Below are 943922 nucleotides of genomic sequence, written 5' to 3'. Positions count from 1 at the left end.
CGACATTTTCGACGCCAAAATGTCGGTAACAAAACGACATTATACTATACTATGACGTCTTAAAAATGTCGAAAAAAACGATATACTATACATACTATACTATGAAGTCTAAAACGTCTAAAAAAACGACATACTATACTATGGCGTCAAAATGTCTAAAAAACAACATACTATACTATGACATCGAAAATGTGGAAAAAAACAACATACTATACTATGGCGTCGAAAACGTATAAAAAACGACATACTATTCTATGGCGTCGAAAACATCTAAAAAACGACATACTATACTATGGCGTCAAAATGTTGAAAAAATATGTTATACTATGACACATACTATACTATGACGCCGAAAAATGTAAAAAATCTACATTACTATTGTACTATGTCGAAAATGTAAATAAAAAACAACATACTATACTATGACGTCAGAAATGTCGAAAAAACGACATACTAAACTATGAAGTCTAAAACGTCTAAAAAATGAAATACTATACTATGGCGTCAAATGTCGAAAAAAACGACATACTATATTATGGCGTCAAAAATGTCGATAAAACGACATACTATACTATGACGTCGAAAATATCTGAAAAAACAACATACTATACTATGTCGAAAATGTAAATAAAAAACAACATGCTATACTATGACGTCGAAAATGTCGAAAAAACGACATACTAAACTATGAAGTCTAAAACGTCTAAAAAATGAAATACTATACTATGGCGTCAAATGTCGAAAAAAACGACATACTATACTATGACGTCAAAAATGTCGAAAAAACGACATACTATACTATGACGTCGAAAATATCTGAAAAAACAACATACTATACTATGGCGTCGAAAATGTCGAAAAAACGACATGCTATACTATGGCATAGAAAACGTCTAAAAAACGACACACTATACTATGACGTCGAATATGTCGAAAAAAACGACTATACTATGACGACCAGAAATGTCGTAAAAAGACATACTATATACTATGACATCAAAATGTTCAAAAACGACATACTATACTATGACGTCGAAAATGTCGAAAAAACGACATACTATACTATGGCATCGAAAATGTCGAAAAAACGACATACTATACTATGACGTCGAAAATGTCGAAAAAGCGACATACTATATACTATTATGTCGAAAATGTCTAAAAAATTACATACTATACTATGATGTCGAAAACGTCTAAAAAATGACATTCTATACTATGGCGTCGAAAACATCTAAAAAACGACATACTATGCTATGGCGTCGAAAACGTCTAAAAAACGACATACTATACTATGGCGTCGAAAACATCTAAAAAACGACATACTATACTATGGCGTCGAAAAATGTAAAAAAACTATATACTATATGGCGTAAAAAAATGAAAAAACATACTATACTATGACGTCGAAAATATCTGAAAAAACCACACACTGTACTATGACGTCGAAAATATCTGAAAAAACCACACACTGTACTATGACGTCGAAAATATCTGAAAAAACAACATACTATACTATGTCGAAAATGTAAATAAAAAACGACATGCTATACTATGACGTCGAAAATGTCGAAAAAAACGACATACTATACTATGACGTCGAAAATGTCGAAAAAAACGACATACTATACTATGACGTCGAAAATGTCGAAAAAAACGACATACTATACTATGACGTCAAAAATGTCGAAAAAACGACATACTATGCTATGGCGTCGAAAACGTCTAAAAAACGACATACTATACTATGGCGTCGAAAACATCTAAAAAACGACATACTATACTATGGCGTCGAAAATGTTGAAAAAAACGACATGCTATACTATGACGTCGAAAATGTCGAAGTATACGACATACTATACTATGACGTCGAAAATATCTGAAAAAACAACATACTATACTATGTCGAAAATGTAAATAAAAAACGACTATACTATGACGTCAGAAATGTCGAAAAAAAGACATACTATAATATGACGTCAAAAATGTCGAAAAAAAGACATACTATAGTATGACGTCGAAAATTTCGAAAAAAACGACATACTATACTATTACGTCAAAAATGTCGAAAAAACGACATACTATACTATGGCGTCGAAAACATCTAAAAAACGACATACTATACTATGGCGTCGAAAATGTCGAAAAAACAACATGCTATACTATGATGTCGAAAACGTCTAAAAAAACGACATATTTTACTATGGCGTCGAAATCATCTAAAAAACGACATACTATACTATGGCGTCGAAAATGTCTAAAAAACGACATACTATACTATGACGTCGAAAATGTCTAAAAAAACGACATACTATACTATGACGTCGAAAATGTCTAAAAAAACGACATACTATACTATGTTTTAAAAATGTCGAAAAAACAACATACTATACTATGACGTCAGAAATGGCGAAAAAACGACACACTATACTATGAAGTCTAAAACGTCTAAAAAAACGACATACTATACTATGGCGTCGAAAATGTCTAAAAAAGGACACTATACTATGGCGCTTAAAATGAAAAACAACATACTATACTATGACATCGAAAATGTTGAAAAAAACGACATGCTATCCTATGACGTCGAAAATGTCAAAAAAAACCACACACTGTACTATGACGTCGAAAATATCTGAAAAAACAACATACTATACTATGTCGAAAATGTAAATAAAAAACGACTATACTATGACGTCAGAAATGTCGAAAAAAAGACATACTATAATATGACGACAAAAATGTCGAAAAAAAGACATACTATACTATGGCATCGAAAATGTCGAAAAAACGACATACTATACTATGACGTCGAAAATGTCGAAAAAGCGACATACTATATACTATTATGTCGAAAATGTCTAAAAAATTACATACTATACTATGATGTCGAAAACGTCTAAAAAATGACATTCTATACTATGGCGTCGAAAACATCTAAAAAACGACATACTATACTATGATGTCGAAAACATCTAAAAAATGACATTCTATACTATGAAGTCAAAACGCCTAAAAACGACATACTATACTACGGTCAAATGTCAAAATATTATACTATAGTATGTCGTTGATATGTATAGTATGACGTTTTTCCGACATTTCTGACGTCAAAAAAGTCCACATTTTCGACGTCAAAAATGTCGAACAAAACGACATACTATATATGACGTCGAAAATGTCGAAAAAAACGACATACTATACAATGGCGTCGAAAATGTCAAAAAAACAACATACTATACTATGATGTCAAAAATGTCAATAAAAAACGACATACTAAACTATGGCGTCGAAAATGTCGAAAAAACGACATACTATACTATGACGTCAGAAATGTCGAAAAAACGACACACTATACTATGAAGTCTAAAACGTCTAAAAAAACGACATACTATACTATGGCGTCGAAAATGTCTAAAAAAGGACACTATACTATGGCGTCGAAAATGTAGAAAAAACAACATACTATACTATGACATCGAAAATGTGGAAAAAAACAACATACTATACTATGACGTTGAAAATGTCGAAAAAAACGACATACTATACTATGACGTCGAAAATGTCGAAAAAAACAACATACTATACTATGATGTGTAAAACGTCTAAAAACGTATATACCATATACTATGACGCCGAAAATGTCAAAAACTACACACTGTACTATGAAGTCTAAAACGCTCTAAAAATGAAATACTATACTATGGCGTAAAATGTAAAAAAAACGACATACTATACTATGACGTCAAAATGTCGAAAAAAACGACATGCTATACTATGACGTCGAAAATATCTGAAAAAACAACATACTATACTATGGCGTCGAAAATGTCGAAAAAACGACATGCTATACTATGGCATAGAAAACGTCTAAAAAACGACACACTATACTATGACGTCGAATATGTCGAAAAAAACGACTATACTATGACGTCAGAAATGTCGAAAAAAAGACATACTATACTATGACATCAGAAATGTCGAAAAAAGGACATACTATACTATGACGTCGAAAATGTCGAAAAAACGACATACTATACTATGGCATCGAAAATGTCGAAAAAACGACATACTATACTATGACGTCGAAAATGTCGAAAAAGCGACATACTATATACTATTATGTCGAAAATGTCTAAAAAATTACATACTATACTATGATGTCGAAAACGTCTAAAAAATGACATTCTATACTATGGCGTCGAAAACATCTAAAAAACGACATACTATACTATGGTGTCGAAAACATCTAAAAAACGACATACTATACTATGAAGTCTAAAACGTCTAAAAAAACGACATACTATACCATGGCGTCGAAAATGTCGAAGTATACGACATACTATACTATGACGTCGAAAATATCTGAAAAAACCACACACTGTACTATGACGTCGAAAATATCTGAAAAAACAACACACTGTACTATGACGTCGAAAATATCTGAAAAAACAACATACTATACTATGTCGAAAATGTAAATAAAAAACGACATGCTATACTATGACGTCGAAAATGTCGAAAAAAACGACTATACTATGACGTCAGAAATGTCGAAAAAAACGACATACTATACTATTACGTCAAAAATGTCGAAAAAACGACATACTATACTATGATGTCGAAAATGACTAAAAACATACTATATACTATGCTATGAAAAACGCCTAAAAAATCTACATACTATGCTATGTCAAAATATCTAAAAACGATATACTATACTATATGTCAAAAATGTTGAAAAACGACATGCTATACTATGACGTTTAAAATGTCAAAAAAACGACATACTATACTATGACGTCGAAAATATCTGAAAAAAACATACTATACTATGTCGAAAATGTAAATAAAAAACGACTATACTATGACGTCAGAAATGTCGAAAAAAAGACATACTATAATATGACGTCAAAAATGTCGAAAAAAAGACATACTATAGTATGACGTCGAAAATGTCGAAAAAAACGACATACTATACTATTACGTCAAAAATGTCGAAAAAACGACATACTATACTATGGCGTCGAAAACATCTAAAAAACGACATACTATACTATGGCGTCGAAAATGTCGAAAAAACAACATGCTATACTATGATGTCGAAAACGTCTAAGAAAAAACAACATATGCTATTTTACTATGATGTCTATACTATGACGCCAGAACATCAAAAGACATACTATACTATGATGTCGAAAAAACGACATACTATACTATATGACGTCGAAAATGTCTAAAAAAACGACATACTATACTATGACGTCGAAAATGTCTAAAAAAACGACATACTATACTATGGCGTCGAAAATGTCTAAAAAAACGACATACTATACTATGGCATCGAAAATGTCGAAAAAACGACATACTATACTATGACGTCGAAAATGTCTAAAAAAACGACATACTATACTATGACGTCGAAAATGTCAATAAAAAACGACATACTAAACTATGGCGTCGAAAATGTCGAAAAAACAACATACTATACTATGACGTCAGAAATGTCGAAAAAACGACACACTATACTATGAAGTCTAAAACGTCTAAAAAAACGACATACTATACTATGGCGTCGAAAATGTCTAAAAAAGGACACTATACTATGGCGTCGAAAATGTAGAAAAAACAACATACTATACTATGACATCGAAAATGTTGAAAAAAACGACATGCTATACTATGACGTCGAAAATGTCGAAGTATACGACATACTATACTATGACGTCGAAAATGTCAAAAAAAACCACACACTGTACTATGACGTCGAAAATATCTGAAAAAACAACATACTATACTATGTCGAAAATGTAAATAAAAAACGACATGCTATACTATGACGTCGAAAATGTCGGAAAAAACGACTATACTATATATGACGCAAAATGTCGAAAAAAAGACATACTATACTATGGCATCGAAAATGTCGAAAAAACGACATACTATACTATGACGTCGAAAATGTCGAAAAAGCGACATACTATATACTATTATGTCGAAAATGTCTAAAAAATTACATACTATACTATGATGCCAAATGTAAAAATGACATTCTATACTATGACGAAAAACATCTAAAAACTTACATACTATACTATACTATGGTGTTTAAAATATCTAAAAAACATATACTATACTATGAAGTCTAAAATGTAAAAAAAACGACTATACTATACCATGGCAGAAATGTCGTAAAAAGACATACTATAATATGACGCCAAAATGTCGTAAAAAAATTGACGTTATACTATACTATGTTCGACATTTCAAAAACTAGCAAAACTATACATTTTCGACGCCAAAATGTCAACAAACGACATACTATATATGACGTCGAAAATGTCGAAAAAAACGACATACTATACAATGGCGTCGAAAATGTCAAAAAAACAACATACTATACTATGATGTCAAAAATGTCAATAAAAAACGACATACTAAACTATGGCGTCGAAAATGTCGAAAAAACGACATACTATACTATGGCATAGAAAACGTCTAAAAAACGACACACTATACTATGACGTCGAATATGTCGAAAAAAACGACTATACTATACTATGGCCAGAAAATGTCAAAAAGGACAACTATACTATGGCGCCAAAAATGTAGAAAAAACAACATACTATACTATGACATCGAAAATGTGGAAAAAAACAACATACTATACTATGACGTTGAAAATGTCGAACAAAAGGACATACTATACTATGACGTCGAAAATGTCGAAAAAAACAACATACTATACTATGATGTGTAAAACGTCTAAAAAAACGACATACTATACTATGGCGTCGAAAATGTCGAAAAAAAACTACATACTATACTATGACGTCGAAAATGTCGAAAAAAACGACATACTATACTATGACGTCAAAAATGTCGTAAAAATATACCATACTATGCTATGGCCGAAAACGCCTAAAAACACATACTATACTATGGCCGAAAACATCTAAAAAAGATACTATACTATGGCATCGAAAATGAAAAAACGACATACTATACTATGACGCCAAAATGTCGAAAAACGCATATATATACTATTATGTCGAAAATGTCAAAAAAATTACATACTATACTAATGATGTCTAAAATGTCAAAAATGACATACTATACTATATTAAAACATCTAAAAAACGACATACTATACTATGGTGTCGAAAACATCTAAAAAACGACATACTATACTATGAAGTCTAAAACGTCTAAAAAAACGACATACTATACCATGGCGTCGAAAATGTCGAAAAAACGACATACTATACTATGAGACGCAATGTAGTAGTATGTCGTTGATACTATGACATCGACGTGTGAAAAACAACATACTATTTCTGACGCCGAAAATGTCAAAACATACATACTATGACGTCAAAATGTCTAAAAAAAACGACATACTATATATGACGTTCAAAATGCTTAAAAAACGACATACTATACAATGGCGTCGAAAATGTCAAAAAAACAACATACTATACTATGATGTCAAAAATGTCAATAAAAAACGACATACTAAACTATGGCGTCGAAAATGTCGAAAAAACGACATACTATACTATGACGTCAGAAATGTCGAAAAAACGACACACTATACTATGAAGTCTAAAACGTCTAAAAAAACGACATACTATACTATGGCGTCGAAAATGTCTAAAAAAGGACATATACTACTATGGCCGTCAAAATGTAGAAAAAACAACATACTATACTATGACATCGAAAATGTGGAAAAAAACAACATACTATACTATGACGTTGAAAATGTCGAAAAAAACGACATACTATACTATGACGTCGAAAATGTCGAAAAAAACAACATACTATACTATGATGTGTAAAACGTCTAAAAAAACGACATACTATACTATGGCGTCGAAAATGTCGAAAAAAAACTACATACTATACTATGACGTCGAAAATGTCGAAAAAAACGACATACTATACTATGACGTCAAAAATGTCGAAAAAACGACATACTGATGTCGAATGTATGCGCATAAATACGCCTAAAAAAAACACATACTATACTATGACGCCGAAAATATCTAAAAAACTACATACTATACTATGGACGTCAAAATGTTGAAAAACGATATACTATATTATAGAAAACGTCAAAAAGCATACATGATGTTATCTACGACATACTACTATGACGTCGAAAATATATGAAAAAACAACATACTATACTATGTCGAAAATTTAAATAAAAAACGACTATACTATGACGTCATAAATGTCGAAAAAAAGACATACTATAATATGACGTCAAAAATGTCTAAAAAAAGACATACTATACTATGACATCGAAAATGTAGAAAAAACGACATACTATACTCTGGCGTCGAAAATGTCGAAAAAACGACATAGTACAGTATGACGTCAAAAATGGCTTAATATACTATGACTTCAAACATGTCCAAAAATTGACATACTAAAGTATGACTTCACAAATGTCCAAAAAGTTCAAATTGACAAAAATGACTGATAGTACAGTATGACATTTAAAAGTGAGAAAAAAATGACATAGTATAGTATGATGTTCAAAACACTCAAAAATGTCTCATAGTAGAGTGTCACATTCAACATGAGCAAAAATAACTCACAGTATAGTATGATGTTCAAAACACTCAAATTATATAGTAAAGTATGAAGTTCAAAACCAGCAAAAGTGACCTAGTACAGTATGATGTTCAAAATGGAGAAAAAATGACAGTGTCGACTGTTATGACGTTCAAAACACTCAAAAATGTCTCATAGAATAGTATCACATTCAAAATGAGCAAAAATGACTCGTAGTACAGTATGACGTTCAAAACTAGCAACATTTACTCACAGTACAGTACAATGTTCAAAACGAGCACAAAACACATAGTATAGTATGATGTCACGCACACATTAGGTACTCTCTTGCCAGTTGGAGGCTTGCTGGCCTAATCAAGATGTACATTTACATTATCTTCATAGAGAATTCATAAGCCATTGGGAATTTTTGCTGCATTAAAATTAATGCAGCAATTGTTGGACTAACAGGATTCCCTTCTCTGACTCTCTTTTACATCTCTTAACTTTCATTTGGTCATCTGCTTCTCCCAAATTGGATTTTTATTTGCTTGCGCCTGTACACACCTCATCTGCCACACTCGATGGCCTCGTTTTCTGATAGGAAACCTGCCGTTTTCATTTCCCTCCTGTGCTTCCACTTTCTCCACTGCATCCCATCAACTTGTTCTTTACAAGAGGATTAGATTCTTTCACTCTGTGCGTCTCTCCTCTCATCTCCTCCTCCTCCTTAAAGTCGCCAACATTAAATCAAATTAGGGTCAATGGTGCAGTGTGGGAGCTAATCCGGCAGCACAAAGAGGCTTAGGAGATACACCTCCTGTTCCCAGATATTATTAAAAGTCAGCTGTGAAATAACAATTTCTTCCATCAAAGCTGCAAGCAGATTTAGGGGTCGGGTCTGCAAGATATGAGTCGCATACACAAACATCGGAATGAAGGGACTAAATGAAAATGTATCTCACAACTCAGAATATGATTGGAAAAAATATTAAGTTTATAGTAACACTCTCATTGGACATTCTTAGTATATCATAAAATATATAAGAAAAAAAACTGTCAATCCTTACCTATGGGATTAGAGTCTACTGTACCTCATTAAGTAATCATAACAAACTTTGATAAACTCGGGCATGACTCTCTAATACATGCCAAGCATCTATATCGGACAATCCTTAAAATCTAGTGTCCCTTTAGAAGTTGCCTAATTACTAAATTGAGTTCACCTATGTGTTTTCTGAGTATAAGCACAACAGACGTTGTTAGGGAATAATGGTGAATGGCATCAATAAGTACAAGGATTACATGAGATAGGGATAAAGTGGATAAAGTCTAGAGAAGAAAGCAAATAAATCCAATTTCCAATTCAATCCATGTAGAGGACACAGCAGCCATTTGGGAGAAGGTGCTTTTGCAGAAAAACAATAAATGCACCATCTACCGGGTGAAACCTGGTAGATGTTACATGATGCTGGACAAAGTTAAGGGTCTTCCTGCAACAAGTTGTCTCAGTTTAGGATGGCAAATAGTATTGCTAATTTTAATTTGGGGTATCAACAGAGTAAAAAGTGATGAAAACAATTTATTTTTTCAAATTCTATTTGTCAAAACAGCTTAACTATACAAGTTTTCTTTCCTTTTTAATTTGAGAACTACTTTATGAGTGTAATGTGATAAATGTGAAAATGTTCCAGGGGTAAGAATATCTTTGCTAGGAACTTCTGAAGCTTTGAATACCACAAAATACATGTGTACATCTGTTCTCTCTGACCCACAGGGTACATTACAGAAGTTTGTTGACGACCTGTTTGAAACCATCTTTAGCACCGCCCACCGGGGCAGTGCCCTGCCACTGGCAATTAAATACATGTTTGACTTCCTGGACGAGCAGGCAGACAAACACAGCATCCACGACCCGCATGTGCGACACACATGGAAGAGCAACTGGTGAGTTCAAATTGACAATATTTACTACTTATGAACACAAAATTGGTGACACATCAAGGTGTGGTTTCTTGGATACCACACCCTGATCAAAGGTGTGGTACACAAATGAGCAGTTTTTGCTCATTTGTGCTGCAGTCTGGCTTTTTTCAAGGCCCCTTGTACATTTTGGCACATATACCATAGCAGTGTCTTGTCACTGCCAAGTTCCTCCATGTGCTTCTTCTCTTCCTAATACCCATTAGCCACAGGGGTGTGTCATCTTCGTTAAAGCCATTCACAAGAGGCTAATCCAATTGTCTGCCAAGACTCTCGATTATCATCATAGGTTACTGGGCCAAAATAATGCTAGTCACTGTGGAAATCTCCATAGTGACAAATGTGCACTTCCAGGTGCATGAGTACACCTCTAAATTAATATCCGCTTATTAATTTAGGCCACATTGACCTCTGTGAAACCACTTTATGAAGCCTGGTTGAAGTCAAATAACCAGCCATGCACTAGAATGGGAACTGGAGAGAAATGAAAAGGTGATAAAGAAGAAGTGGATGCAACGGGAGTTAAATACACTAATAACTCGTTAGCCTTCTGGCCTCTGTCAAGATCCCAGCATGCATAACACAGAGTGGCATCAGCAGGACAATTCGAGATGGAGAGAGAAATAGGCTCTTGGAGGCCAAAGAGGAAGTACTTGCTTTTCATTTTAATTTTGATATTTCTAGTGTCATGTCATGGGATAGTTTGCAGTTTTTAAGCATTTTCTGACAGCAGAACAGGTTTTGTAGTATTATTTTCTTAATGGGCTCTATCTGTCATAAATGACCAGCAATCTATCATAGGAAACTGTCAAAAACTGTTGAGCCTGAGCCGCTTGTAGTTGCTTGAATGTGCATCTGCCTGCGCCTTCAGCGTGAATATGCATACGTTTAAGCTGGAATATTAGCTGTGACAAAAGGCCAAGAGTAGAGAATAATGATGCAAGCATCTCCTCCAAGCTGAGCCCCTGACCCATTAAGTCCCCCATTCTCATTGTCATCATACACACCATTAACCTCAGCCGCAGTGAAAGCTTTTGCACCTCAATGCAACCCCCAAAGTACCATTTACCCCCCATCCCCACCCGCCAAGTATCACAGTATAGCCCTGCCCTTAAATTATTCCCCTGCCTACCATTTGCCTCCTATCTCATTTTCATGTGGTTCTTAATGCTGTTACTATGACGTTAGGTTTCAAATAACATGGTCTACACTGAAAATCTGAATGTTTCTTCAGGTTACTCTGCAAGCTGTCAAAAGTGAAATCCATTCCAGTTTACCTTTGCTTTTGTTCAAGTTTCAGACACTCTACAACCAACTTGCATACCTTTAATTTCTACAGAAGCTTTAAATAATATAAATCCTCGGTCGTTTTCTTCTGCATCGTGTTGAATTCAGCTGTGGATTTATTTTTGCAATAAGTCTCTACATAGTTGAATCACTGGCTCTAGGAGCCTCTCCAGATGGTATCCTTTGGATTAATGGCAGCGTGTCGGCGTCTGCTCACATCTTCTCTCTTCTGTTTTTTGCCTGCCTGCCGATTGCCACAGTGTGTTTTTCGTGTAGAGGAGATGGAAGGAAATTTAATTACTGTGCAGAACTGTCACATAGATGTGGATCATCTGTCCTCAGTGCTACTGCAGCACCTCCCTACTCAGACTATAAACAGCCCTGTTAGGATAGAGATACAGATTAGTGCATGTTCTAGTCATAATTAATGTGCCATTCTCATCAAAATTTGCATATTGGCTTATTGAAGTCCTTTCTGGAGCAAAGCCCACTAGATTGTGTTTATAAAGCTCGTCACTTTCCTGGCTACATTGTAATGCCTCCGGTGTCACATATCCAACCATTTGCTTGTTGATGGTAATTACCCTCACTATTGATGCACTCCGAGCAAATTTAAATGATTCTATAAAGAAACTGGGTTTTAAACTTCCTATGAAAAGGTTATACACCGTCAGTATGTATCTGGCAGTCATTTACCTGGGTGTTGTACCAACGCATTTGAACTATTCATTGTAGAATTATCATGTAACAAACGACTCAAATGTGTTTGAATAACAAAATTTTTGGGACTGAATTTGTAGGTTTATCTTCAATACAGACAGTGTTACAAATACACTCGACTATGTTTAGTCTCGGTTTAAACTGCTTAGCTGTTCATGAAGCTAATAGTGAATAATTTTATATGTATTTTATTAACTTTTCACAATGCAGAATTAGTAATGAGATCCCAAGCATGATGCTACCAGCAATTTGCTTGATTAAAACCAGTTTTTGAGATGTTTGTTCTTTGGGCTCATTGCCACTGTAGACCCCAAATATTGAGTGGTAAGAGCAGCTACTGCAGACAAATAAGTTGTTCTTTTTAAATTACTTTAGAAGAACGTCTTTATACCCCTGTTACATTAACCATGAAACATCAGCAAGTATGTTACCTCAACAAAGAGCCTGAATGAATGTTACTTATACAATTAGCTAATATTTATTGCAGTCCAAGGAGTTCTTTGTGATATGGATATTACAATATGTCCTTTATGTATCACTGTGATTTTGTTGCTGATTGTGTGAAAGAAATAAAAAGGATTCTGAGCATCAGTAGTTTCTTTATACTGATGAAAAGTTAGACTGCCCATTAAACCAAATAAGGCAACTTTGCCTAAGAGGCCCCATTAACTGGCCTTTGTAGTCATAAATCAGTGGGTCTTTTTTTCCATGGTTTCATGCACCACTCAGCATAATTCCTCCTGGATAAGCGAAGCCCTTGATCTTGGCAGATGATATTTACCCCTAATCCCCGACCAAAACTCCTGATCAAAAAACATCATTCATATACACAGCATGAGCCAACTGCCAAATTTACACGCTTTGGTAATTTTTAGTGGGTGATGCACAAGAATTATGATGGAAATTTAAAAGAAATAAATTACAAAATTCGCATGGGGGACATCATCATTGTGGCAATCACTGCCCTATTGAAAGAGCAGATTGCCAATGATCACTGCAGAACAGCAGTGTTGTTAATATCCCTTTGATCCCTCTGTACCTAATCCCACTAGATTCTTTGCTTAGATTAATTTTGCAGGCATAATACAGATATCTTTTCCAATTCCAAATCCTCTTTTGTTAGAATGTACATCTGAATTGCTTTTGGGCCAAAATACATACTTATCACCAATGTTCTGCTAGTATTTTAAATGATTTCATTTCCTTTTTTTAATGGTTATTTTTCCCTTATCCCTTATTATTGTGCCACTGAAACACTTGTACTGGTTAGAATACACTGTCTGTCCTGATTGATTTTTTTCCTCATATCATCTAAAAAGCTTATAAAATAGGAAAGCTACAGTGATCCGTACAGCTCTTTGTTAATACCACCTGAGCTTCTTTCACAGCAGCCCCCAGATAAAGCTGGCCCTGTATCTATTTATTTTGGCAGAAACAAAGTCAGCAAATAAAAAGACTTGTATGTTTTTATCATTCTGGACAGGCACAAAAATAGGACCCACTTGCACAAATAAGCCAATATGAATTGTGTCACAGTGCGGCCTCAAGTGAAGACTGCTGGACACTGTTTGAGAAAATGAGAACCGGCCACCACCTGGTTTTAAAGATAAAGCCCTTATTGAATTAGGCACATACAGAAGCAATAACAGCAACTGTGTACTAGCTTTTCAACGTGATTGAATCTTCACCCCCTCTGGCAAATAATATGTTCATGCCTATTGACTAACTCACTGTGGCAAATTTCAAAATGACATTTAAACTTCATCTTAAAGCAATTCTGTGTTGCTTTGCTTTGTCTTCTGTGTTTGAATAGCTAGATTAACGTAATGTCACTCACATGGAGCTCATGATTTTAGTCATTTTCATGACTAAAATTAGGGAACGTGGAAAAAAACAAGCACATAGCAAGGGACCAAAATATGGTGTTACACCTGGAAGTCTGTACTGCAGGAAAAATGTTTAACACAATGTCCACCCTAAACAGAAGTAGTGACAGATAAGTCTCCAGCTCAAAGTTTTATTAATGATTATATCCAACAGAAGGAGGAGGTTGTTACAAAAGCAACAGTTTGGAGATATAATAATTTGCCATCTTACAGAGGGATTTGACTACTTCTGCCCAAAACTGTAAAACACAGAAGTTAGATGTTTCTTTGTCCATGTTTTAACTGATGATGCACAACAGTAATATAGTAATAATAGTTCACCACTAAACTCTTTTGCCCACCTTTTCTCAGCCTACCTCTGCGCTTCTGGGTGAATGTGATCAAGAACCCCCAGTTTGTGTTTGACATCCACAAGAGCAGCATCACAGATGCCTGTTTGTCCGTGGTGGCCCAGACCTTCATGGACTCCTGCTCCACCTCAGAACACCGCCTTGGGAAAGACTCACCGTCCAACAAGCTGCTTTATGCCAAGGACATCCCCAGCTACAAGAGCTGGGTGGAGAGGTGAGCACTTGGTGGATGGATGGAAGGAGAGAGAACTTACATTAGCTATGTGGCTGTAGCACTGATCTATGAGCTGTGAAACCCCATCCAAATTACAACACAGTGAGGATGGATGGGAGAGCCTAGGGCAGGAGAGCTGCAGCACAGGGAACGTCAGTTGGTTGGGACACTGCAGAAGCAAATGTGAGGGAAAAAAGAGACAGAATATTAGAGGTACAAGCAGCAGAATGTGGTAATGTTAAAATTAAGACTTCACATTCTTTATTCTTTATCACCAATTAAATCCCGAATAAAAGATAAGACACTGTACATTGGATTGCAGTGTCTATAATAGCTAGATAGACCCTAAATCTGAACAATAACCAAAAAGTTGCATTTTAAGCCACTGAGGATCTTCAAGTTAAAGGCTAAACATGTCTTTGCATCAAGACTGTGTTCAGTACTTTAAATATATGTATCTGGTATCTTAACTTTACATCAATAATGTGAAAAAGGTTAAGGGGTGTAAATGCTTTGCTAGGCCCTGTAACATTAACATTCTGACTTAAGTAATTTTGAAATATTTTAAAGGCTCACATGTTAGCTGTCAATTTCTACCTCATGTCTATATTGTTAGTTTTCCAGTGTTATACCAGGAATGATTTATTTTCAAGTCACAATTTACATGTAACTGATTTTAAAGTTTACATTTTGCGACACAGCCTTTCATATTATAATTGATAATTGTTATAGATTACTCTTTTTAGTCCACTGAAGGGCATTTTCAGGTCAAGCCGTTTTAAAAGCTGTATTAATGAAAGGATAGTTGGAGGAATTGTGAATGTAGCACAGACATTTGTGAGAAAATAGTCAAGCAGTTCACTTTCAGACTAGATGAAAACACTGAAACAAACACACCTGCTTTTTGCACTAATACGCTGCTAGGAGCTCACCATTACTGCCTTCCAACACTGAGCAGGTGTTGATGTGAGCATGACCTCTGTGAGCAACACCCACCTGCCTTTCCTTTGCTCAGTTTGGCCAGTTTGGTCTCTGAGCTTGTCTGGCAGATACTCTCTCTCACACACTCCTAAAATTATTTGGCTATCCAGCAGGCCTGTCCTCAAGTGGCTGCAGCTACAGGAATTTAATATGTTAATAAGCTGTTTTAATTAACATAGCTGATATGGGAAACAACAGCTGTTGCTGACACTGACTGATTGCCTTCAATTTAATGGACCATGTGTGCATGTCTACTGTTGTGGTTCTGAAATCTGAGGCAGCACAGCCTCCTCAGTCACATTACTAAAAAAAAAAAAACAAACGCATGTGGTTTCTATAAAATATGCATTAGCTAAAAATTTTAAAATGATTAAAAAGAAGTAAAAAAAAACATATTAACACCTTTCTCTAAAAATGTTTTCCTTGTAAGTTATACAAGTGTTCTTGCTACCTTCTTGTCTCTCAACAGGTACTACTCAGACATTAGCAAGATGCCAGCAATCAGTGACCAGGACATGAATGCCTACTTGGCAGAACAGTCACGGATGCACATGAATGAGTTTAACACCATGAGCTCTCTCAGTGAGATTTACTCGTATGTGGGAAAGTACACCGAGGAGGTATGTAACACCGTTACGTTTCTAAAGAAGGCTCTTTTCAGAAAGTGAAATATGTCAATCCTTTATTGTAGTGTTGGTGACTGAATATTACAGAATAATTTAAGGAGATACTTCAACCATCTGCAACGTATGTTAATTACTATTCCATCAGTACTTTGTTTGGGCCTCCTTTGTTTACCTACACAATTCCACTCTAGTCTCATCTCCAGTCCTTCTGGGTTTTGCACCATTGAGCTCAATGAGAAAATATGGATAAAAACATTTAACGTGATATGTATGGTTTCTAAACTGCTCAGCAAAACAGTTTTACTTTAGACAGTTTTAATAATACAACAGCTGAGTAGTATTATTGAACTATCCCTTTGCATTCTGTAATTAATGATTTTTATTGATATGACCAATAGATTATTAATAAATGTTCCATGTTTGCCTCCCTGTCCTGCAAACAGATTGTGTGTTCACTTGAGCAGGATGACGCAGCCAGGAAACAGAGACTGGCCTTCAAGCTGGAGCAGGTGGTGGCCTTCATGAGTCTGGAGAGCTGAGGACCGCACTTCCCAGGGTGCACTGGGAAGAGACCCCGTCAGAAACCGAGCTGTGCCTGAGCGAAGACCTGTCCCCATTTTTTTCCATCATCTGACTTCCACCCTCAGCTTTTCAGAGATTACTTCTTCCTCAACCTTTCTTCTGCTTCCCTCCTCCCTGAGAGATATTTTGTTTTCCTCATCAACACAGCTGCATAGACTAGTTTACCTGAATATTTGCGAGGGGTGGTGAGCAGCTGAGGTCAACGGCTCCTGCAGTGCAATGTGGGGCGTCCCTCAGCTTCATCACAGGGGGGACCTTCTTTGGGGGGTTACTTGAGAGCTGGCCATATTGGCATCCTCCCCCTGCTGGATTAAAAGAAGAAAAAAATTTATGTTGCCTTCAAGAATTTACACTGATAGTAAATCTTTGGAAACTACAACTTGGGGTGTCCATATGTTGAACTTTTAAAAATAGGATAGTTAAGATAAAAATCATCTAGAGTTCTGTTTAATGTAGTTCTAGATTCAACATATGGCATCAAGTGCAAACATCAAGAGCGATGACTGCAAGCCAAATGAACACCTCTGGAGAAAATTAATGCAAGAATGGTTTGCCAAGTTTACACTGTACCTTCAAGCAAAGCATACATATCCGTGAATCTGGGTCAAATCCAGGCAAACCTAGAATGTTTTTTTGTGTTCTTTAAATGTAGCTCCGGTTGTATCTAAGGACAAGACTGATGGGGCGTGGGGAGGGAATATCGCTCCCTGAACTTTTCCTCCCTGAAACAAAGCAAAGCATCCTCAGCCTTTAGCTTGTTGTACCTTTCACACCTTTTTACCTGCCTAGCGTACTTTCAAGAAATAAAAATAAAAAAAATAGCTCATAATTTCTGCTTCCATGGCTACTGCAAATTAAAGCTATTAGATCAAATACTAGAGCCCCACCCAAGTTGGATCCTCTGATTAAAAAGCACACAAACAACTCTGGAAGACAAACACCAGGAGCAGTCTCTTCCAACGGTCTATCAAAGCACACACAAAAATACACAAGAGAAAAAAAATAAATCAGCAGCTGCCCAGATATCCACAACAACCCTAAGGAGCTAAAGGGAGAAGCTGACTGAGATGCACGGGTTAAGAATGACTGAATACAGTGTAGCCAGAGACGGCTGACTGCTACCTAAAGGGGCTTTGTTGTCTGAGTAGCACGTCTTTTTGAGGATGTTATTATTTAAGACTTTCACGTGGGGGGAAAATGAAACGAGATGGACTTTGCTGGTCAGCCAAAAACCAAAGGAGCTTGAAATTTTCAAAAAAACGGTCAAAAATGTATTTATAAAGTGCCACTGAGGAACTGACAAAAAAGAAAAACATATTGTGACTGGAACTGTAAGAAGCCTGTGTGATTTTTTCTGACCTCAGTGTGTCGAGGTGAGAGGCTCCGTGGGCGACGTGATCTGATCCTCCCCGGTCTCTCCTGCTCTCGGCACACCAGCTGCCCTTTTTTGTCTGGCTCCTCGATTAACAGCTTATCTGTTTTGCACAAGCATTGGAGATGGTAGCTAGCTGCATATGGCAAAACTCCAATTTCTTGAGGCACTCTTTCTGTATTAGTGTAGTTGTCCTCAGTGGTGACAGGGGGCGGCCTTCTCCAAGCCTCAAAGAAAAGAAACTAAATTCTGTCAGCATCACAGACATGACAAGACAAGAGTAATTACAACTAGTCGGACATACGCCGGCACCATGAGAGTGAAAGAGTGACTGAAAGTGATGATGGAGGCGCCCTCCGTACCTTTTGACCTCTGCCCTTTCTTTTGCCTTGACAACGTGCCCCATGTGGTGATGTGAATGTGTGAAGACCGCCCTAGGTCCACCTTGGGTCCTTTATTGGCTTTTTAAGCGCATGTAAAACGTAAACCATTTAAGAAACTTATTTTTAAAAAAAGTGAAAAACAAGAAAACTAAGCCTTGCAATGATGATGTGGATGTGTTCTTTATTCTTTCTTTTGCTTGGAAGAACCGAGATGGAAAAAAGTGGACTGTTCATATGAGAAAAACTGTTGTTTAAGGTGGAACCTTTATCGCATTTGGCCTCCTGCAGAGTTTCATACCCACAGTTTTTGTGAAGTGGTAGTTGCTAAATATTACAGATATTTACCTTTGCATGTTGACCTATTTGGATGGTATGAAATGGAAATGCCTTGCTCAAAGATATTCATATACTCCTGCAACTACTTGGGAGATTTAGGTCTACCATGTCCTTCATTACAGGCCCTCAGTGCCTCCTGTGTGGTTCAAATTTTGGGTGAGAAAACATACAAACCCTGCAGCTGATTATTTTGCCACCCATATGTTGAGCTTGGACAGAAAGGAAATGTATCAAGAGCACAAAAGAAAGTTACAAATGAAAACCAACAGACATTGCTACATTAAAAAAAAATATTTTGGCTAGAGTTGCCCCAAGTTTTCTTATTACTGATGCAGAATTTTCTTCAAGCATCTGCCAGCAGCATTTAATGTGTTGGAAGTACAGTAAACATTACTCACTAGACCTTTAACCCTGGCTCCAAACATTTTGAAATCCAATAAAACTACCATGTTAACATCTCCAGCTGTAGATCATCTTTTCTTAGCGATAAGTGGGTCAACATCACTATTTCAAAAAGGCTGACTTTAATCTTTACACAAAGTAAACACTAATTTTACCTCGGAGTTACAATGGCTGAACAACAATGAAAATCCAGCAAATTCTATGACTAAGTGAGGCTGAAAGTTCAAATTCAGAAATTTGATTATATTGCATTCAAACATCCTGGAATCTACAGAAGTTGGCTCCAGTTCAGTCCACTTCTTGGCCAACTCTACATAATATCTTTAAGGCATTTTGAAATTCACCATCTCCTGGTGTACAGCTCATTTCATACTCTAAAGTTTGACATGAAAAGAACATGACTACGAAAGTAAAAAATGAGAGGAACCAAAGCCACCAGCAGCCTGAACAAACAGCCAGTATGTCTCCATGTAACTCCTTTCTAAATAATGTCTTAGTTTATTTATGCTTCCCCTGACTTCAAAACACATCATTGAGACTTCTTTATTCAGTAATGGCTTCCACACTAAAGAGTGCTTTTGGCACAAGCTACTACTGCTTTCGGTATGGTATATTCACTGATCAGGGGGAAAAAAATATGTGAAACTAAAACTAATTGTTCACTTTTTTCTTATGAGGAGATTCCTTGCCTGTTGCAATTTAGAGAGCTACACTTAGCCAGGCAGTTGCTCTACATATCAAAGATTTTCTGAATTTTAAGACACAGCACACTGAAACTTCCAGTAAAGACTCTCTCTACATATACCATGTCTAAAACACATAAACGATGAAAAGCACAAGCTGAGAGTTCTTGGATGTCATTGTAAATCTCCCTCCTCAGTGCTACTTCACAGCTTTCCTTTCTTCCTGGCTCAACATTTAACCTTCAACAAAGGTTGCCTGCTTGTAGCCTCCTCGTGCTACCAACAGCACAGATAAAGTTTCCACCTTCAAACATTTTGTAGGAATTAAAATGTCCTCCTAGCTCAGTGTTATCGCAGGTGTTACACAAACATGGTAGAAAAGACTTTTACTAGATCATATCTGAAAGATAAAGAGTATCTTATTGAGAGATAAAAACGAAACCTGGGGAATTATAAGGTGAGCTTCTCTAACTTTGTTATAATTAATTGTATACCTGTGTATGTAAATATAATGCATTCCTATTTTGCAGTCAAGAACAAAATACTATTTGTAATATAGAATAAACTTTATTATGAAACAAATGGCTGACTAGTTTTTGCTCATTGCCTCATTTTCTACAATGTTTCAGTTTAATGGATTAAGCATTATTTTGCAATTTGTCTTATGGAAATAATCATTCATTCACCTGGACAGTTTTGCATTTTACTGGACTGAACTGTTTGTACAAGCAGTAAAGACCATAATGGAAGCTCAAATAGATAATTTGGCATAATAGGTCTCTTTCAAAGCTGCAATTCAATTTCGCTGTTTCTTTCTAAAGGAAGGTGTTAAATATCTGAGGAAGCAGCCTACCTTTGGTGCGTGTTCACAATCCACATGTGTGATCAGATGGTGGTTCATGGCATTTCTGGAGATCGCACGGTTGCTGATGTAACACTCCTGTAAAGCACAAAAAAGCAACAAAAAAAATTAAACCTTCCACCAGACCTCAACGTAAATGTGTCAGTATAAGAATCTATGGAGCTGTTTCTGTCTTTTCTTGGCTTGAAATGATGGTCTATTACACAAACCTTCAATACAAATGACAATTCATTTGTTTTCACCCCCTCTGACTTGTGTTCAGCACAGCTAAGGTCATCTCAGATCTACTTTTTTTTCTTATTACTGTTGACGGTGTGGGTGCTGTAAATGTGCTGCTCTGTAATAATAGTATAAGTAGATAAAAATAGTTTTAGAATATGCACTTAGACAATTGATGGTTTGACCAGAGATCATCATATGCAGGGATTATAATGAACCTCCTTAGGTGCTGCATCATCCACACAATGTATAAAAGAAAAAAAATCCGCAACAGGAAGTTAACGTTCAAAAGCTATCACTTCAGCCTGTATCTAGACGAGCAAAGACCAAGTACAGAGTAAAGGCACCCAGTTCAATAAACACCATTGTCAAAGCAGCTAAAGAAGAAACTTTCCATGTTAGTGACAAAGACATCTCACATAGTAGCAGCGGAATTAAAAACTATATATGCAACTGAATAGTAATCAAATATTTAACATCTGAAATCCATGTTAAACACGAAAAGGTCATTTATTCAAACAAGTGCTACCACTACTGGTGAGCATTGTGAAACTATTCTGCCAGTATAATGCCAGAAGTTTGCAGATGGCTACAAAAGGCATACAGCTATCCCTGCAAGAAAGAGCCTGCATATGCAATTCTTACCTACTGTAGACTAAACTGAATCTAAAGTAATTTCAAGTATTTTTACTATTTTTGAAAGCCGGTGAAATTGTCTGTTGTATTGAGTCTATCCCAACCAAAACTGTCCAAATGAATCAATAGTAATATTTAAATGAGCTTTATGACAATTAAACTGAATTGAATTGGTAGCACAGTATTTACCGTCACATTTATGTCACAGGCGAGAGCATGTAAATGTCAGAACTGTACAGCTGAACAATTTAAGCAAGTTCTGGCACCAGTTAAAACAAACACGCATTTAATCTCCTGAGGCTTCGCTGTCAAGAGGCAGATTAAAAAAGTCTTAACTCTTTTTTGAGGCGTTTCCTGGCATGATTCAACCCAGGTCATTATAATAAGAGGACAGCATGCTTGAAGCAAGATAAGGAATCTGCAGAACTGGTAAAGATTAACTGAACCTGTAAGCCCTTTAGGTAATCACTGCCTATAGGGAGTTTAACTACAAACTGCACTAAATGTGCTTCTACAGTTAAATCTGCACTCCTCCTCCTACCACATCAAAGACAGTTAAAATATACATTTTGATGAACATTTTCCACCTCAACTTGTTATCTTTCCAAACACAACTACTGTTCACAATCCGCATGATAAATTCCTTCACGTACCATTTTAAAAATAGCTTCCTTGGGACAAACAGGATTGGAAAAAAGCCAAAAAGTTCGCAGAAGAATTGACAAATGGGAAGGAGGGCAAGAGGTGTGTGAGATGCACAAAACAGAGCGACAACTGGCTGGATGGGTAAATATAGACAGGGGGCTGTGGCACTTCAGCAGACTGAGTGGTTTGACAGGGACAAGAGATTGAATTGGCCTAGAGTCACCCTCCATATACCAACCAGTGAACTGGGAGTAATGGGTGAAAAATAGGAGGAGGTATGGTGGGAGAACAGAGAGGAGAAGAGTTAGCAAGAGGAGGAAAGCCTGCAGAGTTTTACCCTAATTTTCTGACTAGTGAGCTGGGAATAATGGAGGGGACACTGGAGGCACCTCTGAAGGGCGGCGGGTGGAGAGAGGCTGGATGGAGGTAGTGAAGGAGGGAGGATGATAGAGAGCCGGCTATGATTGCTTTGCACCAGGGTGGCTTTCCACACTCCCATGATCACGACAGCCCTTTAACCCTGAAACCCCCACACTGCCATCAAACCCACAGCCAGAAATAATGTGGCTGTGGAGTTTAAAATACAATATGTGAAGATCTACTTACATGAAGATAGAGTGATGAGTAAAGGAAAAGAGGAAAACAATATGAACAATAAGGCTGAACCCACTGCTTTAGAGACTTCAGCCTATATCCATTCAATGTTTTAAGAGACTTATCCTCAACTACAAAAAAAAAAAAAAAACACTATTACATTTACTGTCAACACAGCAATCTGAGTGACAAATCTCGCTCCATCAGTAGCTGTGTCAAAGTTCTCTAGGAAGGAAACTAATGTGATGACAACATGAGGAAATGAAAGATCCAAAGCAGCTCGCTGTTAACATTATGCCATGTTGACGTATGGAGATGGCAAAAGCAAATTTCATGTCCATCATTTACAATGAGCGTGCTTATCGTTTTCTCGGAGTTTAAAAACACTTCATGCTTATTAATGGCTGGGGCTGGCTAATGGTAGCAGCCTGTCAGATGTTTGTGATGCATCTTTGCGATTGGACTTAAAAGAGCAGAGAAGGGGGAATTTCAGAGGTGTCAAACCACTGAAGGTGCTAAGAGCTTCAATCTTTTTATTTATTTATTTATTTTTTTTAGCATTTCACTCATCTTTGCTCTTTTTCTACTTGGAAAGGTTAGAAGATGGTGAAAGTGCATCCATTTTTCAAACTAGCCACTTTGTAACTTAATATGAAAGATGAAAGTTACAAACATATTCATACCCAGTTGCAGGTTTTTTACGTAATATAACACCATAAAACTTAATGTTTCACTTAACAGACTAACAGAAAGTGCAGCATACTAGTAAAGTAAAAGGGAATTTACATGTTTTTCCTTTTTTAGGCAAATTCTAATCTGAAAAGTGGGCTCCATAACAAAGTAATATTTTGCTGAATAAAAGTTCAGACTGAATTTTTTGTTTGTTTTTTTCAAACAAACTTTTTCAACTTAGACTGGATGAGCATCCTCTGTGAAAAGCAGAGTCATTCTAATGTATGAATATAATTTGACAAGAAACTTTCCTATGGAGCTCTGAATGGAAGCCTGTCAACAATTTTAGATCCATCCATCTTCCCATCACTCTCAGCCACTGACATATCCCTACTGAAGAACAGTATTCCCACAGGATGTTGCTGCCACCGCTATGTGTCATGTGGTAAATTGATTGAAGCCCAAAAGCTTAAAATTGACCTTAATCTGATCAGAGCACCTGCCTCGATATATTGGCTGTGGCAAAACACAATTGTGGATCTTTCCTTGTCCCTCTCTTAAGGCCACTGATTATTAACTTGCAGACATATTATACCACCTGAGCTGTAGCTCTGTCCACAGCCCCTCCAGAGTATCCACAGGCCTCTTGGACTCTTCTCTGAACATCTATGAACAGCCTCGGTGGACAGTGTTCATTTCCTCTGAAAAGACTTACTGAAACATTTTTGACTTGGAGCTTTGGAATGAAGTTCTTCATCTCTCTCTCCTCCCAAACTGAATGTTAGGCAGGCGGGCAGGCAGGATGGATGAATTGACGACAGCAGCTCAGTCTGGACACTCGGTGAAGGGTCTAATTTCAGCAGTGGACTCAGTTATTGACAACTGCAATCACAAGCAGATGGGAGCAATTCCTGATTTATTGGTGCATTCTCCTCCGTCTGTTCTGTTTCTGTAAACATTTGTGTTGCTGGTGGCAGGAGGAAGAAAATCAGAAACACAATGTTACGTCCAGAAAAAAAAAGATAAGACTCTACAGATGGAGGAGGACGATGCAAGTCTGTCAAGCTTTTTAGCAACAAGACTGAAGTACAAAGTAGCCTGCTGAGTCATTTTAGTGGAGTTACTGAGTAGAACAAAGAGCGTGGTAATCCTTCAGCACAGAACCTGGAATATTTCTCCTCTGTCAACTGTGTGATTAGCTAATAAAAGGTGAAACTGCTTATGACAATTTATATTGATAATAACTAATGCCTCAAGTGCTAATGATTAAAACATCATAGGACAACCTTGAATAGACAGATTTAAGAGACCAAGTGCATCCAGTTACACTAAACAGCAGCTCTGCTTCCCTCACACATACATTAAGTCGCTTTTTTTTATTGTCTCAACAAATCTTCTCTCCCATTCCAGCTCCTGATCAATAACAACCATGCAGTTCCTTCTAAGCTGCACATTTGCTCCCTGGGCTCCAGTGCCAAATGTTCTCACCGAAACACAAATTACCAAAGCAGCGTGAGTCTATACAACACAGCAAATTGATTATCTAGTTGAGGAGAACACAGAATTTATTTTTACTTCATTGTCTGCTTACATGTCCGACACGTTCCTCCTGCTGGTAATGGATTATAGCTGTGCAACAGATGGGCACAATTCAAAGGATCCCATTAACATGGAAATATCTATAAGCTACAACGGCAACAGACATTTTGCTCTTATTTCTTGTTTCGGTTCTGAGTTTTGGGGAATTTATTCCAAATGATCAGAGAAACATGCCAAAAATTTTGTCTTTCTGCAGTAGAGGCACTAAAATGAATGGATTTTAATTTTAAATATAGCACAGTTACAGACAAAGTGTATATACACTTATCATTTACATGAATTTGGATATTATTTAATTGATTCCTATTCTAGGTGCAGAGATTACACTACTTCTCTCATTTGTCCAAGCCAGAAGTGAATGGGCACACCCTGAATTTATTGAAGACTTACTTTTGTCCACACGTGATCAAAATTATACAGTGGATCAGATGTATACATACCCCCACTGATACTTGGTTTGATGTCCATGAGCAAATTAAATTTAGACTAAATTCTTTCTGTACCCAACAACAAGATTATTATTTGATATTTGACACTCTTCTTATTTGATTTAATAACAGTGTCAACAATTTTCTTTTGCATAGTTGTACATACATTAGACAGAAAGGGGATTACATTATTTATCATTTTAAATTAATATAAGTACATCAAAAATGTGCATTGATTGGGTCGCAACATAATTTATAAGTTATTTTTTGTGGACCTCCTTATTTTAGATGGCAGGCAGACCACATTATGTTTACCTTTAGAAGTTCTTCTCATTGCTTTCAGTTTAAAAATATTTTGTTGAATTAAAATTGAGCCTCATCCAAAGGCAGATGATTGTGTCTGTTGTGCTTTGATTTAATCATATTTGAAAATTCCTCTTCTTCCAAGCTTCTGCATGAACACATAAGTCTATCTACAAACTATTAATAGCACTCTGTCTATATATATATATTACATACTTCGTGCCATCCAACGTCATCACCTCCCTGCAGACTGTGTGGGACTGGTCACACTGGCCATGATGAGCCCATCTGAGCCAAACAAATGCACCTTTGTTTATTGTGACTGGAGAATGTGCAGTGACATTAGGAAGTGAGTTTGAGCTTTAGAAACTAATTTCCCATTCATCAAATCCACACCAAGTCTGAAGAACTTATTTGTCAACTTTTCTGTGTTGGGCTATACAACGAGAGACATTTCGTGAGTCCTTATTACTGCTGGTGCCCAGTGGTTTGTCATGGGTCACAAATCTTCCTGCCCAGTGATTTCTGTCAATATCTCTACCATTTTTTTCTCTGTTGGTTGTTCTCCTATCAAAGATGTATCTCACAGGCAAAAAATGAAAACAGCTCTGTAACAGTGAGTTAAACTCTCCTGAGTGTTAAATCTAAACTTAAAGTTTCTGTGTTTGATTGTTTTAAGGCACCTGCTATATATATTATCTAATTATTTATTCTTTTCAAACTGTGATACAAGTACCACTGGCGGCATGTGAGCTGCCTTCTGTGGTACAGAGAGGAAACTTTGGTGTTGATTATTTACAAGGCAAACAGACACAAATCAGAGCTTCAGATTATTAGGAAAACAAAAAATTGCGGTAATATCACTTAAGAGTTCCCCCGCTCTTCCATCATTACAATAAGCCCAACACTCTTTGAAATTTACCACTTTGCCCTTAAACTTTAACAACATGTAATAAAGCAAATTTCAAAGCACTGTGTGAAAGATCTGACAACATACAAATCACGAGGAGTGCAGATACAATGCTTTTCTTACTGCAGCTATCACCAGGATTTACATGCATGACAGCCATATTGAATTTTGAGGCAAGGAGTTTATGAGAAATCACTTAAAAATCCAACTTAAAGAGAAAATCCTTAAATTTCCAGTTTTGAATAAAGATGAGCTATAACTAACCGTCATTCTGAAAAAATCTCATCGCAAAGGCCCAATGAACGGACACAACAAATTGCTCAACTAGGTGGTATAATAAAGTCCTCAATTTTAAGACACGGACCCAAGACTTTAAAAATGACCATCACGAGTAATAAAATGCACAGATACTTCTGCAATTCTTGAGTGGAACATCTCCTATGTTCATTTGTGAAGTATCCCCTTTAACATGAGGGGGATCACTGTTTCTGTTAGGGTAGCAGACAAAGGGCACCGCTCTATCATCCTCAGCCACCTGTGGGCTGCTTCCTCTGCTCCAGTCACATTGCCACCACGTTTAGCCTTCTTGCGATGGACAGGAGCCCATCAGCTGGACTCGGTGTGAGCTCTGGTTTCTGTGAGGCGACTGCTGTGTGAGCCACAAAGAGGAGTCCCAGCAGGCACACACTCACACAAAGCATTGGAACAGACACCCCAGCCTGCAGTGACTCACCATAAGTGAACAAAGCAGCACACGTTTTCGCAGCTTCTGCAGCAACAACATTATGAATATGAATAACCCTCTGGCTCAGACTGCAGCAGGATGCACCATTCTGTGCAGTGTTCAAGCCCTCAAGATGTCAACACAGAGACAGAAGGGCAAACTGAGAAACAAATCTAACAACACAGTGTGGGCCAACAATTGGCTTTAGGCATTAGTCAGTGATCCATTACTGAAAGAATAAAAGGAACCCTGTCCTGGAAGTATTATAATGCACCTTTTTAATGCTGACAATTTGCAAAGAGCTGAGTGATTTTAACCAGTCGTTCAATTTAACACCTCCCTGAGCCCATATGAATCAGGTAGCTGTCCATGTAGTAAACCTAAAGCTCGATCAGCAAGGCAGTGGAGCTTGAAACATCACATCCTTGGTGCAATAGGTGAAAATTGGAGCCCTGCAGTGTTTTAGCTGTTTGCTTCTCTTACTGTTTGCTCATTAACAGCCCAGCACCTGCCCCATTCTGGCTTGTTTGTGCATGCATATTCCCAGCTTGAGCTAAAAGTTTGTAATTCACTGAGCCGACTTGTCTGGAGCCTCGTGACGACAGCTTGCTGAGAGGGTGCAGATTGTATATGGGTGAAAACCATGGCAGGAAGATTGTCCTCTAATCCAATTCAGTGGAATCCATTTGAATAATTGATGTGGGGACATAAATTGGTCCATTCCAGATGTCCCTTGCTCCCTTAATCAATACTGATTCCCTTAATCAATGGTTGGCTGCCCAGCCCGTGGCTTTGGCTGTTCTCCCTCAACAGCGCCATGCTCTAGCCGGAGCTTCCCTTAGTCCAAGTCACAGGTGGTTGGCTGCAAAGTGGCTGTTTGCAGTGATAGACTCTGGGTAATTGAGGCTCTTACCCGGCAGAGCTGGGGTGGTGGAAGCAGCAACAGGAACTACAGATTGGCATGGTGTGACTTCCACCAGGAAATGATGGCGGACACATTCAGATTCTGCCTTCATTTTACACAAACAGTGAAGTAATTAGAAGGGAGGAAGAACATGGATGAACAGTGGGATGGCCTGCAGCAAGAGGGGAACTTATTTGTCTTGAAGACCCAGAGAAGGACAGACGTATTGAGACACGTGTTTGTTTACCTCAAAACGTTCATTTCCATACGAATAATCTGCTAGTGAAAAGTCAGGTAAATCTGAAGAGCACACACAGGGAGATAATGGCGGGCAGAGGGAACCGAGTGCCAGGATGCCAGGACTGAGACGAGGCAAAGGGGTTTGTGACAGCTGGGTGGCACAGCTGGGGGAGACAGATAACCCTCGGTCTGTTTGAGCTGACAAAACAGCCCTCCCCTCCCCTCAGAAGAGGAAAAACAACTTCACCTGGCTTTGCTTGCATTCTCTTCATCCCTTTCTACCCTTTCCTCTTGTCCCCCAGGACACCTCTCTCTTTCATTCAACCTTTCATTTTACTCTTTCACAATCCATGTCCCAGTTACATCCCTCACCCCTTTCAACATCCTCTTCATACCTGTCTTTGTTCCAGAAGACCACTGGCGTGCACCTGGCCGGCATCCTGCTGCTGTCAGCAGGACGATGCGGAGATTCATCAATGTGTCACCTTCTTTGGCCAAAACAGAGCCAAGGGAGTTAAACAATATAAAATGATGAATGCAGAAGTGCAAAGTCTTGTTATGAAGTGATTTCAGTCTCGCGCTTTAAGGTAAGAATAATACTCCATTTCACAGACAACTGCTTAACTGTGCCAAACACTGCATCTTGATTAGTAGCATTTGTCTTACTGAAAGTAACTTGAAAGTACAATTGACTTTAAGTATGGTGGTTTGAGGGAATGTCAGAATGTTCTGCATCCAGCAAGTGCAGATAATCTATGTCTGAATGCAATGTTTAACATTTAATCACGATTCAAAACGCACGCTTGGGCTCTGAAGTAGTGCTTAGTGCTGGCTGACAGCATCCTCTCAGGGAGGTGCTGCTATAATCGATTTACACAGCAATCACAGATCGGCACACAGCAACCTTCAACAAGTCCTTGAGCACAATTCATCTCTTGTGTTCGCAAGCCATCAGTAGAAAACATTTAATGGATCGCATGTTTCTCTGCACATTCAAACAGCAACGACTTTGTGACAAAGCTAATTTTCAGCCTTTTTCTCAACAGGTTTTAAAAAAGGGCCTTTGGATGAAAGTCTTTGGATGCCATTCAGAAACTCCTATTTGGACATAATTTCTTTTTGGGACAAAAAAAAAAAACCTAAACAAAAGAGTAATATCTTGGACATAATTCCCAACGAAATGACAAGCGACTACACTTTCAAGCATTCAACTTGAAATTGTCTTTATTGAAGAATCTGACTAGGACAATTTCTTGACCCACACCTAGCTCTAAATGACTGATCTGTATCTATCACAAATCTACCTATTCATGGTGTTGACATCTAAATATGTAATAAAACACCTCCTAAAAGGGAAAGCTTGAGCTGGAATCAGAGACTATCGATCATCTTTACATAGGTGCTGACAACCTTTATTAGGAGGTGCAGGTCAGTGTGCGAGTTCATGTGACAGATCTGCTGTTGTTTTCAACTCTTAACGGGCCCTTTGGGTTATAAGGCAGTCAACCAGAGTGTCACCTAGGAGACCAGAGGTCACTTCTGGTCAACCAACGTAAACAAGCTTGGTGGTAGCCACAGACATCATTGTCAGTGGGCAGAGAAAAGGTGAGTGTAGGATGTGCCCTCTCCATCTGCACTCTGCCATGGCAGTGTGTAGCAAGATGTGTATGTGGCAACCTTTAAGAAAAAAAAAAAAGAACAGATTGACAGAGAAGAGAGGGAAATGCACTTTTCAAATGTCACCTTGCCTCACCACCCTTTACGCTGTGAGAAAGTATGGTGTGAAATTGAGAATCAAGGAAAGAAAAAGGATCTTGAGCAGACAACAGAAGTATGAATGTCCTCAGCTGCACAAGACCATGGTACATAACAATTATCTGGTATGCTAGGAGACTTAACAGCTTTCTCAGAAGACTTTTGTTTTTCAAGTTTCAGACTTTCAGACAAACTCAGTTATTTCTTAGCAAAACTAACTACAGAACAGAGGAGATCTGCACAAAAACAATGCAAAAGGCTTTGTACTGAAAGGAGACTTAAATAATAAAATGATGGGGTTTTATTTATTTATTTTTTCACTGGACCTTCTTTGCTATTTATCCTTGAGGGTCTAATAAGGAAATAGATATGAACAAAATACTGGAATAGAATAGAAATTTGCTTTTTGTAACTTTTGTAATTTCAAACTTGTTGGTTTTGTGCTTATTTAATAAACATTAAATTAGTACTTTTTCTAAAAAAAAAAAGAAAATAAAAAGAACCGAGAACTAATACTTTCTGCCTCTAGATGTTTAAAATCAGTAAAAGGTGGATGCTTTTGATCAGCTAGAATATTTTCTTGCGTTGGTAAATGATCTTATTCTCTAGATGTGTTTGTTTTTATATTCAGACTGCCCATCAGCTTTCTGGCAGCAGTCGCTATTCCCTAAGTGTGCGCTTTTGTAATTCTGTTACTTCAAACAACCAGCTACATTTTACAGCCAACATAAAAACAAAACTCTTGAGAAATAAAGCTTTTGATGATCAACTAAAATGAGTTATATGCGTTGTTCGAAGTTCATTCAGTTACCTAGACTCACCCAAAAAAATCTAATCTTGTACTCGGTGATAGACAGGAGGTTTTGCCACTCTGACTTTCTCTAAAATAGTCTAATGTATTCGTCTAAACACCTTGCAAAGAAACACAAAAAAAACTCTTAGAGGCTGTCAAAAAGACTTTAGACTTGGGTAGTTTTTAAAGTGTAAAGTGCATTCAGAAAGCATGTTTTTGTTGCCCACCATGACTGAGCAAAGACTTTGCTAAGACTTATGGGTAAAACTTTACAAAGTGACAAACATGGAAAGTAACAGGAAAATTTTTACTTTCTTGGCCATAGAACCAATGCATTGAAGGCTGTTTTAAGAAAAGACAAAAGATTTTAGCAAATTTTTTGGATTTGCTAGTTTATCTCCTTTGCTCATGTTTCTGTCTTAATAATTGTCTTAAGTGTCTGTTGTAAAACAAATGTCAACATAAAACCTTTAAATTCAATTTCTTTCCATTTATAAGAAAAAAATGTCTTCAAAGGATAACTGACAATGTGTCAAGTTGAGTCTGACCCTTAGGTGTAGTGTAATAGCTTTCAAACTCATAGTAACGTGGTGAATGGCAGGTGAAAACATCTAAATGTCACATCTGGATGAAGCTTCCATGCTGCAGCACATAACATATTACTTAGACAGCAGCTTGCATTTTGCAGTAAAATACAAATTCTCAAACATGCTTTGCTTTGCCACATCATGTTTATTAGGACATCAAAACCTAAGTTTCTGAAATAAGTCAACGCATATAAAAGTATCCATAAAGATATTAACTGTATTTAAATACAAGCTACCCACAATTTGACAGAGCTAAAACTCAATATTAGCAACATCCATTCTAAAAGCTGCTACCACAGGTGAAGAAAAGCAGTGGGTCCACAATAACTGACTGACAACTGCTATCAAAGCTGTCGAGACAACCACAAGACGCTCACTAAATCCGCGCCTCTCCTTTCAGCGGGAACACCTGAAGTAGATCCTCGCAGACTGCTGCAAAGTATTCTGCTGATCCCAACTGAGAGCTGCACAGTGATGTGTGAGCTATCCGCCCTGTGCCAGAGAGCAGGTTTGACATCTTCTCCCACTGCACTTCAAAAACACATCAATCAAGTCATTCAAAAATGCCCGAGAACTTCTGCCTGTCATTGTAGGCTACTTTGCTGTGATTGATGGTCCGATGGAAGTCTCCCTCCATCCCTGCGCACTGCCCCTCCCAGCTGCTCGCATCAATTTGCACACCGTAAGAAAAATAAATGGTAATGTTTTGAAAAATTACTCTCAATATCCTGCAGCAATTTAGATAAACTATTTAACCTTACTGAACAGAGGGAACAAAACAGAAACAGACAGCAAGCGAGAAGGAGAAAGGGAGATGTGCCAGCATTGTTTCTATATAAACATTTATGGCTTTCAGGCTATGGAAAACTGTTTGTGTTTTTCTCTTAAAAAGCTTTGCATATCAGGAGGATGTGGTTGCTTTTATGTGATTTAAATATGCCAAAGAAGATGCATCAACAAAACATGAATTTTTTTTTACTCCCAAGCCTATCTCTGATGTCCCCCCCCCCCCCAAGTCCAGAGAGTAATGTCCTTAAAAAATTGAAAGCTGTCTTTGTTCTGCTCTTGATAACGGGTGTTACTAACTCGTTTAAATTATTATCACCATTAATGTCCACACCTTCCACTACTGCAAAGGTCTGGACTAAAATAAACACTAAAATGAAGCAATAGATTTTTTTTAACAGCGGCAGTGTGAGTTGAGGTAAGTTTATCATACTATAATAGCAGCTATTGGTAAATAAAATTACCAATGCTTTGACACAAAGCGCCTCTGCTGCTATAATTGTTGATGTGTTAAAGATATTTAATGCTGCAAGCCTCACTGTGTGAACTAAACATATTTGCTAGGGGGAGACCTTAGTGAAAGAGTGCCATTCCTACAAATATTTTGATATTTAGCCTTTCTTTTAGGATGCATGAGTACGTCAAAAAGCTGTAGGTCAGATTGGGCTTTTATTATACAAATGTCACGTTTTAATCAACGAAGAAAAAAATCTTGTTTTAGGCACACAAAAAAATTACATTCACACTAGTGTGACATTATTTGTATTCATGCCACTCCCTCTGCTGACTGTAGATTGCTTCCATGCATCACTACTCTTTACATTTTATAATAAATTTGCATGTCACTGTGCACTTTATAATCAGCTTCCTTGGTTGTTGTTAAGCTGAAGGTAATGGAAGCACCAGTACAAATTTATGTACAGCCTCACTAGGTAAACCTGCTTTTCATTTGACAGGATTTTGAACAACTACAAAGACTTGCTATAATCTGCAGGACTTGACTCTCCTTTAGAGAAACTAGAACCTTTTCTGAAGTTGGTTAAACAGTATTTTTTTAGCGAGACCCTCAGTCATGTAATGATTTTTAATATTCTGATCTCAGGGGTTGAAAGCTCATAACTTCTGTAACTGGAGACTGCAACTGCTGTTCTAAAGCCAGAGCTTGATTTGGTATTGACTCATTTTGCTCATACACTGTGATGTCAACGTGAAGCTTGTGACTTTTAAAGATGCACTTTCTAAGCTAGCTTTCTTTTGATAAAAATAACAGCAGTTATTTACTCTCCAAATTATTGGGCAGTAAAAGTTAAATAAAAATAATAATTAAGCTCTGATCTGATGGGAAAGTAATTTAAAGAAATTCCTCCTGAATTGCAAGTAAACACTTAATATCAAGACGGAGCAGAACACGCTTTGAGGCTTCTGTTCCCTCTCTCTACTCTCTCATTATGTATATTTCACAAACTCCTTTCCACTTTCATCCTCCATCTGCCACAAAACTCATTTCTCTATCCAAGTGTCTCCTGCTATCACAACTTTGCTGTTTTGCCCAGAATCAAAACTGATCCTCTGCTACATCTTTGTTTCACGTGGTGTTCCCCGCCGGTCGTTGTTCCACAGCGCTTCTCCGACCCTTCCCCCTTCCATTCCCTTACACAGAACTATCAAACATCTTCGAGAAGCGAGCAGTAAAGATGATGAGACGGATAGTGATCCTAATGGTGTGACATGAAGCATTGTCCCAACCCCCTTTGATAAATGAATTTCATCAAGCACTGGCTCAGTGGGTAAAGCATCCTAATTAGGCACGGCAAGCAAAACAAAGATGCATGCAACTAATTAAGGTGAGGTCATAGAGATGAACATGCCTGTCAATGTGTGTGTGTGTGTATGTGTCAAAAGGGAAAGCTCCACCTCATTCGTCTGTGGGATGCTTGTATTTGTGTGGGTTTACATGTGTGCCCGATGGGAGTTGACCTGATACTCTCTTGGGGGAGCCGGTAATAGCGGCCTTTCCTTTTGAGCATTGGCTCTGCAGCCGGAGTCAGAATGCACATGGATGACCTTGTATCCCATGTGCAATAAGATTTGTTCCCTTCGCTGCAGTGCAGTAACTATTGCATTTCTGCTATTAAAATTCTAGTGGGGACCCGCAAGAGGTTGATGTGAAAATTGAAAAAAATGAAAACAAGGGCAATTCTCTCACTTCATACTCAAATTACATAAGCTGGCTAACACATTGATTTCATCTGGATATGAAATGAATCTGTGGCAGAACACAGGAATGTCTGCTGTGCAGGCCAGTCTCTTAAATAAACATTATTGATATGTTTAGAAATAATCCAAGCGACCTCTGCGGCTTAGACTCCAATCACTGATGATATTGGCTTGTTTACAATAACTCAATGACTGTGCATCTGTCATTCCAACAATATCCATGTGTTCATAATTAATCCACAGCTAAGAAAAAAATGCCTTTGGCAACTATTTGTTTCCTGCCATGGAGGACATGGAAGAGACAGAAAGAGGTAGGAATAAAGTTTAAAAGAGGGGAGAGGAGATGATGTGTTAAGAGGGTTTGTCATACATTTACTGTAAGTTAAGGCTATAGATCCCATTTCAAAGGGTTACCCCTAATTAAGGTAATTTAGGTATTTAATTCAGATGGAGGCAAAAATCTTCAACTGAGAAATTAGATGAAGAGATGAAACCTTAGTTGTCTGTTTCTTTATACAAGTACATACAAATTTTAGGTATAAAAAGTTATCAATCCTATAGTAAACAATGTTTATGTTCCTAAATGTTTGCTTGCTAAAAAGCAAAAATATGATCATAAATGTTCCAGAGAGTAAGCTAAATCTACTTTAATGTATTCAAAATATAGTTAAATTTTTTTTGTTGAATGCTAACCAATACATTGAGAAAAAAATGTGCTATGTGGAATACTGATTTTTACTAAAATAAACAATACAGCAATCTGTTAGTGTACCAATCTCATTAATCCTTCGGGCATATGTATGTTCTGCATTTAAATAAAACAAATCAAAAAACACTTTAGATCCTTCGTCAATTTAAACTGATTTTCAAAAATGCAGCTACTAAATTGCATAATCAAGTGGAATCAGCTAAATTCAAGTTGAATTAAGCTACATTTAAAAGGGGCTAATTTTATAAAACAATAATCTAGAATAAAATGACATACTTATGCTTTTACTCATCCATTAACACTCAGCTAGGCACTAGAATAGCTATCAATAAAAATCAGAAGAGTCCCTTTGAGAATCTCACAAAAGGTGAGGCTTAAGGAAAGTTTTGATTCTGGTAACTTGTAGGCACCTTGTCATTTTTAAAGACAAGGATGTAGATATATATCATGGGGAGATCTAATGGCCATTAAAGCTCAGCTGGGAAGCCTCATGCATCTTTAAGTAGGATAGATTAAAGGTTGGTCAGTTGGGATTTGAGAGTGCCAACCAATACTGAAGCTCATTTTGTGACTTCATTAACTTTTAATTGACTAAAAGGTGGTGAAGTTACTGGGATGACTTAATACTGTGGTGCAGATATTCACTCTCTTTGATGTTTTACCCTTTTTCTTGTAAAACAATTAACAAAAAAAGCTTCTTTTTTTAAAAACCTTTTTTGTTTACAAAAAGAACCTTTTAATGTCAAAGTGAAAACTGATTTTTACAAAATTAGGATGAATAAAAATATTAAACATAACAAAAGTGATTGCATGCATTTGTACAATTTGATCATTGATGGGAGTCTGACCTAATTTAACAGTAGTCCTGCAAAATGGTGCCAGTAGACTCATAATGAGTAGAATGAGTGCAGTGACTGTGTCTCAAATGATTGTTGTACAAGTCCACTGGACCTTCCCGTCTCAGGACACTTCAATTTTAGTACCATCAGACCACAGGACATGTCTCCAAAACAATAGTCTTTGCAAAGAGCTGCATTTTGACAGTAATTTATCACATTCCAAATTCGGTGTTAAAAATTACACTAATAAAAATACATATTTTTTTTATAAATAAATCCTGCATTAGCAGATGTTTATTAAATTAGGAGCATAAATTCTGCAAACAAAATCATTTTTAAGTTGCTCTGATTTTACACTTTAAAGCAAAACTTTAGGACCTCCACATATCGACTACGGTCTTGCTCCCAGAATACAAAACTATATCTGTCATAATCTCTAATATTTTTTTTAAATGCACCTGAATTCTAGACAATTTCAGTTTATATTATCCAAAGAATGCCCCTCATAGTAAACTAGTTTGAGTCCAGGAATAAGCAAACATTGTCATATCAAACCGTTTTGAACAGTACGCTGTACATTGTAGGACAGGAGACACTCGCCCAGCTGCCAGCTTGTCTGTATTTGTGACTGGCAGGCTGCCTTCTTAGTTGCAACATGTCTAAACACATAAACCAGCCATCTCTGCCTTTCTATATGCCAAAGTAAATTACCAGGCTTTGTTTGAAAGTGGGTGGAAGAGGGCAAGATTGGTTTGTGTCTATGCATGAGCATCCAAGATCTCTCACATCTTAAATCTCCCTCTAATCTTGTTATAATTGCCTGGTGAGCCACTTTTATATCCTCAAAGTTAATGCTGCTTTTTTCCATTTGACCTGGCTTCTTCACAATCACCTCTACAACAATAGAAAACCTAACTGTTCTGAAACTGGACACACTTTCAGAGATACAAGGTAAAATTAAATGCTATCTTTATAAGGAGCAGATGAGCTTGAGTGATCTTAGACAAAGAAAGGACACAATGAGGATAGAAGAATGTTACGTAGGAGATAAAAAGCATTTAAACGTAATAGTAGCACAGACTGAATTTGAAAAAAATATGATCTTTGCCATCAATTCTCAAAATTCAGAGTAATTTAGATCTGAAACAAACAGCAATTCAATGCAGAACCACTTACTTTTAGGGATAGCTTAGCTGAGGTTCAAATGACAGCTGCACAGAAGAAACTTGAGTACAGCAGAGCACACTGCAACGACTCTAATCTTTCATAAATATCATGCTTAAAGTTAAATACTTAGTTACTGTAATAAAGAATGGGGACAACTCTTTTGGAGAGACAAATGCAAAACTTGAACATGATTAATGTCTGTTAGGCAGAGCTCCATGACAGCAAACCATTTACAGACAGATTAATCACATCCTTAAGGATTTTTTACGATTGGGTCTTACAAGTTGAAGGTTTAGATTAAGTTGATAACTCAGAAAGTTCATTGGAATCAAAACAGTCCAAACATGAAACAAGTTTTAAAGTTACCTCCATGCCGGGTCATTTATTGAAGACCAAGTAATTGTGTTATGGAGGACGCTAATGATATTAGAAATTATATTTAATCTGAATTTAAAGTCATAATTGGCAGGTAGATTGTTTTGAAACGGCTCTTACACAAATTTTCAAAATAAAACTTTCCGTTTTTCATCACTGCTACTTAAACTTAAGGCAGCGAGTGGGTTCCATATGACTAAAAGAACTAAGCCAAATCTAATAGGACAACTATACCAGAATCCTATTAAGCTTGCAAAAAAAATTAAAATAAGAGACTCAATTTTCTATTCTTACCATCTACATTTAAAGTTGATTAAACATCAAATTAGGATAGTAGCATAGGCATTATATTCTATATGACTAATATAGAATATAATATATATAACAAACTAAATTAACCCTTAAAGCAACCACTTCAGTCTTTCAAAATAAGACACTGTACAGAATGAAAGCCTTCTGTCATACAGATAAATCACACTCTTTCATACACATGCATACCCATACATACTCATATATCCACACTAATACAAATGGATTCATACTCAAAATACTCACACATACATCCTCACATTATCATTATTTTGTCTAGTACACATTTTCATAACCCAGGTACAATAAGCTTTTGCAAAAACAGAACAATTCTTCACCAGGTTTGGCAATCAAAAATTTAGAATCATAGACCAATAAACAATAAAGCAACCAAATATTTTTGGTCTTGGCATGTAAAAATGTGTGTATGTGTGTGTGTGTGTGTGTGGGGGGGGGGGGGGGGGGTGCCCCCGTGTGTGTGTGTGTGTGTCTTTCCATCTGTGTTTCTGTTGTGTTGTGTTTGCAAGGGTAAAACTGGATAAGAACGTTTGGGGACTGGTAGAAAGCACAGTAAGTCCAAGACGCCTGAGGAACAGAGATAATTGGATGTGGAGATTCTTACAAGGTTCTTTTGTTGCTATGGTTGCAGACATCATGTAAACAGCAACTGATCTATTCTCCTCTTAGAAATTACAAAGCATAGAACTATGAGAGATGGACATGAGTCAATCACACACACTGACAGAGTAAAATAGACACAAATAAGCCACACGAATAAATGTAAAATTCACAATTACCGGTATACACATCTTTCGCATAACCAGAGACTATGGGCTCAGGGGGCTGTCTTGTTTTAGAGAGATTAGGAGGCACATGGGTGGCACAGACTCCGTCAGGGCCTCAGGCATCAAAGCTAAATTCAGTCATGTCACCTATGCAATGCCCAGGGGAGCACAATCAGAATTACATTCACCACATTTAGTCTGAGTACAGCCTCAAGATGTAGGTCTTTCATGACAATAGTGTAAAAATTGGAAAATAAAATTGATAATATTCTTTTTTTTCCAGCCTTATCTAAATGTGGCTCCCCTGGGAGCTACTACTATCATAGGTAGTAGTTTTAAATGATCACTTTGCCTCACTGAAGCAAAGTTAGTTTCCATTTTGTCATTGTATAAGATGTGAGCTTCACCTCTTATTTAACAAAGATTTCAAACCTCAACCTGCTTATTAAGAGTTTTTAATTATGTGCCTAAAACATGTTAGAATCATTGTTTTAGTATGAATGTTAACCTAATCAAGGCTGTTTTTGTGCTCAGATATAAGACATTGACAAATCTTGGACACAGTTCTTTTTAAAAGTGCACAGATACACACATTAAGGAGGAGCATTACATAATGCATAGAGAAGAGAAGCAATCCTGTGTTTTGCATCAAGAAGACATACTTTTATACACATACAAATGTATGCTACTCTAAATTCTGCTGTTTTATTTTGTTCCCTTTCCTGTACATTATGCACGCAAGTAGAGAAATAACGGCAAAGAGGATTTTCCACTAACATTAAAGTAGTAAACTTCTGCACTGTCCGACATAACACTGCTTAATATTGCTAACAGGATATCAGCTTTTGCTCTTTTTTTAACTTGATGTTTCTACCACTCTTATTATTTGAATACAGTGGTTGCAGATTAAAATTCAGCCAGTCAAATAATAATATCGCTGAAAAACACAAATTTGTCTGACAAAAACTTTAGAAGAATCTGACTGACCACATCACAAAATCTCAACTAGGGTTCTTTCTAATATAAATAAAAAATAAGGTTAAAGTCTAAAGTGCCAGCTAAATTTATCAACATAAATGCTACTACCATCCTATAATTCCTATTTGATTGTCATGAAAGGAATTTAAAAAAGGTATTCTCTTTATCAACGTTCCAAAAAGATTTTTTTTAAATAGATGTTATTTCTTTGTGGCATTACAATTTATTGCACTACAATTGTGGTGATTTAGCTCAGATTTTTTATACGTAGATGTAATATTTTCTCCTATGAACATAATGACATGAGCTTTGACTTTACATTTTACTCCACCTCCAGTTAAGATGTTTGTTTGTTTTAGGAAAAACCCTTTGGAACTATTAAAATTATTTCCGATTGGCTATGAGGCAATTCATGTTGACTGTGGTTTCACTGCTTGAATGTTAAAGTTAATTATATTTTATTCTAAAAACAGAACACCACATTAAATATCTCTCTTTTTTTTTTTTTTTTTGGACTCTTTGGATTTGGGATTGAATGTTTTCATCCAATCTTATGTATCGGATTAAACTTGAGGCGTTTTTAAATGACCAGTCTCTCAGTCCTTGTTCCTAGTCTACTGCCTGAGATTCTATGTTAGCCATACTCTCAGTGAGCCACATGGGGCATAGTTATTTGAAATCACACTTATTTTTCAGCAACTGGCTTGTCTGCGTTCAAATACATGTAGACATTCATATGTTTATGTCCATGGTCATGAAATGCAGAATATCTTTTTAATGTTTTCTTGTTTAATGATGTCATCAGAATCAATTGCAAAACAGAGGCCATAATCCAGGCTAACAGTGACTCATGTGAGATTTCTGGATGAAGAAAAAAGGTGAGGGACAAAATCTACGTCATTGTAACGGACATCCAGCCCCATGCCTGAGAATACGTCTTTTTTTGTTTTGTTGAAAAGTCTGAATCAATGGATTCATAAAAGCAGACACTATTGGATGTCGGTATGTGTCCCGAAATACTCTCCAGACTTTTGCTGACAGATGGATGGACAGAGCACCACAGGCACCAAGAGACAACTTTCCTCAAACGTAGCTGAGGTCATTAACAGGGACTGTGATCCACAACAGCAGTCATTACTATAGAAACTGTGATCCCTGATACTGACATGCCATAATGTCCAGACTGTGTCAATAAGACAGAATGACCCATTTCAGTAGTCATTACATGGAAACCATTGAGTCTGTGGATTTGAGGGCAAATGGAGAGAGAGAGAGTGATGGGAGGCAGAGGAGCAGACGGCATCAGGCATATTGTTAAAGTCTAATTACAGGCCAGTGTCCATTCAATCATGGAGTTCGTCATCTGGAAAATGTGTGTCTGCTCAAGAAGCCAACGGCGAGTTGCTTTGAGTGATTCCGACCACATTCAAGGCTGTGAGTGTTAATTACTGAGAGTTATAACAATGCTATGAAGTCTGAAAGGCGTTTTAAAACATTTACTCAAATACTCATCTTAATAACTTAACTGGCAACAAATATACTTAATAATAGTTTAGAATTAGAAGGTCAAGATTTGATTAACTAGCCAGCAGTGAATTAGTTAAGCCCCAAATTCCTCTGGCAGGTTTAGATTTAAAGTAGCTGGTTGATTTGGCAAACATGCTTCTTGAAATGAGAAAGATAAATAGATATTTGTCAAATTACAGTACAGACCAAAAGTTTGGACACACCTTCTAATTGAATTACAAACTTTTGGTCTGTACTGTATACTGCAATGTGCCAAGAATTTTAGCCAATTTTAGTAAGGAGAGTTATTTTCTAGGTTTGAATTCCACTTTATGTAAAAACAGCACATCCAAATTTATATCCATTCAAATTGTTATTTTGTTTTTTGTTTTTTTGGGGGGGGATTTTACACCACTTCAAATAATCCATGTTGCTCTAGTATCACTCTGAATAATTTAAAAAAACTGTTTTATCAATGTTCAACATTTGAAAGGAAGCAGCTCTGTGTAATTGTTGTGGGGCAAATTGTGGCTAAAAGAAAAGGTCTCAGTGAAGATTTGCTGTTGTAATTTGTGTCTGCTTACAGTTCTGCAATGGAATACCTAAATGGTCTCCACTTTTAGTCCCCACAGTACAATAACATTATTTTCAAGAAAATACAAGAAGTTCCAGACTATGGAAAATCTTAGAGAACTTGGTAGAAGTTAAAAGTGACACCTGCACAGACAAGAGTGATTATGTGAAAGGTGAGAAAGAATCTGAGCCCCACCTCCAGAGCCATGTTGAAAACAGCACAACCTCCAGGCATGCAGTCCAGTGGGCACTGCAGGGCACCATGGATGCAGCCCAAGCAGAAAGGTTCTTCTCTGATTAGGTCTGCTTGGCATTTTAAAAATCTCTTCTGGAAAAAGGAAAAAAAAAAAAACTCCAGGTAAGATTAAATGAAAATTTTGCCCTTTAACCACAATGATGTCCCTTTCATTTTGGGTAAAAGGGTGTTTGCTTTGTGGCCAATACCCAAGACGCAGTTTGAAAATGTTTTGCTTCTTATTTCTTAGTTGTAAATTCATTTAGAATATTTTTACTATATAATTTATCAGTCATATATATTCTAGCTTTTTTTATTTCAGCTCTTGGCCTTTTCTGAATATTGGAAAGATCCCAACAGCTTGCCACTGATTATGTACGCGTGTGTTTATATGTAAGTATCCATCCATCTATCCAGTTATCCATCCACCACAAGAAAGAGCAGCACACTTAAAAGGATGCCGCATGAATAATAAAGAATGTGATTTCTGACTGTATACTGTGAAGCAAACTGAAAAGAAAAGAAGACGGCAAAAGCTGGGTAATTGCAGGTTCTTACCATTTAGCAGCAAATTGTAGCTATTGGTAGCATTTGGGGCTGTGCAGCATTTTAGTACATTTCTTGAAAATTGTTTGAAAGCATATGAATTTAAAACACATAAATGGCAGCCAATTTATACTGTGGCATCTCCGACAGTTGGTTGAACTGTTGAATAATGCATGACGGTGTTTATTTGTAGTTGAGCTAAATGCTGTACTCATTGTAAATGTTGATTAATATTCCATACTTAGAAGCAATACATTATTACTGTTTACATTGAAAGTATTTCAAGAATTTAAGAGTGTAATTTCACTATTTATACATATGGTTTGCAACTTTCATTCTGGACAAATGCATGCTCTTCAGCTGCATGCTATTTAAATCCTTAGCATAACTATTTGCATTGCACCTTTACTCAAGTTAAGAAGCACACACTGTAAATCTTTAGTTAGTAGTTTTTAGCAAGAAGTAAAATGTTTTATGTACTTGTACATTTCTGAATCGCATCAATCACAGCTCTCATCGTATTAGTAAAAGTCAAAGAAGACTAAAATAAAAATAAAAGAACTTGTTAGAAAATAACCACATATCAAAAAGCGCAGATCACATTCACAGACTGAAACTTCAGTCCAGTCATTTTCATAAGGTAGTTTATACTCAACCAAATTAGACAGAAGAACCTCTGTGAGCTAGACTAGACTATATATATATATATATATATATATATATATATATATATATATATATATATATATACATGTCAAAGTTGACTGCCCTACTTTGACATGTAGGGCAGTCAAAGAAACTGACTGCCCTACATGAGCGACTGGCAGACCAAATGAACCAGCTGCTACAGAACGGGAACCACCCTGAATGGTTAACTGAAGGGCGCACAATCCTGATCCAGAAGGATCCAACAAAGGGCCCGGTCCCATCTAACTACCGACCAATAACCTGTCTCTCCACAACCTGGAAGCTCATGTCAGGCATCATAGCGGCTAAGATAAGCAAACACATGGATCAATACATGAGCACGACACAGAAGGGCATCGGGGTGAATAGCAGAGGAGCCAAACACCAACTCCTTGTAGACCACACAGTTGCCAGAGACTGCAAAACCCGACACACCAACCTGTGCACGGCTTGGATTGATTACAAGAAAGCCTATGACTCAATGCCACACACTTGGATCATCGAATGCTTAGAGATGTACAACATCAACAGAACCTTGAGAACCTTCATTGCAAACTCAATGGGGCTGTGGAAGACCACCCTTGAAGCCAACTGCAAGCCACTTGCACAAGTATCCATCAAATGTGGCATATACCAAGGAGATGCGCTGTCCCCGCTACTGTTCTGCATAGGCCTGAACCCCCTCAGCCAAATCATCAACAAGACTGGCTACGGATACCGACTCAAGAATGGAGCCAACATCAGCCACCTCCTCTACATGGATGACATCAAGCTGTATGCCAAGAGCGGCGAGACATAGACTCACTGATCCACACCACCAGGATATACAGCACGGACATTGGGATGTCATTCGGACTAGAGAAGTGTGGTCGGATGGTTACAAAGAGAGGAAGGTCATCCCACAGAAGGGATCTCACTCCCAGAAGGAACAATAGCAGACATAGAGGAAGGTTACAAATACCTGGGAATATCACAAGCAAATGGCAACCTTGATGAGATCACAAGAAAAAGAGCCACAACCAAATACCTCCAACGAATAAGACAAGTCCTGAGAAGCCAGCTCAATGGCAAGAACAAGATCCGTGCAATAAACAGCTATGCCCTACCAGTAATCAGAGACCCTGCAGGAATAATTAGCTGGCCAAAGGAGGAGATACAGGCCACAGATGTTAAGACCCGAAACTACTAACAATGCACGGAGGGTTCCACCCCAAATCCAGCACACTGAGACTCTACACGAACCACAAAGAAGGAGGCAGAGGACTAGTGAGTGTGAGAACCACTATCCAAGACGAGACATCCAAGATCCATAGATACATCAGGGACAAAGCCTCAACAGACAATGTGCTCAGTGAATGTCTCAAACAATGGGGAACAGAACCTGAGGTGCCGGAGGAACCATCATGGGAGGACAAGCCCTGCATGGGATGTACCACCGCAACAACCAAGTGGCTGACATCAGAAAGTCCTACCAATGGCTGGAAAAAGCTGGACTGAAGGACAGCACAGAGGCCCTCATCATGGCCGCAGGAACAGGCCCTAAACACCAGAGCAATTGAGGCCCAGATCTACCACACCAGACAAGACCCAAGGTGTAGGTTGTGCAAGGAGGCCCCTGAGACAGTCCAACACATAACAGCAGGGTGCAAGATACTGGCAGGGAAAGAATACATGGAACGACACAACCAAGTGGCAGGCATAGTGTACAGAAACATCTGTGCAGAATATGGACTGGAACCCCAAGATCAAAGTGGAAACACCCCGAAGGTAGTGGAGAATGACCAAGCTAAGATCCTGTGGGACTTCCAGATCCAGACAGACAAAATGGTGAGGGCCAACCAGACATAGTCGTGGTGGATAAACAACAGAGGAAAGCAGGTGGATGTGGCAATACCAAGTGACTGCAACATCAGGAAAAAGGAGCATGAAAACTAGAGAAATACCAGGGCCTAAGGGAGGAACTAGGAGGGCCTGAAGGTGAACCACAGTGGTGCCTGTGGTCATCGGGACCCTCGGGCAGTCACCCCAAACTGGAACAGTGGCTACAACAGATCCCAGGAACAACATCAGACATCTCAGTCCAGAAATGTGCAGTCCTAGGCACAGCCAAGATACTGCGCAGAACCCTCAAGCTCCCAGGCCTCTGGTAGAGGACCCGAGCTAAGAGGAAGAAGAATCACCACCCGCGGTGGGTGAGAAGGAAATTTTTTTTTTTTTTTATATATATATATATATATGTATGTATATACTGCTAAAATACTGCTATTTGTCGTGAAATTAAAGAAAAACTATTTTGTTTGTGTAAGAACAAATAAACTTCAAGGTATGGTGCCTTCAAATTGTTACACCTTGACATGTAATTGGCATTGTTGCACAAGTTTGTGTCTGAGATGTGCTATAATGTGATGTGCACTTACTGCTGCAAAAATAGGTGAACACTGTTGATAAAGCTCAAGAAAACCATTTGCAAACAGAGTATTAAATAGCTCAATATTCCCCTGTTGCATGCTTTGCTGATATTTTGTCCTTTTTTCAAAAAATAAAATTCGGGTGAGAGTACTTCCTCATATAATACCAAACATGAAGGGGACAGGGCTGTGCTGATAGGGAGAATTAGGTTTGTGCCAGAGCTGTTTGAAGACGAGCTCAGGAAAGTGGGGAGGGGGGAACTTTCAATGTTAAAAGTTAAAGCTGACTAACAGCATTACATGGTATCACTGCAACAGGCAGTCAAAGGAAACATTGACAAAAATCAAGCACAACACCTGAGATGCATTGCTTTGTTCTTCACATTAGTAAAACTAGCAGTCCACTGCTAAAGCCTGCCCAGGTGTAAAAGGGGATTTATAAGTAAATGTGAAACACAAAGATAACAGGCAAAAATATCAATATTTTTGCTGTGTAATGCACTGTTTAAAATTTCAAAGAGTTACGTGTGAAAGGTCCAGGAGGCAATCTACTAAGCCTGGGTTCACAAATCATACTATCACATTGCATTATGGGTATTTTCTTGACCATTTCCTGAAGATATCAGTCGCCTTTCATCTTAACATTTAAAGTTGCTTATCACAGCAATCGACAGATCACTTACTCTTCAAATGAGGCACAATGTGCCTTTGAAGCTCATCGCCCTGTACATTGTCTGTGACATTCTCCGCACCAAGTACAGAGAGCACAAAGAATATTATACTTATGCAAATATTCCTTTTAAATGCCCTTATGCTTCATCAGGTCATGAAACCTTAATTAAATAGTACATTTACATCAGCATGTGTTTAAAAGGTCACTTTCTTTAACTAAGCACTCAAAATGTATTTTTTATTTCCAATTTGTGCATTGTTATCTCAAATTAACCACTCAGTGTTTTCCATGATATTCAATAATGCAACATGCAGCTTTGTAGTATTCCCTGATGCTAAATCAAATTTCTCAATCATTACACACATCATGTTTTCACTCTCAAGAGTAATTTATTACGTTCTTTTACTCTTCAAGATCCTAAACAAGTAATTTAATTCTGCTGTTAGAATCTTTTTCTTGTTTTCAACTGAGGTGACTTTGGCTCCACAAGCACAATCGCCATGGCTACATGCTGGCCTGGAAGACCCACTAACAAAGGAATCTCCTTGGATGAAGTGACATGATAGTATAATTGACAATTGATTTCACTTTGCATGCCCATAATTTAATTGTTTCAGGATGGTGATTTGCTTTAGTTCCATCCAGTATAATGAGATGTACACAAAGAGCGATTAGCATCGCCTGCTGTTCAACCACCACCGCTTACAAACTCAGTGTATATCTTCTAATTACTTAAATTTAGTTGAGATGAAACTTTTGATGCCTGTTAGTAATGCAAACATGTTCATTGAGATGTCCAGCATGCAATCTTTTAATAGATTTGTGCACACTACCTGATTACGAACATAACCTTGTTTTATGTGTCCCCTGCAGTTCAAAAATATCTTTAGTAGACTGTAACTCTTTCTATAGCAAGCAGAAATAATTGTTTTAGAAAATATTTTAGTGAGGTACTGAAAACATTAAGACTCCAGCAGCATATTTGAGCAAGCACAATTCTCCAGTCTTTCCAGTTCCTGTTCTCATGCAGCACAGTTTGTTTTTAACCTGCTCATGCCGACTTCAGTGCCTGTCTGCATTTGTCTTTCCCTAGCCGTGCAAAGCTCCGTGAAGAAAAATAAACTTTAATTGGTCATGCTTTCCCTCTGTGTAAAGGAAGAGAGTGTGAGCCTCTCAATTTTGATTGTCCCGTTTGATTCTGGAAGAAAAGACCAAAATCTCGGCCCTTGGATTTCTTACCAACTTATTATGTCTATCAAAGGAACGAATAAAGATGTTAATGCTGTTCTTGTTACACCTCATAATTAATAAGGCAAGCAAGAGGATTTTCTGATTATTATAAGTGACCAGAATTTGTTGGCTGTAGCACTCATAACTGCTACCTCAAATCCATTGATATTATGCATGTAGCACCTCTTAATTTGCATGACTGCTCTGCACATGTATATAAATCATTTCCGTGCCCACAAGACATAGTTCATTTTTTATTCCATTTGTTGCAATTATAATTTAGACATTTGTGTCAACAAACTTCCAGTTAGCAAGACATTTCCCTGTCTCATTTTATTCTCATCCCACATCAACAGTCAACAATCACAAGAACTAAATGAAATCACCAACAAACAATTTGCTGGGTTTAATGAGTTGGGACAGATGCATGCTCCACACGAGCCAGACCTGGGACAGTCCTGCCTGAAAAAGCAATTACCGTACATTGAGTGAATAAGACCTTACTTCCAATGTCCCATACATTGCTCTGTCTGAATAAAGAGCTTTAATCAACTAAACCTCAAATATGAAGCAAAGCTGGGTATCAGCAACCATTTCTAAAATCATTAACTCCACCCTTTTGTCTGATAACTGTATAAAAATCTGGCTGCTGCTTAGAATGTAATTCTTGTGCATTACTGCCTTAATAATGTGATTGGGCTTGATTTAAAAGTACTACTTCCTGCACAATGCAAACCTCGGCTTTTGTCATACATCTACAATGAATATTTTGCTAGTTAGTATTTGATGATGAAAAAATATGTACCGCTTCTTGTTCAATGCAGCACAATATTTTGTATTGGTCCAGAGAAATCCTATGCAAGTTATTTTATATAGAAGCATTCTAATGCACAATATTGGATCAGCGTTTGTTGATAAAACAACAAGCAACACCCTTGATGATCTTGTGTTAAAAAATTATGATAGTGTTTGGTCATATCGTCAAACAGTTGACAAATAACCAAAAAATAAATAATAAAAAAAAAAACTGGCAGAAATAGCAAATCTAAAAAGGAAAAACCACAAAGAGAGGAAAGGCAGGAAAAAGAGCTTGTAAGGATGAAGAATAAAGTGTGAAATAGGAGAGGAGAACAGCTCATCATGGATTGATTCTCACACTCTTTGTAGATTTGTCCCTCCTGTCTTCTTCCAGATGAATAGTAATTGCCCCACCGCCTTTAATCATGTGTTGAATTGGTGGAAAAAAGAAAAGAAAAAGGGAAAACGCTTCTTCAGCAATTGATTCTCAATTGCTCAAAGAGTCAACCTATTGCTACTTCGCTTTATCCCCCCCATCAGACAAACAAACGCTGCGAGAGGCAAATGCACACCCACCTTCACTAAGGCTCTCTGTGACAGAAACATGCACAAAGTAGCGTGAGCGCCCATGTCAGAACAAATGATAGAAGCACTAATTACAGTGATGGCTAGGTGAAAGAGAAGACAAAATTTGAGGCAGAGAGGCGAGGACAGGAGAAAAATGGAGGTGCTGAACGGTGATCGCAGACTCTCATCTTGCCCTGTGTGTCAGATGTGGCAGCAGACTGAGAGGGGGGATAATTGTTTCGTCAGGGGCGTGATTGCCATCACATTCCTTCCTCTCTGTGAACAAAGCGCATGCACCTTTTACCACCTGCCACTCATTTAACTTGGTTACATTGCAGATAGCTACATCCCAAACTTTTTCCTTCTCATTAATACACAAAAGAAAGAAAGAATGAAAAAAAAAACAACAAATGAGCCGCAACCACACGAGAATTCACTTCAGCAATGTTTTACATTCAGTGTATAAAAAGACACTTCCTGTCATTTACTGACATTAATTTACATTAAATCTATTCTGTATCGTGTCAGCTAGTACAATCAAAATTACTTCTACATGCTAAATGGCAGAATAATGTGAAATTATTTAGGTAATTAGAGAAAGTTTTCAAGCACTTCCTAAAGTTAAATTATCAACAAGTCATCAAAACACAAATAAAAACGCTGTACATTTTGTCGAGGTATAATGGTAGCCTTCCTAACCAAGTTGGAGTAGCATTTTCTTAGTTTTCAAGATAAATCTTTATATAAATTTTTATTAGCGTCAATGACTTATTTGGACGTGGAAACAAGAGCATCCACTGCTGCATTTAGTCAAAAAACCAATAACATTATCATGCAAATTTTGAGTGAACTTTTAAAATGTCCCAACAAGGAAAATACCTGTTTCTATCCACTTGTGTAAAGCGATTCAACTTGGTCACACAATGAATAATTTCATTAGATGCCTGTAAAAGCAAGATGCAGACAGATCTAGAAATATTTCTAGCAATAGAAATATTTCTATTGCTAGAAATGCACAAAATTCTGAGTGTTTTGTGCATCTAGTAAGGTATAAACCCACCAGTGGATGAGAGTGTCCCACCCAGAAGTTGCGCTAGACTCTTTAGTTCTCCATCGTTTTGACAAATCCATCATACTCTATGTTTACATGTCGTATTTTAAAATAAAAATTACATTTCATGCACAAACCATCAAGTGCATGGGGAAAGTTAGCTATTTCAGAACTTATTCCATTATTTTCATCTCCCCTTATGTGCATCAACTCTTTTTCAGACAAACTAAAAACCACCAAATGCAAATGTAAAACTTTATTTTGCAAAATTAAGGTATTTTTTTTCTTCCAAATTTTGCAATTTCCATCAACCTTTCCTAATGAGATCCTTGAAAATGTGAATTAAAAAACTCTTGAAGGAATTGTGGCTTACTCAAAGTTACTCTCAAGAGTCCCTTTTAAGTAATTAAACTAAATGTGTGTTTTGTTTTGTCTTTTTTTAAACCCTCCTCAACTGTTCATGTGTTAAATTAGACTGGAGGACAAAAAAGAAGTTGATTTGAATTCTAAAACAATTGGAATATATAGCGTTACTACCAATTACTACTACTAAATATAGCGTTCTAGACAAACTAGATGCCAGACATCTAGTGAAAGAACATTCATTTCAGTCATTGGAGATTTGGGACTTATCTTGAGGGAAAAGTGACCTGTGAACAATTCTCATCCATACTGGATGAGTTTTTCTGGTTTTACAGCTGTAATAGGTACAATATACTTCATGGCCCCTGATTGATTGTGCAGCTTGTGTTCTTAATGTGAATCTTTCCAATGCAATTTAAACAAAAAGTAGCATAAAGTCAATGTTCAGCCCTCCCATTCCTTGGCCTTTAAAGGTCACTTTCAGAGTGATGGGAGGTTGTTTTCATTCGTGTAGTGTGCCAACACCATAAAGTAATTTTTTTTTCCAAGTGCTTTCACTTTAACTTTCACAAGTTATTTTCTGCTTGTATCACTTTGTTGTAAATCTGTAACAGGTGGGGAGGTGGGGGATTCTCTTTGCAGGGAACCATGCTGCTTTGGTGAGGCATCTGAAAAGTGATTTTTACCTTAAAAGTCTCACGATGTAAAACATAATTGTTCAAAGACGGTGCATTAGTTTAGAAGGCAGCAATGAGTAGCTTGATCTTCTCTGAACAGAGATTAATCTGTTGCATTATGGGGATATTAAAATCTTTCAAGATCTTCACCCATTTTATGCTCTTGTTAGTTTTAATTACCCCTCTAATTGCAGACCAACCCACAGTTCCATCCCCTTATTGTGGAGGGAGAGTGTTAAAATGATGGAATTGAAGGGAGATGGCTTTACAGCTGGGTCTTGGTGGTGGTTAATGTGGCAGGTCAGTCAATTCATTTAAACCACATTAGTCTCTGTTGTCGATTTGGGGTGTCAGCACCTCTGCCAGGCTCTCGCCATTCTGCTACCTGTGGTGCAGAAAGGACCTAATGCAGGAAACAAAGGTTCCAGTTTGACCAAATAGAGACTGATGGACAAGGTGCGACACCTGAGGCCCGGCCACTTAACAGGCTCTAATGGTTGCACCAGATTACCTGTCCAAGGCAACCCATTGCCATCCCAAATCACCAAGCTTAAATTGATAGCACCAGGATTGCCACAGCAAAACAGATCACTTCAACCCGCAGATCTGATGACCTCCCTGCTGCATTAGAAATGCCATTTTCACACCTGGGCGTTTCAAATTGTATTTGGGCATGCTTAATATTCCACTTCTGTGATATCTGGGAGCTCTGTGTGTGGGTGCTATGTGTGACATTATTCAATATTAAGAATGGAATATTAGAATATGTCACTCATCTCAAGTTTATTTTGCTACAAGGAATGGCAGCAGGTCATAAATCTCAAGCCAGCAAATCATTAATTTATCACATCTCAGACATTAAATACGAGTGTGATCTCTGAGCTCTGCACAAAGTTAGACACATGGCAAAAGCAGCAACACGTAAGATTAAGAAAGAATGATTACATTTTGTTTCATTACGGCTACCACTTGAATGTGTTAATAGGAGAAAATAATTAAGTAAAGGGAAAACTATGCATGGTTTTATACATACTCATAAAGATTTGTATTGTGTGCTTTGCGTTGTGTCTTACTCTAAACCCACTGGACAAAACTAAATTAAACTTTCAGCCTAACTACATAATTCAAACATAGAACATACAGTCAAGAGATTACAAGTTTTGACTCAAGAAGACTCAGTACACATGTCCACCAGACTTTTCAAATTCTTATTTTTCATTTTTCCCTTAACTTCACCATTATGCACTACATTATACTGGTCTATCTAATACAATCCTAATAAAAGACGTTGAGGTTTGGGGTTGTAAGATGGCAAATGGTGAAAAAGTTAAACAGTTTTTAACATTTTTTCAGGGCACTGAGAGCAATATTAAACAGGAAATTAAAAACATTTACTTCACTAATTAATAATGTTCTGAGTTACAAATATAGTGATACAGTGCATCAATGAAGAAATGTGCTTTTAAAAATTCTGAGCCATATAGTATTGCTCAGTTTCCCTACTAAGGACAGAGCATCCAAAGACTCAAATTTGCTTTCCTTCCTCCAACAGAGCACAGACCTGTAATATTTTATGAAAAATGCTTTGGGCATCCATAACAGGAGGAGAAATTACTATGGCCAGTGACATTTAATGAACAGAAATCATTCTTTCAAAAGAACTTGAACCATAATAGCCAGGCTACAGAAAGTTCTGGACATTTTTTTCTTTAATGACTTATTTGACAGCTAACATCTACCAAAGTCTGATTTGCCTCATCACCTCAGGGCTGAAACTAAGGAAATCCAGAGGTACTCAACAGAATGTCAAAACACCCAGTTAGGAAATAGCTAATTTAACACGAATAGTTACCGCCGAGCTCTACGATTCAGGGTAGGAGCTTGCAGGAATTATTATAAGACTAAATTGTTGTCTCAGTGTGGATCAATCAAACTTCACATTCATTTCTTAGATCTCATCATTGTTTTATAAGTTTAAAAATTAGCCAGGCAGATGGAGACAAAACAGCAACAGGTGTTACCTGCAACTAAATACAATATTTGTTCTGTGAAGTTATTCTATCTTATAAAAGTCAGCAGACTAGCAAGCAAAAGCTAATTGAGGGGTCAAATTTTTAGCCACCATATGAAAAACAACAAAAAAATCCCAAACACATGCAACATAATGCAGTGCTCAGCTCAGCAACAGGGTGCTAGTTTGCATGTCAGTGTTTGCTAGGGTGAGAGCTTTAATTACACTTCAGGCAGTTTGCAGCATGGAGCCTAATAAACTGGAGTGTCAATCTCAAACTCATTTATGGGCGATATGCCGTATCTCTAATTACGTTAATCAATGATACCGAGGCTCAGTGGAAACATGGTAGTGTGATGGATTCTCCTCCCAACATGAGGAAGTTAGAATTATTTGTTATGGAGGTAAATCTGATCAGAGGGCGAGAGTGATTAGCACTTTGCTTAGTCTTTAACAAGTTGCAGTTGAGCAAGGTACATATGGAGGTGTTAAAAATATCAGCTAATTAACTTTTCAGGGTTTCATTTGTATTTTAGATACAGAAAACCTTTTGAAGAAAACATCCAATAATCCAAGGAAATTAATGTCAAAAATGAAATCAATTTGCAATTTAACTGTAAACATATCCATCAGATGGAACATTCACATATAAAATACCAATTAACATGACTATCATTGAATACTATAATATTTACATAGCATACTGGACATGATGCATGCTTAGTATGGACAAATTACAAATTTATGCCAAAGTCATAAATGTTTCCATAATTGAATGTATGAAGAAACATTTTCCAACACACAGACTCTAATATGACGAATGTCACTTTTAAATTAGGTGACATAATGGTGTACGGATACATGTCAATAAATTAGACCGTTATATCTTTGAAATGTTTGGTTTATCAAACACAGAGTGAAATATTTCAAGCATCTAATTTCACACTGTCTCAGTTCCTATTTTTGAAGAAGTGAGGTGAAAATGAACAAACTAAAAATCTCAAAGAAGGTGAAGTACGTACAAATGAGAAAGAGAGCTTTTACACGTAAACAGGACAATTTGTCATACTTTTAGTAGTAGCGTATAAAATCATTTTAAAAACAAATATACAAAAAAAGGAAAGCCAAATTAATTTGAATATGTTATCTCTGAGATCCTTGTAAAGACAGAAATACAGAAAGACTCGCCATCAGCAGTTCTCTTCTGATGGGTTTATGCATCCTGAATAGAGACAGTAAGACTCTATGCATGTGAGAGTTGGTGAATTTTGATCACCACTCTATTATCCTACACATCACTGTCAATCATCGCCTTCCGTTTCTCTCTATTTTCCAGCCATTATCTTTTTCCTTTGACTCCATGAATCCATTATTCATTCTGTTCAGGAGTAACAGTCGTGATTTCTAAATCCCACATTTTCTACAGCATCTTCACCTGAACAGATGACAGATTGGTGTGTTTTTTTTTTTCTTAACAGTCAAAGGATTTTAGTTTACCATACCGCTATGAGGCATATATTCATTTGTCTTGCAGTCATGTATCTCATATACTTGGCTGCCACACTGCCACATCTGCGTCTCAAAGAGGAAGTGCAACTTAACAGACCGTAGGTGTGGGAGTGCTGCTGCCCACACACACAGCCTGGTTTCAGGTTCAAGACGGTGCCAGTTAAACATCAGCTGGTGGAGCCCTCACTGCAACCTTAGCAGCCTGCTATAAACCAGGCCAGATGGCAGCATCCAGCAGGGAGCACATGGCACCTTATGACAGGGCCCTCCAAACGTCAGCGTTTTCTCTGAATTATGGGAAATATTAAGAACTGCCTTCTAAAATTAACACAGCTCTTAATGACATCAAGTGTCTTTGGGGACTGTGGTCGTTGCTGTCATTTGGAGATGTCATTGTCACATATTTTTGCCATCTCTATTGCATTCTGGGGCTTTATCAGTGACACGCAGGCCTCATCTGTGCTGCTGTGAGGGCACAGTGTGATCCTATCAAAGGGCATGTTAACTGCTGCGTTAAGCCTTAATGAAGAATAGATTATGACATTACTATGCAAAGCACATACCATCCCAACGCCGAGGGGAAACCCGTAAAAGCCCGATAAGGGCTTTTTCTGCTGATCTCACAAAAACAGTGTCAGTCCTCAGGGGGTTGTTTGGGCCTGGCTCAATGTTTACAATGCCATTGATCACACTCAGACATGTTTGATTTGCTGACTGGGTATCACAAACACTTACAAGCACATAAGCAGGTGATCATGCACGTACAGTATACACTAACATACTTGAGTACAAGCATATTCCACTGGTATAAAGCAACCCTTCTTGACCTTAGAGGTCAAGAAGGGTTGCACCTCGGTCTGCACCTCCTCAACACTTGCATAAGCAGAGTTAAGGTCAAAGCTACAGTTTGTACTTTAATTAACCCTTCAAGTCTCCTTGACTTTCTCTCCAAACCCATCAATGGTTGACTAATTTCCTTGAACTTTATTTTCATTTATTAAAACCCAATGCCATCATACCATCCTGAAACCTTCTTACATTAGCCCTCTTGAAATGGTTAACAATTAGGTTAATAGGACACAAATCATATTTTAACACTTGAAAACCAAAAATCTTCAAAGTATGAAATACAAAAAAAGTCAGCTTTTATAAACATGTTCAATTCAAATAAAAATAATTTTGCACAAAACACAAAGTTTGATCATTTTACTAACAATTTTCTACAAAACTCACTGTACTTTTTTTTCTACTACACACAAGAGAACAATTGCTGATGTCCTTGTAAAAAGTCTTAAAAATTATTAAAAAAAATTATAACCTTTGAACATAAAGCTATTCAAACATATAGCAAACTTGGTCCTTGTTTGTTATTTGCTTTGTTGGCAATGAAGAACAAGCAAAACTCAATCCAGTAGAAATGATAGCAATTTCCTTTTCACAAAGTCCATCATCTGGCCAGCTTCCCATGTTTTTTCTGCTTTAAAACACACAGTGCTTTTTCAAAGGGGTTTCAATCTGACTGGTTGAGTTCATAAACACAGCCACACATTCTATCAGTGATCAAGGACACACATCAAAAGCTGTCCATCACTCACTAATGATAGGACATTAGTCAGAAGGTACGCCATCTTGGTAAGAGATAAAACAGAGATGGAGAGATAGTCTAAGACAGTGAGTGTGTAAAGGGGCCATGATATATGAGATGGTGTCGACTGTCATACCTTTCATCATCTCTTCCATAAAGTCTGGCCAGTCATGAAATGAGGACATTAAAATCCTACAGCAAATACAACCATCAACCTGTACAGCTGGCTGCCAGACAGGTAACATGACTATGAAGACGGCTGCAGTTCTGACTGGTCGTGAATGAAGGAAGACTTCTTAAAACTGGTTTAGTTGAGGAGGCAGCAGATTACTGGCTTTTAAAGGTTGGTCAATTTTAGTATAAGATTCTCAGTCAATCAATATCCCAGATTTAGAGTAAACAAAAGTGATGTGGATGTATTCCAACTTCTCAAGGTAACCCAAATGTACGATCAGTAGTGACAAAGAAATCCTATGTAGGTTTCTTAAATGTCTTTAATCATCAGAACACTCAAAAAATGTGTTTTGCTGAAAGCAGCTATTGACCTCAGTTACAGAAGAAATAAGGAACATACCTTACCATATGGCAAAATAAAGAATATATATCAGGTAATAAAAAAAAGAGCTGTACCATTTCAGCTTTTTCATAGTCAATAACAATTTCCATTTTCTTCTCTATTTTTTTTTTTTTAGCTGTGACCAAGCTGATTTCAACTGAAATTAAGAAATTATAAGATTACTCATATTCATTCAAAGTATATTTCTCAAGAACTTCTAAGAACTGTATTTAAATTGGACATTTTGGGGTCAAACTGAAAATTTAAACTGCACTTAATGAACAAGACAACAATAAAAGTATCTGATCTGCTAATCATTAATTAGGGCTGATCAAATGAAATAGATTTGGCATACAGTATTTAAATCTTTGCCAAACTGAGTGTTGCATTTCTAACTAAAAGAAGACACACTCTTAATAGAAATTTCAAACCCAAAAATGTTATTTGCACAAACTGCATCAATGACCCCAGCAATGAGCGATAATTTGGAGCCCAAATATAATTAATATTTGTAAGAGGGTGGGGGTACGGAGGGGGATTATCGTAAAATAAGTATTTTTAATGTGTTAATGTGTGGCAAGAGGGATTTTCAGACAATATAAACCCACAGATGCCTATCAATGCCCCTGCCATAACTCTCCACACACACCCATTGCAATCTGCTACTCTTCCTGCTTTAGTTTACTGCAATGCACCAGAAGTGGTTAGCACATAAGCACCAGGAGACAAAGGAAAAATACAGAAATGCAGGAAAATCATCAGAGCTTCAGAGGGAGAGGGCAAAAATTAGAAAGCAAAACATTCACTGGCAGTCTACATCTAGAGACTCTTTCCTTTTCCATTGATTCTTCAGACATTTTTTAATACACCCTCATCAATAGCACTGGTGGTCTGACAAATGCATTTTTCAAACACTTGGCAGTCAATAGTCATTTAGTCTGTATGTCTGTCCCTCGAGTAAATGGCCTCGATCAATTCAGGTGATGAAAATTCAGATAAATCAGAAGCAGGAATGAAGCGGGGCTCTTTTCAGTATCCAGTGCAGCTAAATGCAAGCAGTCGTGTGAAAAGCCAATACATGGCTACCCCCATGTTTGTTAATGGGAGCTCACTTAAAGGTGTGAGTTTAGGAGATCGAGCTAGCTGGTGTGCAGCACAACCTGGACTGCACACTACGGATATCAGACTTCCAACTTCTCCAAGAGGAAAAAGAGCTGATGCCAAGGTGGAATCAGCTATTATAAACTAAGGTTGGTGTACTGATGTTGCAGTGTTACAAGTGCAGAGCTGTAACACAAAAAATCCAAACAGGATATCAAGTGTCCCATCTTAATCTGAACCACTGCTACACAGTCTTAAAAGGTACTTATCTCCCTACTCTCACCATCCAGAATAACAATATACTGTGTTTCACTTCCAGGTCCTACAAACCACACTTTTGCAGGATTCAAGAACTACAACCTCCCAAGGAGTTGCTAGTCATCTTGTACACCACTATAATTCAGTCTGAGTTGTCTTGTACACATGCATTACTTTTCAGTTTTGCTTATCTACAAAACATGACAGCTAGATTACAATGAACAATCAGGTCAGCAGAGAGGATTGTCCCTTTACCCAGGAAATGTAGAGGTCTAGGGTTAAGAAAAAGGCAGTTGGCATCTCTGCAGAGACTCATATTTCTATTTTAAAAACACTGTATTTACAGGGAAAAGAAACTTTTTGTACCCAATTCTTTCATTTTATATTTAAAGAGTGAGTACCAAAGGTAAATTCCTTGTTTATGAGCACAAATAGGGCCAATAAAGCTGATTCTATTTCAAATAAAGAATTCCTCATTATAATATGTGCTAGCAACAATAAAACTCCTAGAGCACATTCAAAAGCTGGGTTACATTCTTATTTCAATTTTTTTCAACCTCATTTGGTCCTGAACACACAACTTTAAAGTACCAGAAAATAAAAAATAAAAAAACATTTTGCATTTAAAGCTTCTGAGAATTGTGTTGATATCCCTTTCAAGCTACCTTATACCTGTGAGATAGTATTTATTAAGTTTGTGTAAAAACTATGCATCAATAAATTTGGTACTTAATGCACACGTTTATCAGAATTAACAAGAGCAAATGAAGTGTGCCAGAACTAAGAAAAAAACTAAGAATCTGTCCAAAAAGCTGTCAACATGAAGAAAACACTGCTATTTATACCAGACATAATTAGATCTACAGCACAGTTGTCCCTTTTTGCCCGTCTAAATTTTAAAGTGTTAGTCTCACATTGCCACTATTGCCTGTTAAGATGCGACTCTTCTGGTAGATTGCATTTTCCCTCTCCCTCAACTATTTGTGGTAGATCTTTTTCTATATCTCTAATTCTTGAAATGTGATGATGTCAGTTAGTGTTACTCGGAAAGACAACCATGAACTGACAAACAAGGGAATTTGGAAGCAACAAAAAATATCTGTTAAACTATTAGCCCAACGTAATATTAAACCTACTGATTTTTTCTAAGCTCACCTAAAAAAAGAATTGTACCCAAATGAAGCATTTTAAACACCATATATTTCTCATGAGAACATAAAAGGTGTCATTAAATACATTTGTATGATTTTGTCAATAATCTGTTGCAGTATCGCATTATGTTTACGGTAATATTAATCTTCGCCTATTGTGCTTTAGTGCTTTTGTAGTCATTCATCTGCAAAACAGACTTGCTGTACATGAGCTCCACATTTCCACATACAACAGCTAATAAATTAAGATGAAATAAAAAGCTAAATGTGATTTTACAGTTAGATTGTTGCAAGCACACTTAAAATGTAAAACGGCAAAACATGCACAACAAAATAAAAACAGAACTTTCTGAAAAGTGCATTTAAGCTAACAGAATGTTTAAAAGTTGGCAAGAAATAAAAAAAAAAAATCAAAATTAATTAGACCACTGTTTTTGTTGATTACATTCAAAATTTTTGATGGAAATGGTTCCAGTAGTTCGATTAGAATGTTACATAATTCCAGAGCATCCACAGTCTGGAATATAAGTCCTTTATTGTAAAGCTCCTAATTCATCATCATGGGATTTATCCTGAGAACAAGCAAAGAAAAATGTTTTCTCCTGGAAGAATTCATGTGTCAGAAGGGTATTGTGAACAGCAGCTTTGTCTTGTTGAAAGAGCAAGTCATCACCAGGAAGAAGAGTACCCGCAATCAAGAAAGATGCTTGCAGTCACAGTTTGACAGCCCTGAACTTGAAACTGATGCACCATCGAAGGGACAGACTTTCTGATTATCATGAAGCCTCCTCGATTGTTGCCAAAAATACAACATCTTCATCGGGATCGCCTTGTGATTCTTGACATGTTAGAAGCTGTCAGGACAATTCAGATAAATTTTTTTGTTCTGGTTGGCAGAAATAACTTTCTTCTAACTTTCAATATTTGATGTTTCTTTGTAGAGTTCAAAGGAGCAAGTCTAAGGTATAGGAAAGACATGGCCTTTGAGGTCCATCTCTCCCACATGTCATCTTAAATTCATTCAATTTGGACAAGGAAATGACTGTGTGTTTATGGTCATCCCAGTGGATTGTCTAGTTCAGTGCAACCAAAAATAATTTGATACAGCAATTAATCATTTTGTTCTATAACCTTCAGTATGTTTAAAGAAGTTTAAATGACTTCTTTTGTACCCATTCAACCAGCAAAGCCACTTTTCAAGAGGCCTAGCTTGTGCAACTCCAGAATCCTGCTATGTTTAAAGACAGAAAGCCTTCCGCTTTGAGTTCAGCAGGTCATGACATCAACCCTCACATTTCAATTACATGAAAGCAAGATTTATGAACAGGTTTTCCCTTTTAATGGCTAAGAGTCTTTTGAACGGCTGATGAACAGCTGATTGGAATTTAAAAGCAGTTTTCAATATTCAATATTTTCTCCTGTTTGATTGTCAGTCTCTCTTCTTTTTATTTCGAAGCTCTACTTCCGACAGTTTGGTTATAATATACAGCACAAAATGTGATTCTTCTAATTTGATGCATTTTTTTGTCATCTCAAAAAGGAACTAATAATAGCTAATCCAATATATTAAATCCATCTGCTCCTAGTTTCACTGTTGATTTGTTTTGCCAACCAGAACTAGCAGCATAACCATCACCAGGTCAGCCGGTGGGCCCTGAGGTTGTGAAGATAATTCCCACTGGCTCCAAATCAAATTATGATCAGTTGACCCATTATTAAGTTGAATAAGTAACGTCCCTGTGGGATTAAGACGTTATTTTGATTAGAATAAGGAGCCAGAATACCCTGAAGAATATAGTGTAACATAGACCACACAGAAGGATACATGATTGGATATTTGTTTTTCTAACACAAAACTACAACATTTTAGATTGTGCTCTTGTGGTTGAACCTTTAAATAACGTCAAGTTAGGATTATTACTGCATATATTGAAGGCCTTGGTTTTATTGCTTATCTTGAGAGAACTGGATGGTACTGGAACTACATTTAACTGGGCCAATTTGTGTTTGTTTATCACATGTTCAGCTTTCATTCAGGCTCATCCTGGTTCTCCATTCTGTCACCATTTTTAACTTAGACTGCAGGACAGTAAGAACCCATGGAGACCTAATTACAGCCCGGACCAAGACTTCTGCTTTTTGCTAATGGACCACCAGAGCATATCCCCTGGGCAAAATCTTCCTTCCAGTTAATTGCTATTATTCTAGATTGACAGAGGAGGGCTTGAAGTTCACTTGACCTGAAGGAACTTGGGGTGTGAAAAGTGGAAATGCCCCATAGAACAATGAAGCCCTGACTGCCCCTTCTCTACCTCTTTTGTCTAGCTCACACCAATAAACAGTGAGGAAAGTGAATAATGAGATGCTGACCCTGGTCCGAATTAACCATTCTTCCCAAGGCAATTCTCATCCATGCTCTTGCCTAATAAATTTGGTGACTTGCAGATGACTACAGTGAAATTTGCAAAGTCTGACTGAATATGAATGAAGATGGAAAAGATATTGATGAGTCAAAGAAAAAGTGCAGTGGTGTTGATCTGAAAATAAATTAAGCAGAACAAGTTATTAATCAATGGGATATATTCTAAGCTTACCAATGCAATTTCTAAAATACCCTTTTTTGTAAACAAACCCTTAGTCTAGAATTACACTTCAAAAATCTCTACATCAAAGATACCAGAGGCGGTTTAGGATAAATTGCACATGTGCGACTGCCTTCCAGGTCCCAAAGAGAGTGATGTCACTCAAATGGATCTAATGGAGCCCTAATGAACCCCAAACCTCATGTCAGTGCATTTAAACTGCATTATTGCCCAATGACCTCTGGCCTCCCAATAGAGTGAGGCGAAAAGCACCTATGTCTATAGAGCTCCAGTGTATGGACTTACACAGACTCACTGAATGGGACCAGAAAAGTGGATTCCATGTACAGTGCCTTTCATAACTAATCATTTTCTTAGTTGAATATGTTTTTGTTTAGATTAAAATATTCACTCAACACAATGGTTTACAACATATAAGGCAATCAAAGTATGATAATTCTGTATTATTTTAAGCTATTCTGAAATAAATCAACCACTTGAACCAGCAGAGGCCTATTAAAGCATGCAGGACACCAGCCTCTGTATGAGCCATTCAGATCCCTCAAGTAATCTCAAAATATCCCAAATAAGCATAAAATCTCATGGCAAGACCATTGATCATTTTAAAAGCAAACTTAAGATGCATCTTTTTCTTTGGTTTCAGCTGAATCTTCATAAATATTACTTATTCTTATTTTTGTTTTGTGTCAATTTATACTTTGATGTTCTTAGCTTTTAATTGATTTAATTCATTCATTCATTCATTAAAGGGAGTTTAACACAAACACAAAATATTTTTGGAACATTAAACTACAGGATCATAAAAATACATTCACACTTTGAAGGTTAAGGACTCCACTGTTGTGAGATAAGAGGATTTCATGGCTAATTCAAAGATTTCAGCAACAATCTTTCGAAGACCTTTGGTGAAACCAGTTAAATGTGTGGAAAAGGTCAGATCTAAAGGGTTCATAAACACTATAATTGTGACAAGATAAAATACAAAGATAATGGACAATTTTGCAAGACAGTGTACATAAAGTATATATTAATGACTAATACATTCCCAAACGCAGCCCTGACTGCTGGACTGCCCTTCACAATTGAGTTGCTGCTCTGTACAACATCTTAATTCGTAGCTGAGGGGAATTTCCAGAGTCAAGTAAAAGTGGTAATAGATGAAACAGTAAAACAAGGAAGGAAGTGTCAAATAAGAAACTAAACCTAAGAAACCAAACATCTACTCAGCTTTCTCACACAGTTTATGTTTTATTCCTTCTTTCTAATTTGCAAGTGTCTCCATAGAGGAACTCAACTCTTGATTTCAAACTCTGTGTATTCAAAGATGGCAAACTGCCTTGACAGATTTCCTCATTGGAGCTCAAAAACACTCCATCAGGGGAAATCCTGTCTCTGCATTACTCACTGTTAACAAATGGTGTTCCTGGGATTTCTCAGTGGCAGGAGAAAAATTGGTGAGGAGGGATGAGGAATGGAAGGCAGATTTCAACTAATTACTTGATGATGGAATTTTAGTGTCTCCTTCATTATAAAGCAGCTTCTAAGTGTTATTGATCTTAGGAGGAGTGTCTCGGAGCGATGTGGTATTAGAGGGCCCCACTACTCTGAGGGTCATGCATTATTCAACAGGCATTCTGGAAGGAATCCTCGCCAGGGCCTGCCAATTCCTTTCAGGTGGCCAGGGAGTTGCTGTAACTCTCGTCTCACCCCGACCTACCATATCATGCACTCACCAGTGCATTCATTCCTCTTTTGAAAGCTTTAATGCATTATATGTGATGTGCATACACAGAAAGAAAAACTACAAAAAGTCTCAGACCAAAAGCCAGATTAACCCTGCCATCTTCTTTTCCCAATAGTCAGATCAGTTACCCATACCAAGACATACCAGGATTTTAAAGTTAACTTTAAAAACTTCCAAAATTTGCTATGATAAGGTTTAGTCCTTTTAACGTACTAAGGGAGGTGCTGGAGAACCAATAAAGAAAGATACTCATTCTCCTTCCATATGAGAAAGAGAAACTGGGTCCAGAAATATCATGGACCACAAAAAAACCTAAGAAAAGTCTTGCTATGGAAAGCAAAAGACTGCTATCCCGTTTCTATCCGTAAGAGGCATGTCCTATAAATGCATAAACAATAACATGAAAAGAACAATGCCAAGCATGAAACGAAAAGGTTTTGTGATATTCTTACATACAGACAGAATCAAGTGAGCACAAAGTAAATTCTGATTTTCAAACCTTGAAACTGGATACTTTCTTCCTCACCTTTTAAAGACTATTATACAACAAGTATCAAGCCAAAATTTGGGATAATTTGGAGATAATTGTCATGGATTATTTTTTGCCTTAGGAAAAAACACTCCATGATGACCATACTGAAGTTATCATGAAAAGGGTTTCTCCTTTGAATAAAAAAACTCCTCCAGTCCCTCTGGGTCTCAGTTATCTAAATCATGTCAGGCAGAAACAGGTGGATCTCCAATAGAAACCTGTTAGCGTCTTCATAATTTACTGTTTCAATATCATTTCCCTTTTCAATGATCCAAGCAGTGTTTGCTAAATAGGAATTATATCTGTGTTAGTCCGTAAATTAATAACTTTTAGTGACTGAATTTGTTTTGGGCAAACTAGTTAGTGACTTTAAGCATCATTTTTATTTACATTATATTAAATTAGAACATTTATTTTTAAACATACAATTTTGCACGCAAACTTTCAAGACATAAGATCTCTGTTTGAATGAATTAGTAGTTCCACTACTTTGGTAGGTTTGTGTTATTCTGTAAGGAGCAGAACAGCAAAAGGTTTAATATTCTGTGCAATAACCACTTGCAGGACTCTCTGGTTGCTGTGGTCCTAACAGGTCTGTGGGGTCCCTGGGTTCTGGGTGGCATGCAGTGGCAACTTTTCCACCTGAGGAAGGGTTGCTATCCAAGAATGGAGAGGAACCAGGAGTGGTTAGCTGCAATCACAGGCCTGGGGCCATTTGGGAGGGCTTATTCCCAGCAGGGGATTCATGCTGCTACCTTAGTCCATCCCCTCCACCTCAACCGGTGGAGTCCCCATATAAACTTGGGGGCTGTAGTGGTGTTGGAGAGGAATCTCTCCCTTATGGATCTCATGGCTGCTGCAAATTGCCTACACCAGCTCAGTGGGTTGGGAGCTTGGGGAAGTTCCTCCTTCTTGGTATTTAGAGGTTTTGTTGCTGGGGGCTTGTGTGGGTCCTTGGTCACCAAGACAACTGATTTCCAAGTTTGACCCACACTGGGGGCTAGATTATAAGATTGGTTATAAGGTTTTCTGTACCCTGCATCGCTCCTGTGCATTTTAATCCTCAGGGCTGCTGGTTCTGTGCTTTGCTGCCAACCTGGTTCTGCGTCAGGCTTATCGCTACTTTCTGGGTGTACCTGGTGTCTGTCTGTTTGGGACTGGTGAGGCTCTAGGGAACCAAGTCTTCCCACACCTTGCTGCTCTTGTTCTCTAAGTGCTGTGAGGATTCGACCCATTCCACTACTCTAACAACTTAACACATCCAGGTGACAAACTACCACACACACACCTACACACACACACGCACACGCCCACACACACACACACACACACACACACACACACACACGGTCACCTACCCTATTTGATATGGACAGATATAAGAAACATAGATGAAGACAATCTAATGCCTACATCACAGCGTATAGAGCCATAGCTAATTTGCAACACTTGCAATAGACTAATATGCTTATCTTCTATGTTTCAAAATCTACGGTAACTATTTTAGATATTGCTACACCTGTAATAATCAATATGAATTGTTTTATCAGTAATTGAAATATTTGTCTCTTTCCTGCCTAAGAGTTCTGTTATGTTAAACGTTTTTGTTTAAAATTTTTAAGTATGTTTAAGCTGGTGGTATTTCCACTTGACTTGATCATGCCACAAAAAAGGACTCAAAGTAACCCGTCCTCAACAAGCTGTATATATGCAACAGATTTCCATTTTAAGCTCACTCAAATATATGATTAAAAATAATACCAGCAAGGAAAGGAAAAATTTAACATATATTAAAATAAGGAGCATAAATAACTTTAAGGATATGTATAGTTCACCATTTTCATGTTAGAACACAAATGTTATAAAACGCACACTTAAAAAAATAACTCAGAATAAAATTCTATTTACACCATAAAAAATGAGTAGGTTTCTGTTTTGATTGGCAGATTACTTTCAGTACAATAAAAGATGCACCTAAACTATCATTCTTCACTGCTACAAAAGGCAAATGTAAATGTTATCCTTGTCAAGTAAGAATCAAAGCAAGATGAATTAACTCGTGGTCCAGGAATATTAAAAAAGATTGTCAGTCTAAAATAGATAGTTGAACTCATCGGTTCATTCTTTGAAGGAAGGCTTCAACGTTTTAGTGAAGGCAGAAGATTCCCTAGTGAACACGGGGAAATAAGAGCAACAGAAACTCTCATCCATACATCATTGCTTAGCTCCAGCTTTAGACAAAGTGGGCTTACACTCTTATAATGCATCTTTGTTTTCACTGATTGCAATTATCCAGAAGATCAATGGGTGTTATCAATACCTTACATCAATTAACATTTAATATCCTTCCACAGCCACTTACTCCATTAATGGGTGATTGATTATGCAAGGCCTGGGAGCCCTGCGGCTAGGAATGACATGGATCCATTCTGTCTGTCAAAGCAAAGGCTGGTTGCTCTACTGCACAACTTCTGACTCCATCTATTATTTTATCAATAAGGGGTTACTTCAACTGAGCAAGGTAGATCTTGCGATTCAGAAATTTTCTTTGCTTCGAGTTTGGTAGTTTATCTCAATCCGCTGTTGATACTCATTCCCTCCCCTTCCACCTCTGCAGCTCGTTATAATCTAATCAGAACTGATATATTTTTAGAGGAAGAAGGCAGTGCTTTCCATTTCAATCAAATCCAGGCTTTTTCAAAGAACCCATAATGCAATGATCCCCAACAAAATTCAGGCCCAATTTAAACCCTATAGACAGCAGATGTATGATAAACACTCCACTCCATGTCACCCTTCCTTTTGTGCGCCTCTATTTTGCTGCAGTGCTTCATAATAATATGTAGGCCCAGTGCTCTCTGGGCATAACAGAGGAAAACTTTAAATTGGCCGAATAGGAGAACCGGTTTAGGAAGAAGGGTGTGAATAAAAGAAAGTAAGGAATCCTGACAGGTAGAACATTTAAAGAAACGTAATTGGAAGAAACAACCAGTCTCAGTTGGGTGAACAGGTCCAGAGAACAGCCTCTCCTATAGTGGAACAGAAGAGAGCAAATAAAATGGGATTGGGAGGGGGTGGAGGGGTGACTGGGAAGGTTTTGCTTAATAAACACTTTGTTTTCTGCTGACGATCAGAGAGGCAGAGCGAGGGATACATTGAGGGATCAATAGACTGATTTGTTCCAGGCTCTCCATGTTCATCAGACCCATACTTCTCCCTCGGGACATAAAAGAGGGACAAAAAGAAGTAGGAGGAGGGTTAATGTGAGAGTGAACAAAAAAAAAAAAACAGCAGAAAGGTGCAGTCAGAAATGCATACAAACAGATGATTGTGGGCTGAAATAAAGAAAGTTAATTTGAGAGTGAAGGAAAATCTGATCTACAAAACACCTTTATTTTATTTTATTTTTTTCAAATGCCTTGCAAATACCCTAAATCTGCAAAGCAATCTAGTATCCCAATCAGAGGTCATTACTGAATGTTCAAAATAAGGCTGCTCTTATAAAACGCAAAGGCTAGGCTCAAAGGACAACATTTGAACATCTGAAAAGTTATATTTTTGGAAAGCTTTTATAAATAATTTATAATTAATTACTTTCATTTTGTTCCACTTTGTTCAGGATCACTCAGTGACTTAAATTGTGTTTCTTTTTGTTTTGTTTTTTGAAGCAAACCAAAATGGTAAACACTCCCAGGACAAGGACAAGTTAAAAAGATCCAGTTTGGTTCACTGAGACAAGACAACAAGACCCAGACCACAGTAAGGTTTTCTGCTGCTTTGTGCAGTGTCCTGAAATGAGTAGAAACAGATCCAGGTGTCTTGGAAACTTTGAATCTCTACCCAGGTTTCTTCAACAACCTCAACTTTTCCCCTTAAATTAGTACTACATGCGTGTCATTATTTCGACTTTCTGTATGCTTTTACATACTTCAAATAAACTCTTTTTGTGCAATTGTTGCAGTAAGGAATTGTATCAGTCCCGATTGTAAAGAATCAACAGTTTCTATGCATCTCAGGTTTTCAGGAAGTTTGTTTCAGAGATGACACTGACTATGTATGTATGGATGGGCACTTTTTAGACAACAAAATTGTAAATAAATTACATATTTAATTGCATTGAATCAATTTAATCCGAAGGACAATCTAATGTTCGATAAATATGCTCTTACAGTTGCAATTGAGACTGCTCACTGGGAAGGGAAGGATTCACCCTTCAGAACGGATTTTTAATTAAACAAATTATGAGAGATTTATAATCATGTATGTAAACTACATAGAATAAAAAATTTCCAAAGAGCCGCCTACAAATGCTAAATGCCAACAGATTTGGTAGACTGGCAGAAAACGGTTCCAATCTCCGTAAAATCAAAAACAAGTCAAATATGTTCATCCGCCATGCACAGCTCATCTGATGGAAACAAAACAAAAACGTACACATCATTCACATATCCTCGCCTCATCCTTCTTTCTGATAACCAACACAGCTTTGTCTTGGTATCTTTGGTGGGGGGGAGCTGCATTTCTCCCACTCCCTGCTTATCTCACTCTGGGGGCAACTTTATTCAAGAAGAGATGATGAGCGGAGGAGGGGAATGGTTCGATAATAGCATAGCAATTTTGTGTCTTCTCCACAAAAGCATAAGAGGCCTGGGTGCATAATGGCAGCGAGCAATTGTATCTGCAAAGATTTCCATTGCTATTACGGCATTGTTCACCGATGTAGGATTCTATGTCAGTCGAAAAGCTATAGTACTGCAAATCACTGTCTGTACCTTCGAGGTTCTCTCCACAACAGAATAGAGACTTTATTGCATGACAGAACATGCAGATCCAATTTAATCAATGACTGCAGACATCATAATTGTTCGTCTTAGATGCCCAGGAAGGGATCATTTTAATGGTTCTAATCTATGAGGAAATTGCAGCCTTTTTTTCAGGTGTGATTATGATTCTTTGGAGAAAAAAAACAAACAATAATAGTATTTGGTTTTGATAGCTCATTTTATAACGATAGGGGGAAAAAATATTTAAATTAATATCAGAGTTGTGATAAATAATGTGAGTCTGCATGTTAAATTTTATATGTCTTGCAGACAATATTTGGGTATTGATTTCTAGTAAGGATTATGTAAAGCAAATGTATTGTCTAAGCTTAATTAAAGCTTAAAAGCCAATCAAGAAGCAGACGCACAAAAAAAAATTGGCACTTCTGGTTAAGATGTATTATGTGAATTTATGTTTTAAGCTGCTGTTGCAGCAGCATAACCTCACACTAAAACATGCGGTCTTTCACCTGAATACACTTGTTTAGTGGGGAAAAAAGATGTATTTTGTGTCTAGTAAAAAATTTCTGTATGGACTGGGCCAATATCCTGTTTAAAGACCCAAAGTGACCCATTTTCAGTTTATCGGCAGTCTACAAGGATTTTATTTAAGATCTCCAGGTATTTTATAGAGTCCAACAAGCCTTGCGCTCTAAGGTTCCCAGGGCCTTTGGAAATGAGAGGCTCACATCATCACAGATACCCCACAATAGTGAGTAAAATGCAGTTTTCCATGCGTAGGATTCGCCTGTGCGTAATGATTCTTGATAAGTTGACACCAGCGTCACCATTCCTCGTGAAACTCCACAGAATTCTTCGAAGAATTTAGGATTTTGTGGAGTTTTCATACCACATGTTTTCCTTCTACTCAACTTTCTTTTCGTATGCCTTTATACAGCACTTATTGCTGTAAGTGCTGGTTGCACTTATTGAGCAACCAGCTCCATTGGTTAACCTAGTGTGGTTTAAACTCATCATGAAAGATATCAATGCCTGTCTTTTGGAAATATCATTGCATTGATGCCAAACATTCAACTGTTGTGGAACAAAATAGCAAGTCTAAAGAGAGCCTTTCGAATGTCTGTCCAGAAACTGTTGCTTTCTTTTTCTTTTTTATTTCACTGGAAGTTTTCTCCAACAACGTGAGAAGCAAAAAAATACATAATTGTACCAAAATACATAAAAGGCAAATCTTCCACCATAAATGAGGAACATAGCCAGAGGTGAGTAGATAAGAAGCAGGACATAAATGAAATTGTAAGGATATAAATGGTCTACAGACTACAGGTATAAATATGTATTATGAACCGTGCTCCACGGGTGCATTGCTATGGGCTTCCATTCTTCGTCGTGGAAAACAGCCATGGATGCTGTGTTTTAACCAATCAAATTTGCCCCTGGGCATGTCGTCTTTGATGCAGGGGAACACAGTAATCTCAGCCAATCCGTTTGTGTGACTGCTGGGGCTTCTGGGTCAGCGAGGAGGGAAGCTGTACAAGGCAACTGCAATTGTACCCTTTGGCTACACATATGCAGTAAATCCCTGAGAACTACGGCTTCTGTTCATTCTGGCAAAGTTTGTCTGACTGTAGCAACACGAAACTTTTTAAAAAATTTCCTCCAAGTAAATTATTTTGAACTTTTGGTGGAATTGCTAATGTCCGTTAAGTGTTAATCCTTGTTGCTCTACGAGTTTGGCTGTTGCTTCTGCTTCAGCAGCCACTCTGTCTCCTCCTTTGAATAACTCCTCCTTCACTTTAACTTCAGAAGAAATACATCACCACTGGTCACCTGCCACCATCTGTTAGAGCGGAAAAGGCAGGCTGGCGCAGCATTGAGTATCCACAGTTCCATTCCTCAGTGCAAACTGAATACACACCTTATTTTAAATCCAACCCAAGCTCCTGCAATATGCACAAAACACTACAGTAGCTTATTAGGAGGGGCTTTCAAAGACTGCTTTGTTGGAAGCCGTCTTTGCATCAGTCCTTCTTAAACCAAGAAAATGCTTGTAAATTTCAGATTCACTCTATCACCATCAGTTCAAGGACAAGACATCAAAGTGGTGCCCATCTGAAAATACTTGGATGATGAACTAATGGCCCCTGAATGGCCTCTGAACACTGATGCTATCAGCGATAAGGACAAAAACAAAACAAAAAAAGAGGCTTGATAAATGAGTGAAAAAGCTCACATATGTTTTAGAGAGAATCACGTTAGACAGACTAATATGTGACATGAGCAACTCCAGACGTCCTCTCCACAACCTTTTGTTTGAGCAGAAGAGTGGTTGTAGAAACTCTCCGTCTCTACAGATATAAGACTTTTTAATGCTTTCTGATGGTTTTTTTTGTATCCTATTTCTACAGTATTTTATTCCATAATTTGTTTCACAGGATTTTATTTTAGTTTAATTTTGGGATTACCAATTTATATAATATGATTCATTCTTTTATATTACTAAAAATTATAAATGAATTGCAGGGTACTATTATAAATTATGAATGACCCAAATGGCATATAAAAAAAGTGTCTATTTATTTACTCTTGCACAATTTTAATTTTCATTTATGTTCTTTACATCAGGGGCATCAAATTCAGTTTCATTTTTATGCCATATGAAGAACGATAATGTTTCTAAAGGGTCAGTTGTGCCAGAATGTATTGAAACCCATTCAACTATTAAAATATTAATAGCTGTTTCTGCATTACATCTTTTCACAATCAGTTTCTCCAAGATTCCACAATTGATTTTTGGGAACTTTCTCGCTCTTAAAATCAGATTTTTGTGATGCTAATATAGAAATATTTACAACTAACTTTACAATATTTGCACATATGTATGGCAGTAAATGTGACTTTTTGTTACTCACCATATAAATTCTAACTTGACCTAAAGCAAGGCTGAGGCAGCAACGTAGCAGAAGTGTGAAATGCTGCTGCCTGCAGATAGTAGTTAGCTTCAGCTTAAGCCCAATGTTTTCACCGCTTTTGCAATAAATACACAGCACAAAAAAATGTGAGGATCTGCCGATTTTGGTGAATTTCCAAAGTCATGGAATTCCGATGAAGTGGAGGGATTGTCTGATGTAATTTAGAAGTAAACAGATAAAACTGCTATGATTTGATGGATAAAACATAATGTGTATCCCTCACTGGAAAAAGATAACTTATCACTGTTGGAGGCAATCTCAATTAAAAATATATATATAGCCAATGTGGATCTCATCGTTACAGTTCGGTTTGCCATTCAGCTAAACCCTTTCTTGACTACAACAGAAGTGAATTAAAGCCATGGCCTGAGATTCTCTCTTCTTTCATGTATCAAATGAAACCTTTCATCAAAACATTGCTAAAGCTGGTAATGATAACCTAATTAACTTCCTTCAGTTTTCAGGTCTTTGTTGTATAGATCTCCTTTGGTCCAAATGACTAAAGTCCAAACAGAGTAAGCTGATTCACCAGTTTTGTGCTAATTGACTTATAGGGTGATATTCCTTAATGACTTGGCAGGGTCCTGTGTTGCAGCTGCTATAGGATGTTAATAAAGTAAAGCGGAACTTCATTATGTAGTGAACATATGGTCAGAGGGGACTAGCAAGCTATTTTTCAAAGGGCAGTTCTTTTACCAGCTCTTTGGCAATCATTAGAAGCATGCTTTCTATCGTGGACAAATTTTTAACTTTTTTTTTTTTTCACAGGCAAATTGCGTTAAAACATCTGGAAAATCTGCCCATTATAGCAAAACACTTGAAGCTTCCATGTTATCAGAAATAGTTATTACCTCAAAAAGTTTCATAATATATAGAAAAATATCTGTGGCTTGACATTTGTCTGTATTGGTGTCTCCAGTAGAGCAGTGGTTCAAATAAAGCTTGACTAAGAGTAGCCTATCTAACGCAATCTTCTTGTCTAACAAAAGGGGAAAATGATTTAATCTTGTCAAACACACCACAAAGCAATCAGAAGGTCTGATCTTCAACGAGAGAGAAGGATTATAATCAAATTGAAACTCTCAGTCTGGCTATCATCCCGTGGAATTAACTGTGGCACATCCACAAAACTGCACCACTGACATGGAAGAGGGATTTCATTTTGATATATTTTTTAAAACTGCTTTTGCGTGATGGGCAGGGGTATTCTTACGAGGAGGAATTAGAGAATATCTGGAGATTTAAAGTACCAGAAATATTAATCCGAGTCCTTCTCTCCCTCACTCAAAAACACAATGTTATTTGCGAATTATGAAAGTTCAAAGTTCAGGCTGAAGTTTCATTCAGCATGAGAATCTGGGCATGATTTGGAATGAATCATTTCACATAAATCCTCTGAATGTCCAGAAAAGGTGCTATACATGTCTGATGTCATTTCATTTTATTAAAAAAACCCCCACAGTGCTTTATTAATAAATCTGGATTAAACAGATTTAGATTTGGTTCAAATCTAAATCTGATGAGGTGAGGTGTTTAACTGTTTGTGGTTTCTATAAATATTCACTTTGCTATGACTGACAAACAGATCTTCTTAGAGGGCTGAATGGGAAAATATTTTCCAGTTTCATTGTTGGCTCACAAATTTCGGATATTGTGTTATATCTGATTGTTGCATTCATGGGCCAGGGCAGATCTGCTTTACAAAAACCTTATGTCTGAAAACCATTCGACAACTTGAGATTTTGGTCCTACCCAAGATCAGTAGCATAAATATGTAGACGGCATCGGATAAGAAGAATAAGATGTATTTTATATTTATGTAGATTCCTGCAGCCTATAATTCCAGTGACTGTAAATCTCCTGTCCCTCTCTATGCACATTTTATTTTTATCTAAAAGTACTTTGAGATTCCTCAACCAATTAATTTTTGCCATATAAAAAAATGCTTGTGTCACATATTTAATATCGATATAAGCTTTCATAATAATAATATGACGTGTATGAACTCATATTTCAAAGTATTATTCTTCTCCCATTTTTTTACTCAGTGGCACAACTGTCTGCCTGACCGCAAATGCTCAATCTCAGCCACAGGTAATCTGTCCTCTAACAGGAAAATGACCCAAAGCATTCAACTAAAATCGCTCAAGAAAAAAGAAAATAACCTTAGACTATTCTCAAAAGGCTCTCCAGAAGCTCAGATTGTAATCCTATTGACCATCTGCAGAAAACTCTTGAAATTGCACAATGAAGAAGCCTGAGAAACCCGAGACAACTCAGTTTCATCGGGAAGATTGGGCATAACTATATGTTAGCAAATGCACTTCACTCATTTTTGGCAGTGATTACTCCAAAATGTGCTCTTACTGAATATTAATTTAATTTTAAAACACCCTCTTTCTTGCTTGTCATTTTAGTTAACAAGCTGAGACATTCAGCTTAGTTAATCATCCAAAGTAAAGTCTGATTTCTGTTAAATGTGGAATAATCACTGATTGGTTTCAAGTTGTCTCAGGGTGAGCGTTTTTTGGGGGGTTTTTTACTTTATAGAGGTACCAACACATTTAGATTAGACATGTTCTAAGCAGGGCAGCTGTTTTAGATTGCATAGACTTGTGCTGAGGATTGAGCCACATAGCACCCCTTGCCAAGAAGGTAAATCAAATCCAGAAAATGTCAGAAAATCTACTAAAGCGCTAGATTATCACTGTACCAGACATAAGTCACAATGACACCAATATAAAAATCAAACAAATCCTCAAGATTTTTATGCTTAAAACATCATGTGAGATTTTTCACTGCATATACAAAATTTGTGTCCTTATTTTTATATACTCAGTTTAATTAGTGCCCTTCTATGTGTCCTTTGTAGCCTCTCCCTGAGGCCTGCAGCGATAGCAGCAAAACAATGTCACGAGGAAACAAAGGAGACCCATGCTCATGCAGGACATTGAGGACAAAAGCTCAGTCACCCTCTGCCTTTTGGGACTGGATGAGATATAAAAGCACTTCTCTCCAGAAGGCTTTCCAGGCCAGGATTTACATGTTTCAAAATGTCCAGCACAAATGTATGGCTGAATATTAGGACAGAAAGTTTCTGAATTAGAAACCAAGCTTGGGAGATCTAGATATAAATCCATCTAACCTTTGATGTAAGGTGTAAAAACATTTATCTAGACTTGTGAAAACAACACTAAACCAAACGGGACTCATAACACTTAAGTCCCACATGGGGGTGTAAAGCAGTAACAGGTAAAGTGCAACCTAATGACATGTCAGATGGCAACAAAGAACGTTTTCAAGTGGTAAAGATGGGGATGCGATCGTGCAAGAATACTTTGCTGGAAGTTGATTTTTTGTCTTATTTGCTGAGGCAGCAAGATTTAAAAGAAAAGCTATAGACCAATGCTTTTCAATTCCAGTCCTCAGGCCCCCCTGGTCTGCATGTTTTAGATGTGCCTCTGCACCAGAACAGCTGATTCAAATGATTGCATGACATCTTCTGCAGCCACCAAGTATTGCAGGAGCCTGTTAATCACTCAAAGATTCAATCCAGGTGTGTGGCAGAAGGAAACACCTAAAACATGCAGGGCAGGGGGGGCCTGAGGACTGGAATTGAGAAACACTGCTATAGACAAGGGGGCATTTTATCAAACATGACTAATGTTGAAAGTCTGTTTAACAATGCTCCTTTATGAAGGGCCACCTTCATAAACAGTAAGTTTAATAGAATTGAGACAAGTAATTTTTTTCAATATCAACATGATTTTTTTTTTTTATGTACCAAAAGAACATCACTTATTAAAAACTAAAAGTTACAATGTAATCTCACGTAGTTCAAGCAAGGGGGTTCAAAGTGCAGCCTGCTGTCAATTTTTGCCTCTTAGAATAACTTTCTGTGGCTGGTGATTGAAATTCAAGAATGGTACAAATTTGATATTCCAACACAAGTGCAGCAAGTCATTTCAAACAAGATGCAAATTAATTAATCTTCTTAAAGCGCAAAATGTTAGGCAGAAAGAATATACACATATTTTACTAGTCACACATTTTGCCTTGATGTTAACTTTGTAGTGAACAGGATTAGAAATAACCAGTGACCTTTATAAAACAAGCAGACTTGGACAATCCTATCCATTAAACATATAGCTAACTACAGCAACCCTTTTCAAACAAAGACCGACATACATGCTGTCATTGCTGTAGAGATGTTTTTTCTAAACCAAGAAAATAATTGACCCAATGATTTTAGGGATTGTCATGCCTTTTAAGCCTACGTGGCTGAATTAAAACAATTTGGCAAGGAAGACTAAACTAAAATTCCTCCCCACTAATGTTAAAATAATTTTTGTCAGTTATCACAAACCTTTGATGGCTGTTGTTGCCACAAAATGTGCCACACACAGGGGGTAATTACGTTTTCCACATAGGGACAACTTGATTTTGATAGCCTTTTTACTCTTGGAAAAATAGAGTAATCATTTGAATTCTTTTATTTGCTCTGTTTATACTCAGTGGTCTGGTATTAAAATGTGTTTGATGATCTGAAATATTCAAGTGTGACAAAACACCAAAAAGAAATCTGCAAGCAGGCTGATGCTTATTCACAGCACTGTGTGAAATAACAAATAACGTGTTACATGAAAAGTCAATCTGCATTTGCTTTCAGACATATTGGACTTGTTTACGATTTGTGCTTAATCCAATCAAGATTTTAACACGTGGGGAGACCAAGGCACTTGAAATTGTCTGAGCAGATTAGGCCAGCATTTTGTACCAATTTATTTTTACACACCTACGTCTTCCAATATCTCAAGTATGTTTAGTTAGCATACACTGACAAATTATTTTCTTCAGTTTTCCAAAAGAAGAGTCTTTCTCCATGGGTGCACTTGTGGTACTGCCCTCAGCAGCACAGGTGAACAATCAGGCACATAAATCTTAACCCATATGCACTAAAGCACTGTTTTTTCTCTTCAGTGCACACACTCAAGAGTAAATAGGAGATGGAGGACATATTTTTGAAATTGGCTTTGAGCTTTGAATCCCTCAATAAGTCTTGGGGTTGAGTCAAGGAATTTAGGTTTGTGGCAGCGGAGCGGCTTGAAAAAAAGATAAACATGCTTAGTGCTTTGCTCTTAGGGTTCATTACTCTGCCGAACCTGGGTTGAGGCAGAGTTAAGAGAAGGACTTCATTCCTACCAAGTGACTGAGGGAAAAAATGCATTAACTGAGACCTATCCATCTTGTTAGTGCTGACACCTCCATTTAAATCTCCTTTTTCTAAAAGGGCGTAGAGTCAGAATCGTCCTCTCTCTGCATGATGTCTTCTGCTAGAATAAAAATCTTTTGCCATGATTTTTTTTCCCTTCAAATTAAAAATGCGGTCCAGCTTTTCCTGCTCTTTTGAATGATTTAAATGGTATTTCCTTTGGATTAATTTTAGGCATGAGGTTGTATATTAATAATACTAATGCAGGTTGCTGTGTTTTTTTTGTTTTGTTTTTTTTTTTTCTTTCCTCGGGGGAGTAAAGCTGTAATTTCAAAGTAGCTTTCTATTAATCTACTCAAGGGCCATATATTTAAAGTGGGTCGTATTAAAATTATACTTGACATTTCATCAACAAGAGGTCTACTAGACCTCTAAGGCAAACTATGTAAAGATGAAAAATTGAATTAAGAGTAGCTATATCTTAAACATGTGTCCAGTCATATGGAATATTTACAAAGGTACCATCTTGCCATCTTTTTAACATTTTCTTGTCCTTTCACTTTAATCTCAATCTTTACTTGAATCTCCAACTACCTGCTTGTGATAATCCATCAAGTGGTTTTGTCACCTGGTCTATTGAGAAGTCTTAGAAAGGGATCTACTAGGCTTATTTAAATTACCCTTGCAGCCCCAAACTCCCCAATGAGGGTAGCTTTGTGCCAGGTCTGCCAATAAAGTGCCCTGTCAAAAAACAATGGCAGGGAACACACGTCCACACACACACAGAGACTCAGAGACACACACACACACTGATTGGCACTAATCACTGAAAGAATTAGGAGCTCAGGAGCCTTGGGTCTGCTTCACTGGAGTATAATTACAACAAAGGCAAAATGATTGATGCTATTAGACATGTAATGTGTCACTTTAAGCAAGTTTCAATGAAATACAATCCACAGTGATTTTATGGGGTTTTATTTAATCCCACTATGGGGTAAAACAAAAGTTTGAACAAGTACTTCCTCAGAACATTAACCACTTTATCCTCCAAAAACATTTGTGGCTGTAAAGTGGTTTTATAGGGTCATCCTAAAAATTGAAGTTTGAAGCTTTTCTGTGTGTTTATCAGCTGCCTAAGACAAAAGATATTACTGCTGTGACACAGTTTTAATAATTTATCGTCACAAGCTTCAAGTTGTAGATTGTGGTTGTTCAGTGGTAGAGGCTGCCTAATCTTGAGAACGGCCTTCTTCTGTAAAACTTTGACTGCATAAAACTGGTCATCTGTGCAGTGACGAGCAAGCAGCACCTTGCCAAAGCTGCCCTTGCTGATCGCTTTGAGTAAGTGGAAGTCGCTGGGCTTGGCTGAGCGACTTCTTGACAGATTTCAAGAAAAATCTGGAAAAATAAAGAAAGTCTGAGTGGTGTGGCAGCTGCTTCTACAGATATTTGATTAATCCCTGAATTGATTAATTTTTACTGTTATGCCATTATTTCTAAAATCACCAATCAAACTGTTACATTATTTTAGCAGCAATCATAATTGTGGTGTTTTTACTCGAGGTTATATTATGAGCGCCTCATTCATTTATGACTGTATTGATAATCATTTAATTCTCCTTTTCATAAAAAGTTTTCATCAAAGGACCTATAGACAACCCAATTTAATATTCAGGAATTAAAGATATATACAGCTGACTGTTTCTGGAGAGAAATATTGCAGCTGGATAAAAGCAAAACCATAAAAATTCAACATTGTAGGTCTGATTAGACTTCAGAAAGCAAACTTTTAAAAAGAGAAACTCTGAATGAACCCAGACACTCCATTTTAAAAATCCATTGATGTTTCTGCTCTGTTATACAGAGACGTATCAGAAGTCTATTTGCACGTCAACACACACATTACATAAGTATGTTAGGAAAACAAATTGAAAGAAATAATTCATAATCCTGTCACTAACATATCAAATATAAAAGAATTCTAACATTATTCCCAGCTACACAAGTTTCGGTCAACAGAGAACGGAAAGTAAACAGCATAAAGTAATAACAAGGAGCAAAACTCTTAAACAACCATGGTATATTACTTCTTACAAATCTGCAATATGTGGCACAACTCAAACTATGCACTCGTGAGCTTGCACACTCCCACAGGAACTAGCCTTCAGGGGAGCAGGACTCGCTTTAACAAAGTGGAAAATAATTTCCAATACATATTAATGAAGCCGAGTTGAATCGATGCCCTTGGAACTTTATGAGAGAGTAAGCCGGTGCAATGCTGCGACAGCAGCATGGTGTGTGTGTGTAGCTTAGTGTTTTAGAGCTGGTTGTGGACAGTCTCAGTTTGGCTCAGAGTAAGAGCCCTCATCTATCATGCCGAACTTATTGTGTGATGGGCCCCAAAAGGTCAGATGGGAGAGACCCTGACTATGAAAACTCCAGTAATTCATGAGAAAATAAGCAACAGCAGCCAAGATCTTTACTAATGTGAGCATAAGAGAATTTAAAATTGTGGTAAATGACTCAATCGATTGACCCGCTTGAATCTTACATCTTACTTTTTACATGTGAAATTTATGTTGACAACTAAAATGTGAAGACTTAGAGTGCCTGTAACTATAAAATCTCACTTCAGCAGCAAATAGCTGAGAACAGCTTCAAGGGCAGACTGAGTATTGAACAGAAATGGTTTTAAGATTTGTGCAGCATCATTAACAGCCCCACGACGAGGCCATTTGAGCTATATGATTCAGGCATTTAAACGCATTAATAACTATGCCACTGGCTTCACTCCATGTGAAAGAGCTGGAAAAATCAAGTAGCTGCACTTTGAAAGTGTTTCTGCACCACAGTAAATGCTTTTTTTTTTTTTTTTTTTGAAGGGGGGGGCAGGGGTTTATTCAGCAATTATTAATTCGTTAGAGGTATTTTAAAATCTCAAAGCATGTTTTCTCAAAGGCTTACCACACTTAAGTTCTTTTAATAAAAAAATAAACAATTTTAATTAAAGTACATCTCTAGGGAAAGGTTCTCATAACTACAAGGCCCCAAGCTGGGTCAGGTATGAACAGCTAAGTGAATTTTCAGAAACCATTATTTTTGCTACACTATCAGATTAATAAAGAAAATAATTTCACACTCCCGGTCCAAAAGGCAGAGATTTGTCAGCTTCCCAAAGACTGCAGAATATTTTTCTGCAGTTTGGCCTTAATACTTGTATCAATACAAATTATATTTAATTTAATTATTCAGCCACGGCTACACTGTGTTTAATCAAAAAAGCAAATAAATAATCAATAAAACTACACATAATACTACAGGAAGTGTCCTTTAGCATAATTAATAAATAAGTAGCCACTCACTGCATCACTTGGAATGATGACGTTTTCTTGGCCAGACAGTATACAAATATATATTTATCAAGGGTCTTAATATATTTAGCCAGTATAATGTCAATTTTCTAGATATAAAACAAGACACCCAGGCCCATAATTAAAATATGCCTTGCAACAGCAAAAAGATACACGTATAGAAGGAAATAGAACTGGTTTGAGCTTGTTGTTATTCTTGTGCTGTGTTGGCACAGCGTGATCATGCCAATACCCTGAGGCAATTTGTTATGGACATCAGAGGAGCAACAAAGGTCACAAACAAGACAATTTATCAGCAAGCCAATCATAGCTACTGCTGAGTCAGCACTTCCAAAGACAACACCTGCTGCTAGAAGAAAAAATAAATGGCTAGAAAGAAGCAAAAAGAAAATTTAAAGCCAAACAGAGGACAAGAAATCTGTCATGGAACAAGAGAGGGTATAAAACTAAGTTGCACCAAAGAATGGCAATTTAAAAAATAACTATTATGACACTTCAGACCAAATGACTACCAAGTACGAATACAACAGGAAAAATATTTAAAGTGTCCTTTGGGAAAATCAAAAACTAATTGATAAAAAAAAACCAGGACTATTTCTTATATTTTTGTAAATTATATCAGCTATTTAAGGTCAAATACACAATAAAAACAATCTGATGGTATTGCACATTCAGCAGATACAACTCTTATATGACCCATCATTAGAATTGTAAAAAAATTAATTATCTGTAATAGTTCTTCTGTTTTACTTTTGTTACAGTGATTTCTTCTCAGTTTAACTGTTCTTTGCTGATAAACACAAAACATTACACTTTATGTTTCTCCTTGAATCAGGATATGAAGGATTACAGAAACTCTGGACCCCTAATTAACACACTGAGTGATGTCACAACCTCTACAGCTACAACTTTAAGAGTTGGCCAAAAAAATATCTGGTTTCAGTAAGAAGGCTTAAATGTACCTGCTTTGTCTTGAACTCCTGTACTTCCTGCACATGAAGAGGAAATTGATTTTAATATACAGGTTTAAACAGTGAAATATCATTTTAGGGTACCAGCTGAAGAGATACTATATTTAGTCAGCTTGTAATCGAAGTTTATTGGGCTTTTATATGAGAAGCAAATACAAAATAGTTAAACTGAAGCAGGAGAAAATAAATGTGTTTCTTGCAACTTCTAACAGGTTTATTTTAATGGTTTCCATGTATTTAGCTTCAAGTTGTAGTGTGTTACATTTTCCCATATTTAGCATTTTGCATATAGGTCACAAGGCTTTATTTTTGTTATCTTGAGAAACAATGAAAACATGACTTTTTAAGCCTTATTTTGAAAACAGTTTCTTTCCCTCACAATGTTTGTTCTCAAGCAAATCTCTGACGCTCACACTCAATTTCTGAAGGCACCTGAACTTTAGCACAACTTTTGTAGCTTTATAATAAAAGAAAACTGAACACAAATATATGCCGAATTGTTACTTCCAGTAATTGTGAAAAATCATGAAGCAATTTTCTCCATGTCAATGTTATGCACTTCTTTGTCTAAAACCTTAAAAACCCGTTATAACCCACTGAAACTGGAATGTGACAAAATGGGAATGAAAACTTTTTTGAGAAAAAAAAAAAAAAAACTTGTTCCAGCTTTCAAGAATGTATAAAAGTAATTGCATGATAGAAAGAGAGAGAGAGTGTGTCAGGAATGCATCCAAAGCAGAGAGGGCGATGGGAAGAGTGAGTATTTAACTCTCTTTAGTGCTGAGTTGCAGCCCCTACTAGATTTGGTTCTTCACAGGAAATGGAAAAGCTCTCCAGCCAGGTGCTTATCACTGACCAGAGCTTACAGAGTCAACTGACCACCAAACTGCTTTACACTGACGCTCTTAAAGAAAGTTCCAATCAGTGTGTGGAGAGTAGTGTCAAGAAATATACTTCAACAAAGTCCAGTGTAACTTTTCAGAGTTCTCTCAACTTCCACAAGATATCCATGTGAGCTAACAATAGAACAGTGGTAACAATGGCACTGGGAGAAGGGGAAGAAATACTAAGGTTAGTACAGGTCAATAATAATTAAATACACAGTGTACAGCTTAGTTAAATCTGCAATGAAAAAGTAATTGCATTATTTCAAGCATTTAACTGCTGATTATTTATCAGCACAGTGACTAAAACATATATAATAGGGTAAAGTACCTCCACTGACAGTATATTCTGCTTACTGTATATTTTTTAGCTTCACATATTTCAGAAAGCTCAGCAGGCCCAAACTAACATCAGAACAACAAAGCTTGTGTTTAAACAATAATTCTCACTTTAACATAAACTGTAGCTGTGTGTCTGTGTCTGATGCATTTTTGGTCTTCACTTAAATAAAATTTTCTCAAGTAAGAGTAGTGGTATTTTCTGTTAATATTACTCAAAGTAAAATGCATAGTGCAGTAAAACTACTTCCAAAAAGTTACTCAAGTAAATGTAATTGAATAAAAATAGTAAGTTACTACCCACCCCTGCATAACCATTGAAGACTGGCTAAAGATGAAGAAAAGCAACAGTGGATTATATTTACAATTATTACACAATAATTATCTCCATGGTTTCAATGAAAAAGGACCTTCTGGCTGAGCTCTACTGTTTTGGCACTGAAGCAACTCTTTAACCTAAAACATTTCAGAGGATAAAGTCTCTTGTTTTAAAAAGCAAGAGACAACACCATAATGTTGATTATATATTCTAATTAAGCTCAACGGAGAAGGCTAGTGTTATTTTTTTGTTTATATTATGTTCTAAATGTCCTAATTTAACACTGGAACAAGTTAGACACTGCTAAAAATGTCTAATCTTCATTCAGTCATAAAAATGTATCCTATAATAATAAAATTAAACAAAAAGGTGGGTGCAGTTTTATTTAAGAATGAAAACTTATTTTTCACAAAATAATAAGCTGAGCTTCAGTGAAGAGTAAATTGTCGCTCTGAACATCAAACCTGGTTCTATGAATACCTATGGTAAAACTTTTGCTCTCTGCAAATCCATTATCTCTGGATGTATGAGCTGTGTTGACATTCCCACAAAGGGGTAAAAGAGCTAAGGGGTAGGTGGATGGATGGCAGGGAGACTGCTGATAGTAAGGGGGGGAAAAAAGTGCAGTGTCCTAAGAGGGCACCGGAAAAGAAAGGCAGATACAGTCAGATATATAGGTGTGGTATGGTACTGCGGGCTTCTGTGTCCTGCAGGGGATTACAGATGGCCCTTAGAATTAAATGAAAACTGTGCTGACTGCCAAGGAATAGGCTCTGAGACACACTGGGTGCCACATGAGAGGGGCTAAGATTGGCGCAGGGGGAGGAGGCTGAAGGCAAGGGCTGTAGCCATAGAGTGAAAATCGCTTTCATATGAGTTTTTGAAATATCTAAAAATAAATTGCCTTTGAAAAAAAAAAAAAACTCAATGGACAGCTGATATGCACGATGGATGAGGGCCAGTTGAAAAGTTACCCATCCATTTTTCTTTGTCGCAGTATTTTCTGTAACTTGCTTTCTTTACCCTTCTCACATACTATCTTCATGTACAGAAGCATTGTCTTGTCTTAAATTATGGATAGAAATTGTTCTCACATACTATCTTCATGTACAGAAGCATTGTCTTGTCTTAAATTATGGATAGAAATTGAATTAAATTGCTTTCATTTGTTTGGTTAACAGTTGGGACATTTTGAGAAAGCAGTAAAGCACCTTCCCCAGGCGGACAATCGTTTTCAATAAAACAGATACATGGGGATTTGCTGCAAAAAAACAACAGATGGTAAGGTCTATTTTTAGAGAAAAACAATGAATGATATGTAATTTCTTTTGTCTGCTCTCTCATTATTTTTTCCTGCACATGCTTTGTACCTTGTTGTGCAGAAAGAATACCTGGCATCAAAGAAAAATGTTTGTTGGTGACCAAAATAAAACTGTTCCGCTTCTGGAGTCCCTTTCATAATTAAAAGTGTTTGTTTACCCTGAAAATATATGGTGTTTTTAAGAAAGTTCAGCTTCATTTATTCAGAAAATTAAATTCACCTACTGCCAACTTGGAAGCATGGATGTCTTTCATAAAGTGAAGAATAACTTGTAAACACCAAAAAGAACAGGAGAGATGACATCTACATAATGCAACTTAATATTTGCCTATTTGACCTCTACCGACTGAAGACTACTGGGAAACCATTATAAGTGAAATAGGCATCACACACTATAAATGCTCTGTAGCCGTTGGATCTGATGAATGACTACAGTTATCTCTCAGAGCTGAACTAGTAACCACTATGATGGCAGATATCCAAAGCAGGCTTAGGCTTGAAGATGAAAGCAAAACAACAGCAAAATATATGGATTAGTCTTAACACTACTGGTTGTGAAGATACTAACAAACTACTGATCAAAAATATTGTTTTTCTGAGAAGCATTGTTCAGCCATCACGACTAAAATGTCAACAAAGCAAGAAGAGAACTGCAAGTTGTGGTAGAGGTTTCAAAAACCAAAAACAGATCAATAGAACAGACTACATGAAGCAATACATTGGTTTTAAGAATGGCTACCAAAGCAGTGTCGATTACTTGCAATAACATAGCAAACCCTATATTCTGCGTGCACTGCTGTTGTCTTTACTGTGAAAACATAAATTACACCTGCAAGCAGGAGTGTTTGCCTTTACAGAAGCATGAAGTTTCTTTCTGTGGGAATTAAAATTTCTTCTAAAGTAAATCAGTTAAGAACCAACTCAAGTAACAACCCCAAACCAGCACCGATATCTTTTTGGTGGAAGAATCAGATGCCTGCTACAGGAAACACAAGAAGCCACAGTAAGAATGTGTGAAACAATGATAAGGTGGTAAAAATACTTAAATTGGATTTCTTTTCTGTCTGTCTGTCTGGAAGGATAACAGTGAACATAGGACGGTTCTAGCAGTTTATGAGCCACTTTAAGCTGCTTCTTAATGTGTTGCACTTCATTGCTGCTATCAAGTAAAATAGCCTATTAAAGCTCATCGTGAAGCTGTGTCTGCCATCAAAACAACCTCTTTTACTGGTGTTTGCCTGGGAGGGAGTTTTCACTTGTCATTAAAATGACAATGATTCGTTTTACCATATGCAAATAGTCAAAAATCTAGATAAAATTGCATCAGGCACCTTGATGTTTGTGTACTGCACCTGCTTTGCAAAGAGCTGCTTTCTTTTATGGGATGGATTTCAGACAGCAGCTATTCCTTCTCTTCCTTTAACCACTCAAGAATTACATTAGAAGTGAAACCAAACAGAACTTTGTTTAAGCTACAGGACATTTATCCAAACACTTTCTTTAACCTCTTGGTATATTGATGAACAACAAAAACATTTTAATCCACAATCTGGATGAAACTTAGAATCTTGTGCTACTAAACATCCCTTCTCCCTGCTTGAGACAAACAATTATCCAGCTCAGCTTAGTTTATTCTGTTGCACCACTGACAAATTTACGTACAATCTCAAACCTACCATGAGATTTAAGAGGTTGCAAGGCTTACTTCTGCATTCATGCATATTAAAACAAGGATATAGATTGTTTTGATAAATAAGAGCTGCTCACTTGATGCAATATATCCAGTTCTGTTAGATAACCCGACATCATTGAGTATATAGTTGATAAAGTGATCTCAGTTTAGGCTAAATTGAAAGTTTCATAACTGCATTTTTCTGATAGCTGTTTTAAAGGTGCCTTGGAAAGACTTATTATTTGCTGCTATATTAATAAGGACTGTGAATTGTACTGTTTGCAAATGGTATTTTAAGCATAGGACCTTGAGAATCACTTGAAGAGGACAAATCCCACCCTCCTTAAAAGAAAGTGCAGGAAAATCTAATCATTTAGCACCTGATCACATGCTTTAGGAAGGTCGCTTGAAAGCAAATTAAGTTTGCTGAAAATTCTATTTACACACGTACAAAGACGTGATTGCGTCAGCTGTAGAGCACGACTGCATCAGCTGCAGAGCACCTGGGAAGTGGCTCGTCGGCCATGTGTTACATTTTACAGCCTTCCAATTAAATTTCCATTTTAGTATCACTAAAGCACAGAAGGTAGAGAATTGTCATTATACTCATGAGAACACAATGAAGAAATCCCAGGGTGATGATCAATCTAACATGGCCTCAGGCCTTGTCATAACATTGTCACAGTACCAAACTAACATAGTTCCTGTTCATGAGTTATACAAACTCACACCATCTCTGTCCCTGAAATTACACACTCCCATATGAACTACCTCTGGCAAACTAGCAGTAACATTAATACCACATTACCATTGCTTTTTGGTGGCATTATGAATAAGCATTAATTCAGCACAGCTGTATTCATTACTCAAACGTGATTAAAGGAGTGGACCCCTTGGGCGTCCAGGACCCTAATGATCCTACCCCTGCCTTTTGTTATTCATGTTTGGCTCAGGGCATGCCACTGAGCAGAAGCCCTTGGTGTCGACTTGCACCGAATGAAGCCTCATTACCAAGAGACCATTCACAATGGTGCCGTTCATACTCTGCACCCAGCCGTTGTAAATGAAAGCGATGAACCCCAATCCACGCTCGGGTCTACCCCTGCCGCAGATGGGTCTGCGATCTTTGCTTCATGAAGATGCTGATGTCCACTTGTGTGACAAGATGACATATGTTACATGGCATTCATCACTGGCTGTTAAATTTCCCACTTCTGGCATTCTATTCAACCCAATCAGAGCGCTCACCCTCCAGAGACTGGCAATACATATATTTACATAATACTGTGATGCAATAAAATAAATTAACAGAATCCTCTCTGAGGACGGGGAGGAGAGTTCAGTAAAGGAAAACAAATTTGTGCACTGAAGATGTACACGTCTGGCTCCAAGATAGCAAGTGTTAAATGACCTGTACTTTTATAATGCTTTATCAAGTCCAGACGACCACAAAGCACTTGACTTTACATTCAGTCAGTCATTCACACACCCGCTCACACACAGTTTGAATATACTGTAATAAAACATTTCAATATGGTAAAATACATATTAAGCCATAAAAATACATATTAATACATATTACATATACGATTACAAATACATATGTAATTTTTTTTCATTCATGTCAGAAAGTAAAACACAAGAAATATATAAATTCATTACACATAGAGTGAAATATTTCAAATATTGTTTTTTGTTTGTTTGTTTGTTGTTTTTTGGTCATTTTCACTTTCATGGCTGAAAACCCAAAACCCAGCTAATTAACTCAAAACACCTGTAAAGGTTTCCTGAGCCTTTAAATGGTATGTCAGCCTGGCTCAGTAGGCTACGCAATCATGAATGCTGCCTTATGTCCAGCAGAATGCTACATCCAAGCATATTCATATAAAGTTGACTGGAGGGAAAAAGTGTGGTAGGAACAGGGACACCAGCAACACTGATAACCATGGCCTTGAGAAGATTCTCAAGCATTATAAATTAAAGAATTTGGGGGAGCTTCACAAGGAATGAACTAAGCCTGGAATCTATGCATCAAGAGCCACTAAGTACAGGCAAATCCTGCACATAGATTACAAGTATCTTACCTGGCCCAGGGAGAAAAAGAATTGAACCTTTGCTAATTTTTCTAAAGTTCCCTTTTCAGATGAAAGTAAAGTTTGTGTTCCATTTGGAAATAAAGTTCCCAGTGACTAGAGGAGCAGCGGACCTCAAGCGCATCACTTGAACTTTCCACAGTCAGTGATGGTTTGCAGCAATGGTTTGCCATCTAGTGGTGTTGGTCTAATGTGTTTTCTGAAAACCACCATCAACACAGCCACCCATCATTAAAATTACAATGTAATTATAACATATAGCATAGAGAGAGACAAACGTACCTACACTTCTCAGATATTTGTTTTGTTTTTAACTTTTAACCTATGCTATTGTCCTTCCTCTTAACAGTTATGGGCTACTTTGTGTTGGTCTGTGACATTCAATAATATATTTTAAGGCACTGACCACCTATAAGTAAGAGTGCTCTGTGTTTCTGCCCTTCTCTGTAGAAATGTCTCTAAAGGGAATAGGACGTTCTAGCAATGCTGCTCATAAACACAGTATGTCTTCAGCAAAACCTATCTTCTGGCACTTTGGTCAATGTCTGAAACAAAACCTGAAGCATTAATAAAGACAAAAGACTACTGCCATCCTTTCAGTGCAGTGCTTTGTTAGCATGGAGACTGAACGCAGGCTGGTGGACATGGCTGACCTGGGAGTCATACTGATTTCAGGTGAGAATCCCTGCTGCTTGGTCATCAAGGGATGCCCCCCCACAAAGGTACCTTTTGATATTCTTGATATGAAGGAAGACACTACTCCATCTTTCCTCCAGGCAAGACAAATGCAATTTCATCAGAATATGTAGATTTTTATTTATACTTATATATGAACAGTTAAATTCCTTGGTCCATGTACCATTTTCTGCTGAATCAAAAATTATTTTCACAAGTCTAAGAAAAACAGGTGACTACCAATAAAACAAAGTGAAAAATACTATGTAGTATAGATTATATAGCATAATTACATTAAGGTGAAGCAGATCATTAGTTCACTCATGATAACATACTTTAGTAAATCTATTACTGCAGTGTACATTTCCTCGGTAACATAAACTTCCTGTGCTGGATAAACCTCCTGTGCTGCTCCTTCCCATCAGCTGGATTCTGGATCACCCCTGCTGCTGACCATGCACTAAATTATTCAGTTGAAAATAAGTCCACATTAAAAATGCATTGAATCGCAAGAATAAGACACAGCAGAACAAACTGCACTGTTTAAACATATGAGAGGGGGATCAAGGCAGGAAAGTTTTCCATCATTTGCATAACTAAAATTGATCATTTAGGTCTCTGAAATCCATATTTAATATGAGTACTGGGAGTAAATTTATCATGTAAATGGAAATTATGAACAATGGCTGATGGTATTTTTAAAATTTTGTTTTAAATAATAGTTGATGTACTATCAAGAGTAAAGGTTTATACAAAAAGGGGGACATTGCAACTCACTCACTTCCTTCGAGGATGTCTCCAGCTGGCACTCACTGAGAGCGTCTGTAATCAGAACTGTGACTATTATAATAATAATAATAATAATTAAAAAAATAATGGAGGAAGTGGGTTGCGTAAGAGAAAAATTCAAATGATTGACTTTTTTTTCCAAACAAAGTTCATATCATCTAAAATACAGCTTAATAATACAAAAAGGAGCATGCTTACGGCAAACTGTTAAAGCTGTAAAAATTATTTTTATTACAAAGACCATCACAATCCAAGTCAGATAAAAATTATCTTAAGTCATGCAATTACTCCAATTAAGCAAGAGGAAAAAGTCTTTGCTGTGAATATAACAGTTTGAGGTTTATTAGACTTTAGTTGTATAATAATATTTCCCTAAAAATGTAAGTGCAAGTTACATTTGCACTGACTTTTATTGCTAAATTCTTTTAGCAATAAAATAATTTATTGCAAGGCTGTTACCAGGCTCTTTACCAGGTGACGAAGCAAATTTGGTCAGCACTTACATACATGTACATGCAGATTTTTACAGGGTTCAATATAAATCATCTTAGTATCAATTATGTAACTTCCTGTGCTGTTCCTATTACAAATGAAAAAATGGCAATTCTGAGCTCAATATCAACTAATATTTTCATAAATGCAAATTCTTGCAAGTCTGCCAAGAAGATGTTGGGTCTTTGATTACAGCTACACATTAAAAGGATTCTGCATGTGTCAGCAGGTATCACTAATGATGAAGTTTAAGGTGCCAAAGACACAGTGTTCAGAACATCTAGGAGGATGCTGACAGGATCTGATTTGGACTGTGCTGACTCTGAACATTCATGTCTCAGATGGACCTGTGGGGGGTGGTCAGACAGAGGGCTCAGCAGCTTATTAAGCCAGCTTTAATGGCCTTGACCCTGGCCCATAACCCCACAGAATTGTCCTGGATGAAGAAAGGTCAAAGTCTGTATAACATTACAGAGTCAGATGAAGTCAGAAATGCATTTTATTTTTTTTATTTCCTTTGGCTGAGCTCCATCTTAACATCGACTAAGTGGTAGGATTCTGTTAACCTGGTTCTCTCAAGTTTCTCTCCTTGAAAATGTGCTGAAGTTTGCATTTAAACTCACCAAAGTTTGAAAGCCGTGGGCTAGGTTTGACCTTAGCTTAGAGCTAAAGGCAATTACAATAGTTTTTAAAAGGTTTTTGCTTTCATGATGCAAACAGGAGACGAGAGCATGAGGTGTGACAAATGGATCTTGGCTGGACCAAACGTGGGCCTCGAGGTTATGAGACAGATTTTTGACTATTTAACACCAATTTATACATACAGTTATTCATCTTAAATGATAATGCATTAATATAGTCCTCTTTGCTTAAATTACTCTCAGTAGCATTCAGGAAATTGTGAAAGATTAGTATTGTCAACTGCAAACTCAGACAGTGCATTGTCAGCAATACATATAAAGATTTCATTTTTACTAACTCGTGTTTTTTTTATTAAGGATTAATTTATGTATTACAGTTACATAAATTACATAACAGCAAAAATGTAAGTTAAAACTCATATCATTTGATTAGTTTATGTGAAAATTGGAACAAACAGATCAGCATGAACCCTTGAGAAACTACTGCTGCATATTTTGCTTTTCATATGAACTTCTTCTAACTTCAAATCCATAAAAAAAGCAAATATATCTTAAACTTATAATTTTACTAGTTCTCTTATACTGAATGTAAAAAGGAAGTGAAACCAGAAACAAGATATTGCTCGAATTTGTAAGACTGCATCTGAACAAAAAGAGCTGTGCAGTAATTTTATTTTACTCTTTAAAACTGTCTGGAGTTAACAAACTGAGTGATAGTTTTGAACCTTTGCCATCTCACACTTGTGCAATTTCTGGTGCAAAAAGATATTTTTGAATCAAGCAATGCATTAGTTCATATCTAGCTTGAGGATATTTTTCCACCAACAACCTTTGAATATTAGTACTTCCCTAAAATGTGGTCATTTTGCACAGAGATCTTGTTATGGGATTACAATAGATATTATCTACCAGATGTCTGATCAATCTTCTCAAATTGTTAAATTTCATGGGTGGACAGTAGGGAAGCATAAAGCTATAAGCTGGTCTGTATATGAGTAGATGCAATATTAGTAGATTGGGATTAAATGTGTGAAGGGCCAATTGGCTTAAAGCCATCAAACACATCAGTACAAACAACCTACATAGAGTTACAAAATATGCTGAATCACAGTTGTCATCACAATGTCAATATTTGGAATTTCACAATTGTGAAGTAATGCTTGGATGCAATATCCAGTAGATTATGTTATTACAGGTCTCAAGCATTAAAGCTCTTCATGTCAGTAACATATTTGGCCAATTGGATTAACTTTCATTGTTCTTTACACCCTACCCCCTCAGTGACAAAGACCCCAAAGGTCAGGCAGTATGATGTTGACCTTGTGATGACGGAAAAAAAATTGTAGAAAACAAAATGTGTGATATACTGTAGCTATTTCCATCAATATTCAACAATATCATAATAATATGTTACTTGCCTGATATTCTGAACAGGCAACATTATAACCCAACAGAAGTAAAAGAAATGGATGTTTTGCTTTCAACTGGTAATATCTGGGTTTCACTTTAGAAACAGCATTTCCAAAGAGCAAATTTTAGACAACCATGTGTTACTTATATCTAGTCAGACACAACTTTAGATCACACCATACACTGTATGATATTAGTTATAAAAAGGCAACTTTTTAAAACATCTGCATACCACTAATTACTAATTGTAATAAGAAACTTTCACTTTTTATTCACAAGTCTCTATTATTTTCAGTGAATTTAACAGATTAATAATTTAAACAACTAATGAACCTTTTTTTTTCTTTAACAGATTACTGTCGTTCTAATTGTCCATAACTTCAGTCCATTGCTGCACCATTTGGAATCTCACTCAACAATTACAGTTCCCACAATTCACCTGTCGATTCTTGCTGCTGAACTCTCAGACATTTGGAATGGAGGTTACAAGTAAACCAATAAGGCTCTTGTGAAATGGCCATGGGATCAATGGGTGGCTTTATAGAGGCAGAACACGTATCCACAGCTGGTCAATTAAGGCAAGGACGGAACAAGTACACACTCAAATATAAAGAGCTAGAGTTGTTGGCCTTTAAACACAGAGTTACTTTCCTTCTTTCGTCAGCTCTTTTTCTGCAGAATTAAATGAATCAGCATGTGGGTATCTTGGCAAAGATAATACCATCCATTGTGGAAAAAAATTACCAAGGTACTGCTTCACACAGACACACACACACACACACACACTCAAAGGCTATTTTTTATGGCTCAAAATTACTCTTTCTGATAATAGTGGTAAACGCTTCACAATAGCACATTGATTTTTTTTTTGGACAATTGAACGATGGATGTGTGTGCGAGTTGCTCAGTGGTAAAAACTTTTAACATCCACACATTGAGTTTTTAAGTCACAAAACAAAGCAGTAACATTATTTTTAATGCCAGTAAGTCATTAAGGGTTCTACTCGTTGCAAAGATAAAGTACAGCCCACGTTCCCTTTACATGTACACTTGCTTGTTTTCTCTAAAATCGACAAATATTTGTTTAAATTATCAACAACTACTCACTTGTTCCAAAGCTTTCTGCTTGGATATAATTGGGCAGAAATAACAGTTCGTTCCTGTTAATATGTCTGTCCTCAGCTGCATACCCAGGCAGAAGCAATTTCAAACTGTTTGGAGTGACAACTGGGGGTAAGGACAATTTTTTAAAGTTTTCCCCAATGCCGAGTTTGTCTGGGTAATACATACCGAAAATATTACTACTACAGGTAGTCATGTGGAATTTTTACCAATAGCAGATATGGGAAACTTTCAGTTCTGACATATAGCTAACAGAATTGAAATTTTATATTTGTTGATTTTAATAAATGAAAAGACACAAAAAAAAATCTTCATTGTCAAAGACTAAGTTGGGGTTAGCTTTCAATATTTCAATTCAGTTAAGATTGCCAAGATTATTTTCATTGGCTACATATTAGAAAAACAAGAGAACTTAAAATAGATATATATTTTTCATGCTGTTTTTAAAGCAATGACTTCTTCCTCACAGAGAGACCTCTCCATTCAAGTGCAGAACATTTTTACTATGCATAATGTGTATGAACAACATATTTGAGCTTCAGCCGGTATATTTACAGTGGCTTTAGATTTTTCAGCAAACTTTAGTTTTGAGGTTCATAACACATTTTTTTATTCATAGTAAGATTTTAACATATTGCCTAGTATATTGCACAGCCCAGAAATGAAGCAGTACTTTGAGTTACTGGACTTCTGCTCAAATTGTTGTCCATATCAGAACCAGAATCCGAGAATGAGGACACATCCAAGTTGAGAGAGCTATGTTTGCAAGTCGGAAAAGTTAAGTAATTTTTCTAACTGTTGCAGTTCTGAATGCGGGTTCTCGTTCCAAATTGAAGACAGATTTTCCACGTTTGCTGGCAAAAACACAAGAAGATTCTCTGAAGTCACAATCCTGACTTGGAAAGTCAGAGGTTGCAGAGCTGTCCCAATTTCAGCATCTTACGACTGCCACCTATGTAATCCTCTATGATACCTGCAGATGTAAACAATGTATTTGCATATCTGACAGTTTGTAATCCCATTAAACCACTGGCACATATAGCACTATGCAACCTTTGTCAGTATGTTTCTTTAGTGCTTCAATGCATAAAACTGGGAAATATTCGAATCGCTCTTTATAGTTGTGACCAATACAAAACTTTGCAAATCTTACAAATATGTCGACTTGCAAGGACAAGTCAAGGTATAACATCAGCTACAACTTTCTAGACAAACTGAACATTACTGTTAGCTTTAAACGGCAATAACAATGTAATTCTCACCATTTTATGGATTCCAACACTGATGGAACATAGTCACAAAGAGAGACAATATTTTCCACTGTAAAACTAGCCAACTAATAAATAGCTGAAAACTGCAACTTTCACTATAATGCTGGAAATTAAAGACAAGTATGCTCAGACACCTCCATTTTCCAATTTGCATTTCCAACACCATTGGATATTTTTGTAGCCTTTCTGCTTGAAACTCAGAAATGTTTGTGGAACACACAGTTAATCCAAAAGAAGTCAAGACAACCAATCTTTATATTCAAGATACCTTCATGCATATTGAGGACACTCCAGAAACACATAATTACTTTGCAAACATGTAGTTTTAGAGAAGCACTCCCTGTACCAAGTAATTAATAAGGGGGAAACAAAGCTCAAAACTAATGAGTCAGAACTTCATGAAGTTCATCAAGTCAAAGGGAAAACATTTTGACACCAAGCGTCATACAGTGAATCACAACTTATAAAACAAGACATTCTCCCAAGACATGTTCCAAGTTTACTTGGAGCAAGGGATTTCTAGAAAAATGTTAAATATGTGAAAATATATCATCTGCACAGCTATGCAGATCAACAAATGAACAATAACTTCAGTTTTATTGATCCATATTGCAAGAAATATTTTTGTGGCCACCAGTAATCTCATAGAATTTGCAAACCTTATTATTTAGTTGTAATTTGTTTTGAAAAATGAAGCTTATGAATGCAGACACTAAACAACAAAAAACACTGAAACTGGGGTGTACTGATGCACTTAAATCTACATAATCCACCTATTCTCCTTGTTGTCTTCAATGAGCAAAACATCAAACTCATTGAATAAGGTATGGTTATAAATATCTTTAAACAACTTTTCTCAGCATCAATAATTGTACAGTGCATACACTTACACAGTCCATTTTAAATGTGATATTGGGAACATCTTTTTATGTTGCAAACACAAAAAACTCAAATTACTAGGTGCTGATTTAAATTAAAAAAAATTCTCAGAATTTCTTAGAATCTCAGAATAGATAATAGCAGTCTCTAAATCTCGACTTTATTTTCTCATTTGCAGCAATAGGGAAGTTCTCAGAGAGAAACTGAATGAATATGTCACATCATTCAGCTGGTATAACTGCAGAGCACCACAACATTTTTGAGGAACTACATTTGATGATAATTCGTGGAGCACTAGTACCATCTTGTGGACAATGTACAGCTCTGAAGGTGGGAAAAATACATCATCTGTATTCTACATGGTCTTTGAAATTTTCACAGAACATTGATTTAAGGTAAATACACATTACCAGAAGGCTGCAGAGTGTGCCAGTTATCGTTAACCTCTAGAAAATACATTGACTTTTAAGATGTTTCACATCAGCAGCTACAGATTGTAAACTGTTTCAACACAACTTGTGAAACAGTTGAAAAATATCTACTACATGGGAATAGTGTGTTTCCAAAGCACCTTCTATAAAGACAAGCAACTTCCAGCTTCTCTAGACACACGGCCAGAGAGCTAATGAGATCAATGCATCAATCGAGTTTATTTGTGTAGAACATTTCAGCAATGAGGCAGTTCGAAAGTCATAAAGGACACCCTACAGTCTACAATTGACAAAACCGATAAACATTCAATACACATCAAATATGTCGGGCAGTGTTTTGTTTATTATGGTTCAAATGCAATTCTAAACAGATTGGTTTTTAGTCTAGAATTAAATCTAGAGTGGACAAGACCTAGATACTCATATGTTACAATACCTAAGTCAAATTGAGAACATTTAAGATTTGAAAATTGATGTTGACAGGCAGTTTCTATCCCGTGTTATTGAACTATTTGGCAAAAAGGAATGAGCATAGAGAGTCTAATTGTGGAAAACAGGTTGTGACAAACCTTAAAGGATTTCCAGATTACATTGGAGCCAGAGGTGGTTCGACAGAGTATAGACTCAAAATAACTTAATTTAAAAGTATGCCACACTTTTCAGATTGATGTAAAAATAAATAAATAAACAATCTGTCATTTCCATCAGATTTATGCAGTACCCTGTGTTGATTATTCACATATTCCAAGAAAATACTAAAATTATGAATATGTTAAAGCCTTTGCAAGAGACTATAAAAAGATGTTAACTCTAACTGTATTTTTCAATTATGAAGGAGGCAAAAAATCTACATTAATTACCTTACATTACTGCAAACCTTAAGCAGACAAGCTTTCTGTTTAACACTATATTTTTTGCTGTAATTTAATGAAACTTTGCAATGTATCATGGCTTTTTCTACTGAACACACTGCCTGCAGCAGGTCTACCGCCTTGCTATGTAATGGAGTACACAGGAAATATCGAAATACAATGTTGGATTGAACGTTATTTCCCATTCCCACCACTTTCCATTTCTTTTTCTTTACCGCTATCTTGACCTGACTCCCAGGCACGTGACGGTTTCACAATTACCTTCAATTATCCTCACTTCTAGCTCACCAATTACATCCATTATTGATTTCAGAGCCCCCAGGCTGCGAGGCTTATCTGTGGCCCGCCACTATCCAAGGAAACGAAAGCAGAATGGAAGCACATAATAACCGCTTGCTTCATTTTCACTCAACCTGGGTCACATCATCACCTACCATACTAAAATTCTATGACAATCAAGTGTCCTTCAACCCCAAAATAAACTCCAAGTGGAGGGAAATGTAACACAAAATAAAAGGGCCGCACCTCAAAAAAGTTCAGAACTTGCAACAAAAACTCTATAAATCTTGGTTGATTTGTCAGCCTACTTGTTTAAGTAATGTAAATACTGCAAATTGCAAAATGTTGCAAAATGGTTTGTCCATCATGTAGGTGAGAGAGTGACAGCACAGCACCCTGTCTGTTCATGTAGAAAGCAATGACAGACAGGGAGAGGAATAGCAAACAGGCAGCATAGAAGGAAGGAAGGTCAGTTACAAGGTACAGCCGCTGGAAAGAGTGTAATCACACTCTGCAGCGCTCTCCTGCCACAATTTTGAATATGATCCTTGCTGACATTTACTGAGACACAAACATAAGCGGCTGTCATCACATGCCGAAGTGAAACATCCATCATCCTGAAAACATGGCATGGGTATCTGTGGCGTGGTGCAGCAGCATTGCCCCACTGCCACCTTTTGTTATGCAAACTTGCATGAATGAAGCCAAAATGCATTGTTTGCAGAGCAATGCTGCCCTCTTGAGGGTTGGAGATTAAGCATAATGTATAGAAAAATATATAGAGCTAAAAATATATAAAGACCTACCTTTATTGCATTTCTGGTCCAGTTCTTTGAGAGCCGGAAGTCGCACATACGATACGCTCCAAACCTTTCTGGAGAGTAGGGTTCGCAATGTCAGTGTAACATAATTATTTATCTACATTTATTTACATGCAGGTGACTTGTGGCATCTCAAGTAACTATTGGTATGAAGGTTGTTATTTCCAATGCTTTGGGATCACTTTTACAGGGTGAACGAATTTGAATTCACAGTGGATTTTATGTAGTCCACACTGTCTTGAAATTATGCATACAAGCTCCAATACATATATTCAATACAATTCAAATTCAAATATTCTATGGAACTACTATAATTTTTTAAGTATTTGAACTGGCTCAGACACAATTGACAACAACTGATTTAATCATGGTAATCAGGTTTTTGGCAAATTCATAATATGGGTACATTTTGATATTAAGAATTGGGAATTTGGTAAAGATATAAAGATAACTCGTTATATGGCCTTTTATTGTTGAACTGACTTTCTTGAATACTTGGTTATACTAATTGTGACATAAATTTCCTGTAGACTGTTTTAGTTTTACCAAAGATATCATTAAAACAACTACAAACAACAAGAAATCCATCACATTATACAAAAAAAAAGCAGTTTGAAGAAAACTGTGTCCATAAGTGAAGCAACAAAGATATTTACATTATGCAAAAACAAGCAAGCAAGCAACACATAACTTTATATAAATAATTTCTTCTTAAAAATGTATCAGGTGATAACATTGATTGTGTAAAAACATTTGGTTTGCACATACCCAGCCCCAGTTTATCAAGGATGAATCAATCCTGGGAAACCCTTCATACTTTTTAAGAGTTCCTCATATGAGATGCACAAACTTCAATACATACCAAAAAGGCCTGTCTAAAAATTATCACCTTATTCTGTAATTTGGTTGTTACAAGAAGTTTTCTAAACTTACAGTGTACTACTTAATTTTTAAGATTGCTAATAAAAGACAATGCTCAATTGAAAAGGGCAGAAATAGGGAACACCCTGGTAACCGCTAAATGGATCGAGCGATTTGTTTGGAAACTAACAGGACTGGCACAGATGTTACTAATTTTCCCCTTTTTTTTCTTTTATCACTTCTTTATTGTTTACTTTTTCAATTTATTTGATATTTGTTTCGTCGTATTAGCTTTTACTAGCTCAATTATCGAGTAGTTTAATTGTTTGACTTACTTCCATCAGTATAACGTTCCAGCAACAACATGAAACACCTGTCCTGCAGGAGCTCAATCACGAGTTGGAAAGGGGGCGTGGCTTCCCAACTCTTAATGTGACCTTCACTGGCTGTAGGAAATAAGAATCAAAATGCATGGCGCATAGCTACAAACACACTGAGTGTGGTCGTTTAAAACGTTTAAATCTTATATACATTTTGGGGTTGATAAACAATTTTTGTCGCTCTCAAATGTCTCGCTTATATTTCCGCAAAAACTCGTAAAATTATAAATACTGCCCAGGTAAATTCTCTAGTTAGCCTACCCTAAAGCTCGTCAAAATAAGTATGTTTATTAAGAATAGCGTATTTTTAAATGACTCAGTCTAAAAATAAATTTAAAATGATAATTGGTAAAAATAAATAAATAAACGGTTGAGGGTTTCTAATTTTTAAATTTAATCTCATAATTTCCAGGTTAATGTATGAATGTCAAGAGTGAATATGTCAGTCCAGTCATATGTGGTTGCTGGAGGGGCTAGAACAGAACCAGTGACTGGCATTCAGAGCTGGTGGACAAAACTTTGGACAAAAAGGTGGCATATGCGTACATAAATAAACAAATAAATATTTCAACTCACTGAAGCTTACTGTCTCTCTTTTAAACTTTATATCAACCAGTTAATTAGTCAGACTGCTTTTATAGAGCACAGAGGTGGGTAGTAATTACATTTACTACATTACTTTTACTTGAGCAACTCTTTTTGGGGGGAAAATTACTTTTAGAAAAAATTTTACTACACGCTTGTGTTTATTTTTGCTTGAGTAAAATCGTTATTAAATAATACGCCCTCTCAATCATTTTGAGATCAAGTAAATATACAATAAACATCATTGTCACTAGAAGCTCTTCTCCCTGTTCCAATACATTATTAATAGCTACTACAAGTATTAGTTTCGAAAGTCTTATACGGAAAAAAAAAAATGCTCTGGAAAAGTGTTTCTTCTGCCAGAATTTGTTATTTTTGTAGACATGTTATTAGTTTTTACCTTTTAAATTCTAGTCTCACAATGACAGAATACATAATTAATACCTTTGTCTGCCAGACTACATCATATTCAAATGATAAATTGTATATTGTGATCAAAATCTACTCAAGTAATTTATTACATGACTACTTTTCCTTTTTATTTGATTCGAAAGATGCTGAATTGATACTCTTACTTGATTACAATTATGGGTTACTCTTCCTCTGCAAGCATGCACACAGTCATTAACAAATACTGAAAATGTTAGCTGATTAAATATTATGTTTCTTATCATTGTTACTATATTTTTAAAAAAGGAAAATTCTAGTCATAAAGAAACTTTACGTAGGTCTAAGCACCAATACTGATTTGTTTTTAAGAGTCATTCTTTCCTTTCTCATACTTAAACATGGCATATCATCTTGTTTCTCATTAGGAATAAACAGTAATGTTTCATTTTTTCCAGCTTGTTTTGATTCATTATCTGTATGCCATAGAGACTGCAGAAGCTAAGGGGGTGGTACTTGAACGCACCACCGGATCAGTATTGTTTTTCAGTGCTGGCTCCTCTCCGTCCTCCATCAAAGCCCGGCTCCATCTCCGCTGTACGGCGCAGGCCCGAAGTAGCGCAGCCGCTCTGAGGTTAGTGCCCTACCGCGCAATCTCCATTTATTTCAGCCCCGGCGCAGCCGCATCATCGAACCCGGCAGCGCAGGGGCGAGAGCTGATGGTTGTTTAGATGTTGACTCGGAGTGCGACTCTTTAGCATTTGAAGCTGGTTTTTTTTGGGAGGGAAAGATATTGTTGGCGCGTTTCGAAAACCGGCTCAGACACAGAGTAGCAGCTCTGGATGAGCTCTAGGCCGCTCGGCCTCTTTTTAACGTTATGTTTTGTTTCATATTGTGCGGGTTTCATGCTAGCTGTTGCATTACTGTTGATCGCCTCACACCCTACACAGACATCGTTGTTGTTCACATTTTAAAGCTAAATTACTGATGTATATTCGTCATAGTGTTGATATCATTCAGATAATCGACTGTACACCGCTAAATGGTTAGCCAGGAAGCTAAGTAGCCGAATGTAGGAAATTGCTAGCTTAGCTTCCTAGAGGACTCATTGATAACAAACAGACTGAAACAAATGTCCTCCGATACCTGTTTCTTTTAGTAAAAGCTTCGTTACAGGCTTTATGAATTATTACACGTGTAAATTTATGGCACAATGTCTTTTTCCCATTGATTTACTAAGGATCCACTGTAAACAAGCTTATCAGCAATGAATTAGATGTTTAGCTGGTTTTCTTTTCTATGGTCTCCTCTGGATATAAAGTGATAAATTGAAATATTTGCAAATGTATTATTTTTATTGATACTTTTGTAACTGTCACTCTTTAAATTCCGCAGTCTCAGTTTCAAATAATGTATGCTTAAATAAAGTGTGTAAAATTCCTGAATGCATGTATGTGTTTGAGATGTTTGTTTTTCATGTTGATATGATTCAATCAGTCAATCAATCAAACTTTATTTGTATAGCACATTTCAGCAGCAAGGCATTTCAAAGTGCTTTACATCAAATCAAACACAAAAATACAATGCAACATAGAATCAACAATAAAAACACAACATAGTCAGATTCCGTCAATAAATTTGCAATTGATTACGTTTCAAATCCAACTCTAAACAAGTGGGTTTTTAGTTGAGATTTAAAGGAAGTCAGTGTTTCAGCTGTTTTACAGTTTTCTGGAAGTTTGTTCCAGATTTTTGGTGCATAGATGCTAAATGCCGCTTCTCCTCGTTTGGTTCTGGTTCTGGGGATGCAGAGCAGACCAGAACCAGAAGACCTGAGAGGTCTGGAAGGTTGATACAACAGCAGCAGATCTTTAATGTATTGTGGTGCTAAACCATTCAGTGATTTATAAACTAACAACAGTATTTTAAAGTCTATTCTTTGAGCTACAGGGAGCCAGTGGAGAGACTTTAAAACTGGTGTTATGTGCTCTATCTTCCTGGTTTTAGTGAGAACACGAGCAGCAGCATTCTGGATCAGCTGTAGCTGTTTGATTGATTTGTTGGACAGACCTGTGAAGACGCCGTTACAATAATCAATACGACTGAAGATAAACGCATGGATGAGTTTCTCTAGATCTGGCTGAGACATTAGTCCTTTAATCCTGGAAATGTTCTTCAGGTGATAGAAGGCCGTCTTTGTGACTGTCTTTACGTGGCTCTGAATGTTCAGGTCAGAGTCCATCACTACTCCCAGGTTTCTGGCCTGATCGCTGGTTTTTAGTTGTAATAACTGAAGCTGTGCACTGACTCTAGATTGTTCCTCTTTAGGTCCAAAAATAATAACTTCAGTTTTGTTTTTGTTCAGCTGGAGGAAGTTTTGGCACATCCACACATTTATCTGTTCTAAGCATCTGTTCAGTGATTGGATGGGTTCTGAGTCACCTGGTGACATCGTAATGTAGAGCTGTGTGTCATCTGCATAGTTATGGTAGCTAATATTATTTCCTGTTATAACTTGAGCTAGTGGGAGCATATAGATATTGAATAAGAGGGGTCCTAGGATTGAACCTTGGGGTACCCCACATGTGACCTTTGACCTCTTTGATGTGAAGTTTCCAATTGAAACAAAGAAATCCCTGTTCTTTATGTACGATTCAAACCAATTAAGCACTGGACTTATGATTGTCATCTCTTAGGCTATAATAACCAAATAGTTTACACATTCACACACCCAGTTAACCATTTGTAATATGCTCTGTTAGTATGAAATAATTGAGATTACATACGTACATAAAGCGTTGTGTTACGTTTTTCTACTTTGTGGCCGATCAGGATGAACAGGGTTACCTAGTATCTAGTTATCCATCAGTGTACTTTATTTGTTTATTTATTCTTTCAATACCTGCAGTAAACAACAGGATGAACATTACCTTGTCGCACAGAAATTTGGGAATACTGTTAACAAATAAATAAATATATTTATTACAACTGCAAAATGTATAAAAACTACTTTTATGTGCCTAGTGTGCAGGTAATTATGCATTTTTGCTGGTAACACAATTATAACAAGCTGATGTTAGCTAGCTAATTAGCCTATATGCTATATCTTCAGCAAGCATAACCTTCGTAAGCAAAAGTTACAGTTACTTCAGTACTTCTAGCACAATTTTATTATTATTTTTTTTTTCAAACATTTGCAAACATCAGAATTTATCTTTGTTAAGAGTGAAGTAGTATTTTAAGTAGCCTTCTGTCAGCCAGCATACCAGCAGTGGATCAGTCTGGCACTTTCATTATCTTCTTATTAGGACAGTAGCTCATAGAAATATTAATGGCGTGTAGCTTAAGTGGTTTTGAAACTTTTCAAAACCTTTGCTCATTCCTGCTGTTTAAAATGTTGGCTGATTTTCTGTCCTTACTATAAAGACATCAGCCAAACCCAACACAGTTCCCTGGTAACAAATCGATGCACATCCTGTTAAAAATGATCTAATCCTATTGATTAGAATATGTAATTCTGATATAAATTAAATCAAATGAGCTTGCTGGTTCATCAACAGCAGTAGTCAAAGAGGAACTTAACCCAGCTGCTGAGCAGGTTAGGTTGGTAACTGATTTTATAACCCTAGTGCATCACCATGGTACCTGACTCAGGAGGTTGGATCAGCCTCTTTTTCTGACCTCCTTGGCTTAGACCTGACGTTTCTAAAATCCAATTATGCTTCGTTGCAAATAATTTTATTTGAACTGCTTGGCTGAATGTTTAGGACAGTTGTCCTTCTGGAAGATGAACCCCCACGCAACATCTAGCCTCTTGGAACCTCTAGTATGAATCAGTTCATGTTTCAAGACCTGATTCTATAAAAGAAGCATCTTTTGAAACAAAGCATGCGCTGTTAAAATGTCCTTGTCATGCAAAATCACATGTCGTCGTGTATTTTCTCCAGCAGTACTGTCAATCTAGCTGTGTAAGCTTGGCGGCTGATAATGGACGAACACGCTGCGAACCCGACAGAACACATGACCACCATCGAGGCGGGCGCCGTCAGCCAACAGGTTTGCTTCAGCGTTCAAATTTTGGAGATTCCAAATGGCCAAAAAAATTCTTTGCATATTGTCCCATAAAATATGTTTTCTGTTATTTTATGTTTTCTTCTGATATATTTCCTGTAGGTACACGTGACCACCTACACAGAAGCTTCGATGATGAGCGCAGAGGAAGACTCGACGTCCTCTCCAGATGACGACCCCTACGATGACACAGACATCCTCAATTCAGCTGGCACTGATGAGGTCACTGCTCACCTGGCTGCTGCAGGTGGGAGCAATATTTACCTGCTTGAGAGAAAACGCGGTTCCAAAATAGTTGGAAGAAGCGACTTTATTCTGGGAAGTTTTATGTGCTCTCTCTCAGGTGGTGGTCTTATAATTCAAATAGCTTTTACAAAGTGTAATTCGCTTGGTTTGACAGCAGGTGGTGCCAGTGTTCTTAACAGGATTCAAGAACATTGTCCCTCCTGTGTCTGGATTTAGCAGATTTCTCACCTAACAGCTTGTAGTCTGGAGAAAAATTTCCCCTGTATATTCAAGATAAACTTTTTTATTATGCTTTTAAAGTGACTGAGAAGTTTACACATTTAAATCTGGAAAAATATAGAAACTGTTATGCAGTTCTTCTGTTATTCGCAAGTTGTTTCAAAAGCAGATAGCAGATGAAAAAAAAAAACTTAAATTTTTTTTTTTGTAGAATTTAAAGTAATTTGTTGTTTGTGCCTCAGGTCCAGTAGGCATGGCTGCGGCTGCTGCTGTAGCAACTGGCAAAAAACGAAAAAGACCTCACATCTTTGAGTCGAATCCTTCCATCCGTAAAAGGCAGCAAACCCGTCTGCTCAGGTGAGTTACTCCAACAGATCTCCAAAATTGTAACTTCAGACATTTGAGCTTGCGTCAATGCTGCTTTTGGTTCAACAAATGGAAACATGATGTACGTTTACAGGAAACTACGGGCCACACTGGACGAATACACCACCAGAGTGGGCCAGCAGGCCATAGTGCTGTGTGTCTCTCCCTCCAAACCAAACCCGGTCTTTAAAGTTTTCGGTGCGGCTCCTCTGGAGAACGTGGTGAGTGGATCCACGCAGTCAGAATCTGCTCTAGTCAAACTCAGTGTGCAGTAACTGGAGTCTTGAAGTATGCCATCTTGTTTCGTACAGTGCACTTTGCAGAAATATTTGGGAAATAAATGGCACTGAGCCCCACAAGGAATACTTTTTATGTGACCCCGCAAAAGTTTTTGCAAAGTCTTATATTATATTTGTGAAATCTTGCAAAAAATATCCCAGGTACATGCTGCCAAGTTTTTAGAGATCCCAAATGCATTTTATTTGTGAGATCCCAAAAATCTTTAACAAGATCCTGTGTTAAATTTGTAAGATCTCACTAAAGTTCCAGAAGTGGCTTTTGTGAAATCCTGCAAAGGTTTTGAAAGTCGTCCAGTTTTATCTCCCCAGAATTTTGCATAGAACTCGTGTGATTTCAAAACATTTCCAAAATCTCTCAAAATAGAACTTTGGATGTTTGAAGAGTTTTGCAGGCTCTAGCCAAACAAAAACTGCAGTCCTGGATCTTGGGGTTTTGCAAAGCTTTAAAGCACTTTTTTTATTTAAGCAAAAATGTAAATCATAAAAGCAGTCAGTTTACTTTACATAATCCACTACGCTCTCCTCTGTCTCTGTCATATCAGTTCTTTTTTTCAAGGTGCAAAGTTGAAAACTATCTAAAGAAATCTAAATTCCTCCAGAACAATTGCATAATCAGGCCAGAGTCCATCAAAGCTGTTTTTAACTTAAGAGTTCTTGATGCTTTTGTTTTTTTTTATTTAATTTTAATCCAAATATTGTCTGCATAATTTACCGTGCCATGATGTCTGCTGGTCTCCAGGTAAGGAAGTATAAGAGCATGATGTTGGAGGACCTGGAAAACGCGCTGGCTGAGCACGCACCTGCAGGTGGAGAGCTGGCATCCGAACTGCCGCCGCTCACCATCGACGGCATCCCAGTCTCTGTGGATAAGATGACACAGGTGAAACGTCCACAGACTTCTGTCTCATTAAATTAAGGAACAGCTGGTAGCTTTGCATAAAATTGATGTTCCCAGCAGAGGGCGCCCTCTGGCAAACCAGAGTGGCGTAAAAAATGATTTTATGCATTAGTATTTCCTTGGGATTTTTATGCAACAGGAAGTAGTGCTTCAATGTGAAGTAGAGGAAAAATTTCCTGAAAGAAACGTGTTACATGCATTTATATTAAGCTCCCTTTAACTAAATCCCAATTCTTTACAGCAAAACCATTTAAATGTATGTAAATATATACTCCTACGTCAGCTGTGACACTAATTCATAATTGAACGCTGAATCAGCCAAAGCGGAGCAGAATCCCCCGTCTTTTAGAAAGTGAGAGGAAGGAAGTGCGGCACCGTCTGCTCCTGGCAGGCCTTTCGCTGGGAGCATTAGTCCTCTGTTCACCCGAGGGAGCCCGGCTTGTTTACGCTGCCGTCCCCGTGCTGCTGACGCACTCTGTGGATCATCGTCAGAATAGGGCACGCTGGCGGCCCTCAGAGACGGTCCAGGGAGCGTCCCAGCCAATCCCGGGGCCAGATAAATCCTCAGAGGCCAGGTGTTACTCAGTGCTTGTTTTTCTGGAGGTTGTAGGATGGGATTATCATGAGTAACCTGTTGCCTCACTCAGCATGGCGAGGCCAGGTGGAATGGTGCGGCTGCTCTAAGAGATATGAGCAGCCGCACCATATCATGTGTTGGAAACGTGAGGCCTTCCTCCCGCTGTGGGAAAACCTCGCAAGCCAAGGGGATAGAACTCATTAAAGCGACCTGTTCCTCCTGATATATATCACAATACAATAATCTGCAATGTGCTTGACACACATAGGCGCTCGTCACTTATAAGGAGCATCTGTAGCAGGTGATCCCAGGTCTAGCCTGAGCCTCTAATTAACCCCCAGTCCTGTTAGGTTCAGGGAACTGGCAATACAGCCGCCGTGCTGAACTCTGATTGGCTCACTGCTTCGGAGGATTAAGATTGGAAGCGGGGGGGGGGGGGGGGGTCTGCATGAGGGCAACATGCCACTTAACAAACTAGCCACTTTAATTAAGCCATCTGGCCCCACACACAAACATCCGCATCACCCACAGGTGGAAATGCAAGAATCCCTTTACAGCTAAGTCCCTGCCCTTGGCTAATCCAAGCTGCGTCCCACTGTTTGCTGAACCCAAGCTTCCCTCACTCCAACCACCAGATGTAGCCTCTGTTTTGTCAAAGCGGCTGTAATTAAGCGCCGCCGACCCTCCATTTTCTTCCGAGATCCATTTTGTCGTGTGTCGTCATGTGACGCCGTGCAAAGCAGTTTATTGGTGGCTGATTGTGACTTAGGAGAGGAGGGTCTAAAAGGGAGGAGGCAGGGATTTATTTATCTCAGAACCAAATTTAGCCTGTGATGTCAAGGTAGGCAGACGCTGCAATGCCTCATTGTGCAATATAATCCCCTGGTGATGTGTGCATATTACCGGGACACTGAGGACACTGGCACTAAAACCCCACCACAGCATGCCGGTAACTGTGACTGTATGCATATTTGAAAGGCATAGATGGGACATTATGTATTTGAATATTAGTTAATATGGGGGAGGGGGGCATACAAAAATGTATTTTAACAAAACAAAAATCTTACATCAAGCATTCCTGCTAAAATTTAAACATGGATGGCGAAAACCATGGCGTGGAGTTAAATCGAACCTTTGTATTGTATCCTTTTGACTAACAGCTGTAAGAAACCACCTAAAGAGTAGGTGACATTTAGTGTTTTACATGTAGGCCAAAGAAAAGTCAAGTCAAAGTATAGTGGAAACGAAGCAGCGACCTCTCCCTGAACACACCATCCCCACAATGAAGCATGGCGGTGGTGGCATCATGCTGTGCGGATGAATCTACAAGAGGTTGACGAGTTCTAGGTTTTTATTTTTAAAGAAAGTGAAACAATCCATAATTCACCTCCCAGCTCATTATCTATCAATTGTGTTGGTTTGTTAGATCAATAAAATTAAACACATTGAAGTTTGTGGTTTATTATTGTGAAGCAGAAGTTAGATGATGGAAGGTTTTCAACATTTTTTTGCAAATTAAAGTTTGAAGGATGGGATGTGCCTTTGCATTCATCCCCGTTTAGTGAGTACTTTCACCGCACCACACGCTTCCTCCTGATATGCAGTTTTATTGTTCCACCTTGCTTGCTAAGTTTTGGTCCCATTTACTAAATATTTATATTACCGTACTATGTCTTCAGAGTAAATGCCTCTGAATCCAGCTGATTTTCAGCCCCCTTAGTCTTACACACATAGGTGCCTTATATGTGGCGGGCGCCTATGTGTGTAAGACTAAATATAATCAAGCTCACCCAACGTGCATTGCGATTACAAATGTCAAAGAATTAATATTTCATGTAGGATGAATACTTTGACACTTGTGGGAAACCATCAATGTTTTGCTGGGCGTTGCGCATAAAGCTCCCAGTCAAGCTGAGTGTGCTGCACTGCCAGAGCCACACAGGAGGTTCTCCTGGTGTCAGTCTGGAGCCACAGCCAAAGATCGGTCTCCTAATGAACATGTTCTCCTTTTAGCAACCCTGTTTCTATTTGCAGTTCTTCACCTTCTCAGTGTGTATCCAATCGATATGTATGCACCGCGGCCCGCTCAAGGGCGTGAGCGCGTTAATGTGTGCCTTTCTGACCGGAAAGATTTGCCGTTTGATCTTTTCCTTGGGTTTTTGTTCCAGGCTCAACTGCGAGCCTTCATTCCAGAGATGCTGAAGTACTCGACAGGCAGAGGGAAGCCTGGCTGGGGGAAGGAGAGCTGCAAGCCCGTGTGGTGGCCTGATGACATCCCCTGGGCTAACGTTCGCAGTGACGTCCGCACAGAGGAGCAGAAACAAAGAGTACGAAGCATTCTCGTGCAGTTATTTGACTGAAAATTCTTCAAGGGTTCCTACGAAGTTGGGAAAGTTTTGGGAATTTTATTTTTGTATTTTTCAGGTGTGAACAAGTTTGGGGGGCAGAAAATATTTTCAAACCTTTTACCTATTCGTTTGTCTAAACGTTGTTTACCTTCTTCTGTCTGTCTGGTGTTTCTGAAACAAAGGCCTTCAAGATGTCTTAAATTTATTTTTTAAAAATGAAATCTGGCATTAAAGAGCTTAATTCCAGGTTTTAATTTTCACCAGGGCAGGACTAATATTCTCTGATTTTCTCGCTCGCAGATTTCTTTATTGCATACTTTGTGACCTGAAGTGGTTGAGGCTTCTGGTAACTAGGTGCTAAAATAGCCTACCTAACAACTGGGTCACGGCCAGCGAGGCTATGTGCAAAAAAAAAAGAAAAAAAAACTTTTAAGCGTCACATTATGGGGTTAAAGCTGTACAGAACCATATGCGGCATAGCTAAAAGCAACAGACTTTTGCTATGCATGTTTGTAATACAGGAGGATTGAACCATCCTCTATATTTCTAGTGTTTTTTGTCTTAAGTTTTGATAAAGGTGCCATTAAAACGCTCTTAAAGTCTTGAATGTTAATGTATCCATCTATCCAGTTACATATCCTTTGCCGATCCATCTGTTTTCCCAACCATCCATCTTTCCACCAGTTCATAACTTTCTCTCATCCTTTGTATATTTGAACGTTGTAAATTTGCATTAGGAGAAGTATAAAAAAAATCACGTTTCTGTATCCCGACTCCATCCTGTTTGAATCTATCCGTCCCACTCCGCTAACCGTTCTTCGCGCGTCCCTCAGGTCTCGTGGACACAGGCGTTGCGGACCATAGTGAAGAACTGCTACAAGCAGCACGGCCGCGAGGATCTGCTGTACGCGTTCGAGGACCAGCAGGTGACAACCACGAGCGCCGCCCACCACCACCACCTGACGGCGGCCCAGAGCATCGCTCACCTCATGCCCTCGCAGACCGTCGTACAGACCGTCAACAATCCTGACGGAACCGTCTCACTCATCCAGGTGTGTGCGCTGCTCTGCTTTCGTCAAGGGTTTTGAGTGGCTAACTGTTTCTCAAGATTGCTGCAGGAAGCTTTCACTGATTTATTTATTTTTTTATTGTTTTTTTTTTTTTTGTTGTTTTTTTTTCTAGGTTGGTACGGGACACACGGTTGCAACTCTGGCAGATGCGTCAGAACTTCCCGGCGTCACGGTGGCACAGGTCAACTACTCGACTGTTACAGATGGGGAGGTAACATTACTCCATATTACTTTTTGAAACATTCATTACACCGAACATAGACGTTCGTAATTATAGAGGGAGTGGAGGTAAAGGTAGAACACAGCAGCCTTTTTTTTGTTCTGAAACTACATTTTCCCACGGTGGAACAGAACTGGGCCACACTTCAGGGTGGAGAGATGACAATCCAAACAACTCAAGCGTCAGAGGCCACGCAGGCCGTAGCATCGCTGGCTGAAGCTGCAGTCGCTGCCAGTCAAGAGATCCAACCTGGAGCCACCGTAACCATGGCTCTCAACAGGTCAGTCAACAGGGCTGGGGTCATGTAATGTCCAAAGGAAGTGGGCGTCGGCTTAAGCTGCTTAGGGTATGATAACTACAAGGAAAAATGGCAACATTTATCTGTAGTCCTGCAAGTATAATACATAGGGTATTTCATTTAGAAATCAGATTGTATCTAACATTTATTTTGATTTTAATACACAAAAAAAACAGAACAAATACCCCCAAAATCTCCCATAGTCTTTACACCCTGTCAGATTGTTGTGCTACAAGAAACACAAAAACAGATGGCTTTGTCATATCACATCATACAAGTCAATCCTTTGAGATCAAGACTCCTTTGAGCTTTTAGAAAATTTCAAATGACAAAATTACAACTTTGCGCATTGCAGATTTGCCCTGGGCAATGCAGTGTTTCCCAAACTCACTTTCCCCAAACGTTTAAGAGAAAAAAAAAAGACATCTCTTGGTACTTTCACTCACAGTTTCAATGCCTGACAGAAAACGGACGTTTTCACCTCACAGGAATTAACTGTGGCAGATTCATAACATTTACCTTCATGTCTCTCGTATTTGTTTACACCACTCTTAATTTTCGCTTGAATAAAACTTGCCTCTGCTTCAGCAGGTCACTGGGGTTCAATGCTGATGAGTCACCTGCCTCTCGTGCCATTTCAGCAACTAATTAATTACCCAACAGTGAATTACTTGTCATACAAGAACTGTTAATATTTTTAAACAGAAGCCAAGGGGACAGCGGCTCAGATACATTGGATTCGATTTGCAGGACAAAAGATGCTTTTTTATATTTTTATATATATATGTAAAGGGAAAAGAAAAATTTGAATTTGCTGAATTCATCATTAATTGCCTGAGATGTTTGCTCGATCTCCGCTGCAGCACTGTCATGGCAATCCTTTTTAGACGTGCATGAGTATCTCCCATCGGGGCTTGTTACCTGCGCCCTCCTGGGTCCTGCTTCCTCTCCCCTTCCCTGCTGCTGTTTACTCGTGCTGAGCTGCTCCTCTCCTCTCACCCTGGAACATTTTGTCTGTTTTCCAGCTTCAGAAGCCTTTTTGTTTTTTTTGTTTTTTATCACCAAGTACCCTTGCAGCGCATCTTCCTTTCCGCTTATCTTGTGCTTCTGTCACAAATTTGATTACCAGCCGTTGCAGTTGCTTCCATAAGTTCATATCAAAGCTGTGGTGGTAATAAGCTGGCGATAATTCCAACTAGTCGTTCTGGTTTAATAAAACTGCTCTGGTAAAGCCGTAGCACCTGGCCTTTGGGGAGATGTGACAGATTCCCTGTAAGTCCAGACAAGTAAAGCCTCTTACCACTCATACACTCCTGCCTCTTCACCTCACATCTCTAAAAACCTGTGAGCGCACGCGCGTGTGTATGTGTGTGTGTCTCAAAGCTTTTAGGCTTTCTGCCAGAAGATTGTATCTTTAGGCCTAGACTTTCCATCTACCTTTTTTTTGTTGTTTTGCTAATGTAATAGCCTTTTAAAAACGTGTGCACAAATGTTTTTTTGATTGTGTTGCAGTGAGGCAGCAGCTCACGCTGTAGCAACGCTGGCAGAGGCCACTCTTCAAGGAGGGGGGCAGATCGTGCTGGCAGAGACGGCAGCTGCTGTAGGGGCTCTCGCCGGGGTCCAAGACGCTACAGGTACCTCTTCGCCCTTTGTGTCATCAAAAACACGACAGCAGTATCCGTGACCCTTCTTCATCTTTTCTACATTACAGCCACAGACTCGAATACAGTTTATTGGAATTTTACATGACATACCAACCAACGCAAAGTAGTTTGGAAATGTGAAACGAGAGAAAGATTGTCATTTTCACATTTTTTTGAACAACCGAGATTCAAAAACGTTTCGCCTTCATTTGTGTTCATGTTATTAAAATACATTTTTGCTGCAGTTTTAAACACTTTGTTCACTAATATTCTCCAAGAAAAAGTCAAAGCCCCTCACAGGCCGGCTATATTTACATTGGTGTTAAATTACGCAGAGACTATTTACTAACCACATGTCTTTGTAAGCGCCACCTGATTTTATTTCGGGGCGTCTGATTAAAAGAAAATGAGTATAACGTTCCACCACTTCACATTCATGCTGTATTTTCTATCAGTCTATCACATAAAATCCCATATTTTAGATCAAAATGTGTGAAGTTTAGCAAATGCTTACCAGTCAATGGCATTTAGCCATTAGCCTTACTACGTGTAAGCTTCACACCAGTGACACTCACCTTAGTTTTAATCTACTCTGTGCTAATTTAACAGATGGTGTGTTTCATCTGTGTGCACCTTGTAGTAACACTTCCTACTTTGAATGACAAGTTATTACAGTGGTACACAAAAACTAAACGACTCCAGATCCATGAATAGATCCCTCCTACAAAGCTTGATCCACTGCATTATCAATCCTGGATTTAATCGCTTCACCAGCTTTCAACACACACACACACAGATGTCCTCTTGCTTTTCTGTGTGCAGTTTATGCACACACAGGCACGATTTCACCTGTTCATTTAGATTTTCAAAATTTCTGCTCTTGGATGGACAATTCAGACACACAAGGATGTTTGAGCCAGCATCGCTTTCAGTGCTGAATGGGATAGAGCACTTATAGAAAATCAATCGGTTCGCATTCTTGTCTCAGCTTACTGTTCACAGCCTGCAGAGGTTAAGAAAGCCCATGAGTGAAGCGCATGCTAAAGAACCAGAGCGCACACATAACAAGCACAGTGCAAGAAATGACTAAATTTACAACAAAGATAAATGGGGCAATTGAAGATAAGCCGAAAGAAACTTTTTTTAATATATATATATATAGATATATATATTTTTATGTACTGCCCGTTTGAAATAAATGTCATCTTGAGATACTTTACAAGACAATAAGGTTCATTTTACATACAGTCATACAAAATTTAATTTCGTCAAATATCAGTTAAAATTTTTTTAATCAATTTTCCTGCAATTTAGTCATCTTGCCACGTCCAATTACATGCATTCTAATTCAACCCTAGATATTAAAAGGAACAATACCATTTGGTGAAAAGCTACATAACGAAGCCTAGGAAAGAACAGACAGAACAATCTGGTCCCATCAGTGAAGCTGAATTATTTGATTAAAGAATACAGAATTCATCCAATACCCTGTTGGCTAATATTTTCAATTTCTACTACACAAGGAGTGTAAAAAAAATAAAGAAATAAATCCTTCTATATTTTTGAAAAATTTGTCAAATTAAAATATCGGTGAAAATGTACATCAACACTGTACGCCTTAAAATTAAGGTTATTCATTTTTATTATTTACAAATAATGGTATATCTGTTGTTGAGGTCAGCTAATCAGGAGCTACACAGAAGTAGCCACTGTTTGAAGTGTGCTGACTCAGACCGCTGGCTGACTGGCTTGTGTGGTTCACAAACTGACATAAACGCAGCCAGGCCTCTGTAATGTCAAAGTGGAAATATCTGAGTGGTCTTTTGGAAGCTTTCAGTCAGTTACTGTGGTGGCCACCTTTCCAGGGCGGCTTTTCTCCAGCTAATCCCTCCTCTAATATCCAGAGCTATTACCAGTGCTAGCACGAGTTAGCTGCTTTTAAACACTTCATTTTAAGCAAAGGGGCTTAAAATTAAGACTCCAAATAGCATAAAAATATGTATGAATTCATTTTATCTAAGGAATTTCTGGGAATCCAAACTATTAATTAGAATTAGAGTAGAGTAAAATGAATGAATGTATTTTCCCTGGACTAAGCTTAGTTACAGGAGCGATTGTAAGCCACTGCCATCTCCTGAGCTGATATTGAGGCCTTCTTGTGACACGGTGGCAGCTTGTAGGGAGGAGCAAAAGGCCCACATGTCCGCAGCAATAATCCCTACAGGCAGAGACTCGAAACACTAAAACAGCTGGGAATGGGGGAAGCGAGCCAAGGATGTCCGATTGGTACAATGTTCAATGAAGCAACATGCAGGGTTCCTACACAGTCTGAAGGAGTGTGGAATTTCATTTTCGTTAGTTTCCAGGGCAGGATGAATATGGAAAAAAGAGGTTTGTATCGCTACACGTCTCCATCCATCCATTGATCCACTCTGTACATCTAAATTTATCTTCCAATCATCTATACTTCCTTTTATTCAATTGATATGTTCTTCTTTCCGTCCTTCTATCCATTCAACAACACATAGATCCATTTATTCCAGTCATTTGTTTGTCCATCACCCATATGTTCTTCTATTCATCTGAAGAGTTTTCTTCATCTGTACATCCACCTAGAACCAGGAAATTTTAGCATAAAAACTGAGTAGGAACTCTGACATGTGTTGTTGATGTTCTAACAAAAACCGCCATTGTTTCTGAGAGGTAAATTGATATTTCCTCTGCTTGGTGTTGACGCCGGTTCCGCTCTGCGTTGTTCCCGCTAGGATTGGTCCAGATCCCGGTCAGCATGTACCAGACTGTAGTGACCAGCCTCGCCCAGGGCAACCGGCCGGTTCAGGTGGCGATGGCGCCCGTCGCCACACGCATAGACAACACTGTCACACTGGACGGCCAGGCAGTGGAGGTCGTGACCTTGGAGCAGTGACACTATGGACCTCGAACGGAGTAGAAGGCACTGAACAGCCATCTTGGAGACTTGTTTATCTTCTGGTTTTTTTTCAAGACAACACATTGTGTACGATGTTGAATATATTTTTAAATGTACCACTGCAGGGGAAAGTAAAAATGATTATCAATGCATTGTGTTTACTATGTAAAGATAAGACTTTTGTTGTTGAATTTCATTTATCTTCATATTTTTTAAGCTCTGTGATGTTGAGTGTCTAGTATTTATTTCTGTAAAATTAACCCTCTCTTTAAACCAAAAAAAAAAAAAAATTTAAAAAAAATCCCGGAAGGAAAGCCACAATATCATTGCGATCAATTTTGGGCTTGATGTGTACGTACTGCGTAATGCTAGCCGCTTATTTTTATTTGTCCAATATGTGATGCCACAATCAGCAGTCACTCCCTTCGGTTCCTCTCGTTCCCCATCGCTGCTCTGCACACTCCCGTTTCATTTTCTCACATTAGAGGGGAAAACTAAATTAAATTACATTGTCTTGTCATGAGCTTGTTTCCGTTTTTCTTGTATCACACCCAAACATGCCAAGATTGGCAGTCTCAGGATATACATTATGCTGTTGTTTACTGCTGCATTACTAAACCCATCTTGTATTTTTTATTATTATTATTTATAATGCATGAACTTGGAGGCGCTCCCTTTAATATGTTATTTTTAACATGGATCACTTGAATCTTCTTGATCAGCGCCCCTTCGCTCATTGCTGGAAGTCAAATTTGGATTAAATGTCAACATTTGTAATGCAGATGAACATTTTGAGCCGTGAAATAAATGAAATCTCCAGAGTGGAAATCTGAAACAGCTGTAACTTTTACTTTAAACTCCACCATGCTTGTGTATTAAAAGAGACTCCAGTGAGATGTTTCTCGGTCAAACGGCTCCTCTGCTGATGGTAAACATTGCTAACATAGGTTGTGTGTTAATTTATTAATATTAAATAACTAAAGTGACAATTCTTCACAATTTGAAATATTTGGGGGTTATTTAGTATTTTTGGCTGTCTCTCTGTTGATGAGCTGTGTTGGCAGAAACTACAGTCGAAGTGTTTCGAATCAGTCGAATATGTTTGTCTCATCTTTGTAGATTTGTTTTAATTTAGAGACATTGGAGGGTTTTCAGCCTGAACACAAAATCCAGACTTTGGCTAGACCACTTCAAAGCTTCCAAATGTGTTCTTTTTCATTAAAGAAAGATGGTAGACCATGAAGCAGACCCAGACAAACACTCTCCCACCACCATTTTTGATCACTAAGCAAAGGAGCTTTTAAGCTGGACATTGAAGTTTTTTTTTTAAAGGGAAAGTAAGACTGAAATCAAGGGCAGGGCTCCTGGGAATGTCTTTGGCAGGCAGAAGAGAACACGGATACGGTTGGCTAACCTGGCCTTGCTTTGAATGAGACCTTCTGGAAGCAGCTTCTCATCTGGTCTGTTCAACAGCTCCATTCAGAGCCCCATTGGACAAAAGACCCAGTCTTAGGTTCCTAATTTTGTTCTATTAAAAAGGTGAAAAACCTTTTTTTTTTTTTTTTGCTTGCATGACACAGGTGTGGCTTACGACCCTCCTAAAGACTGCATACGCGCTCTCCCAGATGGCAAAATCATTCTTGGGAACAGGAAGCAAAAGAGATCCACATTCACAAAGCAGTCCAGGAGTTACTCTTAACCAGATTCCAGTACATCTGCTCCCAATCCTCAGAGGATGCAACACACTGCGCAGCGCCCCCAAGGGAATCTGTTGACATTTGTTTCTCCATTTCTGACATCACTTCCTACATGGCCAAAACCAACTTACTCGTGTCTTTCTTCATGCAAAGACACGAGGAAAGACACATTCTCAGACCTCTGGATCAACAAAAAGATAAAAATCTTTACTTACTATTATTTTACAGCTTTTTAGTGTTTGCTACTAAGATTAATTCATTTTTGTCTCCTCAGACATGGGGAATTTTTACTGCTTTGTGGTATAATGTAGACTTTTAGGTGATTTGTCTGTTCAAATCTAATTTATCTGCATTTGAACTATGTGGCACAACTGTTTTTATTTATTTATTTATATATATATTTTTTTGGTCTTCAATGTTCTCAATTTTATTCTAGTATAGCCTTTAACATGTCTGAAGTGTATATATATTTATTTATTTTTTCTTTGTAAGTGGAAAAAATATTTTACATTTATTTAGATTCATGATGCTAATTTAAAATAAGGCAAAGATCTAAAAGCTTTTTAACCCCTGTGTTTTCTTTCAGATCAAATTTTGCTCATGTTCTGAGGTTTTGCTGCCCACTTTTTTGTATCTTACTCTTATTGCCTCTTTTTTTTCCAAATTATGCCATATTTCCGTTCATTCAGCTGGAGTGATGCACATGCCACAAAACCCAATAACCTCAATGCTCCTTTCCACTCCACCCCCCACCTTTCCCGCAGTGACAGACAGGGCCTTGATTACATCATAAGCTGCCTGAACCTCCTCTGCTTTAAAGCCTGGGATTTGCTAGCAGGGCCCTTCTGTTGCGGAGCAGAACAGAGAGAGAGAGAAGCATACAGGCCCTAATCTATCAGGCGTCATAGTGTGCATCCCACTCTTCCTCCAGATTAAAGCAGAACAAGATTGTTTTCAGACAGATGACAACATCCTTTATTGCTTATTGTTCTAAACTCTCCCCTGCTATTTTGGATTGGAACCTTAAAAGTGTGATTCCCACAAGACTAAGTGTATGTCTCCTCATAGCCTTTGAGTCATTTTAAGTTTGATATGCAAACTAACTCTGTAGATTAAAGGACTTATTACCATGTTTTCCTGGAAAAGCCTACCTCCCTCTCTTTCAGTCAGCAACACCACCACAAGGTGCATTCAAATCTTTTAGTAGGTGATGCAACAGTTTTGTGTTTTGTAAGTCCATGTTAGAAATAAACCACTTTTTAAGGAGAAAATTCAATAGATAAATTATTGATATCTAGGGGTCATCAGGTTTTTGCAACTGAGAGCTACTTTCTGGATACCGTGTACCACTAGCGGAACAAGTCAGAATCGGGGCGGGGCTAATGACCGGCCCCTTTACACCCAAATAATAAAGCTCATGATAATTTAACTTTACCACATAGACATAACCGCAACAGCGGAGCTTACAAGTTTCACCACCACAGAGAGCAACTATGTCATTCTGAAATCCATCTGACATGAAGTACAACAAACCAAGACAACAGAAACATCAGGCTACCGGTCACTAATGACGAATCAACACAAACTCAAATCAGTTCAGAACCACAAATGGGTTCGGATCATTTTGACACTTTATCAATTTCAACTCAGAGCCTGAAGCAGCTAGCAACTGCTGAAGCTGCGTTTATTGTTGACGCGTTGAACCGAGCGCGTGTACGCATGCGCAGCGTGTAGCAGCACCTCGCGCACTTCTAGATGTTGGTAACTCCGTCACACACGTCTGGGCGGCTCCAATGTAAACCTTAACTATAAACGCCACACTGCTGTCTTGGCTCATAAACGCGCTCAACCCGAAAGTGACAATAACTCAGCCATCAGCCCCTGGCATCACCGCTGTGCTGTACCACCGACAGAGAGAAAAGGGGATGTAAGCTAGGCGGCTGGGCTGATACAAATTACAATCAGTCTACAGTTAACTCACACTTTGTGAATAATGTCAGAGTTGCTACCTGTAACTAGTCCGGCTCCACTGGAAGTTTTGGCGGGTCTGAATCGCTGCCAACGAAAAAGTCCGGTTCATCTCCAAGACGAGGAACAAAATATGCGTCCAGTTTTTGGCTTGTCCTTGCTCTCTTATTTCCATCCTTTTCACGTTGCTGCCCCATGGAACTCCACTCATGTTAACTTAGTCCGTAAAAATGCTATAGCTAGTTTGCCATCTGTTGCCAAGTGACTGATGATGACGTTGGTGAACGGCTGGTGACAAGCTTTACCCAGAATACACTTGGAGACAATAAGGACGATCCACGTGTGAATTTCTATGTCATAAAGTTAAATGTAAATAAAGCCAGTCATGTAGCACAACATTTTATTCAATATTTTACACCCACAATGTCACTAAAATTAGTCGGTGTTGTAAAGTTTTTAGCAACCATGAGTCAGCAATGACTAATATACTGGGGCACCAGTTTATATTATTCTACATACAACATACTCAACAGCTTTCTCCAGCTCTCATCAGACGTGATAAAGACCTGGATCCCTGACATAATATTCTACTTCCCATCCGGCCCCCTCAAGGCCCGGGTCGGGAGCTCTTCTCCCCTTCGGGGGCCCCCTAAAGCGCCTCCCCTGTCATGTACTACAAACAGTAACCAGTTTACTTTAAATTCTAAAATGTAATGATCAATGGAATATCTTTTTTAGGTCAACAGCTCATTGGGCAACTCCTAGGTCTTTAGGGGGAAAACCTGGTGCCCACAGACACCCTGTTGGTGATGCCTAACCTAGACAGAAAAGCTTTGGTTCTCCATCATGAAAGCAATATATTTAGCAGTGAAAGATCCATCTGAAGAGGGGAGCCACTGCCATTGATCCTTCTTAGCAGTTGGATGAAGCTTCAGCCATGACTTCAGTGGCACAGCACCACAGGGGGCCAGGGCAGGGGGTGCACTGCAGGGTGAGCAGGGTCATTCTTTTTGTCCAGAGTTCTGCAAGCAGATTCTGTAGCCGGGCTTTAATCTCCACTAATCGTTTCTTAATACGTGTGCATCCCAGGCCCTCCACCTCTGCACGCATGCACACATATTCCACAAATATGGATGACATGCTTCTGGCCTACTTGCTCAAACAAGACTTAATTTCTTTAAAAAAAAATTTAAAAATCACTGCTTTGGAACCAGATGAACACATATTTCTAGTTGTCCCTGATCAAATTGCCTGCGAGCTTCCTAAGATTTGACCTTTTGTAAATTTTAGCATGACTGAATAACTGTATGTACTAAGTCTTTACCGTAATTGGAAGTTTTTGCAACCTAAACTAAAAACACCTTAGAGCTCTTGAAATAATATAATGTCTATAAAACTATGTATAAATGTTTATGGACTTTCTCAGATTAAAGAAATGTCTTAGAAGAATTAAGAAAATCATATTGGGTTTATATTGTGATATAGTTTTTTTTACATTTCCCCCCAATCCACCTTTGACTCGTTGAACCCTTCAAGCTCTAATCAAGCTCTTCATGATGACTCCTCTTCCAGAAGCATGCACTGGTAAAAGCAGTGCTTAGACCAGGATTCAGTAAGAAAGATAGAAAGATCTTCTGCAATAGAAGGGTAAAACATCCAAGGGAGCGAATAGTTTTACATACACTGTGCATCAAAGTGCGAGCTAAGGAATAAGGTTGAATTGCAATTGTACAGCATAAGTGGAAAAAGTTTGCTTTTGAGATCGACTGACAGACGGACCTTATTGATCCGTGAACCTCAAGCCAAGATAGCTTAATCACACTACAAAGTGGAAAAAACACGCTTGGAGATCCTGTCTTTCAAACCACATCTCCATAAGACGGAAAATGTTCAACGATCTGTGGAAAGGCAATGAAAATAATGGGATAAAATGCAGACATGCTTGCTGATGAAACATCTTCCGCCTTAAATGCAGCCTAATAGCGGCTGACTCACACCTCCGTCCAACTCCGGTCCAGACACTGCGTAAGGACGATGATAATCTTATTTCACTAATGCTCTGCAGCCTGCATTAGAACACAGGAGAAGCACTGTCTCAGCTCAACTCTACCCACCCAGGAAACTGCGAGTGAGTCAGACTGAGGGAGAAAGGGGCCAGAGAGTTACTGAAGGTGGTGGTTGGGAGGCGGGGTGGTCTGTGGGGATAGAGGGTGCACTCAAAAATGCAGTGTAACCTGATCTGTTCGGCCCATCTGGAGAAGGCCTCGCATTGACAGGGGTGATCCCACAATGCACTTTGCTGCAGAGAAGATCGTTAGAGGGAAGCTGACACAATGGACGCAGTCTTTTTAGAAGAATTTATTACGGACTTTTTTTGGGGTGTGCTAAAAAAAGAAAAACAAGTAACTTGAGAGGTGAGTCAGCAGGTGCCAGCACACTGGAACTTACAGACTGGATGGTTTTGGCTAAGGCCTTTTGCCCGCTGAACACAGGTTTTTATTTAGATCATCCCAAATATGTATCTGAACAACCTTCACACTTACCGACTCTCTTAGTGCCTCAACTGTGCAAAAGCGTAAGAGCCTTTTGCTGAAGTCCAGTGATGACATTCTGGTAGATCAAATACACCAGGCCTTTAGGCAAACCGTTGACAATACAAATCATATTAGCTAAAGCTCAAGTGTGGGCCATAAAGCAGGATTAATGCAAAGGCAGATAAAGGGTTTTAAATCCCAACATATCCCCCTGTCACCTACATTAGCAGACCCTGACCCAGATATAGAAAGCTCAGAGTAGAGCAGTTTTATTTTTCTTGATTTGAGCCAAACTGTCAATTCACTGTTAGTGCAGGGTGACATCTGAGGGAGAGTCCCTCGTTCGCAACCATTCGTCGTCAACAAGGCTGCATTGAAAGAGGAGGGTAAGACGACACCGCAAGGATTGGCAATTATGCCACAGGAGCTCAGAGAGGAGTCCTCTGATGGCCGCTGGCTGCAAGCAGGAATGGCTGGACATCTGTGCATAAAGTCCACTGCAGCACATCTCGTATCACTGCGCCATCAACGTCAAAACCTATCAGGAAAAACTGATTGATGGGCAGAGAAATCCATTATTGTTGTTGCGTTATCAGCACAAACTACAAGCAATTTGCTTCATCCATTAAACACATGAATGGTCGGCAAGAACTTACTGCTATTGAAAGCTCAGTTTATCTATTTTTTGTAAGAATACGTTAGGTATTTTAGTGCATTTTTAAAAAAAAAAGTGATAGTGGTAAATTCAATCAAGCTATTATTTTTCAATCAAGCTACTCCTTAAGGGTTCCTTAAAAGTTATCACTTTTGCACATGATGAACAAATTTTATCACTTCTATATGGTAATAAATATTGCTTTAAGTGGTAAAAATGATGACTCACCTCCAGTCATGGAAAATGTGATGGGTCTGCTAGCTAACTGCTGCGCAAAAATGAGCTGACGGCTGAATTAAAACACCCATTCAAAGCTTCTTTCAGTTATCTAGACAAAATTTGACTAGTTATGACTGGAAGTCGATGATAACAATCAAGAGGGAAGATTCTAGTCAATCTTTTGCTAGAAGATGCTAACCAAAGATTGACATCGAATTCCAGAGGAGTCAAAGAAAAGTGTTACTTAGCCTGACAAGCCACCAATAGATCTGCTCATCAAAGTCTTCACAGGGGCTCTCAGTAAAAATTTTGATAATGTCACGCTCCCAAAAGAAATGGGACAGTAAGAGAATCTCACAATAGCGTTAAAAAAAACATTGTTTAATAGTATTCACATTAAAATTAACATAACAAGCAGCTATAAGTTGGCTAGTCAGGCTATTTGCTGAAGCAACCCGAATCTACTTCTGCTGAAATCTGTTAGTCACCCAGTTATTTAAGTCAGGTGTGTGACAGCAAGGAGACACTTAAAACATTCAGAACAGGGGTGATTGAGGAACTTTGTTGGGAATTAATGACCTAAAACAGAGACAACACATTATTGGGTAGAATATTTTGATGAATTAACTTATCATTTTTTACCTGAACATACTGTATACACCCCACTGATAGCAGAGAGGTGGCTTTATTGAAACATATGTACAAGTTTGTTTTTTCTTTGGAGTGTTTAAACACATTTCAGCTCTGACTGCATTCTGTTTAAAAAAACAACCCTTTTATTGACCTTTGACTAAAAACTTCATATCACATAAGTGGAAGATAATGGATGAATGGATGGACTTGAAACTTCAAGGTATGTTTTGTCTTCTACTGTGCATACGATGCAATCAATTTGTATGGCAGACTCCAAAGTGCCCACAAATAAATGCAGTGAATATGAAATTCGCCATGAATTTTCAGAACATTTCTGACACTGTAGTCGTCCTTTTTTACTTACATAACAGCAAAAGATTTGAGGCTTTTGCTTGAGTCCAACCATTACACTTGTACGTGACCTGTCCAGACGTGTAACCCATCGTAGATATGTTCCAGCAGCAGGGTGTGAAAAACGAATGGATGGACGACCTTCGAGACCACATACCAAAAGCCTAAAATGACCTTCACGGAGTTACTGGAGCTCTGAGGCCAGGGTGTGCAGGGGAGGAACAGAGGCTCACCCCACCCTTCATCACCTTCAGCCACTCACTCACTCACTAAAACTGTAAAAATGTTCCTTAGACTTTTATCAGCACAGCACCTGCCAGGTTGTTGTCGCTTTTAGCTGGCGGACGCTCCCAGACAGTAGTTGGCAAGTCTAGAACCACCGGATCTATCTACCTCACCAGTGTGAGTTCTACCATTGCCAAACACCACCTGAGAGCTGCCGGTACTCTCTGAACCCACAGAAGCCAAAAACATGAGGAAAATGAAGACAAACAGTTTGCAAATGGAGCCATAAATGTACATGGGTGGGAAAAAAAAAAAAGTCTGATTTTTTTTGGATTTGGGGAGAGTCCTCGTGGGTGTTAAGCAACCAAACAAATCAAATTGGATGGTGAAAACATTCCAATCCACAGCCGAGCGAATTCGTTGGAAATCTGTCTTGTCCTATATTGGCACTACACATAATTGCTCAAAGTATATATACAGAAGCAAAAATGTGCTAGTGCCAAAATGGGCAAAGAAGAAGAGTGGCTTGGCTGTTGTCACAGAGACACATAGATGAAAAGATGAACAACATGTCGCAATACAGCCCGTGCACCAGAAAGTTACATCATTTTCCACATCCCACCCACGAACGATAGAAGAGCACAGCAGCAGAAAGTAAGCTGAGAAGCAAGTGGTTCTTTCTCTGCTCTGTTTATGGCCCTATGGTAATTCACTGATAGCGAGCTCTCACAGTGAATTCTACCAGTGCCATACACAGAACAGGAGTCGTTATCAGTACCCAAAACATCTATGGATCGGCCAGTTAGTGAGTCTGGGCAAAGGACAGTCAGACCAGCAGAGCAAAGCTACGCATCACAGTCCACCACAGACAGGCCTCCAGTGAGCGGAGGAGAAACAGCAACCCAGAGAGCTAAAGTGCCAGGAAATAAGTTATGTGACGAAGGTGGAGGGGAAACGCAGTGGTTGTAGCAGTGACGTAGCTTTAACTCGGATGTGCTGCAGTGCGGTGGACTGACCCAGACATTGAGTAACAGGTCAAAGACTACTGTGTCTGGACTAAATATAAGTTCAGCCAATCCTGAGGACGCGCAAACACCCTCGACTAGCCGTTTACAGCTAATCACCTGCGTTGCCATCTTTAGATTCCGAGGAAATTGGGGGTTATAATTAACTATTCTTAAAACAAATGTAAACAAGGCACATCAAGGCACAATTATTGTGCAATGTAACCACAAGAAACTCAAATTTAGAGTTGTACCTATTGGACTTCATTGGTGAGACCTTCTTTAATGTTTGAGACAGAAAAATGTGTGGCAGGTGCGTTAATGGGGAAAGTAGCCACATTTATGCGTATTTTCAGAGTATTTATCCAATTTTTATTAACCTAAAAAAAGGCAACAAAGTACCTGCGCTTGGTTGACCGGTTATTGCAAATACATTTGTAAATTTTAAATTTTTTGATGTTTGACCAGAGGATCTGATTTCTGGCTGGCTGAATGGTGAATCTCTACTAAAATCTAACCAGTGCACCATAAAGGAAAATAAAAGGCTGATCTTGCAAAATTAAATTTTTTATTTTTTTTTCCCACCAGGGGGTCTTTTTGTGGGCTCTAGTGTCCCTTATTCAACAGTGGGCTGACAGGAAGGGGGGAGGGAGAGGGGGGAAGACATGTGGCAAATGTCGTCGGGTCCGGGAATCGAACCCGCGACGGCCGCGTCGAGGGCTGGGGGCCTCCAGGCGTGGGGCTCGCTACCCTCTACGCCACCGGAGCACGCCCCAAAATGAAAAATATTTTGACAGGTACAAACGTAAACAAATGATCATTTCATTAAAACTACGAGGCCCAGCAAACATATATCAAATGCAGCTGTGAAAACATTAAAAATCAGAGCAAATAGAGTACTACAAAAGTATATATGCACACAGCCATGTTAGACATAAGGTTTAGCCCAGAAGATAATCTCTTAACATCCTGACCACATCCACAGCATGTCCAGAGATAGTCACTTTTAACATGACCTCTGTAGATTGGGGTCGTTTCACTTTCCAGCCATGCTCTTCCCGGTATGACTTTGTAAGAGATTAAAGGATATCTCTACAAATTTTGGGAGAAAATTAACACCAGTTTTAAACTCAGCTGTGAAGATTAGCTTGTCAATTAACTGGCATACACAAGTTAGCTCCCTCGTCATCTCAAATGAACCCACAAAACATATTAAAGCAAATATCTTACAAGAACAAGAACCAAGCAAATTTGGTGATGGAAAATGCGATTCGTAAAGCTTCTCGTCAACGTCAAGGCCAAAAATCAGGAATGAATCCATCCAGGACGCAACAACGACCTAACAAATGACTGACCTTGACTCTGTTGTGTACAGCATCCCTCTGCTACAGATAATCAGAGAGGAACGAGCTTTCTCAGTCCTCTGCCCCCGTCCTGCCATGCCAGGCCTGTGCAGAAGACGCCCCACCCTTAGTTCGGCCATTAGCTTCCCTGAACTGTGGGGCCCTGCAGTGCAACGGAGCTTCCATTGATTCTCAGCGATCAAACCATGTACTAAGTGATTCCTCAGACGCCCAAATGGCTTCCTGAGCAAGACTCTCAATACCATTTCCTGGAGAAATCAATACCACTAAAAAGCCAAGTCGGGGAAAAATAAATAAATAAAACAGAAGAAACACTGTCTCCTTTTTCTTACTCATTCTAGGATGATATTTTTTTTCTAGTCATGCTTCTTTTTTTTTTTAACTGGATAACTTTAAAACTCAAGAATGTAAAGTAGAGAAAATGCAATGTTATTTCTGACAGAAAATTGCAGCTTTTTATTTTTAAATTCCCTCAATGAGAAAAAATGCCTGGACTTTAAAATGTAAATCATTATCGAGGCCAGCAGATAAATAACACATCAAAAAGCAAAACCACTTTGGTAGCCTGAGGTGTTTTTAAGTATTTGACAGGCTTGCATTTTCAACTTGATAATTTTTTAAATACAAATAAGAACTGAAATGTAATTGGGAATTTCATGCAAGACATTGTTCGTTTCCTCTCATTGTAAGGCTGTAATAATTATAAGAGAAAGCCCTTTCAAAACATATTCAGTCCAACTAACTAAGCCGAAAAAAAAAAAAATCAGCTTTGTTAAATCATGAAAAAAAATAAGTCATGACTTGTGTGAAATATTCGAAGGCTGTTACAATTATAATTCGACATTATGTGCAACACATTATGTCCTTTTGTCTGCTGGCCTTAAATCAACAACATGAGAGCTGCAACCCCCCCGCAGTTAATCGCATTTGTCCCAGTAGGAACCTGCAAGTCCTCAACTCCACGGTTATTTCAGGAGGATTTAGCGCTTCTCCAAGCCCTGCAGTGAGATCTCAACTCGCCATCAGCTATGCAACAGACTCGAAAACAAGAACAATTGAAAACTTGGACCGTTTTGTCACAAAACGAGTTGACGTTGCTGCTTACATTTTCAAACATAATGACGATGTTTTTTATGGTTTATATTTTTGACAACATTCCAATAATAATAATAATAATTTTTTTTTTTAAATGAGAATAAACTGTGAAGAGCTTAAAATTTTACAGTCACAAAATAAATCCTGGACGTGTATTCTCCATTTAAACGCAGGTGCAACATGATGAAGACAGCCAAGCAGCAGCCTTGAGAGCCCACAAAAGTACTGTACGGTTCTGGAAGAAATGGGATGGAGAACCGCATTTTTGAATGCTCTGCTTGACTCGACCACGACTTTTTTTATTATTATTATTTCAAAAATAGCCCCATCTCTTATTGGGTCTGCAATCAATTAAATATATTGCTGTAGATTTAGTTGTATTTTTTTTAAAGCTATTTAAAGCCACATACAATATATTTTTATTTTATTTTTTTTAGGTTAATCACTCAAAAGCTTTTTCTAAATAAGTTGAAGCTCTATAAAAAAAAAAGCCTCGATTTCACATTTATCCGTTGCTAGAGTATAAATTCGCGTCATACCTTTAAATCTCTTGCAGCTGATCGGCACATCTCACGCACTAAAGTCGCTCATTTTCATCGCAAACCTATCATTACGCCTCAAAGCTTTTTGCTCCGGGTTTCAAGCCGAGTTGGTGCTTGCCGATGGTGACACAAGCCTCCGCTCCGCGCCGCAGCTCTGCAGGATCACAATGAGACAAAAGAAATCCCAACGCAGTCCTGAACTTCCTGAGTATCAAATGTCAAATTCAGCCCTCTGGACTCCTTTCCTCCTCTCTCACCGCCTCCTCCCCTTTTTTCATTTTTTTTTCTTTACCTGCGCGTCCAGAGCTGCTCTCTCGCGCAGAAAGGAGAAAGGTGCACCTACTTAAAGGCGCAGGCACACACAGGAGTGACTCAAGCTCCAGGTAGAACGTAAACTTGACAAGCGTTTAGATCCCGTCTTCTTCGGTGGTTTTTCGGTCAAAATGGATGCGGATGACCTGGCCTGCACTGAGCGAAAAAAAAAAACAAAACAAACAATAAAAACAAACAAACAAACAGACTTTAAAAACAAAGAATATGAGAATTAGTGCTGTGGGCCCAAGCAGCTTCATTTGAGTCTCCCTCCGCCTGCTGGACTTCAAACAGACTGAGAGGATGAGGACTGGTTTAGTCTCTACGGATTAAACGCTTTTGCAGCAAAATGATTTGGAGCAACCACCCTCCAAACTCAACCCCCCACCTCCACCTGTCCTGGGCAGTATTTTGAACATATATTTAATGGACAGATATTATTTTCAATGATGTATTACAATCCATTTTTATTTAAACCTTTTAGTTGTTTGTGTTGTTGTTGTTTGTTTGTTTGTTTTTTTTTTAAATCTGGACAGGAATATATTCCAACTGTTTCTTCATTTTTTTTTAAACAGACAGTGGGAACCCATCCATTCTGCTGCAGTAGTTTAGTAATTTAGACCTGCGACATGCCGTGCAAGGATTTCAACACAACTTTATTCAAATTGCACAATTAAAAAAACAAAAACAAAAACAAAAACAAAAAAAAAAAACCCAGCAGCACTGAAAGCTTTTATCATAAGAGACAAACCACTAATAGGCTGAAAGCATGGAGAGGCCTATAGACCTGTGCTTTATGCAGTCTGTAGATTACTAGTGCTTTATACCTCCACAACTGTTTTTAAATAATAATAATACCAGTAATAATAATAATAATAATAATAATAATAATAATAATAATAATAATAATAATAATAATAATAATAATATTTTTTATTTGAGAAACACATAGGTCCTATACAGCATCCTTACTTTCATGAATTGGAAGTGGAGATGCAAAGTGGATCGATAGAAAATACACTAAAAAATAAGCAGGGCTGTTCCAGAAAGACAGGAACTTCAATCACAGAAGGTAATACAAGAAAAACATTAGATAGATGTTAAATATTTAAAGCCATATACTTAAACCAAAACACAATTCATCACCGATAAAAGGCTAAGCCTTTCCATCGACAGTCTTAGGAAGACATTTAACAGTATAAATATTGAGAATAGTGTCTGCTTCACTATAGAAATATTTGAAATGGGTCTAGTTCAATAAGTACAGTAGTATGGTGTTGAAAGATTTGACTTCCCATAAATTGGAAGAGATCCATCCTAAAGATCCCTACAAGAGGAACCTGGTTCTGCTGTAAAGTGTAACGCAGCATAATATGATGAGTTCAGTCCATTTTTATTGAGAAAATGTAACATTAATATCATCAGAGAAAGGATATTTGGACATATTTTAAGAAAAAAAAGGGAACGACTTTTCAAATAATAACAATAACGTTTAGCTATAAGCTTTTCGAATACCTGACGATAATTTTAGGAACTTCAATCTCCACTTCAGAGTGTATGCAGAACACATTATGAGTTCATGTCCCCTATTTGTTTGTAAGAAAAAGAAAAAAAGAAAAAGTAAAAGAAAAGAATAATAGAGTGGCACCAGGAACAGATCCCTGAGGAACACCAGTAGATATTTTAAGTGGAGCGTCTGTGTTGTTTTCTACAATAACCATCTGAAGTTCTGTCAGGTAAATAATTTCTACAACAGTCTGTGGTCAATTCATAAGCATAAAACACCCAAGACTTACATGTTTTAGCTAAATTGACAATAATTCTGTTTGTAGTACAAGTTAATGATACAATTTGCACCCGTTTTCAATTAAACACACAGCAATTAATTAGTAAAATAGACGGGTTTTTTTTAAAGACATTATTGAGTTATTTCTGAATTGAAAAACAACTATAAAGCCCAGTTTGCACTGACATGAATTTTCACATAACCAAAGCAATGCTCACATCTGATGGACTGACCACCGCCACCCCCCCAGATCCCCTTGTGCCCACAGGATTAGTTTTAGTCGGCTGCTGCTGCAGTTGAGCCCGCAGTTCTCGCTTCGAGATGCTGCGAGATCAAGTGACCACGTCCAGATGGCTAATGATTATCAAGCATCGCATTTAAAGCTCGCACTCCCCTGCAGATTGCGTAACACTTCCTAGTCCGGGGAACAGCAAAGGGGCGGGAAAAAATACCTTTGCTGCGACACCAAAACTGTGACAACGTATTTCTTTTTCGTTCGTTTTAGCTTTACAAGCCGATTTATAATCATGTCGCCAAACCCTTCAGGTAAAGTTCATACGACCTGGTGATGGAGGGCCAGAGCTGCATCTCTGGGCCTTCACACGGCCTCTGCTCCTCATCCTCCTCAACCTCCTCCTTGGTTTTACGCCGCAGTGCGCTCACATGGTGCGCCCGCTTTGCTTTTGGATGCTTAATATATGCGTCGGAGCGCTGGCCACGCTCCTCTCCGATGGGCAGTGAGAGTCCATTTACCTGCTGTTGATAATCAGATAACCGGGCGCACAAAACCCGTCTAATATTTAGAGGTGATGCAGCTCGGATTCGGTTACACTCCATTCAGAGAGAATAGCGACGGTGAAATCAATCTTTGACCGCCGCCGCTCAGCAGGAGCCCCTTAAAAAAAAAAAAAAAAAAAAAAAAAGCCTTGACGTGGTTTCCACCTGCTGAAACCCGAACCGTGTGAGGGACGGCCGTGTGTAAAGGAGACGAGGAGCTTTCTATAAATATTTAAAAAAGAAAAACCTCATTCGGTTCCTTTTCGTGACAGAACCTGATGAGATCGGATGATGGAGGCAGGAGGGACGCTGGATGAACAATGATGCTACGAGAATTAGTCAGTTGGTTCACTGAAAGGGAATATTTCAGTAACCTGGGAATTGATGAGGCTGATGAGGTAAGGGAGTGACACTCTAAAAAAATAAATAATAATAATTTTTAAAAAAGTTAAAGTGAGCGGCGCACAAACAGTGATGATCACCTGATTGAATAAAAAAGAAGCACCAGATGTATAAATGTAATTCAAATGCATAAAACGATAACAATGATAATAAATCATCAGAAATTTTTCTATATAAATTATATATATATATATATAAAAAGAACGTAAATAAGTAAAGCCGTGATAAACTTAAGCTGGAGAACATTTTCAAACAAATACAGTAAAACACAACCGAAAATAACAACAACAAAAAATAATTCATTAATTTAAAAAAAGCATTTTCTAAAATGGGTTGAATGTTAATTTCATCATATCAATATTTTGCAGCATATTTATTTGATTAGTATTTATAAGACCAATTCGCTGTAAAGCTATTAAATTTACATGTATTTATTATTTTTCGTTTGTGCCAGGTTTGCCTTTGGTTTCTCCTCCTTTCAGCTGAGTTGAGTTGTTCTGTTTTTTTTGTTGTAGTTTTTTTTTCCGCAATAGAGGCCATGTTAATCAGTAGCTCATGTATTAGTAAAGACCCAACGATACTTGCTGCTGTTGCAACCCCAGACATCAGTTATGGGTCTGAAACAGAGCTTGTAATCCGAGAGAACCAATCGTCTGCCACCAAACTCCATTCTGAGGAACCCAACACCTAGAACACGCTAATGAGAGTTTCCTCTGATTGGTTGAAGAGCTCCCGGCTTCCCAGTATGATCCCATTGTACAACATTGTACGTCTACATTGTATTTTATGTCCATTGTAAGGATTACTGAAAACGTCGAGAAAGAGACACATGGAATCAACGGGGGGTCTATTTTATGAGTGGGATACAACTTCACCTGTCAGTGCAGAGACTCGAGGTTCACTTCCTGCTAAAAGCTTTGTTCTGGAAAATGCTTGAGACAACAGCGATTGATCATGCCTCGCAGCAGACGCCTCGTGAGCTCTAATGTGGAGCCTGCGGGCTTCGTAATGCCTTAAAAGGCCACAGTGGCGCAGGACACCTGACCGCCCCGTTTCTGCGCGGGCCAATCGAATGGCTGCTGCAAAGGCTTTTGGGATTACGTCAGCGGGTCTCGAGCAACGCACTGCGGATAAAACAGAAGCTTTAAATATTTCATTGAGGTTCTCAGGTTGCTGGGCTTCTGGAGGTCAGGGCGAGGGGGGGGTTGACGGCCGTTATTCTCCTCTCCTTCCCCTCCAATAACCTCCTTCTAATGAGGAATAAAAGGGAAATTTTGTTGAAATTGACTGTTGAGTAGACCAACACAAAGTGGTGCATAAATGTGAAGTGAAAGGAAATTGGGAACTAGTTGTACAGAAGTATTTATCCCTCTTTATTTTTTAACAAAATATTATAAATCAGAATAAGGAAAAAAAATAGAGCCCTCCTATTTTAATTAATGTCAGTACGATTGGGGGGGCACACGACTTCATTAAAACCGATGAACCCAGCAGCAGACAGGTTAAGATTTTGGAGAAGTTTAAAGCAGAGTTAGCTTCAAAAACATCCGACACTGAACACATTTCCATGGAGATGCATGGTAGTGACGACAGGGAAGCTGCTAATTTCTTTTAAATGTTTTCCTTTAAGCCCATTTTACTTCTGTTAGGGTTCCATTATGTAAAACCTCACCTGAAATTCTGTACAGTGTCCAATATGTCAACGATTTTAAATTTAAAAAGCAATTTTCACATTTTAGTCAGTTTTCAGCTTTAGTTGCTCTTTAATTATTTGGCTGTTATTATGTCAGAGATGGGAGAGAAATTCCACGTTTTGGCTTTGCAGCAGTGATAAAGACAAACAGGAAGAGAGAACAGATTGCTGCGTGACAGAATACATTTTTCAGAGGAGAGCGGATTAAACAGCCTTATGTCAGAACATTTATCCCCCCTGCTGTGATTATACAGAGGGCCGGCGGGGAGTTTCAGCTGACGGACAGAGGAACTGAAGATGAGCTAGCGCCCTCGTCTGGTCCACTGGTTAAACGGCACCCAGTGACCGTCAATGTTTTCAGAGTACGTAACAAACTAGGGAATTATTAACTCCAGTCGAAGTAGTTCACTTACCATAGAATAAAAAAGAAGCCAAATCTCAGGAGATGCTCATGAACCACCAACATTTCAGGTAACAGCAACGGCAACTAATGTGTTCCATCAGCTTCTCAGCACTGACAGGAAGCACGCCTCACTCTGGACATTTCTGCACCAGCCGCTGAGCGAGACCACACTGCCACCTAGTGGAATAACGTGGAAAGCAAAAACTTCCATTTGAACTTGACATGTGGGTCATGATCAACTAAAATAACAAATTAAAATGTCGTTTTGAAACAGTTATTTTGAATAGACTAAAACAACAAAATACATTTTAATCCATAAAACTGAAAGTTAATAAATATAAATGTTATTAATCCATTTCTTACTTCTACATGTAGAGATAGAAACACCCAGAGCAAACTACAAGTTGCATTGGGCCATAGGGGGATGTTTTAACTACCACTGAAGATAATCAGTCTTAAAAATAACTTTTAATTTTCTGGATAGATATAATACCTTCTGACTTTTAAAAGAACAAAAGAAATGCATCTTTTATGGCACTTTTAACTATAGGACTTACCAAGCATACCAAAAAAATCAGCATCACACAGAAGCGCATATACATATTCAATGTTTTATTAAAAAAGAAGTTATAACAGTTTATTTTATACACAACTATTTATGAGATTATACGCCTGTTAACAGAGAGCATTTGTCTTTTTGACAAGCATGCCCACTTCACAATGGGGCAGGGGGAGAAAAAAAAGGAAAATAAGATGAACAAATTAAGACCAGAATGAACTTCTTTTAACAGATCAAAACATAAAACCTTCTGTCTTTTTAAATGCTGCAAGTATCACACAATAGGTACCAAATACATAGGGTTTTTTTCCTTTCAAACTTACATGTTCAACGCAGTGTGTGCTTGATAAAAAAAGGGGCTGATGATGGTAGGAGTGCCTGGAAGGGGTTAGAAAATCCACACAAGCACCAGAAACTGAAGGTGTGCACTGAGAAGCATGCAACTGCTAAAAGGAGACACAGTCAACAACGCAGAGGGAGAGAGATTGGCGGGATCTTTTTGTGCAGACGACTCTTCGGTTGTGCTAACAAAGAGTGGGGCTTTTAAAGTTTGGCTTAAGCTCCTCGTCGTTCTATCCATCAGGGTGCGCAGGCGAGCACAGATTACGGTCCTTAACAGCCAAAAAGTTCCAAGATGGGCACCAACGTCAGGTCAAAACTAGACATCTTAATGCTCAGCGGATGCAAAGTGCCAGAAAAGTTGAACTAATTTCTCATATTTGGGTAGGTCGACCCTATTTTCATGATTCTTTTCTGGAAACACACAAACCTCAGCGCTCCGGTTTAGTAATATCTCTAAAGTAGAGATGCATCCATCAGGCTTTTCCCAGCCACTAAAAATACCTCCCAGGACAAAAAAAGTGTTGCAAATTGTTTGATAGACATGTTAGTTTTGAATCCAACACAAAATGAAAGAATTACAAGATTATCCTCATGGATGACCCCAAGTTTGATCTGATTTCAGTTAAACTTAAATAAATGCACAGATGCATTTTTATGACAAAAAATGTTTAGTCTTAATTTCATTAATTTAATTAGGAGGGGAGATTTCAGTATTTGACTCACTTCTGACCAATGATTGATGACCAAAAGGAAACTTGCAGATTCCAATGTCTGGCCGACTGACTGGTGCATTTCCACTCTAGGAGGTTTCAATAGTATCTTTTTTTAAATACGTTTGCATGATAAATCAGCTTGTATATTAAAAAATATATTTTCCTAGGATGGCCAAGGCAAGCAGTACGTAAACTAGAAGGGAACACGTGGAACATTGTGAAAAGGAAAGTTTTCACTAAAAGCCACACAGCTGCAGGTGAGAGAAATTAACACATCTTTAAAAAAAAACAAACAACAACCAAATACATAAAAATCAAATTCTTCTGTTACAAACTGAAAGCAAAAGGGACGCCTCTGCATTCGAACGAGTGGATGTTCAAGAGCACAAAAACTGGCCGATAGTAGAAAGATCCGAGCCACGTTTCTGCTTTCTGTACAAGTCAGATCCGTCACAACCGCTGCACCTCAAAATAAAACCTGCCTACCGTGAAATCGCTGTACAAGCTCGAGCGGGTGCGTCTATACGGTTAGAAGAGAAAGAAAATTCCCCATTACTAACAAACCTCATTTGTAGGTTTACCAAACTACAAATCTATCTATCCTGATGCAGTAAAAAAAAAAAAAAAAGCCAAAAAAAAAAAAAAAATACCAGCTCAACAATTCCTGCATGATTTCCAGCTCGGTTTTTTTTAATACCTTCTAGGTGAAACATGGTTAACCACAGTGCATAACAGAAGCAAAGAGTACTTCAAACATTAGCTATGATAAAACCTGGGGTGTTTTCAGATGAATTTTGTGTCGGCGCACAAGGACACTACAGAATGGACTCGCACCCAGAAAAGATAAAGAAGGAATAGAGTTAAAACGATGTGCTTCTCTAGAATATAACAAGTCGTCTCCATGGCTTCCTAAATACATGGTTTTTGGTGAGTTTCTTGATGCAGTGATGAGGCACAGAAGCAGTTTTGTTAAACTGAAGGTGATGTGATGACTTCCCAGAAGGCATGCATTATTCATCTTGGGAACCAGAGCTACAAAATATGTCAGTTTTCTGGATTTGCACCAATTTTCACCCAGATCGGCATCAAAAGGTTAACATTTTGGCTCAAACTGTTGGTTTTTGTTAGGAGGCCAGAGCCATATGCAGTAGACAGACACTTTATTAAAAAAAATAATTAAAAAAACCCTCAATGTTTTATCACAAAATGAACGATTTGGTTTTTTAAAGAGTACAGGTAATAAAAGTTTGGGGGTAATAGAAACAACTTATGTTTGCACTTGTAATGTTGTTCTTTCGGCATCATTACTTACCACACAGAAAGGTTTGTCTTAGGTTAAGGAGACCAATTTCTACCTAAAAGTTTTTTTCCCCAAATGTCTTTTTCTTCTTGTTAGTAAAAGCAGACTGCCACTTGTCAGGTAACACAGCGCAGGTCGGACCGATTACAAAGGGGAAAGAGCGCAGCAGTGGAATGTGAGAAGGACTAACCTGTATGTAGCAACCAAAAAAAAATAATGAAAAATGAAAAACCTAAGAAACAGAATAAAAAGCGCTCTTCATTTTTCAGCCCGATCAACCCAAAAACTCAAAGGTCACTGGGTGTGGGATTCTTCACAAGTTTAAAACTCCCTTTCATGCTGGCTTGTTTTCAGCAACAAGGACAATCTGCTTTCTGACTAATAAGAATAATTTTATTCCTAAAAAAAAAAAAAAAACAGGCCAAAATACGGTTTATATTACACTTTTTTTTTCTTTTTTCTTTTTTTTAACGAAATACGCTTAAATCAGATACCCAGAGCAATCCATGTCACCCTGTAGTCAGACAGGCTGTTCTGCAATATCTGCCTGTTTTTTTTTTTTCTTCTTTTAAACACCAAGACGGTCAAAAGACTAAAACAAAAAATATGTAACATCCGACACAGCACTTAAACCAACACAGACCTTATTATTCCAGACTTTTCTTCATTAGTATGTGTTACCAGAGATATGCTTAGCAAGTGTTCTGCATTCATCGCTGAGTATCTACTGGGGCTGTGTGCCTTAAAATAAGAGTTTTGTAACCTGAATAAAACAGAAGGTTTTGGGTTTTTTTTTTACACCCCCCCTCCTCCTACTTGCTCTAGTTTGCAACAGTTGTGCGCAACGCAGCCAGCACAGCAGAGAGGGACAGGGGAGGGATATGCAGAACGTGTTTCGTTTCAAATTTGCACGGAAAACCAACTTTTGTCTCAAAAGTTATCAAGTTTTTACAAATACTGTCTTGGAGGAGATGGGAGCACTTTTCGTCTTCAAAGTGCAACTGACCTGTTACCAATTGGCATGGAGGAAAATGACTGGCTGTGTCAAATTTAGAAAGAAGGAAAGAAAGAAAGAAAAAAAAGTCTAAGCAAAGAAACGGGACGCTTCGGGTGGAGGGTGGAGGAATTTTACAACATCGAACAAATGCAGCAGAGATTGTGAACGCTATCGGGGAGAACGACTACACAGGAGAAGGGGCGTCTGTCAAAACACACCAAAGGCTATATATCCATAAAAATCCTTGTTTAGTCGTAATAATAAAAATAAAAAAATCAACTTGTTTAAATATGAATATTATAAGTCTGCTTTCTCGTGGTTAGGAAATCAAATATAGTCTCTGTGGGGGGGAGGGTTAAAGGAAGGGGAGTGATTGGGAGGGAACCCTTTATTACTACAACTCCATGTCCTGGGCTTCGTCTTCTGAGAAATCGGACATGGAGCTTTCAGATGAAGAGTCTCCCGTCCCTTCCTCCTGCTCCTTCAGAGCTTCCTCTGTTGCATATTTCTGAATGTACTCTGGAGAAGAAAAGACAGAAAACAGAGTCACAATGGCTCACAGGATAAAAATGAAAAAAGAGCAACTTTTTATTTTATTTTATGTTTTAACTCGTTTAGGTTTAACCTTTGATTTTTTGTTTGTACTCCTCTGGCCGATGAAGATACATGGCAGCTGCGTCGCCGTTAAGGGGGTCGATGGGGTTTGGGTAAGCCAGCAGTTGAGGCAGGAACGATTCAAAGATGTTGGTCAGATCTAAGCATGAAAACAACAACAACAACAAAGCTCTGAATTTGACCACTGCAAAAAGTTCACAGACACTAGAGCTAAACCTAAAGGAGCAATTCTAACCCATTAATAGAAATCATTCCACTGCACCTCTGGCTGGGCGTTTTGGATCGATGTTTTGTTGGTAGGTGAACCTCCCAACACTCTGAAGTCTTTTGAAACCTCCAACAGGTTTTTTTTTCCCCTCTGCATTATGTTTTGTGTGAACAAAAATATTTTTCTTGCTGCTGTTCCACAGTATGACTACTTTTTTCCTGTCAGACTCTCCCAGCTGAGCTGTAGGTCCCTGCAGCTCTTCCAGAGTAGCCAATGCCTTTATGTGCTCTTTTTTTCTTTACCTCGATAAAGTGCTGCTTTAAAATTCTGTAAAGTAATGAGAACAAATATTTTTGACACAAATGTGTGTTTTTTCATAGCTGGTCTTTTTTTAGAGAACCTGCAATTCTCCCCTTCTCCACTCAGTGTCGCTGTTGGGTTTGGTCAAATTAAGCAGCTTCCCTTGTCTTTTCAAAGCAATTAGCGCATTTTAATTGCTTTCAATACCTCCCCCTTTGTAAGTAAGCCCTACACACAATTCTCTGACTATTGGCCTAGTTGAAACACCGTTCTCCAAACTGACTGTCTTCTAGGCATAAGCACAAATGATCAAAGAAACAAACGGAGACTATCAGTCTAAAACTTATCTTTCCATGTGAGCACATCGGTTGTAATTAACAGAAACGGACACGAAAGCATCAGCTCTTTGCATCACTATAGCACCATTTCTCAGTTCAACTGCTGCTTTAGCTCTAGAGAGGCGACATCATGAGAAACTAATCGGGAAGTGTAATGAGAGCAAGCCATCTTAAAGCCGGCAAACAGAGACTCATCTGTCTGAGGTGAACGTTTCCTGACCTTAGTGGGTTACAGCGTTACCTTATTAGTGTTTACTTTTCTCCCCCTGTAAGTAGATTAGGACCAACAGTGGTTGTCTGGTGTGCTCAAGGGGCTAGCTATTCGCCCCTTTTCACACGGTTTGTGCCACAATGAATTATTCACACGGGTGTGGGTGGGCAAATTTAATTTAAACTTGTACGTCTGTGAAGTCACTCACCATAAAGAGCTGTCCATGTCTGGTTGATGACATCTAAGCACACTGTTCCTGACCTGAAAACCCAGAGGAAAGCAGAGATGTATTCAAATATATCAATTATCCCTCACTAATAGAAGGGGAAAATGTTTCTTAGCAAGATGCATATTGGATTTCCACCTAAAACTCCTCATCTTTACCTCAAATCAAACTTTTACGCACTTGGGTATCCCAACAAAGCAATGATACCAATCACATATTAAGAATTTATCTAGCAGCCAAACATTAACCTTTTGGAATGGCCTTCCCAAAACATCAACCTCAACCGTTTTTAAACTTCTTAAATATAACTAAAAGCGAGGTTTGTTCCAGAAATGTCTTCTCAACAAGTTCTTCAGATTCTGGTAGAATAGTCCAGGTCAACCAGTCTGTCAGAATGAAGTTAGGAGTTCATCAGTGGTGTGGTGTGAGATGCTGTAGGTCTATTTCACTTATAAATACATTATCCACCTTATGGGCTGGATTAAGAGTGAATTGGAATCATAAGATCTTTGAAAAGCAAAGACATGTTAAATAAAAATCAGTTTGTCTCAACCAGAAACAAACCTAATCTGTCTTTGGACCCCAATCCTATAGGTAGTGTGGTGTGCTCAAAAAAATATTGCCCAACAAGTGGAACTGTATGTCTATAATAGACCTAATGTTTTGTAGACTAGTAATTAATAGGCTTTACAATAAAATGTAGGAAAAACTAATAGCTTTAATAGTCTGGATGTAATGTAATTACAAACACGGCAAACACCCAGAAAACCACTAACATAAATATTTGACTTAAATGGACTCACGCTTCATCAATGTTGGGGTGAAAAATCTTGTTCATGAATCCTGAAAGAGCAGAGTGAGATCAGCACAGTCTCAGTTAAAGCTAAACATCGGATCTGTGACGGCAGAGCTCCTACCTATGGATGGCGATTTGAATGGGTATTTATCAGGAAGATCTACTCGCACCTTCCACACACCTCCCTCGTACGGCGCTGTACATGACAAGAGGAAAGGAGATGATAAAGGAAGACACAAAATCGTCTTACTTCCCTGATGTTCCACCCTTCACACACTCTAGTGGCCCTTAAGTTGCGTCAATTTTCTCCGCTGCAGCCGGGCTATGCACTCCCATCTCTGTGCCTCTTTTATAGAGTCACACATTTCAGCCCGCGAGAAATCTTTACCTTCGAATCCTTTCAGGATTATTCACAGACATCAAAGAGGAATCAGAGCGACGTTAGCGACTGTGCTGCTCTCCCAGAATAGCCGTGTGTAACAAGACCTTCATGTACTGAAAGTGGCCAGAGCACACACTTGTTATGGCTGGATGACGACGCACATGTACGCCGGCGTCCGGCAGCCGCAGCAGCAACGCTTCGTTTGACACAGTTTAGAGTCATCAAGAGGAGCCTCTTCCTCTTTTTACCGATGCATGAGGGGCAGCGTGTGGCAGATGTTTTGAATGCAATAAGGAGGAAGTATTTCCTGCAGATGAGGCCGTGGCTCTACTTTTTTTTCACACTTCGCAGCCTGAGGTCTGGTTTCAATTCATTTTACATTCCTACCCGACTGTGCGGAACCTCCGTTTTTCACACAACAGAATCCTCTGATCTTTAGGATAACTTTCATTATCGGTGTGTGTGCATGTGTGTGTGTTCTAGAGTTCTGTAGTTAATAACTGAAAAATAACCACATCACTCCACTTAATCAGCTAACCTAAAATATTACGTATGTTACTCCAACCAAAAAGGACAAAAAATATATACATTCTGCACAGTAAGACCTTGAAAACTACTAAGGGGGTTCCACAAGGTGTAATTCTCAGTCCTTTGTTTTCTGGAAATATACATAGCCAATGACATCTGCTTTTTTTACATCTATGCTGATGACACAGTAATTTATCTACAACAGGCCTGCAGAGGTATACAAGAACAGCTCTGTCATCGCCAACTTGCTGTAAACACAAAAGATCATGTTAAAAATATTTAGATTTCTTGAGCATATAACCTTGGAGCTCATGATGAGAATTTCATCTCAGGTCATGCCCGTTTAAAAACTGTTTGGTGATAAATGACTGGTTGGAGAAACATTAAAGTGATTAAACTAGGGAGAGAATATGTGGCTGAAAATGATATAAAAATGTGAAAATTGCAAGAAAAACAAAAATTAAGCAGGAATACTTACTTCCTTGTGGGCCATAAAACTTCACTACAAATTCATTGAGTCCACTGAGGATGGTGACTTCATGTTTGCTCTCGATGCTGAAAGGCTGTTGAGGAAAACTGCTTTGTGGTCAGACAAACAAAAACAAAACCAGAAAAAAAAAAAAAAAGTCAAAAGTCATTAAAATTTTAGTTGTATGGGAAAACAGAAAACATCTGAAGATTGCTTTTCTATTCTCTTTCCATGGTTTAACTGCAAGAACACAACAAGTTGCTTAAGTCTATTTTCCACACATTTAGACCATCTTTTTTCATTGTGTACCAACAGTTTATAAAATCTCCAGTAGGAAACATAATCTGATATCAACATAAATATGCAGGAAAAAACAAAACATCAATAGGATTTTATTTGGACATTAAATACAAACCACTGGTCTTCTCTCTCACACACCCCCCAATTATTTAATTGTTCCCCATTCAAGGTTAAAGCCTTTCTGATTATTTAAATTTGTTCATTAAGTGATTCTTAAAATGCACATCACAGTAGAAAATTATATTAGAAGAAATTCCACTTGGTCCTTGAGTTGAGCATAAAATTCACAACAAGAAACCCTCGAGGCTCCAGCTGCATGAAACAAACATCTGTGCAGCTCCTGTTTGCTCATATTTTTACTCTTTTAAATTCCCGTTTATTCCCCCCCCCCTTTTCCTGTAGGCAGAGAGAAGAACCGCAAGAAGCAAAACAAAAGAATAAGTGAATAAATCAACCACTAAACGTGTACAATAAGAAAAGACCCAAAATCAAAGCACCCAGAAATGACCAAAAACATCAGACACAAGGCAGCAGCGTGCTTGGTTGAGCGCGTACCCCGTTAGCATCACAGATATCAAAGGGTTAAATTGAACTGGAGGTTATTTTAAGCTCCAGTTGAGTCTACTAAGAGCAGAATGATTCCTTGGCTTCACTAAAGAAATGTGTCACTGTTAGACAGAAGAGGAAGCTTTCTGCTCGGACGTAAACTTGAGTTGGGGGGCGGGGGAGTCTCTTTCTGATGCGAGTCGAGTGAAATCCAAGGAATACTGATAAATCACCGACACAGAGACGTTCGTGTGAAGGAGCCAAAACTTCAGGAGCTGATAGAAACCATCCTCCCCAAGTCCAACTAAAAGCAAAGTGTTCCCGTGTTGCAGCTCACCAAGCTCTGTTCTGGATGCAAGCACTTTGGGACATTTATCCAACAGTGAAACCACTGGAGTGAGAGAAAAGCTGCACATGCAACGCAGCGGAGGGGGGATGGGCGGCAACGGTTACACTGGAAGATAACAGTGCGACAAGGTGGGGGATAAGAATCCATACGGATAATGCTGCAGGTTAACCATTTCAGACTCAAAGTCGGACCCGACCTCATGGTGTCAAATTTGACATAAATGCTTTGTGTCATCAGAATATATGAAAGCATAAGAGGTCTTTATTATATTATTCGAGAAAATTTGTTAGCCAGATATGTTTTCGTCCAGTTTAAAAAAAAAATATATATATATTTTTTTTAAACTCACCAAGTGTCTAAGTCAGACCTGGGTAAGCTACAGCCTACATCCATAATATTTTGATGTCGAAAGCAAATCCAAATGTGCTGTTCTGTTTACGGGACAGAACGTCATATTTTTGGATGTCAAATCCACATAAGCTACAAACATAGGCGGTAAAATGATCATCACTTCAGATGAGGTTTAAAAAGAAACTGTTGCTTTTGTCACCAAAACTTGTGTTTGAGACGAGACGTATGAAAAACAGAGTCTGAGTTTGGCAAAAAATAAATAAATAAATAAATAAAGGCTGCATCCCTAAAGTAAACATAAATAAATAAAGACAAATCAATACTTGCAGTCTTTACTAAAAAGTACATTTATGAATTTCATCTTCAAAAATGTTTTTCCTCTGGGACAGAGCCCAAGTAGTACAAGGTCCCCCTACTGGTATTAAGGGATCAAAACCACTGGAATTTTCTGTTATATTATTCCTTATGTGTAAATTAAGTTGTTTTCTGGTCACAGTGCTGTCCTGTTCCACGGGTCACTACAAACTTCTGTTTAGCTGGCTAAAAGGAAGGACAATAAATAGCATTTAGGAACAATTTCCTGCCAGAAATAACTAATGGTTTCCTTCAAACTAAAGGAGCGTCATACATCATGACTACACTGGAGGGGAAGCTACAAGCGGCTAAGTCATTTTGGTCAAAACACCTCTAAAAATATACAACTAAAATAGAGAATTTATACATTTGCTATGAAAGACATGTTGCATTATCTCAACAACAGCAGGAGTAATTGCTGCTGTCATTAGATTGTTATCTAACACTCCTGTGAAAAATTTCCAGCTATTACCATGACAACGTAGTATTTTTGACTCGAGCTCGACATATCATGAGAAACAACTACTTGCCCATGCGTTCTTAAGAACATCCTTCGCTTTGACAGTGAATACAGCTGGACTGGGTACATTCCACCTCCTTCACATCATCCCACCAACAATAAGGCACTAGAAATTAATATGACGGCGTGGCGAGCAAGTCTGAACCCGAACAGTGATGAATTTTATCTGATCAGAGTCGTCACGAGACCTAGCGCTCCGACTCGTTGGCTTTTAATTTCAGACGGGGAGGCTCGAGGCGATCACTTCTCACAGAGACTAAATAACAGCGCGTCGCTGATGAAGACGACTGCATTACGCTCCAGAAAGGAATGAGACAGAAATCGGTCAAAAGAAAAACTGAGAAAAACTTGATTCCACAGCTGCTGGTAGGGCGGCTGCAGAAGGTGGGGATGGACATACGCTGGGTGGCGTGTTACCAAAAACTGGGTTTGGATGCATGCTGCACCCATGCATCCAGTTTCTCTGAAGACATAAATGCTAGAATAGCCTGAAGATGAAAATAATAACAACTTTGCACAAACTGAATTTTATTAAAGCTCTTTTGTGGTTTTCCCATCTCAGCATAACACCTGTCCATCCCCCAACTTGGATTAGTACACATCATAATCTGAGGACAGTACCAGGTCAATATCTTTTTATATATACACACACACACATACATAATCTATCACACAGTGGTCAGTCAAACCAGCAGAATGAATGAACAAAACACACACATACCCAGACCTGGGAAAGACGTAAAACACTATTTCACACATGCAAACCGGAATATAAAGTAGTTTGAAGCGTTTTTGAATGTAAGCTTACTAACTCAAGATTTAAACATATATAGTTGGATTAGAGCCAAGTTAGTTGCACTTAATTTTATTCAGGGGTGTTAGAGTGAAAGGGGTTGGACACAAAGGCCTGTCAGGTTTTTTTTTTTTCCAAAGTGGATTTCAAATCCATGAATCATCTTCTCTCCACCTCACTATGACTGTATTCGTCTGTCACGTCAAAACCCAATAAAATACGCTCAGTTTTGTGGTTCGAACATGAATTATGAATAGAAAAAACCAAATTGTGTTTCCTAATGTACTTTTGGTTTGTTTGCGGAGCACGTCGTCAGCTTGATGTGTAAACATATTCTGGTAAAACGGCATTTTCAGCTGCGGTGCAGACATGTTTGTTGTTCTTCTGGCCCTTCCAGGCCACTATCCCCGTTTGACCCCCGGATCAAAATATCACATCCCGCGCAACCTCTTTCCAAGTAGGGAAAATAAACATGACGATGAATTATAAACAGCTTGTTGTCAAAACAATGTGGTATCATATGCACTCGAACATCTCCTTGAAGACGGTGTTTGTTGAACTTGTAGCAGGAAAGAGTTTCAAAGTTTCACAACCCTTTCTCTGCTTTGCGTACGAGCAGCAGGAGGCTGATCTGTTTCCCTGTTTTGTTCAACTTTTACAGAAGGAGATGATGCTTTCGGAAAAGCAGTCTTCGAAAGTCAATTTGGCAGTGTTACAATCATCATACAATAAAGAGAGAAAAAGTTATCAAAGTTGAAAAATAACATGAAATAATGGCAACAAGCAGCCTGCAGAGTTTCTGAAGATTTCTAGATTCATTCAGTGAATCGGATCATAAGACGTTTTTCAGTTTGGGTCTTCATGTTTCACAAATCATCAGAGAGCACAATTCTGAAGTTGGTGAATCAATTCTTTAATAAAAGGCATTTTTACTTTATAGACCAACTTAGATTTAGTTTGTTATTGTTGAATCTATCATTCTTGTCCTAATTAAATCATTTGTGTATGAGCTCTCTGTAAATACAGACTATGTCAAGCGCGGTTTGTGATCTGCAGTATTCATGCATTGGAGCTGGCATCTAAACCAGGCCCAGTTCAAAACTCTTGTGTAAGGGGGACTAATTTCTTCTATTGTGTGTGTGCACATTGATATATGGGTTATATTGCTAATTTAAAAACCAAAACCATCAATAAGTTTAACAGCAACAAAACTGCATCGAGTCAAATTAAAAAGTAGAGTAATGCAAATTAAATAAAAAAAAAAAAAAATAGCAGCAAAACATGGCTATTTTGTCGAAACATACAGTATGTAATTATCTTTTAGATTATGGAATTAGGAGAAAAAGCTTGAAACTAAAAACATTTTCTGAACTTTCCGAAACAGAGAGCAAGTTTTATAGTACAGATGAGGAACTCTGCACCGGAGACCTTTGTTTCACTTTCTCTGCCTCAAACTCAACTCGAAGCAAGACTTTACAATGAAAAAAAACAAAACAAAAAACCTTGAAGATGAAAGGCAGGAAACACAGCTGCTGTCACTGGGTGTGAGCGACAGGTAGGCTTCCTCCACAAAAACAGAAACTAGAACTGCACAGAGTAAGAAAAAACAAAATAAAAATCCTTAAAACGTTCCCGGCTATGCAATTCCAAAACGTCCGACAAGAACAGGAATACTGGAATATATATATCTGAAAAACCAACAACCATTAACGTCTGTAATAAATAAACTGTTCTTTCAGTGGTGTTACAGAAACGAGAGCCTACGGAAGTTTCATTATGCATATTTAATTTGGAGATTATTGGTTTGCAATCGCTGTGCATGCACGCTGCTCCGTTTAAAGTCCAAGCCTGTATTCAAATATGGCTGTTTGTGCATTCAACTTTGTATGTCACCGAGGAAAGTAGATTACTGCGCGACAGCACACGCTGAGCTCGGCGCCTGAAAAAACCCGAGGCCGAGCTCGAGCGAGCACGGCAGCCGTCCTGCAGCGGCAGGCTGAGCGACGGGCCTGGCCGTTGCCGTGGGAACGAGATTAAACCAGATCAAAGCCAAACACAGTTTCACCTCCCGCCCCCTTGCAATTATCGACAACAAACTTCAGTGACGCATGACTTCATTTTCACCTCATATCACTGATATTAACATTAGCCACAAAGCAGTTTAATCCATCACATTTCTCCATGAGAAACAGTGTTATTTAACAAATTTTACTATTAATTTAGAAAAGAAATACCATAAGAGTGCCAAATTCTATTGAATCAGCAACTACTGAAATTCCTCTGTAACCTTTTAATGCATCTTGGGGTCTTAAATACTCTTAAGCGCATAAAGTTAAGTACTTATTTATAGTGCCACAAATATTGGTCCTTCGGTAAAAAAAATATGTAAAGTATTTTATTATGAATGACTATTAGAAGCAGAAACTCAAACTGGGAATTTTTTTTTTTGAAAATTAAAGAAATTAATTTGTAAATTTTTTTAGTTGAAGAAAAAAAAATCCCATGTTACAAAATTATAGCTTTGAAAAAAGAAAAAAAAAAGTATTTTATTTTATAACCACACTGCTTTGTGCACCTATTGAGTGGGTATTATGATTAAAGAATTAAAATACAAAGTCAGTTATCAGTACCTACATGTGACTACATGTGGTTTTAGCTTAGATAAATTGCAGTTCACATTCTCCCTAGCTTATAGTTTTCTGTAACAATTTCAGAAATCACAAGCTGCTCCAGCAGCCACATTCACTTATCATACGAAACAATCCTACATTTATTCATTAATCAACCCAGAAATAAATGATTCAGTCATAAAGCCCAATACCTTGACAAATTCTCATCAGGCAGTTACATAGCCACTCACTTCTTAACTTTATTTCTTGTAATTTTGATCAATGTAGTTTATAGGTAATGAAAATCTGAAACTGTGTCTTTCAAAACAAATTTGAATATCACAAGAGAAAGAAAAAATACAATACTTTCAGACATGAACGTCCAGTTTCTGAGAAGTATGTTCATTTCAATGCCCTCAATCAGCCTGTTGCTCTGCTGAGGTGTAATGGAAGCTCAGGTTGCTTTGATAGCAGCTTTCAGGTCATCTGACTTGATGGGTCTTATGTGTCTCATCTTCCCCTTAACAATGCCACACAGATTCTCTTTGGGGTTCAGACCAGGTGACTTTGCAGGCCAATCAAGCGCAGTAACACTAAGGTCACTGAAGCAGCTTTTGGTACCTTTATCAGTGTAGACAGGTGCATAGTCCTGCTGGAAAATGAAACCAGAATCTACTGGTCAGCAGGAAGAAACATTAAGAGGTCTAAGACATCCTGATAGATGGCTGTGTTGACTGAACCTCAGCATCCTACAGTCATCATCAATGACTGGAAATGTTACAAGCAACACGGATTCTCTTCCTCCAGACTCTGGAGCCTTCATTTCCAAACAAAAAGCAAACTTAACTTTCATCTGAAAAGAGACTTCTGGTGTCTGTGGTTCAGAGGTGGCTTGACAAAGAATGCAGCATTTTCCTTCCGCTCAACTTTCTGTGACTCTACTTGGATGCAGCCCTCTGAACAACCAGCCTTTGAGGCTTTCGTTCCTTGTGGAAGATATCAATAACTGTCCTTTGGTCATCTGTCCTTCAGTCTTCCCCATTATTGTGCAGCCTACCAACCCAGACAGAGGTCCTTTTTAAAGGCTCAGGAAACCTTTGGAGCCGTTTTGAGCTAATTAGCTCATTAGGGCGTTTCAGCACGATTCTCTAATATGATTCTCGGTACGAGCTTTACTTTCTGAAAGGAAAAGACAAAATATATTTAACTTTTTTTTTTTTTTTAGCAAGTGAAAGGTCCGCATCCCAAAGAAACTGTTAGCACAAACAGGACATTATAAAAAGTATGATTTACATTTTATTAAGAATCATACATCCTTATTGCAAACCTATTTATAAGAATACTAACTCAGAGCCATTTTATAAAATCTGTGCATCAATGCAGTTTGCTTGCATCGAGATTATAGAAACACTAAAATACATCCCAAATGTGCCTCTGATTGAGTGAACATGGCAGCAAGAATTCCTCCTTCCACACACACATATGTAGCATCCTCTATTACACCAGACCTGCAGGAACTACACAAGAGAGCCTCCAGTGTTTACCACAAATTAATAACAAAAGCTTCCACTCAAACTGGCTGCATTTTACTGATGTTCAAACATTTGAACATCAGTAAAATGCAGCCAGTTTGGCATTTCAGAACAAAACTGCAGCCTAAACAGACTTGCTCTCAAAGCTTTCAGCTCCTTCTGACACTTTCAGTGTCTGAATACTGATGGTGAGGCCAGCATGTGTGGGCCGCGCAGAAGAAATCCTTGCAGCAGGTTTTACATATCAATGGACATATGGCCCCAAAGGCCTGACTCACTCAGTTCCACATGTAAATGTCTGGCAGATGAAGTGGTGCACTCACTTTAAAGGTTGGATGGGAAATACATGAACTGCGAGTAACTTTACTGCGTTTTGCTTTGAAAAAGGTCAATAATACAGACCTATGGAGACTGTTTTTTTTCTTTTACACAAGAAATGAACTACTGACTTAAAAATAAGACGAGGGGAATTCTTTAGCAGTAAAAATACAAATGTAAAAAGCAGAATAGTGCACCTGAAACTCTACGACGCCTTGAAATGACCTAAAACAATACCTCAACAGAACCTCAACACCAGAAAAGAAATAGAAAATCTCCTTTTGCAATGCAGATTTGCCTTCCATTAGATGAAAGCCCAAATATATTGAAGGCTACCTCCCAGAGAGCGAGCTGAAGCAGCACAGAAATGAACAGGCCAAGTTCTTTGTCTTCACTGCTGCGAGATGAGAGCCCACCCACCGCAATCAAATGTGAATCCTTCAGCAGCTCCTCCTCTCAGCCCTTCACTAAATCAACAGTCTATTTACAGCTAAAGTACGCAGGGGCCCATCCGTGCATGTGTGCGCGTGTCTGTGTCTGTGTGTGCGAGTGTCTCCGCCGCATGCGCGGAGGAACAAATGACACGATCGTTAATGAACACAAAACTGAGCCAGGGCAGGAGACACAACGGGCCGAATCCGAGGCGACAGCCTAATGAGGAAACCTCAGACAAGGTTTGCTGTCTGGCATGAGAACGACAAAAGGAGGATTTCCAGCTGTGAAATGAAGGAACAGCTAACCTGAAATTCAAAGTAGTTGTGAAAAAAAAAAATCTATATTTATATATAATGAAGTGTTCATTTTATCAATTTCTCCCAGACAAGAAGCGAACAGCAGCTGATTAAAAAGATGAGGCGTGGACGTTGTGCACGTGCGCTCTTTGATAAGGGTCTTTACGTAAATACATTTTCAACATTCAGACAAATTTATTTAGAAGGTAATAAAATAACAAAAAAAACAAAAAAAAACACGATAATTACACTCATGCATGGAAAAGACTGGCTAAGCTACCCAGTGCCAAAAAAAAGAGACGAAACAATAAGGAAGTTCTGTCCATCTGTTTTTCTGCGGGAACTCAGCCATGCGTGCAGGAAGCGTCACTGTAAGAACAGTGGGATTAACGCCGAGGGGCTCACATCTCCTCCAAGTGAAGGAGACCGGCTCCTGCACCCACAAAGTAAGACTGTCAATCAAAGTGGGGACCTGTTAAGACAATAGCTTTGTTCAAAAGTCAGACAAGGTCTATCCTGTTAGACCTTATGAACAACCAAAAAATATCACAGACTGAATAAAGATATTTACAGCTATACCGATTTGTAGAAAAATGGTGAACTGCCTAAAAAGAGGGAAATAGTCAAATAAATAAAGGGTTAATGTTTATTAAACATGCAAAAAAATAAATATATATGTTTTCCTTTCATACTAGGAAGCACACATAGGGTAACAGTTTGCCCTACAGTTGGTGCCTGAAGCAAGTTTGGGATAGAGAGAAGTGAGCATCATGTGGATGTATTGTGAAGTCATGTTGAAACTGCATGCTTTTCTAATATGGTTACAACAAAACTAGCTTAAGTCTTAATAAATAAAGTGCAAAACTATTCCTGGGGCTGGTTTTAATCACTGAAAAAAAGCTAACAGCCAAGTCAGTGAGAAGTAAGTTGAATGAAATAATTTGAATAGGGAGGAAATAATAAAAAGTATTGTTAATTTTCTAATTCCACTTTCTGAGCAAGTATGTGGCGACAGTGGAGAGAAAAAAAACCTCAAACCTAGAGCCTTTAAGAGTAGATCTGCTATGTTCAGACACACTATTACTATTACAATGAAGTTCCCAGCTATTTTAACATCTAATGAATCAGGTATGATACTCGGAAAATATTCTCAACATTTTGTTAAAAGCATCAAATACAATGAAGCTTAATTTCAAAACATTCGTAGTAGTTACTTCTTGTGTCAGATTTAAAAGGTAAATAAAGAAACTCATAACACTCTGCAGTGTATCCCATCTTTGTTGTCTGAATTTTTCCCACCTTTCAAACTTCTTCTATTTTTTTTTTACCCACTCAAATGCTGTGAAGCTTTCCCACTCCATTTAAAACACTAAATCTGCCTTTCTCTAATCAGTCGCTCGTTCAGGAAAGAGCAGACAACTGCTGGTAATTCCCTTCAGCAGACCGCGTTCAGTTTGTCCAGTGCAGCGATAATAGCGTGGTGGGGTGGGGGGTGGGGGGGCTGGAGGGGAGAGTGTGGAGGTGGAGGTCCGTTTAGCCGCCTGTGACAGGGTGACGCGTTCTGGCACAGCAGCAGGAGGTGGAGGTCACAGGGGGCTCCTGTAAATGGGAAACACAAAAGAAAGGCGCACTGATGCTGTCCGGATGTCTCGTTACCAGAGCACAATGGGACCAAAAGCGGAGAGCAGATAAAGCTCAGGAGTGAGATTCAACTTAAATGGAGAAAGAGAGAGGACTGTTAATGAAAGAAAAGTAGAAAATGAGCTGATTTGAAAGAGCGAGAGAAAAGCTGCCATATTATGCGGCGTTAATATGATGGATACTAGGGTAGGATAAATATGCAGGACCCCTCCCTAATAAATCCCAATAGTCCTGAATATGAATTATAACCGGCCATGCTTCATGGAGCTCCTCTCCATTCCACACTGCAATCATAGTTGAATCTTGCCAACAAACACTCACACACCCTTTCATGGTATGACGATTTAATAAAATGGAAAGAAATGCTGACATGCTTAACAAAAAAAAATAAAAAAGCAGTCAGCTTGTCAGGCCTCCTAGTTGGTAAACTACATTTACCAATCAGTGCTGACACATTAATAAGTTTCCGCAATGTTGCATAGCAAACGAAAACTTAAGAATTTTCAAGCGGAAGGTACATTTAAAAACTAAAACTTTTTTTGCAAAGGGAAATGGCAAAACAAGATTGAGAACTCGAATATAATTCAGCGTTCAGAAGTCACACACATGTAAGTAATGAAACGATATCCAAGCTAAGAACATCTCATTAACCTCTGCTCAAGCCATTCAGCAAGACAGCCTATGTTGAAAATATAAACGTCTTATCCCGAGTGTAAAACATTGCAACAAAAGCCAGCATCCTCACAGTAGAACACGGTGGTGGCAGCATCATGCTGGCATGCTGTACTTCAGCAGTGCCAGGGAAGCATGTCAGCGCTGGCAGGAACATGAATGGAGCTAAAAACAGGTTGACCTTCCAGAAAAGCAGCGAACACCCCGTCAGAGCTCCGATACAATTATTAATATCAAGGCTTGTTCTTATGGAAGAAAGGCTCAGTCAAAGTCCTGAGATCAATTCAACTGGAAGTCTGTGCAAGATTTAAAACCGATGCTCAGGAACGTTCTTCACTCAGTTTTAATGAAGTAGAAAAAAATAAAATAAAAAAGGATTGGCTCAAAAAACTAACTTTCATTCCAAATGATAATTATGTCATATTTTATGTCGTACGCTTCAGTAATGAAGCAAAACGTGAAAACTTTACAAGTCACTGAGTAGTTTTCAGCTCCAACATGGATCAATGTTTGTTTGCCTGGATTTTAACCAGAAATGTCCTCTGTTTCAAACAGCAACTTTTGCATCCTTTGAAACAAATGAGGCCCATCAACAGATATGAGAGAGAAAGCTACAGCTAATCCCGCACAACAAGCTGAACCTAAAGCTCTTTGCAATGTCACAGTCTGCACAGATCTTCACTGAAGAACACCGTGTTCCAGAGAAGTTCAAGAGCAACTTGGAATCCATAACGGGGAAAAGTTACACAGGTCGAGATTCAGACTGAACACCTTTTGCTGCTCAAGGCTGAACGTCTTTGTAAAAAGCTGCAAAAGGACAGAAAGAAGCCTTGGGCAAAAATCGGAACTGAGCAAAGCAGCTATGAGCGTAAAAAAAAAAAAATAATATATATATATATATATATATATATATATATATATATATTCAAAAAAATTTTTAATGCATATCGTCGTCAATCTTAGGACAAAAAAAAAAGAAGAAGCTTTAAACCAATGATGTTACACGTTGAGGTCTTTCTGAGACTTCTGATGACAAATTCCCTCATGGCCTCCGCTCCAGATTCTTAACTCTCTGGCGTTCACCGCAAATTAATTCATGCAACCTCTCTGAAGCCATCTTAAAAGTGGTGTGAGTTTCAGGCTTCAGTTGCACCTACGGAGGGAGCAGATAGGCGGCACAGAAAGGCTTCAGCTGTAAAGTTGATTTTTTTTTTTTTTTTGCTTTCTGAGAATCCAAACAGAGTGAGGTAGACTGCTTTAATTCTGACACACACACACACACACACACACACACACACACACACACACACACACACACACACACACACACACACACGCACACACACGAAAATGAAACCTAGAGGCAGTGAATCCCACATTTTCGTCTGGCATTTAAACACACGCTCGCCTTCTTGAACACTTGCTGCTGACCGCTAACGCTGAATGCTCTGCTAATAAACACAGCTCATTGTGCAGAGCTGAGCAGGTGGCAAACAGCAAATCTGCTCCAGCCTGTCAGTCAGGCAGCTGAATGAGGAGAGCGGCTGTACAACTACTGCAAGGTTTTATGCAATGAGGGGCAATTATTATTATTTTTTTTTAAACAAGACAGAGAACTCTTACTGTCTGTTTCACTCGTCTGTCACAGCTGCAATAAACACATTGGGTGTCAAGTAGGGGAAGCAAAAAAAAAAAGAAAAAAAAAAAAAAAAAAAAGAAAAGACTTGCTCAAACAAGTCTCATAAGCAAATGCAACAAAATGCCTCAGGGAGTAGGCCAAAATTAGAGAAGTCAAGTCTGAAAGGAACATGCTTGTTGTGTGTATTTTTGGGACTGAAGAAACACACAGCTGAGTAATAATAGCGTATGGGTTTCCACACGGCTACGATTTTACACATTACAATGTTTTTTTGGTTGTTGTTTTTTTTTTTTTTTTTTTCTCGTTTGTTTGGTTTAAAGAACAAGCCTGAAAAATGTAGCTCTGCGTGGGATTCTGGTCAACGGCATCAAGCTGATCAGCTGGCATGCAAAAAAAAAAAAAAAGTATGGCAGATGAGTAACTTCTGACAAATTTCAACAAATTCTCAAGCTAAATTCAACTAGACCATATCGATGTTTTAACTACTTGGTAACATCTGTGTTTTGTTGTTAATAAATGTTCTTGAAATCCAAGCAGTGTTCTTTCATGTCACACATTTTGAAATTGTAAGGACTATTACAGTTCAATGTACTGTGCAACTCCAAGCCACGAGTCCCAAGGAATATTAGGAGAAACTGTAAGATCCACTGCTAAGGAGAGAGAATTTTATTTTTTTTAAAGGACAATATTAGTCTTATAATTCACAAAAGCCCAACTTTGAGGAAACGTCACAAGATAAAATCAAAAAAAAAAAAGAAAAAGCCACTGCTGTAAAGATAGCAATGGGAAGTTTCAACTGCAGTTTAGGGAAGAATGCGAGACCAAGACTGAACTTTCTGGCCAATACGGCAAACAACCAGTACTCCGCATAAGCCTGAACACAACAGTCCATGCGTGAAGATTGGTGGCGGCAGCATCATGCTGAGGGGGCATGCCTGTCTTCAGCTATCTTAGTCAAGAAGATGGATGGATGGAAATACAAAGCAGTCCAGGAAGACGTTGCAAAAGATATGAGACTGAAATGAGTCAAAGTCCAGAACCAAATCCAATTGAGAACCTCTGGCAAGACTTGGATATTCATATCTGACTGAGAGGTTGTGAAGCAGAATTGGCAAATATTTCAATCTCTAGACAATATGTAACAGGGATGCAGTGAAAAGCCTTTGCAGCACTAACTGCATCACGAGCAGCTTAATGTACAGATGCCGTATCATCAGACTTATACTTGTGAGAGAGAACAAAAAATTGAAAACTACATATGGTTTTCTTTCCTCTTCACAATGATACAATAATTCATCCTGATCCATGGCATCATAAAATCTCCATAAAACACTGACATTTATGGTTGTAATATGAATAAGTGTGACTATGCGAGTGAAAACTTGCTATGAGGATGGAAAATTTTATTGGCTAAAATAGCAAAAATAATAATAATTTAAAAAACGATCAAGTCATTTACGTTATACAGAGCTAACAAACTACATGTCAACATGGTCTGGTTGATTCCACAGAAAAGCTTGGTTGGTAGCTTTAAAGTTAAAACAGAAATATATTAAAATCAATTTTTATCATATTCTCTCCCCTTTCTTGATAAATCTGTTAAACCTGTTTGGGCAACCTTCCCTTGCTGATTTCATTTGACCAGCCCACTTCAAACCCCTTATTTGACTAAGCTTCACTGCCATCCCATCAGCTGTTCTAAGTCCCTCCCCCTTGTGGTTTCCGGATAGTAACAGGCTGCCCAATCACTTAGCTGGTTTTTTCACCGTGCTGGAACAAAAAACAACAAAAAGAGGGGCTACCAGTTCATAACGTTCAGGAACAATTTATGGGGCTGGAAATCTGTTTTGTTGCTGCTCTGGTTCAGCTGGACAGTTCGCTTTTGTCGGAGCCAAAATACAGCAGCAGTACAAAAACAAGTCAGCTGATGAAGGCTTTCAATAATAATAATAGTAATTTAAAAAGTAGGAACAAACTAGACGCTGCTTTGCAGCTCAAACTCCAAAGAAAACGAATGTTGTTCATAAACTACAGAATCTAGCTCTCTAAATTAACACCAGTAAGCTATGAGACAGTGAAACAGAGTCAGATACACTGATCAGGTGGCCATTTTGATGTTGAAATTAACCAACAGACTACACAGCAAAGCTCAGCTGCGTTTCAACAACAAAATTACAAAACCTCAGCGTGTTGGTGAACAAAAGCAACGACATAAAGACAGGGAGAAAATGTAGTCGCTTCAACGACGAGAACAGTTTTTCTATTGTAATGGAGTGAAACAAAAGAAAGCTACTGCTTCAGTTAACCTTACGTTATGTAAACAAGCTCCTGCGTAAACGTTTGAGGGGGCAGTTTGACTCAACCCCCCCCTCCTCCTAAAAAAAATAGCAAGCTGGACAAAGAAACCAAACTGCCACAAGGTGATTCATGTAGTCCTGGATCTGTTAGTGGTCAAACAAGATGAAAGACATTCACATAACAGCAGAACACTAGCTTCGTTCTGGGACGTTCTTAAAATATACACAGCATACTAAGCTAATGTTTGTCACATATTGTGCATAAACGCTACATGAACCTGTGACCGATGTGATTGGCTAATAGAGTTGCCCCGATAAGCAACTGAAGGTTCGCAGGACAGAAATAGCTAACACTTGGCTTTGCTATCAAAATGTTGTTTACACAAAACAGCACTAATTCACACAGAAATTCCTATATGTTTAGTCACACAAAGACTAACGAGCAGCATTCATTTTAACAGCTCACACAGCACTTATTCATACATGACGAATGTTACCACGTACTGTTGTTTATGTTCTGTTAAAAAAAGGATACAGTTTCACCACATCGGTATCCATTCGCCTTTTACCCGGACTCGGAGACGACATTTTTTGTGCTATTTCCACCGCAGAACGCCAGTAAGTCAGCTGAAAGCCAGCTCCCAGGAACGCTAGACAGTCTAGCAGTCGATACTATCCGAAAGTTAACATTTGTTTTCCCAGATGTTCACGACAAAACCTCCTCACGGTGAAGTGTCTCCGTCCTATTGAGGGTTTGAGCTATACGTTAGATCTCCTGTTCACTGCCTTCTCTGCGATCTCACCATGGTTCTGACAAGCAGGGATCCCTCCGCGAATTACGCCATATATGTGCGACTAGAAACGCCACCAAATATGGCCATGTTTGTAGTTTCTAGACTGGAAACTACTGTCCAGGGCCAGAAGTGCTATTAGCAGCCCAAATGTTTTAATGTTTTATAAATTCATAATTAAGTAAACAATTGTTTACCTGACCATTTAAATATGTATACACACACACACATATACACAGGAGTAAGGTCCTGAACAGTACTCGTCACATTTAAGGGGCGGGGCTAATACAATTATAGACCACATGATTGGTCAGCAAAATGATTGACTGCTGACCAATAAGTGTGAGACCAGGGAATGGGTTCATAATATTTTTTTGTATGAATTTAATGAAGGAAAAGACAAAAGACAACCTTTGAAAAGATGACAAGATTATTTACCTATTCATGTATTTTATTTTATTTTTTTTCCTTTACACTGTCCCTTTAGTGTAGACAAACCTGAATGCGTGTCAGCCTTGGCTCAACCCATAGAATAACAATTTGGTCAAAAATATACAGTATTTCAATTTTTTTTTAACACAAAATTAGTTCTAACATAGGGAATCAGTAGATTTGTATTTTGTGGGTACTTAGAAGCACGAATTAACTTAAAGGAGATTAGTATGTTTTGAAAAATTATGGAGAATTTTTTGTTCAAACTTCAAGTTCAGCTATTGAAGCTAACCTAAATCAAACTCCTGAAATTGTTACATTTGTCAGATATGATTTATTATCTGCAGATTAATGTTACCCCCGTCTGACTGCCAGTTAAAAACTATCTAGAGGTGCCCCTGTGGAGGTTAAGCAATCAAATGATTGCATCTGCGTGGCATAAGGGTAAAGGTTAAAAAAATTCAAAACACAGGACATGGAATAAAACTGATATAATTTATTCAGTTGTAAATATGAGTTTCAGTGAATTATTTCCAGTCTGAATTTAGTATTTTCAACACAGTGAACACATTCTGTAACTGTTAGTACATTTCTATATATCTAAGGTAGTTATCACTTTTACTTTGCCTTTTTGAACAAAACAAAACAAAACAAACATTTAGGATTTTCTTATCCATTCAAGTTTTAGTTTTGTTCATAATCAGGGTTGTTGGCACCTAAGTCCTTTTAAGGAACAGCTTTTCTTAGTTGTGATCAGTGCTCTGTTTAACGACTCAGTCTGCTATATAAACATGAAATTTGAAGATGAGCCTTACAGCTACAATAAAAGGTTTTCTTTAGATCCATGGCATGTGTTTAGACCCTCAATTTTTAAGATACGTGCAGATTACATGCTTTAAAATCATATTTGCAAGAAACATTCCAAGTCTAAATACGAGATGTTGTTAGACGGTAGTAAAATGGAGGCCGGAGAGAGGTGTGAAGACTATTTGCCACCACAAATGGATGTTTTGATCTGAAATTAATTTCAAACCCGTTTCACTCCAGAATGAATGAAAATCTATAAACAAGCAGGTTATAAACTAGTTATTCCCATAGCTGTTTCTGCTTCAATTTCCTTTTTCTTTTTATCTTCTTGATTTGTGACGTTAGGTGGCGCCGCAACCCAGACTTTGGGAACCACTATTCTCAACAGCACGCAAGAAAAATACTAAAAGAATTTCCCCTCTAGTGTGTTTACAATTCAATCCATCATATCTTAAACCGTATTTACCTATTGTTAGAATGTAAAACAATAAATGCGAAACAAACATTCAGAAAACCATTTTATTAAGTAGCTTTCACAAAAGTCTATGAAGAAAAAATGTCTACTTGTCGACAAGAAAATGCTTTAAAAAGAACATCATGCTTTAAAAACAGAAGTATGAGAAACATAAACTTAATTTGCTCACAGTTGGGTTTTCATGAGGTTCATCTTTATAGCTCCTGCAAACAACTATGAATACAGCCCATTAAAAAAAATAATTATCTTTCCAGTGTTGATCCAAATGGCCATTTATTGGAAGGCTGCAGTTCCTACCTTGCAGGAATAAAAAAAACAAAAAAACATGACCGTCACATTAACCGAATCCTCAAACTTGTTCTTAGACGTGAGTGTGTGTAGAGTCCTGTGTGTCTGTCTGACCCTGTGGTGACCTGTCCACAGTGTACCCTGCCTCTCTGCCAATAACAATTGGAGATGAGCAGCTTTGAAAACAGCAAATTCTTTTCCCTTCGTTTCACAATTATGCACTACTTTGTGTTTATCTGTCAATCTCAATATAATAAATAAATGTTTGGTTACGATGTCAACCAAATGTAAAACAAAAAGGGTCCAGGAAGTATGAAAACATTGCAAGGAGTTAGTTGTACATGTAGCATAAGTGAAATGTTTGTAATACCAAAAAGGAATCCTTCACATTTTTAACAGTTTACAGAGAAAACCTCCACTAAATTCCCTCTAGTAACACTTTATGTGTAACAAAAGACAAAAAAAACAAAAAAACAGGGAGTGACATGCAAGAATGATACACAGCACTCCTTTTATGCTGCGACTGGTCTTGTTGTAAAGTTAAAAATAAGCAGGTCAACAGCCTTTGGATCTAAATGATCTACTGAGATGAGGAGGATACCTGCCACTGACGAAGAATAGCAAACACTCTTTTAGACTTATCACGAGGGCCCTAGCGGGAGAGAAAAAAACAAATAAGCTCAACTGTTTTTGGTTTTCTTTTTGTCCCACCAGACATTATTCGAGCTTTCTACTTGCCTGTACTTGGGTGCCACCTTGTGCGTTGGAGTTCTTCTTTGTGGGCATGAGGAGGTCGAGAGCAGCTTTCCAGCCCTGCTGATTAACGGTCGAGGTTCTGGCCAAAGACGATAAGGCTCCTGGATCCATGTTCTCCTTGCCCTCAGAGATCCAGGGACACCAGTCTCTGTGTTGAGCAAGGGGGTCAAACGCTTTCTTGGGCAGAGGGCCATCCTGACGAAAAAATTTTTTTTTTAAAGATGCATAAGTGATTTGAGAGATTTTTACTGTCATCACTCTTAAAATATTGAACCTGGAGAAAAAGAAACAAAAAACAAATGCGATGATAAACTTGATGTATTGATAAGAGCGACAGAGGAAGCGGCAAAAAATGGAAGGACAACAATTTTATTTTATTGGAAAATGTGTTTATTTAAAAATAAACACATTTTCCATGTTTTATTATCCATATTTATCCAGGCATGGAAAATATTCAAAAGAAATTCCATGCCTCCTTGTAAAAATTGCAATATTGAGGACAATATTTTAAGTGTTTAAGAATAAAAGCAACCTAACATGGGCTTTTCTTTCAAAATTATAGCTTCAGTTATCTTTTGTTTTGTCTTAGCTCTAAACAAATAGCAAAATAAAACAAAATGCATAGTAAGTGCTGCAGAGAATCACTTAAACATGTTGCACAGAAGTAACTTTAAGTCTTACTGGACCACCAGCCAATGAGAGACACAGGCGTTTGGGAGGGTGCAGGCTGGCAGCGCCGTCAGTCCCAGAGCCGAATCCCTGTCCCCGACTCCGGGTTGCAGGTCTCTTGCCTCTGGTTAAAGGACTCGGCAGATCTTCACTTGGACTCGGTGAGTCTCTGCTTCGGGCACGGGAGGCTACTGGAGAGGTGGTACCTTCATCCTGCATCAAACACAAAGACAAGTCAAGCTGGCATCTGCGTGTTATAGGACTTTGCTGTGGGTACAAAGCTTATAATGGGTATGAATCACAGAATGTGACACAGGTCATCTAAAAATAAAAAATAAAAATACAAGGCGAGAGAGCAGCATTTAGTTTCTATGCTCCTCAACTCTGGAACTCCTTAAATGCCTGATACCTGCAGGAAAGGCATTCATCAGGAAAACTTTAAATTTGGACTGAAACATTGTTGTTTAATGCAGTGTTTGATCAACAAATCCCAAAAGCGAACTGCTTGTCCCATCCTGATACATGACAGCAGCTCCGGTTTGAAAATAAACATATCATTTTTACATTTATTTTTATGCAACACTTTTAAGCATTTAACAAACTAATCTCTGTTTTTAGATGAAGTCTAAAAGAGTTTAGTTGTCTTGATATATTTTCTTTGATTTTATCACTTATGAATGGTTCTATGCATATACTAAGAAGAAAGTGATCCTTTCATGCAAAGAGACTTGATAAAAACACTTTACCTCACTAGATATACAAAGGATCATTTAACACCAAAAGACTCCCTACCTTCACAGATCCAGCTATTTTCATAGCAGATGAAAGTCGAACAGATAAACTCTGTGTTCAGGATGAATGTCCCACAGACATGTCTCAATGTGTTGTAAAAATATGTTGTTTTTTTTTTTGTTAAAATAGATTCTTAATTCTGCATTTTGCATATTTAACAAACTAATCTCACTGTTTTTAGATGAAGTCTAAAGTGAATTTAGTTGTCATTGATATATTTTCTTTGATTTTATCACTGCATATGGAATGGTTCTATGGTGCATATACCTAAGAAGAAAGTGATCTTTAACATGCAAAGAGACTTGATAAAAACACTTTACCTCACTAGATATACAAAGGATCATTTAACACCAAAAGACTCCCTACCTTCACAGATCCAGCTATTTTCATAGCAGATGAAAGTCGAACAGATAAACTCTGTGTTCTGTTTAGCCTTCCTGTTATTAGCTTTGAATTTAGAGCTTGCCTGGTCAGTGCGGGTGGAGTCCTGACTCCGAAGCTTCATGCGACATGGAGTTGTTGGCGCTGGAGTGAGTGACACTGATCCGGAAGCGTCTCCGTCGGACGCTGCTGACGCGGGCCCTGCGGTGGGACCAGAAGGTCCCATGAGGTTTGGTAGCGTTTCCGTGTCGCCGCCAAGCCCCTCTATCTGAAGAAAGTTCCACAAGCCCACCTTTCGCATACAGTAGGAGCAGGAGAGGGTCGGCAGGCTCATTGCATGCAGAGCTGGGCTGAATAGAGAGAAGAGCGCATTGGTTATGAATTTTTCTTTAGTTATATGACAAAGAAGAAAATTCATCTTACTTCGCTCCCCAGCCACAGAGAGAAACGATGCATGCAGACACCTGCACGGCCAAAGACTCGGAGCAGGGAGTCCCTCCCTTTCGTTTCTGTTCTTCCTCAATCAACTGCAGCACAGTGCTGATCACATCCTCTGTCAGAGACTGCAAACAATAAAAAAAATAAAACCCACACAGGACAACAGTTACGTCAGGGTAACCAAAACACGCATTTGGATATGTTGGCTATCCTCTTCATGCAGTCCCCAAAAAACACTGTACTTTACCATGGACTTAAGCAGCTCTGGACTCATCGCCGGTAGCTGCTGTGCCAGGACACAGGTGCTCTGGAAGCGCTCCAGAAGGGAAGTAAGGAGCTTTGATGGTTCAGAAGCTGGAACCAACCAGAACCGCTCTGAGAAAAAAGAATATTTATTATGACAATACCAAAGTCTTACGCCATGGCTGCATTAAATACAGCTGAGTAACTGCTCCTACCTGGACAAGGAAAGTCGGGCCAAGGACAATACTTTTCATGCTGCGTTTGAAGCTGCCTCGATATTTCTGCAACTCGAGTTTTATCTATTTGAAAAATCAAAAAGAGAAAACTTGACTTTCATTTAATAACCGCTCAGCAACGCCTCACCAAAATTTGCTCCAGTTCTGGAGAAAGTTAGCTGCTTGAAGTCTTGCTTACATTTCTCAATGTCTAACGTTGGTTGTAGGGATGCACAAAGGAAAGCCTGGCAGCTGGAGCACTTAAGCATATCACAGCCAACGTTGATCCAACCGTACCTGGCGCACATCAGAGGAGACAGGATGCGTGGCTTGGCTGCCCATTTCATACAGTGCAATGCTAAGGAAATCCCCAGTGCTATTAAAAACTTTCTTGCAATGATAGAATGAAATAAAGAGTAAAAATGCATGAATTTATTAGCTAAGAAATAGTCCCAACAACATGCAGAAAAAGGAGAATTCCTCATTGTGAGTTGCAATGGGAAAAGGATATCGAATATGATTCCACTCTGGAGAAAAAAGCTTCATTGTTCGTAGCTTCACAGGGTGCCTGGTTGTTGCCTTTTACTTCCGGAACGTTTAAATCTCCTTGTTTGCTGAATAAGACAAGAAAAAAAACCAACATACATCTTGACATAATTAGAAACAAAATATTATATATTCTTTCTGAAGAACAGTGTAAAAATCCCGTTATTGTTTACAATTTTCAGTTCTTTTGTTAGGGAGGATATTAAAAGAAAAAAAACTGTTAATTGAATAGGATTGCTCAAGATTCATCATGAGTTTCTTGTCAGAATTTGATAATTTCCTCTTTCATCCAGTGTTAACAGCATCAAGAAGAATCATGATGAAAAAATAAGACTTTAAAGAAGAGGATGGACAGATGACAAAAAATATGAATAGATAAAAGAGCAACAGCAGGATGAATAGACAAATTGTTGAAGTGAGACTATGATGGATAGATGGACGGGTGGGTGGGGGATTGACAGACAGATAGGCAAAAGGATGGATTGATGGATGGATGTACATACAGACAGATGAAGGACAAATTATCAATCAAAGCAAAGATGGATGAATGAAAAAGAACAATGAACAGATAGATGCCTTGGGTGAGGATAAGGCAACTCATAGAGTAACAGACAAAATAGTTGATAAGCGAGCATGAAGATGGATGGTCGGATGAATAGATGACGAAGAAAAGAATAAACAGGTAAACTAATAAATGGGTGGATGAATGGATGGATCGATAGATACAACTTAAAAGAAAGTGTGATCGGGGAAAAGAGCTAAAATATCTATTACATTAGTCTTTTTCTACAACTCTTAAAATTGTCAACATTTAGCCTCGACCTCTTTTTCTGTAATTATGCATCGTAGCTATACCAGCAATGCTTCATATCTAGTTCAGGACAAAAAGAAATATGCCAAATACGCCACAGCTGTAGCATGCTCGTGTACTGCACCCAGTCCTGTCTGTCAGGCTTCTCATAAACCTCAGCAAAGCGAAGGCGAGGCTACATTGAGCTGCTCAGCTAAGAGCCTAAGCCGTAAGCTAACGTAAACATACAAGGAAAACGCGTATTGGTTGGCATTAATCACCTGTTGCAATCGACGTCCACTGCAGATACCCCCTCATTAAGAAGTTCACGGACTTTTTCAGGGGAAGCGAGGCTAGATTTATGTTGGTTGGAAATGGGAATTCGCTCCCCGCGGCTACCACCGTCCGTCGCCATGGTCGACTCTGAACGGTTTCCCCAGAAACTAGGACCCAAGGAAAGACGTTCCTCTTTGCTAACCCGCCCCCCACTGACACCAACACATTTTTGCTGACTGCACATAAAGATATAAAGTGATTATGGCATTAAACCACGAATTTATTCATTTATTGGTATCAGTATCATAATATAAAAATGTGTCTAGCACATTTTGATCATATATTTTTCGGCTTTATAGGTTTAAAGCAAGTTCAGAAAGCTATTTCTTAAAAAAAAGAAAAAATAAGGAAACAAACTAATAAACAAATAATTATTTTTAAAAATACATTAAAATTATGTCTGAAATAGAATTATTATTTCTATCTAGACTAAAATAGCATCTAATTTAGTTCTTGAGATATCCCACTGTTGTTTACAAAGGTCAAAAAGAAAAGATGGAGGAATATAAGCAAACATAGCAGAAAATACTAATTAGTAAGTAAAATAAATTCTGTCTGTTGATCTTTTTTTGCTTTTTGGAGATCAGGAAGAAACACTTCACTTTAGATTGACACTGGAGATACTTTACCCAAGGTTAATAAGTTTTATATTTAAAATTTACTGCATTAGAAACGTGTTTTTCTGCCTAAATCTGTTATTTTGTAAATATATCATGCATGTCTATGATTTTTTTTTTTTTTTGCTTTTGACTATAAAACTATATTTTGCTCCATTTGATGACATTTACTCAGTAGCTAAGAACTCTTTTGCAAAATACCTTTTTACTATTACACGAGTAACTTATTGAACAGTCACTTTAGTAAAAATGCATAGAAGTACTACATTTATTTAACTACATTTCTACCTACATCTGAGAGTACTTAAATTTCTTAAATATATCGACCAGTTGGTGGCGCTAAAGCATTGTCTTCCTACTGCTTAGCAACAACAGAAGAAGAAGTGTGTCATCACCGGTGGAGCTAAAAGAAGAACTATGAATGGCTTCAAAATAGGCTGAAATGCGAAATCTACGCTTTATCGGACGTTGCGTTTTTTCCATGTGACATTCAAAGGGACTGGGCAGTAAAGGGAGTAGAAGGGGACAAAAGATGTCGGTCGTTGAAGGCGCTGACAGTTCAGAGCAGCTGAATAAATTTGAGAAATTGACAGGCAGGCCGCTGCGCGGACCGATGTTAGCAGGTAGGTCAACAACATTGACATCACGACATAATGTTTAATCCCAGCTTTCATGTCACATATTGAAGATTGGCTCGGCGCAGTTTCCCCACTCAGTGTGCCTCCTCATAAATTACACTGATAAACATCCCGTTCATGCTAAAAGCCAGTCACACTAGAAGTTTTACCGAGATGGTTCAGGTGTGCGTTGGAATGGCACCAACATGGCATTGTTTTGTGATTACCGGGTAGTTTAAAGCTTTTTTTTGTTTAGCTTGAAGATGCGCTACCTTCTCCTGCCTTTTAAATGTTTGACTTTTCAGTTCAGATCAGTGAACATACACTACAGTTTTACTGCGCGTGTGCTCTCACAGCATTACAGCTCCACATTTTACACTTGCTCAGGTATTTATTTATTTTTTTAATTTTTTATTGCTTCATGAGGCTCGCTTAAGGAGTTGGCACCACCCTGGGATGACGTACACATTTTTACTCATCTCGGATCCTCTGCATGCGAACATATACACGCAGAAGTGTTTTCCTCCTTACATATTTACAGTTTGTGCTTTTCTAAATATCATGGATCATAAAACAAGTGTTAAGCCATCCAAATCAATCAAGACTGTTTGTGAAAAGTAATCACCCTCTAATCTAATAACTGGCTGTGCCATCCTTGACGGCAACAACCACTATCAAGCTTTTGCTATACCTGGAAACTAATATTTTTTGTCAAAATGTTAGAATTTCCCCTACTCTTCTGAGTTCTCAAGCATGAATGACCTTTTGAAGCTAATTTTACACAGCATATTTTAATCCAGGCTTTGACTAGACCACTCCAAAGCTTCATTATACTTTTGTTGAGCCATTCAGAGGCGGGCTTGCAGGCTTGTTTCAAATCTCTGTCTTGCTGCTTAAGAGACCTTAAGGTCAGAATCCAATGACCAAACATTCAGGATTTTTAACTAGAAAACTGAATTAATCTTAATTAAGTAAAATTGTGCATGTCTTGTGCAGCTAGAGACTGTTACTACAACCACCATTTTGTCACAATATCTTAATCAGCTTGAAGACTTTTGAAGACTTTTTTGACTAGGCCTTTAGACATTTAGAGGTTGACCTGCCTTTCCTTTAGTCCTTCTGCGTCTGTGCTTAAGGTCACAAACCAATGACCAAACATTCCTCTTCACTGAACTTCTAGTAGACGGCAGAATTTCTGGTTCTCCAGGCCCTGAACTCCCCCACCAACTACCACCGCTGAAGTAGACAAATGCTTCGAAGGTATTTTATGTCCCCCCTGTTCCACCTTGACTCCTCTCTGTTCAGGTCCTCGAACTCCCCCCGCCCGCAGCGGCCATCGCTGCGTCGCTGACAACACTAACCTGTACGTGTTTGGGGGTTACAACCCGGATTTTGAAGAGTCAGGAGGCTCAGAAAACGAAGACTACCCACTATTCAGGGAGCTTTGGCGGTACCACTTTGCCACGGGCTGCTGGCAGCAGATTCGAACCGAGGGTTACATGCCTACAGAGCTGGCGTCTATGTCAGGTGAAACTCTTGTCCGGCTTGCCTGTAGTTTAGAATCGAAGGCCCGTTGTTCATACTAAAAGCTGAGTTTATTGTTCTGTGTCTCTCCAGCTGTTTTACACGGCAACAACCTTCTGGTGTTCGGTGGCACCGGGATTCCCTTCGGGGAGAATAACGGCAATGATGTTCACGTTTGTAACGTGAAGTACAAGCGATGGTCACTGCTCAACTGTCGAGGGAAGAAGCCGAACCGAATATATGGACAGGTAGCTGCAGGAATCGGTTCTATATCTGCATATTGGACAATTTCTCTTTTAGTATTTTATATTTTGATTCTGCAGGATAATGACTGTTGCAGTGCACTGACTGATGTTTTTTTTGTTTGTTTTTTTTTTCTCCAGGCAATGGTCATTATAAATGGCTTCCTGTATGTGTTTGGTGGAACAACGGGTTACATCTACAGCACAGACCTGCACAGACTAGATCTGACCACCAGGGAATGGATTCACCTCAAACCCAACAACCCGCCTGACGACCTGCCAGAGGAAAGGTATAGTGGTGGACATCAAACTGCTACTGAAAGCCAAATACATGTGTTTTCTACTCTCCAAAACGCCCTTGACGTCACTTCCTGTTTCTGTGTGTCACAGATACAGGCATGAAATAGCACATGACGGACAGAGGATTTATATTCTGGGAGGTGGGACTTCCTGGACGTCATACCCTCTAGATAAGGTACAACACCGCCAGTTTATCTGTATCGATGTTAAAATATTAGTTACTGTAAAATGTTTTGGGTTTCCTTTTTGTAGATACATGCTTATAATCTGGAGACAAACTCTTGGGAGGAGATCACCGCTAAACCTCATGAGAAAATAGGTGTGTATGATACAACGCTTTTTCAGAGTTCAGCCTGCTTTTTCTATCAAGTGCTTTGGAAGTAAACCTACTCCTTTGACTCTTTCACATTTGGTCACATTTTATTAAGATTTTATGTGGTCAGACCAACAGAAATGAATGCAGAATTCTAAAGTGAAAGAAAAACTATAGCTATTTAAAAATAAAGATGTGAAAAGTGTGGGCTGCGTCTGTGTTCACTCAGTACTTCATAGAACCACGGGTCTTTTGAGGCTCGAAATAGCTTAAGCTGAGTTGTATTGGTTCACCTGTGAACAGATATGATCAAATCTCGTCCAAGATACTTACAAAGTACTCCATGTAAAATATCCACACACAAAAAAGTAAAAAAAGTAAAACTTCTCCGCTTTTTTTGACAGGATATCCTGCTCCTCGACGATGCCATAGTTGTGTGCAGATACGCAACGGTGGGACAGACAGAACTAAGAAATATCTGCTTGCTTTTTGCACGCAGGCAAACTAATGCGCAACCTGTACTTTTCTCTTTTTGCTGTAGATGTATTTATCTGTGGAGGCTACAACGGGGAGTTGATACTAGCCGATCTGTGGAAGCTAAACCTGCAAACTTTCCAGTGGAGTAAACTACCAGCAGAGATGCCTGAGCCAGCCTACTTTCACTGTGCTGCTGTAACCCCTGTTAGTACCTTTCACCTAATTCAGAGAAAACAAACTTGAAATGAGCAGGTTTATTACACAACAATAACATCTTGGTGTTTTTCGTCAACGAAAGTTTGTATAGTTTTGACTGAAACGTACATAGACACATCATGGGAATGAATGTCTTACTGGTGTTTTATTTTAACTTTTTTTCTTCCTGATATTTGTTCTTTTAGCAAGTTGCAGATAAAACACTTTTCCACCCTAGAACCCAACAAATAGATTGTCAGAGAATATACACGATACTTTAAAAGTCAATAAATGCGTGAAATAAATACGGAAAATATATTTAATTTAAAGCATGTTTTCATAAGATACACAACTTAATGTCTGGCGTGCAGCCAGTCAACTGTTAACGCTGCTGTTCTTCCCAGGCTGGCTGCATGTACATTCACGGAGGCGTAGTGAACATTCACGAGAACAAGAGGACTGGCTCTCTGTTTAAGATCTGGCTGACTGTTCCCAGCCTGCTGGAGCTGTGCTGGGAGAAGCTTCTCAAAGCCTTCCCCCACCTGACTTCTCTCCCCACCTTTCACCTGTACAACCTGGGCCTCACGGAGGAGCTCGTAGACCGTGTCAAGTAGGCGCAGAGGAACGGGATAAATTTCCCAGCAGGACTCTGGATGATGCCTGATGTAGCCCCCGCCTTAAAGCCAAAAACAATGGGATGCCTTTTTTTTTTTTTTTTTTAAGTTCCTGTATTTTTTTGTTTGTTTGTTTTGCCTGTTTTTTGTAGATACCGTGATGAGCGTCCATATTTTTTGGAATGTTTTATGGATTTTACTCTAATTCCTGTGCCATCACTTCATCTGTAGAGCGTTTGGATTCTGGACGTCCTCTTCCAACAAACTGACAAGTTGTAAAAAAAACAAAAAAAAAACAATACAAAAACTATATTTTGCCATGTGAAAGGTCAGATACTATTTACTCTCACTTCTGCAAATCCTCCTGATATTTTATAAATTCAGAGTGAAGGGAATAATGGATGTATATTTATTTCGAGGACTTGATCACTTTTTGCTGGAATTTTTATTCCTCCCCCATCATGAACTGATATTGCTCTTTGCACATTTCCCCTCCTCTGATGTTCTTGTTGGTAATTTTCCTATTTAATAGATCCTTTATTCATCTGTGGCTAGTTATTTCAGCCTAACGAGGGTGACACATTGGTTTGCCAATTTTTCACAGTTACACTGACTCCATACAGTTCTTATTGTCCTTTCCCCTGAGGGGACCTTCTCCGCTCCAAGTTGTCAGATGAAGTAATAGTCGTGCAAGTTTCAGCAGCCTAGTTATCTTGCCAATTTGCACGGACGGACAAACAAAGCTTTTATCTCGCCTCGGAAATGTTATAAAATGTTTTAGATCATTTGTGGTCAAATTGCCTAAAACTTGTGCAGACACTGGGTGTTCATTGCCATGACAAGAACATTTTGAACTTGACTTTTGTCTCTGTCCCTTTTTTTCCTGTTACTTTATGGCTTAAAACAAAGGAGAATATTTGCATTATTTCCCCGACTGTGTCGATTCCTAGCTTTACTTGTGAAACCACGCCTCACTGTGAATTGGTGCTGTTTGAATCTTAAGCTTTTCATTTGATGATGCTTTTTACCTTCTGTTGAAGATGGCTTTGCACCGAGAGCTGCTTCAGTAGCACAGTCGTTTATCCTGCAGTGCCTTTTTCTAAGATGCATGTTTAAGCCCTTCAAATATTCCAGTCAGTGCATACAAGTGCGCTTTTTAAAAGGCATATTCTTTCCCCTGCAATGTCCAGGTCAGTAACTCGTAATCGACTGCAGCATGTTGCCCTAAAAGAATTCTCGACACTTAATGTGTGTTTAAAAGACGCCAAATATTGTTTCCGTTTGAGATCTTTGGTTTGAGCCCCACAGGTGCATGACTCCTCTTATTTTAAACTTCTGCACTGCCTTCCCAGATTCTTTTTTAATGCATGATACCTGTACCAGCTTTTCAAAAAAGAAAAAAAATCTTTACCTTTTAAAATATGCTTTACAGGTTTCCTATTTAAATAAAAAAAATATGTTGTGCAGTCTTGATTTTATGAACATTGTCAATAAAAGTATTGTCCAAATATAGTCTTGCTCACATGACTAATTAGCATGATAAGTAGCACCCTTTACTTTTATTGTTCCCTGAAGATGTGTGCAAGAAAATACATTTAAAAGGTGGACAAATTTGGGTACTTGTTCAGCTTTGCTTCTCTAAGTTTTAGAGACTCCAGATGTAGACATAACAGACTTACTGTTTTTTGTTTTTTTTTGTTCCCACATTTGAAAATACTTCTAGATGACTGCAATATTTTGTAGTATTTGTTAAAGCCACATAGTTTTTCATCAATTAAAAGTTTCACTAAATGTGTTAAAAAATAGAAATGTCTTAACATTTTATTCAGGAGTTTATTACATTTTATTTAATCACATTCCAAACGTTTACATCAATAGTCAAGATTCACAAATATCAAGCAAAAGCACTAGAGAAATGCTTCAGAAAACCAACGATGCAGTATCAATTGTAGGTCAGAAAAGACGACTTAAACACTCAGATCATGTCTCAGTTTTTGTGCCTCTGAAACCAAATCCCATTAAAATTAAAAACCAGTGATCTTTTGGCATAAAACTTAACAGATGCATTCTTTCCTTTGCAGATTAGCAGGAGCGCGGAGAAGGAGCGAAGAAGTAAACGGCCAAAACGATGCAGTATACCACCACTAGGGCTGTACCTGCAAACACAAAGATGACAACTGAGGACTTTTTATTTTAGTTTTTCTATAACATCTGTGTTGAGCCTTGAAAAGTGGCTCAACACCAACAGTGGGATTATTGGTGTTGGTACCCTCCTGTGCATACTGACCGTGTGCTTGTCCCCCATGACCATCGCTGACATGGATATTATAAATGCGTGCATGGGTCTTGAGTGTGAAGATGAGCCCGATCAGATAGGAAGCAGGCGGAAGGAGTTTGCAACATGAGGAACTTACCCTGAAAGTAGTCACACTTCCCATCCATGAAGATGTAGTTGACCAGGATGACGCTGAAGATGCTGGCCCAAAGATGAATGTCACTGAACACAAGCACAAATCCCACATCCTGGACACAAGAAAAAATACAATTATATTAAGCCAGTCAAGTTGAGCAGTTTGCCACAGACAATGTGTGAAAACATTACACCCAGCAGAGGAGATACTTCATTTATGTGTGAGGTTAGGCTACTGCAATAGAGGATGAATTCCTTTCAACAGGTTTACAAAAGGTGACGATAAATGAGTAGGATGCGCTACATGGACAAAGACGTAAAACATACTCACGTAGAAAGCATTAAACAGGACAAGAAGTGGAATCTGTATCATGCAAACCTGCACAGCAATGCAACTGCCTACTTCAAGACTGCAAAAGAGTTAGAAATATACAAATCTTCAGACTTTGCTGTGCAATTGTCAAAAGAATTTCTGTACAGTTTGACATTATGCGTCTGTTACAACTCCCATTACTCAAAATACTACAGTTTGACATAAGTTACCATGACAGAAACAAAACAAAACAAAAACCAAACCTCAAGCTGATATTGTTTTGCAGTGCAAACTGGATCCCATTGACAATCTCAGGAAGCTCCGGCACCATTGCCAATACGGAGACGCCGATGAAGTACTGCAGGGAAACAAGACCCATCTGAGTGCAACTGGAAAAGTTCCAGTCTCATCATTTGAACTAAATGTTCTTGTTGAGAACATTTGTAGCCATAAATGGTTTGCATTTTAACTACCTGGGAAATGGAGGAATGACTCAGGATGGGCTCGATGTTGACGGTGCAAAGATCCGCGCAGCAGGCCATGAGCACGGTGGCAAAAATCAGCACTGCAAGAGCCTTCCATCTGGACCAGTGGACAACAGGATGACCTGATGGCAGCAGACGTCTTATTAACCACCAACACACTCAAAATACATGCATTTAAATATTTGTGTGACACCTTCAAATGTTGACTTAGCACAACTTTTTGTCAAAAGAACCTCAACTTTTTTTTCCCCCTCTTAGAATACTAACATGGTTTTAAAACTTCAGGTTTTAATTCCTCCTCTAACTTTTATTTATTTTAATAGTGGGTAGTTAATATATGCTGCGAAATAAATCTCACAAAAACTTTGAGCTCCATCAAATGCTTTAAAGTTTTTCCTCAATCATCATATATGTAGATGATGCCTTTTAATCGTTTTTGGAAAGAAAAAAAAGAAGCCTGTGACAAAAGTCAAAAACCTTTACAGCAGTTGATACTAAAAGGTTCCCTTTTAAACTAAAAGGAATTCACGAATTTCTATGAAAAAAATTTAGTTTCGGCACGCATGACTAACTTAAGCTGGAAATCAAGCACTTAAGATTGTCACATGCATGTAGTTTTTCAGGCAAGCAACATGCAAAGGGTTTTAAATATTTCATGCAAAGAACCACATGTAACCCACACACCTGTCGGAATGCGGCTAGGTGCAGTAAGGCTGGCATTAATACACACGTTGGTAGGAACCAGATGGGCAGCTGCGACCTCACCAGTGGGATTGTTGGTGTTGGTACCCTCCTGTGCATACTGACCGTGTGCTTGTCCCCCATGACCGTCGCTGACATGGATATCATAAATGTGTGCATGGGTCTTGAGTGTGAAGATGAGCCCGATCAGATAGGAAGCAGGCAGCAGGATGGAAATGGTGTACACCAGAGGCCTGGAAAAACATTTCTTAGTTAATCCAAACTCGGGTGGAATAAATGTGCAGAAAATGCATCTCAGAATTGAAATGATTTTACTTACTCAATATAGGATAGAATTAAATGTGGGTCAGCCGTAGTCTGTTGGGGAAATAAGACAGTGCTGCCTGAGTTTCATTTAAATACGTAAGAAGAAAAAAAAAAATGGTAAAAATATTCCTGTAAAAATCTTGAACTTGTTCTGACAAAAGCTGGGAAAAAGCTGCCCACCATTTCATAGTGGCAGTCCTTGCAGGTGAATGGTACGGTGCCATTACCAGGAGCGCTGGAGCAGTTTTCACACACCAGGTTGCCAAAGGTCTTTGAGAAAAGGGTGGGTGCAAACACACCTTCAGAGCGAAGCGCAAATCTCATTAGGACAATTCTGGAAAACGTTTAAAATAACCAAACGCAATCCTTACCTCCAATGGATATGAAGAGCAAAGCTGAGCTCACTCCGGCTGAGCGACTGTTAAATCTCTGCTCACTGTGTTTGATTCCTCCAATAGTCATACAGATACCCTGCAAAAGAGTTTTAGAATCAATTAGACTTGCAGGCAGCCAGGAGGCTGAGCGCTCGCATGTCCTTCAGCGATGCTTACAGGTATGAACAGAATGCACCCAATCAGAGTGCCAGCCAGTGCAGATTTGACGATCTCCTCGTAACAATTACTGCCGGCGCGATGCCCCCGAACCAGCGCCGTGATGTAGAAGGTCATCTCTGTGATGGAACCAAACGTGGCGTTGACTACTGCCCCCACTGCGAAGTTACTCTGTGCAGAAATGCTGAGCAGAACACAACAGCAAAACTGAAACATGAATTCTGCGTGCAGCATAACGGCTCTTCGTAAATGTAATCACACTCCTTCCCATACTACATTCATATTTACAATGCATTTGATCCATCTAAAAATGAGAGGGGTGGAGGCACAACTGAAGCTGAGCATATAAACTGACAGACTGAGTGTGTTAAAAAAAAAAGAAAAAGAAACGGCTCAGAACTCTCCCGTCAAAACTCCCCACCTTCAGTTTGCCATGAGCCATTTAATGAACACAGTGAACATCAAAGGTTATGAATACTTCTGATGCATTTCATTTTTTGCCCCCTCATTTGTTGAAAAATGGCAATATTTTTACCTTGCAATTCCCATGCCAATATAGTAGGACAGGGGAATTATGGACACGATGGCTATTGTAAACATGGTCTCTGTACTGAAGTATTCATGCTCTCGGTCAGTGTAGCCAGCAATTAAAGTCACAAATACCAAAGGTAACAAGTCTGCAAGAAGAGATTAAGGAAAACAGACAGATGCATCTTAAAAAGAAGAAGAAGAAAAAAAGCCCTCCACCTCCCCACTACCCATTCATGACCAGGTAAAAAAGGATACTGAGAGCAAAAATGTTGATCCCTTGGACTGAGTATTTGTAGTAATACACATTGAAGGCCTCATAACAGTACAAGACCACTCTTGTCTCACACACATCCTTCTGGAAGATCAAATAAAACAGCAAACGGTAAAAAATAATTACTTAACTAGTTAAAAGCTTTGCAGAGAGATCAGATTAAAGGACATTAGTTGCAACAATGAGTTATTTATAATGATCTACCTTTAGCCCTAGGACAGAAAATAAAAAAAGTTTTTGTTTCATGTACAGAAAACTCAAACCAAATCCCATTATGCAACCTACTCACAGTTTTGCACAAACATGATATGTTCCTCATGAATGGCCTTTAATACTTCTGAAAAGTTTATTAGTGAACCTCAGTCCAAGACAGAAACAGTCCAAAACATTTAAAAATCAAGGTTTTTGAAAAGCATGATGTGTCGATCTCAAAATCTTTGCCATGACTGTAAGTTATAAAACACGTCAACAGAAAGTTAACTTTGCTGGTGCAACATCAAAGCCATTGTTAAAATTAATGTCGCCCTAAGAGCTCGTAGGAAACCTTGTCCAGTGAAAGGATCTCGATGTCCTCCGGTGCCATGAGGAGAACAGTGGTTAGGATGCGGCTGTTCATCTTTGCAATGGGGATGGTGAAGACTGGAAGCCAGGACAGGACGAATGCCAGGCAATGGACCACAGCCAGTACAGGGTAACCCAGCAACAACCAAAGGAAAGTGCTGACCCGGCACTGCAGAGACACAACGGGGAACGACTTAGTAGCATGAAAATCGTTTATAATGATAAAATACATTCTGACACTCCCACCCAGTGCTTGGTGGTTTTTCTTGGAGGAAGAGTTGGAACGGGGATCTCAACAGGAAGGGGGGAGGACACCAGAAGAGGTGTGCAGTCCTTATCCCCAACCAGATCCTTGTGCTCTTGTGGAACAATGTCACAGTTTGTCGGCTTCACGGCAGACATGTCAACTAAACGACAAGCCTGGAATTTTAAAGAATAGAATATAGAAAATAGTCCATTAGAAAGACGTATTTGGCTAGAAATCGTGGATGATTTATATCCATTTACCCTCTGTACGGATTTTCCAAATGGCCAAATTATATACCGGGCCAACTTTAAACAGACTTTACCTGAAAGGAGTGAAACAAATGGCTCAACAACATGCAGTAAAACGCTCACGTTTCTTAATGATGCAGCTGGTTCTAGAATACATACCATAAGGGACACCAAAGACAGTCAGAAACATCACAGGACAAATGAGCAGGTAGATTAAGGAGATCCACCAGCCAAATAAAAACACATACACTATGTTTCCAAAGGTGACCACTGGAGCTAAAGGACAGAAAGAAAAGAGCTTTCAGGTAAGAGCAAAAATACTTACCGGTATGTTTATGCATATAAATTCAATAATAGAGCTGCACAATATATCACAAAGTAGTTATTGTTTCGATACCACTGTATTTGCATTTGACAAAGAACTAACTAGACAAGAATAGGTGCTAGGCAATACCAGGTATTTCTGCTCACCGTGAAATATTTTTGCAACACTTACAATATGGAGCAAAATTTTAGAAGGTAAAAAGGAATAAGGGGTCAGAGTTTTTAAAGGGACATCAACCAAGTCATTTCATTCCCAAAACAGCAAAAGTTGTCCAAAAGCAATTCTCAGTAAAACCCACATTGAGGTGGAAAGAAAGAGTTTTACTTTGTTTTGGTTTTTTTTGTTTCCAAAGCTGAACAGACTGCTCATTATCTAGAGTTAATATTTGCAATGCAGCAGAAAGACAATTTTTTAATAAACTGCTTATTTATCCCAAAGTTATATCTTTGCAGCAGCATTCTCAAACAACAGCACATTTTGGTTGTTTTTCTAATATTGTGCTCTCCTGTTGAACAAACAGACAAATAACAGATGGCAATAGAAGACCTTCAGTGTTCTTGACAATGCTGAGGTCGGTGTGCAGTTCTTTGTCGATGTCAGATCGGTCTTCGATTGGTTTCTCCGTCACGTTACCCTTCCATTTTCTAAATCCAAACTGGAAAACAAAACAAAATGCAGAATATCATGTTAATGTAGACGTTTATGCCATCTAAGAAAAATATTCATCCACTGGTTTTTCTCCCATTCTTCATAGCAAAACATCTTAAGCTCAGTCAGATTGTATTTAGTGTTCAAATTTTGCCACAAATTTTTTTTGTCCAAAAAGTTTGTTGGGTTGTTGTTTTTTTTTTGCATCATCTGATCAGCAAAATGTGTTGCAGATATCTGGCATATCCTCCACATTACTTGTGACGAGCCGAAAGCAGTCCTTTGAACATTGTTCTGAACTACGGATCTCTTCAACCCCCTACATCTTCTTTTGTCACTTTATTTTATACGTGCAGTTCTTAAAAATAATCATCTCCAAGTGTTCTGTGGAACATGTGAAAGACCAGATTGTTTCAAGGTTTAAAGGTATGCTTTCACATTGTTCTCTCTGAAAACAAATTCACCATTGTACTTTTCCAGTAGTATACAAAGGCAATCACCTAAATAATTAAAAAAAAAAAAAGAAAAAAAAGAGAGAGAGAAAAGCTCTTTGTTCCATCAGGAATTTGAAAGAATGGCTTTGTTTAAAAAAAAATTTGGTGGTGAAATAGCTGATTTGAAGTAGTAATTGTCCCCTACCTTGTAGTTGTTAGCCTCTCTGTGTGCTTCCACCTCATTGTCGACTCTGATGGTTGTCCTCGGGGTGCCATCATGCCATCCTTCCTCTCCATGCCTTGGGGGAGAGTTCCCATGTGTTCCTGTTGTAAATGTGAGTTAGCTATTCTTTTATCTGATTCAGACATGGCAGGTGGAGGAATCGTGATGATAAAAGAGGTTTCGGCAAGTGAGAATAAACTCATTCACCTCTGGAGACAGCAAGCAGGCATTTTGGCGTGAACTGGCAGAAGTGATGAACAGAACCGTCGGGGGAGGGTGTCGCCAGCGATCCCACATCTGGATAATGGGGCCCAACAAACAGCCTCTGAGGCTGGATCTGCAGCCGTGCGAACTGCTGATGATGCTCAGGATCGCAACAGTTTTCTGTCAAAAATAAAGAAATAAATTTTAAAAAATGTCTTCTACACAGTCTGGATGCGGATTGTGACTGACATCCACAGCTAATGCCCTCCTGTGGAAATGTGTGAGACTAACAAAAAGCTCATGAGAGTCATGCAGCGTTCTTCTCCATTTGCTCTCTTCCAAGACTGATCACATTTGTAATGCATTACAGCACACAAATGAGGGTTATGCTTTGATTTGGAATTCAAAACATAGACATGCTGGTAATACAATACGTGGTCTGTATACATAAGAGAGAAAGTTTTAAAAAATTTTTTTAAAAAAGTCTGAAAATAATAAATGACTTTTGGAAGCAATTTAGTCAATAATTCAAAATTTATTTTATAATCAACATAAAATATACAAAGTAACACATATCATTGCAATAAACTGCATTAAACCTAGTTGTGATAATCAAATCGTACATTCTTCCCAGTAGTTTTAAACATACAATTTTAACAACTGCATTGAATTGATTAAAAAGTTGCAAAGTAATCATTATGTCCCTAAATGTACTTCTGAGGACCTTGCATAAAAAAATAAAACTTTAAAACGATAAAAATTGAGATTTCTTGACTGCGCAGGTGAAGTTAAGACAAAAGCAGTTAGCCAAAAAGCAACAAGCAGACTGATTAAGAAAACGGATATACAGGTGCCCATTAGTTGGGAGAAAATTCAGCAGTTTGTATCACCTGTTGGTTCAGCCACTGATCTTTTCCGAAGGTTGTCGACATCTCCAGACAGCAATGAAGGCGTTTTAAATGACATTTCGTGTGTTTTTTTCCACTCTCCAAATGAGCTCTCAGTGTTTGGTCGCCTCCTTATGCCAACCGGCTACAGACTGGCGTCTCATTACTGACAGAGAGGGTGGTGTGCTTCAAGCTGTGCTCTTTATTTTCTTCCTGTGTTGCAAAACTTGAAATTTACTCAGTTTAATTTTATACTAAATCATGCTTTATTCTCTATGCGCCACATGATTAACCTCTAAATATTTTTTGTTTCGTTAATATTTTTGACAATTTTGACTTTTTATCGCACGTCTGACTTAATGAAAGCGTGTGTTTAGCGCCCCCAGGCGGTGACACAGCAAGAGACTGCTCGAGACGCAACAAAAGCTGATTTCAACTTTATTTATAGAGCACATCGTGTACAGTTATCACAAACTCACTATGCTCAAAAAGACATGTAAAAATAATTATAAAAAATACATAGGTTATTCATAAAATACCTTTCACAAAAGCATGAATAAAACAGGTAATAATATGTGAGCTCACATAGATTCATATTGATAAAAGAAAAAAGTATGTAAAAGGCATTCCATCCATCTGTCCATCCATCCATCCGTCCATCCATCCATTTTCTGTACACCCTTGTCCCTAGTGGGGTCGGGAGGGATGTGCCACAGAAGGAGCTGTAGAAATTCACAGCTCAGGTGGGAAAGTCTGTATTTCGGATCGGTCAGAGGAGACAAAGCTGGCATAAAAGCAAAACACTGGTTGGACCATGCTTTTTTTCTGTGGTATTACTTTTATTTGCATATAAAAACAAACCAAGCATAGCTGCACAGTTAAGTGAAAGTATTATTTTCTACACAACAATGTTGTGAAACGGTCTATAAAAACAGAAGTATTTACTTTTCAAGGACATAAAAAAACCACTCTTCATTTAATCTTTGAATAGTTCCTGAACATGAGCTACACCACATTTCAGTTATTAAAAGTGTAGCTTAAATAAATCTAATATGATTTTCACTAAATATAATAAAAAAAAACAGAAAGTTTTTTTGTGTTGACTATGAAACAATATAACTGCACGCGTGAACTTGCCCCTCACCACTTTGTTTTGGTTAAATTCCAAATAACAGTGAAAGAGTTATTTGAAAGAAAAATACAGTCAACTCATCCCTTTTTATTTATCAACTCTGCAGAATGTGTGAGCTACTTGCAGAGTCGCACAAATAATATAAATAGCACCTTAATTTAGACAGGGAAAAGAGGAAATATTCTGCTGAGAAACCAAGCATCTGTGACACAGATGAAACACTAAACCAAAGAGGACAATAACATCCAGAAACCACTTTAAACATAATATATACAACAGTATATACATTACAAATACATATTTTTTTCTCTAAATGTACAAAACGGAAAAGTGGAAAGAAAATCAGACAAATGCAGTTTCACAAAAGTGTTTTTCTTTTTTTTCCAAACAAAAGACAAAGAGATGCATTGTTGCACCAGGCGACAAAGCAAATATCAAAGAGTTTTGCACAAGAACATTGTGGTTACAAAAAGTCAAGAAACACTAAAAGAAGGGATACCAGGGCAGACAAAGGGATTGTCTGTAAAACTCAAGTAAACCAATGAAGTGTGAAGTGGCACGGTCTCGTGCAGACTTCATTCTTCTTCATGCCACTTTTACTCTACTGTTTGAATTAGTAATTATTTCTCTAATACTGGTAACATTAGAACATCAAGTTAGCTCATTTTCAGTTTCAGTGGAGAAAGGCATATATTTTATGCTTCTTTTTTTGTAATACAAAACTAGAGATATAAATTACTTGGAAATAATTTGACTGTATTACCCCAAAATTATTAATCACCTCCAGGATTTCCTTTTATTGTGGAGGAAATCGCTGATCAGTAAGGTTGGTGCCTAGAAATAAAAGTTGCTCACTTTCTTGTAGGAATGGGCTGACTACGGGCAGATATGAGAAATGTTTCTCTAGAAAATACCCTTCAGGGGTTTAAAGCTAATAATCTGATTCAAGAGAAAGTGACAAAATAGCTTTTTTCCTTTTCTCTGGCTCCAGTAAGCACGCCCCATCCACACCTGCTGTAGGCCACGCTGGTCAGACGGCTGCCAAATTCAGTCACACATATATATATATATAAGATACAAATTATGTTGTTTTAAAACAGTTCTAAACAAAAATTTTAAGTTATGTGGAAAGTAAAGTGTTCCTCCTCATAAGGTAGCCCCCACATTAGGCCATGTTTACAAGACATGAATAGCTTAGCTGCCTGATCTGTTTTGTTGTCACAGAGTTGTTGTTGTTGTTGCTTTTTTCTTACTTTTAAAGAACATATCAGAGGATAATGTACAGAATATGGTATAAAAACTAATCTTTTTAAAAGACATTTACATTAGTTTATTTCTCTATTAGTCCCATACATTTTCCTAACACACTCTCTCAGACGCACTCACTCAATGTAAATAACAGAGATTTTAAAGTAATCGTATATTTAGGATCTTAGTGATGTTGCACCTGGTACACTTCAGTAAGAATCTCTTAAAGTTACTTAAAGGTACTTTTTTTTTCTTTTCTTGCTTACTCTGCTGTTTTAAAAGTCAGAGTCAGCATCCATAAGCTCCGCCTCCATTAAATTGGTCCTGGAGTGGATGGGCCCGTAGCCTGCCCTGCGGCCCGCCGGTACCCGAGCCACATGAGCCATTCTCTCTGACAGCCCGTCAGTATGCGCCACCTCTCCGGGGTACATTGACGATCCACTGGGCTGCCAGTTTGAAGTCAAAGGGTGACAGCTTGGCCTGAGGCCCAGATTTTCTGGACAATCAACTCGGGTCATCACGTAACCGTTTCTGCTGCTCTGGCACTCCAAGTATGAACACCTTTCCTCGCAGGGTTCATAATCTGGCAACGAGCCCGGCAGGACCCCCTGCTCCATCGTCTGCTGCCTCTGCTGTTCACGCAGGTTGGCCACCAGGCTTGGGTGGCAGGGAAGTTTCGGCAGGCGAGGAACTGAGCTGCGGCCAAACTCTCGCTGAAGGCGAGTCTGGTTTTCCACCACCTCGTCAGGGTTACGCACCTCCTTTCTCCTTTTCTTCTTCTTTTTTTTCCTTTTTATCATCTCAGGTGATATGTCTGCCTCCACCATCCACAGTCTGTTCCTCTCCTCTGGAGCAGGCACTGTCAGAACAGACGAATTATTGTAAGAACAAATAAGAAAATGTGAGAGGTTTAAGGGATGTTTTGGTTTGCCGGATTGTAAATTAACAATCCGGCAAAAGAGGAGCAAAAAATGTCAGAACCTACCGGTTCTCTGCAAAACAGCCAAATCTCACCTGGAGTCCCAGTGGGAGTGACAGAAATGTCCTGAGGCAGAATGGCTCCCCGTCTGGCGACCATCTTGGGTACATGGTGCGCCCATGCTGATGAAACATCGTTGGACGGCTCGTTCAGGTCAAAATTGATTCCTGCTATTAGAAGAGAAATCACAGAGTTTCAAATCAGAATCATCTTAAAGTCTGACGTGGTCCTAGAGGCTTAAAGCGTAACCAGAAGCCTTACAGCTTCCACCACTTCTCTGAAATAAAATATATGCCCTACATATGACAGAAAAGTTTCAAGTGGATAATCCCAGACAATCTCTTTTTATTATTATTATTATTATTATTATTATTATTATTATTTTTTTTTTTTTTTTTTTTTTTCATTTAAGTATTTAAATTAGGACAGCCATTTGAATATAAACCCATGCAGTTGCAGTTACAGCTCATAAGGTGGCGCTATTAGTAGGTTTCAGATACTAACCCACTGGGCCATCATGTGACACGGTATGCATGCTGAAGGAAAGCTCCTTCTCCGGGTCCTTGTGGAGCTCCTTTCTCATTGCGAACGCCTTAGCAATCATCTTGCTCTTCTTTATCCTCTTAGGTTCATTGTCACTTCGACCAATGATCCTGAAAAGTAACAAATTATAAGAGCCTGGTAGGTGCCAAAATATGATTTTTGTCTCTGAAGTTACTTAGTGTTTCCTTACTTGAACCAAGTGCGTTTCCAGATGAGGAAGGTGGCTTTGGTCCAGACCCAGGTGCTCATGGCGATTCCTGTGCCGAACATGGAGAACAGGTTGATCTTCTCCACCATCAGGCTGGGACGGTTTTTAATGGTGCATTCTGGGATGGGCTTGTTGGTTTGAGAGGCGATTGTCACGTTGGCTTCACATCTGGTGGAAACATGGACAACATTCAGACCCTTCTAGTTCATAAAAAGATGAACTTTTACAGCACAGGCTTGACTTATTGTTTGTTGGGGTGGGGGAAAAATTTGTTCCAGATCCTCTATTGTCGACACTGTGAACCCCGTTTGCTGAACATTGTCCAGTTAGATAATGATTTCTGTATGAACCGTATCAGGTCTAACGTTTATTTTGCCTATTTAAGTGCAAACAAGTACTATTTAATGTCAAAGTTGGGGCATCTCTTAAGTTGTTAATGCCCTAATTTAAAAATAAAAGATTAAGATATGTAAAATACATTCATTTCCATTTACTTGAGTTGAAAGAATAAAAATGACCGCAAAAAGAATAAATAACAGAATTTTAATGCAATAGTGAGTAAAACACTCACAAATTTCACACCTTTTTATTGTTTTTAATGGTAACAGTTTAGGTCACAATTATGTTTTAACATAATAATAAATGGTTATAGCCAAACCATTTCATAAACATGGTGAAAGAAGAATCCGTCAACCTTCTTCATATTTTGCTTCTTTTCATAGCGTGCTATTTTTTCATTTCTGCTAAAGATTTGCATCCCGCACCAGCATGATGCTGCCACCACCATACTTCACGGCTGAGATGATGTGTCCAGGAAGTAACTGTTTATCCACACATAGTCTTTCTTGTCTTTAAAGTCAGCTAGGAAGTTTCTTTTTGGATTCATACGACCAGAAATGTCAAACGGGACTTCTTATGACTTTTGTTAAAAGTTGGCTCTCCTCTCATCTTTCTTTTATGAAGGTTAGCTTTGCCAAGTGCATGATTAATAGTTACATCTGAGCTGTGGATCTCTGCAGATCCTCTAAAGTTACAATGTGCTTCTTGGTTGCTTCCATAAAAATTGTCATCTGACAAAAATAGCTAAAACAAAAAAAAAATGTGTCTGAAGAACTTACAGCACATATTCTCTGAAACTTCTCTCCCATTCTGCCTGGTTGAAAAAGTCATAGAAGTGACATCCGAATGTGATGAAAACAAAGCCAAATGCAAGAAATCCAAATATACCTAATGATAAGAAAGAGAGTAACAAATCAGGCAATATCAAACAGATTGTTGAATTAATTTTTCTTATTTAAAAAAAAAAGTGCTGGCTCAGAAAATGAAACCCATTAAGAACATTTGTCAGTGTAAACAAGGCATTCTCCTGGGTCACCGTATCACATGGAGGCATTAAGAGTGTTTACATTCTTTGTGACATGTTGCCTGCCACTTCAGACAAAACATCTGTTTCCAGAGACAAACTTGTGTTTTAGCTCAGATGTTTAGCCCTCAAATGTTAGGGAAAAGAACGGGACAGATCTTACCTAGTCTCAGCATCGTCTCATTGATTTTGCTGGCTGCTTTCTCACTCAGTAGTCCTGGGTGGTTACTCTTGATGGAAAATAAGGTCATGACACCTAGAAGAAGAGTATTTTTATAGGAAAATGTTATGAGTTGAGCCCTTTTATGGACTGAGGTCACTACAGTGGATGGCGACTCAAGAATAACTAGTTACATTTACTTTAGTAACTTTCCGTTACTAAGCAGATTTGCTGCACCATACTGCTTACTTTCACCCACCATCTGATATTATAATCTGTTACTAATAACTTGAGTGTCCTTTTTTTTACCAAATACTTTCTCATTTTTACTTATGGATGAACGGGACAGAAGAATGTAGAAAGATTTAAGGTCTATATAAGACCATAGATGACTCAAGACCTTTAGGATAAATACCTTGATTTATTTCATCATCACTGCATGAATGAAAGCCTAACAGATGAATTTTAATGCACAAACCTACCCCGAATAAGAAAGTAACCACCAACAACAAGCACGACTCCAATGGGCGCCAGCACAAACCCCGCTCGGTAATGGTAGTTCTTGTAGCCGACAAAGCAAATCCCACTCACAGAGTCTCCATCCACCTTTGGACCACAAACACACGAACAAAACATTCATTTTATTCCATAATTCCCAAAACCTACAAGCTCATGAGGGTTTTCTACGCACCTCAGCTATAGCAAGGATGGCCACAGTGAGGACAAAGGGAATGGACCAGGTCACCATGTGGAAGTAGGAGGTCCGTCCAGACAGCGGCTGGTGAGTTGTACCCAGAGCCTTGAAGGAGGTGTGCCAGGCGTAGGTCAGCATGACGAACCAAATCACACCTGACATCAAGGAGTAATAGACGATGATGAAGATGGTGACGCACGAGAGCGTTTCTGAAGATCTATGGAGAGGACATCAGTTTGTGTCAATCTCTTTCGTTTTGGCTGTTGTCATCCAACACTGGGCCAAAGCCCTCAGACTTACGAGGGCTCCCCGAGCCGCATGGTGTTGTCACTCTTGCACACAATCTCTTTGCGTGCTCCGTCCAGGAACTGGGCGAGCCAGCCAATGCTGCCCACAAAGAAGCAGGCGTTGATGTAGAAGAGAATGACAGCCGGGTAGCGGTTCGAGTTTTTCCAGTCAGCAAGAAATGTGGCCTGAATCAAGACAGAAGGGGAGACAGTGGTCAGGGAAGAGAAAAAGATCCAAATACGAGGAGGGAATGAGGGGAGATATTAATTTCTCTCTTGGTGGAGAGTGTTTATACATCTCACCAGAGTGAAAAAGGTGCAGAGGAGTGTGATTGTGCCAAAGTAAGCAATGTAGGCGTGCATATCATTGTGCTCCTCTTCGGTGAACAAGGGGTTGTCGCACTGGATACCACAACCTTCCACATCCTTGTACCAACTCGAGTGAATGTCTGTCTTTACCAGAGGGGCTTCGCACTGGCCTGACGTGTTGAACTTCAGCTTCTGCACTTCATTCTGGACACAAAATTATAGGTATAGGTAAGGACGTCTTGCAAAAAAATCATCTTCCAAGATTTTAGAGATGTCTGGTATTGAAAGATAAAAAAATAATTTTCTAAACAGTTCAGGACAGCTGGTAAGGGTGTGACCGGATTCATTCCAGTTTTTTTTTTCAACTTATGGTCAGATTTTGTTGCAACCAAATGGAGAAAGTATCTCCCTGGAGATCAATAAACACACACAAAATGAGGCATACCGAACAGCCCACAGGGAATTTGTCACATTTGAGGAAATTGGGCCATCCTCTCTCCCGATCCACAATGCTGCACGGGCGACGTGTGGCCAGACACAGGCTCTTGCTGGGCAGCTCCACTCGGCCATTCTCGCATTTCGGCATGTAGACGGCACAGAGCAGTGGCTGGATGACTGACCAGCAACGTGGGGCATTTCGCAATCCTAGGATATGAAAACATCAGTAAAAGTGTGGACATGTACACAAAACAGCTACATAACGCACGACAATATAGATGTTGCAACTTTTTTTTTTTTGCCAATAACTGCTTGAGATGCACCAATCAATGAGTCAGCGATTGATTTATTTCAGATGAATTATGTAAGTATTTTTGTCAGATGAAGTGATGTGGATTTCTAGTACTGCACATGCCCCTATACACACAACACTCACACCATGAAACATGGTGGTGGCAGCACCATGCTGTGTGAATGTCTTTTTCTGCAGCTGAAAATCTCCTCGGAGCTTATTGATCTGACTGAACTTGAATTTACAGAGGATGTGAAAATTACATACGACCAAAGACACTCCCATAAATTGTTGTTAGCAGTGGCAAATAGAAATGTACACCACACTTTTTAGATTTTTACATGCAAAAAAATTAAATAAAAAAAAACTTTTGACCATTTTTGTTCAACTTTGCAATCATACACTACTGAAAACACATTTGAATGAAAGAAAAAAAATTGAAAAGTTCAAAAAGTTAAATTAATGTTGACTGTGTCTCTCTAAATTTTACTGCTCTGATTTAACTTACCAGACCACATGGTCAGCTTCTCAAAAGCCTCCTCTTGGCTGCTGGAGTCCTCTGCCAGGATCAGAGATGTATGGGTGTAGGGTAAAGGTGAACCCAAACATGTGTTGTATTTAAGCACCTCACAAGTGGAGGTTTTCTTGCAGTTGTCCTCAAACAAAGTCCCGTTCGGCGCCAACACTGCCCTGCAGCCCGACAGCCAGGCAGCCCAGACGCAAAGCATCCCAACAATGGGGCTCCGACCCTGGGAAGACATCTTGGGAGAGAAGACGGACCTGAGGGGGGAAAAAATCCAACGGATTTCAAAATTCTTGAGGCTTCAGTTACCAAACTACAAGCTTCTCTGGTGAAAGCTGGTTTCTACATCTGATTTATAAGTTTCCATACTGCAGAAAAGCTGCAGCGGGGTGGTTTTTCTCTCTAAAGTTTTCTCGCAGTCCTCTCAAACTTCTTGCTTCTGCACTTTTCGTCCGTGTCCCACAGACTCGTCCTAAATTTCCTCATTATTCAGCTCCAGGAGTCCCAAAACGTATTCCTAAGTAAAAATACAAAAGAAACCAAAAATATTGACTGATAAGTTCCAAATTATATGAAGTATTTGCTGGATGGCTATAGGAAAAAAAGCATAACAGTGAATGTTGCTTCGCCCTACCCCCACTTTCAGAAAAAAAAAAAAACTTGAAAAAAGTCTGGACCTCTGTAACAGGATCTCCTGCTCACACGCACCACCCCCTTCTTCTTCTTCAACGGAAAACTAAAAATGAGAAATGATCCTTATAACTGCGTCTACATCCAGAGAATCTGTTTTCCTCCATGTAGAGTATCTAGCAGAGGTCCAGTAAAGTGTTTGTGCTCCTGTTGGTTGCAGCTCAGTGTCTGGCTGTGGGTTTTTTGTCACTGGTATGCACATGGTTGGGGTGGGGGCCAGAGCAACAAAACCTCCTCTCCCATCCCCCCCTCTTGCTTGTGGAAGAATGTGCCTTATGGCAGGGGCCTTGCTCTGAAGGACCCCCACGTCAACGCAACACAGATTCGACAGGTTTGCTCTTGTGAAAGAAGGATTTTGTAGGTTCGCTCGATTACTCACTCACATCACTTCTAGGTTTGGACTTATACTGTCCCATAAGAAACTCAGGTGGACCTCGAACCAGGTGGGTTTAGATATTGATGTGGCAAACCATCCATGGCCTGTAAAGTACTGGTGGAAGGGTTGCCACAGTCGTCAAAACAGGAAATCGTTTTCATTGCTTATTTGCTTAAGGAGATTCAAGTTGATATCTGATTAGAAGCTACCGCCCTAAATTAAAGAGTTGTTGAAGGAAATCTTGGTTACATCTCATCATCTGTTGTTCAAAATATAAAATAATAGTGCACTGGCTAAACCTTAATTGAAGTTTTCTTCAAAGAACAGCAAAACACAACTGGTGAATGATGAAGTCTTTGCTACAAGTAAATACAAACAATGCGTGGCAAGCTAATTGCAGTCAGAATACTGAGAAACTAAAACAATTGTAAGATGAGTTTAAAATGCAACGTAACCAACTCAGCTACGAAACCATTTATTGGATAAAACAATGAAGGCATATGCTCAAATAAAATCACATTTACAGTTTGTTTTATTAGTGCATCCTTGCAATATTTTTCAAGATATGCATCTTCAAATCTCCTTGGTTTTGGGAAACATTCCTCTTTTTTTGCATCAGACTTTCAGGATGGATTCTGAGAACTTTTTCTTCTTGCAGATGATTTCCACTGAGATTCATGTTTGAAAAAAAGACATATATCTGAATATTTGAGTACATCATGATGACATGCTTATCGGAAAGAACAGTGGAGTTTTCTTACGCTGGAGATCATTGGCACCACGCTCAAATAATATGATAAATGTCTGTTTGATCTGACCAAAATCATAGCTCAAAATTTCGAAAACTTTCATTTGGGAGGCTAAAAATCAACTTAACTGTCATTCTCGTGCTTAAGGTGGGTACAGAAGACTTTAATGCTCACTTACTTTCATCAACTGTTACCGAAAGAGCACGTGTGCATATTTGCAGGACTTGAAGTTGTTTGTTTCTTCTCTTCTGGTCAAAACGTGGTTGTGTTAGCTGCATACTCCGTATTAAACGAGAGAATGTGTGTGTTTGAGCTTTCTTAAAAGTCCTCCAAAGCATGTATAAGTGAGTCAGAGGCTGCCAAACAAAACAAAACAAAACAAAACAAACAAAAAAAAAAAAAAAACGAACAAGAGGACCACACGCATAGCGGTGCAGGGCGCGCGCACACAGGTCAAATCATATTCGCCACAATGAGAGGCAGCCACAAAGACGTCACGTTTTCATCAGTTTTCCCACTAAATCACAACATTTGTTCGTGCGGTCGGGCCGCTGACTGGTAAGGGTAGCACTGCAACTGTTAACACACGGATAAATGTAATGTTTAGATTGGGGAAATGCGTCAAGGCTGGTTGTACATACAGGACCGCCTCTGCTCCTAAAGATTACGAGCATCATGTTTCAGCTCAAGAGTTTGTTTCCTTTAACTGGAAGACGGGGCTGAAATGGAGACGGGAGGCTGTAGTGCTCTGTTTTATGTTCAGCCACCGGAAAGTTGTTAAAAATGAGGAGACTGTTCGCGGTTAACGGTCAGACAAAAAATCTACTCACGCAAACACTAGTCTTAGCCGTCAAAGAACAACTATCAAAGAGGTAAAACCACCGGTGCGTCTAACGATGCGACAACATGCCAAGAATTATTAGGGAAGTGTGTTTTAATAAGCGTCTATATGGAGCTGCAGTGTGTACAAAAAGCATAGCTTTGTTATCCTGTAGCAGTTCACACGTCAGTTGGCTGACAATAAAAAGTGACCACAACAATATGAACACCAATAGTAGAATAAACACCAAACTGAACAGAAAAAAATTCAACTAAAGCAGAAAAAGAAGAAAATTTAACATTTTAACGTCGGGTTGGAATTTAATGAGCTTTTACTGGTTTGATTAAAAAATAAAAATAAAAAAAAATAATCCAGTCCCTTCAAAAGTGAAGAAAATAAATTATATGCTGTTAAATCATAAGAAAACGAATGGGAATATGCAACTATCCCTGTTGAAAAACATATGAACATTTATTTGTTTTCTAAATAAAACTAAAAATGATAAAATTACAAAGAGTGCAAGCCGTTCAGTGGTGTTTGAATCTGTATCACAGTTTTTATTTTCCCCTACTCCTTTTGGAACATAGTAAAAAGGAAATGTAAGATGTAAAAATGTGATTTGCTAATGTGAATTTGCTTTGCTCATGTTTCAAATTACATGTACAGACTTTATATTTCTTGTAGGCATTATTCATTAGAGCCATAGAACAACATTCCCTTCACGGAACAAAACATCTCCAAAGTGTAGAGTTGAAATATTTATATTCATTATGACAGATAACAAGATGCTATATGTTGTAATAAAAAGAAAAAATAACAGAATGGAAAACATAACATCTCAGATGTATTAAAGAAGTCAACTAAATATGATTTCTAACTATAAACAAATCAAATACTCTTAAATGCTGAAATCACAAACAATTATCAGATATTTACAATATATAATAAAATTAATACCTTTTTGTTTCTCACTGAAAACAAAAGTTTGATCAGTGCAGTGTGATAAATGCAAGTTCATTGACTGTCCAGAAGATGGAAGCAAAATGTCACATCTTCAAACACAAGCTTGTTTGTACAGAGTCCCTATGAGTTGCTAACTATGGCAAAAATCTGATCCAGGATCAGTTCCATGGGTCAGCGCTGTGCTTGAGGTTGTATTGTTGCAGTTCAATCTGGTCTTTGATCTGATTGATCAGAATCTGAGACAAAAACATGCCCACCAGCTGCAAGAAAGAAAACACAGATGAGCATTTGGCTGCAGCAAGATCAAGTGTTTATGCTCTTATTGCTCCAATGTGTACCTCTGGTATTGCCAGTCCCAGTGCAATGCCGCCCAGTATGAACATGTTGCTGTGGATAAAGTCAACCAGCATGTCTATGCAGCCATTGGTGTGAATTTCTTTGCCAGCTTCACCGAATTCACGTTCTTGCATGCCTTGGCCACACATGGTGTTGACTACACTCTGCAGAGAGAGAAATCCTTATGTCTAAAACTGAAAATACAACAGAAATACGGAAGAAGAAAAAAAGACTCTAATGTTTCTCCATTTTATCAGAGTGACCTCGTTTCTAGAGAGGATGCAACAGGAGAAGGGAACGGAGCAGCGCTCTCTGCTGGGGTTGGACTGGTTACAGTCAAAGTAGATGTTATTGGACCAATCAAGGTATGTTGTAGCACCACAGCATCTAAACTGAGGAGAATGAGAAGGGGAAAAAAATTAAATACAGAAGTATGATATATATATATTATGCAAGTGAAGCATACAGGAACAGATATTTCATCTTTCATGTACAAGACAAAAAACTATATAGCCAACCTACTGTCAAAATTTAATCAGGGGATGATTGATGAGTGATTAATGACCCTAATTAATTGTTTTTAATTTCCGATCACATGAATCCCCCCTCCCCCAATCCGGTCACATGATGCCCCCTCCCCCTAGGCTGTCTCATGACCTCAGCATGCTTACATGATTAGAGAAAACTTATATGATCTTACCACAAAGAAGATTTGAGTAAAAAGCTCATATTCTATTGTTTTTCAAAATCAATGTGCATAATGGTTAAATATACAGCCTCCTTCTATTTTGAAGAATTCATGTGCTGAAGACTTTACATTTCAATTGGCCAGTGTGGAGATTGAACCCATGACCTTGGCATTCTTAACAAGACCTCTGACCAGTTGAGCTAACTAGCCATACAGAATGTTGAGTTTTTATCAATGTAAGAAAAACTTACATAATCTTGAAAAAGGCAGTGAAATTCTGAGATTTTTCAAAATAAAAATGAATAATTGTTTAATTTAAAGTCTCCTGCTATTTTGAAGAGTTGATTTTATTAAAACTTTATATTTCAGATGGTCAGTGTAGTGATTGAACCCATGACCTTGGCTTTATGAGTACCACGCTCCAACCAACTGAGCTAACCAGCCACACATAATGGTGAGTTTTCAGCAATGTTAGAAAAACTTACATGATCTTGACAAATGCATTGAAAGGCAAAAGTTTTTCAAAATCAACATTAAATGTGGTTTAATTTAAAGTCTCCTGCTATTTTGAAGAGTTGACCTCATAAAACACTTTATGAGGGGACTGAACCCACGACTTTGGCTTTCTTAGCAAGAGCTCTGACCAGTTGAACTAACGAGCCATACAGAATGCTGAGTTTTCATCGATACAAGAAACACTTAAATGATCTTATCACAATGAAGATTTGAGTAAAGAGCTCATATTCTAATGTTTTTCAAAATCATTGTGCATAATGGTTAAACATACAGCCTCCTGCTGTTATGAAGAGTTGATTTTATTAAGACTTTATATTTCAGATGGTCAGTGTAGGGCTTGAACCCATGACCTTGGCTTTATGAGTACAAAGCTCCAACCAACTGAGCTAACCAGCCACACATAATGGTGAGTTTTCATCAATGTTAGAAAAACTTACATGATCTTGACAAATTCATTGAAATGCAAAGGTTTTTCAAAATCACCATGAAGTGTGGTTTAATTTAAAGCCTCATGCTGTTTTGAAGAGTTGACCCCATGAAACACTTCACAGTTCAATTGGCCAGTGTGGGGATTGAACCCACAACCTTGGCTTTCTTAGGAAGAGCACTGACCAGTTGAGCTAACAAACCATACAAAATGTTGAGTTTTCATCGATACAAGAAACACTTAAATGATCTTACCACAATGAAGATTTGAGTAAAGAGCTCATATTCTAATGTTTTTCAAAATCAATGTGCATAATGGTTAAATATACAGTCTGCTGCTGTTATGAAGAGTTGATTTTATTAAGACTTTATATTTCAGGTGGCCAGTGGGGGGTTGAACCTGTGACTTTGGCATTATAAGTACCCTACTCTGACCAGCTGTGCTACCAAGCCACACATAATGTTGAATTTTTATCAATGTAAGAAAAACTTACATAATCTTGACAAAAGCAGTGAAATTCTAATGTTTTTCAAAATAAACATGAATAACGGTTTGATTTGAAGTCTCCTGCTATTTTGAAGAGTTGATTTTATTAAAAGCTTTTATTTCAGATGGTCAGTGTAGGGATTGAACCCATGACGTTGGCTTTATGAGTACCACGCTCCAACCAACTGAGCTAACCAGCCACACATAACGCAAAAATTTCATCAATGTTAGAAAAACTTACATGATCTTGACAAATTCATTGAAATGCAAAGGTTTCTCAAAATCAACATTAAATGTGGTTTAATTTAAACCCTCATGCTATTTCTTAGACTTGACTTCATGAAACACTTTATGTTTCAATTGGCCAGTGTGGGGTTGAGCCCATGACCTTGGCTTTATGAGTACCACTCTCCAACCAACTGAGCTAACCAGCCACACATAATCTTGCGCTTTTGTCAATATTAGAAAAACATATGTGATCTTTCTACAATAAAGATTTGAAGAAATGCTGTAATGTTTTTCAAAAGAAGCATGCTTAAAGGTGTATTTTCCGGCAAAATTTTATTTTGAAGTATTGATTTTATTTTACAACCTTTTTTATTTTGAAGTATTGATTTTGTTTTAGAACCGTTTTTTATTTTGAAGTATTGATTTTGTTTTAGAACCGTTTTTTATTTTGAAGTATTGATTTTGTTTTAGAACCGTTTTTATTTTGAAGTATTGATTTTGTTTTCCACCCTTTTTAGTTTTGAAGTATTGTTTGTCTGAAAGACTTTAGATTTCCATTGACCAGTAAGGGAATTGAACCACCTACCTTAGCGTTATCAGCGCCACACCTGTCCAGCTGAGCTAACATCAGCTGGACAAAGTTTTCCTAAGTACATTGTTACCCATAATGTTGAGTTTCCATGGATTTAAAAATCTTACATGATCTTACCACAATTAAGTTTTGAGTAAGGAGCTCATATTCTAATGTTTTTCAAAATCATTGTGCATAATGGTTAAACATACAGTCTCCTGCTTTTTTGAAGAGTTGATTTTATTAAAATATTATATTTCAGATGGTCAGTGTAGGGATTGAACCCATGACCTTGGCTTTATGAGTACAAAGCTCCAACCAACTGAGCTAACCAGCCACACATAATGGTGAGTTTTCATCAATGTTAGAAAAACTTACGTGATCTTGACAAATGCATTGAAATGCAAAAGTTTTTCAAAATCAACATGAAGTGTGGTTTAATTTAAAGTCTCCTGCTATTTTGAAGAGTTGACCCCATGAAACACTTTACATTTCAATTGGCCAGTGTGGGGATTGAACCCACGACCTTGGCTTTCTTAGGAAAACCACTGACCAGTTGAGCTAACCAGCCATACAGAATGCTGAGTTTTCATCGATACAAGAAACACTTAAATGATCTTACCACAATGAAGATTTGAGTAAAGAGCTCATATTCTAATGTTTTTCAAAATCAATGTGCATAATGGTTAAATATACAGCCTGCTGCTGTTATGAAGAGTTGATTTTACTAAGACTTTATATTTCAGGTGGCCAGTGGGGGGTTGAACCTGTGACCTTGGCATTATAAGTACCCTACTCTGACCAGCTGTGCTACCAAGCCACACATAATGTTGAATTTTTATCAATGTAAGAAAAACTTACATAATCTTGACAAAAGCAGTGAAATTCTAATGTTTTTCAAAATAAACATGAATAACATACAAACCATGTTCAACCCCCTACTGGCCACCTGAAATATAACGTGTTCAGGAAATCAATTCTTCAAAAATAGCAGGAGGCTCTATATTAAACCATTATGCAAATTGATTTTTGAAAAACAATAGAATATGAGCTCTTTACTCAAATCTTCTTTGTGGTAAGATCATGTAAGTATTCTTAAATCTATGTAAGCATGTTGAGGTCATGAGACGACCTGTGGGAATGGGGGATTAATGTGACAGGAAATTAAAAGCAATTAATTAGGTTCATTATTCAGTCATCATTCATCCCCCGATTACATTTTGACAGAAGGGTGCCTATATAGTTTTTTTCAAGACGGTTTAAATCAGATCATTTTAAAGTAACATCAAAAATCCAATGATGGTTGATTCTGTCAAAATAAACACCCCATCTGACCAAATTAAGGCTGTCCTCCGGTTCTGCCGCAGGAGTTCAAACACAATTTTGACAAAACACCCACCTCTTCTTGCCCGAAGTCTATAAGGTTTTGCAAATCAACATCATCTCTGTAGTGAACGATTGCATCATTGATCACTTCTGTTACCTTTTCTCTTGCCTTGAAGGTAAAAAAAATAAACAAATTAATAAAAAAATCTCAGACATAAAGACATCAATTGTACTGGATTTCTGTGTACTGAAAAACGACCTGTTTACCAGATTAAAAAGCCTTTCTAGAGCAACATGATTTTACAAGCTAATCGACATAAATCTATGCTCACCTTTAATTAATCAATTGCTTGATTACCTTATTTGAAAAGATGAAGCCCAGAACACCAGCAGCCAGCTGGATGATGAAAATCACCACCAAAGAGATACAGAACTGGAATGGGTAAAAAAAATAAAAAAAATAAAATAAAAAATAAATAAATAAATAAAATAATAATTTTACATATATATGTATATATACTGTATTACTGTTAAAAAAGTTTACTATTTTATATCAATTAACTTAATTTAAATGTATTGTTTACATGACCTTGTATCGTGTCTGCACTCCTAAAAATTGCCATTTACTAGTCAAATAAAAGGATACGTACTAGCATTTTTATATATAGAAGTATGTTTACATATAGCAGTATTTTTGTTTGTTCAAACTTATCAGGGAACAAACAGCAACAAAATAAGTCGTGAACCTATACCAGACAGATCATGGAGAATGTTCCGGGGAAATTTAAAGCAGTCAGATTATATTACAGAACAGCGTAGCAAGGTTTGGACGTCTCATCCGACAGAGTGAAAACTGGAAATGAAAACGGTAGGCCTGCAAAGATTTGGTCGTGCAATTATACTGTCAGGCTAAGATAAAAAAAGGCAAAAACATCAGCAAAGCTGCCAGAGGCAACTCTTAAGCTTGCCACACTTTTCAGGTTTTTATTTATATTATTTTATTTATATTATTTTATTTAATCTGACTGCAATAAGATTTGAAATAAATCCCTTTCTTTACACTTCAAATTTGTGGCTTTAATGTGTCAAAAATGGGGGTAAAATGAGTATGGATACTCTTCCAAACCACTGTATTTTGCTGCACATTTTTGGGCGCATGAATTTTTTCCCCCCAAATAAAACAATTAAGTTTTAGATTAATAAAATGGACGACAATATTTAAAACCCACATACTGTTTGCAGGAGGCAGATGTTTTCTCGCAGCGAACCCACGCAGCCACAGAAGGTGATTAGGAACATCAGGACTCCCACCACCATCAGCATAACGGCGGGATCCACAGACAGAGATGCCAGGGTTGCCTCTGCAAACAAAGATGGAGACATTTCATCTGCTTCCTGTTATGGAGGCTGCTTGATCCCTGTGCCTGTCGAAGTAAAGCAGAGACCCACTACCGAATCCCGGCAGGTATGTGTGACAATTTACCTGCATACTTTACCGTACGGGCGTAAACGCCGACTGCCACCATTACCAGCGAGATGACCTGTGGACGAACATGAAAAAAAAAAAAAATCACACAGAAAACAGAAGAATGTTCATCAGAGCGGCTTTTGAAAACTATTTTTATGTGTTTGAACATGTCAGGGGTGTGGTGCCATCTAGACACTTCATCTTAGTAACAAGAAAGATGTGCAGGGGCAGTTTATGAATCATATTTACTGAATCACCGATGAAATATTCCAAAACTATCCCATTTGTTCCCAATAAAAGTACGTAGAGTAATGAAATCCTCTCTCCACTATCAGTAATAAAGCGTCTCATTCAGCTCTCGTCTTACATTCTTGACGGAATAAAAGAAAGAGTTGAGGAACAAACCCTTTCAGCCCTGAATGACATGGATCCAATTACCATAGAGACTGTAGCCTTGTTAGGAAGGAAACTGATTTCTCTCCCTTGTTTTCTGACGGCACAGCAAACAGACCAGGGATGACACCTGAAGCACACAGGTGGCTTTGGAACATGCTTAGATAGGAAAGTGTAAAAACAAATATCTTAAAAATAGGCACAGACGTGTAGCAGCAAACGTCTGCTCGGAGCGTACTGAAACTGACATAGCCAGAGGCAGCAGAAATTCCAAGCTTCAAGTTCTCACATAACCTTATCTTACTTAAACAGCCGTGAGTCGTGCTTACAGAGAGTGCTCAATACAAATTAATAAAGCGACTGATCTCATTTCAGAGGGGCACACCTGAAAGGTTATGTCAGATCTTGTTTTTTTTTTTTCTTTTTTCCCCCCCAACTCAACATCTTGTGGGGATTTTTTTTCTGCCCATACAGCAGAAAGACAAACAAAAAGTCTCTAAACCTCAGCAAGTTTAATCTGGAACAACAAACCAGCTCAGACAAGCCTGCAAGAGATCATCTGATGCCGAAATCCTTTTTATGAACTTTGTGGACTCACAGCAGGGAGTTTTGCTTCTACTATCTACATTCAGATGCATTTGAATTGTGAAGTTTCAGATCTCGCAAAAGTGCAGTGAATATTAAAGGTAAATGCATTGATGATGTTTTGCAATAAAGAAGAAATGTAATTTCTTTGGACTTAAAATAAGTGTGACAATTTGCTAAATCTGACTTTGTGGCCAACTTTCTAAGCATAGCGTCCATTTGGCTCAAATTTCACAAAATTTGAGCTTCCTTAGATTACATTAAAAAAAATTTCTTGGTTCTCCAAGGATGGCTGCTATGTTTAAGGTAAATGTAAAAATCACTTTAGGGTTGAATATATGCAATCTGTATGTTGACCCTTTCTGTGTTAAAAAGTAACTAAAGAGGGATAAAGCCGGCAGAAATAAACAAAACAAAAATAACAACAACAAAAAAAACTATACTTTTTAAAGATCTTGACAAATGCCTTACTAAAATTATTGCTTCTGCATAACCACATTTTATGGTTGCAAGATGAGTGATTGACTTAAGAGATAAAAGTGGTTTTGATCACTCACCCAGAATATTAAATTAAAAAAGAACAGCAGGTATTTCACAACTGAGCTGACAAAAGTAAAATCCTTGTCGGATCCAGTTGCGCCCCTGCGGTTTCCTCCCATGGCTGATCGAACTGCAGCGCGAAGGTGCTTCAACCAAGTTTACGCACAAAACCCAAAATGTTTTCGTGGAAGTCGAAGCTAGAAGTAATAAGCATAATGATGGCGTCTGAAAGTCGCTTTGCTCCAATAACAGACAGATTACAAGCAGCAACAGTAAACTCTGATTGGGCTTGTCAGCAGTGGGTGTTAAGTTTCCGTCTCAAGCCTTTACATGTGATCACATGATGCAAACAATGTGCAGACGGAGTCCCCCACAAGTGGATGAGTTGCTGCTTTACGTTCATTTATTTATTTAAATTTTGCGAAAAAATATAAAAGTAAAAGAGAAAATGCCTCTAAAAAGTATAGTTAAAGGTCTGAGACAGAGTTGAAAAATATATTGTTTTTATTTTAATTGTTATGATCAATATCTTTCTTTCTTTCAGTTTCACTATTTTTGTGTGCAAAGAACTGTACCTTGCAGAAGCGTTCAAATGCCTTAAACTTTTTCCAAAAGATATTTGGAAAATGGTCAGAACTATCCTATATTCTTTGACTAATGCAAAGTGAAAAAACAATACTATATTTCTGTATAGTACAGTATGTCTGTATTTTACAAAAAGGTTCAAAAGTATGGCTTGCACAGAATTTATTTATTTATTTATTTATTTATTTATTTATTTATTTATTTATTTATTTATTTATTTATTTATTTATTTATTTATTTATTTATTTATTTATTTATTATGTTCTGATTTACAGTGGTCGCCGGCAGGTGGCGGTATTGAGTCGTAATATTGTTTGCTCATCGTCACAACGAGAAGAAGAATATTTGCGTATCCGGAAGTTGTTGTTGGATCCTCTGCAAGATTCACGTGAAATTATATTTTGCGTCTTTGCTCAGACGTTTCCATTATCCAAAAATGGTGCGGAGTGGCAAAGGTTTGTTCAATAATTACACCCACATCCCTGCTGGTTTTGTTACTTTTATAAGTTCGGCGGATTTCCAAACGTGTTAATTGCAACGCTAATTTTAGCTCATCTTCTCCTCTGTGTCGAGAGGTGGATGTACTTGCTTTTAATCTTCGGAATCCACTTCAGTCATATGAGTAATGTCCGTGGTGTCACTTTTAGGCTCCCCGCTTCCTCCAGCCTCCTTGCAGCTGCTGGTTCCTCCTGTGAGGCTCATGTCTGCATTCGTGTGGAAAGCGGTGCAGCAGGACAGCGCCGTCCAGTACGAGAAGCTGCTGGACTTCATCGACCTGGCCACAGAGATCGTGCCGGAGCTTCTCAGTCCCAGTCAGAAGGGTCAGCTCGTCCTGGGCCTCAGAGCGAGGGTGAGGAAAATACTTTAAACTTGGATATCTGATGAGGTGGAGAGTTAACTGACCATTGCTGTCAGTTAACAGCGATGGTTAACTGACAGCTGATATTCATATCAGCTTAAGCTTAGTATTCTTACTTCTTAATGCAGGTAGCTTCTTCCATGTTTGTTTGTTTGTTTGTTTATTTATTACTGTTACACTTTTCATTTTGGCAAAAAAAAAAAAACAAAAAAAAAACACACACATTAGTGCCATCTGTCCAAAAGGGAAAACAACCCCTTTTCTATCATCGTCTTATTTCTTTGTGATTGACTGTAAGGTTTGTTGATTTCTCTATAATTTGATGTTTGTGTTTTTTCCTATATAATGTTGGAATTCAGTTTTGGAAAAGCCTTACAACCCCCTGCAGCTATAATTGCTTCTCCAAGGTCATTGTTGTTACTGTGATGTCGTGTGATCTGTGCACCAGGTTTTATAGAGGCTATCACGCTTACTGTATGATTATTGAAGCAACAAGTTCTTCTGTATTGTCTTAAAACCTGTGGAAGGGGCACAGGCGTACTTTTTGTTTTTCCAAACAGTTTTTACATTTTGGCTTTGCTTTTGTTTGACAACATGCAGATTTTATGTTTTTGTGAACTTGAGAGCAGACGAGATTATTTTATCATGTCCTAAAGTATAAAAAAAACCCAGATTTGAAATGGTGTTCACTTTCTGTTTTATCATGTATGTAGGATTTTTTATAGCAGTTTTCCCATTTGTCACATGCTTGCAGCTTTTATTGATGTTTCCCGTTCTCTTTCCTGAAAACTCCACTCTGATCGCTGTGTTGCTGCAGTTTGTCCTGGAGTTGTGCCGGGGCAACGGCATAGCTAACATCAAGGCGATCCAAGGCCACCTGGATAAAATCCACACCTGCTGCCTGGAACTGAGCACCAGTGAACACATGGTGAGCCTTTAAAGAAAGCTCTCGTATTACTCGGTTATTATTGTAATGATAATATATAAATATATATATTTATTTTTTTAAAAAGCCATTGCGTTAATTGCTAACTTTTCTGTGCCCATCTCTCGACAGGAAAGCTCTGATATTCTGAAGACATCCTATAGTAACTTTGCAAGCTTGGTGCAGAACATTTTGAATGTTCCCTTAGAAAAGGAACTGTTCTTCCAAGTGAGTTTATTTAAACATTAAAGTAAGTAAGTTTTCCAAGAACAGGTCAGAAATTATACATCAGAAAAAAAAACCCAAATTATTCCAGCTTTTTCAGACACAGCTTTGCACAGTAGTCTGGAAACCAATTGTAAGTGGATGTAATTAGTATCTGATTTAATCATTAGCATGATTAAATCAGATACTAGTAGCAATTATTTATTTATTACGTTACAAGCTAGTCAAACTAAATTAAATCTGCTCCTCTGGTTATGTTTGTAGGAGGTTTTTCCTGATCATTATGGATTGGCTTTCAACCAGCGGATCCAACAGCTTGTATCTTTGCTCCTGTCAAGGCTGGAGCAGCTGCTGCCTATACCGGACCTGCAGCAGGTATGCTAGAAGCCTCTACAGAAGAGGAGTAGTCATATACCTGCATTTGTCATTGCCTATGTGCAGTTTGTCAGTATGAAAACCTTGGATAAAAATATCAAATTTATATCGCAGCATCAAGACAAAAATGTCTCCTCAGACAGCCAGCCTGCAGTACGCTGCAGTATGTAGCTTTGTTGACTCTGGACGTTTTGCAGTTGGACTACTTTCCAACAAACAAAATTGTCTTTCTTATAGGTAATGGAAAACTATAATAGTCTTAGCTTTAACCACCTGACTTATAAGCACAAGAACAAGGTGGGAGCATAGGCTTATACCTTTGCTGGGATTTAATTAAAAAAACAAATCTAGGAAAACAATGATAGAAAATTTCAGTGTTTTTGAAGCCATAACTTTTTCAAACTGGAAATCTGTCCTTGCCTTATGCAGACAGAACTGTTGATAAACATCTGATCAGTTTAATAAAAACGATCTTATATGAAATGCAAACCTCTTCAGTAGAGTAGATACTGAAACACAATCATCATTGCAACATTAGTTTTTGCACTACTTGGAAACAATATTTCGTAGGATGTCAAGGCGCTTGATGCTCAAAATTTATGTATGTTTATTATGGATGTGATGCTAAAGGCCAACAAAAGTTTTAAAGGTTGTGATCAACCTTTTTAAATGGAGTCCGTAAGTGAATATCACTGAGCTACCTGCATGTCTCTGGCCTCTTAGACTGCAAATTGGCTCCATGAGTCATCTGCTTCCGAAGACCTTGGACATCATCTGTCTGAACCTTTTCCTCTGAAGACTCTGCTGCTCCATCACAGAGAGCTGGGGATTCTCAGTTCAGGTGAGATCAAGGATTTGCTCTCTCTTTTTTCTTCATCTAAAGTGACTCCAGTCCTTAAGAAGTTTCTCTTCAGCAGTTTCTTCGAGCACTGAAGAGGATGTAATATTATCCACGCTGGCCCTCTCCAGTCAAACCGATCAGTTCAGCGAGGATGATGAAGAAGACGATGATAAATTCGACAGTGATGAAGAGACGCTGGCGCTAGAGGACTTGGAGGAAGACTCGAATCAAAGCTTGGATGACACATCAGAAGACTGGGTGCCCAAAAATAAATCAGGTCAGCTGAAGGCCTGAAAAACTCTCTAATCTGATATGTTTTTTACCTCACTGAACTAGTATGTCCTTTCTGGTGTTTTCAGGGTCTCTCTCTCGTTTATTCATCTGCAGCAAGAGTCCAGGCACACAGCCCATACAGAGGACGGTTCGAAAGAACATCCAGCGTCAGCAGCAGTGGGCAGCTCCTATTCAGAACACCAAGGCAGTTAAAAAGGTCAACAAAAATCAGCTGAAAAGCCAGGAGATGAAAAATAAAAACAAGAAAGCTGAAGACAACCTAAAGAATCAGCAGAGAGCCAAACAGAAAGACGGTGTTGACAAAAAGGGGGAACATGACCAGAAGAAGGAAGGACCGAAAAACAAAAGTCGGCGAAAACGGAAAGAGCCCGCAGGGGAAGATAAAAGGTTCCTGAGTACACGGCCTGTGAAGAAAAGCCTCACAGAAGAAGAACTCAAATGCCCAACGTGCCAGAAGAGATTTAAACATCCTAACCAGCTTAAGACACACGTGAAGCTCCACTCCTTCCGCTATAGCTGCATTGATTGCGAGAAAGGATTTACAAGCCAGTCTGGATACTATCACCATCAGAGACTTCACAAAAGAGGGCGAGAGTTCACCTGTAAGGAGTGCAACAAGGGATTCTTGTGCCGCTATTCTCTCAAGCAGCACGAGCGCCTGCATGAAGGTCCTACCAACTTTTGCGACATCTGTGAAAAACACTTCAGCAAAAACGGCTTCATTAGACACATGCAGATGCACAAGGGGGAAAGGAACTTCCTGTGCACCACCTGCGGAAAGGCGTTCCTCTCGTCTGGGGAGCTGCGGCTGCACAATCGGTCGCACACGGGTGAGATGCCGTACACCTGCATCCACTGTGGGAAGGGCTTCTCCAGCAAGGGTCACCTCGTCGTCCACACGCGCTCTCACACGGGGGATCGTCCGTACCTGTGTGCGGAGTGCCCCAAACGTTTCCTTACCCTGAACTGTCTCAAGAGGCACTCTCTCAGCCACAACGGGGTCAAGCCTTTCAAGTGTCCAAACTGTGACCGGGAATTCTCCCAGCAGGGGAATATGAAAAGACACATGGCAACTCACAAACCTGACTGCTAGTGGTTTGACTTTGGTCACACAACAACACTTGAAACTATGGTTTTTGAGGATCGTTTGGCAGATTTTCAATGATATGGTCAGTAAAACACTGTGTTAGTAATTGCAGTTTTTCACTTTGTGGAATCCTGTTCTGGAACCTATTAAAATACATTTATTAGTTGATCCCTTCTCATTGAATTGTCTTTCTTAATTGTCTTTTTTTCTTTCTGAGTGAAATGTGAAACTGCTATTCTGACTAATGTGAATACTTCAGAAATTACCTGAGTCAGATGGTTGCCTGTTGTGACTCTCCTGCAGGTCTAATAATGATTGAAAGATTGATTCAATATTTCTTTAAATCAAAGAAAAATTTCACACAGTTATGCCTTACTTTGCTTTGCAGCCTTTTTACAAACTAATTATTTGGATTTATTTATTTTATTTCGTCAAAAAGTACTTTCTATAATTAATCTATTAGAAATCGATTAGATAAAAAAATACCAGGTTGTTTATGTATGTATATAAATGCACCTTAAGTTGGTTTGCTGCTAAAACGGTTCTTTGAACGTCTGCTTGTGCAAGAGCCCATTCGTTTTAGCGGCATATCAACAAGGTGCATTTACCGCCACCTACTGGACTGGAGTTTAGACGTCGGTGATAGAATTTATCAATATGCACAATGTGCAAATTGATAAATGGTCCCTCTCGATAAGTGGCTCGGTCACTTCCGGTCTATTGAAAATGGCATTTTGCACTAGTGCTTGCAGGGCTTGTCCAAGGTAACAATTACTTCAATAAGTAAGCTGGAGAAAGGTTTTAAGATGTACGCCTCGTCATACATTCACGGATACGAAGGTGAGTTTTATTTTCTTTAAACTTTGTGACCAACATTAACTTTAGTAGGCTCGTCGGCAATATTCTCGGGCATTTTTATTATAAAAATATGCTATTTAAGTATCTAAACATTTATCATTCATTCTAATGAGCAATGTTTTTTTGTATTATTTTGTGTTGATGCTGCTGTAATGTGTTTGCTGTAATTACTGCCGGAGACCAAACAACGAGGGAGATTATGGTTCGGACAGTTTGCTTCCGAACCACGAGTAAGCACAACAAGCTCCATAGTTTAAAAGTAGGGCGGCAGTGGTAATTGTCAGAGTTCTAGTTCAGGTTCAAAGTTGTTGCTTTTAGAAAAATATGGCCGTGTGGTCTGCGTATTATTTTGTTTTCTTACTTTTGCATGCTTCTTGTGAAGAACTTACAAAGGATTGTGTTTCCAGCAGTGTGTACACTTTTGGGGCCATGAGGACGGATTATTGAAAGGTGCAGCACAATAAAGAAAATGGATTAAAGTTAACCCGAGCATCTATGGTGAGTAAAATATATTTTTGTACTGCAGAAATGTTACGAGTGTGTTTATTCTGTATCTTTGAACCGAGTTCACTTTCCAAAGGCGCAACAGAATGTTTTTTGTGGACTTTCAATTGCTTTCAACAGCTTTTTGGGGATTTGAATTATGTTTTATTGAGAAAAGGATAACTGTGAGAGGCACTGCTCATTGAAGGTTGTAGAACTGTAAAGATGTGGAAGCAGTGTACACAAACCTGGCTCAGATACACCAGTTTTGTCCAGATGAAAGGGCCAAAACTCCAGTAAGCTGTTTTGAGAAACTTCTGGAAGGATATCCAAAATAAGCCTTTAAGTTTAAAGGGGTGTTGTACAAAATATTGAGAAATTAGGTGTATGCTACTTAGTTTAAAAAAAGTATTTTAAATTATTTTGGCACCAAGAATAATTAAATTGTGGCGGTAATCTCAATTGAATACAATTTAAAGAGAAGGACTGTTTTCAGTTAGCTATTTTCAAACTTTAGGTTTGGTAATAGTTTCTAATCCTCCAACTGACAATTGACCTTTGTGACAGAGTGATCACATCACCCAATCAACAGAGGTTCTTAACACCTGCCTACCAGAACGCCTAGTGTGACATGTGGAAGGAAAAGCAAAACAGCTGTAGGAAATGCAATTTATTTGCAATTTTTTAATAACATCATTCCTCAGATAAAAATGCAATGTTACAGGAATATACATCAGATATTAATTTAAAACTTGCTTCAAGGGACCATACAGTCTAAATATACTTTTTCCTTTTTTATTTACTGGTAGCGTGCGTTATAAGCAAGACAGACTCTGTCACCAATGACAGACTGACAAGTTACAGATACAAACTGTACATAACGTATTTACAAATCAACTTTTTTTTGTGTATTTTTTTGTACTTTAATTTTTATGGAAAATAGGAGTAGAAAAAGTGATTGAATTAATATTCTGATTTATTTAATTTGTATTCTTTCCCTTTCTAATACCTAAATTAAATTGACAGAATAAAAAAAAAGAATTTTATCTTTAGAAAAAAAGAAAGAGAAGAAGAAAATAAGGGTGTGTAAACTAAGACACCATGCAGTCATCGCTAAGAGACCAAATGACAATGTAAGGAAACTAAAATATGTTGGGCCTGTCACTTTGCAAAATTGGTATCAGTGAAATCCCACCTGCTGTGGAGGGGGAGTGGCTTATGTTTAAGAACTACAAAAATGGCCACCTGCCTCCAAAGCTACCAAGCACAATAACATACTCTAATTCATTATTTAGACCATAAATAGTGCTGTTAATGTCACATTTAACAGTAGTGCCTTTAGTAACATTACAACAAATTGGTCTTGGTGTGATCACCTGCTTCCGAAGGAAAATTGAGTGATGAGAAACATCTTTCAGATGAATAAAAACAAACTGCTCAGTCCTATCAGTAATGGCCCTTTAACACTTTGCATGAGTAGCAACTGAAGACACAAATAGGACCATAAGACACTGCTGATGACAGGAGAGCAGACCCACACACCTCAGGCATTCACTTGGATGATGAAGGAATGAAAAAGAGCTTTCCTTAACCTTTACCTTATATGGAGCTGTGGATCTCCTGCCGCTATCGATGACTAGATGAAAACACTGATAGAAGCTGCATCACACAGACACAAGGCCTATATGCACCTAACTCTTTGTGCTCTAAAAAGAGAAACCTGCAGAGACCTAAGTGACATGTGGGTGGCTAAGACAATTGGCTATGAAATACTGTCCTTTCACTCCATTGTCTCACCCTAAACATTTCCAGTAAGATCATCACTGTCTCCTACATTCAAGGGATCCTTGTGTGGATTTTCAAAATTATTTTTAGTGCAACATAAAGTAGCTCTTGTGTGTAAAATCAGCAGTAAGAGACAAAATGAAAGCAGAAACATTCAACTCTAATGAGGATGAGAACTGCTGCTGCTTTGCAAAGCTGCTCCTATATGCCTCAGGGTTCTAATACACCGATTTGCATTACACAGACATTGTATTTTATTCAGTAATAAATGAAAGAGGGTTTGGCTGTAATTCCTTTTTTTCTTAAAAAAAAAAAAAAAAAAGCAATATTTGTGCCACATTAGTGGAGATTCCAAGATTTTGGGGTTTACTCTGTTTGCATAACTATAAAAAAATACAAACAAATCAAAGGAAGAAGCACAAGGCTTTTCAACGACCTATTAAAACAGTCATCCTGTTGACATAAAGGTGCTGATGTATGTGCTGCTACACAATGAGTGATTTATACATAGTTATTCTGCATGCTGATTAAATCCTACAGTACAAGCAAATCGCTTCTGTTGCCTCCAGAAAAAAAGGATGCAGGCAGCTCATCACCACCAACCTTTGATATGCTCAGTAAAGAAGTACCACACTGGCAAAACAGACAAAAAACCAAAAACAATAAACCAAAGCATATTTTACAGATTGCAAATTAATTGTTTGTAAGTGTTAGTCTTGCATACCTTCCATACATCATCCCAATACAGTTTCTGCAGAATCTCGCACTGCTCTCAGCTATACTTCTATTTTATCAATAAACACAAAATTAAGATTCCATTTTTTTTTTTTTCGCACAAGCAACAACAATAACAAGATATCTTTGCAAAAAGTAAACTTATTAGTGTCAATTTAATAGAAGCATCTTGTTTATAATAAAACCAGGAACACTGCTGCCCTCTTGGTCAAAAATAGAAAAAAGCCTGCGTCTGCACAATTCCAAAACTCTCACAACATGGGAACTGAAAACCTGATGTTTTTATTATTATTATTATTATTTAAACATCAAAATCATACAACAGAATCAAACATCCTGCATCAGGATGTCATTTTACATTTTGTAATTTTGATATCTTTCTATAATTTTAATATCTAAAATACATCAGTTTCATTAAAATCGCTCATATATATATGTATATATATTAATATATCCCATATTGTACTTTCTGCCCTTTTTCTGTCTGCTTTATCAATGTAATCAAAATAATATCTGTATAGCAAACACAGAGATGTTTCTTTTTGGCCTCCAAAAACAGAAGAATCAGCGTTTTTAATTAGATTTTTTTTCCATCAACAGACTATGCTAACTTTACCTAGAAAAGATAATAAAATTTCTATTCAAAATAGCAATCTTAAAATATTTTGTCATGATTTTACCATGAACAACTAAGACTTTGATTTACAAGAAAAATATAAAGCACTTCAGTTGCAACAATGGTAGATCCACATTAAGGAAATGTGAGGAAAATTCTCTCCCGGCCTCATGCTTGCAAAAATGGAAAACTCTTAATACTTTAAGATTGTATGTGGTTTAAAATAATATACAGCAGCTTCCCTCTATCATCATTCAAACCCTCATCACATATTTCTGTCACAGAAGCATAACTAATTTAGATCACCTTAGCCAAAAGAAAATCTGCTCAAACTTCATTCTTAGGATCAACCCAATATGTTCTTTAAAAACATGAAATATTCTTTTAAAATCTTTAACATAAGACCATTTATTCTGATTCTACGTCTGGAACCTGTAGTGTGAAAAGCAGCAGTAGCATCATATCGGCGTGAAGCTAAAATCAACTAGCCAGACGTTAACCAAATTGTATGTTGCGTTCTAGCCTGCAAAAAATGCAGATAAAAATCTATACAGACGTAGTTCAAGTCCTCCAAATTCATCTAGGAAGATAAGCATAGAAGCTACACAATTATGGTTATTCACAATATATGGAAATCTAGTCCTTAAGAGGTTGATTATTTATTTATTTTTTGGCTTGTTGCTAGGATAATGCGTGTTTTGCTGATGTAGGACTAATTCCAGAGCGACGCGTCTCTCAGTGCTACAGTTGGGGTTTATGAGCAGACCTTGACCTGTGTTGACGGGTTGCTGGTAGGTTGACGTGTCGAAGACAAATGCAAGCAAAACATGTTAGATTTCAGGTCCATGAATACCGTGATGTTTAACATTTAAACAAAGGGCCTCCTTTTTTTTTTTTTCTTTTTTTTTTTTAACCGAAGTTGTAACGCTAATGGTGATCAGATATCCACTGTTTTCACTTAGTCTTTTTCTAAACCAACAATTCGCTGTACTTGTAGGACTGAAAAATCCGAAATGCAGCAGAATGATTCAAATGGTTACCAACATCCTCAGATTACTTTGTGTATAAATTACACAAAAGTAGTTGCAAAATTTCAGGAATTTTCAAAGTTGGAAACTCTCCATGGAAATTAACAAGAATTTGTAGGAGTGAACGTAAAGTTTAGAAAACAACACTGCCTTTTAACAAGAAAATTTGTTTGGAAAACCCTGGACCATTATGGATAATTGATTTGAACTGAATTAAGGTCACATGTTTGACCAAAGAGCACCAGAAGATTAAAGATTAAAGACATACATTTGATTCCTTGTACAGTGAACCCTCGCTATATTGCGGTTCACCTTTCGCGGTCTTGCTGCTTCGCGGATTTGCATTGTGTTCAGCATTCTGATTGGCTAAACAGTCTCTCCGCTGCTTCTCCACCTGTGTGTGTCAATAATGTTGTGGTTTAATATGTACACGTACGTAAAAACAGCTTGCCAAATTTAACATAATCGATGGTGGCATGTCGGTTTATAAGAACCCTTTTGCCCAGAAGAAAAAAGAGCGACAACAGCTACTGATAACTGTTCTTCTCCCAAACAAACACACCTGCACCGCGGGCTTTAGAAGACAAAAACGCGACAGAGCGGAGTCAGGATGAGAGGTGAAATACAGGTGAATCACTATTTGTCCAACTGCACTTTGTATTATTTTTCATAATCATATTTTTCCCGTTCTAATCCAATGACTCGGGTTGCGGTGGGGCGATGCAATTTGAAGCCTTCACTTCGTATTGATGATTAAAATTATTATTTTTCAGTATAGTAGTTATTTGTAAAAAAACCAAAAACATTTGCACAGTACTTTTATTTGTTAAAAATGCTTGGCCTTGTAAAAAAATTTTTGTTCTTTGATTTAAATGTATTATGGAGTATGTCATCATATAATAATTGTTAAAAAAAATAAAAGTTCCTACTTCGCGGATTTCGCTTATCGCAGGTTCTTTTAGGAACGTAACCCCCGCGAAAAACGAGGGATCACTGTACTACTTAAAATTTTGGTGGAATTTTTGAATAAATTTAAGGTCGAGTGTTATTGTTTAACTAACATGTTTTATGTATGTCTACTATGGAAAATATTTTTACTAATGTCCATAATTTCCTTTTTATTAGCGTCAATTCCCATGAAAACCTTCCAATAAGCAATATTTAAAAAATTTCCAGAAATGTTGCAAACAATTTTGTTTCTCTTTGCAAGCATTTCATGTGCAACAATGAATGATGTTATATTTTTCTTCAGAAGACCATATTATTTCAGGTTTTACTTTTGGCTAAAAACACAGTCAACGTATTGGGAGTGCCACCTATTATTAGGCCCACATAAGACATCCAATCCAAATACATTCTCATATAGGTCCCCTTCCTGCTCCTTATTTTGACATTCTTGTGATTAAATATTTATATTTGTATACATTTTTGCTATATATATAGTATATAAAAATATACAATCTTTAGCTAGTGGTGAGACAAAAGATATAATCCGCTATATAAGACCAATAATTTGTACCTCTAAAGAGAGAGAGCCTCATGCATGTGAATGTTATTTTTATATATAATCCACCATGTAAGAACTTAAGCCACCCAAAAAGTTCAAAATATCATTCCCTCAAATACTTTCCAAAATAGCCTTTCCATTGTCATCAACTGCCAGATTGTCATCATTCTGCCAAAAGTGGGATAGGGGGAAAAACAAGCATTTATCAATTTTTGCTTTCACTTCTGTATATTATTTCACTTTGACCTGCAGAGGGAGTAATTTTCATCAAAGCATGGACTGAGTAAATTACACTGACAGACTGCTACTCCAAATGTACATAAAGACAACAGGGATTCATGAAACGCAGGAGTAGGAACGGTTTTAGCAATGTAATGGATCCATAGTTTTCATTTGGTGGATGGAACCAGCACAAAAAACAAAAACAAATTGCAATGCTTTTGATTCATATGTGTAGTAATCATGGAAATTTGTCATATTCGCCACTTAACATAATCACCGTTGGCCTGGTAAGAAAATACATTTATGAAGAAAATATTAACTTTTTGGTCCTTTTAATAGAAACAGTTGCCACTGGTTCATCTTCTACAGGTTTGTGGAGCAAATTATTAAAGAAAAGCAAAATAAAACTCGTGTTAGAAAAGCCTGTTTAGGCTTGGGAGCTAATGTATTCTGCGTACTAATGTTTTAGTATCTCTCGGTATCTCAGGGTATCAGAAAGTATAAAACAAGCCACATAAGACACAAGATATGCAAAATCATCTTCCAGTCATCTCTCTGCCACAAGTCCAATGTTGTAATGTGCACTATAGGTAGAAAACGCTACTGTTTGTCAAGGTGATATGATACGTAATGAGTATGAAACGACTAATCAACATGCAGACTTCATTCGATGCCGATGAATCTGAAGAAAAGAGCTTAACTCATTCAGAAATGCACCTAAAAAGCAAAACAGACAAATCCAGAAAGGGGTCGAGACAGGAACATGAAGCGAGCTGCGTTTTTCTGCTTATCGAAAAAAACAAAGAATATTTTTTTCACTGTGACTCGGCTGTAACTAGATTGTTATTCAGCAGCAAGAAAAACACTTGTTGCTGGTCAGATTCAACCAAGACTCTAGTGCGACAAAAGACAGATAAATACAACTTAACTATACTGCACTGTAATGTACCTGATTTCAAGTATTTTAGGTCTTTTGTAAAGTGGAAACCACTGAGTTAATGAGAAAATGACACATCTTGAAGCAAATTTTTGATTTTTTTTTTTTGTAGACTTTCACACACACGTTTACTTCAGGATCTTTGTACACAGTCATTGTTATTGCATTGTTTTTGCATATCTTGTGGATTGCAGGTTCCCACCTGCTTATATCATTACGGCAACACCTCAACGGTCATGCTAACGGCAATGCTGCTGACTTCACACGGGGACACCACAAGGCTCTGAATCTCTCATACTGGCAAAAGAAAGACACAAAGCAAGTCTGGTGGGGCACTTCTGATATGCGCATACTGCTTTGTGCATATGTCAGGATAAAAGAAGTGAACATGTTTCACCTTAAATAAATTACAGTATATATAACATCTGTCATTGAGACAGTCCCCATATCTGTCAGTAGATGAGTATAAATATTTAAGAGTAGCGTCTTCCAAACTATTTAAACAACAAAAAAACAGAAACCAAGCAATGATAGACAGTGCTTATTTGATCTGAATTTAAATGCTGCTCAGGGTTCAAACAAACCATATCTCTCCACCTTAGACATTCGGGTGAAACAGCTTACAACATAAATGAGCAAATGGCCAAGAAATTGACTTTCCGGTTTGGGTTTCCAGATGGGTTCAGATTAACTGTAAGAAATGCTAAGGTAATCTTAATGAAGCCGCAGGCTCCTATGGAAGTTTGGGAAGGGTAAGGTGAGGACCCAGACTTCAGGGTATGATCAAAAACACAAGACGGTAACAGCACTGCAGCTATAAACCCACTCAACATTCACATTTAGATTGCATAATAATGACAGAAGTCTGTTACTGGCACAGGATGCAGTGTATGGCAGTGTGTTTATGCATACTCTCCACTGCCACAAACCTGCTCTGTTTCACATGTAGAGCACGACAGTGATGGGACTCCAAAAAAAACCAACCCATTTTGGGCCTATGCGATGTATGATGGTGTTTCTGTGTGAGCTGTTATTTATTTCAGTTTTATTTATAAAAATGGGACATCGGATGACAAAAGCTTTTCCAACCTGTTGGAATTTAGTTAAAATTACTGTTGTCAGTAATGGCTTAAAAATATATACCACTTTGGTTCAGCTTTAGCTGTTTCAATCAAATATTTTGATGTATTTACATCAGAGTTAAATTTTAGCAATTTTACTTAATTTTCTTTGCATTAAGATGCTTGTCTAAATTGTTTGTTTTAAAAAAAATCCTCCAAAGTTCCTCAAAAAGCTGCATCTCGGATCAAAACATGCTATGACCTTGTCTCAAGTAGGTCCACTTTATAATTAAGTAATAAATGTAAATTTATTCTAAAAAAAAAAATTAACCTGCTATTTAGTTGGAGACAAAAAAATCTTACAGCCATTCTCCCTTCAAGGCGACCAAATAATTTTTCCAGATGCACAATCATACATGACAAATGAGTCTAGCTTGTATTACAATTTATCCAGCAACCAATCTAACCAGTGAATGAAATCACTCTGAAAATCCATGTTTCTCGATTGTGTGTTGGGAATAAAATATTTTTGTGATAGGAGTCTCAAAGAGGTTTTATTAAAAGTCTTGCAGCAACTGGACAACAGCCCTAATTATTCATGGACGTGTTACTGTGGCAGTAAAAATTTAAACTTTTCTGTTGTTATGAATAAGGACAATTGCCACTGTAGTAATAAGGGATGTCCCAAGTCTGAACACTGAACTCAACTCCTGAGACCAAAAATAGTGGTTGATTTTAGGTGTCCTACGCAGTGGAACAACTTCTTATGCAAGTTACGTTCAAAGACGATGAGCTGGAACCATACTGGAATATTCTATGAGCCATATTATAAACAACTTTTAACAAAACAGAGAGTAAACCTGCTAGCATTTGCTTAGCACTACAGCAAACTACTCTGCATGAAAACATAAGCGTTAGCAACATGTGAGCTTGTTGAAGGCTATCAATATTTGCCAAGTCAGATATTTGTTAAACATTGGATGATCCTGCAGAAACTCCTTTAGTGAGGAAATATCTAACGTTATGTCCAGAGTGTTATTGGTAAGGCGTATAAAGTTGCCACACGTCCCCGAAAATATTGAATCATAGGTGAATTAATAATTGATAATGGATTTCTCCCGTTTTATATTGATACAAGACAGGGTTTTGACAAGTATTTGTTTTCTTTGAGATTTATTCTGCTTTTGGCTATTTGCCAAACCTAAATATTTCAGACAACCAAAGACTTTTTAATATCAGTAAAAAAGATTACCTGAGTGAATACAAAATGCAGTTTTCAAATGATAATTTCTTTTGCCACTCCTGGGAAGATTTATCACTATCACTGTCCTCTGTTTTCTGTATTTGTGGACTCTGTGGCCCCCAGTGGTTTGCTGGAGTCGGGAAATTACTGTAACCCTCTTTAGGCTGTATTGAGATGTCACTGACTTTTTCTCTTCTGTTCTTGATTTTTTTTTTTTTTTTTTTTTAGACTTGGACTTTAGCCTACTTTGTGTCATCAGACAGGTTCCACTTAAGTGATTTTTAAATGTAATTGTGCTGGGAAAATAGCACTGAAAAAGGCGATTTATCATAGTTAATTAATGATTTATTCATGACGATTATAATAAAGTGCCAATTTGAAAATATTTATATTAGTTTTCAGGCATATACATGGTATCAATCTTGATGAACTTATGAACTTTCATTCTGTATTGGCTAAATCATTTGACAATATTCTTGTATTGTTTGAATTGTTTACTGGAGGCAAATACTTCTAATTAAAACATCCCTATGTGAAAGGCTTCCTAACCTCTGGTCAAATACTATATACTTCCTGATCAGCAGTTTTATCTGCCTCACCCCAACCTGTATCCAAATGGGGCAGTAAAGAAAAGCTATGCAATGACTAGAGCTCAAAATGACACTTTTCTCTCTGCCACTTGGCTAAGAAAAATAAAAACCGTGCTAAAGTAACCACAAAGCTTTGGAAGTATGCCTGTCCACGTTAACCCTGTGTTAAGGAGGCCCATTTCTACACAGACACACCCTCACACACATAACATACTTGTAATGCTACCTTAATTTACTGTATAGGCTTAAAATCAGCTTTTTATAGTACACAAGAAACCACACACACACACACACATTCCCACAGATTTTCTCTTCTGGAAAAAAATAAATAAATAAATAGAATCTGTAAAAGGTGCATACAGATAGAGAGAAAGACCCTCCCACACACACACTCCATCTCACACACTCATAAGTTGTACTAAAATGCAGACACGCATATGCACACACATTTATAGGTACACTCGCCCGCACACACTACGCCCTGCTTCGATACTTAAAACCTCTAAAAATTTTTCCTAAAAATAAACCGAGCAAAAATACATTTATAAGACCAGCACCCCGATTGTGCAAACAAATCAAAGATAAATTAAAACAATAACGTCATGAATATAAAACAAAATATTGTCATGGCTAGCCAGTTTTGCACAATATTGAACTGTTAAATACATAGTGGGCACGGTCTGTAGAAAGAGTGTGTGGCAGCAAATCCGACAGGATTCCAAGCTGACAGGAAGAGGAGGTGCCCCAGAGAAGGAAATGAAGTTGATTGACGGCATTTCTGCTGCAGAACACCCCCACCCCTTGACCAGAGTGTTCTTTTTATTTCTTCCTTTCAATTGGTCACTCCCATTCTTCCCTCCACTTTACCATCTGGGTAGCACTGCATGACAAATATTCGCCTCCTCAAGTGCTGAAAAAAGCACACAAATCCAACTATAAGGGGTGAGTGGTTGTAAGATAGCAAAGGAGAGGGAGGAAGGATAGGATAGAGAAAGGAGTGAGGAACAGTGAGGTATGAGGCAGAGAAGGGGGGAGAGGGGAGCTTTCTGCCTCTGCTAATCCACCAGTTGCTCCTCTAGTTTCCTGTTTGGTGGAGCCAAACAAGGAAAGGGTGGATGTGGTGGAGCCACGTCGAAGTGAGTTGGTCTCATGCTGGAGTCCAGTTGAGAAAACCAGCTGAGAAAAAAAGAGCCAGCTATCTCCCTGTTGGCCAGGAAGTTTCCCCCCTTCCTGTTACAGCCCTGTTGTGGCTGCTAAATCATTCCTCCAATCCTCCCTCCCACACCTGGCTGGGAGCAGCGTGTCCCCTAAATCCACTCTCGGGCTGGCAGGACTGTGCTCCAGGTTCCTGTAGCTTTGGAAGAGGAGGAGATACCGGATTTAAATGGGGCATTCTTGTCCCCGTTTACACAATACAGCGCTTCATCATCGTTAAACGAAGAACTAGTTGACCTTTGACCACAGGTGGGGCTGTGGTCAGATGGTATTCTTCAAGTGACCCTCCATGAGCTGGTCTCTTGTCCTCTACCTGGCGTCATGGCGGCCAGTCAGACAACAATAACACACCACTAAATTAGGCATAGGAAATGAAAACATTAACATACAGTCCATAAAAGGACTTCCTGCTTCTTTGTTTGATCTTTCTTCCATTCAGTCTGTCCTTTGTCTTTTTTTTTTGCTTGTCTCCATTTTCCTGCTCATCCCAGGTTGAGGACATGATAAAACTGTGAGGCACTTTAGAGCCACACTCTGACACGTGTGGTGAACACACACATACGAGTACAAATAGAGAAAAACACACACACAGACACACAGAAGCACACACTCAGATAGTATATAGTCTGATATACTTTACTGCAGACACACATACTAACTCAATTAAACCCGACAAAGTCTTGTGTTAAAGGTGCATCGCTGGCCGCCATTGTCCAGAGTGACAGAGTGAACCAACCAGCCGCCGCACTGTTCACCAGCACTGACAAACCTCAGCCTGTTATGGGCCAGTTTGCTGATCTAAGCTGCCGAGGCGGCACCTACAAGCTCGTCACACACTCCAAATCCTCATCCTCCAAAAGCCTGCTGTTCTTCTGCCGTGCTCCTGCGACTACAGCTGAACTTCTGTGGGGCCTCTCTTCCCTCACATTTGCCTCTTCCTCCTCCTCTTCTCGCCCTCCCCCTCTAGCTAGCAGTTCCTGTCGCTCCTCTATAGAGGATGGACCGTGGATGTAGCCCCGGCCCCCTCCAGCCTCTGCCCCCGCATCGCTGGGACTCAGGCTGGCGACTCGGTCCCTGTGCGTTGCTGCTGCTGCTGCATTGTGGCAGGGGAGGCTCCCGTTCGGGCTGAGCTGAGAGGTGGAAGAGATGCTTGATGTGGGGTCTGTGGCGGTGTTGCCGTTGAGAATGTTGCTGGCTGCGTGCTCCATCTCCTCAATGGTCATGTCGCAGGCATCAGCTAACTCGGCTTTGGTTGCCTCAATGAAAGAAGGGTCCTGGGCAAAATGACCCAAACCTTCTGATATAAGAACCTTTGAAACAAAAAGCATAAGGAAGAAAAAAGGAGTAAGCAGAGAGAGGAGTTAGTGCCTTGCTAAAGCTTTTGAAAATGATGTTTACGTTATAACCACGAGTATATTTTAATCGGATTTTGTCTGATGGGCAAACATGAAGTCATGCATAATTAAGAATGAAAATAAACAGCATTTAAATAGTATGCATTCTTTTTAGCTGCCCTGAGTCAATAGTTTGTAGAGCCACCTAATGCTGCAATTAACACTATAAGTGTTTTGAGAGTTAAGATTTTTCTCATTCGTCTTTAGTTTGGTCTTTGGGCAATGGCTTTGTCTGTTCTACCTCAAATTTGCCTTGTAGTTTGCTCCATACCTCCATACCTCCCACTGTATTAAAAAACCTCAGAAGCTTTTTTTTTACCCTCTCTGGTGGGATCACACTGACCCTTCATACACTTTTATGAGGTTTTGTGGGATTTCGGGAATTTGGGAACTGAAGATCTGACTTCATACTGTCTTTGGCTTATATGAATAATACCTTTTCAGTGAAAAATCTAACATTTGTACTGCAGACTCATAGCAAGTAATAATTTAAAGATCACACAGAAATGCAGGATTTGACAGCTTTTAGTTATTGTCATAAAATTTTCAGCAAACTGATTTTTCTGATGGTTCACTAGACTACTAATTAGATGACTGCTGAAGATAGTTGCATAGTTTTTCATTTGAAACCATCACAGTAAATGGTACTGAATACAAATGCACACAGAACTGTTCAGACATCTGTAAAAACTTTCAAAAACCATGTATCATTTTTCCACTTCAGAATTATTCACTATCTTGAGCTGGAGTGTCATATAAAGATATTTAAATACTTTCACAAAGCATTGTGACTGTTTTTCTTTCAATATGTATGCTAATAGATGTAGATGAGATGCAGTAGAGACTTACCGCTTCCACTAGACTGCCTGCACTGCCATGAGACAGCGAGCTGGGGTCCTTCCCCAAAAGCGATGGTACAGTGAGTGACACTGGCCGCGGTGCCCTTTGACTGGACACTGGCGTAGGGCTAGGACTGTCCACTGGGCTATTCCCATTACTGTCGTTGTACCTAAGCGGAAGGCATTTATTTGATTTAAAAAAACAACAGGTTCTGAATCTATGCTACCAACTGTTATTTAATATGAAACAATCTAAGTTTAGGTCTTACCAGGGCCCACAATTTACAGAAGGCAGGCTGGTATTGAGCTTTTCATGAGAGTTGGAGCCCTCTAGTCTTAGAGAAGGAACTCGCTGGTAGGAGGCATCACTGCATTGGTCTACCAACACAAAAAAAGATGAAAATAGGAAAGAAATTCACAACAAGTTCAAGGGGAACTCGCTGTGAGTAAAACATCCAAATTCTGGTTTCAATTATCTATTTTCCTTTTGTTAAATGTGGAAGCTATTTCTGTAGAAAAGGCAATTATTTTTTTCATCTTGATGACCTTTGATGTGTACCTGTGGGGTTAGCTGCAGGCGTGGAACACAGTCGGCTGAAGAGGGTAGGTGAGTGACTCCTTCTCAAAAGGGGACTCAAACCTGCCACTGCAAGAGCCTTGAAGAGAAAACAGAAGAGGGGCAAAAAGGCAATTATAATGCAAGTGCAGTTAGTAAAAATTTTTTTAATTTTTTTTCAGAATTGCAGTTTTTTGACTACAGGGTCGCTCTAAAAGGTCGTTCTATCACTAGAAAGGTAGAGGTCAGTTTCTTGAAACTTACCAGGTACTTTCCAGGGTTTCTGTGAAACTTAACAGGAATTTCTGATAAAATATTCCATGAACATTGGTGAAACTTAAATCGTACTTAGCTCATATTTTTTTCATGGACCTCAACATTTATTTTTGAAACTTTGAGACTTTTATGAAAGTTGCCTGGCATTTTCCTGGAGGATGACGAGTAACTTTTCTCAAGCGGCGCCCTGGAACTTTCGTGCAACTTGTCACATAATTCCTGGAGATACCTAGATATTTCAATGGAATTTATCATGTGTTTTCAGAAATTTAACATTTGTGGTTCTGGAAGTTAGCAGTTACTTTCCCAGATACTCAACAAAACTTGAAAAAATCTGTGAAAGTTTCATATAACTACCTGTACACTACAAAAGTTACAGAAAGTACTTGATGTTCTACAAGCATTCCAGAAAAGCTCACACTGGGTCAGTGTGACCTCGCTGGGCCGCGCACAGAGCAACAAACCCGTGAGACTTAAATGACTCCAGTTCTTAAGACTGGGGTAGGGTTAAAAGATTGCATCGGTCTGTTTTTTTCATTTAGCTAGATATAATACTTTTGAAAAATTTTGTTGACATTTACTACCTGGTGATGTACAAGATGTAAAGGTACAGCAGTCTTCTGCGAGACATCTGGCCTTGTCTGCCTCCGGAGACACTCCAGATGGAAGGAAGATCTCCGTGCTGACACACAAATCACAAAAAAAATGTAAATGTTCAAATTACAGCCTGCATATTTATACTGAAAGTTGTTGCACAAATTTCTGTACGTGAGTCTGTGAACACACCCAGGGTAGTTGGACAGAGGAAGACTCTTTGTGGAGACTGCCACCTTCCTCCTCCTTTTTGCTCCCCTACTTCTTCTGCTTCCTCCATAGGAGTGAGCTGTTTACATGTTTCATCATGACACACCAACCTAAAAAGGGTACAAATAAATACACAAGAAGAAATGAAATCAGCCATGTGTTCTGATCAGATGCAGGCTAAAGGCTAAACTGTGAGTGTTTTTCAGCAGTACATGTCAGAAGAAAGTGAGTGCTCATCGTCCTCGTACTCCCTGTTGTCACCATAACTCTCATCGTACGTCTCTTCTGTTGACCCCTCCCCTCTCTGGATGATTGGCAGACGACTGTCACTCGAGTCCGAGCTACAAATAAATCGGCCAGCGACCAAACAAGCACAGCAAACAAACACAAACAAAATTAACACAAACGCACATCACAGATGGAGGCACATTGAGAAACATATGCAAACACATAAAAAAGCAGCTGATTAGCAAAACAGCAATGAGCTTCAGAGGAGAGGGATTTTAAAACCTGGAGTGACTTGACTACTGCAAATGGAAAACGGTAGTAAGGGGAAAAACCTGCAGAGAAGCAGCTGGGATTTATGGTTGTTTTGTTGAAGCAAAAAAGTGAATAGCACTGAAGACAACACTTGGAATATGAGAAATGATAGCCAGACTGAAATTAAGACATCTTTGAAAAGCATACGAGAGAATAATGTTAAGTTGAATTTCACCGGCAAAAGCTCTGACAGCATTAATTTTACAGCAAATTAAATGGGGCCACATTGAAGAAAAAGTTTTAAAGTGGAAAATTAAATTCACTTTGACGGTATTTGAATACAAAAGTGCATGCAATGGACAAATTGAAGCAAATTTTGTTTGATCATAATGTTTTTAGAATATTGTGTGAGGACACTGAAGAGTAATCTTTTTAAATGTGTTTTTGTGATTCTTTCTTCCTGATAGTTAGTATTTGTGACTCCATCTGTGTCACCATATCCATGTTGTCCTGCTTTCCTCATGCTTAGAAAAATGCTTAATATCTTGGGTCCATAGTGTCATTCCATGTTTTTCTGATTTGGAGTTGAAAAGAAACATTAAAAGTCAATATGTCAAAGGCTGTCAGCTCTGTTTCATCACAAACAAATTGCAAGTTTTTCTTTTTTTCAAAATTAGGAAAGACTTTCAAAGATGTCTTATCAGTAGGATCCGTTTCATACTCCAGATTTCAGCTTTAAGGAAACATTCTGACATTTAAATTTCAGTCCTTTTCTTCTTCACCAGAGTGTTTGTATAAAAGCACAAATTTCCCACAACCTGCCTATGCACTTGAAGTTACTCACAGAGTCTTGAATATATTGTAAAAAATGAATTCTGAAATATGTTGTTTTCATTTCCTCTTATTTGTGCAACAAAATATAAATCTGTTCTGAAAACATTCTGGTAAAGAAAAATAAAATAAAATGTCAGCTATTTCAGGAATCCACAGCAAATTCTGGGTTAGATCGGTGTTCAAGTAAAACGTGAATAAAACCATTCAGGATGACTGATCAATTCATAATGAAGCCTGTCCTGTTGCTATGTAGATCAGTCTCTCTGAAAGCTTACATTTTGATTTATATGTGATAAATCACCAAATCTCATTTGTGGTAAAAGAAAAGGTAGTAAATAAACCTGGCTTAAGATTAAAGAACAACATGATACATATAAACCATAGTTTTCTGAAGGACTTTAATATTCTTGTTGGCTATCTGATGCTGGGCTGACTTGCCAACATATATGAATAAAGTGCTGTCTGAATATGATCATGCAATCGTTCAAATATCTAAATATAGAAAATGTGCTATCCAACTAAAATATATTTAGGTTACCAGTCAGATGGTCAAAACTTGACATACAGGTGTAGAAGGATTTTAAGGCTTGATTTTTAGACATATTTATTGAACAGCTTGTATATGTTATTGATAATACATTCCACAAAACGGATAGGTATGGAGCTCAGTGCATGGCCAAATTTTCTTAGCTAGTTGAAACCAGATATTTACATACATTGAAACTTATATTGAATCAGGCAGACATTTTTTTCTGTTTTTCTGTTTTAGGTCATGATTATGAAAACATATTACCATAAGTACAGAAAAAAAAGAGAATTAGAAGATGTTTTCATTATTTTTATACATTGACTTTGTAATGGACATTCTGCAACTTGACTTTGTTGTCCTGAAGACATTTTCAAACTAATTTGAAGGTATATTTAAGGTCATTGTCAATCAGGAGGACCAGTGTCCACCCAAGCTTTGAATTGAATGTGCATTGAGTGTGCATTTCCACCTCAACCTATTTGCTATTACGTACTCACAGATTTTTCTGTGGAATATAACCTAAAGTTATTCATGGAAAATTAGCCTATTCCTGTCTTTTTTTTCTCTTTTTTTTTTGTGCCCTAAAAAATACCTAGGTGTAATGCTACTTGACGCTTTATTGGCTGAAGTTTGCAAATTAGCCAATCCAGGAGCATCATTCCTTGGTTCTGATTGGCTGGCACAGATGTGGAACTCTGTAGATATTAGCTTCAGTAATAATGAAGATGGTTTCTGCTGTGTATGCTAATGTACATTCAGTTATAATTGCAACCTATTCTGTGGTTTTTGCTTGGCTTTAGACTATAAGCTTTAGATTATTTAGTAAGGTTTCTGTTGAGGTGAGGAAGCTAGTTATGTCTAACCCAGACCTGCTGTGATGTTCAATAAAAGAGCAGCAGCAGAAGCCCTCGACAGGAGAGGTTTGGGCATGTTGCACCAAACAGTCCATTTGTGGCTTTGGTAGCTGACTTTAAAGCTGCACTGCGAAGCCTGGTTTTTGCTGTAGCAACTACCGCATTATATGCATAGGAGCAAGTGGCATTGTTGCACCTTGACAGCTATGCTTCTTTGTAAAGCATCATGAGATTTTTTTTTTCTGTGTGCACCCGAGAAGCTTAAAGAACCCACACACATTCCCTCTCTGACCCCTGGCAACATACCGCATGAGGGTGTCATAAAACATCCTGCTTGCCAACAGAAACAAGAGAGAAGGAGAGAAAGCAGGTGATGAAGAGAAGAAAATAGTGGACTCATTTATGTCTGGAGGCAATTGTAAATTTTTAAAATGATGTTAATGCTATATTGAGGATAAACTTTAAAGGCAAGAGTATGAAAGAAATTAAAGCTCTGAGGGCAACAGTTGCGTTAAGATGCAGTTAGGTTTATAATGGGGATTTCAAGACTCACCTTTTTGGAGGGAAACACCATGCTGATCTAGGTAGTAGGATTGGTGTGAGGGGCTGGCCTGTGTGCCCATCCACCGTGCTTATGGACGGACTTGGGAATCGACTGATGCCCTGGGTCGTTACTCCAGTCATTCCAGTGTTATTGGCGTTGTTGATGTTGGCGTTTGAACCTGATGAGGAGTATGATGAAGGGGTGAACGTGGTCGAGTCCATCAGCTTCTCATTTGATGGACTTTCCCCTTCGCACGGAGAACCTTTCTGACTTATGTGCAAGGGACGTTGAGTGGTGAAGGACTGCGGAAAGGACCCACGGCCGTCAGTCTGGTTGTAGTAGTTGACGTGGTTGCCAAACAAGCCACCAGTTCGCTGTTGTGTAAAAACACAGACGACTTAGTTCTGGGTGTAGAAAAACTTCCTGGTAAAAGGTCAAAAACTCTTTCTACATTTTAGTAATGCAATGCCTTTCATAAGTAGTGATACCTCTAGCCTTTTTCACATTTTGTCATGTAACAACCACAAACTTTGTATATTGATGAGAATTTGTTTCAGAAACCAAATCAGAACGATGCATAATTGAAGTTATATATTTCTTCACCTTAGCTCCTATATTACAAATGTTTTTTGACAGAAAAAAAATCTGAAAGTCTAACATGCAATTGTATTCAGTCTAATTTACTCTGAACCTCTGAAAAGAACAAGAGAAATACTTTGCATGTATTTATATAGTTTTAAAAACGTTTTATTTATTTCCTTACATTTTACAACCTTCCACCACTTTGTGTTGGGCTATCACAAAAAGACCCAATAAAATACATTGAACTTAGCTTTTTGAATAGAATGTGAAAAAGATGAGGTGATTCTAGTACTTTTGGAGCGCACAGTAATGACTAATTATCAGAGGTGGGACCCAGTCATTGTGTTGCAAGTGACAAATAAGTCTCAAGTCTCTCCATCCAAAACTTAATAATTTATTCAAAATCATAATAATTTAGAGATTTTTTAAATTATTTTAAAAGTTGCTTTTGTTTTCCAAAACAACCAGCAAGAGAAGGTGAACTTTGCATAAAATTGAGTGCTGATGATGATTTTTCTTTTTTCTTACAGTAAATATTAACCAAAACCAACAAAATATCCAGTAAATTTAGAAAATATTGAGCAAACTGACCCATAAGTCAATTTCTACACAAAATACAAGTAATTTTCTTTGTTAAACAACTGCAATAGTACAAACCAAGTTATACTATTTATATTATATTTTATTATATTGGTAACATCAGATGTACTGCTGTCTGCCTGCTTGGTGCTTTTATTTGTAGTCAAAGCGAGACCTCTCATGATCTCATTGGAACCTGTGGCTTTTCATGCTGTCAACAAGTTTAGATTCCTCTCTAGGTTTCAGCCTACATATTCCTAATTCAAATAACATTTTCTTTACCCTCCTTGCATTCTGTGCAAACAAATTAAATTATTTGTAGTTTCTCTGTTAAGTTAGTTGTGGGATCATGAGAATTTAAAAGCTATTGCTTTTATCTTCTAACAAGCTTTCTGTTTGGTCATTGGTGTGAAAGTCCAAATCAGGTCTAAGGTCTTTGATTTCATCAAGTCAAGTCTAAATTTTGTTAAATTTGTGACTCGAGTCTGACTTGATTCAAATTCACATGACTTAAATCCACACCTCTGCTATTTGAAGTGATAACACTTTACCACATGGAAATGGAAAGCAAAGACTATCAGTCGTTAGTCAAGCAAAGCAGCAATAAAGCCAAAGCTAAAAGGAAAGGCACAAGTGCTATGTCATAATAAGTCTGATGACAGAGTAGTCGCTTCATTTCAAAAACAAAGGAAAATCACCTATTCAGTTTTGTTTCTTCATTAATAAGAGGTGACTGCACGACAGAAAATTAGTTGTTGGGAAAAACCATGTCTTTAGATGAACTGTCTGCTGTTGGAAAGACTCGTGCATTTGTTGCTGGTTCAGGTCAGTAAATATCTAGATTTTGACTTTTGCATGTTTTCCTTGGTGAAAATGAATAAATTCTGCTTGTAATTGTTTGGTTAAACTAATTAAAAGCTAGCTGACTTAACGTTGAAAAACACTGACATTAAGCTTTGGTTCGGTCCACTCTTCTTTTTCCATCATTCCTTAGTTACTGCCAAATTATATGATGCAGCGAAGCTATGTGGTGGGGCATGCTGCTTACATAAGTCTCTGAGGCATTGAGCACATGCAGGCATGTATCTTGGTATGGATGGACCCTCAAGCTGGCACCAATTGTCTCTTTTTCTCTCTCTTTGGAGAGTGAGTGGGGGTGTGTGTATCCAACCTTTACCCTGAAGATATCGTCCTCAGATGCAGCTGACATGGATTCCTTTATGCCTTTATCTATCTCCTCCTCCACGTTCAAGTCTCCAGAGATGGCCCTTCTGATTTCTGGTCCGATGTCATGAAGCGTCCGCAGGCCCGCCTTTACACAAATCAAGCACCATCAATTGCTACTCTCTGCTTCATTTTTTAAAAATATACAATTTATAAAAGCAAAACACAAAACTCTAGTGAGTACCTGCAGAGAAAGGGCAGTTTTGGGAGGCACCTTGGCCACCAGGCCTTGTTCTTTTCTCTTCTTAAACTTGCGGAAATATTCTTGGATGAGGAACGTGGCGTAGAACTTTCCAACTGTTACTTCATCATCTGCAAACCAGGTAAAAAAGTTTTAAATTTAAAAATAGTTTTAAATAATGCAGCACTTTAGTTTCAGAGAAATCACATAGACATTAAGGAGGGTACGTACCGCCAGCAGGGGGCACTACTTGATCCAACAGCTTCATGCTGGTTCTCTTCCAGATCTTTTTCACAATTGCTCTTAGCTCCTCGTTAGCCTGCTCCAGATTACCTGGACAAACAATACACAGCACACAATCAGTATGTTTGAAGAGAAGCTGCCACACTTACAACTGAGGCCTGAAAATGTGAAAATACCAAAAATAACCCAGTTCAAACAGGCATACTTGTATTATAGCACCCCAAAATGTCTTTCATTTTAACAACCAAAGTGACTTAATTGCCTTCCATTGTCTTGGAAGACTATTGTTTACATGTCTGCCAGCTTGATTTGACTAGTTTTGTAGAAACTGTTTGCACTTTTTTGTGTGTCTGTTACCTTCTGTCTTGATCCTGAGTGCAGTTCTGACCAAAGCAAACAGTGTGGCATTGAACATAACCGTCCCATCGCTGTTCAGAGGCATATTCATCGATACCAGGCGCTACAGGAGACCAAACAGTCATGAGTGTAACAGTGAAGACGTATAGTCGTGACAAACAGTTGTGGAACAGATGGAAATAGTTCTATTGTTATGTTAACTAATTCTACTGCTTCAGTTGTTTGTGATGAGCAATTTATTGAGTTTTTTAAAGAACTAACTAATATTCAAGGGGGTAGTAGCAAATGGACTGCAGGAACAAGGGTACAGTTACTTTCTCTATTGAAGACCCGTACAAATTGTTTGGGGAAAAAGACCTGAGTACAATTTCTGTCTTTGTGACACTGAATCATTGTGACAGCATTCTTGCATCATTGAAAGCCTTTGAAACGTATAAAATATTTATTTTTGAACTTCAGTATGCTATAGAAAGACTGACAGAAAATTTAACAACACTAAAGCAGTGGAGTGTGTGCAAAACAAAAATTTTGGTAGCTCTGACTGTTTTATGTTGACACAGACTCACAATTTTGTGTATGAATGTGCTGCCGGCTTTTAAACTGTCTATGTTGTGCACAATATACATTACAGAAGATGTAAAGTAATTAGAATAAATTATTTTACCTTGCACGCCACCCGGTGTGGACAGAGCTTTCCAAAACCGAGGGGAGGCTGAATTCTCCGGAGCAAGGTGACCACGTCAAGGTGTTTTATCCTCCCCCTGAAAACAGTGAAGAAGTTGTATTGTAAATTTGACCATATCTCTATTTTCATGCTGATTTTATTCCTGCTCACTTAAAACTTACTTGGCTTCTGGGTCGTATTCGGCCCAGATTCTCTTAAACTCATCAAGATGATGAGGCCCCAAAATTGACCAGTCACGTGTCAGATAGTCAAAGTTGTCCATTATTACAGCCACAAAAAGGTTGATGATCTGGAAAAGGACAAAATCAGTCTCATTCCTTCTAGTTATCAATAAATGCCATTTAAAATTTTAAGCTTCAATATTATGATCTGAAAAGTAGAATAACTTATAAATTAAGTTCCCTTGCTCAGAAAAGTACCTTTATGTCTTTTTGTCTTCTGCACTTACCAGAAAGGCACACAGCATGTAGAAGCTGACAAAGTAAATAATGGCAAACTGGCTGCCACAATCGTCATGGATTGTGCTGTTTTCATTGGTTGACCCTTTCTCGCATGGGTGTTTGGGCGAACACGCCAGCATGATCTCTTGCCACGCCTCACCGGTTGCACATCTGATAAACACAACAAAAGTACAAACATGCAGCATGCAGAGATTCATGCAAAAATATTTAAATACACAAAAAAGAAAAGCAAAATTGCATGTAAAGATGTATGTAAAAAACATACATACATAGAGGGAGACACAAGAAAAAACACAATTGTGAGCAATTACAATAGAAACTTCACATCCTTACATACAGTGGCTTGCAAAAATATTCACACCGCTTAGAAATTTTTACATTTTCTCATTAATACGATGAACTTTATTGTATTTTATTTGAATTTCACCATCACTCATTAGCTTACAATTAAACATCAGTAGTGTACTTTGCATTTTCTTATTCAACACCATATTCTAAACCAAAAAAATATAGAGCGTGTAATAACAGCAATAATACAGCTGTTCTGTGAAGGCTTTGGATAATGTTTTGGAGAACACTGAAGAACAATGAGGTCAAACTTATGCACTAAGAAACTTCTAAAAGTCACAAACCAATGACATTCGCTCTAATTGCGCTAACCTGAAGAGCAGCAGCACTGCCTGAGGGAACGTCTGGAAATTGTTGTTCCTGTTGATTTGCGTGTTGTCCCGCAGCGCTATCTTACCAAACATCTGCACAGTAGGAGCGAAGAGGGGGAAGGGAACAGTCACAGCATTCAGCGAATGATGTCAGCATTGTCAGAATTAGAGGCCGGCTGTCTCCAGCAAATACAATCAAATCAAACTCCAACTCCACATCAAGAGGGAAAGAGGGAAAGAGACAATACAACAGCTTACACAAGCAAAGAAAATACAGGATAATTGCAACAAAAAAAGAGAGAAGAAAACAGTGGTCAAAAGAAGTGAAGAATGACGATTTGACTGACTCCAGGTGGACAGACGAAACATGAAGTTCTGCTACAGGAGAGAAAAGGAGAAAGCTGACGACAGGGTTCGGGCTAGCAAGGGGAACAGCTTACCTGCATACCGATGACGGCGTATATGAAGAAGAGCATCACTATTAGCAGAGCTACATAAGGAAGAGCCTGGAAAGAGGAGAGAAACATCAGTACCAAGTATTTAGAAGTAATACTTACCAAAACTGCAGATCATTCACTTTTAGTTCCCTTTTCTTATGTAGTTGTAAACTTATTGCTACAAGAAGTTAAAAGTAACTAGTCGGCTCTTTAGGAGGTAAAAGTGAATGCATCTGAAGTGGCACAGCACCAAAAACAAGCCAGCAGAAACCATTTGATGACACAGTTAGAAACCTTAAGACAGGAACTGATCTCTAAATTTCAGGCATCAGACCAGCTTTACCAGAGATCAACTGCTGAGCTGTTGGCTAAAATAGCTCCTGTACATTGGTTAGTCAGGCCAAATCATTGTTTTTAACAACTACTTAAGAGTAAATATTATATATAGAGCCAGAAAATGTCACAATTTTTAAAACAATAAAACTGATAAGTTGAGTGATTTCAATACATTTTGGGATGCCTCTATACAGTAGAAATGCACAACCTAATACTGATGATGAAGTTGCCTATAAATCTCTGGACTGCAACTGCTTGGATTGTAAACATAACTTACAGTGCAACAAAAGAACATGTAACCACTTATTTGGAAACAAAGCATCTTTACTGGAAATATGAGGGAGATTTTATAGAGGGCAAATTTTTCTTTGGCAAATGTTTGTTTGAAACTCTCTTTGCTTCAGGATTATGAAGCAATTGGAGTCTTGGCTTAAGGTTATGGAGGAACTTTGGTGCAAGTTTGAGAATATTTCACAGTTTATGCCATAGAAATGGACAATACCATTAGAGGAGGCATCAATCAGCTCACAAAAGCAACCATGAGCTGATTGTAAGCCAGAAGTTTCTTAATCGTTTATTTTTGCATGTGAGTTTTATAAGAGCAGAAACAAGAATCTGAATGCTGCCAGAACTGTAGATTGTTGAATTACAATTTTGAAACAAGTCCTTCATTGATGTTTTGGAGCCTACATGACTTACTACAAACTGCTTTTAAATTTGTGGATAGGGTATTAGACTTCTAATCTAACACACTTAAATAGTATTTCTCTTGACTGTTTCCTTCTCACTGGACTAATCACCATGTAAATTGTTGCCGGCATAACTCACATTCAAATTTCAAACTTTGCTATCCCAACCTTCTTTTTGGGTGGCCATTGTTCATTGTTGCCTGCTTTTCAAACAAAATGTCGCCACACGCGTTTATGCCATAGTCTGTTCTTGGCAAGCTTTCATTTTAAAATTTCTGAATTTTGGACATGGAATTAAATCACTATCTACCAACACAAAGACAAATGAAAGAAAAAAGGATTATATAAATTCTCTATGTATTTCAAACACAAACATACTTAACATTTTTTGAGTTTACCTTGTTGTACTGTAACAAGAAATGGCCCAACCTACCAAGCACAAGAGAGAGAACAAATTCCCTTTTGTTTTTGATCTACATGTCAATCAAATGATTTAGATTTTTTTGGTGCTTTGTTTAACTTATGTTATCTACTGCTTATCTTGCCTACAGGGAAATGACGAGCTTTCAGAGTTAGTGATAGTAGGATGTGTAAGAGTTAAAAGAATTGAGAAGGGAGCTGGAAGATGAAAAAGAAGAGGTGGAGATGGGGAAGAAGCAGGAAAAAGTATTTATAATTTCATCCTATTTCCCTAACTATGCTGCTGGAATCCAAACCTCCTCTCCATTACCCCCCTCATCCCATCTCCATGACCCTCTGCAAGATAAATAGCAGGGAGGGATGAGGTAAGGAAAGGAGACATTGTTGGGTTTCAGTTGTATAATCTTAGACCCTCAAACAAGACCATAGTTTTATACACACTTGTGCGCTGCCCCATTTTCTCTAGCATGTAGTGTCCGGTTCTCCCCTCACTTGGAAAGATTTGATGAAGGTCCACAGCAGGGTCCGAATCCCTTCCCCGCGAGATAGCAGCTTCACCAGCCTCATCACGCGGAACAGCCGGAAGAAGGTGATGGAGATCCTGGCGTTCTCTTCAGAATTCTGAAGTCCCTTTTGGTGGGGTTTGGTGTTTTTTTTCAGAGGAAAAAAAAACACAGGACGCATGGGAACACATGCAAATTGATAAGGGAGGGAAGCACACACACACACACACACACACGCACACACGCAGTTCACACAGATGGGTATAAATGGGCAATGACAGACATGCATATATACACAGACATATGAACCACACATGTTGTTTATATGCATATTACCATAAACACGAAGACATGGATGTAAATATGCATAACACACATATAAACACACACACACACAAACACACAGAGTTAATAAATGGAAATCAGCGTCCTAAGGAAATCCCATCAAAATCAAACAAGAAAAGAGATCTGGGAGAGAATCGGGCAGTCATGCTTATTTATGTGACTTCATGGAAAAATTACTTGGCAACAAATAAAATTATCCAGGAGCTTCCTAATGACAAAGGTCTCTTACTCTTAATTGCAAAACTATATTTTTGATCTGGATGGCTATGCTTCTTTATATTTATAGCATCTGAGACTGACCAAAAGTCTTCAACTCTAAGAGGTACAGATGCAATTTTAATAAATTGGGTTGTAATCGAAAGTGAATCCCATATTTGTTACACACCGACATATTTCGAGAGTTTATTTGTTTATTTGTATTACTTTTGGTGATTTTGGCTTAAAATATTTTTTCAGAGAACTTGATTATTAGGCCAATAATTAAAAAAAGTCCAAAAGTGCCTATACATTATATAAACACTCAATATCTTGCGTAAGTGCTGCAGGCATGCAGCTCAGCCTGTGGCTCTGCTGAGGTGCTAAGAAAGCCCAAGCTACTTGTAATAGCTCCATTCAGCTCATGTGTATTGTTACTGGCTGGTCTAGCACAGTGATACCGCCGTTATTATACCCGGTATTTGTACTTTCGTCAACATGGTCAGGTAGCATAGCAAGTCCAAATGGAAATTAAAATCAGCTTTTTCAAAAAACTTTTCAGTTGAATGAACGATAAAGATTTAGATCATCTTAGACGTGTATGAAGAGACTTTTAAAGCATTAACTCCAGACACTCCGTGCTTTGTGAATCTCCTCCAAAGTAGTGAATAGATTTTCCACTGTGATACAGCTCTTGTTATCCCTGTAGTTTGTGTACAATTTTCTACACTTTTTCCTCCATCTACATTTTTCATTATACTGCTCCTTGAACAACCAGAATAGCATTAGTTACCTTAATTAAATTACTGAAATTAATTTTTTTGATCACATTCTAATTTATTAAGATGCACCTGTACATACTTCCATAAAACTATACAGACACCAGTTAGAATCAGATACAGCATAAAAGCCCAAGCTAGTTAGCTAATTATCATACATCACATCTGCATAACTGGAGAATAGGAAAACATTGTAGCTAAGCAGACACTTTCATGTCCCATATTTGATTACATCTTCCTGAAACTTCAAGCACCACAGTAGTTGCCTTTTGAACAATCAATTACTTGGCATGTGTTAAAAATTTTGCCTCTTTAAATTGTTTATATAAAATAAAATATTCAAAATTTGGAGAAAATCCTTATTTCCAACATCTTAAAGCCACTGACGCTGCCCACAGGAACTAACAAACGATTAAATATTTAGACGTCTGGCTGAGTGCTTTTCTAATATAGATTTATTTATTTATACCACTTCTGCTTGTTCTGTGTGACAAAAAGGGAAGATATAAAGTGCAGTACCAGTATTTCTGTATAACAAAAGCAGTAAAAACTACAGAGATGATATGACTAAGGGTCTAATTAATGGGTTGGAAGCGAAGTCCGGAATAACAATAAAAGCAGCAAAAATGACGAGGAAATGTTAAACAATCTGAATGTGACCCATGAAACACAGCACCCTGTCTAAAACTTGACTCTATTTTGCCATTTGTATTTTTCCAAGAAGCCATCAAGTCCTCATGTTAATCCCACAAAGAACACACTGTGCGCTCTTACAAAGAACTGGTCATTCTCCACACACCTCATTGCAGTTTGGGACAACAAAATATTACACAAACCTTTAAACCTAGCACTTAGCTAAATTATGAGTAACTTTGTGCGTTAAAACTCAAACATATTTATTTTAGAATGAATTTTGCTATCTTTAACAATAGAAGTTAACTTCTTTTATGAATAGATTTTGTCCCAGACTCCACTGACAGATAAGTGGAAAACGATGCATCTTTCTCAGGAGTGGAAATCACAGTTCAGCACTGCAAGTAATACCACAACTGGACCACAGAGGGCGCCACTGCACCAATAGGAGAGTTGGGCAAGTGGGCAAGAGAGGTACAGTGACAGAAAGTGTAACAGAGAGAGGAGAGCGAGAAGGAGAGGCTGAAGATGAAAAACAGTTTGATTTAATCAGATGCAAACAAAACAGCAAAATTTGAAACTGAAACATAGACAGATGCAGTGCCTGGCTAAAGAGAACTTTTTTCTCATGTTTTGTCACAAACATTAGTGTGGAAATTTGTGTAACAGACCAAGACACATTATTTTGAAGTGGAAGGTTTTCTTCTTCTTTTGAAGAAGATAAAAAACTTAAAATTGCATCATGTATATTCTCTGAACTTCAGTTAAGAGTTTCTGATAGATGCAGCTCTACTCCAACACACTGGAACCAGATGACTCAATTACCTCCCTATTATCCAATTCAGCAGAGGCCATTTGTTAAATTCAGGTGTGTTGGAGCAGACATGTATAAGAAAGCTGTGAGATAGAATATTGGGAATTGGAGTTGGAGACAATTTATCTACTCTATTTCATTGTGTTTGTTTAAGATTGCTGTTCTGGAAGATAAAGCTCAATCTTCATGTCTCTTACTACATTTTCCCCCAGGCCTGCCCTATATTTAGCTTCAATCATATTTCCATCAACTCTGACCAACTTTCCTGTCTCTGCTGAAACAGTTTTTTTCCAACAATGGCTTTCAGTTGCCTTGGAGTGCACAAATAATTGTCCTGTCAACAAATTAGTCCACCTGAGATGTGAACTTTGTACTGACGTTAAATGGACTTTATTGAATAATTAAGTTGTGGTATCAGATAAAAGGGGCGGAATCTGTGTTTTATTTGTAAATAATATTGAAAACCATAATTTTGCTTCCCCTTTATAATTACTTTGTGTTTATAATTAATCCTTTTTAAGGCACTGCAGTTAGGTGGATAGACAGATAAACGGATAGATGTGGAGGCCAGTGAAGAAGAGAAAAAGGCTGCGTGATGGCATGATCATTGTGACTTGGACCGATGTGAAAGCACAAAAGATGCCACAATAAGAAACACAACAATAAATCTACATAAGTCACAGAACTCCAGTTATACCAGACCTGCAATATGCAGTGTCCCTTATCGCACATTTACACACGCATACACACAGACATATATAAATGTATGTATATATTCACAATATAAACAAGATGAACAGGAATGTAGCTCTGAGCATGCTAGAGCAACAGAAGTAAGATGACACGCCGGGAAGCTTTTGATGGTCAGAAAGAGGGATAGAAAGAAGAAAAGAGGGATGGAAAGATGATGGAGGAGGCAGGGAGGCGGACGAGGTTACCGTTGGGGCGTACCATTGGCCTTACCACATGGGGGTGAGAGGAGGAAGAAGAGGAAGAGGAGGAGGACGAAGAGGAGGAGGAGGACGAGGACGAGTCAGCTGGCTTTAAGGAAAGGCAACAAAGATCAGCACCAGAATAGCGCCTGAATACCTCTGTGTGCGTGTGTGTGTGTGTGTTTGTGAACCCTTCGCCCACACCTCCCACAAACCACTACACAGGAGTTCAGACTTTGATCAGTCTTCACATACTGGTGACAAGAGTCATCTCATCTGAGCCTAAAGGGAGATTTATGTGTGATCTTATGTCACAGGCAGATGGCCCCCATTGCCTCCCAAGGCCACATAAAATCCCTCCTTATTAAAGCAGCGGCTGGCTGAAATATGTAGAACCTGTGAGGAACACATCTGTCCAAAGCTTTAAGGTCCCCAACACTTCTTGATTGATAGACCTGTCTGTATCTTTATAGGCTGATGTCATGGAAACAGATGTCTCTGCATATATGATGTGGCCTCCCTGAAGTTATTGTATTTTCTTGCATCCAGCCGAAGCCGCTTCAACTGAGATGGCATGTTTACTGAAAGGATCTAGTTTCATGAAGGTGATTATTTTGGCTGATGGTGGCTTGAAAAGTTAATAAGAATTGGGTTCATGTGTATCTCAATGTAATTTATTTTAAGACCATTTGTGTCTATTGCAAGACTTGGCAATAACAGCCTGTAAGGAGACACCTGCTGGTCATTCCTGGGATTACAGCATTTAAAACTGGAGCCAAAGACGAGCAAAACGCTTAGTGACACTCTGTGTTTTAACTGGCCATGTTAAAAAGCCTTCCCACAATATAACTGTAATTAAAAAAATATTTTTCAGGCTGGGTTTAAAGAAAGGGGAGAAAGTTAAATAGGAAAGCAACAAACAAAAGTAATATTTACTATAAACTTTAGTGAAAGAGTTTAACCTTTTTGCCTATAATCAATTTCTGTACAATGATATCACTTGGTCCTTTGTATCCTTTCTTCAAACCATAGCTTTTGCTTAAGTATGCTAATATGCATATTCTAGAAAATGTATTTACACTGTATAAGTTTCCCTCAAACTAAAGGATAAAATGGAGAAGATCAAATTATAAATTTGAATCAAAATGTGCATCACCAAAGTAGTGGTTTAATAGTGTGCCTGTTTATGTAACTGTATCCAATAAATTAGTTTACTTATCACTTGAATTGCACAATATATATATATAAATATATGTAAAAAAATTTTTATAAAGGAATGCCTTTTGTTACATCAGAAAAACATAGTTTTTTTATTTGGGTTCTGTAGAGTAAAAAATTCCGTATGGTTGAATGAGAGCTTAAAAACTGTATGTGCTCAGTTGATCTGAAGTAAACTTTTGGAATAAGCTATAATGTATAGAGTTATAGTACTACAAAATGTTCAGTTTAATAATTAGGAACCACATGACAGTACCGGAAAACAGTGTCCCCGAGTGAACTGCTACATGTGGTGAATGTGTGTCCAGAACAAATAGAGACAAACCAATCCAATAAACGGTCAGCTGTTCAGGCTGAACCGTGCAGATGTGAGTGATTCTATCTGCAGCTCTGGATTTACGAGCTTATTTAAATGAACTTGAGCTGCTTTCTCACATTGCACATAAAATTTTCAAGCAAAAAAAATTAAAAATCTGTCAGTTTTATGGGTAACATGGGAGTCCTCTTCAAATTGATACTTTAAGGACGTCAAATTCTCTAATTGTGAGAAATGTTTAAATCACTACATGAAATGTATGCTAAACGACATTTCATGATGATGCAATTAGCGGATTGAGCTGTGAGGACGAAGGAAAGCCCATGTTGCCCTGCTTGCATTTCAGGAGAGCAAGCAGCACCACAGACCGACGAGAGAAAAAAGATAGAGAAGGAGATATAAACATCAACAACAGAAGGTAAAGTGAACTGAAAAAGCTCAGAAAGTAAAGAAGAAAGGCAAGAAAGGTAGGAAAGGAGGAAGCATTCCAAAGAAAGAGAGAGAAATAGATGCAATCCATAACTGGCATCCTCTGCAAGACATCACGCAGAGCAAACCACTACCAATCTGTTCATACTAGTTCTACACAAACCAAAGTAAAATGTAAAAGAATCCAGACAAAGTTTAAGAAGCACCCGCAGGATGCTGGGAGAGAATTAAAGACCCAGCATTAGGGAAATATATTTTTCTTTCAATAGCTGCAAAAAAAATAAATTCAGCTAATCTAAGTCAACAGGCACCCAACAGAGTGGGAAAGTGGGCGCACCCAGATGGGATGTTTTGGCCTTTTAATTATTTACTAAAGACAAAGTAATAACATTTTAAAAGCTAGTCTGTCACCACACTTCATTTCATACTTTAAAAAAAAGCATTTCATCTGCTATGCAGTTAAAAAAAAGACTTGGACTTCTGTGACTAATGAAATGAAGTGGCAGGCTAACATTTAAAATGCCTATTTAACAGGGTCCTGGTTCAAAACAGGCATTTCTATCAGGATTGAAGTGCGGAGGGTTTCTTAAAAAAAAAAAAGAGAGAGAGAGAGAGAAAAAAACCCCCAAAGTGTAGCTTTGGATACTCAATGCCCAAATTATTAAAAGTATTCAAGTAAACAAAAGAAAAAGGAAAAGGACTTGGTGCATGCCTTCAGATTAGACGTAAGAAATCAAACCAAATCAATCAATTAATCTCTCAAACTGACCCAATCAGTCAACTAAGGTGCACAATTCAAACCAAAGTGTGCAGTGCAACATCAGTGAACCATATAGATGACAAAGGTGTATATCACTGGCCCAGTAAACCTTGACTTCAACTAATATGAACTGTTATAACAATTTGTTAATAAGATCTATATTCATTTAAAATTAATTATTTTGTTAAACAGCTATTTCCTGCAAAGAAAAGGTGCTGGTAAAAAGCTGAATAAAACATGTAATATCCAGATACAGTTGGGAATTTATCCTGTGTCTTTTAAAGGCAGCATAGTCAGCCTCTCATGGGGCAAATGGATTCCCTTTCTAAAGCCATGAGAAAAAGTGCCAAGCTCATACACTCTTGGGATAAACCAGCCTTAATTTGTATGCAAGAGCCACTGTCTTCTGAGGCAAAACATGCTTTTCAGTTCAGGGGAATAGACCTTTGTGCCACAAACATTCTGTACTTGCTTCTTGTCCTCAATGAAGCTAATGTCTGAGAATATGGGAAAATTTCCAGCTAACAATATACATCCATCCCCGTTTTTTATTGCCTTTGTAAAATATTTGCCTGTCAGTAGCAAACCTAACTTTTATGTGTATTAAATAAGCAAAGGTTGCACCAATTACTCATTCACAACCACTTTAGGATTAATCAAGATGGCCATGTCTTAACGGCTAATTTAAAATGGGTAACCAGAGTGTATAGAGTTTAGTTGTCTTAGTTAAACGGCCGAAATATTCGCTTACTGTACATTGGTGTAGCTCAAAACATTTTTACGAGCTAAGCCTGAAGAAATTTAGGGCATTGTGAAACATCAAGTCTTGTCATGAATGGAAACTGTTTCCGGCACTTATGATGTAATCCTAACAAGAGCGGGTTGTTACATGCTACATTTAATTGCATGCATAATCATGATTACTTTTTACTCTAAGTGTAAAATAATCTAAAGATCAATTAGGTATTTAACCATTCAGATAATAGTAGATTTTTTTCTTTTACTTTAACAGAAAATATGCTGAACGTCTATCCAGAGATGACATGCAGTGGTCCCTTCTTTCAAACAGTACCTTAGTATCACATAAAGCAACCATTGTCCTTAATATGTAAACACAATAGACACTGAACATTTGACTTTGTCTTTGGGGGAATTCATTCTTATTCAGCCCCACTGCTGACCACAGAGCCTCCATGCCGATATTAAATGAAGTCATGCATACATTTGCATAAATTTCACAGAGTACTGAGTAAATCCATTTATGGATCAAATTCTCCCCCCCATGTATGCACGTTATGATAAAAGCAACTTGTAATTTTTTCCCCCTCATTTAAACTTTAAGGGTTCCTGGTAATTTTTGGAATTGAGAGTTTTCGATCCTCGGGTCAAAACTGAAAATATCTTCCGCTGTTCTTTAATACTTGAAGAGAGATGCGTTTTGCATGTGTGTCGATCTGTTCGGAAAACATTCAACACAGAAACAGGCCTGGATATGCCACCTTTGTATCTTCCATGCTATACAGTGTCCATCATGCCAGGGGTAATGTTTGGTACTTCCCTCTGGCAGTGATGAAAGATCTGATAATGTGTAACCAAACCAAGTGCTGAAGAAATGCAAAAGGTTTCTATTGACAAATGCAATAGTCTTTGATGCTACCAACGCTCAGCAGACCGAGGCATGTACACCTATCTGTAGCCGTTTCAAATATTTGGGAATCACATCAAAAAATCGGCAGTGAGAAGAGGGGAACAGTGTGTTGCAGAACATGCAGTTTATATGATAAAAATTTGGGGGAATAATGTCCGTGTTTTGAGTTGATTCTGCAACATCTGTGAATTCCAATGGCCGTCTCTGAAGTTCACTTGATTATTTGAAAGCTTGCGAGATAGGAATCAGTGCTCGGTCTGTTTGTGTGTGAGGGAATGGCAGATCAGGCAAGGCAAAAAGGAAGGAAGGGAGGGAGTTGGACTACTTACGTTAACCTCAGTGATCGCTATGTCAACAATGCTACCCACAACTATCAAGGCATCAAATGTGTTCCATGCATCAACAAAATAATGCTGTGAAGGGGATGGAAAGAAAAGGGGGAAAACAACAGAAGAACAAAGAAAAGGACAGAACGTAAGACATAAAAAAGAGATGGAAACGACAGAAATCAAAGGAGAGAGGAGAAAAAATAAGATAAAAACATTACATACAGGAGCATTGGAGTTCTGAGCAGGAGGAAAGAGGGAAAGAATCAACAAAATTAAACGGCGAACAAAACAAAAGAAGGGGCAGTCTGAAAAAGATGGACAGCAGAGGAGGAGCAGCAGCGGCTGGTCATGCTTGTCCATGAGAGGAGATGTCATCAAGAACCACAGTCAGGAACAAAATCACAACAACAATGAAAAAGTGCCTTCTGCTGGAGTTAAGAAGCTGCGTGAGACTGCTTGCGAGTGGTCAGTGAGTTAGTTCAGTTAGTGAGGGGTATGTGCGATCAAATAAAATAAATCTAGAACCCAACAACATTTCAAATACAGTGGAGAAAATGAGGAGAGCTCAATTGATAAACTCTTTAAGGCTGAACCCTGCCTGCAAAGGCTCTTCTTTCTTGTTTGGAAAGCCATATGGCTGGGAGAAGGTGACGAAGGGGGTCCCCCTTAGTGGCAGTGGCCATCTTGGATTTAAGTATGAAGGGAGAGGAGAAGGAGGAGAGGAGTAAGAGGAAGAAAGAGAACCAGGCTGACAAAGAAGACAGAAACAGCAGCCTGACACAGAAGAAGTCAAGAAGAGGGGAAGGAGAGCGGAGAAAAGAAACACGAGACGAGGACAGGAAGAGAAAAGACGACAAGAGCGAAAAGGGGGGCATCGTACTTACGTTGATCTCACTGAGAATGACGTCTATTATGCTGCCAATTACGATGAGGAAATCAAACACATTCCAGGGATCACTAAAGTACCCCTACACAGGATGAGGTGAGCAAGAGGAGGAGGGTGAGAAAGGTATGTTAGAAGGAAAACAACATCTGCTGCCACTTCGCAGCCCCCATTAAAGTGGTATGAAGCTGTACAGTGGACTGTAGAAACTTAAAAAACAAAACAAAAAAAACCCCCAATCAGCTCAACTTGATGAGCTGACACATAAAAGTGCAAGATGTTACCATGAAATTTTGGACTCGTTCAAAATGGTGTGTTCAACTGTTATTTTCGATGCCTTGCAGAAACCCCTTGAACTTTGTCACAACTACAAATTTCATGCATTTTTTTTTTTAGGATTTTATGCACCAACAAAATGATTGATTGATTTGAACATAAATGTTCAACACTTACCAGTTGGATTTAGTACGGGACTTTGACTCGGCCATCCTGACAAATGAATATCATTTGCTCTAAATCATTTAATTGTTGCTTTGGCTCTATGATTGTGACCTTTGACCTGCTGAAAGGTGAACGTCAATCTCAATCTGAAGTCTTTTGCGAACTCTGACAAACTTTCTCTGTTTATCTTCCGGTCTACCATGACCGGGTTCCCTATGACTACTAAAAAATGCATTGTTAGGTTTTGGCCTTACAGCATTTTACTGTCATCCCTGCAGCTCCTCCAAATCCACCATGGACCTTGCTGATGCTTCATTTGCCAGTTTTAGTAGACCACCTAAACTGGTCTACTAAGACCAGTTTAGGTGGTCTTAGTAGATTTGCAGTGGTGCCATAGTCTTTCAATTTTCAGGCAATGGATTGAACAGTGCTCTACAAGATTTTCTCAAGCTTGGGGTTTGGATTAATTTTGTCCCATGCTACAACAAGATAAAGGACTACTTCTCTAATTAAGTTTGTGCCTGGTGTATCCATTCATGTTGGTCTGGCACATAAAATCCTAATAAAATACAAACCTCTGGCTGTAAAATATAGCATGTAAGGTACATAATTAATATATATACTTAAGACATATGGTGTCTTTGCAAGACACCATATGTACTGAACTGCCATTGTAACATAACCTATTAACTGATCTTCTACATAGTAGCTCTATAAAGAAAAACTATCTTAACTAATCTTTTGTACAATGGCTTTAGTCATTTTTAGAAAATCATAGTAAACTTCATGTCAAAAATTAGGCATATTAGAATTTATTTACAGTACTAATGAATACTAATAGAATACATCTAACAAGCTAACATAGGCGTACATGACTTGTAAAACTAAGAAAGTCGTCATTAAACACTACAAATCGTGACAAACTTGCTTAAATCCAGAAGCATACAATCATATAAAATAACTCCCCAAAAAAAAAAAAATAGAAATGCCATTTAAAACATTTAGACATCCCTTTGGCTCATGTTGGCTGTAAAACCTGTTTAAAAAGAAACAAAAAATACATTAGATAGCCTGCAGTAGACGTTCAGATAGGATTTCATGCTGGAGCCAATTCCAAGATTACCTGCAAAGTAGACCTGAGCCTTTTTTCACATTAATAGTTCAATGATTGTCAAACTCCACAAAGTGACATGGGTGTTTAGCAGAAATTCTTACAAGAACTTTGCAAAGTTCAATCATGCAACAACAAAGAAATATTTCTTATACATACAGAAAATATTTTATGAGATTCAATTTAAATACTTAATGTAATTTTCTATATTGAAAGATACCTTTATAATTAAAAATGTTTTCATACAGAATAGATTTGAAACCTGAGCTCTTAATTCAGGAGGTAGAAGTGTGGTACTGATTGTTTGTAGGGATTTTTCCATTAACGCTGCTGTAATTGAGCGAAGCATTCCCATCTGTTACTGTTTGAATTGCTAATACACGAGGGGATTATTAGCTTGGACCAATGAATGTATGCAGCTACATAGCAACCACAGTGAAGTAACAAGGGAGCAGTGAGATTATAATATGCAGTGCACTTTCTGTTCACGTATGCATGGTTATGATAAAACCGATGCCCTTTAATTCATATTTGCTTGCATTGTTTATATCACAAAATAAATAAACATTCTCAAATGTACAATGAAGTACTGTTGAACGTACCCTGGGCTTGAAGGCGATTAATTTTAGGATCATCTCTACTGTGAACAGTCCTGTGAAGAGCATGTTGAGGATGTTCATTGCATCATTGAAATTTTTGGTCTGTCCATGGTGCTGCAAAAGAGAACAAAGGGAATGTAACTTTGACAGTATCACTAAATGCAGCACTCGCCACAATTTTTGTGTGGCTCATCCAAAAAAAAAGTATTTTATTGCTACCTCCTGGCATAATCTGTCAGAAACAACAAAAATCTAATCTTTGATTTCAAAACGTTTAATTAGTGTCCATAAATCCTGAATTATATCCAAAGTTGTTTCAGATTCAGTAATTCTTAGGTTAGGATTTTCTTTCCACCTGCATGAAACCCCTTGATTTCTTGTTAGAGTGTATTTGTACAAGTGCAATAAAAGTTGAACATTTTCAAAAGGCATTTTTTTTCTCTTCACCAGGCTTGCTGAAAACTCTGGAGAGTGCTGAGTGTTGGTGTACATGCGTGACTCACCTGCATGGCCAGACAGATGGTGTTGAGGAGGATGAGAGTGAACATCAGGTACTCGAAGTAGGTAGAGTTGACCACATACCACACCTTGTACTGATAAGGGTTCTTGGGGATGTAGCGACGCAGAGGTCGAGCTTTCAGGGCGTATTCCACACACTGACGCTAAGACACACATCCACAAATGTGAGCTTTTACCTCTTATATTGGCCTGTGTGGTACTTCTCTTATTTCATACGCTTTTTTTTTTTTTACCCTGACTATCATACTGTAGAAGATCTAGAAGAGTTTTTTGGTAGTCTAAAAAAATTATAGTTCCATGATGCATAACAAAACCAGCTCCTCTTTTGCTCTTCTGTCAAACTTGCTGCATCAGCTTTTTAAGTAATGTAAGTTGTTCTGGAGTGACCTTGTCTTATTGCTGCAACCTGCCTTTCATATTTTCATGTTTGACATTGTAGAATCCCATTGTCAAGCAGGACAGTCCCCTATTGTCTCACTGAATTCCTAGCCCCACTTGTCCATGACGCTGATCTACCACACCATAAATGGCATGAGTGTCTTAAAAGCGCCCTCAGACCAAACTGAGCATTACCTGGTTCTTGTCCAGCTCACAGTTCTTATACTCCTGCTCTCCTTGCTCCTGAAATGTGACGATGACGAAACCGACGAAAATGTTCATCATGAAAAAGGCGATGATAATGATGTAGATGATGAAGAAGATAGAAATGACCACGCGGTAGTTGTAGATTGGACCGACATCTTCAGCGTGAGAGTCTATGGCTTTGTACAGCAACCTAACAGACCAGGGTAGATGGAGAACACGAAAAAATTTTAGTTAATTGTCAGAGATAGACCCACAAAGGGATGAGTTAAACTTTATAGTGGCTTGCAAAAATATTTGTACCTTTTGAACATTTTTACATTTTGTTACCTTACGACCACAAACTTCCTTTTCCGTCTATTTAATGTATTTTATGTGGTGAACCAATGCAAAAATATCACATAAATGTAAAGTTGAAACAAACTAATAGCTTTAAAAATTGCATCCCTAAAATAAACACCACCCTAACTGCACCAAAAAGTATCAACTAAGAAGGGTGCAAAACAAATGGATGTCAAACTTCCCATTTTTTTGTGGAACAATATCAAAGCAATACTTGGTGTTTCTTTGTAATAAAAACTTACAAAATATTAGTTTCTTATGTGAAAATATGTGAAAAAGTTCAAGAAGTATGAAGTCTTCTGTAAGTCAATGTAAGTGGAAAGAAACACACCCGGGCCAGCCCTCAAACGTAGACACTGCAAACAAAGCCATCATTCCCTGCAGGACATCATCAAAGTTGAAGTCGCTGTTTTCCCAGATTCTCAGGGCTTTTTCTGGTTTCCCCACATCCCCATCCTTATACATGATGTAGGAACCTCTGAAAACACAAGTACACGTACATTGACGTGATTTGTCCAGCAAATAGAGTCTAAGAGAAAAAAATACCATCCATGCTGAAAGGGAGTTTTCGTACCTGCACTCTGCCTGAGTCTGTTTGGAGCTGTCGCTACAGTAGAAGAACTTGCCCTGTTTGAAAGACGTAGAAATTTTGTCTAATGTTTTTTTTTCCTACAGCTAAAGACAGATGTTCTCCTCTCTTTGCTTTACCTTGAATAGTTGCACTCCAATACAGGCAAACATAAACTGGAGCAATGTAGTGACGATGACGATGTTGCCGATGGTTCTGATGGCCACAAAAACGCACTGCACAACATGCTAAAAAACCACAGCAAAGATTACAGTTAGTGTATAGATGTCAGCCTCTTTGAACTAGGAGAGTATTTTCTTTGCATGTGTGTGTGGACCTTTAGTCCTTTGGCTCTGTTGATGGCTCTCAGCGGTCTCAGCACTCGCAGAACTCTCAGGATCTTTACAACATTAATTGCACTGGACCTGAAAAAAAAACGACGTGGTAAACTAATACCCTCTCAAAACAACCCAAGCACATCTCCACAGGAAAAGACCTGCATTTTGGAGGAACTCGCATCACAGCTTATCTGTGTTTTTATTTCAGCCCAAACAACAAACTCAAACGAGAAAAGGTAATCCTATTAATGAATTTTTTCCCCATTATGACCAAATTATTAATAAAGTTATAGCAATTCTAACATTTTTAATATTCTCTCTGACGAGAATGATTCACAAGAGACTTTAGCAGCAATTTTTATGTAATACAGACACACAAAAACATAGACAAAAACACAGGTACAACATAAAGGCACAAGACGTTTTACAAGCAAACAGAGAAATTCTGTGCTGTAAAAGAGTGTCAGGTCAAGCCGACGGTCAAACAGTGTGAACCTTTAAAGGAGGTGCTCAAAAAAGAATGACTTGTACGTACTACAAAGGGACCAAATTTATATGTTGACATTTTGAGTTTATCCACTAACTGATTAGTAAAAGCAAGAAGACTGGTTCTCTTAGCAACTGAACCAGGTTTCTGTGCATAATTAGTTACTCTTAAAGCCAACACATATGTTTTTATAAAAATGCAGCTTATTTACTGCAAATTAGAGATGGGACTGATCCAATATCAATATTGAACCCAGCACCAACATGTTTTTTTGTTTGTTTTGGACATGAACTAAGAGCACAGATCTATTCATGAATCCAGGATCTGTGATTATGTGCTACTGGAGGTCATGTTTACGGCTAGTTTTACTCCAGAAATGTGACATTACAGCCAGAAAAATGTTAATCACAGCTAATCACACACAATCGCAACACATTGAGTCTCTACTCAATGTTTTTCTGAATGAACTAGTGACACACCTGGTGTTGTACATTCTCTATTTGTAAGCATGCTGTATGCTACCTTTGGAATTTGAACGTGTAAAATGAACAAAAATAAATTTTCCCCAATTGTATTGGCACTTGTTGTTAGTACACTACAGCTATTAGGAAATCTCATTCGTTTTCCAAATTACAACTAAAATGCTCTTAACTAGGGAATCAGATTTTTTTCCCCAGTAAACACCAGTTATTGCTATTAATTTTCAGATCATTTTATAAACATTTTGCATGTAAAAAAGCATTAGAGTTGAAGGTTGTATTTTGTTAAACAACTATTAACTCCGAGTAAAGTCCTTTGGCCTCTTTCGTGTTCTCGACAGATTTTGCAGGTTTGCAGCTGAATGTGAACATAGGCATGAATAGATCACTCTCGTGCATATTATGTAACAATGTGTCTTGAAAATGTAAATCATGTAAACATCTTTAGCTGTGTGTTTCATTCATATGAGCTTATTTTACCCCATTATCAAAACCAGCACTAATTGCATTCTGGATCGACAAATATTGATATAAAAAATTATTAAATTCGTATATTGGGATTAGATAAGAACCCATCTTTCCATTAGAATCCTTAGAAGAATTCAAAATGTCAACATAAATTTTCAACAGGGTGACTCTGGGGAAGGCTAAAGGAGTGATTTGAAGAGGAACATTATTTTTGAAAAGAGAAAATAGGATAAAAACACCTGTTGTGCAACTCTTTACAGAAGAAGGAAAAAGTCTGAAAGCAGTTAAAGGCAGTTTCCGTGGAGTGGGATGTTATCAGCCACATATCACAGTCAAACTAGCTGTGAGGATATACTCATGTTATAGCACATTCTTTGAAAAAAAGTCAAGAGCATTTATATTGTAACAGTTTAAGATATTGACTGAATTGAGCGGGCTGACAGGGATGAAGAACACTATTTACCAACCACCTGAAGATAAGAAGTACTCTATCCATCTAAAAGAAAAGCAAAAATACAAATAGGACCATAAGATATTAAGATAAATATTGGCCAGGATGCTAATAAAAATGTTCAGTGTATATATATATATATATGGAGTGCTTCAAAACTATTTACATTCTTAAGATTTATTTTTTTAAGTTTTGTCATGTTGCAGCCACCATCTTAAGTGTATTTTAAAGTGAAATTGATTTCCAATAAAATAAAAGTAGGAAGTGGGAAGAAATCAATACATAGTGTTAAAGAAAAACATCTGAAAAGTGGAGCATTCGTTATTTTAATTTCTAATTATATGTCTTCTAAATAGAACTGGTAGCACTACAGTTTGATGTTTAAAGATACCACAAATACACATAAAAAATGCTTTGCACAAATGTCAGAATTTTATTTACTACCATCTACTAGAAGGTTCACATGTTTTGGGAACATCTACACAAACCTTTTTTATGTTTTACAAATTATGCAGACCTAACAAAGCCCCAGACAAATGTTTAAGTCATATGAGGTTAAAACACATAGACCACAAAATAGCAGGGTTCTGGAATCTCAAAAAATAGTTCTTTGGGGTTTTATTTTGTAAAACCCCAAAGAACTACTTTAGTGTTTGTGTTTGTAACATGACAAAGTCTAAAAAAAATGTTTCAAGGAGTGTTATTACTTTTGCAAGGTACTTTTCAGTGTGTTAATCACCAATCCAAGCTGGCCCTGCTTCTCTTTTTATTAAACATGACAAAATAACCACATGTCGACTTGCATTCACCTAAACTTTTGATGAAAGTGCCTTATAGGGAAAAAAAAAGAAAGTGCTATGTTGTAAGAGCCACAGGCACAATAAAATGCAGCACCATCACAATTAATTCAACTGTGATACATTCATGAAAAATCCCACACACTCATTCAGTACCTTTAACAGGCACAAAACCCACTGAGTTTAACATTCACGTGTAATTTCTATAACCCAGGAGAGTATGCCTTTATTCAGAAACGGGAGAAATGAATTTGACCCATTATATTAATAAAATAGGTGACTGCTCAATTTATCCAAAACCCAGGATAATTTAGCCACTGAAAAAAATCTTATGGTCAAAAACTAATTATGCAGCCTCCTGCAAATATATATTATAACATAAATTTAACACTAAGTCATGTTTTTTTTTAATATAAGACATCAAAGCACAAATAGATGTGCTTGAAATTTTTTAGGTTACTTTTTTTTTATCAGGTTTTCATTGAGATGTACTAAACTCTCCAAGACCATAGAAATATCAAATCAAAAGAGTGACAACTTTACACGGTTGAGGTGAAGGTCTATTAAAGGGGTTAATACAGACTAATGTGGACTTACGTCGAGAAGTCTAGTCTATTAAGCATTAGAGACAGAGAGTGCAGCATAGCATATTAAACATCACAGCAGTTCAAGGAGTTATTAGGCTAGAAGCAGAAAGTAAGGAGCAGAAAACATCCTTTCAGTAAACATCACAAAGGGATAGACGGTCTGAAATAACATTGTGTGACAAAGTTGAGGTAAATGTGAAGTGTGGCAGAGTTCCAAGCTCAAATTGTTGTCCAGCCGCTAAATGTAGGTGAATTAGCTCTAAAACCCATGCAGTCATCGCCAATCTTTTGTGAGATGTTAGAAAATTAAACACTATTAAGTCTTGATATACATTTGCACTGCTTCCTAAATGATGATGAAGGTATTCTTGCATAAACATTACCCTTTAAGACTGTAAAACATGCCAAGCAAAAGTTGTTGATGCACTTACTGTATTCCAGAAGAGATGAGAGAAACGCTGACCACTACTAAGTCCAGAATGTTGAAATAATTTCTACAGAATGAACCTTTATGGAGGAAGGCTCCATAGGCTGTCATCTGCAATTAAACAGACAATGCTTTCCGACGTGTCCTTTTATGTGAAAAAGATACATTTTGCATGAACTCAGCCTCATCTAGACTTGATTGCTAACAGTACAGAGCTATAGAATCAAACAATTACTTTCTCAGAATCTCAAAAGCAAGACATCATGCTCTAATCCAGAGAGCAGATGAGAATCAATGTTGGATACATTTATCAGAGTGGGGTTATAAAGTCCTCTCTAAGTCTTTAGAATTAAATAAATGGAAAAAACAAGGAGCTCGGGGGAACCTTCCTTGGTATAAGATAACTATAGTTGGTTTGTATTTCTGTATGAAATATTTAAACTTGTGTAATCTGAAAAGAGTGTGACAAAAAAAGAAAAATATGTCAAAAGTATTTGGCATGCTCCAAAATGTATGTTATCACCAGTAAACCCTACCTTAAGAATGATCTCAATGGTGAAGAGTCCAGTGAAGACGTGATCTGCATAGCCCAAGATCTGAAAGCACAACAGGAAGGGTTGTTTGTTTTGTGTCTCGTCTTTATAACCAATAAATCTCCAGGAGTAAACAGAAATATTTTATAGTCTTTTAATCTTTTTCTGTAATGAAAGTGTAACTTTTTTTTTTCTCTAACAGTGAGGATTTTTTATTTTATTTAAATGTTATCCTTCTGATACTAGAGCTGCATAAAATATTGAATCACAATCATCATTGGAACATCAATATTTGCTATACTGCACCCACAATGGATTGCTTGCATTCAATCTTAATATTATATTTTAAGAACATATTTACATATTTTAAGGCATTCACACTTTGCTCAGAAATAATATATTTGGACAGTTGGATGAACACTCGATGCCTATAGTGGATATATGTTATGGTTTTTGTGAATTTAGATGAATAGCAATTTTCTAGTTGGTATTTCATGTTTATGAAGATCAACACGTTTCCCTTATTGAAATGGTATGTTCACTTGTCTTTTCTAATTTTGAAGCCTTGCTAAGAAAAATAGGCCTCTTCTTTTTCCTTTTACTGATTAATTATTGATTAATTTAGAATAAATGTAAATCATCAACTAAAATGGGTAACTATAATCCAAAAGAGCACTGTGGCTGACTCCACATAAACTAGTATTATAATGCATTTGCAGAAAAAATTCAAGCAGATTAAAATGCATGTAACTCTCTAGATCTCTGAATACTGCTGAGTGCTTGCCCTGTTTAACTGTAATGTGTGCCAATGCCAGGGAACTACTATAAAGCAGATCCTCGTTGGCCCCAGGGGACACGTGTTTCTGACTGAGAGAGGAAACAATGTACATGAGCAGATAAAACACTCATGGCGCTCGGCCTTTCCGTTATACCACAGCACACTTACCACCATAAACACTAAATAAATAATAAGGTGTATAAACAACACACAGAGAGTCTTGATTAATAAATGCAGCTGCATCATAAGGACAAACTGTCTCTGCTCCTTTCTCATGATAATACAACAGTTAAGGCCAAAAGACATTGTTTTAATACACCTCAGCACAAAGTTTTGGTTAACTGAAGGTTAACTAAAGAAAAATAAGCAATTTGTATGTGTACAAAACAAAGATTACAGTTGTAGTTCTTGCTTGGGTAGAAAAAAAAAGCAAGGGTTAAAGTGAAAAAAGAAGAGTTTTTTTTGGAAATTAATAATAGTTACAATACTGGAAGCAATCTCATTAAGTGTAACAGGGCAGACGCAAACAGCTTAGTTTGTCTATAGTTTGCTGTCAGCTATAATCCTGTTAATTAATAATATGTGTGTGGGTTGCTAATGATGGCTACCAAGACATCAGTCTGTGCCTTGCTTGATATGCGTCTTATCTGGCCTCTTGTGAGTGGAGGGCCTAAGGTCCAAATCACAACAACGGCAGATTAAACCAAAGAACATGGCAGAGAAAAAGAGTCTACGAAATATTTAAAAAAATAAAAAATATATAGAGTACCTGCACCAGTTCTAAAAGAGAATCCCGGTTTATTTTATTCATAAATTGTAAGTTCAACTTCTTCTGAATTGAACTTATGACAAGTTCAACTGGAATCAGGAAGGAAATATACTTTATATCATCTTTAGACCTTTAAGGATAAATATGACAGTTCTTTTTCCAAGGTGGCAGAATCTCACTACACCTTATTACACATGCTAAAACATATACATACAGCAATAAAATAAATATTAGAGCAATAAGAATTCCCATTTTTGTTTGTCCTTTCACTCTTCACTGGTCTAAGATCAGGTGTCAGGGGGAACCGGTCTAGAAAGATAACGTTCTCCCTAGTGATGATCTCCAGCTCATTCTGAGGGATCCAAAGGAATTCACATCCTCGAAGGGATCTGTACTGTCCCTTCGACGAGTTCTGGTTCTGGCCGAGGGGAGCAGAGGAGGAGACATGCTGATTTCCAGAGGCATAATCAGCATGGCTGATTGCTTATAATATCCCAGCAGGAAGTGGTAATCCTTTACATTTCAAGAGTCAAATGGCCCAAATGAGGATCAAAACCATAATGAACAGACATAGGATGTAATTAAAAAAGAAAAAAACGTGAGGGAAAAGTACATTAAGATGGAGACAAATTTATAAATATTCAACACGTATTCATCGGAATATCTAACTAACATAAGAAATAGGCAGTTATGCAACGGAAAATTCATTGGCACAGAACAGGGAATAAGATGATAAAGTAGTAAAGACGCAAAGTATCTGGAAGTCAAATTTATAACTCAATCTGCCACCTGATTTCTGAAAGAGTCGTTCTTGACCGGATCCTCTGCCGCCAGACTGATGCTGCTGAGCAGGATGAAGAATAGGATGAGATTGGTGAAGATGTTGTGGTTGACAATCTTGTGGCACAGAACCCTGAATCTGTTGGGGAAGACGGAGGGAAAACAAACTGAAGCAGACGAACGAGAACAGGAAGAGAAAGAGGAGAAGAAAACAAATGAAAGGCAGAACAACAGCATCAAATTACTTGTTGGTGTGGCTGAAGACGAAGAAGGCGCGGGCCTCGGGCATGGGAACGGCCTTCTCTTTCAGCTGAATGTCAGAGAGCGGCCGCGGCCTCGGGCCCACTGGCATCTCTGGCTCCTCCTCATCCTCATCTCCTAATGAGAGGGTTGGGCAAGAGAGGAAGAAAAGAAAACAGAAGAATAGATGAACATAAACTAAGGTGAAACAGCTGAGAGAAATGGCAATTTTATTCCTGTTAGGAAAGAAGGCTTCTTTTTTATTTCCCACCAAAATGTCAGAAAAAGCACAATTGTTTGACAGCTTGGTTTGCGCTATTGTTCGAGAAATAGAACGAGTTGTGTAGCTGCTAAATATCCGGCATATTTTTCATACTGTGCACTTTACCTATGTAATCATTCACAGGATATGGGTTCTTCTCTTCATTTTCATCTCCACAGCAGTCATCCATGTTGATCTATGAAATACAGATATATTCATCAGCTAATTTTGCTTACTAAAATTTGTAGCTTCAGTCTTTTCTTTTTAATGCCAGTAAGTACCTTGGTTGCAGTGTTGGTTTCTCCATCAGAAGTGATGGACTTCAGCTCAATCTTCTCGCACTTCTTTTCCTCTATCGGTGGCTTCTCGTTATCCTGACGCTTCTCTGGACTGGCAAGCCTGATAAAGAAAGAATATCTTACGTTCTTCGAATGTTATTTACTCCCTGTTAAATCATAGATTTGTATTTGTTCACTGTGTAACAAAGAAGTGATCATAGGATAGTGGTGCACATTTAAGGTGACAAAAGGAACTTGTGCAGAAATGATAGTAGGGTGAGAAATTGTTTTCCACTTTAAGTGGCATTTTTATAATATTTCTTATGGGTCACAATGAAAACCCAAAATTCCAGTTCTCAGACATTTCAGTACCAAAGGACTTTCAATACATAAATCTCGTAGTAGAAATTAACTCCACATACTGTATAGTATATATATAATCAGTACTTGGTCTGGGTTGTCAAAAAATTACTGCATGTGGTTGGGGCTAAAGTAACTTGGATTTCCTTACTACCACCGAAGACCTGATCATTGTCATTCACGCTGCACTGATGCAGTAATTTCTGCAAACTGCCCCCAACCAAATACAGAGAGCTTAAACTGTATGGCATGTTGAGAATAAATAATTCTGTATTTGCATTCTCAAATACACACATGCAGACATATAGAGCACACGCGTGCAAAGCTAAGGTTAAAGGAAATGACACACTCAGGAACGCCCTCTTTTTGGGCTGTCAAGCCCAGTACTAACTAAGTCTGTATCAGGAGTGGCTAAACAAGAGATAAAACTGTTGCAGCTTCTTGTTCTGATGCGTCTGTGTGTGCTAGCTCTTGTAGCACTGAGTTCCAGCATCCAGCAGTTCATGCCTTGCCAAGAGTTGCCACATTTCTCAGGCTTTGTCTCGCTACCATCTCTTTTGGGGTTCGCAAATCATTAAACATTTCTCATTTCTTGCTCTTTCTGCTTCAGTCGCTGCATCTCTTGGTTTCTCGGTTTTCTCCATCTTACCTGGCCAGTTTTTTCCTCTCCTTCGCCTCCTCCTCTTCTTTCTGAGCCGATGTCAGACTCTCAGCATCTGCTAGATTGTCAACAGCGATGGCCAAGAAGACATTCAGCAGGATGTCTGTTCAGAGGGGTAATGTAAGAAATAAATACCTAAGAGATGAGATGGCGCAGCAGGCGAGACCGGTCACAAATCATTCCAGTACAAATCTTGTAAAAATGCCATAATATACACATTTCTTTTGCACAAATGTATTCTGGGCCGAAAGCAGCTTCTCCATTCATTTCAATTCCATTGTGCGTATACACGATAGCATGACTCTGATAGTCTGCAGACTGAAAGGGATACAGTTTCCGCAGATGAAGAGGATGATAAAGTAGATGCAGACCAGCATGCCAGGAAAAGACGGGCCTCCGTACGCCATGATGCCGTCATACATAACAGAGTTCCAGTCTTCTCCTGTTAGAATCTGTGGAACAAATAATAGAGTGGTTTCACATGAAGAACGCATAAACCAGCTAGAGCACAATCATACCTTGACGAGACAAAATGGATACTGATATGACCTTGAAAAAAAAAGGAGTATTGTTACCTGGAACACAGTGAGCAGAGACTGGGGAAAGTTGTCAAAGGTGCTCCGTCTGGTGTCGTCAAAGTTGAATTTCCCCCCAAAGAGCTGCATGCCCAGCAGGGAGAAGATGATAATGAAGAGGAAGAGCAGGAGCAGCAGGGAGGCAATGGAACGAACGGAGTTGAGTAGGGAGGCCACGAGGTTGGAGAGAGAGTTCCAGTATCTACAGAAATGAAAGCACAGACCCAGATGATGTATACATCGGTGTTTGCCTGGAAAATGTTGGGCTGAACTTCTATAGTCGGTGCCGTAAAAGTTGTAATGACCTTGTTATTTTAAATATTCTCAACAGGCGTACGCAACGCAACACTGAGATGCCAAGAGGAGACATGATCTTTGTTTCAACTAGAATGGTCTCTAGTATTCCTCCACACACGACGAAGCTGTCGAACCTGTTGAAGAGCGACACGAAGTACGCCTGTGGGGTGCAAAAAAAGGGAAGATGGTTAGACTTGGGTCATAAACAAAACATTTTTACTTTTTGTCACATTACTACAACAAACATCAATGTAGTTTATTAGGATTAAACGTGGTAGACCAGAGATCTGCAACTTGGAGCACGTCAGGGTAAAGTTGTTGGTTATTATTGGGTAAAATTGACTATGAACTGAGCAGTGGATTTAAATACCTAGAAACGTCACGCTAACAAATTTTGCTTGGCAATTAATTGTCCCAGAAATTATTGCAACAAATGATAATTTTGTGATTTTGAGATCACTATTTACTAATAGTATAAATGGCTTTACCGATCAAAGACATACTCTCAAAGATCAATAAAATTTTTTTTAAAGAACATCCAGCACTGGCATTTTAAATATGAAAAGTAAACACAAACCAAAAACAAATAAAATAGATTATGAAGTCTCTGTAAACAAACTTGCCGATCAAAATCATTAGGTTCAGACACTGAAAACAGAATATATTGTCCGAACTTTTGTTGGAAAAACAAAACAGACTTACTTCTGCATACTGGGTGTCAAATATTTGCAGCATTTTTTGAAGTGCTGGCTTCTCAATGAGATCAATGCGATTAAGCAAGCTATTTTGTACTGGCCTTTTTGTATTATGTTTGTCGATTAAACACTAGTAATTGTGGACCGTCAGTAAGACAAAGCCAGCTGTTGACTGAAATTTTATTTTTTTATTTTTTCCAAGCTGGAAAACCTGCATTGCATGTTTTAGGTGTAGATACGTTTGTTGTATTGTCATGTTTAGTTGGTACTGTTTTACAACATATTTGCTCCAAAGGTTAAGTGGTTTACCACAGATTGCTCCCAGAGTGCAACTGTCACGTTTGGCTTTTAAACCATCATTTCCTTTTCTTTCTCCTCCTCTCCAGGCTTTCATGCTAAGCTCTGTGGTGGTTCACTCCACCTTATGGGCTCGACCCACGGGACGCGATGTCGCTCCCTCTTTATTCGTTACATAAGGAATTTGCGTGATGAGCGACAATCACTTGGCCTCTTACCGGCAAGCAACTGGTGAAATTCATGCATGTGAAATTTTGAGGTTGTACTAGTAGACGTGCACCTGCAGTCTAGTGACAAGACAAAACGAAAGTTGAAAACTGTTGAGCCCTTTACTCTAAGGAAACTAGAAAGGAAGGAGGCAGCTGAAAATTCTCATCCTCCAGTCTCTTTGCTAGAGAGATACATGATGAAAACAAACAAGCATGCGACTTGAAATTATTGAGCTTTTTTTTAACTTATCACGCTATTAATTGATTTATTGCTTACCACGACAGGCCTATGTAAACCCACTACAATACAGAGATGCAGTGTACGCTATGCATACCCACTACCATATCTACCATAATTCCCTAACAGAAGGGAACAAGCGACAGACTTCTTTATCTAGCCTAGTTTTTTGTCTTCTGGTTGCTAAATTCAAATGCATGACAGACATTTCAAGTTTAATTTGTTTTGAAAGGCATTTATCACTTTATTTTCACTTCACACCTAATAGCATAAAAATGGCATGGTGCACAATTATGCACCCCCTTTGTGATGCTCTAATTCCATAAAATTTTGATGAAATGCATTAAGATAAAGTTAGTGGTTATAAAGCTTTGGCACCACTTACCTGTAGACCAAGGCTGTACATCTTTAGGAGCATCTCACCAGTGAAGAGTGCTAGTAACACTTTATTTGCTATATCTGCAGACAGGAACAAAATTAGAAGATGAAAAGAAGCTAGAAAAATGAAAAGAATAATTTTGCACTAAATATTTTAATTCCTATAATTTGTTTTTTAACTTGTGATGTATACATTGTGCGCGATGTACCTTGCACATCTGTTAGCCACTGAGGCTGCTTGTGATGTTCAGAGGCGATGGTCAGGGTGTTGAGAAAAACCAGGAAGATGACCAGCCAATAGAAAACCTGGGACTTGACTGCTGCTCGACACTTTCGCCTACACAACCTGTTCCACCTCCTAGAGTAGCGACTGAGAAAGGCAGATTGAGAGGTGAGGAAAGATTGGAGAGGGTAGAAACAGAGGAAACATGTTGGATGGTATAGGTCAGAGGTCGGGTGAAGAAAAAAAAATGAGAGAGAGATGAAAAAGCATGGAACCAGACAGAGGGAAATGTGGTGCCAATGAAGAAATAAGGAACAACCCACAGTGAATAAAGAGAGAAAGGCAGTCAGTGGTGGAAGAAGAGGAAGAAGAAGAAAAAGTTAATTGGTCAGTGCACAGAATGGAGTTGACATCGGCTCCATATCCTGTGGCTATCTGTTCTCTTAAAGCAGAGATGTGGAACAGCGTTAGTCATCAAAGGTGTTTCATACTAGCAGCAAACTTGAAGAGCTTTGTAGCGGAGATGGAGAAACCATTTAAAGAAAAGAGGGAAAAGACAGACATTAAAATGAAGTGTATTTTATCTATAAATGAGAACTGTATTTTTGACTAAAGAAAAGTAAATGCAGTTAATTGTTCCTGGGTTGTCGTGTGGACTAATTCCTCTTCACTTTCTTTTGCCGTCCACCGTGGAAAAATTCTGTCATTGTTTTTCATAATTGCCAGCTTCACGCCTCGCAAACAGTCTACTCTACACTCCGCACAATGGGTCGCACAAAGGTTACATCTCCTCCCATGTAGGAACAATTTTCAACAGTAATTTCATAATTGTCCAGTTCTGAGTAAGTGACATGAAAACACGTGAAGGCAACATATGGGGATTTACTTGTTCTCATAGCGACAGTAGTAAAGTATAAATGAAACTTTGTGTGTCTAAACTGCATTGCTTTAATATGCGTCTCCTTATAAATAATCTCTGAAATGACACCTACTTGTATAGATGCTTAAACATCAAAAATCCCCTCAAAAGGAAAACACTGTTTTATGAAAACACTAAATCCTGCTTTGTTCTACACAAAGGTTATTAGGCACATCTTCCTTGTGGCAGTTTGGACCCCACTCTCTGTTCGAAAATGCTCTAATTCTTTGTGCTATAGGTCCTGTCTGGATTCATAATGGTGTTGGAAATGTCCATTTTGGTCCTTATTGTCTTAATAGCGTATTGCAATTTCATCCCTGAGGTCTTCTATTGGATTGAACCTTACCATGGAGGTCACTGGAAAGCTCCAATAGCTTCCAACGCAGTGTAATGCTCAAGAAACCAGTTTCAGATTATTTCAGATTTGTGCGTTATTTTGCTGGAAGTATCCATCTCGACTAACTCTGTGGTCAAAAAGGCTGTGGCATTTACACAATTCTCATTTGTACCAAGTGACCCAAGAAAATATCTCCCAAACCATTAAAGCACAACCAGCAGTCTGTGACTGTTTATACAAGGCAGGATGGAGCCATGCTTTAAAAAAGTGTTTCTTTTGTGTTCTGCATCCTTGTTTTAAATTTGTCTAAACACTTGAAAATCATGGTCAGTTTTAGTCAAGGCTATAATATTGTGAGAAGCACGTAATCATTTTATTGTCATGTTAGCTATAAGCATTAGAACTGTGCAAATGATTAAGTATTCATAACATTTAGTTTGACATTTAGGCTACATGGGAAAACAACATTTTTAACAGCATAAATAACCATGACGAACCATCTTCGTATCACTGGGACGAATGCAGTACCACAATGTATCAATTACTGTATTCATAAAAGTGTCAGATCTGTGATTGGTTGCTGACTTTCTGTTTTTCATACAAGTAAGAATGTAGAGGTATTTATGATCAACAAAATGTATATACACGGCTTGCCAGGATTTCATCTCTTTCTGTTTGCTTTCAGTTATGACCCACACAAGACACAACTCATAACACAACACAAGCATAAACACACCCTGACTCAGTGTAACTGACCTAAAACATTTAGCATTATGGATATCTTCTTCACTAATAGAGAGCATCAATTTAAAATCTTTGTGTTGGATATCTCGATGTATCTAACACAACTTAAGAAATTAAAATTATGGAAATCTCTCACCTTTGAATAGTGCTACATCAAGGTATTTTAAGCTCTGAATTGAAAAGAGGGATTCCAGATATGGTAACTTAGCTTTTTATCTTGTAAAATGATGTACCTTATTTTCCTCGCAGTCTAAAGTTAAATCAGACTAAACTTTTACTTTTTTATATCAGTTAAGATTGTTAACATTATTTCTATTTGCTAAATAGAAATGGTAACAGTAAAAATTGTAATAGTATAGTTTATTACTATTTTAGGCCTTTGTCAGCTTCTGATAAATCCAGCTGATTTAAAACAGCAAACTTTTGGTCTGATTTAATGTCAGGCACTGAGAAAAATACAATTATTTTTATGAAGAGTAAATACTTGATATCAACTTCAGAGTTAATATCATGGAATTAGTATAAAATATTCTGTAAATGAAATGCCTGTTTTAATTTATTACTGATCATGTTATTATTATTAGTGAGCTCAGAGAGAGTTTCTATTAGTTTGATCGTGTTAGTTTTACATTTTCCTGTTTTCCTTTCATTTTGTTCATCTCTAAAGTAGTACGCAAGCCCAAAGACACTAACACACATTCACAGCCAATAAATAAGTATGATTTCATTAGAAACTACGTTAAACATGTACTAACCTGAACTTGGATTTGGAGATCCTAATTCTGGAACACAGAAAACAAAATGGATTATACAAAAACACAGCACACAGACAGACAAAAAACACAAGACACAGAGGTGATTTGAAAAGGATAAAGGGGAATATAGCTTCCCCTGTTTTTGTAAAAAGATTTGCAGCATATATGTTTCTTGATCAACCTGCATTTGTTTTGCATATTTTACAGGGAAGAATTTTAGGCAAAACAACAAAAGATGTTGCAAATGATCGTAGAAAATATTTGCCAAATGGTCCAATTCACCAGTTTTAAGTAGCCATATTAGATCTTGACCATAGCCCAGCAAAATGAATGCTGTTTTTATTGTGAGCAAATCACTCTACAGCATACAAACACAGTGGCATCCAGTCAAAAGAAAACAGTCTTAGTTTGATTTTCCTCCAGTCAATCCTGGTTTAAAAAAACCACAATTCATTAATGGAAGGAAAGTCTGTTGATTGTTCACCACTGTAACAGGAAAAAGGTACAACTAGGAGAACTGAGGACAAGATATTATGGAGGACATTTTGACAGAAGAGAGAAGGAAAAAAAACAATGTCCCTTGCAAGTACCATAGTTCACAAAATTAAATTGATAACTGCCAAATCAATCTGAAATCTATTTCTTTGTGAGATGTTTGTATTTGCGCTCTGGTTTGGTTGACAATCAGATGAACTGATGGAGCAGCTGACTCACTGGCTGACTGAACAGCTGACGGAAACAATGAAGCGTCTTATTGACGGCCTGAAAGAACGAACAGAATGACTGACTGGCTGGATATGGGACCTGACAGTGCATACTTCCCTTCATGTGTCTGTCTCGGTGAAGAGATCAGCAGGTGCTGAAGTAGCTCGTACCCCAAGGGCCTGTCTGCTGGCGATGTGAAGAAGAACTGACAAACACTGAAATTCCCATTTTTAAAAAACAAAAAAGTGTGTGGGGGGGGGGAGCCTCCAGGAAACTCTCTATATCCTGGATGAAAACTCCTTAATTTAAAGTTTCAGTCAACAGAAGGTCTATATTTTTTTCCAAGTGTTACAAATAAATAAAAAGAAAAAGAAATCTTCAAAACAAAAAAAATCAAGGTAGCACATGCTTTTGTGATTAATGTAAAACATAAGTTGTTGCAGCCTGATATGATCTAGCTCTTGGCTCTTTCCTCCTAAGTTGAGTGGCTCTGAGTGGTTAGGACTCCTGAAGCAGCCATTAAAAAAACAACTATTTGTGCAAGCTGAAAATTCATAAATTTGTCATAACATTCTTGCGATCGAACTAATAAAACCAAGTTGATGACTTATTATGACGACTATTGAGTTTGAAATATAAAATGACCCGTTTTGTGTTTTCGTTCTTTTTAGATAATATTGGTCAATAGGCAGATGGATAAATGGATTAAATGATTTCTGGATGGATGCATGAAGAAGCAGAGGGATGGATGAATGACTAGGTCAATAGAAAAACTGATGAAGGACGAAGAGCTGGATAAACAGAGAAATGGATGGACAGGTGAATGGGTTTGTTTTCTAAATAAATTTTACTTCTACGGATGAGCTGAAATCATATTATATTTTTATATTCTCTTCATATTTTAGTTTTTATGTTCAGGTTAATTCATTTTGACAGTATACAAATAAACCCAAACAACACAACAAGTACAGAATAACAGACAAACAGTGAACGTTCTGACTGAATTACTTCAGTCAGTAATTTTTTTTTGTCCTCATATAGTTTTACTCTGGAATTGCAAGTAACCTGTTCCATTAATGAGCAGTTTTGGATTTGCTTTTGCATGCTAAAGTAGAGGCTCGCTGGAGGTCATGGCTCCTGTGAGGCCCTGCGTCAAAGAATGAAAGCATCTCATTTGTTTTGAATAATGTAAAATCACAAGAAAAGCATCCGGGGATAGCAGGAGTGAGTGAGTCAGCCGTTTGTGAACTCCCACAGGGGAGGAAGAAAGCGTTTCAACGGCCAAACTCAGGTAGGGCAGAGACAGATCAGAAACACAGAGAGAAATTATGTCCCATAGTCATACTCACGTAAGAAAACTCCCGTAAAAATATGTCTAGTTTTTAAGTTTTGCCAGTGTTATTATAGAAATGTCAAAGGTCATGTTCATAGACTTTGAAAAAGAAAAAAAACGGCCCCTGTGGGAACAGAATGTGCGGTTATTTGTCTCTTCAGATAAATCACCTTCACCCTAATTAAAGTTTTATCTATGTGGAGTGTATTGACGACTTTCTGGTCTTTTACCCCAAGAGCCTTTGGTGCATGAATGCCTGCATGACACAATGAGTTATAAGGCTAAGGCTGGCTCAGTTAGATCAATGAAGGACAGAGGCAAACCAAGCCACTTGCACCATGTCTAACACAGCAGAGCTGGTGGAAAAGACAAAGATCCTGGCAAGGCGAGGAGTCCTCCATGGGAATGATGGTGGGGATTGAGAGAGCTGAAGAAGAGGTGTGTGGGTGTGTGTTTGTTTGTGTAAGAGGGGGAGGTACTCACGCCAGTCTGGTGCAGCAGGTCTCCCCCTCCACGTCTACCCCGGGAGCGTTATCTGTGTTGACTGATTCGTTTTCACTGGCTGGCATGCTCACTGAGAAAAATGGGTAAAGACAAAAGAAAAAAAAAGAACAATATGAGGATGAGTCAGAAAGAAACACAAAAAAAGATCTATAGCAGCATAAGTGTGCAGGGGGTTTAATGTTTACCTGGAAATAAAATGTATGTTTCAAGTGCACGTTTGCAGTGGCTTCCAAAACGATTAAATTATTTTTTTTTTTGCCTTTTTAAACCAACTTTTCTGTATTTTATAGAGAATTTCCACAATAGACCAAATAATAGTGAATAATGGTGAAGAGGAAGAAAAAGGACACATAGTTTTTAAGATAATAATAGACTGTGGAATGCATTAATTCATTCCCCATTACTCGGATTCTCCTACATAAAATTTGGCGCCTTCAGAAGTCATGGATGCATTCCTTTTGGGTCAGTACTTTGTAGAACCACCTTTTGCTACAATTACAGCTGTAAGTTTTAAATGGTGCATCTCTACCAGTTTCCCATATCTAGAGATGGAAATTTTTTGGCTACTTTAGTTTTTTGCTAAATAGTTGAAGCTCGGTCAGATTGGACCGAGAGCCTTTGTGAGCATAAATTTTCAAGTCTTATGACAGACTCTCAAACAGATTTAAGTCTGGACTTTGTACTATTAGAGTTGTCCAGCTGGACCGATCAGTAAACAATGGCCCAAGATACAAGTGTTTTATTAAGCTAATTATTTTTCAGGGCTGCCCTGCATTCATGTCTTAAACATAAAAGAGAGATGTTGTAGTTTCTTTGTAGTCTGAGGAAAGAGCTATGATACCTAGAATATCTCTGTTCATCCTCACCTTTGAGTCTAAATTAAAATGTCTTTTGGTAATAAGAGAGCATAGTTCAAACAGCATATTTTTAAATAAAACAGTTTGCGAATGATGATATGCAAGATAGAGGGATGAGTTAATATTGAGACGATGGGGAAAGACTTTGAAAAATGAAACGTATTCATGGGTAATAATGGAAAAATAAATTTTTTTTACAAAAAAAAGTACAAAATGAATGGACAACCGATAACAGTGAAGTGGGACGGGGAGACGATAATGTAAGCACTAAAGACGGTTTAGATGACAGGAGATTGAGCGAGAAAGAAAAGGAAGAATGTGGCGACGGCTGGTTGAGAGACTGATTTGAAATGATCCATCGCTTTTTATTGCATCTGTCAGTTCAGGCTTGCTTGGGGGAATGAGCTGCATTCCTTTATTGTCACTTCAAAAATTATTGTTACACCTGTAGGTCTCAGAATCAGACACTGCACATGGAGTTCCAGTCGCCAGTTTGCCTGCACTCGTCACCGACAAGTGTGTTACTCTAAATTTATGCTTTTTTTAAAAGTTTATTTGAACCTTCTTTTTCTTGCATGGAATTAATGTGCTACGGATAACTTCAATAGATTTAAAAGCGAGAATTTGATGCACAAGTTTCAACGACGGTGAAGGTTTCAACTACTAATTTGTTGGGAAACCCATTAATCTACAAACCATTTTGTAACACAGACTGTCTTATAAACCTGTTGTTTCAATCATATTGAGACGTAATTGTGCATTGACACACAAATCGGTGGCAAAGAGGTTCACTTTTGTAAAATCTTGTCTCTGTGAGCGTTAAAGCCTTTGCTGTTAATATGATGTAAATTTCCACACTTTGACATGTCCCTCCTGTAGCTACGCCTCTTGGTTAAATGCACTTGTGAGCAGCAAGTTTCTCCTGAGGCTACAAAGCCTTTCAAATACTATTCAAAAGCAGCCCGGTGCCTTCCCCTCAATGGAGTTATGAACTAGTTTAATACCTATTGTTAGAGTAAACCCCAAAGACCTGGTATAAAGAGACAAGAAACGAGGAAAATGAAGACAGAGGACAGCAGGGTAAAAAGTGACTGAAGAGACAGAAAAGGACATGATGGAAACAGGGGGCATGTTTTTTTGTGTGTAAATGGGATTAGATTCTGCTTTAGCCTGTTAAGAATGCAAAAATTTTCAAGTTATCATGTACGTACACAGACTTGGAATTTGATTATTTATTTGATTTTGGAGACTCTGGGAAATTATAACTACGGTAAACATTCTGTCAGTGAAGTTTGGTCTTTTTAAGCAAAGTAAAAAAAAGTCACAAATATTTCTCACTAAACGGGGACCTAAGCTGATTGTTTTGCTATTTTAAGTGTGGTTGTGTGGAGTAATTACGAAAAGATTGTGTCTTAGCTTCAGTAGAATGCAGTCAAATCATTCTCAAGCCCCACCCTGCTAACGCGGATTATTTATGACTTAGTTTAGTTTATGGAGACAAAAAAAAAATGCTTTTTTATGCATTTGTGTGAATTGGATATCTCTAAAAACAATCTTAGAGATCATGGCCAAGAGAGCCACTTCACAAATGTCCATTATCACTTTGGAAGATAGAAGCCACAGCAGCTGAGTTACTGTCTTGAATTTTTCGGGGTATATTGCTTTCTCCTATCTCTGTGCCCATGAAATTTGAAATGTTAGTTGAATGTGTTAATAACTGAGAGGAAAGGGGAAACTATATGAAAGAAAACACAATATACAATTGGCAGAAGAAAATCTCTTGAATTTTAAGCATAAGATTGTTGTAGGCTTTTTTTTAAATATTATTTTTGACATAGTTCAATGTTCAATGTATAACCACCTGCTGGTCAAATCTTTGAAATGTTTTTTTTTTTTTTTTTGACTATTAAAAGATTTTATTCCTGGATAACAACAATCATTCCCTCTTTAAAGTAAGTTTTTGGCAAGTATTTGTTTTCATTTCCCTTCACTCTGATACCAGTATAATCCAGTTCAATCAGCTTGTAGAAGTCACTTAATAAATTAAGACATTTGTAAATAGTCATCTAGAAAACAATGGTAAACAAGCTGCATCATGAAGATCAATGAACACACCAAACAATTCAGGGATGAAGCTGAGAATGTAAACGCAGACTTGGGCTACAAAATATTATCTCAACCTCTGTCACGCTTTGCCAAATAACCTTAATGCTGTAATTGTGACTAAAGGTGGTTTGACTACATAAGCATGCCAAACATTTCAGATTCGTAAACGTGTGAAAATTTATGAAATTTTATGCTTCATCGTCCTTCCTCCACTTTGTGTTGGTCTGTCACTTAAAATCCCAACGAAATGTATTGACCTTTCTAACTGAAATGTGACAATATATGGAAAATTTAAGGGATTATAGATTATTTTTGCAAGGCACGGTATGTAAAACTTAAGAGTAGAAGTTGGAGAACTTCTTTTTTTAATAAAATTTCATATTTTAGTTTATGAGAGGCTGGAATAATGCAAGTGCTTTTAAAGAAAGGAATCTGAAACAACAAGAAGAGGATTATGTAATCATTTCAGCAAAGATGACTTTGCATATACTATTTATGCTTTGCATTAGCCTCGTATGATAACATTCACCTCTTATGTTTTCAGACAGTCAAGCAAATTATTTCCTTTCAGATAAAATTGCTTATGTCAAAACTGTAAAGTTGTTTCTTCTCTTTGTCTCCATTTACATTGCAATTCATCTTTTAGTAAGAAAAAGCAAAATTTTATGTGCACCAAAAGCATCTCAAAAGCAAATATAGAGAAGCAACAGGAGTCTAAATTTTGGGTAAAATTTCATAAAACAAGAAGGTTAGAATATTATAATGTTTAAGTTTGAAATAATCATTAAATGAGCAGCAATCATTTGGATGTAGGTGTGCAAAAGGCACAAGCAAGACATTGAGAACAAACAAATTTACAGTGTTGAGAGGTTTTTACTACACACTAAGGGGTTGAAGCTCTAAAGGGGGCAAAAGATATTCTTGCTTAAGTGGCAGGAGAGTCTTTACAGAAAGGTAGAAATTAAAACAAAGGAAGATCGTAGGCGTAGAAAAAGTGCTCGGGGTTGCAGTCCGCTTGCAGTTCTAGGATTTGTAAAATCTTTAAATAATGTCGGTCCATGCAGACAAACGCACACGCCTTACGAAGGAAAGCCGCGTTTTTCTTCACGGCTCCACGCAGAGAGAGAAAATGTCGACCTTTACCTGGGGACAGATAGTACGGCTCAACAGGACAAACACAAATACACACACACACGCCCACACACTTGTATATAACGTAGAGAGAGCTTCACATCAGCATTTCACTTCCAGACAGCATGAGAGACATGCACACGTATTAGATGTGTGCATGTCAGAAACCAGTTACAAAAAAACATTTACGGTATTTAAGCAATTACACCGACACCTTATTTCTTCATTTAAGCCATAGTTTTACTTTGAAAAGAATTAATATGAATTTCTGTTGCAGCACTGTCTGTTCCGCCTTTGTTGAACAATTTTATTTTTTGATCTTTATTTTATTTACCCGAACTTTTGCAGTTTTGTGTACAGAGAAACACAATAAAGGTCAGAAAGTATGTTTATCTGTATTTCTATAGATGAAATCCAAGAAACTGACTTTAAACTTTTACTGAGAACTACACGTTTGTTTGTTTTTCTGAGAAATATTGTCTTTTTCTTTTTAATAATTTTCTCTATTGTATTCTTTTCATTGTCTAACACTCGCATACTGGATTCATTGTCTTCTAAATCATAACATAACACATAATAATTTAAAATCTCTTGTACAGTAAAATTTAGAAAGTTCATGTAAAATCTAGCAAACATTGTAAGTAAATAAAAAAAAACGAACATGCAAAGTGAAGCAATAAAAGACATAAAATTTATATTTTAAACAATAACTGCAGAATTTCTGTAGCTCACTTAACTGTAAGCAATCATAATAATCATATGCACAACTACATCCATACACACACACACACAAAGTTCTTTAATAAAGCATTTTTTATGCTTTCAAAGAGTAATTTTATACTTCCAGTCATCTTAAATTTCTGACAACTATCACCAAAGACAACCCTAGTACATCCTTCACTGCTCTGAGAGAATTTCTGACACTTTCTCCTTCAGAGTCAATGGAAAATAATTATTTATTCCAGATATTTCCTCAAAGTAGAGCTGGTGTTACATTTAACATAACACCAGCTTCAATAAAAAATGTATCCAACAAGTTTTAGGAGTAGAATCCAAATGCATCCAATGAATAAGAAATTTACTTAAAAATGGACAGTAACAGTCTGTTACCAATACCAACCAGTAGCTGGTTGATAAATTTAACTGGTACTTGTGATTGAAGTGGGAATGAAGGTATTTCTTAGTGATTTCTGTCATGGTAAATTACTTAGCTCATCTACAAAAAGCAGCTAAAAGACTCAACGCTAATTTTATGACGTGCAAACCAAAGCACTCTTTAAGAAGCAAGAAAAATCGTAAACAAACCAAATTTAAACATCTTGGTGTGAAGACTGCAGAGGAATCTATTATACAGATAATGACAATTGTTTGCATATACACTTAAAAGAAATATAACCCTATTTTCTTACTGTTTGGTATTAAACCACACATTATTTTATGCTTAAGTTAGGATTAACAACATATTTCAAATTAAAATAATACAATTCTATTGGTGATGATCTTACCAGCTACAGACAGCATGTTCACAAGTTCTTTAACTTTCGTTCTGGTGTTCAGTCACACATTTCATTCCAAAACCTGTTAATATCTGTGACACTGAATATGTTCATGTTGTAAACACTCGTATAATTTAAACAAAACTTCATCAAAGACACATGGCGTTTAAAGAAAAGGTATTACACAAGTAGTGTTAACTTGAAGAACTCATCGAAACATGTCACAACCACGCATACCATCATGAGAATCAGCAGTGAGTGAAACAAATAAGCTTTCTGTTCTTCTTACAGAAACGGACTGGAAACATTCACACCAGACTGGCAATGTCTGTGGATAAAAAGCATGCGACAAAACGGTAAAGGCGGAGAGCATGCAAGTCGCATAGAAAGGCCCAGCATACGCAATGTGCTTCTGACATGACTTAGGACCAGTGACGTGCGGTGAGGTGCAAAGCTGGTGAGGCACTGACTTAATCATAATCAGATATACAAATGTAGACCACCTACAAACGATAACATGCGGTCCTTATGTTATTGTTTCCATAATGAAATTTTGCGCTTGCGGACTACACTGAAGGGCGAAAAGACAATCCTTTAACACGCCTCCATTGCTGCGGAAGAATAATTCAGTCAACTCAATGAAACTTGGAAATTTAGGTATTATTAATTTTGTGCTGTGCTCCACAGCAAAAGAAAAAAACCATTGAAGTACATCTCAAAACCACGTCTTTCTCGCTCTCTGCATTGGTCAGGCTACACCCAAACTCGTTGCCATAGCAACACCCCTAAAAAACACTGAAATATTTCCCACACAAAGAGCAGAACATTCAGTCTGTTGCAGTAGTTTGGTTTTAGTCTTAATGTTTATTTTGCGATTATTAATAACTGATTGCTGTGGCGAGAGGAGAAAACCATAAACATCTCGCTGCACTTTACTGTATGGCTAGCTTGTTGTTACTGTCTCTTACTCTGCAGTTGTGGAGTCACAATGTCTGGGATCATGAGCGCCCCCTGCCACGAAGCAAGAGAACTGCCTGCCACACTATGACTGTTCTCTGCCGTTTATGATCGCTCCTTAGCACACAAAAGATGTTACATACACAGTTGGTGACTAAAACACTGTGCATTATATACATATGCTAAATTATGGAAAATCAGTTTGTATATTAAATGTTTTTTAGCCCTTTAATTGGCGACGTACAGACAGGAGGAGCATGCTCTCATAGAATGGCAGCCAGTGCAGTAAGTGAGAGGTTGATCAATCCCAGGTGAGGCTCAAGTCGCTGCTGCCTCACCGGCTTCACTTCCGAGCATTTGAATGAGACAATGCAAAAATTCAGCGATTTTGAAGAAAAAATAATCAAAATTGGTTAAGCTAAATAAAAAAATAAAACCTTTGCAGTACCAACAAAAGGATGAAAATAGCAATATAAATGATTTTATCATTATATTTTTCCATTATGACAGGTGAGGCTCTGCCTCACTTGACTCTCCTGACCGCACGTCACTGCTTGGGACACATGCTAAACTGCTGAGATGACACAATAAGATACAGTAATTGCATTAGTTCTAATTAGTTCTGCATTTCCCCCTTTTAGAATCGCTAAGTATCTTCAAAAGACTGCTGCAGAAGTAAGTTGAAGCTTGAAGATGGAAAAATGATAAGACCTGTGATAGTCAGTACTGCAGTGATTACAAAAAAGAAAAACTGGAGATCATTAGCAGAAAACTGAGTACCCTGGTTATTTCCAATTATCTGAATCCAATTATAAGCCCCTGGGATGTTTTAGAGAAAATGGTGGATCAACACAAAGCCTTGAGCAAAGAGAACAAGAGAGGAATTTCTGTTTCTGACAAATACACTCATCAGGATATGGTTTTTGGCAATTGAACTGTTTGCAGTTCTACTTGAGAACAATCTCCTGTTCGTCTTAGACTAACACAATTACTGTCAGGTGAGCACATTTTGAATGATTTTTAAACCACATTCATCCACACACTGTACATCTGATTACACCTGAAACCCTTCGAATGCTTTCTCACTAATACTATAATAAACATGCTGACAATGGCAACTGACTCGTGCAAGTGTATCCGTAATACACACAAACATGCACTCATGCTACAAAAGCCCATTTGTTGATCTTTGTGCACAGATGGGATGGTACAGTGCTTTGCATTAAGACCTTTTCAATTTTAACAACCCCATCAACATCAGCGTAGTAGAATATTTTTGTCACATGTATGTATTCTGTATAGTGCTTTGCCTACATGCAAAACACTATGTTGGCTAAAAAAACAATCTCCACGTCACCTTATATATGTCATACACACCATCAAAGACTTTGTGTTTTTGATGGTGTGCATTTATCAACAATGCACTGTTGATGAATGGTCAATGGCATGATTTGTCTTATAGACATGCACATATACTGTTGTTTTTTTTCTGGCCATTTTCTCCATCAATTTTTGTCCTAAAGTTTCCTATCATCTTTTGGAAAAGTGTTCAGGTGATAAACTGTCCCGGGGCAGCAGAAAGTCTAATTCATCAACCAGGAGGAGCGTCCATCCATCTTAGTGATGGCGGCAAAGCAATTGAAATATTAAGTGACTTGATTTTTCTCCTTCACAAACAGCAATATGATTGACCCTATGGAAGTCCAGGTTTAGACTATAAAACCTATCATTTCGTCATCTCATCTACCCTTGATGGCTTGTCCAATTAAATTACTAATTCACAGTGTTACACTGTATCAATATTGACATCAACAACATAAGAAATTTCTCTTTAAAGAAAAAGACGTGGTGATTTTTATGCAACATTAACTAAACTGGCATCATACTGTTTATTTGTGACAAATACCTCAACCTCTGCTGATTTGGTTTTGCTTGGCTGATGGGCACGGACCAATAAAATGGTGACATATGAAGCTTTATTTCCTTGCAAACTGGGTTATTCCATCTTAGACTATGTTAATTCACTGGAATTCTCAGAAAGCAAATATCATCATTAGATTAATCAAATATCTTTTCCACCCATAATGTCATCGGTATTTTGTTTTTGTTTTTTTCTTTTGAAGACTGAATCACCAGCTCGGCAAAGAAGATGTGTGCAGACAATCCATGCTGTCTCTGTGTAATTAGTTTTCATTCATTTCAAGTGCGTGCAAGCTGTGATTCAAGCCGCTACAAAAAAAGAGACCCTTTCTCCTTTTCTCGCCGTCACACTCACAAGCTGAATTTAAACTTTTGATGTCAGACTTCCAGGTTCGGAGGCTCTATTTCTCTGCCTCTTGAAGCTAGCATTAGTCCTAGAGAAACATGTGTGGCTGCCTCTCTCTCCAATCGGGTGGTAGATTGAAACTGGGTGCTAATTTGTGGAGTACATTTCTATCAAAACACAAGTGCTCATATACACACCTCACAAGTGTGAGGTATATACTGTTAGAATGTACATTTGAGTGAGTAGGTGCAGGATTGTGTTAGAGTGTTTGAGAGGAAAAGAGAGGAAGCATGCAACCACTGGCTATAAGCTGCAGCATGACACATTCCAGTCATATCTAAACAGTTTTAAAACCACAGGGGGACTTGCAATCAAACAGTATTTGTAGTTGTCACACACTCAACATTCAGGAAGTCAGTTGATTTTTCTAAACTTTGCCAAAAATACCCCTCCGATGGACTAGATCTGGCAAGAACCTTTACAAATCCATACTTTCACACAACTTTTGTCCCAACTTTGTATTGCACTTTAAACGCATATGCACAAAATTATACCAAGCAACCAGATCAAGGTGAAATGTTGGCCCGTTCGTTGGTTGAAGTGAATTATTGTACTGCAGTACTCACGGTTTCTGGGTTTGTCATCGTCCAAGCCCTCCTCTTCATTCTCTGGGTCGATGTCTTCAGCCTGAGTTATCCAGTCTAAATAGCCCTGCGATTGGACAAATCAATGCAAAGACGGGAAGAACAAGTCAACGGGTGTAACAGTGGATCGGGCAATATGCATAAAAGGAAAGCATTGACTTGTTAGACAGTGCTTTGCAGAAGTATTTAGTCTCCTTCTCATTTTGCAATGCAATTTATGATAAGGTACAAATAAATATTGTTTTTATTTTTTGTTTGTGGCGTGGAGGGGTTCCCTGGATGTGCATTTGCATGCCAGAATTTTCAGTTTTTTCTTTTTTTTTTTAATTTTTAATTTTCCTTCCTACTCAGCAACGTCCTGCTTTGTGTTGATCATGAAATACACTGAAGACGTTCGCAGGATACAGATACTTTCACAAGATTTAAAAACGGTTTGAATTTCTCTTCCTTTGAATTTGGCAATCTTTTCAATAAAAGTGACCTTGCAAGAATGAATTCTTTTACTGTGAAGCTAAATAATGTTTTTTTTTTTTTTTTTGAAAGACATAAAGGACACTGTAGTGTTTAAATCAATAAATGCAACACATTTCTGCACTTTAGCTAATAAGTGACTTGGAATAAACACTCAAACACAGCAGCCCACCTTAAGGTCCTCCTCCAGTTGCTGTTTTTCTCGTAGTTTCTGGAAGTCACCACGTGCCTTGGCCTTCTCTCTCTCCTTGGAAAACTCTCTGGGAGGGGAGAGGCAGGGTAACGGGATGGGGTTATAGGTTCAGGGGGGGAAGAGAGAAGAGCAAAGAAACGAAAGACAAGAAAAAGAATCTGAAAATCCAGAATGAAAGTTTTTGGCAAACGTGAGATTAACTAGAATGATGCAGCATAGGGGAGGGGTGGGACAACCTGCTGTGGAAAAGGCAATGAGTGAAGGAGTAAAGAGGTTAGTGTGCAAACGAAAATGGAAAATTTGAGACTTTAGGCTCCCAATCGAGTCAGCTTTGAAGTGAAACCTTAAAGCGAAGAGGAACTTGGCTTTGGATATTTAATAAAAACCCCGAAAAACAACAACTTCCACCTTTACTGTGATTCATCTGTGCCTTCTTAGCCTTTAGATCTACTTTTACAAGCTTTGCTTTGAATTATTTCTTTGATCACGATTAGGTTTCCATCAAATCAAAGAATTTAGTTCAAGTCCTATCAGTTCAAGGCGGTTTGCTTTCCATGATACAGTGCTTACAGATTTCTTATGTTTTTTTGCTTTTATGTCACATCCAATTTTTATATTAGAGAAAGATAGCTTGCTTTTATGTAAAATATATTTTTCAAATAAGTAGCTAACTGAAAATCATCACTTTTCGGAGCAGAAAGCTCCGTTTTCCTGGCTATGCTTTCCTGCCACTTAAACAAAACCTAACTGATGACATGAAGTAGGCTAAAAGCAAGTTGTTGAGGTCTAATCTCTCTTACATGTCTTTAGGATCATTATAGCATATTAGCATTTTAGCAAATGATAGAAATAAGGTGCTGTTACTATAAAAAATATCAATTAATCAAAGTTTATTTATAGAGCACCTTTCATTCAGGTATAATGCACATATTCTTTATGGCCAATTTGTGAAAGCTTATAAGAAGTTTATCTTACAATTCTTTCTAACCACAAACAGAAGGCCCACTTCAGGTATATTAAGATCAAGAGTCTTCTTAAAGTAAACAGAGATTGATTGAAGTGCTTCAGGATTGGGCCAATTGCCCTTTTTTGAAATCAAAATATGCTAATATTATGACTACAAATCATTTGTCAACCCCGCCCCCCCCCCAAAAAAAACCCCCCAAAAAACCCAATATATATGTAATTGTTTACTGTTCTCTGAAATTGTAGCTACAAATATAGTTTTGGCTGGGTTTAATCATGTAAAGAAAATCCAATGTAACTGCAAGTCCGTCAATGATTTGTGTTTATTTTCTGTCCAGTACAAACAGTTTTGATTGATGCACTTAGCAGGAGCCGGATCAATAAGCCAAGCATGCTAGATGCAAACCGAGACACCAACTAATGACTAATCAACAGTAAACCACTGTCAAACACAAACAACCAGTATTTTATATTTTAAAAAAAACTATAAAATAAACAAATTTCAGATATCTTCTTAAAATTAAGCTTAAAGTGTAAACACGTTTTTCATTTATTTGTTTATTTTACAACACAGGATGTGGGAAAACTTGAAGCCTCCAGATCTCCACTTTTCCCCCCACGATGCCGGGTGTTATGTGAACTTAACTTTTCCCTCGTGCTGCAACTTAAAACCAGGACAGGATCCTGAAACCCTGGTACTTAAGAGTAGGGATGGTATTTTCCTGTATGCATCCTGTTTCCCTCAATTGGTCATTATGGTCAAACAATTCAATTGCGGTTTAATCACAACTATGTCTACAAAATTTAAGGTCTTTGTCTCCGAGTCGATTTGAAAATCAAATCACTTATACAATTTGTGGATTGGTATTAAAATTCCTCCACAAACGTGTCTCCATCGAAATCAAATGTTATGAACTATCTTTCAAAAGCCATGAGATCATCATCTATCTTTCTTTTTAAAGTGAATGTAAATATGTGTATATGCACATTTGAGAGTATTAAAACTTACGGTTTCATGCTTATTTTTCTAATCTCTCTGCGTCACCTTTAGGTTCCTTCTTCTGTCTCTTTTCCTTTTTTGTGAATTCACATCACTTTGTTCTTCTGTTTCATGTCACATTATACCCCGAGTTCCACTCAATGTTTCTGTCTCCAAATTGCACTGTAGCTGTTCTTGTTCCTGCTTAGCAATTAGTTATAATGCCAACCTGAGATGCCAATGAGAAACCAGTTGGTAAAAGGTCAGGCTGTGTAGTGTGCTGACAGCATCATTACTCAGAGGTTTAGACAAAGTCAGGACGCCGAACCAACCCCAAGCTGTTTGGACCAGATAGACATCTAATACTTTCTCCTGCACGTAACTAGGAGCTTCAAGTCAGATGTTATAATAAACAAAAGATAAGTGGTTCTGAAAATAATAAAGTGCAAATTTACAGGATTTTATACACTCAAAAAGAATTAGATTTATAGAAGCACTTACTCTAGCCGTGCCAAAGTCAGGTAGAGCGGCTCACGTAATTCCATGTTTAACAAAGTCCTAACAGCAATCTACAAATATGTAGATTATTTTACCACTGGGTTGCTTTCTTTATTTTATATGAGGGCTGTTTTCTGTTCCAATAGCAGCAGTGCTGAGTACAGACCTTTTCATGATTGTAGTTCTATTTCCCAGAAACAGGCGCGTTGTAGTAACAGAGAGACAATACCCAAAAGGTCTCTGGTCTTGAGGCAGAATCACAAGTGATTCTACTACAGTCAGCTAAAGTCTATCAGCAGTTTACATTGTTCTCTTGGGAAAGGTCCGGAGCCTCAACTGTAAAGAGCTGTGATGATAAATCTACACTGGCTTGTAAAATTGTTCACACCTCTCGTGTCCTTTCAGAGTTTTCACTTTTACAAGCACAAACTTCTATGTATTTTATGGAGATCTGATGAGATAGACAACACAAGGTAGTGTTTGCTTACTAAATAAGTAACTTTTAAAACAAGTAGTTGCACTTGGTTTTATGTGTTTGACAGAGTAAAGGGGGTGAAATTGTGATTTTTATTTTTTATTTTATTTTTTTTAGTCTATCACATAAAATGTGAACAAAATATGAAGAGGTATGTGTGTATAATGGGACAAAAAAAACTTACTTTTGAAAGGCTCACATGAATCCCCCCATATTCATGTTGTGTTTATTGCAAATGTCAGCATAAGTAATAAGTGAGCCACTAGTCCAGGAACTAAACTCCCCCGTCTTCCCCAGAAACACAGCAGTGAGGGAGGGAGAAGTTGCTTTTAAATAATCTCTTGTCCGCCCTTACCCGCTCAACACCCCCAAAACCAAGTTTAGCACAAAGAAGGAGCCGATGATGATTAAGGTCACAAAATAGACCCAGGGCCACCTGTAATCTACTGCGTCATTCACCTAGGAGATGGAGCATAGAAGAGGAAATGGTCCAGGGACAAGAAGGACAAAAAAAGAAAGATGACGGGATAAGAAGAACAGACATTCATGGGAATAAAAAGGGAAGAAGAAGGGAACAAGGGAAGGAGTAAAAAAAGAAAATTAAAACAGATGGAGTGGTCTTGATTTTGCGGGATTCAGAGTAAGAACATAAATAACCAACACGGATGTTAAAAATAAGTGTTTGTGTTTCTTTAGTTAAAAAACTTGCATGAAAAGCAACCTTTTCAAACTCGAGCAATATTTTGAGTTTGCAATATATAAGATCGCTATCTGTCTAAAAGCGTTGTATAAACACTATTTTTCTCAGGTTTCTTCCCTGTTGAGGAAAAACATCTTTATTTAGTTAGACATATGAACAGACTGTGCAGCAAGACTCCCAGGGATTGGATATATTTAGCCCTCATGACAAAAATGGTAATTCTCCAAGACTCCAAGATTGCAAAATAATTCAATTGTGGAATAAAAAACAATAAATAGTTTTAATAAAATTTGTTTCTGTTGCATAGTTGATTAGATTAAAAGTTTCATATTTAAATAAAATCTTTACGTAACCCGCTGTTGTAATTTTATTATAATCGTTAGGATTTTTACTTGTGGGAGATTTGGACAATCTTAAAATAAGTGACTAAATTCTGTTCGCGTTTCGTGTTTCATAATTAATTCCCATGATTTCTATCTTTAATGTCACATTTCCTCCATACTCCACTCTGGCCCCAGAAGAATCTCCCCCCCCTCCTGTGTTTTCCCTGCAGTGCAAGACTTTTTAGCGTTCCACCTCAATAAGCGACCTGAGGGGTGAATTATTTAAACCCCCATGTGTCCTCACAGACCAGGAGGTGCTCTACTCGCACTAAAACAGTGCGACTTGGCAAAGAAGAGTAAAAAAGCACCAAGGTGGAGCTGCACTTAGAGAAGAAAAATGCAAACATGCAAAAACTTTGTAACTCTTCATTGGTGCACCTCAAGTGCACAACACGGTGAGATTAATTTCACTTTTTTTGGGGGGGGGTTAAGAAAGCAAAACAATGGAAGTCACTTGTCAATGAAGAACAGCAAAGCTGGTGTGTAGTCAAACTGAAAGAACAAATCTGGCCTTGGGGGGCGTTTGTGTGTCCATGTGTACGTCACATACAGGTTGTGACAGGAAGTGGCCCCAATGCAACCATCTGACATGAACATGATAGATTGGGACCCATCCTTTCTATTTCTGCCTGGCACATTTCTGCCTGTTATTCTGCCACGCTTGTGACTAAAGGCTAAGCAATTATTTATTGGACTGATCATCTGCCTCTTCATTAACGGTTAAACTAGTCCAAAGAGATTGTTGTTGAAAGCTCAAATTGTGATTTATTTATTTGGGTATATTCTTCCTAAGCTATAGGAACAAAACTACTTAGTTTGGATTTTGTTTTTGATAAAAGAGGAAGAATAAAAATGTATGTTAAAATGAAGCCTGGAGAAACAAAAAAGAAAAAAGTGGTGACCTTGCAGCACAGAATAGTTTTCTATGGAGACACATCAGCTTTTCATCAAAGCTGCCACTGAGGAGAGCTTGACTCTGGTGACTTTGTTCCTTCACCTCAAACTACTTTTGCAGAGTTTTTTGGGAGTTGAGAAAAAGTCTCTCTCCCACAAATTCAAAACAATTCTTCCAATTTGCTAATGGGTGAATTGACCCAGAACAAACCTTTGCAGATAGCAGGAAAGCTGAACGCTTTAGAAAAGATGTCATTTGTAGAATTTTCAGCAATCAGACTTTTGTCAAGCATTTTACTGAGTTTTTAAAATGTTGACAGCGTTGTAACAGTCTACATACTCCATCATACCTGTATATCGCCCACTGAGCGAAGTTAAGGCTAAATGTCATCCTCATTCAGACCTGAGTCAATGCTGCGTCTATATTTGTTTGTGATTCAGACAAAAAATAGAATCTAAGCAAAAAAACCTTTCCAAAAGGTCTGTAGGCTGAATCATGCAAGAATGCGAATAAGCCTTAACCGAAACTCAAAGATGGCTTCATCTCGTTTAGTATAAATGGAGTTCGTCCTGTTTTCACTTGCCATGTTGGAGCACAGGAAGTAAGTTTTTCATTTTTTATGGTTAAGAATTGAGATAATTACGATTTATATACCATTCAGAAATTTAACAGAGTCTTGATACATAGTCGGTTTCCACATTTGAACCAATACACAAAGGCTCAACTCACACAGTACACATACGTATACACATGACAACAGCATAAGCTCTTACCCGCTCAACACACCCAGAACGAGGTTGAGAACGAAAAATGAGCCAAAGATGACAAGAGAGACAAAATAGACCCATGGCAGCTCATAGCCCATAGCATCCTGCATCTGAAGGAGGAGAGAGGCAGAGGGGAACAGGGAACGAGGCAAAAAAGAGAGGATTATCAGAGGGAACAAGGGGGTTAAGATTAAAAAGGCCAGAAAGAAAGTGATGGATTAGAACAAGAGGGAAATGTATATGACGGTGTTTGGGAAGCATCTAAAAGAAAAGAAGTACTAGTTGAGGCAGCAGAAGTCCAGCAAAGAATGTGTGTTAAAGTAAAAAAAAAAATAAATAAAAAAATGAAGCATAGAAACAGGAAAAAAAAAACATGCATGCTAAAAAAAGAGCTAGAAATGAACTTGTGTTTGAAGGCATAGCTAATCATATACGTGACTAAACAACTGCTTAAAAACATCTGCTGCAGCTGTGTAACATTTAACATTTCTTTTTAAAGTTATGTGTTTAAACAGCTGCTTCGTTACTTTTAGCCAACGGGACCTTGAAAGGCAAACCCATCTGCGATAGATGATTTGTTTCAGTACATGAATTTATGGAAAATGCACTGCGATATATAATTTGGGACCGATCTGAGTTGGAGCTGCTGTCAAAGGAATATGGGCGGTATCTAACTGCTGAAGGGCTTTGGACGTAAACATATTCACAAAAAAACAGAAATTGTTAAAATATTTACCTCTTTTAAATGATGAAAAAGCCGACTTTATGTAGAATTTCTTAAAGTGGGCTTTATGTATTGTAGACTTATATTTAAGATAGGTGGATGAAGAAACAATAAGTTTCTGTCATTTGCTTTGACTGCAATAGTTTCTACATTTTCTTTCTTATACTTATTCATCTAGATAGTGCATGACAATGTAAATACACTTTAAATGTATGTCAGAGGTGCAGTTGGCCTTGTTTATTCTCAAATGCCCGGTATCTTAATGTACTTGCAAGCTGCAGCTGTCAGAAAAGCAACAGAAGGGTGTAGAGCTTGTAGGCTATCTGCTCCATGTGGATACATGTGCTCACACTAATACAACTCACACACACACACATTACATTCACACATTTTGTGTGGTACTAGCATTTAAATGGATGTTTAAGTTTACAGAAAATAAATAAATTTAGAAAAAAAGTTACTTTCAAAAGTCAAGCTTTTTTTTTTATAACACGGATGGCAGCCTTTCTTGTACTTTGCATATGAGTTTTGTGGTTATTCTCTGCTACCATTCTGTGGTCACTTCTAAACAACGGTCAGTGCCCTCGAAACACTTTGGTTCATTTTTCATCGACCCAAACGTCACTAATATCTTGGTTGGCGGTGCAGCCGGTCTCTATGGGTTTTACTGGAGACGCAGAAGAAGCAAACAGGCAGATTCTCTCTTAAAGCTTAGACAGTGGGGACTCTGTTCCTCTTCTGCTTTTATATAAAGGAAGATTGGTGTGTTGATGTTACAGGACAGGACAGGCCCGAACTGCAACGAATGATAAGTTCTTCAGAGAGGACCATCAGAGCTTCCCTCTACCCAGGACTTGTAAAGGTCTTGGGTCAAGGGCAACTAAGTCCTCTGCAGACCCCACACATTCTGGACACAAATTGTTTAGACATTTATCTTCAGGTCAGTGCTACATTTACTCAAACCAGCCGCCACAGGCTTACACTGTCATATTGACCGGATTGATACCATGTGCTTTTGCACAAATTCAACCTTGTCCTCCTCTGCTGTCATCTACTGCCAAATGATCAATTGTGATGTAGTATAAACCCAAGCATTACCCTTAAAATTATTTGATTTAGTAGTCTGTTGCAGAGTGAATGAGGACAAGGCAGCCTCCTTCATGCTGTACATTCTGTACTGTACACACTGCTTTGTCTGCGCATGACTGAGATATAATCTAGCTTGGTGTGTGTGTGTGTGTGTGTGTGTGTGTGTTATGCCTTATTCTGTAATAAATCTTTGAGTAGGTCTCTGCCTTTCTGCTGCAGATATGCATTATGTTGCATGACTATCTTTTTTTAAAGGCTCTTGGTTGGTCAGTTTCAATCTTCTACATTAGGCACCAACATAAATCACAGTTGTGGTAAACGGCTCACCCAGTACAACACGTCCGTCCAGCCTTCCATGGTTATACACTGGAACACTGTCAGCATAGCAAAGGCAAAGTTGTCAAAGTTGGTGATTCCATCATTTGGGCCTTCCCAACCCACTTGGCACTTCGTTCCGTTCTGCATGCAGTGCCGACCGTAAGCGCCATCAGGTGCACATGGTGCTGGTTTTTCCTCTGCATTTGTACCTGCGACAAAAAGTCACATTTTGATCAACATAAAAATGCCTAAATAACGTTCCTCTGGAGAGCAAAACAAGATTACATTTTTATAAATTAAATCTGATACGATATTTTAACAATTATCAAAATGTTTGATAATATACCCTCTAAAATGTTTTTTGTCTTTTGATAAAAGCATGGACCGAAATCATAACAACATTTTGCTAGCACAATTGAGGGGAATTGTACTCGGCATTACTACTTATCTAAATCAGTCACTGTATACCTGTGAAAAACGACTTTACATTTAGTTACACCAATATAATGTTTTAATATCAGAAACCCAAAGCATGAGTTCATACAAAATACTGAGGAAAAAAGTAATCCAAAGTCATCTAAATCCAGTGTAATTATCACTTAAGCCTATTAAGTACCATCTTTTCAGCAACTACTGCTATCAGGTATTTGGGATACCTGCCAATGAATCTTTTTTACATAGCCATATAGGAATTAAATGCTGAAATTCTGTTAGTTTTATTCCAGATGTAACAGGAGGCAAATTTCTCAAAAGTTTCACTTCTGTCTCATCAGTCCACACAGGAGCATTAACATGTTTTGTTTTTATCTTAGTTGGACGTCTGTTCTTTAGGGTCAGCGATGGGTTTTGTCTTGGAAGTCTGCAATTATTTTTTGCCCATTCCCATTCTAATATAAATTAATACATAATGGTCTTAGCTGGTGCAGCTGAAGTCCTAATGCTTTAGATGTTCTTGGGTTTTTTTTTGTTTTGTTTTTTGTTCTTTTGATAAAGTCCCCAGTAATTTCTTGGGCCCATGGGCCCAAATTTGTCCCATTTGTGAATAATAACCCTCCCTGGGGGGTTCACTGGACTTCCAAAGTCATAAAAATGGCTGAATGTATGTATATTGGGTCATTATGTTACTTTTTGAGAATGCTCCACCTACTTAAAGTCAACAGAGTGGTAACATTTAAGTTATTTTTTGCACTTATAGAAATAGACCTTGCTGTGACTAATGAAACTGAACCAGAATGAAGTGTGTAATTATAGTTATCTTATGATTTAACAACGGGAACATTTTGATTTTCATACAGGTCCAGGTTAGTTTGGGCAACGTACCCTTAACAACTGAAACTCATCATTTGAAATCTATATATTTGCTAAAGCTCTCTAGAATAAAAAGATATGCTGTGTGTTGAAGTGAGAAACATGTAAATGAGACAAAAAAGCAAAAACAGAAGAAATCTGTAAGGAGATAATTCTTTATCTTAGCTTAGTATTTTACTATCATAAAAAATATATATCTTAGTCTTAGGTGAACAGCTATAAAATAAATCCAGGCTATGTGAAAAATAGTGTTAAACTAATTATGCAAAATAAACCCTCCAGGGTGATGTATAGGAGAATAGTGTATCACCACTTAACCCATGCAAAGCTAATGCCTCTCCAGGGGCCGATAACGACTCTCGAGTCCATTTCCGTCTAACAACCTGTGCTAAAAGTTGCCTCAATCATTTATGACGGCTCCTGTTTCGATAATTGTTCAAATCATTCATAAAATAAATGATGTTGTGAATTATTAACTGAACTGTTTAAGGTATGCACTCGTTTTCTCCCTGCCACGCATTTCTGATGGATGACTTTTTACTACAGATTGGAGTTAATGCACATTCAGCCTTTTAATGAGCAGGGCTGTGTGTTATTTATCCCCTGTTGTTTTCCATCTTTACGAAATGTTCTCACTGCTTGGGCTTTTCATTGTGCATGCGCCTACCTGAATGGCTGTAAATGCAGGTCTTGTGCATCTTGCCCATGAAGAGCTCCAGGCCGATGATGGCATAGATGATGATGACGAAGAGGACCAGGAGGGCGATGTGGAGCAGAGGAACCATGGCTTTGATTATGGAGTTCAACACGACTTGTAAACCTGCGGCACAAACATAATGCTAGCAGCAGAGTTTCGAAGCTTAATGTGACCATCCTGCCATTGTAACAAAAATGGATCAATCTTCGTCTTGTCCCTTTAAGTCCATGTTAATGCTTCATTACAGGAAGCAACACTGGCCTTCCAACACTTTGCAGTTCATTATAGGTTTCATCTTGCTGACTGTGACTCAGTAGGAAGACTGATTAGGGTTCGATTCCAGCTTCCTCCTACCATGTGTGGTCCTGGGCAAGACCCCAGGAGATGTATAAATTTCTGCATTTCTGTATAATTCTGACTCAAATTAATAATAGAAGCTTAGTTCTAGTTTTTAAAAATAGCTTTTGTTCATTGTGAAGTAGTGTGATCAAGGATCAGCAAGGTGAACAAAAAAAAACAGCATCAGCCACCGGTTCCAGATTCTTCTGATGTCTTTTATTTGTGCCTTTTGACTCTAACAGCCCTCCCAAGCTTCTTCTTCTTCTTTTATGGCGGTTGGCAAGCAAGTTTTAGATGTGCATTACCGCCATCAACTGGAATGGAGTGTGGATCGGGACGCTAACTATATACACCCCCCTCAAAAAACAAAACAAACAAACAAAAAAACTTATATTTTTTCTATCAATTTTGTTTTCTTAAGGTAATTAATTAAATAACAAATATCATCAGAAGTAGAAATTTTTCCCAAAATATCTTGTATATTTAACTGTAATTTATTTTCTTGTAACCTACAAACTAATTCCCTTCTCTCAACAGAATATTTGGTACAGAACAACAAAACATGTTTTACTGTCTCTTCTTGACAACAAAAATCACAATTTCCAATCCCTCCCAAGCTTCTTCTTCTTCTTCTTCTTCTTCTTTTTTATGGCGGTTGGCAAGCAACTTTTAGATGTGCATTACCGCCATCTACTGGAATGGAGTGTGGATCGGGACGCTAACTTTAAACACCCCCCTCAAACAAACACCTTATATCTTTTCTATCAATTTTGTTTTCTTGAGATAATTAATTAAATAACTTATATCTTTAGAAGTAGAAATTTTTTCTAAAATATCTTGTAAATTTAACTGTAATTTATTTTCTTGTAACCGACTAATTAATTTCCTTCTCTCAACAGAATATTTTGTACAGGACAACAAAACATGCTTTACCGTCTCTTCTTGACCACAATAATCACAACTTCCAGTTCGATGTTTTCCTATTTTAAATAAATTACTGTTTAACCTTGTATGTCCAAAACGCAACCTAGATATAACTGTTTCCTCTTTTCTATTTCGTCCTGTTCTTCTCATTGCACCAACTTTTCTTTGAATACTGTACAGCCATCTACCAGTTCTATCTTCCTCCCACTGTCTCTGCCATCTTTCCTTAACCTTTTGTTTAATAATAGATTTGATTTCTTCTTTACTAAACGGAACTATTATATCAATAACACTATATTTTGAAGCTTGTTTTGCATATTTATCTGCCAACTCATTCCCTCTTATTCCTATATGTGACGGTATCCATGTAAATACAACTAATAAACCCATTGCTTGAATTCTATAAGTTATTAACTGAATTTCTAATAAAAGATCTGGTCTACTAATAGCGTGATTATTTTTCAATGAATATAATGAAGAACTTGAATCAGAGCATACTATGCTTCTTAATGGACGGACTTCAATCCATCCTAAAGCTAAAATAATTCCCATCATCTCTCCGGTATAAACTGATACTCCATCAGTAATTCTTTTACATTTTTAACTCTGAATTCTGGAACAATGAAAGACACCCCATTGCTGCTATTTGAGTTTTTAGACGATCTGTAAAAACTTGGACATATCCATAGTACTTATTATCTAAATATGATTGAACCAAATATGGATCTGAAATGTTTTCTCCTTTCCTTTTCTCCAACAAAGTCAAATCAACAACATTATTATGAAATAGAGATGGATAAACTGGCGAAAGAGGAACTGTTTGACTAATATTTATATCAGATAAACCAAAATCTTTTATAATATTTCCTATCTCCCATCCAAAAGAATTTAATTTCTTCTTTTCTTTTTCCCAACTAGGTTTTAAAATTTCTTGACATGGATGATTTCCATCATGGCCTTTAAATTACACCAATAATTGGTCTTTAACTGTAATCGTCTGAGATTAAGTGGCATTTCTCCCATTTCTATTAACAAAGCTGAAGTTGGAGTTGTTCTAACTGCTCCTGTACATAACCTCAAGGCTTGATACTGAATACTATCTAATTTTTTTAATAGTGTTTCTGATGCTGATCCAAATACAATACTTCCATAATCAAATACAGACCTTATTAACCCAGTATATATTGATTTCAATGCCTTCCTCTCAGCACCCCATTCACTTCCCACCAAACACCTCATTACATTTAAAACTCTCTTACACTTATTAATTACTTTTAGAATATGATTTTTCCAAGTAAGTTTTTCATCCAACCATAAACCCAAAAACTTAAATTCCCTTACCCTTTCTAATTCATGATTATATATTTGCAGTTTTAAATTTTCAGTTACTTTCTTCCTTGTAAAAAATAAAGTCTTTGTTTTGTCTATAGAAATTTTAAATCCCCATTTAAATGACCAGTCTTCTATAATACTAATTGCTTCTTGTATCTTTTTAACAATGAACTTTAAATTTTTCCCCCTCTTCCATATTGCTCCATCATCAGCAAATAAAGAACACCCCATTCCACTCTCCAAATTGTCAAACATATCATTAATCATAATAGAAAAAAACAAAGGACTCACTATACTTCCCTGAGGTGTACCATTCTCAACAAAAAACTTTTCTGACAATTGTTGACCTATTCTTACTTGTATTGATCTATCTTGTAAAAAATCTTTTATCCAATAAAACATTGATCCATTAATTCCCATTTTTTTCAATTTAATTAAAAGTCCATCTTTCCACATCATATCATAAGCTTTCTCTATATCAAAGAAAACAGCCACCACACTTTCCTTATTAACTTGCCCTTTTCTGATTTCATGTTCTAGACAAAGTAAAGGATCCATAGTGCTTCTCCCTTTTCTAAATCCACTTTGACATTTTGATAAATATCCACTCTTTTCAACAAAGTAGTTCAATCTTTCATTTACCATTCTCTCCATTATTTTACAAATATGAGAAGTTAAAGCAATGGGTCTGTAACTTGCTGGATTTGATTGATCTTTACCTGGCTTTAAGATTGGAACTATGATTGCTTCTTTCCATGCCAGAGGTAAAATACCCACTTCCCATATCTTATTATAGAATTCCAATAAAACCTTCTTAGATGAATTGCTAAGCTTATTAATCATAATATAAGAAATATTATCTTTTCCTGGAGATGAATTTTTTGATTTTCCTAAGGCATTGTTTAATTCAAATAAAGAAAAAGGACTATTCAATAAATCATTATTTCTTACATTTTCTTCTAATAAATTTACATTTTCATTAATTGTACAAGTTCTTCTGCGGTTTTCTTCTGCGCTTAAATTATTACAACTATGAACTTTAACAAATTTTTTAACTAACATATTTGCTTTCTCCTCCTCAGTCACAGCAATAACATTTCCATCTTTCAGAACTGGATATCCATATTCCCTTCTAATTCCATTCATTCTCTTTATCATTCCCCAGACTTTTGAAATCTTTGTTTCCCTACCTACAGAATCACAAAAATTACTCCAATAAACCTTTTTTGCATTTTTCACCGTTCTTTTAACCAGAGCTTGTGACCTTTTATATTCAATAAAATTCTGAAAATTCTGATTTCTCTTTAACAATCTAAAAGCTTTATTTCGAGATTTAATTGCGCCATCACATTCCTTCGTCCACCATGGTACAATTTTCTTCTTATATTTTCCTTTTTTCCTTTGGATTGTTTCCCGAGCTGCTCCTAAAATGGCATCACAAATAGAAGAATTTACCATATCAACATCCAGCTCTACATTAACTTTTTGCATCTCTTCATCATTTATTATTTTATATTTTTCCCAATCAACATTTCCAAATATCCATCTTTCTAAGGTCTCATTAACAATTTTTTCTATTTCTTTACCAATTTCAATATATATAGGATAGTGATCACTCCCTATAGTTGATTCTCTTAATATTTTCCACTTACTAATCCCGGCCAAATTCTTTGAAGCTAAAGTTAAATCTAACGCTGATTCTGATCCATTTCTAATATTAATTCTTGTCCCTTCCCCATTATTAAGACAAACCAAATGTTTTCTATCCATTATTTCTTCCACCACTTCTCCATTTGCATCATTCCTATTACCCCACAAAGTACTATAAGCATTAAAATCCCCACAACAAATGAACTTTCTTCCTATATTTTTAAACATTTCCTCCATTTCATCTAAATCCAATTTTTTACACGGATTATAAAAATTTAATATTTTAATACTTTCTTTATTAATCCAAATTTCCACAGATAACCATTCTAGTGAAGCTCCTTTTCCTAAAAATCTATACTGTATTCCTTGTTTAATAAATATTACACATCCTCCTCCACTTTCTTGTTCCCTATCTCTTCTAATACTATTATACCCTCTTATGACAAAATCTAACTCTGGTTTAAGCCATGTTTCTTGAATACAAATAATATCTGGTTTATTTTCCAAATAGTTTAAATATCCTTTAAATTCTTGACCATTTGCTAATAAACTTCTTGCATTCCATTGTAAAATAAGCATTAAATTCTTCCTCCACCTTGTTTCCCATCTATTTCAAGCCTTTTATTTATCAACTCCCAAGATAAATCCTTCACAGCTAGAAATTTTTCTGCACCTTTCACTATAATCTTGATTTTTTCAGTTTTCTGTTTCACTTGATCAGTACAATTAATGACATAAGCCATGAATAAAATTAATTTATCCATTGTAATTTCCATTCCTGACATTGTTCTTTGACTTGGCCCAAGATTTGGACTAGAAGACACTTGCTGGTTTTTCTGAACTGTTCTTTTTTCTTGAACACTTTTTGCTGCCTCTGCATAAGTCATGTTTTTAACTACTTTCAGCTGTTGAATTTCTGCTGCCTTTTTTCTTGCTTCACACCCTCCATATGCTACATTATGCTGACCACCGCAGTTACAACATTTCAACTGTACATCTGCTCCACATTCATCATATCGATGATCTCCACCACATCTAGCACATCTTTGCTTCCCTTTACACACTGATGCAATGTGACCATACCTTGACATTTGTAACAGCCAGCAAGGGAGGAGGAATATAAGGTCCAACAGAAAACCCAAGAAACACCAATTTTCACTTTATCAGGAAGCACATCACCTTGAAACTCCAGAAGTATCGAAAAACTTTCTATTTTCTCCCCATCCACAGATTTTAACAATCTTTTCAATCTCCGCACTTCACCACCATGTATATTTCTTTTCAGTTTTTCTAAATCTTCCTCAAGCGGAATACCAGTGATTACACCACGTGATACTCTGTTTTCTCCAACAATTATCTTTTCACTCACAACCTTTTTACAAATGTTATCAATTTGCATGCTTTTATTCTTTTGTTCTTCAGACTTACATTTTATCAACATATTACCATCTCTCAAGATTTTTACAAACTCAACCTCCCCTAGTTTCTTTTTTATTTCTCTAGACACTGCTATCGGACTAAGGTTTATGTTCATATCTTCCTTCCTGAATTTAAGTATTACCTTAAACTCCTCATTTACCATTTTCCTCCTAACCACTCTGTTTTCTTCATCTGAACTATATTCTTCTAAACTTCTCTTACTATTTAGGTTAGCATTCTCTCGATCATCTTTCGAAACTTTTTCCTTCCCTCTACCCCTTCCTCTACCTACCGTAGTCCAATCGTCAAAATCCATATCATCTTCATCACCACCCCCATCTACCTTTGTGGTCATCCCAATCCAGTCACACTCCAGTTTATGCCAACCGCCTTTCCAAAAGTTGTTCGAACTGACAGTTCAATTGCACTCTCCAAGACCGGCCCTCCCAAGCTTCCAAGAACTCACTGTTTTTATAGCCAATTGGCAACACACCTGCCCTTGAGTGGACCAAGCTACAATTAAACAGGTTAAAAAAACCACAACAAAGTCTAAACAGAGAAACACAAATAAAATTATCAATCTAATTTACAAACTCATCTACATAATGAAAGGGTCTGCAAAATAAACCATGTAATACAAGATGACTCAAAAAGTTACTTTAAAGAAAAACAAACAAAGCAATACTCCAAAGAAAACCCTCTAATTGGTAGAACCCAGCAAGGTAATCTATGACATCGTCCAGCCATTTAAGCAGGAAATACTGAGCCGACCCCTCCCATACTCCTCACCTGCTGCAGATTTACAAGGGACAAAGAATGGTGAGTAAAAAGGAACACAAGTACCTTGAATATACTTTGAAACAAAATGAACAAGTTCAACCAATAGTCCAGAAGTAGTAGCTTTAACCTAAACGTATAAATAGATGGAAACTGCAACATAATGCTAACACAAACAAACCTGGGATAGTAAGTGAAGCAAAGTTGCAAACTAATGTTTAAATTTAAGCATTATGGCCAGCTTCAGAAAGTAAATGAATAAGAAATGAGAATAAGGGACAAGTGGTGAATACAAACTGAGCCACTTTGTCACATTCATGAAAAAAAATTTCCTTGCTTGATTATAAAACCAGAACTATATGAAGTTAATGTTTATGATGAGTGAATGTGGAATTTTCTTAACAAGGTTCAGTGTACCAAGTATACAGTTTCCTTCATTCATTGTTGATATGAATTCGCCATACGCTTACCGCATTTTTTGTATACCTCTCTAATAAGCAACTTGCCGTTAGCAAAATACAATTACATCTAGACGATGTGGAAGTAATCTCAACATACAAGTTCTGTTTATCCATTGAAACAAGCTACTTATATTGCCTCATTCAAGTTGAGCAGTTTATTTGTGTTGTAGTGAATGCTGTCATGCCGTCGCCTACAATTTTGATGAACTGCAAAACTGCCATCAGTGATCCGGAACATTTTAATAGGTTCTGGAACTTGTTGCTTTGTTCATAGAACACAATACAGTTTATCAAAAATATGAAACTTTTATTAAAATTAGAATCGGCGGACACACATGTGCTACCGATTTCTTTGCCATAAAAAGAAACCTGGAATGGAGTAGTGGAACGGAGTGGCAATGTAATCACAATGCACTGTAAGCTATGTAATGTGTTTTGAGGCAGTTGACCAAAATCCCGGACAATTTTTAAATTCCCCCCGGACATTTTTTTAGGTCTGAAAAGTAGGACATGTCCGGGAAAAAGAGGACGTCTGGTCACCCTAGTTCAGTACTTACTGGGTACTCCAGAGACCAGTCTGAGCGGTCTTAGTACTCTGAATGCCCGCAGAGCCTTGACATCGAATCCTGCCGCCTTCCCTCCAATCGGAGTGGCCCCATCTCCCTTTGTGGCCTGCTCCAAAATCGCACTGAATAACCTGTGGGACAGAGCAGAAACTTCAGTAAATACATTAAATACAACTACAAGACATCAGAAGATGATGGTGAAAGAAATTGTTGAAAAAGATCAACATTTCTTATAGTTATGTGGTTGTGTACCATTTTATTTAACACTGCTTGTTTTAAAACAAGCAAGTTTACTTATTTAGAAAGGAAAATTGGTAATTGGTATACTCTCGTATCAAATCAAATTTTATTTGTATGGCATATTTCAGCATCAAGGCATTTCAAAGTGCTTTACTTCATATCAAACACTGAAACACAATGCAACATAGAATCAACAATCAAAACACGACATTAAGTCAAGTTCCATTATTAAATTTGTAATTGATTCCGTTTCAAATACAACTTTAAATAAGTGGGTTTTTAGTCGAGATTAAAAAGAAGTTAGTGTTTCAGCTGTTTTACAGTTTTCTGGAAGTTTGTTCCAAATTTTTGGTGCATAGATGCTGAATGCTGCTTCTCCTCGTTTGGTTCTGGTTCTGGGGATGCAGAGCAGACCAGAACCAGAAGACCTGAGAGGTTCTGGAAGGTTAATACAACAGCAGCAAATCTTTAATGTATTGTGGTGCTAAACCATTCAGTGATTTATAAACTAACAACAGTATTTTAAAGTCTATTCTTTGAGCGACAGGGAGCCAATGAAGGACTGTAAAACTGGTGTTATGTGCTCTATCTTCCTGGTTTTAGTGAGAACACGAGCAGCAGCATTCTGGATCAGCTGCAGCTGTTTGATTGGTTGGACAGACCTGTGAAGACGCCGTTACAATAATCAATGCGACTGAAGATAAACGTATGGATGAGTTTCTCTAGATCTGGCTGAGACATTAGTCCTTTAATCCTGGAAATGTTCTTCAGGTGATAGAAGGCCGACTTTGTAACTGTCTTTATGTGGCTCTGGATATTCAGGTTAGAGTCCATCACTACTCCCCGGTTTTGTGCCTGATCGCTGGTTTTTAGTTGTAACAACTGAAGCTGTGCATCAACTCTAGATCGTTTCTCTTTAGCTCCAAAAATAATAGCCTCAGCTGGAGAAAGTTTTGGCATATCCACACATTTATCTACATAGGCTTCCTTACCCTCCCAATACATTGCTGTATTTTCTGTTTTCTTACTCATACACTAAGCAGATCAGGGGGCAGTGTGCCATGGTGTCTTACCCACCATGCCACACTCCAGGGTGTGGAATTAAACTTTTTATCCTCAAACGCCCTACAGCTGTGTTAAAACCTCCCCTGTTGAAAGAAATGTAGAGAGATCGCAACAGAGGAAATACAACCTGCTCTATTAGTTGGTGTTTCTTTAGAACAATTGGAAATTCTCCATCTGTTCTTTCTCTGTCTTCCAAAGATAAGAAAATGTGACACTTCTGGCAAAAATGATTTTAATAATCAGCTAAAAAAATAAAAAATAACAGGCACGTCTTCAGGATTTGCTTGGATGTGTGTGTTGTGTAAACTAACAAACATGTCCGAAAATACATTCCTCTTTGAAAAGTGCTATATAAATAAAATTTGCTTAAAACTTGGGAGTTTTTTTCTAAAATATTCCTAATTTAAATACCAGGATCTTCTCAATTCACTATTATATATCCATTGATAGTTTCTGTTGCCTGAATGCTCTGAAAGTTTCCCCAAAACAAATTTACTCTATTTTTGCTCCTGTCACATAAATCATGTTTTATGATCATCCAAAAATTTTTAGCATCAAACATGAGAAAGTACAGAAAAAAAACTGTTTTAAAAAAAGATTATTTCATTTATTAATAGTAATTAATACTCATGTCTACAAATAAAACAGGATCAGCAGTTATTGCCCTTTAGGTGTCCGCACATCAGTGCATAAACTGCAACTTTGACAAAAAAAAAACACCCAAAAAAATGGCTATGGCATCTTTAAACGAAAGCTGTTGCCCTTCATGTGCCGTTGCCTTCAGTTAGCCATTATCCCTGTTGTTGTTATTGTTGTTTAGAGATGTCTCTTTGGGTCAAGTGGCTGACACGCTTGAATTAATGTACATCCATTCTTCCCCCCTCCTTTTTTTTTTTTTCTCCATGATTCTGCTGCTGAGACTCTCTAGAAAATACTAGCTAGCTAAGCTCAAAGGCCAGTCAGTGGTGTGTTAGTCATGGAGAATTATCAATTAGCAGAGATGAAATGGCCACTTGAAAGGGCCTCTCAAAACATGTCGCCCTCTCTGCCTCTCTCTCTCTCTCAGCCTCTCCATTTGATTAACTCTGTGTCTAGATGGGAAGCACGCCTTTTTCATTCAGTCTGACGAGCACGTCGAGGATTAACGAGTTAGCAACACCAGTGTTTCATTTATTGTTAATTAGAACATTTGTGTAGGAGCCCGTAAGGGTCTGTATACATCCACGACCAAACACTCGATCAGCTGTTAACATTCATAAAGAAACGTCAGCTTGTTGTCATGAAAGTTTTAATACTAAATAAATTGAGAATGGTGTCAAACTCTTTAATCATAGCATGATGCAGATTTTCCCCAGCCAAAAAGAGCTTTGCACCTGCTTAAGTAGTGTTAGTCGTTGCTTTTGTCTGACAGTTCAGCTTATTTAAGTTAAGTTTACTCAAAAAACAAAAAGGAGAGAAGAAAAATATGTCCTGAAGACAAAACCAGTGGACTACCTGTTCATTTACACACACATGCACTGAACCTTCATTAATAGCCTTTTAGGTACGTGTCAGCAACAGTGTGGCCTGTAGCAACTGTGTGTGCGGGAACCCGTGTGTGTGTTCGTGTGTGTTGGCGTGTGCATGAGTCCAGAGGCTGCTCAGCACCAGGTACAAGCTCTTTCACCCATATGGTGAGTATTCCAGAGGGAGTGAACTGTTGTCGCTTCTCATCTATACACACACGCGCGCATGTCCCCACTTGCAGTTTAACACTCACATGCATGAAGATGAGCGCTCAGCCATGCACATAAAGAGACAGTCCCGTCACAGCTGAATATTTCTATTTCTGATCTGTAAGCGTTTCTGTTTCACAACATTTCAGTTGAAGTTGTTTTCCTTTTAGAACATCCTAGGGACATTTGGCACAGTCAGTCACAAAAAAAACTAAAAAAAAACATTAGGACGCCCCATTAGATATTGAAATATTAATTTAAAAAAATGTTCACATGTTCATCAAATCTTTTTATTAAATTCATTTCTGGAAAAGAAAGCAATTCAATTACAGATAAACAATATGGTTTCCTGCATTAAACAAAATAAATACTAAACTGTGTTTTTTATACTTGGGGGGTAAAAAAAGTTAGAACACCCTCTCACCTATTAGATAGTATTTGGCTGAAATAACTTTAATGAGATGCTATTTCACTGAGAAACCATGGTTTAGACCAAAACAGCAAAAAATATCTCCTAAAGTGTCCCGGAATAAGACAAATTGCGAACCTCTGAACTCCATGTTTCACTGTTGCAAGAAAAACACTATTTACTGAAACACTTAACATGTGACTGCCAAACAAAAATTTAAATGCTGCATCACAGTAAAATCCTAAATATAGCTAAAGGAGACAGAAAAGAGCAGGGCAGATGAGGAGAGTAGATAGCTGGAGTGGGAAAGGTTGTGTTTATCCCGGGGGCAATGGTACCATGTTGTTGGTATGTGTGTGTTTTTATGAGCTAGAGCCAAATGCGTTTAGTTAGTGATGTCTAAAGTGAATGAACACTTGACTGGCAATGAAGAAGACTGGTTTAGAGTGTTTGTATCTGTGCTGGTGAAGCCTCCCCTCAGGCCGCTTCCTCACCGCCTCTCTATGTCTCTTTCTCTCTCCCTCTTGGAAGCACACACACGCTCACACACATACGCTCAATTAGACCATCTTTGTGGCTTTAATGTATCTGTCAGGTCCACTGGCAATAATGCAGAGACTACACTGTGCACATGGCTCAGCTGGTGTAAAGTCACACACAGACACACACACACAAAAAAAAAAAAAGCGAAGAGGGTTTAGCAGATGGGCTGTGTTGCTGAGTTTCAGATAAAAGAAAAAAACAAAGCAGCGCTTTGCTCTCAGCAACTCACGAGCTAATCAGTTTAGGCTGCACCAGTACTCTTCAGGCCCAAGTTTACTGGGGCTTTCATCTGCATTCGCAATGAACAAAACGAAGCTTGCTTTACCAAACAACAAGCCATCTCTAGCATTATATTATGAAATACTTTTTGAGTTGCAAAAGTATTTATACCCTATTAATTTTTCGTACTTTCCTTACGTTTTTGTTTCTTGTGTGTGTGCGTAAAGATAAAATTCATGATACTGAGGCCTTCACAGAACAGCTGGACTCATACTGACGTCTGCAGGTCAGAGTAACCCAGAACATTCCTAACACATTTTAAACTTTCATTTCTTGCACCATTTGTCTTCACTTACCCTACTACTACAATGATGAAGTCGAGCAGATTCCAGCCGTTCCTCAGGTAGGCGTTGGGGTGGAAGAGCAGGCCGTAAGCTATTACCTTGAGGAACGCCTCCACAGTAAAAATGATAAGGAACAGGTACTCCACGCGCTCCTGTGGACACACAGAAAAGGCGAGGTCCACTCATTTATCAGAGCAGCAACATTGCAGGAGACAGATGTTACAACATGAGAAAGTGTGCTAAAAGTATAACTTTTAAATTTGAAAAGTTCCCTGAATGAGGTACCATAACTGTCCTGTTATATGCATGATTGTTTGCAGTCATAACATCTTTTTATTTCCAAGAGATTTTTCAAAAGATGGGAGAACCAGCAGCGCTGACCCCTTTATCTGCCTCTCCTCTGAGCTTAACAGCCTGCACAAGACGTTCACTTGCTGCACATCAAGCCTCTAGTTTGTCGACAGTGTGTGCGTGTGTGTGTGTGTGTGTGTGTGTGTGTGCTTCATTATTTTTTTGTGTTAGCATGTGTTTGTGTAACTTTTGGTCATGTACACAATCAAAACGTTTTGATTGTTTAATCAGAGCAGCCATCTTCCGGTCCCTCATGGCCACTGTTTGATTCACAAATGAACACACACACACACACTCACACACGCGCAGACATTCGGAAGCTCTGTTTCTACCACAGCGTTCCTCGGAGATTGTTGTCACAGTGACGACCTCCTGCCTGAGGTCCTGAGAAATGTCCCGATATGGCATTCTGTGCGCAGGATCATAGGACTTTGGATAAGTTATAAACAATTCATCATCCACCTAATTATCTGTCAGATCTCTTTTGTAGCTGCTAGTTTTGAGCTCGATCAAGACGTGCAAAACATGAATGTTCTATATTCAGCTATGTCAGTTAATCAAACATATTTAGCTGCATCTGTCAATCCACTCATTCGTCTCATCCTCTGATCCCTCTCTGGATCCCACTCTTTTCCCATGGACACACAAGCACACAGGGCCAGAGGTTTGGAACAGAGGGCCAGCCAGGTCCCTCAAGGCGTAAGCCTGTTCCCCTGGGAAAAATCAGCCAGACCTGAACCTGAAGGGACACAGCCTCTCTATGTGTTTTAATATGCGATAATAGCTTTCCAAGCTGTCCAAGTTGTCAAAAACAGAAATAGAAATCAAAGCAGCAGAAATTTAGGTGTTGTATCAAAGCAGTTATATGTATATACAGCATAGGTAGTGTATACAAGCAATTTCAGCAGCACAAACCTAATAAATTATAGATTTTTTTTTTCACTATAAATGTGTCAAATGAGATTAATAGTAGCCAAAATGCTAATTGCTTCTTTCTGCTGTGTGGGAAGTTTTTCGTCTTCAAAACTGAATGTTTGAACAGTAAACATGTAAAAAAAAAAAAAAATTATACAGGTGATTTTGTTCCAATTTTTACAACATTTCATTATTCCAATGAATGCAACTCTTGAAGCAATTGTGGGGAAAAAAATCATCATGAACCATTAAATTGAACCTTATTGAAGTTTCATTCTCTGCAACACAAATTAAAAATACATTTTAATCTTTTATATTAAGAAATTATCTGCTTAATGTGCACAGGCTGAGATAAATTATAATAATTGGTGCTCATGAGAATTTAGCATGGCTGCCTTTCTAAGTTCCTCTGGTAGGTAGCTGTACTACTATGCTGAAGATCGCTTGTATAATAAGAGAAGCAAGCAAAGAATACTATGATGTTTATTTTCTACTTCATAAAAGATGCACAATTAGCAAATATTTTTAGTGTATCATTTTATAGAGAAAAAATATGATGTTACTCTGTGGGTCGGTTTGTGTATCTTACAAAGTAAATTATTAAAGCAGGTAAATAAAATTGGCACATTCCCTCCAGACAGTGAACATCCAAGAAAGTGTTTTATTGCTGTTTAAGTTAGTGAGTTCATGTCTTTATTTATATGCAATTATATATATACGTATATATATATATATGTATATATATACGTATATATATATATATATATATATGTATATGTATACGTATATATATATATATATATATATATATATATAGATATATATATATATATATATATATATCTCTTTTTTTATATATATATATATATATATATATATATATATATATATATATATATATATATGTATATATATATATATATATGTATGTTGTGTCCAAATGTAGAATAAACAAAGATGCTGAATGTCAGGCAAGGTTAGTCAACTCCAACAAGTACCTTCCCAGACTTATCTACCCATTTCCAGTTCCATGGTGGAAGGATGGATGGATGTAAGAGAGATCCATCCATCCATCCGTCTGTCTGTCCATGGGAAAACTACTCTAATCTACTGTACACATTATGAGAGGTTATTCTCCCAAGTGGAATAAACTCCTTCTAAGTAATGGACAAATAAAATCTGCCTTGTTGCTGAATTAATTATGATGACAATTACTCTAGGATCACCGATCAATGTCAACAAATAAATCAGCAGCCTGGATGTACAGTCAACGTTGACGTTTGTTTACACAAGTCAGCCTCAGACTGGTTGTTAGGGATGATCTGAATCTAAAGCAGTTCCAGAGAAAACAAACAAATGTCTCGAAGCATGGAGAATGACTCCATCACACCAGTGCCAGGTCTGCATCAAGAAGTGGCCCTGCGTTCACTACAAAATGAGATTATGAAAACAACACAGGAAAAGTGAACTAATTAATGTTGAAAGAATGCTCCGGTTCACATTTCCTGCCCTTATTTTTGTATTTCCTCCATAATCTGGAATCTAGATATCTTTCCTGATATTTGAGTAATTTGGACAATATAAATAACAGTAACTAAAGGACAGAAACATAGGTTTCTACCCAATTCTTTTGCACTTTTTAGAAATCGAAAACAATCATGCACTGATGATTTTATTCTCACTGCCAATTTAAAGTTTTTCCTTTAATCACTGGGTTTCTTTATCTTTATTTGTGATATTCTCGTATCGGCTTCAAAATCTGTCGTAATTGATTTTTTATTTTATATCCATCATTTGTTCTGATGACCCTTCACCACACACGGTGCTGATGTGGAAGCAATTAATTTCTCAAATGCACACACTCACACGTCCATCCCTCTAACAAAGGCTCTCCGTAACACTCTCTCTTTCTTAAACACATGCGGACACACGCACACGCCCACACACACACACACACACACACACACACACACGCACACACACACACCCAGGCCATGTATCTGCTGGTGACAGGCAGACAGCGTGGCGCTTAGAAGAATAAAACAAAGAAAAACATCTGGTAGGAGCAGCTTAGTCTGCCACACACTTCCCTTCCTCCTTTCATTCCACTCATACAGACCCATAAAGGGAAAAATCCATAAGGGGCACTACTAATTTGGTTAGTGACAGGGATGGAATGAGAGATAAAAGATGAGAGACTGAAAAGAGGGAGAGGGAATCAGGTGCGAGGAATAGAGGCAGACTAAAAGAGACAGAGAGGAAGCAGAAGGCAGACAGAACAACCGAAAGGTGAGTATGTGGGAGCAATAATTGAGTTAACTGTGATAGGTCAACCAAACCACCTATCCATCAACTAGACCAATCAGATTATAGTATTGACATTCTACCATAGAGCGGGCTATGTTTCCATTTGAAACGACCTTCTGTGTTTGTGTGTGTGCTGGAAGACAGGATTAGCCATTAAGCTGCTTTTGAAAGATCCCACAGACCCATCATAGTCTATTGCTGTGTGTGATTGTCAGGCACTTTGAACACTGGCCACTCACACACATATGAACACAAAGCAGCGTGGAGGTGCTTCAAAGATAGCCTTTTTATTTTAGAACTTATTCATTCAACACGTCCAAACCGCAAAGTTACCAGCAAATAACTGACAGTGAGTAAATACTGTGTGTTTAGCAGGGATGCACCAACCTCATGATGTTAAAACACCACTTGTCATCAACAGGAGGCAGGGTTAAAAAAGCACAATAAGTCTGAAAATACAGTCAAATTAGATTAGGGTTTAAAAATAGTCTAAGAGCAACAAAGTCAGATTTGAAAAAGGTTTGTTGGATAATTCTCTCAGGAGATTAAAACTTAAGCAATTAGTTAGAAGCTCAATGTTTGATCCAGGTCATACAATTTGACCAATTGGTCAGGAAACATGCAAACTTCTAATTCACAAGAACATATAGAAACATTTTTAAGAATTGCATTCCAGCATTCAGCAAACAGAACTACTTCTGGTAATCATAAGTGGAAGAAAAACATTCAGTGCTTGAGTTTGCAGTCTGGACTAGATTTCATCATCTCAGTTCAATCCTTTAGCTTAATAATTGAACAGAGCACAGAAATTAATTTGAACTTTATTTGTGTAGTTTCAATGCTTTCATCGCTAAAACATTTTTTTTTTCTAAAAATAACATACAAAAAACAATTAGACGTGTCTATACTCGGTTATTGTTTTTTTTTTTTAAACAAATGATGTAAATCACACTTTCTTGGGGGGGGAAAACATTGTTTCACAGAAGTTTTATGTTTCACTTTTTAACAATTGTGGAGAGAAAATTATGGCGGGTATTAACGACGTTGGCAGGGTTTTATCTTGCATTTCCAGCTGAGGATATCTATGAAGAGTCTACCTGGCTCCCTGTTAATTGATTTGATGTTAAAGAAATATTTTTCAAAAGAACACAGAGAGATAGTACAGGTTTATAAAAAGGAGTACTGGCTTACTCACCTATGACATATGAGTCTTAGGTTCTTATCTTTCGCCATACGTATGGGAGAATTCCATGCATCACTTTATCTCCAAAAGCGTATTCTAAACTTGGATGCAAAATACACCCGATGCACTTTTGTGAGCAGGCTTGACTTTCGGTTTCCACCCTGGTATATAAAAGACTTTCTGCTCTTGTTGCACTGAGCACTGCCAGCGTTCGCCCTTTTGTTGTCTCAGCCAGCTGGTGAACATTTAATTTTCTCAACCATTGTCGTTCTGAAGAGGGTCTCTGTTTGTGTTTTGCACAGAGCAGCAGTGGATTTGAAACAGCTACTGGTGGCTCTCTCTCTCTCTCTGCCTCTCACACACACGTACTGTGTTGGAATGAGATGTCACCATGCAACACACAGATATTTTAAAATAAAAATAGACTTTCATCTCATATTTGATTAATGTGAATATGTTTTGATGCTCCGGAATGCATCAAAAGGAGTACAGGAAACACCATAGCCTTATAGAAAAGAAATTTCCTTGGGCTAAATTTAATTTTAGGTTTTTGCCATCTGCAAGGCTTTATCACACTGTAAGCTGCTGTCATACTGCTTCTTGTCTTTCTATGTATGTTGGCGTATCTAAACATGGTTATTATGTGGGTTTAAACATGAGATAAAATGCATTTGGTCAGGATCCTGGGTTGGTTTGGGGTTTTCTGGGTTTATAGCTCATTTATCTGTTCTCTTTAGTTTTTACTTTGACCAGATCAGCCTTGTTTCTGTTCTACTTTACTTCAGTCTGCTCTTAGTTATTCTAGTTAAGTTATTATATGTTGTGCTTAGTTGTTCTGTTTTCAGATTTGATTAGTAGTTCCCCTGTTTAGTTACTCTCCCTCAACCTCTTGTGCCGTATTGTTTCTCTCTCTCTCTGTTGTCAGTCTGCCTTCTGCTCAGGGTAGGGTTAAGGTAATCAGCTCTGGTCTATCGTTCTAGCATTCCCTCTCTGATTATTTATACACCTCTCCTCTGATCACCCCTCACTGGTTTCCCCCATTATTTCTCCACTGCTCCATATCGTCCACTCAGTGTTGTGCTCCCAGCTGTAAAGTTGTTTTTGGACCTCATTATATTTTTACTCATCATTATCCACTTGCTGCCTCTGTATGACACATTTAGTGGAATGTTAAATCCTGTCACTCCTATTACATTATTTAATTTCTAAGTGAATCAAAAACTACGTTGGGATGTTGTCAAGTGAAACCTATACACAAATTCAACAACTGTCAATGAAGGATTAATGCAGACAGAAGCATAAAACTAAATACTTTCTACTCAAAACTTTGTGCACTTCTAGAACCACACTCGTCCAGTTGTCCCAACAGAGACACACCCTTTGATTAACCGATAAACAAACCAGTGGGTCATTGCTGCGACATTTGATTAGCGCTTGTGTAAATTCCAGATGGGACAGTTGGAGGGTGAAGGAGAAAACCTGCAGGAAATATCCAGAGACGGGGAATCGAACCCAGGACAAATGTGCTGAGGATCACAGAATCCACACATGATGTTAGGTTAACTGATTACTGTAAATTGCTCTCAAGTGTGGTGGTGGTGTGTGTGCGTGTGTGCGTGTGTGTGTGTGTGTGCGTGCATGGTGGTCTGCCCTGTGTGTCTCTGTGTTCCTCTGTAATGGGCTGAGTGGAGTTCAGGCTGTATTCTGCATCTCCAGCCAAATCTTCCAACTCGTGAGGCTATTACATAACAAAATTAAAGTTTTTTAAAAAAAAAGTGACGATACACTCCAGATTTGCTGGTTATAAACAAATCTGGAGTGTCGTTAAACTTTATCAATCTTTACACTTTTTCATATTCTTCCCATGTCTTGCTATTAAATTCTTATCTTCTGCTCATTTTTTCATCAACTCCACTGTTTGACCCACTCCCTCACTTTTTTGTCACCTACTGTCCTTCTTTTTCTCATCTTTCTTTCTCTCAATCTCTGAGTGCCAACATGAAGTTACCATAGAGACCAGGATGGGTGCCGACAGGTTTCCATAGAAACTGGGCTACGGCAGCAGCAGATTTTTATTTTTTTTTCCCCACACAAAGACAGATGACACTGATCAGTACTGTACCAAGAATATCCACAGCACATAGTCCTAATTACTACTGTTCTGTCAGCATCTAGCTTTCCTATTGTGTGTCTGCTGTTTGTGCTAACAACACAGTTCCTATACTGTTATGAAATTATACATTTGCACCTGTCCAGTTTTCCCAATCACAGAATCATATGCCACCTGTTGATTGTACCAAATGGTCATATTTTCATAAAGTGACCTTCTGCTACTCTCTTTGTCACAATTGTAATGAAACGTTCAAGGTAAAGTAAACCACGAATCCCATTTGAGAGTTACTATTAAATCTATACCTACACCTAGAGTTTCCACGTCCGCAATTATATCTGCAAATCTCTTGGGGTATCCCTATGTCTGATTTTCACACATATTGTTTGAAATGTTCTCAAGTTTAGTTTTGCCATAGATTTTCAACTGCATTTAGGTCTAGCTTTGGCTGGCCATTGTAATAAATGGTGCTTTTATCTTAAACCATGTCCATATTGCTGTGGTGCAACAGTTGGTTGATGGTGTCCAATTTCAGTCTTTAAAGGCTAGTATAGCTTAGTGCATAGCAGAGGTGGGACCGACTCTCAAGTCAAGTGCCAGGTAAAGGCATGGAAGTCTAACACTAAGTTCAAATTCATGGCATGCAAGTCTTGAAATTTGGATCACAAACATTTTTGATTGTATCAAAACTAAGGAGCTGTAATAGAGCAGGTCAATGTTTTCAGGGCTAAGAGCTGCACTGAATGTTGTCTGATGTTCACATTTTAAAAAACGAGAAAAGAACCTAAACTTATTACAAAATGTTGACGCTTTAGGTGTACAATACGTACAGCTAAAGCTTGTTGGTACCTTCCAACATGCGTTCAAATGAACGTTAACAGAGTAGCAGTTTCAGTGAGATCTGGACAGCCAGTTTACGCTGTCACATCAATCCGCTAATTTGAAAACTTCCTCTGTCGAATATGCACAATGTGATAGAAATAAAGACACTTACAGCTGTATTTTATTTATTTTTTATATATTTTACTAAGTTTGAAATGTTTTAATTTAACACTAAACTTCTGCATAATATTTCTTCTCTATATATTTGAGGAGGTAGTTCACGCAAAAGAATTGCTGAAGCAAACCGTCTGTGAATTTCTGAGCTCTTAGCAATCCTCTTCAGAGTTTATCACATCTAACAGCCATAAAGAAGAAATCTAATTTCTCCATTTTAACACTTTGCCCTTCACTGAGGACATGGAGCCATCAGCTTTTCATAGACACAGAAGAAGAGCACTTGTCTATCTGCGAAACCTTTTGTTAAGGACGGATAAAAAAGTATTTTAAAGCTAGGCTATATTCTTGTAGTCTCCCGAATTGGAACTCCGGATATATTGTCAGCAGTCTTTCTAAATAGTTTTGCTCTTGAATTCAGTGAATGGAAAAAAAGATTACTTTGTCTTTCTTATCTATTAATTTATGTGAAAAAAAATAAATGAATTAACCATAAACAAGAAAAACATTTTTTTGTGTGTTTCTAAGTATTTTAAGGGGTCAATCAGAACCTCTACCATATATATGCCACATAGTAAAGTAAATCTGCACATATACAACATAATTAAGGCAATATCTGCCAGTAAGTGCATTCTGGATAGAGCAGACAGACAAATGTACAGTCAAACAAAACAATAAATAAACAAACGAAAAACAACCCATGACTGTATTTAATGAAGCAGGTAAGGCAAAAAAAGTTTTACTATCCCAAAGATTTTTTTTCTCTATAGAGAAACGTATTACGTATGTGATGCACAAAAAAAAATGATAATAACATTAAGAAAAGTGAACATGGTGTTTTACTCTGATACTCCTAGATAAAATTTGGTGCAAATCAATTCCCTTCAAAATTTACCTATTTAGTGGATGCAGTCCATTTTTGTGTAATTTAATTTTAATTTAAATATAGCTTTTCTATGTGTGAGGAAAATCATGAACACCAAATTAACATAACTACATAATTGGGAAATTGGGAAAGAAAGTTTTTATATTTTTGAAAGAACAAAAAGTTTGAAAAGTGCATCCTGCATTTGTATCAGTAGTGGCAGCATCAGGCTGCGGGGATACTTTTCTGCAACAGGACGAGCAAAGCTATTTAGAGATTCTTATTTGAGGCTGCAAAATACTGGAATAAAATATTAAGTTTTACCTCAGGAGAGCAAGAGACATCTGAAGTACAGGAAAATAAAAGATTCTGAGAAGAAAAAGTACATAGGCTTATAAATCATCGCACATAATCAGATGGTGTGTGTGTGTGTCTGTATGTGCAAATATACATGTCTGTGGATGTTTGCGTTTGTTTGAAGCAAGATAATGTGTACCTTTGGGGGGAAAAAAGGATGGTAAGAAACAGGAGATACTGAGATACTGTAAAAATAAAAGACTGATTTAAAAAAGATAAAGAGCAATATATCTTTCCTCCTTTCATTTTCCTCATCCATTCGTCCCTGCTAACATTTTCCCTTTTGTCTTTTCAGTTGTAACAAACTACCTCTCCAGCTCTGCATTCTGCTGCGTCTGACTTATCACGACTTTGCTGCCTCACCACGCAGGGAGACGGATGCAGGAAACACGGACACGCACGCCACCACAGTCCTGAATTAGGAATTCGTCTTTGTCCTCTCATGCAGACGCTCGTTTGAACATGCAGGTGAGTCGCAAGCAAAGTAAAAGATGAAGACAAAGTGAAATGACAAACAAACACAGATCAGTGTTTTACATAGAGATCAGTGTTGCTGATTCTCAAACTGTCAGAATGGATAGATTACTATACTCTTACTCAGTACATGACTAATGGCATGTGAGTGCGTGTGTGTTTGTGCGCATATGAGTCATCTAGCATCTTTCTTTAATCAGTCTTGCAGTTGTGGCTAAAACAGACTGAAAGGTGGCGAAGATTGACAAAATACTACATATGGTATGCTGAGACAGAAGACTAAAATACCATATTTAAAGACAAAACAGTACATTTTTTATGAAATAAGATTAGTAGACTCACAAGTGGACATCAGATATGTTTAATTAATATTAACATCCTGACATATAATAAATGCCATCAAGTCTGTCTAAAACACACAGCTTCTGAGGGTTATGAATTCAAATCCTTATGTTTGGGCTAATTTTAAGACATAAACATTAAAAGTTTTCTGCTTTTTCTTAACAGTCATGTAAAACAAAGAAAAAAACAGCTGCAAATTTCTGTAGAAAGTAATAAGCCATATCTACTCCATAAGAAAGTCAAATAGTATTTTTGCAAAGCATAATAAAGATTTATGTGAAGAATTGGAACTGGTCTTAGAGTTTGCTTATTTTGTTCTGAAATGACCCAAAGTTATTAAATACAGATTTTATTTAAAAGGGGCATTATGTATTTTCCAGGCGCATAGTGCCGTTTTATATCACAATCAAGTAACCACACCTTCAGTTGTTATTAAAAATTATATATATATGATTACAATGACAAAACAGCCTGATATCTAATCATAACCACATTTGTGTAGAGACTAATAGAGCTGCATAACCATTCTAAATATATTGGAAGAAAAAATCTGGTTTGATAAGTTAAAAAGTGGGCTTCAGAAGAAAAATGGCAAAATGATGGAAACCTAATATCTTTAAGTTGAGTTTAAATCTTTAGGGACATGGAAGCACTGAGTGCTAAAAATCCCCATTCAGAATGGATTAATCACCTCTAAAACAATAAATCCTGCAAGTTCTGAGAGGGAAATATGGTTTCAAGTCAACAAATGAAAGAAAACATAAACCCCCTCTTTCTTTGTGCGTCTCCCTTTGCTTCCCTTTCTGTCCATAGTGAATTGCTCCTATCAGAGCCAAACACACCACTCTATCTCCCCATGGTGTGCTGAAACAGCCATGCCTGTAAATGTGAGTTGGTTAAGAATTGCTCCATCATTTCCCCGTCTGGTTAGTGTCCACTGGAGCGAGACTGGAGCACAATACGAGGCAAATGTAGAAACAGAAATGCAACAAGAAAATACTGACAGTTGTGACTATGTTTTTTCATGTGACATGCAATCCGTCTCCATGCCCAAAGATGCACCACAGTGTTTTATGAACAATTTAATTCATTAACTCAAATTCATGTTCCTCAGACCTCTATAGATTCAACTGTTATTAATGGATTAAATCAGCTTTCTACTTTCTGTAACCCTTCATTGTAGGTCCTTTTGTTGGTTAGTTTCAGCAATGTAACCAGATGTGCTGAAGCCTGGACCCCTTTGAAGATTCAGATGAAGAATGTACAAAAATTAGAAACAGCATTAGATTCAACATTGTTAAAAAGAAAAAGAGAAAGAATAAGTTTAACATCCCACCTATCAATCCTCTCAGAGGAAGTCAGCCAAATAGAAAAGACACGGCACTCATGAAGCTGTTTCTGTCTCTGGCTTGCTTCTTCCATTGACAGAAAATCAACACAACTCCAACTATAAAGTTTTCTCATTTACAAGAAATAGTCCTTTTGTACTTTTTACTGTATAGAAATTTGATTTCAGTAGTTCAGCTGATTTTGTATCATTTTGTGTTTCTCTGCTCAGTTTTAATAGTTAAGGACTTGCTTACCAAGAGTTACATGCTACTTAATGGTAATCCTAACAAGCAAAGCAAAATTGGAAGTCTGTACTTATTATGATGGTGAGAAATATACTTTATTATAGCAATCTTCAAGACAGTAATATGTCATTGCACACAGGCGCAAACATCATTTTTAAAACCTCAACAAAAGGTTGACTTCAGAAAAGCTAGATTAAATTAAGGGTCCACAAAATGTAAATATCAGTCCAGTTTCAACACAATACCTTATAAAAAGGCAGTAGAGAGATTTAAAGACTAATTTGTTAAACTTCAAAGATTTGTTTCTGCAGCCTATAAAATGTGCCATGAATTGTTTTAATCTCCTTTCACCCCCTTTATGTTGTGCTTTTTGTAGTTCTGAAGGAGTCAGATACAAGGGACATTAACTAAATAATTCAGGGTTGTAAAGCTGAAACTTTGATATATTGACATTTAGATATTTTGGGGTGTTTTTTTTTTTTCCTGAAAATGAATTTCTATGGCTGATATACACCTGCACTGTGAGCATTTAAAGAACAAACCAGAGTCAAAGCCTGTTTTTAGCGATTGTATGCATCTGCAAAGGTGAAAATTCTACTTAAGAATAATACAGCAGGCAAGCAAAGGGTATATAATAAAAGGTCTGTGTTTTTCTGTGTACAGAGGAATTAAACTTTGAGCACATTAAGTGACTCTGGATTTGTGAGAAAACGTAGCACTTTACCCTCTAACCTAGTAAATCCTCACTGATGAAATATGATTAAAGCAAAGGAAGCTGGTGTAGCTCTTCTGCTGGGTGCCTTAGCAATGTCACCATGACACCCAAACAGGATTAGCTGCTAACACCCACTCCCCTGCTGTTACCATAGTAGCACTGTTTAAACTGCAATCCAGAAGCTATAAAAAGACAAACTGAGCTTCAAATTAGAGAAATTTGAAATGTAAAATAAATAATAATAATGTGGTTCATTTAAAGTAGGAGTGGTTGCCAAATTATCTTTTAAGTGCATTTTAATGACAGGACAGGAATAACGGAGGCAGACTAAAGGAAAACAGAGATTTAAGACTCCTATTGATCAAGGTAGAAATGGATAAAATTTGTTGTCCTTCAGTTTTTTAGACTTCTGAATTTGTCTTTTAGTAAAACTGTGAACCTCTATGATGATTCTGATCCACACTAAGAAATCTCAGAAGTTCTGTTATGCGCTATCATTTACTTCCAAGCTATATCAGTCTAATCACACTGTCATATATTTTACCTGTGGATAAACACAGATTTATTTTTAAAACTGTTAAAACAGTATAATCAAATTTAGAGATCGACACAAATAAAATAATTTAAATAAAGAACATTTGAATCTAGTCTTTGTTAAATTGAATCTAAAGCATTCCTGATGTTTGCACATAGGAGATTCAATTAAATTGACAGTACATTGTGAAAGGGAATGACAGCTGGAAGCTCTCAGATCTGAGAGCGATGGCTGTAGGCTAAACAAGACTGTGAAATAACCAAAAATAGATAGAAGACAAAGAAATCCTATGAAAACGCTGCAGCTAATAGTGTATCTAGTGGGGGGTAGGGGGGCAGTCAGCGAGGAAACATGTCTGTGTGTGTCTGATAGGTATTTGCTTAAAAGGAATTATACGCTGCTATGGTTGGTGCGTCAGGGCACTGATGCCAAAGAACATCTTGTGAATATATCAAAGACACCATGAGCTTTGACAAAATGGCAGGGTCTGATAGCCTGAAATGGAGATTGCTTGGCTACAAGGATGCAATGCATTAGTTGAGTAGTATGCCATGCCCACTAGATCCCATTATGGATATTCAATAAAATGTTGGGTAAAAAAAAAAAAAGAAAAACTAAGGCTAAGATGTGTTCCTGATGAGCCTCTGACTGTACAACGGACAACTGCTACATTGTATCATTTAACAGGCCCAAATCAGAATCTACAACTCAGAGCTTCCCAACACTTAGAAAGTGAATGCAGCCTAGTAAACTGGAAAATTTATACATCTTAAAAAGATAAATAAAGAATATTGTAAAATAATAATAATAATAATAATAATAATAATAATAATAATAATAATAATAATAATAATAATAATAATTTGACTGTTTGTTTTGGACTGAAGAATGTTAGGGTTTACATAAAATTGCTGCATTAGTGTTGGATACTAAAACCAGATATGTGTTTGTCATGATTACTTCATGTGTCTGCATAAGCTTTCATACTTTGGGTGTATAAATCAAATTAGATGTAGGCATAAAAGACAGTTGAATGTCACCTATTTAGTCAAGTATATCATTAATAGGCAGAGTTTGAATGAAGTGTTTAAATCTAGTATTAAATCAAGTATTTTCTGTAATGCCACAATTTTCACAATGCCATGTTGCTTCTTTCACCTGCGACATCAGAGGTGCACTTTAGAAAATAGCTGTTAAGTAGTTCCATTTTCTTTTCCTCTTTAAGCTTTCAATTCAATCTGTCATGAAAATTGCTCACAAAACTTTTAATTCATTGTAAAGAGCTACAAACTCTAACAGGAAACCCCTCAACTGATGTTAATAATGCTTACAGTGTTAACCGTGCTAATTGCTGATTTTTAATACTAAAAACAGTTTATAATGTCAACTCTGTCATCATGCCGTCTTAGTTTACAAATTAGTAATGAAACTCAGTTTAACCGCAGAGCTGTTTAGCTCTGACTCATGTCTCACCTGCATGGTGTGACGTCACCTCTGATCTCGATATAAATACTTTGTAATTGTTCACAGAAAGGCTCCTAAGGCTCCATTATTATAACAAGCAAAAATAAACACACATCAGCAAATCAGAGCTTTTTTCTCTCTCAAATTTTACGCTGGACTCGGCTTCCGTGTAATTAGAAGTGATCTTCCATATAAGATTACAGGCATCAAACTCCGGTTGTTGAGGGAAAGCCACCTTTAGATACATCTCTCCTTCACCACACCTGAATTGGGGTTAGCAGGACTGTGTGTATAGCTTGGCTGCATGCTGAGGAAGTAATTCAGCCATTTGAATCAGATGTGTTGAAGCATTTAAAGGTTGCAGGACATCTTAACGACTGGAGTTTGACGCCCTTGTATGCAGACCAAAAAGTAAATGTTATAGTGCTCTTCTCGCAGAGAAAGCTATAGATCTACAACGTGTCCTACAAAGGAGTGAAGAAGATATAAACTTACAAATCACAACTACACAACTTTGTTGTATTCATATGTCTTTCTAAACTTTTTTTAGTCACAGTTGTGTCCAGTAAGCTGAAGAATTGTACGATCAATATTCTAAGATACGACACAGATAGAGAGTGCACTTAAAATTTGTCTATTTTTAGGAAATCAGACAGAAAATATTTGAAAAAGTGATCAGAAACTGGCCCCGAAATCTCAAATAAGTAAAGCTTATGTGTTACTTAAGCTATATGTAACACATTTATTTTCACTTGAACACTAAATGGTCCATTTAAAATGCACTATTCCACATCATTCACCCAATTCCCATTCAGTACAAATGAATGTGACGACGTTGCAAACACTACAGATGGTCCACGAGGCCAATTGTTAGCCCAATCGAGAGATCAGCTGGTTGGATGAAATGTTCTGAGTAATAACTGTTCTCTTTTAAAAGACACGCAAAAATGTTGGAGGGGAAAAAGCAAGAGGAGGGCAACTAAAGCCGCAGCACATTTCTCCACTTCATGCAGAACACACGCTGCAGACAGTCTCAGCTGATCAGTATCAGCTGACTCATTTTATATAATCTGACTAGCTTGCTGTTTTCTCTTTCTCTGATCATTCTTGTTGCTCCTGCTGTGGCTGCTTATGTCTTTTCATTGCACCGACACCCAAGCACCATCTCCATATTGAGCTCGATGATGATTTCATGCTAAACTCGGCACGCGATTGCGCCTCTCGCCATGTGCGTTCCGCATGCTCTGAAACTCAGAAGTATTTAGTGAGCTTGTTTTGCCAGTAGAATTCCCCATGTTGAGAAAGCAAAACTGTGTAATTCCCTGTTATGAGGCTCCATTATCTCATGAATGCAGTGCTTCTCTTTTCTGACTGTATGCAAAAGTTTCCAGAGAACGGAGCAAAACGAGGGAAATATGTTTGTCCTGTGATGTTTGTGCAATGCATATGAATTTTGTGCAACGCCGAGCACCAACATCCAACCTACACTTTCCTTTTTAGCTCAGTGGAGAAAACTTCATGTGGTTTGGGTCCCTGTAAACCCATGTCTATAATTAACAACATGAAAAACAAGGATGAGAATGGACCTCACATGTTATCCTCACCATCTTGGATGTTGTGCAAATTTAAGTCCCACATTTAGCGGAATAACTTCACTTAGATGTATTTAGGTGGTTCAACACGTAAAATAATGCAATATTTTTACTGAAGTAAAATCGGACGAAATATCATTCTAGATATAATAATATAATATCATATAATATCATTACCACCATAACCAGGTGTTGACCTCAGCAAAAAAAAAAAAGGTGCTACTCTGACTTGCAGTGGTCTGTCAGATTCTTGTGCAAGATTTTCTTTTCTTGTTTCTTTTTTCTTTTCTTTAATTTTCTTTTTTTTTTTACGTGAAGTGACCAAGAGAGTAGTATGGTGCTGACAACTAGACTTTTTCTTTAAAAGGCATCAGAACAGGCCTGTGTTTTTAGTGATTCAGCCAAAGTACAAGCACAGGAAAAGTGTGTGCCTGCTGTCTCATAAGTCTGTGTGGACACATTTTTTAGTGCCTTTCTACTGATTTTGTAGCATGTACAGCACAATAAACCACTGAAAGAATTACAACTTTGTTGTATTCATATGTCTGTGTATGACAGCAACATAAAAAAACAGTACAATGTTTATTTTGAGTTTATTGCTAGCACCCATAATTTACTCGTGGGTAATTTAGTTGTGTACGTCAAGGACAATGAACATTTGTGAAAGGACATTTGTTTCTGAAAGACACATGCATGTATATACACACTAACATGTACTGCTACCCTGACAAATCATTGTCTCAGGAAAAAAAGACCTTGTTTAAAAAGGCTTTATGCAAATGTGCTGCTGAGATTCTCAGTCATCCACAACATGACAATTCAAAGTGCTTAAGCAGAAGGACTCTCTTTTTTTTCTTTTTTTTCTTGAATTTGTTTCACCTCTCATCCAAAAGATTTCTTCGGTTCAGGTGAAACATCCTTCAATCTCACAAAAACGTCTATAGCGTTATTTTTTCTTAGATATGTCTGCTACGCTACTTTCTTTGTTGAAGTTTGTTCAACCAAGACACAAACTTCTTGGTTGACAACGTTTCAACACTGCATGTGTTGTCCTGCACTAGTGATTTGTAAGTTTATATCTTATGGACTTGTTTTGATTGGCTCCACTGTGTAGCCTTTGTGTGTACAAGGTGCCTAAATTACACCGTCTTCCAGTGGATATTTTTGTTTCTTGGCTTCTCGTTAACTATCTACCCAGCGTTGTGATCTGAGCTCCCGCTGAGTCTGGCATATTGACCAGCTCCCACATTCCATCCCTTCGTCGTTATCAGGCTTTGTTTCTTCTGCTCGCAGTGTTGTCCTTGACACAATCCAATATGCTGAACTGCTGTTAGTTTGCAAATAGGTTTTAGGAAAAGTCGGCGCGCATATGATACGGTACATTACAGACCAAAATCAATGTCGGTAAAACACTTTTTTAAAATTATTATTATTTGAAGATTGAGGTAAAAGAAAAAAGGTGAAAAAAATAAAATTGTTTTTAGTCTAGTTACTGCTTTAATCATTATATAAATTATGATCGATGTAAGGTCAAAACATAAACGCAGTGAATGATAATCCTCACTTGCTAACAATGCAACACTTCCTACAGTCACCATAGCAACATGAACATCCCTTTTATATAGGAAGAACCTCTGTAGGACAGTGTGTCCTCGTGATTTACTCGAGGGTGATGTCATGAGGTTGACGAGACACGGGGACACGCCTCCCCGATGAGGACACACTGTGTTCGTCTGGACACGGTGACTTACAGGTGTACAGTGGCTAGGTCATACATGCACGTTCCTGTGGACAGATTTTTTTTTTTTTTTTTTAAGAAAAACGGACACATGTCCTTCTGCCTGAGGCTAATTGTGGCGGCAATCAAATGACAGAACGTTCAGCAGACAGCAGAAAATATGATGGGGCTCAAAATGAAGATGAGGTGAGAAGTCAAAACACATTTAGGTAGGAACAGAGTTGAAGGGGAGGAACTTTACTTATGGTGCGACATGTGAAGGAAACACTACATTTAGCATGATTAAGGATTTGCAAATGACCAAGCTGTTGGAGCCATTAGCATTTTAAATGGAACTCATCATCCCCTCCTGTCCTTTATTATGACACGTCTTCATCATAAGACGTGTCACAGCTGACGAACTGTGCTGCAGCACGTAACACCACCTTCTAACTATAGCTAAACAAGTAGTTGCTCAAAGCTTCTGCGACTTTCTCATGTTTCTGTGTCTCATCAGTTAATCTACCAAGCATATTCACTTATATGAACGCACACCTCTCCTTCCTCCCCTCCAGAGCATGCCTATTAGTTCTGCTTGCATGGTCTTTGATGGGGCCTGTCCACTACGTCAGTCCCCGAAGTGGCCTCGCTGGAGTCGCCATAGAACCTCGACTTCATCAATCTCCTTCCAGCTGGCAGGAATAAGTGGCACCAAAGGGCAAGGTCTCTGCTGGCCACCTGGAGCCAAAATGACTGTCAGGACAGGAGAGGCGAGGAAAGGACAGGTAGGCTGCCGATAAGGGTGTTTACCATGAGGAAAGAAGAGAGGTTGTGCAAACAGTTGGAAGATGGCGTAAGCAGGTGCTGCAGAAATTATAGGAAAAGGGATGTTTGTGAAGCCTTAGCTGCAAAGAAGAGCACCTGATTTTTCCCTCCCTTTATTTCTAATGCAAACAGCGCTGAACAGCGCTGCTTTTTCTTGTGATCTTCTCTCCCTGTCTGTTTTCCAGAATGGGCCGGGTTGCTTCTCAGTGCTAGAAACGGAATTTTATGGTTCTGCTGATGCACTAAAAGCACAGCAAAGAGCACAGAGGTTAATAGGCAGTCAGCAGATTGATTTATGGGGCTTCATGTTATCCTCCAAAAATCTAGAGACACAATGCACAGGCTACAAACTCACAAGTACATGCAGAATTCCCAGTTTTAACACTACTAAAGGAAAATGTACAGATAATCTGGAGTAATTTGAAGGATAAATGTGCAAGTCCAAGAAGTTCTGCCTCTACAGTGAAATATATGCAAGCTTTCTGTATTGATTCTTGATTTTAGAATACAGATTTTACGTTTGCGCACAAAGACTTTCCGAGGTTCAGGTTTTACAGAAATCTGGTAGGTATCTTCTCAGATTTGAAATGGAGATCCCAGAGCATATCACGTTACACACTTGTTCACAGAAAGTACCTTGTGTGATTCAGCCCTGAATGGTGCCCTTGACTGAAGTAGCAGAGGATAACCGCCATGCTCAAGGGGCACTAAATCATATTTATAGTTCCAGCAGTGCAGTTTGCGTTTTCTTAGCAGGCATGAGCATTTGATTCTGTCTTTTAAAAATGCACCCAGCAAGTAAAAGATTTAACTTTTCCATTACTCAAAAATTGGTTTGTCTGTAAGATTCCAGAGAATTCATATAGCGCATAAAAACGGATAAAACCAGGGTTCCGCGTGCAGTCTAAATAATCCATCCTTCCATTACTCAACCATCCATCTTAGCTTCTGTTCGTCCACTCTTTCTTTTATAGTAGAAAAATCCTGACCTGAACAGAAATATCTACCTAAAATTTAGCATGTTTCTTTGTACTTGTATCTCAACAACGGGCCAAAATGGGAAGCAAACAAATACAGAATACTCCAAAAATGCTCCAAAAACCTCAAACCATTCAAAACACAATCTACATACATGCCCGACATTTCTCATGCAGTAACTAAATGACATGCCATCAACCTCTCTTTCTGTGTCTCACAAGTCTGCAAAACTGAACTGTGTGCTACTGCATTAGCGAGTCAATGAGGACACAAACACTAAAGATCAGTAAATCTTCTGCTCTCAAGTTGTGCGTGTTTCAATGATCGAGATTTATGAAGCTGCACACTGACGTGCTGTTAAGAAAAATCCAAAACACACTGAAGCTTGAACAGCATATCTCTTCACAACCTGCAGACACACATAGAAAAATTCATTTCTGTCTTAATTTTTCACTCCTCCTGTTGGTAGGAAAACATACATCTGGGCTCTTGATCAAAGCTTATATATTATAACTTTATAAAATATATTACATCTGTCTAGCAGTTTGGATTTTAGTGTAAAGTGCCTTCAAAAAAACAAAAACAAAAAAACCCAAAGCTGTAACCTGAAAGCTAGAGCATCCACATGTTGGATTATGTAAACAAGCTGTGACACATTCAATAAAAAGTAATTTCTTATCTCTTCTCTTAAACATGAAAAACATAACATAACTTGCTTTGCGACTTAGTTTATATTTTCTTCAAGGTCTCAATGAAGCAGTGCTTATTTTAGATGTTCGCAGATTAAATATCACTCAAGAGGGGAGCAGCACCTGTCGCAACTTTTGATACCTACGCAGCAGAGCGGCAGCCAACGAGATCTGTATCAACCTCCCAGGTTATGTCGAACTCTAAATCGGAAACGGCATCAGATAAGGAGCCACGTGCGATCGACTCTAAGCCAGAGCCACTGAAATTAAACGGGGCGTTTAACGTTCCGAAGACAAGAGGCTTGATGAGTTTCCTTGGCTAAGATACAGTGAAGTGGAAAATACAGTGCACTGCGTTTGCTGCAAAGAGTGTCGCGCCGGGGTAGCTATGCAATTACTTCCACTTGCATCAGGAGCGTGGACCGGGTCCATTTGACTGCTCCTTGATTTCTACCAATTAGACGTGAAAGTAGTGAGGTTCTACCTAACAAACTGAGAATGTCAAACTACGAAGAGGACAGCCATGTCTGTATAAACTGTTTATAAATACTCAACTTGTAAACAGTTGTGTTTGTCTTCTGATGCCCTACAAAAGTTGCTTGATTTAAATCCCTGGTAGGATGGCTCTCACCCTGAATGGTTCGCACTCAGCTTTCAACCGCTCCAGTCCATGCTTGGGTCATTGTCCGAAGGTGCCAGCAGAACCACGTTCTCTTCAAACACTGGAAATGAGACCCTGAGCTTTCCAAACTGCACACCATTTATTTTTATGTGTGTGTTTTTGATTACTAACATAAACCCAGCAAATCTAAGCAAGCTTTAAATTTGATGTCATCATGAGCCCAGTTAAAAAAGGCTGCAGAAAACCCCCCTGAAAAATCATGACACTTGTCATTTTAAGTACACAAAAACACTGGAAACAATTTTCACTGCTAAGTAGACTAGGATTAAAAAAGTCAGTGTAGTTCTTTTAAAGATTTAACAATGTGGGTCTATTTCATCCATACACCAAAAGACTAACACTGACAGCTTCACGTTTTTACACTCAACTAGTGCAAAACAGTTTAAGCTTCCTGAAATGGAAAAAAAAGAAGAATGAAACTGCATTTCCCATGAAGGAATTTATAAATGCGGAGTTTTATATCAAATTTATTTTGGATGATTTAAAAAATATTTAGCATTTTTACCTTTTCCTGCCAAGGGTAAAGATTCCTTCAAACATGTTGGAAATAGGGAGACAAACGTTACCATTAACGCAGCAGGGACTTTTTTTTTTTTTCATCTTAACAGGACAATGTCAGGCTTCATCCACATGAACAGTGCAGCTTCATGAAATGCAAACTGGTTCTTCGTATTTGGCCTGCCAACAGCCTAGATTTGTTCTTTATTGAAAGTGAATCACCATGAACAGTTACGTCATGCAACAAAGACAGTGGATTGTCAAACAGCAGAAATTTTTAAATCTGTAAAAATAGACAAACACCACCTTATAACACTCTGAGCAATTGATTAATTCAGTTTAAATGGTAAATACCGCGGCATACAACATTTAAATATTTTCTGACATTTGGCATTGCTTATATTTTCTATTTATATTTTGAAATCACTACCCTTTTTGCCCTTTTTTTAAGATAGTTTAAAAAAAAAAATTCTCAAAATGGTGACAAGATAAAGCAAAAGCATTCCAGATTTACAAAAAGTGCTGCATTTGTCAAGTCATTATTCGGTCTTAATGTTTACAGCAAAAACAAGCACCTTCAAAAAAAATTTCATCCTGCATTAAGACACAATTGTTTCCAACTTTTGTGAAAATAAATGATCCACTGAATATTGACAAAAGGATCCCACTGTCTATAGGCATACCATGTTTTATTTTCTTTTTTTTTTTACAACTTTATTTCTTTTCCAAAGAACTGTCGTGGAGGTGGACACAAGAACATCTTGCTTGTGTAATAAAGCTGTGTAACGGCACTGAGCTCACTCTGGCTCATTATAAATGGTCTCCTTGGAGAAGGTTAACTTTGCCTTTTAAAACCACTGCCAATGATTTGTGAGCCTCCTGTGAATTCTTGGGGCTTGGTTTCAGTCAAGCAAGCAGTAGCAGAATGTCTCTGCCTCATTTTATTTCTCATTTTGTACACTTTGTGCCATTTTTTTCCCCCCTCTTCAGTCTCTCCCGTACATCTTGAAGCGATCACTATTTTGGCAGTGAGACAACATAATGGCAACGCGGCACGTGGAGAGAGCACAGCCACAGTTTCACTGCTGTTTCTAACACTCACATACACACGCACGAGCACACGCACGCACGCACATACACACACGTACACACACGTGACTTTAATTCCATTGTGTTAACTAGATGGCAGAGAGCCTATTTCAGTGTTGCCAAGGCAACAGGTCTGTAAAGTTGGCGTTCTTGTGAGTGTGCACGGGCCTGGAAACTTACAAAAACGCAACAGATCTAAGCACGAGTTAATTGTTCATCGCTGACAGCTCGGTTGCTGACATCTGCAGCTTGTCACCAGCTATTGTTCTCATCTAAGTAAATGACAGTCGAGACATAAACGATATAATGTGGTGGTAAATCTTTCACAGTATTATCTGTGAGCGGCATCTCCCAGCACTTTACTTTCAACTCTGTAACTGAGCAGATTGTTCATTTTTACTTTTTCACTATTTCAAAAAAAAAAAAAAGACTCAAACTATCCAGGTGTAATTGGGATATGACATTTTTTAAATTGTTTTTAGTTTAACTAGCACGACCCACTAAACTCCTTTGGGTTTAATTAATGTATTCAGAAACAATTGAAAATATGAGTTATCACAAGACACTTTAATTTATGTCCAATCAGAAAGCAAATCTCACATGACCATAGGTCAGGGGTGTCAAACTCCAGTCCTCGAGGGCCACAGTCCTGCAGTTTTTAGATGTGCCACAGGTACAAAACACTGGAATGAAATGGTTTAATTACCTCCACCTTGTGTAGACCAGTTCTCCAGAGCCTTAATTATTCTATTCAGGTGTGCTGCAGCAGAGGACTGGAGTTTGACACCCCTGCCATAGGTACAAAAATTCGAAATGATCTTAATAACAATATTAAAGTGATATTAACAAGTAATCAAATTTACTTTATTATAGAAGTTGGTAAAGTTATTTAAGAAAGACCAGTAGATTGGATGACGTTTTACAGCTGAGGTGGTCCTAGGCTAACATAATTGTAGTGATTTACTTACAAAATAAACATATATAATGCACTACTATACAACTAAGTTTAAAATTATTCGTACCTCTGGCAGATTCATATTGATAATTAAAGTACTCTTTTAATTTTATCAACTCGCTTAGTCTAACTGGAGGTAATAACATTTTGGAATACCCCAGCAGTATCCTGACTGGAATCTGATAGAGAATCTGAACATTATGGCAATGAGACTTCAAAGTCACTATGGATAAGCGATCAAAAGTACCAGCTCAAAGCTGCCCTGTGGCAATATGAAGGGTTTGATTGATGAAATGTCAATGAAAATTTTCCCACTGATTATTAAGAAGGACATAATACTTTTTTTTTACTTGCCATTTAGGAATATGTAAATAAGCAAGATTTTTTGTTTTCTCATTGATGCTCTTCTACATTGTTATATGTGAAATTTCTCATTTGTTATCATAAATAAACTTCTTGACTAAATAAAAATGTTTTTTTCTTTAATCAAAATCTGTTAGGGGTATGAAAAATTTAGGCATCTACTGTCAAAAATTTAGTGTCAAAAATAAACACTTAGAGGCTATAATATGTTTTATAAGGGAGATATTCTGCAGCTGTATTCAGTTGAATTTATACAGGAATCTTTTTCCAATACTGGAGGATTTTACTGTATTAGCAGATTGCCAGTGATCCAGTTTCTGCTATACACCACTGCTATAAATAAGGGAACAAGAACCCAATGCTGACACAGACGCAAAAAAAAAAAAAAAAAAAGTGAGAAGAAGGTTTCGTGAAAGATCGATGTAGTTGGAAAGATGTAAAGAAATCATAAATGAAGTGCAGATAAAACAGAAAATGCCTGCTTCTCCTGGCAAGGGAGGATACTTGTGCCAACAGTATAGGTGTGTTATTGTGTTTATGGGATTATCGATTAGCAAAGTTCACAGTATGGTCAGCCAAAAGAGGACGAGTCCAGGTGGAACTTGTGTGTGTTTGTTTTCAAGTGTGTTTAAACCTTGAGCTGCCTTCTTTTCCTGAAGTGGGAAGTAATGGAATTAAAGAGTCTCTGTTGGCAAGTTGTACACACTCACTCAAAGCAGGAGTCTCCCTCTCTGTCTCTCATTGTTTTATTCCTTTGTTACATACTTAAAAGCTTGATTTAATAAACTTGAGTAAAAGTTTAAACTTAGACAGAGCACCATCTTTCAGCATGACAGCTTCTCTAAACATATAGCGAGAGCTTCAACAGAACAGTTGAATTTAAAACATGTTCAGTAGGGCCCAGTCAAAGTACAGCCTTAAGTCCAATTTATAATTTCTGGCAAGGCCTGAACATGGGTGATCACAGACACTCTTGTCCAATCTGAAAGAACTTCAAAAATTTTGCAAGGGCAAAGAAATTCAGTCTCTACATTCAAAAACATCATAAAGACTTGCAGCTGTTATTGCTACAAAGGTATTTTTGCAAGTATGACTTAGTGCATCTGAATGCTATTGCATGCCAAACTTTTTAGATTTTCCTTTGTATAAACAGAAATGCAGGGATTATGATACACATGCATATACTATTACTGAAAGATGTACACAAATGATCCAAGTGCAGAATGTTTTCCCTGTGAAAACCTCAAAGTGGGAACCAGACCTGGACCGACTCCTTTGGCTTTCCAGGAATCCAAAAAGAAACCCCTATTCATGAGTTTTACTCTTGTGCATCGTTGTGTGTACTCTGTCCTGCCTGACCCAGCTGTCTACCCTCTGACTTCATTTGCATATCAGGCTACAAGAAAACCATGTGTTTGCACTCAAAGTAAAGTCTGTCGCCATGACTCTAATGACTGTTCCCCAGTAACCCTGAGCGGAAAATGAGAAAACCAGACACAGGAGAATGCAAAAAAGCAGAAAGGATAGATTTCTAGAAAAAAAAAAAGACGTCACTAATGTTTCCTGTTGAAATATTAAGATTACTGCCCCATTATGCATCACCATTTTCCGCTTAGTTGTATCCTCTCCTCTCCTCTCCTCTGAATGTTCCCCATGGAGCAACATACAGGAGCCGATGGGCATTTTTGACCATGCTGAACTTCCTGTTCACTGGAGTGTCTGACGTACGATTGGTTAATAATTCAGATTTGGGAATAAGACAGGAAATTCAAAGCACATAGAAAAGGAAATGCAAGCAGTAAAGCTTGTGTTTTAAACTCTTTCTTGCAGTGCTTGTAGAACTCTACATGGTTTCTGTCAGAGGACGCAAAAGAAAAATCAGTAAAGCGTAGATAGTCATGGATTGTTTATGGTAATATATTCTTTCCGCTTCTAGATTATGGCCAAAATGGTGCTTACTATGATTTCAGAAGTGTAGAAAAACCAGGAGTTCAGCTTTGCTCCTGAGATATTGCTGCAAATGTCAGTTTTTCTGAGTAATCAGTTGTGTGCAGCATATTCTGGACACATTTTCATATTATTTTGAGAATTGATGAAGGTCATGCCAAAACAATTTCCCCAGACGTTTTCAGAATAGGCAGACATTGTACTTGAGCAGGAGTAGCACTGCTTCTGTGTAATGTTACTAAGGTACAAGTAAAAGGTAAACATCGAGAAAAATTACTCGAGTACAAAAGCATTTGGTAAAATGACTTCTCAAGTGCTGAGTAACTGTCATCATCTGATTTTATTTTGTGACAAATCATGTTATCTGAAAATATAAAGTTCATTCTGGTGGTGGCAAATTGACTTCCACATGTTTTATTTTTCATATGCATCCATTTTCCTGATTGGTCCCATGCAGTATGAAATGCACCAAATTTTGTTACACTTATCTTAACATTGCAAAAGCTTTCAACTTTTGTTTTCCAACTGCCTGTTTTACTGGCAGCTTATCTTTTTACCTACTTCAAAGTGAGGCAGTTTCTGTAAATAAACAGTTGATTTTCTTTGCAATTATCCCTAGGTATTAATTTTTTTTAATGTGTTGTGTGCATCTCTTCGTGTGTTACTGTGTGCCTCATTCTTTTAATGGTTCTTAACAGTCACCTTTCTGGTAATCCTCCACCCACAGGCCTTCTTGTAAACGTTTATTGCGGCAGTGCGTTGCATACTTTAAGTTATAAGTTGTGAAATACACTCAAACACATGAGGTTAATGACGGGAGGTTATGAGGCATATAACACTACACAAGCTCATGTTTAAAGAGAGAAATATTATGTTGGCTCCAAGTTAAGGCTTGGACATCAATGGGGAAGAATGGACAGCTGTCTAGTAGACAGTCATTGGCACTATAACAAGCTGCGTAAGCCACAAAAGACCTTTGATGAAGAATGAATGTTATTCATCCTGGGTGTCCTTAACTCATTGAAAGAGCCATAGGTTGACCTCCTGCATTGGTGCAGTAATTTATGCAAAACGACCTCCAACCAATTTTTCATTTTTTCCTTAAAATCTAGAGTTTTTTATGTAGAATAGAATGTCCTTTACTGCCCCCAGCAGGGAAATTTGTGTTCATTTTGGTGGAAAATTAGTGTTGAGTCTGTAATATACGTAAGTTTCACATTTTAACTGAAATTGCTAAAACAAACTTTCATGATTATTCTTTATAAAGATACACCTGATTGAAAACACCAGAGGTTTTTATTCAGCGACCTTTCTTATGCCTTAAATTGATTAAAATACAGAAGAGCATATTCTCTTTAAACATACACTATATAATTATCCACATAGTCCTCACATACACTATGTCCACAGCAGCTGCGACAGTGTCTCTCTAGACACAAAGTGTGTCCAATCCTCTCTGTCTATCTAGGTCAGCCTCACATAAAACCAAACAAACCTCCCTCTTCATTGCTTTTCCTCTGTCTTGACTTCTGGCTTCACTCTTCCCTTTGCTGCATCTTCCATTTGCTCTTTTACTTCCTATTTATGTTTTTGAGTATTTCTGTGAGTGTCCATGATCCATAAGTTGGCATTATTGTTTGTCTTGCAGAAGGATAATGTTGCACTTAAAGAAAAGTGAAAATAACTTACAGCTCCCTGTAAAACTGTGGCAGGTTAAGCTTCCCGATGTCTGTATTTCACAGGGACAAAAAAGCTTAAGTTCATGTGCCGAAGTCTTACAGTATCTTTAGATTTTGTTTCCAGGCAGCTATTTGGGTTTTAAACTTTCTGTTTGAATGTTGGCTGCATTTTCAATCCATTTCCATGCGGTTTTTGTAAGTGACTTTTTTTCAGAGGCGTTTGGGAGTTTAAGCCACTTAACTCTGACCTATGAATCATCCCAAATGACAAAAAGAAATGGATGAAGTAGGGTTTTGTTGCCTGTACACACATCAGACCATAACCATATTTAGATGTCATCTCTCCAGTTGCCACCTTCCTTCACAAAGATGTCACAATTTCATTGACAACAGATATCAACAAGAAAATTTGCAAAGAGCTATTGGATAACAAGCTGGCATATGTCAAGCTGATGGATCGCTCAGGTCTAGAGACAGCTCTTTGCTGCTTTTATTTTCTTAAAGTCTTTATTAGGCATGCATATTTTGTATATTTAAATAAGCAGTCTAAAACCCACACGTGACCCCTTTTTTCCTCACGGTCTCACTAAACATTTCATGTTTCGAGTAATTTAGCATTACAAAGATTATTTCTACTTGCCAGATGCCAAAATAATTTGGCACTACTTTGAAAAAGATTTCCTAGGTTTTCTTTCCACTCATACGTCAGAACACATTCACTTAGTATTTGAATAAATTGCTTAAACTGAATGACTACTTTTTTCTACCACATACTTCTCACAGTAGCTTGCTGGAGTTTTGTCCCAACCCGGACTGGTGTAGCCGAGTCAGGTTTATGGGCTGCCTTTCCCATATACACATTTTCAGCTCTTAAGTTTTCTATAGGACTAGGACTTTGTGACAGCCTACACTATACACTAACTTTGTTTTTAGGCTACTTTGTAATCTCATTTTTATGCTAATACACACCGAGTTTGGAAGACCCTTTAATCCCCTAACATTTTCTTTCTGAATGATGTCTTGAGATGTTCCTGTTTTTCCACACAATGTTCTTTCCTCATTGCAGTCTATTTTGTGTCGTGCACCAGTCCCTCCTGCTGCGAAACGTTCCCACAAAATGATGAAGCAATTCATGTCCTTCACAATTAGGATGGTGTTTCTGTGGAATCACAGCAGCACTTAATCAGTGATTCTAACCCCTACACAAAAAGGGGTTAGAATAACATGAATTACGGTAATGAGTAGTTTGCTCTACTTTTGTAATATTAGGTCACAGAAAATTACTTTAAAATACTTTAATTAATCCTATACAGAAGCATTTAAATTTGGCTGTTCACCACTAACAGTGTAATGTAATGTAAGACAATATATTAGTATATTAAACTTGTATTTTGTGTAGTAAGTCAAAACATGTCTAGAGTTCATTCAGGATGTGAGTGAAAGAGAGAGAGAGACTGAAAATGGGTAACAGGAAGGTTCAGAAAAGTTGCCCTTTTTTTTCATTTTTCTATTATATAACATAATGGATTTGGGAACATTGTCAGCCTTTTGAAAATCTCTAAGTTAGAGTAAGAATGTTTGAAGTGAAGACAAATCAAAGTAATGTTCATTGAGATAATGACAGTATTCACTAATACTAAATAAATGTAAACTCCCCTGGTTTAAAATCATAGTGAAATCCTGTTTTATAAACAGCACAACATCGCACGTGTTCATAAAATATGCAATGAATGACAGCCAGAAAAAAATATGTTGAATTTTGAAAATCTATCCTCATATTTGTTTTTTATTTTTTTGCTCTTAGAGAATTCATAATTTGACAAAAAGTTGAACTTCAGAGTTATTTAACCTTAGTGCTGATTAACAGATTCTTGGTTTTTCAACTATTTATATATATAAAAAATACTCAGTATTTTACTTGAAAATCCATTATGTGGAGTTAGAGGTGAATAACTATTTCCATAAAGTGCAAAATAAATCATGTAAATCTTCACATATTAGTGAAAACATCGACATGTAAAATTTGTGAGCACATTTTGTCGTGAAATAAAATACTATCCTTTTGTTGCACCACAGAAACAAACTGGTAAAGTTCAGGAGTATATTTTCAGTGATGCAAACAATCATTTCCATCTCCACCCATTTTAACAGCAACCATGATGAAATGACTAAAAAGTAAGCAGAAAGGTCTAGTTGGCTGGCAGCCTGGACAGATGGACTACAACACCAGGCAAGGACACCAACAGGCCTTCAGGCACACACACACACACACACACACACACGTGCGCGCACACCCTACGCCACACACACACAACACTCAGACCACCGGGAGTTGGACAATCATATCAGCTTCTGAGCTAAGGTCAGCGGCCAACTGAGAAAGATACACTTAGTGTGTGTGTCTGTTTACGACTGTGTGCCTTTATTAAATGTACGTGTGCTTTCATACGAAACTGTAAAACATATTTTTATTATAGTTAATGCGCCTGTTTTCAATTCCAATAGTTTATTTGGTTCAGGTTTAAGTCAGTCAGAACAAATCGTGGAGTTGTGTTATTTTGCAGTTTGCCTCATTTCAGCTTTAGGAGAACCCTCTGTGTCTACTGCTAGCATGTCATTAAGACTTGTTGAGGTAATTCCTCTCCAATTAGCCTGTCTGTGCTATGAGTACCAGCTAAAGGAGAAATCAGTAAAAGACTAAAAAGACTAGGCCACTTGGAGCTGCTGCCATGTTGCACTCAATCTTGTCTGATCCTCCCTAAGCTGTTTAACTCTGCTGCTCTGGAGACCGGCGCTACTAAGGAACTACAGCGACTTTATTCTGTAGCGAACCACAGAATAATGCATTTCTTTAAGAGTTGCACAAAGAAGCCAACAATAGATGACGTTTCTGTGGAATTAGAAACACTGTGTAACATTCATTTATCCTTTCTTGGGTTTTGGGGGCAGCACCAGAGAACCCCAGATGACCTGTTTTATAGGAAAGTTTGTCTGTTGTATTTTTCTTATTTTTTTATTTTAGTTTATTTCTCAGCCATTCTACTAATGGTATAAATGAGACTCTTATGCAATTTGGAAAATAGTGGAATTTGATTTTGTTTTTTTTTCATGTCAGGATAAATATGGAAAAACTTTGTGAGTATCGAAGAATATTTCCACTTTCTAAAAGTTTTCAGATTTTCCCTCTTGCATCCGTCCTTTATTCTGTCTACTCATTCATTCATTCATGAATGCATTTGTACATCCATTCATGCATTATCAATCCATGCATCGATCTGTTTGTCCTTTCAACCTTCCTTCTTTCTCTACCTCATGCAGTCATTCTTTTGTTCCTTCCTTCAAAATGATATTGATTTTTCAAATGGATTGAAAGGAATCCAAAGCTCAAAATCTTCTATAGTAAAAGACAATGACATAGACGTACACAATTAAACTGACTTGTTATACAAATGGATAAAGTCTTTGAATTAGGTAAATGTAAGAGGAAAAGCACTCTTGGCAGTGTAGTTTTAAATTTCCACCTCTTTTTGCTGGTTTGACTCATTAAAATGTCATCTTAACACGGATGAAACTCTCCCTCTCTTCCACTCCCGCCGTTCTCGGTCACTTGCTCACCTTTTTTCTCCAAACATGGTAAACAAATCAGAGCTGCACCAACACACTTGGAGAACATGCATGTGTGTTTGCGTTTGTGAAGCTGCTGAGAGGTAGATAAACATCTTCTGTCTCTCGGAGTCGAACAGCTTCCAACTCCCTCCTTCTCACATCCCAGATCCCATTCTTTTTAAATGCCACTGAAAACTTTGCTGTGTAACTGCTGGAAACTCTTGTGCTACAGGCTAGCAACTTCAAAGCAAATGTATCAAATGCCTCTACGTGCTGATACTTAAAAAAAAAGTCATAAAAGCTTCAAAAGGCAAACAAAATTCTCAAAAAAATTGGCTTAAGTCATACTAAACCAAAATTGTGGAAAAGAAATTAACTATAAACAATATTATCTGTGTCACATCAGCTTATTTTCAAAGTAAATGTCTTGTGTAATTAGTACAAACATGCATGACTACCAGCATCTGTTTTATGTATGTTCCCTGCATGTACCAGTCGACATACACATTAAGTGTCTGCGTAAATACAAGGCCACCAGACTTCATCACCAAGGAGACCAGCTTGTTGCCAGGTAATGATGTGGAGACAGAGACAGGAGGAAAGGGAGAAGCTACAAGATCAATTAGCGAGACAGAAAAGACAAAATTAAACAGGTGTAGCAACATGTTACAGAGACACCTGCCAGAAAGTCGCCTTCGTTTTTGACCACAGGCTGTAAGGGTCCCGAGTGGATCTGGACAACTTCAATCAACATGCGAGAGCTGGAGCTCCTGATTAAATCTGACTTCAAGGCCGCTGAAGAGTTAGAATTAAATTCAAGTTTAACTCTCGTTTGACAATGAACCCGACGCACGGACGAGGTTACATCACAGCTCTGAACCAATAGGAATGCAGCTTCACACTGTGTCAGTCTGCCAGCTTTCACCAGGAGCTGACACACTGGCAATGTGGTGAACAGAGTGGGGTGGAAATACTAGTGGGGCTGTTCATGTTTATGTGTGTGTGAGTACATCTGACACTACCTTTTACAATCTCAACACTTCCAGAGACCCGTCTATATTATTATATTTTTAAGTGGGACATTAAATGGTAGACTAAGTTTTTCTTGCTACGTTACCGACATCAAACCAACTCCTGTAACTAAAACCGAACCGATACCTGGTGCCTTCAAGGAAATGTGTTTTTATTATTTCAAAGACGCCAATGATTCTCCGACAAGCTCAACAAACTGTCGAAGGAAGTAGATTAACCAAATCATGGCACGTTGGATTCAGGATTCAAACATGACACAGCATGTTTACACTGCAGCGGGAGCGCAGAGGGAAGATGGGAGGGGGCTCGCCGGTGAATTCAAGATGGCATTTTAATTAGATCAGGGAGCAGACGTGGAGAGAGGGAGGAAGATAAAAAAGTAAAGAGAAGGAAACAGAAGATAGGAGTGGAATAGGAGAAGAGAGAGTGTGCTTTCAAGTTCATATCACCCCGTTACCCTTGCGCTGTATAATTAGTAGAAAAGATATATTTTCAAGCTGTGTAATTATCAATTGGTATAAGAGGAAACAAGACAGATGATGATCAAGTGTTAGACTTACAAGGCCACCGTGTTTTGTTTTTTTGAAAATAAAGGATACTGCTGAATAATTGAAGGTAATTATTCACCTGTGTGAGGAAGTGGAGAAATCAAAAGTTTTTTCAGAATGTAAGAACAAAAGTGTAACCAAAATCTTAATTTTTACATTCAAAACAGCCTTGAACTTTTCTCCCATCTGTTATGACTTCAACATGTAAGTCAAAAACAAAAAGAGAGCATCGATTGACAGAAAATCTAGAGCAAAGACAAAGGACAACCCAAATATGGTCGTCGTTGTGGCTCAAGTTGCCTGGCAACCTCAGTTGGCCTTGACTCGCACTGTCAAGTCATAACTGCAGTGAAACAGACTGTATCCTTTTATAACGACTCTGAAGTTTGAAAGGACATTGAGATTTACAGCACAGAATGTTGTTGCACCAAAAAATATGGGCCGCTTCAAGGACAAGTGCAGAAGCTCATTAAAAAGACCAGAGCGCAGAACATGGATGCTTGTGACAGGTTGATAGTCTTAGTACTGTACACACACAACATGGAGCTGCTGAATGCAACAAAGATCAGTAATACAACATACTAAAAGCTACCTGGAATTAACAGCTTAAAAAAAACACAAACGATGATGGATCAAAAATATGTGGTAAGTGTAATTGCAGAATTATTTCACTACACCACAGCAGCTAAGAATCCAGACACTGAACCTGCTAGAAAAAGGTTCATGCTGCATCTTCCTTTAGCAGGGCTGGGATTCTAATCGTATCAGTCATACTGAACTTACTTTGTGTACAGAATGTTCTGAACTTCTTTCATTCCCCTGTCATACTGTATATTAATAATAACATGCTATACGGCAGCAGGGATTGCTGCACGAGTCTCAGCTGATCTTTGCACTACTCTATTTGCATTTGTGTCGTTGCGTTTTGGGGAATTTTTAAATTTTTTTTACACATCAGTAAATTCCAGAGATACACCACACGGCCAGACTCAGCTCAGTTTCATCTCGATTGCCCCGTACCGGTGACTAGTCAGCCATAAACTCAGAAAACCAATCTGATCAGTGAATGCCATGCTATACACTGCTAGCCTGATCTGACAACAACAATTTAAGTGTGGATGAAATAAGCAGGTTAAAATATTTATGTAAATCTTGACTGTTTTAGTATCAGTGAGGTCCTTCAAATAAATCAGAGGAAGCACAGATCACTGCATAACTCTGCGATGCATACTTTCAAGATCTTCTGATAACATACTTTTCTGAATGTAGTAATTTGGCAGCGTTACAATTAAAATTGTGCTTTTTAATCTGTTCATCATTCTGATTTAGTTAACCCTCTCTTAGTCAATTCGCTTCAGCTTTTAATATTCTGCTCTAATCCTTATTCTTTGGTATTGGCTCTTCCATTGAAGTCCAAACATTTTACCAGACTTCCATAAAAAGCAAATGGCAACATGTGGGGCCATGTTTAAAGCGACAGGTTCCTAAAGCACGTCTAATCTCCAGTTATATTGCAAGGTTTTCTTTATGAGCTCATGCTTCCTTATGAGCTCAAATAAAATAGACGGTGTGGTATTTTGCACATAAGATCTTTACCAACTATATCCCTTTTGAAGTAAGGAATAGAAAAGAATAAACTTTTCATAGCTAATTTAAGTCTCTGGCACAACACTTCCTCCATCTTTGTAATTGGTTTACATTAAGACATGAATGTTATCATAGATTTACAGTGGCCTCCTCAAGTAGTTTGCTCAATAAAACATTTATTATAGGAAAATGAGAGGCTGGACATACTTTAAGCTCCCTGACATCTTTTCTGCAAGCTTGGTTCAGTATTTTGCATATTTTTCGTTCTTCCGTTTTAAGCTCTGACAGACTGACAGCTCTGGCAGACAGGTGAGAGGTGGACACCTCTATATGCCCCTGTTTGTAGGGCTGCTGCTGCTGCTGAAAGAAAGTGTGTGCCAACAAACCGGTGCATGCTGCAGTCACCAGCAATAGAGATAAAGGCAAAGTGCACAAAGGTTGACAAAAACAAATTCATACACAGCCAACTCATTGGTTAGGTCTGTAAAAGCTAAAGCATCAATGTTACTTTTATTTTATTTTATTTTTACTTGTCCTGCCTTGTTTCTCAGACCTTGCAATATGAAGAACCTAGTTGCCTACATGTGTCGGGGAAGCTTTTAGAGAGAAGAGATGGAATCCTAATTGTTTGATTGACCATTAAATCAGAGTTCCATCTGGCATCAGAGTAGATAGTCTGTTAATAAAATATGAACCTGTGTTCCATTGACCTTTAGCTTTTTGGGTTATTTGTAGAGGTATACGCGTGTGTGAATGTGTGTGTGTGTAAATTTAGAGGAGAACCATCCTGCTTTGGCTCCCTGAGGCTGCTGGAGCCCCAGGCAGACAGGCCCCAACAACCCCCCACAGAGTAGCCGTAAGCTCAGCATGTAGGCGCGTTGGCAGCATAGCACAGGAGCCAGTAGACCCTATGCCAGGGAGGCACAGGGAGAGATGCAGGGTACCAAACCCCCCTGCCTAACCGTGCAGTCATATCCCCAAGTACATGTCAATCAAGGTGCCCACACAAACCCTGGTGGCAGAACTAGTCGGTAATGAGGAGGAAGAATCCTCACCAAAATAATTCCCAACTTGCCAAGCAGGCATCTGCAATCCATACACTCTCAAAGACCAACAGTGGTGCTAAGACAGACTGTTAGGATTTTTTTTCTTTTGTTACACTTATGTGATCTGTGAACATTCCTGCACAAAAAAGAACTTTTCTGTCAAAAAAGAACTTGGCAACATAAAATAGACTAAAAGACCTCAAGAAGCAACTCATAATGATCTGAAGAAATTCAAAGACGAATGTGAAACAAAGTCATTGACATCAATCAATGTGGAATAGGCTACAAGTAATTTGTAAGGCTTTGGTGCTCAGAGCCAGGGCAAAGTAACTGCTGCTAGTCTTTGTTAGCAATTTGTCAGGCTGTATCCTCAAGATAGCAGGTTTGGTTTTTGGTAGGAAGAAAAAGTTTTTACCTCATTATTATTGACCTGACCTTGAATGTTCCAGAGGGATAGATCTTCACATTGCATTTTTCAAAAATTGACATCTGTCCACCTCACTTCGAACTTATTCGCAATTCCCATCTCTCCTGCTGTCCTTCAGCTTCAACTTGAGGACTTTTGAATTGTATTTTATTCATCTTTCTGTACTGGTTCTCCTCCCATTTCTGATTCATTCCTTAGTTTCTTTGACTCCTTTCTTATCTCTCTTCTAATATCACTCCTTCTCTTTTCCTCAGTTCTTGCTACTCCACTGTACTGTTCTCTCTCTCTCTGCCCTCATCCGTTTTCCTTTCTCTCAACACACTTTAATACTCTGTCAGTCTCTCCATCCATTATTCATGGCACAGTCACAGTCGGCATTAGAGGACCTCGCAATATTGCTACGGCAACAACGCAGTAGAAGCAGCCGTGTTGGATCATGGGAAACTGGGTCACTTCCCAGGAGCGGGAGGGTGCAGGGGGTGCAGCAGAGGGAGGCCGTCGTCATGCACACGTGTCCACACACACCTGACAGTTGTCCTACAAAGCATGACTCTTTGAAAACAGAAAAATTGATGAGAGTGACAAAAGCGGAAGGAATAGCAGTCGGTCTGATTAATGGTCCAAGCACAATAACTTACTGAGAACAAACTGAGCTTCTTAGCCGAATAAAGTGGACGCTTACACTTCTGCTCTTAAACTTATTCCCTTACTCAGGCTGATTGGAGCCCAATCAGTGTTTACTAACTTTCACTGCACAATGTTTAGCTTGAGGGAACCAGACAGATAAAGTTTTTCTAATTACATGCAACTTATTTTGCATGACTTGTGAAAATGTGTGTAAATTGGACATGGCACTTAATATGAATCCATACAAAACAACGCGTTCAACTTCAGTGTAACTGGTTAAAAGAAAAGTATATCTAAGGATCTGTTTGCATTAAGTCACTAACTTTGTAACAATACCTTTTAGTGAACAAAAATGTAGCAACACTGGACCATTGACTTATTAAAAAGTTCATTTTGTTGCAGGGTTTATGTGCAGTCTAAGCATATAAATTAGGTTACATCTATATCTGCTACAATGTTGTTGAACAAATTTATTTATTTTTTTTTGAGTTGCTGTTAGATAAGATCTCAATAAAATACACCAATGTTTTGTTTGCAATCTGACAAAATTTGGAAACGTTTGAAGGACATGGACACATTTATAAGACATTTTTCATTATCACTTACTCAACATTTCAGATACAGACAATGGGCCTGTTCCTCAAAGGGAAAATTATGATTGTAAAACAATTTACGTGATTTCCAAAAGCTCATCTATTGAAAGACCCATCTCAAATTCATTTGTGGGAAAAGATCTATCGCAGAACAATGAGACATATTGATAAAAGTTAAGATTCACAATCTATTTTACAGAATTGTATGTATTTGTTCTTAATCTAATTTGTGAAAATATCTCTAAAGGTAAATCTAACACATGGTTTTATTAAATACGTTAAATAACCACACACAACAGAAAGGCAATTTAAGGCATCCCCTGAGGTACAATAATCATGTAAGTTATCTTAAAGCTCCCAACTTTGAACTGTTTGACTTGATCTGCATCTGAAACTATAGATTTAACATGGCTGGTTAAAAAGAAATAAATGCCGGAACCAAGATTATCTTCCTTACTCTTACCTTAGAAAATGCAGTGCTGGAAGTCTGCCACATGTTGCCACCAAGGAGGAAAATGGAAACATCTGTATCTATGGGAACCCGGCTCTTTGATGATGCTGGCAAACACATAAACCACCCAAGGAAGTGTGGAAATACACAAATAATCACACAACCCCCAGTGTCGCACAGATCTCACTGATACACCTTTAAAACAGCCTTTTCCCAGATGTAGAAATATGTGCTGACCATCGGTTTTTGTGCAAGTGTGTCTTCAAGAGCAAGAAGGCAGAAGGGAAAAAGACTCAGCTCCCAGACCAGATGGCTAAATGTCAGTGAATGCCACACAAACATGACTGTACACTGTGTAACACTGCATCACCTCATAATTTAGCGAGTAAGAGAGCTGAGACATTTGCACTATGTCAGATATTTTGCTTATTGTTCCCAATCTGAGGACGTCCAAAACACACACCTCACTGTAGTTCATCTTAAGAGATTTAAACATGAATTTATTACTTTACGTCCATAAAACTGGGAAAGAGTACAGAATAAACACTTGTGAATTTACCAACAGGTCAGCTTTGTTCTTGGTTCTGTCGATGTTTCAAAAGTTTTTCCCCCTTTGTAGATTTTTTTTGTCACACTTTATTTTTAATATCAAACATAGGAAGCCTGAATAAATACAAACTACAATTGTTTTTAAATTATATTTTTGTTCATTTAGAAAAAAAAAAAGCTGTCCAAACCAACCCGGCTCTGTTAAGGGGAAAAACAAAACTGCCTTTAAACATAACTGGTTGTTTCACGTTTTTTTAGGGAACAACTGTCTTTCACAATAACTGGCATAACCTATTGCATTTTGACTGGTTTCAAGGTTAAACTTTGACTAGGCCACTCCATAACCATTTATTGTCTAATCAGTGCAGAGGTGGATTTTCTGTCGAATAGCCTGAGTGTGCTTGAGCTTAAGTTCACAAACAGATGACCAGACGTTCTCCTGCTCACTGAATTTCCCTGTTAGTGAGCAGAGTTCAAGTTTTCCAGGTCCTGACGCATCAAGGCAGCCATGTCTGTTGTCGGTTTCAGTTTTGCAGGAAATTTTAAGGACACACAACTTCCAAGATTCAAGAGGTTTAATTATCAGAAAGTTTTCATATAATTATTTCCCTGAAGCCTTGGAAATCCTAATATCTTTTTGACAAGCGTGTGACAAGTTCAGCACTGGTTTTTGCCTTGACTGAAATTTTTCCACAGCATTTTTTTCTTTTCTTTTTAATTGACTGACGTTGGATCGTTCTGTTTGGTTCTTTTATGATCTCCTGCATGAGTTGTTTTTTTATTTAACTGGAGTCTCAAACCATTAGAAAATGGTTTTATAGCCAATATATCATGTAGCGCTACTTAACATTGTTGAAATATGTATAATGTCGTTCCTTACTGTACTGAAAAGATACTTTTCAAACATTCATGTAGCATTGATTTTTTTATTTTAAGAGGGACTTATAATAGGCATGTTGCTAGGCTTAAATTACTTTGTTTGGTTTTGAGTACAACTGTTTTTCTCTAAATGGATTCAGTATCAATTACTATCCCAGATATGTGGAACAACTGTCTTTAATCCCACTCTGGTTGTCATTTCAGCAAACAATGAGAAGAATGCCTGACAGAAACAGGGACAATAAGACAGACGTCGCTCCCTCTGGTAAGCGTGATGGACAGAGACATTAGGTTCTCATCTCTCTGCGTGCTCCGTTTGAGCTGTAATATGGGTCGATGTGAGGCTGAGGTGGACACTTTTAGCTCAGTAAAAATATCCTGCTCTCTCTTTTTTGTCCTTCTCTCTTTCACCAATTTAACACCAGCACTTACCAACATTTTGCCTTCAGGATATCTGAGGCTTCATGCAGATGATCAAAGATGCAACCCCTCACTGCTAGCCTTTTACACACAGTCGTAAAATATTAATGAATAAGGCATCGGTTTGAACGTTGACTAAAATCAATTCTGTTTTCACAAGTTGACCTGATTTAACCCAGAGACCTCTTTGATGGTCTCTGGACTGTAAATAACATTTATTATGCACATTTTAAGCAAGAAAAAGAAAAAAAAAAAAAAAAAAAAACATGGGTAAAAAGTTTCAAAACTTGATTTTCTTCAGGTGAAAAAAAGATTGGAATAAATGTATATAACTTTTATTTGACATGCCAAGTCATGATCAGAATCCTTTCAATGAAGACACAATGGATGCTTGCTTGTTTTCCACCTGACAGCCAGCAGAAATGTCAAATTATTCTTAACTCTTGGTAAACAAAGTAGACTTATCTTTGAAGAAAGTAAGCAAATGGGTAACATGATCATAGTACAACAAAACAAGTGGAATGATGGCGGCAGTTGTTTCCGTCACATGATCAGGAGGGAAAGAAATCGGCTTGAACAGCGGGCCAATCGGGTGAGTTCAGGGGAAATCCGGGCGTGGTCAGGGGCGGGTCTCAAAGTGTGGCAGGATGGGAGGGGGAGGACAATCATGCAAGCACCTCATAAGTTTTACGCTTTTTTGCAGACTAATAACTCAAAGTACCTCATCACAACAGCAGCGATTTGTCATCTGCTTATTTTAATTCTGCTCTTATTATTGTTTTAACAGGTTTCATCGGCATGTCAACCCCACCTATAGTCCGGCTCCTCAACTTTGATGGGTGAGTTTGACAGATAAAATTATTTAATGGGAACCATGAAATAATTAAATGCATATTTAAGTATCTGTATTTGCTATTTTAAGTTTGCATATTATTGATTTAATTACATATTTAATAAACTGTCTATTAAATAATTTACTTAAACATTTCATTAGACATTCATTTATTTCACGGCACATTTAATCAATGATTTATTTAATTTTGTCCCCTGTAAGCCTTCACGTTTATGCAAATCTGTCCACTGTTTTCTCTTAAGAAAGGAAGTCGCTTTATAATTTTTAAACTATAATTTGCTGGGATGTAACATGGCTGAAGTTGGTCAGACTTTAGTCAAGCAACCTACTAATTATATGCCACTAATTATATGTGTGTAAGACATGACAAATGTTGAAGTAAATCACGTCTGTTTACATATGACATAAGCACACACTGTCACACCCAGTAATTATAATTAGCAAATCCATGCTAAAATCTGAATATGCCTGCTTAAACTATCCACATACGCCACCACTAACATAACTATTCACGCATGATTTCCACTGAGATCACTCAGATTCTGTCTCCAGCACAAGAGACCACAGAGCAAATTTGTTTAGATAAGAGCAAGTACAGATCATACCTCTGCATCTATAAATAGACGTTCCTGGCAACTCGCAGAAGAGCACCCATAGAAACATGTTACCTTGAACCACAACAGAAATAAATAATGGGAGGATAGAGAAAATAAACAGAGACAGAGCCCAGTTCTTAGTTAAAAAGCTAACTTACAAATTACTCCATGAATATAAATCCGCTGTTGCTGCAATGACTGATGCTCCGTGGAATTTCTAGTCATTTCACACAATAAAAAAATACACAAAATATTTTATTCCTCTCTCAAAGAATGTAAATGAAACATCACTGATGTCAGCTCATTTGTAGAACAACCTATAAATATCTGTATCTCAGCTAGAACAAAAATAACTTGTCTTTTCCATGTCTACTTTGTGGTGCATTTCTTAAAGAAGGAGGTTCATTGCCAAGAACAACTATCCATACCTCTGGATCAATTTCACATTTTGAAAAAATCACAACCACAAAGTTCAATTCATTTTTTTAGTATTTGAATGCTACATCAATACAAAGTAGAACTTAATTGTAGAGTGGAAAGAAAAGGATATATTAACAAAATCCAGTCTTAAAAAAAACTATTTCGACCACTTGCTTTCAGAAATTACTTATTTAGCCCATTGATGCCTAGTTTCATTTCTGCTTAAATGCTGCTGTTCTATTAAGGTCTAATAAGTTTGTTAGAGAATTTTAGTGAACGAAAAGCACAGTGAAGACCAATGACCACAAAGACGAGTTTATCAGAACAATGTCAAGAGAGGTTTACAGCAAGGTTAAGTTATAAAACAATATCCTTATATGTGCCTGCGGTCATGGAGAGTATTAATGGGGGAAGCAACAGATTAGATTAGATACGATCAAAATTTATATTTATGTCTTGGAATGGCCTAGTCAAAGCGCTGACCTTAACCTGAAATTAGAATTTGTGGCAAGACTTCAAAACCAATCTTCAGTGATGGTTTCCATCCAGTGTGACTGAGCTTGAGGTGTTTTCATAGAAGATTGGGCAAAAATTTGAGTCTCAGCTGCATCTTTTCAAAGCTGGTACTGAAGTAATATGCCTCCATACTTTGGTGATTAAGTGAACTATAGACTCAGGGCTGAATCTGACAATTTTCAGATATTGTGCAAATTTCCAACACACACTGTCAAAATAGCTTTGTCACCCTTGCATTTCAAAAGAAAATTTCTATTTGAGGTATAAATGTGTCTGTGTCCACGGCTCTGCCCTTCATCAGTCAGTGTCTAATCAGGTTCATCGATCTGCTAATTGCTTGGCTATGACATCATTATTCTGTCGATTTCAAAGCATTCCTATCGACCTCACTAAGATCAATTGTGGAGAGTGACTGAAGGGAAGAAATGCAATGGAAGAAAGGGCCTGGAGAAAAAAGAAAGACCACAATTTAGTCAAACCGTTTTGAAGTGCAGCCCACATTTTCTCCCTGACAGAGAAGAGTTTTTTGCACTTTGGTTCCTACCTGCTTTTTCTCTCTGTAACCAAGTGCACATGAGGAGCATCACTACGGTTACCATATCCATGACAACCTCTCCTGCTGCTATTATTGGGAATGTCGTCAAGGAGACAAAGCAGCGCATTATGGGATGCAGACTGAAATAGAAATCTTGTACAGGAAGCAATTCAACAGATCTCTGGTGTTGCATAAGAGACTTTTTCTAAATAAAAGGAGGGCTGTCATTAATCAAATATACTGCAGGGTTGGAGGTAAATAAAACCTCATTGCCAGGATACCAAACCACAGTCATGATGCTGATCTTTTTATCCTTCTCAGATCTAGCAAAACAATTCAACAAAAACCAAAAGTACTGATTGACAAGTGACCTGAAATAAGATCTTTCTTTCAGAGCATTATTTGAAGCTTCAGGGCTTATATGATGGGAATTTAATGAGCTGCTTTGTAGTTTTCAACATTTTGATGCAAAGATGAGAAGTAATAAGTGTGCTGAAAATAACAATAGCAATCTATTCCCTTCTTACGACATTATAAATTCACAGATTATTGAAACAGTATGTACCCCTTACAGATTGTTCTGTTTTTACTTTCTTTCCCCTAACAAATAAATTTTAAGGTGAAAGACAAATTCAGTAAGTAGAAAATATCAACCAAACAAACATGATATTACGTACAATATGTCACCTTTGTTTAATCATGAAATGATTGTGATTAGTCACATTTTTTTCTCTTCAAATAGGCTAAAAGATCTCACAAAGCAATTTATTATGGACAGATAATGGGTGAGAAACAAAGTCAATGACATCTATAAATCTGGAAAGAGTTACTAAGCCATTTTTTGTCTTTGAAGACTTTAGCAAACCCCATTAAGAGCCATTATCCACAAATCCACAAAGGGAGGAAACATGTAGTAGTGGTGAACTTCCCAGAGAGGTTGACCTACCAAAGTCACTCCAAAACAAATAACTTCTGTAGCTCCTTTATTGGCAGCGCTCTCAAGAGTCCAGAAAAACATCCTAAGTACTTCAGACATCACTTGAGTCAGATGAAGTCTGTTTATGATTCAACAAGAAAGAAAAACGACTTTTGGAAATTAGACTTTGAAATAACTAACTAAACCGTCAACAGTGATGTAAAAGACCCATTGCCAGCCATGCTTGATGCAACCAAGAGTGGCACAACCATTTATGAAGATTAGGGGCCAATTTATTTTCACACATGGCCAGCTTCTATCCTTCTTCATGTGATAATTGAAAACATCATTCGAGAACTGCTTTTTGTTTACTCGTGTCATGAATGCTGATCTTACACATTTCAATTTGACAAAAAAAGCAAAACCAAACCATGGTTTTTATAGATGTATGTAATGAGAATGACAAAAAAGCCCCTATAAATTAACAAAGACAAACAAATGCTTTCTTGAAGTCTCTTAACTTGTAAGCACTTTGCAGCAACTTAATGATGTACGCTGTAAATCCGGAAACGTTATCAGATGCCATTGCTTAAAACTTCTCCATTTCAAACGCTGTCTGTCTCAAACCAGCTCAGTCTGCCAAACCAGCACCCAGACAGATGCTTAGATCAACCGCATAGTTAAGCCTCTGCCCCATCTATCTTCACATTGCTTCCTGTATGTGTGAAGGTTATAAAACTAATTAGCCACAGCTGTGGTGACGGTGAGTGGCTTATATGTAGGGATCTGTATGGGCATTCTGTATATGTTAACTTAAGGAGTCTTAAATTCATTGTCCAAGGGAAAAAAAATTGCTCGCCAAAACAAATGTTATGATATAAGGTTATATTTTAAAAGAAAAAACGCTTTGTAGAAAGTTTTTAATTACTTTAGCCAATAATTATACATATTAATAATCCCCACTCTTTGGCACACTCGTGGAACAAAATTGTCTATTTTATCCAGGGTCTTGGTTCCTCTTAAATTTTTGGATGTCTCTTCTCTGCCTACCTCAAAGATTTGTTGTAGGATTTAGATCCTACATGAGTTCATGATGCCGTGCATCCTAATGAGGCTCCCAGGGCCTTTAGAAGTGAGACAGACCCACAACATCACAGATCCTCCACCACATCCTTGGTTTACTTCAGATACATCTGAGTGTTTATTGCCAGAAACCTCAATCTTTGTCTCACCATACCAAAGCACATGGTTCCAGTTAAAGTCCCAGTGAAGTTTAGCAAACCTAGCACACTTATCTTTTTAATGGTAAGACAAGACTTTTTTCTTGCCTTGCTCTCAATCAGTTTGAATTTAAATGCCATCTAATGGATATTATAGAGAAATGTCCTTCACTTGATTTACTCTGACTCGTATACCTGCTCTTAAACTGCAAACAGAAGAGGAGAGGCGCAGGTGTGGTTACTAATTTAGACAAATAGATAAAAACGACGACTGTGCCGTTGGTAATACTGTGCAGGCTTTATCCAATAGTAGACAACTTGGATAAAGTCGCAAAGTGTGGCATGAGGGATTAAAAATGTTCAAAATGTGTCAAAATAATCCTCCTTTCAAAAGAAGCGAAGACCTAAACAGTCAGAGTGATGGCTGCTTCACATAATCAGAGAGATAAATGTCCAACTTTTTCTAAAACACATGCAGCGGCACATTGCTCACAAAGACATGAATCCTACACAGTGATGTATAAAGATTTGATGCAATAACCTAAACCTAAACAATAAAGTACTAAATAAAACGTATGCAAACTAAAAGCAAGGCAAAACCTGGAAAATACCATATTTCAGGTCAAATTTAAGATTTGAGCTGCAGTTTCCTCAGTTATATCTGATGAGATACAATTACACTAAATTTTTAATAAAGCAATCCATTGTTTTTGAAAATGGCATTCCTCACTAAGAAGTTATGAAAATGTAAAAAACCTGGCATCAAAACAAAGTACCTGAAATATTAACAAAAATTAGGGAAACATATCAAAGTTAATTTCTTTCCGTAATATTAGCCTAGACAATCAGTAGGAAACTTATTTCGATACACAAAAACGTCAAGGAAAAAGGCATTGTGAATAGTTGACTTTTTTGTGAAATTTAAATTTTCTAATTTATCTTAAAGAAAAAAACAGCTCCACAATAAGTATATATTTTAATATTTGATGTCAATGTGACATTACTAGCAACACATCATTTAACAAATTACTGACTAGTCAGTGGTGGCTATTCGCAGACTGGATGGAAAATGAGCACCATAAATACAGCCCACCTACCTGTCTATTACACTAACACGTTGCATCAAACTGCACAACCAGCAGCTGTCTGTCAGGTTCATAATCACAGCTTTTATAAAGCAACTGCTTGTTTGGCAGCTAGTGTCAGAACAGGGGGATTTATTTATTTGTACGGATGTCCTAAAAATATGATGTAAGAATTATAGTCTGTCACAAGTATAAATGTGGTAGAGATGTACATGCTAGTAGTAATTTGAAGTGACAAACGTGCCAGTTTAACATGCTGGGTAAGTAGTTTACCCAGTAGTTTAGGTTTCTATCTATCTGTCTGTCTGTAATGGTGAATCTTGTGATTTACTGAGCCTTCCTCCTAAATTAGTAATACAGCACAGGTACTTGTTCAGCCCTTCTCATAAATTGTATCTAATTAGACAATTAAAGCAAGTGAAATCAGCACTACACAAGAGCTCATAGCTGATCTTCTTTCATCCAAGCAAAAAGCAATTCAAGTTTAGTATAACTGAAGCCCTCTAATTAACTCCACACCCTAATATGAGCAATCAAGGCTAAACAATTCTGTAATTCTGAACTAGTGTCATTCAGGTGGGATTCCCTTTCTTGCTCTCTTCTAGTTCCGTGTTAATTCCCCTCAAAATGCAATGATTTCTCTACATCTTCTAACAACATCTTTTGTGCATGAATGTATTATATAGACAGGTAATATAAATGCCATAGAGAGACTGGCTTGTCACGAACAAGTCATATACAGCAAACCCCAAAACAAAGAAGAAGCATCATCATTCTCTGTCAAGCCAAAGTCAAATGTGTTTCGGCAAAGTAAACCCAGCAGATGGAGCAAAGAAAAACAAATAGTGGCAGCAAATGTGAAACCAATCATTTGCTAACAGCAGCTCAGAAAACCGATACAATGATGTGCTGCTTACCAGGTTGGAGTTGGTGGCATTCGAGTCATCCTCAGGGAAGGGGATGTAGACGGCTAAGGCCACACAATTAGCAAAGATGGTCATCAGGATGATGATCTCAAATGGTCTGAGTGGAGAGTTAAGGAAAAGTAAAGTGCAAGACAAAATGTTTACAAACCATTCAAAACATAGATCCATCCATTCATTCATGCAGCTCAATCTGAAAATCCCAGTAACTCAAGAGACAGGAGGGAAATTGATTCACTTGGTTCGTACCCAACAGGCATCGTGATCAGTTTTAAGAACCTCCTTGACTGACTCCATTTGATCAATGTGGAGAAGCAACGGCTCTTTTCTGAGGTCTTCCTGCAAAACGGAGTTTCTCACCTTCATCTATGATTCTAAATTCATCCACCCTACAGACGAATCCACTTTGTCAGTGATGGGGTCAGACCTTAGACAGTACAACTTGTTTCAAGACAAACCGGAGCAGTTCCAGAATTACATGTTCTACCCCACCATTTTTCATCAGCAAGACACAAAGATACTTGAAGTCCCCTGCTGAAAGTAAACATACGGAGCAGTCTACGTTTTTTCTCGGTTGAGGACCGTGTCTTTAACACTGAGAGGAGCTGACTGTCATCCTCACCATTTCCCATTCGGCACACCCTTTTTCTGTGAGGCTGAGAAGCATGAACTATCTTCCCTTTGATAGATGGAACACAGTCTTCAGTCCCTTTTCTTAAAGATTGTGACCGCCATACCGATCTGCTACTCTGCAGGTGCAGCCCCAGGCCTAAGTGCAACATTAAAGAGGTCTATCAACCATGACAGCTCCACAATGTTCAAAGTCAAGATGTGGAAAACTCAGCTTTTCACTTTAATTTATTAAAGTTGAATCCTTTTTAGAGATATTCTTTACCCTAGAATCTTCTTTTACAATTCTGGTTTTAGATCTTTTTCACAGAAATGGTTCTTGTTAATCACCAAAGAACTATTACACATTTACACAAGAAAAGGTATTCATGCACAGCCAAGAAAGCAATGTTCCTCTGCTTAGGGAGATCAAAGCTCTTCAGCTTGTCTTTTAGTGAACAATAAGACACTTAGAGTAATTTTGGAATCTCTTGAAGTGTGTGGGCGGGGGAAACTCGGAGACAACGCATGTCCTAATATGGGTGCGACAAGGAGCAGGCCTGTCGCGTGGAAGACAGGATGCAGACAGAGAAAGAGAGAAAGAGAGAGAGAAAGGAAGAGGCACGATGGAATGAGAGGAGAGGCGTAAGGTTTTTATTTGGAGCGATCCTTGAGAGGGGAGTGATCTCATTATTTCAGGCCTCTGAGAGAAAGGGAGAGTGGGGAGTGAAGTGATGAAGACAGAGAAAGGGAGAGAATGTGAACGAGAGATGGAGGAGGTCTGGTTTTCATCAACACAACTACAAACTGCCACCACCGTCAACTCCTGTGTTCTGTTTTTGCCCCGTCTTTATCTCCCTTCCCACTCTATCCTCCCTTCTGTTCTACCTACATAAGAGTTTTTATTTCCTCTCATGTAGAATTAGCCCAGACTCAGGATGGCCTATGAAGTAAGCAGCAAATTACAGTCGAGCTTTGAGGTCAGATGATAAGGTTTGAGCAAAAAAAATTCCTGAGGAAATTTTCAAATCTGATTAGTCTAAGGTTAGACTTTAAAACTCCGATCACATTATGTGCATTTATTGAGGTATTTTGGCAATAGGAAACTCTTTTACTATCATCCTAAATGCTCTACTTAAGTCATGTCTTAAGTCATGTAAATATGCCGCATAGCTGTAAGCTTTCAGAAATGAAGTTGGCAGTGCAGAACAAAAGGTGACATCAGAACAAAGCATTCAATTTGATCTTTGTTTTTTCTTTTTTTATGGCTTCATGCACTCTATCATACATGGTTTTATACTGTCCTGCATGTTTTAAACATTTCACTGTATCCACACACATGAAGGGGTGTTTATCAGGCTTCTGTTGAGAAGTTTGAGACATGCTAAGGAGGTAATGCAATCATTTCATTACCACCACAGGTGTGCTGGAGCGTGGACATGTTATTCATTTAGCAAAAATTGGTTGGGTTTTGGTTCCTAGCAGGTGATATAAGCCTGATTTCAGTGATGACAAGTCTTTCTTTTTCCAAAGAGGGAGATGTTGCCAGACATATCACACTACCTTTATTGAAAGCAGTTTGGCATTGGCAGAGAGGATTTGTCAAAGTTTTTATGGGCCCAACCCACATACTTAGCTCTGTTGTTCAATCCACACATGGATTTTCTTAAGACATGTGGCATCATTTAAGGGAAAACAAACATGTTGTTAAATAGTACAGGATTTATTGCCAAGCAACGTTATTACAACGAAGAAAAGAAATTCAAATGGCAGCCAGGTGACCAGGATGATTGGAGATTGAATCTGGCTAACATAGCTGCTAGCTTGGTGTCAGAGAATAATAAAACTACATGATTTAGAATTTTCCTTTCTTTTATGTGTTCCTATGATAGCAAGGTGGATTATTGCACCTACATAAGGCAAATACACCCATAAATTAAGCAGGCTGTACTTTTGTTTTTGCCTCACTCCAAAGCCACTTCCCCTGTTCCAGGTGGACATCCCAAAAGCGTCCATGAATAAATAGTACTTGCAGAATAATCTTATTTCAGCAGACAAATCTAAAAGCTTCAACACTTAAGTCTACATTTCTTAACAACCTAGCAATCATGTGTAATGGCTCCCTAAGACTATGTATTTACACTACATGAGAGTTTTGAACATCTAAACTGAGGATAAGCTGAGAATGTGATTAAACAAACGCATCTAAAAAACATGTCCTCCCTCCAAGTCAAGTTTTTGTTCAAGTTTCATTAGTTTTGTAATAAATTTTTTTTTTAATTGTTCCTTATGCTCTTATCACAGGTTTTTTAAACATTGTTTATTGTAAGCTTGTAATGACTTTGCCTTTTCAGAAGATCAGTGTACTTAAAAAATCAAATTATTTATGTATTTAGTCCCTGGAGCAACTCTGTGTGGTCTTCCACACAGTGTTTGATTTCTTACAGTTGTTTTAGGATCAGCTCTGCAGTCACAAAAGAAAAAAAAAAAAGTTTTTCTAAATGTAGTTTATATTTGGATTAAGAACTGACCTTTGATCACTTTCAACCACATGTTCATTCAGTCTGGGATCAAGATGCATTCGAGGTCAATCACTCGCTCTTGTACCTCATCAAACTAACTTCAGAAATGTTGAGATCCTTTGAAACACAAGTCTGTGACTCACTCTGGGTCTCTGACCCATAATTTAAAAAAAAACCCTGGAGGTCTGCTTCCATCAACATGATAATAAATCTTCTGGCTGCTGTAGTGTTGAGAGCAAAACATTAGAGGCCTAACCAAGGAATCAAATCAAGTAGCAGGACTGAAATCAACAGTGTTTCTTCAACAGCATGGAAAAAAAAGGACATGAGGCTGAGTGTCATATTGTTTCTTCTGCGTCTTACTGTAGCAAATCTTAAATGAAAATTCAGGTGTTTTTCGCTGTTAAGCCCATACAACATGATATTTCCTCTCTAATACTTTTTAGAACTTAACATAAACATTATGCTAAGCATCTCAAGCAGCCAGCTGTATATACTCAAGACATATTTTCCCAGTGGGATTGCATCCAGACACAAACACCAAGAAGCTGTTTCACATACAGATACCGCAAGTGGCTCCCATAAACACCTCATGCTTCTCTCAGTAGCACATATAATCTCTTATCTCACCAGAACCCAATAAATAAGCTCAGATGTACTGATGTTGTCAACATTTTATGATGATATTTTAGTGCACATATTACGTAGCTAATGCGTGTAAATGACATATATATTTGTAAGTAATTTTGTCAAATACAATATATCGCCAAAAGTACTTGCTCATCTATCTTCACACATATGAAGTTGAGTAACATTGTTGAGAATAAATAAATTCTGTGTTTTCCTTCTATTTCTTTTAGCTAGTTGCTAAGCTAAACCTACAGGAAATGACATGCAAAAGAGAGCTCTGCTTAGAGGAAATGACACACTAGGGTGTAGCTCAGTGAGACAAAGGGAATGGAAAGCCCCTGTGGGATGCCATTTGACTGTTAGCTCTTAAGGATAGCATGTCAGAATGGGCCAGCTGTATTTTGGTACAATAAATGGAATACCTGAATTCAGCTCACTGACTCTCCTTCAAACCTCATACATCATAAACTCAGCATGGAGAACGGTTAATTCTCCTCAACATTCAGTATGGCGTTGGCCCACTTCATGCAGCTATAGCCAATCCAACTTTCCCGGGGGGGCTTTCTATGAAATTTAAGAGTGCGTTTATGGGAATGTTTCGTGATTCTTCCATTAGCACACATGTGAGATTAGACACAGATTTTTTTCTCTCTTGTTCTTTTTTTTTTTTTTTTTTTTTTTAATCCCAAAGGTTTTCTGTCAGGGTGAGGTCAGTACTCTCTGTGTGCCAGTGAAGTTATCCTTCCACACAAAAGTAGCTCATCCATGTCTTCACAGATCTTGTTTTGAATGAGAAACCACCAAACAAAGCTCAGAGCAGGACATTGTTCAGAATGTATTGGTATGCTGCAGCACTAAGAGCTCCTTTCCCTGGAGCCAAGGGGGCCAAGCACAACTCCTGAAAAACAGGCCCACACCTTAATCCTTTCCTGACCGAACTTTACATTTGACACAGTGCAGTTGGGCAATTGCTGTTCTCCAAGCAACTGCCAAACCCAGACGCATTCACTGGATTTCCAGACAGAGTCATGACTCATCACTCCAGAGAACCCATCTCCACTACTCTAGACTCCAGAGGGGACATGCTTTACACCACTGGATCCAACGCTTATGTTGACTTGGTGATGTAAGACTTGGATGCAACAGCTCGGTCATGGAAATCCATTTCATGAAACTTTCCATGCCCTGTTTGCGCTAATCTCAAGGCCACATCAAGTTTAGAGGTCTGTAACTATCGACTCTGCTGAAAGTTTGTTACCTCTGCACATTATGTGCCTCAGCAAATAGCTCCCTTGCCTTTTGTGAACTTTAACACTTCTGATGTCAACTAAGGCCTGTAGAGTCCTAAACAAAGTTTTGTTTTTTTTAGTTTGATGGGGATTTTTATATTTTGAAGTTAGATTCAGATAATTAGCTACAGTAAGTTATTTTTATTTTTATGTGATTGTTTGTTTGCAGCTACTGCTCTTAAACTGTATCTTGATTACACAATGAAAGATTAATGTAAACTTGGCAATTAATTATATATCTTTGTTTCTGTTTTAGATTTAAAAGTAAAGACTAAAGCCCCTTAGCAAATGAGATGTCAGAGGAAATTTTTAGGTGATTTGAAAATTGGATATAGTAGCATTAACCTTCTCCATCACATCATACTAGTGTATTATGATCAGCTTATACTGGCTGCACACTGCTTTTGTTGTACCATATGATGACTTTTCAGTGGATAATAAGAAGGACCAAATGTGACGGCTAACATGTTGGCTACTACAGGTGAATTTAAACGCAGCACGTTTGTGTCGCTCTTTTTTCCTTTCACATCTTTCGGGCTTCATCACTTTTCCTGTCGCCTTCTTTCATTTCTGCCTTTGGATATGTGTGAATAAATGATTCCAGGAGTTGTAAATGATCCAGAGACTGATATTTCATTGGGTTTGACTGCTCAAGTGACCCTCGGGGTTTATTGATTCTCTATTCCATAAAACCTGTATTTATTTATCTATTTTTTAGATCCACTGTTGCAAAAGATGACCGGTGAGGAAAAAAAAAAAAAATCCATATTTTCAGTTTTATAGTGCTGAAGTACATTAGCATACTTAAATATATCACTGACCCCATGGGAGGATACTTTATTTTTAGAAATATATGTCTAATTTGCAAAGGTGTAGTGAGACAGGATTCAGAACATCAAACATTATGCAGGACTAAATTGGACATTATTGCGCTTTGATATATTTTCTGTTTTGCGAGAATGTCACAAATAATTACGCAATCATTTATTATGAACAAATTTCTTGCCACAGATAATTCCCCCGTTGTGTAAGAGAGAAAGAGCCGTAAGAAGAAAAAAATCATAAATCAAGTGCTGATAATGTACTCCTATTTTGTTACATTCACTGTAATGTATTATTTACTTAATGCAGCACTCAACAAAAGCAATTGAAATGTATCTTTCCGAATGCCATTTTACCAGTTTCCCCTTCACTTCCCTTGGTTATAACACACCTTCCCTACCTCCCTTCACTGATTGTTTGCCCTCCACCTGCCATATAATTTTTCTTGTTTACCCTCCATCCCACTCTCCCCCAAGCCTCCTCGGCTTCTCCACTCCATTATCTCTCCTGTCAACATCCACGTCCTGCCCACATCCCTGCCCTTCTCATTTCCCTGACGCCTCCTTTTCCTCTCCTCATGTCCCTCTGAGGTCGATTTGTAGCTATGCTATTCCAGAGGCAACGCTGATGGTGACCCTGCGCCCAGTATTGATTACTTCGATTGTGACACTGATCGTTTCCACCTCCCTTGGCCTCTCCTCTTATTCATCATCCCGAGGCTGGATCAGGCCATTGTGATTTAGAGCTTAAAAATAAGAAATAGGATGTGTGTGGACAGAGAAAAATGGATAATAAGATGAGATTAAAGGAGTGATTAAATGATTAGAAAGAAAAGTAAAGAAATGAACAAAGGCAGATAATCAGATGGGAGAACGTCACTCTCATTATAAAATAAATGAGATGCTTTTGATTGTTTTGAGGCCAACATTAATATCTGTAGTGAAAGACAAAACAGTCTCTGGGGTTTCCAACTGTTCCTTGTTCTAAGGTGCTTTAAAACAAGAAATAACGCAACAGGGATGTAGGTCAAACCATCCACCTCAAAAAACACTTTTAAAATTTTCAGCAGCATGAATCTGGCCCAGTCTGTGAGTGTTGTTTCTCTAGTCACATTTGTCAAAAGTGTTCAAACATAATGTATCTGTCTGGGGAAAAAACTGTGGGGAAAAGTAAATCAAGCATCTGTTCCCTGTAGAAGTTGTAATTATAAGTATATTTTGGTGGCTAAGAAAAAATGGTTAGTTCCTATTCCTGATTTACATTGTGCTGATTTCTGTGGGACTTGATGCTGCCTGACAAAAACTACACATCGTCTCACACAAGCATAGACCTTAAACTGCTTCAACTGTTGCCATAAAGAACCACAAACTTAAGGGTATGTTGTGCTAGATCAACACAGTCTAGTGTTTTGGGGAAACCATGCCTCTCAAAAAGCTTGTGTAAAAAGAAGCTTTATAGAGCCGCATTCAAAGAAGAGATTAAAAATAATCTATTATTGATGTTTGGTTAAAGGATACTTCCACTCCACGATGCTGATGCACGCGCGGCGGATGGGGTTCTTGAGTGTGAGACAAAGCAGGGCCCGCGGCGGCCTTGTGGCTGTCGTTGTGGTTTGTTTCTTGGGTTTAGAAGCGTAGTGCTGTCTCTTCCTTTGCGTGGAGCTGGCTGTGGAAATGGGGCCGCCCCCGCCCGATCCAAGCCCCGCCCCGCCGCCTGACGCAGCGTTCCCCATCATCTTCGCCTGCCGCGCAGCGTCAATGGCCGCTTGCCAGCTCAGGGCTGCTCCCGGGGTGGGAATGTGCTCCGGTGCAAGGCCAACCACACCCACCCCACGGTTGACCCCTCCGCCCCCGCCACTGTGGTCGCCATGGCTACTGCCGCCTCTGTGCTCGTTCGTCAAGCCAACTGGAGGAGGCCGAGGAAGGGGAGGGGGAGAGTAGTCGGAGCCTACAGTGGAGAAAAATAGAGACAAACATCAAGTTAGAAAATCCTGCACCTTAATTATCAATAAATCAGTAGATCACTTCCCTCAGTAACCTGCTGGCACACGCATTAATTAAAGAGATTACGTATGACTTCTTAAAGTTGACATAGTGTCCTAATTTTCTGTTTGGTGGGTTAATTCGAATGCTGCAAGTGTCTCAGCTGTTACTCAATTCTGCATATTTTAATGTCCTTGAAGAACGGGCCAGATGCACATGTCCTCCCATGAGTACTGCAAGTACAACAGAGCTAATTATGCTGTGTTTAGCTCTAAACCATTCATCTGGGCTCTGAGTTTTCATCAAGCTGAACTTTAAAGACAAAACATAAAACAAAGCACAACACGGGCAGTTTTACCGTCCCTGTGGTTTGGTGCAATCAATACACAGAGGAACATTTCCTCACTTTCTCTGCTTTGAAATACGATCATTTATTTTGATCTTATCTCAATACTCTCCCAAACTCATAATACAAAAGGTTTACTGTGACTTGGAAGTCAGAAGGTTGCAGCCCTCTTCACTCAGCTTCCCAAAAAAAAAACCCCAAAAACAATCATGTCCTCCTTATTTTCATTTATACAGAAATCTCATTAGAAACAGGAAACGTGAAAGGCATATGATGTAAATGCAAAACTATCTATTAACCAGTTGGTTTCTGTTTTACTTCAACATTTATTTATATCACACAGCACTTCAATAATCTCTTGTCAATTCAGTTTTGTTTCCCTTATTGATACTCTTAGACGGATATTGCTTTTAAAAGAACAGGCAGTCAGTTCATCAGACATCAGAACAGACACCGGGAAATGCTCAGATAGGCAGGCTTCTAAAAACACAGCATTGTCCTTTTGGTAAAGCAAACCTTCATCCAGAGGGAAAAAAAAGATATGCTCCCTCTAAAGCTTGGTTGAATAAGGCATACTATCATCCTGTCTGATACACAGAGCCTGTTGGTAAACAGAGATTTACCATTTAGCTTCTATTTGTTTGTAGTTCCCATCACTTAGTTACTGTCCTTCAAAGATGGGTTACGCCAGAGAACAAGATAATACCGGCTAAAAAAAAAAAACAACTTTAAAATTATCTTTTTTGTACCTGTGTCGGCCTTAAATTACATAAAAGTACATCTTACATCTACTTAAAATTTTAATCCACTTGCTGAAATACCATGTTTTTGTGATGAATTTGACATGGGAGTACATACACAAGCGCTACAATAATTTAAGTGTGCACATCTTTAAATCAGTAATTTGTTAAAACATCTTTTGGTTTAATAACAACAGACCTTCAACTTTGGTGGGAGCATTTCACGTCTATGCTTAGGAATATCTATTCACTCTACCTTGTAAAATCTCTCCATATCCATCAGATTAACTGGAAAACTCTTGTCTTCTTTGAGTGACTAAACTTATTTTGTCATATCTACTTCTGAACTCTAAGAACTTTCCAAATCTTGTCTTTTTATTCAAGTAAAGGCATTCTATTGTTGATATTGATGGATATCGACAATAGAGCAGTCAAAGTTGAAAAAATTAATTCTACTGCATCAGTTTTAGGGACGATGAAGTAGTGGTCATAACTTTTCATATTGATATATATATATATATATATATATATATATATATATATATATATATATATATATATATATATACAGTTGCATTTCTTATGTTTTCCATTAAAAAATAATCCCATTAACCATGTCTCCGTGTATTTACAAAGCTCAAGATGAGCTGGGAGAAATATAAAGAGAACACGACTTCAGATATCAACGCATGTGGGAGAATAAACAATGAAAGACATGAGCAGTGAGCAACAATAATCTTTGTCAGATTAAACATTTTTGCGAATAGAAATAGGAGGAATAAGACTAAGAAGTGAGCCAGAGCGGATTACCATACAGTATGCTTAGCCAGATTAAAGACAGCTATATCCCCCTTTTTTTTTTCTATCAACGTCCAAGGCTGGATTCTACAATGGTTCATACACTACAGTACATGCCATAATCTGAATACCAAAGGACAGTTTTCCACAAAGTTCTGCTTATTTTGTCTTTATAGTTGTTGTTTATATTTGTCTCAGTTTGTTACCTGAACCACATGCAGGCTCTTCTGCCATTAAAATTAGCTTATTGGTTTCATAATTGTACTTGCATACAAATAGGCAGATGCATTGCAAAAAGTGGTATTTATGGATAAGAATACCCCTGGTTAAAGTCAACCGTAATCATGTCAGTAGCTGTCAAAATCCTAACAACACAGCAGGTTAAGCTAACCTTAGGAGTACAAAACCACAGTCTGCAGATTCCAGCATGGAGCATGGAGTTCTGCATGTTTTAGACATTCTCCTGGTTCCAAACAGGATTAAAATGAAATAATCCTGGAGTTTATATCAGCTGTGTTGGACCACTGGGTCATCACTGGTCTAGGAGAACTTTGACTTCAGCTAAATGGTTCTCACACAAACTCTTAAGAAGAAGAAGGAGAAAATGGTATGGACTGTCAAATTAGTTATTTTAATATAATTGTAAAAATTAGACTAAAAATATATATGGTTCAGTCACATCTGCCATAACTTGAGCATTTAATTCATCAATATCCTGTTTTTTTTTAATATATATATATATATATATATATATATATATTTGACTTAAAATTTTGGCGGTAAAACCGGTAGACTCAGGGTTTCTTCTTTTGTCTCCGACACAGAAATAAACAACAGCAAGTGTGATGCAATAGCTGTTTTGAGCAATGCTAAATAAATACATTTTATGGCTTTCATTGCAGTGTTAAAGCTGTACAGTGCCCTGAAGGTGTATTTAAATTAAATGGACTGAGAAAACAGCACAAGAAATCATGGGAAATACTGAGAGGCATGTTTTCAATAAAGTAGTGAAATCAAATTAACTTGTGCGATATTTCACTTTTTTTTTTTACTTTTTTTTTAAAGACCGCTAGGGCTATTGTTTCATATGTTGTTTTATAACTAATAAAGTCACAAAATAGAAATGTCTAATCTCAGGTTATTCCTTGTGTTCCTCTTTCTCTTTACCTTTGACTGCTTTTTCTTAATGTCTTTTTCCTGGCGGCTGTTGAACACCAATGTCTCTCTCTGCTCGCTATCGCTGACAAACACACCTTTACACAAACATGCACTGTCACATAATCACTTCTAGTATATTGACTTCTGCCTGATCAGTTTATCTCTCACTGCTCACCTCTCTCCCAGCAAGCTCACCTCAGAGAGACGATGTGCTTCTGAGCTGTGAGAATCAGAGCACAGTGTTGTACTGTTCTGCCTTTCTCGGTGGTTCTCCATTCGCCCCCTTAGATTAAGTTCTCCCGCAATTATGCTGGGTTGTGAAACATAGCTGTTCAGATTTATTAATCCGTCTTTATTACAAGGACAATCAAGAGCAACAGAGGCTCAAAGGATAGAAGAAGAAAGGATGAGATGGAGTGGGATCAATACTTGAGGAACAGACAGAACCAAATAGGAGCGAAAAATCCAGAATAAAGACATAAAACAAACTACTGGGAGAAATAAAGCCATTGATACCTGAGAAAATATGTCTTACTATCCAAACATGAAGGAAACAGGATATTATGCGCTTGTAAAACGAAGAAAATTGGTATAATAAATATTAATTTTAACTATTTTACTGCTGACAAACGTAGAGAGAACCACTGAGAAATTATCTAATAAAAATTGGAAGATTTTCAGCCATGAAGCTCAAAAATGTTCCCTTTTTCCAAGCAGTGAATGCACCAGGCACAAACTGGACTGATGAGGTTTTACTTGTTTTCTATCGGTGTTGATATCCAACCCTTTGAGGTTTAAATGCCTCCCTGCCATCACCTTAATCTTTAGGTCTTTTCAGGGTTCTCTGTGAGATTGAAGTTCAAATTTTAATATCATCCAGTCAAGAAAAAAAAAACATACTCAAACATTTTTTAAAAGACTGCTCAATTTGTAAATCTGCCTTAAGGTTCTGGTAAGCACATCTTTACGAGTTCGAGCAGAAAAACAAATTTAAAAAAAAGCAAAAAAGTAGTACCAAAAAGATGATGGAAAATAAAAAAAGGGAAAAAAACATTCATATATACAAATAGCTCCAAGGATTAAGTGTAGACTAAGATGTGATCATGCACATTACCAACATGTGTTGTGATTTGAAATCTGATGGCTATCATGTGTGTCACAAGAATGCAGAAAAAGCAGCTAAATAAACAAGGCAACAGGCCTTTGAGAGAAAATATATTAAAACCAGTGAATAAATCTGGGACTAGGCCAAACCAGAAGAAACATTTCTATTGAAGAAACAGAAACACGGCCTGTAGCCAAAAAGAAAGAACCGAGAATGACAAAGACTTGAGTTAGTATTGTATCTTCTCTTCTTGCAACAAACAAAACAAAAACCCAGAGCAATGATAACAACAGTTTTATAGCCAATTTGGTTTGAAGGTTCTGAGGTTTTCTTGTACTGAAGTCAACTATCATTTGTTAAATAACAGTACAACAGCTTTCCTGGAAATGATTTACCTTTGTGTTCATTTGGTGAACTTTTACAGGACTATTAGCCATTTTTTAACTACTACTAACTCAACCATGGGTAAATGTCATACACCCTTTTACAAAAACTAAACAGCCTTCTGAACTCCCCACCCAGCATCGGCATTGCATTACTTTATTTGACTTCAAACATTTAGCCAAGCAGGAGAAAGGTGTCCGATGAATATTATCGGTATTTTTCATTAAAGTATCCCTTCAATGCATGCTAACCACCCATGTAAGAGATAAGCACATCTGAATTTAAGGCCAGCAAGCAACTTATGAAAATAATTTTAAAGAACTTCTAGAGATAAGACTCATTTAAATAATATCGACTTTATTTATTTATTTTATAGGGAGGATGATAAAAGCTTTTGCAATTGTGGTTAAATGTACATGAACATTGATTAAACTGAGAATAACTTGGAGGTTTCATTATTTCTCCAATAAGGGTGTCCAGCAGTTATACAGCAGCAATACACACATGTGAACTATATTCCTAAAAGTATTTGCTCCCCTCTACACCAAACACTAATTGACATCATACAGCCAGCCAAATTCTGTTCCTCTCGAGTCTGCCAGACCGAGACTCGATTATCGGATTGCCTAACTGAGTGGGATGAGTCGTCACTCTGGGAAACGCACCTCTGCTGCTCTTGATCCATCATTGGTGTACTTTCCAACAATGTATCCAACGCTTTGCGTTGCACTTGCTGATGCAAGGCTTGGATGTAAGTACTACGCTCTTTAGCATCTGCTTTGATTTAACTTGCCGTACCACTTTGTGGCAGAGCTGCTGTCATTTCTAAATGTTTCCAGTTTTCTACAATAATACACACAGTTAACTGCAGAATATTTAGGAATATTTCACAACTGGATTTGTTGTTGTTTTTTTTGTTTTGTTTTTCTTTTGTAAATACTCAATTTCCCATTGCACCCTAACCCCAGAATGAATTTAAGCTTTGAGAACAGACACGCCACTCTCCTATGCACCTTCAAAGCTGCCAAAATAATGTGGTAATCATTGTTACTCATTTCACCTGTCGGTAGTTTTAATGTTGTGATAAATTGATGTAGACCGCGCAATAATCGACTATAACTGAGTTAAACGTGTGGAGGCTACTTCCTTGATTGCACAAGCACGGAAATGGTTCCAGTTCTTTAATCAAAGTGTTTCGTCAGACTTTACTTGCTTTTTATCAGTGCGCTGACTGTGCAGGCTGTCAGCATTCACTGTAGCTGAACCAGAAGTGAACCTAACTGAGCTGAACTTCAGTGAGAGCTGATCTGCGCGCTGTAATGAGCTGTGATACAAGCTAAAGTCAGTAGAGCTGTTATCTGCTTAATGATAAAGACCACAGACAGATGCTATCGCCGCGGCTCTAAGCGCTCTGCCTCAAAACGTCATTTTCACCATCAGTATGCCGCTGATTGTTCAGCCTAATATTTGTCACCAGTAACAATGCAATTCCTCTGCAAATTGCGGCATTAATGGAACAAAGAGCTTTAAAAGTCTTATGTGGCCCTGTCACTTTAATTGGCTCACCCAGATAACGTACAAAGAGGAGAACCAGTCACTCTAAATAAGTTTCCTACATCATCTCCTCTGTGTGTCCTTCATTGCTCACATTCATCTGTCTGCTCTGTTCAAACTCCGTCCCTCCATCTGCCTTTCTGCCCATGCGTTCATTCCAACGGGACTGTCTGGGTGGACAGTGAAGACGTAATTATCATTCAATTAATTGATGATGACACCTAATCACATGCTAATTAATATGAGAGGTGCACCTGCAAAGGCGTGTTGGTGTATTTTTCAGCTGCTCTGATAATGAGAAGTAAAGGCTTCGGGAAACGGGGGGCTTCACCACTGGTCTTCTTTCCAGTTCATTTGCCAGCCTAACTAAATTACCGTTTCCTTTAAAAGATGACCTCCTTTTTGCACTGTACCACTTTTTCTATAGCTTCCACTACTTTCACTTGAAAAAATTCATCCTCCCTGCTTCCTGTACATCGCTTCATATGATGCTGTCGTGCTCGTTCATCCTACTTAACCTTCCCTCTTCCTAACCTGGCTTCTCCCCTTCGTCACCCTCTTTTTTTCCCCAGTCCATACAGCTGTCGTTCCCTCCATTGACCCTCTAGCTGCAAACCAGTTCATTTTCAGTCCTCCCACCCTTTTCCATCAATCTACCCCTCCTTGTTTCTCAGTGCTCCTTATTTCCCCTGCTTTGCTGCTTTCTCTCTTTTTCTCATCAGTTCCCTATCAGTCGTTTTCAAATTTCAGGAAATTATTCTCTCCATACTTTCTATCTGCCATTTGTAGAGTTGAAAACACAGGCTTAGTCCTTCAGCATTCTGAATCACAGGACTGAATCCTTACTCTGTCACCCTCAAAGAAAAATAGAAACATTGGGTTTATGATTGGTTTTCGACATAATTTTTAAGACAGTTGGACTCAAGCGAACAGTGAATGGTGCAGTGCACTTACCTATAGTACACTTATTTATACTTCTTATACAGTTGTGTGCTTAAATAATATTTTATCAATCAAATCAAAGTATGTTTATGCTGCTCTATGAAGACATTGATGATCTTGATGTGACACAAAATGAAAATGAGTCTGACACCCAGGCACATGCAGAAAATCTGAATATCCTAAATTTAACACCACTCAGGATTTGTGAGCATGTACTCTCTCCACATACTGATGTAACTGTTTCTAAAAACCAAGGAAATCTGCACATGTCATATCCACTTACACTCCACATTCAACATGACATTGTTCATAGTATGGGAACATTTTTAGTTTATTGCTGCAGCCCTCAAACTGTCAGTGCTGGATTTGAAGCACTGAGTCTGTGAATTGCATGTTTTTGGAGAACTAAGCTCCAAAAAATTTATGGATTTAAAAGGTTTCTCAAGACAGTGTCCTTGTGTAAAAAAGATTGTTACTACGGTGATATAATTTTCACTCTTTATGCATCTCCTGAATTCTGTTAGAAATGCTAAAGGAGTCTTTGGAAAAGACAGAAATTGACAACAATGCCCTCTTTTATATTAAACCAACCTTATTCAAGTATTGGCAGCCTTGATAAAGATCTTTATGTGCTTCATGTTTAGCATAGTGGAGTTAAAATATGCTGTTTCAATTTCACACAACTTCCAGAAAAAGATTATTTCTGCATCTGAAATTTACATTAGGTAAATGAAACATTTTCAAGCATTGACCTTGTGTTTTTCTGGAGAAAATAGAGGTCAATTTCTTTCTTTTTCCTCTTAAAAATTGTCAATAACATCAGAGGACATGCTTTCCAATAAAGTTATTAATATATGCGAATGTTAATTAAAACCCTCTCAATCATATTTGCTTTTCAAAGTAGCACCCACAGAAACCACGACTTGCCATTTACCCTTGTTCAAGTGAAAAATGTTATACGTGTCAAAGAAATTCCCCAGAATGCTAAGTTCAAGCTAAAGATAAGACTCAGTAGGCTGTTTAATATTTAAGTAGTCAAAGTCAAAAAAGTCTCTGTGGGAAACCTCAGATGTCTGAGCAAGACCCAGAAAAGTCTTTATTTTTTTATGACTTAGTAAAGTGAGAATACTTATTTTTATTAACGAGATATTTAAGGCAAAGAAAAATAATGATTTATACATCTTTAAAATATATTTTATGCTTAAAGCTATGGCATTTTTAGGCATGACGTTGACATCAACCTTCAAACACAACTTTGTTGTTTTTGTTTTACTTCTCTGGGCAACTGACCATCATTTTCTTTCCAAGTAGGATGATGGAGTTATGAGTCAACAGAGCAGCAGCTCCTAAATTTGACTTCCATCTAAATTTGACTCCTCCCATTGGTCCTACATACACCGCTACCAGTCAGAAACAACCAATCAGCACCAGGAGGAATGTCTTAGCAGTGTCAATCATACTCGTGTACTCGCCGCTCACACTCTACCTCTGCACAGCATGCACCCTCATTCAAGCTGAAGATTGCTGTTGTGCTGCAGCTGTGCTAATGGTCGAGAAACAACCTGAGGCTACAGAAAAACTAACAATTTATTGAATTCCCCCTTATTCAAAATTTCAGTCAGTTCACAGTTTTCTCAGAACTCGCTTCTGCAACTTTATTGGCTGTTTATTGCAACATGGCCATGAGTGTTCCTAAAATCCCCTGATAGGGTGGTCCAGTGCTTGATGATTTCACAACAAAACTCAACTGAAGAAGAAGCCAAATCACAATCAAAATACCGATCACCATGTTTTATGATTTGATTTGTTTTGTTTTTCCTTCATACACCTGTTGGAGACAAAAACTCTACTGATTTGTCAAGATTACTTCTTGCACTGTTGTCAATTCAGTTCAAGAACTCCATTAGGAGGCCAGCCCCAGGAGAGAGACAGCCGGTCAGTCTCAGGATAACCTTTCTGGCCGAAAAATAGCTCAGTGGTGGAGATATTTTCTGTCACTATGGTGCAAGATAGGTGTGGAAACTCCACCTGCTGATGGAGTTCCCAGAGAGAGGCGATTCAACAGATTGATTTCAGCCCAAAATAAAAAGTCATGCTACCAGTTCACTGTGGTGACCAAACCGATAGATTCATTTCTCCTCTTTTTTTTTAGGCAAAAGGAGGCCAAATTTCATGTGAAACATTAGTGATTACTTTTTAAAGAGAGACACAGATTAGAGTTTTGATCAAGTTAAACGTTTGATCAACTGATGATTTGTTGTGAATATTCATTCCTATAGGTAGTAGCTTTTCTAACCGTCGCCCTTAAAACACTAGCACATAAGTCAATGGATCAGTGAGGATAGCAGTGTCCTCATGGCAGTTAAGGGGTTAAACTAAAATTGTGAATACTAACAGCTTAGTTTTTGATTCTATGTGTAATATTTTCCATAATCAATTTCCAATTAAATGCTAATATTCTTATTTTGAACAAAAATAGTAAGACATGGATTTGATTACTTTCTGTAAAGTTTGACAGATATGACATTGATTAACATTATTATAACAGACAGATGAAAGTTTCTATGCCTAAATAAAATGAGCATCTTCCTGAGTCCCCTGCAGATTAAAACTGAGCACATTCCTACTTCTGGTGTTCTCAATTTGATTCCTAGATTGCATGGGAAAACATATTGGTCTGACATGTGACATTTAACAAGTTTTGTTTGCTCTATTTTTTAAAACAAATACAACAAGCGAAGCTCTGAACCTCACAATCAATCACAGCATGACGGATGTACAAATATGGTCATAACAGAGATGATGTCTGGTCTTTGAAAACCTTATTTTAATAACTCACAACAACAAATTGATGAATTGAGTTAATCGTCCTTGATTTATGACAATATAAGTGCAACACCAATGAGATCCCCGCAAGAGGTGAAAGATGTAAAAGAAACAGATTGAACAGAAAATGAGGAAGTGGTAGTTAGCACGGGGAAGAGGAAACGAGGAAAGGAACAGGATACATCTAGACTTCACATATACACATATTCATGCACGCAGAGCAGGCAGCAGATATTAATAACTGCTTATTAATATTCATCTGCAGTGGAGGGGATGTGAGGCTAGAGTAACCCAGATAGAGATGCCTGCCTGCCAGAGTCTCTATACGTTGCTACTTTTCACATCTAATGTTCATGGCTCTCTTGTTAATGTATACATTAAACATTCAGCAGACACTTTTATCCAGTTTGCCTTGACTGATAAAATTGAACTGGCCCCTTCTCTCCTTTCCGCCTCGAGCAGAATTTGACACTCCAAATTGATGTGTGGGCTCTGATTTATTTATTTCTTTTTTTCTGATGTAAATATATTTAGATGGGCTGACATGCTGTGATGACTTCAAAGCTCCATTTGGTTTGCTTTAACTTGGCTGCAACTTATCCTTTCTCTCTCTTCTGCGGGGTGTCCGTGTCCGACTGTTGCTTACGGTGCCGATCAGATGTTTTACACGGCTGTGACTGAATTGTTGTGGGGTTTTATTGATACCTGTGAACTGCTGCTCCTTTTTGTGGGGAGGTGTAATTACAAACAGATGTGACAAAGATTGAGCTCTCTGGACAGAATCACTAGATGGGTTTGCAGGAGTTTTTCAGCCTGCTTCATTCGACCCAGAATCAAGAGGGACATTGAACACAAATGTCTTGTCCACATTCAGCACATGCCGTATCTCATCTAATGATATTCATTATGTGTGACGCACTTTGTGTCTGTGTTTATTTTTATGTGTGTAACATAACCCTCTTTACAATAAACAACATTAAAGCCAGAAGGCAAATAAAAAAACATGGAGGAATAATACAAAGTTGACTTTCTCGTATTTTAATCATTCCGGTAGTGTGGCTCTGAAAATGATCCACAGATTTCAGCAACTGATGGATGCATACATCGGTTCCTAACACTGCCCATTTGGCAGCCAACCAAATTATCCTTTGCCCGCTCAGTTGCTTAGTTCATTAATTTTGTAAACACACACATACACACACACACACACACATGCCTCCACCCCAATGGTAATGGCTGCTTAGCAAAGGCCTTTGACTTCTTGATTCTTTGGTTGAAATAATCTGACAACAGGGCGCTCCTTTAGTAGAATTGTGCATATTGTATTTAAAAGATTATTGAGCATCATCTAGTCTACATGTAGAAGAAACGTAAGTTTGTAAGAAATGAAAAAAGCATGTTTAGTTTTTTATTTATTTCCAGTGCTTTACTTTTCTTTTTAGATGCACATTGTTTGGTCCAGTTTGTGTTTTTCACACTGCTGTGTGACATGACCGTTTGGATTTTAATTAGTACTCCTCTGCAGCATATTAAACAACTTGTACTGTGAACAGAGTTTTACCAGTCATTAACAATTCTCAGTTACTCACTCATACATTGATTCAGTTCTTTGTTACTTTCCCATTAAGCTGCTAATCGATTTATGCCACATATCACTGATATTTATCGTCGTCCTTGTCTGTTCCGGGTTTTGTTGATGTTCTCTAAGCACCTCATAATAGTTTTGAAGTTGTGCTCTGTCACCCGTGTACAAATTACATTTTACTTTTATTTTCTTTTTGGATCTCTTTCTGTGCCCATGTGAAAGTTTCTTACAGACAAAACATGGCAAAATGTGTTGTTTAGAGCAGGATAACAGGTAAATCTGGATCTTTTGGAGCATCTACCGCCGCATCAAAACAGTATGAATAAAGCATGAAAGTTATAGAACAGCAAAAGACAAGTCATTAAGACAATGCATTCTATATGAAAGTTATAGAAAGTAAAGTTACAATGAGTTTTGATATGAAGAGCAAAACTCTTCTGCTGAGTTACATGTACTCTTGTCTTTCCTATTTGGTTCGGCGTTTCATATTATATTTGTAACCAAGAGAAACATTGTTCCCACACACTCTGATTACTTTAAAATAAATCAAACACAAATTTCAGTATATTTTGAGTTAAACTACTTCTTCTCTTTCAATATTGAAAATTGATTTGAATTTACTGAAACTAATGGTTGTATTTTTGAAAAACTTTCAGTGTGAAGTCATGCAAATGTAACCAAAACTGAATTTAAATTTAAACCTTTTTCACATTTTTCTTTGCTCTTCATAGTGGAAGATTTGAAGGAACAATGTGTTTTCTTATAGCTATCCAAGGGACACATCGTGAAATCGTTTTATGTGTGCAGCATAACCCTTTCATCGTTTGAAAGTATCATGTTCTATAAATAACCATCTAAAATACATGGACATGGACATGACATGCTTTCATACAACACAGTGAACATTCCCACCATTTCCTCATGTACCTCATGTACGATCTATCTCTGACACCCCATTTCCAGAGCTGTCAAATGGCCAACTTGCAATTTTTCCTTTGTGTCAAACAAAACAAGAAAAATGCACTGTCTTTATATCAGCACAAACATCCAACCTCCGTTTTCAGTGATTCCCCTGCCCCCTCCTTTTCTGGCTTCACGTCTTTGCCAAGCCTGCTGGCAGGACTCACTGCTCTCACTCTTTCAAGAGGCATGCAGCTGCAAAGAAAAGTGTGCTTCAACCAGATGCTTCAGATTTAGCAAGATGTTTAAGGGAAGCCAAAACTACGGAAATCTGAAAAAATAAAAAAATTGACGTGTTAATTTTAGAGACGAGAAAAAGCACTGTAGTCAGCGATTGACTATCAATCACCCTTTACGGTTTTCACCAGTTTTTGGCTTTTCAAGTGTAAGCAATACAAAAGAAACAATAATTTCAAGTCGGTACAATCGATGTCTACTTGGTAGTCAATCTGGTTCCATGCTTGTGAAATACATCCCCTCGTTTAACCCGGACAAACTCTGAGTAATTAGGTTTCACTATCAATTTAAGGCCTTTTTTGACAACATACTTGCAACACATTTATAACTGGATTGTTCTTGAATCCGTAAGCTATACTCAGCTGCTTTCAGCACCTTTGTCATTGAGTCCTAGATCACGGTGGTTTAGGTTTTTGATTTAGTCTGCTCTAAAAGCAGGTTTGTATGCATCAAAGTGCAACGCACTGCAGGTTCTCCCACCTTTCTGTCAGAACTAGCATAAACTTCTTCAGTAATGTAAGCTACAGTAGCTCACACAGGTCAGTTTTGATAGGTACTGACCACTGCAGATATCAAAGAGATTTCAAGACCTGATATTTTGGTGGTCTGTCCAGTTGTCTAACCGAATAAAATACTTATGTTTCTCCCATTTTCTTGTACTTATAAAACACGCTGATAGGTTTAATCATAAAGACAGTTATTTCTTTTTGCGCCACCATTCAGTAGTCACCTTTTTTTTTTTTTTACCTTAATAGGTGAAAAAAGGTAATAAAACATCTTAGTCATTAAAATAAATTTGTCAATTCACAACCATGACAAAATGTGGCAAAATAACTTTCAGAAAGCACTTTTGTCTGTAGTCGTTTTTGAGAATTTTATAATAATAAATATCAAATTAGATAAAAAGCCAATTAACTGTACATCCCTTTAACAGATGAAGTAAAACATAAATTACCTTAAAACGTTTTATTTTCCAGCTACAAAACAGTTTGAGTCGTTTTAAATAAATCCCTGGAACTTTATTTGACAGAACCGGCTTTCATAATATTGGAACAATTCACATCTTTGAAGGCCTTTTCAATCCAGGCAATAACGCCATTTAACAAGAGATCTGATCATCTGATCAGGCCATACAGGGTGATTTCATACAGTTTGATGCCATTCAGACGGTCACGGGTTAAAGACCATGAATTAGGGCAGCTCTTTGAAGAAAATCTCCAGAAAATAAATATTACCAAAAAGTCCTTGTGCTACACTCTGGTGGATGTTTCACGCTCCAGTTTGAATAGTAATAATTTGGCATGCTTTTGCTTGTGCATGAATTGACAAAAAAAAAAAAAAAAAAATGTCCACAGTGCTGCTGGAGCATATGATCGCACTGTTGGCTCCAGGCTGTTTTCTGACAAAATTCAGAGATATTCTGCAAATCAAAGGGGTTGATAAATGGCTATTACAAAACAAATGCTATAAAAACCTTCTTTATTACTTATCAGCTGCAGATACGAATGACCATGACCTATAAAAGACATTACCATAAAAATTCCATTAATTAAGCCATCTTTCTCGTGCTACAAGGCCATCAAGATGAAGATATTTTACTGTGGAGTCAATAAGTGCCCTCACAAGCTTTACACATTACAATGGTGTTTCTGTGAATCCAAAGGGGAAGCTGTAGTCTGAGGTCGAGCGACACACCGGGGTGAGTCATCAAGCAAAGCATAGTCGTAGTAATGTCTTTGCAGATTTAAAAGATGAGTGCAGCCTTGCTCAGAACCTTAAAAACAAGAAAAAGAGAAAAAAAAAAATCTGTCTGCATGCCTGTAATTAACCAACGTGCCTACAAAGCTATAAAGCTCTAATGAATGTGTGTTCATAGTTTAGCTTGGAGAGTCTGGCTTGGCATGGTCTCGGAGGGAGTGTTAAGTTTATGACTCAGGCTCTGCCCATCCTGCACAGGAGAAGTGAGGCCCTGGGAATAGATGTAGCAGCACACCATGTTCCTAATCAAAGCGGTTATAGCTAAAATGAAATAGATCAAATGGCCTCAAGTTACTGAATGTGGCAATATATTTTTTTCATTAGGGTATTTAGAGTTACGGTAAAGACCGTTAACTTCAGAGGCAATGGTTGGTATAAGATTTTACACAATGTATATGGAATCTTGGGTAATGAGATCACGGCGTTGTGGTAATTGTAGAAACATTTAAGCAAATTATGATCTAATTGGTTTCATTTCAATTTGAGAAGCAGCAAATTGCATTTCTTGAAAGCTTAGCTTTTGTTAATGTTATTGATGTAATTTATTTTGTAGTATATTGATGAGCAGGTATGAATAATAATCTACTTGGTGCTTATTGCTCTGAGTACGAGACATTTTTGTTGTACTGCTCAATATAGCGCAACACAGGGAGTACAACAAGCTGGTATTACTGGGTTCATTAATTAGTCTGCCTGCTCAGGTAAACCCAGCAGTTGTCAGTTTAACAACTCATAGCTTTCTAGCTGTAGTTTTAAATAGAAAATACAACTCAAACACCTCTGACTGCCTAAGTCTAAAAATTACATATTTTCTCACGTAATCTATACAGATAGTCAGTCTGTGGCTTAGGGATTGAACAATTTGTCGTAATTTACCAAATGAATATTTAAAAATGATCGTTTTATGTTTATTCATTTCAATACTTTAAAAAGGAGTTTAAGTATCTCGGGATCTTGTTCACGAATGGGGGAAGAAGGGAGCGGGAGATCGACAGGCGGATTGGCACAGCGTCTGCAGTGAAACAGGCGCTGTTCCGGCCCGCTGTGGTGAGGAGAGAGCCGAGTCAAAAAGCGAAGCTCTCGATTTACCGGTCGATCTACGTTCCCACCCTCATCTATGGTCATGAGCTTTGGGCCATGACCGAAAGAACGAGATCGCAGATACAAGCGGCCGAAATGGGTTTTCTTCGTAGGGTGGCTGGGCTCTCCCTTAGAGATAGGGTGAGAAGCTCAGTCATCCCGGAGGGACTCAGAGTAGAGCCGCTGCTCCTTCACGTCGAGAGGGGCCAGTTGAGGTGGCTCGGGCATCTGGTCAGGATGCCTCCTGGACGCCTTATGATGAGGTGTTCCGGGCACGTCCCACCAGGAGGAGGCCCCGGGGAAGACCCAGGACACGCTGGAGGGACTATGTTTCTCGGCTGGCCTGGGAACACCTTGGGATTCCCCCTGAGGAGCTGGAAGAAATGGCTGGGGAGAGGGAAGTCTGGGCCTTCTTTCTGAAGCTGCTAACCCAGCCAACCCCTGATAAAGCAGAAGACAATGGATGGATGGATGAAAACCCATCATGATTTCTTTAAATTACAGTAGACCCTTGATATCAAATACATATTAACTTTAAATGCCCCCCTTGTATACCTAGAACTGCTTATATGCCAAATATACCTTGATACGCAATAATATACAGAGTTCAAAACATTTTGGCACTACTCTCTTTGTCCATGGTTTTGGGCTACAGCTAATCAGTGCCAAGAACAATAATTGCTGCTCCTGGATTAGCTGGTTTTGCAAACACCAGTCAATACCCTGTCAATACGCCGAAGTATTTCAGCTTCCCAAACTACATTCTCTTTCCAATATGCTTTCCAAAAAATTTCAGCAAATAAGCAAATTTCCTGCAAATAATTCTTCTGTATGATCCAGTCTGCTGCGGCACCAACTGGCCGAATGCCAATATTTTCTCCTCTTATTGCAGGGATTTACTTTGCTGTTTACATGCTTTTCTTCTACATTTTATGATGTAATAGAGTCAGACAATGGTAGAGAGGTACTGTTCATAGCCGTGTGTGCACAGTTGGAGCAAAAAAGCGTGTATGCAATAATGTATGTATGTAATCACAAGCCAGAAAATGAGAAGGCTGCCAGTGGCTGTCTTGACATTTTGTATGGGATGCCAGAGCTACCATAATTGTGTGAACATTTATTTTTCCACACGCACAGATGTAGGATACAAATTTGCTGTTTAAATGTAATAAATATTTGTCAGATAATGTTTAAATTCAGTGTTTAGTACATTCTCATAATTCTCACATCTAACTTAACAGACAAATTTTATTTAATTTCATCTGCTTGCACAGACTGGTCAAAGAGAAATAAATCTGAGTTAAAAATAAGAAAGAAAGTCAACATTATCAAACATTTTAGCATTTGAACTTACACAAGTAATAATGAATCGATGCGAATTAAAAATATAGCTTAATTTTAGCTCAACTATGTTTTCTGTGCATGCTAATCACAACTTGTGGAAAGATGTCTCTGAACTACGTACAAAGTCAGTGCATAAAGCTAGCAGGCAGCAGAAGATCTGATTTTACTCATTTAATTAAGCATTTTCAAGAAAAGTCTTGAAGAGTATCCAGTGTGGAATTTAAATAATTTAAGCAATATTTTCAAGACTTCTTGTTACACTGTAATTCATTGATATTTGCTCCAATCCGGTTTTGGAACAGCCAACTCTAATAACATACCCAGTAACATTATACAAAATCAACTAATTTCTCAAAACGAACATTGCCACACCAACTGTCGGATTAGCTCTTTTTGTTTTGAAATGGCTTTGCCGGCTTGGACTGATCAACTGATTACCAAAAAAAATTTTTTTTGTGTGACGCAGCTGCTTATCATCTGTTTGAGACATCCAAGACAAGCCATTAGCTGTTTATCCTGCAAATTCTACAAACAGTACAGTAGAGGCAGGGAAAGAGAAGTTGTTTAAATCACAAAAAATCAGTCTATTTGTTTTTAACAACCTTTATAGTTTCTTAAAATACTTACTGTATGTTCGTTGTGCACTGTACTCCACAGAAGTAGAGGTTCCAGCTAATTTCTAAATGAGATTTCTACGTATACAATCAAAGGATTTGAAGATGCATTAAATTCACTCTCCAGAAAATTATTATTCAAGTGAAAGGAAGAGAATGTACGATGTGGCTAGTCTTTAACCAATAAAAAGCTGAAAAGTTTTTTTATGCATATCAACTCAACCCCTTTTACACTGACTCACACAAATTAAATCCAGTCGTCGCGATTGCCTTCAGAAGCCACCTTATTAGTGAATAGATTTCATCTCTTTGTAATTTAATCTGTTTATTATACGTGAACAAACTGCATCATAAAAACCAGGGAACCCACCACAAAGATAAAGGATGAAGGTGGGAATTTGGTTAACACATAAAGGTCATTAAACAATAGGCAGGTTTTGTTCATCATCTAAAAATTGGAGAGAGCTTGGGTCAACTGAAACCTGTGTAGACAGACTGACAAAAGCCAGTGAAAGAAGGTGCTCTGATGAAATGAGAGCAATAGGGAACTCCAGAAATACTACACATACCCTGACCACACCTTCTGTTCAACATGGTGGTGAAACCATCACACTGTGGGGTTTCTTAATATGAGAGCTGGTCAGAGCTGATGATGAAATGGATGAAGCTAAATACAAGGTGATCTTGGTTGATGTTGGATCGTGGGAAATAGTTGTACATGGGAACGTAGTTCACCACTGGCTCATACAAAGATGGCCAACTAAATCCAACTAAACGTCTGTAGCAGGACGATGTTTAGAAATACTCCTTAGGTTTTGCAAAACTTTAAGTGTTTTGCTGTTCAGAGCTACAAGGCTGATCTAAAAGGATTGCAAGAGTGAATCACTCCACACATTTTAGATTTTTACTTGGAAAAAAAAGTTTCTTTTCTTTCCACCTTGCAATTTTGCAACTTTGTAGTCGATAAAGCAAAAACTCCTAATTTAATACACTACAATTTGTAGTTCTAATATGACAAATTAACACATTTAGGGGGTGTCAATACTTTTGAAAGGCACTATAAAATTGGATTTGATTTCACATCAAAAGAACAATTTAATAAACAAAGCGAAGTTGATTGCAAATACCAAGCAGCCAGTGAGTTTTAGCTTTTTTTATTATTATTTTGGTGCAGATTTATAATTTTGGATCATAGTAGAGGCTGGGCTTACAGCACAGCCTCTCCGTGCTCCATAATACCCCCAGTCTACTGGGACATGTGGGGCCCGAGCTGCAATAGAAGAAATCAAACGGACCTTTGATGAGAGTTTGGCTACCAAGTGAAAAATGGCACAGTGTGTGTATGAGACAGTTTATGGATATAAATACACCACAAAGCTGAAGTGAAGCACAAAAGACTTCACTTCTGTTTGTGACGGGATAAAAAAAAGCATGTGTGCCACCCACTTCTTGCTCTGTCAATAGTTTAAAAAAAAAACTGACATAAAATTCATAGAGATTAAACAGGGATTAGGACCGGTAGAGAGGAATAGAGGAAGGAGAGCAGAGGAAGACATATGTTGAGTGGGTGGACAAGAAGGGAAGGCTGGGGAGGGGGTAAAAAAAAAATCACAAACACAAGTGAGTCTCTTCACCATCTGCAGGAGTCACTACCTTTGCCAGTCGTTCTTTTTAGCCGTAAATTAGATTTTTTTTTTTCCTCACCGTCTTTTCCCCTCCTATTCTTGCTATTCTCTCCTTTGTAATTCTTTTGTAAAAAAAAACAAAAAACAAATCCACAAATCCATTTGTGTTTGCTTTTGTGTGTGTGCGGGACCGTGCGCGCGTGTGTGTTTTTCTCCTTTGTGTGCAGGGACCTCTCACGGCTACCATGAGCTAATGAGCTCCATTTAAATCCAGCCCCTCTCATCCTTCCCTCTCGCCCAGTTTCTCTGCCCCATGGGCCGTTCCCTGCTCTGCCCTGGAAACTCCACTTCGGTAGCGGCCATTTTGGCTCATTAGAAACAAGCTGTTGTACCAACATGCACGTCTCTCTGAATCAGTATCAGGCTAATGGATCACTGGTGTACTGGTGTGCATACGAATGCGCGTTTGGATATGTGATCAGGCGTGTGACTAAATATTTGCACGCAGTGGATATGTGTGTGTCTGAGGATACACGACTTTGTGTGTTTTAGTGTGCACTTGTGAGTGTGTGTTTTTCTGTGAGGCATCACTAGCTTATGGATGAGTCATCCTGAAGCGCTCCAGTAACATCATCTCTCTCCTTTCACTGCACTTCCAACTTTCCTGATTTCTTGTTCTCTTTCACTCTTTCCCTTCTTTTTTTATGTCACTTTTTCTTTGGTCTTCACACAGTTTTAGCTGTGATGCCAGACTGACCACTCCCTCTGTGTGTGCAGCTTGTTTGGTAGATCATACAGCATATGTATGTGCGTGTGTGTATTCAAAATTCACATGGTAACAACCTTCTCTCAAGGATATGTTTGCATATTTTCACCTCATCCGACACGTAAACAAACACAGCTTTTATGAATATGGGCTGAAGGAAGAGCGCTGTGCTTATTTTTGTCCTTGTTGAGATATCTGAGGAAAGTTATGCAAGCATGGCAAGGGCATTGTCTTAAAATACCCAATGCAATCACAATTGTCCTACATCTAATAGAAAAATACAAGTGTGAAGTGGATGACAAAGGACACACAGTTATCAAAATCTTTCAGGAATAAAGTTTTGAAAAGTGTGGTGTGTGTTTGGATTCCTGTCCCTCCTGAATCACACTTGGCAAAACTACCAAGCTACCAATTACAGCTCCACATCTTTTGGAATATATCTGTGCCACCTTTGCTCATCTAGAGATTAAAGTTTTTTGCCCATTCTTTGCAAAGCAGCTCATGTTCAGGCAGATTGAATGGATAGCATCTGTGTGAAGAGGCATTTCCATCTCCGAGAACCGATTCTCAATTGGGTTTTAGTCTGGACTTTTGATACGGCAACTCTAACATGTTTTGATCTAAACTATTCCCCTGTAGCAGAATGACTTTTGCAGTTTTTTGCAGTCTGTAAGAGGTTTTCTTTTAGTATTGGCCTAGATTTATCCCTTGTATAATTTTAGTTGCCAGGCCTTCTAGAGCTAGAACTTAACTCTGAAACTGCTGAGAAACCCCAAGTTTAGTATCCAATATGACTGCACTGACATGAAGTGAAAGTTATTTATCTGAACCATTTATTAGAACTTCTAAAGGTCTGCAGCTCAGCAAAGCAGTGATGTGTATTATTCCGTCTGTAGTGCCAAAATTATGATCAAATCAAATGACAAAAATTAGCACATTTTTTGGTCTTTTTACTCTTACGATGCATTTATTTTGTGTTTGTTTATTTTGTATACAGAAGACAAGTGTACTTCTTGACTCAGTCTGCCCCGAAAAAGAGATTTTACTTCAAGGGACTTTATGGTAAATTGATTAAATTTGAATAATAAAAAAAAGACCAATTAGCTTTCTGCCACATATAGCATTTTGGATGTAGACCAATAAGCTCAATTTTGGTGTCATGTAACTAGAGTAAAGTGCTTTAAGTTTGAGGATCTGTGCATGTTACTTTAAGACGTACACTAGTTCCAAACTTATGCAGTCACACACCACAACTCAAAATGAGCAGATCCCCTTGGAATGAAATGAGTGACATTTTGAGAATTGTGATACATGTTACAAATATGTGATTTTTTTTTTTTAACTTTTTTATTTTTTAGATAAACAAGCTAGCTCTCATGTACTGCTAGGCTGCAAAAGTAGAGTGTGAAACACACACACACACACACACTGCGCACAGAAACAAGTGCCAGTATTTCTGAGTCATAGTGCTATTGGATACCAAGCTATGAACAGACCTCTTTGTCCAACACATTCCTCCTTTCAAAACCATCAAAACGTATTTTAAACATTTACTTTTTAGTACACCAGCTCCAGCACCTCACACATACATCTGTCAGTTTCTGCAAAGGTCTGCCTCTGTGTCATCCTTAAACTGGTCTTTGTTACAGCCTACTTTGTGTCTCTCTATTCCTCCTAAACTGGTTTCAATAAAGGAGTGGAATAACTGATAAAAAAAAACACACACTCACACACTCACAGCTTGAAATGTTTTCCAGAGGTACTTCTTAAGTAGAGCAGTAATGGTATGACTGAGCTTATTTTCTAGTGGAATGTGGTGCTTCCAGCTAAAATAATCAAGAATACTTGAATGCCATGTGGCAGTTTGAAGGGGAAGTTTTACCAGCATGACTGTTGTTGGGGGCTGCGGGGCATAAATATATTCGAGGAAAACCGAAAAAGGGTGAAGAACTGGCAAACCTAATCCCAGTAGGTTGTTTATGCTGTATCCAACTGCTCAGACTGAGAGGCAATATGTCTTTTTCATGGGATAATTGTATATTCAGCACAAAATCTTTAATCTGCTTTATGGACAAAGTACATGAAAAGATTGGTGGAGGTCTGACCTTTGTGTGTGCAACATTTATCTGTTTTGTCTTGCCTTGTGGAGAGGCTTAAGCACATCAAGGCATAAGCTTGGTCAGCAGCCTCTCCGCAGCACTGTAAAGAAGTGAATGCACGACACACACAGGCCAACTCGCCTCCTGGCTTTTCACAGAACAAAAGTGGGCCAATCAAAGAGCTTACTATCCTGAAAACTACTGTAAGTGGTTCAAAAGACGCTTTAGAGGATGAAGAAGAAAAGCAAGGGCTTCCAGAAGCTCACAACCAGCATCAACTAAAAATGCATGTTTATCTGTTCACTTTAACTACAAAAAACCCATGCATGCCATTACTTTCACCTGACATATTTAAAATACAACATGGTCAATTTTATACTGATCTTAAAGGGTCAACTAAGGCAGACCTTAGTTCCAACCAATAGCATCTTTTATGGTATTGGTGCCATAAATGATGGTAGAAATATACTTTGGTCATGACCCAGAGGAGATGTTACCTTCAGCTTTCACAAGAAACCTATTTATTTATTTAAACAAATATGTGGTGCTATGTCATTTTTTCATTCAACTGAAAATGGACAGGATACAAAGCAATGTTACATTTAGAAACCAGTCCCGTCTGAAGGACCTGTAGCCAAATCCTAATTTGCAGACCCAGTATCTGGTTAGGCTTTTCCTATCTTTTACCAAACTAATCTCATTGAGATGGTATGGAGTGTCTTTAAATGAAGTGAACATGCAGGATAATCCTTTTAAATATCTTACAACTGAAAGTGAGGAGTGGTCTAACTTTTCTCAGCCTAATATCAGAGACTGGTAGATGTATACATGACGCATCTCACTGCTGTTATTCCAACCAAAGACGGTATGCATAGCTCTTAGGGAGTGTCCTAACCATGTTGTCAGGTAGAACACAATATGTATATCGTCTTTTATTTAATGTGTAGAAGAAGGTAAATGTTTAACACTGATATGTGAAGATTTTTTTTTAGAAATGGATGAATATTTACTGGGATATTTTCACTGTGTTTTATAAACAGACACCTTGTTTAAAGATTTTTCTAATAAAAGGCCAATTGAAAAAGGTGGTTAATCCAAAACTGACTCTTAAGTCAAGTTCCTGCTCCACATAAGACTAGGCTTTTGGATAGAAATTCATAACAATTAGTGATTAACCACCTGAGTACCTGTTATCATGACATTTACTCTGCAAATAATGGATTGTCAGTGTTGAGTGCCTTTGTAAAATAAATTTTTGGACCCTCTGGGAGTGATTCAGAGATTGGACTGAAAGTCAGTGGAAATCTAAAAGAAAAAAAAAAAGCTCCAAGACAAAAAGAAAAAAAAACACTATAACAGATTTACAAAAATGACAAACAGAATACTTGGATTAAGAGCAAGCATCAGAGAGACTGAATACTAAAAAGAGAGACTAAATTTAGCTCTTCCCCTGAGGACTCTACTCAGGTTCTTGCTCTCCTCCCTTTCTTCCTGGCCTCTTCCTTTCCACAATCCATCACAAAATAATTAACTTACTATAAGTGAAATTAATCCCACTAATTGGTTTTAAAGGTATTTTTGGAAATGAAAAGGGTGAGGTGAGAAAAAATGTCAATGTGTGTGGATGTGAGTTTGAGTATAAACGATCGAGAAGGGGGGGGGGTGGCACATGTTCACCCATATCTTGGCAGAGAGGATGTGACCTCGCCAGACAGGAAATGAACTTGTGACAAAATAGAAAAGATGTAAACTGCCATTTTCTTTTAGTCTCTTTCTCTGAAATACATAGAACTGTTTAGGTTTTCAACATTTCTGTCCTTCTGCTGTCTGATATTGAGAGAAAAAGCTTTTGTTTTCACATGAGTAGATAAAGAAAAAGTAAATGACAGAAAAGGCTTCTTAAGTAGCTTCAAAGCTTAGGTGAAATGTGAATTCACTGAAATAGCGTCGTAAGTTGTCCAAACAGATATTTTTATCCTCTTCGTCTTTCATGTTTGACATTTATTGATGCATTAGGGACACAGAATGAGAACAGCTCAGTGGATCAGAACAAATACAGATGCATACTAGGATTAAAGAAGCAAGAAGGCAAATTTTGTGAAAAATAGAGCAAAATATGCAACATTTTGCATTTTAACATAATTTTCAGTTAATATTGAACATTTAAATTATTTCTCTCATGACTAACAACAAAGGAGAAGGGAACTATTGCGGCCTGTGCCAATGTTCTTAGACAAACATGCATAATTGCTGAGGTAATTATGCCATACACTACAGAAGCGAGAGGCTATACATGTGCTAAGTTTTCTCACGTTAATGCAGATCTGCCTTTTTTTTTAGTGGTATAAGTATAGTGATGCAAATAGCTCTCAGTATGACTGATTGTGTTGTATACACAATTCAGCAGTTACGCCCGACTGCCACACTTATTGCACATATCAAAACATGAACTCATAACTCTCACACCACATATACCACACATGTACGCTACTGCTACATAATTGCCACAACCGCTGTTTAATAGGCTCAACACACTAGGACACACGAGTCAAACTCAAGGCACGGGGGCCAAATCTAGCCCGCAGTAGCTTTTTATTTGGCCCTCTAGTCTCCGAATTATATCAATAAGTCCCTCCAGTTCTTAACAAATCTTCAAAATTCACACAAAATCAATACTTTTTTCTGATTTTACTGCAAATTCTTCTCAAAATTGGCCAAAAACATTGGGTTTAAGTGACTGCTGCTTCAGCCTTACTTGACGTCAAGTTATAGTCTGTGATCATGATCGATGCGGAAGTTTAATAAAAGTCACTTTTCAAATAGCACAAATATTGTAAGTATTCCTTACAAATATTTCTATATTAGCAGAGCAAAATCTGTGAAAATTGATTGCAAAAACACACAAAAAAAAAAATCAAAGGTGTTTAATATTATTTTTATTTTAAGCAACACTTATTGAAGGCTGAAACTAAAAGCTAATTAGTTCTGTTTTTTAAACAGTTCAATGGCTTCGATAAATAGATTCTGGCACAACCGGCCCTTTAAGAACATTCAGATTGATATGGCCCAAAAGTTTGACGCCCTGGAGTACAGAACCACAGTGAAAAGCAAACATTTCTGACACTCTGAGTGAACCCAACACACAAGACGCAATAGCCACTGCAGCATCAGCAACAAAAGTAGAAAAATTCAAAACTTTCTTATATCACGTCGCTAGTCCCCATGTCAACGTCTACGAGCTTGAAATTCCACATGCACAAATTTTGCTGGTCGTTTGACTGGAGGACAACCCATAGGAAACAAATGAAGGAGTGATGTTGCCTTCCTTCAGTATAACAGCATTGACCCAAACAAAACATTGAGTTTCATACTATGCTAGGTGAAGATTTCCCTCACCTCAGCATGGTGGATACTTGAAAATGAAGCTGACGGCACGACTTACTTTCCTATTCAGTTCGGCTAATACATAAAACGGACCTCCTGCAGGCGCCTCTAGAGAATTTAAATTTAATTCATATGGCCAATTTATCACTTAATATGAAATGAAACTGTAATTAAATGAGACTGTGACATCGTGACAAAAGTAACAGTAATCCCTATACACATGGACTTGAATGGGAGTGCAATGAAAACAACACGTATTTCGAAGATTTGACATGAGTTGACGTTCCACAAAATCCAATTTATTTTCTTAGCATATTATTTTCAAGGTTACACTTTTCTGCTCATACTGACTGGCATATGGGACTACTGGGAACTTCCTGGTGAGCCAGTGGGTTAGCAGGCTGGTGATTTAGCCAATGGAGAAGCTGTGATGTTCGGCATGCAGTCACGCAGCATGTTCTTGTTTGGAACACCACAATACCTAATACCCCGCCACATCAAATGCAGGGTATGCCTTCCTTCAGACATATCTGCTGCACATGGCTGCAGAGTGGTCCTGTAAACACATGAGTGAGACTACAGGACCTGCCGGCTGACAATATAGAGGGGAGATCAGAGAAACTTGGCCCACAAAGCCCAGCCCAAGAAAACAAATAGCCTCTGAGGCTATATATGTATGCATATATTTTGTAGCAGTAAACTGACAATCTGAGTACAGGAATAGTCACATTAGCACTGTAGCTATGGAATGGACTGTGGAAGGAAGCTGGAGTACCTGTTGCAAATATTTAACTCAGGGAGGCAAATCAACCCTTGGCTCAGTCATAAAATTGAACTGGTGGCTCGTATAATTTGGTTCTGCAAGTTCTGTTTTTGAAAGTCATGCAAAAATTACATTCATGTTAGCTTAAATGTAGGTAACATGATTATATCAACTCTTTAGCTGTAGATTTTTATAAATACGAAGAGTTTTGATACTTTTAAATATCTTTCTGCTGCTTTTCCATTTGTAATTCACCCCTTAAGAAACTGTAAGATCCTGTTTGTGCTAATTTGTTTGCCGAGCCTAACCTTCTGGACCAAATCTGTCATTTATAATTTTACTCTGTTATCGTTCACTCTCTCTCCCTTTGCCATTTTGATTCACTGCAACATATGCTGCCACTTTCCTCACACACAGACTAATTATGGGTGTAGGAAAGGGAGGAAAAATTATAACATAGCCTCTAAGGGTGAGAGAAAAGAGGTGAGAGAAAGGGCAGGGAAAGAGAGGAAAAAAGAAAGAGAGAGGATGAGAGTAGGGAAGAGGTCCTTGGGGTGAATTATTCATCTTACACCGTGACACCTGAGGGCAATCTATCTCTCTGAGTCACCACTGTTAAAGAGACGGAGAGTAGACTGTGTGAGTCAGAGCTGCCCAAGAGGATATTAACATCTGTATGTGTGTGTGTGTGTGTCCTGTAGAGTATTGTCCCCTAAGCCGATCATGTGCCGCCTACATACAGAGACTATCTAAAGTGTAACTGGTGGTTGTCGCTCACACACACAAGCATTCAAAAGAGTCTTTAATAAGATAGGTCAGCACAGCACACTGCATAAGCTTTCCTCTTACTGAGCGCTAACCAAAAGCAGCAAGCAGCAGCACGGGGTAAGAAAACGCACACACAAACACACACAGCCAATGTGGAGCTTCTCAAACATTACACATGTCATCTTTCCATTAGCTGTTATTAAATTAATAACTACCATCATCCTCTTTGCCTGTAATGCGCTATAATCTGCCTTCTCCAGTCAGGCTCTCAGACCTCTCCGACGGTTGACGGGATCATCGACATTCATCAGCACCAGTCTCGCTTCTTGACTGAATTATTAAGCGTACACATTTCTTACATCCCAAACCTTGGTATTCCCAAGACAGGAAGACAAAAAAACATTCTAGAATGCCTCTAAAACTGCTGGACTTTACTTGAGGGGCTCACACCAATTCAGTAAGTTGGTAGGCTTTCAGTGTCTCGCAGAAAGAACCTTCAGCATGTTGATAGAGTAAATGATTCATAAAGCGATACTTAAACTTCAAGATACTCAATGGACTCATGTTCTTGCTTTTCTCAGAATTGCTTAGGACCCTGGTTTTATAAGGTAACCTTATGTGAAAGAGAATCAATTTTCTACAATTTTGATTGTGGAATATTTGTATGACACACTGCACACCACATAATCAATTCATTATGTAGTGTGAAAAATGTTATAGGAGAAAAAATATATTTGCAATTTCCACTGTGCGTATTAATAAATATTAAAGCAAATCTTCAGTACTGTCTCTTGCTGAGGTGCTGAAAAAAGATCAGGAGCGTTTTGATGTCTCTGTTTGTCTTGTGGCTCTTTTATATTCGCTCCACTTTCTCTGGCACTGAGCTTGACTTCCTACTGAAATTATCCAGGCAGACCAAAAATAATCCACCGCTAGAGAGAGGCAGCAGCGGCGATGGGATGGAGGAGAGAGGAAGAAAGGTAGAAGAGTGAGGGGAAAAGAGGTGGTGGAAAAGAAAAATCAAGAGATTAAGAATAAATAGAAATGTGAAAAGTGGGAAGAGTATGGATGCAACAAAAGGATTTAAATTGGCAAGAAAAATAAGGTAGAATAAAATGGAACGCTCAGCAATCACAGTTACTGTCACAAGTGTGAATTTATTTGAATTCCTGCTTTCAGTTGCATTACTTCTGAGTCTGTTGGCTGGAAGATCTGTAACAATGCACACAGAGACCAGAAACAGTCAAATAAAAACAGTCAAATTTCTGCTTTCCCCCAAAATTATTTCAAATAAACACACATTTGGATATTGCTTCTTGTACACAATGCAAAGCAGTTGACTTCTCAGAGTTTTCTTCTGCACTTTAATCCAAATGAACTAGTTTGCATATTTTATGTTAATATTTGATCTGTATCCACAACCATCAATATTACACGAAATAAAGTACTGATATTTTTTAATTTGTGCGTAATGAATCTATGTAATATGAGTTACATTTTCTGAAATGAAAATGAAGAACTTTTTCGTGATTTTTTTATATGTTTGAGATGTTAAATTCTGCTGTCACGTAAAAGCACAGGATTTAAAGTTAACAACAGTTAACTCATGTTGTCAATTAAACTAGCAGGCTTAAGAAATCTGACTTATTCATCTGGACATTATCCCATTCATTAAAGGCAATGTAATCTTAGTGATTTAAATGAGAAATGTTAAGTCTGATTTAATATCAGACAGTGATATAAAAAGGTTAAGTGTCTTTTTATACAAAGTATGTAAATATGTGGTTTCAATCAAATGAGCTTCTTACAAAGCAGAACCTTTGCCAAGACTAACCAATCTGTACCAAAAAAATGGATTTAAAAGTCCTTTCTCAGTCACTGAAGATCCAAATCATTTTCCAAGTAAGCGCTCCAGCACGCAGCCCAGCTAATCACAACTCCACAGGTTTTCTCATTTGCAGAACCACATCAAAGTAAAAGTGCATCCCGCAGTAACACACACCTTGTTAGGTGAGGTTGAATGTCACCTTGAGAAACAAACTGTTTGTCTGTGATGATTTATATTCGCTCCACTTCTCTGGCACTGAGCTTGACTTCCACCAGTCTGCTGAAATTATCCAGGCAGACCAAAAATAATCCACCGCTAGAGAGGCAGCAGCGATATTACTGTATTAATCAAGAAGTAATAAATGTGGAGTGGCTCCACGCGGTGTTGATTAACACAGATGATAGAGGGGCATGGGGGGAACACTGCAGCTATCCCTCATTATTACCAGATTGGTAGAACAGATAGATGATTGACAGACTGAAGATCTGTAATAATTGTTACACAGAGACCAGAAACATTGTCAAATCAAAAACAGTCAAGTTTCTGCTTTCCCCAAAATTATTTCAATAAACACACATTTGGATATTGATCACAATGTCAACTGGCTGTTGCTATGGTGTTTCTCCCTCTGCCCAATCAGAGCAACGCTGCTGAGCACGCTCAGAGATGAGAATCGCAGGACAACTGCTTGTCTTCGATAAGACGAACAAAAGGATGATGGAATTGGTGATTAAGAAATCTGACAACTAATTTAGAAAGGTGAAAAACGGCACAATTCAGCACACATGCACAGCAACCTCCCATGGAGTTCTGCAACCACCAGGCAACTTGTTTGTTAATTGTGCGCTTTGGGAGCCAGCTGAAAAGCTAAATACATTATAACCACAACTGATGAATACATCTGCTGTCTGACACCAGACTGTGAAATAGTCTCTGGACGTATAACAAAAGCACTAATCAAGAAATAATTTTCAAATAAATACTTACATAAGTGATACTTATCAATAGTATACTGATAAAATGTAATAAATTACATAAGAATTTATTCATTTTTGTTGTATGTGTAAATAATTCCTTAAATAGTCATACAAATAATTAGATGTTAGACTCATTAATGAAACTTTGATTTAAATATGTGTTATATGTTTAATTTTATGGTTTATTTTTGATTTCCTGCACTTTTAGTCTCAAGTACTTTATCTATCTAAACAAAAAACTGAAAATTAAGCAAATTCACACAGTTCCACCAAACTAAATAGAAACTCAGCAAAAAAATAAAAATGATTGAGCAGTCATTCATCCATAATATAGGTTAAGAATGGACAAGTCAGACTTATTAAGGTTTACCAAAAATCATTTTCAAAACTGAGTGTTATTATGCTTGCTTGAAGCTTTACAGCCATTTTATTTAAATGCCAGAGGAATTGCTTGAGTGACTGGAGTTTGTTGTACAGTCTGTAAAATAATCCAGTGCCTCCCCATTCTCACTTGTTGCTGTGCACAGCCAGTAAGCTGGCTGAAATTGGCCTTCTAAATCTTTCCATTACCCATAAACAAAACAATTCTGTCATCAGGATAACTACCTGACCAGACAACTTAACTTGAAAACCTATTACATTACAATTTATAATTATTTTACCAGCAGGAGGAATAATTGTTTGTTTTCTGTTTAGACAAAGTGATTAGTAAACATCAAAAGTTGTCCATGGCATTACAATTGATGTTTGAAGGCTCCAGAAGACATACTGTTCCCTTTATACGGAAACAGACATCATTTGAGGGGAGCAGATGATGTCTGGTGTAATTAATCGCCGAAAGCTTTCACTCAGGTCATTTGATGCAAATTGGAAGAATCAATGCGATCTTGTGTCACTTTAATTGCAATTTGCAGCTCACAATGCAATTTCTCTCCAGAAATTGCATTGTGAACTATAATGCTCTTGCCGTCACTCTTGCAGTTTTTATTTTTGTGCATTCGGACAAAGCAAGCCAGTTTTCATACTTGAACAAATGTAGACACAAGCAGTTAGCGTTAGCTTGCCCAAGTGAGCAAAATACACATGACAATGGTCCTACTGTAGCCGCATTCTTAAAGTAGGATAATCAAATAAAACTGCTCTAAGACATCCATGCATTTTAATTCACAATCCAGGCAAAGAGTTCCAGGACAGCAGTGTGCCTGCCCCTCTAAAGTGACAATTTGGTATAGCTGGGCCTCACAAACTCCAAAAAGGCTGGAGAATGTTGGTGTTTGTGGAAAAGAACAGAGAGCAGACGCCTGCCTGGCTCCCACTGTCATATATTTGTAAGTGGATTTATCATTTCCAGGCCCTGACCTGTCCTCCGCCAAAGGATGGTCCGGACTCGCCTCAGCCCTGCAAATTACCGCTAACCCTGACCATGAAACGTCTTTGTCCAAATCACACAGCCTGTGATCTCAGAGTATGGCTCCAAGGCTGCTAAACCTGTCAACGCTTCCTTTTGGTTTTTATGGCTGCTTTTACAACAATATGCGGAGAGGATTGAACGAGTATGTATTAGGGTTTTAGAATCTTTTTGCTCAACTCCATAACAGTTTATCTGAAATTCAGTTCTGATTGTTGAATCTTCGTTGGAAATTTGGTTCTTTGACAAGGTTGAACTAAAACTATCCAGCTGAATTTCCTGTTAAATATTGTAGCTTATAAAAATATTAATTGTAATCTCTCTGAACTTCTACAGATTTTGATCATGTTACAACCGCATACTTTTGTGCACTTTATTAAGATTTTATGTGATATACCAGTATACAGTAGAGTTTCCATTTGTTTTGAGCTCCCCTGAGTTAATACTAAACAGATCAAAAGGTTTGTAGCTTTTAGCACATCTAGCGGCTGACATTTTTGCCCATTTTTCTTCTCAAACTTCTTAGCATTCACACCTGTTGGTTTGGAGCCAAAAGCAATTTACAAATTCAGCTCAGGTCTGATCTGACCACCGTGCTTTCTTCTATATATTTAAGGTGTTCCTTAAATTATTCCTCACTCTAAACGGGGGTTTCATGGCTTTTTTTCAACAAGGGGTTTCTACACCCAACTAAAACATAAGGTAAAGATTTGTGAAGTTCATGACTGACGGTTGTTCTGTTCATTCTTTATCAAAGTAAATGGGCTGAATTCAAATACACACTGCCCTTTTAAATACTCTGTTACAGTTTTGTTTTTCATATCAGATAAAATTAAAGTTTGAAGCAGTACTTGCAAGCCACTGTATCGCTGCAGATTGAACAGCTTATATAAAAGTGCTGTTGTGGTCATGATTTGGACTAGGAGATTGGACCTTTTGTTCTCTGACTTCCTTGCTCTCTTCCAGCACACAAACTAAATGAGGTCTACCTTTGCTGTCAGAGCATTTCACACCTCTGTTTCACATCTATTTAAGCAGCAAAGCCGTATTATTATCAAGTCTCTTCATTCCCAAAAGCCCGAATGTGTCATTGCCTGTTTCACACATCCTGCCACACTCCTCCTTTTTCTCTCCCTTCTCTTTTTTCCTCTCTTTCATAACCTTCTGTTGCCCTGTGTGTCTTCTTCTTGCCACTTTTTCTACCTCCGTGCATTACGCCCTTTCCAACACAGTGCAGCATGTGCTTGCATTCCAATAAACACTATGTGTTTTTGTGACACAGGCAGTCAAAGGAAGCCTGGGCAATTAACTCTGATAGCCACCAGATGCTTGACTTAGAGGTAGAATCACAGTTTATAACCTTCTAGAAAACTTTTTAAGCATTTAGATGGACAGCAATGTATGACGAGTGCTGTATGAAAGCAAAAGTAATTGACACATAAAAGGGATCAAGAGTGAAAAACGGGCGAGGGTGGGAGGGGAAGGAACCCAAGAGGTAAATTGTAAATTTGGAACATTGTGTGCAGTAAATGCTGGCTTTGTTCTTTCCAGAGAACATGCCATGTTTTTCTCCTGAGCTTGTGCTTTGGAGAACAAACAGCACATGAGTGAAGGCAGGTGATGGTCACATTCTTCAAACTGGCTGGGAAAGCTTTGATTGGCCACAAGCTGCAGATGTTGTTTGTGCTGTGATTCATTTGCGTTTGTCTGTGTGTGTACGTTTTAGCATTTCTCACCTTGTAAGGCCCGTTTTTCCAACAAATCCTGCCTTGTGAGGACCCACTGCTCCTAATGGGACCCATTCTTTGTACCCCATGAGAAGCACTGTTTTTTGGTAAAGAGTTGTGTCTAAGATCTTACTTGAATTTATGTTATCTTTCAGGACTAGGGTTAGGATATAAAAATGAATGAAAAATGAGTGGAAGTCAATCCAAAGTCCTTGTGAAGACAGAAAGACGTAATGTGTGTGTGTGTGTGTGTGTGTGTGCGTGTGCGTGTGCGTGTGTAAGCGTGTGTTCACTGAAATCTGATCTTTCAGATTGTGAATTCAACAGGCAGATGGTTTAAAGAACAAGTGGCAAAACCAACAACTAATTAACAAATTAATTAATTAATTAATTAAGGGCTGAGAAACAAAATTACATTTACATTTCACCATATAAAATATTCAACCAATGAAATGAAGACTTATGTAGAATGTTTTATAACTGATCATTCCATCTAAGAAATATATCGGAACTGGGAAAGTTTGGAAATGACCATCTCTCAATGGGTCTACAAGAAAAATGTTCTCCGTAAAACTATCATTCAGTGTTGAAGTGACAGCTGTTTCTCTTCAACCCACAAATAAATGTGGCCAATTTAAACAATGACTAAAAGATATTTTATACCAGATTATTGTTTAACATGCAGACGTTTGAAACTGTTCACCAGTTTTGACAGAGTTGTCATAAAAATCCAGTTTAACTTCACGCTTTTTTACTGTTAGAGTAAACAGTATGTTGGAGTTCATTCTTTAAAATGTCTTTGGATTTATTTCAGGCCACAAATATCCCAAAATGATCAGCTTCTAGACCAGAGAGAGAAACCTTTGTGCTAGTAAGGACCCAGCTGTGTTGAGACATAAAATTCGGCTCAATTTACTTTACACAACCCAGTCAGGGAACACGAGAAAATGTATTATTCTGTTATTATAAAGCGTCTGCAGGTGTTGTGGGGAAACAAACTAATAAATAACAAGAATCAATAGTTCAGTGGCATTTAAAACTGGAGTGAATCACAATAACAGCACAAAGTTGTTTTCTTTTTTTTTCAATGCATCTAGTACCACTGGTGGTATCCTTGTTCATTCATTTATTGATTGATAACAACAGTTTGAGGTATAATAACAAGAACCTGACGTCCTACAAAATGTTGAAAGAAAATCATTGAACTCTCTACTTAGCAATTGTTACATAACCGAAGTGGCCATTAGAAAAAACTTTTTGTGGCAAGCTGCATATAATTCAGCCTAATTGGCAGGTCGCGTGACAGAGTGTTGCACCAGTCTCCTGAGACTCTCCCAGCGGAAACCCATTTTCACTTAGAAATTCCCAGATGCATTTTCTAATCACTGAGCTGCAACTTGCAGAGTGTGAAATTATGGTGCCAACTCCACAAATTTCTGCTTGAGGAAATACAAAACACACATTTTTTGGTGGGGGATTCTGTATACTGTATTGTTTCTCTCAGAGTCCAACAGCTTCCCTTATTAAGGAGATTCTAACAGTTTTAAAATCTCCTTAATAGTTTACAAAGCACTTCATAATAGAAACCCAGACTACATTTCTGAACTTCTTCAACCATATATACCACTCAGACCTTTAAGATTATCAGAATCAAACCTACTATCTATTCCGAGAGTCGGAGCTAAACACGTTGAAGCAGTTTTTAGTTGCCTTTCCTTGCCTTGCCCAATGTCTCCGAAAATAACTGAGCTCTTTGCTCGTAAGAACTAATGGAGACAAATTAGGCCATGGTTCTCAACTAGACAATGGTGGACTGCTTCCTCCAGGCTGCGGGTTATTGTATCATAAGTAAACATGCTTAAATATGTTATGGGTGATGGTCGGACAGCGGGGTAGAAGCATTGACCAAATGTTCCCTCCTCTGCAGAGAAACAAGTGAGTGCAGCTCTGGTCTATGATAGTGAAGATGGAGATGAACCAAAACGTGAAGTGTTGGATTCTGACACTCAACTATGGACGTAAGGTGATCATGTACAATCATATTGATGAGATCCAGGATAAAAGAAGCTGAAAAGAGATGCTGGACTCGGCCTTGCAGAATGGGTCAGGAGCTCCATCATTTGGTGGGAGTTTTTAGTAGAGCTGCAGCTCGTCTGCATTCAATGGGGTCAATTAAATGAGGCAGGCATCTGATCAAAACCCAAGGAGCTTCAATAAAAGGTTTTTGTGGCACATTTCACTTTCTGGTTTGGAAACACCATGGGTTCCTCCAGAACAGGGCAGAGAGTGTGGGTCATGCCCACAACTTGATCCCAGAGAACTGGAAGACGCTGAGCGAACGGTAGATGGTGACCACCACCCGCTTCACGGGAACGGGTATTTCACAGTTTCAAACGTCTCCATTCTGGACTTTTCTCTCTTTTTATCGTTAATGAACACAAAAGTTTCATAGGCAGAAGTGAGGAACAAAGGATGATGGACTGATTGAGAGGATGTGGGGTTGAGACAGGAAGTCATATCTGATCATATGTGGTTTGTTAAAGCTTTCAAAAACCAAAGGCTGTTCTATTATGCAATGCACAACAGACCATGAAAAATTTCCAGTAACTGAAAATCAGTTAGGCCATCCATATTTGAAATGGTGCTAATTTTATTATATCAAACTAGGGTGACCCTATAAATGTCCCAGTTGTGTTCTGGCCTCCTCCGCTGTTGGTCAACAAACGTCAAACAACCCTACTGACTCGGCCAGGATGAGAAATGTTGCTGCCTCCCGTCTCTGTCCTCCTCACCATCTTTCCTCGTGTCATCCACGGCTGTCCCCCCTCCCCTCACCTCCTTTCCTCTCTCTCTTTGTCCCTGTTGGCACAGCGTGTTTGTTTAATGTGGTGTCTCCATGGTTACCCGTCTGCCACGCTGATGTAATGTCATTAATCATCAACTTTATCATGCTGCGACCTAGACGCATGCATGCAGAAAACCGGCCATGGCATTTTACACAGCAGAAAGACAGGAGCAGGGTGGTCCACTTAAGAATATTAAAAGGTAACAGTGAGCAGACTCAGGTTTCCTTACAGAACGTCTGCGTCTTCACGTATAAAATAAGAAGATACATTTGAAGTACGATGAATGCTCTTCTTTTTCCTCCTTATGCCCTTCCATCTCTTCATGAGATTGCCCGCTCTCTTTTGGTTAACATGACAACAGACAGGCAATGTCGCGCCTCCTGCTCTGGTGACATCACCACAGGCGCCAAGCCAATTCCCGAAAAACCTCTTTATCATCTCTCTCGCTCTCTCCCTTGTTCTTTCCTTCATGGGCATATTGATCTGGAATACAAATCACAGATGCAATAAAATGGGTTGGTGGAAAAGTGAAAAAAAAAGAGTTGGAGTGGAGGAAGAACAGAGAATGGATGAACAAAAAAGAGGGGGAGGGGATAACAGAGAGCCTCACTTATTTATGAGCTACCACCTCGCCTGGAACCTTACTACCAATATCTGAAATATAGTGTACATTTGCTCTAAAGTCCTTAACTTTAAATGTTATGGAATGAAGAAAGGCAATGTTATCAATTTACTTTAGAAATGAGAAAGGCTCGGCTGAAGACATTTTTTTTTTACTTGCTGTGTCACTGTAAAATTAGAATTAGGCAGCAGAAAATAAATAGTTTTTTTATTTAGAAATATTTGTTGGCAATCAAAACCCATTAACATCAATGTGGCTGGCTGTGCAGATCACAGGAGTCCCCTACAAATGCAGCATGGCTGTCCAAATAATGGCTAGACTTCTTAGAGTCACTGGAACAAGGAGGAGGATCGTCTCAGTGGGTCCTACTACTTCTCTAATATGGCCACATCAGTACTCAATAGCTAAAAGTCAGGTTTCAAGAAAAGTCCGGATCAACATCAATTGGACAACCAGATAACCAACAGATCAAATCAAAGCAGATTTTTGAACCACTGAAACCAGTTCAACCAGTGATGCTCTGTTGAAAGACTTGGAGACCACTGAACCCCACACTTGCTGGAAATGCTCAGAAAATGATAAACGATGCCGAAACTGCTGGTTGGATGTAGTTAGAAGTGTTTTCTTTGGCTTTTTTTCCCCCCAGGCTTCCCATTGTGTATTGCTTATTTCGTGACAGTTTGGCTAGTGTTTGATGTGTGACAATAATAAAAAAAACCTTTTAATTCCTCGCTGTATTTTTTTCCCCCAGAAATATCAGAAATCTATTTTTTTTTAAATAAAACATGCACATTACTAGAAAAGTTACAGCACCGTTTTGAAATGTAGAGAGACAAATTATAGATAATCTCAATGAGCCAAAACGGGAAACAAAGTGGACATCTTTTAAGGTTGTAAGACCTCAAAGAATCAGCACTCTGGCAGGGCCTCTCCAGAATGTTTATTACTTCATGTCAAAAGCAACATGTTTGAAAATTTGAAAGATAACTCAAACGTAATTCCTCCAGGGACATGAATACATTTTGCATATGTGAGTTATTGGTTTAATCACATAGAAAAAGTCACAGGTGCAAATAAACTGCATTTTAGTATTTTGCAGACTGAATCTAAACTCTGAATTAGAGAGGGACTTTCAGCCTTCTAAGTTTGAATTCCCACTTCAGAGGCCTTTTCTGGTAACTTTGTCCCATTTATAACTGGGAAAGTCCCAACTTCAGCTATAAATCTGATGCTCTTTTGATTCTTTGTTTAAAAATCCAAAAATGTAGAGACAGTTTAGTTAGGTTTGAACATAAAAAAAATAAATAAAAATTAGTTACGTTGTGCTTTAGTTTCTGCTGTATTCCAAAAAGAACACGATGTCAATGCTTTATGTGCTCTGCTACTAAAAACTGACCCCTTTTTACAGTAGTGGTGATGCCATGAACGCCATATGGGGCAGAATTCATCGCCTTGGAAAAACAAGTCAACGAGGAGGAAGCTCTGTGGTGTCAGCAGATGTTTCACATATTTCTGAGACACCAGATAAGCCCTCTAAACATTTAAACATTTAAACAATCTCCTGCTTCTGGACCTAATTATAGATGCAGGTCTGGAAATGGAAACACACACACACACATTGTTAAAGAAGTCCTGCAACCAGCCTGCTTTAGCCATTATAACTTGAGTGTAAAAGTGACTCTGGTCTTTTGGGAAGTGGACCGCTCTGAACAGACATACCCTCTCTCTCACTCACACACATGCATATACAGTATAGTCTGTAGGGAAGCGGACCATGGAGCACACACATCAAGACTGGCCTAGATAGACGGGATGGCAGGGGACACAAACACATAACAGCCTTCTCTCTTTCAGCACATGGACAGTCAAGGACATTCTGATGGCCTATATAGTTGGGCCTTCCATCCATCCATCCATCCATCCATTTTCTAACACCCTTGTTCCTAGTGGACTCAGGAGGGGTGCAGGTTTTTATCTCCAGCTAGGTTCCAGGCGAGTGGCAGGGTTCACCCTGGACAGGTCGCCAGTCTGTCGCAGGGCAACACAGAGGCAGACAGGACACACAACCATTCACACACACACTCACACCTAGGGAGAATTTAGAGAAACCAATTTACCTAACAGTCATGATTTTGGACTGTGGGAGGAAGCCGGAGAGAACCCACACATGCACAGGGAAAACATGCAAACTCCACGCAGAAAGACCCCAAGCCAGGAATCGAACCCAGGACCTTCTCTGCTGCGCCACTGTGCAGCCCTAGTTGGGTCATTTCATACCAAATCTTACTTTTGTCTTTTTGTGAAAAGTAGGGAAGATGAGGGTTACAGAGAATAAAGAGGGAAAAGAAACAGAAAACTGTGTTAAAACTAGAATATTTATTTCAAAGACAGGGTTTGGAGAAAGAGGATGAATAAAGATTTGTACATTAGAAGTTGAAAAGTAAAGCATAATTTCCGTCTAATGGTCCACCGACTAAATGGAAAAGTTGTTTATTTTTAGTTGATTAAATGTTTATTGTTACAGCCCAAAGAAGTAGTCAAGAAGGACTTAGTAAGAAACCTCCCATCAGGCAGAAGAGCATCTGTGGTGTGGAAGTAATATTCATTCTTAAGCATAAACCTCCATTTTCACTGAGATTTACACCAGACTGCAGGGTGGTCCAAAAGAGAAATTTCAAACTAATGATGAAAGTGCTGCATTGTTCTGTTCGAAGACCCGGCCATCAACCAAACAGCCAGAAGCACCCTGGATGAAACTGAGGCAGTGAAAAAGCTCTCCTGGTCACGATGGCGCCTCCTCCTCTGCACCACGTCTCCAGTAGGATCACCTTTACATGCCAGTAATAAAAAAAAGAGGGTTCTTTCTGCTGCAGGGAAGATTCACATAAATGATGGGAATTTCACGTCTACACATGGATAAAAAACAAAAGTGGGTTTAGATGAGATCCATATGCAACAAGATAATGTGACAGCATCTTTACTTGTTTTTTTTTGCTGTTGTTTTTAAAAAAAATTGAGCTGCTTGATACAATTCAGCCTTTTGAAGAGGTCATTTTAGCTGTTATTCAAAACAAGTTGGCATCCTTAGAGCAACTGCCCTTTGCTCTCTCATGCTGAAGTGTTGCTTAACCTTTTCAGTCTGCCTGTGTAGCTGCATAGTAGAAAAAGCAGCAGACAGTGCCCCGTGCCCTAAGCCATGCAACAGGCTTTTGTATCCCATGACTCTTCAGCTGTAAGAGGTGATCTGACAGGTTCTAGCCCAAGACACACACGGCAAAAAATGCCCCCAGAACGAGCAGATCTACACACAAACAAAGACACAAGAGCACACACAGTGAACAGAGTCGCATCACACCTCTCTCCGTTTAATCTGTCTTTCCTAGGTGCTGTCACCCAGCAGGGGGATGCTCGCAGCATACCGCGTGTGTGATGATACGTGAGTTTCTGCGGCAATGCGTGTAGACCCCGTTCCTCTGTAGTGCAGCTATTCATCCATGACAAGCCCACCAGAGGCCTGACTAACGAGACTGCCGGAACTCCGAACCCGCTGAAAGCATGGCTGAGCATACTTTTTGTGCTTCAAACCTTGCTTCCTGAGAGACAAGTGAGTCAAACAAAATGATGCAAATAGCAAGCTTTATGTCATGTGTTGCTAAAGGAGGTGTATGTGATGTTTCCCACATGGAGAAAATGAACATTTCTGATGCAAAATTGTCCTTTTGCACATTTTTGTACTTATAGTTTTATCTCTACTGCCTCTAGAAACAGTTCAAGTGCTAATAAAAATAAATAAAAAACAAAACACACACCTAGCCACTTTTTGGTTATAACTAAATGTTTTGGTGTCTGGAAAATGACCCATTACTAAAACCTCCTGATTGTTAGGTCACTATCAGCGGGCACTGTGACTCACCATACCCTCACCAACCCAAGCAGAGCTTTGCTCACTTCATATTTCAAAGAATAGCATGTTTGGTCAGCTGGTTTTATAGCTCTATGCGCAGTAATAAAAGTGCCCTCTGGGTCAATCCGGACCTTCTGGGGCAGATGCAATGCGACGAACATAGTGTTGGGCATCATCAAGATATTTGGTAAATGTGAGAGGGGCCTTTGCGTTCTTTTTGTTAGGCTGGGGTTTTCACTCTAGGACTCTCCAAAACCATTTTAATCTGGTCTGTTTCTTATTGCTGAATCATCAACACTGGTGAAGTGACTTAAATGTTGTTGTGGGCTGTTTTGTGAACTCCTGTATGAGTCGTTATAGCTATAGGAGTCTTCTTGGCTGGCCACTGCTCGGAAAGTGTACCACAGGTTTTTGCTTTTCTCCATTTGTGAATAATGGCTTGGTGGTTTGATTGAGCGCCAAAGTGGAAAAAAGGCTCCTTATCCTTGTCAACAATGATGGATGTTTGTTTCCTATTTCTTATTTCATTAGATCTGTACATAATGTGTTGCTTTTGGGATATTCACCTGACTTCACAGTGCAGTACAGTTTCATTTTAAAGTACTACTTGATCCTACATGTTGGGCAGTGATCATGCCTGGGGTTGGGTAGGAAAATTGAATCTGAATTGTAGCTTCTCACAGCTATTTCACAATTTAACAAGAGGGAATCGTATTTTCTTCTCTTAAGTCCAAGTTGATTTGTATGTTTTCCCCCTTCTAGATTACACTATTTGATAACTATATCTTGTATTAACTCAGGTTTCCTTTGATGTTAAATTTGGTTTGATGATCTGAAACATTTAAGTGTCACAAAGAGCAAAATCTAAAAAAATCTTTGAGGAATGAAAAGCCTTTATATCACCAGGAGTGATATAATATTGCTACATCCCACAAATGTTGCAGAACTTTTTACAAAAACTATCAACTTATTTGATCAGACTTGACAATGAAAGTTCTAACTGAACATTTTTCTTACAGTCTTTAGGCTACTGGACCTCAGGCTAAGATGTAATGAACCACTAACTTTGTAATTTTCTGTTTCTGTTTTCACTTTGAAGTGCCTCGCCACTGAAATGTGCTATTTAAATAGACTTGATTGATTGATTACAAATTAGCCATTAGCATTAGTTGTTATCCTTTGTACTTTTTGTCATCTATTGTTCTTTCCTCCTATCTTTCTATCTTTGCTTGCTGTTTTGCTTTCTTTCTTGTTTGGATGCTTATGAAAATACATTAACATTTCACTTGTTTACATGTTTAATGATGTATGTTGTCCCTTTTAAATTTAAGACGGGATTTTGCTGTATCACCTGACAAACATTGGATTTAAAATGACATTTGTTATGATAAATGTTTAAGATAAAGTTAACCTGTGGAGCACTGTACTGTTATAAATGTCCCCTTCTCTTGACCAAAGTTTGTAGTTCTAGCTATAGAGTTAATCATAAAGACAGTTAACATAATGGTTTGGTTTTTTTTTGTTTTTTTGTTTACACAGTCAGTTTCAGGACCCTAGTCAAGAACCAGGTCCAGCTGGATGCAGGAATGCCAATTTCCTAATGTACAGAGAAGCAAGCATCTGCAATGTCATGAAAAAGCTGGAAGCATCCCTGCAGAGAGCCTGGGGGTAACGAACGTTCCTCCCTCCTCTGTTCATTCTATCATTCTCTTCTTTTTCTTACTTTAACTGTCTGAAATAAGCCTCATAAAAAAATAATAATAATAAGCCTGGACGGTATGTTAAGGAGGAGCGGTGAACATTTTCTCGGTAGGAGAATATGCATGGGCCACTTCTGGTCCTGTGTGTATATAGATGTGTTGGATTAGAACTGCTAATGAGGGCAGGGAATTCACTGTCCCACTGCAGACCTTCACCCCTCAGGAGCCTGAACAACTGGAACAGAGAGCGAGGCTGCTCCAAAGCTGTAGCTTCGCTCAGGCTTAGTTCAGTTCATTCTGGGCTTAACACACAGATAGTTGACAAGTCACTGGGAAATTTGACTAAATCTTCAAAGTGGAATGTTGACAGAAGCTTGGCTTCACATGCTGGAACTTTCTTGATGACTTCAGTCAACATGCTTTCAGGTTTAAGATGACACAACATATTGCTGTTATCGTTTTATTTTATATTGCATTAGACTGGTTTAAACTGTATCTAATCCATGAATAACTTATATGCCTTATGTGAAGAAATGACCTTAGATTTGTTTTCAAACTTTCAAGAGAAGCAGAACATTAGCAGAAATTTCTTTTTCTAGAAATTTACTTTAAAAAGATTTCAATCTTAGCAGAAGAAGTGGATCAAACTGCTGGGTCAGACGTCCAGTTGAGTTATTTTATATGGCATCTATTCACAAACAACACATGTTGCTTCAAGGGACTTTACAAAAATATTTTCATAAGGCAAACACTTTTTATTTAGAATTTTACTAGTTTTTTTTTACTTTTCAGCCCTCTATAAAAAAAAATTTATGTACGGTATTAACTGGAATAACTTAACATGTGGACACAGACAGTTTGTGTCACACAGATGTGCATTGTGTGTCATAACACCCTGAAACACAAATCCTATTAAAATCTGAGCTACGTGAGTTGTTGTAACTGTTGAAGTTAGTCTTAATTTGCTTGGGTTTGAATTGTTTGACGGGGAAAAAATGTAGTGAGCGTTGATAGGCCTCAACCTTTCTTAGTCAGACAAATAAGCTTACAGCGTAATTTAACCATCTTTCCATCTGTTTCCAGTTACTTATAATTACCTGCTCTAAGGCTGTGTTTCCTTTTGACTTTGATTAAAACACAGAAATCTAAACATCAGGCTATGTCAAGCTTGCACAACAAAAGCTGAAAATTGATATAATGTTTGTTTTGCATGTAAGATATAACTTTAAACATAGTATTAATATTCAAAACTGGTTGTTTTGAATGATTAATTTGTCGTTAAGTAGAGTAAACCTGTAATCAAATCCACAAATGAGATACAAAACTAATATTGGTCAAGAGGGATTCTTTAAAAAGAGTATGTCTGTTTGATGAATGGACAGCACATTTTGACAAATTGAGCCATGCTGATCTTTGATCAACACCAAACAGATGAGTGTCAGCCTAAGAGTGCAAGTTTATGGCGCTCAGTTTCAAAACACCTCCATCATTGTTGTTGGACATCACCCCCTCTGTTCCTCCAGTGTGATTGCATTGACTCTGTTTGCTGAGATTTATCGTTGCATAACTGATGTCAAAGTGCCAGACTTTCTGTGCGACCCACCCTCCCTCCTGTTACGGAAAGACAAACGTGTCCAACACCGCAGGGAACGGTGGAAGACGAGCTGAAGTCAAATCTGAGCCTTTTATAAATCTCCAGACTTTTTCTCCCCTTCTAAATAAAGAAAACTGGTAGCAATTATTCTTGCTATATCAGCATGTGAGCTCTTTAAGTCAATTCTCACAGTGCGTCCTTTTTCATTCACATCTTTTGCCAATGTGGTAAAAATGCTTACATATGGCTCAATGGGATAATGTGATTGATCCCTAAATCTAATCACCTTTGGTGACATCAAGCTTTTCAAATACTTGTCAATGTGTGATATCTAGCCCTCTCTTCCTTGAAGAATTGTTTTGATTCAGCCACATTGGAGGGTTTTTTCAAGATCATGCCACAACATTCTGTTCAAATTTAGGTCTGAACCTTGTCTAGACTAGTCCAAAAATATTCATTTTGGGTTTTCATTAGTCATTTAGAGTTGGGTTTTCCAGAGACTTGTGGACCATTGTCCAGCTGTAGAACCCAAGTGAGCTTATGGCTACAAACTGATGGCGGAACGTTCTCCTTTAGGATATTCTGGTAAAGCGCAGACTTCATGGCTACAACAAGTCACCTAGTCCCTGAAGGAGTTAGTTTCATGACCGATGTAATGGGCCACACAGAATCCTAAAAGTTTTACCTTTCTGTAAGAGACTTGAGAGTAGCCCAAATGCTGAGCAGTAACACCAGACAACCTGCTCACACCCCTCCTATTGCCGTGTTTGCAACCGTTCACCAACTGCGACCCAGTGTAGAATGCGCCCCTGCATGCAGTGGCCCCTGTTACGACTGGGGTCGTTTGACCTAATTATGTACCTGAGTGTGCAGGTGTTTTTTTTCTTATTTGATTGGTGCCTGGAGGATGACGGGGGACGTCCAATTGGTCGCTTCCCGGAGAGGACGGATAAAAGCTGGTGACGCGGACTTCCTGGGGTTCCATCCTCGGCCCATCCCTATCGACCACACTGTTTGTAACGTTTCGGAGTTTGTAGGAGTGAGCTGCCGTTTCTGTTTTCTTAGTTTTCTCCTGTTTTTTATTAGTTAGGGAGGTAAGTTTTTGTCATTTGGTTTATTTACTTTTAATTAGGTAAGTTGGTTTATATTCAGATAGTTTTTTTTGTTTGTTGTTTTCGGCGTTAGCTCACTCCGAGGTTATACGCTCAACTCCTTGTAAATTGAACATACATCTCTTTAAAATAAATATCATATAAACTGTTCAACTTTGTGTGTTGGTTGCTGGGGATCTGAAGAGGATGGATCCTTTATGTTGCGATCTGGCCTCGCCTAGACGGGTCGTAACACCCCATAATACAGGCCATGCCACAAAGTTAAGGGACACTATCACCATTCACATATGAACAATCGCTGGGAACCCACAAACTGCAACAACTGACCTTGCTGTGGATCCCACAGACCCAAGCTGCACACTCATTATGTGTCTGAGGAAGGTGTGCAACCAGGACAAACAGTAAGCAGGGCAACCTTCCCAAACAACCGACAAACTGGAATCATCACAAACCAGCTGTGTCTTCAGAGAAGAAAGAGCTTCCCTACCCAATGAACCCTACATTGGGCAAAACAAAGTTCTGCTGCTAATGCTTACAGGCGAACAGCAAGTAATGTAAGTGCATGGACTTGTGGTTTTTCCACTTTGTGTCTTACAATGTCTTACGTGTTGATCTTGCCATCCGAATCCTCCCCCGAGACGAGACACAATGTTTTGTATCTTGGTTTTTGGTGGTTAGTTCCATTGAAAATGCTAAAGACCATTACAGTAAAAGCATGAAGATGGACTAATTAATTCGTGGCAGAAAGGAAATGCACAAGCTAACATTAAATGGTTGGCTAATGGATAGAGCAGAAAGGCAGAAAACAAAGGAAATGATACGTGGGTAAAGGCAGATGCAAAAGAGGGCATGCTAGATGGTAGAAGTGGGGAAATGCATTGTGGGCATGAATAATACAGAAATCTCTCTACTCCTGTCTCTCTTCATCGTTCAGCTTCCACAGTAACTTTGTCGAAACACGAGCCTAAAAACATCGGGCACAGCTGGTGGCTTCTTTTTGCTTGACATGGAAAAAGTCACATTATGTATCAGAGGACGGTGTGCAACTAGGACAACCTCTTTGCCTTTAGATTTCTACTAAGAAGAGCAGTCAAATATCCAACCAGTATTATCCCAAAAACTAGTAGAGGTCTGCAAAACAACGTGTGCGGAAAAGATTTGACCTACAATGCTTTGTTCAAGGCAGATGCCGGTTAACACTGAATCGAGTAAATGTTGTCCTTATTTGTTTGTCGAGAGATCTGAACATGATTGACTTGTGTAAAACTAGGAGAAAGGAAAATTCATGCTGGTTTTCAACTAACTGACAATAAATACATAAAGAAAGAAAATTGGGAAAACCAATAGATGCAGATAAGACATTATCTACTCTTGCTGGTTTTATCAATGCAATAAGTTGTAACTTGAAAAAGTCTGGAAATGTACAAGTGGTCAAATTGACACCAGGAGCATCAAGAATGGTGAGTTTTAACAGATGGGATGCATGAAGAAACAAATAATCATCTTTCAGTGCATCATCTTTTAATATTTTTCCATTAAAGGATCAGTAGACATTAGGAGGTTATATAACAGATTTAGAGGTTACATAAAGCTAAAATAAATCTTGACTACAACACATTTACAAAATCTGAACTGACTTAGCATTGTGTTACCATTACTTAGACCAGGATGGCATTGCTTCAGCAGTAAGCCAACAGTCAATCAACTGAGCTATGATTGGAGTATTAAATAAAGTGAACAATGAGGGACAACAAATTAAAATTATGAAGGGGAGCAGAGAGAGAGAGAGAGAGAAAGAAAAGTGGGGAACTTAAAGAAGCTACAGGTCTAGAGTCATTATTTCCACTAGTGGCCTCAGGCAGATCAATAGGGAAATGTGTGTGTTTAAGAGGGACGGACATATGTCGAAACACACACGCATGAACATTCGCAGACGGAGGCAGTCAGGCAGAGACAATGCATGTGGGCAAGCAGCCAATTGCACTTCTTTTACATGTGCGAACACACACAGAGGGCTGCTGCTGTTGGCAAACTGTCCCTCCACAACTGAAGACTGGGGCCCGATAGCGCTAACGGTAGAGGACAGCCTCTGGATAGATTTCCAATACCCGACCAGAAGCTTAAGCAAGAACCAATCCAATATAATCCCCCTGACCTTTTTCTCCTCCTTCTGTCTATCCCTTCTTTGTTTCTTCTTCTGCCCTCTCCTTTCTGTCATCCATTCCCTCAATCTCTTCCTTTGATAGTCTTCCATGTTTTATTTTTTTTTATTTTTATCTTTCCTCTCCAGTTCAATTATGTCTTTTGCTGTAACTTTTTGTGGCCTCATGACGACTTCAGTTCCCCGCCTCCTTCCCCGTTTTTCTTTCATCCACGTGTTTGCGGAGCTTTGGAGTTTTTACGTTACGAGCAGCTGTTGTTGAGTCACATCCTCAAGTTAACGCCTTCCCATGCTATGAGGCGCTGAAGTAAACTTTGCTAATACTGATTGGCCTTTAATCACCAATTACATCCTTCACTGTAGCCTCTATGACCTTGCTTTGACTCACGTGCTTAAAAACAGACATTAAAACTACTGTAAGCTGAAGGTTTGACACTAAAAAAGTGACGCCGCAGTGTGAAAGTGCACAAAAAAAGAAGCAGTAATATCTAGACACACTGTATCTAGTTGCAGCATCTAATCCAGGGCTGAAAGGTAAAACGAGACTTTAATTTTAAAAAAGAACAAAATATAACTTATAATGAAAATCTTGCGTTAACCCAAACAGTAATTAATTTCTTGCTTAAGCGTTTGTGATGTACAACTACAATAAATATGCTGATAACCAATGAACAGAAGAAGTTTTAAGTGAGGATGTTTTTGCACATATTGTTCGAGCTACCATAAAAGGATATTTCTATCCAGCCTAGACTGGAAAAACAACTAAATTAAGAAAAAATTTTCTTTAGTTTGATACAATAAAGCTAATTTCCAAACTCTTGCAAGATGAAACTCGAAACCAAAACTTAAAAAGCAAACTCAAAGTGTAAAAGCATTTGCTTTTAAGTCGGCTGATATATTGATGATAAACCTACATACATAATTTTTGTTGTTTCTTTTTAAAAGAGACAAACATTTTTACTGTCTGGCCAGAGTTTTATCTTCTTTACTACATCACATTAGTTGGAGGAAAACATGAAAACCTGTCTTATGGGTTGTCTCCAACAGAATCATCCAGGATATCCAGCCGGGGTATTTGAGTGAGCTGAACTGGCAGGTGTCCAGCCCCCAGGTAGCCATCAGAAATCAATTACCATCCCTAACAGAGGTTTCATCATGCCTGTGGCACAGTGCCCACAGAGAAAATTACTCACTGATTGCACTTCTGCTGGGAACCCCCTCCCCCAAAAAACAACATAAAAACGAGGAAATTCTCAGGCACATGGTAACATGCTAGTCCACAGATGGGTGTATTCATCCTGAAACCCCATCATGTAGACCCAGTGATAACAAATCTTCCCATGTCTTTCTTGAACGTATTTTTTTTTAACCTGCTCATGCACGCTTCATGAACTCTTGACTCATAAAAGTCCTGCAGATATGAGACTGTTCAGATGTAGCGCAGTTAAGCATTCAGTGCAACTGAGTATTATTATCTGTTTGAAATGCAGAACAGATGTTAGCAACGAGCAGATGGATGATGGAGGGATAGTTGGGCACCCGAGCTTCATCCTCTGTATCTTTCGCCTTGTCTGTGCCTTCTCTCACTTTTTTTTTTTTTTTTTTTTTTTTTTTTGTCCAGGAATAAAATGACTTCTAACTTCATCTTCAGATGAAAAGGTTGGGGTCAGATGCATATCATCTCCAGCCTTGGAAGAACCCTATTATGAAACGTTAACATTACAAAGCCGAAAAAATATTCTTCCAAAAGTTTGAGATGATTTTGCTATGCAGGCATGAAGCCATCCTTCATCTTAATTAAAACTCACTGAAGGTCTTTGACATGATATCCATCTGCCTTTCCTTCCCCCCCCAAGTTATTTTTATAAAAAAATAAAATAACTCAAGACCAATAAATTTAAAATACTGGACGTAAACGTGGCTCATCTAGTTCACACAAATAAATTTGCCATGTGAATGCTGATTCAGCAAGTGAAGAAAAGCTTAATTTAAAAAGTAGCAACTGTAGAGCTGTGTGATAGATTGTAGCTGTCACGCAGCTGTCAATAGACCAATGGAGACTGAACTGTCCGTGGTGCTGAAACCACCAACCTGACCTGCAGCTTCAGATCAACTTGTTTAAAAAAAACCCATCATAATCTGGCCAGCGCTATATTATAGTCAGATTTTAATATGATTGTGATTCTGGAAGTGATTGAGATTGGTTCAAAGTTTATAGTTATTTGAAGAAGAAGCCATGAATGCATCCCTTCCCTTCCTTTGTATTGATCTTAGAATACATGTTAGCAGTTATTTTTGAAACATTATCTAAAGTATGTCTTCAGCAACAAACATCACATGAAGACAAAAGGCTGAAATGAAGTGAAAGTACTAATAATCTTATGTTGGGCTACGAAAACCACTTGTTCATCAAGTCAACCTGCCTGTCTGTCTGCACCACCAACCTGGTTCAAAGTTAGTTTAGAATGACTTGCAAAATTATTCAACACCTTCAATTGTTTATATTTTGCTACATTGCAATCTGAAACATGATGGGGGTGACATAATGCTGCTTTTCTTAAACAGGGATGGAGAAGCTGACCAGAGTTGATGGGAAGCTGCATGGAGCTGAATACGAAACAAATCCTGGAAGAAAACCTGGTCGATGCTGCAATCGTCAACTTCCAGGAAGAGAAAAAAAATCTGAGACTTCGGGTGTCAAACTCTAGTCGTCGAGGACCAAAATCCTGAGACTTTTAGATCCATCCCAGGTCCAGCATGCCTGAATTACCTCCTTACCACACAGTGAAGTTCTACAGAATTCAGGCGTGTTGAAGAGAGACATTTCTCTACGTTGCAGGACACTGGGTCTTGAAGACTGGAGTTTGACTTCTGTGATTTATACCTTAGTTCAGACTTACATCCTATTGAGAATCTTACTTGTAATGGTAAAATTACCATTACAAGTACCCTCACGGTATTTGTAATGGTAGTTTTACAAATTGCGAGTGCTGAATATAAATGCACACCACACTTTTAAGTTTTTCCTCTTGTACAGATCAGCTCTTTTTTTGTAGAGAAATTCGAATAAACACAAGTGGACTAATTATTCAACTGTCGCCCCACAATCACGCACTACTTTCTTTCTTTTTTTTATCAACAAGTTCAAAGGTGTGAGTAATTCTGCGGACCACTGGAACAAGTCAAAGCGGAATAATTCAGGCTGACCACAGAAAGCTGCCTCTCTGTTTAAGATGCGCATGAACATGACAGCTGTTCTTGCTTCCTGCAGGTAACATCCAACAGCATGCGACGAGTTGCTTATCGGTGCAAACTATGCCACGCTGCGACACGCACGCGCGAACGTTCACGCACGACCCGCACAGACATAAACGTGGACAAGCAACGCCACCCCTCTTCTCCTTTCCTCCTTATCCCCTGTTGCTATGGAACCTGTCGCCAAGGCAGAGAGGTATGTGGTTGTGATGGAGGCGGCAGATGAGGAGGATGAAGAAGAGGGGGCACGGAGTGCATTCGCTATATATCAACGAAGGCAGGTTCGATGGTGGTCATGAGGGGGATAACCGTGATAGAGCAAATAACATCTGCCCTAAATGAAGGTATCATCGGGCTTCGCTGTCTTTCCCTCTCTGCAACGTGGGTGGAAGAAGCGTCGCGTAATACTGCGCCACGCACACAGACCCCAAAACAGATCGCAACATTGGATTTTCGTTTACATTTTGATTGTAATGCAATTTTAACACACCACGTTAGTAAAATCTGAGAACTTTATTCGTATTTTGTACAGTTCTTGCCTTATTCCCTTCAAAATAGCTCAGCATCAAGACAATCTCAGCAGACATGTAACTCCTGCAGGCCATCCTCTACTGCCACCTGTCATCTGTGATATTAAAGGCAAAAAAACTTATTGTGAAACATTATTATCCTCTTGGTTAAGTTCCTACGTAAAAATAACATTCCTGGAAGCCGGGATCTGTCAACATATTTCATGCACACACGCTTTTCCAGTCATTTTCCGCACTGAGAATGTGTCCAAACCAATAATGGTCCCGCCTACAACAGCCTGTTGGCTAAATATGACCACTGCCCACCCGTTATGCCACAGTTCTCCGATGAAGAGGCCTGTCAAACCCACAAGTGCAGGAGCGAACCAAGAAATTGGAAAGGAAAAAAAAGAAAAAAGATGGCCTCATCCATATCCAACCTGCAGCTTTCTTGCGCCATTACTCGAGCACAAGTTGAGTGGTTGGAGTAGGAAAGGTGAAATAAACAAACTGCACATAGAAGGGAAAGTGAGAGGTGCATCTGTTGAAATGAGATCCCCCCCTCCAACCTCCTCCTCCCCTGCGCCCTCCAACCCCCATCCCATCTCCACTTGGAGACCATCACACTCCCCTCCCTTCTTCTTTCATGCATACACTTGCATATTTGTTAGTTATAAATAAAAGACAACACATACCTTGATGGTTCTCAAGGGTGTCCTCCGGGATGTACATGTTTTTGCTTTCATTTACCATAAATGTAGTCCGGCGTTATCCTTATAGGTGAATGGAAAGGGAGGGGAAAATAACAAGCCCCCCAAAAATAAAGAAATCAAAGAAGAGGGGTGAGGAAGGGGGTGGGGAGGGGGGATAAGAACCAACTGTCTGACACGGACAGTTTCTGAGGGGGTATTCCCGTTGTTTGTGTTTATGGGAGTCTCTTTGGATGGAGTGAATATTACCTAATTCCCATGATGGAGGTGAAGGCGAGAAAAAAGAGGGAGCTTTCGGCGGAACCGGTTGGAAAAACGCACCGGTGCATCCCTCGGTACATCCGGGCCCTGTAGGCGAGAAACACGAAACCAGCACCGCCGAGTTGGATTCAATTCACACCTTGCCTTTCGCTCAGGTATCCAACCTATCGTCCTCCCTTCTCTTGTCTTCTTGGAACAACGGGGAAAACAAAAAAAATCCTAAACAAAAATCACAGGCGCTTTTCAGTGGCGGTCGCAATGCAAGTGCGCAAAAGACGCATTCGTGCGCATCTTCAGCAGCGTGTCAAAATGTGAGAGGATGGAGGAGAAGAGAAGGTGGAGGTGATGGAGGTGAAGAAGGAAGAGGAGGAGGAGGAAGAGAAGAAGAGGAGTAAAATTAGGGAATGAAAAGAGTGTGGGTATTCCATCACGGGTATCACGGGGTTAAATCTCCCAAAGGGTTGTCGGTTATTCCACGCAGAAATACAGCAGAGTCCCCCCCTTTTAACAGAAGCCACGGCGTCCTTTCTCATCCGGATACTGGTTTCTCTGCGCTCATCCAGTCCATGATGGTCCGACTGTGTGTCTGCCTGCCTGCTTGCCTTGCCTTGTCTGTCTGTCTTACTGGTCGGGAGTTGGAGGTGTCTCTTCTCTCTGGCTCTGCTGCCCCTGCAGCTCAGCTCTGCAGTGATACAGAGAGAGAGAGAGAGAGAGAGCAGAGGTAGCCCCCCTCCTAGTGCATGTAGACGCTTTGACTGTTTCCAGATGTGTGTGTGCGCGCCTGGCTGAGTGTGTTCCAAAAGAGAGAGAGAGAAGGGAGGGAAGCTGTATATGCTGGTTCCAGATGATGATGATGACGATGATACGAAGGAAAAACGGAGGAGTAGAGTTTCCCCGATCAAAAATAAAAAGGGAAAGTGCTAAAACCTGAGAGTATCAAGAAACGCAGCAGGAAAGCGTGTGCACAGAAGGAAGTGAAGGATGGTGGTAGGGGGGGGGGGGATAATGATCCATACAGAGCTCAAGCTTACCAACAGACTCCAATTTGCCCAGGAACAAACCGAGACTAGAGACCTGCACATCTCATTGGTCTGTGGTCCCTTCACATCTGGAGCTTTTCAGCTCTATTCTTTTCTTTGGCCAAGGTTGTGTTTACACACGCTCTAAATATCTGGTTTTTCGACTCTTTCATGACTAAACCTCTGTTTGCTGCTCACATTGTTGATTTTTTTCCCCCTCTCTGTCTCTTTTATTTTTCTGTTTTTAAGCAGTACAAATGTGGTCTTAAATTTACAACACTATGCAAAGGTGTACCTTTTTAATCTTTTCACATTTAGTCACAACGAACTCCAAATAAAACACATTGGTGTGTTTATGTGACAGAACTACACAAAGTATAGAGGAATGAAAAAATGCATGCATTTAGATACCTGTGTGTCTTAACGCACACAGTGTATTGCACAATTGCTCATCTATTATCAAACTGTCAGGTGAGACAAAGAAACCACTAATCAGAGAAGCAGTCAAGAGGCCCATGGTAACTCTGGAGGAGCTACAGAGAAAAGAACTCAGGTTGGAGAAGCTGTTAGTTGTGCACTCCAAAAAACGTGACCTTTATGAAAGAGAGGATAGATGAAAGCATGTTTGTTAAATCCTGTTTGCAATTTGCAACAAACAACCCCAAACACCCAGGCAGAGTGGTGGCAGCATCATGGTGTGGGAATGATTTGTTTTTCAGCAGGGACCCAGAATGTTCTTAATAAAATTCCACACTTAAATCCAGTGAAGAATCTCCCAAGACACCAAAAAACCTAACCCGGCCACACTTTACAGATTTCTATGTGTAAAAAGTTTAGAAAATCATAAATCCTTTTTTCCCCCCGTTTCATATTTATACTGTATGTCCTATTACCACATAGGACATATGTGGTAAAGTTTAGGTTCAAGGCAAATGGATGTTTCTTTCATGCAGTGCATCCAGACTGGCACACGAGTTCACACTCAGTGTGAACTCTCTTATCCTGCCAAATGACAACAGAAAGATTATTGAGATTTGATTGTGGCTTTCCCCTCTCTTTCCGTCCTCACAGGACAGTGGCGTATGTTTCGACATTACCCTCAGATCCCTGAAATTAATTTCGTCTGCACGATAAGTTACTGTCTGGAGACATCAGATGCTGTTTCATACAACAAAACAATGAAATGGGGCTCATCTGGGAGTAAAACGTCAAACGGAGTCAACAGTATCACCTCTTAGCTAAACAGCGCTCGGCAAGGCTTTGGCTCTGTCGCTCACAGCAGCTTTTTTCTTCTGGATGAAGCTGCTTGCACAAATAACGTGTCAGCTCACAAACTAAGCTGCTATCTGAAGGCCTTCACAAGATTAACACTTTTACTGAAAAGGAGAGAAATCTCTATGTGCTTACCAAACTCGTTATGTCATACAGGAGGGAAGAAATGTATCTACAGAATGCATACAAATGACTTACAGAAAGAGCTTTACAAAATATAATAACTGGGCTTCATAACACACGAGGATACTGAACTGTGTTCCCTGATTCTAATCGCGGCACCAGCCGTTCCATAATTGTCTCTGACACTGAATGCAAAGTTCACAGTGTGCAGGCCTCATGTCAATCTGCTGCAGGCTATAATCAGGAGGTGAATCGGATGACTCAGCCCAGCCTGTATTCATTTGTTCAGTGCCATAGTGCAAAGTCACCACCCACTATTCTAATACTGTAAAGCTTTTGTCTGCATGTGTCAGTCTAGACACAGCAGCGGCAGGGAGTCAACTCGGAAACGATTCTATTGACGACATCTGACAATCCGTTTGTCTTCTCAGAACAATCTGTAGTGATTTCCGTCCTGAATGGTATATAAATATTCTGTGTGAGGGAAGTGATTTTGTGCTGGCACTGATGAACGAGTGGAAACACTCCCCGAAATGTAAATTACCGGCTGCTTAATCTCTAGACGGGGGAGCGCTAAAGAGTTCATGAAAAAGATAAGAGGCATTCAGCTTTAGAGACTTTTAATATTAAAATTCTGCTTATGCAGTAATGCATCAGGACTGAGAGTCCAATCACACAGCGAGACAGCAGATAAATGAGCCAGTTTCTTAAGAGAAGCCCTTCCACATGATGGCTTTCCTAACAAATGGTGTGATAAATAAAAAATGTCAATGCAGCCAAAAAAAAGTTATATTAAAAGGGCAAAATTAAAAACCCAGATGTTTACCAACATTCAAAATTTTTTTAAGTAATTTCAATTTCAAGTTTTTAATCGACTATTGCAAAGTTGATGGTTATAATGCTGAATATCTAAATGGATCCTGTCATAGCTGTTAAAATCTCTATTCAAAGACCACTTTTTAGACATAGGATTCAATATTTGTTTTCAATTTTGCTTAAATTTAATCTAGCCAAATTGTGTTTTGAAGTTTGAAATAATTTGATAATGCTCGCTTCTTTTCTCATTTAGCAGTTGTTTTATCCGTAACGCTCTGTCTAAATTGCTTAGCAGAACACCATTTTACTTTTGGGGTGATGATACAGTGACATAAACTGTTTTACCCTGGTAATTCCAAAGGCATCGGGGCATGAATAGAATTGGATTAGTAAAACTGAGCGTTGTTGGACCAGTTTAATCGGTTTTATAAATGTACCCAGTGTTTCCAATTTGGTCTCTCTAAAAAGTCATCCAATAAAGTCTGTTAAAAGAGTCACAAGATCAATCTGTGACTCTAATCTGCAATGTCTGATTTGACAGTCGGTTGGCCTCAAGCACTTGTTTGTTTTTTCTGAAAGCTCGTGAAAGTTAAAAAGGTTAAAAGTTGGCCTAAGTATACTGGAGAAAAACTGTGCCTGAACTGTGTTTACCAGACAAACACCTTCTCGTTGCTGCAGATGGATGTCTCACTGCTGTGGAGAGGCTGCAAACAGACAGACAGCAGAAGACTTCAGCTGGTCTGTTAAGTCTGTGAATGGAAGATCGACAGACAGGAAAGACTGGGAGAAGGAAGACTGGATGGAGGGCAGGTCATGGGAACAGATATTTCTCCCCAGGGGACACACAAGCATGCAGACACACACACACACCCAGACACACTAATGTCCTCTGTAATCCAGGCTGTACATGGAATATCTTTTCTATTTGGGAATCTTCTATATTTGCAGTTCCAGATCTTTTAATATGTGCGAGTGAGTTTGTCTCTGGGAATTGCAGACACACGTGAAAGTGCTGAGATCTCTTGTAGGAAAAGAACAACTCCCTGCTGATTTACCAAAGTGTAATTCCCTTATTAAAATAAAAAGAAATAGTTCATAAGATGCATAGTTTTTAATGCTAGCCTTTTACAAATGTATTGCCAGATTAGTTTGATTTTATTAACTGACAGAGGGGTCAAATTTAAGAATATACAAATATTTTCTAATATATATAGTTCTCTACAAAGAGAGTATTTTTGTAGAGCACTAAAATACTCTACTAATAATAGAGGAAAGAAATCATATAAAGTTTACAATTTTGCAAACAAATAGCATGTATTAATATTCTGATATCCCTAGAGAAACCCGGAGTTCCTACCAGAATCTTTTGTGAAATCATGGAAGTCTTCCAACCTCAAGCACCTTAGGCTCATTATCAAGGTGATAAATCATCAAACTATCATACAAAACATGCAGGACGGGTTTGATGATTGTGGAGCCAATAAGGGCTTTTCAATTGATTACTGAGTAAGGTATAAATAATTACCTATGTCAATTTTTTTGTTGCAGCGTTAAAAAAAAAAATTCTTTCAAAAATGATACCGTTTGTTGTCTTTTCAGATGCCCAATTTGCTAAATGCCAGATTAAAGAAAGGCAGATTGTTTTCTCTTTCTTTAAAATCAAGTTATTTAATCCAGTTAAGTTCTTGTTGTGCCATTTCACAACACATGACCTTAATTCACTTTGTAAAAAAGTCAAGTCAGTTCAAGCCAATCACACATGCATTTTAACTGGTCCTTGTTAAGAAAGGGTGCATCAGGTTCAGTTCATTATATAAATTGGCTTAAAAAGTTTTCTATTCAAGAAAACCCAGCAGATTCCATCTTCTTATTGACTTGCTTTTAATAAAAAAAAGTAAGGTTGAGAAAATTGTTATGGTGTTCTGAACTTCAATACAATCTACTTTGTGTTCATTCACAAAGTTTGAGTAAAATGGCGAAACACTTATTGATGTGTTTTAGTAGTTGGAGATGATTTTTTTCCATGAGCAGCACAGTTGCAATCAGTCACTTGTTAGCAACCACCAGACAGCAACAGATCCCATAAGGGGCATGTATTTGAAAAACATAATTATAAATCTAAAATGCCAGTATATGAGAGTAAGTGTTCAGAGTTAGAATCCTACGATTACTACTTTTATTTCTGGAAAATATACCAATTTTATTACTCGCATACAAATAAAAATGAGCTTAAACAGTGATTAAAATATGGTTTCATATTCTTGAACTTTAATTATTTGGTCTAAACGCCTCCTTTAAAATGGACCGTATCATTAATTCAAGTTTCTAAATCCAAATATTAGCCAATGAATTTAATTTATCTTCCATCTGAAGATGTACCTGATGGTAAATCCAGGTGGTGCACTTCAGGCAAGCTATTCGTCACCCATTAATCATGGCTCTTTGCTTTCAGATGCAATGTCTCTTCCCTGTCTGCAGACAACAGAAAATATGTGTGTGAAGGTTTGTGTTTAGTAAGTATTGAGGATTGTTTTTTGTACTGGTGCTCTAACAACTTGATCACTTTTTATTCCACTGAATAATTAAATTAATGTATCATTTTACTGCAAATGTGACTTTTCTGAACTTGTGTGTGTTACTCTAAGGTTGTAACTTATTCTATTTATAAAATGATCAGGACCAGCTGGCCCACTGGTTAAATTCTGATAGACTGTAACATGTTTCCTTTCTCAACAGGAGACAAACAATCAGTCTTGACTGAGTAGTTATTGGCAGTATTGATGCCCTGATAAATGACTCATTAGTACTATCATTTGCAAACTGACACTTTGCAGCCAGTACATTAGAAGCTAATGAAGTCAATTTTAAGCACATATACATGTGAGCTTGCACTTCGGAAGGTTCTCGAGAAAAGGCAGACATAGTTGACCAAGAAGATTTGTATTTCTATCATGAGAATTGTTATTGAAATTGTTAGCATTACTATTTATTGCATTTTTTGTCAGAAATGCTCAGAAATCTGTCAAATTTTTGAATATAGACAGAAAGCTCAGTTTTAACTTTCTGCTAAATGCTTGTTTTTCAAGGTTAATACTTTTTTTGTGCTCCGATCATTTCATTTTGTAAGTAGAATAAGAAGCTGTGTGGGAAGAAAAATATTATTTTGGAAATTTCACAAAGCTTAAAACTCCAACCTGAGAGTTCAACATTGATTCAAAGTATAGTTGGAGAAGCATTTATTATCAAATCCTAGACCCGATACTGTAATTTATAATGGCTGAGTCAAATTTTAGAAAGATTTTGTTTTTCCTGTATCAGTTTCTGCTCTTGTCCTTGAATATCCCTTTCAGGAAGGATGTGTCGTATTTCCGAACATCTATAGCCGCTGCATTCAGTCTGTTCACTTAATTTAATTGGTGACGGGTTACAAAGTCGATTCAAGGGGGAAATAGCAAACTAAGTTCAGGTATTTAAAATACTTATACAGCTTACATTAAGGCAAAAATAAATAAATAATAGGATTAAGATTCAAGATTTTATTTTTTTGGCAAGACTTCCCTCCCCACGACATTCGCAACATCACCTATTGTATACAACAGCCATGAATATGTGCATAAAAATTATTCAACATGCATATGTCCTAAACTTAATGTGTAATAAATTGGCTAGATGAATGGGAACAGGTGTCACAAAAAGCCATGGTTAGAGGAATCATCCAAAAACATCCTGGCTTCTTCTGTACCACCAAATCCTGATCATAACCTATTTAATAATATATCAAATATCATCAAATAGATATTTGATTTAAATATGTATCTAAACATTTCTTAAAATATTTAGATACCATTTTTGTCTCTTAAGTTTCAGGTCTGAAATCTAATAATTCAACGGAATCTAGTTCACAAATGCAATGCATACAGGCTCAGCTCTAAAAACTCAATGTTGTAAAAAGGTTCTATATTTTGTTTTCCCTTATGTCAGATTTTAAATTTTCAGTACACGCAGAATGAAATATGTCAAATCTTTATTGCAATTCCAATTATTATAGTTTACAGGTAATGAAAACCCAGCATCTCAGAATATCTGAATATTACATAAGATCAATAAGAAGGATATTTAAAGGAGAAATGTCAGGTTTCTGAAAGCTATGTTCATTCCTCTGCATTCAGTAATAGAGTGTCCCTCCTTTGGTATGAATGCAGAGTGACATGGAAGCAATCAGCAAATGAGTGACAAGAAATATTAAACCCTTTCACAATATTTAAATTTTTTATCCGTAGCCTACTTGTGAATAACATCACTGTAACCTACCGAAGAACATAGGGTGTCAGCTGCTATTATTTGTATGTTATGAATGAAATACATGACTTGATTTTGAATGAAAAATAACGGCATCAGCTGAGTACACCGAGAGTCAATTAATGCCCCTGTCTTTTTGCTGGTCCTATAAGGATATTAAGAGTAGTTTTGGATTTAAAAATTGGTAGCATCATGTGTTTTGCAGGGAAAATATGTGTGCTAGTTTTCAGATAATAGAAATATATTTGAAGTAAGGTCAATTTAGAAAAGCAATTTCTTTTTACATTTATTCAAGACTTCATCCTCACTAGAAAGACTAGAAAGAGAGATTATTTTTTAGTCGAGGAGACTTCATAAACCAAGTGGAACAAGTTGAATACCACCCAGACCTATAAACATTGTGGTGTTCAAAAGTTTTCCTTCGTGAAGTTTTTAATTCAGTTGTATTTAAATTAACTACTGTTCAGGAATATAATTTAAAAACTGGAGATCAGTGGAGTCAGAAGCATCTCTTTAATGCCCCCTGGTGGCTGTTTATATAACTAGCTTAAACACCATCATTATTCTTCAGAAAATCCATCCATCCAGTTTCTGTTCACCCTTGCCTTGACTATGGGGTCGAGAGGGTTGCTGATGCCCATCTCCAGCTACGTTCCGGGCGAGAGGCGGGGTACACCTTGGACAGGTCGCCAGTCTGTCGCGGGGCATCTTCAGAAAATTGCAATCACATTATTTACTCATAGATAAATTCATAAATTATTTTAAAATTGTGAGGTCAGAGTAAATAAAATTAATAAAATAAAATAAAAAGTTGCTGCAGATGGTAAAATCAAAATACCCTCTTAAGAAGCCTGCTGTTACATCACAGTGTAGTTTAATTTAAATGCGAATCAGTATCTGTTTTTTTGTCCAGAAAGGCTCACTAATACTAGACTTTATTAATAATAATAATAATAATAATAATAATAATAATAATAATAATAATAATAATAATAATAATAATAATAATAATAATAATAGAGTTAAAGCTATTGATTTTAAAACAGCTGCATGTAACTGTTGGCATCCCTATCATATTAGAATTTATTTATTTATTTTGATTTTCAGACTTACACGTTTCTTATATCGATTTTTCAAAGCTGAATTATAGAATCTGCTTCTCGACGCGCAACTAGTTATGTCTGGGATGTTTACAATCTGCCGACCTAAACATGGCTGGTCAAAAACTCACTCATTACAGTTAGAGCTCGAAAACTAAGAAGAATAGTTTTTATTCATACTCGGTTAAAGACAGTCAAGGGGCTTCTAGCGACATAACAAAATTTTCCACTTGCCGTTTGTTTGTTTGTTTTATCAGACTTTCTGTAAGTGTCGAGGTTTAAGCTTGCTAGCTGGATATCGTCTCCATAGAGAACGATGAGTTCTGCAGCTAGCAATAGCTGCCTTGCTGCTAAAGGACTGGACATAAGTCTGTCTGCCCTGCAGAGACAAGACCCTTACATAAACAACATTGTGGACGTCGCCAGCCAAGTCGCCCTGTATACTTATAATAACCGAGTAAATGAGTGGGTAAGTTTTGAAAAAAATGTGCTAAATGCTAGCTTAGCTTAGCATATTTTAGTTTCTCTCTGGTAGGCGCGCGTTTAAACTGGCCAACCGGTTTACTATTATTGAACATACCATAAGGAGTTATTTCTTTTTAATATAGAGTTTAATATGTCTGAAATATTTAATTGAACTTTTATTTAAAATTTTTTATGTTTTTATTTATTTTTGTCCTTAACAATTTATTGTCTTTCAGGAGAAGACAGAAGTGGAGGGCACTTTGTTTATTTACACAAGGTAAATATAGTTCTTAGAAATGTTTAAGAACAAGTAGTTTGTGTTTATCCACTAATTTGTTCTTGTCTTGTCAAATCATTTACACAAACCTGTATTATTGTCAGTATTTCATAAAGGCAAGGATAACAGAATGCAAAACAAGTAAAATATTTTTTTATGACATTGCTGTTTATTAATGAATTTTCTACAGAAAAAAAACTCTCAGGCCTTAAAGTAACAAAATACACAAAGGTGGTTTCTGTTTAAAAGGTAATCTTTGAAGGAAATTAATTGCTCTGGATTTTATGTAAGTTTAGTAGAGTAAAGTATAAAACGTAGCTCTTATAACCATATTCATCAATCATTTGTATTAATTTTTTTTGTGCTGTATGCCTCTCTTATTTCAGATTGGCATCTCCCAGGCATGGCTTCACAATAATGAACCGTCTTAATATGAAGAATCTGACAGAGCCCATCACAAAAGACTTGGACTTCCAGCTGCAGGACCCTTTCCTTCTGTACCGCAATGCACGGTGTAAGCAACATATCCAACAATACACATGATTTCAAGTAATTTATAATTTTGCAATTCCTGAAAACTGTGTAAACAATATTGGTTACAATTTAACCACACTTGTCGAAGACTTGTATTTATTTGCCACTACACAATGTCTCACGACACACTGGGAGCTTTGGTACATCGGGGGCAAACAATAAATATCAGATTGCGGTAAGTGAGGGCAGTTAGAGTTCATCCAACTGGCCATGTGTGTTACCAGTTTGCAGACCATTAATGCATGACACTTAACCTGTGCTATCCTAACACATATTGCATCCAAGATACTTTGCAGTATTCTCAGTGCTGTTATTGTGATGATGACTGTGATTTGATATATAGTGTAGCTTTAAATACACACATATGCATAGTTCATCTGTTAGTCATTGATATTGTCTGTTTTTTTCCTCGGTGTTTTCCTGTTATTGCATGCACATCAATTGGGAACTGGGTTATAATAAAACAATCTAAGTTGCTCTAATGAGTATGTATACCAGTATTAGTTATAAGTAGAGTAAATAAGGGGAAGTATTCTATACTGTGTCTAAACCTTACAGAAAAAACAAATGTGGTTAACTTCAACTGCTCATAAGGATTTAATTATTTTTTTAGTTTAACTCCTGTAACATTTTTGGGATTAAATCATCTGTATTGATTTTAGCCTGAAGTGGTACCACTTATTTAGATGTGTGAAATGCTTTACAATTATTTATCTTTTATTTCTTTAGCATTATGTCACATTTAGTAATTTAGAAAAATACAACCTATTTGAGCACGTGTTTGCTGTGGTAATTTTGAAATAAAATCTTCAGGACCCCAACTATTCTTACTTGTTTAAAACGTTCATCAAATCGCTTATTTGCAATAAGGCAGCCTTTAGTCCTTTTACATATTTCATAGGAGAAGCATACAAACCTTTTTCACACCTAATCTCATCTGACTGAAGCACACAGTTGCAGTTATAGTCTTAGATTTGTGGTGGTAGGACAGAAACATTTTTTACTAGCATCAATCCCAAACAACTTGGTGATTTAAAAGTGACGTTTTTGCTGCTGTTCTTTAAAAGTGATATTTTGTTGATTTTCCTTCAGCATCCAGCTCACTGTGCATTGTAGCAGCATGAAATGGGTGTTCATTCAGCCAAGTGGCTAACAAAAAAGGGATTTTGTGTCACATCACAGTTATACAATGATGACACAAGAAGCCATAGATTACTTATAGAACGATTATTTCTAGATGCAGGATTTTTTTTCTCACTCACTTAGTAAACATATTCAAATTAAAATTTGCATTTTTCTAGGTTTTTCTGTTTGGATTACTTAGTGTGATTTGTACATTTCTTTACCAGGAGTGCTAAAAATGTGGTTGGCAGTCTATGCAGAACTTCTTTATTACTTGACTCCCTTGGCTGTCTATAATAGATGCAGACTCCTCTTACAAAGTTAGATGCAATTCTTCTCAGAAGCCAAGTTAGGTCATAATACCGATGGTGTGATCATGTCCCTACAAAAAGCAGGACAGGTTTGTTTTGTGCAATGGTTTGGAACAAATAATGAAAGGGGAGAAAGTAGATCATCTGAGTGGGAACTAGTAGCTCCATTTAAGGAAGTAAGTAGAGACATTTTAGTAAATTTTATCAGCCCAAGTCTCTCTGAGACCTACATACGACCCTCGCTCACACAATCACGTTGCTAAGTGTGCCTGTGGGACAAGAGTCTGACAGCACTACAAAAACAGCCAGCAGAGATTAGATACACCTCAACTGCCTCTGATAATCTAAACACAGTGATACAGAAGTTGCTGACACACACACACATGCACTCCCCCTGCACACCCACCTGCCTTCAACTCCCCTTGAGGCTTCCTAGGAAGCAGTTGGAAGTGGATTCCTGACGCCTGCTTTGATCGTTCTGCTTCTCGACATAGATTTTGTGCTTACTCATAGTAATAACAAATAACCAGAAGGCTATGGGAAGGACTGTGTATGACATAAAGTTTACTAAGTGACCTTTTGCACTTCCTTTGATGGTTTGAAGTGCAAATTAAAGAATGTAATAGTTCAGTAATGGAGAATGAATTTAAAATGTGAGGCTGACTCACTTGTGGGAAGAAAGAAAAAATTAAAAGTACTTTAAACAAGTAATCACGACAAAGCTGATGATTGTTTCCTCTGCTAAAATGCGAGTTATGTGAGTCAAAGAGGGTGTGTATTGCAAACATAATGGTCAAACCTAATGGTAGCCTTAATTTACTTTGATTATAAAGCGCCAAAAGGAGGAGATATAAGTAATTGTTGCAATCAGATGGAATTTTATCTGTATAGCTGCTGTGATCTAAAAGATTGTCCACTATCCAGATAAAAAATATAAAAGTACAAAGTTTTGCACATTAGCCAAGTAATAATGCCTCAAGTGCTTTAACATGCCTTCAGAACCAACACTTCTGAGTTATATTAAAGTAAAAAAAGCTATCGCGTGGTGTTTTCGGTCATTAGGTTGCTGAATCGTTGTTTTCACTGGGAAACATTCGATTCATAAGCTGCTGGCAAAACTGACCGTCCCAGTGCATTGTGACCTCTGGTGGAGGGGTCGTGGAATCTTATCATTAGACAAACATGTAGCCCTCTGAGCGGCTGTAACTTCCTGGAATGGCGGTTGGCACAAAGTGGTATCGCAGGCTAAAAATAAGCAGCAGAGATATACAGCAGAATAGACCAAGATTCAAGCAGGAGCCATTTAATGCGAGCAAGACGTTATTTCCCAGTCCTCAAGAGGAAGAGGCTTTTAAAGTTCCCCACTTGAAGGACCTCTTCTTTACAGTCCTGCTATGTATTATTATTATTATTATATGCATTATTTCCCAGCTTTCAGCAATTTTTGTTGTTGTTTTTCTTTTGTACAAATACAAATCAAAAATGTGTGTCCAGTTAAATCAGGAGAGCATTAAGAAGTCTAATTTTAATATCTTTGAAGGAGCTACAAAGTTGCACTGCTCCAATGGAAAACAAGACAGCTTATTATTTGTGCACTTTACGAATATGATCTTTGTGGAATAGCAGTGAGAACAAAGCAATTGGTTGAAGAAAGCCATGAACCCTCCAGTTTCCCTTTAGCCATTTAGCAAACATGTACAAGACTATGCATTGGTCAGATGGACTAGAAGATGAACAGCTTGAATGAAATATGTGGCAAAAACATAACACCAAGTGGGCTCACCACGTCCACAGTAGTTGCAGTGTCATGCTATGGGGACGCTTGTGCTTAAATTGAAGCTGGTCAAATGAATGGGCAGCACTGGGTAGTTCTGGAAGAAACTTTATTTTTTAAAGAATTGAGACTTGACTGAAGGTTCAATGTTTTCAGGACACTATAAGCATGCAGCTAGAGTTACAAGGAAATGGTTTTGGTAAAAGTATGTTCAGTGGTTTGAATGGCCCAGTCAAAGTCCAGACCTCAGTCGATTTGAGATTCTGTGACTAAAGTTGAAGGCTGGGTTTCACAGATCCTCCCTTTCCAGTCTGACCAAGCTTAAACTTCCAGTAATAATTTGACCCACTAGAAATGTGTGAGTAAGACACACAATTTAATTGTTTATCATCACAAACAAACTTGACATATCTTTTGTAAATAAGATAAAGAGTTTGATTGTCTATTGACTCTGCAGTACTAATGTGTATAAAACCAAGCTCTCGCTTCTGTCACAACCCTTCGTCTTCTTCAAATCACATGTGGGTAGTCTTACCTCCGGGTCTGATGTACTTGTATCCCAAATTTCTCTCGGACACCAGCGACCCCTTAAATCGGACCTCAGGTTCCTCCTCCAGTCTCTCATGTTTTAGTTTCCTCTGAAACAGGCCCCTCAGCATGGTCCCAGCGCAGTCGAGCAGTTTTAAATTTCTTCAGCGGTTGATTTTAATTTATCCTTTTTCTTGCAAAAAAATCCAGAAAAATTGCCAAAGATAATTTGACACTACTAATTACTGGTCTCTTTAGGCCCCGTCTTTACTTGCAAATTTAGGTAAAGGTATTTACAGCAATTTTTCCTTCACTGTACATTTATTTAACTCCCCTAAGAATCTAACCAAAAACAGCTGTGGGTTTTCTACTACAATAACTCCAAAAACAGTGTCTTACTTTAAGAGGCAAGCCAATAGGAATGTACACACAGTTTGAATAGTCTGACACTGTTAGCTTTCCTTGCAAATCTGGTCTCATTCTGACGTAAAAGTCAATCCAGACTGTCTTGAACAATACATCCTCCACGTTGGCCAACAAAGCTTTCTAAAACAGGAGAAAGTCTTCTTAAAGATTCTGTTTCCAGCAGTAAATGGTTAAGAAGCGAATGCAGAGCAATCATCACGTGCTCTTTGTCTTGGTTGGATTGTCCCGGTCCCTGAGGGCTTCAGATGCGGGTTACTTGCAAACCTCACCGGACAGTTGTCGGTTGAAGCTTTTGGCATCCAGGTTGAAACGCCGACAGTCTGGGAGGTTTCGCTCCTATCTTCAGCTGTTCTGAACAGAAGGTGTCCTGCTGAAGGTTTCCTCCCTCATGGTCACTTAGCTGTCTTCCCAGTTGTAGTGGTGTGGTTCTTGGCTTGGGTGTTGAATGTCTGACTCCCCTCCGCCTCTTCCCTCCAATGTCCTGGGACCAGACTAAAGCCTCCCCTTTTTTCTCCTCCGTACAATTTTTGGTGGTCTTCTTCCTGCCTTTCTTCTAGCAGCCTTCCCTCTTCACTGATAAAACAAACACTTTCTACAAATCAGGGGTCAGGATATCCCACACATTATTGGTAAGACATCTAAATAAGCTCTTATGTTTTTCTTTTTTTTAATCTTTCTGCTCTTTACTTTGGTCTTCTGTCTCTGTGGCTGCGTTCGGACTGGTCAAAGAGACGTCAGAGATTCTTACCCAGCTGTCTTTCTGTCACCTTCAGTTCTGCTTTTTTGCATCATTAGAGAATGTTACCAGACAGCCAGAGCGCTCCGAGAACTACATGTTCCTATTTTTATGGAGTTGATTATCTCCCTCAAACACACCTCACTCCTTCCTATCAGTCCTGCTCATTTTTCCTCAATTTTCCAGCTGTCTGACTTCGACTCTGTGTGTGTCCCGGGGTCTCTATCAAGCTGTCTCATCCCCAGTGAGCACTAAGTGGCTCTGGCTCCACCAGTCAAGTCTCCCACTGCAGTTACTTATTTGGAACAGGGCTGATTTTTCCCAGGATCTACTAAACTGACTGTGTATGTCTCTGCCGGCCCCTTCTCTGTATGTTCCTACATCACGCTGACCTCCCTGGTCTGTGTGCCGGATTGGGAATACATGTTGTCTGTGTGGCATTAATATCTACCACATATATACTTCAGTTGTTTTTTTTTTTTGTCTTTACACAAGGAGTGTATCTCTATTTTTTGTTTGTTTTGCGGTAGTACTCTGTTTAAACCAGACAGTATTTTGTTTCCTTTGATGTGTCTTATCGTGATGCATCCACCATCATGATAAGATGGCTTCATGGGCGTTTCATGTTTCATGTGGATGATATACTCAGTGTGAAAAATGTTAGTTTTCTGCTATTTGCCAAATTGGTCAAAATGTTCATTTACGCAAGCATGTGTTCTCGTGACCTTATTTTTGACTATGGCTCTCTTTTGATACTTTTTCATAAAAGCCAGACTTGTACAATTAATAGTTCTCTCAAAGAAATTCTTTTATGTGAGTTGTGGATCTCTGCAGCTCCTTCAGAGTCACCATCGGCCTCTTGGCTGCTACTCTGATTAATGCTCTTGCTCACTTATATGTCCAGAATGTAATAAAAAACACCATAGAAACCTAAAATGTTCAGTGTGAAAAGGTTAGGAGCTTTGAAATGCTGTTTTTGGGACATTGCGTTACAAATTTTTTTTTAAGCTATAAATTAGCAGTAAGACTGGGTTCATTCTGACTCTGATCTCTCACCATTTCCTTTTCTTATTTTCTGTATTTTATCAAAGATCCAAACTATATATGTTGAGATATAAAATGTTTTGCACTTTTTCCTGCTAATGGGAATACAACAATTCTGATGCATTTTGAGGAAATATCACACATAAAAATAGTTAAATCATTTGTAGTTAAATATAGGAACTTGATTAATGAAACGTATTTAACTTGCTGCCATGCAACCTTCTAAAGAACCATGTTGGCGTCGTTTCCCTCTTGTCCTCGCTATGTTTATACAGTTCAAGAGGCTCCTGGGGCCCATGTTTCACTGTATAATGGCGCTGCCTGCCTCTGTTCCCATTGGCTTGGCTGGGAAATGACTCATTTTAAAGCCTCGGCTGTGTGGGCTCTGATGTCATAGCAGAAAATTAAAGCTATTTTATGTCTGTGTATTAATTTGATTTTAAGGTTATGAGTAGGTCAATTTACTCATTTTGTTGTCTGCTGACCTTACCGGTGAGCTCATCCCAGACCTGTAGTCGTATTTATAAAAATTGATTTTTCTGCTCATTGTCTGAATCATTATTGCGAAGTAAAGCATCCTGTTCAATTTTTATTTTTTTAATACTTTTTCATTGTATTATTATTATTACTGTAAATGTGTTTCTTCGGCTGATTAAACTTTTTTTTTTTTCTTTTTTACTCAGTGTTTATTCATGGGATCTGGTTCTACGATAAGCAGGACTGTCAGCGGATTGCACAAAGGATGAGGATGTAAGTATAAATTGAATAGATGGCAGTTTCACATAAAATATGACCGTTTCATTTAGGAGTTGTTTTGCAATCAAAAACTAATGTGTTACAGGAAACCATTTACTTCTACTCATTAGAAGATGAGAGCTTTTATGACTGAATTGGCTATTTCTAGAGTAGTAAAGCTGCGAGAGTGGAACTTTAATCAGTCAAGAAATTGCACAAATACTAAAAGTAAAATCTCTCAAGTTTATCTCTGTAAACACACAAAATAACAGCAGATACTTTAATGCATTTGGAGTTACAATTTTCTTGTTAAAAAGGTTAAGGGTTAGAGACGTGTTCATTGAGTCATAAATGGAAAAAAGTTTAATAATTCCTTAATTTTCTGTTGGATTTGAAACTACTGCCACATCAAAGGACTTTCAACACATATTTCTTTCTTGCAGATCCTTATAATCTTTAGAGATTTGTTTTATTTCTCTTACCTTCCTCCTCACAGCGGGTGGCTTCAAGTTAAACTTGGACCCTTTCTCTTTTTCTTTCACAGTTCCAGCTGTTTTAACTTTTTAATTGATCTAATCTAATAGTTGATTTAATTAAGTAACTTTTATTTTTTACATGGATTCTTAGTAGGACCAATAAGTGTAGTACTAGAGCTGTTGTTATTTTTCTTAATTTATTTAAAATTTGAGTTTTGCGTTGGATTTATTTTCCCATGTTCTCCAAGTAAAGTTTGATTTTCTTTCAAGTATGAACATTTTAGAAGTCTTTTGCATTTGTTTCTTGCTAAAACATATCCAGGGTGCCTATTTTAAAAAAAAGAAATGTGCAGAAACATTTACCCTTGTTAGGTTTTCTAACTTTTAAATCTTTCCTTTAATTAATGACCTGAAACTGATGCGGGGAATCTGCACTTTGTCCAGTTTGACCCAGCAGGAGCAGATCCTCTCTCAGTCCCAGGGTGGTTCCTTATCCCCCAGAGGAGCAGCAGGGGGAGGAGGCGTCTTACTCGGAGGAAATAACGAGGCGAAAGCGGTCGACATCATTCAGATGTTGACCAAGGCACGAACAGAGTATGATAAGGTAGCGGAACCCAAATGTTTCTTTAAGGTTCTGTCATCTGTAAGGGTTCTAATGGATTCTTCTGTGTTTTTAACACTGTTGTCTTTCTGACAGTCTACCTCAGAGCCAAAGGAGATTGGGGGCAGCAGTGTACTGTGTGGAAATCCTAATCTGATCAAACCGATACCAGTTAAACCAAACACTCAGGTAAAACACACACATATAATGTGTGTTTTCAGGCTGGAAAATATCACATTTCTCCATAATACTTCTACCTGCGTTCATTTTGTCCCTTCCAGGTCAATGAAGGAGCAGACACCAAGGTTGTGACCTTAACCACCCTGTTAGGCTCTCAGCATCAGCACTACCACCCTCTTAAATCTGACCCAGTTCCTCCTCTGACTGCTTCCATGGCAGGAAAGGTCGCCCGCCCACCCGTCGCCCGCACACTGACCTATGAGGATTCACTCAACTCTGGCAGAAACGTCTCCACCTCCGGAGGTGGAGACCCAGTAGTTGGGCCGGCGGACAGGCAAGAGAGCGGGAGCACTCTCCACCAACTGCCGAACCAACTTCAACACTGTCCGGCCATTGCAAAGCTCATGCAGGGACAGAGGGGGGCGGCAGCAGCTGGGGGCGTGCTTCAGACACTGTCTGAGTCCCCAGAAAACCGGCTGTGTGACAATGGGGTGCCACTAGAACACCACCACCATCACCATCATCAGCACCCCCACCTCCATCACCACCACCAGGAGCAACAGCACGACCCTATAAAGCGTCTCCTGCAAAACCATCCACCCCCTCTACTTGCCACTTCCTTCACTGCCGCGGCTCCTCCGGCGCTGCAGCAGAACCCTTATCCCACCTCCCAGCCTGGCCAGGTGCATTCTGTGTCACGTTCCCACCTCGAAGCACAACAAGGTCAGCAGCTCCTCCTCGGCCTGACGAAGTTACAGGCAGAGATACAGAAGAGAGGGGCGACAAATTCTGCTGCCATGGGAACAGGTGAAAAATCTATTTTACTGTGATTCACCAAAAGACAAACCAGAAAAACGTATATTCAGCAGGTTTTATTTGAAAAAAGAATTATTGATAAAAAAAAAACTAGTAATCTAAAGCTAATCTAGATTAAAATCTATTTACAGATATGAGTGTTTTTATCTTAAGTACAGAATGTATAGAAGTTATGTGCAGTTTTGGCATAATTACTGCTCTGAATATGTTCTTTATCAGAAAATGTAGTTTTTTTTTAGTCGGTATACGCCAGTTAATTTTTAACCAATTACTAAATTAGTTGGTGATTTAGTGCGATAAATCTGTTTCAAAATTGTTTCCAGACATAATGTCTGTCAAATCTGGTCTGATTTAGATTTTAAAAATATATTTTTCCAATAATTCACTTCATATTATGTGACTTCTGAATATATCTGTCTGTTTACCTGTCAGCATGAATCTTAGCATGTATCCAACTTTATGCTTGATTTAGTCAGTGTTTGCTGTGCCCAAGTAATGATGCCTTATTGTTGTTCACCAGGTTTGTCATCCCAGATGCAGGGTGTGGTTTCTCCTCATGAGCTCCTGCACAAACTCCAGCTGGTCCAGCAGGAGCAGAGCTTGACTTCCCACGAGCATCCTCGACTCCATCCGCATCCAGGACTGGCACCTCGATTCCTGGGGCCGAGTGCGAGTCAAAGCCAAGGCTCATCTATAGGCACAGGCCCAACCCAGACTTCAGTTGCCTCAGATCAAAAAGCTGAGCTGCAATTTCAGGTAAAAAAACCAAAACATTTAAGTTAGAAGCTGAATACAGGTAATTTTTTTCCCCTTATCTATAAAATGCAATAGGTAAAGTTTAAAGTTGTTAATGAAAGAGAGAAAAAAAAGAGCAACAGCAGTGATTAAACAGTAGCTCTTCTTGATTGAAACAAAACTACAGCATGAGGAAATGGAAGGATTGTAGTTCTTGTTTCCAACAGATGGTGTCATTAAGGACCAGCAGCTCTCTTCCCATGACTCTTTGTATTTTGTCACATTACAGCATCAGACATTTCTTCGCAAGAAAAAAAGAGTCAGTTCTTTAACTGGAAAGCTGGTTAGTACATTGGAAGATCTAGTTAGTTAAATATAGGGGAATTCAGGTAGAAAACCTTTTAAGTTGAAAAGATTTAGAACAATGACCTTGGTTCACCCTCCAGCAGGACAAGGAGCCTAATCCTAGATCCAGAATTTCAATAAAATGATTTATTAAAATAATATCAGTGGGTTAGCATAGTCCAGTCAAAGTCTAGATTTAAATTCAGTTGGTACATTTGTGGTAAGACTTCAACAACAGTGTTTAAACAGTAGCTCTGTGATATTCACAGACACACTTCTTCCAAATTAAAATAACTTAAACTTTTTTTCTGAAGATACATTTTCAAAGCTGTGATTGCAGCAAAGGATAATTCTGCAAAGAATCTATTCAGAGATTCTGAATACAAATGAATGCCAGACATTTAAAATTTGTAATTGTGATAAAATGTTATTTTCTTCCATGTATATCACATCAGATATCAACATAATAAGTTAATAATATTTTTGTTTTGGGACATGACAAACTATGTAAAGGTGGAAGAGGTAGAAACACTTTTAAAAGTTACTCTCCATATTTTCCACAGCTTGAGCTTAATATGTTACCAGCTGCTGTTGCATGTGAGTTTATGTCCCCAGTTGCTAAATCGTTCCTGGTGATCTACGGCTTTCAGCCTGGATGTGTACACTGAGTTCCACTTTAATCCCTGTCCCTGTCTGTGCAGATCATCTCCCCACAGCGGATACCTGCCACAGTGGCCCCAACCTTGCTCCTCTCTCCTAGTGTGTTCACTCAGACAAAGTCCAGCAGCAGGCTACCAGCGGCTGCTCCAGAAAGCAGCTCTGTACCCTCAACCTTATGCAAACCCTCACTGCAGGAGGAGGTCAGAGCTCTTTCTAGAAGCCAGTTTCAAGCAGCACTGCTGGATCTGATTCAGGTAAAACCATTAAACATACCTGACACTTTGCATTTTAATCGTTGTATTTTAACTCTAAAACAATGTAAATGCAGTGTGTACACTCCGTGGTAATAAACACGCATGCTTAAAAACAGCTTTCTGTGCTAAGTCTGCTTGCTTACTGTGTTTCAGACTGACAACTCATTCCTGGACTCCATCTATAAAGCGTACGTCAGCCGCTTCGCTAACAGCTCCGGCAGCAAGTACTGATGACTCTTCACACCCGCTGTCTGTCTGCACACACTTCCTGTCCACGGGCTGAATCTGATATTTAGTGAACCACTTCCTCCAAATCTCATTTACTTTATTTAATCTCAACAGTCCAACTCACTTAGACCAATCTTTTAAAAGATAAATACAGGAAATAAAATGCAAAATATTTTTGCTTTTAGCAGTCAAATACATTTTTTTTGTCTAAATTACAAATGTTAGCTACATTATATTGACAATAATAACAATAGACTGCTCCTTAACAGTTTTTAAAAAAAATGATAATGACAACTACAAATTATATTCTGCATAGTTTATTCAGGTCTTGCATAAGTAGACCTTTTTTAGCAAATGTCATTATCGACCAACAGGCTTTAAACTTAGACTTTGATTTGGCTTTCTTTATAGAATGAAATTGCAGCAAATATGTCAATTAACATTATAGAAAATGTGATTAAATTAGGCATCTGACATTTCAACGGCATTTTTTTTTTTGTCTTTGTTTTTTTCGAGTTGTGTTCAGTTTTGTAGTTCACAGCCGTTCCTTTCAAATGCTTGGAACTGAAAAATAATTATAAAAATGTGAAAGAAATAATCAGCCCAGAATGCAGCAAAATATTGTCGTTGGATTGCTAAACCCCGGTCAAGGACTAAAAATCCATCCTTAGCACAGTGTCTGCCCAAGAAAAAAGTGTTGGCAACAAAGTCTCCTTTTTTTTGCATTATTGAGCTATGCAGTGGTCATAAAAGACTCACTTGTCCTAATCTGTGTTTTGGGGGTTTAAACTGAATAACAGTAATCAAACCTCAAAATATTAGTTTAAGGACACGGCCTGTTACTCAAGCTCTGTATGTACATCTGCAGGTTTTTCCTACAACAACATGGAGTTTGGCTTTACAAAAATGTCACTTCAAGTTAAGGTTATTCTTTTGGAGGTAAACAGGAAATTTAAATTGACAGTACCGCCTGACTGACACAATCAGTCATTTGGCTCAGACACAGAGAAAAGAAAACTGTTGCGAAAAAAGCTAATTAAACATGGAGGACAGTTGTTTGAAAAGTGGTCATTATTGGAATGCAAAATGTGGATGTTCATGGCTCTTTATGACAATAGTAGTTCTTTGTCCTAACATCATATTTTTATGAGGGGAAAAAAATTATGATTTTACTCCAACTTGAATAAACTAACAAGCTTCATAGAAATCTACTCACAGCTACCTCACAGTTTGCTCATGTAGATGTGGAGCTATAATTTGATTTTAACAAACAGCAGTTTTTAAGGGTAATAATAACAAAAAAAACTGTATGTTGAACCTTTCAAGATGAGAATCACAAAGTGCTTCACAACAAGGAAAAAAGAAACGCAAACATAAAAAAATATAGGAGCAGATAGAATAATAAAATGTTAGTTTTTAAAGTTTACTCATAACAGCAATGTTTTAGGATGCTGAAATGCTCAGGTTGTTGCCAAAAAGTGAGCTTCATTGAACAAGCAACTAAAATATGACGATGTCAATATAAGTTTTGCACAATTTAACATTTTATTCACGTCTTGCTTTTTCAGTTTGATTGAACTGATCTGTATTGTCTCAGTAGAACCTTACTTAAATGACAGAAACTATTTTAAACACAACAGAGAAAGTTTAAGCATATCCTGTCCGTCCACTTTCTACTTGGTTAGACTTGGTTAGAAATTCTTACCTTGGCAGAGTCAGTGTGTGTTTATCTTTTGCTGCAACGTTGTACATAGCTGGTCTTTACTGTAGCAGTCAGACAAAAACAGCAGATGTTTTTATTAAAATAAAACATTATTTTTGTATTCCAGAAGGACAACATGTAGCTGAAACCACACCAGGAAAAAGAATGCTGCATTTAATTTCTAAGATCTGTTTATATTTTAATTGAAATATTGCAATTCAAAGAAATATATAAAAATTGTTTCTACTTGTTTTTTTCTTTTCTAAAATATTTTTTGTTAATTGACTAATAAATGTTCTACCCCATGGTCCCTGTGTTTTTCTTTTGTCTGTTTGGTTCATTGCTTTTCTGATTATTTCAGTTGAAGATGGATGAAACCCAAAGATAACACTAATCACTAAAAATATGTTCTCATCATTGCTTTAATGTCACTTTATTGCCATATTTTAAAGAAATCAATGGTGCAGTGTAATGTCAACAACCAGCAGAATGGAAAGACCTTGGTAATTAACTGCAACAAAGTCAATGTTTTTTGTTTGTTTTTCTTCTTTTTTTCCCCCCTGTGTTTTTACTTTGGTTAACAAGCCAGCGTAAGAAAGTTGCTGGTAAAATAGTTGAAATCCAACCTCATGGGAGACTTAAACACCTAAATGTATTTAAATCTGTAAACACATTTAGGTGTCTAGTTACACTAAAAATGCAACTAGACATACAAAACATCTGGCATATTTTAGAGAAAATCCACAACAAATCCCAACTTGTGTATCCAATTTATGTTTGAAATTTGTTGTGTGCCGTTTCATCATCCCGCCCTGAAAAAATGTTTCAGTTGGTCAATAAAGTCCTAAAATGTGAATACTATTCATGCCAATGATGGGTGTGCTTAAAGTTGTTAAAGTCGCTAGAGTTGTTCTTATAATTGTAATGAAAGTAATTTTTTGTGTGTTGTTCGCAGGAATTGTTTGTGTCTTCGGTGCTCCTAATGGCCCTATTGTTGTTGTCGACATGTGAAATGGTCAGCCTCTCCCTTTTTCTCCTTTCCTTCCTGCTTCCTTTCCCCAGTCGACATGGTGTTCAGCATCGGCACGAGGATTTACAGTTTCAGATTATCTAATATAAAACTTCTATTGGGTAAATTGAACCTGTTTCAGTTCACCTGCATCAAGAAATGATGGAAACCTAAATCTCCTGTCAAATTCTACTTGTAAATCTTGTTTTTCAGGAGTTACGCGCAATCCTTTTCCCTAAGGAGACAAGGCTTCAGATCGCTGGTTCAGCTGATGGCGCTAAACGTAAAGGCTGACTATTAGCTCTAGCCTAGACTAATCAATGACTGGTGTACACTATGTGTGTGTTTGTTTAGTCCAAAGAGGCAGGCTCACCATTTTCCTTACTACTGAACTCACAGACGGAAGGCTTTGTGCAGGCGATGTCAGCTGACATCTGATGGGTCCCACAGGCACAATGTAATACATAAAACTTTGAACTGTTAAGATCTATTTTTATTATTCTTAGATCATTCTCAAACAGTGGAGGTGCTCAGAACAGACACAAGTTGGAATAACAGTTCGGCTCTGCAGTGATAGAGGTGAGTGATACTTTTTTTGTCTCCCTGTATAATTATATAGACCTCTTGTATATCTTTTTATAATCTGCTTTTAAATACATGTTTATTCTAATATTGGATGCATGGCAAAATAGCAAATAAGACCTAGATGTGATCAAACCTAAAATACAAAGATGGACAGAACAAATGGTAATTTGAAGGCTATAAAAAACTGTCACATTTGATCTACATGAACTTAGAAGACCTTGATGCACATAGACCGTTTGATTATTCACCAAAAAAAACTGAATGCAATTACTAAACATTTAGTCAACACTGACATAGATTTAAATACTTGATATTTGAGTAATCTAGTTTGATTTTGAGAAATTGTTCAATGAAGCATGTTATGTGGAACACTTTGATTTCTGTTTGGAAGAAGTAGTCTTATTGCTTATTGATATTAAATACTGTTTTAGTTTTCTGCTTTTATTAGTTTGACTATATTTGTTGTTAAGCCAAACTCAAATGAACTGATGTTTTACTATAAATCCATATGTGTGCTTGTATAATTCACTAAGTCTGCTGTCTGAATCTGTGCATGTTATCTACATTTATTTGTCTTTCCTTGCTCGAGTGTATTGTGGGTGTGCTTAAGTAAAAAAGAAAAATACAACAATCTGAATCTTAAGCATTCAGTTTCTGTGGTTTACTTGAGCACATCAAAATGCTTCAGCTGCTTTGCAGGTGAAATGGGAAGGTTTACGTTTTATTTGCTGAGGTTTGACTTTCTAGAAGTGATGAATATAAGGCTTTCTGTGAAGTAAAAATGATAGAAGATTTAGCATGCAATTCTGAAAAAACTGAACGAGGTAGAAATGTGTAAAATATTATTTTTCCTGTCTAAAAATATAAAATCACATATACACTAACTGCTATAGAAAAAAAAATTTATAATGCATATTTTGCTTGTTATTGCTCTTTAAATGTATTTGAAAATTAACAATATGAGTGCTATTTTTTTTATCCTAAGTATAAAGGTTTAAATATGCTAAACTAAAAGAATTATTTGTTCACATGTGCTACGGTGAGAGTCCAGTAGGTGTCTCAGTGTGTTTGTGTCTCAGCAAAGAAAGTTTCACTTGTCCCATTAAAACAACCTTCAAATACAATGAGAAAACCTATCCTACCAAGCGCAACACTAATTCTTCTTCGACCATTGTTGGTTGTTCACATTTTCCCCACTTACTGTGTTTTTCCATCCATTTTCTTTTAAGGAAGTTTAAAAAAAGAGAGAGAGAGAGAGAGAGAAAAGTTGAGTTAATATAGTGAACGATGTTTCTGAGAAGAATGCAAAAGTGGGTGAGAAAGATTAGGAGAAAACAGGGCAAAAGAAAAGCAGAAAGAAAAGTAGGGAACAAAGCACGGCTGGAAGAGAAAATGGAGCGATATTGTGTAAGTGTGTGTGGACTGTGAGAGGGACGGTGGGAGGAGGGGTTTAATCCTGGTTGGATTATGGTATAAAGTGGTGCTGGAAGAGAGAAGGAAAAGATACTCTGGAGAGAGAGGATGTCCCTACAATCCATTCATCAGTCTATCTATCGGCTCTCTGCATGTTAATGCCTGTGTTTTGGGCAGTTTTGTTTTTCAACTGGGACCATGTGAAGCTGTCTGGAAGAGCGGTGGAAAATTCTCACATTACTTTCCGGAGATGTAAATGCTCCCTTTCCTTTTTAAAAATATATGACTGAGCTGGACTGAATTTGTTTCTAGTATTTTCTTTCTTTTCAGTTTTTCCCCCGTGCTGCCCCCTGGATTCAAGAGAGGGGAAGCATGGAAGAGAGAAGTGGAGGATAGAAGTAATAGAAATCAGATCAAAAGCCCTGGAAAGTGAGGCGTTGAAGAATGACAGGACTTAAATGGGACCCCTTCTGCACAGAAGTGACGTCTGACATCCGGGATAAAAACGTTGCCCATTCTTTCATGTGCGGGGGTACCAAGCTCAGCTGACATCAAACCAGTCATTCAGACTTCTTCTCGTTCAACATCTAGTAACTTTCTCTTCTAATCAGCATGCCTCTTAAAACCTTTAAAATATGACACAGTGAGTACTGTCCTCTGATACTACAACATTACATTTCAGTATTGCTTGTTTTTACACAACACTGCTTTTCTGCATATTATTATGGACTACTTTTGAGTTCTTAAAACTCCCACCAGGAAGAACTCAGTCTTTGCGTTTAGTAAAAGATCTTAACATATCACTGTAGAACTGGAGAAGACCACACAACAGTCATGTTCAAGACATTTTTGCAGATGCATAGATGCTTTTAAGGGCAGTCATTCATCTTTTAGTTTCTGCCTATCCAAGATCGAGTTGCGGGGGCAACGAGTTCAGGAGGGAAACCTAGACATCCTTCTCTCTGGAAATGCTCTACAGGTCATACAGGGGGAGGCCACGCCATCCCAAACCACAGAGAACATGTTGACCCACCACCTTAGTCAGGGTTTTCTCACGCTGGGACCTCCCCAGAAAACCTCCAAAGAGATCCTGATTAGTTGAACAGTTCACTTCAACAAACTTCTTTTAGTTTGTTGATGCAGAGCCTCTCTACCAATACATCAAACTGAGCCCTGCCACCCTATGAAGTAAGTGTATTTCAGCCGCTTTTATCTGGATTTCCAGTCCATCATATTGAATATAAGAGCTGTGTCTACGTTCTCAGTAAAAATTCAGTTTTGCTTTCTTTGAGGATTGAACTCTGTTGGGTCCCTTGTTACTGACCATGTTGGGGGGATGCTACTTATGTTATGTCAAAGTAGATTTAAAGCAGACTCTGGCTTGGTAACCTCCACTTTACTTTTTGTAGATGACGTGGTTCTGTTACTCTGGAGTCGTATATATTCAGGTTTGATTCAGTGTGTGTGAGATTCTGCATGGTTCTTAAACAGAAAAAAATCTTTGCTTTTAGTAACAGAATTCAAGTATCTTGGTATTTTGTTCCCAAGTGACTATAGGCAAGTTGAGTTGTCTTGTCTAAATCCTACTTGACCTGGGAATGCCTTGGAATAACCCTGAACAAGACAGAAACTGTTGCTGGGAAACTGGATATCTAGGTTTCTCTTTTTACCCTCAGGATTGATACATTTTAAAGATAATTTGTTATTCCACTGCAAATTTTTGGAAATTCTCTGATTTGCTTATGGTTAATTTCAATATTTATTTTACACTTTGGTACACTTTATTTCAAAGAAAGATGTTACTGTGTTCAGAGTGACACAAAGGCAAAGAAACATGGTTTTTCAAGTGAAGACCTAAATCAGACAGTAAAATTACACAGTAAAATTACATTATATCATTATCGTGCTATTTGACCAAAGTCAAATAGAAATGTATTCAAAATGATTTGGAAAGCACATTTTTTTTTTAAAAGTGGAAGCCTAAAAGCTAAAATGTTTTTAGATCATAGTTTGATTCAAAAAAGAGGGGAAAAAAACTGTAAGATTACTGTTTCTCTGCTCGTTCATTTAATTAGTACATGTTATATTTTACATGTGGCTTTGTTTTTGATTACAAGAGAAAACCAGAATTAGCCTGAAAAGTGTGGCAGAAGTCAGAGACACCTCTCGTTAAGAAACCAGGTGTGCCCGCTTTATGCTAAGTAATTCACAGAACCACATGTCATTTTTAGAAGTGCAGTTCTTTAAAATAAATCAATTTTCCTAGAGAGTAGTAACATTTTTAAGAACTTTGCTTATGTTTTGGTTTCCCTTGAATATTTAATGCTTCTTCCAGTCAGAATTAAAGCTGGGTCTCCAGGACCAAAATTGTTTGCACAGCTTTTTTTATTTTCATTTTACTTCTTTGTTTAGCTAGCAAAGCTAACGAATCAAATTTTCTTTTCTTTTCCAAGGGAGAAACGCGAACACTAAAGTAAAGCTAAATGATCAATTACGTTATTTAAATTCGACAAGAGTTGGCAAATAAGTTAAATTAGTTAAAAAGGCAGTGCTTTTTTACACTTAATGTTCATTAATAAAAAAAAAGTCAATCGGTCAGTAGGTAATTGTTGTTACATATGAGCATAAATCACAAGTTCCCAAATTCAACCCTCAAACTGCAACTTTTAAATGCATTCCTTCTCCAACAGACTTGATTAAAATAAGTGTCTCAATACCAGGCGTCTTCAGGCCTAAATGTAGTTGAGAGAATTCAGCCTGTTGGAAACAGCATTCGGCTTACAGTGGTTCCATTTCCTGGTGCCTGTTCACCTGTTCAAATCAGGTGAACAGGGAAACACTTGACACAATAAGTGCGATCTACAAAACAGCAAGATCGACGGCAAGCGGTAGATACTCCTCATATGCTGCAAACCAGTTTTTATCTGCAGACAAATGACAACAATTCCTTTTTTAAATTCTTTATCACTAACCCCATGATTTATCTTCTGCTTGGGCCAGTCTGCAGCAATAGGTGGAACGATGCAGATTGCAACAGCTGCATGGATGAGCTGTTGTAGCTTGGGAAACGCTGGGAATGCCATTAAATTGGGCAGAAGTGGGCCACGCAGAAGGCGGCTGATGATGCTGATGTGGATTATCCTCTCTGGCTCACTGTGCCTGATGGTGGACGGCCAAATGAAGATCCCACCAGAAACGTGAGTACAGCTGCAATAAGTACGACTCTGGCAGACCTATCAACCAGGGAGAAAAAACAATGACGGTCTTGATCAAATGAACTTAATTTGTTTAAAAGTTCACATAAATATTTGTTTTTAAAATGAATCTGTCAGTCGCTATTGTTTCTTCTCACAGTGAAACACGTTGATCTGCCATGCAGCGATAAAGTTTCCGGCTTAATGTCAAAAGACAATTTGATCAGGTAGTTTCCATGTGTTCGCTTTTAAATCCACCAGCAGCATGGTTGTTCTTAAAGCCATTGCCATTATGGATGACTCAATATTGTTTTTTCCAATTTGGCTTAAGCATACTGTATGGGCCATCTGTTAACCTGTGGGATACAAAGAACTGCCAAATCATCCTACAATCTTTCTGTTGCCACAGTCCGAGAATGATAATCTGTTTTTTTTTTATTTGTTTGTTTTGTTCTGACCATAACAGTCATTATAATTTTATATATTTCTACAACTGTAAAGTAGTTGTTGTCGAATTTAGTAAAACGTCTGATCCTGTTGCCTAGTTTTATCCTTTACTGTTGTGATAAAATATTTCCCTCCTTACAGATTTCTGCAGTTTTCTTTTGTTATGAGTAAATACAAAATTTTCAAATGATGATTTAATTTATCAAAAGAAAAACAATGTTTAAACCAAAGTATCAATGAAAGAAGTAATTGCCTCTCTTTTTAAATCATTTGTTTATAATTGAGAAACCCTCTGATGTGGCTGCTGATGTTTTATGGCTGTAGGAAAGTTATGTCATTGGGTCAGAGAGACTAAGAATTAAAGCAGCAATTTTTCAGGTCACCTCAGGTCACTTGACACAAAATTCATTATGCCATCTGAAGATTTGGCAGCGAGACTGTTGCTTTACTGGACGTAAACAAAGCAACGGCTGTTACATTTCACGTCAGAAGGGGTCAGCACTTTAGTCGCCGTGGCAGCATCACGATACTGCTACCATTAGGATAAAAAAGGATACGTTTTAATCCTTATCCAGGACAAATATTCTCTTTCCAATCTACTCTGTTCACATTTACTCCTGTTCTTGTTCATTTCCTCTCCTTCATTTTGTTCCTTCCAGGTTTTCTTTTATTTACTTTTTCACTTTTATCACAATTTTGCAGTAGAGAGAATTTTGCATTTATTAAGTATTTTCTTTTCTCTCAAAATGTGTACAAGTCCTTCCAATTATTTTTTTTGTTTTGATAGACAGGATGACAAAAATTATATTGAAAAGAAATATTTAACATTCAACAAACTTTAATGTGTTAAAGTCGTACTTGGAGAAGTATGGAATTTGATTTGATCACTTTCCAAATCTGAATAAGTATAAAAACATGAAAAATGAGTTCAGCAAAACATTTCGGTTCACAAATTTATTTCCTGTTCTAGTATCTATTTAGATGATGAACTTTATTTTCGGCTTACCACATCCTTGGGTTTTGGTCAGGTTTTAAATTGGACCAAATATTAATGAAATAGTCTTATTATACATCATAAGTTGTGATTTAAAGTAACACAACGCAGTCATGTCACCGATGTTGTGCCTTTCTTTGTCACTCACTCTTCCTGAAATGAGTGACAAAGAAAGAATCTTACTTGCAATTTTAAACATTTCAGAAAGTAAAGATGTTTTTTTTTTTCTTTTTGTTTTGTTTGTTTTTCACTTCCCTAAAAGCTCTCACTGTACAATAAACAGTTTGTAATGAATCTGTCAACAAGTCAGCAAATACTGAGAGTGTTCAGTACTGAGGGGAGCAAGCTGTCTACGTCCCAGTGAGCTGGCTGACTCCCCATAGGTTGAGCCATCTGTCACATCCTGTCTGCGCTATGACCTTATCTCAGTTGCGTTCACATAGAGGATTTTGTAGAATTACTGCATGTTATTGAGCACAGAATAACCCTTTGGCCTGGCAGCCATGTCTGTCCTCTTCCACTGTCACCTTCAGTAATCTCAGTTAATCTCTCATTGGGGAACCACCTTGCTGCAATGTTAGTAGCGTCTAAACTTTTTAAAAAATATTTTTTTTACATTTTGTCAATTTTAAAACTGCAAATGTCAATGTGTTTAATTTGAATATCAGTTGGTCATTTTGCAGTGAAAGAAAAATTATACATGTTTTTTTTTTCTTCTTCTTCTGTAGTGGGGTTGCATTGTAGAACATTATTGCAAGATTTGGGTTTAATCAATCAATTAGAACTAGAGATATGACACAAATGCAAATCTACTGACTGATTCTAAAGATTTTCGACAATAAATATTTGCTGTTTTTTGGTTTGACTTTGGAGCAGTTCAGACAATAATAACTTTAAAGAAGTGAATGGTGTTTTTTTTTTTTTTTCTGTGGTCAGTGTGCAGCAGTGGGCCGTGTCCTTTGGAAAAGAGATTGCTGCTTTGTCGAATAGATACTCTGGAGCTAAACTTCTGCAGAAGGTAAGATAACCCAAATGTTCACGCAGTAAAAGCTAACTGACCCATTTCTGAACAAAACAGATGTCAGTCAGTAGATATTTCCAAAGTGCTTAATATGCCATCTGGGAATCATTCCTGGTTGTTTGGGAATTTCACACACCTTTAGTACAGTGGAAGCCAATGATAGTTGCATGTTACTGTAAATTAAGAACAGTTACACTACATCTACACAGATGGATATTGGAGGTTGTGCAAAGAAATTAATCAAGCTTTTTGTATTACATTCTAGCTGTCAGAATACTTAAATTAATACACAAATCTTAACAAATTAATTTAACTAACCTTGGCTGCTGCTTTTTTATGCAGCAAGAAAACAATATTCAAAGACAGGTATGAAAAGGAAAACATTCATTGCCTTTGAGTTTAGTGGCATACAACTGCTTACAACATCTGCTCGATAACCACAGACCAATCTAGTGACATGGTTAACCTAAATACTACTCTGATATGTTTTTCATTAATTAGTACATGCAATTTTTCTCTGCTTGCCACCCTCTAGAGTCCCTGGCAGGCCCATTCACCATCTGCCACACTTGTATTGTGTGTTTTTATTCTTATGCCTTTCATTAACGTTTTGATCTTTTACTAAATGTGTTGTAAAATAAAATCTCTCCCCACAGATTTGGATGCTGAAATATATCCAAGGCATGCATTTGTTCAGGACATTAACTTTCCCATTTAGATATGTAAAGCCTTTGTTTTCACACAAATTAGTGCAGTGACTACTATTATTGGCTGTGTTTTTGCAGACCGTGTCACTTTCTCATATTTTAGAAGCTTATCTTTGTTTTCGGCCGCCGGTGTGTAAAACGCATCCAGTTCATTAGTTTAATCTTTGCAACATGAAGCCATTAATCACCTACCTGTGTCTAATCAATGAATTTCTAGTTGCCGAGCGTTTTGTGACTCGGACGTCTTGCTTGTGTAACCCGGCTAAGCTATTTAATGTTTTTCAGTTGCACGATCATGAAAGGACATTTTGATCTTGTTCACCTGCCACAGCTTTGTTTTTATTTGCTGTAGGCTGCAAAGAGCTCTTCATAATCCTTTCTCTATAATCCTTTCTCTTGTTTATATCTGCTTTCCTGCTCCAAGGTAGGGGAAAATTAAAAACTGTTTCTGTGAAAGTAAAAAAAAATCCCTATACATTCAATAGGTTTTAAATAGATTTATTTGATAGAGTTTGATAAATGATTTTACAGTGTGTTCACGAAGTCTTATAATTTTTTTTGAAGCCTTTTTCTAGTCAAATGAGTATAGGTTATTAGTTTTTCCATGCTTTATTCCCCTTCATATTTGTTAAATATGACGAGGAATAAAATTAACATGATTTAATACAGCAATCTGTTTGCCCATACATCCATTCATCCATCCGTCCGCCTACATTTTGGACTTGTTACCTGCTTTGACAACCAATAGTTTAATGAAGCTTTTTGTAATCTACTTATTGTAAGAAAATGTAAAAATGTCACTCCAACCAGCAAGAGACTGCTAAAAATTTGTTTCGACTTAAAGAGAGGTTATAATTTTTTGATATTTCAAAGAATCTATTAGTTCTGCTACTTCCATTTCCAAGGCATGAAATCGGAGAGTAATATGAACATTTTAGAAAATATATCCAGTCATCATTAGATTTGTTCATTTTTAGCAATTATCCTTAAAAGGCTTAAAAAATATTTACCTGTCAAAACAATTTACTCATGCACATTTACATCAGGTGGAGCTATGAATTGGGTATGATTTTAGCAAGCTGTCCTAGTTTTGATAGAGTTTAGGAATCTTTCTTAGCAGCAACAAGGTGGCATGATTTATGGTTTTTAACCAGAATACGAGATCTGAGGCTTTCTTTTTATTTTGCCTGTGATAGTACAGAATAAGATTCTGTCTGGTTTCATGATTTACATAAAGACACTAAGCTGCAGCAGAAGTAGATTTGGAAAGCTGCTTAACAAATTTGACCCAAAACCAGCCGAGTTTCTGCACAAAACCAATTGCAAACTCCAAATTTGTTCCCACCGCGTATTCAGGAGGTACAGGAATTAAAGCCATCAGCACTGATGGTTATTTTACCGGTGCTCAATTTATTAATGTGAATAGAGTTGAGTCACTTTTGCAATTAGGTCAAATTCTGCAAGGCGCAGACTTAGTGGGTGGCAACCCAAACATAGCTTGTGGATGCTTAGTCTAGCTTTTTAACAGCAAATGTTTCAGTGTACATAATGTGGACTTGGCTAAGTAGGTAAAATTTGTTTTGAAGAAATATAAGGATGTGGAGGGCGTGGTGAAGATGGAGGAGGTGGACGGCGAAGAGCTGGTAAAGAAGTTTGCGGAGGAAATGGAGGAGATGCTCGGACGGAAAATGAAATCAGTGAAGGTAATAACGACATCCTAGAGAAGTGAACAGACGAGATGTTTAACGCAGAGACTCTGCTGCTTGTTTGATCCATCATCAGTAACTGTCGCTTTATTAATCACAATAAGTGCTTCAGTAACGTGATCATGGTTTTGAGTGTTGTTAAGAAGTTGTGTTTTGCCGCAGAAATTAGCAGAAGCAGCAGAAGATGCTGATCTTGGGCACGAGTACAACGAAACACTAGAGGTAAGTAAGAATGTGCTTAGGTTCAACCATTTATCCAGATCATAATTTTATCATGTTTATTTATTTTTAGTGATATTCAGCACTACCAATTTACCAGAGCTGTGTTAAATTGTGTAAAATTATATTATTACCCCCAGAAGTGCAGTTTGAATGTCTATGTCTTTATTTTTACTAGGCTTTCAATAAGCAGAAGTTTCTTTCTGCAAAGCTTTTCTACTTCATAGAATCATAACACAGAGACTGATCTACACTCTGTTAACCCAACATACTGCTGCATTTTTAGCACTTCTGTTTAGAGTGTTGACTGCTCAGAGTATTGTATTAAAGCATATTAATGGAAAGTTGAGTGGAAGGAAAAGGTATGGTAGAAAAAGGTGCACAAGCACAACAACTGGTGGTGTAAAAGTTTTCTTGTGCCCCAGGCTGGCCCTGCCTTACAAGCATCTGTTCTTTATCCCTCTGCCCCCAGTTTGACTACTTTAACTCCCTGTTGATCAACACTGTGGATGAGGAGGGCAATCCAATACCACTTGGTGGAGAATTCCCCTTGGAGGAAAATGAACATTTCAATAAACTTCCAGTTAGCACACAGCAGAGTAACATCCAAGTTCCTACAAATGTTTACAATCGAGGTAACAAAATCATACAGCCTGGATTTACCTACAAATGCAGTAAATCTCTTATAAAAATCAAAATTTTTCTGTCTCTTTTTACAGATCCTGATATTCTAAATGGGGTCTACATGTCTGAGGCTCTGAATGATATTTTTATTGATAATTTCCAGAAGGATCCAACTCTCACCTGGCAATATTTTGGCAGTGCCACAGGCTTCTTCAGGCTCTACCCAGGTATACAGAGAGACTTTTTTGCATCCTGCAAATTTACCTTGCTTTTATATTTACCTGCTGTATTTTCACCCATTACTGTGCTGTTAATGCAGTAAGTGGAGCAGCAGTTACATTTTAAACTACTCAAGTCAAACAGTTTACTTACTTGACTTGTAGTATGTAAAATTTGGTGCATGGTGGCAGTAGATATGGGAGGAGTTGTACAATGATTTACCTTTGGGGGAAAGATGGCTACTGTTAAATTCTTCTGTGTACTGACTGTCAAATTTGTTTTTATTGTTGTTTTTCTTTTTTGCTTTTTACATTCCCAGGAATCCAGTGGATTCCAGATGAAAATGGCGTGGTCACCTTTGACTGCAGAAACAGAAACTGGTAAAGCTACAACCTTTTCCATCATCAGTCATGGAGCGATGTCTTTTTAAAACAAACATGTTGCCTGCTACTAAAAATCTTAAAAATAAAGATTTTTTTTAACACTTTAAATCACTTTAAATTCTTCCGACGCTTTGTGACAGAGATCATCAGCGTCCTCTAGGTTGTTATGGAATAATTTCTTTCTTGCAGCATATCTGAGTCTCACAGGCAGGCACCAGTCTTTGGTGCCAACAAAATAGGAACACATTGTATGATAGCCTTGATTTTTAAAATTTATGTTTTGTTAAAAAAAACAACAATTGTCAGTCCAAATATTGTGCTCTTTTAATGAGGAAAGATTACCTCTTTTTTATAAAAATAATCAAGTAAAACATGTAATTCTGTGACTTCCATTCCCAGAAGTAAGACTGCACAAACAGAGCAAGATTTTGCCTTCCTGGAAAGTTTCATGGAACAGCTAATGAAGTTCCAGGAACTTTGCAACATTCTTAGAGAGACAGGCTGCGAAGCGGATATCACGGAGCTAAAAGGTCTCGACTGCTTCCAATCACATCTGCTACAGTGGAAATCTCATTTGCGTGTAATTGGCTTAGAAAGTCAGGGGATGACAATAAAGGGATGATGGTACGCAAGGAACGGAAGACTGGAGGAACAAATAAAAGGATAACCCTGGCTCTGTTCCTACACTTCCTTGTTAACGTCATCTTTATCTTTACCTGTCTGTTTAGGTACATACAGGCCGCCACTTCTCCCAAAGACGTGATAATCGTGGTGGATGTGAGTGGCAGCATGAAGGGGCTGAGACTGACCATAGCCAAGCACACAATTAATACCATCCTAGACACTCTGGGAGAAAATGACTTTGTAAACATCATAGCTGTAAGTAAAAGAACATGCAGGAATGTGAAGCTGTTATTTTAAAGAATAAAAGGTTGCAAGACTTTCATCTGATTGAATATGAAAATATGAACTTTTTTTTTATTCCTATTATCTTTCTATATTACTAAATGTTTCCTCATTTCTCTCATTTTGTTGGTTTCTCTCCAGTACAGTGACTATGTTCGCTACGTGGAACCCTGTTTCAAGGGCATGCTGGTACAAGCTGATCTGGATAACAGAGAGGTAATGCACACACACACACACCAACACACACACGCACCAACACACACACAAAACCAGACGCATACTGGCTCACAGCTAATTAATACAATTAGCTTCTGGTGACCCAATCCTGCTAATTCTCTGATGACAGAGATTCACATGATGGTTAAACATCACAGGTAAAGTTCACAGTCAAGGTCTTAGGGCCATTTTATCCTGCTTCTAGCTGGCAGCAGGTCAGTATAATTCAGCTGCATCTCAGTAAATTAGGAAACTATTGGAAACATTTCTATGTTTCTCTGCACTATGATTCGCTGGTACAGCTCGGATTCCATGCTTTTTCTATTTATTGTGTCACATCTAAACGTTTTAAATTACCTGTTAAATATTAGTATGTATGGGTAGATGACGAAGAATTAAATCCTTTATGTAAGAACGTGCTGTAATTGTAGCATTCACTGTAAGACACTTCTGGTATTTGAAGGAAACATTTTTTATACCCCTAAACAAAATGAAAACCCAAAACATATTGTTGACTTGTGTCCATTTTTTGCCACCCAGTTAAAATTTCTTTAATATCTTTGTTTTTATTTGTCTTATAAATACCATTTCTGCCCACTTTATTCTAAACTGAGGGATACAAATTCTCTTTTTTTAGTAGATTAAGCATATTAACTACTTTACTTTTAAGCCACATCTTTTATTTCCTCTTTATTTCATTTTTAGAGTGAATAAAAACAGTATCAATAATATCTCATTGCTTTACTGCTGCAATCATTTTTCTCCTCCTGCTCATCCGTTCTCATGTTTTGATATCCCAACACCTGCTCAGTCTGCTGTGCCGTAGCATGTGCGTGTCTGTTTGCTGGATGTATGCCCTACTTTCACTCACGTCCACATTGTTACGGATCAGGTGAGGTCGCTGGCCGCTGACAGTTTTATAAGCACGTCATGTGGCATGTGAGGGTGGGATTTGATTGGCTGAATGCACAGAGAGATGGGCTGCAGGAGAATGGACAGATGTTAGCCGGCACATTTGTTCATCCTTATTAAAGAAGGCTCGGCAGTCATGTCTTTCCAAAACCTATTTTATGAAATAGGAGCTCATGGTAAGCTTTTCCAAAGCTACCATCTACAAATGTGAGTGCTTGTTTTTCTGAGTTAGACACAGTGCCCAAAATAGCATCCACACTCATTGAAATTTTGAAAAAATAAAAATAAAAATAATAATAATAATGCTACCACCATAAAGTTCAATGTGTGAAGGATTTTAGAGTGGTGTGTAATTGTGAAGTTAAAGTAAAATGATGTGTAGTGTTAAACAATTATTTTCCTCAAAGTAGAAAGTGAAAAGTATTGAGTGTGTTTTTAATTGGCATTCCTGATTCAACATTTTGTGAAAACACATTTTGTTGCAGTGTCTAGCAGCTTTACACAGCTAGAAACAGGAACTCTTTTTATTTTGCAAAATAGCTGAAGCTCAGACATTCTGCACTTTGTGAGCATCAATTTTCATGGCATGCCTCAGTCTTGATTAGATTTAGATCTGTTCTTTGACTAGGCCATTTGACCACATAAATATATTTTGATATGAACAATCCCATTGTACTGCTGGCTGTGTGTTTAGAGTCGTTATCCTGCTGGAAAGTGAATCTCTGATCGAGTCTGAAGTCTTTTGCAGCCTCCAAACCGTTGGCTTCTAGAACTGGCCCCATCCAACTTATTCTGACTTGCTAGCTTGTTAAAATACCAACAAAACACCTTTAATTTTGTGTTTGCAAAGGAAAAAAATGTGGAAAAGGTCAAGGAATATAAATGCTATTGTAAGATGCCGCATGTTGCAGATTTTTCCCAATTTTCTTTCCCCCTTTTCTCTTTTTTGGTAAAATAAAATTTTTTTAAAAATTACATGTTTCTCTTTTTTCTGGATTTTAACAAAATATACATATTTCTACAAATGTACCAAAAGAGTGACAATAGGTAAATCTTTTAACAATATATTTTGCTCATTGTATAATTTAGAAAAAATTGACAGGATTAAATAAAGAGTCTGCGGCTTGGATTATCTTTAACCTACATTTTCTGCAAAGTCCAACCGCAGAAGCCACAACTCATTGTGGATGCAATAGCCTGTGTGCATGTGTTAATTAATCCTGATTACCTCCTAGAGCTGTAGTAACTTAGTTTTTATTGGTCAGTGTGCCAGGGAATCAGGCATAAGCCCTTGACTGCACAGTCCCTCTCATGTTTTCTACCTCCTAAAACACATGAGTCAGTTTACCTGCATTTGCCAAAATTAAAATAGCAATAAAGAAGTGATGTTGTCTGAGTGTGTATTTTATCTGACTTTACAGCACTTCAAGCTTTTGGTGGATGAGCTTCAAGTCAAAGGAGAGGGCAAAGTAAAAAAAGCAATGAAGGAGTCTTTCAAGGTTCTTAACGAGGTTAGTCTCTATTCTTTGCCCAAAATTATATATAAGCAAAATTTGTTGTGAAATGGTGCAGTTATTTCCAGTTTGTTTGTTGATGAATATATTTAGGCTGCTGCACTGGGGCAGGGCAGTCTGTGCAACCAGGCCATCATGCTGATAACAGACGGCGCCATGGAGGACTTCAAGGATGTTTTCGAAGAGTTTAACTTTCCAGAACGTCGGGTGTGAAGTTCATTTTCATTCAGCTGTTTGCAGTACTGAATGTGGGGTGTTTTCTGCCTCTTAAACACTTCTTACCTGCTTCTGCAGGTTCGAGTGTTCACGTATCTCATTGGGCGCGAGATGACTTTTGCTGAAAATGTTAAATGGATCGCCTGCAACAACAAGGGTAAAGCTAATTTATGTTTTTGTTTCCTTTGTTTTCCTGTTTGAAATGTTTCAGAGAAACCACAATCCGATAATTAAACCAGAGTCTCTTGGGAAAAATCATGTCAGTATCAGAGTAGAGATGAAGGTATTTCCTTATTTTCAATTAGATCAGAATTGAGGCTATCTGTAGCTATCAGTTGCTGCCCCCTTGTGAATTACATTGTGCCATGCATCAGTTCAGATCAGAAAGATGCAGCATTCTATGAAATGTTGGTTCTGGTAATTCCTCCCAACTGCTACAGTTTCTGTATTTACGCGCCTTTCATTTTCATACATTTTGTCATATTAGAAACACAAACCTCAGCTTGATCATAGCATCCTTATGGCAAAATGTGGCAGAGGCAATATGCTTTTGTTGAGCAGGGAATGGAAAGCTGGTCAGTTTAACAGAATTTGGCAAGTCGGAAGCAGGTTTGTGGCTCCATCCTGCTTTGGGGTCACTTTTCTTGACTAGAGTCAGAAAGCCAGTCTTGGAGAAAAACTTGTTAGAGTTTGCAAAATACATAGAAGTGAGTTGGAGATTCTCTTTCCATCAAGATAAGAGCTCTAAACATTCAGCTGTTCGCACACATTGCCTTATAGCAAATGAACAAGACAATGTGTGAAATCTGCAAAGGGAGTAAATATTTTTGCAATGCACTCTGTATCTGTCAGAGTTATTCGTATTTTCCTAAGACGGTTCATTTGATACTTTGATAATTACATAAAACCAACACACACCTTTGGGTAATTTTGTATGTCGAGATGTCTGCTAAAATAATGCATTGTTTTTATTTTAGTATCAATAGAAATCAAACGGATTAATAAAAAAAAAAAAATCTACCATAATTATATCTTAATAATTGCTCTGATATGTTATGAACTCTATATTTACCAGGTAAGTGAAATGTGTTCATATGAATTTGCTTATCCTGCAGGTTATTACACACACGTGTCCACACTGGCTGATGTTCAGGAAAATGTCATGGAATATCTCCATGTTCTCAGTCGACCAATGGTTATCAACCATGACCACGACATTATCTGGACAGAGGCCTACATGGATAGTGTGGTCAGTCTTCTACTCTCATTATTTGCAAACATGTTGGGCAGAATGAATATAATAGAGTGAGAACAGAGACAAATCTTTCTCTCTAGGTTTTGGTGCATCTTTTCAGCTGCATCCTTTTTCCTTCCTTGTCATTCTTTCTTTTTGTTGTCATGCATTTCATCCTGGTTTGTTTTCTCCTCTTCTCCATCATCCCATTCAGCTTCCCAATAAAGATGAGGTAATCATAATTGGAGTTTTAGCTTAGTTATATAGAGTAAAGGGTGTTTATGTAAGAGGTCTGTTTCCATCTAACAGCTTTCAGACAGTGTCTTGTTGTCTGTAGATGTTTGTGTTACGTTTTTCTAAAACTGAACTTGGCTAATAATGCTCCTCACAGTTTGATTTGTTAGAAACCGTCCATAGAGCATGCTAGGCATTAGTAATCTTTCTTATAAATATGTTAGTCTTAGAAATGTGAAAATACAAAAAGTTTTCTTTTGAACTCATTTATTCACCTCATTTTCATCAACTCTTCATACGTGTCATATTTTCTTGCCTTTTTTTTTTGACTACTCTATCTGCCAAGTTCTCTGTTCCCTTATGAATGTGTCCATAAGTCACTTTTTCAACAGAAGTTTAAGTGTCTATCTGTCTTTCGCATTGCAGCTGTTTAACACTCAGGCTCAGAGTTTGCTCCTGATGACCTCAGTCGCCATGCCTGTTTTCAGTAAGAAGGAAGAAACTGTAAGTTGACTTTTTTTTTATTATTTGCAAAATTTATGGTTTTATGTTCATACTGATGCATGAGTACAGAAGCAAGGGAAGTATGTACATCTATACAGATTATAATGGTTTCAAAGTCTGGCTCAATTTTTTTTTGCGCAAATGCAAGTTTGTTGACCTCAAAGGTAGCATGGAATCATATAATTCATTGTATTTAACTCTGGTGTCCTTTTCTCTCCAGCTGTCTCATGGGATTTTGCTGGGTGTGGTAGGAACTGATGTGGCCTTGAGAGAATTGATGAAATTAGCTCCAAGATACAAGGTAAATCATATGTGATTTACAGCTTAAAGAAACAGCCGGCATGTCTGAGAAAAATGGTTCCTTTTAAATTGCTTATCACCCCATTTGGTCTTCTTCTGATTGATTTCCAAAATAATTCACTGAGCCTTTTACTTTAAACTACAGCTTCCACACAAGGGAGTGTTTATCACTTCACTGACAGCAATAATCAAATGTTTCAATTTCCCACTGGCTGATCACCAATCAGGGAGGAACAAGCTAAAAATCAGCCTAATCCAGTCTCTATTTTATTTCTTAGTGTGTTCTTTTAAGCTTTTTCTGTGCTGTTTTTATGGTGTTTTCATCCTTACTGTCTGTATGTAGGATCTGCAGTGCTGTGCTGTATTCGTAATTTTGATGTTAATTGAGCACATCTTTTTAAACAGCAGTGTGTGTGTGACTGTAACACACCGTGTAATATCATTAATGTCATAACAGTAAGGAGATATAAGTGGTTTTCTGCTGTTCTGTTCCTCCAGCTGGGTATCCATGGTTACGCCTTCCTCATCACCAATAATGGTTACATCCTGTCTCATCCAGAACTACGGCCTCTGGTACATGCAAAGATTTGCTTCACATTCTCCGAGAGACTGTTGAGTTTTTATTAACCCAGCAGCATTAGCAACAAAGTCCCATATGTCTGTGTTTTTGTTTGTGACAGTATAAAGAGGGAAAGAAACTGAAGCCTAAACCAAACTACAACAGTGTTGATCTGTCAGAGGTTGAATGGGAGGATACAGAGGAGAAAGTCAGTGTACAATTTTGTATTTCATATATATATATATATAATTTTTATTGAATGACTGCTGTACTAAAAATGATCATGAACAAGAGTCTTGAATATGTTGTTTCTGTTTATAGCTGAGGACAGCCATGGTCAAAGGAGAAACCGGCACAATGTCTTTAGATGTGAGATCTTCAGTGGACAAAGGAGTAAGTACTTCGCTTCCTTTTATGAAATAGTTGTTGCTGCTGTAATTTTAGAGCAGGCAATCTTATATTGTTTCCTGACAGGTTTTCTTTCCAATTAAATAAGTATTTCTTTTATCTATTGTCATCTAAATTAATTCAGAATATGGCTTGGAAATGGTTGTTTTGCCAGTTGTGCATGATTATTATTTTATTGTTGTCAAATTTGTGATCTTTTGTGTTTCTTTCTTGCAGAGGAGGGTGATCTTTTTAAAGAATGATTATTTTTACACCGTCATAAATGAGACACCATTCAGGTTTGTTTGATTATTTTTTGCAAATAGCATCTACTCTGCTTTGCAAAAGTACTCACACCATTTAAATTTCTTTTCCACATTTTGTTACTCTAGAGCCAGAAACGTCAATGTGCTTCATTAAGACAGTCCAGGATTCTGACTTAGAAAGGAAATGATCTGATGACTTTCAAAGATTTTTTTTTTTTAAACATATGAAAACTGTGGCATGGATTTGTATTCAGACTCCTGAGTTAATACTTTGTGGAACCACCTCTCGTTGCGCTTATAGCTGCTAACCTTTAGTGTCGCTCCCAGCTTTGTACATTAAAAGATGATTTTTCTTATTCAAAATAGTTCAAGGTCACTGGGAACACACTTTTAGTGCTCTGTAACCCTGCTTTAAACTTCTCCATAACTTCCTCTCTGACCTTTCTGCTGTCTGGTTGTTGTAATGCTGTTTGTTCACTAATGTTCTGTAACAGACCTCTGAGGACTTCATGGCATTTTAGTGACATCTGAGGGCCTCTTTATATATATAAAAGCTTTAGAAATTAATCTTCATAATTAATCACCACTTAGTGTTGTTCTGTCACACGCAATCCCAAAAGGGTGTGTTAAAAATGGTGGCTATAATGTGAAAAAATGCACTGTATGCTCACCATACTGAGAAATATTTCATTTATTTAAAAACACTCATCCTGGCATAACTAGAATTACTGTATATGAACAATGTATATTTTGAGATGTAATCACCTGTAAGCATATGGATGCTTGTTGTGTTTATTATTACACATTTTTTCTGTTTCTGTTTTGACAGTCTTGGTATAGTGTTGAGCAGAGGGTATGGAGAGTTCATCTTCACAGGAAATGTCTCACTGGATGAAGGTAGATCTAAAGCTTTAGTAAATCTGTTTTTTAAAAAAAGAGAACAAATCTTTTCAGTCTCTCCTTTTCCTCTTTCTTTGTTCTTCAGGTCTTCATGACTTAATCACTCCAGATCTGACCTTAGCCAATGAGTGGTAAACATACAGTATTGAATTTCCTTTAAAACGTTTCAGTGGAAAGGTTGTTTTCCTTCATACAAATATTTATCTACATGTTTTGTTTTTGCAGGACCTATTGTGAGATAGATATCGACCCAGCACATCGCAAACTGACCCAGCTGGAGGCTGTCATAAAATATCTCACTGGGAAAGAAAAAGATCTGCACTGTAAGCCTCCACTCATTTCCGTTTACAAAATAATTTTGTTTACATGCGATTTGAAATGTAAATATCTTCTTTGAAAACTTTCAGATTTTTCCCTCTTATTTTGTCCTTACAGGCGATAGACAGTTGTTGCAACAGACTCTGTTTGATGCTGTTGTTACAGCACCTATGGAAGCGTACTGGACCGCTCTCATGCTTAACACATCCAGGTGAACTAAAACACTGAAAATTCTCTCTGGATGCAGTGTTGGGCTTCCAGCCTTTTATTTCAACTGCGCCTCACCTTTTAGCTTTGTGTTTTCCTGCTCTCCCAGTATGGATGATGGTGTTGAGACTGCTTTCTTGGGGACTCGTTCCGGCTTGCAGAGGTTCCTGAGGTACACGGGTGTTGAAAAAAGAGTTGGCAAGTGAGTGTTAAAGCAGTATTTTGTGTTTATTTAAACAGCTACAACGTTCATGAGGTTTCAATAAACATTGTAGCGGCAATCAGGCAGGTCATTGACTTGACTCCTCTGAGATTTTTTCCCTCTGTTCTCTTCCAAATTGAGAATAAGCATTGTTTTCTACTAACATTCAATTCATTTCTCTGTTGTTCTTCATATATATAGATTTTAGACTAAAGGTAAACTTCAATGGCTTTTGTCCCCGTAGGTCTTTCCTGACCTCCACAGATAAAGAGAATATGTTCACTCTGGACCATTTCCCTGTGTGGTACCGCAGAGCAGCAGAGTATCCAGTTGGACAGTTTCTGTACTACATGCCCAGACAGGACACAAGAGGTAGAGGGATCACCTTCACGTTGCAAACAATTTAGAGAATAATTAGGAAAGACATAGAGAATATCTGTCAATCTTTTTAATTTCCAAACATTGTAGCTATTTCTATGAAAAAGTTCATTTATCAACAGTTGGCAAGCTGCAACATTGTAATTGCATCTATATGTGGATTTATGTAGTTTTTATCAAAAGGAAGTTATTTGTTGATGCAATCTGGAGATTTGTTCTTCGTCACAGAAAATATTTTTCATGAAAAATCTTTATTTGGACAAACATAACATCGTCCAGTATGGTGATTGTCACATTATACTGATATTTCCTCTACTTAGGTTTGATATTAACTTGGCAGTAGATTCAAAAACTGAACAGTAACTTTTTCTTTTTGAGCTTTTTAAAATGCTCCCATATTGAAATAAGTTTTAATTCTTTATGTAATAAAAGTAAGTTGAAAAATAAACTTTTTTTATATTTCATCACTTTACAAAATCCTCGTATGCATCCTGAAGTAATTTTGAGAACAAAATAAAAATTTTTTTGCCAACATGTAAAACGTGTGGTGCAAAAGTGAATAAATGTATCGCAAACAATGTTTGTTGCTCTTTCACATAAAATCCTAATAAAATGCTTTCATGTCAGGGATCGCAATGCAATCAAATGCTTTTGCATTTATTCTGAGAATAAAGTTGAAAGATTTTTTTTCCTTTTTTATTTGTTTTCTTTTTAATGTATTCACATTCTCAGATTGTTTTACACCAATTATTAATTTATGTTAAATAGTGCGTGTTAAATTTTAAATAATCATCTAAATGTTTTAGGACGATGGTGAAAAAAAGATAGTGTGTCATTTTCAGATATATTCAGGGATTATGAGGCTGCCTATAGTGCCACCTTCAGTTCAGAAGAGGTGCAACACCGTGTGGAGGAGCAGGGTAGAGAACTGCCTCTGATTCTTGGCATGCCTCCACTTTTGAATCTATCCTGCCCATAATTTTCCTTGGCTCTGGGCTTAAGACGATATAAACTGCTGTTGCTCTGTGTTTCTGTTTTTAGTTTATTTTCATTTTTGGCTCGGTCCTGCCTTTTCCTTTTTATCTTTCCGGTTCCCACTCATAAAGCATGCCATTTAAATATGAGAACATCCTGTCAGTTTTCTCCTATCAGAGAGGAAGATTCTTGCTGCTTCTTTTGACCCATTTTAATTGTATACGTCATTCTAAAAATTATATCAGAGAATCTATGCAGTGCATGTTATCTCTCACAGGATAAGTAACCGAAAATAAATACAGAGAGCACATGGACTCCCAAAATACACAAATGCATTCTTTTGGTTATGAATGCATTATTCAATTAGCTCTCCTAATCTCAGTTATGTAACATTTGAAATGTTAATCTGTTAGAAATCTGAGGCTTGATGACCGTCAGCATCTGCTGAAGGCTGCAAATAGATGCAAAACAGATTTAAAACAGAGCATGAACCTTAATATTACCTGCCCTAGTGTAAGTCAGCCTGACACACATTATTCTAAATACATTTCAGCAAATCCGATGCATTCATCCGACAGTAACATTCTAATGCTGATTAGTAGAAAAAAAAAAAGCAGTGTATTGTGTTTCTGCATGTCAGAAAAGAATGCATGTGTCCATATGGCTCATTATGCATGAAATGGCAAAGGTGCCAGGATTTTCTTTTTAAGATTGTTTCTGTTGCTCTCCCAGCAGGAAGAATTGTGATTAGCTCCACTGCTGTGACTGTGACGGTGGGCAAGAAAACAGCCATCGCTGGAGGTAGGATGACAGCTCTCATTTCTCCTTCCCTGTTCCTGTTTAATCTTCTCTTAATCCTCCACCTCTTTTAATGTTCTCCACTGATTTCTCTAAGCTCTGCATATTTAAATGACTAAACTTTGATTTCCTTACTTTGTCCTAAAGTTTGTGGAATTTCTACTTGCAAAACTGCATGGTATATTTTACTAATTTGTTTGAGACATTTGAACAAAAAAAAATATATACATATATATTAAATTGAGACTTATCTGCTGGTTTTTTGCAATAAGATCTGTTTTTGTGCTGGATGAATCTCTTGTAGTTATCGTAGTATCAAAGTTAAAAACACCACTACTCACTTTGCTTACAACAAACCCAAAAAAGAAAGACATTGACGCTGTAGACTCAGGTACACTCAATGTGAGGCAATCAAAGGGTGACGAAGAGAAGTAGCCTGTTTCAGACCTTGTAGAAATGTATTGATTGAATTTGGACATATCTAGATGACTTTGTTTTGTTTGGGTGCTTTAAGTTTTATATTTCAAACTCTACACCATGAAGAACAGTGCTTAGCTGTCTAGTTTTAGTGAGAGGACTTTTACCTCCCAGTGCCCTGTAGCTCATTTCTCATTCCGCAATCGTCAGTCTCTGAAAATCAACTGGATGGATACAGTTTATAGCAGACTGTACTTTGAACTGTCTTCTGATTGAATCTTCTTAAATGCGATGTCTGAACTGTGCTTAAAATAACTCGCAACACGGTGGAGCACAGTTATCTGTTAGTGGCTTGCTTGGAGGCATTGTGCCAGATTTTCTTACATTAAAGGAATTAAACTCCTTGCTGAGAAAACATCTAAAGTGAGATGAAAGAGAAGCAAGACCAAAGCCAGCAGGGGTTCCGGTTTGCACCAAGAGGGAGAATCCAAAAATCTGCTAAAAAGCTCCACATTCTTGCTGGATTTGTTTCTGTTTGGTTCAGTCAGACATGGTTGACCTGTGCTGATAACCAGTCTAGACCAGATTGGGAAACATTACATACACTTGAGTAAACTCATAATAACATATAAACCTGTTGTTCACTATCTGAAGTGTAAAAATACTATATTTAAGGGTGAGAAACAGGAAGAAGTAAATGTTACGGCTTTTTATTCTTTGTCCTTTTTATGCTGTGTCCTCCTGTGACTGCATGGTGTCCTATTCTTAAAATAACAATACAGTGAACTGCTAATTCTGAAGTCTGTGAACCAATGTAGGTGGAAGGCTGCACTATAATGTATGGCAAGTCATTTGGAATGAGTTTTAGCTTTCCAAATCAACCTCTATTTGTGCTGGAGATCCTGAGTTTGATCCTCTCCATGTGGATGCAAATTTTTAATCCAATTTAAATCTTTTTTTTACACTTAGATGTAGCAACTATGAACAGTGACGAGCAACAGAGACCATTTTGTTTGTTTACATTATTGTGTCTGTCCATCCTTATGTCGTTCAGTTTTATTTTCCTTTCTTTTCTTTCCTTCATTTTAATATCCTGGTTCCCTTTTGGTTTTCTTCCAACGGCTTCCCTCTGTAACTTCCTTTCCTGCGTCCTACATTTCTTTTAAGCATTCCCCCTTTCTGTCCCTAATGCCTTTTCTGTCTGCTTTTTTTTTTCTTGGTTCCTCGTGTCCTTCCTTCTTTCTTTCCTTGTGGCTTTTCCTCCATGTGTCCCACCCCACTGTCTCCCTGTGTAGAATCAGACACGTTTCACTGTCCTCTTTACCCTGTTAAACCCACTCAAGCATCTTTCCAATTTTTCTTTCCCTCTCCAACTAAGCTGTCAGATCTGTCTTTCTTCACTGTGGCAGATTTTTTTTCCCCCTTGCTCCGCCTATCTCTTCCCCTTGTAACTCTCCTTTCTCCGTCGTGTCATTCTCTAAACTCCCACTCTGCTTCTGTTTTTCACTGCAGTAAGTGAAGGAGGTTTTCTTCTAAAAAAGGAGAGGATATCAAACATTTAGAAGCCGACTGATTCAGGAACATATGCAACTAAATTTGGCTTAGACTTTTCCACTGTATATTAACCACGTGCCTACTCACCTTACTCAGCTGATTTACTCTTCTCAGAGGTTTAAGGTTGGTATGTGTTGGAGATAATGTTGTAAATATATCAATGAGAAGAATTTGCTTCTAATCAGATCTACAGAGGTGTAACATCTGTATCAAAGCTCGCAGTATATCGGTATCTTTTGCATGTTCATCATAATTGGCTTCAGCAGCAAAAGTTTTTCTCGGTGCCTGAGCCAAATGAATGAGAGCATGTTTGACTGCATCGGTATTCTGATTGTATATTTACATTTTAACCTCCTTTCCACTGAATCCATGTATCTCCAACTTACAGTAATTTTTGAGGACCACCCGGTTAGTGTGAAGGGAAAAACTTAATGAAGTGACCAAATAATGTTTGGTACATTTCTGTACTGTTGTTAAATCCACATTTTCACAGTCATATAGAAAAATCCATCTATTTTTATTTACAAGCCTGACCAAAAACTGAAAAAGGAAACCTTTTAAAAATATAATAGATGTCCTTCATATTTTGGATTGTATTTTAATGACTATAGAGCTACAATTATTTTCATGACCACAGAGTGTCAGTGTTTCCCTGAACACAAGCAAGGTCCGTTCTTCGATGTCTCTGTTTACTTACATGTTATTCCTTCATGCTATTTTGGTGGCTGATTTAATTTCACATTGTTTACTGAAGGCCAGTGGTTTCATCTGTAAAAGGATGATCCAGAATCAGGGCTGAGCTACAGTTTATTTCTTCGCTGCAACACAAATGACAGGCTGTGAATAATTTTGTCATGCTCCATACAAAGGTGCTGAAAGGATAATAAAAAGACAGATAGAAAATCTGAACCGAGGGATCAGTAAATAAAAACCAACATGAGAGGCAGTGGGGAAAAAAGAGACGTAATGGTGCAGAAGAAATACTTGAAAAAGGTGAAAGATAAAAAAAAAAAGATGGCAGAGGAGGCGACAGGAAGATAAATTGAGACAAGATAAGTGAGAGTAAAAAGAATTGAGAGAAGATTAGAAATAAAAAGAGGTGAGAGCAGATAGAAGGTGAGGTATGGAAAAAAGGAGAAACTCTTGCTTGGCTGTTTGTATTGATTCAGTTGAAGCCTAATGTATGTGAATATTTTACATCTGTTCTTTCGGCATAGATGCTACTTTTTTACATTTTAATGACAGCATAATGTTGTGCAGTGTGGACATAAAGCTGACACGTGTGATATGTTTTTATTTACATCAGTATTGTAATAATCTAATAGCACAACACACTGTATATTTCTGGGTTGTGCCATGGAGGCCCTCAGTTATCATGGCTGCCTCTGCTGATGCAGTGTTTATGCAACAAACTAGAATTTATTTTTCCTTATACACAAAGGCTATCGAGGAAGACGATTGACATCGTACTTCGACTAACATACTTTGCTGTCAATATTACAGGACCTGCAAATTAGGGAGTTATGGGAAAATCCTTTTAAATCCATATTCAGTTGAAATCTCTGAAAGTGATTTTTTTATCCTAACAGAGGAAAATGTTTTACTTTTTGAAAATTAATTTAACTTTACCTACACACATTTTACACATTTTTGCTCAACTTAAGCATCATATCGTAAATCAGAATTTGCAGTGTTGCTAATATATTTGGTTTGAGGTCTCATGATGATGGGAAAGTAAGACAGGATTAAAAATCATGGCTAACCATTAGTAGTATTACCATCACAATAATATTGCAGATTCATGCGTTTCTAAAATTAGACAACCCTAATTTTCTCAGTTAATTTGTTGCTACCTTGGTGTTGGAGTTAATTTAGCTTGCTTAAGACCCTAATGTGTGCAGTGTGTGTAAATTAAATGTAAAAGGCAAAAATAACCATTTAGCACCCATGGAGACTTTAAGTAGTGTTGAACAGTACTGCTTTAACTCTTACCTTCTGCACTTGTGATTTTAAAAGCAGAACTAAGCGTTGCATATTTTCTCACTAAATGTCCATGTTGCACAGTTACTAAGTTTTACATTAAATAAATATTTCTAATTTTTTGAAGCATGGTTCTACAAAGCTGAGTCCAAGTCGTGTTTCCCTAAAGTAAAGTAAACCTTTGGATTTTGCAACAGACTTCCATTTGTGTAACAGCACTGTTGATAGTTTGCTTCTGTACATTTCTGGATCTAGTTGTTTGGGAATTATCCGATCAGCGGACTGACCAGCTGTTAGCCTCTACATCTCTGAGGACTAATTCACTTTTGTGAAGGTCTGCAAGAACGTTTTTGTCCTTAGCAAACATGATTTGCTTTAAAGCAGAATAATGCTATACAATCCGAGACGAGCCATAACCTGCATTAATATGTGTGTTGCTATGCTTTGACGCACGTAAAACAGTACTGATGCATTTTGCCTTTTGAATGCAAATCATGTCATACATTAAGGCTTTAGAGCGAGAATCTACCTTGTACACTCGTTGATTTAAGATAAAGTGAAGGACCAATAAGGAATGATCCAGTTTGTACACAATCTGGTGCACATGCAGACCAGCTATTACTATGTAAATGATTCACTTTAGAAGATGCTGGCAGTTCTAGAAAGAGCGTCATGGTACAAGTTACCAAAGTGTCAGATAGTCAGTCAGAACAACGTGTGAAGGTCACACACACAGGGGATGCTTTGTGGATGCATTATGCAGCATTAGTAGCACTTGGCAGGTTTTGATAGAGGTTACATCTTTGATATGCATGAGGCCAGGTGGTTGGGTCATACAGCTACCTCCCATGTAGTGTGTAGAGAGGTATCAATGACCTGATGTTAGAAATAATGGGTACATGATGGCACCTACACCCATTGTGTCGTAAAGAAGAGGCGAAGAGTGGGACAATACCACCATTTGGCCTCATGCAAGCAGGAAATGCATTAACTTTGGAGGAGGGTACATAGTTTCGCTGTCAAATATGAGCAATCCTCTCTAATGCTATGTGCCTCAGTCTGTGGTACAACTACTTCTGCTGGTTTGTTCCATTTAAATCTGATTTTGAATCTTTGAAGTTGATCACTTTTCACTTGGGCTGGATGTCACTTCAGTTTTAAACCAGTAGGATTTTCTCATTAATATGCTTGTTGGCCTGACTACTTTTAGAAATAAAAACAGATAACTGTTCAGTCCCCTGCAGTTTGTACTGCCAAACACTGTAGTAACACTTTTGGCACTGTTTATGTGAAAGATTTCATTTGAATGATAGAAAGGTCCAGTTTTTTACCACGACCACCAATGACTTTTATATTCAAGGGAGCCATTGTAGATTTTAGTTTGGGAATGGAGTGAAATCTCTGCTTTTTCTATGGATTTCAACTACAGAAAACATTTCTGGTAATTGTTCAAACCTATTTCTGTTTTACTTATTTCAGGTTTTGAGTAAAGACTAGGTATTAATTGTAGCCTTAACCAACCATGCATTGAAAATAAAAACAGTTGTTTTCTTATTTACTCTGTTGGTAGCATGTATAAAAACTGCCTGTAGCATATCGTTCAATTCATTTTGCAGCTATTTTTGGGTTGTGGTGCCCTTTTGTATGTGTCAGCTTCCTGAGAATTAAACCGTTTAAAAAGCTACTGCTTCTGCGTGTGTGCCAAATTGTAATAAAGACGGACTATACCTTCTAGGTGGCTTATGAAAAGGGACATGAAGTTTCAGTGTGATTTAATTTAAGTTTACTCTCATCTTGTACTTCTTAGTCTGATGTTAAACCACACAAAAGCTGGGAAAAATTAAGAAATGGCTAAAAAATGACATGAAATAATTTTTTTAAATTGCTTTTCGGAATGATTCATATGCTTCTCATGGGTGCACACAAGGAGGTTCAGCTAAAATAGCAAAAAAAAAGTCTTGTCATTTATAAAACCTAAGATTTAATTCAAAATAACAGAGTCAAGGCAGCATAAAGTCCATTCTGACACTTTAAACTCTAAGTTTCTTACATAAACTTTAGCAACTGTTGGAAGGACACAACAAATAACTATCGCAGTGATATTGAAATCTAAATCAAAAAAACCGAATCCATCAACACAACAAAGGACATGTACATTGTGGGTTCATACAGGAAACCAAAAAACAGAAACATTTCTGGAATTTCTGGGCCGACATATCATAGTAGACTAGCATAATAATATCTGCAATATAATCTGATATCAGAAACACATTAATATTATAGGTTTATTCCAAGCCAATCAAAAATTGAGAGGGAGCTTAGATTTACTGCAGGGATGCAATAAATGCTACAGAAATCACTGCCGCTGCACCTAAAATAATTGCTCACATAAATCTTTCAGGGGGGTTAATCAAATAATGGAAACAGTTTCCAAACAAACTGAATACTATACATGTATATATAAACACAATCGTGTTCCTGCAACAAATTGCAAGAGACAATTTGTTGCATTTTCTTGCTAACAAAGAGACAATTTTCATTGCATATTGCAGACCTTTCTGGGTAAATAAAAAGAAAAACTGTTTTAAGGAAGGGACAGATGAAATCCTTAAGCAGTGTGGAAAAAGCTTCTGCAAATATTACTGGGTAGAAAGATGGGTGAGGAGACAAAAAAAAAAAACGGGCGGAGGAAGTAAATTAGCAGCCTTTTTTTTGATAATCCCTTTCTTTATAATCTCTCTGGGTGTTTTATCTGTCTTTGAAAGGTACAGGAGGAAAGAGCCTGGGAGAACGACCAGAGGGTATCTGATAAGAGAAATAAAGTGCAGAAGGGCAACATTTGTAGTTCATAGATTACTTTTCAAAGTCCTTAGCAGAGGACAGTGCTCTCTGAGGTTGCTGTCCATGTCACTGTAACAAACCTTTACCTCCTCGAGGGGGTAAACGGAGAATAAAATCTGTTGTCCTTTTTCCAGGAATTTTCATGATTAATCCACAAGTGAAGTCTTACTGCTTCTTTTACTGATTGAGATGTTAATTTGTCCAGACCAGTTTTAGAAGCGTCATCTCTCTTTCTTTCTTATTTTCTCCTGAATATGACAAGCTCATTAGCATAAAATTGCAGATAAATGCTACTGTATTTTTCTGGTTGTTCTTGACAAATGAGCTTCTTATGTAGTAGTTTCTGCTTGTTGATCTTTATTAGTCCAGAAAGATCCATGGAAACAGCGGCTTCAGGTAGAGGGACAGAGGTTGATGTAGTCGATGACATATTCTCTTGGATTTTGACAAACTAGACCTTTTTTCTCTACGACTTTGGTCTCATCAGCATACATAAGCAACTTACCAGTCCTCTTTTTGTTTTAACATAAATATCCCAAATGTGCTTCTTAACATCAGTCATTTCTTAGAGGTTGTAGACTAAAGGTAGTTGTTAGAATTTGCTCAGAGGACTAAATGTGTTGGATTTCGGATTTTTCCACTGGGTTTGAAGAGGATAAGTTGGGTGATGGCACACAATCTACAACTCAGTGTCAACATTGGTCCAATTAACACCATGCATACTGTGAATCCCTGAATCCTCACTCCAGATTTTCAAATACTTACCGACCATGCAGCATGGGTGCTTCATAACATCTTAAATGATACGTTTCCTATTATAGGGACATACCAAATCTGTTTTTTGGTTTTTTGGGGTTTTTCTTGCCAATATAATGGCAAATTTAGTTGCAGTAGGTGGTTGGCAGGCAACTTGGAAGAATAATTGGTAAGAAATACTGCAGACAGAGAATGGGCCCAAAATTGAAGAGAAAATCAGGGAACAGATAAGGGGTGTGTGTGTGGGAGAGTATGTTAGAGAGAAGGACAAGACTGGAGGAGGTTAAAAATAGATTAAGGATGAGGAAAGGAAGACAAAAAAATGGGAAAGAGGTGTCAGTATGAGAGTCAGAGGGAGAGATACAATAATGTCCGTGAGTAGAAAAACAAGCCTGTCCATCTCTCTCCTCTTAGAGCCCTTTTATTTTCTTCGCTTTTAGCCTTCCCCCGTTTTGACTGGCCAGCTCCTCTCTGTCCCATCCCTCTTTTTAGGCCACAGAGGAGATTTGTTTGTCTTCCCTGTCCTCCCCGTCAGCCTCTCCGTCCCCCATTAGCGGCTGCCTCTTCTTCAGCTCTCTCTGGTACTTGGCCATTAGAGAAGCGTAGATGCAGCCGTAAGCAGCGGCGGCCACCATCATGATGCACACAATGCCGCACACCACGCCAGCAATCACCACCGTGCCGATGGCGCGGCGCACGCTCACGGGTCGGTAGCGGGCACGGCTGCAATCCGACGAGGCCTCGCCACCTCCGCCGCCTCCTGTGGACGAAGAGGAGTCAACACCAGCGCTGCCGCTGTTGTCAGAAACTGATGTTGCCCCACTTGGGATGAGAGCACTTCTGCTGCATGGAGGACCGCCTCCTTGTCCAGAGCGAGTACCGTCACCACCCACTCCTCCTCCATTCTCATCTTCAAGTTGGAGGCAGTAGTTGAACATCTCCACCGGAACGCCGCGTATGTCCCTCCCACGCAGGTCCTTTGGTAGTGTGCACTCCAGTGCATCCACCTTACCCCCTGAAGGAAATAGACAGAGGAGTTTGTTTAAAAAAAAACAACTACTTTTTACATGTAAAGCAATGCCGATTAACAAAAAAGCAAGGAAAAGAAACAGGATGGTAGCTGTTCTAACTCCAGCGTGAGTCATACAGCTCTTAATTCAGGCACAGTATTTGCTGTGCTCAACTAAGCCCTTCTACAATTTATGAGATGACATGCCTTGCTTCAGCAGAGCTGTGCCGTGTGAAAAATAGGAAATATCTGAGTCACTAATTCCCACAGACAGCACAAGGTATGAGCTTTTGTTATCTTTAAAACCCGCCTGAGCCTCCAAACTTGGTGTCCATCTTAAGGTCGCATGTCAGAAAGCCAGTGTGACCTCAAATAAGTTAAGCAAGAGCTGTGATCAATTTGCAGGATCAAATTGGAGAAGATTGTTTAGGTCGGAGTTGTTTATTAATCTTGACGCCTCACAGAAACAAGCCCTCTCTCCTTAAATGCTTTGCAATTTAACAAGCATCTTGAAAAATAAACGTCGCTTCACTGAATGCATTTTATGCATCAGTTCTCCTTTTTAGAGGCTAAAGCCACATGATTTCATGTTGAAGTTTGCAATGCCTTCTTGTAATTTTCTCTGCTGCTCTCATGATTATTAAATTATCACGTTCCTGTTCTTCTTTGTCGGAAGAACGTCAAACTGAGCGAGAGTGCAGCTCAGCTCAGTTAGACTGAAGGCAGCGGAATCAAAAGCAGAGCAGAATGGAGTAGAAAAAAAAGAAGAGATGCTTCATTAGCAGGGCAGCTGAGGCTCCAGGCGTTGAGGTGAATGTAGATTTTTACACACGATGAGAAAAGCTGAGTGCAGCTGTTGGTTATCTGATGTGCTAACAGCCTGCAGAGGCACGGAGAAAAACAATGAGAGCTGAAATGTGCATTAACAGAGCTGTGTAGCCAAATAATAGAGCTCAAAGCATTCAAAGTCTTTCACAGCATCCAGCTGTCTCTTTCTTGAATATTCCTTAATTTTAGATAAATATTTTAGCCTTCTTTTGCCTCCTTTAATGCAATAGGGAGCACAGAGTCGGTCGTTGTAACGTAATCAAAAATCCACCTCGGTACAGCAGCCACTCCATCCAGTGTTTGAAATCACGAAGGTTGCAGTCGCATTCCCAGGGGTTCTGTCCCAGTTCTAGGTGTTGCAGGTTGACCAGTGGCTCAAACGCTGCCCTCTCCAAACCATGAAGTCTGTTACCTGCCAGCGAGAGCCACCTTGAAAGAATAGGCGCAAAAAAAAAAAAGATTACTTAGGACGATATTATTATTTTCTGTGTAGAAAATAGCAGAGTTTTTTCTTGCAAAACAGAAACCAAAATAAGGATAATAAGTTTGCTGTATCAGAAGCCACCAAATTCCAAGTTCAAATCAGAATCAAAATATGATTGAAAGCAGAATTAATTTACTTTGAACATAGCATGGTTATTAGTTTCAGATGGGTTCACCTGAGAATGTCAGAAACCGGTGATCTACTGGGATTTTCACCCACAACCTCAATTTGTATCCTAGTCCAGACCTGGTGTCAGGATTTGGTGTAAACATCATGAAAACACGGATGCATACTACCTCCAATCAGTGGTTGATTTTGGTGGTGTTAGGGACACAATTTGACACACTTAGTGCCAATTGGACATGTAAACATCACAGCCTACATGACTATTTTTGTTTAGTATGTTCATGCCTTTATGACAAAGGTGTGCTTATCTTCTGATAGCTACTTCCAGACGTACAACACACTATGTCACAAAGCTTAAATCATCTCAAACTGTTTTATTGTTGAGTTCACTGTTCTCCAAAGACGTTCACAGTCATCAGCTCTATATTCAGAAGAGCATCTGTGAAGTGTGATGGATTGGGAAATTCACATCCTTAATTTGCAGCTGACAAATCTGCACCAGTTGCTTAATGCTGCATTTGTGGCATAAAGAACTGAAGTAGTTCAAAAGGCAAAAGGGGTTGAACCTGGCACTAGAAAGGTACACAGATAAAAGGGGCAGGTGAGAGTGTCTGTGACATTTGGAAGTAATGCAAGGTGTTATATATTTACCTGAGGTGCTGCAGCTCATCCATAGAGCCTATGGGAATGGTGGACAGACCATTCAAAGACAAGTCCAGACTCTGTAGACTCCCTAAACCCTGTGGAGACATCAAAAGCAGCTCTTTCATTGTTTGAAATGTACCTTTTTCCATTGTGGTGTTCACTACTCCAGCAGTACCTTATACCTCTATCGTCGTAGGTCATCATAATTGCCTGAATTAGTTGTGATAACGACATATTAAAGTGCAGAAACAAAATGTAATCTAAAAGGCTGAAGAAGCTTCTTTTGTTTTGACGATAATTCAGAGGTTTTGGATCATTTGATAGTGTTTAATGCTTAACTTTTCTTTTTTTTGCCGAATTACAGTTATCTTTTTATGTGCCTAAGCAATTTTTTTGAAAGAACAAAATATAACGCAGTACAATGTCCAGTGCCTACCTGGAAGAGCTCTCTGTCCATTACTGTTAGTGAGTTGTTGTGCAGAGTCAGTCTTGTCAGGTTGGACATGTCTCTAAACAATCCGACTGGTAAATTATCCAGGTAGTTATTTGAAAGGTCCAGCTCCTAAAATGCACAGAAATGTACATCATCAGTATTTTCTTTCTTGTGTGATATTTGTTTAAGATGTTTCTAAGATTTCTGATAAAAACAATAGTTAGGAAGGAAGCCATGGACCACAAATGTCCAGTCTGCTACGATGGTTCTGCTCGATTTGTCTGTTATCATCATCATCATCATCATCATCATCATCATCATCATCATCATCTCTTTATTCCAGACACAAAAAAGGTCCATAGTAGAAAGATAAAACAAACAAAATAAGAAGTTTAAAAAAAAACACTTATAATACTGTCTGCTTCAATCTTAGCCAATCACATTCTTACAACTTGCTTGTGCAATTCCAGTGCACAAGCAAAGTGAGACATTTCTCTCTCTCTTTTTTTATTTTACCAACCAAGAGTAAAATTAAGATCACAAGTGCCATATAATCTTTTTTTGAAAAAAATTATAGTGTTATCTGCATACATAGTGTACTCAGGCAACAACATGGTACTGTATTTAAAATAGATTTAGTGTCGGATTTCAAGGACAATCTTTTTTTAACTGTCCTCAGAGCTGCAGCCGAACTTCGATTGTGACATATTAAGGGCCAAAATAGGAGGTGGCAGACAGATCAGAACTTAGTTAATTGATAACGAGCTGAGCCATGCCAACTGTGTGGGATGAATTTCACTGTGGACCAGTCACTCGGCTCATTTAGAAATCCCATGTGTAAACAGGCCAACATTGAGGCACAGTTTGCAGCTTGAGCCATTTTTTCAAATGTAATGGAGCTGAGCGCAGATATTTTCTATTCGTCACTCAATACTTGACTTTTCAGTTCCAATCCTGTTGTTTTTAGTGTGTAGTTTAAAAAAAAATAACAACCTGTTTGTCCATTATAAACAACAACATAACAGGTAATGTTCAAATATTAGGCAAATATGTTCTGAAAATGATTAACAAATGACTGCAGACCTCCAGGGAGGACAGGTTAGCAAAGGATGAGGCTCCCAGTGAGGCAAACTTGTTGTTGGCTAGCAGCAGGGAGCGGCTCCCTGGAGGCAGGAGGTGCATAGGAGGCAGGGAGGAAAGTCCACGTTCCCCACAGTCAACCACAAGGGTGTCCGAGGAGCAGAGACAAGGAGGAGGACACGAGGATGCTGGGAAAAGCAACATGGCCAAGACGCTCAGGACACAGAAAACTGGAAAAAAAAAACAGAGAGACATTGATAAACTCATTATTCAGTTCTTAAAATGAAATATTATTTCAGACATCTGCTTTATGGAAATTGTGATAGTACTTCTCAGTGGAAAAACCTCCATCGTAGTTCTTTTTTCTTTTCTTATACATTGGTATTATACTTTGATGGCTTCACTATTGTAACTTTGAGGGCTTAATCTCTATAGATTTGCCACACTCTTACATATAATTTCCACAGTTTTCTCTTTGTCCACAATTAAGGGCACATATTGCTTTGACAACAAAAAAAATCACGCAAATGTTACAAAAGAACCAAAATGTCAAGACTAGTTTCTACATTGACTGTTTCTTCTTGCACACACTGTATGTCTAGGCATAGAAGAAACGCAGCCGAAGCCCACTGTTTAGGAAGCGTAATGCGTGTTTGTGTTTCAAGTTAAAAGCACCCGTTTTTCTGCTGACTTGAGTCATCTTTTACAATCCATTTCTCTTTTTAATTTGACCTGTTTACTTTGGACTACTCTAGACTTCTGTTCTTCCCTTTCTCTCCTCCTCTGATTTAATTTTCCTTCATAAAGATGGGTAATATTTGCTCTTTCTTTTTTTTCCCCTACTGTTTATATAAAGCTAAATCGGACTGTTCCTGTCTTCACTCTGCACATCTCTGGCTCCCAGCAGACTCTCTTCATATCTCTCATTCCCCTTCACTTCAAGCCTCTCAGCATTTCTCTGTATTCCCTCGGTGTCTCGTTACACTGGTTGACTTTGTTTCCAGCCAATGGCTTATCGGCACAACTTTTATCTGTCTGTTTATGTGTGAGCGGGCACATGCTTGTGCAACTACGCATGCATGTGTGAACCATCCACAAAGCGTGATATTAAAAAAATAAATAATAATCCTCTCTCTAAACTCCAGGCACAGAGACTTTATGCTGCCTCCTTGGCTCACCTGCAGATTTTATCATCTTATTATCATTCATTTCTTAATCGTTGAGAACATTTTGTTTTTCTGTCAGGAGTGCAGTCAGTAGTTGTATTTTCTCCAATTCTTATCCCATCTGTTTTTCTTCTCATAATCACCCTTCCTTGGGTGAGTTGGTCATGATTGTGTGAGTGTTGATATTGCTTTGCAGTTAGTGGCTCAATGTAATACAAGATTAAATTTTGTTACAAAGTACTTTGCCCTAATATTTTTTGTTTTCTCTTTTTGTCATACTTTAGATGTTTAAGATCATCTAACAAATTTTAATATCTGACTAGGATAATTTGTACTGTTTTACTTGTTTAAGGGAAAAAAACAAGTCACATGTCCAAGCCATCCTGTTTCTATTCGAAAATACACTTATAAAAAACAAAGGAAATCTGCAGAATAAAGACAGCTTAAATAGAACAAGTCGAACAACATGAAGAATGATAAAAGATCTCAACACTTAATGGGCTTTTCTAACAAAATGAGAAACAAGCTTCAGAAAAAGTCCTACAGCTATTTCTAAGGCTTTGGGACTGAGCTGAACTGCAGTGAGAACCATTGTCTACAAAAAATGAAATGCTGCCATGAATAACGTGCCCAGAACTACTCCAGTCGCAGTGCTGTGGGTGTGTACTGGCTACATCTATATGCACCACTATCGCAAAACCTGCTCTTCTTTAGCACATTATATTCGTTTTATCTGGCAGACTTAATTTTGTTTGACAGCATCTCTCTTTGACAATGCCTTTTGACACCTTCAGAGCTTCGTCTGTCTGTAAGCTTATATCCAGAGGCCTCTGGGTGACACTGGACCCAGCTATGATGTCAGCAGCACAGGCACTTCTGTTACTGAGCCCAGTTGCATGTTACCAAGGCACAAGCTGTTTTCCAAGCAAGTGGCAGACTTACTGCTATCTTGTTACAGGGATGACCAGCTGTCCTCCACACAGAGGACTCACTGGTCTGTATTTCTTCCTTCGTCAATGTTTCACATCGCCTCGGAGTTTAAATTTGAACTCCGGGGCTCCCAGTGCTGGTTACATTACCTGACATATTATTTTGGTCCCTCATATGATCCAAGAAAAAGCGTTTCGAATTCCAACTTGATTTGTTTTGCCAGTTTGAGTTTTTTAGATCAAATCTTCATTAATGGATGAGTAAATTCACAGTTTTTGTATAGATGCATTTTAGAAGTAAAAAATAAATGTTTAAAAAGTCTGAGAAATATAGCCTACATGTTCCTCAGCCCCACCTTTTCTTGCAGTTGTTGCTCAGATTTCCTTTAGAAATAGTTAACGGTGTGCCTTCTGGAAGAGTCTCTGACTAATGCTGTATGTCAGTTGAGGTGTACAGATTTCTTACATGGATTTTAGGCAGCCAAGGGGCTGACATTGTCTGTTGGCTCAAAGAAACGCATAAAAAATAGACGGCCACGAACGAAGCCCTAGCTGCAGAGCCAGAAGAGTAAATGCAGAGAGAACCCAGAAAAGAGAGAAAGCCGTTAGATTTCAAACCCGGCCATTAAGTCCACATGACGTTGTTTCCATCATACGCTAAACTGTTCGTCCTGACTCTCTTTTTAAAATAGGAGTATAATTGCTTACCTGAACACAGAAAATCACCACATGCAGACACCCAAACACACTTTGACAAACATGCAGGATCTAAGAATAAGCAGCAGGGACAGGTTGTTTGGGTTTATTCTCTGCTTGTGCTGACATTGTGAAAGAGCACATAAGAGCTTGTTCTTGTATATTTCTAAAGAAATTTTCTTGGTAGTATTAAGAATATTTACCTATTTTTATCTTCTCTTTCTTCCACTCCCCTCTCTGCTTCCTCTTGTTTTTCTCTTTCTGTTATTCACAATATCGCCACTTTAATCCCCTCTGTCTTCCATTTTAGTTACACCTGTGATGGATCCTACACCTGAGAGACAGTACTATTAGTTTAGCTTCTAGTAGTGGCTGGGGAACATAGTCATGTCTCCTTCCAATTCATGCTATTTCCAGCAATTTGTTCTGACAGATTGACTTATTCTCATGATATAGAGGTTGTAGATTGTTAGATATGTGGTGACTTTTTAGTGTTAATTACAGGAGCAAAAGGCAAGACAAAGATGAGTGTAAAGTGAATACATCATTTCCTTGACAAATTGTGTAACGTTGTAGAAGCGATTGCTTGAACACTTTAAGACTATGTAAATACAGGCACAGTATTTGCTGTGCTCAACTAAGATGTCCAAGTCGAGTCCTAGAGTTACTATCCTGCCACTTTTAGATGAGTTTCTGCTCCAACACACCTGAATCAAGTTGCTGGATTCCCTCATCATTCAGCTCTGGAGAGGTCTGGTAAGATGCCGTTTATTTAAAACCGGCTGCGTTGGAGAAGGGATGCAACGACAAGTTGCTGGATGTTATGGTAGCTCCCCTGAACTCGACTTGGACACTCTTGATGAAAAAATGATGAACACATTTGATGTCTTGTGCTGCTCACAGATTCTTCAAACTGTGTTGTTAAACTAAATTAATTAAGCTAAGCCTCTACCAGACTAAATTCTGAAGTTCACCCATGAGACATTTGTTTTGACGTTTGTTGTTTTAATGCTAAAGACTTTTGATTGGGTGGCTGTCTGGAGAAGTAGGGGAGTTAAATATTTTCCCAGTATTTATTGTAATGATGGAGAAAAGTCAGGAAAATATGGGGTATTCATGATTGATATTGTCACTGTATGTTTCTCTGTGATTTTTGTAGTTATATTTAGTATGTATATGTAATTTGTTATAGAGAAATACTCACCTTTTCAGAGCCTTGAACACTTGAACAGCATATTTGTAATTGAATCTAGCAAATTCATTGCCAGCTAGTGTTTATTATTACATAGTGGGGTCACAGTTTATTTCTGTCACCTTTACAGTTGCCATAGTGATGAACATCTGAGCTATAATGTAAATTATATTCTTTGAGTTTGTGAGTTTAAGAACTTAGCCAATTAACCTGCATCAGTATTATTATTTGATAAAATGCCATGTTTTTCTGCCCGGCACATTCTTGCTCAAACTACTTAAGGGAAGCTGCTGCTGTGTATGTACATTTAGTATCCTGCTTGCACCCACATTATGGTCCAGAGGCCATAATCTCTAGCTAGTGGTCACAATGTTGTACAAATGACAAAAATTCAATTCCAAAATACAAGCCAGGGCCAGAAAAAATCTAATATGCATGACAAACTGCATACAGAATGAGTCAATATGAGTGCATTTAAAAGATATGGAAAATGTACTTGGACAAAAATTACTGTTCACAAAATTACACTTTAATCTCATTAAATTAATTTGAATTTGCCTAAACAAGTCAACTGAAAGCGTTCTTGAAATTTGCATGCTGATTTGGCTTATTGGCAAACAAGCTGTCCTTCTTGTCCCCCTGAGCCTCACAAAGCAGCTTGCGAAAGCTCCACCATATTCGTCAAATACAGACGATGACAAACTGCTGCATCATAATGCAAACTGAGTATTTCAGGGAACTGACTATTGTCATTACCCAGAAAGCATCTTGTTTCTTCTACTGACCAAACAAATGGCCATCAGCGGAATGGATAGCTGCAAGGACTTAGCTTAGCATAAGGTTAACTGGGTTACTGAATGCTATTGATAAAGTTAATACTGTGCCTCAACCACCAAAAACAGTGTCACTGACAATATACCAACCTGATAGCTTCTTCAAGGGGCCTGATATTTCTAACTTTGAAGTTAGTTTACCATGTCTGTACTACAAACCAGTTAAATGATTTGCTGTAATCTCTTTATTCTGATCCTTATGAAGCTCTTTTACCCACTAAACTACATTGTGGCTGCACTTAGCATAATGCTGTCATTATTTGGCGCTTTTCCATACTAAGTTTCCCAAACCCAGACTGCAGTATTTGCCGTTTAGAAGCCAATTCTGAACCGCTTTCACTCACACAACATCAGTCTCTCTCCCACTTTTCACTAAAAGCAATGAGCTATTGGGCTCTATTTGGGGCCGTTAAAAAGCAAACACACACACCCACACAGATACATTGTATATTCAGGCATGTGGATAGGAATTACTCTGTGCTTTCTGTGTACAATTGTGTGTTGATACCCTCTGCTGGGATTGTGAAAGCCTAAAGGCACCATATGGTCTCCCTGTCATTTGTAGATTCATCTCCTTCATCTTTCCGCCTCTCTTCCTTTTCTTTGATCTCACATCTCCCATTTGTCCTCCTCTGCTCCCCTGACTGCTTCCTTTCTGTGTCACTCATACTTTCTATTGTCTTTCTTCAGTTTACGCTAATCTGCTGTGTCGAATTTCACTTTTTGTTTGTTTTTATATTTTAGCATTGCTTTACAGTAGAATAATTACATATTGATTGTTCAAATGTCGAAGACCAAGACTTTATTAAAAATTCACTTTAAATGAATGGTCACAACATAACTTCAGGTGAAACTTTTTCCCTTAATATTGGTTCAGTTTATTTGCACTTCTAGTAAATCAGACAAATGGAGATACAACAACACAAACAGCATCTATATCAAGTATACTAGTTTTATATTTTTTTTTCTCATCCTTTATTAGAATTACTATTAAACAAACAGTTATTCATACCCCTAGAATGTTTGGATTGAAAATGATTTTTGCATTCAAGCAGGAACTTTGCTTTTGGTTGGAAATGAGACTGGCATGTCTCAACAGCTCATAGAACAATTTAAAAGTGGGGTCAGTGTAATCTCTTTTACCATGCTATGAAATGCTATAGTTGAGAAGAACGGCTGAGTTTCACTTCAACAGACTGTGGACTACAGAAAGGCATATTAAAGGCTCTTGATCATTTCTCCGGGGTTCCCAGTAGAAAACGTTTTTTTCCTCTGCCGCAGCCTCCAGAGAGGTGTGTGTATTGATGTAGATGATCTGTGTGGGTGTGCCGAGGTTCTGATGGATAGTGTTGCCCTGTTATTAAGTGTGCCTGGTGTTACCACAGCAGCTTGTGGGGGTGTTTTCTTTGCAAGACACCTCTTGAAGACCCAAAACTTGTTCAACATCCATGTTTTTCTTTTTCCTTTTTCTCTGGTTTATGATTTATAAAGCTTTGCACAGATAGCAGCGTGAGTTTGCACAGCACAAACTAACTTCTGATGTAAAAAATTAGCGCAGTGTTTGCCCATTATTTAAAAGTCTCTGCAGTATTTTTCAGACATATTGTTTAATCTACAACATGTATGTGTATGAAATGAGTAAAGAGAGGAAAGATTAAGGTCATCTGGATAATGGCAGGGAGGAGACATGAATAAAAAGGAGAGCAGTGACAAAGGAAGAAAGAAAAATAATAAGCAATTTTTTTTTTTAATTTGTCATGTTACAATCACAAACTTTAATATATCATATTGGGACAGATCAAACCAATAGAGGAAGTAGAAATGAAACATGGTTTTGTCAGTATTTTTTCATTCAGAAATACCAGCATTTCTGTTTAGCTGCTCTGAATCAGCTCTTTATAGAACCACCTTTTACTGGAAGTACTCCTGTAAGTTTTTTTCTAACATATCTCTCTACCAGCGCTTCCTGATTGGAGGCTTGAAATGTTACTCTTTGCAAAATAGCTCGAGGTCCGTCAGGCTGCTACAGGAGTTTTCTACTTGTTTAAAAGAGAGCTATTCCTTATCTGTTGCAGCACGCTCACTCAGCATGAGGCATTGCTAAAAAGTTATTAACTAAGTGTAATCAACCGTCCACTGTCACAAGATGCTCACTCTGGAGGTGGGATTGCTGATAAGTTAATGACTCGATACAGTCGGCTGGGTTTCCTTGGATACTACTGGCATAACCAGCTGAACTTGACTCTAATGTATTATACCCAGAATCACATTGATGTGTATTGATGTATATAATTGAATTTTAATGTGTCATTATTCTGAACTGTCTCAAGTCTTCCTCCTGTATTGATTTTTATGTACTTTACCTCCATCCATGTGGAGGTAAAGTACATGGATGAAGCACTGTAAAGTCTTGGGATATTAGTTTATGACCTCCAATCTAGTTCTGTTGCGTTTAGTTCACCAAAACTTTGAGGACTTCACAGAACAACTGTCTTTATTCTTACATTTAAGTTGGCACACAGTGGAACTGTACTAACTTGGTGACTTCTTAAAGATTTTGTTTTATTTTAGGTGTTAGATTTGAAGGACTGTAATACAAAGGCACAATTTTTAGATTTGTACTTTTAAGCCATTTTGAATCCATTTTTTTAGCCTTTAAGATCTGTAAAATCCTTAAGCATTAACATTTGTTGTTGTAACATAATAAAATGTAAAAGTGCCGTAATAAACTTTTTTTAATGGCACTTTAAGTGACCATGTAATAATAAAACCTCCTGCCTCATGCCAGAAGCCCTTGTAAAGGCTGTTTACATTGTTTTAAACTGTGTGAATAAAAATAGCAATAGGTATTTTGTTCCATATAACACAGTAGGAGTGTAACAGTTAAACCTTTTATGGATGCAAACTCGACTAAAAGCCAGAACCTGTTTAGGATTGTATTTGAAACGTAATCAGTTACAAATTTATTGATGGAACTTGACTTATTGTCGTGTTTTGATTGTTGATTCTATGTTGCATTGTGTTTCTGTGTTTGATTTGATGTAAAGCACTTTTTGAAATGCCCTGCTGCTGAAATGTGCCATGCAAATAAAATTTGATCGATCGATCGATTGATTGAAAAATAAGCCATGAGGAATGTGTCATCTGAAACAGAGAGTGGTTTACTGAAACATTCAGTCTCGGTTTTCCATGTTGCTGCTCAGCTGTTCTTATGTTACAGTTGAGGCGCAGATGGGCTGTTCAAGTGAAGACAAGCTGTAAAGGTTAAGTATGGGTCAAGAGCTTAGGACAGGAACTTTAACACCGACACATGAGGAGGACTATATCACAGAGTCATACCACAGAAATACAGTGGCTTCTTCTATTGTCAGCAACCGTCATGGTTAAACCACAGAAAGACAATATGAGTGAAGAAAAAGAGAGGCAATATCTGTGCTGCAGCTTTCCACTTTGCTAGAGGAGAAAAGAGAAAGAAGGGCGGGGGGGACCTCTGTTCAGATCCATCTTCGTCTTCCTCCTCCCGCTGCATTTTGTTTCTACTGACTTCCGCCCGCACTAAAACATACTCTCTTTTGGGATTTCACCAACAGACTTTGGCACGTGCCGTCAGAGCCTTCATCTTTTGTGTTTGTGTGTATGTGTGAGTCCGATCACGCTGCGCCTGCTAACATTAGCAGCTGTCAAAACAGGCAGTATTCCTGCTCCCTCTCGGAGTCAGGAGCACAGCAGAGCAGAGTTGGGTAGGATTGAAGCAGAGTATTTATTTTTGGAGGTTTGTTGGGGGGTTTTTCTGTCAACTCACCGTGTCTGGTCAAGAAGACGGTAGCAGCGGTTGGGGGGAGGCCAGTGCCCCCAGGGGGGTGGATGTAGAGGGGCATGACACAGAAGTGTGCAGCCTTCCTCTGCCAGAGGAGTGGGGCAGTGAAGGGGTCAAGCCGTCATGCCTGCACCTCCCACATGAACAGTGACTAAGGAAAAGCTGCAGCAAGTCACCTGAACAGGGAGACAAAAGACAAGTGAGACAAACATGTCCTAAACCCAGGTCATACCACATTATTTGGTGATATGATGTGTGATATGACTTTGAGAAAAATGCACAGGAGTGAGTTTGCATATGCATTCATTAAAGAGTGTTTGTGTGTCTGTGAGCCTGCAATTTTCGTCGCTTGTGTGCACAAAGGTGGATGTGCACGCGGGTGTCAGGCAGGAATGCACCAGAAATTTTCAGGCATGAATAATAAATGTGTTTTTAGTAGTTCAAGCAATCAATTTGCGTTAACAAAAACAGAGCACCGACCGCTGCTGTGTGAGAGAAGAGGGGAATGGCGGAGGAAACGTAGGGCACAGAAGCAAAGGCTCGCAGAAAAACAAATGGTAATTCAAACAGCATTTCATATACAGGTTGGGACAGATTTATTGAACTCCTCTGGCAAAGATGTACCCTTAAAATAAATGAATGTTATATTTTAGCTGCATAATCTCGCACTGACAAGTTAATGAACATCCAACTTATGAGTGTATTTAATCAGTCAGGAAGTAGCTCCCACATTGAGAAATAATTGTTTTAACAAAATCATCAGTGGGACAGTTATTGGCACCCCTACTAATCTCTTTAAATTAAATGTCACAGAAGCATTTTTTTTTTATTTAGCTTGACTTTTTAAAGACTGAGAGTTTTTAGTGATTTTTAATAGTAGTCCATGATTTTGTGTTTTCCTGAGGTGGAAAAAGACACGACACAGGGGCTCCTTCCTTTAAGCCATAGGCAAGAGGCTTGACGTGGTTATATCAGCAAATAAGGTGAGCAGGGATGTTAAGAGAGATTAAGAGAAAGCTGACTGTTGAAAAACTGTGGTAAAACGGAGGCATCAACTTTTTTCTACCATCACAAATGAAAGCGGATGTGTTTAAGGCACTTTGAATTTCAGAATACTTTTTGTTCTTGCAATAAAAATCACATATTATAGTCTCTGGAGGACATTGAGGTTTTGATTCTTCAATAAGGTTGAACATTAGTCTGACAAAAGAAAGTTTTCTTGTTGTCGTGATATGAGGTGTTGTAACTCCTTAGTACGAAAGGCTGGTCTGCACCTCGATATGGCACAACTGTTGACTCGCAGCCTATGGGCCAACCAGTGCAATTTTCAAATGCCACCTTTTCCTCAACTATCATAAAATCTATTTAGAGCCGTGTGAAATGTGGGACTAATCAGATTAATGTGTTTGTGGGGAAAACTTGAAAGCATGCCGTGTTTTTCTTTGGGGCTCGTCTTACCATAGCGTTGACAAGAAAATAATGTGCATTTGGGGCTTGTGCTGTGCACCATAATTATGTAAATCTCCACCTGCAGCACATTAAACAGCAAGATCGGAAACAGAAAATGGTGTAATAAACTGTATCAAGGTGAACAGGAGGTCAGTGAGAGTGCAGCTGACTGTAGAGCCTGTCAAGCAGTCACTTCCGCGAGTAACATTCATCTATCTGTCAGGAGTGTCAACAGGGCATTTGCAGATGGTTAAAGATGGAAATTGAGGAAGAGGAGAGAGAAGAAGAACAGGTGAAGTCAGAGAGATGATGAAAGGATTTGGAAAAAGAAGATGAGGCAGGAAATCCCAGCCTCATCTGAGAGGGGAAGTAAAAATAAGTGCAAAGGGGTAAACAAGGAGGGCATTAACATTCCTCTCCACAACCTCTTGAATCTTTTAGTCTTGAGTTTGTGCTACTGTGGATTGTTGTGTTCAACCCTCACTGCAGCTAATTGTGGTAAAATAACTATTAATAGCCCCTGCCGGACACTTTGCAGCCAAGTATTAGCCTCTATTTCCTGTGGTCGTATTAAGCTTTCACACTTCTCCAACATTTATTCCATCTGTTAAACCTTCATTCGTCATTGTTTTCTCTCCCAGTGTTCTTTCTAGTTCTCACTCTGAATCTCCTTTCCTTTTCTCAACGAAGTAACAGAGGCATGAATCAAGGAAGCTCCGCAGATAGATTTCCTCCATGTGATTAAAGTCACATTAGCTAACCTCCGCTGGGAAATTAAGTTATTCTTTGTAAATTAGCGCCGTAGCAGTGATAAGAAAAGGAAGAATTTTGAGAAAATTGCCAGCTTTAATTGAAGACAAAAATGTTTCCTTTTGGGCTGCATGGGCTTAGCACTGCAGTCCTGCACATAACGTATTTGTAGGCAACTCCTTGAGAATTTTTGGAGTCCCTGATCTAATTAGTGCCATGCAGTGAATGCAGTTGATTCTGAGATATTTCGTTGCTGTCCTTTATTCGGACCACAGGTGATAATCAGCACCCGGTACTTGCCAAATGCAGGTAAATTTATGAAGTGGTGAATAAATTTGATTAGGCCGCAGCGGGAGGTGTGAACTTTAGACACAAAAACCATTTTCAGTTGCTGCAGCTGACCTTTAGGGGGCAGCAATGTGTTCAAACATCATTATTAGTAGTAGAATTAAGCGATACTATTGCTTCACATTATTGGTTCAAAGCAAAGACCACCACAGTCAAAACCTGACAAAGAGATAAACTTACATTTTTTTTAATCCTTCACAAAAACAGTTGGGCAGTTTTTTGTAAGTGGATTTTTTTTTTTAATCCATGTGTTGTTCCCAATGTCGGCAGTAGTTGCTGGTAGTTTTGCGTTTTCGTCGCCGCGTACTTTTGGTCATTTGTTTGATTTGAGTTTCTCCAAACAATTTGCACCTGGTTTGAAAAAGTCAACCGGTAACATGGATAAAAGGAAGACCGTTTGACCTAACAGTACTGTTTTTGGACTGTGGGAGAAAGAATACCCAGAGAGAAATCATACATGCACAGGGACAACATGCAAACTCCATGCAGCCCGGGATTCAAACCCAGGAATTTGTAGCTGCTAGGCAACCCTGCTACCGCCTCCGCCATCAGGCAGGTCCATTCCCAGCCAGTCAGATCAAATGTTAGCAAAGGCTGAGATTGTTTGAAAACATTTTCTCTGATTTCTATCCTGAGAAACATTTTGTGGTAAAGTTCTTACACAGAGTCATGTTGTGAGCAAGTGAAGAACTCTGATCATTCTTTCTTCTGTATCTTTCACTTAGGCTTAGAGCTTTTCTAAATTGCTGCCATAAATTGTGCCACCTTTGTTGTGGTGGACCAACTCTGCTACATGTTTTATGTCAAGACAAAGCCCATCCATCGTTTTTTACAAGCAGACCAAACTTTTATCATCCTTACTCATCTCACGCCTTCGGGTGTCATAAAGTTTCTGTCAGTACACAGTGAAGTGATTTATCTGTTGCTCAGTGTGAGGGCCTTTTACAAGAGAAGGTTAAGGTCCCATATTAGAACCAGAGATGTATATTATTCCAGTCTTGCTGCAGAGTTTATGCCTCTTTGCAAAGTCAGCATTTTTAGCTCTGCTCACCTCAACTCTGCAAAAGGACTTTGAATTACCAGGATTTCCTCCTGCGTCAGTGACGTTGTCTAGAGTAAATGTTTGATGCACTTTTAACATTTATGGAGCTCGCTGTGAAGTCTGAACCACCCTGTCTGCTGAAATATTTACCATAAAGGGTTTTACTTTCATTCCAAATTGACAAGAGAATCATTTCTATGTTGTAAGCAGAGCTGTTTAAGTATGGGGTGAGGGCAAATCTAGTCGCATCATCCATTTGGGTTCTGTAAACGCAGCACATTATTTATAAACATAACTTGCAAAGAAGGATGTTGCAAAAATACATACGTTTTTTTTCATCAATTGCAAAATTTGGAGGGGACAAAAAATTACAAATTGAATCAATTGCACAGCCCCAGTTGGAGGTTCCCTCAGCAGCCATCAACCACTGTCTAAATGAATGTAATGCAATGCAGTGGTGAGCCAGGCAATTCTCAGAAGGCTTTTTTTAATCCATTTGACCTGAACATTAGGGCAGCCAAAATCATGGACATGGACGTTTTTAGTGTACATACTGTGTAAATACATGGGAGGGTACCGGCATGTTGGGGACTCATGTAACACCTCGACTGTCTCTCCTTTGTTTTTTTTTATTTTTGTTTTCATTTTTGTTTTATCCTGTAAATAGGCAGTTTATGATAGTCAGTATTTGAAAAAGTGACCAAAAATAATGTAATGTATTTGCTTTAAGGCTGTTGTAAAATAATATTTTAGTAATCGGGTACTCTATCGAGGTAGGAGAAAAGCTGTCATACTCCAAGCATCGCAGCAATTTAAAAATGTTATTGTGTCCCCGCCCCCCCCCCAAAAAAAAAAAAACGATGAAAACCCAGAAAATTCAACGTTATGCTGATAGCACTTAACAACTCATACGCGGAAGTGAGAGCGATGCCCAACACACATAATGATCTGGCCGGAACACGGTGCACTAAATAACACAATGTTGACAAAGCCTCGAGGAATTTTAATAATCAAGCTCAAATCATCGAGAAATCATTACAGTCCTAATTTACTTTAGGTTTATAGCAAATAACTGGATGAATTCTGCAACAAATGGGACTCTAGAGACCTGTCTCTTGAGTCTGCTGTAACTACTAAAATCAGTGTTTCATCCTTCTGCGGAGTATGTATGTGTTTGTGCTTATTTGTGTGGATTTCTGTCAGATCAGCCCACGTAAGCCCATTTTTACTGATTTTTAATCTTCCATGTGTCTAATATATGTCGCCTGACTAATAAATTTTAATCAATATGACTGGAATTCCTCCCTATGTGCCTCCAAATTAGCACAAGGGAATAATTATCTAGGTGTTGAAGAACGACTGTGTGTGTGGATGTGTCACAGTGGGTCCCCTGAGCAAGTAGCTTTTGAAATAAATGCATCAGATCATCCGCTTTGAGCTCCACTGGTGACTCACTTTATAAAACACTCAAACTATAGAAATTTGTGATATAGTTACAACAAAATGTTCTCATTAATGCCCGTCTTGCTCTGTGCTACAATGTTTGTTGCTAACAAAAGCAGTGAGGTGCAGCCAAGCTTCCTAAATCAATTTTTAATGCATTTCTTACACAGGCGAACAGAGAGACTTTGCAACATGGCGTTCACACACACAAACATACACACCTCAACACATGCTAGCGTAGTGATAAATAGACCCACTTATGTGTTGACAGCCACATGCTGCAGGAATTTGCACATACATTTTTCCATCATCTGTGATTGGTCGGATTGTGAACAGCTGCAATATCTCAAGGGTGTTTTATACATTTCTTTATTGCTGAGTGTAACAGACCATGCTACAACCATTTTATTATTTATGGCTTTGTTTAACAATAAGTATTCATACATCCTGAACTGCTCTAAATGTGGTCGTATTCTAACTATAAACTTTATTGTAAATTATTAAGGCTTGGTGTTGGAGATCAACTCAGAGTAAGCGCGAATAATCTTTAAATGGAGGGAAATTATCATTGTTTCTCAGCGTTTCGTGAAAAAGAAACTGAAAAGTGTGGTGTGCATTTGAATTCGGTTCTCTTTACTCTTAAGCTTAGCTTAAGCTTGTGTTAGAGCAGAGAAGCACTTAAAGGCTGCAGGACAGTATCTCTCGAGGACTGGAGTTGAAGACCCCTAATTTAGACCAAACTTACTTAACTCTTAGAATGACCCAGTCAAAGTCCAGACCTAAAAAGACTATTGCGAATAACATGAGCTCTCTGTCCAATATGACATATGAGTTATGTTATGTCATGTAGAAGAGAGTCTCTTTAGATGTTCCATCTTCTCAGCTGTAACAACAGAAAAAAAGGTAATTTAAGTATTTTTTTGGAATACAAATGCATTCCAAAAATACAAACCTTCTCATATTATTTAGAAATATTATTTAAACTTACATTCTTTTCCTCCCACTTTAACAGCTAGGCACTACTTTGACATTTATGCTTTTAAAGAGTCAAAATGTGAAAACAGTTGAAAACTTTCATAAAAGCACTGTATAAAATATTTTTGCATACATGCTGTATTGTCAGTTTAAACTAGAATGAATATCGGTGAGGTTTTCCAGGCGCAGTAATTTTGAACAAAATATTGCCGCGCGCTGCAGTTTGGTTGATTGCATCAAACGTCATTAAACAGATTCCAGCTGGAATGCTTGCGAGGATTTTACGGATGTTTTCACTAAAGCCATCCAGTTGGTTTGAAGTGGCAGCCTTGTTGCTTATTAGACATGCCAAATTACTGCACTACCCATATAATCACTCAGCGATCTTAATTGTTTTCCCTGGAATGATGTCAGGACGCGTCTGTGTTACTTGACAGAGAGTCAGACAAAATAGAGAGACACAAAAGCCTCGGGGACATTAGACAGGCGAGGCCCCACGCTCACTGCATCGTCATATAATTACAATGCAGCTCCATCGAGTTAATCACTTTTACATCACACCTTCTGAATCACTGTTAGAACTGATAAGTGTAAAAAGAGCAGGTTAAAAAAAAACAAACAGCTGCAGCACTTTACTCTATAGCCTCAGACTGAAAATCAGCATCATTTAATAGCGGTAGTCAAAGGGTTTTAAATGGATTAAAATTACATAATGCAATATGAAGGTCAGACTTAAAAAGACTGCAATAGTATCCTAATGTATAATGTCTAACAAAAAGTCAATGGTACTTTCATGCTTAAAATAATTTAAGAAAAATACTTGAGGGTCCGCTGCTTGGGTTGCAGGATACATGAGAGTAGCAATTTTCTCTTCTTTTTGCACCAGTTAAACCGTAGAAAGCATAACATAGGAAGTGAATGAGTTTCCCTTTAATGACTAAGCTGGCTAGAAACTGTGGTCGGACTTATACCACAGTATTTTATATTTTAGTTACTCTTTAATATCCAAAAATACTTGCATCAGTCTTACAGGTCTGCACCAGGACTTCTTGCACAACTCTTGGAATGACCCAAAAATTTGGAGAAACCTTATAGTTGTTTTATAGAAAAGTTGGTTGAATATAATTTTTTTTTTTTTTTTTTTTTTTTCCTTATTAGTTTCTAGGTGTTTCTTCCCCTGTTATCATCTGCAGGCTTTCCCCCTAAATCAAACATTCCTGCTGCTGTTCTCTTGGTTTGTGAATTCTGTGCCCACCACCAGTTTCCGGCCATTACAACTGACTAAGTAGCCTGCAGTTCACCTTACAATGATATGCAAATATATTGAGATTATGTGTTTTGTTTGGGTTTTTTGAGTGTGCCAAGCATATCTAGCACCGTCTCTGGACTTACCTTTTTACCAGATACCTCAGTTGGCACCAGCCTTACAGCTTGCTGCTGTCAGCCATTAATCCAAAGATATTTGATTGAAAAACAAACGATCAAAAAATTTCCCACAGGACAAAACATCGAAGAAAAAAAAAATGTCACTGCTCCAGCTGAATCAATCCGCTGGGTAAAGATTGTGGTTGTCTTGTCTGCTTCTCTCAGCCCACAAATGAATTGTGTAAAAAAAGAAAAGCTTGTTTTTTCTTTCTTAAAAGGAGGGGTTGTAAAAAAGAAGAAAAAAACGAGGTGAAGATAGGCTTAGAGGAACACGAGGAGGGAAGAGGGGGTAAGATCCTTAGAGGGAGAAGGCTGGAGGGAGTTAATCCTTTCCTTCTGATCTTTTCTCTGTATGAATGATACGTCCAACGCCGTCCCGCTCCCTGGCTCGTGTGCTGCCGTGTGTCTGAGAGGCGTGAGCGTGTGTCTGAGAGAGAAAGAGAGAGAGATAAAGAGGAAAAACACGATTGGTTTGCTGGCGTCATGCATTACCCCCTCTCCGTGTTTCGCTATGTTTGTGATTCCAGCACTCAGACCGCATCCAGTGCGTCTTAAAGTCCCGGTGCCCTCGCCTCCCCTTCCTCTTTCTCATATGAGTGTGCAGCCGTGCATGTGGCAGAAGAGGGTGTGCGCGTGCCTTGTCAAATATAGCAACATTAGTGCATGCTGCCTCGTCTGCCTGCAGCTCTCCGACAGTGACAGAGAGAGGGCGAGGGAGGTGGAATACAGAGAGAGGGATAATACGAAAGAGTGAAAGCTGTGATGGGGTGGGGGGAGAGAAATAGAGAATAGGTAGGAGGGTAGGGGATGCAGAAGACAGGGTGGGATGAGGTTGATGATGGACGGCGGTGAAAGAAACAGAGATCCTCAATAGAAAGCTTGTGGTGGAGGGAGGGAGAGATGTGATGATTTCAGTGAAGTTGAGAATCTCCCTCTGCCACATGGGCTTTTCTCCTCCCTCGATTTATTTTTCCTTTTTTTGTCTCTCTCTCCTCACATCTCCCTTGCTCGCCTTTCATTTTTATTTGATTCCCGGAGGCATCTCTCGTCACAGCTGGCTTTGTGTGTCTTTCTGTGTGCGTGTGTGTGTGTTTGTTTGGAGAATGACTCCAAATAGATAAAATCTTACATATACATGGACTTCGAGAGCCATAAAAAAAACATTATCCCCTTACAGATTTCTTCTGCGTATGGTCCACACTTAAATTTTGGAGATGGAATTTGACAAAAACAAAAACAGGATTTTAGTTATTAAGTTAAATGATCTATTCAAACCAATTTTCTCAGAGGGCTCTTATGTTAGTCTGTGGGAGATAACAGTAACAAAAGTAAAAGCAACATGGTGATCCCTGAGACCTTTGGAAAATTATTCTCTGAACTGACAAGACAAAAGTTATTTTTTATATAGGTGTCCATCCTACTAGAGTTGGCATAAAACTTACATTTTTAGAAAAGTGATGTCGTATCAACCATCAAAACACACTGGTGGTAACAGTGATGCTGCTTTACCGCTCCCTTGCCTGAGTTTTGCTCTCTACCAGAAAATCCTGAAGGAGAACGTCCGGCCATGAATTTGTGACCTCAGTTCCAGTGGCGGAGCCAGAACATTTTCACATGAGAGGTCAGGCTGCTCACTCATGTTTGGCCAAGAACTGATCGGCACCAAGACTGCTTCTGAGCACAACTCTGTATTTTCCAAGTAATACAGAACCGAAATTTCGAACTTCAGTCAAATAAATATGAATCTATTGGTACCACTTTCCAACAAGAATCTACGTATAGATGTCTAATAAATAGTTTACAGATATGTTGTCACTTTACAAGTCATTAATAACTCTTTATTGTTCATTAATAAAGAGTGAGAATGAGAATATATGGTAAAAAATTACATTTACAAATACTTATTGTGCTTACAAGGTAGTCTGAAATGTTTATTATAGCAACATCTGTGAACAGATTTGGATCACTATTTGGCAAGAAACCAGTAGATTTTGTCTAATTCTCAGCTGATTTAAAATGTGTTTAAATATTAATAACACTTCTATAAAGAGAGCCTTATTGCAAAGTTGTAGACATCTGTCATTATAAATGTTTTCTATCTAAGCATATTTCACTGCTGCCACCAACTGTTTTGGAGGGGAACTGCTTGTTCCGGCTCTGTGTTCTACAAGTGAGCCACCTCTCTGTGGGAATGATCGATCATTAGGCAGGGCTGACCTCGCCTGGCAAAAACTCGCCTCTTGTTCTACGCTTTGCTTCGTTCACAGGGTCTGGACCCTCGAGGCATTGACTTTGTTGAAGTTTTACATTTTGTAAAGTGAGAAGTGCCAAGCACAGAGTGAAGGACTTTGTTCACTTCCTATGCTGCTGTTGCTAAAACTACAGGCAGGCTATAATTCTGAAACAGTGCAGACAGTCAACGTCATCATTCACAACTTCTCTTTCTGTTCACTGATTGGCCTGAAATCAACTGGAGAAATCATGCTGAATGGGAGAAATTCCAGGCGGAGTATTGAAGGAAGATCAGAATCATATAGAATTGCGTAATAAGTCAATGACCTGGCCAGTGATATGGTATTCAAACTAAAAAGAGATTTAAAAAAATACCAAATTTGATTTATCTATATAGGAATGTCGGTGAATCTGCAAAATGTGTTTCCAGCGAGATTTAGGTTTTTGTGTTGTTTTGTGATGCAGCTTGAAATTTACCGAACACGCAGATGTGCAAAGGTGAGCTGTGGAAGAGATTCTGTTCTTAACGGCTCGTGCAATTTTGTGTTTGTTTACACACAACCATATAATTACTTGGCTGCTTCCTAGCATGCAGTGAATCATAGCAGAGACACACATACACATTATGCTGTTAATGAGCATGTGAATCATTTGGCACACTTGGCAGTGGGAAAGTGAAAGAATACTGATTCCCCCAGGAAATCAAACCAAAGGAAAATTAGAAAATATCAGTAACTATTATCTTAACGTTATTTTTGCACAGAGAATAACTCATGGCCTGACGAGAAAAAGATAGATTTTAATTATTTGAAGCTTAGCAATATTTCAGTTTCAATGATTTTTAGATGCCAAAGTCCCTACTTTTGATTTTATTGTGGATTTCCTCTCATTGTAAGAAGGTCAAACTTGACAATCAGTCTCAAATATATACATTCACAACTAGTAATGATATTTATTTAGGTGAAACTCAACAACTAGCACCTCTACCAAACTCTTTTTATAGCCACCAGAAGGCTTTTGACATTATTCTGTCTGGATATTTGACCTTTCTTTTTGGGAGAAATGGAACTTCTTTTAAGTTAATTGACTTCCTGGTACCGACGTTACTTTCAGGCATAAACCACAAATTTCTGAACAGCTTTGAGCTAATGGCTTTGGGAAGGCCATTTCTTGTTCCTAATCAAGTTTCTTTAATCCGTGGCAAACCGTTGGGCTCCAATGGTAAAATCGTAACACAATTTCTAGTAGCTATTAAATATTTAAAGTGAGTACTTTAGCAGAGCCAGGAACTAAACAGTTTCCTATTACTGGGATACTAATCCAAAAATTAACAGAGTGTGGTTTAAAAAAAGAAAAAGGTTTGCATCTCTTTTGTGCTGTCCATGGTCCTGAACCATGAAACGGAGAGAATTGTGTATCATGGTGGGAGATTAAGATCTAATGATACGAATAACGACGGTAGTTACAAATTCAAGAGCACTTATAACAGCCACTCATTCCACTCTAAATATTTCATAAAAGAGTTAATAAACAGTATTGCTCTTATCTAGCTTCATTTCATGCAATTAGCTTATCTCATTGTAGTGGATCTGCTATTGCTTATTTTTTTCAGTCCTCTGTTTTAACTGTACGCTTCAAGTTTCATTTATGTATTTTACAGCGGTTTGCCTCAGCTCTGTATCTCTGACACAGCCTGTTCACTTTACCTTCTCAAATTACTGCTGGTCCCTGTTTTTGCTTATCTGGATATCTAAAGTCCGTTTTTCTGCTGACACATCCCGGGTTGCATTTAAATAAGGTCATCTTCAGAAGTGACCAGTGGGCCCTCTGGGTTTCTGTGATCTTGCCTCACCTCTTTTTCTGGACTGTGACCTTGTGCTTGGTTGCCGGGCTTGGAAAATCTGGCTCCCAAGCAGAGGAAGAGGAAGAGGATAATCTCAGATTTACATTAATCAGTTGGCCATAAAATCCAAATCCAAATGAGTTGAAGATTGCATTTATTTCTGCTGGGAATGTGGGAGGAAAAAAGCCAACACTCCCATCTATTAGTGGTCATTTATCCAGTATCTGAGCTGTCTAGATAATCATTTGTTTTAGTTTTAAGTGCATTTCTGGGCCTTTTATAGGTTGGGTAAATCTGCAGCCTGGTTCACAAATAGACACTCGCATAACTACAGTGTGGTCATAATTTCTCTGCTTTCTTGTCCTCTTTCACTCGAGATCTTGGCCAGTAGAAATCTGTTTTAACAGCCAGTAGCTTATGCCAGTAAGACACTCTGTTCATTGGTTTCTATGGAAGATGATTAGCTGAATGTCTCCATTTTTGTTATATTACTGATCTGCTGTCGATTATTTACTTTTAAATCTCTGTATTGCATGCGTGTGTGCACGTATGTGTTTGTTAAAAACTGTAATTAGCAGATTAAGTGGTATTTCAGGTTGTCAGTCAGTGATGACATTTAGTCATTTAGAGCTGCAACAAATTAAATGTCATACACAGTAAAACTTGGCTGATTTGGACACGATGGTAATTAGGGAGATTTACGATGCCCTTGAAAAAAAGTATTCAAATCCGTCGAACTTTTCAGCTTTTCCGTTGCGTCATCTCAACCTCAAATTTTTGTGTGTTTTATTTGGTTTAAATTTTATGGACGCAACCAACACAAAATGGCACAAGTCTGCGAAAAGGGAGAAAAGTAAAAATAAAAAAAAGTCCAAAGTTTAACAATTAAAAAGTATGAATGGATGTTCTGTGAACGCTCCGTATACTGAACAGCAAGCATAAATTAAAAACGCATGCCACACTTTTAACCTTCTGTATGTAAAAACACTAAATGTTGTTTTCATCTCACTGTCTACATATGCAGAAGTTTGTTTTGGTGTGTCACATAAAAAATGCTCAAGACTCATTGGTTGTTCCTTGATCATGATCATTTGAATTTAACATTTGTTCCACATTCGACAATTTTTTTTTTTTTTTTTTTACTCCTTGCTAATATTTCGCTTCGCTTCAAGTTTTCCTGTCTTTCCGTAGCCTTTCAGTTTGCAGCAGATGAAATGACAGCTGTCTGTGATGTAACCTGAAAGCAATCTGAGTAATGAGTGGACGGAACAAGAAAACTCTTTCATGTGAGCCTGACTTCATTATTATTAAGCTCCTGCTTTGACTTCTAAGACACAAGATGAATATTGTCTTTTGTGTCAAATTGAATTATTGAAGTAAACATCACTGCTTCGCTCTGTGGTTCACTGTTAGAACCGTGGGTATAATAAAGCAGTTGGGAGAACATGAAAATTATGTTTATGTTAGAGTTTGGAGCTTTGCAAGATATATTCAGTCAAGAACTAAGACTTGGGGGGGAAGATAAGTATTCAAGCTATGCCTGATAAAAGCTGAGCTAAGCAATATGTTAATTTTTCTTGGCTGTTGGCAAACAGAGCTTCTGGCACAGAAATCATCCGGAAGTGCCAGAGACCTCCTGCCAAGGCAGTTTTTAAAGCCAGCTCTGCTCCATCGCTGATGCAGGAACTATGTGATGGAAAAACATTTGTGCCAATCATCTACAGCAAAAGAGCTTATTTTGAACTTTTCTAGTTGCCATCCATTGTATTACCCAACATTTCTCTGTTTTATATTTAATACATTCAGGGGTGTCGGTTTATTGCTCTCCTTGATTAAATCTCCACAGTCCTTGCCTTCAGTTGCCAACAATATTGATGGTATATAAATTTACAAATATTCTTTCGTTAAAAGAGAGTCCCCTCCTCTGTTTTTCTCTCTCCTCAGAAAAGCTTCTCTTCCTTTATCTCTATCTCTTTACTCAACTATCCACCTACTTTGCTCTGTAATTTACTCTGCTATTGGATGTCAGTGAAGATGAATTGACCCAAGGCATCGTATTAACACCAGGTCTGGCCAGACACACTGGTATCAACTACCATAGGTTCCTGTGTAGGGAAGTGGCTCAAAGTCATCTATCTTTTTACACACACACACACACGCACACACACACACACACACACGCACGCACGCACACACACACACAGGAGGGTTTTATATATGGGTACTCCAACCCAAGAGTTGCTTGAACCACTCGTCACTTCTGTCACGTTTTTATGAATTGCCATCCTGGTGAGTGAACATCTCTATGTTCCAAATAGCCAACAATGGTTTCTTAAGTGAAGATACATACATGTTTAAATACTTTTATCCCCTCTTTATATATCCGAATTATGTTGCATAGCTCAAATTATTTGATGGACAAATTCATGGATTAGAATGAGACTTAACTCTTTGAATATAGTGCACCTTTAATCAATTCCTTAGCCTCAGGCTACAATTTCCCTTAATTGCCAAGTGGATTCAAGCTACTCACTGTTCATTGGTTTACACTTTAGGTTTATTGCTACAGTGGTTTTATTCAAAAATGCATCCCTCTGGTCCAATCTCTGCAGGGATAGGCACCATCAGTCCCACCATCCCAATCCTGGGCACAATTAAGTGTTGATAGACTTGCGATATGTTTGGATAGAAAAACATATAATAGTTCACCCAAAATCTGTAGCCTTTCCAAAATTAGTTCAAGACCAACCAAAACGTTTTGCTGCTGTTTATTACCATTAAAAATCGGTGTAGCTCATTCACCTCCAGACACGTTCCATCCTCTAGAGCAACAGGACAATTTTTTAAATCCCTTCTCTGTCACAGTAGCCTGTCTAATGTTGAGAAATCTAAACCTGATAAGTAAAGGTAACAGCAGCTTTAATATGCTACCAAAAGCAGATCAGTTTAAGACCGTTTTCCCTTTCCTAGTTCCTTGCATTATGAAAGAAAATAATGCAAGCTTACAAACCCGCAGAAATCTGGCGATTTCGTACTGCCTTTGAAAGGCGCCAAATTCATAAAAGACATATAAATGGTTGAGAGGCATTTCCCAGAGAAGAAAAGAAAGTAGTCGGTAGGGACGTGGAGTAACTGGGAACAAATGAGAGAAGCATCCTGCCATGCAAGGTAGATTTTTAACGCATGTACAATCTTTTTACCTGAAATATTTTCTCACCAAATGGTCAAGATAAAAGCAGAAACTTGGGAATTCTGACTAAGAAAAAGGTGCAATATTGAAAATAATGTGGGAAATGTCTTATATACATCTCAAATTCAGAATATTTGTCAGTATTTTAAATCTTGTCCTAATTCAAGACGGACTTACTGCGAGAGTTTAAATTAGGTAGGTATCTACCTGAGTGTTGCTAGATTTTAATTATTATTTTTTTTTTCCTTTTTTAGTTTTTATCCCAAGCAGTAATTAATCTGCTGGACAGGGTGCTTTATTAAATCTGTCCTTTAAAATATCATTAGTTATTTTATTGAATCCACTATAAAGCTGTGTCATTGTTGAGCAACTATATATTGAGGGATTTTTTGTAGATTGCTCTTTGTGCAATTCAGGTAAGTCACGTAAAGCAAGAAGGTTCATCACAAATTTAAAAGATACACAATGACTGGCAAATTCTTTCTCCATTTACATTATTAAATATTCAGTCAGTCATTGGATTTCTCACCAAATCATTCCAAAATGTCCTAAACTAAAATCCTGTTGGCTCTTTGACAAAATAACTCTAATTTATAGATTACCATTTTTCTTGACTGAGAATAAAGGAAGCATACCACATTCTTAATTCGTGGTTTTATCCCTCACACAGACACACAGGACCAAGTTGTTTTTTTCTTCTTCGTCTCTCCACTATGAATGATTTAGTGAGTGCGCCTCCAACAGGGCCACTCAAGAGGGCTTGGAAACTAGGTTAACTTGAGGTAGGCTCTGCTGACTTTAAAGGTCCACACATAGACTGAATGTCAACAGCATTTATTTCCATTTATAAGAAACAGGCCATCATTTTAACTCTTTCAGCTCTGTTCCTGTGCCACTGCACTTCTGCTCGCCACAGATTCATCCTTAACACGACTTTTGGGTTCAACAAAGAAAAGAAGCAGCTCTGATACAGATGATTTTATTCTGGAAATCTGAGATCTCTACAGTCCATTCTGTATAAAGATGATAGTTTTATTACTATGGCATGCCTGTGCCTGGGCACGTGTCTCGGTTTGCATTCTCGATGTCCGAAAAGATAAAATGAGAGACTTGTCTATGAAGAAGAGGAGAGCATGGTGAGACAGAGGAAGACAAGGGAGGGAGATTGAGTCATCATCATTTTTGTCCAATCCCCTCGCTCCTGCCTGTTGCTTTGGTAACATGATGTCAGTGCAGCCTCTGTCAACTCCTTCAAGGTTTGTGAGCATTTGCACAATGTGTGTGGTGTTGTGCAACTTTGAGGTTGAAAGGTTGTGCTTAATTGTTTGTTTGATGTCAAATGATTAAAAGGTGAGTCTGTCTGTGATTAGTATATACATGTTCTGCTCCTTTTTCTTATAATAGTTGCACATTTTCAAAGAACCATGAATTTGATGTAGTGGATATTTTATCTTATGTATGTTTCTATGTTTCTACTACAAGCTTTAGTGTATTTTATTGGTGTTTTATGAGCTACAGCAGCACAGACGAGTATGCAACCTTATTAAAATATATATATTTTTGGGGGCGTGCTGTGGTGGCGTAGGGGATAGCGCAACCCACATTTGGAGGCCTTGAGTCCTTGATGCAGCTGTCGTGGGTTTGATTCCCGGACCCTATTGACATTTGCCACATGTCTTCCCCTCTCTCCTTCCCCCTTTCCTGTCAGCCTACTGTCATATAAGGGATAGAGCCCACAAAAAGACCCCCTGGAGGGGTAAAAAAAATATATATATATATATTTTTTTTTTATTATTATTAATTACAATCAAATATGTGTGGCCTCTCCAGACTGAAATATTTAAAGATTTGTAGATTCTAAGCTTGATTGACGTTTAGACTTTGACTGAGCCACTTTGCCGCATTATGCTTTGTCCTAATCACCTCTGTTTTTACTAAACCATACTGTTTTTGCCTTTATGAAATGTCCCATTTTTCCGTGTTAACCTGTTGTAATTGCTGGAGCATTATCACTTTATGAAGGCAAGTCTCTGAAAACTCGCAGAACTTTTAGAAACCTTGAAGAAGAAAGTCTAAAGAAAGAAAGTCCAAAAGTTTAATTATACTCAGGAGTGGAGAAAAGAAACAGTCCTCAGAACTGCTACTTCTATCTTCTTATTATGATGACATTTGCTGCTACAAACTGTAATTATGTGTTTTTGAGCCTGACAGACAAAAACAGAGCACAAATGGCATTTGTAACCCAGAAAGCTTATCATCCGCGCATGTTTGTTTCAGTCCGACCATCTCGTTGACAGTTTTGATGTGTTGGATTGTGTGTGTACCGCAGAGCAAACAAACAGAGAATAGTGAGACGTTGTAGGAGAAGACACAATGACATCTGTTGAGATAAACAGTAATCTTCTTGCCCACAGTCGCTTCAAACAGAACACACTCACTTTTTTCAGGATTTCAAGCGAGGCTAACAGGCTTTTCAAAGCATCTTTTCAGAAAGCCTTTTTTTTTGTCTTAAAATAGGCATAGAGCTTAGTATAACCCCTACTTTTACTAGGGGATATACTAAGGCAGTTTTTTTAAATCTCCGAAGTAAAGTATTTACTAGTTTATTGTGATCTTTTTTTTTTTTCTACCGTAGCTTTTTTTTTTTTGTCTTAAAATGATGCATTAATGATCCATAACATTAAAGGAAAGTATCCAGTTATGATATTGTTAAAAAGCAGTTTACTGTTGGGAAACTTTACCCTGCTTGTTGTTTTAGCAGACAAAGTTATGCACAACCAGGACATAAAGAGGTACCCCTTACAATCAGATTATTTCATTATAATTGTAATTATATATCATTTGTTGCCGTATGATTCAGTTCTAATATATTGTATCCTGACTAATCCATCAGTTAATCTGTTGCTGTGATTACAATATCAGGGCTGCATTGACCTTCCTGCAGATAATTGCTTGGGGTCTTATTTTCTCTTTACCTCCATCTTTGCTATACAGTTTATGTTATGGCCTCAAACTTGAATTTAATTTCAGAGGATTTTTCGCGATAGCCTAACTAAATACAGCAAAATTAGAAAGTCAAAGGGAAAGAGGACATGATTTTCAAATTATTGCACAACAACCAAGTGAAAGGCGTGGGTTCCATTTGTATTTAGCCCCTTTGATGTTTCCTCCTTTTGAGCGATATCTCTATCACTGTTCCACATCTACCCTCGGTTTCTCAGAAGGATCTAGGTCTGAACTTTGGCTAGGTCAATCTAAAATGTCTCATTGTAGCTATGGGTAAATTTGTTCACAGATTCTTCCACATCAGATGTGAATCTTTGCCGCTTTATGGGCCCCTTGGTTGTTTCTGTGATTAATATTTATGTTTATGTCATAACAGTCTAGGTAAGAATTTTCAAATGAATGGATCGAACAGTGCTTTGTAAAATATTTAAAGCTTGAAATATAAGCTTAGATTAAACTTATTTTGGGGGTATCAGAGTAAATCAGGATGAATACAAATCCTCACCACACTTTGCAGATTATTTTTCTAAAAAGATATTTAAACTATAGATCATTTCTTTCTTTCTTGTTGGGGTAACCTGCGCTACCTCAACAAGATACATTGGCTTGTTGTAAAGTTAAAAAATGTGTTCAAGCTCAAGGAGTAGGAACACTTTTGTGTCACACTATCAACCTCACACACCTACCTTAAGTACATACTCCTGTTTATAGTGTGTGGGATATGTGAATGCACTGACCTCCACCTCGGTGTGTTTATTTTCTGTGCCTCTGTCTGTGTTTATTGACTCCTGTTGTGTGTGTTTCTATATATTTAATTTGTATTCAGGGCTATACGACAACACCCACTCCACACACCAGTCATTTGACACAAATTCACCTTCTGTGCAATCTCAGCACTACACATATATATACACACACACACACACACGCATACAAACATGTTTAATGAAGTCAAAAGATGTGTGAACATGAAGTAGCACTCGTTTTTGGCTTCCATGCTGCACGGATGCCCTGAATGTGGACATTGGGTTAATGTCAGAGGATCAGTGTGTAGGATGAAATGCCAGTTGCAGATTGAAACAACCTTCGTATCTCTTGCTCCATTCTTCACTGTCAAGCTTATAAAAAAATATATATATCTGGTGCCATCTAAAAATACCCAACTCTGTTTTCAGCAAAACAGAGTTGGGTTGGTTTACAGTTACAACGGTGAGTCAGTCTAATGATGAGAATTTAGGCTTTTACGCAATGGATCAATTTTGTGATTATTAATTATATGATATGATTTACTGTGTGGAGGAAAAGGGGTCCATCTCTTCCCAACTCTAGGCTACGGAGTGGTTATATTGTAAAAGCTGATGCAGTTAAATGGACAACAAATCATTGTGTTGCAGTGAAAAGTGAGGCATTAATTCACTTCTTGAAGACGTTGAAACCAGATTCCAATTCAACAGAATTTTGTCTTACAATAAACAAATTTCATGAGTTGTTAAATTGAGATTTCTTTAAAGATCCTGGTCTCTAGAAACAGTTGGGGGGGGGGTTTCATATTTTTTTTATATCTCACCTGACTGATTGTATTTATAATGCATTGGCAGCACAAGTATCCTCATTTTTGGGGGGCAAATTTGTCCTGAAGAAAAATACAGCCTTTAATTGTCTAGTCTTACTAAAGCCATTGTTTTTCCTTTTAGCACATTGTTCAATATTTAGATGCCTTTGTTTCTCCTGTCACTATCTCATTAGTAAAATAGCCAATTAACTCCAGCTCTGATCTCCAAAGATTTGTATTTTTTTTTTTATTAGCTCATTTTGTATTAAAAATATTCTCAGTTGTGATTGGTAGCTCTCGCTAATTGTGCCGCAGAGTGGGAGTATACAAAACATGCTTAGAAGCACGCGCATTTTCTCTCTCAAGGTCCTTGCAGACTAACCTGAAAGCAATGTTGGCACATTTAAAAGCACACACTTATATTTACCAGAAAGGGCTTTAAGTACTGCAGAGCACACACACCCATGCTAGGTGATCAGAGCGTTGGCTTTAATTAGATTTGACCTATCAGCCTCTAACTCAAAGGAGGAAAGTCGGCAGATTACTGCTGCCCTCTTTAATGGCCTTTTGAACAATTAATCTGAGATTACAGTGGAGGGGGATGACTTCAGTGGTCAATGTCACCATGGAGGTGGACGGATTCCAAAGAAATCTCACTCTTTCATTTTTTTGCAGTGGTGACAAAAACAACAGATCAAATGTGAACCTTGTGCTTTTAATGACTTGTGAATATTTTATCCCTGTAGGCAAAAAAAAAAAGGTTTAACCCTTCAGGAAAAGATAGACGACCTGAGACAAAACAACCCTCCAATCAAACACCGTTTCCTGTTCATGACTGACTATAAGGGGATTACAGCCGTGATTTTCAAAAGATTGAAGAAAAGGATGACGCAGACGGGAGAAACCAGGAAAAGACGAGCCAAACTCCACATCTTACGATAGAACCTGTTGCCTCATTTCTAAAATGAGATCTGCATGTGGTTCTACTATAACAGGTCTAAAACTCATCAACTAGTGGCATAAAAAAATACATTTAAAGTGATGTTTTCAGGGCAAATCTGCCTCCCACAGCTTTTAATTTAAATGCTTGGTGGCTATAAAAGAATCATGAGTAATCCCTGAAAAAGGGTTTGGTTTTGAAAGGTTGTACTAATGCTGCAAGAAAAAGCACAAAAGAAAAAAGCCTTTGGTGCTGTTTTTACGCATGTTCATCTTCTAATATATTGTACTTTAGAGATGTTTTTATACATTAACAACCTCTTAGTATTTTTTCTTCTAAGAAAGCCATTAGTCTTCCTTGTGTTCATGTTTGCCATATGCTAGTCATGTCTACGTTGTACCAGACTGTGGTTTGTAGAGTCAAGTCATCTCCTACATTCTTCATATTCAGCCTTTGCAGAATAGTGAGATTACTGGAGAAATAACACACCATCTACACTGTAGTGAGTCAGTGTTGTGGGAATGCCTTTTTTTCAACAGGGACAGGGAAGTTTATCTGAATTGTTACGAACTTGCATGGAGTTAAAAGCTAGGCTACGATGGACCTGTTAAAATAAAAGCACATCTATGTTTTTGAATGGCCTAAAGTCCAGACCTTAATTTGTTAGAAAACTGATATTTACATATACTCTTCATCTTCCAATCTGACTGAAGTTGAGCTATTTTACACGAGGAAACGGACAGTTTTTGTCTCCAGATATACAAAAGTGGCAGAGACATTGAAGTTTGTGATTGTAACATGACAACATGTGCAAAAGTTCTGGAGACATGAATGGTTTCGTGAGGCACGGAAAACGGCAACGTCTAACAAAAACTGAGAAAGTCTGAAGAAGTCTGATAAAGTCAACCTTGATGATTCAAAAAGCTTCTTGTAAGCAAAGAATGATGCCATTAGAGATGGTTTAAAATGTCTCCAAAGTAATGCACGCATTAGGTGAAATGATGCTCTCAAAAGGGATTGTGCAGATTACTGTGTATACCTTAGTGTCCTAAAAGTGTTGAATCAGTGTTACTAAGCTTGTGGGATGTGTACTGTAAATTTCCGACAGTATATGTCTGTAAGGGGAGGTAGATGTGAGCTTTGTGTATTGTAATCAACAGAGAGGCTTTTAAGTGGCTACCCATGGCACACTGGGAGGAAAACGCTGAGTCTCTGATGCTAATACAAAGAGTCATATCTTTTCACGCAGCGTTATGTGTATTTTCCTGTGTATGTCCGTGGGTGGTATATACAATATGTGTCTACTGGGAACTTCTGCAATTACGGCTTCTTCTTCTTTTTTTTTTTCTTATTACCAGCTGACTGAAATGCTGACAGACATACAACCCTAAGCTGACATAAGCAATCACTTCGCCCTTGTGTGTATGTTCCTGTGCGTGCGTGGGACATGTTCAAACGGACACTAATTCTCTGCATTTTATGACTGAGAGGGCTGCGTAGTGGAGGCGTTGGACGTACACATGCACACAAACACATTCTGGCTAAGAATAGGATTTTTTATTTTTTTTAACAGCGCTGTGGAGGCTCTGAAGGCCAGTGACTGTAAAAAGGACTTTCATAAGTTGAGTTCTGACTTCAGGGCTGATCTCCACTAAAAGACATTTTCCACTCATCCAACCTAAGAGCTGGGGCATTAATAATGCTATTAATGTTCACTTTCTGAAGTGCCTGACTAGAAACTTTGGTTTGCTTTTTCTGCCTGCCGAGTCATAGCAGGTATTATCTCACCTAACGGTACATATTGAATATAGTTTTATCTGTTTTAGGGTCTGGGTATGTAAAGGGTTGACTCTCTTAAGCATCATTCTGTTTTCTGAAATACAAACCATAAATGTCATAAAATCCTTCTTACATTTATTAAAATATCAATTTCATCATTAGTCTTAGACTTTGTCACACAGAAACAAAAAGGGCTGATTCACAGTTTTGTTTAGTTTTTTTGTTGTTGTTGTTGTTTGTTTTGGTTTTGGGTATTGAGTTTTTCCCTGAATCTGAAAAAGCATAGAATCATTGTGTCCTGAATTCATTCCTAACAACTTCAAGAACAATTTTGACCTCACCTATGCATCATGTGTGAGTTTAATTCCATGTCAACCTTCCTAACCTCTTAAATATATATATTTAGCTTTATTAGTAAATTAAGTCTGCCACTGCCTATGTTAATGTCTATCTGTGAAGATTTGCTTCTGTAATTATGCAAAACTAATCTGTGTTATTTTTGGTGTCTTTTTTTTTTTTTATATCTCGACAGCTGTTGGGGTTCAGATGACTCTAGAGGTGCTTGAATCCAAATTTAGGACCATTGCTGCACAGGTAAGACCATTCATATGTCGGAGGGCTTATATTAGTGTGGATTATTAAGCTTTTAGGAGCCATTTTTGGCAATACAAAATTTGACAAGAAATTCTTGTCAGGTTTGATTCAGTTTTCATTGCCTTCCCCTATATCTCCATAAACCAGCTGAAAAAAAGAGTTCTATTTATTCATTTTATTTTTAAAAACCAGCATCACTCTTTGTACAAATATTATTTAAAGTATAGAGTTTTAAAACTAAATTTAAGCAGACCAGTTTGAAAGAATGACTATCATTATTTGAAAGGAATAAAAGCCATTTCTAGACCTCTGGAGTTTCCCCGCTCTGTTGTCAAATTAAACCTTTAGATGTTAACTTTATTGCTTTTTTTTCCACTGGTAATGTAGTTTTTCCCCTTGTAGAATATTGAAGGTAGAGTTTATTATCCTTGCTTTAATGACAACTTTTTATTGTAACTTTAATTGCTTTTATTGAATAGTGTTTGTTCAATACTAACATAGTTAAATTCCAACCCCCTATTTTGTTGCTTCAAATTTTAAACACAACTTTGAGGCTGACTCTATTTGAAATTGTCAGGCAGGTAATGTGATCCTACAAGACAGGCCAGACTGTGGCTAGAGGAATTGGGAAAAATAAATCACATCTGTTAATTAAGGTAAAGAATGTGGGGAAAAAATGAATACATTTATGTTTAATATGAGAATTAACATGTAATTTAGTCCCCAAGAAGTTCCAGATGCTGATTACTGTTTTGGTATCCTGGTTTAAAACAATGTTGTTCAGTTAGATCAATAATTTTCCACTAAAAAGTCCACTAAGTCTATGATATATAAATCCATTATTATTTTTACTTATTAAAAGATCCAATTACTAGTCCATTAAAATAGTTATTTCTACCTCATGAGTTAATCATTAAAAGATGTAGATCTAATTTAGCCTAATGTAGTGCTTCATCTCACTGCTTTCACCGATAAATAAGTGCTTACCACGGCTATTAGAGCATATGTACAGATTAGATTCCATCATGAGAACTGTTTAGTGCGGTTCGTGCTCTGCTGGGAGTTGCAGAAATAGCCGTAAGTGAAAGATGTGAGTAACCTTCCACACCTCCAGGAGAACTGGGAGAACTTACCTAATATGCCGTAACGCTTTTTGCAGTAGCAGGTGTTTGATGGTTTGCTCCCTCTCTCCTCTGCTCCCATGGCTGTAAATGACAGCAGTTAAAAGGCCATTTAGAGCTTCTGGCTAGTCATTAGGTGATGGATAGCTCCTGCAGCGAGGCTCTGTGTGTGGGTATATTTATGTTTGTGTGTCAGGGTATGCGTGTTTCTGTTTGCATACATTGGTGTGTGTTAGAGATGTGTGTCTGTTCGTGTTAATATGTGTCAGATTAACAGTGAGCATATGCTCTACCATCTGTGCCAAAGTATCTATTACGTCCATCTTCACACACTTTGTTTGTGATGTAATGTAGTATTCTTATTTTTTTATTCGGTTTGTCTGATAAAAGGATATATCACAATTCTTCATAGTTTTTCCCCCCTCTTCTTCCACATTTTCCACAATTTTCCTCTTTTAGTCAGTTTCCTTCATATATTCATTTTCACCCTTTTCCTCTCTTCCATCCTCTCATCCTCCCTAAGCCAGCTTACGTAATCATCTTATCTTGTCATGTACTTTCAAAAGGCTTGTACACTCACTGCATGTGCTTGTTAGACCAGTGTCCATGTGTGTAAACGCATAGGTGCACCCAGTGATGTTGCTCTTGCTCCATCAGGGATTACGCTACTGCACATGGGGTCAGTCCCAATTTCAAGCAAATATTAGCTAGAAAGGAGAGTATTCCTATCTTCTCAAATATTTAACTTTCTTAATATTAAAACAAAATGTTATGTATTTTGTTGTAGTGCTTTGTCACATACTAATAAAAAATAGCACATGATCATTGAGTGGGGAAAAAATGAGCAATTTTACAGTTAAACCCCCCACCCCCAAAATTTTATTTTTGTCTGTGCTCTTCCTTTCTTTGTCAATTTTTTTCATTGCATCTTTCTTGGCTGCAATTAAACCTGGAATCATGGGACGTATGTCTCAACTCTGCCAGGGTTGTCGAGATACTGGATATTTTGACGTAATTGATGCAAAAAGTGTATTATTTAAAGACACTTGTTGGGGCTACATGCTATCACTAAAACATGCAGTATGCCATCATTGCAAGGAGATCATTACTTGCCAAAACTCGCCTTTGTGTTTGTGACCACTGCAGACTTGGACATCTAAAAGTAAATCTGAAAATTTATGGCAGAATGTTGATTATGTTTATGAGTCATTAAGTTTTCCTGCATATTCTTATTATTTCCAATACATTAATGAACTTTATGTCGTCACAATCAAAAGCCACTTTGAAGTTCTCCATAGCATTACACCGGGAATATTGATACGTAGAAATAAAACTGGAACCGAGTGTGTTTACACTGATCCTTTAATTCCCCTTTAATTAATTGGATGAGACAGTCCATTTTCCTTTTAATTTAGTCTCCCATCAAGCCTCACCATTTGCCTGTGCTGTAGCGGGGGACACGCCGCCATTCCTCTCAGTCCACTGAATTGTTCCCCATCCCAGGAGGCGACAATGGGAGGCCGCGAGAAAGACTGACACTCGGCTGTAATGGGACCGAAAAGGATGATAGATTGTTTCATTCACAGTTCGACATGCTCTGTTTAACCTGACCATGATTCCAAAGATATACTGTCCATAGACGCCAACCCACACAGACATGAGATGTAACCATTTAGTGCTTTTTTGACATATGAGCAGATCAATAGTGGAGAAAAAGAACAAACTTCCCTCTTGAAAGAAAAGTTTGTAGCTATAATTTAGCTTTATTATTATTATTATTATTATTATTATTATTATTATTATTATTATTATTATTATTATTATTATTATTATACTGTAGAGACATAGACGACTTTCAGTCATTCTTTGCTGCTCTGTTGATTTAAATATTTATGAACATCTCTGGTATATGTCAGAACATGTAAAAGTAATATTTTTTTTAGAAACCAGCCTTTTATTAGAATGCATTTATTCCTTACATGTTGATAGTTTTGGAAGACATCAAAAGTAAACTCATTTTTTTAATTTTTTTTTACATAATGCTGTAAAATAAAAATCACACTTCCATAATGCCTTCCGATTGATTTAATACAATTTATGAACAGTTTGAACCCAACATGCTGGATATTAATGTCACATTGAGGACTAAAATACTAAAATGTCATGTAAAAACAGCCAATGTTTAATACTGTTACAAAATCAACACAACTGATAGGTAAAAATCCCATCAGTGATGTAATAACAACATTCCATGAGCTCATGTTCATAGCAACCATTATTAACTACACGTAAAAAGATTAAATATTGTGAAAAAGTTTTAAAAAAAAATTTCACTCCAGAAAGCTGTATGTAGAGTGAAATCTTTCAAGCATATTTCTTATAATTTTTATAGTAAAGACACAAAATTCAGTGTCTCGGTGTATTAGAATGTTACATAAGATCATTTTTAAATGTATTTTAAATGCATAAATTCTATGTAATGGTCACACTATGAACTACACAATCCCATTGGAAAATGATGACATGGCAGATGTCCAGAAGGTCAGTCTTGACACCCTCCATAAGAAAGGTAACCCACGAAAAGTCATTACTAAAGAAGCTGATTGATTGTTTGAAAGCATAGAAAGTTGCGTGGAAGGAAAAGGTGCATCAGCAACAGGAATAATCACAGCCTTGAGAGGATTAAACAAAATAGACTTTTGTATTTTCCATGATGTTACACAAGGAAGTGTGTCTTTTCAGGTGCAATAGTTAATCATCATATATCAATCAGAAGTTCACAACATCTTGGCATTATCATCTGGGCTTTCCTAAATTGTTTAAAGGTATAATAATCTTATTATGTAAACTAGAATACAGTCTCGTTATGTTGGTAGCCCTATCTGACCTAAAGCAAGAAATTTAAGTCTGATTTATGGTCAAACGGTTAAAATAAAGGTTGTTTTATGCAGGACATGCGACAACTCATTTATTTCTTTCAACAGTAAACAGAAGCCTTGACAGTCTATTTATTGCTTTGATTTACAGCATCATTAACTGATCTGATGTCATTTTCTCTCTCCTTCCATTTCTTTGCTTCTTCTCAGCCGAATGACACAGACGTAAGTATGCGCATAATTTTCCACGGCAGCAGTCTCGCTCCCCCCTCCCCCCCTACAGAACCAAATCAACAGTTTCCCGCTGAGCTCTGTGAACTCGGCTTCACAACATTAATAAAACAGATGGCACACATCCACACAGTCGCGGATACACAGAAACAAAATAAGCTGCGACTTGCAAACGAGACGCTCAGCCGTCGATCTCAGGTAGACATTTCTGTCACATCTCGCAAAAATTAACAATTTCTCACCAAGGCAGACACTTTTTTTTTCTTCTTCTTCTTCTTCTCTCACACATACTCAGACACTTGTCGACCCGTACGAGCCGAGCATCTTCGAAGAAATACACACACAGAAGCATGTGTTTGATACATGCCCTCGTTAGACACAGGCACACCGTTCTCTCACTTATACATATAGATTGCGCTCCTACATCAGCGCATTTGTGAGTTTTGTTACTGAAATTTATCTGTTTTCTGAAATTACAGCAGATTGTGTTTGCTTTCCTTAGTGCTCCTCCATAGAGGGGGTTTGTCCTCTTCGCTGTGACAGCTTTGTGAGTACATATTCCTCCCTGTCTACCAGTCATATGACTTAGGAAGATTATATGAATGTTATTCCGGGCAGAAAACTCAATTAGTTTGCATATCTGCTGCCTGGAGCCGCTAAAGCACAAACTTTCTTAGTCTTTTTGTGAAAGATTTAATAGCATTTGTCTGGAATATATCTGTGTTGGCTTTGTCAAAAGTAATTAGTTTTTCTGTCTCTTGTCTCTTGTATCAGGACATTGAGTGCTACGTGATTGACAATAACGGCTTTGTCCTAATTTCTAAACGGCGCAGTGATGTAAGTTGATACATGAACTTTTAGAGTCGTACTTTGAGGGTTTGAGAGCTTTTGAATCCGTTAGTTGTCACCACGCTGAAAAGAGGAGACAGTTAGCAGAATTGTGCCAAAAGCCTGCCTGCGTTTTTTTTATAGGAAGGTAAGCAAGTCGGTAGTTTTCCTTTTTCCTCGATGCTGCTGTTGGAAGCCCTTATGGAAGTGTTAATTTGTCATGTTACAACTTCAAACTTCAATGTATTTTACTGGGATTGTATGTGATACAGCAACACAGTGTTGGAACAAACATCAAACATGATTCCCAAAATTACTAACGGATCAAAATCTGAAAAGCAGCATGTGTTCATATCTATCCCCCTTTAAACAGATACCAGTCATTTAATTACTAAATGTCCACTTGCGGAGGGAGATGCTCTGGTCAGAACGTAATTTAACGTTTTAGGCAGCAAAGTAATAGTTCTTTGTAACAAAAATATTTATTTTTTGAAAAAATAGGTTTTGCATAATCATTCTTAGTGCCTGAGGTTCAAAAAGACTAAATGTTGGGTTTGTCATGGTGGCGTAGGGGATAGTGCCACCCTTGCTTGGTACGATCCTACTGTCAGGTCGTCGCGGGTTCAACTCCTGGACCCGGCGATATTTGTTGTATGTCTTCCCTCTTGTCCTTCCCCCTTTCCTGTCAGCCTACTTTCATGTAAGGGACACTAGAGCCCACAAAAGACCCCCTGGAGGGGTAAAAAAAAAAAAAAGACTAAAGGTTAAGATATTTAAAAAACGGCTCATTTCAAGGACCTCCTGGAGTGATATAACCTTTTGCATAATTTCATGCCTGTTTTATTTCAGTTGCAGATACAAAAAAAAATTATAATTTCAATTTGATTGTTGTAGAACGAATAAAGAACTTAAAAGAGAAAGTGAGCTCTGAAAAGGTTGGATTTTTGCACTGTCTTGCATCTAATATGTTGTTTTCTACATAATAGAAATCAGTACTGGAGATTGGAACAATATCCATTTCATTTTTATACCTACAGTTATTACAGAGTTCAGTCTTAATTTAAAATGTGTACAGTAATTGATGTAATTGTGGCAAGTTAATAAGACCAAAAGACATTAGGATTTTAAATTGCTCGGTAGAAAGCCAGCTGGCAGTATTTGTAAGGCTTCATTAAAATGCCTATTTATGAAGAGAATAGAAATCACATGGATCACGGTGAGGCGTAAACATTTACAATCCTACTGTCAGATTATTATGATTACTTGAATTTATTTAATAGTGATAGTTTGCTTTTCTTCTGTCCGTCTCTCCTGACAGGCCGGTAGGTTCTTTGGTGAAACCGATGGATCGGTGATGACCACATTGATCCAAATGGGCATGTTTAAGAGGTATGTACTGGAACCGATCTGCTGACTGCCTGGTTGATGAGAGAGTCGTGTTGCGGGGGTTTAATGTGCCTGTATATGTGGTGAAAGGTTGTCACAAAACGTTTGTTCTGTTGTCAAAGTACATTAGGACAATTAGGTCATCCCATGCTGTGGCACAATCAGAAGTCCATGAAAGAGTGTGCTTCTGATTATCTCTTATTTGTTTTCTTTTATAATTTTATGCTAAAATGTGGGAAATGCATCTGGCCATGCGGTGCCGTTGAAACAAATTTACCACCAGATCATTAATCTACTTCGTAACATCTTGTCAGAGTAATAATATGGCAAACACTTGAAATGTAAAAAGAGAAATGTGTTTCCCCCCTTTAACTTAAATTAACTAAAAGTGGAGTTTTCTGTGAAACAGCCACAGGCGACAGGAAGTCACCTGTATAATTACACCAAGTCTAATTATCAAACAATGCAACGCACGTACAGAAATTGTCATTCCATTTAGTTGGGTTTTGTCTACATGGATGTGTATACATCTTACCTAGAAGATTTTACAGTGTTGGTACATTTCCATAATTTTTTCTTCACTATGAACGCCTTGTTGTAAAGTTTATTTTACAAATTAACCGTAAAAAAAGTAGAAAATACTTGCACGTTCTTAATTATGGATTATTAAGAATATGCTGCAAAAGGCAACATCGGGTCAGATGTTTACATGATCAGAGTTCAGGTATCAGTCGTAACATTTTTGGTCCTTGCAAGAAAGAAATAAAAGCAATCCACCGGGTGGTTTTCTTTTTCCTCATCTGACTGTTTTTTTTGGTTTTTTCCTTGCGGTTTGTAGTGCTACTTGGTGCCTGGAGGCTGTCAGGGAGTCAGTAAAAGACTAAAAGATGCTGAGAGATCAACACTGTGTTTGCATGTTATGCTTATGTTCCTCCAGGGTGTCATTGTTTGACTACCAGGCCATGTGTAAGACCAACCCTCACTCTGTCAGCAGCGCTCGCCCACTTCTCAGTGTAAGTTCAGTGACATCAGGCTTCATTAATATGTTTCAAACAAGAATCCAGTCACTTTTACACAAAACTTCATTTTTTTTCCCCTCTCTCTACAGTCATTCTATGCTTTGGCTTCAACCTTCAAGTGGTTCCTCTCTAATGTCCTACTGTAAGTGTTGCTAGAGGCAACAGTATTGGCTGCTCTCAACCGTCAATGCACTGCAAAATGTGTTTATTGGTTAGCAACACAGAAATCAGATTCACTTTTTCAAGCCTAAAAATACTGTTGTACTTTTGTGACTTGTAGATTTATCTTCAACCACAACATAATTCTTTTCGAAAAGTCTTTATATTTTAGTTTGAATAACTCCCCTTTTAAAACATGCACCACGAAGTCGTATTTATCATTTCCATGTTAAAACATTACCCAGTTTCTGAGTTCTCCATCTGATCTGTCTGCAATCTGCTGTGGTCTCTCTTTCCTCTTTAAGGTTTCTGCTGGAGTTCAATTTCTGTAGCTTCTGGCACTCAGAGCATTTTGCTGACGGTGAGCTCACGCTGACCTTAAAATTGGTTGGTTTCCATGTATTCCTGCCATATTTTCTTTCTGTATGTCTCACACAATCTTAAGGACAGACTCAGAATAGTACCATATCTCCAATGTTTACTGTTTTGTATGTTTAGTACGGATGAGCTTAACAAACATTGTCATTTTGCTACTATTTGCATTCCACTCAAAATACCCACTTCATCTTCATCTTCATCGTAACTGTAAGGTGAAATAAAGCGTTTTAGAGAAATACAGTTGAAACCAGATTTATACTCAATACTTAAAAAATGTATGTATTTTTTCTCAATGACAGTAAAATTGACAGAAATTAAACAAAATGTGGAGGTTAAATGCTTTTTAATTAAGAAAATTGAACAAGATGAACCAGACTTAAGGAGGCTCACCATTTTCTTTCTGATATTTTGGTAGTTGTGTGTTTGAGGTGCACAGTTTTAACTCAATTTCACTCAAATGTTGTAAATTAACATATCAGAAGCTAACTAAGCCATGTCATCATCTTGATATTTCCAAGCTACTTAAAGCGTTAGTTATTAGAAATTAAACAATTACCAGTTTAATAATTACTGTGAGAAAAATAATCCCGCTTTAGAAGGAAATTACCTTTATAACAATAGGTGATAAATGTCATATTATAAACTCAAGAGTAAAATGTAGCTTCAGTTTGGACTGCATTACTGGAAGGCTTTTAAGAACGTTTCTGTCTTCTCTGCATTCAGGAGAAAACAACATGAGTAATCCCAAACACACAGCTGCCACTTAAGCTCCCAATGGAACATGAGTAACTATTAGCTAGATGGAAGTTAAAAAGAAATCCTCTAAAACATTTTCCTCAGTATGCTGACAGTTAGCAAATAGAAATAATTTCGGTAAACTCAACTGACCGTCTGCAGAGTCCATGTACATACTTGATTGAAACTGGATGACGCGTGTCTTCAATCGATTCTCATGTAATAACATCTTTCATTTCCATGTATCAAACATTTGCCCTCCTTATAACTACACTCCACTCCGCCACCGACCCTCTCATCTTTACCATCATCCTTCCATCCGTCCATCCATCCATCCAGCTAAACCATCCATCGGCCGCTGTGAGTACCTGCTTTCAGGTGTTTCAGAGGAAGCTGGGTTGCTCTGCAGACCTTTGTGTTTCATGTGTGATGTGCTGTTTGCGAGTCGTTCCAAGTAGAATTAAATTTAGTGTGTCAGATTACATAAGGCTTTCAAGTGGGAGCAAACGCAGCTGCCAAATCCTTCAAAACAAGACCCGAGCGTCGACTTTTATCTCAGCTAATGGAATTTCTGAGCAGTTTAGCAGAATCCCGACCAGACATGTACATTTTAATCAGCCATCATAGCTCTTCTTTGTTGGTATCAAATCATCTCAACTTGTGCATTCGGTTCGTTCGAAGCGTGCTTCCATCTGAGCGGCAGTAATAACCTAAAAGTTTGAGCTTTCAGCCCATCGATCATTCATGCACTTCCAACTAATCAAGAAATGACCCCCTTTTTTCTCTGTCTCTATTAGCTTATGCTCACAAGAAAAAATGGAACGTCTTGCAGCCATGTGACACCGAGTACCCAAGCTTCATTTACGAGCCATCAGTCAAGGAGACCAACAGCATTATTAAGTGCGGACGGTGCCAGAAGTAAGCGCACAGCCTTTTAAGGACACGCACACACACATGGCAGCGCAGTCCTCTGTAAGCCCTGGACCGGTCATATTAAAGTGTCTTCCTAAAATCCATCTTCTACAGCTTTCCTCCGCTCTGCTCACTGAGATCGGCGTCTATTTATACAAGAGTGTCAGAGGAGAGAAAGAAGTAGAGGGGATCAAAATTAGATGAGGTGTGGGGTGTTCAGGAGAGATATGTGAAAGAGTGAGAGGCATGTGAAAAATAGAAGAAAGTAAAAGTGAATGAGACTATTAAAATAGAAACAACAGGCTTGAATGACAAGATGAAGAGACAGACAATGATTCAAAACGGTGGGAGGTAAATTGGTTGAAAAAAAGGAAAGGGTTTGTAAGACAAACTCAGTCGGAGCGCCCTCACGTGGACAACAGTGGTATCACAACCAAGTTATATAGCCTTTACATTATACATTCTTATGCAAAAGTATCCTTGACCGTTGTTCATATTTTGTCACATTTCAACACAAACCCAAAATCTTGATTAAGATTTTATGTGATGAGGCAAAAAAAGTAGTGGAAGGGAAAAATGCATGATTTTCTTTAATTTTTCCATCTTGACAGATTAGGCAAACAAAACTCCCCATGTTGCATAAATTATTATAAAGTTAGAGGAACCATAACCTACTTCCTGTTAAGACAACCAAGCATTTAGGCAAGGACAATTACAACGAGTCAAAAATGACATACTCTCGGAAGGAGAATATTTATACTTGTCAACAGTCTTTAGATATAAAAATAAGAAAAATGTGACAATGATTTGTATGTCTCCCTGCAGAGTCAGCTCTTGATAGAACCACATTTTCCTGCATTTAAAACATCAAATCCTGTCCCTTCCAGCTTTGCACATCAGAATATTTATGTTTGTTCTTGCAATGTGAAAAAATACGAAAAAGTTCAAAGGTCAAGGATACTTTTGCAATGCTCTGTATGTTAAGTTCATTCAGGCATATTAACATGTTTTCTGTATTACTATACATTTACCACTCATGTGTTCTATGGAGTTCACTCGACATTTTGTTTATTTTCTACTTTGTACTTTTTATCTGCCTCAGAATGTTTGTAGTTCAACAAATACCTGAAAGCAACCTGCTGATGTTGGTAGTACAAGGAGACTGTGACTGCTCCAGACAGTACCCACCCATCACCATGGAGCCCAAAGAAGTCAAATATATCCTTTGACTGTGTGATTTTACGTGATAAAATAAAGTAAAGAAATGTAAAAATACAGCATTCTTGCCTGAAAACTGGTCAGCCCCAAACTACCAAAGGTATAAATTGTAATAGGTTTACTCCTTATTTCAAACCTTCCCCAGAAGAATCTATTAGTATAATAATGTCTCACATATATCTGAAGTTTATAAAGCTTTTGTTGTCATTTTATCATATTTTCCTTAGCCGTGTTGCACATAACGCATCAGTTAAGTGCGACAGGATGAGGTCCCAGAAGATCCGGAGACGTCCTGAGTCTTGCCACTCCTATCACCCACAGGTCAGATTCCTCATTGTCGAGCAAGTACTGCTGCACAATATTACATGTAGAGCAAGTTAGCATTCAACACATTTTTCACTTTATTTAATGCAGAAATTTATAAAGTGTCCACATACACGTGTATTCTGTTTTTGCATTTTTATAAAACTTAAATTATACAAAATGCAATTGTCAAGGGCTATTCTAAAAAGCCTGGACCTGTGTGAAAATCTAATTGGCCAGTTGTCTCCTGGTTAAGACATTCATTATCTTTGATTAGCTAAAAGAAAAACAATTACCCTGTTTGCTGTCATGTCTTTAAAATTGTAGAGCTCCTTTAAATAAGATCTTTATGTCAACAGGAAACAGGTAAAAAGATCTCAAAAATAGACAGAATACACCTACATGTACTGACATATTCTTTTTACGCCTGTTAGGTCATTTTAATGTGAAGGAGCACAATGACTGAAACGCAACATTTTGTCTGTTTTATTCTTCCAGGAGAATGCTAATGACTGTGGCGGCGCATCTTTTATACGTCTCTCAGGCCCTCTCCTTCTCCTCTGCCTCTCCCGCGCTGCGCTTGTTTCCTGATGCCAGAAAAACGTTCCCCTTTTTTTACGAACACGACTCTAAAAGAACAAGACAGGTTTGCACACAAATCACCTCAAGTGGACTTCTTTGGAAGCAGACTCTACGTGTTTATCTGCAGACTGCAAACTGTGTGGACATTTTATGCGAATCGTGAACACATGGTGTTTAGTTCCTAAAAACTAAAGCCTCCAAATGTAACCTTGTAGCGCTGGAAAAAATTATGTGTTTGATGTTTAGGAGAAACTAACTTAAGTAGGGAATCTCTATTTGGGATCAGAACAAATAATAGATATTAATGTATCATAAAGGTTAATATGCAAATTAGTGATATTAGGTGTAGATGGGTTCTTTAACAGATGTTTCCAGTCTCAAATATGTAGTTTACGTATTGATGCTGCTATGGCTAAACAGGCCTTTAAAATTGTAGTGCTACAGAGGTCTTTGTGCAATTCATTCTGATCTAATAACAAATGATTTCAAATACAGCTTAATAGTGTAAAATCACAACCAAAGATCGTTTACACTCCATCCACAAGAAGGCAGCAAAGTGCTTCCAATACGATGTTTGGTATGTGTCAAATACGCATCGGTAATCTTGAGGCCAGAAGCAGTTTGAAGTAAATTTGGGATCATTGTTTTTAAGAGAAGTCAGACACGCAAAAGGGAAAGAAATGCAAACAAAACTCAGCTGAACTTTGCAGAAATAAATGCTTATTCTACATGTTGATGGAAGCATGCGCATTTCCTGTATGTGAACACAGATTTAGATTCTGGCTACATGCTGAAGATAAAGAAGTATGAGCAGGCAAATCTGCACAATAAAGAATAAAGATCTGTGCATAAAGATGAGAGTATCATGTACATAAATGAAAATAACTTATATTTAACAAAGATTTTTAAGGTAGGGGAAAAAAAAAACAGAATGAATTTTTATCAGGATTTCACCTTAAAACACGTCTTTCTATTTACCTTTTACTTTTGATGAGCTGTGCCTTTCTGCTGTATATAAATATGAAAAAATACATATGCTGTAAGTTTTCCCGAGGATGTATCAACCTTTCCACATATGTCCAAATATACGTCTAACAGGAAGTAAAACAAAATTGTTTTCAAGTTTCATATTGGTCTTTAGTGTCTGTAGGTATTGGTGTGTTTTAATAAATTTTTAAATATCATCTTGGTTGAACTGACAGGTCACTTTGTCCATTTGAAACACACACTCTGGGTGGTTTTGCCTCAGTAATATATTTTTGGTAAAGAGTTTAAACTTATTGTAATCATTTGTCTTGTTTATGTTTATAAAGTCCTTTGAACATTAATCTGTAAGTGAAATTGTGAGCAACACCAACTTCAGTCAGGTTTTGTACACTGTTAAGTAAATTAAATCCATGTGTTTTTTTCTATTGGCTCGTTGTTGGGTTCTTTTTTTTCCCTTCATTTGTCTGTCACAAATAGCAGTGCTTGCATTTAGGAACAAATGAACAATATGTATGGAGAACTTGCAAACTCCATGCAGAAAGACTTTGCCTGGAAATCGGACCCTGGACTTCTTCCAGCGGTTCTAAATGTGAAGTACGCTGGCAAACCTGGAGGATGGTAAAACAACTTACTAGGATTAAGAAGTAGCAGGTAAGTATGCTTTCTATGGCTTAATATTTTGCGTCATAGTATAAAGTATGTGTCATATGGCCTCATTTTGGATGTCATAGTATATACTATGTCATTTTTAAGTCTTTTTCAACATCATAGTATGTTGCCTAATCAGCATTTAGAGTCTGATTCACATTCATAGTTTATCTTCATATCTTCATAGATATTCACAGTGCAATATCTACCCAGACACATACAGACGTCTTCAGCACTGACAGTCTCATTGAACATCCTGACAATCATAGTTTTCAGGGAGTTGTCAGTCAGTTTCTCGACGTCAAATGCCGAAAACTGGGTCTTAGCATTTTCATACCTTGTCCAAAATTCTTTCAGTAGTGCAACAGCACAAAAACTTACGTCAAATCCTCTGTTGAAAGGCAGGGTGAGGATACAATTCAGGTCATCTGGCTGAAACTTGAGCGTTTGCTGGATCAATTTTCTTGAGAAGTCCAATCAGGTTATTCCTTTACCTTACCTTGGTCGTTAAATAAAAAGCGAACACTGTGGTGCCTCCGCATGCCGGCATGGCTAGCCGCCATGGTTGAGGCACCACCAGTTGAGGCTAAAACCTTTACTAAAAACCAATAAATAGTTAAAACCACACAAAAAATACAAAAATCTAAAAGGAGGAGATATTTTTCCACTACTTAGTGGTCAAAATCTAAACCGGGGACAAAATTTACTATCATCACCCAAAGGATGGGACCGCTGTCTGAGCCAAAAGGCCGAATCGGGAAGTTGTTGCATTTAAAGGCTTGTGTGTTAAATGATATGGGTCACCTGCCCCTGATTAGTTCAGCAGGTTATTGGTTTTACTCATGGAAATCTTTGTCATGTGATTAAGGTTTAATGGTCACATGACATGAGATATTGGTCTATGATGTAGATATGTAGAAACAGATGTATATAAATCTACATGACGGAATGTTTTTTAGGCTTTGAATGTAGATCCTCTGTGATTTTTTTTTTGGTCACTTTCTCTTTTCTTGGTCTTGTCAATATTTGTAAAAACAAAAACCCAAATATTCAACCAGTTTATATAATCTGTAAATACATAACAAAAAATGGAGGTATAAAAAAAACTTGGTGACAGGGCCTTTATATAAAATAAATATATTATACTTATACAATGTACAATTACATTATAATCATATTTTAATTGTGAATTAAATAATACATTTTTTAAATGTAATTATTAAATTAAAAATGTTCTTATTTTATTTATTTTGAGATGCTTCTTTTTGAAAAGAATTAAACTTTAAGACGAAAAAATGAAAGGGACTACATTCAATTACTGTACGTAATAAGAACTGTGCGGTTGCCAGCACCTAATTGGCACAACTGGTCATTGGTCACATGACCCTCCTGTGGCGAACTGGAAGCCCGAATCACACGTCACAGATTGACGTCAATGACCAACTGTACTTATTTTATTTATTTTATAAATAAATAAAATAAAATTTTATTTTATTTTATTTATTATTTATTTTATTTATTTTTTTATTTATTTAAAATATTTATTTATTTTAAATAAATAAATAAAATTTATTTTATTTATTTATTTATTTATTTATCTTCTATATATAAGATAAATAAATAAATAAAATATTTATTTATTTATTTATTTATCTTCAAGATAAATAAATAAATAAAATAAAATTGTATTTATTTATATAGTGGATTCTGTTTTGTTCTAAATATTCTGTTGAGAGAATGGAATTAGAATGTAGATTACAAGAAAATAAATTACAGTTAAACATACAAGATATTTTGGACAAAAATTCTACTTCTGAATATTTGTTTCTTTAATAAATTACCTTAAGAAAACGAAGTGGATAGAAAGGATATAAATTTTATTTATTTATCTTTATTTGTTCATTTTTGTGGGACAATATATATGTATCATCCCGATCCACACACCATTCCGGTAGATGGCAGTAATGCGCATCAATAAGTTGCTTGCCAACCGCCATAAAAAAAATGGAAGAAGAACTTTTTTTTTTATTTATTTATTTATTTATTTTTCCGCGGGGAGAGGAGGAGGCGGGCAGAATCTGAACGCGCAGGAGCAGAGAAATGAAACCTACATGTCTGAAAGGGAAACGTTTCTTATTCAAAGGACGAGCAGTCCAGCAGGTATTAAACCCGTTTTGTTTGGCTCTAATTTTTGAAATTGTAAAAGTAAATATAGTTGTTTGAAGTTAGCTAAAGATCCGCACGGATTGAAAAGATAGAGGATACTGAACTGTAATGACAGATCCAGAGAACTGTAAACACTTTTATTTCTCAAACTGAGAAACTATCTGACTTTGCAAAAATAACTTAGAAGAGTCTTAAAAATGATCATGAGGATAAAACTGTTAGTTTTGCGATTAATTGTCCTGCAAATTGACACAAAACAGTGTATATTTCTGAGCTTTGAAACAAGAACTGGGAGTCACCCACACTTTTTTCTATCTCAGAAGGTTATGTAAGGACACAAGTTAGCTGATATAAAGTGTTTTGACAACTTAATGCCAGATCGAATATAAACATAGCACAATCTATAATCTGTTACATAAGGCAATAAAGTAATCTTACTAACATGGAGCTAAGATGTAATTGTAATGTATACACACTATAATAGCACTTACAAAGCTTTAAATTGTAGATTTAAAGTGAAGTTACTTACATTAACTACAGCAGGAAGGGCTAATTAGGTTAATAAAGTTATCAATTAATTAGTCTTAAAATCCTGTGAACATATGTTTATCTTCTTCCAGCTTTCTAACTTTCTTGGGGGTTTTTTGTCACTCTTAAATGTTTTAGATCACCAAAGTTTTAATATTAGACATAAATAACCCGAGTCCTGTGTGACAAAGTAAATGTCTCCAGAAAGGTTATACGTTGTTTAAGCCACACTCTGTTGCAACAACTGCATTAAGTGTTTGTCATAAATGACAATCACTTTTATTTTTTTTCTCTTTTTTTTAACTGTCAAGGAATTTTAATTTCAATTGAGTCATAGATAGTTTCTGAACTACAAAACCACAATTAAAATCTAAATGGACTTTACCTTTTGTCTGTGAATAAACTCAACTTTCCAAAATGTGGTAAATTCACGGCTTAGTGACACAGGTCAATACTTTTTCACATAGGACTGAATTGGTACGGATCACTGTTTCCCCCCTAAAAATCTAAAATGATTATCTAAAACATGCATTTTTACACAAGTTTATCTTTTTCACACTTTCAATTTTATTTGACAATCTGAAACAAAATTTAGTAGATTCATTATTCTGTAGTTTCTATGGTAGGACAAAGTTTCTATGGTAGGCATTCATTTAAAAATTCTTAATCCATTTTTTCCTTTTCAGACATGGCCTCAGCTTGCAGCATCCTGTATGAAGAACAGGTCCTGTGTTCAATCTGTCTGGGTGAGTTCAATGAGCCCGTCTCCACTCCGTGTGGACACAACTTCTGCAAGGGCTGCATCACCCAGTACTGGAAGAGTCAGGACAATGCACAGTGTCCACTCTGTAAGAGAAGGTTGGGTAATAAACCAAAGCTCAAGGTCAACACAGAATTCAGAGACATGGTGGAGCATTTCAACCGCATGAGAGTACAGGGTGGACCTAAGATCGTCGCCCAACCAGGAGAGGTCCCCTGTGACGTCTGCACCAAACCGAAGCTCAAAGCCCACAAGACGTGCCTGGTGTGTTTGGCCTCGTATTGTGAGCCACATCTGGAGTCCCACCAGAACCTGAAGAAGCACAAGCTGATCGATCCTGTGTCCAACCTGGCGGACAGGGTGTGCAAGAAGCACGACAAGATGCTGGAGCTCTTCTGCCGCACAGACCAGCAGTGTGTTTGCATAATGTGTTTGAACGACGACCACACGGGCCACGAGGCTGTTCCACTGGAGCGCGCCTTCCAAGAATGGAGAGGCGGGTACGAGAACGTGACCTCTGAGATGAAAAAGACGGAGAACTCCATATCAGAGAGTGTTAAAAATATCAGATGCTTTGTGGAGCAGAGCAGGGAAACTACAGCGGATGAGATCAGAGAAACTGTACAAATTCTAACTACTTTCGTAGCCTCTGTAGAAAAATATCAGGGTGAGCTGGTTGAAGCGATTGAGCAGAAGCAGAAAGACATAGAGAAACAAGCTGAAAATCAAACAACTCTGCTGGAGCAAAGCCTTTCTGAATTGAGAAGACTAAGATGTGACGTTGAACAATTTATTCAGTCAGAAGACTACCTCTGCTTGCTGCAGAACTTCCCATTCAATGTAACATCTGACAATACTCATCTGACGGACCAACCCACTGGCTCCATTTTGCGAATGACACAAGACATTCCTGACATTGGTCTGCATCGTCATATAGAGATGGTGAAAAAGTCAGTTGGTCAGATTGAAGAAACACTCAGAAATGAGATGGAGATGCTGATCCAAAAGGTTAGGTCGTCTGATTCTTACGATGCACCTACACAGTCACACGTAGTCGAAAATATGGCAGATAACAATTTTCTCCCCGAGTTGTGGAGTCAGCCTCAGGGCGAGCTGATGAAGATCCAGCAATCCAATGCGGTGGACCTGACTCTGGACCCCTACACAGCCAGCAATTGGCTCAAGGTGTCTGATGATGGGAAGCGACTGACCTCTCGTGGACGTCAGCAGATCTTCTCCTCTTTCTTTGGCAGGCCATTTAAATACCTTCCTTACGTACTGGCAAAGGAGGGATTTTCGTCAGGCAGGTTCTACTATGAAGTCCAGGTTGGCGGCTGTAAAAGATGGCTCTTAGGAGTGGTCAAAGAGTTTATTAACAGAGAGATGTATTCCGTTCCTACCCCTGAGGATGGGGCGTGGATATTGAACAGACCGAGCAACATGTTTCTGACCGTTGGGGTGTTTGTTGACTATGAGGAGGGTAAAGTTTCTTTCTACAATGTGGAAGCCAGGTCTGAGATATTCACATTTACAGGATGTTCATTCAAGGAGACAACACCTCTGAGATCATTTCTTTCTTCAGTGGCAGGTATTTCATCCATTCACAGACCAAAAATATACCCTGTATTTGGAATATATGATTATTATTATGGGGATAATATTGTTATCACCCCTGTAAGCAAACCTTAAGCTACAGTAAGAGGTGAGGGGAAATCTGTCTGACTATAAAGTTCAGAATAATATGAATCATTCTCTTATTTTTGCCAGATGGCCTACCAGTCTGAAAATGAGTCACCGTTTGTTGTGCATTTTCTGCAATACTCAAATCTGACCACTAAGTGGCACTAATGTTTTATAAATATTCAACTCCATTACTAGCGTATCAGTTCATTGGGTCCCTCACAGCTTAGGAACAAATAAGAAATATCTGAAGATAAAGAATAGAAGAAGATCAAAGGCTTATTATTTAGCCAGACTAATATTACAAATATTTTTTCTCCACCCTATAGCCGCAAACTTTAATACATTTTTTTGGGGGGAGGGGGGGATTTCAGGTGCTGCATTAAAACAAAGTGTGAAATGCATTTCTTATTGGGACAGAGTCACCTCTTTCTGTGCAAATACATGTTTACACCCTTGCTGTTATTTGCAGAATTTTTCTGCACACTTATTTCTAAAAACATTTCTATTCTTATTTGCATCTATTTTTTCTTTTTTGCTTTTTGTAGTTTGTTTTTTAATGCATCATTACACACATTTCGTACATTTTTAATGATCCTGTGCAGTTGCACATTTGTTTTCTTTTGAGCATGGTGATTTTAACCCATTTAATCCCACCGACATCAATTGTTGCCAGACATTTTTTTTATCTTCTGGAAGCTCTAGAACAATTGGTTTGACTTTTGGCAGCTAATCGAAGTTTTAAAATAAAATAATAATGTGTCTACTCTAAGCAATATCAATTTCATGCATCTAGTGTGAAAGGTCACATGACCTGATCTCTTTACTTTCTGCCTGTAACGCTGGAGGTAAATGTCAGTCACAAACCTGTACAAGAGGAAGCCAGTAAAATACTAAATAAACAAATATAAATTAAATATTTTGGACATATGTTCTTTAAAGTGTCTTCTACTGATATATAAAGAAAATTGTGTCCCTTCAATCATCTTTTGATCATAAGAAGAGTGAATGTAAGCATGGCAACAATTGTTGGCGCTAGCATAATACATAGACAGCGCTATGCTATATGTCCATAGCTTTCCTGTGTATTCTACATGCCTTGCTGTTCCCACACAGCTTAAAACTGTCAGACATTTTAGATCTTTTAGACCTGAAGGAACCTCAAAGAGATGTTTTCTACATCACTGTCATTCCCACAGTTGAACCCCTCCCCTATTTCACCACCCAAAACGCGATCCTTTGCACAAAATGTGGCCTATGCACTGAAGTTTTGAATACAAGATGACACCACACCTGAAACTACTTTAGGACAGAGCCAAGGTGTAGCGCTTGGTCTGGTGGAACAGGGAGATTTTCCTCTCAGATGCAGATTTGTTCATACTAACATTTTCACCGGAATTTGCCTCATTGATTAAATGACCAAATGAGGTCAAAGGTCACACGATGCATTGAGACTATGACATCTGCAGGATGTGGCATTGAATCTTTATGTATCTAAAATATTTCTGAACACTCTTGTAACCATTCTTTGTTATAATAGATTATTAATTTAATAAGTTTTCTCATTTTTTATATGTATAAATAGGCCAGATTTGTGTAATTCAGACTCTGCAGTTTCCCACCAGCAGCAATTGTTGCCAAGTGTAAAACCTACATGTTCACTAACATAAAATTTAACCAACATAAAATGTTATAATTCATAAATATCATGTGTTAGGGAGGTCCAGGGATTGAAATGCATCCACTTATTTTGCAGGAAAAAATTTGGGATTAAGCAAGTTAATAACTGCACAATATAATTTTTCTAATGCTTTAAATCTGCCATTACTGAACAATCTTACTTTGATCTACTTTACCTTTGTGTGAATACGAATGCTTTCACTTATCTCTATCTTGCTGATGAATTTCCTCAGTGGGACAATGAATTATATTATATTTCTACTACATTCTAAATGAAGCCTATAAAGGGATAGTTTGTTTATTAAATTGCTTTTATTGAAATTTTATATAAGCATGTCAAATTCTCTTCTTTTATCTTGATATTCTTACTCATAAAGAGTTTTATGGGATCAGTGATCTCGTGACCTGAGATCACTATTTTATATTGGAATACTTAAATCGTGACAGAAATGAAAGATGCACATCCAGCAAACAGAAGTTCCCACTTCTGGTTAAATTACTGGACACGGATTTAGAAAATTGCAGCGGTCCACATCCACTGATGTGTTTTTCTCAAGGGAACTTAAGCCAGTGGGTTATTTTTACCTCTGCTTTCTGACTGACTGGCGCCCAGGGAACTGGGACACTGTAAATGTTTGACTCTGTGTCTCTGACGAAGGTCAATGTCTGGTTTTCTTTAGGATGATGGATAATTGTGTGGATAAGAGACATAATCCAGAAATAAGCCCAATTTGCTCTTCAAATACTCTGGATCGGGCAAACACATGCAACATCTGATGTGTAGCTTCGGAGCATCAGTTTGACATACTTAGTTAAAGTCAGTTAAATACATTTTTGGAGAGAAAATGAAACCAGTTTAATTGCATGATTTTGGATCTGACAAAAAAAAAAAAAAAAGAAATCCATAAACTGTTCTCAGTCTTTAGTGATTGCATGAGACATTCATGAATTTCTGAATATGTGACAGAGATGAAAACATTCATCCAAGGCTGAAGGTTAATGTTAATGCCACTGGTATTGCTTTCTGGGCATGATGTCACAAATAATATCTATCACCAATGAACCGTGATGCCTGCTTTTGTAAAGGCCATCTCTTCTGGTGCTGATTTGATGCTGTTTGTACCACTAGAAGATGTTTTCACAGCAGAGATTATTAGTTGAGATTATATTAATTTAGCAGTTAATTATGAGATCATTTTTTGTTGTTGGCTTTGGAGCCAAGCCAGATCATAATAATAAAGCTGACAGAAGCTTTTTAAAAGTCCATCACTGCTCTCATATTTCTGTAAAAGTTAAGCTTTGCACTAATCTGACCAGACCATCATAGTTCCCAAATGGTTTATGGCAAGTAGAGAACAGGACCTCCTTTGACTTTCATTCAACAGGAACTTTCATAAAGGGCCGATATAGAATGATCTTGTTCTGTCAACAGATTCTCACCTGAGTTGTGGATCTCTGCAGCTCCTCCAGAGTTACCATGGAGCCTCTTGGAAGACTCACTAATTGTTCTGTTGTAACAAAGCCACATCTAATTTGTAAATAGAGTTTTAATCCCACTTTATAATTAATTTTGCATTAACTTATTTGATCTCTAAAAAACGTTTAATTAGGATTGTTTTACTGTTAGATAATTAAATAAAACATTCCTTTAGCTACAATTAATAAAATGTCCTCTTATTGAACATATTGCCCCAGATAACCTATTGGCTCTGTTTGTACATTTACTTCATTAAATTTGGTTCCGAGCAACATGCTATTGTTAACATAATTTTAAAGTTTTTGTATCCATTAATATTATGTCTCAGACTGCTGTAGCCTGGCTAATAGGCAGGACGACGGCAAAATTTAAGAGCTGTCATTTTTAAATTTAGTTTTTAGTGGCGTGCACGACACCCAATTGGGGCACTGGTTGGAGTGCGTGCATCAAGAGGGGTTCGTGTCCGAGGAGCGAGCTCCATCTTCCTGACGTCATGGGAGTGCCAGATCAGGAAAGCAACGGGGAACAGTAATGGGAATTCCACCTCTTTTCCGGGATCCGTATTATTTGGCTAGGATCAACATGAACGAAACTTTTAATTTTAATTTTTTTTATCGTGAACAACTCATTAAAATCAGATTTTTACACTAAATAAATGCAATAAAACATTAATGCAAAAAGCAGATTATTAAAAAAATTATACTAAGCTATGTATCACAATAATTGTACCTATTATTTGATAAAATACAGAAATTTGACAGCATCACATGTGTGTACCAACAAATGCATGCACAATTTCTGCTTCCTCTATCATCTGGATTCATACCGTTCTGCACGGTATGAATGCAAAGCCTTCCCAAAATGAGTTAGCAAATATAGCCGGCTCAGCGATGGGCGGCGCATCACTAGCGGGGAAGTCACCAGTGGGAAGAGCTGGCAAAGACGGAAAAGAGGGAAAGATAGGCAGGAGACACAGACGGAGACAGTGAGACAGACACGGAAAAACTGGGAGACACCCCTTAAAGATAGCTTCAAATCATATCTGGGATTCAGTTACGCTACGAGGCGTCACTCTGATGGCTGACAGTAGCATAAAAACTGGAGAAGCTCTGTGACTGGCCTTTTTTCTTCTTTCACAACGAGGGGGTCAACACAGCCGCAGTGAGTACTGAAACTTAGCTGGCAGTCTGAAGCGGTGTGCGTATCCACGGGCATGTTTCATTACACAACCCGACAGGTGTGTTTGCGTGTGGTGTTTGTAAGTCATGCTGCCTCCTTCTCGCTTAGCCTTACGTGGAGGAATAACAGGGACGTCGGGATAAACATAGTTAAAAATTGATGGCCGCAGCAGTTTCGGGTCAGCTGATTGGAGAGGCTCTTTGACAAACCTACAACGACAGTGTGTGGAGTCATCCAGCTAAATATTGTACATGCAGCTACAGGCTTCCCCCGGTACCACAAGCTAATAACGCCTCGTCTTGTCTCTCCATGCCTCTAAAGGCGATTATCTGCTGGCTGCACATGAAGCTGCTGACAGACTGAGAGCTACATTTGCACCACGTATGAGTCACTTATCAATAACTATAAGTTGCATCTCCTGTCGGGACCTTATCAACGGAGATATTGCACATCAAGGAACTTCAAGTAGTGATTGCATTTTCAAATCAGCTTTTGTGCAAAACCTAAAATCTGATATGATTGTGTTGATCTGGGCAGGGGGGGCGGTGGTGGTGGTGGAGGGAGGGAGCCATGGTTTCCTACTGGTTCCGCCCGCCCACAGCTTCATTTCGTGGCACCACCCCTGCAACATCCAGTCAGGGAACTGAGCTGCTTCCTTCCACTGAAGTTTCTGTAAACACTGAACAGATTTACAGTCCCTTGCACAAGCCGTCACACCCCTTTAACTTTTCCACGTTTTGTTTGCAAACTTTAATGCATCTTAGTGGGTTTTCTGAAGGGGGGTGAGGATGGTTTTCCACAATGTGCATGGTTGTGCTGAATCCACCCAAGTCAATACTTTGTAGAACTCCACAACTCAGGTTCTTTCTAGAAAATTGTTGGAGCAGAGATGCGTCCAGAACCTGCTGGACATCAAACTGCTCTGATACAGAGCCAGCTGTTGCTGCACTTACCGCTGCAAGTCTTTCTATGCTTATTCATTCTTCTTTGTAAAGAGATTGAGCTCAGTCGGGTGCAGAGAGATGCTTGTTTTCCTTCCCCTTCAAAATTATACGCAACAAAAATTATTACTAGGCGAATTTATTAGTTTGTACCTGTAGCGTGACTAAGTGCAGAATATCCGCGCATCCTTATAGTCTTAAATGTATTTATCTAAAATTGAGGCGAATTTCTTAAATTTACTTTTAAAAAGGTAAGTTGGCATTTAATATGTTAATCATAGGACTATTTAATCTTGTATATTCTAAGTATTTTTTTATTTCTCGCGGGAGTTTGAGGAGCATTCTGCTGATGCTACCGCTAACTACCCTTTCTAGCTAGCTAGCAGGCTAGCTTTTTGCTAGACTATCATGGTTAAGTGAGAAATTTTCGCCAGTTGGCTGGACGCCATTTGTATATTTCTGTGGAGATGTAGGTCTTAAATTAAATTCACAATGGTCTTAAAAAGTTTTAAATTGGAGTTGGTGAAACCCACAGAAACTCTGAAGAGAAAAAGTTTATTTTGCAGAGTACTGTAAATGTCCAAACTATCTACAAACTTCAATAGTTAACTTATGCAACATCTAAGAAGAAGTCCCACATCAAAGGTTATTGGAATCCCCCGAGGCCTTCATGGCTTTACATTAACATGATGGACCTGAAGAAGAGAGAATCTTCTTCAAACAGTGTCTAAAAATATATTTTTGCTAGTCAGGCAGGTGGCTTGAGGTCCCTTCAGTCAGTCGGGAAACACTTGTTCATATTAGTTTATTAATTTTTTTTTCTTGATGTGATGAGAGTTGCTCTGAAAAAGACTGGGTGACCTTCACCTCTTGGTTTCCTCCTGTTTAACCTGGCAAGTTGACTGTGCAAACACATTCCTATCTCTGTAATAGGCCTGGAGGAGTTCGGCTCTCCCTCTTGCTCTCGCCTGGATTAGTTTTGCACTTCCCTGCTTTTGTGTTAATTATCAAGTCTCAGCAGTACATGTACTCTTTTTTTTTTTTTTTTTCTTTTTGCTCAGGAAAACAGCAGCCAGGATTAGATAAGCAGAATGTGGATCTGTGCATAGATATAAAAAGGTGACGTGATGCGTGAACCTTTGATTATAGGGGTGTTTTGCTTGCATCATGAGGTCACTTCCTGTGGCCCACAGTAACCTGGAACTGATCCTATCTGTTCGGTATCAGTGTTGTGCTCTCCTGTGTTTATACCTCCAACTGCAGACAGACTGTTGGGCGTACATGAAAAGAGTTTATAACCTACTAAAATCAACACAATTTCCACAATTTCATCAATTAAAACAAACCGACCAGGAGTGTTGGATGCCTTTAAACCTGGCTCTAAAACATATGAGCAAGTTTAGGCAAGTAGTTATTGTCTGTTAACTATTTTTCCTATCTTGCTTAGATTGTCTTTCCTAATGTGAGGAGGGTTAGAGAGAAAATAATCGTATTTACTTCCAGAAACAGGAAGTTGTGATTTACTAAAAAGTTTTTAGTAAAGAGGTTTATTATACTTTTTAATTGTTAATTTCAAAATAGTTATTGAGGGGGTTGATAATTGAGGCAGTTGGGGATTGTATTAGATACATTTATGCTGTAATTTAAAGCCAATTTTTGTTTTGGTTTCTGTAACTTTGAGTGAACTAAAATTAAATGTAGAATTTTTCAACATTTTTCATATTAGGGTTATGCTGCTGCATTAAAATCTGAATTTACTTGTAGACTTTTGTCACCCAGAGTCTGGAGAATGCTATTCATAACTCGGTCCAAGTTTGAAAAGTTTGGATTTTGGTGCATAATCCAGCAGCAAACTGTCATAATGATTTGCCTTCAGTGTTGTGCCCTTACACAGAGACGGGGCCTGGAATGACGCCCAATCACAAACACTTACAGCTAAACAGCAAAATCTCTCTTCACTTCACTTCACTTCAATTTACAGCCGTGCTAAATAAATCCCAGTCTGCTCAAACACTGACATGGTGTGAATCTGCACTGGGGCTCATTTTGTGAAGACAATGGATGAATAAAATAGATTGGAATATCTGACAATTAATACAGATTTTATTTAGGACTTAAAAAATAATGTGGTTGGTGCTTAAAGAATTTTGGGAAAGTTTAGGAAGCTGAAATACCTAAGGGCAATGCTACTTGCCACATTTGGTTTGTTTGGTGAAACATAAATTGCATATCCGGGTTGACTGTTATTTACAAAGCAACCGATCCAGTAGTGCAATTTATCTTTCTCTGTATCCCATTTTTCCCCCAATGCAACACTGATTAATTGAAAAAGCTTCATCTGTCAACATCTGCTGTTTTTGGCAATGAACCGGTATAGCTTTATTTTCTTAACGACTAGAAAACATCTTAATGCACTCCTAACCCGTTTACTGTGACGTTAAACAAGTATAAACAAAAATATTATTGACATGGTTATTTAATTTGCAAATATTTATCGCAGTCACAGTATTAACAGTATTAAGATGATAAATTATTCGTCTGAATATAACTAGTGCCGGAAAATTGGACTTTTTCCACTCCTTTTCGAGGCTGAGTAGGAATCCTGGATCCTGGTTTGGATCAGCATTTTTACAAAAATTGCATAAGCTGGGAGTTTTTCCATTCACACTTTTTAATTTGTCTGATTAAGCAAGATGCGCCCTCTGTTGCTCCTTAATTTGCAGAACTGCTTGGTTTTTGCCCAGAAGTTTCCCACATGAGGAGGCCAAGCGGAGCCGACCGTCAGGATTATTTTTGAAGAAATTGTTGAAAACCAGACAGAAGCAGTGCATTCTGTGGGAGTGAATAACTTCCTCTGGTTTCATGTTGGGTTGCCTTTATTTAAAGCTGCAAAAACACTAGAAACCACAGAGGAGCAGATATTGTCCTCTTTTGATCCAGATCTATCATTACACAAATATTTCATTTAATTAACTCTGAGTCGTTACTGAAGAGACGTATTTTATCTAAAATGGATAAATAAGGCAAAAACCTTGCATGTTAGTTTTTGTTCTTTTTTTGAATCAACTCCATTGTTCATCTGTGGTTCCACTGATGCAGATCTAGTAGAAAGTTTAAAAATATTGAGTGTTAAACAGTGTGAATCTACATTAGGAAGCACGACGGTTTCATTATTTCCTGAAAAGTAGGTTTTAGGTTACGAGTTTTCACTCACTACAGTGGAAAAAAAAAGGACTTTAACATGACTCCACTTTTTTTTTTTTTTTTTTTTTTAGTAGTCGTGCGCTACAAAATTTATTAATCATGACAACTTCTTTTTTTTTGTTGAGTTTTATCTATTCAGAAGCAAAACAAGAGTCACAAGAAGGAAAGCATGAAAATCACTTTTTTGAGCTACTTTGAAACTGTTTTTAGGAGAATAACGTACAAATTTTTAGGGGTCTTATTTTGGCCTATTAGCTTTTTATACATCTCTACGGGGGGGCGCAGTGTAAACAGAAAACAACTGTACTGTCAGCACTATTGTTGTTGCAGAAAAAGAAACGGTGAAAGTTGAAAGAGCAGAGACTGGTGAGTGGCAGGTAATCTCCTTAAATCATCAGACAGATTAGAGCAAGCACAGCTTCCTCCGCCAGGGAGGCGAGTTGGGATGACTCAGTCAGATGTACAGCACCAGCGAGTCCTTTCAAGCCACTTCAAATCTCACTAGGCTGTCAGGAGAGCAGAAATATCCAACATGAATAAAATGTGTCTTCATTGAGCGCAGATCCTCAGGCGAGGCACAAACTTTGACAAAATTGTTTAGGCTGAGCCGTGTGCGTTTCTGTGTCACATTGTTGCCCGGCGATAAATGCATGCGTGGTTGTCACACAAATAGAACATCCTGAGCACATTCAAGGGTGCTGCTGGTGAAAGGGAGAGCTTGTGAAGTGAGGAAACCTCTAGAACACATGTGTCAAACTCAAGGCCCGTGGGCCACATGTGGCCCGCCATAACTTTTTATGTGGCCCTCTGCATTCTTGACTAAACATTAACTTAGTCTTAAATATGATGTTAGAAATCAAATCAATGTAGTTTTTATCTGTGGCCTGCCAAATTATATCAATTAGTCCCTTCAGTTTCTTGAGAAATATTGTCGAAATTCACACAAAATCAACAAATCCCCTGCACTTTTTAACGCTAATACATAATTGGGAGTTTAGTGCAGATATTTCTCAAAAATTGTCAAAAACTGTTGAATTAAACAGCTGCCTCAGCCTTAATTGATGTCAGATTATAGTCCATGATCTACACAGCGAGTAATAAACAGTTGCTTTTACCGTAATAAACAAGCGCAGATATTGCAAATATTTCCAAGTTAGCACCACAATCACTGATTTTTATTGCAAATAGAATCACAAAATTCTGGAGGGACTAAAGAGATATTTAATATTTAATTTTAAGGATTCATTGATATTGTAAATGTTGGTGAACGGGTTTCATCGATACATTCTGGCACAACCGGCCCTTTAAGAGCGTTGGGGATCTTGATTTGGCCCAAAACAAAAAAGAGTTTGACACCCCTGCTCTAGAAGAAGAACTTCTTCTTCGTTGATGCTTTTCTTCCTCTTCCTTGGGAAGAGGAACGGAACTGGAGGTGTCACAAAGAATGTGGGGAGGAGGGGAAGTAATATTTTCTCAGCACAACAAACCATGTTCAGCACTGACTACATGTTCAATTTGTTTAATTAAATGCTTCCTTAAATCCTCTTTAATCAGGTTTTAGTCTTAACAGTAAGCACTTGTGTAGTTATAGTGACAGATGCTTAATAAAGCAGATTCAGGCCACAGTTAACAGCTTTATAACTGTGTACTCTCTATTTCCCAGTGTTTCCCACATAATTAGATGAAACTTGAGACCAAAAGAGGGGCTGCACAGTGGCGCAGTTGGTAGAGCTGTTGCCTTGCAGCAAGAAGGTCCTGGGTTCGATTCCCGGCCTGGGGTCTTTCTGCATGGAGTTTGCATGTTCTCCCTGTGCATGGTGGGTTCTCTCCGGGTTCTCCGGCTTCCTCCCACAGTCCAAAAACATGACTGTCAGGTTAATTGGGCTCTCTAAATTCTCCCTAGGTGTGAGTCTGTGTGTGAATGGTTGTGTGTCCTGGATGTCTCTGTGTTGCCCTGCGACAGACTGCCGACCTGTCCAGGGTGAACCCGCCTCTCGCCCAGAACGTAGCTGGAGAGGAACCAGCAACCCTCCCGACCACAGAACTGGGGTCAGGAGGGTTGAACAGAAAATGGATGGATGGATGGATTGAAACCAAAAGTTTAAAACAGAAATTTAATTCATGATCTAAATGCTCTTAATTAAAACAGAGAAGCAATGTTGCTACTGTTGCTGAAGTATTACAACATTGATTATTACAGTTTAATGTTTTGATTTTGATACATCGACTAATGATAAAAAAATAAATAAAATTCTGCTCAGATAAACACAAATCTAAAACAATGATATTAGCAGATTAATTACGTATACATACAAAAACCAGCATGTTTTCAGACTCTCCTGCTGCTTTTTCTGCTTGGCAAGCAAACTCAAACCATTTTTTAAAATCTTATCTTACAAGAGCAGCGGTTAAATATCCTACCAGATTTAGCCCAGAGGGTGTTTCATATCCACAAAAAGTCGGTGGTTGAGATGCAACTCTCTAAAGGACACAAAATCAAATTGTGGGATTTGAAATTCATTGGGGTAACTGTGTTATCATTCCAGTCTGGGGAAAGAAAATGGTTCCAATTCATCAGTAAAGCCCTCAGATTAAAATGACAGTCTTGCCCTTAGAGAGTGAGCATAAACTGTCCTCCAGCGTTAGTAGGGGATTGCGTGATTCAAGTATTTTCTGTATCTTTTTACCTTTGACCCCTTTATTGATCACCTGTTTAGAAAAGAACAAGGAAACACTGCAGATTACCCCAGGCTCAGTCAGCATCTAAAACCACCAGATAGAAATCACCCACCTGTGTTGCATCCTGGTGGGTTCTTCATGTGACCCTCAGACTGGATAACCTGAAAACACAACAAGGCCGGCGTGTGTTGTGTTTTCCACGAGGTCAGTGAAAATAAAAAGACGATTGTGTGCTTTGTATAACCATGTGATAAATAAGTGACTCTAGCATGTGTCAGGGGTGTTTGTTCAGTAAATGCTTCAATAGAACCAAACCCTTAGCAGGTTTAGACGTTACAGAGAGAGAATTGGGACGTTAGTGTATATGTTATCTACAGATCAGTAGGTTCTGAAGGGAGGAGGAGCAGCAAACCCCCAAACAGACTAGATATAAACTAGGTTTGAATTTCTAGTCTAGAATTTCTGGAATTTATATGTGACATAGTTAAGGGCGGGTGTTTTTTGTATTGTTTATTGTGATAAATTTATTATAAGAAGTTTAATTTAATGTTTTTATGATAAATTCCAATTATAATGATGTTTATAAAAACCCAACACTGTCCGTATTGTCAAGATTGTTATTTTTTCTATTTTCTTGTTGCGTCAATAAATGGTAATGCATTTGAAAATATGATTAAATGCAGTTGCTGTGTGCAGGTCAGTGATACAAATCACACGTCTTTATGTGACTGGTGTCTTCAAGAAGCTTCTTGCGAATGGGTTTGTTTCTCAAGAGAATTATGATTGCTGTTATCATCCGGTCACAGGCATACAGTTACAAAAAAAGTAATACATACTACTTGCCACTTTCATCATTATCTTAAGCACCACAGAATGTCATAAAACCTTAGGTCCACATCGCCCAAACCTAATGGTAGTCAATGGAAAGGTGAGAGATATTCATCCACCAACCCACCTGTCAAGTTGGACAGATGGGTTGAACTTTTGTATTTATACTTTTCATGAATAGAAGTCTGTGCATGTCCCCTAAGATCTTGTATATTATGTACTTTAGTTGTCTGTAAGCAAGTTGATTAGTCTATGTACATTTGTTCCTAACTGTAGATGTAAAAGTAAAATCCGCGTGTGTGTGTGTGTGTGTATGTGTGTGTGCTGGAGGCAGGGTCCTGGCCTGTTTCTTTCCAGGTGTGTGTTTTTTGGCCTGAGGGGAGATGTAGCAGATGGTCCCTGTTTACGTGGCGTCCCAGTGTGAGGGTGTGTTTGGCTTCAATGTCTCTCTGCTCACAGACCTAGATAAAAAAAAAAAGCAAAATAAAAATCACAGGATTCTGACTGTAAGAGGTGTGAAAAGGGGCAGGAAGATTCAAAAGCTTCAGCTGATGGAAGTGTTTACCACGGCAATTACACACTCGCACGAGGCGACGTTTTCCTGTCATTTAAGTATGCAGAGACTCGTCTTCGCGTAAGGGGAGAATCTGGATCAGATGACCGGTTCATGTGTCCAACGGTTCATGTGCACGCTGCTCTGAGGATGACATCATTGTCTCCAAGGATACATAACGGGCTTGAGTGTTGACTCATTTTAAGAGAGAAAATTTCAAAATGCTCCTTCACTGTTGACATAGGCTCATTTCAACCCCGTAGCCGGCACAGGTTGGACACTTCAGGAGCGCTGGGAAATTAGAGTGCCAGATTATCAGGCTTGGATTTTTATGTCACAAAGCATTATCAACAAACATGTCAACCGAGGCAAAAAACTTTGATTCAAAGGGCAACAAAAAGCTAATCTCATCACCCAGAGGGGCGCCGCAGAAATGACACGTCTCATTATTTTCACTGCTATGGAAATTAGGAGGATTATGATTGACTTAATCGGTTTCTTTTTAGGTTATTTGGTTCATCCAATACACATGAGCTATTTCCAGGCTGTCATAATAAAATTAAAAATTTCTTGGTGTTTGAGACATTCGAATAACAATTAATATTTTTGGCATCGGCTGTAATTGATTCAACATTGCGTATGATTAACAGAAATATAGCAAACCGAAACTATTAATTTCTATTAAAATTTACGGCTTTCCACCTTTCATTCATTTTCGTGTTTAGATGGAACGCTTTGTTATATTTTTAGTGTGCATTTGGCAAATTTTGTTCAGAGGAGGCACACACCTATTTTAAGGTGCATTTTCATTGATCAACGTGCACTACTACCAAATTCAGTTTGGTGATTGAAGCTTGGACGTAATTAACTTCTCTAACAAGAGGATCAATAAAATTTAGAGTCATTGATTATCAATCATAACTGTTTATAAATTGTCTAAAGCTGCGCCGTGCCAACACTGTATTTCAGCTTCTCAGTGCTAAGTGTATTATGATAGTCAGATATTTTTGAGGAGCTGTACTCGTTCATATCCTTATATTTCCTCATTCATATGTATTGATATTTTTTTCATGTGGTGAGCAGAAGCAGAATTTGCTTCTGCAGTCAGAAGTCAGTCAGAGACGAAACTCAAACCCCCAACCTGGTCAGATTTATGTGTTTTTGCTTTCCCTGATCCTTCCTAATCAAGGCTCTTTGTGTCTCTCTTTCTTTTCAGTTGATCCCATCATCCCAGGCTTTGTGGATCACCTCACCCTCTTTATCTAAAGAGATTCCCCGTTGATTGCTACTTCATAACAAAGCCTATGGATTACAGAGGGTGTTGGAAAGGTTTTGATCACAGCTATGTCAATACCGTGACCCAACCCAAGTGAAGAGGAGCTTCAGTTATTTATTTAATTTTCTTTTGCTGGTTTTGCGAATCAGTTTGACTGGGACTTTCATCGGTTACATGTTTTATTTGATCTGCTGCTTTTTTTGACCTAAACACACTCGCGCGCAGAACCCGGCTCTCCTTCCGCCACCATGTACGGTAGCTCCCGTTCCGTCTCCAAGCTGGACGTCGTCGGCTCCAACGGTAATGGTTCCATGTCCGGGAGTCCCGGCCGCTCGCCACGCTTACCGCGCTCCCCCCGTTTGGGACACGGACGGAACAACAGCAGCAGCTCTAGCGGCGGACTCACCGGCACGGGAAAGACTCTGTCCATGGAGAACATTCAGTCCCTGAACGCTGCCTACGCCACTGGGGGTCCCATGTACTTCACCGACACAGTTGAAGACCCCGTGGGGAGCATGGGCAGCGGGCTGAATCCCAGCGCGCCCAAAAGCACCATGACCCTGGGGAGAGCCGGAGCCAGGGTGTCGTATGGGGTGAGGGCAACGGTGATGGGGAGCAGCCCGAATATAAACACAGGAGGAGGGGGGAGCAGCGCCGCCCTTTTGCCCGCTGATGCCATATCATTCGGAGGGGAGCTGCAGAACCAACCTCCACAAGCAGCCACCGTTCCTCACTCCATGAGACAGGTGAGACTGCTGACCTTTCACCTTGTCTATGGCCATACACCTTAACACCAACTGTCATGACAGAGTTTTACCATATGCCAATATGGAATTAGTCCTGTCACGATACAAATCTTACTAGACAATAAGTTGTCCCAGAACTTATTGCGATAAATGATGACATTGTTGTTTTGAGACAATTTTCAAGTAATATAATGGTAATAATGGCACAATAATGCAGAAACACATTCTCAAGGATCCAACCTTTAAATTCTAATGAACATTTAAATACTAGAGCTGCAAGACATTTTAAATCGCCAAAATAAAGAAAGAAACAACAAATAAAATATACTATTTTATTTGTTTACAGATCATTTTGTTTCTGTAAACAAAATGATCTTTCAAAATTATCCAAAAATAATTCAATAATTTTGAATTATCTTTATTTCTTTTAATTTTTAACATTTCTTTTAAAGAATTTTTGATGCGATTAATTGGTTTATTGTTTATTGTGACTGACTGTATGGAAGACACGTTTTTCAAATTTTCATTTGTGAAGAAGCTTGAAAACATGGATAATTTTCAGTCTTCTTCATGTATCGAATGAAAAGGAAATGATTGCACATCACCATATGGTGCCATTGCAGTGTTGCTTTCTGTAATAATTATAATTGCTCTGGCCTGTACTTTTACTTTCTGACTAAGCTTGAGACCAAAATGTTTTTGTTTTTTTAAAGGATGAATTAAAGTGTTTTCTAAGCAGATAATAGAAAGTTTGTAAGAGCCTGATTTTGATGTTGTCTTTGTAACAGTAGGCTCCTTATCTTCCAGTCGGCTCATGAAAAATAAAAGAAGGACTCACTTCTGGTTGTGCAACTCGATATTTAGTCACGCCGATACATTTTGCACTTTCCCTGCATGAATCCAGGATGTGGGAAGTCTGAACTGATTTTAGGTCTGGCGTCTTTAATAGGTGTCGTTGTCTTCTTAAACCACCCTTCAGCTGAGTAAATCAAGAACAGTGTGGGCATTCTTGCATGATATTTAAGGTCTGCCCTCGCACTACCTCTGCACCATGAGTCATAACCTGAGAGCTCATCTTCTCTAGATGTAGCTCTCCTCTTCTATCTGCAGGTAATTAAATGTTAAACAAAACAAACCGAGTGTCTCACAGCGTCTGATTTACAGTAATTTATTAACTGGATTTTCTTTTTTTGTTTTGTTTTTTTTTTTACTTGCGTCATGTTCATTAATATTTATACCTGGAATGATTTCGGCAGAGCCAGAGTAGTAGTCTGTTCATGGAAAATAAATCCAGGATATTTTTAATTCTTTAATATGCTGCTCATGTCAGGTTGGCTTAAGAATTCATGCAGGGAGCATTTTCTCATAAATACTGAATTATCCTATGCAGTAAACCCTTCTGTTCTTCTTCTATTGATTTTAAATGTTTGCTGTGTCACGACTTGCCCAGGTTTCAATCGTATTAACTCCATTAAAGGACTGCAATATTAGAAACAGCCAAGACTTTTATTTCAATTGTTTTGTCCAGCTGCAATTCACGATGTCGGCACCTTACAGTGAAAGAGTTCCATAGATGAATCATTTTAAACACACTCCACCTTTAGCAATGTATATATCCTGAACAAACTAACTGAAAAACAAACAAATTAGCTTTTTTAAAATCACCTTTTTGCTCATTTGCGTTAGTTAGCTTAGTCCGTAGTTTGTGGAAAAATGGTATTCGTGGGTTTTTGGGGACCACAATTGCCCACAACTATAAATTGTAATAGTCCAAAACGCCAAATATATCTTAATATGCATGTTGGAAACCATCTTAGCTCTACTGCTGACACTAATTTCCACAGTATTCTTTATTTCCACTTCTTCAGCGTTTCAAAACACCGGGAAATTAAAAATACATCTCAAGCATGCTGAGTTTGAGAAGGTAAAGAGGAAGGGATGAGTTTGTGAAAATAATCCAGCTGATTGAAGAGACAATTTGATACTCCAGCTGAGAAGATGCTGCGCTTTAAGGGCTAGTAATGTTGAATTGCTGCAGCAGAAAAGCATAATGTGTCTCTAATTGAAAAGAGAAACAGATTTTAAACAGTTTGTTTGTGCTTTTACAGGTCAGAGAAGGAGCAATGTCAGACCTGCAAACGCAGCTAAGAGAAGTGCTTCGAGAAAACGAGCTGCTGCGCAGAGAGGTACGTGCTCTTTTTTTATTTATGTCTTATAAAAAATTTATACTTTTTTTTTTTTTTCATTCTTAACTTTTGGGAAAACTCTGTTGTCTTGAATTATAATCCCTAATGGAAAACAAAATCACATGGCTTGAACATGTGATTTCTCAAGGGATAACATGTTCACATATTTTCACGTGATGCCTTGTAAGCCACGTGTGGAACATCATGTGATTCATGTGTTTTTCCTCATGCGTTTCATATATCAAAATCATGTGAAAAATTACAAAGTAAAACACATATGAACCACAACAATAAAAACGACAGAAATCTATTTACTGAAGGCTATGCGAGTATGTGTCAAATTCAATAACGAAATGCAAAACATTGAAGTCAGAAAAAGCAGGTTTTATGTCAAATTTCTCACGTGTGATTTTGCTCGTGAAAATAGTGTGGGGTTCTTTTCCGTAAAAGAGAAACCAAAGGGTCGCTGTATCATCAAGTTAGGACTGGAGACAGTTTTGGGTTCTATTGCAAATGGCCACTTAAATCAGACAAAGTGAAAACGTTTGCTTGTGTTTCCATGCAGCTGGAGGGCAAAGAGTCCAAGCTGAGCTCCTCGATGAACTCCATAAAGACGTTTTGGAGTCCAGAGCTGAAGAAAGAGAGAGCGCTGAGGAAAGATGAAGCCACAAAGATGGCTGTGTGGAAGGAGCAATACAGGGTGGTGCAGGAAGAGACACAGGTAGGAAACCTTCAGCTTGTAACCTGTTTGTAGGACCTTTTTAAAGCAAAAAGAAATAAAAGAATAGCTGACTTAATGATATTGATATTGAACAGATAACATTGAATACACATTTTTTAGTCTTTTTGCAGGCCTTTATCTGACGTCAGAGGTAATTATAAAGTGAAACTGGTTTTTAATAGTCTTAGTCAATTTGACGAAAAACTGTTATATTCTGTAATCACCTCTTCCTTTCTACATAATTTGGTATTTCATTTTCCTTTGGTATCTTTTCTGCCCTACTAAGTAGACTTTGCATTTAGCTAATAATGTGCATTATTATATGATCTTGAGTTTTTTGGTTAGTGGTGTGACTTGGTCTCAACAGCAAAACATAGTTTTATTTCTGATGTGTTAGTTCCACACCTCGAATTAAATGTGTCATGTCTTTTGCACTTTTAAAGGCTTTCTGTGATTCTAAACATGTTTTTCCTCTGAAAAGCTCTGAAGTAAACATTTCTACATTATTTGTGCTTTAATCAAGATTATATGTTTTAACAGTTCTGACATTATTGTTCTTGGTCAGTTTTGTTAACAGCAAGTTGAATTGTCTTCAAAGGATTTTATGTAGATAATGTAGTTGCCCAATACAAAGTAATTCATAATCGTGAAGTTGTTTTTAAATCTTTTTACATATTAAAATCTGAAAAGTACAACATGCATTTGTATATAGCCCATCTGAGTTAAAACTTGTTAGAACTATCATTTACTGATGTTTTCATCTCCACTTCATCTTTAATCAGCTAGCGGTTAAAGTCTTGCCACAGCTTCTCAGATGGATTTTGCTCTAGACTTTAACTGGGCCATTCTAACACATAAATATGCTTTGATGCACATAAACAGCAGACAATAAAGACAACTGGCAGTGATAACGGGGGAGAAATGAGCTAAACAAGCCTGGCATGGACATGAACAAAAATTATGTTGATTTGTGTGGCTAATAATGATGATGAGATACTAAAGTAGAAGTATAGATTCTATAGTTCTGATTTGTGGGCTAAAATTAAAATCTGTGATAGGGCGAGATGGGAAAAAGTTCAGGTGGTAGCATTTTGTCTAAGTATTTTGTAGGTTCACAATGACGAGAGATTATTGACTTAATTAACTGTCTGGATTATCCTAACACAAAGAAAAGTTACAGATAGCAGACTGAAAATGACTTTAGCGTGATACTCCCGTAGACTGCAGCCATCACCGCAGGCAGGGTTTATTTTAATGGTCTGTGTTGGTAGATTTGTCTCGGTGCCGTGAGTGGAGAGCCACAGATGAGGCAGCGCGGCCTGGTTTAGGGACTCCCAGCTGTCTGTTGGTGCTGCAGCCATCTGGATGAGACGGAGACTCTGCTTGTCTGGCAGCAGGCTGAAATATTATACAAGAGATGACATGCACACATGTAGTTGCAGCCACAGTGCCTCATTTCTCAGATCGACGCCGCGAAGCCACTTCAGAGAACGTTCCTCATACTTTGTAACATGCCGCATTTATGTTCTGGTGGTGTTATTTACATGCATGCACATTTATTTAAGGCTAATTTGGAGGCAAATGTGGGAGGCAAAAAAAATTAAAAATCAGATTGGGATGTGAAATTATGCAATAAGAAATTAAATCAGAACACGTTTTCTAGCAGTTTAATGAATCTTTGATTCATTCGGTTTAAATAAGGCCTTCACTGATGAACAAAGGGTTGATGAATTTATTCATGTCTCAGATAGTTGGTCTGCTGGGGCTGCCCTCAAACTCATTTCCCTCTGGATTGGTGTCAGTGCTGCAACAATGAATAATCACACATGTTTCAACCTGCAAGCATGTCATATCAGCTCTAAAATGAAGAAGTATTCCCTGAATGGATATTTAAAATCGTGTATCCACTTTTTTTCTGTTTATCTCTTTATTTTTTTTCCTCTTTCACTCATGAACCTTCTCTTCTCTCAGCGCTGTCGCATCCTAAGTCAGCTCTCTTTGCTCTGTCCTTACCACTCAGTCTTCACCATCATCTTGGTGTTAGAAATAGGATTAAATTACCTTCCAGAAATTTTAATAAATATGAGTCCAGGCACATAAAAGCCAACTCTCTCCCCCGCTGAGGAAAGCTCATCTCTTCTCCACCCTCTGCCTTTTCCTCCCTCCACACTTCTCCACTTTCACCTCCTCCTTCATGCATGACTCATTATCTTCATCCCTTTTCCTCCAGCTTCTGTCTTTATCTTCTTCCTCTTCCATCTTTTTTCCATTGTATACTCTCGACATGCTCCTTTTACGTAATATTTATGAAAAGTCCAGCCTTTGAATAAATTTATTCAGCGGGCAAGTTGACAAGAAATATTTCTTAATCATCAAAATCCCTTCTGCCATAAACATTAGTGTCCAACTACCTTTTTGTCAGCATCTACTCCTCTTAAAACATTTTTACATGCTGGAAACACTTTGATCTTCAGCTTGCCCCACAAGTTTCTTGTAGGATTTGGGTCTGGGGACAAAAATATCCATAGAAGGAGACTGACTATGTTCCAGAAGAACCATTTCTGTGTTTATCTCGCCTTCGTTTTTCATCATTATCCTTTGAGATGGTCCAGTGATGACCTAATGTCAACCTTACTGGTAGCTCAAAGAATTCAGACACTTTTCAACGTTTCCAGGGCCTGTGGGATCGTACCAGATCTCCCACCGTACCTAACTATGATTATGAGGAGCTTTTACATGTACTCATACTGAAAGGGAGTGTTAGTTCCCAAAAACAAACACGCACACCAGTTAAAATTGAGAGAACGGATTGGTGTAAATCCCCCAAAAGATGTTTCTGTTGAGAAGTCTTGACTTAGATTTTAATAAAATGTAAAAAAATAAAATAAAGTCTAAAAAAATTCTGCTTTTACCTTGTTTCACTATTTTTTTTTAGCTAATTTTCTATCAGAAACGAACATCTTGGTCGATTAAGAATATCCTTCCAGGGCTGTGAATGATTTGGTGCTTTTCTGTTGAAGGTTGTAGTGGTTGTTATGGAAATTTGATGACGCCAAGATTTCGCTCTTTCCTGCAGTTCTCTAACAGTGAATTTTGGAGATTTACTTTACTCTGGTACCATCATATCAGTAAGTCACAGACACTAATTAGAAGTTATCTTTAACAAAGAGCTTACCAGCAATTGTGCCCCAACATATCTGTTCAATCAAACTGAAAGAACTATTAAAACAGCAGCTGCTTAGAGAATATTATGCACAGTTGACTGACAGCAACAATGAGGAAACAGAAGCACCTCTCACATAGTGAGAAAACAATGACCTGAATTTAGTTCAGAAAAACTGTAATGAGACATTTTATCTTAAAAACCATCCCTCATCTTTATTTTATCCACATTCAGTAAACTTTTCCTCGTTGCACCTTCTACTCATCGTCACCAAACCTTCGGTCTCTCTGTTTTTTTCCCCCAACCGATCTTTGTTCTACTGTCATTTCACTCCCACTATCAGATTCCTTCCCCATCACAACCAACACACACTCCCCACTCTCCATCTGGACCCGTGGAACCGGTTCACTCCAGAATTTATTATAAAACATCAGACATGCGGCCGTCCCACCATATGAAGCTTTCAGTCCGCCGGTGTCTCTTCTTTTCGGTGCGGTCAGTCTAATTTCTCTCCTGCAGCGCGTTGCCTTGCTTTACTTTCTGCAGTCTGTCCAGAGTATATGCGTGTCTGAATGTGTTTACTTGATTTGTTCCACCTCTTTGCTCGCAGAAGGTAAGAACAATGTTTCAAGCAGAAAGGAGAATAAAGGGGGAGAAAATGGAGAACTTGAAGGAATGTGTGGAATGCGCATATTTTCCCCTTTTCCTTCACTCTTATTGGCCTGCAGTTTTGTCTCTTGTGCTCCTTCCCTCAAACCAGAGAGATACTCCACCACAATTACAAGTCAAGCAGCAGTAGGAAAAGCATCACTGCTTTCATTTGACTCCTCACTCTCCCCATAAATCAAGTCTTGACTTCTTTGTGCGAGTGCATCGTGCTCCTTCCTTGGTGCGAGTTCGTCCCGGCACTAAATCACAGCAGCTTGAACAATAACCACTCTGTCCGTCCGTTTCTGCGAGTGCGAGATGCAATCTATCATCTACTGTACTGTGAACGAGGCGCGCTGACGTCAGAGGCAGCACGAGTGTGAATGTGCGCGAGAGATTCGGAGGGAGGAGAAAGGCTTGTGTTCAGAGCCAAAGTGAATGTTTTTTACCAGCTGATTATCAGTGGAAACATTTTTATTTCTTTTTTACCAGCTAGTGGGTGCGTGTGGGAGCGTGGGTGTGTGTCTGTGTGTGAACTTGCACGTTTCCACAGATGGATTTGTATGCAAAGGATCAAGACAAATGGTGCCAAATTAGTGTGCCAAAGGGTGCAGACTCACTTGTCTCTTACATAAATGTTCTTATACCTTGCACTTTGTCATAAAATTAAAAAAAAGAAAAAATACATTGACGTATATAGTTCTAACATGAAAAAAAATGACAAAAACTGGCATGAATACCTCGGTCAAACCAGAAATGTTTCTGAGCACAGTGTTACTCTGGTTTTATATTTCTGAAATAGTTTGTGTTTTTATGAAAATTGAAGAAAATTGTTTGTGGTTTGATGTAAAAAGTTCTGCGTTTTGTGTTTTGCAGCAGTATGAGTACTGCTGCATTGTGTTGACTCCTGTGAATAATTTAACTGAAGAGAGTGCTGGAGGGAAATAGAAGTGTGTTCACGTGTGTCTGTCTACAGATGGAGGAAACTTTAACCTCCGTCACAACACACAAGTCTTATTGATGTAGTTTGCTACATGTCTGAAGCTCAGTTGTTCATGGATTAGAAAGTACACATTTATTAGCTCTGGAGGTTCAGTTTTATCTGTAGGAAAATCAAAGCAGCAGTGTGTTGCTGCATGTTGGTGTGAGTTTCACTCTAACAGACAGTTGGGCACAGCGTCTGTTACACCTGGGCAGCCCTTACCTCCAGGTGAGAGATCGGATGAGATGGATGGACATGAGACAGAAAAAAGGAGATTCTCCTGCACCAGGGGTGGGCACTCCTGGTCCTCGAGGGCCAGTGTGCTGCAACCTTTAGATGTATCTCTACTTCAACACACCTGAGTCAAATAATGAGGTCATTAGCAGGACTCTGGAGAATTTGACTGAACTTAGGAGGTGATTCAGCCGCTGGATTCAAGCGTGTTGGACCAGGGAGACATCTAAGAGTTGCAGGACACCGGCCCCTCGAGGACCAGGAGTGCCCACCCCTGTCCTACACCCTTCCTGTGTAGGACCCTGGGTAGGGGTCCTACATCCTGGAAGGACGGTGAGAGAGAGAGAAACAGAAATCAGAGCATCAGTCCATCCACCCAACTGATCTGTTTTTTTTACATTTGGAACTCATAAAAACCCGGAGGTCTGGCATGAAACTAAGGCTAATTTGGGGGAAAAACACTTCCTGCTCACTTTTAAGTACAGTGGAGGATCTGTAAGGCTGTGGGTCTGTTTTAGTGTGCGACATCATGCACTATTTGAGATAGCAGCTCATTTTAAATCCTGTTGCTCACTGCCAAAATAACTGGAAATGTATTGTCACTGGATCTTTCATGATCCAAACCAAAAGGTAAAATCTACACAGAAATGGTTTAGCTGATTCAAAAATATCCTCTTTCATGACCATAAAGAATAAAATCCTACAGAAATGGTGTGGAGAGAGCTGCAGAAAAAAAGAGATGAGGAAGTTTTATCATTTCCGAGGATGCCAGTAAGTTTAAAGTGCACTGCAAATCTGAATCTTTCATAAAGAATGTTGTGAACAATTAACGATTAGCTTTGAGTAACTACAAACTACTACTACAGTTAAACAACTTGCTTAGATAAGTATTTCATTCTAAAATTGAATAGCAGTAATGTAACCTTGCACATGTATAACATCTTAGTGTGGTGTCTGGGTTTGAATTACCAGAAGTAAAACTGGTTATTTGCTTGTTTTGCTGAAACACATTAAAGCGAAAACAGCTGCCAGAGTGATTCACAACACTTCATGTCAGCTTTTTTTGCTCCCTGAGTGACGGCGTATAATCACTTCAAATCACTTACTGTTATTATGCCAGAATCCCATTTGTGCATCTTGCAGTTCTTATTTCGTTATTTGCCCCCAGCTCTCAGGTCGTCTCCATGGAGCGCAAATCTAAAGGAAATTTATTTTGCCAAATGCTTCCCGTGTTAAGTTTCTTTTCACCGGTTTCAGAAAAGAAGAAGGAAAAAAAAGAGGTCCCAGCAAGTGTTTGGGTGCCAGCTGGCTCTTAGAAACGCTTTGCCCAGCAATCTGTACACCGCCATAGTCGCAGGAGAAAGGGAGGGAGATAGAGAGGTGTGGTCGCTGGTGAATGATGGATCAGGAAGACTAAGCGAAATGTAAAGGTGTGTAAAATGTATGAAAAAGACAAGAGAGTAAATCAGGAGATAGAAGGATGGATGAAGACAGAAAGTGAGCTCCAGGAGGGAAGAAAGGGCAAGAAAGAAACGGTTGATGAGAACAAACCGAGCTGAGGAAGCAGATGAAACGTCGAGATCAGCCAGATTGATGGAAGCTGATGTGACAGGAGGGAAGAAAGTGGATGAAAAGGCTTGAAGGTGTGGGTTAGCGTGAGGGGAAAATGAGGATGCCAAATATTTCCTATTTGGCATCAATTAGGACACAGAATTGCATTATTCTTCACTTTGTGACATGAAATCAGACAAACTTGTTTATGTTTTAAGACAGTTAGGATTACTGGCAATAGCTTTTGAGCACGATCATCATGGCTTCAACTGTATATTCTCTACTGTATTTTTATTGTTTCTTTGCAGTTATTTGTAATGAACATGCACAATGCATGTGAGACGTCATTTCACTCCTTAACTTTATGTTTATTTGCACAAATCTGTCGTTTTATTTTTTTCATTCGGATATTTTTGCTGCAACAGAATGTCAGGAAAAACTTGTTTTGCAGACAAAATTGATGGTCTGAAACTTTCATCTAATCTTGGCTTCTGCACAGCAAGCAGTAAGGAAGCTGATGTTTAGTGGAGGAAAGGGAAAAAAAACAAAAAAAAAAAACATCTGAGCGTGATTTTGTTTGTCAGGGCGAATATTGCACTGAGCGGCCCTGAAGGAAGCAGCAAGCCGGCTCAGCAGAAATGTTTTAAAGTGGTGTTTTCGAGCACAAAAACAATCCTATCTCCATCTCTTCGTGCTCCTTCTGCTCCGCTTGAGGACCTATGACTCATTCCTCTCCTGTTAGGAGTCTCTGTGTGAGCCCATTCACTCTCTTTGTGATTTTCTACCTAAGAAACAACGAGAAAGTGATGTATTTACTGCTGTTGTCCCTGTGCTTTGCTGCCTGCCCGAGATTTAGAAGTATGTCCCGTGTGTTTTTCCACCTATGAATGCTCATCAGTAACAGATGGTCCTTAAACTTGTGTGTTTGCTCAGCCAGGATGAAAAGATGGCTGAGAGAGAGAAAGAGGGGCTAAAATAAATACAGGGGAGAAAAAGGCAGATGGACGGAGAGGAGGGAGGAGGTATGGATTAGAAACATGACAAAGGATATGTGTGATGAAAATTTCACTGAGAGAGGGGAGGAAAGGAGTGGAGGCTTATAAAACTTTAACTCAAACGGGGAATCGACCCACTCTGCGTTCATTTATCTGCGAAAAGAAACGGGAGACAAGACCGATGTGAAACTGAAAGGAAAGAGAGGCTCGGTTTGTTTTACACAAGGCTGTGACTTTGTGATTGGTTTTCCTTTCACTCCATCCACTTTCTCCTTCCACAGTAGCGTGTCTCAGTCTGTGGTAGCCATGTCTTCCCTTATAAGGAGCAAGTCTGGGAGAAGTTTTCAGGGAGTGAACAGAATTACAGTGCAGCCACTCCCACTGTCCTTCCGCTGCTGCTCTCCCTGCTTCTGAAATCTTTGTTGTTACGCAAACAGAACAGACTTGGAAAAATATTTAAGAAATGAAAGAGGTGCAACAACCTGGTCAAAGTCCCGTCCTAAATCTATTTGGAAATCTTTGGTTACACTCATAAATTGTTCTGTGCGGATTCGCTCTATCCATTCTGACTTAGTTGGCCGAAAAATACAAAAAAAACGTCCATCTTTGTCTCCTTAGGTTGCAGTAGACTATTAGCAGGCCGTATCTTGATTTGACAGTTTTTACACTGTTCTCTTGCAAAGTTGCTTTTGCCCATAATCTATTCTCAAAATGTTTTTTTTTCTCTGTGAGCCACTTCAATTTTCCTCTGCCGAGGTCATCCTATTGTTGAGTCGAATGCTGAAAAAATTAAATCCCTCTTCAGCTTCAGCTTTCGAGCTAACACATAAAATCTCACAAAAACAGCTTTCCAAATAACCCAGGTCTGTTCCTTGTGGCTGAAAAGTTTACCTTTGGTTTCACCCAACCGTTCCATGTTTTTCCACAATGTTCAGATGTGTTTCTTGCACACATCTGCAGCTTTAGGTCCAAACTAAGGAGTTATCTTGAACTGATCATAAGTCCAACAATCTAAGTGCAAACCCAGATCCACGTCAAGAACAGTAACCCCACAGCATGATGCTACCACCACCACCTTTTCACAAGTTTCATCAGAATATAACTTGTTCTCCCTCAAAGTTAAGGGAGATTTTAGCTAAGCCTAGGTGTTTTCTTTAGCAGAGCAGGCTTTACCCACTAGTACGCACATTAGAAATTATCGTTACAATTAGAAAAGTTTTTGTATTTCTATTTTCCATCTCTTGCAACTTTCCATCCTCCTTCCATACTTGTGTATGCGTTCTCTCTTTAGCTTTCTCTTGTTCCTCTAGAAATAGGCACTCATCTGTTTCAACATCTATTTCCTCCTCCTCATTATGCTCTTCATCCTCCACCTTTATCCTCAGAGAAAGAGAAAAGTGTGTTAATCTTCCTCTTGTCTAATGCCTGAGTGGGCGATGCTTTCAAACTCCTCCCGGTCATTACTTTCACACACGCACGCACACGCACACACACACAGACAGCATGACCACCGCTTCCAACATCCCATGCGTGTCTCCGCGTGTGGGCTTCAGCGTGTGCTTGGCGTGTGAGTTTGTGTCCGTCTAAATGTGTGTACATGTGTTTTCCTGTCACAGCGTGTCTTGTTTGCGAAAACGGGGGGGAAGCATGACTCACCCTGCGAGAGCGGAATAAGCGAGGGATAAGATGGAGGAGTAATAAAGCAGGGATGCTTAATTTTGGACGACAGATGAGCAGTGGCCAGAAGGAAGGATGGAAAAATTGTCACTATATTCACAAGCTGATTTTCTCTTGTCCTGTCCTCACTCATCTCCTTCTAATTCTAAATCAAGTTCCAGTGATTGCGCATTTTGATTTGCAAATTTTCTATTACATATAATGATTGCATGAAAGGACATATTACTCCTGATCTGCAGAATGTATAGAGGTAAAACACAAAACAAAACCCAGCATTGCTTAAACTGAATTATTTGGTGTGCATCATATTTTTCTTATAATTTACAAAATAAAAATTATGCTTTTTTATTTTTATTTTTTATTTTTTGCAGATGATGCATTTGTCTTTATAAATTTGCATAAGTTGACTTTTTGTCAACTTTGAGTAAAATCTTTTGTGCCACTAGCTCTAACTTGAAATTGCCCTTTACCCTGAAAGAGTGGTTTGAATTTTGTCAAATCGGGGTTTGTGGAGCTCTCATGAGCTGTCATTAGCTTACCTGTAGTAGGTATGTACCAGGCAATACCGGGCACTTGCCCGCTGGGCCGACAGTTGTAAATGTTTATTCCTTTACTGCTGTTTCTAATGTAAGTTGCCCTATTATATTGCTGAAAGTAATATTTTTCTTACTGACAGTAAGATGTCTGTTAATGACTAAGAGGATTTTTTCAGCTTCTTCCATACAGTAAAAGGTTTTCTTCAAAGATGGAAATGAAATCATCTGTCTTGTTTGCTTCTCACTTCTGTAAATGTGAATCTTGTGTTGGAGATATTTTTTTCTGAGGAGTCCTCTGTCATGCTCATATTTGTGTAGGTGTTGTTTAACAATAGTGCAGTTCACCACCTCTCCACTCCTTAGTCTTTCTGCCTCATGCAGAAGTTCAATCCTGTCGGGGGGGGAAAGGAAAAAAAAGTTTTCTTATATAGTTTCCTTTCTCCTAAAAACTTCTCTTTAAAGTTGTAGAAGAAAGCTAAGTGAGTAAAACCCGGTCTAAAAAAATTATAGAGATCTTTGGCTTGTTTTATTAGTTCCAACAATGTACCAAGGCTATCTCATTTATGTAGAATACAACTGAAAAAGGTATTCATTTTCAGCAAAATATTTAAAAAAAATTACGTTTTCCAAGTATTTATTTCAGTATATTTTTTTAGCATGGGTTATAGATGATAAAAGCGCAACATTTTGTTTGTCAAAAAAATTAGAACATTGAAATGTATTAAATTGAGAAGTAGGCCTACTGAAAGGTCTGTGCTCATTTGTACAGTTACAGTTACAGTACATGCCCTCAGTCGTTGGTCCGGCCACCTTTTCGCATGAATTACTGCGTTGATGCGGTGTGGCATGGAGGCGGTCAGCCTTCGGTTCTTCTGAGGTGTTGATGAACCAGTGGCCATCGGTTCATCAACAGTGATGGTGCTGCAGTCCACGCCTTGTGAATATCCCCTGAACTTTTGGACAGGCTGTTCTTATGATACTGTCAAGATTGCAGTTATCCCTTAACCACATTTTTTCCTTCAACTCGATTTTACAATGAAACGTGTGAATGTAGCACTCTAAACGGCCGGCTTCCTGAAATAATATAGAAGTTTGTATTATAGGGTTTTTTGGGTTTTTTTAAAAACATTTTCTTTCTTCTTCGTCCTTTTTGTTTGTTTTTGTTGTTTTTTTCACCCTGGCGAATCCTTCCCAGGATCAAATGGACTTTGATGTACTGGAGAACCATCAGTCTTTTACACTCAGAATAATAGAAAGGTAGTTCATTTTTTTAAAAGAAGTGTACAGCTTTTTTTCTTTTAGGTTTTTGTATCATCAAGCCATCATTACTAACACTAATTAAGTAAAGCCTAGAAATATATCACTCAATTTACTTTGTTGATTTATATATATATATATCGCTTTTTAAAATTAAGTTACTGAAATAAATTGATTTTTTGATTCTATTCTAGTCTGTAGTCCTTCCAGAGGTTGCTGGATCTACTATTTAATCTGCTCTTACTGGGACACTCCAGGAAACCATAATGTCTCTCGCTGGCGAGCGCCTGGTGGTCGACCAGGCTCACCCTGAGAAAGCAGCAGGAAGCCCCCCCTCCATGTGGCCACACCACCTGTGAGGAGGCTTGAGGGCGGGAGGCCGGGTCATGCTGATTCCTAACATCAGATTCTTTCAATTACACATTTAATGACTTGTAAGAACTTTCAAAACCTTCTGGAAAAAGCGAGTAAAGGTTAACAGAAAATATATTCTGAGCTGATTTCAGGGGGGGGGGGAAGGTCACCAATGAATTCATGTTCAAAATGCATGATAAAGGGTCATTATAGCTTCTGCTGACAGTGTTTTACATCATTAAAATATGAAGAGCCTACTGCTCAGGCAATCCACAATCGTTTCAGTCTGCTGTACTCGTCTGTGTTTACAGAAATGCATCTTCTCTCATCTGTGAATTAGCATCACAGAAGCATGCCCCGCGTTTGCAGCCGACATCCTGCAGGATGTTTCTAATGTACACGTATGAGGACTGTTGGAGAAGATTTAATCTGCATCAATGTTTAATTGGATTGATTGTTATCTTGTCTCATCTGATCAAGTCAAAGCTTTACACAGAATCTAACAGCGGATGAAACGGCAATGAAGCAGTTAAAGTGGAAAAGGCGTGGAGGTTTTCTAATAAATGTGGGTTTCGGATCACCTGTATTGGTTTATTTGAGAGAATGTGACTCGTTTGTGTTTTTAATGACGTTCCAGCTCGTGTGTGTGTGATTATGTTTGCATATCAGTGTTTGGGCGAACTCTGCCAGGGTCAAAGTTGACGACTCAGTGGAAACTGAGAAGACCTTCGTCCTATCACCCTCTCCCTTCCTTCTGTTTTTGGTAAACACAGCTAAACAGTTTTCTATATTTTTTTCTCACTTTGTTCTTATCTCCGACTCTGGTGGGGATATTTTCTTTCCCTCCTTACAATATTTTTTCCTTCTCTCTCTCTCTCTGTCTCTCTGTGTTTTTCTCTCTCTCTTGTGGTCTGGCATTTTTCAGCTTTGCGTTCCAGCTGCATGGATATGTTCGCTCTCTCTCTCTTGCTCGCTTTCTGAATTCTTCCCATGTCACCTTTTGAAGCTGTGTGCCTGTCATCATACTGCATCTGCTGGATTTCTTGCTAAAGTCCACTTGATTTACATTTCAGGTTTTTTTTAGGAAGACGATTGTGGCTTTTTTTCCTCCATGTTTGTGTTTAAATGTGCTTCTGTAACAAACACATTTAGTTGCTTGGTGTGAACATAAGTGGTAGTAACCACTGGGTTGTACTCCGCTTAGGTAGATTGGTAGAAGGTTCAGATTATCACAAACCTTTTTTTTGTTTGCAAATAATGCCAACCACAGTGCTTTTAAGATGCACTGTCTAGTTTTTTTTGGATGGAAAAAGTGTAACTTTGACCTGATCATCCACATGTTTTATTGTGGAGCTCGGCAAACTTTCACTTGCTGGTGCAGACGACAATCCGCGCGTCACATGGAGTCTTGTGAACAATCAAACACTCATGATTGTGAACTATAGGTGCACGTTTATTTATTTTTGTTAATTAAAAAAAATAACCAATGATCACTATTAGTCACCGTTAGTTTAAATTGCTCATCAGTTTTAATGTCACTCACCTGTGTTATTTGATATGTTGAAGGATATTTGACGGCTGAATTGGGCTGACGTTGTGATACACGATGCAGGATGTGTTGCTGCCGTGAAGACAGTGGGATTAGATCAGAAACAAAAGCGAAGACAAAGGGAGGCTTTTTATTCTCTCCCCTGCCTCTCGGTCTTCAGGGAAGTCCCAGAAATGTCAGCTATCAACCTATTTGAGTTTGTGCGAGGCAGCTCTACTGTATGAGTCAGCAACCTAACCCACATTCACACAGAGGGTTACAACAGACAGAGGGATACAGCAGCCAGGACATTTTTATTTTATTTTATTTGGTGTCAATAGGAATGTGGAAACCAACTGGGTGGGGAGAGAGCAGGGAGGATTCTGTCCTGGCTGTCAGGGAACATAAACTGGAGAAATCTAGATCAATAAAGACCTTGAAATGATTCTATTTATGCAAGCTTTTGGTGTTTGTGTGATCCCTATCTAGTCCTTTGACTTTACCTTTTCTCTCTCTTCATATCTAGAGGTTGCTTTGCATCTTTATCTTCACACACCATTTTCTTCCTTCCATCTCTTTCTTCTCTTCGATGCTGATCAGCCGCTGCCGCAGGAACAAGATGCCATCTTTACCATCGTGGTTTTCCCAGCTTCTTGTTTTATTAGTGCTGTATTACATTTAAATAGACATTACCATGACATCACTTCCAGCTTTAACTGACACTGACTCAGCCCCGGTTGTGTCAAATCTTCTTTAGCCGTTCTAACTGTGAATATGCACCTGTCAGCGCGCTTTAGTAACACATCGGCAAAGATGACACACATATGCTGTCTCTGTCGGTATCTGAGATGTTGCTTAAGATCCGTTTTGATCCAAGACCGTAAGAGGGTTAAAAGCACAAATCAGTCAGGCTGCAGCTTGTTGTTGTTCCACACCTCTAAATGTGATGCATTGTGTTTTCCAGGTTCATCCTGCAGTGATTCATGCTGATAAGGGTTGGGGACAGTTTTCTTTTTAATATATACAACTTCCAAATCAATAAACATCACTGCACATATTGGAGTAAGATAATTAAAGCTATAATTAAATAGAATAGTGACATCCGGGTTTGATAGTCCAAATTGCAATCAAATAAATGTTCGTGCTTCTTCGTCTCATTCCAGTAGTTCAGAAGGGATCACGCTGTCAAATAAGAAGTTTGATGTTAATTTAATAAAGCTGGAGTTGTTGTAGATTATTTTCATTATTGTGTCTGGGATGTTGTTTTTATAGCAGCTTGTCGCAGTTTGCTGCCCTAAAGAGGCTGCTCCGTTGTACTGAAAGCTACAGCGCCAGTGTGTTTTGGCCGTAATTAAATGTACGGTAGAAAGATCATTTAGATGCAAAGTTGAAGTGAAGCAGTGTACTCTATCTACACCGTAAAACTAACAACAAGGGCTGTACAGTATATTGCAAACGTACCGTTATTGAAATCTGTATATTGTGAAGAACTGCCTGGCTTAACTTTTTATTTATGCATAATGATTTTAGCCAAAAATGCACAGCTACACTAATTGTATTTGATCTTTTGAATTAAAGCTAAAGTACCAAAAAGAGTTTTTTGTTGTTTTTTTTTTTAGACTGCATCAGTAGTGTGCAAATAAAACTCTGCATACCCAGTGCAATAGAGGCTGTGAAGAATATTTAAATAACAGACTTTTCCATTTTTATCAAAATAACATTTTGTTGGATTTTTTTGCATATTTCCCCCTGAATATTTCCCAATGGATCTGTAGTGTGTGTGCCTGTCCACAGAGACATCAACAAACAAAACGAGGTGAAACGTAACTCCGGTGGCCGTCGTTTCAGCTCCGGTGGTTCCTATTTATCCTCAGCAGAGTAGACAATAGGATGACTGCAGCCGGGCAAATGTTCTTTTGCTCTGCAGCTTACCTCGGCTCAACCTTGTGATCCCCAGGAGCTTGCAGGTCACCAGGGAAATATAATCCCCACAGTGTGTTCTGGGATGCGGCCAGGACACCTCAGAGAAAGCAGTGCAAACAGAACATGCTTTGTGTCAAGATGAAGGATTCATTATTACGGCAGTTGCCACACAGCGTCTGTCGGTTTTAACTGTAGTGAGCCTGTACCTGCTTTACGGTTTCTTTCTGCACTCTAATAATCACCTCATTTAGCATCCCTACATGCTCCCGGTTATTAACTGATTATGTCTCTGTCCTGCCAGCATCTTCAATGCACCATCCAGGCCTTACAAGATGAGCTCAGGATCCAGCGCGATCTCAATCAGCTCTTCCAATCCGATTACTCGGAGTCCGGGCGACTTGGCGCCCAGCCCATTCCCCCTCAGGAGATGACCGAGGAGAACTTCCTTCGTCTCCACAGCGAGTTCGAGCGTCAGGCCAAGGAGCTCTTCCTCCTGAGGAAGACTGTGGAGGAGATGGAGCTGAGGATAGACACGCAGAAACACACTTTGACCGCCAGGTAGAGGTGGAGGGACTCGCAACTGTTGTGTAACTTCTTCCGGCTGAAAATGCTTCGGGTTCTGCATGACTCGTGTGCCATTCTCTGTCTGATAGGGATGAGTCAATAAAGAAGTTGCTGGAGATGTTGCAGAGTAAAGGTCTGTCGTCACGGGCGACAGAGGAGGATCACGAGCGAACGAGGCGACTCGCTGACGCAGAGATGACCATCCACCAACTGGAGGGGCTGCTAGAGCAAAAAGACAAGGAGGTGCTTCAGCTCAGAGAGGTGTGTGTGATCTCCATGGCATGGACCTTTGGTAACAATATACAATATTTAAGCAACATTACAAACAATCATGTAGGTACATCTTATCCTGAATGATTATTTCAGTCTTTTTCCAGCCTTTTCTTATTCATTCTTTCTTAAATTCTCTACCAATTTATTTTGTCCTTACATTTAGGATTTGACATACAACAGCTCCCCCTAGTGTTCACAAATGTGAAATGAACAACAAAGAATAACAGTGATACGTCATGAAATAGTTCACCTACTAGAAATAAAATATTTTTAATGAAATGTTTTTATTCACTGCTTTGTGCTTTAAAACCAGTTAAATGTACGTACAGGGCTTTGGAAAACTGTTTAAACAACTTAAACTTTTTCACATGTGGTCACATGACGACACAAAGTATAGTGAGTATTTGTGAAATGGAAAAAGCTTTTAACTCTCCAGACTTGACACAGAATGATGCTGCCGCCACCACAGTAAATAAATTCTTATGTTAAAGTTGGTGTTTTCAACAGGGCATGATGTGAAAACATTTCAGAATATGAAATGAAATAAAATGATGTTAGACTTAGAAAACTCAAAGACACTTTACAATAAAATCAGTCATTCCCACTCAATCACACATTCACACATTGATAATTACAATACATTTAAAGTTAAACACATTAATTAGGAGTTTGTATCAACAAAAGATAAATATGTCAACCTGCTCTAACTGTTGTTTCTTCGTGTTTCATGAGCATTCTGCAAATATTTCCTGTTTCTTCATCTGCATTTCTCCTGGTGTTTAGAAAACTACAGGAAGCAATCTCATGAGGAACCGCAATGGCATTATGCAATCTTTCAAAGATACTTCCTGTTGAGAATTTGTCTTGCTAATTTCCTGATGTACTGCTCATGCCCTGCCCCCCCCCTCCCCCCCACCCCCCCCTCACACACACACACACACACACTCCCCCCCTACGGGACACTTGACTAATTAATAAAGCAGTTCCTGCAGCATTCTGCTGCCACATCTCCTGCTCTTAAGCACAGTGCCTTCTGGGAGTGAAGCTGCTGTTCACTTAATTAAAGACCTGTTGTATAGAAGACTTGCAAGAGTAAAATGTTAAAGGTTTAAAATCAAGCTGTATTTTGTAAATTGATTTAGCCAAAGCATTGACTACAATGAGTCGTTTGTGGCTTATGTGAAATTAAGAACAGAGGTTTTTTATTAGAGATGCTGATTGGAGTTTTATGCTGGTTTCTGATCTCCAGGTTTTGTATAGCTTTGAGTCGCCAATTTTAATTTTGATTTATCTTTATGAACTATTATTAAAAACAATTAAAATGTGTAGTTTTTTCTGTCCTTGATGCTAAGGCACAAACAAATTCTGATTTCCAAATAATTCAAAGTTACACTCATCTGCACAGGCAATCTTAATCCAGAAGTCCTGCTTTCTCTTCCAACATTCATTCTTGCGATAAGAGTTATTGTGTCCTTCATTGTTTTCGTGGAAAGCTAAGGTTTCCTCCACACATCCATTGAAAGTTATACTTGTGCATTTCTGATTCGACAGTCTTAAATCAACAATAACCGGGGAGATTTTAGAGACTTGTTTTCAAGTCCTGCAGTCTGCTTTCAGGAAAAACCTCCTTGAACGTTGAACTCCTTGGCGTGTCTGCAATTATTTCAAATGTTTACCTTCTGTCAAGTGGTAATAGCAGATTTAAAGTTCTTTTGACATCTTTTAAAATCCCTTATTAGACTCATAAGCTGCTACAATCATCTTTCTATGGTCCCAGACAGCTACGTCAGTTTTATTACCATGTTCACTCTGACTTCAGCAGACAGGAGCTTATCAAAGTTTATCATTTATCACAAACAATAATAGCAAAGGACTCTTTTGAAAGAAATATCTGGCTTGCGTATGCCAGCCCCTGCGGCGATGTCACCCAACTGTCTGCTTCACATGTCCTGGTTTTTGTACTTCCTGGTTTTGTGCGCTTGTCGCATTTGTCAAAGCATAAGAGGCCAAAGAAAAGCAGTGATGCATACTGTGTCATCTCCTCCTTCCAGCTTTATTCTGGCCTTGCCTGGCACTTCTCTCTGTCCTTTCCTTTTCTTCTTGTGCCTTCACATCAACCGTTGCCCTCCCCCATATACCTCTCATCTTTACTTCTGTTTCATTTGATGAGGTGGCTCTGATGGAGGACGATCTACCAGAAGGCAGCTACATGTTTAGAAATGTCTTAAGTTTAGTAAATTTAAGAGCAGAAATCTAGTGTGGATGATGTGACTTTATTTCAGGTTTTTACTTGGGCCTGTCAAGAGTTGTTTTTTTGTTGTTGTTTATTTTTTAAGATTAATTTAGGTTCAGGTTAAGTTTGTGAGTGAACTGATTGAATTAGCATCACCTCAGGCTGTCCGATCGGATCATTCTGTGAAACGTTGTCAGTGTTATCAGCCTCCTTCCTTTCTGTTTGAGCTATGTGGGACGCCCGTATAAAACCAAGGAAGATAAAATCCAGCTCTTCTGCTCGGAGGAAACCTCTCCTCTCTGCCTCCTCGTCCTCTCTGGCTTCTCCCTCCATCTCTGTCCCACCTCCTTTCCATGTGTCCCCCCCGTTTCTGCCTTCTCCTGTTTGTCCTCCATCACGCCATCCCTCACTCCCTCCTTCTCCATCCGTCCCTGTCCCTTCGCCTCCTCCCAGACGCCGCTCTGTCAATCCTGTCCCCACACCCTCATCCTGTCCTCCACACTCTCCTTCTTTTGTCGTTATTTCTTCAGCCCATCCTTCCCACCGAACCGCCGTCCACCACTCCCCGTCTTTCCCTCTTCCCGCTCTACGGCCTACACCAACCATCCAGCCCTCCCGTCATCCCGTTCCGTCAGCCGCCCTCGCCTCCTCTCCCTCCCCACGATCGTCTGCTTCCTCTGTCTTTCCTTCCTTTCATCCCAGCGTGTCTTCCTGTTTGTCCTCTGCTGACCGTCGTGGCGTTTGTGTCTCTCAGGAGCTTCACAGGAGATACGAAGCAGCACCAGAATCGACGAAGACCAAGGCCCTGCAGACTGTTATTGAAATGAAGGTAAACATCTTGATGTCATTTTACTTTCTGATATTTGTTACTTTCTGATATTGCTAACACTTGTTAATAGAAGCTTATTAGAAAATCTTTTATAATTTATTTTATTGTTTAGCTTCACATCAGAGCTTGCTCTGCTATGATGTTATACTTTAGTCTGGTGGCTCTTGAATAATCAGAACCCAATAAAACAACAGGTTTTGTAATATAAGTTGGTTATTTGGATTTATCCTTACAAATATTTTAACTCATCTAATTTAACATTTATTCAAACTACTTATAACAACTAAATTTGTTCGGAAGGAAGAAGAGCAGCTGCAACATGGTTGGATTGCTCGCAATGAAACCTTTCTGGAGCATGTTTTGATTCAGTTCTAGTTTTCTTCAGTTCACATCTGTCATCAGTCATATTTAATCTCTGTAACCTGAAAGAAATTATGGTCCCGTCAGGGATTCCTGACATTTTCTTATTTGCATCCTCTGGCTTCAGTCACAGTTGGCAGAGTAGTTACAAAGGATCGGGAAGATCTCATTGTTGGAGAAGGGTACCAAAAAAAACGACGCTTGAAATCAGAAGACAATTTGAAAAATAGATTTGTATCCAAAATATTTTAAATACTAAGTATAAACTAGTCAGGGAAGATGCAAAGAGGTCGACTGCATCATTGAAAGCTGCAGGAATTTCTGCATGCAGAGAGTGGTTTTTATTGAGGTGGATGAAATTATGAGCAGTCAGTTTGTCCCAAACAGCTAAAAAGCTAAAGATGAAGATGGATTGTATGTTTCAGCAAGACAGTGAGTCCAAACTTACATCCAAGAATGAAATGAAAGTTTTTCAAAAGGCCTAGTCAAAACCATACCTGAGGAAAAAATCTATGGTGGTATAGGTAAAACGTAAGGAAGTAACAACAACAATAGACATAATCATGTTTGATCAAACTTTAAGAAACTTGTTTATGAATGAATTTGTCAGGATGCAAAAATCAGCTCCATGGAGCGCGGCATGAGGGAGCTGGAGGAGGAGGTGATGATGCTGAAGTCCAACGGCGCTCTGAGCAGTGAGGAGAGAGAGGAGGAGATCAAACAGATGGAGGTCTACAGATCCCACTCCAAGTTTATGAAGAACAAGGTGATCAATGCACTGTGCAACACACACATTACCCACAACACTTAGGCTTCACCCTGGTATGAATCTTCTGGATCTTTACATCTTCTCTTCCCTCCCTTAAGGCAAAATTTTTTTAATGAAAAACATTTTCTCAACAGAATCACAACTACAGTTTTTATTATATCTGTTACATCCATCAGGGGATACAAGTTTGCTTTAACTTAACGTAATGCATAAAATGTTATTAGTGAATTCTGATTACATGTAATAAAACCATGGCTTTTAATAAAGGGTTATTTGATTTACTGTGTTTTATATATTCAGACTGCATATTTCAGTTTCTCCAGTAGTCTGCCTTTACTAAAAAAATGTGTTTAATTTCCACTGCGAAGTGTTTTTTTGCGCTGCTGCTTATGACATTTACACTCGCCAGCGGACATGCTGGGCATCACGATCAGGTCACCTGTCTCTTCCTCACACCTCCGTCTCCTGACAGTTAAAATAAATCCTGTAAACTTCTGACTGAATCGAGACGTCAGGAAGAAGAACAGGTTTAAGGAAAACTGGAGGCCACATAATGTGAAGCCTCCCCCCCATGTTGACCCCTTCCTCTCCTGCCAGGTTGAACAGCTGAAGGAAGAGCTAACTCACAGCCAATCAGAGAAGGAGGAGCTAAGGCAACGAGCCAATGAGCTTCAGCAGGAGGTGTCTGCAGTAAGAGAAGCACCTCTGTGTCCGCTTTCCTTCCTTTCTTCCTTTCTTACAAGCTGAAGCTTAAGTAGCGTCTATAAGTAGAATCCCAGCCTACTGGGCTTTTAGCGTTTCAGTTCTGTTTCTGCACTAAAAGTGGTCTAGCTGCTAAATACAAACTCCTGCAGGTTGCTGCCTCTAACCTGCGCCTCTTTCTTCTTGCATGATCTAGTGGATCGGTTTGCCGATGAATTGATTTGGTTTTCTAGAACGAGAAGCTTCATGCTTAAAGCTCTGGGTCAATTCTCCTCGGATGCCTTAAGTGTGAATTGACATGTCGGGTGAACTGCTGAAAGAAATGGAGATTATATTTTTTTATTTTAAAATGGCTTCAAATATGAGGAATTATTATTAATTACCTTAAAATGAATTATTTATCAGTTGCTTTGAAAGTAGGACTTTAAAACCAGAGTGGGCAACAGAATCGAACCAGACCTTTTCGCATAGACTGCTAACATTTTTAGTCTGATTTGTGTTTCCGATTTTTGTTTGCTTTTCAGCAAAGAACTTGGAAAACAAGGACAATAAATGCAATTTTTTTTGTACCAGTAACATATTTCAGTTATATATCATCTCACCGTAGATCTTATTTCTTCCAGCAAGATTTTTACACTAGCTTTTAATAAAGCTAGTGTAAAATAGTTCAAGTTATTAGACATCTTCCACTGTAAGATCTCTCTACTCTACTGGTTTACTTGTACTTATCAGTTTTGATGCTGTCTTGATTTTGGTCTTCTAATAATTCATTTAAGTTGTGTTTTTCCCTTGGTAGGCTGATAAAATAATAAAAAAAAAACAAGTTTAATTATTGTGGATTTTCTATCATCTGCACAGGATCAAAATTAGATATGCATTCAGACAAGTTTAATATCATCTATATATTTTTTTTAGCTGTCAACAAGCTTCGAGCATAATTATGACTGGATTATCTAGTCCTCTTTGCAGAATTAGTAGAGCTTATTTCCCTTTGGGGCGTTTTCTTTGATCATAGTTTGCACAATTTCAAAAGTCTTGAGAACGAGACCATTCTTAATCTGCTTCATTTCATAAAAAAAAATTTTGTGTGCTTTCAAGACCCAGTGGTGTTAAGGTTTCACTCTTGGAAGTGTGACCTCTAATAACAAGATGATGTTTAGTAACCATCAGGGCTCAATTCGATCATAACCTGGAATACGCCAGTCGAGTGTGAAGCAAGTTCACCATCAACATGGACTGAATGCACCAATGTTGCAATTGCGATAGAAACATCGGCGTAATTTAGGCTGCTGGATTTGTCATAGCCACACTTTTGAAATTTTATTCACTATAAGTGTCCAGAAATTTACCTGTTGCAATTACCATTATTATTTCTCATAAGAAAAAGAGAAAGAAAAAAGACAGAAAAGATCGTTTCTCTTGAGAAAAGTATTCATATAACCTGCCAAAATGATGCAAGAAGTGTGTTGATGGTGACATGCTAGTCCTAATTTCTCCTAATATTAGTTGGAGGTGTAGATGTAAAAGAAAACCAACAATACTCAGAAAGGCTCCACCTAATTTTGAAAAAAATCATTGAAGTTGTTTGCTACATCACAAGCGCATTCAAACAAATGCATCATTAAAAAACTGAATCTGTCTAAAATGCTTGCAGTGAGTCTTAACAAGGAAAGCAGGCTTTTTTCTGCAGCCCACATTTAGATATGTTGTTCTTCCTGCACGTTTCTCAGATGGAGCAGGCTAAACAGGAGCTGAGTCGCAAAGACAGCGAGCTACTAGGTCTCAGGACCAAACTGGAGACTCTGAACAATCAGTTTTCTGACAGCAAACAACACGTGGACGTCCTCAAGGAGTCACTCACTGCCAAGGAACAGAGAGCTGCCATACTGCAGACCGAGGTAAACCTGCTCTTCCCACTTATCGCCATTATTTGCTCCGAGTGTTTATTTCCACTCGCTTGTTCTTCTTTTGCACTCAGGTGGACGCCTTGCGTCTTCGCCTGGAAGAGAAGGAGTCTCTGCTCTCAAAAAAGAGCCAGCAGATGTCGGAGCTGACGGAGGAGAAGAGCACTCAGCAGGGAGAGATCACTGATCTCAAAGACATGCTGGATGTCAAGGAGCGCAAAGTGAACGTGTTGCAGAAAAAGGTGGGAAGCTTATGCATCCCACTAATATTTAAACTTTGATGTTTAAAGTGCAGTTTCAGTCAGAAGTTTACAGAATTTATTTTAACTGTTCTTTTTCCATGGTGAAATGATGACACAAAATACATCTTTCTTGCATTTTAAACGAGGCTTGAAATTACTATTGATTTCCTCAGAATTATACATTTCAACCAGAAATACTTAGAAATCCCTCAGCAATTTGCAGTGAAATGACTCAATCTTTGCAGTCCTCAGCGAGCCTTTTCCCTCATTTTTGCTGGACATTTGACCACTCTTCTTCTCAGAATCGAAAGATGCAATTTAAATTCCTTGGTTTCCTCTCTCATTGTTGAGTTTGAAACATAACCCATACATTACGACCTTGACATCAGCAGAGTCAAGGTTGAGGTCATTTCAGAAGCTTAACGTTAGGCTGCTTTCTATAACTGTATAAATGTGTTTTAATGTTTTCTTGGGATTAGACATCTAAACAGTGGACGAAATGGAGCAACTTTAATGCTGTTTTTCAAAGCAAAGAACTTGTGGGTTGCCGTTTATTCACTAAATTTAAACAATTTTACAAAGGCTGGGTTTAGAAAGCCAGCCTTTGTGGACAACTTATAGGTTTTTTTTTTTTTTTTTTAAATAAAAAAAATGTTTGAAAGTTTTTATTTGTAAGGTTCTTTCATACGATTAGAAACCTTTTTTCTGAAAATAAGTTACAGTGCATGATGTCGGCCACTAGATGGAGGCGTAGGACAGATCACAGTTTGGAAGTTTTGCCCGTTCAGTATGGAGTCGTGTGAGAGGATCTCTGTGGGAATCTTGATAGTCATTCACAATGATATGTACAGATATATAAAATATACAGACATATATTATATAGGACAGTTGGTTGAGACAAGTTTCGGTAAACGAGATCTTGTTCACATTTTTGGGTTTCCTTTATAAGCTTCACCATTTTCCACCAATTCTCCATTTTTTCCCCGTCTATCCCTCCCGCTGTCCCTTGCAGAAGAATATGTCGAAAAGTAGAAATTGTGTGCAGCTAATCAATAGGGAAAATCAAGCAGGCAGACATAAAGCAGGGACAGGGAGGGGGAGGAGAGAGACATGGTGTGTTTAAAATCCGATGCATACTAATGACTTCCTCTTGTTTAATAAATGATGACCTCTACTGTCTTCAAATAGAATACAGTTTGGAGCCGGAGAAAGAGAGAGAAACGCTGCTGTTTTCTGCTCCTTGATTTCCACATTTCCTCACTCTATTGCTGCGTTCAGTTTTCATATCTCCCACCCATTTCTACGTTTTAACTTGCCGTTCTCGTGAGTACATTACCTCAAACCTGCACCTATCCGTGTGATCTCCCATCTCCTCAGGACTGAAATAGAATCAGAACGCGCAGACGGCATTTCTATATGTATATAAGTGCGGCGCTCATGTGCTGTCGAGATCAAAGAGTCACATGGCCTCTCACTGTCAACAGCGAGGGCTCCTCTGTGTGTGTGCAGGAGTGTAAGGAGGAGGAGGAGGAAGATGTCAGTCAAGCTGTCAGTTTAACTGTTGATTAATGAGGTGCTGGAAATATTTTATTGTATGACCACACACGCATGCTTGCTCTTTTCTCTGGTGCTGGAAATGTGCATTTCTCATCTGCAGGGAAGTCAAAGGTTGCACATCAGGCTGACTATTTTTTCTCTCCTTTTTTTTTATGTTTTTTTGAGTTTGTGATAGAAGAGATGACAATCAGAAATGAAAACAGACTTTTTGCACGTCTGCCACCTCGATTTAGATGTAATATGACATCGCATAAACTAATTAATAATGGGGGTTTTTTTCCCCTTAATGCTGCACCTTTTGTCATTGTTTGTGTTGGTCCCAATACCAACACAATACCAATGGAAGGTTTTGCTTCTAACAGGACAAAATGTTGAAATTTCAAAGGGTATGAATCCTTTTGGCCATATATTCTATTTTGCAGCTAGACTGTATCTGGTAGTTTGGTGTTTTAGGGCAAAATCAATCTTTCACCAAATCGGATTTACAATATACAGGAAAATTGGTTGAGAAAGGAGGGATTGGAGGGGAAGAGTGTGTATTTGGATTGAGGGTTAAAAGAAGTAAAGCTGAGAAGTGTTGTATGAAACACTAGCTCTCTGCCTTTTTCATTCACCTGAAGCTTTCGACAAGAATCAGTTCTGTTTTATGTCAGATAATTCTTACAGATTTTTGGGTTGGTTGAGAAAATTAGTTGCTTTTACGATGAATTTGAGCGGGTAAGAGAAAAGAAACAAAAAGAAGTCAACGTTGCAATAAAAATAAGCTTTAAGGTAATATTACTTTATTTTTTTTGAGCCTATGCATTGCTTTATTATCTCTTTAGGTAGTGAAACAGAAATCAATTGCAGTCACAGCCTCTTTTTTGTAGATGGGGATGGTTGTGGGCAGCAAGGCTCTCCTGTAGCAGCAGCCTGTGTTGCAGCGAATTTGAATCGAAAGATAATTTGATTGACTTTATATCAAATGTCTGACTGGTTGCTTTAAATATATATTCAAATCTGTTGATTTTTTTTCCTTCAATTTAAATTTGGAAAGCATTCAAGTTAGATATTTAGTACATTCCTAATTGATAGTATCCAAATTAGAATTAAGATAGGACAATATGGCTAATTTTCCATAGCTAGAACAGACAATGACTGATAGTCCAGGTCGTAAAATACACCTAACGTGAGGAGAGCAAATATTACCATCTGGTCTATTAAGTAAACTTAGCATAAGGTTTAGTTAGTTGTTCAATTAAGTTCAAATGTTAAAACTATGCAAATGACCTTATTAGCATATTCCTAGTAGATAGTGTACAAGTTCCCTAAAATAAGATATGCTAGCTTGGCTAATTTTTTTTTGTGTTAAAGAAAAAAACAAATCTTATAAAATAAAAACACAAACCACTGTTAGTTATAGCATAGCTTAATTAGTTTGTGAAATTTAGCCACATTAACTTATAATGTATTCTTGTTAATGCTACTTTAGCTCCTGTTGTTTATTTTGGAAACTCTCGGAATATCACATTTGTTCTGTTTTGAAGTAATTTACGTAAATGAACAAAAAAAAAAATAGCATGTTTGCCTGATGAATGCAGGCATAAAACTTCATTTTTCTATTAAACATGTCAGCTTGTGTAAATTACTGGTAACATTCTTCACATTAGAAACCTTTGGAGCCAATACACCTGCCAGAAAATATCATTTTCAGCATTCAGTAATGAAACATGCATCAAAAGTAGAGCAGCTGATGATTTTTAATTTTTTTTTTTCCTCCCCTCTATAGATAGAGAACCTCCAGGATCAGCTGCGGGACAAGGAGAAGCAGCTGAGCGGTCTGAAAGACAGAGTCAAGTCTTTGCAGACGGACACGTCAAACACAGACACCGCACTGGGAACGCTGGAGGAAGCTCTGGCTGAGAAGGTACACAGACACACACACACAGATGCACCTACACGAATACTTGAACGCCCACCGCTGGTCAGCCTTGGGTCAGCGCCCGAGCAAGGTTACATTAATAAAAGCTTTATGAGCAAAACCACCGACCACCCAGATGTTGACCCGGTGACTCGGAAGAAATGGAAATAAACCAGTAATTACACTAGCTGTCATTTTATTAAATTATTCGCAGGCTGTTTTTGTAAAACACACGGAGCCGACAGGCATCGAGCCACATGGCTCAGATTTACTCATTGATCACTGTTTATGTGTGAACATTCAGGTTCAAAACGATACTGAAGCACAGGATTTATGACAATGAAGGCAGTTTTTTCAGGGGATTTGACTTTCGCTCTCAGAAACCAAAATCTGTTATGTTTTAGCTTTCATTTTTATGCTCTTACAGATTAGTATGTTATAAACTCAATCTTTTTGAGGCTTTCACACACACAGGAAGCAGGTTTTGAATTGACCAGTGACTAATACTCACGGTGTCGGCGAGCTGTGTGATTGTTGGCAGGATGAAGGAGCTTACACACTCCCGCTTCTTCCCTTTTCTTTCCATTCCTTCCCTTCTTTCTGAAATGTCCTGTTTTTCAGTTCAAGCCTTTCGACATTTCTTCCCTTACCTTCGTTTATGTGCGCACTCTGGGTTCTTGCACCTTTTTTTCTTCTTTTTTTCAAGGTGCGTGAACTTTTGTGCTTTTCTTTAAACTGGCCACTGTGTTGTTCTGCAGCTATAGAGGTCAGCTTTTCTGTTTTAGTGCTTGTGAATTTTACATCTTGCGCCAAAGCACATTACGTGTGTAAAATCACCGTTGGCTGTTAGATCCTGTCAAAGCTGCCATGTACATAAAGTTTAATGTGACACTTATTAGTACAGAAACTTGATATTGAGTGACTGTGAATGCGTCTTGGACAATATGAAGTGTTTTATTCTCTTTTTCTCGTTTTTCATTGCTCCTTCACATTGTCCACTTTCCTCCTCCTGTGCTTTGTAACTTAGCTCTGTTTCTGCTTTCCTTCCTTCTCTTTATTCAGGAGCGGATTATCGAGCGGCTGAAGGAGCAGCGAGAAAAGGAGGAGAGAGAAAAGGGAGACGAGATGGAGACCAGTAAGAAGGAGCTGAAAGAGTTGAGAGAAAAAGTCTCTCAGCTCCAGGCTGAGCTGGCTGATCGTGAGGTACAGTCACCACAAACATGTTGATTATGGTCAGAAAACATCAGAAAATGTGCTATTAGTTTTCCCACGAACCTATTTGATATGCCACAGGACAAAGAAGTAAAATCCCATTTAAATATAGGTAATTCACAGGCCCCAGCTACTGGAAACAATAATCTGAGCTGATTTTTTTTCCAATAGTGACTTTGTGAGCTATACAGGACTGCAGAATAGAGCCAGAGGAATACAAGAAGAGCGGCAAAGCATTTTCTGGCTCCTTTTTCTTTGCTTTCACCCTACAGCTGCTGGGCAGCACAGCAGGAAAGTTATGGTTAGCTGAAACCACAATTAATTAGAATGATTAGATTTCCAGGAGTCTTAGTTTTATAAGTGAATAATAAGGCTCAACATACTCAGAAGTAAGAAGTTAATATGGAAATGCATGAGGGAATTTATGGATGAGATGGACATTAATGCAATCCAAAGATAGAAGTGTAGATTTGAAACCATATTAATGACTAAAAATGAACCAACGTAAAAACAAAAAAAAGATATATATACCTTGCAATTGTAGGTTGTGAGGAAATAACAGAAAATCTGTAAGTCTTTACCAGGTTCTAAAATTATTTGAATGTAACCTGTGCAAATGCTGATAAAAAAATTCCATCTGAAAAACAAACAGGTTAGAAAACTGTGCTAATTGTTGCATAAGGGGAGGACAAAGGGAAGTCATGTAAAGCTTGGGGCAGAATTAATGGCAATAATTAATTTTCTTCACCTTTCTTACATTTTAGTTGTGTTAAATGTACTCTTTCCGTTGTTGGCTAAAAATTAAAATGAGTCAACAAAATCACAGCCGTCAGATTTTTCCTTTGAAGAGTTACTGAGAGAGAGCCGCTGCTGTGAAAAGCCCGTTTGAAGCTAACTTTAGTGATCGCGGGGATCATAAAACCTGTCAGTTTGTGTCGTAAAGTACACAGAAAATATCCCAAGAGAACAAGCATTCCTTTCTTTGCTGCCAAACGCCGATGTGAGGTTTGTCCTACAATACCAGTGTATACACAGACCTAAATATACTCTGAGTAAGCAGGAAGGTTTCTCCGACCAAAGCCCAGTCAAACATGATGATCTGAAGTCTGAAGTCGGTAAGGCCAGTCATGGGTGAAATTACACGTCTGAGCATCTCTCCTTCTGGTCTTGCTGGTTTCTGTTTCACTGCCTCCTCCAAAAGAGGGGAGAGAAAAAGAAAAAAAAAAAAACGAGAAAGGGACAGGAGAGAGGGAGATTTTTACGGATGGAGGGATTGAGCCTAAAAGTGAGAAAGGAGACAGGTCATGGGAAATATTACAACCAGCAGGGGACAGAGTTAATCATACAACTGTGGAAAAAGGATAAATCCATTTTGAACCACTTGACTTCGGGCTAAAGAGCCAAGACAGACCATGGCTGTGACACAGAATCAGACAACTATTGCACGGTCACACGGTTTCGAAAAACTAATCAGCCTTGCGTGCATAACTGAGGACCGTGAGAGGAAACTGGAGCACCTGGACAAAATCCATCCAGCAGCAAACAAAGCATGCAAATTTCACACAGAAAGGCCTCAGTTAATGTTCCACAGAGGAACCGTCTTGTTGAGAGACGCTGCCAGGAAATATGCAGGTTGTGATATTTTTATAAGCTGAAATACTTCCGGGCTTAAATCGTTTTCATCAGTTTCACTACTTGCTCTTAAATGTGAATGCATACATAATAGATGAGGTAGTAAAAGAAGACGTTGTCATTTCCCTTGAACTTTTTTCACTCTTTGTTGTCTTGCAAATAAAGACTTAATAAAGACTTTTAGTGACGCAGCCACATCATAAATATCTAGGAACACATAGGATAGAGCACTGGTAAAGATGTAGAGAAGTTTAAAGCAGAGTTTGAGTCTAAAATAATGTCCCAGGCTTTCTACACGTGAATAATCGATGCTTAGTCTGTCATCAGGAGAGTGGAAGGAGTTTGTCAGCGTCATGCTGGAGGCATCCTTGACAAGGAAACTGGGGAGAGCTAAAACCATTTTGATTCCTTAAAAGACTGAAACTGTGGACTTTTGTAAATTACTCTGGTAATTTACAAAATGTTGACTCTGCCTGGGTGAATACTAATGTGCACCAGTTTCATTAAATACTTGGGAAAAACCACATATTTTCCCCCTCACTTCCAGTCATAAACTTCTTTGAACTTATGTGCCTCTACTGACACAAATAAAATACATTAAAGCTTGAATTCTTAACACAACAAAATATGGAAACGTTTAAGGGGAGTCAATTCTTGATCAGCGAGCTTAAGATGCCCTACTTTGATATTGAGAATAGAAATATTCTCATTATTGGAACAATTTCAAGGATACGTTTGACGTGTACAAACAGTTTCATCCTAATAAATGTAAACGTGGAAGAAATTTTCTTTAGGTTTTCAAATTTCCTGTTGATAAAGCGTTTGTCCTGGTTGCTATTGCAGACGTCGGTGTTGGATCTGAAGGAGAAGGCCTCCTCGCTTGCATCCTCGACTCTAAAGAAGGAAAACAGGCTGAAAAGTCTAGAAATCAACCTGGAGCAGAAAAAGGAAGAGTGCATCAAACTGGAGAACCAGCTCAAAAAGGCTCGTGGATGCTGTCCTAATAATGAAACAGGATAAAGTTGCAGTTTTCTTTCCTAACTTATTTTCCCTTATTTCAGAGAAAGAGATGAAAACTTGTTTGTGTGTGTGTGTTTGTGTGTGTGTGTGTGTGCGTGTATGCACGCCAGCATATCAAATAGCTTTTCCCTCGCAGCAGTCTGTAAAATGTGTGTGTGTGTGTGACAGCCTGCTGACAGGCTTACAGTCATTTTCACAGACTCTAGAAGACAGCACCACCATCACACCCTGAATGTGTTTGGCTGTGTGCGTATGCATGTGTGTGTGTGTGTGTGTGTGAACATGTGAAAAACTGAGAGAAACAGAGAAAAGAGGAATATGTATGAACGTGTCAGTGCATCTGTGGTGTTTCCGCTCATCATCCTTTATTTCTTAGTCTCTTTCTTTTCCACACAATGGTCGGAGAAAAGATGCGTGACTTTCCGCCGTATTTCTGTCCGCCAACAAGAGCTTCGTATATCGTCAGCCACCCAAACATTTCCTCTCCACATAAGGAGCTGTTAAAATTGCTGTCCACTTCCAAAACTAATAGGGGTTTATGTATTGTGGGACCAAGGCGTGGACACACACACACTCACACACACACACACACACACACACACACACACAACGTCAATCTGTCCCAAGAGCAACATTTACTTCTGGGAAAACACACAGCTGTTCTAACCTCTAAGCTGGTTATAACCTGTTTTATTTTTCTTTGTTTTATCTATTTTTTTTTTCCCCCTGCAACCAATTTTCTGTTCCATCAGCTCGGCCGAGCCAAAAAGAAAAGACAAAAACCACTTCAACTGGCTACAATATGCCCGTTGAATTGAGCAGCATTACCATGTCCATGACAATTAAAATAAAAAACACCTACCGGGTTTCAGCTTGAACTTAGCCCAGCTAAATGACACAAACAATATTTCAGACTGAAATACAGCACACTCCAAAGTCGTTGGCTGTGGAGGACGTGGAGTCCGACTAAAGACGATAAAAAAAAAAGGATATTACCGTAACACAATCTCACTCTGAAAAATGTTGAAAACTTGAATATTTAGCAAGAGCTTGTTTTTTAATAAATCATTCATAATCATTGCCCTCAAACAATTAAAAACAAATTATTAATGGAAGCTTAAAACTGCAGCTGTAACTTTTATAAAACAAAAGAAGAAGACCAGACTTGTTCAGTACAAAACTCGTTTCGAACATCTGAAGATTGTGCTTAAAATCCAGAATATGGTTTGGGGAGGAGGGAGGTGCTTATTTGCTGTATTATCTTTCCACTGTTAAAAAAAGAACAGTCCAAATGTATCCTTAAACAGCCAAAAAATATAATATAAAATAGAACATTCATGGTGAGTGTTTCTAAACTTCACCGCCTCCCTCTGTACTCTGATGAGAACAGAGGAGTAGCACGGCTGCTCATTTGTTATGATTTTTTTAATTTTTTTTATTTGTGGCTCCATTAGCCCCCTGAGGATATATATTTTTCACCTCCCGGCACATTGGGCCAAGCACATTCATCCTGCGCCGAATGTTTTGATCCGCTCATTTCGAAAGCCAATCCTCGGTTTATTTTTAATAGCCATTTCTGTTCCAGGCTCAAAGCGCAGCAGCGGAGTCGCAGGCCAACGCTGAACTTACTGAACGCATCTCGTCCCTGGAGCAGGAAGTGACCCGGTGCAGAGAGGAGGCCGGGAAGGCCCAGTCTGAGGTGGAGCGACTTCTGGAGATCCTCAGGGAGATGGAGAATGAAAAGAACGACAAGGAGAAAAAGATCCATGAACTGGAGAGGTAAGAGAGAGGAATTAGATTAGCTACAAAAATAAAATAAATTCCCCCTCCCTATCGTGGATCTAAAACGATTTCCTTCCTGTTCCAAAATGGAAGTGTGAAGAAAAAAACTGGTTAATTTTAAGAAAAAGCGTCTTAGTTTTCCATTCATCTGCTCAGTTTCGGCCAAAATATGCTAGAGTTCAGGTTAAACATCCTGGTATGAATAACTCATTATTTATCACTCACCACCTTCTTTTTCCCTTTTCCCTTTTCTCCTTTCCTTTTCATGCCATCTTTCAACTCTTCCCACGTGTGTGTTTGCACTTGTTAACAATTGTGCAACTTTGAATGTGTGCGAGTGCAATTACATTTGCTCGTGTGTGTGTGTCGGCGTGTGTGCGCTCATCTCACCTCAGAAATCCGTCAGCCTCTCATCTGTGGCGTCCGCAGCAGTCGCAAATGCAGGCCCCACCCCCTGCTGCCTCTCAGCAGCCAGTGGGGGGGCTGGTGTGGGACTACCTGGGCACGTGAGTGGCTGGTGGCCCGTGTCAGTTAGCTCGAGACCACTGCACGCTAAGACTCACTTTGCCTGTCGAGGGATCGGATATAAAGGCACGGAAATAACAATCCCCCATGTGGAAAAGTAACATAAGTAACGCAAGTTATGATCTTGCAAAACGCCTCAGGTTTATCTTTAGAGCATTTTGTCACTTTACAGCCAGACTCGTCAATGTATTTTACTGGGATTTAGTGTGATCATTTAACAAACAAAAATCTCAAAAGTTGTTTTTGTGTGTGTGTGTATGTGTGGTGGGGGGTCTCTACCAGCTTAGCAAGTTTAGTGACGGATACATTTTCACCCATTCTTCTTTGGAGGGTGGATTATATATAGATATATATATATATACATATATATATATATATATATATATATATATATATATATAGATATATATATATATACATATAATCACATAATATCCCTATAAAGTGTGTTGGAGTTTGTGGTTTTAATGCAACAAAATGTGAAAAAGTTCAGGCCTGTGAAAATTTTTTTGCAGGCAATTGTGGATGATTTATCTGCAAAATCATTGTGTGGCTTCATCTCAAACTTTTATCGTTGAAGTCAACTAAGGTTAAACTGGCTGGAATTTATTATAAGGTGCATAAATTTTCAAAAGCACAGTTTAAGGGGATATATACATCTTTTCCACATGGGCAGGGCTCAGTACGCTCACTAATAACCAACAAAGAGTTGTAGCATTGGCTCGCTGCTAAGAAATCATTATTTTATTCCATATTTGGACAGTTATGTCTCTCGAATCCAGAAATTGGACTCACTTGTACACTGACACACACCACACATTAGCAGAGGTTTGGGTCATCTGTTACTGCGGCATGACAAGCCAAGCAGCTCCTAAGAGTTTGTAAAATGAGGCACAGCCTGGCACCGCTGCTGCTGCACGGCCTGACACCCTTTGAGCCTCTGTTCTCGTCAGTGATGCAACTCTTTTATTTCGTTTTCCGTTCCGCTTCACTTTCAGCTGAGGATGCTTGACTTGCAGACTATTAACATTTTGCAGAGTATTAACACATTGTTTTTCTCGTAGGAATCTAGATTGCTCACTAATATTATGGGTTTTTTGTTTGTTTGTTTGTAGCAGTAAACTGCTGTTTCTAACCACTTTCCTTTGTAATTTTAAATCAGTCACACCTGTAGTTTCTTCCAGAGCACATAATCTCTATTATGATGTTTTGTCTTGTTGTTTTGTCTGTGCATGCCGTCCTAAATCTGTTTTACTTGTGTCCTTGAATGTTTCATGAACTATTTGATTTTGGGGTTTCTGATGAGTGGAAAAAAGTTGTCTATGAACCTGCTTTGATTCCCTTTTCATCATGGAAAGAAAGGAGCAAAATCATCATGGAAAACTAAAACAAAACAAACAGGATTACTGCATGTCACGAAAAGTTTGAAAAAGTCACCCTTCCATCCAAGAATCACCAGAATCTCTGGAAATATAGTGCTGGCAAACATACATAAGGAATGTGTTTGGACTCTAATTTTATTGGTGTGCTCCTTTTGATATTTAATTTAAGAAATTATCGCTTTTCCCATCCGTATCTGTGTCTTTTAATGTGCTTACCATCCTTGTGATTGTAGGAATGTGTTATAGGTTATGTTGTTGTCATATCTCTTTGATCATCTCTTTGATGTGACATTCGTTTAACAAAAGTTGGCTTACAAGGTGTTTAAGTGACCCTGTGGAAGAACAGTAAGTCCTAATAAACACCTGGACTTTTCAGGTTGTTCTAAAGACAGCCATAAGCGAAGAGAAGTATCTTAATTAAGCATAAAAGAAGATTTAACTTTAAAAAAAAAATTGCTAAATACTTTGTAAATGTTCCAACAAAATCACATTGAAGCTGGCTAAAACTCCAGGACAACCAACTTCCAGAGAAGAAAAGAGGGCTGCAGCATACTGATTTAATTCACATTCCTTTGAATATTTCTGAAACCGCTGTGTCTTTATTCTCCAGATTAGGACTCCGATGAAAACACTGTGCTCTGAAAACAATTGTGAGTTTGTCTAATTAAAATGAATTAACCAGTCAGTTCCACCCCTCTTTTTATTCTCAGCTAAGCTAAATTTGCTTTCAGAGCCCTTGCTGTGTGGACTGTTAGGCTTGTGGAGGAATCATCCAGAATTCAAATTTATTGTGACCATTTCAACGCCACCTCACGCAAAACTTTCCCATGTCTTATCGATTTATTTTGTAATGCAAATATATAGTTTTCGTTAGTCTACAAGAACCGACTAGCAGTTTTTCTTTATACCATTTTTTATCTCTGACTCCATTTCTTACTTACCAAGTTTGTTTGTAATAACACTTTTCAGCAACAAGGCAGTTCCAAGATAAAAACATAACACAGTAACCGAATACGAAACACGCAACAAACGTTACATTTTGTCATTACTTGCGGACGAAGACGATTACAGAGCTAACTTATTCGACCAAAAGCAACGCCCGTTCTTCACAAGAGGAATTGTATTTGAATTAGTTACATTTTGTGCAGAATTTTACTGTCTAAAACGATCCCAAGAGTCTTTGGGGTTCTTTCATAATATCGACAAATCTGGAATTAGATTGAAAATTTTAATTTTAACGCTCTTTTTTTTATATCTGAATATGAACCATCATTTGTCTTTGTTTGCCACATTAGTTTAAATTTCAGCAAATTTATTTTTGGGGTTTTCTGAAAACCCACAGATACTTTTCCTGGTTTTTCTCACTCTAACTGAAAAATTCAATGCGTTTTATTAATTCAAGTGGAGGAACAATGAAATATGCTGTCCATTTATATTCAATATTTTGTTGAACCAACTTCTGTAGGGCTCAATTTCTTTAGGTCCTCTTATTGCATATTCTTCGTAAAAAAGATTTGATTTAGTTCTGAACTTTCATTTAGTTGTGATCTGGTCTATTGTGACCAGTTCACCTTCATTCACATATTTTCAGTGTGCCCAAGATGACTTTAGCTAACCAGAAAATGGAGATTGTTACGCTTTTCTTCACAGAACACCTGAAATTATATTTTCTTCTAAAGAGAGTTGGATTTATTTGACTTGTCGGAGTTGATAAAATACACACGATGCATGACAAACCTTTTGAAAATCATGAATTGTTTCTCTTCTACTTCATACTTACGGTCTACTGTATTGATCTTCCACCCAAGATTCTTAAACACGTTTTTTTTTTTTCTTTTCTTTTTTTCGCTCTTTCAGTTTTGGCTCATGTAATTGTTGAGCTAAAATACCTCTATGTATTAACATGTTATCCCAGCAGGATCCTTGCAGGTAGATATGATTTATTTCACAAATAAGCCTTCTTAACCCTTCAGACCTGACCCAGTAACACCACATGTACAGATGGGTAATTTATCCGTAACTTTTCTGGGAATAATGTTGTGTTTTTTTTTTTTTTTTTTGTTGTCGTTTTGTTTCGCCTGACAGGTAGCTAACAGGTATGTCAGAGAAGAATAGAAACGCCTCTGGCCTGCTCTTAGCCTGGCCAGGCCGGGGCCGACTCTGGGCTCCGAGCGAGCCGCGGGAACATGGCTAATAAAAAGTTCAGCCGCAGTTTAAACACGAGAGCAGCAAGAGCAAAATAATCAGACTTTCTCTTCCCCTCTCGTGAAAATCCAGCTGTACTGGTACCAGATTATTTATTTCAGGAACTGGGATGGTAATTGGAGCAGACTAAAGTGACTTCACACTGAGGGGAAATGGAGCTGAAAATCTGCCCCAATGGCCAAAATAAAGGATTTGGAAGGACGAGTGGAAAACAAAGGGGGGGGGGAGCAGCAGGGGAAGTGAAAGAAAGGTGGTAGAGGAAGAAAAACAGAAAGTCATTTATTAATGGGTGGAGATGCAAGAAACCTAACAGGGTTGGGGCAGATTTGTACCTATAAGCGCAACTAATGAGAAATTCACCGGTTTTATAGCTGCATTGTTCGGCTATGAACTAACTTGTCTCTGGCACATTGTCATTAGCATAAAATCATGCTGGAATTGGGGCTTTGCCAACTTAAGCCTGTGAACCGATTTATGGACACTGGAAAATTACTTTTTAATTTTTATATTTTTATACCTTGAAAGTTGCATGAAATTTAGTAAAGGCTCTCAGATCCCCAGAGTGCATGCTGTCAGTGTGGGAATTTCAATAACCAGTGCAGTCCATTCAAGAAATAATAATATTGAACTTGGACCCGTCTCATGCTTTGATTGGCTAATTTACTGCAGTTTTATTGGTGTAGGGGTGATTTGAGGAAAGTAGGACTCTCATTACTTAAATGTTAATTTACAAAATAGATCAAGAAGCCATCTGGTGACCGCCTGCCTGCCTGCCTGTCTGCCTGCCTGCCTGCCTGTCTGTCTGTCCAGTCGTGTCTGTCTCGTTCTATAAATGTCCGTCAACTGTCTCTCTTTGGTTAATGATGTTCCTCTGTCAGCTCTGCTGTCTTTCCTGTTCTTTGAAGATTGATCAAGCCGGCTAACCCAGTGCTCAACTCTTCTTTCCCCTCTCTCACCTTTCCCTTTTCCTTCTCTCCATCTTTCTTTTATCTTTATGATGCCACGTTTTCTGCTGCGCTACCCAGTCTTGCCTCAAGGTTAGTACCGCACGCCTATCTTTCTTCCAAAGCTCGTCTCCCTGCGTTTTTTTTTGTTTTTTTTTCATCTCTCTCCTTCATTGTCACACTGCCTGTCCTTGCTTAGAGACACTCTTTCACTCTGTCATAAACTCTGCGTCTAATAATTCTCGTCATGTCTTTCATGTCTTTGAAAGGAGACACCTTGACTTGTTCTTCACTCTCTCTGTCACATCGCCGCCTTTTTGAACAGGAAACATTGTTGTTTCTTTCTCTCTCTCTCTGTTATATAACACCTGCCCTGGTCTCTTCAGCATTTTAGAATTTTGACATCAATACCAGCAGTTTTTATCCAAAAAAAGTTAATATTGTTAAAAATATGGTTACATTTGATAGAGCCTTTGTCTTTGTGGACAGGTTCTTATCTTTCCTTGTCGGCAGTTGTATCTAAGCTCACAACTATTATTTATTTTATTAAAGCAAGTTCTTTCTTTTATTATATTGTGATATATATTTTTTTATATATTAAAAGTAGGTTTTTAGCTTTTCTTTTTTTAAAGAAACTTGAAAACATCCACATTAAGACTGATTGCTGTGAGTTCTGCACAGCATGTAATCCTCAAGATAAAATGTGATTCATCTATATTTTTCTGATTAGAAAATTCTGCTGCCTGATAGTCATAGAAATACTATAATATAAGAACATCATTTACAACTAAGAGCTGGAATTTTCTTTGACTTTTAGGGACTTCCATCTCCTCTCCAGAGGTCACCATCTAATGACATTTCAGTATGCAATATCTGAGGTCTGAATATGCTCCTATTTCATAGACATATCAAAATCCTATAAACTTTCTGACCTACACATTGCAATCAACCACATAATAACCACTTTTTCCTTCTGGTTTTTACATAAATCTCCTGGTCTGACTGCTTTGTGCACTGAGACGTGTTGTTAAATATCCACAGTACCAGCTCTTCCGTTGCCGTTTCTTTTTTTCTTTTTCCACCAACTTCTAACGCCATGAGTCCCCTGGCATCTTGTCTGCCTTTTCATTGCTGGTTTTCTGCAGCTTTGTGATTCCGCTACAGAAAGGGAAAACAGCAAACAAAAAAGTTAGTACTATCTCACTTTCTGCTAGATGACAGAGAGAGTTTTTTTTTTCTTCTTCCTCTCTTCTGTATTTTCTATTTCTTGTTTTGATCTGAGCTGAGAAACTCTGCAAATGTCTGACTTCAAGGTTTCTAGAGCTTAAAATGGGATTGCAGGGGTTCTCTTTGTTTGTGCGCTTGTATGCGGGCGTGTGTGTGTGCGTGTGTGCGCGTGTGTTTGATCTAGTGGAGGTCCTGAGCGTTGAGGTTGTGCAGGGATTTGTCAGCTTTTGGATGACAGCATGTATAGGCCCGCTCACGCTATCACAAAGTAAGCATAGTGCTTTTTTTTTAATTATTGTTGTTGTTGTTGTTGTTTCGTGCTGCACACATGTACAAGAACACATCTGAGAATGAATTTGGCAGCAATTAGCTGAAAACCCCAAAGCGCTGAAAACTGCTGAGATTTAACTCATTAAATTCACTCACACTTTTAAAAGAAAAGGAAAAAGGTTTTGTTGGTTCAAAAATAAAAGTCTGTAGTGAAATTCACGCTGCTCATTGCTTCTGTTTTTACTCCAATATCAGAATGTAATCAACCTTGGGTTTTTTTGTGTTGTCCTTTTTGCATTTTACATGCAATTAAAAGTATTTTGTTGTTATTTAATATTTGAAGTCAGAGCGGACTCCAGTCATTTTGGTGTCCAAGGCAAAATTGCGATTTGCTGTGTAGAAAAGCTGAATGTTCCTGTCTTTGTTCCCCGTGTAAACAGTATTTACAACCAAATATATTTTATTTCACAGCTTTAGGATAATAATCTAAGATAGTGAGGACGGGTGAAGATCAAATATGCAACAAAACTGTATTAAAAAGCGAAACCTTGTAGTTTTCTGTTTCTGTGCTATTTTACTGGCACAGAAAAAAAAACAGACTTTTAGAGGAATTCTGTGTGGACAGAGGCAGCAAATATTTCCTCAGTGCATCTGTACAGAACAAATCTAGATTACATTCATCTGCTGCTGAACGATTAAAGCAAAACAAGACGCTGAGACACAATCCTTCATGTCATGAAAATGGATTTATAAAGGAAAGGACATAAATAGGATATAATGACTGTTTTAGAAATGTTTTGACTCAAGGATGCCAGTCCTCCCTGCAGTTATCGAACATTTGACTTTTGGGTTTTTATGATTTTTACTAGCTTCATTACAACACTTCCTCCTGTGCTTGGTACCAAGGTAAACTTGGATTTTTCCAGTCTTGTTAGTCACAGTTGCCTGATTGATATGTGGGGAAGTTAAGGAGAACAGATCTTTTCTTGTAGATATTTCTGGACTTATAAAGTTATACGGATAGTCATCCGTATAATTTTATAAGCCCACGGTTCCCACCCAACCTTATGTTTATTCATCCTTCCCATTTTGCGTGGTAACTCCAAAAACAAATCAAAACAACAAAAAAGCCCAACATTTTCTGCTATATTTATACCCAAGAAAAACAGAAGAAAAGTCGTGAATTACTGAGAAGAATTACTGAAAAATCTGATAATTATAAAATTTACATTTTAAGATTGCTCTTAAATTTGTTTCAAGAGGATTGCTGGGGAGCCAATGAATTTGTTTAATTTTGAGTGTCAGTTTTTGTTACTAAAATTAAACATAATTTTTTCTAAGAGTTCTTCCTTACAAAGTGATTGATTGATTGATTGATTGATTGATTGATTGATTGATATCTTTACCAGGAGTGTCAATAAATGTGGTGAGCACTGCATGCACCAATTTATTTATTCTCTTTTCTACAGTCATTAATGAATTTATATAGCAAGTTGTTTACTTCTTTATCTCTAAAAAAAATTTTAAGGCACTTAATAGCTGGTAAGATGTATCTATTATGCTTTGAATCATGGTTTATAATCTTCTTCTTCTATAACCAGAAAGCCAAATTCATATTTTCCTCTTTTTTTCTTTTCCTAAGGAAGTACCGAGTTCCCCGTGGTTAAAAGGAAATGCTTGATGTTAATTTTGGGCGAACTACTAGCAGTAAACATACATGAGGCCCACAAGCATTTTTTGATCAAATATTTATACAGGAGTCCAAATGTAATATTAATATCACCTTTATGTGGCTGCCCGAGTATGAGCCGCATGCTAATGAGGGTGGTTGGAAAGTTTACTGAAATTTCTCAGATTGCACGTGTGCTTTCCTCCTAATTAAAAGCAATAATCTGTATTTTTCACTGCCATGAAGTTTAGTGTGTTTTGTTTTTAAATTTTTTATTTTTGTGTTTTCTGTATTCATTTGCAACGACTCCAAAAGTGTTTTTTATGTGTTTTGGAGGAATTTAATTCCAAAAATCTAAAGACGGTTAACAAGTATACCAGTGTGGGTTAATCTTAGCACATGTTATATATTTACTAAGGATCCCATGTTGTTTGTACAGTATGTGTTTACATCTGTGTGAATCTTGGCACATAGATATCGGGTGTTTGCGTTGGGTTATGTGTGAGTTTGGTTTTTGTGTGTGGTCCGACCCAGAGAAACTCTCTCCGTGCGTCGGGAAAATGTTTAACCGTGCATGTTTGCTCTTTGCCTCTGTGTGTGCAGGTTCCCATGTTGTGTTTACAGCGTTGCGGTTCGGGAAATTCTCCTGTAATTCCGGTTCCTCCGGCGATTAGCTCCAGTTGTCTCAAAATTATTTTTGCAGGAGGAAAGAAGCAGATATTTTACATATTTAGACAACTTTGAAGCAGCGGGCTACAGATGAATGGAGCCATTGGGTTTACAGGGCAGTGCTACCTGAAAAAAAAAAATAAAAAACAGCTCCAGTGTAAGTTTATTCCTATCAGAGAAGTATAATTCTGTTTGGGTTGTGTATCACAGTAAAACAGTAACAGGGACCAAACATCTGTTACATTAATAAGAAAATAGATTTCAGCAGGAAGCTCAGAGATCATAAATAAAAAATAAAATAAAAAAAATTAAGCATTACGTTTCATTTAAAGAATGATGCAAGAATTGCCTCAGGCATGTAACAAGCCAATATGCCAATCTATTTTCTAATTGTCTTCAGGCCTACCTAAAGAACTTAAAATCATCAGTAACTTTTAAGTTAAGCTGTTAAATTTTTACTTTGAATTCGTAAGATCCACATATTTCAGAAAAATCTAAGGCAATGACCCTTAAAGCCCACGCTTCCCACCCAACCTCTCATTTAATATCACTTCTGTGCATATTAAGCTTGATTAAAAAAAATAAAAATGCAGGGTTAAGGTGTTTATTTGAAGTTTTATCCTATTATAAAGGTAACGCACACGCAGGAGAAAAGTGCCTTATTTCCGGTGCGCCACCAGATACACGCCACCAGACTTGAGCGTCTAGTGGCGTGTATCTGATGTCTAATGGGATCTATAAATTCCTACTGGCGCATTTAACTACCTTATTAGAAAATATTAGTCGGAATGGCTAGCCTTACACCCCACTTGGTTTGCACTGCTCACCACTGTATTATTTAAAGCATGACGTTTTAAGCTTTGGGACAAATAAATGTACTCTAACCGCTGCAGCCCGTCTTGTCCAATTCCGTTTCTTTTTCAACTCTGATAAGACTTACAGACTGGTTTTTGTGAGGTTTGTCTAAATCAAACCATGAAATGCAGTAAACATCAATCACAAAAATTAAAACAAATCACAGGGTGATTAGTTAATTTAGTTTGAAAATGTTTAGTCTGCAGATCGCTGGTTACTCAGTTGAGGGAGTTCAGTCACTGCCTGACTTCATGCCAAAACTTTCAAGGAAACTGATTTGAAAAGTGGGTTAAAACAGCCACTTCAGGTGAGCTTAAAAAAATATCAAAATAGTCCAGGCTAGTATTTAAACAAATGTTCATTGTCCTTAAAAAGTAAGAAAAAATAAGTGTGAAAGCAGAACGAGTGCATGAAAGAGAGTGTTGAGTCAATGGGAAAATTGTTTTCCACTTGCCTATATGCTCATATATATAAATATATATATATATATACAGCAAATGTAGCGTGGAGTTAGGAAACCTCAGCGATCCAACCAGATGTTTGGGGCTTCCTGGAAATCCTCCAATAGGAACATTCCTGCCTGTTTATGACCTGTTACACGCAGGCAGGGCGTATAGGACAAAACTGAACCCCAAATATTGAAATAACCGTATCCCACAGTTACTGAACATGGAAGCTAAAATCATGGCCTAACAAAGGGAACAAAATAACAAACGAGAGAGCTCACTTACTACATCTGCGTTCTCGCTTAGCATTCGAACTCAGTTTTGGATGTAAACGCAAGAGCTGCACATGGCTCTTCCAAAAACGCAAACCTATAAGTTAGAAACTTAAATACACACACACAAGCCCTGATGATTATTTTGCGAGCTTTGAACATGCAGGTGCGGCTGAGCTGTTTTGGCTGCATCTGTGCTTTTCAATTTCTCTTCTCCTAGATATCTCAGGACAGTTTGGAATTGGGCCCCCTGGACCTCTTAGCAAACAGATTTTATGCTACCCTTTTTTGCCAGTATCATTTCTCAACTTTTCTGGCAGTGATATTGATATAAAAACCACTTGATGAATTACTCCTGTTACTTTGAGTAACTTTAGAAGCCAGTTTATGGCTTACACAGACAAGGAAGATGAAAGCAAAGACTTGTAATAAAATAGTTATATATTTGAATACATTTATCTTTTCTTTTTTGCTGTGCACTGAGCAAAGCGAACTAAAAGCACTTTCAAAGATGGTTAGATCTGAGGTATGTTGAGACTCGGAAGTTCATATAAAATTTCAGACCTGTTTACACTTTCTGTGACAAATAACACGGGAGCAAATTCAGGAAGCCATTTGTTCATGTTTGATATGGAAGAATCAGAGTTCAATTCTGAAATGGCATCCAAAGGCAGATCTGCTACTAAAATTAGCCCCATAAAAAAAATAAAGATAAAATAAAACATTTACTGTGCACTAACGTTGTAACAAAACCTTGCAGCAGGAGATTTTGTGATACTTAAATACTATAAATGCAATATCGTAGTTTTTATTTAGCGGTTCAACTTAATATTTTAGATGGAAAAACACAAAAGCATTTTCAACAAATATAAAAAACAATATTTGGACTTATGAAAAGAGAAAAGATGTCTGATTCTTTGTTTGCTCAAAAATCTTTCTAAAATCTTGACTGGTTCTTGAGTCCTTAACATCGTTTATCATCCAAATAAACAGTCCGAAACTACTCATACCCCGTACAGCAATGAAAACATTACCAATGAAAACATTACCAATGAAAACATTGCTGATGTTGGGAATCATTTTTGTACACAAACACATATGCATATAAAAGTCCACAGAGCAGAAAGACTTGGTGTAGTCATGGACACAGGAACTACCTAGCCTTCAGTCATGTTGGCATTTTTTCAAGTAACATTCCTTGGGTTTTCCTTTGTGTTACGATTCAGTGGATGTTATTAGGTTTTATTTCTTCCACATTTGTGCCTGTGTAGATGTCTGGAATGTATGAGAGATCCTGATCAAGTAAAGCTGCTGTGTTATATGATAGTTCTGTTACACAGCCACAATGGCTTCCAGGCGTCTTAAACGGGGATTAAACTCTTTCTCCACGTTGCAAAGCGAGAATCTCCCGTGAGGAATAACTTTTCTGCTCTTCCCGCTCTTTTACCGCTCCGCGCAGTCTCCTTCATTTTCGCAGTGATGATTTAAAACCTGCTTCCCGACACTCGGTGATCCTTGTGTGACAAGACCCTCCTGCTTCCCACTGTGCAGACATCAGAAATGTCGTCTCATCGTTGATTCATAGCGTTTCTCCAAATTCCTTTACCGATTTTGACATTATATCGTCCCGGGGGTATTTAGTGGAGCATTGTGTTGCACAGATTTCTGCTGCACCATTATAATTTCTTGACCATATTTTGAGAGCTAAATCAGCGACAGTTTTATTACTATAGATCCTTGCAAATGCTTTTATAACCCTCGAACATTTTCACTCTGTTTTATGTTACAGCAGCAGTCTTTAACATGTTTTGGGGGAGATTTTATTAAATAGATCAGCACAAAATAGTCAGTTTTTGTGAAGAAAGAAAACAACGTCGGAAGCATTTTTTTTAGTTAGTAGAAATGTGATAACCGTGTATTTGATTCTGTCCTGCTGACTCAATACTTTGTAGAACCAACTTGTAAATACAGTTGTATCAGTTGGTGCTTGTCTCTACCAGCAGACAATTTTACTCATCCGTCTTTGATTAAACAGCTCAATCTCTGTCAGGCCGAATAGAGAGCGTGAGCATTTTTTTAATGCTTTAGGTCCTATGAAATCTGCAAAAATTAACCATGAAATGACATAAGGTCTCCATCCATATGCCACGATCTTGCTAACATCCGCACAGATCGCCCGTCTGCTGCTGCACCTCCTTCTGAGAATGAAAATTATCACGGCCTAATTACGTTTTTTCATGTTTACGTTCTGAAACTTTCCTCCACATCTGGAGCGAACTGCACCCTAGTGGCTGCATTTCCGACTTACAACGACAGTTTAATAAACACATGGAAAGCATAAGGGCGGTGACACTTGACAGCTTTTAAAATGGGTGGTCCCAATTACATGCCTACAGGGACCATAAATGGGCACTTAATGGGGTACTTGGCCATGTTGGGAACTGAGCAGCTCTCCTTGAGATGTTAAAAGCTTGGATATTTGTCCTAACTTTGCTTTAAACGTATCCGCAACTTTCGCCATAGCCCATCTCCTGTCTTGCTCGGTCTCCATGACTTGTGTCCTCTAAGAAACCTCTGAGGCCTGCAGTTATCCTGAAGTTAATTTACAGGAGGACTTCTGGAAAGTGGCACTGAATTTTGCTTATGAGACTGAACGTATATGCACCACAAGGTTTTTTTTAATTTTTTTATTCTCGTTTGAAAAACAAAAATCTTATTTATTGGTGCGAGCTTATTTTAGGTATGAATGATCTACAGGTTCATTTTTAATGGCTTAGCAAGACTGTGATAATAATAATTGAAAAATGAGTGTAGAATACGTTTAAGTCTTTGCAGCTGTACAAGGAAAACAACTGTCTAACGAAGCATAGCGTACTCTGGTGGAAGATCACTCTGACTCAAGCAAACCAGGAAGAATTATTGGAGGCTCTTGTCTTGGCACAATTTTAAATAATAACTCACATTGTGAGCTATTATCTAATCTATATTTGCTTCACTGAGGTCGGCTTTTAAATCATCAAAAAACCTCCCTCATAAACTCACAGTTGTTCCGTGTTTTTCCAGGCAAATTAAGGACCAATCGAAGAAGGTCGCCAACCTGAAACACAAAGAGCAGCTGGAAAAGAATCGAAATGCCCAGCTGATGGAGGACGCCAAGAAGCGGGAGGACAACCTCAACGAAAGTTCTCAGCAAATAAAGGTAAGGAGAGCGGTAGAGGCGAGGTGGTGGAGCTTCAGGAAGGCGGAGAAAAGTTTTTCTTTGTGTCCTTTGAGTAACTTCTGCTACAACAACACCATGTTGTCATAACGTGATACAGAGCAGCCCGAGGCAATGTCAAACACACTCACTCTCACACACTGCAGCTCTCACCTGAGAACATGTGAGAAGGGGAAGCCAGGGTGGATAATTGGCAGGGGGAGCCGATAGAAGATGGAGAAGAGGGAAGTGATGAGTAGAAAAATGAGAGGTGACTAAAGGAGAGAGAGGGGGGGAATGAAATGAATGCTTTTTGGGTTTTAAAAAGCTTCTTTGTGGTTGGAGAGCATTTCCTAATTGTTTGCCTGGTCCATCAAGTCACCCGAGATAAGAGCCGTATGCGGTGTGATGATTTTGTGTGGTTTTCTTCATATAGCTGAAGATAGTAGGTTTTCTTCTGCTTCTTTCTCATTTAACTTCGCCCTTTCACCTTAAATTTCTTCCCGGCTTCCCCTGACATCCTTCAGCCTGCTTTCCCTCCTCGTCCTCGCTCTTCTCTTCCAGTAATTGCTAACCTCATTGGTTCGCTGATTATAGGCAGATGAAAACTGTCAGTGTGTGTGTGTGTGTGTGTTTTGTGTGAACAAGCTTATGCACTCTTTAGCTATGGTTGATTTGGTTTAAGTTGTTAAGAAACCGTCATTTGCTATGTGTGTATGTGGTTGGATGATGAGTCGATGTGAGTCACTGAGACACACGAGACCGCAGCGGTGTCCGGTTCCGAGCCAGTATCCATAACCTAAACAACCCTGCAGACGGTAACAAAACAGGACTGTAAATTTAATTCAATGCAATAAGAGTCGGCTTTGTTCCAAATAAATTCCCCCGTACTGTGCATAGTCAGACACCAAGTAATGTTGGCTCACTGGGGATTCAGATTCGCAGCACATGTGTTGGAGATGTTCTGGAGGTTTGCTCATGCCCACTGTAATGCCTCATCGTTCATCGTCCTCCGTGTCCCCATCAGTTATTCATTCATATCTAATTTACCCTGCAAAGTCAGATCCCCAGCAAGAAGAAAATAGATCTTTTTTCATTGGAAATTTATGGGAACTCCATGCGGTGATTTCACTAAGCTCTGTTTGTGATCAGAATAATTCAAGGCTAATAAGGGATCAGGGTGGGGGGGGTGAAAGATCTCCAATGCTGCTCACAGTGGCCAGCTTCTTGTGATGGCACTCGAAGACCAGCTGTTGTGTGACATTAGGTTTGCTGCAGTTTGGAAGTGAACCACACCAATACAATGTGTACATTTTCTTTGTCTTTCGTGCCCACTGGATCAGAGTACCAAAATCATCCAGGTGTGAAGACTGTCCATCCATCCATCCATTTTCTGTTCACCTTTGTCCCTAATGGGGTCGGGAGGCTTGCTGGTTCCTCTCCAGCTGCGTTCTGGGCGAGAGGCGGGGTTCACCCTGGACAGGTCACCAGTCTGTCGCAGGGCAACACAAAGACATACAAGACAAACAACCATTCACACACACACTCACACCTAGGGAGAATTTAGAGAAACCAATTAACCTGACAGTCATGTTTTTGGACTGTGGGAGGAAGCCGGAGAACCTGGAGAGAACCCACCATGCACAGGGAGAACATGCAAACTCCATGCAGAAAGACCCCGGGCCAGGAATCGAACCCAGGACCTTCTTGCTGCAAGGCAACAGCTCTACCAACTGCGCCACTGTGCAGCCGTGTGAAGACTAGTTTAAATTAAAAAAAGGAGCTTTTTCTTTTTTACTTTTGCTTTCTGTGCAATTGCATGCTATCTTTTTATTAGAGGAGGTGTTTTGAAAATGTTATTTTTTTTCATCTGGTGTGTACAAATATCTCTGAAGACACCTGGCTGGGGCCTAGTTACTACGCTTCTTCACCATTTTGTATTTTTGTAGCCTTATTATTTCATACCCAGCAGTAAGGGTATGAACCGGTACCCGCAAAACAGTACCCAAATTTTTCAGGTACTGAATGTGGCAGTTGACTATGTCAGTATGCAAACTCAGATCTGCCAAAGGGGCATTTCATATTAATTATGGTTTAACTTATTTACTTTAATCTGTTCGTGGTCTAGTGCAGAAGTCTTCGAATCCTGGTCCTGTGGGTCAGTGTTTAGATTTGTCTCTGTATGTTACTTAAAATCTGATTTGATCAGGGCTCTAAATCTGTCATATTTTATAAAAGACATCTTCCCCAACTCGGATCAGGGCTAAAACAAATAGAAATTCATGAGATAACAAGTGAATTTGGCAATATGAGATGTGAACATTTAAATTTTCCTTGAAATCCGGATGGTTGTCTTCAGGTATGAGAGCAGTCTTTCACCAAGTCCTCTGAATCTGAAGCAAAAACTGTTTTCCTTCAGAAAACAGTCGTTAAACTATGGTCCTGTTGTGTTTTATCCACACGATATCGCAGATGATTTTCTAAGACCTGGGGAAATAATACCAGCTTGTTAAAACTGGACATACGTGTAACCGTTAACTGCAGCTGCCTTTGTTCTGGGAGTTGTGCTCTTTGCGCCTGCAGATGCTTCAAATGCTCATAAAGCTACATCACACTCTGAAAGGAAGGGAAAAATCCACATGCCATAATGTGTCCCGTTTTACAACTAATTCCCTTCCACCTGAGGTACACTTTGGGCCCTGTGCACATCTGGCATGAACATGTATCCTGGGCGAGCCGATCAAAGTTGACTTGAAATCTCTTAATTGCCCGTGTGAATGTACCCGAGACACATTTTGGATTCCTTGAGTTCCAGTCATTTGGACCGCATTCAGAGGTGGTCCTCAGTGCATATTATGGTCACTTTCTTGTAGCAGTGTAAACACGAATGTCTCTCGAGCCCTACTGACGGACCACCAACTCAACTGAATGCCTCCCTCTGGTTAAAAACAACTCATTTGGCAGATCGCTGCACCAGGGTGGAGTATCCTCAGCTGCTGTTGACCATTCATTTACATAATGTGTTGGTGTAGGTAGAAATAACACATTTAGAGGTCAATAGGGTTCTTATTTGGTTCATCTGTGCTACGGTCAAGATCGAGATGTTTCTAGACGATAACTGCACAATTAGAGACGTTTATCGAATCAGAGCTTGTGTTTTTCAATGTAGAGCTACAACACTTTCTGATGTTAAATAATGGTGGAGATTTATAAAGTTGTACCTGCAGCTAATCTGTTCGTAAGTCCAACTTTAAAAATGAGAATATAGAGAAATCATTAGTTTATTACTGATTTTTTTACCAAGGATGCCAGTGAGTGTAGAAGGTGACATAAGCATGAATTAAGGCGCTATATTTAGATTATCACTCAAAAAATCATACAGTGTTAATTTTATCAGGTTTATTTTGATATGTTAAACTATTATAGTGAAAATTAAATATGTACATCACCAATACATTTTCTCTCTTTCTTTCGTCCTTTTTGCAGGACTCCCTCCGTCAGAAGGAGGAGCGCATTGAGGAGTTGGAGGAAGCGTTGAGGGAAAGCGTTCAGATCACAGCAGAGAGAGAGGTGGTGCTGGCCCAGGAGGAGCAGGCACGCTCACATGCCGAGAAGCAGGTAATGTGTGTGCAAGCGCATAGGGACGCCTGCTGTACCGCATGAGTTTTCCCTGAATGGTAAATGTGTTACCCAACATTTATCCTAAACTCTTCCCTAATTTCGGTCCATCTTTTTTTGCTGTTGTTGTTGTTTTTTTGGCTATTTAATTCACCTTAACAATAATTATGGAAACAAAAATTCTCTGTGACAGTCTCAAAATCGTCCGCACTAAAAGTGGGAGCAGCGACGAGCACGCCCACTCCCATCTGAGCCCCTCTGCGTGTTTACTCAGTCACTCTTCATTTAGAGCCGAAGTAAACACATACCTATTTAAAGAACAGCTTACATTCTGTCCCCTTCTACCGGCAACACACAACCGGCCATGTTTTCAAACTGAGTGCGCGCCAACCGCTTTAAGTCGTAATGCAGCTCATCTAAATGGAGACAGTGGGAGAGCTCACGGCGGTGGTAAAAGGGAGGCTCAGAAGGGAAGGGTTTGGTGGATGCAACCTCAGACCGCGGGGAGTGTGTTTGTGTGTTTCGCTCCCCGGAGCGGCGGTGACTTAACGAGGCCATAGAGATGGGAAATGTTCCTCACTGCCTAGATGGGTTTTGACACGTGGAGGGGGTTAAAAAACAGCGTGGGTTCGGGACGAAAAACACGGCTCGCTGTAGCTGTTGGCAAAACGGCTGGACTCGTGTTGTTATTACTGCCTCTAAACGTCTGCCGTCTGCGCCGGCCTTTACTTACCGGACGGCTTCTGAGCAGACGTGTAAAGACAGCCATGAAAAACAGATGTTTTACTCCTGAGGTATGCTTGTTCACACCCTCCTCCGTGGTGGGTGCTAATGAGCAGCGCTGCAGAAGAAGTTTCACACAGACAGACGATGCAGAGGAAGGATGGATAATTAAAGACTCGATGGACAGGGGAAGGCAGTCACATGGACGTGTGAAGGTGAAATGCAGCTTGCAAAACATTTTCTTCTTCTGAAAAAAAAAATACATCAAACACATTGTTTCAAAGACATCAATACAACAAGAAAACATGTTTAAGATGATGCACTTGACAGGTTGGATTGGCTTTTTGATGAAATGATGCAACTAAAAAGAAACAGCAGTTTTCATGGGTGTGCTTGCCTCTTATTATAGAGAACGTGTAAGTATATTTGACTTTTCTTGCATATAAATGTTAGCCACAAATATCCTTTTGAAAACTGGCAATGAGTTTGTTTGTTTGGTTTTTTTTCAGTCACCTGAATGAATTTATAAAACTTACTGCAAGAAATTAATGGTGACTCATTCAAGAGGTCACAACATAACCAAAAGGGTCATATAAAGCTCTGGAGGCCTCACATGGCCTAGTTAAAGTCAGTGTCCATGATTCAAGAATAAGAAACAGACGGGGCAAAATGGCATCCACGAGAGAGTTCCAAAACACCCATCTTATGTTTACCAAAAATTAACCAAAATATTTTGTATACCGACAAATCAAAATGTAAACTTTTTAGGCTATAAACTAACTGCATGTTAGAAAAACTAAGTTACACAGATGGTCAAACATGGTAGTGTCAGTGTGATGATCAGGGGTTAATTTACTGCTTCAGGACCTTGATAATTGGCAGTAACTGACAGAAATATTAATTCTTAATTAAGTGCAAAAGGCAATTATTAACATAGTTAGATGTTTTGGTCAAAGTTGATCAAGAAATTGCCAATTAATTTTCAATCTTTGAATAATGTTTTATGATTTCCTGTCTACTGGGGTGTGCTATTAAATAATAATAAATGAAGGAGTGAATTTATAAACTGGTGTTCTCAAACAGCAGGCCCTGCATACATATGCAGAAAGAAAATAGGCAACTTCTGTGCACATAAGAATTTATTTACAAAATACTTTTGTCTTTGAAACTCCTCCTTCCTGGGATCAGTGCATGAAAATGGGTCAATGCAGTGCCTTCTGGGATTCAGAGTTTTTACCATCCTCTCTTTGTCTCTGTCTTTTGTTTTCCATGGCTGGACCAAACAACAATATCCTGCTGCCGACAGTTTTTGCCCTTTCCCCCCCGCCCCAAGCAGACTCGCTCTGTAGCAGGGTGGTGATCTAGCTGGCTTCTTCTCTGCTTTTAAAAGGATGAATGTAAAAAAAAAAACATTTTAGTAGTTCCACCACATTGAAGTCCCTGTTCCACGTGGTTAAATTTTGTCGACAGTGATTGTCGAGCTGTCACATCATTTAGGCTGGGAAATATTAAAATGCAAGTGCAACTTCAATTAGGGAGGCCAGAGGCCATTAATGGCAGAACGAGGCGTCGTTTCAAAATGCTCCCATGGAAGAGAAAGGAGCAGGGATGTCAGCTTGTGGTGAAAGAGTAGAGATGTCAGCCAAACACCCGCTGCAGTCCTCTCCCAACGTCAACAACTCTAACTCAACCTTTCAGCAAGCACACACACGTGTGTTATGTAGAGCTTGCAGACAGAACAGAGGATATTTCTTTTCTTCTTTTTTTTTTCCAAAGGCAAACGGACAAGTATGGCCAAAAGAGGTGCGACCTGCTGTTTAACCTGAGCACAGACCATTCCCGAATCGCATTCAGAAGAAGCCAGATGGAAACCAGCTTTTGGAAATGCCTTTCTGCGGGCACGAGTAAATCATAAATAAATATTTTTGAGTTCCTTTTTATACAACTGCGTCAGCGCAATTAACTTTTCACATAATGATTCATAAAACGATGACAGGAGAAGACGATTTCCTCCCTTAATGAGGCCGGCTGGTTCAAAGGGCTCCCACATGCAAATGCTGCCAGACTGGTCCCACTTATAAACAGACTCCGACTCGATACTGGTGCGCAGACGGCTTTTTTTCTCTGACTGCACTGTCAACACGTGTGTGTGTGTGTGTGTGTGTGGGGGACTGTCCCATGAACCTGATTTTCCTGTCAAAAGCTTTTGACCAGAACCACATGAAAATAAACCAAACTTTTGCTGCTAGACATGAGTCACTACTGTATGTGCGATCAGCGCAGAAAGGTGTGCGTGTGTGTGACACAGCAGTGAGCCAGCGCCGTGACACACTCCATCTGTCTCAAACTGGAGACAGACGTACCCCTCCTCGGCTTCCCGTTTTCTATTAAGCGGAGAATTTTTTACTTATTGAACCCGGTGCTCCTTTCTCCTGTGGTTCATCTTGTTTTGATCTTAAAATAAACCTGAAATCATTCTTGAACATAAGCGTCCACAGGGTTGGCGGTCTCCACGGTGCCGACGCAGAGTTGGAAGAGTCTGGAGAGTGATTCAAGTATTTTACAGAGCTGCATCCATCCATACATAGACACATAACATGAGTTCATAGTAAACCTAAGCAACTTATCCATTGTAATACAGTATAAACTAAGAAATTTGGGTCTGGAACGGTTTGCAAATCAGTATTTCCACAACCTGCATCTTGCTTCTTTCCAGCCCCTCAGTTCTCATGGTTGGCCGTGTCACTCTTACCTTATTACCTCTCCACCCCGTTCTCACTCTGTCACGATCATTGTTCTGTGTCACCTTTTCCAACCTTTTCTTTTCCTCCCTTTTTTTCCTAAATGCTGCTTGTATTTCTCTCTGCAATTTCTATTTAGTCTATCATGTGCTCTTATATTTCTTCTTTTTTCCAAAACGACTTGTGTTTGTAAAGTCTTTCTTCGTCGTCTTTAACTTTTGTTTACACCTATCTTCTTCCTTACCTCTGGATCCTGAGGCCTTTCCTCTGCCTTTTTCTTGTATTTCTCTCCACTTCATTGAATTCATCTCCTTCCCTCACTGCGATCACTCTTCCTTCTCACATCTCTCTTTTTCTCTGTCATTTGTATGCAGCTGTCTCACATTCCAATTCATGAGTTCACCACAAGCGGATTTAGGTGGTCAAAGGTAACAAAGAATCATCACGTGCCACTCTCAGCGTTCTTGTTTTTCCGTTATCAGGTGGTACTTTTGTTTTCATTTCATTCTTTCTTTTATCCATGTGCTTATAATCTTTATTTTAACAAACAGTTGGAGGGAAAGTTGATTTCAAATCATCGTTGTTTTGCCTCTGGTTGTCTTGACAGCTCAAACTTTGAATAGTTTTGCTCTCACAAGGACTTTGCATCAATCAGACTGTGAAGAAAATATCACAGATTTTTTTTTTTTAATTCTTGTTTTGTTTCTCATTTTTGTTTCGCATTTCTCTGACATCTTGCATCAGACTCTTGTTTTGTATTTTTGTGTGACACTATTTATAAAATAGCTGCAGACAAAAGCGATGCAAGTGTAGCCTCCTGTTAAGAAACCCCTATTTAGAATGGGGTTTAGCTTATTATATAATGTGAAAATCTTCAAATTTGGTCTCAAATTTTGGAAGAAAAAAAATAGCATTCTATTCTTGTGACTGCTAGATTTTTGATTTCTTTTTGTGGGCTCTAGTGTGCCTTATATGACAGCAGGCTGACAGGAAAGGGGGAAAGACATGTGGCAATGTCAGTCGGGTCCGGGAATCGAACCCACGACGGCCGCGTCGAGGACTCAAGGCCTCCAAATGTGGGTTGCGCTATCCCCTACGCCACCACAGCACGCCCCGACTGCTAGATTTTTAAGTGTTGGGGTGGAAATGATCATTTCCTCTGTATACATGTTATACAGGTTATATTACTTCATAATACAGGAATATAACCTTTATTTTAATACGATGGCTTCATGGATCAGATTCAGGTATCCGACTTCTTACACAAATATTAAATATGAAAGAGCTCAGGTTCATCCCAGAAGTTTAATATCAGTGAAAGAACCTGTCACTATGACCCCCATCATGCTTGACAGCTGGTACAGTGTATTTAGGCATAAAACTCTCACTTTGACTTCTGTACTTCTTGTCTTGTTCTTGTTCAACTGCCCACCAAAACGCCTCCCTAGATAAAGGTTTTGCATGCCGATGCTACAATTTTCAGTCAAACGTGAAGGTGCCCATTTGTGAGCAGGGGCTTCTTTCTTGCTCCACACCCTCTCAGTCGAGTGTGCGAATATAAAACTTCCTTCACTGAGGATGACAACAGATGCATTCAAGCTGTTTCTACCTAGTTACACACTTAAGCCTGGATGGTCGCTCGGTTGTTCCTGAACATCCCAGCCATTTTTCTTCCATTTCATGGTTACAGTTTGGGACTTCTTCTATGTTTGGTTACATAGAGATGCATTCAAACGTCTGCTTAAACAGATAATCTTGTTTAGAAATGGTTCCAAAAGAGAAATTGGTTATATGAACGATTCTTAGATCGTCAATGTGTTCTGCAGACTTTCTGACTGTTAAAAAAAGTCAGAAAACTTCACTTCAAAACTGAACTTTAAACTCCACAAGCTGGAGTCGATCACAGACACAAACAAGACGTCGTGTTACTTAGGTATTTCATAACCTTGAAAATACCACATTACGATATGGAGCTGAAATTAAGTATATATTTTATCCTGAATCAAATTAACTGAATTGGAGAAAATCTCCAATAATTTTATTTAAAATGTATTGTTAATGGATTGTCAAGTTGATCATTATAATGTAAATCCACCTTAGCGTAATATCAAACATTACATTTAAACTCTTGCAAAGGCAGTTAAAATTATTTCCCTTTTATTTGGTTTGTCTTGATTTGTTTTACTTGAAATAAAATAAGGACGTAATGCATTTTCTAGAGTTTCGTTTTTTTAATTGTTCATTTCTTTTGGACGGTTTCCTTTCTTTCCTGTTTTGTTTTTCTGACTTTGGAAGTTAGCCGAATCGTTGTCTGGCCTTAAGAAATACACACTGACCTCACACACATTAAAATGACACAGTGATATAGAGCCAGTGAAAAGAGCAGGCCGAGATAAAATATGTATCTCGGCATATTTTATCTGCCGAGAAAAAGAAACGGCATAGAAAAAAAATAATAAAACGGGGAGTAGGAAAATGACCTGCTTGATGTTCTGCATTGGAGAGTGATTTCTGAAACCTTTCAAACTAGTAGTGCTCAGACACTTTCAGTCAAACAAAAGGTCTAAAAGAAGCCAAAACTAGATGTGTGTTTATGTGCCCGTGTCAGGTGGAGGACCTACTGGTTGCCATGGAAAAGGTGAAACAGGAACTGGAGGTGATGAAAGCCAAGCTGTCATCGACCCAGCTCTCATTGGCTGAGAAGGAAGGTCATCTGACCGCCCTGCGAGCTGAGAGGCGGAAGCACCTGGAGGAGGTCCTTGAGATGAAGTAAGAATATAAAAACACTCGTATCTCATGTTTTAGTGCCTTTCTTTATATTAATGTGTATTTCAGCTGTGCTTTAGCATTGAGTTTTATCCATCCAACTCTGCATGCACCACTTATCTTTTCATTTCCTACTGGTTTCTTAACGAGCACACACATATGGAAAACATAGCATTAAAGGTACACCATTAAATACCGCACAAATTCACATTTCTGCATTTGTTTTCTCATCTTGCACTAATCTGTCTAGGATTTTCTTGAGAAAATTCCTTAAGGTTTATTTTATTGCTGTGGTTTCTGTGGAGAACTTGTTGATTTGCTCCAAAACAGTAAATACTTTTAGACTGATAAAACTCTGCTGAGATCTAATGATTGTTCTCAGGATGTGGTCTCCGATTTAGTTCTTTTTTTTTCCCCCAGGAAGTTGCTTTTATATGTGATGATCATTTTAGCTACTGGGAATCCACAGCAAACAACGATACTATTACTTTTTAATGCCATCTTTCAGGCTTTATGGACTGAGCATTTTGTACTGTGGTGTATTAACTTTAATAGCGAACAACCACATAAATGCTAGGGTCCACTGTTCTCCTCACAGTGTTAATAAAAAGGCTACAATAATGCCCTGTTCCCCCAAAGAAACCAACCTTCGGTTGGAAAAAATCATTTGCATTTCTGAGCAGAACATATAGGGATGTATTTATGACTTGTGAATACCATGACTTTGTTTAAAAAATAAAAGAAGCTGAAAACGGTGGAAATAGCACTGGTAACATATGTGATGTATTTGCCTTTTTGCTGAAATTTTGGTAAACGGGAAGCGCCAAGTTGTACCAGTATCCTTGACAACCCCGAGGATTTAAAGTAACTTTCCTTACTCATAGTATATTGCGAGGAAATGTGATCCCACATATCAGAACTATCCAACCGAAGTGGGTGATAATATAAACTCTTCAGAAATGACTTCACAGCAAAATGGTTTGGTTATTGGTATGAAATGGAAAAGAGGTTGCTTTTATTTGAACTTGGAAAATAGAATTTTCAAATTCCAATTCTAAAAAAAACTGGTTGGATTTCTAAAGGTTGAAAGATTCACATCAAACCCATCTGCACCCAAAAAAAAAATCAAACCCAAATACGCACATTTGCCCATTTGTTAATTCTTCTTTCATTCAATTAATCAGTGTCACATGTACATTAACTACTTTTTAGAACTCTGTAGTCTCTGATAAACCTCACTCTGTGGTTGTAAGACATCATGGAGAAAATAGTTTGTTCCCCCACAGTGGAGAGATGGGTTCACCACTGATTGCATAATCTCATCTCAATATCTCTCTGCATGGCCATTGCCTTTAGTGATGACAAGCAATAGTTCACAGTGAGAGAAAAGCTGCCCCACACAATTATACTGCATCCACCAAAAGCTGCTTGGCACTGGCAATGAGAATTTGGGAGACTTTAATTGGCACAACACAGATACTCAACTCTGGTTAAACCACTAATGCATTTTCTGTGCAAATGTGGCAATAAACAAGATTTCCAACAGTTTGAGATTTATTGCCACAAAACATTGTTGTATCAAAGAAGTAATCAAACAAAGACAAAATGTCCTTGCTTTTTACGTTAAGTTTACATTGTTATTTTCTTTCATGGCTTTGCCCTGCAGGACATCGCTAGAAATAGAAAATCAGGAGTTTAGGAGTTTTGACTTCTGAAGTGAATCGAACGCAGCATTACGGCAGTCAGTTTCCCTTCAACACTCAGGTTTTTCCGAACAGATGAAACCGATTAGTTTAATAATACAAACATTGTTATATCCTCTTCTGCTTTCCAGAAAGCAAAAGAAGATACATTTTCTTTTGCATTTTTCAATCACATCTTGGCTATGAGCGCTACTACTACTACTACTGCACAACATAACAAACCAGCTTGGTGTTCATAATTTCCTGAAATCATCTCATTTAACTCGGCATCATTAAGCCCTTGATCTCTTGATATCTGCAGTAGTTTTTCCATGTAGCTGCAGTGATCCAGGAAGATGGTGATTGGACTCAATGACACGAGCTTCACCCGACACCTCATTAACTCTCCTCTCGTTTCTTCTCTCGCTTCTCTTCTTTCATCTTCCTTCTCCTTCACTCTGCACTTTAAAGCCATCGAGATGATGCTAATGCAACAACCATGTCCCGCTGTCCAGCTCTTCACATGATTGATTACATATGCAGACACCGACACACACACAGCCATGCGCAGGCTGTAGCCCAGCGTTCGTTTTAATGTTGTTTTAATAGATGGGTTTGTATTTTAAGTGCTGCTGAGATGAGTCCAGCAGTCATGTATTTTCTGCAAATTTACATCCTCTCTGAGCCCTCACGGTGACATCTGATTTAGTGGAACAACACTTTGGGCTGAAATAGAAGCCGTGGAGAATATCCATGTTAGACATGTCCTGCCTCTTAAAGTGGGCTATGAGACAATGTTTTATTGTGGCCAAATGGGAAATGAACTCTGTGATTTCATTTTCCTGTTCTGTGACCATGACATTTTCCACTAGGGTTGTATTATTTTGTTTTTGAGAAGGGTTTAGGGTATTTGGTGTGGGGGATTTTATCACCTATGTCTCTACCCAGTGCGGTTTTTACTGGTACATAGATGCATAAATGGATTCTCTGTTTTTATATGCGAAAATGCTCCATGTATGAAAGTCCAGACATGTCCGAGGTTTCCTGTTGCAAATTTATTGGCCCATTAATGAGTATTTATGTAGCACACATAGATTTTAATAGACACTTACCTGCTTTGTTAAATACAGACCACACAGTTTTACAGGAACACACATATCCGCCATACTGTTACAAGTTGATTTACCAGAATGTTAATCAGATTTTATTTTATGTTCCCCTTCTGACCTGCTCTTTGTGGAGGGTGTGGGGTTTGTTCCTTGCAGCAGGTATGATCAAATAATTCACTGTAAACTCTCATATGGTCTTGGTTAGTTTTATTTTTTATGTGCTTGTTGATGACGGTTGTCAGAGGAATCAATACTCGGATACTTAACAACCCCCACCTCATTGTTTTTCTATTCCTTTAAAGGTTAGCTCAGTACATCCAAAGTGAGCGTAACTTAACAGGTTTTATCTTTATTTGGTTTTTATTCATTTCATGGAAATTATTATACCCCCGTCTCACCACTTTGTGTGTCAGACTTCTTCATTTTAAAAGTTTAGGAACACAAGATGGCAGAAGAAAATTATTCTCCCCCCATTCCATTCCTAAACATTTATCACTATAGCTTACACAATTTAATCACCACATAAACACCACATGAGCTTTGCAGCTCTGACCTGCCACATAAACAGCACATTTACAAACCAAATGTACTAATAAAAATAACTACAACTCAACCAGAAATAAGCTATTTGGACACGTTAGTCATCTGGAGGTTTAATGTAGGTTCATGTAGGTTTAAAACTGAAAGTGAAACTAGAAGGCATTTCTTGCTGTCTTATTAGTTTGGCTAATAATTATTTGACTATGGAAATATGATTCCCATAAGGTCAGCTGACATAAGGACAAGAAAATTAATGTTTTAGAGTGGCCATTAAATAGCTCTGATCTCAGTTTTACAAAACATTTTTGGGCAGAACTGAAACGGGGTGTGTGCACAAGATTATCTACAAACCTGATTCCGTTACACCTGTTCTGTCAGGTCAAATGGGTCAAAATTTCAACAAACCGTTCTCTGAGCCAAGTAACCCAATTTAAAAGGCAATTCTGCCAAATACAAAGGAGATTTATGTAAGCTTCAAAATCTGTTATTTTTAGCATTTAGCAGATGGACATAACTTTTTGTAGTCCAAATAGACCTAGAACAGGAAAGTTTTATTTTTCTTTTATGCCTGACAATGTAAGAAAAAGGTTGCGTGAATATCTCTGCGTTAGCCTATTATTTACAGACTTCTTTCCTTTTGTTCGTCTTTGGATTGACCTTTTAGCCATCTCACTGATGTCTTACCTAAACATTAGTTTCTGGCTTAGGAAGCTATACATTTAACAGTAAACTCAGTATATATTTAGTGGCTAAAAATGTTCATTCTGAGCATAAATGTCCTCATGTTGGAAGTCCTGTTTCCCCTTCTCAATGCTTTCCCCGCCTGCGTTGACTTGGCAACGCCGCTGATGGCCCTTTAACACCAAACTGCTGATTCCAGTGCTGGTTCTAAATCAAACCGAAGGAGTCATTCCTTCCATCTGAACCCAAGCACTTGATCCAAGACCGGAAATCTGGTACAGTAGCACTAACTCTTTGCTGGTCCAGACCAAAACAACTCATTAAGGGGCTGTGGGCAGCATCAAAAAAACCAACGCACCGTACCGCTGTAGTGCTATTTCCGAATGTTACCCAGCACTTGTAAAGTCAAAGAAAGACGTTTTTGTTTGGTTCGGTGCATTAACATCTCATGTTAGAGTTGGAGAAAACAATCAGCTTGTCAACACTTAGTTTCAGCTTGCTTACCGATGTGTCAAACATTTTGACTGTGTTTCCGTACACAGAACATGCTGACCAGCTGGCTAACCATTTTCCTGCTGTTTGCCTTTTTTTTTCTTTGCAGAGAAAACAACAGCCAAGTTTTCATGGAAAAAAATTGCAAACATTGTGTGTGATTCCAAATAAACTCACTTTGATCATTTAAAATTTTCCCATGTTGATTTGCTTATCGTTCAGAAATTATATTTGCATTTATATGACTGTCATGCATAGACATTTGATTAAATTTCCTTTTACAAAATTTTGGTACCCATCAACAAGTTATGACAAGATCCTGGCTGGATATTTAACTTGTGCTTGTCGTTGTGGCTTAATACTTTTTCTCTGGAAAATGTTTGACTTGTTTGTGTTGGCAGCTGCATATTTCTGTTCTGCTGTAAGGGGGAGATTTTAGCAGAGGGACCTCTTTCTTTCTGATTTTTAACATCCTAACCAATTTCCTTCAAACTCATGATAATAGTTTGAGTCAAATAAATAATATTTGGACAGATTTATTTAATAAACTTAAGAACTTAATACAAGTGGTCAAATATCTAGCCAGTGCTGCACTAGATGTTAGAATTATAAAGAAATCCACATTAAATTCAAACTTATGCTTCTAATTTTCATTCTATAAATGATTTATCAATGTATGTTCTTTAGTTACCGGTATTACAACTTCAAAAAAAAAAAAAAAAGATCCTTACAAATCACTGAAAGCCTAAAATGAAGGTAGCTCTTATGCCAGTGACAAATGAACTTCTGATTAGAACTGGAAATTGTTGTCCAAATGTATAAAAATCATCCGTAAAGCAAGACTTTCTGCACTGCTGTCAATACATCCATTAAAATTGTCAAATTCAGCAGCATCTGATTTGAATCCACCAGCTACCACACCTAGAAAGCTTTTAGAGCAAACTTAAGTCAGCATTAAAAGCTTTTCTGTATAAAAGAAAAATGAATTGGGCAGCATGAGATTTGGTATAGTATCACTAAAGTCCTTTAAGAAGATATTCTTCTAAGAGTTAAGGGAGTAGCTTGATATTTTGCCACATGTAAAAGAGAAACGTTTAAATTATAAAGTCTGACAACATTTTTCTCTGGAGCCAAATTTGCTTTCTAACCAAAAAAACCGTGATTATATTTGATGGTGTATTCTGCACCAGTCAGCAGTTTCTGGTTGCTTGGCTGAATTTCGTCAAATCTACTATTTTCTACTTTGACCAGGTTTTTATCTGATTAAAAGCAGCCTTCGGAAAATCCATCAGGAAATCCCTTTTAAAAAGAAAAACTAAAAAAAACTCCACTGAATCACCTGTAGGAGCGTACAGCTTGAAGAATGTGCGACACTTCACAGAGAAAGAGCTACTGCTCAGATACGAATATGCTGGTTGTCTGACTGAGTTATGTTAATGACACCGTTGCTCACATATTTCACGAGATGTGAGCAAATACGTCATGTGTTTCTGGCTTTCTCCCACAGTTAAACATGATCGCTGTAAACGATGCTGCGTTCATATTTCTCACAAGAAACTGTCTGTGTACACACGGGGGCTGCTGTAATTCCTGGGGGTCTCGTGTCTGATTTCATGCCTTGCATTAAACCGGTGTAGGGTTTAATGTTGCTCTGAGGCGTGATATACGATGCCCAGTGTTTCACGGACACACGATACCTTAACACACATGCACACACACGCTCATTCCCATGAAGAAATACATACCGAATACAGCTGGAAGAGCACACATCCACGCTCCTGTTTCCTCTCCACACACACGCGGTGCGGTGTGTCGTGTGGCTGTCTGTCTTTTTGCGTTTTCCGAGACTATGCAAACGAACTCTGATACAGTTAGAGGAATGTGCTGACAATGTGTGTGTACCAGCAGGGAGGCGGTGTAAGATTTGTTTGAATTAAAAACCTCAACTGTTCTGCTTTACTGACACTGAACACACACCTCTTTTATGCTGTGTTCTCCCTACAGTGTTTTTTTTTTGTTTGTTTTGTTTTGGTATGTGTCCATTTAGCGCCAGAGTTTCATATGTTTGGACATCTTGTAGTGTCTGAATATTTGATTTATTGATTCAACGACAGAAGTTAAGCAAAGATATTGGCTGTATTTTATTTTTTTCAGTTGGTTGTCTTGTACCATTAGTTTAAAAAAATATCCACAGCACAGTTTTTTTTTTATCAAAAAATTTAATTTTTTTTACAGGTTGGTCCAAATTAACAGTATTTTGTGAAAGTTATTAATCTTTAACAAAAACAAATGTCCTGGTCAGTGGAAACCAAACAAATCTGATAGTTGAAATAAAGTGTAAAAGAAAAAAGCTGCAATAGATAAGTTTGTATACCTTTTAAACGATGCTTTTTTAAAAAAAGAAAAGTTTTTTATAGCAACTAATCCCATTTTTGATGGTGGTTGTCAGAAAGAAACTAATGTACATTTAAACAACCCACTTGTTTAGAGTTGTATTCGAAACGTAATCAATTGCAAATTTATTGATGTTGTGTTTTTATTGTTGATTCTATGTTGCATTGTATTTTGTGTTTGATTTGATGTAAAGCACTTTGAAATGCCTTGCTGCTGAAATGTGCTATACAAATAAAATTTGATTTGATTTTGATTTGATTTAAGGCATAAAAGAACAGCTTGGACACGATAAGATAAGAGTGAAAGGGGCTGGGAAAGACGAATATCAAAATATTTAATGGAAGTTGATGCAAGGAAGAAGAAATGTTTTTTGACTGTTAGAAAAACAGGAATGCAATGGAAATCAGGTAAGAGACAAATATCCAACAACAACTTACTCACCATGTTTCGTTTTCATGGTGAAAACGAACCAAAGAACAATTGAGAATGAAAAACCAAACATTATTTGTACGGTTATTTAAGCAGCGGATGTACACTTTGTACACTGTACCCTGAATAACTGGCAAAAAAACTAAAGATGTAATAATCATGTATTTCCCATTGACATGCAGTTTATTGGATCATTATACTTGATATTTTACAGCTTTAAGATCAGCGCACCAACAACTAAATCATTGACCAAGGACAGATTTTTTTGTGTTCAGTTTATCATCATTATTTTGGTGTTTTAATGTGAAGGTTTTCATGTTATGGCTAAATAAAGAACTGTTTGGTAAGTCTGAGTTGGAGACTTTTTGTTGTGTTTTCTGGTAGTTTTCAGAATGGTGAAACTGGCTTCATTACAAGTTTCAACTAAATCAATGCGTGTTTTTTATGGATCAACGTCCCATTTGATAAAAACACACTGTACGGTTTTCTTAAATGCGTCAACCAAACCACACAACAGAATATTGGTTTAATAGAGCAGAGCTTTGTGTAAAGCTGGACTTTAAATAAAATGTGCAGACACTCCAAGACGGCTTGCTGTCTTCAAGCTTCCTGCAGCGGAAAGCTGGGCTGATGCTTCAAGGTGAATGCTATAAATTCAGTTTATTCCTCCTAAGCTGCTCTGTTCTCTGTTTTATCTCCCTCCCATCCGAACGCATCCCTGCACCCTTTCCAGCAGCCCCCACCTTTCATTCCTGCTGTCCCTCCTTCACTCCATCTTTCACTATGAAATACCTCAACTCTATACGTCCCTTTCCCCCACAAACTCCTATCACTTCTTCCTAAAATCCTTCCATCCTTATTCCCAGTTTCCGTCCTTTAACAGTATACATCTGTGTGGAAATGCTGCTCTGACCGGATCTGTGTTTTTCCGGCTGTATTTCATCCCCTCTCGCTGTTTGTCGTCACACTTGTCACTGCATACTGAAACAAATCAATGATGTGTGTGACTGCGTGTGTTAAAGATCCCATTTCCAGCGGCTCTGTCAGTGGAACGACATTTCCGTCTTTTGCAACCATCATCTCTGCAGATATAACGAGACGTGAGCGAGGCGCTCGCACACACGCACGCCCACACACCATCACCAATAAAAAAAACTAGTACACTTAAGCCTCTCGAACACACGCGTGGTAACTTCCAAACCCATTCGTAGCTTTCTCCCTGGCAGCAGCGCTCCGAGATGCACACCCACACATAAAGACACTTGCATAAAAAATGCATCTTCCCACACAAATGCATGTACACATACATGCTTATGGCAACACCAAAAAGAAACACATGCTCTGATCCTTTCACACAACAATGAGCTTAATCCACATTCACAGTGTGCCAATGGAAGTCTATGTTTGTCTGTCTTTTTGAGAGCTTTTGTGTGATGAGAAGGGGCATGCCGTTTTGACACTTAGCCTCACAATCTCGAATCACCGCTTGCTGCTTTGTTTCTGTTTTTCTTGTGCTCTCCAACCTCGCCACTCTTACTAGTTTTGTCCTTTATGATCGGGGCAGTGACAAAGGCTGTTGCTGTTAGAGCTAAATTAATGTACAAAATATGACTTTATGGAAACTTTGGAATCCATTATTCCGCGTTTTATTTGGAGTTAGTGAGGGGTGTGCTGAATTCTTGCACCAATTACGTGAGATAATTGGATGGAATGTTATTATAGGAGGCAAGAACAAGTGTGACATCTTAGAACCAAAAGTAATAAATTGGGAGAAAAACAGAAGTGTAAAATAAGGATGCAAAATAAACTTAAACCCACATGTTTTCCTCTGCTAATTGGTGGTTTTTCAAGGCACCCCAGCAAACTGTTTATTAAATGGGAAGAAACAAGAGCATAATCTCTGAAACGGAAAAACGGAGCAACAGGCAGATAAAAATTGATTTGAAGACGATTATGTTGATAAATAGCTGTCATTTTAGGTAAAGCCTGTTCATTGTTATGAAATTAAGACATTTATTTTTTTTAATACCTTATTCAAAAACATTAAGGTCCCAATTATTGACAATCCTGGAAACGAGTAATAAGAAAAACTTAAACCAAATCTGTATTTCATAGCAATTGCGTACTCTCACAGTGAAACCATTTGAAAATCCAACCTTTCATTTAAATTTATTTACTCAGTAGAGGAATAATCCCATAATAAGAAGATTGATTCAGTAGGGGTGAATTGTTGACACGTCGGCTGTTAAAGCTTTCTAAGATTTGTACATTCATAAAAATTTGTCTTTCAGCTCACTCTGGATTTTTTTGCTTGACAATTCAGAGTCATGTGTAGATGTGTAGAAAAAAAGTTTTCTACTCATGTAAAAATTTGTAAATGTAGGAAAAGAGGCTTTTTGCTGGTTTTTAAATAATGGGTTGGCATGTAGATAGCATCTAACGGTTGCTATGGAGATTTGGTGACCCATAAAACATTAATCTTTACTTCAACAGGTTTATACCTCTCTTTCCATCCGCCTCACTATGTTGGTGTCTGGAACAGTGCAAAGTTTCAATGCGCTGCTGGTGGACATTTTACACATCTGTGGCAGAAATGTGCGGTGGCAAATATAATGTTTGTTTTTCAGTCATTATTGTCCGACACAAAGAGGAAATTCTTCATATTTACAGCATTCCTTAATGCACATCTGGAAGTCACAGGTGTCTGTTACCGTGACTGGTTGCTGCCCGAGTGCTGACAGATTGTTAGCAGATGTCTTGGTCTCAGTAGCAGAGCGTTGGAACGGATTTACTGTTTAGAGCCCCAGCGAAGACAAAGCTGCATCTTTAGTCACACCTCTGAGTTGGTGTGCTTGTGTGTGGTCCGCTGGATGGAGCCAGCTACCGCCGACCATGGCTAAAGCCCTTTTTACACTTTTCTCATTAGTCACACTGTGGGCTTTTCTATATCTGCGTATGTGTGTGAGAGAGTCTGAGCGACGGGTAGAAAGAAAAACTGTGAGGGAGCGAGAGAAGTTTTTTTAGAAGAAAAAAGGGAGTGAGAAAAATGGGGAATGTGTCAAGAACAGATCCTCATTCTGTCATGCAGTAGTCCCACCTGCCCTCTTCTCCTGCTCGCGTTCTCTTCCCTCCTTACCATCTTTGTCTCTCTGCCTCCCTCTCCCCCTTCATGTCTCTTTGATTTGTTTTCCCTCCAAATCCTCCAGTTATTTTATTCCCATCCCTGTCAGTGCTGTTTCTCTGCACGTCTTGGCGTGTAGGGGTGTGTGTGTCTGTGTGTTTGTGTTATGAAGCTTCTCGTCCTCTTTTTTTTTTTTTTTTTTTTTTTTTTTTAAGTTCTCTGATTTACAACAGCTCTTGAGGGGAGCTTTTCTTTCCCCTCTGGAACACAAAAACACACAGAGATATCCCCTGCACCAGCTTTAACCTATTTCCCCAACACTTCCTTCTGACGGTGCCATCCTCTCACTCTCTGCTAAATCATTCATGTCCAGCCTCTCTGACCCAATTCCAGTTTAGTTAAAAAAAAAAAAAAAAAAAGCACAGACAGGGAACAGCCAATTCACAAAAAGATTATTCCCAAAAGCATGTTGTTTTCTGTGCTTTATCCTGGGCCTTGCGCAATGACTCTTATCTTTATCTTTTAACCTCGTTTTGTCACGGTACGACCGTAAATTTCATTGTATTTTATGGGAGGTATATGCAACAGATCAGAGTAGACTCTAAAATAAAATCAACCCATGTGCAATATATTCTTAGTATTACTGTAGCTGTTCTGTAAAGGCCTCGAGATAATTGCCAGTGAACAATCAGCATCATAAAAACCGAGGAACACAGCAGACAGGTTCTGGAAAAGTTTGAAAGAATAAGAATAAAGTCTCAATCCCAAACTGCAAACCCCTCACAGAGCTCTATAAATCCATAATCCAGAAATCAAAGCAGCACGGCACAACCTACCAAGCCATGGCAGTCCACTTAAAACATCAGAGAACTTTAGATAAAACAACATCAGAGAACTTTAGGAGTAGAACTTAAACTATGAGTTTTAAGTAAACTTAAAACTCATTTTTACTCCTTGGCATTTAATTGAACTAGTGTTTTGATACTTTGTTTTTATTCATTTGTGTTGTTGTCATTCTTGTAGAACTTGGAGAACTAGCATGGTCATGCTGTAGGGTTGCTCTCTCAGCATTGACAGGGAAGCTAGTTAAAGCTTTAGTGGCTGCAAAAGACTTTGGATCAGAGCTGACATTTGCCTTCCAGCAGGGCGACAATGTTTAACACCCAAAACTATATTTTAATGGCATGAATACCTTTAAAAATCCCCTGTTCCTAGACGTGCTGATGTGAATTTTAGTGTTTTTTTGTTGTTGTTTTTTTACTTAAAATACATATAAAAACACGTAAAATTACTGGAACAATTAACACATTTCATATTATAGCTGTAAATTGAAAACCAATGGGATTTCTTTTACTGAATGTTCCACATAGCAATTGCATCTTTACTCAGCTTTTTTAGAACATTTCTATCTGTTACATGTAGAGTGTGGTCCAGTTGTAACATTCTACATGTATGTAATCATTAGTGGTTAGTTTTTCTCGGATAAGCTCTGTTGTAATGTTGTGCAGGAACACTTAATGACAGCGCTGAGCTACAGTTAACACTTAACAATAAACCAAACCTTTATTGGCTCTCTCCACTTTGATGCCGCTCACATGGCAGGCCGGCTATAACAAATGTTCCATAAAGACCTGCTGTGTTTTTTCTTGTCGGGTTATAAAATGCGGCGCACGGTAGTTGTGTTTGGGAGTTTCCGTGGGATTCTGCGAGACAGAGAGAAAGAGAGAATCTCAACGCAAAAGCAGCACAAAGCCTCAACTAGCAGGGACTATTGACTTCATGTCAGATATACATTTTTCTGTATAAATTAAATCCATGATGTGTAAGAGTTTGTGTGTGAGATGGAGAGAAAGAGGGAATTGTCTCAGTGCAGATAAGAACGGGGGGTGGTGGGGCTCTCTGCTCACTGGTTGTGTGCCGCAGGTCAAAAGCTGTCAGCTGGGCGAGAAATACTTCTCTGCAGGATTTCACTCTGGAGACCAAGAAACTAGTAGCAATGAATGTGAGTGTACGCTGATTTGTGAGAAAAATGTGGATGGAGAACGGCAACAGAAATGGAGGCAAAGACAAGAGAATTAGAATTCAACTTTGCACGGAAAGTAAGGATATTATTTCTTTGTTGTTGTCGCAATGCTTCTTGGCAATAAATCTTATACATCTGAGAAGTCTGTTTATTCCCTCCTAATGATGCCACATTTGTGAGGAAAACACAATTATGGGTTGAGCAGCAGAGTTGAGTGTATGGATTGCAACCATGATAAACCCACCAGTTTTTCTTTGCCGATGCCAAGCAGCAGCATTTTTTTTCACTCTTGTTTGGTGTTGTTTATTGGATTAGATGATTAAAGATTTAAGAAAAAAGACATGTAAGCCGTTTAAAATGTAATAATCTGGACCACTAATTGTGTACACAGCCTCAACAACCTGTCTACCACTTCCTTGTGGGATAATATCTCTTTCCTGAACCATCATTTGTCACAAATCAGTCTCTCTAGTTGTTTTGACCACTTTGGTCTGAACACCATGGGGATATGGGATTGTCACTGGTTGGAGAATCTCAAGTCAATGTCTCGCTACATTGAGATTGCCTTCAATTATCTTGTTTTTCCAGTGAGAGATGTGGCCTCATACCATCACATGCCAAACCCACCACAGAAGATTTGGACATTTTTTTATGGGCACAGCCTCTATTCCCAGCTCTGCTCTTAACCTGCAAATTCATTCTTTGTAATGTGGCTCCACTAAACAGACGTAACTACCAAAGAGTTACAACAATGAAATAACACACCAAACACCAATTTCCTTTTCTTTCCTCGCATTTCTCTTTGCATATAGCAAGTCAGCAACGCAGAATCAGCCTAGTAGCAACACAATTATCAGATGAAACTACAGTTTTACCAATGCTAGCTTTGCCTTTCACTACCAAGGTCTCTGTTTTAGAGTCTAGGTCAGACAGCCTCATTGTCCAGACTTCTGTTATGGCTTTATCTTCAAACTCAAGACGCGGATGTTCAAAAACTGCCTTGAAGAATCGGTGTAGAAAGAACGCAAGCTCTCGTCCATCATAAGCGTTAGCATAGCTTAAACACAGCAGATTGCAGCGAATGTCAACTTTGTGAAAGCGATAAGACGGCATACATGGGAAGCTGCTTTAGTGTGTGAGCAGAAATATGTGAGTGATCTAAGACCAGGCATTAGGGTTTCTGATAAAGTGGGGGGCCTTAAGTGGTTTGAGGAAGGAGAGCGCCTTCCCATCTGTGTGTCCGTGTGTGTGTCCGCGTGTGTGTGTGTGTGTCTGTGTTGGGGCTGGGGTCAGGTGACTGGTGCATGTGTGTATATCTGCTTACTGTCTGCCTTGTCGCAGCAGCGATGACATCATGGCACACGACCGGCGAATAACGGAAAGAATCCGTCCCCCTGCCTATTTCACAGATAGAGAGGAAAGAGAAGTGGAACGATAGAGTGACAAAGATGGGGGTGTTAAAGGAGAGAAAGAAACGTGAGAAAGGTGAGCTTGAAGCTTATAGTGAGTGAGAAGTGGTACAAGAGTAAAATTATAAACAGAGACTTGTTAAGTTGTGACTAACCAATGAAACGCTCTTATAAAAACACGACAGCTTTACTTTACACCACTTACCACCTGATGGGAACATTTTGCAGTTCACTATAAACTTTTTATATAAACACTCATAAAATTCTGGTTTTCTTTGTGCACTGAAAAGGATTTTACGCTTTTAGCAGCACCAAGAAATGAGCAAATAATGAACTAGACTTATTGTGCATGACTCCTGAAGCTTGTATTCTTTTTCTGGACTTGAGCTTGAGCTGTTTTCTGATAACAGTAAGTAAAACTGGACAACCCTGAACATTAACCATATGACTTTGGTTGCTTCCCCATGAAATAAGGAGATTGATTCAGTTAAGAAGGTGGCTCAGTGTTTTGAGCTGTTATAACCCTAAATGGTTTCAGGCTAACACTACTAAAGCACAGGAAGTTGTTGTTGTTGTGGTCACAGTTACAATAAAACCTTTTGGAGCATAAATTATGGTCAGTGATCGACAAATTCAAACATTTATAAGGAGAATTAGAGGGTTGTGAAAAGCAAATGGTGGAAACCAACAATTGCACATTACGATGAATATTCTCTGGAATTTGTTGTTGGCTCTCACAGCATTTCAGTCAAAAGAAGTTGGCAAATAATGAAATAAGAGCATCTCGGTCTTAACCTTTCCGAAAAGCTTTTTTTTATTTTTGTTGCTTTTAATGGTCCGTCTTTTATTCTGCTCCGCTCCTTAAACTTGAAAGAAGAGTTTCACATCCAAGGATCTTTATCCTCTGGGAATCTTTCGCCCTCGCATTGCTCGCTCCATTGTCTTTTTCCAGTTTCCGTGATAATGACATATTGCAGAAAGTGCCAGGAGCATTCAGCGTTCTACGTGCCATCTGACACAAGAATCGTCTCACGATTTACCAAAAGATTGCTGCACTTGAAACAGTTTCTTTCTGATTACATAGCAACAGCAGTAGCCGCAGCCAGCGCTTGTCAAGAGCACGTGTTTTAGCTTTGCAAGCTGAGAAGGCCAAGTCGAGTGTCTTAAGTACGTGTTTGTGTATGAGTCTGACAGAGATGAAGGGAGAGACCCAGAATGAGACAAGTGCATCTGGAATGAATATAATATTATCACCAGCAATTTATAAGTGCCGAGTTCTGGCAGGTAGCTCTCAAATATGGTATAAAACTAGACGCTCTGTTAACTTTAAAGAGAATAATGTTCCATTAGTCTTTCTTTGTGCGAATCTTAGTTTTTCTATCAGTGGAACAAAATAGTGAAAGGAGACACTGTCTGGGGCTTTTATAGTTTCTGATTGTCCACAGAAAGAAATGGAAAATACTTTTGCTAATAAATAGATTAAATACTATTTTATGTAAAAGGACATACATTTCGATTATTTTTTATAATCAGGGACTAAAGATTTTTACATCCAACAGACTCTTTATTTACTAGTATTCCTACGCAAACTGAACAAGTCTGGAATTTAATTGACAGAAAATAGAAAGAACTTCCCATCCGTCTAACTACCCATCAGCCACTTGTACATCTATTTGTTCTATCCATCCGTCCATAAATCCTCTAGTCCATCATCCATTTTCTTTCTCAGTGATGGTTCCCATCATTCCATCCATCCATGTTTAAGATGTTTGCTTTGCTCCCCTCACCTGACTCAAAAGATTGCTTCATCTCCAGAATTAAATACTACTTGCTAAGAAGTCGAGAAGTTATTTCAGCCGTCTGAATCAGTTGAATTGGAACCAGGACACACACAAACTGCAACATAATGGTTTCTGCTCATCTCTAGAAGTATGTGTTTAGATTTAAAGGTCATCACAATGTTTGAAAATCTATTGTTTATATTTTTAGATAGAAATATTTTGCATATTTTTCTCTAATTCAGTCTGACAGGTTTTATTTACCAGCCCAGGGAGCCGATCTACCAATCCCAGATTTTTTGCTCACTTTCAGATGCATAATGGGACGTTTGCCCGCTGACAGTTTGGTCAGTGAGGTTGACCGAGGATATTTTTTCCCATAGTCTAAACACGCAATCTGTCTCCATTTAGATGTCATCATATCGGCATTCCTCCTTGCATGGCTTTGTCAGTGTTTATGTAAGAGCGTGATTGTGTGTTATACAAAAGGAACAAAATAGGAATGTTAGGAATCTTTTCTCTATCTTTGTGGATTTCTGGGATATATGTTTGTGAATGCCATGATGAAACAGAAAATTATGAACACTTCTGTGAAGTCAGATGATTGTTGCTAAAGCAGCACCAAAACAGTCAACTCTCAGAGGTCAATTTGGAGTTGGCAGGGATCGGACTTATTCCAGCACATCCTTAAACAATTGTTGTGGGTTTATTGCCTGCATCAGTTGGGGTCTCCGCTGGTAGACACCCACCAAATCTTTCTATTACAATCTGGTGTTGGTCAAAGCTGCACAGCTTTAATAGTTTTCTCCTGCCTTAATACTTAAACGGTTTTACCACATTCACTCTAAAATATTCAAGGCCATGACATATGCTAGTATTTTATTTTAATTTATTGTAATGTGTCATGAAATGCATGCCTTTCCTTGCATGTTGGATTTATCTCAAATATTATTTTCTAAAAGTCTGATCTGTTGTTCGACCTACTGATATAATGCTCAGGTTCTTTGTATTTATGTGGATGTGTTACTAGTATGGCCTATCCTTCAGCTGTGAGGGATTGTAAAAATTCCTTTAGTGATTTAGATTCCCTCTGAAAACATACGATTCTGAGAATTAACTGTTTTGGATCTTAGCTCGGCCCAATTTGTGGCTGATGGGATGAATTTGATGCGGCTTGTTGCTTTCCGACCACAAAGAATGTTATTCATCTGTCAGCTTCCCAATCGAATCAGGAGGGAAAGCAAGATAGAGACAGGAAGGCTGGACATAGAGCAGAACTGAAATGGAGCTCAGAAATGTGTGCATTCGCATTTTAAGGAACTAAAGACAGTTTTTGTTTAAGTATACAACAGTAAAAATCTGAGATTCTTTTTTTTTTTTTTAAGATTAAAAAAGCCTCTTTTTTTATTTAAAAGTTTATCAGTTGGATTTGGCGTAATTTGTAACCATATCAGTAAGAGTCTAGATGTCACCTCAGTAATAATAACATCTTAATGTTTCTGTTTATATTCTGTTTAGAGGAGTGTAGGCTCAGCAAAACAGGCCCGTGTTGGTTTCCACGCAGCACGGCCTCAAATCCTCTCTGCTCTCTGTACAACCCAAAAACACACAGAATATAAAAGTGGAACAACTGACCCCAGAAAGAGGGTCAAGAGAGACCAGATAAGGGTAAGCAAAAATCTGCCCAGAACCGACGCTGCTCCTCCATCCAACTATTGTCTGGTTCAAAGAGATGGCACTGAGACTCTGTAACAGTAAATCTAACAAGAGCTTAAGGTCTGGATTCATTACAGCTCCACTATAGCTCACTGATGCTTTTTGATCATGTGCAGTCTGTCTTTGTAACTCCTCTTCCTGAGGAGAATTTAATGTTTGTTGCACATAAAAAAATGTTAATTTTGCAGAGTAGTCTTATGTTCTGTTGTAATAAATACAGTAGTAATATATATTTTTAAATGCATTGGGGACGGTCACCAATGTTGCCTCTGCACAATTTTTCATATTATATCATATTTTCTTTTTCACAGTAACTTTTAAGAAGGTTTAACTTGACATGAAGGATGAAATGGATCATTTTCTACATTAACTATAGTCATGCTATGAGATAACAAACACCTTTGTATCACAGGATTTATATCAGGTGTGATCTAAGTACTTTCATTTGAAACAAAAAATAATTGCTATAAACATTTCATCGGAACATGTTAATTACTGCGGTTATTGTAGCGTCATCTATGACACATAAACAAAGATATGGAGCAAACACCTGCTAAATTCAGTTACAAACTGCTGTTGTGTTCTTTACAGGGTAATGTAAGTCTGTGATCCATAAAGTCAGAGAAAATCTGAGCTTGATGGAAAATGGTCACTTTTTTTGGGGCATCAAAGTAAAATGATTTTAAATGTCAGAAAATGACGTGAAAGAACTTTTTTTAAAACCATAACTTTGAAATATAAATAGCCCATGCCTAGTTGAGAGCTCAAAATGCAAATTTATGTAACAATTAAAATGTATTTTTATAGGTAAGTTACAGATATGTACATATATTTTTATTTTATTTTATTTACTTGTTCCCACAGTCCAGAAAATGTGGAAGCTTGTTTGTTGTTTGCTGGAGATAGGCTGCAGCTCCCCTAAAACTCTTCATGGACAAGCGAGAATAGACGATGGTTGGACTGATAACCACGATTTTGCGAACAATGACGCTAAAAACAAAGATGCTCAGGAAAGGTGTTCATAAAGATCCATATTTCATTCATATAAGGTTTAATTAAAGTAATGTTTCAGTTAACCCTGTCTGCTCTGAACGATGCATGTCCAAGGAAGCAGAAAACTAACGTATCTAACCTGTATTGTTTTGTGCGCAGGCAAGAAGCACTGCTGGCCGCCATAAGCGAGAAGGATGCCAATATCGCTCTGCTGGAGCTCTCCTCATCCAAAAAGAAGAAAACCCAAGAAGAGGTGTCAACCCTGAAGAGAGAGAAGGACAGCCTGGTTCAGCAGCTCAAACAGCAGGTAGGACAAAACGCCTGAAGCCTGGCATCAGCTGGCTTATGAGCAGAGATTTCTGACCAGGTTTGAAGACGACTAAAGAGGAGTATGGATGAAAAATGACAAAAGAGGTGGTAAATTGATAGAGACACTCAAAATAAAGACAAAATAAACCCGGGGAACGTGAGAGCCATGTTTAGAGAGGCGTAAATAAAAGCCGGGGGAGCTCAGGTGAGGTGGAAGTGATGGAGAGAGAAAAGAAAACACAGAAGGCAGCCAGAAAGTGAGTCCAGATGTGACCACAACCTGTTTTAGGGACACACGCACAAACACACACACGCACACACCGATTCTGTATTTATCTTAACTTTAATTTCACTTATTATATTTGAATCAAAGAAGACATTTTCTCCAGATGTACACTAGCAAAAGGCCAAGTCTAAACACTACATCACCACTGTAAGACAGTTAGGTGGTAACAATATGTTCACACAAACCCAGGCCAAAAGTAAGGATATAAACATGAGGTTTATATCCTTACTTGTGGTTCCACACTGGGATGTATTTACAGAGAGACACAGAGTTTGGCTTTTCCTGGGTAAAACTACTACAATACCCAACCCCGTACAGGAGGGGTCCCCAAACTCGGTCCTCGAGGGCCGGCCTCCTGCATGTTTTAGTCCTCTCCTTGGTTTAACGCACCTGAATCAGGTGATGGCTCGTTCGAAGGCCTAAGAAGAACATTGACATGCTGAAAAGTTTGTTGGTGCCACCAGGGAGAGAACTGCAACGTGCTGGATGCCGGCCCTCAAGGACCGAGATTGGTGACCCCTGCCGTACAGGATGAGTCCGAGGTTTTTATTGGATTTAGATTATTTGAGCATTGAAAATTTTATCCAACAGAATACACTTTAAATAGAGTTTGGCGCAAGAAAACAGAATTGAGAATCAGTTTGAGTTGGTGGTCAAAATATGAGCTGGGTGCTTTAGAAAGGATTGCTGTCCAATGAAATCGCTTTAACAAGCTTCTTCTTCAACTTCCTCCCTCACCATCCCCCCGCCTCGTCTCCTTGGGTTTCATATGAAGACATTTATGACACTTCTGAGTCTCCAAGGTGGTTACTGACAACACAGAAGCTCTGCTATGCTCTTCTCAGAGTGTGTGTTTGTTTGTGTGTATAGTGGTGTAAGTAGTTTATCCAGTATTTCAAGGTTTTCCTTTCTGAAGATCTCTGTTGTGCTGTCATTTTCAGTCCCTTAACATCTGAAAAAAATCCAACAGTTCTAACAGATTTTTACAGTCTTTTAAAATCCATACCCCTTGAGATCTTTTTCCATTTTGCTGTATTACAACTACAAACATCAATGTATTTTTTGGGGATTTTTTTTTATGATAGACCAACGGAGAGTTTCACCTATTTGTGACCTGGAAAACATTTTACAAAATAAAATCTGGAAAATGGGGTCTGTGTCAGAGATTCACAGCTCAAGTGGGAACGTTTGCATTTCACAAATCTGTTTCAGTAAAAGAACGACTAAAACATAAATGTTGGAGGAAAGTCATAATATATCCTCTTTCAACAGTTTGCCTCAAATATGGGGAAGATGGGAGAAACCTATCTTACCAGATGAAATAGAGGAAATAAGTTTATACTTAACCACGTCTACATGTTAGAATGACCTAGTCAAAGTTCAGATCTAAATTCAACTGGAGATCTGTGGCAGGACTTCAAAACTGCTCTTCACAGGGGATCAATCTGACGGCACTTTAGCTATTTTACAAATTATAATCTGGATGCGCAAAGCTGAAACTGTAAAATGTTTAAATTCTGCACTATTTTGTGTTATCCTTTAAGAAAAGATCCCAGTTAAAAACATTGATGTTTAATTGAAATGTTAAAAAAAATCTGAGCAAGAATTTCTAAGAACTGTTAATAATTTTGCAAGGTAATGTACACCTGCGCCAAATGTCGAGACTCCAAAGAGAGATATGCTTATTGTCATATAAGCCAAAACTTAAAAAGCACCGTAAATATAAACTCTCCTGAATCTGTATGAGAATTTGGTGTATCATAACTGTGAGACAGATTTAGTCTAAGCAGATTTACGAGTCTGTGAATACGTGTAACAGACAACATGCTGTGGTAAGACGTTCAGCACACACATAAAACCCCACCTGTGTGTGTGATTAAAATGTGAATGGCCCTGAAAGCTTTGCCTTTATGTCGACCTTTGACCTCTTACTCCAGACGGCTGTAGATCAAGATGACCTCAGCTCTCTTCACTCTCTCCTCCCCTGTCACAGCCTGCTTCCTCTCCAGTCCAAGTTTTATTTCTTTCTGTGTTATGAAGGACGGAGACGAAATGTGATGGCGGTTGCGGTGAAAGCAAAAACAGGCGATTTAAAATGAAACGACAGAGTTGTTGAGGAATACGCTTTCTGCTCCAGCGAGACGCTCTTTTGCTGACGTTACTTTATCATTTCTGAGGTTTTTTAAGTTATTTTAATGAAGCAAATAAACGAACAGGAATCTAAAAATAAAAAAACTCAGTTAATCACCTGAAACCCCTTAGTATATTGAACTCCAAAGATTTTACAGTTATGTTTAAGGATTTGAAAGCCTGGGGTTGTTTTATTTAAATGGTAAACTCTGATCGGAGGTTCGTCACTCCATTTTTCCACTGTACTTTTAATCTTTAGTTGCATATCAGAAACTCTCATGTTGGGGTGAAAAACTGTGGACTGTTTTAATTAATTAGTCTACAGAGACTTTGCCTGGGTGAAATTATTCCCCACAGCACCACACTCGACTCGCTTCCCCTACCATTTTTAATTTTCCACTTATTAACAGATGCCTTTTTAATGTAAAAATGGGCAGAATAATTACATTTGTTATAATTTAAAAGTAGGTTTTGCCCAGCCATGACTCAGCAACTTTTCATTGTTGATAATTGCTTTGATATGTATAAAGTTTTTTTTTCTTTGTCGACGAAAGGCTAGATGATAAAGTAATCTAATCTAATATTCCCCAAAGCTTTATCGTGAAGAAATAATTTTCCTCTGAGCCTGAGTCATCAGTTTGCTCCTCTTTTCACTCTTCTTTCTACCCATTGTTGGTCGCTTAAAGCAGAAATGGAGGCTGGGGGGCAGCCGGAGGGGAGGTGGAGGTGAAGGGAGGTCTGAGAGAGGAGGAGTGAAATAATGGTGTGATGATTAGATTAAGTGAGAGGGAGAATTGGCACAGAAACAAGTGAGCTGAGGTCAGCATTCCTGACAATTAGAGAAATGGGAGAAGATGTAAAGAAGGCCAGATAAAAAAAAAAATGTCTTCAGTTTTTGCTTCCTTTTTCATTAACCCCATGTCTTCCTTTTTCCTTTTTTGTAGTTCTCACCTTCGGCTCCATCGAGCGTATCACATGTCCACTAGGATGTGTTTCTTAACAATCTGTATAATTTGGGAGGTTTCTGCACTTTCGTCATGAGTTTCAACATTTTATTGTTTGAGTTTTTATTGTTTTAAAATGAACAGTACGGAGACATCTCGAACTGACAGCCATAAGTTTTTGTGCACTCACTGTCGTGTGGGATTGCTTTGTCCATTTAGGATTTATGAATGGTCAGAAGGACCTCCAAGGCAGCTCTTCATTGGGGTTTATGATGAAAATGCAGTAAATCGGTTGAGGTTGTTGTGCTCGAGTGTTCACACACACTGATATGTTCAACACAATTGGGTCCTTCAAAGATCCCTCAAGAGCTGATGGAATAAATTGGTTCTGACTGATTTCTTCTGCAGTACAGAGTAAAGGGAGTCTCAAGTACAACATTTTTCATAAAAGTGGTGGAAGTTGCATCTAGGTTATTGGCTATTTTTTTAGGCACGGCTGTAATCCATGATTTAACGTTAAGGTCACCTCGGTGAATCAGAATAACCCTCATCAGAAGTGATCTAGCATCAGATTTGCCATAAAATGCTTAATCTGTTCTGTAAATGTTTTGAGATGTGATGAGATAATAAAATATCTTCTCAAATGTCCAGTGGCACCTGACCAAGAATGTGGGGAACTCGTTGTTCTTGATACACGAAGTCTGGATAGTTCAGTCGGTACAGTGTGTGACTTAGCATTTTGGCCTGTGATCTCATATTAAATAAGGTACATTAAGGTATGTTTGACAACATAGCTCTAACTCAGGGTTGTCAGTATAGCTTTCCCTGTAACCTTATCTCATAACATCTGTAATCGTTCTTCTGTTCCCATGCAAAAAGCACATATTATCTCTCTTGCGAATTATTCTGATTTGACTTCAACTGAGAGTATTTTAGGCCAATTGAAAGAGAAACCACAGCTTGATTCACCAACTGGTTTTACGTCTCAATAAAAATAAGAAGAGAAAATGATTACCAGTTGTTTAATTGGTACGACATGGTTTGTTTGGTTTTTTATTCAGTTTATCTAAGTGTCAAAAGATGCTAAGTGAATTAGTTTGGGGAATAGTGTTGAATATGGATTTCTATAGAAAATAATATTTCTGTTATCTCTCAAAAATTGATTGCATGGCAGAAGTGTTGGAAAAATAACCTCCTGATTCCAACTCTAAATAGTAGAAACTTTTGTCTTTGTGGCGTTTAAGCAGGATGTTGAGAAGTCAAATAGTTAAAAAGTATTGCCTCTCTTTTGTTCTCAATTTTTTTTTGAATGTCAGATGAAGTTAACCTGGAAAAAAAAACCATCTTAGAAATTATGATTTCATTTATTGAACTTTTCAGTCATGCATTACGTGACATTTGTTCCCTTCACTTAATAACAATAGAGGAATTTTTCCCCAATGTTCTGGTGTGCTTTGGATCATTTTCTTGCTGAATAATCCAAGCGTTCCTAAGCTTAAGGTCACAAACTAAAACAAATTTTTTCCTTGAGGATATTCTGGTAAATTGCAAAATTTATGGTTCATGTCAATTAAGCCAAGTTGTGAAGGTCAGAAAACTCAAAGAAGGCTCACTATAACGCCTTCCAGGTTTGACTGTTGGTGAAATGTTACTTTCTGAACGCTGTGTTGTAAAACTTTCAAAAAGTTAAACTTTTGCACTGTCTGTCGAAAAAATATCAAGATATGTTTTGGGGTGAATGTGAGAGGGGCTTTTTATGTCCTTTTTGGTCAACTTCAGCTTTAGAACTAGTTCATGGTTGCTGGTTATTCTCAGCGTCTCTTTCTTAATGTTGCATCTTGAACACTGACTTTAGCAGAGGCAAATTCATCCTGCTGTGCGTTAGATTTTCTGGGTACTTCTGTGACCTCCTGGGTGAGTTGTTGATGGGCTCTTGGAAGGCATTTTGGTCGTCCTGTTACTCCTTGGAAAGTCCAACATTTGATGCCAAAAACCACCATAATGATGCAGTACAGTCCAAAAACCTGCTTTGTTTTTCATCTGTTCATGCTGTCTCCTGGGCTCTATTTAAGGGATTACTTAATTTTACAGGTCCGACGCTAATCAAGCCTTTGCTAGGTGAAGTTGAACCAAAGAAAACATGGTTAATCACAGTTAATTTGTGAGTTCACAAAGGAGATAAATATATTTTGACTTAGGGGCAGTGTGGTTTGGATGGCTTTTTCCCCCCCGTAGTAAATGAGACTATCACTTAAAACTGCTTTGTGTATTTACTCTGCTTATCGTTGTCTGGAGTTTTTTTTTAACTCTTTGAAATATCTGAGGAGACAGACATGTTTTTTGCACCCTTCTTAGCTCTAAAAAAGTCAATTTTTCATTTGGTTCTTCAAACAGACCCTGAGAAATGTAACTTTTTTTTTTCCTCCATGTCAGACATACAGTACACACACAGACACACAAAACCTGAGGCTGGTCCTTTTAAGCCCCGGCTCCTTGAAGCGCTCACTGAGAGACTAAAGGGATTTAGATTGTACAACACCAACAGATTTGGATCCAGGCCCTCCCTCACTTTTTATCTCTAAATCCCCCCCAACTCTTTACAGGCCTACTGCAAAACCCAAAGTATAACTAAAACGTGTGAAACACATAAAGCCGTGAGACAGTCAGAGGAGCCGGAAAAGTAGATCGGAGTGGGAATGTAGTCAGCAGAGTGAGGAGGTGCTGACAAAGTGATAATTGGAGAGAAGAAAGAAAATGAGAAATGAGAAAATAAAATTATGCGCTGATGAAAGTGTGATTTGTGTGAGGTGATTTACAGATCACTGTATGGTCTAATATGAGTCGATATGATTCTCCCCCCAAGGGATAAACTCACAAGACCTGTTATTCTGCTTCATCTGTAAATAGTTTGTGAATCAGTTTACATTGATTTGAAATTTTATACACTTATTCAAGTTACAATAAACCTTGTTGTATTTTGATGTAATTCTATGTGATCAACACAAACCAGGGAATATTTGAAAAATAAAATGTGAGAAACACTTCTGCTTTTTTTTTTCTTTGTGTCACAAATTGCACAAAAAAAAATCACTTTGATATTCCTAAATAAAATACATTTCAATCACTTGTTAACTGTTAGTAAACCCCAACTGTGACTAATTTAATCTCTGTATAAATACCTCTGAGTTCTCCTGGCCTCAGAAGTTTCTTGCAGAACATTTCTTAGTCATCGTTAAAACCAAGAACCACAGCGCACAGATCAGGGATTACGTTTTGATGAAAGCAGGGTTAGGTTATGAAACAATTTCCAAAGTTCATCTCACCGAGCATTACTTAATCCATCATCTGAAAATAGATAGCAAATATCACAACTACAAACCTATTAAGACATGGTTACCCACCAAAGCTTAAAATATGGGCGAGCAGAACAATAACTATAAAGCAGCCATTTTTAAATTCATTAGGTGTACAGAACTGATGGAGACATACCACAAAACATTTGTGACTTTAAATGCAGCTAAAGATGGGTGGTGTGTTAATCTCATTGAATTCAAACACCGTATTTATTGGTGTTCACTCTAGGTTATGTGGTTTCTCTTTGTTCTTTGAAAGCACATATTTAACTTTCTTTCTACAGACACAGAACAGGATGAAGCTGATGGCCGACAACTATGAGGACGACCATCTGAAAGTGGCATCTCCAAACTCTGACCTGCCCAACAATCACAAGCCCTCCCCAGATCAGGTACCCAAAACAACAAGCTTATTTCATTTACTTACCTGTTTTGTTTTCTATAATATGTTGTTTAATATTATTACTGGACAGTATTTTGACTAAATAATAACCCTGCTTATGCTGTGCTCACAGTGTCTGTCTCAAACTAACTTCCTGCTTTTTCTGAACTCACGCTACGGCTGGACTGAACTAACCAATAGGACGATGAGGAGGGTATTTGGGCCTAGCCAATCACTTGCCTTCTTTCTCACCCTCAGTCTGCCATATTGTACAGAAGGGTGAGCGTCTTTCCCTGGATGAGGTCACGTTTTGGTGTCCTCATGTCGTTCCTCTTGTTTTACGTTCTTCTCTCATCCATGATCACACTCTGGCTGCTGTCTTCTCACCTAAAGTGTTACTCTTTTTTTTTAATGCATTTACACATTTTGCCGTGTTTTTCTGATTTATCGTTTTTTATTTCTATTTTCTTCATCATTCTTCAGTCAGAACATCTTAGTCTTGATTAATTTCCTCCTTGTTTTCGTGATTTCTTCTGTTTTTTTGAAACTCTTTTCCTCCTGTTCACGTTTTAAATTCACTTGTTCTTTGTGTTGCGTCATTTCTGCAACACCAGAATTCAGACTTGGTCTTCATTCATGTTGTGTTACTGTCAGGCAAAAATTGCTCATCTTTAAGCCACATAAAGTCCTTTTTTTTTTTTTTTTTTTTTTTTACTTTTTCTGACATTATTCTAGTTATTTTTTAATTCTGTTCTCATTGAATTAAGACGAAACATTGTAACATGAAACATAAATGAATAATACTCTAAGTACTCATTGGAGAACCCTGGTCACAGCAGCAGTATCTTATGCATAATGCATCCCTGCATGCACCTTTGTGGATTGATCATTTCAGACTTTTAAGTGGGACGGGCTAGGTTGGCCTCAAACTACAATCTCATTATAAACACACTTGACAAGAAGTTTTTCTTAGTGTAAGTTATTGTAACATTAGGCACCAAAACTCCTACACACATGCAATCCTCTACCTGTAATTAAACGGTTCTCGGAAAGCAAGCTAAAATTAATAGTCAAGGGGGAATAAAAATTAAAGAAGCTATCATTCCCAAAGCTTCTCACACATAGAAGTCGGGCTAACATTGGGAGAACACCTCCAAATTGTGCATAAAAACAAAAGTTTTAGATTTTTTTTTTCTGACTGCACTCGCTGTCCTGGTTTCCATGTGTCAGATTAAAATTACTATGTAGGATTACATGCTTAACAGTACACTGTGATCTCTACGGAGAACCCGTCTCCTGCATTCCTTCATGCCACTGAAAAAAACAGATGGCGTTTTGACCTGGAGGCAAAGGGGGGCCTTGCAGAGTATCTTCTGAGAACCTGTTACTGGACTGATTGTCAGTATGCAGTGGAAAATGTTCATTATTGTTCATTTGTAAGAGTTTTCTAATCAAATCTAAAAATATATGCAGTACTACAAACATTTTAGGCATCATAGCTTTAACTCTGGTGTTGGCAAAATAATACCACATGATTTATTGCCACTGCACAAGGATGCTGACAGCCCAAAGATTCTCTAGCAGGTCTAAGTTGAGACCTTCTTATTAATTAGATGTAGCACCTTCCTGCTGAGAGAGGCAGGTCAGCTAGCATGTCCAACCTCTGTCTGCCATCTTTTTTTTTTCCTTTCTACCACCACCAGGAGCTATATTCACCTTCCTTCTGGTGTGTGAGCTGGTTAATTTGCCATAGCACATTTCATCCAAACAGTGAGCGCTTGTGTGTATGTCTATAAGGGGGATTCTGAGCTGCAGCAGAGGAGCACAGGAGAGCAGTTTTAACACATGCCAAGCATTGTTGAGAACACTTTATGGCCATAAGTTGTGCTAGATACACCACATTAAATTTAAATTGTGCTATGAAATTAGTTAGTCTCTTCATTTTGTGACCATAAACAATTTAAAGCTAAGAAGAATTGAGAAAATAAAAATCCATATTCTGATTCCGAACCACTTTTTTTTTTTAAATCCATTGCTTTTGAAGTTCAGAAACACTCGATTAATAACTTATTGCCTTGTGTTTCTATTGGAAATACCAGCAGTTCATTTCCCCCAGCAGCTCTTCCAGATGGGAAAGAGAAAATATGCAGTACAAGTCCAGGAAATGTGTGTTGATCTTCATAAGACGAGAAATGAAAAAGAAATAAATTGTTGTAAGACCGTTGTATCTTGTCACCACAGGAGGATCAGACGGGAGGAATAACACTCTCCAAAGCTTGTTGTTAGAGATATAAAAGTAGCATCTATGGGTCACCAAGTCTCCATAACAACCAAGTGTGTCTATTTTTCATTAAAGCAAAGGATCAATATGTGGAAAAGCATCTCATGTTAATGAAATGGTGAATATGTTATGCTGTGGTCTATTTCTCTTCCAAAAGCCCTTGTTAGAGTAGATGGCATCATTAGCACTCGATACGAAAATGTTTTAAAAACTGGTGATCTCTCCCAAAAAAATAATATAAACTAATGATGCCAAACATGAAGCAAAGTCCAATCACAATGAATCAAAATCAGCCTTCTGTGGACTGAGTTAATGAGAAGAGAACATGAGACAAGGCAAGTTTATTTTGATAGCACCATTCAGACTCAAGGCAGTCCAAAGTGCTTTATTAGAGGCAAATGAAAAGACAGAAAGCCATGAATAATGCAAAAGGGTAAAAGCATTGCATAAAATAAACTGACGCTAAGATAAAAATTTTAGAGGCAAATTTAAATGTAGTTTGATTTTAAATCCACATCTAGTCTTCCAATCTCAGCTTTCCCTTTCAACTCAAAAGTCAGATTCCTCCACTTAAAAGCTGATGCATTTTAAAATCAATTCTTTGAGAAATATGGAGCCAGTGCATAAAAATGTGATGAGATCCATTTTTCCTGGTGTTGGTCAGGACTCTTCCAGCAGCATTTTAGGTAAATTTGGGTAAATTTATTTGTTAAACTGCCATTTATTTGAAGTTTTCTTCACATCTTTACCAGGTATGCCTATAACAGTAGAGGTTGCTTTGTATGTCTTTTTGAGCACAAGTCCTTCTCGGTTCTATGAGGGATAAATAGTTCTAATTTCATCATTTCATTTGGCCGCAGTGTTTTTCTTTCTTTGAATCCAGTCAGCAGAGTTTGCCGTATGCCTCTCTTTAGAGCTCTTTCTTACTACAGTGAGAATCCTGTAGGGACACATGAGAGGCTAATAAAGCGGCTCAAGCTCACCCTCTGACTCACAGCGCAGCATAAAACTATACCTCCCTGGGGATTGTTTCACAAGACACTGAAAACCGCTGCAGACCCATTAACCCCACACACTGATTACTTGGCCATCATGTCTGTGAAAAACTGCTAAAACGAGTAGGTTCTTATTGCCATATTTTGAGTAAAAGCATCTAAATTCATAGTGTTTCTGAAATTTAGATCTAGTGTTTTAGTTTTCATATCTCTTTTCAAATATTCTTTTCTTGTTAGATAGATTCTAGGTGGAATAAATAAGAGAGCACTGTTTTAATTTCTCTAAAAATGTCTTCCTCAGATCACTTCACTCATTCCATTCTTTGTGCCTGTTTCTAGTTTGTCTTGTGTTTGATCCTCAGAGCTTTACTTCATGTCTGGAAAGTGTTGACAGGGAATTTCTTTTTTCTGCTGTTTGACAGAATAATATAAATTAGAAAGTGTGAGATAGCAGCTGTTGACCACATGCTAGGTTTATTTTGGGGCTGTAAAGCTGTAGAACTGTCTTCGTATGGACAGTGTAGACGTTTTACAGCCCAGAAAATGAAACCCTGCTGTCTTTTATTCCATCTTTTATACCTCACTACTCCTCCTAACTCTTTTTTTCCACTAAAGGGAAATAGACAGCACAGATTCTTTTAATGGGCTGTTTCCTACTGACAGTCCTTCACTGCAAAATATTGCAACTAGAGTTTATCTCTGCTGATAATGATCCTAAAATGTAATGCCTTTGAGTGTGTGTGCACTGGAGGGGTAATTACATACACAAATAGCATATTTGAAAATATATATTTAGTGTTAACATGTTTAGTGTGTATAAGAAACCAGCAGTTTTGGTCCAAGAAGCTGCTTCCTCTGACTTGTGGAGATAATCAGGAGCAGCTCAGGATTACATCCATGGTGCTCATGTGTAGGCGTGTATTAATGTTTTTGTGGTAGCTGTCGATAAGAGGAAATTAAAGGTGACAGATACTTTGATTCACTTTTATTGTAGATTTAATGCAGAGACAAGAGTGCTCAAACATTGTAGCGAGAAAACCACACACATTCTCATCGATTAATTTTTTTTCTCAGCATTATAAAACACACAAAGTTACTGAGGCAGTTGAAAATGTACCTCGTTTTTAGCTTTTTTAGGAACTTGTCATTCTTATAAGGAATGCAAAAGCTCTGCACTGAAATCCAGCAAAATTTCCTTACTTTATAAATAAGGCAGTGGATAGAATGGCAACAAAATCTTTATTGCAAATATGTCAAAAAGTGTCAGTTACAAGAACATAATATGTTTGTATGATAGCTACATAATACCTCACAGTATTTAGATGAAAAGATGGCATCCATTGTGTAACCGATCGATGTTGGATCATCTGCTAACTGGCTCGTCCGCCCGTTGTAGTTTACATGTGCAAATGTTTTATATCCCTCATAACATCTTCGAATCAATAGTTTTGCCGCTGTGTTTACATCTGTGAAGCTATAAGCTTTACTCTCTCAAAGGTTTTTACTTGATTGTGTCATCTTGAATTGTCACTTTATCTCAGTATCTTTTAGTTTCTTCTGAGCGCTAATATCACAGTGCTGAAGTCAGTTTTTTTTTGTTTTTTTTGTCCCACCAGGGGGTCTTTTTGTGGGCTCTAGTGTCCCTTATACCACAGTAGGCTGACAGGAAAGAGAGAGAGAGAGGGGGGAAGACATGCGGCAAATGTCGCCAGGTCCGAGAATCGAACCCGCGACGGCCGCGTCGAGGACTGAAGGCCTCCAAACGTGGGTTGCGCTATCCCCTACGCCACCACAGCACACCCTCTGAGGTCTTTTCTTTAGCGTTTTTACTAATCTTCAGTGTAGTCCTGGTGTCTGACCATAGCAGCATTGGTGCAGTGGTTGCTTAAAGAATTAGAAAATTGGACAAGTGGAGGACAAAAGAAGAAATGTCGGAGCTAAAACACTTTCATAAAGTCAAGTCCTATGGAGAACAAGAGAACAAGGCCGAACCTTGTAGTTAAGCATCGAGAGCCGAGTTTTCAGCTAACAGCTGTTTGAGAATCATTTTTCTTTGAGTTAAACTCCTATCTACATGTTGAACTTTGTTATTGGTATTTGTCATATTTCCAATAAAAGAAACGGGCAACAAATTATTTTGTTTGATGGGATTTGATGAGACGTTAATTTCTTTGAGTTGATTAAAAGACCATTTATTGCTCGAAAAGGCTAAATCTGTTTTAAAAGATAAAAATAAATTTGAATAAAATTCACTAGAAGCAAATTATAAATAAATTATTCACAACTTTTCCACAATGCCGTCTATTACTGAATCATTTAGAACAATGCTGGCCGATCTTACCTGTTCAGACAGGCTGTTTTAAGGAGTATCTGCTAAGAACAGTCAATATAACAATGCAAAATGGACATTTGGTTTGCAATACCGTCTTAATAAAGCGCTTCAGCAAATAAAGACAACAGAGACGAGATAACAATGTACAGATCCTGGGATCTGGACGCTGAAAAGAGTGACGGCTAAAGAGCAGACGGAGTTCACACAGACAAAATGAAGTCACTGCGCTGAGTGAAAGGATCTTACTTTTTAATTCTCTTTGTGTGTTTGCTGAGTGACGATGAGCACAGAAGGCTGGTGCAGAGGCATTGCAGTGTTAAATATAGCTTGCTAACTCACACTCACACTGCTTCCCCTCTTAAAATGCTTCCTCTGCACTTAAATCCTGGTATTCCACAAGGGGAAGAGTTTGGTCTGTTTGTTTTATCTGTGTGAGTGTGTGTCTGTCATGGGCTCGTCTCATGGGGGGTCTTGTCTCAGAACCCTTAAATGCTTGCATCTCTGTCACTTTTCTCATCCTCATTCCCACGCTAAGCAGACACACATCAGGAACCTATTGTTGCTGTATTCTAATTTTTATTTAACCTAAAGTCTTTGCAGAACACTTCACAAACTCTTTCCCTCTGTTTCCCAGTTATGTTGCATTGTGTTGGTCCATCTCTAAAAATTTTAATGAAATGCATCGACTTTATGGTTCAAGCACGACAAGATGTGAAAAGGTTTGATGAGTATGAATACAAAACAAAGCCGTTTTATAATATACCTGAGGATGTAGGCATTTTGACTGCATTTTAAATTTAGTGGAAGAGTTACATGAGTTCAACTGCTGTGGCCTTCCTGTTTGCCGTTATTTTTACACTCTTTATTAAGTCGCGACTAATACACATCCAGTTCACCATGTAACCCAAGTGTGTAGTGTTTGCTTGACTTGACAGTCACAATAGCCCAGTTATGTAAACTTCTTTCAGTGGGTTCTACTCGTCATGGTTGAAATTATAAATTTTTTGGGGGGATTTTCCACACTAAAGTGCTTTTCAAGTCTGCATTTCACCCACTTCCATCCATATCTGCATGCCCTTCCGTTTCCCTGACTTGTAAACTCTTAAACCAGCCATCATGATTATTTAATCTTTTTATTTTTTGCATTTTTATCTTTATTAACGAAATATATTTTTCTGTCCCCTCCTGTAGATTCTCTCTCCTCTCCTGGACCTCAATCAGAATCGCAATAAACTGAAGCTGTACATAAGTCACCTGACCTCACTGTGTCAGGAGCGTGACCCAATCATATTGCAGGACTTTGCCCCGCCCTCATCTTATCACCGCTCTGACTCCGCCTCCTGGCACACGCAGCTGCACAGCATGTCAGAGGAGCAGGTGAGGGTTTTGTTTTGGATAATTGAAGATAAGAGAAAAATTTTGTTTTTCTTTAATTCGTGAGATTATTAAGCTTATTATTAACCACAACATGAAAAAAAAAATTTCTTCAGGTTGCAAAACTGGCCTCAGTGCGACTGAGCTCTTACTCAATGCATTGATGTACGCATCTTGGCATGAGTATGAGTGGAAGACAAGGCCCACACTGGTTGGCTTGGCAGGTTTTTGGCATTACCTTTGACACTTGTAAAGAGATTTACTCCAGCAGGTCACCTGTTGACAAGCACCTGGCTGCACAACAAATACCGGATAAGACATTTTATTTCATCGTACAGTGCAGGGAGTACACTCTGCCTCAGCTCCTTGGCAGGATGAGGAAGGTAGGTTCATGTGCAGCTCGGAGCAGCGAGACAGTGGAAGAGTTTTTATTTCGCTGTCAAAATCGGAGCAGTGAGAAGACAAGTTGGGGCTCAGGGAATGCCTTCATGTTGCTGCATTATCATAGTAACCACTTGTGTTTTCAGGCTTTCAATACAAACAGTGCATTATTCAATTAAACAAATTGGGTCTGTCGAAGGCTTCCTCTTTCTCCATATTGAAAACATATCAGCCAAAACATGGTTGCTACATGTGGTATGCATTGAAAGCGGTAACTGTAGACGCAGACACACTCGCGCAGCTCGGTGACAGAGTATGCGGTTTGGTTACCAGTTTCCTACAGTCTCCATGAAAGCCTTATTGTACGTCTCAATGCTGAGAAACGTCTCTGTTTAGCATGAGCGCTTCACATATGGCGTAGCATGGTTTCCTGTCGCTTTGAATAAACTTGGAAAATAGAGAATCAAGCTGTCATTTAATCCCAGGGCACATTCACCATTCTGTGGGACTTTCTCAGACAGAAAAATATAACGCACATTTTTCATCATCAGCCCGAAATGCTGACTTTATTTTGTGGTCTTGAGGTCAGACATTAGTTCTTAAATGCAAAGGGTGCTCTATTTAAACTGATTATGTGGGCAGCTGTTAAAACTTATCTAATAAGGAATGCAGACTGTTCATGGTTACAAACAAGTCAAAAGTACAGCTTATATGAAAAATGATCCTAACTTTCTTATAAATGTTCTGTGCTTATTGATTTTTACGGGATCCTCAGTAAGAAGCTCTGCTGCATCACACAGCAATCTATAACCTGTGTAAATCCAGCTGTTTGGTTTGTTAAAGAATATCAGTGAGGACACCATATCCTGACAACCACAGAACACAGCTGGAAAATTAAGGATAGAGCTGTGGAGAACTTAAAATAAGATTTAGGCAATGAAAACAATATGTCCAGGGCTGAACTTCTGACGATATACTATTCAGTCCAAAATAGAGAAAGGCACAAATCTGACAATTTTGTGTTTGATTTGTCTTAGAAATTGGCGCTCGAAGTTGAAAGGGTCTTCGGATTTGAGGGAAAACAGTGAGATTTGTTGTTTTGGTGCTAAAAACTATTAGCAATAGTTTTCTCTCCATTTTCTCCATTGAAGATGGAAAGAAATAGCTGTTTGGGTACTAAATGTCCCACCGCTTTAATGAGATCAAACTCTCATTAAACAGTCATACTGGCAACTTTTACTGCAAGTTACATGGGAGGCGGCCATATTGGATTGTATCTTAGCCAGTGACATTGGTGGGTTATGGGATGTTAATGACTCATAGCAATCTGTTCATGTTAGCTGTAGCTTTATAATAAACACATGAGGGTCTCTTTAAATGAACACTGTGTTAAATGACTTTGGACTTCAGAAAGAAATAAACATGACCTGCCTCTGACATGGTAAGCTAACTGTGCCATTACAAGTACACATGCAAGCTGAAAATACCAAAATCAGAGCCTGTCCTTCTCCCTTTGTATTTAACATCTCAACTATTAAGAAGTGGGAGTAAGGGCTTTTAATCTGAATTTAAAAAATGTTTTTTTCAATTCTATTGGAGTGAGGAAAAGAAAACCCTCTAAACCATATTTATTGCCACATAAAACTGTGGCTAATATAAAAATCTTAGTCATCTTATTTGTCTTAGTTATTACAAAGACAACAAAGCAAAAACTTCATATTGTCTTTCTATTGTTTTTCTTGGAGTATAAACTATTACATTCATTTGCATTTATTGCGTAGTGAATTAAATAGGAAAATATTACAACACAACATTAAAACACCATTAAATGAGACTGAACATCTAGGCTATATATATGCAATGCATTATTTTTCTAAAAGTATCACACATGTATCAGGTATCCCCAGAAAAAAAAATCAAACTTTCAGAATGAAAAGATTTTAACTTTTAGATTAAAATGTCCCCCTTTTATTTTTGTTCATGTGTTTCTTTTCATTTTGCCCTTGGAGTTTCTTTCCAATCCTCCTTTTAGGTTAATTTATCCCAAAGTCATTACATCAACAGTATATTTCTTATTCACATCTCATTCACTCCATTACAGAGCCTGTTTTGAGGTTTTTAAGCCTTTACAAGGTATTTTTTTCAGTGGGATGTTTCCCTTAACAGTAATTCATTTCACAATTTGAATCTTTCTGCTTATTTCTCTGTCCAAACCCACCCAGAGTCAGGCAGTGCCACTTGGCGCCATGCATGTTTTTTTTTTTAGCTACCAACCAAGCTTACACACAATTGCAAAGAACACACTGGCAGTCTTTCATTCAGGACGGTGTTTCTCATTTTCCTTCATCATGTGTCGCCATAACCCTGATTGACCCTTTTAATACACACTCAGGCTCACACACCGTCTCCCACCAGACCACCGTGCCTCAATATGCCAGCCTCTTTTTTTTTTTCTGTTTTGTGGTGACTGTGTGTGTTTTACAAGCCTTTCCTTGGCTTTGTTAAAATGCCCGGCACTCTGTAAAGCCATTAGCATTGCACAGAAATAGCATGTAAAGCACAAACCCATGCAAAATGTAATACAGGATTTTTACAGCTCATTATAACGAATGCACAGTTATCATATGGGACCAGAGAAAGCTTCTGTATTTGACAATCAGTTTTTGCTAACACAGTAGCTCATGCACATTTCTACCAATAGAGTGAAAAACAGACTCGCAAAGATGTTGTTTTAAAATCGATTCACTTTTTTGCTCCTCTAAAACAAAAATGTTTCAGGATTAAATGATTTCTACTGATGCAGTTCTGTGACTATATGGTATCATAACAATTTTATTATTTTTATTGAATGCTAAAATGACTTATAAATCAGATGTGGGGAATGTGGATCCAAGTCATTTGAGTATTTTTAAGTACTAAGTTTAAGTATTACAGCATGTCCTTGGAAATATAGTAACCCAGTAAATTTATAGCCAAGCAGCTCAGAGCCTCTGATATTGCTGCTCTTATAACAACTCTTGATAATAACCAACTCTAGTTTCTTTTCCTAATGTTTCAGTGCCATTCAGTTGTGCCCATTCCTGCATCCTTATGACAACTTACCAGCTTCTCAAGAAGTTCTTCTCCAAATGGACTGGTCACTGAAGTTTTGTCCGGTTCCAGCATTTAATTTAGTCTAGATCTTTTATCAAGGCACAATCCCTTGAGATTGTTGAGATTAAACTTCTATTTTCCTCACTCTTTGCTTTCTTCGTCATCATCAAAAGAAAGCGAAACTCTCACCTTTCTATCCCTGAGCATATTGGCCATTGAAATCTGTTAATCGTATCCAGTGAGGATAAAGAAGTGCTGCACCACCTGACTACTGTAGTATTGATACTCTAAATGCAATAGACCTGAAATACAAAAATGGCATGCAAACATTTTTATTAAATGTATTTTGCAGTTGCAATTTTGCACACCTCAATACTTAAATAATGACTTTGTTTTAATATTATATCCACCTCTATACTGATTGTTTTATGCATCTAATGGAAATATCAGTGAACTTGATTATGTCCTACTTATTGATCTGTCTGGTGACAGATTTTATAAAGATGTATTTACAAAAAGTATTTTAAAAACTCTAAACTGAAATAAAGTCTGCGTTATTAAAGTAAAGATAATATTAATTAAGCATTGTCTTTAAAAAATGACTGACTTCTAGCTGCATGTGTTTAATATGAGGGATTTTTTTGAGGGATAATCATGTTTCCCAGAAGAAATTAATATCTTTTTATCCACAAGAGTATTTATATTGTTGGTTTTTTTTAATCCGATGCCTCTGATTTTATGTCGGAAGTGTTTAATGTAACAATGAACAAACTCTGAACACATAAACAGCATGGGGCTGGAAGCTTTAGGAACTGTGGAGGCCATTCGGGGTGATGTATTTCCCACGCATGTGATGTGGAGAGAGTGTGGATTGATAGATCAGATAAAGCGGAAGCATATTTGTTCTGCACAAACACATGAGTGATGGATGTCAAAAAGCTTTCACCGTGGATTTCCTTGGACCACAGATGTTAAGGAATCATGCCAGTTGTGGTTGAGGCTGGTAACATGCTGCAAGGAAACTCTATATTGTTTAGTCAGACTTTTCTAAAGCATGAAAGCAGCAGAGTTGTGCAAATTGCTCCTATATACATGCATACATTTTTGACATTTGCTTGGACATGTTTGCCTTTGAATATTTTCTTAATGGACCTAAGCATGTTTCCTCCCCTAATGTGTGTTTGTTTCATCTTTCTGTTTAACTTCAGCTTAGCTGCAAAGTAGCACTCTCTTGTATGGTGAGGTTATCCTGAAAGCACTGTTTTCTCTGCCATAGTCATAATAATAAGCTTTATGGCTCAATGACGCCTCTAATGAGCACTGAAGAGAGTTGGCATCAGAATTTTCCGCTCTCCTTCACAAACTCAGGAAGTCTCTTTCTGTCCCTATTAATGGTCTGAAGTGTGGTAGTAAAAGAAAAACGTATATTCTGTGTTTTCATTCGTGCGAATGCATGTGGGTGTTGCTCCATCTTACCATTTGGAAGCGCTCTCTAGAATTTGTGGTGGATGTTTGCACTAGAGTATGTGTTACTGTTAGTCTATTTAAGTCCTTAGCTTATACGTTTGTGTGTTTGGTGCCATAAAAAAAAAAATGAATGAAGTGTTATTGGCTGAAATGTCAGCGTGTGACTCTATCAGCTGAAACTTAAATAGTTCCAGGTTAACTGCGTGTGTTTTTTGGCATACTAAAACTGGAGATACTTCAGAAAAATTGACTTTGAATCCGCTATGTACAATTCTTGCGAGTTATTGGAAGGAAACAAGCCAGAAAATTACAGAATTTAGATGTCAATCTTATGATGTGACCGCTTTATTTCAAGAGAAAATTGGGTCTTTTTATACAATGAGAGACATATTGGATTTTTGCGAGGTGGATAAAATTCCACCTTTATTGCCAATTTATAGTGCAATAAGTTGTTTTTAAAAAGCGGACACAAATTTGAACATTAACATAAAGTTAATTTATTTCAATTATTAAATTAGGCAACTTAGGTCATATAGATTTAATAACCAGTTACATATTCCAAGCATTAATATCCGATTTTGATGATTATGGCTTACAGGAGGTTATCACAAAAAAATGTAGATCCTGAAGAAGCTGGCAGTTCTCAAAATGCTGAAAGTTCAGTGGAAGAAAAAAGTGTGTTAGAAAAGCACAGATAAAAAGCTGGAGATATAATACTCTGTGTTAAACATGCAAACCCATTCAATAATTGAATATGTTATTAGAAAAAATATTTATTTCAGTTAATAAATATAAGAGAAACTGAAACTTTTATTTCTCATAAGTATGACAATTTCCTGCTTCCAGGTAATGAAGACACATTAGATTAGGATATTACAGCAGACAATAAAAAGTAATAACACAACTTAAGATGGATGTTTGAGTACTGAATGTATGAACTTCTTTTGTTCATCAATAATGGTTTTTTAAATGCAATTTTTCATTTATTTTGCCTTCTGCCAGTGTCTGTGCAATTATCTGAGTACAGAAAATTGTAGCGATTGCTTTGTTCTAGATATGCAATAAAATAAATTAAGTTTCCAGTTGGCATTATTGTTGTTTTTCCAGTTTTATTCCCTGAGGTCCAGAGGCGAAATGATTCCCTCTTCCCTGGCTGGCAAGAACAATGTGGAGCCATTGATGTGTCTGCCTGAGAGCTGCCCGTCGCTTTAAGGTCACAGATTGGGTGAATTCTGATTGGCAGGACTTACGAAAACAGGACAGGGCAGAGCTGGAACTAAAACATTACCACAGATAGTGCAGACTGTAAATACTCAGCGAACAATGGGAGTGGAAGTCCAGCTGTGTCTGTCAGTAGGATTTTAGCATCCGCTATGATTAAAACATTCAGTGGTGGTAAAAATGAGGTGCGTCCTCTGTTGAAGCTCGCAAGAAACTACATAACCAGGATCAAAGCAGTGAGAATTGTAAATCCAAGCTGTTACATGAATTTTGAATTTATTTCCAGAACATTTTACCTTGATCATATTTTAACAAATAATGTAGCCCGTATACTTCACAATAAATGACTTACCTTGACATTTGTAGAGTTTGGACAATAAGGTTTAGGGATTGTGCAGAAAGTCAGAACCATCCATCTGTTCTGTGTTGTGGTTTGGAGTCTCTAGTCTAGGCTTTCATCAAGCATCTCTGCTTCCTCCTTCAAGGTTGATTGTTTTCTCTTTAAATAAAGGCACATATAATCATTTTGACTATTGCACACACCCACACATGTACATTCAGTGGATATCATCACGTAAAGAACAATAGATTGACCTGTCTCCTGCTGCCATAAGGCACAAAAAACTCCAAGCTACCCCAAACATGTCCATGAAGAAAATCTGAAATGATTTACTCAACTTGACTGGGACTTTTGTGTCCTTGTAGTATGACCAAAGCAGATACACAGAAGTAGAAAAAAAAACTTAGACTCGACTTGGTCTCAGTACTTATTTCATAGCAACACATCCGTAAGCACACACACGCACACACACACTTTGGCCTTCAGTGGTCATTACTGACAAACTGCTGGTTTTCAGAGTTATTGAATCCAGGCTTAATGACTTTACCAGACGACCTCTTTTCACATGCCTATGTCTTTTTCACTGACTTTCTCTCCTTTCACCCTTGAACTTTCCCTCTTTTTTTTATCTCTTTCATCCTTTGTGTGCCTCTATTGCTTTTCTCCATCCTTGTAAATCCGTCTTTCAATCTTCCTGTTGATATTGACTTTCCTACTGTCAGTGACCGGTGTTTGGGCTACTCACTCTTCTTCTCACTTGAGCTGCTGCCTTTCCTTTTCACAGCTGTGTTTTCTTCCATTTCCTCCTTCAATGGTAATGCAAATACAAGCTGGTATTGGCGACAGGTGAAGGCCAAAGACCTCAGTTTACACACAAAATAAAATGTGTAGAAAGCTGCTTTCCACTTTTAGTCCTTTCCCACTTTTTATCCAAAGTGCTGCCCTCCTCACAGAGTTAGCCATAACAGCGGTCCAGCTTCACACTTTTCCCCTACATAAGTGGTGCAGATGTTTCCCTCAACAAGTTCAAGTCATTTTTAGTTGCTATACTGGAAGAATTTACTTCATAATGGTTGTAAAACACTGTAGATATGGGCCCAAAAGCAACACTTATTCCTAACAGCTGAAATTTGTATTTCCTGGAAGCATGGAGAAAGTATAACAGCGTTCTTTCATCCTGCTGGCTGGCAGTGTGCAAACAAAACGTGGGGGAGGGGCAGAGCTGTTACTCTTTAATACAAACAGTTGCAACAGGAAGGCTGAAATATTTATCTGTATATATATATATATATATATCAACCTTCTTTCAGCCAGCTGACTATAAATGTGCAGCAACAGAGTTAGGAGGGGCTTCTCTGCAAAACTCAATGCTTGGTAAAGGGTAATCATAATCATCTTGTTTAAAGGATTTCCAAATATGGGAATATTCTATTTGTAACATTTTAAGACCTTTGAAGCCATAATACATTTATATTACTTAGAGAAGCACCAAAGAAATCAGCTTACAGCTTGTGATGCTAACCAAGCCATGCGCTAATGCTAACACGCTAAAGACAATTTTTAATGTCAACTCTCCAAACATTCAACTTTCTACCTTTGTGTTGAAATAACAGCATTTCCTCCCTCACAGTCACCGCCCTCATCAGCCATAACACCACCCATGCTATATAATTATTGACCACTGCTTGACATGAATCTTATAAATGCTGCTAATCATAATCCTAAATGCCAAATAATAAACTGGTAGATCAGATGTTGACTGCTAACCCCTAATCGATGGTTTACTTGTAGTCCTTTCTGGTGAATCTCTTTATCTAAAAACTAGTGAAGAAATTGTGACTAGTTTTTTGTTTTGTTTTGTTTTTTGCAATTTCAGGAATTTAAATGATCAGTATTAGAAAGAGAAGGCATTTAAGGGCAGTGCTTCTGTTTACTATACTGAAAATGCTTTATATATAACTTTTTATTTTTTATTTGTGTGTCTCATCCTGTTCAAAGCTTTAATTTGAATAAAACGGTAAACTCAAAACCACAGTTTGGGATTTTGCTCAAGTGCTTTTATCTTCCTTAGATTGTTTCACTCTGACTGTACGCAATTACCGCTGCAGTCTTTTTCTTGTTTACTTCTGCAGCACTTTATATTGTCAGTCCAGCTCTGTGTATTTGGTCCTCGAGGGCCAATTTAAGCTTTAAGCCTTGTTTATATGCCTTGTAAGTCCTGTTCCCTCTGAAGCTCCTCCATGTAGTTAGAGTGCAGGCTTCAGATTCATGAGCCCTGTTTGTTGGACGGTGGAAACCTTTGAAGGTCGTGCTTGTAAATATGAATCTGTTCTTGAAGTGAGTTTCGCTTATTAAATAGCCTATAAAAATAAAATTACCAACTGATTCTGATTTGCCCACCAAACACTTTCTTCAGAGATGTTAAAGAGCGCAGTGTTTCAGTCCTCCAGGAGCAGTTTTAGCCACAAGTCGTCGAGCAGTATTCCCACCACAGCTCGTTAGCTTGTGTTATTAGCTGAGCTGCTTCCACTACGACTGAGCTGGACATAATATGGGCACTTTTGGGCTTGGTGCAGCACCGGCAGCCAACTTATGAAGCATTTTACACACTGTGAAGTCTGTACGAGCAAAATGGTTAGAATAAAAACAGGCAGAAGGATCGAAGTCAGTAGAGGCCAATTTATATTTTTGTTGCTCATAATGGTATTTCTATAGCACCTGTTAGTGTTTCTACTTTTCCTTCTACTTTACATAATATAATCTCCCCCATTATAGAGTCGAAATAGGTAAAGATATGTCCTCCAGACATTTTCAGATTCTCTCTCTTTGAGAGAGAATCTGTCTCTCTCTCTTTCTCTTTGAACTGAAGACTTTTTGTTCTGTATTTCTTTTATATTGAATTGTTGTTGAGGGGTTTTTTTTACTATAAAACAAGAACACTTGCTTTTTTGCAGTCTAAGTTTATTTAAAATGGATATTTCACAGACACAGATGGTTACGTTGTAAAGAAATATGACACTTTTTGTCAACGTTTTAGTGTAAATGTAGCCCCTGTGGTTTGAACAAAACAGTGCCAATCAAATAAGAAAACCATCAAATATCCTCTGTCTTGTTCAGTTGCATTGATTAATTTTAGGCATACTAATAGATTAAAGTGCATGTATCTTAAGCCATCACCGGACTGTGACATCTTTATTTTTGCTAGCTCGGCTCCTCGCAGACTGTCAAAACAAACCGCATACAGCAGTCTCAACGGCTACCCAATACTGTATTGTTGCTGCTGTGTATGCAGTGCTTTGTATTCTTTGTTGCATCATCTTTTTAATAGGCCAACAAAAATCCCCCCTTCAAAAAATTATGGCTTTCATATCTTTTTACAAATAAAAATCTGAAAGCCGGGCCTGTATTTCTTTGCAGAACCACCATTCCTGCTGTTACATCTGCGATCCTTTTGGGGTTTGTCTCACCAGCTCTGCACATATAGAGTGTGCAATATGTTTCTTTTTTCCTCTAAAGAACATGACTGGACCGTTCTAACAGGCGAACATGCCTTGATCTTAGCTGTTCCATCGCGGTCGTTCTCTTGTGACTTCAGGTTTAGGGTCGTTTTCTACCTTGAAGGTTTCCCTCCACTGGGTGTCCTTCCAGAATTGGCCTGCATTTACCTCCATCGATATTCACATCAAGTCCGCGAATGAGAATTCATACGGCTTTCTTTCAACAACTCGCAGTGAGTAATCTGAAAGTAGACTTTACCGCCTGAGTTGTGGATCTGTCCAGGACCTATAAAGTTACCACGGGCCTCTTGGCTGCTTCTCTGATCAATGTTCTCTTTGCCCGGCCTGTCAGTTTAGGTGGACAGCTTTGTCTTTTTATGGTTTGTAGTTGTGTTTTGTTATTTCCACTTTCTGGTGATGGATGGAAGAACAGATCTCTGTGAGGTATTCACAGTTTGGGATTTCGTTTAATAACCTAACCTTGCTTTAAACTTCCTGCTGTGTTCCCTGCACCGTCATGAAGCTGCCTGATTATAAATTTTCTCCCTAAGACGGTCAGAGAACATTTGGATCCATACTAAGATTAAATTACATTCAACTGGATTCTGTTTCATAAGCAAGTGACCCCTGAAGGTAATTGGAATTAGTTGTGGGTTTTATAAAGGGGTATGAGATCAAAGAGGGTTGAATACGCATTCAAACTACAACTTCTGTCTTTTTCTTTTCACTTTGAACTTTATAGTTTTTCTGTGGCGAAATGTGAAGAATTTTAAGGGGAGGGAATACTTTTTGCAGAACAATGTAACCCCAGGTGAACTGACCCTGATCTGAGGAGACACAAGATTCCCTATCCAGAACATTCTTGTTAAATGAGTCAAGTCACGAGGAAGTTTTGGTGTTTCAATAAACAACCATGAAGTAGACAGATACAAACATTTGGCTTAAGTTACTGTAAATTAAAAACTGTCCTCAAGAAATCCTCCATTGTAAGATGAGATACATTTGTTCTTCCTCTCCTTTGTTTCCTTTTCTCCCCCTTTTTGCTCTCCGTTTGTGAGTGTTTGTTCATGCTCCTATCTTCCTTTGCTGACTTATGGTTTCTTTGGAAAACATTAGCATTCCTCTGCAAAGAGGTTCAGGCCCTGCAACACGTGTCAGAAGGTCAGTGCATACACACATCTTACCTGTCATCCTCATTCTCGAGCTGATAACCTGTGTGTGAACGAACACGGGGCACGGGCTGCTCCTGCATTGTGTGTGTGTGTGTGTGTCGCTGTAAGGCCGATAATGATCAATCATGATAATGGAGCTTTAATGGCTGCAGTAAAAAAAGCAAAACAGACCCTCTCTGTGTAACAGACTCACACGTAACCCCTTCACCTTCATCTTCCCTTCTTTGCTCAGACCCTTCTGCCACTCAGTTAATCAGGATTGGATCTTTAACCTCGCGTTGTGCGCTCCCTCACCTGTCACCGTAAAAACTGAACTACTGTGTCATATATTCTGGCAGGGAGCACAATTCTGGCTTTTTTTTATGCTCTCCATTTATGTCAATCTTCTACGTTTCTTTATTTTGTTTTTTTGTACCACACACTGAGATTTCATGAAAACATGACCAGCAGCAAGTTTAAAGTACAGCATTCAAATTCATAATGCAAAATCTAAAACGGATTCAGCCGTAAAACTCTTGATATAGATGAAGACGAGACATTTATTGGGACTTTCTCTTTGGAATATAAAATTATGAAACTGCTTCACAAATTGTTTTGATTTATAACACCTATTGGAAGATTATTATCTCTCCGTTTGTGAGAAGTCCTCTTTTAACTTGGCTTTATGCCAAAGTATTTCACAAGTTTAAATCGGTTTAAACTCACTCATTTTTGTATAATTGCTTTAAATCGCCAAATACAGCATTATCATAATAATGAGTAAAATTGTTTATTGTTGAATTATTCAATTTTATTCATCACATATAACTCATAGAAGAGGTAAGTATACTTCCTTGTAAAAATGTAATACCTTCCTATCTTTAATAAACAAAAATAAAGCTTAAAATAGACAACCAGGTAAGACGTTAACTTTTATGTGAAGGAATTTATTGAATGTGTAATGTAAGATCATCAGGTTTTCCTCACCCCATGCCCTGAAAACTGTTCCAAGATCAATCGCGGTAGAGACCCAGATTCCCCATATAATCTTTCCTAACAAGCTAATAGAACCAAAGGATTATGCACAACATAAACAGCCTCAGCAGCAATCAGGACTGATTATCGCTGCTTTGTCGGCCTGAATTCACAATTTGTTCTTCGGTTCATCCCTCAAATTTGATGCACCCTAATTTCATGTTTTTGATTTAAAAGACGAAGATACAATAGGCTGGGATGAAGCAAGAAAATTATGCTTTGCAGCTAATTAATAATAATAAAGTTATTTTTACACCTGGTCCTGAAAGGCAACAGATGTTCTTATCAATTGTTCAGTATCTCAAGAAAACATGGTGGAAATCTAGTCTGATTTGTGTAGGAGTATCGCGCATAAAGTGTTTTGGTCGTATTGAGGATTAAATAAGACATAATAATTCAAAGATATTCATAATGTTGTAATCTATTGATGCCTTCAGAGGGCCGTATTTTTCGGATTGTAAGCCACTAGTTTTTTCCTACGCTTTGAACCATGCGTCTGATAGCCCCGTGCGGCTTTTCTGTGGATTTCTCTTCAACCACCAGGGGGCTCTTTAGCAGGAAGTGGATCATTGGAAGTCAAAATTGGAAATCAAAGAAGAAAATGCTAATTTTCATTTAGAACAAGCACATGCTAGCAGCAGGCACGACGGACAAATTTCTTCACTCATGTGATGCAGCTTTTAAGTGGAGGGCTTTACAGAAGGCAAGGCAAGGCAACTTTATTTATATAGCACCTTTCAGCCAAGGACAATTCAAAGTGCTTGTACAAAACAAGTTAAAAACAACAAGAAGATAATAGAAAGAAAGTAAATTAAAGCCCAAGCAGATTAAAAATGTACAAAATAAAATATTACAGTTTGAATATAGTTAAAAACAAACATTTAAGAATAGGCAATGTCAAATAAGAAGGTTTTTAACCTTGTTTTAAATAAACTCAAGGTAGGGGCAGTCTTACAGTGAGCAGGAAGTTTATTCCAGAGTGTTGGAGCATAAAAACTAAAAGCTGCTTCACCATGTTTGGTTCTGACTCTCGGAATAGTTAGAAAGTTTGATTGTGATGATCTTAAAGGTCTGAGTGGTATATATGATTGAAGAAGATCAGAAATGTAGTCTGGGTTTCTATTATGAAGTGCTTTATAAACCATTAAGGAGATTTTAAAGTCTATTCTTTGAGTAATGGGTAGCCAGTGCAGGGATCTTAGAACTGGACTGATATGCTGATCTCTTTTTGTTTTAGTCAGGACTCTTGCACCGGCATTCTGGAGAAGCTGGAGAAGGTAGTACAGGAGGGAAAATAGAGCCGCTGCTCGTAAACTCGGCGTGAACGAATCCTTGGTTCGGCTTTGGAGACGCAGGGCCGAGTCCTTAATAAATCCAGCAGATTTGTTAGGATGCTGCCCTCTGCTGGGTCCTTATGGCAAACCGAGAGCGGTGGAGATACCGGATTATAGCCCGATGCGGTTTATGTATGTACGTTTCCTTTTTTTTTTTTTTTTTTTTAAATGTGTAGGTGCTATTTATGGTATGGTGCGCTCTATAGTCCGGAAAATACGGTAATCCTCAGAAAGCGCCACGCTGGTTTACCACCACAACCTAAATGGTTGTTAAACGGAAGGACGGATCCATTCCATTGTTTCATGCTGTTTATACAATTCTGAATCCACCATCTGAAAGTTGCAGCAGAAAATAAGATTAGACATTGCATCGCATCTGTTATCGTTATGTTTTATTGAGTCTGTACAAACTGCAACCTCTTTCCTGCTCTTGTGTGTGTGTGTGTTTGTTTTTTTACCCAATTTGACATTTTTTATCGTTTTCGACCGATTTTGTCAAGCGTGGGTCAAGGTCGCTTAAGAAAAGCTGCACTAAACTGATTATCTCCTCTCAATCAACCTCTAACCTTATCTTTACTGCCGTGTTGTTCTGGGAGATTGCAGCTTAAAATGCAAAGCCATTAAGTTGAATTACCTAAAAAACCCGCTCAGATTGATGCTGGCGATGTCACTGTTCTTCGCTGTAAAACAGAGCCTCTAAATCCTTCGCTCGCTCAATCCAACACTCTTAAAGGACTGTGTGGCTATATAGGGCTAGCGGCACTGATAAAAGGATGAACTTTTTTTTTAAAAATCAAGGTGATAACTGTTACCTAGCAGATAACAGTGATAGGAGTTGGACTATGTGCTCAAAACTCCCCATTTTTCTTCAAATCTTTATTTTTTTTATTTTTTTTTTCCTTTCTGTCATGTGCCGGGGATTCCTCAAAGATTCGATAATGCGCTTCGATTTTCTCCCTCAAAATTTAAAAATGGATAATTTCACGTTATCCACAAAAGCCTTTTGGATGGTGCGCGGCAAATTTTCAAAGCATATGTTTCCGATATCCATCACCTGGAAAGAGTGAATGAGTCAGAGTGTAAGTTTAGATCTGTGCAGTGGGGGTAGTCTCCAAAGCGGGGCAAGCATTTGCTCTTTTAACATGGCATTAAACTGTCCTGCATGTTTCCTCTGAACCCTTTTTTCTACTTTCACTACATACATTAAAGCCCTCATCTGTTATCGCAACGTCTTACAAATGGAGACGTAGGTGACGAAGCCGCTGCCGGTCTGTTTTAGACATTTACCACCCCATCAGAAATTACTTGAGTGACTGCTTTCCCTAAAGCAGCTTGGCTCTTTCACAGTCATGACTGAGAGGACAATAAGCAGCTTCTTCCACAGGTCAAATGGATCATAAAGTCCTTAAACCCCCCCAAACTGCACACCATCTGTACCGCCTACAAGCCGCATCGCTCCGTTCAGGACCTTGTGTTGCCCTTCTTAAATTTGTTTTGCAAGCTTTTCAACTTCTTCTTAACATTACAACCATGAACCTAATGTAGTTTATTGAGATTAAATAAAAATCTGAAAAATGTAGCAGTCACTCGAGTTCAGCCCCTTGGGTAATTTTTTTCCCATTTTTCTTCATTTTCCCATCCACTTAATAATCACGCACCACATTGTGTTCGTTTGTCACAGAAAATCCCCAGAAAAATCCGTTGAGGTTTGAGGTAGCATGAAAAGTTCACGGGGTAAAAAAACGGTTTGTTGGCGAGTTGTATTCTCAACTTGCAAGTAATCTGCAGATTCTCTCAATATCCAGACTAAATGTTTGCTCGCTAATTATTTTCTATGAAGCTATTTCTCCTGAACTGACTTACAGTGGCAGCAAATCTTTTATGGAGTAAATAGACTGGAGATTTAAATCTAAGATGGTCATTAAAAATGCATTGGGGGAAAAAAATGTATGCTGTTTTTATTTCCTATAAGTAGTCCAATGAATACAAGTTTTATTTTGTATGTTTTTATTTGGTCATGACTAAATTCAGCTGAACTGTTTGAAATCGTGAAGCACTGAGAAAAGCCAGGATTTAATAGAAATGTTTAAAACTGGTTTTAGATGTCCTGACTTTTAGTCCCTGGTGTGGGCCAAGTTTCAAACACACCCTGCAATTAAATGGGGGAGGGAAAAAAAATCAACAATTTCAGTTTCTCCAATAATAAAAATGACCCAATATATGGATAATCAGCAATATATGCATGTGCTTTATAGGCAGAGTTTCATTAATCATTAATGTTATTGCTTGGAGCAGTTTTACACATGAATAACGCCACTGTAATATAAAATACCACTGAGGTTTTTCTGGCTATGAGATGAGAGGAGAATGAAGAGGTTCGGCTATAACGAGGGGGTATTTGCCAATATCTGACCCAGGCCTCACACACACACACACACACCATCATAAATGTAGGCTTGTGTTACACGAATGTTTAAGCGGCACTCTTATTGATACAGATGTATTGGTCATTAAGCCGGTTAGATTTGACGTCTCAGCTCCGCCGCAGCCAAAGAAAACAGCAGCATTGCTTTGCTGCAGAAATGTTCCCGTCCTTTTGAAGAGAAGGAGCTACGATCTGGTCTTTTCAGATTACCGTCTCACATATTTTATAATCTGAGGGGTTGTTTTGTACGCGTTTGACTTCAAACACGCTTAGAAGTGTCAAATTGCAAACATCTCTCCATGGTGCTCTACGCCACATTCGACTGGAGCATGGACTGGGGAGGGGAGACTTCGGGTGGAGCTCTATGTAGCAACCCCCGATCACCGTCCTGCATCTCAATTTTAGTTGCTTAGGGCAATGGGGATGGGATAGACTCTGCAGTTAGGTCTTACACACTCCACCCACAAACCCAATCTAGTTTGCTTTCTGGATTCATATCTACATTCATAGGAGCATTAAAACAGACACAAATGCAATCACCATGGGGGGACAGGTGCAGTTCTCTTATGGGAATGCCCCACTCCACCTGCTCTCGACTGGAGGTGTTGGGGTCGCTGGGTTTTGGGGGTGTGTAACCATCTTGAGATATACTTTTTTCTAAATCATATCTGAATGACAACTTAATTTCTTGAAAAGTGTGGAAAAGTTTAGGATTTGGTGAAATAGTTGGCCAGGTCTGGAAGAGAATGGAAACATATTTTCATTTCATATGGAAATGTTTTGATTTTCCAGACCTCTTTCGGTTTCCTGCTTAGTAAGGAAATGGAAACACTAAGCATCTAAATAATAATATGCCTAAAGCAGCAACACAGCTTTAGCGATGGCTAAGAGTTTGCACCTTAATTTCGGATCTTTCCAACGGTGCATCAGCATCGCCGCTCTGCGTTTAAAACTCACTGAACCAGCAGCCGATGAAGAGGGGAAAAATCTGTCTCATTTCATCGAGCCAATAAATTCAGTCATACCTTCGATGTTCTGTGGTCAGAAAACACAGAAAATATGTTGGAGAAAATATTTTCACTTGGCTCCTGTAATCTGTTGGCCAGGTAATTTTTTTGTAAATCCCACGGATCCTATTGGCTCTGATGGATTTGAGAATTCCCCATGAGGCGATTTGAGTTTCTGCATGAACTAATGATAATATTAAGATGCCTAATAATTTATTGATCTGTCCAGAACAGTGAGTTTTTTAACGTCTTATACTTTGATGATTTGTTTTTATTCAGAGGATCGTATTAATTTTTTTAAAATATGACAAATCTTCATTAGCCTAGTCTCTCTTTTTTCTTTTTACATTTTTAGACGACTACTGTGCAATATAAACTGATTCAGTTTCGTCAATGTGACTCAATACATGGCTGCATTTATAATAAACTAATATTATTAGTTCATGGTCACCAGTAGTTTAACACCAAGAAGAAGTTTTGGTTAATTGAACTGTTTTTCCATTTATTTTTGCATTTTTTTGCCTGAAATATTTGTCGAAATTAAACTTGACAAACTTTTCCTGGCATTTCTTATTAATCTGCTATTTTACAGTGGGAATGATGTGTCGCTATTGAGTTTTGAAGCATTGCCATAAATCTCTACAGGGAAGTAATATTCACAAAATGTGCTTTGCTGACTCTGAATCTAGTAATTTGTCCTTGAAAATCCAAGAGTTACAGATTGTGAACTGTAAGAATTTGGCCTTCAACACTCCCATAATTGGAAAATATTACACCAATAGCTGGTTTCATAATTTGTGGAACCTACAGATAAAATTGGAGTATTGTTTAATTACCTAAAGGTTCATATTTTGTTATCCAACGTCCAAAGAGAATTCTTTCAGAAAGAGAAAGTCTTTTATTGTGGTCACAAAATGTTTACTTTTTTTCTCCCATTTTTGTGTTTCTTTCAGTTGGAGGCGGAGTTAGTGTCGTGTGAGAAGGAGGAGGCGGAGCTCCAGGAGTACGCCAATCAGGTCCTGCAGCAGATCGCCGACCGGTGCCCGGACATTTTGGAACAAGTCGTCAATGCTTTGGAGGACAGCTGCTGACTGCCGTGTGCACGCACACGCTCACAGACTGACTGAAAAAATAAAAAATCACATTCGTTAGCATGCACAAGTCAAACATTGAGCGTGAACACACGGGGGAAAAAATTAAATTAAATAAAAAATCACATCTCCTGCAAGCCGCCACAATCCTCCATGAAAGAGAAAGAAAATCAACTGTGCTCTAGTTGTTCTAATTTAAGAGGAATGTTGGTGTTGCATCGCTACAGAAAAATACATTTCCAATATCAACAAACGGTGCCAGCTGAAGGAAATGATGTCCCGTGGTCAGTTTAAAGTACTTTATTGGCAGATTAAATCAGAATAGATATATTTTTCTAACTCTTCTTAGAAAGAAAGCACTTGTGCTGCACTGACCATCTGTTACACTAACCATCTTGTAAGTTCTGGCTGGTGGCTGCGGTTCCACTCTGGGAAAATGTTTTCAACCCGAGAAAGAGGCGTAAAAAAAAGAAAAAGTTCTTTGGGCTTGCCAGGCTGCTTCTGATGCTAGACTTGCACGTTGTTGCCACAGTTGTTTTGATCAGTTTGAGTGTGTTTATTTCAGCTGCCTTTTGCTATTTGCATCATTTGCTGCTACCTTTTTTAACCTTTAGTCAGTTTTTGCTCCCCTTTCTCTGCAGGTGTTTGATAAAAAAAAAATATGTCCAAATGTGTTCAGCACCTTCTACACCTATAGGCAACCCTGGTAAGGATTGGTAAAACAAATGAGGGGTTTTTTGGGGGGTTTTTTTGCAGTAATATTTTTTTTTCTGTTCTGCCTTTTGTACTTTGTACACTCCTCTTCTGCTTATCTGACAAAACTTAGTCCTCTAATACAAGGTAGAAGCATCTGGAGATGGAGATTATGGGAGAAAGTTGACTTTGCCAAAAGCTTTGGCTCTTTATAGTGTTAAAATGTTATAAATGCAACATTTTCTAGCAGAGAGACTTATCAGATTTCATTTACGTGTTTGTAATTCCAAGCGTTGATGATGCCAATCAGCCTCAACGAGGTTTCCAGGGCCTTTGGAGGAGAAAACGGCATCATAGGTCCTTCACGTATTTAATTGTTTCGTGGCAAATCTAATAATCAATCCCACCACCAGATTAAACCTGGATTAACACTGTGTCCATGTTATAGATATGTAAAAAATTTCAGCCACTTCAGATATTGGCAAGATTAAGCATGTAGCCATTTCTGTTATTCCATATTCATGACTTTTGAAGATCAAAATGCATATGCCTTAATAAACATTTGTGCTTTTTTGTCTTTTTTTTTTTTCCGAACAGTAAATAAAAAGGCGAGCTTCTGCATCTTAAAAAAAGGTTTTCGGTAGATTTATTTTCTAGGTAATGATATATATGTATTTTTTTTTTTTTTTAGTTTTCCTCTGCTTAAAAATTTTATTTAGTTAAAAGCCGTTTTTGTCCTCCTCTACCAGGGATTCGATTTAAAGGTGGAAGGTTCTCTAGTTTCTTGTAAATCGTTGTGTAAATTGTCAAGCAGTACGTTTAATTAACATCACGACGTTTTAGTTTGCCATTTATCGTCGCGCGTAATGGAAAAACCCGAAACAACAATGAATCTCGCAACAGGACCTTTACTCAAACACTCGGATGTACTGTAAACGTGGATCGCTTCTGTGAAAACATCTTTGCTTTAGTTACGTCGTCCAGACTGAAATCAGGTTGACTTCAAATAATTCCTCAGCATATCTTCCTCATGACCGTCCCTTTAGAGTTTCTGAAACGTCATTGTTTCTTTCTGAGAAGTAAGTGTTATATATAAATACAGATATATTTTTGCTTGTTTCTTTTAAAAATATACATAAAAGTATTAGATCTTGGTTGGTCTGCTTCATATGGTGTCAAACTCTGTTTCTTTTGTCATTTTGTGAATAGTTGGATGTTTGTTAGATTTTGTTTCCACCGGGAAGACTTTTCAGAGTTCTTGTTGAGTTCAACACTGACTGTCCAGAGGTGCGGATTATTTCAAGTAGACATTATTTCCCTTCTTTTGAATCGGCTGCGTGAGTTTCCAGGCTGTACCTTATCTGTCTTGAGGTTTTCTTTTAAAATGTCACCTGGTTGGACACAAAGCTGGAAGACTTGGATTTACGATGCGTCCTCAAATCTAACTGGTTTCGAAGGTTATGCCTTTTGGACTCTTGAGCTGATTTATATGCACGAAAGTCAGCCCTTGGCTTCTTAAATGAAACATTTATTGATCCCACAGATTTTATGGATGGTTTCAAAAAACATGTGTGTCTCATTTAAGGAAGAGACCCAGTCAGATTTGAGCTTGTATGTAAATTCCTTCTTCTGTTTTCTGTTTTTCTTCTCTTTTTTTTTTTCACTGATTCTGTCCATTACTGGGGAGGATGCTGACTGCAACTCACTTCGAACTTGAGGATCAAAAGATCAGAATGTGAGAGAATGAAATAAATTAATGCTTTATCTTCACTTTTGCTTTGTGGTCTGTCCGTTTCTGTAGTTTCGACTCTTCCTTCACAGTTTGTTTAGACATAAAATGATAACGGTCTCCATTTAGTCTGCATGTGGAAGAAGACGGAGGAGGCAAAAGGAAACAAGAGGCTAAAGTCTGCAAGAAAAGGTAAGTGGCATTAGGCATTTGTAAATAATCTCTGGGACTTTTGAAGATTTATTTGAGGGTTTCCTTTTGTAGGGCGAACTGACAAGTCAAGAAACTAATTCAGCAATTTTTGAAAAGTAGAATTTGAGGCACAATTTCAAAGTTTTTGTGTGTTTTCTTTTTTACATCCTCGCATATTTACATAAACCTGTAACTGGTACTTTTTTTGTTGACTTCTTTCACCTTTTTCGATGATTTCAGGTAAATCATTGAAATTGTTTGCTTTCCAACTTGTAAGAACAAAGGACACAATTTGTGTCAAATTATTGAAGCCGAGTGTTAGCAGTTTCAATATGTGCGCGTGTGTGTGTGTGTGTGTGTGGTTCCTGTCCTGTTGGAAGAACCAGTTTGGAGCTTGTTTCAGTCATTTGACCCAAGGCTTCAGAGGGTAGTAAATTGGTTAAACCCAGGATTCTCGAACTGCAAGTACGACTGGCAGAACTTCAGTACCGAAAGTGGAAAAAAACATGGAAAAAAAGGTCAAATTAATTGTGAGGTGGAGCTAATGAGCTCCAAGAGCTGAGCATGTGGGTTATTCGAGCACACTGAATGCTGCTTCAGTCAAAATCCAATGAAAATAGAAGTGCGCAGTACAAGCTGTACCAGATGATTCCTGACCAGGAGCAGGAGTTTGCTACAAACTATCTTAGCTGTTCTCCAGTTGTATATCTGACAACCGGTGGGATTTGCTAACTGATGTTCTCGGTGACCAGGCCATCTTTCATTATTACTGCAACCTAATAACATATTTCTTTCTTTCTGGGACTGTCAAACACTGTAACATTATGTTCACTAAATGAGATTACAGTGGACCCTCAGTATTGGGGAGGGTTACGATCCAAAGCCACCCATGAATACTTAAAAAAGATCCTCATATCTGTCCAAAGACCAAATATACCTTTATGTGCATTAATACAGTCTTCCTTACCTCCACTCTTTAGGGGTAAAGCCAAAGAAAATGAAAGAAATATTTAACTTACAGATCACCAAAGTAGAAATAATCATTGTTATATATATATATATATATATATATATATATATATATATATATATATATATATATATATATATATATATATATATTAGCAATCACCAAGTCTTTTTTTTTTTTTTGTAAGGCAGCCATGTTGGATTTTGATCTATGAGTTGGTCAAACATATCCAGTTTTCCCATTTGGAAGTCCAGCTTGTCTAGTTCTTCATAATTATAAATGGCGGTGGCTGTAAATGAAGATGGAACAATAAAGAAAAAGGATTACCCTCCCGATTCCTTTTTATTTCACATCAAATCAACAGCTAGATTTTCAAAACCTGAACTCAGTTTGTGTGTGTGTGTGTGTGTGTGTGGTTTTTTGTTTGTTTGTTTGTTTAACAGAAAACTCATCCAAAACGCACATCAGAACTGGTTTTGGTATGGATAAAACATCAAGCTTCTGGAATGACCCCAACCTCAGCTCTATTAAAACTTTTATGAACACCAGCGCCGTTTGTACCTAAGCATAACATTGTATCTTCTCTCCTGGTTTCCACTCGCCTCCTCCATTCGCTCTCTATCTTCTTCCACATGCAGACTAAACGGTGCCTGTTATCTTGTGCAAGTGGTTTATTTTCCTCTCCGCCTACTTCAGGGACACGATTGCATACCGGAGGCCTCTTTCTTTTCTTTTTTTCTTTTTTTTATCTGAACCTGTGTCCTTCAGAAAGGCTTCGCCTCACACCAGCTCTTCAGCTCACAGACACACACCGACTCCTGCTGCGCCATCCGCCAGGAAACCGTCTGACTGTTTCGGTTTTAACCGTGCCGCCGTCCGGTTTCTAGGTGCGCAAACAGATTAATGACACAGAGACGGCCTCCACAAACACATTCGTAATGGATGTTTGGTAGACGCTCACCGAACCAGAGAATGTGGTGCAACAGACCTGACTTTGACCCTCACCTGGCGCTTGACCTCCCGGCTCTGAGTTTCAGGTGAATGTGTTTCTTTCTGTCGCGAGTTCCCGACGGTCTGTAAACGTAACACGCGTTTTGCCCTCACATATGGCAACGCCCCCACTCCCCCCATCTGTGTGTATGCTTTCTGCAGACTTCTGCTTTCTCCATCTACAGTCCTAATAAAAGCCAGCGGAGTGAGGCAGAGGGGATGAACAGAGCGACCGGGAGGAGGAGGAGGAGGAAGAGATACGGCTGCATGAGTCGCTGATTTATGTGATGGAGAGAGATAGGTAGAAAAGTGAAGACACACCACACTGAGCAGCAAACATCATTTTATCATCGCTGCTGAAACTCACATCCCGCTGAATTTAACTTTGTGTTAGTCTGCAAAAAAAAAAAAAAAAAAAACATCTGAAGATAAATATTTACCTACATGAAAAATGTTCTGACTTTTATCCCTGAAGCTTTTGAAAATGACTTTTCTTTGTCATTTGGTGCCACGTTTTAATGCGTGTCTGCATTCATTTTTAACCAAAGAACTGGGTTTTGTTTTTGTTTTTTGTTTTTTATTGTGAAATGTGAATCTTTTCATGTTTAAACAAGAATTTGAGAGCTGAGATGAAATAATCGGGTTTATTTAACTCATTTTAACCGCCCGATGCAGAGGACTGATTGAAAATATGTTAGGACTTGGGTTTGCTGTGGTGGCTTAGGGGATAGCGCGACCCACATTTGGAGGCCTTCAGTCCTCGACGCGGCCGTCGCGGGTTCGATTCCCAGACCGGCGACATTTGCCGCATGTCTTCCCCCCTCTCTCTCCTCCTTTTCTATCAGCCTGCTGTCATATAAGGGACACTAGAGCCCACAAAAAGACCCCCTGGTGGGGGAAAAAAAAAAAAAAAAAAATATATATATATATATATATATATATATATATATATATATATGTTGGAACAAAAAGATTTCCAACAGATTCATAAATTTGACCTAGTTTATTTTAATAATGAAACGGTTAAGACTTTATTAAGATGTTCTCTATTAAGATGCACACTTCACCAAGTTAAATATTTAGCTTTCATCCTCTCAGACCAATTGGTGCCAATTTCTGGGTTTATCTACATGTAGCTTAACTTGCTGATTCAACTTTGCTTTCTAGGAATTATGAAAAATATATTTGCTTATTTAATAATTACATTGTAACAAACATGGAGCATAACTTTATACTCCAAACAAAATTACACTTTTCCTCTTAAATGCCTTTAAGAAACAGACAAATAAGAAAATAATCTGATTTTTCAGTGTTTGACAAAATGATTATCAGTCAGAGAGGATCAGGGGAAAACTAGTGTGATGCTATTTGTTTTTAATCGCAGTCCTAAACATTTTTGTTAAGTTTTTTTTAACAAATGTTTACTTAATTTTTGCCTTGCGTTGCTTAAGGCAGTGAAAAAAAATCTGCTTATGATTCAGATTTAAGAGACTTTAAAACTAACTTTTTTTTTAAGCCTTTCTATACATGTCGCTTTAATCAGACTATGACTATGACTCAGACTACCCCTTAAATGCATCGATGAACGACATCATCTCTGGTTTAATGCAAATAAGAAAATGAAAATCAGAAGAGTCTGGACTGAAATGGATCATTTTAAAGACAGAACGTCTGACGTGACGAGTATTACTTCTCCACCCAAAGAGACTTTTTTTTTTTCTGCCCTAGCATTAAAATTATTCTACAGACTATTCATTGTGTGAACAGTAAGGAGAACGCCTTAAGGTGTCTTTGCTGCTCAGAAGAATGTTTTTTGCCGATACTCCAGAGGATTTAACCCGGTGAAAATCCATGAGATTTTGTCTGCTGCTGTATTTTACATTGAACTCGGATGAAACTGCTGTACAGCGTGGGATGTGATGCACAGAATTACTGCCAAGCAGAAGTTGTGTTTGTTTTATCCTGCTGGGAGCACCATATGGGAGGAGCTTCCCGCTGCTCTGAGCTGTTGCACATTGGAAACTTTGCAGTAGCTGAAACTTGGCTTTTAATTATCCAGATCCAGTAAAAAAGAAAAAAGAAAAAAAGAACTGTAACAATCCTATTTTTATTTTTTTTTATTTAGACACACAAAACCTCATGCCTGTCTTTACAGAGTCAAGATTACAACAGACATTTGTTTTCCACGTTACATGCAGAGGCGCTTGGCGTGTCGTCGTTTCGAACTTGTCTTCTCGAGGTGGTTTCAATCGTCACATCAAACATGGACTGACAAGAAAAAAGAGGAAGAAGGTGATGGAGGGAAAGCAAAACAAACAACTTACAGCACAATGATTTAAAACGATGGTTGATTGTTACGGCCGTGGTTTGGTTTGCTAATCAACGCTTTCTAAAGTAAATCAATTGCTGCAGTCGTGAACCAAAGAGAATGGGACGGAGGAAGCTCTTTAAGGGGAAATAAAAACAACATCAAGGAGTCAGGCTGCTAAAACAAGCTGTTAGCCACCAACAGACCAAACATCCTCCAACACTGATGACATTTTCCCTTTCTGTCGTTCCAGTTCTGTCACTTTTCTGTTTTTGAACCACAAAGCGACGGAGGCCAGACGGATTCAGGCTCACTGACGTGGGCAGAGAAACTCACCTTTAAACCTTCTGCTGGCAGGTCTTCAGTCCAAGCTGTCGGAAATTTAGATTGACTCAGAATCCGTCTCATCTGGCAAGTTTCTTACCTTCTGCAGACAGGGACGGATGATGAAGAAACCGGCTCTGTGAAAGTCCATCAGAAACACAACAACCTTAAAACCACGCCAGGAATAGTTTGTATTTTTTCACTGAAAGATTCCAAGTTCTCAAATGCCCTTAATGTGTGTGTTTTGTTTTTATTTTGCTTTCAATTGATATATTTCTGCTCATTTGAATCAAATTTATGTAGCACTTTGAGAAGAAAAATAGTTTCCTTTGGATGTAATCTGAGTTTTATTTATTACTTTGTGTCTTTTTCTTACATTGTTTCACCAAGGAACTTTGCGTACAAGTCATTTTGCATCTAGAGTGCCAGACCTTTTTTATTTTTATTTTTTTGCGGTGTCCCTGGAAAAGATGAGTTAAAAAGCTTTAAAATAAATTCCTATTTTACTGCAGTAGAATAACTTCCAACTGAGAAATTTAGAATAATCCACTCTGTGTAATTAGAGTGCAGCACTTAATCTTCCTTAATATTTCAGGAGCTCGGTGCAAAACAGAAACTGAGATCACTACAGCATTTCTCTAAATCCTTTGGAGTCGTGTGTTTTTCACTGGTGCTCCTCTGCTCACCTCGCCCTCAGGACTGAGACGACCGTGGAAGAAGTCTTCTGGCTCAAAGACCGAATAACGTGGCTCATTTTCATCTGAGAGGCAGAACAGATTCAGATTTCAGAGCTCGCGGCATTTCTAGAGGCTCCCAGGGCTCTTTGGAGGGGAAACAGGCCCGCAGCATCACAAGTCAACCACCATGCTCAACAGGGCTTCCAGATATCATGTCTGCTGGCTCAATCTTAGCCTCATGTTTACTCTTTTCATGGTAAGAAAAACTTTATTCTAGTTTTTATTCACAGATTACTAAATAGTTCTTAGAAACTGACTATATTGAAGTACTGTAGAGTGAAAGAAAAGTACTTCAGTTAGAGTTTATTTGACCTTCTTTTCCTTCACTGACTAAATGCAGTCAGATTAATTTAAAGCTTTCAGCTTGAGATTAGTTTACCACAATAAAAGTCAGTGTTTTAAGAGTTTTTACTGATTTTAACAAATGTGAACTGAAGCATTTTCCTCAGTTGGCACTGAAGGTCTCGTTTCTGGTGTGTTTTTATGTCTTTGTACATTTATTATGTATTGATTTAAAGATTTTTTGGGGGGTATTTTTGTTTTTAGTATCTTTAATTTTGCTGAAAAAAAAAACAAAGAACATCTATTTGAACATGACTCACTGTTACTCCTGTACATTTTGTTTCTTTCTGGGATATAAGTGATATTTCTCAGCTCTTTCACCTCTTCACTCTTTCCTTACAGCTCACTTGTGTGATGTCAATAATCGCTGAAAAGAAAACGGACTTGCCTGTAAATAATATGTGAGCCACATATTGCAGAGATAAAACAATGTGACAGTATAACAACAGTATGTGTCAAATGAAGAAGAAATGTTGCCATTTCTTCTGTCAGCGAGAGAGGAGTCACAGAAAACGTCTCATCTTAATGAATATCAAGTTCTGGTCAGTTCTGGAGAACCATTAGAGATTTGTTTTGGAAAAATGATGTGGATGGGGAGAAAGAGCTGGACTGAGTTTAGATTCAGAACGAACAAACTACAGATGCACAGATCATGTTTTCTTTATTCAGGGTCTGACCTAATAGTTCAGATTTTCACTTATTCTGATTTCAGATGCTTGTATTTCAACAACATTTAAAGCTAAAGTTAACCAGTCAGGCAGACAAAGTCCTTCTGAAATAAATAATAAACTGTTGTGTGATGCAAACACTAAATACCAAAATCAAAAGATGTGCTGATTAAGCGTTCTATGGCAGATAAAGTTATTTGTTATTTTCCTTGAGGTCTGATCTGTTGATTCACACTTTTTATTCCAAGGACTCTGGCACATTAAAGAGGAAAGAACTGTTCAAATACACCATGAGCTAAAATACATTTATCTGTTTGGTGCTAGTTGTGTGATATATTACAAATGGTTACTTTTACTCTTTTATGTTTGCCTCCATTTATGGTGGCCCCTAGAAGATCTATGTAAATCATACATTAATGTACAGTATTTATGTATATTTTAATATAGTGCTTGCATGGCATTAAGCACTGTGAGGTGCTAATCCCATTGACTGTACATGAAAATAGTTGTAAAAACCTATTTGGGATAAACTGCCAACCTTCTCCTGTTCTTTGAGGCGCTCCTCGGATAACTGCCACCCTGGGTGGAGAGCCACATCACCTGTAACCAAAATATCAGGCAACGATTGATGGTGTAAGCCTAAAGAGTACATTTTTACTTTCAATTTTAAAGGGGGAGTAACGAAAAATGCTGATACTTTTAAAGTAACAGTCAAAAATCTGACGAAATAAAGAGGGAAATTGTATAGCAGCAGTTTTCCAAACATTACCTAAGTATTAGCGAAAGAGTACTGTTCAGTTAAAACGCTCTCTGCAGTCGTTTCCCCGTTTCTCCTTCCCAAAAATAAGTCAACGTATTTCGTTTCTATACACTTCCGGTCTGTACAGTGAGACTTGATTAACTGTAACCGTGCTGCAGCTGCGCAGCATCTCACAGGTGAGTCTCATTAAGCGGCTCCCCTGCTGTTAACTGTAGGATATTTTCTTAGCGGTCGTTTCTTTATTAGGAGAAATTTGATAACTTAAAATCGTTCTGGTCTCCTCCTCCTTCTCAGTGTCCTTATTTACCACTTTCCCTCGTGTCTCTCTGGACAGACTGAGAGCAGAGGACAGCTGTGGAGGAAAGCCCACTCTAGAGCTCGGTTGTTTCTCTCCACTCCCTCTTCTGCGTTTGCAACTCCCAACTTCTCGCTCTGTTTTCGTGCGCGTAAAAACTTTGGCGAGCCGCGGTCTCCTCCTTTCCCTCCGTGCGTAATTCTCTGGGAAGTGCTTTGAAAACTTGTGAGGAAATCTCACTTTACTTCTCCCACCTGTTGCTGAAACGGACGGAGCGGAGAACAGGACTCTATCCCTCCGGGACAACTTGGGGACTGACCCGGACCAGGGTCCACGGTTCACGCTCCTGCAGCAGCAGCAGCTGCCGCCTGGACACCCCCACCGCCTCCCTGCACCGCCTCATAAAAACGGCCGCTTTTGTGAGCAAGAGGAGGACTTTAGACATCGTGGAGTGAAAGGGAAGGAAGGAAGGGGTCCAGAAAGTGACACTTGAAGGAATCTGTGCGCGTCTCGTGAAAAAAAAAAAAAAAAGCAGCCTGAAAAACAGCGCTGCGTGTGAAGTTTCCAACCGGACAGACAGACTTCAACACCTCGGATGGTGGAAGGAGTTTTTTCCCCCAGCAGAGTTGAGCAGCAATTCTACTCCAGAGAAGAAGAAGAGAAGGTATGAACTGTCTTTTTGTCTTATTTTAATAATAATGTTTGAGGAAACTCGTTTAGAACTTTGGCTCATTTCTCTTTTGCTTCACACTTTCCCAACTTTTCCTGATGTTTGTTCTAAAGTTGATTCTCCTGAGTCCAGGGGCGAGTCTAGAAAACTTTCAAACGGGTGGCCAAGTGTTGGTGTTGGGGGTCCGGGTGGACGCTGATGGGCTTTGGGGGGTATTCTGAATGACAATAAAAAAACAAAACAAAAAACAACAACAAACAACCTTTTGTTTCAGGGATTCCAACAGTCAGTTGGTGCTTTTTCTAGTTGCTCACCACCGAGGGCATTATCGTTTTAGGGGGTGGTACAAGCACTGGGTTCACCAGACTGACGGTCTGAAATAAGCTCTCGCCTCCGGAACTGCTTTTGTTCAGTTCATTACATTTTGCCTGAAATAAAGTTTGAAAACATAAATGTAGGTCATGATGTCATTCACCGATTAGCATATGGAGTATGTTGGGATGCAGTGTTTGCAACCTGCCAGCTTATTTACATCTGTTCAGTTATCCTCTGTTCTTTCCAGATGTTAATTTCTAAAACTGATGTCGTTTGGCAGAAAACAAAGTCTAAAATTTTGACTAGTAACTGCTGACACTATATGGCCACTTGTTGCTTGTCTTCAATGTTTTATATTTTTTGTGGTTCGAACTGACAAAAGAATCTCTCGCGTATTGAAGGCAACATACCAGCAGAATTTATCTGACATTCTGAATAAAAATTACTCTGCAGGTTCCTCAGCTTCCCTCTGCTGAAGCCGAACTCAGTTTAATCTGCTACTTTTGTTTAGAGCATGACCCTTCAAATTGTTTAGTTTCTTTTGTCCTTTCTGTACTGGTTTTTACTGTTTGTGGACACTCTGCAGTTACAAGTGTATTTTTATTGAAATGTAGCTCACAGTAACCCAATAAATATTTTTTTTCTTTGCAGATTGTAGTGATTGGTGCCTTTATCCTACAAGGTTCACGTTTTGTTCCTAATTGTTAGTGAAATTAGCAGCTGTATATGAGGTAGTGGAGCTATGATCCAAGTCAAATGAGGAGGATGCTTATGAAAAAATGAGTCTGGTGTAGCAAAAAATGCAGAAGATTTTATTTTGTTTTACAGCATTATTAATTAGTGGACTTACCTTGTCAACGTGGAGAAACCTTTTGGAGAAAAAAAAAAAGAGTTAGTGGCTTAAGATGATGGCGCCTAAAGAAGAAATCTTTTATAGAGCTCGTTAAGCACATGAAATAATTAATAGTCAAAGTTATCTTCCTTTTCTTAAATCCACAAACGTATGTAAGAATGCCTGCCGCCCCACTGGGGGCCCCGGTTGGTGGCACCACCACCTCAGAGTTCAACAAGTTAAACTCTGTCGGAGTTTTTCAATGTAAATGATGGGTTTGAACTTGAGCACCGACTGCCTGAGTTATTCAACATGCAGTCAAGGTGAAAAAGAGTTCTGACTTTATTTTTATCTGAATTTATAGAAATTTATGTCCAACCCTAATGCTTTCATTGTCACGGTCTCATTCCATATGACTTTGGCTACCCTTGACAGTGGTGAAAGGCAGCCTATCTGTGTGTGTGTGTGTGTGTGTCTGCCAACCCCATCGACCTAAATGAAGGCAGCTCTCCTGCTCTGCGGTGCAGACCAGGACTATTTTGGTCGAAATCTTGCACAAATGTTTCTCTCAGTATAGAGAAATTGCTCTGCCTTCATCTGGGCCGTGCAGGGACTTGTTTGAAATCCAAGTCTGACTAACTGCAGCTCTGAGGGAACTCTGGACCGAGTTCACCATTCTGACAGCTATCATAAAACACACAAGTGTCTGCAGTGACTCACTTTGTGTGAAAAGCTTTCATATAACAAATGGTATAACGCGTTGATTTACTGCTACGCATATGCATTTGTGATATATAAGCATGTATAGTACTTTTGCAGCTGTAGATGAGCAAGAGTCACTGAACATGGCTGGGAACTAGACTGAAGGGTCAATATTTTCTAAGATTTTTTTAACTAAAACAATCCCTAAAGGTTTTTGTATGAAAAGTTTGAAATTTTCAAACCAAGAGATCGTTAATATGGCAAAACGTATGATTTATTTATTTTTCTCTCTTCAAAAATAATCAAGATTTAATTACAATTTTCATATATGAAGATATACCCATGGCACAGCCAAAACGGCTTTTAACCATTTATGCCATTTTACTCAAATGTGTCAAGAGAAGAGTTGAGAATAATTACGTAATTACAATAATTAGAGACCACAAATTGTGGAATGAAGTGAGACAAAAACGACCAAAGTTTGACTAAATATAGCGAAAAAGCATGAAGCACCAAATGAAGGTACAAAATGAACAAAAATGTATTTTACTGTATTCAGAAGGTTGAAAACTGTGAAGAAACTCTTGCACAAAATTAAAATTTAACAAATTCATAATTACATATGTAGAATTTGTCTTGGTGACTGAAAATAGGACAACTAAGCAGACATGACCATCGTATCTGTTGAGCCCTAATCACATTAATCAAAATTAGCCACTGATAAATTTGTATTTCAGTTATTTCTATTTTCATGAACTCTTCATCTTCATTCTTGAATTTTATGCTCAGTTTTGCCCCAAATGCTTCTCACTCAGTTTTTATGAAGCATCTAAACATAAGAAGCCGGTTGTAAAAGAAGATGATCGAATGTCTGAGGGATTAAAGCTTCTCTGTCAAACATTCTGCTCCTTCTGTCAACAAATAGTTTATTTTGAATGGTGGAATTGCTCTGTGTGAGTAGATGGATGAGCAGCTAATAGATTTTTATTGGCTGGAATTTGTTCAACAATCTTGTTTTATATGTTGTGAATCATTGAGACAGATTCATGCGAAATGCAGCAGAAAAGGCGACTTTTTTTTTCTCCCCCCCCCCATCTTCCTGAAGCTCGTGAAACCGAAGTGTTCGATTTGTTTTCAGCATGCGTCGGCTGCAAACGGACCCGAGAGGAAGTCGGGGTCGTCTCCGGCAGTGACGTCTCCGGTCGGCCTCGTGGATTTCAGGGTTTCAGAGTCTGATATATCTTCATAAATCCGCGAGCCAGCTGACAACAGGGCTGATAAACCCTGCAAAGGGGAGAGGAAGTACACGTCTGTGGGCGTGTTGTGCGCTGGGGCCCACTGTAACGTTAGATGTGTCGATAGGTGTTGCTGTCAACAAATTAGCCATTAGAGAGAGATAATCTCTCCTCAGTCCACATCCAGGCCAACATCTGCTCTTCCTCCCTTCTTTTCATGGTGCATTTTTATTTATGCTGTTTGAGATTTCTTTTACGCAGTTCAAGATAAATGCGTTGGTCTCCTGGCCCGTTCAGCAGGAGGCCATAAAAACCTGCCCCTCAGTCCGACTTTCAACCTTGACGTCTTTTCCTCAAGTGAAGCTACCTGAGCGTCTCGTCCCAACAGGACGGCGTAATTGAGGAATGTCAGCTAGTCCGTTTGTCTCCTGTCCAGACATTTGAGAAGATGGCCTTTCTCAAGGTTGCACTGTGATGCGTTTGTGTTGGCATTTTATGTTTTTTTTTTTTATAGAAAAACCCCTCAGGAAACGGGGGATGTGTCAGGCATGTATGTGTCTGTTCTCTCTAATGACCAGGTTGGAGTCCCAGATGGTGGTCTGTGTGAAGAGGATGGTCTTTTCAGATGAAGAGCAGGCATTTAAAAACTCTTTAATCTGATTGGTTAAAACTCTTTAATCTGATTGGCTAGCTTGCGAGTGCTTATCCACTGTGGATAATGATTACTTGACAGAGAAAGAAATCTTGTGCACTTTATGATGACTGCATTGCTATAGTTTCATTATCTTTTAGATTTATTTATTATTTATCAGACTTGGTATTGATGACAAGGTGAAGGCCGGTGGAAAATGCAGTGTAGATGAGGTAAATACCTTTAGAAATAATCAGAACTACTGCATAATGATAGATGCAGGTATAGTCCATAAATCCTTAATAAAACAGGAACACTCAACCCATATGCTTCTCCTGCAGGGACCCCGAATCTTCAGCTGTTCTAAACGTCTGTCTTTCTGCTTCTCATTTGTCCTTGAAGCTGAGTTTTCGCCATTATGAGATTTAATAGATTTTGTATCTGATTTTTAGATTTATTGATCCATTTTCCTCTTCTGAAAAAGAAAAGTCTCCATAAAAAAATTTTGAGGTTGTAAAAATTACTTTAATACATGGGGCCTTGTAAAAAGCATTCAAACTATTTTATACTTTGTCACATTACATTATGATTTATGTGGAAATGAAGAACAAGAATGCACGATTTCACAAAAAGATAAAAAATATAAGGCTGAAAAAATGTGCTGTACCAAATTATCTACTAATAGTAGTAATAATAATTAATATCTGTTATTAATCAGAGAAAACAGAGGTTGACGGTACAGAGATGCAGCTGCATTTTGTGAGACGGACAGATATTAGTCATACACTCCACATATTTAGTTTTCATGGCAGAGTGTCATTAAGTAATTGCTGAGAGAAAGCCATAACAAGATTTGTTTCCAGTTTGCTTTAAGCTGTTGAGAGGACACAGTAAACCTGTGAAAGAAGATGCTGTAGTCTGATTTACTAAAATGTAGAAGAAACCTAACCTTGCGTGTAATCCTGACCGCACCATCCCTACTAAATCAGAGTTCAAATTCAAACTAACGTAGTTTCCTTGGATAAGCAAAGACATTTGGGAAAATCAGCAAACTGCAAATGCCAAATTAAACAGGATCGTCTTGACCTAGATTTACAGTTTTTCATTTTAGTGTAGCGAAATACGAGTTGGCGAGTGTCAAGAAGTGCACTCTAGCAAGGTTGGCTGCTTTGTTTCACATATTTTTGTCAGGTTTGAAACAATGAAACACACAGTCAGCAACATGAATGCAAGGAGCGAAAAACTCTGGATAAAACGTCTCGTGCTTCTCGTTACTGGAAACTTTCAGATTGTTCAGAGCATTTTTGTTGCCTTTCCTCTAAAATACCATCTTATAGATGAGACTCGAACCACAACAGCAGCTCCGTATGACCCAACTCTCAATAAATAAAAAGTAGCGAGGTTTCGGTATCGCAGGACATTTTCCATTCGAAGAGGAACTCTGGCTACAATTTAACTTGGAGCACAAACATACAGCTGTGTCATTTCCATAAACATTGGGTGTTTTGCAGATGGTAATTATTTGTCCTTTCCTCCTCTGTAGAATCATTAAAATATCTTTGCTGCGCTCTGTTGCAATATAAAATAAGCTGATGCCTGAACTCTGAAGCATCAGTCTGCTGTGAGGCTCTGTGTGTGCTGACAGTACACTGTGGTCATGTGGTCATCATTATGGTCAAACTCAGTGTATTTCTGCATGTATCTGCGTGCTCAGATTCTGACTGCTTGACCACCAAGCATGTGTTTGTCAGCGTGTGTGTGTGTGTGCGCACGTGTTGGAAGGGTGGCGGCAGCGGTTAGCAGCTATATCCTACCAGCTTCCTGGGCTAATAGTAAAAGCGGTTTATTGGACACTTTATAGCCCCTGAAACCGTTTTATAAATCTGGCGGCTGGTGTGAGGGGGACAGTCGCAGACCAGCGAGCCATAAGGCAGGTCAGTATGAAAACTACTGCATCCCTGACTCCAAGGAGGAGAAAAATGCTTCTTCTCAGCGCTGATGTTTTTGCAGAATTGCATCTTCATGGCTGGGGGACTTTTTGGAATTTAAACAGTGTGACAGGCAGCACAAACTGGGCCAGTTACAGTAAATCTACCGTCTAAACATCTCATAACACAGAAAGCTGTTCTCTGCTGCTGCAGCCTCTTTACTTTTGCTCATTTTCCTGTCTGCTCCCCTGATCCAGAGCTGATAAAACTATCAACAGCACACCTGCAGCGGGGTTAAATGTCATCTGTGAGGACGGTACGGACTGTTAACTCAAACAGAAATGATTATGATTTTTAGAGCAGGCTCACTACAATAAACTTTTTCTACTGGCTTTTAAATGTCAGACTTTTTTTGCTGTTATAACCTCTTCTCTTTTTTTTCAGTTGATTTTATTTGCACGACTCACTAAGAGTTCATCTCTGTCAGTTATTACAAAAAACAACTCCAAGCTGTGCACTGTGAATCTCTGCATTTTCTAAATATTTCTCTTGGGCATACTTAGGCAAACAGATTGAAATTCTGCTTCACAGGTTTGACAGTTTACATTGAAGCTTAAAACATGTCTATGCTGAGCTTTTTCAAGCTTAACTTAGAGAAGGACATTAAATCCTACTGGAAAGTAGTCTTGTTTTGCATTATGATCAATACTTTGTCATGGCTACTTTTGGTCGGATTACTGGATTAATGCAGCATGACATAGAGAAGTCTAGGTTACTTTCATAGAGGCCTTGAGCTCATTTGATTCTAGTTTTCCTAATCTTCCTCTAAACGCACATTGTCAGGTGTTTTCAAAGTGTAGGAGCTGCCTCCCACCCTCCCCTCTCAGAGAGCAAATAGACAGCTTTGACCCCTGACCTGTCCAACTATATTGTTGCTCTAAACTGTTTGCTATACTTGATGTCCCATTCATACTGGTGGAGTTGATCTGCTTTTAGCCTCCTGTACATAAAGTCTCAGGGCTTAGTAGACAACTCTGTGGCTGTGCATCATGTTCAGATCCAGCCCATTAATTTCCTAACTTTAAATCATCATACTTCCTTCTTCTTATTTTGCTTGGCCTATAGTCTCCTTTCTGGCCGTAGCTTTAGGTACTAAAAATCTATCAATTTTGTCTCTGACATAGACTTGGTGAAGTTGGCTGCATCATTACAGTTACTTTTCCTGGTTTATTTTTTTTCCCGTGTTGCGCCCCTCCATTAAGGGCTCTGGCGCCCCCTTAGGGAGACATGCCTCAAACTTTGCAAAGCAGTGCTCCACAGAGCCTCTATTGGATTAAAGTCAGGAAAATGTGCTAGCCTAATGTTACCCTGGTAAGTTAAAGCATGTATTGGTGCCTGTGGCAGTGCTGCCAGGTGCCAAGTCCTCTTGGAAAATAAAATCATCATCTCTGTAAATCTTGTGAGCGAGGAGAAGCATGAAGCGCTCTAAAACATCCTGGTAGCTGGCTGTATTCACCTTTGACTCACTGGACCAATAGCAGATGGCTCCCCAAATTATCACCAACTAGAAACTCAAGGCTTTCAATATCCCTGTTGTTTTGCCACTTCTTCCTTAGTTCTTCCTTCCACTCAACGTTCCAATACGGTGCTTGGATGCAACAAGCAGCTTCTTTCAAATGGCTTTTGGTAGCTTGCCTCAAGTCAGCAGTGTTTCCCATGTTCTGTTTCTGAGAAACTGAGTTTTGACTTTAACTCGCTATAAGCCACAATCTTCAAAAACAACAGAAATGTGAGTATTTGCTGGTGCAGCTACGTCGCGTCCCAAGGGATAAAACAAAACCTTGACAAATTGGGGGAAAATGTTATTTTGAAGCTTTAATAAAATAACTGATTATTTCTGACTCAATATGTTTTCCGCCAGTAACTTACAAAGTTCTTTTCAATTATTTAGTTTTTCAAGTAGGTACCCATAACGTGCATAAAATTACTAATTTTAGATGCATTTAGCTACTGACCATGTTCTTTTCTTTCTTTTGGGTTTGAACATTCATAAAGAAGTGTACGGGCTGTGGATTGTGGTCTGGCTGCTCGCTTTTCAGATGACACAAACCTAGTTGGCTTTAAAGACGCAGTATTACATATAACTGTCATGCTGGTACATTTGTTGATCAGGGTAAGCCATCGATGACCCTGTTTTCCTGCCAGGAGTTAGACTCATTCCCAGCTTTTAGTCTGGCTTGGTTGCAGACTAATTTAACCACTAAAAGGAAACTGAAGTGCAACTGCTGCTGAATCTGTTCAGTCAGTGTAAGTTTCTGTGTTTTCTGTTCAAAAAGAAACAGAGAGACAAGACATGTAGGAGTTTGGGTGAAGACGGACATGGTGGTCAGTCAGATGAGAGGAAACGCTGCCTCTTACTGGTCACTGTTTGCTACTACAACAGATCAAAGAGCACAAAGTTCCACTCTCAGCTGTGTTTTGCACCTTTGCTGTCATGGAACAAAAAGCATATGCTATAAAATGTGTTTATTTGCTCACTATCTCTAAGGTGGCATTTTTGTTAATATTACTGCATAGTATTGTTTTTGTAGAAAATACAAAAAGCAGAAAAGTGGCGACTTTCAAGCAAGCTTCTCTGCAGTGAGACACGCTTCAGACTTTTGCCCCTTTTTCTCCTTTCTTTGAAAAGATACTCTGAACTTTTCACATTTATTTTAGTATTACAATCTTAAACTTCAATTTTGATAGAACATTTTATTTGACAGAACCTAAAAAATAGCATAAACTTGTGAGGTGGAAGAAGTATAAGTGGATTTGGAAGCGGCCTAGTCTTTTGCTAAATGGCTTTATCTGAGATTGGTTGGAGAGATGTGTGAACGTATATTTTCAAGAATTATTTATCGGTGTTAAAACGTCAAAATGCTTTCATCCTAATGCTTCTTCTTCAGTACAGTTTTTCTTCAGTATTACTCTATTTATCTTCTCCATTTGCATCTCTGCTTAAAAACCCCCCACATCATGTTGCTGCCACTACTGTGTTTTAGGCTGATATACACTCAGATTTCTGCTACATTGTTTTGCATGATGACTAGATTGATCTGAGCAGCGCACCTTCTTCTGCGTTTTCTGTATCCTGGAACCAAGACTGTTGGTTTTATTGAGGAGTATGAGAGTAAAAGGTGCTGAAATACATGCCACACTTTTCAGATTTTAAAACCATATATCTTTTTCCTTCCATTTGGAAATCATGCTCTATTTTGTGTTGGTCTATAACATCTCTTCCTTTGCTGTGTGTTTGTATGTAGGAGTAGTTTTAATATAATGAGATTCTCGGCACCCAGGTGCTCTTTCTAGATAATTACTGAGTGGTGTGGTTTTTTTTTCTGTAGCCAGTCTTGGAACCAAAGCAATACCCAATCTGTCAACACACTTGCTGTGCTGAGTGGGAAGGGGGAGAGAGAGGATCAAATTAAAATTTATTCCCTCTATCTTGTTTCTGAGCCCCTCCCTGGCTCTCATCCTTTGAATTTTCAATCCGTCATGATGCTCTCCGTCCTGCTCGCGCTCACCTTTTTATTTCCTCAGCGTTCCTTCCTTCTTTTTATTTCCTCCCCAGCCTGCCTATCTACCATGAGTCCCACGCTCCTGGCTGCATTTGGAGCTCAGACGAAGGAACAACGCAACATTAGTCAGTCGTCTGGCTGAAAGAAAAAAAACCATCAGAACCAGCAGACAACATTGATTTACACGCAAACGGGCGCACACGTGCACATATTTTCTCGTGGAGAACACATCCATCAGTGATTGGCTGAATTGATTTATTAGGAAGCATGGCTGGGGGTGTCTGCAGGGTGGACAGAGAGGAGCAGGGCTCTGCATTCGCTTAAGTAGGGAGAGAACTGACTCTTTGCCAGATTAGCTTTTTAGATAACAAGAATTCTGCTCTACCCCGGTTCGCTCAGTTTCCTCGTGGCTTTATGACTCCATGCTGTAGTAACCGTTGAGTGGGCATGGACTGCGGTTAATTAAGGAGATGGTGTTCTAATGTTAAGTGTGCAATCCTAAAATGAGGTAAACATCTCCGAATTGCACTGCTGGCTAAAAATGCAATGTGGTCTCTGCTTGTGTGAAAACATTACCATTCCTGCAAATAAGTTAGTCCAGTGGAACCACCCCGAATACAATCACGTGTTTCTGCACTACTGAACGTTCACCTTTATATCTTAACATATGCAGCTTATATGTTTCATCAGCATGTCCCCATTCTGATCTTGAATCAAGATCAGAATGCTGTCATTTGGGCGAACGGTCTGTCTGTCTTGCTGGCCATCATGCAGTGACGTGCTGTCAGTATTAAAACACACAGCGATGGCTATTAAAAAAAAGACTGTAATTTGGAAAAACATCTTTTTATTCAGTCGTCAGGGCTTCAGCTGTTTAAAAACAGTATTTAGTATTCTAATTAATGAATAAAATGCGTGCCAAATGAAGATGTTTTTTTGTTTCGTTTTTACTTCAGTTTCTTTTTCTCCCCAAGTGGAAGTTAACTTCACTTCCTCGAGGGTCAAGGAGGTATAGTTTGAAGATGACAACTTGTAGTAACAGTGAATGCAGACAGAGGGCGCTACATCACTGAAGCTCTTTATTGCTGGAGAGGAAATTTGAAAAGGGAGAACTACATAAGGAAAGACAGAAGTGGGATGGAAGGGGACAGGAGAAAAACTAAACAAAGATCTGGAGTGGGGACATTTTAAATAAATGTAACATCTTTATTATTTCAACTCATCAGCCAAACAACACAGAGCCTCTGCTTCTTTTTCTCCCAAACAACTCTCCCTCCCCCATCACATCTCATGGTTGGATCCAGGCCATGGCTGCCTCTCCAGCATGGCACTACCATTACTGACCAGCAGGGGAAGTGCAGCGCTCACTACGTGGCTGGGGACAGGTGAGCTGATTATCACCTGTGCACCTGCAGGCAGCTCCAGTTTCAGGATGATCACATGACCATGCTGAAACTGGGGGAAGTGTTTCCCACTCCCTCTTGCACATCTTCAGTTGTGCGTATGTGGCATTATGATGTGGGCTAAAAGAGCTCTGACAGAAACGCATCATGCTCTGATTTAAACAAACTCAAAAACAGATGGGACAAAGTCACTGACATCTTTAAAACAACTTCAATCCCTAAAACGACATGGAGATTTAATGTGATGCTATTCTACGAACCATTAAACTGTTCTTATATAACCTTGGCTGGTTATTTATCTCAGACGTTGTCACAATAGCAGATGGCAGTTCAGTGGATCTGATGGTGTCCTGTTCTGGATGGTTGTGGTAGAGCTGCATGTTGTGACCCTGCACTTTAGTTCAGATAAATTAGAGATGGACTGTGCTATGATCCTAGATACCTTATAGATGATGATAAGTTTGAACCACTGTGAAACAGAAAACATATCGCAGAAGCAAGTGCATCTGTAGATCTGAGTTCACTGTTCAACATTAGTCCAAGATATTTATGTTTGATGTCCTGCTGTTAAAGTGGACTTGGTTTCCTTTGCATAACATCATTGTGCAATGATGACTCTGTCCTCAAAGTATTTTGGAACTGAAGTAATTACATAACTGAAGTATTCATTGGCGTATATTGGTACAAAAAAGGGCTTAGTACACACACTTGTGATGTTCCATTGTTGGCTGGTGAGTTAGGTTTTCTAACTTTGAATAATTTCAAGACTGTGGAAGTGCAGCTTGGGGTTGGTACTTGTTAAACAAGCTGTTAAGTCCATGTTCTGGGACTGGCAAAGAGGCCAATAAAGACATCTACTGTGAGAAAGAGATTTTATCTGCTTTATAATCTTTTTTTTTAATATTAAAGATATTAAAAAACATTTCTTAGAATACAGCTCAGTGCACATATCAATTGTGTTTCTCCTTTTTGGAATTGCACAAATGCAGAAAGCTAATTATTTTCTAAGACAATGCCACCAACATTGATATTTTTTGAAGATGCACTCTAAATTCCTAAGACTAAAATAACTAGACTGCATATTTGAATTATATTGCTTCATTTTTTATTATTATTCTACTCATTTTTCAGGCCAAAGCTTTACCCAAAATCAGAGTTGCAATTAATCGGTGATTGCATTAAGTATTAAAAATAATAATAATAATTTTGCTTCATAAGTAAAAAAAGAAAAATGTTCTACTGTAGCCACAGTAACAGTCCAACCAGCAAACTGTGACTCATCAAAAGTCTGCACTTCTTTCTCCATCTTTGGCTTTTTGTTTCTCTGTCAACAACTCTCCTCCCCCTTTTTCTTTCAGTCCCTTCCCCTCCTTCGACACTTTTGGCGCCCTCCACCCCCCGCGCCCCTTTCCTCATCACTGGATACAGACAAACACCCTCAAATGCCCCTCCGGCTCATCTTTAGCCCTGCCCATCCCTCTCCGGGCGCTGTGCCCAGAGAGAGGCAACATGAGCCGGGCAAGAAGCCCCAGGCAGAGCCCCACAGCGACACCAGCACCCTGAAAAGAAGCTCTAAGGGAAGAGAGGAGAAAAGGCAGAAAATTAAACGAGGAGGAGGGGAGAAAATGAAAGGGTGAAAAGACGGTAAAGGAGTGGAGATCAGCATTAAAGGAGGATGAAGAGATAAGAGGAGGCAAGAGTAGGAGAGACACGCAAGCAGAGGAGAGGAGACAAAAGGAGATTAGAAAAATAGATAGATCAATAGATGGAGAGATACAGATGGAATCAGAGGAAGAAAGATGCAGAGAAAAAGGAAAATGTGTGAAGCAGAGAGGGGAGGAAAAAAGGGAGAGTTGGGCAGACAGCCAGCTTTCCCCCGAGAGAGAGGTCAGAGCAGCGGACACGTCTCTGGAGAGCGTGTGTGTGTGCTCACACACTGTTGAGTGTGGTTTGTGTGAAAGACGGTGGCAGCAGAGGGAGCAGGAAGGAGAGCAGAACTCAGGAGAGCAGTGGAGCGCAGAAAGCAACTGTGGAAGATTTGTATAAGAAATAGTCTGAAAAAAGACCTCAGATGATTAAAAACTGTTTATATACTGCATAGATCTGTGTTTAAAGACGTTAATCAACACATTTAAAGTCTGAGGCTTATTTTAGTCCATGTTATTTATTTACAACCTATGAAAACAAAGTAAAAATCTCATCATGTTATTCAATGCTGTAATTGTTTTACAATCTGCTGTCTTTTAGGTTTTAAACTTTGCTCTAAATCACATGCCAAACTCGAGGCCCGGGGGCCAAATATGGCCCACCATAGCTTTTTATCTGGCCCTCTAGACTCTAAAGGGACACGTAGATAGAACTGTCAAGATAACAGTCTTCTTAAATATTATTCTATTAGTCAAATCAAACCAGTTTCTATCTGTTTACTGCCAAATTGGTTAAACCAGTCCCTCCACTTTCCTGCACATTATCATGAAAATTCATCCAAAATCAACAAATCCCTGCAATTTTTTTGCGCTAATTTATTGCATATTTTTGGCAAAAATTGTGACAAATATTGGATCGTGACGTTTTACTCCCACTTGAAGGTGGATGTGTTCCTTACTTCTACAAAACAGCTGCCTCAGCCTAACATGATGTCAATTTATAATCCATAACAGCGAGTGATAAAAAGTTGCATTTCCCATTATATATAAATGCAAATATTTCTAAATTAGTACCACAAACACTGATGTTTTTTTGTTTTTTTTTATATTGCAAAAAATCAAAAATGCAATCACAAAATCCTGAAGGGACTGAAAAGATGTTCAGTATTATTACATTTTAAGAATTGATTTATAGATTCTGCCATGACCGGGCCTTAAAGAAAATTCATAATCTTGATTTGGCCCAAAATGAAATTGAGTTTGATATTCCTGGTCTAAGCATTTAGAAATAGAAGTGGCCTGAAGTTTTCATACCCCCTGAGTCTATGCATTTATCACTTTGCAACTATAAAACTGTGTTTTATTAATATTGTATGTGATGGACCAACACAAGGTAACCCATAGTCAAAGAGTAGAAAGAAAATTATGCTTTTTCTTAAAACTTCTATACAAATGGAAGATCTGAAGTGTTTCATGCATTACTTCATCAGATTAACACATCTGGAGATTGACACTTTTTTGCCAATTCATCTTGAAATTTTCACCAACTCTGTCTGATTGGATAGAAAGTTTCTGTCTTTCCATCATTTCCTGTCCATTCTTGCAGTTTGAGGCTGCAGAATTGCAACCAGAACTTATTTCTGTGCTGCTCTTCCATCAAAAAAAAAGCAGATTTTGCACGTTGTTGTAGCAACAGCTTCTCCCATTGCAGGTGTGGATCTCTGCAGCTTCTTCGGAGTTACAAAAGCCAAAGTTGTGTGCGTGTGTGTGTGTGTGTGTGTGTGTGTGTCATATTCCTACTGGTAATGCAGGCCATCTCATTCCTGTCCCATAGCTTTCAGGGGGAACCAGTCAGCAGTGTGTTTCTAGCTTTGTAACGGAAAGTTTTGTGGCCAAAACATGTCCTTCTAAAAATACGAATGGTATTTAAAAAATGCTAACATGTTTATCCTGCAGTTATCCATTTTGTGGATTGTTTTTAAATGTGTTATAAGCTGTTCGACTGTGACATCCATGCAAGTATATAGTTTACACTCATTATCATAAACCAAGGATACAGCAGGTCAATGAACACTATCTGGAGGCCACAGCATTACATGACCTTGCATGCCACATGTGCTGTAATTCTCTCTCACACTTGCAATCAAACACAAAGCTCCATAAAATCCTGGGGGCCTCTTCAAGGCTCCTGGATTGGTCATGGAGGGTTTGGAGAAATGAGGAAGGAGGAGATGATAGATGATGTTCAGAAAAAAACTTTTTAGAGGGTAAAATTGAGGAAAAAAAGTCCACAGTGACTCAAACACTAAAGTTAATAATATATGCATCTCATTTAAATTCTTGACTGTCTGAGCTGACATCAGGAGTGAACTGAGACCATATTTGTTCAGGCAAAACATTTCAGAGAAGCTCACACAGAATTATGCAGTCATTAAAAGTTTCTAAAAATAGCACATGCGGGTCATATTAATGTTTCTACGCTATATGTTCTGGGTTAGTTTCACACCAACAATGTCTGTATACAGTTTACATAAACAATATAAACAAGTTTCTATATGCAAAAATAAAACTAGATGCACCCAGAAAGGACAGTTTACACTTTATAATATTATTGTAATACCAGAAAAAAAAGCCAATCTACTGCCACAAATAACGTTTCCATAAGATTAAGAAGTCAGAGCACCCTGAGAAAACCCAAATACCCCCTGGAGAACTTTACACAGAGGCTGTGGCCTGGATTCAAACCGAAGACCTCTTGCTACATGGTAACGGTGCTAATAGCTCCCTCATAGTGCAGCTCTGAATGGTTTTCCATTTCATTTCTATTACCAGCATGAGCTAATTGTAATTGTAAACATCATATTTTTGAATCTTATCGTTCATTCTGTGAAAAATGTTTCTAAAATGTTCAGTCAGGTGTCATGAAGGCTTCACTTCTTCTGCTTCTGGGTCAGACTTGGGGTCTAAAATACGGTTGTATTATTGCACATCTGTTTGCTGTTTTCACGTGGATAAAGTGGGAGTGTAAACGTTGAGTTGGGGGGGCGTGGCCAGCAGCAGCTTATTTGGATTTAAAGTGACAGGAGGCCCTAAAGCAAATCATCCTAAAAGGAGCTCAAAATAAGAAGAACTGACCAGGCTGAAACTCATTATCTAACTTGACTTGGTCCACAATATGTGATGAACATGTTTTGTTTTGCCCATAGATCTGTCCGAACCGGTTCAAGGGAGCATAAAATGTCTCCTTTAACAACTTTTAGTTCATGAACCTACATCTTTCCCAACTCTGTCTGCACCTCCTTGTTTGTTGTAGTGACGCAATTTGTATTTGTGAGATAACATTTGCCACTTTTACCACTGAAATACATTTTTCCCAGCTTGTGTTGCAGCAGAGCAGCATTATGATGCCCGTCACCGACAGGAACAGAAGTGAATCTGAAGGTAGTTGCATAAAACTGGCTACTGATTCACCTCATTAGTCATCCTCGTTCTATAACAATTTCATTAATTTTTCCACCAACAAAAGCATGACTACGAGAGAAATAAAATTGTTTTAGGTATGTGTCATTTTGGAATTTTTCAGTAGAGCCTAAGCACTTGTACTTGTGTATTTGTGTGCTTTCTACATCTGGGCTTGGGCAATCTGTTTTAAACTTGTGTATTCTTGAGTGTGTATGTGTGTACCCTGAACCCAAGCGAGATCCAGCAAGCATGACGGAGGATGACAGCTTGATTTATGGCAAGGCTATAAGTAGAATGACTACTGCTACACAGTGTGTGTTGCATATGTGCATGAGTGCGAGAGGAAAACACAGCAGAGAGAGAGAAGGAAAAATGGCAGGATGGAAAGGAAGGATCACGCTCAGAAAGAGGGGAGAGATGGAGATGACGAGAGGAAAAGGGGGATGCAAGGAGGAGAGAGATAAGCTGAGCACGGAGGATTGATGGGGAGAGGATGATTGGAAAGGGGTCAGAAAGGGCTTACTGTGACTGGAAGAGGAGCACCAAGTTACTTAGCTAAATATTCCAAATATAAAAAGTATATGCATTAAAATATTTTCATAGAGCACAAGAGAAATGAAAGATTAGCTGATGTTTGCAACTTTGAAATGACAAGCTTCCTGCTGTTAAGCTGTACCGTTATCGGCAGTCAGCAATTTTGTGACATTGAATGATAAAGAAATAAAAGTTAAATTGTGATTGATTCTGCTCTGCAAATAATATAAATAACAAAAATACCTGTCTGAAGAAATGCAAGCACTGGTATTCATCATCTGATTTTAATGTTGGCTGTAGAAAACAAAATGTTTACCTTCCAGGCCAGTATGGCCCTAATTTAAAATCCAAAATAGACAATTTTATTGAGAGATGCTCCATATGCAGTCTAGTCTTATGAAAGCTTCAGACACTGGGGTAACAAACAGAATAAATGGCAAACATAATTACTGCTAATTTCACTTTTTGACTCTTGTCTTCACTTTACTACTGTAAAATTGTACCGTTCTTTGGTAATTTGAGCAGAAAATTTCTCCTTTTGCTTTCTTGTCCAAAAAAATAAGACGGTTTGGAAGAAATGATACGGGCTAACAATGTGTTGAGGACAGGGAGGAGGAAGGAGAGGCTGAGAAACCTGAGCAGCAGAGGTAGATGGAGAAAGAGAGCGCAGGCTTTGATCTATCTGTTGGTGGGAGCTGATTTTGGCATCCAGCCAGAAAACCCCACAGCTCTCTCTCTCTCACACACACACACACACACACACCCAAACACACGCACGCACACCCAGAGAGAGGCCAAACAGACACACACTGATAGTTAAGGCTCTAGAGCTTTGTTGATTATTTCTGCCAGGAGGATCAAAGACGCTCAATCCTCAGCCTTCTCTGTCCGTCCATCCATCCATCACCTATCTGTCATCTCACAAGTCCGTCTGTCCAGACGTTCATCAAGCGGGTCATCTATCTTCCTATCAGATGAAATAAGCACGTCCATTGTTGTGTAAATCTAACTCTCCCTTAAACTGATCAGATTTTTTTCTTTTTTTGTTTTTTTGTTTTGTTTTACTTCAAACACATTTCAACAAAAAACTAGAACGGAAAATATAAAAACCTGAGTAAACCGCTTCCAGCAGGAAATGCCTAAGACATTAAATGGACAAAAATAACAGAAAAATCTAGAAGTTTTTCCCTTGCAATAAATTGTTGCACATTTGACAGTCAATTTTACAAGAAAGACTGTCGTGCAGAGTTTCCAGTGTCACCGCCATGACACAAAACTGTGTCACCTATTTAAGGAAGATTAACTGAACTGCTTGTCATGTAAAAATGCTGTGCAGACAGGAACTGCACCACAGTAACACGATGCACATGCAAACAGACACAGAGGAACCTTATGCAGCGGTCTACTGTTGCATAACTGACGCAGGCATTTTCCCAAAATCAGTTTCCTATCTGCATTACCCTGCAGACTATCATTTCATGATAATTACACTGGCTCTAAATGTTGGATCAATTTGGGAAAATCTGGAAGAAATTCAGTTGCAAACCTTATTGATGGGGGAATGGTTAAATCATATTGAGAATAAAGAGGAATTAGGTTTATGTTTAGGAACCACTGGGTTAAACTGTCTGAAGAAAAGTAAGAGTGCAGGTTGAGTTCATATCTGTGGGATAAAGTAGGAAAATATTGTTGAACGGGACGTGGAGTGACGTCTAGAGCTGCCACCATCGAGGTCAGGATCCTGTTTGTTCAGAGTCACAGCAACGTCTTTAGCTGTTGCTCAAACTCTGAAGGAGTTATCACTCACTTAGCTCTTTCTGTCTTCATTTTTTCTTTCCTTTTTGTTGACTATGTTGCTGTGAAAAGTAACAGCCCAGTCTCTTATTTAGATCTTGCTCTTCTCGGTTCGGAAAGTGGTCGTGGTCCTTCAAACGTTCTCCTGTGTTTTTCCCCCTGATGTCGGCCCCGAGCTGAACCAGCTGGTTATGAATTCTCTCTGTGTGTCTTTATTTCTGTGAGCTGTGGAGCCTGGAGGTCTAACCCCCAGTTGAACTCTGATAGGTGTGTGTGAGAGTCAGGGCTGTAAACTCTAACCTTTGACCTTAGGCACATACCTGTCTGATATTACATCTACCTACCCATCTCTCCTTTTCTCTCTGTATCTATCCATCTCCATCTTTCTTTCTCAATCTCCATCCAGTCTGTTTTCTCTCTGGGGCTCTGGTGCCTTAGGCCGGATGTAAGGGTCATTAAAAAGGAGTCTGTGTGTGCGTGTGTGTGTGTGTGTGTGTGTATCCGTGTGTGTGTGAGCGAACACTCCATGCTGAAATGGAGGGCATTGGCCCTTCCTCCTCTGTCTGAAAAGGAAATACCAAATTACTGAGGTTCTCTCTCCTATTTGCTTTCTCATTTTTCCTTTAATATGACGGGCAGATATAGATATTTGTCTTAGGACATTACGGATGAAGTTAGCTGATCTCTAGCTCTAGTGATTATACTGCAGCAAAGGCCAGTTAATTTTTTATACTTAATCTATAAAAGGTTTTTTGTCCCTTTTTTGAACTGGACAGGGAAACCGTTTGCAAAAAGGTTTCATGAAGTATTAGTAAGTAATAAGTATCTCACCTCAGGGAAGCAACAAACAAAAGTCTAGTCAATCCGTTTGCACAGGCTCTTCAGTGGAAAGATAATCTTATGAAACTAAGCTCTAAATGATAGTCAGAGTGAACAACCACTATCTTCTAATGGGGTACTTACTGCTTAGAAGTACTCTATATAACCCTACTTTTCTTGTCTTTCTGAATTTTCAAGCACCGATTATCTTTACATTCAAAATCTGGCTAACTCTGTTGGTTCTTGTAGATTTGAGTGTTATGTAAAACTTATACTGCTAAAAAAAAACACATTTTGATAAGCTGAAAACGGGTTTTTAACACAATTTTAATGCTGTCAAGTATTGCCACATTTGTGTTTCTGTAGTGGTTTATTAGAACTCTGTTTAGGTCTCATACTAAAATGACTTTTTTACTTCAGGACAACTGCAGCCATCATTGACAGAGCATTAATAAAAGAGAGAATATTAATGATCTAATCCTGTGCTGCTCCATTTATAGAGCGACATAAGGAGAAATGGCAGCTCGGTCGAAAAGAAAAACATTTTTTGTTTTCTTTTACGACAAAAAGAAGCAGGAAGCCAGTAGAGAAAATAAGAAGAAAAGGTTGTCTGTGTGCTGGAGGTGTGCCATGGTGCCTGCCAGTCAGCCAGGCTGAGCTGAAGGGCCCCTGCTGGGGGTGGAGGGTTCAGGCGAGCCCCCTGCCTCCACCAGCCAACTGGAGTGTGCTGGGGAACAGAGGAAGAGGAGGAAGAGGGGGGTGTGGAAGAAGAGATAATGATCCTGAGAGAAGAAGAGGTAAAGACAAGGAAAAAAAAGAAAGAAATGGAAGTGGACAGCCGTGAACTGCAGAGGAGGAGGAGGAGAATGTTATGTGATGTTGATGCAGAGAGAGAGGTGGAGAAGGTAGACCTGGAGCAGGAATGTAGGAGGAATGTAAGGAATGGAGGAGTTTTCCTCTGGCTGGAGACAGAAACGGAGGGAGGGCAGAAGATCCTGTCCTGCTCCTGCAGAGCGCTGCACGTCCACAGTGGTCGCTCGTGTTTTTTAATGAGATACACAGATGTTTTACAGATAAAAATCTGCCTAATAATTTTTTTAAATCTGTCATATCGTTTATGGGAATCTTAAATCAAACAAATATTTAAAAAAAAAATGAAAATGTAAGGTTTATTTTTGTATTTAATCCATCTACTAGCAATTATTACTGCAGCTTGTTTTACATTCACTGTTTACTGCGAGCAAATAAGAAGTGATTCAAGCTAAAGCTACCAGAATTTAGTGCTTGGAATAATTTAACAGCAATGACAAAAAAGCGGGAAGGGAATGGAGCCGTTTTTTTAAATATCTTAATTAGTAGAGGTTTTTTTTGTGGTTGTTTTTAGCTAAAACAGGTCTTTGAACTTCTGTTTTTCTGCTTCCACATTCATGCATGGAAACATGTCTTCTGTTTCACATGTGTACCTTAGATTGTCTTTAAACTTTAATGGGGCCTTTACAGAGGGTCCAGAGTCGTTTCACTGTGGTGAGAATGAAGTTTAAAGCAAGGAATGTTTGATTTGAGTAGCTCTTTTCAGCAGCAGGTTCTTACATGATGAAAACGTAACACAACAAACAAACCAGAACCTTTCCATCACAAAAGCTGTAAAGCCACAACGCCTTGCTAACATGTTCACATCGCTCAATCAAACAAATGGAAATAGTTTATTTTACAGCTCCAGACCTTGACTAAAGCTGAAAGTTTTTTTTTGGTTTTTAATGGGGAAAAATCTGCAATCGACCTAAACAAAACCCAGTGCTATAAATAGTTTTGTCAACTGATTAGTAAATGGTGTATCTTAAAATAGAAATGTAGAGCACAACCGTAAACTCATTAAAAAGTCCTTTTAAATTGACAAGGAGACAATCTGGCCTTCATGGGAAAAACCCACTGTTGAAGGAGAAGCCAATGACGTTTAGCTTAATTACATAATGCTAATTCACAACATGTCGTTTCAAGACACTTTACAAAAATCTATTTAATCCAATAATACTTGCATTCAAATTATTCCCAAAACATGTAGAAGAAGTAAGGATTTCATAACATCTACATGTTAAAATACTGTATGTTCTGTATTTCTTGTCAAACATTTGGGTTTTGTTTCGTAAGAGCAACAGTACCTGATGCGGGGAAGAAAAATGCATCACATCATAGCCCCATAAATTACACTAACATTTGTGGCCATTATGTCAAAATGTGGAAGCATCGCAGGGGAAGCTTATTTCTGCCCAGTAAGACTCTGTTTTATGTCACCTTTTAATTCCTCTGTTGCATTTTCTCCCTTCTCTTTTTATTTATTTTATTTCTCTTTTGCACACACATTGGCGTCACTCAGGAGCGGTTTAGCCAACGCCTCTAAACGCAGCGGGACACCTTTGTTTCCTCCAGTTCCTCGCTCTCTTAGGGACCTGTGCTACATTCTCTTATTTGTCCTGTTTTATCTCAAAATGTAGCCACTTTGGCATGTCTGTGTACATGTGCAGCAACGAAAAACCCTCTCTGTTTGTCAGCTTATCCTCCCTAGATTTGTTTCAGGGATGCTCTGAGGGAGGGAAAGGAGACGGGAGGAAAGATGGAACAGGGAGCATGAGGAATGCAATGAAAGATAATTTAAGTGTGATGATCTCAGAAAAGATAATGCTTAATAATGGCAGATGATGGGACAGCTGAAAGGTGGCGGTGAATGGGAGGTGAAAACAGGTCACATGCATGACAGAAGAAGGAGGAGGAAGCCACAGAGCTATAGTCGCTCTTTATGTGGCAACAAAAATCAATAGGCCTGTCTGCATTCATGTATGTGCCTCTGTCAACTCTTTATTTTAAAAGTCCGGTCAGCTCTATAATAATATATACTAGATATATTAACATACTGTTATTCCTCTTTCATAGATCAAAGTTGTTGTCTTTTTTTCAGGAAAGGTTTTGAAAAAGGAATTATTGAAACGGTGAGTTGACTCATAACATTTGCTCCTGTAGTTGCAGCTGAAGGAGGTTCTACAAACAACTGGACTAAACACGAATGCACAAAGATTTATATTTACATTTCAAATAAATGTAACGTTTTCCTTCCTTTTCACAAATATGGAGTGCTTTGCGCACATTTCTCACATACGATTCCAATAAAACGCACCAAAGATAGTTGTTGTAAAATGCACTGTGTGGATGAACTTTCATTGGAACAAAGTGAAGTTTCTTTTCTCTCCACACTGTTCAGACTTTCCTTCTGCTGAACTAGATCTGCATCCAGCTGTCACAGCCAATTCTCCCCTTTGTTTTGCATGTCAAGTCTGCAATTCTAAAAGTTGTGGAGTAAAATATTGATAAATTTTCATCAGCAACACACTTCACTGTTGATGCACAAAAACAAGAGGGAAAAACATTAAAGTACACATAATGAAGAAAGAGCCAAAATGACTTCTGATACTGATAGATGAAGCCTAGAGAGGCTCTCAATCAACCATAAATGCATATGTATGACTGATTAAGCTTGACTATTTGTCAGAAGGACTCTTTTAATCATAACTTAACGCAGTTCATATAACATTTATACCCTAACAAAGAAATCTCTTAGCATCTCTCATGTTTTTCTATCACTTTTCTCTCAGATGTTTTTCCCTTGTTCTTCTCTTTGACTCGTTTCCTCTCTTTGCCTTTCCTGCCATCCATCTTTCAGCTTCTCCTCCTCTGCCTCCCTCTTCTTTTCTTCCTGCTTGCCACACACACGCTGGCATGCTGACACTTAAACTAAATGCACTCACACACACCCTATTCCCTTACTACCTCCTCTCACCACCCACATAGAAAGGAGGACACATCCAGGCCACAAAACATACACACGCACACACACACACAGAACTTTCAGCGCTTTCTTCTTTACCATAGTCAGCAAGATCCGATGTCAAGTCGACTGACACGGGGCACAGAGAGGCAGTATTTTTCCCCACACTACGCTCTGTTTCCTCCTCCCTCTTATAGAATGTATGCATTTTTTAAAACCATCTTACAAACACGGGCGTGCATATATATATATATATATATATAATTTATTTTTTTTTTGCCGTTGCTTTTTAGGGGAGTCGGTGAAGCGATGAAGCAAAGAGAAAAGAACTGATGAGAAGGGGAAAAGTTGGAGATAAATATAGGAACGCTATAGTCTGACTTACAGCTACACATGTAAGTGGAGCATCTAACAGAGCATGCATGCAGGATGCAAGAAGTGGTTTGAGCATGCAACACACATGCACAGTAAAAGGGCAACATGAATAAATGCATTCCAAGCATGAACTAAAACCTCCATGCACCAGAAGTCTCCCACACACCGGCAGCCAAAATGGTTTATGTACAACATGCTTACATGGGCTCCACAATTAAATTAGATGCATTCTCTTGTAGGTAGCATATATGCATGCAGAATAAGCCTTTTCAGTGCTGCAAGGGAGATGTGTTAACACTTCTCCACATGGAATGGCAAATATAGGAAGTATGGATATAGCATAATCCCAACAGAGACTGCTATGCTGTGGTTGCTGATGCAGTTCCGCTTCAAAGTTAGAGAAGTCAGACCTTCCTAGATTTCCAAGGAAATAAAACCTGGAGCATATTTTCAGGTGGAAAAGAAGGGTATTGACAAATTAGATGCATGAAATAAAAAATATTGCTGTAGTTTTAGAAGCAATACTTTTTACACAATAAAATATAGCCTGTCTACTTTAAGATTTATATGAAAAGTATTAACACAAAGAGCTGGAACCAACTTGGATCAACTTATTTTATTTAAACTTTTATTGTGGTTTTGTTTTCTCCAGGCTGCTAGAATCTCTTTGTAAGCATGTACTTTGGTTTCTAGACATAAAATCGCTGTCAAATGTTGATTAAACGTAAAATGCTCAACTTTGAATATACAATTAAATCAGTTAAGATTCAAGATTATTAATAATCCCTTAAAAGGTCTATCCAATAAACATCTAATCTGAGGTTGTTGTTTTTTTGTTTGTTTTTGGTCACTGTCTTGTTAAAGGAAATGTCCAAGTTTCAACCATCTGATCCAAAGTTTCACTGTAAGATGAAAGGAAATCAGTTGTGATGTCCAAAACCAGCCTTGAAACCTGCAGCCTTACAGACTACTGCAGCCTAAAAGTGCTGAAAGACCAGGATTAATGCAGTCATTTGAAGCTGTGAACACAGATTGAGTGGAAATGGACAATCTAAATGCCTCAACGAGAAAATGTTAACGATCAGATGAAGCAAAGACAAAACTATTTGGCCAAAGTGATAAGAAAAAATTTATTTCTGGAAAGAATTTCAAAACTACGACAACTCATCTAAGTGTGGATGGAATAAATACCTCTTACATATTCAGCTTCACCTGCATGGATTATTCATTTAAATAGTTTTTATTCACAACCGTTGGTAATAGAGTCGGCTTTTTAAAATGCTTTTGCAACATATATCATTAAAAAAAAAGTCAGACTTTTAAACGTGAATGCATATAAAACATTTCCTTCACAGTATTTCTACTCCCTTCCCAATGAGGTTTTTATGCAGCAGCTTCAATGCCTTGCTCCAGGGCACGGTGGCCGGCTATGGAACGGAGAGTGGTTTTCATTCATTTGTTCGGCAGCCTTCCAGTGAAAACCACACAGCGTTCACCTTACGGCTACTACTGGCCCTGATATATATTTAAGTGCAGGCTGCCATCAGCTGAACACACAAAACACACAGAGCAACACGGCCACAGAGCATGTGTACAAGCCAGATTTGGCTCCATCCTCATGTCTGCCATATGGTTGATTCCTCCCTGCTGTGCAAACCCTGCAGGCCAAACACTCGGTGCTCGTGTGTGGGAGTCCGATTGTGTGTGAACGTGTAACAGAGCCAGCGAACAAAACAGAAGCAAATCAGGGCAAGAGAAAGAGCAGAGCAATATCTATCAGGATGTATTGTTGTTCTGGAGGGAAAATTACATCTGCAGTTTTAAAACGCTAACCGTGCGTCATTGTACAAGTAAGGCCAACAGCAGCAGTTTACCACCAGCCTCAGTCATTTTTAATAAGGAGGCGCAGGATCAAACATTAATATCCTCTTTGTGCTGTGGTGTTTGGATGCAGTTGTGTGAAAAAAATTAGGGCATTCTGTGAAATTGTGTTTTCATTAAAAAACAGAGGACTAACTTTTGACTTTTTCTCTAAAATACATTTAAACACGCTCAGTTTATTCCAACTTGAAATGGCAGAAACAGGAGTAGAACATAATCACTTACTATTTTGAAGAAGATTTGCCCGTCTTAGGACCCTCAGTTTGGTACAAGTCAGAGTAGACGCCATGTTGACATCAAAAAACCTGCCATGTAGCAGATTGTGTCTGCTTTCTAGTGGATTCAATTATTTTATTTTATTCAGCTGTGTGGGAAAATGGTTTACAATTGGAGAAGATTTTGGCAATTGTCAAAGTCCAGGTGTAATTGTCCAACTAAGATCACTCTGAAATGTAAGAGAGGCTTTTTTTTCTTTCAGCAGTGATGGTAGAAATTGGAGTAAAAGGAAGTTAAAAAAAAGCGAGAGAGATGGAGAGAGAGAATTATGCTAAACAGGAAAGTTGGGTTTCTCTACTTGTCGGTGTGGTTGGGGTGTGGATTTCCTCCCAAACCAAAGTTAGCACATTAACACATAATATGAATCATTAAAGTAGAAGCCAGAAGTTGTAAACGAGCGCTAATGCATTTCTTCAGACATGTGGTGTACTGTGACCACTACAAAATCAAAGTTTACACCACAGCAAATAATCAAATGCACCTGTTGATCTGCATCTCCCTGAACTAACTAGTTCACCAACCTAAACTTCTTCAAAGGGAAAATTTGACAAATGTGTTGGATGTCATTAAAATGATCTGAGTAGCATAAAAGCATGGATTAATATTTAAATGCTGAACAAATTAACTGATATTTAGCAATAGGGATTTCTACTGACGTGTTGATGGGGTTGTGATTAAGATCAAATTCCTTTGTGCAACTGTAAATATATTAACTAAACTAACTAAATTGGTTTACACAGTGTTAAAAATAGACTTGACATCCTGTTTCTCAAATTGTACATGTGAGGTAGATTGAAAATGTAATATGTTTTATGAATTTCCCACTGAAATCTTGTATAGAAACGATTTAATCTCAGCTCATTCTTCGACAATTGAATTAGTCGGCTTTCGACTGGCCTTTCTACTGAATTTTTTTAAGAAACCCCACCTTACTGTTTTCCTGTTTGGTCTAAACCTGGTAAGATTTATTCAACAAAACTTGGCTGATGTTTGGAGGAAAGTGTTTGGCTAAAACAACAAACTTTTGCTTGTTTTGGCTCAAATGTAAAAACTCCTGTTTTGGAGGTTTTTTTTATGATTTTTCAGAAACTGAAAATGTCAGTGTTTTATTCTGGCAGCTGAGTTTCTGACATACACTGTTGTGATGATGGCATAGACGCCTCTGGGTGGCTGCATTTGAAAACTCAGATTTTCCCCTGAAATTATACCTTCGAGACTTGAGTTTTTCAGACAATAGGAGAGGCCTCTACAAAATCAGATTCGCTCAGACGTTGCTAAGAGTGCAGCACAAAAGGGATTCTAGGAAGTATGTCCAGATTCAAAGTGGAAATTTATCCTGAAGAGATAAAACTGGTTGTTAAAAATGGTTTCAGGACAAATGGGCCAACGGTTTACCCTGATTTTCCAGACTTTTAAGACATTGTCCTTGGCAGAAAACGGGACTGTCTTCATGTTGATCTCCAACGATTCTCTGCTTTCATCACTCCCACAGGTTGGTCTCAATAAACATTTGCTTTGGCCAAAACAAACCATTTTTTCAAAGCATTTAAGCTAGTTTCTCAAAATGGCTCTTTTATCATACTCCAGGCTGTTGTTTTGTTTCGTTGTTGTATGAAGCCGTCTGGATCTACATTTGACTTCTTCATGAGAGAAGAACATAGTTGAGCTGCAAGTCTTTGGTCAAAAACTGACCAAAGAGTTTTTGCTGAGAGGAAAAACTCTGATTAACCAACTTCATATCATCTTGAACTTATTGGCTTGGAAAAACAAATCCCACTCTGACCCAAAGTTCACTTTTGATTGGTTGATCCTTGTTGACATGGTGCAGAGTGAAGCAAGAGCCGTTCTGCGATAACTGTTAGAGCTGAACACAGAAGAAAGCTTTTGTTACTTGAGTGAGTCAACCAGGACTAATCCTCAGATGGACTCTTGCTGCCATGCCAAGTTTTTGTTTAAATAAAACTCAGTGAGCAAAGAGACCACCACCACCGCTGGTGGATTCTTTGCTCTGTCTGAAATTGAACCCCGTGGTGCAACCGAAGCCGTGCTGTTCAGATGTATATTTCCCCTGAAGAGACTGGTCTAAAAGAGAGCTGCGTATCTGCAGAACCTGCAGGTCCTGGTGAGCAGCCGGTACTACATTTGGATCAGACCCAACATGCTCTTCCCCATTCAGATGCTGAAAGGATTGAGGCGGATTTTCTGACGACCAACTTCTCCCTTCCCCATCCATTCTCACCCCAACAAATTTTCTAACAAAATTACCTTTTGGTCATAAGTCCCCAAGTTATACTTTGAAAATTGAGTAAAGACTTAAATGGATATTTGATAACCTGTAAGGTCTTTGTGCAACTTAGGTTTTACAATAAAAAGAGTGAAAAAAAGTTGGATCATTTACTGTAATTTATGCACCCAGAAGTTAGTCGATGTTTATATTATATATATATATATATTTTAGATTTTTAATATTTTTGCCCAGGTAATACAAAATATCACAGATGTGAATGACTTATCTACAGATACGATTTAAAACTACGACATTATTTTTTGTCATAATTTGCTACATTGTTGATGTATTTTCCAGTGAAAGAAAAGACTTTTATCTGCCTCGGTTTGGAACTAGCCGTTGTGAATAGGTGGTGCCGGGCATTTTAACGGCTTGCTCCATTCACAAATTTCAAACGCATGCGGATCTTCGTGGAGACGAGTGGCTGAAGAAGATGCTCTGATACAGGAATGAAGAGGAGGCAGTGAGAGTGGAAAGGAAGGGGGACAAGAATGAGGTTGGACAGACAGCAGCCTCTGTGAACCTGCATAGACAAGCACAGTCAAGCTGCTTTTGTGTGTGTGTGTGTGTGTGTGTGTGTGTGAGAGAGAGAGAGGCAGAGAAAGCGGGAATGTTTTGACAGCTCAGAGCCATCACAGCAGCAGAAGGCAGTGTGTGTGTGTGTGTGTGTGTGTGTGTGTGTGTGCGTGTGTGTGTGTGTGTGTGCGTGTGTGTGTGTGTGTGTGTGCCTCTGTGCAAGCAGGTCTTGTGTGGCTGTGCATGCACTGTATTTTTGAGTGAGTGTTTCTGCATCTGAGTGAAAGACCAAAAGGAGAGAAGGATCACTGCATCCATCCACAGACAAAGAGGGAAAGGACAAGGCTGGCATTACAGCCATGGATGGAGAATAGTTAGACATGTTTATGTCTTCTGTATGAAAGTGAGTTTGCGTATATTCAGAGGACGCCTGCTGCCATGCAGGCCCGATCATGAATCAAACGCCGAGCGCCGTTAATCCAGACTGAATGAGAACACGCAAACTCATGAACCTCGGCCTTCTTCACCTTCAGCTCACGGTCACACTGGGAGCTGCCCTTAACAAATACTCTCGTCTGAAGACGATTCCAAACAGCCCAACAGCAGCTGGAGGTGAGATGTTTTGCTCAAGGGCACCTTGACCTGACCGTATTATTAAATCTCTTTTTTTCTTAAAGTAGACTATTACTAATTCACCTTCCCTGCCTTTTTTCCCAGCCAGGCTGAGCGTCTGTGCTGTTGACCCTCCAGTACCAAACCCATTTCTTTGAGCTACTGCCCCCAGGCTACAGCTGCAGCAGCTGACGGTGTTTGACTGAGAATGTTGGTTTGTCTCATTCAAACAAATGCTATTGTGAGCCAATAATTTTAATACGTCGTCTATAAAATAACCCATTTCTGCGGAGAGTTAAATCAAGCACCTATAACATCACCAGAAAGAAATGAGTAAATGATTTCTGTTTTAAATAAAGCAATCCTACTGCAACATAGAAAACAAAGTGGGAAAAGCTTAAATACACCTTCACTGTTGCTCCGTCAGTGTTGAAAACCCAAAATGACCTCTGAGAAAATATGTGAACAGGTGCAAACATTACAAAAAATATCCTTGCAAAATATCAAAGTGAGAATTTGTCAGAGTTGGTGTCCTTGTAATCCCTAAAAATATATCCAGTTGTGGGTATTCCACCACTCTGTGTCATATTTGGATCTTCTTTCATTTTGTTTTTGACACCATTGATTCAGCCAGGTTCACAGCTCTAAAATTGTAAAGCATCATGGACTCAGTCTTTAGCCACACACTAAAATCTGTGGTCACTCACTGAGAAAGATGCAATGACTCCCATTCTCCTGACCAAAAGCAACGTACAACAAATTTAAATCGAAACTTTCTGATTAAAATTCTGCAGCTGCGAAACACGTTTGACTATTGTCTTGTTCCTGACTGTTGAGTGCTTCCTTCCTTCTTTTCCTCATCCTTCTCTCCACTTGCTCAGTCTAATTAAAAGTGGGTCCATTTATTTTCTTTCCTTTGACTTAATTTTCCTTTTGTTATTTTAGTACAGTGAAGCATGTTGTGGTATCGTTGGACTGAAATCTCGATTGTGACGTCTGGTGTCTTCTGCTGGATGGTGTAACATGTCCCTCTCTACCAGCTCAGTATTGTATGTTCAGCCCTGTGAAATGTATTTATTTATATTGCTGAAATCAAATTGTGTGTGTGAAAGGTTACAAAGGCAGATCTGCAGGCAAAGACAGTATCATAAGTTTCTGAGCTGACTGGAGAAGCTTGAAGATGGATACAAGTAAAGTATTACATTTTCCTTACAAACTTAGGATTGTGTTGAATAACCATACTTGTCTGACTCTGCTAGAGCCACTCTCAACATAACTATTTTCATATTTGGTTCTTTAGTTGAAAATTTTCCCAAATACTATTGAAACAAAGATGTTGAAATTTTGTAAGAAGAAGAATAGTGTTTGCATTTCACTTTTCCGGATTCAAAATTTTTTGCACAATTGTCCCACTTGTTTCAGAACATTAAACCAATTTAAATATTATTTAGGAACAATTTTGGTAATTGAGAGCTATCGGCCTAGAAGAGGAAAGGGTTACAAAGTATAAACAGTTTCTTTTCTCCAACTTTTGCCAGAAAACATTGGAAAACTGTGGTATTCTACATGAGGTTCAAAGACTGAAACCAACAAGTTCCAGGAAAATGAGATTAATCAGGTTTGAACAAGAGTTGAATTTTTCTCCGACATCCTGTCTTGTACATGCTGTTGGCTTTTCCTACCAAAGAACCAATGCACAGCAGCAAACAGGCAACACAAGTGTTTGCTGTTCGACAAGGGTGCCTCTGTGTCTTGCCCTTTATAGTAGGCTAAAAAATGTTTGCGTCTGTCTTTGGAGGTTAGTTGTGGGGGGGTATTGGGGGGTTGCATGCGTGCTAACAATGTACCCGTGTGTCCCTTGTGTCAAAATCTGGCTAAATCAAGTGAAGCATGTTGTGTGTGTGTGCCAGGCCAGATCAATATGAGCTAATCAATAGGAGAAGACAGCTAGAAGGACCATAGGGACGAGATGTACACACCTGGTGTAAATGTAGGCCTTGTTTGTATTCCACACTCGGTTTCCTCCCTATTTTCTCTCATTTCTACTCCCATGTCTCATTTTCACCGTAGTTCTTCAAATATTGTATTTTTTTAACCTCTTTCTGGCACCAACACATGCTAGCTATCTCACTCTTACTTTTCAGTGTTACCAACCCATCTGGCTGTACCCTTAAAACAAAACTACATTTTCTTTACAGATGCAAACAACTGGATCCCAGAAACAAGAGCTGGTTTAGCTACCAGTTTGTGAAATCTCTCACCTTTCTTATTTATGCTGTTGTGTAGCCAAAACTTCAGCTAATAATCAAATAACCAAAATTAAGATGAAGTTAAACAATGATGTCATGAAGCACTGTTTTTTGTATTTATTATAGGTGCTGATTTGCTAAACAAAATTTACTGGCAATCCTTGCAGTTAATATTTGCATCTGAATGTAAAAGACAACGTATGGCAAAAATACTTGCTATTTAAATTCTCATACATGGGTTTTCCTTGAATAATTTATTTGTAGTGCTTTTTTCCATTTTCAAATCTTTTAAAAGTTCACAGAAAATGTCCAAGGTTAAAAAAAAAATCTTGATTTGTGTGACTACAAGGATCCATTCTTTCCTAAACGCGTGCTCTGCCGAAAACCATTTAATTTCTTAATAATTTATTAAAGTTTTTTAACTTGTGTAACATCTTATCTGTTGGATGTAGATGAATTTTACTAATAGCCCAAATAGGTGCATGTAAATGAATTGGGAACAGCTAAGTCATTAAATTAAAAGTATTATGACAAAACATTTCAAGGTTGCAAGTACATCCACTGTATATTCAATAGCTCAGTCCTCTCTTGATTTTTTTTTTTTTTTTACAGAACTAATTCAGCCTCGTTTTCCTTATAAACATAAAGATCTTAAAAATACTGCAAAAAATCTATTCTGATGCGAATAGATACTGACTTATGAGCCAAGCCAAAAACAGATGGGAATAAGCCTTTAGTCAGTGCTTCAATGCTCTAGGTCTCTGTTAAATTCACTCAGCATGCAAATTGACTGTAATTCACTTACCGAGTGATAAGAGTGCTACTCTGTCTCAGTAATGCCTTTTATACGCTGAATATTAAATAACTCTATGATGGAAATGTCCTCATGGTTTGGATATCCAGTTTGGCATAATGTGGGCTGACCAGGATGTTGTCTTTGGACCCGAGCCGACTCCGTTTTGCTTCTTGTACAAAATGGTACATCCTTCATACATTTAATTGTGACCATTTCATGCATCACAACTTAAAATCTCTTCCTCTCAAAACAACTGAATATAAATTGAGAAATAAAACCTGAAATGTGGGTTTTCTTAATGTTGCTTCTTACCATTAAATTCTCACTGTTTTTCTTCTGTTTGCTCAGATTCAATATCCAAATCTTCCCCTGTTCTTTTCTTTTCTGTGATTTTCAGATCTGAGTTTAAACAGCTCATCTTTTAGCTTGCTAACTTTATATTAAATCTTTTCCATGACCACCAGTCAATTGTATTGAACGCAGCATTGAGATCCAGTAAAACCAACATTGCAGACTTTGTCATAATTATTTTTGTTTTTCAGAATAAAAGTAACTTTGGAAAAACTATCTTTCACTTAGTTTTTATAAAGTCTGCTGTGGTATTATAATCTTAACTGTCAGGTATATTTTTGATGCATAAAAATAATTTTAAGTAACAAAAAATAAAAGCTTGAAAACATCAGTGTGAGTGTAATTAACCTGTATAGTATTTACTCAAATACTTGAACTTTACAATACAATTCAAACTTAATGAAGATCTGCACATCATTACTTTTCTTTTGACGTTTGTTTGCCGTCTTTAACCAATAAAATTTCTGTCACTGTTGTAGAAACATTTGAGAATCATTGCTCTGGAGATTTCCAAATCTCTAGAGCCCTAAAATGTTCTTGTTATGATAACATCTGCTCGTTTCTTATAAAACATCTTAAAATCCATGCACTACATGGTTGCAGCAGGGATTTTATTTCCTTGGGTATTTCTTTTCTGTTTTTGCTTAAAAAGAGCGTGACAATTTTTAAACATACTGACGCAGGAGCTGAAAAGTTACTCTTTATTGATGCTTGAATGACAAGTTCAGCTGACAGGAAGATGGAGAGAGACAGGCACGCAAACTTGTGAGCGCATGCATTATGCACATGCACCTTCAGTCACACGTGCACAGGAAGACAAGCACACACAAGCACAACACACCTCCCACGCTACCGAGACGCCGACTCTCCTGACAAATTGGAGCGTGCGCGAGCCTGGTTGTTTTTGGCATTACGGTTCTGTCACATTTTTGTCAGGGCTGTACGCGGTTTCACAGCGAGACAAAGAAAGCTAAAAACAACACTCATGTTATTCTGCAACCCGGCTTTCTCCGTCCTGCTTTTTACTGATGCTGCTCATTGGGATTGAAGTGGGAATGTGGAGCAGAAGTCAGCATCATATAATGCATAATTCTTAGTGTCCTATTGTTACAGCCCAGACTGTTATATAATTCAGAGAAGGCATCCACATTTTGATTGCAAATGAAGCAGTGTCCTATGGCTTTAAATAAAAGATTTAGTGTGTTGTCTTCTCATCCAGTCTGTTGGAACAGTTTTCTGAATAAAATGCCTAATGCTTCGCATGAAAAGTTAGATGAATTTACATGGTTATAGCTAAACAATATGCAGATACAAAGGGGAAAAACCACAAACGGGTAAATCTAATGTCACGGCTTGTATAGTAACATTTCAGCCACAGATTGGCATTACTATTCATCTTGTCATGTCAAAAATAGTAAAGCATTCTTGAATTAAAAGGAACACAATTGCTTGTTTTTCTTTCTTTGCTTCTCACAAAAGTTAGATTTATTTGGCAAGAAAAAGCAAAAATAGATTTTTCCTTCTGTAGAAATAAGAATAGTCTGGCAGAACATTGCCACATGGTTTACTGCACTCAACAAATTGATGTCAATTTTCTGGTATTCAGTTATTTTGTAGGGATCCAGGACTAGTCTAACATGTTGACCTAAATATGTTGTACATTTTCCTATTGACCTAAAGATTGTTTTGTGATACATAAAAGTTTATTGCTTCAAAAACTATGCTGCATCCGTATTTTCATGAGTTTTCTGTTGAAACAAACATGATCAGCTTGTGATCTGCTGTTTATTTTATTAGATAGAGCTAACACCATTAGCAGGAGCCAACATGAAATCAAAACGAATGGGAAGATAATGAATGGATGTGCAAAGTGACAATGAAGCAACTTCAAGTCGACACACACCGTTTGAGAAAAGGCATCATCTTCCCAGAATGCATTGCATCGTAAACATGGCAATGTCAGTGTGACATTTTATTTAAATTAACAAAAACTAAACAGCCTGCTCTATTTTTAGTACTTTACATTTCTCAAATAATCTATTGTTACAACTAGTTGCGGATTCCATCCAGTTAAAAGGTCAATATTTATTGGCAGTAGCACCATTCTTAATGGCAAACTATTTAGAGTTGAAGTAAGATATTGACTGCTAAAACATCTCCATAGACTGAATATCAGCCATCTGTTTTGACTTGCTCTCAGCATATAAATTATGTGCTGAAAGCAATGTTGTAACACTGAGTTGATGAGGAATATTCATGTTGGCTGTGCTCAGAAATCTTCATGAGCTCCTTCTTTTAGGAAAGATTTTTTAAAGACCAATAATGGTTATTTTTGGTGTGACTATGCCTTGCTGTTGAAGTCAGACATTTTGAGTTCTTCACCTACATTGAGAAATGGCTCATTACACTCAGAAAATGTGCAGCTTAAGTGTGTGTATGTGTGTGTTTGCCTAAGATATCCAACTGAAGATAATTAGCTTGTCCTGCTGGGCACCAAGGTATGAGAGAGGCATGGTTTTTGCATAAATACTCTGTATTCTTGTGCCAGCTATTGTCGAAGTTTAGGCCTTTTTTTTCTAATGGAAGACTTTTGGTGTGTGGGCGTGTGCACGCAGACGGTATTTTAACACGGCTAGCCGACTTCTTGCAGCCCACAGTTAAACAGTGACTCACAAATTCCTCTCTCACTCTGCCTCTCTTTCTCACCATCATCGTTTTTTCCCTCTCTGTTCTTTTTCACTCCTTTTTTAACACATTTCACTGGTTTTCTGACATTTTCTTTCTCTGACATGCCTTCTCTTTTTTCCCCCTCTCTGTAGGTTTGGTGCTGACTATAGCAAACTTTAGGACAGAGGTGCTTTCCCTCCACCCTCTCCCCATCGCCTCGCCCCCCTGCTGGCCTAGCTCCTGTCAGCCCCAGACCCAGTAAGTTAAAACACTCCTTCTCTTGATTTTTAACTTGTTTTTTTTAGTCATTGATTTCTTTTTAATTTACATACGTTATCATGGTTACAAAGTGTAAGGCTCTCCTCACTTGCCTTGCCTTGCACTCGCCACTTTTTTATTTTAAAATTCAATCACAGAAGTACTTCTAGTTTAGTGTGTACACTATTTGCCAGTATGCATTACTTTGAAGAGAAAAAAAACAAAACATTTAGGAACTTCCAGAATCTATATTGTGATGACCAGATTGTTTTGGTCTGATTGCAAAGTTGACATGCAAAATTACTTTGTCTTCATGGTGGCTCACCACTAAGATCAGAACATTAAAATGTAAGTAAGGCACCAATAAAATCTCAGTAAAACGACACAGAACCGACTGCATCTGGTTGAAAGAAGGAACTTCATCTTCAAAAATGCATTGTGCTCTGCATGAAGGATTTTACATATTCAGATAATATTTATGAAACAAGTACTGAAGCATATTGGTACTCTTCAAGGTTAAGGTCAGAGTGAACATTCTTAGGATAGTTGATTAAATCTGGACCTTTATTGGTCCAGATACAGTTGGCTTGATAATTATGACTGAAGAGTTACAATGTGCAATGTTCATGGATTAATAAAAAAAGTGCCTCCTGATCAAAATGCCTTTATTTAAAACAAAAAAAGTTATAATTATATCTGCAGCTTCTAATGTAACATTGATTAGTGCAGTTATAATAGCTCCATCTGTCTTTATGTTGTCTGATATTTCTACAGCATACACAAATTGTGGAGAGCACTGTTTATTAAACATGTAGATTAGAAGGAATAAACATAGAAAAGATCAGCTTTTAGCTTTGAGTTTGAGATTTTCAAATAGCAAAATGTCTGTAGTCAAAGTTTAAGGATTTAAGTTGTCAAAGGCGTCTTGAATAAGTAGGACAAATATGAGCTGCCATGTTTGTGATATGCAGGTTTGACTCTAGAAATCTTATGTAAAAACCTGTGGAATAATGTGTCTGCTACACATTAGACCATCACTCATACCAGATAGTAGTATTAATTGCTCCAGGAGAAAAAAAAAAAAAGAAACAAATATAATAAGCTTTGTACAAGCCCACAGTCTCACATGCTTTCATACAAAGAATGCCGTTTCCCTAAATAAAAGCCTAAATCAAAAGCAAAGCCGAATTTTCTTGTCTGTAAAGAAAAAAAAAAAAAAGTTTCCTGGCACACAAGGGTGCACACGTACACAACCCCTGAGGGCCCCAGGGACTTCAAAGAGCCGTCTACTGTACCTCAACGACACCTCAACACCAGGTGCCACAGAAATGAGGAAGGAGGGGAGAGTGGGTAGAAATGGCTTTGGAGAAGGAGGCTGAACGCCAAGAACAATCTTTGGGACGATGGTTAGAAAGAAGAAACAAACCAGGACAGAATCGAAGCGAGATATAGAGGAAATATGTGGGAGTGAACAAGGTTACAGACAGAAAGAGGAGACAGAAGAGCAGAAGTGAAGATGACTGGATGGAAAAGAGAAGTTAGAAAGGAAGCAAAAGCAACAGAGCAGCAGACAGAGAGTCTGATACAGACCAGAAAGACGGACAGAGGCAGAAAAGAGAAACAGACAGGGATCTGTTGGAGCTGAAGACAGAGGCATGTGGGGGAGGGCAGTAACAGTGTGCTGCTAATACCTACTGCTGCTTTGTTGTGAAGAACCCCAGTTCCCTTTTTTATTAGTGAACTATTCCTTTAATGACAGCAGTAAAACACAGTCACACACGTACATATTGCTGTTCCTCTCTGGCTGACAGGATATAATGTTCTGAGCACAACCTGACGAGTCACAGTTCAACTTTTACAACTTGTGTGTATGTGTATATAAATATATATATATATATATATATATATATATATATATATATATATATATATACACAGCAGGAAAGATGACTCAAAGGTTTTGAACGATGTTGTCATTTATTTGAACATGGGGACCTTCAGGTGTGGAAGAAAATTGCACCCAAAGAAAGACACGGGTCAAAGATGTTATTTTATAATTGGAGTGGAATGTGTAAGAATGTTTACAGGCAGAGGTAAGACTAAATATTTACATAAACTATATAAAAGCAGAAACTTTTCTCACCGTTTGCTTTTTAATGAACATTTCAATTAGCAAAATAATTTCTGTTCAGCACATGTCATATTTATGAAAAAACTAAATAATTGTAAAAATGTACTTATTTGGTTCATGAAACCACATGACAGGCTTCAAGTATATTCAAGTATATTCTCTCCTCACAATCGCTTGTTAGAATTTTGTCCCAGTCCTCCAGACAGAACTGGTGTGACTGAATCCAGTTTGTAAACCTTTTCAGCTTTGCCTTCTTCTTTAATGCTGAGATCAGAACTTTGTGATGCCCACCCCAAAATACAACTTTGTTGTCCTTAAATGACTTCATAACTATCTCTGTTGAACCCTTTGAGTCACTGTCCATTTGAAAGACCCATTTATGTCCAAGTTTTAACTTACCGGCTGATATCTTGAGATGTTGTTTCAGTATTTCAAGTATTCTTCTGCAGCAAAACGCAAACATGATGCTACCATTTTTGTATTTAAACTTCCTCTTTTATCCTCCAAGTGCAACTATGCCTATTATAGCCAAACACTTCAAGTTAAGTTTTACAATATCTCCAAATGTTAGGATGTTTGTCCCTGCAGGCATTTGCAAACTGTTTGTCTTGTGTTTGGAGAAATTACTGGGACACATTTTGTCCCGAAACATGCTCCTCTTTGGGTCACAGAGCAATCTCCATCTTTAACAGTACAATGGCTGGTCATATTTGCATATGATTGTTTGGACAGATGGATGTGGGACCTTCAGGTATTTAGCAATTGTTCCTAAGGATGGACCAGGCTTGTGGAGGTGCACAGTTCTCTTCTTTATATCTTAAATGATTTCTTTTGATTTTTACATGCCACACAATAAGCAGTTAGTTTGAGGTGTTACCTTAAAATGAATCCACAGATCTGCCTTCAGTTAAGTCAGATGTTAGCAATTAACCAATCAGAAGCTCACAAAGCCATCACATCATCATCTGGGCTTTTCTAAATTGCTTAAAGAATTGTAGTCAGTGTTATGTAAAAATGGACTCTGGAAAAATAAAAAATAAAAATGAACGATTGCAATTATTCTTCCATTTTGCTAGTAGAAATAATGTTGTGATTGACCTGATGCAGAAAAAGTTTAACATGATTTACTGTAAAACAGGAGGGCAAAAAAGGTCATTTGTCTTTCTACACAACATATGTAAACACTTTCAACCTGTACTAAATGCTGATAGTGTATTGCTTTGTCATCTGGGATAATACTCAGTACAGTGGTAGAGCTAAGGAAGGAGAGTAGATTTTAGTCTTATCAGCCTGCAAACACCATAAGAGTTATAAAATTGGTGAAAACGACTCCGGTCTTCTCTGTACAGCTGACTGGAGCAGTTTAGCTCGAAAACACATAAAGCAGGGTTAAAAAGTAAAGCGCTGGCATTTTTAAGAGAACATTTGTATGGGCTGCACTTTTCATGTGTTGCAGCCTTGAAATTGTCCAGAAGCTGCCCACCAGCTGTGGGAAAAATGAAGCTGTCAGACTGGACATTGTGCAGACTTTTAGCTGCCAATCACAAATCCATCGTCCAGCGTTTTAGAAAAAGTATCAATGAATTCCAAATGTTTGTGTATGTTGTTCAGACTTTGTGTGATAGGCTTACACAAAGTATTGTATAACTATAAACTGGAAGCATTCCTGATTTTGTATTTGTCCTACTGTACTCTGATACCCCTAATAAATCCAGAGCAACCAGTTGCCTTCAGAAATCACTTAATAAAGAGAAGTATAAAGCAGGGTCAGGTTATGAAAGAATAAACCAGCCGTAAAATTAGAGCTTTGATCAGAGAAGCAGCTAAAAAGGCCTGTTTTAACTCTGGAGGAGCTGCAGAGATCAAGAGGAAAGTCTGACATTTATAGATGAGGGCAAGAAGAAACCCAATTTTCAAAGAAGCCCCTCCTCAGAGGGCAGAAAGCAAAAGTGTGAAATTAGAGAACCTTGTGCTTTTATGCAAAACATTATTTGTGATTAAAAACTAAAACTGCACCTCACTCTTAGGAACACCTTGATGGTGACAGGAGATTTATGGCATGCTCCCCCAGTCTCCATCTAGGACCGTCAAGATATCACAGAGAAATTAAAGAAATGGTTTAATTGAGTGACTATACTGGCTATAAATGTTCTGTTGTGACCTAAAACCTAAATCTGCCACTTCATTATTTAGGCTATTCTATCTCCACCACTCTTATCATGTACCGAATGCCTTCTAAAGTTATGCTAATTTAAAAATGCTAAATGTTTTAGAAAATGTTCACATCTGGGCTGATGTAGAAAAGTTTGTATTATTTGCAGGAGCTAAAAGCGTAATTAGAAGTAAGAAGTTGGTAAGTAATCTAATTAGAGTAGACTGGACTTTGTGGGACTGAGCCAGTTCAGCTTTTGTTTTTAAATGAAACTCATTATGGATTAAGTTATTCTACTAAAAGTTCCTCGTCGCTACAGTTCATCAGACCCTGAAGGTGATTGTTTGAAACTGAAAACTAGATCACAACCATGACACACAAACCCAACAGTAAAAAGTAGAACCATTTGCTTTGCTTATTGTTTCCTGGTGGATCTCAATGACTGTTGTTTCTATGACTGTGTGTGTAATAAACAAGTGGCTTTTAAATGCTGGATTTCAAACCAATTTTCATGACAAGAAACGGTCACTACAGAATATTAATACAGCATTTTAAAATGTTGGGGGTTTATTTTTTTATACGGAGATTAAATTAAACACAGGCGTTTTAAATGTTTTGCATTAAAGTTCAAATCTTTGTGTTAATTTAAGGAAAAGTAAGTCCATTCAGTTGTTGCTTATTTTAGGTATAGCAGATGAATATCAACTAAAACCACAATGTGCGGAAAGTGCCTATTGCAGCTTTTTCTCACTTATTGTCTTAATTTTTTTCCCCCCTACTTATAAGGAACCAAGAAAAAATGTGGAAAGGTTTAGCAGTTTTTGTGCAAGACTCTCTAGGAGTAAAAACTGACACTACTTCGGTAAAATTGTTATATTTAGTTTTACTTATCAGATATAGCTGAGTGTTTGTAATATATTTTGCACTAGTCACCTCATCACTTTACTAGTGATGAGGTGATCAGGCACCAATTTAGCTTCTGGTGCCTGATCGGGATATTTTTCTTGCAATGGAAAGACTGGTAGCTCTTTTAAAACAATTCAAAATACATTCGGTGTTTGCAACAGTGAACCATTCTGCCAAACTCCTGGGCTGAATTTACTGCCTCCATCCTAGATGCAAATGTAGCAGCTTCAATAGTAATTCAATTTTATGTTAAAATGAAATCTGTCCTAACGATGGCCTGCACTGCATGCACATGACTCACAACTAAACCACAGTAAACCCTGGCAACCTTCGTCCCTGCTGACGTGTCCTTGAGCAAGTCACCAACTCCCCCAGCAGCTCCAGCAGAGGTGCTCTGGAGCTGATCCCCGACCTCTGACCTCTTTGAGGAGGGTAGCGCACACAAAGAGGGATTCTCCCTGCGGGGATTAATAAAGTATCCCATTATCATTTGAATGCAGTCGATTGTATCTTTGTAAGTCTACATTTCATCCTGCTGAAGCTTTTCTGCAGCAATATGCGACGTGACCTCCCTGTTTCCTGTATCCATCGGGAGAGGGTCTGCACACCAAATGTCACATGATAGGAACCAGTCGGTTTATCTCGTATACCTCCCTGCTTGCTGTTCATCTAATGAATGGATTGCAGCTGTTTCCTTGCTAGTTTGTTCTTCTGCGGCCAGGATTGTAAACTGTAAACTGCATTTAAGCACAAGCCTTTCATGTACTTTTGAGTAGTCGTTATAAGGCAAAACCTTTGAAAGTTTATTGCTGTTGTGGAAACAAGGGGGGAAAGAACCACTGCTTCTAATATAACTGCAAAAACCAGTGCTGTCCCAGTCATAGGGAGTCTGTTACAGGGTCAGAGCAATGCTATTAAGATTAGTCCTGCCAATAATTAGAGTACAGCTGTAGCAATCACCATAAAGCATAGTGAACTAGCTTCTTGCAGAAGTATTGACACCCTTTTATGTTATTTATCCTGGCATTATATTGCACACAGCTGAGTTATATTTCCCATTAAAGTGACTTCTGAAGGTACAGATTGTATTTAGGTACCAGAGTACAACTGCATGGTATTCTTTTTGAAAAGTGTGCCTCACTTTGCTTCCTCTTCACAATTATGTGCTTCTTTGTTTTGGCTCATCACATAAAATCCAATTAGCATCGTCGTTTTAACCTGACAGAACTTTCAGACGGCGCTGAAATTTTTATTATCAGATTTTGCTATTTTATATTTATGTATCTCAGAACTAATGCTAGACGTGTGACATTTCTTTCCATGAGAACAAAATATTCCCCCCAAAGGTTTCAGAATGTCAGGCAACCTTGTTGCACTGCTATTGCACAATACCAAAGCACCGCTAAAGAGGAACTTTAAAAAAACAGCAAACACTGACATTTTATGTGTCTCATTGGTCAACAATCCCTCTTGTTGGCCTTTTTCCTCAAATCCCCATGGACGGAGAGTCAGGAGGGAGAGAATGCTTAAATGCTTTGAATGATGGTGTGGAATGCTAAAAGGAGACGTGTGCATGTGTGTGGGTGTGTGTGTGTGAGGAGGGGGGATGTGTGGTGGTGCTGGTTGGGTCCCCTGCCTGGTCTGGGATCTGGTATGCGTGACTGAACAAGAGGAGGGAGAATAAAAAGAGAGGGGGGAAAAAAAAAAAATCACCGAAACCTGTCGCTAACTTCTAAAAGTAGACAATGGTTACTGAGCAGGCCTGGCAAACCCTGTGTGCATGTGTGGTGTGTGTCACTTCACACACAGGAAAACCTCTTGATGGAAAGCAGTAAGAGGAAACTTCCATGTGGCTGCAAAGACAAATAATTAAAAAAAAGCGGGGGAAAAAATGCCCTTAAACGCAAAAAACCTTCATAAAATTTCATTAAATTAAACCGAAATAATCAGTGATTTGAATCTCATCATCTTTTTTTTCCCCCTAACTTTGCACATTCTGGTGGCATCTGAAGATGACTAGGAGACTTTGATGATTAAAAAAAATCAGCAAGGCAGAACAGTTTGCTATAATAAACGCCACGGTGATAATTAATTACACAGGCGCTGCAGCCAAATCAAGACGGCAAGCATCCATTTTGAGCCTCCTCATAAATAATAAAACAACAAATGAGATTTTTTGTTTTGTTTGTTTTGTTCAAGACCTTTTGATAAGCAGGACAATGGTCCTAAATATGTGGGCAGCTATTTGGAGTCGTGTATTAAAATAATAAAAGGCCATATTGTTCTGAAATGCAGTAGAGCTCATTGGGGAGGAATTTAAACGACACACAAATAATCCACACCGCTGGTTCGTTCATTATATAAATATCTTTAATTGTTTTTAACCGTAAGAATATAAAACAATTTAATTTGGGATTCTGCATTCTTTTTCTTTACAAACACATAATATACAGTACATCTCTTTATTGTCAAAGACACCCAAACACACACACACACACACACACAGCTTCTTCAGCAGGACGCACATCCGTTTATATTCATTTTCTTACAGGTCATTGCATTACAATAAAAATGCGCACACACTGGCCTCAGTGTGCGCGTGTGCATGTGTGTACAGTCTAAATCTGCATGTGTATTTATTTATTTTTTTTAAAGGAAGGATGGTGAGATGGGAAAAGAAAGATGTATATTCTGCTCGTTGCAACCCAAAACTCGAGGGAGCGAGGAAGAGAATCGATTGCTATTTATTCTAAGCATGTCTCAGAATTGATTCGGAGGGTATTTTTATTCAGAGAGATGAAGAAGAGGCTACAAATGGGGGGTCGGGGAGGGAAAGCTGTGCACCGGTAAGGGCAACATGAATATGAATGCGTCTGTATTAATGTGGGAAAATAAGAGCACAAGACAAACCCTGATTTTTTCTTTTTAACGATTAATAAAGGGTAAGACATAGAAATCACTTCAATTTGAAGTACTCTGAACACTCATCTCCACCAGCATGCCTTACAAAATACCTACAGCTCAACAAGGTGTAACATCACTGTTATTATATCCTTTTCTTGTCCGTGTCATAAGTAGGCATGGCCCGGTTATTATTAAGATATACCAAGATCTTGCAGCTTTGAAATCATATGTTACATCCAATCTTTTCTTTTCTCCAGTTTAAACACCTTCTGAATAAATCTGGCTGCATGGAGGATAGAGTAATGCAGCGCTACCCCTACAACACTTGTTGCTGCACACTGCCAGTCAGCCAGCTGAAAAGAAATGCTTCTAAAATATTCACCTTGTTTATCAGAAAGACACAGTTGGCTTTTCAGAAATGCGCAGACCATAATGCTGTGGGAAGTAAAGAAGTGCCAAAAGACTCTTATTACAGAGATGCACCGATCTGGCTTTTACCAGCCAATACCAATTTCTGGGGAAAAAAAAAAAAAAAAAAGACCTGCAAATTCCAATGTTTTTCCAACCAATTATTTTATTTGGCTTATGAAAACAACTGTATTAGATACTTCTGGTTGTGGAAAAACTCTGATGGCGTGAAAACTGCAGTAGAACCTGTCATGAAAATGACTAATTTCAGCAGATATCTCCTCCAAAGGTGCATCAATTAGGCCTCAACTGGCCGACCCCAATTTCTCTTTTGTGGCCTGACCTGCCGATTCTGATGTTTTCACATAAAATATGGTGCAGCTTTTGATTATTGGGCGTAGTTGAGTCCAGCAAAAACAGAAAAAAAAACTACAGGATGACCAGATTATCTTTATGTATGCATCAAACACATATCTCTAATTTGAATGTAAGTTTTGTTAAATTAAAAAGTGCATCAAAGTACCTACTGTTTTGCTGATGCATTTACAGACCAAAATGTATATTCTGTACTTGACCCAGGGATCAAGATGCATCTCTACTTTTGCTTTATCTATGTATCAAAACCAGTCACTGTTAATTATTTTTGCAGCAATAAGAATATTTGTTGCTTTACTTTTTTCGAATGAAAGCAATGTTTACATATCAGTTTAAAATGTTTTTCTTATAAGATAAGTAAAAATGCAAAGTGCAAAGAATCTGATACCGACCCATGCCTAGTCACAGCAAAACAATTATAGGTATTTTTGCCAGGGGGGTATGTTCTGAATCCTGCCAAAAAAAGGACATTAAAGTTGGACTTTATCCTTTTAAAGAATGAAGCAAACGCACAAGAAACCTTTTTTTGATGTTTGATTTGGGATTTTTTTTTTTTTTTTTTGTGAAGTGATGTCTGCTTCTAATCGGACTAAACTCCACAGAAAATGGTGCTGTTTATAGGGTTAAATTAACAAAGGTAGTCAGATTGTGTACTGGTCTCCTTTCTCTGGCTCTGCTCATGAAAGAAGGGAGGGAGGACAGGAGGGATGGGGGAGGGGGCAGACACAGTCCCTTTAGGCACATTTTCTACCAGTCTCATTTCTCAGCTTTCCTTCTTCTTTTTGAACTGTATATTGAAAAACAACCACATACGAGGTAGCCAAACAGTTATTAGGCGTGATGGCTGTAGCGGCGATTAGTCGTCAAATCTGAACTCGTAGCAAAAATAAATCTCATTCATAAGTTTCAACAACCTGTCTTTGCTTTGAATATAAAAGAGAGGATTTTGGATGGATGGAAGTGTCAAGAATCTAAGTTTTTTTACAGGAAGAAAATTAGAAGTTGTTTGAAAAATAAGCTAAGTTACTGCAGTTTTGGTCAGATATTTCTTGAGATATTAAAACTTGGATTTGTTAGTGGTTTTCCAAGAAGTCTTATATTTAAGATATGAGTCAGGATGCTGTGGGGCCAACAGAATGAAAAGTTAAACAGCTGAAAAGAAGAGGCAGGTCAAATGGAAGAGGCTCACCTTACACCAGAGGATAAGGTGAGGATGCAGGGAGGGGTTTTCTCTTTTTAAATAAAAGAAAGCCAGCTGAGCTTTTCACCCTGACTCCTCCTGCTCCTTGTGACCCCTTTCCATTCAAAAAAGAAACACACACCCAAACACTCCCAATCACCTCACTTTCTCACTCTCCGTCATCTGCCAGAGTCCCAGGTTCAACACTTTAAGGCAGGGGAGCTGCGTGATCCGCTCCAGTCCCCTCTTGGTGATCTTGGTACATCCATACAGGTCGATGCCCACCAGCTGGGTCAGGTGGTCGGCTATGAGCTCCAGCCCTTTGTCTGTGATGCGCACGCACTGTCCAATGTTCAGGGTCCTCAGCTCGTGCATCTGCCTCACCATCCGGTTTATCCCGTCATCTGAGATGTGGCAGGAGCACAGGGACAAGGACTTGAGCTGGTACAGTCCCTGAGCAATGTACGCCAGGGTCTGGTCCCCGATCTTGTCGCAAAAGGAGACATCGAGCCCAGAGAGCCGAAGGGTGCCCATCGCAAGGTGCATAGTTCCTGTGTCACTGATGTTGTCACAGGAGCGCAGGTTGAGGCTCCACAGGGAGGTCATGTGAGACAGGTGGATCATCCCCGCGTCTGAGATCCCCCCACAGAAGCTTAGATTCAACACCCGCAGCTTGGTAAGCCCCTTGGAGATATGCTTGAGTGACAGGTCTGTCAGCTTCTGACAGTCTTGGAGGGTCAGGTACTCCAGGTTCAAGCAGCCCTCCGCCGCACTCCGGGTCATGCCTGCCAAATGTCCGATCCCTACATCTGAGACATGCCTGCAGGACCTCAGATTGAGGCTCTTAAGTCTGTGGAGTCCCCAGGCTATCAACAGGAGCCCGGTGTTAGTGATGTTACTGCAGCCGCCGAGCTCCAGCACCTCCAGGTTCTTCAGGTACTGGGCGATCCTACCTAGACTGGAGTCTGTGATCTGCTTGCAGAGACTTAGATTCAGAACCCTTAGAGAGGGGATCTCCTGCACAAACGCGTGGCCCAGTCCGTTATCTGTTAGGTTGTAGCAGCCAGACAGGTTGAGGGACTCTATGTTCGGCATCCCCTGGATGACATAGCTCAGGCTGCGGCGCAGGGACAAGATCTGGACTCTCCGGATCCCCCTGGCCTGTAGGCTGGGGAACAAGGAAGGATTTGCCCGGCGAAGGTGAAGCTTGGCTTCCACCCCCCTCCACACCGACTTGTGGTAGGATGCATCCCTCCAAGCGATGCACACTTGGGCCACCCTGCCTTTGTCCCTCACATCCAGGTAGCTGAAAATCATGGCCAAAATTTCTGGGAAGAGGCACGAAATGTGCGTCTCCATTGTTTTTCAAAACCCAGGCATATAAGAATCAATACTCCACACCTCCAAGGCTGAAAAAAGAACCCCCTTCTCCACTTTAAATTATGCAAAAGTAACAACAGTCCCAGTTGTTGTTTTTTAAAAAGAAGTAGAAAGCAGGAGTTGTTTGCTGCTCGTTTTATTTTACTCCTACTCTCACTCTGAACTGTGCAAAATCGATCCAACTCTCTCTGGTGCCACGTGATCCGGTCTGGTTGCGCAGCAGGATCCAAATAGATATTGTTAAAGTAAAAAAAAAAGCAAAGAAAAGCGTTAATTCCTGCTTGAACCCCGATATCCGCCAAAAAGGAGCAGGAAGAAGGGGCAAAAGGAAGAAGAAGGAGGAGGAGAGGAGGAAAAAGCGTCAATCCTTCCCCCCTCTCCCTCTTCTCTCAGACGACGCTTCCTCGTATTATACCCACAAAAAGCCTTCCTCCAGCGGCCGAGCGGGGATCCAGACGGTCGTACATTTCAGAAGGAGGAAGTAAGCGCTGAAGCGGCAGTCTTAGCGCTGCTGGTTACGGGGCAGCTCCATGACAGAGTGGGGGGAAAAGCGGAAAAGACAGGAGTTTAGGTTGGCTTTGTCAGTGAGAGGCAGAGAGGGGCGTCCTGAGCTCAAAGCCTTTGTCTGCTCTTTTCAAACCGACTTGGCAGGAAACCCGGCACTCTGGCAACACCGGAGGGGTCGACGCCACAAATGATGTTCACAGTAACTCCTCAGAACTGCTTCACGTCACTAATAACTCTTACAGTTGCTCTATGAATACTTTTATCAGCGTAAAAATGAGATTTCACGTGTTTATTACGCGCCAGAGTGTGAGTTTATTTCGTATTTGAGTCTGAGCACCCCTACTCTCTCTGTGTAACACAGTTGGTTTGTCCCGCCTCAGCTGGAACGGTGCGAACAGTTTCCCTTGGAAACCAACTTCTTACAATTCAGTTCACTTTGGGTTTTAACCCTTTAAACGGACCACACAGGAAACATTGACAAGCCAACAGGACAGTCGGCTTCTACTCTGTGTATGTGTCGTTGGAAGGTTGTTTTTTCCCCTCCGTGGTACTGATTTTAATCGTTGTTTTGAGGAATTCCCCCAAACAGCCCAGAAACGGACACCGGTGCTCTTTGTTTCAGTCCCAGTCTGAGAGCTCCACGTTCCTCCATTTCCCTTTTCTTGAAATGGAAAGTAATACCAAAGTAATAGTCTATTGAAGTTTTGTCTTTTTCAACCCTGGATAAGTAGGCTAAGGGGAAAAAAGAATAGGGTATGGAAATGTGTTTTTTTCTCTCTCTCTCCGAGTTCTTCTGTATTCATCTATCGTTCATTAGCTATTTCTCCATTAAAAATACATCCTGCATAAAATCTAACCATTTCATTGATTATTTTTGAGATATTGACAGACGCCACAGAGAAATGCTCGCTCACTCATAATTCAGAGAGTGATATTTCATCCAGACACTCGTTTCGTCCAGACACTGACACTGCTGTTTCAAATATTTCATAAATAATATGGAATCAAAATAACCTTTATTGTCCCACAAATTGGAAATTCAGGTGTACCAACCGCAAGTCAAAGCTTGCAGATTTTCATAAAGATGAGAAAAAATAAACACAGAAAGTAAGAATAGCACACTGTAGTTATGGTAAATTTAACAAGAAACTTCAGTACATATGTTTAATCATTTAAATTGTGTTATGGGGTACAAAAACCTCACTTTTGACTTTAATATTCAATTAGGTTATATTTTATACAAGGTTAACAAAGGTTAATGTTATATTATTAAATATCTCTATCTCTAAAACATTACAGCGACAATAAAAGTCTGAAAAGGAAAGTAATAAATTAACTTGAATAAAAAAAATATATTCATTCGAATATTTTAAAAACATGCTAATAAGAATCTAATTAATTTACTCAAAGTATTGGAGAATTGCATCTAAAATGAGTACAGAAATATTACAGTATTTGGTCAGGGCTCCTTTCGTATAAATTACTGCAACATGGCATTCAGGTTATCCACCTGTGGCTCAGCTGAAATGTTAAAGAAAGCTCATGTTGATCGTCTGTATTATTAGTTATGGTGTCTTTCATTTTTCTCTTGATATAATCGTGAGGTTTAGTTTCAACCAGTTGCTGTCTTTTTTCTGACCCAAAGGGAATGTTTTTGCCTTTGGACAGTATATCTCCCATGGATGTAATGTCTGCCCGTCTTTATTATTGAATCACTGACCTCAGCTGAGGTATATTTTCAGTTTCTTAGAGCTTCAGTGTTTGTTTTGAGCTTTATGGAAATTCTACAAGAGATAGAACCCAAGTTAGCAAGAAGTTATGTAACGGTAATGATGTTGATTTTCAGGTAGATTAATAAATGTCTGAGAATCTTTGATGGATTGATAACTCTAGGTTGGTTGGTTGGGAGTTAAAGATAAAAGTTGGTATGGAAAATAATTGGTGTAAGTAATTGGTTTCAGATTGAAATTAGTGCACTTTTCTAGTCATATCAACCACTCAAAGTGCTTTTGCACTAGAACCACCTAATTGCTCAAGTTGTGTTAGACATGCAGGAGTCCCTATAGTTAGTCTGTGAACACAGAGGAAGCACAAGGGAAGTTTCAGCAAGCAAATTACCATTCCACTGTTGACAGTCTGTCGAAGGAGGACCATATGGCAGCTCAACACATCCAGCAGGCTGGATGAGCGACATGTGCGTATCTGCAGCCAGCGGGGCAGTGCCCTCTTATAGACGACCAGCTGAAGCAGGAAGGAGAAACAGCAGGGAAAAGGTAAATAAAACACCACAACCACCCTGAATGATGACAGATAACATGGCCATTAAAGCGGATATTGGTGTTTTAGGCAGTGGGTAGGTGACAAGTCCCGCTGGAAAATGAAATCAACATCTTCATCTAGCTCATCAGCTGAGAGAAGCATGAAGTGTTATACAAATGTGCTGCTGAATGACACCCTAAATAAATCATCACTGATTGTTGAAGCTTCACTGGACCTCAAACAAGTTGGATTTTGTTTCTTTTCCACTCTTCCTCCAGATTGCAGGAGGTGAATTTCTAACTTGCATCTAAAAAGAGGACAATTGGTAACAATCCAATCATTTTCTCCTCAGTCCAGGTAGGATGCTTCTGACGTTATCATGGGTTGAGGAGTGGCTTAACTCAAGGATTTGAGCTGTTGTCGTCCTAGATTTTGTACATTTACTGTACAAAATTTACTTGGAAGCTGCTTTGAGAAACTGACCAGGCTGCAGTTATCCCTGCTGCTTATGCACCTTTTTCTGCTACAGATTTTCCTTCCACCAACCTTTTTATTATTTTCTATGGATTAATCACATTTATGCATTAAAAGTAAAAACATATGCTATATTCTAAGTTCATTTAAATAAGCACATTAAATATGTTTCCCTGTATACCACAAATCTATAAATGAGCTTCACATTTTGAATTGAAACACTAAATTAGATAAACTGCGTAAGAAACACCTCTGGATCAAAAATGTACGAGTTCTGTTTCTCATTGCAGCGTTGATGAAAACTCCACCATATTTTACTTCTAGTGTCGGTAAATGTATGTTTATAAAAATTAAACCTGTTATTTCATGTATTCACCTAAATTGCTGCATACAAATACAAGTGAATTAAACTCTTTTGTCTCCTCACCTCACAACTAAAATCTCGTTCTGATTTCCAGGGAGATTTGATTTCATATGTTCTGAAAAATAAGGTGGATTGCTGAAATACTGATTAATTCAGTTGTTACTCTCGTTCAAATCCCAACATAACATAAGTCGGCTCGGAAGAAGAACTTCTTTACATAGCACTGAAAGTAATTAGTCACTCCATGCTGCCTATTTTTAATCCCTTTATGCTATTTTTACATAAATTGACCTATTAATAGCCTGCCGATGTTGCATAATAGATCCGTTTAGTAGTTATCTAAAACAGATTTTCACTTGGAATGTGATAAAAACATTCAGGATCCATCCTTCTTCTCTTAACTCATGTTCTGTACTTTCATCAAGGGTAAAAACAAAGCAGCTAACTGCATTGTCCCTTGTGGCTGCCAACACCTACGACCTTGGTATTCAGGGGCAGAGTGCGTCGTGCATTTTCAAAATAGCAGTCCTGACATGAATACCAAGCTTAACAATGACGGAGCAAACACCTTGGGTGGGAACGTCACAGCAGATCCCAGCAGAACATGGCCCAATGGTAGTGGGTTGTGGTCTGTTTGATGAATCTTCTGGGACTTACATGGAAGTGAAGTGTTTTGTCTGATGTGAACAGCCTGTCAAAAGCCACTTTACAGTTTAAACAGCACCCTCCATACATTTGTTTGGCTTATTAAAAACAGAAATTAGCAAATTATTGCACAACTCGAACTTTCGATCCATCATGCAGGCTCTAGAAAAGTTATCAACCAAGAAGCATCTGATTTCTATAACTGGTCAAAGCAAAAGGAATGAATAATCCAAAATAGCTTTTACATTGCTTTGCAAAACGATTAATATCTTCTGAACTTCCTCACATTTTGTCACATCACAACCACTAATTTTAATGTATTTTAATGCAGTTCTGTAGTCGGGATCAAAGTAGTGAATAATTGTGTGGTGGAACACAGATGATACAAAATTTAAATACATTTCCTGTCCCTGCTTAATCTGCTGCGACCGCCCTGTTTCACAATAGAGATTTTGCATCGATGTAGTGCAAATTGTTTGCCACATACGGTGCTGGGAAAAAGTATTTGTACATTTTTAGATCTTCTGTTTTTAGCTTTTGTTTCACAATTAAATATGATTGTCAAACTTTAGAGTTTAATTTAAAAAATAATAATAGTTGGACTTTTTCAGGACGTATGGATGTTCATGGAGGTACATCGGCTAAAAATGCAACCACTCACAGTGTGAGAGGATTTTTCTTAAGTCCTGTGTTAATTTTAGGGCTGATGTAACGGGTCACACAACTTTCAGGTAGGTTTCTGTTTTTCTTACCAGTCCACAAGACATTTTTTTTTTTTTTTTCAAAAAATCTCGGATCACCTGAATCATTTTTTTGGAACTCTTTTATGGATATAATTTCTGCCCAATCGCTCCTCATTATTGAATCATGTGAGGTCTGCAGTGATTTGCTGTTCAACATTGTTGTATGAGCTCATGAATTAGTAGTTGGTGTGTTCTTAGAGTAATTTCATAGGCTGATGATTTCTAGGAAGGTTAACTTCCTAGAAATTTCTCCAAGGTTTTTCTCCGTCATTGTGCATGATGGTTTCCTTGTGGATCAGTGAAGTCCCAAAGGTTCCATGCAAGTGATTTCTTCATGCTACAAGTTGGGCAGCAATCATGAAAGGTGCACTGGTTTTAAATCAGGTTATATACAGCTTATCAATTAAGAAAAATAAAACTATACTGAAACATTTAATTGTGTTAAAAACTGAGTACGGTAATTGTAGGAGGAAAATACTTCTTCACAGTACTGCATCACATTTATGAACTACTTTTTGTTTATCCGACAACTGAAATCCCCATATAATACATTAAAGCTTATAGTTATGATGTGACAAAAGGTTGAAGTGGTTCAAATGTATGTCTAGCATCAGTAGCTATACATCCCGTCCCCACATCCAGTCTCTGTATGTGTGTGTGGTGTTTGTGTGGCTGCACAGCGTGCTTTTTTTTTTTTCTGTTTTTATGTCTCCCTCTGTCTGCCTCACATTCCAACTGTGTGTGGGTGTGTGTGTGTGTGTGTGTGCCCTCTTAGAAAACCCGCTGGGCCCCCGCTTAGCACTCACACTGAGTGAGAAGGAGGGGCTGGAGAGGTATGGAGGGATTTATTGAGGGAGAGAAGGGGTCAGAGGAAGAGGAGGGAAAAGAGGAAGGCACCGGTGTGTTAAATGAAGGTTTCAAAATCGAGCTCAAAGGGTGAAAAGAAGGTGAGGGATGTTAAACCGAGGTGAGAGCGTGATCCCCCAGATTTAGCAGGTGTGGGATTTTTTTTTTTGCTGTATCATCTCTAAAGTTTCTGCCTGTAATCCTGCGGTGCGTTTCTTCCAGTGTTTTCAGCCTCTTGTCTGCTCATATATTCAGAGCTTGTGTAACTTTGTGTCTGTGTTTGATAATTCAGGGGAGGGCTCTAACAGGATAATTGCTGGTGTCAACAACACGCTTCATCTGTGCCCGCAGCGATCGCCGGTTGCCAAGGTTACGTGGCCGTGTGTCAACACGTTCCCCCCTCGAAGGTCGACACCTTCCTGAATGGATATTACCGTGACTCTGTAGATTCTCGTCCTTCTCCATGACAAGCAGACTAACAGACCTGCACACACTCTGCAGCAGCAAAGAGAGAAAGCCGGCGGATCCAATGACCTGGGTGGCCTCCTCGCTGTACTCGCTGAATCTTTAATGTTCCCTCAGGTGTTTCCTCGCTCCACCAGGGCTTCACCTGTATCGCGGTGAAACCTGGTCTTCATATATATGTGTGTGTGTGTGTGTGTGTGTGTGTGTTGGCGTGTTTGTGTTGATTTGCCCTGAAAGGTTCTCGGCTTTTCTCATTTACTCTCCACCAGTGCAACATTTTACATAATCCTGCCCTGCTGCTCAGTACTGAAGAGGTCCTCTGGCTGTCTTAAATGTTCTCTGTAGAGTCACTGCAGAGTTACCTCAAAGTAATTCAGTAATTCAGCTCCTTGTAAAGGTGTTCATACTTGTTTATCCTTTGAAATAATGACATTTTATGTTGCAGAGTTTCACAAAGCAGGGCATTAAAAAAAAATTAACGTGTGGTTTTGACAGATGTGAACGAAGGTGCATTCAGGAAGGCGCTGCTGATAAACTACGGTAATTGTAGAGAACTTTCATCAAAAATTGCATCCCTTTTTACTCTGCATAAGCTTTATTTTGAGTATTTGAGGATATTGTTTTCATTTACAAGTAAGTCTTAGAGCTATAATATGCAACCTTTATTTTAAAAAGTGTTTTAAATAGTTAAAATTATTACCACGTATGTCGTGGCAGCGTACTTGGAGACGGATGAACTGAAAAAATAAAAGTTACATACTGCAGCCTTAGTTGGAACTGCATAAAAAATGTTTGGCATAAGTTACAGATATTTATAGTTACATTTATCAAACTGGAACCAAATATTAAACATATTTTTATGGCATGATTTAAGTAACGTACTCAAATCTCTCAGTAAATCAATAAAGCTTTGGTTTGTTTTGGAAAAACTTTTATTTTTTTCTTTTAAACTTTTGGACATTTTGTCATGGCTGCGTTTTGAAAGAAACCTTTGAGAGGTCACATATGAAAAACTGCAGTGGCCAACATTTGCTTCACATCCCCAACTTCAAATAACCCCTCATACATATTTAAAAGAGGCTTCTGACTTTGAGAAAATGGCTGTTTTCACTGGCATTACCCCAGTTTTTTACTTTCTTTCTTTTTTTCAGAGTCTGGATTGATTAAAATTACTGGGCAAAGGGCGTGCTGTGGTGGCGTGGGGGATGGCGCAGCCCACGTTTGGGGGCCTTGGGTCCTCAGCGCGGCCGTCGCAGGTTCGATTCCCGGGCCTGGTGGCGTTTGCCACGTGTCTTCCCCCCTCTCCCTCCTCCTTCCCTGTCAGCCTACTGTTGGATAAGGGACACTAGAGCCCACAAAAGACCCCCTGGACGGGAGAAAATAAATAAATAAATATTGGGCAAAAATAGCTGGTGCACCAGCTCTTCAGGTACCTAAAAGTCTAAACGTAGTTGTTAGACAGACCACATACATTTATAATTTGAGAGAAAAGGGCTAGAGATTTTAGATCATAGAAATGCAGGAAAGGTTGGCATCGCGAGAGATGCAGTTACTGAACTAGATCTTTCTTCTCCATCCTTTTCCGGTCCGTCTCTTTCTCTTCGTACCTTATGTCCACGTTTCCTCCGTCTCTCTGATCCGACAGCTTGCCTGTGCATTCGACTCGCTACAGTAGGCTCATGTTGTTGTGTTACACAATGCAGCCATCCTTCTGTTTTTGCTCCACACTTTCTGCCTAGGTGTGTGTGTGTCTGTCTGTCGGCGTGTTTGTGTGTGTGCGCGCGAGTCCTCAGCGATGCTCGCCATTTCTGCCAGCTCTGCAGTCTGACATAGGAGATTTTTCAAGCGTGCACACTCTCTCCCACAGTACTCAGCATTTTGGCATTTTCTCAATGCACTTTGTCATCTGCTGGCATGAAAAGGCTGCATATTGTTCTGTGTGTATGTGTTTGGTGTGTGTGTGTTTGCGAGCCCATCTACGTAGTTTCTGTCTTTCTGAAGGTGGAAAACAATGAAATTTTGCCTTGGATGAATAAAAAGTTGCTTACTTTTGCAACCTGCTACATGTAGTTTCTAATTGTGAAGTGAAAGAAAGATGATGCAATGTTGTGACGAGGCATTTTGCTTCTTAGAAATTCTTTAGTTTTGCTTTCTTGTCAGCTAAGACGTCCGTTTAAAATGAAAACGTAGATAATGTCAGGCTAAAATAACTTTAGTACATGGTTATTTTGAAAAAATTTGAAAGATTTCTAAACAACAAAAGATAATTTAAAAGAATTAGATGTAAAATAAAATTTTATGTATATAAAAAAAAAGTATAAGATAAGTGAAAAACTAAAACAAAGGAATTAAAATGTCAGTTATTAGTTAATCTTTTCAGTTGTAAGGTTTCTGTCAATCAAGTAGTGATTAGAGGCAGGTTTAGCAACAGGAGATAAAAGTACTTTATTGTCTTTAAATTTGTCTTTCCTGCACGAATGGCAACATTATAGACATTCTTAGGTAATCTGAATAAAATCAGAGAAGAGATGCAAATTAGATCACTAGCCAAGATTTGTCCTTCTTATTCCCTCATTTCATATTCCAAAACTGTAGATTTTAAACTTGAATCTACTCTCCTAAAGTAATTAAAAATGTGTCAGTAGTTTAGGTGAAAAAATCTGTTGGCTTTTTTGGGGGGGTTTTCCGATATGCATTTGGGAAAAGCCTGAGTGAAGCACAGAGTTGCATGTGTCTGTTTAGACTTGTCAAAGTGTTTGTTAATTTCTCCTGGGAAGGGATCAGGAGGCTGGTGCTGCTCAGGACTGCAGGGCACGGGGAAATCAGGGGACATGACCCAGCTGCACGCATCTCTCCCTGGGCGCACCGATCAGGGACGCGGCCTCAATCGCACGATTCTACTCCAGTGCAAAACAAGGCCAAGTGGATTTTCTCTGAAATATTCTACTTTTCTCAGCCTGGATTAATTGTATAGGTATTTGATTTAAGAACATCAAAATCTGCAGCAGAATTGCTTTCTTTTTATTTTTAGTCTTTAGCTTCATCTGTCCACCTATGGGTCAAAGAAAAATCCCAAATTCTTGACTAAAAAAAATTGTCTGGCTCTTCAGACTTGCTTGCAGCACATGGAAAACATTTATATCCAACTGAAGGGAGTGATGAAGCTGCTGCGCTCGTAGTACTTAATTAGGCTCGTTCCCTGCTGATTTTTCTCACTTTGTTGTCACAATGGCTCCTTTATGGGTATTAAACTTTCCGATACATATGAGAGGTTTCTGTGCCTCCACCATCAGTTGGATTCTCACAGACACTTTCATCAGTTTACCAGTAGAGGATCTGAACCTGAAGTCTTATTTTATTATGAGTTGCACTGCAACATTTCTCAGCCTGGATTGTTAAATTCTAAAATACACCCTATGAGTATTTCTTCAGCTGATGATCCTCCCCCATCATTACCTACAACGCCATGCAGCTGGGCACCGTGTTTCACAGGTAGTGCAGCACATACTGATCTCCTGTACGTCTGCAGCCAGTCTGATCATGGTGCTGTGTGTTGGTGAGCTATCAGGCTCCACGCAGCACCCAGATATGCTGCCACCAGGATAATGAACCAACACTATCTCTTCCCAAAGGGTTTGTGTGAGGCTCAAAACAGTCGGGGAAACTCCCACATGTCATCACACATTAAGAGGAGCTTACTTTGTTCTGAAAGACCTTGCAGAGACGTTCTGATGGATTGTTAATGTAGTAGTGGGAATCTTGGTATGCTGTGAAATGGACCTAAGCTCCAGATAAAGTGACACTGTTATTTTTATTGGCGGAAAATTCAAATGTTTGAGTGGAGACTTCATTTTGTTTGACTTTGTGGCCAACATAGATGGACTTGTAGTGGCTAATTTTTGCTGATGTGTTTTTAAAGATTTGCGACAATCTGACATAAACTCAAAAAAAAAAAAAAAACTGCTTCACTTTGCACATAAACAAATAAAACAAGTCTAAACAAATATTGGAACAAGCGATGTTAACTTGTCAGACATACACAGAAGTGTGAGGAAAAAAAGCAAGAAATGGCTCAGAAGTAAAGCGGTAGAACAAAACAGAGTGCTGCAGAGAAACAGATGGCGAGACAAAGCAGAGAGAAGTGTGAGAACAAGTGAAAAAGAGACATAGAGAGAAGTGCAGAAGGGATATATTTAGAGGGAAAGACAGAGAGAGTTTTAGCCTCCCAGCTAGAGGCATGACTCATCTTCTGCCAGCTGACATAAGGATGGATGGAGACAAGGAGGAGGGACATGGACGGACAGAGTCTGGGAGAGGGAGAAGAAGGAGATGGTAGGGGATGGCGGGCGCAGCGGAGGTGGGAGAGAGAAATGGAGGAACGGGGATGTGGAAGCAAGGTGGATAGGAGTGATGGAGGGAGAATAAAGCAAGACGGGTTTCCATGTATGGTTGTGTTTGTAGCCAGAGAGGAAAACAAAGAGGCAGATTTAAAGCCTAAAGCTTCTTCAAAGCCACTTCCAACTCTCTCTGCATGTCCCTCTGGGTGTGTGTGTGAGAGAGAGAGAGGACGATTTCAGCTGTAAATTCCCCTGCAGGCGGCTGCATTTGGCAGATTGCTGCAGAACACGTGTTCATGATTAATAGAAATGCATTGAAAAGGGTGACACTGAGAGAAAAAGGAGCTTTAATGTGAGAGTAGAGGAGTTTAAAATGTTTTAAAGTCTGACATTAATTCTGGCTTTCAGGCCTTTGGTTGCTACAGAGACTTGTATCATCTCTCTCCCAGAGGAAGATTTGACGTCTTTGCATCCAGTGGTCCTAACACAAAGTGGAGAGTCACTGGTCTTCCACCCACACATTTAATTTCAATGGTGACCAAGGGAAATAATTTTACTAGTGGTTTATGAGTGTGTGTTTCTATTGAGTCTTGATTTTCTTAAAGTGTTCAAGAATAACCGGCAGGAGTTTATAGAAGCAAGGGAGACTCGCAGATGAGATGGATATTAAAATAGACTTTATCTGCCTAATAGCAGAAGTAAATGAAAAACAAAAACCTGAGATCCTCTCTAATGAATCATCAAGCCACCAATAATTTGAGTCTATAGTTTGCAGCAAAAATCAGCTGCTGTCACTGAAGGGGTGATGGTGTGGAGGAGTTAAATGTAAGAGGGGGGAAAAGGTGGAGGAAAAACTTATAATATGAACAAAATAGGTGCCACATGGCTCAGCAGGTGGACTGCAGGCAGAGGTTACAGTCCTCAATGAAAATGCTTCTGGTTTGATTTCTGGCCGCTGCATGTCTTCTCTTTTACTCTCCACCCTTCTTCCTGTTCAGCTACTAATGAATAAAGGCCACCTGTGGCATGTGACAGAGTGGAAGCAGCTGAGAGAGCAATTAGAGACCGAGCAATTTAAAAAGAATGACTATCAGAACAGGAACTGAACACAGGCCGGAAACTAAAAAGCAATCCCCAAGAGGTTTTGTTTTAGTTCAACACTGCATCCATTTTCCAATAAACTCTAACTGTCTTTTTTCTGTTCCTGCAGTTTGAGTCCAAATTCTTATTGTTTTTGTGAACATAACGTGGTGTCAGAACGCAGGCAGACGGGTCAGTCAGGAGCTTTCTAAAAGCAGCACTGATGAAAATACAGATGGAAAGTAAAAATCCTTTAAAGGAAGTAAAATTCAGAATTATTCAGCGTTTACTCTTTGCTGCTGGAGACTGAGCAATGGAGGCCCAGTCAATGCTGGGCTAAAGCTCTAAACCTGGCCCAGAGGAACATAGAGAAAAATTTTATTTGTATTTTGTGTTTCACTCACAGAAATGTTGTATTAGTTTTTGTTTATATTTTTAAGACACAATTTTCACTTTCACAACTTGTTCTTTTCCGAAAGAGCTGGATTATTAATATTATCAGATTGGCACAGTTTCAGGAATGTTTCCCAGTGCTTTACAGCCTTAGGAGATGTAAAGCAGGTAAATTTATCTTAAACTGTTCATATTATTGAAAAAAAAAATTTAACATTTGCCATTTAAAAAATAACCTGTCTAGATGTCTCAGCGGAGATGAAGGTGCTCAAAGAAAAGAAGTTCGCTCTGTGCATCCTCAGCTTTCTCCTCTGCCTGAACTCTCTCCCTTTAACTAATGAGCAATCAATTTAAAAGTGACATTCATTTCCCAGAATTAATACTTTGCTTTCTGGCACCAGCGGCTTCCTCAGGGCACCAGCTCAGCCTCCATCAGCCGACTGCAGCTGCTTTCCCTGAAGGAGGGGAGCTGGCTGCTGCTGCTGCTGCTGCTGCTGCTGCTCCTGTCTGGCACTGGAGGCAATAAAAAGTGAGGCTGGTGTTAATCCAGAGAGGAGTTGCCGACTTTCTCAGGCATTGCTCCCTGTTGCACGCCTATTGCTCATATCCTCCAGGGACGTGCCGCCCTCCCTGCGCCTTCCACCTCTTTCTGCCGCTCTGGATCCTTTGCATGGACATTCCCTCCCTCTTTCACACCCTCCCATTTCTTTCTTCCTCTTATTTTGTCCAAGTTGTGCCTTTGTGCACCCTCCCTCTCTTCACCCCCATTTTTTTTTTTTTTTTTTTTTTTTTTTTTTTGCTGAAGGGATGTCTACGGCCCAACTGCTCCTCCTAGTGTCGTAATAGAAACATTGCATGTAGGATTCGGGTTATATGCATTATTGTTGGTCCATTATTCTTATAAGATTTCAGTTTTTCTTGAGACTTGGATCAAGTTCACTTTGTAGTGTCTCAAAAGCTGATATGAATTGTAAGCATAAAGGAGATGAACATGAACACAACTGAGTATAGGCCCTTATATCTTTATTAAAGGAATTTTTATACATCTGGGTAGCAGTAGATGGCGCTGTGATATTAGTCTATTTAGTCCAATGGCTGCTACTGAATGATTTGTTGTCTGATTCCTGTGTCCCTCTCTACTGATACAGATTTTTGTTTTCCTGTTATAATACAGGACTGGCCATTGATTAATATTTAGAAAATATTAAAAGGCAACATTTTATAACCACTTGTAATTCTTTGCATTTTCCTTCCAAGCAGACAAACTTTCTTGTAATCTTTAAATTGTCTTGGTCAGTAGTTATGCTTTTTATTTGTCTGTCTTTATTAATTTTGAAGGGAAACTATTAAAAGAGCCAATCATTTCACACTTTAAATATTTACCATTGTCATCATGTTACAATCAATATATTTTACTAGGACACTTTTTATGCAACTTTACATTAAAAGTGTTATTTACCAAATGACACATCCTGACAACAATCATAAAAATTCAAGAAGACTCCTTCATTTTCATAACATGTTATGTCAGCCTTATGCACAATCTTTTAAATAAAGTGCTACCGTACTTTATTAGGGCATCAGAGTAAAGGAGATTAAAACCAAAGGCACATTTTAATTATTAGTGAAATGTAAAAAATTTTATTTATCTGGTGGGTAACAAGATGCTATAATGTTAGCTGCATAATTTTCCTTCCACTTGAATATAGTTCAGTGACGTGCGGTCAGGGGAGGCAGGTGAGGCAGTGCCTCACCAGCCATCATGGAAAGAAAGAAAATATATAATCATAAAGTAATTTAAATTGTCATATTCATCCGGTGGTTTGTACTAAAAAATATTTATTTTTCATGTAGCTTCACCAATTTCGATTTTTATTTGTTCAAAATCGCTGAATGTTCTTATTTTCCCATTCAAATGCAGCAGCGAGCTCTGCCTCACCTTGGATTGCGCAACCCCTGGCTCTGCGCTGGCTGCTAAGCGGAGAGAGCATGTTGCTGTACGGCGTCAATAAAATGGTTTAAACAAATTTAATATGTGAACTTATTTCCAATAATTTAGCTTATGTATATAATGTACAGTGCTTTTTGTCACCAATTGTGTTTGTGTAACGTGTTTCGTGTAATGAGCGATTATAAACGGCAGAGAACAGGTTCGAGGTGAGGCAGGCAGTTCTCTTGCCTCATGGCAGGGGGCGCTCAAGATCCCAGACGTTCGTCTTGTTCACTCCTCAACTGCCGAGTAAGTGACAGCGAGCTAGGCTAAACGATTCGGGAAGCAAGTCAAGTGCAGCGATAGATTATAATAGAGATAGTGATTTTTTTCCTCTCGCTTATCCCGACTTTCGACATGGATTATTTTATTTTGTTTTGTTTTTTAAGGAAATGTGTGTTTTGTGAGCGACAGTTTGTATGTGTAAGGATGCAGAAGTGAAACATAACCTGTAAACTGCTGTCAATCTATGCATCTATTTGCAAATCTGATTCTGATGACGTCAGTGCCTCACCAGCTATGAACCTCACCGCACGTCACTGCTGATATAGTTCATGTCTTTGTGTTTGTAAATGTACAGTAAAATGCATTGTAGTTTGAAGTTATGTGACAAAATATTTTAAACCTGTAAGAACAGCAGTTTAATGTCGGATACTGAATCATTGTGTCTGTTTTTAACATTTAAAAAATACCTGGAAATTGCACTAGAATATGTCAGGGCAACTCAACTGAATACAAACCAAAACCAAGCAGATAGATCAAACATCTGAATAATAATTGGAAAATAAAAATCAGACAAAATGGGAAAAAACTGCATGGAAATAAAAAAATATATATGTACAAAGGTTTATTTATCTGTGTAGTTAACATCTCTTAACGCATTCATTACTGAATGCTTGGTGATGACTAAAAGTTAATATTTATCTTTTCCCAGATGGGGGCGCTGTCATCATATTAGTCGTCTCATTTGCTTCCCACGTTTGAGAGAAGAAAACTACAAGAAAATAATTTCTTAATCTCATATCATGCATTACTGTGGATGTATTTACTGTGAAACAGGTTTAAACACTCAAAGATGAGTGACACCTTTTTACCTTCTGTACCGCTGTCTCAGTGTAGCGCACACACCAATACTTTGACGTTTCTCACTGAGTTTTGCCAGATCATTGAGAGTAAACAAGTTGAAAAGCAAACGTGTATGGCAAATTATTTCTGAATTATGAAACTGCTAAATAAACGAGGATCTAACTTGCTAATCTGAGTATCTGTAAAGTTGTTCTTCTACTTTTTGAGCAAAACAGCCGAGAGGACCTCATTACCAACAGCGCTTTATGGATGTTTTGATCGGTTTCTCTAGACTTCAGGGGCCTCCCATTCAAGTCCTCCTTTGGCCCAGTGGATGCAGTCTTTATAGAGAGGCACTGAGTCGGATCAAAGAGCTGCTCTGCAGGTTCACCACCCACCGACCCGCCTGCAGTTTGTCTTATAGACCCGGTTATGAATTGAGGAGAGCTCGCTTCAACACGCCTTTTCTTTTTCTCCTGACCATCTGTCTGTGAATGTGTGGTAACGTGTGTGTTCCTACGTGTGTGTGTGGGAGGGTGTCTGTGTGTCTTTTTTTTTTTTTTTTTAAACTCCAAAGAGGGGGAAGGATTAGGAGATTTTTGAGGCACTCACCTTTTACTCAAACAAATCATTCACTTCAGCTAATAAAAGGAATCTGACCCACATGAACGTCTAGAAAAGACTGGTTGGAGTTCAGCAAAAAAAAAAGCGTTCAGTCCCCATTCACATGTATGTATGTATGGATGGATGGAGAGAAGGAATCAACAACTGGATTGTCACACTTCAATCACCTCAGGCCACAATCTGTTGTCTGCAGGACCTCAATAAAGTATTCACACCTCACATTTTGTGATGCTACAGCCATAAACCAGAATACTTTATCTTGATTTTACCAAACAAACCAATACAGGTGTTGCAAGAAAGTGGAAGGAAAATAATACATCCTTAGCATGACACTGCCACTGCTGTGTTGCCAAGGGGGCATCAGATTAAAGCATCTAGTCTTAAAGTGCCTCTATTCTGCGGCTTTTAGATCAACCTCTGCTCCAACACATCTGAATCAAGTGAATGGTTAATTACTAGACCTTCACAAAGGAAGTAATTCAACCTTTTGATTCAGGTTCTAACAGGTATCCATCCAAAAGTTGCCATACAGAATTATTCAAGGACTGGAGTTACTGACTAAATATACCACTCTTTTCTTTTATTTTTATTTTTTATTTGTAGTTTAAAAAAAATAAAGCTCTCAACTTGTGTGTTTTCTTTCAAAGTCACATCCATGCAGCACTATTTGTAAAAGTCGGTTGAAGCATGATCCATAAGTGGACATTCCTGCAAAATATTTCACAAATGAGAATACAAAAGTGGGACCAGTCTTCTTTACTCTGTTACCCCTAAAAGTATTCAACAAATACCCTTCGGAAGGCACCTAATTAGATAATGGATTTCAATCTAACCCCACAACATGGTATTTTATTGAGATGTACCAAAAAAAGGGGAGTTATAAATGCATATACATGTCTCACTTTTCACATTTGTATTTGCAAAGTTATTTGTAAACCATTTTCTACCCACTTTTTTTGCATTGATCTATCAAATAAAATCTCCAGTTTATTCCAGGTTTTTGGTGATATGGAGAAAAAAACAGAATACACATATTTGTAGATGGATGTCAGATCTCTGATGTGTGTGGTTTCCAGTTGTTCATCTGATCTCCTCTCACGTGGTGACAGGAGGGGAGCGGGGCGGCTCTGGACTGAAGTCGGGGTGCGAAAAAGAGGAGGAGTGTAAACTTAAACAAGGAATGGGAGAGATAGTAGTATTAGCAGCTGCAGGGGGACAGGAAGGACAAGCAGCAGTCTCCTCACTTTTTGTTTTTTGGGGGTTTTTTTAGATTTTAATATCCTTGTTAATATGTGTATTTTTATTTTACTGTCCAGACCAGACAGCTGGATTCTGCATGTCACACATTGGCTTGTTTTATTAGTCTGCTGATAAGAGAAGGCTTAAACTGGACTAATAAACTGTTTTACGCGCAACGTTTTCATTTAACGAATGTAACGAAAGTGGATTTTTTTTTCCCCCTCTGATTGATTTCAGATGATCAACTGCTTGACACCTTGGGATAAACTTTTAATTTATATATTTATGTATATAATTTTTTTCTGCCTTATCGCATGCTGCGCAGGAAGAGTCTGATAAGAATAGGAACATTTGGCACACTCAGAGGACTTGTGAGCTGGACCCGAACTCACCTTCTCCATTAATTAGCCGGAGCAGGACGCGTGGTGATACTTCTCACCCATGTTTCAACAGCAGAGCACTTTGCTCAGCACTGGCTGCTCGGCGGTGCCGCGGCGGACAATCATGGACAACAGGCCCGTCCCGAGGAGACGGACCGGAGCCGTCCGACATCTGCTACTGCTGGCGTGCGTCGTCCTCGCCTGCAGCTCCCAGCTTCTGATGGTGGAGGCGAATTCGTGGTGGTGAGTGACTGATAACTGGAGATGCTGTTTTGAAAGATGTTCATGTGGTTCAAATGTGATTTATAATTTGGAGCATCGTTTGACGCATAATTTGGGGATGCATTTTCTCCATGTTCCGCATCCGTTTTTCTCTGTTTTTTTTTTTTTTTTTTTTTTGTTTTTTTTTGTGCGTGTTTTGTTTTCTTATTTTTAGATGCATTCATGCAGTTGTTTTTGTTATTCGGGGATCTGTTTTTTGCTTTATGACGTTGGGTGCTGGGTTTGAATGGAACAAACGTGAAGGCTCTGTCACAATATTTACCCTGGTTGGCCTCCCAAATGGCAGAGCTTTGTACCTCCAGGGTGCTCTATCCACACTTGTTTTAGAAACTACTATAGGATTTGATGAACATTCGTGAAATGATGTTGCAGACACGTGAGCTGCAGAATCAGCAGTAGATGGTTTGTTTCATTACTGAGCTGAGGAGTAAGGGAGTTTTTTTTTGGGGGGGGGTCAAAGGGAAGGAATCCAAGGAGTAATAAAGATAGTGGCTGTAGAGATGTTCTCCACAGGAGTCTATTTATCTGTGTTTTATAGCCCACTTGTCCCAGTAAAACGTGCGCCTGACTTTTTTGCTCTGCCAGCATACCAGAGTCTCAGCTGCATTCCCACTTTTAATCAGATTTCCACTTCAAATGCCCCGCAGGTCTCTAGGTCTGACCCCGATCCAGCGGCCTGAGATGTACATCATTGGTGCTCAGCCTCTCTGCAGTCAGCTTTCTGGCCTTTCACAGGTGAGTTTCCTCGCACCGTGCATGGGAATCTCCCCACAGGGAGTGTCGAGCCACTAGGCAGCTAATCTCTGCTAATCTCGGCTGCTGTCCCTATGTGGCCCCGCAGAGTCAGAGGAAGCTGTGCCAGCTGTACCAGGACCACATGAGCTACATCGGAGACGGAGCGAGAACGGGCATCAAGGAGTGCCAGTATCAGTTCAAACAGAGGAGGTGGAACTGCAGCACTGTGGACAGCACGTCCGTGTTTGGACGGGTCATGCACATTGGTGAGTTTTTCATGCTGGATGTTTTGGTTAAAATTCAAGGCAACAGCAGGTTTGAGGTTCCTTCTAGGAGGTAGTACTGTAATTTTCTGTGTTTTTCTTTTCTTTTTTTCAATCTACAGGTTAAAAAACCCTAGCGCATCATGTGGTTTTTGTTGTTTAGAAAACTATTATTCTTTTTAATAGACATGAGCTGACTGCCTTTGTGAGGGTACACCAGAGTTTAATAAGGATTCAAAAGCATAAACATTTCACCACAGTTTAGTCCTTTAATCTGTAGTTTCCCATCTGTGTTGAGCAGAGGCGAGCTGCCCCTCCCCAACTTACTGCTGTGCACTGCTGGTCAGGCTTTAGTCTTTCAGTGCAATTTAAAATGTATATCAAGGAACGTAAGGGAAAACTGCAGTTTCTTAACATGACCACAGAATCAACGCGATTTTCTTTTCAGCTGCAATATTTACTAGATTATGACAACACTTGGATACATTTCTTTATTTTGTTCAGATGCAGAATTTTGCTCATCAGGGTAATAAAAACAAATCCACCAAGTTTACAGCTTGTGTTTGGGATGTCTGCATTAATTAATGGTTTTGGATTCGCTACATGTTTGTCTGAATTTGTCAGTTGTATTTGTCTGGCATTAATACCAAGAAAATTGGTATCAAAGTTAATATGCATAACTAAAGGTATGGTGAAGCATACCTTTAGCCAAATATTCATTAATGAATCAACTATTAATTGATTCATTACTGATCAATATGTAAAATAGGAAATTGGAGCAGTAAGGTGGAAGCATAGCAAACTATTATCTGTATTTCAATCTGGTATATTCCCTGACTTTACCATCGCAATGTAATGTTTTTGCTTGTTTGATTTTTTTTCCCACTACTAATTGTGTAAATCACTTTGAAATTTATAAATAATGCTACCTTGCCTTGGAGAGACACTTGTATTTTGAAAGGATGAAGATGAAGACTTTTAGACAAAATTTATTTTAAAAATTTCTGAATTCATCCCATAATGCACAAGCTGGCCCAAAAGATCTCCTTCTGAAATAAAAAGATCCAGTAATTCAACAAATTTAAGGTGTGAATTTCCAATTGCTTCCCTGTTAATATTCTAATTATCAATCGTTTTATGTTTAACCAACTATATTTATGACAAATTAAAATTTGGACCAAAAGCACTGAGTTAACAATTTTTGCGCAGGCGCAGTAAAGGGGGTTCTCAGTTCAACGTAAAACGCAACGCACCATCGACAGAAGTCACGCGTAAAGACGCTCGAGGGTGAAAAAACCCCCCAAGTGGCTTCAAAAACATGCGTTGTTTCTCCGGTATTATGAGTTTCTGTTGTTAGTTTCGATCCCGGGTCCGTGTCCAGCTCGTTTAAATCCCCAGCAGGCGATGTGGGAAACGTCTCATCAACAAGTAAGTGTCAAATCCGCTGCAGGCGGCGAGTCCGTCCGAAAGCTGAGGTGTTTGCTGTCCTCCTCTCTGCCTCTCCGTATTGACGGTGGGCTCTGTCCTCCAGGTTTATACGGAGGTGTGAGGCAGCCCCATTGTCCCGCGGCTCTCCTTTTGAAATGCGCTGATGAGCTGGCATCGAGCCGGCAGATCCGGACCTGCTATTTGAAGTCGAGTCTCCACAGTCCCATAAAGCAGACGGGGGAACTGTTTCTTTAAAAGCGCACCGAATAATAAAAAAGGCTCACACGCCTCGTTTTCTTTTTTCATGCATACCTTTCTGTCTGGCTGGTTGTGTTGATTGCAGTCCTCACTGTGGTCCATAAAAATAGTTGGCTACGGGCGTGCTGTGGTGGCGTAGGGGATAGCGCGACCCACGCCTGGAGGCCTTGAGTCCTCGACGCGGCCGTCGCGGGTTCGATTCCCGGACCCGGCGACATTTGCCGCATGTCTTCCCCCCTCTCTGTCAACCTACTGTCATATAAGGGACACTAGAGCCCACAAAAAGACCCCCTGGTGGGGAAAAAAAAAAAAAAAAAAAGTAGCTGGCTACTTATTAGGCAATACTAAATACTCCTACAGAAAATCTGCAACTGATGCGCAGCCACAAAGATTCATATGTTATATTTGTATACCTTTTTCGATATAAACCGTTATGGCTCTACACCCGGAGAAGCATGGCTTGGAGGGCGCCTCAGTTAGAACCTAAAGTTACTGTTGAGTTGCTATATCACTTAACAGCCTTAAGGGCATAGAGTGCAGCTCCACAAAGCTTAAATGAAGATATGATTAGTTCTTTCCAAGTTGTTGGCATTTATTAAAATTAAGACTTTATCTCCAGAATAGACATTTAAGTTACAAAACTGGAAACTCTATGTGGCCTCAAGTCAGGATGCTGTTTGTTATTGTTATGGAAGTGACTGACATTCAGGTTTCTTAACCTCCTACTTGTCAGTCTATTGATCCCATCCTCTCTGCTTGCTTTTTAAGTGGTTGTGTATTAATGCAAACGGAGACTTGGTGGTTTTGTTGTGTTGTCCTTTTTAAACATGGTCTTACTCTGAGCAAACTGAAATCAATAACGTGGACAAGGGTGAAAATGGTAAATTATTTGTGGCTTGATTTAAATTAGCTCTGCTTACATTGAATGATTGAGTTTTTAACAGAATATTAGACACAATTCCTTAGATATCTGGAAATCTGAAACTGTTTTATTTCCATCACTAATCAATTTTCAGGTAGAGTCAAAAAAATATGTACGGTTTTGTTAGTGCTAGCACACCAAATAGATTTTGAAGGTTTTACGTTAAGTTGACTGACAAAAAAAAGATTGCCCTGCAAAAGTAAACATCTTGAACTTTTCACATTCTGTGATTTTCTCACAGCATTAAATGGACGTCTCAGTTGGGCTGTTTTGCAAAAAAACTAAAAATAATTAGGGAAATAATGTATAAAGCCAAGACATGCATCAAGTATTACCTCAATGTGGCTGAGTACAAATTCACCTAACTCTTCAGAATTGTATTATTTTAAAAGAAAGTATCTTCTTTTTCTGCCACTTAATCAGTTAATAGATTCTGAAAGGTTATATTCGAAATCCAAGTAAAAAAGTAATCTAATACACATAAATAAAGACCTATGGCTGTACCTAAATATTTTCTTCAAATTTATTTTATTGAAGTGATTAAACTAAAGCTATTGTCCTGTTTATAGGCCTTCTAGACAAAGGTTAATTTGCAGGCCCGGTCACTGATTAGGCATTTAGAAGCTAATCTTTAGACTAATGGCAGAAATAAACTTATTTAAAACCAAGAGTTGCAAATGTTTTTTTTTTTTTTTTTCAGGTTATGCTGAAATCAGTTTGTTCTCTAATATTGTCTATCAAATTTCACTGAATAGCTTTTTTTATACTGAGAGTTAATCACATGCAAATGATTTTATTCATTTACTAGGTTTCTGAACTACATTCAGAAACTTCAAAAGAAATAAGGTTTTTTTGTTGTTGCAGAAATGTTTGAAAAACAAGGGTTTTAAAATATTTATTGTTAAAAAATAACTAAATGGAAAGTGTGATCTTTCTTATGTTTTTATCCCTCTTTACTTTGAAAAACTAAATAAAATCGCACTTCTGATAGTTGCAGCATTATGCTGAGGGGTTAATTATTTTTCTTCATATTCTTATTTCATAATATCTGAAACTAACTGGTGTATCAGACGAAGGGTGTAGATACAAAAGCAAGCCACATAAATCATCATATCCGGTTTTATTTCAGCTTAGTTTATTTTCCACTTCAAATTCACAACAGATATCATCTGAAGAAGACACTTCACCAAAAAATAGTAAATTCAGTTCATCCACAGAGATTAAAGTGAGTTATATACATTCCCAAGTTATCCTAGTAACAAAACAACCTAGCCAAGCTCAATTTATTATTCCAACCAGTTAAAAAATTTTCTTTCAAAGTAAACTCAGCCATTTGCATTAAATCAATGACTTGCAACAATCACTGCTCCTTGGTAAACATGCAGCAATAGTGGGATTTTGGTTGCAACATGTTGAAATGGGAATAAGATACACTAGAAGTCTATGATGGTAATATGTAATGTATTAAAGATTGAGCAATGGTAACTGTGACAGAGAATTGCACCGTTCATCGTTTTTGAAATCTAAGAAAAAACATCTCTTGTTTTTTCACTCCACCAGGCTCAAGGGAGACGGCATTCACGTACGCCATCAGCGCGGCCGGTGTCGTCAACGCCATCAGTCGGGCGTGCCGCGACGGCGAGCTCTCCACATGTGGCTGCAGCCGCGCCGCCCGGCCCCGCGATTTGCCACGCGACTGGCTGTGGGGAGGCTGTGGCGACAACGTGCATTATGGCTACAGATTTGCGCGGGAATTTGTCGATGCCAAGGAGCGGGAGAAGAATTACCCGCGCGGGTCGAGAGAGTATGCCCGAATTCTCATGAACCTGCACAACAACGAAGCGGGGAGGCAGGTATGACGAACCAACACACACCGCCACTTTTTGTTCTGCTGTGGGATCTTTGGTGGGGGAAATGTGTTTTTCCTCTTTTTACCCGCATACTATATCTGTATGTCTGTTAGGAATGTGTGTCAAAGTTGACATGGCCTTCCCACACTGTGAGTGTGTGTGTGTGTGTGTGTGTGTGTCGGTTATTTATTGGGAACCTGCAAATGGTACAACTGCTAACGCCCTTGGAGTTTAGCTGGGTCGCCCAGGTCAAGGCACATTCCAGTGCTTTAACGCACAGACACACACGCACAGATAAACACGGACAGATGCAACACATTGGACGTCATCATTATTATTATTTGGAACATAAAATTTGGTGGATCCATTTCATGGCACGTTTGCAAGATGTCACGTATTTTTAAATCTGGATTTTTAGTCATAAACTGTCCGCCTTGCCTGTTTGGTGCAGAACGTTTATCTCCACCACAGCTTTGTTTAAGCTGTTTACAGGACAGAGACATGGATGTGTGTATGCACAAATGCCCTGCTTGATTTGTGTGAGAGACAGTGAGCTTAGGTTTGTGTGTGTCAGAGGTCAAAGGTGAGGGTCTGGAGAGCTTGTGTTTCTGCCGACGGTCCCGTTGGGGCTATAGAAGAAAGTATGAGGAGGAAGATATACTGCCACAGCTTTGTATTAACACATGCTTCCACACACGCACACTCTTTTGAAATAACTTTTCCTTCCTTCTCCTGTTTGATCCTTCGCTTTCATTGTCGTCTGTCCATCGAAACGGAAGAGAGAAGAAGAGGGAGATGAAAAGGTGGGGAGGAAGACAGTTTCTCTCGTTCTCATCCCTCCTTTCTGTCTTTCTTCTGAGGACACGCTGGTTTGTCCTAAGTGGGATTTGTCTTGCTTGGCTGAACAAGGCAAACTGCAGAGTCTTTGTAGAGGATGTAGAGGTCTGCCACCGTGTGTGTGTATGTGTGTGTGTGAACAGTGAGCAGTGTGGTCTTCTGTGTGTGCTGACGTCTGGAGGCAGAGACTCGCATCAAGGGAGGAATTTTTGTCAAACTTGACCGATTGTCACTAACCAAAATTAGATGCTCATGCAGCTTTCTGTTTAACATAAAAAATATTCCTCCGTTTGGTGGTTCATTATGTGAATTCTGATGAAAACTTCCCATCTGGCAGATTTACACGTAAGCAAATCATCTGGACAGCTCACCTCACTATCCACTGATAGAGAGAGACCCAAACATGCACACACACACACACACACACACACACACACACACACACACACACACTCGCATTTGTGGACAGTTTAGAGAGACCACTGAACATTTGGATAATATGGAAAAAGCCAGGGTACACATCGAGGATCCACATATTCACAGGGTGAACACACAAACTCAGTGCAGAAAACTCCAGGCCATAATGGGAACCCAGGTGAAAAAACGTTTCAACAAAGAACAGAAGATATAAAAAAAAAAGAAAAACATATATACCTCTACATTAGATATGAAACAGACACATTTCTGCTCCCAATCTGTGTAATATCATCACTGCACGTAGTAAGAATCAGTATGCAGTCAGATCTGCTTCAGGTGTTTCTTCATAAACAACATGAAAGAGATGACAATAGCAGTGCCCTGAAAACATATCCGGAGGAAAACTAACGATGCACATGACCATAAACATACCAAATCACAAGGTGATGGTAGATGCTGTAGAAATGCTTTTCTTGATCAGGTGCAGTTATAAGAATTAAGTCTGTTGGTAAGACTGAGAACTTGCCAAAGAAAACTATAATGTAATCATCTAGTTTTCCTACAGTTAGGTCAAAACAAAGACTGTCTTTTAAAATACAGTAATACCAACAATGCCAGTGAAGCATAGACGTGTGTTGGCTTTTTTCTTAACTTGTCACTTCATTCATAGCTTAGCCTGGCATAAAAGGCAGCCTGTGTTCTCCATTTCTGTCCTTGAGTGTTTCAATCTCGGGCAAGTACACATCCATACACACACGCACTCACTCTAACACTGACTGAGTAAAACCTATTGTGCTTGACACAGAGAGCATGTCTCCACCATGGATGACTGACCATAAAGGTCCAGAGTCACTGTGCCCAGCAGGCATGACCCACCAAATACCTCACCATGGCGCTGGAAAAACAAATGCATGCTTTGACTGGACAGAATGGGGTTCCTGGCTGCTACTATTTTGTGGTAAAAGTTTTTTTTCACGGGAGAAATAAGTATTGTAGTTCTACTATCTCAAGCTAAAGCACCAAACGTGTGTAGCCTTAATAACAAATACCATTGTCCTCTGTTTTCCGTGGCTGTCTGAGGAGGTCACGGGGGTCGGATCGCAGGATTGCAGGGTGCCGAGTGCTATGCCTGCTGGGTAGTAAAGTAGAGGTCTGAAAGCAGGGGGTAGGAGGTGGGATGCAGGGGTCAGGGGTGTTTGGGATGCAGAGGTTAACGGAGGTGAGAAGGTAATTGAGATCAGGCAACGTGAGGAGAGAGAATGATGGGTTTCATTAGCGTCAGGGGAAATTAGGAATCAGAGGTAAATGATTCAGTGAGTAAATGTGTGGTAGCTTGTCTGGTGCACACTAAACTCTGTGCAACGCTCCATAAGAGCGTGCATAATTTATGTAGGTGTTTAGGATAGGGGTGTTTTAATGTGGCTTGTTTATTAAATGTTGTTTAGGTGACCTGGTAAAGCTGCAAGGTTTACTGCTGCAGAGACCATAAATCTTCTATTTCCTGTTCTGTGTTTTGTTTTAAACAAACCCATATGTTCAGAACGCAGCAACATCCTACAAATTACAGGCTTTCTAAGACAAAATAGTGAAAGAACATCAAATATTTCCAATGTTTGACTTGAGGTCACTTCCTTCACCGAGGGGTGAAGGAAGTGAAGCAAACATGTTAATTTTTTTTTACAATCTTTTTTAAGAAAAAGGAAACTTTGATAACACTATTATTTAGGGGTGTCATTGGAAAGTGGTGCATCCATTTTCATCGATACACCAAAATAAAATATCGTGCAATCAGCTGCTTTTTGAAGTCATCTACTGGTAGCCCACCTGTAATTTAATTTATGAAGGATTCATTTTTTGAAATGTTACTCCATAAACAAGATCATGAAGACCAAAAACACAACAGACAGGTCCAAAAGACTTGTAATTGCAGGAAGAGGCGGTTCTATTGAACAAAAATGATTGTTTGTGCAAATACACCACTCTATTAAGAGGCAAATTTCCCATAAAATACCCAAAAGTGTGTGGTGGCAACATAGCATTTTGTTATGACATTGTGTTCTAGCATTAAGTATTTTAAAATTCAGAATAAATGTAAATATATTTATATAGAGAGTTTATTGGTCATTTCCATTTTTTGAGTTATTTGAAAAAATACCTTATACTGTAAATTTGTCTCTGAAACAGTCTGGGATGTTGACATGAGAAATTGTCGCAGAAATTCTGTGGTTACATATTTCCACCACTAGATGGTAGCAGAGTATTATTGAAACTAAGAATTCAGACTTCTGCACTTTGCCGTCATGCTGGTTCTTTTCTCGTAGGAGGATTTATTTACAGATATTTATGAATGTCTGTCGTTCACCAGGCCGTCTACAACCAAGCCCATGTCGCCTGCAAGTGTCACGGAGTCTCCGGGTCCTGCAGTCTGAAAACTTGTTGGCTTCAGCTGGCTGACTTCAGGCGAGTGGGAGAATTTCTGAAAGAGAAATATGACAGTGCTGCGGCCATGCAGATTGGACGCAAGGTATGAATTTGATGTGGTGACCACAAACATTTACTTGAATGCTTTATTGGTGAAATGTGCTAAACAGATACACTTGATGTTCCCATGGTTTTCATTTTTAATGGCTAGATGTCTGAGACTTTGAGGAAGTTGACTTCTGATAAACTGAGCTGAGAAACTGTGTGGGTCTATATGTGTTTGAAATATTAAATTTAATTCTCCTCCAAAATCTGAAAATGACTCTCTGTTAACTCAAAAATGAAGCCACAATAGAAAGTTTATTTAAAGTCCAGACCACTGATCTGGTGGTCCACTGTCCAGATGTATCACTCAAACTTCTTCCCTCCTTTCTTTTGCTCTACCAGGGAAAGCTGGAGCTGAAAGACAAGCGCTTCAACAACCCGACACCTGAGGACATGGTCTACATTGACCCAAGCCCCGACTACTGTCTCCGGAACGAAACCACAGGCTCGCTGGGAACGCATGGCCGCTACTGCAACAAAACCTCAGAGGGTATGGACGGCTGCGAGCTGATGTGCTGCGGCAGAGGGTACGACCAGTTCAAGACATACAAGCACGAGCGCTGCCACTGCAAGTTCCACTGGTGCTGCTACGTCAAGTGCAGGCGCTGCACAACTCTCGTGGACCAGTTTTTGTGCAAATAGCACAAAAAGGCGGGTTAACTCTGACCCAAAGAAATGGGAGTGAAAAGAGAGGCGAAGAAGGAGGACATTATGAAGAATGATGATATCCATTTTAATATAAAGAGCTGATCAATGGACTGATATATATACATATATATATATATATATATAAAAAAGATGTCCAATATTCTGATCACGGTCCTGATGGAAGAACAAAACGGCACAAGAGGATGAAAGGGAAAAAAGGAACAGGCTTCAATCCCTTAAAGTGGGGACACATTGACCTGTGTGAGCTGAAGAGATAAAAAATAAATATATAATTAAGAAATAAATAAATAAATCTACAACTTACACATTTTAATTTAAAGAGACTTGTGTTTGTTTTAAAGTGTGAAGCAGCCTAGATTCCTCTGATTGCCTGCTGCTTTTTTAATGCAAGAGCACTGCTATCATCACTGTATGCACTCCCATCCCACTGGCAGCAGCAAAGAAACGCCCCAAACTACAACCAGCAGAAAAGGAACAAGTCAAGATGACAGTGAACCCAAAGTGCCTTTATTGAAGTATTCATACTAGTTCAGCTTTTCCATATTTTTCACGTTTCATCCAAAAACTGGATTTTATGTGACAAACCTACAAAAAGTGGTCCATAGATATGCAGTACAAGGAAAACAATCCATGCTTTTACTTTACTTTGTTGCAGTTATAGTTATAAGTAACATTCTGTCCTGAACACGTTTATGTTGGTGTTAGGAAAGTGCAAGCATCTCTACCTGTTGAGTAGACAACACTCTACCTTCACTAAAAATAAAGAGACCAGGCTCATGTTATTACCGTGAGCTATTCCCAACCAGAAAATCTGTTTTTGTTAACTGCGTTATAGTATGGGACTTCAAGCATGATGATTCTACCACCAAAGCAAACATGTCCAGTTTTAGGGTCTGTTGGACTTTTTTACTAAAATGATTTCTGTCTTTAACTGGCCAAATCACATGGTTTCACTTGTGTGCTGTGCTCCCTTCGTGGCTTTTTGCAACGTGAATTCATTAGGGGACTTGCACACCAAATGCAGCATCAGCTCCACCAGCCTCTGAAATCCATTAATTTGTGCTTCATGCGCCACGCAACATTGTTTTGTTTTTTCCCCCTTTTTTCCTGCGCTGAGCGAATGCCAATGCACTGTTTCTCCTCCCTTAGCATTGAAGTGCGAACAGTTCAGTACGGCTTGTGTTGCACTCAGGTTAAAGTCGATATTTGCTGCACTTTGACTGCAGTTACACAGCGACAGATCCTCGCGTGGCCAATAGATACAAGATATTGATCAAACCGCTCCACACTGAGTAGAAAGCAGCCTGTTAATAAGGAAACTAAACTCCTTCACTTGCTTCCTAAAGGGACACATATTTCTTTATCTGCTTCTCTATTGTTTTTATCACAAAGGAAATGTAAGATCTGCAAATCAAACATAACTTCTTATTGTGAAACTCTACCTCTTGCGTTGTACTTTGCTACGGATGAACAGAGTGCAGCACCATCAGTGTTGCTTCCAGTTTAGCATTACAGGATTCACTGCTCAGACACCTGCTGTGAAGCTCAAAGGATGCTGTTTGTCTTTCTTTTGTCACTCTTCCTTCAAGGCCAGGTTTGGAGTGCACAACTATTAGTTGACCTCGAATCTCTAATCTACTTGTCTGATTATGATCATGTCTTGAAATGTTTGCAGTTCTTCTATCTATTTTTAGATGATAGATTGAACATCTTGGTGAGAAGTTCAAAGCTTGAGATGTCGTTTTATAACCTCACTCAGCTTTAACCTTCTCCACAATCTTTTGCGTGACCTTTCTTCTTTATTCCTTGGTTTTCAGGATGCTGTTTGTTCACTAATGTCTCCCAACAAATCTCTAAGGCTTTCAAAGAACTGTTGAGTTTGAACTGAGATTCACCGAAGTTCATATGTACTCAATTTACTTAGAATATTTCTGGTGGTTCAGGGGAAGGAGGGCTGATTACACTTTTCAGTTTTTAATTTGTAGCCAAAATAGAAAAGTTCATGTCGTTTTCCTTGCTTCATAATCATGTTCCACTTTGTTTATGTAGCAAATCCCAATAAGATACATTGAAGTTTGTAGTTCTGAAGTGACGAAATGTGAACAAGGATATTGAATATCTTTGCAAGGCACTGCAAAGAGAAGGACTCCAGATACTTCAGGGCGGGGGGAGTTGTAACAAACTTTAGGAGAAAAAGGATAGCTCACATAAATCCAGTTCTAAATGCCTGAACCTACAGCAACATCAGCAAAATGCTAACAATAATTCTCAAAAGGACAGGGCACACTCCCCTTTGTGTCGGTGACCTGACAAATGATCCTGTGAGCGGGTTAATGAGGCCTGCTGCTTGCAGCCATCTTGACATTGTTGCTGTTTAAATGGACAGTTTGCTGCCTGGCTCCATAACCTTCATATCAGGTGAGGAAAGCATCCATTAGAGAGATGAATATGTTGGACTGGCCTTAACGAAGACATGCAAAGAGACGCGTTCAGTGCTAAATGGACCTTTTTCATCTTACAATGCCAAACAAGATGTTAAGTGTTGTGTTGACTTGGTATTTTTGCCAGGACTGTGACACTTTGTGACTCTGTGTTGCAAATAATAGATGTTTGTGGACACAAGAGGACTGAATATGGTGTGGAAAATAAATGCAAGAAGAAACAGAAGAAATGGACTGCAATTCCTTACAAGCAACGTTCAAGAACTAGTGCATAAGAAATTATATTTTGTTGGTGTTTATAAGCTTACATTGTTTTCTATGTTTTATACATGCATATTACTGTGTATTCTTTTGATAAAGTAGACTTTGAAAGTGAAGCTTTCTGTCTGCTGCAGTTCTTCTGGAAAAGTCTGACCCAGGTTAACAAGTTCCCTCCTCTACAGCTAAGCCTTTTTTTTTTTTTTTTTTTTTTACCTGGTTGCATTATTTTGCAATAGAGTAAAAAATGTCAGAAAATGCTGAATTTGAGATATTCTGTATACACAAGAAAGAAACGATAAAGGAGAATTTGTTACTTTAATTTTCTGAAAGTTGAATCTTGAATCTTCTCTTATCCAACCCACCATCATAGTGTGTGTGGGTGTGGGTGTGTGTGTGTGCGTCTGTGTTGGTGTGTGTGTACACACAGTCCTGGCAAAAAATTGAGAACAAACAAGGAATTTTTAGGGACAGACGGTCTGCTTAGCCATCTGTTGAAATCAAAGGTCTTCAGGGGAAAAGGCAAGAAAAATCCACTGGAAAATCAACAAGTTCTAAAACATGTGTGTGTGTGCGTGTGCGTGTGTGTGTGTGTGTGTGTGTGTGTGTACAGTACACACACCAACACACACCTTTTCCCCTGAAGACCTTTGATTTCAACAGATGGCTAAGCAGACTGTCTGTCCCTATAAACTCCTTGTTTGTTCTCAATTTCTGTCCCACAACATTCATGTTCCACATTTAAACCTTAAGCATTATCGTATTTGATTCCTATAAATGCCATCAAGGTGATCTTAAGTTGTCTCTTAGCATTTGTTTTTCAGTGTTTTTCAATGTTTAGCGCTGAATGTCGAGGCTAATCGGGTCAGAACAGTGACCTTACTAGCAATCCCATTACTTGTAGCTGCTTGCAGATAATTGGATTAGACAACTGACCAGAGCGGCACGAGTGACCTGCACCCCTGTGTATGAGAAATCCTCCTCACCTGACTGAGGACGGTGAATGTCTGGGGTCATCTCTTATTGTAGACAAACTGTTAATGCTCACCGTAGCTGGAAACACAATAATCAGTAACTGATAATCTATAAAGTGTGTCTTGTATGTCAATATGACGTATGTGAGGCGCTAGCGAGATTAGCTCAGTGAAAGTGTAACCTTCAGGCCCATCTAATCCTCTTGGCCTGACAGCCATCTGTTTACAAAGTGCTGCCAGCTTGTATTTGCACAAACGGAAAACTAAACACTTGGTGAGGATTTCCACCTTCATGTTGCTTTATATGAAATGGTTTTTGTATTTTCTTGGCTTTATTGTGAGGTTGTTTTTTTAAAAAAAAGCTGGTGATTGCAGAGAATCACAGAGGTAAGTATGTTTAGTACATAAGAATACTTTTTTTTTTTTGTGGCCATGTAGCCAGTTTAGGGTTGCTTTTTAGTTTTTCTTGGGTGTGAATTTTTATTGAATTGTGACTTGGAAATGTATGCATATCAATCAATCAATCAAACTTTATTTGTATAGCACATTTCAGCAGCAAGGCATTTCAAAGTGCTTTACATCAAATCAAACACAAAAACACAATGCAACATAGAATCAACAATAAAAAACACAACATAGTCAGATTCCGTCAATAAATTTGCAATTGATTACATTTCAAATCCAACTCTAAACAAGTGGGTTTTTAGTTGAGATTTAAAGGAAGTCAGTGTTTCAGCTGTTTTACAGTTTTCTGGAAGTTTGTTCCAGATTTTTGGTGCATAGATGCTAAATGCCACTTCTCCTCGTTTGGTTCTGGTTCTGGGGATGCAGAGCAGAACCAGAAGACCTGAGAGGTCTGGAAAGTTGATACAACAGCAGCAAATCTTTAATGTATTGTGGTGCTAAACCATTCAATGATTTATAAACTATTGTAAACATACGGCTTCTTAAACTTATAGAAAGTATTGCGTAGTAGTTTAATGGAGGAAAAATTATTCAATGCCGTACAGAGCAATGTTTTTGCTGTAATTGGTCCTTTAGTTGCATCAGCTTTACATGCTGAACCTTTTAGTATTTTTATTAGCAAAAACAGATCAAGCACAGTTATCCTGGATGGCAAATGCCTATAAAGATAAATTTTCAGATCTTGCCATAAATTTTCAATAAAACATAGGTCTGTTCTTTGATTAGACCATTCTGTTTTAGACATTTAGGGCTCCGTTTCTAGCCGCATCCGCCTCCCCATGAGCAAGTTCGCTATTCTGTCCTGTCCCTGCTGAAGAAAAGCCTCCCCACATCATGATGCTGCCACTATTGTATGTCACCTTTGGCATTATGTGTTGTTAGTTTTGTTTGTTGCCCAAAAAAATTCACTGCTGTTTCTGCTTGTAATTCTTCCGTTAAGACCAGAATTGTGAAGCAAACAACTAATGGCTACACTGTCAACATATTCCTCCACCGTGGTTGTCTTGGGCTTCTTAGAGGTTTCTCTGAATAATGCTCTCTTTGGATCATTGGAGGAGCAGCACACATGACTCTACATCTCAAACACAGTGACGCAGTCAAGGATATGAAATTTACGAGAAACTAGCATTCGCTGTAGACTCATCTTTAACAAACATTATTTGATGGATCTATATCGAAGTTGAGGCTAATTAACTGCTCCATTCTTGATTGTTTAGTTCTATTCCTGGTTCAGTCATATTTTTAGCTCCAATAAAACAAGATAAGAGATCTATGGAGTTCTGGTTTCTGGTGGGTTAAAGGTTTTGACCGATCATGTCTTGGGTTTGGAGCTGTGGATTGTGGTGATGGATTGAACGGAAATTTGGAATCTTATTTTTTAATCTATGAACTGGGAATAAACTGCACAAGGTGAATTCTGATAAATGGTTGGGTGATTTCTGAGGGAAATTTGTTTCACTGTCTTTTATTTAGGGGTTTCGGAAAAAATGAGCTGAATGACACACTTCAGAAATTTTTGTTTGTGAAAAGAAAATGCAAATTTTTTTCTCCCCTTTGTCACATCAGAAATTAAAAAACAAAACTAACAGTTTTTGAATGTAATATAAAAAAAATTACTGGGTGTGAATACTTTTATAAGGCATTGTTTTTCTCCTATTCTTGTTTTGTTTTTGTTTTTATGGCAGATTTTGACATTGAACAATGAGGCCATTATTCTTAAAACCTGTTGTTTAAGCGCAGGAGGAAGAAAGCTGCTTTTTCCTCTAAAATCATAATAAAACCACAGTAAAAATGTTTGCATTAACTGCTCAGTTCCCGTCTTTAACAGGCCATTTATCATGTTAGACTGAGAGCACTTTCCCCGCATTTAGCCACATGATACCAGAAGCAAAGGGTACAAAGGGATTTTGCACAATATGTTTGTAGATTAGCCAGCAGCTGGTGTGGGAAATCTCTCTGTGATCTAGATTAGCTGAAGTGAGGAAACCGTTTCATTTTCAAACACTATAAACCTACAGAGCGCGACAGATTCCAAGCCTTTTCCTGCTATTCAGCTGCTTACTCTGCTGTTTTACACCTCAAACACAAACAGAGCTCAAAGACCAAGTCAAACACAAATGCTCAGCCTCTTATCCATAAGCTCATTCATCCATATGCTTTCTACAAGCTGTGGTTGGAGCAGAATGGATAGTAGTCTGAATATCTAATCTTCTGGGGATGGCTCTGCAGATGGAGTAAGTGCTCTCTGAGTTGGAAGGTCAGCTTCCACGTCAGTGCTGCTCCTTTCTGTAAGGCTCAGATATCTTTGAAAGTGCTTCTGCTTCTTGACCTTTTAGCCCCACTTACAATATGGATACAAAAATCAAAACAATATGGAAATATTTAATTTCAGCTTCTCTGTGTGTGTGTGTGTTTCTTTGAATTTATTTATTTATTTACTGTAGTTTAGCAAAGAAAGTTCCTTGCAAAAAATAAGATGAACTGCTAAACCTTTTTCACATGTTATGGTACAAATACCATTATTCAGCTGACAAATCGGTGTATAATTGTTGAGTGGAAGCTAAAACGTTGATTAATCAACGCCTCGTCTTTATAGTTCAGGTTGCATGTTTAGACTTGCTGTCTAAATTTACACCACAGTTTCAAATTTCCCACATCTTCTAAAACATTTTCTTCCAGTATTGTCCTGTGTTTAGCTCCATATGTCACCCTGTTAACTCTGACCAGCTTCGTGCTCCTCTCTGAAGAAAATTCCCACAGCATGATGCTGCCACTGCTATGTTTGGTGTGTTTTTAGGATATGTGGGGTTTTGTTGTTGTTTTAAAACCTAAAATTAGACATAAAATAGTTTTTTTTTTTTTTTTTTTTTTATTAAACTGTGAAGCAAATAAATATTGTAAGCTGTCAGAAAACCTGATTAGCAATATTTTTCCTGTCTGATTTTTCCTGATGCTGTCATAGAAAATCCCAATGAAATACATTCAGGTTTGTTTCTAATGTGACAAAATACAGAAATGTTCTGGGTGTGTGAATATTTTTAATGCCCCAATGCTTTTATATTCAACTTAATTTCATACTGAGAATAGACAAAAATCTTTTCATTAATGGGTTTTTCTTTCTTCCGAGGAGCTAAAGAATGAAGTGTGGTGAGTGTGGAACATTATTTGCTCTTATTGCAACCCACATACAGGTAAGCATGTTGGATATAGGTCATGGTTAAGTGACCTAATTTTTAAATATTTAAGGCTGACCCTATCATGGTTTCAGTGACGCCAGGTGTGATCTGCTATTAAATGTTGTTTCACTGTTTCAGGTCTTCCTGTCTTCTTAAAAGCTTTATATAATCTTGTTGAGGACTGATTATGGGCCACATTTTTTTATACTCTGGTTCTGTTTGGAACAAACATGTTGCCTAACGCCAGTAAGAGTGTTAGGCAACATGAATAAAAGCCATTTGAAGTACAACAAACTATAATTAGGAATGTGTTTTCAGGTGTGGCGTACCGGCTGTAACCCGTCTGTGCCGTGTGAAAACTTTCATCCTGCCAATGATGTTTCACACCCTAAAAACACGACAGTCAACTAATGGAAAATTACCTGGACAAGCTCGCTTTCAACTTAGGAGATGGTAGAGAAAATACGGTCAAGATGACAGTTTGACAGAAAGACGATACAGAAGTGGCTCAACAAAACATAAACCAGCCAGGGCGGTTCTAGCCAATGAGGTTCTTTGCCCCTGGAAAACTGGTCCTGGCCCCTGTACCGAAGAGATAATACTGAATTGATTCCTCATGATGATATGTGCTGGCACAGAAACTGTAATTAATTGGTCTCTTGGACCAGTTTCATATTTTACTTTCACATTTTTAAGTTAACGATGAGCTAAAGTTTAAGGTGTTGCACTTTTAGCTTGAGCTGCATTGGGATAGAATGACAGTTTCCATATTTTCTTTTTTTTTCATTCTCTTTTTCTGTGCCCCCATCAAAAAATGCCAGGTCTGCTTGGCAAACTTAGTTTACAACTCCCATTTTAAGCCTGTACAAGACTTTGAAAGATCTTCATATTTTTTTCAAATTTAATCAAATCTGACCAGGCAAATTGAAACATATATTTGAAAGTTTTATTTTTTATCCAATATTCCCTACATTCTTGCATCTTCTCATCATCTCTGATTTGCTTCCCTTTTTCAGTTGGGGGGGAAAAAGCTTATGTGTAGCATAATGCTGCCATCACCATGCTCTTGCGAGAACATGTTGTCAAGGTGACATGAACTTTAATATGAGTTCATTTATTCATTGTAGAAAAAATTATATCAAAAAAATGTTTAACCAGACCAATGAGCTATAGCATAAATGTAAACTAGAACATTAACCATATGTAACGAACATGTTATTTCCAAAGTTGATCCATGTTTTAAATTAAAGTTCTCTAAATGTCTGTTCTCAAAAAAAAAAAAAAGCCAGTTGCTTTATTCTGCACAAATCTAGACGGAGGATAAAAGAAGTAAAAAATAGATACAAATATATAAAGCAATTTTAGAGTTACCCCTGTCTGTGTAAAACAAACTTTCAATCTTATTTTTGTCACAATATGACTAAAATCTTATTGGGATTTTATCTGACATCAAATATAAATGTGAAGTGGAAAGAAAATGTTTTGTTTTCAAACTTTTATTTTGTAAAACAAAAATCTATAAAAAGGTTGTGCAATGACAAATGAAGGCTGCACAAACAAACTGGTTATGCCAACAATAAGTTCAGTGAAGGACACTCTTGCATTCAGTGCCACTCATGTTTAGTTTGGAAGGTTTTAATGTTTTTCTCGTCAGTAAAGTACCGAGACAATCCTGGAAAAATTCAAGACATCTAAGTAGAGAAATCATGTTTTAAATTATATTTTGAACACATGATTGAATCTGACAGAATTGCATAGAAATGACAACGATGGAAATCATTTTCTGACGTCAAGTCAAAGGATTGTCATTTGGTTTTATCTGATTTAGTTCCACAAAGAATAATAGGAATGTTCAACTGCCTGAGTCGTTTTCATGGTTTTTTTGTGTAACTGAAGACTAACTCTTAGTTTTCCCTCACTATCAATAAAATTAGTTTATTGATACCTGTCCAGTGGTCTTGGACTTTGTCAGAGTAAGAGAGAAAAATGTTCCACGTATTCTGCCCAGGTCAAGATGAAATCAATTTCTAAAGCACATCTGTTGCACAAACCTACATCTTGCTTTTGGGAAAAATACACTGCTATAAAATGTTTCTCTTCTAGACTGGATTCAGATAAAGATCCTGTACTTGCAGTGCTGTGAAAAGGTGCTTGTCCCCATGGAGATTTATTTTATTTTTGCTTGTTTGATTGAATATTTCAGATCATTAAACAAAATGTTTTATCAGACAAACTTAGCCAGAATTAACACAAAAGACAGTTTTTAAGTAATGCCACGCCCTGGCTTTATTGCAGTCCAAGACATAGAATATACTAATTAGGAGCTGCCTTAATGCATGAAATAGGCTAAAATATATTTGAAAACATTTTTAAAACTGCATAGCTATTTATGCCGCCCTTGGCACAAGGCGGTATCTGCTCAGTCGCACACAGCAGCCATCATCATGCATTTAAGAAAATAAAAATAAGAGTAAAAAGATTAAAACATATTCTCTACAACCTAAAAGTATTTTTTGAAAACAAATATTTGCAAGGATACTTGCTAAGCTTGTTTAAAGGTGAAACTGGTGTGTCGGTTAACCATTTAAAAGAAAATTTATGAAGCTTGGCGTTCGGGAATACACCTAGCTGCCAGAGCTTTGCATCACAATAGCTCATTCCCCATTGCACAACTAAGCGGTGCCTGTAATTGCATTGCATTTGGGAGTGGGTTATGTGTGATCTGGCATGAAACTCACATGTCTGCACGCACTTCTTAAATCAGCCATACAGAGGTGTGAAACGACAGATGATTCAGTTATGCATTCATTGACTCGATTCTTGTTGACTGTGCACACAGGCACATTAAGTCAGATATCTGTAACAAAACTGTCAAGGCAATTTGGACAACAGATAATTGGAGAGTGGTGATGTTACAAAGTATAGTATATAGTTCTAGATTTATAATCTGCTGCCATTGCTGGAAAGATTTTACTTGCTTAAGAACTTTTAACAGATTTACACAATTTAAAAACTAAATTGTGCCTCTAGATTTTCTTTTAATCTCTCAAAACTTCATAAAGTAGCATTTCGCGTCCTCTTGGTTTATTTTTTTTAATATTTGCATCAGACATACTTATGTCACTAGGGTTATTTTCCTGTTTTGTTTGTTTATAATTTGCATCTTTATTGTCTATTTATTTTTTCCTTTGTTTTCAACCTTTATTCAGTTATTTTTACAGTAATTGTTCGGTTTTCTTTGTTTTTAGTATTTTTGCTTTTGAGTAACAGCTTTGGTTAAAAACTACAATAGAAGAATCATGTCTTGTTCCTGGTCGTCGGTGATTGGTCAGTTTTTTCGCAGAGCTATCTGATTGGATGTCTTGTGCTCATGCGAGTAGCGTCACGGGCTGACCTCCTCCCTCCCGTAGGTGAGTGAGCTCTGGAAGGGAGCTCGCTTAGTAACTGTTTAGTCTGGAGAGGAGCTGGGTGGCAGCTACAACTCTCTGCCAACTCTTTTAACATCACCCAGAGCACTGATTTCTCCTCGGATATTCTGAGCAGGTGAATATTACCAGTCGTATTTGGTACTGTTGATTTTCTGTGCTGTTTTTGTGTCCTGTTTTAGGCTGTTAAATATTACCCCGTACTTTCCTTAATGTAACGTTAGCGCCTCCCTGAATAGCAGCTTTGCTATCCAGCTAATTCTGGCTGTCAAAACAACAGGAGTTAGAAGCTGCTAGCCAGCCCCGAAAAGCAAAGCTTTTCTTTGTCTTTGGGAGACATTGTTATACACATGAACCTGTTACTTAGCATGTTTAAAGACATTGAGTGCGACGGGGAAAGCTGTCAACACAAACATAGTCTGTCTAAAATACTTTTCTCGCTTTTGTCAGACGTGGCAGCGAACTAGCCAGCTCGCTAGCTCGGTGTAAACAAACCATGTTCACAGACTGCTGAAGGTTCTGCGGTATGTCTGGTGTCTTTTTTTTCTTAGCCCTTTCTAGATGTAACTACGATTACGTTTTACATTAGCGTAATGTTAACTAGATGACACACAATTTTGTTGATGTCTTGTATTAAATTGGTAAAAGTTGGCGCTGTCAGGGGAAGGTAGACTGTCTGGAGTTTGTCTTTTCTTTGTCTTGTTCGCCAGTGGGAGCTCAGAGACCTGTGGTCTCTGAGCTCCCACTATTAATTTACTTTTATCATCTTGACGTTATTTTGGTATTTAAAGGTGAGTTGTTAAGTGACTGACAAGTAGCTGCTGTTTTCAGTTTTTCAATACAAGTGAATCTTGTATAATTATTTCCACCTACTTCTTGCTCAGCAAAAAAGTAGGATGACAGAAAATACCAGGTACAAAGCTTACTGCGTTTTCTAATATATATTCACTTTTTAAAATTACTTTTGAATTTAAAGAGACATTACTAAGTATGTTGGAATTATTATCGAGTTAGACAAAATTCTACCATGAATTCTTCTTGTATACCCTTATATTAGTGCATTTTTTTAGGTGATTTCTAGACTAATTGTGGGGTAAATTAGCATGAACTACTTATCAAATAGGCTAAATTTTGGTCTATAAATAATGGAACATATTGCCTAACACACTATTAGTTTTATATACAAACAGTTACTTTTCTTTGGTTTGTTTAAACACGTGCTTTGTTAGGATGAAACTTCAGCATGTAACTCTGGCTAGGTTGTCAACAGAAACAGAACAAAAATTACTGTTGTTTTGTAATTATTTGAAATGATTAAATAATCTCCTTACAACAGCAAACAACAGTTGTTGTTTTGGGGTTGTTGTTGTTGTTGTTTTTTTTTTTACCTTGATTTAAAATAACACAAATTTTATGGCATTTACACAAAAATCTTGTAACAATAGTGCAAGCTTATTGGTTTATTTAGAACAGAAAGGCCATACTTTATTCTGCTGTAAATACAGCTTCATCACAATGGGAGTAATGAGTGACACACCTTAAGTTTCCACACCAAGACCAAACCTGTTTTCTGCAACCTGTAATGAGATTAATTTGTCTGTCTCATAAACGAGGGGCTGACCTTAGCATTTTTCTGACAGTCCCTTAAAGTCACTGTAAACTGTTGGAGTTGTGTAGCGTAAATTTTGTGCAGTTCTCAAAGTATGACATTTTAAAACCTCGATTTGCACTTATACCAGTAGTCTACCCAGAAAACTACATTTTATAAGCCAACCCCATGGATGTGTATCTAACTTTTTAAGTAAAAATACAAGTATTTGTTAATGTGTTGAACCATTACTGTATTGCATCAGAAAATGGTAAGCATTTTCCCAGAATATTCCAAAAATAGCTTTTTGTCAAATAGTTGTCGTGCAGTTATTAGCACTGAGAAACACATTTACCAGTAGTGAACTAGTCACAACTGAATATTTATCTCTAGGCGTATGAGGCAGAACCTGTCATTTTTAGATATCTGATATTTCTCTCCATCTGTATATGGTGCAACATCCAATTTTTTGTCCATGTTCTTCAGGCTTGAAGTGATTTTCTAAATATTTGATAGTCTGGGTAGCTGTCTTAGACACAAACTTCAGCAGTATAGAAACTCTTTCAATAACCTACCTATATGAGAAATTCATATTTAATACAGTTTCTTTTCCTCGATTAAGTTTCCATTTACAACTAACCCAAAGTGACAGAATGAAACTGAAGCACGTGGAATCATGATGCTGAGTTAATAATAACCATTATATTCTTATTAAGTTGTTTTTCATTACGCCAGGAACATGGTTAATTTTTAATCTGACAGATTCATCTTGCAAGATTCTGCAGTACAAATATGGCCTGAATTTAGTCCGAAAAATGCAACTATTGCTTAAGCTGCTATGTGCTCCTCCTCCCAAGACATTGATATTGAGCATGTGTCATAGTCAAAGTACAGCTCTGTGGTGAATTTAATGTGTAATGATGTCAGTGTTTGAAAGTGTGCCAGCCAGGAGAGCAGCTAAACATAGCACATAGAAAAATAGATCTATCAATGTGAACGTGATTGATCACGAAAGAGAAGAGCTGCTTTATTTTTTTTACACGTCTCTTATGTCATCCACTTTTATTTATTTTCAAAACAACCCAGAAAGCAGCCTAAGACCTGTATCTGTTTGAGTGTGTTTGGTGAAAAACACGATTTACAAAGCTTTACATTGACACCTGCGGTTGTATAAATGTTCAGACACAATACTTGCATAAGCCAAAATAAATAAGATTATCAAGACTTAAATGCTTTATCCATGGACACAGTAATCATCTTAACCCATGAAACAAAGGGTAAATTATTGAATGGGATTCCTTTGAAGCTGCAGTGACATTTTTAATTAAATTATTTCTGATTGTATTAAAATTAAATAAGGAATAAGCAACTATTTAAGAAACTAGACCATAATATGACTTGATTCATCCTCAAAGACTACAGATAAATTGCCCACCATACTAGGGGTGTTTGGAAAACCCAAAATTTGGTAATGGTAAACAGTTAATAATGTGGTCTTCTTCAGTCAGTTTCACGCTACATACACAAAAAGAATATGTATTTTTAATAACTCAATGTTGCTCTTTTTTATCTTCTGAGACCACTTATTTTCATTTGACCCACTTTTGGATTACCACCTTGAAGAAGTGTCTAAAACGAGTCAGGGTATTTCGAATAATTTAGGTTTACAAAAATCATCATAAACACCAGATGTGGAATAATATCTACTTTTTTTATTGCCACAAATTTAAAGTGTTTTTTTCTTTCACAATCCCTAAAATAATGTTAAAACACAAGATCACTATTTTATTCTGAAGTATATATAAGATTTGTCCGCATAAAGATTAGTTTTTATTACATTATCAAAATTAGAATAATTTGTTAATTCTAGACTGGAACTATTTATCCATTGCAAAGAGATATTTTTTTTTAGATTGAATCCTATTTAAGATATTTGTAAAATGTACTTAAATGATTTTTCCAATTGTTTTTCAATATGACCCTTGTTTTTTTATACCAAATAGCATAATTTTATTTGGTGACAAAATTAATTTCAGCTTACTATGCTGAAATTATTTTTCTTTTATTCAAATAATTTATTTAATAATGTCTGAAGCTGTTGGCTTTCTGATTCTTCTACTACAATAATTTAATTAAATCAAATTGTCTTTTGGTGAGGAAAATATTTTATCTACTTGGGACCAGCATTAAAATGTACATTTCATGAAATCTAGTCATAAATACATGTGTTGGTATTTAAGTTTTCCCCCTGAAATCCACTTTTTTTATTTGTGTCATTAATTTAAAACTTGTAAACATTAAGGGAGTTAAAACATACCATGCCTATCAGAAGTGTGTTCCTGATAATGTCTGTGCTGGATCTCGACTAAGAGAACGGGTGTGTGTTTGTGTCAAATGCTCGTCACACTGTCGCTCTTTGTTCCGGTCCCAATTGGTTTGGGACCTCCTGGCAGCTGGACCAGAATGTCCCTGCTGTATCAGGACACCAGGGGACACCCACTTTGTTCGTTTGCTCTTGATGTTAGCGGTTCTTTTTTATGGAGAAGCTAGCTGGGCGATGCTCCTGAATCATACCGCATTACTGCACCCCAAAAGTGAACCCCACCCAAATGAGGTTTCAACTCAAAGCCAACACTACTCATTATTTATGATCAGCTGTAGCTTTGTGGAGACAGAGGTTGAAACGGGATTTTGGGTGACATTATAGTTTGGTTGGAGTGTGCCGTGTTGAAATGCCTGTGTCTCAGTCGTATTGAACAGCCGAACCATTCATCTGGCTTCAAACAGCAGGTTCAGTTCTCCGCAGAGCTGCCCCACATTTAAATGGATACTTGTGTGAAGCCGCCAGCCACGGGGACGCACAACGTAACACACTACAACCACAACCTGCATTTGAGTCTGGAAAGCATATTTATGCCTGATCCACAAACATTTTTGCTCGGGCAACAGAAAACCTGCCAGTGAGTTTGTCATGAAGCAACCAAACTTTGCAGAGGTTGTGGGAAAATTCAGCATCAGTGAGAGGTTTACCAAATGAACTAAAGATGGTTAGAAATTAACGAGATGGGGATTTTAACCAACTCTGAGTGATTCTTGCTTTGGTTAAAGAAAACTCCCAGAACACAGTCCTATGTCTAACAACCTGAACTCACAGTGTTCTTATTTGTTTTCCTGGAAGTAAGGAAAAGTGTGAGTTTAAACTAATAGACTGGTATTGCATCAGAACAGTGCCTAGGGCTATCAATGTCGTCCAAAGGTCACTTTCCAAAACAGGTTGTCACCAGTCTTATCTTTTTATCTTTATAACTATGGACTGATGAGTAGACAAGCTCCATGTCACTGCCAATAGTCAAAAGTGTTTATGCCTTTTTGACCCGTGTTGGGTAGAGATCCACCCATCAATCAGCCAGCGATCGGAATTGGCTCGCTTTAGCTCTAATCAATGGTCGAATACGGAAACGTTGGATATAACCCACCGGCCCCCTGTTTATGCTTCATCAAACGAAGAACTGCCACCATTTCCAGTCCACCACCAGGAAATGTTTTGATGCCCCTTAATTAAATAAGTCTTGTATGCAAATACTAAGATGTAATGGGGATTATCCTACAATTCCTTCCACAAAAATGGTATTTGAGAAAATTTGGCATTGGCATCGGCCTGGAAAAAGCCTAATCGATGTATCTCTTAGCAATTTATCTTCCTCTTTACTTCACAAAGTGATTTTAAATTCGTTCAGTTTTGGCTTCAAATTACCTTCACGGTGTAAGAAAGCTTGCTAGCAAAACATTTGTGAGAACAGACAAAAGATGCAGATCTTTGTTGGCTTGTCTTGATGAACTTGAGTAGTTGAGCTTGTGTTACGTGTTTGTGAGTCAGTGTTACCGGCTTGGCCACTTGGTCATCTGTTAGGCTTGTAAAACTTGCATTGCAGGTTAGTGCAAAACAGAACGTCATGCTGAGGTTGGATTTTGAGTAGAAACAAAAACAAGACAAGGGAATGCAGTAGTGACCCGTTAAAGTCTACCGCTCAATGTCGTCTTCTAACTTGCCTTGTATGTCATCACTTTAAGGAGTTGTGACTAAGAAATTAAAAAGGCTGTGCATTTGTTGTGTGGGTTTATCTGGTGTTACACATTTTGGTGAGCGTCTGTGTTAGGGGGAGAGAGCGATGACGTACCAAGTGGCACGCAGGCAGCAGGCCATGTCTGATGAAATGACTCATACAGCCAGCACACATTGAAGGGAAAATTTCATGCCGTTGGACGGCCTCGAACATTCACAAGTAAAGCAGCAAATACAAAGAAGGAGCTCAGGTTCGGAATAAGCAGCGTGTACGTCAAACTTCCTGTCATTTCCTCAAATCAAACAAACATTGGCTGTCATCACTGGAATGTGGTGTTTAGCAGGATAGAAATCCCCAGAGGTTGACTTATGACTGTATTTCTATTAATTCCAACAAAACTTTAGTCTAATACTGTTTACTTTATTTAACCAATACAATTTTGACCCAGGATCAGAGATTTGATACTTTCTTTGACATAAAACAGCGAGGTAGGTTGAAGTGAGTCTGATGGAGAAGACTGATAAACCCGTTCATATTTTCTCTGTCAAATGTCTTCACATAAAAATGACTTTGCTGTTGACCTCCTGATAACATGTTATAGTAATCAGTGGTAGAATGACATGTTCGCCTGCCGTACACAGACCTGACTCTGCAGTGCTGCTGCTTTACAGCTTGACCTTTGTCCTACATTTACTTCCTACTGAGTGAGAGTAAAGAAAACAGTACTTGCTTTTAAACTGCTTCTGACCCACATGTTAGTGTGTCATTACAGGACACCACATATTCATGCAGGCCTAAAGCACAGTTAAAAGTGGAAACGATGTTGGGAAAACTGGTTTCTTGTTATGTCTGTATATTTTTTTCTCCTTTTTTTTTTTACGCACAAGCAAATATTTGACCTACTTTAGTTTTCTGAAGTTCCTCTTTTTAAAAAAATAAAATAAATAAAGTTCTTTAGTTCGTTCAAACCTTTGTCACAAGGCTTGCTTTGTCTTGCGATGCTTTCTGTTGAGTGTCGTTTCTAAGTAATTAGTATTTGTAAGTAAATAGCAGTTGCAGTCCATAATGGAAATAAGATATCACAATCCAAAACAACATCTTGATGTCCGGAGCAGAGGTGTACTCTATAACTATTTTTCTTTCTATTCCATTTTCCTTTTTTCTTCAGCTGCACCACTTGTAAAATAACACTGCAAATCATTTTGTATTGATCCTTTGTTTTGGTTTTCAGCAGTCCTTCATTTGAGTTCTGTGAAGTTACAGTGCTGGACACAGTGATTGATTTATGCTTGCTACTCTACACCAGTAACTGGCCCCACATTACTTACTTGTGGCCTCAATTGCTCTGCTTCTAGATATATATATACATATATATATATGACTTGTGAGTGCATGTTTTTATGTTCATGTTTTGACCAGAGTACTTATCCCCAACTAATCAAGACTGACATTTTTCAGAATCAAAAGATACACATTTTAAATTAAGGGTGAAAAGCGACGGCATGCTGCATTGCATGTGAGTACCCCTCACATGACTGCTTTCAAATCGTTTTAAAGAAATCTAATTTAAAAAAGGCGTGGCGCTCCTGTCTCCTCTTCTAACTCTGGGAAGCTGCATAAAGGTTTGAATTTGTCGGACGAAAACAAGTAGCAAAATGCAGAGCAGATAAAATGAGATTTGGGAGCCCACGCTAAGAATAGACTGAAAGAACAAAGTCAAAGATGTTTTGCACACAAATACCTGGCTGATTCATCACCCCGGTTTCCTTTGTATTAAGCTTTTTATTTCGGTTTATTTGGCTGTAATTTCAATAATGTGCGACATTACAACAGCTTTCACCCTGGTGCCTAAGCCTGTATACGTAGTAGGTATTAAACTACTACTAAAATCATCTATGTAAAAATGCCACTTGATGATGATAATGATGACTCTGATACTTTTTTTTATAGCTATATCTGAAACAGAAAAATTTGCATATTTTGTAAGACTTTAATATAGAAATGAAACCGATTCTTGAACGGTGGAATTTTCAGTGTAAAAGTGAAGCTCGCATGATACCAGTTGCCCATCTGGGACCAATGTGATCATAGTTACCCTGCATGAAACAGTTCGATGACTCATTCTGCTTCCTGTTGTGGACAGACATAACATGTCAGCTGTTGTAGGGGCCACAGCTACTCAGGAGTCGGTCGGTTCAGATCCTTGAAAGCACGTCCTGGATTGGGTGTGTGAAGCAGCTCTTGCTTTGTGTTCTTTCCATATCTTTCATCAAATGAGCCTTTTTATCTTAATTTGGGGCCCGGCCAGTCTGTACTGTTCTTTTTGTTTTGCTACTGTTAAGTAGTGAATCAAAGACTCATTGCATGTGAGTCTTTGATTCCCCAGGATATTAAACAATGTAGAATGAAAAACATTCTTGCAACATCAAACTTCTCGAACAAAGTAAAGTGAACAATGTTCGTTTAGTGGTGGATAAACATGCTTCTTTACTTTTTCCTTTTTTTTTTTTTTTTCTTTCCGGACCTTTTCAAATTGTCAAAAGGACGGTTTGTGCTCGCGCTGCGATCACGAGTTTATCCTCCTGGGGGCTAAACTACGGCTGAAAAAAAATCACATCAAAAGTAGCTGTGAAAGCAAACTTTCCAACATGACAATAAATGTCATGTTGGCAGTGGCTACCAGAGAAAAGTGCTATGGTTATTTTTGATAATAGTTGGGCTGCAGAAATAGAAATCGATAAGACGTCACAGGCCTGAGTGAATAACATCGCTTTCTGAAGGTTCATGTGTAAAACATGTTAGTACTAGTATTTGTTTCTTTCTCCTATTACCTTTAGTCCTCTTTCAAAGAAACTCTCCTGTTTACCTGAAGAGTTATTTTTCCCACAGAGAGTCATGAGCTTTAATGTATGTGTGTAGGGTGGGGTGAGAGTTTAAATGAAGCAGCCCTACGCAAACCTTTGGGACATATTTACATCGATTTGGCCTCACTGGAGCCCAGTGAAAGATGGGAGGTACCATATGGCAAGCAGCAGTATGTGGAAATGAGTCTGCAGCTGCATTCCTGATTATTTCCAAATTGTCAAAGCTTTGGTCGTCCTTTTTGGAAACCTGCAGTTAAAATATCAGCATGTGCTTTTTTTGTAGAACTGTTTACAAGTTTAATCTAGCTGATTCCACTGGAAGCTTCTTTTATCTGTTTAGAGATGGGCTCACATTTTAACTCTGGTTCTTAACAGCTAACCCTGTTTAAGCTGGAGTGCAAAACAATTTGCCATCGGGGGATACTTCAGCTTCCTGTATGTGAATGTTTTGTTGCTGTCCTTGACACCTCTCATTGCGAAGCGACTCACCATGACAGCAAGTTGGCAGCTTCTTATTGTTTGCAACTCTTGTTAAATGCAGCATTTAGGGTGGATGGCATAATGGAGTGATTCAGACAAGACACTGAGGGATATTTTGGAGGCTGACTTCAGTTACTTGACATCTTTAATTTAAAGTTTGAGACTGGTTAAAAGTGTTGAATGTTTTATTCCGCTAACTCTTTTTAGTTAGTCTGCCTTGTTTGAATTATCTTTACATTTTTACGATGATGTTATATTGTTGATTTTCTTTTGATCTGTTGTATTTTTTTGCAGTAAATTGGAACTAATATCAGTCATTATTTTTTCTTTCCTTCAGTTTCTCTCTGGACTGCAGTTACTCTCCAGCTTAGTCCCATAAAGCCTTGACTCAAACCCATCTTCAAGTTCAGAAACTTCAGCTACAACCCAGGTATTTAATATTGATACATTTTGCAACAAGCTCAATTTAATAATATTTTATTTATCCCAAAGCGAATTGAAATTATCAATTGAATTAATTCAGCTAAATAAATCCAGGTGCAACCAATTGCTGCAGAAATCAACTCAATAAGTCAATGTGAGCCGTGTCTGGGACAGCAAAAAAATTTTGTAAGACACTATGGTAAGACATGGCAGTGGCAGCATCATGCAGAGGGGAAGCTTTTATACATTTCTTGTAAGGATGAGGTTGGGAAGTTGTGGAGAGGTTGACCTCTTTCTGCGAAGAACACAGACCACAAAAGATTTACAGCTGTAACCATGGCGACAAGTAGCTCTATTTATATATATTTTCCTTCTATTTCACTTAACTGCACCATTTTTTGTTGAGTCTACCACGTGAATTCCTAATAAAATACATTGAAGTTTGAGTTTTGACCTGCCTGCATGACTTTTATTTGAACTTCCGACTCTCGAATCGTTTCAGATTTTTTTTTCGGTTGGTGGCTGCACCCCTCAGTCTTCTGTCCAGCTCCAGCTGAGATCCTTCTTGCTTTCAAATAAAGAAGGCAGTCCAGCCTCTCAAGCTGGACGAAGAAGAGACTGTCAGGGCCGGGAGGCCGGCTGAGGACCCGGCGTTCGTCCTGCGACACAGAAAGTCTAACCTCACAGAAAACGCCACGAACTGCGCACCTGCTGGTCCCATGAGTCCACGGGAGAAAAACACACCCAACTCACTCAATAACTCAGGGTCTTCAACCAGTCACCTCGGCACCGCAGAGTGCCCCTCACACTGTGGCGTGAGTACAGGACACACACACCTGCCTGCTGTCAGCAGCTTTGGGGCTTTGTTCAGAGGCATGTGGCATGGCGGGACTTTACTGGGTCACACTGTAAAACAAAACCAAAACTCGCGTCCTAACGTTAATAATGGAAGAGGAGTCGTTAAGAAGTTGACGGCGTGAAGCTGATCTGCCCGGGTTTGAAAACATAATGATACATCACTGCCTTTTCTCACTTAAATTTAAATAAAAAAAGGAAAAAGAAAATATTACATGTAAAGTGATGAGCAGATTATGTTTCAAACCCATTAAAATCATCTAAAGAGCAATTTTGAACTTGATTTTTGAAGCTGAATTGGAAAAGTTTGGAGTCTCCTTTAAAGTACTATTGAGTCACTCTTAAGCCTAACGAGCTACAGAGCTTTATCAGTTCTCTGGGGAAATGCAAAAAACTTTAAACATGGAGAAAAGCATGACTTAAAAAATGAAAAGGGACAGATTTCATTTCCTGAAGTTATCTTGAGAAGTAGCGCTCAAAGCTTTCTGAAGACGTAAAAAAAAAATTCTATCTACTTTTTAGTTTCTGCTCATTTTCATCTCAGTGTGGTTTTGAATCAACCTGTTGATGGTGGGGGGAAATACTTTATTTACTTTAAATAATATCATGAGTAGGGTGCGTTTAAAGTTTGTGAAAAGCCTTGGACAAAAAATTGAGTCTTGTCAAAAGAAATCTGGTTCAAGAATTTTAATAAAATATATATATTTTTTGAACTTGCAAAATACCTACTAGAGAAACCCAGAAGAAGTGAAATCAATCTTCTTTCAACACAAAGGAAAGAATCGACTCTAGATATATATTTTTTTCAGTTTGCTGCAATATAATGGATTATTAAGTCAGATATACAAGTAGCATCTTTAAGTTTGAGTTTGCATGCCTTGGTCACGAGCCTCTTTGTCCAAGGTTCCCAACATCCACCTCCACTTATTGATAACCACACCACTTTCAGGGCTCTGCAGACTCTGATGACTCACACCGTGCTGTAGCAATTGGAGCTGCATCATGATGAAGCTGGCTCTGCTTCATCAGTCAGGTCCTTCCTTAAGTTTAATGGTGATGTGTTGTTATTTAACAACAGATCCATAAAGAAATCTGTTATATGTATAACGGCGGCCTTACTGGCAGGAGAGCAAACAAATCTGACTATTGACCCGGTTGCACTAATGCACCGATACAACACTTTGTTCGTTTTCAGGTGCTGTGTTTAAGCGGGAAAAAGCCGTCTGAAACACAATCTTTTTTTTTTTTGCTGTGTGTTGGGGCTCGACTTCTTTTTCTACCTGCTGTAACACAACACGTAAACCTGAGACGGCATCAGAAGACACCTGCATCGGTCAGAACAAGGCAGGGTTTCCAACCCCCGGTTCCCTAACCAGGGCCTCGTTTCACTCATTCACGGCTTGCTGTCTGTTGGTGTGTGTGTGTGTGTGTGTGTGTGTGTGCGCGTGTGTGGTGAAGCGCTCAGGCTGGTATCCCACATCCTGTTTACAACCAGATTTTATCTGGTACACTTTTGTCTTCAGTTGCACTCGCTTAATTGAAGCTGATCTTGCTTTGATATAATTTTTTATGACACAGAAGTGAATTACTATCCGGACATGTTCTGTTGTTTTCTAAAGCAGCTTGATGGCTGCCAATACAGCTAACAAGTACACATTATAATGCACAGTTAGAAAATTTACTTAATAAAAACCTGAACTGCTCTCAGATTCCGTTTTGCCGCTTTTAATTTCATCTCTGGAAGACGAGCAGACTTCAATACTTACTTGTATAAAGTTTGTTAAGTTTGCTGGGTTAATAGAGCTGAAACCATTAATCAGTTTAATCGTGATGATTATTGAAATAATCGTCAACTAGTTTAGGAATCAATTCATTTGTGCCTAGATTATGCAAACTCAAAAAATGAAAGAACAACACACTCGGAGCAGTACTTAACACAAAGCTGTGTAAAAAAAATATACATTTTGCATATAAGCTTTAACCACCTTTATCTGTAAATATGTTCCTTCTAAAACTCCTCGACAGGAATAGTTTTAGCTTCACCTGGTTCACATTCTGTACAAAAGTGTCCTATTAAGCCCATTTAAAAACAATTGTGTGAGCTGCTAGGGAAGTGAAATTAGCTGAAACTTTATGGTGCAACAGTGGATGATTATGCCATTTACTTGTGTAATCCTAATCGAATGCCTGTTGTTCATTTGTTGAGTGAAGGACAACAAAAACTTTAAAGTGGCAGATTTAAGCACTCTTACTTTAAGGGGTCTCTGTTGCTGTGCCTGTAGAGCATTCACGTCCTCCACCTGGTCAGAACAGGAAGTTCTGTCACTTCTCGTGACAGAACAGTGTCCTGTCTTCAAAACAAGCTGCTACTGAGGGTCACTGTCTTTTCCTACGATCCCAAGACGGCAGTGAACATGTGTGAGTCACATGTTGAATATCTCCTCCCTGCCCTGAGGGTTAATGTGTGCAGGGGTGAGCTCTTCCCTCTCTGGCACGTTCTACTCTCAGACTTTCCAGAGTTTCATCTTTGTTCCTCTTAGCTTTCTGCTCCTTCTCTGTTTTTACACTGACCTCCCTTCCCGATGGAAGGGTGGTCAGCTTCTGCTGACTCACTATTAAACGCCATCAAGCAGCAGAAACCTCAAAATGTGGGCGTGTTTGCAGAAAACCGGTCATTAGTCAGGTGAAATTGACCAAAAAGAACAACATGGAGTTAATGAGTCTGAGGGGAGGAGGATATTTGCTCTCTGTGACAGAGAAGAAGTCTGGCCTTCTGGGAATCGGAAGAAAAACATCCTGATTTACTTTTAGGTCCATCAAAAATGCCCTAAAGAAATCAGCAAACAGAAGTTCTAATGATCAGGTTTTGTAATTCAGCTCAGGATGTGTCTGCATTTCACTGATAAGACTTCCAGCCTTCTTTATCAGACGTAGTGTGAGCATCTGTGTGCACACACCCCAAATATAACATTGCTTAAGTGGACAAAATTACTCGGCAAAAATTTTTAATTATATTATCAGAAAAGATAAACATGAAGATGAGCTTGGTTTTCATGTTTATTTTAGTGAAAGTAGAAAAAGAAATCTTCCTTCTGCTGGACTGAAAAAAATTTTTTCCAGGAAGGTATTAGGGAAAACTATTTTGATTGGTGGATCTGGATTCCAGTGATGTGCTATGCAAACACACCGATGGCTTTTCATAGAAGCTTCCCCTAGGAGTCTCAGGTGTTGTTTCTTTGAAATCAGTTCTGAGAACAACTGCAAAGGCTTTCTGCTGAAGTATGACTACAACTGTGATGCAGGGAATAAATAACTGGGTGTGTTAGATGAGCAGCCAACCTGGGCGCCTCCAAGAGGGGCAGCTCATACCATTGGGCCGACATCCAGACACTTATACGGAGTGAAATTTGATTTGACCCCAGAGCCTTTACCCTTCTGGCCAGTGGGAGGCTGAATAGGTCACATGTTGCATGTGCAGGTCTCTGAGGGGATTTTAATGTGAGAAAAATTAAAATTTCCAAGAACATGGGTTGTTTCAGGCTTTGAATGTTTTCTGATGATTAACAGAAGCTCCTCATGAGCAGATGTCCCTCAGACATCTTGTGTCATCTGCCACCAAACCTCACGACTGCGGCTTTCAGTGAGGACAGGACTGAAGCTGAAGTGGATCTAGTTTGTGTTTTCTGTTAGCCAATTTTAAGACCTCCAGCTCCAACTAAAAATCAACCGAAACGACTGTGACCAAAACAAGAAACCCAATTTTGGGGTTCCACATGAAATTTTTCCCCCCTCATATTTCATATTATTTGAGATTCGCTAATCTGAAAATTAAGGACGATCTTTGATCTGCTTATACCAATTTTAGCCTGTTCTGATTTTATTATGTAGAGCAAAGACAATGTTTACAAGTGGACTTCATGAGCTGTCGTTAGCATCTTTTGCAAGTTATTAGGCATGATTAGTGAGTGCTATCTCTGTGTGCTCTTTGCAGCTGACTGAAATAAGTCCCAATGCGTGGTTCAGCGCCACTGTTACATGTACAGTCTAAACATTAGCAGATGCAAAACACCCCATAAACCACAGAAACTGAGAAGTACATTTCATCAGAAGGGCCATTATTCTAAGAGCAAACAGGAACTGGGCTGATTCAGAGGAATTTTTGGTCTGTTTATTATTAGTATTATTTTTTTATAGGTTTTGCATCTGACAACATTCTCATTTTTTATTTCTGTCTCATTGAATTTCTTCATTTTCTTTCCTATGAAAGATTAAACCTTTTATTTTGAAGAGAATACAATGGCAGCCAACGCCTGCCAATCACAAACAGGAAGCTCAACAGTCAAAAAGTGTGAATTTGGCAACTTAACGACTCGAGACACAGCTGGGCAGCCAGGGCTGCCTGGTGATAAATATGCAGTCATTAATCAGAACTGGTGTACAAACAAACAACAGACGTAACACACACACACACACACACACACACACTGAAACGGCGATGCTCCATGGAAAAACAAAAAAGAAATCAGGTGGAAAACCGTGATAAGCACAGCAGCGGAAACAGCTGAAATCATCCAAAACGTCCACTGTACTCGTATTACTTTATTGTGAACGAAGATAACAGAAAAGAAAAATGCACCTTCTGTTGTTGTAGCTCTAAAGGAGGTTAGATAATTGATCAACTTTGGTCCGACTCTTCCAATCCAGACATCTGCAGTGTTGGTATTTTTAATTGTATTACAAAATAAAAGTCATGTTTTTAAAAGGTTCAAAGGTGGTCGCAAATGCTGCAGGATTTCTTTTAAGCAGTTTAAAAAATCTTACTGAACTGTGTACCTTCCCATTTTATTTCTGTTCTTTTAAATTTCTTTATTTTGTTACACATGTTACACTGTGTTACACTGATACAAAATTTTTTTGACACAAAATAGTCCAAACCCTTTCAGGGAAGGGAAAACAAGTCCAAGAGGTTTATAGTTGAGGCGAACTTCACCAATTCTCCTGGTTTGCTTTCCCTTGTGACGTTCATTAACGGGATTAATTGGCACTTTGGCAAACATTCTCTCATGATCTATCTTTCAAGAAAATGTCTGTATATTTAAGCTCTGAAAGTTTTGCCGTGAATCCAATCTAATGTTGTCTCTCTGCCCTGTTTCAGTCTGTCCCCGAATGCCATGAAGAGGATGACAGAGGAGCAGAGGAGAGGGATCAGAGCGAGGATGAGAGAAGCAGCGACGAAGGCTTTATGGCGAGAACTCCGTTGCTGCAAGCTCACCACGCCATGGAAAAGATGGAGGAGTTTGTCCATAAGGTAAAAATACTTTTTTACACCTTTAATTCTGTTAGTGTTCACATGTTTAGGGTGACTGTACTTCAGCTCATATTTCTCACGAAGCTCCACCCAGGTGTTTGTTTTACTAAGGCGCTCAATAAATCCATACAGTAAAAAGAAAAACCCAACTACTAATAAAACCATAAAAAATATGACAGGCTTGTGCCCTAAAGTAAACTTCAGCCACTGTGTCCAAGTTGTAAATATGGACTTATTTGGACATGAGCCAAAATTGAAAATGTATAAACCTATACAGTCATTAATCATAGTTATTGTATTAATGGGTTGTAAAAACAATCTCTACCTGCTATTATTGACGACTTGGTTTAGGATTCGTATTGAGCACCCTGGTTTAATAATATCCAGTTTGCAGGTCGTTGGCTGCAGTGCCAGTATTAACCTTGTCAGTACCACTTTGTGTGCTTGATTCCCCTTAAATGTGCACAGCAGAGGCCTGCAGTTCTGCTTCGTTACGCCGCTCAGTACCAGCTGCCATCTGGACCATTAGTAGAACACCTGACTAGACCTCTTAATTACGTGGACAGCTTTGAAAATAGAATTGACATCAGCTGTCAAAAATTTACCACTGTGAATAATTTAACAACCAATTTAAACTCGTACTTGACTTGTGTGTGTATTGCAGTAGTTTGGAAAGTAATAAGGCAAGCATACACTAAGGTCATCCTGCATAAACAGGTCCCTACCATTGATAGATTAGATGATATTGCTGGAGTCTGTAGATTTATACACTCTGTCTTCTAAAATCACAGCCAGCAGTTTGTAAATGACTGCAATTAATCTTTCAGATGCTTCTCCTCTCACTGTCTGTCATGTTTACTATACCAGACTTCACTTAATTTATTTACATCGGGCCACACCGAATCTGATAATGTGATGTTGAAATCTTCGCTGGACACTCTGTAGATATTACACCCAGCTGTAATTTCCTTTGCTGGACCCAGTGCCACAAAAACATGTTCCTAATTTCCGCCATTTATTAAGGAGCCAACTGCTTCTGATAAAGAACATCTTGTGGCTTTTGTATTGTATACTTTTTACTGGCTCTTGGAGTCTTTGGGCAAAAATGATTTAGGGCGCCTTCTGTTTTGTTTACCAAACAGATGTGGGAGGGTCGGTGGCGCGTCATCCCTCACGACGTGCTCCCGGATTGGCTGAAAGACAACGACTTCCTGCTTCACGGCCACAGACCACCGATGCCTTCATTTCGCGCCTGCTTCAAGAGCATCTTCAGGATCCACACAGAGACAGGGAACATTTGGACACACCTGCTAGGTACGCAGCTCACACTCTCATCCCAACCTCAATCTGTGATCCGAACATAAACGTTTTGTTTGAGGAGAATGCGTTAAAGAACAATGCTCTTACAGCACAAAGCATAATTAGGACTGAAATAGAAACTTTCTCTCAGTGTATTCTTTAATCTTCATATTTAGCCAGATTACACTAAATCTGTTAGCTAACAGAATTACCGTTTAAAACACTTAAGAAGCAGTTTCAGTTTCTTGCATAAGAACTGTTGAAAGTATGATTGATTGAATGCCAAGGACTGAGACTAAGTTGAACATTTAATCTACTAACGGGGAGAAGTTGCTCTTTTCAGTGCACCTTTTGGCTGATCTCGTTCGTTTTATGGCAACGTTGAAAAACGGTTTTTTGGAGCTCTCTTCTGCCATCTAGTGGTGTGATAAATCATCTACATCAGGGGAGCACCAGACCTACAGTTGAGCTACAGTTAAGGACATTGACAGCCAAATATATTTATTGTAAAAACATAAACAGACAACAAAACTAGTGTATTACTGCAAACCATAATCTATTTCTGAATGTTCTCCCTTTTATTATGACTCACTCCTCTTATTCTTACCATTACTGTTCCTCTCTCCTCCTTCCTGCAGGCTGTTTGTTCTTCCTCTGCCTGGGTCTCATGTACATGTTCAGACCCAACATGTCTTTTGTGGCTCCACTCCAAGAGAAGGTAGTAATTGGGATGTTTTTCCTCGGCGCCATCCTCTGCCTCTCCTTCTCCTGGCTCTTCCACACAGTCTACTGTCACTCGGAGGGCGTGTCCAGAGTATTTTCCAAGTAAGACACACAACTGTTTTTTGGGGGGTGGGGGGCTTGTGGCAGTGAAAGTAAAGAAAGTAAAAGACTCTTACTAACTGACTTATGTTATCCTCAGATTGGACTATAGTGGGATTGCCTTCCTGATCATGGGCTCCTTCGTCCCCTGGTTGTACTATTCTTTCTACTGCTCGCCTCAGCCCTGCTTCATCTACCTGTTAATTGTGTGTGTCCTGGGTCTGGCTGCCATCATAGTTTCACAATGTGACTTTTTCGCTACTCCACAGTACAGAGCTGTCAGAGCAGGTAAGCTTAAGCTTCAGTTTGGCGTTTCATAAACGAATAAATGACAGACGCCATCCCTCGTATGCTGTTTCGTGTTCTCTGTGATCTACTGAATTCTCCTGTCTGTTCCTAGGAGTGTTTGTAGGTTTGGGTCTGAGCGGCGTGGTTCCCACCCTTCACTTTGTCATCAGCGAGGGTCTGATCAAAGCCACTACCATGGGTCAGATGGGCTGGCTGCTTCTCATGGCAACGCTCTACATCACTGGCGCCTGTTTGTACGCTGCTCGCATCCCAGAGAGGTTCTTCCCTGGCAAGTGTGACATCTGGGTGAGTGTCGGACAAACACATGTGATAAGCATGTTGTGGTTAGAGTTTCAGTATGTCTCCCCCACTCATTGCTGCTGTGTGTATTTCTCTTTTTGTCACAGTTCCACTCCCACCAGCTGTTCCACATCCTGGTAGTGGCCGGGGCTTTCGTCCATTTTCACGGCGTCTCTAACTTGCAGGAGTTTCGGTATACGGCAGGGGGCGGCTGCACTGAGGATGGCATGCTTTAACACACACACAAACACACTCTGACTCACTCATTCATTGACAGTATACGAGACGGCACTGGCTCACACAATATTGCACAGACCCTCACTCACGCTTCAGAAAGAACCGTACACAGATCTCATCGCTGCAACCGAAGACCACAGTGGCTTGCCCCCCAGGGGGCGCTGTTAATCTCATAGACAAAAAAATGGGCTTGCTCTCATTTTGTCTGAGTTTTTCCACACCAACCACTTCTGGCTCTGTTTCTACGGCTCAAACATTTCTTCTGTGGCAGCCTGTTGTGTTAAGCAGGTTGGGACGGAACGGGAAGTTTAAAACTCCTCTTTGTGTTCGCATTGATCTGATTCTTGGATTAATGAACCAACTTCACAAGCATTTTGGGTGGTGTTTTTTTTCCCCTTTCCATTGGTGAATGGTGTTTTTTGAGTCACTTTCTAATGAGGTTTGAAAACATTTGAGTGAAAAAGGCCTTCAGAGTTCTTCCTTTATTAAGCTTTGTAAGTTAAGATGGATGGGACAAAAGGTTCATAGTCTCTTTTAATTAAAAAAAAAAAATGTAAATAAGATTTCTAAACGTTTGGTTATAGATTTGTATGGAATTTATTTAAAAAAAATACAAAAAACATGTTATAAAATATGAATAAATCAATGTCACATGATAATTAAAGTGGTGTAGGGGTGTCCACCCGTACGGTGGTAGGGAAATAAATATGGCGGTGGTGGGATTTCTTTCTCACAGCTTTAGATTGTTTTTAAGTAATTGAGATTTCCAGGAAAATTGACAAAATATTAGCAATTAATAATTTGCTAACCCAGTTGTTTAGGGGTCTGGTTAAATAAACATTGACAAGAAGACCACTGAATTTCTGTCTGAGTCTCGAGTTCTGATCCAAAATCTTGAAACAGAAATACAAGCATAACAACAAAAAAGCAAAAACCAATCTTTATATGTAGCGGCTTTAATTTGTCCTTATACTGTTAAATTATCTACATAAATGTGAATCTTATTTCTGTTCTACCCATAGAAAATTATTTTTTCTACACCCTCTTCTAAATGATTTATTAAAACATATTAAGCCTACCCAGGATATTTTTATTAGCAATGCCTCGATCATATCTATTACTTTTTATAATTGTGATCAAACTGCAGTCTCCTTAAATACAGATGCAGTTTGTTTTAATCCTCATCCTGAGTTGCTCTCATTAAGGATGAGGATAAATTCTTCTTGAAAATGTTTTTTCATTTAGAATTTTTTTCTTCTTTTGCGTTTTATGTATCCACTTTAACACAGGCTTTAATTTCAAGTTATTTATTGTCTTTGTTAGATTGTAATAAACACGTGGTGACCAAAGATAAAGTCACTTATAAACAGTTGCGTTTCATCTGACGTTATCTTTTAAAAAGTTCCTGCTTCTTTAAGGGCTCGTGGTTAGTCTCAGATGTTGAGACGACACCTGGTGATTTGATAAAAGGCAAACTTTTTCAATTCAAGTTTTCAGATAATACCAAATTTTTACATTTGCATAATAAAAAAACTTTTTTGGGGCTTTTTTCTGAATTATGTTTTGATTATTGTTTGAAATTTAGGTTTGCAAGTTCTTAATCAGCAATTTGAGTGATCTGCTTTCTCTTCTTTGCAACACATATATTTTATAAAAGAAGAAAAAGATCTTGTTTTGTTCTGTTGTTTTTCTTCTCATTTTCTATTTGTTTTATCAATCTTAATTTATTTCTCTTGCAGAGAGCGTATTGTCTGTTGAAGCACATATTCCATTCTGATGGGAACGTTTGATTTGCAATAGACCTTTATATCTGCTGTGTTGTTCTAATAAAAAGATTTTTTGGACTCTGTTTGTCTTGCTAGTTTTTACTCTGTGAGAGAAAAGCATGGAGTTTGTTGAATGCATTTTGCAGGTCCGGAGAAGTATGAGGGAAGGAAATAGAGTATGAAAATTATGTTTTTTCCAGATGTTCTGTGTCATTGTGTAAATATCTTATCTGTCCATCTGGTGTTTTGTTGATCCATTCGTCTGACCATTCATTTAATCTGCATTTTATTTCAGAAAAAATGTGCAGTTTATAAAATGTTGCTTTTTATGCAAATGCAGGCAGCACGTATCTTATTCAGTCTTAGGCATTATGTATTTAATTGTTTGGTGTTTAAACTGGTGTTGAGATGTCCAGTTTTAGTAGAGGTCGCGCTGTCGTCTTTTTTACTAGAGGCAATATTTCATTTTCAGCATCTCTTCATCTTATTTTTGGCGTCACATTCTAGCACCATGTCCACTGTCATGGACATGATGCTAGAATCATTTTAGCTCACTTTCGACTTTATGCGATACGTCTCTTGTAAGCTGATTTTTGACATTGGTTAAAATAACTTTATTTGTGTGACACATTTCACCAACAAGGAATTTGAGGTATTTCTGACGTTAATTTGCGTCGTTTGAGCTAATTTTCGACAACATACCTCCAAATATTTGGCCTCATTTTTGATGTTCTTTCCTACTGTATGCGTCATTTAGCTTTTTTTTTTTTTCAACGTCATAGTATTGTATGCGTCGTTTGGCCTCTACTATAAAATGTCTCGTTTGAGGTTTTTGTTAAACTGACGTAAATCTGTCATGTGACTAAGCTTTAAAAATCCGCTTTAATAGTCACTGGTGCCAGTGGCGAAAAAAAGGTGGGTATGCAGTGTATGCAACGCATAGGGGCGCTGCATTAGAGGGGGCGCAAAAACGATGTGGGGATTTGTTTTTTTTCTTATCAGCATTTTATGTTTGAAATGATCAATAACGGAGGAACAGCACTGATTAGGCGCCCCTCCCTTCCTACCAGCCGCTGTCCTCTCCCATACAGGTAGCTTGAGCAGCGTCCCTTCGAGAACGCACTGAGGCGTTTAATGCAGAAAAAACTCCGGGGCACAAAACAAAAAACGGAATAGGAGGGAGGAAAATGTTGGAGAGACGAAGAAAACCTTTTCAAAGTGGTTGAAAGACGATAGGTAAGTAATGTCAGTGTATCAACAAGAGAGATGTAAATATTCAGGTTAGCTTAAGCTAGCCTAAAATGACAGGTGGTTGTCCCGCGGTTTATTTCGTATTCCTATAAAAGTCTGATAGACACACCTATCACACACTTTCAACAATAGGTGTAATAATAATGACCAAAATAAAACACGGGTTAACATTAAGGTCATACAAATTGTCGTTGCGGGAACTTAATAGCCCCCCTCTACCCCCACGACTGCCGCCGTTGTCACGGTTGCTTAGAGACGGACACTACGCAGCCGCGGTGAGCTGTTATCAACCGGCGTCTTTTTAAAAAGTCCACCCGTTCTTAGAAGCAAAGCCTCCGGCAAAAATACAGACGGTAGTGCGATGACACATTCCAGGCTAAACAATCACAGTGACGTTTAAAAGGGGCAATAAAAAATGGCGCACAGTGGGTTGTTTGATATCAGACAGAATGGGTCAGGAGAGGAACACCGCAGAACCGTCCAAACCTAAAGAACCAGACATCAGTCTCTTCATCCCTCTGTCATTTCATGAGACAGAAAAAATAATATAAATGGCAATTTAAAGAACAAATCATACAAATAGAATAGAGTATAATAAATATTGTGAAGAGAAACCGTTTATTTTTTAAAAACGTTTGTTAGGATTGTGTTGGAAAAACGTTGATATCTTTCATAAATACAGTGTATTGTGGTCAATATTATTTCACCATTTTATTAATGTGGGTTGCCAGTTTGGATAAACATACTAACAAAAAAGCCTCAGACCTGGAGCCCTTAGGTGGACACAGGTTAACAGAAGTGGCTCTTTGGCTCACTTATATATTAAATTATGAAATACAGTATTGCCCTGTTTTTGTTTCATTCATTGTTTTTAATTGCCCCATAGGCAGCAATTTATTCACATCTATGTAAATTTATTATTATTGATACTTTAATTAAAAATGAGTTTTACGCTTTATGTTGAAGGGGTGGGCCCGGGGGCGCCAATGACATGTTCGCATACACCTCAGAAAGTATGTAGTTGCGCCCCTGCTTGAGGATGAATCGCCAGTCGTCAGCATCAGTCTCTCACCCTCCCTCACTCCTCCGTAGCTTCTACCAAGATTCAAGGTCCAAACATGGCTGTGTAAGTGTTAATATCGCTGAAACTCCACATCTCTGTAATTGAGGCATGTTGTTACAGTTGTATAAAATGTATTCCTTTGTTCCATTTTTCATTGCTATGTTTTTTTGTCTATGGTCCAGAGACCGACACTGGCTATCTTACTTGGAGACTCAAGCTTGTCCAACGCATGAGGAGCATGTTGATGTCCCCGGACAAACTTCACGGACAGTGAGTGGACAGCTCTTTGGGGGAGTGCAGACAGGCCCTGTCTCTTATTAGTCATTCAGCAGAAACATAAACTTTGTAAAAAATGATGGCACTGAATACTAGGTTGGCCTATTCTGTACTGTAATATCCAGGAATCTACCTGTGTTAAACAAAAATTTACTACATTTTATTACATGAACTGCATGCAATACTTTCGCCGCCTTGTACTTTGAACAATTCAATACATGTTGTATTGAAGAAAAATGTGTTAAGCATACTGTTGTTTGTATTGCGCAGCTTATGTATGTCCAATCTTTTGATTAGCTATCTTTGAATGAAAGTGACATGTGAAACATGAAAGTGTAAGTTTTTCCACGTTGAAAAAATGTTTTCTTATATGGCGCATGTTTTGAAATAAATGCATCTCTGAAAATCATTGCCTCTTTATTAAATGTTTATTTTCCAAAGACTTTTTTAAAGTTCAAAACAATAAAAATGTACACCTGTTTAGTATTAATTACAAAAAAACAAACTCTTATGAAGTTAAAAACATACTATGGGAGAATTGATATTTAAGATCTAACACCGACTTGGTGCTACTCTGTGTTAAATGTCTAACTCCACGCAGATTTGGTATTTAACACTTAAAGTTAAGGTAGCAACTCTCCAAGAAGAGTTAAATTAAAACTTTCAACACTTTAAAAGTGTTGAAATCAAATCTGACATGGTTAATTTGAGCCTGCTGGATTAGTTTAAAGTCCTATTTTATTTGAAATGTTTCACTTTAATAAGCTTTACACAGCAGGATGAAAAAGTAAAAGGGTCTGTATTCAAATATGTAACTGTCAGACGGTCGCCTTCGCCTGATTGGCTCAGCTGGTCACGTGATCGTCTCATGGCGAATTCATACTCGGATCACACGTCACAGATTGACGTCACTGATCGGCTGATGCGAAGTCTTTGAATGTAGGCCCTCTGCGATTATGTAGTCACTGATCATTTTTACATGGTACTAATTATTTTTCTCTCGTCTTCTTTCTTTTGCAGGTACCCTCCACAATCCCCTATCAAATATAAATGATCCTTTCTCTCTTTAACAGAGAGAGGTTGAATATATATATCTATAGATAGATATATATAGTTAGAAAGAAACATTTTATGTTTCTATCTATCTATCTATCTATCTTTAGATATTTATATATCTAAAGATAGATATATATATAACCCTTCAATATCTTCAATCTTTCTCTATATGTATATCTATGTATCTATATAAATATAAAGGACATATAAACTCTCTCTCTATGAATGTAGAGAGTTTATATATCTTTAACTTATCTCTCTTAAAGAGACAATGGATCATTTGTTGGGGATTGTCCACGAAACCTGCGAAAGAAAATGATTAGTGACTAAATGATGGCAGAGGGCCTACATTCAAGGACTCTGGTACAGTTGGTCGTTGACGTCAATCTGTGACGTGTGATTCGGGCCTTCAGTGCGCCACAGGAGCGTCACGTTACCAATGACCGGCTGAGCCAATCAGGTGCAGGCGACCGCACAGTTCTTATTACAAAGAGAATTTGAATGTAAACATTTTCATTTTGTCGAACTTCACGAGAAGCCATCCATCCATCCATTTTCTATACACCCTTGCCTATCCCCAGCTAACGTTTCGGGCGAGAGGCGGGGTTCACCCTGGACAGGTCGCCAGTCTGTCGCAGCTTCACGAGTAGCATCTCAAATAAAATAATACTTAGTGCACTTAGTAATTGTTGTGGTTTTGTTTTTACGGTTTTAGCACTGTTGTCCATTTAGAGTTTGGTTTTCTATCTGTTAGTCCGCCCAGCTAGGATTGTTTGTCGCCTCTTGGTGCTTTTGAGTGCGGGCTAACAGCTTTACATTTATTTTGTTTGTTTTGTCCTCTGTTTGTTTTTGAGTCACTTCCCTGAATATTTCTATCTTATGTCGCTGTCAATCTTAAATAGTTGAGACCCGATCCTGTTTGGCGTGATCTCCAGTCTGGATTGCATGTGATCATGTTTGCAGTGAATCGAGTGCATCTTAAGTTACGTTGTAGTGGTTTATGCGGGTTTGTCCGCCTGAAGTGGTTGTAAATCTGGTTGACAACGAACGGATAAAGTTAACGGCAGGTGCAGTTATGTGTGTAACAATAAATATTGTTAATTAACTTCATGCTGGTTGTTGTTTATTGCCCTTCGGCTTGACGGAACTATAACAGTAACTTCTTGGGTTAAAAAATATATAGATTTTTCATTCTCTTGTGTATGGAAACTTATTTCCCACCCCGTGTGTGTGTCCCCCTCCCACATGTCATGTGACCATAATCACATGACACACAACCCTATTATCATTTAGCAAACGGGCCTTTAAATAAAGACCTGGCACTAAAAATGTTCATTGTACTCTGCAGTAGCAACGCTTTCCCATTTAAGAAAGGATAACCGATCTTTAATGGGTTTTGTGTTTGCAAGCGTTACCTGCAAGACAAAGAGAGTTAAATTAACACTTGCCCATATAGACACTTTAAAAGTGTTGAAATCAAATATGACATGATTAATTTGAGCCTGCTGGATTAGCTGTAAAGTCTTACGTTGAAAAAATGTTTTCTAATTATGGTGCATGTTTTGAAATAAATGCATCTCAGAAAATCATTATTAAATGTTTATTTTCCAAAGACTTTTTAAAACTCAAATAGTGAAAATGTACACTTGTTTAGTGTTAATTACAAAAAACCTAAGAAGTTAAAAAAAAATACTATGGTAGAATTGATATTTATAATCTAACACCGACTTGGTGTTACTATGTGTTAAATGTCTAAATCCAGACAGATTTGGTATTTAACACTTAAAGTCAAGGTAGCAACTCTCCAGGAAGAGTTAAATTAACACTTTCTGATGTGGGTCCCTATAGACACTTTAAAAGTGTTGAAATCAAATCTGACATGGTTAATTTGAGCCTGCTGGATTAGTTTAAAGTCCTATTTTATTTGAGATGTTTCACTTTAATAAGCTTTACAGCAGGATGAAAAAGTAAAAGGGTCTGTATTCAAATACTGAATGTAACTGTCGGACCGGTCACCTTCGCCTGATTGGCTCAGCTGGTCACGTGATCGTCTCATGGCGAATTCAAACTTGGATCACACGTCACAGATTGACGTCACTGATCGGCTGATGCGGAGTCTTTGAATGTAGGCCCTCTGCGATCATTTGGTCACTAATCTTTTTATGTCTGTCTTGCAGGCTGACGTTTGTAAGAACGATCCAGTTAGGTAGGTTAGTTTAGATTTTTTATTTTTTTTAGATGTAGGTTTTAGCTTAGGGTTCGTTGACAAGTGTTGCCACGCGAGACGGAAAAGAAAAGTATTAGTCCGGGGCTTTTTTTAAAGACTTTGTCTTTTAAAAAAGCATTTTTTTTAAAGACTTTGTCTTTAAAAAAACATTTTGTTAAAAGACAAATTCTTAAAAATACAAGTTGCACTGCTCCTTATGTAGATTTGAATATCTATGTCTAAATGTCTATGTATCTATATAAATTCTCTCTCTATAAAGGTAGAGAGTTTATATAGGAAAAAAGAAATATTTTATATAGGAAAACCGTTCTTATTTATATAAGGTGCTCTATATGATTAGCATTGTTTTGAATACACATATTAATACGTGTATTCACACAGTATCGTGTGTGACGCTCGTTCCATGTTTTCTGTTAAAGTTATGTGCAACCATGCGACTGCTTTTGTTAAAGACTTTGTCTTTAAAAAAGGGCCTAGCACTGCAAATGTTCATTGTACTCTGCAGCAGCAACGCTTGTCCATTTAAGAAAGGATAACCGATCTTTAATGGGCTTTGTGTTTGCAAGCGTTACCTGCAAGACAGAGAGTTAAATTAACACTTGCCCATATAGACACTTTAAGTGTTGAAATTAAATATGACATGATTAATTTGAGCCTGCTGGATTAGCTGTAATACGTTGAAAATGTTTTCTAATTATGGTGCATGTTTTGAAATAAATGCATCTCAGAAAATCATTATTAAATGTTTATTTTCCAAAGACTTTTTAAAACTCTAAAATAGTGAAAATGTACACTTGTTTAGTGTTAATTACAAAAAAAAACTCTTAAGAAGTTAAAAAAAATACTATGGTAGAATTGATATTTATAATCTAACACCGACATGGTGTTACTATGTGTTAAATGTAATTATCTGGAACGTAAGCGCGGTCAAATCGAATTTATAATAAATCGGCCAGCCATACCACGTGACTCTCCTGAGGCGTATTCAAAGCCCGAATCATACGTCACAGATTGACGTCAATGACCAACTGTACCAGAGTCTTTGAATGTAGGCCCTCTGCGATTATTTAATCACTGATCATTTTTACATGGTACTAATTATTTTTCTCTCGTCTTCTTTCTTTTGCAGGTACCCTCCACAATCCCCTATCAAATATAAATGATCCTTTCTCTCTTTAACAGAGAGAGGTTGAATATATATATCTATAGATATATATATATAGATAGATAGAAAGAAACTTTTTAAGTTTCTATCTATCTATCTATCTATCTATCTTTAGATATCTATATATCTAAAGATAGATAGATATATAACCCTTCAATATCTTCAATCTTTCTCTATATGTATATCTATGTATCTATGTAAATATAAAGGACATATAAACTATCTCTCTCTATGAATGTAGAGAGTTTATATATCTTTAACTTATCTCTCTTAAAGAGACAATGGATCATTTGTTGGGGATTGTCCACGAAACCTGCGAAAGAAAATGATTAGTGACTAAATGATGGCAGAGGGCCTACATTCAAGGACTCTGGTACAGTTGGTCGTTGACGTCAATCTGTGACGTGTGATTCGGGCCTTCAGTGCGCCACAGGAGGGTCACGTGACCAATAACCAGCTGAGCCAATCAGGTGCAGGCGACCGCACAGTTCTTATTACAAAGAGAATTTGAATGTAAACATTTTCATTTTGAATTTTCATATATCTATATAGATATAGATATATATCTAGATTTATCTATAGATATATAGATCTATATCTATATCTATATCTAGATATCTACATATCTAGATATAGATATAGATATAGATCTATATCTATAGATATATAGATGTTTATATTCAACCTCTCTATGTTAAAGAGAGAAAGGATCATATATTTGATAGGGGATTGTGGAGGGTACCTGCAAAAGAAAGAAGACGAGAGAAAAATAATTAGTATCATGAAAAAATGATTAGTGACTAAATGATGGCAGAGGGCCTACATTCAAAGACTCTGGTACAGTTGGTCATTGACGTCAATCTGTGACGTGTGATTCGGGCCTTCAGTGCGCCACAGAAGGGTCACGTTACCAATGACCAGCTGAGCCAATCAGGTGCAGGCGACTGCACAGTTCTTATTACAAAGAGAATTTGAATGTAGACATTTTCATTTTGTCGAACTTCACGAGAAGCATCTCAAATTATTATTTAATAATTACCTTATCCATTATACATGGAATTGTTATTGTACATTGTATAAGTATAATATATATATTTTATATAAAGACCCTGTTACCAAGTGTTTTTATACATACATTTTTTTGTTATATAGTTATAAATTATTTAAACTAGTAGAATAATTAGGTTTATGTTTTTACAAATATTGAAGAGACAAAGAAAAGAAAAAGTCAACAAAAAAAATACAGAGGATCTACATTCAAAGACTAAAAAACATACTGTCAATATATTTGTCTATTTTTACATGTCTGTATCATCGACCAATATCACATGTCATGTGACCATTAAACCTTTGTCACATGACAAGTGAGTAAAACCAATAACCTGCTGAACCAATTAGGGGCAGGTGACCCATATCATTTAATACACAAGCCATTAAATGCGACAACTTCCCTTTTCAGCCATCAGTATAATTTCAATTGTTTGCTCTTTTGTCTAACGTATTGTAACAGGTGGGACCACTAGGTGTCGCACTCTCCACAGCCAGAGCTTCCACAAGCTGGAAGGGTGATGGCCAAGTGTTAATTTCCTGTGTGTGAGACCAGGTGTGTGTTGAGCCCACGCTGTTTGTTGGCTGTGGTAGGTTGGAGGAAAACTGTTTCAAAGTGATTCTGTTAAGTAAATTGTGCTGTTGTGGTGTTTTTATACAGTGCTGCATTGTTAATGGTGTTCCGGTGGTAGCGTTACCTGGGCGTGTGGTTGTTCGAGGCCGTAGGTAGGTTTATACATTTGTCTCTTTTAATTCAGAATGAATTGTATGTTTGTTATATTTTTATTTGGTAAGGTTGCACCAGATCTGCTACACCAAGTTTGAGCTCGGAGTGCTGGTTTATGCGATGCGTGTGTGCAGTGTTTTAGATTGATTTGATTAAAATTATTTAGTAAGCAATTAGTAATTGTTGTGGTTTTGTTTTTACGGTTTTAGCACTGTTGTCCATTTAGAGTTTGGTTTTCTATCTGTTAGTCCGCCCAGTTAGGATTGTTTGTCGCCTCTTGGTGCTTTTGAGTGCGGGCTAACAACTTTTCATTTATTTTGTTTGTTTTGTCCTCTGTTTGTTTTTGAGTCACTTCCCTGAATATTTCTATCTTATGTCGCTGTCAATCTTAAATAGTTGAGACCCGATCCTGTTTGGCGTGATCTCCAGTCTGGATTGCATGTGATCATGTTTGCAGTGAATCGAGTGCATCATAAGTTACGTTGTAGTGGTTTATGCGGGTTTGTCCGCCTGAAGTGGTTGTAAATCTGGTTGACAACGAACGGATAAAGTTAACGGCAGGTGCAGTTATGTGTGTAACAATAAATATTGTTAATTAAATTCATGCTGGTTGTTGTTTATTGCCCTTCGGCTTGACGGAACTATAACAGTAACTTCTAGGGTTAAAAAATATATAAATTTTTCATTCTCTTGTGTATGGAAACTTATTTCCCACCCCGTGTGTGTGTCCCCCTCCCACATGTCATGTGACCATAATCACATGGCACACAACCCTATTATCGTTTAACAAACGGGCCATTAAATAAAGACCTGACACTAAAAATGTTCATTGTACTCTGCAGTAGCAACGCTTTCCCATTTAAGAAAGGATAACCGATCTTTAATGGGTTTTGTGTTTGCAAGCGTTACCTGCAAGACAAAGAGAGTTAAATTAACACTTGCCCATATAGACACTTTAAAAGTGTTGAAATCAAATATGACATGATTAATTTGAGCCTGCTGGATTAGCTGTAAAGTCTTACGTTTAAAAATGTTTTCTAATTATGGTGCATGTTTTGAAATAAATGCATCTCAGAAAATCATTATTAAATGTTTATTTTCCAAAGACGTTTTAAAACTCAAATAGTGAAAATGTACACTTGTTTAGTGTTAATTACAAAAAACCTCTTAAGAAGTTAAAAAAAATATTATGGTAGAATTGATATTTATAATCTAACACCGACTTGGTGTTACTATGTGTTAAATGTCTAAATCCAGACAGATTTGGTATTTAACACTTAAAGTCAAGGTAGCAACTCTCCATGAAGAGTTAAATTAACACTTTCTGATGTGGGTCCCTATAGACACTTTAAAAGTGTTGAAATCAAATCTGACATGGTTAATTTGAGCCTGCTGGATTAGTTGTAAAGTCTTATTTTATATGAGATGTTTCACTTTAATAAGCTTTACACAGCAGGATGAAAAAGTAAAAGGGTCTGTATTCAAATACTGAATGTAACTGTCGGACCGGTCACCTTCGCCTGATTGGCTCAGCTGGTCACGTGATCGTCTCATGGCGAATTCATACTTGGATCACACGTCACAGATTGACGTCACTGATCGGCTGATGCGAAGTCTTTGAATGTAGGCCCTCTGCGATCATTTGGTCACTAATCTTTTTATGTCTGTCTTGCAGGCTGACGTTTGTAAGAACGAACCAGTTGGTTAGATTAGATTTTTTATTTTTTTAGATGTAGGTTTTAGCTTAGGGTTCGTTGACAAGTGTTGCCACGCGAGACGGAAAAGAAAAGTATTAGTCCGGGGCTTTTTTTAAAGACTTTGTCTTTTAAAAAAGCATTTTTTTAAAGACTTTGTCTTTAAAAAAAACATTTTGTTAAAAGACAAAGTCTTTAAACAAACATTTTGTTAAAAGACAAAGTCTTTAAAAAAACATTTTGTTAAAAGACAAAGTCTTTAAAAAAGCATTTTGTTAAAAGACAAATTCTTTAAAGAAGCATTTTGTTAAAAGACAAATTCTTAAAAATACAAGTTGCACTGCTCCTTATGTAGATTTGAATATCTATGTCTACATGTCTATGTATCTATATAGGACATATAAATTCTCTCTCTATGAAGGTAGAGAGTTTATATAGGAAAAAAGAAACATTTTATATAGGAAAACCGTTCTTATTTATATAATGTGCTCTATATGATTAGCATTGTTTTGAATACACATATTAATACGTGTATTCACACAGTATCGTGTGTGACGCTCGTTCCATGTTTTCTGTTAAAGTTATGTGCAACCATGCGACTGCTTTTGTTAAAGACTTTGTCTTTAAAAAAAAAAACAGCAAAAAAACCCAAACTTTTTTTAAAGACTGCGTCTAGCACTGCAAATGTTCCTTGTACTCTGCAGCAGCAACGCTTGTCCATTTAAGAAAGGATAACCGATCTTTAATGGGTTTTGTGTTTGCAAGTGTTTCTTGCAAGACAAAGAGAGTTAAATTAACACTTGCCCATATAGACACTTTAAAAATGTTGAAATCAAATATGACATGATTATTTTGAGCCTGCTGGATTAGCTGTAAAGTCTTACGTTGAAAAAATGTTTTCTAATTATGGTGCATGTTTTGAAATAAATGCAGCTCAGAAAATCATTATTGAATGTTTATTTTCCAAAGACTTTTTAAAACTCTAAAATAGTGAAAATGTACACTTGTTTAGTGTTAATTACAAAAAAAAAAACTCTTAAGAAGTTAAAAAAAATACTATGGTAGAATTGATATTTATAATCTAACACCGTCTTGGTGTTACTCTGTGTTAAATGTCTAAATCCAGACAGATTTGGTATTTAACACTTAAAGTCAAGGTAGCAACTCTCCAGGAAGAGTTAAATTAACACTTTCTGATGTGGGTCCCTATAGACACTTTAAAAGTGTTGAAATCAAATCTGACATGGTTAATTTGAGCCTGCTGGATTAGTTTAAAGTCCTATTTTATTTGAAATGTTTCACTTTAATATGCTTTACACAGCAGGACGAAAAAGTTAAGGGCCTGTATTCAAATACTGAATGTAAATAGAACTGTGTGCTGGTCACGTGATCATCTCATGGCAAATTCAAACCCTGAATCACATGTCACAGATTGACGTCACTGATCGGCTGAAGTGGAGTTTTTGAATGTAGGCCCTCTGCGATCATTTGGTCACTAATCGTTTTGTTTATCTTACATTTAAATGCTTGTAAATACAAAAGCCATTATCGATAGGTTATCCTTTCTTAAATGGACGAGCATGCAGAATAAAAAGTTTTAGACTTTAATAGTCACGTTACATGTGATATAGATATATGATGTTGCTGTATAGAAATGGTTATTTAAATCTCCATCACAGTATTTTTTTATACAGTCTTTGAATTCAAGGTCCAAACATGGCTATGTAAGCGTTAATAAATTTGAAACTTTCCATCTCTGTAATTGAGGCATGTTGTTACAGTTATATAAAATGTATTCCTTTGTTCCATTTTTCATTGTTGTGTTGTTTTGTCTATGATCCAGAGACCGACACTGGCTATCTTACTTGGAGACTCAAGCTTGTCCAACGCATGAGGAGCATGTTGATGTCCCCGGACAAACTTCACGGACAGTGAGTGGACAGCTCTTTGGGGGAGTGCAGACAGGCCCTGTCTCCAGACAGATTTGGTATTTAACACTTGGAGTTAAGGTAGCAACTCTCCAAAACGAGTTAAATTAACACTTTCTGTTGTGGGTCCATATAAATACTTTAAAAGTGTTGAAATCAAATCTGACATGGTTAATTTGAGCCTGCTAATCCAGCTAAACCTACTGGATTAGCACATGTAAAATGTGTTTTACATGTGACCATTTTATTTGAGATGTTTTACACAGCAAGACGGAAAAAGGAAAAGGGCCTACATTCAAATACTGTATGTACATAGGACTGTGCGGACAGGTGGCCTGCACCTGATTGGCTCAGCTGGTCACGTGACCATCTCATGGCGAATTCAAACCCTGAATCGCATGTCACAGATTGACGTCAACAAATGAAATTGGCTGGAATTTTCCAAGAATACTAAAAAATAAAAAAAAACAGGCTGCAGAAAAGGTGTTCTTGATGCAACTGAAATTAATAGATCAGCTCTATTACTTCATTGAACTTTTCCTGTATGAAGAGAGGAGAATGGAATGTTTCTGGAAAGAAATAATCAGCAAGAGAATTAGTATATGTGCAATTTTTTCCTTCTGTTTTGGCACAGTTGTGTGTAATGTATAGGCTTGGAGTTGTCCTGTCTGGATTTCTCCAGTATTCACTCTCAATACAAGAAAAAATGCCTATAATTAATTATTTGGCTAATTGGTAAATAAACACTCCTGCATAGTGCCTCTCCCTCCCAAACCTCCTTCTCTCGAGGTTTGTTATTAAAAAGTAGCACAGTAAAGTTACCAATTTGCAATATAAATAAAAAAAATCTCATCAGCTGCTACAGAGCTGATGTGTGCATCAATGAATGCGCATCATTAGCCATGGGAAGTATCCAGTCCTCTGCATGCCAAACGTGCTGACGAAGCAGTTGAGGACTGTTGTGATGAAGACTATGATGGTTGTTATGTTGTTCAAGTAGTCCAGACGTCTTTGCAGAGTAGAGTTGTTCAGATCCCGACGGCCTGTCCCACAAAAGCACAAGTGCACAATAAACAAAAGGAAACACTGTCACCCATATAGCAATAAAAATAATACAGAGAAAATTTTTACTTTATTTCAAGATGCCTGCTTTAATGCTCATGGACATCCTTTAATATTTTACTTCTTTGTAAAAACTAAACAAGGACAGCCCAAGGTTTCTTCAAACACGGGATTTATTCAAGTTTCTGAAGGTGAAAGTTTACAGTCATCAACCCTGATTTCTCACTGAAACTGAACCTCAAAAGCATTTTTTGAGCAGATTTTTAAGTTAAGTACAAATATGGAGTAAAAATGTTTACTGAAATTCATTAAACAGGCAAGACAGAAAACGCCCAACATTTGTATAAAAGTCTGAAAATCATAGCCCCACAAAAGAAACAAACATTTTAGCTAGGTTATAGTTTGAGTGTCTTTACAAAGAGTCCATTTATTTGTCTTAATTTTGTCTCGGATCAAGGTGTTAATTGATTGAATTTGTCCTGATCGTTGAGCTGTGTCAGTGTAAATCAGATGGCGTCTGCGGCCTTGTCTGTGTCAGTAGTGAAGTCTAGCCAGCAACCAGCGGAAGAAGCCGGTCCTCTTGGAGCCGAAGAAACTAACGAAGAAGTTGATCACAGTGGTGACAAAGATGACGCCCGTGGTGACGTTGTTCAAGTAGTCGAGTCGCTTCTGATTGGACACCACATTCAGGTCCCTGCGGGCTACAACATACAAACAAACACACACACACATGCATGCACATTCAGACACAACAAACAATTTCCCACATTACCATCAAACACACACGCACCCATACGGTTGTTGCTTACACTCTCACAATTGTCCTTTCCATGCATTCATACAATTCAGTCATACACCTCTCCAGCCTCCGTGTTGCCTATTTTATATTTCAACTGGAAAACAAAATTGAGACTTCTTTATGACAGCAAAACCTTGGTGTAAATAAGCTCAAACTTGTCTTTAACTGGAAAAGTTAAATTAATCATATTGCAGTATAGGCCTATGACTGTTTTCTGGCTTATATCTGTTACTTTTAACTTCTAAGAATAGAACAGCATTTTATCCAGCATTTTGTGCACCACTATCTGTTTAAAGTCTCAGATTTATGAGAGCATCTTTGATGGGTTCGATATTTGGTCACTTTACTTTGATTCTTAAGTATTGGTTTGTTAGGCTTGTACTTTAATTACAATATAATAACTAAAAAGTATAACTGCTATATCGCTAAAGTGCATTGTTTTTAAATTCAAGGCTTCCTCTGTGCTAAGCTAGCTAACCATCTACAGCTAATATCCATCCATCCATTCATAATACATGAATAATACTGCTATTATTAATAATAACCTTAAGCTTTTTGTCAATACCTGTCGAAAGCTAACAGCATGTTGGCATAGCTTAAAAACTACGGTAGTTTTGCTCTATGCTAAGTTAGCCACCTATTGGTTGTAGTGACACATTGTAAACCATGGGTTTTATTTCAGCGAGACATTTTTTAAAATGGCTTTTTAGTAAAAAAATCTTTTTAGGTATGTAACTAAAGCTATTTGTTGTTGAGGTCTGGTAGTTTGTTTTGCTTCTATGACCTTTAAAGCTGCTGTATGCACCTTTTTATAAACAATGTTTTAGTTATTTGTTAAAAGTACTGTACTCACTATATTGTGACAGTATAACATGAGACAGATAATCTGTGAAAGAAAAAAATCTATTTTCTCTGCCTCCTCCATGTGGTCCTTCTGCCATTTGCAGAAATGCACTGCTCCTGGTCAGAAACAACCAATCGCAGAGTCGGGATCTTAATGCCGTCAGTAGTTTGGGAAGAAATGGGGAAAAACCACCCTGTACATCCCACATGTTGTTATTTTGAGTAAATACACAAACAATATGGGTTTTTATGAAAATTTTCATTGGAAATTTAAATGCAAAGTTATGACTATGAATTAATGTACTTACTGTACATTAGCTAAGTGTGACTCATAAGATAAAGCGATGAAATAGCCACCGGAGAAGGCAGCTGCGTTGTGTGCCAAATGCAGCTTTGATGATGTTTACAAGGAGGGTGAGGAAGATAATGCCAGTGACCAGATTATTCAGGAAGTTCAAACATCGTCGGCACGAGGGGAGGAGTGTCAGCTCGAAACGGGCTGTGCAGACACACGTTCACAAACATCCGTAGCACATACACGCGACAGACGCACATGCACAGACAGACAACAAAATGGAGACAGTCACACAAGTAGTTGGTCCTTTGGCCCAGTCCATTCACACTTGATGAAATAAAAAGCGTGTTATTCGGTGAGTAGAACAATTCGGTCTGATCAGATGTGTTAGAAATAAACATCATTCGGCAAAAATTGAGAGTCAGAAGTGCATCCTGGCAAATAGGCCGGTGCGCTCCATCCCAAGGACAGAAATAAAGATGTTGGTGATGAAGATGAGGAAGATAGCAAGAGTTGCTTTGTTGTTCAAGCTGTCCAGGCGTTTCTGGTTGGCCTCTTCATTTAAGTCCCGTCGGGCTGCAACACACATTGATCAACGCATACAAAAACTAACAAAATGCAGGAAAACACTTGGAACACAGATGCATCGTACCAAAATTTGCTATAAATAAATAAATAAAAAATATATCTATCTATATAGATTGATAGATAGATAGATAGATAGATAGATAGATAGATAGATAGATAGATAGATAGATAGATAGATAGATAGATAGATAGATAGATAGAGTGTAAATGAATTAATGTGTTAATATGGTTAGAAAAACAATGAAAAGGAGATCTGAAAGTAAAGTCAGAATGACTTATTTTCCTCATGCTCACCGATTATAATAATCAAAACGCCGGCAACTATCTGAAGAGCCAGGGAGAAGGATATGAGGGTCAGGACAGCAGCATAGTACCTGAGAATCAAAACGTGACAAGTGTGTTTGCAAAATGCTCTATTGACGCAACACTGAGTGTAGTTTCCTTAGAAACACCTACAGTGGCATACCTGTATCCTGCTCCTTGTTCAATGACAGTCTTCATGTGCGTGATGTTAGCCAAGAACAAAGCGATGTCTAGCATGCCTTCAGCTGCTGTCTTCTTGGTGGCATACAGATTCATGTTCAAGGTGGGTGTGGAAACTCCCTGAAACACAAACAAGTGAAGATGAGTCATTTATTACCAAAGTAATAGTTAATACTCATAAAATCTTTGGTTGGAGTCCTAAAATATGAATGGAACAAATAAAAGGGGCAGAGCAGAGGAAAAAGTCCAACATAATCAAATTTTTACTTTTCAATTTCACGAAAAATTCAATACAACCACTAGAGGGCAGCAGAGCCTTGTGGATGTGATGTCCCCCGTTTCCTCTGAGACTGAACTGTAGGTTCATATGACAGGTAGCAAAGACTGAGCTGTAGATCTTAGACCATGACTGGTTTATTTGTAAAGTAGAGTCAGTGCAGCGTAAATCGTAAGTGTGTTTTTCTTCAGGCCGCTGGGACAGCTAAAGGAAGCCATGGATCACATACATAAAGATGATCATATACAGACTCAGGACACACTGTACTTTATGACCTCATTGTGCTGTGATGTATGTTTCAGTGCCAAGATAAACTGTAGGGCTGACATTCTGGATGTACTGTAGTTGTTTAACACAGTTAAACCTCCTTGCACTTTTGTCTTGTATACTTTTCTGGAAACTGTAATCTCTGCATTTTCTCTGTTAAATAAGAACAAAATAACAAAACTTTAAATCAAGCAGCATCTACTGTTGACTTTTTCTCAAACCAACATGCATTTTAAAAGAAACCCATAACTTGGCGCTCTTACGGAATAGACCTCAAATGTATATTTGTATGTCCTCAAAGCTTCATAGCTTTTTGTCAGGGCAACATAATGTAGAAATCTCTCTGTTGTTGTGGTATTGGATGGCATTGGAATTGAATTTAGGGGCTGCCATATTCCAGTTTATGGGGCATATTTTGTTGCAGCTGTTGACCCAGAAATATGTCAACATGTTTCCTTTTGTTGTGCACAAGGTGGAAGGGAGGCTGAGAAGATTCCTGACTTCATCTGAAGGTTTGTGTGATTGTGCAGAAAGGATATTGTGCTCAGTTGGCCCTAACCATTAGTTTTGTTTTGGTTTGCTAGATAACATCTAACAAACACTTAACTCAAAATAATAGTGGGATCTGATTGGTACCACTATTATTTATTTATTTATTTTTTAACATTTATTTTCTCCGAAGACTTTTTGCGGCGCTAGTGGCTCGTATTTTTGCGACAGTAGGCTGACAGGAAAGCGGGTGAGGAGAGGGGGGAAGACGTGCGGAAAAGGTCGTCGTGACCGGGAGTTGAACCCGCGACGTTTGGAGGACTAAGGCCTCCAAACGTGGGGCGTGCTAACCCCCTGCACCACCACAGCACGCCCCTGGTCCCACTTTTCTAATTATTAATTTCCACCATTTTCAAATGCAGAATAACCACGCACCACAATGAAGAACAGAGTATAGAAGGGTACTAAAAATCTCTTTCGACATGATGGCAAACAAACCTAAACTCACATAGCCCTAAAAGCTTTATTATTTTTAATATCTTGGCGGCTTCAAAGGTAGGATCTTTTTACTGAAATATTCCGAGGGCAGCTTTCCAGTACCGGCAAACAAAGGGACACAAGCAGTACGCAGGATGTAAACACATGGCTTCTGCCAGCAGAAATCATGTGATGTGGTTTCTTCCTCGCGGTGTTGCAACACCACAGCTACAACACTACTTTCACGCTTGGCACACTTTCTGCTGCATTAAAGCTGTTTTGATTTTTCCAGTTGCACTTTGACATCAAATAATTCACTGACATGAATATTCTGGAGTTCTGTGACTGATCAAAATAGGTTTTGAACTACTAAAATGTCAAATGCCAAAACCGAAATACATAAAGTTTGCTCGTATTTAATCAAGACGTTAAGTATTCTCAGTGGGTAATCTGAAACATATCGACTTGTTTATGGTTTCAAATTTGTTTTGTGCTAAAAGTTTTTATTCAACTCCCCACACAGCCTGTGCTACAGAACAGGTTTGGTCCAGCCTGGGTAAATCTCCGAGAAACTATTCAGCAGTTCCTAGAATCAGCTCTGTCAAAGCTATATAAAATCAAGTACTGTGTTCTTTTCTTTCCTTTTTTTCTAAAAGTATGAGAAACTACTGGGTTGGGAGCAAAGAAGTGAGGAAGCAATTCAAAAAGCCAGCGTTCAAAATAGATATTTTTCAGAAAATGGCATTTATGTATACTGGCATGCGTCCATCTTTTCCTCGTTTGGGGACACGTGGTCACACTTTATCAACATCAGCCTTGGGCATGCTGCCAAAGTACACATACATCACAACCAAAACACTGCACTTTTACAAGCCATGTGCGTTCGCTTAGTGTAATACTTGCAAGCATGCATTTATCATGCTTAATCTGCACTTATCTTTGTTTAGAAAAATGGGCTCATAAATTGGTTTGTTTCTCTCGACAGGATGGAGGGAAATAGGTCAATATTTACACCAGTAAGGATGTTACTGCAGGAGGTCAGCAGAGGCTTCATCTAAAAAGTACGAGTGAAAATAATGAATACTTGCTCTTGCTGCTTCTCTGCATCTTAAAATGATCTAAAAGTGGTTCTTTTCCACTTTTTTCCATTTTTTTGTACATCGCTTGAAGCACTTGAGCTATTATTATTTCTTCTCACTCACCAAACGCCACAAGAGATGGAAAAATGCTCGGTGGCTCATGTCCGCACAGCATAAAAGCTACTCAGGACTTGGAAAGCCTTTATGGATCAGCACATGCGTCATTACTGACCGTCGAGCTCTCACATTTACTTCAGCCTCCCGAATGGAATGTGACCTGGCTTTGAGGGAGGATTTCTATCATACAAGCTTCTTAAAGGAGCATTTATCATGTCGGTCTCCCTGCTGAAAACCATATGATGAAGGAATGAATATGGAGAATCAAAACAAGCATTGTTTCAGCCCGTGTTGATCTAAAAAAAATAAAAGACTGCCATAGAACATGTTGATTCTTACAGCAGATAATCCTTAAAGTGGACTGCTGTTAGAAAGACAACACATTTGTAGAACAAAACAAGCAGAGGCCACATGGAAAGATTTGTAACCTTCCTGCTATGAGGCTGCAGTGCTAATCAAGCGGAAGAAGAAGAAATTCAGCTTTATTGTCCCACATTGGGGACATTTCTGTACAACAGCAGGAAAGTTGGCGCCCAGTCAAAGTAAGCGGATTTACACAAGAAATATAAAACAAAAAAGTAAAAAGTACTGTTCAGTGGGGGTAAGGTAAATGAAATAATTAGCATTTATATTGTGACTATTCCAGAACCTTTTCTTCATGTTTAATACCATGTGAATAATAAAATTAAGGAAGAAATACAGATCCGCATTAATACTTTCTAAATGCCATTCAGCTGCAATAATTACCCTTCATGAACTCATGCTGAAAATCAGCATGATGATGCTGATCATGATAATGCTGATTTTTAACATGAAAATTGTGGTTTTATATGCAAGGTGGCCATAATAAGTTACAATTTTGGTGGATGTTTATTTGTAGCACCACAAATTGAATGGGTCAAAGTTCTGGGTTTATATTGTTCCAGAATGTCTGCCACAATGATGATATTTGGAAATCTACTCGTTTAGGGGGGCTTGGGTCTGGAAGTATCCAGTTCAAGCTTCACCTTTGTTCATATATGGTCAATCAAGTGGGCACCATGCAGATTTTGCAAAGGCAGGATAGTCATAAAGCATTCCTTTATGACCTTAGGTGATAATGCGTTATTTATGGAAAGCTTTTGGGTTAAACGCAGGTAATGTCATTAAAACCTGTTGGATATTGTGGCCAGGCTCTGTTATGAGTCGTACAAAAAAAAAAGATAGGCCAATAGTGTTGTTCTCTTTAGATGGTGTTTATTGTGCTCATATTCAAGTGAAAAAAGTTGGAGAAGCTTGTTAAAAAAAACAAACAAAAAAAGAGGAATATCTTCATTACAGCTCAAATCCATCACCTTCGGTTCGACGTGTTGGAAATCTAAACTCCACGCGGTTCAGGGCCCTCTTCTATAGTCACCGCCCACAAGAAAATGTTTGACACTGAAAATTACAAGCTAGGATTGATATGACTACTTGATATGAAGCAGGAACACCGCGGGTGCACCCACGCCGAACTTCGGCAGTTTGTGCTGAAACCAAAAACTAAGTTATGTCGAATGTGCGTACGTTTGTGTGCGTGTTGTGTGCTTGCATTTTGGGAAGGACTTTACTGTAGGATTATGTCACAGGCATTCTAGAAATCCCAATTCAGCTAATTGGTCCCACTTTTGCTAGAGTTGTTTTGCCTTTTGAAATCAACATGATGGAATATAGTAGCATAATTCTAATCGCACCTGGTGACCATTTTTCAGTTCCTATTCTATTGGTTCCACATGTAAATGTTGACTGGGCATTGGCTGAGATCAATCACACAAATCTTGCTTTTGAATTTAAAAGTTGCTGTTGGCATTTACTAACAAGGCGTATAGAGTGTGGTAACACAGCTAACAAAGTGGAGATTGTGGTGATGTTTGACGTTGAGCTCCTAAGAGACAGCAAATCAAGAAGAAGCAATATGGGGAAACTTGAGAAGTACCAGCGGCTCAAAGAGGAAATAGAGAGGTTTCAGAAAGCCAAGGTCACAGTGATCACGCTGTCATGGGGTTATGAGCCACGGACTGGGAGAGAGGCTCCAGTGGATTCCAGGAACAATGTTGGAGAGCTCTTTCCAGTTAGGAATACTCCAAGTAACAGGTCTCTGGTCGAGAACCAAAGTTTGAAAAGGCGACAACAGTCACTGAGGATCGTGTGGCGTTATATAAATATGTACATGTTTGTGTGTGCAACTGAGAGCTGAAAGTAAACTGCACTTTGACACAAAGAGCTGCTCTTTCCCTGTTTAGTTTCTGAGGTTGCTATTTATATAAAGCTTACTTTCTCAATCATCCAAAAAGCCCTCAGAAAACTCTCATACCTGGGCTTAGGGCCATATCACAAAATGTACACTATCTGTACCTGAAGCTCCCCTGTACGCACACGTCAACATTACGCATACTGATGATGTGTACTTGAATGAGGAGGATAAAAAATATTCTGTGGTGCAAATACACACAGATCCACATGGGAGCACCTCCTGCTCTCTGCATGCTTAGACAGGAAGTGTTCCTCCCCTGGACTCTAGTTGGACAGCATAACAGCCAATGGGAAGAGAATCTCGACTAGGAGTGGATCTCTGGTTCTCTGTTGTTCTTTATATACTGTATCTTATTTTCACTGTCTCTTTGTCTCCGTGCCAGTATATTTGACTATATTTAATTTTTTCCCCATGTGCTCTTTTTGCCTGAAGGCTTCGTCTTTCTCTTTGGTTTTTACGTAACGGCCCTTTTGGTTAAGGGAGTAGGAGGGAAACAAAAAAGCAGATGACGAGAAACAGACAACAGAAAAAGGAAGAGACGGCTTGAAGGGAAGCGGATAGATACAGCGTCAGAGACACGAGTGGGGCTTCTGGGAAAAAGTATCGGAAAGATTCAACACTTGACACTGATCTTTGCTTTTAATAAAAAGAATTAGAAAATGTGATTGCTATCTTAAATAATTCAACAACAGCTTACAAGAGGCCATATGTTTTCTACATTTTTTGTGTCGTAATTTGGGGATTGTTGAGATAACCTCTAGCCCTCACTTTGACATTGAAAAGGTCAAGGAAGGGGCCACATTCATTTCACCACATACATGCAAGCATATATACATGACTTAAGACCACTTTACAAACATGCAGAAGGCTAAGAGCTATTCACCCCTGACCTTTGGTCCGTAGCTAAAGTATCTTTCTGCTTGCTGCCTTATAATTAGCAAAACTGCCGGCAGTGTTAAAATGGCGCATGCATTTGCGGAAACGACCCCAGCCCTTTTTTATTCACCTCAAAGAAGTTTGTTTTTTGTGAAACTACGAGCCTGACAGAACATCCAGTTACTTTTTTATGCTTTAAAACAAGTTAAGCTAGAGTAATATGAAGACAAAAGTTGGTAAATTCAAGATACAGTTTTTAAACTATTATTATTACGAAAACAAAAACAATCCAAACCAATCTAGCCCAATGTGAAATCCTTTATTATCCTTAAACCCAATGACTTTTTGTGCAAGCCTTGGTTGTAACAATCGTCATCATCAGTTGTACTAAATAGCAACAAGTGAGTCGTGCATTCCCACGGAGGAATTTTGCCCTACACTTTTTTGCAGAATTATTGCAATTCACTCCCGTTGTAGGGCTTTTGAGCATTTGAAGTCTTTCTATGAACATGCCTCAGAATCTGAACTGGATTAGTCCAGACTTTGACTTGGTCAGTTCAAAACCTTGGTTTCTTTTAGACATCGCCTGATTTCTGCATTTGGGCCTCTGTCCTTAATAAGTTGGTTTGCCTTGTTTTTTTTTTTTGTTTTTTTTTCCTTTTAAAAATTTAAATAAACTACATTTTGTGTTTACGCGGGTTGGTTTCACCTGACATAAATAATAATAATTATAATAATATTAGTGTAACTAAAAGGCAAAAACAGAAGAAATCTCTAAGAAACTATTTTTCATACCATTGCAATTAATTGGTTTGGTCTTTTTTGAAAGACAGATGTAGAGAATCATAAACATTAGGCGTGTAACCACATCTTATGAAAGAAGATCTTGTGATTTTTTTTAAATATTTTTTTTTCATTTATTTTTTTAAAAACACAGACATTTTTGTGACAAAGTGAAGTCTGTCTTGTGAAGTTCTATTTAGTTGCTGTCAAGATGTTACATTGTAACTTAGGCTATTATAATTGACCCAAAACATAAAGGTAGATACGTTAAATCTATGATTGAGACTCTTATTTTGAAGGAAGAGGGGAAGTAACAGATGAGTTATCCCCTCATGTTTCCAACAGAAGCCAGTAACACTGAAAAACCTCCTTGACTTTTAAATTGCTTTTTGGCAGCATTGAAATGAAACACTAACAAATAACATACTAAGTATTTGTCAGCACTCAGAATACAACATACCCCTGTGATTCTTCAGATTTTCTCTGAAATGTAACTCCAAATTGTTCACAAAGAAAAATCAGAGAAACCATAAAGTCATGTTTATAAATAAATAAATCTAGAGTTAAATGTTCAACAGTAATTACGGATTCTTTAAAAGCTTTAAAGCTTTAAATCCGAAAAAACTTTTTTTCCCATTTTATTTCTGGGGTATGTGTGAGAAATAAAAACAATATTGTGAACTTGCCAACCTTCAGTGACCTTTTGTGTGAGACCCCCAGCAGTACGGCAGACTCCCAACAGACAGACTCACTTAAAGAAACACTGACCCCCCACCCACACGGAGAGAAAACAGAGTTAGATTTTTACGGCGACTGGACTCAGGAAAGAACACAGGGAACCTTCTGCTAACCCACGCATCGGTTTCTAACTTGGACCTCTAAAGCGTGTTCTTTTCCACCTGGGCCTCCATCTGCCATCTGAGAGGAGCAGAGGAAGCTTGGCTCTGATCTGATATCAGCTGATGCCCTTTCCAACTTGGGCCACATGATATGACTGAGTTTCCTATTTCAGTTCCTCACTCTGGAACTGGCTGCTTTCTGCTCTGCATGCCTTCCTTGGGCAGCCCTGTCATTTACAGATTACATAACAACTGCATCGCTTAATGATGCTTTACTTTAATTTGATCCGTCTCAGAATAATATCTGTTTATCAAGATGTATGCTACATTACAGTGGGATGCTTACTAAAGAGTTAACTTAGCTCAGTCTTGCTTACATGTGGGTGAACTTTAAAATGGTGAACAAGAAAAAATCTGGACATAGAAACAGACATTTCAATAAAAACAAATCTTAATCAGGATTAAATATTAACTGCAGTAAAATCAATTTGTATGTATAATTTGTACCACAGAGGTCATATTCTTACAGCAATAAAGAAAAAGAAGCGTAACGATAAATAAATAATATCTAATTATCAACAAACACATATTGAAAACAATGATAGTTCAAAATTTGAAAGCTATTTAAAGCAAAGCTTAAAATTGTCGACAAAAAAGTGAACATTTTTCTCAAGTGACAGCTTTGAGTTTGGGTTCCAGTCATTTTGGGTTCTGATTATTTATTTGGCTTTCCATGTCCAGTTTGGTTCTGTGCCATTTTAGTCGATCCCGCTTGTGTTCAGCTTCCTACTTATTGTGTTCTGTTTGTGCGTTTTATTTTATTCTCTTAACATCGGTGTTAGATTTGTAGTCTATTTTGTGTTTTTTTTGGCTTGGTTTCCTTTGCGTTTTCTGTTTTCATGAGTTTCCTTCTCTCCGTCCTCAGCCACACCTTGTCTTCACCACATTTCCATCCAACCCTACGACTACGATGTTGCATAAGTTGTAGAAACAATGTTAATGTAATTTGCTCCTAGAGTGGGTTCACGTTGTTTAGAACATTGGGTAGTGACTAACTTAACCCACTATTTTTCACTCTGTGCACATGTCTATAAAGAAAGAGGAATTTAATCTGATGATCTTTTAAAAACAATTTTGGCCCATTTTAGGAACTACTTTTGACTACATGCACTTTAAACTGGTGCCTCATGTTGAATTCTGTTTTCTTGCCTTTTGTATGTCAACTTTACTGCCATTATCAACTTTTGATGCTTTTATCTTGTGTGTGTGGGTGTGTGTGTGTGTGTGAAAAAGAGTCCATAAACACCTGGTTGTTCTCTGTCAGTCATCCTGCAGGAGCATGTTATGAAAGAGGGTGATGTATTTTAAATACTGTAATATGATCATAATACCCCTTGACAAATGCTAGACATGCTTGTGGGCGTGAGTGTGTGAGAGTGCGTGTGCGTGCGTGCATTTAACTGTGTGACACTTTTTGTGGGTTTGTGCCATGTGGATCTTGATTTCTATCATATGCCCGCAGTGTGTGCACTTGCAATGTTCTGAGTCCCACAGCTCACTGTCATGGTAACTTTACAAACATGATCATAAACAGTCTGTCTTCAGTGTCACTGTGAGGATTTTTTTGGTGAAGTTTTGCGTTCAAAAGCAGGAATATTTCCCTGCTTCAAACTTTATGTGCCTTTGTTTTATCTACCCATCCATCCATTGTCCCAAATGGTGAACTCTTGATTTTTAGATTTCAATATTACCTAAAGTATTCAGGACTCCAAAAAAGTAGTTTTTACTTGAAAATGTCTCAGTTACCATGACGGTGATTTTACTTAAATCTTTTCCACACAAATCAAGTTGCTTTGTTTGTTTCTTTAAAATGTCTGGTGTGTATTTAATTATTTGGCAGAGGAAAAAATAATAACAACAACAACAACAACAACAACAACAAAAAACACCCCAGATTGTAAGTTTGGAATTTAAGGAAAAAGTTTGGATACAACTGCTCAGCTTTGTGCATTTCAGTCTCTATAATTTTCTTATAAGATAATCATGTTTAACGCTATTAACTCATGTGAGGTAATTAAGGACTCACAAAGTCGGAATCTTTGCTTTGTTTTTTGGTATTAGTTTCCTTTATCTGTTTGGGTTTTTTTCATGTAAAATAGGCAGACAATATTTCATGCTCTTTGAACCTCCAGACTACATATGATTGATTTCAGTTAATGTTGATGACATTATTTTTAAAACAAGAAAATGTTTGATGGACTAAAAGATGTTAGTTTACTGAACTGCGTTGCCCGAACTCCACTATTCGTTTTATTAAACGTGTTACAAACTTTAATACAATCTAGTTTATTTTTAAGACTTAAAATCTTGATAATCCACGTCTTTGTGCCCCAACAGTTCTGATCCATCAGGGCAGGTGCAGAGGGCCTCCAGATCAGGAGTGTTTTCCCAACAAGAAGAATCAGATTTAACCTTGACATCTTGCAGCTTCTTTATGTAAAATTGTATGAGGGAAAAAAAGTGAACTTCATCATGGAAACTTAAAACAGCAGAAAATTAATTTTGCTATTAATTTTCAGTCTGTTTTAACGTAAATCCCCTCTCCTCTCCCCCCCCAAAAAAAACAAAACAGATGCTTCCCGGCACATCACACGGAGAAACATTTGTAATCTGGACTTTCAACTGAATTCATAAATGTTTAGAAATGTGGGCCCACATTTCTAAACATTGTTGGGTGATTTAATATCTCCAGCTGGTGTTTGTCGATCTGGCTCAAAACGGTGTGTGTTTGCAGCATCACACACAACAGGATTTGAAACCGCCGACTGTTTAAAAAAATTAAAAATAAAATCTTTGCAAAACTTAACTGTTGATATAGACATGTCAATTTGCACAGAGTGAACCGTGTGAATAAACAAAGTCTAACAGAGAGCGGTTCAGACATGTAGTGGAGAATGTTTAAAAGGACTTTATGGCTTTGTAATTGCACTCTGGTTGTTAAACGAGCTTTTTCCAAGTTGGTTTTATACAGAACCGACACAAAGCTGAAACAGCGGTGGTCTACATTGGGCATCAGGGAAATCTTTTGGCGCCAGATGCAGTTTCAGTAAATGAAGTAGCAGACTGATAAAAATAAGAATAGCAGGACTTTTTTTAGATTCTTTTTCAAAAATTGCATATGACTGGCACATAGGTGAACATTGTAAAAGAGGTGTATTACACAATCCTTTGCAAATGTCAACCAATACAAATAAATGGTGCATAATTTTGAAGAAAGGGAAAGGATCTAAAAATCAAGTGCTCCAAATACCTACAGCATTCCCTTTATTAATAAACAGAGTCCACATTTGTGTGACGTAATGGTAAATCTCAGCATAAATCCAGCTGTTCTGTGAATGGCTCAGATGTTTTTTTGGGGAACATAAGTTATTAAATAGTATCAAGAAAACCAAGGAACACACCGAAGATATGGAAACGTTTAATGCAGGGTTAGGCTGTAAAAAGAGCTTTAAAAACATTTTAACATCCCAGAGCGCTGGTTATTCCATCGTCTGAAAATGGAAAGAGTATGGCACTACAACAGTTCGGACAAGATGTGACTATTTATCTAACAGCTCAAGCCAGGAGAGTACCAGAGAAGCAGACAATGGGCTAAAGGCACTTCAGAGATCCACAACTCAAGCGGGGAAAAAAAGCTGAAATAACTATTATACAAATCAGTCTAGTGTCTCTAGTGTCCCTTTATACACAAGCAGGCTGACAGGAAGGGCGAAGGAGAGGAGGGAGACATGCGGCAAATGTCACCGGGTCCGGGAGTCGAACCCGCGCCAGCTGCGTCGAGGACTCAAGGCCTCCAAATGTGGGTCACACTGTCCCCTACACCACCACGGCATGCCCAGGAATGAATACTTTTGCAAAGTATCGTATCTGCATAGGAAAAAAAAGCGAAAACCCATTCCAAGTACATATTTTTTCCAAAGTATGTGCATGTTTCCTCTTTGCTCTTTGTCTCTGTGTTGCACACTGCAGGTGCTGATCCTTTAAAATCATTAAAGGATCAAAGGACCTGAGTCATGGGAGCGTTTGAGTGCAGTGGCAAACACTGTGGTTAGAAAACAAGTCCCAACAGCGTTGGAGGTTTTGGCTGATTTAAAATCCACTGACCTAAAAAAGACAAACTGCCAGGCATTAATCTCAATTTACAGTTGGTTGTATCCAAAGCAAACAAGACAAGTGGATCTTAGAATGGGCACACTACTTGAAGGCTTGTGTGTGTGCGTATGATTTAGTCCCAGAGCGCTGGTAAACAGCAGCACTGATGTGTTTTGGATACAACCCTGAGGAGATGTGCTATCGTATTATCGTATGAGCAGGTGCTATAAGAAGAACGGAGAACTTCATAAATGAGAAAGTGGTACTTCATTGTGTTTTGGTTTGTTTTTTTTAATTTTCTGGTGCTACTCTTTCCACAGAGATGTTATTTCCCACAAATGTTCGGAGTTTGAACCTCCCCCGGGCCTTCAAACTTGAGTGACGTCAAAAGACATTCTTCCCAGCGACTTCCTGGCTTTCATGGCCCGGCCTTCATCGCCGTCCGCAGCATTCGCTTCCTGTGAGTGAGAGTTATCCCGTTTCCTGAGTTCCAAGAATTCTGCACCAATGGCTGCATGACAATATGTAATTCAAGTAAACAAGTAGATTTACTTGAGTTTTAAAATACGTTGTAGAACGTTCAGATTCTCCTGTTGTCTCTCCCCTTGATATCGATCTTCACTATGTTTTGTTATTTAACTTGCAAATTCTTTTAAACTCTTCTTCTGACTTTTGCTGTGAGATAAGACGAACATGAACATGTCAAGAGAAACCCAATTAAATTTATCTGTTATTAACAGGTGAAACTTTAACTGATGGTAGGTGCGTTTTAGCTCTTGCTTAAGGTGAACTTGAGTGCAGCCGTTCGATGTCCACAAAACTACTGCGCAGAATTATAGGTGACCTATCAAATGACCTATCTTGGTCTCATTTGTTTACATCACAAAAACCTGACAGTTTATCTAGGGTGTGTTGACTTTTGATGTGGTCTGTATTTCAGATGAATGACTGCTGACTTTATTTTCCTATACTTTAAATGTGACAGTTGGAGACAAAGAGAAGAGAGGTTTTACAAGGGTAACCTGTGCTGGTCCAACCAGTCAGACATGATCAACCATAGATCAAGGTTTATGATTTTTTTTTTTTAATTATGTTTACATATACTTCAGATTGTGTTTGCCTTGTGAACATATGTTGCAGGGGGAAAACGCATATATTGGACTAATGGGACACAAATATGTATAAATGTCTTCTGCACACATTTGTCTGCATGCACACAAATGCAACTCTTCTAGTGTGTGGATCGTTGCATGTGGGCACATGCTGCATCACTGTAAAGCATACCTTTTATACATATTGCAAGCCACATGTGCACCCAGTCAAGATAATTCCTATAATTCCCTCCTGTAAAGATCCACTTTACACACATTAAGCAAAACAATTTTCTGGGACACAAACAACGTTAAAACACGTATGTTATTCTGTAGCTTAAAACAGAAATAGTTAATTGCATTATATGGTTATCACTGGACATTCAACACACGGTTATCTAGATAGTTTGAAATCTCAGATTTTATTTTGTTTTTCTGGTATTTTATTGCTGTCACGATGGCTTCTTTGGTTTTTGTTGATCCTGCTTCTTCCGGTACTTGGTCAAAACGACCATATCTAAAAAAACAAAACATTACTGTCAATTTATCAGTCTAGAATACCCTAAAATAGTTTCACTGTTGCACTTTTTGAACCTGGATGTTACAGTATTTCCAGAAGGCAGATACTTTTATATACACAATATTTGATTAAACTGATTCATTTGAGGGAATTGGGTTTAAAACTTCTCCCGTCATTGAATTACCAGTGCAAGAGCTATATGTCCACATTCCTCAGATTAGTGCAGTGTGTTCCTTCTTTTTCCAAACCGGCACTTGAAAAAGACCCACGTGCAAATAAACTCCAGCAATTGATCTAATATTAGGAATTTTCATGATTAACATCCATGTCAATCATGGAGTTACATAATTATCTCAAACACTAAAGATCTTGAAACCAGCGCTCTAATTTCCTCTTGAGAAAGCCCTTCAGCTCTGAATTATTAATACCAGTTCATTCCAGCATTGTAGCAGACTGGAGTCGAGCTACAGTAATAACATATCTTATGGCGGCCTACTGTTAAGTGGCTCTAGTTGCTTAATATGCCTGATCAACACTTTTGCATTACTGCTTTGCTTGTGGAAAAAATTTAAGTGGTTTGCCCGACAGAGGCTGAGGATGTCTGTTTTTCACTGTAAAGGTCATGCACCAAAACACTCGCACTGCTGAGAACAGTAGAGGTAGCTAAACATCAGTGTGGCTATTTATTCAAGTCCACAGAGGCCCATAAATAAGATGTATATATGTGTGTGCAAAGGGATATGTGATGCTGAAAAAAAATCTGTGAAGCATAGTTTTAGTTATGGGAAATGCTGAAAGTGTAACACAAGTGTTGTCTATATCTCTCTATGGCATGCAACAGAAATAGTTTATTGTACTTCACGGTCATCACTGATCAATAAATATAATCCAAATAATTTTAAAGCTCGGACTTTAAATTCCTGACTTTTCTAAAGTCATGATTGCATTAGTAGACAATGGTTGTGGATTATGTGTGAAACACAAATTTATGACTTCCAATTCTGTTACGGATTCACACAGAGAAGAATCAATAAGAAGAATTAACAACAGTGGGTTTGTGTCACAGTAGGCCTGATATCACTGTGATGAAGTTAACGGTAGCTCCATCAGCACCAGAGACACAGTGAGGCTGTTCATTGACAATGGCTAGATGACGTAAGTCTGAACCACGGCCGTAAACAAGAAAAACAATTCCTTTATGCTTTATACCTCTGGAAAATCGTACATTACGCCTCTGGATTGGTAACAATCCAATTTTGGACACAAGTTCTTGTAGCTTTTCCACAAACTTACCACAAATTTGCTTTCTAAACTTGCATTATCCCCTATGTACCTCTGATTAGGCACGATACCTGCCTCCACAGCTTGTAATTTAAATCTGCACCCCTTTTTTATATATGTATGTATACTTCTGCACTTATATACATGCACACACAAGCTGCCAAACACACATGCAACACCAAGCAGAAAAATTCAGGTCTGGGTTTGTTCCCACAGACACTCACTTTGTCTTATCCAGTGACCTAACCGCTTTGCTGAAGGGCAGGGAAACACAGATAGAAAGAGGTCTGTATTTACCTCCGAGTGACCTCAGTCTTAACACAAACACATAAACCCAATAACTTAGCGAATAGCAACACATTTCATAGAGAAAGTCAAGGTCAGATATAATGCATGTTTGCAGGACAGTTACAATAAATTTCACTTCTCATTTTAGCGCCACATCTTATGAAACAAGTTCAGAAAGGAAACGGCAAGAGGTTCTGTATTCGTATCCGAACTACATGCATAGACACTTTGTTTAATGCTGAAATATTTACCTGAAAGAAATACGTATATTCAGTAATGTTTTTTTTTTTTGATGAGAAGACTACATAAGGAGTCATAAAAGTGCCTCAGACAAGATTGCCAGTGAATGAGAGAAGCTAGCTTTATTGGCCTAGTGTGTGTTTGTGATTTATGTGCATCTGCTGGGGTGTGTGCATGCATACTTGAGTTGTAGTGTTGTAGAGTCCCAGCGAGACAGCTCAGGCGTTAGAGAGAGGGGCTTCCTGCTGCTTCTTGGCAAGCGCGACTAGGACGAGTGGACGAAGACGAAAAAAGCGTGGCACAAAACTCTCAGCCCAAACTCCGCTTGTAGTGATTTATTTCTATGCTCTGAGGAGCCACTTAACTTAACTTGACATTACTGTCATCATAAACTATATCCTGCAGAGAGCAGAATGAGTCTGTCACTAGCTGAAAACTAGAGGACGGAGATTCCAGCCCAAGTGGAAGCAGAGTTTGTGGTGACAATAGTGGTGCCAGAAAACTGCTCTTTTTCACCCTGACAATAAAATGATCAGTTTACGAGAAAGAAGGAGAGGAAGAAACAGGGATACGGGGATCATGATTTAATTGTTTATATCTGACACTGCAGTATCAGTCAATCTAGGCTTTACTGGGCTCATACAAACTCTGAGAAAAAGGGGAAAATTGTTTGTGAACAGCCTCTTTAAAGCCGCCACTTGCCCTAAATTGGCCCTAAAATTTGCCAGTGCCCACATTGAAAAGCTAAATCCTCTTTGAATGAAGGTTTTTACAGTCAAACAAGACAAAACTGAGCTGTCTGTGACAACTGAAGACGAGCCTTTCAAACTTAAGAATCATGTCGCAGCAGTTGAATATAGTGATGGAAGAGTCATGCTGTGGGCTGTTTTATTGGAGAAAAATGGAAGAATAGGATACAGGAATTACCTAAAAATCTTTAGCTTCATCTCAGATTGTGACTATAATTGGGTGGTTCAAATGGACAGCAATCCCAAGCACACACCAAAGGTCCTAAGAGGCTTTTAACTCAATATGTTGTCAGACTATATATAAATGTGAATGTGTGAATACAATTTTGACCTTTGTGGTTTACAAAATACACACAATATATGAAAAGAAGATGAAATAAAATGCACATGCTGCCAGAATATTGGGTCGTATTGAAATTACATTTTGAAATCAGACGCACATCACCCATTAATTATTAATGTCTCTCTTGCTTTCCAACTGTTCAAAGTTGAACCATTTTTTGCCATTAAGCTCAACTAGTCACCATAAATGCAGCCAATTGGAGTTGACAGTGCCATCAGTTTAAATTTCAGTTTTTAAATTACTGCATGGAAAACAAGTGAAACAATGGGTCAAAAATGAAAATGTGTCATAGGGTGTGTTTACTCTTCCCAGATGGTGGCAAAGAATTTCACTCAGCCATGTTCTGAACCTGTTTCTGATCTGTTTGCTATAATATAAACTGATCAAATATATATATTTCACTTGGAGTGCCTTGCAACAGTACTTACACCTCTGGAATGTTTTCATATTTCACAAACATCAATGCGTTTTATTGGGATTTTATGTGATCGGCTAACAAAGTAGAAGATATTTTATTAGGAAGAGGGAAAATAATGCTTTTTTATAAATATATATATATATATATATATATATATATATATATATATATATATATATATATATATATATATATATATATATATATATATATATTTTTTTTTACAAATTAAAAGTGATGTTCTGGTTGTGTTGTCAGAACATTAGTCATTACAACAGTTTAAAGTCTTGTCTCATTTGAAGATTACACTCAAACGTTCCCAGAATCGCAAAGACAATTGCACAACTTCTTGTACTTCACACCCCCTGCCTGAATGTAACAGTTACATGCAGACACACACACACTAACCCACATTAAGTTATGCAATATTATGGAGGGATGGAAAATGAATGTAACAACACATGTAAATATTAAATTTGCCCTACAGTGACCCCTCTTCTTCCATCATCTGACAAAGTCACTGACTAACCAGTTCAAACTTGTTTACATGGAAGAACCGACTCTGACTGTCGTACAGGAAAGGCTGCCGGGATTTAAGTTGTCAAAGTTCTGTTTCTGTCTTGACAGTAGGACGGGGGATATACATCCCCACTGATTTACGAGGGACCTCAGAGGTTTTAGGGTGAACAAAAGGTAGAGGAACTAGGAGCTGTTGGAACAAAGTCCTGTTGTCTGTTTGACTAAACTGCCTAATGGGGCAGACAAGTTGCTTTCAGACATTGCATGTCTTTCAGCAACTGAAGATTTCCAACTTCCCATTACTTTAAGCATATTATTTTTTCTCACTGGGAAAACATATTATGGGGTTGTTTAGTTTCTACATCAGGTTAAGAGAGTCATCATTGATGTGATGCCATGTTGATAATATATTATACTTTAACTTGCAGATTTTGTTTCTGTGTGATGTCTGATGGCTTTTATAATCAAATGCTGCAGAAGACGGGCAACGTGACGACTTCCCAGGAGTTTTGCACCTGAGTTTTTCAAATGCTTTGGCCAACAAGAACTTTGTTCTGGTTCTTGGAAATCAGAGTGTCCAGCAGCTGTGTTGAGGCCTGAACTGAGGAGCTGGGGGAAAATGACTAATGAATAGACAGACTTGAATACATGTGCCTATGGGAAAAATAAACAGAGAAAACCTGAAGGATTAACTAAGGAATTTAGAGAATTTACTAGTTCTATTTTGGATCACTTTCTGTATTTCACTGCTGACTTATTCAAAAGGTTGTATAGGTAGACAGTATCTATTATTGACCAATTCATTTTTTTTGTAAATCTCTGTATATAATTGAAAGCTTAAACCCACAACCTAAGAAATTAAAAAACACCAGCATTAGTATGTCTATGAACACAAATGCTTTAGTTGTCAGATGCCTGTTCTTCATAGTTTCTCCAGAGGATACGACTAGAAGGCAACAATCATTTATTTGATTATAAGTGGTAATCTAAATCTAAATTTTCTTTCCAAATCATGGCTACATCAGTGTAAAAGAAGCTATTTGCTTCAAAAGCCACACATTTTTTCGCACATTATGTCAAGTTATTTTAAAAACAGTGACTATCACAAAAACAGAAAGGAGATGGTACCGTATAAAGCGCAGTGTTGCTTCTAAACATGGAACATGCATTCCAAGTGTTCTCTTTTATTAATGTCGAAACTTGACTCATGCTTTGAGAGGCCGTGTGATGATTTCTAAGTCTTTATCAGCACTCCACACACTGCTGCTGTGCACTATACATAGAGAGTGACTTGGAGGTGCAAAGCCTTCACACCATAGAAATAGATTCATCATGATGGCTACACAGACAGATGAAAAACTGAGGAGTCCAAATGAAATATCCCAGGTTCAGTCAATGTTATCATCATGGATCACAACGAAGCAGGACTTAAGGCTACACGTAAATGCTTCAGAATTGCGTCAAGGCATTGCGTCTATGTGAAATGAAGAAAAATGTCAGATAGTAACCCTTAACAGTCTGAGTCAACGTGCTATCAATTTCAGACCCTTCAGTTATTGTGCAACATCAGCAGGAGTTTGAATTTGTAGGTCAAACCACATCTAATCTCAGCACATAGCTGGGACTAAGATACTTTTCTTGCACATTGTCGATGGCGTTTATAGTTGCATATACATTATGATCACAATGTCTTTAAAGATTCAGGAGCTTCCATCTGATCTCTCAAATAACACGTGAGTGGCATGACTGAGGTATCAAACAGTCTTAGTTATCTAACAGGATGTACATTTTGCTATGCCCCAGATGCTTACTCCCACATGAACTCATTTCAGCTTCAGTGTTGATTATATGCTTCTCATTACATCTGTCGACAGATATTAAAGCCACCAGCAATGAATAGTTGCAGCGAGGACTTGGCCACACATCTTTGTACAAAGCCACATGTTGCAACAGACATAAGTGATGGCAGATTGTGGCTAAAAGCTCCTCTGTGAGGTGTTGAGCTTCTGTTTTCTGCAAGAACCTCTGCAGCTGCTTACTAACTCCATAAAGGACAATGTTTTCCTTTCTTACTGAGGCTGTCGGCACAAATAAGGTTCATTCATACAGGGTAACTCATTCAAACATGAATACATGTTTAGATTTGGACTGGTTGTGTAATTTCATTAACTGATTGGCTGGCAGGTTTGAATGGATCTAGAAAGTGTACACACCATGTTTTAGATGTTAACAAATCAGACTGCAGTATGTTTAGCTTATATATAACACTGTTCATTATCCATCCAACCATCTGTTGTCTTTATTTGTGCGTCTCTACAGCTTCATGAGGAGCTGCTGTCTGTCTCCAGCAGTCATTAGGCTGGTAGGATAGGTTGCCAATGTATCACGAATCGTCAGAGAGATACCCAGGAGAGGAAACCATGTTCACAAGCACTCATACGTAGAAGACATTTAGGGAGACCAATTTATCGAACTGTAATCGAATTAATCTAACTTATTCTTGCCTCATATAATAGTTAGGTCCTCCACCAGGTGGCCCAGGGTAAATATTTGATTATGTAAAAAGGCTTTTGAGAAACGCACCATCTGTGTTAGAGATAGAAGTGGCATAAATAAGCACTTATTAAATATGATGCATTTGTCATTGTGATGTAGTAAACTCCTCATCCTTTATCAGACTTTTATCCCGTCAGTGACTTTCCCTTCTTCGCATTTGTGAGCGCCTGCTCCTACAACCTAGAATGGTTCCATTAGAATCCATTATTAACCTTCACACCTTGGTCCTAATTGATATTTGATTGATGTTGCAATCACGTCTCTGTCTTGGAACAGCGTCCAGACACTGGACCTAAACCTTAAAGAGGCAAACAGCAACCCTCTGATCCTCAGCTCTCACTTATGCAGGACATACCACAGCTGTGTGGCGTAGCCAAGACAGGAGCAGTGATTCAGAGGAACAGATATGCCAGGAGGAAGACAAAAAAGATGAAAGAGAAAAAGGAGAAGGAAACGTAATCAGGGGGAACGGAGTGAAGAAGCGCCACAGAGCAAAGCAGGAAAAGTTCTCTCCTATTCACCCGACTTGCTCCATCTGTTTGGGACGCACTGACCTGCAGTTGGCCGCCGGCTGGCATGGTGGATCTCATCGATGCCAGGTCGATGTCGCGTCCCTGCTCTCCCCTCTCCGTCTTCCCAAGTCCCTGCATCATCAGGCCTGCAGCAAGTGCTCCAGACGTCGAGATAAACACACGGTTTAGAGTTGCTCTCACAGGAGCAGAAAAGGCCAATGCAACGATGTCAGAGGTCGATACAGGCAGAGGGAGATACCCTGGAAGCCAGGCACCAAGCACCGAGTAAGGCCAGGCAGGACAACAGAGGGACAAACAAATGGCTTATTCAGTCCATCCTGGTCTCCTCCTCTCACTGATTCATACTTTGCAATTTGTCTGTTTGTTACTATTTCTTTTTTTTTTAGACACTAAATGAATTATAGTTTGTTAAAACCTTGACCACAATCATAACACACAGCGGAAAAATATTCTCCAATATTTGAAAATGATCAGAACTATTACCACACTGCCATTTTCTACTTTGGGTTTTCTGTAAGAAATTCACTAAAACATAACAACAGACTTTCAGGAGACTCACCACTATGATGCCTTGATAACAGAATGCTGGCTGTCAGAAATTGAAATATGAATTTTTCTCACTTAAAAGCGTAATGTTTGGGCTCATTTAATGTCGGACAGTTTTTAAAAAGTATCAGTGAATATCTGGTTACAGTTATATTTTCTATCTTAGGTCTTTATCTCAAGTAGAGGTAAAGATTTTCAAAACGACTTGTGTATTCATCTTGGGCCACCTGCTCATTGTAGTTATTCTGCTGTAAGTTTCTCTTTAATAATGAGATCGGGCTCATTGTGCAATTTCATTTCTTTTGAGCTGATTAAACTTCCAGAAAGTCCCTGCAATATGAGCTGATGCTGCCTGAGCAAGGGTTTTGATTTTGTGGCTTCATTCTCCTTCTCCCTGCTGTCTTTTGAGGATTTTGAGGCTTCATGGCGGCTGTTCATAAGGATGTGATATATATATATATATTTTTATTTTTTTTTATTTTTTATTTTTTACTTATGTGTACTTTATTGGACTGAAAGTTACTAAATTAATCCCTACATTGGAGGTTAAACACAAACTTCCCCACCCACAGGCATTTAATTTTGGTTCCTAGAAGAAGCTTGCGCAAGACGCCTCATTTAGCCAAACCTCTGTATTTTCTGGTTCCAAGAAAAAAACAAAAACAGTATTTGGAGGATGACATTTACAAATCCTCCTCCAAATGATAAATCCTGATGTCGACAGAACAGCTTAAGTCATTTGGTAAACATGTTTACTTATCTCTCCCAGTTTGGTTTGTGCCAGGTGGATAAATGCTACTTTGGAAAGGTTTTGGTTTACCTAAGTTGAAAGATTGAGTTTTGAGAGGGAATGTATTCACAGATTCTAGATTGCTTATACATGTCAATATGTCCGTATGTTTTGCTTTGAATCTTTTGGTGTGGTGTTAAGCAATTACTCTGCAAGCTTCCAGCTTTCAAACTTCAGTTTTTTTCAGTTTTTTCTTGACCATTTTCAGAAGGATTACGGTAATCTTTGCTTAAACCATTTGAACTGAACATATGTATGACCTAGGCACAAATCTGGTACCTGTTATGTTGACTTAAACAAATTCTGAAAATAAAATCTGAAAATTTATAAATACAAGACGTAAAATGTTCTAAGGGAAATAAATACTAGCAGCATGTCTCAGAAATAGTATTGTAACACAATAAAAATGACACCCATTGCAGTAAAATTTAAAATACACTATGTCCAGAAATATCAGAAACTGTTCATTAAAAACAGTTTAAATCTATAAAATTAATTTCAGGCTAAACACAAGTTAGGTCCTAACATGTAAACTGATTCATATGCAAATGTGTTTTGCCAAAGTTTTAACTGAAAAGAATTTAAAGAAAGTTAAATAGGCAAGTAGTTATTCTGTGGTGGAGGTGTGTCAAATTACAGGGGAACTGGCAACGAGTCTTGCAGAGTCACACCTTTCTGGAACGAATTACAGCTGTTAATATTTACAAGCATTCAGAAGGTACGGTAGGGTCTGTGCCATGGTTTATGGCAGCACTTCACTCCCCATTATTGGCTGCCAGCTAATATGTGATGTAATAGTGAACCCTATAAAATACTGCATACTAACATACTGACATTTTGATTAGTTTGTCATCTGATCAAAAGGAACATCTATTTATCAACACCTTTTTATTTCACCATGTCTTTGGGGAAATCCTGGTTTCTGTTTTGTTTTTGTTTGTTTCTTGTTCTTCCATCCATCTTCCCAAGTTTCTGTTTTATGTTATGAAGTTTCTCCTGAAATTAAACTCATTATGTCATTATAGAAGGAGTTCATCTTATTGCAACTATACTCTGCTTGATTGCTGTTTTCATCAATATGGATTCCTTCACAGTTTCACAGCTTTCTAAAGCCATTTGAGTACTACTGGATCTGTTGGGCTTCATTTGAATGTGAAGTGGTGGCTGACTTTACCACACTCTCAGCAACTTAGCCTTTTCTGTTCTCCATTCCTGGCCACGCTGTCGGATAGCACCACCACATAAATTTAAAATTCAAAATCTGCATAACTTTCCTAAATGTACGGAAGGTTTCTGCATCTCCACCATCAGTTTTAGTCATGGTGAGAACATGGATCTCTTCGCTGTCATGAGGGGATGTAGGTTAGATTATGTGTGCAGATGCAGCGTCTTACCAGGCGTCATGTGTGTTTATTTTAACACATGGTAAGACATCATTAAGTATGTTGTCAGACCTCGTCTTTTAAAGTACGCGAGTGATGAACTCAAGACTGCTGCTTGCTCTTCCAACAGCCAGCCTTTTCTGACAGAACATTCCTTGCAGGATCTTTATTACCAGAACAGAGAAAGTTCTCAATGTGGCAGTGAGCTACATGGATAAAACTGACTTGACTGGGCTTGCTGTGAAAAATGATCACTCGTTCTCCCCTAGAGTCATTTGAATCAATTAAGAAAAATGACTCATGTAGTTTGTGAACATGAAAGTGATCAACATTTCATCTCATGCAAAGCTGTGGTGGAGAGAACAGCATCAAAGTGAAGTCCTGTTGCATTAATCATAAAGAGAAATTGTATTTATTTTTTCTCTTCCTTCAAAACATCTGCAGGCATGAGACAATAATCTCTAAAAAGAGTTTTGTCTGTTAGTGGTACGCTCAGCTAAGTTGGGTGTGATTAATATATATCTCAAGTATATGAGACATTTCTAGTAACTGGAGACCGGCAGGATAATTAAAGTTTCCTTGAAATGCCAACTGCTTTTAAAACCTCGTAAACAATTTGCGTGGGAAATGTTAGCAAAACTCAAGAGTCCAAGAGGACATTGCATGTGCTCTCCACTGTGACTCGGTGGGAGAAATCAATTGTATCTGATAATAGTCAACGATTGCAGGTTAGAAAAACCGACTGTACGTTTGTTAGTCGGATCAGCTAAAGAATGTTTGAAGAAAGATGTAATTTAGCAAGGTAAGCCACGAAACACGACAAGCTTAATCTTGGTAACACTACCCTATGAATAGACTTCCCTCATTAATGCAATGCAACAGGTGATACGGTGGGACGTATAAAGAGATCTCAACATTTATCCACTATCTTGTTTTAATGAGTTTCTCTTTTTTTATCTATTTTGGAGGTTTTCTTTAAATATGTCGGCATCACGGCATTTGTATTTCCAGCATAAACATTATTCACCATCATTATTATTCATTCCTTGATTCTATTAGCAGCTTGGTTGCATTTACTCCACAGGAGTTGTTAAGAGGTGGCACTGCTGATTTAGTAAACTATTTCTTAATAGTGCAATTGTCCACTTCACAATTTACTCATGTTGAAAGGTTTTCGGACATTTTGAGTGTGAGATTTATTTTTCACTCACATTTACCAGCCGTGCCAATATGCCAGCGATGTAAAAATGCTCATGAAATGCAAGTCTTAACATCTGCATGGTTTGAAGTAACAAATCCAGATAAGCACAATCAGATTCAACACAGTTATACTTCTCAGACTAATACAGAGACAGAGAACAGATTCTGTTTAGTTATTGAGAAATCCTCCAATACATTAAAAATACTGTCATCATTTTCCCATTTCTACATGCCTTTTCTGACTTCTTTGACTAGAAGACTTTGTAATTTAGTGACCTATTAAAAAACAAAACTAGAGGAGGGGAATCATGCGCAATTTCCACTTATTTGTCTTTTTGTTATAAGTGGAACATCATAAACTCTTGTCTGTCATTGTTTTGCTGTTACTTTTATTTTCCTTCTAATCATCTAAAGCACTTTGAATGACATTGTTGCTGAAAATGTACCACTTAAATAAAGCTGGCTTGTCCGGGTTGCAATAGTAAAAATGTTTTGTAAAGAAGAAAAACACTGCCATAACTCACTCCTGGTATGTGTGTACTGACTTTACTAAATGTTTTCGGCAGTTCAGACAGCAAATGCTTTTTGCTCACTCTGTCCGTCCATTGATGCAACTGACGAGAGTTAGGAACCACATTGAAACTACGTGTCTGAATATGACTTCAGCTTGAATCATAAACCCTAGTTTGCAAATTTATGCATATCGCCTGGCTTTTCCTGGGAGCCTTTTTTGTTTGGAAAAAGTAGTACCTGAGAATAGTGACAAGTCCAAACAAGAGATGATACATTTCAGCTGTTGTTCTTTATGTTTATGACCCATATATAATACCAAAACGAAAGAAAATCTCTCACTGTTGTAAAACACTTTCTGTGCCGTGTGGTTGTAAAATGAACTTAATAGCTAGCAGTTAGCATATTTCATGACGCTAAACCTGTCTTTCAGCGTTAGCGGTAGTGCTTCTCAGGAAGCCAACTGGTGTTTAAAACGGTTTTGTACTGGTTTTGAATGATTCCCAGGAATCAGCTGAGGCAACATCTGTTTGCAGACTCTGTCTTTTGTCAGCCTGCTTAGTTGTCTTTGTGTCATTTGTTCAGTGGTTCTTTCTGTTCCATACAAAGAGAAGGCTTCAGCAGCTGAGTGCCAGGCAGCGCTGACCTCTCACTTTCTACCTCTTTGTCACACTCACATGCATGTACAAATGCACTCTTTGCTAGACACTACCAGTCTCTCCTCCTATAAAGAGGCCTCTATGCACCAAAGAGCTCATTAGCAATGACAGAAACACATATTTCCTCGTCTTAACTTTATTCCTGTCACGTTGTAAAAATTTAGAAACTGATTATTTCTAAATTCAAGGACACACACACACACACACCCACACACACGCATGCATGCAGGCTCTACCAGGAAGCCACTTCAAAGTTAACAGAGCAAAGTTGTACATCTCCACTCCTGATGACAGCTGATAACAGCAGCCCTGCACCAGCAGATCAAAACAACCCTCCAAAGTCTTGGCCACACTCATGTACAAATAGACGTACGTACAGCATGCGACCCGGGATGAGGGCGTAACAGATCAAAGCGATAGTCCATGTTCCTGACAGAGCAACAGGTGTTTGTGTGCTTTTATCTTTCACCTGGGTGGAAAGGTGGTGCAATTTTTTATTTTTATTTTTTTTACTTTAGAGTTCCCAAAAGCTTCCATAGTGACTTAAAACCTTCAGCATAAAAGCAGTGTGCACTTAAATACATCATTGTTCCAATTATGTATAGTCATATAATGCAAAAAAGCAATGCTGTTGCTGATGTACATTTAAGGGTTTAAAGCACAATGTATGACTAACATAAGTAGTTCATGACCTATTTGCACACAATCTAAATAAAATAAAATTTTAAAAATAAAGCAAACAGAGATACTATTTTTTTTTCTTTCTAAACTAATAATTGATCGTTTCAATTTCTTTTCCTTCTGAACGTTTGTTTTTTTTCCATCTGATCTGTTCATTGATTGGTCACAATAAAAGTACTATATGAAGAGTATGCAGAGGTTGTAGCTTTCTAATAAACTTAACACAAATATCTAATATCGCTTTTTAAAGGTTCATTTTGTAGGCGAAGATCCAGTTGAAAACAGACCTTTGCTTCAGTCTCACCTGAGAGAAAACCATTATGGATACAGAAACACACAGAGGGAGCAGTTCAAAAACAGTGTTTGGGTCAGAACAGAAACATGTTTAAGTAGATTGTTTCTGTATCTAAATGCGGTGCTATTTTATTTTTTATTCTGTAAAGTATCTTAAGAGGCCATATTTTGCGAATTCGTATTATCTAGGCAAACTGAATAGAACAGAAAATTAAACTGGGTCTTAAGGGAGATCCAAACTGCTTGAGCTCCAGTGTGAAGTTTCTAGTTAATGATTTGGGGAGGCAGGTCATCTGCTGGTGTTGGTTCACTGTGTCCAAATTTGGCACATTTGTCCATCAGGATATGCTTTCCTCTGCTGACGAGCTTTATGTAGATCCTGAATTAATCAGCAGGACTGAACTCCTGCCCACAACGTCCAAAGTACAAATGCCTTCTTCAACGACCATGTAACTTAACCCTGCTTCAAACTTCAGCTCAACCTTCTCACTGACCCGTCTGCTGTGCTCCATGATGCTGTTCATTCACCAGAGATGCATAATAAATCTCCCAGGCCTTCGGGGAACAGCTGATTCATGAGGTTAAATTACTTACAGATTGACTTTTAGTAAATAGATATCCTCAAGGACCAGTTAGATACGCTTGATTTTTTTATTTTATTTTATTTTATTTTATTTTATTTTTTTGTGTTGCTCTTTTACATACATAAAATGTCAACAAAATATTGACGTTTGTGGTTGTGATGTAGGAAAGTGTGAAAAAGCTCAAAGGGCTAAATGCCTACATCTGCAAATCATCGTAGAATCAACAAACGTGTAACTACTTTACATTATTACTCATGTTATGTAGTTTTATTCTTGTCTAATGTAGGGACACAATTCTCATATCTGATGGTGTGTTTTGTCTTCTCAAACTTGCTCCTGTTTTTTTTAAAAATGTAAAATGTTCCTCAAAGGAAAGTAACATTTAAATGATAAAATACTTTGTTTTTCAGTCAGTGTCTCCATAAAGGTAAATTGTGCTGTGGAGTTCTGGGAAATTTGGTATAATAGAAAAAGCTAATTTAGCGAGAACTCCATTGTTATGGTCCACAGTCCAGAAACTAATTTTAACTATGTTTTATCTTCGTCACCATATCAAGTGAAAAAATGATTTCACCTCCATTATTTGTGCCACACAAAATTTAATAGGTTCCTTTCAAAGGAAATCATCAAAATACCCACAAATGTTCTGACACACTTGACAGACCAGAACTCCCATTGTCTGAAATGGGTCAACAGCGTAACGCCGTCGGCGTCCCTGCCCTGGTTCTTATTGCACTCTCTCAGATGAAGACCAGCTGCTCCACTTTAAAAAGAGAAGACATTAGTAAAGTTGCGCTGGCTGCAGAAGAAGTGATTCAGGATGTTAGACCAGGTTATCAACCGGGTGATTCAGGTCCGAGATGATGTGAGTCACACAGTCACAGATGTGAACTCGCAATGTTTAATAAGCACTCTTGATGCTCCAATTGTGGACATTGTTAAACATTTCCATTGTGGGGAAAAAAATGACTCTAACATAAAGTAACACCTGCCCCACTTTTTCCATAAATCCACACTAAGCTGTTAACGACTTTTTTTTATTTGAGATACTTTGCCTCTTTCAAAATAATTAAACTTTAAGAGGAAAAAGTGAAAGGGCCTACATTCAAATACTGTACGTAAATAACACTTTGCAGTCGCCTGGACCTGATTGGCTCAGCTGGTCATTGGTCACGTGATCGTCCTGTGTCCATTCAAAGTCCGAATCACGTGTCACAGATTGACGTCAATGGCCGGCCGAAGCAGAGTCTTTGAATGTAGGCCCTCTGCGACCATTTCACTTACAAGTCACTGATCGTTCCTTTGTCTTGCAAGAAACTCTTGCTAACACAAAGCCCATTAAGGATCGGATATCCACTTTAATGGATGGACAAGGGACATTTTCAGTGCCGGGTCTTTATCTAAAGGCCCGTTGGGGGGCGGGGAGGGGACTGTGTCATGTGATTATGGTCACATGACATGTGGGAGGGAAAAAGTTTCCATACGCAGGAGAATGTAAAATATACATATATTTTTCTGCATATCCAAGAAGATGCATTTGACAAAAGAGCAAAGAATTGCAATTATACTGATCACAAAGTGATAATTTGGTCACTTTCTCTTTTCTTTTTTATATCAACATTTGTAAAAACAAAAACCCATAAAATATAAACTTTCTCTTCATGAAAGAGAGTTCATCACTTGTTGATAAAAACATTACCCTACAGATGAAAAAGTAAAAGGCTCTGCATTCAAATACTCTGCTTCGGCCGGTCATTGACGACAATCTGTGACGTGTGAATTGAGGAGTGACCAATGAGCAGTCCAAATGATCAATCAGGATTTTGTACGTACTAACGTAGTATGGACAAGCGTTGCTATGCAGAGTACAAGGAAAATGTTTAGTGCCGGGTCTTTGTTTAAAGACCTGATTAAGTTGAAAATAGATTTGATCCTTTTCCCTTCAATAAATTCTAAGCCAATTAATACATTTTTAAAATCATTTTTATTTATGGATTGCATGTAGACACAGATGCAAGCATGTTAAAAAATACTATGAATATTATATATTTATATTTTACATTTTATAAAAAATGAGACAAAGTTCAGTTAGATTAAGAGTATATTATATCATTATTAGTACATGATCGGGAACTGGAAGGCTTTTAAATATTTTACTATATAAAAAAAAAAAAAAAATTGTGGGATGCACGTTGCTTTGTAGAACCTCCTTCTGCTCCAGTTGATGTTGCATGTCTTTTATTTTCTGTTTCCTCCAGCTTTTTGCCTATTCTTATTTCCAAAAGAGCTCAAGTTCCTTTAGACTGGACAGAGAGCGTTTGCGAAATTCACCTTTGTTACAGATTTTCTAATTGGATTTTGGTGAATGAGTAAATTATTCACTCTTGGGAAAAAAGCCGTACAGCAAGCTTTGTTGTTGTCATTCTTTCTTTTCTCAAGAGCTGGCCATTCCGCGTCTCTTAACTGCAGTGTGTTTGGCACCGCCCTGAATAACTGAGGTTATCATTGTCCCTGTCAGCACACTCAATCATAATTTAATCTGTATGCAGACATTCTTAGGGACCCCTGGTGGACGTATGTGGGCGGGTACGGATTACGAAATTTGCAGAGCACGTGAATCATGGACTTGGAGTTGCACAAAATGTTGTTTCTCATCTGGCCACAGCCTCTTCTTCCTCATGTTTGCATGATGCAAACGGAACCTCTTGTGATTTTCTTTCAAAAACTCTCTCACTGCCACTTTTCTGTTAAAGGCAAGAGCACACCATTTTTTACATGCCAATTGAGGTGTATGGGTGGGTGTAGATCCGGGGTGTTAAACTCCAGTCCTCGAGGGCCACTGTCCTGCAGTTTTTAGATGTGCCACAGGTACTAAACACTGGAATGAAATGGCTTAATCACCTCCTCCTTGTGTAGATCAGATCTCCAGAGCCTTAATGACCTAATTATTCTATTCAGGTGGTGCAGCAGAGGCTCATCTAAAAGTTGCAGGACAGCGGCCCTCGAGGACTGGAGTTTGAGACCCCTGGTGTAGATCCTCTAGAGTTACTGCGGAGCTGTGGAGACCTTTTCATAACAATGAAGCATATGGAAATAATAAAATTGTTCCAGTTACCTCATTTGCAGCCATGAATTATGCAGTGTGTGTCATTTTGTAGTGGAAAACACAAGGTGAGCCAAATGATTCGGCGGATGGCAGACGGCTTCAGAGGTAGGTTTGAGTTTCTAGAGATATTGAGCAGAGGGTCGAGAGAGCAGGAAGGTGATCACTGAGATTTCCTCAGGGCCCCTCAGTGAGAACACACTTGAAGGAGACGACGACTCAAAGGACCCAGCCTATAACTAAGGAAGCAACAGCAAAGCCCACTGGGTGAGACTCAGAGGAGAAAGGAAGTTAGATGGTAAGTAGATTTCCACAGCAACTTCAATCACATGCTAATTTAGTGATCTATTAAAAATTGTAATCAGGTATGAGCTGTATAGAGATTATGTTACATATATAAAAAAACAGTGTTGTCTTGTAGCTTAAAATCTTTTTTTTTTTTTTCTTTTTTGGCATTTCAACACTGTTAAATGAGTTTCCTTCACTTCTAGCTTGTTTCAAACCACAGCCAACACCACACATGGAGGGGGAGGGGTTTCCAACCCTAAAAATTTCAACCTCAATGACTTTAAATAATTTTCTATCACTTGAAAGTGAATCGATGCTTGAGGAATAGTTACACTCAGCTTAGAAAAAGGCAACAAAAAATAAATGAAGGTCAAAGTGAGAGATGATTGACTTTACCTTTACTGTAGTTATGATCACTTGCTGTATTTAATCTCTTCTATTCTCCTCTGCCAGGCAAGGCATGCCTGCCCTTTAAATTACTTTAGCCAAAAAAAAAAAAAAAAACCCCAAAAAACGCAACCTCATATTTAATCAACTCCTCGGTCTCTGGGGACAGGGGCCTCATTCATGTTAATTGCCTCCTAATTTAGACTGTTCTAACTGCAAGTGAGAACCTTTACAGGGAAACATTGAGCTTCCTCACCAGCCTGCAGGGAGACGCACTTAATCACAGAGAGGAGGAGAGGGATATGAAGAGTGCGGCTTTGTGGTGATATCAGGTGCAATCTGCTGAGCTGGACTTTAAATACAGACAGACTGGACTCTTTAGTGTCGCTGTCTGGTAGGAGATTGTACTGCACGGTCACATTGTGCTGATTTAAAAAAAAAAAAGCCAGTTGCTCAAACTCAAAACACTACCAACACACATCATGAGGCTGCACAGACGAGGTAAAAGCTGCAGTTAGAAATCTGACTTGCTTGGAAGGTTTTGACTTGAGGTAAAACAAAACATTAAAGCAGACCGAAAGAATGCAAAGAGGGAACAAGAGTAGTTGAGGCTGAATGCAGAGTCACTGAGGAGGGAAGTGACAGGTTCATAGTTGCAACACAAGATCTTTTTTACACCCACGTGCTTCGACCTGTAAGAAGACATCTCTCTGTATGGCAGTCATAGCTAAAGTAGGTTTAGCTTTGAGTGCAGTGGATATATACAAACCAAAAAGGAAACGTGTTACTTATGCTTTCAACTTCCTGTGCTAAAGTGGCGTTAGTAGCTGCACTCCATCACTGTGGAGCGGACTTGTAGAATCGTCACTTTGCTCATGCATGTGAGTGAAGCTGAGGATGAAAGCGAAGAAGTTGTCTTCTGCTGTTTGTTTCTAAACAGATGTGAAGTCATCGCGGTGGCCAGGGACTGAATCTTAAATGACTGCGTTTGCAAAGAAGGGAAACCAGATTTTTCTCCTGTGCCCCGTAGCTAATTTCTGATTAGTCGGAGCTGTCATGACGCCAAATAGCAGCTTCGGGAATAACCAGGAAATAATGAATGGTGGAATAATGATAATAAAAGAGAAACAAATATGGACAAAGTGATTCAGGTCAGAGGGTTACGTCTGTTCGCATTAGCCATGATTGTGATTATTTGAGATTTCTTAATAACACCAAATTGTTCAGCATCATGTCAAATCCACAGCTACTGAGATTGACATGAGATGAACGCTACATGTATTGTGACGTCATGACCTCCGTACAGTGATGAGTGCATGTAAACGTCCTAAAAACACGGGAGTTGATTTCTGCTGCATAGTATCCACACCTTCAACAGTACGGCACATAAAAAAAAGATGGTCGTAAGTCTGAAAGTAAAAGTGAGGCAGAAGTCAGAAGAGATAGACGCGACATTGTAGTACACACAGAAGTTCCTCTGTGTGCATTTTAGCAGAAGGCTCTCCTGCATGGCATGCACACAGTCCTAGAAGCTAAATTTGACAACCTGAGCTGAGTTTTGACAAGTTCCCCAACTTGCCGTGGCTCGTCAAATCGGATTCATTCTCACTGACGTTTATAAATGAGGTAACACGACTGGCTGTTTGTCCTCCTGCAGTAATTATGGAGCCAAACAAGAATGTTTAACATAAAATCTGCCAGGATGACATCGTGACCTTTAGCAAAATTGCAAATCTACTGAAGGAAAAGCTCACAATTATCTGTAAACTTGTCATTTTGTCTTATGAAACTCATCAATCAGCAGCTGACTGACAGCAGCCGAGGGGTTGAGGAGGAAGAAAAAAAATCACCTGATTGCGTACTTACAAAGAGAAGCAGAAGAGTACATATAAATACAAACATGCACACACATGCACTGCAATATCGGCACCTTGTCTTTGCATATTTCCCGCTGATATACTCTGAGCTCTCTCGCTCTCTCTCTCTCTCAAGCTTCCTCTTTTGCACGTTTCTGTCTTTGTGTGGCTTTTGTGCTGTTTGTGAGCTGAAAAGCCACATGCGATCTGTGTGTGTACATTTCCTGAATGTGCATGTAGGCAAATTATGACACAGAAAACCCTTTGAATCTCAGGAAAAGGTGCGCGAGAAACAGTTGTGCATGTGCAGTGTGTTGCATTGTGCTGCACGCCACCCTCAACAAATGCAGATGAGCCTGATATGTATTTGAAATAAGAATACATATGTTCTAAACAACTTCTTGATGCAATCTTAATTTAGTTTCTTTCCTCTCACCTATTAGAAAAAAAGCATTACACCAAAGGCAAGGTGCACCGTTTCAACATCAACCATCACTGAAAAGTAGGCTACAAGTATTTTGCAAAGGTTTTCATACTTCTTGAGTGTTTTGTTACAATACAAACACAAAATTGAATGAGTTTTATCGGGAGTCCGGTGATACACGGACATAAAGCAAAGCAGAATAGCCAAGATGAAGGAAACAAGTGGTTTCCAAATAATCTTGCTGATACAAATCTGAAAACTCTGCCATGTGATTGTAGAAAAATAAAAAAAAGTCCCTATTACTTTTTCATCTCCTCCACAGATAAAGTGGTGGAGGAGCTGCGTATTTCTACAGCTTAGAAGTGCAGTCCACAAATCTAGCTTTCTGTGAAAGAGAGGGAAGAGGAAATCAGTTGTTGAAAGAAAGTCCTAAGAAGTCCAGTTAGCAGGGGTGTCAAACTCCAGTCCTCAAGGGCCGCTGTCCTGCAACCTTTAGATGTGCCTCTGCTGCACCACACCTTACTAGAATAATTAGGTCATTAGCAAGATTCTGGAGAACTGATCTACACAAGGAAGAGGTAATTAAGCCATTTCATTCCAGTGTTTTGTACCTGTGGCACATCTAAAAACTGCAGGACAGCGGCCCTCGAGGACTGGACTTTGACACCTGTGAATTAAGGTGACGATATTCAAGTCTGTTGTTGCATCATGACAAAGTGTAAAGATGATTAAGTGGTAGGAATACTTAAAAAAAAAAACTTCTAGATTATGTTCTCTGGCACTTTCTCAAAAGAAAATAGCTATTTGAAAAAATAGCAACTTTTTGCCAACTCATTAATCGTTCACAATATTCTCCAAGAGATGAGAAACCAACCTTTTTGAGGCCGAACTCATTGAAGCTTTGACGGCGGTGTGTTTGAAATAAGCGAACGCCCCCTAGATCGATTATCTTTCAGATGAAAAGATCAGCATTCACCGTGACTTATGCAGTTTAGTGAGAAATGTCAACTAAACTAGACTTGCTTGAACATATGCACCTTGTAGCTACATGCAAAGCCATCAAAGAATTGTACATTTCTGGAATGGCAGAATTGGGAACGGAAGTTTTGCAATCCCAATCTTACTATTCAGCTCTTGGAAATGTTTTCTGGTTGCGTAAAAAAATAAATAAAATAAAAAATCAAACAGAAGGAATGGGCTGCTTCCCACTGAGTCAGCAAAACCGTATTTCGGAAAAGCAGAGTGATGTGTTCTGCTCTGCTTGGCAGAAGGAAGCCTTAACATTTGGTAATTATTGCCAAAGCAGAGAGGATCTTTGTTTCGGAACATCTCATGGATGGTGAAGTTCACCGCAAAAATAAGTCTGTCGCCTAAATATTTCAAGAAGGAGTTTAGCTGTTTGGGTAATCTTACGTGAGTTTGTGTGGTTATCCGTCTCTACCTTAAATGTTCTGCTGCTGATCTTGATGTTGCTTTTCACTCGGTCTATCATGCTATCTGGTGATTCAGACTAAAATGACCTCATGCAGTCTTTAGAGCAGGAAGTGGCAGGCTGTCATCCCCACACTTGTGTAGGTTAGAGAACAGCATCCTAACTGAACAGAAAATTTACTCAGGTCTTTAGCTTTATGACAGTTTTTAGCTAAATGCACAGTTGCTATTGTGTACATTGTGTAAACTAGAATTAGCTAGTTGCTCCAGGAAATGCTGTGAGATAAATTATCTGATTGCTGTTTCTTTCCCGTGCCTAATTATTTATGCTGCTGTAACTTTACTTTAACCTTTTGCCTTCTGTAATCAAGCCCCCGATCAACCAAACATTATGGAAGTACCACCAGGTGCTCTGTTACAAAATGTACTTGCCCTTTTTACGTATAATACAAATGTTTTTGTTTGTTTTTTGTTTTTTTAATCAAAGGATTTTGATTATGTAGTATTGTCTTCTAAGAGAATTTGACAAAGAAATCAACACAACTTCCTGATCTACAAACAACCTGCATTCTCGCTCCACAGCAGTCAGCTACTGTTTCCACCACTACCCCTTTTATTGCTGCATTTAGAAGTGAGGAAGCAGATCCAGGACAAGCAGATGCTGATTATGCGGTAGACCCTACTGTTTTACTGGATGAGCAGAAGCATTCCAGTTGCCTGCGTGTCCAGCTGGTTTCTAAAACGTTAGTGAGGAGCAAGATGCAGTGGTGTAGCTGTTTCAGCTCAAAGTCATGTATGGCCAATGACTTTATAGATCTGCCTCTGACTCCATGGACAATGTATTTTGTACATCCTCATTAGTTTGGGTGCTGCCTCATATTACTCCTAAACAAAAATTACTCTCATCTTCCACTAATAGAGGGCATTGCAAACGTACAGACTTTTTCAAACTCAATGGGATTCTGGGTCTGAAACCTAAACGTGTGGTTTAGTTCGATCACACAAACTGAAATGTATAAAAACTCTACTGGTTGATTTAAAGCTATTTCCTCAAAGTCATTGGATAAACAGGGTCCCAACAAGAATTGTTTTCAACACGTTTTATGCTTAACATAAAATGCCACGTTCATGAGACTGCAGGCATTGTGCTGACACCTGAAACAAATGCCATGGTGACGACAATGTTCTGAGAACCATTATAAAAAAATTTAAAAAATGCATTTATGGACGTAACCTTAACCTTAAAACAAGAGTTGCAAGGTTACGACTTTGCCTACTATAGAGGTACGATCTGCTCCCCGGCCCTCTGGGATCAGCGCTATATAACATTAGCATCGTAGTTTGTGCTGTCAAGGGAAAACAGAAGTTGGCCAGTCAGCTTAATAGATAAGGACAAAGAGAGCAGCTAACATGTTTATAGACACACTACGTCCAAGGAATGCTGTTTGTTTTGCTGTAATTTCCAACAAACTGCAGGCTTTTCATATGTACTCGTTTTCCCTCAACTTTTTAAATGCAAACCTCTGGTGCTTTAGAGGTGATCAAGTCACGTTTTATAGGTAGCAGAAGTACAGCTTGCAGAAAGTAAGTATGAAGGCAAGTCAGACAAGTTTAGTTGTAAACACCCTTTCTCTAAACACACTTCTATCTCCAGCAGTCACCCTTTCTTTCCATGAGTTGTGTCAAACGCAGCAGTGAGAACCAATGATAACAACACTGAAGAGTTAGGCGCATTGCTAATTTAAAACTTTTACCAATATTGTGAAGTGGTCAATAATCTGATTTCAATGCATGTAAAAGGTTGCTTTCATTAAAACGGAGTAGATTTGTCAGATAGACTGTATAAAAAAAAAAAATCTTCCCCCTATATTAGGCTTTATTGAGAAATTCATGATCCCTTTCTATAAGTTATAGCTGTGGTTTTTGGGGTCAATCACAAGGGAACTGAGTAAAGAGAAACAGAAAAGTTTCGCCACGCTCTAAGGTCAATAGTTCAAGATGTAAAACTCACATTGAGTTTGATTTAAAGTCATTGTTTTATTTTATCTGAAATTTGTTAAGTAAACCAGAGATAACAAGCCTGAAAGACTGCAAAGCACAACGTATGGACACTCTTGCATTATGAAATTATAGTAAATATTATACGTAGGCCTACATTCCATACATCCATTGTGTATAATTCCTAGTTTGTTTCAGTCAGAACATGCTTTTCCGCTGTTGAGCAATCCCACACAGTACAGCTTCAGTGCCTAAAGGAAGGTGCAGGATGTACAGCATGTGTGCCCAGAGAAGGAAAAGGAACACCAAGCAGCCATCTCTCACAAATTCTACACGTCGCTCTTGCTTTTCAGGTTGAGATGCAGGAGCGGACAGAATGATTTGTTCCACAGTCAAACGCTCTCAGTTAGTCCTTTATGCGGAAACCCAGTAGAACAAGGTCAGGACCCAGTTTGGGTCTTTTCTTACTCAAAGCTGTTGTGGATTGGACTGTCTAATATCCTGTACAACTCTTTATCATGTGCAGCAACACTGACGAACCATTCTTCTGTAAACATAAAATATTAGGGAATGACATGCAAAATGGGGTCATGCTTTATAACCTATAGGTCAGTGCAGTTTTTTGTTTCCTGTGGTTTTGGAGAAACACCGTTTATCCGTAGCTAAGCTAAAAAAAATAAATATTTGAATTCATCTTTTATTAAATGGCAATTATTACTTTGAATATGAATGCTAAAATGTCAGGGCCACTAACAAATTGTGCTGTTTTTGAGAGCTACACATTTTTTTAATACCTGCAAAAACAAAAACATCAAAGCAATTAAAAAATAAAGTCAACAACTGTCAGAAGAAAGTGCATTATGGTTAAATTTAATAAAAATTGGAATGTGACACAACCAAACGCCATATTTGGGTCCCAACTGGCGCTGTTTGTCTAAAGGTCATTGAGCTCAAAATGACAACACTACTTCCGCTTTGGACTTTCAAAATTAAATTTCTATTACTAGCGGTGTTCATTCACTTTGCGTAAACCCTTCCAGCAGTTTTTATAAAGGGATATTAGTTTCTAGTGTTTACATACGTAATTTGTTTTTTGTAGTAATACTGGTTTACAGGTAGAATTTATTATTGCTATTTTAAAATTTTTACATGTTTAATTTATTACGTGTTTATCTTATAGAGATCTTGCATGCAACTAGAGCATGGTTAGGAGTTATTTCTACTTAATTCAACCAGACCATATTTCTTTGTATGGAAAATTAAACATTTCTTATTCTATTTCAGGAGAGGTTTTTCTTACTATAAGAACCTAGGAAGTCCTTGACGTCTTTTATATTTTATTTAGTTCTTTTTCTTGGATCAGAGCCCCTTCTTTGACTTTTTTGTGTGCGTCCACAATATGACTTATGTCAAACCATAGACTTGTCATCTTTGTTTAGGTCATATATTGTTTTAATTTAGAAAGCACAGACACATCCAGTACTATATTAAATAAATACATAAATAAATAAATAAAGACTTAATGATAGTAGCACTCTCTTTAGTCAGTCACTTTATCTAGAAGAGGTACATAGGAGAATATTAACCTCTATTCAGTGCTTGTCTGACATAGTGTCCCAATTAAATATTTTTAAGTTTGTAATTGTGATGTGACGAGCTTAATTTGATGATTATTATTATTATTATTATTATTATTATTATTATTATTATTATTATTATTATTATTATTATTATTATTTTATTAAGGTGTCAACAACTACATTTGTTTAAAAAACTTGCTGCATCTCTTCTACAGTGCAATAGGATCCTGTTTTAGAAATCATGCCGTTTTATTTTGAAAGGGTGCCGCGTTTCCGCTACCCTACGAGTGCACGCTAGGAACTTGATGCGTTACTGCTGTGTGAAAGCCCAGCCATTGACGAGTCATCGCTGGAGAGGACCCCAGAGCAGACTGAGCCGCTGAGTAACCGCTTTAAACGGGGCATATCACTTCATCCCCGCGGATTTATCGCATCACACACGCCTTAAGGAGCAAAACGGCGGTTGCAGAAGCGGACCGGACTTCCATGCAGATTGTGGTTTGGCACATTTGAGTGAAGCGGTTATCTTTTAGTCTGGACCCGAACGCAGACAAGCCCAAAAGAGACAGACAGACAGTAAAGTAGTACCAGAGCCGCCACTACATCTGTGAGCGAACTTGGCATCTCTGCGCGGTGGGAGGTGTCTGTCTGTTGGTCTGTCGGCTTCGGCTTGTTGCAAGTACCTCTGCCAGGGACTTCTTTCATAAAAAGGGGTTCATGTTTTTGTAATTACTCCATCTTTGTGTGTGTTTTTCTGCAACCAACTGTGGCTTTAATGTGACGCACCGGGCTGATATTAGTGCTGAATCTCGAAGAGGATTCCCACTGCAGAGGAGTTCAGTAAAGGCTCGTTAATTCAAGTTTTTACCTTCATACTTCAGCAGGACCAGCACAACCAACACCAATGTGATAGGTAATGATTATTTTTTTGTTTTATTTAAGTCGGTTCGTGTCTTGTTTTAGTTCTGTGGGTAAAGTGAGCAGCATAGCCGGGTTTATGAGTTCCTCAACAGGCACCAGTGAACCCCGCAGTGCTGCTCTGAGCTCTGCATCACATCCAGCACAAGTCTATTGGGCTCTTAAGACCCAAATGCATGCAAAAACACATGCAGCTTTCCAGTTGTGTTATGATATGCATGCCTCATCCATCAGGAGTGCAGTGATGATTGCGCTGTTGACTTGGGCTTTTGATGCTGCCAAACAAATCTGTTTTCAATAAGTCACATTTACTCTGAAATGCCTGGACTTTTATTATACTCCACAGATATCTACTTCTGCGATGCATTTTATTAGAAATTGGCATATCAGCACGGCCAATGTAAAGGTATTTAAAGACAGTATCTCCCGATCTATTCCAATATATTTTTCTGTTTTTCTTTTAAGGCCTGGCATACCATTTGTGATTTTTGGTTATATTGTTTGTTTGGTTGTTTTTTTTATGCTGTTGGACTTTAATAGAGGTTGTAGATGTGAATTTCACAGTCAATGGAAAAAAAAAAAAGACTAAATTATTATGTTTATTGACAGAAAGTGTTTAGAGCTCTTAGTTAGATTGGTTTCAACTAACTTTGTGGTCATTAGCAGGTCAGATTCTGAAAAATCTAAATTTATTAAATTCACCAAAACTAAAAACTCCTTCCATTTTCAGCTTGTAAACAAAACAACCATAGACTTTTTCCTCAGTTTTGACATTTTCACCAACTGCTCTGGCAATCTGATTAAAGTGCTTAAAACCAAAGTTAGAAAGAAAATTAGACCGATTTTGAAACTGAAACTTTTTAAAACCTTAATATACATTGATCCAGGTAAACAGCCCCATGTCATGTAGCTCTTGTGAAATACATTCAGATTAAGACAACCAAGTCTTTGTTGCTGCACGCCTTTGTGGTCATCTGATGTCATATGTTTATGGTTGTGAATATTTAATGATTCAGGTTTCATACCGATCGCAAAAGCTGGTCTGCTGCTCGGCTGCAATGCACAGATGATTCAGGCACCAGGAGAGCAACTGTCCACCCAGAGGGTGCTAAACCGCTGCGGTTGTTTTTTTTTTGTGATTTAGACGAAAGTAATGCACTTCAGCGCTCTCATTCTTGAGTTGTACCTCTATTCAGTCTGTGTCATCTCCTTCTGAGGGATTACCTCCCCTCCTCATTGTTGGAGCCGCTCACAGGAGCAGACAGTGCAGCACCTGGGACTTGAGACATCTGGTTGAATAAATTTCCTCTCTTAACCTCGAGGGTGGCCTGCGCAATCTGCGGTATTATGCCATGCTAATTTTAAAACCTGCTCATTACACGTGTAACTGCACAGCACACATGGCTGCACAAACAAGCCGGCTGATTGTACCTGCTGGTCTTAAACACACACCTACTGGGGACCTTTCAGTGGGAAGATCTGGTACAACCTTGGTAGCCTAATATTTGAAGCATCTTCTGGACTGCTTGTTTTAGATTTAACTCTGCCAATACTTGCATACTTGAGGCTTTTTTTTTTTTTTATTAACGTTCCTTATGTCATAAATTCCACCACACCAGCTGGATTGTTGATGAGAGAGGTTTTGTTGAGTTGTAAATTTACTGACTCACATTTTACTCAGCTTAGACGTAAACTTTGATTTATACAGGATTGGTGTGACTGTAAAAAAAAGAAAGAAAAGCCCACAGATGAGTGATTGAAAATATATTCACAGTTCCATCATCGCAAAGCAAAGCAGCTGCTGTTCCTCTGTGCCAGTGATGATAAGAGCAGAAGTTTATCTGCAGGCTGTTTTGTGAGGCTGCTGCCAAACCCAGTAAGCATATTCCCTTACGCCTCGTGCTGCCCTGTAATTCTGTATGCTGAGTAATATATATCGATCGCTCTGTCCGGTCCTCACTTATGCAGTTAGTGGTCCGTGCAGTCGTTCTCTCCATGTCATTTCTAGTGGACCACCCCTCCACCCGTCCTCTCTCATGTTAAGCTGCCGAACTGCTGCAGGCTGGCCTAACCTTGAGGTCAATCGGGCTGCTGCTGTGTCTTTGGGCTAAATTTAGAACGTGGAGCAATTAGGCTACATCACTAATGCACCAACAGCACAGAGGCACTCGGGATGCACATCGTCTCCTTACATGATGGACCACACTGTCATGCCTCTCAAATTTCCTGATTAATGGGTTTTATGGATTTGAAGTCTTTCTGTAAAATGAATGTACTGCTTCGTGTGAGAATGGGCTCTATTTATGAACAAAAGTCTTTGGAAGAAATATTTTTATGGACTCAGAAGCTCATAAAAATGCATCATTTCGACTGAGGTCAAGCCCGGTGGTTGGGGCTCTCGGCAGTCAGTCGTCCAGAGGCCCATCGTGTTTTGGAGTTACAAAATGTTTAAAGTTGACAGGAAATTTTAAAATATCACTTGGGAATTATGTGTTATTGGAAGATTGGAAGATTAATATCTGAACACCAACTATTAAGTCTTAAAAAATGCAAACATAAAAAAAACCCCCAACTTAAATAATTGAGCAATCCTTAGCCTGGTGGGGGAACAAGTTAAAGCCTTCTGACCCGCCAGGCTTATGGTGCACTGGAGTAGATTCTCCCTACTTTTGGCAACCTTTTCTAAATAGTTGGAAAATAAATGCATCTTTATTGCAACTGAATATTCAGATAGCTACATAAAAAATTAAAATATATTCAGTGAAGGAAATACAAAACAAATTAAGAAAATATATTGTATTTAATTTAGAAATTGCTTGTGCCTATAAAATAAACAGAATCAGTCTTTTAAATTGATCATTTGACTTGGTAGGAGTGTTACCAGGATTTACACATAATTCATATTGTCATAATCTCAGAACGTCTTGCAAATTTTAGCTCAAAGACGTCTTGCTTCAGAGAAGTTTAAATACAACACGACAAACTGGCCTCTTTCTTTTAGTCGCTCTTCAAAATGGGAAAGACTAGAACGTGCAGTTCATTGAAGTCTAAAATGTCTGCAAGAAATTAGCTTCTCACATAAACTTGTCCATGTCTAGGATCAAAGTAATAATTAAAACTTAAAACGTTCTGAGTGAGTACCTGTTTTTAATCAAATCTCACTCAGTACGGTAAAGGAAGTAGAAATTATTAAAGTTTCACTGTTGGAAATTTGCAGTAAAGAGAGATACGGAATTCCCATAGCAACCAATACCAGCTAACTCCATGAGCGAAAACAAATCTTCTATCCTACCATCACAAAAATAAACATGTAGAGTTGCACAACTATACTAGGACATCAACTGTAATCGAGTGTTGTTGTTTTGTTTTTGTTTTTTTGTCAGATGAGACTATTATTGAGTTTTTCTGCAACAAACAGGCCTGTTTTGAGAGACTCTACAGCTTAATCAAATAATAAATATGAACATATACTAATTGTCATTATTTTCTTGTCTTTTAGTGACAAAGACTCAAGAAGACCAAGCCGGGCCAGGCCAGGCCAGGCCAGCCCTTACCAGACGGGTCAGCTGGGAGAGGGCCTCGTCACAACCTGCCGTTCAAGCTTTAAAGAGATTTGTCCGTGGCTGTCGGCGTCTGGTTGGTCTTCAGTCCTTCTATGTTGCAATCAGCTGTGTCTGGATGTCGGCAGCAGGATGGATTCTGGACTTGATTTGACCATTCACACCTCACTGCAGCGCTGGCCACGCTCCCTGACGGACTGCCTGTCGTCCCTCGCCTCCCCAGTCTTTAAGCCCCTTCTTCTTACCTGGGGCGTCCCTCAGCCCTGTAAGGAAGGGCCTTATAGGAACTGCAGGTTGTCTTGTTAAAACAGCTGACGCTGCAAAGAGGAAGCAGATCCTAAGTCCTTACAAACTCTTACACAGAACAGGGGTTGCGTTGTCCACTTTCCTGACACGACTAGTTGCCTTTGTGTTTTTCTGAGAATATCTCAAGTTGAGTTCCGAAGTTTACACAGATAGTTTTGTCTAATTCCTCACTTTTTTTTCTTTAACACAAGTTCTTATTTATATTTCCGTTTTCTTTCCTTTGTGGTCTGAGCCCTGCAGAAGAATGTCCGAAAGTAGCAACAAAGCAGTAAAATTCCTCGCCCCTCATCCCCCGGCGTCCTCTGACTCCCCCTGCCCGTCACCTCAAACCCCCCACAAGAATGTGAACGGCTCTGCCAGTTCAGACTCGCACGTCGTGGAGAAGATCGGCGAGCAGCCTGAGGTGCGTCGGCGGCGCCACACCATGGAGAGAGACTCCAAAACAGCCGAGCACCGCTTCTTCCGCCGCAGTGTTATTTGTGACTCTAATGCCACAGCTTTGGACCTGCCCAGCAAAGCAACCGTGCTTCTCACCTCGCCCCCTGACTGTGAAGGGACTACCCTCTTCTTCTCCCCGCAGATCTGTAGGTCCGAGGAACAAGAACCCGAGGGCGAGAAGAACGCAAGAGGATCCTACCTGCAAAGTACCGGCTTTCAGCCTTACTCTGACCGTGGCGGGTTGGTCACACAGGGGCATGCACATCATGCTGAGGGAGATCTAAATGTCATCACTGTGGCTGTTCCCGCAATTAGTAGTGCTGATTATGGTGCAAAGGGGCCAACAAAAGAGCCAACCCCGACAGTATTGGATGTTACGGATAGAGCGGCAGGCAAACAGCCTGATGTCAAGTTGTGTGCCAGAGGGATGCAGGAAGCACAATGTTCATCAAAGGACGATAAAGTCGATAAACCAGCACTCGAGGGGAACATCAGCAGCCCGATCGAGGAGAAGGACCAGGAGACGGATGAGGAGAGGGGGCAAGCGAAAGCGAGAGCGGAGCAGAGGGAGGCCGAGAAACGAGTGCAAGAGGACATAGAGGAGGCAGAGACGAAGGCTGTAGGGACTTCGCCGGACGGACGCTTCCTAAAGTTTGACATAGAGATTGGGAGAGGGTCTTTCAAGACCGTGTACAAGGGACTGGATACGGAGACGACGGTGGAAGTGGCATGGTGTGAGCTGCAGGTAAGGTTCAACTCTGAAAACTATCACTGTTGCTGAAACTCTTTGCCAGGCGCTGGATTTTACCTCTATAGCATTGCGAGCACTGTTTTTAGTTTGGTACACTGATCCGGTTTTATGGGAGCAGTTCAGGAAGCTAAATACAAGGCAGTCATGAAGGAAAACTTGTTAGGGAAGCTGGAGAAGAGTTAATATTGTTGAACTTTCGTTTTCATGGGTTCCATCAACTAAATGGTTTAGCAAAAATTAGACAAACTATATAAAAGCCTTTCCAGTAAGACTCAAACTGAGATAAAAGTGATCAAGCTTTTTTGTTTACTAATACAAACGAGTCTAGTTTGCTGGAAGTGAGATCAAATCTAATCCAATCTAATTTTGGTCGAGTGGGAAATGCGTCAAAAATAAAAAAAAAATTAGCCAGTGCGACTCCATTTTTGTTAAAAGTGCATATAGTATTTTCGAATTTTTAGCGTTTGAAACCCAATCGAAAGAAAGTTGGCTGTGTGGCAAAATCTACCTTTAATTCAGGTCCATCCAAGGATTACTTCATAATTTAGTCAACTATAAAACCGAGCTAAATTGTACAAAATTCACAGTGGTTGAGAAAAACCCCAGCTGCTGCTATTTCAGAGAAAGAGGATTCTACATAGTGTCGACTCAGGGCATGTAAGTAGTTCCACTTTATGATCACAAGTTGCGTTATTTCAGTCCATCAGCAAAATCTCAATAAAATACATTAAAGTTTGCAAACGCCATCTGACAACATGTGAAAAAATCTAAGAAACAGGGATATTTTTGCAAAAAGACTGAAATGCATGTATTTCTAGGGTCAATTTAAATATTTGTCTTCTACGTTTCGATTTTTATTTTTTTATTAGCATTTTCATTGCATCCATTTCTTTGTTTTGTCCAACTCTTCATCAAATCTTTGAATAGTTGCTCATAATGTGGCTTAAAACTGTGACTGGATTAAGGTGCAAAGCACAACTAAGATTGCATGCTGCAATTTGAAAGGTTGCCAAACAATTGAGGGCCAAGTGTAGATGGGATTGAGTTCCTGATGACTGTGTTGGTAATTATTCAACAAAATGTGCCTGCTTGACATTTTTAAAACCCTGGGTGAAGACTGGTAGCTGGGGCGCATCCAGCCAGCTGTCACTCTTGTTCTTTTGCTGCATGCACGTAAACTGGAACAGCATGTGTTTAACACAAGGCAGGACGGCATGCGCTTTGCCGTACCACGTTCTTGCTTCATTGTAATGTTCTGATGCAAACTTTTGCAGTGAGTGTTTGTGTCAAAAAGACAGTGAGCCCTGAAGAACGAAAACCTAACATGACGGTGGATGCTGTTTCCCCCACCCCCCTGGTATTTATTAGCTTCAAAATGGGAAAGGGAGTCAGAAAGCAAATCTTGAGTTTTTAGCGCCATCTTAAATGTGCAGGATCAGAGGTGTGTTCAGCAGTCCAAGATGTAGACAAACAATGTTTACCAGTCATATGACATGTGGACTGAGCTGAGGTTTTAGCAGGAGAAGGAAAACACTGACATAGGCTCACGTGGAACCGCTTGTTGCCATGCCAAGGAAGACAAACATACAGGATTTTAAACAAAGCTTTTGGGATATGCCAGAGATTTAGCCAATGTCATTTCTTAATAAACACATGCAGTTTCAATCTACTTCACAGCAGATTAATTAGAACCAGAAGCAGCCAGAAGATTGCTCTGTTTTTTTTGGGGGGGGGGTTAAATAAATTTTGATTTAGCTTTTTTTTTGTGTGTGGGGGCGGGGAGGGGAAGTATGTGCTTGTATTGTTGTCATTTCCATCACAAGATCCTCCGCGAGTCTTCCTGAATCCCAGGGGCTGAGATGAGCTTTGCCTGACGCCCCGCGTCCAGGAGACGATGGTTTGTTTGGCAGAAAACAAATGTCGAGCCCTGGCTGAGCTTTTCTCTCACACAAATCTCATTTTCCTTCCCTTTGTGTGTCAGTTACTTGTGGAAATATGGAAACCTGGTGATCCTTAGCAGGGCTGCGCACAATACATCTCTACATAGTTTTGGACTGTGCACGTTTTTTAATTTTAACGGAGTTTAACATTTTTAAATTTAGTTTTGATTTTGAAGGTTTTCTGACTGTTTTGTTTTGAAGATTTTTTATTTTTTTTTGGCTTTATCAAAGATTCTTTGAAAAGAAAATGCTATTTTAACACCAATATCTGTCAGAAAACAGATGGATCACTTTCAAAAAATAGCTTTTGATAGAAACATTTGTGAACCTTTTTGGATAACTTTAGAACAACGAGGACATGTAATGGGCTTCATGAATAAAAAGGTTGTGTATACTAAGGTGCATAAATCCTCATATGAATTTCATCGTGCAAACATTTAGCTGTTCATAGATCTGGCATTTACATGCCGCATGCCTATTTATTCATAGCTACATTCATAAACATAGAAGTAAGTAATTTAAAAAAAATGCTTCTAAAGTCCTTAAAGTACCACGTATGTTCTGGAAATTAATTTTTGAGTTCAGACCATCAGTAGTATTGTTTCTGGTTAATTTGGGAAAGTAACTTTTACATTTCTGGAATGTATGAACTGTATTAAATAGTTCTACCATTTCTGTCTTGATACAGGACGTCTGATGGAGTTAAGGGCTGATGCAACAGTTTTGAAAAGAAGTTTATAAAGTATAATTTGACTTAATGATACTTTGTGTAACCTAAGTAGGGAACATTTGTGGTGGGTTGTCTTAAGTGCATGCAGGAACAAACAGTTTTCCGCACTTCCCTCCTATAATCCTCGTTAGTGTATTTCTGTCGAAGATGACAGAGCAACTGTTGACATGTGGCAGAAAGCTGAGAGTAAAGTTACATACATGCACACCCTCCCACCCTACAACCAATCACATTCCCACTCTGGGTGGGCATGGCAACTGGAGATCTTTGAGAGTTGGGATCATCTGGTACTGGCTGGCTTTCTAAAGGTGTTCCATACCATTAAAGTTGTTCAGAGTGCAGCATGTGTTAGTGTTTGTGATTGATGGTTAGATTAAGGTAGTTGGGTCTTGAACGTCCCTCGGCATTTGATCTGATCAAATCTGTCACCAAGGAAATCTTTGGACGGATGGAAACATAGCTTGAGAATAGCTGACAGATTGCTTAAGCTTTTAAGCAAACTCTACTGATAATGGAGGAAGAGGAGGAGAAAGGTCACCCTGTAGCTTATCTTAATGGGCCTCATTAGTTTGGATGGGAAAAAAGGGAAGATTCAGGTGACCTGAGATGAATAGAATCCTTGAAATGACTTATCTTTGGAGATTTAAATGATTCCTCCGTTTGTGTTGGTCTCCAAGGCTACCGTTGGTTTGTTGGAATCGGATAGGTGAGGAAAAAAACCAGCGGATTGGAGTCTTGTACTTTTAGTCTGTGGCGGTATAATTGTTTCTGTGACTCATGCACTAAGAGGTATATTTCAAAGATTTCAAACTGACGGAGGAGGGGTGAAGTTCAGAGGTCACTCTGATCCTCGCCTACCTGCTTGAGACCACCTATCGGTTCAGCAGAGGGGGTAGAGTATCCAAGACTGAATGAAATAAAATAAACAAGAACTGACTGAGTTTTGTGTATTTTTCTATGCCAGTTGGCTTGAAAATTGGAAAGCTTCGAGTGATGGGTACGGAAAGAAAGAAGGAAACTTGAAATTGGGTAAATGAGAAATCTTTGGAGAAAGGAACAAAGAAAGCGGTGAGAACAAATTAAAGACCTGGAGTGGGAGGAGGATCGGGCACAATATGACGGAGTGAAGATGAAAAGAATAAGGACTCCTCTGTGAGGAAGAGTCATCAACTACAGCATCTCGCATGTATTTTCTGGCAACAGTCAACTTGTGATTGGTGATGCAAGCAGTGTGAGTTGCACTGTTGCACTCAGACGTTTACATACACTCAATACGCCCTTCATGATGCAGTTTTGAACTTGATGACTTGATTGTCTGGTATTTTTTCTTTTTTCACGGTGGATTCAGATTGCAATCGATAAATTTTGTTAATTTTAAAAAATGAAACCTCGAAACCTGAAACCCTTTGATTCGGGCTTCTTGCCTGCTGGCATTGTGATGCTAAATCTGAATAACTGATTTCAATTTATGACCTTGGACTTTGCAGTTGCTTACAAAAGGGCTCAGAAGACTTTCACTATTTCTGTTTTAGATCTCTGCAGGGTTTCTAGGTTTACCTTTTACCCTTCTTCCTGATATATATAAATTGAATAGTAATTATAAATGAAACAAGATAATTGGCCTTGCAAAGGTCAAGTTAAGATATTCTAAAACTTTAGGCACTAAATACAAAAGTATTGAATTGCTTTTATATAAACACTGAATATGTAATTTTGGCCCTGTGGATTTTTTAAAATATTTTTTTTATATTATATCTATTTATATTGTGTAATCATCCCACCCTGAAAAAACCCCCACTTTAAATAAATCATTAAAAAGCCTAAAATGATCTCAGCATTCATGCCCATTATGATTTTATTGTTACCAGGGTTGAATCATTCATGGCTCCGTTATTTCTGAGCAAGGTGGCAGTGACTCGCGCTAACCTGATACAGGCGGCTACAGGTGCTAAAGAGACTGAAGAGGATAAATGGCAGGAAATTACCAAAGATTGTATTTCCTTACTTTAAAAAGATGTCTTTTCAATGTTACTGTTTTAAAAGTCATTTAAAACAGTACAGTGTTTCTTCTTGGTAAACATTTTAAAGAGCTTGTCCAGAAGTAAAGTTTTTAAAACGATTAGGCCACCATCTGCAGCTTCTGAGGTCATACGTGAGTGTAGTATTGCATGTGAATGTTTTGATCCAGACATTGTTTGAATATGTATCAAAGAATGCATCGACTGATAAATCTTCTCGGATTACTGCACGTCTGCAGAGCTTGGGTTTAGATTTCCCTGACAAAACGGCAAACTGCAGTAAAGTTACACCTTTGGCAAAGGCTGCATTGCCCTGTTAAGTCTGTGAAGTCGCTTTAATGGCCTTCACTAAAAACACAGACATGCATAATAAAGGAATGGAAACTGCGTTCGCATTTTAAACGCACTCTTGTAAACGTTTTAAATGCCAGCTACAAATAGCTTCCTTTTTCTTATTATAAGCTAAGAAAATTCCTCCAAAGTGCATGTAAAAACAAAGGTGGATTCACATGCTATTACTGACGTTTGGGCAGCATCGCATTGATTATAAGTATCACTTGTGAATGTTTTTAGAAATGTAGAGAATTTCAGGACTTTTCTTGGACTTTCAAAAGAATATTATTAGTTGCTGAAGTAATTTATAGGCCTCAAAAGAAAGACCAAAGCTGTGATGATTGTTTCACCGGGGTGGAAACACACAACCAGTTGGTAAATGACTCCAACTTTTGAAAAGATTACCGCTAATGATCATTAGCTTTTTATTGTATGCAAGCTCAAATTACAACGCTAGTCATCTGAGGACACAACATGGTCAAGATCTTGTGTGAATAACACCTTTCAAAGAGCTGTTATTCTTCTCTAATAAGATCAACTTAAGTGCTATGTCTTGAGCAGCAGCGCGAGTGTCTTTGCTGCCTCGTAAACCGCAGGAATGAAGCGTATCAGGGAGAATTTTTAGGACTAGGTGTCATAATGAAAATGCAGCTGAAGGTTTGTCACTCGACACATTCCAACACCTTGGTCTTGGAACGTAAACGCGCACTTGGTGAGGATGTTTTTGCTCACATGAGGCCACGGTAAAGAGATGAAAAGGCAGATACCTCAGCCTGAGGTTACTTGTACTGTTTTTTTTTTTTTTTAAAGGTTTTTTGTTAGCTCTAGTGGCCTTTATTTGAAAGTAGTTTGACAGGAAAAAGGGTTATGAGAGAGGGGGAAGACATGCGGCAAATGTCGCCAAGCCAGGACTCAAACCTGCGACCACTGGCACGAGGACTATCCTCAATACATGGGTTGTGCTTTGCCCCTGCGCCACCACTGCACCCCCCTTGTACTGTTTTTTGTAATAATAAGGGGAACGCAAAGGAATAGAAGAGGATTTGATGTACTGTCGAAAAATAAAACGTAAAAGACCCAGTGGAAAATAAGTTACCTCTAGCTGATTTTGATTTCTCTGTGTTCTTTCTTTTCTTTGTCCCTTTGTGATTTTAACTTGCCAGGTGAGGCCTGCAGTTAGACAGAAGTCTAACCCCAGTTGTTCTGGGTTCTGTTGTAACCTTCTAGATGAATCATTGAAGCTCTGTTGGAGTCGTTTTACCAGTGATGCCACTCCTGGGAAGGTTTAACACTTTTTATGTTTTCTGTATGGACAGTGGCTCCTACTGCTAACTGGATTCCCAAAGCCTTACAAACAATTGTGACCATCTACAATCTGACCTTATCTGTGCTTTAATCACTTTAGTTAAGGGTGTAAAATCTTGCCTGTCCTAAAATCTTATCCCCAAAAGAGATAACTCTTTTGGCCTACTTCATGTTCTCATTCATGTTCTGTTTGGGGAATTTTTTGATTCTGTGGGTCTGGTAGTAATTAGGCCACTGTGGGACAAGTGACATGCTTTGAAAATGTTAATTATTGTTACTTTATAATATAACAAGACAAGCAGTAACTTTAAAAAGCTTCTGTTGATTGACTTTGTCATATTTGTCCCTTCTTCTTAGCAGAGTTGGAAAAACTTAAGTTTGAAATTCTCACCTTTCTTCCTATTTGGATGCATCTCTGATTTTGGATAAAGTTCTATTTTTCTACATTGTTTTGCTGTGTCAGTAACCAGCTGTGAGGTGCAAAAAAAAAAAAAAAGTAGCAGTCAGGGAAGGTGGCACTTCCTCAAATGTAAACCATGCTAGTCTTCATCCACTTGCATGTCGCCCTGGTTTAAAGTGTGTGTTTGAACACCAGGACTTCCCCCTGACGCTGAGCGGAAAAGGTCAGGCCACTCTGCCTTTTGGAATTTCATTAGTATCGATTTCAGGGTGGAATGGCCTAACCTTCAGGTTGCGTTGCATTATTAGGGAGGAGTAAAACCGTAATCATCAATCAAACTGCATCGAATGCCAATTTTACATTTATATTTTTTACCATGCACGTATAAATCAAACTTGATGGCTATAAAGGTCTAAAAATGGGAGCCGGTAGTTTGATTGTGTGTGTGAACGGCAACGATTGACCTCTTCCCCAACCGTTCAGTGTTTCTTCAGTCAAACTAGAACTCCTACAGCTCAGACGTTTGGCAGCGACCATGAGGTGGCGCTTGTTTGAGCGCGCACTCGCTTGACAAAGACGCGGAGAGTTTTGGCACCTACTTCTAAATAAAGTCATGCTGCAAATGAGAGGAGCTGAGAGAGTGGAGGAGGGGAAGATGAAAGATGTAGCAGAAGGTTGTGGTGTGTGTGTCTTGGAATAGTGTGTGTTCAAGTGATGTTTATGGTGATTAGACCGTGGCTTAATTGGAAACATTGTGTGTGGTTGACTCAGAAAGGCACTGAATGTGCTTACATTTAATGTAGCCGTTTTGTGTGTGTGTGTGTGTGTGTGTGTGTATAACGGGGTTATTTGGGGACAGTGAATGCATCAGGCAGATGTTAGAAGACTTCCTTTAGGAGACTTTTTTTTTCTGTTTTATGTTCTTTTCTTCCTGCCAATCCGTTCTTCATGAATATTTCCTCCTTTGTCTCAGTTTGGATCAGTTCCTGTTTTTCTCATTACTTTCTCTTTTTTAACTACTTCTCTTTCTGTCTTGTATCAAGTAATTTCTGCTTAGTTCATACGCTGGTTATGATGTATCTGGGTGACAAGTTAATGCAATTCCTTGGAAAACGTATTTATACCTTTTTCCCCAACAAGTGCAAAAAAATTCTACTTTTATTTTATTCTGTTGCAACTTCATTTTGTGTCTCAGGAGCAAGAATTATTTCTAAGTTACAGTCAGATTCTTACTGTAATTAATGATTCTGCCTTAAATTCAAGTAAACATGATGGAGCATGCATGGTTTTAAGATTAAGGTAATTGTTAAAATAAACTAACACTCTAAAAGGATATGCAAGGAAGAAAGTTATGATTATCTGTTCCATTTAGACCAACTTCCGGGTCCAATTGCATGCTAGTGGCTGTCAAAAGTAAGGAAATCTAAAAACGGTCGAGTGTATTAATATTCAAATCACCAGAGTCAATATTTTGAAAACGACTTTTTCTCTGTAATTCCAAACGCAGATCATTGGAGACGTGTCTCTACCAGCGTTACTTAATCTTCTTTTCAACATGGATCAGGTTCAGTCAGTGAGGGTAGTGTCTCTAAATAGCAGTTATTAAATTCTTTACACAGTTCGTCGATTTGATTTAGGTTTGAATTTTGATAGGCTATTCTAGCAAAAAAGAAAAAAGAATTGATCTAAGCCAAAAACCTGTTTCTGTCCTTACATTTGTTGATTACATGGCAAATGTCTCTGGGTTTTTTTTGTTTATTTGGAGTATTAACAGGTCGTGTGACTCTCAGCTGCTCTCCTCACCTGGTCTTCAAATGCTTATTTTTTAAATATACTTTTGCAAGGAACAGTAGACTTTTAAGAAAATAAAAACTAAACTTAATTTATATTCTTCCCTTAAAATGCATCTTGAATCTGAGTATTCCTACTGCAACCCAAAAATTCAGTCTGACTAAATGTGCTTGTGAAAAAGGGGAGGAGTCCTATGGTGGCTGCATATTGCCAAGAAATTTCTAAACAATACTGACATTGTAAGAGTAAGCACTTCCTGGAAATCCAGATCCATGATTGGCTAACAGCTGCAGATCGGAAATGGGCGACTGAGTCACATTTTTTAGATTGAAATGACAAATCTCAGATCAGACTCAGGATCTCCCAAAACCGCAGAGTCCAGAAACTTTACAGGTCACATCCTGCACTTGAAACGTCTTGTAGCTGTTGCTCATAGAGATGGAAAATGAGATTAACACTATGACGGAAATTTTACCTTTCCTGCTTTGATTTTCAGACATTTTGTGACATACTACGATTTAAAAAAACTTAATCTACCCAGTTCACAGACAAACTAAATAAAAAAAAAACGTATTCCACTGTGTCATCATCATTTCATTATAATGTATTTGCTTCCTTGTTTTCCATAGTTAATATATGTTTTTGTTTTCATTGCTTCAATATTTTGAGTGTTGTGTTTCTGTTGCTGAGTAAGGAGTTTTCTCCTCTGGTAATTGAACTTTCTGTTTTTTCCCCCAACACAGAATTATTCTTGCATAATTGACAGTCCGGGGATAGAGGAAGTGGATTGTAAAATTGGGATTTATGGTTAGTGGGCTCTATAAACTATGTAGACTCTACTGTTCAGTACTTTACCTGTTATTCTAAACTTTCTGTATTTTGTAGCAAAACATTTTTGCTTTTCACTGATTTCTAAAAGTAGATAGAGTGTACAGTAATCTCCCTCTGTTGCCTTATTTAAAATTAAATGTTTGGTTTTTTTAGGGGAATAGATCCCGTTTGAATTCTTTCTTCCATGGATTATAGTAAAGGATTAATACTTATATGTTTAGCTGTGTAGCTTTTCTAAACTGGGTTATTGTCATCCATTCAGCTTGGTGGACTCGCCTTTTCTTTGTTTCCCATAGAAAGTATCGATGGGCCAGTGATTCAGTCTTTAACTCTTTGTAGAAAAAGATTGCTAATCCAGGCCTGGTTCTTTCATGTTCAGCTGCATCTCTTTTTTTAATCGAGTCATAGACTGAGCAATTAATGCTGCACACTCTGTCTATATTTTTTTTCCATAGAAAGTGTACTTAATGGACCCTTATAACCATTAACTTTGTGTTCTTCCATAGAAAGTACATCTCGCAAATGAGGCTTTTTAAAGTTGACTCTCTTCCCTTCCTTTAAGTGTACTCTCCCTTGTTTCCCAAAAAAGGTTCTCCTGTTCCAGTGCTTGTGTTTGACTGTTTCTCCTGGACTTGATTGACAAAGAAATTCCTACCATTACTTTTTTTTGTTTTGTTTTATTCCTCATAGAAAGTGTTACCGCTCTAGTCCTATTGTAAATCTGTTTCTTTTTCCTGGAGAGAGTCGTTGACTGAGTCATTGCTGCTCTTGTTTTCTTTTCATTCATTTTTTTCTCCGAGACAGTTTTCATGGCTCTATGCCTGTACCTTTTTCATTTTCTAAATCTACAGTATTTATTTTCAAAGGAGAGAGAGAAAGAGAGGTAAGATAAAAAAGACTTGTGTAGGTTGCTCCCTCTGCTTGTTTGACAAACCCGTGCATCTCCTTTGAAATGTGGATGGGAGCTGTATGACTTCGGTCTAAAATAGACAACTGCCAGTTGTCTGAATCAGCGTAAATTGACCTGGGTTGCAAACACAGGCTGCTTGATCTACAACTGTGTGTGTATGTGTGTGTCTGGATGGATGGATGGATGAAGAGAGAGAGACAGAGAGAGAGAGAGGGAGGGATGGGTGAGTGTGAGAATCTGTTGTATGTCATTTTATTTGTGTTTAGTCTGCTTCTGCTTTTGTCTGCATCCAGACTCAAAGGCTATTCTGCTGTGTGCGTCAGTCAGTCAGTCTATAGGATGTGTGAGCGAATTCCTGTTTGGGTCTTTGTGTTAAACCTCCTATTTAGTGTGTTTGAGGAGGGGGCAGCTCCCTGGTTTCATTGTATCCCTCCCAGATTCTCCACATTCCTCTGATAAGATGTCATCTCTCTGTAAAATGGGTTGGGGTGTGCGGATAAAAATTTGACACCGACCCCGTCCGTCCCAGATAGTACTTTCTTAGCCTTCAGTTGTAGTATATATATATAAAACCGATTCATAACAAAAATGACTGCGATTTTAAAATACATGTATATATTTGAACCCTTCAGCTGCGCACTTGTTATGCTTAAGATGAAACTGTGCTAATCTAAAATGCCGTTCAGTTTAACAAGTTCATTTATTTCTGGAAACAGAACTGAAGAGCAGTGAGACGGAGCATGTCACGTTGATGCTCTCCGACTGTGCAAATGTTTCCTGTATTGTTATTGCTCTCGTTATTTTTTTTTGTCACTCCCCCTCCCACTCTGCATGTTTTTTTCCATCCCTACTATCCTTCATGACCTTACGCTTTTGAGGAAGAGACAGAAAATAGGGAGCACAGTGAGAGGGGAGATGGGGATTTTTTTTATTTTTTTTTCTGCCCCTTGTCTTTCTTTTGGCTCTATAAATAGCATCAGAGCACTGGAGTGTCATCTGCTGGGCCATAACTGGAGCAGAATGAGAGGGAACAGGGTTTGGCTGCAAACGAGGCTATATGTGTTTTAGAGCCCATTGTTTCCAAGTGTGGGAAGTTTTACTTTTTATATGCATTTTATTTCTCTTAGAAAAACTTGCAGAAATCTCACTAGAAATCTCTGCTTATCAAATCATAACAGCTGTCTTGCTTGCACTTGTTGCACACTATACCATGTTTAACCACACATGCTCAGATGTACATATGCATTCACTTGGTCAAATTAAACCTCAACAAGTTGGGCCTTGAACGCAGGCTGCAGCCTTCCACATGCTCCTGGCAGGGTTCTGGTTGGATATTTGGTCATTTTCGTTGGTTTGTTGTAGAACCTTGACTTTTAAATGCAGTTCAACACTTTTAGTTAGTTTGAGGCTGTTTTATAAGGTTCGTGTTTATCTTCTTCATCAATTCCAATACCGGTTTTGTTGTGTTTTGGTGCCATCGTCCTACTGAAATCCCAAACTGTGTCATAGTTAGAGGTATCTAGGTGTTAAATTGAGCTTGCGTTAGCATCCTTTGAGGTGGTCAGTCCATCAACTTTGAGCAGGAATGACTAGCAGCAGTAAGGTCCCATGGCATAATTGTGCCACCACCATGCTTGACATTTTGAAACATTCTTTATTTTTTTGTTTAAAAGTCTCCCATTAGGCCGTGCTGTGATGGCGTAGGGATAGCACAACCCACATTTGGAGGCGCTGAGTCCTCAACGCGGCCGTCGCGGGTTCGATTCCCAGACCCGGCCAACATTTGCCGCTTGTCTTCCCCATTCTCCTTCTCCCTTTCCTGTCAGCCTACTGTCACATAAGGGACACTAGAGCCCACAAAAAAAAGACCCTCTGGTGGGGGAAAAAAAAGTCTCCCATTAACTCCTGCAAACATATCTCTCAAAAATCTAACTTTTCTCCAGAAGGCAGCTGTTTTGTTTATGTGGGCAGCAGCAGATTTCCGTTGAGTTTGGAGGTGTGGGTTTTGGAGAAGGATGATGTTTTTTAGTCGGCACCCTCTCGGTCCATGGTGGTCAGTGACACTGCTGCTCCAGCTCCTTCCAGTGTATGATGGCTTTTGAGCCCAAATGTTTTCTGGGTGGTTCTAACTAATTACCTATAGGTGACAGTTTGTGTCAGACTGTTGAGATTTGGACAAATTTAGGTGTGCTGCAGGAAAACCACTCCAAATGAAAGTTTGGAATGGCTAAAGCAGACTTGCACTGAGCTTCTGGAATGCATCCGACCTCGATCCTATTAAATATTTATGGACTATGTTTAAAAGTTGAGAAACCAACCAATTTAAAAGAGCACCACGAATTCTGCCAAGAGGAGTGGCCAAATATTCTACCAGAACTATGTCAAAAAAAAAATTTGACAGAGAGGGAGCTTTCTGAGAGACATCTATCCACCTATTAATGGGAGTGTATATTTATGTTTGACCTTATAGATATATTGATCTTGTATGAATTGGCAAAAATCAGAGTAAATGTAATCTTGAAGAAGCACTCTTCAGATGCATCATAAAGAAACCCAAAGTAAGGACCTTTCTGCCCATATTGAGGGCAAGTAAAGATTTTATGGACACTGTAAGCCAGTTCTGTTAAAGTATCTTATTTGGTTTACATTTTTTAACTCACCAAATCAGTTGCTTAGCTCAACACCATGCTGAATCAGTAGAAGATTAAGAAACACAAGGAAAAGAAAAAGGATTCCAAGCTGGAAGTTCTCCTCACCAGATTAGGAATCAATCCCTCGTAAGCCACAGTTGCATGATGTAATCACTGCGAGATCAACTGGACGGTATGCTAAGCTCAGTTGCATTGGGGTTTACTGGGGGAAAACCCTTCTGTCTTTTCATGTCTGGGTTGGGGGCAAGGTCGAGCAGCTGCACGACTTACAATCGTCTACTGCCTCCAGACATTCGTACAACTAGTCAGAGGAAAAAAGTTAACTTTCACATATTTTTAAATCCAGTAGTTGTTGAAAATCCCTGAATTTGCTTCAAGCCTTCATGGGTAAAACTTTGTACTTCACATGTAAACAATACATAGTGTTTGTGTTTCGGTCACGCTTTGGGTTTGTGGACACTTTGGCAGATCAAAGTTTAAAGCTAAAGTTTACTTGGATGATGACACTCTGCACACAGAAATTGTTTACAAGATCAAGCTGACAGGAAGCTTTGCAGGGCGAACCCCTGCGGTGGAGCTGCTCTGGAAAATTTTGACGAGTAATGTGATAGGATGGGAAGTGGGAACGTTGCCATGCGGTGTTATCTCGGGATAAAACCAACAAACGCTGGTCTCTTGCAGCAGATCATGTCCCGTCTCATTATTTTCCATAATGCAGTGATTCCATGTGTCTGTTTTGGTTCGAGGATATTAGTATCATTTATGCTGAGTCACTCTAAATAGAATAGGACCGATCATTATTGTTATCTGGTGTCCAGTTTTCTGTTTGTTTGTTTTTTTCCAGCTCAATAAAGGCTACATTTCACTGTGCAATGTCTTATAAAAATATTCTTTAAACCTTCGTCTTTACGTTTTCTTCCACTTATGAATCACTGACTTATGGCTGGTTTTTATCGATCGATACCAAACCAACACAAAACAGCAAGAATTATGAAGTTGAATAAAAATAACACATGGTTTAGTCAAAGTTCAGGCACAAGAATTCTGGTTTAAAACTACTTTCTCTAAAATACCGGTAGTTTTTTAAAAAATTTTAAATTTTATTTTCAAAATCGACAGTCCCTTGAATACTGAAATCATTTTGACCAGCCACATTGTAATTGTGTCACATAGTTCCCCACATGCAGAGGAAACCTTCTTCTCTGAAGTGTTGGGAAAAGAAATATTTCATTTGAGTTACAAAGGCTACAGTTCCTGCACTGCAGACATCCACAAAACGGGAGTTTCCGGCTGAAGTTCTCACAACTCAAATGAAAAGGTTTTGATTCAAATCATGCATCCTGGAAAACTAGCTTGTACTAGACAATAGATTTGTTGTTTATTTTCTTATAAATCTCTTTATGATTGTGGTTGTTTAGACATTTATTCATTAAAATGCAGCATAAATATTTTAATTTAGCAAAAATAGATGACATCTAAAGATGCCTATTGTCTATTAGACATCTTTTTTTTGTCATTTACAAAAAAAAAGTGTATGCATAAATTCTAACAATGAGGCGTTAACAAAGAGGTCAGAGCTGTTTGTTTGCTTATTGTCCTTTCATTGTGTTTGTGAATGTGCATGGATCGTGTTGCCCTGTCTGTTCATTGTGTTATGGGTGACAAACAGCTCACCTCGGTCACACTGTTGTTGACTCAAGCTTAGTTAGGCTGCACAGAGGGTGGTGCTGAGCCAGCCACCCAAATGAGATAAATACAGAGAAGACTGCAAAAGAGACAGGATTCAGAGAAAACAGGGAAGAGTTGGAAGCAGATTTAGAAAGGAAGAGGCAGAGAGTCCGACTGTTCTTTTGTCTGATGCTTTTTTTTAATGTTTGTTTTGGGGACTTGTGTGTCTTTCTCTCTCTGTCTCCCTAGGCTCATCTTAAAGCCTCTGTCTATTCCGGTTACATCAATATTTTATTTACAATCCTCCTTTCTTGACTGCTGAGTGTGGACATGGATTCATGTCATGTGATTAGATAATGTGCCTGTAATATAGCCATGCATGTTGCCCCGTGAGAACATTGTTTTTGGTGTGTTTTTTTGTTTTTTGAGTTTGTCAGTAGATGTTTTAGTGTGTTCTAGTTTATTCTGGTTTAGCAGAATTTAAATATTTAGCAAGTTTACAGTTAAAAGTCTTATATTTATGATTACCAGGAATAGCAGTCCAAAAACTGCATTTTCACGGCGTACATTGATTTATAAAATGCCTTCATCATTTCCAAATCTCACAAGTTTCATTACAGACAAGTTTAAAACTTAAAAATGGGCTAAAAGTTTTCAATCAGTTCAGCCTTCCTGTTACCTGCTGAAAGTCTCGGTCTCTCTCGCGCTTCTGAACAAACCTGGCATTGACATGCTTCAAAATTCAAACTTTTGTTCAACTTGACTTAAACCCCTTGAGTTGATTGAGTTTTCTTCTTTTGGTAACGCTGCCAAACCGAACAGTTTTCTCAGTGGAATCAGGCAGCTCTTTGTTTGATGCATTCAGCAGTCATAAAAAGGTTGGATTTTTGCATGTCTGACCGCTCTGTCACTATTGGGGCCAGCAAATCTGAAAACCAACTGAATCCAGAACCAAAAGCAGATACAGAAGGCTTTTAACAGTCAAAGTCAAACAAACTTGTAATACTTGCTGAGATCAAAAAGATGGGTGAAGCCGGGAGATGGACATGGAATCGGAGAGAGAGAGAGACAGACAGCAGACAGTATGCGCGAGGGTGAGACAGGAAGTTAATGGCCAGCTTTAGAACGTAATGGACTGTGGATCCCCTAACGGCAGGCTTATTCAACCTGTGTACTTTAGGCATTGTGTGCTGTATTGTCGATCCAATATCCAGATGCTCCCCTGCCCCAGGGCTTTTCCACAGGAGTACATAGCAGCTCTCAGCTCAGTCTACAGTAACGCTGTAGTTGAGTTTCAGCTGGAAGAGGAATTACTTTTACACCCATGGAGGCTTTTCTCCATCATTTTGTGCATTTTACACAGTTCACTTCAGCATATGCTGTTCATTATCCCTGTAGTTTAGATAGCTTCTCTTGTGTTTGTTGTGTGGGTAGCCATGCATGCATGCACAGCCATGTGTTTTTGCAGAAGAACAGGTTGGGTATGTTGACATATTTTACATGGTGACCAAAAAAACCAGCTTCTTCTTTTTAATATCATTTCCTGAATATTTAGTGTTTTTTTCCTTCTATTTCTTCTAACGTGTCACAGTTCCTCAGAAGTGGTGCTGGTGGTCAGAGGGAGCTCAGATAATTTTCTCTTTCAGCAAGCGGAAGGAACACACAACAGACACTTGTGAGAACACAACTGGAGGAAAAGCAAACTTTATTGGCATCCAAATGTTGCAGAGAGATGCTGCAGGTGCCACTAAAAAAACTCACCACAGTCTGCCGCGTTTCCGCACTCTGTGGTTGCTGTTATGCTCACAGACACTTTGCACAGGGCTATTTCTGAATGCTAAAAACTATTTTTCATACCATGGTTAGCCACCAGGTATGTGCTACCTATATGTACCCCTCCATACAGTACTTCAGCGCAAAATTCTTGCCACATTGGTGCCTTTTATAGTAGTTTTTTTCCCCAAGTAAAAACTTTTAGCTAAGTGTATAGAAAAGCACAGTAGGGTGATGTGCACTCTAAAAACTCTAAAGAAAGAAAAAATCACATCAATTGTTAAACTTGGAATGACGAATTAGTCAAGGATCATATGTATTAATTACAGCACGATCTATATTTTACCTACTACAACTGAGATAATAGGCCAATTGGCATAGAAAACTTGAAATATTCAAATGATTCCCTCAAATATTATTATTATTACCGCTGAAAAAAAATCTTGACGCGTCTGATTTTTGAACCAAAATTCTGGAGAGGGACTTGGACTGAGCACCCCATTTTTGGTCAGGAGAAGCAGAACCAACATACGGTTCTGGTTCTGGTTCCGGTACTTTTCTCTTTCTCTTCCTGCTGGGGAGAAATCTGTTCTGTTGTTTTTTTGTTTTGTTTTGGTCTTTTTGCTCTGAACAATAGTTCTGTTTGCTGTGAAGTCGCATGGAAAAGGCTGTTTGTTTGGATGTTTTCTCAGTTTGAACTGGGAACCAAATTAATACCAGGATGAAAGCAGAACATTCCAGTTAAGCTTATAGGCTTTTGTCTTACCAGTTCAATGTCGGGAAATAACAGAGTTGGACAAACATGGCACCGTGTGATGCAATCAAAAGCATTTATTACAACCAGATCATGACTCGACTTGATCAGTTCTGGTTCTGGTTGGGTCTTTTGATTCCTGATTCTTTCCTTTTTTTCGGGAACTTTTCTCCATGTAATTGCTTTTATGAATAAAGGCGTACATTTCACTGTTTACCTTTTTAATCAACATTTATACTCTACTATCTATTAATACGTACAGTGAAAACCAACTTGGCACTAAGCTAATATCCATGATCTGCCTTATTTCCGCTCTAGAGGATAAAACCAATCAGCGAAACGGAAAATGAATGAAGTGTCAAGTGTCATTGATCTGGGGTATTTCAGCATCCAGAACTGCATTTTGTTTTTGTCTTTTTGTTTGTCTGTGCTTTTTAAAATAATTTGTTACATTTTCACTAAATAATCTCCAAATACCAAACCACGAATAGCCAAGAGACTACTGTAATTATTACTAAACATGCACTGATTGACACTTAAGCGCAATAATAATCTAAATACTCACTGATAAAAATATTTTGAACACATCAGGATGCAAGAAGTCATTATAACTATGACCAAACCTGAAAGTTCAACAAGGACACTTTGCCAAAGTATTTAAAGGAGACGGTTAAGTGTCGGAAAAGTCAGATTCGAGGCGCTGTTGTCCTCAACGTGTGTGGGATTTCTTGCTTCTGTGCTAAGACATGACTTATTGCACGTCATCCAACAGGTTTCAAAATGAATTGCTTAGAAATTCATCAGAGAGGTGGTCAAATATTGAGCAATAAGGCAAATATGTGTTTGTAAGCAAGCAGGACTAAGCACGTAACACTTTGCCATGGGAGGGGCCCATCAGCCAATGCAAACATGTGTCAGCTGGTCTATCTCAAAAGTCTGAGTAGTTCTCTTTCAGTCAAATCCAATTCTGGCTTAAAATTTTCTCAGGAAGTTTTCCAGGTATTTTTGAAGCTGCCAGCGTGAGATTAGTTTTCTCTGGCATCTCCGTCAATGCTTCATATTTATCATAGTGCTGCTTTTTGTCCCCGATATGAAAGCTGTATTGAGTTCTTATTAATTTTTTTTCATCAACCAAAACAGGTTCTGCAAGTCATTATTTTTCATATCGAAAGAAAACAAAACGGGCAGCAGTAGTTGCTTGTTCTTTAAAGTCAGCTTCTATTTGATATGCATGCACACCCACCTGCTTTTATTTCTGGGGTTTGGCAAGCTGACACCGAGTTTGTTTGCCATCCTGGAGCCAACTGTAAGGTGTGCATCAAAAGACAGGTGCAGCATTTATGTGTTTGATGACCAATGGAGTGCAAATGTCCCTCCGAGTGCTTGGATGGTCATAAATTCACATGGTTTTAAATAATGTGACTGGTTGGTCACATTATTAGTTCATCATATGCGTCTTGGGGGAAGTTTGAGACGTTTTTCCACATGTTATATGTGCAAGTCAGTTTTTCCCGTCTATCTAATTCTCAAACCACATACAAAGAAAGATCTGCTAACATAGCACGAATTTTCAGTGAAATAATATTCTGTCACTTAGGGGAATGTCTATAAATATTCATCAGTTGCCAGATTATATAGCTTTGGATTGTTACCAGAATTAGTTGTGCAGCCGTTTGCTGTAGGCTTGTGGTTTTGTCACTGATCTGTCCTCACTTGGCAACCCGGGTAAGTTGGACTTGAAAATCCCAAACTGCTCGTCTGATTTGTTTGACCCCTTCTGTTTCTATAGTTATGGCTGATAGACTTCAAAGTTTTAGTTGCATTTGCATGAACGTAGTGCAATGACGGTCTTGAATCCAGTGCAGATAGAAGACATTCGGTGCAAACCTTTGCAAAACGAACAAAAACACAAATGGAGCAAATTGCATTTTAAATCGCCCCTCAGTTTCTACTTTTGCAGAGAGACAGTTAAAGTTTAATCCCATTAACCTAATGTAGTGAATATCCTAAGACTTGCCTTTTGAACTGAGCTGTACTGTAGTTATTTTGACAACGAGCTCAAAACATGAAAGTGAAAAATCACTTAGCAAGCATATTAGATTTCTTTTTTGAGGGATCATTTTGTCTTTGGCCAAATTTAAACTAAACATTCTCATTTTACTTTCCACCAATTTCTGCTTGAAAATAAGTTAGCTTTTACTTTATTTATTTTTTTAGGTAAGAAATTATTTGCTTGCATTCAAATAGTGTTATATTTTTAGATATGTTTTCTTCTTTTGTCTCCAGATCAGCTGTTTTTAGTCATTTGGCTCGTCCTCCAGATGACCCCTGCTTGACCCTGGTGTTTCCTCAATCTGCTGTGTCCGTCCATCTTTTTGTTCCTTGATATTCTTTGTGTCCAGTTCCTCCCAGAAACTGCACCTCTCCTCTCCTCTCTCTGTCCTGCTCTCCTTTTTTGTCTGTGTTTATTCCCCTCGCTCTCCTTCCAGATGTCTGTGCTCAGTGCTGCAATGTTTGTCTCCATACTTGTCCTCCTCAACGGCTTCGTTTTGTCCTCCATCTCTTTCTTTCTTTCCATCTCTCTGTCTATAAATAGCCTCTTTGTGAGTTGGAGGTGTTGGTCTCTGCAGTGACGGCACCCGATTCGCTTACTTTTGCAGCACAGACTATTTATCAACCTTCTTGAACCCAAGTGCCCAAACACACTGAGATAAATTATTAAAAGTTTGATAAAGAAGAAGATAATATTTCTTCTGTCAGCTTAGGTTTATGTCCTTTACTCTCAGCTAAAGCAGGATGGGTGTTAGGAACGTGTTAAACCAGGAAAATATGGCTGCCATCTGAACTGTGTGACAAGAAAGAGATTCAGAAAAACAACTTGTTCCTTTTGATCAGTTCTGTGCAAAATTACTATTTTTAGATGCACTCCATACATAGTTTTTGCAGTTGATATCATTATAATAATTCTGTGTTATCTACTTCTGGACCAGATTTAATGTGTTCTGGTACCGGATTGAAACTTGGATACAATTTGGCGGTGATCGCAATGGAATATCTGGATAAATACAGCTTTCATAGTGACTGCAGATACGATGGATAAACACATGTTCTCAACAACATTCATGCAAACATTGATTTAAAAAAAAATATATATATATATATATATATATATGTTTACATATCCACTCAAACAAACATACAAATAGAGCATGAGAACTCACATTCATCTAACGGTCAACATGTCCATTCACACGCTGACATGCCTGGAAACACACACATGCACCTAATGAGGGAGAGGCATTGAGGGTCCCATTGAGTAGAGGAGTTTGAGGTCAGGGGTCAACGTTTACGCTGGTCAGAGATTCCATCAGAGGCTTTCTTCAGAATGATGACAGATTAGTAGAGACAGTCAGGAAAGGAATCACATCTGACATGCTGTGCTAACTTGGTATCATATGGGGACTGAGACTTGGACACCTTTCTGGTCTACTTGTGTGTGTGTGTGCGTGGGTGTGTGCGTGTGCGTGCGTGTGTGTGTGTGTGTGTGGGCGTGTGTGTGTGTGTCCTCAGCAGTGTTGGACATGTGGTGGACTAATGAGGCACATGTATTTGTAAAATTGTAAATCATTTCTCCTGGAATAAATCAATGGCTTTTATGAAATCACCTCTATTTGTAGAAATTACAATTACAAACAAATTAAATCATGGGAAAAACTTTTTACTGTCCAGCAGACGATCACTGTTGCCCTTCACAAGGACAGAAAAAAATAATTCCCGTTTCTAAAATTCTCGGGCATGTCATTGTTCTGGCAGATTAAGTGGAAGGAAAAAGTGTGGCAGGGATAGTTGCACAAGCACAACCTTGAAACGACTGGAGACGGATGACTTTATATCGGAGAATTGAAGAACGGACATCTAAATGAATTGATATAAATGCTAAAACATATCAATCTTTGTGCGGCAAAGCTCAGTTTTAGTTTTTGACTGGAAATAAAATTTTCAGTGGTATCCAGATCTATTTAGATGCGTCAGGCGGGAGATCTTGTGTTTCCTGTAGTCGGATGTATTTGTTCAACAGGTAAACATAGTTGATCGATCTTATCTTATGATCAGTCACGTGGACATCCTGTTTTCACATGCTACAGTGTTATGAGGCAGCATGTTTATAATGTAAATGTTAACAGCCATGCACCACCCAAGAGTTGCACCTGCCAGTAAAACTGCCATCCCAACAATAACCGTGAGTTTGATTTGTGCTTGATGAAAGATTCATGAGTTTGAACAAACCTACTGGACCGATCCATCACAAGCTCAGTCAACAAGTTGTAACATTTCCAAGCAGGAGCATGTGACCTCCATTGTTTTTGGAGATTGGCAAATGGAGACACAAATAGACACTGGCTAATAAAAATAACATGAAATGTTATAAATGTGAACCATTTGTCAATTGGCACTTCGTAGCTGGCAGTGTTGAATCTGGCCCAGGGTGAGGTTTTACATTCCCTGCTCAGGAGATGAAACATAGCAGAAATGTTTTCAGAAGGTGGGGGCTCAGACGGTTATGTTGGCTTAGACAGAGATGCTTAATTCCCTTTACCCAGGATGGCTTTTGAAAAGACGCCTCCTCCCAACCTGCGGGGAATGTTAAAAAGCTCTCTTCTGATATGGTATTTTCACAATTGCCTGCCAAGTGTCAAAGTGTGTGTGTGCTCTTTCTTTTTTGTAATCAGAGAAAAACCATTTCCCCAAGACTTTCAGCCACGTATCTAATTTGCTGATGTTGCTTTGTGTTTTCGGCACTGCGTTCAACATGAACAGGTGTGGGAAGCCTTTGAAGCTCTGATAGGTAGTGTAGTACTCATGCTTCTCTCCTCTCTTCTGGGGATTTGGGCTTGAATCAAAAAGAACCATCGCAGTAACTTGCATAATCTGCCAAGTGCACATGTTGCTGGATTCTCTCTCATCAAAATCCAAATTAACACTTAATGAGAAACGTCAAACTTGAGCAAAGCTTCCGCCATCCGTCCCACGTTTGTGCAGGAGTACGAACAATATGTCTTTACAGTGGCTTGTTTACAACTAACTCTGGGTCTTTCTTAACTTTTTCCTCTTGCCATCAGCTTCACCCCTGTTTTTTTGACCTCGATTAAACCAGGAGCTGATGTAATGTTGGGCTCGTGTGTTTTCATCCCAGCCAGGCAGCGTAGTAGAATCAGTTTTGTTGACTTTGCCCCCTCTTCTTGTGATCGTTCCCTCCAGGAAAGGTTTTCCAGAAATTTCTGTTTTTCTCTCTCCGTTTACAATCTGTATTTGCGTAGATCCTTGTACCTGCTGAACTCATGCTTGCTTGCTACGTGATTTATTGTAGAACTTGTACTATTTTTTTTATCCCACTTTTTCCTTAACTTTAAAATGCTTCTATTTCATCAACATTTTACACTTACCATCTTCGTTTTCTGAACTGTTGCTAACATATCACATTTTTGGATAGTCATCCTACAATCTTCAGTGGAAAGAAGGCTGAATATATTTTTTGTTGCATAATATTTATCTCTAAAACAGGTTATGTAGGCCCATGCCTCTAGTGGCGGTAAGTGTTTTGCTATAGTAGAAGCTTATTGTAGCCAGATGTACTTTGTAATGAACTACAATGGTCTCATTCTGCAGTGACAGATTTGTACAATATTGTAATTATCCGCCCTCTCTTCACATGAAAGTGTGCCAGCTATTAAACCAATGAAGCCACAGCTGAAATAACAAGCCCACATTTCCCCCCCTTAGCTTCAAGCTCAAAATGACTCACAAGTTGGACCCAACTGGGACCTGATATCACAATTAGAAATGTTTTTGTTTAACTAAATCTAAAGCATGTGGTTCCATGCAGTTTTTTTGTTAGGTTTGGAAAAAGTCTGCTTAAAAACGGGACATTAGAGTTGGTTCAGGACTTGTGCGCACCGCTTGATGTCTTAGATGGGCAAATAAAGCATTGACGCACGATTCAAAGTTAGAGTTTGCCCACGTTGACATAGTTTGTGCAAGAAAATGGTGGTCTACATTCTCTCAGGGTCAGTTCGCCCACTTGCCATTTCGTTCAAGCCTTCATCTTCTCATAGCCACAAAAAAACCTCCCTAAACTGTGACCAAAAACAAAAAACACGAAAGAAGCTGAAAGAAAAACCGTTAGCCTGAAACTATGATCCAAATCGAAACCCTTGTAGCTAATACTAAAACTGAAAACTGTGAGACCAAAACCTTGAACTGAACCAAGGCAAAAAACATATTGAACCAACAACCGTGAGCCTGAAACTGATACGAATAGTTTCATCTACTTGATCAATTTAACCTCCATCAAAATACAAATGCATCCAATCATTAATTTGTGGGCTTGCTGGATATAGACTTAGTTATATAACCTCTTCCTTCTGCCAGGTTTAGAGCGAACAAAGGTTCTTGGGGAACAATGGATAATGACGTTACTCTCTGAATAAAGGTTGTACCTTTACAGAACTGTCTTTGTTGGAAGTTTTAAACACATGGTGTAACGACTGGCTTCAGAAAGCTTTATACCAATGTGTGTGAACTGGTGTGGTCTCATTGGTGAGGGCCTGTTGTCATTATCATCTTTACAGAGAACGACACTCATTATGGAGATATAATTGTTTAGCCTTTGTCTCAGTTGACAGCTCATTATCTATGGCGTCTTCCCTCCTGTCTTTCCTTATGTTTCCCAACCCACGTCTCCCACACTTCCTCGCCTACCACATATCCTGAGCTCCTCTTCTTCTCCTCAGCCGTTGGCATTTGTTGAGCTCCTCCTTCCTCCTCATCTTATTTTCCTGATCTTCTGTCTATCCCATATGCTTCCACCATTTTCCTCCTCCTGTTTTATAACAGAAGGAGGAATCCTGCATCTTGAATATTCTTGCTGTTACATTCCACTTGCTCAGACTATTTTCTGCTGCATTTCTGAGGCAGGTCTGGTTGTTCACCCGTCAGCAGCATCCGTCCTGACTTTTTGTGACAAAGGCAGCTTGTGTCACTCGTTGATGTAACTGCTAGGCCGACTCAGTCTTTGTGACATTGACATCTGTGCTCTCAGAGAGGCTTGCTGGAGACAGACGGGCACCTCTGCAGAAACACGACACCCTGTGTGCGTATGTGTGGGTCAGTGCATGATGTTCTGACACTTATTGCATCATTGTACCATTCAGTTCTGTTTTTATCTTCGCTCATCCTCTTCCAGTATTCTGCAGAAATTTGCACTGTCAGACTAAAATGATCAGGTTCCATACAGAGCTTGAACAGGCATTAAATTTAAGTTTCATTCTGTAATCTAGATCTATATTTGTTTCCCTAGACTCTCTAGACTAGATTCTTGAAGCTTTAGGTAGCCATCAATGCATCAATCTTTCCTTCAAGTTCTGATTGGACATTTAAAACCTGATCACAATCTGCCTTAAAGTCGTAGTGAAGTTTGTGTATTCATACTTAAAAAGTCTTAAATTTGTGTATCTAAAATTAAGGATTTGAAAATCTTAAATACATCAATCATATCTATGATTGATGTATCAAGTCTACTATATGTATTTTTGTTTTTTTAGTCAGGCAAAAGTTTGAGTTGAACTTGCACACATCTTCATTGCCTTTAGTGGCTCAATGCAGTTGAGGCTACCACTAACTAGCTGCTAGTATATGTTTGATGGCTAGCTAGCTAGATTTCGTGTCTATTATGGGTTAATGGACACAAGACATGGGGAACGATGGTGACAGGCGAAAGTCATTGGCTTGGGTTGAAGCCCAACACGCAGGATGCGACAGCAACAAAAGTTGAACATTTTTCAACTTTCTTATGTCTCGTCACAAGCCTGTGCAGACTTGTGTTTACTAGCACAAAATTTCACATGCACGAATGAAGGATAGTGAGCAATTGTCGCCTAAAGTTACAGGAAATTAATGGAGAGGGAGCGACAATGCTTCCCGTGTGTCAAACCCTCTAAGAGCAAATTTATTACCAGTTGGCCGGATGATGTTTGTTTTCACCGTTGACTCACTTCTGTTACCAACACATGTGAGGCTAGGTGCATTCAGTGCCAAAACATCTGAAGCTAGGTGCTATGGGGGAATGAGGCTGAAAAGGGGGTATTACTGCAAATACCCATATCTTAATTTTCATTTGTTTTGAAGAGCATCCAGCTTTTGAAATATTTTGCTATCATAACAGGAAAAAAATGTCAGATATGCCCATTTCCTCTTCCTGTGACTTCAGTCCTCAGGTCTGCTCTTAGGCCTCCCCCTGCGCCTCACTTTCTGTTTAGTCACTCATCCGTTCATTTCAACATCTGTGCAAACAACTGAAGGGTTTTACACTTTCTGTGTTTGTGTTAAATAACTACATAAAACAAATGTCTTTATAGAGTGGGATCTGCTTCCACTTCTAAAGCTGCCTCAATAAATTTTCTTTTTCTAATTTGCTCATGTGTCCTAGAAAGCTTCATAACAAAAAAACATAAAAAATACAGGAAAATCATTCTGACGTATCATAACAGCGTGAGCGTTGGCACTCGTGGTCTCGACATCTGGAACGAATTGACCTCCAATCCAGCCGGTAACATGACCACAGTCACTCATCACACACATTCACGATGTGCAGACGTTGACCCCGCATGCACACAGAGGTTTTGGCGGCCAGTCGCCCTGGAACTGACCCGGCTGTTTCGCACAAATTATTTTAGTTTCTCTTGCACGTCTCTATCGGTCGGTTGTGGAATCTGTGGAGCCACTTCGGTTACCCCGTCAGAGCTGGAGCCTAAATCCATTTCCTGCCCTCCGTTTTAAACCAAGCAGCTGCAGAGGAAATATAGGCCAGAGTGAGGGGCGGAAAAGGGCAGACGAAGGCTGGGAGAGGTGAGGAAGGAGGAAAAGTGATTCACGATATTCAGTGTTGGTTGTTTTTGTTCCATCAAGTCCTCTCTTCTCCAGTTCCACTCTCTGTGTGTTGGTGGTTACTTTGTGGATGGATTTTGTTTCTGTTGACAGTTTTCCAGCACATTATTGTAAAGCCGTTGTTAGTTTGTGGCAAAAAGTAAAATTGCGTTCGTTTAGACCAGGGGTGCCCAAAATTGGTCCTCGAGGGCCGGCAACCTACATGTTTTATTTCTCTCCATGGTGGTAGTAACAACCTTTTCAGCAAGTCAATGTGCTTCTTAGGCCTCTAATGAGCCATCATTTGATCCAGGTGCGTTAAACCAGGGAGAGAACTAAAACATGCAGGATGCCGGCCCTCGAGGACCGACTTTGGGCACCCCTGGTTTAGACACACTATTGGTTACAGTCCTCCTCAAGTGGATGTTTCAGAGACGCAGCATAAATATTGAAGACTGTAAACATAGAGGACACAACTTTAATTGCTTACTGATGCTCTCCTCCCTTTGTGGCCATAAATATATATATTTTTTCCACACAACTTACAACTTGTGTGCCTTCAAAACAAACAAAGGGGTCTCAGGGGTCTAGTAATGATGTTTAATGTAGCTGTTCTTTAGTCTGATCCAGACTGGGGACATTTATAGTACATCTTCACTGCTAAAATTACAGATAAAACCAGATATTTACATATGCTGTATATAGACTTCTCTCTTTCAGACCCATTGGAATGGATGGTGGAGTGAAATTGCAAGTCTGATGTTTAGGTCAATGCTTATTCATTTATAAGAATGGCCCAGTCAAATCCAAACCTAAATCTAGTTAAGAATCTGTGCCAGAGCTTAAAATTATAGCAGATGCTCTCTATTTTACAGCCTGTGCCCTCTTTAAAAGATGGAGCCTACAGAATTTGTGCTTTTTATTTATTAGAGCACTTTCCCTCCTACAGTAGAGTGGATCGGGAAGGCTCGTTTCTGGGCTTCCTGCTTCTCAAACTAACCATTTGCACTTTTTCAGCCATCACTATTGTTCCCCGCCATATACTGCACACACAAAGTGCAGCTAGCAGGTTGCTGATGGCTGCTAATACTTTGTGAAATGAAACCTGAGAAGTGCTGAGCGTTCAGCTTGGGTGTTAATAAGCTGAGCCCTAGGTTTAATGGCGTGTAAAAAGATAGCCCACCCAGATTATGCAATAGCCTTATCTGGGTCGGTCCTTGTCCCTTTTTTTTCTCCCATGTTTCCTACTGGTCAGATCATCAGCTACTGTAGCGGTTTGAAGGTCTTGTCAAAATCCAGCCGTGCACATAAACAACCCGTTGGAAAACAACACGCAGACATGCGTGTCAGGTTTCCTGGTAATGAACGCCTGCTTGTAGCATCTGTTGGTATTTTCACAGGCTTTAGTCAGGATTTTATCCATGATCCTCCGAGAGTCTCTGGGATATTTCTACTAATCTAGCAGCACTGCAGACTCTCTAAGCTCTTGTGTCATGTTTTTTTTCCTTCTTCTTTTTCTTTTTCTGGCGCTGGATGTTTAGCTCAGTCGGCTGAAGTGGGACTAGACATAATTTAAACCTCTGAGGCATGTCCAGACACTATTGGAATGGCTGCTGGCCATCAGCATATCATCCGCTCTGATCCGTTTGTTTATAATATGCTAACAGAAAGGCAGGTGGATGTGCACTGTTTTAGGAGTTTAACCTTTTGCACTCTAACTCTTGCACTTGCTTACGCAACACATGAGTACAAAACACTTATGCTCTGAAATAAAAAGTTAGAAACTTGACTTCCTTTCATGTGTTTAATGTGCAGCCAACTCTGACACAGCTGAAGCAGTACACCGTGGCCTCCTTCTTGCTAAAAAGGGGTCAAGTCCTTAAAAAGTTCAAAGACTTTGGTGCATTTAAGGCAGTCAGGGATGGTGATATATGACAGCCATTTTCATTCAACTGTTTTAAGTTTCAAATTAATCTTTGTTGTAGTTCAAAGTAGGTTTTGCAGCTAAATCAGTCGAATAGGACCTGGAAAAGTGAGCACAAGGAGCTCCGTCATTTCCCTCCCATTTCAGTTTGCGCTGGACCCAAATGGCTGATTAAATGAGCTTAATAACTTGGCTTCCAATCAGAAAAGAAGACATGATCTGAGTCGCTTTAAACTAAACCATGCTGATGTCGTTTCCTCTTTTTAAACATGGACAATATGGAGGAATTAGAGATTTTTCTTTTGATTTAATTTAATAGGGTCTTCAGCTATTGTGCAGTTATAGTTTATCTGTACAGCAGTGTCTTGTAAACTTTCAAAAACCTTTCAGCCACAAACTTTCATCCTCTGGCAGGAGTTCTTCCTGGATTGCTCTTTATTTAGCCTCGTCAACTTTGACCAGCTTCCCTGTCCCTTCTGAAGAAAAGGATTTTCACAGCATCACCACCGTGTCTCACATGAAGGATGGTGCATTCAGGGTAAACGGGGCATCCTGATGTTCTTCTTGACACTTTTCCATAAAGGTCAGCATTACAGAGTACATAGCTAATAGTTGTGCTAATAATAGATTCTCCCTCCTGAGCTGTGGATTTCTGCAGCTCCTCCAAAGCGACCACGGGCCTCTTGGCTGCCTCACTGGTTATTTCTCTCCCGGTTTAGGCAGCCGGCTACGTCCTGGTAGGTTTTTACTTGTGCCATACACATCCTTGTGTTGTGTTCCCTGGCCTTCATGACGCTGTTCGTTCACTAATGTTCTCTAGAGCAACAGGTTTTATTCAGGGATAGCAAAATAAAGATGTATGAATTGAAACTCTCATGTTCATCAGATTTTTGAAACTGTGTGTCATCTTCCCTGCACTTCCCAGTATGCATTTGTATCAATAAGACCAAGAATCCCAATAAAACACATGGAAGTTAGTGACTGTAATGAGAGAAATGTTTGAGAGGTTTGTTTTGTTGCAAAGCGCTGCACTTCTGAAAAAAAGTCTTCTAACGCATCCATCACTTCCTTTAACGTCCCTTTTCAGCTCTTGATGGCAGTCACTCTGGTCATGCGACTGTCAGAGCTACGTTTTCTTTTCTTTGACAAAGGAGACCATTCAAGACTCCTAATCATTTCATTGAAAACTCTGAGTGAGTGAGAGTTTTTAGTCCTGGTTAAATAGATTAGATCATCCGATTTCAGATCAGTAAACTAGCTTGGTTTCAGATTGCACCAAACGGAGATGATGCATGATTACCAGCGTCAAAACGCTACATGTATCTTTAAACAATGCTGCAAACTGGAGCTTTGATCTAGAAAATCATTCACTTGAACTTGGGGGGGACCTGGCATTTTAGCATTTTGCTCATTAGCTCCTGGAATCAGGATTACTTCAGGTATAATCAGATCCTTTGTGTGCAGCGTGCTGTTAAGGATTAACACTTTACACCAGAAGTTTCACTCATTATCTTAAGATTTCCTCTTGTTACACCCCGGATTAGGATGACCGGATCGGGCGGGGTCTGAATTTTCTTCTTTCCTTTTATTCTTAGAACCAGAAAAGTGGAAACTAGAAGACAGAAGTGAGAGAGAAGGGCAAGGGAGATTAAGCGAAAACATCAGAGCAGAGGGTAACGACTCCACTGGTAAATGGTTAGTGTGCATCGTGCAGCCAGGCACAGACGTGAAACAATAGCACACAATGAGTGACGGGCTGGGATGGCAGCCATTGTTAAAAGATGAGTGTTTGTGTTCACATGGCCTTGTTGTTGCAGCGGTCTGAAGGAATGGTCTTTGTTTGTAGTGTCCGCTGCTGTTCAGGACAACAAAACAGCAAAAGAAAACCCGATTTTACTTGCATCCAAATAGCAAACATCAGAAAAGCCGCTCTTGTTACACTCAAATGTTTCAGATCATCAGATTTTAATATGATGGATCACATTAAATCCAAAATGCGATTAAATGAGGATTAAGTGGGAAAAAGCCACCTGGCACTGTTGAAGAATATAAGCACCTCTTTGTAACATTATGAAATTAGTTAATTATTATTTTTATTTATTTTGTTTTGGTTTAGTTTCAATAGCCACAGCCAGGCCCGATTACTGCCAAATCTGTAGAATTAAGAAATAATTCCAGCAGAACTCGTCTGACAGCATTAAGTGAATTGAAATAATTTCACATGGTGCTACAATCTAAATAAATTCAAGAAAAGATGGGAAACAAAGCCAATCTGTCAGGAGACAAACCCATTGCAAAGGCCAAAACAACACAAGGTACAGTTTCACTTTTGTCAAAGAAACATTTTGACCGTCCTCAATTGTTGGGAGGGAAATATTCTATGGACTGATGAGATATTAGTTAATTTTTGGAAAAATGTGCATTTCGGTAAATCTTGCATAAACACAATACTTCATATAGAACATTATGCATACATCCAGGCACGGTGGTGGTGTTGTAATGGTCTGGAGCTGCTTTGCTGCTTGAGGACCTAAATCATCTGCACTTGGGTTATGATCTGATGCACATTAACAAACCCACCTTTGAATGGCTTTGAAAAAACACCCAAAACAAACAAAATGATGGCCTAATCAAAGTCTAAATGTTAAGGGGTAATTCTGGGTAACTTTATAAACTTAATAAATAAAATCACCATTTGAAATCTACTTTTAGTATTTACTCGGGCTATCTTTATCTGATATTAAAATTAGTTGAACGATCTGAAACATTTACCCATGATGATTAAAGTGAAAAGAGAAGAAATCTGTATTATGCTAACACTTTCTGACAGCACTACATGTCTCACCCCATTTCCTAAAGCAAGCAAGCACTGTTCTTCAACCCCATCCAGTCCAGACGCAGATGTACGCTGAAATTTGGCCCCTGTTACTGCAATATGTGGAGTGGTGATTGATGGGAAACCAAAAACCATCCAAATGGGAGGCACGAGGCGGGGAGGAACGGATTGTTGTGACGGCGAAACAAAGAGCGGGCTAGGAGCTCAGAAAGATGGGCTAAAACAGGGAGGGTGGATTAAGATCAATGGGACTTTCGGGGGATTTGAAAAGAATTTGTGACCAAAACAACTCAGATCTTCATGTGTTGCTTCACTTTTGACATAAATTGACTTCAATCTCATCACTTTCTCTCCTCTTCTGACTTTTCCTTGAACCTATTCCCCCTCTCATCAGTCAGTCTTATTCACACCAGATGCTCTCTCACTCTCTCAGCCTGGCTAACCATAACAAGCTGTGGTGAAGGTCTTGGTTTGTGTGTGCAAGTAAAGCAAAATGTGGGTCTTTTTGTTAACATGTGTAGGTGTGTGTGTGTGTGTGTGTGTGTGTGTGTGCTGCAGAAGGGGTTGCGCTTTGTTGCAGGGAAGCGTTTCCAGACCGTGGGGGGTCTGAGGAGCGCACCGGGTCTTTGCGCCCCACCATGAGTCTACAACAAGCCAGCTCATTCATGCAGCCAGGATGTGATTAAGATTTACAGGTACAGATTTTGGAGTAAAAGACTGACTTTCAGAAAAATCTGGGTCAGAGGTGGACCCGATGAAAGGCAAATTGGGTCGGCAACTCGTTCTTGAAGAGGTTGGACCGAAGGTTTACGGTTTGGTACGGCTTTCAAAACAGTTTATGATGCTACATTAGCTGTTTCAGTTGGGGAATGAACTTTTCCTCTTGCTTTCATGTCTTGTACTCGTAGATTTTTTTTGCTTTTTCAAAAGTCAAAAATTTTTTGAAGTGCAAATGTTGCTTCAAATCAGCAACCAAAATTATAAACAAGGTATGTTTCCGTAAGCAAACCTCAAGGCACTATGAGGCACTAAAATCTAATAATTGTATTAAAATGTATTATTGTGTTTTTTTCTTACGTTTTTAGCAAAGTTTGAGCCACTGTATGCCTTTTTTTTTTTAGCTCGCACATTTGATATTTTCAGCCGTTTTGTGTTTTTATCATAATAGCTTTTATTAAATTATTTGTCCTTCTGCTCTTTTTATTTTTACAAGTTTTTTTCCCCTTTAATTTGGAAACATTACCCTACCCAGGGAGCCAATTGGTTTTGCATGTGTTCAGTATAAGTTAATTCACATAAAATTAAGGTTTTAGCAACCAATTAACAATTTCCTCTCATCTTTCTTTGTTTGGTCCCTCATGTAAATAGAAGAAAATTGCTCCAGTTCCACAAAAACCCTGAGAAACGCACAGGTCTTTGGACTCAGATAATCAGATGCAATTATTGTTCTAAATTTAATCTCCCCAGGAGAGAGCCCAGCTATTACCCTTGAACTCTGTTATTTTGTTATTTTTTTCCTCGAGTCCTGGTTTTACCGTGAGAGAATAGTTGTTTGCTGGCACAAGTAGCAAAGCGGTCAGCTGTAGCCTCGGCCCATCTGCCGCTGGTTGGTGTGCGACAGCCCAGAGACGGGCAGAGCGGATGATCGCAGAGTGCTAAAACTCAGCGGGACATCCAGACCTATATGAGCTGATCAGTGGGTATCGACTTTCTGCTCCTCTGCAGGAAATGACATAAAACTGTAACAGTGCAGATTGCGTTTCTGCCCGTTTGCTTGTTTGTCGGGCTGTCTGCGAGAGCCTATGTGATCTGTTTGTGTGTGTGTGTGTGTGTGTGTGCTGTCCTTGGTTGGCTTCTGCAGAGCAGAAATAGGCCAGACAAAATTAGAGCTGTCACATACTCAGGGATGTATAGGAGGCTTCTTTGAAGCCCTCAGATTGGCTGAGGGAAGGCGGTGACAATGCAGAGCCCGGGATTAGAGAGTGTGAAGTCCTTATGCCGAAAAGAAGCGTCTGTGTGCGAGTGGCAGATAAGAAGCTGCAGATTTAAGTGCGCGGGCATTTCTGTGTGAGGTGGAAGGGGTTCATGAGAACCTGAAAGAGATGATCTTAACTGGAAAATGAGGGGATATTTTGGAGTCTGGCAAACTCAAACCTCATGATGTTTTTGGAACGAGGGAGGGAGGGAGAAAAACAACCACACTCAACAAGAGAACCTATGTATTATGGATCAGATTAACCCACATCCTGACATCCCTTTAGTCTTTTTATTACACACGTACAGTGCCTTGCGAAGAAAATCTTTTGAATTTCTTCACATTTTTTCTTGTCAATTGCAGACCTCAATGCATTTTTGAGATTTTATGCAATGCACCAACACAAACTAAGTCATTATTGTGAGAAGGAAGAAGAAAAAATATGGTTTTAAATATTTTCTGGCAAAAATCTAAGAAACCCCTTTTTTAAAAAAAAAGAAATCCAGCACAGACACCACCTGTGTTTCCATTACAGAAGTGCACAAAACTTTGATTTTCTACTAATGTAGGAAAAAAACACACTATTTCATAATTGGAGTGTTCCCATTAAGTTAGAAATGCAAGTAAAATCACACTTGGATACGTTAATGTGATGTCATTGAAAAACCATTCCACACCATTGTCCTCCTACCACTTCCTGTCGTTGTTTTCATATTTTCTGCCAGTAGCAACATCCGGTTGTTGATCACGACTCGTGATGAGAAAAAATGTCTTTCCATAACAAAATTGCTTTGCTTCCATTAAGAGAATTTATGTTTGTAATTCCAATATGCATAATTATTTAGTCAATGGAAACACAAATTGGGTGTTGACCACTACCAGTGGTGCACTTGTCAAATCTGGCCTTTAGAACAAGCTCTGGTCAGATGAGACTCTATATTGTATGGTTTTTATCCACTTGCAAAACATTGAGGCAGAAAGCTTTACCTTGCACTCACCATCTGTACCGTAAAACATAGTGGTGGCAGTGTCATGCAGTGGGCATGCCTTTCTTCATTGGGACAGAGAAGCTTCTAAGTTAGGATAAGTCAAATACAGGGCATATCTGGAGGAAAAGATGTTGCAGGTTGACCTTTCAACAAGAAAACAATAAGTGGTTCCACTTTACAACTTTGCTCCGCTCTGTGTTGGTCCGTCATACAAAAATGGGAAAGCGCTGCCGTGGCAGGGAAATCTTTTGCAAGGCTCTGTACTGTACTAAGTGGCATCTTCAACTCCTCTGCTGTTTCTCAGTCCATTTATAGACTAAAAAAGCAAACATTAATATTGGATTAGTGAGTCCTCTCAGACTTCCTGTCTGCTGTCTCTAGGCATGTCTGTCTGTGGACACACAAATATGCACACATGTGGTCATGTTTCTGTCACTTCGCTGGACATTAAGTGGACCCACACTGCAGACAAGCTGCGACTCTAATCAAAGGCACTGGTTGTTTGGGTACATATTTTTACAGCAAAGATGTTTGTCATCAGGTTTAAGCCTAATCTATATAGTTTCTTAACAGATTCATTTGGGGGCAATACACACATTGGGCACAAATAGCTGAATGATTCTGGAGTGAAGAAAGAGAAGAACCATCCAATGCCCAGTGGAGGGGCTCTAAGTGTTATGGGTCATCTGGGTCTTTCTTAAGTGCTGCTGGGAAATGCAATACTGTCTTCCAGGCAGTCAGGTGACCAGCGGCTACAGTCATGTGACCAGTCAATCCGGTCATGTGATCGCAGCTGGGGAAAAAGAGCCGAAGAAGAAAATAATGGGAGTAAAGCTTAGTGGATGATTTGTGCTGTCGGCTGCTAATGGCTATCATCAGGAGAAGTGGATGCAGCGGCAGCAGCAGGATGATGAAGGGATAAGCTTTTTCAGGCCGTCTCTTCCACGGAGATGCATTATTTCTGAAAGCTTCAGTGTGATTCAAAGCCCCTTAATGTGCTGGAGAGTGAATAAGTCATATGATGGAGACAGAGCTCTGGGTTATACAGTATGAGCTCATCACCTCAGTTATTCCTCTAATCTTTGAGGTTGCTCACAAGCTTTTCTAAAAGCTTAAAAAAACATTTCAGAAGAGGTGCTCATTGTGACTCCGTTTCCCTGAGCTGGTTATTGAGCTTTTTCAGTAATCTGAAGCAGTGCATCATCTCTTTTATCACTTGACGATAATATGCTACTTTCTGTTTGAAAGACAGAGTAGCCTTATTGCCTCTAAAGAAATTGGACATTTTCTCAAAAATCATGGAATAAACTGTATCTTTGAATTGTTCAAGTTAGAGATTTCCTCTTTATCTCACATAATCCACTGAACGTTATTTTTAATGTTTAATTCATTCAGCAATAGCCGACCCTGTTGCTCTTTCTGTGTTCATCTGTCTGCTACTCCCCTGACGTTTCATCCTCTAAAAGGGTCACAGACATTCATTGACATAAAACATTCTGGATATCAGTTTAATCATTGGTTTTTATGCTTTTAAAACCTTTTTTTTTTTTCTCTGCCTAAATCTGGTGCAGTCTCCTTTCACCGGCTGTAGGAAGTCCATGTTTGGCATGCAGCTTAATAGTTTGGAGTCACTGAGGTTATTGCGGCTTTATTTGTACACAAATCCCCTCAGAATTGAGGATCCGTCACCTTTTTCTACTGCAAAGATTATGTTTATTTCTGGGCCAGCGAAGTGCCGAATGTGTCATTTAGCGGTTTAGGACTAATAAATTTTGTTCAAGCACAATGGATGAAAGCAAGAAAGCACACACAGGCATATTTTAAACCCAAAAATATCATAATTCAAACAACCTCTGTGCAGTGTTTTACTTTTTTTTTTATCCTTAATTAGGTCACTTTCTCCTGAAAACTTCAGTGATGTCTTATCTAGATTTGATTGACGCATTTCCATTCCTCGTTATTTATACAAGTGCCTTGCCTTTACACTGAAAGAGTTATTGTTCATTAAAAGGATGTTTTTCATTATATTTGTAAGGGTTTCATAATATTCACCAGAGCAATAATTACAGCCCTCATCTGAAGTTTTGTTTCCGAATAATCATGATGATGAAATAACATCTGGCAAAGGATATGGCTGCCTATTTCAACTTGAGAAACCAGTTTGCTATAAACAATCTGAGCAACATGTTGCAGCCTGAAGGAGGAAGAGATGATGGACTTTCAGACTCCCTCTAATGGATGTTTGTGGCTTTAATTGACTTGAAGGCAAAAGATCACATTGATGTGAACAGGCGAGAATTATTTCAAGATCTGTTTTTGAATTTTTTGTTCTGTTTAGATGCAGCATTAAAACCAAATTGTTTTTGCTCAACCAGTTGACTCATTTTGTAGAAAGTCAGCTTCACCTCTGCTGATTATCTCTTCCTTCCCCTAGATTTGATTGTAATCGCAGTTACTATGTTAATGTCTTTGATTTGACATAAAAAGTCTCGCAATCAGATTTCCATCGTGCACTGCTTGTATGTATCATTTGTTTTGCCTCATCTTTACCAAGTGTCTCTCTCTCTCTGTCCTGTGTGCAGGACCGTAAGCTGTCCAAGTCGGAGCGCCAGCGGTTCAAAGAGGAAGCCGGGATGTTGAAGGGTCTCCAGCATCCTAACATTGTCCGTTTCTATGACTCCTGGGAGGGTTTGTGCAAAGGAAAGAAATGTATTGTTCTTGTCACTGAGCTCATGACATCTGGCACGCTGAAAACGTGAGTACAGGAGCCTTAAAAGTGTTTTGTAATGCACTTTTACACTTTATGCTTTGTAAAATGACTTTTCCAAATATTCCTTGTATATATAGCATACAGTTGTTTTGTTCCCTCCTGTGAGCATATACTTTGTAAAACCACTTTTAGTCTTCTGAGAATTTGCAGAAGTACAGACAGAATATCTCACCCATTCGTCTTTGTAAAGTTGCTCAAGTTCAGACGGAGTGTGCCTGTGAACATAAAGATTATTAGTTGGATTAAGCTCTGGACTTTGACTATGCCACTCTAACACACGTCTGTCTTATCCAAAAAAAAAGAAAAGAAAAAAGTGCGATAATGAAGAGACTTTACAATATACAGGTTTGGATATTAGCACCACTGACATCAGTCAGTTTCCGCCTGCCCCATTCTCAAAACTCAATGTGTTAAAAATAGACATTCCATCTCTAAATGCCTCTCTGTGCTGATCGGAACAGACGCGCGTCTGTGTACGTCATTGTTGCAAAAAAAAAAAAAAAAAAAAGGCAATAAGCTCGCGCCACATGGTGCATCATGGGACACCGTCAGCACACCTGCCAGCTGCTGTTTCTGCTGCAGATTCCTCTCATTCCTGGCGTTGCTCCTCTGTGCTGTGGGTAGAGGAGCACTGATATATGACCAGACTGTTACAGTTGGGGGGAGACGGAAGAATCTTGGAGAGACGCTCGACGTAATTTGAAAAAAAAAAAAAAAGCACCGAGGGGGACGTGACAAACCACTGACTCACCTGTGACAGAGGAGGCAGAAGTATTTGTCAGAGTACTTTTCAGGAGAGTGGCGCCCTCCGCTGGAAGACTTCATTATGAACGAATGCAATCTGAATTTACAAACTCATATTTATTAAACACATTTTTGCTCTGCAGCTTTTGATGACATAACATTAAATTTCCTGATAAATGAAAACATGTCGTTTAAAATATAATAAAACCAGAATGCTTTCCCACTTGCACTACACTGAAACTTGTGCAGCTTTGCTTAAAAAGTCTCCAATCAACATATCATCAAGATTAAAGCTTATTTTCCGCATGCAGCTAGCTCTTTTTGAGGTTTTTGTGAGAACTTGTAGCCTGTGTGGTGGTGCGTTTACGGACAGGATGAAAGCTGTGCAGGGGTTCGGCTTCAGTCCAGATGAGTTCTCAGAAAGGAGAGGTGCTGGGCTGTGCTGAGGCAGTGGAAAAAGAAAGAGAGATGGTGGGGGGCCTGATAGGGAGGGAGAAAGATGGTGAAGATGGAAATCCTGACCAGCACCGCTACAGTGCATGAAAGGAACTTTATGCACTGCGTTTGTAAGAAAAGTTTGTCCTGCTTTTTGCTGTTTATCAAATATTACTAAAGTACCTTAAAGGTGACATACATATCTGCGTACTTGGATTTGTGTCCTGGAATAAGAGCGAGTTTGAGTGACTTTGTGTGGGAGAAAGGCTGCGCAGTGTCACTTCAGAGCCTCTGCGTGCCACAGGGTTTAACTTGTCTGTCAGCGCCGCTTTGACTCCAGAACGGGGGAGAAATAAAGCAGAGGAGACGGGTGAAGGAATGGGAGACGGAGGGGAAACGAGGTGTCATGTTTTCTGCGCGATATGTGGGAAGTGGAAATAAAAGATGAAATGAGGGAGAGAAGGCAGATCCACTTTTTGTGGTACACTTGAAGTATAATTTTTCAACATATTTTTTGATTTTTAAAGCACTTCCTGTAAAGCACTAACCACAGTGTTCTGGACTTAAACATCCGTGTTTTGCATTAGTTTAGTGAATATTAATATGACTCGTGAATTCAATGAAAGTATTTTTGTCACTTATATAGCAACTTCCAATAAGCCAAAAACTTTATTTGTGTTACATATTTTAGTCTCATGTTGCAGTAAATAAGCTAAAATGCTCTTTTAGCTTATTCACACTGTTATCTGTGCAAGGTAGAGATGCAGCAATGAATCCTCTGGTCACCGGAATCGAAACATTTTTACGTTTGACTGTGAACGCACCACACCATGTCACTGCCATGTTGCAGTGACCACACTCTTCAGTGTGAAAGTTGTAACTGAATGTGTAAGAATTTTAATGAGATTAGAGAAAGGACAGAAGATACAGGCTGTTGTTAGCAAAGCTAACCACATAGTTGGAGACAGTTCTGTCTTGATAGTAATAATGTCTTTGGTTTGATATAATAGTAAAATCTTTCATCATTCATCTTTAATTTTATTTTATTGCCATGTGGGAGATTACATTTTCAAGTGTACAAAAAATGTGAGCTATACCCAAAATATAAAACACATTTATATTCAATTGGGTATTTGTGCTGCCAACAAACTAAAGAATTTACTGGACATTACTGAGGAAGTAATTTCTTTGTTTTATGTTGGAAATTTAGTTTTGACATTTCAATTTAAACTTAATTATGTATGACAGAAGTAATACATAGTAGTACTTCTGTCAGCTTAGATCTGCTCATAACAGGATATTTAACTAGCATTAACTTTAAAAGGTTGTCATTTCTCTAATGTTGTGGCACCATTTCATACCATACCCTTTAGCAGTGTGCACCACATTATGTTCAGCTGAACAGTACTTGTAATATTTGTATTAAAATCATAAACTGCACTGCAGATAGTAATTATAAATGTATTTCATGACTGGTTTTGCTGATGAAACCAGTGACATCTTAGCTGGTGTTTGTGTACTGAGATGTTTGTTGGAGAGGACTAGCTTGTGATTTCCTGACCAACAGTTTTTAGGCCATTTCTCATCAGCTTGGACAGATTTGCAGCTGGAGGCTGTCAGCAGCTCTTTTCCTAGAGTTTTTTTAAATTTTTTTAGCATAAGTAAAGAGAACGGATTAAGCTTGAACTGGGAATGACCCGATCAGATCAAAGAGAAGATTAGTTTAAGATGCAGAAGTTACTCTAACAAATATAATCACTGTAAATCACTTTATTCTTTATATTGTAATTCCTGTTTAATAAGGTCATTTAAGCAAATGGGAGATCTCCCTTATCATTGAGCTGATCAGAAGAAGTCTGCGCCATTTCAAATCCTTCTTTTGGAGAACTGTAAGAAACCTGAATTTAAATGCTGGCGAACAAACATGGCTGAAAGCCGATGGGTCATTTCCTCTTACAACTCTTCAGTAGAAACAGTAGCAATGCGCTGTAACCATTTCAGTTGATTTACTCAAATTAAAAACGTTTCAGTTTTAAGGTCGAGTCTCTCCTGTGCTGTCGTTGCGAACCAGGTGGATTGACACGTTTTAAACCACCAGCAGGTGTGGATCTGTGTTGGCTCTAAAAATCACATGGCGGCCTCTCAGTGGGTGTCTCCCTGTTTACCGCAAGGTGTGTGCTGGGAGAGGCTCGAAACATTCATGTACCAAACAGGAATAAGTGTGTAGAGGTAACGAACCGGTCTAAATTGCTTTAAGGTTAAAAATGCAACAAGTGCACAGTAAATGATTGCTTGTTGTTCTCAGTCATCACGATTTAATGGGTTTGAAATAAGCAGCACAGGAATCGCTTGTCTTGTATTTATAAGATGCAATGAATGATGCGAGATGTGAGATTGAAGGCCACCTGCACTCTTTAAAACCAAATTAGGAGCATCTCTGATGATGTGGGTCTAAATGTCTTCTGCTGTTGCATCGGAATGATGAACATTTTATATTTTATGGAGACGATGTTTGGATCCTTTTCGTTTTAGGAGCTCGAAATGTAACGCTTAATCGGTGAAATAGCCTTTCTTCGTTCGATCTCAAAAGATAAGAAGAGCTTTTACTTTGCAGCTTACATTCTTGAATCCAGGGTCATTATGCAGTCACGAAAAATAGGGAAAGGATTGTGCTTCTGATATTTTAAAAGTTTTAAAAGTCCACATCTTTCTTTCATCAATGCTTGTCTGCCTGTGTTTGCTTTTTTATGTTCCGTATTTAAAGTCTTGCCATAATGGAAAGCTTTCACGGGAATATTTTGTATTTGTATGTCTTAATTGAGTGGTATTTTAGGCTGCCTCTGATTTTACAGGCAGGGGAATTAATTTCAATAATGGCCATTCTAATTTTGAGTTTGTGCACAATGATGGGGTAATTTATAATGAGCTGCTCAGGCCTGGACTGTCTGACAGAAGAAAACAACGGTTATATAAGTGTTATATTTTATCTAATGTGTTGTGCCCTTTCCGTCTGCTCCCCTGTCTTTATTGTCTGCAATGCCAAACCTTGATTTGGACTCATTAATTTTCCTGTCAGTGTCTCCCTCAAAAATTATTTATTTATTTTTATTTTTTTTGGCTACTTGAATGCAGATTCTCCAAAAAATATTAATAAAAACAATCAAGCTGTGATTTAACTGTCTACAGTTGAGGTTCAGTTTGGATTTCAGCCCACAGACGAGACAGACTGATGTCATTTTAAGCATCCTGCTCAGCCTGACACCGTTTCTAATTTCCCTTTCCACCCCCTGTTTCAGATACCTGAAGCGCTTTAAGGTGATGAAGATCAAGGTCCTGCGCTCATGGTGCCGGCAGATCCTTAAAGGTCTCCACTTCCTGCACACCAGGGCCCCGCCCATCATCCACCGGGACCTGAAGTGCGACAACATCTTCATCACGGGGCCCACGGGCTCTGTGAAGATCGGAGACCTGGGACTGGCCACACTGAAGAGGGCCTCCTTCGCCAAAAGTGTCATAGGTGAGAGAAACGTTCGGGCGAATAACAACCGAAGTTTTAAAGGGAAACGGCCTGCATATTTTGCAGGAGTAATACCTACTTGAAATGCAAACATCTACACACACATTAATTTTATTGCTAGTTGTTAAAGTGAGCTGCAGGTATTTGGAAAGTAGCTTCAGCGTGTCTGCTGGTATGTTGGGGGTTAGGCTGTCTGAGGATGTAATGGCTGCACACATAAAGAAAATAAAAGCCTGGCTTGTTTTCAGTTGAATAGCCATGTAGCTGACCACAGGTATTTTCTTCATGATGGCTCCGAATTCCTTTTCCTTTCTCCTCTACCTTTAAGCGAGGTCCACAAATTGTTTGTAGTAATTACGGAGACCACGTACAACTTTGTGGTTTGCTGCATGTTTTTTCTAAATTACATTTTACGACCTGAATTTGACTGTCAGGAATGCGAGCGTTTTCCTGGGATATTTCAAGAAATATTGTGGTGATTCAGACATTTAAATTTCTGCCTGTTTTTTTTTTTTTTTGTTTTGTTTTTTTTTTGTTGTCTTTTTAAAGGTACCCCGGAGTTTATGGCTCCTGAGATGTATGAGGAGAAGTACGATGAATCCGTAGATGTCTACGCCTTCGGGATGTGCATGCTGGAGATGGCCACCTCCGAGTATCCCTACTCAGAATGCCAGAATGCGGCGCAGATCTACAGACGGGTAACGAGTGTAAGTCTCTGCTTCCTCTGAGCTCCTCCGTCAAGAGTTTTGCTGCAGTTAGAGGTCGGAGCCGAAAGTCTTGTTTGTCTTTTTGTCTCATATCTCCATCCTGTGTCCGCTGTTTCCCCTCCGCACTTGTTTACTGACTGTATTAATAAGTTTGGCATGAGCTTCAGGAGTTTCAGTCATATGATGCTGTTTTTTGTTCTGATTAGTCCTTCTATGCACTCTTCCCTCTCACTGCAACTCTATTTTGTTCGTTTCGCAAAATAGAGTTAAAAAAAGGAAAGTTGCAAAAAACATGGAAGGTGATCATGTCGGGTCGCAACAGCGTCAACTTAAAGATTTGGACCTCACTGCTTGAGTTTATTGTATTTACTCTTCTATTTCTGCCATATTTTTAGCTTAAACGGGCAAGGTTTTTGTGTAGTTTGTATGGGAAATACTTGTATCTCTAAAAATCCATACATCCATTGATCTTCATTTCCTCTGTCCAACCATCTTTCCATTTGCCATCCTGTCCATCCATCAATCCAGCTCCATTCGATTCTTAATCCCAACAATGAATCAAACTCCGATAAAACTCAGTATTCAATCTCTCCCTCTGTTCATCTGTTCAATAGTCCATCTGTCTTTGATCAATACACCAACTGTTCATCTTATTGATCTTATCTACTCCAATTTTCTGACACATTTGAATTTAAGGTCTCATTTTAAGAAATAAAGGGAGATATTTGAGATATTTCACTGTAGGTTTAAAGAATCAATATTAAGCTGAGTTTCAAAATATTGAACTCTTTCAATAAATTCTTTCTCTTTTTGCTGTGCTTGCAAAACCATATTAAATAAAAGCTCTTTGATTTCATTAAAGCACATCAGAACGAGTGTTTAAATGTTCAATGTTTTTATTTATTTGGATAACTTTAAACAACGTTTACATCAATTACTATTGATGTCATTTGTTAAAAATACCTTTCAAAATATATTCTGATCATTTCAAAGTTTAGTTTCAGAGACTGTTTGATTCAGTCCTTGCCGTTCCCACCGCTTCTGTTTTGCTTGCACATCTAATTGAAAAGATTCAGATTTAGATTACTTGTAGCGCTTTGAGAAAACAGAACCCGTCCCCTGTCCTGGTGTCCCCTCCGCCGCCCCTTCGTTCTCAGTTTGATTTAAGACGCTACATGAGCAGAATAAATTCGGACGGCGTGGTTTTAGATCTGATGTCTGGCTTCCAGCCCCAAATCAGTTTTGCCTTCCTGTTCTTTTTAATCTCGCTTTCAATTTTTTCATGAGTCACTAAAACCTTATTGAGTTATTGCTGTGACCCCAGCCCTGGGATAACTCAACTGTTTTTGTGGATGTGGTTGTTTAATGTCTACCTAGCAGACAGTTCTCATATACTTTAATCAACATAGCATTTTGCAAAACACAAATCCCAAACAGCCGACTTTAGTTGTGTGTGTGACGGCACCTTGTGATCGCCTCAGGCCGCCTGATCACCAGCTTCCCTTCACTTCTTGGGGTTATCCAAAGGTTAGCAAAAAAAATACTTTAGGTTATTGATGATTTTCTTGAGGGTTTGGTTGCCCAAGGAGATTTGCATTTTGTTTGCAGCGCTATTTGGAAATTTTCATGTAAGTGATAAAATCTCTGAATGCCTGTGAGCAGAGTTTCTCTGGACTGGCAACCAGTCCTCTCGAATGCTTTTTTATTCATTACTGCTCCACATTTTCTGTTCTCTTATCTAATATTTAGCGTCTTTTATAGAAAACGTCCTACAGAATAATGCATCCAACAGCATGTTTGACTGTACGTCTCCTCAAAGCTCTGACGACCCACACCCTTCTCCCCCCACTTCAAATCAGAGGACATTAGATCTACTTGTTCCACTTCCACTGTCTTTTGCCGTTTATCTAGCCGGTTATATAATTGTCCTTCTAACAAAGAGATGCCTTCAGTTAGAGCAATCTATGACCTAATAAGAGGAGTGCTGCACCGATGCCACAAATAATTAAACCCGTTGTGAAGGATAAGTGGAGAATTGAAGAAGGATAGGACAACTGTATCTTTTAGTTTAAAATAAATCCAAAAACTTTGAAGAAGACAGGGTGGCAAGGTAGGATGGAATGGATTGTTTCTGTGGTAACATTGGTTACTGCTGATATAATGTAGAGCTAAATAACAACAGATATGGTGTTATTTTGTTATCTCTTGTGACTAAGCCACATTTTTCTTACATTTTCACCTTTTCATTCCCCACTGCCCTCAGAGAGCATTTATTGTTGCAACATATAAAACTGATATCTGGTGTTGGAATCAAAGGTTGTTGTTTAAAAACGTTTTCCTACTCGCTGAGCTCATTCTCGCAGATATATCTCTTTGTATTACTGCATTAGAACTTTGTTTGCCTTTACAGTTGCTTTTCAATCAATCAATCAATCAAACTTTATTTGTATAGCACATTTCAGCATCAAGGCATTTCAAAGTGCTTTACATCAAATCAAACACAAAGATACAATGCAACATAGAATCAACAATAAAAACACAACACCAAGTCAGATTCCGTCAATAAATTTGCAATTTATTACGTTTCAAATACAACTCTAAACAAGTGGGTTTTTAGTTGAGATTTAAAGGAAGTCAGTGTTTCAGCTGTTTTACAGTTTTCTGGAAGTTTGTTCCAGATTTTTGGTGCATAGATGCTAAATGCCGCTTCTCCTCGTTTGGTTCTGGTTCTGGGGATGCAGAGCAGACCAGAACCAGAAGACCTGAGAGTTCTGGAAGGTTGATACAACAGCAGCAGATCTTTAATGTATTGTGGTGCTAAACCATTCAGTGATTTATAAACTAACAACAGTATTTTAAAGTCTATTCTTTGAGCTACAGGGAGCCAGTGGAGAGACTTTAAAACTGGTGTTATGTGCTCTATCTTCCTGGTTTTAGTGAGAACACGAGCAGCAGCATTCTGGATCAGCTGCAGCTGTTTGATTGATTTGTTGGACAGGCCTGTGAAGACGCCGTTACAATAATCAATACGACTGAAGATAAACGTATGGATGAGTTTCTCTAGATCTGGCTGAGACATTAGTCCTTTAATCCTGGAAATGTTCTTCAGGTGATAGAAGGCCGTCTTTGTGACTGACTTTACGTGGCTCTGAATGTTCAGGTCAGAGTCCATCACTACTCCCAGGTTTCTGGCCTGATCGCTGGTTTTTAGTTGTAATAACTGAAGCTGTGCACTGACTCTAGATCGTTCCTCTTTAGGTCCAAAAATAATAACTTCAGTTTTGTTTTTGTTCAGCTGGAGGAAGTTTTGGCACATCCACACATTTATCTGTTCTAAGCATCTGTTCAGTGATTGGATGGGTTCTGAGTCTCCTGGTGACATCGTAATGTAGAGCTGTGTGTCATCTGCATAGTTATGGTAGCTAATATTATTTCCTGTTATAACCTGAGCTAGTGGGAGCATATAGATATTGAATAAGAGGGGTCCTAGGATTGAACCTTGGGGTTTGAACCATGTGACCTTTGACCTCTTTGATGAGAAGTTTCCAATTGAAACAAAGAAATCCCTGTTCTTTATGTACGATTCAAACCAGTTAAGCACTGGACCGGAGAGTCCGACCCAACTCTCCAGTCGATTCAGTAATATTTCATGGTCAACAGTGTCAAAAGCTGCACTGAGGTCCAACAGAACCAGCACTGTGTTTCTCCCACAGTCCGTATTTATATGGATGTCATTGAACACTTTTACCAGGGCAGTTTCTGTGCTGTGGTGAGACCGGAAACCAGATTGGAAGGAGTCAAAGCAGTTGGTTATCGTTAGGATATCGTTAGGATTTAATTCTTTGTGGATTCAAAAAGGTACCTAAATGTTTCCTCAGAGGTTTTGATTCATGTTGACAGGATGGCATCACGCAGTTGAAGCAGATTTATTATTTTTTTCACATCCATAAAGTCCAAATCTCTGGCTGCTGTGGAGACCATTGAAGTACAGTGAAGTCATGTTCAAAATAGCAGCTTGAGACGATTTGAGCTTTGTCAAATGGTCCCTCATCTTGCTCGAAGCACCCAGCAGAAGGTCTTTACCTAATTTATATGGGACTTTTTCAGCCAGAATACTCAAAGATTTAAAAGTGGATTAGGTCAAAAAGGTGATAAGGTCAATTTTTTGCATCTGCTGGGAGTTTGTTAAAAAAATTAAACCAGAATTTCATGCAGGTTGTGAACAAGTAAACCTAATTTTCATGCTGCTTTTTGAATTCAGTTTTCTTTTAGTCGTCGAGGGGAACCAAGTAAAGGCTAAAAGCTAATAATCTTGTTGCCTAGTGGTACAGCTTGCAAACACTAACTAGCTTATTGTACAAACTACATTTTTGTGTTTGTTGTAGTTATTTGCTTTTTTTTCTTTGTATGACTAATATGAAATATAGGAGAGAAAAATATTAATTTTAGGATACATTTGTGTTCAAGACGCTAGCATTATGTTTGGGGTTTTTTTAGGTAGCAAAGTTGAAATAGTTTTCTGATTGTTTTTCAATTTCCTGACGGGTTATATTTTGTCTAAGAAATCAAATGATTGTATTTTTATGGCTTATTTTTTTTATACTTTGCCAAACTTCTTCTCCTTGCTGAACATTCCTTCTTTCCAATTAGCCTCATTTAACTAAAATCCCTCCCTTCTTATACCAGACTTAATGCCATTACATCGTCCATCAGTCCTACTTTTGTTTGGCTTCCCAGTGGTGTGTGTGTGAGAGAGAGATTTTGTGGCACACAGATATGAGGGTTTGTTATTTCATGATGAAGCAGCCGGAAGGCAACATGCTATGAAAGAAAAGAAAAAGGTGAAGGAAGAGAAGGATGAATATTTTCTGGTTTGCAGGTTGAGTGATCCCAACTTTGTCTTCATCAACTTGTTGAGTTTTGTTTTCATTTCCATTCACTTCTTTAACAGCTTAATTGGTAAGTTGCTATTTTGACAAATTTTAAAGTTTATTGTTTGAGAGTTTTTAAGAATTTGAGTTATGTTACATCATCAATAATTGCTGATACTTGATGTGTGCGCCTGATTCCCAGTTATGTTGATTTAAATGATTTATTTATGAAAAAAGAGCAATAAATTGAATGCATTTAATATGCTATTTACTTTTCTTTTAAGGTTTTCCTATGGAAAGTAGCTTCAGCTTCAATTTTAGCTGGTTATGCTTTATTTTAATTTTTTTTAACTCTTACTTGCTCATCAGTGGATTGTAAAGTAAAGTTCAGGTAATTTAAAAACTAACAATGTTCCCAGAGGTGCATCAATATCGTTAGTAAGGACAAATGAAGTGAAATCTAAAAAATTTAAAGGTTTATAATCATTTTTGAATGTTTTAAATGTTCCCAGACATGTAAAAAATGGTGATATAATTGTTTCTTCTATTCATCAGTAGAAAGTTTAACTACATAATCCTCTATTATCAATTGTTTTATTTTTCCGTTTCCCTTTTTTTCTCCCTTTTGTTTCTTAAATTTCAACCATTTCTTAAATTTATTTTTTAGATTTTGTTCCATTTTTTAATCTATTTTACATTCTGAGCTTTAATTATTTTTTCTGTACCCAGGAAGCCATTATATTGTTTATTACAGGAGCCCTGCTGATTATGTCTGTCGGTGTTACATCTCAAATTTGGCTCTTGACTTCTTAATTGCTCTTGTGGGGCCCGTGGTTCATTATTTTCCTGTTCAGCTGACTTTATGTGGAATTTGTCCTGGGGTCAAACTTTTACCAGCTAGTCTCTGACACCGCAGGTCACCTGATCAGGAAATATTTAACCTGAACACCGAATTCAATTAGCTGACTCGGTTAAACATGTGGGTAAGAAGGATTAGATGTTTCAAAAGCACAGTTCAAAGCTAAAAACCTTTATTAAAGTTATGGACAAAAACAGACATTATGTCCAGAGATTAAAAACTAAAAAACTGCACATTTGCTACGATGATGTCGCAGTAAATTTGACCCTGGGAAAGAACAAAGCTTATTTCACTTCTTTTTCTCCCTGTGTTAATGTTTCTGAAAGCTTCCTTGCTTTCATTGTTCCTCTGTTTTTTTGTTTTTTTATATTTTTTATCGTGTGCAGGGAGTAAAGCCTGCGAGTTTTGACAAGGTGGCCATTCCTGAGGTGAAGGAAATTATAGAGGGCTGTATAAGAACAAACAAAGATGAGAGGTGAGTCACGGGACAAAACCTGCCTCCAAGTATGGATTTCTTTTCTTGACATGTGCTTGCTGAATTTTATTTATTTATTGTGTTTGGGTTTGTTTGTTTTTTGTTTCTCTTTGAGTTGTTTCTAATTTTGATAAACCAGAAATAACCTGCTGCTTTCTGTTGAATCTTCTTAACTGACTGACACATTTTCTTTTACATAAACAGGCATTATCTTACCGAACTAGTAGATTTTAAATAGCTTTATGTTTTAATGTTTCTTAATAATTCCAGATATGCCATAAAGACCCTGCTGAACCACGCGTTCTTCCAGGAGGAGACGGGGGTCAGGGTTGAACTTGCCGAGGAGGAGGATGGGGAGATGATTGCTATAAAACTTTGGCTCAGGATAGAAGACGTCAAGAAGCTCAAAGGCAAAAATATGGAAACGCATAAAGCTTAGTCATAATATCTATGTGTAGGAGCTTTCCTTAGAGGCCTTAGAGTTGTTAACAGCACTATTTCACATCTTTATAGGCAAATATAAAGAAAACGAAGCCATCGAATTCTCCTTTGACCTCAACAGAGATGTACCTGAAGATGTGGCGCAGGAAATGGTATGTCGACTCTTTAAAGGGAGGAAAAAATGTGACTCAAAATGCAAAATATCCATGTTGGGAATCACCTGCGTCTTCTCCCAGGTTGAGTCTGGCTATGTTGCCGAGGGTGACCACAAAACCATGGCCAAGGCGATCAAGGACCGCGTGTCTCTGATCCGAAAGAAGAGAGAACAGAGGCAGCTAGTGCGAGAAGAACAGGAGAAGAGGAAGCTGGAGGCTGAGAAACGGCAACAAGAGGCTTTCAAAGCTCCACACACCCAGGTTTGTTGGAGTGGTGCCTTCAGATAAGATGGTTTCAAAAAATTGTTTTAACCCTGTTTGAGTTATATGAAATAACAGGTTTTGTTCATTATTGCAATCGTTCGAGTCTGTATTTAAAAGTCCCATCTCACTTATGATGCTTCCCTGCTCAATCTGAGATTCATTGTCTGTGAACTACTATTTGTGTATTCAGGGCACAAAAACACATAAACTCATTTAAACATTTCAAAAGTGATTCCAGTATGTCAATAAAATTTGTCTTCAGGGCTGAATTTGTACTTGTTTCCAAAATTGACTAACAGGCCCATTAGTCAAATCCTCCGCCGTAAATAAATAACTTTCCATTAGCCAGTAGCTAAAAGAACATTTGCCCTTGATATACGTCGTCAATAAATGCAGAGAAATTAAAGGTTGGATACTTCAGAAATGTTTTCGTGTGAGATTTTGTTAGAATAATTTTAGTGTTTCACACATTATCACAGGCGGGTCAGTAGTCGTTGAATGTACTCCATACTTGACGTTTGCTTGACTGCAGCTTGTGTTTGTGTTTCTAGTCGAAGACAGAAGAAACGGAGGCAGAACAACTTCACCATCAGCAGACGGGCCTCTCTCACACATGTAGGACCGGGAACTGTTTTACAAACCTAGTTTACTTTTATCTTTAATTTATATTTGATAAGATTGATAAGTACTTAAATGAAAATTAGATTTATAAAAAAAATTAAAAAAACAAGCTGAGTTTAATTACAAGAAAAAATTTAATAGGGTTCAATTTGTGATGTATTAAATTATACACAGCTTGCTGATAATAAAATATGCATGTTGAATCCACACTGGTTTCCCATTGTTTAACTGACTTTAGGCCAAGTGATCCATGTTTAATCAGAAAACACCCCACATCTGATTCCGAACTTTTTTTTATTTGACTTTCCTTAACTTTGTACAGCTGAAGTGAAGCTGCAGCAGAATAACAGGATATTGCCTCCATGTCTCTCTGATTTTTAGCTGAAGGCGGTTTGGACAGCGGACAGGGCTCCTCGGTTTTCTCCTCCGACTCCCCCCACCTGGGTCAGCTGACCATGTCTTACAGCTGCCCCCCGTCCTCCCAGCCCCCCTCCCAACCCCAGACCCCGTACCCCCAAACCCCGGCTGCTGCCTCGCAGCAACATCCAGGTTACTCCCAGCCACCGCAGCCGATGGTAAGTAGCAGCTTCCTGTAAATGCCTCACTGTGGTCACGTCACGTCCGCGAGGCGACTCTCTGCTCACAGACGTGATAGAAATGACTCGGCTGTTTGAAGTGAGCAGTCTGCGTGTTTTTGGAGTGAGCTGGAATGACAGTTTGCAGTGTTTTGGAGTGGGGTTGTGGATAGTTTTCTTTTGTTGCACCAATAACTTTATAGACCTCAAAAAGGCAGCATTTGTTCACTGGTCCACCAAGACGTGCAATTTACAACCTTTAATCTAATTTAAGCAGGAAAACAAGGTTTGTTAGAATTTCCGTATTTAACACAGTCAGAGGTTTCGTCTAATAGTCAGACATTAAGCCGGTTATTCACTTACTGATCCAGGCAACCAGCTGATCAGGCCATTCACTTTTGGTTTAAGAGTCAGTTTTTTTTTTTTCTTCTTTCACTTCCTGTCACTGAGTTGGTTAAAGTTTAATTCATGTCATCTTTGTATTTTGATATACTTGTTGAGTCCATTTCTCTTGATGAAGTCGCAGAAAATTGTTCCTCTTGTGATAATCTCCTTCCAGATTTAACAGGCAGATCATTGTGATTTCCACAGAATGTATATTTAACAAATGTTAACCTGCATTTTTTTTTTTTTTCAGTTACGTTTTTCCCTTGTTCATCCGGTTACTCTTGTGTTCTCTTGAAGTTTTTGTTTTGTTTTAATTTTCCATGTTAATCTCACCTTCTTCCATCCCCTCTCCCCGGCCTGCAGCCTGCGTCACACGGCCGTCGAAGCCGTAGCATGTCTATTTGCGTCCCCCCTTCTTCGTACTCCTTTTCCCACGCTCCTTCGTCCCTGGCCGTTCCTCCGGAACAGCCCGCCACGCCTCCTCCAGACCTGTCCTCCTACACCTCCACCATCTCCCCCTGCGCACCTCTCGCTTCTGAGAGGGACACATTCGCTGGCCGCCTCTCCAAGGCCCTGGAGACGGTGCTGCCCCTGCACTCGGGCTCCTCCCAGCCCGGGGCCAGGCAGCGGAGGGCCAGCCTGCCTGCCCTGTTCTCCACCCCTGTAGGTTCTCGTGTGTAAACCCCCCAGTAGTGGGTAGAGTCAAAGAGGGAAGAGAGAGAAAAAGATGAGAAGCTTTTTTCTGTTCTTGTTAGAAGTTAGTTAAGGAAGCAAATATGCCTATCATTGTTTGCAGTTTTGTAAGAATAGAATTGGTGTCTTTTTTTTTCTTTTTTTTTTAGTTTAACCATTGCATCAACTAGAAAGCTTACAGTGTGAGGCTAAATTAGCAAAAAAAATAATTTAACAAGATGCATTTAAATTTGCAGCTTAAGAAGATCTTGGCATCAGTTTTTGTGTTTGACTTCGCTGGACCTGGATCTTTCCTGCTCTGCATGTTTTAGTGCAACACTAAATGTAGCTGGTGTTTTCCATGTTTCTTGGCTCTACACACACACACGCGCACACACACGCACACACACACGCACACGCATCCAGACACATACATTTTCTGTCAGTAAAATCCTAAGAGAAATCACCAATGATGTGAAGTGACGAAGTAAGGGAGTTTTAACGCATTAAATCACTGACATAAACTGTTTTTATCCATGGTACCTAGATAGGTGCTACAACATTCAACAAATATTTGAAAAGAACATCTTAATCTATTGATTTTTTTCATAATAACAATAATTTAAAAACTGGATTTTTTTTGTTTAAGAGAAAGGAGCAAAGCAAACAGTAGAAATATCAGAAACGAGGCCATATCAGTATTTGTTTTGTAAAATAAGAATTTGATCTTTACACTTTCTTAGTTTATTTTAATCTGACATGACATCTGACATCAAAGCTAAAAGTTTGATTCTTTTAGCTTTGATCAAATTGAAAACAAAATTATTAACAGTGAAGCATTAAGTTAACTTCTCTGAGCTTCAGGTAATTTCAGCATAAGAACTAAAATGTGTCTGAGCTGAGAAACATCCCAAACATCCAGGGTGGGAATCTCCAGGGTCAAGCTGCAACAGCACTGAGACTGTTGTCTTTCTTAGACTCTCTCTCTCTCTCTCTCTCTCAACTTGACCCTCATGTGTTCACATTGAACAAAGACAGTTGTGAGCCGTGATCATGCTCCATGGCACAGACGTCTCGTATGAGGTGCATCTACAGTCAGAACCAAAATCTTCTTCTAGATCAACTGAAGGGGGAACGAAACTGTGTAATTTGTTTTTAACTACATCATGAATGATTAATTCTGTAATAAATACAGTTTATCTGACTGAAGATGCATCTGGACTTTTGCCACGCTTAGAGCCTTTCTGGCGTTTCCTCTTGCCTTCTCCACTTTCTTTCCAACTGTGAGTTTCTGTGTCTTTTCTTATCTCAAGTTTATTTTTTGGCCTGCCTGTCTTTGTGCTGCAGCTGTGATCCATCTACTGTAACCGGCTCTACATCTATGCCTCACTTGCCAACTTTTTTTTTTTTTTATATACTTTATGAGTTAACTTTGCTGCCACCTAACTTGGCTTCCTTGTGTTCTGGTGGATGGATGAGTTTGTTTTCTTCTTATTCAGTTTATTTTAAATTTCAGCGTTTTCTTGCCCCATTTCATTTTTGGTCTTTTCTGTGGTTCTTTCTGCGATTCACCTGAACCTCATTCTCAAATCGATTGTATCTCGTCGCAGCAGCATTCAATGCCACACCCCTTCGGCGGAGGAGCGAGCTCGGCCGGAGGAGTCCCAACTCTGCCGGAGCCTCCGGCTATTTTCTTCCCCGCCATCCCCGAGCGCCCCGTTTCCTTCTCTCCTCCTCCCACCGGCCCTCCGAAGGGCTACAACACCCAGAGACGTAAAAGCACCTCCATTCTGGAGGCGCACACGCGGCACTTCCAGCCCGCATACCCTCGCTACGGGAGCACCCTGCACCCGTTTTCTGGGATGGACACTGCTGAGGGTCCGTCTCTCTTTATGGTGAATCCTGGCTTTGCAGCAGCGGCTCAGAGACTCGGCCCTGGCGATTCTCTGCATCTACCGGGGCAATCCGAGCCGACTTTGTATGGCTATAAGGACATGAGAGCGGAACATGAGGAAGTAGTGAGGCGGCTGAGTCTTAATCAAGCCGCTTTGTTGGACCATTACGAAGCAATGGCGTATGCGGGGTATCCGATGACTGCCCACCAGCTGGGTCACCTGAGTTTCCATCATCAGAGGCAAGCAGCAGCTGCAGCAGCGAGCCTGGGCTTTGATCCTGGTCCTCCACCTCAACCAGGGTTCATCCACTCACAGATCATGCAGAGAATAAGCGCACACAGCCCAATACCTCCAACTCTGCCCCCCATGGCTCCTTCCACCGGTGGTTCAATGTCTTCTTCGTCGTCCGAGGGTTGCTTTCCTCCACAGCATGCATCCTCATCCCCCCTCCCCATTTCTGCACCTCCAGTAATGGCCGATGCGCCGCCTGCTGGAAGTGTTTTTGAGTTCCATCTAGCTGCAGCCGCTGCAGCCGCCGCTGCAGACCCAAACCTGCTGGCGTCCAGGATTTACAGAGCTCGCCGCAGCTCCATGGACCTCCCTCTGGAGGACAGCTCTGGGACGGGGTCGGGTGGTTCGGGAACCTACAACCGCCTGCAGCCGGTAACGGAGGAGCTCTATGCCTACATCAGCCCAGAGCTTCCTTTGCCTCCAGGAAATCTCCTCCTTCACCACATCGGTTTGACCGCAAAGGACCGAAGCCCTGAACCGTCCAGCGACTCGCTGGCCTCCTCTGATGCAGGAGAGTTTCAGTCTCCTCCTCCTCCGAATCTCCCCGCTCAGTTTGATTCGTCGGCCGCTCAGACAATCCCTCGGCCCTCCTCTTCCGCACACTACAATTCCTCGGGGGGAGCCCTTCTCCAAGAACCCCAGGGTCATCCGCCTTCAGTCCAGAGCTTTTTCCCTCCTACCCCGTCGTCTGAACTCCCACCTGGCGGCGCGTCGTCAGCTCAGCCAGAGTCCCTGCAGAGTCCCTGGCCCCGGCAGGAAGTCCAACACACTGCAGCCCACCAGGAGTCATTGCAGGCTGCTGTTCCCCCTCTGGTACAGAGTTCAGACCTCAGAAACCCTTGTGTTACCTCTGGGTCAGTTGCTAAAGGAAATCATTCAGTTATCGTTTTTCAGAACTGGGATGATTTCTTTTCTTACAGGGTTCCTACACTCTTTACAAAAATAACTTTCTGTATTTTATATAATATTAGATTACAGATTATTTACGTTTTTACAAAGACCATAACGGCAAGAAACTGTAACCTGAACAATCTAGAGTGGCTCTCAAAAGTATGAACAATTTCTGTTAATATGCCAGATATTGTAAAATTAAGAAAGCAAGACCATAATCAATTGATTTCTCCTTTACTGTGAACGCCAAGTTTTCTGAAAAACAAATTTATGAGGTGAGAATTATCAAAAATTTATGTGACATTCAAAGGGTTAATTTAAACAAAATATCTGAGGGTGTTCGCTCTTCTGCAACCACTCTATTGCATTAATTTGACATTTTTGCCCCTCTTTGTTTTTCAGTTGAATTGTACAGGATGTTTCACAGTTAAAGGTTGAAAAATGTTTAAATCATAATCTCAAAATTTGACAGAAGTGTGTAAGTTTTTAAGATCAACTTGAAGTGGGGAATGTTCTAAGAACTCCTTCAACAATCTTGACATATGAGTCTGGAAAAATGTGTTAAATATAAGATTTGTTGGAACCTTGTATTTATTTTCCTTTGGTTTCTATCCTAAATGTTTTACCTGATTTACATCAGCGTTTTTAAAACTATTTAATGGATATTTATTTTTTGTTGGGAGTGGCTAAAACAAGAGGATGTCTAATCTTGGTGCTTTCCAATCAAATTATATTAGCAATCTGACCCAGAGGCAGTCATACAGACCCCCTGTTGTTTTCATACCCTGCTGACCCAGGCTCTCCCCAGCTGATGCTTATTATTCATCCTGTAGTCTTGTTGTGATTTTAACCCCCTACAGTCATATATCAGCACCACAGAAAGAGTCTCGCAACACAAATAACTGTTACAACGGTGAGCCATTATAACGACAAGCTCACCGTTCCTTCACTCCGTAATCAGCATTACTGATGAAGAGCATGATTTTAATCTAATACAGTTCAATTAGGGCTTAATGGGAGAAGTTTTGACCTGGATCACATTGTTTTATGTCCATTAGAAGAATCATTATTTCTGGTTAGACTTAATTTAGAAGTTGTGTTTGAGACTCTCTCTGGTGTATAAGCTTTAGAAACGATCCAAGCCCCCTCTTTTCTGTGCCTTTGTTGGTTTATTTGTTTACTTTGTCATATGAGTAAGTAATATTTTGTCTGTATGTTCATATATGAATGTATATGGGAAAATGTGTGTTTGTATAGGTATACTGATTCTGCTGTATACTTAAACGTTGATCGTACAAATCCAAAGTCGGCTTGATCTTCAAAATATAAGTTATTCAAACTATCTGAAAACGGCTCATTTATTGTAATCTAGGATTTAAATAAACCAAAAAAATATATATAATAGTCATAATGATATGCAAGACTTTGCTGGTTTGTATGGACAAACACACAGAGACATACAACAAAACCGAGGGGGTTTGGACACTAAGCAGTGTAAGCGTGTAGAAACCCATTTTATGTTTCTGTTGATTTTCTGTTGTAAATCCAAAGAAAGTTTTTATTTTTTTATGTTTGTAAACTTCAGCGATTAATTAAAATGTCAAACCCTTAGAATGCTGGTCTTTACATTGCTAGCAATATCTTTTCGCATTTGCTTTCAGACGCTTTTAATTTCCTCATTTTCCTATCATTCACTCATAATCGGTTTCCCCGTCATTCATCCTGATAAAAAAAAAAAAATATATATATATATATACAAATTGATAAATTAAATTTGTGACGTGAACCTCCTCTATGTTTTGCTGCCTGTGTTGTTAAAAGAAGGGTAGGTAGTTGTGTGTGTGTGCGTGTGTGCGTGTGTGTGTGTGGGTGCGTGGTGCAACATGCTATACCTGCCAAAAGCTTTCAACAGACTTTGTCAAGGGGAGCTTTGACAGGTACAGAGTTGCCCACAGCCCACAGGGGTCAGTCATCCAAAGGTTGTGTGAGATGCTGCCCTGTAATCCTTTAGATTATGTGAGAAACTTGGTGAAAGTACAGTTTTGGTAATAATTTTACATATGCTCATCATGGGCATAAATGTTGCTCTAATTTTAGGCTTTTAAAGATTCAAACTGTTATTTTTTTTCCCCAAGAGTGGAATGATCAAAAAACTATTTGGTTGACATATTTGTACTTAGTTTGGATTTTCAATTATCTCAAATGCACAGAAAAACTGGGTTTAAAATGGATTACATTAAATACCTATATATATATATATATATGTATGGATATTGTGCATTGAGTTTGTTTTTTTTTGTTGTTGAAGTCATTGAAATTCTTTGCTGCATCATCATTCCACTCTGAAAGAACAAATAACATAAAAACATAACATTACTAGGATATTACTCTCCATGATGTGTCTATGTAAACCACCAACTGCAACTGTATCTTCTGTTTATACACAATTATTAGTGATCCACAAAGGTTGAGGCTCAAATTGAAGGAGTGAGATTTATTTTTCCACCACTAAAACTTTCCTTAATCAGTAAAAGTGGAACAATGAAGGTCATACAGCAAATATTGCTTTGACTCTTTAGTTCAATATTCAGTTTTTTATCTAGAATTCACTATCACAACATTATGTAATCGGTATTATCACTGCCAATCACTTAGTGTCTTACCTGCATGTGACGTGTCCTACTTATACCCTGCCTAACCCCAGTAATGTGCCTGTAGCGCTGCTATATTTCCATCCAGCAAATGTCGGTGTGCATATACCCGTCTCTGGATGGTTTAGTGTACATTTACTGTCTCTATGCATGTGTGCATACACAAGAGGAGAGTGCAGTTTGAAAGTAAGGGTGAAGGAGTGTCTTGTGTTTGCACTCATGCTTGGTTTGGGTTCAGATCTACAAACATGTACTGATTGGTTCCTTTTTTTTTTTTTCTTGTCCTCAATCTCTTGATTTCCCATCTACATCCTCCATCTTTTTCCCATCTGCCACGTTGGATCTCTTCCTCTTTGTTCTTTGGTCTTTTTCTATAAATCTGTTTCGAAGCAGCAGGTTCAGACTCCCACCCCTAAACCAAGTTCAGGAACTCCTCTGGTTCCTGCTGCCACACTGCCTGATCCCACAGGGACTTCCCAACAGGTAGGAAAATGAAGACAATTTAAAGTAAACAGCTATTATTATGAACCACACACAGATAAAAGCATTTTTTGGTTCTTTGTAAGAGTAATTGAGAGGTTGCCTCTTTTTCTTCCCATGTTTTTTCTTTCATTTCTGTGTATATATATATATATCAGTCTTTTTAAACAAATGTTTTTGCAAACCACTTGCTTTTACATTTGCAACTTCATTTTGTTATTCACAAGAAACATTGCATTCTTCTTAAAATAGGTTCAAATTCAGACCTTAGGGGGTTTTTTTACCTTTTGTTTTGACCTCTTGCATTTTGTTGCTACACTAAACTGTATCTATATTTAATAAAAATTTTTTTTTTTCCAGTCCGTGTTATCTGGTCAGAGTTCTGTTTCCCTTCAGAGTCCAACACACATAACACTGCAGCAGACGTCTGCACAGGTAATTATTTCAGTTTACTGGTTGCAATGTGCCTCAAACATGCATTGATTCTCAGCATGGAAGTGTATTTTGCAAGCACTTTGTAATTAAATTATTTTGAACCAACGTGTAATGCAACTCAGTACAATAGATGAGCTCTAAGCTCCCCAACTTTCAGATGTGTCTCTGCCTCAGCACACCTGCATCAAATAACCAGGTCAGGAGCAGGACTATGTTGAACTTGACTGCATGTTCAGGAAGGCATTCAGCCGTTTGATTCAGGTGTGTTGTGGACCAAGATCACGTCTAAAAGCTGCCTGTAGAATCCCTGTTCTAAAGCCTTGACTTGCTGATGTTTATGTAAGTCCCTATATTGCTGTTTTTGCAGACACACATGTTCATAATCACTTTAGAGACTTAGGAAGGGGTCTCTGTACTAACTTAGTTTATATCTACTGAATATGTGCTGTTTGTTGCCCACTACTATCATCACTCCTGGTAAAGATGTTTAGAAATTGCTTTTTATTGCCGTGAAATATTCAGACACTGACCAACATCGTTTATTCAGTGGAGAATACTTTCCACATTGAAAAATATGTATTTTTCTAATAAAGTCATTGTCATGTTCTATATAACAAAGATAAATGAAGCATTTCTGGAGTTTGTAGAAACTTTTTAGTTTAAATTAATCATCAACAACTTTGCGTTTCCTCCTGTTTTAATAAGCAAATTCATAATTATTAGAATAACTATAATGAGAATTTGTCGTTGTGTAAGACCACTATATACTATATAGGGATGAGCTTGAAATGTTCATAACAAAATGTAATTGTATTTGTTTTGATATTGATAAAGTAAATCAGTCACTGTTAGCTGATGAATGTCTTCCTTTCACTTTGTTGCCTCCTGAATAAACTGCAAACATTTCTCAATATATCACATGAGATGCAGTTTTTTTAAATAGCCTCTTGTATCTCTGTGTTTCCTCTGACTTCACTTGTAAACATCTGACTTATACTAAAAACATCTACATTTATGTTGTCTCAAACACCTTTTGGGCCAAAGCTAAAAATATTTTTCTCTCCATATCTCTTACAAGAACAGCTACTCACCTAAATTTACCAATATCTACAGTAAGAACTGGAAATCCCAGCACTCCTTGCCAACATGTTCTGTGACGAGGAGAGTAGCAAATAATAATCAGAGCTCCATAAAAGCTTTTTGAATTGCGTTCTAGTTATCTTTACCAGGGTTGTTGATAATGCTGGAAGACCTTGTATGCTATAAGTTATGTTCACATGAATAAGCAAATTAACTTTACAAGACAGCAGCTTTGAAATGACTTCTGTTTATAGCATGTTCTGCTTTGATTCACTTTAAACTCTCCGTCTCAGTTTGATTCATTTTCTTGTCTTTTGATCCTATTGCATGCTGCTTGTCTTTCTCCTCTGGGATTGTGTCGTCTTTCTGTGGTGCGTGTAGTTTTGTGACCTAAGCCCCTCTCCCAGTATAGAGCATCTTTATCTGTTATACCAGGCTGCTCAGCAAGCTCTGGTTCAGGTACTGTCGTAATACTGTCGTAAACCAATGACCATCTGTGTGTGTGTGTGTTGCACCCTTCTAGCTAACAACACATCAGTGATATTTGTTGCTGAATCTGTTTGATGTACCACAGATTACAGGCAAATTCAGCCTCCATAATTGAATGAAATAACTCTGTCATCTTTTGTTAGTGTTTTTCCTTTGTCTCTCCTACTAACTCCTGTGATTAAAGCATGAATCATACATAGCAGGATATTTTATGGAAATGAAGATGGATACTAATTCCAGAATCAAAGACTGCTAAATATCTAAAGGTTAACGTTTAATCACCAAGCAAATGAGAAACTTTAAATGCAAGCTGGATCACTTTTTAAAAAATGTAATACTTACACAAAATCAAAATAGATTTGTTTTTTTTCTACATATGTATGTTTTTTTGGCCCATGGTGTATGGGTTATGGGGAGGAACAAATATATTTGATATGTATGTGTAAAGATAGCTTACATGTTGGACTGTACCCTAAGCTCAAACAAAGTATGAAAATATATTTTTAGACTTACAGGCATTAAGCTGTATGTGATTAAACTCACCAGGTCTGAGTCCTGGTGTTATGGATTGATTAAACACATTATGTTTTAGCTTTCACTATCATGATTTTGTTTTAGTTACTGAATGAAGAGCCACAGATATCTGCATGACTTACAGCTATGCTATGTGTGTGTGTGTGTGTGCCTTGTACAGAATTTGCTGTTCAGTCTCAACTTTCCCAAGTCTCTAAAAAACTTGTGCGTTCCAGGTTTTTTGCCTTCACTCTTCCATCTACAGTCAGACATGTTTGCTCTTAATTTTCACATTTGAAATAACAAAGGTACAAAAATCACAAAAGCCGATTCTCGACGCATTTTCACCTCTAATCATTGTTTGGGTTTATCTATTTCCTCCTCTTTCCTTTGACGCTGCTTCTATCTTTTTCTTGATTATTTTTTGTTTTTTCCCCTCCTGCTTCTTGTTTCTGTTTTCCCCTTATCTCGGTACCAACCTCTCAGCCCAGTTTACCTCCGCCAACTTCTACTGTTCCCATGGCGACCCTCCCTTCTCCGTCGGCTCTTCCGACACTAGTCGTGCCCTCCCTCCCCTCTCCTCTGCCACTCCCTGTTGGGGTGGTGCCTACACTCGTTCCCTCTCCTCTTCCTCCTGTGCCCACACCTGTGCCTCAGCCTTTGGCCACCGTGGTGCCAGTCATCAGCGTAGTCACCGTCCCTCCTGACTCTCCCAAGGAAGCCCCTCCTAAGGTACTGGTTCTGTTCAAAACCACCAACTGGAGGTGATGGCGCTGTTACGGGTTCGGGTGAAAATAAATGCTGCATCATCCAAAAGTCCTAAAGTCAATTTTTTGATTTGTATCCTCATTTTCTCCAATTTAAAGCACAAGCTTGTAAATCAGCTGCTCGTATTTCTGGCCAGACATCTACATCTGCTCATCATGAGCATTAAGTTCAGTTTGATTTAGGTCTTTAATTACATGAACTTTGTTCTTCCAAAGTCTATTGATAATACAATCAGGTGCAATGATTTGCATGATTAGAAGTGGGTCCACACGTTTGACTTTATTGTGGATTTTAATTAATTCAGATCATAAAATTAAACATTTTGGCTGAGCAGCCCAACTTGGAGGAGCAAGCAGCACCTCCTTCATTTGTTTGTCTGTTGGTCTAAACAAACTCCTGGAATAATTCTGGGTGTATTTTGAACCACCTGTTAGACCCAATTATTACGTATAATCCGCACACCTCTGGCATTAATTAAATGAATATTCTTTCAATAATTGTGTGGAGTTTGGACCTTTGGGAAAGCCATACCAGGAGCTCAATGTTAGCCAGTTCATATGTGCGATGGAGATGAGTGTCCTATTGGGAAAGTGAAGGTTGAAATGATTGCAATGACTCCTCCAGAAGGCATTTGTTTTGTCCAGGTTGGAAACTTCTTGTTGGTGTCCCTCTCAGTCCATGGCGACGTAAAACTTCAGTGTCACTAGTGTTTCTAGCAATTACCATTTCATTGCCGGTTTAGAACATTAACTTCATGAGAAACCCTAACTGGAGAGCTTTGAGTCAGAAAGTTGGGTGCTCCAGCAGGACAGTGAGCTCAAACACACATCCAGCCTGGTTATGTAATGGATAAAGACACTATTCTTAAGACTTCTCTGAGTCTCAACATCAAGCCTCCAGCAGGAAGCCAACCAATTTTTAAATGACCTCCACCTATTCTGGCTAAAAGATTGGTTAAATATCCAGCCACAAGCTTATTGATGACAACCTAAGGTTGAGATGCAATGACATTTAACCAAATTGTTATGTATTTGACCCTGTATGGATTATAGACACTCCAATATATTTAGACCAAATGCAAAGTATGGAAGAAATAGTGAACACAGACCAAAAAATGAAATGTTGTACAAGTAGGATAAAGTTGAATTAAATAAAATGGATTTCTCTCTTTGTTAAAGTAAAGGTGAAATACTTAAGATTGAGGGGGGGGGGGGAAAGAAAAGGTTTGTGTGAGGATGTGGAGTGGCAAAGCATTTCAAAAGCTCCCTTAAGAAGCCTGAGGGGAACTTTAAAAGTAGAGAGTTGGTAAATAACACTACATTGACACAGAAAGACACAACGGAGCAATCAAGATGCTAAAAAAACAAAATAGGTTAAAAATGAACCTTCAAAGGAATTGGAAGTAAAGAGAGATGAAAATGTGTAATACAGGGCTAATTTTGACTCTATTTTGTATGTTCAGGTTTTCAGGTTTGTTCTATGTTTGTTTGAACATTTTAATCTGACTGGGTTTTGTTTTGTTTTTATCTTGCTTGCATTTTGGGGAAAAAATGTCTGCTAACACTGAAAGGAAAAAAAATATATATTTGCTGAATGAACGCTGTTGTGATGCACTGCTCCTTCCTTCATAACCAGGCAGCATCGGGGGGGCATTTAGCATAAAAAAGTCAATTAAGCAATCCACAACAAATTGATTCATGTGCGCCCAATTCTATTAAAAAAACCCCATTAAACTGATTTTGTAGTTTCCTGTTATCTGTGGAAAAAGAAGCGCTCACAACAAAATCCCTTAATCATTACCTGGATGTGTATTTAATTATTTTATCCTAGCCACAAGTAGAGCATGCATATCTGAAATGTCGCTTAAACAAGTAAAAGGTTGTTTTGTGTGCAAAAGTAAAGAGTGAAAAAAATATTTTGACAACGCCAAGATTAAGTATTTCACTCTGTTGAGAGTATGAAGCTGGTTTATATAAAACGTGTTGATGTTGAGCATTTCTTTGTTTCGTTGGTGCTGGTGCCAGGAATAAAATTAAAATCTGTTACAATGGCAATTAGAGTCAAGAGTGGTGTGCAGTGCGTTGATATGCAAAACAAATAACAGCTAAGGGATTTGTATTTACAGGACACAGTCTTAAATTAAGGGCGATTTAACCACTTTTCCTGGCTCATGCATTTTTAAGTTTTATTAAAAGAGGCTGTAGTTTGATAGATTCTGGGGAAGCATCTTTAACGTTTGCCGTTGAGGTAATTCTCATGTTGTTTTCTAGTTGGTGTTTTTCTCAGCTTTAATGCACTTTTTCATCCCCACAGTTTTCCTGGTGTGTGTGTGTGTGTGTGTGGTGACGCCTTATGTTTGTTCACGACAACATAAACATGTCGGGTTATGTGTGTTACAGTCGGCTTCGCAAGCTTCAGAGCTGTCGCAGGGCCAATTACAGCCACCCCAAGTTCTCTCATCTATAGAAAGGTAATGTGTGCAAGTAGATAACAGATAATGTATAATAAAAACCTTTCCTCACAGTTTTTTTTATTTCTAACTCCTGGCTTTCTCTCAGCAGCCACTCGGAGACCTCAGGCCTGAGCGACGGAAACGAAGGCGGCGCCGGCCGTCATGAGGGTCGCTCCACCAAACGGCATCAGAGGCGTTCTGTGCGAAGCCGGTCGCGCCACGAGAAGACATCCAAGGCGAAACTCCACGTCCTGAGTGTAACAACTCTTTTCCTAATCTTTCTAGCTATCGTCTTAACGTCTTGCCTTGTACGACACATGTTGTAGAGTTGTGAATTCAAAATAGTTGGTCAAAATAGAGATAACTTGTTTGTTAAATTGCTTGGTTTGGTGTAAATGAATGCAGATCTCCAGCCGAGGAGACAGAGTGGCAGAGTGTCAGCTGGAGACTCACAACAGGAAGATGGTGACATTTAGGTTTGATCTAGATGGAGACAACCCTGAGGAGATCGCCCAGATCATGGTACGGTACTGATCACCCCAATGCTTTTGTCCGTATTTAGAGATTTTGCTCAGCTTCTCCTATGCTTGATGAGGTTCTTGAGTAGAGGTGGGGAGAAAGGACTTTAAACCATAAAAAAATCTGAATTCGTCTGATTGTTTGCTTGTTCCAGGTTGAGAGTGAGTTTATCCTGGAGAGTGAGCGGGAGTCGTTCATTGAGCAGGTCAGAGAGGTCATCGAGAATGCTGATCAGAAGGGAGACGCAGGTAGTCAGGTAAAGAAATGAGTCTGGGCCTTAATTCACTTTCAAAGGAAACGTTTTTGGTCTTGTGTTCATTGTGGAACGATAATCTTTTGCAGTGTTGGAAGTTTTTGCTGAAATATTTTCTGACTTTGTTGCTTCGTACTCTAAAAAAACCAGCCAGTTTTCTGGAGCAATATTAATTTAAACATTTTAGGTTACTAACACGTTCACTCACTAATTTCCAGGTGATTGGTGACAAGGAAGAGCAGATTCCTGCGAGAAGCAGCCCCATGCCGGGTAGGAACAACTTGATAAATTAAACTGTTGTTTTGAAGAGAAAATCCACCATTTTACAGCTTCAGTTTTTTGTTCTGTCATAGATGGAAAAGCATTTGTTTTTATGTATTTTAGACATCCCTCCCAGTGCGACATCACAGGTGGTCCACTCAGCAGGACGGAGATTCATCGTTAGTCCTGTACCAGAAGGCCGACTGAAGGACCAAACCCTTCCCCCCTCACCAACACCTTCCCTACCAACTCCATCTGAAACTGGTAAGTAGACCCGACTTATCTACTTCCTGGATGAGCTCCTATATAAATATATATATATATATATATATATATATATATATATATATAATTTTTTTTTTTACTTAAATTGGGTTTCTTCTCTTTTTGGTGTCCGTTTAGGTCAGTCTCACACTCCTGGCCAAATATTGGTATTTTCCCAGTCTGCGGGAGCAGTCACGTTACAGCAAGCCTTCTCTGAGCTCAGGCAGAGTAAAAACCAGTACGACGCAGGTCCTAACACCGCCCCAGCCTCCGTCCACTCCACACATCCTCCCCTGCAGCCCGCAGCAGTGGCGGCTTCCCCACACAGCAGTGTAGTCACTCCCTCTGTGGATTCAAGTCTAAATCAAGTCAAAGAGCAGCTCACTGAAGCGTCTCCTCCTCCCCTCTCCTCATCCTCTACCTCTGCACCCCCCGTCTCCTTCAGTCCTCCCTTTTCTCCGTCTCCTCCTCCCACCGTGGTAAATCAAATCATCCTCCAGTCTCAGCCCGTGATGCAGGCTGCGTCTCGACCACAAGCACAAAGTCAGACGCAAACTCAGCCCCTGGCTTATATCCAGCCCCAAACGGTTTCTGCTGCCTCACTGCCTACCTCTGTACCAACGGCCAGCATCACCAGCATCTCCAGCATCCCGCCGACGGTGCTCACTTCCTCTCTTCTAGGCCAGACTGTCCCGTTTGTACCCTCGCCTCCTTCTTCTGCTCTCGAACTCTCGTCAGAAAATCCGTCAGTCTCCCCCACCTCAGCATCAGCTATCCCCACTACCGCCATCCCAGGTCCACAGATGTCCCCAGCCTCCTCCGCCCCTCCAGTTCCCGCAGCTGGCTTGTCCACCTCTGTGGGTCTCCAGCCGGTGACCACAACCGTTCCTCTGGTCCAGCCCACTCTGGTCCACTCGCAGCCACAGACTGCAGCCCTGCCGGGGCAGACACACACACACTGTGGAGAATGTGAAACGAGGTGAGACGCGTGTGTAAAACAGCGGATGTGAAAAATATTTTTGTAATGGAGGTGTGTCTCGTACAGATCCAGTTTCAGCTTAAACCTGCAGCTTTTATTGTCATGTTCTTCTATAAGGTTTAATATTTTTGTACTTTACAAAGCAGGGTTTCTACCATTCAATTATTTATTCAGAAGTGTTCAGGAATGACTCTTAGCACACTAGAGACAATAATAATCAGCCAAACCAGCATAAACGAGTCAATGCACTGCAAAATCACAAAATATTACCAAGTAATTTTTGTCTAATTTCTAATGCAAATATCTTAATACACCTGAAATAAGACAAAGCTTTTCATCACAATATTTTAAGGCTTGTTTTAAGTAAACAATTCTTTAATATTGATGAAACATAAAACTTATAAGTGAACTAAATGCCTTGTTCTACTGATAGATTATTTTACTTATAACAAATACTTTTTCATCAATATTCAGGAATTATTGACTTGAAACAAGCTTCTACTTTTTGGCTAGTTACTTTTATCTTGATTCAAGTTTATTAGATGCTCTAGAAACTAGACCAAAAATACTGCCATTAAGTGTATTTTAAATTGATTACTGATTGTTATATTGTCTTCCAGTGTTACCTCTTTATGTTGTCTGTCTCAGGACTGAGGCTTCCTCTGAGTCGGTAGGCAAACCGGACGACATCCAAGCTCTGGACATGAAGCTGCGCTCGCTCTTCATGGACCTCGGCGGAGGAGTCCCATCCACACAGGGAGACATTTTACCTGCTGACCCCTCCTCTGGAGCCTCGGTGGCCGGTACCTCGTCCCCCATCAGTGCTGGCCCTACCTCCACCACATCTGTAACAGCTCCTGGCTCCACCCAGTCGATCAACCCACCGCTGCCCCCCTCCAGCCTGGCATTGGGCCCTCTGGGGTCAGCGGCACCCATGCAAGGCCCGGGGACACCTATAGCCACCCCAGCATCGTCCAGTATGTAGAGGATTATGTTTCTGCAGTAATGCAACTCTTAAAAAAAATAAATTCTTTAGCTGAATTTCTGATTCAAATCTCCTTAGTCATCCCTGTCTCTTCTATGGGCCAGACTACTCCATCCAAAACTCCCCTATCCAGGGTTCCGGTGAGTTGCACAGAATATCATATCTAATAACTCCAGAGTCTAATTGCTTAATTTGTGTATGGGTATTGGATGCATGGGTATGGTTATTTACTGCTAAAGTTGCATTGTATAAAATGTATTTTCAGTTCTAATCGATTCTTACTACTCTCACAACTCGCATGGCATGTAAGTTCCTTTTAACAGGGTTCCTGCACAGTCTTATTACAGAATTTCTTTTAGTATTTAAAAATTTAGAAAAAAAGTTTATATATTGAAAAAATCAAACTTTCTAAAAAATAAGCTAAATAATCTGAAACTGTTACTGTGCGGGTTGACCACTCCATTTTGCAAGAGAGCAGAACAGGCGTTTGATTGGACAGAGAAGGATGCAAACGGTGGTAGATCATTTTTACCCAGAGGCATTAAATCTGCTAGAAATATTGTTTTGAGGGAGAACACAGGATATTTCCAAACAAGCAGAGATTTTTTTAGGGTAAATGGAACAACATTTGATGCCAAAAATATATAATCCTGATCTTAAATTAAAACAATACTATTTTCCCAAATATGGATAATTCAAGTCAAATTAGAAATATTTTATTTATCCTAAAAGGAACTTAAATGTTGCCGTAACTCATAGCATTTTTAGAGAGAGGTTTGGGAAGTGATGCTGCAAGTTGTAAGGATCTCTGGTAGCAGTCAGGTCAGCAGCGAATCTGAAGAAGCCTCTGACTGAAGACTTTGTCGTACACGCTAACAGCTCACAGACTTGATATTCCACATCAACATGTTGTGGATGTTGTTGTTGGCAAGCATTTCTAATATTTAAATGTTTTTCAGCCTGATTAGAAAATCATACAGACAGCTAGTCAAAAAATACGCTGACAGATCCAAAATATTGTTTATCACATTTAGCTAAACAGGCCAAATAGAACTAACCAGTTTACATTAATCATTTTGATGCAAATTAAGATTAAGAGTTGTTGTTTTTTTAACCCTGAGAAGGATCCATTTGAAAGGAATGTGCAGGAACCCAGGTTTATTCTTAGGCATGAACACTACTTTTGTAATCTTTTCTCCAGATATCTGTTTGTTTTACCTTCTGCCACTCTCTACTCTTTCTCTGGGATTAGGCCACTTCTCCTTCTTCAGAACTCCTGACACCCTTCCCCGGACCTTGTCTAATACAGGTGTTTTGTTTTTTGCTCATTTTAACACTATTGTATCTACTGCAACTCATCTCTGTTTTTTGTTTCAACTGTATCTCAACTAATAAAACGTCATTTTTATGTGTGAGTTTAACATCTCCACACTTAACCCTTTAAAAAACAATAAAACTGTCAATCTTTCTTCTAAGCTTAAATAATTTGATTGACGCATCGCCTGTGATGAGTCATTCATGATGTTAAGACAGGATAATTGCAATCTAAATGTCACTGATAGTGGAATGCATGCTTGAATAATATTCCATCTTAGGATAAAAAGGTCCAAAAGCCAAAGATAATTGCTGGAGTTCCAGCAGAACACGGCGAGGACGAGTCACTTCAGGCCAGAAACTGTCTTTATGCCCAGGCTTTGTTGTTGTGGCTGTGGCGTCTAAAAATAGACACACTTTCAACCAGAACCGCGTACTAAATAGCGAGACATGATTTGAAGCTCCTTTTATGAAAATGTGACCTGCCTGGTTATAAAACTCACTCCATTTCTCTTATGCAACTCCCTCTGGGTGAGACCTGTCCTGTTTGATTAAGGTAATCGTGCTGTGGTCCAGGTTCACCAGGGATCTGATTTTAATTATCTACTTGTTTAATTGTGACTAAATTGTTAAAGGGAATGTAAGGGCTTTTAATTTTTCTACTCTGTGCTTATTTGTGTTTTTGTGCTAACAAGGAAACTTGGTTCTTTTATGAAAAGTTCAGGCAATAAGATCTTTATTTGCATTCAATTCTATAAAGTTTTTCTTTTACTAATTGTAAAGCTGCTCAAATCATACATGGACTGCAAAAATGATGCAGTGTTGTCTGAGCAATTACCTCTACTCTTCTTTTAAACTTTTCAAGAATATGTAATTTAATTTATGTCAAATTAAAGCTTCAAGAAATAAACTATTTTTTATTTTTCTTATGCTAATGCATCTGAAAAAATATCTAAGAAAAACAAGAAATACAACTGGAAACTAATTTGATTTGAAACAATATAACATCAATTATTTAAAACCAAACTAAATATTTTTCTAATTTAAATAAAATACTAAAATAAGTCAAATATAAATACAAATTAATAAAGAAGGAACCTCGAATCTAACAAACATTTTTAGATATACTTTTAAATGAACTTTTTGAATTAAAGCAACTTTTCTGTTTTGAAAAAGATTTATGGTTTTGGCTAAAATATGCTGATGTTACAAAGACTATTCCACTATAGATAGTTGGTGTTTTTAAAACAAAACAAAAAAAAACACATATATTTAGAAATTTAAAAACGGAAGGGAAAGAAAGTTGTAAAAATATTCATACCAGCAGGCGCTGTAAACATTCAGTTTTAGCGATCAAAATGCTGAAAAATGGTGACGGTAGAAAACGATGGATAAACTAAACCAGTTGTTTAAAATTTGCAATGTGGATAGAAGGTGCAAGCAGAGCAGAAAATGACAGTTTGTCCATTACATCCATGTTAATGTTGACAGGACTTTAATGTTCAAACTCAAACTGTAGCCACTGATTCTTTAATGCTGCTGCTCCTTTAGAGCACAATAGTAAAATATTTTGTCTACTGACTCCTTCAGTCACAGCAGCCTCTGGAAGACCTGGACGCCCAGCTGAGGAGAGCATTGAGTCCAGAAACTGTCCCTGTGAGCTCACACACACAGGTTAACACACTCCAATTACAGCCTCATTGTAGGATCTTAGCCTGGTGCTGATGGAGCCACTCAACCCGTTTCTTCTCTTCTAATACTTACTACAGGTCTCTCTCAGCAGTGTTACTTCAATAGGACAGCCAAGTATGTACAACTTATTTACTCAACATAGAGAACAATTTATTTCTCTGATTTATTTTACAATATTTTTCACCTTTGCTACAGTTCCATTCTCACTGGAAGGAGAAAAAGCCCCTTCCCCTGCTCCTCCTGCAGGTGGAATTAAATTAGGAAGATTTCAGGTAAATTTGTTGGGGGGGGGGGGGGGTTTTGCCTATAACTGCACAACTCTGGTAAAGATGTGTTGAAATCTTTTAGAATATTTGCACTCACTTTCACCTTACAAAAAATGTAAACTTGTACTCATAAAACTAAAATGATGTCCTGTGTTTTGGATTTAAAAGCCATTGGGAATGAAGCGCTCATAAATTACACAGAATTTGATTCCAGTTCTTTCCCATCTTCTCTCTCGTTTTAACGATCAGGTGTCCTTGGCTGCTGAAGAGCCTGCTGTCCAGCGCCCGTCCTGCACCGAGTCTTCCTCCACCACCTCCTCCTCTTCATCCTCCTCCTCGTCCTCCAGCCTCTCCAGCCCGGAGAACACATTGCACAAAGACTCCCCGTCCCGTCTGAGAGGGAAAGGAGTAAAAGGCGGAGACGTTGTGGACGGACTCCCCCAGAAGACTCCGGCGGGATCCCACCTCATCTCCCCTCTCGGTTCCCCGTGCTGCTCCCCCAAACCCACCACCACCATCGGCCGCTTCCAGGTGCACATCATTTCTCTTCATTTTGCCCTTTCCGTTATGCCATCAGTTCACACATTTTCGTCAAATGCGTACTTTGAATTCAGGTTACGACCAACCCTGCGACCCGAGTCGGGCGGTTCTCGGTCAGTCGTGCCCAGGAGGAGACCCAGGAGCCCAAGCAGAGTCCTCCACCTGCTGCACAGGCTGCTGCTAACGGACCCAGCGATCCCGGACAGGTTCTGTCTCCAGACTCTCCTCATAAAGCCTCTCTACCAAGCCTGAACAACAACTCCTTCAACAACTCCTACATGAGCAGCGACAACGACTCTGAATTTGAGGATGAAGACTTTAAGCAGGAAGTCAGAGGCCTCAGAGAAAAGTAAATAAAACCTCGGGTTTTCCTGCATTTCCCAAAACTCGTTCCTTCAATAACACTTTCTACATCCTTGTATAAGTGGTTTCCCTTTTTTTCCTTCAGGCACATACGTGAAATTCAGGCCCTCCACTCTCGCCAGAAAGAGGAAATCGAGCGTTTGTTTACAAGGCTGGGAAAGGTGATCCATCACATAAACACCATGTCATTCTCAAATCAGCCACATAAATACTAGATAGTAACCTCTCCTACCTGGGATTTGGTGCAGGTTCCTCCAGCTGCCGTGATCCCACCCCTCATCGCCTTTACTGGCAGAAGGCGGCGGCCCACCAAAAGTAAATCTTCAAAATCGTCCAGAAGCAGCTCCACCCATGGCAGCAAGAGCCCTTTGCAGCCAGGTAGGCTCACCTTAGTCCAGCAGAGTTTATTTATTCATGTTTGGTCAGTGCCACTCACCATGCAAAAAGTATCCCCACCCCTTGAACGTTTTCTCATTTGATCACAATGTGAACACAAATTTCAGCTATGCCTGAAGTTTTATTTGACACAGCAAAGCAAAGTAGGACGTAATTGTAAAGTTAAAGCAAATTTTGCTTTGTTTTGCAAATAAAAACTGGAAAAGTTTGCATCCAAGGGAATCCTTGATTCTTTACCTGTAGAACCAACCTTTGGTGTGTATTTCTACTCGCTTTGAATACATCCAGACGGAAATCTTGTTTGCAGGAAGATGGACAAAAAGAAAAACATCTGTTAACAACAATTTTCAAGTCTTGCAACACACTCTTTGTCTAAAGAGAAATCTCTTGTTTCTTTAATAAACCTCTTGTAAGCCACCGCTCTGTATTTACACTCATCCAGCTTCCCTGTTCCTGATGAAGACATGCATTCCCACAGCATAACGCTGCCAACACCACGGGAATGCGTTCACTGTTGGGTTCAGTGTTCATTTTCACCCATCTAAAATTATTTGTATGTAGGCCAAAAGATTCCATCTCATTTAGCATGTTTGTTTCCCCTAAATTAAAATTTATTAAACTTTTTTTATTTGATCAATGATACAAAAAAGTCGAACAGAAACGTGTTTGTGCTTGTAATGTGAAAATGCTCAATGATTACTTTTATAAGATGCTGTAAAGATGTTTCTAAAAGTTGTGTTGCCCTCAAACCTGCGTTGTTGCAACGAGGTTCACATGTTTAAGCCTGAGCTTAAACATTGTTAAACTGTAGACATTGTTAAACCTTTACTCTGTTTTCACGCCTTTTCTATGTTCACGCATTCGTGTGCACATATTTGTTGTGCGTTTGTGTGTTTCGTCACTCGTGCATGCGGGCATTTCACTACGTCAGGCTCGGAGCCGGAACATTTCTGACTGCTTTTCCTGTCTGTTTCTCTCTGTGTTGTTGTTGTGTTTTTGTTGGGTGACATTTCTCTCCGTCTGTCCTCTTCGATATCTCTCCTCGTCCGCTTTTCTGCATGTGTGTCGTGTCGATGCTTTCTGCGATCTCCAGGCAGCACTTTATCCGCCCAGAGCGTCCCGGCCGTGTACCCCGGCCAGCTGCCTCTGCTGGCCCCCGGAGTGCTGGTCGACACCGTGCTCCAGCCCCTCAAGCAGTCCGCGTCCAGCGGCAACCTCTGTTCAGCCTACACCAGCGAGGCGGCGCTGTCTGTGCCCAGCTTGTGTGCTCCGACCCCGGGTAAGCATGTCACTGGGAGCTGCAGGCTGCGGCAGACCTCTGCGCGTCATTTACTCCGGCAGCTCTTTGCATGCAGACAGAAAGGAGTGTTGCAGAAAACAAGAAGCTTGTCCGTCTGTCTTGCTTTGTCTTTCTCTTGAGTGTAAACGGTGTGATGGCTCACTCACTCTAACATCTTTTCTTTATACTCTTCAACTCTCTCATCTATCTTCTGTTGTACTTTCTCCTTCTCTCTCCTCTTGCTTTTCTTTCATCCCTGTCCCTGTCCCCTCTCTGCATCTCCCATCATCCCTCTCTTCAGGCTGTGTAAAGTTCAGCTGGGGTTCGGAGCGTGTGACCTTCAAGCCGGGTGGCAGGAGGACGCGCTTTCTGAGTACGCCCTGCTTGGCTCTTTGTGTGTAACGCTTTATTTCTTTGCTCTTCTCTTGTTTACCCTTACTTACCTTTCATTTTCAAATGTTTTCTTTTCTTCTGTATCTGTCGAGACACAGTCATGATTTCTAACCGGTTGTTGTTCAAAAATCTTGCAGCTGCAAGAACTAGACTTATCTAGAAATGTTAGATAAGTCCAGTCGGAGTTACTCTGGCAGAAATTAGAGGAAAACTGCAGGGATGCAAAGCTTTTCTGTCTGTTGTTTTAGAATTATGAGGCAGATTTACTAAATTTCAGGGAGAATATGTTGGCTTTTTGCTTGAGAATTTGAATTGTGTCCATTGGCAGAATGAAGCATATTAAGTGTTGATGTTTTCCCTGAGAAAAGATGAAAGTTGGCTTATTGTAGAAGTGCCCCTGGATTGTGAATGAATAACTGATTTGTGATATTGTTGAATGATATGATGAAAGTAGTAGCTGCCATAAATCCATACAGTCCTCTTCATGTTGTGGTGATTCCTCCTGTCCTTTAGTATCAGGAACATCGTTCTCTGTGTCAAGAGTGATTATCCGGTGCTGTGAGATTCTACATATTTACATATTTGAGATACAAAGTGTGAATTTATAATGTTTCAGGTTTTATAGCCAAGAAATCCATCTGCTAAAGTAAAGATATTGTTTTGGGGATTTTCCAGAACTGAGTAAGAATAGAAAATGATTTATTTCAAAATTTAGACCCCTGTATCATTCCATGTCTGTCTATCCACCCGTTTACTTTCCTTCCTTTTGTCCCTCCATCCATCAGTCTGTCCATCCATCCAATCATCTTCCATTTTTTTCTCCAACCTTCCATCACCAACATTGCATTGTGGTATGTTTAGGTACAGTGTAAACTTAATGAGATGTTTGCTAACCAATAAACAACTGATTTGCCAAAGCTTGGAATCAGAAAATCTAAGTTCTATAAAAATAGACTTTAGAATCACCACAAAGCGCAGCAGTCGGTATAAATCTGCATGGTGGATAAAGTTTAGGTGTTCAGATCAGAAACTGCACTGATGAGTTTGTTTAGTCCTGCAGCTGAACATCTTCAGTCATTATCTCAAATTCTCCTATTCATGCAGACAGTGATGCAGTTTAGCATCTGTTGACTTCCAAATATGTGATTTAGAAATCTCCCCAAAATTTGTCAAAGATATTTGTCAAAATATCTCTTACTTCTCTCTCCTCCTGCTGCTCTCTGCCGTTTGTGCCTCCTTCTAATATCTCCATGGCTCAACGTGAACATCTGCACCAGCCGATCATCCTGCCTTGTGATTAACTACTAACTATAGCTTCATAACGGCACACCAAAATTACAGCAAACAATATTTCTATCCACACGGAACCCACAGAAAGCTTTTAATTTCTATTTTAACTGCATTGATTTGCGTTTTAGAATGCCTTTATAAATGCTGTGATTGTTCTAATGAAAATAAAAAGATCCTGCTTATTGGAAGGAACATTAATTAATTGTGAGCTCGCACTATAAGATGTGATATGAGAATGAAAGACGAACCTTTGAACCCTTTAGCAACCCTGACATTAATCAGCTACAGGTTTACTACGTAAAACTTCAAAAGCAAAGCATCAGAAAACAGTCAACAAAGTGAAAGACCTTGTTGTTCTGATTGATCTGGTTACAAAAGTGCTCACAGGTGGCGTGAGTCAGTTCGGTTGAGTATTTCTGAGGTCGACAGCAGAGCAGCTGGAAAATAAACAGAAGAGCAGCTGTTGCATCTGTTGACTGTGGGACTAAACAAAGTCACGCTCAGGTTGTAAAGTCATCAGGCCGCAAGCAGCCATGATCTGATTTCTGTGCCATGTGCAGCTTTAATTTTCCGCATCATATTAGGACACCGTGGAGCGCCGGCAGGTTGGTCCAACACCTCATCGCTGCTCCTTCTTTATAATTACAATTTCCAGTGATTGGATTATTCATTTAATTTGGAGGTCCTGGTCTGTAATTTAAATCTGTGCTGCTAAAGTAACTTGATAGTGGCGCATATTTTAAAGTTAGTCTCCTAATTAACTCCTTAAGCAGTTCACAGTGCAGTAATCCATTTGGACAAGGCGTGCTTTCATTCCTGTGAAAACAAACAAGAAGTTGTGACTCTGTGACTTGAGTTTATGTCATCAAATCTTGTTTTTAATGGGAAATGTACTGTATTTTTTAAATCTGTCATTTCAGTCAGAATATTCTTGTTATCAAGTTGTTGTTTTGTTTTGTTTTTGTTGCTTTATGAAAGGATTTTTCTGAATGCTTCTGATCCCTCTGCAGCTCAAAACCCTTCCCCTTCCTCACTCATCATCCTCACTCCTGTTAAACCCCCACCTTAACCCCATCACTGCATCACCGGGGAGGAGAGAGACAGACTTGGGTCTTAGTGACTGGATTTGGCTTAAAAAAATGTCATGAAATTCATATTTTGTCTTAACTAGTAATAATATCAGGGGAACTCACAGCAATTGTACTTTATTGCACCTATTTCACATTTCTATATTGCGCAACCAAAAACTTTAATGTATTGAAGTTGGATTTTTATTTCGCAGACAACACAATACATAGATAGCAGTGAAGTAGCAAGAAAATGTTACACAGTGTTTATTTATTTGTTGTTGTTTTTTCTTTACAGATTAAACTGAGAGTGACGTGCAGTTGTATTCAGCCCTGTTTACTCTGATCCCCCTAAATCCAGACCAAAGTTGAAGCTGCAAAAGACTTGAGACAGATCAGAGATAAAACGGAGTAGCGTAGATTAAAGTGTTAGGTCAGCCTAGTCAAAGTCCAAACAAATCTGACCGCTTCCAAGCCCCTGGTGGGAAAAAAATCCTTATTCCCCACCACCATGTTTGATGCCAGTTGACTGCATTCTTATTTTATTTAGGGGTATCAGTAAATGGGACTGTGTGTGACATACAAACGCATGCCACACAATAAAAATTGAAAGCTGTGTATAATTTTTCTTTCACTGTAGACTCCTCCTCTAATATACACTACTTTATATTGGTCTGTTGCACAGTAAAAAATATTTCAATTTGTGATTGAAATATGAAATAATACCTGGGAAGATCATGTTAAGGGGTGTACATACTTATGCAAGGCCCTGGTGACATTGACCCAATCCTGGTGAGCTGTAGAGAGGACTCAGAATCGCATCAGAACCTGATGATTTGTCACCCAAGAGCATCTTAAAGCTTCAGAAAACAGACTTTAGTGGGAAGGCCTTTAAATTCCCGTGATAACTGTTTGCACTGTGCCAAGCGTGTCTCCTATTCAACATTTTCCTGCCATGAACCATGTTTGACCTCAGAAGATGAAGTTATTCCAGCTTCCTCACGGTGCAAAACGCAGTTGGCGTCCTTGTTTCGTGCAGAGGTTGTTTCTGCCCTTTAAGATGTTATTGGTGACCCTAACCCACCCCGATTCTGTGTGTCTTGTATATCAAGTTCTGACAATCATACTCAGCTGCACTGTGTTTGATTGTGGGGTGATGTGGGCGGGGTTTTTAACTCTGACTCTCTCCCAATCCTCCGATCGTTGTCTTCCGGCCACCCCCAACCTCCTACAGGGAAGATGGTGAAAAAAGTCTGCCCCTGCAACCAGCTCTGTAGTAACTATCTCTCTTTTTGGTCTTTCCTCCCTCCATCCATTCCTTTCTTGCTTGCTCTCGCCCTGCGTAGAATCAAATTTGACCACTGGCCAGATTTGGTATCAGTTCAGTTCATTTCAGTTATCATCTGTATTCTTTTTTTTTTTTTATTTTGCAATAACTTTAGATGATCTGTTTTGACTTTGAGTTTTAATAACTGAAATGATCCTTCACTAGAGACTCAGACTGACACCGCATGCATCTGCAGGCTCTCCTGAAACCTCTGCCTCCCCTCCCTTACCATGGCTTGTAATCTAAACTGCATTGACCAGAATCCCTTGCTACTGCAGCCATACATGACTCAGCGTCTCCCCATTCTTGTTTTCCTCCATTTTGCTCAGTGTGAATTGACAGTTTTATTTACCAGACCGGCAGTACGGTTCTCTTGCCTCAGGTCCCTGAATATATTCTTTTATTAAAACAGCCTGAGCAAGAATATTATCTCCCTTTTGCTCATTCTGTCAGCATGGCTCCGTCTCTGAAGCTTGTTTTGTCTGTGAACAGAAGGCCAATCTGTAAAAATCCCTTATCATAATGATTAAGAGTAAAATTAAGCGACATTTCTATTGAACGTTATACATTGCAGGAAGTCAAATAGCAGTGCATGCATTTTTTAAGAGTAAAATTGGCTCTACAAGTTGGGAAAAGTGCATTTTCTGCTCCACTGGAGCGTGGTTGCCACCTAAAGGCTAATAAAGGAATTACAGTCTGAAGATACACTCATCATTACTGTGAATAAAAGTAAGTTTGAAATGTGTAATTTTAATGTCTAGACCGTTCAATGAAAACTTGATTTAACTATCAAAATTCAAATTAGGTGCAAAAGTTTGATTTTAGTGTAGATTTTCAAAACAAGATCTAAATAATACAACTATTATCCCCCAAAAATTTTTATATAGCTGTTGAAGTTGAACCTCTGCATATCATATTGAATATATGGTAGATTTGCACTGCACTGAGCTTGAATTTATTCTTTACCTCAGTGAAGGAATTCTGACTTTAAATGCTGGTCTAAAGCAACTTGTCATTCGTTCTTGTTTGTCATCCTTATTTCCATCAGAACTAAACAGCGAGTTTTGCTGTCCTGCTCTAAAATCCAACCGGGTCCTGAATTCACATTCATCCTGGCAACTTCCTTTCCATCTTTGTGTCCAATGTCTCTTGCGCTCTCTGTCTCCCTCTGCAGGGACAAACAGCACCAACGCAGTGAGCGGTTCAGAGGGGCTGGGTCAAAGTCAGGGGGGTTCCCAATGTCTGGCGCCCAACATGTCAGCACCCCACCAGAGGAAAGGAACCTTCACCGACGACCTCCATAAACTGGTGGACAACTGGGCCAGGGATGCCATGAACCTCTCACAGGTCGGCAGTGGCCATGTTTTTGATACGAGTAATGTGGCTCTCTGCCCAGGGCAGAATGAGTTGTTGGGAGGATTGATAGTACTTGAAAACTGTCAAGTTGTTTTTTTTTTGCATAATTGTGTAGGAATTACATTATTTTTTTGGTAAAGTTCTTTATGGATTTCTTAGATCTTTGTTTATCTCTGTCACTGAGGGTTTTTTTTTACGTATTAGGCTCTTTCAGGTAGTTTGAAAAAACCTAAACAGACCACTATAGTGAAGAATATTGTGCAGTCACAGTATTAAAGCTGTTGATGACACTCAATAAAGTTTGCATTTAATCATTGTAGGGTAAAAGGAGTGCCAAACAGCAGCAGCTGCAGCAGGCCCCAGCACAGGGACACAGTTATGAGGTAACATACCCCAAACACATCACATATGAATTAACGTCTTTTTATTTACTGCTTCCAAACCAATTGCTGGCTCACTTCAGTCCAATACTTAGAATAAAGATATAAACTTGATTAGATGTTGTACTTTACTGAATTAAAACTTCTGGATCCTGAAACCTGAAGTTTAAATTTGTGTAGAAAACTCGATCCTGTGCTTATCTGGTCCACGTTTGCTTTGCAGCATATATGGGAAAAAACTCAGCTTAAATTTCCATTCTTACATTGTGACATGCATTTTCTAGTGCTTCAGATTTAAAGATAAAAAGCTTGAACTGGTTTCAGTGATAAATGATTAACACTAATGAGCGTTCCTGCAAAACTCCCTTCTAGCCATTAAATTTAATGGGGGTTTTTAAATGCAAGTTTTATTGTGATTTTTTTAGACCAACTGTTGCTTTGTGTTGTTCAGATCATATTTATTAAAGTTTTTGGTGAAAATGAGAAGAAATGTTCTTGGTCTACGAATGCGTTTTCAATGCACAGATGTGATTTCTTGACCCACGCTGTCGTCGCCGCCTGCAGGTTACCCAGTCGGCCAGTCTGGGCAGGAAGTACTCGGCTCCCAGCCAGCTGTGTCCCTGCAGCATCGGAGGCTCCGCCCACCTCCCTGCAAACCCCACCAGCGCTACCTCTCTGGCTGCCAGAAAAGGCTCCCTCTGCCACCCTCCCGCCTCCTCTACCCCGCCCCAACTCCAGCCCCCCCAGTTTATCCCCTACGCCCCCAGTGCCGCCTACACCGCCCAGTGGTGCGGTCCGGCTCACAGCATGACGAACCCGCAGCAAGCACCAACGCAGCCTCTCTTAGTCAGCGCCTCCCAGCCTCTGGGGCCCTACCCTCCTCCACAGGGCCATCTACCGGGACAGGGCCCCTACCTGCTCACTACCACTTTGCAGAAGTCAGTGAGCAGCCCAGGGGGGCCGAACATGAGGACCACGTAGGGGCTGGGCGCCCGGGCCGGTTTTACTGACGGATAGCCCAGTTGGACAAGTGAAAGGCGGCTTGTTTTGCAGCCAGAGAAAGAGGAGATGCACTGGAGTGGAGAAAATAAAAATCATAGCAGGAAAACAAAATATTAGCAGTGTGTAGGTGAGGCGCCCTCCTTGCTGTGGGGTTGTGAGAACCAGCCAAAGGATCAAACAGAAAGGAAAAGAAATGCATGTTTTGTTTAAAGGTTTCTGATCAAGTGCAGTGTTTGTTGGGTGCATCACAGCAAATGGGGATGTCTTTGAAAAGTTCATTTTTTTCAGTATGTTAATTCAGTAATGACAAATAGATTCATTACACACAGAGTGATATAACTGAAGGATTCATTCCTGTTGTTTTTTATGATTATGGGTTACAGATGATGAGAGCAAAATTAGCAAAAAAGCAATAACTTTTATTTTAAAAAATCTAGTGTTTTGACCTTGTTGCGACTCACACAATCAGAAGTTACCACAGTTTTTCCTTCCACTGAACTTCTGACGTTAATATGTTTGATACAGAACTCTGTTACCAGCCAGATTCTTCAGAAACAATCTGCTGGATCGCTGTCAAGAACATCATATTCTGATTTTCTGAGAAACGGAGTTCTGAATTTTTATCACATGTGGTGTAGAATTATCAACATTAAGAAACAAAACCCTGAGATTCATCACTGTGTGTAATGAATCCATATAACTCTTGTGTGTCACAGTTTGAATTAAGCTACTGAAGTAAACAAACTTTCCAATGATTTGTTAGTTTACTGAGATTCACCTCTAAGATGATTGTTTAGAAGAATTTTTTTTTTTAAATATTTGCAATTGTTTTCTTTTTAAAACAAAGTCTCAGAGTGAATCCAGCAAAGCACCAGGGCAAATACAGCCGTTTGCACACAAAAGTATGAGTTCAGTGTGTGTGATCTTAAAAAGCACAACAACACAAAAATATCGCAAAACCAGTGCATATCAAGGAGTTGTACCTCAGTTGGTTTTGTTTTGGGTTTTTTTTCCTCCCTCCGATCAATTATTTAACAAGTTGGGGAAGAGGAGGAAAACGGGCCTCATCTGCTCACCGTTTGGGCCAAGCAGCTGCCTCTACACTCCAGATGCCTCCTCCTCGTCACGACTCCGCCTCATCCTCTCACCCCACCGCTCACCTTTCCGTGTCGCCGTGTGAAGCAATAACAGCAGCAACCTTTTAGGAAGGAAAGGGGGGAACAAAAAGAAAAAAGCTCAAATTGAGAAAAACAAGTGGCCTTGTTATCAGAATAATATCAGAGTCCTTGTACAGTTTTATTTTATTTTTTTCTCTGAATGTCTGCTTATGATGATTCCATTTTGGTGTTTATTTTGGTTTTGTTGGGTTTGTTTTGCTCGCTGCCGCCACACACACACACACACACACACACAATGCACAAGACGTTCACAAAAAAGCAAATGCATGCACACAGACAAGGCGTGGCAGCAGTTTAACTGACTTAGACTCACAGATGTATGCCTCATTTCTGACTAGGCTGTTTTCAACGTTTGGGTTGAAATAATTGCAAATGTAAATTACTATATTAATGTTATTCTATTTAAGAAGAAACAAATAATAATAAATAAAAAAAACGTGTTCTGTCAACGGACCTGTTACGTGCACATCGCTGTACGATGTGGAGACACTGTGATTATTCTTGTTTATTCTTAGCAAAAAAAAAAATGTTGTTGGACAACATTAGTTTTTAGGGCGACGCGTCACAAAAAGCATTCAGAGAGCGGTTCGAGTTGTTTCCTTTTCAGTTCAATGGCTTTCCATCAAAAATTTGAAAACAAGAATGCAAAACCAGGCACGGGCTGGTAATTTTAAACAAAAATGTCCAAATCTCAAAGCACTTTCAAAACTACCAAAATCAGGCCGTTCCTAGAGTTTGTTGCTTCGAAGCACCAGAGAAAGTGATTTTGCGACAGGAACCTCAAAGACTGTGCATTTATGTTTCTAACTGGAAAAAAATAGCAAATTATTCCTCCTCGTTGCAAGGAAAGAGTGACATTTCTTACAGTAAAATGGCAATTTGCTGCAGTGGATGGAGACGGTGCGAAACTGTTTGTCTAATTTGTATACAGCCAGATAAATCTGATTGCTATAGCACTTTGTCTTATTAAAATTACCTAAACTGCAACAGTATTGCAGAAAATTCAGCAATTTTTGACACTTTAAAATTTTACTGTGCTGGAAACTGCTTACATTGGGATTTTGTTCCTTTTTATTATGCAAGGGAGAAGTTTTGCATTTTTTTCAGGCTGCAACAGTTTCTTTGGCATTTCCCTTGAAGGACTTTAAATCATAGAAACATTATCACAGAGGATTATTCCCCATTTTGAAACTGTATGTTATCTAAAACCTTGAATCCGGTAACAGGCCCATGCCTCGTGACATTTCTTTCAAAAAAAAAAAAAAAATCATCCTGGCATCCATATTCAAGCTTGTATTTTTAAAAAAATCCAATGCCTTATTGATAGCTGATCAGCTTCTCTGATTACTTATCGAACTGAAAGTGGAAACCGACCTCGTTCCTGCGTTCGAATGGCCGGATAGTTGATATTTAGATAATAAAATAAAGCTAGCTATTTTTTTCTTAATACAGTACTTATATGTCAGACACTTTAAACACGCCCTTCTGCTCCCTTTCCACCCTGGTATTGTTGGATGAATGTGAATGTATAAACCAATGGTGTCCATTTTAATGTACTTGAAAAGAAAAACTGTTTTGTCTTTTTATTTTCACTGTCTTTGCCCCTCAATCTTAGAGCCTCGGGTTAAAACCGGAGGAACTTATAGTGCCTTGCATCCTTCCTGTAGCTTGTCGGTTGGAAGCGGCAGAATGTGTTTGGATTTTACCTGAGCCGACGATGGTTGGATGCGCTTGAAGGTGCGACGGTGATAAACGAGGAGTTTACTTTCTGCAAAAAATGCAAATATTTGACTGCTGTTCTAGTTGGACGAAATAGATGGGAAGGTAAATCTGTCGTCACTCTGCCGCTGTTCAATCCACGAGTTGTTAAAGGTTAGAAAAGGCAGCCGTCAATCGCCAGTGTTGTTTTCTGTTGCTGTGAGTCTTTTCATTTTTAAGGAGGGAAGTTGTTAAAGATTGTATCTGAAACTTGGACCACTCTGTACTCTGAGTGCAACATACTGCTTTCTTAACCTGAACCGAAAGTTTCACTTGAGGTTGTTTTGCATAAAAAATATATCTTATTTTAAGACATCCTTAATTTTCCTCTGAATAGTTTGACATGAGCTGCACAGGGGTTCTGTAAAATGCAGAAGAAGGAGCTGAAAATCTCACTCTTCTAAATGCAGCACTGTATTTCAGAAGGAAGGGTTTAGCTACATTAATGTAGCTGTGTAAACAGTATTTGTAATCAAATTCAAGATAAATCGATTTTAAAAATCCTCCTAAAATATTTTCAGATATGCCTAATTTCACCAGAATGTGCTGTATTTGGTTACTGGGGATGCAGTGGTTGTGTAAAACGTGGTAGCAGTGAATGGAAGCAGCTAAAAGTCTCATATTCTTTACAAAATCAATTTCTATTCTTAGTATGCTAAAGGATAGTGAGTTTTTAGTTAGCAAACTTACTGTCCTGTAAGTTTGGAGTATTTTTGAGTGCTTGATGCTTATTTTTTTTCACCCTAGTTTGGGTCACAGTTTTTGTTTCTTGCCATTTTTCCACTGAGAATAGGTAAATATTTCTTTAGATGCATACGTTTGAGGCGGCACAAATGGAAATTCAGCTAATTTTACTCCAAAATGTCTAGGAATTTGGAAGTGTAAGCACAGTGATGGTTTTGTTTCTGGGGAATGTATTCAGTTTGAGTTACATCACTCTAAAGCCCTTTTTTTTTCTAAACATTTCAAATATATCTTGTGCAAATTTGGTGGTTTGTATTGTGATATTTTCCCCATCCCAAAAACATTTTTCGTTTTTTTTCTTATGTTAAAACTGTGAATGCTCTCTGAACCAGACATTTGTGCTTTTTTATTTATTTATTTATTTATTTTTAATGGCGGAAAAACATCAGAAGAAAACAGATTTAACAGCATTTCATTGCTGGAGCTGCTCCAGTTGCCAGGCAAAAGTATTGCTAATTATTTCCACATTTAACTTGTTCCCCATTTAAATAAGTACTTGCAGTGCAGAGCAGTAAAGTTAAAGTGACCCTATGCCATGAAGCTATAAAAGTGTAGGACTAAAAGCCAATGCCGCTTTAATACAACATTAGCAGCGTTGCTTTTATCCCCTTGTGTCAAGAAAGCATTTTGTCAATCGTAGCATTAGTTTCTCTTACCTAAACATTCTTTTGTTTTGACATCTTTATCAGCTTGGTCCTTTTTTATTATAATTTTTAAGTCTCAGTTGTTTTACGAGCTGTTTTAAAGCTTGTGGGCTCCTTCTTCTGCACTGTGCTCAGCGTCGTACAGAAGGGGTTGAGCAAATGACGGAAACCGGAAAAAATGACACCTGGAGCGGTATGTTTTGCACTTACAGTATAGAGTGTTCCAGCTTCGAATTAAAAAAGATTTGCGCTACAACACAATGAAATTTGTTACTTTATTTGTAAAAACTTAATAAATAAAGTTGTTTAAATGAATGGAAGAGATGAGACTTGTGGTATTTGTTGGGTTTTCTGTCTGATATGTGGTTATCGTCGTCAGTTGTCCAATCGCTGATCTAAAACTACTATCTTGCAACATTTAAATTCATCCCTGCTCCAACACACCTGGTTTTCCCATCAGTATGTTCTTCGGCTCTTTGGAGGCACGCTAATGAGGCATTTATTTGATTCAGGTGTGTTTGAGCAGAATGTTAGCTCAGGACTGGACTTGATCTGCATGGTTTTTAGCAAGTAAAATAGAGATTAAAACTTGGTTTTTTTTATTTTTACCAAATAAGTTTTTTTTTTTTGTTTGTTTGTTTGTACTCAGTGATATAGAAATGCACAATTGGAATGAGCTTAAGCGCTACAGGTATGTCTATTTGTTTTTACTTTAAAAACATATTCTGTATTATTTTGCAGCGTCTGTTTCTAAACAAAATGGTGACTGCCTATTTGAGACGCATCTCGTTAAAAAGAACTTTGCCACTTTGCATAAAGACATAATTTTTCCTTCGATTTTGACTAGAATTATTTCTTTGATACCATCAGTCAACAGAACACTTATACAAGTTGCATACAAATAATCAGAAAGCTGCGTGGTGAATGGAAGCAGCCGAAAGTTTCGCCGTTCTACATGATTCGATTCATTATTTAGAAAGTCAAAAGTTCGAGCAATATTCATATTTTGAGGTACATTCTGACCTGAGTTTTACAGTTTCCTATCTTAGCTCTAATAAGTATAGTCAATTTTCAAGCCAATAATTTTATTCGTCATAATATGACTTTAAAGCTTATAATTGTACAATTTCTGTTCCCTTTAACAGCCAGAAATGGGCTTCTACAATCCTAACTTAGGTGTTGCAGTACCTGTAACTCTCCACATGGCTGCGCTGCCTCACTGCACCTCATAACCCGCTACGTTTTGAGTCACTATCCGCATCCTGCTGAATCATAAAATAGCTTGTCTCGCATGTAATCAGGAAACTTATTTTTGTGAGGTGTGAAACTTTGCCTACTATCTGTCGCCATGGAGACGATGGGAATGGCTTGGCCTGCCCAGTAAAACAGGAGGCCTGGGGAAGGAAAGGAGGAAGGAAAATGAGACTTGCTGCAACACAAAAACAATAATAATTAAAAAAAAAATCAATGGAGCTGTTTTCCTGCTATGATATGAAAACTGAACTGTGGAAAAACAAAATAATCTTTAAACTGAATGGGAGTTTACATTCCACAATAAGGATTCGCACAATAGATTTAAAAATTTAAGAGTTTTCAGATGTGGACGACAATTCAGCTGATGATTCCCAGCTTCTACTTTATTCACAAGATGTTTATATGGTTGCTTGGGAACCAATAAGTTTCATGTTTAGTTTTAGTGTAAAATTAATGCAGAATCAACAAAACCAGTAATGGAAGCCCCTGTGACTGCCAATGTTTTTATTTCAACGTTCAGAACAATTTTATGCCACTTTCAATGCCTAAACAGAGGAAACTGTCTTTCATAACCTTTACTGATTGCACAGAAAAACTCAGATTTCATGTAAAGACATCTGATTAGTTGAACTTCAAACTACCTGTACTAAACAAAGCAAGTAAAGGCATCATCTTTCGAAGCTTTGTTGGTTCCGTTCATCTGTTAAACAGGAGGAATAATGCAGGTTTGATCATTGGACATTTTTATTTATTAATTTTTTTACTAAATTACATACATGCAGACTCTATATACTAATAAGCTGACTTCTGGGCTGGATCTTATTTAGGAGTATAGCAGTAAAGGAACTGAATACAAATGTGCACCTTCATTTTTTATTTGTGCTTATAAAGTGGAAAACTGCTTTTGCAAAACACAGTAAACACAATTAAGCACTCTTCAACTTAGTTCTCATTTAAGGTGGTTTGTATTGATAACCATCACTAGTTTATATCACAGTCCAGAAAAACTGAGTGCGGAGGCAGTAATGGACCTTTGTCTAATTTTCTGCCAAGCATTCAGAACCTTTAAACATAAAAAGAGAAAAAAAAATCAATCTCACTTGCTCTATCTGCGTTTTTTCAGGTTTTCTGTCAGCTGCCCTTGAATGAAACATTTAGGCTCTCAACCACATCCCAAATGTGAAGAAAGCTGACCTGGATGCAGCTGAAGCAGAATCGCGCCTTATTACCCACAGTGAGGATGAAAACCAGTTGGAGTTGTTATTAGATCCAGCTTGAAACCTCCATTTTGAGTTAAAATCATTCCAAGAGTAAAGACCCAGGCGAGAGAGGTAACTAAGGCAACTTAGGCCAAACATTTTATTTTTTTGTGTGTGCCGAGTTTACAGAAAATGTTTTGATACCAAAGGGTGATTTTAACTTTAATGAGCCGCAAATGTTACGTTCTGTAAAGTGGATATCCTTCTTCAGAGAACAGAACAGAATGATTGATGAGTTCTGTAGGACAACCTCATGCTTTCCCTGCTGTTTCTGTGCTGTTGCAGCCTCAGTGTTTAGTGTAATCATGTAGCTTTGTGAGCAGAAGCTGCAGGTCTGCTCAGAACCGTATGGAAGTAGTCGCAAGCTCCTGCTGCTGTTTTCTTTGGCCACAGAGGGAATCTTTTCATTATTATTATTATTTTTTTTTCAAGTTAATAGCACAGAGGCCTAAATTGAGCTGAAGAAAGTCTGCAGACTGTATTTGTGGAAAGAGATATCTAAGAACACTTATTTGCTAAATGTCAAAAATATCAGGGTTTACTTCTAGTCAAGAAATGTGTACCACATTCTTAAAAAACCAGAAGTTTACGTACTACAAATATTGTGCTTTAAACAAATTTTAAAAGTAGCTAAACAAGCCAGATTATGGTGTGAAAATGCACTCAATGACAAAAACAGTCATGTAGAATCCAGAAGAATTATATATACATGAGACCCCATACTGCATAAACATGAACAGTATTCTGTTAAGTGTTTTTAGAATCTCTTATAAATATGTGCACATCAGATGGGAACATGGAACATGGAACAAAATTTGTGACACTTTTGGAACCTGTTTAAGAACAAATATTATTGTTAGCAATCCAATAGAATGCATTTGTCTAAGAGTTTATTTCAGAGCTGAAGCTGTTCTGACTGGGTGATCCGGCAAAAACTCCTGCAGTTAGTCACTGAAGAGGCGTTTTGACACAGAGAGCAAAAGTTCATCTCCTTTACCAAACTTGAGGATATGTAGGAATAAATAGTTTTCCTTGGTATGTAAGAAAATTGTTTGTAAAACGTTTTTGTCTAATTTTGTCCTTTGGGTCTGAACAACTTTCAACCACTTTTAGTTCATATTCAAGCCAAAACCCTCTAGACTTTAAAGACTTTGCTCGTTAAGTTCCAGGGTTCAAAATGAGCAGTAAATCTGTGAAATGACAGCCATAAACCATATCATAAAAAGACTCTGATAAAAGACGGAGCAATTCTGTTTTCACCTCATAGTAAATAAATAATCATCAGTGTCAATTAGTTGTTCTTTTTGTGGTCCGGTTTAACGTCTTTTCACTACTTATGCGGCCAGGAGGTGAGGGTGTCCAAGTAGCTTGTCATAGTTATTAAGTCGTCTTGGGCACAGAGGTTGGTCCTGCGCTTTAATGTGGAAAATAAAATTGTCCAAACACATGTCCAGGTCGTTAGAGGTTGTGAGTAGAAAATGTCCTAAAGCAAACACTGCATGAGAAACTGCCAGCACTCATTTACTTCAGACTTTTAGAGCTCAGAGGTGGTTGAGATGTTGTGTGAATGTGTCTACTGTGTCTTTATCTGAACATTGTTGTGTAGGCCAGATGCTGCTGTTGATGAAACACTGAGTAATGTGCAAACTGTGTTTTCCAAGTTCTTTGGTTTTATGTGTGTGTAGGCGTGTGTGTGTGCATGTGAGGGCTATAAATGAACCAAGAAACTTTGAAACAGTCTGTCCTTGACCGGTCCACTTTACCGCGATATACAGGTTCCTTATTACATCCGCGAGGGGGGAAGGGAACATTTAGCCTTTGGGTGTGCGATGCGTTATTGGTAGGTGAGGAGCAGAGGTGCTGGAAACATGTTCAGCCTAAGCAGATGCAGTTTGTGGGATGTGTGACAGTGAGCTCAAGCTCTGTGGTTAATGCATTGAGCTAATCTTTCTGCTGAAAGCCTCCCCACACACACACACACACACACTAGAGCCATGCATGCATGCATGCTCAGTCATGTCCCTTCATGCAAACGAGTGGTAGAGGACGGCCAGTCTTCCTGCTTAAAAAAAACTAAACAAAACAGTTTATTCTCATATTCTCATTTTGCTGGATTAAACACAGTAAATTTGATCTACTAGGTGATGTTTCTTTACTTTTTCCCTTCTGTTCGCATTCACTGTAGTGGATAAAATGAAACTTGTTTACTGGCCTCCACTTCTGAACGAAATACCAGAATCTAGGTCAGTATTTCTGTTGCTGAGGAGTAAGTTAAATATAACCCGATCCACAGAAGTTAGCCACATTTCATTAATATCTAAGCAAGATTACATTTTCCCCTAAATGTTACACTCGTCAGTATGACAGCATTTTTTTTAATTTTTATTTTCAATTTTATTTATCTGAATGGATTGTGTAGGGTAGTTCAGGCCTTTGATTTATTTTTTAATACTGCCAATAACTGCACAATTTTAATCAAAACCCTCAGGATGGACGCTGTGAGATACTTTGGAGAGTTCTGAGATGAGTTTGAGACACTTTCCTGTTGTAGATGATGCATGTTAATTTTTTACTGAACGCGCCATCAGTAAATTTCTCAAATTTAAGAGAAACATTTTAGAAAGTATCCAGTTTTGTTCATTTACAAAATAATATACAATTTAGAAAATCAGCTGCAAAGTTATAATATTTTCCAAAGTTTTAGAGCTGAAATGTTTCCAAGGCAACAAGTTTCTTTTTTAGCAATTTGTTGTTGTTGTTTTTTTGTTGTTTGTTTTTTGCAGAGGGACATATTTCAATCAAGAAATTTCAGCACAAGCGCCTTAAATACGTGCTTGTTTTACAGTTTTTCAGTATTCTGGTGTCAAATGTGAGATTTAGAGAGCTGCAGAGAAATTGGCGCCCACAAACCTCAACTGAAACGGCGTCAAGAAGAGTGGGTTAAACATCCTCAACAACTATGTGAGATCCTGAGGAGTTATTAACTACAAATAATTAAGCTCACTGGTGCATGATGATTTTACAACCTGGGGTGTGATTAGTTTTTTTTTTTTTTTGTTGTTGTTGTTTTTTTTACAGTTCTGTGTGTTAATTCGATTAAAAATATATTAAAGGGTGTCATTAGTTGATCACTTGTATCTAGTTGTGCGTCCGATTCTAACACAAAATGAGGGTGGACTTAATTTATACCATATCTGCATCTCCATCTCTCCCACAGGGGTAAAAAAAAAAAAAAAAACTCACGAGCGCGCACACACACGCGCCTCTCGGGTTTCTCGCTCGCTCTTTTTGTTTTTTTGTTTCACTTCCTCCCTGTCTTCCTCGCTTGCGGACAGTGAAAGCTCCGCTGACAGCTCGCGGTGGATCGCGCGCGGAGATTCAGAATTTTATAACGGAGCTTTTCGGGCGGAACGTCCTGGACCTTTTCACGCGCATTTAGAGGGGCTATCGAAACCCTGAAGGTAATATTGGGCTTAATTTTGCTACTTTAGCTCATTAAAGTGGGCAGAGAAGTGAGCATGAAAACATTTCGCCTAAACCTGAAATGCCAGTTGTCACAACAGTGTAATTTGGACTTTTCCTGAGGGACATTCTCAGCACTGTACGGATATAGTTATTCATTGTGCTTAAACTCTAGTATAGCCCTATAGCTGCCTCATATAGACGCTGTCAGTCCTGAAGAATAGCAGAATAGTCATTTTAAAAAGAGACACCAATGGTTTGCTTTTTTTTTTAACAGCTGGAACACCAACTTGTGGTTTATGTCAGTAAAACAAACAACAACCTCCTGCAAGTCACAGGCATTTATTTTAGCACATGTCTGGTGCTGAGTTATAATTTCCCTGTTGGGCTGCCAGCCTGTAGAATGGTGTGTGTGTGTAGGGTGGGCGTGTGTGTGTGTGTTGAAGCAGATTATGGGTGTTCATTTTCAGCAGTGCAGGTCTTTGTACAAGTATATACTCCTTCCACTTGTCATGTTGCAACTAGAGGATACAATATGGACAAACAAAAGTTATTCACTTTGTTTTACTGATTAAGATCTGAAAAGTGCGCTGTTCATATGTGGTCAGTCCCTTGCAAATCTGGAGACCTCAGAAAGGTGAAAGTGTAAAATATTTTTGCAGCAACAGATTGTCTTCTGGGAGTGTTTAATTTTCTAGAAATTCGGATTAACTTCCCTTCTGATAAAACATGTTGCTGCCGAATCCATCTTTCTCCTAATTGAAATGTTGTGTTCAGGATAATGTGCAGTGGTTTTCCTAACTGGTAGCATTAATGAGCAAAGCCAGCAAATTGAGGTTTGGTCTGATCTGACCAAAGCACATCATTCTGTCCCCTACATGGCTCTTGGCAAATAACAACCACGACTTCTTGTGGCTTTCTTCCATAAAGGCCAGATTTGTGGAGTGCACAAACAATACTGTTCAGATTTTTATTTGTGTAGAGGTTTGAAAAACATGCACTTCACTTATTATTTTAACCACAAATCAGATATGCATGAGCAACCTCCTCAGATAGCTTTCGCAAGGACCGAAGTGCCGGCATCAGGTCAAGACTGGAGAAAACACACAACAGTTTTCATATAAACAGACTCTAATCATCCTCAGTCTTGACCTCAGCTTCACCATACAGGTTACACCCACAACACCCTTCTCTTATAAAGCGCAGAGGTCTCTACTGAAACTTTGCTTGCTTGCATGCTTTGCAGCCAAACATCTAAAGCCACAGTAAAGCAGTGAAGCGGTTCACACGTAGTCACACAGACTTTGGGGGCCTGAGAAAAAGGGAGCCATATGTGTATGGTAAAGGGCAAAAAAACCTCAGCTTCACCTGCCTAGATTTGTCTGAAATGTACGTGCCACTCTATCTGTGTGACTGCGTGCGAACGAACAGGGGGCATCTGAGTTTGTGGCAGGATCAAATGTCCGTCTCAACCACTTTACTGTAATTTGATTAGAATCCGGCGTGTTGTTAGCCAGTCGTGGCCCCGTGAGGAAGATCTGCACTGGAGAACCTTGCAACCTGCCATGTGCATTCTCTCTGCAGATTAGAATGAAAACAAATGTATGAATATTTTTACACCTGTGCCTTTTTTGTGACATGTCATGCAGGAGTACCTTAAGCCTGATCACTTTCCTTCAGATGCTGGATCTCTGGTTGCAGTTGCAGAGCAGTTTTTAGCCATCTGCCGTGGCTAACATGGAGCGAGAGGGATCATTTAGGAGGTGAGACCACAAACACACTCCTTGGTAAACATTCAAATTCAGCTTCACCTCATCTCCCACTGTCTCTGTCCTCGTGGACGCACAAAGACTCACAATAATGCACATTAATGCACATGCATTCCTGGATGACCTCATTCATGCTTTCACTCTTCTTCTTCCTTTGTTCGCCGATTAGACTGCAGCCTTCCTGTGCAGAACAGGGGCCAAAAACTCAGATATGTTTCACTTCCTGCTCACATCAGAGCTTTTTGTCTTTTGCAAACCAGAAAAAGACACTTTCTTCCCTTGCTCAGATAACATGTCTAGACAGCGAGAGCAACTCCATGCTTATTTTTGGTCTTGGTTTCTATTTATTCTCCGAGCTTGACAAAACTGAAGTGTGCAAAGTCATGGTAGCTGTACGCATGACTTCGAACCATCTTTTTTGAGAAGCTTTGGATAGTTTACAGAGTCTAGTCTGCGTCCAAACATGCACACGGCTCCTGTTTCCCACAGTGACCTATTTATGTGGTCTAAGACCCAGGTTGTTAGACGGACCAGCAACACACCTTCTCTCCTTTTCCTCCACATGCTTATTCAAATTCTTGCATTTTATATAGCTTGCTGTAACTTCACTATTTATTGCCGCTTGTGTCACAAATGTTTCTAGATGTGTAGCAAAAAAAAAGAAGCTTGCAAATGTTTTCATGTAAATATTTCTAAACAGCTGAATTCATCTTTCCTGTAGCTGAGAAAAATTGCTTTAAACATATTTCAAATAGTTGAGTGGCAGTGCACAGCAACAGGTAGGTTTTGCGGCATTAACTTTCCTGCATATGGTCAGAAAAAATATAGGTCAGTTTCTCATTAAAAGAACGAAAGTTACTACCATAACTACAGTTCTATGAATCCCGGATGACCGCGGTCAGTAGGGATGAAATAGAACTTGAATCTGTTGGAATCCCATAGTGGAAAACGTCAGTGGGTTCAATCTGTACCCTTTAAAAATGTTGCCGCATCCTTTAAAACGCAAACCGACCCACAGCCTTTAACATCAAAACTGACTTTAGTAAAGTAGCTTGAGTCCAGCTTCTTTCTTCTCACAGATGGACAGAGATAGATGGAGTGAAACGTGTCACCTTTAAACTCTTCCCTCCCTCTTTGACAGCCCTTGAACCTCAAAGGGTGGCTTTGTTCGCCTAGCACAAAAGCTCTCATGGTCACATGGCCACCGAGCCGACACAGACTGGCAAAGGGACAGAGACCTAGAGAGGTAGAGTGGGTCGGGACGAGTAGAGCTGGGAAGTTTTAAAAACTGGAAAAGGGGAATCAGAGGCGCTGCTTCCATCCAGATTAGTGTGACTCGCACACATCCAGCCATGGAGTGGGGATATCTGATATTCTTTTATGTGCATGAGTAAGTACATATCATGTTTGTGTGAGCAGAAGATGGATTTGTGTTTTTTATTTTAATGTTGTTGTTTTTTCAGTTTAATAGTTTCTACGCGATACGAATCAAAGAAAATGTTTTTTCATCGTCATGCACTGACTCACACTTTTCAAGTTCCACTTAAGATACTGAACTTTCTTCTTTTTGCACACTCTGTACTTTCTTCTGAACTTCTTGAATAATTTTCGAAAGGTTTTGATTAATTTCTTTTATTCCTCTGTATGTGATGTCCTTTGAGTTTTAAACAAGTCAGCTTGTGTTTCCAGTATCAACCATCTTTTAATAACTGCCAAGCTGCCTCCCAGCTTTTTAATGTAGTCGACTCTTTTCTTTAAAAAAAAAAAATAGAGCATAGTAAACTTCCTAAAGTTTCTTTTAATCGGTTAACCAACAGACCTGTAAGTTTTTTTCAAAAGATTTTTCTCGGCAATCGTTTCATTTTTTGCAGAAAGAAACTGAAGAGTTTGGAAATAGTAGCTAATCATGATTTCACTCAGACTGCTGACACCAAAACAGGCACTCAGCACGATGCTACCACTACCTCGACTTCTCCAAAAACAGTACTTCGCTCAACCAAAAAAATCCGTCTTTGCTTCGTCACGGTTTATCCGTGGCAACTATGTCAGTTTGCAATCTAATCCGTCTGTAACCGTGGCTACTCGTGTCCATAAATTTATCTGTTTTTCGTTTCCTTCCTGCTGGATCTCAAGGAGCCTCCACAACAAACTGCGGCTGGGCACCGGCTCATCCTCCAGCCTCACCGACCTCTCGCAGGCCAAAAGTTCATCAGGAGGTGGGGAGAAAGGAGGGACAGCTGGGGGGCTGTCAGAGGAGTGTGGGAGGAACAAAGAGACTCAGCAGAGGAGGGCTGGTGCCAACGCCACCTGGAACAGGTCAGCACATTTGATATTCGTCATGTTTACTCTTACTTTGACATGTGTGAAGCTCTATTTGCAGAGAGGGAGTAAAGAGGCAAGTATAGGCAGCTAAGCAATATGTTAAAATATTCCATGCCTTGTTGTTTTTGTTATTATTTGTTCTCCATCGTATACTGAGAATTGTTGGACCTCAACCTCTAACCTCAAAAGTTTATGATGTTGGAAACTTTTCAGCCAGGTGTGATTTTCTCAGCAACAGTTTGATAATACTTGAATGTATCATCAAACGTTTAAGTATGATGATACCACAAGCTGGTTTTTCAGCTTGTGGTAATTGATCTAAGTGATTTTTTTTTATTTTATTTGCTGTCTTCAGCATCCACAATGCGGTGATCTCGGTTTTCCAGAAGAAAGACCTGGGAGAAAATGAGCTCTACACCCTGAATGAGGGCGTCAGGTACAGCCTCTGTCACAAGCATGCTGCACTTCTTTAATTGTGCCTGATTTTTATTTAACATACATTTACTGAATTACATTGGTGTTGCCCTCAACTCTTTATTCAGACATTTGCACATACATGATAACAGTAGTTGCTCCCACTGGAAAAAAAAAACACCTTATGATTATTTGATCAGATGGGAGCAGACAGGTTAAGGTTACACAGGGGTCACTGCTGTTTACTTTCAGTGTACCTGAGGGCTGCTTACATAGTGTTGTCAAAACTGTGTCATGTAAATATTAAAACATACAAACAGGTTTTCTCTGACAGCATTAACATACAGGTACAATAGTCAGAGCAACGTCTGTTCTTCTTGGAAACAGCTTGGAATCAGCTTTTTACAAGATTAGAAACTTCAATGTGTGTTTTTATGATCTTGATCAACAGAGAGTAGCACATAATTGTGAATTAGAAGGAAAGTGACACAATCCTTACTATTTGTATATTCCTAAATAAAATCTAGTGCCACCATTTGCCTGGATGTGTCAAGTAATTTGTAAATAGAGGCTCCTTGTAGTTTAATTCATTATTAGTGCAGCCGTTTTGTGAAGGCCTCATGAACATCGACAAGACTGGCAAGTTAAACATGTTTATAGCAATTACAGCTTTAACATTTGATCTCTTTTCATGCTACCTCTCTATCCCAGTAAAGGAGGGGCTTCACAGCAGTGCAGTTGGTATCATTACAAGAAGGTCCTGAGTTCAGATCCCAGCCTGTGGTTTTTTTCTGAATGGAGTTTGCATGCTCTCCCTGGGGACATGTGGGTTTTCTCTGTGAACTCTGGAATCCTCCCACAGTCCAAAAGCATGGCTTGGTGTTGATGGATACTTCAACATTGTCTAATGGATGGCTGGATGTTTAAAAATGAGAAGGTTGAAATATAAGCTTCCAGTATATTTTTTTTTAGATATTGGTCTTTTTGTTGAAGCAAAAATACATCAAACTAGTGGTTTTAAGATGAGAAAATACAAAGATGTCTTTGGGTTATGAATGCTTGTGTAAGGCTTCAAAACACGGCCATAACTATGCCATATGACAGTTTCGATAAAGATTTTATAGTCGCCAGATATGCAGTGTTTGAACAGCGATTTCACATGTTCAGCAGTTTAGCAACCATATTTATCTCTATGAGCCCATGTTCTCCATTTGTCAGGGCTAAACCAGCTTCAGCTCCTGAACACAAAGTGGACATCTCTCCTAATTTCCTGAAACTGTTGCTGTTTAAACACTGCGGTTTGCTTTTCCATCTGGTTTGTTTTTAAAATAACAACCAACCAGTGATGCGTGTGTGTCTCTTCATGCTTCATAAGCCCTTGTGTATCTGCGTTTTATAGGCAGCTCCTGAAGACTGAGCTGGGCTCCTTCTTCACAGAGTACCTGCAGAATCAGCTCCTCACCAAAGGCATGGTGATACTGAGGGACAAGATTCGCTTCTATGAAGGTGCAAACCGCTTCTAGTTGAACATAATGATGTGTCGGGCAAAATAACAGCACTTTCAGCATGCATGTATTTATTTTTTTTAACATTATAACTGTGAACTGCTGATAATATGTATTGAAATGAACTCCCTCAACTATAGACCAAATTTCTATCTTCTGAAAACTTCAAGCACCTGCATTGCAGTTGGTAGAGTTCACAGAACGGATAGATGTCATATTGTCACTTTCACCTTTTGATTGGCGAGTTATGACATTTAAAGATGGTGAGGTTGAATTAAAAAAAACACACACACACACACAAAAATGGACTTCTAGAAATTGACACATTTTTAGGCTCAATTGTTTGTTGAAAATAGTCACTAAAGACTTATTTTTTAGAGATTATAAAGAAAAGCTTCAAGAAAGGGTGAACTTCAGCTTGGACACCATTTTTTAAATTCATTCAAAAAGCTTTGCGAATGTAATTGGTGAATTTTTAATCAGCCGTCACACCTTCGTTGATGACTGAAGTTGTTTTAGTTTTTTATTGGCTCAAAAGTCTTGTTCTACTGGCAGATTGTTTCACTTAGAACTTATACTTTCATCAATACGAAGGAATAATTTATGAAGGTTTGCACCTAAACAAATCAAATTTATTTGGGTGCAAGACCTGCTTTTAAACCTTTTGAAGCAAGGGTTTATTGTTTTCTTTTAATTAATAAAGCTGTCAAGATTTTAACCATTTGCATAACTTCTGGAGAATTTCAGAACAAATACCTAGAAAACAAAGTTCTCTGGAAGTGTTGTCTCCATCGTAAGACATCTATATCTTCTTTGATTAACAACATTCACCGTAGCCCTGATTCATTTCAGGAAAACTCCAAGAACAGTGTTTTATCTTGTTTGGTCTCAGATAAGGATTGGCAGGGGAAAATAATTATTGACTACAATGCCAGATGCTGAGTTTACCTCATGAGTTAACCATTAGTTTGAACTGGGAGTGTATGGCTTTATCTCTCCTTGGTGAACTTAAATGAAGGACATTTCCCGACACAAACACAGAGTTACTTCAAAGACTTTGGAAAGACAGGAGCAACATAAAACAAAAGGCCCTTGTTCCTTCTGTTTCTGGATAATATGAAGAGTAAATTTGAAGCAGTTTTAAACTGATAGAAATCTCACACTCAGAAGAGACCAGCTGTGGCTTTCAGCACTGTTTTCACAGAAACATAGGCAGGAAGTGATCCTTTTACGTCAGTACCACATCTAGATGGTGAGAAATTTAGGATAAGTCAAACCACAGAAACCTACAGACCTATTGTTCTGACTAGGCCTAAAGTGCCCAAAAGTAAAATTATGTACGTAGGAGTGGGAGGTACAGTGTCTTGCAAATATGTTCATGTCCTTTGAATTTTTCTGCACTTAGTCACTTTGAAACCACAATATTCTGTGTATTTTCGGGGGATTTTATGTGATAGAGCAGCAGAGTGTAGCACACAATCTCAAAGTAGATAATGTAGTGTGCATGCAGAAAATAATAAAAACTTAGCATGCAAAAATACTTCTACTTTTTTTGATGCCTAACTTACATTGTTGCACGTTTGTCACTTTGGTTCCGTTCAAGGTCAGAAGCTGTTGGACTCCTTGGCAGACACGTGGGATTTCTTCTTCTGTGATGTTCTGTCCATGCTGCAGGCCATCTTCTACCCTGTGCAGGCATGCAAATTTTCACACATGCACATGCCCCCTTCTAATAACAGCCTTACTGTTGTAAAAGTTTTTTTTTTCTTTTGCTTGTTTGAATAGGGAAAGGAGCCTTCAGTGCGTCAACTTGCTCTCCTCCACTTCAGGAACATCATCACCCTCAACCTGAAACTGGATGAGGCATTGTCTCGACCTCGAGCCAGAGTTCCCCCCTCCATCATTCAAATGCTGATGATACTACAGGTATCTTCTTTCCTTGTCTCTTCCACCCTTGTGAAACCTTATTTTAAAATATGTTTCAGCTGTGCAAGAAGGAGAAGCGAACTAAATTATATTTTTGAGAAAAAGGGCAGACGTTAGAGCAGTGGTTCCCAAAGATTTTCTGGAATTACAATGAAATCCTCCCCAAAAAAGAAAATAAATCAACTGGGCACACACATCGTTCAACCAGACATAAACCTGTACACATATTTTGTTTTCAAACTCCACTGAAGTAAATTTTACACTTCAGTTTGCAACAAAACACACTACAGTCCATCTTTACAGTGAAACACTTTTGTGTAACTGTTTTTTTGTTGTTTTTTTCATTCATCTACCCCAGGGAGCGTCCCCCACACTTTGGGAACCACTGGGTTCACTGGGAGAGTTTTTCTTTTTCTTTCAAAGAGATCTCAGAGGAACTAATCTCAGTGTGAACATGGAGTGGAGTTGTCTTCCCATGACCATTTAGTCCCCTCTGCACCCTCCCTGCAGGGAGTTATCCATGTTTACACTAAAGCAATGACAACTCCACAAAACCAGAACAGCTGTCAGCATAAGCCTTAGCTTTTCCGACCTTTGCTTCATATGCATAATATAGGAAAAACATTAAATGAGCTTTGCCTCAAAAGCAGATGAAGCTGCATAATTAAGTCATATGTACTGGAAACTTTTTGGAAACATTTCTATGGTTAAATGTTACAATTTAAGCCAATTTTGCATGTTCCTTTTATGGTGTCACAAGTGGCTTACTCGACACTGTATTTGAGTTGAACTTGTGGTTTTTTTATTGTGGTTTTGCACCTTTAAAGTGCTTTACACATATGAGTAGAAGTTCCTCAAACTATTAACTGAATTTAATCTATCTAGTCCTTTAGAGGACTGACGTTGGTGTATCTTTGCTGAACAATAAGAGACTCTGGAACAACAAGAATTTAAAGGCCTGTCTCAGATCTCCCATTGCTGATGACTGATGAGAAAAAAGTGTTACATCTGCTGTTAAAGTAGCTCTGCATTTCAGGAAAAGAACATTGTGCCTAGTCAAGCAGGGTGTTGGTACTCTGGAGGTCTGGGAGGCAGCTTGCTGAGTAAGAACAACCAGTTTGGAACTGAAGCAACTCCACCGAAAACTGCTTCAGAAGAATTTTTATTGGGAATTTCTTTTCCCCCCTTGGGAGGCAATTGTTCATAAAGTTTTACCTATTTGTTTTCACATTAGAGTTTATAAAGCTATTACTTTACACTCTTAGTTGTCAAATAGTACGTTGTACTAAGGAGGTTTACAAATACTATATAAAAATCTTTTTTTTCTTTTTTTTTACTTACTGAGCCTTTATTCTAAAACTTGAACTATTTGCCCATTCTGTTTTAATCCTCAAGGGGAACCACCACCCCCTTTGACTGAACTGCTCATTGTCATGCAATGATCAGTACAACTTGTGTTGCATGTTAAAAGATTGGTAACACTGCAACACAGAAGATGGCAGAACGCTGTTGTTTCTCAGAATAAAGCTAGAAAAGACTAAAGGAAAAGTGAGCTTTAGGGTAAAATGCATAGAAGAAACATCAGAAAGACTTTAAAAGAAATGCATTTCTTCAACAAAATTGTAAAGAGGGCCTTTGTTTTTCATCAGGTAAAATGCAAACTGGAAATTAGATTTTAGCTTAAAGCTAATGCTAACTATGTGGTTAGTTTGCTGTTAAAATGGTTAAATTTATAGGTTGTTGCTTCCAGTTTTCTGATATTTTCCCTCTGGCTGTTTGCAGTATAACACAGTCTGGTTTGATTGTGTTTCTTCAGCAGAAGTGGAGTTTACTTTATCTAGTTACTGTGTTCTCCGATAAGTCAATGTTTGAATTGGTTCAGTCATTCATTAGTGCGTCTCCAGTTGTTCTGGGGACTTTAAAGACATTTGTTACGGCTTCCTTCCTCTGGCAAGAACTTTAAAAATGTTTTCTAAAGTATAAATAGATTTGGCCTGATGTTTTCTGAAGTGACTATACAAACCCTAATTGATGAGCTGCTACTTTCTGAAAATTGTAACTTTTTTTTCTTCATTTTGTCAGCTTTGAGTATTACAATGTTAAGTCTTACCATTGTGAAATAGTAGTAAGTGTTAAAGTTAACCAAAAAGGTCAGCCCCTGAGGAGGTACGGTAATAAATTATTTTCCCCCCTGGTTTGCGTGAATAATTTTGTTTTTGAAGTTACCGTTTTGTGTTTAACAATGCAATTCCTGCCAAGTTCTTTTAGCTGTGGTGGATTCAACCAATTGCCAACTAAACATGTTTGAGTTTTAAATATTTCCTGTGCTTGTGTTCTTTGTGCATGTATGAGTGTCTGTATCTCTTTGTGTTTGGGTTAACATGTAGTGACTCATTGACCCAAATCTGCTTCTTCTACATTCAGACACAGAGGTCACAGGCATCCAGACAGAACAATTGACACACATAGAAAGTAGAGTGTATTTTTGCTTAATCCCTTTTTGTTTTACTGTAAAACCAAGGGATGGAAGAAAGGAAGGGAAGGAAACAAAAGGTTTAGGTTTAATTGTGGTTTTAAGATGTCTTTGCGTCTCCTTGTTCACATCTGATGGTAATTTTCTTTTTATTCTTTAAGACCACATGACGCCAGTTCACTGACATGTGCTCTACTCATGTGGTTTTGATCTTTGTGGTTTTCAAGCAGCAGCTCAGTGATTCAGAGTATAGAAACTTGATTGATTTTCTCAGGGAGTTCAGTTCTGTAGCGGCAGCCTGGTTTAAGTGCGAGAGTTTTTGTCCCATTCCTTCAATGTTTTTTATGATTATTGTTTAAAATCAGCAACAGAATCAACTTTATATCATTGCTTAACTATTTGGCCAAGCTTCTAAGTCCCACAAAATAAATTTGTTTGCTTGTTTTATTCATTCATTGAGCCAAGCATCCCAGAGGTTGCAATGTTTCCAGTTAAATTGTAGTGTCTCCTTTTCTCCATAAGAGGGCACTATACTAATTGAAGTACATTTATTATGACTAAAAATAAAACCATTAGTCATATCATCTCTGGTAGTTAATCTTTATCTTTGGTGTTAAAGTTATCTGTTGCTTTTTAAAAAAATAAAATGTCTCTGATTATGATTACTACTGATGATTGATATTGGCTAAAACAAATCTGTAAAATGTTAAGTTCTGTCAAGACTTCAGTCGTGAATTGTTTTTGCAGGTTTTGTTATAATCATACTAATCAGTTTTGTTTAGAAAGGGACAATGTACAGCTCAAACATAAATGTCATGTTTTAAACTAAGACCCAAGAGACATTTCCGGTGCTTTTTTTTCTTTTAAGAAGATTGTGCGACACCCCAGGAAGTCACATTTCAGTCTTTATTCTTTTGCCTAGAAATGTTTTATTGCTTTGTACATTTTCTGACTTGGCTTTGTTTGTCTTTGACCCAGGGAGCCCATGAATCCAAAGGTGTAACAGACGACTACCTTCGTCTGGAGTCTCTCATCCAGAAGGTAGTCTCTCCGTATCTGGGGACTCATGGTTTATACTCCAGAGACGAATCCTCCAATTTGCACTGCTCATCCTGCTTGTTAGGTATTTTTGTGTTTCTTTGCTCTTTTCCACAGTGCGATATATCCTGTATTGCAAAATGTCTTAATTTCCCTCATTCACTGTAGAAAAGAAGTTGCAGTACTCAAGGGCTCCCAAAACACACAACTTTCCCACTGTGAAGAATCCAGTGGTCCGCTCTAAGAGCTACAACGTTCCCATGCTGACTCCTGTTGTTGAGCATGACATGGACTCATCCTCAGGTGGCAGCGCGGGCATCAGACGGCACTCCGTCTGTGAGATGTCATCTTGCATGGAGGAGAGCAGTTCAATGAATAAATGCACTGCCAGAATGACTGATGACACCAGCGTTTCAAACTCCTCCACATCGTCTACCACCTCTGCTGCACTGACAGGTAAACCAAACAGAAGCCGTCTATTTTTTCTTTATTGTGCTTCCCAGAAGCAATCACATCCCTTGAACCTACCAACACTTTGTCACGTAAAAACCTCAAACTCCAATGTGCTTCATTGGGATATTATGGTCTATACCAACACAAAGAACTTCTGTATCGCAAAGGAAAAATTACGTTTTCCTTTCTTTCTCTTTCTTTACAAGCAAGAAATCTGAACTGTGTGGCGGTCCGTCTGAGTACTTTGTAGAACCACCTGTTGTTGCAAGTGCAGCTGGAACTGTTTTGGAGTAGCGTTGGAGATCTACGCTACTCCAACGTAGCGTAGATCGTTGTGCTTTGCAACTCTCTGGAAGTTTGTTCCAGGTTAGAGGAGAATAAAAACTGAATGCTGCTTCACCATGTTTGGTTTTGAGTGGGAATGCTGAAAAGACTAGAACCAGATGACCCGAGAAGTTTGTAAGGTTGATACAACGCCAACAGATCTTTAATACATTTTGGTGCTAGACCATTCAGTGATTTTTATACTATCAAAAATATTTTAAAGTGTGTTATCTGAGCTACAACGAGCCAGTGAAAGGACTTTAGAACTGGGGTAATGTGCTCTATTTTCCCATGTTTAGTGACAACTTAAGCAGCTGCCTGAGGGACTTTGAAGACCCTCAGGCAGCTGTGAAGACACTACTGCAGTAATCAGTTTGAATAAAGATACACATGGATGAGTTTCCCAAGATCCTGCTGGGACATTAGTCCTTTTAATCTTGTAAATATTCCTCAGGTGATAGACTTTTAAATTGTTTTAATGTGTGTCTGATGGTTCAAGTCTGAGTTCATTCCAGATTTCGGGCTTGATCGCTAGTTTCTAGCTGTTTTATGACCTGACTGTTTTTTTACAGCAAATGTATGCCTGAACTGTGTTGCTTTCTCTATTTGTATTTAATCTTCTCTAACATGCTTCTGGGTCCTTCACTCAGTAGCTGCATTTCATTAAATTATTCTCAATTTGGGTTTTGAGTGAATAGGTTGTGGATTTTTTTCAGGAGTGTCAGAGTAAAGTGAGCTCAATGCAAATGCTTGCCAACCATTTTGGATTTTAGCTGTGAAAGTAGTTGAAAATCATGTACCGTTTACCTTCCATTGTTGTGCTACTCTGTGTTGTAGTATCATATATTTTGGAAAGACTTCAATGGGTGTGAATATATTTTATGAAGCACCTATTATTAAGGTTTCTCTTTCAGCAGAAACAAAAAAATCATCTGCTTCTAACATAATCTCTTTAACTGTTTGTTCAGACACTTTAACATCCAGTCAAGACCTCCAGCTCCAGGACAATGACAGCCCCTCTATGCTCCACCCTCTCAAACCACAGCAGCCCTCTCCCAGCATCCTCCCTGAGCCGTATCCAGCTGAGGACGCTCATTGTACTGGCTCACTGGAGTTTGACTCTCCATCATCCTCCAAGGTTCTTGTACAAGACACGAGTTCTGGTCCCAGTTCGGCGTCCAGCATAGAGATGACGGCAGACCACAACACAGAGTCTCTGGACTCAGAGCAGGAACCAGACGGGATCTTTCTGGACTTCTCGCACCACTGCTCAGGGGACACAACGCACAGGAGAGACAGTGAAGGGCAGAGTGTCGCCTGACACACACACAGACGCGCACAGTTCATTATTTAACGCGTTAACACTGCTGAGCCGTGAGAGATTTTCCTTGCACTATGTGATGCCCCCAGTAGTTTTCTAAAGACTCTACATTATAGAGATTCATTCAAGCTTAAGTATTTTTTTAAGTTGAATCACTAAATATGTGAGGCATTTTTGTCCCTAATGTGATGTTACCTTGTTTTATTATATTTAAAATCTGGGTAAAGCAAACAAGTAATTATAAAATTCAAACTTTATATTTATTTTTTAAGCAAAAACCTCAAACTATTTTGATAATTGTAATTCTCTGTTTTCAAATGTCAAACTCTTACATCACCACTTGCTGGATTAACTTTGTAGATATGTTCAAAAACTACAGTCTTTTATATATGATCTGTGAAGAATTTTAATGTCTAATGGTTTTCTGTAACTGTCATGTTTCCATAATGTTAGCATCTCTATTAAATGTCAATTTAGTCCTCTGTAAAGTGAATGTCACTGCAAATTTGTAAACCTGTGAAATCAAATTTTCACAAGTTGGCTCTTGTTTGAAGATATTGCTGCGTTCCATTTACCTCAGAAGTTGGAAATTGGAGCTGCGTTCGACATCACACCGGAGGATACTTAGTTGGAGAGCTTAGGATTTCAACATAGCAGCACCAAAGTAGCCATATCTCTTACGAACATAGTCTTAGGGTTTACTTTCCATAAGTAATGCACCCTGACTACAGACAGTCACAGTTTCTCCCACTTTCAGAGCGATATGTCCAACTTTTGGGGTTCGCCATTTGATTTTTCTGACTCCGAAGTCGGAATTTTCACATTATGACTAAAAATGGAATGCTCCATATGACTGTGTAAAATCGTTTGTAGCACTGATAAACTACATTTAACTATATTTAAGTTCATAAATCAGTTCCCTGGGTTTCTGACAAAATTTCCAAAACATTTTAATTCAACTTATTGTACTTAGACCTGTTTGAAAGGGAGAAAGGGGATCCTTTCATCAGAAGGTACTGTACTTCTCTTTAGTTTTAGAATAAATCAGCACTAAAGCTGTTTTAAACAACCTGCTTGTTAATGGCTTTATCTCTATGCTTCCCATACTAACTCTCAGTTCTCCATTCAGCACACAGACTAGGAGATTTTATTGGAATTTAAATTAGTATTAGTCTTATGTATGCGATTGATTCCACTTTGTGTTGGTTCACAGCACAAAGTGAACCCACTACTTCCAGAATCGGTTGTAGTATCACATGAATATTCAATTGGCTCCCCTCTGTATCGTTCTACATGCATCATCAAACACGTCATGCAATTTCATTTCTACGCAAATGACACCTCGGTTTACACCTAAATAAAACCGAAAGAAACTAATTCCAATGTTTTGAAAAGCCATGGAGGGATTTTTGACCCGACGCTATCCTTCACTTTACACCTTTCAGATGAACTTACTTTTGTCTACAAAACTGACAAAGAATAAATAAAAATTACGTGTACATCCAATATGGAAGACATGCATCTATGGTAGTTCAATCAGAATTTAAAGCTGTTTGGTAACCAAACAAATAGTAAAACAGTTCTTGTTTTTTTTTTTTTTATTGATTGGCTTTCAATTGTTGAGAAAGAGAATATTGATTAGTAAAATTTTAAAATTAAATGGTTTCATGACTAATCAAAAGATAAAGGATGTACACATAATAAATATAAATGTATACCCAGTGCATTATTTAAGTACTGAAAGATTTCTTCTTTTGAAAAAAATGAAAAAATTCACAAAATAATATAGTTTTCCATGTTCATGTTTCTGTCTCCTTTACTTTTTGTTCTGGACAAAAATTAAACCAAGTTTCTAACGTTTTCAAATTTTGTAACATGAATTCACAAATAAATGATCTACTAGAAATGATTACACTTGTCTTACAAGTTTCTAGTTTCAAGAAAAATTTACTTGTAACATTAATTTCATTTTATGGATCCTTATTGTCTCTATGTAAATGTAAAACTTATATTTCTGTTTTTCAAAGGCATTTATAATGAATTGCGTTTACAGGAAATGTTCCTAAAGAAACAAGAGAGGGGGAATGTACCCTGTGGCTTTTATAAACTTGGTTTATAAAAGATGGAACAATATGGAATCAACTGTTCAGTTAATAACCTTTAAAAGAAAGAATTTTTTGGGAAAGAACCAAATAGTCCAACTAAACTGTCAATTTTTCATCAGGACATTGTTGACTCCACAGTGAAGGGTCTCAAGACCTCTGGAGACACATGTTGCAGGCTGTAGTTCTAGAAATTTGTCCTTCAGCTGGATGAATTAAAAGTCGGGACATTTGGCCAAAAATGCAGCTACAGGACCTGGACACCTTGCAGATACAGACTTTGTGGTTTTTGCAGACTAATGCATTCTATATAGGGGGTCTTATTTGTGACAGCTAAAACAAAAGTCAATATTAGATCAGGCAGAACTACTTCAAGTACAAGAAAATGTAACGTAGCAAATATTAATGTGAAAAGAGACAAATGTCAATGTGAAAAGAGACAAATGTCCCAAGACATTATTGACAACTGGTGATAACACATAGTTTATGAATACTGTTTTATTTTCCATTACCTCTGGGCATTCAGTTTTTAGACTACTGTAAACAGGGTGTTTAAACAGTCTTCTCACATTTTATGAAACCAATTTTGTCATATCAAAGTACCATTCTTATAGTTGTACATCTATAGACATTACCTTTTGCTACTATCCTTATGTTTAAAGTAAGTTTGTTTACATTTATCCGCATTAATTAGGCACAACAAATCTATTATTACTTGACTTAAAAAGTAAGTTTTATTTTCACTCACTTTTTCGTTTATTTAGATTTTTGAATGATGGAATCGTTTTCCTTTTGCATGCCTTGTTTTAGGCTTAGACGGCCACTGGGGGGCGTTAGTTGTCACTCTCTGGTCCATTGTTTCTGTTCTGCACCGGAGGAGCGGACCGAATTACGGGAAAATGGCGGACGGTGTGGATCATATCGACATCTACGCCGACGTCGAGGAGGAATTTAGCCAGGTATTAAGGCCTAAATTACCACACGATGTCCCCTAACTCAGGTTAGGGAACACCGGATTTTGGGTTTGGCAACGGTGTTTTGATGATATTCCCGTCGAATTATTGTCGAAATAGCTTGTCTCCTAACTAGGCCTCTTTCGCCATGCTGCAAGCCTGCAGCTCAGCCTCAATAGTTCGTCACCTGAAATATAAAGTGATCGATTTGAACATATATTTTTGCATACGTATTAATGTGCAACAAAATATTATTGTTTAATCATAAACACTTTGGAGCTTAGTGTATATTATTGGTTTTATCGTGCAGCGCACATCAGGCCTCGGCATGGTTCCCGCGACTAAAGCTAAGACGAGCCAAACAAACGCAGTTTCCTTAGCTAGCTTCGCACTATTTTCCAGAGAGTTGTTTAGTAGCGCTGTAGTTTTATTACTTAAAGCTAAATAAATATATTCTTATGTGAACAATTCTACTAAATATTACACTTGAATTGAGTGAAAATACATCTGGCTATAGCTTTGTGCTGTTAGCATATCTACTTGTTTCCTTTTATACACACACACACACACACGCCCCTCTTGTTTACTTCTTCTGTGGTTCTTGAGAAACTCCATTAGTTTTATCTCGGAAGTCAGTCATAAACAGATATGGGTTATCTACAAAAATGTTTTTTGTCAAATTCGCAGAAAACAGCGTATTTCTGCGAATTAGTAAAACTAATGTTAGCCATTGTGTGAATTAGATACGTGGATGTCTGCTGCACATTTACGCTTATTTTTTTCTTTTTTAGATATTTATACTGTGAGGTTTTGCTCTTCTCAACATTTTTATTCTAGTTGCAGATTTTTTATGATTGATTTCTATAGTGGTGTTAGACTCCAGCCTTTGGCAGCCATTATCTAGTAGCATGTGGATTCCAGCACACCTGAATTAAATAACAGAATTACCCCTTCATTCTGTGCTGTTAATGGCCCAATTATGTGATTCAGCTGTGTTGATGCAGAGACTCATCTAAAAGTTGCAGGAGATTTGCCCAATTCATTTCGGAATGACCAATTGCTTCTTTCCAAGTTTGAGATCTTGAAGAAATAACTGAATGGGGGGAAAAGCCTCAAAACTGTATATTTGCTCTTTTTCTGTTTAGGTCAGATTTATTTGGTTAAAAGTAGTCATCTTTCATAGGACATTTTATGCCAACCATAGATGATCTATGCCCCACTTTGGGAATGCTTTCAGCCTGATTATAACAATATTTAATTCTAAAGAAATTAATTTGCTGCCAGAAAATGCGGCTTTTGTGATTTCTGTAAATTGAGTGTTTAAGTTTGAGCTGGTATGGCTTAATTGCTACCCATGTTTACATTAATCTAATGATGTTTTATGACAGGAACCGGAGTACCCCCCTCATGAGCAGATCGATTTGTACGATGACGTAATATCCCCCTCAGCCAATAACGGAGATGCTCCGGAAGACCGCGACTACCTGGACTCGCTCCCTGCCCCAGGGGGCTCCGATGGGGGGAAGAGCGCCCCGCCCAATGTGGTTTACACCTACACAGGCAAAAGGATTGCCCTGTACATAGGAAACCTGACATGGGTGAGGACCTATTACAGCTCAGATTTGTGTTGAACCTCCAAACGTTCGATTTGTGTTTTGAATGAGCCCTGGTATGCTGACAATGCTGTCTTTTGTTTTGCAGTGGACAACAGACGAAGACCTGACAGAAGCTATTCGGTCAATAGGCATCTCAGATGTTCTTGAGATCAAGTTCTTTGAAAACCGAGCCAATGGCCAGTCTAAAGGGTGAGCTCATTGGTGTCTGCTGGTGGATATGTGATATGTCATTAGAAGTACCTTGAATCAAAGACAGTCTTGTACTCCAGTCTTTTAAGAAACAATTTTCCAGGCGGTATAAGTGCACGTCCTCCTCTGAATGTTCCAGGTTTGCCCTAGTGTGTGTCGGTTCAGAGGCATCGTCCAGAAAGCTAATGGACCTGTTGTCCAAGAGGGAGCTCCATGGACAGAATCCCATTGTCACACCATGCAATAAACAATCTCTGAGTCAGTTTGAGATGCAGTCACGTAAAAGTAAGTTGGCCATCTGCTCTCTTGGCACGTCTTTCTTAACTTTTTTTAAAATTTGTTTTAGGTTTGTAAAATAATCCTCTATTTGTTTATAAAGTCAGTTGGGACGAGCAAATAGAAATATGTCGGTTTGTTTTTATCATCTCTGATTGCACAGGTACCCAGTCGGGCCAGATGTCTGGAGAAGGCAAAGCCGGGCCTCCAGGCTCAGGCTCCCGTGGCGGATTCCCGATGGGCAGCCGCAGCAAAGGCAGGTTCCCTGGACCCCCTGGTCCCGGAAATGACCGCTTCCCCGGCCCTGTGGGGCCCGGAGGCCCGCCACCACACTTCCCAGGTTGGTTTGACGGCACACTTTGAGGGAAATACTAGAGGTGGTGTTGGGTGTCGAAAACACTTTATTACATGTGTTTTACTATATATAGGTTTTTCTTTTTAAATTAAGAAAAAAGAAAAAAACTCAAAAGTTTTGCAGTCTGTCCAAAAGATTCAGCCTGATTAGGTTGGCTTTTTATCACAAGGTTCTGCTCAACATACACACTATTACTTAGACTTGCATGGACTCAAAGCCACTCATGTACAGTTTTAGAGTTTTAATTTGTATTGCCAGAATTGTGTTTGTGCTTATCTTAATTTAGATTGTTCTTTGTCTGTCCTACTCTGCCTCCAGTTCAACTTTCCTGGCTGCAGTCCTTCGCTCGCTGATAGATTCCAGTTCCATTTCTTAACTAGCTGTTTGCTTAAAGCTTAACTTGGCGTCTTTTAGCTCTTCACAAGTCTTGTGTTGCCTGCATAATGCAAGAAGCAGAAGACATTATCGAAGCGCTTTTTTTTTTCTCCTCTCCGTGCAATCCTTTTCATACCTCATCTATTGCTTACTAACTGTTGCCCCTCCCCCACTGGGCTGCGTCAGGCCTTCAGTTCGGAGCCAGAAGTTTATGAAGGGAAGAGTGATGGTTGGTTTGCTTTCTTCCCCATTAGGCTCGGGAATGAGACCAGATCTGGTTAGCCACCATGATGGCCCTCTGATGGAAATGAATTTCAATCCCTTCCCGCCGGGGGGCAGGAACGGGAGCTGGCATAGCAGAGGTGAAACACCTCGATTGATCTGAATAATTTGATCAGTTATCTTTCTTCTCTGAAGACTTAGAAGCTTGGTGATGGACCTGTGGTACAAATTGTGTCAGGATAATGATCTTATTCAAGGTTCAGTTTACCAACTACACTCCCAACATACCAGTGCCTTACAAAAGTGTTTGGATCATTTCAACTTGGTCACATTTTGTTACAACTACAAACCTCAGTGTATTTTACTGCCATTTTGTCTGACTGGTAAACATAAAGTGCTGATTAATTATGAGGTGAACTGAAATGGAGAAATGTTTCCAGCCTCTTCACAGATAAAAATTTTAAAACTGATGACACAATAGTATCATCACAAGTTTGTCGTGTTCCTTACTTTTCTCCTTGCAAACTTTAATCGACCAAAGGTGGGTTTTGTTAATTAAGTGACTTCCGAAGGCATTTGGTGCTAAATTTAAATGTCTTTCTTTTGAGGAGAAAGGAAAAGAAAAAAATGGTCTTTCCGCTTCGCATAATGCATTGAAGTTTGTGGTTGTGTCGTAACACATTGAGGAAGTTTACATGCTATTAGTACTTTTGTAAGGCACATGTTATCAAATATAAGAAGCCTTTAAACAAGGTTTAAGTATTCCAGAAATGGTTCCTCCAGTGTCATCAGAAGAACCGTTGTCCATTAAATTATATTTTCAGGATATTAATTATATGAAGCACCAGCTTGCTTTCATCTGTCTGTCATTTGTCTCTGCTTTGCGTTCTCACCCAATCAGCATCTTAACATTTATTTGAAAGATGCTAAGAAAAGAAAGCTCTCCTAAGATGTTTTTCTTAGAGTTTTAATGTACTTTATGCTGTTTGTTGTTTTCCCATTTTGTGTTCTGATGTAGGAAAGACCTCCAGAACCTTTAACAACATGCTTATTTCTCCAGATCAGAGCTGTTTGGCTGTGCTGTAGCCAGAGGTTAAGCAGTTTGTTTTAAGTACATCTCTTCTTCTCCTTGTTATTCATTATAGGTGGGATTCAGGGACCTCCCCGTCCTCCTCCGGGCCCTCCTGGCCCCCCAGGGCCTCCAGGTCCTCCACCTCCTGGCCAAGGCCTTCCTCCTCCTCTGCCAGGCCCCCCGAATCGTGGCGACAGGCCTCCCCCACCGGTTCTCTTCCCTGCTCAGTTTGGTCAGCCACCGCTTGGACCTCTCCCTCCAGGACCTCCACCTGCAGGTTACGTCCCCCCTCCTGGTCCTCCACCACCTCATCAGGGCCCGCCTCCCCCAGGACCTTTTCCTCCTCGTCCTCCAGGCCCTATCGGACCCCCGTTGGCTTTGGCTCCACCCCCACACTTGCCAGGCCCTCCTCCAGGTGGGCCACCACCAGCTCCTCATGTGAACCCCGCCTTCTTCCCTCCGCCTGGAGGGAACAACATGCCCCCCAACGACAGCCGAGGCCCCCCAGGGCCAAACGACCTGTACGGACGGCCGCCGCCATATGATTCCAGAGATTACGGTCCTGGACGAGGGTAAGGGTAATGGAAGAAACTGTCTATCATTGACTCTATTTGTGACTGATCTCCTTATTGGCTCTTTGTAGAGACATGGAGTCATCACGGGGCCCTTTGAATGAGGCCGAATTTGAAGAGATCATGAACAGGAACAGAGCTATCTCCTCCAGCGCCATTTCCAGGGCCGTGTCTGATGCCAGCGCAGGTAACGAAGATACTATCAATAGCAAGAGAGCTCGAGCCGATGTTATCTGGAATTTTAGGCAAACATCTAAATGTTAAACGGTAGAGATGAAATAAAGCTCACAATTCAAGCAGAAATTAGTCAGGACCTGCAGCAGCTTAACCTGCCAACTGTAGATGATCACCAAACAAAATATCAAGCAAAATCCACAAATTGAACAGGGCTGCTTATGAATACATTTGCATAATTCATATAATTATTTATGTTGTAATAAAATCTCTTTCTTATTAATTAGCTAACAGAATTTGAATTTGAAGTGCAAAATTTCAAAGAAAATATTAACACTTTGATATCTTGGAACCTGATCCCAAGTTTTTTCTGTTTGGTTGAATTGCCTTCTACTTTCTGGTGTTTCCTAAATCCAGACAATAAATGTGTTTTCACAGTGCTTTTGTCATATTAAAAAAATCTCCAAAAACTGGTGATCAGAATCAAAAGCCTTTGTCACGTTTGAAGATTTAGTTTTATCCCAACTCTACACAAAACCCTTTCTTTGCTCCACCTTTTTGGTTGGCATGGATTGTACCCAGGCTAGCAGTCATTTTGTTTTCATGTTGACCAATCAAATTAAAGGCAAGGGAAAGTGATGCAGAATTTATATTATGACAGTAAATATTGTTTTAACAGTATTAGCTCTAACTATCGTGTCTCCACCTGAACTTTATGATCCCCACAGATAAATCGGTGTAGTGTGGGCGTCTGTGCAGTAAAAGTCCATCCACTTGATCAAGTTTGTTATCGACATGCAAAGAAAATAAATGGAACTTAACATCGCATCCAAAAACTCCTATTGGGACTTTTTGCTATTTGCTGGAAGAACAAATGGAAATGTTTTGTTAATACTGTGAACTGGAGTTGAATTGTCACTGCTTAGAAATATAGTTCAGACAAAGTTGTAGGGTTTTTTTTCCCTTTTGAGGTTTTGCATCAGTAATGAATTTCAACTTCTGGTAAATGTGTCACTTTCCAGATTCCCTGTTTAATGCATACCTCTCCCCCCTTTAGCTGATTATGGCAGTGCTATAGAGACTTTGGTGACGGCCATCAGTCTGATCAAGCAGTCCAAAGTTTCTGCAGACGACCGCTGCAAAGTCCTCATCAGTTCCCTGCAGGACTGTCTCCATGGCATAGAGTCGAAGAGCTACGGCTCTGTATCTAGGTAAGAACAAAGCAAAGCTGAAGAAAAAGAAGGTTTTATCTTGAAAACGCTGAGTCGACAAGCATTTCATTTCCACCAGAAGAGAACGCTCCCGAGAACGCAACCACAGCCGCTCCATAGAAAAGAGCCGGCGACACAAATCCCGCAGTCGAGACCGGCACGAGGATTATTACCGTGAGCGCAGCCGGGAGCGCGACCGCCACCGTGAGAGGGACCGGGACAGAGATCGTGAACGAGAGAGGGAGAGGGAGTACCGGCACCGCTAGATGTCAGGGCAGGTGGGTACAGCGTGGTGCTCTGTAGCCTTTTTAATTGGATCTGAACCAAAAAGTTGGAAGAGGAAAATAACAGAGATATGAAGCCTCTTCCTTTGCTCACTTCTTTGATTATTAAACTCCAACTAAATTGCGGTATGACATTTTACCTTCTGATATTACATGATATAAAAGCCATTGGGTAAAGAAAGTGTTAAGTGAGCAAGGAAATGGCTTTGAAAACTGAGCCTTATGGATTCAGGTAGGTGGAAAGGTGAGTCACCATTTTGTTTTACAATGTGAGCCATTGCACATGTTGTGTATATTTTCTGGGAAAATAAATGTAATGGTACATTTACAAAAGCTGAAAGTCCCGTAGCTAACTAATAAGTTTTTAGTTTTTATTGTTCAAGCTTATTATAGACTAACATTTCAACACCAGCTGTGTCTAAAACTGATCAGTGAGCTTCAAGCCTGTTCTGCTTTTGCAAGTTTGATGTCCTTCAGCTATGAAGCTCCTGATTCAGTGATTGTTTGTTGGAAGATGCACAGAGTGCTTTTATTTTATGCAATAGTCCATGTTTGCTATGCAACGCGTGAAACTGGAACAGGGTGGAATTTGTATTTGTGAAGTTACAGAAACACTAGCAGTCCCTGGAAATTCAGTGTTGGATGTATTTGTTACTTTTGGGCTTCAGAAGTTGGTAAATCACAAAGTTCACTGATCCTTTTATATATATATATATATATATATATATATATATATATATGTGTATATATATACATTTAATTTTTTTCTGGGTAGTTTTCGCTGCTTAACAATATTCTGGGCATCATCTGTGCACTCCTCTGTTGAAGGGATGATATCCTGCAGTACCTCTTAAGAATTGATTTATTCTGATTGTTCTATATTGACGATGATTAGGAATGTTAAACAGCTGAGTTTTGTGTTTTACCAACAGCTGTGAGCTTAGATCAAATGTGGAGCAACTTTTTTGGCTTGAATGTGAAGATTGTTTGAATCTTGACTGTTGGTATTTGGTGTCATTTAATGCCACACATTTGATGTCACATCTGTTCTCACAGTATCTATTGCAGAATCTGCATTTAACCTGACTTGTTTTATAAAATGCAGGTTATTACTTGAGTAGTTCTACTGTAGCTTTGTTGAATTTCACACAATTGAACCTCATTGTAAATTAAATTAACTAAATTAAACTAAATTAAATTAAATGCCACAGTTATGTAAATGTTTTAAGATTTTAAATAATAATCTAAAAAATATATAATATTGGTCATACTTTATAGTAGGGATGGGCATTTCAAACACCTGTAGTATGGCAAATTGTTTTAGGAGAAAACCTTATAATCCAATATTGAATATAGATCTCAGTGATCAAGATCCTAGAGCACAGGAAAAGTCATAGAATAATAATTATGATAAACTTTGGGTAAATAAAATTATTGCTTTACCCAACTATTATAGAATACAGTAGAAATACACTTTATTGTCCCACAATGGGAAAATTCTTCAAAGTGACAGGTAATGGAAACATGTAGGGTCACACAAAGATTAGAATATATAAAAACACAATTAAGAATAACAGTGAGGGCAAAATTACATCATGACACACTGTGCAGATAATAATAATAATTGTGTATTCACATGCAAGAGATTGCACAACTGAGTAGCATAATTTAAAAATGATAATGGATGTTTTTGCATTAAAAACAGACATTTACAATAAGTGACAATAAAACTGCAAATAGTGGAAATACCAAGAGGGATGTAAAAACTAATAGTTTGATAGTTTGTTGGGAACAGTGATTGTGATAGTGTGATACCTGATCTACTGTAACACCCCATTGCTCACTGACGATGCAGTAGTTTGTCACTGAACAAGCTCTGCTATGGTTTCCTGTTTTCCTAACATTTTGCAGCCACAAGTTAATATAAAATCAGTAAAAATACAAAAAAAAACTTTGAAAGCTCTAAACACTCACTTTACTTTAAGCTGATGTATCGCCCTCTTGTGGTAACAGCAACACACTACAGTCAGGGAGTGTAAAACGAGATGGAAATATCATACAACATTTTGTTGTTAAAGCCCAATGTAATTACTATAGCTTCAATAATCAGTGCCCATCCCTAGTTTACAGTCTTGAATGAATTATCCAGGTTGTGTCCCTGCATGGTATATTGTGCTGCCATTTTGGTCATGTCATACTAGTTGAAATGATCTATTTATTCTTTGTCACCAACGTCTCTAAGTAATTTTTATGATACATTGTTGGTGTTTTGCTTCTCAATTTAATCTGTAATATGTTGAGGCTACTCTTAGTCTTTTTGGGTCACTTTCTGATTAGTGTCACCCATGTTGTAATTGTTACTGGTTGGTACTGTCTACAGGGCACCATTTGCATGTTAAATAACATGCTACCTTGTGTATATCTTTGCTGTAGTTGAAATGTTGTTTGTGGTGTGCTGCTGCTTTGTTTAATGTCAGAAAAAATTGGACCTCAATTTAATAATGATCAGAGATCAGTAGGAACATTTATGGTTACCCAGCCCTCCGAGTCACTGAAGTCAAATGCACTTGTAGTGAGGAATTATGCATTGTGTATTTAATATATACTATTGCCTTTTTATTAGTGTCTCTGTTGTATGCCATGAAATATAAAGCAGGGTTATTAACATTTTGGTTTTGCTGAACTTTAGAAACAGGCAAAGCCTGTCACTTGGTAACCATTTTACTGCAATGTCCTTTTTAGTGCAGACTTTTGCTGAATCTTAGGTCTCAGTAAGTCAAACAACTTTGTATTCATATATGTGTCCTTAAATTATGCATTATTTGATTATTTCACATAAAAGTACTTTGTGTCCATTGGGAACGCTGTTTAAGATCAAAATCATATAGATTTTCTTTTTTTTTATTATATATTGAGTGGCAACAATTAAGTTTAGAAGCCTTGTTATCTGCACCAGGATTTTCTAACGCCTGTTGCCACAAAAAATGAAAAGGTACCCAGTGGACACAAGGCCTGATATTGAATGTGTGGACAATAAAATGCATTTGAGTAAAGTTTGAGAACTACTTCATTACTTTGGAAATGGGCAAAACATCATGTCCAAATATGGCCCATGTTCCATTGCTCCACGCCCTTCCATGTAATATTTCAGGAAAAGAGTCAGTCGTGTTATATATGTAGTTATGCCTGTTATGGTTTGGCCATCTGTTGTCAAAGTATGCTTTTTACTGTTGGTGTTCATAATCGTGAACTAAGTGTTTTTCAAAGTTTCTTGCTTTGCGATGCCTTAAGACACTTTGCCAGTATAATTATTGAAGAGGCATCTTCAATGTCCTTTGACAAAGAAGCAATTTGATCATGTCAAACCAGAGTCAAAAACTCTAAAAATAAAGGTTGGATCCAACTTGCAGTGACAAAATAAGGTCCAGTACATGGTCTATAGGGAATGTACACAGTTACAAGGAGTAGCAGATCAGAGTTTAAAGAAACCCTTTTTCAAGAAAATCTGGTCTTTGATTGTTTCTGTCATCGCACTAAAGTGAGTTTAAAAACACAAGCAAAAAACGTTTGGAGAAGTCTGCAATGTCTTCATATTATTGATTAGTCCAAGTTCGTCTGTTTTAAATCCAAATGCTTTTTGGACTCTAGATCAGGGGTCTGCAATGTACAAACCTTCCACAGTGGCGGCTGGCGCTCACAGGGGTTAAGGACCTCAACCACCTGTGAATAGCTAAAAACACCAAATACCTGCGGCTCCCCTGGGGGGAAAAAAAACAAACAAATGCCCATTGCTGCCTATTTTAATACTCCAAACAGACCTCTAAATAAATTCTGGCTTAGGAAGCAGGATTACTTTGGCACAGTGTTACTAGACATAGTTGGCATTTGCAAGCAGCCAGTCCAGGAGCTACAATCTTTTCCTGTGACCTCCAGGAAAAGAAATGAGAACCATGGATGTTATGGTGCGTTCACACACCAAACACATTTTGAGCGTTATGCGTGTCTGGTTTACATTCACAGTTTATGTGGAGGCATGTCGAGGGCCATTTCGAGCGTCTAGTGCAGCACGATTTGAACTGTTTGGAGCGTTTGTCGGGTCTAGCGCACCCAACGCTCCACATAGACTTTGAATGTCAGATGCTCAAAACGTCTGGTGGGAAAGCACCAAACGTGCACACCCTTCGACCTGGAAGCGTTAGACGCATTTGGTGTGAACGCACCATCAGCTTCCGTGGCATTATTGAGATGGTTTCCACATCACATATATTAATGTACACCTGCTGTTTCAGCAATTAAGTAGGCATTTCTAAGCATTTTAGAAAGGGTCTCGAGTATTGATGAAGTTCAGCTATTCACATGTGGCTGTGGTCCCCAACCCCTCTGAGTAAACTGAGTTTACTTAAACTTACATTAAAATGCTTAACAGTTGCGTTTGTGGGTCTAAACTGGTGTGTGGAGTAAGGAAAGAAATGTATTTGGTTTGTATAGGTTGCAGACCTCTGCTGTAGATTCAATATTCTGCTAAAAAACCTTAAGGGTTGCTATATATATATATTTTTAAATTACATTGGAGGTGCTAAATGCTGACTTCAGGATCTAAATTTAAATGAAACATCTGGTGGATTTAAGAGTTGATGGTCTGGATCTGAAACGTTTTGTGCCTCCTGTTAAAAGGCCTGGTTTGTAAAATGTAAAAAGCAAACCAACATTAAAAGTTGTGAGTTTAGAGAGACTGCTCAACCCTGGTTTGACTTTGATCTAATTGCCATTTACAAGCAGACATCGATGCATGTTTCATGTCTATAATTTGTAATGAACCTTTAATTATTCAGCAATTGATGTATTGCTCATAAAACTAGTATTGTGGGATGAATTATCTGCTTTTCCTTAATATTAATAGAAGATCTGAAACCAGAGTGAACTCTTGACCTTTTAATGTAGATATTTGTATCTTTGTCCCATAAAAGGTAAAGCTGGGATTGAAACAAATTAGATATTTCTGCCATTTTTCATGTAACATTCTTGAAGGGCTTGTAATATTGTAGGTATATACTGACTACATAGTTTGACACTATTTGCTGCCATACAGCCTCTTAAGTTTCCTGTTCTTTGCATGCTGCACTTTGTTGTGCTCAGGTGTTGACATAAAGTTTTCCATCTGCTTGATTTGCTCTGTTTGATAGATCTTAATGGGAAACATGACATTTTAGCATCTCGACATTGTTTCATGTAAAAGAAAAAGGTTGTACCTTTTTAAATATCAAGTTCACGGATTTTGGTGGCAGAATGTACATTTCAGAGTTTTAAAAAGTCAGTGATTATATATGTGTTGTTTTTTTTTTATGTTCAAAATTTTTTCAAAGGACCAGGTCTTGTTTTTCCTCCAAAATGCTTCAGTGCTAGTTTAGGACTTGAGATAATTCTTGTTTTTTGCTATTTAAACAAAAAATTAGTATTGGTATTTACAAGTGACACAAACACACAAAACGATGCTTTATCAACTTTCTGTGTATTGTTTGGAAGTTGTAGAATGTCATTTTTATTAAACTATTAGTTATTAAATGTTGTAGTTTTGCACAGCCTGTAGTCCTGTTTCACTAGATACCTTTTTATTTGTCTTAATGGTTCTTTGGTGCTGTTGTACTCTAATTTTGTCACAACTGAAGTCAAAAGAAAAAGTCCAGCTCTGAACAAGCTCTGAAGTGTCTTTGTTGGAAAAACACAGATCCACATTTTCAGTGTTTAGTTTTCTAGTCTGTCTTCCCAAAGCTGCAATTTTAAAATTAAGCAGGAAATTTTTCAGAAGCATAATATTGAAGCTGATTCAAATTTGGTGATATGAATTGAACTACATGAAATCTAAAATCTTTTTGCTCAAGGTATGAAGGTAGCACTTTTAAATTCTATTTTCCTTCTTTTGTACAAAATAATTTTACAATATTGTTGGCTGCAGCTGTGTTTATAAAATAAAACCTTAATTAACCAGTATAGTTTTGCTGTTTAAACTGTATGTAGCATGTTTCTCCATGTCCATCCCTGAATTTGGAATTTACTGAAGGTCATCTCTCTTACAAAATACCAAAAGTTAGTCTAACATGTTGCATGTCTACCTGGAGGTTCTCTGTCCATAAATGTATTGCCCATGAATATAGCTACTATTCAAGCTATCTACGTTAGACTATCGAAGGAACACTTTTAAGTATTCTTTTGTGTCTTCATGCGGAAACATTTCAAATAAGCTGCACTGTTGAAATTTGCATGATATTCTTGTGTATTCGCTGGGGTTGGGAGCAATTCACAATCAGCCGAGTGCAAAAAAAAAATAAAAAATTAATTTGCTATAAAGAAGAAATTGTGCCTCATTGTCCAGCATCTGTCGTAATCCCCACACAACGCAGTCTTTGTGCTGATGTAAACTTTAGCGCTGCGACTCAAAGTGACGGTAAATTGAACCCAGCCTTGGTGGACATATTCTGTAGCGTAGACGTTTATTGGTGAGTGGGGGAGTGTTTACTCTTGGGCTGGCTCCAAACCAAACTGCACCCTTCGTTTTGACACCTTTCAGCTCACGTGGATCAAGGATGGAAGGAAAAGGAGGAACGCTCTCAGTACACCATCACCCCGCTCACCCTGCATGACCGGACAGGACTACAACTACCAGCTCTTCCTGCACCCCCCTCCATGTCTCCTCTCTTTTCCTTCTCCACCCATCCCCCTCTCTCTGTTGTCTGCCTGACTAAGAGCAGTGGATGGAGGACCCTCATCTATGTAAGGCTTTTGTCCAAATGTCTATATTCATAACTAAAGATGAAAGAAAACTTTCCAAGCAGTTCTTTTATTTTTGTTTTTGTTTGACATAAAGACTAGTATGTGTGATGCTTTTTTCTTTCTTTCTTTTTTTTTTTTTGCAAAGAAACAATAAAATGGCTGTGCGACCCTTAAAATAGAAGACAAGCATCAAGTTCCTTTCATTTGTTTTTATTTGGCTCGCTGTACTATGTAAATTCAATATAGGCAAGTTTTTATAGGGTTCGTGTTTGACGTTTTCTCTCTTTCTCTCATTCTCATTTCTTCCTGGTTAGTATGTTTGTAAATGTCTGATTTTTGAATGAAAAACTAGATGGTGTTGTAATAAAAAAATGTTTGAGGTCCGCTCATCTGGTGAATTTCTCTACATGTTTGGTTCATTGATATTAAATGTATTTTTGCACTGATTTTATTTCACTTTTTATTATTTTTAATAATTCCAAATTTCACCAAGTAAGTGATCCTTTTCCTTGACATTTTGTTTCTCTTCAAATGGATGGGATTTTTCCAAGGTAAGACTTCAGTAGAATGTATTTTCGAATGTGAACAGACGATACAGTGTGAATCCAAAATGGACGGTCCTAGAGGCATTAAGATCATTTTTGGAAATCACGTCGTAAATTTAAAAAAGCCTGCTGCCGTTTGATGCGCTGCTTCACATGTAATTATGATGGATAGTTGTAACCAAAAGTGATGAAGACAAAAAGTTTGTGGTGCGTTTTCATCATGGTGAGCAATACTGTTGCATTGATTACCCATTTTCTTTTAGTCTATTGTAAAATCTGGTTAGTGTCGAATGCAAGTGCGAAGAGATGTTTACATTCACTCATTTTCATGGGATGTCACTAATTTGGAGCCTTTTCAGGATGTTTTTTGAGCTTTTTTTTTTTGCTGTGCTTTTTGTACAACAAAATCTGATTTTGTAGTCATCCATCAGCTGCTGGGATAATTCTGATTAAATGTATATATAGAATCTCTTAGTGAAAATCCTTTGTTTTAGTTTATTTCTTGTCTTAGTCCATGAATATTCAACAGTGTTCCAGCCAAGGCCGTTTAAGAAGTTCAGTCTGAAACTTGCGTCTTGATTAAAACATCAAGCCTTTGGTCTGTGTGAAAGTGAAAAAATTTTAAGGTGGTAATCTGTTCCACCCACTTGCAGTGAACCACTCCTGTAACATAATGCCTCCAACACCATGCTTGACCATGCTGTGAATTGCTTAATGTTTGGAGAAATTTGTTGTTTGCTCCCAGTTGTTATTTCCCTTAAAACCAGTTCACGTTGTGGGAAGAATGCTTTCAAATGTATCGCTAGTTCTCTAAATTATGACAGCAATGCCCATGATGAGTGCATGTAAACTTGTGATCAGAACGATATTACATGCACCTGAACTGTTTTTAAAACGCAATGTTAAAATGGGATTGATTGCCACTTGCATCAGCCTCTCTCTCACTTCACCACCCATCCTGTTGTTGCATTTGTGTCACTGTGAATGTCAGTTTGTCTTAAATATCTTTTGTTTTTACATTTAAGGAAATGCTTTTAAGAAGTTCTGCTTTTTTTTTCTTTTTCTTTTTTATAACTGTCTGAGACCAAATTTTGAATTGCGACATAAAATAGATGTATTTGTTTCAGTACAGATCTACTTTTTGAATTGTAAAATAAAATAAAAATTGTAAAAATTGCTAATCCATGTTAAGAATCTAGAGCTGCTCCAACCGTGTCTCAAAACATAGCACGTTTTTTCCGTTTTGCTTAAGTCACATATCCATATAGGCAGATGTTAAAGGAGGGGGGAAAACATATTTTTGTTGTATTTGGATTTTATTCTCCACTTGACATTGCCTACTGTTATCATCTCACCCTAATTTTATTTTTGACATAATCTGAGAGTTTACATTTCAAGTGTTATCTGGGGGAAACAAGAGGACATTGAAAGATTGCTCGTGACAATTTGAGCGCAAACGTGTGTCCTGATGATGCTCTTGCAGAATGTTTTTCGTCGGTGTGTTGTATTGTGTTTTGTACTCACAAATGTTCACATTATCTTATGACCCTGTTAACTCTGTTAATAGTAATGGAGACGGGTGTATTAGATTTTTAGTGAACCGGTAAGTAGAATTTTTATTTTTTATTTTTTTTATGCTTGCGTCAGAAATTTGGTCAATGTTTTTATCGTTTAATGACAATGGCACTTTAATCGAAACAGAAAATCTTTAAGTGAAATTGTTCAAATATGATTGGCTTATGTTTTTGTCCTGTCATATTGTTTCTAAAGAAAATAATCTAAAATTGTTTTAATGTACATGAGCATGTAAAGAACTATAAGAGAAAAATCCTTTGCGTTTTGGTTAAAGTGTTGGTCAGTTTCGTGCCGACCTTTTTCCACAGCAAAAAGGTAAGTGTTGTTCAGGTCTGCCTGCCCTGGAGAAGAAGTAAGGAGGAGCCTGAATAACCGCTGGTTCGAGCAAGACTACTACACAAAACATGAAAAGTAACCTTTTTAATGTTTTCAATTTAAGTTAAATTGAATTTATTGGATATATGGAATAGTCTTATTTGAACTAACAATGCTTTCTCCCTAGAACAGAATTGGGAAATAAGTGGGCAATTAAAAAGCTCAGATTTTCACATGATCTTTCTCATAATACAGTTCAGTGTGGGAGGGTTTGGTATACTATTGGTTATTTATTTTGAAACTTAATTGGGATGAGGTATTTGCCATAGGAACACAGTGGTGGTAGATTCACATTGCTGATTTTTACTAATAAAATTCTTTTGCATTCCCTTTTTGTTTCATTTGTACTTTATCAAAAATGTCTTCAGTTTTAAACATTGAAGCACAATGTAGCGACATATACTGGACTAAATTGTAATTTCAAGTATTGGCCGAGTACAAATATAAGAAATTTAGGTTATTTTTTTGTTCATGGTCAATGCAGAGGATTAAAAATATATTAATTTCTACCACACAAAAATGTCACTGGCTTGTGATCTTAATTATTGTGCTTCTGCTATTGTTGGGGTTATTGTGAGAATGTTGTGAATCATCAGTCCCTCGAGAATAATGGAGCCTCTTATTTCAAGCAATTAGTGCAGAGAAAGGAGTAATTCTGCAACCAGTGAAAACTGGTACCAAATTTAATCAAACGTGATTACATTTGTGTAGTGTTCATACCAGAGTAAACAACCACCATACTGGGCAACTTTCAACAAAAACTGCATGGGATTACATCCCACAGCATTATGTCAAAAGAAGGTGGCAGTGTGGTATTCTCACTAATGAGGGCCTTGTTGGGAATGATTGCAGTTTGAAAGGAGTTTCAAACGTTTCCCCATTCAACAAATGGCACCAAAATTTGCTAAATTTTGATTTTTGGATGATATGAGAGATTCCGTGGTAGAATAAATTTGTGCGGCAGTTGCATGTAAGGTTTTGAATTTTGTCCTATCGTTTGAGACTCCTGGCTTAGAAAAGAAATTAAAGCTTGTATTATTTAATCAGAATCTGGTTATGTAGCCAGATTAGGTTTGAAAACAGTCATCGGTGGTGGGCTGATGTAAAACTAGCGAAGAGAAGTTCATACCTCTGATGTATACTTAAAACTCAAAGCCATGGTCGTCAAAAGCCAGAAATATAGGTAACTAGAACTTAAACTACTTTAGCTTGTTTTAAATGCTAAATGCAATAGACCACATTTCTTGATAAGCGACAAAATGTGTTAATAAAACGAGTTATTCCCGATCGGTTAATATATAAAGTTGCGCATTATCTTTTATTATCAAAGCTTTAAAGAACTTAAAAACATATCCAGCTGATATCAGTAGTTAAGAAAATTATTTTTAAAGTCGTAAATATATTTTGTGGGAGTAAAAAGATTTTACATTTTGAAAATATATATTTCTGGTATACCAGAAATATATATATACCAGTGGGATCATGCTTAAATTTTTTTAAGCATGCACAGTAAAATTTAAATATATTTACTAGACTGTTTGGGTAGAACCGGGTTTAACATTTAGAAACTAGGTGAATTATTAAAAATCGTGCAGTTTTCGTTTATATTTCTTTTTTATTATTATTTTCGTTGTGATGGAACCTTTATGTCCAGCCTCCGTTCATAGCGGAACGTGAACACGTTTCCAGCGTCATTTCCGCCTATGCTAGACTGCTGTTTTGTTGTATATAATGCGCACTAATCGCTTAAATGGCCCTTCAAATGGGTTCGGAAACGAGTAGTGGAAGTAGAATAGGTGTCTAGAGAGTCCCACACTGTTATCTAAAACTTGTTTTCGGAATACTATGTTCAAAAAGATGACTGAATTTGGACCAGATTCCGGAGGGCGCGTTAAGGTAAAGAATGTTTCAGATTAATTCAAATTTGATATATTAACGGTTTGGGTTTTCTGTTCGATAAAAGTATAGTCATTTGGCCCCTTTTTCTGATACATCCAAATCTCGCAGTGTTCTTGAGACGTGGGCAGTATAAATTGTCCATTCTCAACATTTATGGCGTTCTCCTTGCAGGGAGTGACGATAGTGAAGCCCATTGTGTTTGGAAATGTTGCCCGTTACTTTGGAAAGAAGAGAGAGGAGGATGGACACACACATCAGTGGTCTGTCTATGTGAAACCCTACAGAAACGAGGTGTGGGATCTTTAGAAAATAAATGTCCTAAAATAGTGGTATGTATTGACGTAATATTAAGTTATGAAAGTTTATTAATCTCAACTCTCCCAGGATATGTCCGCCTATGTAAAGAAGATCCAGTTCAAGTTACACGAGAGCTATGTAAACCCCTTGAGAGGTAAGACAAAGTTTAAAACTCTTTGGTCAAAAACTTGTACAGTATTTTTTTCTACTATGTAGAGGTCACAACAGAACCTTTTACAAAGATGATACGGCCACCACCGTGTATCAGAAGAGGAAGATGTTTCACGTTGATTCAGCACACTGATCTCCTTGCATATTTTTACAAGGCAAGTCTACTAATGTCGTCCTTCTTATCTCTTCTAGTGGTCACAAAGCCTCCATATGAGATCACAGAGACAGGATGGGGAGAGTTTGAAATCATCATCAAGATTTTCTTTATTGACCCTAATGAGAGACCTGTAAGTAACGAAATGTAGAGGTAAAAATGTTGTTTAGTGCTGGTAATTACTAGAAAGCCATACTCAGGGTTCCTAAACAGTCTTGGGGATTTGCTTTTTACATTTTCCAGGCCTCAATAAATATAAAAAATTATAAAATGAAGAATTAAAAAAAGTTCTGTTTTTCCTGCCTTTTTCCCTCTTTTTTTCTAATGGGCAACTAAAACCATATAATGTCTAATGAATGAAACATTAGAATGGATATGCATGACATATGTTGACATAAAGCAGATGTTTGACATTGCATCTTTATTTTTGCTTTTACCCTACAGCTCCCCCCCTCTACCTCCTTTTGAACTTGTTGTCTAAGCGTGGATTCATTAAGATTTCTGAAAAGGAAATGCTTTTCAGAAATACTTGTTTGAACTTGGGACAACTTTAATCCAGGATTAATTTGGCTCATTGGTTCTTACAGAGAATCTGGCTAAAACTGAACAAAAACTGATTTCAAGGACACAAAGGATGAAAGAATATCTACTTCTAGACTTTATTCCATATATCATTATCAAAGGTTGTTCATATATACTTGAGTCCCTTCTGTCTCCCACAGTGATCTCCTTCAGCCCCAACCCACCAAATAAAATTTTATTTTTCTTCTACTTGCTCCTCCTTCCTTTTTTCCTACTACTCTTCAATACTCCTGCCTTTCTAATCTTTTTTTGTGTGTCATTCCTTGTGACTACACTTGTATTCTGCACTTTGGACGTGAAAAGTATGACATTGAAAATGTAAGGGGTGCCTCTTCACCAAAAATATACGATTTTTGTCTGTATCTGTTTTGTTGCCAAAGGTTACTCTGTACCATCTCCTGAAGCTGTTCCAATCAGATTCCAGCGCCATGCCGAAGAAAACGGTCGTCTCTGAGTTCTATGATGAAATGGTACAACTTATGTTCTTGGGTGTCATTGGATTCATATCTGTGTTCCTGCTTAATATAATATCAATAATGTAAATTATTATTATTTTACACTATGTAAATTGCAGATTTTTCAGGATCCAACAGCCATGATGCAACAGTTGCTGACCACATCCAGACAACTCACCCTTGGAGCTTATAAGCACGAGACAGAATGTATGTATTCACATGTTGAATAGTAACAGCTCAAGTATGTGTTAATGTTGCTGTTTAGCCTTATGATCACAGTTTCCAGAGGAAAGTGAAGGGGAAAGTCTACTTCACATTGCAGCAGTCTTTGCCTTTCTGAGCGTGGTGTTTGTTTTCCTAGTTGGTGAACTGGAACAAAGGACAAAGGAGAAATTGGAAGCAGCAAAGAAAAGAACGAGCCAAGAAATCACTGAGCTTAAAGATAGGCTGAAAGCCAACAGGGAAAACATCAATCACCTGAAGGGAGAGATCAGGAAGCTTGAGGAAGACGGAGATCACAAAGAGCACTGAAAGGTGCTCAAAAACAGACAAGAATGGTTTGTATTAGCCCTCTTCTCTGAATCCAAAATGAGCCTTGTTTTGGAGACACATTGTCTTGGATGTGAATCCCATATTTTTGTGTCTCCTTTCTTTTTTCTCTTTTCACATACGGGGACAGACTTCGCTTTGCTTAAAATAAACAAACAAAAACCTTCAGCTTGACAGCTCAATCTCCAAAACATCTGAATGTTAGTGCTTTTGATTTATTTCCATGTCTGGAATAAAAATGTGTAGAATTGTTTGTAGCTTAGTCAAGAAGTTTTGTGTGATTTTTGGGGCCTTTTTTATGCACAGATATTACTGAATAATAATATATGTGCATAAAAGGCTCACACCTATGAGTTGCCTTTCTTTTCTGTTCTTATATAAAGAAACTGGTAACAACAAGACTTGTGATTTTTTTTTTTAATCTGTTTAATGTAATTAATATTTCATGAGGTAAAAAATGCATCTTGCATTTAGCCTCACTAATATCTGGGGTGACCTAGCGGGGTCATACCATCTTAAATCAGTATTTAGGAGACAATTTAATTTGTAGGTTTAGTAAATACATTATGCAACAATGTAATTCTTTGTTGTAAAAACGCATTAAAAGAATGGTTAATAGCAGATTTCAAAAGAGCAAGTGAAGTTCAAATCCTGACGTCTAGAGTGGAAGTGACCTCTGAGTGAAAAGTTCAAGGTTTGTGAACAAAAACTGACATTTTCCCATTGATGTGGGTTGAAGATCCATAATATACAAGAAGCTTTAAAACAATTAGCGTGGAAACCTTTACATTTATATCAGTCAAATGGGAGTGATTAAATTTCATTCTTCTGTTTTAGTTAGATCTTTTCAGAATACCAATGTTACTTCAGTTCTCAAAAATAGATGAGGTAGGTTTTATAGTTTTTGGACGTGCGGTTTAACCGAAATTTCTTGACGTCCAAAGTGAAACGTCGCTATCACTTCGTGATTAACATAAAATGTCCGTTTAAACAACTCCTTATCGAAATATTAAAACTTTTTGCTAAAGTATTCAGATTTCCGAACGTCCGTGAATGCTCCTGACAGGAAGTTCAGCAACAGTTTTTTTCCTGTCCGGACATTGAACTATTGTTGCATGCAAAACTTTGTTTCGGTCTAATATTAACGCTATGAAAACGTGCGAGCACGACGTGTGTTAGGATGGAAACCGTGTTTTTAAAATATATGCAAATATTTGTTTACAACCGTAAATTTAACCACGCGAGTTCTCCGCGGAAATTCGTAAATCTTGTTGGACTAAATTGTCTTCAGGTGTCCATCAGGTGGAGTACCTCTGGGTAAGTTGGATTTATTGGAGAAAGACGCAACTTTTGAATTTTGTCTCGGAAGACATGTCTGCTGCATATATGTCTGTATTTATGGGCTAATTCCTGGCTCTGCGGTTCGTTGTTCTGGTTTTGTTTTTCGCAGTGTTTTATTGAATTGAGCTATCAGGACTAAGCATACATTGACGTCACACACTTCGTGAAGCACAGCTGTAGCAACTGGATGTGTGATCAGCTGAGATTGGATTAGCACCTTTTATATTTATTTAAAGATTTTATATTGCTCTTAAACGACTAACTGCTTTGCTTTGCAGTGTTTTTGCTGGTGTCAGGAGAGAAAAATACATTTATTTAAACTCTTTTGATGCCACGTCTTGGCCAGTTGCATACACAATGATGAGAATAACTAAATCCTGATTACACTATGTCCAGTTTTAATTTGGGAGATGTGGCTTGTCATTCTTTTGTCGGGGAAAGACATCCAGTTTAGTGTGGTGCTATTGGCCATATTTACCCTGAATTCAAGTCAAGCCTTGTTGCATATAGTTAAAATCAGATTTTTTGTATAAATGTACCCAATTGTGTCCAAACCTTGCTGATTTCCAAGCTTAATTTTCATGCTTAGGTTTGCAAGACTCACCCATTATTTTCCAATTACATTGATAGTCATTAAGTCCTATCACTTCAATTTAGTTTCATTAAAAGAATTAAGGTGCTTGTTCTTGAGTGCAATGGCAAACTGTAATCTGGCTTTGTTATTGTTGGAGTAATTGTTTTTTCTCAGTCTGGGCTTTCATCCCATTTTGTTAGGGGATGTGTTTCACTGAAGGGTACTCTCTCCAGCTGAGTTGTCCTCATTTTGGACATTTCACCATCAGATATCAAATTGTCCTAGTTTTTCCCTCTTGATAATTGTTTTCATTTAGTCTATGCTTGATGACACACAAGGCAGCAGTGTGTCTGAGGCGTTTCCTTTAAATATGCAAAGTTAACTTAAAGGCAAGGGAAGTTTATTGGTATAGCAGATTTCAGCAACTCAACATGCTTCATATGATGAAAACATCACATTGCAGTACAGTAATGAAAATTTGGAACACGGACTGCAATTAAAAATATTTCAGATTTTATTAATTGAAGGCATGTTTTTGTTTTTTTTTAGCTTTAAGGGACTTTGTGTTTGAGTATATTTGCTTTTTCTTTTGGAAGTTTGCTATATATAGAGAGCATTAAACCAGCAAAGAGTTAAAATTTTGGTGATCCTCCTGACCTTAAAGCCCCTTGGGTTTGTTTGATACAATGTTGGACAGAGAAACAAAAATGTTTGTGTATTTTTGAAGTACACGTGTATGCATACATACATAGCACAATGGAGTAAGCACTTAGCTGTTTAACTTTAACATGCATGTGGGTTTTTTTCATGTCATATGTATATGGAAAATACAAAAGAGACATAAAAATGGCATGTGATTTTTCTACATAAACATGTTTTAAATTTGATATTGTATTGCTTTGGCAACCAACATTTATTTATTTATTTTTATCTATTTATTTATTTTATTTTTTGAGTCAAGTGGGACAGAAAACAGTAGAGACGTGATTCAGTGACTCCTTTATTATGACTCCTGCTGGCTTCAGTGAGTTTACACGGTAGTCACGTGACCGCAGCTTTAACGCCGACGTCACAGAAACGGAGCTGGTACCGAGTCGTTATCCAACCGCGACACCAAATGCATCTAAACTAAGCCCATCATCGTAGAGAAGCACCCTCCTTGTCTTCCGCCTCCTTCATGTTTGTCTTTGCCTGTCAGCGCGGTAGTAAAGTAACCTGTGAGCGCCGAGTGATGCCGCCTAGCTCTCGGTGAAACGGCGTAAAGCTGGTCGAACAGACATGGCTGCCCGGTAGAGGAACAGCTGGGGTTGTTCTGGTTGAGCTTTTTTATTCAGGTACGTTCTCTGTACGAAGGTGTTTTCTAGTCTGTTGCGAAGCCTGAGGAGATGCTGGCATTTAAATCATGTGCGGCTAGCGAAAACCTTTTTTTTTTTTTTTTTTTTTTTTTTTAAATGAGACGAGCAGTTTAAATATATTCACCAATAAATAAGTTATGAGATTTTGCAAGTGTTGATGTGTGCACACCTAACAGGCTAAAATGTGGAAACTGATAACAGCAGTTTCCTAAGTGTTCCTCTTCTGACACACTTGTCTGGTTAATGAGTGGAGTTTTAAGAGGAGTGTTTTGAGTTTCTTGTTTACTTGGCCACATCTGTCTGACCGCACAGGTCACTCACCCACAAAGCACCATTGTTTTCCCACAGTCTGTGTACAGTCCATTCGTGAGGCAGAGTGCATCAGCAGGATGCTGCAGCCTAAAGGCATGGAGAGGGAAAGTGTTGTCCGATGCTTTGATTGCATTTCTTGTGTTTATATGTCTCCACATAGAGTACTTATGTTTAGCATATAGTGTGTCTTCTCTAATGCAACATGGGTGCTTCCTTTTCAGTTGTAATGATGTGTAGAAAACATTGAGTGGTGTATTGGGGAGTGTAGATAATAACAGGATAGGGTGTGAGGCTTTGATTAGACTTGCTTGGGTGTTGTGGGTGTTCACTCAAAATGAGCAACTCATTCAAAATGTTGTGCACGCTTTTCCTGAAGTTTTGAGTGCATTTATTCTAGTCCAGAGCTGTGTAGGTAGCTTCCAAAGGTACTTATACAGTGCTTGGGTCTTCTAGAAGTCAATTCCAATTACAAACACAATACTTAATGCATTTTATTTGGATTTTAAGTTATGTATCAACATTAAATTGTGCATAATGTAGAAGTTGTTGAAATTATCGTTGAGCTGTGTTTTTTCCTCCTGAGTCAATACTCTGTTGAACCACATTTCACATCAAAGGCATATTTTTTTGCATGTCTCCATCAGTTTTGCCTGTCTGGAGAGGGAAGTTTGTACTAATTCTTCTTTGCAACCTGGGTCCAGATTAACAGTGATGGATCAACACAAAATTGTGCAAAATCTTACAGTGGTAGGAAAGCGATGTATGCAAGATATTGATTGAAATTTGCAGATGCCTTTTTACAAAACAGTTTCATTTCAGTCAGATTTGACGGACAGCATCAATGAACATCACTTTTTTTCCTTTTTATTATAAATATGAACTTGATCCAAGTCTAGACTTTGACTGGTCCCATCTAGCACATGCATATGGTCAGATCTAAACCTTTCAGGTTTATGTATTGGATTGTTTCCTTACTCTGAAGTATTTTTCTCCAGAAATACTTTGTGTCTGACATTTGCAAACGAGATATTGACTAGTCACCGTTGCAAAATATCACCAGCTGTCAAAACTATTAGGTAATTCATTGCTTCTTCAATTTCTGCTCCCAACTTTGGCGTCAGTACAGATTTAACAATTGAGGCAGATGTCGGCTTTTAACACAGGTAGGTTTCTGAATTTGAGTGGAAGTAGTTAAGTGGCCTCACCAAATAGCAGGTTTCATTTGGATACTGAACTGGGAGTAAAAAACATGCAAAGTATTACAGCTTAACTGTCAACTGTAGGTAAATGAGTCAGCGGCGTGAAGGTGTAGTAATGTAATTGTCTGCGCTGTTCTTTTGAGCAAGGCAGATAAACTGATTCAGTAGGTTGATAAAGCACGAACTTGTTCCTGTGTGCTGTTACAGATGTGTTGCTGGCAGAAACATGGATAAACCAAGTTCCTCAGACAGATCAGAGCTGGAAGAGACAGCAGGCCTGGTGGAGGTAACCATCAACACTTTTAATCCTGAACAAACATTCATGTCAGGATGAGTTTCTGCTAATTTTGGTGCTACCTTCTCTACACTTAAATACTTTTTAAATTGCTCCTTGTATTTTTTTTATTAAGGATGGTGATTTGCCTCAAGGCGCTGAAGGTGGAAAGGTGGATCCTCGAACACTGAGGAAGAGCAGCTCCTCTCGCTCTTCCCGTAAGAGTTTCCGTCTGGACTACCGACTGGAGGTAACGACCCTCCTTCTGTTCACCAACTCTGAACATTCAAGTCTCTTCAGAGTTCACGTAAATGTCATGCTGTATCTCAGGTGTGTTTATTTTTGAATGCAGGAGGAGGTCACGAAGTCCTGTCGGGATAAACATGGTCGCTGGACAAACCCCTGGCCAACATGGCGCTTTCCATCGTACTCTATGCTGTTCAGATTTCTGGTGCTGGATAAAAATCACAGCAGTGTGCCAACTAGCAAAGAGGTAGGAAACCACTTGCATGTTTAACCCTGCAAGTCACTTTATTTTACTTTAGATAATTCAGAAACTTTACACACAAAAAAACAATGTTTTATCAGTGGACTGGAGAAAGAAGGCATGGAGAGGGAGTTTGCAGTGCTTACATTTATGGAGTCTGCTTACCGCGCTGCTGTAATAATTAGTATCACAAGCTCATCTTTCACAGCCCTGTGCTAACATGCTGTTATTTATAGCTGCCTCTGGAAACTTTGCTGCTTTCATTGAGGGATTATCCGGCCTTAAAGGCTGCTTCCACTCAGCAAAACGTTGAATTCTTTATTTGCACCAGTTGTTTGTATATTCTCTATTTATTGGACTTTATGTGATAACTTAAGAGCACACAATTGTGAAGTTGTAAAAAAAAAAAAGAAGATTGGTTTTATGAAAACCCGAAAAGTGTGGCATCCATTTGTATTCAACCCAGCTAAGGCAAAACTTTAAAGCACCTTTTAGCTACAAGGTCATTGTCCTCTGCCTCTGATAGGTTTTCTTAACAGACTCACTAGTATTTAGCTGTTAACCCTTACAAATACAAAAATATATAGTTGAAAGATGAGCGTGTTTAAAATAATGTTTTTTGTTGTTTTTTTGTTTTTGTTTTTTAGTCAGTCTAAGTTTCTTCTATCCTCCCTGCTGTTCCCACAGGTCCTGGACAGTGAACTCCCAGTATTGGAGCCCTACTTTGTCCAGAACCCAGAAGCGCTGGACTCTCCTGCTGGTATGAGGGTCACCTGGCTGGGCCACGCAACAGTTCTGGTCGAAATGGAGGGGGTCAACATTCTGACTGACCCCATTTTCAGCCAGAGAGCATCATTTCTTCAGTTCATGGGGCCCAAACGATACAGAGGACCCCCCTGCACTGTGGAACAGGTTTGAACATCTTTCATTTCTCCCTTTTGCTTTGTGAACAAACAGAATGCTTTGAATCAAACTTTGCTTTATTCAGCTCACTCCTCTCCTACAAACAGCTGCCGAGGATAGATGCCGTCCTCATCAGCCACTCTCATTACGATCACCTGGATGCTGGATCTGTTGCCAGCCTTAATGCACGCTTTGGAGGGGAGCTACGCTGGTATGTGTCCCATACGCGCACACCTTCCACAGTGTTCCTGTGAAATACGATGCATATTTCAACAGGTTCGTACCTCTGGGATTGATGGACTGGCTGGCCAAGATGGGCTGTGAGAACGTGATGGAGCTGGACTGGTGGGAGGAAAACTGCGTCCCGGGTCACGACAACGTTACGTTTGTCTGCACGCCCTCTCAGCACTGGAGCAAACGGACAGCGTGGGATGATAACAGGGTACTTGATAGTAAATGTTGTAGAGTGTGGGGACTGCTATCAGTTTGGTTTTATAAACCACACTGATAATCTAAGTGCTGTGATGTTATCGTTGGACAAGTGAGCAGAAATATATTCAATGTGTTAGAAGCACTTTGTTGAAGAGTCTGCAGCCCAACATTTTTCAATGGAGAAGAAAGATTAAACAAAAAGTTTAAAAAACTCCTCCTTCTCTCCATGAAAATCTTTCTTTCATTTTCTGCTGCACTAAAAAAGGTCAGAATTGTAGCCATTTAACTATTTGTTTCTTTTCAGTCTTTATGGAGTAGCTGGTCTGTTTTGGGTCCCAACCATCGATTCTTCTTCGCCGGCGACACAGGCTACTGTCCGTCCTTCCAGGAGATCGGACGCCGCTTTGGGCCATTCGACCTCGCAGCAATCCCAATTGGAGCGTACCTGCCCAGGTAGAGAAGCACACTCTCCCACACAGCAGATCAGGCACAAAGAGTTTCAGGTCTTATCACACTTCTGGGGCATAGTTATGCATTTCATATGAAGTTATTTAATATGTGCAAAGGCAGACAAATACAAATGTATAGCCAGTACTATTCTGTTTAAGGTCTCCTTTCATACACATGCATACAAAACTATCTTAATGTTCAGTTTCAGCATTTTAATAAGCATTAAGCAGGACTTCTGTCAATTGTTGTTGGGTTCTCAGGGATGTGATGAAGGGACAGCATGTGGATCCAGAGGAGGCTGTTCAGATTCATCAGGACCTTCAGGCCAAACAGTCTGTAGCCATACACTGGGGGACCTTCGCCCTGGCCTATGAGGTAAGATGTTAGAAAAGAGTCAGCAGCAGTCACTACATGTAATGTTTTAAGTTAACGTAGAAGCAGTCTATGTTTATACAGTGTAAACACAATTTAAGAGTAAATTGAATGTCAACCATTTGTTAGGATGGTAGAACTTGATCTTGGCACAAAGGTGAGGAAGTCTAGACTTAAATGATATAACTAGTTGTTCTACCTTATACTATACCCAGAAAGAAAATGGCACAGTTAAGAAAACAATATTTGCATATTATTTAAGACTTAAAACTACTATTTCTTTCTACACTATGTGGGAACCCTTTAATAACTGACCAGTGTTTATTATAAAACCATAGATATCTATCTTCTTAAACTCAAGGACTTGAGTTTAAGATTACAGTGCAGCACTAGTGACCTTCCTGTGTAGAACAAAAACTGTAATTTCCAGACTGTTAGGTGAACCTGAATATAGAAAAGTTGCTATGGTCTTATAATGGCTGTTAGTTCCTTGTGGCCTTTTCTCCCAGTGTAAAATATTCACATTCTGATCCTCAGTGGTGCTGCTGTTTAGGCTAGTGTTCACTTTAGCATTTTAAAGTGTTGGATCACCTGGATGCTGGATCTGTTGCCAGATCTCATTAGCTCAAATGAGATATAGTATGACGTCACAAAGGAGGCCAACTGACTTAAATACTAGACATTTAGATAAATAAGACAGGAACATCAGGCAGTGTTGTCACATGATCATAAACCTCTGTAAGCTTTGTGACTCGGCTGAACTCTATAAGCCAGTAATCCTGATCTTTACCTGATCTTTCTGGTTGTCCTGTTGAAAGTTCAGATAAATTAGTTAACTTGCCAACAGGGATTTTTTTTTTGGCCTCTTTCCTACATTGACTATTTTATTTTTTCTATAAATAACATCATATGCTGCTCTCCTACAGCTTTCAACGATTAATTGGTTGAAGTTAAATTCCAGCAGCACAGAAAGCTAAACTGGAGTTCTATTAAAATTTCAGACTTTTCCAGATCCCTATTTTCATCTGTTTAAAAATCTATTAATCTAATATTAATGATGAAATTTTGGCAGATATTTGGTCTATTTACTGAAATTTTACTAGTTAGTATAAAACACTGATCAGTGTTTCACACTAAACAGTAGTAAGTTATTAAAGGGCTCCCACATACTGTAGAAAGAAATAGTATTTCTAAGTCTTAACTAATATGTAAATCTTGTTTTCTTAAGTGCCTTGTTTTTGCAGTTCATAGTTGTCATGGAAAAAATCTATTTCCAAGCACCGTTCAGGTAAAATCACTCAATCAGGTTTATTCATATATTGTGCACAATACAGAGAGCTTGTAGGACAATCGGCAATGAAGCAAGTCTGGATGAAAAGCTCTGCCAGACAACACATGAGTTTTACACAAAGGGATTTTTCCCCCTTTTGATTATAAGTAAATATGTAATATTTAATATTAATCATATGTCAAATTTTATTTCCATCCCACTGATTATACAAAAGAAAATTTCTACAATTTTATGTTGAGAAGTAAAAATCATCCCATACATTTTTAGACATTACATATTCATTCAGTCATTGAAACATTATTATGTACAATGACACAAAACATATACGCAAGATACGAAAAACCTACCGGCATTCATCCCTGTAACAATTTGATTGTTTTAGGGAGGAAAAGTTATCCTGCAACCCCTCCTTGCCAGGGAGGCGGTCCTCTATATGTTTTGTCATCTTTAAGGAAACTTCAAAAGGAGAAATCTAAAGTAATGTATTTGGAAATAAAGCACCAGTGGACTACCAAACTATTTCTAAGTAATATTTCTCATAAGTAATTTAAAGCTTTAATAAGTAATTATTTTAATCCCAAATTCTGACTTGCAAAATAAGTGCATGCATTTCAATCATTAGACCTCCCTCAAACATGATATTTATGAATTATTTCATTTTATGTTGCTTATGTTAATGAAAAGTTAGGTTTTATACAAATTTTAATCCTACATTTTAATTTAAAGTTTATGTAATAGCAAGTCATCCTCTTATTAAAATCTAACAAAAATTTAATACAATCTCATCCTCTTTGATTATAATATAACCCAGGTTATATTATAATCAACAAGTACAATTTTAAAGTTGCCCCATCACATTCTAATGCAGACACTTCAAAATAAAACAAAACAATTTCAAATCTAACGTCATCCTCTTTGTTCCTAAATAAAACCAAGTTTAAACTATAAAGCAACATCTTTAATGTGGTCACAGAACATAAATTTGTGTTTTTCTGGTGCTTAACTTAGAATTAATTAAGGCTAAACTTTTAAACTTATCAGCCAAATTTTAATTTTACACTCATTTGAGTTATTTTAAGTTGACTCAAGTTAAGTTAAGTTGCCTAGAAGAAAGAATTTCTAAATTCTTAAACTCTTTTGAAGTGAAACTACTAAACTACTCATGTTGTCCACAGATGAAACAAGCATCAAACAGTCCTTCGTCTTCTTCTCTCACAACTCTGAAGCATTTTTATCTTTTCCTTCTCCACACTGATTCAGACCAGCGGAGATTGTTAAAGCTCAGTTGCACACAGTTTTCAGTCCAAACAGGAGATGTAAATGTTCCATCAGTTCTCTGGTGTCAAAAGAAAAATTAGGATGAACAGACACTTCAGTGCCTGGAGGTGATGGAGGTCTTCTTCATCTTCTTCATCTTCTTGATTCTCTGGATCCTCTCAGTCACTTTTCACCAGCTGCTTTTTGTAGGAGGGACAGCATCTGGTCCATGGTAGGACAGGTTTGAGGAGTTGAGGTCAGAGGTCAGATGCACTGCAGTGAGGCTCAGACAGAGAGAAAGAGAAGCAAGTAGAAGTTGATTAGGGCTTGTTTTGTTGCTTTCCTTGTTTTTTCCTATACATACAGTATGTATTTATGAATCTTATTTTAACCTTTTGCATGATCATATAGTTTTAGTCATTTAATCTCCATCCAGTATGCATTTAGTAAGAAAGGGTCCCTTATAAATAAGTTTATTGATTGATACTTTTAAGAAATACAATCATTTTTGTTCAAAGAGAGAAAAAAAACAAACAAAAAAATTTTGTTTTAAATATTAAGGCCAGTAATTTGTCCACTAAATATTTATGTTCAGCATTTTCATTCCTTATTTGTTTTCCTCTGCTTCTAATTCACTTTGCAGGGAAAAATCCACATTTAAAATCATTTCACATTCATTCACACCAAGCACACTCTTTTTTTTTTCCAATATTTCTTCATCATATAGACAAACAATTCACCGTGAGGAGGAGATTGCGTTCTGGGACGACATAGACCCATTCTTCTTGAATTTCCTCACCTCTGAGCCAAGACTATTTTCTAGCTTTCTTACCTCGTCTCTCCTCCATGCAGTACTACCTGGAGCCCCCGGTCCGTCTCAGAGAGGCACTGGAGCAGAGGGGACTGAAACCAGAATCCTTCTTCACGTTGCATCACGGGGAGTCCCGGCTCATCGCCACACAAGACAGAAACGTCTTTGATTGATGTCTGCAAAAAACAAACAGTGCTTCATATTGATTTCATTAAAAGACTGAAGATTTGAGCTCAGCCTAAGTAAAAATTAATGTTTTATGGTGCAGACATGAACTGTTTGGCATCTCACAGCTGCAGAAGTTGTAAATACAGTAGTTTGTACAAGGATCACACTTTGATCTAAGGTGATTCACCTTGAGTCATAAGATAAAATACTACATACACTATTGGTCAAAAAAAAGAGAAAAGAATCCAGTCTTAGATTTATTGCACAGATGACTTACATGCTGACTCTCTTAGAGTTGAGGCTTCAGGCGTGGCGCACACAGAACCCTTTGAACCCAGAGGAGGAAAAATAAAGCGAGGTCAGAGCAGAAAAAGGTTTCACATGTCAGGAGTTAAAGTTAAAACCCATCTCTTCTCTCTAAGAAGCGAGGTTTTTCAGATTGTGTTGGTTTAAAATTCTAGCTTCACCTTGCAACTTTAGACTCCTACATAAAGAGTGTTATTCTTTGAGATGAGTGCTGCCATATAGGAGTTGTTTTGTTTTTTTTTCTGAATGTGCTACAGCCAATCCAGAACTGCCACCTGTGATGTTTACTTTCAACTGCAATGTCCTGATAGACGTTTTGTGAAAAACATGCTGATGTTGAGCTGGGCTCAACTGGAAAATGCTTTTGTTGCAGCTTCATCTATTTTTTCTTTTTTTTGTGCTGTGAAAACATCAAAGCTGCATATCCTCTCACAAGAGACAATAAAGGAAGGACCAAAGAGCCTTTCTCTACAAACTTTTACTTGACTGCCCTCATGTGGCTGTATAAAGACTACAAGTGTACGCCATTTAATACTGCAAAAATCAGATTTTTTTATTTATTTTTTTTCCAGGTAATTTTTCCTACATCTCTCCTTAGACTATGCTGAATTACTTTCAACAGGTCTGTAGTTTGATTAAAGAGCCATTTCTGCTTGAAATTAAATAGACTAAAACACAAAGTTGTAAAACCTGGACTCCTTAAAGAAACGGTCTCAAATTTGTGAAAGCTTTAACCTATTTTAAAAATTAAAGTTTTAATTGTTGTGAAACTGAAATTCAAAAGTAAATGTTTTTCTCTTTGTTTTAGTTCAGTAATTCTCCTTAGTTACAAATAATAGTATTTCTCTAGGAAACAGACTTCTGGGTCTTCAGGTGCAGAAATTAGGGGGGATCAAAGATAAACTCATGAAAATAATCACTGTTGACTCGGTTCAATAACGTAGCGAACACTGACCTGCTCGGACAATCTGCGGGTCCTTCAGCGGGTCCTTAGTTTCTCCTGGGAGTTCACCAGTTTTCCATTAAACACTTCCAAACATTATCCTGATTTTCTGCCAAACTTTGTTTAGCTTCTGCCTCGGACAACCCGTCACACTGTCGAACGCCTTCTCCAAGTCCACCAAACACATGTAGACCGGTTGGGCGTACTCCCACGCACCCTCCAGAGAGCTAGTCCAGTGTTCCACGACCAGGATGAAAACCACACTGCTTTTCCTGAATTTGAGGTTTGACTATCCAATAGACACGCTCCAGGACCCCCATAGGACCACACCCACCTGTCCCCCTTTTTGAATAGGGGGCTGGAGGGTGTATGGAAAAAAAGCCAGATGAGACACACTATATTATGACATCGAAAACTACTTAAAAATTACATAGTATACTATGATGTGGAAAAAGACTAAAAAATAAAAATTTTGATATCATAGTATAACATTTTTTGGACATTTTTGACACCAGACAATAGTATGTTGTTTTTTTTTGACATTTTTGACGCCATAGTATAGTATGTGGTTTTTTTGACATTTTCGAAGTCAAAGTATAGTATGTCGTTTTTTGCACATTTTCGACGCCATAGTATAGTATGTCGTTTTTTTGACGCCATATTATAGTATGTCGTTTTTTTGACGCCATATTATAGTATGTCGTTTTTTCGACATTTTCGACGCCATAGCATAGTATGTCGTTTTTTGCACATTTTCGACGCCATAGTATAGTATGTCGTTTCTTGCACATTTTCGACGCCATAGTATGTCGTTTTTTGCACATTTTCGACGCCATAGTATAGTATGTCGTTTTTTCGACATTTTCGACGCCATAGCATAGTATGTCGTTTTTTGCACATTTTGA

At 38.4% G+C, this 943922-nt stretch overlaps 24 protein-coding genes and 2 long non-coding RNA genes across 99 annotated transcripts in view; 16 read left to right on the top strand and 10 right to left on the bottom strand.

The window, feature by feature from the left end:
- The window catches only part of plxna4 (plexin A4), a 268637-nt gene extending 247685 nt beyond the window's left edge, over positions 1-20952 (top strand). The window contains exons 31-34 of the mRNA XM_044108055.1: positions 10343-10512; positions 14793-15005; positions 16456-16606; positions 17056-20952. Of these exons, the coding sequence (XP_043963990.1) occupies positions 10343-10512; positions 14793-15005; positions 16456-16606; positions 17056-17151 (630 nt within the window). The 3' untranslated portion in view covers positions 17152-20952. The remainder of the gene's footprint in view (positions 1-10342; positions 10513-14792; positions 15006-16455; positions 16607-17055) is intronic.
- An 80172-nt stretch (positions 20953-101124) lies between these two features.
- Positions 101125-116310, top strand: nrf1 (nuclear respiratory factor 1). 2 transcript variants are annotated; one of them, XM_044108925.1, is made up of 12 exons: positions 101125-101237; positions 104551-104659; positions 104777-104921; positions 105382-105496; positions 105600-105726; positions 106544-106684; positions 109448-109606; positions 110461-110679; positions 110810-110908; positions 111049-111197; positions 112728-112849; positions 115624-116310. In XM_044108925.1, the coding sequence occupies exons 2-12, from the start codon at positions 104591-104593 to the stop codon at positions 115782-115784; spliced, it is 1506 nt and encodes a 501-aa protein (XP_043964860.1). In that variant the 5' UTR covers positions 101125-101237; positions 104551-104590; the 3' UTR covers positions 115785-116310. The 2 variants fall into 2 exon arrangements, with proteins under 2 accessions (XP_043964860.1, XP_043964861.1); XM_044108926.1 differs by having other exon boundaries at positions 101135-101237; positions 104554-104659.
- A 17729-nt stretch (positions 116311-134039) lies between these two features.
- ube2h (ubiquitin-conjugating enzyme E2H (UBC8 homolog, yeast)) lies at positions 134040-156944 on the bottom strand. The gene is made up of 7 exons (XM_044108923.1): positions 156619-156944; positions 141441-141517; positions 140174-140248; positions 140060-140099; positions 139239-139291; positions 137984-138112; positions 134040-137877 (listed from the first exon to the last, which is right to left on the bottom strand). Exons 1-7 carry the CDS (start codon positions 156669-156671, stop codon positions 137753-137755), a joined length of 552 nt encoding a protein of 183 aa, XP_043964858.1. The 5' UTR covers positions 156672-156944; the 3' UTR covers positions 134040-137752.
- A 1925-nt stretch (positions 156945-158869) lies between these two features.
- Positions 158870-164184, bottom strand: zc3hc1 (zinc finger, C3HC-type containing 1). The gene is made up of 10 exons (XM_044108819.1): positions 163988-164184; positions 162882-162984; positions 162570-162720; positions 162371-162454; positions 162160-162287; positions 161898-162037; positions 161560-161824; positions 160314-160514; positions 159615-159827; positions 158870-159528 (listed from the first exon to the last, which is right to left on the bottom strand). Exons 1-10 carry the CDS (start codon positions 164119-164121, stop codon positions 159457-159459), a joined length of 1491 nt encoding a protein of 496 aa, XP_043964754.1. The 5' UTR covers positions 164122-164184; the 3' UTR covers positions 158870-159456.
- An 807-nt stretch (positions 164185-164991) lies between these two features.
- On the top strand, positions 164992-170674 carry klhdc10 (kelch domain containing 10). The gene is made up of 9 exons (XM_044108215.1): positions 164992-165282; positions 166582-166803; positions 166894-167048; positions 167184-167332; positions 167433-167517; positions 167595-167661; positions 168060-168107; positions 168197-168336; positions 168732-170674. The coding sequence occupies exons 1-9, from the start codon at positions 165192-165194 to the stop codon at positions 168939-168941; spliced, it is 1167 nt and encodes a 388-aa protein (XP_043964150.1). The 5' UTR covers positions 164992-165191; the 3' UTR covers positions 168942-170674.
- Positions 170675-170754: 80 nt separating this feature from the next.
- On the bottom strand, positions 170755-178584 carry cax1 (cation/H+ exchanger protein 1). 2 transcript variants are annotated; one of them, XM_044108212.1, is made up of 20 exons: positions 178291-178584; positions 177404-177580; positions 177179-177297; positions 176438-176546; positions 175726-175842; positions 175579-175640; positions 175318-175491; positions 175055-175240; positions 174495-174594; positions 174244-174385; positions 173709-173892; positions 173529-173628; positions 173338-173456; positions 173171-173208; positions 172834-173084; positions 172138-172271; positions 171928-172022; positions 171683-171761; positions 171356-171464; positions 170755-171097 (listed from the first exon to the last, which is right to left on the bottom strand). In XM_044108212.1, exons 1-20 carry the CDS (start codon positions 178364-178366, stop codon positions 171024-171026), a joined length of 2445 nt encoding a protein of 814 aa, XP_043964147.1. In that variant the 5' UTR covers positions 178367-178584; the 3' UTR covers positions 170755-171023. The 2 variants fall into 2 exon arrangements, with proteins under 2 accessions (XP_043964147.1, XP_043964148.1); XM_044108213.1 differs by having other exon boundaries at positions 172957-173084; positions 178291-178579.
- A 521-nt stretch (positions 178585-179105) lies between these two features.
- On the bottom strand, positions 179106-187339 carry smo (smoothened, frizzled class receptor). 4 transcript variants are annotated; one of them, XM_044108484.1, is made up of 13 exons: positions 186833-187339; positions 186449-186720; positions 185656-185855; positions 185205-185414; positions 184915-185087; positions 184612-184831; positions 184403-184526; positions 183924-184016; positions 183516-183624; positions 182380-182565; positions 182151-182299; positions 181682-181816; positions 179106-181526 (listed from the first exon to the last, which is right to left on the bottom strand). In XM_044108484.1, the coding sequence occupies exons 2-13, from the start codon at positions 186699-186701 to the stop codon at positions 180943-180945; spliced, it is 2436 nt and encodes an 811-aa protein (XP_043964419.1). In that variant the 5' UTR covers positions 186702-186720; positions 186833-187339; the 3' UTR covers positions 179106-180942. The 4 variants fall into 4 exon arrangements, with proteins under 4 accessions (XP_043964419.1, XP_043964418.1, XP_043964417.1 ...); XM_044108483.1 differs by having other exon boundaries at positions 186449-186980; positions 187098-187330; XM_044108482.1 differs by having other exon boundaries at positions 186449-187339.
- Positions 187340-189195: 1856 nt separating this feature from the next.
- tspan33a (tetraspanin 33a) lies at positions 189196-197961 on the bottom strand. 2 transcript variants are annotated; one of them, XM_044108655.1, is made up of 8 exons: positions 197643-197961; positions 196123-196180; positions 195873-196000; positions 194998-195072; positions 194713-194808; positions 190661-190789; positions 190400-190561; positions 189197-190321 (listed from the first exon to the last, which is right to left on the bottom strand). In XM_044108655.1, exons 1-8 carry the CDS (start codon positions 197742-197744, stop codon positions 190220-190222), a joined length of 852 nt encoding a protein of 283 aa, XP_043964590.1. In that variant the 5' UTR covers positions 197745-197961; the 3' UTR covers positions 189197-190219. The 2 variants fall into 2 exon arrangements, with proteins under 2 accessions (XP_043964591.1, XP_043964590.1); XM_044108656.1 differs by lacking the exon at positions 194713-194808 and having other exon boundaries at positions 189196-190321; positions 197643-197959.
- A 551-nt stretch (positions 197962-198512) lies between these two features.
- LOC122826596 (zinc finger protein 583-like) lies at positions 198513-202984 on the top strand. Of its 2 annotated transcripts, none has more exons than XM_044108654.1 (8): positions 198513-198665; positions 198858-199060; positions 199887-199997; positions 200127-200222; positions 200484-200594; positions 201318-201435; positions 201512-201712; positions 201795-202984. In XM_044108654.1, exons 1-8 carry the CDS (start codon positions 198647-198649, stop codon positions 202820-202822), a joined length of 1887 nt encoding a protein of 628 aa, XP_043964589.1. In that variant the 5' UTR covers positions 198513-198646; the 3' UTR covers positions 202823-202984. The 2 variants fall into 2 exon arrangements, with proteins under 2 accessions (XP_043964589.1, XP_043964588.1); XM_044108653.1 differs by having other exon boundaries at positions 201509-201712.
- Positions 202985-204812: 1828 nt separating this feature from the next.
- cacna1c (calcium channel, voltage-dependent, L type, alpha 1C subunit) lies at positions 204813-412141 on the bottom strand. Of its 13 annotated transcripts, none has more exons than XM_044108842.1 (54): positions 410815-412141; positions 345253-345682; positions 337858-337963; positions 291845-291984; positions 287289-287428; positions 279800-279952; positions 277834-278033; positions 275700-275803; positions 270010-270097; positions 269349-269433; positions 259889-259979; positions 257368-257394; positions 254599-254759; positions 254397-254470; positions 252581-252732; positions 252276-252477; positions 252032-252152; positions 251689-251803; positions 250683-250800; positions 250528-250597; positions 250145-250277; positions 249909-250038; positions 247576-247635; positions 247044-247150; positions 245241-245273; positions 243343-243430; positions 243146-243253; positions 243012-243064; positions 242769-242915; positions 242087-242288; positions 241498-241656; positions 240998-241108; positions 238845-238928; positions 237961-238044; positions 233280-233369; positions 229552-229689; positions 227618-227683; positions 227179-227270; positions 226506-226668; positions 226219-226346; positions 226037-226133; positions 225373-225475; positions 225004-225105; positions 224776-224903; positions 224539-224679; positions 222216-222580; positions 221969-221992; positions 219178-219306; positions 218948-219075; positions 218746-218843; positions 217889-217985; positions 217599-217707; positions 217340-217499; positions 204813-216406 (listed from the first exon to the last, which is right to left on the bottom strand). In XM_044108842.1, exons 1-54 carry the CDS (start codon positions 410936-410938, stop codon positions 215915-215917), a joined length of 7050 nt encoding a protein of 2349 aa, XP_043964777.1. In that variant the 5' UTR covers positions 410939-412141; the 3' UTR covers positions 204813-215914. The 13 variants fall into 13 exon arrangements, with proteins under 13 accessions (XP_043964777.1, XP_043964778.1, XP_043964784.1 ...); XM_044108843.1 differs by having other exon boundaries at positions 224545-224679; positions 410815-412137; XM_044108849.1 differs by lacking the exon at positions 238845-238928 and having other exon boundaries at positions 410815-412140.
- On the top strand, positions 405868-420052 carry dcp1b (decapping mRNA 1B). 2 transcript variants are annotated; one of them, XM_044108857.1, is made up of 11 exons: positions 405868-406265; positions 406498-406538; positions 406925-407052; positions 413697-413763; positions 414669-414828; positions 414922-415014; positions 415107-415812; positions 416342-416577; positions 417603-417815; positions 417969-418003; positions 419873-420052. In XM_044108857.1, exons 1-11 carry the CDS (start codon positions 406113-406115, stop codon positions 419889-419891), a joined length of 1851 nt encoding a protein of 616 aa, XP_043964792.1. In that variant the 5' UTR covers positions 405868-406112; the 3' UTR covers positions 419892-420052. The 2 variants fall into 2 exon arrangements, with proteins under 2 accessions (XP_043964792.1, XP_043964791.1); XM_044108856.1 differs by having other exon boundaries at positions 417969-418039.
- Positions 420053-420661: 609 nt separating this feature from the next.
- Positions 420662-499806, top strand: LOC122826687 (voltage-dependent calcium channel subunit alpha-2/delta-4-like). Of its 3 annotated transcripts, XM_044108836.1 has the most exons (41): positions 420662-421333; positions 423083-423395; positions 425753-425949; positions 428324-428405; positions 430702-430818; positions 430984-431043; positions 431513-431675; positions 431760-431891; positions 432203-432263; positions 432995-433145; positions 433314-433388; positions 435722-435811; positions 435908-436021; positions 436109-436187; positions 437146-437279; positions 437925-438002; positions 438223-438303; positions 438801-438875; positions 438983-439069; positions 439183-439254; positions 439486-439547; positions 440344-440411; positions 440500-440545; positions 440640-440737; positions 440850-440943; positions 441049-441141; positions 441386-441513; positions 443227-443295; positions 486585-486646; positions 490854-490868; positions 491377-491421; positions 491649-491711; positions 493021-493091; positions 494026-494101; positions 494197-494249; positions 494572-494627; positions 495719-495739; positions 496177-496297; positions 497394-497509; positions 497748-497830; positions 498311-499806. In XM_044108836.1, exons 3-41 carry the CDS (start codon positions 425774-425776, stop codon positions 498401-498403), a joined length of 3360 nt encoding a protein of 1119 aa, XP_043964771.1. In that variant the 5' UTR covers positions 420662-421333; positions 423083-423395; positions 425753-425773; the 3' UTR covers positions 498404-499806. The 3 variants fall into 3 exon arrangements, with proteins under 3 accessions (XP_043964771.1, XP_043964772.1, XP_043964773.1); XM_044108837.1 differs by lacking the exon at positions 423083-423395; XM_044108838.1 differs by lacking the exons at positions 420662-421333; positions 495719-495739 and having other exon boundaries at positions 422862-423395.
- Positions 449208-472329, bottom strand: lrtm2a (leucine-rich repeats and transmembrane domains 2a). Of its 3 annotated transcripts, none has more exons than XM_044108840.1 (8): positions 471478-472329; positions 469856-469993; positions 464064-464254; positions 455449-455675; positions 454369-454494; positions 453939-454027; positions 452949-453106; positions 449208-451855 (listed from the first exon to the last, which is right to left on the bottom strand). In XM_044108840.1, the coding sequence occupies exons 3-8, from the start codon at positions 464137-464139 to the stop codon at positions 451329-451331; spliced, it is 1203 nt and encodes a 400-aa protein (XP_043964775.1). In that variant the 5' UTR covers positions 464140-464254; positions 469856-469993; positions 471478-472329; the 3' UTR covers positions 449208-451328. The 3 variants fall into 3 exon arrangements, with proteins under 3 accessions (XP_043964775.1, XP_043964776.1, XP_043964774.1); XM_044108841.1 differs by having other exon boundaries at positions 469861-469993; XM_044108839.1 differs by lacking the exon at positions 469856-469993.
- Positions 499807-502101: 2295 nt separating the features above from the next.
- Positions 502102-507124, top strand: LOC122826364 (E3 ubiquitin-protein ligase TRIM39-like). The gene is made up of 2 exons (XM_044108141.1): positions 502102-502189; positions 503410-507124. Exons 1-2 carry the CDS (start codon positions 502141-502143, stop codon positions 505170-505172), a joined length of 1812 nt encoding a protein of 603 aa, XP_043964076.1. The 5' UTR covers positions 502102-502140; the 3' UTR covers positions 505173-507124.
- A 2121-nt stretch (positions 507125-509245) lies between these two features.
- Positions 509246-631226, top strand: LOC122826363 (ELKS/Rab6-interacting/CAST family member 1-like). Of its 9 annotated transcripts, none has more exons than XR_006369773.1 (23): positions 509246-509481; positions 518921-519726; positions 521835-521912; positions 522478-522633; positions 537783-538039; positions 538135-538306; positions 541306-541380; positions 542351-542506; positions 543107-543199; positions 544942-545109; positions 545190-545357; positions 548683-548820; positions 549877-550017; positions 552502-552642; positions 554264-554457; positions 559598-559609; positions 567988-568123; positions 571607-571738; positions 577811-577971; positions 596495-596642; positions 603642-603749; positions 603941-604018; positions 610539-610602. XR_006369773.1 is itself a non-coding variant. In XM_044108136.1 (23 exons), the coding sequence occupies exons 2-23, from the start codon at positions 519229-519231 to the stop codon at positions 628761-628763; spliced, it is 3387 nt and encodes a 1128-aa protein (XP_043964071.1). In that variant the 5' UTR covers positions 509246-509481; positions 518921-519228; the 3' UTR covers positions 628764-631226. The 9 variants fall into 9 exon arrangements, 6 of the variants coding, with proteins under 6 accessions (XP_043964071.1, XP_043964069.1, XP_043964072.1 ...); XM_044108136.1 differs by lacking the exon at positions 603941-604018 and adding an exon at positions 628626-631226 and having other exon boundaries at positions 554333-554457; positions 610539-610724; XM_044108134.1 differs by lacking the exon at positions 603941-604018 and adding an exon at positions 628626-631226 and having other exon boundaries at positions 610539-610724.
- Positions 631227-638645: 7419 nt separating this feature from the next.
- wnt5b (wingless-type MMTV integration site family, member 5b) lies at positions 638646-716242 on the top strand. Of its 3 annotated transcripts, XM_044108129.1 has the most exons (10): positions 638646-639435; positions 662416-662517; positions 674285-674390; positions 688469-688606; positions 703311-703480; positions 704167-704254; positions 704361-704520; positions 708686-708978; positions 712595-712753; positions 713098-716242. In XM_044108129.1, the coding sequence occupies exons 4-10, from the start codon at positions 688517-688519 to the stop codon at positions 713395-713397; spliced, it is 1260 nt and encodes a 419-aa protein (XP_043964064.1). In that variant the 5' UTR covers positions 638646-639435; positions 662416-662517; positions 674285-674390; positions 688469-688516; the 3' UTR covers positions 713398-716242. The 3 variants fall into 3 exon arrangements, with proteins under 3 accessions (XP_043964064.1, XP_043964066.1, XP_043964067.1); XM_044108132.1 differs by lacking the exon at positions 688469-688606 and having other exon boundaries at positions 638648-639435; XM_044108131.1 differs by lacking the exons at positions 662416-662517; positions 674285-674390; positions 688469-688606 and having other exon boundaries at positions 638647-639435.
- Positions 681932-686474, bottom strand: fbxl14b (F-box and leucine-rich repeat protein 14b). The gene has a single exon (XM_044108133.1). The coding sequence runs from the start codon at positions 685803-685805 to the stop codon at positions 684603-684605; it is 1203 nt and encodes a 400-aa protein (XP_043964068.1). The 5' UTR covers positions 685806-686474; the 3' UTR covers positions 681932-684602.
- A 7898-nt stretch (positions 716243-724140) lies between the features above and the next one.
- adipor2 (adiponectin receptor 2) lies at positions 724141-744535 on the top strand. The gene is made up of 9 exons (XM_044108128.1): positions 724141-724281; positions 733497-733589; positions 734085-734397; positions 739593-739745; positions 740888-741059; positions 741683-741869; positions 741967-742154; positions 742267-742460; positions 742562-744535. The coding sequence occupies exons 3-9, from the start codon at positions 734302-734304 to the stop codon at positions 742688-742690; spliced, it is 1119 nt and encodes a 372-aa protein (XP_043964063.1). The 5' UTR covers positions 724141-724281; positions 733497-733589; positions 734085-734301; the 3' UTR covers positions 742691-744535.
- Positions 744536-745655: 1120 nt separating this feature from the next.
- LOC122826359 lies at positions 745656-747427 on the top strand. Its single transcript, XR_006369772.1, has 3 exons — positions 745656-745693; positions 746675-746834; positions 746954-747427. It is a non-coding gene; the product is annotated as an uncharacterized LOC122826359 (long non-coding RNA).
- An 8478-nt stretch (positions 747428-755905) lies between these two features.
- Positions 755906-782065, bottom strand: LOC122826358 (ninjurin-2-like). 5 transcript variants are annotated; one of them, XM_044108124.1, is made up of 5 exons: positions 781149-782065; positions 760945-761081; positions 760773-760852; positions 759904-760094; positions 758517-758654 (listed from the first exon to the last, which is right to left on the bottom strand). In XM_044108124.1, the coding sequence occupies exons 1-4, from the start codon at positions 781245-781247 to the stop codon at positions 759925-759927; spliced, it is 486 nt and encodes a 161-aa protein (XP_043964059.1). In that variant the 5' UTR covers positions 781248-782065; the 3' UTR covers positions 758517-758654; positions 759904-759924. The 5 variants fall into 5 exon arrangements, with proteins under 5 accessions (XP_043964061.1, XP_043964062.1, XP_043964058.1 ...); XM_044108126.1 differs by lacking the exons at positions 758517-758654; positions 759904-760094 and adding an exon at positions 755906-757934 and having other exon boundaries at positions 781149-782064; XM_044108127.1 differs by having other exon boundaries at positions 757985-760466.
- Positions 782066-799157: 17092 nt separating this feature from the next.
- On the top strand, positions 799158-888575 carry wnk1b (WNK lysine deficient protein kinase 1b). 16 transcript variants are annotated; one of them, XM_044108107.1, is made up of 38 exons: positions 799159-799753; positions 803258-804807; positions 841146-841318; positions 845809-846029; positions 846579-846736; positions 852853-852941; positions 853212-853351; positions 853455-853534; positions 853619-853798; positions 854353-854416; positions 854804-854997; positions 857670-859055; positions 862175-862267; positions 862625-862699; positions 865268-865513; positions 867949-868019; positions 868108-868258; positions 868407-868523; positions 868675-868776; positions 868992-869043; positions 869158-869298; positions 869437-870277; positions 870926-871254; positions 871341-871402; positions 872515-872571; positions 874167-874250; positions 874346-874382; positions 874464-874540; positions 874784-875065; positions 875149-875423; positions 875523-875598; positions 875686-875815; positions 876927-877112; positions 877414-877506; positions 881097-881138; positions 882364-882536; positions 882866-882928; positions 883490-888575. In XM_044108107.1, exons 2-38 carry the CDS (start codon positions 803869-803871, stop codon positions 883904-883906), a joined length of 7896 nt encoding a protein of 2631 aa, XP_043964042.1. In that variant the 5' UTR covers positions 799159-799753; positions 803258-803868; the 3' UTR covers positions 883907-888575. The 16 variants fall into 16 exon arrangements, with proteins under 16 accessions (XP_043964054.1, XP_043964042.1, XP_043964041.1 ...); XM_044108106.1 differs by having other exon boundaries at positions 857667-859055; positions 862178-862267; XM_044108108.1 differs by having other exon boundaries at positions 857667-859055; positions 874167-874232.
- Positions 888576-888715: 140 nt separating this feature from the next.
- LOC122826355 (proline-rich protein 5-like) lies at positions 888716-909418 on the top strand. 12 transcript variants are annotated; one of them, XM_044108104.1, is made up of 11 exons: positions 888716-888942; positions 890629-890836; positions 895876-895989; positions 898129-898311; positions 898673-898753; positions 900131-900237; positions 901840-901931; positions 902022-902162; positions 905614-905758; positions 905977-906129; positions 907419-909418. In XM_044108104.1, the coding sequence occupies exons 3-11, from the start codon at positions 895964-895966 to the stop codon at positions 907769-907771; spliced, it is 1281 nt and encodes a 426-aa protein (XP_043964039.1). In that variant the 5' UTR covers positions 888716-888942; positions 890629-890836; positions 895876-895963; the 3' UTR covers positions 907772-909418. The 12 variants fall into 12 exon arrangements, with proteins under 12 accessions (XP_043964039.1, XP_043964038.1, XP_043964033.1 ...); XM_044108103.1 differs by having other exon boundaries at positions 898120-898311; XM_044108098.1 differs by having other exon boundaries at positions 888718-888942; positions 895907-895989; positions 905842-906129.
- Positions 909419-910699: 1281 nt separating this feature from the next.
- On the top strand, positions 910700-926765 carry cpsf6 (cleavage and polyadenylation specific factor 6). Of its 8 annotated transcripts, none has more exons than XM_044108086.1 (11): positions 910700-910832; positions 912215-912424; positions 912528-912631; positions 912771-912916; positions 913071-913247; positions 913892-913999; positions 915005-915503; positions 915575-915690; positions 916735-916888; positions 916971-917166; positions 923738-926765. In XM_044108086.1, exons 1-10 carry the CDS (start codon positions 910773-910775, stop codon positions 917152-917154), a joined length of 1758 nt encoding a protein of 585 aa, XP_043964021.1. In that variant the 5' UTR covers positions 910700-910772; the 3' UTR covers positions 917155-917166; positions 923738-926765. The 8 variants fall into 8 exon arrangements, with proteins under 8 accessions (XP_043964021.1, XP_043964019.1, XP_043964018.1 ...); XM_044108084.1 differs by having other exon boundaries at positions 916968-917166; XM_044108083.1 differs by having other exon boundaries at positions 913062-913247.
- Positions 926766-928052: 1287 nt separating this feature from the next.
- On the top strand, positions 928053-930941 carry yeats4 (YEATS domain containing 4). The gene is made up of 7 exons (XM_044108091.1): positions 928053-928331; positions 928506-928625; positions 928719-928785; positions 928995-929089; positions 929919-930008; positions 930113-930200; positions 930355-930941. The coding sequence occupies exons 1-7, from the start codon at positions 928281-928283 to the stop codon at positions 930522-930524; spliced, it is 681 nt and encodes a 226-aa protein (XP_043964026.1). The 5' UTR covers positions 928053-928280; the 3' UTR covers positions 930525-930941.
- Positions 930942-931598: 657 nt separating this feature from the next.
- On the top strand, positions 931599-941831 carry napepld (N-acyl phosphatidylethanolamine phospholipase D). 3 transcript variants are annotated; one of them, XM_044108079.1, is made up of 10 exons: positions 931599-931859; positions 935531-935609; positions 935734-935847; positions 935950-936090; positions 936772-936996; positions 937095-937198; positions 937264-937429; positions 937724-937872; positions 938130-938244; positions 941642-941831. In XM_044108079.1, the coding sequence occupies exons 1-10, from the start codon at positions 931723-931725 to the stop codon at positions 941771-941773; spliced, it is 1362 nt and encodes a 453-aa protein (XP_043964014.1). In that variant the 5' UTR covers positions 931599-931722; the 3' UTR covers positions 941774-941831. The 3 variants fall into 3 exon arrangements, with proteins under 3 accessions (XP_043964014.1, XP_043964016.1, XP_043964015.1); XM_044108081.1 differs by lacking the exon at positions 931599-931859 and adding an exon at positions 931929-931963; XM_044108080.1 differs by lacking the exon at positions 931599-931859 and adding an exon at positions 933507-933791.
- Positions 941144-943032, bottom strand: LOC122826352. Its single transcript, XR_006369771.1, has 2 exons — positions 942046-943032; positions 941144-941776 (listed from the first exon to the last, which is right to left on the bottom strand). It is a non-coding gene; the product is annotated as an uncharacterized LOC122826352 (long non-coding RNA).
- Positions 943033-943922: the final 890 nt, after the last annotated feature.

Source organism: Gambusia affinis, linkage group LG23, assembly GCF_019740435.1.
Source record: "Gambusia affinis linkage group LG23, SWU_Gaff_1.0, whole genome shotgun sequence".
Taxonomy (NCBI): Eukaryota; Metazoa; Chordata; class Actinopteri; order Cyprinodontiformes; family Poeciliidae; genus Gambusia; species Gambusia affinis.
The sequence above is the reverse complement of the archived record's forward strand: the minus strand, read 5'-3'. Positions and strand labels throughout refer to the sequence as shown.

Bases quoted from the DNA above. Each gene is read 5' to 3' on its own strand.
- nrf1 (XM_044108925.1), top strand. From the start codon at position 104,591: ATGGACGAACACGCTGCGAACCCGACAGAACACATGACCACCATCGAG. The intron at 104,922-105,381 runs GTGGGAGCAATA...TTTGTGCCTCAG, and splicing joins TGCTCACCTGGCTGCTGCAG to GTCCAGTAGGCATGGCTGCG. The intron at 105,727-106,543 runs GTGAGTGGATCC...GCTGGTCTCCAG, and splicing joins CGGCTCCTCTGGAGAACGTG to GTAAGGAAGTATAAGAGCAT.
- ube2h (XM_044108923.1), bottom strand. From the start codon at position 156,671: ATGTCGTCTCCGAGTCCGGGTAAAAGGCGAATGGATACCGATGTGGTG. The intron at 138,113-139,238 runs GTGAGTGACTTC...TTTCATGCTTAG, and splicing joins GACATGGACAGCTCTTTATG to ATCTGACCAACATCTTTGAA. The intron at 137,878-137,983 runs GTTAAACCTAAA...TTTCTTCTCCAG, and splicing joins GTACAAACAAAAAATCAAAG to AGTACATTCAGAAATATGCA.
- zc3hc1 (XM_044108819.1), bottom strand. From the start codon at position 164,121: ATGGCGACGGACGGTGGTAGCCGCGGGGAGCGAATTCCCATTTCCAAC. The intron at 162,721-162,881 runs ATATCCTTTTCC...TTAGCATTGCAC, and splicing joins CCAGAGTGGAATCATATTCG to TGTATGAAATGGGCAGCCAA. The intron at 160,515-161,559 runs GCAAGCTCTAAA...TGTTTGATGCAG, and splicing joins ACTCCACCCGCACTGACCAG to GATGAAGGTACCACCTCTCC.
- klhdc10 (XM_044108215.1), top strand. From the start codon at position 165,192: ATGTCGGTCGTTGAAGGCGCTGACAGTTCAGAGCAGCTGAATAAATTT. The intron at 165,283-166,581 runs GTAGGTCAACAA...CTCTCTGTTCAG, and splicing joins GCGCGGACCGATGTTAGCAG to GTCCTCGAACTCCCCCCGCC. The intron at 168,108-168,196 runs GTGGGACAGACA...TTTTTGCTGTAG, and splicing joins TTGTGTGCAGATACGCAACG to ATGTATTTATCTGTGGAGGC.
- cax1 (XM_044108212.1), bottom strand. From the start codon at position 178,366: ATGTCATTTAAAACGCCTTCATTGCTGTCTGGAGATGTCGACAACCTT. The intron at 177,298-177,403 runs GTGAATGAGTTT...CATTTACAACAG, and splicing joins CCTGCTTGCTGTCTCCAGAG to GAACACATGGGAACTCTCCC. The intron at 175,241-175,317 runs GTGGGAGTGTCA...GTGTCTCTGCAG, and splicing joins GAAAAACCACCAAGCACTGG to TGCCGGGTCAGCACTTTCCT.
- smo (XM_044108482.1), bottom strand. From the start codon at position 186,701: ATGTCTTCCCAGGGTCGGAGCCCCATTGTTGGGATGCTTTGCGTCTGG. The intron at 185,415-185,655 runs GTATGCCTCATT...TTTTGTGTCCAG, and splicing joins AATTCCCTGTGGGCTGTTCG to AATGAAGTGCAGAAGCTGAA. The intron at 181,817-182,150 runs GTTAGTATCTGA...CTCTTCTAATAG, and splicing joins GTCACATGATGGCCCAGTGG to CAGGAATCAATTTTGACCTG.
- tspan33a (XM_044108655.1), bottom strand. From the start codon at position 197,744: ATGGGAGGAAACCGCAGGGGCGCAACTGGATCCGACAAGGATTTTACT. The intron at 190,790-194,712 runs GTGGGTGTTTTG...CATTCTCCTCAG, and splicing joins TAGACTTCGGGCAAGAAGAG to TTTAGATGCTGTGGTGCTAC. The intron at 190,322-190,399 runs GTACACATTGGA...TCTTTCTTGCAG, and splicing joins TGGGACTGGCAATACCAGAG to CTGGTGGGCATGTTTTTGTC.
- LOC122826596 (XM_044108653.1), top strand. The intron at 200,223-200,483 runs GTGAGTTTATTT...TTATGTTTGTAG, and splicing joins AAAAGGAACTGTTCTTCCAA to GAGGTTTTTCCTGATCATTA. The intron at 201,713-201,794 runs GTCAGCTGAAGG...TGGTGTTTTCAG, and splicing joins GGTGCCCAAAAATAAATCAG to GGTCTCTCTCTCGTTTATTC.
- dcp1b (XM_044108856.1), top strand. From the start codon at position 406,113: ATGAGTTCTGCAGCTAGCAATAGCTGCCTTGCTGCTAAAGGACTGGAC. The intron at 415,813-416,341 runs GTGAAAAATCTA...GTTGTTCACCAG, and splicing joins TTCTGCTGCCATGGGAACAG to GTTTGTCATCCCAGATGCAG. The intron at 417,816-417,968 runs GTAAAACCATTA...ACTGTGTTTCAG, and splicing joins CACTGCTGGATCTGATTCAG to ACTGACAACTCATTCCTGGA.
- cacna1c (XM_044108842.1), bottom strand. From the start codon at position 410,938: ATGCTGAGGGGCCTGTTTCAGAGGAAACTAAAACATGAGAGACTGGAG. The intron at 247,151-247,575 runs GTAGGGTTTACT...GTTTAATTGCAG, and splicing joins CCATTGAGATCATTCTTAAG to ATGACAGCCTATGGAGCCTT. The intron at 233,370-237,960 runs GTAAGTAGTCCA...CTTTCCTTAAAG, and splicing joins TAGCGATCACTGAGGTTAAC to CCAGCTGACTCGTCCTCGTC.
- LOC122826687 (XM_044108837.1), top strand. From the start codon at position 425,774: ATGCAGATTGCAACAGCTGCATGGATGAGCTGTTGTAGCTTGGGAAAC. The intron at 430,819-430,983 runs GTAATAACGACA...GTTTTGCCGCAG, and splicing joins GGAAAATGAAATCAGTGAAG to AAATTAGCAGAAGCAGCAGA. The intron at 443,296-486,584 runs GTAGGATGACAG...ATATCTCGACAG, and splicing joins GAAAACAGCCATCGCTGGAG to CTGTTGGGGTTCAGATGACT.
- lrtm2a (XM_044108840.1), bottom strand. From the start codon at position 464,139: ATGCCCCTCTACATCCACCCCCCTGGGGGCACTGGCCTCCCCCCAACC. The intron at 455,676-464,063 runs GTGAGTTGACAG...TTTTTTTTCCAG, and splicing joins CGTCTTCTTGACCAGACACG to TTTTCTGTGTCCTGAGCGTC. The intron at 451,856-452,948 runs GTGGATTTTTGA...TATTTCCTTCAG, and splicing joins GGAGTGGCTGCTGTACCGAG to GGGGTAAGGTGGATGCACTG.
- LOC122826364 (XM_044108141.1), top strand. From the start codon at position 502,141: ATGTCTGAAAGGGAAACGTTTCTTATTCAAAGGACGAGCAGTCCAGCA. The intron at 502,190-503,409 runs GTATTAAACCCG...TTTCCTTTTCAG, and splicing joins AAGGACGAGCAGTCCAGCAG to ACATGGCCTCAGCTTGCAGC.
- LOC122826363 (XM_044108134.1), top strand. From the start codon at position 519,229: ATGTACGGTAGCTCCCGTTCCGTCTCCAAGCTGGACGTCGTCGGCTCC. The intron at 545,358-548,682 runs GTGGGAAGCTTA...TCCCCTCTATAG, and splicing joins TGAACGTGTTGCAGAAAAAG to ATAGAGAACCTCCAGGATCA. The intron at 552,643-554,263 runs GCTCGTGGATGC...TTTCTGTTCCAG, and splicing joins TGGAGAACCAGCTCAAAAAG to GCTCAAAGCGCAGCAGCGGA.
- fbxl14b (XM_044108133.1), bottom strand. From the start codon at position 685,805: ATGGAGACGCACATTTCGTGCCTCTTCCCAGAAATTTTGGCCATGATT.
- wnt5b (XM_044108129.1), top strand. From the start codon at position 688,517: ATGAGCGACATGTGCGTATCTGCAGCCAGCGGGGCAGTGCCCTCTTAT. The intron at 703,481-704,166 runs GTGAGTGACTGA...AATGCCCCGCAG, and splicing joins GTGGAGGCGAATTCGTGGTG to GTCTCTAGGTCTGACCCCGA. The intron at 704,255-704,360 runs GTGAGTTTCCTC...GTGGCCCCGCAG, and splicing joins AGCTTTCTGGCCTTTCACAG to AGTCAGAGGAAGCTGTGCCA.
- adipor2 (XM_044108128.1), top strand. From the start codon at position 734,302: ATGAGTCCACGGGAGAAAAACACACCCAACTCACTCAATAACTCAGGG. The intron at 734,398-739,592 runs GTGAGTACAGGA...GCCCTGTTTCAG, and splicing joins AGTGCCCCTCACACTGTGGC to TCTGTCCCCGAATGCCATGA. The intron at 739,746-740,887 runs GTAAAAATACTT...TTTACCAAACAG, and splicing joins TGGAGGAGTTTGTCCATAAG to ATGTGGGAGGGTCGGTGGCG.
- LOC122826358 (XM_044108124.1), bottom strand. From the start codon at position 781,247: ATGATGCAGGGACTTGGGAAGACGGAGAGGGGAGAGCAGGGACGCGAC. The intron at 761,082-781,148 runs GTCAGTGCGTCC...TTTGTGTTTCAG, and splicing joins CAGCCGGCGGCCAACTGCAG to GGAGTTTCCACACCCACCTT. The intron at 760,853-760,944 runs GTATGCCACTGT...TTTGATTCTCAG, and splicing joins GAACAAGGAGCAGGATACAG to GTACTATGCTGCTGTCCTGA.
- wnk1b (XM_044108105.1), top strand. From the start codon at position 803,869: ATGTCCGAAAGTAGCAACAAAGCAGTAAAATTCCTCGCCCCTCATCCC. The intron at 875,599-875,685 runs GTGATCCATCAC...GATTTGGTGCAG, and splicing joins TGTTTACAAGGCTGGGAAAG to GTTCCTCCAGCTGCCGTGAT. The intron at 881,139-882,363 runs GTAACTATCTCT...CTCCCTCTGCAG, and splicing joins CCCCTGCAACCAGCTCTGTA to GGACAAACAGCACCAACGCA.
- LOC122826355 (XM_044108095.1), top strand. From the start codon at position 895,964: ATGGAGCGAGAGGGATCATTTAGGAG. The intron at 898,312-898,672 runs GTCAGCACATTT...TGCTGTCTTCAG, and splicing joins GCCAACGCCACCTGGAACAG to CATCCACAATGCGGTGATCT. The intron at 906,130-907,418 runs GTAAACCAAACA...CTGTTTGTTCAG, and splicing joins CACCTCTGCTGCACTGACAG to ACACTTTAACATCCAGTCAA.
- cpsf6 (XM_044108082.1), top strand. From the start codon at position 910,773: ATGGCGGACGGTGTGGATCATATCGACATCTACGCCGACGTCGAGGAG. The intron at 912,632-912,770 runs GTGAGCTCATTG...TGAATGTTCCAG, and splicing joins GCCAATGGCCAGTCTAAAGG to GTTTGCCCTAGTGTGTGTCG. The intron at 914,000-915,004 runs GTGAAACACCTC...TATTCATTATAG, and splicing joins CGGGAGCTGGCATAGCAGAG to GTGGGATTCAGGGACCTCCC.
- yeats4 (XM_044108091.1), top strand. From the start codon at position 928,281: ATGTTCAAAAAGATGACTGAATTTGGACCAGATTCCGGAGGGCGCGTT. The intron at 928,332-928,505 runs GTAAAGAATGTT...TTCTCCTTGCAG, and splicing joins ATTCCGGAGGGCGCGTTAAG to GGAGTGACGATAGTGAAGCC. The intron at 928,786-928,994 runs GTAAGACAAAGT...TATCTCTTCTAG, and splicing joins CTATGTAAACCCCTTGAGAG to TGGTCACAAAGCCTCCATAT.
- napepld (XM_044108079.1), top strand. From the start codon at position 931,723: ATGGAAACCGTGTTTTTAAAATATATGCAAATATTTGTTTACAACCGT. The intron at 935,610-935,733 runs GTAACCATCAAC...TTTTTTATTAAG, and splicing joins AGACAGCAGGCCTGGTGGAG to GATGGTGATTTGCCTCAAGG. The intron at 937,873-938,129 runs GTAGAGAAGCAC...TTGGGTTCTCAG, and splicing joins ATTGGAGCGTACCTGCCCAG to GGATGTGATGAAGGGACAGC.